Raw genomic sequence first — 1,101,491 nt, forward strand, 5'->3', positions numbered from 1 at the left:
CAAAGGTCCCAGATTCATACTGGAACTGCAGTGGTCTCTGGTTCTGGCCCACTCACTCAGCGGTTGCTCCCCTGTACCTGTTCCTGTGGAGTTCACTGTCTCAGGTCTGCTCTGGCCCAGGTTGCTGACTCAGTCTTGCTTCTATGGAGTTCACTGCCTCAGACCTGCTCTGGCCCAGGTCGCTGGTTCAGTCCTGTTTCTGTGGAGTGTTTTTTCTTTTGGTTTTTTGAAATAGGGTTTCCCTGTGTAGCCTTGGCTTTCCTGGAACTCATTTTATAGACCAGCCTGATCTCAAGCTCTCAGAGATCTACCTGCCGCTGCTTCCCAAGTCGTGGGATTAAAGGCGTGCACCATCACTGCCTGGTGATGTTTTCCTATTTTATCTTTGACCTTGCTGGGTTGTCAAGTTCTTTCCTATTGTCTTCAAACTCACATACCTTGGCCTCCCCTAACCCATACGACTGCTGAGATCCCCATAAAGGGTTTTGTCTGGCTTACTCCTGCTGTGCGAACTCCTTCAGCCAATAGCCTTGAAGATACCAGTACATATGGGCGTGGCTGTGCAAACTCCCTCAGCCAATAGCCTTGAAGATACCAGTCCATATGGGCGTGGCCTCTTGTACTATAAATGCTCATGTAAAGCTTGCATATGCAAGTGCTCTCTCTCTCTCTCTCCTTCTCTCTCTCTCTCTCTTTCTCTCTCTCTCTCTCTCTCTCTCACACACACACACACACACACACAGCTGCTGGATTCAGTTCCTGTTCGCGCTCATACAGATGACTGTGATCTGGGTGTACCACTAAATAAAAAAACCTTTATTATACTGAATTCTGAGCTAGTGTGGGACTACTTTATAGCATCCATATACATCTGGCACCCCACATGAATCCCAAATCCATGCCTACCAGAATTAGCCCCCAAAGGTTTGTGACCCAAAGGTCCACGGCCGAGAAAGCAACTTGGCAATTTTTTCAACTCATACTTCATCCCCCTTCTCCTGCTTTCCCTGCCAGGTAGCAACTTGTGAATCTTCTGGTTTGTATTTCTGGCTCCTGAGCTCTGGGTTCCTTGATACTCTGGCCACCAAAAGATTCTCTCAGTGTATAGAATCCATTTAATTGCTCTTAATTTGTCAAGCAAAGCATACCTGTCAGTATTTAAGCAGGTACCAGCACAGAACTGAGTATGACTGTTCACACCACTGCTGGTCATGTCTCTCCATCACGTGGCCACAACCATAATACCTACTGTCCAATAAAGACATTTATATCTACAAAAATTTGCTGAAATTTCATAGTGAAGGTAAATTGATTTGATCAATAAATAAATCAAAAATTAGAAAGTTATATAATTGCAGACAATATCACCACCCAGGAATTTAATAACCTTTAGGCTTATACTATGGATGGTATATTACAAGGCTTACATGATTTTTCTTATACATCCATTTATTTGGTATTGGGACTTAGCTTTGTTTTTCATATTATATCCGTAAGAAAATGGTTTGAAGGGGTGGAGGAGAACTTGAGGGATTGGGATAGTCGAGATGGAGGAGGACAGATATGAGAGCAAGGAAAGAGATATTCTGATTGAGGGTGACGTTATGGGGTTAGTAAGAAACCTGGCTCTAGAAAAATGCCCAGGAATCCACAGGGATGACCCCAGCTAAGAACCTAAGCAATAGAGGAGAGGTTGTCTGAACTAGCCTTACGCTGTAGTCAGACTGATGATTATCTCTTTTTATTATTTATTTATTTATTAAAAATTTCCACCTCCTCCAATCTCCCTTCCACTGCCCCCACTCTCCCCCCTCCCTCTCCAGTCCTAAGAGTAGTCAGGGTTCCCTGCCCTGTGGGAAGTCTAAGGCCCTACCCCCTCCATCCAGGTCTAGGAAGGTAAGCATCCAAACAAACCAGACTCCCACAAAGCCAGTACATGCAGTAGATTCAAAACCCAATGCCATTGTCCTTGGCTTTTCAGTCAGCCCTCATTGTCAGCCACATTCAGAGAGTTCGGTTTGATCACATGCTTCATCAATCCCAGTCCAGCTGGCCTTGGTAGGCTCCCATTAGATCAGTCCCACCGTCTCAGTGGGTGGACGCATCCCTCACAGTCCTGACTTCCTTGCTCATGTTCTACCTCCTTCTGCTAAAGATATTTATCAGTGTGGCTATGGGATAAGGCCAGTTCAGGCACCCTCTCCTCTGCTGCCCAAGGAACCACCTGGGGACATCTTTTTGGACACCTGGAAACCCCTCTAGAGTCAAGTCTCTTGCCAACCCTAAAATGGCTCCCTTAATTAAGATATCTACTTCCCTGCTCCCATATCCACCCTTCCTCCCTCTCAACCATCCCATACTTCCAAGCTCTCCCCAATCTTCCCCTCCTCCCTTCTCTCTCCCCATCTCCCCTTACTCCCACCCCACCCCTACCCCTGTGCTCCCAACTTTTGCCTGACTGATGATTATCTTAAATATCACCATAGAACCTTCATCCAACAACAGATGGAAGCAGAGGTAATGACCCACATCGGAGCACTGGATTGAGCTCCCAAGATCCAGATGAAGAGTGGAAGGAGTGAGAGTATGAGCAAGGAATTCAAGACCACGAGGGGTTCATCCACTGAGACAGTTTGCCTGAGCTAATGGTAGCTCACCAACTCCAACTGGACTGGGAGTGAACAAGCATGGGACCAAACAAGTCCCTCTGAAGAGGGTTGACAGTTGGGGCAGACTGAGGGGCCACTGATAGTGACATTGGGATGTGTCTCCACTGCATATACTGGCTTCTTGGGATCCTACTCTCTTTGAATGTATACTTTGCTCAACCGAGATGTAGTAGGGAGGTCCTTGGACTTTCCACAGGCTGGAGTGCATTGCCCTCTTTTAGGATTGAAGAGGGTGAGGTAGATAGGTCTGTGGAGGGAGTGGGAATTTGGATTGGTATTTTTTTTGAGTAATGAAATAAAAATAAAAAAGAAAATGGTTTGATAACAGAGCCAAGAATGAGGCACTTTTAGAAATGACATAGTCTTTACAGACTAATAATGAACAGGTAGCTGACAGGATTAATACAATCAAAAATCAAAAGTTAACTGAAAAATTAATACCATTGAAAAGGATAACATTAATTTGACAGACAAAAATCAATCCATGTCAAAGGGTGCTAAGAAATTATCTGAAAGAATTCATACTGTTGAATTTGACAATCAAAATCTGTTAAAAAATTATGATAAATTGGCAGATAGACTATCTTTCCAGGAAGGCAAGCTGCATGCCATCCAAATAATATCCAAGGATAAGGAGTTATCCTTAATGGAAAAATGTCATACCTTGGGATCATATGTGCAGAATGAGGGCTAGAGGTTATTTGCATCAATGAAATCATTAGAAACATTCACAAGTCAAGACATTCAGGCTTTATAAAAGACAGTGGTAAAAAAAATTGAAATGATTGGGGAAATTATTGGAACTGATGAGCAGGGAGAGAAGGTACAAAAACAGGACATAACATCACCAGTAAGTGTCAGTGTCAGAATTGACTTACCAAGGGTTTTAACAACTTGCCAAGGGTTTTAGTGACTTACCCCATAATCACCTCTGACAAACCATCAAGTACTAAATGCCTAAAAGGATCCAAAGAATATAGATGGAAACCTATAGGTATGAGTGGTCTAAAAGAAATTAAGCAAGAAATAGTATCTGATTGGCTTGCATTCACCATTTGTTGGGAAGATGGTAAAGACATGGACTTCTAGCAATAAGGTTACCCCACACAATTGGCTGCAATTAATTTTAGGGGTCCTGGAAGACAGGCCACAACTACTATGGAAATGCTACTAGTGAGAAGAGTCAAAACTATTAGAATAACAGGGAAGAACAAAAGGATTTGAGATTAAATTCTTGGCAAGGGCACTTATGCTGACCCATAGGAACAAGCTCTTTATGATGAACATATCTTGCCCCTATGTCACACAGTAGCCTTAAATGCTTTAGACAGGATTCAAGAACAGGAAAAAAAAGAATTGAATCATTTACTAGAGTTAAACACGGTCAAATAAAACCATTAGTGACTTTTTGCAAAGACTAACTAAGGCTATACAAATAGAAGTAACAGACCCAGAAGTTACAAGTACTTATTGAATCTCTGGCTTTAGAAAATGCCAACTTAGAGGCAATTAAAGGTTAGATCAGCACCAATGGATGAATGGATCCTGCATACAATGAATGTTGAGACATTTGACTATAATACTGATGCTTGGGTAGGAGAAGCAATTTCCAAAGGTATAAGGAGGCATCAAAATGCCAAATGTCTTAATTGTGGTAAAATAGGACACCTGAGAAGGGATTGTAGACAAGGAATTCCTAGAAATAATGTCTCCTCTGGGAATGACAAAAATAGAAGTTCTCAATTTTCTGGGTTATGTAGAAGATTGACACAGGTTGACACTGGACCAATGACTATAGATCAACAAAAGACAAACAAGGCAACCTGATGCTACTGGGAAAACCCTTGGAGGGGCCTCTTGCAGGCTGCCAGGTAAAACATGGTCCAGTCATTCCCAGTCATTGTGGAGGACATGTGGAGTTAGAGAAAATTATGGGCTGCCTGCCTTTGGCTGCTGGGAACCAAACTTGAGTCCTCTGCAAGATCAGTGCTGGGTCTTAACTACTGGGCAATCCCTCCAATCCTGAAACCTGATCTTTTTTATTACTTTCACAAATGGATCTAAAGTCATTTTGCCTATAAAAAGGAATTCTTTTGTTCCTTTTATATAAGCCACTGACACTTGGAAACCTTCAGTATATGTTCCAAATAATTCTATCTCAAAGATCTCATTTGTCAAATGGTCATAAATCTAAAACAAACACAGAAGACCACCACTGGATACAATGCAGAAATCATTAGATCCTGGTGAGACCAGCCCTGAAGAATACATCCACGGTACCTACATCTATGGCTCAGGAAACATCACAGAAGATGGATGGAATGATGTTGGGGCTGGTTCAACAAAAAACACTTCTCTCCAGGGTAGATGTGTGAAAAAAAATAAAACATGAACCACCAGACAGTATTGGGAGGGAATTTCAGGGATTATTCAGATATTGAAAATCACCTGTGTTTATTTTTCAAACAGCTTTTATAGCAACATAAACTGGAGGAGAAGGTAACAAAAAGCGTCATTAACATTCTGCTGCCTAGGTAGTGGAAATGACTCAAGTCACATTTTATTTACGTCCACTTGGTCAGGTAGACTGAAAACACCTCTTCCTCAGGTGACCTCATAGTTACAATGGAAGGAGCAGAATTACATTAGCATATGCTGGCACCTCAGGATGCTGCAGAGTTTGCTTTTCTTCAAAAGATCCAGGTGACCACCTTCTGGGTGGAAGTTGTAAATTGCACCTGTAAGCCTCTCTGACCCTCTGACTGTCAGACAATGTAGAATATGGGTCTGCATTTCTTGCCTCCGACATAACGATTGTACCAGAGTCCAGAAATCCTGCTGTGAAACACTCCCCTCCAGAAATGGCTTCCTAAACAAGGCAAGAGCAAAGGTGATATCAATTGGTGATGTGTTAATATGGAATGGGGAGAAAACTTGAGGTCTCACCTCTACACAAACAGGCAACCAATTATTGCTAGGAGAGGGGGAATTAGCCTCTTCCAGGGATGAACCTCCTTATTGGTTGTAAAATGCAAAATGATCAGCCCTGAGACCATGTAGACACATAAACAACAAAAATGAAGTTAGAAAGTTGTATTTACATGTATACTTGTATACAAACTCATCCTTTCACATATATGTACATATGTATCTAAGTAAGTATGTATATATGTAGTAAGTATGTTCAAAGAAAAGAAAATGAAGGGAAGGTAACTGGGTGGGGCTGGAGGGAGGAAAGAGAGGAGCAAAAGTGATAAAATTCTATTTTAATTAAAAACATGCTAAACTATTTCTTGAGGGGAGAAACTTGCTTGTGGTGATTAAGACTTAGCCATTGGATGTCTTTTCCTAGCCTAATGTCTTGGACACTCTGACTTTTTAATACCTTCTAGAAAGGAGCTATCAGAACCTACTTTCCAAAAAGAACTCAAACTCATGAATGAGAGTTATTTTCATGTTAGCAAGGATTAGTACTTTCATCTAAAGGAATAAAATTAAATAATGGTTTTCAGCAAGCAGAGAGACTATTAATATTATAATAATTGATTAAGGACCTCTTGAAATTCTGACTATATAGAGCCTGGCATTTGTTAATTGAATAATTTTTTTAATGTATGATTTTGACAGTCAAGGTGCAAATAGATGGCTCATCAACCTGTCTTCATCTTGAATTCAGGACCAGAAAGTAATGTCTAGGGAACTCTCATTACTTACTCCTGATTTTCCATTAAACTTTTCTCTGAAATCGTTGTATGTAATTTTGGCATATATCATGCCTAAGTTTTCCATTTTTAACCCTTTGCTTCCACAGAAGCTTCCTTGCTTACAGTATGCCAATTTGATGAAAGCAAACTTGTCTAATAAAAACTACTCTTCAGGTTTTAAATTAGAACTTTTTCCGGCCTAACACTGTGTAGGAAGATAGTCTCTAGGGACACTGAGAATTGATCAGGTATACCTACCAATTTCCCATGTGGTCATGGCTTTAACAACAGAAGTTCTACATCTAACTGTGTTGGCAAGCCATGACACTTGATAGGTTAGATGTATGAAATACACTGGACATGATGTCTGAATTTATGATGGGTGTATCAGACATAATTCCATGATGCATTGCGGAACACTGGGAATCCGTCTTAGGAAGCTGGTACGTTTCAGTGGGCAGACTTAGTAGCCCAGAGAGCCATGTTATAGCATTTTATTTCCATGTAACTGGTCACAGAGACACGGGTATTGTCTAGTTTCCATATCCCCTTCAAGTCTTTCAATTATTTGTTCAACTTCTTAGCATGGCCTCAATATTTCAGTATGCATATGTTTTTCTAAGCATCAGAGAAAAGCAAGTATCTGTGGAATGAAAATGTCACTTTTATCCATTTTCTTCTCTAGAATTTGAAGCCACTTCAGCAAGGACTTACTGTTGGATTGCAGCACAATTAATAAAAACTCAGAGACAGAAATTGGGATTCAGCCTGAAAGTTAGCAAAGCAAAACAGCCAGCCGCTGCCTCAGTCCAAAATGGTGATCCTGCCTCCAGGAATTTCAGAATGAGACTGTGTCTGAGATCTGTCTCCTCCTGTTTTATAATCCTCTCTAGTGCTGGGTTAAAGGCATGCACCACTACCGCCTGATTTCTCTGGCAAACTATCATGGCTACTGGGATTAAAGGTATGTGTCACCACTGCCTGGTCTGAAAGTCTGATCAGTGTGGCTGTTTTACTCTCTGAACTTCGGGCAAACTTTATTTATTAAAATACAAACGAAATATTGCTACATTGAATGGTAGAGAAAAAGTACAGGGATGATAAAATGACTCCTTCTCCTGTTTGGGGGAATTTCACACGAGAAGCAGTTTTGTGACAGAGTCTCCACTAGAATTTCTCAGCCCCAAGGATATGTGTAAATTTTGGACCTTTAAGCGAACTCATTCATAACTCATGTGTATATAATTTGATAGATCTGTCAAACAATGCTTGCCCGGTCATGGATTTATGTGCACAGATGACAGATACATAATGACTTAAAAGAGGGAAATGTGCTGGGAATTTTATAATCTCACACTCTTGGCAAATGAAATTAAAGTCTGAATGGGGAGTGTCAAGAAAAGTTGTTGTGCAGATTACAAAAGACTGAAATATTGCTAATCAATTGTACTATAAATCCATTTACCTATACGACGGAGAAAACTCTTTTTCAACGGTTCCCTAGAACTAATTTCATCCTCATCTTCATTTGTTTCTAATTATCTCCCACGGCATTCAAATTCAAGTGGCCCCCAGTTACTCTTTTCTTCTCACCGACTTTGTTTCCATCTAAGGTCAGTCTTGTTGGCAACATTGAAATTTTATGGGATTGGGGAATCAAAAAGGAATCTTATCTTAGAACTAGAGCCTCACAGAGTCTGTCTGTCGGTGGAAGGGTCTTGGTAGGTAGATCCCTGGTGATGGAGCCATAGGGCGAGCCGCTCCTGCGAGCCAATCATCACCCAGCTAACTATTCCCAATTTGCTCAAGGTCCTGTAGTTCAGACGGTCTAAGAAACAGAAAGTAAAGCTGCCGGGATTGGCACGATCCATGATCCCAGCTCGACAGAGGCAGAAGCCGGAGAACGCCAGTTCCACAGGTAGCCTGGATCACACAGCATGAGTTCATATCAAAAGCTAGGCGCGATGCAGTTGGTTTACAGAGGTGTACTTTGAGAGCGCCTAGAGAAACTGCCTGTCTCAGCGATTCTCCACCCTTCCTGCTGCTTCAGCCCTACAGTCCCTCGGGATACCCTGCCCTGTGCCAGCCCAAGAAGCACATGGCCTCACTCCTCAGCATGGCAACTTAAAAAAATGCCTTCACCAACTTAACTCGATCCGTGTAATCGGGATGTGGAGTAAGTTTAAATTTATCTTTCTGATTATATGCGCAGAATAGAAACTTTAAAAATTATAAAACAAAAGAAAATCCATAAGCGTATCTGACGCCCTGTCAGAGTTGTCATATTTACATATATTGGCATGTTTCTTTCAGTCTGTTTTGCTCTACATTTTCCCATTTCCTTAAAATAGATAATATTTTATGCATTTACTGTTATGATTTTGTTCTAAAATATTCTATATTATAGAAAATATTTATGTAAATTATTTTAACGGCTATAAAATATTCTCTAATGTGAATAAGCCACTAACAATAGAAATAGCAGAAGTTCAGGTCTGCCGTTCCTTTAGTTTGTATTAATTTCTTCTACCACTCGTGGTCTATAAAATTTGTTTGTTTGTTTGTTTGTTTATTTATTTACCAGAGACACACTCTCATTACATATCCCTGGCTCATCTTGAACTCACAGAAATCCTCCTGCTTCTGCCTTCCAAGACAAGCAATTTCTTCCTGACCTCAAAACACTTGTCACGTGTAGCAGGCCCTGAGACCTGAGCATAACAGATGCCATGGTGGGAGCGTCATTCAGGCCTTGGAACCCAGCATACAGGCAGTGCCACCTGCCAAAAGGAGACAGCCATCTAGCCTATCAAAGCCCATGGCTGTGGGGGAAGCCCGAACAGCACTTACTAACCTTGCTTTTTGGCTTCTGTGTTCCTCTTCTGGCTAGTTGTTTTTGTAGATTGAGGCGTGGCACGCCAATATGTGTTTTTTGTGCTTAAACGCTCACTCTGAGAAAGACTTGGGGCTGTGTTCTGAACGCCCAGTGTAGTTGCTGGCAGGCAAAGACTTTCTTCTTTTTTTAAAAAAATATTTATTTGTTTATTACGTATATAATATTCTGTCTGTGTGTATGCCCGCAGGCCAGAAGAGGGCACCAGACCCCATTACAGATGGTTGTGAGCCACCATGTGGTTGCTGGGAATTGAACTCAGGACCTTCGGAAGAGCAGGCAATGCTCTTAACCTCTGAGCCATCTCTCCATCCCCTAGGCTAAGACTTTCTATTGGCTAAAGCCCACATCCAACACACACAACTCTGAAAATTGACACACATATAGGAGCGATATAATCTTTTTATTATTTCTTTTATTTTTAAGATTACAATATAATTACAGCATTCCTCCTTCCCTTCCGTTACTCCAACCCTCTCATATATTCCTTACTCTCATCCAGATTCCTTTTCTTTGATTGTTCTTATATGTATATATGTATTTGCATGTATATTCTAAAGTATAGCCTGCCCGGTCCATAGAATGTTACTTGAATACATGTTCTCAGGGCTGACCATTTGTTACTGAATGAAGAATTGCTGTGATCTTTCCTGGCGAAGACTATTTCTCCTTCTCCCAGCATTCCTTACTTGTCTGTAATTCTTTGAGTAGGGTTTCCCTATATTTTTGAGAGAAGATCTTGCTATTAAAGATTAAAGGACAAGGTGATGCATTCCTTTAATCCAAACACTTGGGAAGCAGAGGTAGGAGGATCTTTGTGAGTTTGAGGCCAATCTGATCTCTATATTGAATTCCAAGACAGCCAGGACTAAACTTATTTCATTAAAAGAAAAAAATTAAAGGCTGTCCCATAATGCTCAGCAAAATTTTCACTTTAGTGCAACATTGATGTAGTGATTATACTAGTTACAGTGTTTGTTCTAATTTAATGGACAAAATGCTTTGCTTTGGTTCGTGTTTGATTTTGCTAAGGAAATCAACCTTTTTAAAATACATTTGTTTGCTCTGCATGCTAATACTGTTTGCTCACTTATGCAGGGCATCTTTGGGTTTCATCTATTTCCAAGAATAGTTTACAGTTTAAATTCTCTGTGTTACTAATAACCACATAAATCGGATATTGTACACTCTTTTTCAAGTTAATTATATTGCATACACTTGATTTATGGCATTTCTGAAATACAGATTTTAGTTTTAAGATGAAAATTCTGCCACCTTCTTGTTTATGACTTCTTCCATCAATTTCAAGCTTAAAAGTCCCCTGCGTTTAGAAGAAAAGATTAGAGAAATATTGATTAACACTTTCTATTCTTTGAAAAAGTTGTGTTAAGACAGCCCGTCAATAAGGGTAGCTGAAAGGGACTAGAGGGAGGAAAGTGGAGGGGGAGGGGCAGTGATGTAATGGTATTTCATTTAAAAACACATACAACAAATCAAAACTGATACCATATTCAGAAACTCAGGTTATGCTATGGCTCAAGGGATAGGAACCCTTGCTGTACCACCTGATGGCCTGAGATCAGTTCCCGGAAGTCGCTGACTTCTAAAAGCTGTCCTTTGTCCCTCAGAGTGAGCCATGATAACATGCAGTCTCACATATAAGCATCTCACACACACACACACACACACACACACACACACACACACACACACACACAAATGCACACACACACCATTAAAATTTTAAAAATAACTAAATATGCACATAGTATGTACATTTCATTTTGCTTTTCTGAAAATTTATTTTGGTATGCAGCATTGTCTAGGCTGAACTTTGACATTCTTTTAAATTGTCAAGCAATTATATATTTGTTTAATCATCTTTTTATTTCCTGATAATTGATATTGCCTATTTTTATAATAAGTTTGTATATGTGATTGTAACCTGATATTAAAAAAACAACCACTACAAACCAGGAGGTGGTGGCACATGCCTTTAATCCCAGTACTCAAAGAGACAGGTGGATCTTTGTAAAAATTTGAAGCCACCCTGGTCTACAGAGCAAGTTCCAGGCCAACCAGGTGAGTTCCAGGACAGTCAGGGCCACACAAAGAAACCCTGTTTCAACAAACAAACAAACAAACAACAAGCAAACAAAAATCAACAAATGTATAAATCTAGCTAACAGAAACACAGCCGTCCAAATAGCTCCAACCAAGACAAATATCTCTCACTCTAAAATTCCTTCTTCAGTCCCATCTCAGGCAATCTCATGCATATATCCTAGACAGCTATTGATGTTTTTAGCTTACAAATTAATTGTGAAAAATCTATTTACAATAAAAAATTGGTTATTACCATTTTTTAGAGTTTCATATAGATAGAATAAATGTATTGCATATAGTCTCTCTCCTCTCTCTCTCTAAATTGCATATTGCCTAAATTCATCCAAGTAATTCTTCTAGATTATTGCCAATAACAGTAATTGATTATTTTCATTCTTTTAAAAGATTTGTTTATTTATTTATTTAAGATGTATACAATGTTCTGCCTGCATGTATGCCTATGGACCAGAAGAGGGCACCAGATCTCATTACAAGTGGTTTGGTTGCTGGGAATTGAGCTCAGGACCTCCGGACAAGCAGCCAGAGCTCTTAACCACTGAGCCATCTCACCGGTCTCATTATTTTAATTCTTAAGGTGTACTATACTGTAGGAAACGCAGGGTATTATATGGGACCAAGGATGAATGTTCATCTGGTCACCAAGTATTTTATGTTCTTTGTTTTCAGTATGGTCAATACTTGTCATGAATAGTCAAGAATATATTTTGCGAGTAAAATATGTACTTATCTTAGAAAAACATAGAAGGATGGTCTTTCTGAATTTTGTGTCTAAATATCTGCTTAATTAAATAGCCCTCTGCAAAGCGTCTCCCCAGCTGCCCTGCTTTCTGCCACAGCCTTGCTGGCCGGTACCTGTCACACCCAGCTTTTTCTTCACAGTCACCCCGCCACCGTTTTCCTCTGGAGCTTGTCTCGGTGCCACTTGGTTGTAGTTTTTGATGACTAACGATGTGGAACATCTCATGAATTCAATAGCCATTTGTATCATTTCTTTGTGCTATTCATTTTGGTCCTATTTTTCACTGAGTTCTTTCTCTTAATAATATCAGAATTTTTTTTATTTTACGAGGTCCAGTTTATCAGCTTTTAAAAGGTCTCTGTGTGCGTTGCCCTCGGCTGCCAGAAGAGGGCTTCAGGTTCCCTAGAGATGAGGGTGTTGTGTGGAGCCCGATGTGGGAGGGGGAATGAAACTTCTCTAAGAGCAGCCGGTGCTCTTAACCCCTTCTGTTCTTCCCCCTCAGTTTACCACTTTTTAAAAAGTGTTTGATTTTATTCCTATTTAATAAATTGCCTGCCCCACTAGCATGAACCTTCTCCTACTTTCTTCTGCTCTTAATTTCAAGTCGATTGTTTGCCGTGCCATGATGAGCAGCCAGTTTACTTTCCCAAATGCAGCGGATCCTCACTGACCTCAATTCACGCAGTAACTCGCTGTTTCCAGTAGCTTTCCCCCTCTTCTGTGGAGTTCCCAACATTCACGAAGGGAGTCTGAGAACAAGTTCACTTCTTCTTTTCTATTTTGCCTCCTCTCCTTTTTCTGTTTGCCCTAATTGATGACAGTGGCCTCTTTGCCTTGTTTCCTGGTCCTACTGTGGCAAGGATTTATAACCATAGTGACGCAGCACTTTGTTTACATTTTATCAAACCTTTGCAACACGCAGAGAAGTATTAGTCCGCCAGTCCTGACTTTTCTCTGTGTGTGGTCATTCCTGTTCTACAAAGAGCTAAGGCTGCAGAGAAACTGCAGTGCCTCAGGTTATGTAGTCAGACACAGAGGGGTCATGGTTTGCAAGGGAAGGATGCCGAGCTGCCTTTAGAACTGGGTCTTCTGTAGCATCGCATAGATGCAGAGCAGTGGTCACAAGATTCAGGACCAGAGGGGAACTGGGGTCAACTCTGCCTTTGCTCTGGCTGTGTAAGGCCCCTTGTACTGCTCTGGGTGTGTAAGGCCCCTCATACTGCTCTGCCTCTGCTCTGGGTGTGCAAGACCCCCTCATACCATTCTGCCTTTGCTCTGGGTGTGCAAGACCCCCTCATACCGTTCTGCCTCTGCTCTGGGTGTGCAAGACCCCCTCATACTGTTCTGCCTTTGCTCTGGGTGTGCAAGACCCCCTCATACTGTTCTGCCTTTGCTCTGGGTGTGTAAGGCCCCTCGTACATCTCTGGGTGTGTAAGGCCCCGCGTACAAAGATGCCCCTCCTCCTTCCTTCACGGCACTGTCAGGCAGGGGAATGTACTTTACCCCAAAAGCGTGCAGCAGGCAGAAGTCTTAAGCACCCCCACCCTCCTCCTCTCCTCTCTCATACTCTATTTTGTCTATTTTAAGATGAATGAAGTTTTCCTCCAGTAGATTAACAATGCACCATATTTTTATTCGTATCTTTGCAGTTCTCTTATCTTTCCTGCCTTTTTCCCCGCTGTCTTCAACTTCTTGTTATCGTCCCACCTGAAGTAATATTACTTAACACCAATTCGAGCAGAAAGCAAATGCAGCAGAAAGGAGCTGTGGGCGAGCTCCGTCAGCATGTTTGTTACGTCCGTCAGAGTTGCAAGCCATGAGAGAGTTCTGCTGGAATTCTGTACAAGACACTTTCGAAGCAATGTTATCATTGGGACAAAAGGTCACAGAAGCACTTAACAAGACTATTTTTACTAAGTGGAGTGAGTAAGAAAGACACCAAAGGTCGTGTGCTTCCGATGGTGTGTTCTGGAAGCAGGACATCTTTGTACAGATGATTCCTGTCCTCCTTGTTCACTGTGGGACACTGGAGATGTTCGCTTTGTCAGTTTAGTTTCTTCATTAATAAGACATTACTGACTCTTAACCCTTTGGGTTATAAGAAGAATTAGTTGGAGTATGTGGGTACAAAGTTGAGGGTCGGTGTTGAGACATGTTCTGAGGTGCTGGCATAGAAACAGAGCTGGTAGACTTGACTAGCATGCAGAAAGGCCAGGACCTGTGTGTGTGGCATTAAACCAGACACCTGTGCAATCCCAGCCATCTAGAGGTGGAGGCAGAAGAATCAGAAAGTCAAGGTAATCCCTGCCTATATAGAGAGTCTGAGACCAGCCTGTTACATTCTTACACCAAACAACAACTAAAAACCTTCCAAATCTTGACTTTAGTTAGCAATAATATACTGTTGCTAACTAAAAATAATATTTCAAATAATAAATATTAGACTTTCAAAAGAACTGTAAAATAGGATTAGGAACATTTTTGTCATGAAGAATTGATGAATGCATGATTCATTAGACATAGTAACTGCTTTGATTTGTTTATTAGAGAAGGTATTTAAGAGCTGAAACGTCAAATTGTACTCCTTCATCTGTCTAATTATAAAGTATCAACAAACCTGTTGCTTAGCAGGATCATACTGTTGATGGGGACACATGCTTTTCCTCTCACAGCTACCGGGATGCTTTCTGTTGACTTTTCAAACCTGCCTCAGCTTTGCTTAATTCTACAGTTTTGTTCAACACTCTACACCCTTCAAGCTATAAATCAGTGGCTCTCAACCTTCCTAAAGCTGTGACCCTTTGATATAGTTTCAGATAGTGTGGTGACCCCTACTTTGGGGGTTTCATATCAGATAGCTTGCATACAGATACTTACATTACAATTTGTAATACTATCAAAATTACAGTTATAAAGTAGCAAAAGAAAAAAGCGATGGCTGGAGGTCGGCACAACATGAGGAACTGTATTAGAGGTCTACAACATTAGGAAGGCTGAGAACCGCTCTACACTAAAACCAAATGGAAGTCAGACTTCACACAGTATAGAGGTGTCTGTGAACCGCAGGGCAAAAGGCAACAGTTTGGTTGGCTTAGATTTAAATAAGCAATGGGAAGGTGGGGGCTCACATCAATTTCACCAAGTTGCCAGTCAGGGTATTTTAAATAGCAAGTTATTTTTCTCAGAATAAATCTATTGTTCGGTGTAATAGAACTAGATCTTTGTGTACTGTACAGTCCTGACATAAGAGAGTTGCTATAATCTTAGTTTTCTTTATTTTTCTTTTCTTCCTCAAAGTTTCCTTTCCTGACACCCTTTTGAATTCCTTATAAAACCTAAATGTTTGTTGGTTCAGGTACTATTTGATTCTTCTTAATTATGTTATGACTGGGTAAAAAGCAAACATATTTCAGCTCTCTGATAGCATGGCAAATTATTTTTAGAAAACAAATTGAAAATTGACAAAAGAAATAGAAGTAATGACAGTATTTTCAAGAGACAAAAACACACACAAAAAAGCAGAAAGCTGATTCAACTATTAGCATCCACCTGGATGTTCTTGATAAATAATTCACAACTAATTTGCCTGTTTGAAAGATTAAAAATGGATTTGAAGGGCTATTTTCTCTCAGCCTACTGGTGTTGATCTAAGCAGTAAAGACAATAATGAAAATTCTCTCAAGAGATTACTACCCTGTAGGAGGAATTTGTGGAGCCGGCATGAGGCCAGATTTTTGTCCAATATTGTAAAAGCATTTCAAAACTGAGCAATAGAGTGTAGCAACTCTTCCAAATTTCCTCTTGATGTGCTTGCTACAGAATTGCTGTCTGTGCTTCCAGCCAAAAGATATTTGCATCTGCCTCTCAAAGATTAAACTGTGTTTGTCAACAAGAAATGGACATCGGGGAAGCACATCTGATGTTAAAAGGCCTTGAGCTTTCTCTTCCTGAGGTGTTACGGGAACGGCATTAAATTAACATTCTCTTGCTTTGTGGTAAGCTGTAGAGGAAATTTTTGCTCAACATTATTCTCAAGAGATAGGATGCCATGATTAATAGAGAAGGACACGCAATCAAGGGGGAAAGCTAGCCTTCTGGTCCAGTTAGTCACTACACATAAGACATACATTTGATCTGAAACCTTAGACTTTAAATAACACACTAGTGTCTTTCTACAGATAACCCTAAAAGGAAACACAGTTTTTACTCCCATTTCCAACTAAGGACCACATACAGTGTCAATCACAGGACACATATAAAATAGAAATAAATTAATAAGATCTCTCACCCAACAGTCCGTCTTGTATGTCACATTACTTTTAGTTTCTGTTCTTAATTTTTTTTTCAAGGCAGGGTTTCTCTGTAGTTTTGGAGCCTGTCCTGGAACTAGCTCTTATAGACTAGGCTGGCTTCAAATTCACAGAGACCCACCTGCCTCTGCCTCCCAAGTGCTGAGAATAAAGGTGTGTGCCACCACTGCCCAATGCTTATTTTTAACTTTTATTAAAGTTAAGTTATTTTTCTGTGGGCGCCTGTATGTCTATGCTTGCTTGAATGTGGAAGGCAGAGGACAACCTACCAGTGTTGATCTTCCTCTGCTGCCATGTAGGTCTTGGGAATCAAGCCTAGGTCATCAAGCTTGGCAGTAACTGCTTATCACCACTAGATCATCTTGTTAGTCCCACGTGTACTTTAACATTATTCCAATGTCATAAACACTTGGGTGTGTCCTAATTTCTGATATATATATATATATATCATATGATATCATATATATGTGATATATATATATATATATATATATGTATATCATAAGGAAAAGGGTAAACACCCGAAAGTCACCACAAATGCTTTGCTTTTAGATTGAAGAACTGAGAACTCAGGCAAATAATATATAAACATTATAAAATTTGATATGTCGGTGAAATTTCATCTTAATGTTGAATTCAGTATCTTCCCCTGGAGAAAGTCAGAAAAGACTCCAAACCAGATAGGCACATAATACAAATTCACGAAAATAGTTTAAATGTTTGTGTTTCAGAATTGACGGGATGGGAACTCTCCTGTAGTTTCCTTATATATACATAGCTAAATGGGTGACAATTTAACCTGCAGTGTGTTCCAAGGAGAATATGTCGAAACAGGAAGGTTCAGGTAGGACTCTCTGTAATTTCCCCCGAAGCATAAGCATTTTGTGAAGAAGTAAGTTCTTATTATTGCCTTTAAAAACATTCTTATTATCACCCATAAAAATTAAGTACTAGTCTTAAAATATTGCTTAACATTGAATAGCAAGGATCGAATACATTAAACTAGATAACTGAGTTTGAAATCACAGTATGAATAGATGGAAAACACATTCAAGAACTTGCCTCTTTGGTCTTATTTTGTAAATTGTTATGCTCACTAGAACTAAGCATTTTTTGAAACTTTCCTGTATTTTTTAAAGTCTTCAGAAAGTGATTATAGTTTGTGGTTTGCCTACGGTCCTATTCATTTTTTAATGTTGGTATTCACCAAAAGGTGTGTTCTTGTCCATTTTACTGCACGACAGGTAATTTAGGGAATAACATATCGATGGGCGTTTTTAAAATCAGCTAAGGATTCCTGGCCTTTAAAAAGGAAATAACATCAATGGCTTATACGTTTTGATTACTGACACAGTTTTCCTTGTCTTTTTTTTATATTATCTTACTTGTAATTAAACATATTTTACTTGTAATTGTTTTGTGTGTGTGTGTGTGTGTGTGTGTGTGTGTATGTGTGTGTGTTTTGCTGTCTCATCTTTGGTTTAGTTGATCAAGATATTTGTAACTTCTTTGTTCCATTTTCATTTAGTAGAAGTTCTATATTTTCTTTCTGGGGCCAGGAAGATGGTTCGAATGGTGAAAGCACTTGGGACTGACCCTAACCTGAGCTTGGTCTCCAGGAACCACAGGGAGGAAGAAGAAAATCAGGCCCTGCAGCTTGTCCTCTGTCATACATAGTCCATGATGGGTTTGTACCCACAAACCTACACACACATCACACATATTAAGTAAGCAAAATGCAATTTAAAAATAAGGACATTATATATGTTTTCTAGTTTGGTTGATCATTAGGTTTTTAGACATCTAGACTTTTAGACTTTTAACATTTGTATATATATTTATTTATATTTTCTTTTTATTATGTTTATTCATTTATTATATTTTTATTACATTTATTCATTTAGTTTATGTACATATGTGTATGTGTGTGGGCTCAGTCAGAAGACAACTTGCAAGGTTCAGGCTTCTGCTTCCACTGTGTGGGTTGTGGGAACTGAACTCAGTCATCAGGCATGGCGGTCAGTGTCTTTACCCACTGAGCCATCTCACCAACTCTATACTTTCTTTTAAAAATCTAATATTGAATTAATTCTTTGAGAATTTTACACATGCATATGATGCGTTTTGATCAGATTCATCACCCACTCCTCCCCTAGGCCCTCCTGGAAGGTACCAAACCTTCCCGCCCCCTATTTTACTGCCTCTTTTTCTTTAAAATAACCCATCAAGTCTAATTTATTTGTATTTCCTTAACAGTCTAAAATGAATCACTATCTCTCTCTTTTATTTCTGATAAAGACAGTAATATTTCAGACTTTTTCTTCAAAAATTTCCCCAATATTCATGTGGCTTTTTTGCCTAGAATTTTAGATATACCATGTAATCAAGCATAACCATAATTTTGTTTTTGTTTACAAACAGCAATCATTTTTATTTTCCGTACAGTTTTCTGGTTCCTTGCTCATTGTCAAGCGTGCCTCCTTACTTCTATGCTATAAATCTACTTATTTCCAAAGTTCATCTAATGTTCTCTAGCTCTGTTTATTTTTGATGTTTATTTTTATTTTGGCTGAAGCCAGGGTTTGGCACACGCTAGCTAAGAGCCCTACCACTGATCTGTACTCCTGGCCTCTGACCTTCCTTTACATGTGTCTGTGTGACTCACAATGATCGCAGCATCGCTGACTCTGGATGAGAGCGCACTTGTCTTCTCTTCGGAACCTTGCAGCTGTGAATCCATTTCTCTAAGGAAATTTGTTTATTGCTGATAGAAATCTATAATTTTATTTTTGTTTGGAGGTATTTCTCTTTATCACAATACTTTGCCATTTTACTGTAATGCAACTGACGTGGATTTTTAATTCACATTTATTAGTACAATTAATTTAGTCTGTGAAATTCTTTCTTTGGTATACTTTCATGATTTCATCTGTTTATTGAGTTTGTATAAACTCTATATTAAATAAGATTGCAAATATTTATAACATCACACACCAAAGTTAAACAGTCCCAAAGTCAGTACAAATCAAACAACTTCTACATCGTTAGAATGAGCTTGGAGAACCAAAGCTGCATGACCTGAAACACTGCCTCTACTGGAGTTGCTTTGCTTGTTCCCAGTAGAAGCCCCTGTTGGATTTCTCTCTACCCAAGACTTCATGGTATTGTGTACAAATGCGCCTATCTGATTTCGCTTTGTTCTACCAGTTTGGGGGTGAAACCTTGTTTCTTGGAATATGTTTCCCTTCATATATTTTAGTGTGCCCATTGATTTTCAGTTTTTAAAATAAATCTTGTCTATATTTTATGCACACATTGAATCAGAAAGCAGGAGCTTAGGTCTGGCTCAGCTCATTGTCTTGACTTGGAAATTACCAGTACTTAATAAAAAGACAAAATAAAAAGACAGAAACTGTAGTTAGAAATATAAATGCATCGTATGCTAAATTGGCATAATAAGTGATCTGTGTTCTCAGTTTTTCTTTTTTTTACCTGAAAATGAGAAAATCAGATTTTTTGTATGACTTGATCAGTTACCTCAGAATTGCTGGAGGCTTCCTTTGTTTTTAACTGAAAGAGAAGAGAACCCTTCTAATTCTATCGAAAAAAAATGCTTCCCATGATTCGACCCCATTTTTCTCGAATTTCATAATCTAATTTAGATGTAATAAGGTAGAAAGAGTGCAGAGTCCTGCATTGTCAAGCAATGGAATCGTGTGTCTCTGAGGATGGGAAATGTAGAGTGGGCGGCCTTCAGGGAAGGAGACACGAGGAGGGAGGGGAAGGCAGCCTGAAGAAGAAACATTTGCCATTCCAGAAGTCATGGCCAGGTGAAGGACTTTTAAATTATTCCCTTACTTTTGGATCTTTTCAGGTAGACTGGTAATAGTAATAGCTGTTGCCATGGAAACCTATAAGCTGATGTCAGAGTTTTCCAAATCATGAGGTATTTACATTGTCAATAACAAAGCTCAGGGGTACGAGCTTTCAGTATTAGTTATTTTGAAAAATGTAACATTTTCTGATATCCTCCCTTGGGCATTGTTCCCCCAAATGATTTTTATTTGCATTTGCTTCGATTTACTGAGAGAATCTTAAATAGCTGATTAATTCCAAGATACACATTTGTTTAAAAAAATCACATAGGAAAATGTTTAAAAGAAATCAATCTTTGAGATTGATCAGACCCGTAAGCTACAAGTACTACTCTGTCCCCAAACCCACTCATTCCCCCACAACATCAGAGGAACTCTGAAGCACAGACTGTGACTGCACAGAGCAGATCAAGAGAGACCTCAGTGAATCCCTGAGACACAGACAGTGACTACACAGAGCAGATCATGAGCAGCTCCCTGAGACACAGACAGCAATTGCGACAATCAGTCCAGGAGACGATCCCTGAGACACAGACACCAACTACAAGGACCAAGAGGCAAAGACACTACCGGAACCAATTGGATGAAGAGATGGGTAGGTGCTAATACAAGAATTCATTCAACAACCTAAAAAACAATATGGCAACACCAGAACCCAGTGGTCACACCACAGGAAGACCTGATCATCCTAACCCAGAAGAAGCAGAAGAAAACAATCATAAATATAAATTTCTGAAGATGATAGAGACCCTTAAAGAGGGAATAAAAAATTCCCTTAAAAATGGAGGAAAAGACAACCTCCAAATTGGAAGAAATCAATACATCTCTTCAAGAAACCCAAGAAAACCATGAAAAAAGAAACAGGTGAAGAAAACAGTTCAAACAGCTCCAGACTTGAAAACTGAAATAGAGGCAATAAAGAAAATGCAAACCGAGGGAATTATGGAAATGGAAAATCTGGGTAAGCTAACAGGAACTATAGATGTAAGCATAACCAACAGAATGGAAGAGAAAATCTCAGGCATTGAAAATACAATAGAGAAAAACAGATTCGTTGGTCAAAGAAAATGTTAAATCCAACAAATTCTTAACACAAAACATTCAGAAAATCTGGGACACCATGAAAAGATCAAACATAAGAATGATAGGGATAGAAGAAGGAGAACGCCAGCTCAAAGGCACAGAAAGTTTATTTAACAAAATCATAGAAAAAAAAAACTTTCCCAACCTAAAGAAGGATGTGCCTATGGAGATACAAGAAGCTTACAGAATAGCAAATAGACTGGACCAAAAATAAAAAAGTCTCCTCGCCATATAATAATCAAAACACAAACATACAGACTAAAGAAAGAATATGAAGAGCTGCAAAGGAAAAAGTCCAAGTAACATATAAAGACAGACGTATCAAAATTATACTTGACATCTCAATGGAAATCCTGAAGCCAGAAGGTTCTGTTCAGATATGCTTCAGACAGTAAGAGACCATGGATACAAGCCCAGACTACTATACCCAACAAAGCTTTCAATCACCATTGATGGAAAAAAACAAGATATTCCTTGACAAAACCATATTTAAACAGTACTTATTCACAAACCCAGCCTTACAGAAAGTATAGAAGGAAAACTCCAATCCACCGAAGCTAGCTGAATCCACAAAAAACAAGAGCGACAGATAACATCACAACAGCAAACCCCAAAGAAGGGAAACACATAAGCACTACCTCCAAAAACAAAAATAACAGGAATTGACAATCACTGGTCATTAAATTCTCTTAATATCAATGGATTCAATTCACCTATAAAAAGGCACAGGCTAAGGAAATGAATACGAAATCCATCCTTTACTGTATACAAGAAACACACTTCAACCTCAAAAACAGACATTACCTCAGAGTAAAGAGGTGGGAAAAGATTTTTCAAGGAAATGGACCTAATAAACAAGCAGGTGTAGTTATCCTAATAGCTATCAAAATAGACTTCAAAGTAAAATCCATCAGAAGAGATGGAGAAGGACACTTCATATTCATCATAGGAACAATCCAACAAGATGAAGTCTCCATCCTGAACATCTATGCCTTAAGTACAAGAGCACCCACATATGTAAAAGAAACACTACGAAAGCTTAGATTGCATATCAAACTCCACACGCCAATAGTAGTAGACTTTAACACCCCACTCTCCCCAATGGACAGATCAACCAGATAGAAACCAGATAAAGAAATAAGAGAACTAACAGATGTCATGGAACAACTGGACTTGACAGACACCTATATATCATTTCACCCAAACACAAAAGAATATACTTTCTTCTCAGCACCCCAAAGAACCTTCTATAAAATTGACCACATACTCAGTAACAAAGCAACATCAACAGGTACAAAAAATTGAAATAACCCCCTGTATCTTTTTGGGTTGCCATGGTTTAAAGTTAGAATTCAACAACAACACTAATTGCAGAAAGGCTACAAACTCATGGAAATTGAACAGTGCTCAATTGCTTCACCCTGGGTCAAGGAAGAAATAAAGAAAAAAATTAAAAACCTCCTTGAATTCAATGAAAATGAAGGCACAACATACCCAAACCTATGGGACACTATAAAAGCAGTGCTAAGAGAAAAGTTCATAGCACCAAGTACCCACATAAGGAAAATAGAGAAATCTCACATCAATGACCTAACAGCATGCCTGAAAGCTCTAGAAAAAAAAGAAGCAGACTCACCCAGGAGAAGTAGATGACAGGAAATAATCAAATTGATGGTTGAAATCAATAAAATAGAAACAAAGAAAACAATACAAAGAAACAAAGAGCTGGTTCTTTGAGAAAATCAACAAGATAAACAAACCCTTACCCAAACTAATCAAAAGGCAGGGAGAGAACATGCAAATTAACAAAATCAGAAATGAAAAGGGGGGGGACATAACAACAATCAATGAGGATACCTGAGAATCATTAGGTCATACTATGAAAACCTGTACTTTACAAAATTGGAAAATGTGAAAGAAGTGGAGAATTATCTGGATAGGTACCACATGCCAAAACTAAATCAAGACCATATAAACAATCTAAGTAGACCTGCACGGAAATAGAAGCTGTCATTAAAAGCCTCCCAAACAAAAAAGTCCAGGTTTCAGTGCAGAATTCTCCCAGAACTTCACAGAAGAGTTGATACCTATACTTCTCAAATTGCTCCACATAATAGAAACAGAAGTAACATTGCCAAACTCTTTATGAGGCTATAGTTACCCTGATACCAAAACCACACAAAGACTCAACAATAAAAAGAATTACAGACCACTCTCACTCATGAACATAGATGCAAAAATACTCAATAAAATACTGGCAAACCAAATCTAAGAACACATCAAAAAATTCATCCACATGATCAAGTTGACTTCATCCCAGAGATGCAGGGATAGTTCAACATATGAACATCTATCAATGTAATCCACTATATAAATAAAATGAAAGAAAAAAATCTTATGATCATCTCTTTAGATGCTGAAAAAGCATTTGACAAAATCCATCACCCCTTCATGATATAGGTCTTTGATCACGGGTATAAGGAACATATCTAAACATAATAAAAGCAATATGCAGCAAGCTGACGGACAGCATCAATTAAATGGAGAGAAACTCAAAGCAATTCCACTAAAATCAGAAACAAGACAAGGCTGTTCACACTCTCCATATCTATTCAACATAGTTCTTGAAGTTCTGGCCAGAGCAATAAGACAACCAAGGGGATGCAAATTGGAAAGGAAGAAGTCAAACTTTCGCTATTTGCAGATGATATGAGATAGTTTACATAAGAGACCCCAAAAATTCTACCAGGGAACTCCTACAGAAAATAACTACTTTCAATAATGTGGCATGATACAAGATCAACTAAAAAAAATTAGTAACCCTCCTATGTACAAATGATAAAGAAGCTGAGAAAAAATCAGGGAAATAGCACCCCTCACAATAGCCACAAATAACAAATCTTGGACTAACACTAACCAAAGAAGTGAAAGACCTGTTCAGCAAGAACTTTAAGTCTTTGAAAAAAGAAATTGAAGAAGATATCAGAAAGTGAAAAGATCTCCCATGCTCTTGAATAGGTTGGATCAACATAATAAAAATGGCAATCCTACCAAAAGCAATCTACAGATTCAGTGCAATCCCCATCAAAATCAAAACACAATTCTTCACAGACATGGAAAGGAGAATACTCAACTTCATAGGGAAAAAGAAAAAAAACCGAGGATAGCCAAAACAATCCTTTACAATAAAGGAACTTCTGGAGACATCACCATCCCTGACATCAAACTCTACTACAGAGTTACAGTAACAAAAACAACTTGATATTGGCCATAAAACAGACAGGTGGACAAATAGAATCAAATCGAAGACCTGGATTATTTATTCATAAACCTATTAACACCTGATTTTTGATAAGCTAAAGTTATACAACGGGAAAAAAAGAATCTTCAACAAATAGTGCTGGCATAACTGGGTGTCAGCATGTAGAAGAATGTAAATAGATCCATATCTATCCCTATGCGCAAAACTCAAGCCCAAATGGATTAAAGACATTAGTATAAATCCAGCTACAATGAACCTGATAGAAGAGAAAGTGTCAATGCATGGGCACAGCAGACCACTTCCTAAATATAACCCAGTAGCACAGACACTGAGAACAACAATAAATAAATGGGACCAATGAAACTGAGAAGCTTCTGTAAAGCAAAGGACACAGTTAATAAGACAAAAGGCAGCCTATTGAATGGGAAAAGATCTTCACCAACCCCACATCAGATAGAGTATTGATACCCAAAATATATAAAGAACTCAAGAATCCAGACATCAAAATACCACAAGATCCAACTTAAAAATGGGGTACAGATCTAAACGCAGAATTCTCAACAGAAGAGTTTCAAATTACTGAAAGACACTTAAGGACATGTTCAACATCCTTAGCAATCAGGGAAATACAAAGCAAAACAAATCTGAGATACTATTTTACACCAGTCTGAATGGCTAAGACCAAAACCACTTTTGATAGCTTATGCTGGAGAGTATGTGGAGTAAGCAGAACACTTCTTCATTGTTGGTGGGAGTGCAAACTTGTACAACCACTTTGGAAATCAATATGGCAGTTCCTCAGAAAATTGGGAATCAACCTACCCCAAGACCCAGCAATACCACTTTTGGGCATATGCCCAAAGGATCCTCAATCACACTATTTTGCGCAACTATGTTCTTAGTAGCATTATTCATAAAAGCCAGAACCCGGAAACAACCTAAATGTCCCTCATCTGAAAAATAGATAAAAAAATGTGGTACATTTATACAATGAAATAGTACCCAGTGGTTAAAAGCAATGACATCTTGAATTTTGTTTGCAAATGGATGGAACTAGAAAAAAACTTCCTGAGTGAGGTAACCCATACTCAGAAAGATGAGCAAAGTAGCTACTCATTCATAAGTAGATACTAACTGTCAAGCAAATGATAATGATCCTATATAGTCCATGGTCCCAGAGAAGCCTAAGATAACTCTGAGAAGGGGAAATAGACAAGATCTCCTGAGAAAATTCGGAGCATGAGGGTCGGGGGGAAGAAGGAAGGACAGAATGGAGGGAAGAGAGGAGAGAGGAGGAGCGAAGAGAACTTGAGGGAATAGAATGGTTGAGATGGTGAAGGACAGAGGGAGAGCAAGGAAAGAGATACCTTGATTAAGGGAGCCATTATGGGGCTAGCAAGAAACCTGACACTAGAGAAATTCCCAGGAACCCACAGGATGGCCCCAGCTAAGACCAATAAGCAATAGTGGAGAGGGTGTCTGAATTGGCCTTGTGTTGGGGGAGGGTCGCTTGTTGGTTCTTGGCCTGTCGGGGTCCCTCCCTCCAATACAGAGGTCCTGAGTTCAATTCCCAACAATCACAAGGTGGCTCACAACCATCTGTAGTGAGATCTGGTGCCCTCTTCTGGCCCGCAGGCATGCATGCAGACAGAAACCTGTATACATAATAAATCAATCTTTAAAATAAAAGGAAAGAAAAAAAGAAGAAAGAAATCATATATATGATCATGAAATCACTGTCCAAAAAACACGTAGGCATATACAACTGTAGTGTTAACTGAAGTTCACTTTTGTATGAGTGTACATACGTGTTTATGTGTGTGAACATGCGTGTAGTGCCTGTCAATATCTGCAAGTATGCTTGTGGGTGTCAGAGGTTGAGTCAGGGCATCTTCCTCCATCATTCTCCACTTCGGTTTTTTGCTTGGTTTGTTGGTTTTTGTTTGTTTGTTTGTGTTTTGAGACTAAGTCTCACTGAATCTGGAACTCTCTGATTCTGCTAGACTAACTGGTTAGCAAGCCCCAGAGATCCCCCTTCTCTGCCTCTCATGCAATGGAATGGTACGTGGGTCTGGTTATTTACATGAGTGTTAGAGATTAGCCCCAAGTCCTTGTGCTTCTGCAGCGAAAACCCTGCCTGTGTCATCTCCTCCTCCCCTAAAGTTATTTGTTACTGTGCTGCTTTCAACATGATGACACTTTGACTTTCTGTTCGACGTGGGAGCTCCACAGGAGAAAACTACAACCAGAGCGATTGCTTGCCCCTCCCACCTGACAGCCCACCAAGCGTGTCCATTGTATTAGGACAGGAAATGATCACATTCTCTAGGATACTTCAGAAGTTGCCTTGCTCTGGGAGCTAAGAAAGGCTCGCCATCAATGGTGTGACCTTGGGAAGGTCATAGAAGAGGATTTTGGGTTTATACTTTACTGCATGGATTTCCTCATTCTATCAGGATTATCTTTCTGGGACGCATTGCTAGGACTTTGAATGGGTGACTCAATGCAGTCTAATATAGTGATTTAATTCAGATAGCACTTGAAAACCAACTGGAATAAAAACCAACCCATAAGTCATCCGTTTATCTGCTAAGAATGTTTCTATTTTTAGGGGGTTTGATTTGTTGCCTACAGGGATAAATACATTTACTTAGGGCTGAAGGTGTTACTCAGTGGTAGAGAACTTGGCTAACGTGTGTGGAAGCATGGCTCAAATTCAGCACTGTTTTAAAAATTAACTAAAATAACACATCAGTCTAAATCAGCAGTTCTCAGCTTGTGGGCTGCAGCCCCCAAAGGGGCTGGCTGCATATCAGATATTTACATTATGAGTAATAACAGTAGCAAAATTCTCTTTGCAGGGCTACGTTGCTCAGCCTAGATAAAGTGGGAAGTGCCTTGGTCCTGCCTCAGTGCAATGTGCTAGACTTTGCTGACTTCCTGTGGGAAGTCTTACCCTCTCTGAGGAGTGCATGGGGCCAGGATGGGAGGGAAGCTGCAGGAAGCAGGAGGAGGAGAGGGAGTAGGAACTGAGATTGGTACGTAAAATGAGAAAAGATAGTTTTTAAAAAATAAACAAACAAATAAATACAAAAGTGAAATTCAGTTAACTCTACAGTTGTATATGCCTACGTGTTTTTTGGACAGTGATTTCATGATCAAATATATTATTTCTTTCTTCTTTTTTTCTTTCATTTTATTTTTAAAGATTGATTTATTATGTATACAGGGTTCTGTCTGCATGCATGCCTGCGGGCCAGAAGAGGGTACGAGATCTCACTACAGATGGTTGTGAGCCACCTTGTGATTGTTGGGAATTGAACACAGGACTGGAAGTGTGGTCAGTGCTCTTAACCGCTGAGCCATCTCTCCAGCCCCTAATCATATGTGATTTCTATTGTTAGTGAAATGGAACAAAGATTGGGAATGATTTTGAATATTATTTCTGACAAGGTTAGGTGAAAAAAAATCTATGATCACAGTGAAAATTACTATTTCCACATGATCTTTTGTGGTAGTAACGCAACCCATCCAATATGGGTGATGCAGAAGGCCAGGCTTGCAGTAGATCACGGCTGTGGTCCGATGGACCCCTGCCGATGTTCTCTGATGGCTAAGATTTCATTGCTTAAAGGGTATCAACATGTTTTTAAAAACACCTCACCAGAAAGATTTTATTCTGGCTTCCATCGTGGTCGCCTGATGTGTCAGGGGCACGGTAAGAAAGCAAAGACGTCAAGAATGTTTCATCAGTGATGATTTAGAGAAGGGTTACATTTGAAGGAATTAACAAAATCAGCGTGCTGGTTGCTCCAGGCTGAATTTTCTCGCTGGTGGGACTAAATGAAAATCAGAAGCCAAAGCTTTCAGGTCCAATTCACGCTGACAACGTAAAAAGCCTGCCAGGATGAAGGGCTGAGTCACTCCCGATGCCAGCTACAGCTGTGTTTTTCATATTTATGATACATTTCTTGATTCCAGTGCTAAGAAATCACTCCTCTGCTGGAGCTGTATTCTTAGCTCTTCTCCTCCGTCTCTCTTCCTTTCTCTGCTTCATTCCAAGGAGCTGATTGCTGGGAGGTTACAGCATCTCCGTGTCACAGGAGGTTCAGAAATGTCCTAATTTAGCCTGATGTCAATGTTCTGAAGCAAAATATTCTGAAGAGGACTCAATCGATGAGTGGCAATTCGTCTACCTCATGAAGCCATCAAGCACAAGCAATCTGAGAAAAGAACTTAGAACTATTATGACAAAATGAATGTGGGAAAATCTATAACATTAAAAGATAGGTTTAGTGGCTGTCGGTGGGAGAGTTGATTCAACCACTATGTATGGTGTGGGAGGTACAGGAGTTTAGAGATTAAAAGTTCAGTGTGTCCCATGGCATAGTGCTGCAAGCGCCAGCTGAATCACGAGAATCATGGTGGCCACGACTGGGGGAAAAGATTCAATTCTCCCGCACAGCACCCTTATGCTGTCTGCATCAACACCTGTAGTTCCAAGAAGCAGATATTCACATAGTAACTGTTCCTAGCTAGGGTCTTGGTCACCTGTATGCCACATATAATTTTTATGAAGTGTTCTGTCTCTCAGCATCTCTCCCAAGATTTTTTAGTATTAAGTATTCACGGAAAGAATGAACAATAATTTATGAAAAAGGCTAGTAATGAGTAATGAAAAGCTAAGCCCATGAAAATGCAACCACAGATTGCAACTGGTTCATGACCTGATGCCTTCAGGTTTACAGTGACGTAGTTCTGGTGAAAGTCAAGGGAATATCTTACTTAGACTTCCCAGCATGACTCCAGGTTTCATGGAGGCAATGTGTGTTATTCATTTGTTAACAGTCTGAAAATCAAATGGGAAGTCCAAAAAGAGATATTACAAGCACAGAGTTTGAGTAGCAAAACTTCCACTTTTCTCATGCATGGGAAACCCTGACTTGATCTGTATCTTGCTAGGCAATTGGTTGCATGAAATGTTTGCCAACAACACCCCTGGGCTTCTGCTAGAAGATACTCTCCATGGACTGTGGTACCACAGAGGAGAGATAATAGGAACCGTGCATGTTGAAACCAGAGGGCCATGGTGAACCCACTCTATCCCTCACTGGCTCTGGGATACCTGTCCCTGTCCCTTGCTAGACACTATAGCAGGAGAGCTAACCCTGCCTCTCATGAGAGAGAAGCCATCCACCCTCTGCACTCCAGAGAAATGGCTCCACCCCCACCACTGGTATGGAAAAGTTGGCCTCATAGCATGGGCCTAGGAGAGTTGGTTCTGTCCCTCACCTGAGGGGGCAGTTCCAGCAGTCCAGACCAACCAGCTCAGCTACCACCTAGACCCACATCCTGGACCTTGGTTTGGCCCACCCTAGTATCTACCCCATCTGTGACCTGCTGAAGTGTGTGGAGGGACTGGTCCCGCGGAACAATAACCGTGGATCCCCATGACTCAAGGCAATAGCAGGATATCAGAGAGGAGTTTCCGTGAGGACCCAGTGATGATGGTGTATCAGAAACCAGAGACTTTGGACCAGACCAATGACTCACTGCAATGAACATTTTGCTGATGAGGATGATTGGACAAATGGGGGTGTTGCATGGCACATCACAGCTCCCAGTGCCGCTAGGATGAACAAAGAGGTGTTGGAAAGATGGAGGAACAAGGTGGAATGGTTCTTTGTTTGTTTTGTTTTTAATTAATGTTTTGGGGAGGCATGCTGTAGGGGTGAGGGGCAGATATGGAGGGACTGGGAGAGAAGCAGGATCGGGGCACATAATGTGAAATTACCAAAGAATCAATAAAGAATTTTGTTTTAAAATATTCTCTAGATTACATCAAAAAAGGAAAAAAAGAAAAGAAAGGAAAAGATGCCGAGTTTCGTAGTAGTGTAGTTTGTAGACATATTTCTACACATGGAGAGTTTTTCTTGAGAGGAATTCACTTTAGTTTTTAAAAAATCTCTTACTAGTTCATAAAAAATTGTTCTATTGTAGCATTTCAAACACGTTTGTTGTGTTTCTTTCTGCCTCTTCTTCCATGACCCCACCTTGTGTTCAGTCACCCCAATATTCTCCTGTCAACTCTCATTCATGTGTGTCCTATTGCCCCCCTGCTTCCCCAGACTTCTTTCTTCCTCATGGAAGCCTACCAATATCCATTCTCACGACCCACTATTTAAGTACATCAACCATTAAAAGTTAGGGTTTTCATAGGAGAGAGAAATGTGATTTTTGTCTGAGCCTAGGTCACCTCACTGTGAGGCCTACAGAGAGGAGAATACAGGAAGAGGGTCAAGTTTGATGATAAGAAGGTAATGGTATATCTGCTTTTGGTAGTCTGGATCTGAGGTGCCCAAAGGGTGTGTAAGTGGATATGCCAAGCAGGTCCTTTAGACTGCAGTCCTGCACTTGGTGGTATGACCAAGGTGTGTGGGGGCTGCAGGTGTTGGGCAGGTGCTCGAGAAACATCACTTCTAAGTGGTTGTCAGGATGAAGAGTCATTCAGTGACTTGAGAAGATGTAGCTCCAGACTACAGAAGCACAGAAACCAAATGCCGTATTGCAAGAGAGAAGTGGCAACCAGTGACAGACAGATACTTCTAGAGGTCAAACAAAGCAAAGGCTAAAAGCGATGCCTTATATTTCCACCACTAAGATAGATGTCTAGGGGCCGGGCCTATGAGATTTCCCCCTCTATATTAGCGTGTTTACAGATGTTGCCATTGCTTGGGTCTTGTTTATGCAGTCATTTCCATGAGACGTGGCCCCACCACTGATTTTGGGTACTCTACCTCTTTAAGTATTTCTGCCAACTCTCCCTTGATGTTTCCTGAGCCTTGGGTGTAGGAGCTGTGTTGAGCATATATATCTTTGAGCTGGGTACCCAAGATCTGTTCATTTGTGCACTGTGCCCAACTGTGGTTTTCTGTAACAGTTTCCCTTTTCTGTAAAGAGAGGGCCTTTTGGCGAGAGTGAGAGCTACACTTACCGGCTGGTTTAAAGGTCGGTTTCAGAATGCCGAAGGATATGTTAGGATATGCTGGTCTAGGAAAGCCGCATTGTTAGAGTAGTTTCAGAATGCCGACAGATACGTTAGGATATTACGCTGGTCTAGGAAAGCAGCATTATTAAGGTCTCTTCAAACAGTCATGGCCTCTCTGGCCCTGGAAAGTTGGCTAGGTTTCTGGTACCAGGTATGGCTTCCCTCCTGTTGAGTGAGGCTTGAGTCGAATCAGAGAGCTGTTGGTTATCGACATGATATAAGTGCCATTCTTTCACCTTTAAGGCTATCTTGCAGTTTTCCAATATGGTGGTGACCCCTGAAATCATATATACACCAACAGCAAAAATGGACCCAGCAGGTTGCATCTGTCTATCCATGTAATAACAGCAAAGGGAAGAGGCATCCTAGTAACTTGGTTTTAAGAGCTGTGTTTCATTAAGCCTCTACTTATACATTGTTATGGTTGGGGATCAGCACAACATGAGGAACTGTATTAAAGAGTCTCAGCATTAGAAGACTGAGAACCACTGGTCCATTGCTCAGAATTCAGCTTCTTAGTCTCATCAAATCCGTGTGTACTGGGTTTTACTGTTCCCATTCTGCAGACAGAGAAAAAGAGTCTTAATGAAACTCAACTTTTAAAAATCAAGTTACCAGGATGCCTCTTCCTTTTGCTATTATTCATACTTAAAAACAAAAAATGTTGCTGAAGTATTGCCAAGGTTCTCACCGAGCCTTCCTGACAGTTTTCTGATATTTCTTCATCTGAGCACTGTTCTATGTGCTTAGGTGAAGTCTTTGCATGTCATGCTTTTCTGAAAAAAAAAAAAGTGAACTTCAGAATTCTTTACCCGCAGTTGCTCTAAGCAATTAGAATAATTATTATCATTGCCACTACCAGTATCACTGGTAATATCACACTGTCAAGTTTACTCAGACACCTATAAAGCATCAAGAAAAGCACTCACCAGATAACTTTAAGAAAAAAAATGATCTTACAAGCAAAACTACATCTATGTGCCACAATCTCCATGGTTCAGAAAGGCATATGTTTATTCCTCGAGCATTCCCCTGTCTCTTGTTTATTTACTGGCATTCCAATTTCAGTGAGCAGTAGTGAGGTCTTCCATGCACCAAAAGAGCTGAAAGTTAAACGATACACTCCCTTTTAAAGAGAAAATTTTGAGGAATAAAATGAACCCTAAGATATAAATTACTGTGCTGATTCAGTTAGGATAGAAAAGGCCAGAGAAAGATATCAATTTATGTCTGAAGAATTAGCTGACGTAGGGCCCCAGGAAGGGCGGATGAGAAGCAAGGTGACCATCATGTGCCTCTTCATGCCTTAGAATGCTCCCTGCACTCACAATCCATCTTCCCACCCCTCTGAAAAGAGAGGGTAAAGTGTTCTTTAATTCTGAAATGATAGATACAGTTTTCTTTAGATGCTTGTCTCTTGCTTCCAGCTCTAGATCTATTATGCAGTTCCTCACTTGTTGACACATAGTTCATCATGTTTATCTTTATTAATGGTTTTAAATTATAAATGTCTGAGCCCGAGATCTAGCTGCCTTGCTTACTACAGCAGAACACAATTGGTACATAATCTTCTAAACAAATAACAAATATCATCTGATGTGGCTTGTGAAAATTAGGAATGTTTGCCCCTTGGTTGCCTCTCTAGGGTCTAGATCTAATGCTGTCATTAAAATCTCCTTGGAATAAGGGTGCTGGCTACAAAAAAAAAACAAGGAAGGAGGAAGAAGAAAGAGGCTATGAAAGATCCCAGATGGTTTAGACAAGTGCTGCTGTGACCCAGATTCATTCTGAGTAGGAGACACAGAATTTTCAAAATTATTTTAATCTTTGAGCTGACAAGAGATGGATGGACTTTGTCTACAGAAAGCATCTTCTGTTCCTAGAATCTTGGATGCTGATATTTTGTGTATTACTTATGAATAGTGAACAGTTTTGTTTATTCTTTTGACTTTCTTTTTCCTGGTGATCAATGCAATTTTTTTTTCATCTGAATGTCCCTGAATGAAAGTCACTTGAATATGGCAAGAAATGAGTTTTTGAGTAGAATGTATTAAAATAGTATTTCTACATTCTTAAAAGCCTAGTGACACCTTGGTGGAAGAACAACCTTAGATTTTTGACAAACTCCTGAAGTTGTATCTGTCTGACACGGTCAGAGGAACTAAGGTACCAACATGGTCACATCAAGGGGAACAGTTTGATGAGAGTGAGAAAGAAGATGCCACGAGTTTGTGAAAACACAAAGTAGTGGTCCTAATATAATCTGCAAGGAAAGTCACATAGTGGCCTTGATTTGAAGCATCCTAGCAACCCGTTCTTCGTTTCCTTTCTCCTTTCTCCTTCCTTCATTTTGTTTTTTAGGCTGGTAACTTTTAGGTTAGTCTTGTATTAATTAGTATCATAATTAACCTTTGTTGAAAGATATAAATGGTTTAAGGTCATTTAATGAAATGTCAGAGTGCAAAAATTCATAAATTTAAAATTAATCCATTGCCATTTGGTACATTTTACAGGACAGGTGTATAAGTGTTTTTGAGTTAATAACCTTAGTGTAAATAAAGCCTGTTTTAATGAATGAAGAGCAGGAGGTATGCATTTAGGGATTCATGTAAAATATAATACCTGACCATTTCTCAAATTTCAGCCTTATTTTAAATTAGAAATTAAGTTATTGACTATTTCATGGACCAAGATTTTACCTTAATTAATACACTCAGGAAAAGAACAGGAGCTTATATAATTGACTAAAACATCAATTAGTACCACTGAATTTAGCACAGAATCTGGAGATCAAATTATATGGTGAATCTGAAATGCAGGCATGAGGAGAAGTGACATGTGACAAGGAGCATAACTGGCTAAGGCGCACAGTATTTTTTGATCACAAAACAGAAAGAAATAAGAGATGAGAAAAGATAAAAATCCAGAAGGTGATTTGAACCCTCTACAGAATGCAATTACTTTGGAAAGGAATATTGTATTTAAAACACTGGAAGAGAAATTCATGGCTTGAACATCTGTGGGTTATTCCTAGAAGATCCCACGAATTTATTAGTATTCATGATATCTGAAAACCCAGAGATTAATTACATGAAATTATTACAAAGAGAAAACTTGTGGTTTTACTCTCTGTCAGTGAATGAAAAATAAGTGTTTGGCTGGATCGCTTCCATAAACTGAACGAGACATAGCCTTCTCTCTGCATATCCTTAGACTGTTCCAGCCCCAGTCTCTACCTCTGGAGAGAGAAAATACAAGTGTGGGGATGGTCTACAGTGGTGGTTCCCTTTCACAAGGGTTGCCTGAGACCACCATGAATATCAGATATATAAACTATAATTCAAAGCAGTGACAACATTACATGAAGTAACAATGAAACTATTTTATGGTTGGAGGTGGCTGCAGCATGAGGAACTGTATCAAACGGTCACAACATTAGGATGGTTGAGAACACTGGTCTACAGTCTCCACCCATTAGAGCTGACACAATATTTTCTTCATAGGATTGAAGCTGCAGTCAGACCAAATCCTTGACTTTTATCACGAGTCTTAAAGATGGAATTATTTCCATGCTACCTACTCTCCAATAAAGGAAAGAGCTTAAATTATCGAACCTATTCTACTTAAACTTCACAGCTCAATAAGAAGGGGAGTTCCTGAATGAGATGGTGGTGAGTAAACCAGGGAGGGGCAGGGCACGCGCGTGTCCGTGGTCCTGACTCCCTATGCTCCACATTCTCATCCTCTTGCTGTCTTCTCCATGTGTCCCCTCTAGATATCAACCATCTTCTTTTTAGAGGCCGTCAGAATGCTGAGAACCCCTACCGGCTGTTTCAGAATACCCGAAGACCTTGGCATAGACAACCACACTATAGGAAATCAGATAGGATGGAACCCAGACCCCAACACTTGATTTAAGAGAATGTGATGTATTGAGAACCTTGGGGAAATTTAAGATAATTCTTTTTTCTCATAAGGATATAGTAATGTACTTCCACTCTAAATTAATTTGTCAAAACCATCTTTTTGGTTATGAAAAACATTCATGACTTATTATTGTTGAACCGCAGACTTTAAGCATGACTAGTTATAAGATGAGGCAGGACAACACATGTGTGGAAGCAACATCTATGTAAAACCTTTACAGCCATAGCATGACCAGTACTTATCACACTATGCTGTGAATCTATTATAAATCCTGACAAAAGGCAAACCTATTGAATCTTAGCATAATTTAATGACTACCTAAATGGCTTGGTTTATTTTTAAAATAAACCACAGAGAAAATGTAAGAACAATGTCCTTGTTATATAAAAACATGCAATTATCCAAAGGAAATTAATATCTATATTTTATAAATTTTATATATTTATTTCATCTATGAATTTTAAATGTTTATTTGAGACAGGGTATCCTATAGCCCATGATGATCTTGAACTCAACTATATAGCTGAGGCTAACTTAAAAATGATTAATTAATTAATTGATTTTTTTAATTTAAGAAGTCAGGTTTCGTGATGACATTTATTCTTCAAACAAAATCTGCTTTTTCTTATTTATCTCTCCTCTTTCTTCAGTCCTTCCCTTTGTGCTCTCCTGAGCCCCACAGCTTGGTCATCCTGCTTCCACCTCCACAGTGCTGGGGTTACAAACCCTAAGTGCCATACTTGCCTTTGTAAGTCTTCTTTTGAAGTAATAAATCCTCAATAACCTCTGATATTCATGTAATAAATATAATGATCCATGATCATACATTATTCTTTTAATTCTGAAGATTTACATTATTATTAAAATATTATAAATCATGGAGCTGATTTTCCAAAACCATTTTTAAGAATCCAGTAAATTGAATCTTAAATAATGCACCTTCTGACCTGCTTAGTATTCAAAACCCAGAACTGAAATTCTGCCACCCACTCTGCAGCCTATTGATTTGAGAACTACAGCTGCAGAAATTAAACTGTATTGTTAGCACAGAGCTTTCAGCTGAGGAAGCAATTTGAGATTGGTTTCTTCCCCAGCCCAGTGTAGTATTAAGTAAATATGTGCCTGGAAGTGTCTTGGGTAGATTATTACCCAAAGTGGTGTGTGCAACTTTGCAGATGCAGCTCCGAGGAACTAACAGTTCCTTGGGTGAGGCTCCTTTCTACCCAATGGGTAAAGGTTATTATGAAACTGAGTGCACAGTTATCCCCAGAGCCCCAGGAATGCATCCAAGCTAGACTTCGTTTTGATGTCTAAGATACTTTCATATTTGGTGCTCTAGACAATGGCTGTATAGCAATGAAATGGCCATAGTCCCTGTCCCCGGTAAGCACCTGATCCAAAAGGAAGACAGAGACAGACATCAAAGTAACATGGGATGCATGTGAGATTTTCATGGTGTGTGATGAAAAGCCCCCTCCCGTGTCTGTGTGCAGTAGGGGTTGTTTTAGGAAGGGGAAGGCATCCTGGAGGAAATCAAGTAGCAATTGATGAGAACAAGGTTTTTGCTTTATTTTTTTAATAGTAGCTTCAATTTCCTGGTTCAAGAAATAGCTCCTATTCTCTAAAAATAATAAAATAATTTTCCTCCTGCTGGCATAAACACTATCTGAAGTGGCGGAAATAATAACCCATCATTTTATAGACATTCTGAAAGGTGAGAGGAAAGATGATGAAGAGAAGAATAATATATAGAGCTGTGAATTTTTAGTAAAAACATCAGTCACCTATTTTGATTTCATATCTATAGACAAATATTTTGGAATGTCTTGGAAATAAAAACAATGTCTTTTCATGAATTCTTTATCTTCTCTAGAATATTATGCGTTCAAAGTTATACTTTGAAATAGGAAGATAAACTATAGAAATTTGTCTCAGAAATCAATAAAACCTGGCTTAGTTTGATAGTGTGCCTATTTAAGCTTACATCTGAATTCAATCAGACTTGGTTTCTTCATAGAGGAAACCATAGCAGTTATTCTAAACAAAGATAAATTTCTACCCCAAACTCCTCAAGCTGTGAAGCTACCCACTGTGATGCATTCTTGTTATGAAGAGGTGATGCTGAGGGTTTTGAGTGGATCTATTTGTAAAATCCATTTCTATCAATTGAGTGTGACGAATGAGAAAAGCCAGAGTGTGCTGTGCACTGCATCTGTGTAACACCAAGTGACCATCTACAACTTTACCATGTACTCAAAAGAAAGGAAAAGTCAATGTGGATGATTCAAGTAAGTTTGAGAAGATGTGGTGCTCCGGAAGCAAACCTGAAAATTGGGAATAGGAGAAAGGAAAGACACTGTGCTGTCCCAAGCTGGAAACAACTCTGAAGTACAGAGACACTCAGGTGCATCTCCATCGCCTAAACAACAAACCAAACCTCCAAAGATGCAGTGTTCAGAAACACTTGCCTGTAATTCAGTGTACCCACCCTCCAGTAACCACGGCTAGAGAATGGCTGCTCTGCAATTATCATTTGCTTTCAGTCATGTGGCTTTAGTCATGATGATTGTCTGGCATCATTTCATGATATCTCCATGCCAACCTGACGCTAGGCTCTATCAGCTTCTCTCATGGAATAGAAATCATGGGGTGTGGCATTGTTTTACCTATGTGTAAACAAGCAAACCCACGAACTGTGATTTGCTTTCCATTTTCACATGCTTCACTGTGAAATATTATACTTTTCCAATAGGCCTTATCTTACCAAGGAGCATGCTGAAGATCAGGACTGAGAGTTTAAGTCATCATCCTGTGTATGACATTTAACTTACTTGAAGTCTCGTTATCCATAGTAAGAATATGTCTATTTCAAATGGCTATTATGAAAATGAATTATTAGAAGTGATATTACTCAAAATGATGTTTTCTAGCTCCATCCATTTGCCTGCAAAATTCAAGATGTCTTTTTTCTGCTGTATAGTACTCCATTGTGTAAATGTACCACATTTTCCTCATCCATTTTTCAGTCGAGGGACATTTAGATTGTTTCCAGGTTCTGGCTATGACAAACAATACTGCTATGAACATAGTTGAGCACATGTCCTTGTTACCACAATAATTGAGCTTTAGGTAAATTCTTTAGGTAAATACCTAAAAGTGGTATTATTGGGTCTTGAGAAAGGTTGTTTCTTAATTTTTTGAGAAATCATCATACTGACATCCAAAGGGGTTATACCAGCTTGCATTCCCACCAGAAATCCAGGAATGTTCCCTTTTTCCCACAACCTCTCCAGCATAAGTTGTCCTCAGTGTTTTTGAACCCAGACCCAGAAAGACAATTATCACATGTACTCACTCATAAGTGGTTTTTAAACATAAAGCAAAGAAAATCAGCCTACAAATCACAATTTCAGAGGACCTAAACAACAATGAGGACCCTAAGAGAGAAATACATAGATCTAACCTACACTGAAGTAGAAAAAGACAAGATCTCCTGAGTAAATTGGGAGCATGGGTACCTTGGGGGAGGGTTGAAGGGAAGGGGAGAGGCAGGGAGAGGAACAGAGAAAAATGTAGAGCTCAATAATAATCAATACAATTTTTAAAAAGGAGTAATATTAAATTCCTTGGCATGGAACAGATACTCTATGAAGGATAACTATCCATAATCCTCCCTAAATCAGCCTACAGTGAAAGTGTGGACCAAGATCTGCTGGAGGATATTAGGTGCAAATATCGTGATAGTGACGCTGGTTTCCTGAAGAAGATGGGGACAATGGTGCAATGCATCCCTATGATGATCATCTTGGAGGGTAAGATTGTAATTGTATGCCACTGCCCTACCCACCAAGGATCCATTCATCTGGTGAGATGTCATGGCTTTGAGTGGCACCAGCTTAACAATAGCTCCATGGAGAAGTATTGTACTCAGAATTGGAGTCAAGCATACTTTCAGACCTGTTATCCAGTAGAGGAAGTTTGACTGTGACTCTGAGATGAGCCATGTGCTCACTCTGGGCTTCCACATCAAAACTTGAAGCTGCCAAAAGCCATATGAGCAGCTATGAGAGTGTAAGAGATAACAAAACATGGTAGGAAAAGACTTCAGAGATGGAGAGAGCAGTATCCTGGAAGACATCCCTCTGGTCCACGTTGAAACCAATATGATCCTGCACCCCCAATCAACAGGAGTAACCTAGAAAATTACCCCCACATTCCCGAAAATGAATTATGAATTTTGTCTTTGTTTAGAGTGTTGGTTATGGATAATGGTCAGTGAAAAAAGCTAAATAAAGGAGATTAGATTCAGGATTCTTGTTTTGAAAAAAAGGGGGGGATGCTGCTGGATAATGCACTTTAAAGATATGTCATTTGTATTGGTTTAATAAAACACTGATTGGCCAGTAGTCAATATGTATATAGTATAGGCAAGGAGATCAGACTAGGAGAATTCTGGGAAGAGTAAAGGCAGAAGCAGAAAAAGCAAGATGAGAATGCCTTACTGAGAAAAAGTACCAAGTCACAGGGTTAAACATAGATTAAAAAGTATGAGCTAATTTAAGTTGTAAGAGGTAGTTAGTAATAAGCCTGAACAATAGGTCAAACAGTTTATAATTAATATAAGTCTCTGCGTGTTTATTTGGGACTGAATGGCTGTGGGATCAGGCAGGACAGAAACTGAGACCTACATAATTCTATGAGTTTATTTTCTTGCTTTTGTGTGTGAGAGCTTATAAGTTGTTTCTGGGTATGATCTATTCAGCTCCTTTCTTGTTTTGAGCCTATTTGTGTTTAGGCTACAAGGCACTTGAAATCCCCAAATAACCGAGTGACTCTGAACAAGACATCAGGACTTTGCTTTAAAGACTTGACTATTGAGAAAAGAATCTATTGCTCATTTCCTTACTTAATTCTCTTCATGGAGCTTCACAGAATCAGGAGCACCACAGAAATCTGAGGCTCGAGCGCTACCGGAATGGTACAATGAACAGTGCTTAGGACTTAGTCATGTAACTGAAGTACTGTACTCAGGGCTCCAGAGGGTCAGTTCTCTCAGATATAAGATGGCACAAGATTAGACACTGATCGCTCACTAACTCTTATATAGTCTCATCCATTTTTGTAATAACACAAACCTTGTATTATCAACGACAGAAAATGCTCAGCTAAAAATACATTTTCCACCCTTCCTTTGAGATAGGAGAGTGGAGTTCAGAAATCACAGATGGGAGCTATGCCCTCTACATTTCTGCTTCTTCTTTCTCCTCTCACCTGAATTTTAAGTGTGATGGCTGGAGCTATACTGCTCATTCTGCAGCCTTAAGATTATCAAGAATCTAATGAACAGAGAAGTTTGGACATCTGATGCCATGGATTTGTTTGTTTGGTTTTGGTTTATTTGATACAGGGTTTCTCTGTGTAGCCCTGGCTGTCCGGAAACTTGTTCTCTAGACCAGGCTGGCTTCAAACTCAGAGATCCACCTGCCTCTGCCTCACCGTCAAGTGCTGGGATTAAAGGTGTCTACCACCACTGCCTGGCTGGGACTGACTGACTGCCTTTCAACTACTTTTAATGGAAGAAGAAAACTTGTCCTGCTTAGTTCACATTGTCCATTTCCTTATCAGCAATCAATACAATTGCTACTTATAAAAGTTGGCATGTACATCAAATATTCATATGTATGTCTTGTGATGCTTTTTTATACTATTCATAAGATTTAACCATAAATAAACACAAGTTCAGATGAAAATACTCACGTTCACCTGTCTGCTCCCATTTAGGTGACAAATGTTTTTATATCACCATACTCCATATATGATTATTTAAATTGTTTCATTCTAGCTTTCTGCTTTGCTTCTCCGTTGGTGTCAGACTTGGTCATCCTGTGTGTAGATTGCCTGCTCTGTGCTAACTCCTAGTGACTTCATGCTTCTCACTTGTCCTCAGCTCGTCTACCCATCTCCATTCAACTTCCAATGTTCATCATATTTTTTCAGATTGTGGTAACTTCTCCCATCTTGGTGCTTTGTAATTCTTACTAACCTAAGCTGACAACTATCTACTTCCCTATCTGGCACTAACTCCTTCATAACCTGCATTCTACTGTTTGATATGTGGAAATTTTATCATTTGCAAACTTAGTCATTGCTTTCTTGAGATACTTGGAACATAGTTAAGAAAGGTCCAAATGGGATCATAGTTTGCAAGACTGCCTTAGTTAGGGTTTCTATTGCTGTGAAGAGACACCATGACCACAGAAACTCTTATGAAGGAAAATATTTAATTGGGGTAGCTTATCGCTCAGAGGGTTAGTCCATCATCTTCATGGCAGTACATGGCGGTGTGCTGGACTGAAACACTTGGCAAGGCTTAAGTATATATGAGATCTCAAAGCTCACCCCCAACAGAGACATACTTCCTCCAACAAGGTCCCATGTACCCCAACAAAGCCACACCTCCTAATAGTGCCACTCCCTGTGAGCTTATGGGAGCCAGTTGCATCCACACTACCACAAAGACAAATGAGAGCATGTGTAGGCTCAGCATAGCTCAGACTTTCATTTCCCATCTCCATGGTGTGTGACACTGAGCAGGACGTAGAGATCAAGCTTAACAGATGGATTTCCTTTTCTTGTGAAATTGAAAACTGTTTTTGCTTTGATTCAGTCGGGACACTGGAATAGAAAATCCAACAGATATTTAATCTAGAGTTTCATCTCACTAAAAGTCCCTGTCTGGTGAACCTGTTGTACTGAGACAAAAAAAAAATCCAACTGGAAAGAACACATAGCTAGCCAGGAATGTAATGGAAAAACACAAGGCTGGACAAGAACCATTTCCAAGTTCTCTGTATCCTCCACTGACCATAGAGTCTGTTCAATTTCATCTCAGAAACTCTTTGTTTTGATGTCAGTGAGTTTCTTTCTACCTCTGAAAAGCAGAGGTTGAGCTGGCATCTCAGAAACTTACATGTGCATGTTTCAATTTTTTTCTTAGACTGTCTGGCACAATGATCCTTTCCACCTATCATTTGTCTAGAAAGAGGTATTTCATGTTAAGTTGGAGATTAAGTGTAACATTCTATTTACTCTCAGGTATTCTATTTCTTTTTATTTCTTAAAGTAGAACTTTTCATTAAAGTGTGAGTTGAGGTTATATATGTAGCTCAGGAATAAAATTCTTGCCTAAGCATGTGCAATGTACCAGGTCCAATCACCAGACTTATAGTAGCAAAACATGTGGGCTGAAAATCATAATAAAATGCAGTGATGGGGCTTGAAATTTGAATGTACAAAGATAAAATAAAATAAAAAGAGAAAGTATTTATACCTTTGAATAGTGAAGGAAGTTGCTAATAAATTAAAATGTAATTCTTAAAATTCAATGAATGTTTTAGGTTATATGAAATTGGTTATTAATAAAAGTGTAATGCCCAAAGTAATTTTTATTATTATACAGTGAATGTATATTTGTTATAGAAAAAAATCTAAAAACTACATGAAGAAAGGAAAAGAAAAAAGAGTTTAAAAATCTTGCAAATCTATCATCTTAAAGAGAAGAACAATTATTGACATCTGGAATTATAACTACTAAAGTGTGCACATTGCTCACAGGGTGAGTTAGATCCTTCCTGTTTACTTAGGGTTCAACTGAAGGAAAGGGCGCAAAATCCTTCACATTTTATACTCCAATACTAGAGCAGGCTTTGTCCTTCAAGCTTGCTTGGAATTACTGTGTGCCAGCACTGCCTTGCCCTCAACTGCTGCCCAGGAGATGAAAGGGAAAGACTAAAAAAACCCTGCACGTTAGGAAGATTCTATTTGGCTCCCTTCTCTACCATGTGGGTAAATAAAGGAGGTGTCTTTCTCTATTATGAAGCCCAGGAACTGGACTCCAAAATAAGCACTCCAACTGCTAGAGATATCTATAAAGGTGGACGCCTGAATCCTATTCTCCAGTTGGTTCTAGCTCAGGGTCAAACTCCATACATACAACCTGTATAGAAATATGCCTCCTACTGGGTAAGAGGACTCCTCAGAAGGCACATGTGGGTAGAAAGTATTTATGTGTTTTGTAGAAGTGGAAAACAGCAGCCAACCTATCCTTGGAGCCTGTGATTCCCATCTGAGTACAGCAGAGTAAAAGCAGAAGAAATCCATTACAATAAGCAAATAAAAAGTGAGATTACCATCAGTTATATTTACAAACAACTCAAGAATACATCAGACCAGATGACAAGAGAATGAGTTGGAGGCACTGAAAAAGATAACACTGTGCACATAATAAAATGGTTTTGGGGAACAAAGGCAGAATAGAGATGTGTTTTGTCATAAACAAAACAATAGTCAGTGTGAGTGTGCAAACTGGAGATCCTCGAAGAAAATGCTGTAAGGTATTAGAGTAAAGGGAAGATTCTCAGAGGGAAGGTCCGACGTAAGAGATAAGTGAAGAGCAAGGAAGAGGTAAATGTGGTGCTCATTTACTTATTGAATGCTATTAACAACAGTATAATGTTTAAGGGGATTGAACAAAAATATAGCATTACAATGTATGAAAAAAAGAGACAATGAGAATCACATGGGGGCCAAGAGAATTGATGTCTTGGTATTAACAGCAAAGGAAAAATTTTAAACTGGAAATTATTTATGCTGGTCTAACTTGATGTTAATAACTAAATTAATAGAAATACTAAATAAGTTGATGATATTATAGGAGAGAGATGAAGTAAAATGAAATAATGTAGAAAGAAAAGGCAGGCAGGCTACCTCAAGAAATATTAAGGTCAGTCGAATATGGTAGTGCATGCCTTTATTCCTAGAACTTGGGAGACTGACACAGGAGGATTGCTATGAGTTCAAGGCCAGCCTGAGCTAAAAGAGTGCAACCACGTCTCAATAAGACAAAGAATAATGTTTAAATATAAATATAAAGATACCAATAAATATAAAAATGGACAAAGATGGCCTAGAATATTCTGAAACTACTTGCAGTTTACTAGGGATGTAGCCCAAACATAAGATTGCTGAATGGTTAAAAATGAATTGGGAATGATATCCTGTCAAAGCTGGTATCATGAGGTAATGTGAGACAGACTGGAATGCAAACAAAGAAGCAATACTTAGAATTAAGATGATATTATAGCAGAGTTACAGCTATTTCAAAGGTGTGTAAAATGATAATGGTGTATTAAAATTCACGAGTCAAACCTGATACATCTAAACAGAAAATACAGCTAAGACTCGTAGTAGAAATGTATCATTCCTCTTTGGTTCTTTTATTTGATGAGGAAACAGTGTTGAGCATAGAGATAACTCTGAACAATGCGATGATTGTACTTGACCTTAGGCATGGCCATATTTAGAACACAGCATCAACAGCTGCTGAGTATATGCTAGGAAAGTTTATAAAATGGATTATTGAATTTCCAAGTTTAAAAGAATTCAGATAGCATAGTATGTACTTTCTGACCACATTGCCAGCCAGATTGAAATGAGCACTAAGAATCAGAAACTACCCATATGTGTTTAAAAGTTTATGAATGGCTGTTGTGATTAGTGGGGAAATCAAAATGCAAATTAGAAAATATCCTGACCTGGGTGATAGTAAAAATATTTTATATCAACAACTGTGAAAAGTAGCAAAGGCAGTACTGAAATAGAAATTTGTAACTTACATTGACATATTAATTGAGCATCTGAAGAATTTTCATTTTTTATTTTTATTGTTTTTTATTGTTTTTATTGAGCTATATTGACATTTTTCTCCACTCCCTTTTCTTACTTTCCCTCCCCTTCCACCTTCTTCCATGACCCAATGCTCCCAATTTACTCAGGAGATCTTGTCTTTCTCTCCTTCCTATGTAGATATATGTATGACTCTCTTAGGGTTCACTTTGTTGTCTAGGTTCTCTGGGGTTGTGGACTGTAGGTTGGCTTTTCTTTATGTCTAGAAATCACTTATGAGTGAGTAAATATTATATTTGTCTTTCTGTGTCTGGGTTACCTCATTCAATATCAATATGTTTTTTCTAGATACATGCATTTGCATGCAAATTTCAAGATGTCATTATGTTTTTTTACCGCTGTGTAGTACTCCATCTGTGTCCAAATGGATCAAAGACCTCAACATAAAGCCAACCAACCTGAACCTTATAAAAGAGAAAGTGGGAAATACACTTGAAAGCATTGGTGTAGGATATTGCTTCCTAAATACAACCCCAGCAGCACAGACACTGAGAGCAACAATTAATAAATGGGACCTCCTGAAACTGAGAACTTCTGTGAAGCAAAGGACACGGTCAACAAGACAAAACAGCAAACCACAGAATGAGAAAAGATCTTCACCAACCTCACATCAGACAGAGGACTCATCTCCAAAATATACAAAGTATGCAAGAAACTTGACATCAAAAGAACAAATAATCCACTTTAAAAACAGACCTAAAAAGAGAACTCTTAACAGATGAATTTCAAATGGCTGAAAGACACTTAAGGAAATGCTCAACATCCTTAACCATCAGAGAAATGCAAATCAAAACAACTCTGAGAGTCCATCTCACACCTGTCAAAATGGCCAAGATAAAAAACACTGATGACAGCTTATGCTGGAGAGGTTGTGGGGTAAGGGGAACGCTCCTCCATTGCTGGTGGGAATGCAAACTTGTACAAGTACTTTGGAAATCAGTATGGCACTTTCTCAGAAAATTAGGAAACAACCTACTTTAAGACCCACCAATACCACTGTTGGGTATATACCCAAAGGAAGCTCATTCATACAACAAAGACATGTGCTCAACTATGTTCATAGCAGCATTATTCATAATAGTCAGAACCTGGAAACAACTTTGATGCCAATAAACTGAAGAATGGATAAAGAAAACGTGGTACAAGAAATTTCATTTTAAAAAGATTAAAATACGCTCCAAAGGAAAAACTTAACAATAGGTTAAGCAGCAGAATGGGGCTAGAGAGGTGGCTCAGTGGTTAGGAACTTGCACTGCTCCTGCAAAGGACTTGAGTTCGGCTTCCATCACCCATGTGGGATAGTTTATAACCATGTGTAATTCCAGTTCCAAAGGTTCCAATGCCCCCTTCTGGCCTCTATGAGCACCTGCACTCATGTGCACATAACCACAGACAGACATACATGCATGCATATTATTTTCAAAATAGTAGAGATGTATGAGATTATGAATAAACACACAGCAGAGAGGCACAGCAAAGTCAACATTATTTTCTAGAAAGAATTGTTTAATTATAAAACTATCAAAAATAGTGAAGAATGTGCTATTAATTGGAATTATGAATAAAAAGCTGAGAGGCATAGAGAAGTCTGAGATGGCTAAACAATACATTGGCTTTAATATAGAACTCTATACCAAAGTTAATAAATTTCCGGTAAAAATAGAATTCACCAAAAACAGACTTCACAAGAGATGATAGTAACATGTAGGGCCGGCTTGTTGGGGTTTCTGTCCCATCCAGTACACCACAACCGGCATATCCCAAAGAAAATCACACACTCCATAAGGTTATAAACTGATTGGCCCATTAGGTCAGGCTTCTTATTAGTCCTTGTAACTTATATTAATCCATTATCATTATCTATGTTAGCCACACGGCTCAGTACCTTTCTCAGCAAGGCAGCTCAAATGTTGCTTCTTTGGTGATCTGGGCAGGAATGGAGGAAGGGAGCTTCCTGCTTCCCAGAATACTCCCGTTCTCTTTGCTCCATCTCTACTTTCTGTCTGGTTTTCCCGCCTATACTTCCTGCGTGGCCAATCAGCATTTTATTAAAATACATGATTGACAGAATACAGATAATTCTCCCACACCAGATGATAAATGCTCTCTGTTCTGTTACTATCAAATAAATTCAACCTATAATCAAAATTTCCCGGAAAAGTAAAACCTGTCAGAACCAGATTATTTCATTAATAAAGTCTATCAAACACATAAGGGAAAAAGTTCAGTCTGATAAAAACCATAAGAGAGAATATTTCCCAATTTGCTTATGAAGCCACTAAAACCCTGATACTGGAATATAAAAAGCTAAGAAAAATTACAAACCAATTTAATTCATGAATATGTATGCATAACTCCTAAATATGATCAAATGAAATTGAGAAATATCTAAAAATTTATTTTCACCTTTTCAAAGAACAGAAAATGTTTTTAATAAGTTTTACATCTTCCCATAATAGAGATTCTTAATAGCCTAAAAACAAAGGTAGTCTGTTAATCAAATGAGAGATTTATAAGTATCCACTTCATGGATTATACTGGATCTTCACAAGCCCAGCTTTGATGTTGGCCACAAGGCAAAGAGACTTGCCACCACTCCACTTCATCGTGGTTTCTGTGAAGGTTTTCATCATAACTACTTAAAAATAATTAAAACATGGTAACTTTTAAATATATTATTTCTAGACACATAAACAATAATAAACAATCTATCCATAAATTATTAAGATCAGTGATACTGGCCATTAGGTTTTCTATGTATAACACGAAAAATGAATTATAGTTTACAAATAAGCCATAAAAGGGCCAGCATTAAGAATGTTGTGCCAGGTGCCAGGTGGTGGTGGTGGGTGCATGCCTTTAATCCCAGCCCTCAGCATGCAGAGGCATACGGATCTCCCTGAGGTTGAGGCCAGAGCTACACAGAGAAATGCTGTCTCAAAAAAAAAAAAAAAGAATGAGGAATTAAGTCTTTAGTTTTCAAGCATCTAGAATAAACACAACTAAAGAGAGTTATAAATACACCAAAGGGAAAAAATTGTAACATTTAAGAAGGGTCATTGGGGAAGCCCTGAATATCATAACTACCCATGATGACACCCTGAATAGCATACCCACGATCACACTCTGAATATCATAACTACCCACAATCACACCCTGAATAGCATAACTACCCACGATCACACCCTGAATAGCATAACTACCCACGATCACACTCTGAATATCATAACTACCCATGATGACACCCTGAATAGCATACCCACGATCATACTCTGAATATCATAACTACCCATGATCACACCCTGAATAGCATAACTACCCATGATGACACCCTGAATAGCATACCCACGATCACACTCTGAATATCATAACTACCCATGATGACACCCTGAATAGCATACCCACGATCATACTCTGAATATCATAACTACCCACAATCACACCCTGAATAGCATAACTACCCACGATCACACCCTGAATAGCATAACTACCCACGATCACACTCTGAATATCATAACTACCCATGATGACACCCTGAATAGCATACCCACGATCATACTCTGAATATCATAACTACCCACGATCACACCCTGAATAGCATAACTACCCACGATCACACCCTGAATAGCATAACTACCCATGATCACACCATGAATAGTATAACTACCCATGATGACACCTGAATGGCATAACTACCCACGATCACACCCTGAATAGCATACCCACGATCACACCCTGAATAGCATAACTACCCATGATCACACTCTGAATGCCATAACTATCCATGCTCACACCCTGAATAGCATAACTACCCATGATCACATCCTGAATGGCATAACTACCCACGATCACACCCTGAATGGCATAACTACCCATGATCACACCCTGAATGGCATACCCACAATCACACCCTGAATGGCATAACTATCCATGTTCACACCCTGAATAGCATACCCACGATCACACCCTGAATAGCATTACTACCCACGATCACACCCTGAATAGCCTAACTACCCACGATCACACCCTGAATGGCATAACTACCCATGATCACATCCTGAATAGCATAACTACCCATGATCACACTCTGAATGGCATAACTATCCATGCTCACACCCTGAATAGCATAACTACCCATGATCACATCCTGAATAGTGTAACTACCCACAATCACACCCTGAAGAAACTTGGTGTATATAGAAAATTTTATGAGCTGCTGTAAGATGTAGATGACATACAAGGGTTAAAGTCCTCACACATAACAGAAGATAACAAGGAAGAGGTGCTATCGGAGAGCAGAACACACAGAAGGCCCTGGGAAAGTAGGAAGATCCGCAGACCAGTGGATCAGAACAGACTCTAGGCAGATGCAAGTGAACATCCGTGCTTAACTTACAATAAATGGAACTGTGAGTTGGTGGGCAGAGGTGACATATTCAATACATGATGAGATAAGACAATGAGCTACAAAGAATCGAGTTTCCACAGCACACATGAAGTAGAAGTTCTATAGATGAGAGTACATTTTAAAGAACAAAAGAGAGTATCTTCTTTTTGGGTTTTGGAAAGACAAAGATTTATTTAACTCTATGTAAATATCAAAGCCATAAAGGAAAATAATTTTAATATATGTTATAATTATAAAATTATTTTTAGAGATTTAAAAAAATTAAGTTTATTAGTGTATTTGTTTAGTTATGTGTGTGTGCACATACATGATGTGTGTGTGTGTGTGTGTGTGTGGTGTGTATGTGCTTATGTTCATTTGTGTGAGTACAAATGTATGTGTGGGAGTCAATGGACAACCTCGGGTATCAGTCCTCAAATTCCACTTTTTGAGACGTTTCTCTGGTTGTCTCCCACTATGTATGATAAGTTAGTCAACCCATAACCTTCAGGGAAGTCGTCTCTCTGTATCTATCATCTATATATAGGGGTGCTGGAATTGCACGTGCACGCTACTGAATTAATAAATGAAATCTGCTTTTTTTGGGGGGAGGTGGAATCTGAAAATCCATAATCACATCCTCACACTTGCACAGAACACATCACCCCCTATGTCGTCTCCCTGGCCTCCACAGGTCTGATTTTTAAGGGCAGGAATCTCCCCCATGAGGAGGCCAATCTAACTTCATGACCTAACCAATTCCTCAAAGCAACCTCTTCATCCCATCTGCATGAGAATCAGAATTTCAGTATTTAAGTAATGGGCAGACACAACCAGTCTGTCCGTGACAGAAGACTACTCTGAATTCCTGCTGTGAATTCAGAGAACCCATAACTACTTGGGACTGTCACTGCCTCAGTAATGTGGTATCTACAATTCAGAGTGAACTCAGATGGGCAGAGAAACCACGAATTTCCGGTTCTTTCAGAATAAAACAGATTTCTATGCATACAGGTCCCTCCCATTCCCTAGCAAACCCGAGCATGTAACTTGCTAACAAAGAGAAGAATCTTCACAGAACAAAGACTGATAAAGCTGAGACAGGAGCAGGGATTAGAGACCAGAATATATGCCAAAGAAAATTTTCTGACACTAAACTTTGCTTATTCTGTTGTGTTTCTTTGGTCCTGGTAAAGTCCTCCCTTTTTCTAGCTCAATCATTCTCTCGCCTCCACAGCATTCTCCAAACAGCTCCAACTCATGACTTTGAAACGAAGGTGAGTATGAGAAGGAAAGCTAAATTAGAAACAATGAGGGGAGTGTGCTTCTTCCCAGGGCTCCCCCCAAAGTCTCGGCCATTCTACCTCAATCACAGGCAAGATCATTATCACTAAAATGGATGCTGCATCAACTGGCTGAACACCATAGATTTAGATAATTACAATTTTTTGTAGTGACCCCTTGACATACACCAGTCACAATTTGATTATTGCTTTGTTCTAAAAAATTCAAAAGCATTAAAACGTGTCCCATCCTGTTCCACTAATGTAAATACACTAAAGTTATCAAAAGCCTGGCACGGTGGGTCCAAGACTATTCCTAGCTACTGCCTAGCCAAGTCTGATTTGCTTTTGTATATTTCTGTGATCATTACTGTATAATTGAACTGGCTCATATTAACACCAAGCCTTCTCAAAATGAATTCTCCATCAGGGAGTAGACACTCAGTAATAACAATTAGCTGTGTTCACATCTCTCTGGTGACTTTTCCTAGAGGATATTTAACTTATTTCTAACTAGGATGCCATATCTATAGCTGTTATTAAATTATCATTTTCAGTCCCTTCCCATCCTTTCATCTTAGGTACCAAGAATAAAAGTTCAGTTTTTGGAATAGACGAGCAGCATACGGTGGTGTTTCTCTTTATGATTGTGTCAAGTCTTTGATCTCTGTCGTTCTTTCATTTGGGGCTTTTTTATATAAAACTGTCATTGACCTTGGAAGCGCCAGCTGTCCTCTTGAAATATGAGCCTGGTAATGATGACACACAGCATTGATAATAACAAATGGTGCTTCATATTTCAGCTGAGCTGGATTTTTATGTTCTGCTTTTAGACTCAATGTATTCAATATGGATAGGAAATATTAAAATGTAATTCAACTGGCTGATCTCGCAATACTCCCCTTATTTATTTTTTTCCTTGCTACTAAGCAAGATATCTGAAATTGAAACCTATATCAAGTCTGCTCATGACTCAAGTTAGTGCTGGCATTAGGGTTAGGTGACTCTTTCAGAATCTGATGATCTTATTTCAAGAGATTAGATTTCTATCTAGGATGGAGAGATTTTTACCTTGAAATTCAGCCCTGCCACAGACTGTAAACACACTAACTTAAATTCTTTCTTAGTTTTGGATGAAAATCAAGCGAACTCAGAGATTCACAAATAAGAAATCAAAGAGTAAACAACACAAAAGGAAAAAGGCTTAGGCAAAGTTACCTTCATACTTTAAAAGAAAATAATTTTCTATGGAGCTTTTAATGACTGATCTTTGCTCAGCTTTCACGTTGTAAGTGCACCTTTCCCTTCTCCTGGGGTCATGAGTAGATGCTGGTCAAAGACACCCGAACCTCAGCTTGACAGCAAGAATAGGGCTTTCTTTTGATTGCCAAGTGTGGCAGCTGCAGTTAATAACAGGGCGTTGTGCATTTCAGAATTCGTAATAGGTTAATTTTCAAATGTTCCCACCACAGAAATTAGATGAGTATTTGGGTCAGTAGCTACTGAAAGTTGATCTAATTAACTCACTTCATATTAAAGAATTTACAGCATCCCTTTGTGCTTCACAAATATATATATATAAATATATATATATATATAGTCAATATATAATAAAAAGAAAATAGTTTTAAACAGGAATGTTTATCATACCTTGGCGAGAATCTGACTATAGTAAGACTTTAAAGAGAAATTGCAAATGTTTCGTTTTTTCTTTCTATCTTTTATACAGAGGCCTTCAAATGCCGTTGGCACTCCACTAATGCGTGCAAACCTTTTGTTTTAAGGTGTAATTTTAAAATTCGTTTAAAGTCATTGACTTGCAGCTTTGTAGAAGAGCCCCAGCTAGGTCCATTTCATATCTCTGTTTTACAACCAACCACTGTGTCGATGATGTCATTTTTGGGGGCCCTCTGGGTGGGATTCATGGAGCTAAATGTACCCTTCAGCAAGGTTCAGTTAGAAGCCAACAGAACCCGCGCAGCTTTGGTCATAACGCCGGGAGGGAGGGGTCAGAACTTTCTGCTCGCAGGATCACGTTCTGCCTTTACAGCTCTGTGCGCATCTCACCTGCGGGGGATGACTGCTGATGCTGGATTGTTACACAATTCTGTGTTCCAGGAGTGTGCGGATCGCACACTTTTCTCTAACAGACCACTTCCTGTGTCTCCTCTTGTGTCTCTAATTAGAAACAAGACCCAGATCCCAGCACAGCAGTGTGGCCAGAGACCATATGGTGCCAGGCTGTATATTGCTGGCTATAATCATATGGACCCCCCACTTCCCAAACATATCCACCTGCCAGTTATTCTGACTGCAGAGCTTGTAAGCATGAAAAGAGAATCCACGAGAGCCCAAAATAAAGAGGGTATCAAATATTTATTGGGGAATACTCACGGACAATAAAATAGAGAGCCGCTGTGGTCCTCTACTCTAGGGATGCTGGAAGCTGCAATCAGGTCTCCGACTACCACCCGAAAGCGCAGGAGAACCCTCCTCTCTCTTAAAAGCATTTCTGTCCGCAGACAGAAAACCATGCCCCTAAGTCCAGTACCCCCAAAAGCTTTTGGCTGAATGAATTTTCACAACAAGAGCTCTGTCTGGAAATCTGGTTCCCAGTTAGATTGTACTTACTTTGAGGGGTGTATGCCTGAGTTTACAAAATACAGCTTGAATAAACTGGTTCCGTGTGGTCTGCAGAGCAAGACAGAAGTCCAAAGATTGGTTCCACAGGGATTGTTTACAACGATTTGGGGTTTAGGGTGGATGGTGGTGGTGGTGGTGGTGGTGATGGTGGTGGTGATGGTGGTGGTGGTGATGGTGGTGATGGTGATGGTGGTGATGGTGATAGTGATGATGATGGTGGTGGTGGTGATGCTGGTGGTGGTGGTGGTGATGCTGCTGGTGGTGGTGGTGGTGGTGGTGGTGGTGATGGTGGTGGTGGTGGTGGTGATAGTGATGATGATGGTGGTGGTGATGGTGGTAGTGGTGGTGGTGGTGGTGGTGATGATGGTGGTGGTGGTGGTGGTGGTGATGGTGGTGGTGGTGGTGGTGATGGTGGTGATGGTGGTGGTGGTGGTGATGGTGGTGGTGGTGGTGGTGGTGGTGGTGATGATGGTGGTGGTGATAGTGGTGGTGGTGGTGATGGTGGTGGTGGTTGTGGTGATGATGGTGGTGGTGATAGTGGTGGTGGTGGTGATGGTGGTGGTGATGATGGTGGTGGTGGTGATGGTGGTGGTGTGGTGGTGATAGTGATGATGATGGTGGTAATAGTGATGATGATGGTGGTGGTGGTGATGGTGGTGGTGGTGGTGGTGATGGTGATGGTGATTATGGTGGTGATGGTTGTGATTGTGATGATGGTGATGATGATGATAATGAAGGTGGTGGTAATGTGTTTCCACTTTGGAAATTCTTGAAGTCAGTTTGCAAATAAAAGAACAGCCTTCATAACATGCCCATGAACCCAAAGTAAAAGTTGATGAAACAATGGAACATGAAGTGATAAACAGATGCATAGCATCAAATATTGAAAATAAAGGAGTTTGTTCTGATGACAGTAATCTTTAGCTTAGTCTGAAGGTACAATGTGGCAGAAATGGGTATTTTAGGAATTGTTCAGAAACACTTTTACCAAGCAACCTCACTGAAACCATAAAAGATGTTGTGGTTTCTTCGAAAGGGTTTGTACAATCTTTTATTGGAATGGAATGTGTCTGTGCAAATATTTCTTATGAAGAGAGCAGTATCTTTGTGGCACTAAGAACAATGGCTCCAAATCGAAAAATCAATAAGAAACTTTTATGAGAATTTCAAGTAATGAAAATGACTTTATTTCTAGAAATAAGAACAAAATTGGGGATCAAGGAAGTCACTGTAAAGAACAAGGCATGGGATTCAAGCCAGCATTATGATACGGATGCAGGAGAACTCTATAGAGCCCTCCAAGGACTCTATAGAGCACCGTCCACAGAGTCATCAGTGTTTGTTTCCTCAGGAACAGCTAAGCTACACATGACCACCTTATCCAAGGTCACCACCTATGTGGAACTCACATCTAGTGACTGACAAAAGCAGCTGTGGAAATTGGTCACGTTTTTCTTAGTCGGGCAAGCAAAGGCTGTGGTGAAGCTGTATCCCAGCCCAGAGTTCATCTGTTCTTGTTCAGATCTACTCTCTTTCTTTGGTTCTATATATGCATATATGGATCCAAGAGGGTGTCCTAATAGATATTCAGCACAGTAACTCAGTTTCAGAGTCTGAGCTACAACAATGGGGTGCTTGAGGTCAGGCCCTGGAAACTTCAGCTTCTAATGATGATATCTTGGTTAAAGAAAATATGTTTTCCACACCATTCTGTGTATGTGTGTGTGTGTCCAAGGTAATGTGCCAATTAAGACTATGCATCACCGTGACTGAACCATCTCTGGCTGTGTCTCTTGGGGGTAGAGGTTGTTTCTAGATGAGATTGATATATGATTTCTAGGTCTCCTTAGCATGTGGAGGGGATAAGGAAGGGGGATGTCATGCAACCAGACAAAAGTCTATGTAGAAACAAAATGATGTTGATCCTCCTGAAAGGAGGGTGCAATTGTCTGCCAGCCTGAGTGTGAATTGGGGGATTGGCTTTCTTCCTGACTTTGGACTTGAAACATTTCTTCCAAGGTCTCAAACCTAATCAGGACCTTGAACAGCCTTGAACTGTGAGTTCCTCTGGCTCTCAAATCTTTAGATTGGGCTTAAGCAGTTGGCTTTCCAGTGTCTCCAGACTCCTAAGTAACCCTGCAGAACCTGGAGCCAGAGACATATAAATCTCCACTGTCATAGGATGCTGGGGGAGCTCCTTCCACTCCTTCAGCCAATCGCCACTGAGTTGCCAGCCCATTGGGGCGTGGTCTCTCTCTCTTTAAAAAAAGCAGCGGTTGTCCTCCTCTCCCTCTCTGGCTTCCGGCTCCACTTCCGGCTTCTAGACTCCTTTCCTGTTTGCGGGGAGGGGCTGTTGTCTGGAACGGTAATCTGTAAGTTTTTTCCCCTTTGAATAAATAACCATTCTATTAATCATAATTCCAAATTGGTGTGGTATTGTCTATGACTTACACCTTCAATTGGAAATTATTCTTCGTATTTTAAAAAGCCTATCAAATACACACAGAGAGATACCCCACACTACTGACTCTACTTTTGTTTCGGAAATCCTGCTCTACAGAATATAATAACCTTAGAGAACCTTGGAAGAGGGGCCTTATAAAGCAGGTGGAAAAGAGAAGTCACAACCCAGAGATTCCTGAACAGCTCTGTAATCAGCAACAGAAAGCTCATAGTGCAGGACCAAGCTTGTGAATCACTCGCCAAGGCTCTGAACAGGCTTCTCCTTTTCATGTGTATGTGAGCCTTGATAGATAAGCCTCCTGTCAAGGTTAAAGAGGCAGCTTCTTCAACACGGCTTGTCTGTGCACTGTGTTCGCTCACCTGCATGCCACGCCTGTTAGCTTGCTAAGTTGCTGATAAGTCTTCCCAATCAGGAAAGACCCCTCCCATCAGTACTTGATTGTGAGGGCAGTACCCTCTTATTCTACTTCATCGGTTTCTCCCTTAAAAAATGTCACCTCATTCCCACAGGATTCGTGCCTCAGTTGCTCCAAAGGCTAATTAGAAAGCTTTCTCCAGAGATACCCCGGTTGAGACACTAGAGTTACAAGCTTTGTCCTGTCGTAGGAAATAAAATTCATATACTGTTCTATGAAACCCCAAATAAGGAAAATCGGAATAAATAAAGTGTGTGTTTGTTCCTCTCGTAGTGGCTCACCTGGATCCTTTTGAGTTAGAGCACGCAAGCAATGACAAGCTGACCGTTCACAGAAATGGTTCTACGATTAGAGATGATGTCACAGAGCAACAGCGAGAAGAGGAAAAAAGGACCTTTTCTCTCTGAAGGTCCCATTACATCCTGTGTGCGCCTCACACACACCACCCTATGTTACAGCGTTCTCAGAAGAAAACTGCGGCTGACAGGGAAAACAGGAAGTGATGGAAGAACCGAGAGGGAAATCCTTCTCCTTTTACCGAGTAAGTGAAACAGATGGAGAAAGGATTTCTAAAGAGAATTTCTCAATTTGAAATTTTTATTTAGATCCTTTGTTCCTGTGAATCCTAGATCCTCTTGTGACTGCTCTCGCCATTGATGGAGAAATGAATAACCATCTCAGCCCTTGTTTATATTTGTGGTGGTGACAATGACAGCAAATAGCAAATCATTTTTATGGGAGGATTTGTGTGTGTGTGTCAGGCATTTTTCTAACTGAATAAGAAAACGTGGCCTTCCTTACATTTGCTTACACAGTAGAGCTCCTGCCAATGCTTTTCCGGTGCTTAACTTGGGATGGTGGATAGAGTAAGCAGCTGGGCTGATTTGTTTGCTTGTCTGTGTTTATCTGTCTTCAGTTTGACCGACTCCCCTGGGATTCTGTCAGGGATTGAATGTGAACTATCTCTGCAGGCTCATGTGTAAACACTTGACCTTCAGCTGGTGGTGTTGTGTGGGGAGGTAGCAGAGCCATGAGGAGGGGAAGCTCAGCCAGAGGAAAGGAGTTGTGGGAATGTATGTCTTATTAAGGTTGAGGGTTCTGCTTGTTTTTGATTTTTTTTGTTTTTAATTTTTTGAATTAAAGTATGAGTACTGTTTTATGTGACATTTCCCTGTGTAGTTTGTTCTTGTTCATCCTCTCTTCCCATTCCCTCCCTCATCTCTTTGTCCCCTGCCTATTAGTCTCTTTCATCCTCTTTATATCTTTCTTCTCCTTTCACGCCACATGTATCCCATCTCCATAAAATTTCCTGCCCCCAATAGTGCTTTTTCTAGCATCATGATCTATCCCCATTTACTCAGTATATGTATATACGTATAATTATACACATAAATACACAATTATAATATACATATATACATATATTCCTGCCACATTGCTGAAGTTCATCAGTCATGACTCCTCACTGCCAAACTGTCCATTACAACTTTAGTACATCCTTCTCCTCATTGGATGCTTTGGTTAGCTGATTTGACCCAATGATGAGAGAAGTAACTAATTAAGGAGCCTTCAGATAGAACTGGTGGGTTGGGGTAATAGGGTAAAGGGCCATACTATTATGCCTATCTTTTAGGGCATCTACTGGAGCATAACACTATTATTACTCAGGAAAGTCTAGGCAGTGGGTTAGATATGCCTGTACCTCTGGGGGGAGCTTCTGATCTGCTGGTTGCCTCAGTTCAATTCAAGGAACAATTATCTGTACTTGTGGATGGAGACATCATGAACAGAAAGAAGACACAGACAACATACTTTGCTCTGAAGAGACTTGTAGTATGTTTTGAGACACCTCACAGACAGGACAGTGTGTGGTCCCAGTTAGGATGTCCTTAAACATCCTCATCTTCTGGGCATTCTGGGAAAGGGGATGGCACTTTACACTGATGGGAGAAGGAGAGATCACAGTGACGAAAAGGCTGGTTGCAAACCAAGGATGGTGAGTGGAAGGATGATATTTTTGTATGCCTGAGCAGGGGAAGCTGTTTGCAGGAGTCCTGTGTATTCCAACCTAGAATTTACCCTCTCTGTGAGACCTCAAAACTATCCTAGAAAACTTCAAAGGCATCATATCTTGTAATCCCAATACTTGGAAAGGCAAGGCAAGGGGATTGTGAATCTGAGACTAGCCTCAGAATTTCATAAAAACATCATGTTAATAGCAAAGGTTTAAAAAAAAGTTTTCTATTACATGGCAACAATCTAAGGAGATTTTTTTTTATAAAGCTGTCCTACTTGCTCTTTCTATAACCAAACACCGCTACGTGCAAGGAATAACCCAAAGGGTACTCAAAGGAATGAAACTTGGCAGATGGATGTTTTCTACTTTACAGAATTCAAAACATTAACATATGTACACCATACCATTGACACTTATTCAGGTTTTCAACGGGCAACTACCTTGAGCTCAGAATAGGTGGTTTTGTAATCACACATTTATTAGTTATGGCCATCATGGGTATAACTGCACAAATAAAGACAGTTGATGTTCCAGTATGTGTCTCTAAGAAAATAAAACAGGTTTTTTGTTCATTTTAATATAACACATATTACAGGTATACCACACAATTCTACAGGTCAGGCAGTTATAGAAAGATCAAATTTACCTATAAAGGATATATTAAACAAACAGAGAAGGATGAAAAATACCCCCAAAATAGATTATATGATACTTTATTAACCTTGAATTTTCATAATGCTAATGATAAAGGAACAATAGCAGCAGAGAGACATTGGATAATAGAAAAGACTTCTAAATTAAATCAGCCAGTGTGTTTCAAGGATTGTTGACCTCAGAATGGAAACTAGGAGATGTGCTATGTTGGGAAAGGGGTTTTTCTCTTGTTTCCACAGGAGACGAAAAGCTATGGATGCCATCAAAATGAGTAAAGATTTGATTTGAAAAGGAGAAACCTCTCGAAGAAGAGAAACGACAGCTCATCTACAGAGGTGACAATTATACAGGTGGTAAGAAACCTCATAAGGGTTGGGACATGATTCTGTTCTTGTCTTTGCAGGAAAATACTTCAAAAAGTCAAGATACCCTGCACATTTGGATGCCTAAAGAAAAAAAGATAACTATCCAGAAACTACCAAATAAAGAGGAATATGACTTATGAGGACAAGTCATCTGCAAGGTAAAATTACACTCCCTTTATATATATATATATATATATATATATATATATATATATATATATATATATATATATGTATATATATATATATGTGTGTGTGTGTGTGTGTGTGTGTGTGTGTGTGTATATATACTTTCCAGTAGAATTATAAACTCAGACCTGGCATTGAAGTTAGACAATGGCTATCCATGTCTAAATCCAAACATATTATTAAAAGAAAAATTCAGAGTTTCTGTCTAACATCAAAAGCCATCTGGTATGGAACAGAAAAAAGAAAGATTTTAGGAAAAATTTTGCCTTTTTCCAAACTTATTTTGTCTATATCATATCTTTTGTTGAATATATGTCTATGTAAATGTTTTAGTTTTCCACAGTGAACAATAGATTTTCCTGCACTGATCTTTGAAGTTTCCAGGAAGAAGATTGGGCCCCACAACAATGACTCCACCTGGTTGATATGACATCATGATGCTGATGACACTACTATCAGACCAGTTTTGGTACCAGCTGCTTAAGATGGTTCCAACTTGTTTAGCTGAAATGGTCCACCTTCTTACAATGCTCTGGCCAGAACTCTGTTGACAGAGGTTTTCTATCCTGCTCAGTCCCTCAGCCATTCAGACCCGAAGAAACACACAGAAGTCTACATTAATCATAAACTGATTGGCTTATTAGCTAGGCTTCTTATTAACTCTTACATTCTACATTAACCCATAATTCTTGTCTGTGTCAGCCACATGGCTTGGTACCTTTTGTCAGTGAGACATTCTCATCCTGCTTCCTCTGCATCTGGGTGATGACTACAGACTGAGCCTTCCCTCTTTCTAGAATTCTCCTGTCCTGGCCACCCTACCTACACTTCCTGCCTGGCTACTGGCCAATCAGCATTTTATTAAACCAGTACAACTGACAAACCTTACAGAGTATAAGATCATTGTCCCACAGCAGAACTCCAAATAAGAACTTCAGAAAAACCATATCAACTACTCAGAGACTGTTTGCTATTATACCAGACAGTAATCTTAAAACTTAACCATCATTTTAGTTTTACAGGATCCCATAAAAAAAATGTAACCCCTATGACAGCTGGAGGAATTTTAGAAGATGACAGCCATTCTCCCAACAAAGTCTGTCCTTGGGGTTAGGGACACCATTTAAGGGTTGATTTTTACTGGGATATGGTTGGGGGTTGGGGTAGAAATCATATAGCCTCAGAGATCTCTTTAAAAAAGGGAAATTGAATAGGATAATAAGCAGATTAGTGTAATCTTACTCACACTAATAATAATAGTGAATAATAGAGTGAATAATTGTGAGATATTATTTATAGATAATTTACATTGATATAGATTCTTATATATTGATACAAATTCCACTTGTATTTGTGATATTAAATATGCTCCTATTTCTGCTTATAATATTTCTACACCTATGCAAACTTATTTTGTCAGATTGTATGCATGCTTGTTTCTACCTCTGTTTAAGACATTTCATATATTGATACAATTTTAGTATATATTGACCATATTGCATTAAACATTTCTACCTTTGATCAAGATACTTCTACTTTGTTTACATTTTGAGATCATTATCCTTATTTGCTGCAAGGTTGTTTAAAGATTGTTTGATATTCTAATATAAAGTCTTAGTCTTTAAATTATACAGATATTAAGTATTATAGGTCAATAGTCATCCATGTTTGTCATACTTATAGTTAAACTCATCAGATTCTTTAGATACATAGAGATTGCATTTTGCATAGATATGTAATCTTCAACTACTTCAAAGATCTGTAGAACATGACACTTAAATAATTTAGGGTTCTGTTGACATGAGACACAATTGCTTCTGGCAGAATCAATCTATTCCTGAGAGAATGATGAGCAATGAAGACACTCTACTTGGAGCTTATTATCTTCTTGGCAAAACTGGCCTTTGGGCAAAGAACTGCCCATGCCTCAACCACTGAAAAAATTCACAGTGTCTGGACTGGACATGTCCAGTAGGACATGTAGGATACAAGAAAAAAAAAAAGACTGCCAAACTTTCCAAGACAGGGTAAGATGGTTTTGAAATTTTTTTCCTGCCTCTGAAACAGTTACTCTAGGCCTTAGCTAAAGTTGGTTGCTTCAACATTGCAAATGAGACTTTGGGTGATTACCCAGGTATCCAGTTGTCTCCATCATCTACTACATATTTTGGAAGCTACTTGATTGCACTTCCTGCCTAGTCAAGTAATATTATCTCCCTTCTCAGGCCTTCAATGGGGTTGAAGATTAGATAGTCGTAGTTACCTTCCTCTTATGACTTAGCCAAGCCATTTCTAATACAAGACTTAGACTCTTTAGGCTAGAATAACTTTTGAAACATTTAGCATATGTTCCTTGCTTAATATTGTTTATACTGGTTGTAATTCTAATTTTTATACTTGATATCTGTTTTTATTGGGTTGGAACTCTCTTATTTAGACAAAATAAGATGGGGAACCTCCTTCAGTCATTGGCCTTTGAGAGGCTGGATCAGGTGGTGCATGGCTTTGAGTACCAAAAGGCCAGCAGGATCTCCCTCTCAGCCTCTTCCTGTTCGCCACACCTGGATGTTGCATCTCGTTCCTCCTGTTTCCTTATTGTGATCCACAAGTTTCCCTTTTAATAAAGAAAATTTTAGTATACCTTATTCGGAGCTAGTGTGGGATTATTTAATTTGTATTCCCCCATCTGACGCATTTTGCCTCAATATTGGGAGTTCAAGGACCTGCACATACCTGTTTAGAAAAACAAACAAATAAATAAAGATAACAGTAAAAGTACCTTCTGCTGAGAACGCTAACCCTTTAAAATATGGGTCTCAAGTAATGAAAGACAAGAACTGACGCAACAGGTACTGTCGTTAGAAACGTCATTACAATATTACAAGAGCATTATTAGTTATTCCTCAAATCTAAATTATAAATCCATACCAGCTTTTTGTGTTGAAATAGCCTGCTAATATTTTATTAGTAAATATTTTATCTATAATTGTGTAATATATATTTGAGAAGATCTAGAATATACACAATCACTGGTCTTTTTTCAAACATGTGGTTTTAATTATGTGCACACACGTGTGGCTGTATGTGGGCATACACACAATGAGTGCATCAGATTCCCTGAAGCTGTTAGAGAAGGTTGGCCACCCAACGTGGGTGCTGCAAACCAAACTCTTGTAAGACCAATATGCCTTCTTGACTACTGAGCCATCTTTCCAGCCGCCACTGCCACTTCTTTTTTATGGCTTTATGACATTTTTCATTGGTTTTGCACTCATTACTTTGTGCAGTAGAAATTCATTTATCTATCTTCTTTTGTTTGTTTGTTTTTCAAGACAGGGTTTCTCTGTACAGCCCTGCCTGTCCTAGATCTCCTTTTGTAGACCAGGCTGGGCTTGAACTCACAGAGATCCACCTGCTTCTCTGCCTCCCGAGTGCTGGGGTTAAAGGTGAGTGTCACTACCACCCCAGCATCTATTTATCTTTTAGCCAACATTCATTTAACCATGTTGCCGAAGAACAAACACGCTGTTCCTTCTGTAAAACATGCTGATAGTTGTTGGTGACGCTTACTGCCTAAAGAGCCTTAGCGCTTCATGATGCCCTCAGATGCATCAGATCAGTGGAATTATTTGCTTAACAAGAACCAGGTAGGGTGTCTCCCAGACTCTGATACAAGAGTCCTTGTTAACACAATTACATACTCCAAATATTACAGAAACCAATAAAATATAGAAGAAAAATGAGCCGCTTTATGAAAAAGATGAAATGGTTTAGAAATTACTAATAAAACCAAGCTACTAAAAACTGCTGAGCTAGGTGGAGGTGACACTATTGCAAAGGAGGAGAAAGATTGAGCACAGACACTGCAGAAAGTGGACAGGACTCTGCATGTAGCTCAATGGGAAACACCACGAGAACCTCCACTTGAAACAACTTGAAACTGAGTGTAATTTATACTCAAGCAGAGGGCTCATCCTTTAACAACTCTACATGAAATTATGGGTAAATTAAAGTACATTTGTTTGTGTTAAATAGGGAAATTTGATTATAGAATTTGTGTATCCTGCTTTATCTCCTAGTTCTACTTTGTTTTATTTCTATTACTGAACACCCAGTCCCAATTATAAAAAGAAAGTCTAGTGTGTGATTACTAATTTACAAGTCTCTGTATGCTCTGAAATGAGCTAATGAACCCAGAGCCCAGAGGTTGGAGTCTGAAGATCAGGACATCAGTGTGCTATAGTGTGGTAGTTTGAATGACAGTGGCCCCCATTGGCTCCACTGTTTGAACGTTTGATTCCCAGCTGGCAAATTGTTTAGGAAGCCTTAGGAGACACGACTTTGTGGGAGGAGGCATGTCCCTGGGAGTGGCTTCATTTTAGGCCCAATCTTACTCTCTGCCTCCATCTTGGGAATCAGATGTGAGCTCCCAGCTACTGCTTGTGCATCTGCCTGTGTCTGTGCTTCTTGTCACGATGGTCACGAGCTCACCCTCTGAAAATATAAGCAAGTTCCCAATTAAATGATTTCTTTTATAAGTTGCCGTGGGCATGGTGTCCCTTCACAGCCACAGAACAGTGACTAAGATAAGAACCCTAGAGCTTGGGGCATATAGCTTTTTAACATCTTGAACTAGAAAAGGTTACTTTTTTCTCCTTTTGTGTGTTTGGGTGGGTGATGTGCATGTAAGTGTGAGTGTGCATGTGCGTGTGTGTGTGTGGTGTTGGTGTGCATGTGTGCAGTGTGCTTGTGGGAGCATGAAAGTTGATGTCCGGAGTCTTTCTCGATAGCTCCTCCATTTTTTTCTTCTGAGGCAGAGTCGCTTAATCAAACACAGAGCCTGCAGATACCACTGGCTGCAGTAGTCTGCTTGTTCCAGGGATGCCCGTGTCTGCCATCCAAGGATGAAGTTACAGATGAACCATCGCACACCACCAGGCATTTCTATGGGTTCTGGAGATTTCTACTCCTGTCTTTTTATATGGCAAGCACTTGACCACTGAGGCATTTCCTTAACCCTAGAAAAAGTTCTCAATATATTTTTTTAATCAAGTAAAGCCTTCTATGGTCACACATTGGATAACCTTAAATCATTGAGCAAACGGAGGAGACCAGTTAATGGTGATTTCTTTCAATGCAGCATTATGTGTCCACAGTGTATCACTAGGTATCCAGGACAATGCTCTCCTTATCCACTCCTTGTTTTGCACATCAAGGTTTCACTCAGAGGCCTTTTTCTTTCAAAGACTGGAACTGTTAAACTCTTCAGAGTGATGCTTGCTGGAGGAGCTATTTTTAACTTGAATAATGTGGATTCTTCCTCTAAAGGGAAGGACCATCTCACAGTGGGCCCCGTTTCTGTGTGTTCTATTGCCCCACTCCATCATAATACAAGACGAACAAGCACATTTTTTTCCTGTGAATTAAAAAGAAATATGTGTTCACAGTTCTTATCAGACTACAAGGCCAAAGCAATTTACAAATTAAACACCAGCAGAAAGGCAAAACCATTAAAATTCAAATTAACAGCATTAATTAAATGTAATGCATGATATTGTTTTACAGGGACTCTCTTGCTGACGTAGGGTTTAATACGTAAGGATACAGCCTTTTGTCAGGGTCTACATATCATCCATTAGTGTAGCTTGACTTTTACAACAACAAAAGTAGTGTGTTCGTTTCAGCAGTTTGTTTCCTAGTTCAAGAATCAGTTTTCCAATAAAATCAAGACTAAGTGAATAATGACCCTAAAATAATTCCATGATGCTCTACCTATGAATTGTTTTAAGTTGAACATTACACAATTTAAAAGGTCTGAATGGAGTTATTTAATCTGACTGTTAAAGCAACGAATACTTTATATTGACTGCTAATCAGTTACTACTACTTGGAGCCTAAGCAACATGGCAACTCGGAGAAGAAACACGAGATGTGATAGTAGTAGGCCACTTTCTACGTCTTCACTTCTGCTTGCCAGTGTCGTTGCACGCCTTGTCGTGACCAGTTCCTCCACCATGTTTCCCTCAAAATGATGAAACTGCCGCAGTGACATTTGGTACAAACGAGGTCATAGGTATAAACACATTCTTAGGTGTTAGAATTGCAAGGCATTAATTAATCTATGAGCAGGTCATAATCTTGATAAGCTAGAATGTTACATCTTTTTAAAGTTTATTAGTAATTTTTTAAAAATATACCATAAAGTATATTACCTTAGCCTAAATCAGAGACTCTGTAGAACATTCCTAGGTCTGTCTAAAGCTCTGCTCATTCATTTTTAAAATTTTGATTTAGAGCCTAGTAAAGGGAAGAAGATGAATGAAATTTTAAAAAGATTTGGGGTATTTAAAAATTTTCTAGACTAAAATATCAATTTACAATAATTTTTAATTAAGCAAACAAAACCCCCAAGCAGCACCAAAAATCAGGGGTCTGGAGAGATGGCTCAGTAGTTAAGAGCTGCTCTTTCAGAGGACCTGGTTTAATTTCCAGCAACCACGTAGTGGGTCTTGTCTATAACTCCAGTTCCAGGGCATACAACACACTCTTCTGGCCTCCGAGGACACACAACTGGTGTTAGGCAGAGCCCTGGAACCACATCTGCTTTCCCTTCAGACCGAAAACACCTCATCAGCGGGGCTTGCCCCACGCTCCGCCTCTACTGCCTTATACAGTCGAAGGCACACAGTAACGATGAGAAGAGAAAAGAATGCTGAGAAAGTCTTGCTGAGTTGGAAGGAACTGTAGCCTGCAGGTGGGAATTTTGTGACTTCTAGACTACAGATTAGGAGGCAAATATTTGCATCTCTAGCAAGAATTTCTACTTCCCGGAAGAAAGAACACAGTGATACCCTTTAGTGAGCTTCACTGTCAAACTTGGGCCTTTCTGATTCTAGAGGCAAAATTGTCAAGTGGCTTGTTAGGTTCTATAATTCAGGCAAGTTCTAAACCTGAATAGCCTTTTTAGGAAATAAATCCACGCAAGGGGCATTGCACTGGAGATGACCAACTGTCCCATAAAAATCTTAATCCCTTTGCAGAAGAAGGTGTCTTGGGAAACAGCATCATGGTTGCTTACTCCACATTGCTGCTGAGTCATGAGGATAATGGGATTAGCCTGTGGGGCTCTTTGAGTTCAGCGCTCTGGTCCTCCTCCACTGTCTGTCTCTCTGTTCTCCCATGCAGACTTATAGTTAATAGTTAGTGACTGTAAGGTTTTTCTGTAAAAGCCAGACAAATAATTTAGGCTTTATAGATTATGATAGGTTTGTTGTTTGTTACACTATTCCTGTTGTATTAGTTATTGCCATAAAACAAATGTACCCATACACATGCATAACACACACACACACACACACACACACACACACATGCATGCACTCACGCACACCACCACACATTGCTGTGGAATAATCCTCTTGCACATTATAAAGATTTATCCCTCTGAATTGGTTTAATAAAACGCTGATTGGCTAGTAGCCAGGCAGAAAATGTAGGTGGGACGACCAAACTGAGAATTCTGGGAAGAGGAGGGGTAGAGTCATAGAGCCTCCTGCAAACGCAGAGAAGCAAGATGTGAATCCTGTATTGGGAAAGGACCCCAAGCCACACAGTTAAACATGGGTAGGAATTATGAGTTGATTCAAGAGTCAGAGTCAGCTAGTAACAAACTTGAGCCAATCATTTATCAGTAACATCAAGTTTTAATGTGTTTATTTGGGGGTAGTTGGTGGGACAGAAACTTGGTTTACACACATGATGTCCAGAAGTGTGTTGCATGAATAAGTCTAAAGCCAGTTGAGTCGGCAATTAAGCGTAACCATTTTTTTAAATTCCTGCTATTGGACAGAATTTTCAGAGGAGCTGTGGAGCCAGGGAAAGGAGTTCCCACGAGATGGTTCTCCCTCTTTAGTTTGTGCAGCTCACAGTTGACGTGTCTGCACCGCTTAACGAGAGGTTCTGGTGTTGGCTCTCATAATAGCTCCCTCCTTACCTTGCGGCAGTAAGGTGATTTAGTGAGCAGGCACTAATGGGACCGATGATGCCACCTTGTCAGATCTCAGAAGGAACAAGTGACTTCTAGTTCAAACCAATTCTGAGTCAAGATATAGGATAAGGAAAATGTATTTGTATCTGCTCATGAGAGGAGAGGAGAAGCAATGTCATGTAGAATGAACTAGGAAGACAAAGCATGAGGGCCCATCTCCTCAGGGATGCTCTACCTAGGCCTATGCGAGTGATTAGCTTTGGGCTGAAACCTTCCCACTGCTCTCTGAGTGTGTGCATCTGGAGTCTGCTCACTGAAGTAGCAAAAACTGAAGAAAATTTCCACAACACTACCATTTTATTGCAAGCCCAGACCACACAGAAATAAATGGACAAGACTTCGTTTCAGTGAGATTTTATTTTCAGGAATAGTCATCAGGTCAAACTTGGCCTACAGACTGTGTTAGCAAAACTTTATCCTGGATTATGATGGGGTCACTGATTGAAAGGCTTCTGCATTTCTCCAAGAAACAATAAGCCTACTTTAGTCAGGTACTCACATGAGAAATGAATTCCAATATCACCAAGTTAATACTTAATTTTTTAAAAAGGATCATTTGTTGTAGTATGTAGTATCATTCTACCCAAACACACACACACACACACACACACACACACACACACACACAGTAAATGAGAATGTGATACAAATCAGCAACAGAACAGAACTAACAGGCATGATATTAGAGGAACATGGATGGATGGTAAACATTGAGAAGAAATTTAAAGATGGGATAATGGATACAAAATATAACAAAATCACAGTTTGCAACAGTGCAGACAGGTGAATCTGTAGCTCTTTCTGTGGAAGGACAGGGGAAGGGAGACTGGAAAAAAACAGAATCCCAATTGCTTTCAATTGCTTGTTGACTTCATTTAGCAAGGCATTGCAAGAAAGTGATGAGTTCAGGCAAAGGCAGTCTGCTTAGGCAAAAAAAAAAAAAAAAAAAAAAGGAGGGGGGAAGACACTGGAAATAGTCCAGAGAGGCGGGGCTTGCCAGTACTGAGGAATGCATCTGGATCCTAAATAAAAGAAAAGAAAACCAAAGATTGAAGCAGTCCTTGAGTGTCCAGGATCAGCTTCCAGGCAAATAAAGTGACTCAGGCCTACAGCAAAGACACACACATGGACACGACCCTCTCACCTCAGCTGGTGGCCTTAGTGGATCTCAAACTGAGCAGGACATTGGAAAGAAAGTGACAAAACCTCTGGTCTGGAGAGCTGTGTCTAGGAAAGAACTTGGGTTTGTTTCCATGTGGACCAGTCTGCAAGCAAATAGATCAAATCTCACTGAGTTTCTGAGGGCTCCGTGTTGCCAAGAAGAGATGTTATCTCACCCCCTGCTAAAAGCTTATCCACATCTGCCCATGGCTTTATCACTATGATGTACAACAGAGATTTTGCACAGTGAGGTTTGAGAAGGAATGCCATCCCGTCTTCCGTACACTTCAGCAGCCACTCCATGGCTCTGCTAAGTCAGCTCAGGAGTGGGAGTTAACCTTTCGGCCAGACCCCAGAGCAGAGAAACCACAAAAGAAACTGCTGTCAACCCTCAAGCGATATTAAGTGTGAACAGAAAATGAACCTTTCTTGTTGTAAACCATTGAGACTGGGGGCTGCTTATTAGGTAGCAAAGGGAAGCTGACTAATGTGAAGAAATTGTATCTCTGATCCCAAACCCACGATTAGATATCTTTTTTTTTTAATGCCAGGCTTTATATGAGTGATGTAGGAGGGTCATCTGTCTATGTGTTACTTTCTTTTGTTAATAAGAAACTGTCTTGGTTTTTGATAGGACAGCAGCTTAGATAGGCAGAGTAGACAGAACAGAATTGTGGGAGAAAGAAAGCAGAGGCAGGCAGACGTATGAAGCTCCAGCCCAAGATGGACATAGGTTAAAATCTTCCCGGTAAGCCATCACCTCATAGTGCTGCACACATTAATAGAAATAGGTTAATTAATATGTGAGAGTTAGCCAATAAGGGGTTGGAGACAATGGGCCAGGCAGTGTTTAAATGAACACAGTTTCTGTGTAATTGTTTCGGGTAAAGCTAGCTGGGGAGCCGGGATCCCAGCGGGAACACAGCCCGCGGCTCCTTTATGCAACAATACGAGTAAGAAGACAGTTGTAGGGACTGGACAGAGCCCAAAGATTTCAGTGCCCAAAGAAGATCCCAAAACACTTTCTAGAATTAAGAACCCAATGTGAACATAGGAGTTCCTCCTGAAAGCAAACGCAGGGTCTAAGTAAGGAACTCCGGCGATCCCCCAAGCGCCAGTTTTGTCGGTGCTGCCCTAGTAGAATTTCACACTATTGTGGCCCTCTGTCTGCTGCACACTTCTGGTTGTCTCATCATCTCAATAAGGCTCTCGTTGTGTGTATCCTGTCTTTGTTCAGTTAGTTACACTGTGTATCCTGTCTTTGTTCAGTTAGTTACACTTTTTCCTTCTCAGGGTGCTGTGGCTCGACCAAAAGAAGAGCCTGTGGGTGTGGCACACAGGGCAGTATCTCCACAGATATGGTGATGTTTGAGCCTCTCGAGCAGCTGTCCTCAGTCTGTGATTCTCGCCCATTTGGGGGAGGGTCGAATGACACTTTTACAGGGGTCACCTAAGACCATTAGAAACACCAGATATTTACATTGTGATTCACAACAAGAGCAAAATTGCAGTTATGAAGTAGCAATGAAAATATGATGGGGGTGACCACAGTGTGAGGAACTGTATTAAAGGGTCTCAGCATTAGGGAGGCTGAGAACCGCTGCTTGAGAGGAAGGTTTTTGCTACTCTATAATGGCTTCCTCAATCAAGATATCTCTTTCCTTGCTATCATCTCTGTCCTTCCTCCTTCTTGATTATCTCATTTCCTCAAGTTCTCCTCACCCCTCCCCTTCTCCCCTCCTCTTCTCTTTCTATCCTTCTTTCCTCCCAACCCCCATACTCCCAATTTTGTCAGGCGACCTTGTCTGTTTCCAATTACCAGGTAGGGTTTTTTTTCCTTGGGGTTCACTTCTTATTTAGCTTCTCTAGGATCATGAACTATAGGTTCAATGTCTTTTGTTTATAGCTAGTATCCACTTATGAGTGAGTACATACCATATTCATCTTTTTGTGTCTGGGTTACCTCACTCCGGATAGTGTTTTCTAGTTCCATCCATTTGCATGCAAACAAGATGTCATTGGTTTTTTTTTTGTTTTTGTTTGTTTGTTTGTTTTTACCACTGAGTAGTACTCTAATGTGTAAATGTGCCCCATTTTCTTTATCCATTCGTCGGTTGAGGGGCATGTAGGTTGTTTTCATGTTCTGGCTATTACAAATAATGCTGCTATGAACATAGTTGAAAAAATGCCTTTGTAGTATGATTGAACACCTTTTGGGTATATGCCCAAGAGTGGATCCTAAGATAGGTTGACTCACAGTTTTCTCAAAAACTTCCATACTGATTTCCAAAGTGGTTGTGCAAGTTTACATTCCCAGCAATGGATGAGTGTTTTCCTTACTTCACATCCTCTCCATCATTAGCTATCATTGGTGTTTTTTTTTTATCTTAGCCATTTTAATAGGTGTAAGATGGTAGCACAGACACTGAGAACAACAATAAATAAATGGGACCTCCTGAAACTGAGAAGCTTCTGTAAAGCCAAGGACACAGTCAGTAAGACAAAAAGGCAGCCTACTAAATGGGAAAAGATCTTCACCAACCTCACATCAGACAAAGGATTGATATCCAAAATATATACAAAACTCAAGAAACTAGACATCAGAATACAAAATAATCCAATTGAAAAATGGGGTACAGAACTAGAGAATTCTTGACAGAAGAATCTCAAGTGACCAAAAGATACTTAAGGAAATGTTCAACATCCTTAGCCATCAGGGAAATGCAAATCAAAACGTTTCTGCATGAAGGTTCTTAATACCATCAGAAATATATGTCTTCTAATGGTTACAACTCACAGGTTGAGAAACACTGGTGTAGATGGTTACTATAAAGGCTTATAGAATGTTGGGATCAAATGGTAAGAAGTATGGGCTGCTGGTCAAGAACCTTGCTTTGAATTTATACATGAGTGAGGAAAAAAAACCCAAACTTCTAATGTATTTAAATCACTTTTCATTTTAGCATGTGGGGAGGCATGAGATGAGAAAAGGGTTTTCACTGTAGCTCAGGCTGACCTAACACTATCTAGCCCAGGCTGACATTGAACTGACAGTCCTCCAAGCTGAGGCTCCTGAGTACAGCAGTACTCATTTTCCGTTTCTTAAAGTTTATTTTTATCTTTTCTAAGGCTAACCTAACTAATGCAGAAATATATAGTCATTACACACACACACACACACACGGAGAGAGAGAGAGAGAGAGAGAGAGAGAGAGAGAGAGAGAGAGAGAGAGAGAAAGAGAGAGAGAGAGAGAGAGAGAGAGAGAGAGAAAGAGAGATGCTAAGCTTCTTTTTCAGTTTTCCAGGAAGATAACTTTTTTCCTCCTTTTTTTATTGATTTTTATTGAGCTCTATGTTTTTCTCTGCTCCCCTCCATGCCTCTCCCCTCCCCTTCAACCCTCCCCCAAGGACACTATGCTCCCAATTTACTCAAGAGATCTTGTCTTTTTCTACTTTCTACTTCCCATGTCTCTCTTAGTGTCTTCATTGTTTCTAAGTTCTCTGAGATTGTGGTTTGTAAGCTGGTTTTCTTTGCTTTATGTTTAAAAACCAGCTATGAGTGAGTACATGTGATAATTGTCTCTCTGCATCTGGGTTACCTCACTCAAAATAATGTTTTCTAGCTCCATTCATTTCCCTGCAAAATTCAAGATGTTGTTATTTTTTCGGCTATGTATACTCCATAGTGTAAATGTACCACATTTTCCTTATTCATTCTTTGGTAGAGAGGCATTTAGGTTGTTTCCAGGTTCTGGCTATGACAATCAAAGCTGCTATGAACATAGTTGAGCACATGTCCTTGTGGCATGATTGAGCATCCTTTGGATGTATACCCAAAAGTATATTTTCTGGGTCTTGAGGAAAGTTGTTTCCTATTTTTCTGAGAAATCGCCACACTGACATCCAAAGGGGCTGTACCAGCTTGCATTCCCACCAGCAATGTAGAAGTGTTCCCTTTTCCTCACAACCTCTCTAGCATAAATTGTCATCAGTGTTTTTGATCTTGGCCATTTTTACAGATATAAGATAGAATCTCAGAGTTGTTTTGATTTGCATTCTCTGATGAATAAGGATGTTGAACATTTCCTGAAGTGTCTTTCAGTCATTTTATATTCTCCTGTTGAGAGTTCTCTGTTTAGGTCTGTACTCCATTATTTTTATTGGATTATTTGTTCTTTTGATGACCAATTTCTTGAGTCCTTTGAATATTTTGGAGATCAGACCTTTGTCTGATATGGGGTTGGTAAAGATCTTTTCCCATTCTGTAGGCTGTTGTTTTGCCTTATTGACTGTATCTTTTGCTTTACAGAAGCTTTTCAGTTTCAGGAGGTCCCATTTATTAATTGTTTCTCTCAGTGACTGTGTTGTTGGGGTTATATTTAGAAAGAGGTCTCCTGTGCCAATGCGTTCAAATGTATTTCTCACGTTCCCTTCTATAAGGTTCAGTGTGGCTGACTTTATTTTGAGGTCTTTGATCCATTTGTACTTGAGTTTTGTGCATAGTGATAGATATGGGTCCATTTTCATTCTTCTACATGTTGATATCCAGTTATGCCAGCACCACTTGTTAAATATGCTTTCTTGTTTCCATTTGATATTTTTTTGCTTCTTTGTCAAAAATAACACCCTAAGCTTCTATGTGGCTGAGAGGACTGAATGAGCTAAGGCATCATGAAATCTAGGCACATAATTGCCAATGAGTGTACCGCCATTCTGTTTCTCAGTGTAACAGCTAAACATCTCTTTCTTTTCTGTGACTTTACTTCTGCTTGCTTTTATGCCAAGCATATGTTTAGGGAATTTTTCTTCATTCTGTCCTCTTTTCGGGGATCCTAGCTCCTCAAACAAGAATGCACTAGAAGCTTATGAAATTGGCTCTGGCTACTTCCTTTGGAATCTCTCCAGAACACAGCCCAGCATCCTCCTTCTCATACACAAATCTTTACCGCCATCTCCCTTTGCAGCTTCCTTCAGGCACTCCCCAGATCCGTTCTTGAGGTTTTTCTTTCTCCTCTGACTTTTCATGCTGGATATGCATTGCATGTCTTGAATGCAGTGGTCTTTGCCTTTCGTCATTGTGTACCTCCTCTCTAGCCCCGAACAATGCTGTGGTCTCCCTCCCTAAGTCCACTTTGAGTCCCTTGGGGAAAGGGGACTTTCGTGTTTCAGTTGATCCAATTCCTGCTCTTGCTACCACCAGCAAAAGAATGTTATTTTATTCAGGGACATTATGCAGCGTCATGAATCATGTCACTTTTCATGGAATTGGGAATGCACACTAAACCCAGTGCCACTTCTGCAAGCATGAGTAACCATTGTCCATTAAGACGCACACTGGGCGTCCTGTCAAGACATCCAGAGACTAATAGAGGCCTCTAGTCATTATCTTCAGCCTTTTCTCTCTTGAATCTCTACCTGCCAGGCAGGGGTTTTGGTTGGTTTGTTCTTAGCTTCTGGAGCAAGAAGGTCTTGCACTGCTGGGTAAGTCACTGATGACTCAAGTCCTCTACATCACCCTTCTTACCACAAAATTCCCCCACAAGCCCCATGTGGACCCTCTTTAAGACTCTGTTTCACTCATCCAAACCCCTCTAAGTTTGCAGCCTAGAGGCTGAGCACCTACTCTCTGGTGGTGAGATCCGGTGATGAGCCAAACTGACTTGCTGCTGACTGCCGAGAAGGTGGACATGCTCTCTCTTCGGGCAAAGTCAAGGTCGTCTGCAAATTCAAAGGCATTCGTTGTGGCGTCCACTCAAGCCCTCCACCGACTCTCAGAAGGACCTTGCACTCCCTCACAGCTACGACGTTCTAACCACACAGCCATTTAAACTGATGGGAGGCCTTTATTAACCCCTCCTGCGCGCCAGTTCTGCAACACGCGGTACTTAACAAAGTCAGACTCCACAAAGATTCTGTAACTTGAATGAAGCACAAAGCATGAAAAATGATGGCAGCTCTACAGAAACACTTCACTCAATTTGGAGACTTACTGATGTCTATCTGATCCAAGATCTCTGTTATATTTTAATGAGTCATAAATGGGACAGCCCATGACTTTCTAAATGATAAGATCATCTTATACATAAGACCTCCAATGAATTTAGCTGATAAGGCTATTTGCCATAGTGCCACCTCCTGGCCAAATATGAGAAGTGTGAGTTGAGAAGGTCTGTGTTAGGGAAATAAGGATTCTCATGTTTTTTCTAAACTAGAGGATCCAATGGCAGCAAAGCAAGGGCTTACAGTTTCGCTAGGGGAGTATGTCACAAAATCAAGAGCTCTGAATTATCCTAGACATGTTCTGAGTGCATGTTGTTTCTCAGATTTTATAGCCAGTTGCCTTCCCTTTGTCTAATCTAATGCTTCTTAAAAGTGTATTCCTCAGACCAACTGGATTATCCAGAAATTCATTAAAAATTAATAAAAATCTGTTGTTTCATATGCCTGAAATTATAAACTTTTAATAGTACTCTTATCCCTTCTAGTCAACAATTCATTATATTTCCTAGATGTTATTTGACTTTATATAACCTGATAGCCTCTTAGAGTAATCATGGAACAAAGATTTTGATATTTCTCCCCAATTCTTAATTATGTCAATGACACCAGAATCACGTTTCCAGCTGAAGAGATGGCACAGCCGTCAAGAGCACTGGCTGTTCCCCCAGAGGACCTGGGTTTAATTCCCAGGACCCATGCACTGGTTCACAACCATCTACATGTAATTTCAGTTTCAGGGGATCCAATGCCCTCTTCTGACCTCTTTGGGCACAAAACATGTACACGGTGCAAGCACAGACATATATGTAGGCAAAACACATAAAATAAAATAAATAAATTTAATACAGAATCACATTTCCAGCCCTAATCACTGTGTTAATGATCATGTTAACCAACCATAAACTACCTCCTCAAAAAGGAAGGTGCTGATCTGATTGGACAATGTATAAAGCTTGCCACTGACAAAGAATTGGTTTTAATAGAAAACTCTCTCATGTCTTCTCTAAACCTCTCTGACCTTTCAACTTTCCCTACCTTGGACTCAGAGGCTAAGGAGCAGGTCAGTCACTCTTGCTTAAGTGCTCCTCAGTTCCATCTAAATCTCTCTTTACGGAAGTCTCATGTTCAGAACAGAGCGCAAATCTTCACGGACTTCAAAATGCAACTTCCTTTTAAAGATGAATATAAAGCATCCCAGGCAAATGAAATGCAGGGAGAACATCACTAGGCTGAAACAACACATGTGCACTTCTATCACCATCTGCATCGTCTGCCTGACCTCCCCCGAGTCACCCCCTTGGCTCCCCGAGAAGCGGTCTCTGAGGGATGAATGAAATGATAATCACTGTTTGACATTCTAGTTATTTTATGTCATCAAAGATGAGTCTTAACCTTTATGCTGCCCCTGCTTTCTCAGGGTGGGAACTGTCTGTCTTGTTCTGAGAAACCTTTATGAGGAGATTTGGTCTAAGAAATAGTTCTGAGTTGTTGTTCCACTCTTCACTGGATTGCACTTACTATGTTCAACTTCAATCTTACTATTACCTGTGAAGACACTTGAGAGCTGACCCCTGCCAAGTGGAGATTATTGGCCTCCATATTCTTATGTGATCCCTTCATATAAATTTGAAGGTGTACTTAAAATCTCCACAAGTACCTATTAGGCAGGTAATGAAATATACTCATGTTGTGTCTTCCTTTCAGAATGTTTGAGCCCTGAGATCAATAATCGCTTCCCAATACCTCAGGTGATGCTTACTCCTTTGGTATTCTCTGCTTCCCTCGAGAGGATTAAATTTTCCCCAATCTCTGTGATCCCGGGAGTCTATTAATAGGTTAATATCTGCGCTGTATCTGGCAGTTATAAATGTGAGCATCCCCAAAATGACTTCACACAATGTCTGTGTCAAAGCTAAACAGAAAGAACCGAGTTTTCTCAGTATCGTGGAGTGTTGATTCTATTAAAATATCAGATGCTTTAAAGGATTTGATCAATAAAATAAATATATAGGAAGGTCATACGGGTCTCAATATTGTTTAGATTCAACACTGTGGCTTCAAGGGTGTTCTGGGAGTTCTGGGAGTATATTTTAGAAGCAAATGTTCTCAATTTTCTGATGCTTAAAATGGACCCATTGATGAAATGATGTTTGCTTTCTGTATTGTAGGACCAGAAATGAAACTGATTCCAAAAGATTTCTCCCCGTAGATCAAAGAAAAATAATTTTAGTATTCTCCCCCAATGAAGTCTATCTTCATTAGAGGGAAACCAATGATAAATCACTTTTGGCAAGTCACACAAAAATGAAAGGAGATAGATATAAATTATACCCTTCAGAAAGATTATATCTGAACTTTCAGTATCAAATATCCTGGAAAACGTACAAATCTCTATAGACCTCCAAATGGAATACTAATCAAGTGAATTATATAGCTTCAGTTCTAGTAATGAAATTGTGCCCTTTATTTGTCAAAAGGAGAAGCCCGTGAAACATAATAAAACATTCCTGAAAAAACCGATTAAATTACCGAGAACTCAAAACTCAAAGAAAGTTGTAGTTCAATCATCATTACTTTTCTAGATCTTATGAAAATTTTAAAATATAGAAAATAATTAATCAACTATTGTGAAAATCAACAAATGCTGCTCACACTTTGATATTTTTGTTGTAATTTCAAATTTTCCCTTCCTTCCCAGAGACATCATATACATTGGTGATTTGTAAATATGATATAAAACCATGCACTTGTGTTTTTATATTCAATACATTTATGTGATTTTTTGTTTGCCTGTGATGGTTAACTTTTTTCAATTTTTTTATTAATCTGTATATTTTAATAGATTTTTATTGATCTCTATGTTTTTTTCTGCTCCTCTTGCTGCCTCTCCCCTCCCCTTCAACCCTCCCCCAAGGTTGCCATGCTTCCAGTTTACTCAGGAGATCTTGTCTTTATCTGCTTCCCAATGTAGATTACATTTATGTAAGTCTCTCTTAGTGTCCTCATTGTTGTCTAAGATTTCTGGGATTGTGGTTTGTAGGCTGGTTTTCTTTGCTTTATGTTTAAAATCCACTTATGAGTGAGTACATGTGATAATTGTCTTTCCGTGTCTGGGTTACCTCACTCAAAATAATGTTTTCTAGCTCCATCTATTTTCCTGCAAAATTCAAGATGTCATTTTTTTCTGCTGTGTAGTACTCCATAGTGTAAATGTACCACATTTTTCTTATCCATTCTTTGGTACAGCAGCATTTAAGTTGTTTCCAGGTTCTGGCTATGACAATCAAAGCTGCTATGAACATAGTTGAGCACATGTCCTTGTGGCACAATTGAGCATCCTTTGGATATATACCCAAAAGTGGTATTACTGGGTCTTGAGGAATGTTGTCTCCTAATTTTCTGGGAAATCACCATACTGACATCCAAAGAGGTTGTATCAGCTTGTATTCCCACCAGCAATGCAGAAGTGTTCCCTTTTCCTCACAACCTCTCCAGCATAAGTTGTCATCAGTGTTTTTGATTTTGGCCATTTTTACAGATATAAGATAGAATCTCAGAGTTGTTTTGATTTGCATTCTCTGATGAATAAGGATGTTGAACATTTCCTGAAGTGTCTTTCAGTCATTTTAGATTCCTCTGTTGAGAGTTCTCTGTTTAGGTCTGTACTCCATTTTTTTTATTGGATTATTTGTTCTTTTGATGACCAATTTCTCTAGTTCTTTGTATATTTTGGAGATGAGACCTCTGTCTGAAGTGGGGTTACTGAAGATCTTTTCCCATTCTGTAGGCTGTCGTTTTGTCTTGTTGACTGTATCCTTTGCTTTACAGAAGATTTTCAGTTTCAGGAGGTCTCATTTATTTGTTGTTTCAGTGTCTGTGCTACTGGGGTTATATTTAGGAAGTGGTTCCCTGTGCCAATGCGTTCAAGTGTATTTCCCACTTTCTTTTCTATAAGGTTCAGTGTGGCTGGCTTTATGTTGAGGTCTTTGATCCATTTGGACTTGAGTTTTGTGCATGGTGATAGAAATGGGTCTATTTCCATTCTTCTATATGTTGATATCCAATTATGCCAGCACTACTTGTTAAATATGCTTTCTTTTTTCCATTTGATATTTTTTTCTTCTTTGTCAAAAATCAGGTCTTCATAAGTGTGTGGATTAATATCCAGGTCTTCTATTTGGTTCCATTGGTCCTCCTGTCTGTTTTTATGCCAATACCAAACTGTTTTCAGTACTGTAGATCTGTAGTAGAGTTTGAAGTCAGGAATTGTGATGCCTCCAAAGTTCTTTTACTGTACAGGACTGTTTTGGCTATCCTGGGTTTTTTTTTAGTTGTTTTTTGTTTGTTTGGTTGGTTTTTTTTTTTTTTTGCTTTTACATATAAGGTTGAGTTCTTTCAAGGTCTAGGAATAATTATGCTGGGAGTTTGATGGGCATTGCGTTGAATCTGTAGACAGCTTTTGGTAAGATTTTCCATTTTTACTATGTTAATTCTACCTACCCAAGAGCATGGGAGACCTTTCCACTTTATGGTGTCTTCTTCAATTTCTTTCATCAGTGATTTAAAGTTCTTGTCATACAAGTCTTATACGTGTTTGGTTAGAGTTACTCCAAGATATTTTATGCTATTTGTGGCTATTGTGAAGGTTGTTGTTTCTCTGATTTCTTTCTCAGTCCTTTCAACATCTGTGTACAGGAGGGCTACTGATTTCTTTTGAGATAATCTTGTATCCTGCCACATTACTGAAAGTGTTTATGAATTGTAGAAGTTCCTTGGTAGAATTTTTGGGATCACTTATGGAAACTATCACATCATCAGCAAATAGTGAGAGTTTGACTTCTTCTTTTCCGATTTGTGTCCCCTTGATCTCCTTTTGGTGTCTTATTGATCTAGCTAGGACCTCAAGAACTATATTGAATAGATATGGAGAAAGTGGAAAACCTTGTCTTGTTCCTGATTTCAGTGGAATCACTGGGAGTTTCTCTCCATTTAGTTTGATGTTGGCTGTTGTCTTGCTGTATATTGCCTTTATTATGTTTAGATATGTTCTTTGTATCCCTGCTCTGTCCAAGACCTTTATCATGAAGGGATGTTGTATTTTGTCAAAAGCTTTTTCGGCATCGAATGAGATGATCATGTAGTGTTTATTTTTCAGTTTGTTTATACGGTGGAAGTCATTGATAGATTTTCGTATGTTGAATCATCCCTGCAACTGTGGGATGAAGGCGACTTGATCATGGTGGATGATGGTTCTGATGTGTTCTTGGATTCAGTTTGCCAGTATTTTATTCAATATTTTTGCATCAGTGTTCCTGAGTAAGATTTGTCTGTAATTCTCTTTCTTAGTAATGTATTTCTGTGATTTGGGTATCAGAGTAATTGTAGCCTCATAAAAAGAGTTTGGCAATGTTCCTTCTGTTTCTATTGTGGGGAATAATTTGACGAGTATTGGTATTAGTTCTTCTTTGGAAATCTTGTAGAATTCTGAGCTGAATTCATCTGGTTCTGGGTTTTTTGGTTTTTTTTTTTTTGGTTGGGAAACTTTTGATGACTGTTTCTATTTCTTCAGCAATTATAGGTCTGTTTAATTTGCTTATCTTGTCTTGATTTAATTTTAGTAAGTGATATATATCCAGAAAGTTATCCATTTCCTTTAAGTTTTCCAGTTTTGTGGAATACAGGTTTTCAAAATATGACCTGATGATTCTCTGCATTTCCTCCATGTCTGTTGCTTTGTTCCTGTTTTCATTTCTCATTTTGTTAATTTGGATATTCTCTCTTTGCCTTTTGGTTCATTTGGATAAAGGTTTGTCCATTTTGTTGATTTTCTCAAAGAACCAACTCTTTGTCTCATTGATTCTTTGTATTGTTTTCTTTGTTTCTATTTTGTTGATTTAAGCTCTCAATTTGATTATTTCCTGCCATCTAGTTTTGTTAGGCAAGTTTGCTTCTTTTTGTTATAAAGTTTTTAAATGTTCTGTTAATTCACTAGTGTGGCATTTTTCCAGCTTCTTTATGTAGGCATTAAGCACTATGAACTTTCCTCTTAACACTGTTTTCATTGTGTTTCATAAATTTGAGTATGTTGTGTGGTCATTTTCATTTAATTTTAGGAAGTTTTTAATTTCTCCCTTTATTTCTTCCTTGACCCATTGATGAGTCAGGGGAAATTAAATTCATTGTTTAATTTCCATGTGTTTGTGGGCTTTCTGAAATTAGTATTGCTGTTGACTTCTAGTCTTAAACCATAGTGATCTTCTAAGGTCATTGGGTTATTCCAATTTTTTTGTATTTGTTGAGATTTGTTTTGTTACCAAGTATGTGGTCAATTTTTAAGAAGGTTCCATGAGGTGCTGAGAAGAAGGTATATTCTCTGTTTGGATGGAATATTCTATAGCTGTCTGTTAAGTCCATTTGAGTCATAACATCTGTTAGTTTCCTTATTTCTCTGTTAATTTTTTGTCTGATTGACCCGTCCAGTGGTGAGAGTGGAGTGTTGAAGTCTCCCACTATTAGTGTGTGGAGTTTAATGTATGATCTAAGCTTTAGAAGTGTTTCTTTTACATATGAAAGTGCCCTTGTATTTGGGGCATAGATGTTAAGTATTGAGATTTTCTTTTGATGGATTTTTCCTCTGACTCATATGAAATGACCTCTTTTGTCTCCTTTGATTTATTTTAGCTTGAAGTCTATTTTGTTAGATATTAGTATAGCTACACCCACTTGTTTCTTAGGACCATTTGACTGGAATAATTTTTTCCCCAACCCTTTACTCTGAGATGATGTCTGTCTTTGAGGTTGAAATGTGTTTCTTATATTCAGAAGAATGATGGATTCTGTTTTTGTATCCAATCTGTTAGCCTGTGCCTTTTTATAGGTAAGTTTAGTACATTTAGTATTAATGACCAGTGATTGCTATCTCCTGTTAATTTAGCTATCATTGTTGGTGATGTTTAATTTATGTGTTATCCCCTTCTTTGGGATTTGGTGCTGTGAGACCATTAATTGTCTGTGTTTTTTGCTGTACCCAACTTCCTTAGGTTGAAGTTTTTCTTTTAGTATTTTGTGTAGGGCTGGGTTTGTGGCTAGGTATTGGTGAAATCTAGCTTTGTCATGGAATATCTTGTTTTATCCTTCTATGGTGATTGAAAGTTTTGCTAGGTATAGTAGTCTGGGCTAGCATCCGTTGACTCTTAATGTCTGCATAACATTTAACCATGACCTTCCGGCTTTCGTTGTCTCCAAGGAGAAGTTAGGTGTAATTCTGATAGGTCTACCTTTATATGTTACTTGGCCTTTTTCCTTTGCAGCTCTTAATATTATTTCTTTACTCTGAATGTTGTGTTTTGATTATTATGTGGTGAGGGGACTAGTTTTTGGATCCAGTCTATTTGGTATTCTGTACACTTCTTGTATCTTCATAGGTATATCTTTCTTTAGGTTGGGAAAGTTTTCTTCTATGATTTTGTTAAATATATTTTCTGTTCTTTTGAGTTGAACTTCTTTTTCTATACCCATTATTCTTAGATTTAGCCTTTTTATGGTGTGCCATATTTCTTGGATATTTTATGTTAAATATCCAAATATTCAAAAACATTTTGTTAGATATAATGTTTTCTTTAACTGAAGAGTCTATTTCCTCTATTGTATCTTCAGCACTTGAGATTCTCTCCTCCATCTTTTGTTTTCTGCTGTTCACGCTTGCATTTGTGGTTCCTGATTATTTTCTCATGATTTCTGTTTCTATAATTCCCTCAGCTTGTGCTCTCTTTATTGTCTCTATTTCAGATTTCAAGTCTTGAGTAGTTACTTTCACATGTTTGGTTTCTTTTTCTTGGTTTTCTTTAAGGGATTTGCTGATGTCTTCCAATTTTTTGTTTGTCTTTTCCTCCACTTCTTTGAGAAAATTTCTCATTTCCTCTTTAAGAGCTTCAAACATTCTCCTGAAGTTATTTTTTAGGTCAATTTCTCCTGCTTCATCTATATTTGGTTGTTCAGGTCTTGCTGTTGTAGGGTCTTTAGGTTTTACTGGTGTGTTGCTTTTTGTGGTATAGCATGTGATTTTACCTTTTCTACTCATCTTTTCCTCTAATAGGTGTGGTTGGGGCTGTCTGAGATTCTGTTGAATAATCTTCTAGGTGCCAGTGAATCCAAAGCTCAGATAGTTGTTCCTCATGGTACAGTCAGTGTCAAGTTCTAGTTACCCCGTTGGTTATTCCTGTCCCCGGAGGTAGCTCAGCACTCCTGTGCTTTGCGCCACTCCCTTGAAGTTTGGCCTAGGTTACTGGCTTTACCTGTTTCTGTAAATCCTGGTCTGGATCCATTTCTGCAGAGGTCCTTGGCTTGGAGTTGGTTCTGCAAAGGTCTCTGACTCTGGTCTATGGCTTCAGAGTTCCCAGGCTCGGGTGTGCCTAGAATTGCAGAGGACCTGGCTCAGGCTTATTCCCTCAGAGGTCCCAGATTCATGCTCAGACCCACAGAGGCTTCAGGTTCCTACCAATTCCCTTTGATGTCCCAGACAAACACCTGGACCCACAGAGGTCCTGGCTCAGGCCTACTCCCTCTGAGGTCCCAGACCCATGCCTGGCCCCGATGAGATCTCTGGCTTCTGCCTATTCCCTTGGAGGTCCCAGATTTACACCCAGACTGGCAGAGGTCCTGGCTCAAGCCTAGTTCCTCATAGGTCCTAGACTCAGGCCCCTGATGGTTAATTTTTGATGTCACCTCACCTGAAAAAGCATCATTTGGGGTATGTCTATAAGGGCTTTTTCACAGATGATTAGCAGGTAAGCCTGAATAGACTAGCTGAGGAAGACTCACCCTTAGTGTGGGCAAGCACCATTCAACACTTTGGATACCTGTGGAGAACAAAGACAGAACCCCATTGTTTTTTTCACTTCCCAGCCTCCATCCCTGGAAGCTGGGATGTTATTCTCTTTCCTTGCATGTCTGTCATTCACATGTTCCCATTTTTTATAATTCCTTTTCATTACGTTTTATATAATTATGGGGGTTGCATGCCAAAGTGAGGGTGTGGAGGTCAGAGGACAATTTGCAGAAGAGTTCTCACCTTCCACTGTGTGGACATCAAGGATGAAGCTCGGGTTGTCAAGCTTGGTAGCAGCACCCACCGAGCAGTCTCACTAGCCTTCATTTATGGGTTCTTCATACACCCAGGCGAAGCCTTCTCTAGGTCCTCAAGCTTTTGTCTTTGGATCAAAACCTATGCCACCAGCTTCTCTAGTTCTGAAGACTTTGAACTTGGATACGACTCACGCACCAGGGATCTCATCCTGCAGGTGTCCTGTTATTGGCTTTCAAAGTCACTTTCCCTGGTAAATTTCCTCTTCTATAGTTGTATAGGCTTGTGATTCTCTGAAGAATTCTCACATTTCTGAAGTCAACTTTTTTTTGATCATAGTATTATTGAGGATAAACATGTTGACAAATATGTATCTATATCATTCTCTTTCATTGGCATGTATTGTTTTGTTTAATGACATAATTTACTGGGTTAGTGATGGAAAAGTAGGTCATTTTCTATGGCATGATGATGATATGGAATTTTTAATGCTTCCACAGTTACTGTCATTTCTGTTCATCTTGTGAATGTGTGCTGGATTTTCTTCAGAAACAAACATGATGAACTGACTTCATATTCTGTATTGGCTATTGTACCAGCTGCAAAAGATACTGTCTCTCTAAGTCCCTTTTAATATGTGGTATGGTATTGCCACTTTGGCCACTATTCACCGTTCTTTTTTGCTTTTTATCACTTTACTACATATTGGAAAACTTTCCAATTGAGTCCTTATCTCTCCTTTCAACACCATATTCTCTCTGTACCTTAGGCTCTGCCAAGGCAATCAAGAATAAAAGGCACTGTCCCTAACAGAAGCAGGTGATTCTTGGAACCATTCTTGTTGGAAGCAGAGATTTCCATTTCACAAAACCTCAGAGACAAGAAGGTCTCAAACCAGGCCAGATTTCTGGTATTTGTGGTGTTTTGCTGGTGTTAAATGGTGTGACTTTGGGTATGGCATCTGGTCCGTCTATATACTGTGAGGTTTCTGATGGCTGAGTGTGGCTCCAAAAAGGTGCACTTTACAAGTATGGCTGCTTGGTGATAGTCTAAATCATTGTCATTTCACAAACTAGCCATGCGACCTTGGGCAAATTTACCATTCAGAGCCTCTTCTTCTTCTACTACTTGTAAAAAATTAGCTGCATCTACCCTGTAGCTTTGTGATGATAAGTGGAGCAAACACCTACGGTACATTTGGAACTGTGCCTAACACAAGCAGAAAGCATTGGCTGTGATGATTCCATGCATACTTTTTCCTGCTTTCCCTGTGGTTGGCATCTACAGACCCCACTACAGAACCTTGTCTAATCATCTGGGTGTTCTCACTCTCCTAATCTGAGGAATGTGGAATGAATCTTACAGTTTTTAGAGCAAATTTCCTGCTACAATTGCATCTGAGCACTCACTCATGGGTGGTTCACGGTTTGTGTTCTCTGAATTTTTGGTAGTAGCCTTTCGGCATTTTTCATTGGGTTTCATTTCTTTCGGTTGCCAAATGGTATGTTGTCTTTATGTTCTCTCGATGTTCAACCTGTCATTACTTTACAGGTTTAAAATACCTTCTCTCAGCCTGTCATTTGTCTTCATTTATAGTAAGTTTTTATCACATTGAAGGCTCAGATTTGGATGTGATGCATTTTATTCAGCTATTCCTTTATCAGTTAGGCATTCTGTGTCCTGCTGAAATTTTCAACTCTTCCCACAATCATAAATATATTGTCCTATTTTTCCCCGTAAGAGGCTTAATGTATTCCTTTTCAGATTGCATTGTCTATATTATACTGTCTGAGCCCTGAATTTTATGAGTAAATTAGGAAAACATTTACAGCAGTAGTGGTTTTCCATTATTTCCCAACTACTATCTTATTAACAATGTGTGCAAAGGGTTTATCTCTTCAGAAACTGAAGAGCCAATTTGCCGAGACACAGGAATCAAGAGGCAGGGCATCAGCAAAGACTGGTAACACAGTTGCTAATTCTGATCCAGAGGTCTGACTATCGTAGCTAGAAGATATGCTATCTTGCCTTTGTAAAGCCTTTCCAACCACATACAAACATGCCCCACATACATCCGGACCATAGCAATCTAAGCAAGGGTTTGTGACTAAGGAGGTCATTCTTACTAAGATTAAGGAGCGGCATAAGAAAATCTTCGGGAGCTCAGAGATGCCAGCCGTCTTGGTCCAGCCTGACTCACAGTCAGAGCAATGATGGGCTTTCCAGTCACTGCATCAATGCACCCGGCTGAAACTCAAAACGGATTGTATCAGTTTAAATTAGCCACTTCCAAAGTGCCCTCCATATCTGTTGTGGCTCAGAGCGGAAGTCTGGTCTTGCAGATTTTTTTTCTATCTCTCAAATGAAAATGTCCGTCTTCATTTGCTTTTCTATCTCTCCCTGAGGAGCCTATAAAAAGTCGGGCTTCCTGCATATACTGTATAAATATTCATTTACTTAAAGCTAGGTTGCTTTTCCTTGAAATTGAAATTGTTGGGGTACCGAGGTGCAGTTAGAAAGGCCTGATTGAGTCCCTTGGAGACTTCTGTAATTACTTGGTGTCAGTCTGACTTGCACTTGAAGTCTTACAAAGAGATATTTGAGATTTTTGAGCTAAGGCGTTGATTCTGTAACTCTAGGGCTGTGAGAAGCTTCTGGGATGCTCAAGATTCTGAGCCTCATTTTCTTAGATTTTTATTCAGTAGCCCTGGAGGGATGCCCGGGACTGAGCATTTGCGTACAAGAGAAAGGCCCGTGAATCTTCCTTTGAGAAACTGTGAGCTATGGTACTGCATCTCCAGGAACATTCTAGCTAAATGATCTACACACCCTGGAGCAGACTAGCGATTGATACACTAGTGGGAATCAATTATCAGGTTCACTAGTAAACTGACATCTTTGGAAGAGAGAAATTTGGGGGAAGTCTTTTGTTGAAAGGAAAGACAGAGGTGGAGATGTGTTTGGATATGTTTACGTGTGCTTTGCCTGGAAAGGAGAAGCTTCGGTGGGTCAATAAGTTTGTCTCACAAGAACAGTGGGGTCCATGACAGAATTCCTTGCTGATCCACCATGCCAGTCAGTGTCCATCCTACCCACCTATGCTGCGGAGCACAGCTTGCAAGGTCCTTAGACTCTGTTTGGCTGCTTTCTCTTCCCAGATGTACCACAGACTTTAAATGGGTACATTAATGGTATGTAAGATGTACGGTAAAGGTGAATTGATTTTTTTAAGTATAGCATAGACAGCAAAAGACAGTAAACTTTCAAAAAATCTTTGATATCTAAAATAGAACAAAAGAGACTTATAATATAATAAATATATAATATAGCAGAGTCTAAGAGACACGGGAAGCTGGACAAGGTGGTGCATGCCTATAACCCCAGTAGGTAGGAGGCTGAGGCAAAAGAATTATAAGTCTGAGGCCAGCTAGTGCTTCCCAGAGAATTCCAAGCTGTCCTGGACAGTGTAACAAGACTGTATTTTAAATTGCAAGGATAAGGCAGAACACTTATGATTTACGCAATTCCAGTCTTGTGCAGAGGAAAGAGGAGAACTGTGGCAAAGCGGTGCTTAGAGAAATACTGTTGTGGAATCTCTGGAGTGGATAAGAAACAAAAATCCATTAACAGAAGAAGCCTAGAGACCAACACATAACATACACACATAGCATATCCTTAAAGTAAGGCTACTTAGTGGCCCATTCATGATCAAACTACAATAACAAAGGTTAAAATTAGTTAAGAGGGAATGTTGTACTGTGTCTTCACGTCTTCTTTTGTCCTGTAGATGGATTTGGGGCATTGTTTTAGAAGTAAAGGAAGGGAGAACAAAAAGCGCTGAGAGAGGCAGGACGTCGCATTGGTATTCCACTGGTGGTTGATGGCAGACTGTTGAAACAGGGGCGAAACCCTGGAGCTGAATGCCAACGCAGGTCCAAGTGCCAGTTCGGGGTTGTTGGGATGTCTCCTGTCAGCATAGCTTTCAGTCTCATGAGTGTCTTAGGCACATGCTTATCCTACTCCACTTTATTAACACTATTGGGGTTTGGATTTGTGCATTTGAACCAATCATAGGGGCTTCTGGTAAAGGAGTAAGGGAACACAAGTCAGAGGGATGTTACCTGATACATACCAATAGAATGAGGAACTTTCTTGGTCACAGAACCGGGTTCACCATAGATTGACTTCCAAGTCTCTCATTGCCTGGTTGTGTTGCCTCTGGAACTTTCCAAGCCTTGTTCCTCTAGCAAGTGGAGACAATAATAGCTATTACATTCACAATGCCACTGTCTTGTAGTATCCTTGAAGTATATATTATTTGTGTCTACCTATAACACATGAACATGTATATCACCCTTGCACATTGGATGCTTTTGTGTTGTATGCCAGAGTTAGTAAAAGTCACCATTGTTTTACAAGGAGGGACTTACAGCTGGTTAGTGATGGTTCACACCACTCTTCAGAGGTATGACCTTTATTTAAGTAATTCAAAACTGACAGCCTTCACTGCAAAACATTGTTTCAAGGTCTGTGAAGAAGTTTGAAGGGATTTTGATGGGGATTGCATTGAATCTATAGATTGCTTTTGGTAGAATTGTCATTTTTACTATGTTGATTCTCCCAATCCAAGAGCAGGGGAGGTCTTTCCATTTTCTGGTATCCTCCTCAATTTCTTTCTTCAAAAGCTTAAAGTTCTTGTCAAATAGGTCTTTCACTTCCTTGGTTAGAGTAACCCCAAGATATTTTATGCTATTTGTGGCTATTGTGAAAGGTGATATTTTTCTGATTTCCCTCTCCGCTTCTTTATCCTTTGTGTATAGGAGTGCCATTGATTTTTTGGAGTTGATCTTATATCCTGCCACGTTACTAAAGGTGTTTATCAGCTGTAGGAGTTCTTTGGTAGAGTTTTTGGGGTCTCTTATGTACACTATCATATCGTCAGCAAATAACGAAAGTTTAACTTCATCCTTTCCAATTCGAATCCCCTTGATTTCCTTATGTTGTCTTATTGCTATTGCTAGAACTTCAAACACTATATGGAAGAGGTATGGAGAGAGTGGACAGCCTTGTTGTGTTCCTGATTTTAGTGGAAAGGCTTTGAGTTTCTTTCCATTCAGTTTGATGTTAGCTGTCGGCTTGCTGTATATTGCTTTTATTATATTTAGGTATGATCCTTGTATCCCCTGTCTCTCCAACACCTTTATCATAAATGGGTGTTGAGTTTTGTCAAATGCTTTTTCAGCATCCAATGAAATGATCATATGGTTTTTTTTCTTTCAATTTATTTATATGATGGATTACATTGATAGATTTGCGTATGTTGAACCATCCCTGCATCTTTGGGATGAAGCCTACTTGATCATAATGGATAATTTTTCTAATGTGTTCTTGGATTCAGTTTGCCAGTATTTTATTGAGAATTTTCGCATCGATGTTCATGAGTGAGATTGGCCTGTAATTCTCTTTCTTGGTTGTGTCTTTGTGTGGTTTTGGTATTAGGGTGACTGTAGCTTCATAAAAGGAGTTTGGCAGTGACTCTTCTGTTTCTATATTGTGGAATACATTAAGGAGTAAAAAAAATTAAAAAATAATTTTAAAAAATGTTTAAAAGTTTTCTTTATTGTATCAATACATCTTAAATACTAATTAACTATTCTTAAAACCATACCTTAAAATAGTATAATTGGCAAAACTTTTCTTATAGACAGTAAATTAATTTTTTGGGAAGAAAAAACTGTGTATATACTTTTTAATAAATTTTCCAAAAGATCATTTCTACCATTTATTATGCTTTTGTTTTAATAAATTACTCAAATTTTTTTGGTAAAAAAACAAAACAAAACAAAACAAAACAAAAACATTGTTTCAAAGGAAAATTTTGGAATTGGGCATATATAATAGAAGAGATGCTTCTTAAAATTCTTTCCAAGGATTCCTTTTCTTGCAAAATTAAAAAAGTAAAATACCAAAACATGCAATTAAATTAGATAAAATCACTGGCCAGGGTGGCACATGCCTTTAATTCCAGCACAGAAACAGGTGAGTCTCTATGAGTTCAAGGCCGGCCTGGTCTACATAGTGAGTGCCAGGATAGTCAGGGCTATGTAGGAGAACCACAACAAACAAAGAAGACAAAACAACAAAAAACCCAAAACCAAAACAGCAAAGCCTGTAGAAATAAAGAAAAAGAAAATAGATTAGCTTCTTGAGTTTTAATAAACATAAGATGCCTTGGTCATCGCTCAGGACCCTTTCCGTGTGTTGCATAAATATTTAATTCCCTGTGACTTTTACTTTCAAAACCACATTTAAGGAATAATCATTTTTCCTGTTCAGCAGAAATTAAAATTCACTGCTCATGATACTTGGATTTTATTCACTATAAATAATTTTCAGGTGTTTCTTTCAGAGTTCTGAATATTTTGGCATACATTTCCCACTTCCTTGCAAGGGAAGTCAAACCTGAAGGAGTTTCTCTTTAGTCTTATTATAAACACAGTTCAAAGACGCACCAGGTGGAATTATCCCTGTGACATTTTCCGTGTTAGATGCAATCACTCTCCTATGAATATGTTGCTATATTTGGAAATTTATTTCCCATCATGCAAATTTCTTTTCCTATATTCCTGTTAATAGGGTTGTCAGAAGATTCAAATATCATTCAAGGTAAAAAAAAATTATAAGAGAATCATTTGTACTTCCCAGGTTTAGGGAACCAGCGAATCCAGAAGCTCACCCAAACAATTATTGTTTTCAAATTTCCTTGGTCTACATTAGTTCTTCAGCTATACTGTGTGTGGCTGCCCGCAGTTGTGTTGTGCCATTTGTGACAGTGTTTGCTGCGGTGAATGACACACTGGGAAATGCAGTGTTTGTTTAGCTGGGTGACGTTTCCGGTTCCAGGCTGAAGGAATGACACCCATCATGCTTTCTTGTGATCAATATGGAAGATTCCACTGTAATTCGCGATCCCACGGACACATTGGCCAGGTGACGTTTAATAATGACTCTCTTCCTTGGGAAGGTTCCAAACACTCTATGCAGCTCGGAGAAGTGAGCAACAAACCTGCAATCACAGCATTGGCTCCTGAAATGCTGTGAGTCCTGGGGTGAAATTGCCAAGGCTTAATAACACAAAGCCATGCTTCCTGCTGTTCAGAGGATGGAAGTAAGAAAGAAAAGGCTGAGTCACACCTCCAGGCAGATGAACAAGAAATCCGTGTATTGCAGCAGTGTATCCAAAATTTCTGGACGACCTTAGACTACAATTCAAGTTTGTGCCTTTATTGTTCAATTAAAATAACACACACTTGAGATGGCAGGATAAATCCTCTATAAACAGTAGGATTTACCTGGGACATGAAAGCTGTAATGTGTATTTAGAGTCCAGAGTTAGATGGGCAAAGCAAAATAGAGAAAATTTTATTCACAAAATGGATAAAAAACAATAATCTGGATATTTCACAACAACTTACTAGCTAAATGGGTTTTTTCCCTCTGTTAGTTCCAAAGAGAAAATAGTCATTCACTGTACACTAAAATTCCAGTCTGATCCAATTACTGCGAGGGACAAATTCTAAAAGCCACCCACAGTGACCTCAGCTTCCTGGTGTCTCCACCTCTATAGAGACTCCTCTTTTTCATTTGTTCCTCACCGATAGAACATGGCAGGGACAATGGATGCCATTCCCATTAGGAGTGACATTTCCTAGACTCTGTGTTTACTGGGAGATACGGATTCCGGTGGTCCTCATGGTCGGCAGCGCTTGTAGTACGAGCCTGCAGCGAGGAGAGAGAGGCGGAATCCCAACTTCAAGGACTTGACTGCGGCATCTGTCATCCATCAGGAAACACCTCGGGGCCGTCTGTCATCCAGCAATGCTAAAAATGAATTCAGTCAACAACCCGGATGACCCGAGGGACAGATTCGGGTCTAGGAAAGATGCCAGGTGAGGACGTTGCTGATACCATCTCTATCATGCCTGCTAAGACTCCGAGAAGAAAACCTAGAAAAATGTACTCTAAGACACATCTACTGTGAAATAAATGTGCGTGGGTTTAAGCCTGTAAGTTTGTGGCAAGTTATTATATAGCTATAGAAAGTTAAGACACCCGTAGAAAGGGCAAAAATAAAACACAAAACAAAAAAGTATTGTCAAGGATGTGGAGCAATTGTGGTGTCCATGCACTTCTAGATTGGAAACTGAAAATTCAGTTATTTGAAGACCATTTGGTAACATCACCAAAATTTGAATCCTATATCTATCTTCTGTGATTCAAAAATTTAGTTCCAAAATTATGAAGAAAATAAATGAATGAGAGCTGAAGAGATGGCTCGGTCGCTGAGAGTACTTGCTTCTGCACAGCATCCAAGTCCAGTTCTCAGCACTGATATTAGGAGACTCAGAACCATCTGATCTTCAGCTGCAGGGACACCAGCACCCTCTGGACTCCACCATCACTTCCACGTCATACCAGACACTCATGCATGCAAACATGGCAGACACTCATATAGACACACACACAGATACTCAGACACACGTGGTAAACACATAGACACACACACAGACATACACAGCAGACCCTCATACAAACACAGATGCTCACATAAGCACACACAGAGATACAAACACAGATACACACACACACACATGCATGGAGGTCATTCATACAAACATGCATACATACACATGAATAAAAATTAGGGTTTGGAAACGTGCCTTCGCCTCTTGCAGAGGACCTGATTTTGATTCCTAGAACCTATGTAGATGGTCCAAAAGCACCTGTAACCCCACTTCTAGGGCATCTGATAGTCTCTTCTGGCCTCTGCAGACATCTGCTCTCACATGCACAGACCTCTGCACAGACCTCCACACAGATGTAGGTGATGATGACCCATAATTAAAAATGAAACAAATCTTAACATTATAAAGATCAAATAAATACAAATAAATAAGATAGTTGAATAAATATACCAAAAAATCAAGTATGTTGCTAGTCAAACTATTTGGAATAAACACAGACTTCAATAACTATCAGTTGGTGACATGATCTTAGACTTTCAAACCCTCAGAATTGTGGGGAATTAATTTCCATTATTCATATTGCCACTATATCGTACTTTTGTTAGAGCAGTGCAAAGAGATTTGTGATACACAAACATGTACACACACACACACACACACACACACACACACACGTACATATGCATATCTGGCAGGGAGAAGGCATCATCAACCAAATAGCTTCCTGGCACTGATGTTGCTTCACTGCCTCTCTCAAGTTGTGTGGATCCTTAACCCTGCCCTTTGCAGATGCAGCCAGGTCTGCTTGCTCCGCACACATCTACTTATAAAGTAGTTAATGGAGCACTTTCACCATCATTATCTCTTTTGATACTCGGAACAACCTTCTGGTAGAGCCAGGGGCTATAATTATCCATTTATGGAGGAGGAAGCTAAAACCTTGAAGTTAAGTGAGCATTTCATAGTCTCTAAGAATGCCGAGAATCCCAAAGCTCATGTGGTTTTCCTTCATTGTTCATTCAGGACACTGGCCTTTGGGCATAGCTGGGCTCTGCTCTCGGAATGGGTAGAACAGGGTGGTGGGACTATTCAGCTCTCAGCTTGCCCCACAACAGTGCATGTCATGTGTGAGTACTGAGCTGAGCCATCATTGGAAAATAGAACCTCACGATTGCATCTAAAATAACATGGTAAGCAAATAACATTGGGAAATTCATCATTTTGAATACAGCCAAGACTCGGAAACTTAGGAAAGTGTGGCATAAATGCAAATGCATGAAGACTGCACTTTTATAAAACCTCATCATAAATGCTTCATGTTTAATTCTTTGTAAACTTAAGAGAGTGCTGTGGGAGGTTGGAGAGATGGCTCAGAGGTTAAGAGCACTTGAATGCTCTTCCAGAGGTCCTGAGTTCAATTCCCATCAACCACATGGTGGCTCACAATCATTTGAAGGGGGATCTGAATCCTTCTTCTGATGCACATGAAGACAGAGAACTTGTATACATGAATGAATAAATGTATGTGTGTGTGTGAGAGAGAGAGAGACAGAGACAGAGAGACAGAGAGACAGATACACAGAGAGAAAATACTAAGAAATGCTCGCAATGAGACTGTTGCCTTCATGAGATAGGTAGGCAGTAATAGTAACAGTGTCCTTACAGAGAGTGTGCCCATCTATCACATCTCTACATAGTCATGCTTTATATTCATGTATAGCTGTAGTTTTATAAGCCTGGCCTGTATATTTAATTGTACGAAATTGTATACAATAATAGGAACTCTCCCTGGAGAAATGTTGGCTACATTGGGATATCTGGACAGAGGGCCAAACACCTGATGGCAGAAAGCAAGCAGCATGCCTGAAGAAAGGGGTTTCCGAGCTGTCTCCATTTGAGGAAGATAGTGAGTGCCTGGGTCAGCACAAGTCAGTGCATGGAACTGCTACACATGAGGTCAAATTGCCGAGCCAGGCTATGAGGATTGCATTAGGATGCGAGATAGATATGGGCTGCCAAGACAGTAACTTTCCTCTGTTGCAGGGGACCAAGTGCGCCAGTGTGCAGCCAAGTGGTGTCAACTATTGATACAGGTCTCTCCCTCCAGTAATCGCAAATCCTTTTGGAAATCCATGTTTCAGTCCAAGACTCCCAGTTTCTTTGCCCCTTGGAAAAGGCAATTACATTCTGCAGAGGGAACCTCACTTTTCCTGGAAGAATGAAGCGTGAGAGACAGTAATCAAGAGGGAGAGAGGGAACGCCGGCGTGACAGATGATGGAAAATTAAACCATGCAGCCAACTTGCTGGGGAGGCTGGGGAGAGCACTTTACCTGTTTTGATATCTGTTTTGACAACTGTAAAATGAAGGTCTAGACAAGATAATCTTGCCAGTCCCTTCCTGCTCTAAAGAGAAATTGTTTATCTGTAGCTCTAAAATTGATTTTTAAAATATTTCTTTAACTATTTTAAACAATCTCTGCCATATTGTTACAAAACATACTGGTCGTATATTAACTCTAGGCCTGGATGTGAATAACTCTTTTTTTTTTAATGATTTCTTTCCATTTGTTCGTGTTCCCATTAACTTTGACTGCTAATTTGCAGTCCTTCATTTGCACATGATAAAAGGAAGACCAAGTCCAACTGACACCAGCATTTGGAGTGGCCCATTTAATTAAGGGGGAGTGTGTGTGTGTGTGTGTGTGTGTGTGTGTGTGTGTGTGTTTTGTTCGCTGATGTAGGAGAGGCTTCTGTATTTCTGTTGCTTTCATTGACTAATTAATAAAGAAACTGCTTGGCCTGATATGTCAGAACATAGGTGGGTGGAGTAGACAGAACAGAATGCTGGGAGGAAGAAGGCAGTGAGGCAGTCGCCATGACTCTCCTCTCCGAGACAGATGCAGGTTAGGCTCTTTCCTGGTAAGCCACCACCTCGTGGTGCTACACAGATTACTAAATATGGGTTAAAGCAAGATGTGAGAATTAGCCAATAAGAGGCTACAGATAACGAGCCAGGCAGTGTTTAAAAGAATACAGTTCCCGTGTAGTTATTTCAGGTAAAGCTAGCCGGACTGGCAGCAGGAAGCGGCCCGCTATTCCTTTTACAGTTGGCTGACACAACATGACTCATGAAGGTTCCACACTTCCTTCTTGCCTTCCTTCCTTTTTTTTTTTTTTTTTTTGGAAATTACAATGCATTTCTCCCTCCGCTTTCTTCCCTTCACTCTTTCCCACACGCCCTCTCTTCACTCTCCTTCAAATCCATGACCTCATTTCCCACTAATTGTTTTGTTATGCTTACATGCATATGCATATATATTCTTACATATGACCTGTTCCACCTGGATGGTGCTACCTGCATGTTTCCAGGGCGGCTTGGCAGAGAGCAAGCGTTGTGATGTTCCCTGCTGAAGACTGGCTCTCCGCTTGCACTCTTCTCCAGTACCTGTTGTTCTCTGTGCAGCACAGAGGCCTCACGGGCTCTTCCCCGTCCACTTCGGTTTGTCTGCTGGTGTCTTCCTCGTTCAGCTTCTGATTGTTTAGTAATGTTGATAGGAGTTTATGGGTATGGCTTCTGACTTGATGAGGAGACGCAATCCCACAGCGAACTCCTTGATTCGCCAACTCTTAGAATCTTTCCACCCCCTCTTCTGCAATGTTCCCTGAGCCTTACCTATGGGGTCGTTCGTTTGTGGATGTATCCATTTGGACTGAGATCCATGATGCTGATCTGTGGATTTCTGCAGTGGTCCTCCTATGCTGCAAAGAGAAGTTTCCTTGGAAACCATGCCTGGGACTGGAAACCTAGCTAATTACTTAGAGCTAGTGAAGTCACGGTTATTAGAAGAGAATCTATAACTAGTAATTGACTAAACCACCATAATCCCTAACAACAATCTATAAGCATTTGTCCTTATGCCCACAGAAAATGGGTACAGCCTGCCGCCTTTCTTTAAATATCTGAGCAACATTACAAGGTATGTGTATTCATAATCTTCTCTTCTATAAAATTCTCTAAAGTCAGCACTACATTGACAATTTAGTGAGTCCCAGAGTGGGAAATTAACACGAGAGGAAGTTCTCTGGTAAGTCTTGATCTATGTAGAACTTCAATTTTTCCTTATCAATATCTAATTTGCATTTATATACTGGCCATCAATCTCTATCACAAAAAATATACAGTAAAATATTTTAACTTAGACCTAATAACATCCTTTATTCATTTTATAAAATCCAATTATTCCTGGCCATTTACCTTTTAATCACATGCATTGGTCCAAGTAACTTTTTAATGTGTTCCACCTTTTATATTTGCTTCTTTACATTAGCTCTTTATTATTTTACTTAGGCAGAAGGCATCAGGTAGGTAATTTATGAATAAAAAAATTTGTACCAAATATGAGAATCCCTGGTTCATTTCAACGACTCTCAAGCCATCAGCTCCATTAGAGGAATGGATGCACATTTGCCTTTAAGAGTGGAGTTAAGTAGCAGCTCTAGGCGAGCCCGAAGACAGAAAGATCTTGTAGTAGGAAACAGTTTTTTCCAGAAGGAAACATTTAATCTATACCTATGTCTCTGCCCTGTCACACAATTGATCTTAAGAAATTAGTCAGTGGCATATGTAATGCTCTATGTAAAATATACATACCATGGGATGGTTAATAATTAATATTAAAGCAATTATATATTATAAGGAATTATAAATTAGATTAAATTCCTATGGCATATTTATTTAATAGACTGTTATAAATCTATCAATTTTAAAACAATATAGAAATGATGGAAAAACATTCAGAACTTAATAAAACATGTATTTTTAACCATGTTCTTCTACGCTGATCCAGTTTTACAAATATATACATTACTAGTTGATCTATTCATGCATCCCTTGAACTAGATACTTGAGGCATGTGTTAGTCATAGCTTCAACAGCATGCAATGCTGTTTGCCTCTTTCTCCTATCTCTTTCTTTCTCTCCTTCCTTTTAAAGGCAAATCTTAGTTAACACAGAGATGCACTGTTTTTCCAAGCCAATGCTGAAGTCAGTCATGGCTGTTTTGGTAGAGGTCTCTTCCTTCACTCACTCCCTTCCTCCTGTCATTTCATTTTCTTGTCTGATAATTGCTTCCTCTCCCCCACCCCTGCCACATGCTAGATATTGTGAATTTCACCTTGTTGAAACCTTGATATTTTTGTATACTTCTAACAATTTTCTGAACCTTATAGAATACAACTAAAATGATTGGGAAAATTTGACAATTTGGGTCTTGTCTTTTGAAATGTCTTAGGTAGCAGCAGAGCCACAGTTAGTCTGGGGCCAGCTGTTCCCTGTGCAAACAAACCCTTATGAATGCTCTATCCTTGACTTACATAAGGATTCCCATTCTGGCTGGTGAGATGCCACCATCCCAGTCAAGTGCACGCCAGTCTCTAGTCCTTCTGAATATTTCTTCAGCTTCAGGGAAGTTCTGCATGAACATGTGCTGGTCTATACTCTGCAGAATATTTGGAGGAGAAATCACTGCAGACATGCCCAGTTCAATCTCTCTCTCTGGAACTTGGTTTTTAGAAACATTGTAGGTGTTAATGAGGACTCTCCCAAATCCTCACCTATGTTTGCCCATTCCATCTTTGATATGGTTTCCCTTGAACTCCAGTGGGTAACTGTAACAGTCTCCATCCGTTTTTCATGGATCACCATCCTTAGCTCACTGTGGTCCAATATTTAAAATGCTTTTTTTCCCATGTATTTTGTCTACTTGTTGGGTTCTTTTACAGAAAAGAACAGTTCTGCATCTTTCACTCCATTCTTTCAGCTTTGTAGTTTATTTTTTTATTTTCAATTATCTGTGGTGAGAGGGCTGTTTGTTCATTTCCTGGCTGCTCAGCTCCAAAATAATCACACAGAAACTATATTATTTTAATCACTGCTTGGCCTATTAGCTCTAGCTTCTTATTTGCTAACTCTTACATCTTAATTTAGCCCATCTCCATTAATCTGTGTATCACCATGAGGTCGTGGCCTACCAGCAAAGTTTGAGCATGTCTGTCTCTGGCAGCTGCCCCATAGTTTCTCACTTGACTCTGCCTCCTTTGTCCCAGCATTCAGTTTACTTTTTCCCTACCTACCTAAGTTCTGCCCTATCAACAGGCCATGGCAGTTTCTTTATTTATCAATGGTATTCACAGCATACAAAGGGGAATCCCAAATCACCTCCCCTTTTCTGTTTAAATAAAAAGAAAGGTTTTAACTTTAACACGGAAAAATTATGTATAACAAAACAGGTATCAAGCAAGAATTATAGTTATAATATTTATATCTATTTTATCTTTTATCATAACTAAGGAAAACTATATTATTACTATCTATTCTTCAACACCATCAAAGACTCCAGAAGGATATGACATTACCTAAGAAAAGAGGAAGTGAATTGTAAACAACTTACAAAACTCCAGAATTGACAGAGTCATCTTGCTGACTGGACAGTCACCCAAAGTTCTTCTGTACTACTGGGGCATACATCTTCAGCCTACAGGCCCATAGTATTCAGCAGACTTTTCCACGAAGCAGGAAACTTCAAAGACAGTTCTGTCTATATTGGCAGTTTGTCAATCACCTTCTTCTGTGTCCTGCAGAATGTCTGGGAGACTCTTTCATGAAGCAAAAACACTGAAGGATGGTTTCACCTTTAGGCAAGTTCAGCAGTCATTTTTCTGTGGGTTCTGCATGTTCAGTTCACATAGCATACCATCAAGCAGTCCAGGCAAGAGCAGTTTCTTGCCCAAATGGCTAACAAACTCCATGAGGGGCCTCTTCGATGCCCAACTCCCTCTGAAGTAGCTTGGTGCTGCCAGGAGCAGATGTGTTTCACTGTCATGAAAAGTTCTAACTTCTTAAAACTTTTAAATGCCATATTCCATAAGTCTTTGAAAGGTTTTAAGAACACCTGTCTAATTGAAATATATCTCTATACATAGAGATAGAAAATCTAACTAACATGAATACAAGCTTGACTGTTATCGATGATTATCTATTAACCTATATTTCTTAATTATACATTACATTTTTAAATGAGCTGGACAAATACAATACCTTAATCATAATCAGAAATACGTATACACAGTATAACAAAATTGACCTTAACTTTGTATCAATAAATCAAGATCCATATCAATGCAAATCTCTATAGCATATCCCCCTTTAAATGTAAACAAACATTTATAAACAATTATTTAGGGATATGGGCGTAGGTCTCTCCAAACTGCTTCCTGCTGTTTATTGAGTGAAGTAATTTTTGAGGGGTGTTCAAGGTGACCTTTCAGGGGGACTTGGTCTTTCAAACCTCATTAGTCTGGGAGGATTCCACAGATTCTCATCCTTTGTGGAAACAAAAGAAGAACCTCTTTTCTAAAACAACATATCCTTAGACCCAAATTTTGAAGAAAAAATACATTTAAAGTATATATGTTGGTTTCTTAGCTCCTTTACAGTCAAAAAAATTCAAAGAAAACACAATATTATATATAATCCAGACTCTCTGTGAATTTCCATCTCTGCATGGCTTTTTTTATTCTATTACTTTTTAATATATTATTTTTACTCCTTTAATCTATATTATTTTTACTCCTTTAATCTATAACTATCTGTACTCTGTCTCTTTGAAGACTTCACTTTATATATATATTTTAAACCATTTGCTTCTATTTATAACTCTCTATATTTTTTTCTTCTCTCTCCTAATCTTATATACATTTATCCAACAATGTGACTCATTTAGAGGTCTTTTCTGTCTGAATCTGTCCTATTGTGTATCTGTAATTCTTCACTGTCCAGGAGTGTTTCTTAAAATGCTAAGTGATTCTTAAAAACTTAAGCAATTCGTCCGTAGCTAGGACAAATATGGCCTTGCCTGCTTGCTCCATCCAGTCCAACATGGTGGACTGAGCCATGCACAATGTCCCAGTTTTAGGCACACAGTCAGTCTATGTTGTCATTAAGCAAGCTGTAGCACTCTGTTTACAAACACCATTTAAATGCTCCATAGCTGGACCTCCCAAAAGAACCAGGAAGCCGGCCATTCAAAACAGTGCAGTTTCAAAACAGTGGGTTTTTTTTCTGCTACCATTGAACCAGAAAAACATTTCTTAAAGGAGCCATGCCTCTGCTTGCTTCTAGCAAATAGAGCCCACTCAAAAAAAAATGCCGTGCTACCAGACCATGCTTAACTCTATTCTTTTGTGTCTAGGATTCCTTTTTAAGCCTTCTCAGGTTTTACATGGATTTAGTGCACCAATTTGTGGTAGAGAACTGTTTCAGTTCAACAAATAAACTTTTCCATGTTCACATTGATCTTTTTAGAGATCTCCTCGCCTTTCACAAAGCTTTTCTGCAAATGTTGAAGCTAGCATCTAACATAAGCTCATTATAGTATTAGGGTTATACTCTAAACTAGTTCTAATCAATTTATAGTATTTTTTTTTCAGATCTTTACTATCCTGTGACTTTCCTTTAGTGGGTCATACAGTCTTGTAGTTAGGCAGGGCTGTGCTACTGTCTCCAATGGATGGGCTATGAATGGAACCAACATGCTTTACTTTGGGTTCAGAGCTTCAAAGAAAGAGTGAATTCCTTATTCATTTTCTTGGTGTTACAGAGAAGTCCCAACGCAAGTTGAGACAGCATTATCAAGCAAGTATAGACATTCCATTAACCTGAGTCCTGGGGAGACTTTTCTCAAACTGCATTCAATACTTACTGAGAGCAAGAATTAGCGTGTTATGTAAAATCATCAAGATCTTAGCGCTAGCTAGCTTGTTAACGCAGTTAACCCTGTCTACCATGACTAACACTCTGAAATAAGCACAGCTTTTCTTTCTTTCCTTTTCAAAAAGTGTATTCTCTTGACACCTAAATTGTAGTAGTAGAATTTAAAAGCATCATCACTGCTTGATAATAACTAATAACTTTAGAACCTCTCCAAAATAATTTTGGTAAAAGAAATAATGTTATTATAGAAAATAATGAGAACACTCTATGTTAAAATACATGGGATGCTGCAAGATCTGTATGCAGAGGGTTATTACTATCTGATTGAATTCAGTACAAGAAAAGGCACTGAGACCAAATCAAGCTTATTGCAAATGTAATTTTATGTTAAGAAATCTACTAACACAAAATATCCACATTGAAAGGTTAAAGAATGATAACAATCTTCACAAATGCTAAAAAGCATTTTGGTTTGATTTAAGATAAAAATAACATCTTAACAAATGTGACCAGGCAGACACTTGCTCAAAGTTACAACGTGAACTAAGTACCAATTTCAGTAACGGCTGAAGGCAGCCTTCTCTTTTCAAGCAGTGGAAAGACAAAGGCATTTGTGCTGGCTCTTTGTAATGTCAGCCCGACATCAGCTGCAGTCATCTGAAAAGAGGGAAACTTGTTTGAGAAAATGCCCCCACCAGACTGACCTGTGGGCAAGAGTGTGGGCCATCTCTTTAGATATGGGCTTAGCTACTGACCAATGAGGATGGGCACAGCTCACACTTGAGCAGGACAACTCCTGAACAGGAGGTCCTGAGCTGTATATGAATGCAGGTGGAGGAGGCCATGGGGAATAACCAATACGCAATGTTCCTCCATGGCTTCTGTTTCAGTTCCTGCCTCCAGGTTCCTGCCTTGAATTCTTGCCCGACTTCTCTTCATGACTGACTATGATCAAACATGTAAACTGAAAGAAACACTTTCCTCCCCATGTTGCTTTGGGTCATGGTGTTTTATCACAGCAATAGAAACCCTAAGACATTCTTCATTATCCCCCCATTGATCATTATTCTCCAGCTTTTTTGTGCTATATATGTTTGACATACATATGTGTATGTACTCATATGTGTAAAGATATGTCTGTGTGAAGCCAACAGATTGACATCTTCAGTTATTCACCATATTAATCCTTATTAATTTTGTTATTTGATAATTTCATAAGGTATATAATGTATCCTGAGTATTCTCTAACCTATACTCTTTCTTAGATCCTGCCATACCCATTACCGATTCTCTTTAATCCCTACTAAGTTCTTTCTCAGATGCTTAGCTTTTGGGTTTGTTTTGTTAGACATGAAGCTGAAGCAGGGCCACCTGAGTATTAGAACTATCCATTAGAGCCTAAAGATGTCATCAGTGGATACACAGTTGAAGGCAATAATTTTCCCATCCCTGAATTTATCCATAACAATAGTTCATCAATGGAGGGGCACTGAGTTACTCCTCTACCCATGCCTGGCTACTGATAGGCCTATTCTAGCGCAAGACCCAATATTGCCACCCTCAGCCTTTATGCTGATGTGAAATCATGACTTCAGTGGCTGTGTCTTGCCCAGAATGATATCATGCAGCCTTTCTCCCTGTCACTGAGTTCTTACATTCTTCATCCCTTCTTCAACAGTGTTCAGCGAGCAATAATGATGGTATAAATGTCTTATTCAAGGTTGAATATTCACATGTCAGTTATTCTCAGCACTGTGTATGCCCACGTGTCTCTGTATTGTTCACCACTCACTGGAAAGAGATTCCTCTGATTGAGGATGAGAGTAGCATGGACTATGGGTATAAACATAAATATTTATAAGGCAGATTGGTGCTATATCTATTTAGCTAAAGAGTATTCATTTGTTCTCTCCTCTGCTCCTCCCTAATTCCACCCTTTGATCCCCAGGATCCCGACTCCCTACTTTCATATTACCTGTGCTCTGCTATTCCCTTCCCTTGAAGCCCTTTCCTCTTGTCTCTGTCAGGGTTTCTATTGCTGTGAAGACACCATGAACTCTTGTGAAGAAAGCATTTAGCCTTGGTTTTCAGTTTCAGAGGTTTATTTATTATCTTCATGGTGGAACATGGTGGCATGCAGGCAGACATGGTGCTGGAGAAGGAGCTGAGAGTTCACATCTTGGTCTGCAGACAACAGGAAGTGAACTGTATCACCAGACATAGCTTGAGTGTAAGAAACCTCAAAGCTCACTCCCACAGTGGCACACTTCCTTCAGCAAAGCCAATAGTGCCTCTCCTATTTGAGAGGTGGCATTTCCTCTCAAACTACCACACTCCCCCCAGTAGGCTCTTTATACTTCTCCACAGGTACTCCAAGTTGAACACAAAATTAGAGCTATGAAGCTAGTATTCATATGTAAAGGAGAACATGTGGTGTTTGTTTTGTGACCCCCACTTAATATAGTTCTATTTAGTTACAAATTTCATAATTTCATTTTTTGTTCCACATAGATAAAACTTTATTGTATAAATGCACTATATTCCATTTCCAATAATCAGTTCTTGGCTATCTTCACTTATTTCAGTTCCTAGATGTTGTGGCTGGAGCAGCAATGAGTATAGATGAACAAACATCTTTAGGATAGAGCAGGATATAGGACTCGTTGGTTCTATGTCCAGGAGGAGAATAGTTGACTACCCACAATAATGCCCTGGACCATTTTGCACTCCCACCCACAGGGGACACAGTTCGTCTCTCCTCACATTCTCACTTGCATTTGCTGTCATTTAATTTCTCTGTTCTGCTTAAAAAGTTATTTTTGGACAAGGTCTCACTGTAGCTCTGGCTGTCCTGGGACTTGCTGTATAAACCTTGCTGGCCTCAGATGCACAGAGATCCACTCGCTGCTGCTTCAGGAGTACTGGGGTTAAAGACATGCTCCATCATGTCCCATGCACATAATTATTGATGATAGCCATTCTTTCTGGAGTGAGATAGAACCTCAAAGCAGTTTCCATTTACGTCTATTTGGTGGCTAATGGGGTTAAACAATGCTTAAACTGTCTATTGGATGCTTTTATTTCTCCTTTCGGGGGTCCTCTGTTCAGGTACATGGCAGCTATTGAGGAATCTGTGGAAACTGAAATGGTATCACAGTGTGTGATTTACTATTGCCCATCACATTCTAGAATCGCACTGAAATCTAGCATGGTCATTTTCAGCACATGAATAGTTACTCTGGCTCCAAGAATTTGAGTCTTAACAGTCATTTAATCACTTAATTTGCATCAGTATTTTCTACCTCACTAAGTTTATAACTGTAGTTATATTATATTATAATTATTATAATATTATAATATTATATTATAATATTATATGTATTATAATAAAAATAATACATAACCTTCCTCATTCTACCACCACCTCAGTCTTTTGTTTTATTTTATTTTTATTGATTTATACCTCAGTCTTTATTATACCTCAACATATCTGCTTTCCCTATGATATTATTTGGTGTTCAAGAAAATTCTGTTCCAAAAATAGTCACAGCATTTTTTAAAATCTTGTATGTTCATCAAGAACCTTGACACACCCTAATATATATACAGCCTATTTAGTCTGTTCCCTTACTCTTTAAGAAGGGTACACTCTTGGACTCTTCAGTCACTAAAATGCAGATTAGGTGATCTTAAAGGCTATTTAGCACCCTTTGGGCAAGCCTAAACAAACCAACACAGAGCCTAGATGTAGAGGCAAACTATAAGCAGAGGCTAGAGAAGAAAGGACTACCCAGTAATAAGAGAGGAGAATATGAAGAACTCACACACACACTAGGCCACAGATCTGGGTCTCCTAGCAGAATGAACTCTCTCTTCCTTTCTCCCAGGTCAGATCCCAGGCCCCACTGAAATGTGACTACGTCCACTCTGGAGTAACCACTGCGATGGAGCCTCGGAATTCCACACTGCTGGGGAAAATCCTGCACTCCTGAGAGCTGCTGCCCACCAGCATAACACAAGCAAAGCATTGGAGACTCTTTTACAAGGTCTCTGCAGCATTCGCTACCCAGCAATGGTAAAGGAGCTGGGCCACAGTAGCACACGTCTTTAATCTCAGTACGTGGGAGGCAGAGACAGGCAGACCTCTGAGTCTGAGGCCAGTTTGGTCTACAGAGTGAGTTCCAGGACAGACAGGGCTACACAGAGAAATTCTGTCGGGGGGAAGAAACCAATCAACAAAACAAAATTAAAAGACACAACTCTCTTTCCCCTATGTGCTTGATGAAGAGTGAATTTGGAGATGAGAAGCGATAAATTGATTGCTTTCCCAGATGGTGATAGAACAATATGACCTGATATTATAATATTTTAAAACTCTAATATTGAAAAAACAACTAGAAAGCAGCATAAGACTGACAGTGGAAAAGACTAGTGGGAGAATGCTCAGAAATAGGTTCTATACACGTGTGTGCACGCATATGTGTGTGTGTGGGTAAGTGTGCATGATGGACTCAAACATGGATGCATGTATAAGCACAAAATTTAGCAGATGAAAATATAGCATTTAAAATAATTGGGCCAATAGGTTGTTGCTTTGAAAGGACATTCACACAAAGTCAGAGATTCATTTCATACTATATATTAAAGTCAAGCTCAGATGTACTGAAAATTGGGAAATTTCCCAAAGCTACAGAAAAGCAAGAACAAAACAAAAAACAAAATAAAATATATAAAAATTTTAAAAGCTTGGGCTTCTTGGGAGTGTCACAGCCCCCACGTCCTCACAGCGGCAGTGCCAGTCCACTTGCTGGCGTCCATGGTAACAAGCAGGGCTCTGATGAGAAGAGTCCTTACCTGATCTCCTCCAAGGACCCGAATCTGGAAATCAAGGCCTCTACCACTTGTGAGCTTCAACAAAACATTGTCAGGTGGATGGAAAAGAAGAATGGCATTGACCTTATTGTTTTAGAAAGTTGTTCTGGGGAGGATGCAGGATAATGGGAATGCAGGCTACAGAGCTGCATAGCACTGCAAGGAGGGGGAGGGGACTGGAGGTTTGCCGTAATGCTAAACACACGATAAGATGCGTAGTGAGAACTCAAAGAGTGCACCAAGAAAATGCACCAGGAGTGACTACGTCTTCTGTAAGCAATCCTCATCAACTGAGCTATCTGGAAACGGCTTAGGGAGAGTGACAGAATGCATTTTGATAAATTCCTGCAATAAGAGAAACCCTATGACTGATATAGTAGCTAAGAATACAGACTCTGGTTACACATTCAAAGTTTTTCATTTCTTCCTTTTCCAGGCTTGAGCAAATCCCAAGTAGTGGTTATCAACCTATGGGTTGTGACCCTCTTGGGGGTCAATTGACTTTATCACAGGAATCTAAGACCATCATAAAGCATAGACATTTACATTATGATTCACAGCAGTAGCAAAATTACAGTTATGAAGCAGCAATGAAATTATTTTATTGTTGGGAGGGTCTCAGAATTTGGAAGGGTGAAAGCCACCGTACTAAGAGAACACAGTAAGAGAACACCTGGAGCGTTAGCGTGATGTGGCGATGGCGCACTGATGTGCAGTGTCTGACACACAGCGCTGATGAAAATTAACTATCAGCATTTCCTCTTAATAGAGTATCATGTAAACGTTAAATCAGGCCTTGACAGTTCATATAATAAAATGAGAACGTGCTTATGATGTATGGTCAATGGAAGAGGGGTATAAAATTTTATGAGATAAATAAAGAAGAGAATCATAATACACACATAAAAGCCAGGACGAGGTACACCAACATGTTATTAGTGTTATCTCTAGATTATTTTCTGTACTCTTCAGCAATGAACACCTATTTTGAGAATTTTTTAAATATCATATATGAAAACATATCATGGCTGAAAATGTGCTCTACTTCCTCCTTGAACATCTACTATGCTCACCCTTGACATAAATAAAACACTATGCGTCATTTTATTCTACTAAAGTTACATTTCCCATAGCTTCTCGAAGGGTCTTTTTCTGTTCACCCATTTCCTTGTCTCTTGTGAAGAATGTCCTTCTAGGTATAGCTGATTCAGAGCTAGTCTCACACGGTGTTTGATTAGTTTTGCAACCCTGATAGAATTGAAGGTTAAAGATCTAACAATTTAAATTGATTTATTAATATTCAGAAGACATTTATCTTTTATTAGAAATTATAATTTGACATTCATTGCATGTCTAAGAATTCGCAGCTCTCATCACCTAAAGAACAATATGAAATGATAATGATGGTCAGATGGTAGAATATGATGCCAAGAGCCAAGACGATCAACAAACACCAATAAGATAGAGCTGAGAGAGATGCAAGCTTTGTTCTTCACTCATTTTTCCCCACCAAGTTGGGCTTGGGTGGTAAACTTGTGTTGGTCTGTCCTCGGCTCCCCATTTAGGATGAGTACACAATTGTTCATGTTTCTGGAGAAATGGCATTGCACGCACAACACTGGGAAATTTATTTTTAGTTACATAATAATGTGCTTGGCTAAAACTCAGAATTTTGCTACTAAATGAGAACAGAGAGATGCTATCTGGACATGACTAACAAAAACATCTCTGCCCCCTCACTGGCACTTTGACTCACTCTGCTAGCTCCGGTTCCTCCTTCTCCTCTTCCTATTCCAGTGGAGTTGTCATTTCACGGCCTTGTTTCGACAGAAATCTCCACGGTTATCATTGTTGGGTAAGGGTATTGGACTGAAGCAGCACCCATCTTGACTCAAACTTATAAGGATATCCAGGAATGGAAAGCTTCACCCATTTTATTCCTCAAGCCTGTCTTCTGAATGTGGTGTCAAAACAAAACACTGCTCCTTACAGAACCTCTCAAAGCCACCGTCTCATTCCTTCTGTTTACATGGTAACTGCCTTTACAGGGACCTCAACACAGTCACTTGGAGATAATACTGTCCAGGCTCAACCTGTCTCCTTCCTGAACACATCCTTAAAAATAATCCAGGGAAAAGAGTCTTTCTAAAGAATCACACAAAGGTGTAATACGTACAGCCCTCAGATAGATATCTGGGGAGCTGGGCTGTATTCTCACTTTGCTTTATTCAGATCATGTGACCTTCTGAAAACCAAACACTCCTCTGGTACTCGGTGCCCTGACTGTTGATTTTAACATAATTAAGTTCCTCATGCAGGAGGAGATGGGAGGAGTATACCTGGTAGCTTTCTCTTATTCCTTTAAATTTCACAGTCAGTCACATAAAAGCTAAGCTCTGGTACCAGTGGCTTGGGTCCAGGTAAGTCACCACACTGCCCAGCACCTGGTACAGTTAAGGAAAAGACATGCTTGGATTCTGTTGTTAAGGTGTTCTATTCTTCTTGGTACTCAATGCTTCTAAATCACGATCCTAACTGAGAGACCACCAGTAGCCACCCAATGTCCATTAAGTGAATCATTTATTTAATAAATATATTGAACACTCATGGTAACCACAGCCTACCTTATGGTTTATTTTGTACGTGTGTGTATGTGTATGTGTGTGTGTATGTATTTGCATGAGTGCATGCCACATGTATGTAGGTGTCTAGGAGACTAGAGGAGAGTGTTGGAGTCCCTGGAGCCAAAGTTGTGAGCAATGATGAGAACTCATGTCTTTTTATTTTTATTTTATTACTACTCTTGTAACCATGAGCCACCTCCCCAGCTCTAACACCAGAGCTTCTGAGGGGTGATTGGTAAGGAAAGTGTGCATGACTGACCAAGTTTCTGTTCCTAGAAAACTTGAAAATAATGGAGAAATCATTCGATGTAAGAAGGACTATATAGACCATATAGACTACAAGAACTGGTGTAGAGTGTTTACTAAAGAGTATTTAACCCAATCTAAGAAGATCAAAGAAGCCCAATAGAAGAAATGAAGGGCAAACCTTTTCTTTCATGTCTTCCAAATTCATCCTCCACCTATGGTGTTTTCTGGGTTTGTGCTTTCTAGTCTTCCTGTTCAAATTCCTCTCCAAACAGCGCGCCCTCGCTTCTTGTTGAATCTACTCTTTGATGTGACAAATTACCTATCTTCTCCAAATGACAAACAACATCTGGAACCCCCGTCTCCTTCCTATTGCTGGGTCATGTATGCCTCAATTAATTTCAGAGCCGGGGAAGCTTTGTTTTCTGTTCTACCCACAAAATTTAGGGGCCGTATTTATCCTGACTCCTTCATATTGCTGTGGTACAACACTACGACTAAGGTGGCCTGTAAAAGAAAGCATTTAATTTGGTTTTAATTTTTATTTCAGAGGTTTGGAGTCTATGGCAGTGGAGCAAATGTACAGCTGGGAGTTCACATCTTGATCCACAACCTTGAAGCAGAGAGAGACACTAGTAATGACACCTCAAAGCCAACCCCTAGTGACACATCTTCTCCAACAGGGCACACGGGGAGGGGGGAGCAAGTACGCAAACATGTGAGCCTGCAGGGACATTCTCATTCAATCCACAGCCTTCTTCAAAGTGACTCATCTGCTGCCTCTAGAATTCAAGCATTTACTCCATGGGAATCCATCAGTGCTCCCTTCAAGGATTCTGGTGATGTTTGAAACCTATGGCCATAGAAATGGATGCTACAGGTTTTGAAACATATCCCAGGAATGCCACACAGGTCCTTTGCTGTAAAGTTAAGCATGGGTGTATAAGTAGGTGGAGGCCACTGTGCCCATCACATGCTTGTGCTACACACCATTAGTGATGAGTGACAAGTTCAACCAAGTGTTTCCAGCCCTACTTCAACAAGTCCCTCCACCAGGAAACAGTCAGTCAGTGAGCCAGTCAGTCAGCCACTGTGAAGTCCTTCCCAGCATTTCCATCACTCCTATTTTAGCGATTGCTTGATATTCTTCCAACGGTATGGTCTAATCCTTTCTGAAAATAGCTTGAGACACAAACTGACACTTGAAGGATTACATAGCACAGTCGTTGAGCTTTTTTTGAGCTCAAATTCTGTCAGCCATTGGCTGTGTGACCTGTCACAAGTCACTTGTCCACCCACACTTGCTTTCCTGTTGTGAACTGGAAATTGATAGCTACAGGGAAGGATGTGGCTAAAAGTGTGACTGTGAAATCTGACATGTGTCTTGGAAAGCTTGTTCTGTGATTGAAATTCATTACTACTGATATCAATCAGCCTCTTTTCCTGATACATTATTCATTTCATCTAATTAATATAATTAGTAGATCTCAACAATTTTTTCTCCCACAATGAATAGAGCACCTCTTTTGTCTGTTCTTTTTTTTATTATTGGCATTTACTCTGCTATTTACAACAATCAACATACATACTTCACTCATGGGAGAAAAAGTAGTGCATTAATTACTATTAGTCACCAAATAGATTCCTTTACTTTTAAGGTTCACCGCCTCCAACCCAGTAATTTCTAATCTCTGCCACACTTGAGTACAGTGGTTGTTAAGAATTGTTCTTACCCATGTCTGCTGATGGAGAGTCAAAAGTCTAAAGTCAGCATTTGATCATCATTTTCATGAGACATACAATAATTTATTCGCACAGGATCAACCTCTGTGATGAATTGAAAATCCCATTCGGCACAAACCTTCCTTACAGACAGCCTGAGGTGGTTCCATATTTCAGCTTGGAATGTGGACCAGACTTTAGCTCAGAGGTAGAAAAGTGCGAGCAATCATACAACAAAACTCACAGCCTTCTTTGAATGCTCTCTTACTTTCTCTTTTTGTGTTTCCCTAGGAGTCTCATGTTGTCATGAATCCCCATTTTTTCTCAGCTCTGCCTTCCACTTGTTTGTTTCTGTCTCCCCAAGAAGGGTCATCTATCCCTGTTAGACGCAGAGCCCTAGAATTGCAGAACTGGAAAGCATGGTGAACTCATGGGTTATAAACCATGCTTTGGTCTGACTGCAACATTTGCCAGGGCTGTTTTCCCATCTCTGCTTGAAATCAATGTCAGAAATTCACAACCATCAGAAATAATCAGTTTCCTTAATCTTTTGATTGCATTGATTCAAGTTGTTCCATATTTAATAAAACCTGTTAACTGTTCTTTTTCACCTTTGTTCACTCATTTATTGAGGATGAGAAATTAGAAAGACTAAGAGTCATGGTAAGAGTTTCCAAAGAAAGGAGGAAAAGTGTATGGAGAAGCGTGAAAGCCAAGCTACAGGTTTTCAAGGGCAGATAGTTTTACCCCTCTGCTATGGTCGGAATGTTAACCCATAACAAATCTTTACTGTAGAGTGAGGGTCCCGGGAGGTGGGCCAGTGGGGAAAGTGAGCAGATCTTGAGACCTTGACTTCAGAGTTAGGATTAATGACCTTCTTAAGGAGGTCCTGCAAAGTCTTTCTAAATCCCTTCTACCATGGGAGGACTCAGCAAAAGGGAAGCATCAGGAAATATGCCTTCAACAGACATCACATTTGCTGGCACCTTAATCTTGCGTCAGCTTCTAGAAATCAAAAAACAAATTGCTGCAGTTTATACTCCACATAGTCTGTGGGGTGTTGTTATAGTAACTCAAGTGAGCAAGGTCACTTGATTTTCTGTCTATCTCTTTTCTTTCTTGGAGAATTATTCAGTGTTTGCTGCCAATGCACTCATCCACGCTGTGTACCACAAACCTCACCACTTATCACTTATTGTCTGTAGCTGCCCATTCCTTTCAGTCATGCTAGGTGACTGCCACCCCAATGTTGTCCTCATCTCTGCCTGGCTCCTGGTTACCATCCCCCTTTCCCTTCCTTTCATAAACAATGGAAAGGACTCCTAGTTCCTTCAGGTGCACAGTGCACACCAGTTACCTGTGACTTTGTTTAGAAAAGAGACCTCTGAAGTACTATTTCCCGGTTTTTGTTTTTTCTTTCCCTGGAAATTTTATTTATTTTTATTTTATCTGTGTTGATAGTTTGTCTGCTAGCATCTGCACACAACCTGAAGAGGCCAGACAGGGCATCAGAGCCCCTAGAACCAGAGTCACAAGTGGTCGTGAGCTGCCATGTGGGTGCTGGGACCTGAACCTGGGTCCTCTGGAGGATCAGCTAGTGCTCTTAACCACATACTCACTTCTCTAACCTCTTGCTTTGGTTTTTTAACAAAACTAGTGGCTTTAAGGATTGGGAATCACAGAGCTAGACAAAGCACCCACTCTTCCCAGTCCCCTGTAGACAAGTTCCCACTTTTGCCCTTTTGTTAAGACTCTGGCACCAAAAAGCACGAGCAGCGTCTGCACCTGTCAAACAGCCCCTCTTCAGTGGCAATTCCTCCTTCAAATTTCCCCTCTTGTTTTCTGAAACCAGCACCCTTTGTTGACTTCGCCTTGCCTTTGCCTGCTCTCTCGCTGCCCTTCCTCTGTTCCTTCATTTGTTCTTACCGTGTGTAAAACAGTTTTTCAGGCATTCATCCTCACCCTTTTCCATGTGTTCCCCAGCTGCTCTAAACCGTGGTCCAGCTCTATCTCTCTGGCTGCAGTGTTTGGCCTCAGCTCCATTTCAAGTTTCCCGCTGTTCATAGCAATAATCTATGTCAACATCTTTAAAATAAAACTCTCCTCACAGTGTCATCCACCCCTAAACTCTTTCTTTATTTTGGAAGCCAACAAACTATCAGTGAGATGTTTTAATTCTAACATGAAACTCAATCGGTTTGAACAGTAAGCATAATGCATTATTTTATAGAATGGGCGTTTGGGAAATAGTCCAGCCCCCTGATTAGTCAGTTCAGAAGGCAAAGGGTGTCAAGCAGGATTGCAGCTTCTTTCTATGTTTGCTTCTTGTTGTTTCCAGTCCATGGCTTGAGCCACATGCTAGTAGCTAGGCAGCTAAGCAAGTGCCAGGGACCACAGTGTCCTTCTAGAAGAAGGCAGGGGCTGTTTCTTTCCCTGGGTCTCTTCTCATCCACAAAGTAAAACTTCCCCCTGAGCTTCCTCCAGTCAGACATTGACTGAAATTGTATCACATGTACTTTCCAAAATCACATCTTAGAAAATGGAAGGCCCACTGTGCCAAGTCTGACTGCCTCACAACACGGAGTTGCCTCAACAAAGGCGTGTGTCTGAGTGGAGTCGGGGTTCTGCTAAAGAAGAGAACAGTTGATTTGACGATGATTAGATTTAATTAGTACGTATAAAGCTCTGAATCAATATTCAGATGTGTAGAGAAATCCAGAGGCAGACAAGCCAGTGTAGCAGGTACGAGCTCCAGGAAGAAAAGAGGAAGCCATGTTCATGCCAAGCTCTCTGTTCCTCGCACCCGCCTTCCCTACCACAGTCTCTCGTGCCCATTGCCGCCGAATTCTAGGCAGCAGCGTTAGAAAGCAGAGCCAAGGATGTAAACCCTGCCTCTCTTTACATCTTTAAAAGTCTTTATTGTTTTTCATTTTGTTAGTTTATTAATTGGCATGCAAAGAAACACGGTTTATTATGGTGTTTCTGTATACGCTTTTTGTTGTAGATGTCTTCCCCCTAGGCCCCTTGCCCTGTCCCCCAGGCCCTTTGCCCTGTCCTCATGTCTGCCATTTGCTGGTCTCCTTAACTCTCTCAAGTACCCCTACTTCCTGCTTTCCTGTCACATATATTCCACAGTTATTTCCCCCCCGCACTAATACACTATCCCCCCCATGCCCCTTTCTGGTTTTATTATCTGTCCTCACACTGACACACAGCCCCATGCTGTAGGGTCTGCACATAAGAGAAAATATTTGTCTCATCTCCCACATAATGACCTGTAGTTCTTTCCATTTTCCTGCAAATGTCATGATTTCATTCCTCTTTATGGCTAAATAAAATTCCATTGTGCATATGAACCACATGTTTTTCTAGCTATCTGTGGGTGGCTGTCTAGGATATTTCTATTTCTTTTCTATTGTGGATAGTGAGGCAATGATTTCACTGTGGAATGTTGGCTTAGTGTTGTTTGAGTCTGTAAGCAGAAGTGACCTACCTGGGCCATACAGTAGTCCCACTTTTAGATCTGTGTGCTGGCTAGTTTTATGTCAACTTGACACAAGCTAAAGTCGTCTGAAAGGACGGAATCTCAGTTGAGAAAATGCCTTCATAAGACCAGGCTGTGGGCAAGCCTTAATTAGCAATTGATGGGAGTGGACCCAGCCCATTGTGGGTGGTGCCATTCCTGGGCTGGTGGTCCTGGATTTGACAAGAAGGTAGACTGAGCAAGCCACAAGGAGTAAGTCAATAAGGACCACTCCTCCATGGCATCTGCATCAGCTCCTGCCTCCAGGTCCTGCCCTGTTTGAGTTCCTGTCCTGATTTCCTTCAACAATTAACTATAATGCAGAAGTGTAAGCCAATGAAGCCCTTTCCCCCTCAGTTTACTTTGGTCACAGTTTCACCACAGCAATAGTAACCAGACTAAGACATGCTGTGAGAAATCTTCACACTTCACACTGATTTCCACCGGTTTACACTGCACCAGCACTGAATACGGGTTCCTCCCTTCCCACATCCTTCTCAAAGTTTTAATACTTTCTTAATATCTCAGGCAAGATTTCTGCTCATGTTACAAAAAAAGGCTGGTCAGTGTCATTTCCAGTTTACTTGGAGCTTTGCTACCTGGGGAAAAACACTATTGGGAGGCAGCAAGACAATGTCCTATGTGGCTTATGATTGTGTCATTTGGGTCAGCTAATAGGGTCTTCACTATCACTGTGACAATGCCCCCAAGCCTTCAAGTCAGCAACCAGTGATCTAATGTTGTTTTCTCGCATCAGTTTTGGCATATTCAATAGGACATGGGACCCTTATCCCAGTACACTGGACCTGTTTCTGTCTTTCCAGTCAGTCAGAGAAACACTTAGCCAACCTGCCAGCTACTTCTGCCATTGGCCAGCTCGACCGCTGCCTGGATGCTGTAGGAGCTCTGCTTCTGCTCCCTTATCTCCGCACACATCACAGTCAGCCCTGTCTCAACATAACCCTTACACTCTTTCTTAAGCATGACTTTGATCTACAGAGACAACAGCAGCAGAATACAATTAACCTGCTAGGCATGCCAATCAAAAGGCTTGGTACGCTGACCTCCAGCAATCTCTCACTACCCCATACATACTAGCCACTCAGACCAAATCCTTTCAGACGCACCCATGCAACTCTGAATTTTGTGATTTCTGCTTTGATAACATATTGCCAGATGCTGTTAACATCCGTTTCTCCTTGTTACAAAAGCTGCCCGATGCCTTCAGACAACAATATTTCATTGTACTTTCCTAAATTGGGTCTATTCTGAGATACACATGGCTTATCCCACTATGATTCTCTTTCTGTCATTTAGTTGTATGGTCCAACAAACAGGTTGCACTGTGATAGCTAACTAAAGAGAGGTGGGTTACATTACTGGTCAGATCTTAAGGAAGGAAGGAGAAATAACTCATGGACTCAAAAACGCAGGTACTCAGCAAGCTCAAGGTTATCTCCAAGGTGATCATGGAAAAACCAAATAGTAGAAACAACTTAGTAACTAGGGATTGGTACGTGAGATGCACCACAAACACTCCTGCAGAGATGCTGGCCTGGTCACCACCATTTAAGTTGGAAGGTGTGTGAATTGTGCCCACAGCATGGCTCTTGGAGTTGAAAAAGAAGTAGTCAGAGCATATTGCTGTAAATATGCTGTTTTTATAGCAAAAACACACAGGCTTAATTAGTGTTTTCACTACTAAGACTGTATACTATGCCTGTGTACTTCAGGCAGAAACAGGTTCATTTATTTATTTACTTCTTTTTGTTGAGTCAGAACCACTTGTGGCCTGTTTTGACTGGAACCCACTATGCATCGGAGGCTGCCATTAAACTGATTCCAGTGCCTGCCCCGCCCATGTGCTGGGGTCACAGGTGTGTGCCACACCTGGCTTGATTTATCACAGAGCTCTTCCAGCTTACGGGCCCCACCCATGCAGGGCCCGCTTTGGGTTCATGCACCGTGACTGTGGATGTAGCTGAAAACCAATTTAAACATGAACTGTGCTGCTGGCAGGCAATCCCGAGAGCCGAGCTGAACACCGAGGAGCTTCCTGGGCATGAACCTCCTGGAAGAGGTGCTTCCAGTTTGTGTTGTTTATTTGTTTGTTTGTTTTGTCCATTCACACTGGAACTGTCTCTGTCTTTCCTGGATGTTCATTCATACTTCAGTCTTTTGAAAGCCACAAAGTATTTTATAAAATGTCCTTCAGTTTGAGTCCATCTGGTGTTTCCTCATGGCTAAACTCAGCTACTCAGTCTTGAGTAGGGTTCTATCTATGTGTGGCTCTCCTTAGTCTTACTGACTATGCTAACTTCGATCAAACCTGAGATGGAGCCAACAAACCAAGATCTTGGCAATACATGCACTCACTCCTATTGGAGTATTGCTGGTCCCAGGACAGAGAAAACAATATGTGTGCGTATACCCACTCTGCATTTTATCTCCTACGTGTGAGTTCACAGGGCTTCTAATTCCAGTTCAGCACTATCGAGCACTATACTGTTCCTTTCAGTTGTCTCCTTGCCCTACCATAAGTCTGTGCTGAGACAACTGGGACCCTGACCACCAAAACTTCAGATTAGCTCCTCACTGGATCAGTTTTACCGTTATGTGCCCAGCCTTCATTCTCTGCCACCACCTCTAACCCCAGTGCGTAGGCACTTGCCCCACACCTGGCCCCTTGTCTATGTGTACTTGGTGTGGGAGGTCCATCTGTCTGTGTGTTGCTTGTATTGGTTAATGAATAAAGAACTGCTTTGAGCCTATGGCAAGGGCAGAACAGAACTAGGCTGGGAAAAACTAACTGGAATGCTGGGAGATAGGAGGCGGAATCAGAGAGAAGCCATAGAGCCGCCAGAGTCAGACATGCCGAAACTTCGGCTGGTAAGCTAGAGCCACGTGGCCATACACAGATTAATAAAAATGGGCTTAATTAAGATGTAAGAGTTAGCCAATAAGAAGTTAGAGCTAATGGGCCAAGCAGTGATTTAATTTGGGTCTAAGCTAGCTGGGCAGCTGGGAACCAACAAGCTCCCTTCTTCCAACATGTACTGAGCCATGTACTGACTTTCTTCTTGCCTTCCTTGCTCTTTGATACAATATTCTGGGCAACCATAAACATATTCCATCTTACCTCATACTCAGATTGCTTTTTCCTAGTCTATTCTCTCACTTCATGGCCAGTCTTGACGTATTTCTTAGTCTTGACAATCCACACATAATCATGTCTCCATGGTCCCTTCTACCTCATGTCTACCCCATGACAGAACGTTGCTATTAACCTCCTAGATACTGTCCTTGCTTGTCCTAACAACTTGACTAGGGACTAATTTATATAGGAAATATGGAGAGAGGAAGGAAGGCATGAAAGGAGGGACTTTTCAGTTTTTTTATAATAAGATCACCTACATTCCCATAAGCCTATAAAAATAAGATGACTGTAACCATGAGAACATTTAAGGATGCTGTGTCTTTACTGTAGCTCTCTGTCACAGTCATCTTGTGCTGAATGGCAATGTAGTGGCCATAACCACTTTAGAGATATAGCTAAGAAGTTGAGTTAGAGTTATATTTGCTTTAGATAGAGGGGGACATATTATATTATATCATATCATATATTGTTATATTATATTATAAGACACCTAGCTATATTTTGCAAAAAGGGAGACACTCGAGTGACTGTCCTTGCCTATATGAAACAAATCTTCTTTGCTGCACCTGTTCCTAAGCATTTGCCACCAAAGGTTGTGACAACCAGCTGTTTGAAAGGACACTGGCAAAGATCTTATTATCACAATTATTAATTAGCTTGCAGAATGCACTGTGTGCTTATTCTATGATGCTGATGGAGGGAACATTAGCCCCGCTGTTCTTCAGGCTGCTTTGAGATTTTGAAAGTTATGCTTTTCTCTCCTATTTCAGATATTTAAATACACATAGCAACTTGGATTTTATTTTGTCTTGATGTTGTGATCTTGCCTGTCTACTTAAACAACACAGGCGCAAGGAAGGTGTAGAGGGGTCATCCACACACTGAGCTAAAAAGTCACACCTGTGTGTATCCAATCACGTATGACCATTGTAGTAGAACAAATGAGAAATATAGATTTCTAATTTGAATACATAAAAGTTTTCTCCTTTTGTTATATTTAAGTCTGCTTATTAAAGAAGGATAAGATATTCATATCAAGTGAAACATACTAACAAGATGGCTAAATGAATAAACATGCTTGCTACCAAGTCTGGCAGCCTGGGTTTGTCGTAGAAGAATAAACCTGTGTAGAAGGATAGAACCAACTCACCTTCGTTGTCCTGTGACCTCTATACATACACCATGGCACACACATAGACACACACACAGACACACACTATGTCTATATATGTAAGATATATAGATATAAATGAAATATATAAAATAAGATAGGGAACATGAGACAAAGTTAGTTGATAAAATATGTAGAAGTTATTCTAGTAATAAAAAGTAAAACTTCATTCATAAGAGAACATAAGTGTTGAATACAATTAATAGAAAACATTTGAGTATTGTTTGATGATACAATTGATAGAGAAGAGTGAAGAACGCAGGTTAAAGAAAATTAGATTACTTGCTGATTTGACAAAATAACTGACATTAAGGAGGATTAAATAAAACCTATGATATGCCACTATAATGAAAACATTAATGACAGCAGGCTAATGATATAATTAATTCAGAGAAAATTGAAGGTTTTCCTCCGCTTTAAAAAAATACTTGAACCACAATAAAATCTTACCGCTCATCCATAAAAGGCGGCTGATTTGACAGTTCCCTGATTTGTTGTATTCTCCTAAAATTTTGCACACCACTGCTAACAAAGAACTGTGGCATTAGAATATATTTTTTTAAATTGGCAGTAATAAAAGTAAAAAATTAACCAACCTAGCTATTGACACATGAAGAGGCTATGAATGAATATCTCCCTCATAAATATTTGGGGACTGGGATTAGAGAATTCTGTTAAGTAGTTAGTAAATGCTGTATCTAGTTATCTACTGGCATACAAATAATTGTGCTGGTTAATGCAGTACCATTTTATTTCCTTTGAAGCGCACGCGCACACACACACGTGTGTGTGTGTGTGTGTGTGTGTGTGTTATTTGTAATAAGGTACAGAGACAGTCACATTCCACTTTGCCCCCCATTGGACACAGGTCCATGAAGTCAGGCAGTGTTGTGAGGTTGGATTTGGAAAGCCCAGGTGTCCTGGTGGATCTACGGAAGAGCTGTAATGTTACCCAGTGACGTGGAGCCGCAGGACACACAGCTGTCAGCAACCAGAGACAGCATGGTGCTTTCTTTGTTCCTGCCTTGCTTAGATTTCCAGGTCTTTTCCTGACCCCCTTTGTCCCTGTAATTCAACCCTTACAGCAGATGCCTGCTAGTGGGAAACACTCGGCATTTTCTAAAGCTGTTGTTAAGGTGTGGAGAGAAAGGAGGCTCTGCCATGTGCTCAGGGGGAGTCTAACTTGTCTTTGTATTGTACATGAAGGAATGGAATCCTTTTGATGAGAATTTTCTTTCATTTCCTGTTCTTACAACCATCCATTAGCTTGCTTTCCCTCACACAGGCAATATGACGCGTTCTGATTCCTCTCTGATGTTTAGCATCCTTGCTCCATTTCCGTCAGAACTCTCTTGAACTACTTGCCCACACGCACATGTGAGCGCCTGCCTGCTGTAATCTCCTCGTTTCTTGTCATTGGTTCATGCCCAGGCCTAATGCACAAACCCATCCCTGTCTTAACGCTGGCCTTTGATTCGCATTGTCTCCTAGGCTGGGATTGTCATCATGCCCAAGACTCCATCTGCAGAATTATCTGGGACCTCCCTCACGCCTGAGCAGCAGGCTTCTGACACTACGAATGTGATCTGCGTTTGTTCGCATGGAGTGGCTTCGTTCCTGCTTGCTGCTTACCCTACGTATTCATTCAGACACTGACATGTTCAGTAAGTCATAACCAAGTACTTCTTCATATTAACTACTCTTAAGACATTGTGGAGACAAAACACATTGTAACACTCTTGGTCCATCGAAAGTTCTTTCTATCATCTTAGAGTCATGAAAATAAAGGAGCATTGAATAGTATCCACTGCCTAGTGTCTGTCAAGAGTTGTATCTGTAATTATAGAATAATGGAAACTTAGGGGCACTGGACAATTTCTCCCTTCTAATGCAACTCATGGATTAGATGGTGTGGTCGAATGACCTCAAAGCATCTTTAAAGGTTTGTGGGACAGAGGGTTGGATGATGCAAATTTCCTAGAATTTTCTCTACTTTAATTAGAAATACACATTTTTCCTTGGAAGAAATAAAAAGGCTGGAGTAACCAAGGAACCCCACCAGCAAGAGAAGTGGCCCCAATGCCGCAACCCTGAGTTCTGTGTTCCGAGAGAGGTCAGGCCAACACAGGCAGCAGTACATCCTTGTTCCTTTCCAACCCTGACCAGCTCTAGGCCCAGGTCCGGAGCTGGAAGAAACAGCTGCAAGAACTTGAAAGTGACCTTAACAGAGAAATGAGACAGAAAAGCAGGGACCCCAGCTTTAGAGAATCGCCCTTGCTGACAAAACCCACAAAGTAGGTGTCCAAAGGTTGGGCAGTGGTCACTGCTCCCTGCCTCCTGAGGATTTCCTTCAGCAAACAAACCTTTGAAATCAGCTCTGGGCTGTTTCAGGAAGAACCAAAGACTTGTCCCTGAATTCAGAAGGAAACCAAAAGGTTTTGAGATGGAGCACAGGAGAACGACAGACAGGGTGCAGATGACTGTTCTGGGCACCGTCAGGAACTGCCGACCCCTCTGACGTCTTGTGTTCCTAGAACCACAGACTGCTGTCTTTTCTGTTACCCTGTAGTAAGGGAGACAGCTGTCAGTATGTGCAAATGTGGGCACAACGCTTTGAGCGCTTCCATATGCCTGGTCCCTTGCTAGGCTTAACTTGGCCCATCCTTCTTATGGTTCTTTACAATGCGTGTTGTGATTCTTATTATATAGTCAAGAATTCAAATTGAGAGAAAAGATCCGTGCTTTCTGTAGGACCCCATGAGGAAAACTCATGTTTCAAACTGACTCAGTGAGGCTGCTTCAAGTTTTACCTCACTGGAGCTCTGCTTGTAGGAAACAGATTTTGAAGCAACCAAGCGGCCTGTTTCCCTCCACATGGTACCCAGGAGACACCAACGTGGGCACTTAAAGTTTTTATAGCTATTACTTACTTTGTCATCTCCAGGGGAAGCTATGGGATGTGAATTGGACTCCAGAGAATTGCTGGAAGTACCACTCAATGACCTTGCCACTTCAGATCCTTCTCTTTTTTTATGTTGTGTGTGTTGGGGGCGGAATCTCTCTGTGTACACATAGAGATATATCTGGCCTGCAGCTTGAAGGGCTGCGGCAGAGGGGTTGGGGTTTTATTTTGGCACAGGTAGAAACAGAAATATATTTATATCCGATGCTTTTATTGGATCATGTCTTACAAGACGCCTGCCCAGGATGACGTGAGTACGTTGCTCATTATAACAGCGAAGCTGGAAGGCGCTCTTATCTGAAGTTGTGGTCCTTTACGGACGCTGTCCATCCCGAGCTGGCTTAAGCAGCAGAAGAAAAAGCATCTTTCAGTGTTGCTGGTATTTGCCCTGACTCCTGTGGGGACCCGCACTTGTGTGAGAGGGATGGGAGGACAGTGGAGGAGAGCTGGGCTTTCTGAATTAAAGGCACTTTCACCAGAACCTGTGGTTCCCAGGCCACACCAACCTTGGGAGACTTAGGGAGTTGGGAAGGAACAGAATCAAGAGATTCAGCAAAGGATGCCTGTCAGTCTGACCCCACGAACTCTGGGAAGTTCCAGTCTTCCCAACTACTCCCCACCCCAGGTTCCTGGAGTAGCAAAGGGAATCCCCAGAAGGGGTCTCTACTGGACCTGCCTTTCCACCTGCAGGGGGCATCTGCCCTCCTCCTTTCTGAGATACTTACTATGGTGTCACACTGCCATGACGCCAGAGAACCAGGTGACCATGGCCATAGCACGTATGGGGATCCCAGGTGCCTGGTCTTGGTTGCTATTGTTTTGTGCAATGCCAACTGCCTTTAGGCTGCACTGAGGGATGTCTCCAATGTGGCACCTCTGTTTCAGTGCTGTCTTCTCTGTGTCTCACCACCTGGGTTCAGCTTTTTATCAGATGCTCCCTCTGGGGATCTGGCCCTGGGCTCTGGGTGCAACTGAGGCCAGAGATGAGTAATACGAACTTGGAACTTCACTAACCTCAGAGTTGCCTTTGCTCTGGCCGTGACTCATTACTCTTGAACTGAGTTTGCACATCTCCACCTACTTTGTCTAAATCCCTTCCCGTGAAGCTGTTGGTCCCTCTTGTGTGGGGAGCAGATGAATTGCTGAGTGAATGTGTATTGGCGACACGGCACAGCCATGTCAAGGACCCCATTGCTTTGCACCCACAGGAGTCGGCGACACCTTCCTCTGGTTGAAGTACAAACGTTAACAAATGATTGACCGGTGTGTGCAAAAGTTAGCGCCCACAGCTTCCTCCTGCTGGGTGTCTACAGCTTGAGACTGATCGCCTACAGAGATACCCCACTAAGACCATAAACATTGGTCTGTGGTTCCTTCCAGGTTGTTCCTCAGTGGATGGGCCCCCATCAGGCTGCACACGGTTTACCTGATCCCAGCTTTTATGTACCTATGTCTGTCTGTCTGTCCTTTCTTCATTTTGTCTTCACCCCAACCAGGTTTCCAGGACAAAGTTGTGCCCGATGAGGTCCTCTGACAGGGTGCGAACATGCATCAGGATTTGCAGAGGCCTCCCAGTCACTAGAAGTCAACATAGAACCCTACTACATGTCAGCTCCTGTTGGTCGTTTGAAACAGTGAGGTTTAATACGTGTCTGAGCATACCTGCTGCTTGCTCATCTGTGTTAGAAGTGGAAGGCTTTTCAGTCTTCAGGTTTTATCATAGAATTGCTTTTGGAAAGCTATTTCATGCCCCAATATTTATTTTTAAAGTATTTATTTATTTGTTATTTTTAATGAATTTTACTATATAAAAACCCTTCAAATTAATTTTAAAAAATCATCCACCACAATTAACAACACCCAAAGTATATGCAATTTAATGAACTTCTATACAGTTAGAATGGCCAATTTAATTTTAATTGCCAACTGAAATACTTTAAATTATTCAAGTAACTAACCCTTGGTATTAAGCTATTGGACAGGATTACCTAGTTTAAACTAAGTGCCATTTCATTCTATTTATTAAAAAGTAGCTAGAGAATTGTAGACAGACCTGGCTATCAGCCAGGATGGAGCAATACATTTCAAGACTCACTTCAACTTTGAAACAGACTCGATTGCAGTTTCTAAGCTGAGGATTTCCCAGAGGTCTACCCGAAGGCACTGGTGTTGTTCTCATGGTGGACAATGGAAATTTGAGGTGGCATAAATACTTTTAAATGTGTTTGCAAGTCACATTAGGAACACTATAAGAGGGTCAAAGTGGATTTCAATCGCTACTTGCTCTATCCTTTACGGTCCTCCTAAGAAGGGAAGAGAGAGGAAGACATGTTCAGAATTGTATTTCATTAGTGCTTACTTGATATTTAGTTTGGGGCACTTTAAGCAGTCTACTTCAATTTGTGAGATATTTAAATCAAATAGCTAGAATCTTGAATGCATAATCTTCATTGTTATAATGTGGCTAATCTTGGGTAAGCTTGTAATATGTTGCTTAGACAAAGAAAGCATAATCTTCTTATTTCTTATCCCAAGGAAAAGACTCTGCATGCGTAATCAGAAAAATCCTGGCTAATAACTAACCCAGGGGTCATTATGCTTCGTGATGGCATGAACTTACCTCACACTCATTCGCTGTCTCCTGCAGTTCTTTTTCCTCTTAATTTGGGATCTTGAAGTAAGAGTATAGAAATGAGCTATCTTGCACAAGCTTTTTCTGTAGTTTAACTTAATTTGTATTGAAATGGACCTAGACAGCTTCCGGTTGTTTAGTGGACAGAGCCATTTCAGTAGCGAGAAAACACATCTACTCAGCACCTTAACCTTCAGAGGCTTTCCCTGGCGTCAGAACACAGGTCTCTACGAGGGAAGCAGACACAAGCTGAAGGCACACTGACGGTGCACCCAACAGGCACATCAGTGATTCAGTGCTTCTTGTTGGAGAGTAGCCTTTCACCAAATAATCACTAAAATTATTTTAAAACTCAACAGTATTTACTTGGGGAATAAATAGACGTTAAAATAATGCTTACTGCTACTGCTGTTGGTGACCACTTCCCAAGGTGTGGGACAAGAGACAGGAATCTGTCATGAGCTAAGTCTACCTCTGCTCCTCTGTGAGCCTCTTGTTGTCTCCCCTACAATGAAGTCAACTATTTTCTCTGCTGCCCATCGAAAGCATGCCAGACCTGAGTCAAATGGAAACCTGTCTGAATGAATACTCACCAGCACCTTCCAGGGGAGTTTTCAAGGCTCCCTTTGAACCTCCGTCTTTTGTTCTCAAGCTGATTTTAGGGCACTAATCCCATTGAGACTTAAATATGAAATGCTCCCGGACGGGTTTATGTTTTAAAACCTTGGTTGCTAGCTGGCAATGCTATACTTGGAGATTCTAGAAACTTTAGGAGATTGGGCTTACCTGGGAATTGGGCCTAGCTGGACAACCCCCTACAGGGAGCTTATCCTTTCCCCTTCCTGCTAGTGTTTCTGCTTCCTGTCTGCCATGATATAAACAGCTTCTGCCACACGCCTTCTTCACCATGGCAATGAAGCAACATGGAGTCAAACAATGGACAGAGTCCTCCGAGACCACATGCCAAAGCGAACCCTTCCCCACTTAGGTTCTTCCTGAAAAGCTCTTTGCAAGAGCAAAGCACATCCAACTCCATCTCTGAGAATTTATTACCCCAGTGTATAAGCTGCCATTGCCATTGACCACCATGTTAAGTGTCTTCATTCCTAGCAACAACAAAACAATACAAAAACAAACATGACTTTTCATCTCCTTTCCCTGTATGCTTCGTGATTTAAGATTATCTTGGAGGACAGGAGAAAGAATGGGATATGTTTGTTGTCCAGAGCCCCTCTTAACTGGGCCTTGGCTGGATACCCCCAAGAACCTGGATCTGTGTGTGCGGGGTACACACAGTGTTTCCTGCATGTTTCTGCTCAGTTTCATCGAACCAGAATCTGGCTTCAAAGCCCTGGTGCGAGGTTTCGCTGCCACTTTCACTTGGAAGTTTGCTGTAACCTTGGGATTCAAAAAGGAAGTGTCACCTGTTAACCCCACCCCTGGCTTTTACCTGGCTCCTTTTCCCTTTTCTCATGGCAAAGTCACTTTGTTACTCTCTCCTTTATTCAAACAGATCTGATTATTTAGCATGTGCTTTATTTGTTGCCTATTTCTGTCTACCATATCCAGAGATGTGTCTGAAATATGAGAACTCTGCCTTGGCTACCTAAGTGTTTAGCACACATGTGTTGAATGAGTTCTCAAGCTTTCTGCATTGAATCCCCTGAGCAGAAATTATTTGAGGGGTTGGTACTTAAGCAAGTCTCACATCTATGCTAAAGTCTGTCTTCATTGTCCTTAATGAAGCTTCTAAAGTTGTTCTTCAGCTATTAGACCTACACAAAGAGAGGTACAATGTCTAAAACAATTGACCACTTGACAGTCGTCCAAATCCCATTACTGCAAATAGATTCAGAATAGAAATTTGTATGACGGAAATGTCTAAATCTAGTCAGTGTCCCAATTATTTTAAATTAGGCTCTTATCTACAAAATCCTATTACAGCAAAGTGATTTAAACAGATTTTCATGTCTTCTCTTTAATGTGACTTAACCTGTATGTCAAGAAGATTTCTATTAAATATTTTGATGAGAAATCTTCATTTTTTTCTTTTTTTAGATCACAAGAGTCATTTGAGTTGAACGGTGGTGGCACACACCTTTAATTTTAGCAGAGGCAGACAGATCTCTGTGATTTTGAGGCCAGCCTGGTCTACAGAGTGAGTTCCATGATACCCAGAACTACATAGAGAAACCCTGTCTCAAAACAAAACAAGAATAAGAAAAAGAGTTGTCTTTAAAAAAAATAGCAAATTGCATAATCTCTGTATTATCCGTCTCTCGACTGGGTCTTTATCTTCTTAAGTGACTTTGGCAGTGATGGAGAGAAGGGCTTAAGTTTTCCTACCTTTACCCTCAGGTGCCCTCCAAGGACGCAACTCCCACACCTGAATACACTCTGAATGTTGTTTAAACATCAGCCTATGGTTTTCCTCACAACAGCTGAAGTTTCAGACACTTGCTTCCCTCAGAGATAAATACAGTGAATTTGATGAGAGTGAACATTAGAGAGTCAATTAAGTTTCTTTTCAGTGCCGTGGGTGGTGGGTTTTTTTGTTTGTTTGTTTGTTTTTTAATTAAAATTCTAATGTCTTGTTTAAGGTTTTGAATGCTGTGATGAAACACCATGACCAGAAGGAAGTTGGGAAGGAAAGGGGCTATTTAGTTTACTTTTCCATAGCACACAGTTCATCACTGAGCAAAGTCAGACAAGAACAGGGCAGGCGCTGATGCAGAGGCAATGGGTGGGAGCTGCTTACTGACTTGCTCTGTCTGCTTTCTTATTGGACCCCAACCACCAACCCAGGGATGGCACCTCCCATAATGGGCTGGACACTTCCCTATCAATTGCTAATTAGGAAAACACTGTATGGGTTTGCTTTCCTAATCTTGCAGAGGGTTTTTGTTTGTTTGTTTTGTTTTGTTTTATTGAGGGTTTTATTTTTTGTTTTTTTTCCCCTCTCAAATGACTTTAGCTTGTGTCAAGTTGACCTAAAACTGGCCAAGACATTTAGTTTGTCCTATTTTGTTTACAGTGAGTCATTGCGATTTGTAAAAACTGAGTTGAAACATAAAAACGTGGAAATTGTATTTTCCAGTATATAGTCTAATCAGGTTCTTGATAGTTCTGGAATCAATTGGAATCCTGGACCTACCTCTTCTTACCTGAACTTACTCCGGCGTGTTTTATAACGATTCCAAGACTTTTCACTTGCAAAACAAGGCTGTTGGTATTCAATGTGCAGTATCAATAAAGGCGCAACCTGAGACGGTGGCTCACTGTGCAGACAACAATCCCCCTCCCCGCGACCTATACGTGCTGATGTACACTCCACTGGAAGCCTTAACTATATAAGGGGGCTACTTTTCCTGATGTGTCAGGTATATTTCTTTTGGAATTTTCAAAAAAAATACAAATCTCAAATCTCTTTTAATCATGTTTGGTTCATTATTCTTATTGGAAAACATCACATAGAAACAGTATCATGCAGGACATATCCATAAATAAAAATATCCAAGTTACTAAATCTTTGTTCTAAGGTTTGAGCTTTGTCTGGGAACCTAGAAATCATCCTGACATTCAGGAGACTTAAAGATTGCTCTTGATCTGTGTTAAGTGATGTGTGTAATAGTTCCGAGCTGCTATTGGTTAAATTGCAGCCCTCAGAAAACGTTAAGTCCCAATCTCCAGGACTTGTGAATGTGACTTTATTGCGAATTAGGATCTTTGTAGAGAGAGAATAAAATTAGGATGCTGCCATCAGGGTAGGCTGCACTTCAATATCAATGGATCCTGACAAAAAGGGAGCAATTTAGACACAGACACACATATGTGTATGCCATGTGCAGGTGAAGGCAGGTAGGACAGGACAGTTATATCTACTGTTGGGTCCCTAGAGGACAGGTCTTCGCACCCCGACTTGATCTGTTTTGCACTCTTGCAGTTGGTTGAAAACAGGAACAAAAACAGGAACACTCTGTTGTTTTCAGCAATGTTTCTAAGGATGTTTACCCATAAGCCATTGAGTTACATTGATGGGCTTCCTGCTTTTGCTGTCTTGGCCTCCCCTGATGAGGGCAATATATACCGTGTGAGAAAGTGGAATAAAGGCTTGTCTGCAGAACCTGAAGTGGTGTTGCGTGTTAATCCCGATGTCCCTCGCTCAGAAGAACGGCAGCTGCTGTGCTGGCGCGGCAATCTACCTGACAAGGAATGGTCAAGGTGGTCAAAATGATCAGAAGCTTGAAGACCAACATGGAATGGAGCTCGCTCCCGACTTGAGAAGGGAACAAATCTCTGGCATCTTGATCTGGGCCTTTGAGCCTTCTGTGGCTTAAGCCCCTGGTTGAGCTTTGTTGTGCAGCTCTACCTTACAAGGGCAGCTCACCCACCACGAGGGAGGAGCGGGCAGCCTGTAAGCAGTTCCTGGTGATCTCCTTCACCATGTTCTCAGGTGCCCAGCCTTGCCAGGGTCCCAGAGTTCAAAAATGTTCATCTCACAGAGTGAAGAAACAAAATGCCCAGGAGGAGGGAGACAGAGATGATATAGGAGAGTCTTCTATCTATCTGTTGCTTTCATTGGTTAATTAATAAAGAAAACTGCCTGGCCTGATAGGTCAGAACATAGATAGGCGGGGAAGACAGAACTGAATTCTGGGAGGAAGAAAGCAGGATAGAGCCGCCACCATGAAGCTGCCAGGTCAGACATACTGAATCTTTCCTGGTAAGCCATGATCTCGTGGTGACATACAGATTATTAGAAAAGGGTTGAATCAATATGTAAGAGTTAGCCAATAAGAGGCTACAGATAATGGGCCAGGCAATGTTTAAATGAATACAGTTTGTGTGTTGTTATTTCTGGGTGTAAAGCTAGCCATACGGGAGCCAGGTGGGAACGCAGCCTGCCGCTCCTTCTACACAGAGAAGGAGGGGGATGCATAGGGGCCTGAGGAGAGGGAGGGAAAGTGGCTGAAAAGCTGAGGAGAAGGGGGTGGCAGCAGCCGTGGGGTGACTGTCAAGAGGTTTCAAGTTCTTGCCCCTCCTCCACACAGCACCAGGAGTCTTCCCATTACAGGAAAATGATCGTTTTCTCTTTACCACGAGGAAGGAAGTTTTAAGCATCTATCCTCCCTGCTGAGCAGCATGGATCTGGTGGCAGTTAAGTGATTGCTACAGTTGGCCCCTCTGGCCACCCTTAGCCTGCAAAGCACCAGCTGGGGTTGAAGGAGAATTTATCATTTCCCAGTTCCCCACCCTATAGCAAACCCTATTCAGGCCCTTTCCTGGCTAATGAGGCCCGCAGAACCACCAGCTGTCAGTGCTTAGCCTTGAATCAACCGAAGCAGCAGCAGGTAGCACCCATCTGCCGCATGCACGCACAGTGTAGGATTACTAGGAAGTGTAGTTACCAGTGGTGACCATTAGTTGACTAAGCACAATGCTAAGAATTTTGTGTACACACATCTAAACATTATGAGTGTTTGTGGGGTGTGTGTATGTGTGTGTGTGTGTGTGTGTGTGTGTGTGTGTGAGAGAGAGAGAGAGAGAGAGAGAGAGAGAGAGAGAGAGAGAGCGAGCGAGCTGAGCACTGTCATGAAGGTCAGAGGATAACTTTTCAGAGTTGGTTCTCTCCTTCCAACCTTGGTTCTGAGGATCAGGTCTTCAGGCTTGTGTGGCAGACACTTCAGCCACTGACTCATCTTGACAGCCTTATGTACTTTATTTAACAGGCATTCATTCAATATTAGGTAAGAGCCTACTGTGTACAAGCCACCGAGTTGGGTACTAAAGACAGAATGGACACGGCAGACACAAGTCCTCCTTATTGTAGACGCTGTGGCTTACCAGCCACCCCACAAGTCTCCAACTTGGAGTCTAGAAAATTTCACCTTCTCAGTAACTCATACAGATTAGAGTTGCAAGCAACACATTTATGGCCAAGAATATAGGTTTTCTTACCAGAATTCGACAGTAGTGGCAATTTCAGTCCCTCTTCTTTCTTCCAGCCATGACTTAGATGGAGTAGCTAGAGTTGTCACAACAGTTTTAGAGTTGTCTTAAAACCCGCAGTTAAAGACCGAGTGACATGAATGAGCCCCTAAGGCACTTTGAGCAATCAGCTCTTTAGAGATGGCATAATCACTGCAACTCAGGTCCTTCAGTACTTGTAGGAAAATTACAAGATGGATACAGCTCTCTCCATATGATGATGGTGGTGGAGGTGGTGATGATGGTGATGATGATGGTGGTGATGATGGTGATGGTGATGATGGTGGTGATGATGGTGGTGATGGTGATGATGGTGGTGATGATGGTGGTGGTGATGATGATGGTGATGATGATGCTGATGTTGATGGTGATGGTGATGATGATGATAGTGATGGTGATGATGGTGGTGATGATGATGATGGTGATGATGATGATGGTGGTGATGATGATGATGGTGGTGATGATAGTGATGGTGGTGATGGTGATGATGGTGATGATGATGGTGGTGATGATGATGATGATGGTGGTGATGATGGTGGTGGTGATGATGGTGATGATGATGGTGGTGATGATGATGGTGATGATGATGGTGATGATGATGATGGTGGTGATGGTGATGATGGTGATGATGATGGTGATGATGGTGGTGATGATGATGATGGTGATGGTGGTGATGGTGATGATGGTGATGATGATGGTGGTGATGATGATGATGGTGGTGATGATGGTGATGATGATGATGGTGGTGATGATGGTGGTGATGATGATGGTGGTGATGATGATGGTGGTGATGGTGATGATGGTGATGGTGGTGATGGTGATGATGGTGATGATGATGGTGGTGAAGATGATGATAGTGGTGATGGTGATGATGGTGATGGTGATGATGGTGATGGTGGTGATGATGGTGATGATGATGGTGATGATGATGGTGGTGATGATGTTGATGATGGTGATGGTGGTGATGATGATGGTGGTGATGATGGTTGTGATGATGATGATGGTGGTGGTGGTGATGATGATGGTGATGATGATGATGATAGTGGTGATGATGATGGTGGTGATGATGATGATGGTGATGATGATGATGGTGGTGATGATGGTGATGATGATGATGGTGGTGATGATGGTGGTGATGATGATGGTGGTGATGATGGTGGTGATGATGATGATGGTGATGATGATGGTGGTGATGATGGTGGTGATGATGATGATGGTGATGATGATGATGGTGGTGATGATGATGATGATGGTGGTGATGATGGTGGTGATGATGATGGTGGTGATGATGATGATGATGGTGGTGATGATGGTGGTGATGATGATGGTGGTGATGATGATGATGGTGGTGATGATGATGATGGTGGTGATGATGATGATGGTGGTGATGATGATGATGGTGATGATGATGATGGTGGTGATGATGATGATGATGGTGGTGATGATGGTGGTGATGATGGTGGTGATGATGATGATGGTGGTGATGATGGTGGTGATGATGATGATGGTGGTGATGATGATGATGGTGGTGATGATGGTGGTGATGATGATGGTGATGGTGGAGATGATAACGACATCTAAAGACACAGCCAGTTTATCTCACAGCACTCATTTAGTTGGGACTGGGACAAGTGATATTGAAGTATAGGTGCTAACAGTCATTGTAATCTGCATATCTCATGCTAAAGTTCATGCCATCTGCAGAAAGATGTGGGCATAATCCACACTCGATCGCTTCCAAGTTGTATGCCTTTCTAAACCTTACCTCCAAAATCTGTTAAATAGGGAATATAATTTTATTTTTCACAGGTTTTCCACCAAGTTTTCATTGATGAAATGCATGTTAATATGTTTCCAAATTCCTGCTTATAACAAATGTTTAGTGGTAACCATTGTTAATTTGTAACTATGTTATATATCACATATGGATATTTTAAAAAGGAAATTGATTTATGTATCTTGAAAATTCCATACACAAGTACTTTATTTACATCATTTCTATCCCTTCTTCACCCCCTCCAATTCCTTGCATGCTCCCCCTCTCAAATTCACAGCCTCTTCTTTAATCCTTTTTATATATGAACACATAATGGGTTCACTGAATGTTGCTTCTATGTGTCTGTGCTTATGGATGACCTTGGGATTGAATAACCTGCCAGCAGACTCACACCTGGAGAAGCCTGATTCTTTCTCTATTAATTGTCTATAATTCTTCATCTAGGGGTAGGGCCTGTGAGATGTCCTCCATGCACCCTGGCATGTCAACTACTGTTGTCACTGTGCAGGTCTTGTTTTAGGGTCTTGTTATCTTTGAGATTTTGTGCATGCAGCATGGTTGTCAAAGCTGTGTGTCATATGCAGAAGACACCATCACACCGCAGACATCCTGGTCCTCTGGTTCCTGCAGTCGTTCTGCCCCTTCATCCATGATGTTCTCTGAGTCCTAGGTATACATGGGGCTGTGTTATAGATGGATCAGCTGAGGTTAGGCAACCCATGGTTGTCTGCCCTGACCTGTTGGGGATTTCTGTAACAGTTTCCCTCTGTTGTTAAAAGAAGCTTCTTTAATGACTGTTGAGAGCTACATTTCCCAGAGAATATAACGTTAAGTGGTCAGAATTCAGTTAGAGATTATAAAGGTTTTAAAAAGTGGAAGTAATGTGTTCTCCTCTAGGGTTCATGACCTCACAAGTCAAAAATAGTTAGCTACATTCATAGTACTGTGCATGATTTCTTGCCTATTAAGTAGGCCTTAAATCAAAATAGACAACTATTGGCCACTCCCAAGACATAAGTGCCACTATCTCACCAATTCTTTGTTTGCGACTGGTTGTCTATTGGAGACAGCATCTGGATTAGAGATGTGGACTTGTGTCCACTTCCACTCAGTTCTGGGACACCATCTGTTGTAGACCCGTGTGAGCCCTGGGCATGCTGCGATAGTCTCTGTGAGTTTATGTGTGCATCGATCTTGCTGTATTTAAAAGGTATTGTTTCCTTGGTGTCCTTCACCCCCCATGGCTCTTACAGTCTTTTTGCCTTCTCTTCACGAAGTTCTCTGTGTCCTGAGGGGATGAATTTGGTGGAGACATCCCATTAGACTCCAGTGTTCTAAGGTCTCTTACTCTCAGCCCACTGTCTGGCTGTGGGTGTCTATATTTGTTCCCCTCTGCACAGGAGGAAGCTACGCTGACTATGCTGGGCAAGGCGCTGATCTGCGATTATTACAGAATGTCATTAGGAGTCATTTTATGGCTGTTTTCCTTTAGCAGAACAGTAGTATTTGGTTTTCACCTAGGTCCCCGTCTATCTAGTCTTAGGTTCTTGGCCACTCAAGAAGCATCAGTGAGAGGTTCCATCTCTTGGAATGGGCCTTAAATCCCATCAGATATTGGTTGGTTACTTCCACAAGTCTGTGCCGCTATTATCCTAGTGCATCTTGCAGGCAGATCGTCAGTGTACATTGAAGAACTTGTAGCTGATTTGGTGTTTAGCTTTCTCCTTGCGTAGCATGCAGAGTAGCTTCCAGCACCATTAACTCTAGTTGGTAGGGGTGAGGGCTTTAGATGGGCACCAGCTCAACTTCTCTACGCTCAATGAATTGTGCAGGTATTATCTTCAGCTGACGAGCCCTACTTAGGCATATTTCTTAAATGACTCTCAAAAAGTCACACTACCTTGTTACAAGTCTTGGTGAATCCCCTCCCCAGAGTGTGTAAACTTGTAAGTATGATAGCATATCTTTCCTACAGTTATACTACCAAAGAAAGATTTTCCATGGTAGGCCTTCTGTAACTAAATGAGCCCTTTCAAAGCAGAGCATTGTCTGCAGGGAAGAAAGCCAGAGATGTATCAAGAAGTAGCAGGCATGGTATCAACTACCTCCAGATCCACATGAACTAGAACTAAAAACAGCTACTGAAAACTGAATAGTCACTGGCCCACAGTTAACAAGGAAGCGGGGACCTCACCCTTCTCTTCAGAAACACAGAAAACACTGTGTCTCAGGCATGTGGGTTTGGGAGACCCTAACCTCACATGAGCTAGCACTCCCGGCTAACCCCCCTCAGTGCCTGTGTGGAGAGTTCTGAGGGAGATCCTATCTGAACTGGTTCTGCAGAATGCGTGATAATAAGCTTATGTTTTACCCCTCAGCATGTTGTAATTTGATGTATAGGTATAGAAAATAAAAATAATTTAAAAGGCCATATTATATGAAATGATGTTTCTCATAATAGACTACATATATGTTTTCTTTGGTTAATCCAAAAATGCAAAATTAAAGAATTATCCAAGGCACAGGGAATGCGTGTCTCTCTTTCATTACAGTCCTGAGGGAAGCAGGGCAGGCTCAAAAGTTCCAGGTGAATTTAGTTTCCAAATGTACTTGGACAATCAGGTGATCACTTTTAACCCTTTTTGTTGTCAAGGTCATCCCTAAAGGAACTCTTTTCATCTTATCTGAACTCACTCATGAGTGTGTGTGTGTGTGAGAGAGAGAGAGAGAGAGAGAGAGGCAGAGACAGACAGACAGACAGACAGATAAACAGACAGATGGAGACAGAGAAAGACAGAGAGAGACAAAGACAGAGCAGGTCTGGCGCATCTATTTCATGTTCAGAACCAACTGAGAAGTTGCACAACCTGATTGTGAAATTTGGCCTCATGCTCATGCCTAATCTCCAGTCAGGGAGGGATTCTCCACCTCACTGATGCTGTGTAACCCTGAGGAAGAGGAGAATTAATTTGGTCAACAATTAGTCGTTTCTACCTCAAATATGATAAACTAGTAATCACTGTGATGCACTGCCAAATTGCTCTCCAGCCTTGTTTTCCTGCTGCGTACTTCGTTTTGATGATTCCAGAGGAGGCTAAATGTAATTGCACAGGAGAGACCTCACAGTGTGGCAATGCCGACTCACTCGTTCACAAGGCGGTGCTCACCTCTTCCTGGAGTGGAGGCACTAAAGACTATCATGCTTGCTTTAATTACTGCAATTCATAATCAAATACATTTTCCCCACTGCTTTGTAAACAGGTACAAACGTATTCCTATCCACGGGTTCTCTCTACCCACTGTCTTCACCTGTGCTGTGGTCCAGGGGGATGGGAGAGGATGGAAAGGTACAATAAAGAGCCCTCCCCCCAAAACAGCCAGGAATTTCCTCATCCCTCATCTCTTCTCCTTCGGAGGATTACAGGAGAAGGTGTGGTTCAGGAATCTTTGTAAGCTTTGCTTGAGGATGTGGTGAGGCCCAAGCTTCAATGCCAGGAAAGGAGAGTTCCAGGTGGTTGCAGAGGATTCTGGGAATAGCAGGCAGGTCCAACATATTTTGTTTACCAGAACTCAGGCCACTGGGTAGGCAGATGTCTTCAGGCACCCAGGTACATGCCAGTCCATAAGGGCTGACCCCAGGTAGGCACAGAAACATGCTCCGTAGCACACAGGAAAGACACACAGGCTGACTGGCGAAAGTGAAGGCCTGTGATTTCAAGGTCATGTTTATACAGAAGCACACAACACCAAAGTGACTCTTCTAGAAATAGCTGTATAACAGATGACATCACTGTTAACATTTGCCTTCTCTGGACTTCCAGTGTTAGCCATTTGTGCTGAGTCAGAGCCCTCTCCCCCAACCCCAGAGTGACAGGGAGTGACTGAAACATATTTGATATGGGGGCTTGGAAGAGGCACCCCCAAAGCATTTCCTGGTTGTAAAGGGTTACTTTGTTGGCCCCTTGTTGATCTGCATTCACTGGTCCCAGCATTAAATCCAGCATTAGCTGTTTTTGCCCATGCCAAGTATTCAATCCAGCTCCATGCTATCTAAACATAAACTGACCCTCCTTTCCCAACAAATTCGCACGGTAGCAAGAAAGGCCAGGGAGATCTCTTCAGCTCTCTTTAAAGAGTGCATTACCCAAATGCCCCTTTGTAACCATGGTGGTGTATGCCCAGGCAGGTGAATCTCTGTGAGTTCAAGGTCAGCCGGGTATACCGAGTTCCAGAATAGCCAGAACAACATAGAAACAAAACAAGACCAAAGAGCCCCTTTAGTGAGGTTTCCCTAGAGAATTCAAGAAGGGTTTTTTGTAGAGATGCAGACAGTGTAAATTGATGGTTGGTTGAATAGCCACTTCCTAAAAGCTTACTTGCATCGGTGGCAATATTTTTGCAAGATTATTCCTTGTTAGAGAAAGGGAAGTTTGCTCTCAAGTTTACAGAATCCCCACCACTGAACAGTATTGATTGCTGTGTTCCTTTTCTCTAAAACCGGAGCTTGGCTCCAAAGGCATTTTCCAAAACATGTATTTTGCTAACTGTAAATGACTCTGTGTGTCATTTCCTCCAGAAAACTTATTTCTAAAGTGGTGTTTTGGTCTGAGCTCTGTGATGGTGAGACCATCAGGGCATGGGAGGAAAGTTTGCCTTCTAATAGGATTTCTATTGAGTACCAGAAGTCCTTGGCCTCTGATAGCATAGGACTCGGAACATTTCAAATGATACGCTCCTTCTTTCACTCTGTTCTGTACCCCCACAGCAAGAAGCAATGTTTAGGACACCGTTTATTCCCCCCTCTTTTTTCTTCCAAGAATCTCCCACAAGCAGCAGAATCCGTGTCGTTTTCACCTAAACCACCCCAGTTAAGTGTCCACTTCCCCTTTTGCCAAGGTCAATCTATGCCAATGGAAAGGTTGGTTTTTGTAACTTCTGACTGGGGTGCTATGGTGCAAGCAGGGGATCAATGACTCGGGGAGTGGTGTACCTGTTGTCAGGAACTCAGGAAGTTTGAAGGATAAGAAAGAAAACAGGGCCACAGACCCCTCCTTCCTGCCCTCTTTGCACCTCCCACTTCCAAGGGCAAGAGATGGACCCATGCTTCATTAGGAGAAGAAATTACTACTAGACCAGAATACCAACAAACCAGACATGATACATACATGGAGAGAGCAAATAAAATTCTGAAAACAAGTTACTAGTTCTAGAGGACTAGAGCCAAGAAAAGAGAGAGAGAGAGAGAGAGAGAGAGAGAGAGAGAGAGAGAGAGAACAGAGAGTGAGAAAGAGAGAGAATACAGGCATGTATGTATGTATATCAGACTTACCAAGTTGACGTTCACAATCAGAGACTGACTTAGTAGACTGGCTTACATGAGCTGAAGCAGAGTGGTCCCCCATAATAGCTGTCTGTAGGCCATATATCCAGGAAAACCAGTAGTTTTCAAGAATTTAGGAGTTTCAGAACAAAGGAGAATAGTGGTATAGCCCCAGTCCTAGACTGAAGACTATCTCTCTTGGTCTGCTGGGAATCAACTGTGGAAGAGTGGAGAGGTCAGAGCCCATGAGTGATGGCAGCAATGATAGTCACTCACCTGTTCAGGGAGCAATCAAGGGTTCATGCTTTGACTGACTTCTCCCGTCTTTCACCCAGGTCCTCAGTCTAGTGGATCTGGGACAGGTCTTTTCCCTTTGTTACCATCCCTCAACTGCAGGCTGCTCATCTCTGAAAAAGTCTTACAGACACACCCAGAAGTGTGTTTCACTTACCTGCTGGGAATGCTTAATGCCATCATGATGACCATGAAAATCAACCATCACTAGTGGGTACTTACCGGGACTTAAAAAGAGTCCTCCTCTTTCCCAGTGGGTCTTGTGATTTCATCTAGACATCTGATATATTGAGAAGACAGAACTTACTAAAAACCAAACAACCCAGTTCTCTCTGGAGTTTGTGGGGCTCTTTTTCCCATCACAGCTTTCTTGCATCATTATCTATGGTCTTCTCCAATAGCTCATGGAAGCTCTACAGTTGGGCCTTCACTCATTCCCCGGTTCCTCACAGCAGCTCTAAGAGCCAAGCTCTACTTCACGCTCATTTTACAAATGGGGCTTAGAAGGGTTGCAGCAAGTTTATCCAGTGGCAAGTAATGGAAACCACTACTCTGGTCCTAGACAATCTGCCTCCTCAGCCTGGGTGCTAAACTAACCATTATATTGGTTCAATGGCTTTTAGGGAGTTTAAATGACCAAAAAGCAGCAGTGGAAGAGCTAAGACTAGTTTTCCAGTCTTTCTCAGTCCGGAGTCCTGCTGTTTGGGGGAGCTCTTGGTCTGTAGGCTCCAGGCAGACTTTTCTGCCTGCTCCTCTGTGCCTGTGGTTCCCCTATCAGCAGTTGCTGAGAAATCAACCTTGTTCCAAGGTCACACTCAGGACTTAAAGCCTTTAATTTCCTGCAAGTTGACATTTTACTGTTTCATAGTTCCTAAGCCTCCTACGGCTTTTAAAAGAGCGATTTCAGATACCCACTCCCCACAGCTCCAAGAACAATTCATTTCAATCTTGGGACATTGCCCAGAACTCAGGAAAACTAGCACGAGGCTTTCAGCGTTGCTTTTCATTTTGTTGACAGGCATCAACTACTAGGTAAGAGGTGGAAAACTTAATATACAAGGTGATATTTTTATCAGGTGTTTTGTCCAGATAATATAATACTCTTTATTCATATGAATGTTTTAGGGTCATGTAAACAGTGGGAAAATATGATGCATGGATTTTATATTTAAATATTTAAATAATGATGGAGAAAACCCTGTCTAGTCAGGATAAAAGCTGTTTATTAAATCTAAAATAATTTTGATGAGCCCAGGAAATGTTTTTTTTTAACCAGAGAATGGCTTCAAAAGGTTAGTGTTAGAAAAGAATCTATAATAGTCTTTTGGTAACCCAAAGTATTTGTAAATTGATTTCCAAAGATAGAAGGAATACCTTTAGCAATCTAGCTGGAAATGAGCAAAATTACAGCACTGACTGTTGACCAGACATGGTCATGGGGAAGGTATACAAGTGGTTTCTGAGCTGGATGTATATTTTCCATAATTGCTTAAATTCCAATATCATTATTCATTTTTTTCAATTTATTTATTTATTTGTTTATAAAAATTTCCATGTCCTCCCCTCCTCCCCATATCCTCCCATTCCCCCCACTCCCTCTCCTCCTCCCCCTCCACTCCCTCTCCTCCTTTCTCTCCAGTCCTAAGAGCAGTCAGGGTTTCCTGCCCTGTGGGAAGTTCAAGTTCTTCCCCTCTCCCTCCAGGTCTAGGAAGGTGAGCATCCAACCAGACTAGGATCCCAAAAAGCCAGTACATGCAGACAAAACAAGACCCAGTGTCATTGTCAATGGCTTCTCAGTCAGCCCCCAAGGCAGTCACATTCAGAGACTCCGGTTTGATCACATGCTCGTTCAGTCCCAGTCCAGCTGGCCTTGGTGAGCTCTCATTCAATCAGTCCCCTTGAGTTAGAGGGTGAACGCACCCCTCGCGGTCCTGATTTCCTTTTTCATGGTCTCCCTCCTTCTGCTCCTCATTTGGACCTTGGGGGCTCAGTCCAGTGCTCCAATGTGGGTCTCCGTCTCTATCTCCATCTATCATCAGATGAAGGTTCCCTCTGGTCCTGCCTTTCTTGCTCACGTTTTCCCTCCTTCTGCTTCTCATTTGGACCTAGGGAGTTAAGTCCAGTGTTCCAATGTGGGTCTCTGTCTCTATCTCCATCCATCGCCAGATGAAGGTTCTATGGTGATATGCAAAATATTCATCAGTATGGTTATGGGCCAAGGCCAGTTCAGGCACCCTCTTCTCTGCTGCCCAGGGAACAATCTGGGGACCTCTCCTTGGGCCTGGGAACCCCTCCAGAATCAAGTCTCTAAAATGCAAACTCTAAAATGGCTCCCTTAGTTGAAATAGATACTTCCCTGCTCCCATATCCATCCTTCCTCCCTCCCCCCCACGCAAATCCCCCAAGCCATCCCCAATCCTCCCCCTCTCCCTTCTCTCTAACCATCTCCCCTTACTTCCACCGCCCACCCCTGTGCACCCAAGTTTGCCTGGCAATCTTGTCTACTTCCAATATCCAGGAGGATAACCATATGGTTTTCTTCAGGTTCACCTTCTTATTTAGCTTTTCTAGGATCACGAATTATAGGCCCAAGACCTTTAACTATGGTTAGAATCCACTTATGAGTGAGTACATACCATATTCCTCTTTTTGGGTCTGGGTTACCTCACTCAGTAAAGCATTTTCCATTTCCATCCATTTGCATGCAAAATTCAAGATGTCATTGTTTTTTACCGCTGAGTAGAACTCTAATGTGTATATGTTCCACACCTTTTTTAACCATTCTTCTATTGAGGGGCACCTAGGTTGTTTCCAGGTTCAGGCTATTACAAACTGTGCTGCTATGAACATAGTTGAACAAATGCTTTTGTAGAATTATAGGGCATTTCTTGGGTATATTCCCAAGAGTGGAATTGCTGGGTCCTGAGGGAGGTTGACTCCCAGTTTCCTGAGAAACCGCCACACTGATTTCCACAGTGGCTGCACAAGTTTGCATTCCCACCAACATGGATGAGTGTTCCCCTCATTCCACATCCTCTCCAGCATAGGCTATCATTGGTGTTTTTGAGTTTGGCTATTCTGACAGGTGTAAGATGATATCTCAAAGTTGTTTTGATTTGCATTTCCCTGATCGCTAAGGAGGTAGAGCATGACCTTAAGTGTCTTCTGGCCATTTGAAGTTCATCTGTTGTGAATTCTCTGTTCAGTTCAGTACCCCATTTTTTTATTGGGTTAATTAGAGTTTTAGTGTCTAGTTTCTTGAGTTCTTTGTATATTTTGGAGATCAGACCTTTGATGAGGGATTGGTGAAGATCTTCTCCCAGTCAGAAGGTAGCCTTTTTGTCTTACTGACAGTGTCCTTTGCTTTACAGAAGCTTCTCAGTTTCAGTAGATCCCATTTATTCATTGATTCTCTTATTGTCTGTGCTACTGGGGTTCTACTTAGGAAGTGGTCTCCTGTGCCTATATCTTGTAAACTACTTCCCACTTTCTCTTCTATCAGGTTCAAAGTGGTCGGATTAATGTTGAGGTCTTTAATCCATTTGGACCTGAGTTTTGTGCATGATGATAGATATGGATCTACTTTCATCCTTCTACAGGTTGACATCCAGTTATGCCAGCACCATTTGTTAAAGATGCTTTCCTTCTTCCATTGTATACCTTTAGCTCCCTTGTCGAAAATTAGGTGTTCATAGGTTTGTGGGTTAATATCCGGGTCTTCTATTCGATTCCATAGGTTGACTTCTCTGTTCTTATGCCAATACCAAGCTGCTTTCAATACTGTCACTCTGTAATAGAGTTTGAAGTCAGGGATGGTAATGCCTCCAGAAGTTCCTTTATTGTATAAGATTGTTTTGGCTATCCTGGGATTTTTTTTTGCCATATAAACTTGATTATTGTTCTCTCAAGGTCTGTGAAGAAGTTTGATGGGATTTTGATGGGGATTGCATTGAATCTATAGATTGCTTCTGGTAGAATTGCCATTTTACTATGTTGATTCTCACAATCCAAGAGCAGGGGAAATCTTTCCATTTTCTGGTAACCTCCTCAATTTCTTTCTTCAAAGACTTAAAGTTCTTGTCAAATAGGTCTTTCACTTCCTTGGTTAGAGTTACCCCAAGATATTTTATGCTATTTGCGGCTATCGTGAAAGGTGATGTTTCTCTGATTTCCCTCTCTGCTTCTTTATCCTTTGTGTATAGGTGGGTAACCGATTTTTTTGGAGTTGATCTTGTATCCTGCCACATTACTAAAGGTGTTTATCAGCTGTAGGAGTTCTTTGGTAGAGTTTTTGGGGTCGCTTATGTACATTATCATATCGTCTGCAAATAACAAGAGTTTAACTTCATCCTTTCCAATTCGAATCCCCTTGATCCCCTTATCTTGTCTTATTGCTATTGCTAGAACTTCAAGCACTATATTGAAGAGGTATGGAGAGATTGGACAGCCTTATCGTATTCCTGATTTTAGTGGAATGGCTTTGAGTTTCTCTCCATTCAATTTGATGTTAGCTGTCGGCTTGCTATATATTGCTTTTATTATATTCAGGTATGATCCTCGTATCCCCAACCTCTCCAACACCTTTATCGTAAAGGGGTGTTGAATTTTGTCAAATGCTTTTTCAGTATCCAATGAAATGATCATTTTATTTCTTTCAGTTTATTTGTATGATGGATTACATTGATAGATTTGCATATGTTGAACCAGCCCTGCATCTCTGGGATGAAGCCCACATGACCATAATGGATAATTTTTCTGATGTGTTCTTGGATTCGGTTTGCAAGTATTTTATTGAGAATTTTTGCGTCAATATTCATGAGTGATATTGGCCTGTAATTCTCTTTCTTGGTTGTGTCTTTGTGTGGTTTTGGTATCAGGGTAACTGTAGCTTCATAAAAGGAGTTTGGCAATGACTCTTCTGTTCCTATATTGTGAAATACATTAAGGAGTGTAGGTATTAGCTCTTCCTGGAAGTTCTGGTAGAATTCTGCATTGAAACCATCTGGTCCCGGGCTTTTTTTGGTAGGGAGATTTTTGAAAACAGCTTTTTATTCTTCATGACTGACAGGTCTATTTAGATTGTTCACCTGGTCTTGGTTCAATTTTGGTATATGGTACTTATCTAAAAAAGTGTCCATTTCTTTTACATTTTCCAATTTTGTGGCATACAGGCTTTTGTAGTAAGATCTAATGATTTTCTGAATTTCCTCTGTGTCTGTGGTTATGTCCCCCTTTTCATTTCTGATCTTATTAATTTGCATGTTCTCTCTCTGCCGTTTGATTAGTTTGGAGAGGGGTTTGTCAATCTTGTTGATTTTTTCCAAGAACCAGCTTTTTGCTTCATTGATTCTTTGGATTGTTTTCTGTGTTTCTATTTTGTTGATTTCAGCCCTCAGTTTGATTATTTCCAGTCTTCTACTCCTCCTGGGTGAATCAGCTTCTTTTTTTTCTAGAGCTTTCAAGTGTGCTGTTAAGTCTCCAATGTATGCTCTCTCCGTTTTCTTTAATTGGGCACTTAGTGCTATGAACTTTCCTCTTAGCACTGCTTTCATAGTATCCCATAGGTTTGAGTATGTTATGTCTTTATTTTCATTAAATTCAAGGAAGACTTTAATTTCTTTCTTTATTTCTTCCTTGACCCAGGGGTGATTTAATAGTCGACTGTTCAACTTCCATGAGTTTGTTGGCTTCCTGGGGGTAGTATTGTTGTTGAATTCTAACTTTAATCCATGGTGGTCTGACAAGACGCAGGTGGTTACTAATATTTTTTTGTATCTGTGGAAGTTTGCTTTGTTACCGAGTATGTGCTCAATTTTCAAGACGGTTCCATGAGCTGCAGAGAAGAAGGTATATTCTTTCCTATTTGGGTGGAATGTTCTATAGATGTCTGTTAAGTCCATTTTATTCAATACCTCCAATAATTCTCTTATTTCTCTGTTAGGTTTCTGTCTGACTGACCTGTCCATTGGTGAGAGAGGTGTGTTGAAGTCTCCTACTATTAGTGTGTGTGGTTTGATGACTGCCTTGAGTTCTAGAAGTGTTTCTTTTACATAAGTGGTTGCCTTTATATTAGGGGCATAGATATTCAGGATTGAGACTTCTTCCTGATGGACTGCTCCTGTTATGAGTATGAAATGTCCATCTCTGTCTCTTCTGATTGTTTTTAGTTTGAAGTCGATTTTGTTAGATATTAGAATGGCCACACCCTCTTGTTTCTTAGGTCCATTTGCTTGGAAAACCTTTTCCCAACCCTTTACCCTGAGTAGGTGTCTGTCTTTGTGGTTGAGGTGTGTTTCTTGTAAACAGCAGAATGTTGGATCCTGTTTTTGTATCCAGTCTCTAAGTCTGTGCCTTTTTATAGGTGAATTGAGTCCATTGATATTAAGTGATATTAATGACCAGTGGTTGTTGACTCCGGTTATTATTTTTTTTGGGGGGGTAGTAGAGTGTGTGTGTTTCCCTTCTTTGAGTTTTGCTTGTGAAGGGTCGCTAGCTGTCTGAGTTAGTGTCTGAGGCAGTGCTGGGAATGTTGGATTCCTTGGGTTGTGATTTTCCTTCTAATACTCTCTGTAAGGCTGGATTTGTAGCTACGTATTGTTTAAATTTGTTTTTATCCTGGAATATTTTGTTTTCTCTGTTGATAGTGAACGATAGCTTGGCTGGGTATAGTAGTCTGGGCTTGCATCCATGGTCTCTTAGTTTCTGCAGTACCTCTATCCAGGACCTTCTGGCTTTCATGGTTTCCATAGAGAAGTCTGGTGTAAGTCTGATAGGTTTACCTTTATAAGTTACTTGATGTTTTTCCTTTGCAGCTCTTAATACTCTTTCTTTAATCTGAATGCTTTGTGTTTTGATTATTATATGGCGAGGGGATGATTTTTTTTTTGATCCAGTCTATTCAGTGTTCTGTATGCTTCTTGAACCTTCATAAGAATATCGTTCTTTAGGTTGGGAAAGTTTTCTTCTATAATTTTGTTGAATATATTTTCTGAACCTTTGATCTGCAATTCTTCTCCTTCTTCTACCCCTATTATTCTTTTTTTCCCCTATTATTCTTAGATTTGTTTTTTTTTATTATGTCTCAGATTTCCTGAATGTTTTGTGATGAGAATTTGTTGGATTTGCTGTTTTCTTTGGTCAGAGCATTTATTTTCTCTATGGTGTCTTCATAATCTGAGATTCGTTCTTCTCTCTATTGTATTCTATTGGTTATGCTTGTTTCTGAAGTCTCTGTTTGTTTACCTCAATTTTTCATACCTAGCTGGCCCTCGGTTTGTGTTTTCTTCATTGCCTCCATTTCAGCTTTCAATTCTTGAACTGTTTCCACTACCTGTTTGATTGTTTTTTCTTTGTTTCCCAGGGTGTCTTTTACAGATTTACTCATTTCTTCAAACCTTTTGTTATATTTCTCTTCCATTTCTTTACTCATTTCTTCCATCTTTTTGTTATATTTCTCTTCTATTTCTTTAAGTGAGTTATTCATACCCTGTTTAAGGGACTCAATTGCTTTCATAATGACACTGTTTTCCACTTCTTCCGGAACAGGGTGTTCAAGTCCTTCTGTAGTAAGATCGCTGGGATCTGGTGTTTTCATGTTGTTTTTCAGATTGTTGGAGGAATTCTTGCCTTGGCGTCTGCCCATCTCTTCCTTCAACTGTTTTCTAGTGGATCTTCTGGTACTGGGTCAGGTTCCCCCCTCTGATGAATCTTCTGCTAGAGAATCAGCGCCCCTTGCTGGCCAGGATTCTTGCTGAGCTGATGCAGGGCCTACCTTTCCACCACCAGCAGGCAGGCTATTGAAACACAGGCACTCCCTCCTGCTGGGTTACACTTCTAACCCAGTCCCAGCCTGCAAGCCGGCTGAACTGGGTGTTTTTGTGCCCAATATCATTATTCATTACTGACTTTTTTTTTAATTTGTTGAAATTCGTCAAAAGATAGTTTAAAACTAAATTTAATCCTGAATATGTAGCCTGATAAACGTTATTGAAGTGATGCTTTTTAAAGCTAAGCACAGATGTGAGATGGCTCAGTGGTTAAGAACCCTTGACATTCTTCAGAAAGTAAGAGTTCAGTTCCCAGTCCCCACACCAGGTGGGTCACAAGCACCTGTGGCTCAGGATCCAGGGGATCTGATAACTTCTGAGGGACAGACCCACACACAAATACTGCTGTATACACATAATATTAAAAATAAATAAATAGCACCTCATGGTTCAAAGTCAGCAACACGCCTTGAGAGTCTTCTAGAAAAAAAGTAAAGCTGCTTGTATAGCAGCAACTTGAATACTTTATTTTCAAATTTAATTTCCTTTAAAATGATTGTACAAAAGTTCTGGCCATCTCAAATACACTGTTATGGGATGTGATGTCAGAATGAGAAGAAGTCACATTTTGTGAGCAATGTTCTTATTTTCAGAAATAATATTAAGAGGCAGAAAAACCTTTATAATATATAAGCAAGCTTCCTTTTCGTGGTGGTTTGAATATTTAAATGTTTAATCACCAGGGAGTGGAACTGTTTGGGAAGGATTAGGAGGTGTGTTCTTATTGGAGGAGGTGTGTCAACGGGGGTGGGCTTTGAGGTTAAAAAGTTTATACCAGGCCCAGTCTCTCTCTCTCTCTTTTCCTTTCTCTGTCCCTCTCTCTGTCTCCCTTTCTCTCTCCCTTTTCTCTCTTCTCTCTATCTCCCTTTCTCTCTGTCTCTGTCCTTCTCTGTCTCCCTTCCCTCTCTCTCTTAGGATGGAAAGCTCCCAGTTACTGCTCCAGCACCATGCCTGTCCACCTTCCAGTGATGATCATGGACTAACCCTCTAAGACTGTAAACAAGCTCCCAGTTAAATTCTTCCTTTACAAGAGTTGCCTTTGTCGCAATGCCTCTGCACAGTACTGGAACACTGAGGTACTTTGAGCTCTGTCCCATTCTCCCATCATGCACAGCTATCTGCACAAACTAAATCTCACCTAGTCTGATCCAGCCCTCAAACTGAGCTGCTTGCTCATGAACTTCATTGCTGAGCAAAACAAACCCTGGACACATTACACTAGTCCCGAATCCTCTGTAATTTTCGATTTCATTGGAAAAGCTCCATGAGGTATTCCTGACACAATTCTCCAGATAATTGTTTTAGAATGATGTCCTTGCTCCAGCCCAAAGGAAAGAACTTCTTTTGATATGTGTGGTCTAAGTTACTAGCATCTTGGGAGTGTGACACCTAATCTACTGGTAGATAATAGAGAAGCAAGTGTCTTTTGAACTGTATGTATTTATCAGGAAACTCAGAACAGCCTCCACATTTCAGCCACGAACAGGAAGGATTTGCTACATGGAAGAGCCTGGACTGGTTCTGTAAAAATTTGACTCATATAATTTTATAAAAACTGCTCTTCCTCAATCAAGTTCAGACAGGTGCATGACACAACTTTCACTTGTGACATACCATTAGACACAAATCTAAAATCTTCTATCCTGCAACTACCTGGCTGCAATGTACTCAGAAGCCCAATGGCCAAAATTAATTTTTGCTTTTGTTTTAAAGGAGCAGGTGCTTCTAGTTCCTCTAATATTATGTTGTCACATTCCTTTTTCAGTTCCATTTTTGTAACAATAAGTGCAGACAGATAATTCTTGTTTTTGCAAATGACAAGACAAACACTCCAAAAGAATGGGACCTCTGCAAGAGCCAGCAAACCGTGAAGAAACAGACCTAGGTGAATTGCCCCATGGTCCAGGCTTTCAATTGACTCTGCTTTCTTCCTCCTTTTATATTTTGTTGACTCTTCTCTCTCTTCTCTACAGCTTCCTGAGCATTTGAGGTAGGCTTCGGAGGAGAGCCATGGCGAGAACATCTCTAAGCAGATAGATAGAAGTGTTTGGTAAAGTGTCTTTTAACATCCATCAACAAGAGATAGAGTGCACAGTGAAAAAGCCGAGTGAGAATTCAAACCAGAATCCAAATTCCATCTCCATGTGAGAACTTGAAGTCCTCTGCCTGTGCCCATGTGATTATATATGGGATGTGACTACAACCAAGCCACACAGTCAGCAAGTCCCAGACTTTCCTCTGAATCCACTGTCGCTTTCTCCTCCCTAGTGTGGACCCTGTACTGCAAAGTATGCTGGGTATCAGTGTGCTGTTGCTGGATATTTGCTTACACTGTAAAGATGTTTTTTCTGCCTAATGCATTGTCTGATTGGTTTAATAAACAGCTAAATGACCAATAGCTAAGCAGTAGAGATAAGTGGGACTTCTAGATATAGAGAGGAAACTCTAGACGCTAGAGATATCATCAAGATGGTGAAACTAGTCGGACACACAGAATGGGATAGAGGTAAAAGTCACAGGGTAGAACATAGATTAATAAAAACACGGGTTAATTTAAGTTATAAGAACTAGCTAAAAACAAGCATAAGCTAAAGGCCAACCTTTAATAATTAATAATAAGTCTCCATGTCATAATTTGGGAGCCAGCTGGCAGGACAGAAAAAGACTCTCAATACCTCTCTCCTAGTCCTGTCAAACTCAGGGAGTTTTTGTAGTAGTTTCTCTCTTTGCAAGCTACTGGGCCCATCCTGTGACTTTGGTCAGGACTGGAGCTGCACTTGCCTTGTCCTGATCTCCCAACATGCACTGCACATTGCTAGCTTCTTCTCAGGCCTATAGCCCCACCCTGCAGCAGCAGATTGTGCCCCACCTGCCTACAGTCCCAGGAGGGAGCCACCAGCATGTGGCTTGACTATGAATCCCCAACTCATGTCAGTGGTCTTGCTGGACTCCTGATGGGTGTCATTCAAATCCCCTAGTACAGCTAGACTTACACAGTGGGGCCTTCAGCCTGGATCACTGTATTCCTCACAAGACACCTTAGTACCACCTAAAACTAACAATAGACACATCCCTTCCCTTCTTTATTGACGAACTGTCTGCATTCTGACAGGCAGTATCCTGTTTTCAGAAGGCTTGTTTGTGGGAGTATGAGGGGCTTGTTTGTGGGAGCATGAGGGGACTTTTGGGGAGTATGAGGGGGCTTGTTTTGGGGAGTATGAGTGGCTTGTTTTGGAGAGTATGAGGGGCTTGTTTTGGGAAATATGAGGGACTTGTTTGGGGGAGCATGAGGGGGCTTGTTTTAGAGAATATGAAGGGATGTGCTTTGAAGAGTATGAGGGGGCTTGTTTGGGGGAGTATGAGGGACTTGTTTTGGGGAATATGAGGGGACCTGTTTGGGGGAGTATGAGGGAGTTGTTTTGGGGAGCATGAAAGGGCTTGTTTTGGAAGTATGAAGGGCTTGTTTTGGGGAGTATGAGGGGAATTGTTTGGGGGAGTATGAGGGACTTGTTTTGGAGAGTAGGGGAGGACCTGTTTTGGGGAGTATGAGGGGACTTCTCTGGGGAGTATGAGGGGACCTGTTTTGGGGAGTATGAAGGGGATATGCTGACTGTATCACTTAGCCTTATAGAATAAATTCTAATTCTGTTGAATTGAATACAGTTTTAAAACCAACTTTTCTTTTGACATTAGTGTTTCTATCACATCTGGTAAAAAATGTATCAGTTACTGCATCCTCAGATCATTTTATGTTGAAAGTTTTTTAGCATATAAAAATGTATAAAGAGTCACATAGTGAATGACCATACGTGGCCAGTATTATGGCTCAGAGGGTAAAGAAAAAGATTAAATCCCCAGAACCCATGTAAAAACTGGACATGGCCCAGTGCTTGTAATCCCAGTGCCACGAGTAGACAGGCAGATCCTGGAAGTTCACTGGCCAAACAGCCTAACAAAAATGGCACACTTTAAGTTCAGCATCCCCATCTAAATGAGGAAAAAAAGGAGACCAAGAAAATGGGACACCTGATATTCTCCTCTGAACTGCCATGGGAGCAGACACACATGGGCACACACCCCACACATGTGTAAGTATACCATAAAAATAAAAGCAATACATAAACAAAAAAGAACTGCCAAGGCGAAACCACCTACATCATTGCTTCGTTCGCAGCCTCCTTGATGCCACCCAATCAGTATTTCCCGTGGTCTGCATGCCACCCAATCCATGTGTTTCGTGGTATGCACGCCACCCAATCTGTATCTCCTGTGGTCTGAACGCTCCTCACATCAGTCCTAGCTTCCCCATCACTTTTCATGGATGTGTTCAACATGTGTTTAAGAGAAGGATAACTTTAAAATAACTGTAATAAAATTGTTGTACCTAGAAAAGAACAGTTCAACATTATCAAGTACTCAACCTTCAGCGTCCTCTGATTGCTTCCTTTGTTCCAATAAGAAGCCAGAACATGCATTACTATCCTCCTGAAATCAATCCTCATAAATGTGGCCCATTTTCTTTTTTTCTCCTTAAAAAATTTTATTTTACTTTTGTTTAGGTGTTATGTGTGTTTTTACATGGATTTCTGTTGCCTGCAGGGTTTGCAAAAAGAAGGTGTAAGATGCCCTGGAACTAGTGATTGTGAGCCGCTTGACATGGGGGCTAGGAGCCAAACTTGGGTCCTCTGGAAGAGTACCAGACCCTCTTTACTACTGAGAACTCCCTCCATTTCTTTTTTTTTTTCCTTTGTTTCTCTTCCAATGAGGCCAACGGTTCACCCTCTAGAATCCCCCCACATGCTGAGTTTTTCTGATTGTCTTTTTGTGATGTTCTTTGTCTCTTCTACTTTCTTTAAAATTCATAGTTAAATCAAGAAGCTTTGACAAGGATCATTCAATTTTTATAAGAATATTTCACAGTATTTCATGTTTTCCTTTGCATTTATGAGACAGCATAGAACTTATGGTCATTCGCTCCTTTCTAGTGTTTAATTTCATATGTGAGTTCTGGGCTATCTTCTACATCAATGCCTTAGAATTTTTACCCCTAGAGGTTTATTAACAGTTATTACTCAGAATTTTTTTTCCAATTTCATTAGTGATAGTTGAATTTTATTAACCCTTCTGCGTTTTTGACTACAACTCATTTCAAAACACACACACACACACACACTCACACACACACTCACACATACACACACTCCAGTAAGTAAAGTAAGTAGGTAAATAAACATTTGTTTTTTAACTTCTCAGTAATTCTGTGATATATGCCTATCGTAAATGCTTGGTCTGTGACTTTTGGCTACCAGCTTCCTAAAATGACTAATGAGAATGTGGGAGTCTGTATGGAAATGTGTGTTGTTATTGTTGTTGGTAGTGGTGGTATGGGTTTTCTGATATTTTATTATTATTTTTGTTGTTGTTGTTGTTGTTTGGTGTTTTGAGGTAGAATGTTGTTTCAAACTCATGGAAATCTTCCTGAACTATTCCTCTTAGTACTTGGATTCCAGGCATGTGCCAGCATGTCTGGCTCAAGTATTTTAAATATCATTAAAAAATCTCATGTATCTTAACATATTTAATTCATTTCTTCATGGTGAATGCTGATGCTTCTCTATAGATATCATCCTTCAGACTTTAAATTTCGATATGCAAACACAGACAGCAGAAAGACAAACTCCACATGCTAACTTAAATCAGGAAAAAAATCTTAAAGGCAGTTGGTTGTTGTGGAATATTATTTTAAGATGTGTTACATTCATTTATGCTGTGGAACATTTGTGTTAATGATGCAAAGATGTGCTGTATCCTTCTCTGTTGCATTTGTTTAACTCTTGAAGTTACTGTGCCTGTCTAAAACCTGATTGGTCTAATAAAGAGCTGAATGGCCAATAATGAGGCAGGAGAAGGGTAGACAGGGCTGGCAGGCAGAGAGAATAAATAAGAGAGAAATCTGGGAAAATAAAATGAAGGAGTGAGATATCAAGGGGAGGATGATGCTAGGGCCACCCAGCCACCCAGTCACCCTGACACCCAGTCACCCTGACACCCAGACACCTAGTCACCCAGACACCCAAACACCCAGACACCCAGTCACCCTGACACCCAGACACCCAGTCACCCAGACACCCAGTCACCCTGACACCCAGTCACCCAGACACCCAGACACCCAGACACCCAGTCACCCAGACACCCAGACACCCAGACACCTGGCCACACGGCCACCCGGTCACCCACCCAGATACACAGTCACCCAGTCACCCACCCACCCAGTCACACAGTCACACAACTACCCACCCACCCAACCACACAGTCACCCACCCAGTCCCCCACCCACCCAGACACCCAGCCTCCCCCCCACCCAGTCACCCAGACACCCAGCCACCCAGTCACACAGTCAGCCATGGAGCAAAAGTGAAAGTAAGGTACACAGAAGTAAGAGAAAGGTAAAAGCCCAGAGGCAAAAGATAGGAGAGATAATTAACTAGAAACAAGTCAAGATAAGGCTGGGCATTTATAAGAAAGAACTCTGTGTGTGATTCATAAAAAGCCAGGGGAACAAAGAGTAAAATCAACAACAACAGCTGGTAGAAATGTTAAGAAACAAAAATGATCAAGAGGTGTTTGGATGTGACGGTTCAGCGTGTGCTGAGCTGAGGGAGGGCTTGAGGTCCATCTTTATCCTCAAACACAGTGATCGGCAGCAAGAATCACCGACAAACTAGAGAGAAAGCACAGATGAGAGCTGGCCACACAGAGTTGCCTCTCAGGAGCCAAGGAGGGTTACTGAGTGAAGGACAGATCGCAGGGGCAGACGTGAAGCAGCCGCAGCCAGGGCCCTTTAACTGGAAATAGGGGCCCAAATGGGAGTCAGAGACAAGGACTGAATGATCCCAGGGTGGAAAGGAACACTCTGAGGCAGGAAGCCCAGCAACGAGTCTGGAGGGGCAGCTTTTGAGTCAGGAGTTCCACCACTAACCTAAGTGAAAACACTGGGCAAGGCTACGTGGACCAGGTCTTTACAGTGTGTGTGGTAAGAGGCACCCACTCTTGCTGCTTTGGGCTTCGGAGGTATTCCCAGAACAAGAGGGGAATAGGAATGGGGGTAAAGACAGTGGAAGGTCTTGAGTTAAAGAATATAAATTTTAGAGAAAAAAAAATTTCTTTTCTCAGGCAATTCAATTTAAGGACACAAGGAAAAAAGTCCTTGGAGGTTTTGCAGGGCCTGTATTATCCCTGCAGATGGCCGTTACTCATGTAAATATTTCTATAGTCTTAAGCAGCTATCACAGTAAGTATTGCTTAACTATTATTATAAGGGCATTTCCAACCATTCATTTTAAGGGAAGGCTTAATAAAAGTAGAGGTTATAGAGTAGAAAAGAGCTTAAAGGTCATAGAGTTATCGTTTTAAATGAAAATATTAAGTCAAAATTCTCATTCTACTAAAAAAAGTTGAGGTTAAGATGAACAAATTCAACATTGGCCAGGAAGCTCTTTGCCTCCTGGGCACATAAAAAGTATGAGTGAGTTTTAGTAATAAAATAAAACAAGAGAAACAAACCTAAGACTTGACCACTATAAACTTTCCTTGTAAGAGGCCTTCCTTATGTTTGGGGAAACTGGAGATTGTCTACTATCCTTCCTTGATGAGTACAGAGTTCAATAATCACTTCCTGCCCCCCTTTGTTCCGCGTGTGTGTGTGTGTGTGTGTGTGTGTACAACTGCACACACTAATACAGAGGCAAGGTGGAAAGCCTTGGCTTTTGCTTGTTGCTCAGGAACGATCCACATTTTTTGGGCTTCCCGGCCAGCATTAGCCCAAGATTCAGCACTGTGTTTACAAGGCCATGTCATCCTGCTTGGCTTTTTAATGTGAGTTTGGCGGGCACTAAATTTGGTCCTCAAGATTGGAAGGCAAATTCTTTAAAGACTGGGCCATTTCTCTACCCTATTTATTCTTAAGGGGGCCTTTGCCCTTGCGGTAGGTTGATGATATAACTAAAATCTTATATAGACAGTGGTGGGCTTATATGGATCAGATGATACAGCTTGCCTTATGTGTTGAAAGTTTAAGTCAAAAACCTTAAACAGTACCAAGATTCAAAATCTGAATGTCTAGGTCCCTCCCCCAACCCCTGCGCCAGACAAGGTTTCCTTGTAGCTTTGGAGCCTGTCCTAGCTGTTGTAGAGCAGGCTGGCCTCAAACTCACAGAGATCTCCCTGCCTCTGTCTCCTGAGTGCTAGGATTAAAGGCATGCACCTGGCTTGTTGTACTTATTTTAATGTAAACAATATTTTAAAATGTTTCGTGGGAATGACACGCCTCAATAGCTGATAATTCTGAAGTCATTTTCATACCAGCATAGTGATATTGAGACAGAATCTCATGTAGCCCAGACTGGACATTATGTAGCCCTAGGATGCTGAACTTCTATTTCTGAATCTCCTGCCTCTACCTTCCACAAGCACACACCACCACACTCAGGTTTATCCAGTCCTTTGACTTAAACTCAGGGCGTTGGGCATGCTAAGTATCACTCTATCTAACTGAGCACATCCCTAGCTGTGTAGTCACAGAAGATATGAGGGCAAACACAGTAACGGCGGGACAGTCAAGTTTGCAAACATGTCACAACTGCTAGCATGCCTCTGAAATCTTGAGTTACTCTGTAACCACAGGGCCCCTTTTCTTTTGGAACCCTTTGCTCTTGGGAGAAATTGTTACTTGTTGGGAGCCACCTGGAGGCACAGGTGGTCCTGCAGTTTGGAGGTAGCCATGTGGGGCTGAGCACCCTTGCCTGCACCCTTGCTTGCACATGCTCAGAACAGCAGAATGGCATTAACCAATCAGGACAGCGTTCAAGCCTCTCCACCGTTTAAAAGCAGCTGCCTCGGGGCCCAACCTTCTCTCTCTAAGCTTTCTCTCGTCCCTGCTCTATCTTCCCTTCCCCCAATTTTCCTCAAGGGAATGCTCCAAATAAAGATGTGACCAGGGAAGGAATTCTCGTTTTTGGTGGCGTTCATTCCTGCTGGTCAGGATGCGCCCCGCAACTGGTGCTGAAACCCGGGACGCTGAGGGACCCTGACAACTACGCCGGGGGACCCTGAGAAGGAAGTGCCCAGCAACGTGCTGAAAGTCCGGGAGAAAAAGCTGAAATCAGACACCAGGACACAGAGAGCCATGAATTTCAGAACTCTGAACACGTGGAGCGGTGAGTGACGTCAGTTAAATTCTCAGAAAGGGGAGGAAAAAGAATTTAAAAGTATAGGCCTAAAAAGGAAAAAAAATACAAAAAAAAATCAAAGTTAAGGTATCTGAAAGAAGGTACAAAAAGCAACGGGGAAGAAAAATCCCTTAAGTTCAGTGCAGGTGGAGCTGAGAAAAAGCGAGGTTTACGGTTGGGAGATCCGCGGCTTCCTCCGTCCGTACTCGCTGTTAGAGACCGGGGCAACAGTCTCATAGGGAGGCGAGTTTGAGTGTTCGAAGACTGCCTTCCCTGTTCTTAAAGAGCCACAGAGTTTCTGAGGTGATTTTCGCCTAATTTTGATAAGAGAGCTCAGTCTCTGGCTCTCACGTACAGAAAACTTGAACTTTGTTTGAGGAAGTAGCCGGCGGTGGTGGCGCACGCCTTTAATCCCAGCACTCGGGAGGCAGAGGCGGAAGCTGCGTGGTAGCGCCGCTAAAGACCTAAAGACGGAGAGGGGCCAAACTCTGAACTGTGTTTCCATAGCAACATGGGCGGGCGGAGATGAGTTCCCAGAGAACGGGGCTCCGCGCGCGGGCAGACCGGGCAGGAGAAGCCCCCCCACGGGTGGGCGAATGCCCCCCTCGCCGGAGCTTGGCGGTGCGAATTCAATGCCTGAGGTGAGGCTGAGGTACAGTTCGCAGTTACGGGATAAACGGTGAGCCCGCGCACGGCCCGGGGCGGGGCCATGCCTTTGGGCCATGCGGAGCGCGCCACAATGGGCCTCAGAGGCGGGGCAACCGCCACTGTCTGCTGCTGCCGCCGCCGCTCACAGCCACAGCCGCCAAGAATTCAGTCAGATAAAAACATTTGTCGCCAAGAATTCAGTCAGATAAAAACATTTATCCCCCAAAAATTCACAACGTCCCTTTGTCAGCAGGAAGTAGTCAGATCGAATGCCAATGTCCATTTTCCCTCATAAACTTCAGGCAGAACTGGTCGTGATTATCATAATAAATGCGCGTCAACCTGGTTACCATTACCTTTTGCCTGAGGCAAAGGGTGGAATAAAACAATGCTACCTAGAGGTTTTTCCATCTGAATAGGGGAGCTGGAGAGATGGCTCAGAGGTTAAGAGCACTGCCTGCTCTTCCAAAGGTCCTGAGTTCAATTCCCAGCAACCATATGGTGGCTCACAACCATCTGTAATGAGATCTGGTGCTCTGAGTTCAATTCCCAGTGACAACTGTTTTGGTTATTAGACAATAGAGGGGGATTACCAGTGACGGCTTCCCCCAGAGAAAGGATTTCTCTTGCATTCTTTACATTTAATTTTTAATTCAAAATTTTGCTGGAAAAACAGCAACAGACAGAGACGCTCTGTTTGAAAACAATTCCGTCTAATTCTAAGGCCTGCTTTGATGGCACAGGCAAACAAGATTTGCTCTTTGAAACGGAGACATACAAATCTCTAAGTTCAAAACCAGCCTACTTCCAGTACTGATTGTGCTGAATTTTTACACTGAGAGTTTTTAGTACTCTTAAATGTTAATTTGGGAGGAGAGTTTTGTTTATGTTTTTCTAGGAATGCTGACATACATCTGGGTGCCAGCGAGACTGACAAGAGAAGTAAAGAAGAAGATGACCCAGTGGATGCTGAGTGTCCTGCTGTGGAAGATTCGTGCGGAGGCAGCAGTGATGACCCTCTGGGCGGTGCCAAGAGCAGCTGTTTCACACCATCGACTTGAGCAACACCCTGTGCAACCTCTTATCTCTTAACAATTTTCTGACTGACTCTATTTTGCCTTTTCCTTCCTTGGGAATGGGTGGGAGCAGAGATATTCCTGGCATGCTGTGTATAGGTGGAAGTGCTGTATGTCTTTGATTGGTGTGCTACCTGCTAGCCCAAGTGAGGTGGGGACCAGATTGGAAAATAGTTTTGCCTTATTGCTCTTAAAGACATTAATAGGGGGAGCTGTTGGGAGCCACCTGGAGGCACAGGTGGTCCTGCAGGTTGGAGGTAGCCATGTGGGGCTGAGCACCCTTGCTTGCACATGCTCAGAACAGCAGAATGGCATTAACCAATCAGGACAGCGTTCAAGCCTCTCCACCGTTTAAAAGCAGCTGCCTCGGGGCCCAACCTTCTCTCTCTAAGCTTTCTCTCGTCCCTGCTCTATCTTCCCTTCCCCCAATTTTCCTCAAGGGAATGCTCCAAATAAAGATGTGACCAGGGAAGGAATTCTCGTTTTTGGTGGCGTTCATTCCTGCTGGTCAGGATGCGCCCCGCAGTTACTTTTTTTGTCCTTGAAAAGGGGGCATGGAAACACTACTGATATGATTTAGACAAAGAGTTCCTAATTTTTTGAATGGCTATCTCTCCTGCTTTTGTGCCAGGAGGACAAATACACAAAAGAATAGAATAAGGTGCTAATGGTGGTGGATAGGATAAGGTGCTCATGGTGTGGTGGTTGTGTGTGTGTGTGTGTGTGTCCCCTGAAAGGCTGCTTTAACCAGAGATTAGGTTAGCCATTCCAAAGTGAGAAACTGCTTCCTCACGGATCAGTGCTATGGCCATTTTTGTCCTCTTGCAGCGCAGTTCCTGAAAGAATTAAAGTAGATTTGCTGTTCACAGCAGTAGGAAAACTGGCATTTAGATCATGATCAGGGAGAAAGCTCAATGTACAAACTTTTGAACCATGAAACAACTCCCAGGTGGTCCATCCTAGAGGCGGCCAGTTCTAGCATTCTGGTTGAAAGCAAAGGAATCGTTCCCCCCACGAAAGCAGACTATGTGAGCATATGCGTGTTGTTTCCTTCTACCCTCTCATCTTAGGGTAGGCTAGTCAAGACGATTCCCAGGTACCAATCACTCCTAGCGGACTCCATCCCCTAAGTTTGGCTTTGTTGTTGGATATTTTGGTGTAGCACTGTGTGGTTTAAGGGTTGCATAAGGAAGAGAGGTGGAGAAAATGTTTCCAATGTCCTCCTTACTGGGGTGGAGCATGACACTGGCGTCATCACTTTCTCCAGTAAGGCTGAGCTTGGGGTCCTGGCCAGCGATCAGTGTTTACTAATGCACACAACATGCACGCATGTTCAGTTCTCACGGGCTGGACTGCTGCGCCGTCAGCACAGGTCTTCAGGTGACCCACCAGAAAGAAGAAAACAGCTCCGAAAAGCCTGGTGAGGGCTCAGTCGGTGAAGTGCTTGTCTCACGAGACTGAAGAACTGACTTCTGTCTTCCATATCTCCGCATGAATAAAGTCAAGCATGGGGTGTGTGCTTCTAGTCCCTGTGCTGTGGAAGGGAGACAGATGGATCTCTGGGGCTCACTAGCCAGCTGGGCTAGCCTAGCCTAACCAGCAAGTCCAAGGCCAGTGAGAGGCAGTTTCCTAAAACATGGTGGATAGAGTCTGAGAATTACACACAAGGTTGACCTCTGCCCTCTACACCCGTGTGTGTGTGTGTGTGTGTGTGAGAGAGAGAGAGAGAGAGAGAGAGAGAGAGAGAGAGAGAGAGAGAGAGAGAGAGGAGAGAGAGAGAGAGAGAGAGAGAGAAGAGAAAAGGGACCAAGAGAACGAAAGGGCTTGGTAGCAGGCAGTGTAAAGAGTATGGAAAATAAAATCAGAAACTGCACAAAGCCTTCTACTTCAGCTGTTTCTGACTTTGTATTGCTGTCTCCGCATTTGTCACCCTGTACTTATTTTGATGTTTTAGAAGCCTGAGGGCCATGCTGCATGACTGTGCTACATGCGACTTCGTAATAATCTGCTTCCAGACTTGTGCTCTTCAGTAAACACTGCATTGTTGCCTGTACTACCGAAGATTACATATGCTTGGTAGCCTGGCCTCTCTTACCGTGGGAAATGTTACTTGAGGGAAAGGACTAGGACGTACACATGCCAGTACTAGGTACATATATATATATATATATGTATATGTATATGTATACACATACATATATATGTATACACATACATACATATATACATATATATGTTTCTACATACATGTGTACCTATATATGTGTCATACATATATATTAATCAGAGTTTGTTGAGAATTTCGAATGGCAGCTGTCTGTATAATTATGATATAATAAACAGAACAATATTGTACTGTGACAAACTGATATCAGCTGACTTATGGAGTACGTATTAAGTACTATTGCTATGAACAGTTAGCGCTCCTCCCCCGTCTTCCGGACAGGAAAACAGAGTCAACAAGGAGGCCTGAGTTTGCAGAAAGACAGCGTGGCCTCAAGTACAGTTCCATTTGGTTTCATGCTTCATTTGCTTCTCCATATTTAATGTGAACCCTCGGTACCTACGTTTCTATTCTTGTGTGTGCTGGGGATGGTGGTGCTGTGACAGGGATCCAGTACAGAGGGGCAGTGAAGTGACTGTCCTCTGCTCCTGGTCCCGTGGGCTCATGGGCTCTCCAAGAGGACTGTCCTCTGCTCCTGGTCCCGTGGGCTCATGGGCTCTCCACGAGGGCTGTCCTCTCCTTCTTGTCCCGTGGGCTCATGGACTCTCCAAGAGGACTGTCCTCTGCTCCTGGTCCCTTGGGCTCATGGGCTCTCCACGAGGGCTGAAGTAGCCTCTGCCTTTGTCACAGGCATCACTGTCTTCGGGTGATGCCAGAGCACATCCAGAAAGAGTGGTTGCTGATTTTCAGAGGGATCTGGCTATTAATAAATACCACTAATTCCTATGAAATTACATAGTTAGGCAGCCTACTGTTACCTCTGTCAAAATCAAATCAAGCTTCAAAGTTGCACATTGAAGCCACAAAGCATATTGAGGCTAACATTTTCTCCCTTCCATGGCAGACTCCGAAAAGCATCTAAAATCCAGCTGAAGGCTGGAGAGAGGGCTCTGCAGACAGAGGGGCTTGCTACGAAGCCTGATGGCCAGAGTTCAAGTTCCAGAACTCACACAGTAAATCCTCCACACACACCATGCCGCATACATGCTTACACAATGCAATAATAAAAATACATATAATTTAATTTTATAAAACTGTTTGGTTAAATGTTAGTCGCATGAAGGACCTGCAGACAACAGGTGAGTTCAGTTCTTATCTGAAAACTGGTTGCTGGTTGGTTAAGTGAAATTCACCAACCTCTGATTACATCCAGGGTGATGCTAAGAAGTGAAAGAATTACATACCTCAGGGCATTAAAACATAATGCAGGCTTCCTGAAGACCACGCCTTGACCCAAACTACGTCTTGTATGTGGGTGTGTGTCTGTCCGTCCTGTCTCTGTCTCCCCACCCCTCCCTGGGATGGAGAAATGTGATCTCTGAAACAGAACACAGAGCAGTACCACATTGGTCTTACACCCTGGAGGATTAACTATTAAAATAAATAAATAATAAAAGTATAAAAATAAAAATATTGCTCAGTAAGATGGCTGTTAGGTACTGATGTCAGGTATAAGCAGATAAGAGAAAACAAAGCGTGATGATAAATCTCCTGGCATCCTTTACTTTAATTAAGTTTTACCCCTTTAAAGAATATATGCTTTAGGCTGGGTATGGTGGTGCATGCCTTTAATCCCAGCAGAAGCAGGTGGATTTCTGTGAGTTCGAGGTCAACCTGGTCTACAGAATGAGTTCCAGGACAGCCAGAGCTGCTACACAGAGAAATAAAATTAAAAAAACAAAAAAGCTATAGCACATCTTTTGAAAGGGGTTCTTAAATTCCCTTCTTTTGATGTCTTCATAAATCTGTAGCTGTAATGCTCGTGCTTTAGTAGATATAGATTAATACATTATATTCTTATGAGCAACCACAAGAGCAGTAAAAATTGCTAGTCTTCCATTTCAACTGAAACCTTTCCTCTGAACAAGTTGTTAGGACATGTTCTGAGATGTCTATCAGAAACACATAATAGGATAAACCAACTGGGGGAGAAGAAGGCGGGAATTAGTCATCCGGAGGTTGGTGGTGTGAAGCCAAGGGAAGGCCTCCATACCAGGCTGACAACCGTAAGATATACTGGCATCCTGCCTCCTTCCGGGTGTGCACTTATTTCATAATGGGTTCATGAATTTTCTCTTGACTTAGATAATAAAGCTACCAAAAATCAAAAATTAATTTTGAAATAAGATGCAATTTATGAGGGAGATTTAAAACTTCCCTATTCAAAAGTATAGTCTTTCGACATTCTTAATTTCACAACAGAGAAAACAACGGTCAGCTTGATTAGATAAAAGATGAAAAAGTGTGTTAGGGATATTCTGGAGACGAGCCTCTCCGCTGAAGCAATAATTCCAATCAGACCAAATGAGACTGAATTAAAGATTCTCACGTTTACTGCAGCACTCCTGGGGGGCTGGGAGAGCATGGGGGGGCGACCACACACAAAAAAAACGGAGACCACATGTTCCTTTTTTGGGCAGCTGCCTAAACAGCCTGTGGGAGTGGTCCTGGCCCTCCCTGGGGAGAGGTCAGCACCTGGCAGGCTTTCCCAGAGATGGAATCCAGATCAAGGCAACTCCCAGGGGGAGGGGCTTCCAAAGATGGATGCTGGGTATTACAAAGTAAGCTCACTTGAGGAGTCTGCATGGCGGATGTCCCATGTTAACTTGATGAGCCTTTCTTGCTCCCCAACGATTGGAAAAATACCCCCTCCACAGTCAACTTCTTACTTTTTTTAGGCAAACATCTCATTTGTAGATGGTAATGATATCTGAGATAACCAATCTGCTACACACAGGGCTAAAGTGCCATGTGCTCCTGAATAAGGCTTGTCCTAGCCAACTTCCCATGGCTAGTTCACTTCAGTCCTGGGGCTGCATGGACCGCAAGGGCTAGGGCTGTGTAAGAGGATGGTGTCCAGGAAGTGATTTTACCTACCCAACGCAGGAAAGGGTCTGTCTATAGCTGGGGCGGGGGCTGGAAAAACTAAAATACAACTTTCCCTTTGGAAAAGACAAGACAGAAATGATCAGCAGAAGGAGTGGCTACCCTTAAAATTCCCAGCCCATCTGTCATTTAGAGACTACTAGATACGATCGAGTTCTTGCAGGGTTACTAGTGGTTATTGTTAAGTATTTTTCCTTAGCTGACAAACTTCTCTGCTGATGCAAATAATCCCAGTTGGACCAGATCAGACTGAATTAGAAGACACCCAGGTTTAATGGATAGCAACACTCCTGGGTGGCCTCCCAGGAAATCATGGAAAGGGAAAGACCACGGAAAACTGGGAGACCACGTGTTCATTCCCTGGGGGACAGTTTCAATAGCCTGGGGGAGTGGCCTTGACCCTGCCTGGGGTGGAGGTGGAGTTTGGACTAAGGCCACTCCCAGGGGAGGGAGCTTTGAAATGGAACTTTCTGCCCAGCATTCCAAAAATGGATGCCAGGGGCTGGGGTGAAGCCTTTAACCAAACAGTTATAATGAGGAAAAGACTCAATCAGAGGGAATATATGGAGACGAAAGAAATGAAAACAAAATTACAAGATGATCTTCTCTGTGACCACAGTGTTACCTAGTCTAAGATTCAGATAAAGCTTGGAAGTCCTGATAGCATCAGCTAGCCCCAGCTCCTTGCTTATTATTTGTATAAGGCTCCATGATTTTCTCCATAATATAAATAGATAAGCCCAATATAGAATATTTAAGTTTTTATTGGGGGGGGGACTGCCATGTTAGGGCAATTTCAACCTTTTTATTTCAAAATATTCGGCCGTACTGGATTATTTCTGGTCTCATTTTTTTTTTTTTTTAAATTCCCAGTAAGGAATAGATTCTAATGTGCAGCGGCTCATTTCTCAGACCTCATTATTTTGTTCTCACAACGAGCATCACAATGAAACAACTGACTAAGGACTTCTGAATCCAAGTAAATATAGCAGCTGTATGTAAAGATGCCCGACAAGGCCGGAGAACAGAGGACATGTCTGCTGTTGTGGAGACTCTTTCATCTGAAAGGCCATTTTCTTTGCGCATCAGACAACACATTGATTCCAGCACACTTCAATTCTCAATTTTCCATAAACCATAAAAACCTTAATGACTTTCCCAAGTGAGAGACAATCAATTAATTTCCACAGTAGTTCAACTCTGTCAAAATCAGACTACTATTTTAATAAAATCTCAGATGCTTAGTTTCCACACACAAGCAGTTTAATGCCCAAAAAAAGGTCTTTCTTTTACCACTACATGCAAAGTTAAAATATAGACCAATTAAAAAGAGAGTTCAAGTGTTTTAACCTTTACTATAGACACTAAATTGCAAGCCACTTGAAAGGACATTTTTCCCCCTTAGGGTTCAACCTAATGCTGAGCCCACAGCAGCTCTCAACATAGCTTCTCAAATCTCAAAATTCAGAAACATCAGCTATTACCTCCCCAACACTAAGAGCTGAGGTTTGAGCACAAGAATAAAGCCTTTCTATCCCCACACCTCAACATACACACACAAACACCCTACAGCCACACATAAACACCAAACACACACACACACACACACACACACACACACACACACACACACACACACGGAAAGAGGGAGAGAGGGAGAGGGAGGGAGGGAGGGAGGGAGGGAGGGAGGGAGAGAGAGAGAGAGAGAGAGAGAGAGAGAGAGAGAGAGATTTAACATCTTTACCTAAAATTCTCTCTGCCAATTCCATGTCTTTGAGATGTTTGTTCAAAGTAAATATTCCCAGAAGGAAACAGAAGATAGAAAAACCAGCATCTGCTTCACTAGGGACCACAGACCTTAGCGTGCATTTTGTCATGCTAATTGATTTTCTTTAGGAAGCAGAGACTTTTCCAGCAGAGAAAGTACAGTTCAGGGAAGGTGGGGAGGAGGTGGAAAGGCCTGTGTCTTGTAAAGATCCCAGGGGTAGCCTGGGCGGGGCAGTGGGGGGGGGGGTGCGTGGATGGAACAGAGGCTGGGGAGACTTTGAATTTGAAAAGGCTACCGGCAGCTTCAAAGAGAATTTTATTTCAGGCTGTTCTGAATATGACTAAGACCAAAACATTGGAAAATTGGGATGTTGAGCTGAGGTAAAAATAGAAGTAAATTACAGGTAGATGCATAGGGTACTGTAAGTCCCTTAAGTTGATGCGTAGGCTACTGTAAGTTCCCTTAAGTGAATGTGGACTGCACTAGCTGAAGCCCAAGTGTAGGTTGGACTCTCCCTTGATCTCAGTGAAAACTTGGTGGGAAAAAAAAAAGCTTGGTGAAAACCCCACATTCGTACCTGTTTAAGGCTTTTGCTCTGTTTCTGGTGTGGTTTTGGATTTTTTGCTTTGGCTTTCCATGTGGTGATAACAGAAGAACTAACTAATAATTGTGAATGGGAGGAAGGGATGGTGGACGCTCTTCCGTCTCTCAGGACTAGATGGGTCCCAGTCCCTCAGGCACACTTGCCACTTGCCCTGCTTTTCTGTTCTGTTTCCAGGCAGCTGTTGATAATTACGTTGTTTTGGTGCCTATCTACTCTTTCTTACAATTTTGAATCACTGCATTGTCTGCCTGTTAATCATTTATGGGCCTTTGTTTCTGTGGCATAGGTCTTTCCTTGGCCCCCACAGAGCTGTCTGCACGGGACAGCACTCCATTAGTTTCTGCAGCAGGCTGAGGACAGCTTCCCTCCCCAGAGCAGGTTTCCAGTTCCTCCAGGAAGCTGAGCTACCTCCACCTCCGGTGTCTAGACTCGCTATTGCCATTCTGAAGTGCATGCAGTCATGTTATACTGCCTTTATTCCCAGTTCTATCTAAAGATCAGGTGACTATGTGGGTGGGCAAACGGAAAGACTGCTCATCATTCGGGACATGAATAAAAATCAAGAGGCAACCGAGTCACCAAGTGCCAGAAAGCTAATCATGTCATAAATCTTCTAAGTTATTTTCCATTTACATAACTAGGAGCAAGCATCACTTGCAGTGCTTAAATAATGTAAATACAAATTCGGAGTGACTCTCGCCATGGATCTTAATGAAACATCGTATATAATAAGTACGGAATAAAAAGGCTCATTGAACAGATTTGAAGACGTCAAAGAGAATATAAACAAATGCTCACACATGCATAATACATATCATAATACATGTGTGTCAAGCACTTTGTGTTCATTGCTGAGCCTGACGTTTGTGAACTGTAATAATAAATAAGCTTACAAACTCCTAAGAGAGTGAAGAAAAATTTTTTGCTACATTAGACAGAAACTGGATCTGAGGTTTGTGTTCCTGGCGATTTCAATAGATTGGCTGGTCAGGACCCCACAACTAGCGTGAAAATGAATGGAGCTTAGCAACACGTCAAAGGGGAAGCGTGTTTGTCTTCACAAAACGCGTTGTTCATACTCTGCTGAGACGCCCTGCTCTCACAATATAATCTGTTTCGTTCCAGATGCTCACTCACTCTTACTTTGAAGCTGGAAATTGGACATTATTGGGTATTTTGACACAACCAGAGAGGAAAATTCTGGAAGAGCCCAGCTTTGCCAATGGCCATGTTGACAAAAACGAGAGTTCAGCTGACTACTCCACTTAAACTCCTTAGCCTTCTCACTGCAAAGTCGCAGATAGACACATCCATTCCAGAGTGGCTTCCAAATAATCTCAAGTCATTTGTTCTTGCTACTTTAAAAAAATTTACCAAAATATTCCTTTAAAACAAGATAGAGTTATGAGTTCCACTGTCTGCCCAGAGGACAGCGGCAGCCCTGCAGGGTTAGGGTGTCACCACCTAGTCACACTGCAGCCATCGGAAGAGGGGAGTGCAAGTTCTGTTTGTGGCACTGCTGGTGTCAACACACTTACTGTGCGGCCAGCCACAAAAACTCGTTTTGCACGTTGTTAGGTATACAGTATCACTCTCGGCAATGACAGAGCAGTTAGTGTTTTGTGTTCTTATTTCTCTGTGTTTTATATTGTTTTCGTTAAGAGCTAGAGACTGAACCTAGCATCTCTGGGATGCCAGGTAAGTGCTCCACCACTGAGCTCCACCCCATTCCTCACAATTTTCTCTATTTGCTTGTCTAATGAAGGCAGTTCGGTGAGTTATGCAGGTCCTAGCCTCAAACAGCTCTGATTTTCTGTGTCTCTTGAGTGCATCGTTCTCTCTGATGCTAGATTTAAACTTATTATTCTTCCTAGCTCAAGGAGCAATAGGACATGGTACACACATGTCCACACAGATGCTCAACTACACACATACTTGGTAGTTATCAGAGTACCCTGTAACATGAAGAGGCCGGGCCTGCTTGTTTGGGTTTCTCTGTCCTGCCCAGTTCCCCCAGTTTAGTCACAGAGAAAAATCACACAAAGGACTCCGTAAGTTATAATGCTGATTGGCCCATTAGGCCAGGCTTCTTACTGGCTAACTCTCACATCTTGATTAACCCATTTTTCTGATCTATGTTAGCCATGTGGCTCAGTACCTTTTTCAGTGGGGCAGCTCACATCCTGTTGCTTCAGTGATCTGGGCAGGAATGGGAGGAATCAACTTCCTCCTCCCCAGAATTCTCCTGCTCTCCTTGCATCATTTCCATTTCCTGTCTGGTTTTCCCACCTATACCTCCTGCCTGGCCAATCAGCGTTTTATTAAAATATGATTGACAGAATACAGACAATGCTCCCACACCTAGGTTTGTGCAAACACCCTCTGATACTTGCACAAAAAAAATCAGCTCATGATTCTTTTCTCAAAAAAATTTCCATCATTAAGCAAGTGCTTTTTAAGAAAAATTTAAAAATTTAAAAAATGTTTGAAAAGAGAATAATTAAGACAGACGGATAATGTCAATAGCAAGAAAAAAACATATTGAGGTGTTTCACAACCCCTTTAGAAGCATTTTCTTTTGCATTTTGCTTCCTATTAACCTAAGAAATTGTCTATATTGACAAGCACCGTTGTTTTATGCTTATTAGGAAGGATATGTTTGGTGATGCACAGCTGTGATCCTACAGCTGGGAGGCTGAAACAGGAGGGCTGTGTTTGGGAAGCCAGCCCAGACTACATAGAGAGTTTCAGGCTAGTCTCAATGTCCTTGCTACCTAGTGAAGCCGTGTCTCAAAAACCAGTGCTTGACAGGACACCTCAGCCAGTAAAAGGCATTGTATACACGAGGATGGCAGCCAGATTTTGTTCCCCTGCATCCATGGAAAGGGAGGAGAACTGATTCTTGCAAGTTGCCCCCTGTCATGCAGACAACTGTGCACAAACAAACAGTACCACACACACACACACAGCACACACATTTAAGAATTCAAAAGAAAGATCACAAACCCATCTTTTAAACACAGATTCTGTCCAATAACTTTCACTTACATAAGTACAATATAAATGAGACAAGCCAGCTAAGCATTACTAAAACTTTTCCACATCCACGTTCATGACTCACAGAACAATTCAGACTTCTTGAAGGTTGTGGTTTTGCATTAGCTATCTTCTCCTAGTTCTTGAAGCCATGTCTTGCTCTTCCCTGTAGAACTTGTCCTCAGGCTGATGCCTCCCACCCACAAGTCTTCCTACGGAAACACCTACAATGATAATGCAAGACTCATGACTCTCCCTGACTCCAGACAAGTAAACGCGGTTAAAAGTAAGCATCCTGAGATCTAGGAAATCTATATGTAACCTCTTTGCTCAATTATGTATCACGAGAATTTATAGTTATCTTTTAAATTGATGATATTTAAGGTTTTCACAAGACTCAGTGTAATGGATGCAAACAATTCCATGTTAATGAACATTCTGAACCATCTGCAGCTTCTGGCCAGAAAATAAAGATGCAATAAACATCGTGGTCCATAAACTCTTGGCCCTATCTTTGACTGTTTTCTTGGGAAATACTTCCAGCTATAGCCAAAGTGGGCAAAGCAGGTTGTCATCAGACTGCATTTGTTGTCAGGTTGTTTCCCCAAATGTTCATGTCAGTGTGGGCACGCGTGCGCCCACGTCAGTGTGGGCATGAGTGTGCCCCAAGGGCTTCTGTGCAGTTGTCCTTCCTACTTAAGAAAAGCGTTTACAGATTAGACCTTACCGCTCACTCAGTATTTCCCTCTTATTTCTCCCGCTCTTCTCATTTGTCCCCTGCAATCATACTAGTCATTGCTTCCCCTGGTTGTGCTCCTGGCCTCTGCTCTGAGTTTCCACCAAGCCTCTGTCAGTCTACACTGGCTGCAGCAGCTGCCGTGGGTCTCTCTGGAGTTAGTGCCCACAGTCACTCCTTCGTTCTACTTTTTCAGACACTCAAGGGACTAAACCTATATCCATTATTAGTAACCCTCTGCCCCACGTCGGGAAGGTAAGGATCACCTATTTAACGTTCTGATGAAATGCTTATGTATGGCTAGTCTTCTAGTCCATTAACAGCTTGTGCTCCTGCCAGTCACTGCTGTAATCACCACCCTTTTAACACAATTACCACTCTTCATTTGGGCTAAAAGCATTCTCTTAGAGATATTGTTAGGCACAAGGTGGTGGTGGTGCACACCTTTAATCCCAGTACTCAGAAAGCAGAGGCAAGAAGATCTCTGAGTTCAAGGACAATCTGGTCTGTAGAGTGAGTTTCAGGACAGCCAGGGCTACACAGAGAAACCTATTTTGAGGAGAGAAAAAAAAAAGAGGCTTTTAATTTTAGGAACAAATGAGATTTCTGTCACAAGTACATTTATGGGCTATGTCGTCCTGATCACACAGAAGGTTTATGTAGGAAAGAGACTATTCTTAATATTCACCTTCTTAGCAAGCCCCCATTGGGCACACAAAACTCATAAGGTGCGATGACTGATATCAGGGACAATCCCATCAGCTCGAAGCACACTTCTGACACAGTATTAATAATAATAATAGTGACAATGTATCTATGTATCTATGTATCAGAGCCATCTCTGTTTGCATGTAATCATTTACTTAATTGGCTGAAGGATGACAAGACATTGGGCTATCATTACTCCCAGTTTACAGACAAGGAAACTAAGATCGATGGAAACACAGGATCTCTCAGTGGAGCACTGGGTTTGAATCTAGGCCACTTCAGAACTCAGCTTTACAGACACACACCTCTGTATAGTGGCCAGATCATAGCGACATAAACCAGAAGATACAGTAGTGTAGGTCTTGGGGAAATGAGAAAAATCAGGAGCTAAAGAAAAGGTAAAATAAGTTGGATAGAAATGAAAGTGGGTGCTTCAAGGTGGGCTGAAAGATAAGAGCCCGGTGTTCCCGTGTTTAAATTCTGGATCTCGAACATATTTGTGGTAAAACAATTTCTCTTTGCCTCGGGCACTCAAGCTATTTTAGTTCTAATGAGCGTGTGTATAGAAACACTTATGTTTAAGGAATGGAAGCCATGCGGGATGGCTTAGAGGGGCTTCAGGGGAGCTGAGGAAGGAAGAAAAAGAGGGAGGGGAAGAAGTTCAGACACACACACACACACACACACACACACACACAAAGAGCAACTGCGGCTATGGGCACATGGAGCCGTCAGGACTCGGCGCTGATGAAGAGTAAAGGTGAGCAGGGAGACCGCCAGGTGTTTGACTTCAGGGAAAGCAAGGTTGGCAGTGGTGCCCGCAAGGAGGAAGCGAGTCGAGAGCAGGCTGGCAGGGTTATCCAAGCAACAGGCAATAAAAGGCATGGATCAGGGCAATGTCAAGAGAAGGGAGAGGGATTCGAGAGTCACTCCAAAAGTAAGTTTGAAAGCATTTGGTAACCAATGGGGGATTTGGGATTGAGTCAAAATGTTCTATCCTTTCTGCCCCATGGCCAGCAGCCATGTAACTGCAAGTTGGAGGTGGCTTAGATGTGAATCAGAATTAAAACCTTGGCTGCCAGTAGGAGAGGTGACTTTGCGAAAAGTTTGGGGGGGGGGGCAGATGTTTGGGTGTCAGTATTCCAAAGGCTCCATGGGGCAGGTAAAGTTCTTTGCCATGTACTTCCTCTTTCAAGTCAACCCCAGAGTTATGAACAATGGAGTCGTCTTCCCACGTTTATCAGGGATGTTTATACTCTCTCTGAACTACATATTCTTCAGAGAGCGTGATGAAAACTGTGGATTTTTTTATCGTTATTATTACTTAGTATGGCTATGATCATTAACACACACTTTTGCATTCATTTGTAGGGACTTTTTGTATTTTTGGCAGTCCTCTAATGTACTCTGTATGGCTTCTTTTATTAGTTAAATTATTAATATGTCCCAGCCACAATTAAATACCTCTCAGGGACTGAACTAAGCATCTGATCTGTATTAGTACATTTCATTCTTCCACGACATGGCCATGCTGATTTTCCATTACAGACACAGAAGAATACAGTGTTTGACTTGGGAAGGTTCACAGAGCTAGAATGTGGTAGAACCAGAACCTGAACATAGGTCTCTATGTTAGTATTCTCCTGGGACTCAGACAAAGAGATTGATTTAGAGGAATTGGCTCTTCCACTATACATGCTGATGAGCTTCAGGCAGGTCAGGATGCGCCAATGAGCTGGAGACCCAGGAGACGTGATGACACATTTCAGTCTGAGAACCAGACAGTCAAGCGTAGCTCCACTCTGGGCAACAGGTTTGGTACTCAGGCAAGGGTGACTTCAGCTCCTGTTTACACACAGGTAGAAGCGCTGGGGTTCTATTCAAGGGTGGTGAGGGGGAAGCAAGCTGTTTTCACAGAGAGGTTAGCTTTTTGTACCAGCCACACCTTCAACTGACTGGGTAGGGTCTACTCATGCTGGGGAAAACAGTCTGCCTTTCCTCTTCAGTAACTGAAAAGTTTGCTTCTTCCAAAAACCATTCTACCAGAGACATTCAAAGTAATGTTTTTATTTTTATTGATGTGTATTAATTGTACGAAATAATGGATTGCATTGTCACAGCTTTAAACATGCATATAGCAGGATCATACTCACTCCCATTTCTCTCTCCTATGCTCTGTTTCTTATTTCTTAGTCATTCTTCCACTGTCTGGCAGTTATCTCTTTCTCTTGACTCCACATGTGAGAGAACACACAGGACACTTACCTGAGTCTGGATTAATTCACTCAACATGATATTCAGTTCTATCTCCAAAATAATGTGATGGGATTTCCATTTCCTTCCTTCCTTCTTATCTATCTATCTATCTATCTATCTATCTATCTATCTATCTATCTATCATCTATCTATCTGTTGTGTGGTTATTAATGGTCATTGTCATGAAGATGTATAAATCTATCTATCTATCTATCTATCTATCTATCTATCTATCTATCTATCTGTCTGTCTATCTATCATCTATCATTTATCTGTCTATTTGTGGTCATTTGAATAGGAATGGCCCCATAAACTCATGTGTTTTACTGCTTGGCCCATAGGGAGTGGCACTACTAGGAGCCGTGGATTTATTAGAGTAGATGTGATCTTCTTGAGGAAGAGCGTATCACTGATATGCTCAAGCTATGCCCAGTGTTGCACAGAGTGTTATTCTTCTGCCTGTGCATCAAGATGTAGAATTCTCAGCTCCTTCTCCAGCACCATGTCTGCCTGCATGCCACCGTGTAGCACCATGACCATAATGAACTAAACCTCTGAAAGCACAAGCCAGTCCCAATCAGACGTTTCCTTATAAGAGTTGTACAGTGTTTCCTCACAGCAGTAAAACCGTAAGACAGAAGTTGGTACCAGGGACTGGGGTATTGCTGTGATAGGAGAGATCATGCTTTTGTTTAGAGGGATGTGGACTTTGGATTAGAAAAGCAGTTGGATGCTTTAAGTGGGGTTTAATGAGTCATCCTAGCAGGAGCATGGAAGGCAGCTGCTGAAGGTGGTTTGCACTGTGAGGCCTGACTCGAGGTTTCAGAGGAGAGAAGTATATGTATGTGGCCTAGAGAGTGTTCTTGCTGTATTTTGGCAAAGAATGTGGCTACTCTTTGCCCTTGTCTGAAAACTCTGTCTGAGGCTAAAGTGAAGAATTTCGGATTAATTCTGCTGGTAGATGAAATCTCCAAACAGCCTAGTGTTGAGTCTGCTGTGTGGTTATTAGTGATCACTCTTGTGAGGATGTATAAATGAAAAGAAGAAAGATGAACAAGAAAAAATACAAAATGTACAGACTGAGGAGAAAAGGGGTGCCACTGGGAAGTGGAATGGGGCTAAATCCTGTGCTCAAGGAAAGAAAGAGATTAGTGTGAAGCCTGATATTAAAAGGACAATGAAAGTGGTGACCTCAGTGCAAGATCCCATCCAACTAAGCTTCCAACTTGTGGAAAGGAATTAAAGAACAGCTTAGGTCCAGACATGGCACTGCACACCTTTAATCCCAACACTCAAAAGCAGAGGCAGGAGGATCTCTGGGTTTGACACAAGCCTGGTCTACAGAGTGCATCCAGGACAGCTAGTCTTAGGCAGCAAAGGAAACTATCAAAAGCATTAAGCTGGTGAAGATGTAACTGAACAAGAGGCCATATTCCAGCCCTAGCAAGTGACAGAACTTGATAGCTTCGGTGACATGGTTCTGACTTGAGTCAGGGATTGAATAAAGGGGTTATGGAATCTCTTTCCATGACTAAGCAAAGATTCTGAGGCCTGGCATATGTCAGGTGTGTCCTGATCTTTGTCTCTAGGTACCTTTCCTTGGATATTTGTCTATCAAAATCAAAATTTTCCATTTTGATATTAATAATGTTTAAGTCCTCTAAAGTGAACAATCAATTTCCTATAGTAATCTCTAAAGCCTCAAGAAAGAAGATGGGGCCCCACAACAATGATTAAACCTGGTTCATACAATGCCATTGAACCAATAAACACCACTCAAAGATCAGTTTTTACCTACAAGCTGCTCAAGATTCCAGCTTAGCTTAGCTAGCTTCTTAAACACTTTGGCCAGAACTTCTAATAAGAACATCAAAAAAACCAAAATGAAACAACAACAACAACAACAAAAAACCCCAAAACAAAATCCCCTAACTACTATTCAGAGGCTGTTTACCATTGTGCCAGACAACATTCTTGAGACTTAAACAATGTTTTGGTTTGTACAGGATCCCATATAAATACCATTGTTCCCATGACAGCTGGAAGTAATTCTAGAATACAACACCCCCTCTCCTATAAGAATTCTCCTCAGGGTTAGGGATAATAGTCATCTGTTAAGGGTTGGTTATAAGTTGTATAGGATTGGAGGTGAAAAAATGAAATAGATTCAAAAATCTCTTTTAGGAAAGAAAAAAAGAGGGAATGGATGGAATGGGATAAAGAATAGATTAGTGTATCTACTTACAAACTATTTGTTATAGACAATTTACATTGGTATAGATTCTTGTAGATGCATACATAAAATTGTTCTACCTAAGACAATTTGCATATTGATATAAATTCAAATTATATTTGTTATATTGTGTATGTTCCTATTTCTGGTTACAATACTTGTGTACACATGCAAAGTTTTTTGTCACATTGCATGTATGCATGTTTCTGCCTTTCTTTAAGATATTTTGTATATTGATGCAATTATAGGATATATTTATTATATTTATTATATTGTACTATACATATCTATCTCTGATTACACACACATATATTGTTTATGTTTCAAGGTCATTGTTCTCATTTGCTGCACATCTGTTTAAAAATTGTTTATTTTTATAATGTGAAACCTAAGTCTTTAAGCTATATAGGTATTAAGAATTAAAGATCAATAGTCAGCCATGTTTGTCATACTTATAGTTAGGCTAATCAGGTTCAGTAGATGCACATAGATGTATTTCACATAGATTGGTAATCTTCAAACACTTCAAAGAACTGTAGAATATGGCATTTAAATAACTCAGGATTCTGTTGATGTGAGACACGATTTTTCCTGGAAGCAATGATTTACATCTGAGAGAATGTTAGGCACTAAAGACATTCCACTTGGAGATTGTTTTCTCCAAGTGCAAAACTGTTTGCAAAACTGACCTTTGGACAAAAAACTGCTCTTACCTCGATTACTGACAACATACATGCTGTCCAAAATGAACAAGCAAAATACAAGGAAAAGTAACTGCTGAACTTTGCCAGGACAGGGTAGGATAGTCTTTCAAATTTTCCTGTTTCTGAAAATGGTTTGTCAGACATGCTGGGTCTAGCCAAAGTTGGTTGCCCCAATGTTGAAAAAGAGACTTTGGGTGATTGTTTAGGTAGTCAGGTGTCTCTGTCATTTCTTACACCTTTTGGAAGTTGCTTCCTTGCATTTACTGCTTACTCAGGTAATAGTTTCCTTCTCAGGTCTTTGCTGGAGTTGAAGACTAGATAGTCATAACTACTTTCCCTTATAACTTAGCTAAGACATTTTAGTATAAGACTTAGACTCCTTGGGATAGGACAGCTATTGACATAATCTCTGTTATTTGTTTATTACCTCAGGCTGGGCATTTAGCATGTGTTCCTTGCTTGATGTTGTTTATGTTGGTAGTAATTCCATTTTTTGTATATATTTTTGCCTTTTCTTTCTTCTGGACAATATATGATCTTTGTTCTTATTGTATATGGTTTCATATCAGGTTTAGAACCCTTTTATTTAGACTACAGGGGGAAGTATTGTGGGAATTCATTCAGCTAATAGCCTTTTGGGTACCAGCCCATTAGGGCGTGGTCTGAGGTACCCCATGTGGACTGCAGAGGGAAGCCTGCTCGCTCTCTTGGGTGGTGGTCGGAGCTCTGTTTGCAGCATCCAGTGCCCACAGAGCAGAGGACCATGGCTCTCTATTCTCATTGTGAGTTTTCCCTCCAAATAAATATTTGTTATCCATTATTCTGGGCTCTTGTGGGCTTCCTTATTATGCCTACAGCCATGAATACTAATGAGGTTCTGAGGAGGAAAGGAGACTTAGATGCTGATCGTGGGCATGTGACTTGATCTGGGTTAGTTTTTCTAAAGGTGTGGGTGTCTGTGGTCCAGTCATGTTGACACAGAATTAACCTAATTTGATTGGAACTTCTGTGCTCTCTTCTGTCATTATACAACACACTCTGACTTTTAAAAAGCGAACATTATTTTGACTTTTGGAAGTTTTTCTTTCCCCTGTTACAGTCTCCGAACTCAAGACTTTTAAATAGAAATCAACATGGGCTTACTCTGTTTGTTTTCTGTTGTCTTGTCTACTTCTTTTTCCCACAAGAAGACACACTACCGAAGAAGCATCTTTCATTTCAAATGTTCAAAGAGGACTTTCAGGTAGAAGTGAGTTAGCAACATCTAAAAGAATGCATGGTGCCTGTGAGGAGGAGAGATGGGCATTGAGGAATTTTCAGACGCACGGCCAACAAGAACAAGCAAGGGCTGCCTTTCCGTAGGACATAGGAGACTTCCAGGTTCACTTAATGTGCTGTAGGTATCTGTGAGAAGGGTCAGTGCACAGTTTAAAAATACATAGTGGATGATTCTAGGCCTTGGAACAAAATTGACAGCCGGGATTTTACCTCTCTTGGGGGAACACCTTGAACCCCTGAAACCGAGTACCCGAAACTCATACTGTCCTTAGAGGGAAGGCCGTATGAGCAAGAGACTGAGTGGAAGGCTCTGGTGTCAGAATATGGGAAGATGAGGGAGACACAAATGTTCTTGGTTCCCTCAACGACCAAGAACGGTTATTTATTCCTGCATGTTTGAAGACTATGATCGAACAATACAATTAAAGCTTTCAGTTTACAGAATTTTTTCTTTCTTTCTTTTCTTTCTTTTGAGACAGGGTTTCTCTGTGTAACCCTGCTGTCCCAGAACTTACTCTGTAGACCAGGCTGGTCTTGTACTCAGAGATCTGCCTGCCTCTGCCTCCCATGTACTGGGATGGGCCACCATTGCTCAGTCCAGAATATTTCTCTTGCAAGGTAAAGGAATCACTAGAAATGAGGGAACAAGCCTTTTGCCTTTTTTCTTTTTAATTTAGAAAACTATAAAACGGAGACCAAGGAAAGTCACCTTTAGGAATATGTACTATAGTCTGTGTAATGTGGTTAAGGCAAATCAAATTCACTTTGAATTCTGCAAACTCAGGCTATATCACCAAACTACAGGTACTCAGAAGAATTTATATTCAAAGAAATTCCACAACTTTGAGGTCCTGTCTAGAAACAATGGCTACAGCTATAGGTACATGCTTTCATTTTTTTATTTTTAAAATTACAGTCTAATTAAAACATTTCTCTCTTCCATTTCCTCCCCCCCCAACTCTCCTATATACCCCTCCATCGCCACTTTTTCAAATTCATAGCCTTTTTTGACTAATTGTAACTGCTCATCTTTACTAGTTAATTAATTCTCACCCTGGTCACAGTTTCCCCTCTCTCCCTCCCCCCCCCCCCCAAGTCCCTTCCTCAACCTCTCCTCTTACCCTCAACTCTCCAATCTTCCTTTCTCTTCAGAAAAGGGCAGGCCTCCCAGAAACATCAGCTAAACGTGGTTCAGCAAGCTGCAGTGAGGCTAGGTACCTCCTCTCCTCTTAAGCCTGGACTAGGCAACCCAGTCTGAGGAAAGGGTCCCCAAAGCAGGTAACACAGCCATTGACTAATAGGAGTTCCTGCTATTAGGAGTTCCACAAAGACGACCAAGCTACACAACTGTCACATATGTGAACAGGGCCTAAGTCAGACCCATGCAGGCTCCCTGGTTGTCAGTTCAGTCTCCGTGAGCCCCCATGAGCCCAGGTTATTGGCTGGTTATTGTTGAATATTTAACTATGTAAAGATGTGTTACATTGTTTCACCTAGCCTGCCTAAGGTCTGATAAAAAACTGAATGGCCAATAGGTAGGCGGTAGAGGGATAGGTGGGGCTGGTGCAAAGAGAACAGGCGGGAGGAGGAATCTAGGCACCAGGGAAAGAGGAGGACATGCCCAGAGAGAAGCCAGGCATTTGCCAGCCAGCTGGGCAGGAGAAGTAGGACAGCGGGACACACAGAAAGAAAGACGTGTAAAAAACCCTGAGGCAAAATGTAAGGAGAAACATTAAAATAAGAGCTAAGACAAGACTGAACATTCCTACTTAATAAGCCTCATGTCATGATTTTTGGTAGTTTGTTGGTGATCCAAAAGAAAAGGCATGCTACAAAGTTAGATTCTGGGTTTTCTTGTGGTGTCCTTTACCTCCCTGGCTCCTACAATCCTTCTTCCCCTTCTTCCACAGAATTCCCATAGCTCCGCCTAGCATTTGGCTGTAGGTCTCTGCATCTGTTTCCATTATTGTGGGGTAAAGCTTCTCTGATGACAATTGGCATTGTCCATTCTTTAAAGGGCATTAACCTGTTAAAGTTAGTAAAGAAGAGAGAAACATCTTATACCCACCTATCTGTTTGTTTTCTAGTGGTTTTTCTTCTCCTTTTACTAAAGATCAAGGCAAGGCTACAGTTTGCTTGAATACACTTTTCATTACATTCTTTTGACTGTAAGACCACTTGGAGCAATGGAAACGAAGCTGAGTCCATCAGACTCAATTTAAATGATCTAGTTCTGTTTTCTAACACTTTTTGCCAAGTGAATAATATAATGAGAAGGATTCATGAAGATGTTGTCTCCCTACAAGAAACGCCAGAGGTAGACCAGAAAGGGCAAATACCACCACCATCAACCATCATTGAACTTATTTCCTTTGCCACTAGAGGTACAAAGAGGAAAGTTGTAATCCTGACACAGCTGAGGGCTTAGCTGTTGATGGCCTTATCTCTAAAGACAATGCAAGATGTTTGATATTAGTGAACAGATATTTGATCAATAAAAAGCCTGAGGTAGGGGAGCTGTGGCTTGATGGATTTATCTCTTGCAGCTGTATAATTCATAAGATAATAGCTGACCCTAATCCTGAAGATGTGCTAATTTGAATCACTACTAAAATAAAAATTTTTTCTTGTATGCCTAGTGGGACTTTTGTCAGCATTAAAATACAGCCAGTAGGTATGTGTTAGAACTCTGTCAACCCCAAGCTGTAACTTACATGATGGGCCAGTCATACTAGTAAGGTTGCAATAAAACCTAAGCACGAGGGTCAATTCATTTAGATGTTTATTGGGTAGTCCCCCAGAATCACACCCACAAGTAAATATTGCATAAAAAATGTTGCAGTGGTTTTTATTGTGTGTGTGTGTGTGTGTGTGTGTGTGTGTGTGTGTGGTTGGAAGCTGAGTGCGTGCCTGCCTGTACTCATAGCCAGCCTGGCCATCACTGGATGGCTTTTGTTCTTTCTCGGAAACTAATGACACATTCTTTTCTATACATTCAGTTGGAGAACTAAACTCCGAAACAAACTTAGGTCAAGACCAAAGTTGTCCTAAGACTCCTGATGATGGGCCAATTAAAAGTGACAAATGTGCCATTCTGTTTTCTAGACTTTGCCAAGAGTCTGAAAAAGAAGGTCTGAGCAAGCTCAGAAGGATTTCCAAGGAGGAGCTCCTGAGATGTGGAGACTCTATTTCTACTTACCCCTTGGATCCTTGGTGCTTCCTTTCCTTAGGAGAGATAACCACTGGTTTTGGCCGCTGGGCAGTTCTGCAATGACAGCCAACCACTCATGCAAGGGGCAACTGCAGGTGCAAGCATTGCCTGCCTGATAAGCCTGCTTAGGAGGCGGCAGGAGAGACCTTATCACTTTGTGTTGTGTGATTGTTATATCTCTGGCAGTACTATTATGCTTCCAAAAGAGGAGAGAGGGGAAGTTGGCATGAGCCTATGCCCTCATTTAAGGAGAGGAACCACAGTTCCTTCAGAGGCCAAAATAAAACGCAGAGGAGATCCCCCAACCCCACCCCAAACCAAACGCCATAGGTGCAGTCGCTGGAGCTTCCAGATTCTTCAGGACATATCAGATAGGAGGTGGATGCCATCCCTGTGCAAGACTGCTGCCAAATGTCCCTCTCCTGGCACTGCTGAAACCCCGAGGAAGAGCCCACATGCCTGGGCAGAGTCCTCCAAGCTCCAATACAAAGCCATCTCGCTCTCCCCTTTATTCATTTCCACTGGTTTTTTTCTGTGAGCCTATGACAAGAGGAAGAAACTAATCATAAAACCTGATCATAAAATCCGTCCTATACTTGAAGACAGCTATTAAATATTCACTCAGCAAAGGTCTGTTTGCATCCTTTAAAACAAAAGGGACTCCCCACTCCCACCGTCCCCACCCCTGGGACCAGCGCTGACCATCCTGAAAGTTGTCACTGCCCTATGTTGAGGGCGAAGTTAGCGAATCCGGAGCTGCGAGTCTCAACTTGGGGGAGGGGGCGACAGGCAGGGCGGGGTGCGGTGGGGAGCGGCGAGAAGGAGGGACTTGAGGGAAGGACACTGCCCCCTGCTTCATCGAGGTCATCGCCGAAACCGCCTGAGCGGCCGGTCCGGCTTGAGGCGGGAGGCCCGGGAGGGGCGGGCGAGGGCTCCGCAGCCGCGGCGAGGTGCCAGCCTCCGTACCTGGCGGGCCGGGCGAGCCTCGCAGGCCGGCGGCCGGGGCGTGGAGGGTGTGAGCGCGCGCGCCCCTCCGTGCTCGCCCAGCCTCGCGCGCGTCTCGGGGGAGAGGCTCCGGCGACAGGCGCCCCGGGAGCCCGCAGCTCGGTCCCGCCCGCCCAGAGGAGCTTTGTGCGGCCGCGGCGGCTCCGAGTCCCACCTGCTGGCGGCGGAGGGACGAGGAAGGGGAAGAAGGAGGCGAGGAGGAGGAGGAGCGGAGCGAGGCGGCGCCAGCCCTGAGCTCCCGCCGGCGCCCACCTCCGGGGGCTCGGCGGTCCTGCACCGGCCTGCTCGGGTCCCCCGGCCTCGCGGCCACACCGCGCCACCGCGGCTGCAGACACCCTCCTCCCGCCCCTCCCGCTCTGCCCGCGTAGCGCGCGGCCGGGCCCGGCCGCCAGCCACCGCCACTGCCACCCCGGGGAGCTCCGGCGACTTGGAGGCGAGCAGCGGGGCGCTTGGCGTCGCCTCCATGTGTCGGGGAGTCGCCTCGGCGCCCCAGCCCCGCTGAGCAGCCCCGGGCGTGTTGCGACCGGCCGGAGGGCGTGAGCCAGGAGGCGCGGCGAGCCCCGCAGCCGGCGACCAGAGAGCGAGCGAACCCCGGAGCAAGCCCAGGGAGCAGACACCATGCCGGGCTGGAAGAAGAACATCCCCATCTGCTTGCAGGCGGAGGAGCAGGAGAGAGGTGAGCCTGGCGGCCGAGCCTGACGGCCGAGTTGGGCGCCCCCGGTGCCTCCCGGTCCCCCAGCTTCTCAAGACCTGTCCTCGGGCCGGCAAGGGAGGGGCGACGAGCACTCGGCGGGGGTCCGCTCCCGACCAGGTGGCACCTTGCGAATTCCGAGACGGGATTTTGGGGTCTTGGGGGGAAGCCGAGGGGGCAGGGAAACGGTGCTGCAGCAGGCAACTTTTCGCTTGGGGAAAGATTTTTTTTTTGTTTTTTTTTCTTTTCCTGGCGAGAACCTAGAGGAACTCCAGCAGCTCCCGGGCCCGCTGGCACGTGGAGCCGAGGCTCCTGTCTGTGCGGTGGGCGCTTCGGGTGCGGGGGGTGGGGGAGAATCTTGCAGTGTTTTAAGTGACTTTTCAAACTTTCGTACTCCTGCCGCGGCCGCCTTTGCGATGTCCCCGCCTCTGGCTGGGCTACGGTGGTGCTGCCAAGCCCGAAGTTGCTGGAGATTCTTAAAGGAGGAGGAAAAAGAGGAAAAGGGGGAAGAGTGTGGGGATGGAAAGGGGGCGCTGCCGTGGGTCACTGGAGGGAGGGAAGGGAGACGGAGAGGGCTGTCCGCAGGCTGAGGGGTCTGGGGCTGGTAGTGACTGCCTAGGAAATGAGTTATGCCCCAGCGCAGTCCGACTTTCTAGTTAATACCGCAGGACTGCGGGTTTTTCATAATTACCGTCTTTTTTTTTTTTTTTTTTTTTTTTTTCTAAGAGATGGCACTCGGTGCCAGGTGCCTTGCAGACCTTTTATGCTTCGGCCTGACAAGTGTACTGGGCATGTGGCTTTGAAGTGACTCGCGGAGAGGAAAGTTGAAGGCCTTTTGCACCTAAATGCTTGGCTCTGTTGTCATTTTATGGTGTTTGTTTTGTGCAGTGTTTGGCCTGGAGTTCAGCTCTGTAACCTGGATATGGTGTTCTCTGAGTGCACCAAAATTTCCTACAAGGCCCCATGGGGCTGTGGGGTGTGCAGTATCCAGAGGGCTTCCTGGCTGTCTAGGTCCACCAGGGGTTATAGTCTCCTGTTTCTTCTGCTCCAGCCTGCCCTGGCTTGTTCAAGAAAATGCTTTAGAAGTGAGTGGCTTTTAGGATGCAGGGTCTTCCTGAGTGTGCCCAACAGCTGGTGCTGGAGGTTAAATGGTGCTGCATAGGAGGGTGGCAAGGGAAGCAGGAAGCCAATCTGCTGTGCAGAAAAGGGGTTTGTTTGTTTGTTTGTTTTTTTTCAAAAGATCTTGATTCTGCAGCATGGGGAGCTGGTGTGGACTGTGGCTGGGTTACTGGTCATGCCAAAAGTTTCAGACTCTTGAAATAATGCTTACAGTGGAAGAACCAATGTACATTTTCCAGTTTCTCTCTAGGTGGCACAGCGTGTCTTTGGTTGATAGCCTGTTTAATGACTCAGGGAATTTGTCCCTTTGAAAAGCACTTCCTTATTAGATTTGTGCATTCATTTCCAGTACACTTTTTGGCATGTGACCATGTATTTATCCCTCCCCAATGTTACCCCTGCTTCAGAAATACATCTGTCTTTGCTTAACCAAATTTATCACCAGGTAAAAGCCCTGAAAGAAAGCATTGTGTCAAGCACACGCTGTCTGTTCTATCAGCTGCACGCCGCAACGCACCTGATGTTAAGAGCATCCGTTTGATTAAAAAAAAAAAAATCACAGCTCTGCCCTCAGGTTTTATCAGAATGCTGAAGTGGGTAGTTTTTTTTTTTTTTCCGGATTGTAACAAAATGTGTTTGTATGTCTTTTAGAAATATATGGTAACTTTGAAAGCTGATCACCTAATCTGCTTGGCTGAGATAAGACCGAAATTCCTCCAGTATAAAAAAATCTGAATCAGAAAAATTGGACTGTCTTAGCTCCTCCAACAGGAGAAAACAGGGAATGTGTGTGACTTTGGTGCCGCCCCCTTTAATGATTCTTATTTCTTGCTTATATTTTTTAAACAACAAGTGTTTAGAGATGTGCACGCGCAGGCGTGTGTGTATGTGTGTGTGTGTGTGTAGGTGTATCTTTTGAGGTCGTTCCTGCCTTATTGAGAATGTACAAATGTTTTTGTACCTAGAATTTGTGTATAGGGATGTATTGTGTATATGCAAATGAGTAAGATGCTTACATGACTTTCTGTCAGACGACATTGTTGAGCTTGGCTTACACTTTTTGCAAAATTTTATTATAAAATATTGAGTAGTTGATGTTTTCTGTTTGTATTTGAATAACACTGTATAGAGTTTTCCCTATCCCTGAGATTTTAAGTAATTCAAATAGTTCTGAATTAGGTACCTTTGAAATATAAACAGAAGGATTAAACTGTCAGGTCGGACAGAAAAATAATGAACATGGTATGCGTACATTTTTACTGTTGTCTGACGGTACAATCAACCAAAAGGCCGGGTTCTAGTATCTTGTATTAAATCCTAAGGTGGGCCGTGCTTGCTGCCTTTTCGAGACTACTCTAGTACAACTTTGTTCAGTGTATGTTTTATTTAGTTAAATCTTTTTTTGCTGTTGACTGTAGTCCAACTTCATAAGAGATGCTACCTTCCTCAAGGTCTGTATCTCAGCATTACTTGTTTAAGATGCTAATCTCAGTTCAGGGGTGGCTGGGAGGAACTGGAGAGATGACTTAGTCAACGTCCTTGCAAGCGTGAGGATCCAAGTTCCAATCCCTAAACCCATGTTAAAAAAGCCAGGTGTACCAGTGCCTTCCATGCTTGTGGGGGGGAGGTGGATTACTAGGGCTTGCAAGGTAGCCAGGCCAGCTAAGATGGTGAACTCTGGGTTCAGTCAGAAACACCATCTTAAGACAGAGGAGCAACTGAGGAATGACGATGCATCAACACACACAGAAATTTAGGGGTCTACGTTTATGGTATTATCACATGCGAGAACGATTTGGTTAATCTATGTAATTTTTGTGTCATACTGACATTCACAACGGGGGTTTGCCTTGAAGGCCCCTGTCAAGACAATATTGAGTGAGCTATTGCAATCACAGGCAGGGCTGAGCAGAGAAACTGCACCATATCGGTTGTTGCGGTACGTGCAGTCACTTCCAAGATGACATGTGAAGACTCACCCATGTGGAGTGACACACTATTAAAATTCAGAACACATTTCTGTGTCCTTCCTCCCCTCCCCCATTTTCTGCTTGAGCTGCTAAACCCAATCCATTTAGAAGCCATCAGATACACTTTCGGGTAAATGTTTTAGGCGAGGAAGAAAGAGTATGATGTTCTCTTTAATATCCCTTCCAATCAAATTAAATTAAGCAGTTTATTGGTTGTTTCACATCTGCTTCTGAGCTGTTCCTTTGCTGTAGGAATGTAGTTGCTGAGAAGAACCCAGCACACTGGGACAGGTGCCTCTGTAATTAACAGTGCCGTTTTTGTGCCTTGTGGCTTTCCTCTGACTTGGGAGGCTTTGGCTAGTGACTGCTTTTCATAGTCGGGCAATGTGTAGTGAGCACTCAGGACCAAATGTGCTGCTCAGGAAGACGGACTTCTTTCTATTGTAAATGTGCCACTTCCTAGTTTACTTTGCAGCAAGGAAACAATACTAACTGGCATTTTCTTTAAATTTGAAATTTAGGCTTAATAGAATGTTCAAGTATCATTCTCTTCTAAAGATACTCTAACTGCATTTTATACAGCCGGCTATGCTTGCCAGGGAGGAAGGCATCCATTTTTTGTATTCCTTCATTCCTTTGCCATTTTAATTTTTTTTTATTGTAGGTTTTGGAGGTCTATACATGAACTTGAGAATGTCCTTAGCATTTCAGTTACAGAAGTTACTGCTTAGGGTTTTTGTGTGAATTTGAGCAAATGAGAGATGTAGATGCTTTTTTGTGTTATAAGCTTTTATAAAACATTGATGAGAAGGGTGGGGGAGGGTTGAAGAGTGTGCCCTTACCACACCCTTGGTCTATTTTATTTTTATGTCACACGGAGACCTGGTGACATCACACTATGTCCTGTGTAATAAAATGCCAGTTTGACATTTGAGTTCTGACTGGTGAGCTTTGTGTGGGAGAAGGGAAGAAAGTAAAGAGATCTAGAGTCCACCATGTGTTAGACACCGCCGGATGCTGCATATGTGGCTTTGTGGAATTTTGTGGTTCCAGGTTCTTCATACTATTGTCCTATGAAGAAGTTGTGGCCCAGAATCAACACAGTTGCTTCTAGTTACAAAGTCAATCCCCTGAATACTAATTTCTAAAAGAGATAATTAAAAAATAAGTTAAGTTACAATTCTTTAGAGAAACTTTGTAGCATTTTATTAGCACAATATAACATCTTGCACCGTTCCTCTCAAAAAACACTGCTGGCAAATCTCTCATTGTGAACTCATGAGATAGTTTGGTGGAGGTCTTGCCACAGCGTGGGTATGGCAATCAGAGGACAACCAGTAAGAGCCAGTTCTTTCTTAGCATAGGAGTACAAAGCATCAAACTCAGATGGCCAGGATTGGTGTACTGAGACACCTCCCAGGCCCTATTTATATACGTTTTGATACAGTTTCTCCATGTGACCCAAGTCACCCTGGAGCTCTCTACCTTGCTTCAGCCCCCAGGCGCTAGGATTTACATGTGTGCACTACCACACTTGGCTCAACATGTTTCTCAGAATTATTTGACAAGCTTAAAGTAGCTCATTTAGGTGAACAGTTTTTTCCACCAAGTTTTCGACATTATTACAGTTTTCCTTGTCTTCGGAGTGTATTAGCCGTGAAGGCAAGAATTAAGGAAAACAAGGTGTTGTTTTTCTGTTGTGAGCTGGTAAATGACTGCATTGTAGTGGCCATTGTACCCTTGCTTTGTTGCCAGACGTATTATGTAATTAAAGTCATATATCTGAACTCTTAGCCTGGCTACCAGTGACCAATCAAAGGGATCTCCTTGGGTAATGCTTTCTTCTGCAGCAACCTGATTGGTTTCTTATACAGAGAAAAGGTAGTATCAATTCATACCAGTGAAGGAAATTGAGAACTGAATCCCATGGAATTTAATATTTTTGTGCTAAGTGCTCTACAGTGGCAGACAGTTTAAGGCATTTGAGGATTATTTGTTTTCCATTAACTTGCAAGAGTAGTTAGTAATACCAAATATAAGAGCAGCAGCAATAGAAATCCGCCTGTCTAGCTGCCGTTGACTTTGAAAGGCAGAGCCGATTCTGGGTTCCTGTCTCACCAAGGTTACACTTTCGGAAATGCTGGCATTCTTAAGTGTGACCATGAGAAACCTGTTGATGCAGGGTCCTCTGTGAAGATGCCCTGAGTGGTGGAAGTGCTGTCAGCTTTACAGGGAGGTGAATGCTGTCTAAATACATCTAGCAGTTAAAATCTATCAGAGTTAATGTCCCACAATCCTTCATTTCAGCAGTGTTTAACCTGAAGGCACCCAGTGAGGTCTGCGGAGAAGGTGTGACTCATGTCCTTGGTCGCGTCCCTGACTTCAGCACCGTGGCAGACAGGAAGTAATTGGAAAAGACGTGGCATCAAAGTGCAAACCCACTGTGACAAGTGACGTCTCTCTTATGTAATAATGAAATGATACTGACAAACTCAAAAGAGTTCCATGTAGTATGCCACCTCCATCCAGATTCACTAATGGGGACTTTAACTATTTGTATGTGTCTTGAAGTAGAAGATCCTTAAACCTAGCCCCTTAGGTTGCCTAAATGGTGAGATAAGATTTATTTTTTTAAAAAAAATTCTTTTCAAACATCATAAGCTGGCAGAATGGAGTAAATCCAGTGTTTTGGAGGAAACTCCAATGAAGCAGCACTTTCCCAGGCCAGGTTCTTTGATGTTACCTAATCTGATTCTTTCATGAAAAACTCAGTGGAGAAATAAACTCAGGACCATGCTCCATTTCCTGCAGAAGTAAACCATGCTCCATCCCCTGCAGAAGTAGACCATGCTCCATCCCCTGCAGAAGTAGACCATGCTCCATCCCGTGCAGAAGTAGACCATGCTCCATCCCCTGCAGAAGTAGACCATGCTCCATCCCCTGCAGAAGTAGACCATGCTCCATCCCCCTGCAGAAGTAGACCATGCTCCATCCCCTGCAGAAGTAGACCATGCTCCATCCCCTGCAGAAGTAGACCATGCTCCATCCCCCTGCAGAAGTAGACCATGTTCCATCCCCCTGCAGAAGTAGACCATGTTCCATCCCCCTGCAGAAGTAGACCATGCTCTTTTCCCCTGCAGAAGCTTCTGGTGCACTAGCTGCCATGATGGATGTGTGGATGAGAAAATCATGTGTTTTTTGTTTGTTTGTTTGTTTTGTTTTGTTTGAGATTATTAAGTACAGTTGTGGATCCCGGGGTGTAGCGTCCGGGGTATGACCTATGGTTACAGTCGTCCCTTTTTGCCCCTCTGCATGCTGGTGCCAAGGAAGACTAAGGGAGAGCGATTGTGCTGGACCAGGGAAGGAAGATGTTATGAGGACAGAAGCCAGTGGAGGTGGCAGGAAGGAAGGGTAGGACAACTTGAAAGGAGGAAGCGGCTTCAGAAGATTGGGAGGGGATGGGAGGATCGGTGTGTTTCCGAGCATCCTTGAACAGGAGATCCCAGGGACTGCTAGGGACTTCTCAAGGGACTGAAGTGTAAATAGAGGAGAAGAGACTAGGAGTCCCCTCCCACAGTGGAGGAGGGGAGCATGAGACTGAAGAAGGCAAGATGTAGTATTTCCTATGCCAGGAGGAAGTTTAAACTTTTCATCTAATATGTGGAGTTGTCCAAGGATGAGTGATTGGATTCTATTTGTCTCTTAGAAAGGTTACCTGGAGAACACAGAGGGAAACTGTGAAGGGGTAGGGTCTTGGAAGAGTCGGGAATGAGTAGGCTGCTGCCTTGATTTGGTGATCTTTCTCTCTGTCCCTCCTCTCCCTCTCTCCCTCCTCTCTTTCTCTCCATCCCCCCTTTCTCTGTATCTCTCCATATCACTTCTCTTTCTCTCCAACCTCCTTTCCTCCCTCTCTCTACCCCCCTCCGTCTGACTCTCTGTCCCTCTCCCTATCCCCCTCTGTCTGAGACAAGGTCTCTCTATGTAGCTCTAGCTGCCTTCAACCCTGTCTCTATAGGGGACCCAGTATTCTTTCCGGGTAGACTTAATGAAGTCTGGTCCAAGACTGTCACAATGAAGGACCACCAATGTGGCTATTCACCAGTCTGCGTATAGTGTACCAGGGATTGCCATTTTTGCTCCTTTTATTATGTAAAATTCACATACTGTCTGATCATCAGTGAAAAATAGCTACTGTTCTATATGTGTGTCTTAAAACTAACTTGAGATTTAGGTGACTGTGTGCCACTGAAATAAAAGGCCGACAGCAGCGTATTTTACAACGTCCCTTCCTTCCCGGTAGCACTGGTTGCTATGATTGTGACACTCTGAAAATATCTGACTGATCTAGGAATAGTTCTAGCTTGCTTCTTACTCTGGACTCAGGGTCAATAGCCAGAAGTGGTTATTATTCAGCATTGTCCTGGGCAGACAGCCCCTGGTACCTCTGATTTTTCTTGTCTGTAAAGTAAGGGCACTTCTTGGCATGTTTATGGCTGGGGTGGTGTCCAAAAGTGAACGACTGGACATCAACCTGGTGGGAAGTTGGCAAAGACTCAGGCTCTTGACGGACATTTGCATATTAGTGGGCCATCTTGAAATGGGGGTATTACTTGAGTTACCTTTGTCTCATAAAACATAATAAAAAGAAAAACTTCATTAAAAAGCTTAACTATTAGTCTTCCAAAATGAGGTCAAGTGGCACTTGTCTTTAATCTTAGTACTCAGGACTCAGAGGGAGGTGGAACTCTCTGAGTTCAAGGTCAGTCCCTATGTAGCCAGGGCTACACAGAGAAACCCTAGCTTGAAAAACAAATAAAAAAAACAAACAAAAATTTCCCTCTTGAGTCTTATAACCGCGGTAGCAGTGTCAGAGAACGGTGCGTGTCTGACAACATATGCAGCCTGTGCACCTAAGATGCAGTACATGTGGTGGTGTTTAACTCTCCGACCGCAGCATCCTTGGCTGTAGGGGAAAGTTCAGCTCAAATGCTGAGAGCACGCTGCTTCCTACCGCTGATTCCAGTTCTCTCTAGTAAGGTCCCTGACCTCAGTCCACTATCCCATCACCATCAAATTGAAACCATGCTCTTAATTTTTTTAAGTAAGGAAAAAGGTTTTGCCTATCTCTGCTGCTACTGCCTTTTTTTTTTTTATGATGCTGTTTAAACGTATACAATATGAAACAAGGCCCTCACTCCTGGTGCCTACAGAGTCAAGTAGATAACACAAATCGGTCACATCGAAAGGAGCAACATCCGCTATGCGCACTTTGATATTTGACTGAGACTAAATTCCCTCTGCAATGCAAATGCCGTCCTTGTTATTGCAGAAAGTAATGTCACCGCTTTTGTTTTTTCTATCTGAGTCTGTGATACCACTGCCTTTTTTTTTTTTTTTTTTTTTGGTCATAAACACATCATTTACGTGGAATGTCCTCGACGGCAATCCTAAATATAACACCCAAAATTAACTTCGAGATTGGTGTCACACTGGGACTGCACACTCCTGTTGTCCTATTTGATCTACCTTTCTCCTTCTTAAACGGTCTGTGGTGAGGGACTATTTTAGTCAGCCAAGGTTGGCCGAACTGTTGTTGAACAAACAGAACAATGAATTGTGGGGCAAGTCACCTGCTGGGCTGGTCCCATTTGGTGAGATGCGTCACCAATCACAGATCTGCATGAGATCATTTCACATGGCAGCAGGAATCTCTTCAGCAGTCCTCACTACCACCTACTTATCTAAGCAGGAGTAGGTAACATGTACCCTGGCCACGGACCACACTTAAAATAAGACTCTGTTACAGTACCTGTGCACAGTGGCGATCCTGAGATCAGTGGCATTGGGAGCAGCTTGCATAAAATGTACACACTTCTCTGAAGGTAAAAAAATGAAACAGTTTTGGCAAACTGCTTTTGCCTCATCTATAAGCCATCTATCTATTGCTGTTGAAGACAGAATCCGAACCCGTCAATCAGGAGCACACCAGTCCCGTTTACAAACTCCTCTCTAGTTTCCCTCACTCCTCAATGCTGTCCCTCTCTCCTGTCCCAAGATGGTGCCCGTGTGAAGGGGACAGCTCAGTGTCCTGTGATGCTGGGAGAAGGGCACTTCATCCCTTCACTGTGTGACCCTCACTGTGTCCGATGCTCTGATGTTGGCATGCTTGGAACCTGGGCACTGTGCCCTGTTATCTACTGAGTTGAGTCTCTTCCCTCTTATTCTTTTGGATGTCACCCTGCAGCTGATTTGCTCTTCCTGGACCTCATCATTGTGTCTGCTTGGGAGATCTGTGAGTCTGTGACCTTCCACGGGCCTTCCTGCATACCTTTCCTGTCAGCATTTCTGTCTCCCTCTGGGGAGCCAGGGCATCACTGTTTAGAGGTGTCCCCAGCACGTAGGCCTGAGCTGCTTTCTATAAATGTCAACGCTCTCTCACCCATTGCCACATTGGATAGTGCACGTGTCAAATGGGGACCTGCATGCTGGATGGCGGTGTCCTTGGCCACTGTGCTCCCTAATGTGCTCAAATTTGTGCAGGAATTGGTTTGTCTTTCATTTCCCACCTGTGAAGGAAATTTGACGCTTTAGGATGTATAACGTCTGATCTACCAGCTCCCACCTTTTCCTTCTTTCCTGCCCTAGGTCTGGAGTGATCTCAGTGACTCGAAAACTTCAGCTGGAGGAGACAGGGAGCCAAAGGGTGAAGGGAGGGTGAAAGGGAAGACATCCCTGCTTCTGTGTAAAGTGACCTCTTCTCTGAAGAGCCAAAAGAAATAGAGACAATGGACCAGCAGCCCAGAGATGACGTAGCTTGGAGCTGGCAAACGGTTCCCCTCAGTACATTTTGCTGGCCAGCCTTGCACACTAGCCTATCTTTGATTGTTCACCTAGAAATCTGCCCTCTGTACTTCTCCAGCAGACATAGGCATAGAAGTACGGACATTTTTCTCCTCAGAGTTAGCACTGTGGGACTCCTAATAAACACTGATATTTTGTTCTGAGATAAGAGTCTCACTCTGTAGTCTAGACTCTCCAGGAACTTTCAGTAATCCTCCTGCCTTAGCCTCCCAAGCACTGGCCTTCCAGATAAAAACCACCATACTTGGTTTGATACCAGTGCTGTTTTTAAAAGGCTCCCCTTAAATTTCAAATGAAGAGTCACAGAATAAGTCACCAGATATCCAGATTTCTTCTTGTATGGGTTTAAAGAATCAATCAATCAATCAATCAATCAGTCAGTCAGTCATCATCATCTTCTTTCTTTTCTTCCTCCTCTTCCTCTTCCTCCTCCTCTTTCTCTCCCTTCCTCCTCCTTTCCTTCCTTCCCTCTTTTCACTCCCCTTTTCCTTTTCCTCCTACTTCTTAGACTATTCAAGAGTTATTGTCTATGATTTCCCTAGTTTTTGAATACAGAATATAGCAGGCCATATGAGAATCTTGTACACAGTTTGACAGGATAAATTATTAGAATTTACGTGTTTTATTTGGTTCAATTCATCATTTAAACAAAATATAAAGAATGTGGTCTTTACCTATTGGTTCACTTTAAAATGGCAACAAGCCATAAGAAAATAATGTAGGGAAACATTTTACACAGTGACATGGCAGATGCCCTTTGTTTATTCTGTGTTGAAGCTGTGAATACTTTCCCTTTTTGCTATCTCATGATGTCTAGTGTTTATATCTTACTGATGTTCACAAATTCCACCTGGCAAGATTGAGAGGAATGCATGGCTCGCCTCAAGAAGACAAAATTAGTTACAGGAATTTCTACCTTATCCTTTTCAGAAGCTTCAGGATTATTAACTAAAACAGTGGCATTCAAAATTGGGCTTTTCAGCAGAATTTAAGTGTTTCCTTTTCAATGTATAATTTTCCAGCATGGGAGCCCATTTTCATCAAATGAAACTCTCGAACAAGGCAATATAAATTTAGCTTCTTTGTCAGTGTTTCACTTTCCCCCTGTCATTTGAGTTATGAGAGGGAATGTACGAGGCTAGAATCAGACACCCGTAGGGCTGCCGCTGCCGGGAACGAATCGCTGGCTCTGCCAGCGAGCTTGTGTGTGGCTGTACAGAGGAGAGCCCTGCCATAAAAGTGTAACCTGTTTCCTCCCACCCACAGCCATGTGAAGTCAGCGACCGCACTGACTCAAACCCTACCCTAGTAATAATCCTACTGAAAAAAGAAGAGGGGGCAGTGTATTAGTTTGATCAGGGTGCTCTAACCAAATGCCATGGCTGATAGACTGGGTGAGTTAAGCAGTAGAAATGAATTTCTTTACAGATCGTGAGACTGAGTTTATTATAAATGGGAGCAATGGAGAGAGTAGGGATGGAGGGGGGAGGGAGGGGATGACTCTGATTTAAGACTCAGTCTCTTGTGTGTCTTCTTAGGAGGACATTGATCCTATTAGATCAGCGTCCCACTCTTAAAACTCTGATTAGCCTTAATTCCTTCCTTAGAGACTGCATCCCCGAATAAAGCCACACTAGAGGGTTAAGCATGTGTGTGGATTTTCAGTGAATACAGATACTCAGACAGCAATGAACAGGAACAGAAGATTAGTCAGTGGTTTTTATTATGTTTCTGTAAATTTTATCTCTCAATGTCTGCAAGTTACTACTAATTTTGAAGAAAAGTGTCTGGTTTTAAAAAGTGGCCTCTGTTTATTCTCTTTTTTCATGCTTGTGTGATGTGTGTGGGGAGATTGGGTGAGGGGAGGGTATGTGTGAATTTGTGCATGCGTGTGTTCTTATGTGTGTGGATATACTTGTGTGTGTGAAGGCCAAGGCTGATGTGTGTCTTCCTCAGTCTCCCTCTGCTGTATTTGCTGAAGTCTCTCAGTTGAACTTGGAGCTCATTAATATGGTTAGTCTAGCTAGCTAGGTTGCTTCAGGGATCCCTTCTCTGCCTGCCTTCCCAGGATTAGAACTCTGGCTTTCACACTTGCTTTTTGGCTACAAGTACTTTAACCCCTCAGTCGTCTCCCTAACTCTGACTTCTCACATTTTCTTATTGATGTTTTTTTCTCATTGTGCACCTGTCCCCCTCCATTTAGATGTGTTAGACTTATGTCTGCTGTAATCAATAGTGTTCAAGAACTGGTCATCTGTGACCCCCGTGATCAGGATGCAGAAGTTGGTGGGGCTTCCCCTTGCTATCTGGATCTCATAGAGCCACCATGCTGGGAGGAATCCCTTTTGCATGGGCAGGTTGCCTTCTCTCTAGGTGGTAGTTCTGGATTCTGGTCTTCTGAGGCTAGCTACTAGGCCAAGTGTCACTGAGTCTATAGAGGGGTTGGGATCTCTGGTTGTTGAGTCATCTCAGGTGTTAGTCTTCATATGGAGGTTCTGTGATGTGGGATTCACCTTTGTATGCTATAAATATGTTTTACTACCATTGGTTAATAAAGAAGCTACCTTGGCTTATGGCAGGAAAATTATACTGAATTCAGGGGGAAAGAGTGCAGAGTCAGGGAGATGCTATGTAGCTGCTGATGGAGAAAGATGCCAGAACCTTACCGGTAAGGCATAGCCTCATGGCAATACAAAAATTAATAGAAATGGGTTAATTTAAGATATATAAGAACTACCTAGAAATACACCTGAGCCATCGGCCAAACAGTGTTGTGATTAATATAGTTTCTGTGTGATTATTCAGGTCTGAGAGGCCGGGAAACAAAAATACAGTCTCTGACTACAAATCTGGACAATTTCTCTTTATTCCTGACCTATACAATCTCTGAGCTCTGGAAGATGACAGTTCCATTTTGGTGAGATTTGTTGTGTAGAGCTGATACTGGGGAGCCCTATCTGGGGTCTCTATTTCTAGCTGTCAGTTCATGGAAATACCATTTAGGTGTCGCTTAGGTTGAGTAATTTGTAGGTGGTGGAAATGCAGCCTCCACTCTTACACTTCCTTGCAGGCTGGGAAGTTTAAGATCAAAGTCAGATTTGGTGAGGATTGTTTCCTGCTTCCCAGGCGGCAACTTGTTGCTGTGTCCACATACAACCGAGCATGGGGAGGCAGAAAGCACTGGGGTGATCTCTCTAAACTCCTTCATAATAGGACTAATCCACTCACGACAGCAGAGGCCGCGTGACTTATTTGCCAGGGGTCCCTATCTTAATAATGTCACACTGGGTTTGGGTTCCGACCTGTGAGTGTTGGAGAGATGTTTGCATCCCTGTCCACATGCAGTTCCGACATGTGAGTGTTGGAGAGATGTTTGCATCCCTGTCCATATGCAGTTCCGACATGTGAGTGTTGGAGGGATGTTCGCATCCCTGTCCATATGCAGTTCCAACATGTGAGTGTTGGAGGGATGTTCGCATCCCTGTCCATATGCAGTTCCAACATGTGAGTGTTGGAGGGATGTTCGCATCCCTGTCCACAGGCAGCTGCTGCTGAGCTCTCATCCACGCTCCTGAACAGAATCCTCTGAACCCCAGCCTCCTCCGTTAGCTCCCCTTCCCAGTCTTGCTCTAATGGAAATAGTGCTTTCACTCAGGTTCAGTCTTTCTCCTCCATGGTTTCTCAGTCATGTCTCATCGCCCTTTTTTTTACAGCTACCCTGTAGCGTATACAGGGAACATCATGTGTCTGTGGCCACATCCTGGGCCGCCAGTTCTCAGAGGCAGCCCTGTAGTCTCTGAATGTCTTTCTAGATGCGTTTTAGAAGGTGTGAGGTCAAAGCATTTCCGTACGAGCATCGACACTGTTGCCTTTGCATGTGTGTTCTGTCATGAGTGCATACTATGAATTATGGGCACATATGGCATATAGGGACACTTTTATTCTTGCTGTACATGTAGATGCTTGCATGTCAGATGTTTCTATTTTAATAATTTCCATCATGCGAAACATTTACAATTGAGATAATCAAAAATTTGTCTGTGTGGGTTCTTAGTGGTTTAAAGTCGTCTGCATAGAGCATGAAAACTGATGTCCTAGAACTTGTCACTGTCCAGAGCTCTCCTCTTTCATCTTGTGTTCAGCTGTCCTGTCTTTCTGTTCCTGACTCCTATCCTCTTCCAGTCCTGTAGAACCTCAAACCCACGGCCCCTCCCACCACATACTGCACTGCAATCCCTGCTTCTATGTGCAGCTCTGATGTGTTTCCACGGGAGCAGGACTGTGAGCTAGCCTGCTAATGTTTCCCATGTGTCTGTGTGCTGCACACACTCATGTCTGTCACTAATGGAAGCTGAGGGCAGGGTTGGCTTTTTTTCTTTTTGTATCAGTTTTGTTACTGTTGAATTCTCATCATTCAGAAGAGTTCTTAGTAAGTCCATAGAATATGCTCAGCAAACATCTGTCCAATGAGTGAAATATTAAAGTCCCAGAGGTAAGAGGCAGTGTTCCAGCTCCTCATTCAAACAAGGAAAGGTCTAAGGTAGTGACATGTATGAGGATATTTGGGGAGAAAAGGAGAAGCAACTTGGGTGTTCCTAAGGCCATTGACTGTGTCCAGTGGTATCACGAAGGGAAGAGAAGGATGTTCAGATGCCAGGGTGAGCATGCTCACAGGTGCGCTTCCATTATTCTACAGTTTGTATTTGAACTCTTAAGCATCTTGATTCCAGTGGAAGATAACCAGGGCCGATTTTGGTACTGTATCATTCCGACTTCCTGTGCTAGTTAGTTTGGAATGTCAATTTGACCTGACATAGAATCATCAGGGAATAGAACCCTGATGAGGAATTATCTAGATCAAGTGGGCCCGTGGCTATGCCTGTGGGGAGATTGTCTTGATTGTTAATTATTGTAAAGACCTAGGCTAAATGCATGCGACATCACTTCATGTCTGGGAACTGTGTAAGAGCAAGGAAAGCTAGTGACTTAAGAAGGCAGGCAGCACGGAGCCATTCCTTGCTCTCTGCCCTTGACTGGGGATGGGGTGGGACTCGCTGCTTGAGTTCAGGCTTTGCCTCCTTCCCAATAACGGTCTGTAACCTGGAGCAGAAAGCCAAAGGAACCCGGTCGTCCAGAAGTTATCTTTTCCAGCATATTTTACCACAGCAATGGAATGAAACCGCAACCCACCCTCCACATTTGAGGAAGAATTGGGAAGCTAAATAAACCCTACATCAACATCTCTGCTTAGCTGGGAGGGGCAGGTGAGCAGGGGGTTTCTTATTCACCGTAGTTGAACCACACCCTGTTCTTTAGAAAATGCCCCTTGATGATGAAAGCAGCAAAGATTTCCGGCTAAAATGTACCTCTGTTAACTGTGCGGCTGATGGGAGAAGTGGTCAGCAGGCAAAGTCTTCCTCTTGACTCTGAGACAGGATTGCTGTGTCAGTGATGGTGTCACAGTCTCCGGATTTACGTCTCTGCTGCCCACCTCTCACAGTGCAGGGCACTGTATGGATGCTTAGCTTTGCTCGGTGAATAGACAATGAGATAAAATGAGCAGGCATTATGCAAAGAGGTGGCGGGAAAGGAACAGGCTTCATCTTCTTCCCATGCATGGAGAGAAAATGACATAAAGTCAAGGGTACAGCATATATGGGGAACATTACTAATAAACTATATTATCTAATTGATTTAGGAGAAAATATTTTTGTTGATATTACTCATAGGACTTCAAAACTAGGCCAAAAGCAAGATGGTTTTAAAAGCAGAGCTAAAGTAGTTTACATATTTCTTCAACTGTTTGTGTCTCATTCTTGGATCTGAGAGGATAGCTGCAGGCTGTATCTATCTAACAGCCTCCTCTGGCACTGAGGTCGGCTTTACCAGTGTATAATAACATGCCAGTAAAATGAAGATTAGTGTAGTTTGTACTGTTTCTTTTCTAAGCCAATTCAACATGCTCTATTCACTCTGGAATGAAATAGAAACGGCCTTTAATTGAATAATTTATTGTGCTGTTTGTTTGTTTATTGAACATCAAACACAAGAAATAAGTATTTAATCAACTTCTTTGCTTAATGCATAATTATAGAGAAACCTATTAGACTATCTGTAAAATTATCTATATGTAATATATATATATATATATATATATATACGTTAGCTGTGTAATTTAGAATGTTGCATTGCATTGTCCTTCATTTGAAGGCTGTAGTTCATATGTTTATACATTCTTAGTCACCCCATTTTTCTATTTAGATACAGTTGATTACATGGTGGATAATCTCAAATTTCAGTGTAATCATAAATCTTACTTAGATTAAGGTGTCAGCTTAATTGGATAGCTTTTTTCTCCATCAGAGCATATCTCTAACAAGGTTTTCCAGGCTCCCAGCACATGCATGCTGTCATTAGTTTTGGATACATATTAGTGTTCCTTTGCTGTCTGAAGACCTTCTTCATATTTTCCCACTTTCCTATCCTGTTTCTTTCCAAGTTCCATGGTATCTGCTTGTCTTTTCCTTCAGCTCCCAGCAATTGGTTCGATGCCTATTCCAAGCCCAGCAGGCCTCAGGCTTCCTTACTACACTTGTTTGACTTATTAATGTAATAACCTTCTACATCCCTTCCCTGCAGATACTCACCGAGGCTGTCTCCTGGGGAATCACATGCCTTTCACGGATTCTTCCTCATGCAACCAGTCAGTTAGGTTTAGAATGCATGCAGTGGATGAGGACTTATTCCCTGAGCAAATTTTTACTTTCCGTTATGGGGAAGAAACTTGTCTCTACTGCAGGACAAAGACTCTGGCTTTTATCGTGGACTTGGGTTTGAATACTAACTCTGTGGCCTTGGGCAACCCTTTGATCTTTCAAATTCTTCTTGCACAGATGATCTGTAGGAGTGCACGTCTCCATCTTTAGAGTAAAAACACCTGCCTGTGGTTGGTCCTCAGCAAAGGTAGGGAACTGTGGAAGAGTGGAAGTAGACGTATGTGCACTGTTGCAATGCTATATACGGTTGTGGACTAGGTATCCCAGTATTGTGGGTGGTGCAGTGACCTGAAGACTGCTTACAGTAGGTTCCAGAGTGTTCGCTCACGCTAGTATTTCATCAGGAATGAGGGAGGTGTTCCCCAAACTCTCTTGCTAAAGTAGATGTTTGACAATGAAGGAACCATTTGTTAAGAGCAACAAAGAATGATTATGAATGTAACTCAGAAACTTATCTAAGTTACTTCACGTGAAATTTGAGGGCCCTCAACACCGTAGAAAATGTACACAGAATAAAAGGGCTGTTTTTACATGCTCTGCATATGCTGCTGCTGCTAAGTGGCTCAGCCTGACACCAAGCTTTCCATGTATGGTAGAGCAGGGGAATCAAGGTGCCAAGTGAGCTGTTACCTTCCAGCACTAGAGGACCCGCAAAGATGCGAAGATTGGGATCTCATTTCAACATTTCAATTAATGTTTCCAGATAAAAACAACACGAGGCAAAAACCAATCTAGGAAACAGGAAGTCTGGCACAGCTGCTGTCTGAGCTGAGGTCTGGGAGAGCCCTTTTGCCTGTTCAGATTCCCTGGGCTGCTGATATCATTTATTATTTATAATCATTAGCAACTTCATTGCTCCCTGAACCACTGATAGTAAAGTCTGTCTCTCCGACCTCACTGTGATCCATGGCTAGCTCGTCTGAGCTGAGTCTCTGAGCACGAAGAAATAGGGATGCTTGCCTGGGAGCCCTGGATTTGCTCCTGAGATCAGGGCTGACCACCTTGCCCAGATGGCACTCAGTGTCAATCACCGCCAAGTTAAGGAGCCCGCTGCCAGTCTATGGGAGTTCTACACGTCATTGAAGTCATTGGAATTATGGTGTGAGTTAGTTCTTTTAACCACAGCATGCCGACGTTTACTGGAATGTTAAAACATCCTGCTGCAGAGGGCTTTGCCAAGCACCTAGTCATAAACTAGTGTCCAATGAGCAAGGCTTCGAGGCAGCAGTGAGCAGCATCCTCAGGGTCCCAGGTAGTGTGAGCTACCTCAGCGTTTGGTCCTTGGCACTGATGCCAAGTCATGCTGTTCTACAGTCAGGCTCTGTGTGCCCTCCCACTTACTGTTCCTGGCCCATCACTTTCCAGCATCCTTAACTTTTTGCCCCTACCACCCTCAGCCCAAGCCCTCTCAATATGCATGAATGTTTCCTTCCTGCATCGTGACCCCCTCCAGACATCGGAATTTCTTCTGTACCTTAAATGAAAACCTTGTCCAGTCAGTATTGGCCCTGGGAGCCAGAATGCTGACTTATTTTCATTTTATTTATTTATTCATTTGTTTTCCTATGATTGACATCTTTTCTAGTTCCCCACTCTCTGTCTGAGCACCCCAGTCAAGTTCTGTCCCTGGCTTCCATTCTATTGTCTGTGAAAACTGGTGCCACCGAACCTTGGCAAGCAGGTTTTTTGGGGGAAAGATAAAGTCACGCCCGGCAGCTAATTTCATCACAAATCTCCTTCGCAGCTGAGGTATCCTGCTCCAGGATGCAGCTCCGAAGATGCTTGGAGAAACACGGCCAAGTACCGCGGTAGATGGTGGGATTTGGGTCTCCAGAAGCAGCAGTGAGAGCACGGGTTGATCCTCTTCACCCAGAGCGCCAGTTCTGCGGAAGGGTTGGTTCTGAGCCTTCTCAGCGAGTCCTCTGTGTTCCCATGGTGCCAATCCAATCACAGTCTTGATTCTCTACTCTGAAGCCCTGTGTCTGTCCTGAAAGCGCCTAATTGAGCAAATTCAGCTCTTATTGAGGGCCAACTATACATCCTCTGCTGTGGTACTTGCCAGAAACAAATCAGTCAGCGCTGCCCTTGAGAAGCCTATTACACTGTACAGCGAACATTTTATAAAGTTGGGACTACATGAAGCCAATTATCATTTTTTTCCATCTTGGGCCTAAAACATATTTGACAGGGATTTATTCTCTTTCTACTCCAAATAGCAAAAGGACTCCTACAGGTAAAGAAGGAAGTTGTGAGTACATTTTTAAAAGGCATGTGTGTGAGAGAAAATAGCATAAGCTACATGAAAATTTAATAGTCTTATATGTTGACACCTGCCATAAACAGAATTAAAAGGCAAATGGTAAGCTAGAAGGAATATAAAAGTCAAAAATTCAATATCTCATATAAAACAAGCACATAGTGGCACATCACACCCAGGTATACACACACACACACACACACACACTCTCACACACACACACACACTCACACACACACACCATAAAAATAATAAAACAGTAACTTTTTACCTTATTGGAAAATACTTTTAAAGACTCTGTTATCATCATTTTATTACTAATTGATATTAATTCATTTAATTTAAACAACCCTTCATCTGCAGTTGATACTGTTACCTTCAGTTCATCCATAAGCACAGGACTTCAAGAAGCAGAATCATAAAGGACGCTGGAGAATAGATCTGGTCCTTGTCTGGCTACACCGTCCATTCCCTTACCCACCATAGTATCCTTCTGTGTTAAAAGTGTCCTGGAGGAGATTTGGTGATATGGAATGAAGTTGAAGAACACAGTAGTATGTTCATACATAACATTCCACATGTGGTCTTCAAAACATAGTGTGTACATAGATGTGTGTTGGGGGAGGGCAGTACTTAGCCATAAAGTTTGAGAATTTGGCTGGCCCTTTTCTCTTTTCTCCATCTTTTGATACTGTATGCAAAGCAGGTTCCCTACCACTGAACTGAACTATTCTCTTCTTCTCTCCTTAGCCTGCACTTTCTCACTTTTCTTCAGTGTGTATGTATGTGTACACATATATGCATGGACATGAATGTACATGTGTACACATATAAATGCGTGTATCATATAGTGTTGTAAGTAACATTTAAAATATTATCAATCTTGGACCAGGAAGTGACTGAGTGAGTAAGGTGCTTGCAGAGGACATGAGTTTGGATCCCTAGAAACTGGTAAAATCTGGGCCTGGTGACACGTATCTGTAACTCTAGTGTTGGGGTGGGAGCAGAGATAGGGGATCTCCAGATCTTGGTGGCTGTCCATTCTAAAATTGGTGAAACCCTGTCTCAAATCATGAAGTAGAGAACCGTTGAGGAAGACAAGTGATATTGGTCTCTGGGCTCCACAGATAGCTGCAAACATGCAGCTGCATTCACCCATGAATACACATGCACACACACACACACACACACACACACACACAGACATACACACCACACACACATACACACAGAGACACACAGACATACACACCACACACATATACACACAGAGACACACAGACATACACACCACACACATATACACACAGAGACACACAGACACACACATACACACATATACATAGAGAAACATACACAGACACATACACACAGACACCCCCCCACAGAGATATAGACATACACACACACATATTCACACCGAGAGATACATGCACAGATACAGACACACTCACACACATAGACACACACACTCAGAGACATGCGTATATACCTTAAACATATTATTAGTGTTATCAGTCTTGTATATGTGAGCATAGCAAATGTTTTATAGAGAAGTGCGACCAGATAACAGAGTAACATGTGTTGAGCAAATAAGTGACAGGGCCAGGAAACAAGACATCTGAATACTTAGTGCATATTTGGAATTGTGCTCAATATTAGTATTTAAAGATTCAGAAAACTATTTCTTGTTTATGTGTGATTAGAGAGATATTTATTTATGCATCTGATTTTCCTTTCCCTTTTTTAAGAGCATTGGTGTTTCACCTATATGTATGTCTGTATGAGGGTATGGGATCGTTTGTAATAGGAGCTACAGACAGTTGTGAACTGCCATGTGAGTGCTGGGAATTGAACCCGGGTTCTAAAGAAAAGTAGCCAGTGATCTTAACTGTTGAACCATCTCTGTAGTTCTTCATGTAGTTTTTTTTTTAATATTTTTTTTTAAAAAAGGCTTCCCAGTGTTGTGGAAGGTCTGCTGAAGCAGGCACTCCATAGGTCCTGCTTTGGTAGAAGTAGTTGGATGGTAGTGTTGAGAGTCTTAGAGTCATGTATACTAACGTTGGTCCAATAATTCACCTTTTAGGATTTGATCCTCTATAAATAATTCTATGTCCCGGTAAAGGTTTATCCTCCAAGATATATAGGATTGCCTATGATTGTGAAGAGTTGAACATAACCTAAGCATCCAGTGTTCCTGTCATAATCAATGATGCAATAAATTGCCTGCTGATGAATTAGCCAACAATAGACAGAGCGCCTGGGCCAGCAGGCGGTGGTTCAGGTGCTATGGAGATGGCGGTGAACAGAGTAAGCCAGTCTCTCCCACAAGGGTAATCTTTTAAAAGATGACTGCAAAATAAAATATTTTCAATAACAGAGGATTAAATCACACACACACACACACACACACACACACACACACACACACACACACACACATATATATATTGATTTCAACAGCTTGAAAATTAGAGGGGCTGGGGAGTGACTTAGGTACCAACAGTCCGGAAGACCTGATTTTGGATTCCTAGTGGCCATGATGTCACTCGGTTGTAGCCCTAGTGCTTGGGGAGTGGAGCTGGGCAGATCCTCAGCACACACCAGCCAGCGAGTCCAGCCTAATCGGTGAGTTCACACTTAGGAGGAGAGAGATGCTCTTTAAAGACAGAGAGCAACTAAAGAAGACGTGATGCCACACGCATGTGTGCACACACACCTGCATGTACAGATGCAGTCACACTCATGTCACACGGACATAGGGACATTGAGTAAAGCGAATAAGACAGAGGAGCTGGCAGGAAGCGCCTGGAAGATCCTGGTGCAGTTAGATCATGGGGTATCTTTTAAAAAATATCTTTGCTATGCTTCTCAGTTTTCGTTATCAAAAAATGTGTGGCTCTTTTGGTTATAAAAGTAAACATAAAATGTAATTTCCATTACTTATCGAATGTTTACAGCATTCTCTTTCTATAGGAAAATCTTCTGTCTGAGCTCACACAGGAAGTTTAGCAGCTCAATTTAAAATACCAGGGTTTGGGATTTTACCATGCTCCTAAAATGTCCTTGGTTTTACTGATATGTTTAAGGCTTTTAAGACGTTGCTTTCATTAAAACTCCAGTAGTAAATGGTAATTGTATACTGAACAGATAAAAACTTACATTCAACAGATCAAAAAGTCCAACAATGCCAGTTCGATTAGGCAAATGCACAATTAATAGCCTAGTAATTCTTTAGGCCTTTTTTTTTTTACATTCCATGAAGAGTGCAGTAATATAATTAACATTCTGAAAATGGCTGTTGAAGATAATGGGGTTCCCCCTTCTTCTTTTAAAGTAAGATGAGGGAATTTAAATTTCCACCGAAGCATGATTTCCCACAGTGAAAGATCCCACTACTGTGATTCTATGTAAGCTTTAATTATATTACACTCTTACGTGTAAATTTATTTTGTGTAATTGAGTCAGGTTTTGATGTGTGGATAGTTTAGAAGTTTAGAAATTGTTTCTACATGCTGTGTTTGAAAATTGAATCAAAATGGAGTTTTTTTTTTTAAGATAGTATAATATCATAAAAGATCTTGGTAATACTTTGAAACGCTCACCATAGGTCAGAAACACTGTTTTGGTTGTGTCAGGAGTGGTCATGGACTATGTGAATGGTCTTAAAATCCAAGCTAAAAATGATTACAGTTAACATGAAATTGTCACGTGAGAGTCAAGTCAGCCCGAGAAATTTGGGAAGCCAGGGGATCACAAGTGCCAGGCTCTCCATTGGGTGTGAGGAGAGTCGCTCTTCATGTGACATTCCTACCTGGGATCCTTAAGCTTTCCAGAGTCTGGTTACAGACAGGGAAACGCTGAGCAGGAGAATCCATTGACTTTCCTCTTCCTCTGCCCCTGCCCCAGAGACTGGAGGAGCTCTTTGTGAGCAGTGCGCATGCCCCATGAAGGGGGCTCAGATTGCTCCATGTGTTGTTGTCTCCAGAGACAAAGGAAGTTGTTTGCACGCTCACCCAAGTGCTATAAAGATGTTTCAGAAAAGACACTTTTATCTCTGCCCTGTACTTTTGATATCAGGAGTGTGTACGCATCTCAGGTTCTTGTCTTCCTCTTCCACACCAGCCAGCGAAATGCACACCTCCCTCTCCATTGCTGTCAGCCTGACCGTTTTCAAGCCGTTGCTGACAGGCGGCACTGTCTGTGGTCACCAGCACAGCATCTGCCCTACCCTGCGGCCGCCGTGCCGTAGAGAGCGAACACCTCTGGGCTTCATCTTCTTCATGGAGCAGCCAGTTGTGAGTTGGTCTTCGGGATTCTTTTCTGGCTTCAAAATTCCAGCAGGTCTCCCACCGGCTCATCCCGCTCTTTACTGCCCGTGTTGTGACAGTGTGCAAAAACTTCCTCTTCCCTCATGGCCTCATGGGAATTGCATCCTGTGACAGGCTGTGGAGATGGAAGACCACCACAGCAGAAACATCTTTCTCAGATAACACTGTGTTTCCCGCTATCATCTTTGGGTCCTGGGGAGCAGGTTAGGATTTTCTTCCTTCTTTAGAGTTCTGCTTGCTTCCCTACAGGATTTTGTTCTCCACATGTTTCCTATCTCTACCCCAGTCCTGCCTCAATCTGGCCCTGCCTCTATCCCTGTCTCTGTTTCAAGGGGGAATCCACAGCATTCTGTTTGCTGTTAAATTAATTACTTAAACAACAGCAAAAGCACAAAATATCATGCCGACCCTTCCAGATGTGTTTACAAGATAATGGTAATTTTCCCTCAGCCACACGACTATGTCTCCTGTGCTGAGCTGTCTGTTTTATTTTCCTGGGTGTCATGAAGGGTTGGGGGAGGACAGACTGAAGATGGCTCATGCTATTGAAATCACGGCTTTGCCTTTTCTTAGCTGTGTGACCAAAGGGAAGCCTTGGAGGCTCCTGCTCCTCTGCTCACTGGTGTTAGTCTGAGCCGGGCCAGCGTGTGCATTGTTACAGCTGTGCTGTGTCCAGCTCAGTCTCCCCCTCTGGACCAAGGAACTCACTGGAAGAGCTAGGGAAACGCACTCAGGGCTTGCATTTTGATCTGTGACTCTTTGGGCTGCTTTTTTTAGACCACCTTGAATCAGAGTTGTTACATCACCTGACTTGGATTAAAATCTGTTTAGTTTCTAAAGCAGAAACATTGTGACAGTCACTACCGGAGAATTATAAGAAGCTGGTGTCAGTCTGAGCACAGCAGAATGAGATAAAGAGCAATTGTGATAGGGAAAACACCCTGGGACGCAACAGGAACTTTACAGTAATTATGGCTGTGGCAACAGTTGTGAGCTTTTCCCAGCAGCCTTTCTCAGTCTGAAGATTTATTGGATGAACTGATAGCCACTTAGAAAATCTGTAAGAAGTTTGTTTTTAAAATCAATCCTATATTCTATAAAATGTAAAATTGGGCAAGAAAATGGTTGAATAATGCTTCCCCGGGGAATAATACAAGATCAATAAGTGGCAAATCCAAGCAGCTTAATTCCTGATTTGCTACTTTGTACATACAAATCCCAGTTCTCTCAGGATGGAGCAATTTGCATGTGAAATTTAGGGGAAAGCTCTTTGGATTAGTCCCTTAGGTGAATGTAGCATGCCTTCCTTCTGCAAAGACATTTAGCTGGGAGAAGAGATGCCCTGAACACACACACCACTGTTTCCCAGGAAGGAAGTGATGGGGAGCTCCTGGGAGGAACTGGAAGCATCATTAGCTTTTTCCCCAGCACTGGTGCGTTTTCCTAGTTCTTTCTGAGTTGAACACTCAGAATTAATAGGCAGATCTCTCAGGATTAAAACGCACTGTGCTGTTATGAGGGGTTCCGTCAGGGTCAGCCTTGCCCGTGGGTGGAGTGGGCCCTAAGTGATTTATTTTCATTCAGAGGCTGAGAAATGCCTTCTAATTCCTTCCCAGTGGCGTCTTTAACTACTCATTGACATCTCACATTAGAGAGTCTCTTTTATTCTACTTTTTAAAATCAATTTTATCTTTCACATATTCTCTACAAAGCTATGTATCTCAGGCAGTATTGTGTTCAGTGGCCATGTGAAGGGACTTAACAGGAATGGGCCAGGGAGTGTAGAAGCCATGCCAAGCGAGCATTATGAGCTTTTGGTTTGGTTTGGTTTTTTGAGACAGGATTTCTTTGTGTAGCAGTCCTGGCTGTCCTGGAACTCTCTGTGGAGACCCGGCTGGCCTTGAACTCACAGAGATGAGCCTGCCTCTGCCTCCCTAGTGCCTGAATGAAGGGCATGAGCCACCACAGCTGGCACATTATGAATTTTTTTGGATGGCTTTAAAACCATTGATAAGGAAGAAGGGCTGATGGTGCAGAAGGCAATGGCTCATTGGTGAGGATGGGGCCTGTAAAGGGTGAGCTGGGTGGCTGGAAACACAGTGTCACTGTGAGCTTGTGTTCCGGGCCCAAGTTTGCTTTCAGGGTCTTGGAGCAGGTGGGAGAAACGCTCTTGCTTTATACCCAGAGTCTGTTAGCTGTGAGAGCATGGGCTCTCATTCTTGTTTTCTGAGAATTTATTGTGGAGCTGGACAGTTACAGCGTTAGTGAAACTGGGAGGATTTTCTGTTTTCCCCCAGGTCCCCATAGGAGAGTATAGGGCTTTTCCTGTTTAGCCATTTCTCTTCACCGTAGACTCCTGAGCAGAATCCTATACAATAGAGATGAGCACTTGATCTGCGGCACTTACGAGGATGCCAAGCGGAGGGAAGACACGTGCTCTACCGTTTCAGGAATGGTCGTGGACCTGTTCCGGTGACTGGAGCCACTCACACCTGCAGAGCCAGCCTTGGCAGCTGCCAGGAAATGGCACGCTCCTGCCAGCAGGCATTTACCCACATGGCCCAGACCATTTAAAGGTAGGGCAGCAGGCAGATGGCATTGTCCCGGGATCCTCTGTCATTCCAAATTGTGCTGTCATGTGAACAAGTCTTTCTGTCCCCTGTGAGGACCTTCTCTGCCTCCTTCCATGTAGCTTTTATGAGAGGTGCCCTCAGCTCCAGTCCACGTTTTTCTGCTGGACTCAGGCTGTTGGACTCTTACTCCTTCTGGCTCCTGCTAGAGTCTAAATTCTCACTCTGCATTCTCTCGATACTCCTGTGACTCAGCTGCCCTTCTCTCTCCCTGAGTCATGGTCACAACACACCCTTCCCCATGAGGCCTGTCCCTTTGGTCTCTGCTGTCCTGAAGTTCTTAACAGTTGTCCCTGGTCCTGGCCTTTAACCACGTGGAGCCATTTTTCTGATGCCTAAAAGACAGGTATTTAAAGCCAAGTGGCAGGTAAGAGACAGGACATTCAGGACACATACCCTTGAAGAGGTGGCCAAGCAAAGAACACGCCTGGCCGAGAAATACAGATATTTATATCCTCGACGTTGAAACAGAATAAAATGACCAGGTTTGCGGATCTCCTTGACCTTCTGCTAAGGAGAAATATGAAAAGAGACTGTGGCCAGCTTCACACTTCAGGGACGTGCCGTTTCTTTATTACTGTTCACCGAAAGACGGGTTTTCGTTTTAGGATTAAGCACTTACTTGAAAAATCCGGGAGGTGCCGGGTGTGATGTGGCATACTTATAATCCCAGTGTTTAAGAGCTAGAGGCAGGTTTGGAAGTTCAAGGCAAGGAACTTCAAGGCAAGCGTTGCCTATGCGAGACGGTCTCAAAAAAATAAATAAATAAACAACAGCAAAATGTTCCTACAAGTACCTTGAACCTTCTCCTTCAAAATAAAAATAGCCAGAAGTAGGCAGCAATCCTGTGGCCATGACTACTGTGGGTTTGCTATAAATCTACAAGCATTGCACACATCTCCCCAAAGTTTACATTCTAATATATACACAAGATGATAATTAATTTGAAAGTTGTAAGTCTTCATTTTTTGGGGGGGATTGGCTTGAGGTGTTATTTTGTTGTTTTCATGTGTGTCCATGTTTGTCTGACATGCAGACCACATTGGGGGTCTGCAGAGGATCACATTTCTTTTGTTCTAAGAAGGGTAAGAAGAATGATGGTATTCTTCCTATGTAAGAATATAATGTATATTCCTTAATAATGATGATTATCAATAATAAAATAATAACATACTGTATATAGTTCTCCTGAGTAACAAACTCAATAGGGTGTGTGTGAATGAAAGAGAGAATTGTGAAATACTTAGCTAGGCAAAGATGTGCTCCATTTGTTTATACTGTGGAATATTGCTTTAGCCGTGTAAAGATGTATTACTTTTGTTTATGCTGCATTTGTTTAATAATATAAGGATGCGTGTTTAATTCTGTTAAGATGGTTCCATCTTGCCTGTCCAAGGTACTTGATTGGTCTAATAAAGAGCTGGACAGTCAGTAACTAAGCAGGAGAAAGGATAGACAGGGCTGGCGGGTGGAGAGAATAAACAGGGGGAGAAATCTGGGCTCCAGAGAAGAAGAGAAAACGAGCAGGAAGCCAGCAGCCTCCAGCCTCCAGCCCCCAGCCTCCAGCCTCCAGCCTCCAGCCTCCAGCCTCCAGCCCCCAGCCTCCAGCCTCCAGCCTCCAGCCCCCAGCCTCCAGCCCCCAGCCTCCAGCCTCCAGCCTCCATCCCCCAGCCTCCAGCCTCCAGCCAGCAGCCAGCAGCCTCCAATCTCCAGCCAGCAGCCAGCAGTCTCCAGCCTCCAGCCTCCATCCCCCAGCCTCCAGCCTCCAGCCAGCAGCCAGCAGCCTCCAGTCTCCAGCCAGCAGCCTCCAGCCTCCAGCCTCCAGCCTCCAGCCTCCAGCCTCCAGTTAGTAGACACAAACGCTGTACTTAAGACACACAGAAGGAAGAAAAGTAAAAAGCCCTGTAGCAAAATGTAGATAAAGAGAAACAGGTCAATTTCAGTTAAAAGAGCTAGCCAGGAGCCTAAGCTAGACTGTACATTCATAACTAATATTAACTCTCCATGTCATGATTTGGGAGTTTGTTGGTGGCACAAAAGCCTGGTACGAGGGGTGGGTGAGGATTGTGGATGCTTGGTGGCTTGTGGACCTGAAAATCTTGTGATGTAGGACAGCAAGCTGGATATTTGGAAAGAGCTTCAGCGTGGGGGTAGACATCTCTCTTATTTGGTGTGTGTGTGTCTGTCTATGTTTGGTCGAAACCTTCAACTCTGTGAGAACTTTACCCAAATCTGTCAGTCTCAGCCAAAATCCTACACTCACTGAAATACCCAGAGAAATATTTGACCAAGCTTTTTGTGTACCGTCTTTTAGTTCTGTTGCTACCCCTGAGAGTCTCGCCTGAGAATATTCTGAGGGCCAGGCCCCTACTAAGCTCCCCTGAAGGAGTTTGTATGTGTTAAGTTGGTGTGTCTATTCCACAGTCAAGGAAGCTCTAGGGAGGAAGTGGGTGAGTTCAACAGGCCACTCAGGTAGCAAATGCTAGAGCTGGGCTCAGATGTCTTTTTTTTCCCCTCCCTCCTTCCCTCCCTCCCTCCTTATCTTTTCTCTCCTTCCCTCTCTCTCCCTCTCTCCCCTTTTCCACTCTCCACTTCAAATGGTTTTGCTAGTAACTGAAATTGAGACTGTTTCCATGAGAGTGATTGCAGGGGGGGATCGTGTGGGAGAACTATCCAGCAAGGCTCAGCAGCTTATTGGAAAGGTCATGGATGGACTAAGCCCTCAGTGGACTTTAGTCACCTCCCACCCACCTGTGATTCAGCGGGTCACGCAAGAACATGGGCAAAGGCTGTGGATGCCATTAAAATGGGTGGACTGTAAGTCAGCCTGCATGCCAGTACCTGAGCCCCTGGCTTCGCTGCGAGGACAGTGTGGAAGGAGACTTTGGAGCTCGGCTAGAGAACGCCACTGTGCAGAGTTCACCAAGTCCTCTCAGTGCTTCAGATAAACTGACTGCCTTTCATCCTGCTGGACACAGATTTTTTTTTATTTTTTTATTTTATATGCTGGTAATGGAAGAGTCACTTTTTAGAATCTGTTTTTGTAGTTATTCCTGGTATTATTTGACATGTTAAGAAAATCAAAAGGAATGGTTTCCTTTTGTCTAAATTTGTTTCTCAGATGTCTGAAGGTAAGCATGATATTTAAAGTATAGCAAGTCCCAATGGCATGTTCACCACTTGTGCCCTGAATTGCTTCAAACAGTAAAAAAAGTATATATAAATACTCTGACCTCAATAAAATACAATATTCATGTGATTCTTGGTTTTCAGTAAGATTATTTATAACTTTAAATGTTCAGGATCTCTGTTTTTTTCCATCTTAATACTGTTTTGTGAATCAGTGTTGTGTATGTATGTGTAGGTGTGTGTGTGTGTGTGTGTGTGTGTGTGTGTGTAGTTTTTGGCTGTTTCTTGTGGCATACTTGTAGGGGTTTGAGGATGAGGCCAGTGATGTTGCACATAGTAAAGTTTTGCTGGGCATGTTAGAGCATATGTATTGATTAGCAGGGAGTTCAGAGTCATACTACATTAGAGTATCGATTGATCATATTTTTAAAGGTCAATATTGGATCATCTAAGATAAAATGTGCATTTGTGGCAATTGAGCTAATTCCAAGGAGGAAGATGCCCTTGCGATCGTGTAGACTCTGCCTTTACAAGGTGGAAAGAACAGAAGCCTGAGGCAAATTCCTGGGATTTTATCTTCTAGCCTTCCCTTCCCATCATATACTGAGGTCAAATGCTCTGGTTGAGAAAACATGTTGAATAAGCTTATAATTATGTGTACATCATTTTTTTTCCTTTGAGACAGGCTCTCTGGATCACGAATCCAAAGGCCCTTAGATTTTATACCCAAAGAAGTCCTTCTGCTGTGTCATGTTTTTAACTGCTCTGGGATCTGATGACTTATATTAATAATCACAAAATTCTAAATAGCAGGCAAACAAATATTTCCTACTTAAAGAGTTTTATTCAAAAATACAACTGACATTGATTTTGAGGGAGAGAGAATGAGAATTCATCATAAGGATTCTGGGTCATCTCCTGATCTCTAAAGGAGGGAAGGCAAAGACGGCATGGAAACTGGTCCTTTCTACACATCCTTGTTTCTGCCGCTCTTGTGTCTTGGATCAGTTTCTTCCCTGTTGTCTGTCATTGCCTGTCTTTTAATGGCTTATTGAAAACCCTTAAGTGCAAGGGTGAAAGCTGCAGCCTTCACTAGCTAGTTCTCCGTGGGCAGAGCTCAGGCCTGGATAGGCAGACAATCGGAAAGAAGGAGGCCAGCATGCGCTGTATTCAAGAGTTTGTGTTTGCTGTCAACCTAAGTGTTTGCAGTTGAAGAGTAGCTTTTGACAGTTTCCTTGGACTCAGGTTAGTAAATAGTTTATCATGGTTCTAATGGTGATACATCCCTCCTGAGTACAAAGATTAAGTAGAAACCTGTTTTAAGTTGTGGATGTCATAACGGTTAGCCATGTAGACCAGTTGGGTGCAGTCAGAGCTAGAGCTTCATGGGTTTTCTGAAACACAGCGCAAAGTAAAGTTGAACCTGAGCGTTTGGTTGATCCAGCTTACAAAATCCGGTCATACTTTTAGAGTTTTACAACCTAGAATTACTTAATCTTAAATTTAAATAGATGACAAATTCTTATTTAACTCTTCATGCTGGAAATACAACTCATCTTCTTTGTTTTTGCTTTGGCATGATGACCCTCGTAACTTCCTTCTGTCAAAATGATATTCATCCAAGAACCTATACAATCAGTTTCATTCTGTAGCAATGCACATAGAGAATAGAATGCGTGTTTCAAATACTGTCACTCAGGCACTGAAAGGACTTGCTCTGACCCAAAGGGAAGACATAGTAGGTTGGCATAAGGTCAGAATTTGTCAATTTCACTCCTAGACCATCACAGATTTCTCAGACCGCACAGGCTTGCACACTTGTCAGAGATTCCACAGGGGTTTCCCTGCCTCCAGAAATAGATGCAGTGTCGACTCATGGTGTTAATGTCTTTGGATTTATACTTTTATAAGTTGGAAGAAGTATACTGGAGCCAGAGGTCCTCAGGGACAGCTTGAGATCTTTGGGAAGAAGTCAAGTCTTGGAAACAGGAAGAGGAGTGGATCTCAGATGAGCTGATTTAGTGACTGTAGGATCTAGGGAGCTACAGGAAGAGGAGTGGATCCCAGATGAGCTGATTTAGTGACTGTAGGATCTAGGGAGCTACAGGAAGAGGGGGGCTTTAGAGGGCAGAATAGATGCAAGCGATTTAGTGGTGATGTCCCATGGGAGTGCTGTGAAATTACAAAAGGGTTGGATCTGTATTTTCCATTATTGTGATGGTCTCAGTATAGTAGGCAGAGTAGGAAAACGTACTAACCGCCTCAGGCTGGCTGCTCTCACGAAGTAAGTGGTATGGTAAAATGCAAAGCTGGCTGCTAAGTTTTTATTTTATATTTCTTTTGAGTCCAGGCTAGTAAATCTTAAGCAGGTGACAAGCTTACTCCAGCTTCTGGTCCCAATGGTGCAGTGGGAGTGTTGACCTTTGTGTCACACGGCTCTAAATGACTCATAAAAATTTCAGGTGGTCTGAAGTCGTCTTTGCATAAAATGTCTCCAGTGTGTATCACAATTCCTCTCTTTCTATTTATTATCAGTTTGAGAACTGGACGATGTTTTGAGGCTGCAGACACAGCTCTTTTTCTGTGCTCTCAGAACATGTAGTCTGTTGGGAAGGAAGGGCACCATACATGCATTTCCAATGCATATGTGTAGGTAATTCACCCAAAAGAAGATGAGGCGCGGCGAGAAGGGAAGAGGACGCGCTGGCTGAAGTTAATATCCAGTTTCCAAGTCTGTCCTTTGTTTTTCCGATGTTTTTGATGCCCCGTTGGCACAGCCTCACGCCACTGCTAACCTCTCCTCTCTGTGGGATCTCATATTCCAGAAAACACAGCACGAGCACTTATTTAAATGCCTAATCATTGGCAGAAATGCAGCTGTGTTCATTATTGTCAATGCTGATTTGTATGATGTTCCCATCCAAACATACCTCAGGGTACATTTGCGCATCTAATTACAGCATTAAAACTAATAATAGCCTGATAAAGCTTTGCTCAGACAAATGTCTAAGCAAACAGCTGGCTGTTTCATTGTGTCCTGAAGGACAGGCAGTTTGAGACTTTGTTCTCTAACTGGAGGGCCTGAATTCCAAACTGCAAACCCACCCCCACAAGCTTCCCACTGAGGGGAGGCACAGGCAGGAAGTGTCTAATTCAAAGGTTTTTGAATATATGAAACTCCGCAAAACTCAAGCTTTAGAGGACTGCATGGAGGGAAAAACGTGTGTGTGTCTGTGTGTGTGTGTGTGTGTGTGTGTGTGTGTGTGCACGCTGTGTGCACACACATCCCCGTAACTGTGCCTGTGCTTCTTTCTCACCCAGAGGTAAACTAACTCAATTCACATTGCAACAAAATACAGCAGGATATTGCTACAAGGTATTATTAAAATGCTAGTCTTTCTACCAGGTTCAGAAAATTGATATACAAAATTTCCAAAGATAAAGAATACTGTTACCTTTTTATTTTTATCACATGGAAAATGGTGGCTCATTCTAGTTGTTGGAAGGTTTCTAAGGTGCTTTTTATTAAAAAAAAGAACACTTTTTTTTTCTTAAAGTTGGTGTCTGTTATCCATGGCAGTAAGGATGTGTTATTTAGGAGGTAGATACCCTCTTCTTTACCATGTTCAGCTTCGGTTCAGGAAACAGGCTGCAATGCTAACCAAGCAGTTAAGGAATAAAAATATTTAACATGTAGAACTTCTTGTGTCATGAACCCTATGGAAGACTTTATCTGGCATTAGGTGGAATGAAGCTAATGAGCTCTTTGATTCACATCATAATGAAAAATGTAGACTTGTAGAAAAACTTGTTAATTCTGAGAACTTGTCTCTTATTGAAATGTGTTGAGAGAATACACATAGACTCACACATGGGCACATGCACACATACATGCCCTAACAATATTTTCTTTAAAGACCTTCAGTAGCTACATAAATTTTCACCAATATTGAGAATTAGGTATCATACCCCTAAGGTGTAAGAATGGACTAAATAAATCTTCATTTCTTTCCGAGACGCCACCCCTTTCAGATTGAATACTTGCAGCACATAATATTTTTACATAGATGAGTTCATTTAAAGTAATTCTCGCAAAGTGTGGCTATCATGTTAGATGTGAAAACCATGGTTGAAAAGTGAGTATTGTGCAGCCGAGGGAGGAGGACAAAGGATCAGGACTCACAGAACTTGGGTTCTGGCTTAGCTTCCAATGAGCGCAGAATCGCAGGGTAACTTCTAAGTCTGCCTAGATTTCAGTTTCTTCATTTGTAAAGTCAAAGTAGAGAATGTTACTCTCCTCCTCCATAATGCATGGCCCCAGGGAAATGTGAATGAAATCAATATTTAATGAAGAAGGCTTTGCTTCCCTGTACACTAGGGAAGCTCTTACTGTAGGATGGATAGATGTGTCTGGTCCTGGGGTGGAGATGTGGGATGAATGCTGAGCGTCCCTCTGCAGGACATGGTGACTCAAGCCCCTGGGCTAGAATTCTCTGCTAACCTTTACTTGAAATTTCTTTTTTCCTAAGGTCTTCTCTCTTATCCCAGTTCTCTTATCACCATCTGCTTTGAAGTTTTCTGAGTTCATCTGATGTTGAACTTTGCTATATTTGATTATAGACATGAATAATTATGGAACAAGAAGAAAGGATTTTTTTTTGCCTCTAAAAATGAGCTTTCAGTCTAGTGAAAAGTGTCTAGATCCTAAAGATTTGAACAAGGGGCTACTAACACCTGTGGGAAAAATATTGAAATATGATTTGTGCTCTCTGCCTAAAATACACTCTGGCTTTCAAAGACTAATAAGAAAAAAAGAGCCGAAAGTATTTCACTAATGAATTGTCCTATTGGTTACTTGTTGAGATGGTATTTTGAATATGTGGAGTTAAATAAAAATATGTTAGAATGGCTTAATATTTAAATTTTATGTTAGTTTTTTCTTTTGAAATGATCTTGTGATCTTGCCTAGGCTGGCCTCAGGTTCTTGAGCTCAGCCTGAAAAATTGGGATGTGAGGTCTATACCTCCTTATGTGACTTGTTTCTTAAATAATCCAAAAGTATATGTGATGCTTTGTATCAGCAGCATGTATAGCGGTTGAGAGCAGTCAGTATGCCTGGTGGGTGGTGACTGGAGACAAGGTTATAAACTCTGCAATGCATAAGGCATTATTTCCCCAGTTTCCCAGTATAGATGATATAGAAAGAAGGCACAGAAAAATTAGAAAGTAAAGCTTCATTTAGGTTGTATTTAAATGAATATATAACTAGCAACATTACTGAAGGGATACTACAGTCAGTACTTGCTGTGGGAGCTCCTTCCCCTCCTTCAGCCAATAGCCTTTAAGATACCAGCCCACTTGGGCATGGTCTCTCATACTATAAATGCAGCTGTAAACCCTGCACTTACTCTCTTGCATCCGGCTCACTTCTGGCTGCTAGAATCTGTTCCTGTTCCTTATCTGTGCAGAGGGCTGTGATCTGTAAGTCTCCCCTAAATAAATAACCCTTTATTATATATAATTCTGAACTAGTGTGGGATTATTTTGTATCTTCCGCCATCATCTGGCACTTGAACATGGGGACCAGTCCACATTTTTTGGGATTGGTCAGCCAGCCACATGGCATGTTGTGCACTGACTCTCCTGCCCGTGGCTTTAGCTGGCCCTCAGATGCAAGCAGGATTCAGCACTATCAAGCTCGCAACCCACATGCCATACACTGCTGACTGTAATGCCCATGGTGTACACAGCCCGCAACTCACACTGATAGAAAACTTTGGGTTTTCTCTTTATCCTGGACCCCAACTCTTGGAATTGTTCGATCACCTTAATAACTGTTCTTAATTTGTTAAACAAAGCATATTTTTCAGTACCTAAGTAAGCAACATGTGCTGTTTGCTGTTGCTAGTGTCTCTTGGCCATGTGGCTGCAACTGTGACACCTGCTGGCCGATAATGATTATTACGCCTACTTCAATTCATTGTAATTACTTTACCACAGGTAAGATCTAAAAATCTACAGAAAATGACTGATAACATCTAGGAGTTCAATAATTATTTTGCTTGTATTGTGGAAGATATTTTGCAAGACTTACTCTATTTTCCTTCCCTTTGTTTGATTCTAGGAATTAGCTTTGTTTTCAATATTATCTCATTAAAAAGAATGGTTCGATACTACAGAGAGGTATAGCATCAATTTGACAAAATTTTCTGAAAGAATTTGTGCTGTTGAATCTGTCAGAATCTGGTGAAAAGTTATTTTATGTCCAAGGATGAGACATTATCTTTACTGAACCAGTTGGAATCCTCAGTGAGGACATTAGAACAGAACACTGGACAGGAGATTCAGACTTTTGAAAAGGCAGTAGTAAAAAGATTTGAAAAGATTGAGGAATTTATTGAAATTGATGAGTAGGGACAGAAGGAACAAGGACAGGATTTAGCCTCATCAGTACATGCCAGACCCCTGGATGACTTACTCTGAGTTTCAACTGCATATCTAGTAATTTTCTCAGAAGGACCATCTGGCACAAAGCACCCTAAGGTAGTCAAAGACTATGCACAGGAACCAATATGTATGAGTTATCTAAAAGAAATGAGACAAGCAATAGTTTCTTATGGGCTACATTCACCATTTGTCAGGGAAATGGTGAAAACATGGGCTTCAAGCCCTAAGGCAACCCCACACCATTGGCTTCAGTTAATCTCAGCAGTCCTAGAAAGTGGACCTCAGCTGCTTTGCAAGTGTTACGGGAGAAAAGAGGCAAAAATTTTAGAGCAAAAGGATTTGAGACTTTTCAAAATCAAATTCTTGACGAGGGTCTTTACTCTTATTCTCAGGAACAGGCTTGCTACAATGAATGCACTTTGTCCCTATGTAACACAGCAGCTTTAAGTGCTTGGGACAGGATTCAGGAACTAGGAAAGAGGACTGAGTCATATTTTAGGGTTAAATAGGGCCAGAGAGACCCTTTTACTGACTTCCTACAAAGATTAACTAAGGTTGTAGAATTAGGAGTGACAGATTCTGAAGCTAGACCTGTACTAATTGAATCCTTGGCTTTTGAAAATGCCAATTTAGAATGTAAGACTATCCATGGGCCCTTAAAGGTTAGATCAGTACCCACAGGTGAATGGATCTTGCATACAATGAATATTGAAACATTTGATTATAGTACTGAAGCTTGGGTAGGAGAAGCAATTTCCAATGGTATGAGGAGACACCAAAATGCCAAATGTTTTAATTGTGGAAGAATAGGACATCTAAGAAGGGACTCTAGACAATGAATTCCTAGGAATAATGTCTCCTTTAGGAATGGCAAGAATAGGCAGACTCAGGCTTCTGGTATTGGTAGGAGGTGTGGCAAAGGCTGACATTGGACATTGGACTAATGAATGTAGGTCGACAAGCGATAAGGCAACCCAATACCACTGGGAAACTCCTTGGGGGGGGAGCTCTTGCAGGCCTCGATGACAAACAAGGCCCAGTCATTCCCAGTCATTGGAGAACATGTCTCACCAGGAAAATCAAAAAATTCAATGCCTATTGTAAAAATACTGTACTGTTCTGAATGATGGAATAGACCTAGAGAATGAGTCAAAAACTCCATTAGGAAATAGGAAATGTATATTTTTGCAGACTTCTGTAATGATCAAAGACCAAAGCTAAGAATGACATTGTAATTGAGGAATTATTAACACAGATGCAGATGTTACTATCATTACTCCAGAATCTTGGCATCCAGATTGGCCACTTTAAGAGGCAGATATTAAATTCCTAGGAATTGGAACCCTATATCAAGTAAAACAAAACACAAGGTGGGTTGAATGCAAAGGGGCCAGAAGGACAGAAAGGAATACTGAGACCATATGTAGCTAATATTGCAGTGAATTTATGGGGCCATGATCTATTGCAGCAATGGAATACCCAGATTAACATTCCTGCAGTCCCCAAAACTCATGTTTCTGGGAAGGATATTATAAAATATTATTTAAAAAAAGGTCACCAGACATTCAGGTTGTACAAGAGCACAAAGTAACTAGCAAACCTTCAGAGGTACTAACAGCTTTGCATTTAAAATGGTTAACTGAGAAACCCATAACTGAGAAGCCTTTAATGGAAAACAAACTGAAGGCTTTAGAACAGCTGGTACAGGAGCAATTTGATGCGCACTATATTGAAGAATCAACCAGCCCTTGGAATTTTCCTGTATATGTTGTTAAAAAGAAATCTGGAAAATCTGGTAACAGGTCTAAGAGCTGTCAGCAAGATTATCCAACCTATGGGCCCTCTACAATCTGGATTTTCTCTGCCTTCTCTATTACCTAAAGGATGGCCTCTTACAGTCATTGATTTAAAGGACTGTTTCTTCACTAAACCTTTACAAGAAAAGGATCAAGAAAAATTTGCTATCACAGTGCCTGTTTATAATAATTCTCAGTCTACTAGGAGATACCAGTGGACCATCCTCCCACAGGGAATGTGCAATAATCCCACCCTGTGCTAATACTTCGTAAGTCAACCATTGGAAATAATACGTAAACAATTTCCTAAGTCTATATTTTACCATTACATGGATGGCATTTTGTTACCTAAGTCAAATGCAGATTTAGAAAGAATGTTTCAAGAAGTAAAAAAGTTTTGCTTAAATGAGGATTACAAATTGCTCCTGAAAAAATACAAAGAGGAGATTCTGTCAAGGCTACAAAAATAGGTTTGCAGAAAACTAGAACACAAAAGGCACAAATTGTGGACTTTTAATGACTTTCAAAAGATTGTTAGGAGGAATTTCTAGTCTATGACTGGCTGTTGGTATAACACCTGACCTAATAGTTTATTTGAACAAAACCTTAGATGGTAACAAAGACTTAAATAGTCCCAGAGAATTAACAGCTGAAGCAGATAAAGAATTGATGGTCATTGAAGAAGAATTACAGAAGGCACATGTAGATAGAATGAATCCAAATCTTAATTATATCCTAGTCATACTGCCTTCCAGAATTTCCCCTACAGAAATTTTAATACTGAGAGTAGATATTATCTTAGAATGGACCTTTTTACCACATAAACCAAGTAAACAATTAAAAGCTTATGTGGAAAAAGTCTGTGAATTAATAATACAAAGAAAATTGAGACTTCATCAACTAGAAGGTATTATATATAACCCAGGAGAGATTATAGTTCCTTTTACTGCTGATGAAATTTAAACATTATGGGAAGACAATAAACCTTAGCAAGCATCTTGTGCAATTTTTTTGGAAGGAATTAATAGCAATTATCCCAAAAGTGATAGAATTAACTTTATAAAGAGAACTACTTGGATTCTTCCCCAAATTGAATGTGATGTACCAATTACTGGAGCCCAAACATTTTATGCAGATGCAAATAAATCAGGAAAGGTGTGTTACATGTCAGAAGATTAAATGGAACAAAGCCCTTATAATTCTGTCCAGAAGGCAGAATTATATGCTATTTTCATGGTACTAAGAAATTTTAAAGAATCTCTCAATATAGTTACTGATTCACAATATGCAGAAAGAGTTGTCTTGTATATTGAAACTGCTTAGTTTATGCCAGACGATACAGAATTGACTTCATTATTCATACATGTTCAAGATATAATCTGGAATAGCCTTTGTCCCAAATACATAACACACATCTTACTCAATACAGGCCTGCCAAGTCCTCTAGCACAAGGTAATGTGAAAATTGATCAATTATTGATTGGAAGTGTACTGAAGACCTAAGAATTTAACAAGAAACTTCATGTCAAAAACAAAGGTTTAAAGAAAAAGTTTTCAATTACATGGCAACAAGCTAAGGAGATTATAAAGAAATGTCCTACTTGCTCTTTATATAACCAAGCACCACCACCTGCAGGGAATAACCCAAAGGGTACTCAAAGGAATGAAATCTGGCAGATGCATGTGTTCCACTTTACAGGATTTGGAAAATTAATATGTTTACACTGCACCATTGACACGTGTTCAGGTTTTCAGTGGGCAACTGCCTTGAGCTCTGAAAAGGCTGATTCCATAATCACACATTTATTAAACGTTATGGCCATCATGGGTATACCTGCACAAAAAAGACAGACAATGGTTTAGCATATGTGTCTAAGAAGATGAAACAGTGTTTTGCTTATTACAATTTAAAGTGTATTACAGGTATACCAAACAATCCTATAGGTCAGGCAGTTATAGAAAGATCAAATAAAATGCTAAAGGATATGTTAAACAAACAGAAAGAGGTGAAAATGCCCCCAGAAATAGATTGCATAATGCTTTAATAATTTTTTATTATCTTAATTTTCTTAATGCTGATTGGAAAAGAAAAACAACAGCAGAGAGACATTGGATAATAGAAAAATCTTCTGAATTAAATCAGCCAGTATATTTCAAGGATGTGCTGACCTCACAATGGAAACCAGGAGGTGTGCTACATTGGGAAAGGGGTTTTGCTCTTTTTTCCACAGAAGAAGGAAAGTTATGGATACCATCAAAATTGATAAAAAAAAATTTAGTTTGAAAAAGTAAATCCTCTTGAGAAAGAGAAATGACAGCTTATCCACAGAGGTGGTAAGAAAACCTCATAGGGGTTGAGGCAAGTTCTGTTTTTGCCTTTTCAGGAAAATATTTATCTTCAAAGAGTGGAGAGACCTTGGATATCTAGATGGTTAAAGATAAAAAAAATAGATATCCAGAAAGAATCAACAAGCAATAAAAAAAGTCTGCCTTATGGTGCTGTATTATCTGTGTGGTAAAGTTTGATTATTTGGACATGTATACATCTCTACTTAAAAATAAGAGCTGGCTTTGAAGTTGGATAATGACTATTATTCTCTAAATCCAAGCATGTTGTTAAAAGAAAAATTCAGAATTTCTGTCTCATGTCTGGTATGGGACAGAAAGAAGATAGATTTAAAAAAATATTTTAAGTTTCTCCATACCCATTTTGTTTATATCATATCTTTTATTGAATATATGTGTATATGAATAATGCTTAAGTTTTCCACAGTGAACAGTAGATTTTCCTGCAGTAATCTTTGAAGCCTCCAGGAAGAAGATGGGGCCTCACAATGACTCCCCCTGATTGTTATGACACCAGGATGCTGATAGCAGTACTATGAGACTGGATTTGGGGTACCAGATGTGGAAATGTTGCACTTTCTTATAATGTTCTGGCTTGAACTCCAAATAAGAACTTCAAAACAAACAAACAAGCAAAAAGATCCTATTGACTACTCAGAAACCATTTGTAATTATACAAAAGAGCAATCTTGAAACTTAACCATCATTTTACTTTTATAGGATCCCATAGAAAAAATATTGCCCCCACGACAGCAGGAAGCAATTTCAGAAAGTGAAGTCCCCTCTCCCAACAGAGTTTGTCCTCATGGTTAGAGACACCATTTAGGGCTTGATTATTGCTTGCACAGGGTTGCAGGTTGGGGTGGAAATTATGTAGGCCAGGAGATCTCAAAAGAAAAAGAAAGATTGAATGGGATAATAGGTAATTTAGTGTGAACTTATTCACAATAATAATAATAGTGAGTAATAGAGTGAATACTTGTGAGCTATTATTTATGGACAATTTATACTGGTATAGTTTCTTGTATACTGATACAAGTTCAAATTATATTTGTTATTTCTGTTTACTATATTTGTACACCTAAGCAAAGTTATTTGTCATGTTGTATGCATGCATGTTTCTACCTCTGTTTAAGACATTTTGTATATTGATACAATTTTAGGATATATTTATCATATTGCATTATATATTTCTACCTCTGATTAAAATATTTATATATTGTTTACATTTTGATGTCAGTTGTCTTCCTTCACAGCACAATTATTTAAAGATTGTTTAATATTCTGATATGAAATCAGTCTTTAAGTTATATAGGTATTAAGCATTATAGGTCAATAGTCATTCATGTTTATTATACTTTTAGTCAGACTAATTAGATTCTTTAGATACATAGAGATTGTATTCTGCATAGATAGGTAACCTTCAACAACTTCAAAGATCTGTAAAACATGGCATTAAATAACTTAGGATTCTGTTGAAATGAGACATGAATGCTCCTGGCAGCACTGATCTATTCCCAAGAGAGTATTGAGCACCAAAGACACTCCACTTGGAATTGTCTTCTTCTTGGCACAACTGCCTTTTGGGTAAGAAACTACTCATGCCTTGACACTGACAAAGTGGACAATGTTCAGACTGGACAAGCAGGATACAAGAAAAAATGAATGTCAAATCTTGCCAAGACAGGATAAGACAGTTTTGAAAAAATTCCTGCCTCTGAAAATGGTCTGTTAGTTATTCTAGGCCTTAGCCCAAGTTGGTTGCTTCAACATTGCAAATGAGACTTTGGGTGATTCCTCAGGCAGCCAGTTGTCTCTGTCATCTACTGAACATTTTGGAAGCTTCTTGATTGCACTTCCTCTTATGATCTAGCCAAGCATTTTCCAATACAGGACTTAAATTCCTTAGGATAGAATGTTTATTAAAGCATTTAGTATATGCTCCTTGCTTAATAGTGTTTATGCTGGTTGTAATTCTAATCTTTTACTTGATATCTGTTCCTAGTGTATATAGTTTTTATTGGGTTTGGAACTCTCTTATTTAAACAAAGTGGGAGGTGCTGTGGGAGCTCCTTCTGCTCCTTCATCCAATAACCTTTAAGATACCAGCCTACTTGGGTGTGGTCTCTTACTATAAATGAAAGCTTACACCCACTCTCTTACTTTTGGCTCTCACTTCTGGCTGCTAGACTCTGTTCCTATTTCCCATTTGTGCAGAGAACTGTGATCTAGGACAGTGATCTGTAGGTCTCCCCTAAATAAATAACTTTATATTATATGTAATTCTGAACTAGTGTGGGATTATTTTGTATCTTCCACCATCAAGTAGTGGGAGGCTGTAGATGGTTACTATGGAAACATAAACTTCAACAGGTCTCCTCAATCTTTTTAACAAATATTCACTGAAACACTGCAAACCATCATAGAAATAAATGTGGGAGGATAAATCTATATGTAAACATATACAAATACTGTATTTTAACTGTATGCAAAGCTTCTACAAAAAAACAAAGAGGAAGTATGATTCTTACTTTCACAAAGCCTTGAGGCCAGCATGAGGTGGCATGGCAAGTGTATCATGCATCTTCATATAATGTTGGGAAGGTAGTTGTGGGAGAAACAACAGCTTAAATCCAATGGGTTTCAAAGAACCTATATACCGGGCTGGAGAAATGGCTCAGTGGTTAAGGGCATTGCCTGCACTTCCAAAGATCCTGAGTTCAATTCCCAGCAACCACATGATGGCTCACAACCATCTGTAATGAGGTCTGGTGCCCTCTTCTGACCTGAAGGCATATACGCAGACAGAATATTGTATACATAATAAATAAATAAATATTTTAAAAAAAGAAACCCATATGCCATGTTTGTTTGGGGAAACCAGGAAATGTTTCCTGTCAAAAATCCTATTTGAGATATATTCCTAAAGATGGGTAAGAGAATAATCCTTGAAGATTGTGGAAAGGCATACAAGGCAGAAGGAAAAAAAAAGACATTGATCAAAGACAGGAAGCAGGATGTAAGATGTACATGCAAATACTTCATATTAAGCTAGCTAATAATGAAAATTTCAGTGACACAAAGTTAGAATGAGACTAAAAAAATTAAAAAAAACACTAAGCAAAAGAAAACAAAGAAAACCTAATAATGGAGACCATTTATAACAGATTGATTAGGTAGAACCAAAGCAAGCAACAATGTATGCTCTGGGCAATTGATTCCATATACATAGATGAGAACTAAAGAGGGTCCTGGATATTTGGCTTGTATGCCTGGGAACAGAGAGGCAAGGAGGATGCATTGGTTTGACAGTTATGGAAAAGATGATGGGTATTGACAATGGGTTGCTGCATTTGTTTTATCCATCCAGGTGGTGGAGTATGAGGCTGTTTCTAGAACCGGATCTGTAGGCCAAGAGAGGGAATATTTTGTAGCCATCTCATGTAAAGTGATTACTAATGCTATTCCAGCAAGACACTGTCAGTGAAAGGGTCAGGAAACAGTCATAAGTATGACTCTGTTTAGGTGATAGGAGAAAAAACGTCAGCCAAGAGATTTAAGAATATGGAACTATGGACAAGGACACAGGAACAAAATTTTGGGGTTCAGAGACATGTATACTGCGAATGGCCCGTGGAATGGTAGAGCCAAGATGTGTTTAGGTTTTTGATTTCACTGTTAGAGTGATGTTAATATTGTCCGGTAACTAGGGTGGACTGCAGTTGAGGGTATGGCCAAGTTACTGTTCCTGTGTACATGGGCTGACCCACAAGCCTCTGTTGGGCAGAACAGAAATTAATGTGTGTCATTCATTCTCTTGAATCTTTCATTCCTTCACCAGATAGTCATTAAGCACAAATCCATTATTTTATCTGCCATATTGTGGCTGGTTACTCCTTACGAAGAAATCTGAGATTAGAGCATCCATTCTCAACCTGTGCATTGCAACCCCTTTGAGTGTTGAATGACCTTCTTCACAGGGGGCCACCTAAGACCAGGGGGAAATATATATGCTTACATTACGATTCATAACAATAGCAAAATTACAGTTGTGAAGTAGCAATGAAAATACTTTTATGGTTGGGAGGGGTCAACACAACATGAGGGACTATGTTAAAGGGTTGCAGACTTGGAAGGTTGAGAACCACTGGTTTAGAATCTTCATCATACATAGTTCCCAAAACTATGACCTGGAAGAATGGCAGGAAAACTTTTACTTTTTTTTTTTTTTTGGTCATTATTCTCCTAACTTAGATCTTATTATTCACTTGTTTTCTTTCAAGCTCTGACCACCTTGTAGACTGCTGTCTTTGCTGTCAGGTAGCTTAGGATGAAGAGAACGATTCTGGTAAGATAACATGGAGTAGAAATGATGGGCGACTAAAACTAAATAAATAGAACCATTCCATCCTTGATGAATTTTTATAGCCATGAAAAAGTAATTTAATTTTTATATTTTGTTTGCTATTTTCAGAAAGTTTGGTGAATCCTGATGCAACTGCCTCATTTTAATGTTTATGATGGAAGAAAACTGGGAAATAGATAAATATACTTTTATAAACCAGAAGGAGAAAATAATAGTTTTAAAATATATTTCTCAGTTTGTAGATGGAAGTTTCTGTCCCACCTGGTTCCTTGGCCATTCAGTCCCAAAGAAACACACAGAGGCTTACATTAAATTATAAACTGGCCTTTTAGCTCAGACTTATTATTAACTAGCTCTTACAACTTAAATTAACCCATATTCTTGATACCTTTTCTCAGTAAGGCATTCTCATCTTGCTTCCCCTGCATCTGACTAATGACTGCATCTTTGTCTTTTCTTTTCCCAGAATTTTTTTTTGTCTAGTCACCTTACCTATACTTCCTGCCTGGCTACTGGCCAATCAGCATTTTATTAAACCAATTCAGAGTGACAAATCTTTACAGTGTACAAGAGCATTATCCCACAGCATTAGAATGTTTTCCTGAGACAAGGTATCTAGCCATGTAGCTAAACTTAGATAAGAATTATGGGCTAATTCAAGACGTAAGAGCTAGTTAATAATAAGCCTGTAGGTGAAACAATTTATAATTAATATAAGCCTCTGTGTGTTTCTTTGGTATTAAATGACTGAGGGACCATTTGGGACAGAAACTTCCATCTACACAGTTGGAAACTTTTTGCTTTCTGGCCTTTCCTGTTGTTAAGGACCACAAGGCTCTGTGTGCTTCCCAGTCAGGACTGGATCAACACACATTTCCATCTCACCCTGAGGTCTACTTTTCTGTATAGTGTTACTGACAACAACTTACTTTCTTATGTTGATAATGTTGTAATTGGTGACAATCTTGTTTCCCTACAAAAATCCTGTTTCTGATGTTTTAGGGGAACTTACCCTAACATGCAAGGGAAGGGTTTTATTTTTTCTATTACTTTTTTTTATTGAGAATAAATTAAAGGTGGGAAATTATTCACACTTATAGAACTTGGGAAACTTTAAAATACAAATTACAGGAGACACAATCAAAAGACCACTGGTGCTGTTGCCAGCAGCAGCAATCGTTCGAGCTTCATCCGGTGCATCTGGTGCATATCAGCAACTGCTCCTGAGGACCTTGTATTCTAGAGTAGGTGGAAAAAGTCAAAGCAATGTCATGTGTGTGTCAAGGTATTAGTTTGGTGATAAGAAATGCACTGAAGTAACTTTAGATTCATTGCTTGGTCTTGATTAAATTTTATGGAAATCTATTTAATATTTAAGCCCAAGATTCTATGTTTGTAAAGCAAAATTACTGCTGAATTTCATTGCCAACTTCACGGTGATTAAGTCTCCGGTGTTAACTTAGTGGTGGCAATAAGTAACAATTATTAAAATCCTATAACAAATGTTCTCCACAAATGCTGCTAACTAATTAATTTAAAAGCCAATTTTAAAGCACTGGCCTGGGAGAAGGTATAAAATACAGTTTTTAGGGACTAGGGAAACACAGTTCTGGGATTTCTCTGAGTGCTCCTTCCTGTTTGCTCCTGGGATATGTGACCCTCTTAAACCATTGACATTGAAAACACTGTTTGGGCAAAATGGGGAAGGGCTCAGGCATTGAAGCTAATTAATAAAATATATTAATGAAGAGGGAGAAATGAAGTTACAAGAGTTCTAAAAAGTTCATCATAGCTGGATGTGGTGGTACATGCCTTGGGAGGCAGAGGCAGGTGGATCTCTGTGAGTTCATGGGCAGCCTGGTCTACAAGAGTTAGTTCCAGGACTGGCTCCAAAGCTACACAAAAACCCTGTCTTGAAAACCCAAATCAACCAACCAAACAAAAAATTTAAAAAGTTCCTCATGTATATCTACAGGCTGTACTAGCTGTATCTTCCTGCACAGTAACAGGGTTGTAGATGGTATATCTATTGCCAGAAATTATCTTGAAAGTTCTATTTATGTAAACACTGAAAATTTATATAATTGCAAATAAAACATTCTGGGCTGGAGCCATGGCTCAAGTGGTTAAGGGTGCTTCTGTTCTTCCAGAGGAACCCAGTTTGGATGGCAGTGAGTAGCTCATAACTGCCTGCAACTCCAGGTACTGGATAATCTGGTGCCCTCTTTTGATCTTCTCAGGTGCTTTCAGGCATGGGGCATATATCCACATAGAGAGACACACAGACATTAAAAAAATAGTCTCCAAAATACCAAGTAAACATGTAACCCAAAATACACCTATTAAGTGACAACACTAAACATTACTTATTTTTTCTCTTTACATGTGATTCTATTCATGTACAGTACTTTCATTTTAAATGTGAATGTTCAGTTGGGTTTTGTTGTTGCTTTGTTCTTGTTGGTATGTGTGTGTGTGTGTGTGTGTGTGTGTATGCCTACACCATACATCGTAGAACTCTGCCCTAGTGTTGTTGCTTTGGGGTGTGTGTGTGTTATAAGAGGAGTGGTGGGCTGCTTCCTGCTGCCTGGCTCCCAGTCGCCTGCCTAGCTTATACCCCAAAATAACAACACATAAATTGTATGCATTTAAACACTGCCTGGCCTATTAGTTCTAGCCTCTTATTGGCTAACTCTCACATCTTGATTTAACCCATTTTTAATAATCTGTATGTCACCATGAGGTGATGGCTTATGGAGGAAGATTCGGCATGTCTGACCTGGCAGCTTCATGGCAGGCAGCTCTGTCTCTGCCTCCTTTCTCCCAGCATTCTGTTCTGTCTATTCTGCCTATCTAAGTTTTGCCCTATCAAAAGGCCAAGGCAGCTTCTTTATTTAACCAATGAAAGCAACAGAAATACAGAAGGACCTCCTACACCGTGTGTGTGTGCCCACACCATACATGGTAGAACTCTGCCCAATTGTTGCTGTTTTGGTGTGTGTGTGTGTGTGTGTGTGCCCACACCATACATGGTAAAACTGTGCCCGATTGTTGTTGTGTGTGTGTGTGTCCCTGTTTGCTTGCCCACCCTGGACATGATAGATCTCTGCCACTGAGGCCCTAGTGTTCAGTTTTAAGAAGTTAATATTTGAACCGTTTGGTCATGGTTCTCTGTCAGTTCTAGCAGAGCGGCTGACAGAAAACAGAAACATTATCACAGCACAGCTGGAGTAAGCACACAGTCCCTGTGGTTGGAAGTGAAAATTGTTCTCTGAATCACAACCCAAGGACTTCCTGAGGCGTCTTCCTTTCATATTGTAGTGAGTTCAGGAAATAAGAGGTGGCCTGAGAGATGGAGCATTTGGAGGTTAGGGCAGAGGAGGAGGAAGCTACTGGTTGTCTGACCCATACACCTTGAGACTGTCGCTTCCTCTTGGTGAGTCTCCAGTAATCATTTTGAATTGTGCTCACATTTTCATGATTATTTGCTTACCCCTTGTCCACCCCCGGCCCCATGAGATGATGAACTGTCCAAAGACCATTGTGGCATCTACTGGTATACGGCATTGTAATCCTACCTTGCAGCATAGTGCACAGCTGAAGAAGAACGCTTAAAAGAAATCACACACTGGCTCAGAATTGAGAATAATATAGCATTATTTATTTAGGGGTAGACTCACAAATCACAATTCTCTGCTGGAACAGAGAACAGCAATTGAATCCCACAGTCAGAAAAGAGGCCAGACACATACTTTATATCATTATAAATAGTATAAGAGGCCATGCCAAAATGGGCAGGTAACTTAAAGGCTATTGGCAGTAGGAATTCCTACAGTACCTCCCCCTTTCATTTAAATAAGAGAGTTCTAAGCCTAATACAAAATTACATACAATAAGAACAAATATATCAAGCAAGAAATGTGATAAATGTTTCAATAATTATTCTATCCTAATGAGTTTAAGTCTTGTATAATAAATAACTTAGCCACGTTATGAGAGGAAAATAACTACAACTATCTAGTCTTCAACCCCATTGAAGATCCAATAAGGAAAATAATATTACTTGGGTGGTGTAGGAGGTTCTTCTGTTCATCTTTGCTTTCACTGGATAATGAATAAAGAAACTGCTTTGGTCATGATAGGGCAGAACTTAGGTAGGTGGAGAAGACAGAACTGAATGCTGGGAAGATGGGCAGAGTGAGAACTGCCATGGATCTTCGGCCTGAGATGGACACTGGTTAGACTCTTGCCATGTGGCAATACACAGATTAATAGAAATGGGTTAAATTAATTTGTAAAAATTAGCCAATAAGAAACTAGAGCTCATGGGCCGAGCAGTGCTTTAATGAATATAGTTTCTGTGTGGTTGTTTCGGGTGTAAGCTAGCAGGGCAGCCGGGACAAACAAGCGACCAGCTCCACTAACACTTGAGGAAGCAAGAAGTGCAATCAAGCAGCTTCCAAAAAGAGCAATACATAATGGAGACAATTGGCTACCTGAGTACCCAAAGTTTCATTTGCAACATTGAAGCAACCAACTTGACTAAGCCCTAGAGTAACAGACAGACCACTTTCAGAGGCAAGAAAATTTTAAAACTGTCTTACCCTGTCTTGGCAAGATTTGACATTCTTTTTTCTTGTATCCTTCTTGTCCTGTTCGGACATCGTGCTTTTTGTCAATGATCAATGCATGGGCAGTTCTTTGCCCAAAGGCCAGTTTTGCCAAGAAGAAAACAAGCTTCAAGTGGAGTGTCTTCGATGCTCAACATTCTCTCAGGAATAGATCAGTGCTGCCAGGAGTAATCATGTCTCATGTCAACAGAATGCTAAGTTATTTAAATGACATATTCTACAGCTCTTTGAAGTGGTTGAAAATTACCAATCTATGCAGAATACAATCTCTATGTATCTAAAGAACCTGATTACTCTAAGTATGACAAACATAGATGACTACTGATCAATAATTACAATATTATCCAATAAACAGCTGTGCAACAAATGAGGACAATGACCTCAAAATCTAAACAATGTATAAATATCTTGATCAGAGATTGAAATGTAGATTACAATATGATAAATATATTCTAAAATTGTATCACTATATAAAAATGTTTTAAGCAGAGGTAGATCATGCATACAATATGACAAAGTAACTTTGCCTAGATATACAAATATTGTAGTGGGAAATAGGAACATATTCAATATAATTAAATTTGTATCCATATACAAGAATCTATACCAATGTAAATTGCCTATAAATAATAGCTCACAAGTATTCACTCTATTATCACTATTATTATTAGTGTGAGTAAACTCACACGAATCTATTATCACATCCAATTTCCCTCCCCCTTTTTTCCAAGAGATCAATGAGCCTACAAATTTTCTCCCAACCCCAAACCCTATACCAATTGTAATCAATCCCTAAATGATGTTCCTAACCCTGAGGACAAACTTTGTTGGGAGAGGTAACATCATCTTCTAGAATTACTTCCAGTTGTCATGGGGGTGATATTATTTCTATGGGATCCCGTGAAAGTAAATAATGGTTAAGTTCCGAGATTACTGTCTGGTTAATTGCAAATAGTCTCTGAGTATATGGTAGAGTTTTTCTGAGGTTCCTATTTGAAGTTCTGGCCAGAATGTTGTAAAAAAAAGTATGCCATTTCAGCTAACCAAGTTAGAACCATCTTGAATAGCTGGTACCCAAAGCAGGTCTTATATTAGTGCTATCAGTATCATGATGTCATATCAACCAGGGGGAATTGTTGTGGGGCTCCATCTTCTTCCTGGAAACTTAAAAGATTACTACAAAAAATTCATTGTTCATTGTGGAAAACTTAAACATTATATAGACATATACAGACATATATATTCAATGAAAGGTATTGTAGAGACAAAAATAGGTATGAAGAAAAGTAAATTTTTTTTTCTAAATTCTTTTTTTCTTTCTGTCCCATATCATGGCTCCTGATATGAGGCAGAAACTCTGAATTTTTATTTTAACAAGATGCTTGGATTTAGAGAGGGACAGAGTCAGTGTCCAATTTCAAACCAGCTTTTATTTTCAAGTGAATCATGATTAATATTTAGTTTATGTCTTTGAGATTCTTACCCTCAAATGACATGTCCTCATAAGTCATAATTCTCTTTACTTGGAGATCCTATCTGGATTATTATCTTTTCCTTTTTAGGCATCTAGATGTCTAGAGTCTCTGGACCTTTTGAAGATGAGCATTTTTCTGCCAAGACAAGAACAGAACTTGCCCCAACCCTTATTGAGGTTTCCTTACCACCTATATGATTGTTACTATTGTGGATGAGCTGTCAATTCTCTTTTTCAAGAGGTTTCTCCTTTTCAAACCGAATCTTTATTAATTTTGATGGTATCCATAGTTTTTCTTCTCCTGTGGGAACAAGAACAACCCCCTTCTCCAATGTAGCACATATCCTGACTTCCATTGTGAGGTCAACATGTCCTTGAAATACACCAGTAATTTAATTTTATCCAATGTCTTTCTGTTGCTGTTGTCCCTTTCTCATTAGCATTAAGAAAATTCAAGATTAATAAAGCATTATGTAATCTATTTCTGGGGGTATTTTGCACCCTTTTATGTTTGCTTAAAATATCCTTTATAGTTTGATTTGATATTTCTATAACTGCCTGACCTGTAAGATTGTGTGATATACCTGTAATATGTTTAATATAATAAGCAAAAAGCTGTTTCATTTTCTTAGAGACGTATGCTGGATATTTATCTCTCTCTATTTCTTCAGGTATACCCATGATGGCCATAATTTCTAATAAATGTGTGATTGCTGAATCAGCCTTTTCTGAGCTTAAAGCAGTTGCCCACTGAAAACCTGAATAAGTTTCAGTGGTGTGGTATACATTTTTTAATTTCCCAAATTCTGCAAAGTGGAACACATTCATCTGCCAGATTTTCTTCCTTTGAGTTCCCTTTGGGTTATTCCCTGCAGGTAGTGGTGTTTGGTTATAGAAAGAGCAAGTAGGACATCTAGTTATCCTTAGCTTGTTGCCATGTAATAGAAAGCTCTTTAAAACTCTTTCTATTGACATGATGTTTTTCTTTTATGAAATTCTGAGGCCTGCAATACTCTTACAATCAATAATTGATGAATTTCTGTATTACCTTGTGCTAGAGGGCCTGGCAGACCTGTATGGAATTGTATGTGTGTTATGTATATAGGAAAAAGCCTATTCCTGATTGTGTCTTGCACCCGGATGAATGGTGAAGTCAATTCTGTATCATCTGGTATAAATTCAGCAGTATCAATATACAAGACAACTCTTTCTGCATATTGCAAATCAGTAACTATATTGAGAGGTTCTTTACAATCTCTTAGCACCATGAAAATAGCATATAATTCTGCCTTCTGTACAGAATTTTAAGGGCTTTGTTCCACCTTACGTTTTCTGATTTGTAACCTGCCTTCCCTGATTTATTTGCATTAGAATAAAATGTATGGGCTCCAAATATTGGAGCACCATGTACAATTCAGGGAAGAATCTAAGAAGTTCTCTTTATAAGATTAAGGCTTTTGCTTTTAGGACAATTGCTATTAGTTTTTTTTTTTTTTCAAAAGATTAGCTCTTTGCCATAACTATTTTATTTTATCAGTAGTAAAAGGCACTGTAATCTCTGCTGGTTCTATACTTGCTAATTGACAAAGTCTCAATTTACCTTTTATAATTAATTCAGAGGCTTTTTCCACATGAGTTTTTATTTTTTACTTGGTTTATGTGGTAAAAAGATACATTCTAAGATAGTATCATCCCTCTGCAGTAAAATTCCTGTAAAAGAAATTCTAGAAGACAATATAACTAGAATACAATTAAGATTTGGATTCACCCTATGCACATGTGCCCCACGGTAATTTCTACTCAACAATTGTCAATGTCTTTTCTGCTTCAGCTGTTAATTCTCTGGGACTATTCAAGTCTTTATCACCATCTAAGGTTTTGATCTAATAAATGAATTATTAGATCAGGTGTTATTCCAACAGCTGGTTGTAGACTGGAAATGTCTTCTAACAATCTTTGAAAGTCATTAAGTGACCACAACCAATCTCTCCTAATTTGTGCCTTTTGAGTTCTATTTTTTTGTAAACCAGTTTATAACCTAGGTAATTGACTGAATCTCGTCTCTGTATTTTTTCAGGAACAATTTGTAATACCCATTTTGACAAAACATCTATGTTTGAATCAGATAGCAAAATGTCATCCATGTTATGGTAAATTATAGACCCAGAAAATTGCTTTCATATTATTTCCAATGGTTGACAAAGTACTGGCACACAGTGGGGCTATTGATCATTCCTTATGGGAAGACGGTCCATTGATATCTTCTAGTAGGCTGAGAATTATTATAAGCAGGCACTTTGATGACAAATTTTTCTGTATCCTTTTATTGTAAAGTTATAGTGAAGAAACAATCTTTCAAATCAATAACTATTAGAGGTCATGCTTTTCATAATAGAGAAGGCAGAGGAATTCCAGATTGTAGAGGGCCCATAGGTTGAATTACCTTCCTGACAGCTCTTAGATCTATCACCATTCTCCATTTACCAGATTTCTTTTTAACAGCAAATACAGGAATATTCCAAGGGCTGGTTGATTCTTCAATATGGCCAGCATCTAGTTGCTCTTGCACCATCTATTCTAAAGCCTGCAGCTTTTCTTCAGCTAGAGATCACTGTTTAACCCATATTGTTTTCTCAGTTAACCATTTTAAAGTTAGCGCTGTTGATATCTCTAAAGTTTGGTAGTTGCTGTATGTTCTTCTATAGCCTGAATGGTTGGTGACCTTTGTGGATAGTACCTTATAAAAGCCTTCACAGAATTATGAGTTTCTGAGACTGCAAAAATGTTAATCTGGGTATTTCATTGCTGCAGCAGGTCATGACCCTATAAATTTACTGCAATATTAGCCATATGTGGTATCACCTTCCCTTCCTGACCTTCTGACCCTATGTGTCAACCCATCTCGTGCTTTGTTTAAATTGAGATATGGTTCCAATTCCTAGTAATTGAACATCCGCCTCTCAAAGAGGCCAATTTGGATGCCACGATTCTGGAGTAATGCTACTCACTTCCACACCTGTGTCTATTACACACCTGTGTAATTGTTGGTTAACAATTACAATGCCATTTATACGCACTCTTAGCTTTGGTGTTTGATCTTTTATAGAAGTCTGCCAGAATATATGTTTCTTGTTTCCTATTGAAATTTTTGATTTATTCTTCATGTTTGTTCCATCATGCAGAACAATATGGTCTTTTCCAGAAGACTCTGGATTTTTTAGTTTTCATGGTGAGATATGTCCTCCATCATGACTGGGAATGATTGGACCTCTTTTGGTTTGGGGGTCTGCGAGAGGTCCCCTGAGGAGTTTCCCAATGGTATCAGTTTGCCTTTTCTGTCTTTTGTTGATCTTCATTCATTGGTCCAATGCTTTTCTACCCCTTCTACATATACCTGAAGGCTGGGTCCTCTTATTCTTGCCATTTCCAGAGGAAATATTCTTCCTAGGAATTCCTTGTCTACAATCCTTCTCAGGTTTCCTATTCTACCACAATTAAAACATTTGGCATTTGATATCTCCTCATTCCTTTCGAAATTACTTCTCCTACCCATGATTCAGTATTATAGTCAAATGCTTCAATGTTCATTGTATGCAGGATCCATTCATCCATAGGTGCTGATCTAACCTTTAAAGGCCTGAGTATCTTTTTACATTCTATGTTGGCATTTTCAAAAGCCAGAGATTCAATAAGTACTTGTCTAGCATCTGGGACTGTTTGTTATACCTATTTGTACAGCCTTAGTTAATGTTTGTAGTAAGTCACTAAAATGTTCTCTCTGGCCCTGTTTAACCCTGGTATGTGATGCAATTAATTTTTCTGGTTTTTGAATCCTGTCCCAAGCATTTAATGCTGCTTTGTGGCATAGGAACAAGGTTTGTTCATCATAAAGAGCTTGAACCTGTGAGTCAGCATATGTGCCCTCACCAAGAATTTGAGGGAAGTCTCAAGTCCTTTTGCTTTTCCCTGCTGTTCTAAAATTTTAGCTTCTTGTCTGAAATAACATTTAAACATCATTTAATCATCCAGGACTGCTGAAACTCAATGAATTCAGTCATGTTGTGTTACCTTAATGCTAGAAGCCCATGTTCATCATTCATCATTTTCCTAACAAATGAGGAATGCAAGCCATATGTTATGACAACTTGCTTAATTTCTTTTAGATCATTTATTCCTATCAGTATCCATCTACCTTCTTTGGATCTTTTTTGCCTTTTTAGAACGTGATGCTTTATGAGAGTAGATTACAGGGTAGGAAGCTAAGACCCTGGGCATGTCATCTCTGACAGCGACTGCTGATGCTGAATCCTGTCCTTGTGCCTTGTCTCTGGGCTGTGGACTGGTTAGGCCCTCAGGCTGTCCACCCAGTAGATGTGGTATCCCAATCCATGAGGGGCACCAGATGAAGAAGGATGCTTAATAGAAATCCCACACTAGCTCAGAATTGAGAATAATAGAGGGTTATTTATTTAGGCGTAGACTCACAAGTCACAACCTCCGCTGGAACGGAGATCAGCAACTAAATCCCACAGCCAGAGAAGAGGCTGGAAGCAAGTTTTATATTGGTATAAAAAGTAGAAGAGGCGACACCCAAGTGGGTGGGTAACTTAAAGAATACTGGCGGTAGGAATTCCTACAGCACACAGCAGATAGAAATCTTTGGTAAATATTGAAGAGATTGATGAATGACAGGAAGGATGCATTGATGAATGGCAACACTTGGATTTCCAAGCTGTATAGGGAGCCCTTGATGTCGTGGAGGGCATTTACAGTGGTGGCCCAGCTTTATAGGCTGTTCTTGGTGTGTCAGCCATACCAAAGCTTTCTGGTTCTTTTTTTGTCTCACAGGCCCCTGGGTGTTTTATGAGCAGTCCTTGTCTTTTCCTTTGCCTGTCCCTCACCTGGCTATTTTCTCCACCGTGCAGAGTTGGCTATGTTTCTGAGAATGCTTTGAATGGGAATCCACCAGAAACTCTGCCAGAGACCATCTCGGGACCTGCTTGTATCATTTTATCAGAAAACAAAATATCAGCAGAACTCGGTAGTTGGAGGGAACGAGCCCACCATTCTCCAAGGCTTCTCAGCAGTTGTTTCCCCTGTGTAATAGTTTTCTGCATGGTGCTCATATAAAATCCATCATTTTGCATTCAGCAACACCAGAGGGGCTCTTGCATGTGTGCTGCTGTGGCCAGGTAAGCCGCTGAAAGACAGCACTGTGACGAAAACTTGTGGGCTGCTTTGGTGGAGATAAGAACTGGCATCAATCAGGTCAGATGTCTAGCGTTGGTCTGAGGCTCCAGAACAAGTTTCAAATCATTTAGCCCTAATGATAAGATAGTCCTCTGAAGGAAATATTTGAACCTTATTTAGAAAACCTTTGTAGAGAAGTGAACGGAAAATGAAATACATTGACAGATGAAAATGATAAAGGAAAAAAAACAAATGAGACAAAAAAAATATTCTCCAAACAAAGGAAAATGGGTGAAAACGTAGAACATGAGAATGGTAGGAAATTATAGGGTTGTTATCTGTGGGTGGTGGAATAGACATGGATCTTGTTTCTTTTTTATACTTTCCAGCATTTTAGAATAGGACATTTGAAAACCATTGTTCTTTTTAATAAAGAGTATATAGTTGACAGAGAACACATGACATCCTCAACGGGTAATCATTATTCGGGGAAAATTAAGTTGCATTAGAAACAGTGTCTAGGGAATCATCAGGATTTGAGGCAGGAAGTAAACCTGGTCATTAGGAAAATGGAAGAGAGGGTGTGCACTGCTCTATTGTGAAGCCCTGTGGCTACACTTTGGGTTCTTCAGGTGGGACACAAGACAAAACTAAGTAAATTCAGGCCAAACCAAACCAAATTCAAACATCCAAGCCACAGAATCTCTAAAGACAAAACAAAGTCAAACAACCCCCCCCCCCCCCAAAGAAGCAACATAAGACTACACTAAAACAAGGGGGAAAGCATACACTGGTTAAGAATATTTTGGAAATTGGTTCTGGAGAGGTGGTTCAGGGGTAAGAGCGTTTGCTGCTCCTGCAGAGGCTTGGCTTTCACGTCCTAGCATCCGCATGGTGACCCTCGGCCTCTGAGGAAACATACATCCCCATAAAAATACCTATAAAAGGATCTTTTGGAAATTCAGATGCAAGCGCACTATTACGTACGGTCATTAAGAGCTGGCTTATAAGCCAGGTGGTGGTGCACAGCTTTAATCCCAGAACTCAGGAGGCAAAGGCAGATGAATCTCTGAGTTCGAGGCCAGCCTGGTCTACAGAGTGAGTTCCAGCACCCCCAGGGCTACACAGAGAAACCCTGTCTTGAAAAACCAACCAACCAATCATAAATAATGGTTGGTTATTTATGCGTGTAATTGTAACAAATGATATACTTCCCATTGAATATGTGTAATAGCTTGGATCTAGTCTGCTGATTTTTCCCCATCTGGGAGAAACCCACACCATGACCCAGGGTACCACCTGGTGGCAGGTGTGGAACCTGCAGGAGAAACTAAAGGAGGCTTGAGAGCTCCCAGCACTCACTGGCTTTCAACACACTACTAGTCCTTCTTTCTTGTTTTTATGGAAAATTGTAAATTTTTTTATTTTCTTAGTTTTTTTTAAATAATAGTTTCTGTTTTGTGAATTGTTGTTTTAGTTTCCTCAGGGTGTGAGATGTTAGAAGAGGGTATTTCATGTTTTATTAGAGCCAGTAGACATGGGCTTAAAGACGTTGGCACGGGTTCTCTATCACACAGGTTGATGTTCTGTGTCTTTTTCAATCACTTGCCACCTTAGTTTTGAGGCAGGGTCTCATGGAGACTTCGCTGAGTTTAATAGGTTCATTGTCCAGCAAGCCCCAGGGATCTTCCTGTGTCTGTTCTCCAGTGCTGGAATCACAGAGGTGCAGTAGTAATGCAGAATGTGTCAAATGGGGGGAATGTAAGTCAAATAATTCCAAGCTAACTCTGAATAGGGTATTTTAAGGGTTTTCTTTATTAAAAGGGAACTCACAGATCACAGTGAGGAAATAGGAATGGGGTCTGACATCCAGGTATGGCTCTTCGGAAAAAGAGACCAAGTGGGATGGGACCATGGCTTTTTGGTACCCAAAGTCACGCCCCAACCTGGTCCAGCCTCTTAAAGGCCATTGGCTAAAGGAGGTTCCCCATCACAGTAGATCTATACTTCAATGTTAGCACTGGGGATGAGACTCATCTTCGTGCTTATTTGGTAAATGCTTTACCAAGTGAGCTATTTTCCCAGCTCCATGAGTTCCTTTAAATTGTAATAAATTTTTGAACGCTTTCTGTGGTGGAGCTACTGACATCAGGAGAAATTGTGAAAAATCTATTATTGCAAAAAGAATTTGTTTTGCTTGAATTTCACACGTATTAATCATTTTCTGTCCGTAGATTCCTTCAGCACCGCTTCCTCCCCATCAGTATAGATGAGCCCCCAGTCCTTCATGCCATCATGGTGATGCTCATTCTGAGTCGCTGCTCCCAGGAGTAGTGGGAGATAAATAAGGAGAAGAGGGAAGTATTATTAGCTTTGATCAGTTCTGACTATTTGTCCAAAAAACGCCCCCGAGTGAGGACCGAAGCAGAGAGATAGCTATGGAACATTGAACTCTGGCTGGAAGGTGGTGGCTTTGATAGTGGAAAAAGAAAGGAAACAGGAGGGGGGTTTATGGTCCCTGTGGAGAAAAGAACAATGAGCAGAGGAAAGCTAGGAAGGGTGACCAGGAACTGGCCTTGAACAAGGGTCACTGGTGCTTAGAATGACAAGTGTCTCCCATGGCTCAGGTGTTTAATACTTGGTCCCCAGTTAGTATCTTTGTTTGGGAAGGCTTCGGAACCTGATGGAAGAAATATGTCACGGAAGTGGGTTTGTTTTGAGGGTTTATGGCTTTCTGCCATTTCCTGTTCTTTCTCTTATCTTCCTGTGTGTGGATGCAAATGTGATCATCAAGCTCCCACGTCCTTGCCTTCCCCACCGTTTTCATCATTTTCCCTGTCTTGATGGACTCCGTTCCTCTTGAACCATAAGCTAGAATAAAACAACAGGAAATTAGCATGTGGGTGACGTGTGGGTACTGGGAACTGAACCTCCTGAGTCGTCTCCAGCCCCATCATTTCCGTGTTTTAAATTTTAGTTGTTCTTTTACGTCAATAATGCTTCACAATATTAAAACAAGTTTAGTTCACAAGTACAGACTGACTGTCACTGGCTTAAAATGCTGTTTTCTAGTGAATGTTTGTTGCTCCGTTAACCTTTTCTGTCAGTTTAAGTTGATAATTTCCAGAAGTAAGTTTTTTGTTTTGTTTCTTTTGCTTTTTACTTTAAATGTTACATGTGGCTCAAAACTATGAGGCAAATATTGAAGGCCCCCATTTTGTGGGCAGTGCTAGGAAACACAGTGAGACTGATTGTTGAGTTGGGACTTGCTCTGCACAAACACCACGGTGTGTCTAGTCCTCCCATGACATAGACATGTGGACATAGAAAACTGTTTCCTACCTTCATCTTCAAGTATGTATTAAATACTGACTTTGGGTTTAATAATTGAAGTCTTCACCAAAGAGAGAATGGCATTCTGTAAGAATTCATATTTGGATGCTCAGATATATGAGTCGTGAAAAAGTGAGAAACCATGAGAGACAGGCTTTAGCCAACATCAGAACACAGTGGCTGACGTTTCCTTCCTGTAATGCACAGTTTTTCAGATTGTCTCTGAGAGGCACAAGTCCCTTCTGCAGAAATAATAGTACTTTCTCACTTCAGCTCCCTGCAATACTTTTCATATACCTGCGACATCATCATGAACAACCTGCCCTCACTGTAATGATTACATGCAAAGGATTCCAGGAGAATTTACTTCTGCATTCATTCTTCTTTTGAGCTTGTTGGCCTGAGACCAGATTTGAAAGTTGGTAAATGTCACGTCTGGCCTACTCACCCTCGCTTGAAATTACAGCACAACCTCTGGGTATAGAAACATTAGCATTTTTTATTTATTTTTTTTTACAAGTTATTTCTCTCTGCATGAAGAGTTTCCTTCCATGATTCAGGAGGAGCGGAGGAACTGAGGGTTCTTTCTGGAAAGTCTTTGCGTTCCCACTGCTCTTGTTCCTGGCATCTCTCAGTGCCTGTTTTACAGGGTGTCTGTCTTTAGCCTGCTTCCTTTCTTCTCACTGTTTACCCTCCTGCCAGCTCTGTGTAACCAGAGCCAGCTAAGGGCAGGGGCAGCTCTGCATGGGCCCCGGTCTGCCTGGTGGAGTGGGAAGGATGTGGGATGTGTCTGTGTTTATATCTGGTCCTCACTCAGCCATCCTTGGTTGTGTTGTGTGGTTTCTCAGCAGATATTCTCTCTCTCTCTCTCTCTCTCTCTCTCTCTCTCTCTCTCTCTCTCTCTCTCTCTCTCTCTCTCTCTCTCTCTCTCTCTCTCTCTGTGTACACATGCTGTGCCAGCTCGGGGCAAGATTATGAATCACCTTTTATACCTAACCGACCGTTTGTGAAGCCATTCCTCTGTCCCTACGCGTGCTTCCTCCGCCAGCTTCTCTGATGAAGCCCAGGTTCTTGCTCATGTTAGGCCCTTAACCCCTGGACAGCACTAAAGCCCCACCCTCAGCCGGCTCCATTGTCACTCTTTCTTGTCTTCTGTCCTCTTTATCACACCTGCTCTGAGAGGGGGAATGTTGCAAGCTCCAATAAATGTGAATAAGTTAACTTCCCCATGAATTGTACATTTTATCCTCAGTCTCGTGAGCACAGGGGGGAAATTTTTTCTCTCTTTGGATGGGTTTCAGGTTCTGGAGAGTTTTTGGAGAACGGATACACACTTGGTACTCTGAGACCATTCTGTGCAGCAATGAGTTAGTCTGCCCCTGTGATTCCCACGGACCTTTGCAGGGGGGGGGATCGTCTCTGGGCCACAGTTTAAACCAGCTACCTGCTTCTGGTTGCCTCTGAAGTATAGATATCCGACCTGGATGTAGCAGCATTCACTTATAGCAGCCGTTCTCAACCTGTGGGTCGCGAACCCTTGGGGGAGGTCACGTGTTAGATATTTACATGATGCTTCACAGCAGTAGCAAAATTACAGCCATGAAGTAGCAGTGAAAGTAATTTTATGGCTGGAGGTCACCACAGCATGAGGAACTGTGTTAGCGGTCACAGTTAGCAAGGCTGAGAACCACTGACTTAGAGGAAGGAGAGTTAGTGGCAACCAGCTTTGCCCATCATCTGCCTTGTTTAAGTTGCTGGGCTGGTGCCTCTCTGGCTGTTATAGCTCTCTCCATTCATAGTCTCTGCTTAGATCTCCACACATCAAAATGTGTCTCACCCGCCCCGTCCTGTGTACCGCCGTCATGACAAGGCTGATCATGTAATTCTTCAGACACAAGGGGACCCTTGGGCAGTTAAAGAGGCTGCCAAAGGAAAACGGGTGCAAACGGTTGTCCCTGGCAAGCGAGGGTGCCCAGTAGCTGTTTCTAACTGTCCTCTGCCCTCTCTGCTCACCAGTCAGCTTTCCCTTCTGATGAATTTGTTCAAATCTCTGCACATTTAACTGTTCCTGGTATTTTGACTGAAAAAATAAGTTGTCAATGTCAATGTTGTCTTACATTCTGAAGTCCTAGAAAGCAAACACACTCGCTGTCCTGTTCGTCTTTTCCAGAACATCTGGCATAACACTTTGCATGCAGTAAACCCTGACGGGAGTGGAAGACAGAAGACAGGGATTCCAACTCTGATATACCATTCTAAATACCTCTGAGGATTGATGGCTGCCACCCCACCTAACACCTACTTGGTGTCTCTTTCTGTAACAAACCTCTATGGAGTCTTGAGCATGCGTCTTTGCGTCTAGGGATCTCAATTTCTTTCTTTCAAACGTGAAAAAAATTGAGCTGGGCAGCTGTCTACCCGCACATGCAAGTCCGAGTGTGCCTTCCAGCACCCACATCAAAAAGTCAAGTGTGACTGTGTGTGCCTTTCACCGCACCACCGGGGAGAGGCAGACAGAAGGATCCCAGGGACGTGCAGTCCTGATAATCGAGCTAATTTGTAAATTGTAGTTTCGGTGAGAGATTCTTCAGAAAATAAGGTGGAAAACAGTTGAGGGAAACGCCTGATGTTGGCTTCTGGCCCCCACAGACACTCACACGCATGTACCGCATGCATTTACTGCTTCTCTGTTTCTTGAGTAAAACACCCTGACCATGACAACTTAGGAAAGAAATTATTTATTTGGTCTGACAGTTCCAGAGGTTTAGAGTTTGTAATGGCAGGGCTGAGACAGCAGACATGAACCTTTAAACTTTCAAAGTTCACCTCCACTGACATACTTCCTCCAGGAAGGGCATGCTTCCTAAAACAGCTTCATCAACTAGAGACTGAGCGTTCAAATGCCTGAGACCACGAGAGACGCTCTCATTCAAACACTTACCCCACGACCTGACACACACTGTTGGGGAACCTTTCACTTAGCGATATTATGAGGTCAGAAGAAACGATGTGTACAAACTGCTTTGGAATATTAATGCAGCAGTTCCTCTGTAGACACAGGCAATAGCACCATTTCAGTGTATTTGTTTTCTAAAAAAGACAGCAATTGTGTGTTTAGGGGACTTTCTTCAGCTGTTTGGAGTTTAGATTTTAATTCTCTTTTCCTACCATTCTTAATTTGACTTAAGTTAAAGTGATCAAGAGAGGGTTCAAGGACATATGTTATGTGACCAAGTCACTTAGTGTCTCTCTGAATTTGTTTTCTCATCTGCTAAGTGAGGCCACACCTGTGATCTGTCCCAGGGCATAGAGTGGGATTCAGGTTAAATGCATATGAAAAATCCTTCTGAAGTAAGTAAAGAGGGTCATGAAGCCAAGGGATGGCCTCAGAATACTTTCTTGTTCTTTGACCTCATGGTTGGTATTTTATTATTTATTCCTTCATCCTTTTGAATACACACACACACATATGGTTGCATATTCTTGTGATAGTATATAAGTACTGTTATTTGTTTTGAGTTGTTGTAACAGATAATCCAACTTGTTTTGTCGATATCAATGCTTGCAATTAGGAAATGTTTCATTTCTTTCTCTCCTTACAAAAAACTATTCCAACTTAATTTCTTATGTTTACACAAGTTACGAAGCCAGACAATGTTCTCCTTCGAGTCCTTGAGAATAGCATCATCCCAACAACTGCATCTGCCAGAGTATAAATGCTATGAAGGCCCTTCGACATGCTCAGTAAAATGCTTGTGTGTCCTGAAATCCTTGCTCCAGGCATCTGATCGCTCAATGGAAGCTGATGTACTTGGTGGTGCTTGGGGTGGGTAATCATAGGGGGCATTTCTACCTCATGCTCTATTCTAATGCCTCTTGGCTGTACCTGGTGGCGGGAGTCATGCTGTCTCCGAGGTCCAGCAGAAGCTCCTCTTTGCCTGGCTGTGGTGCTGTCAGCAGCTGTGGGAAGTGTCCTGTGCTTCCATCCTAGAAAAACTGAAGGAGAATTGCTTTCTCCAGGAGCCCAGGAGCCGTGATACAGGATCATAGGCACTTGGGATTCTTCCCGAGACTGTTTCCTTCTAGTGTAACTTTGGCCATCTGATGTCGTTGACAATCCACACATTCTCCTCTGTCTTTTGATTTCACATGCCCAACATGGAATTCCTGTGAAAATTGCTTTTAGAGTACTTCTGGAGAGCTCTGAGAACTCCCTGAACCAGAACTCAACAACTCAAGCAGGACTGAAGATGCCAGTCTTGTTTCTGTAAACAGGATTTATTTTAGGGCAGCTCTACAGCTTTGTGTTTTATTCTACTCAGAGTCAAGAACACACCCCTTGGGGACAGTGAAATATGCCCCGGCCCATTTCTCCTGAGCGCATGTTTGTATTTCAGCAAGAAAGAGCCCCTTAGCTCGCTAAGAATTTATATAGCAAAGGCTGCAATTTCTCAAGTCCCTTGTAAAGTCATTATGGTTGATACGACCTCTGGGTAATGTACATCCTGAAGCACTCTGCGTAGGTCTAATTGCTGCTATACATGTATGCTCTTTATCTAGCTTTTTATTGCTGTCCTGTAGAATCAGATTTGCAGCCTTCAAAAATGCCGTTTTCCCTACACAAAAGAGATGCTTTTAATTATCTGTGACTTTAATCATTAAGAATGTGGAGCTTTTTCAATTTCAATTTAAAATTAATATTTTTGCATAGTGTATGTGCATGCCCATGTGTGCATGCCCATGTGTGCAGGCCTGCCTTTGAATAGGTCCGCGTTTGGTGTCTGACGTCTTCCTCGGTTACTCTCCACCTCATTTTTGTTGGTACAAAAGATCTTCCACTGATCTTGGAGCTTTCCAATCAGCTAGACTGACTGCTCAGAAGCTTTGTGGATCTGCTATCTCCATTCCTTCATCCTATGCTCCATGTTAGGGTCACAGACCTGTGCAACCATCCCAGCCTTTCGGTGTTGGTCCTTGGGATGCAGACTCTGCTCCTCATGCTGTTCCTGGCACTTTGTGATCATGTTGTCTTCTGAGGTCCTGGTGTTTTGTTTGTCTTTAATTTTTTTTAACTTACGTACTTGATTACTTAACACCAAAAGATTTAAATATTCTAGAATATTTGTCTAGAATAGATTCATTACTTTAACACATTTTATGTGAAAGACACTAATTTGTCTACTGTTCTGTTGACTGAGTCCTTACCATCCTCACACAGCTTTTACCAAGCTGGTATCCGCTGGATGGCTGTTGGCTTCTGTTCCCAAGTTACGTGGTTGTCTAAATTATTCATGTGACAGTCGATACTGACTGTCAACTTGACAGGATCTAGACTCACACAGGAGACAAACTAATCACGTCGAAGAGAGAGTCTTTAGAATAGGTTACCTTTGGCGTGCCTAGGAGGCCTTGTTTGATGATGACGCAGGTGGTGCCATTTCCTAGGCTTGGGCCCTGGGTTGTATACAAAGGCGGAAGTTAGTTGGCCACCAGGAGAGCGTTTGTCTGTCTCTTCTGAGTGAGGACACAGCGTGACCAGCTGCCTCAAGTTCCTGTTCCCCTTATAGGCCTACCATGGCGGAGCGAACCTTTATACTGTAAGCCAGACTACCCTGTCCCAATGCTGTGACCCTTCATACAGTTCCTCATCTTGTGGTGACCCACAATCACAAAACTATTTTCATTGCTACTTCATAATTGTAATTTTGCTACGGTTGTGAATCATCTTATAAATGGTTGCTTCCCCGTGGTGCCCTCTAGTCCCATCACTGTGTGTGGGTGCGTTTGATGGGCTTTGGCTGCTGTAGAAATTGAGGGACTGTCTTGGTGGGAAAAGGCTTCTGCTGGCATTGTTGATGTGTTGAGTTGGTACCCGGAACCCACAGCTGGAAGAGGAAAGCCAATTCTCCCAACTTATACTTTAACATCAACACATGCAGTGGCATGCCTTGTCCACATAAAGAAATAAACACGACCCCCATTTCTGTTCCCACCTTATATATGTCAAATATTAGTGTATGTTAACATGTTTCACTTAGCATTTTGAATGTTTTCACTTCTAAGTGATGAGAACCCCAAGCTTATCTTACATCAGTTATCAGGGAGCAACTCAGACCATTTTAGTTCTCAAACCAGAACACGCTTAGAAGGAAAATGTAGTTTGATTAGTAGGTGCACCTGTATATATGTATATATGTGTGTGTGTGTGTATGTAAACTGTGCTCCTATATGCATATATATGTATACTATATATATGTGTGTATACATGCATATATGCACCTGTATATGTATGTGTGTATATATACACGTATATATGTAAACTGACTCTCCAAGGCAAACATGGGTTGCATGGTTAGCATAAATCTACAAACACGCTGTCTTAATCTATGTGAGCATTCTATATGGTAACTGGAAAGCACCAAGAAATCCGTGGTTTCTGATGAGGTCTAGTCAAGGCTCTGGCTTCATTGTTGTGGATCCATGGGTTGGTCTACCCTTCTGTAGTTCTGTGTGACAATGCTAATCTCAGTAGCATTTTCGTATTGTATCCTATTACCTGTGTTGCATAGTTTGTCATCTCCAGAAATCCAAAGAAGAGATGATTGGGCAGTTTCTGAACCAATCTCCAAGGCATAACTGACTTGACTTCCAAGTGCTTACTGGCCTGGACATGTTGCATAATTAATGTGCAAGAAAGGTTGGGTTATCTTGTTGTTACCATGGCTGCCCAAGACTATCCTTGTAAGTCGCAGTTCCATCGCGACCGAATGGTTGTTCCATTTAGAGGATTAATGTGTCTGTCAATCGTATTGTGTAACGGATCGCCCGTCTTCTTTGTTTCTAAGCTCTGACTTGGCAAGCATCAATCCAGGGTTATTAGAATTCCCTGTAAAATAATAAGTGCTCAGAAGAACTTCTCTTAACAAGTGTTCTTGAATGCTTGGTTTGTCATTTCTGCTAGAGTTGCTTAAGAGTAGTTTTGCTTTTTTTTCAATTCTCAGTTGTGTTCTTGACCATGGAAGACAAATAACCGAGCAGTCCATGAGTGGAGTAATGAAGAAGGATTTGGCCAATAAATTTGTTCTGGTTAGTTTTAGCTGTCAACCCGACAGAGCTGAGAGCCTCAGAGAAGAGAATCTAATAAGGGTTTGTCTTCAGGTTGCTCCCTGGGGTTGTCTGTCCGGGATTGTGTTGATTGTTTACTGATGTAGGAAAATGGAGCCCACTGTGGGTAGTGCCATTTCATGGGGTGGACCCTGAACTGTAAAGGAGTGAAAAACGCTAGCTGAGAGCAAGGAAGCAAGGACACATTTATTCTCTTTTTGCTCTTGACTTTAGATGTGGTGTTATCAAGCAAAATTGTGCTCCCCAAAGTTGCCTTTGGTCAAGATATTATTTTATTTTTATTTAGGTATAAATGTGTGTGACTTCGTGCTTGTGAACATAAATGCAGGTACCCACAAAGGTCAGAAGAGGGTACATTTGGGTCCCACTGGAGCTGGACTTCAGGTGGTTGTGAACTACATACCATAGGTGCTGGGAACTGTACTCTCCTCGGGTCCTTTGCACGAGCAGAACGTGCTTTTAACCACAGTGCACCTTCCTCCTGCCCCCTAGTCACAGTGTTTTATCACAGCCACAGAAATAAAGCTAGAACAAAGTTGCCAAGAAAATATTAAGTCACTCCTAATCCCATTGGTCTTGATTATTCTGTTAAACAAGTAAAGTATGTTCATTATTAAAATTTAGAAAAGATTGATAAGCAGTTTGAAGGTAGTAATGAGTATTTGTAATCCCCGGCTCTGACTGTATAACCAGATTAATTTTGACCTTCTGAAAAAACAAACTGGCCTGTTTATTATATAAGCATTCATGTGTGGTAAAGGAACTGTCTTTTAAAACCAGACAGAGTAGGATTTTTAAAAAAGACTTATAGAGACAGAGACCCACATTGGAGCACTGGACTTAGCTCCCAAGGTCTAAATGAGGAGCAGAAGGGAGGCAGAACATGAGCAAGGAAGTCAGGACCATGAGGGGTGCGTCCACCCACTGAGACAGTGGGACTGATCTAATGGGAGCTCACCAAGGCCAGCTGGACTGGGAGTGATGGAGCATGTGATCAAACTGGACTCTCTGAATGTGACTGACAATGAAGGCTGACTGAGAAGCCAAGGACAAAGGCACTGGGTTTTGATTCTACTGAAGGGACTGACTTTGTGGGAACCTGGTTTGTTTGGATGCTCACCTTTATGTACCTGGATGGAGTGGGGAGGACCTTGGACTTCCCACGGGGCAGGGAACCCTGACTGCTCTTAGGACTAGAGAGGGAGGGGGAGGTGGGAAGGGGAAGGAGAAAGGGAGACGGGGAAGAGGTGGAAATTTTTAATAAATAAATAAATAAAATTTAAAAAATAAAATAAAAGACTTATCTATCTATCTATCTATTTATTTATGTTTATAAGTGTTGTATTTTCATACATACCTGCAGGTCAGAAGAGGACAGCAGATCCCATTGTAGATGGTTGTGAGCCACCATGTGGCTGCTGGAAATTGAACTCGGGACCTTTGGAAGAGTAGCAGGGTCACCGAGCCATCTCACCGGCCCAAACAGAGCAGTGTTTATTTTGTCTCGTACCTACTTCCCTTCCCCCAACAAATGATGCCCAAATTACATGATTTAATACTTTATAATATTATCAGACCAATACTTCATCTGCCTGTTTTTCTTCTCTGAAATACAGATCAAAAATAATAGTTTTTTTACAAACGTATAATTATTTTTCTTAGGCATAAATTATTTCTATTTACATAATTGTTATATTTAACATGGGTGAAATGCAAGTTGTTTTTAAAAAATAATTATTTTGCAGGGTACACAGCTCAGTGCTTACTCAGCAAGGGTGAAGCCACAAGTTCAATTCCTCCTAGTATCAGGCATAGTGGTGCACAGGTGTAATCCCAGTATTCCAGAAGGATCAGAAGTTGAAAGTCATTCTTTGTGACACGGGAAACTTCAAGACAGCCTGCAGGAGGGGTATGGGAAGAGAGGATGAAGTGGAAATTTTTGAATGGAAAAATTAAAATATAAAAAATTGATGCAAATTAGTTTCTGAGGGGTTTATCTTTTAATCCTAACCACATGGGTAAAGGGGAGGAAAACCTTTTCCTCCTCTTCCTGAGGTTCAGTAGTTGAGTGTCTGACATAAACTGACAGTAGGCAGATTCATAGGAGAAAGATTTATAAATTTATTATGAACATGGAGACATTACATGAAAGAAAAGCGAATCCCCCAAATCCCAGTAAAGACCCAAAGTACTTTGTTGGCAAGCGGGGGATGGGGAGTGTAGCCAGTTTGTAGAAGAACAAATGATTTGGGCAATAGATGAATGACACCAGAATCGCTTCATGTCAGTCTGTCTGTGGTGCTGTTCTCCAGACTGCAGGGCACTCGACAACATAGGGAATGCAGACAGAGAGAGAGAGAGAGAGAGAGAGAGAGAGAGAGAGAGAGAGAGAGAGAGAGAGAGCGACCTCTTTGCATTCTGCTGGTGGCCACGCGCCTGCCCTCTGACTTGAAAGTGCCATATTTTGTGGTGTCATTTCTGGAAGTCTTTTGCAGGAACCTGCTAGGAATTTGATTTGGTGCTTGGATGCTGCACTTCACAGGGACGGTATGTTTAGGGGGAGCTGTGGCTTTGTGATAAGAGGACAATCACAGTCCTATGTGGGTCCTAATCTCTGAACTCAGCCTCTTTATCTGCAAAATGAACATAATGACATCTAAGTGGGAGGGGCTTTCCAAAATTAAATGAATCATGTCATATAAAACTCTTATTTTAGGGAAGGTGAATACGCCACTGCCCTGAATGGGTAGGCAAAATTTACATTTTGAAATGTGGAGGCTCCCAGTGCAGCCCTAGCTCAGTCAGAAGCTATTCTGGAGTTCTCCTGGAAGACAGCCCTTCCACATGTCAGTAAGTAGTCCACGGGGGACTCTGGCATCAGCAGGTAGCCTGTGCATCATTTGGTCAGTTGTTAAGTCTTAACAGCATATGGTTTTATTTAGAATTTACAAAATGAATTCACATCTGTTAATTTATCTCATATGTGTCGTGCATGTAAAACCTTTAGGAAGGTTGTTCTTATCATGAACACAAAATTTGTACTTACTACATGGAAAATGCAGGCAAGGAATTTTATTCTGATAGGCTCCCTTCAGACCATATCAACTCAATGGCTGTTTATGTAGAACTACTAATACGAGCATGTCTAAGCAACAGATATAGAGCTAAGGATAAATAAACCTTGTCTGTGCCTGTCTAGAAATTCCTGTCTAGTGTGGAAATGTACAAAGTTCATGCCTTAACTCAAACCCTGTCCACCGCCTGCTTTTGTAAATAAAGTTTTATTTGGGCCTAGCCAGACTCACTTGCTATTAGCTGTGTCAGCTAAACTGAGTAGTTGCAACAGAAATTGGGTATTCTACAAAGGCTGACATATTTACTTTCCTGCTCCTGGACTGGCTAGTTTCATGTGTCAACTTGACACAAGCTAGAGTCATCAAGAGGAAATGCCTCTATGACATCCAGTTGTAAGGCATTTTCTCAATTAGTGATCAGTGAGGAAGGGCCAAGCCCATGGTGGGTGGTGCCATCCTTGGGCTGGTGGTCCTGGCTTCTATAAGAAAGCAGGCTGAGTAACCAGGGGAAGCAAGTCAGTAAGCAGAATCCCTCCATGGCCTCTGCATCACTTTCTGCCTCCAAGTTTCAACCCTGTTTGAGTTCCTGTTCTGACTCCCCCAATGATGGGCTATGATCTGGAAATGTAAGCTAAATAAACCCTCTCCTCCTCAACTTGCTGTTTGGTCATGGTGTTTCATCCCAGCAGTAGTGACCCTAACTAAGACAGTCCCTTCACAGAAACCCTTTTCTGATCCCTGGGTTTGTGGATGAGGTCAGTATTAAATTCTTGAGTACATTAATAAAAACTTTAGTTGAATTTTTTTAAATTGCTCCATGAAAGAATAACACAGACAATGTAAGTTAGATTGGGCAGCAACTAAGTAACATACAATGTGACCCTTCAAGTACAAAGAAGGTGCTAGAAGACTCCTCCGAGGATGAGAGAAGCAAGCAGACAAAGGGACAGGGTGCATCAAGTTGTCCAGAAGTCAATCCAGCGTAGGTGGAGCCAAGTCAGGAGGAAAGTGTGTAGTTTCAGACTCAGAGTAGGGGCCAGGTCAGTGAGCCTACTCATGTCAATCAAGGTGACTTGATTGACATGGCCAGATAGAAGTGGAAGAAAGACATTGCTTTAGCTGTTTGTTGAGCCACGTGCTTCCAAGTGTGTGGGTGCAGAGAGGAAACCATTCAGAGCAACTTGCAGGCAGCTACTGGAAGCCATGAGTTAAAAGCAGTTGCCTTTTGTGAAGTGGAGCATCCTAGGGGAGGAGCAGTGTAATGGGTATCAATGATGCAAGATTTGGGATGTTGGTCTTGGGACACAAATAAGATGTCAAAGTAAAAATAATAAGAGAAGAGTTGATTGGGCTAGTTGATAAGGGCTCATTTGAAATCGTCAGCATTTATAGCTCTTTGAAGCTGTGTTGGTCAGTGAGATTGCTTATGGTCCTCAGATGAAAGTATTAGGTTGGAGTCCGTGGGCTCAGAAGTTGGTACTCTGTATGGAAGAGGAGGTGAGAATTCTAAGGAGTGTGAGAAGGAGCAGCCAGAAGAACAGTGTTTCTGGTTTTAGGGGAGAATGTTCCCTTGAGGCCAGATTCACATGGTCCATGCTGCTGCTCTCTGAAGCATAGAAGTGTCCACTAGGAGAGAAATCCGTGTACAGGGGTAACCTGAGCAAAACCAGATTCACCAAGAAGTCAGGACAGATACTAGATTAATATAGCATGGCAGGACCATGAGTGTGTATGTGTACACTTATTTTTAATAATATATATATTATATACATATAATATATATTTAAAAATATTTTTTCCCTAAGACACTTACCTGTAAAGGATGGGAGAGAAAAAGTACCACAGAGAGAAGGGAACATGAAGGAAACGTCTTTTAGATGTTTGAATGACATTTGGGAGAGCGCTGAAGGATAATGGAGCCTCTCAGAACCCTAGAGTGGAGGGGAACGATCGGGAGCCACGTGGAAGTGCTGGTTTCTATAGGGCACAAATGCCATGTTTGTTTGCTTTTGTAATAAGGAAGTGAATCATCAAGAGGGTCATTGCTGCGGGTAGGCTTGCCCCTAAACTCTCAGGAGGAAAGAGAAGGAATGTCCAACAGGGGAATGGGAGGTTCTGTGTTCTCTGTGGAGGAAAAAACAAGGTAAATCTGTGATTGGATTTGCCCTTTGTAAAGACAAAGGCTTTAAACAAGAGAGCATCTAAAAATTAGTCAAGGCAAACCCTCCACTCTCTCACCAATCTGTAGCTGCCACTGCTGTCCTGCCCGAGAAGCTGCATGAAGTCACACCACAAGAAACCCTCTGGAGAGGGGCAGACTTCAATAGATTATATGGAAACTGGGAGGTGGGAAAGAAGAGTGACTGGGCCATTGCGACTGTGGTCAGAAGGTGGCCGGAGGGCTGTGAGCAGCAACAGATAAAGATGAGCCACACTGGTGCATTTGATCTTAGTGTTCTCCTTGAGGAGAGTGGCCCCTAGGATGACACGGCTCAGCTGTTGTTGGGGTAACAGGCTCCAGAACTGGAGTCTGAGGCGCTGTTGTTCCTCATGTGTTGTGGAAAATTATCTTACAGTGTGTTACGTTTGTTTATACTGTGGAACATTTGTTTAATGATGTAAAGATGTGCTGTTTTGGTTTATGCTTCATTTGTTTAACTCTGTGAAGCTATAATTTTTTGCCTGTCTAAAACACCTGATGTTCTAATAAAGAGCTGAATGGCCAATAGCGAGAGAGAAAGGATAGGTGGATATGGCAGGCAGAGAGGATAAATGGAAGGAGAAATCTGGAAGACAAGAAAGGAGTAAGAGGGAACAAGGAGAGGAGGACACCAGGGACCCATCACCCATCTGCACAGCAGCCACAGAGAAAGAGGTAAAGAAAGGTATGTAAAATAGAGAAAGATAAAAGCCCAGAGGCAAAAGAGAGAAGCTGGCTGGCAACGAGATAAGCTGGCTGAGACTGGGCATTCATGGGAAAACATAAGCTTCCTTGTGTATTTACCTGGAATCTGGGTGGTGCCCCCCCAAAAGACTAACGACAAAAAGCCAAAGGAGTAAAAGGAGAAAAACAACTACACTCATGCCTGCACCTGGCTCTTAGCTTAGCCACCATGAGGTAAGCCCAAGACCCTGGCCCATTCTTACAACGGTTTTTCTCCTGGCTGATCACTTTGCTCTCCTTTCTCATATCTGATTTTGAAACTACTTGACATTCTTGTCACTGTCCCCATGTGTATTCCAGCTTGTCGATGACCTTCTGAACACATCAATTCTTGGAATGATTCTAACTGTAGAGAATAGAAAAGCACTATTATGTTTTCTTGTGTTTTATGTTTTTGCTTTAGGTATCATTCTTTGTAAATGCAACTATAGATTGCTTTAGTTCTAGGGGAAAACTGTAATACTGTTGACTCATATTTAGCTTGAAGGCAGCTCAAACACCAAGGTCTTCCCCCCCCCCCTTTTTTTAACACAATAGCTGTTAGGTCAAATATTACACTTGTGTGTTCAAGTTTTTTGAACATAGTTTGAAGAATTAAATTGAATCTGATACACTTTGGCTCGTTCACCTAAACTCTTGTGATCTTTAATTTTGTGATCGATGAGCATTTTAGCTTCTTATATTGACAGGCATCATACTGTATCTTTACCTTCGCCATCTATATCACTATTAAAGAAACGGACTGAGGAGAAGAGACTGAGGACAGTCGGTGACATGGCCATCGGAACCCTGTTTAGATTGAAACACAATTTAAACCTCATCTTCAGTAGTAACTCTCGAGATGTGGTATTTGCAGTTATGCCTCTCTGTTTTAGAAAAAGTTCAATGTAGAGATGTTATTAGGCGTCCTGAGGGATTATGTAGCTGAGCGTAGTTTAAGTTGGAAGACCCACCTTAACTGTGGATGGCATGTTCCATGGGCTAGGGTCCTAGTGAATACACGTGAGAAAGTCAGCCGAGTATAGGCATTGAAGATCCTTTGCTCCCTGGCTTTTTGCAATGATGTCCCACCATAAAGTACCATACCCTTTTCAGCCAAAGTGAATGCTTTCTTCCTTAAATTGCTTTTGTTAGGGCATTTTTATCACAGCAGCAGGAAAAGTAACATCACCCTTGATCTCTTCCTGAGCTAGGAAAGTGTGGCCTGTTTTCCAAGAGGATATTTCTGGGATTTCCCTGTTACACAGACAGCTTTGTGCTAGGTGCTCTTTTGAAATGTCTGGTCTTCATTGAGGAGCATTCCCTGGAACCCCTGCCTCTCTCCCCCGAGGATCAACAGATGGTGTGTGTTGTGACATCGGCATTCAGGATCCACGGAGGATGTCGGCAGCACTGATTAATCTCCCATGTCGGTCTTTGAATCTATAAACAGGACAGATTTTAGGACCAAGTAGAACCCAGCCTGGGTCACTTCTTCACACAAGACCACTTTCTGAGTGGCCGTGGGGAGAAGTCTGCTCTTGGTGGCCTAGATTCCAGTCCGCAGTAGCAGGAATAGGCGCTGGCTTCCTGCGTCGTCGCCTCTCGCGGCACTGAAGAAGGAAGTGCAGCTTTGGTGAGCTGCATGTGTGCCCTCTGTCAAAGTTAATTGAAAGATAAACATCTTCCTCCAGGTAGTTAGCAAATCAAGTGAAGCCAGCAGCTAATTACTCTCAAAGAGAAAGGGAAATAATCCCCTATGTTAAAATCTTCAGCAATTAGATAAACAATACCAAATAAATTACATTTTCCACGATTCTTAAAGGAAACAATGCATAGCTAATTTAATCTGGGAACACAAGAGTATGGAGTCTTTTAAAACAAAAATAATGAAGAAGGTAACAGTTTTACTTGTTGGGTTGTTTCAAATGGAAGTCTGGGTTTGTAACTGCTCTGCCCAGTTGCTGTCTTATCGTCTCTAATTTGATGTGTTTTTATTGCACATTAAGCCAAAGTCAATTTCCTTAGCAGAAAGTAAATAATGATGTATTGAGTAGCCTTAAGTGAAAATGAACTTGTAGACTTGGTAGTCCTCAATATTGTTGACTCTCTGAACAGTATGGCCAATGCACTTGAGAGTAGTGTACGCACACACACGTATGGCCAACAGATTTCAGATTAGTGTACGAACACACGTATAGCCAACGAACTTCAGACTAGTGTTTGCACGCACGTATGGCCAGCGGACTTCAGGCTAGCACATGCGCACATGTAAGGCCAACAGACTTCAGACTAGTGTTTTCACACACGTATGGCCAACGGACTTCAGACTAGTATTTGCACACACGTTTTTGTTTATTGCAAAAAGTGATGGCTGCTTCTGCAGATCTCAGGTTTTTTTTTTTTCTTTTTGGTGTGTAAGATTGTATGTCGAGTGTTCGGAGGACAATGCCCTTTATTCTTTTTCCTTTACCGCACATAGGCAGAGGCATGGGGGGCTGTCGGCTTTGAGACTGGCAGTAACTCTTCACTGAACATGGAAGGATTTGATGGTGTTGAGTCATTTCTCAGAAAGAAAAGTTTAAACACATGCATATTATCCAGTGTCATGGAAACCTTTATGATGATTGATTCTTTAGAACAGCATACTATGCAGATGTTTTATTCATGAGTTATTTCTGCAAAAACTCTGTGGGTTTCTATTTCATTTTTCTCAGCTGAATATGCTATGATTTCAATTTTTTTTGTTAAATTTATCCTTATATAGACAACATTATTTCTGAGATGTTGATGCGTGCTGTAGGCCCAGAACACAGCTGTTTGTAAAATTTAATGGTTGTTGGCAGCAGTTAAATTCCCATGAGTTGGTAGCAAAGATATCAAAAGCACCCACTGACTATGCGAGAAAATGCTATCTTTGACACACATGGCCAAACTGTGATCCTGTTATGTCCCTAATTTTCTTGTTGTGGCAGGGCTGGTGGTGGAAAAGACACTGGAAATAAATGACACATGACTGACAATAGTGATGAGGAACAAGGGACTGGTAGTAAATGCATGTCTGTAATGAACTTCTAAGCAGTCTGTAGTCAATAAAGTAATTACAGATTGCATTCTGAATACCATCATCACTTCGGCCCATGCTTCTTATTTTCTTTCCCTGCTTTTGGCAGGAGGTGGAGCCTGTTTGCACTGCTTTCTGTCAGATAGTAAATGCAATGGAAAACTAAAATTTAAGGAAGAGATTTCAAGCTCAAAACTGTTAAGGTCTGCAGTTGTGGATTATTGAGAGTTATGCTGGGATGCTGGTAGCACATTTGGGGCTCTCACTTTGGTGAATAAATTGGGATGGATTCTTTCAGTTCCCCTGTTCTAATCTTGTTGTCCTGAACTTTGACAGAAATTATGTTGAACATTGATATAGAATGAATGTGTGTGTGTATGTTTGTATGTGTATTATGTATGTGTATATGTAATGTGTGTGTGCATATATGTGTGTAAGGAAGATCATTCTAATCTAAGACATCTTTCTCCTTCCTTCCTTCCTTCCTTCCTTCCTTCCTTCCTTCCTTCCTTCCTTCCTTCCTTCCTTTCTTCCTCTCTTCCCTTCCCTCCCTTTCCCCTCCTCTCTCTCTCTCTCTCTCTCTCTCTCTCTCTCTCTCTCTCTCTTTCTTTTTTTTTTTGAAACATGTGTTTTGTGTATCCCTGGCTGTCCTGGAACTCATTCTGTAGACCAGGATGGCCTGGAACTCAGAGATCCGTCTGCTTCTGTCTCCCAAGTGCCTGGGATTGTGTGTGTGCACAGCACAGGCTGACTAACGTATTTTACATCCTCTTGCTCTTTGTGTGTGTCCAGTTAGCAGCCTTTAGAGACAAATCGGAAGTCCTAATGGCTGAAGCAGGGTAGTGCTCTATGTCTGTGCCAATTTGACTGGACTGGGGCAGCTGTAGGGAACTGAGTTGGGCTTAGCTTTTGGTGCTCATATATTTTTACTTTTTAAAATAATTTCTATTTTAATTATTTTATTATTACTCTTTTCTATTTATTATTTCCAATTTTTCTTTTATTTTTGAGATATCATTTCTCCCCTTTCCCCCTCCAAACTGTCCTGTATGCTCCTCCTTGCTCTCTTTCATATTCATGGTCTCTTTTTTCATTGATTGTTGTTACATGTTCATATGTATATGCATATATACAGGCATACACATATGCATTCTTAAAGATAGCCTGCTCCATCTATATGATGTTACATGTACCTATGCTTTCAGGGGTGGCCATTTGGTATTGAATACTTAGTTGGTGTGATCTTCCCTTGGGAAACCACCTCTCCCGATCCCAGCTTTCCTTAGTTGCCTGTTGTTCTTTGTGCAGGACTGAGTCCTCGTGAGAGTTCCCCTGTCCACTTTAACATGCCATTGTCATAGTCTTGTTCGCTCATGGTAGGCATGTGGTGAGACCTTATGCATGTGGCTTCTGGTATTATTGGGAGACAAAATCTTCATAGGAAATTCTCCAATCCTCTGTCTCTCATAATCTTCGCACCACCTCTTCTGCAGTGTTCCCCAGGCATATTTTAAAAATGCCCCATTCTAATAATTTCTCCATTCATCTTTACCTTTAGTGTTCCAGACCCTTAGAGAATTGGCTGTTTTCTCTGTTAAATACACTTAAAGTGCTGGTAATGCATTCCTGAAATAAATGAGAAGGAAAAGATTTATTTTGTCTAGTGGTTCGGAGGTTTCAGTCCATGGTGGCTTAGCATATGTGCTTTTGCATAAGGTCATACTGGTAGCATGAGTTCTAGAAGCTTCTTTTTTGGATAGAAGAAAGGAACGAGGAAGGTACTAGGGATCAGGCCTGACCTTTAGAAGAATGTGCCCCATAGCCTACCTAGCCTTGTTAGCGAGTACATCCCAAAATTTAAAAAATGGCCTCAAAGTTGGTCCCCAGAACTTTTGGAGGAACACTCAATAGTCTAATTATAGCACTACCTAATTCTTACCATTTGTAGGCTTTGGAATAGGCATGAAGCATGCATGAAAGTCACGGGAGGTGAAAGTTTCCAGTAGCCATCTTCCAATAGGCAGATTAGATGTCTCCCTTTTTGTATCTGCTCAGAGATATTGTATTCGGGATCTTCTACATCTGTTGTCTTTATGTTTGGTTTGGGTGTTTGAGTATTCCTTGAACTACACTAGACTAATATGTGCGACTACAGGCAACATAATCTTTTTCTGCGATGCTCTCCCTAGCTAGGTTTAGTCACAGTATCTCCCTCTCAGAAAGGCTGTGGGGGTCTTCCCCTGGGTGAGATGATTTTACAGTCCCCAGCAGGAGGTGTGCGTCCTCTGCATGGTGGGTGCTGTCCCCAGCAGGAGCAATGCATGGGAGTCCACGGAACGCAATCACCTTCTTCCTTTTGTTGCTTCTCATCTGGGAATCTTGACTCCATTATCTAATATTGAAAATTTTTTATGAAAATAGTATGAAAATAGTATTTTTCTTATTAGACTTTTGTGAAGATTAAAGAACTTAATGCAAGTGCTTAGCATGATGCATGGAGAAGAATGAACACTCAGATGGTCTTTGTAGACTCCTGGTCTTTGTATTTCTGAACTTTAGTGGTGCCTAACTTGAATCAACATCCTGTCTGTGTTTAAATGTGTTACCACCTGATTATTCTTTTTGAATGATCCAAATTTAGATAAGATATAGATGTAGCTCACAGTGTAGAAAATCAGTTTCTGTAACGTTTTTCTTTGTTTTCCATAAACACACTTTGAAAGGGAGAGGCCAGCAAGTGGCCTTGGAAACTTCCTTTGCGGTGTGAAGAATACTCCCATCTCTTATTTAGCGTAACTCATGCTTCCATGTCCCCTGTCCACAGCAAGGACACAACCTCATATTTTGTTTATTTATGTTAGTGGAGCAGGGTCAGTGTGCAGCCTTTAATGCAGAACTTCAGGTCTGGTAGGCAGGCAGTTTCTTTCCACTGCCTTTGTTCCTTTGATAATGTATTCAATGCCATATTTTAGACCTTTATCTTGGCCCCTATTATTTGAGCTTGATTTTTAGATAATTAAAAAAGCTTTATTTAATGTGCATGAGTGTTTTTGCCTGCATGCATGCATGTATGTGCACCGTACATATACTTGGTGCCTGCAGAGGCCAGAAGAGGGTGTTGGATCCTCTGGAAATGGAGTTACAGATGGCCGTAAACCACCATGAGGTACTGGGACCCTAACCTGGATCCTCTGCAAGATCAGCAAATGCTCTTAATTGCTGAACCAACTCACCAGTCCTGGGCTTCAGTAAAGCTTTACCAGATTAGCCATATACTCCATATCATTTAATCTTGTCAAAACCAAATCTCATTACCCAAACCTGCTCCTCCTCTGTTTTTCCCCTTTAAGCTCATAGGTTATGGCCATTACAGGCAAATGGCTATGACTGGAAATAACCATATCATGTGATTAAGCCACTGTCAGAAGAACACACATGCATAGTTCTTCTCATTGTGGGTCTCAGATTATGTCTAGCTGCATAAGATCATATCTGTCCAGACGATGTCAAGCCAGAAGGGAACCTGTGTAGGATAGAAAGGGACCAATGGAGGGCTTGAAGAGTTGGAGAGGAGAGAGCAGAGGCTTATGGGAGGGGAATATTCTCAAGCATGCTTATATAAAATTGCCTGAGTAACCAAGTATAATGAAATACATTAATTAATTTTAAAAAACCAGTTATTTATCGTTTCTTTTGTTCTCTGTGATGTTCAGTGTTCAACTCATGTTTTTCCCTTGCTGCCCCACGGAATATTTGCCCCTCTCATCTTTAACCAAGGCAAAGAGTGGTTTTATTGCAGCGTATTGTGCTCTTCTTCCCACCCTGGCCATGCGTTTGGTCTTGTGATGATAAACCTAAACCTTCATCCCATTCATTACCTTCTACGACGACCTCTAAGTTCTGAGAACAATGGTTTACTCTCTGAATAATTTCTTAATTTAATTGCATTAGCTGTGCTGTCCAGGTGATTTTCCAGATTAAGGCTTTTGAATCTTTGAGCTACAAAGTGCTAAGAAAAATCTGTCGTGACTGGGGTCTATTCAGCACGACTTTAGCTTCTTTATTATGCAATTAAAATAGAGCAAGCCACTGGCAGGTGCTTTTTGGTGGACTAAAGTGTCTTCACTTAGTATGATATTATTGTGATAGGTTGAAGGAGGGCCACCCAAAGTGACCAAGTGTTAAGTACTGTAATTTCAGAGTGTTATAGTATTTGGGCAAACGGACTTCACACACGTGTGTCAGTCAGTGAGACCGTCATTACTACTACTTCTCAGTGCTGGGATGGATTCCAGGACTTTGCCTTTGCTGAGTAGGTAAAGTACCACTGAGCTACAATGTCAGATCAAGTTAGGGATAAGTAGAGGTGGCAAATCCCCAGGATTATTCAGTGAGCCCCATGTGCCATTCCAAGTGTCCTTCTAAGAGAGCTTGAGCAGAGGGAAGGTGATGTGAGGACCAGAAGCATGCAACCTTAAGCCTGGCATGCCAAGACAGCGACTAAGAATCAGAAGCAGCAAGGAAGAGTCCTAACTAGGGTCCTCCTGGGCACCGTGGCCTGTGTGACTTCTGAATTCTAAACACTAAACCTCCAAAAGAGTGTACTTCTGTTATTCAGCTCCCCACATTTATGGTGATTTTATTAGAGCACTATCAGGAAAACCCTTTCCTCTCTTTGTATCAGCATATAAGGATAAACGAGGAGGGCTGCCGGTGGCCTGATAGGAATGTGGCGACTTGAGGACTTGAGGACTTGAGTTGGGTCACCAGAACCCACGTTAAAAACTGGACGAGGTGTAGCTCTAGGCTGAGCAGCGGGAGGGGCTGGGGGGGGAAATAGAGTCTTTGAGGCTATTGGATAATGAATTGATGAGCTTAAGAGAAAATAAAAGGTGGGGCTGCAGAGGTGGACCAGCCATTTAGAGCCGTAGCTGCTCTTCCAGAGGCCTTTAGCCCAATTCCTATCACCCACGAGGTAGCTCATAGCTATCTGTAACTTCAGATTCAGGAAATGTGACACCCTTTTCTGGCATTTCTGGGTCTCCAGACATGCATGGACAAAACACGCAGATAAAACACCCATATACATAAAACTTTAAGATATAATGTGGAGAGTTTCTGAGGAAAGAAAGCTAGCATTACCCCCTACCTTCACGTGTGTGCACACGTGTGTGCATGTGCACCTAATAAGTACACATTGAACTCCAGCCTCCACATGTGTGTATACAAGCATAAGTGTGTGCATCTAGTAAGTACACACACATATGCAAACACAGAGACAGGGAGACACAGAGCGATAGAGACAAAGAGAGAGACAGAGACAGACAGGCAGAGATATGGAGACAGATCAGACAGACAGAGAGATGGAGACAGAGAAACTGAGATGGATTATAGGGAGAGACAAGGGAGACAGAAAGACAGAGACAGAGAAATGAGGAAAAGCTAAAATGATGATAGTTGTCATTGGTTTATAGAATTAACATCACTAAACTGCATACTTGAAAAGTTAGTTGCACAAGAATCAGTATAAGCAATGAAATGCAGCAGTTGAACCTTAGCGTGCCTTTCTTTGGTTCTACATTGGTACTTGAAATGTGAAGCTGATTAAGCTAATGGGTGCGGGATGGGGCAAGAAGCAGAAGTTGCAGGTAGAACAAGGATGAGATGATCCAGAAGTGCTGGGAGAGCGGGGTTGACATGAGATTCTTGCGCTCTAAGTTGCCTGTGGACCTTTGCAGATCCTTCCTTCATCTGTGTGCTATGCACAGGCACCTGACACCCGCCATTCTCAGTTCAGAGAGACCCCAGCACTGATGGGGACAGAAAGGCGAAGTGACGACTCACTCATCTCTTCCTCGCTCGCATTTTCTTCCTTGATGGAGAAAGCCAGCTGTGCCCTCGTTAATTCTCCTGGTGGCTCAGGGGATTTTCACTTACAGAAAAATCTCTAGCATAGAGGAGAGGATCCCAGCTCCGGGAAGCTCCCTGAGCTATGGTTGGTTGCCTTAAGTTCTAAGTCATGACCATCTAGAAACGGGAACAGAACACAGAATCCATCCACATCCACATATCCCGAATTGCGAGCCCATTAATCATGTGTCGCTTTTGTAATAAAAGATCATAATTAGTTTTGTTCCTCTGAACAAGCTAGAACTTTGTTTTACTGTGTGGAATGAATGCTTCGTGGAAAAGGCCAGCTTCCCCTCCATCTAGCACCTAGAATAGCAGCCTTTGTGAGGCACCGAGGCGAGTGGCTATGAGGCACGCGGTGCTCTCTGTTCCCGTGAGTTCTGAGGCCGAGGTGCGGCGCTTCGCGTTTCCGCCCATCAGTCATTTGCAGCCATGCCTCATCTGTATTCCCTAATATTTAGGTCAGTGAATTTCAACTTGAAGAATTGTTGATTTAAGTGGCTTTGCTTCGGGTACACTCCATTTTTGACAGATTGTACAATTCACAAATGCTATGTTTTGAGCAGGAAAAAAGTAGTTGTGTTTCAATTCTTTTGAATGAGGAGAAATGACTGCATCTATCATGGTTCTAATAATAGCGGAAGTGCTGCATGTGTTCCGTTGAGTCTGAATCTAATGCTGTTCATTTGCTATGCAGGACTTCTAGTGTTCTACGCCTCACACGATTCTCTTGATTTATCACATAGGATGTCCTTTCCTCAGGGTATTTTTTCTTTATCTGTATACATAAATACTGTGCTGTATTGGAGTCAGCTTTATTTTACAACCAGGCAAACATATTCATCTGTCCAGCGCTGACAGTGTACAGTGGCTAGCACTGATAATGGAAGCTTGGGTCTGGTAGGTGCGACATGCTTGATAGTGTCCTGATGCATCTACAGATGAGAGCAGGGGACCAGAGTGGCTGATGGTGTGCGTGTGTGTGAAGTTGGCATGACAGAATCACAAGCTCCAAGGTTTCTGTGTGTACAGTAGTGACAGATGAGACAGTAGCCAATGTGTGGTGGTTGGGGACCTGGCGGGAACACACACATGTTGGGTGTTGGTAGCAGCAGCGACTGCTCAACCCCAGGTTCTGGTTCCCACACAGGAATGCATGTATGTGGCAGTCAGGTGGTCATGTGCTCCAGAGACTGACCAGAGAATGATTTCAGGTAATAATCTGATTATTTAGTGTGCGTAATTAATTGAAACACAAAGTAAAAGGCTACAAAAGATTACAGTGTTTAAGTCAAATATTGTAGGCTTGTGGGTCTCACAGGAGACATCGCCTTGCTTTGGTTGCCTTCTTTGTGGTGACTGTTCACGTATATTGATGTCCCTTTTCAGTTTACTCCTGGAGCCGGTGGAAGACAGTTTGGAATGTTCACAAACTCCCAGAATAATTTATGTGAGGATCCCTAGATGAAGGTTCTTTGAAGGCAAAGAGCTAAGCAAAGTATAGAGATAATCAGAAGTCATTTCAAAGAGCCCAGGAGGAAGAGAGCTGGGGTAAGGACATGGAGAGAAGGGGAAGTGAGATTAGCCAGGACGTGTTTCACAAATGCCCAGGCTGAGGCAGCCTGGAATCAGTGACTATGTAGTGTAGTGACTGTGGTCCAGGAATATGAGAAGCCTGATTTCTGTCCTGGATGCCAGATGAAATGCAGGTCACGGCTATGGATGTAGTTCAGTTGGTAGAGTGACCACCAGCATGGAGGAAGCCCTGCATTGGATCCTCCACACCATATCAACTACATCTCTTCTGTCTTCAATCCTAGGATCTGAGAGTTGGAAACAAGAGGATTAGAAGTTCAATATCACCCTCCTGGGCTATAGAGATGGTTCAGCAGTTAAGAGTGTTTCCAGAGAACCCAAGTTCAGATCCTGGCACAGGTGTTAGGTGGCTCACAGCTGCGTGTAAGAATACTTCCAAGGGATCCATAACCTTCTTCTGGGCCCTGTAGGTAGGCATGTACATATGTACATGCGTGTGTGTACACCCACCAATAAAAATAAATCTTAGTAAATATGTATAGGGAGTTTTAGGCTAGCCTGGGCTATGTAATACCTTATCAAAATAAAATAAATGTGAATTTCAGGTAAATAATTCTTGGATATAATCAAGGATAAAAACCTGAATGGGGCAACCTTATACTAAAACATTACTCACTGTTTATATAAAATTCAAAGAAAAGCAAACATCCTATGTTTACGTTTTCTGAATCTGACAACCACAGACCATGAGACTGGGCAAAATTCATTCCAACCCAGAATATCCATAACCTGCAAGTCAGAAGAGAAAAGAGATGTAGTGAATTCTTTCACTGCAGTTGGATTGTCAAATGTTGACAACATCTCATGACCTATCTGAGTTACCCATGTTCTTCATGAACATGGGTACAGGTGGGAAAGTGGTCCAGGCTAGATGGTGTGCAGAGCTAATATGAAATGTCACCAGAAAAATGTAGTTTAGATGTCTGTAATTGGCTGAAGGCTCACTGAAGGACTAGATGGCATATGTAAGGATTCTTTTGTGGTGGGCAGAAATGTCTTCATGAGACATTTTAAGCAGACATTTAGCAGACATGCAATAGTGGAAAATAGTTATGTGAATGATGGCTACAGTATGTCTACTATTTGTCTCAGAATGAAATAAAGATGGGGAAGACATGACTAACTCCTAGTAGTGTATGTCCATAGAATTGTGATATTTTAATTTTGTATGGCACTGCCCTGGCGTTTGGCACTTTATTATTTGTGGTGTTGTTTGTGTTCTCTATAGTTACCTAATTTATCTATAACACACAGAACTGTGATTGGAAGACACAAAGCAAACCTTCCTCAGAAGGTTCCAGACGAGTTCAGTGTGGCAGTAAACCTGGGAGAGATAAAGAAATAGAGCTGTGCACAAGCGCTGCCCTGGGGCTGTGCACAAGCGCTGCCCTGGGGCTGTGCACAAGTGCTGTCCTGCGGCTGTGCACAAGCGCTGCCCTGTGGCTCTGCACAAGCGCTGCCCTGCGGCTCTGCACAAGCGCTGTCCTGCGGCTGGCATCTTTGCTCGTGGGAACATAGATTTTGAACTGAACAAAAGAAAGACATCTTTGAGCTTCCGAATCCATAAGGACTTTATGAGAAAGAGGAAAGAAGAAACCTTGGAGGCTTTACAATGAGAAAAGGCTGAGGGTGGAAGAAGCCAGACTCACATGTGCAGAGGAGTGTGTTCTCAGTGCAGCGCTGTGAGCATCTTGTTCAGATGTGTCAGTCGGCAGACACTGAGTGCACACTCCCATCACTTTTTCCTATTCTTCTGTTTACTGTCTATCATATAAGGGATCGTTTACCTTTTACCTCTTTGCTTTCCCTTTTTCCTTCATATCTGTGTTCATTAAACAGTTCTAGGCTGTATAATTTCAGTTTTCTTTGTCATCACCTTTATGATATTTACTTGGTATTCACTTGCCAAGTGTACAGCATGTTTTGATCAAATCCCACCTCCAGTCCCTACCCTCCAACTCTTTTAGCCCCTTCCCTAACTATATCCCTCTCACAATTTTATGTCCTTTATCTTTTCAAACCACAGAGTTCAGTTTTTGCATGGGTAGAGAGCCATCCACTTGACCACAGGCAACCTATCTAGGGCTGTAGCCATGAAGAAAATGCTTCCTCCCTCACTGACCATCAACTGCCAATAGCTCCTCAGAGTAGGGTAGGATTTCTTGAGTCCTTCTCCAGCATAAGTTGAAATTTGAGCTGGCTTGATCTTGTGCAGGTCTGTGCATTTGTCCTTAGCAAGGTGAGCTCTTGTGTGTGCAATGGGGCTCTCGTTTTCAGAAAACACTGCTTCGCAGCAGGTCTCTGGCTCTGGTCCTCTTCCTTCCGCCCCCTCTGTGGTGATCCCTCAGTTCTGGGGAGAGGGAGTGCAGTGTAGACGCCCCATTAAGGGCTGAACATTTCAAGCTATGTCTGTCTTTCTTTTGCTTCTTAGTAGCCTGGTGGAACCTTGCTTGAATAAAGAAACAGTTATATGGAGAAACTGTATCAAGTAGTGGCTGAGAGCTTGCCTGGCTCCTTTCTGGCTATGCCACTCCTTGGTTGGGTGGCCTTGCAGAAGACATGTGACTTTCTTTTGTCTTGTTTTTGAAACTTTAAAATAACATCTTAAAAGTGAATACCTATGAAAATTGACCAAGACAATCCAAAATTTGAATTACTGTGGATAAACCATTATCATTACTGCTGTTACTTGGTATATATCGTTGTTGCTGTTACACACACCATCTGTACCTTCTTGGGGCTGTTTTCTTCTACAGTTCTGCTATGAAGAAAAGCCCTCATGGCAGACACTGATGACAGGAAATGTGGGCGCCTCTGTGTGAGTGTCCTCACACAGTGCCAAAGATCAGCAGCCTGAAGCAGAGCCGTGGAATTGGGGTCAGAGCTTAAGAATATGAAATAGCCCCACCTTTCTGTAAAAATGTATTGCAACATGTTTTGTTATTTTTGTGGACTTGACAAAAGAGGGGAGGTGCTGATATTACTCACACAGAAGAGCTAATGGCAGCAGCAGGCACTTGGACATGAACAGAGGGTCCCCTTCCACATGAGGGAGCTGGTCTTTGCCACAATGTGGCACCTTTCATTTGTAAAGGGAGAAGATAGCCTGAGGTGGTGGGAGTGGTTCCTAGCGTGTTGTTTTATTTTCTCTTTGAAGAATAAGAAAGCGTCTTTTTATAATAATAATGTCTGTACGATTAGGAGAGAGGCAGGAGGCAGGATAGCTGGGGGCCGGGGGGTGCTAGCTTCACAGTTTGAGTAGAGAGATGGTTGTGTGAAATGAACTTGTCAGGGATCAGCAGTGGGATTCCAGGCAATTCGTAGTGCCTATTTGGGATTTGTGGTCATGAATTTAAAATGAGACTAGTCATCTGAGTTGCATGCCTAAAATACCACCTCCCCAAAAGATACATTGGTGAATATTTCTTGTGATGTGTGCGTAACTGAAATATAGTCTCACTTTCAAATCAAAAATTCCAAGTTGCCTATGTAATTACCTAGTAGTTCTTATTAAGCTGTATGTGCTGGTGTATACCTGTAAATACTTGTGATATTGAGGCAGGAAAAATGAAACCATCCTTCCTATGGAATGACAATGACCCCAACCTCAAACTAAATTGAAGACTTCATGCTTTAACCTTCTCTGCAGAACTCTGGAAGAATTAAAAGGTTCTATACTTTTGTTCTGTACAGTGGCCTGTGGCTACTTGTGGGTTTTGAACTCTGAAAACATAGCTAGCACCTCCGAGAAGCCAAAAGTTTCATTTGATTTGCTTTCTTTGTTTAAAGTGCCATCTATGGCTAGTAGCTATTGTTTTGTATAACACATTGTATTCACTGCACTGTTGCTTCATGACATTTGTTACTGGAGAGAAGAATCCAAACCTTGTTATTTTGTTGTAAGAAATTTGAAATTTTGCAAATTGTGGGAATGACTATGAGATTTGTTTTTAGAGGGAACTTGTTGATCACTTGGCAGTCTCTAGGGTTTGGGGAGGCTTCTACCAGTATGGCTGTATTTTGGAAGTTTCGTGATTAATAAAATTATTTAGAAGCCATGCCATGGGTTTGGAGCTCCATCCCAGAGACTGTCAATTATGTGGTCTTTGAAAAATACTCTTCTGTCTTGAAGAATTATTTACTCCAAGGTTGCAATACACTGTCAATAGAGGACCCACTCTTTCCCTTAAGTGCTTGGTTCATTTGTCATTTCTTCTTTGCAGATGTCTGTTACTCGAGGGAAAGACCTCTCTGGTCAGAGCTTCACCGTGGCTGCCTTCAGCCCTAGCTCCTTCCAGTCTGTATTTCTGTTTCTGAGCATCTTTTCATGTTTGTTCTTCATCCTTGTTCTGTTTTCTGCAGTGTGAAAGTATTTTGTGTTGCTCCGGCGCAAAGTTCATTTTTCACCTTGGTTTTATGTTTCTGCCTGTTTCTTTTCTTCTGCCTCTTCTCATTTGGTAGAGACAATATGTTCTGGAATCTTGGCAGCTTCAGCAAAGATCCACATGCTGCATCACTCATGCCCTGTTGTCAGACAAGTCTAGGAAAGGATTGGCTTAGAACTCCAGAGAATGGCCCTTTGGGCTTCAGCTTTGCGTGGGAATTTGTCTTTGAAATTCTTCTCTATAGACAGATCACTAGGTCCAGTGTTGAATAGTAAGGAGTCACTGTTTTTTTGCAACCATTTTTCTATCCAGGATTTGCTGAGTGTCTTGTCTTAGGTCTTCAGTGGGAGGCTGTTTGATGAACCATTGCCACAATTCCTAGACTTCACAGGTTAGTGACTGTCTCTACCTTCTTACTTTTATATGATGTTGCAGTGGATCCTGCTGGTGAGGTAGAAAACCTTTGCTTAGGTTGAAATGAGGTGTGGGGTTGTTGGTAAAGTTTCACCTCTGTTCTTAAATACTGTCATGAAAATGGAAACTGTGTGAGTAGTATAGTGTGATTGTGTGTGTGTGTGTGTGTGTGTGTGTGTGTAGTTTGGTGTTCTACCATCCTTTTGTTGTCTTTTAGAATGAGTAAGTCCCTTTCTGCTGGGCAGTAAGTCTCTATACACTGCTGGCCCTGTTATCAAGAGTAAGGAGTGTTTGTACTGGATGGTTCTGATTTTCTCCTGGGACAGTGGAAGTGGGGTGAAGACTGGTGATGTGGGGTGTCTTAGGAGAGCTGACCTTCAGATTTCAAGGCCTCCTTCCCATACCCTGTGTTGGTTTTATTTCTTTCTTCTTAAAATGTGTGCTTCAGAACTTTGATCTACATTTCTAACAATTTTACTGAAGTATAATTCTCCTATGCCACACTTCGCTTATTTTGAAATGTATCACTTAAATGTACTTCTTTAAAAAGATCCCATGCAGTGACTTTTAGTATATTCAGAATTCTGTACTGATTAATCCTAGCTCATTTTTGAGGGACATTTTTATTGATATACCAACAGAAATCATATGGATAAAGCCCCAAGCATATGATATCCTTGGAAACTGCTAATCAGCTATATTTATGGCTTTGCCTGCTAGAGCCAATTTACATACATGTATTTGATCAATATCTGGTCATTCGTGACTTGGCTTCTTTTGATTAGCATGTTTTTGAGGTTCATCTACACAGTTAATCGTATCAGCCTTTCATTTTTATTGGCAAAAGGGATTCCATGATGTGGATATGGTTTGTTGTGCTTACTTATTATTCAGTTGGTGGACATTTGGGTTTGCTTCTACTCTTTGGTAATGAATAATGCTGGAATGGTTCTTTATGGTTTTTCTTAGACAGGCTTTCATTTCTCTTGAGTGTAATTTAGGAATGAAATTGCTGGATCACATAGTTACTCTGTGGTTAAAGATTTGAACAAGTGCCAGAATGTTTCACAAAGCCAGCACTACTGCTTTCTATACTTCCTTGCAATGTGTGCATCACTGGTATATCTAACACATAAGCACCTGTCTTTGCGATCTATTATTCTTGTAGAGATCAGTTGGTATCTCATTGCAGCTTTGATATTAATTTTCTTGACGGTGGATGATGGTGAGCATCCCTTTGTGGACTTCCTGTGAAGAACTCCTACTCAAATCATTTGCCTATTTTCACTTTTATTGGTCATTCTATCATTGAGTTAAAGTAGTTCTTTATTTGAACACTAGTATGTAATACATATAATTTTAGTTTTTTATTGTATAGGTGGTTGATTTTCATTTACTGATAGGTTAGGGTTGTATTTCTAGAATATTTACTCCATCCCATTAAGCTATGTACCTACCTTTAAGTTAGAGTTGTATTGTAATTTTGGAATAAAAGTTTTATTTCTCTAAGTTTGTTCAGTTAAAATTACCATTTTGAGTCCCTTGAATTTCAGTGAAAAATTTAAGATCAGCTTAAAACATAGAGCTGAGGTTTTGATGGAGAGTGTACAAGCACAGTTGGCTGAAAAATTGTTGTAGTTATAATGGTTTTAAGTCTTTTTTTTTTTTTTTTTTTTTTTTTTTTATCTGCATCCTGGCTTTATTTATATAGTGCTGCTTTCTTTTTTTTTTATAGTAAATTTTATTAAATTATAAAAGTTTCCAATTCCGCCCCCCCTCCCAACACCCTCCCACTCCCCCCACTCCCCCCCTCCTTCCCCTCCGTCCCCCAGGGCAGTCAGGGTTTCCTGCCCTGTGGGAAGCTCCAGCTCCCTCCCCCTCCCTCCAGGTCCAGGAAGGCTAGCATCCAAACAGACTGGATCCCCAAAATCCAGCATATGCAGAGGAAACAGGTCCCAGTGTCATAGTCAATGGCTTTTCAGAAAGACCCCGGGCCAGCCACAGTCAGAGAATCCGGCCAAATTCCGAGAATCTGTCTAGATCACGTCCTCGTTCAGTCCCAGTCCGGCTGGCCCTGGTAAACTCTCATCAGATCCGTTCCCTTGTATCAGTGGGTGATAGCATCCCTCGCAGTACTGATTTCGTTTTTCATGTTCCTCCTCCTTCCGCTCCCCCTCCGGACCTCGGGGGGCTCAATCCGGTCCTCCAATGTGGGCCTCCGACTGCATAGCCGTCCTTCGCCAGAGGAAGGATCTATGGTGATAAGCAAAATATACATCAGTATGGTCATGGGCCACGGCCGATTCAGGCACCCTCTCCTCTGTCCAGAGAGCAATCTGGGGGATTTCTCCTTGGACCTGGGATCCCATATATAATCAAGTCTCCTGTAAACCCTAAAATGGCTCCCTTAGATGGTTTTAAGTCTTATGAATATGGTTTATCTTTCCATTTATGTAAGTCATCTTTCATTTCAACAATGTTTTGTAGTATTCAATTGTCAGTTTTGTGTATCTTTTCTTAAAATTATTTCTATGTAATTTTTATTCCATTCTTCTCATAAAACAGACTCTGTATACCATCGGTTCCCTTGTGTGTGTGTGTGTGTGTGTGTGTGTGTGTGTGTGTGCATGTGCGCGCACATGTGTGCATGTGTAGCTTATTTGATGACTTACCATTGGGTCTATTCAAGGGATGAGCAGTGAGTGTTTGAGAAGGATGTATTGTGATTGTTGTGTGTTGGAGTGCTCTGTGTGTTAGGCTTTGGTTTGTAACAAATATCTAAACTTAAATTTTTGTTGACTAAGAACAGATTTACCAAGATATTTAATCTGTACTTGTTGGTATTTTCAGTTCTCTAAAAGAGCCATCTAAAAAAAAAAAAAAAGAGCCAACTGTCTGTTTCATTGTACTTAGAACTGATATTCGTCCAAAGGCAAAGGAATTAAATCATATTAAAAATAAAGCAAGGGGTTAAGGAAATGGCTTAATAGATAAAGTGTATCCTGTGTAAGTGTAAGGAGTTTGCATTCCTAGCAGGGACGGTGGCTGCCTATATTTCCAGAATTTAGAGACTAGAGACAGGGGGTCTCTGGGGCAAGCTGACTAGCCAGACTAGCCAAATTGGAGAGCTTCTGGCTCAGCAAGAGACTCCATCTTAATAAATCAAGTGGAGAATGTTTAAGAAAGACATAGGATGTCAAATTGATGTATGCATATATACACACACACATACCTATGTAATGAAATATACATGCATACCACATACACACATGCGTGCGCGTGCAAAAGAGCAAAACAGCATAAAAATTCTTAATAAGCTTTAATGTCATTTTCCTAGGATGTGGATCTCACATGTCTATGTAAGGTGTGGGTGTCAAACCCAACCTGATTACTCGTGTTCTTATACTGAGTTGTATTCAACTCAGTAGAACTACTGACCCCGAGAGACCCATAGAGAACACAGAGAACAAGTTCACAGACTTAAAGAGATTCACGGATCCCTGTGAATCTGAATCATCTTTATATTCCTACATCCCTGGTTGTCCCTGTTAGCTGTGGAATGCCCTCCAAGAGGACAGAATTCAAGACCCAATGACTGCAGACTATGGCTGTATCTTCACACTTGTAAATTTGATGACAGAAGTATGTCAACCGTTCTTTGAAATGTGTATCCTTTAAATTCAGTTTTGGGTGGTGTTTGGAGACATCCCATTTTGTCAAAGCATGTTCTTATTCAGGAAACTGCTGGAATTGAGGCCAACATCTCCCACTAGTGTTGTTAACTGGGATCCAGATTGAGATGGTCTCTGGCTGAATACACCCTGGAGAACTCAAGAATTGTTCTGTTTGAGAAATAGCAGGGTTCTCATCGACACAGTTGCTATGGGTTAAATTATGCTTATACCACTAAGTGTATTTTGGGGTGGGTGAAATTTTTTCAGAGCTGCATTAGATCACCATTAAATATCTTGCTGGCTTTGTTCCAACACCATATTATGAATCATTTGGCTTTTACAAAACTTGTGATTGCCTTTTTCATTGTTGAAAAAGTTGTTTTGTCCAATATATTTTCCTGGTGCGCTTTCACTTAGAAATGGTGATTATTTGCTAACATGAATAAACTTCTTATGAATAATTTTTTATTTTACTTTTACTCTTCAAATTATTATTATTATTTTTTTTTTGGTTTTTCGAGACAGGATTTCTCTGTGGCTTTGGAGCCTGTCCTGGACCTAGCTCTTGTAGACCAGGCTGGCCTCGAACTCACAGAGATCCGCCTGCCTCTGCCTCCCGAGTGCTGGGATTAAAGGCGTGCGCCACCACCGCCCGGCTACTCTTCAAATTAATATATATAACCACTTGACTTTTTTTTAAATTCATCTGTTTATTTTACATCCTGGCCACACCCTCCACCCCTGCATCCTCTCCTCCCAGTCCTTTTCCCCCATCCCCCCGTCTAATCCCAACAATCCCCTCCTTGTCCATCTCTGTCCAGGAACGGGCAGGTCTCCTATGAGTGTCAATAAAACATGACTTACCAAGTTTTAGTAAGACTGAGCACCTCCCAATGTCTTAAGGCTGAGCAAGGAGACCCAGTATGAGCAGTAAAATCTTGACAGCCAGTAAAGGAGTCTGAGACAGCCCCTGTTCCCACTGTTGGGAGTCTGAGCAAGCTAAGCAACTGTCACATATATGCAGAGTGCCTCGGTCAGTCCCATGCAGGCTCCCTGGTTGTCAGTTCAGTCTCTGTGAGCCCCTGGGAGCCCAGATTAGCTGGTTGTGTGAGCCTTCCCAACAACCACTTGATTTGATAAGCACTCAGCTATATGAGAGAAATATTTCTTTCCTCCCCACTCTGTGTGACAGAATGTATTATTTTTCCTAATTTGCAAAAGAAGTCACGTCTCTAATCATCACTAATTGATCATTTCCATTATAGACTTTCTGTAGAGTCTACATAACTTGAGTTGAAATCTGATTACTCATTAGGATAGTTTGTCTTTAAGAAACCCCATCTCGAGGACTGTTTTATGTTATATTTAGACATACTTGTGTAGTAGAAAGGGTAGATATAATGATTTTCACTCTCGGTTTAATTACATTAGTGAGTGGTCTTGATTGAGCAAGCGTGCAGTTTCCCAGAGCTCTGGTAGGCATTATGTGAGGTAGGAACAGGGCAGCCATCTGTACGCGGTCATGAGTGTTAAGGATCCTTATGACTGTGACGCACCTTAGTAGGTGCCTGATTCACAGACCAGGTCCCAGTAGCACCCGCTTCCCCTTTCCCCCTTTCTTTCCCAGGGACAGATCAGCTCAGTGTTTTCCTTTTCCTTTATCAGGGCAGTAATCAAACATTCTGCCCAGCTCCATGCTCGTCCTTGAGATGATCTCTTTAAATATTAGTTTTATATGAATTACATCTGTGTTCTTCAAACCTGACTTAAGCCTAGAATGTAGTCGGAACTTTTGATCCCCAACAACTTTGATTTTCTTTTCCAAGTACAACAACAACAAAACTTTCCTACTTCCCTAAACTTACACCTTTTAAACATTGTTGACAGTCATTAGTTTTACCCTTGTTATGACATTGCCTGTTAAGGAGTTATATTTGATATGGTGCTCGTCAAGAATAGGGGTGCTATGGGGATCCTAAAACTGCATTATTATTTATCTGAATTCTCTGAAATCATAAAACTAAATACAACCATGCAGTTGTAGCCCGTTCTCCCCTGGGACTTTGTGCTTGCTCTTAAATCACACATGCTTTCCTTCCCTGCTTTGTCTCTGCAGCAGTCAATAGAGCCGATCACATTCATCCCTTCAGCTGTGACTCAAACTCCATTACAGGTCTGAGTGCTGCCAGCCTTATCATGGCCGAGCCAGAGATTCCCTTTCCCACCAACAACTAATATCGTTCACTAGTTTCTTCCTTACGCAGCGGCAGCGTTTCTTGGGCTTCCAAAGCCAGTCTGGAGCTTAGCTTTGGAATGTTGTAAATTAATCTGACCATATTTGGCTTTAAACATGGCATCTAAGAACGAGATAAAGGTTTGTTTAATGATGATTAATAGCCTCTTTGGATGTATTCATCTGAGGAACTGAAGATAATTTTGTCGTCAGGTCACTTCTGTAAGTGCACAAACCCTGGAGGCAAGCAGACCAGATGCCCCTTTAATTGCTTGGGGAAGAAGATGTGCGCAGGCATGTTTCCCTCCCAAGGACACTCTGACAGCTCTCAGGCTTGCTGCTTCCTGGGAAACAGAAGCCCCTTGCATTCGTTCAGTCGCATCTTTCTGGACTGGACTGCGGCTCTTTACCTCGAGGAAGAACCGAAAAGGGATTCAAGTGAATGCATGCTAGTACGCTGAAACCGTGCGCAGATTCACTCAGAGGCAGAAATGTTAGAATATGTTTAGAAATTGCTAGGCCCTCTGGTAATGACAGCTTTGAAGTTGGTGATTCACACAATCTCCTACAGCCTTTTCTCCCTCTTGTAATCTGTTTATGGGACAAATAATGGCTTTCTTAGTGATTGGTTGTCAAGCTGGGACTTTGAATTGGTCCATAGCAAACACATACATGTAGTAGTTAAGGTGCCGTTTAGTTTCTAGAGAGCTGTATATACATACTAGTTATGATTACTCCTCCTCTCTCCATCCTTCAAGTTCTTCAAGTTATCTATGCTAGCCAGTCTCATGAAGGCAACACCTTCTGCTGCAAGGCAAGCGAGTCAGGTTCTTCTGACCCAGAGTATATTAAGAGGACTTGCGTTCTTATCTCTCTTGAATAATTGGATAAGTAAACAAACCGAAAATTCTTTCAGGGTCTGGAACAATAATCTAAAGATTCCCGAAACACTGATCTAAACTCAAACAGATATTTTTCAAAAATACAGATTGAAAACATCAGCCAAGTGATGTAGCACTTTGCGTATCGTGAGAGATTTTAAATATTTACTTATTTATTAGTCTAAGAAGTAAGCAGCACCATTCAATTGCAAGAAAGAACTAACTTTCTACATCATTTTGCACCATTGAGAAAGATTACTGTTTGGAGTTTTTTCTTAATTACTTATTGATTTGGAGAATTTGTAATTGGAAGAGGCTAGTTCATTTTTCTACTCCTGACCTCTATTTCTATGAATGAGGAGACGGAAGCTCTGGGACTTAAGTGATTGGACCATAGAAAGCAGGTTAATGAGTGATGTGAGGCTAGCAGTCCAGGCCGATGCAGGGCATAAAGGAGTTCATCCCTGGCTTTCCCGGGCTGTACCCATCGGCGTTATTGAGGGTATTTAAAACAAGGTGGTGGGCAGGACCGGTAGAGAGAAGGGGTCTTTGCAAGAAATGTTTTCTCATGGAAAAAAAGAATTCCCATGAAGGACAGACATGGTCTATGTTAGATTTAGTGGGCCCTTGAGGCTGAGAGTGAAACGGTTGTCTTCGCTGATGACTTTGAGACTTACGATCCTCTTGGTGAGGCATCAGTTCATCAAGCTGTGTAATGGTCATGTCTGTTTTCAGAAGGGAAGGAACTGGACAGTGAGCGATCAAGTTGGTGTGGGTAGATATTTTTCAGGCAGCTCTGCTCCTTCACTTATGTGTGGAGATCCAGGTCTGCACCTGAGTTCTCCTCTCGCTAGGAGCTGACTTCAGGAGAGTGGGTGCCTTGACAAGAAGACTGAGTTCTAGTCTTTTAGAAGAGCGAGGCTGGACCCTTAATGCTTCACTATTTTGTCTTGAAGATTTTTCACACTTTCCAGTACCGCTCATTCTGCATCCGGCAATTACTCCTTGCAGACACAAACTCTTCCAAGTGGTAGAGCTGTGGGAGAGAATAAGAACTCTTCTGCACGCTGCCTTCGTTCTCATAGGGAAGGAATTAAATTATCTCTCTTTTTTCTCACCTGCTGCTTTGATATACTGATTTGTTCATTCTTACATCCCACTCATCTAGAAACAGCTAGGAATTCAGCTCCATTATTACATGCTTCACCTTCTCCAACCGAGGGTAGGCTTTTCTCTAAGCCAGGATGGTCCCTGTAATCCCACTGAGTTCTTTATTTGCCCAGTAGATCCTAAGTGGCTGAGACTCCTATGCAGTCTTTTTGCATTTATGTGACTTTGAGTTTCATGGACTTCCCAGTTGTTATTCTGAATGCCTTTAGACAGTTTTCATCCATGATTTTTCTTTCCAACACCACTATATCAATTTCTAGGGGCTTTGGGGGTAAATCCAGAGGGAGTATAGAAGCCAAGATTTGCATTTGGGTGAAGTAACGTCTGAGATGTAGGTCAGCTAGGGAAAGGGCATTTCAGCTGAGAGCAGTGTCCCCAGGTGAGAAGGGCAATGATGAGAAGAGCACACAGCCCATTTACAAAGATGACCTGAATTTTCGACATGGGCGCTACTGAGTGCTTGTCATCAGAGGGAAATCAGTGCTGTTGCTGGCTATAGAGCAGAGGCACAGGGGCCACTGTGATGAAGTTGTTTTCTAGGGCCCTCAGAGAACGATCTACAGATGACATGCCATCCTGGTGAAGTGAAACAAGATTTTGATTTACGGTGCTTTTTTAGGGACAGATGAAATGTCTCAAAGGTAGTAGGTGTTACTGAAAATGACATTTTATCTTTGAAATCCTGAATGGCAGTGCTCATTTTTCTCCTTTAACATGCTGATGGAAAAATCCAATCTTTAACAATACCAGCCCTTATTTCCCTAACTATTCCCATTAGAAAGGTGATTTGGCCTCACATTTGATTCCTAGGAGGTTGAAATTGAATCAGATACAATGACATTATAAATCAAAATGTCTTTGAATCCTATAATAGAAGAAATTTATATAGTGCATATTTTATTCTTAAAATAACTCACAAGATAGTTAATTATAGTAGGATATGGTTGACATTTAATTTTACTATTTGTTGTGTTAGGTCTGTTATTCTTAGATGTTGTGATGCCCTCATTGTCTTGTTGTGATGCCGTAGAGTAGGCTGCTGCAGTGGATTTCTTATCACAGCACATTCCTTTTAGAATACCTACATCCTTTTCCTCTTCCAACCTGGGTTGCCTGATAGAGACCTGAAAGTGATGCATTTGAGTTCAGAAGCGAAGTCACAAAATTGTCATGTGCTTCCACCTTACTCATTTGGGATGTTTTCTCTTGGAAACCATCCAGCTACCTGTGAGGAAACATGGAGGTACATCGGCTTGCTGCCCAAACAAGGTCCTATTTAACAGCTAACATCAACTCATGAGGTGCAGGTAGCCTGCGGGCACAGAGTGAGTCCATCCCCTGCTTCTCAGTCACCCCAGCTGATAACATGGGTTCCAGAGAGCAGCCCTCTTCTGACTGAGGATTTATTACTAAACGAAAGAGTTATCCTTTCAAATCTTTGAGTTTGGGATCATTCCTTGCACAGCAGAAGACAATGCGAGTAAGTTGCTGGCATATGTTAACATACATCTGCCTTGTGAACCACGTTTTAAAGAGGAGCTACATAGTTTATCCACACTAAAGGATGAGATCTTGACTCTCACAACTAAGTCAAAACCATGAATGAGTCCCACTTGTTGGATATTAGCGTCTATGTACATTTGGTGGTGTGATTTAGGGTGAGACTGTATACAACTCTGTCATACGTTAGCTGGTGGACAAGTTACTTATTCCCATTATCCGTAGGATGGGAGAAGTACAGATACCCTTAATCTAGAATTTCTAAAGGTCAAATGATTTAGTACATGTAAAAATTGTAGGACAATACTTGGTACAAAGCAAGCAGGGAATGGAGGATGGATATTGTTAGTAGTAGCAATATAACCCTAATGCCTTAGAAACGCAATTCCATGAATTGTCACAAGTAAAAGAACCAAGCCCAATAATGATTATTCCGTAGTTTTCTGTACATTCTTGCAAATGATGAACCGTGGTGTGGTCAAGCCATTCAGTGTATTTTCATCCTGATCTCAGGTGTCAACAAAGTGACATGTTCTGATGACAGTCATTAACCTGCAGGAACACTGAGATAATTTTGCTGCAGACTTGATCCTCTTGGCATTTTTGCAGCTGTGAGGATGTCTGCGTTTTGTTGAAGGCTCTTTATAAATACGGCTTCCTCTTTGCTTCTGAATTTCAATTTTTAAGTAGAGAGCAGAGGCTTAATTTATCTGTGCATTTCTAAGTATGGCTTCCTTTCTTGAGTTTTTTGCAAATGGCTTTCTGTGGTCACATAATGTATCTCTAACCGGAACATCTTCATCTGTGTTGTAGTTGCTGTAATTGCTATCTTCTGTGTCTTGTGAAGATAGAAGAAGGCTTTAAATCTCCATGGTTGGGAGAGGTGCTTCCTGCCTGGAGTCTGATTTGAAAGTAGATACACGGTTGTGCAAAATAGATACCCTAATACTTCCTGGGTGAAGCATTAAGTGCATGCTCAGTAACAGCACCCATGGCCTGTAGAGTCCCTCATGGTTTACAGATGCCACCAGCTGATGTAATGTGGCCATTGCATTCATCTTGCTATTTAATGGGCTTATATTTAGATTTTCAGAATTGTCTTGAAAACACACAGTTCCTTCAAATTCACATAGCACAGGGGAATATTTAAAACATTTATTATATTGCTGAGTCATAAGTTAATTCTTTCAAAAAATGTACCTTTCTTTTGTCTGTGTGCATGTGTATGCCTGTTCATTTGTCTACAAGTGCACCTGCACATACACATGGATGCGTGTGGAAGCCAGAGGACAACCTCATTTCTCAAGTGTTGTCTCTCTTGTTTTTTTGAGACAGGGTCTTGTACTGGCCTTAAACTTGCCAATCACTCTGGGTTAGCTGGCCAGTAACTACAAGGGACCTGCATCTCTCTGCCTCTCAAGTGTGGACCACCATGCCCAGCATTTTTTTTTTTTTTTGTGGGTACTGGGTTTAAACTCAAGTCATCATGATTGTGTGACAAGCACCTTACCAACTAAGGTACCTCTCTAATCCCCACAAATCTTATTCTTTTTTAGTTTAGTATACAAAATGATGGGTTTCTTTATGACATTTCCTTACACATGTGCCATTACTCTTTGTCCTTATGTGTCCTTCTCCAAAGCCCTCTTCTGTTCCCTGACTGGTTCCTTTTCCAGAGAATCCTCTTCTGCTTCTGTAAGCGGAGACTGTTCGTTCATTTCACAGCCACCCAGACCCGAATAATAACACAGAAACTATTAATTACAACACTGTTGTCTGTGTTAGCCATGTGGCTTGGTACCTTTTATCAGCAAGGCATTCTCATCTTGCTTCCTCCTCATCTGGGTGACGACTGCAGACTCAGCCTTTCCTCCTCCCAGGATGAATGTGGTAAAGTCGTCCCACACTTGCTGCCACGCCATGTGTATTCTCTTTGCCCTCTTTACTGCTTCTCTTGGTCTGACTCTTCTCAAAATATTCTTTCTGCCTTCTAGTTTCACAACTCTCTAATATATATGTATATTCATATGAGAGAACACATAGAGTTTGTCTCTCTTATTAGAGATTTGTTTGTTAAAAATATTGCTAAAGTTCCATTCACAGTCAGTGATATGACTTGATCTTTTCATTTCAGGTCAGAGCTTTGAGTTCTTGAGGAAAAGGGAACAATGAAGCTTTATGTTTATGCTGCAGATTTTGGGTATTGATTTTGGAAGAACATAAGCTTCCCATCTTTCTTTGAGGAGGAAGCCTTTCACTTTGTAGAGAAACCTGAAGCTCCTGACAAGGCTGAAAAGGGACTAACTTAAGTTAATCAATGTTGTTTTTGTCAGAAAAAAAAATAGGATTGAGGTATCATGAAAGTGATTGGTGTTCCACTGGCAGCTCCATGGCCACATGGGGGCTCAGGTTTGGGCCAGCTGTACCTTTAGGCATGACTTCTACATTCCAGGAGAGAAGAAGGGGAAGGAGGAGAAGCACCAGCTCATAACAGGTGTATTTTATCCTTTAAAATCAAGAAAACTGTGTCTTTCAGCTGCCCTGTTTATTGAACTTCTCACTGTTAACAAATCACATGACATCTGACAAGAAGGCTTATCCTAGCTATGTGCTTCTCTGTAGCAAATTACCACTATACCTACCTCCCAACATCCTGTGCGTCAGTAACCCAGCGACAGCTTTGCTGGTACCTCTGTTCACATAATTCTCATAAAGGGTGACCAAAGTGTAGGCAGGAATGGGATTGCAGTTCCACCATCTCACTCACAGGATGGCTGCATTCAGTGCCAGTTGGATTGGTAATGTTGGCTTTAGTTAACTCACAGGCTCCTGATTAGAGTTCTTCTGTTCTTTCTCATGAAGCCTCCCGTGGGGCATGTCACAACATCATACTTAGCTTGTCTTAGAATAAATAAGAGTAAAAGAAGCACGGAGAGCACAGTGGCAACAATCTTCTATTTTTGCTGTTGTTACTGTGATAAAGGAGCTGTATGGGACAGGGTCTTACTCTCTGGCCTAGGCTGGCCTCAGACTTAAAATGATTCTCCTACCTCATCCTCCCAAGTACTGGTAATTTAGGTGTGAGCCACTATGCAATGGTTCACAGTTTGGTTTTGTTTTATTTTGAAAGTGACACCATTACACTGTTCCACAATTCTGCTTTTATGTATGACAGGAGGTCTAGCCTGAGCTCAGTGGGAGTGGTGGTATAAGCCATAGGTCTAGCCTATGCTCAGTGGAATGGGTCTAGCCTACGCTCAGTGGGCCTGGCTGTATAAGCCATAGGTCTAGCCTATGCTCAGTGGGAGTGGCTTTATAGGCCATGGGCACGCAGAAGGTAGAATCTTTGAGAGCCATCTTACAAGTTTTCTACCACATGAAGGAAGACAAATCCTCCAAGCGCATGTGACTGACACACAAAGCCCTGAAAGAGAGGATGGTGGATGATGTGACATGTGTGCAGTTAGCCATTGCTCGTGCGCAGAATGAAGAAAAGCACAAGGTGTGAAGATGACAGGATCCAGAGCTGAATGCTAGATGCGCCGCCTCATCTTTGACTCTCTGTCCTCTCAACAAAGTCACAAAGTTATTGTCTGAATCGCATGAGAAAAGGAAGCATAAAGGCCCGTGTTGTGAGCTCTCTGTCACCTGTAGTCTGTCTATTACTACATAGTGGAGCTGAAACTGGAGTCCAGCTTCCGAACAAAATGGCAGCATTTCCTTAACACAGCATAATATAACCGTGATATAGAAATTCTGAGACCCATTGTAGAAGCCTAACATCTAGATAACTGGCTTTCTTTATAAGTTACCACCATTGTGAAAGGCCATCTCCACAACCACGTAGGCAAAGGTCAAGCAGCCGTGCACAGGAGAGAGATATGCAGCTAGGCTGTTAGATTACCTATGCCGACACAACCATCCGACTCCTTTGGCTTTGGAAACCTGTTGCCTTTTAACTTTTAAATGGAAGGCTTATATTTTAGGTCTGTCTTTGGGTTACATAAAGATATGTTAAGGTCTTGCTACAAAGGAACAATTAAATTTTTTTCTTCATTTTTACATTTTTAATAGACAAGAGTCGAAGTTTCTTAGATGAAATTCCTTTACATACCTTTGAGTAGATTGGATATTATTTCTAGAGTCCCACCTATATTATGATCATCATGTATCTGTCCTATCTTCATTCAACACATTTAGTTTGAACACCTGCTTGGTCAAGGCGCTGAGGAAGTTGATATCCAGAGATGCAGAGTGAACCTGAAAGAGGTAATTCCGTAAACAGCAGTAAATCAAACTGGTGCGACGGGTGAAGGGGATAATTTCCTGTAAGTATTACTGGAAACACTGGATGCTAAGGGGGATTAGAGAGGAGGGGTCCACTTCAAGCTTGTAAATCAGGAAAAAAAGTCACTCTAGAGCATGGCCAGCCCGATTAGGCAATTAAGCATTTGAAAGGAAAGTTTGCTGACTTTTGTCACCCTCTCTGCTCAAGTGTGTGGTTCACAGTGTTGTATGCGATCATTCAATAGAAGGCCTTTTAAATCAGAATGCTTAATCCACCTGCCTTAGGAAAATAGGAAACACCACCCTAGCAGATAGGACTCAGCCCTGCTGCATGTGGGTCTTTTATATCCACACACGATAATCGGACCAGTGTCTGAAATGGAAGATCGATCAAGTGAAGGCAGAAGGCACTGAGTAGGAACAGGACAAGCAGCAGAGTCAAACTTGCGAGGGCGTCTCTGTCACAGCTGTCGCGTGGTCGTGAAGAAGCTGCACTGAGACTGTCTGCTGTTATCTTTGGGTGAGCAGGCATCCTCTTGTTTTGTTTCTGTGTTTACAAGAATGCTGATTTCACAGCTGTAAGAAAGAAATGAGGTAACATGTAGGGTTCCTCGGAGAGGAGTCTGGTGCATAGTAAACACTCAGTGTGTTTTAGCTCTTACAGTTGTTTGAAGTGTGATGAATTCCCAAGATGCCAGTCTCTTACATTTAGATAGGAGTGGAGTACAAAAAGCTTTTTCAAAGGCAGATTGATGAATTCCTTATTGTCTTTTCCTGGATAATAGAGAACTTAAGAAATTCAGCAAACTGTACTAGATTAGCCTCTTTTGATCCTGCAATGTGAAGTCTTATGAAAGAAAGTGTATCAAGGAAGCCATTCTAGTACTCTATTCTCTATACAGTTATCACAGTGGGCCCCTATTCCCCTGGGCTGCCACAGCGAACCAGGAAAGACCTGGGTGTTTCAAGACAATGGTAAGTTCTTGTTTCACAGTGCCAGAGGCAGAGGTCCCAAGTCAAGGAGGTAGCAACCTGTCCTCCGGTTTCTCCCTAGCTTCTGGTGATGTTCACACCCTGCATCCTTGGCTGGCAGCATCCCCACGTCTTCTTCAGTTATCTGAGGCCATTCTTTTATGTCTGAAATTTCCCATAGCATATTCATCTCACAAAGGACAGCAGCCATATTGGATTAGGGCATGCACTGATGCCACCATCTTAATTTGATTACTATAATGATGTCTTCATCTTAATTTGACTACTGTAAAGACCTTTTTTTCCTGATAAGGTCATATTCCCATTATAGGTGTGTGTGTGTATGTGTGTGTGTATATATGCACATGTGCACGCGCCCGCACGTGCATGTGTGTATGTATATAAATGAGAAATAATTCACCATTAAATGCTGTCTGTAACACTGAGGAGGCTTAAGGCTTCAGGAGAGGCTAGCAGATGCTTTGATGGCTGTGTGGGAACAGAGGCAGAAGTGCTCTGAGTAACTTTTGAGTAGTTTCTAGTGTGGCTGACCTGGCTGCTGAGTCATTTTTATTCCTGACTCCATTAATGAATTCCAGGTCAAAGGCAGTTTAGAATTTATTATTGTACTGGGGGAGAGTCATGTATTTTCTGTTTGGTTCCTTGGAAGAACTCAGTGGGTTCAGTAAATCACATAAGCTGGGGAGAAGTCCAGACGATGAAAGGCTGCTGATCTAGTTTAGCCAAGATGCTGCTGAGGGCAGGCAGCCTGGTCTTCACTAGCTTCGAGAGCTGAGGCTGTGTCATGGTCCACAAGTTGCCATTTGTCTCTGTGAATCCTGAAAGCAGCAGATAGCGGTTTCAAAGGCTTAGCTGCCTGTAACTTCAGAATGAACTTGGTTAGAAGTCAGATCAAGCAAAGAAAATGAAAATGTCATTGCACAAAAGAAAAATGAACAAACTGGTGGAAATGTAATATTTTTTAAAATAATGCTTTGTATCTCCCACCCTCTGGTTATTTTAGTTTGGTTTTTGTCTTAGCTTTTGAAGCCAATGCTTCTTTTTGGCTGTAATCTAGTAATGACTAGTGTTTGAGAGGGAGTAAAGAAGAAACCAACTTTCCTAAGTCTGGAAGAAATGACAAAGCTCTTGCATGAAACACTGTCTGTCACCTATATGGAGGCACTCCTTCTCGGGAGACAGGGCCATTTGAGGCATTGCTAAGAGTTTCAGGATAGAAAGTTGGGGGCCTAGAGAGTGGCCCTATCAAATAATACAGTGAAAATGAGATGGTGTGGGCTCGGGAGATGGCTCAGTGGGTGAACTACTCTTAGCACATGTGTGAGTGCCTGAGTTTGGATCCCCCACAGTCATGTTAATCTTAGACATACATGGTGGCCTACCTGCAGTCTCACTGTCTGGGAGCAGACAGGGGTGTTGCAGGATAAGCTGGCTAGTTATAAGAAGAGCTGGATGCTCTGATATCACGCAAGAGAGCCTGTCTCAATATATAAGGTGGAGGGTGGTCATGAACCTCAGATGACTTCATCTGTGTCAACCTGTGGTCTTCATGTGCATGTGTGCCACATACATACGTGCATATAAAAAACCTAGATAAAGCTACTGTATACTTGTATTTTGATAGATATGCATTATAATTTATATACTTTAAATATTACAGTTTATAATTCTTGTTGTTCCCAGCTTAAATTTAAATGTTGAAGTGTTACAACATGGAGTTCATCATCATTATTATTTTATTAGTGTAAGGGGTGGTGGTTACATCTTAATTAAAAAGTCATTCTTCCAGTCATCATGTCTGAATCAGTGTGTTAACTTACATTGATCCAGTTTCTTGATTTGGACTGGAATTTTAAATGTTAGGGCTTTACGGAAAGAAGGGCCCAGTTCTGAAACTAATCAGAGCAATGGAGGGAAGGTCTACTTTACTAATCTATTGTAGGTGCTAACTATTATTCTCACAGACAACAACCAAAATATAAGACAAGGAAGCGAGATACAATGAGAACATATACTGTGATTCCTATTCATGTACAGTTAAAAATTGGCAAAGTTCGGGGGTGGGAGAGATGGTTCAGCAGTTAGGAGCACTGGTTACTCTTCCAGAGGACTAGGGTTCAATTTCCAGAACCCACATGGTAACTCATTCACGACCACCTATAATTCCAGTTTCAGGGGATCTGATGCTCTCTTCTGGCCTCCTCCACAGTCATCAACGACATATGTGATGTGCAGACATACATCCAGCCAGGACGCCCATACATATTACCCATACACACACACACGCACGCACACACGCACGCACGCGCACACACACAGCAAAGCCTACAGAGTTAAAAGTTGGATGGGATATTCTGTGTGTAGAGATCATGATTTGGGAGAAGGCATGCTGGGACTCTGATAATATTCAGTTCACAATCTGGGAACTAATGATTTCTATGTGTTTGTTCATCTTAATGAAATTTATCAAGATCTATACTTATAATCTGTATACTTTTTGCAACTTTTGTATTAAAAAGTTAAAAACCACTGTTAATAGAGTGTAATAGGGACTTACACATTTTCTTGATAAACTTATCCTGAAATATTTGGTTTTTGTCTAGTTATTGATGTATGTTATTAAAATTTATCTTGATGTTATTTAAGGCAGATTTGGGAATATATTCACACACATAAAATTAAGAAAAGTATTTATGCCAAAATTTCCAAATGTTTCTCTGGGACCTTGCATTGATGTTCCCCATAATTAATGACTCCTTTTGTTTCTAAAATTATATTTTCAGCTATAGAAATGTATTCCGAAGCCCTCTTGGGGGCAGGATTAGCTGTAATTTATATTCATTTAGAATAATGAACTTGTTTATCAGATTTCCTCATTCCTTGGCAGTTAATCTTATGTTTATAAGTTTTAGGAATCTGAGATCTGGACAAAAGAAAAATAAGAAAGTGGGGGTGTTGTGTAGAGTCTTACAAGGGGTGTGTGGCAATGGGTACCAAGACAACATCAGAAGACAGGAGTCTAAATATGAAATCAAAAGCAGATGAAGGAATACTGTTTGGGCCATACATCTCACTCTTACATTGGCCACCTGTGTTGAATTCCAGTTGATGGAATGGATTTAGACTGTTGAATAATTGTTAGAGGATATAAGGAATTTAGATTTTTGTTCCAGGTTTTACTTATTTAAATTGCCTTTGCCTGAGTGCTTCATGAGGAATGTAATGAGATAGATTTAATATGTTATGTTTTCTCCCAGCAAGAACTTACTTTCTGGTTGAATAACCAAGCCATTTATAGGTAAAATATTTAAATGAAAATATATGTGTAAGATCATTAGGGATGTGTGCAAAAGTCATACTCATTGAATGAGAATGTCCTAGCCTAAACCTTGCTCTGGTGTCTCTCAAGGGTCACTGGAGTAGCCTCTAACTGGTCTCTGTTTTGCTTTTAAACAGAATGTGTGTGTTTGGTTTATTAGCACTTTTGGTATTGACTGCTGTTCGCCCACCTACTTGACCTATGTGCATTTGTTTGCTTGCCAATCATGAAGCACCACCTTTCTGGTGGGAAACAGTGAATGAACTGGGATAAACTATCTGCAAAGAAAGTTATTAGCAGGGTGGTGGTGGCACACACCTTTAACTCCAGCATTTGGGGGGTGGGGGCAGAGGCAAGTGCATCTCTGTGAGTTCCAGGACAGCCAGAGCCATTACAAAGACAAACTATCTCTTGAAAAAATTTAAAAAAAAGAAAATAAATTTAACTTGCTCAATACATATAAAAATATGTGTGGCACTAGTAGTAATCACAGATTACTGTCAGACTGACCCAGTCAAGAATAAATGCTGATAACCACTGTTGCTAAAGCTTTATGGGAACCATCTGATTGATATAATCTTGCCAGTGGCAACCTAAGCAGCTGGATGTGTTTTAAAGCATCCTACTCTATGGCCAGAGACCACTATAGAATCAGTGAGTCCTAAGTTCTTTAAAAGAAGGAGTGGAATGCCAAAGTTAAGAATTAAGTTTGAACGTAATGAGTTAGAATGAGAAAAACATCACATTTCTTTGCAAGTTGATAACTAGAACGAACATCAGAAACTCATCAAGTACAAGCACAAACCAGCTCGACTGCAGGGCCAGGCTGCGCACAGCTGTGCTCTGATGGCCTGACAGACTATTCATGTCTGTCTTTTCATCACAAAAGACCAAAGCCTGTTTGCAGTTTGACTTTGCTAGAAATGCCCTGATCTAAATCTCGATGGTGCTGCTCATGGGTGACTGGGGTAGTCTCTGCCTTGCTTTTGTTTATGAACAGGTAATGGGAGTCCTGTGAAGTAATTTATTTCTTCGGTTAATCTGGTTACCACTGAATTGCCTTTCCATTTCACCGTGATTTTATATTGTTTACTACAAAGAGAGAGGAAAGACAACTAAGTCCCCTGGCAGGGTCGATGGATGGATCTTTATTTCTCCCTCTTTCATATGTTTAGTTTGTTTTATGTATATGAGTCCTTTGCCTTCATTTTTGTCTGTGTACCATGTGCACGACTGGTGCCCACAAAAGTCAGAAGAGAGCATCAATGCCCCCAGAAACTGGAGTTACAGATGGTAGCAAGACCTCATGTGAGTGCTGGGAACCAAACCGTGGTCCTCCGCATGGACAAGTGCTCTTAAACTCTGAGCCATCTCTTCTCCCTCATTTCTCACTGCATTTCGAGTCTTCTGTGCCCAAGCTGGCCTCCAACTCTGTGGAGAAGAGTAACCTTGACTTCTGGTCCTCTTACCTCCATGCCTTAAGTGCTAGGATTACGGGTATGTGTCCCTGCATGCAGTTTACGCAGTGTTGGATTGAGTCCAAGGCTTCTTGGACACTAGGCAAGCACTCTAGTTGAATTACATTCCTTCCTCTTTCTAATGTTAATGGTTAGGTGTGTAAGACTTGAAAATTCATGAATAGTCATCTGTGGTGCTCGCTGCTCTGCTGCAGATTGGTTGCATTCCTCCTTGTGAGTGTTGATAATATCAGACGTGTGCTCAACAGGGGAGAGCCTTCTTTCAGTTTAACCCTTGATGGGATCCAGATCTCCATATATAACTTTAGGCATCTGTTGATTGGAAGACTTTTTCTTTCTTTTGCAGACTTGTTACTCTGTACATTTCAAGTATCCTTTCTCCTCCATTACCCACACACTTCTGGCCAGTTTGGCAAGAGGCATTTTCACTGTGAAATAATCCTTGACCCAGCAGGGTGAGCTGGAATTATGGACAGCAGAAACATTCCTGAATATTTCTGCTCTGGAATGAGTATCAATAATTATTGTTGAAAATGATCTCAAAGTCAACAGATAAAAGGCACTAACCAAAATAAAATGTCAGCCTCAAGTCAGTTTGTGCTATCAGAGTTCACAGGCTTCTGTGCCAGGTTTATTGATGCTCATTGGTAGGGCAGCTGGGCTAATAGAGAGTTGAGGAGGATAGTAACAGCAGTCACAAAGGATCTTACTTTCATAAACTTAGCACAAACATATGGTCGCTGAATACATGTTGAAGATCTGTGTCACTTCTTTGAAGAGACTTTGGGCAAACTATGGTCTCTGAAGCTGAATTGTTATTAGGCCCTTAATCCATGTCTGTGGCCAGCAACTGAGTCTGAAGAGTTGATCCTAGGAAAAGTGTGTCGTAATGGCAGTGATAGGAACACCCGAGTGCTCCTGTCTGCGACCCCTGCCATGTTGATATTTTTAATAAGTGTACTGGTTGCTTTGATAAGTGGTTATCTTTCTGCTTTTAAAATGCTGTAGAAAGTGGCCTTGGGTACATGCCTGTAACCCCAGCTCTTGGTGATAACTGGAAGGAGTCACCATTAGCTCAAGGCCACCCTCAGCTGCATTGCAACAAAAAAATCCAAAATGCTAATGAATAATGTCAGTCTTAAAATAAGAATTATAATTTAGACAAGTAAAAACCATGGCCATTTTTGCCTTTTCAGTTCTCTTTTATGAATATCTTTATTAAATTTCTGCACCAATTTACTGAATGCTATGTAGTATTCTAGATCTTCAAATCCTCTCTTCATGAATTTTGCATTCTTGGTGCAGGACATATGAAACAAGTCAACAAATAAAATATCGACATAAGGTCTATAACATTTTAGATATAGGGAAACGAGGTGAAAAGGTGAGAAAGTCTGAGCTTAGAACTGGGATTGAACCACTAGATGGGTCTCCCTGGGAGAAGGTGGCATTGACCTGAAGGAATTCGACATCACTGTGGCAGTGTAGAGATGTGAGCTTTCCTTTTTGTGAGCTTGGAAGCACTCGGGCTATGTCACAGATGTTGAGAGTCATGCTAACATGACATGACTTATAGTTTAAATGTCTCCCTCTGGCTATTGGGTTGAAAAAGGAAGAGCATGAATTAGAATAGGGAGATGGGACAATGGTGGTTTCGTCCTTTAGAACTTGGAAAATCAAAATAAATGTTTTAAAATTTATCCAGAAAGAATGAGTTGCAAGAAACTAGGTTGAAAAGTTGAATCCTTCGATCCTTTATCTTTTTGTTAATTGTTACATAAAGTAACTTTGTAGGTTTGAGTAACTGTTATGTCAAGATGATATATTCTTTCTTGAGTGTGTGTGTGTGTGTGTGTGTGTGTGTGTGTGATTTGATGTGAATGTTTAATGTTGAAAAGGAGAAAGAAATGGATGGAATAGGAATAGATTAGAGTGTTATAAAACTCTGGAATTTGGAAGACTCAAGCATTGAATATTCAATATGCCTAAGGGTCTTCTCTTGCAATTTTAATGCTTGAATCACATTAAGATGTATTAGGAGAAGCCACAACTATCAAACAGCTTTTTACCTGATGTGTGTACTCTTGGAAAAGGCAATATCATACCTGCAAATTCGTTTTCATGTAGGGTTATACCTGATCTTTGTTGAATGACATTGGGATGAATTGCCATTTCAGGTAACAGAATTATCCTTCCTGGAGTTCTTTAAAGATTGGATAAAATGGTGCTGGCCATGCTGAGATGTTTTGATTTAGGCTAATGGAGGTCAGATTACTTGACCCCACATGCATCTTCTGATTTAGTAAGGCGAATTCATTCAGTGTTCTTTAAAATCTACCCTTCTCTATGGAGGCAGCAGGGTCTGGACCAGGGGAATTAGAAATGGTGAACAAAAGGAAGTGTTCTGAAGTGTGCTTTCTTCCTCCTCCTCCTTTTTCTTTTCTTTTGAGTTGTAATGTCAAACGAGAAAATAATTTAAGGGGAGCAAAAAAAATAATCTACGTTGAGCCTTTAAATAATCTACACAGCATGTTTTTATTTACTTTCGCTGTAAAACTTTTGTGCAGGCATACAGACATATTCATAGATAGAAAAAAATTTTCAGGCATGGTTACACTGGAAAGAATTTAACTACATGCTATACAGGATGCGAAAAATTAAGTTATTTTGTCTGTAGAAAAAGAATGGCTATGTTTTAGAAGAAATCTGAGGTAACTTGTGTGTGTGTGAAAAAGCATAGGCAGTATTGAGGAAGCCTGCGTCAGCTGTGTGTGTGTGTGTGTGTGTGTGTGTGTGTGTGTGTGAAAAAGCATAGGCAGTATTGAGGAAGCCTGAGTCGGCTGTGTGTGTGTGTGTGTGTGTGTGTGTGTGTGTGTGTGTGTGTGTGTGTGTGAAAAAGCATAGGCAGTATTGAGGAAGCCTGAGTTGGCTCTGTGTGTGTTTGTGTGTGTGTGTGTGTGTGTGTGTGTGTGTGTGTGTGTGTGTGTGAAAAAGCATAGGCAGTATTGAGGAAGCCTGAGTTGGCTGTGTGTGTGTGTGTGTGTGAAAATGTATAGGCAGTATTGAAGCCTGAGCCGACTATGGGGTTGTCAGGTCTGCTTTCATCTCAGCCTTTCGTCTGCCCTGGGACATTTCCGAGCTCACTTTAATGCTGGCATTGTGCCTCGTTTCCTTTTATCTTCCTTTCTCACCCCAGCCTCCATTTAGGGGGTCAGGAATTCTTTTGAGGATCTGAATGAAGCCCTGAAAGCTTTTCCCTCAAACCTATGTGTTCACGTACAGAAGATTTGCATAAAAGTTCCGGGGGGGGGGGTCTCATGTTTTCATGTTTTCAGTAATCTGTCTGGGGACCTCATCTGAGAGTGAGTGAATGAGGGTGTGTCAGTAACAATACGTGACTCCAAAAGATGCCATGGGAACCATAATTAGAGAGTATGTGTGTGTGTGGGGGGGGGGCTGTGATCAGCAGGTAAAAAGTGCAGCTTGATGGACAGGCAGGAGGAGGTTCTGTATGGAAAGGGTTAGTTGCTTTGGATTGTTTCAGAGGCGATAGTCCTACACCATAGCCACTGGCCACATGCTGTTCCTGTTCCGTAGTTAAAGAATTCAGTTCTCTATTCACGGAAAGGGGTTTTCAAGTACTGAGTGACAGAGTGTGCTAATGACTTGTAAAAATATATGTCATCCTTGTTAGACAGTTTTTTTTTTTTTGAGCAGAGTTACTCTAAAATTTGGAACTTTAAAATGGAGTGAATTATGGAAAGTCAGACTTTGTCTCAGTATGGCCAGAAGCACTGTATCACGTTTAGCCACCCCACGCCTGTTCTGTTGAACTGGCTGCCTCACAGCATAGAGAGCTTTCTGTCACTGGGGGGACTCATGCAGGGATGATTCCTACCTATTCCAAATGATGTAGAAGATCCTGCAGAGAGCAGTAGGGCATTTATGTGGGAGGATGACTTCCGCAGTCAATGTTTCTTTTGCTAACAATGAGGACACAGACTCGCGGCTACACGCTTTTATCCTAGCACTCACAAGTGGGTAGTGGAAAAGGCTAGATGTCCTTACAAAGCCCACTTCAGTGGTTTTGCCTTTAATGTTTTCACAATAATGAGTTCTTTGAGGTTCTTGTTGAACAGCATTTCTGATTATGCTTTACCCACCCCACCCCACGCCCATTGTCTGTGAAGAGACACCATGACCAACGTAACTCTTATGAAAGAAAGCATTTAACTGGGGGCTGGTGCACAGTTTTAGAGGTTTAGCCCATTATCATCATGGCAGGAAGCATGATGGCATGTAGGCAGGCACTGGACATGGAGCTCAGAGATGCATCCTGATCCACAGACAAAGAAGGTGTGTGTGTGTGTGTGTGTGTGTGTGTGTGTGTGTGTGTGTGTGTGTGTTTGTGTGTGTGTGTCTAGGCCTGGTACAGGTGTTTGAAACCTCAAAGCCCACTCCCAGTGACATACTTCCTTCAACAAAACCACACCTCCTCCAACAAGGCCACACCTCTTAGTCCTTCTAATTTTTTCAAATAGTGCTGCTCCCTGGTGACTAAGCATTCAAATGTATGAGCCTATGCATGGGGGGGGCACTGTAGTTCAGACCACCACACCCACACTCTCACTGTCCCCTTCCATGGTTCTGCAGTAGAAGTTAAGCTGCAGCTCAGATGGCATTCTTGTCTCCAAGTCTTTACTGTTTATGAACTCTATCAAAGTGACATTTCTTTACTACCTTCTTTCTGACTTCTACCCAAGTCCTAGAATATTCAGACCTATACTGTTCCTTTCAGTTGCTGAAGTCCTTTACCCATGAAGTGCTCAAATATATACACCCTTTAACATCAGTACATTTTTGCCTTGTCTCTTATGAGTGTCTTGAATGCCAAGATTCCTGTTTTTGTGCATATATCCCTTTTCTGGCTTCCTCATTAGAACATAAAAGTTGTGTGAGTCAGAGCCCACCGCTGCCTCCTCTGTCACCATATTCCTACTGTGCGGAATATGTTCTCCCACCGTAAGAGGTACCTAGTAAAGTAATTATTGCCTGAGTGCATGAAACTGTTTTCTTCAATATGCCCAGTATTATGCTGAGGTAGTAAAGAGTTCTTAGCTTTGCTGTGGGCAAACATGTGCATTTCTATAACAGTAAGCATTACAACATGAATAGGAAGAAATGATGGTTTAGTGGGAAAGAATGCTTGCTCACTACCAAGCCCGAACCAGAGTTGGCTCCCTTGGTCTCACATACCTGAGGAAGAGAACTGATAGCTGTCGGCTGTCCTCTGACCCCCACATGCATGGCATGAACCCATCCATGCAAAATAAATGAATATGCAAATAGATACAATTAATTAATAACAGATAATAAGTGTGTAAGTTTCCCCACCACATAAAGAATTTAGAAGTCACTACTCCTATCCTAGTAATAGGAGAAGTTGAACAAACAGAAATAGGTGACTTTCTTAGACTCTTCAGCAATCTCAGAGCAAGTACCTCCCCGCATAAATCTCGGGAGAAAGGTAAATTCAGACAGCATTAAGATTTCCTCTGTGCAGCAGGAGGAGTGACGGCCTGGGGGAACTCTGCGCTGAGTAGCATTAGAGTGAGAAGTTGTTGGGCACGGAAGACTGGGGCGGCGTGGGGTGGTGGGTGACTCACACTGACCTGAACCAACCTCCAGACCATGAGGTTTTCACAGAGAAAACCCAGGAAAGATCCTGCTGGCTTAGAAAGGGGAAAGGGAGAATGGCCACTGTAGCATCCTCTCCAATAAGCATTTCAACAAGGACCTCCAAGGGAAATAGCTTGCCCAGAATCCCATCCCTCTTGAAGATACATTTCTCTATTCAAGCCCTCTAGATTTTCCTTACTACCAGCAGGGTGATACTCCATTCTTTCTAGCCCTGTGATGTGGCTCCTGTGCCAGCCGCTGGAGCTGGAGGGTGCAGAAACTGCACCAGGAGGGGGAGAAGGGGATACTAGAGGAGCTTGAAAGCTCTGACATCTCCATCTATAGCAGACATTAAACAGCTTGACGCTAGCCAGATTACCATACCCCTCACACTGAAGAGCGTTTACCGTGGTTCCCATTATCCAAGACATCGTCCTTAACTCTCATTTTTAAAAATGTTACAAGTTATGCTACAAGGCAAGGAAAACTAATCTAGAAAAGGCAAAACGATGAAGTGTTGAAGCTGACTGAAGTCTGATAGAGAACGTGGAATCCTCCAAATGATGTCTTCGAGCCATTGTAGTTCATTGTAAAGGGTTCTAACAGTGAAATTAGACAATATACATGAACAGATAAGCAAAGTAAGAAAAGAGGAAAGCATCCAGGAAGAAATTTAAAAGAAGAAATGGGTAGAAATCCTGTGTATACAGCCAGGACGGAAAAGCACGGTGGAGCTGTCTCCCTAGGGGGCTATACCAGCTGAACAAGGGCTCACTGAGCTTTTTGACGGAAACTGGACACCCTGACCTGAAGTTCAAGGATTCAGGGCTATAGGGGGAAAACACAAACCCTCAAGGATGGTGATGCAATATCAATAGGCAAAGCGTACATAGAATTAAAGGTCAGAAGGAAAAATACAACGCAAGAAGGAGTGGTGTAGAAGAAACATTTGTAGTAATGATGATTATTTTCCCCAAACATCAGGTAATCCAGAGAACACCAAGAGAGATAAAAATGCCAAGCTGTTACCCATAGATAAGCAATGTCCATGTCGTAGGAAGCAGAGAGGAAGTTCAGAAAGAAGTTATGAGTTAGACTAACCTATACAAGAAAAAGGATGGGAGTCACAATGGGCATCCTGTGCGACACCGTGCATGTGGTGTGTGTGATTTAAAGTGTGTGTGCGACACCGTGCACGTGGTGTGCGTGATTTAAAGTGTGTATGCGACACCGTGCACATGGTGTGCGTGATTTAAAGTGTGTGTGCGACACCGTGCACGTGGTGTGCGTGATTTAAAGTGTGAGAAGAGAAACGCAGAGCAACCTTCCTGTTCATATCCAGGGAGATTCTCATTCAGTAGTGAAGGGGAAACAAAACTGAAGGTTTCCTGGCCAGCACATTTGCCCTGCACAAAATGCTGAACTAAGTTTTTTGTCGCAAAGGAAAATGATTTAGTAAACTTGAAATCTTGGGTCTGTGTGAACAAATAAAGTGTGGGGAGAAAAGGAGAAAGAAATGCAAGTAAAGTGAAGTCCATTGTTTTTCTCATTACTTGTTTAAATAAACCGACTTAAAGAAATAATTGTAAGACCGTATCAGATTATCACAACATATGAGTAATAAAATAAATGACAACAATGTCATAGGAAGAGCAGAGAAATGAACAGTACTCAGCTGTACAATGCTTGAACTGCACATGAACTGGAATTCTGTTCTTTGAAGCTGAACTTGAATTAGTTTAAATTGCATATTGCAAATCCTTATAGAACTACTAAAATTATGACTATAATTGATATGTGTACAGTCTGTGAAATGGCTGTGTAATGCAAAATGCACAACATAAAATGAGATAAAATGGCAGGGGACACACAAATAATGCAATAAATAGAAAATTTGCCAGCATGGTAGGTATTAATCCAACTATGTAAATGATTACTTTAAACATAATTGATTTAAATATACAAGTCAACTAATTAAAACATAGCACTGTGCTCCGCCCAAATCTGCCGAAACCCCACATTCCGATACGGGTGTGCCCTTCCCGAACCGAACCACGAGACTGGATCAATATCCTAGGAGTTGAAAACAGACACACACAGGGAGACCAGGTTCATTCGCCCAAAGGGTAAATGTCAACTTTATTCAGCACATGTCGGTTTAAATACTTGGAGGCAAAAGGATGAGAGCCCCCTCCAACCTGGGAGTGAGAAGAGGGGTGTTGGCCACCTGGTGCCAATGGCCGGAGCTTCCATGTAGGGGGTACCGAGCTGGGAACCCTGACAGACAGATGGGAGGAGATTTAGGGGGCCTGTGAGGACCCTCCTTAGCAGGTGAAATTATCATAGCAATGACAGAAACAAGGCTTTGAACTAATTCCCTCCCCCTCCGGCTGGCAGAATCGAGCAGGGGAAGCTAAGCTGGTTAGTGTAAACATTTCTTGCATCCTGTGCTTTGGCCTCCAGGAACAGGGAAGACAGGGCCCTACAGCACTGGACTGATTAAAAAAATATTTTTTTAATATAAATAATATAATATAAATAATATAATAATAAAAATATATTTTTTATTATATAAAAATATATTTGATAAAAAAATATATTTGAGGACTGGAGAGATGGCTCAGAGGTTAAGAGCACTGCCTGCTCTTCCAAAGGTCCTGAGTTCAATTCCCAGCAACCACATGGTGGCTCACAACCATCTGTAATGAGGTCTGGTGCCCTTTTCTGCAGACATACACACAGACAGAATATTGTATACATAATACATAAATAAATATTAAAAACTTATTTGATTCTAAATCTTCATGTCTTAAAGAATAGGGAAGGACGCATACTGCATTAACAACAGTGCTTTTAAAAAGCGAAATTCACCATCTTGATTTCCTCAGCCAAAATAGATTTCACTCCCAGAATATCAGGGACAAAGAGGGACATTTGATAATGATAAAGAAGTTAGCTGTCCAAGAAAGAATAGCAATGTGAGTACCCCAGAACAGCACCAGAACGTGTGAGGCAAAAACTGAAGGCCAGGAGAAATAGATCTACTAGAGGAGCTTCAGACTTCAACGTCTGTCCTCTAGTAAGGAGTAGATCAATTGAGCGGAAAATCAGAAGCACACAGTTGAGAAGATAGCGCTATCAGTTATCTTGATCTAATCAACAGTTGTAGAACACTCCAGCAACAGCAGAATCATTCTTCTCAAGCTTTGTGTGAACATTAGCCAGGAGTAAACAAACTGACCCATAAAATTTCCTTTATCAAATTTAAAAGACTAATATCACATAAATACATACTCACGTGATAATGGGCTTAAACTAGAAGTTGCACTATAAAGAGATTTGGAAAACTCTCAAATATGTGGGTATTAAATGGTCCTCTTTTTAAGTTAAAAAAAAAAGAATCAGAAGTTATAAGATCAATCAAAATATTTGAATAAAAGAAAATGTGAAATGCCATAAAATGTTGGGATATAGGTATAGCAGTGATGATAACAACGTACAGTATTCAGTGTATCCATTCAAAGAAGAAAAGAATGAAGCAAACAGATGCCTTTCAATATGCAGCTGGATTGGTGCACTGTGTGGAACATGCATACAGTCCCTCAACCTTGGAGAAGAGGCACCAGCCCTTGCATCTAAATCACTGATGTATCTTCTTTGCCCTCAGGCCCGAGAATTGCAACTTTTCCATTCCCTAGTGTAGATTGCATATAATGTCTTTGTTCCAAATAGTATAGGGTAAGAAAGGAGAAGGGAATAACTTTACCATAGTTACTCAGAGGAGTCAGAGTAGCTACAGACATACCCCAGAGGATAAAGGCTGACATCCGCGACAGTGTGATAGCATGCGTAATGTGATAGACATGAGTCACTACATCCATGATCTGGCTGCCTCAAACATATAGTCCCTGTTTCATCATGCAAAGCAATGCCAATCTTTCTTCCCCCTCTTGCATGATGATCCTGGGCCTTGCCAAGAGGCGGTGCAATTTAACTGTCCCTTTGGAGCTGAACTCCAACGTCTTTTTCCCTTTGAACCCTGACTCTGTGAGGCTCTGTGTTATCTGCTCTCTACTACAAAACAAAGCTTCTCTGATGAATTTGGAGATGCAATAATCTGTGACAAGGAGAAGTCACTGAGAGTCAGTTCACTACTAAGTCTATTTAGCAGCTGAACATTAGTAGGTTCTCCCCTAGGGCTTGTCACTTGTCCGGCAACAGGTTCTTGCCAGATGCCGCTTTCAGGTATGAGTGCCTTCTTGTGGGTCTGACCGTAGTCAAGCTGCGAGTGGAGTGGTTGTTACTCCCATGGCATTGGTGCCACTACTGCATCATGTCCAAGCTCAAGCCTGACACAATTCCTGCATGAGAACCCCCACTCCTCTATGGTAACTGCTAGCTGCTGTGGGAGGGAGACTTCGTTTGCTCTAAGGGGGTAACCACATTCCCACATTCCGGCTAATGGGTCCTTACCTCTGAGTATATAGACATCGTGGTTAAACTCCATGGGTTTAGAAAAATAATGAAAATAAAACTTTGTGTGAACACAGCAGGCACGTGGATCTAAGAGAGGCCTGTGTGAGTATGATCAAAATACAGTGTAGGAAATGCTCAAAGATAAAAGTAATTTTTAAAATTAAAAACAAAACCAACCAGTTAACCAAACATACATAAAATCCAAACAGAGCTCAGGTGAGGGGCATTCTGCAAATCTGAGTTTTCTCTAGAATTCTTAGTATCATCGAATCGGGGAATTTTAAGAAGTAGGTACAGAGAAGCATGGGGAGCCGAACAATGATCACGTGGCTGGGAACTAGAGCAGGAAACAGTGAGGGAAAATTCAGACAATCTGAATAAAGGTCGGGCTGTGGATATAGGTCAGCAGAAAACTGCAGTTTGTATTTTTGTACTCCCAACACTTGGCGACAAAGGCAGGAGGATCAGGGGTTCAAAGCCAGCATCAGCTACTAATGAGTTTGGGTCTGATGTGGGTATATGAGACCCTACCCCAAACAGAACAGAACACCCAAAACACAGCAGAAGCATCTGACTAAGATACAGATGTTGCTCAATAAAAATATATCTGCATTATTCCACTGTTTTGGGATGATAACAAGAGACAAACTGGAATTATTGATTCTTAAAACTCACTGTATTTGTAATTTTTCTTCACATCTGTAACTCTTTAAAAATATATTTTAGTTTAAAAATTAATGCAGGTATACTTCTACGATTTTCACTTGTAGAAATATTTCCAGGCCAACTGTCCCAGTTTCAAATTTTCTGCTAAATAAAGCTTTTGGTTTGTGTGGCATCTAGTTTGTTTCTGGAATATAGCAATTCTTTTTTTTTTCCTATAGAAACATTTGTCACAATAAAATGTCAAAATTCTATGTCTCCCATATATTTTCAATGCCTATATTATCCATTATCATTTCACAATGCCCTTTAAAGATTAAATATGTAGAGCCCTAAGTGGGCGATACAGCAGGGCCACCCCTCCCGCTCTCGCTTCATTCTATCATCAGGTGTGAGCAGCCAGCAGACTGGCAGAAGCTGCAGAGCTGTATTCTGCACTGGTGCCATCCATCTCTGGGGAGATCAGAAGTCTTCCTGGTTCGTTCATGCATTAAGAGAACGAGCTTTGCCCATTTCTCCTCCTGACAGAAGAGCATGTTGCCATGGAGCTGTTAGGGGACGTGACGACACTATTTAAGGGCAACCCGAATGAGAAAGAAGGGAAAGAGTGCTTAGGTCTCACTGGAAGCACATGGAAGTAGGGCATGGATTCTCGAATGAACCTTGAAAATCAGCGAGCCTCATTGCACACCTAACATTTACACATTACTATGAGTTGAATATGGTTTGTGTCACGTACAGGTCCATTGTGACTGACATCTTGGTCTGTACTGTGGCATTACTGGGGGCAGGGTGTATGAATGCAGGACATCTGAGAGGGGGAGAGACTCGGTCTTTGGGGTGTGAAGACTTTGCTCTGTGACCCTTTGGTGGTTTTTCCAGATTGCTGTTGTGACCAAGAATGGCCTGGCCATTTCCTTTCTCTGCTCTGTTGAGATACAGTCTCTTCCTTGTTCCACCCACTTGTTCTGCATGTGTGTGTTAGTGAACTTTGTAGCACTACAGTGAGATTCTTCATACAGTCTAATGAAAACAAACAGCAACAAAAACTTTATTTAGCTAATGTTATTGAAGGTTCAATCCCATTGGTTTGGCCTCAAACAACAGTGCCTTTTGGCAGTTCACCTGGTGAGAACAAGTCTCTACACCTTTCAAATGTCTTGCATTCCTACCCTGCCAAAAAAGTAAGTGCTCTGATTCTGAGAAAGTCCAGCATTAGTACGGTATAGTTGCTATAACAAAATACCACGTGCTTCTCAGTTTTTAACAGAAATGTCTTACCACTCTTCCAGAGGCTGCGAAATCTAAGACCAATGTATTAGCAGATACGGTTGAAAGACGCCCTGCTCTTTGTTTCTCTGGTGTGCATGGCTGGGGGGGTCTCTGTGCACACATACACAGCTCCTCCTCAGGGAAGGGTATCAGACAGTTTGATAAGGAATGATCGACATACTGCCACTTAGCATTAGCACCTTTTCAAAGGCTTCCCTTTTACAAATATAGACACATTGTTGCATTCTATATGATCTATGCTAGCATCTATATTAATGAATGATATGTTTATAATAAATAATATATGCTTAAATATATAAATAGTTGGTTTTTTTGTTTGGGACTGTAGAGGCATTTTTAGTTTTTCAACATCATAAATCCACTCAGGAAAAGTACATGTGAGAAATTCCCAGGAATCCACAAGGATGACCCCAGCTAAGGCTGTAAGCAACAGTGGAGAGGACGCCTAAACTGGCCTTGCCCTGTAATCAGATTGACGACTACGTTAATTGTCATCACAGAACCTTCATCCAGCAAATGATGGAAGCAGATACAGAGATCTACAGTGAAGCACTGGGCTGAACCACCAGAGACCAGTCATAGAGAGGGAGGAGCGATAATATAAGCAAAGGGGTTAGGACCATGATGGGGACACCCACAGACACAGCTGACCTGAGCTAGTGAGAGCTCACTGACTCTGGACTGACAGTGGGGGAACCAGCATAGGGCCAACCTAGGCCCACTGAATGTGGGACACACTTGTGAGGCTTGGGCAGTCTATGGGACCTCTGGCAGTGGGACCAGGATTTATCCCTAGAGCTTGAACTGGTCCTGCCACGAAGTGAAGTGTCAGACTTTGTTGACTCCCCATGGGAAGCCATACCCTTTCTGAGGAATGGATGGAGGGGGGCAGGAGGAGGGGAAAGCATGGGAATGGGATAGTTATAAAATGAGAAAAGATTCTATTAAAAATTTCTTAATAACATAGAAAAGTGGCCTCAGTTATAGCATACTTCTTTATTATCAGTTTGTGCTGGAGGCTAGATAAAATGGACATGAAGCCTCAGTAGATAATGAACAGTAAATAACTTTTGTCTATTACTGTAATTTTGAAAAATTTATTTATCATAGATCCTGGCTGCAGTTTCCCCTCCCTCTTTTCCTCCCAGCCCCTCCCCCACCCCCAGTCTATCTTTGTTGTTTTTAACTGTGTGCAGGTGTGTGTCTATCTCTGTGTGGGTATGTACCTGTGGGTGCAGGCACTCATGGGGGCCAGAGGCGTTAGACCCCCTGGAGCTGGGGTAGCTCGTGGCCGTGAGCCATCCAGTGCCTTCTGCAAAAGCTGAATGCTCTCTTAATCGCTGAGCCATCTCTCCAGCCCCTATTATATTGCTCAGTTATAACCTTTAACCTTTAGGACTTAAGCCTAATTATAAATTTTGCTTTTGAAGTTCCCAGCTGAGCATGTTAGTATATGTGGTTCCCAAGATCCACCGCAGGTTTCTGTGGGTGGGGCCTGTTCAGTGAGACAGAGCACTCCTTTAGGGTATGTTTGTGATAATTGTGGATGATGATTAAAATACACAGTAAAATTTAATTAATGTTAAACCATCAGTCTACCTACTGATTATAAGTTGTAAACCGCATGATGGGAACTTTAAAACAGCCATCTAATAAAATAGAAACTGTCGGGTAAGCCAGGTGTGATTGGCTGGCTCTTCATTGTGTTAATGTTTTCCTGCTTTCTCCTTCCTAAAGTGGAGGTCTGTATCAGTGCCTGAGTGCCTAGAAGTCCTGGGCCCATAGACACTTAAGTGTGTTTGCAGTTTTATCTATTGCTTTCTTTAATCTAGTGGTTCTCAGCCCTCCTAATGCCAGGGCCTTTAATACAGTTCCCCATGTTGTGTTGACCCCTCAGCTGTAAAATTATTTCATTGGTACTTTATAACTGTAATTTTGCTACTGTTATGAGTTGTAAATATCTGATATGCAGGGATATCTGATATGCGACTCCCAAAAGGGTTACAACCCATAGGTTGAGAACCACTGCGTTAGTCTGTATCTTACTGGCAGATTTTTATGGGAGCTCCCTGTCGATTCTCTGCAGAGAGGCTGCTTTCTGTCTTTAATATACTCTCCAGCATAAATGGCCATGTTTAACTGTAAGCAAGGCCTGCTCCAAAGGCCTCATGCTTGGATGCTCTGTAAAATGCTCCCCAGAGACTGCCTTTCCCATCAGAGGAGTCCTCTCCATTTGACCCGCCTTTCCTCTTAATTCTTTCCCTCTTTGAAGTCCAGGGTGGAAGTTCCTTTGCATAAAACTGTTGACGATAATACATTAATCCTGTTACTAGGTTTCTGTACGTTTCAAAAACTTGCCTTTCCTGAACTCTTCCTTTTATAATAGAAGGAAATAGAATGTTGCCTTTCTAATTTTAAAACTGCCAGCCTGGGCACTGCTGTAGCTGTGGCAGAAATATAGATGTTTTAATATTCTAATGGGAAAATACCATGTAATTATAAATATGTTATTGGAACATATGTGTTTATATGTGTGTGTATGTATATGTGTATGTGTATATATTATCACGTGGGTAAGCCTAGCTTCAGGGTAGGCTCTTAGGCAGGACTGTCCTATTTATGGTTGACCTTTATGATTCAAAATTTTATTCTCCACACTACCAGGCTATGTTACTATAAAGAAAGAAATAAATTTATAGGGTAATCCCACATATAAATGCATCTTCTGAAATACATTAGGGTGAACAAGAGTAATTAGAAAAATGGAGCTATAGCCATTCATTTCTTCTTTCCTCATGAATTGTTAATCAGTTACTGGTTTTCAGAAGCCAGGCAGTAGTGGTAGTTTCTTAGCTTTTTGCCATGAACAGAGTAGAATGTGATGTTTGTTTCTTTGTAGCTTGGTATTCATTGAGGGAGCAGACGTTAGGCAAATGCCCGTGCAAATACCGGTATCATCAATACCGGGTGAGCAAAAGAGGTTTGCATAACTGGGACATGAAGCTGCTCTTAAGAAAGAAGAAGCTATATCAGTCAGTGAGTAAGTCACCTGGGAGGCTGAGGTAACAGGACTGCAAGTTCAAGGCCAGCCTGGGCTACATAGTGAGACCTTGTCCACAACAAAACAAAACAAAGTGTAAATGATGGAAAAGCTAAACCAAACAGGAAAGGAAGATGGAAGAAGAACGTGTAGTCCGCACTTCTCAAATTCCCGAGTCTTCTGAACCAAAAGACTTCTCCAGTTTGGGCTGAGCTTTCTTTGTTGTCCTCACTGGTAAAGGATTTCCAAGTCACCCCAGCTTTTATAGTTTTCTCTTAACCGCTTCCTGGGGCATTGTCTCTGGAATTTCACACACAGTGTTCCAAATGGACTCTAAATGATCATTTGGCGTGCTTCACATTCACAAGCAGGGCTTGCTCTTCTCACAGAAACTCATTTATTCTTTTCCCTACACACAGTCCCTGATTTAGGAACCCCTCCTGCCTCAATCAGGCCCCAGCTCCCTCTCAGATGTCGACCTCTGAGAAACTACGAAGGTGACTGAGGCAGGAGTTAGTAAGGGTTGGTGCAGTTTCCTCCTGGACTCTGTAAGTGGTTTCTTATTCTGTGTCCTGCTCTAAAACAGCAGAGGTTACCAAACACATCAGGGGGCGTTTTGAAAAGCCGATTTTTGTTGGTTGGGATTAGCTCTTGGGCACATTGAATGCCAGGCGTTTTCATGGGCAGTGTCAGCACCGGAGGACTGCTGTGCAAACTGCCTTTGGTGCTGAGATGGTCTGTAATTCTGTGACTGGTACTTCTCACCGTCCATTCATGGTCCAACCGTGATTTTCAGGTGGTTTACCAGTTGTCCCATTTCATCACTTCCTGTACCCGGCTTCTCTACATTGCAGAATTGGTGATTGGGACATAATTACCTTTTAGTATGGGGCTCTGCGTTGTGTGTTGTGAGCTGTTTGGGGACATCTCTTGCCGCCCTTTGCTACATGACCTTATTCGTGGCAACCAAAAAATGTCTTCAGACGTTGTCAGATGTCCCCCACGGGGCCACATAACTCCCTTAACTCTCAACAGAGAAGCACTGTTTTATACTCTGTCCCTAAGCAATGCTGTCCTCTCTCAAGAATCCAGCTGTGACCTACTTGCTAATCATGCTCATCGCAGAGCCTCTGGTCAGCCCTGGTGGTTGAGCTCTGCTGGGGATGGTGTTGGATGTTTCAAAGAGTCTTAAAACCAAAAATGCAGATGTTAGGATTCTTACCAGGCAACTGCTTCAGTGTCTCCGGCCACACGGCGAGCCGCAGTCAGTCCCCCTTCTCCTTCACTCTCAGGTTCTGGTGCATTTTGGAGTGCTAATGATCTTGTATTCCAACCCTACCCCAGGGCCATTCTCTTCGTGTTTGAAGATGCTGCGCTCCTCAGCCCCTATCACCAGTGCGCCTGCGCACTGGACAACAGGAAGTTTGACTTCCCTTCGATTCATTCTCAGCCCAACTCAGAGGGTCTTGTAAAACAATACCGTTTCAAAAGTTACTAACTTGCACACGTAGCTGCTTTCAGGCTAGGGACTCAGTCAGCGAGAAGACTACGTGACCTGTGTGACTGAGCTTAGATTGCTGCCCCGCTACTTTCCTGAACATGCCGTGTATCCTCTGACCCCCAGGATTCTCTACGAGAACAGAAATTAGCTACCGCTCCACCTACCCACCTCGCTGTTCCCTGCTGCTTGGGATGGATGGATGTGTTTACTTCTTGGATTCAGGAAATTAAACATGACAGCACAAATATTCACACACATCTTTTTTCTTGAACTGAGAAACATGTTTCTAGAAATACGAAAGTGGAACAAGAAATAAGTTAGAGACTGAATTATCTATACATTTATATATATGTATATATGAAATTGCTTTGAAAATTATTTTTTATTTATTAATCTTTAAATTTTTTTACAATATAGCAATATGCCTGAAAAACTGCTCTGGTAAGAAAATTACTGCATGATAAAGATTCAGAGGCAGATAATTTGTGGCTACTAAACTAGAGACGTGCGTGAGTCATAAATTAAATCTGACAAACCTGTCATAAACCATAACTTTTAATAGAAGCATAATATATGCTTTCATGACTATGTCAGAATCAATAATACATCATCAGTTCTTTTTTAGATTGGCTCATACAATGTGAGGAATGTGAAAATAAATGTATTTTAGCACAAGAACAGAGTAGTAAAATATAAATATGGCTTAGGTTAAAATAAATAATTTAAGTTTTAGAGTAAGGAATTTGGAAATTTATTATTTAAAAAGAAACAGACCTCAAATAAGTCAAATTAGAGAAAATAATAGAATATAATCTCTACTAAGAATTCATTTCATATATTTCATATGTATATTTTATATACATTTTCCTAATCTTTAAAAAAGTGTACCATGGAGTTTACTGGCGAGGCAAAATATTTTAAAATGAGAATTCATAGGGTGAAGACATTTCAAACACAGTTCAAAGCACCATGTGAACCAATACCAACTGCAAAGACCAATTTATCCAGTGCATAGGAAGTCATGCTTCTAAATAGATATAATAGGACAGACCGGATGATAGAGAGCTTGTGAGGCGGTGGGCATGCATCCTCTGTGAGCAGGTTCTGGAAACTTCTTTCATAACGTGTATAAAAAGCCTTGAACTCATGATTCCCATTCTAAGGATTGACCTAGGGTGGTCACCTTGAGGGTGTTGATTCTGTATCAGAAGGTTTATTCCAGTGTTCTGTATCCCGTCAAAGCTTGGAGACAAGGTTGGTGTCTGCCAGTGAGTGCAATTTCCGCGGTCTATACAAAGGACATGCATGGTGAAGTAGACAGTTAGAAAGGTGATCATTTAGACTAGTTATTCACACAGAGAAAATGTTTATGATGGATTATCAAGTCAAATGCGTAGGACATACCGAAGTTCTAGATCCTGGTTCTCACACTATCCTTTAGTCAAATGTGTAGGACAGACCAAGGTTCCAGATCCTGATCCTCATACTATCCTATAGTCAAATGTGTAGCACATACCGAGGTTCCAGATCCTGGTCCTCACACTATCCTTTAGTCAAATGTGTAGCACATACCGAGGTTCCAGATCCTGGTCCTCATACTATCCTATAGTCAAATGTGTAGGACATACGGAGGTTCTGGATCCTGGGCCCCTCTCACTATCCTATAGTCAAATGCCTAGGACAGACCGAGGTTCCAGATCCTGGGTCCTCATACTATGCGTCAACAAAAAGAATAAGCTTGGAGGAACAACTGATTCTCAGGCTAATTCATGAAGATACAAGATGCCTCAACGTAAGAAGTATTAAAAACACTCACATTCTAAACTCACAATAATGTCTCTTTTTATGCAAAGCGACCTAGGTCCCAATAGCCAAAACTGTGACACCCTAAATATCAAAATAACATTAGATTATAATACAATCTACAAAAGAAACACTGCTAACTATATGTTAGTATTAAAATGATTGAACAAAAGACAAGAGTTAAATTTTCTATGAAGAAAAATTCCAAATAAATTTCCTTGTCTTTAGATTGTCAAAGACTGTCTTTGATTTATTTCCTGAGTGAACACATGTGTATGTGCATGCTGCAGTGTGCATGCGGAGGCCAGAGACTGTCTTGTTGGAGGCGGTTCTCTCCTATGTCTGTTCCAAGGATTGAATTCAGGTCTATAGGCTCAGCAGCAAGTGCACTTACCTGTTGAGCCATCCCACCAGCCTCCAAATGTAACCGCTCTACCTCAGGGGATAGAATTTTGCTCTCCACGCTTACAATCCACTTGTAATGGTATCTTTTGAAAGTGTAGGGTATGGAAAGACATAACTCTATAAACCGTAGTGGCAGTAGGAAGAGAACACTGGGTTAAAACTAAGAAATGTGAATAAAATATAGATTTTAATTAACAATAATGCATCAATAAGTCATTTAATTGTAGTTGTTACAAGTCTTAGATTGAGGTATTGCAGTTTTTGCTCTCTCTGGGGTCCACGAAGAGAGCATCCATCCATCCTAGGCCTTCTCCTTCTCCTTTATCTTGATGCCATTTCCCTTTCAGTGTATTCTGACTAAATTTACTGTTTTTTTTTTTAAATAGTAGTGGTCGTGTTGGATCAAGTAACACTCCAATAACCTCATTTGAATTTCCTTACTAATCCTATAATAAATATGGCAACAATCTGATGTACTAGGGATTCTTCTTCAGCATGGGAATTTTCCAAGACACAGTTTATCGCAGACCATCGGGTTTTATTATCAGAGAAAGAAACTGTACATGAGTAACAGAGGAAAACCAGAAAGACATCCTGTGAACTCGGACTTATTTTATTAAGTGCAAAGAGACATAAATATCAGCATCTATATGCATATCAACATGTATGAAAAAAAAAGTTACATAGGTCTGCTCACTGAGAGAGCCCAAGACAGTGACGTCTGTAGTTATAAAAGGGTTTTTTTTTTTTTTTAGATTGAGGTGGGAGTACAAAGAATTTAAGAAATTGGCCATCAAAAGAACAAATAGTCCAATAAAAAATGGCAGACTTAAAAAAATGAATCTAAAATGGCTGAAAGACACTTAAGGAAATGCTTAACATCCTTAGACATCAGAGAAATGCAAATCAAAACAACTCTGAGATTCCATCTTACACCTGAAAGAATGACCAAGAGCAAAAACACTGATGACAACTTATGCTGGAGAGGTTGTGGGGAAAAGAGAACACTTCTGCATTGCTGGTGGGAATGCAAGCTGGTACAGCCCCTTTGGATGTCAATGTAATTTCTCAGAAAATTAGGAAACAACCTACCTCAAGACGCAGTAATACCACTTCTGGGTATATATCCAAAGGATGCTCAATTGTGCCACAAGGACATGTGCTCATAGCCAGAACCTGGAAACAACTTAAATGCCCCTCGACCAAAGAATGGATAAGGAAAGTGTGATACATTTACACAATGGAGTACTATACAGCAGAAAAAAGACATCTTGAAATTTGCAGGCAAATGGATGGATCTAGAAAACACTGAGTGAGGTAACCCAGACCCAGAAAGATATATACCATATGTGCTCAGTCATTAGTGGGGTTTTAGACATAAAGTAAAGAAAAACAGCCTACAATTTACAATCCCAAAGAACCTAGACAACATTGAGGATGCTAAGAGAGACATGCATGAATCTAATCTTCATGGGAAGTAGAAAAAGACAAGATCTCTTGAGTAAATTGGTAACATGGGTAACATCGGAGAGGGTAGGCATAGAGGGCAGAAAAAGGAAGGGGAGCGGAGAAAAATATATAGTTCAATAAAAACAATTTAAAAATAAACAAAAAGAGGGTCAAAAGGATATTATAAGGAAGTAAATATATTCTGTATGATTTCAAAATGGCTAATATGTGCAGTATACAATGAGCCAAACATAGATTTTAAAATCCGGGTAGTGAGCCCTAATTAAAAAAAAAATAAGAGTGGGGTGGGAGAAAGGTGGGATCAGCAAGAGCAAGCTTGTGAGGCAGGCTATGTTCAGAGCTAGAAAGCATCTCCCCACTTCTGATCCATTCAGTAATGAATCAGTGGGGTGACTATAACACACCCAGGAATGCTGCGTGTGTGCCAGCAGGTGGAACCCATTTCTCTTTGTCTTCAGTGTGTGCTCCGAGGGAAAGAATGACTGGGAACTTTACAGTCGAGAAATCTACTGGGTACCACTTCACCTTCCACTCAGGCTTGAGGTCACAGCCACTAACAGCAAGTCCCTCATACAATAATGTGAAAGATTGTTTCTCCTCATTATTTATTCTTCCCCTAAGTCCATAACCCTATCCACTGATGAAAATGAACTTCAAACTGAAGAATACCCTCTGAAAATGTCCAGCTAGTTCCTTCAAAAGTATCTTAAATTCAGTACATCACCTGCATTTAGGATCATGTTTCTACTGTTTAATTAAAGGATACGTGAAAATATATGGACGATGTTAATACTCAAAAGGCGAAGTACTTGGTTCAGACTGGCACACGGGTTTGAGACAGCTCCCTAAACCATTAGCTCTCTGGATATCAGCGTGGGCAGGACAGCCACTGCATGTTCCCCTAAACCATTAGCTCTCTGGATATCAGCATGGGCAGGACAGCCACTGCATGTTCCCCTAAACCATTAGCTCTCTGGATATCAGTGTGGGCGGTACAGCCACTGCATGGCCTGTGATCTTGGTAGAGATACAAATTCCTGAAGTTGCACCTCAGTTTTATCAATGAGAGACTTTGGTGATAGAGTGTAGCCATGTCTCCCAACGCTCTTCATCTGCCTTCTTTCCTCCAAATCATGGTGTTCCTCTGTGTGTGTGTGTGTGTGTGTGTGTGTGCGTGCATGTGTGTCAACAGGTGTGTGTGTGTGTGTGTGTCGATGTGCAAACGTGAAGCTCATCAGCTGCACTAATGGGCGAGCCAGTGAGCTCCAGATCTTCACTGTCTCTATGCTTCTCTCCCTGGCTAGCTCAGGAGTACAGATGACTACCGCTCCCACAGATTTGTGCGTGGATGCTGGAGGTCCCAACTCAGGTCTTTATGCTTGCATGCAAGGTACTTTAGCAACTGAGTCGTCTCCCCAGCCCTCAAACCCTAGTATTCGTATTTCTAAAATGCAAAGAATATCAATATGACCCTTAGATGGTGTTATATGTCAGCAACCCAAACCAACATGTCAGTAAATGGTACCAGTCAAAACCAGATATTTCCACCGCCTGAGATACCTTCTCCACCAACCACCCTCGCTTTAAGTGATAATGTATCAGCCACACCTTCTTGTACATCCTCTTACACTTTAAAAGGCTTGCCACCTGGAACTCCATTTCTCTCCCCACCAGCTGCATTCATCTCCTTCTAATAAGCTTGGTTTTATATATTTATCGTGTGCATTTTAAATGCCAGTTTCCCCTGATCAGTTGCAGTTTCTCAAGGAAAGGGGATTTTATTATTTACTGCTGAGTACAAAATTCAAAAATCCATGCTCGGCACAGACAGTTGTGGGAAACATGTTGTTGTTGTTTTTTTTTAAACAAAGAACTGTTGATAGTACTGCCTAATAAGAGGAGGCTACAAGGTCTATGCTATAGGGAGTTTAGGAGTTGGGCATATCTAATAAGAGAGGGCTACAAGGTCTACGCTATAGACAGTTTAGGAGTTGGGCATATCTAATTTGACGTAGGAGCTTCCATAATTAGGCTGCACAGTCTAATTATGTCCACAGCCACCCAGCCCTGCCTTGGCTGAGACAAGAAAGGGCCACATCCTAGCTGCCTCCAGTGCTCAGAATTTCCTCTGAGCTTCGTTCTAAAAGGGAGATTCCGGGAGACATTTCATCCCCAGAAGTCTTTGTAGCATCAAAGAACTTGAAATGTGTTTCTTCTGTGCCTTTGTGCCACACTGATTTTGTTTCCTCAAATATTGCTGAACTCTGCAGCCACCTTTTGGTGCTGAGCGTAGCAATTACAGGCTGCAAAGTTGTTCTTAGCAGAAGGACACCCAAGGAGGTGTCATAAAGAAAAAAAAAATCTGAGGGCAAGGATGAGGCAGAAGGAACTCAGCTGAGCAAGTGGGTTCACAGGCAGCGGCTAACCAAGTGGAGAGGTGTGACAGGCCAAGCCTGCTGAGTCTCAGGGTCCTGAGTGCCATCGGCATAAATGGGAACTTTGTACGGGGGACTTCGGAGGATGCCACAGTGGCAAGGGAGGTAGGCTGGGACCATGTTTCTAAACAGTTGGGGGTTGTGAAGAGCTCCTGTGGTCTGCTGAGCTGGGGCTCTGAGTGTGGACATTTACTGCAGAAGTGCAGTGTAGTCAGGCCAAACCCTCATCTAGGCTGCATGTGGTGTGACATGATGTGTGTGTGTGTGTGCGCGCACATGCGCAAGTATATGTCTGTGTATGTGTGTGAGTGTGTGTCCGTGTATGTGTGAGTGTGCGTGCAAGCATGTGTATGTGCACATGGTCTGTGTGTGTGTGCATGTGTGAATGTGCATGCGTGTGTAAGTGTGCGTACATATGTGTGTATGTGTGCGTGGTGTGTGTGTGTGTGTGTGTGTGTGTTTGTGTATTTGGCGCAACTTTTATCATTTGATCAGGGTTATCCAGTGCTGCTTGGCTTTGTCTAATCTTATTCTTGCCTATTTCTTTTTTCCCATAATTATATGACTGCCTCCTTGGTCTGTTTTCTTTGTTGAGGCTGGAATATCTTCTTTTGTTTTGTTTTGTTTTGTTTTGAGACAGGGTTTCTCTGTAGCTTTGGTGCCTGTCCTGGAACTAGCTCTTGTAGACCAGGCTGGCCACGAACTTACAGAGATCCACCTTCCTCTGCCTCCTGAGTGCTGAAATTAAAGGTATGCACCACCACCGCCTGGTTGGAATATCTTCTTAAGCAACCACTGGCAGTTGAGAGTATTGCTACGGTTCATATATGGTGCCAACAGTTTGGTCACATTTTTTTTAAAATTATGTATATGTATGCTCTATTAACATTATGCCAGATGAGGGTATCAGATCTCACTATTGATGGTTGTGAGTCACCTTGTAGTTGCTGAGAATTGAACTCAGAACCTCTGAAGGAGCAGCCAGTGTTCTTAACCACTGAGCCATCTCTCCAATGTTTCTTAAGGCCTCGCCTCTTTATTATTTTACTGAACAGCATTAAAATTTCAAAAATTCCTTGATGTCTCAGGATAAACAGTGTGAACAATGTGATCTATGCTAAAACCCAGCAACGCCAAAACGCCCCTATATTATCCTAATATAGGGGCATTGCTAGATAGGACATTCAGAAGGTTACTGACAGGGGCAGGCAGGCATCATAATCCTTATGGGGGTGTCTTCTGAGCATGGCACAGGGCATAGAGCTGCATTAATGACAGTGGCTGGTGTCGTCTTCACCAGCTTCATCCTCCTGCCTCCCCAGACTATCCATACCCCTCTTACTCCAAGGTCCTCTCCACCATAGCCCTCCTTGAGTACAGTTTTCCTCTGAAGAGGATTATATATCCTGGTCACATCTGTGACTTCTACCCAACAGAAAGCATACAATAATAACAGTGACAAAACAAGTCATTGACTGCTTGACTATTTCACATTTTTTATTTTTAGATGAAAAGGCATTATTAAAAGCATAAAAAGCCATTCTTCATTTGTTGCCGGCAGACTCGTTTCTTTGGAGAGGTGGCGTAATTTCTGTGCTTTGAAAATCAGCTCCTGTGTAGTGTCTTCTGATTTGTGTTGTGGCTCTGTTCAACCAGCTTTGAAATCTGAGTCTCTGTGGTGTAGTCAAGCTATATGGAGTATTTATAAAAGTCCTCCTGCCCCTGCAATCAGAAGCGTGAAGAACTTGGCCAGTGAGTACAACTCAGATGAGCTGAAAGTGGCATCTGCTTCCTCGTCAGAACCTGCCCCTTTCAGAACGCTGAGGCCCGGATCACGTACGCCATTTAGTAACTCCTTCATCCAGCCACAGATGGAGAAGATTTTTTAATAAGATGTCAAATCAGATGGAATTGTGCCATGAAAAATATTGAGTGTCTTGTCACAGAAATTTCAACACTATTGAGATAAAGCATTTGCTTTTTATTAAAAAGAAAGATAAATGTTCAACTGCTGTTCATATTTTTAATTTCAGTCCCATTTTACTATAGCCAAGAGCAGATCATATCAACCAATCACGGAATGATATGAACCAGTTGTGGGGTTTGCTCCTTCCTTGTGAAAGTGGATTGCAGTTCACCCTCTTACTGGATTTCCTTAATAAGTCATCTGTAGATAATATTATATTGTAATTTCTATTCATATTCTTGAGTTTTGAAACTTAGCACACTAGACAAACTTTGCGCTTTGATGATGTAACCGTTCTCTTTCGATTTTGCTCTTATTAGCGTACACAGTATATAGTGGTTGGTTTCTTAAAGACATTTCCATTCAAGTGTGTCGAGCACTGGACAGATTCACCTCCCTTCGTCTTCTTTCCCCTTTCTCCCCCCATTGCTCCCCCTCTCCTCTCTACAAAGAGTCCTCATATTTGCTGGAATCACTTTCTTGAGCCTCAGGGTCAGGGTTGCTCCCTGCCTCCTCCCAGCATGATGATGCACCCTGCTGACTGCTGTCTCAGGACGTTTGTACCACAACCCGCCACCTTGCCTGGGATTTTTCATCTCATCACACCATTTAGCTGCTAGGTCTCATCCTTAGGATCTCAGTTTAAAATGTCAGTTTCTCAGCGAGCTTAACAGTACTGATATATTGTTAAGATGAACAAAATACTGTCCATATTATATTATATATTATTGTATATGGGGTTTTATATATATATAGTCCATACCAATTAAATCCACAAATGCAGAATCCACAAATATGCAAATCTGACTATATAAAATACCTTATAATTCAGAACCCTTTGTTTTATGCAAAATATTTAAAATGTGGCTTTAATATTGTTACATATATATGTATATATATATGTATATATATCCTGAGACAGAAATGACTTTTCAAAGATATATGTCCTGCTCTCAAAGTATTTTATGCAAATACCCCCACTTACCCTCCAAATCAAATTCATTCTAACACAGCTGTTGCCATGCCTCACACAAGTACTTATTTTTGTTAGTGTTTCCTAGACTGTGAGCTCCATGACAGCAAGGATCGTGATGTCACTGTCTGACACAGTCACTGTCTAAAGACACGAAAGTCACCACAGTAGCTACGCTGAGTTTTTTCATGTTGACTCTTATGGCCCTTTCTTTGTTTCTTTATTTCTTTTTTTTTTCCTATCCAAAACAAGGTACAATAAGGACTTGAAGTTATGGATTGAGGAAGACAAACAGGAATCAGAAAAACTCAGAGGAAGGAGCAGGTGTGTAACTGTGATCAGTGTACAGGATTAACTTTGTAGAAATACCTTAACCAGCAAATATTATCAGTATGTCCTAGTGCAGGCATGTGTGTGCCCATGGGGAAGCCAGGGTGTCAGGGGTCCGGTGACTAGAGGGTTCTAGTGCTCTCTGCCCACTTTATGGAAACAACATTTCTCACTGAAACTGAACTTCACTTTTTGGTTAGGCTGGCTGGCAAGCAAGTCCCTATGTCTCTGCTAACCAAAAAGTGGGGTTACAGGCTATGGATGTATGGGTCCCATGGCTATAAATACTGGAGAATCAACGTGCTGTTACCACTGAGCCGCTCACTGCCCCAGAGCTGACTTTCTGAGGGTGTTTGAAACACTAGTCAGGGGCATATCATGGCCACAGAAATGGGTGACGAGCATGGATGCATTTTTATGCCTATCCTTTGGAATGAGAGAGAGAAGTGGTCACCAAGATAAATAAGTAAGAAAAATCGTTATTTTTGAAAATGTCTTAAAACACCCATCTTGCTATTGTCTTTAGCCTTGTCCTTTTCAACTTCTGTGTCTATTAGTTTGGGGGCTGAGATGCTCTATCATAGCTGTAGACTTCATTCATATTAGGTTGGACAGCTAGCAGCGGTAATTTGTACACACTCCTCATTTGGCTCCTCAGCCTAACCCCTCTGGGAAAAGTTGTAGACTAATGACTTTGTACATCTCCCCATCAGAAGATTTGCCTTGCTCTTTCACTTTCGCCCTTTATAGAAAACTCTTAAAACTCTTCCCTAGGAACCTGATACACATAAATTAATGCATATTTTGTTTTTCTTATAGTTTTTTGCAATTATTTAGAGAATAGGCATCCATAATTTTATCTTTACATTATTTTCATAACTAGCCAAAGATCCTTTTAACAAATATTTTCAACTAAACTTAAATAATTGCTTTCTAATTAAGATAGTTAAATTAGATTTAATTTTGTGGGTAAAGTTGGAAGTAACAGTGTTGCTATCATGGGTCCTCTCCTCTTCTCCCTGTGGCTCAACTATGTGCTTTTAGCTGCAAGTATCTTCAGTAATCTATAACTGAAATTCTTTGCTATTAGTTTAGATGGAAGTGAAAGTGGATAGCAAACACAATTCTCCAGTTCCAGCTGTCTGTGGCTGGAAGTTTGCTGTTTGTTCTAGACGCAAAGGGAAGCAGAGAGATCTGTAGAAGTCCTGCCTCAGCCCTGTCCTTTGATTTTATCCACCCATGAACCCTGGGAAACCAAACTTAAAGCCTCCTTTGGAGTTATCCATTTTCCAGGCCAAGGTTGTGCACCTCATGTTCCTAGATCACTGGACTTGCCCATTGCTCTCTGCACTCCGCCTCACAGCCTTCCGTCTGGTCTCATGTTTGTCCCTGTCCTGTATGAGTATGAGCTTCTTTGGGACACATTTGCATCATCATTAATTCATTTCAGAGCCCGTCTTGTATGTCACTATCCTTTGGACTCAGATCGAATAGTAAATGTCCATGCCAACAGTTCTAAAGTGTGGTCATGTTGCAACTCATTTAGTTAAATACAGAGAACAAATAGTTATCTGACAGCTTCATGCTTGAGAAGCAGAATAAAAAAAATTGAGGATGCACCTTAAAATCCCTGCTCAAGAAGGATATTGAATAGCAAAGTATTGGAACAGTTCTAATACATAAAAACATAGATATTTTAACAATTCTTTTGATATCTTTAATCCCAGCAATCAGCAGGCAGAGGCAGGTGGAACTCAGAGTTTGAGGCCAGCCTGGTCTGCAGAGCAAGTTCCAATACAACCAGGACTACACAGGGAAACCCTGTCTCAAATGCCCCCCAATTAGTAATAATGAAAACAACAACAGTAACAATTCTTTTGATATAAACATTAATTATACCCCAGGTTTGGGACTAAACATCTAACTTTTGGTTTAAACATTTCTGATACAGTGCCCTGTATTTCCCATGCAAATGTATCTTGCCACCCTGAGCAGGTGAGCCAAACTTGTCTGACCAGGAGAGAGTTCTGCATGTTCAGAGATGTCCTCAAGGACTCAACGCTTGAGAGGAGGTGAGGTGCAGAACATCTCCCCTTTCTACACTGAAAAGTGGAAACAGACTCTGGATTTCAGTTTACAGAGCCCGCCCCTGTGCCTTTGCTTTATGCCTTAGACCCGATTATTGATGAGGTTGTTACGTTTACAGAAACTTGTAGGCACCGCAGAGAAGCCTTGCCCATGGGAAGAAGCAAACAGGGATGACTATGGCGTCGGTTGCAGTCCCCACCCCTAGAGCCTTGACAACAGTGGGGTGGAAGCAGCCACGTAATCAGAACATCAGTCATTTTTGTGCCCTGAGCCACCCATCTGTCATCTGCTCAGGGGAGCACAAAAATTGTCACATCGCAAAGCTAAACACGTGAAGCTGTGCGAACACCGTCTCGTCCGTTTTCCTCTCCTGCAGACGTCTCCCTCTCTGCATATTCTTTCCCCCTCGCGTTCAGGAGCAATCAGCAACAATCGCAGTGATTAAAGGGAGACCGCGGGCTGGGAAATGAGCACCATCTTTTAAATGCTCCCCATCTCTGTCCTCATGGCTACTGTAATGACAGGGTCTGGGAGGAATGATTAATATGCAGACCGCAGCAGCTCTCACTCCCATCTTACAGGAAAGAGAAGTAGAATCTGTGGGAACAGGATGATTCATCACCGTGTGTGGGCTGACGGGGACAGGTGAGAATATTTGCTACCTACACCATCAGCGGTGATCTCCAGTCATTGTGTGAGCAACGGCACTGGGATGCACTGCCTGCCCTCTTTGGACTTCCGTTAAAGCATTGAATCTTAAAGGGACACAGGACTTGAGGATACTGGGCATACTGGGCACACGCTTGTAGTACAGATGTTCAAATCCTTTGTTAACGGAAGTCTTGGATGTACGGTCCAAGGGCCTGTGTCTATCTCAGCTTTCCAACTCTTTATGATGCTGGCCAACGCGTGAGAACAACTGCATCAGAGCATATAAGGGGTAACACGTGCATCGTGTCCAGTCTGCGAAGTCATTGTGATCCATTTAGGTTAGTTGTTCTTTAGAATTGATGTTCATCAATTCAGAGAAAGAAGCTTTAGCAGGATAATTGTATCAATTGTCACAATTACTTCCGAGTATTTCCCGACGTGTGTGTGTGTGTGTGTGTGTGTGTGTGTGTGTGTGTGTGTGTACACAGAGGTCAGATGGCAACCTCAGGTAACTTTCCTTACGGTTCCTTGGGACAACCTTGAGTATAAGAAAAGCTGAGGCACTATCTCTGAATGGTCTGGAGGTCACCAATTACCCTAGACTGGCCAGCCATTGGGCCCCGGGAATGTCCTATTTCTGCCTCCGTAGTGCTGGGATGCACCATCACACCTTGTATTCTTGCTTTCTGGGAATGGAACAAACACGTTACTGCCTGAGCTGTCATCCCAGCCTTTGTCCATGTTTTTCAGGAAAGTCTATCACCTCATACTTCCTATTGGAATTGAGTTACGCAAACCTTGGCCAGAAACTATTTTATAAGGTAGGCATGTAGAATACCCAGTCTTGTAAGTAAGAGTAATTACTCTAAATGTACTTGATTATTGTGGGAGCTGGAGAGCCAGTGGAGAGGAGCAAGCAAATAATGAGAAACCTAGGAAGAGAGACCTGATACTTGAGACAGAAAGAAACACTTTTAAGGAAAGATTAAGCTGTTGACGGTATGCAGCCTTTTCTTAAAGTCTGCTGAGGGCAAAGCTTTGAATGATTTAGCAGGAAGAATGGGGCGCATGGTGAGGGGTGGAGGATGCTTCACTCTGAGGTTTAGCAGACTGGAGGCTTGGGGTGTCACGTGGTTGATGCTGGCATTTGTCTTTCGTGTTAATGATCACAGCTAGATGAATGTGTTTTTAGTGAAAGTTGTTGTCTTGTGAAAACCAACTGTGTTTAGTCTTAGAAGCCCATATACATTGTTTTTCAACGTTCCTTTGACAGAGGGTAGAAAGGTCCCGGAAGAAGCTCCTGTGAGATGCTGGAGCCCAGTAGTGCTATGGAAATGTGGTACCCTTTCTCTTCCAGGCCTTTGAGTTACTTTCTCCCTGTCTCGTGAGCTCATCTGACCGAGGATTTGGTCTCCAGAGCAGAGTTCTCTATTCCTGCTCTGGGAGTCCCACTTCCCTTGTGCCTGGGAGTGACTGTATGGGCACTCTGTTCATCCGGAAGTGCTCCGACCAGAACCCATCAGGACCCCTTTCATCCACTTGAAGTTCAAGCTGCACATCACATTTACATATCAGGAAATTACACTGAGGATAGCTTTTCATAGTTGCCTCAGGGTTAGGCCATGCTGTACGAATGGAGATGAACCAAGTCATCATGATTTAGGGACTTAAAGAATGGAAGAGCAGAGAAGACCTGGGGTTTTAGAGTCTCATTTCTAACAGGCCACGAGCTGGGCAGGTAAATGTGTTGACCCTGCTGGACTGAGTGCCCTTCTGCGGTGCCCTGGGCCTCTCGCTTTTCTTGCTGTCAAAAATGCCAAGAAAGGTAAGGGAGGAATCAGAGCTGTTCCTCTCTACAGCTTTCCCCGGGAGCCTCCATGCAGCACAGTCCGTTCTGTCTACCCTGCAACACTTGCAAGCTGAAGTGAGTGATTATTTGAGTATTAAAGAGATCAGAGGTTATAATCTTTAACTTGGGTCAAAAGTGACTTCTGAATGTACTTAAGAGAACACTAAGTTGAACTCTGCTGTTTTCTTCCATTGGATACAGAGGAAACCATAAAGATAATAGTGAGTCAAAGATATTGAATCAGACTCCCAGTGTTGCAGTTGATGTTTAGTGATATCACATTTGTATAATCACAAACCTTGTCTTATTATTTAATAAAAACCAACAAAGCAGTCAAAGTACTTTTAAATGTTCTGTAAGGTTAAAAATAAAGGGCAGTCTGGTGCCATATGCTCCCAAGTAGGATGATCTGCCGTGGACTTGCTGTGATCTTCCACTGAAGTAGGATGATCTGCCGTGGACTTGCTGTGATCTTCCACTGAAGTAGGATGATCTGCCGTGGACTTGCTGTGATCTTCCACTGAAGTAGGATGATCTGCCGTGGACTTGCTGTGATCTTACTTCCACTGAAGCAGGATGATCTGCCGTGGACTTGCTGTGATCTTCCTTCCACTGAAGTAGGATGATCTGCCGTGGACTTGCTGTGATCTTCCACTGAAGTAGGATGATCTGCCGTGGACTTGCTGTGATCTTCCACTGAAGCAGGATGATCTGCCGTGGACTTGCTGTGATCTTCCTTCCACTGAAGTAGGATGATCTGCCGTGGACTTGCTGTGATCTTCCACTGAAGTAGGATGATCTGCCGTGGACTTGCTGTGATCTTCCACTGAAGCAGGATGATCTGCCGTGGACTTGCTGTGATCTTCCTTCCACTGAAGTAGGATGATCTGCCGTGGACTTGCTGTGATCTTCCACTGAAGTAGGATGATCTGCCGTGGACTTGCTGTGATCTTCCACTGAAGCAGGATGATCTGCCGTGGACTTGCTGTGATCTTACTTTCAACGAAGAGTTTTTAACACATGCTCCCTGCCTTTCTTTCCTTTGTTTTTATTCTAAATTGAAGCAACTTCACAGAAAAGAGCAAGCTCTCCACCCAGTCTTCTAAGAGGAGGTAGGGCCTGCCTCGGGTCCTAAGTGACAGAATACATTGGTGGTCAGTAAAGATGTGATGTATGATTGGATGAATACTGGTTTTGAATATAAAAGGCAAAGAGATCTGCTAACTGTTTTGGCCCTTACGTCTATGGATTGTGTTGGATACCTCAGAATGGTAGTAATTCAGAAAGCTCATGGGTTTGTGACTGGTTGCCAGTTCACTTTATATCTTTCAAGTTACCTATATATTTATGATTTTGTTTTGGCTACCACTGTGATGGTGTGAAGTGAAAATCAAAAAGTAAGACTAGGTAACGTGAAGGAAGAAATAGGGAAGGATTTTCAGACTTACTCCCTTGCTGCTATCCCAAACAGTACTTACTTCCTGGAAAAACCGCACTGGAGCTGATGTGGGCAGAGAGCAGCTCTTTTGTAGGAGGGGTTGGTTTTATGCTTTTGTGGTTCTAGACTGAACTACATAAAAACAACGGGAAGGAAGATTTAGATTCTCTGTAAAGAAGACATTTTAGAAATGGCAGCAGTGACCTTATAAAAGGGGTGAATCATTGGGTCATTAAGTGGAGACTCAATAACCCCATCATGAGTGCTGCTGAGAGGACACTGGAGCGCCCTCCAGGCGAGCCCCGAACACCTGCCTGAGGTGCTCCAGCAGCAGGAGGTGCTCCAGCAGCAGGAGGTGCTCCAGCAGCAGGAGGTGCTCCAGCAGCAGCAGGAGCTCCTGCTTTCTTTTAAATACGCCCGTTTAGCTGTTAACCAACACACAAAACCTAAGAACTATACAAACTGACGGAGTAACACGTGATGTTCACAGGTGTTCTGTAATGTATGACTTAAGCACACCAAGCTCTTCAAACGACTTCTTTCCGGTAAGAACCTTCAAAGTCTAACCTTCTAGTTGTTAGAAACACACAGTAATTGTTCTGTTATTTCTGTTCACGGTAGAAGTGCATCAGAACTTTCCAGTCTGGTGTGACCGCCACCTCTGTGTCCTTGGTCAGCGTTTCCTCCTGTCATCCTCCTGCTCGCTCCAGCCGCTCTTCCTATGCTTGGCTTATTTCACTTAACATAGTGGTTTCCAGTTTTATCCTTGTCGCAAATGACAGAATTTTAGAGTGTGTGTGTGTGTGTATGTACACCACATTCTCTTTGTTCCTTCTTTACACAAACCATCCCAGAGTTGTTCTACTTGTTTTTATTTCCTGGTCACTGTGAGCAGTGTCCAATGACAGTGGGGATGAATATGTCTCTCTAACTGTGTTTGTTTCCTTTGGCTCTGTGTGTAAGAGTAGGATTGTTGGATCATATGGTAGTTTCATTATAACTTTGTAGAAGTCTTCATCCTGCCTTTTGTTGTAGGTTTATTTAAAGTCTTTTCACCAATATGAAGGGTTCTCCCTTCTTCACACCCTCCCTGGCACTTGTCGTCTTCCGTCTTCCGATGGAGACATTATTGCATGTGAGTAAGCCAATTGGTTGGGGTTCCAGGGCAAGCTTGGTCAAGCAGAGGGAAAGAGCCTATGCAATCATTCTCCTAAGAACATCTTGAACCATAAATTTATATAAAATACTAAGTTGTCCTGAATGGATTCTTTGAAATCCAATGAACTATATTGTGTGGTCTTGTTAATGTATGCTTCTTGGTCTTTTTTTTTCATTTGCATCCTTTATTTTAATAAAATACACTCAATTTAGGAACTTTTTGGTAAAAAAAAATATATTTTCTCAAATGAAAAAGACCAATAGCAATGTTGGAAAAATTTGACAAAATAAAAATTTTAATTAATATCTCACTTCTTTCCATAGAAGATAATTTTTTTCTGATAAAGACAAAATATAATGTAAGGATCTTAAAACACACAAGTCTACTAGAATTTAGCTTGTTGAGATTTAGTGGGTGACATTTATGCACCTTTTCTTGTGCCAGTAATCACAGCGGCATCATTAAAACTTTCTATCCCTTGTTTCTTAGCGCTATAGAACTGATTAAGTAGGGGATGATATCGTGAAGGGTCTCTAGGCTGGTGTAATTTAGCCACTGTTGGAGGAGGGAGGAGGCAGGCAGCCAAAGCCATGTGGTGTAGCAGAGGGGTTTAGGGTAAAGAGGAGGGTCCGAGGGCGTTTGTTACGAAGCAATATTTACCTAGTCCTGGAATTCTCACTCGGCTTTGATAATACTGGACACATGCAGCCTCTTGCCTACATTTTCTTGGTGATTAAATCGAAGATCTAAGAATCTGATTCACAATGCCATAATTAGCGATGAAAGTTAGATTTGGATTTAGGTGCCTCCAATTCTAATGCCTTATGTTTCTTTCTACCCCGGGCCTTTCTGACTAGGAGGAGCCCAGGACAATTCATTCTTAGCTCAAACCTTTGGGTGTGTGCGCCCACTTTACACAGTGCAAGTCAGCACTGTTATCTTCACCTTTGCTTGGTGCATTCAAGAGAAAGAAGAACCTAGAAGTCACATGCTAAGAATTTTCTTTTAAATATAAATTAAACATCTGTGTATAATTAAAAATAAAACAAAAATTTTAAATGAATAAAAGTCAAACTAATACTCAGAAAATATGTGAAATCTTAGTCTCTTCTTTAGACCCCCCCAAAAAAAATAATTTTAAAAGAATCAAGAGAATGGATGATATATTAGTCTTCTTTGTAATCATGTGGAATCTTAAACATGGTGAAAACAGGCACTGTGTACCACTTGCTTTATATAAATACATCTAAAATAATAAGAGATTATGCATTGTTATTCTTTTTCTTATGGTGATAGGCATGAACCCCTAGACCTTTGTACACACTTATGTGACACTACCCACTGACCTGCATCCCCATAACCTGATATTTGTTAAGTTTTGAATGGTCCATAGTTGTAGTTGAAATGGGTGGGAGATAGCTAGCTAGCTACCCAGATTTGCAAACTTTTATTTTACTTGATTCTTACAAATGTTTTCCCTCAAAAACATTTCTTAGTTAGGGTTTCTATTGATGTAATAAAATACAATGTCAAATCAATTAGGGAGGAAGGAGTTTATTTGGTTTATAGTTCCAATCATAGTCCACTATCAAAGCATGTCAGGGCAGGAACTGAAGCAGAAGTCACGGAGGAATGCTGCTTCCTGGTTTTCTCCCTGTGGCTGACTCAGCTGGCGTTCTTATACCATCCAAGACCACCTACCCATTGGTGGTAATACCTACAGTGTTCTGGGCCTGCCCGTGTAATCCATTAATCAAGAAAATCCACTTCAAAGCCTGGCATGGTGGCGCACACCTCTAATTCCAACACTCGGAGGCAGAGGCAGGCAGATCTTTGCGTTCAAAGCTAGCATTGTCTACTTACTAAGTTTCATGACAGCCAAAGATATGTAGAAAGATCTTGTCTTAATAAAAAAAAATCCAGAGAGAAGGAGAGAGAGGGGCTACACCACACATTTGCCTATGGACAAGTCAGGTCTTATGGAGACAGTGAGAGGTCCTCTTCCCGAATGACTATAGCTTCTGTCAAAGTTGACAGGAAACTGAAAATTACACAACATAATGTGTTTTCTTAGAATAAAAGCTCTTCAGTGAGAGAATGACCCTTTTTGTAACAAGAGCCGAAATTGTGCTGTGTAGACTATTTTCTTAGCGCAAGCCCCAGCTGGAATGTAGCACACACGATGTCAAGTGTGTCAAGTGTGTATGCTTCACCCAAAGTTGTGACCTCAAAACTTACAGTATTTTTGAAGGTATGTATTGGACTGTATCTACTTTTACAGAATTACCTCTCTTACTGAGGTTAATGAGGGCAGCCAATTATCCATTTGTAGATCTCTAGTGCCCAGGAAACATGATGTTTCCGATAGATGCTTGGGATTGCTGTATTGTAATTGGACGGTTCTTTCATTCATTCACCTCCTATGAAGATGTAGTTAGTTTTAACTGACTTAATGGCTCTTAGCTTTTAAGCTGGCATGGCGTAGAGAAACTGCAGAGTGGTTTCTTTTCCTGCTGATGGATCCTATCAAACCGCCTCTCACAACTTTTTTTCAAAATGTTTTTACCTATTTCCTGATGTCAAAACCATTTTTTTTCTTAGCTATTTCTTTCTCTGAGGGGAACACCTTTCTTCATTGTCCTTCTCCTGAGGGTTGGAATCAAATGGGCAGAACTCTTTATACATTCACAGTTTTCCTGTATGAATCCAACTCACAGAGATGCTATGATAGCATTCATGCGTCATTTAAATAGTCTGCTGACCACATGGACAAGTAAATAGAAACACATGAGATAAAATTTAATTATGCGATCTGTTTAGCCTAACACATCCAAAATTAAATGGTCATTTCAAAGTGAAATTAATATAAAACTATTAACTAGCTGTGAAAATTCTGTTTGTCCTCCATCTTTGGTATCAAGGATGTTTCTTAGCCATTCATAACACAACTGATCTCAAACTGGCCAGTTTTCAGGGACTTAATTTTCTTTATGGTCTGGTGGTTTCTGTATAGGTCAGGGTCAGTTGCTTCAAACCAATGTTTCTTTGCAATTTTCCAACATTTCTGAGATAGGTTTTTTAGGACTTATTTACTGTTATCTTTGCTGTGACTGGTGGGGTAACTTTTCCCTTTTCTGAATGAGTGTAACACTTGCTACTAGACGCTGCTGTGGTCTGACTTTCTCTTGTGTCTCTTCACTTCTTACCAACACCTTCATCCTTCCCAACACTCTACAGGTCCTTCATCTGGCTACAACTCCTGGCATTATGTTACCTATCTCTTTAATCTTTCTTCTGCTTCTCTTTTGGATTTTGGGGTATTCATTTTTTACAGTTGTTACAGGAAATGGCGTGTAGATTTCTTAACAAAGCTTTCGAGCCTACCAGGTTTCAGGAAAACGAATCATCGATCCTTATTCCTAGTTTAGTAAAAACCTTTTTTTATTTATCATGTGCTTCTCTAAATGCTGAAGGTAAGTCATTGGCTAAAAGTCATCACTTTATGCCTTCAGGAAGTTAGAATTCTGCTGGGGAATTCAAAGAAGATGGCTATATGCAAGGGGTGGGGGTTGATATTAAAGCAAGTCTAGGCCAATGAAGATCAACAAAAAAATGAGTTTTTTCCTTTTACAAAGCTTAGAGGCAATTAGTAGGCCCACTGTGGGAAGGGTGTCTTAGAACAACCACAGTGGTTGGGCTTTTATAGTTGTCTTCTTGCCGTTGCTAATAAAGGAAGCCAGAAAAGCCTACATCTAGAGCAGTGGCTCTCAGCCTTCCTAATGCTGGGACTCTTTAATACAGTCCCTCACGTCATGGTAAACCCCAACCATAAAATTATTTTGTTGCTACTTCATAAGTGTAATTTTTTCACTTTATGAATCATAATGTAAATATCTGATGTGCAGGATATCTGATGTGTGATCCCTATGAAAGGGTCATTTGACCCCCAGAGGGGTCAGGACTCAGAGGTTGGGAAACACGTTGAGAACTATGGTAGCCATATGAAGAAAGGACATAGCAGGAGCTACAGAGCAAGGGTGGGAGAATGGACACACTGTTGTGTTGCTTGTTTTAGATCCTATGACAGGTCTAAAATGGCAGGTCTGGCTCCAGTTACAATTTGAATGTGAAGTGTCCTTCACAGGCTCACATTTGAATACTTGGTCCTCAACTGATTCAAGAACATCATGGAACCTTGAGGAGTCTTGATAAAGGAAGTGGGTGGCTAGGAACAGGCCTTGAGGCATTATACAATTCAGCCACCATTCCTGTTCTCTCTTGGCTTTCTGAAGACAGATGTAATGTGGCCCGGAAGCCTTCTGTTTCAGCCGCCACGTCCTCTCTGACTGATGCCCTGTCTTCCCCATTGCGATGGCTTGTATCCCTCTAGAAACGAAAGCTGCAGTAAACACTTTCTGCCTCCAGCTGCTTTTGTCAGACAGAGCAATGGGAAAGTAACTGAAGGTTGAGCTAGACACACGTTCCGTGATTCCAGACCTGCCGTGTTTTATTCATGCCGAACGAACATGTGCTCTGCCGTCAGGGCAGTGTAATGCTCCACTACAGCCCTGCTGATGAACGCCCTCCTCTCAGGGTTAGCTCAGATTCCAGAAGATAGCTGAAGAGTTCCCAACAACCCCCATCTCATGTCCTCAGGCCAGCGGTGTTCTCAACTGATTATGAGTTTGAAATTTCTCCCACCTTACAGGTCTGATTTCATGAGAATGTCCTACAAATCTCAGGAAAGCACTATGCCTGTTGCATTTTTAGAACATGGTTGTAAACAAGAGCCAACCAAATGAAGAGCTACATAGAACCAAGTCTTGAAGTGCTTGAGTATATAGAACTTCCAAGTGCTCCACTGGAATGGTGACATGTTACCTTCTGGACACATCAATGTGTTCACTTCCCTGGCAAAGACCTCCCAGGACCTCAGTGTTCAACGTTTTGAAGGACTATGGGGTCTCTATTACTCAAACGTGTTTGAATTAGCTGTATCCTTGACCTCAGTCCGTATCCCCTCTTCTGTCCCCAGAAGTCAGTGGATATCTCTTGTCTCAAAGTCCCCTCTAATTGCATAGTTTGTCTTCTTAGCTCAGTTAGATATGAAAACAAAGTAGTACCCACTGGGAATTCTTCCATAAGCAGAAATTTATGTGTGATCTGAGATCTTAACACAAATAAAAAAGATACTTTTATCTCTCGGGAAACACCAAAGATATAGTAGTTCTTTCTTTGGAACCTGGGACAAAGACAAGACCCATTATTATTGCAACAGGAAAATTTCAAAATTGTCTGCCTTATGATTTTTATTATGAGACAGCTGGTTCAGAACAGGAAAGTAACAACTAATTGAGGCAAAACCTCTTGACTATTTAGAGAGTTCCCATGTTCAGAGTTCAAGTTCATGCCTTTGTTAAAGGGGCAGCTGTTTGGGATATAAATGAGTGATAAATTAAATGAATAATTAACTCATCTTTTTACCGAATCCTCTTCTGGAGGGCATGGCATTGTCAGTAGATTTAAATTGCTCAGGATAAAGTTGATGTCACCCACTCCCTTGCTTGAGGGCTTTGCCAATTCCCCTTTCATTACCTCATAGATGAAGGAAGATCTTAGCTAATGAAGTTCTTTCTGGTGTCTCCTGGGCAGAGGGTAAATCTCACAACACATATTTGCTCAGTTGCTTACTGTGTTTCCTCCATCTTCTTCCATGATCCCTGTAGGATTTTTCAAGTTTAAACAAGCACTTACTTGTGTTTGATAACTTGTTTAAAAAGGAGATAAATAAATAGCATTAAAATTGTTGAAAAATGAAGTATTGTGCTAAGCAATATTTTTATGGTTGGAAGATCTTGGTAATTTCTTAAGTTTCTGTCACTTGCCATTTTTTTGTTATTGTGTATTGAGGTGTGTTGTTAAATTCTTTCAAGTGTTTGTTCTTCAGATATTTTTGAGTGTTTTTCACATTAAGAGAACTGTGTAAGATCATCTTAACAAAAGTGGCCAGGATTTCATCTCTCCTTTCAGATGGAGAAATAGATCTGGAAAGTTTATCAATGTGGTCCTTTGTTAGGCGTTGTGGGAACACCGAAAAAGGGAAAGGTTAATGACTGCTTAGGCATACAGATCCAAGGGTCAGGGCACATTCTGGGGGGAAACATCATCCGAAGTCAGTGTCAGAGGTGCTGTGTCTGAACAGAATCTGGACAAAGACAGTTCTAGGCGGTGTGTGAAACAGGAGGAGGGACTGTGAGGAAGAGTGGGAACTCTGCAGCATGCTGTGGCCCCATGGTGGAAGCAATTCTGTGCAACTGTGATCTGTGAAATATGACCCTCCCCTCCAAAAGTAAGGAGTGAGCCTCATATTGAATGCTACATTAGTAAGCCTTAGAAGTCTCTTACAAGAAGTCAAGGGCAAGAAAAAGATAACATTTGAAACAAGATGCATAAAAACATGAATTCTGAGAGGGTATTTTTCTCTCTACCTGCAAGATAACAGTGTATCATTCAAAGAAAAACCTGTTATAGATAAAACCATCAATGGCTCACAGATTACTAAGTGATTCAGTTTTGTGTTGCATTTTTACATCATAGAAATTAGTGACTGTGAATGGCAGACACTGTTTGGATAGTTAAGGAGGAAAGCGGGTATCACTGTGAAGTGAATAAATGCCTTGTGTGTGCACGTGGTAGATATATGTGCCTTGTGTGTGCATGTGGTAGATATATGTGCCTTGTGTGTGCATGTGGTAGATATATGTGCCTTGTGTATTCATGTGGCAGATATATGTGCCTTGTGTGTGCATGTGGTAGATACATGGGTGTGAGTGGGCAGGTTTATGTGCATCCTAAGAGGGGTGGAGAGCCCATTTTCTTCTTGTAGTTCACTGTTGTGCCCCCAGATCCAAGATCAGCGGGTGGTATAGGGTTCTTCCCCAATTATTTTTTGCTGAGTGATATAGCTAAGGTGTGCATTCTTGTTAAAATGTTTTGAGGATGAAGTTCAATGTCAGATAAGATGAATTCAGTAGGGAAGACACGTTTCAAAATCAACAAAATCCTCAGTTCATTTTACTTCCCTGAGACCAGAGTTATGTTTGCAAAAAAGTGTCCACAGTGGTTTCCATACAAGATGGAATTTATTTTTAGTTTAATTATGCAGAGGTGACCTCATCGTTTATTTTGATTTCTCTGGAGAATCAATGTGTTGATGATCCTGAACTCCCGTGTAGGTCCTCTGGGAAGAGGGGCAATACTTAGCCATGTGTATGGATTGCCAGAAAACATGGAAAAGTGGTATCAGCCTCATTTTCCACTGCCAACAGTATTCCAGAGAAGAATTAGATCCCTTTATCAACAGTTAGTTTGCTCTAGAATCATATACTCAGCCTCTCAGTTCAGGAGAAAAACTCATCCTAGAGTAAAAGATATCACCTTAGGAAGGATGGCAAGTAAGAGGAGAAGTGCCCGGCTGTTGGGATTCTTTCATCCCAGGTTCATTATCAGGAAGCCTCACTGGTAACCAGTGGCAAATACACTCATGTTGTTTCCTATGCAAAACCTTTATCCTGCTGTTCCAACTATTGTCTGAGAGCATAAGCCAAGTGTCAGTGCCCAGTGCCTGAGAGCATCCGCCGAGTGCTGCCAGTCTCGGAGCTCTGCTTGGCTTCATCCCTCTTAAGAATTAGTTAAAGGTATTGGTGAATGCTCTTGCCGATTTCTTTTCAGTACAGGAATGTGTTCTTTGAGTGGTCGAGTTTCCAGTTTGCCTCCTTTCCCAGACAATTAGGAAATAAAAAAATAAACCACTTAGGGAATAATGGATGATGGGATAGTGGGTAATGTCTGTTGTGTTAGTCATATATCTGTCTTTGGCAAAATATCAATAATTAACAATTATTATTATTACAATTATAATATAATTATAATAAATATAATTTATCAATATATTATATATTTGTATTATTTATTATATTTATAATATATTTATGATAAATATAATATAATTATAATAATATAATTATAATTATCAATAATTAACAATTCAGAGGGAAAATTAACTGTTTCAGCTCATGGTTTCAGAGATTTGGGACACTGGCAAGTCCCCAATGACCTAACTGCTCCTACTGAGGCTCCAGGCCCTCCCACAATGGCTACTGACTAACACTTTATATATAATCCTCTAGGGGATATTTATACTTTTAAATGACAAGAATGGCATTTTTTTTTAACTACAAAGCCATACAAACAGACTCTTTTGTTTGGAGAGAAGTCTTTAGAATATGACATAGACAATATATGGTATTATATCACAATTTAATAAATGTTTGAGAGATCCAAAGCTTCTTGGTAGTCATTTAACCTTGTTCAGGAAGAAATATTTGGATACACCGTTGGAAAATGCCAATGCAGTATATTTCTTCTTTGTTACTTTTTATTTCCAGAATTCATATATTGGGGTTTGAATTCATGGAGTCGCGTCCCTCTATTTAAAAGAGGATTCACACAGTGGCCGTCCTTTCTAAGCATGCAATCACGTCCCCAGACTTAACAGGTATAATTATACTTGCAATTTTGCTTAGGAATTTAAATAGTGCTTGTAGATTTTTATAGGTCTTCTGTTTAATGGGCGCCTACTGACAGTTTCTCGCCGTATTTTTCTGTCAATCTAGGGCCATTTTGTCTTTGTTCTACTCATACACAATCACATGTCAGACGGATTCTTTATACCCTGCTTTGACAATTCTAAGGGCCTCAGCGGCCTCCTGATCTCGCAGATTTCATTTATTTATTTATTTATTTATTTATTTATTTATTTATTTATTTATTTATTTATATTTCTGGTGAAATCATCAACATTGAATGACACCGCCTTCTGCCTCAGTCACCTTCTGAGGCGGTGTCTTTCTAGCTCCCATGCTCCCTCTGTCCTCTCTCTTCCTCTAGTTCTCATGGTTGCCAATGTTTAACGTTTGATTCTTGGCCTCTTGCTTTCCCCCTTTCCCTTTGCTTCCTGTGAAGATGTGAAGATCTTTACCTCTGTTCCTTTGACTTTCCACGCCCATATGAATCAACCAATACAGACAAGAACTCGCAGAGCACAGTGGGGGAGCTGAGGAGGGGTATACTGTTGTGCCCTGACAACAGTCAGGGTCTAGATGCATTACATGTTAGGGAACATTTCATTTGTGAAATGAAAGGTCTAAAAGTTGGAGAATGACTCCAAGGATGGGCTAAAGCTGAGGACAAGATCGCACCATCCTATATTAGACCAGACTCTAGGGGTTAAGGCAAAGTTGCTATACCAACTTTTCCTTGCTTAAAGTTTAGAATTCAACCTGTTTTCTGGCAAAGTTGTTCTAGTAGCTCTCTGAATCCTCTTTTTGATCAACACATGAGATCAGGAAGGGCTTCTTTGCCTTTGATTAGGATGGAGTTGAGAAAAAAAAAAACCCTCTAAATCCAGGGTTCATAAAAAGTTCAGGGAAGGAAGCATGAAGCTTAAAGACCAGTGGGGGAGGGGAGGGTATTTCACAAGTCTTTCCTTGTAGAGTGTGGTTTCAAATGCCTTATGCATTCTAAATGATCACCAAAGGAAACAAAGCCCCAAGGACTGAGCAAAAGACTAAAGGAAAAGATTCATGAGAGTAGAGAGGGGAAAGCTCAGGGAACAACGAAATGACCAGCATTGCTTTGGAATGGGACGGACATAATAGAAACATCACGAGTGGAATTTAAAAGAAAATGCTTTCTCGGTCACCAGAGGAAGGGCACTGGGATGAGAGGCAGGATGGGATCGCTGCTCACCTCTGTCAGGACCTGGAATACGAGCACAGAAGAGTCACGTGTGTGCTTCTGACATCCTCAGAAGCCACTCAGCTGCCAGCTCAGAAGCCGGGTTAGCTTTCAAGCACAGCGGTGGATATTTTACACAGTGCACTTAAGGGGAAAGGTTCAGTTTGTCTCACACAAAGATTTCAGTCACTACGTGCGTGGCTCTGTTGCTTTGGGCTCTGGTGACATAAAACAGGTTGGAGTAGAGGTCACTCCTCTCAGAGTGTCCAGGAAGCGAAAGAGAGAAAGTGCTGAAGCAGTGCTCCATCATCAAGGCTTCCAAAGACGTTTCTTCCTGTCAAGCTCTGCTTTTTTCATGCTCTTGAACACATATATGCATCTGTCTGTCTTTCTGTCTGTCTGTCATCTTTGTGTGTGTGTGTGTCTGTGTGTCAGTGTGTCTATGTATAGAGGTAAAAGGACAAACTCTGGTGTTACTCCTTGTCTACCTTCTGCTTGTTTCTTTGAGACATGGTCTCTCAGTAGCCCATGACTTGCCAAGTAATCTAGGATGATTAGCCAGAAAATCCCTGCTTTCATGAGTGTGGCAATACTGCCTGAAGTAGCTTATCAGAAACATGAAATATCTAGGCATTTGACTTTTTAATCTTAAAAAATGCAAAAGAATTCTACATTCTAAGGCAAAATATTTATACATAAATACAAAAACTATTCTCCTAAGTTCACTTGTCTATTTATCCTGTGTCTGGGTTGACCTCCCTGGCATATTACTGTGTATCCCCAGGGAGAGATGGTATGTTTACCCAAGTGTAAGCATACAGCATAAACCATTAGCCTCATGTCACAGATCAGAGAACTGAAGCCCGGTGGGGTAAATAAGTCACCCAATATTCTGAAGATAGTACTGGGAATGCTGAGAACAGGCAAAGTATATTCTAACCTCAACGATTAGTACTCCCTCCAAATGCTTCTTGTCATCTTTGTATAGGAATCACAAGAGCCGAGAGTGGAAATTCAGCTATAACTGCAATCAAATATCTGAGAGTATGATCTCTGATTGAACAGTACCAGCTGTAGGGCCATGGTGCCTCACATTCCTCTCCCTTCTAGAAAGTTCCTTTCTTCCTAGCCATAAGATCCACAAAGGAACAGGTTTTCTGTTTTGTTCATTGTTCGCACCAAAGTTGGGAATTCAAACATGGAAGGTACTTAAATATATTTCTCAGGTAATAAATGAATATCTTCCATTACTCCGTCTGTCTTTCCCCAAGCTCCTCCTGTCGTTTGTCCTCCACATTTGACTAATCGAATCTTACCATTTGCCATATGTGGTTCTCATATCATGTAGGAACCAGCTTTGAAGCTGTTCCTCAGCATGCAGCCCTACTGGGATGGAATGAAGAGCTCTATAGAACTGGGGGCCCCCCAAACCCCTTTGTTCACTGTATACCTCAACTAACTAATCACAGACTAACCCATTGCCTGGCACATACTCAATATACCAAAATATTTATTAAAATACCATTTCTGTGAGGTAAAGTCATTAGTGACTTTTAATGAAATGAGCCATGCATGAGAGTAGTTTTGAATACTTGGACAGTTTTATAAGGCAAGAAGGCTGAGCAAGTAAATTAATATCTTCGCACCTAAAAACAGCAAGCGGCTAATAAAAAGCTGGTGTCAGAGAACTGTATGAGATGTTGATAGACTATGACAGGTTGGAGTGGCGCCTATGTCTTCGAAGCCTGTTTTTATCCTATGAGAATATTTAGCACAGCACCTAACATGTAGTACACATTCAGTAAATAATTGATGAATGAATGAATGGCGAGCTCCCTAATTAGATTTGGAGACTATTATGATTAGATTAAATAGTTTATGTCCCACTGTGCCTATGTTCATTGCTTTTTTTTTCTTTGCTTTTAGTGGTGTGATTTGTGATAATATTAGTGCTATGTTATTTTAATGGAAAGCGATATTTCTTATGGGGAAATGTACCCTGGTGAAATGTTCCTTGATTCAGGATTGCATGCCAAACAAAAGCCAGCATCTTTGGAGGACACAGGCATTGAGATTGTACTCAACACAGTGGATCCTGGTCTCTGAAAGGAAATAGCTTCAAGGCTAACTCACCAAATACACAAATTGGCAATTAAAGTCAAATGGAATCGCCTGGTGACCTGCTCAAGGACTTGAAAGCCATCTAGCCTGACAGTCTTCTTTTGTAGATGGGAGAACACAAACCTAGAGAAGCAGGGCCATGCTCAGTGGGTTCAGTGCTGGGAACTGGTAGAGGTAGAACTGGAAACCTGGTTCTTCTCCTTAATTTCATTGTTCAGTCCTTCAACCATGTGCAGGAATCAAGAGTAGTTAAGAGCAACAGACTTACTTTGAAAGTTGAATTTTACATTAACAGCTGGATTCCTGCTATGGGGGTTACATAAATCTTGAATAGACCTTTATGTCGCTAATGGACAATTTAGAAAAAGAAAAACAATAAACTAACAATCTTCTTAGGAGGTAGGATCATTATTACATGTAAAAAAACTAAAACCACGGGGCTGTAGTAATGGCTCAGTAGTTAAGAGCATTTGCAGATCTTGCAGAGGACCTGAGTTCAGTTTCTAGCACCCAACATGGCAACTCACAGTCTCATGTAACTCCAGTTCCAGGAGATCTGACACCTTCTTCTAGCCTCCACAAGTACCACAAATGCATTTGATATGCATGGAAACATTCAGCTAACACTCCTAGACATAAAAGTCAACAATGTAAAAAAAATAACAGAAGCCATTTTCCCAGGAACTGACAGCATTATCTGCAGAACACTGAGCGTATATTTTAAACAGCAACCAGGGATAACTTCTGAAGTCCTTAACCAACCACCAACTCTAACAATGCTGCCTAGCTCTACCGTCCTACGCTGAGAAATATCTATCAACTCACTTCTTTAAACTGCTATGTCTGTTAATCCTGTGTCAGTGTGACTAGTGGACTTGGCCTATATATTAATTTTCAATTTCACACTGTTGATATTGTTTATAAGTTTTTGGTAATGTTTTAATTATCATATATGTCATTTGAATTGTTGCCATGTGATTTCAAAAAAGAAGAAACTGAATATAGTTTTGTGTGTGTGTGTGTGTGTGTGTGTGTTACAAATATAATCTGAGTTCTTGCTGCAGCGTACCTCTGATAGGCTACACATTCCAGAGCATTGTTTTCTTTTTTCATTATACTTACTGCTTTCAAAGTGTGCACAGCTTACACACTTCTTGGCAACTTGCCCAGCCACATTGCATTGGTAGTTCCACATTCAATTGCACTTGTAGGCATGAGTGTGAATGTGTGGATCTTTGGTTAATCATTTAAAATAAAACATCTGCCTTTGTTATGGATGGCAATTAGCAAATTTGTTTGGCGTTGCTTTTTAAGTACTTTTCCAGCTCTCATGTATTGGTTTATTTATTACCATTTAAAACTCTTTCCCGGGAATGTTATTTTCCCAAGTGCTCAAAATTGTTAAAAGAGCTACATTATTGCTTTTAAAATGAAGTGTCACATGTAACATTTATATTTTGAGAGAGGACTTCTTTTCCAATGTTTATTTTTATCTGGCTTTGCTTATGATCTAAAAGCTATTTATTCTGTGAGCCCCTTACTGAGCCAGTCCAATACACGATACTGTTCAAATCCACCACATCTTGTGCGCCACACTTTCAGGAATTCTGATGTTCTGTGTTGTTGCTCATGGATAAGACAAAGTGAGTTCGGGGCATGTGATTGCTCTTTGAGCTGAGAGTGTGACTCTTGAGAAGTTCCACAAGAGCATCTTGTCCTCCTTACCTACACACACACACACACACACACACACACACACACACACACACACACACACATTTCCCGAGTGATGTTTCAGACTTTTAGGTAGAATTGGTTAAACCCAGTTCATTCAGCAAATGTTTGCTGTGTATCTGCTCTGTGGCCGGTGCTCTACACTGGGACCGTTGTGACAGACACATTGCTGGCTTCATCAAAATACGATTAGCATTGTTTCAGTCCTTTCTATGTCTCAAGCATCCCGCTAAAATATGTCAAAAAATTATCTTAATTATTCATTTTAAAATCCCATGAAGCCTGTAGTTAAGAAGACACCTAAGGCAGAATGGGGTAGAAAGAATAGCCAGTCTTGAAGATAGACAGACTCAATCAACACTAGACTGACTGAGTAGTGTGTGTGTGTGTGTGTGTGTGTGTGTGTGTGTGTGCAACAAAGGAAGAGAGGCATTGAATATGAGAGGAAACCAGGTGGGGAACACATGAGGGGATTGGAAGGAGAAAGGGAAGGCGGGAATGATGTAATTATATTTTAGAGGAATCTTCTGCTCAGAGTTGGGTCAATAGAAGTTGGTGCAGAGTCCAGATGGAACTCTTGATGAAGGCACTTAACTTGGGGGCTGAGAGAACCTGTCAAGCATTTGTAGTGAATCAGCTGGTGTGTAGACTGTAAAGTAGTAGATATCAAATGGTTGAATATACAACATTGCAGGAAGAGAAAAGTTTTCAAAGACGTCAAAAAAAATCTAAAAACTATTTGTGTAACATGTAATTGGGACCACCTGCTAGGGACCTGATACGAGTAGCTCAAAATAGGGGTTCCTGTTTGTCCTGTGCAAAAGAAATCATGAAGAAAGTGGGAAGGGTTTGCATGCAATCTATCCAGTCATCCTTGGCCCAATCTGTTTCTGCTTTTTTGGTCAACTCCTTTTAGGCCACCCTTTCCATCCTTAGTGCTACTTCAAAATCAAAAGATAGCCATTGCAGTCCTGGCCAGCATGCCTGCCGTGCACACAGCTGAAGAAGGAAAGGAAGAAAAGCCTAAGAGCTGTCCATAGCTGAGTCAGCCTACGTTGAGTCGGCTCAGGTTGAAGCTCTTCCCATGTGTGCCCAGGTCTTTTTGGATACTGCTCAACACAGGGGAATTTGGAAATCCTGGGGCAATGATTAGTTGATTTGTCTATTTATAGCTCAGTCATATTGTCACCTTGCACACTAGAGGTCAACTTCAAAAGAAAACTGGACAGGGAGTAAGCAATCGTAATGGCAGTTACTTTTTTTGTGAAATGCTTTTCTTCACACACCTTTTGTTGAGCATCCACCATTTGGAAACCAGTGAAAATCCGACAACAAAGAATTTGTTCCCTGTCTTTATCCCCCCAGTTTACAATGGGAACAGCTGCTGGCGTTGCCCCCTCAGAGATGACCTGAGAGTTTGGGATGTGATTTTAAGGGAAGTCACATGACTCAGCTTTTTTGTGTTTCTGGGGAAAGTTTTACCCCAGAAAAGATGGCTCGGCATTACGGATGTGTTCTACAAGCAGGAAAACTAGAACCATCAATGAGAGTGTCCTTGGCTGATTGCTTGGTATATTTATTAATTGATTTTCTTCATTCTTTCCCAATGAGAACTTTACAGCTGCTGGTTCTTCTTATAGGAACTTACTTTCTAAGTGAAATATAAACCATAAATGATGAAGTATGATAAATAGTGGAGACAGTGGTCTTGTCTTCTAACTATTTTTCCTTGGGAACAGAAGTGCAGTGAAGAGATTAGCGAGGCCCCTGAGGTGCTTTGTCATGACAAAAGCAAGAGGTGTCTCAGTCCTCAAGGTCATGCAAAAGAGGTACATTTGGGATAAAGGTCAGCGCCCTTCAATCTATAGACAAGACTCTCCAGTCACTTCCGTGCTTCCTGATGGACATTCTGACTTCTCTCTTGGCTTTGAGTAGCACCAGATAGAAACAACCTCCCTGTTGTGACGGGTCCTACCTGTTTGCTTGTTGATATTGATGTCCTATCCAAGGTACCAGTGGGCGAACTGGCGCATGCTGGGTCTTTGTCCTAGCCTGGCTTCCCAAGTAAACCGAGTGGACACTGGGGAAAAGGTTGGCTCCCCTGAGAATTAGAAGTGAAGACCAATTCCATGTTAACTGTGTCTCAATAACCAGGCAGCCTCAGATGAGCCAGTGGGGTTTTATTCCTCTGTTTTGGTTTGATAGTACAGAGGAGTCAGGAAACAGGAAGCTAAAGAGATTCCCCAGATGTAACATTTTATGTGGACACAGGTAGGATTTATGGGAAATGAATTTCTTTGCTGTCTTTTATTTTCATTTTCTGTCTCCCAGAATGACACAGCGGGTTGGAGGTTACCCTAGTGCTTTCTTTACTCTTATTAACAGTTCTCTGAGCTGAAAGGGTTTGAGGTTGTCTGTTATTCCCTCTGGGTAGGAAATAATGTGTCATGACAGCTAACTAAGACTCACAGATCACATGCCTTTAATGGTAACATCAGGGCTCCTCATTTTCTATTAGTGTGACGTTAGCTTCTTGTCATTGGGATGGCCATATTCCCAGTGCCATCCCAACTGAGGAGTGACAGGGTGTCCTGGCACTTGTGAAAGAGTAGTCAGATGAATCCTTTCTTTTCCGTGATCTTACGACTGAATCACATTTTTGGCATTCCTTTCATGTGTATAGGATAGACATGGTGAGGAGGTGGCGTGTCTTCTCCCTAACATCCCGGTGAGTCCTTGCAGCAGAGTAGTGGTCCTCACTGATCCTGACAGAGGCATTTATGTTGTCAGAAGCCCTAAGGTTAAAGCCCAGGTAACTAAAGGATGGAGAAGATGCTGCTGGTTAGAGAGATCGCCTTCCTCGAGAGTCTACCGTTTTTCTAGGAAAGCTTTCAGAAGTGAAGGCTTGATCAAGGCCATTATGTCTACTAATACTTACATATACTTCCATAAACTTTGAGCCTAGGTTCCTAAAAATATTGGTCAGTGGTATCCCAAATATTTGCAAGCAATTTCTTTTTAAAAGTTTTCTGCAGAGGGGCACAAAGTAAGGCGGGTGAGGAACGGGAGAGCTGGAGGAGTGAATGTGGGAGGTGTTTCATTCAGATCACAAAGCTCTCTTTAATCCTTAGGTTGCTTCTGGTGCTCCCTGGTTATGTTTGCCGCATGGGCAGCTCATCTGAAAACCCCACTGTGCAATGGGACTGTGCTTTGGAAGTTGCCATGTGTCCTGTCCTCGTGTGTGTGTGTGTGTGTGTGTGTGTGTGTGTGTGTGTGTGTGACAGAGACAGACAGACAGACAGACAGATGACAGACAGAGGACAGATATTGTATTCCCAAGAAAACAAGTATGGGTGTACTCAAATGGTTGTCGTTTTAGTCAAGGTGATGGACAGGATCAGCAGGGAATGATCTAATAACTTAGTGCTTGTTTCAGGGTAGCCAGATTGGAAACTTCAAATGATCTTACCACAAAAAGGACAGTTTTTGAGGTAAGGGATATGACAGTCACCCCGATTTCATCACTGTACATGGTATAATTCCTCTCCAGGGAAGAAGCTGAGGGCACACACAGGGGAAGTTAGTGAGCCCCCAACACTCTACGTCAATTTAAATGGAAGAGAACATGGCTCAGCAATGTTGGACAGCTGAGGATTTTATAGTTAATACAGATTAATCGACGTCCGGAAGTTTTTACATTTTTACTTTTTTTGCCTCATTCTAAAACTGAAACTTTTATCAATTACATAATAATTATACATATGTATGGGATATGTGTGATTTCCATGTATACACACAATATATAATGAACAAGTTAGAATAAATGTTATGTTCTTCACCTCAAAATCTGTTTCTGAGCTAGGGTTACTCAGGTTTTTCTCCTGTCAATTTTGAAATATTCAATAAATTGTCGCCTGTAATCACTCTTCTGTGCTATAGAAGGCCAGGCCTTACTTGTCCTATCTATTCATGCATTAGCCAACCTGTTCTTATTTTCCCTTCCTCCTCCCTAGCTATGAGAACATCTTTTGTAGCTGCTTCATATTGCGAAGTTCTAATCTTCATAATCTTGATATTTTATGATTCACTTTCTTGACTTATAGTTGTTAAAAATGAATGTATTGACAATCTAACTTTACATCAATGTTCTTGGTGTAACTGAAAAATTTCATCTCCATTACATTTATATTTTGGGTAATTGTTTTTTAAAATATTTCTTGCTAATTTGTATTATAAAACATACATTATATTCAATATATATATTGGGGCTCCTCTCTAGAAGTGCTAGAAACTTAAGGTTAAAAAATTATTAAATGATTTATATATGGATGCAAGAAGTTTAATAGTTTTTGTATCTACAATTCATTTTTTCAGATGTTTACTTTTATCCCATGTAAGTGTCTAGGGTCAGTAGTACAATGCATTTTTTGACATACCTGGCAAGAGAGAAATCTCATCTTAAGAATTTTTTTCATCATTTTTGACCTTTGGGCATGTTTTTAGGACATTTTGTTAATTGCCAATAATGTAGGGGGACCCTATCCCACAGTGGACCCCATCACCCCTTGGCAGATAGGCCTGAGCTGTATAAGGAGCTGGTTGACCATGAACCTGGCATCCGGCTAATAATCATCAATCCTCCATGGTCCCTGCTTCAGTTCCTCCTGCTAGGTTCCTGCTTTGCGTTTCTGTCCGACATCCCACCAAGAGTAAGAGAAGGTGAACCTTTTCCTCCCCAGGCTGTGCTGGCTCACGGTATGTATCACTGCTGCCCAGTAACAATGGCTGATGTTCTCGTTTCTCTTGTTGAGTGGATAACAAAGTGACGATCTGGGGTAACAGTCGGTACCCAGCCACATTCTCATTTCATCATTTCATGGTGTCCTTGAGATGCCTCCCCTTACATCATTCGGAAGGAGACAGCAGTCTTACGTAAGCTAAAGGAAGGGAGAATGATGTCATAACAGGTGTAAGCAAGCCTCTGGGTAGTCTAGGGAGGAAAGTGGGGGAGCGCAGTTACATGAAAGAATTTGGTGTTTCTCCAGCACTGCCCAGAGGGCAGATGTTCTCATTATCAGTAAGTCATCATTCTCTGTCCACAAAAATCTCCCCAAGGAAGAGAAGGCTTAGAGCATTCGGATTCCCCAAAGGAAGGCTGTGAGATCTTTGCTCTGTTCTGAACTCACATGCCAACTGCCAGCTGCTCCCATACTTCCAGGTGCGCCCTTTCCCACCTCCCCCTCCGGGAAGGAATGTCTGTGCAGGTGTAGTCTGAAAGTCCAGCTCTTCCTTCCCTGACTGCCTGCTGGTTTGCGGCTGCGGTGGCACAAGCTGGTCTCCTGGTTCTCATAGCCATGGACTTACGTAAGTGGTGCTACTCCAGGGTCTGTTTCCTGGCTCTCCAGATGCCCAGTCTCCTTGAAGGTCTTTGAAACTGTTAGCTCCCACATATGTAAACAAATTTCCTGTAAGTCACTTCACCCCATGGGGTGTGTGTTTGTGTGTGTGTGTGTGTGTGTGTGTGTGTGTGTGTGCATGCGCGCATGTGCACGCGTGTGCGGTACTAAAATCCTGTTATTTCTCTGGAGAACCCCAATTAATATTGTTGGATTAAATAGTTTTGGTTTAGAGAAATAAAGAGAAGAGAAACATGATGGAGTGGAACTGTTTTGGAAATTGTGAGCACAAGAGGGAACGTATGAATGACTTCACTTGTCAGCTTTAGTGCTTTTCAGAAGATCTGATTTAGGAAGAATGATTCTTTCAACAGAGGAGGCAGATAATATTTTTCAAGTGTTTCAGAGCATTCTTTAAAATGTCTCGTGATTAAAATTAATGTGGTGATTTCCTCCTCTGGCAGATTTTAGGTGCTAGAGGAACAGTGATTAAAGTGAAGAGGTTCACATAGTATATGACAAGATCGTTCTGACCGTCTTATCAGTTAGTGCCATATTAATTTAAATATGGAAATACCCAAAGCGAACTCACTGTGACTGTGCACTGTGACGTCCTTACCTTAGACAGTTCAGGCTGGACCCCAGTAGTTCTTGGCCCGCGTGTCTTCTTGGGTGCAGGAACGTGCCTTGGCAGTGTTTGAAACCTACTCCTTTCCCCTGCCGTGTTGGATGGGCTGCATTTGGAGTAAATGAATTAAGAAGGCCTAGGGAATCCTGATGATTGGTTTTGTTGTTTTGGTTACTGACAGGATGTGAACATATCCTACATTATGGCTGTTTTGGTACAAGCAGAGAAGGGAAAGCCAAGCACAGGCAAAATATGAGATAAAGGACTTTTAACACACTTTCGATATGTGGCGTGAAGTTTCAGACCACAGTAGGGCATTAGTCGTAAGTTAGTCTTTGTGACAAAGCACTTCAGCCAAACAACTGGCTAGAAGAGAGAGAGAGAGAGAGAGGTTTCTGTCCCCCAGTGTGGGGACAAACCATCTGGAAGACAGCAGTTCACATCTCCAGCCAGGAAGGAGTCGGGGACCAGGTATTACCCTCAGAGTTCACCCCTGTGTGGTCTGCTTTCTGCACTTAGTCTGCACCTCCTAGAAACTTGAGTGAGACCAGCTCTCCAAACGTGCAACACCACAAGGAATTAGATTCTTCACATGTGTTGTACTAAAAAATTTAGATTAAAAGAAAAAAGAATACCAAGCAGGCCTCCTAGGAGAGAGCCTTTCATTCCTAGTCACTGGGATACTAAGGGCTTTTTCTTTTCTTTTTTTTTTTTCTTTTCTACTAGGGGCTTTAGCTCCTGTATCCTTCTGTTTTTCCTATGTTTCTCTTAACATGAAGCAAAAGCCAATACTCTTTTTGAATTCCTTGAGAATCCTGTTGGGATGCGAGAATTTATGAGCTAATAGTAAATACATTTTACTTTTTCAAAATCATACTACTTTAACACTTATGTTTTAAGTTTTAAATTTTTTTTATAACTTACCATTCTTTCTTTTTTTTCTTGAGAAGATAATATATCAGTCTCCCCTTCCCTTTCCTCTCTCCACCCCCCCCCCCCACATACCCCTTCGGGCTCTCTTTCCAATCCATGACCTCCTTTTCATCAGTCATGTTACCTGCATGTATGTGCCCATACGTCTATGTCCTCACTTGCGCCTGCCCGTCACGCTGTCCAGCAGCACCACCGTGAGTCAGAAAGGGATGGGAGAAGGCAGATCAAGAAACTGCTGTCTGCATGGGATCCCCACCTCCCGGGGGCCTCAGTCCAACATGCTGAAACCCGCTTCAGTGTAAACAGTGTGTGGGTGGAGAGAGAACACAGGGTCTCTCAGGGTTGCCAGCAGCAGTCTAGCCTGGGAGGGAGAATATACAGGTACCTCCTGCTCTCTGTAGGGGCTACAGCCTGTACTATCAGGGGGACATGACATTAAAAGCATTCATGATTTTTGCTTTCACCGTGCTTTCGTATAAACTCCCCTCATGTTCACGCAGATGTGGGCACTCCCAGGACTCACGAACTGTACATGTCCTTTGGTGTGTGTAAGATACTGCAGTGGCCAGCCAACTCCAAAGAAGTCTATAACTCATCTGTGCTGGTTTCCACGGGAAGTGTGTGTGTGTGTGTGTGTGTGTGTGTGTGTGTGTGTGTTCCATTCTGGGTCTCACTTTCAGTGGCTAACTGAATGTCTGGCCCATACTCAGAGCTCATCAGGTTCGTTCAGAGAGAAGCAGCAAGCATTCCTTGCCGACTTACTTTTCAGCATGGGTGGGCCCCAAGGCCCCACCCTAGTTCCTCCTACTCAGTGCCTTCCCCTCTGAACCCACTGTGTGTCCCATCTTCTGCGTGGCAGAAGTTCTCCGTGACTAATGATGGATGGCTGTATCCATTCTGTCGTGCTGGTGCTGTCTGGTTCCCACCCACATCAAGTGACTGCTGCAAATGCCGAATGCGAAAGTGTCCTTTGTCAAATCCACTGTTCTCTAGCACTAGCTGCCTGATTGTGAAGACAACTCCAGCTTCATCTCCAGATGGGTTTGTCTGCGAAGCCCTTCGATTTTCCAACCACCACCCCAGGGTGTATGGACATCATGCCTCTCTGACTCATGGAATTTCTTGCTAATAGGCATTTGCCAGATAAGCAGACATTTGCCAAAAAGAACATGATGGCATTTCCCTCACTTAGTGACTTTTCTGATTTCGTTAATAAAAACTTTTCACAGATCAGATTCTGGTGCTGGTGTTCCTGTTAGACTCTATATCCAATATGGATTTTATTTACTTTCAAGAGTCCTTTAAGGTTCATTCAGAATAAGATAAGTTGGAAGCAAAATGGGGCTGCCCAGTGGATGATTTATGATTAAGTAGCTGCTCTTGTGTCCATCGGCGTTAGCCTAATCTTCTTTCGCTTTCCCATTAGGTTCCCACTGTGTCTCCAATTTTGTTCCTCTGCTGCAAAGGTGTGCACAGACTCTTCAGTCATGTCTCAGGTTCATGAATTAAAAACCTCCCATGCTCTTTGAAATGCCAGCTTCTCACCAAAGGAAGATTAACTTGGAAGTCCTGGACCAAGAACTAGTCTAGTTAAGGACAGTTTTCTTGTCTCCTGCAACCTGTTTTCATACAGTTCTGTTGTATGCTTAATATCCTAACAGAGTCTAAGAATTCCTAGTAATTTTATTTTTCTTCTAATCCAGAGTAAACTGAACCCTATACCCATTTGCTTGTGGTAGGTATCCCCTTATTGAAGAAAGGAGGGAGTATTGACTCTAATACACCAAGAATGGCCAGAGCACTCTGGTTATCACTGATTATTTATTGCACAAATAGAAGCTTTAGTGATTAACAAGCCTGTTAATATTTATATTGAAATCATGATTAGCACAACAAAGCAGAAAAGATAAAGCATGTCAAATTTGCAATGTGATTTGCAAGCCTCTAAATCCTATGAACTGCATTTTGAAATAATAGAATATCATATTCTTATATTCTTCAATAGTGTATGGCTTTAGTTATTTAACTTCATGCATGTAATAGCATCTAGAAAAGAGACTAACATAAAAGCTGTTTGGAATTATAGTAACCAAGTACACAGACACACACGTCTCAAGTAAATTACAAAGCTGAAGGTCTTTGTATCTATAAGCTCATAGCCCATACATGGACAAAGCACTGTCATACATGCTCATAGGAATACTTCTGTGGCACACTAATTTTTTCACAATTGGACTTTATAAAAGTAGCCTAGAGTTTTGGAGCTATGTGAGTCTCGTCAATGGAGGATGTCACACGGAAAGTGCATCATGGGTATGGACACCTTGAGTCAAGGGAGCAAATGCCTGACCAAGAGGCTTGGAAGGCCTCACCCTAGCTGTTAACAGAAAGATCTTCAAGGGCTTGTCTTATTCCTGAGGCCACTGTTACAACGTTAGTGATTGTTTTTTCTGACAGGGCCTTGACGTAAATCTCTAAGACTGAATTAAAAGCAATGGGCCTCTCAGAATTTACTATTTCTGCAGTTAGAAAAGTGACTGAATCTAGAGAAAAAACATCCTTCCAAGTCAACCATTGCTCCTTGGGTAAACAGGAACAACAATTAGACTATTTCATCAGATGATGATCAGAATTCAATGATATAATGTGGGTGTACCATCACGTATCGTGTGATAAGCTTGCCTCATAGCATTGTTGAGTTTCTCTGATCCAGCAATGAAAAGAAATTGTCTACTAGCAGACTTCGATATCAAATGTTACAAATAAAAATAAACATTTGCATGCCCTTTCATTTGACTTTATCTTTATTATAACTCTTGTACTTATATCTTGAATGACCTCCTGATATAACTGGATAGGAAACATTCCTCTCTAGGATGAAGACAGTGAATTTTCCCAACGTTGTTGCTCTTATTTTATCTGAATGAGCAGCTTACTGTGACACGGAGACATTGTTATTTTGTTACTAACACACACACTGCTCAACATTGATGGGCAACAGCCTCCTGCTTCATCCAGGTTCTGGAAACATATTGTAGATTAATTTTCTCTGGAAGATCTTTGAATAGTGAATGTTGCTGAAACAAAACTTTTTAGTGATGTCGGACTTGTCTATTGTTCGAGGAGGTGATGCCTGTTCCTAAAGAAATTGAAGTTTGTGTCCATTTTAGCAATCTCTCCAAATCTGTTGCATACGATGCTCCATGAATTGGGGGCATTATGGTTAGGCAAGCTTATTGCACATTCCCTACCCAATAACTAACATACAAAGTCATGTTGTGTTAACTATCCCAAAGCTCCGAGAAGTTTTAGGGTAAAGAAATATGTGGAGAATCAGTTTCCTTAGAAAAGTGTTCTGGGGCTTTGGACGAGAAGCTCCTTCAACTGTGGAGTGGATCAGAAGCTGATTGTTGAAGCCAGTGTGAGCCCTGCTGCTGCTGTCATTGACGTACACAGTCATCTCCTACCTAAGTTTTCAGCACATACATTGGAGTGCTAATCCTGTATTACTGTGTTGGGTGCGGGGATTTCTTTGTTCAGACATGGACAGAAGGCCCCTATCTTAGCCAGCTTGCTGATAAGTGTGAGAGGAACTTCCTACAGAGACAACAGAGATGAGGATAAAAAAAATAGTAGACATGCGTTTCCTGCTTTTTTAAACTGTGCTCAGAAAGTAGTGGCCCGGGAACTTCTGTGTGCTCTGTCATCTTTAGGGCATCCCCGCTGAGGCACTCACACTGTTTGTGACATTTTCTAGTATCTTATTGAATGTCTCAGCAATACCCAACCTTGTTTGGATTGTTGTTCAGTTTTCTGCTGCATGCTTTGTTGAAGACATGATGTTGTTAAGTGCCCACTGTTTACATTTCTTTGATTAATACCATGTGATAAACTTTGTTCAGAACTTAGTAGCAAAATGCTTGCTTGTTTTTTTTTTCTAAAAGAACACAGGTATTTTATTTTATCAGATGAATAAATTAATATTAAGTGTTTTTCCATTTGTTTTTCATTCCTATCTTGGCTGACAGTAAAACCAAAGTTAAATTTAATATATATTATAGTATATTAAATATATCTTTGCAAATGTTTAAAGAAACAGACTTATATACTACTTCAAATCTCTTTAAAGCAGGTGGTACTTAAATTTTATGTTAAAACTGAAGCACACTCCTTATGAAAAGCCTGTGTTCAGAATATTCACCTTCAAACACTTTAACTGATACTATTTTTCTTGAAATAAAATTATATACATGTTAAATTTCATACTGGGCTTTACAGCTTTTCAATCCATTCTTAGCTGAATTCTCTCATATAGAAATCACAATGAAAAATACTCAAATATTTTATAAAATTTTGTTGTGCAAAGAATTCTGGAACATTACTGAGGGAAGACAGTTTTCTAAAAATTGTAGTAATTTAAAAACAAAGCAGGCAGTAGATATGAAATGTAGAAATGCAGGTGACATTAGTTTTTAACAAATACATTCATTTCTTTCTAAAATACAGAAAGAAGAGTATAGTTACCTGCTGCCTGCCTCCGACCTTGTGCGTGGGCAGGGACTGGTAGTGTATAGTGTATAGTGTTCCCTTCCATATTGCTCAGTGTACTGAATCTATATGTTGTATGAGGAAGAACACAGAGAGCCTGCCATGTATTGTGTGTGATTCAAGATCAGTAAACCATTTTATGGATGGCTGTTTATGTTTTCACATGTCACACAGACTTCTGCCAATTTTCAAATACCACTAATGAAAAAAAAGCTTCAGTGGTCTGTGGTCACCCTTTCTTGTGTCTCTCTTCAGATATATACTTTTGATTCCTTGGGAGCTGTAGGACTGCTGTTATAATTATAGACAGTAACGTTTTCATGTAGAAAACGGGCCTCCTTTCTTCATAAATTCTCGTTCATGATGTACCTTATATATCGGTGTTTCTGGGGAAGATAACATTTAAAGAAGCAAATGATGACTGAATTAAATTAAAGTTTTAACTAATTTTGTAGAAAAGGTTAATGGATTCACTCTCCACACTCTCAGAAGCAAAGCTTGAGCTGATGGACAGGAAGCCCAATGACATGGATTTTAACCCTAAAACATTTGATAATTGGATATGTTAAAAACAGAAGCTACCTTTAATCCCAGCGCTTGGGAGACAGAGGCAGGTGGGTCTCTGAGTTTGAAGCCAGCTACCTACATAGCCAGTTCCAGGCCAGAGAGTGCTTCATAGGGGGCCAACAACCTTGTAGACTGTCCAGACCTGTGAGTCTTGGGTCTGGAATCCAGACTGGGGCTGGGAGGGAATGAAGAAAGAACAGGGACTCTAGGAAAATGACAGAAATACATGCAGGAAAGCTGGAATCGGTGAGCTGTACACACTCTGTCTCTTAGGCAAGGAGTTTCAGGCTGTGACTATCTGGGAGGAGGAAGCGCATTGCTAGTTTTTCTGCACACTGCTCAACCAGACGGAAAGGTTTTCCCAGTTTCCCAGGGGCCTCTCTGGCAGTGCCCATGCCAAGCAATGCACATTCACTCAGCACTTATTCAGGATTTCAATCATTCCCTACAATTCATGTCCCACACGTAGCCTGTGGGGTACATTGCCCTAGGATGTCTATGAATGCAGTCCAACGTATTTGCAGACAAGGTCATGTCACAGTGGGAAAAGGTTGGACACTTTGCTGGACGCTAGATGAAGAGTTCTTTACTGAACAACTGTGGTTTCTAGATGTGGAAACCTGTAAGCCTTTCCTCCTGGATGCAGCCACTGGCACTACAGCTTCTACTTTTTGCCTGTTTCCCCATCTCAGGACGAACTCCACAATCCTGTCTCTTCCATCGCGCTGTGTGATGCTTCTTAAATGTTCATGAGACAGCGACTCCACCAGTGACTGCAGTGTAAATAGGGCTTTAGGCCTATTTAAGGGGAGGGGCTAGCTACTTCTGAGTTTTCCACGAATGTCCAGGTGAAGAAAAACTAACAAAGGAAACTCTGGTTTCCTGGTATCTTTAAGTCCTGAGACCTGCACCCGTCCTTCACACATCTCTAGGGACTTGGAGAGACATTTGCAGAATCACTGGGCTCCAAAGCTGAGTTTGAGAGACTTCTTTAGTTGGTCATTTTTCTTTTAACTATTGTGCTGTTTTGTGAGAGCGAGTCTTGCTATGCCATTGGGATGAGTGGGTTGAAATCAAAATGTGCTTGCCTGAACTTCCTTAGTGTTGCGACTACAACTGTGACTCTCACTTTGTGATTTCTAATGTTTTGCCACCTACTTAAATCTAGTTTGTTCTTCTTTCTCTCCCTTCTTTTTCCCCCACTTTCCCTTAAGATCTTTTCTGAGGCTCAAAGTCAGAGGGTACATAGCAGACACTTGAACGTGTTTGACCCTCAGATCCTCAGTTTCACAGGACCCGACAGCTGGAAATCGAGATGTCAGATACCTTCCTTGGTCTCGACTCAACAGTTTTAGTATTATGGGAATATTATAATTTCAGAGCTCTGGCGGCTTCCCCTCACTGTGGACAACAGGAGAACTTTGTAGGCCTGTGACTCATTTCCTGATTCCTAAATACGAAAATGCATTTCCTAGACCCGAAAACACAATCATGAAGATGTAAATAAATGTATATGTGTCCCTCAATTCTCAATATTCATCTTCTGTCATTTGGTGGGAGAGCATGAGGCCTGGAGGCTGATGCTATTGAGGGTTTTCTGTCAGCAAACAGGCCAGGAAGACTGAGAGCGTGAATGGGGGAAAGGAAAGGAGAGATTTGGGAGCGTCACACTTCATGCTATGCCTGGAATTGCCTCTGCCACTCCTGTGTGTTCCTAGCTGATAGCCATCACAAATTCATTTGCTAAAAGACTTTCATCAAACACATTGACCAGATATCAGAGAATATTGTGACTATGTTTTTCTCTGATGGGGTAAGGCATTGAGATTGTTGGTTGGGATATTTTTGAATACTATTAGTTTATGAAAGATTTTTAAATTGTATTTCCTGAGAACTTTATAGTTTGTTGAAACAGTAGGCAATGTTTTGTTATCCTCAGTAGCTAGTGATAACATTTTAGATGTGTTATAAGAGAAACAGTTTGGTTAATGGAAATGGTATTTTAGGTACATGAGAAGAGAGTAGTCTGGGGAGAGGAAGGGAAGGAACAAAGTGAAAGAGAAAGGGAAGGGTCTATCATTTTACCCCTGTCCCTGCACACCATCTACGCCTCTGAGCAGCATCTGTGTGCACGCATGAGTGACTGGATGAAGGTGTTTATTACCCATGCTAAGTCCTAACTCGATAAAGACAGCCAAGAGCTAGAAAAGTAAGTGTGAACCTGAATTTGACCCTAGCAATAAAGTTGGGAAAAAAAAAGCAGCTACATAGTGATCCTGTGAGCTGATAAAACATCCTGGTAGAAACAGGATTTATGTTGGAATAATTTTTTTCAGAATCAAAATCCTTATAGGTACAGGTTAGTAAACTGTTTGAAGCATCCTCAGTTTAGAATGCAATCCAAGGTCTCTCAGCACATGAACTTTGCTCCTTCTTTACCGAGATGACTGAAGGGTGTGGTGAGGGATGACAGATGACCATGTACTTTCTTCTCTGTCTCATGTTCTTGAAGACAGGAGTGGGGAATGGGGTAAGCCAAAATACCACCAGCACCTATATTTTCAGTTAAAACAAGAACGTATTGAAGTTTTAAATCCTGAAGATGTATTTTTTTTGGTGACATTAAAGACAAAAGTCATTCTGAAACTACATATGGTGGTCCATGTCTATCCACATTCTTCTCCTCGGGCGGCTGAGACAGGAAGATCATGAGTTCCGGGTCTGCCTGGGCTGTCTGTATACAAGGCAGGAGCCAGTCTCAGAACACTCAGTGGCAGGATGCTTGCCCAGCATGTACCAAACCCTAAGTTCAAGCCTTGCACTGAAAGCGATAACACTGACTCACGAAAGCAGGTTGAAGTTGTACAATTTGTTTAAACTCCATGGCGCCGAAGCTGTTGAGGGAAAGAATAAATCTATCTTTCAGATTGCTGTTTTTCTTACTTTTGGTTCCCCATTTTTCCTGATGGCCTAGCCTCCTCATCTTGAAGGTCACCCAACACTGTTGCTTTCCCTACACATCTCCAGTCCTTGATGGACCCTAGTCAAGGTCAACAGGACTTCTTCCCAATTCCGCCATATTACCTGTAAGTAACTGGGAACATGAACGGAACCACATGTTATGCAGCTGATGCAGGATTTTTAATGTTTTTCTCATTGTATTTCTCTTCTTTCTTTACTCGTATGTGAAGTCTTACTCTCATCCTCAATGCAGCTGTGGTTTCTTTCCTCCAGTGACATCTGGTCTCCCGCTTCCATGCTATGGTTTTGGTCGGATGTTCTTGATGTTGTCTCTGTAATTAGTGAAATACAGCCCGTGCTCCTGGCTCACAACCTTTGTGGATGCTGCTCCCCTTCCTGGAGCACCCCTGTTTCTTCTTCCCTAATAAAGCCAGATTACCACTGAGCTCTTAGCTTGCTGCAGGTGAGCTGTGCCTATTCCTCGCTACCCATCCCCATTGTCTCCTCTTTGTAGTTGTCTGTGATCGACACCATGGTTTATCTACTGTCTCAGAAAACCCGTAGGAGCACAGGCCATTTCTGCATTTATTTAAGACTACATTCCTAATACCTAACATTCTTCAAACGACTATGAAAGGATGTTGGATTAGTGAGCTATAAATAGGGGAAATATGCTACTCCCACCCCAGTCAAATTCAGTTGTCATCTTTCTGTTAAGCGCTCCTATCCATCAAAATATGCTGTATTCTTAGGACATGCTTCTGTGCTGATTGCTTAGGATCTGACTAACAGGAATGACAAGGTCATGATAGACAAGGATGGATGAGAATAAAGAGAGGGATAACTAAGCGTGGTGCAGATTCTGAGTCAGTCCAGACCAGAGGAGTAAACACGTGAGCATCACTAATAGCCTTGTGTCCAGGTCAGCTTCTTAGCTTTCATACTGTTGTATGTGATATTGAAATTAGGGCAAGCTGATTGAAATACTTAGTGGAACCATTTTGTGCAATTTCCTGAAACTTTACTCAGCATTGGACAGTTTTTCAAAATAAAAGAACAAAAGGAAAAGTTGATTTTGAGCTTCTACATAAAGAGAATATGTGTGAAGGTTTAGATTCCGAGCCCCTAATAATGTCAGTACCAGGTTCTTTTGCCCTTGCTTGCTCCCGATTTGACTCTTTGTAGACTGTGTTGTCCCCTTTCCCTTCCTGCTGCACCTAGCAACAGCCTTGCTCCTCATGGGGACGCCTTCTCCCAGAGCGGGTGTGCTGTGGAGGCCAGCGCTTTCCTGCAGGCAGCAGAGACAGGGTGCTGTGCTCCTGTTGTGTGCTGGGAATTTGCTTCCTTCTGGATTGAGAGTAGAGTTTAAAAAAATAAATAAAACTAGAGAAAAGTCATCTAAAATGGAGATGTCATCTGCCTGCCTTGGTTACATATGCTATAAATGTTAAGTTTGAATTTAATTTTTTATTGATGTGTAACTCCCAGGATATTCTAGTTATATTTCCAATTGAACATCTTTGTCAATTTTTTTATATACATGAGTACAGCCTGCTTTTTGTATCCTAAGCACTGGCCACATTCTCGTTAATAGCATCTTATCTCATTTGTGTGTACAGAGAATGTCTCACTAAAATATTTTAAACATAAATGGATGTCATTGTCCTAGTGCACAGAGATAGAAATCTAAAATACCCTAACTTTCATTAAGGAAACATGTAAAAACTAAAATTTAAGAAACCTTTGTAAATGTCCATGAGCATTTCCAAGATGATTTTCAACTTAATCTATCTTTTTAAATAACTGTATAATGATTTATATAATTAATAATTCATGAGAAGTAAGACCTTCTTAACAGTCAAACATTCGAGGAAGACTTTCTGAAATCAAACCTTTCAGAGATATTGAGGGTCTGTCTAGTTATTCTTCTGTCGCTCGTGAACGAAATCATCGCTGGGACTTCCTATCAAAACAGGAAGTTGCCATTCCATCTCAGCTACAGCTGAACTGCCATTGGTCTAGAGTGGTGGTTCCCAACCCTCCTAAAGATGCAATCTTTGGTCCAATTCCTCATGTTGTGGAACCACAAAATTATGTTCTTTCTACTTTATAACTGTAATTTTGCTACTGTTATGAATAATAATGTAAATATCTGATATGCAGGATATCTGATATTCGACCCCCCCAAGGGGTCACGACCCACAGGTTAAGAACCACTGGCCTAGTGGAACAGCAGAGGAAAGGGAGTCTTAGAAAATAAAAGTCCCTCTTGCCTGCTTAACCTGGGTCTCTGGATGCTTCCCAGAGTGTTTCTGTTCCGCACGGCTTCCTCGCTGTGCACTGCTGTGGCATCTACTCACACCTCCAGAGCACAAACGTGCACACATGGAAATGCAGACCTTATAGAGATCTCGGAGCCTGGGTTTTACAGTGGAAAAGGAGGAAGGAAGCGTTTGCTATGCTTTGTCCTTTTAGTATAAAATTCAGATGACTGCGTGGAGGAATTTCAACTGCACTCAAGGAGGAAAAGGAAACCAGGATGCCCAAGTTCTTATATTCGGAATGTCCTCTACCCGAAAAGAGCACATATACAAGGCCAGCGAGGGTATCAGCTCAGAAACACTGGTGTAGCTAAGGTCTCTCGTCTTCTTCTTTTTCTTTTTTTTTTAAAGGTAGGGTCTTACTATGTAGCTCTGCTTAGCCTAGAACTTAATATGTACATCAGGCTAGTCTTGAAATCTTTGAGTTCTTTGTCTCCTGAGTCCTGGGATTTAAGGCGTGTGCCATGCCGGCCGTGGACTCCTTTCTTGAGCACAGCTCAGAACGGGTCTATAGTCTCAGCTGTCTTTTGCTTTATTTTTCAAATAGTGAACAAAAGCAAGTGAACATTTTTCAAGCTCTCTACATTTGAAGGGAGACGGAAACACGCACAGAGAACTGTCTGCGTCAGAATTCCTGAGAAACTAATCTTTAAGCATAATCTCAGACTATAGACTCTGAACATTTCATACATGCTCCTTCCTTTTATTATTTTAATTCATAGTTGAACAAGTCACCATCCAACTATCAGACTAAGGAATTTCTGTCAGTGCTGCTTGCTCCTTAGCATAACGCATCAGTGTTTTCATGGCTTCCATCTTGACATGAAATTTTAAGAAACAGCAACAAAAATGAGGTGAAAGGAAATAAGTAAGCATTCCTTTTTTAGCACAGCCCCTCTCTCTCCTCCTCCTCCTCCTCCTCCTCCTCCTCCTCCTCCTCTTCTTCTTCTTCTTCTTCTTCTTCTCCTCTCTCTCTAAATTTAAATGTTGGTCAGAGAACGAGACCTCTGTACCAGGTAGTGTCGTGAAATATGCATTCAGTAATTAATGTGCAAAAGTCTGGGTTATTATAGGTTGCAGATGTTTCTACTAAGATTATGTTACAGTGCCCTCTAGCCTATACAGCAGAAAGAAGCATTTCCCTCCCTTCTGCTCGTTATTCATTATATATTATTTGTTATGATCCCGTATAAAGGGTGATAATATCCCCTGAGGATTTCCTCAGCGCTCCTTTTTTGTGGGAGATAACGCTGCTTCCTTATTCGGTAGAAAAAACAATGCCCACTCTTCCTGTGTTCAACAGATGTAGAACCGCTGCCCTGCTAAGTCTGAGGCCTTGGGGTTGAAGCCCTGGGATTGATTGAGCAATGGCAGACAGGAACTCAGTTTTCCATTTTTCTCCCCATATCCCATTTAAAAGCTGAAGTTTATAAACCAGTCCTGGACTGCAGCAAGAAGGTACCCTCACCGTTAGGTAGTTATCAGTCCCTGGCTCTTATTATCTACCGCACCGTCAAGAAGGTACCCTCACTGTTAGGTGGTTATCAGTCCCTGGGCTTTATTATCTACCGCACCGTCATCACCGTCGTACCCTTCCTGTTAGGTGGTTATCAGTCCCTGAGCTTTACTATCTACCTCCCCATCACCATCACCTTCACCATCCCCATCACCGTCATCACCGTCACCGTCTCTCTCCCCTCTTCTGTGCGTGTCTGTACATGTATGTATGTGTGACAGGGATGAGCGCAGGAGAGCATTGCCACAGTGTGAGTATGAAGGCCAAGGGCAACTTTTGGGGGTCAATTTTTTCCTTCTGCCTTTAAGTGGGTTCTCGGGTCAGGGTTGCACTGCAGGTACCCCTATCCACTGCTTTACCTTGCCCACATTAATTTCAGAAAATTTTGAGAAAGAAAGAAAAAAAACCTGTAGATATAAGCCTTTTGCCCATGTTAATTAATTAATTAATTAATTAATTTTCAAGACAGGGTTTCTCTGTAGTTTTTGGTTCCTGTCCTGGAACTAGCTCTTGTACACTAGGTTGGCCTTGAACTCACAGAGATCCACCTGCCTCTGCCTCCCGAGTGCTGGGATTAAAGGTGTGTGCCACCACCGCCTGGCGCCCATGTTAATTTAAATTGAACAAAGATGTTTAAAAATTAAATCAAAACACTCTGTAGGCAGAGGAAGGTGGATCTCTCTGAGTTCAAGGCCAGCTTGGTCTACAAGAGCTAGTTTCAGGACTGCCAGGGCTATTAAACAGAGAAACCCTGTATCAAAAAACAAACAAAACCCAAACAACAACAACAAAACCCAAAAAGCCCCAGAAAATCAATAATTTCTGGATTCTTTCTTTTGTTAATTGATATCAGTGATTTCCTTGTCTCTTTTATAGAGAAATCTCTAAAACCCAAAAATCTAGCACCACAGATTTCATTAAACAAGACCTATATTATATTTCATCAGAGTTAAAATGAATTTATTTGTTTGGTTATTTATTTGTTTGGTTATTTGGTGGGGGTGGATGGGCATACATGCCAAGCATGCATGTGTAGAGGTTAAAGACAACTTGCAGGAGTTGATTCTCTCCTTCATCATGTGAGTCCTGGAGATGGAATTTGGGTCACCAGGCTTGGCAGCAAGCTCCTTTCCCCTCTGGTCTTTCTAGTCATCCCCAGAATGTGATATGTTTATTGTGTGTTTTTAAAACAATACTAAAGCATATTTTATCCTGTTGTGTTACTAAATTGCCTTAGATTTTGTCACAAAGATAGTTCCCCTTGAATACTGAGAGCGTTTAATGTGGGGGCAAAGAGTCCGAGAATACTGAAGCACATAGCTTAACGTAGAAGAATGCAGTGTAACACACTTATGCTCAGCCATAAAGTGCCACAATGAATAATTAAAGCAGGACTAGGGCGTCACAATAAATGATAACTGTGGATTGTGGTGTTGCACTCTGAATTTTTTCATGGTTTCTTGCTTGATTTGTATAGCATAATAATCAGCAAAGAATCCCCCAGCTATTAAATGCAAATTAAAAATTAGTATTTAAAAGAATATTTTGTGCTTATTTTAGAATTTGCCCAATTATTTAATTCCATATCTTTCTCTTCTTTCCACTCTAAGAAAGAACTGTTTTGTGTTCAAAGATGCCCAGCCTCCATGGTCTGAAAAGTAAAATTTAGTTTTTGTGCCTGGCTCCAGACGCTTCAGGAGCTACGGGTTGGCATGCCAGACCTGGCCAAGTCCAAAAACCATGCCACACATCACAAGTCCTGCAAACAGCACTGGAAAGGCATCAGGAAGCCTTGCTATAATGAATATCTTAAGAGGATTGACCCCAAGTTCCTGAGGAACATGTGCTTTACCAAGAATTACAAGAAAAGTCTAAAGAAGACGCAAGCAAATACGAAGGTGATTTGTGAGCATGCGGAGGCCAGCAAGGCCTCGGGGAGCCTAAGGCAGTTAAGTCCAAGGTGCCACAGGGCCCCAGCCCTAGCTGTCATTGCTCACCCCGAGCTTGGGAAGGAGTTTCAAAGATCCATGACCAACTGTCGCAAGCCCTGCCAACCAAAGCCGATTCAGATGCTGTCTGTGGCCACAGCTCCAGCTCAAGACTCCCAGTGGTGTCCAGGCCCCGCAAAGGCCCCATTAAAAGGCGTCTGTCTGCCAGTGTGAGGACAGACTGTCTGCCAGTGTGAGGACAGACGGACTGGTATTACATCCTACATATCATTTGCAGGTGGTCAGAATCCCATGCTCTTTTCACAAATAAGTGAGCTAAAATCTATCAAAAAGAAAAATTAAAATTTCCTACTACTTTTTCACGTAGGCGTGAACCTTCCCCTATCCTGAGCCATTGAAGGAAGGGGTATTTCAAACAGAACCTGTGTGCTTATAGCTAAATAATTTTACAGTATTAGCAAGAATGTACATTTAAGGGGATATGATTTCTAAATTAGTTTGCTGAAAGACTGTCCACATCAATGAAGAAGATTCAAGGTCACATGATTTCTCCCTGGATCTCTCTTGCAGTGTTTCAAAATGGCCTTATACATTATACATGTATATGCATGTTTGTGTGTATACACTATATGTGTGTGTGTGTGTGTGTGTATGTGTGTGTGTGTGTGTGTGTGTGTGAGAGAGAGAGAGAGAGAGAGAGAGAGAGAGAGAGAGAGAGAGAGAGAGAAAGGGGGGGGGTTATAGTCCAGACAACTTGACACTGGGTGTCTGACTTGCTTTCTCTTTCTCTTTTTTCAGGACGGGGTCTCTTACAGACCTCGAGCTTATCAGTCTGGCTAGGCTAGCTTCCTGACCAAGTGCCAGGGGTCCATAGGTTTCTACTACCTACTCCCTCCCCAGTGGCCTGGTGTTTTACAGGGCTCAGGGGATTGTGAGCAATCTATGGAAAACATTGGAACTTATAAAAGCATGAATTTCTGAGATAGAAGTAGCAGGAGAGAGGGGCAGAGTCTGACATTTGTACCTAGGAAGTGCCAGGAGCTCCATGTGTTGACTCCGTCACTGAGTCATGGCAGCTTTTTTCCTAGGAAGCACTTCCCAGTTTTGTAGTTCTTTCCCTGTGGTACCCTTGCTCAGTGACTCTTAGATCCTAGATTCCCTACTACAAATTTTTGCTTCAAAGTTCATCCTTTTGTGTACACACACACACACACACACACACACACACACACACACACACACAGAGGATCATCTTTTTGTTGCTGTTGATTACATCTCTGGAAAGGTAGTGGTCCCAAAAAAATTGCGGTATGTTTGAACTTTGACAGACCATCAGTTCATGTTGGACGATGAATTAGGGAGGAAACAGGACCAGGTCTGTCTTCATCCTCCTGCCCCAGCTACGCCCAGTATAATCTCACCAACACTAGCGGCATAAACATGAGCTGAAGTCGACACACTGAAGTGTACAGGGGAAAACCCGTAAGGCCTCAACCCTATACAAAGGCAACTGAAGAGTCTTAAAAGCAGGAGAAATCATCTCCCATGGGGAGGAGCACAGAAATTGAGTGTCTAATACCAAATGACAGTGTTGAAACATACATACAAGTAACACTATGCAGACTGAGTAAGTTGTTATTCATGTATTTAGGAATATATATAATATATATATATATTTAGACATATATGTGTGACACAGTGAATGAAAAATAAGTCTGTGTATTTCAAAAAGAACAAGAAAAGGAGAAGATAGATATGATGTAATTTGATTAATATCTCAAAAAATGAAATATATATGTGTATATATATATCTGTATATGTATATGTCGTATCTTAAATGCCTACTAGTGTGGCTTTGCAGAAAGAAGACCCATTTAGCTTCTGTCTCCTGTCATGTCAGGGTCTCAGGCAGCATGCATGACGCAGCTGACAATACTGAGTGTCTCCTTGCTGACCAGTGTGTCACACATGTAGTTTTGTGATGCTGTCCTTTCGACAAGTCTGGTGCCAAATTCTACTTTCACTTTTCCTCTGCCTGTTTCTTAATAGAATTGTTTTGAGCCTCATCCCAACCATCAGAAATTCCAGACATTTGCTAGTGGCATTCTTCCTTCTGTGGAACTGACTAGCTCTCTAATGGATGGTTTTTGTTTTGAAGACGAAGTAGTGTATCTCAGCTCAGAGCACTCGAATAGCTTCCTCTGATGTGAGAAAGTCATTTCGCTCCTATAATTGAGATTCCTTTCATCTTAAACTTAGAAATAATCTAGAAGATTTGTGCAGCTGATTTAAATATCCTGGCCCATTTCCGTCCTCGCCCCTACTGGGAGAAGTGGAGGATTAGGGATTAGTGAGGTGTTCCATTCTTGCTTTCAAGCACACAGCATTTCCCAGCCAAGCTCAAGAATATTTTATCTTAGATTTAGCATGGAGACTGCTACTTACCTACCCAATATTCATTCTCCTCTACACAGAGTAACTTGAGTTTTGGCCAACTGGCTGCATGCCTACACAAACACTTGTATTTCCTGGCTCCCTTGGGTAGTCAATGAGATTAAGCCGAAGTCCTTGGGTGCTGAGTCAGCAGTGAGGCAGACTTTCTGACCGTTCCCCCTCTCCTCTTAATTTTGCTGGAAATAAAGTTTTCAGTGTTGCACCTTTGGCCTTAAGGATGGAAGCCATGTAGAGAGAGTGTCTGAGATGCCTGATGGCTTTGTGTCTGCTGTTGCAGCCTCTAGTTTTGTCTTCATTCCGGTGAGGACTAAGTGTTCATCCCAAATATGGGAGGAGGAAGACCACCGACCCAAATCATCTTGGCCAAATTGATTCAAGTAAATGATTAATTAGAGCAAGCTTTTTTTTTTTTTTAATTCATGTTCACGGGCTGCCTCTCCCTAAGGCTGAGTTTGAGAGGTCAGCATTGAATATGAGGAAGACAAGACTTTATAGCTTAGGGGTTTTCCAATGAGGGATGTGGCGGGCAGAGTAGACGGGGTTACAGGAGCAGAGCATAGGAATAACAAGTTAGTCCTCCTGAAAGAGATATGACAGCAAGGTGGGCGTAACAAGGCGGTCACACAGCAGGTACTCTTAACAAGACAATCATAGGTGGTCATAGGACTGTTTGAAAACAAAGGTAGGGTTGCAAGATGATTTTAAACAACCTTTTGAAATAAAAACATTCTTGCCATTCCTGGAATAGACAGTACAAAACCGTTTGTGGTTAAAGTGCCGCATAGCCCAAGCCTTGGAAAACAGAGGTTTAATCATAAACAGAAGAGAGCCTAGTTTGTCTTTACTGTAAGATGGCTGAAATGGAGGCAGGCTGCTTCTTTGCCGAAGTATACAAATAACATCAAGTTTTCCCACAGTTCTCATGGTGAGGAAGTCAAAGATCAAGAGGGCAGCATGTTTGCAGTCTGTTTCATGATGGTGGTTTTCTTCCTGCTTCTTCATATAACAGAGAAAGCCAGCCAGCTTTTGCGGGCTTTCTTAGAAGGGCACTAATCCCATACATAAGGGCCACACCCCATGACCCCATCCTTTTCCAAAGACCCCATGTCTCAGGAATTTGGAAGGTTATGAACATTTGGTTCAAACAATGCCTACATGCACACCTCCTTTGTCTTCATGCCACATTACCATGTGAGAATGTCACATGCATGCTAAATCGCAATGTTCTGTCTTTCCCAAGTATGACGAGGATTCTTGGTATTGAAACTTTGCATAAACTTTCCTGCCCAGCCACCAAGTCCCTCTGAGCACATCCCGTCTCCCCTCCAGGCGATCGTGCAGCGGATATGCTCACGGAGAGTAATTTCAGGGGGAGGGTAGAATTGTTGCCATTAAACACAGTACATTGGGCACAAGCTGGGCTAGGAAAGAGTGTCATAAAGGAGAAATTTGTAACGATAATGTGTTGTCAGTCGATAATGAATATTCTAACAAGATAAAGCTAATTATCAGATTTTTAAAACCGCTGCCTTTCTCAGTTGTGTGTGTGTGGCGTGATGTGTGTGTGGTGTGATGTGTGTGCATGTGTGAGTGTGGTGTGTGTGTATAGTGTTTGTGTGTGTGTACATTTGAACCTGTAGGAGATTATCTCAGCTTTACTTGACAGCTTTTCTATAGTAAAAGGGGTTGTCTGTGACATTCTGAGAGTAACATCTAGAATTTGGAAGCAGGCCAGGGAAGAGCAAATGCAGTTTTCAATAGTTCAGAAAAGCAGGCCTTCAACAAAAGGTTACGGCTGTTAGAAGGCTTTCGCCTGGAGTGGGAGTGATTTAACAGCTCTAAAGAGCTGTGCGAAGGAGGACACTGATAAGCGTTCTTTTCCCACACAGTGGACAGAAAGGAATTGTTTAAGTTGGAATCAGGAGGGATTTAGATGCCAAGTTGCAAGGCCTTTCTTGAAAATAAATCGTGTTAAAGAAGAAATGTCACCAGCCTTGCCCAGTTCCTGGGGCGTGTTAGAAAGCGCAAGTTTCTGCTCCTACTGCACTGCACACAACAGGCTCCGAACTAACAGGGAAGCAGCACCGACTCTCAGGTCTCACCTCAACGTGAACAGAGGGCTCCAAACATTCAGCTGCGCCTGAAGACTCTTGGAGGCTGAGAGTGTTTGGATAAGGACTGAGGTTATCCCGCTGGTAGGCGATACTTTTCACCTTAACTTCTGGACAGTTGTTTGGTCGAGATCTTATACAGTCCACAGGCTCCATAGCGTATTCTGCCCAGGATTGATCCTTGCTTGTTTAACAGGGATTTGTCTTTTTTTCTTTTTCTTTTTGTTCATCCAGACAATGTTGAACTATTGGCTAAATGCATTTGCATTCCTAACATTTTCAAATTAAGTTTTCGTCGTTTTTTTCTTACACATAGTTATTAATATATTAAAACCATAACTTTACATACATGCATAGGTGTTGTTATTGAGGGATATATCTGTTCTAACGTACTGTGCCCACAGAGCAAGGTGTCATGGAATTGAAGCAATCAACAGAGGAGCAACTCAGTAACCTGGAAGCATTTTCCAGTGGAGCTGATGCCATAAGAGGCTCTGATTACCTCATCAGTGCTTAGCTTTCTTTTTTATTGTTTTTATTGAGCTTACATTTTTCTCTGCTCCTTGCCTGCCTCTCCCCCTACTTCTACCCTTTCTCGTGGTCCCCATGCTCCCAAATTACTCAGGAGACCTTGTCTTTTTCTACTTCCCATGTAGATTAGATCCATGTATGACTCTCTTAGGGTCCTCATTGTTGTCTAGGTTCTCTGGGATTGTGATTTGCAGACTGTTTTTTCTTTGCTTTATGTCTAAAAGTTACTTATGAGTGAGTACATATTATATTTATCTTTCTGAATCTGGGTTACCTCACTCAATATGATGTTTTCTAGATCCATCCATTTGCCTGCAAATTTCAAGATGTCATTATTTTTTCCACTGTGTAATACTCCATTGTGTAAATGTACCACATTTTCTTTATTCATTCTTTTGTTGAGGGGCATCTAGGTTGTTTACAGGTTCTTGTTATTACGAATAATGCTTCTATAAATACAGTTGATCACATGTCCTTGTTACCACAAGCATCCTTTGAATATATACCCAGAGATTTGACTTTTACAGTAAAATGGAACCTACTATTTTGTGGCAGATAATTATTATTCCCTTGTTTTACAGAGCTAAACAGTGTGTGTATGTCCATTCTTGCAAAGTGCTATATGAAAGGTCTTTTGACATCAAGGTCAAGACAAATTAAATATTTTTATTTATAAAAACAAATAAAATTAAAAGGACCCTTCAGTTTAAGCTCTGTATGCGTGGAACATGGAATTTTTTTTTTTTTGCCTGCTTAGCTATGTTTTTGTTCATATTACCAGGTTTGTTGGTGAAAACTCTTAGGGTGTGCAAACCTTCATCTGATCACTTTCATCTGCCTATCACCGGCCTCGGCCATGCATCCCTGTGTTTAAATACAGGTTATGAATTATCTGCATGCCAGCCCTGTCTGTAAGCTCTGCGTCTTCATTTCCGGGCCGTTTTACTTAGCTGTGTGGTGGTCAAGCTTGAGCAGCTGTGAAATTGGTGTCTGTTTCCTGGATGGCCAGGGGCCAATAAGGAGGGGCCTAAGAACTGTTGCCTTCACCCTCATCTCTTTGGCCGACTCCAAGAGTTGCCAGCTAGGGTCGTTCCCTTACTGGACTGTGGCTATCACAGCAAGACGTCTGAGTTGTTTGAGCTCTCATGCAGCTGTGCACCTGACAGAGCCTGGCCACGTGCCAGCATGCCTTGAGTACCAGGACCAGTCCCAGTGCCCCGTGTGTAGTGATCCCTGTCACTTTGCCACTAGGCCCGCGTGGGAGATACAGGTGCCCTGACATGGCCGCACAGTAGGCCCGCGTGGGAGATATAGGTGCCCTGACATGGCCGCACAGTAGGCCCGCGTGGGAGATACAGGTGCCCTGACATGGCTGCACAGTAGGCCCGCGTGGGAGATATAGGTGCCCTGACATGGCCGCACACTAGGCCCGCGTGGGAGATATAGGTGCCCTGACATGGCCGCACAGTAGGCCCGCGTGGGAGATACAGGTGCCCTGACATGGCCACACAGTAGGCCCGCGTGGGAGATATAGGTGCCCTGACATGGCCGCACAGTAGGCCCGCGTGGGAGATACAGGTGCCCTGACATGGCCACACAGTAGGCCCGCGTGGGAGATATAGGTGCCCTGACATGGCCGCACAGTAGGCCCGCGTGGGAGATACAGGTGCCCTGACATGGCCACACAGTAGGCCCGCGTGGGAGATACAGGTGCCCTGACATGGCCACACAGTAGGCAGGTGGCTGAGCTGGCTCTGGAGCAGGTCCGTCAGCGGCAGAGTCTACTTGTGCTACGATGTGCAGCGCTGCCTCTCGCTGCATTGCTGCAGGACTGGAGGAAGAGCATCTAGAATATACCATGACAGATTCTAATTGCTTGTTCTTTTGTTGTGGGAATGGTTTTGAAATCCTGGAACCAGAAAACTGTCACACTATTTTCTTAATCCTTATTTGGTGACATTTAACTTCAAATAGAGAATTTATTACGGTGGTTACCTTGGAACTCCCTTGAGTTGCAAAACAGCTTCTTGACTTATTCTTCTGTCAGCTGGAGTTGTTTTTTTTTTTTTTCAGCCACATTGTAACCTTCCCTTTGTGTACTGCTAGTGTTAACTCCCAACTCTTTCTCCCTCTGAGAGTGGGTTTCTGCTCACATGGAATGCACCCCAACAGTGGTAGCTCGGAAAGCCACCAAGCACTGACATATGCCCTCTGCTCTACACTGTGCTAGGGAAGACAGGGCCCCCCAAAATGTTGTTTATTTCTTCCTAGTTATCTCAGAGGTGTTCCCATATGGGCAGTTCTGTCTCGAGTTCTTTGGCCCCATATTTTCCTTTCCCTGTCCACATCCCAGCTCCCCAGCAGGTTACCTGTCAAGGAGTTTTTAATTATAATTCCTTAATGATAGAAGGTAATTTAAATTATTAAATAGATTTATTGCATAAGTAACACAACGGGACAGTTAGCAAGCACAGCCTTAAACCATGCGACAATTTATGTTTCTCTGTATCCCCCAATCATTCATCCACAAGGGTGTGTTCTCAGGCCATCTCTTGTGGGATGCTCCAGTTCTTGCTATATTTTAAATTCGGGCATTCTTATCTTTTATTCAGATTTGTCTAGATGACAGTTCACCGCATTTACCCTCATGTCTGACTTTGTCAATGGATTCAGGAAAATCTTCTTGAATGAAATGATCCTTTATGCTTTCATATAATAGCAGAATTGTCAGTGACCTGGGGTCTCAACCTCCTCTCAACCCATGTCTCCTCTCTTCACCTTTGTTTAAATTCTGAAATTAAGAAAGAGAGAGAGAGAGAGAGAGAGAGAGAGAGAAATATTCATCCTCAATGATGAAGTATTTGACTCATTCTTTAGAAGTAGCCATACTGGGTTTGAGTTTTAAGTACATTTATTTGTTAGACTAGGCTAGCAACAATGCCTGTTAATATTATAATTAAGACACATGATAAAGAGCCTCAGTGGACTATAAAGTGGGCACGACTTCCTGCTTCCTGGTTGATCCACACTGATGGAAAGGAAGGCAGTCGCACGCTCGTTAACTGCAGATTTGAGACTTCCCTTACCTTTGGGGACGAATCCTGAATGAGGCAATGATTGGTAATCAGATCTCATTTTTACTTTCTACTGCAGCTCACAATGAGCCTGAGACATGCAGGGTTCAGACAGAGACAAGGAGAGGGAAGGCTGAGGCCACGGGAGGCCATGATGGCTGAGTACAGGGAGAGGATGGACAAGTGCAGCCCTGCCACCCTGCACTTGAACAGGGCTCAGCAAAGCTCTCCACACACTCACCATTAGATCCGGCAACCACACTCCTGGGCGTGTTACCTACAGGCGTGAACCTTGTATTTTCACAAAATCCTATACGTTATTGCTTATAGCCGCCGCTTCTGTAATAACTAAACATTGGATACAATGCAAATTGTCCCTCAATGCTCTGTGAGTGCATGGGAAGATAGTTTGCTTGTTGAAACAGTTGGATTCTAGCAAATGAACTGGTACTGGGGTCTTCTGGGAAAACACAGAAGGGAAAGGCAGGGCCATCAGAACCTCATCAGAGGAACCTTCCCTTTGTAGCAGAATACAGAGGATGGCAGGGAAAGCTAAGCCCATGACCAACATTCCAGTCTTAGAAGGGTCCTAGCTACTTAATCAGGATATCTGGGAAGGGAATAAAAATTTATTTCAGCTTAGTAACTAGGCAAAAGTAAAGCTATTCTAACACCTAGAGCATGCCTACTGCTTGGCTCTTACAGGCTCTAATTGAGTATTTTTTAAGTTCCCAGGTCTGTGCCTGAGAGGCAGCCTGAGTCTTCTGATATAACTCTTGATGTCTTGATTATCTCAGAACTGTATCAGGCTTCAACCCATGAGGCACAGAAAAGGCAAAGATGGGAGGATTGTGCGGGACCAGTGAGCACAAGACAGTCTCCTGTACACACTGTGAGTTAGGGAAGAGTAAGATTTCCTCCCGTGCATAGACAGACGGAATGAGTGCTGCGTCCACCCTTCCAATGTGAAAGGAAAAGGTGGCTCATATTTCAAACCCATGGATTTTCGCTCATATTTCAAACCCATGGATTTTCTTGAATTCACTGATACATTGGTTTATACATTATTACTTATAGCAGCTGTATTTGTGACAACCAAACCCTGGAAACGATTGAGCTCTCCCTCCATGCTCTATGGCCGAATGGAGGACATTATTTGATGTGTTAACACAGATGGATGTTGCTCAAGAATAAAAGGGAATTTTATTATTTGTAAAACAGAGTTGTATCCTGACTGTCATGATAGCTGCCCATACCTGCTTGTGTGATGTATATCTGGCTATACACTAAAATTATACCTTAAATGGCTATCTGGATAAACAATAAAGTCCCAATTCTAATAATAATCTCACATTACCACTGATAGGCCTCCACCATTGTCATTTCTCTTGTTTGTCCATGAAATAGAGTTACAAAGAGTGCTTCATTGTTGGGAATTGTGAGGGCATGTAGAATTCCTCTGCATTGTTTTTTATAACTTTCTTATGAGTCTAAAATTAATCTTAAATGACGCATTTCTTTAAGAAGGAAACCCTCTTTAGTAGGTATATAGACTTCACAGTAAAGAGTCCAGAGGGGAACCAGAGCCTTCCTAATGCTGTGACCTTTAACACAGTGGGGACCCCAACCATAAAATTACGTTCGTTGCTACTTCATAGCTGTAATTTTGCACTGTTGTGAATCATAATGTAAGTATCTATGTTTTGCAATGTCCTTTGGTGACCCTGTGAAGGGATTGCCACCCACAGGCTGAGACCCACTGAGTTAGGCGCTACTGCTGCTGGCCCTTCTAGACTCTCAGTGAGCCTGTTGCAGAGTAGCCAAACTCCCCTGACCACTACCGCCCTGTCACTATCCCTGCTCCAGCCTTGTACCTGGTGTCCACCTTGGTATCACTTTCACCCACCATGACTCAAGCAAGTGGGCACCATACACTGGTAAGGCCAAGGCTTTCCCTGTGGCTTCGGGGTCTGTGACTCCACTCTCTGGGCTCCATTTCCTCTGCTCCCCACGAGGAAGGAGGCGGTCACTCACTCAGTGTAGTTTGAGCTGACATTTCTCATGGTTTCGTAGTGAAGCATGTCGTGCCTTCTCTTTCTACTCCTGGTTTCTTCTCAGGAAACACTACTGACTGCTCTCAGGAAGCTGCTTCTTCCTTGACCGTCATCATCACGTGAAATATCTGCAGGAGTGCTCCTCATCAGTCAGCTTGATCTGGCCCGTTTTCATGTGGAGAAGGGGGAAACCTGAGTGTCAAAGCATTTCCCCTTCAGTGGGTTCCATCTATGGCACTCATCCTCCCCTTCTTCCAGGAATATGCCTAATCAGTGATGTGCAACACAGCGTCAGGCAGAGGCTCACTCTCCCAGCTTCTGTCCTCAGTGATGAGGAATCATCTCTCTGCTCAACTCTGTGCCTTGGCAGCCATTCCTTCAGTCTCCTTCCTAGCATAAGCACCTCAGTCCATCCTCCGCATCCTCCTGGTCCAAAGCAGGTCCCTTCTGGGGACTTTTGGCTGCAGGCAGGCTGTCTGCTGTCCCTTCCTGCTGGAAGCATTTGTTGATGATTCTGTGACTATTCAGACGTAAAGGCTTTTCCCTCTCTGCTGGGTCCCTGATACAAAAATTTACATTAAGCTCTTGAGTGGTTCTGGACCACTGAGTCACAGCTGCAGCCTGCTTCTTAGCAAGGTTATGCAAAGTCTTATATGAATTCTGAATCATCATTGGCATTATCTCAGGAAAATGGTAGGGACTTTGTGAGTCACTTTCCAGAGATAGACTAAGACCTTCATGAAACAAGAAGAAAAGCTTTCACTCACTCTGAGAGTTTTTATTTTCATTTTTCATTTCAACAAATTCTTTATCAGCATGCATATGCATTCTAAGTACTTTAGAGCAATCAGAAGATTGCTATTAGCAAACCAATTACAGAATTTAAGAGCAACATTACAAAATAGCAGCACTTTGTCTCTTTCTTTTTTCCTTGAAGATTCATGCTTTCCTGTGGTCTTCTTCAAGTCTGTGAAGCACATCACAAAACGTCCACCAGTGATCCTGACCACGAAGGGCATCCAGTGGCACCCATTTAGAAAAGATTCAGTTGTTTCTGTTTCCCTGTCACTTCCTCCCCCTCCTAGTAGCATTTATCTTTAGTCATATAATTCCCCTTTCAGATAGAAAGGTGGTCAATCCATTAATATGTGTAATAAACTCATTTGTATTCTACCTACTGTCATCTGAAAAATTTGCATTTATTAAATGCTACTCTGTCTTTTTTCTCCTTCTAATTTTACATCCCAAGTGCTCACGCGCACAGACAGAGGAGAGCACAGTGCTGAGTTGTAGGTGCATTGCTTCTGAAGGCTGTCTTCTTTGTTTCTCACTCTGGCTAACGAGAAGGTTCTACTGCAGAGTGACAGTCACTTAAAAATATTTATTTTATACTCTTTTTATGGTGTGTAAGGGCACTAGTGTGTGCCTCGTGCCCATGGAGATCCCAGGCACTGGGGTTAATGATGGTCATAAGCCTTTATATGGGTGCTGGGACAGAACCCAGGACTCTGCAAGGGCTTTAAGTACTCTCAACTGCTGAGCCGTTTCTCCAGCCTCTGTATTCACGTTTACTATAGTTTATCTTCACCTGTATTCATAGCCTCATTGTTGACATAGACAGCTGCCTAAGGTCTATAAATATTCGAGGTGTCAAAGTTTAATTTTATGTTCAACACAATCAAGACGTAGGTTTCAAATTTATCACTGTAAGATCAAATACATTTTTGCTTTGGAAGTCGGGTGCAATGGCACATGCCTATATCCCCAGCACTTGGGAGGTGGAGACAGGTAGATCATGAGTTTCAGGACAACCTGGGTTACACAGTGCAACACTGTCTTACAAACAAAAACTAGAAAAAAAACGGTTACCTGAAATTGAATTTTTATTTTATTATATTATTCATGAGCACTATAAGATCTCTGAGCTCGAACTTACTTGTCTGTGAAATTTACTTTAATAAATCTACAGTTTATATACGTCAAATTGTAATATGTGGTGTATAATTGGTGTTCAGCCAGTAATAATTATTTTATTGATATTAATGAAATCCCAAATTCAATGACATAAAATATGAGGAATTATAACATAGGATGAGGTTTGAATTATACATTTAAGCCTTAACAATTAAGAAAGAAAAAATTCTAAAATTAAGAAAATAATTATTTAGCTTTCTTTAAAATTAGATTGGCAATTAGCTCTATTTGCTTTGTTCAGAAGCAAAGGATGTATTTTAGGTTATTTTGGTTGTTCTTGTTGATTTTGGTTGTTTAGACTTTATAGACATCCTATAGTATTATTATATATAACACAGGCACACACATATACACACACATTTATACAACATGTAGTAGTATATAATGTTGGATCAAATTCTGTAAGTCAGTGAATCTATGAGAAAAGAACATTTGTGTGCAACTCAACTATACACAAGCAACTAGACAGAGAAAAGTGTGGCAAGATGGGGCAGAGTCTAAAACTGGACTGATTCTCAGCCTTCCTAATGTTGCGGCCTTTTATACAATTCCTCGTGTTGTGGTGTCCCTGTCCCCATAAGATTATTTTCCTTCATAACTGTAATACTTTTGTTGTTATGAATTGTAATGTAAATATCTGTGTTTTCTGATGGTCTTAGGTGGCCCCTGTGAAAGGGTTGTTCTGCCCCGTCAAAGGGCTCACGACCCAGTAGTAGAAAATCAATACTTTAGACAAATCACATAGCTTCTTACAGCTTTGATTCCTTTTCTGATTGTCAGGATTTTCTAGAGTTACTTCTTTGAGGTTCTATTATGATTACAGAAGACTCTGGTCTTCCTTTATTCAAATGTGAAGTTCAAGTATTGCTAGGGTACTCATCCTCAAATCACAACGTATTTGCTTTGTTTTATTTGATTGAGATTGTTGGTTTGTTTAAGTATGGTTTGTGAAATTTGATGAAAGCTACTAGGTTTTTATGGAAAACACATCACGAGCTCTTAGCAAAATAACCTGACAATTTTCACATCGCTAGTTCTTTAGCCCGAGTCCACAATTCTTATCAGAAATAGGATTTTAAAATCATCAGTTCTCAGCTCCCACCTTGTCCAGTTGAATTAATCACCAAGGTGAGAACTTGGCCTCTGTGTTTGTTGAAAAGCTCTTGGACCCTCGATAATTTTTATGTACACAGCAGACTATAGACTGTTAATTTGGGTCTTTGCTTATCTAAATTAAATTAACTTTTAATTACAGTAGCATTTTTTTCTTCTCTAGTGGAGTGGGACATCTGGGAATAAATACCTTTCTTTGGTGAAGCAAAATAATTCGACACGCAACTAACTACCTTTGTTTTGTTGACTCACATGAGTTGAAAGTTTACAAAGAAAAATGTAAACATGACAACATCTTTTGTTTCTGAAGAATTTTTAACTTTCAGTTGTAATTCATGAAATAAAACAATGCAACCACAGTAACAAAGCATATACATAGTTTTCAGATTACTTAGAAAACAAATAAATTGGGGTCTGGAAAGATGGCTTAGCAGGGTTGAACGCATATTTTCATTGCAGAAAACCTGAGCTTGGTTCCTACTGTCCACAGTGGGCAGCTCACAACCAACTGGAACTCCAGCTTTAGGGGAATTTATTACCCTCTTCTGGCCTCCTTGGGCACATGCACACATAAGTTCACTCCTCCCACTCTATATAATACCTAATTAAAAATAAACACTTAAAATATTTGATGAAGGTATTATGTAGAAAAAACAGAGCTGATAAATACTTAGGGATTTCCACTCTGTTATTAAAAATGATGCTGCCACCTGGCGTGAATAGACTCCACTGTGCTTATTCATGTTTAAGGGGACAGGAGAGGTATCAAAGCTCCTGGTGCTGGAGTCACAGGTGATTGTGAGCCATCCAAAGTGGAATCTTGGAAGCAAACCCTTGAGCCAGTGCTGTGGTCCCATTTGAGGGTTCTAAATGCCATGGGGGCAGGAGCTCATTCAATCTTGAAAGTGGCCTGTATCTTCATTTTACCCATTAACACATTAAAGAATGGTAAGAAATTTTACTTTACAAATGCTTTATAGGTATTAGAATTAGTCGTAATGATTTTAACCATGAGCTTTTTTTTTTTTTACTCAAAAATTGTATGCTTCAGCAGACTTAGCTATTTCTAAACAGTGCTAGAGTTTGAAACACAGACTTTCATTAAAACTATGTCTCACTCCTAAGGCAGAGCCAGAAGGCAGCTCTTCAAACAATTGAATCTACTATGCTGACTTAGTTAATAAAGTCAGAAAAGCAAAGGATAAGATCAAGTAGTTCATGCACCACAATTTTAATTGCTTTGCTTTCTCAATTCCCCAAGTTTCAAGATTTGAAATTCATTTAATATCTGGAGAGTGATCCTGGCAGATAGTGATGCCCTGTGCATAGAGCACAGAGATACTGCAAGTTTAGTTCTTGCTTGGGTGGGGTATCTTGTATAAAGCCCCGGACTTTTTGAGACTGAGCATGCTTATAAACAGGCATGGGTGGTGGTAGTGATGATAACAGTAATTACATTATATAATTATAACAAAAGCAGCGTCTTGCCACAGCTTCTTCATAGTATCTTTACCACGAACAGAGAGAGTCTCTGTCAATGTGCTTTCTGCTCAAAGATGATGTGTCATTGGCTGCTTCGGTTCTTATTCTTACTTGATTATCATTGTCACTACTATTATTTTCCTTCTTATTGTTGCCCATAAGTGAAAGTGGTTTTATGTGTGAAGAGCAGATGGGAAATAGATGAAGGACGGATGCAGATAGCAGCCAAACTCAGGGACTTTCAGCAAGGAGGTTTACTACTGAGAACCTGAATGTGTTTTCTCCAGGGAAACCTCTTAGTTAGATTTGTTCTCAAAAAAGGAAGTGTGACTGCTAAAGGAGAAAAAATGAAGAAAGTGCAGGATTATTTTATTAGTTTCATTATTGACTTTAGGAATTAGCACACATTGAAAACCCAAAACCATCTCAGGACTTAGATCCTTTTTAAACTACCAGTTCAAGCACACGCAATTTCATTTATAAAATTAGCTCTTTGGGGCCTAGGGAGATGGCTCAGTGAGTGAAATGTTTTCCACAGAAGGTCAATGTCATGAAATAACATATGGAGACATAGAATGGCAAATTCTTGGGGCCGCTGCTTAGCCAGTATAGATCATGAGTGAGCTCCAGGTTCAGTGAGAGACCTTACCTTAAAAAATAATGTGGAAAACAACTGAAGAAGTCACCCAGTACTAACCTCTGGTGCGCGCGTGCGCGCGCGCACACACACACACACACACACGTGCAATGTACAACAGAAAAGATTCCATTCATTTTGTACAATTTACAGTGAACATTTTTACCTCAAAGGCCTCTATTATATAAGATTTGATGATAATCTTTCCAACATAATTCCATATCAAAGTTTGTGTTCAATCATGAGAACCCAGCTTGCTTCACCTTTGTGTGCCTTCACTTCGGTTTGAAAGTGAAGTTTTTCATGCTAAAATCATAACAACATTGCCTTATGCTTGTACAAGCTAAATATTTGCCTACAGGAGGTAGAAAATTCTAAACCTCATAAGCAAAAAATTATTATTTCCAATATGTGCCTCACTATGTTTCAGAAACCTCAGTCTTCAGAAACCGTGCACTGAACCAATGGCCATGTGCTCCCATTCCCATGGGAGGACCTGTGCTTTGCTTCTGCCCCAAGTATTCAGCGTCTAGTTTTCAGATGTTGATGAGTCCTGCAGAGTCATGTCAGGAGGGTTTGAATTTGGGTTATATTCCATGTCAGCTGTATGACTCTCTATGCGTGCCTCTATTCTGAAGAGCCTCTGTGTTCTTCACAGGTCAGGACTGCAGTGTTCGTGTTTTGTCAGGAGTTTGTTGTATGGACTGAATAGTGTAGTGTGATATCAGGGGTATAAATAATTCTCTGTGCATTTTATGCTCCTTCCTTCAGCATTCCTGAGTGTCCTGTCTGCATCGCCCACAAATTCTTGGAGGTGAAAATGGACCGGTCCTAAGGACAGAAGGATAACGGTTTGGTCTGCATCAAATCTCAAACTTATTAGCCTTGATGATGATAAAAAAAAAAAAAGATGGGGCCAGTTTTATCTGTAGATTGGACATAAACTACTGTCTTAGGGTTTCTGTTGCTGTGAGGAGACACCGTGACCATGGCAACTCTTATAACAGAAAACATTTAGTTGGGGTGGTAGCTCACAGTTTCAGAGGTTAGTCAGCTATCGTCATGGCAAGAAGCAGAGCAGCATGCAGGCAAACATGATGCTGAAGAAGGAGCTGAGAGTTCTGTGTTGATTGGCAGGCAGCAGCAGAAGTCTGTGTACCACATACTGAGCTTACCTTGAGCATTGAGCCCTCAAAGCCTGCCCCCATAGTGACACACTTCCTCCAACAAAGCCACACCTCGTAATGGTGGCCCTCCCTATGGGAATCATTTCCTTTCACACCACCATAACTACACTGTAGAATTGTTTTTCTGAGTCACATATAATAACTTTACTTTTATTATCTGAACATTATATAGTTTTTGAATATAGGTTTCTCTTCCCCTCATAATTTTGCCCATTCAAGGTAAAAAAAAAAAAAAAGTTCTTGCTTGCTCAATCACCCGTTTTGTTTGTGGACAGTCTCTAAGCACCCCTCCTTTCTCAGTGGCAGGGCTGTATGGGAAGGCCCAGGAGAGTAGTATGTCAGGTATACTGGCTGTCTTCCGCCTTTTCCTGCTCTCTCTGAGGCCTCTCCTCTGCCAGGCCTGTGAGGGCCAGTCTCTGCCATTGCAGAGTCTCTGCCATCTACAACTTAAATGACCGTGTTTTGATTCTGGTCAAGTTCTTTCTCTGGGGACCTTGTCCTACTGTTCTGATGATGTCTCTGAAACTCTCTGAAGAGTCTGACACGCCTCCAAGATTCCTGACATGGTTCAATCCAGAGCACTGGTTATAGATGCTCTATCCCAGAGAGCACACTGGATGGTATCTAGTCCCACAGAGAGGCCACAGATGGCGCTGCCCTCCTTTTTGCTCTGATTATGTGCAAGGGGACACTGGGTGTGTAGGGAAGAATGTGGAGCATGCCCTTTGGGGTTGAAATCTGTATCTGTCGTTTTCACTGTTCCTCTACTTTCCTGAAGGAGTAGCCTATAGCACAGCTGAGTTCTCTTGGAAAACTGAACATTAGTCCATCTTTGGGAGACTTAGTTCCTTAAAGGGCCCATGACCCTCCATGGAGTTTTGATCCCAGTGGCCAGGGCAATGGTGGAATTTTATATTCATTGTCAAGGCTAATGTTGATACTTGAGACCTATTTTTGGAGTGCTCACCTCTTCTAAAGTGCCCAGTGGTTCTCAAACTGTGGGTTGTGACGTCTTTGACAAACATGTATCTCCAAAAATATTTACAATTTGAATCATAACAGTAGTAAAATTATAGTTATGAAGTTACAACAAAAATAATTTTATTGTTGGGGGTCACCACAACTTGAGGAAATATTAAAGGGTTGTAGCATTAGAAAGATTGATGGTCATTGGGCCCAAGATACACACACATTGTCTTTCTTTTCCTTGCTTGGAATCCTTCAGGTAATGATACCACAGTTTTAAGCAGCAGAGGCCATTGAGAGACAACAGGAGTAAACCACACCACATTCTGTACCCAGCTGTCTGGACCCCAAATCCCCTCTTCTTAAGTGGTAGTGTCAGCTGATCTGGTCCTGCATTTACTGAATTTGTCTTAAGTTGGATGTTTTGGTGGCTACTGCAACATGAAGACTAGAAAAGAAAAGAAAAAGGGAAAGAGAACACAGCCTCAAAAGAATTCCTTTGCAGTGTGAGGACCAAAGGCAGCCATTAAAGAAGCGGATGGAAGGAGCTATAAGGAGACTGGAGTTCGTAGATGAGACAGATTGTGACTGGAAGAGTCTCTTGGGGCCTGCAACAGGATGGGTGTTTGTGAGGAGAACCGCCGTGAAGGGCAGACAGCAGGAGGGCCGGGTAAACATTAGTCAGCAATCCCAAGTGTCCAGGTGAGAACTGACCATGGTGGTGGTGCTGAGCGCTAGGAGGAATAAATAGCGAGGGAGAATGGGCTTGACCACTTGGGTAACGGAATGTAACGGATAAGAGAGAACAGCGTGTCTCCCAGGTTCTGTTCCTCTCTCTGATTCTCTTCCTCATTTCTATACTGTAGGAAAAGTGTTTCTTTAGGGACCAACCTCACAGAGAATTCTAGACCACGAGTTTAATGCTGTTCTGATGCTTTGTCCATGAACATGAAGCAACCCTCCTGACCCACTGGGCTTGAGAAAGGGGCTCTTGGAATTGAAAAGCAAACTTTGAAACAAGTTGGAATTATCAGATTCAATTTAGACTATCTTCCAAGGAAAGGGTGATGGTGGTGATGTTACAGCAGCTAGGACTTTATTTGTAACATCATGGGATACTGGCAGCTTTCAACACGACAGATTTATTGGCCAATTTAATTCTCATAGTAATCTCATTTTGTCCCTAAGAAAATGGAGACATACAGAAGTAGTTAGGCAGTGATCCAAGGTCACAGCTATGCAATCAAGTAGAATGGGCTTTTGTCCAGGTCTCTTGGTTCCCCCTTACCTCTTTTGTTTCCATCCTATGACACTCTTGTCAGATTCCTTGGATGATATAGCCAGTAGCCGGTGGGCAGGTTTTCCTGAGGTTATCTTGCAAGCTTGTTGCTTGCGTCTGCATTCCTGTCTGCCAGGCAAATTTTCCTTTTAATTTATGACTCCCACTGTATTGGTTCAGATGTTCTAATGCCTGTGCCAATAGAAGAATGATCTTCTAAATGAGGGCAGACTCTGTTTACACGGGGGGGGGAGGGGAAGGCAGATACAAGGACAAGAATGGTTTGGTACTCTATTGGAGGTCTAGTGCTAAGTATACCCTGTTCTTTCTGCCACGGATGTTCATTGATCACCTATGGCTGTGACAGAAGGACAAATAAGAGAGAAGAAGGTGTGTCCAGCCGGTCCTCCCTACAGTAAAAACCAAAGAACACTGGAAAGTCCTAGTCTGTTTTTAGTTGGGCCCATTGTTTGGAGGCAGAGCACCCGGGTAAGCATGCGGCACAGCAAGGCCCCTCATCTCATGTCAGGGAAGTAAAACAGAGAAAGGAATCCGGGTTCGACTCCCCACTTCAGAGAGTACAGCCTCAATGGCATGAAGAACCATTACAAGCCTCCACCTCTTAAAGGGTCTGTGGACTCTTCCCAAAACACCCATCTTGGGAAAGAAACTGGCACCTGTCTGACTTACAGAGTGAGGGAAAACGTATGCTTTCCTCACTGGCTGGGAGCCAGGCATCTTCTTGAATCTCTTATGATCAGATATCTCAGTTAATATTCACTACTGCACTCATTAAGAAAATACGGTGTGACCGTGTTATTAGAGCTATGTTCTTATGTGCCTGTGTACCTGTCAGCCCTCCCACTGAGGGTTCAGGTGTTTCTACTTGCTGAATCCAAGGGCTCATAGGTAGATAATGTTGTTGGGAGTTTTCAAGCTGCTTGGCCACCCACAGCCCTGTGATTTAGCCCCCTCTCCCATGTGGTGATGCTTGCACGTTTCATTCCCGCCACCCTCAGATGCCTCTGCAGGCTGTAAAGCTCAACGATGTATGTGATGGGCGAGACACTAGGAAGGGAGTTAAGAAAAGCAGAAAGGGTTCTGTTCCCACCAGCTCTCGGGAAGGCCACAGCAGAACGGGTTAAGTAGAGCTCTTAACGTTATGAAAGTCACAATTATATATGCATGTAATTTTTAGCACAGAGATTTATTAATTTGCATTCAGATCATTAGAGCCAATTAGCAGCTGCAGCTCCTGCAGTTGGGCTCCCAGCCCTTTTCCCTTCCTTGTCAAATCTTCAGGGCTCTGCTGAAAGATGACCTCTGCTTTGTGACAAGAGGAAGTGCTGCTCTCATGGTCCCCCTCCCCACTGCCTTACTCAGCCTTGTGTGTTTTCTTCTTTCTCTCCCCAGCTGTAGTGCCTCTCCCTGTAAATGAACTTTCTCATTCATTAAATAGTCTGCCCACAGCCATTTCTGCAGGAATGGACACACAAAAAGATATTAAAAAGTAACCCCCTTTAGTTCTCTTTTCCTCCCTTACCTGAGTGAGATACCCACTCTTCAAAGTAAAACAACAGAAATTCTGCCCCCGGTGAACACCCATGGGGAAAACTAGCGTGCTCTTGTGTACTTCAGTTCTTCCTTGGAAGGGTCATTCATAGAGATTGCATGCTGAATTCATATGAGAAACATTTGCAAGGGTCTAGTTAATAAAAGTTTACCTGTGCCACAGTACAGGGCTCTCATTAGTGTCCAGTCTTTGTGAATTCATTTGGCGAGCTTGTGGCTCCTCCTAATTGTCTCTACATACTGTCAAGTGCTCACTGATTGTTCTCTGTAGCTGGTGTTTCCCTCTTTTGCTTTTACTTTGTTCCAGTTTCAGGATAAATTCTCTAAGTTGGAAGCAACATAATCTGTGTTATGTAGCACCAGGTATTGAATCCTTATATTTCATTTTAAAAATAGACAAAAGAGTCCATCCATATCCACTGTGGTTCCCTTCATCCCCTGGCTGAGCTTTCAATGTGTCTGATTCCATACTCAAGCAGAGACAGGATGGGGGTACCCAGCTGCGGTGCTGCCCCATGAGAGTGTTGACCAATGCAAGGCACCTAACCTCCCTTATCAGAATTGTCAAAATATATTTCTTCCTTGTTCCTTAATAACCTCATAGTTACTGGATTAACCAGGGCTATTTCTTACTGTCTGTATCCTATAGCTTTGCCCATCTTTATCTCCTTTTCTTCAGCAGGCTTTATCATACACAATCCTCAGCAACAGGAGTTCTCAGACTCATTTTCTGTCTTCCACGAGCCGTCAAGTCTGTCCTGGTTATAGTTGTCTCCAAATCCCTACTTCCTTTGCAAACCAGAGCACCTCTACTGCTGTTCTTTCTGAGTTTTATCATAAACTGCTTTGTTTTAAACTGTGTGCTCTTTCTACTCCAATGTCTAGCTGGTCTCATTTCTTCTTTTCTTCTCCATATCTTAAAAACTTGCATTTATTCCAGTGGCTCTGGGTATAAAGGTGATGAACAATGTCTTTCCTGAATGCTCCAATCATTGCTTAGTTGGCTTTCTTTTCCCTACCCTACAGTTGGCTCTGAAGTGTGGGGCTTACATATGGCTCATATAGCCTCTAGATATCCCTAAAGAGTAGCATTAATCAGTCTTTCTTTTCCAGGCCTGTAAACCCACTTCTATTCTCTTATTCTGATGGTAGAGTAATGCCTGGTAATAAGCTTCAAGAAATGTACGCTTAGAGTTGAACCATTAAAAAAAAAAAAAAGTGTGTGAATGAGCAGATCTTAGAACTGGTTCATTCACTCCATTCCCCTGACCTTGAGTTTGTTACTTCTGTTTTCTATTTTCTTTTACAGTTCTAGTTTTTCAGCTCAGATGTTTACTTCTTACTTCTTGAGATGCACCCGTGGTTTGAAATAATGGTAGTAGTTTTGAGCACAGTATTTTGGGTCTTGCTGCCTTGGTGGGGAGCCTCTTTGGCATGGATTAATAGCTGTGTAGTGTTCACAAATTAGTAACAAAAGTGCTACACCTTCTTCATAAAAATATTTAGCAATGCTGCCTTTAATGGTTTATAGTAAATTTGACTAACAATATAATAAGCATATATGGATTTTAAAAATCCATTTAACACCTTTACTAAAATACAAAGTAGTAATAAGGCAACCCATAATTAAGCCTTTATATATAATTATATGTGATATACAAAATTATATATATATATTATATAAGTAATATATAAAGATGTGTGTATGTACTCATGTGTATATCTATATATCTACATGTATATACACATGTATTTATCTATGCATGTGTATATCTATATCTCTGTCTCTCTGTAAATCCATCCATCCATCTTCATATGCATTATCAGTATATGGAAGTCTCGGCATGATTCTCCCTGAGGACACGAGGGAAGAATTAAGGTACTTGCCTGTGTACAATGAAATCACCATGGATGGGACAACCATGAATGAATGATATTGGAAGCAAATGTATTATTTTTCCAACTCGTACATGTACACATGATGTCCCATAAATACATATGGACTGAACTTTCATTCCTAGGCAAGACTGAAATTTAAAATAGCAGGAAGCATTTTTTTTTGTTTTGATACTACATGTTAAAAAGTAGTTACCATCTAGGCTGAATGCTGGTGGAGAGCTTGGGAACTCACGCTGAGCACGGACCACAGAAGAGTCACCATACTAGGCTGCTGTCATTGTGATCCCACCCCTCATGAATGTCCACACTCCTCCCTGTGCTTGGAGGCCCAGTGTGGACCCCAGTTCCAGTCATACCACCTCTTTGAGGGATTTGAAGATAAAAAAAGTTGCAGTTCCTTGAGATTAGTTCATGTTCATGAGGCTTGTGAGTGCTTGACAACTTTTCTGTCTGGCGCCACACTGGCAAAAACCGCTACGTATGAGGACCCCGAGGCAGTGTATAATTGGACTACTTGGGATTGACCTGCCGCTTCCTAGGTGTGGGCAAATAATTTGTGCTAGTTGATTTTTTTTAGCCTCAGTTTCTTCACCAGTAAACCACAGGTCATAATAAAATCTAATTTATACTTTTGGATTAAAGATTAAATTAAAGCAGTAAAATATAAAGCAAGCTTTGATTACAAGCCAGCAGTGACGGAATAAAGGAAGCTTTGAACACGTGTTAGCAATGATGATGATGTTAGCAATGATAGCCCTGGCAGCAACAGAGAATTACATGGATTTTAAAAACTTTTTTCCTAATATAATGAAACTAGAAATGATTCCTTAAGCTGCTAGTTTGCCTAGTCCCTCCTCTGCTCCTTCCCTTTTGCACCCGGGTTGATCCTTATTCTCGTTCTTACAGATTTAAGTGTTCATTCTCTATGTGTTAGCTAATAGTAAAATTCACGTCTTCTCACAGTTGAAATCTTTCCCCCTTTGATTCACTGAAGATTTGTATATGTGACTTTAAATGAAGTTATACTAATAAAGTCATTTTACATTTGTAGAGAATAAATATATAAGTTTTATTGCACTACTATTTTTGAATGAAATACTTCCTCTCCCTTTTGCAGAGGCTGTATTCCAAGAACTTAGCTACTGCAATGGTTTCTTTGCTAGCACACAGATTCTATATTAATCTCTCAGCAGTTTTGTGAGTTAAGTGCATTTTTATGCTTGGCAGGATTAGGATAGTCTAGGAAAATTAGTTTTCTTTTCTTATTGCTTTTCCTGTTTAATTTGTAACCAGCTGAAGCTCCAGCACCACAATATGACGGATGATTGATCCTAGTAAAATGGCAAAGGGAAGAGATAATTGGCAGGCTTTGGTTAAGCAGTGAAGGCTTCCAGTGCCTTTCAAAAGCTTCAGAGAAAGCCTCGTAATTAAACATACACACAAGCAAACTTCTGTATGTGTGTGGAATTTAATTACTGACTAAGCAACGGCGATGTCAAGGTTTCACGTTGATGGTGGGTGTGCAGTGTTAGTGAGGGAGCTTGTGGAACGGTTGAGCCCTTGCCACCACACCAGCACTTGAACAAAGATGAAATTCTTATAGTTCTGAAACCACACCTGGGTTGCTCGAAACAGACATTAGTGCCTGACATCCTGCCGCTTGGTACTACAGGCATTCCTGAAAACTTAGCCCACATGGATGTATTTTGGTAGTGAGAAGTATATTTTTTATGATGACAACGTAACATGAGGATTATTTCCTAAAGATGCTAAAATCAGTTTTTATGACCATTTGGATACTACTCGTTTTATTTATAGGAAAAGACTGGCCAAGTCCCTGGAATAATGAATTTGGCAGATAGAAAGAATTCTACTTTATCATTCAATCACTCACTGGAGTCCTCTGCAAGAGCATATTGAGTATCATCAAATGCACCATCTGACTGACCTCGCTGGGGTGAAATTTTGTGCCATTCAGACAAGGCATGATTGCCAGAGATAGGACATGAAGGTCATGCCATTCTAATGGAACATACACCACTAGTAACTCAAAACTCTAAAGCCTTAGCCAGTGTAAAAGGATCAGCATTGTACATGAGCTAGCCACTCATGAAGACAATGCATAGGCATAGATTATTGAAATTAGACATTTGTTGAATAGCCTTTATATAAACAATCTGAGCTGGGAATTAATGGGTAAGAACCACCTCTGGCCTGAAGGAAAAATGCACATTTCATTAAGAAAGGTATCTCTGTTATCTTCTGCAAGGACTGGTACTTTCAGAGGAAAAGATTTCAGGTGTTAAATCAAATAGCAAAATCTTTAAACTCACCAAAGAATGACTAATTCCTGTCTCGAAATGGATTAACTGCTACCAGATCACATATTGAGGAGGAGAAATGTCCTTCAAGAATCTTTTAGCTTGTTTTTGCTTCCAAAGGAATCAGGGATGATTTCAGAGCGTCTTTGGGGAGAGGTATTATAATGCGAAGTAATGTCATCGGGTTTTTCACAAGAAGTCAGCTGCAGTGTGCAGTGATGTGCTCAGTACGGATGGTATAAATTACCGTGCCATTATCAACATCATCTTCCATCCATAAAACTAGAGGAAATACATGAGCATCATAAAAATCCTGCTCTCAAGGGGGTTTTATAATCATGACAGTGTTCCGAAGGCAAACACAGCTTTGTAAAGAGACTGAGAACTATTTTGCAGAGAAATCACAGAACTCAGAGACTTAAGCTGGCAAAATCATTGATAGGGCAAATGATATTGTAATGATGAGGCATTATTATCGACTACACAATAATGCCGGAGTAAAGCCATTCTCTGTGGGAGCAATATTTATTGAAGAAAAACATTGCAAATTTAGAATAGACAACTGCCTGCCGTAACTAGGCATCCCTGCTCTCCTCTCCCCCCACTTCTCTCTCTCTCTCTCTCTCTCTCTCTCTCTCTCTCTCTCTCTCTCTCTCTCTCTCTCTCACACACACACACACACCTGTCACATATATGTGCCTGGCTCCCTTATGTTATTAGACACAGTGCTGTGACTTCCTGGAATGTTATCAGTTTAAACCGAGGTAGAAGAAAGACGAATCAGCGTTGGCTAGTTAAGCAGAAAATGATTTCATTAAGAAAGGATTCTGGGCTGAGCACAGAATTCTGAGTAGCCCTGGAGCCTGTGCCTCTCAGGACTGTTGAGTCTAGGCTTGCAGTCACCATCATGCACTGGAACTGGCCTGATAAGGAAGCTGCACCAGACCGGAAACCCTTATGCTACCTGCTCCTGGTTCTTGGATGCCTCTGCTGTCACCAGTGCCAGCAAGATGGGCTCCTCCCAAAGCTTGCCTTGGCACGATGCTGGTTTCCAAACTAGAGAATCAGTAACCTGTGACTCATTGGGAAAACCTAGCCCAGGTACCCTTATTCCAATTGCAAAGGACTCTGGAAGGTAGAGTTTTCTGGATTCTGCCCTTATTGAGCTTGCTTTATAAGGCTGAAGTTTTTCCAAATATGAAAGGTGCTGGGTAGCTTAAACACATAACACAACATGAGGTGGGATTCATTAAGAGAAAACCAATGTCTTGGCATAGTATGATCTTGCCCAAAAATGATAATAGTGGTAGTAGATATGGTAGCCATGGTTCCAGCATTAACTAAATGCTTACTGTGTGCTAACATATGTCATACTTTTTTATTTTTAAAGTATTTTTAATAGTCAAGTGTTATGGGATCTTGATCCAACAGTCAATTTTATTGGGGCAGCTTGAGTCAAAGGATGTGGTCTTCTCTGGGAGTATGTGACCAGAAAGCCCCGAATAAAAGGCCAGTGTGGGGCAAAGGACCCCCTCTTAGACTCCAGAGGGCTCACTGTCAGGGGCAGTGGTGATCTTTCCCAGAACTCCCTGATCACCCTTGGGAACAAGGGGATCAGCAGCCGAAGTAGCAGCAGGGGTGCAGCCCTGTTCTGTAGTGTGAGTGTGCTTTATTTGCTGCACCCGCTTAATTAACCCGACTTAATCACAGAGATCCACCCCTCTTTAGTCCTGTGAACAATGCTGTTATCTTACTCATGAACAAACTGAAGCCCCAACTGTCCACACAGGTACGAGTATGAGTGGCGGTGCTGGAATTGACGTGAAGTTCCCCTGACACTGGGTCTCCTTTGTCTCTGTTGGAGAATCTTCTACATTTCTTGGTGGTGCTTCCCCCAGTCTCTCAGGGTGTCAGACGTGCATGGCTCTCATGTGTTAATGAAGAAAGAGAAAGATAAACGGGGAGAAAATGATCACAGCGCAGGAAAACTGCAATGGTGCCACGTCCTTCAGAAGGTTGTGCTATAGGCCCACTGTTGATGTGCCAGGAGCAGCTTCCCAACCTGTTGTCTTGTTTAATGTTATCTCAGGGCTGAGACAATGGCCATTAATACCTCCATTTTGCACATAAAAATGGCCGCAAAAGGGTTATGTTTTATAGTGAAGGTCACACAGACCATAAACAGTACAAGCTTAACTTTGAGAGTAAATCCCATATTCTCAAGCACTCCTCTAAGTTTCCAGCAAAACACAATAGTTCGGCCTAGTTGGACAGAACTCCAAAGCCACATCTGCCAGAATGAAAGCTATACAGTCTTTGGGAAAGGGCTGCTTCCTTCTGAAGTGTGGCCTGGATCCCACCCAGCATGCTGCTTGTTATACAACCAAGAGCCTATTTTACCTAAGAGTACATCAACATTTTCAAAATCAGTCTCCATGTCTTTAATTTTCATGTCCACAGTTACATTTAGCCAACTGCACGGGAGCTGCACTTTCTACACAGAGATGAGGTGCATTTGGTAAAACTCAGACTTTATGGGGGGACAATTAAAAATTGGAACTAAATGCAGCAATTTATACTCATTCCAACATTTTAGAACTCTTACACTGTATCAAACTAAATAAGTGAGGGCACCTAGCTTTCAAAGAGATTAAAATATCTTTTTAAAGGGACTTGTGTCTGTACATGACTTTGTCAGATATTTCTTAGGCCTTTTTTCCTGCTCTTGATTCACAGCCTGAGACGGAATCAAATGAATGTATTTGCCTCTGTCCAGCAATCCCCATAATTTCTTTAAAAAATGCTCGTCTCTACCCTCAGTTTTAGAATTTGGCATTTACGTGCATATTCGTACTAATTCTCTAGGAACGTTGACTTTGGTTTTAGGTTTATCAGCTTTGATCTCCAACTGCAGAGATGTAAGATTTTTTTAAAGCAGTGGGTCTCAAATCTTGCCCCAAGCCGGGGACATTGGCAATGTCTGGAGAGACAAACAGAAGGGTTCTGCTGGCATCTAGTGGGAAGAAGCCACGAATGAGGCTGTGCACTCTGCAATGCACCAGGCAGTCTTCACCTACAAAGGGATTATTGCTGGCACACAGCGGCAGGTCAAGAGCTACACTTCAGGTGTGTCTCTGGATGCTTTCTTGTGCCATGTGGCTGTCATCAGACACATTTGCAGTATCTAAATTTGGTGCAACTGGAGAATAGTGTCTTTTGCTTTTCCAAGCTCTGCTTGCCAAAGCTCAAAATCTTAAGCCTGAATCTCCAGAAAATACTGCAAATTAGCCTCCTTCTTTACAAACACTAAGAGCTGCTGTGTCAAACGCCTTTGATCCCAGCATCCGGGAGGCGGGGCAGACAGATCTCTGAGTTTGAGGCCAGCCTGGTCTGTAGAGTGAATATGGCTACACAGAGAAACCCTGTCCCATAAAACAAACAAAATGAAACAAATGCTCAGAGCTCCTGGTTCTGGATGGTTCTTTTGCACTTTATCAGTGTGTAAGTATCTTCAATAACATACACCCATCTCTTGATTCCACTTTCCCTCATTTTCCTTATCATTTATATTCATCGATTGATATTTTCTTGGCCATAATCTGGAATAGTTAATGACCAGCCACAGGGTTTATATTTTCAAAAATCGTAAATTAAGGGCAACTGCAATGAAGACCTTGTTGTTTCCACCTTCATTTGGAGAAACGATAGACTTGTTTTCCCTTTTTGTTGATAACTTTGAACCTGCTTTCTTCCCTTGTGAAAATATTTTCCCAAACACTAGGTAACTAATCCTACAAGGTGTTTTCACAAGTTCCCTTGATCACAAGCTGATTCCAGTCTCTTGGAGAACTGCAGTCTGTCACCGAAGCGGTATTGTCTCCAACAGAAAGTACAGCTGTCTTTCTGCCCAGCTGTGGTGCTTGCTTGTATGGTCAGGGGTTGGTAAAATTCAAGCGCTGTTGGATAGCTACTAAGTACGGCTTATTACACCGGGCTGCGAGTGAATACATGTGGAAAACAAAATACCCTTGCTAAGCAGCCAAGATCTGCTCAGAGGCAGTGTGAGATGCACGTAAAGAACTGCAGTGTGCAGTTAGGAGGGCGTCCACCAGAGCCAGGGTTTTGATGCGGCTGGAGCATTGCATTCACAGAACCCACCCTCCAACTGTTCATGGACGCTCACATTACTAAACCATAGGTGCTGTGCCTATCGAGAACTTAGTAGACCAGTTGTCCCTGCTGGCCCATGTTTCACCGTCTTCATCTGAAGTTCTTGTGAGTATGATTTCAGTGAGACACAAACACTAGTTATTCTTGACCTTGACTTCATCTCTCTACTTTAAATGTGATCTTAGATTTCAAATTTCCCTCCTAATTGCTACCATAAGGATGAAAATAAAACCTTGTGCTTAGTTTCTCTTGATTTTATCACTTCTTAGGGTTAGATGACCATTTTCTCTTCCTTCCACCCTGAGTGATTCTGCTACCTTTGCTATTAGTGGGGTTGTAGAATAGAAATAGTCTAGACTTTAAGGTCAAACATACATGAATTTGAATGAAATTTATGACTTTTTTCTGCTTTTATAACCTTTTTAACTTTATGGAATTTTTATTTTCTTATTAGTATAAACAGAATTTCCCACATTTGGGGGAAATTAGTTAGGGTCCTTGATGCTGTGATAAACACTATGACCTAAAGACTGGGAAGGTGTGGAGGTTAGAATGCAATCAGCCCTCATAATCTCAGAGGGAGTCTCGCTATTAGGAGGTGTGGCCTTGTTGGAGTAGGTATGGCCTTGTTGGAGGAAGTGTGTCACTGTTGAGGTGGGCTTTGAGGTCTCATATACTCAAGCCACACCCAGTGTCTCAGACCACTTCCTGTTACCTGTGGGTCAAGATGTAGAACTCTCAGATCCTTCGCCAGCAACATGTCTGCCTTCACACCGCCATGTCCCACCAAAATGACTAAACCTCTGAAGAGGTAACCCCAATTAAATGGTTTTCCTTTAAAAGAGTTTCCACGGACACAGTGTCTCTTCACAATAGAAACACTAAGATGGGGAAAAGAGTTTATTTTGTTCCCATTTCCATGTAGTAAACAGTCTATCACTGAGGAGCAGGGCAGGAGCCTGGGGTAGGAGTTGATGGAAGGGTGCTGCCTACTGGCTTGACTTTTTATAAATATATAGCACCCAGGACCATCAGCCCAAGAGTATCACCTCCAACAATGGACTGAGCCCTCTTGCATCATGGCCAAAGGCTTGCATACAGCCTGGTCTTATGGAGGCTCTTTCTCACTCCATGTTTCTTCCCCTCAGATGAGAATAGTTTGTGTCAAGCTGACATAAATTCTAGCCAGCATGGATAGTCCCAGTGTTTCTTCTCCCTTCTCATTTATCTCCGTTGCTCAGTGGCAATTCTGTAAGGAACCTGCCTGGCTTTTCCATTTCATCAGACGGCTTCACATTTACCATTAATCCCCCTCTCCCTTCCTTCATTTTCTGGTTTTCTGACCTGTAACAGCATCCATTTCTGCTCATCTCTGTTAAGGTATGTTTCATGTAAACATTTAACTAGCCCCATAGTTTATCACTTATCTTTGTTTAAATTCAAATAAATCACAGGTTGGATTTTTAATCAGTCTTTTTGCATTCTGTTCAATGGAGATGATGCAGATTTCATTGTCATCCCATCTCCTTCTCAACTCCTGTGCCTGTGTTTACATATAGGGATATAGGAAAAAGGACCAGCTTCTTCCTTATGTATGAAGGTGGAAATTCAGTATGGCTTGATGCCAAGCTATTTTCTGCATGTGTACTTACAGAAGGTTGTCTGATTAGTTCTGACTTATCTTCATGAACATTCAGTGAGAACCTGTTACACATGAAGCTGTATATTAAGTGCCTTAGCAGTCACTAACTTATGGTGCTACAAGAAGTTATGTAATTATCAAGCGCTTCTTTGAAACAATATGTGGAATTATGGTGGGTTTCATTTTAATCAAAATAATCTGTCTAAAAGGACTATGTCTTTTCTAAATAGATAGCATTATCAACCATAATTTTCTTAAGTATGTGGTTTAGTGATTTAATTGGTATATATAAAATGTAGACATATATGCATAAGATATAAATGATAAAGTAACACTATGTGTACAACAGCCAGTTTAAGAAGCAGACCTCAGACATTTAAAAGCCCCATGTATCCCTTCCCTTTACAGTGTCCTTCCTTGAATAGAGATGACAGCTAATGGGTCAAATTTCATATATTTAGAACATTTACAATGAGTGCAATGATGCTAAATCAAAATTCCCTGCTTTCCTGGCATGGTGTCACTTCAGTCAAGAGTTGACAATTTGGGCCAAGGAAGGGCAGATTTTAGCCATCTATTTTTTCTCACAGTATGAAATGATTGCCATTTTATTTAAAAATCATTTTGGGGTGATGGTTTCTCTTATTTCTTATAGATTTCAGATCAATTGTTTACAGTCCATTCTGTGCATTTCATTCTGATCCAAGTGCTGGTACAAAAGCAGCCAGGTTGAAAAGACTCATGGAAGCCCCAGGTCCAGAAGTGGCTCAGAAAGACCTGGCAAATGGATCTTTACTTCCGGTTCTCTTGTTGCTTTACACAAACCTCTCAGAATAAGTCATGCAATTTATTTAAGTTTCCTTTCTTGAAAAAAGGAGACCAGTATTTTTTTAAAAAGATTAAAATTGGAGAGATTGGAAGGTTAGGTTTGAGGAAAAAAACAAACAGGCAAATTGCGGAAGAAAGATGAACATCTTGGAACTCAGAAAGGTGAGCATCTGGGGACTCAGGAAGATGAATAATCAGGAACCCAAGAAGGTGAACAGCAGAGAAACAGGAAGATGAGCACCCAGGAACTCAGGAAGATGAGCATCTGGTGACTTAGGACAATGAACTCCCAGGAACCAAGGAAGACAAACACCTAGGAACTAAGGAAGATGAACATCTAGGACCTCAGGAAGATGAGCACCCAGGGACTCAGGACAATAAATACCTAGGAACCAAGGGAGACAAACACCTAGGAATTCAGGAAGATGAACATACGGGACCTCAGGAAGATGAGCATGGAGATGTGTAGAACTTTACTTTAAGACTTAAGGGCCTGGACAGTTGGCTCGGCAGTTAAGAGAGATCCTTATGGCAGGCAAGAGTGAATTGCTCTTACAAAGGACTTGAACTTGACTCCTATGCTTGGGCAGCTTACAAACACTGTAACTCCAACTCCAGGGCATTTAACACCTCTGGCTTCTGTGGGCTTCTGCATTCATGTGTACATAGTGCACACACAGACTCACACAATACACATCATTAAAAATAAGTCACCTTTAAAAACTTTCCCTGTTAGAGAAAAAGATGATTGTCTCACATTCAGAGTACACATTATGATGGATGGATGGATGGATGGATGGATGGATGGATGGATGGATGGATGGATGGATGGATGGGCTGATGAATGGATGGAAGGATGAATGCATGGATGCATGCATGGATGGATGGGTAGGTTGATGGATGGACGGATGCATGGATACATGCATGGATGGATGCATGGGTGGAAGAATGTATAAGTGGATGTATGTATGCATTTATGGATGGGTAGGTTGATGGATGGATGGATGGATGAATGGATATAATCAAACAGTGTGCTACTAACTTGCAAAAACTGTATGTGTGAGAGTAAGGCTGTCATTTTGCAGAAAAAAAATGCCTTTATATCTATAAAAAAATTAGAGCAAGACTTAGCTGACCTACAGAGTCCATGTTATTATCTTCCTACTTTAATGATATTTTGTTTTTCCTTATAAAGGAGGAAGTTAAAATTTGAGAAAAAGAATAGCTTTTTATCTTTGTAAACCGTTCTTCTTTTATCAGAAATTTTTTTAAGTAAATCTCAATTCCGTATGAAGCTATAAACATTCCAGAATATATCCTCAACACTGTCGGTGAGGTGAAAACAAGAGTTAGGAGCAATGTAAGCTTTTCATACTGGGCTAGGAGCTCCTGACTTCCAACATGCATCTTGGAGGTAAGACACTGAAGGCAAAATTTGCAACTGGGTGTTGGTTCTGTAACATTTAGTTTCCTAATCCAGATGTTTAATTATTTTCTTACTCATTGAACACAGCAGATCATTACTTTTAACTGGAAAATTAACTGCAGGTCTGGGATAGCTACACACAATACGGTTTCTTGGCCACTAACTTTTTACAGGAGTGTTTAAATTTTTTGCACTCTAGGTCAAATTGCATTGCAGTCAATTTTGTTAGGAAAGAGATCTCCATTGCTATGCGACGGTAACATTCCAACAAACAAACTGAATATATGAGGGGATATGCGACTGGTCAAAGATTAAAACTACCAAAGTTTTTGAAGCAGAAATAATTTTATGAATTTTATATAGAGTAACAAGGAACTTGATAAAGACTGGAATTTTCCAAAACATTGAAAATGGGCCTTGAGAAATCACTGCATGAAGTCAGTTCATGTGACTGAAAACTGATCATTGTTGGTGGCGCTCAAAAGCATTTATGATCAGGTGAACATAGTAAGTGTAAAGATTTGGAAAGCAGTATCTGGTGTGTAGGAGTTTATAGACTGCAGAGATGGTTTGTGCATGCATGTGGGCATGAACACACACACACACACACACATACACATACACACAATAGCATATGCCCGTTCTGTGATTGGGTTGGCGATATAAGGGAACTGGGCTGGTATTGCAGGAGGTGTCTGCTGTCTCTAACAACTGTAGGGTGATTCTGGTAAATGGATGAGAATTTATCCAGTGCCAGAGGCTGTGTCTCTACAGAGGGGAGCAGAGAACACAGACTTTTGCCACCCTCCCTGTCCATCTTCAGGCTTCTGTACTTAGCATCCTCTTCCTGCTGCTGCTGCGATGGCCCCTTAGCTGCCCCTCATGCTCCCATGCCCTTATTCTCTCCTCCTGTGCAGCTGCCTTTTCATCTGCTTCCCTGCCAGAAATGCGGTCCTCGGGGTCACTGCTTTCTCCCCCGCTGCTGTCGGGAGTCATCTCGTCAACAATGGTTACCCTGACGACTTAAATACACACCAACTTCACCCCCTTATCTTTACTTTTTTTTCCCTTCTTATAAATTATTAATTTGTGATATTTACTGATTGGTTGTCTCACCTTTCTAGAAAACAACTTGCCAGAACTGGGACTGATTATTTTCAACTCTGATATTAGCACCCAGAATGGTACATGATTTATAATCAATTTTCATAAATATTTGCTTAGTGAGTGCACATGGGAATGGGTGTTAGGCATGGAGGCTCAAAAACGAGAAGGAAATTAAAAAACACCAACTTAATTTTGTTAGAAAATTAATGAGAAGAATAAAGTCAGCTGCAGTTTGTTTGGCTCAAGTGGGTAGGACCATAGTTTAGTTTGGGAATTGAGCAAATAGAATAAAATCGTCCTCCTTTCCCCAGACCTGCTCAGATAGCCTCTCCCACCCAGCACCTTTGTCCAGCCACACTCACCCGCTTGTTCCCGTGAGGCATTTCTGTCTTACCACTCCATTCTGCATTTTAACTTTCAGCATTAATGTGTTGTAAAAATTAGCTCAGAAACGTCCGCTTGAGCTCTTGTGAAACTGCAGCTCCCTGGGTCTTCTTAGGTCAGTGCTTCCCCGTTGTGGGTCGTGACCCCTGGGACCAAAAGACCCTTTCACAGGGGTCACCCAGGACCTTCAGAGAACATGAATACTTACAGTATGATCCATAACAGTAGCAAAATTACTGTCATGAAGTAGCAACAAAAATAATTTTATGGTTGGGGTCACTACCACATGGGGGACTATATTAAAGGCATTAGGAAGGTTGAGAACCACTGTCTGCAGGGTGCAGAATGGCAAAGCCACACTGCCCTATCCAGTCCTAGAAATGCAGTCTGGATCGTAGTATCTCCTTCACCACAGTTGGAGAGAAAGGTCACTTTTCCCAGACACTGAGAGATCCCACAAGCCCAGGTGGCTTTCTCTGCCCTCTTCCCCTCCCCCTTGCTCAGCTGCCATTTCCTTCCACGTGGCTTTCCTGCTACTTTGTTGTCCCATACTTACTCCCACTCATGAAAGTGTGGGAGCCGTTTGCTCCTTTTGGAGTAAGCCACTATAGCTTACATAATTAACACACCCCAGAAAGCTGTTTAAATTAATTATGAAATTGGCCCCCAAGATGGAATCCCTACAAGCAAGCGCTTAAGGTGTTTTCAGCCAGACTCTGAAAGTCCCAGGATCTTTTTCCCCCTCGCCATTAGGATGCTGCCGCCCATGGCAATGCACTTAATGCCCCTATAAAGTACCTATAAGAGACATTATTGATCCATGTGTTCTTCCTGCTGTCCACTCCTGGATCTCGGGATGTCTCGGTACAGCCGCTCTGCGGCCATTGAGGGGAATGCTGGCGAGGCCCTGAGGTCTTCCATGGCAAGCTGCTGGAGGGCCTTGGTGACTTATCTTCCCCTCACTTCCTAGTCCCAATTGTTGCAAAGGCACATGTCTGCTTAACTTCTCTAGAAATTGAAGGCTGTTCAAGACCTAAAGGAATTACACTTGGAACTGGATGGAGTGCTGACTCGGGAAACCAATGAATCATTTCAGAATCTTGCCAGGGTATCCCGGGTGGCTTTCTCTGGAGACACCAACAAAAAGGACTTACATACAACTGTTTCTCTCCCATTTACTGTTCTTGCTAGCTGGGATGAAGAATTTTGACCAGTTTTGTGATTCAAAAGGAATTTATGTTTACAAATGAACAGGATGAGGTATTTACACATTCTGTTTGTTTATTGGTTTGTTCAACAGTTTGTGTAGGTTTCCTATGAAATAGAGTGTACTGATATTTTATTAATGAAGGCACGTGAAAGTTCGCGTCATCCACAGAACATTTTCTATTTTGAAGCAGAAGCAGCTCTTTGTTCTTTCTTGTCTTGTGGGACCTTGAGTCCTGTGCCAAAGTGCTTATCTGTGGAAAACGATCCTACTTTCTTAGGCAAAAGGGAATGCAGGCCATAAAAATTTCCCTTTTTCCAAACAACCCATTATACTACTCTCAAGCGTTAGTTTGTGAAAAATCTGAAAATCTGCAGAAATTTTCATATTATATTTCCCAGAGGGCATCTAGTAGTTTCCACTGCACACCAGCAGCTGGCCAGCAGATGGCGGTGCAGGGTCACCAGATGGCAGATTTCTTTTGGAACCGTGGCTGGGTGCATTTCTTGCATGCACATTTTTTAAAATTAATTTTTAAAGTTAGCCTACAAATGAATGGGTTTCATTATGGCATTTTCGTATCTCTGTGTCATTATTTTGTTCTGACTTGCTAATTCTGTCATGCGTGTTAATGAACTGCTAATATTACAATGGAGAAACTGATGCTTCTTTTCGAGACATGAAGCATTTCTCTTGGTGGTTTATACATCTGTATAATATGCCAGAATGTCATTATGTATCATTACCATCCTTGAAGTATAGCAGGGTGATCATGGCTCCTTAAGGATCTTTTTATTTTTGTGCCTATTAGAGGTAGAGCTCACTTAATAACCCGTCCTAATAACACAAAACATATTAGCAAAACATCTCCACATGAGTTTTCTCATGAGCACCCTTGTCCTGCATGTTTATGCTGAGGAAAGAGCATGGGTGGGCACTGTATAAAGTAACCCCCAAACCAGCCAAACCACTCACCAATGCCACTTTATATAATATTGCAATGACACTTGGTTACTCAGTGTCTGGGTCTAGCAGCATGGGTTCCCCCAATACTTTGCCAAAGTTCAGTGTCTTGAGACCCACCCCAGACTCTACTTATCAGGATATGCTCTGTAATAAGTGTCAGGAGCCACCATTTTGGGATGACTTCTGTCGTGGTCCTTCCATGGTAGGTTTGTACATTCCAGCGTAGGGGCGTGAGGATTAGAAGTGTTAGGTAGGAAACACAGAGATTTAAAAAAACAAAAACAAATATAAGACAGTACTGGGAGGGCAACTCAGCGAATATTAAATGCTAAATTTCTGAGTTCCGAGTTCTGAGTTCGCTTCTGTTTAATTTCCCAATACAAAAGGGAATAAGAAGGCACAAGACGACTTCAACATGACACAGAGGACAGCCAGAACAGTTACTTGCTCCCATATCATGAGACATCAAGCCATTAATTCCTGAGAAAAGCATTTGGTGTCTGAGGCAGTGAAAACATCCTAGATCAAGTATCCTGCTGACAGCCACTCCCTAAGTCAAACCTCCCATTTCAAAAGAAGGAGCAGAAGTATGCATAAATTCCCTGACCTTTAGTCAGGGTGGAAGGGAACTACCTCTTTGGGCTGTCTTAATGTCCAAAACACCAGGCTTTATAGCCACACTTGTTGTCAACAACTTCGAAAAAACAAAACAAAAAAAACCTCAAACTCTCTGACCTTCAGACAAGGTGGAATAGGTTCACATTGTTGTTCCCACAAATAAGATTCTCATGTGATTAATGCACATATGGACTTAAGGATCGGTGATCAAAAATCAGCTTTCCTTCTTCAATTTCAAGCAGATTTTGAGAGCCTAGGATAGGTCAAGCAGTGTGCCCACCTATGTCTTGGGTCACAAAGATATAAAAACGAGAATACCACCTGTCAGAGCGCTTAGAGGCGGGGGAGGGGAGGGCAGCATAGATTCGGCAAGGCAGGGGTCATACTCAAGGGCATGTGTGCTCAGGTGACCCCATGATCTGTCCTCAGAAATGCTGATGCAGCCCTTTATTCCTCTAAGGAAAGTTTTCTGAGGTTTTGTTCCTATTGTTTTGTTGTTTATAGTTCACAGAGTGTGTGTGTCCGGAAGCAGGACAGACCAAGCATTAAAGTTTGAATAAGTGACTCAGAATCGGAGATGTGCTTAGTGGTCAGAAACGAGCATGCTTCTGGTGGGAATGAAGGGTTCTGTACCAGTGGTATAATAATTAAATTACCTGTGTGTCAGTCACGGCATAGGTTGGTATTTTTTGAGAATAGTGCTGAGAATATTTAGTCTTTGAAACTTTGTTTTGTTATTTCCAGGCAGTTTGATGTGTTTAGTATTCTCGAATATTTTAAACATGGCTTTACTTCCAGTGAAAGTTCCAACATAGATGGGAGAGGAGCTCATAAAACCCCACTTCTGCCAAGCAGCGTTGGCTCCTGAAGGCTGCTGGCTGGAGAGTTAGTTTCCTTCAGGGAAGTGGGCTCTTTGAGGATACCAGTGCTCTAGTGGATGAGCCTGTATCCATGGAAACAGACATGGGCATAATTCATTAACATAGAATCATCTCAGTTTTAAATAGTTGAAGCCTAACAACAAAACTTCCCTATTGTCAACAGCAAAAGAGACATGCAAATTTCAAAACCAGTGGATCTCTTTTTTCTACAGTTTTCTCCATTCCAGTACAAACATCCCTCATACTCAACCCCTAAGACCATAGACTCATCTTTTATTTTTAATCCTCTGGATTAATAATACTCCTTTGTGGAGTACAGAATTTTCTTTATATAAAAAGAAACAGAGGTGGAAATAGAGGTTCCATGGCTTGTGTTCAGTCTTGAAGCACTTTCAGGAATGAACCTGTGACCATTTCATTTTATACTCATATTTCCCCATTGGAGAACGAAATGCTTACCAGAATGACAGTAAACACAGATAGCCAGTATTTCCATTAGTGGGCAACTTTAGTAGCTACAGTCTTCATGAGATCCCTCCCCAACCCCTCACCACCAACAAATAAAGCCAGGAAAACCCAAATCAGTCTGAGTAGCTGGTATTTTAAAGAACAGTTCTGGAGTACTTCATATAGTAGATTCATTTTCATCTTAACATCTTAGACAGGCGAGCTGGAGTTAGAAAACACAACGGGGCTGAAAAGGAGCAATGAGAGTGCAGGGCATCATGAAGTACAGGGCTTGTTCAGATAAGAACACAGGGACCATTCTGAAAACTGGAGCGACAGTGCTCTCGGATGTACAGCAGTCCACTACTAACCGCACCATTTAGCTTCACAGAACATCCATCTCTTTAACATACTGAATCTCTTCATAATGCTAGAAGCAAAGAAAAAATGCATGGCCCACCCCTCTCCTGAGAGTGTTGCCAAACAGATCTGATGCTCCAGCAAGACTGAGGTCCTTAGAGCCTCACACTGATCTCCCTTCTCCTCAAGGGAACCACTGATCTTAGCACAGTCTGTGTACTCCAGGGACTTAAATTTGTCCTTTAGGACCAGCTCAAGTCTCCGGTCTTCACTAGCTGATGTCTGCTCTTCTACTCCCTGTGGTGGGCGCCTGTTCTCATATTGCTCTGTGTTGAATTTACATGACCATATGTTCCAGGGCCACCTCAGGGCCAAATGAACTCCTTTAAGTCAGGAGCCATGTTGTGTTTACTGGTAAACCTTCATTGTCTAGTTCTTGGATGGAAAGCCAAGGCATACAGCACTTCACTGTTCATTTCTGTATCTATGTCAGATATTCACATTAGTCCTCACTATTTCTGTCCAAAACTAGCCATGACCCCCACGGTGCTTCTGAACATGATATTTCAGACAACTCGGGACAAAGACATCATGATTTAAACATTCCTTTCAAATCCTGGCTGCTGCTGACCAGGAAAACACCTGTGGTCTTTATGGTTTTTAACCAGAAAATGATTTTCATTTATACCATTGAGTGAAAATCACATTAAAATCCATATTTTAGCCTAACTTTTGATTTATTCTATTGAAATTGATTTTTAAAACTGTAAAGTTTCCTAACACTTTTTTGCTGAATTTCTATCTTGTTTGCTTTTGTGTCTTCATTATTTTGGAAAAAAAGAACTGATTTTAAATAACTCACTTACAAGATGTCAAATCTTTTGTCTGCTTGACGGTATTAGGAGCCTACATGAAGAGAATAAAATATTTAGCGATTCACACACTTACTGGGTAGCTCGTGAAACTAGTTTGCCCCAAACCCACTCTGAGAAATGAGGCTAGAGCAAGTTTGGGGTCATTTCGTCATGACTCCAGCATACTGTTCTTCATATATTTATGGTTGGTTATTAACATTGGAGAACAGTGAGGAAAACGGTCTTTTCTTTTTGCTCTTATAGTGATGAAATAATCTACATGACATCTTCCAATTAGAGACATGTGGAAATGACAGCTTTCTCTAATTTCTTGTAAATGCTTTGACCTATGAATACAAATACAGTATTAATTATGTTTTACACTTCTGAAGCAAAGGAGACAGGAGTCAACTGGCTTGGATTCATGAGCCTCAAGTCCGACATTCACAAACTCCATGAAATACCTGTGCATTCTCTTCATGAGTTGCAGTTTTCTCACCTGTGGGCTGGGAAAATGGTGTGCATCCCTGCAACAGGGTTACAGACATAGAGCAAATGCTGAATAAATTATCCATCCATGGATTCTCTCTTGCTTAGTTTTCCACCTTTTGCCTGTCACCACAGAGAGTAAAATGGTTTACCATTGTTTGTGCATCCTAACAGAGATAGGCTTTTAAGTAATTTTGTGACTGCGAAAATAACTTACATCTTAGTGCCTATTTTTTTAAGGTCATTGTGTGTAAGTTTAAACATATCCATTGACAAGAAGCAATTCTATTCATGGTTGTTAAATTCTATCCTGTACAATTAAACATCAGATAATTAAATTGGCCGCAGCCCCCTCCTGGTGACAAGATCTTTACACATTAATTTGTTGATTTTTTGTTATGACCAAACATGTTAGTGGTTGTTGGTTAAAGAGTTAATGGGAGGTGTATAGTTCACTTGAGGGTTTACCTTGGGTTGGTGATTTGCAGAAGTGAGAAAAAGATCGTTAAATATTTCATCTTTCCGTGGATGCGTTGTTGGAGCTGTTGAGGGGAAGCACGGATTCTTTGAAATGGAGTTGACATTTGCAAAGACATAAAACTTGTGGGTAGCAGCTTTAATTATTACTTAAAAGCAGAGTTATTAAATTCATCCTGTCAGCCACTTGAGCTTTAGATTATGTGAGGAGGAGAAAACCTGATAAATTTCAAAAATGAAGTTCAGTCAAACAGTTTGTACTGTCAGGCGCTCTGTAACTCATTTGGGGGATGATGCTTACGTTTGTTCCAGGAGCAAAGCCAAATATTCGATGTGTCACTTGCAGCTGACAGGTAGGAACAAAGGGGGAAACCGTGCACAACGTGAGAGACTCAAAGATGTTTACAGAATTTGGAGCATCATCAAAATTCCCAAGCTTCTCAGCAACCAAGAGATCCTGAACCTCCTTTTCCTGTCCTTCATATGAAGACTCCTCTTGTGCTGGCTTGGGAACTCTCCTAGTCACAACACCCCCACCCCGCCACCATACACACACACACACACACACACACACACACACACATTTAGTACATGCGACGTGAACTCTAAGCTGAGGGCATCCTGGTGTCCTTCACGTTCCCTGCTACTTATGGAAGCTGTGACTAGAGATGGTGCCTGAGAGGGCTAAGGTGTATTCCTCTGGCGTGGCCTGTTTTCTCACGTTTACACTGGCAGTAGATGGCGATCAGCCTGTGTTAGGTTGTGAGTCTATTCTCCCAAGGCAAATATACTGATAGTACTAATGATTTGCAATATTTAACAGTAAAACTGTTTGACTTGCAGTGACTCCAGGCTTTGAATTATAAATGGAATCATTTTATAACTTTGGGCATTAGGAGAAATTCATGGGAATTGGCCCAGATTTCTCATTAATAATGCAACAAGTAAACGTCTCTAAATAATTAGAGTTGATATCTCTATTTAATTGGCATTTGAAAAATAAGTTCTATTTATCAAAATATACACTTATCAAACATATTAATTTATACTGCCTCAAAAAAATTCAGTATCTTCTGAGGATGTAATATCATATATGTCACACATATATTGTGTGTATCCTCATTTTTGTTCTTGTTTGGAGTAATTTATAAGGTCACCTAAACATTAGCATATTAAGAGATTATTCTCTAATATAGTTTGTTGTAAATGGCATTTTATTTCATTGACATCAGATTTAAAATTTTTAAAGTGTGTGTGTGTGTATATGTGTGTGTGTAATGTGTATGACTAGTTGTCCATGCCACAGTGTACATGTGGAGGCAGGAGGACAACTTCATAGAGTTGACTCTCCCCTTCCATTTTGGGATTGGAATTGAACTGAGGTCACTGGGCTTACACAAGTGCCCTTACCATAGAACCAGCTCACTAATCCAGGTTTAACATTTTGAGAGGGATAACTAGGTTCCCCAGGCAAACCTTGGCCTCTTTCCTGATTTAAGCCAATCATACATACTTTTGTAAAGGTGATGAATTTCCCTTGGGGGTAATATCTTGGGCACAGCTAATGCGAAATATGATTCACATGACCCAGTATTTCTGAGTAGTTTCTAGCTGGTTTTATTGAAACGTCAAATAAACAAAATACAATTGAAATTTTTGTTTGGAAAAGTTGTTCCATCTATTTATAGATTGTCAATGCAATGAACAACAGAGAAAGTTTACAGTAAGGAAGAAAATTCATAGAAAGGAGCAGCATTTCAGAGATGGAGAAGGCAGAACCCAAGGCCCCGTGAGCCATAAGCTGTCAGAGATAAGGGTGTGTTATGAAGCTTTTGTGTTGAGATATAAGGACTCTACAATAGAATGGGAGACTTCTTACATCAGTCTGTTTCATACATGAAGAAGTCTAAGTGAAGCTGGCTAATCCCAGGTCAATAATTGGCTCCTGCCCTGGTTCAGGCATCATCTTGTAATTTTTATGACATTATCTTCACTTTCCTGAAAGTCCTCAATGTTAAGATCAGGCATGAGGCTTGCACAATGATGACTTGGTTAGTTGTCTACAGTATACAAACTCCCCAAAATACCAAGGGTAATTATAGTAACCGTCCATTGGTTTGGGGCTGTTGAGATCTGGATGTCAGCTGCTTTCGTGGAAACACCCGCTTCCCTGCACTGCCCTTTCGTTAAGCACTTAATGACGTTCCTGCTTTTAGAGGACAGCATCCTGTCTCTCCTTCCAGATGTCTGTGTGGGCACTGAGGAACTTAGGAGGGAGTTGTTCTTTCAGTACTGAAGCCCTTTAAAGGGAAAAGCTAATGCTTGTGACTAATTTATCTCATGGACTCTCTTCCCAAATCTTCCTGGGTTTCAGCTTGCCCTTCATTCTTAAGAGAAAGAGAAGCCATTGAAATGGAGAAGAGAGGGGAGGGCAGGGGAGGGGAGGGGACACAGATACAGAGCTTATTGTCTGAGGGACTCACCTCACAATGCAGGGAGGCCAGAACAAATGAGCAAATCCACGGCGCTTCTCAGGTATCAGGCTGTCGATCTCTCCTATGTTAGTGATTGCTAAGTAAATCAAGACTCAAAACTGTTAAATATGTAAGGGAGAAGAATTGAAAATTAAATAATCACAAAGGGGTAGATATCATTATCAGAAGAGAAGTTACATTTATTTTTTGTTAATAAGAAGAGCATATCATCTATGTATAATAGGAATATTATGTTAGGCAAGTATATTATATAGGTATATTTAGATATTCTATATATTAACATGTTGTCAGATACTTATTTGGCAATGAATGTATTTTAAAGGTGTATTTTGAATTTCTCGGTATGTGGTCTGGGTCTTAAGAGTTTGGCTCTGGATGTAGCATTGCTCAGTGTTAGATCTTTGTTGGCTCCTATAAACTAGTATGTTGCTGGAACCCCAGTTGGTGGAACTGTTTGGGAAGGATTAGGGGCTGCGGCATTGTTGAAGGAGATGTGTCACTGATTCTTGGTTTCAAAAGCCTGTCCTATTTTTTATTAGCTCTCTCTGCCTTGTGCTTGTGGATCAGATGTGAGCTCTCAGCTTGTGCTCCAGTGATATGCTTGCCTGCCTGATGCCGAGCTCCCCACCCTGATGGTCATGAACTCTAACCCTCTACAACCTTCTACAACTGTGAGCCCCCTATGAAATCCTTTCTTGTGAAAGGTGACGTGCTTATGTGTTTCATCAAAGCAATAGAATAGAAACTAAGCAAAGACAAATGTGTGCCTTCTTCACAGAACGGATTGAATTTGAGAGAAATGAGGTATGTGAAAGCCATGGACAGGATGGATTAGGAAGAACCAGAAGCTGGGAATGTGATGCTGTTTGTGGAGATGGCTTGTCCAGCGGAATCCCCTGGTGTAGACTTGGAACTGAGAAAGCCGACGCAGCTTTCTCAGCAAGAACTATGGAAATTAATGGAGTCGGCAATGGGACTGGAATCCTGGGAGCTGGACTCTGTCCTCTAGGTTTACTTTAAAACTTCAGAGGTGGTTGATCGTGAAGATGGAGTACCAGCTGAATGTGTCCAACATGCCAATGCAAAATTGTTGGTAAGAAAGGGCAATGGTTCGATTGTTTATTTAAACTTCAAAGGTTTGGTTAGATACACTGAAATGGAATGAAGTTGTTTGGCTAATTCTTTGCTCTGATCAGATGATATTTCATCCAGAAAGACTACTGTGACCCTTCGCTTCTATTTAATTTTTCCTCGTGTGCCATCACGGTGCCTCCTTACACTTCTGTGGACACTGCCACGCTGCGGGGAAATCACTGGTGGCTTGTTTACCCCCTGTACTGCAAATGCCTACAGACCACACCACTTTCTGCCCTTGCTGCTCACTATTTATGCCCTGCAGCCAGGGGACAGTCTGCCAGTGCCCAGTGCCTACCCAGCCACTGAATCTCTGGCTGACTGCATTGGTGGATTCCTGGTTTATAAAAGAACTTTGTTTTCAACATGACTTCAGGTGTCTTTGCACAAGGCCTCATTAATATTGATTTAATATGATGCTGGCATACTAGCTTTTGAAAGTCATATATGGTGCAATTCATATCACTTATGACTGTTTTTCCTTCTAGTGACATAAATCAAAATTTCCAGGTTAATGAGTAAAAATTGTGGTAAATCTGAGTTCAAGTAAACTCCCTTTGGTGCCTGTTAAATAGATGTCTCTAAAACAATGATAATTAATCAAAAAAGGAACTAAAATGTATTAATATTCTATTTTTGGAATTTAAATGTCATAGGATAAATTTCATCTTGATACTGGTCTTTAGCATGCCATCAGTGAGAGTTCAGAGGGGTGAATGGATCTGTTGCGCATGCCAGCAAACGGCAAACTCTAAAGCAAAACAGGGCTGTGTGACTTTAGCTCTGGGAACACAGTTTATTAATAAAACATTTTCATTACAAGGCTCAATAATCAAATTAAGTTGTCAATAAATTGAAATAAATTCAACTACTTTATGTCAGCCTTCACAATGATGCAGATAAGTATTATAATGGATGGCAACATTAAGTAAAGCAAGTAGTATTCTATACTTCTCCAAATAAATTAAATCATGAGACTGAAACTGCTACCAGCTGCTCATGAGGGGTCTTACAACTGCTGCTTTCCCCATAGGAGGCACCTCTTCCTGAAAGTAAAAAATAAAAAGGAATCCCAACTGTGGTGGTGTGTGCCTTCAATCCCAGCACTCAGGAAGCAGAGACAGAGGTGGATCTGTGAGATTTTATGTCAAAAAGAAAAAAAAATCTATCTGTCTACTATCTCTCTATCATCTATGTTATTCATATATATGCATGTGTGTGCGTACGTGTATGTGTGCGTGTGTGTGTGTGTGTGAAGATCTAAGTCATGTGGAATGAGGAAGTAAGGAACTGTGCTGGCTGAGTAATAATGAGCTAGGTTATTCAGGGTTTTCTAGAGCAGGTTTGGAGACTTTATTATCTCTCTGTTAAAAAAACAGGAACTCCCAATGGGTTTCAGATGTGGGTCAAGGCATGAGATTAGATCAGCAGTTCTCAACCCGTGGGTCTCAGCCCCTTTGAGGATGAAATACCAGATATCCTGCATATCAGATATTTACATTATGACTTATAACAGTAGCAAAATTACAGTTATAAAGCGGCAATGAAGCAATTGTATGGTTGGGGTCTCTGAAGAACAAGGAACTATAGTAAAGGGTCCCAGCGTTAGGAAGGTTGGGAACCACTGTATTAGAGACAGAAGGGAGTGGCTGCTGGTGGACCTTTGGAGGCAGCTGACATCACCAGCCAAATTGGAGTAGGGACCATAGTTTTTAAAACATTATCTTGGCCTAAGTTTGTGTCCTTGGATACAGTTGCCCAGTCCCTTTTGGGCGTAGCTGATGACAGTCACACTGCCATCTTTCTCCCTCTTGGTCTTACAATGTGGACCACTATCCACCTACCCAGTAACTACCCAGTAATGACAGGAAAATAGCACAAAAGGCCCAAATTCATGGGGTCATTCAAAGTAGCCAATCCTAAGCCTCTTTCATTCCTTCCTGTGGAAAGCATGACTCTTGGCCCGTGGTTCTTGGATCTTTCCTACTGGGCTCTTTCCTCTACTACCTTGTGAAGGAGTCTAATGATTCTTCACGTAGTCCTATCTCGTGAAACAGAGCCCCTCTCTTGGTTACCATGGGAATAAACCCTGATCTATGAAAAGTGCCCGTTTATTTATACAAGGGAGTGAATTTGGATGACATATGCTTTTGATACCAGCACCATGGCCAAGGTAATAAACATACTCATCACCAGTAAGACAAATTATTTTTCCAATGATGGTCACCCGCTGATCTGTTGGCAATATCATATCTAAATAATTTAATCACCAGAGAGAAGATGCTTCTGAAGGCCCTTCATAGGAAATACTTCTCACAGGGGGGCAGGCAAAGCTTTTCCTTCAGGTGAGATACGTAGTGAACAGACTTGACATGTGTGGTGGTTTGAAAGAAAATGACACACATAGGGAGTGGCACTGTTAGGAGGTGTGGCTTTGTTGGGATGGGCATGGCCTTGATGCAGGAAATGTGTAACTGTGGGGCCGGCACTGAGGTCTTACAAGCTCATGCTAGGCCTCCTGTGGCAGTCTCCCTTGCTGCCTGTGGATCCAGACATAGAACTCTCAGCTGCCTCCTCAGCACCATGTCTGCCTGCATGCCGCCATGCTTCCCACCATGACAATAATGGACTAACCCTCTGAACTGTAAGCTAGCCACAAATAAATGTTTTCCTTTGCAGGACTTACTGTGGTCATGGTGTCTCTTCAAAGCAATAGAAACCCTAACTAAGGCAGCATCTGTTGGCAGTGGGTGCTGCATATTTTCTTGATGAAGAGTCAAGTTTTAAGAAAAGCTCGGCAGCTAACAAGGTAGAGGGTGAGAGTAAGCAGGAACAGGTTCCATTCAGCTGGCTTACCAAACCACTGGCTCTAGCAGGACTGCTAGCGCCCAATCAAGTGTCAGTAGTCCTCTGGGCACCTCATTAACAAAGCTTAAGAGAGTCCCTCTAGTTCAGACTTTCCTGTCATCTAAAGTAGATTCTCCTGCAGAACAAAGAGTCTTTCCAGCCTGCTGATTATACTTAGTGAGAACAGAGGATTTTAATGTTTGAGGCCTCCAAGAAGATTAACCAAATAGTATTATGTTAATTTTAATTCAGCCAGCTACTGAAGATTTTTCGTAAGTATATCATGAGCTCAAATCACACAACCTAGTCCCCTGTCCTATGGAATCAGAATTTTGTTGAAATTGCTAAACTTATAGAATGATTTAAAAACGAGAAAAGCAGAGTCCAGACATTAAAGTCAGGAAGTATATATAGTGGGGTGACCCTGGATTTATCCTTTGACACTTTTGCTTGTGTTATGTCTTTCTTCCTTTTTAATTGTTAAAAAAATGCCATCTTAACCACCTTAAAATGTTCTGCTATTCAGAACCTAATCTGTTCAGCTCTTTTCATATAATGGGAGCTCATCCCCTGTTAAACAACCCCCACATCCCTGTCTCCCTTCCCAGTTCCTCTGATTTCTGTCTATGAGTTTCCTTGATCTGAACCCCTTGTGTAAATGGCCTCATGCTGAATTCATCTTTTGAACTATGATGACATATCTTGTTACAGAACTGTTTCTTTATATATATCAGCAGTGTGCTCACTGACACTAGAACACACACTCCCAGCATGGGCAAGCAGAGAGACAAGAAAAGAAGGGAGGGAGAGGAGAAGCAGCCTCAGTCACTAGAGCTCTATACTGCACAGGGAGCCTCCCTTGTGAGCCAGCTCTTCAACTGACAGTTTTCATTCCTTCTGGCTTCCCACCCCTCCTGGAGGATTTCTTTTATATTCCTGAGGACTCTTCTCTTCCACCGTTTACAGTTATAAATACAGATGCACAGTAAAATTTTGAGTTTCAAGAAAGCTAACCATTTTTCAAGGAAGTAAATCTCAAGCAGTGTTTGGGAGTCACTTATATTAAACCAATAACTCATGTATGAAATTCTAATTGTAATTAGTGTCCTGGACTTCACATGGAAGCTTTTTTTTTAATTTTGAAAAGTATATCTTCTATATTTTATCCAGCCTTTTCTTTTGTTTAAAGAAAACTGTGATTAGATTGGCTGTGTTCAGTGGTTTCTTGCTGTGCTTCCTTACAAGGTGGAGGACAGCCGGAGCTACATAGAGACCCTATCTCAAAACAAAACAACAACAAAAAAAGACATTGTAAAATTTACAGGGAAATGGCGAGCAGTCGAAGGGATTATACTGAGGTGGCCCAGGCTCAGGAAGACAAACACTGAATGACCTTTCTCAGAGATGGAACATAGCTTCTAAATGTTACTTATAGTTATTAATTCCGGGACGATTGCATATGGGGCCAGGGAACCAGAAGGGAGCCCAAGAGAGGGAAACAAAGGCTTTGGGGGTGTGATAGAGATTTGGGATTTGAAAGTGGAAAAGGTAATACCAGGGATAAAAGGGTTTAATGGGGGGAGTTCATCAGGGAGGGGACTGGGCGTGAGGGGAGAGGCAACTAAAGCTAAATATATTTTTTAATATCATAAAAAAAGAAAACCATGACTGAATGGGTTTTTGTTTTGTTTGTTTTTTCAGAAATGCATGGGTAGGTGTTGTATTTGAGGTCTCATGTTCTCAGGCGTTGTTGGGGTTTCTGTCCTGCCTGGTTCCCACAATCATTAAGTTCCAAAGAAATCACACAGAGGTCTATATTAGTTATAAACTGATTGGCCCATTAGCTCAGGCTTCTTAGCAACTCTTATAATTTATATTAGCCTATTATTCTTATCTATGTTAGACACGTGGCTCTGTACCTTATTCGGCAAGGCAGTCACATCTTGCTTCTTCTGTGGCTGGATCAGAACTGCAGACTAAGATTTCCTTCTTCCCAGAATTACCTGTTCTCATTGACCCTCCTCTACCTCCTGTCTGGTTGCCCCGCCTATACTTCCTGCCTGGCTACTGGCCAATCAGCGTTTATTTAAAATAAAATTGACAGAATACAGACAATTGTCCCACACTCATGAGTGAAGGACAAGAGGGTACAGAGATCCTGAACCCCTTCTGCCGCTCACCCCCACCCTTGAGTCTAATTTGGTGCTCAAGGCTCTCTCTTGTTAGAGCCAGGCTGCTCTTTGGTACCAGGTCAGTAGCTTTTATTCTAAACCATGTTTAGCGGTCCAAGAAATCTTAGGCATCTCCAAATTAATGCTGTGCCCTGGTGTGAGATGAATTCGTTTTACAAGATGAATAACATTACTGGCAAGAAAAACGTCAACCAGATAGGAAAAATTTTACATATGGCTCATTAACAGTGCAGCCCTTCTTGCCATTGCTGAGGACGGTGTGCCTTCCCTGATCCTGTCTAGGACAAATGCTCTTTCATTAACCCCACCTCTCACATCAGTCCTTGGTTACACCTCCAGATTAACCTCAGATGCTGCACTTACACACTCTCACTAGTAATAAATGCCACCACCCCAAGTTTGAAGCTAATTGTTGCTCCTAAGTAAGAATAACCTTCATTCCTTTCTATTTTAAATAATAACTTTGGATATTGAGAGTCCTTCATGTTTGCATCAGTGGGCAATCAATAGCAACAGCCTTTTATTATTATTATCATTGCTGCTGTTATTATTTTAAGTGTACAGATAGTAGACATTTCCATTTCATTAGAGATTTAGCCTCTGTGCTTGGGTAACAACCTGAGCTATTTATGGGCTTGAATGGGAAAGAGTATGCAAGATCAAAACCTGCAGATAAAAAAAATGTCTAAATTAAAGTAATTTGCCATTTCGGTCATAGATTAAGTTGTGTGAGTTTTTCAGCCCTCTGGATTAGATTTGTTATCTGCTGATGGACATTCTTGGCCACACAGAAATGGTTTGTAACATAGAAAGGAGAGAGCGGATTGGGATAGAGAGGCACAATGGGTGGGACTCCGCATGGCTCTCTGTTAATCTGAAGCACTTGGTGTAGAGAGTTTCTTACATTGACTAAATGCAGGTCAGACACTGAACTGTCTCCTCCTGCCGACTAGCCAGATGAGATGCGCTCTCTCAAGCGTAAGCCCCTCTGCATGCCTTTGTCGCTGTCCTCTCAAGATCCCATCGTGCTATGAATTCGTTTTTCCTCTGAAGCCTGTGTGTTCCTTCTGGGGCTACCTCCCTTCATTCCTCCTCCCACTGCTGAATCGAGCTGTTAATTGAGTTGAGCACTTCAGGTGTTTCTTGCTTGTTCATCTCCATTTCATACATATATTCATAGACTGAAGCATTACTGTGTAGATGCCGTTGTATATTTAAAATAAACCCACAGATGAGTATTATGTGCAATTAAGTTGAAAAATTAATCCTTCAAAAACCTTCATCTCGCAGAACTGAATCTAAGACAGATTTTGACCTCATACCCAGGCAAAACCCAGGGTTTATGTGCAACTCTCAGCCTTGCCCCTGACAGCCCCATTAGGGCCACTGATTTGACAGCTTTGCCTGGCCAACAATCCCAAATGTCCATTACTCATGAACAGCAAATGGGCTGATTCCTGTATTTCAGCAAATGGAAGTTCTACTTTTTTTCTCAGTTTCTTTCTGTAATGTTACCCTAGATACGAGTCAGTTGAGGATTAAATCCAAATGAGTGTCATTTCCTTTCTCGGCAATAGTCATATTACAGTAATTCTCATTGTGGCAACAGGCACTGAGTGCCTCTTTGCTGTGCGCCGTAAACCATCCCGATCTGCAGTGGAGCTCTCTCCGTGCTTTCGACTGAGGCATTGATTGCTTCTGCCTCCACTGGCACGCCCTTTAAAATGCTCGTTCTCTGCTGAGTTTAAAATTGGCTTTCTGAATTTGGGGTGGTCCTTCCCTCTGGCCCCAGTATTGTACCCTGGCAGTTCTGTAATCCTTAAGCTTCATCTGGGCATCCTGTTTTCTTTAGCAGCTTCTCTGCGGCTAACTTCTTGCGTTTTCTCACTTGCCTAGTCCTCATTGTTAGCAGACCAGAATCACCTGTCTTGCTCACCTGTTTTTATCAATCCAAATCAAAGACACTCCACCCCCTCATCTGGGGAGGCTCTACCCTTGTCCTGTCCTCAGCTGTCACTTCACCCCATTCCTTGACCCCAAATACTCCCAATCAAATTCCTTGGCTCTATTGTGTCTGAGTTGATTTGTTCCTATGCTTGAGTGGATGCCGGTCTCTGCCCCAGGCAGGATGCTTGTCTAATCAGACTTGTGTGTCTTCTGTGTCCTCTCAAGGCAGGCAGAGTCCTGTCTCATTAGTGCAATGCTGATGTCTCAACCTCATCCATCTGCTAACTCTTTTACCCATTACCCATAAGTCTTTGTACTCAGAACCATTTGAAACATTTCAAAAGTTTTTAGAATGGGTGCTGTGTGCTTGCTTAGCAAGAATGAAGCCCTGACTTTGAGCTCCAGTACTGCATAAAACCAGGCATGGTAGCAAATACTCTATCCCAGCATGCACCACTGAGAGGGACACAGGGAGATCAGAAGCTCACAGCCATCCTAAGTGAATTAAGGAGTTTGAGGGTGGGCTACATAAAAACCTGTCTGAAAGAAAAGGGAGTGGCATGCTCTAACCACGATAAGAGTGTAACACATACTCCATCCAGATGCTTCCAGGTTCTAGGCCTTTTAGTCAAAGAAACAAAAATAAGGGCTCTCCCAGATATTCAAAAGAAGTAAGATAGTTTTATGTCGATTGGCATTGTACACAGTCAAGAGGGATGCACTGTCAGTACTGACTGTGGGTACACATTCAAGAGGGATACATTGACAATACTGACTGTGGGTAGTGGGAGTGAGGATTCTCAAGGACCCTGGTCATTGTTGGGGTATCTTCTTGTGGAGTCTGAGAAAAGGGGGCTCTGGTTTCCAAGAGGCATAGTTTGGGTGTTTCTGTACTTTGATTGCTAGATTGGGTCATTCATTCATTCCTACCATGCATGCCCAAATGTGCATAGAGGTAAAATAGAAAATTGAGGATTCACCCTAAAAGGCAACTAGAGGAAATAGTTTTGCCTTACTACACATGCGCCCAAAAGTAGTTCAGGCCAAGTATACCCTTCTCTTCTTTATGTATCTTAATATGCTGAGAATACACATGAACAGGAAAACTCAGAATTTTATCATTACTGGGATAGAAACTAGTACTGTTGTTAAGAGTTGGATGTGCCCATAGCTGCTGCACTGTGAAGTAGAGCAGGTTCTCAGATTCATGCATATATGCATGGTTTGGAGAGGGGTATTGTGCATAGTACATACAAGTGAGGGAGTTAGGCTACCAGGTGTGTGTGTGTGTGTGTGTGTGTGTGTGTGTGTGTGTGTGTCACCAAAGCAAATGAGAGTCACAGGGCACTAAACTCTAACCTTGGCTTGCCTATCTCTGAAACATAAATATATTAATATTAATAAATATAGAAGTATAGCCACATACTTACATATATTTGCTATATTTGAGGGGGAGAAGAGACCACCGAACACAACTTTCTTTCTGGTGTCCACTCTGTCCTTCTGTCATGTACGAAATCAAACTCAGGTGTTGGTCTTAATGGTGAACGCCTTTAGCAGCCAAGCCATCTGGTCGTCCAGGTCTCTCACTCCTACTGCTCTGGAAAGGCTGAACTTGCTGCCTTTCTTGCCCCATGTGGGTCTCCTGCTGCATTCTCTATGCACATTATCAAATAGCCCAAGCTGAAAACTGGAGACGCCACCCGGTGCCTCCTCCACTGTGAGAAGGTTTGAAACCTTTGGTCTTTACAGCTGTCCTGCTGATGTTATTCGCCTCGGGGAGAGCTGGACATCACAGCCGACGTCTTTCTCCCTACAGCCAGCCCTTCGTTCATCTGCTCACTCCATCACTGCAGCAAGCTATTTTTCCTCTAATCCCATGCACCAATATTTTCTTTCCTGTGGCCTTTTGTTGGCTTTAAAATAGATGTGAACTCCTTCATAGGCACTTCCATTCCCTGGTCTGGGCTGACGCTCCCGCTTCTTTTATACTTTTGCGTACAGCCCACGTGCTTAGTGACAGATTCTGGTGATTTGGTGAAGAGTGGAGATGATTCCAAACTCAGCAGTCATGATTTAGACAGAAGCATTTGTTTTCTCCTCTCTTTCCATTTGATAGAAAGACTTTGAGGAGAAATAAGCAAAGTGGATGCAGCCTGTTTTCTTTGGAAGATCAGCCTGATTCTTTGATGGCCCAGCTCGCTGGCTGCGAGCACCACATTCTCCCCCGCTCTAATAAAGGAACCATCAGTCATGCTCTGGGTGGGACAACTGTGGCCAGCTTGCGAATGAGGCCTAATAACAGCATTCCTCATCTCAAGCCTGTGAATGTGAGCACCAGGAAGGAGGACCGGAGCACCCTGCTGCTGGTCATCAATCTGCCTTGTTAATGGAGGCGGTCATGTCATTGCCAGTCTCTCCTCTTCCTAATGCATGGCCCCTCCCTATTCCATTGTTTACAGTTTAAAAGGTGTGTGCGCTTAAAACAGAGATTCATGAGCAGGAAAAAAAAAAACGCCCTTGTATTTTCCTTCTAAATTTAGTGAAATCGATTTGAGGGGAAGTGGTGCTAGTGTCACGCATGGGGGCAGCAAGGGGTTCTTCTAATGACATTTCTGTTCCCAGAGCCGCGGCCTGTTTAAAAGATGTATAGAAGTGCATGCTAATGTAATTGGCACTATGTCACTGCTTGAAAGGTCCCATTAACTTAGCAGACTCTATAAAGGGGCTGTATATAAAGGCACAGGAAGTGTGGGAGCAGGAGGCCTGTGGGGACAGGTATCTTCTGTGGTAGGAGAGGTTGTGGATTTCCTCCACCTTGATTCCTGCTAAGCACAGAAATGGTGAGCTATGGGTGACATTGCTAACTGTAGGGATGCATCATTGTTGCTTTTGAGACATCGCATCGGTCTTGAGACGTACCAGGACAGTGAACGATCTTGTCATATTTGGTCTTCTATTAGGTCCTTAGCTCCTGTTTGTCAAATAGAAAACAGAAGGCCCTGTGCTCATGACTGTGGGTCTATCCAAGACTGCCGTTCAGTCCATTATGACAGGAAATCATGTGATCTCTTTTTCTGGAGGTGCCTGAATTTGAGGATGATAATTTCAGGGTGGACCCGGACGCAGAGTAATGATTAAAATCACCTGATATGTTCTATGTCTCAAATAATTCGGTGTCAGTAAGCAACTGAGCGGCCCCACTGTGAGCTCAGAAGTCCCTGGTCTCTGTTCACAACTTACTTCTATATCTTTCTGAACTTTCTCTGAATATGAGTCTGCCTAGACCAAGGGTTCATGAAAGCTGAGGAAAGTCTCCAGTTCTAGTGTCTCCGAGCTATCCTGGCTGGAAGCACAGATGGGTTTTCTTTGTTCCAGCAGCCTGGCACGAGCAACCTGCTCATGATCACCACAGCCCGCCAATAGGAACTGTTATCTTGTTATTAGTACATGAGGAACCACAGCTTCAAGTGCTTCGCTAACTTGGCAAGTGAGGAAAGTTTAGATTTTAAAATGTGCTCCTCCTAATGGCCTTGTGTACCTCCTTGTGTCCAACCTTAAAAGCGCATGTGCACCTTAGAGGCACATTGGTCTGATCTCAGCTATGTGACCACATCAAAGTCCTTTCCTCTCTGTCTCTCTCTGCGTCTCTGTCTGTCTCTGTCTCTCTCTGTTTTTAAATCTGCAAATGGAAGGCAGAAATGTAGCTGGCGGGGGTCACACAAAAACAGATACTCATTAGCTCTCCTAATTTTGAAACGTACCCGGGAAACCTGATAGGGTCAACTTGTGGCATTTTGAGACTCGGAGTGATGGTGTCAGCTCATCCTCCGTCTTGACATTCTGGAGAGAAATTGCTAATGGAAGGTGTCTCAAGGTCCTTGAAAACATCGATATCATTAGCATAATGCTAGCATGAAGGAATCAGTAGGATCTGATCAACCCTGTTGGAAAAGCAAGGAAATTTGACCTTGTGGAGGTAACACAGTGGCTTACTGTGCATGTTTGGACCTACCTGTGTGGCTGACTCCTGACTAGTTTGGTAGCAAAGAGACTCGGAGGTACTTCTTATGAAGGGAAAGTTTTGCATGTTTCTGAGGCCTCTGGCTAGGGTCTTTGGGTTGGGAATGGAGGACAGGTAGGGGAGCAGGCTAGACTGCTCTCTTCAACACCCTGGACGAGAATATGACCACTGTTGCAATTTCCAGTCAGACTTGAAGCAAGGTTTAATTAAATATTGGCCAGGATGATGAACTCTGGCCAGGGCCATGCCTTGAGCACAGCTGGTGCAGCTGGGCCGACCAACCACTGCAGGGAAGTGCAGACATGGCTCATTATCTTACCTGAGCAACAGCCCCCAGCACCTCAGGAAGTGCTCGTCCTTAGACAGGGGCCTTATGGGTTGGAGGCATTTTGTTTTATGGATCTCTTAGGCACAGCAATGAAAACTTAGAACTTTGGCTCTCATAATTCACTTCCATACCACCCTCTTTATACAAACAAAACCGCTTTGATTTCTTGTATGAGAGACTGAAAAATAGAATTCGGTTTTGAAGAGAAATTTAGAAATCACATTGCAGAAAATATGCTTTGGTTTATTTATATAGATCACGAACAATGTCATTTAAATAGTCCCGTGAAAGGAGTACTGGTAACCTGGGACTGGAACACAAGATGAGGAGGAAGAAGGACCCCCAAAGGGAGCAGGTAGAGAAGGGGCTAGCTCTGAACTCTGGAGAGAGGCACCTGGCCTTGAATCCTAGAGCTGCCAGTGAGTGACTGTGTTGTGGTTTTAGAACACTATTTTAGCTCTCCGTGTGTGCTTCATTCATAAAATAGTGTGATGGTTTCAGTTTCACACTCCCACCGCAACATTGCTACAAGCACAGTGGAGAAACAGCATGACTTGCCCGCCCTTCAGGTCTAGTGGTCCGAAGTCTGAAATAGATTTTATCATAAACAGATAAACAGCCAAAGGCAAGACCCCACTCCCTCTATAGCTCCTGGAGAGACCTTGCCCTGCTCAGCGCTGCCCCCTGCCCTCCCCTCCCGCCGTCTACATTCCTCGTTGTGAGGCACCTCCTCTATCACTGGTCCAGGAAAAGTGTTCTCAAGTTTTCTTGACTCTGATAGTTGGCTTTCTTAATGACATCTTCTCACTTTGACCTTCCTTCCCTCTTCATATAATAGACTTTTAAAGGTTGGTCCATCTGGATCATCCACGGTAATCTTCCTGATTTCTAGGTCCTGGCTCAAGCATGGTTCTTTCTGTCATGTGAAGCAGCATATCTTCACAGACATCCTATATGTTCACAGGTTTCACCTCAAGGTATCTATGTAGGTTGCTACAGAGGCTAAAATGTTAATGAATATAATACAATTAAAATGAAATCTGGCATAACATGCACTAAATATGACTGTGTGTAATTATAATTGTAGCCGAGTTTGACATCAGCAATAAGACACCCCTATTCCAGCCTGTGGCACGTGTGCAGGATGGGTCAGACACATGGGAAATGGACCCATGTTTCTCTGAACAAAAAGCTACCTCTCGGAGGACCATTTTCTGCATCTTTTAGGTAAATACGCTATGTCCCTTGTTGTAGCAATGATGATTGGGGAGGTTCGGCAAATGTCTTCCTCTGGAAATCTGACATGTTAAGGATGACAGAATCCTATAGAATCCTATAGGACTTCAGGAACGTTTTGCTTTCAAATGCCTTAAGCTGACATCAATTGTGGTGTTATCTGTTTGCTTCTCGTTAAGGTTGTAGGGTCACACGGCTTGGTAATAAGGATGCTGGATGACCTCTTTAAGTACGAATAAGTTAGGAATGTCACTAGAAAGGTAAGGGCCAGAGTTGTATGTATCAGTTTCCTGTGACAGTGACAAATCACTACAAACTGGGTGACTTAGACAATATATATATTCTCTTTTGTCCCCAAGTAATACAAATATAAAAATACAAATCCGTTTGAGTTGAAATCAAAGTGTCAGCTGGGCCGTGTCTTCTTGGGGCCCATTAGGGAGACTCTGGTCCTGGATCCCTCTGGTAGCAGTTGGCATCCCTTGACTTGTGGCCAGTCTGCCTCCAGATACATTTCCTCCTTGTCTTCTGTCTCAGAACCCTGTCTCTCTCAAGAGTAGCCCTTAGGACCCAACTCCCAACTGCATAACCCAGGGTGTGTGCCTCCTCCCCAGACCCTTAGCTTCATCAGACTGAACCACAGGAGATTTTCTTCATCCTCCTGCCATGTCAAGTAACCACCCCCCAGTTCTGAAGATTAAAAAAAAAAGTGAATGTACCTTGATGTGGGGTGGGGTGGGGATGTTTTCAGCTCGTCAGGAAGATGGGGAAATGGGTGATGCCTTTCAGAGGGAACCAAGGCTCTTCTGTTAGCAGTTGATTTATCAGATCATCTCTGGTTTTCTTTGGATGCTTCTCTGAATACAAGTATTGATGAGGCGTTGTTGGAGCAACCCCAAACAAAAATAACAGTGATTGACATCTCTTCCCTTCATGAGGGAATTTCAGCATCCCACAAAGACCTGTGTACTGGAGGCTTGGATGCCACCCTGGTGTGCCAAACTGGTATGGGGGGGTGACAGCTAGAGGAGGTGTGGCTCACTGGAAGGAAGTTTGGGAGTGTGCCTTCATAGAAGGTATAAAGACCCAGTACCCTCCCCTCTGTCTTTGCTTCCCAGCTGCCTGAGAGAGGCAGCTTCATTTTATCCCTCATTTGCCTCCGTGCTGTTTACCCCCTCACAGCCCCGGAGCCGTGCGGCCAAGTGGTGTCAGATTGAAACCTGAAGCTAAAATAAATCCCGTCCAGTTAAGTTGATTATCTCAAGTCTTTTGTCACTGTAATGAAAGCTGACTAATACAGGTTTCCATCCCTAGCAAGTTAAACAGAAAACACAGTTGAAAACAACTGAAACCTCTAAGTAAAAGACAAGATAGCAGGGAGATGTTCAGAGGGGTGCTAGGCAGAGCCGTGGTGGTGGCAGTGTGACTCTCAGGCCTCCGCGACTGAACACAGGGCTGGGCAATGATTGATGGCGTGGTATTAATTTCTATTTTAAAAAAGACATAAAGCTTATTTCCTGTAATAAAAGGAAGGCTAAAAGTTATTGAAGAAAGTGTGTGTGTGTGTATGTGTGTGTGTGTGTGTGTGTGTGTGTGTACACTCATGTAGGCACTCAAGGTCCACACCATACCTGGTACATGCTAGGCAAACCCTCTACCACTGAAAAACACTCGAACCATTTTGTATTTTTTTTTGAGACAGAGTCTCAGTAGGTTCCCAATTTTGCCTAGAACTGACTCTGTAGCCCAGGCTGCCCCATGTCCCTTCCTCTCTATCTCCCAAGAAGCTGAGACTCCAGACTTGAAGCTTAGGCTGCCCCGTGTTTCTTCTCCTTTATCTCCCGAGAAGCTGAGACTCCAGACTTGAGCCACTAGGTTTAGGTAGGTGTTAGGGAATATTATTTTAACTAGGTGTTAAATGATGTGTTCCATTTGTTCATGCTGCAGAATATTACTTTAGCTGTGTAAAGGTGTGTTACTTTTGTTTGCACCAAGTTTGTTGTTTAATGTTTTAAGGTTGTGTGTTTAATTATGTAACAATATGTTACATCTATTTCATCTTGCCTGCCTAAAGTACCTGATTGGTCTAATAAAGAGCTAAATGGCCAATAGCGAGGCAGGAGAAAGGATAGGTGGGGCTGGCAGGGAGAGAGTATAACTAGGAGGAGAATGTGGGCTTGAGAAGGAGAAAAAGAAGAGAAGAGAGGAACGAGAGAAGGAAGAAGAGGGGTTACGGGAGAAGCCCAGGGCCAGAAGCCAGCCAGGCATAGAGACAATAAGAAAGTAAGAAAAGGTAAAAAGTCCCAAGGCAATAGGTAGATAAAGAGAAACAGGTTAATTTACGTTAAAAGTACTAGCCAGAAACGCTATTAGCCAGGTCAAGCATTCATAACTAATAATAATTCTCTATATCATGATTTGGGAGCTGATTGGTGGCCTAAAAGAAAAAGCCTGGTATAGGTTGACTCTTTTATTTCTACTAATGTAAAATGAGATAATAGCTATGGATGTGCTTTGAAAATGTAAAAGCCACCGAGACCTGCGTGCTATGTATTAACCAAGCAATTTATCTCCTGCTTATCAGTTGGGCAGGAAATGAGTAAGTGGTTTGCTCTGAAATTTTGCAGGGGAAGTCCATGTCAAGAATGCAGGCCTCACGCCTACCTGTTGGGTTTTCTAAACACAGCCATGCACTGCCATTGGGCATCCCTGTGTGCCATGCACTGTCATTGGGCAGCCCTGTGAGCCATGCACTGTCAGTCATGTCAGCATTGCTCCTGCCATTCTTTCCTGTCTCCTTCCACCCACACAACTAATATACTGAAGAATATGCTGAAGCACACAGAAAAAAGTAATGTTTATGAATTTTAAACTAAAATGGGCTAATTGCCTCAACACAAAGCCAGAAAAGTATGTTACCTTGGGGACCATCAGGAATACGGGTCCCAGATTTGAGTCAAGTACAAGATGTGGCAGCAATGCCTTGTGATGGAGCCTGGAGTATTTCTCAGTGAAATCCCTGGGGTAAGACAATGTCATGCTTTCTTCTCAGCAGCTTCCAGCTGTTCACCAAGACTTGCAGACACCCAGATTCTGTGCTGGCTGAATAATGAGGACATGTTATATGAAAAGGAAAATATCTGTACTTGGCATTTCCACAATAATTTTAAAAGAATACATCAAAAGAACCCATGCTCGTTATTGAGGATGAAACAAGGAAAATTTAGAGTGCCGATTTTTTTCAGGCCTTTCAACTAAATAAGATCATTCTTTTCACTAATAATAGATCTGCTGGAAGTTAAGTGTTGCAGGCAGTTAGTAAGGTGGTCTGTATTCATCCTGTCTTCTTGTAATGTTGCCTTGATGTGGCCCTCTTCCCTCTGTGTGGACAGGACTTGTGCCTGCCTTCCAGCCAACAGGACAGGATCCATGCAACTACATAAACGCAACTGTGTATCAACTGTGTTCCTGAGGCCTCATCTCCATTTCTTTCTCCTCTGCTGGCATTGAGGCATGCATGCAAACCAAGGCAGCCTCCAGTTGATAGCCAACACAAAACTGAAGCTTTCAGTCCTTCTTCCACAAACTCGATTCTGCTTGCGTACTTAGCCTAGAAGCAGACCCTTCAGCTGGGTTGCTGATAAGAATTCAGCTTCTTAGTTGCATCCTTGTGAGCGTCTGAGCAGAAAACCCCACAAGCATCACGAGAATTGCTGACCCACAGGGACTGGAAGATAAGAACTGTGAGTTCTTATGATTCTAAGTTTGGATAATGTTAAGTAACAGCAGGTGCTAATACAAGGACTTTTAATTTTCCTCTACCCGTAAGGGCTTGTCTTCAGGGAGAAAGGTAAATCAGCTATGCCAGAGGTATTTAAAAAACTGCGAATCATTTTGTGCTGCCGTATATATAGTTAGAGTAGATATTATTTATATATTAATTTCCTTTACACTCTCTTTGATGCATTTTCCAGAAACACAGAGATATTGAAATGACAAAACTGGTAAAAGAATTTTCCTGACCTCAATCTCAGGAACCCATGTGAAGGGAGAAGGAGAAGAGCCCTCCACAAAGTATCTTCTGACCTCCACACACTTGTAAAAGCATGTGTGTTCTGCATGCATACATAATATACACACACATGTATATATGCACACACACACTTGTACACATAAGAATAAAATAAAATTTAAAAGCAAGCACAAAATATATCCCATGAATATTTTGAAAGAGTAGAGTAGTGGTCATGTCACAAAAGTTCTCTGATAAATTAGTGACAAACAAAAAGTTGTTGTACTAAGAGAACAGTTCCCCAATGAACTGGGTGTCCTTTTTAAGTGTAAACCTTATTTTACCAGTTGTTTGTGTTTTGATATGTGTGTGTCTGTAAACATGTGATAGTCAGAGAATGACTTTGTGGAATCAATTCTCTCCTTCCACCTTTGTGTCTTTCATGAGGCCTACAAGGTTAGCACGCTTTCACACTGAGCCATCTTGCCAGCATGAACTGTGTGTTTTAAAAATGAATCCCATAAACATGATAACTGAGTTTTAGCTCTCCTCATCCTGTCAGCCTTGTCCGATTGGTCTCCTGTATGGGGAAAAGAAGTGAAAATATTCTTATTTCACTCCTTGGCAAGGCAGGATAGTTTGAAATGGAAATGTTGCGAGATCTGCTGAGTTTTATGAGACGGATGAAGAGATGCGGACAAACCGCTCAACTCTTAAGGTAGATTTAGGCTAGGTAGACATTGCAGATAAAAATCAAGCAAGGATAGTGATGGTATAGACACATCAGAAGAATCAGACTCCAGTGTCGAGTGATCAAAGCAGGCCTTGGGGATATCAAAAAGCTCTTGGAAACGGCCACACAAATGTTTTAGACTGGGCCACTCAAGCCAAGTATGAACAAAAGAGGTTAAAATGTGTACTTTTTGTATGCAGCTCCAAAAATTAAAAATAATGCCCATTCTTATAAAGAATACAAAGCAGTGCTTCTGTCTTCTTGTTCATCTTTCTTCAGACTTCTTGTCTGTTTCTATACTACTGTATGGCTTGCAACTTCTGTTATAAGGGGATTTTTTTTCTGTGCTTCCCAAAGAGACTAAACATAGTGATTTAAACCTAAACATTCTGTTGCTCATCACTGGCTATACTGAAGGAGAAAGGTGGCAACCACTCCTGCCTCTTAGGCAGAGGGCCATCAACTTGGTAGAGAGGGAGCTGTGTGGGCCCCGTGACCTGTGTGGCCACTTGCGATGCTGAAGCCCCATGAAATCCTCTGACCTGTGTCTATTCACAAACAGCTCTGAAAAGCCCCGTGGCTTTTCAGTATCTCTGAAACATCTTTCAAAGAATGTTTGACCGAATGCTGCAGCCCTTACCTAGATCTAAACTGTAGCAACATCCATTTGCCCCTCAAGCACTGTGCCATATTCATGTTGGGGTATATGGTGGTGGTTAATTATTGCTATTATGTCTGAATTTCTTGGTTGGATTAAAATGCATTATTATAAATCTCTTGGGTTTAGGGACCTTTCTTTACCCACTTTTTTTTTTTCAAATCCCAGCCTACTCAAGGCACCTTTGTCATGGTTACATTTTATCATTCCTAATTCTACTAACATTTGAAACCGAACGAGCTTGTTCAAAGAATGGAACGTTATGTCCTATGACAGTTGATGCATGTTTCTGTGCACAGTCCTGGGAAGGACAGAGCCATTAGCAGAGTGAGCACTGGTGTGGTGACACCGGGCATCATCAAACTCTATTTGTGACGGCATGAAGGTGGCATTAGATACTCTTCTTGCATACGGTCTAGTAGATAGGAATTTTAGTTCAAGTATGGCAGAAAGAGCATGCATTGTATGTGTGGGTGTCTGAGATGAGGAAGGGAAGGAGGGTGATAAGTATCGCAGGTAATGTTTGTATAAATACTACATTTCCAAAATTGCTTTTATTAAATTTCTCTAATTTAAAAAATTAATAAAGGTAGCAAATCATTTTCATTGTACGTATATGGGACATCTTAGGCAATGGAGTATAAATACACTAAAAACTGATGAGGAGAAAAAAACATTAATGGAGGTGTCACTTTCTTAAAACTAATACTTTGGCAAGAGAAGAATGAACATTGATTGATCCGTTTTGTAGTGAAAATGTTAATGTACAAAGCACTTGGCTTGATGTTTTGGGGGTAATTAGCCACATAGCAATCAAGAGATTTCCAAATTCAAGAAATTTTAATTTCCCAAAACAAATACAAAGCGGCAAACTTGAGAACCATTATCAGCTTGTACCAATGAACACATAATTATTAAAAAAAAAAAAAACAAAAGAAAAGAAAACCCTTTCCAATACTTTTAATACCCTAGGAAATTTTGATATGGTTAAGTAGATACGAGGACATATAGTGAAATGCATATAGCACTGTAGCTCTTCCAGCCCCTTCGTGTATGAGCAGAGACGTCTTCAGGTTGGATGAGGTGAGCAAGGCTCTGCAGCTCGCAGGCTCTGCTGGAGGAATCTCAGGCCTTCTTCAGCGAGAGACCAAGTTCTGCATGACTGGTTTTGGCTTTCTAGACGGAATGATAAGTCGGTCTTTGCATCCTTTGACAGATGTACTGAGAAAGTGTACAGTTTTATTGGCCTTGAAACACGAGGTGAAAATCAGAACTCACAAGAACATGGCTACCTTCCATTAGCTAGTCCACTTATGTGCAAGTCATGGTATGGCCTCTGGGCTCTGTAGACCACATTTGGCTCTTTTGTGTCTCCCTAATCTATCTACAAAATCCAATTGTGTGGCACTTTTGAATTTCTCGTAAAATAAACCAAAATGAGACACATAAATTGGGTTACTATATTCAGACACACACTTGTGATCACATGTCACTTGCCTCTCTCCCTCTCATCTATTTTGCTCCAAAGTAAGAGATGATTATCATCAGGTGTGTGGAATGGAGTGATTGGCCAAGGGTCTGGTGTTCAGAGCTCCTAAATCACGACCTGATTACATCAGCTTCACTGTTCTATTGGTGGATTAAGCAACCCAGGGTGCTCTCGTCCTGGTGATGGGGTTCTAAATCTCACAGTCAGCCCTGCACCTTCCCAGTAAGCCATTTCCTTTTACCGGACAAGGGAGAAAGAGAGTTACTGATGGTCACAGTGATTCGTTCATTTTCCGAAGCCAGAATAATGAGAATGTGTGCACCAGAGAGTGCTTTCTAATTACCGTTGCCTCAGTATCTCTAGGGAAACTAGTTTAGTGCCACAGAAAACTAAAGTATCATTTTGACAAAATTGTGTTGTCGGATTTGTTTGGTCTTTGCAGACTGGAAGTTGTTTGACTTCTACTCAACCTACCCAAAAAAATTCCAAATAGAATGTAAAGGAATTACCTTCAGATTTTAAGCCAGAATATCATATGCTAGGGAGAACTGTCACACATGTGTATGCCCTCCTTGGTGATTCTGCATTGAGTGCTCGTAGCATCTATAAAATTATAGCAGATATTGTGGATGTGATCATCTAACGCATTCTGTGTATCTGCTGAGATGTAATCTTCCCTCTCATTTCACTGTCCTAATGATATTACACAGACAAGGTTTCCCTAGCTGTCCTGGAACTGGCTTTTGTAAACCAGGCTGGCCTCAAACTCACAGAGGTCGCCTGCCTCTTCCTCCTGTATGCTGGGATTAAATGTATTTGCCACTAGACCTGGCTCCCAAAACAAAATTTCTCAGTCAGTTTTATTTCCTTTTATGGGGTCTGTAGTTCTTCTGTCCCTGCTAGAAAAAGATTAGGCCAAATCTGTTTTTTTTTTTAATGTGGTTTCTTTATTCAGATGTAGAATAGCAGCAGACTTTTCCACAAAGTTTGCATATTCTTTTGCATATGTCCGTAAACGCACATCCTCCTTCACTGTCAGCATCCTTCAGAAAATTGAGGCATCTGCTAGGACTGATGGGGCTACAGTGACATACCATGTCACCTGATGTTCAGTTTGTTTACGTGAGAGTTCATTCTTACTGTTGCTGTCTTCTCTAAGGTTTGGTAAATATGTTATGTCAAGTGCCCGTTATTATGGTATAATTCACAATCCTACCACCTCCCTAAAAAATTACAAAAATTCCTGTACCACCACCCTTTTATCTCCCTTCTTGCCAACCTCTGGCAATGCCTCATCCTCTTACTGTGTGTGGAATAAATGGTATGCACTGGGAATCAGGCAGCGTGTAGCCTTTCCAGAGTGGTTTCCATGACTTAGTACAGGCATTTCGGTTTTACGTCTCACAATGATTGATTTCTTTTAAGTGTGGACTGCAGTTCTATCCATCTAGCTGCACCACAAGTTATCCTCCTCTCTACTTATGGGCATCTTGGTTGCTTACAAGTTTTTTTGATTATGCTGGAAGCTGATATAAGCAGCCCGATGTGCAGGTTCTTTTGGCGGATGTAAGTTTTCAACTTCTTTAAGCATGTCCAAGGAGTATGATTGTGAGATCAAATAGTAAAGATATGTTTAGTTCTATAGGAAATTTGAAGCATCATCCTAAGTAGCTGTACCCTTTTCTATTTAACTAGCGACAAGCGAGAACCCGCTCACTGCACCTTCTCATTGGTGCTGACATTGTCGGTTGTTTGGAAGGCACTAGTGTTATCTTGTTACTTTGTCCTGAATTCCTGTCATGCTGAGCATCTTGGCATGTGTGTGTTTGTTGTCTCTAGATTCTTCCTTGCTGATTTATATATTCAGGGGTTTTACATCCATCTTAAATATCAAGTTGCACGTTTTCTGACTCTTGACTTTTTCAAGCTCTTTTGAATATTTTATATAATAGCCTGTGATTGTGTTTTGCTTGTCTTCATCCTGTGCGTGAATTATCTTTTCACAGTCTAGAGCATATTTTCAGTGAAGTTCAGATTATCAGTTTTGTTTTTGTGAGCTGCTCCTCACATGTTGCATATGAATTTCATCATCGTGAAGGCATCTAGATTTCTTATGCCATCTTTGCTTCATAGCTTTGCACTTTTCCTTTGCATTTTGCATTTATGTGTATGATCTATTTCAAGTTAATGTTTATCAAAAGTATAAAGTCTATATCTGGCTTTAGGTTCCTTTTTGGGGGTGTTGTCTGTGTGTATCATGTATATCATGGGCTTCTATTTTATGCCCATATGTATGTTTGAACATCAATAATTGCACATGTACACATGAGCCAGGGAAATAGATGGGTGTCCTGGTTTATCACTCACCACCTTATTTCCTTGAGAACAGGGTGTCTTGTGGACCACAAGCCAATTAGCCACAGAGATCCTTCTGTCTCCCTCCTCCACAAGGCTGGGGTTACAGACTTATAGGCGAACACATTCAACTTTTTACTTGGATTCTGGGACTTCCAACTCAGGGTTTGGTCTAACTTGTTTCTCAAACTCTCGGGTAAAATTCCTTCTGTTTTTCTGAGAAAAAAACTTTTTATGAAATATTCTTTTCCACTTTTGCTTTAACTGCACATGATTTTGATGATTTCCCAGATTTCACTGGTTAATATATCATAAAGCTTTCAGTTTTCTTCTATGAGACAGAAAGACTGGCAGCCCTGATTGTGAAATTAAACAGTAACAATAATGTTTAATAAGAAAAACTGGTTGACTAGGTATTTTTGCTTGTTTTTGCTTTGTTTTGAGACAGGGTTTCTCTGTGAATAACACTGACTGTCCCTTAACTCACTCTGTAGACCAGACCAGACTTGAACTCACAGAGATCCTACAGTCTCTGCCTCTCAAGTGCTGGAATTAATGGCATGTGCCACCACTGCTTGACTGAGGTTGCTTTTTTTCCTAAATATTTCTAGGATCTTATAAGATATTCAAGTCTTTATTGACAAAGTTCATGTGTGTTATCTTTCAGAAATTTTTATGGGTATAAGTTTAAAACAAGTCTATTATCTACAATATGTAACAAGCTTGTCTATTATAAATGAGTCCTTATTAACCTATATTTCTTAATTATACATTACATTTTTAAATGAGCTGCACAGACACAGTATCTTAATCAAGAACAGATATAAACATATAATAAAATTGATCTTTAGTTAACACCAATAAACCAAGATCTATACGAATGCAAATCTCTAGCTTATCCCTCTTTAAATGTAAACAATCATTTAGGGAATTTGGGCATGGTTCTCTCCAAACAGCTTCTTGCTTTTTGTTGGATGAAATAATTTTTTTGAGGGGTGTTCAAGGCAACCTTTCAGGGGGTCTTAGTCCATCAAACCACATTAGTCTGGAGGCAATCCACAGGTCCTCATCTTCTGTGGAAACAAAAGAAGAACCCCTTTTCCAAAGCAACATATCCTTAGACTCAAATTTTGAAGTCCAGATACCTTTAAAACATATATGTTGGTTTAGCTTAGCAGCCTATACAATGAAATGTCATTCTGTACTTAGCTCTTTTGCAGTCAAAAAAATCGAAGAAAACACGATAATATACATAATCCAGACTCTTTGTTCATATTCCATCTTTATGTGGTTTGTTTATTTTTACTCTATTGCTTTTTAATATTTATTTTATTATCTTTACTCGTAATCTATGACTGTCTGTACTCTGTCTCTTTAAAGACTTTGTTTTTTTTAACAATATATTTTTTATATCTCTATATTCTTCTTCTTTTTTTTCCCAAGCCTACATACATTTATTCAACACTGTGACCCATTTAGAGGTCTTCTATGTCTGAATTTGTCTTTATTGCATATCTGTAATTATCTTTTGACCAAGAGCACATTTCCTAATGCTAAGTGGGCATGGCTAAGACCAGCTCCACAGTCCTGCCTGTTGCTCCACACAGTCCAACCAACACAGCAGCGACATGTTTGCTGCTTCTGAGAGCCATGCACATTGCCCCATTTTCAGGCACACGGAGGGTCTGTGTGTAGCTCTCTGCTCACAGAACCCCATTTAAATGCTCCATAGCCAGACCTTGTCATAGTTCATACTGGAAACATGGCCCAGGAAGCCGCCATTTCAAAATGGTGTGGCTTTTTTTACTGCTACCACTGAATCAGAAAAACCACTCTTAAAGGAATGCAGCTTGCCGCCAGCAAACAAAGCCAGTTAGGAAAAAAATGCAGCTAAGCTTTGTTTTTTAATATCTAGAATTTCTTTCTAAGCCCTCTCAGGTTTTATATGGATGTAGTCAACCATGTTGGAGCACCAGTTTGTTGTATGGGGGCTACTTGTTCATTTCTCTGTCGCCCAGACTCCCAAAATAACCACACAGAAACTGTACTAATTAAATTACTGCTTGGCCCATTAGCTCTAGCTTCTTATTGACTTACTATTACATCTTAATTTAACCCATTTCTAGTAATCTGTGTATCACCACGAGGCTGTGGGTTACCAGGTAAAGTTCTGGCGTCTGTCTCTGGAGGGGCACCATGGCTTCTCTCTGACTCTACCTACTTTCTCCCAGCATTCAGTTTAGCTTTCCCTGCCTAGCTCTGCTCTACCCTATCCCAGGCCCAAAACAGCTTCTTTACTAACCAATGATATTCACAGCATACAGAGGGGAAATTCCATATTAATTATCCTTCCAGTTACTCAATCCCAAAACCAGTAGGCAACCTTTTTTTCCTTTCTGACTCAGAGCCCATTTTCTAATCTTGCCCATTTTCTACCATTATCAAGAATGACTTATTTATTAAATGCAAAGCAGTGTTTGACACTTTTCTCCTTAAAATGCCAAAGAGCATTATGCGGACCTCTCGCTAATGTAGAACATGGGTCTACAATTTTTTTACCTACTCTGTAGAGTTCAGGTTGAGGCACTCCTGACTGTCATTGTAACTTCTTACTTTACACTGCAATGACTTTCTTCCTGTCCCTGGCCCAGTGCCAGGCTCTTGGTCTTTCTCGTGTGTTCCTGTTTGGTGTGCTGCTTAGTCTTTTGTGTGGCTGAATGTTTTTGTTTTGTTTACGTTCTGCTGAAATTTTCTCTCCTCTTAGAAAGCCTTCCCAGATGTCCCACTGTCAGGTTCTGTCATCGTCTCCTTGTGGACCACTTCCAGAAATATAGGCTGTGCTTCCCAATATGTTATGTGCCCCCTAATCAGGTGTGTGACCCCCAAGGGCAGGAAGCTCTGCCCTCTGCACATGGCACTGTCTTCATTGCTGGGACAGTGCCTGGCATCCCTGACAAATGGACACTTGTTCAATGAATGAATCTGGTTGAGCATGAGCCAAACACACATTGTTCGTGGCTCACAGAAACATACTATTTAATTTCTACCTGGGTCTTCCTGAAACGTGTGTCAAACACCAAAATGAGCTAGCAGGGTTGTAAAATAGGACACATTATAACCGTTGGTGAGAGCATACGTAGATTAAGGATCTAACATGTCAGAGGCACTAAATATACTTTATAGAGTGAATAAGTGAGCCCTTAAAGCCATAGACATTCCAAAAACCCCATTTCAGTTAATGGATTTAAACTCTTAACTTGTAAATACAGCTACCATCAAGAAGGATGGTTTAGTGTTTCTCACCGTCTCCAGTTGCACACCCACTGTGTAATAAATATTGATTTGTAATACATGTGAGGAATACAAGTGGATGAAGAAGGAAGCAGCCAAATAGATGAGGCAGCTAAACTTCAAGAGCAAAATGAGAGGAAAAGCAGAAAGCCCAGTCATTTTAGATAGAGAACTTCTGACAAGGTTGGAAATGCAGATGTCACGGTGCAGATCTGATAGCAAATAAAGCAAGTGCTGCTGTGAACAGGACTATGTTAGGGGTTTGAGAACTGGTTATAAGAGAAAAAGACCAAAACACCTAGAAGAAACTAAAAAATATAATTCGGCTAGTCTTTACAACCCCTAAAACCCATCAGACTACAGGAAAATATTTTAAGTTATGAAATGTTTCTGTAGCCAAATAAATCAATTGCAAAATATTTTTTGAAATTTAATACTTTGATAAAACAGCCACCCCCAAAACAAATAAATAAATAAATTGTACTATTTCAAGGTAGATTTTTTTTCCTGCTCTCTAAGTGATTTAGGAAGACAAGTTGTGGAAAGGAAGGGGGCGCGGAGAAGTGAGGACAGAGAACATATGTGGATTTCTAGGAATCAGAAGACATTAAACAATACAATTTTTAGAACTACTGTATGGGGCTTAAATGCCCCTTGTGAAGTTTCAGAAGTACCTTTAAAGACTCCATATCCAACAGTGTGTTTTCATCACTTGAAAGCATCTTGTATGAATGTGATACCATCTTGTAGCTGCGAGAGACGTTCTGCTCTAAATATTTGTCCTAATACATTTTATACCTTCAATGGGGAAAAATCTGTGAATTTCCACACATAGAATCTTTTTAAAGCTCTTACCATGTTAAGAGAGTACGTTAAGCAAGGCAAATTTGAAAATTATTTTTAAACATTCATTTTCACTCTCTTGTGCTTATCGCACATCTAGGCAGTAAACGAAAATATTAGTTAATTCTACAAAGTGGGGGATGCAAAGAAAAAATGATGGCTAAAAACTGAAAGAATATCCTCCAAAGTTATGTGAGACCTATGAAGCCTAAAATATTCAGAACCTCAGAATGACTGCCTGACATTTCATTTTGCAAGAAGTCTAAACAGCCATAATAAATCCACAAATGCAGACATACCACAGTTAAATTTCATTTCACGCTCAGTAAGCAAACAGTCTCAGACGCTAAGCACTGTCCTGCACTGTCTGTTTAACTAAAATCTTGTTGGCAGTGGAGGGTTGACCTTGAAATACCTCACAGATGGATGAATTAGCTTAGTTCATACACTTCAATTTGCAGACCAGAAAATTTGCTTCACATTACTGTTTAGGTACCGACTCTGCATTATTTAATAAACAACTCCAACAATCAGTGATTAGATGGGATCAGATTAGCTATTTATTTAGGAATGACTCAGAGAAGCCTTTTGAAAATAAGTGTTCTTTTCTTTTTGTTTGCTTGTTCATCTTTCCCCCTATGGCTTGTCATAGTGCTGAATGGGGTATAGTAGGAATAGGGTTTGCCAGCGTGTTAGAGACAGTAGCCCACCATGCAAGCAGTACTGAAGTTGGGTTTAAAAAAAAGCTTACAAACCAGAAATTTGTTCTGTGTTCAGCTCGGCTCTCACATCTTCATATGATAAATGTGTTTGTAAAACAAACTTTGTTCATAATTATTTCCGTTCATGAGTCTAACATAGTTACAGAGGCACAATATCATACTTTTTGCAGCTTTGATACACAAAGACCATACAAACTTTTTTTTCTGGTGTTCATTTTGTTACCATTTTATTTACTGTTTGATGCATGGAGTGGTTTTTGATCACAACTTAAGTTAAAAATCATACTGTAAGTGACTGCAAAGATATAACTTCGTCTTCTATTGTAGTCAGACCCTTAATTGCACTTTCTCAATATTGCTAAAGATATTTAAATAGAACATTATTAAGGTGTTTTATGTTAAAATTATGTATGCATGAGACACATAATCTATGGGTTTCATTTAGCAAAGAGCATGAGATAAATCACTTCCACTATAAAGCTTGTTACAGTGGTGAGAATGCCACATCATCACTCCTGAAGCTGGAGTATTTCCTCCCTCCCGCGCTGCCCTCTCCTGTGTGGCACGGTGTCTGTCCTGGGGTCCTGGGACTGGGGTATCTCCTCACTCCTGTGCTCCCATCTCCAGGGTAGCACAGTGTCTTCCCTGGGCTTTTGGGAAGGCTGCTGTGGTTCTTGACCTTATATGCAGACACCTCAGCATCTAAAAGGACTAGATTTTTTAGCATGTTAAATATTTGTCAGATAGACTGTGTGTTCCATAATACCTCTTAGAAGATACCATAACCATCATTTAATGTAAATGTGCAAGAAAGGGTATCCTTTAATAAGCAATCTAGGAGCTTTTGTAGGTTAAACACTTAATCTTAATAGTTGGCCTACTCGTTTAATAAAAGCAGATGGGGAACCTAATTCAAAAGAATATAGAAACCATACAAGTGCTTTATAGCCAATTGCCTACTTCCCAGGAGGAAAATAACGAGTGCTTCTCTGTGTGTGTGTGTGTGTGTGTGTGTGTGTGTGTGTGTGTGTGCACGCCTGTGTATGTTAATATGTATTAACTATCCTTGGTTGAAGTACATTTTATTGAATAATTCAAGCTATCTTGTTTTCTCATGAGAGCACTTCTTTTTTTTTGTCTTAGGAATTTAATACTATACTTTAGTGACCCTTTAGCTCCACTAAAACCCACTTGTTACAATAGTTAGCTTTCTCTACAGGAAAGAAGGAAGAAGGGTGTTGCCATAGTTTTACACATAGTTAGTGTTTGGGATCTGGCTACTCAAATAGATCTCTACCCTGGCCCACAGGCTCAAATGCCTGCAGGGTCCAGAGGTGACTGAGTGAGAGGTTTGAGTCCGGGAGAGGGGGCTATAGCTAAGTGAGAAGCAGAGACTTATTGGTGGATGACAGTCTTTCTCAGCTCTTCTCTATGTTACTATATGGACCTGGGTCCAGGGCCACTAGGTCTTTCCATACTTTAAGGAAAATAATTGAATATCTGGTTAATTTGTGTAATCATCTGACTTTCATATGTTGACCCAGTTTTATGTAAAACAAATGCCAAACACTCAGCTAAGCCAAATCAAACATGGCTGTGGGAGATGATTGTCCCCACAGCTCTCTTAGCAGCCCCTGCTCTCTCTACTTGTGGAGGCAGTCATTGGGGAGGACCACTGGTTAGAGTGTCCGCCTTCTTGGTGCTGTAGGGTGGGGCTGTTTCTGCGGAGATGTAACACCTTGCTGAGAAGAACACAGCCACGTTTCACTAATTTGACAGTTGTCCAGGACTACTATAAAGGTCAGCCTTGGTCTTCGCGTGCTAGACAGGAAAACTGAGGTGGAGCCTAAAATGCATCCAGAACTCTAAAGCCATTAAAACACTGACAGGACTCTGCTCTCCTCCCACGCCTGGGATGGGACACCATTATCCTGTCTTTTGGATCTAGACACTTACTTGTGAGTTTCCATTTCTTCATGTCATGCCCACTGGTGTATAGCAACATTCACACATCTGTGACTTTAGATTTTTTCTAAATATCAGATTCTTGTTTCCCTGCTTTAATAAGACTGATACACTGTCTGTCATAACCCTCCAAATAGAAACTCCAAACTCCTCCCTAGTATCACCATCTCATGTTGCTATTAAAAATTGTATTATTATAGTCAAGTCCTGAGATCTTTACCTCCCAACTAAAATTCCTCAGAAGAGAGAATAGTGGAGGAATCTGAACCATCAAGTCTCACCAGCATTACTGCCTGAACATGAGCTGAATGGGGCGATAATCAGCATGGCAAAGTGGATGAGGAAAACCCTACATAAAAACTGGAGGTAACCAAGGAATGCTGAGAGTATGAGAAATAACCTTATTCGAGGAAGAGCACACCAGTTGATTATCTAATACCAAAGGTTGAGTAGAAAGGTTGTTGGAGAAATGGGTGACCAGTTAATAGCACAAACTCTTTTGGAAAGGATCTGAGTTCTGTTCCCTGAACCCATATCGGACAATTCAGAACTGCCTGTAACTGCAACTTCAGAGGATAAAACATCCTCTTCAAGGATACGTGCATACGTGCATGCATACATACATACACACACACACACACACACACACACACACACACACACACACGGAGAGCGTGAGACAGACAGACAGATATAATTACATGAAGTGAATATTTTGGAAAAATAGCAAATAAAAAAATCATGAGTATGTGCAATCTCTACTTCTGAAAACAACAGGTGTATAGCTACAGGTTGTGGGCAGTTTCACTTGTCTGTGTAGCTTCTTCTGTAAAGATGGCTGTTGACTACTCTGAGAAAATTAGCCTTAACAAATGCTGGAGGGGAAAATCTGTGAAAAATTGGAGCAGATAGTTTTAAGTTGTTTTTTGTAAAGGTATCTTCAGTGATGAAGATCTCTGTCTCTTCTGGTGAGAGTGTTGGTCCTTCTGGACTGGAAGGGAATGTTTTGTAAAGGTATCTTCAGTGATGAAGGTCGCTGTCTCTTCTGGCGAGAGTGTTAGTCCTTCTGGACTGTAATGGAACTTTTAACTACAAATCAAACAGTATGCACTCCAGCTGCTGGGTAATCGCAGTTCCCATAGATAAAATGTGTATGGACATTGCTTCTGGAGAACATATGCACTTACCGAATTAGTCAATGAGAAAATTTGCTTAGTTCAATTAAGCAAAATCAAATCAGTATCCAAATCTTCAAACTCTGTGTCTTAGGGTTCTATTGCTTTGATAAAACACCATGACCAAAAAGCAAGTTGGGGAGGAAAGGGTTTATTTGACTTACAAATCCACAGTACTGTTCATTGTTGAAGGAAGTCAGGACAGGAACTCAAACAGGGCAGGAACCTGGGGGCAGGAACTGTTGCAGAAGCCATGTGGGTTGCTGCTTACTGGCTTATTCCTCGTGGCTTACTTAGCCTGCTTTCTTCTAGTACCCAGGATCAGCAGCTCAGGGACAGCCCACTGATGTGGGCCCTCCACCTCAGTCACTAGTTAAGAAAGTGCCTGCACACTCCTACAGCCTGATCTGATGGAGGCTTTTTCTCAATTGAGCTTCCCTAAAATGACTTTAGTTTGTGTCAAGTTGACATAAAACTATCCAGCACACTTTATTTCAAGAACAATCACATAGAAAAGGCGTAGTGTTTTATGCAAGTAGCTTTTGGGTAGGGAAGATAATCTCTAAATTAGTAGCAAACTGTGTTCTATTTGCTGTCCCTACAGTGTTGAGTTGGTAACCTGGGGCCATGGAAATGGTTTGAACCTTTTCTTTTCCATGCAGGGCTGCACGCCCTTGTGTGCATGCTCTTTGGCTGACTGAAGAGGCCATGTGCTGTTATTACCAGTCATTTACTGTTTGTTATACAAAGTCTAGACTCCAGATCTTCAAGATTCTGCTTAATTATTTTTGCTCTGGTTTGTTTTGGTTGAGGAAGGCAGAATAATAGCAAAAGGACTCAGGACCTAAGGACAGTGAATTTTGCTGGTGTTTAAAGATGCTCATGACATATCTTATAGCATCTTTTTGTCAGCATCATTAAGTTTGTATTTCTTGACAGAAGCCCTCTCCTCCAGCACACAAAGTGAGAAACCTCTGAGCATGGGAAATTTCATGGAACTGTTGAATGTAACTCCACACATTTCAGAGCTGAAATGCTCTTGGTTAGTAAATATTTGACTTCCTCAATAAAATTGTCCCTACTTCATCATGAGCAGTCTATAGCTGAAAATAGAGATCAGCCTCAATGTAGAAAAGAGGCAGGTTGCCTGTGCACCAAACAACAGGTATCGTGAGTGCAGCCAGTCCCCCTGGGACGCCTGTGCAAACTTGTTATGATATTGTTATTGAACAACCATCATTCAGTCAGACACATTTCTCTAAATTACATTTCTGGAAACAAGGGGCTGTGGAATATCATTACTTTGCCAGGTAATATGCTGACATGCATGATGAATTAGGCTGTGAGCTGAGGGCTTTTTCCTGGTGTTAAAAATCCCCATCCATGTAGAGATCCATGAAGAAAGAGCCTGGGGTGGCGATGGCTACATAGGATTCCTGCTTACTCAGTTAACCTCTAGCGGACTTCTGCCCTTTGACCTCAAGTATTTTTGATAGCCAGAGGTTTTGGTTTTTGTCGTTGTTGTTTTCTAAGCTGTTTGTGATTCTTAAAGATTAGCATAAACAAGGTATGGACACATTTCAAAACGTCCTTCTTTTAAGAATTCGGCTTTGCTTGTCCTTTAGGTTGCTTCTTTTATTGTTAAACAGCGTGTCGGCTTAGCCTGAGTCCTACTTGAATTTCATGCACTCAAAGTTGGATTATTTGTGTTCCCTGTCTCTGAAAACCATGCAGTTTCCTTTCTTTGCTGATTGTGGAGCGCGGTTACTAAGCCTGTGAGAAGCTTCTCTGAGAAGCGCATTTTAATATTTAGATCAAACAGCGATTGGAATACATTAATGCCCAGTGGGGTAAATGTGTCCTTTGAAAGCAGCTGCTGAGCCTTCCCCCTGCTGCTCCAATTAACACATACAGCACACTCAGTCAGCAAGAGGGCTGTGCATATGGATGAAACCACTTCCCAGATCCCTAGAGTGGCTTGCCAAGAGCGCAAAGAGTTAACCAGCCTCTCTTTTCCCAAACTGCAGCTTTCTAGGAAGTTTTCACGTGCCTGCTGAGCTTTGAGCAAAGGAATGTTAATACGAGTGGGAAGAATTGGCTGCTGGGGAAAGCCAAGCCATCCCTAGCTTTGGTTCAGTCCAGTGACTAGCGAGCTTCCCCACCCGCCCTGGTGATGGAGGTGTTGGGTAGTGACATTTTAGTGCTGGGATGCCTCTTGCTTCAGCTGAAAATCCTGAACTTTTGTTTGGTGTGAAAACAAGTTGAAGTTCGCAGCTTTGCTGTTTGTTTTCTCTTTGATTATTATTTTACTTTTATTATCATCTTACTTTCTTTCTCTGCCCCACCCATCCTTTAAAAAAAAAAAAAAGCCGATCTGACAGTTTCTTGGGCTAAATGAGGAGGTCTCATCAAGGTACTCCCATATCGCGGTTATGTTTTCCCCTTCTGCAGCTGAACTCTCGGCCCTAATGGGCACGAGGAGCAAGGCTGGAGGGTAATGTGTCCAGGTCCCCGGGCTTCCTGAGGGTCATTCATGCTCCACCGATTTGCAGAGCAGCTGAGCTGTCCGCTCTGCTGCTGGCTGCGCAGCGCCTCCCCGGGAGCCAGGCATGGACCGCTTCCTGGGATTCGTCAAACAGATTCGGAGATCTAGGAGAAGAAAGGGGAAAAAGTACCGTCCGGAAGAGGATTACCAAGAGGGCTATGAGGATGTCTATTACTACGCTTCTGAGCATTTTCGAAGTAAGCGCTTCCCTCCACCCTCGTCTCTTGGTCTTCACATGCCAGGGCTAACAATAAATCTTGCATGTTTCTTTACTCTTGGATGTAAAAGATTTACCAGGTGGTGTTGTGTGATGTGCGAGCTCCACTGTGCTTGATTTGTTGTGAGTATCGCCACCACATCAGGTCTGGACCTATTGCCAGTCCGGGTCCACACACAGGTTAATATTGTAGATGTAACTGATTCTCTCATTTTAAGAAACTGTTAAAAAAATAATCTGTCTTGTAGGTGGCTAGAATATGTTCTGTTGTAGTTGTTATTTTTTTTCAAAAATTTTATGTGTGTGTATTTTTCTCCTTCCAAGACAGAGAAGATTGGCTTGTTTGAGAGTAGCTGTCTGTATTGGAGTTGATGTTCATGATTAACGCTCACAGTCCCGACTTCTGGACAGTTATCTGTGGTGAAACGTGCTGTTTGTACAGGAAGTTGAAATGCTTTTCTCCGATGCATGTTCGTAATTTTGTTATTAGGTTAGGGGAACTTGTTGGCTGTCAGCTAGCAGCAGCGATACCTGCAGAATAAAAAAATACCCACATGGAGACATTTGTAAATTGACTTTAAAATAGAGAACTAGAAATTTTCTTGTACCTGTCAGTGCTTTGAGCTCCTGGTGAGGCTTAGACGGGTCCCACTAGATTTAAAATCCAGAAATGCCTCAGGGTGAGGAGAGAAAGCATCTCCTTGCCAAATTCACTGAGTTTATGTGCCCGATTGAAGGGGAGGGAGATGACAGCTATGTGTGATCTACATTTTATAAATTTAAAATTATTTCTTATCTTCTTGAGCAAGAATCTTTATGAACTTGTACCTGAAGCCTATTTTGTTTTCTTCTGGCCCTGTGAAGTATAACCATGAATGTATTCCATTTCTACCCTTTGAGCATTAACTAATAAATAATTTAGATCCCAATTTCTGTGGCAGTGAAAGCCATGGGAATTATTTCCACATGACCAAACCCACTGTGATTGATGAAGGCTGAGGGCTGAAAACTTATGTAGTGGCAATAACACAATAATGCCAATTGTAGTTCTTTGATATTTGCCTGAACAGTATTGCTATTAATGTTTTTACAGAGTGTTCTCTGAGTTTCAGAGCTATTTCCATGTTATTATGCTTTTTTTCATGAATAATCTATTCTAATGTAGTGACAGTCTATGTTTCCTAAATTTAGCTTCCTTGATATATTCTCAAATTTAACTAAGATTTGTGGCACACATAAAAAAATATACTGCCAGCTTGCATGAGAAATAATTCTGAAATGTAGGAAGTGGGATGGGGGAGCTGAAGAACACTGGTTGGCCTGCTATTCCTTGAAGACATTTCTTGCAGTCAATACACACCAAGTCTAAAGCCTAATTCACACCCTCTAGGATTTCTGCTATGATGAATGTGTCTACAAATTGACTCAAACAAAATCTCTCAAATGCCTGCATTCTACGTATTTTGCTGAGATTTTTTTTATTTTTAAGATAAATTTGTTGAAAAAAAACCACATCAGCAGGGCAAAGTGCTTTCCAAGAATAGACTAAAAAGAGGGTATGATGAGGGTAATAATCGTTATCATCAAGTTCAGAGAAAAATTCGGAGAAAATCATGCTTTATCAGATTCTTCATGGTTGCTCTAAGGATAAGATGCCAACCGGCCTGAGTATTTGCCTTTCCACGGGAAAATAAGATTCAGTGGTGTTTTTATTTGCTTGCTCGCTTGTTTTTCTGGAAGGACCCTTTCTTTATGTGATGCAGTTGAAAACTTGTAGACTTATATCTGACTGTTGGGTCCCCAACTTCAGAATGCTACATCTTAAATGGAATGTGTCACAGGGAACTCATGTCCGGCATTTGGCAGTCCATGAAATATTAAATAGCCTGAGATTTTGCAGAACACCCATCACATAGTACAGTGGCCTCATGGGACATCTTTGGATTGGGCAGAGGAGATTCCACTTGCCTTTCACTGCTATAGCAAAGTATACATAGTAAGCCTGACTCTTAAAGCTAAGCTTCTCAAATGGGTAATACAGCAGAAATTAATTACATCCACTGTCTATCTATTTTAATTAGTCTTTGGTATAATTTGGAAGTTTATACCCTGTGTATCTCATCACATGTGGAGAAATTCCATTTATATTAAGGCTGGGAGTGTGGTAGAATTTATTGATGATAGTTATGTCTTATTTAATGAAGCCATTGGTTTAAAAATCATTATTTTTTGTCTCAAGTGTTTTTCTTTCCTTTTGTGAAACTTAACTCTGTCATGTAAGTTTTCTATCAGTTCATTATAAGAAATTGATCATCTGAAAATAGAAAATTGGGTTCATAAGGGTTTCCCAGAAAACACACCCCAAATTCTTCTCTCTCTTTCAAGGGCTTTCTTATACTTTGTTTTATTCTAAGTAATGCTTATTCTTTTGTGAGATCTGAATGAGAGGTTTATCATCTTTTCCTTTATTTTAGATACCCCTCAGCTAGCATATTAAATGCCAAAGACAAGATGTTACCAGGACCAGATGCTGTGGTATAAAGATTGCCCTAGAAATGGAAGGATTCTCTACAACTCTGTCAGAACTGGGTTTAAACAATAATATACTGATTGCTTTATTTTGTCTTATTTTTAAGAAAATCTTTGCACATTATTTAGAATCAACATATGCAACTGTGTACAACAGGCAGAATGAAATAATTTATATAAAAAACTGCCTTTGTCACTTATCCATTCTCTCCTCATTCTAGAGTTGGATTTAAGCAAACAAGACAGAAGCCTTTGGCAAATCACCACACACTTCTGGGGTTTAGTTCACAAAATGTGACACAGGGTATCTAAAAAAATCTAAGGACTTTTCTAATTACAAAATTATAATTTTATATTTTAATTTTTATATCAATTCAGGTAAAACAAAAACCAAAACAGTGGAAGTCGGGGAGGGAGGCTCCAGTACTGGGCTCTCTGCTCCAGCCTCTTGAGGAGCTGGGACTAAAGGTAATGCTATCACCAGAGTGACTTAGGTAAAGAATTAGAGAAGGGTTCTATCTGCTATTTAAACCAAATAATCTCCTTGACTATCTTGAAGGAACTATCTAATAGCTAGTGAATTCATTTTGATTAGGAACTGTCAGAAAGGGTGTTTCTTTTATTTAAAATCATGATTTATCATTGACTATTGAGGAACTTGGGAGAGTTTTGATATTCCAGCAGAGGTCTAAATATATTGCTAAATCTTAGAGATCTTTGTTGAATTGCACCTACCAAGGAGCACCACCTTCTCTTGAAATTCTTGCATAGATGATTCATCGAGTGTTTCCCCCGGCAAAAGCCTTAGTTGATTACAAAACTATCATAAATCTAGACTAGAGCTGGACCCTAAAATGCAGTTTTATTATGCTCACTACCTTTCCCCCCACTAAATATTGGATTATTGTGAGTTTTTTTTAAGGCTTTTACTAGCCAGGCTTATTTTATCTGTCATACAGATTTAAATGTCTGATTCTATTGTTACATGTTTTCTTAATTCTCACTGGATGATATTCAAGGTATAAAGCAGATAGGGTGTGTCATCTCCTCATTCTTTTTGGATTGTTCTTAGCTGTGATAAAAGTCCTGACTGGGGACAGTCTATTTTGCTGAATTATTGAAAGGGAGGGACCTGTTTGTCTCTTACCAACTACAGCCCTGGCACCTTTTATCGGTGCATTATGGTTTTGAACTAGGCATGGGCTCCTCCATGGTAACGACTCTCCTGGGTTCTTTTCTTACCTCTGCGGAAGCAGAGCTGAGTGTGAAACAGTACCTGGCAGCATGCAGTGACCATTAGCCTTTCCTTCTGAGGTCACTTCAAGTGAACCTGGAGGAGAACACAGCTGTCTTTCTAAGAAAGATCATTTGTAGCAACAAATTATTTTCATTTGTTGCTGTTTGCTTATGCTGAGCTATAATTCTCAGGTGGAGTGTATATGTGTGTATATTAAAACATTATAGCTGAGTTATTTTATTAAGTGGTATATGCATTTGAAAGTCCCACTCAGGCAACTTAGGCTTCAATTTCATTCAGATCTCATCCTAAGAATATTTAATGTATTACTTTTATTTAATTGAAAAATATTGTGTATTATTCTTCTTATGACATAAAGCAAGCTTGATTGGGGGGGTGCTCACAGTGAGAGCATTTTTACGTAGTGGTGTGAGTGATTTTCATTTATCTATTATTTGTTTATTTTGTAAATCCATGTAACAATTCCCTGTCTCCACTGAACGACTGTCATCTATTTACCATTCTCTCTCTTGATAAATGTGCCAGAAGGATAGATTGAGAATTGTGACATATACTTTGAAAAGATGGTTATCCCCTACTATAATATGTGCAGAAGCTGAGTAAGTAGTGTGCTTGGTTTCCTTGGGAGGGGAGGAATGAGGAGAAAAGGGGGGAAGCTTAGCCCCCTTTCCATCCCCAGTGCTGACATTCAGCAGCCATTTGTTCCTGTAGAAGAGACAGTGATCATCAAACTGACAGGCCTTGGTGGAAGATCCTGGATGATGCAAGCCTTAACTGTGCTTGGTTTGACTCAGAAAGTCCCTGAGGATTTAAAGAAACAGGCTTGGTTATGTGGAGGCATTTTTGCCTGTTTTATTACCGTCCCCTTCATTTTTCTTTTGAAAGAATTGTTTTCCATCTGCAGTGCATTTGTTTGGCTGAAAATTGATTGGCTGGCATATTCCATTTGTTGGGTATTTTATATCACCAGCTTTATTATCCCAAACTGTATTTCTTTCTGTGTGAAATAATTTAAAGGAGTATTAGACTTGAAGGTACTTTAGAATCTATGTTGTTTGACCTGTATATTTCTTTGATGATAAATAACTAAAACACACAGCAAGTTAAGTGATTTATGAAGACCCAGCTATGTGATCATCAGGAAACTGGGATGAGAAAGTATTCTGTTCCTGGGTCTCATTCTCCTGTGTCTGATGCCCCGTTTGGCTTTTGCTAATACTTATCATCTAAGCTTTATATACATATGAGTGGGATACTTTCCATGATAATTTATTTTTAATTCTGAGTCATCTAACTACTAATTTAAAATTATAAGTTTATTCAATATGTTTTATTATAGGTGATATTGATGATTGATTATCAGTGACTCAAAGACATACATTCTGCCTCACTTCCCATCAGTCCTGTGCTTTGCAAATCCAGCTGCTTTGTCGCTGACTACATCTGTGGGGCATGCACAGTTACTCTGAGAATAATAGAATTAGCCTGAGTTTGATTAGTAAGGTCTGTTGTCTGGTGGAGAAAACTCTTCCCCGGCATCCTACCATAGGGAGGACAGGCAACTTTTGATAAAACTTTCTGATGTGAACATCCTCGATTCCAGGCAAGGAAGAAACATTACTGAAACAAATACTTCTTCTACACAGGTGCTAAGTTACATGGTAGGTTGCTGGCATAGTCTGTTAGAGCATTACAAGTTCAAAGTCTTTATTCCCACCCAAATCACTCTAGATTGTAGTGACCGTAGTGCGCTCAGATCCCAGGGCTCCTCTCTGCTTGCGTGCTCCTGTCACTGATGCAGCATATGGCGTAAGGAGGTGAGTCGCTCCTTCAGTGCTATTTCGATCTTAACTATACAAACTCAAAAGATTGCCCATATTGGGCCCACATCCCATGTGGCATTTTTTTTTTTAAAAATCATTCCCTTTTTTATTCCTTTTTTATGTTTATTACTGAAAGACGACCAAGCTTTTCATTTGCTTAATGAAAAATGAAATGCTTGCTTTAATGATCTCTGTTTGTATGGTGTGGTGGGCATCTAATTGTTTTCCTTGAAACTGCTTTTCTTCTTTGGAAAAGAGCAGTCTTCATATTTAAAATACTGTTGTTTCTACTCTAATTCTGTCATTATTGATTGATCAAATCTGTCCTGATTGTAGTATGCACTGTTCATCCTTTGGGGATTGGTTTAGGATTAGACACATCGTGCAGGCTGGGTCCAGCATAATGGTTCACCACTTGGGTCTGTAATTCATTCAGAGGTCATGATGTAGGGAGAAGCCACTGGTCAGAGTCAGGAGGGGTGAAGCAGCAAACACAGAAGGTGGATGGGAAATTTCAGGAGATGTCTACACGATCAGGTCTCCAGGACCCCCCGAACTGCCCAGAGTTCCTGGCGTGAGCAAGGATTAGACCCAGAAACAAGGCTTATACTGGTTAATTCTGATCTGGTAGTGTAGGAATTTTTTTTTAGTTTGAAAATATGATTGTTTATATTTATTTAATTGCAAGAAGTGCCAGAGATGAAAACTACTACATGGTTTCTATGAAAACTCCTTCCTTCTAAAGATGGAAATCTTAATGAGGCTAAGCAACAGTGACTTTAGATGAATCATCAGGGTCTTTAAGCTGCTCAGTGTCTCCTTTGTCCAATGGGGTACAGAACCCTGAAGACCCAGGACAGTGGGTTTACTAATGAGTTCAGCCAACAGCCCACATTTCACAAAGCTGCACACAGCCCACACAGCTACACAGAGAGGATACTGAGGGGACATGTTTGGGCAGACGGTACTTTCATTTAGCCTGTTGTCTATTTACCATTCTCTGTCCCCACTTTCCTTTAAGAGTTGAATCCTGCTTGGAAGGAATCACACAAATACTCCACACAGCCTTCCCCACCTAACTCACTCTGAAGTTGGGGTGTGGGCAGGGACTCAATTGCATTGACAATTTTGAATCTGTAATAGAAGTGATAGAATTCTATTCTGCTCTCCCAACTATTATATAATCTCAAAGTCAAAAAGACTCCTTGAAGAACTCATCCATAGAATCCAGCAATTTGAATCTGTTGATTAAAATGAATATCAGCTATTGGGTCTACAGGTGCATAAAAATAAAATTTAGGTTCATTTTAAATACTAAACCTATGAAGATGTATGTTATAGAAATTCTTTGATTCTATAATGTTATGAAGTTAAGGATGAACGTATTCTTTAATCATATTTTAAATAGCATAAATAAGAAATGCTTATTTCTTTTTCTCGTCCTCTTCCTCATCTTCTGAATGGGTTGTTTTCTTAATGATTATTTGGAAAGCCAGTGGTTTGAAATTAAGAATGCATCTCTTCCTAGGCTTAGTAGATTAGGAATGGAAGAAATATAAACTCAAAGTCAGGCCTGATCATACAAGCCTCTAAACTAGTTCACCAGCAGGAATAATGAAGTGGCCAGAGGGACACAGGTCACAGGCAAAGCTGTTGTTTTGCAGAAAGAGGAGCTCTGTCTGTAGCTGTCGCTCACGTTCTGTTTATCCAGCCCTGAAAAGCACAGCAGAGATGTGCATTTCAGAAATGAGAGAATGGTTGGCTCCGCCTTGATAATGACATCATAAAATTAAACTTGAATTCTCAATATCATTAAGCACAAGGCTTAGCCAAAAAAACTGCCCATGCCACAGAATTAGAGAATACTGTGTTTGATTGCTTTATTCTTTTTTATATTAAACACATATATCAGCTCCTCCCTAGTCTTTGAAAATCATCACACTGTAGAAAATTTTAAGGTTCATGTATGTAATGGGCATTCTTGTTTCCAGACACAAAGCCAGGTTTTAGAGCCCACCCCGTCTCCATTCTCTGTGCCTAATGGGAAATTGGACCCGCTGCATGAGTCTTGTTGATTTTATCTCGAGAAATAGGTATCAGTAGAGAAATCTGTTGCTTCCTGGGATATTAATTATTTTCCCAATCAGTGGCTACTCATTTGTTAAATATGATTCATCTTTCCTATTTTAAAATGTATCCAACATAAGACGAAAACATATTTTTGTTTCCTGTTGATCATCTAAACTGTTTTCCTGAAATGTGTGTCTAAGCAACAAACTTAAAGTTTATGCCCAACTTCAGTGCCATCCATGGCCAATGTTTGTATAAAAGGTGCTGCTGGTTGTCACTAGGCCAGCCCTGTGCTTTTGTGTTGTGTTCCTCTCGGCTGTGCTATGTGGCTCATAAATTTTCAGCTGTAAAAAGTGGCAGTTGATTTTTGAAGCCCTGCTTTGGAGATAAAACCAGACCTCAGTCTCAGATGAGGCCTGTGTGTAGCATCAAGATTGGCTGATGCCACACATCACCAGAATATAATGTGAGGCCAACAGTGGCATGATGTTGGTGATCCTTAAAATTGGATGCAGCTGGACAAATAATTTTGGTGAAAGTTTTTATAAGTGATTCCACTTTTGGATAAACTGATCTGCATGCAAATAGTTAACTCAGCAAGTGTCCTTTAAAAATGACTGTGAGCGTGAAGCTCTGAAAGGAGTTGCCCCTAACTTCCCCTTCCTATAACTGTGCTCATTTTAAGGGGAGAGCTGCCAAAAGTTGGGATGACATGTCTGGGTGCTTAGCAGTTGGTAGTAATTTCCTGTTAGGATTTGTATGCCTTCAACAATGATGTAGAATGGGGGAATTAGTAACACCAGGGAACTATTGTTTATGGCTGTTTTTATCTACCCATGCCCAACTTTTATAACTTACAAAACTAAATACCACCCTTAAACTGAAATGTCCCAGAGCCTTGGAGGTAATGGAGTTCCTAGGACCATTTTTCAGATAACAGGCATGAAAGAAATCTTTGAAGGAAGAAGTATTGGGCCTAGAAGCCCAGCCCTCTGATTTTGCAGTTAATCCCAATGACACAGTGTTTGCTCAGCGATTTGTTTTTAAGACTCCAAGGAAAAACAGAACTCAGAATTACATAGTGAGCTAGGAAAAGACTTGAAGTAAGCACTTAAGTCTATAAACACGGAGGATTTGTAACCTCATCATCCACCATGCCCACCTCAGGACTTCAGAGACTGCCTGTAGGTGAAGCTCTCTACATTCGGCTCCCTCTTCCAAAGGGGTGGATTTGGGACTTCTGTGTGTGTTTGTATAAGTGCAGTGCACATACAGCATTGCCCCCCCCACACACAAACACACACACACACTCACACTTGTACAACTACCTTTCTTGTGAAACTGTCCTTTTCATACTTAAGCACCAAGGACAGTGACTCTGCCATCAGTAGATGTTTCTTGCCAGTGGAGTTGTGGTGTTGAACGTGTGTGCCCTGACCTTACAGAAACCGTGTTACTACTGCATACAGCCACTGTTCCAATACTCACAGTGACTAGAAAGGCTTAGACAACGGTGCTCTGACTGGAAGACAGAGATCTGCCACCTGCATTATTCTGATAAAAGTGTCCCCCTATGTCACCATAGCTCCTAATGGCAGTGCCCATGCCTTTCTGCCTCCTGGCACTGTTCAAGGGTTCTTTCATGCTTGAAACCTCAAACCACCAGGTATGGGGCACTAAATCAGCTCAGAAATAATTCCGTGTGTCTGAAAGCGGAAGAGGCAGCACATGCAGCTGCTGTCCGTCCTCACCATCTGGTGACAAGATCATCCTTTCTACGCAGTCTCGCTCCCGCGGTTATTTCAATGAAGCTATGCCGTGTATAGGACCATATTCATCCCATTTTTACATGACATCAATTGTTTAATTCTGAGTTAGAAATTAGAAACTAATGTCTCTAATTCACAACATATTTGGTGGAACTTTTCATCAGTATGATCAATTGATCAGTCCTAAAGAGGAAACCTTGAGTAAGCTTTTTGTACAATACTCCGGCAACAAAGAGCCAAGAACCGGGTCATCACCTGAGCATCTAACTTTGTCTAACTTTGGATGTCTAATTTTTGATGTCTAGCTTCATATCAGTGGCACCCAACACTCAATTATTAATGGTTAAATATGGTAAGACTCATGTATCTGTATGAACAAAAAATGAGACTGTGACATAAATCTGTCTCAGGGAGAGTTCTCTTAGGAGTCACAAATCCTAGAGTTCATGAGAATAGGAAAGCCACATAGAAGCTAATTTTCTTCATTCATCTTCCCTGTTACTAAGTTATATGAATCATGTTCTTCCCACCCTCGAGCAGAATAAACACCCACATATCAAATTTACTGATAGGACATATTTCTCAAATGGAATAAAATTATTCACAGGAGGTATAAGCATTTTGAGTGAATACAATTCTGAATCGTAACAGATTTGATCAAGGGACTGTTTGTGTCAGTGCACGTCAGTTGCACTGTGCCTGCTGATCTTGTCTTTGCCCAAATACCCTACCTAGAGTGTCGCATTTGTCTCAGCCAGTTAGCTACACACTTTTCTACATTTGGAGGGCTTCTGGGTTTTATTCTTTTCATTTTCCTTCTTAAGGTTGAATATTCCCAAGTTATCTAAACTAGGCATACCTTATTAATGTGGTAGTGATCTCTAACTTTCAGATATGACAGCTAACTTTAAAAGTTATTTGGTGTGACTTGGAATATTTAACATTGTGTCTCTCTCCTTGTCTCTTTGGAGAATCAGTCTGTTAAGACATTAAATGCCTTTGAATTTTGTTTGGTTCTTTCCTTCACATATCCTATTTTCCCACATTTCCCTAACCATTGACCTTGAATTAGTATTAACAAATTCTTCCAACCTCATCCACCCTCTCTGTATATCAGAATGTCTTTGATTTTTTTTCTTTGGACATGTTTCCCTGATATCACCAGGTTCCCCAACTATCTGTCTCCCCTGGAACTTAGCCTCACAGATTGCCACCCTTCCCTCTTAGATGACATTTTGTGGTCTTCACACTTCCATTCATGTGGCTGACATTGTGGGAAGGAAAAGGCTGTGTAACTGTGGTTAACTATGTGACAAACTTATGTGTTCCAGCCTTATCTGGACTCTCAACCCTGGCCATCAATCTTCTGTCTTTATCTCTACTTGTAGTCTTTTCTTTTCCCAAAATGAAGCTTTCTTCTCCTCCTCTTGTTCCACAAATTCTCAGCTGAAGATATACTCCTGGGTTCTCATTATTCAAATTTCCTACTTTCTTCTCATTTTCTTAATGTTTCAAATGCACGGCCCTTACTTTCTAATCTCCAGCACCCAGTTGGTGCTCCCAGGTAATATTCAAATGATTGAATGTTGACTATGACTCTTAGTCTCCCCTAGCTGCCATTCCATCAAAAGTCTTCCAGTAAAGACCACCAGTGTGCCCTAATTCTGAGTTTAGTGATATTGAAGACTTCCTTGATGTCTTCATGTTGCTCTACCAGCTGAAGGGGACACATCATTTTGATCTTTAGTCTTTCATGTCTTATATTTGTGCCTCTCCTGTTCCATGGTTCTCTTCTCTGATCACTGCCCGAATCTCCTCGCATGTTGACTCTCACACTGCTCTGAAATTCAGGCCAATCTCCTTTTCTTCATTTCAGCCTGGACACCACAACTGAGCTCACATTCTGTGTTTCTGACCACCTCTGTGTTTTCATCCTCTCAGATTTCAATGTGTCCCAAGCTAAACTAAACACTTTGTCTATAGTCTACACGTGTTCTCTCCACGTCTTTTGAAGTGGAAGGCATCACCTGACTGAATTAGGACAAACTGTGACTTACAAATTCATTCCTTACCCTATATCCTCTAAATTCTTCTATTTCAGTTTGTTCTGCTTTCTCTGCTTTATGCTTTGTACTCCCTCTGTACCCAGGCTAGCCCAGAGTTAGAGCTTAACAAATGTTTTAATTATATTTTATGTCACACCAAAATGTAGACAACTCGAATAGGGCTTGATTCCAAGGGATAGATCTATCTCCATCTTTGATGTGTCTATTAATATTTAGACCACTAGAAAGATACTTAGCAGTTTGCAGTGCCTCAAGGCATTTTTTTTCCTGAGGTGTAAAGTGTGCTGTCAGAGTCATGGTATTTCAATTCATGATCTTGACCTTGTTCGTTAAAAACAAAATGGGCAGCTTGAGTCTCAAGGACCTGCGTAGCTGGAAATATTAGCCTAGTGCCTGGAATTCAATAATAATTGATTATTTAGTCCACAGCAGTGTATTGTTGATATCTTTGCCCTAAAGGGAAGTTAATTACTCTTACTTGTGTGTTTTATTAAGAGATCTGCTATTTGGACTGGAATATTAAGTTGAAGTACAGTGACATATTGAAAATATGAAAAATAAATTATTTTCAGTGATCACAAATTGTTAATTTAATGATTCACCAAGAATATCAGAGAAAGCAGTGAAGGAGGCAGTAGATGTAGTAAGAACATTTAATTGATTCAAAATAGTGGCTTTAAATGCTGTTTAAACTTAATTGCCAGAGAAAATCCTCTTTTCACAGAGCATGGTCTTTGCTGTTTCAAAAGTTATTAATTGACCGAAACACTTATGGTTGTCATGTCCTTGCAATCCTAACGCAATTGTTTTTACAAATGCCTCAACTCTCTGGCAAGGAGTAAATTCAGATGGGTGAGTCAAAGGTTCATTTCCGTTCAGAGAACCCATTCTGCCTGCAGGTCTTAAAAGGTGTAACAGAAACAGTTACCTTGGGTTACAGAGTTCAAATTTCAGGGCATGTTTAAGTCGATAGAAGAAATCCCCTTCAGCCGGTAAACAGCAAATGAACCATCACATACTTCTGTCTTTCGGTGCCAAAGCCTGCTTAGTGTAGGTTTGGAGATGAGCATGCCGGTAATCACAGTTTTGATTTTAGAATGTCACACCACTTTTGTACACATTTTCTTTTAGTAGCCCTCCTAGAAGTCGCCAGCTGCTGTCATGGCATCCCTGCCCCCTCTTGTTCTCTCTTCGTTCCCTGTTCAGCCATTTCATAAAGGGGGAAGACACTGAAAAGTCCTCCCTCTTCAGATGAGGGCACCTTTCATCTAGTCCATAAGCATAATGCCATTGGATGGGAATGCCAAAGCATGGAGAAATTAAATGGTGCAACTAGTGCCACCTACCTAATGAGAAAGAGGCTCTTATTTTGATTCACCAGCTTTGAGATTGCTTATGGGTTTTCTTGTCTCTCAAATGGATTTCAAGCCAATTGCAACAACATGCTGATTCTGCTCTTTACTCACTCGTGCCTGAAGCTCTGTGAGGACTCAGTACATGCATGTTCATGAAATAGCATGGTCGAAATGGAGTGGAATTCAAACCCTCAGTTTCTCTTAAAGAGTCTTTATTCATTCATTCATTCATTCTGCATCCTGACCCCAGTCCCTCCTTCCCTCCCCACTTCTCTATTCCTCCCCATTTACTTCTCCATTTCTATTCAGAAAAGGGCAGGCCTCCCATGGTGTTGTAACATGGAATGCCTGCTTGTTTGTGTTTTCTGTCCTGCTCGGTTCCCACAGCTGTTTAGCCCCAAAGATAATCACACAGAGATCTCTATAAGTTATAAAGCTGATTGGCCCTTTAGCTCAGGCTTCTTATTAGCTCTTATGACTTATATTAACCCAGTATTCTGATCTATGTTAGCCATGTGGCTCAGTACCTTTCACAGCCGGGCAGATCACATCCTGCCTCTTCAGTGATCTGGGTAGGAGTGGGAGGAATCAACTTCCTCCTTTCCAGAATTCTCCTTTTCTTATTCCATCACCTCTATTTCCTGTCTGGTTTACCCACCTATACTTCCTGCCTGGACAATCAGTGTTTATTTAAAACATGATTGACAGAATACAAACAATTCTCCTGCACCATGGTGTCTTAGGGTTTACTGTTGATGTGAGGAGACACCATGACCAGCAACTTTTATGAAGGAAACATTTAACTGAGGGTGGCTTGCTTAGTTTCAGAGGTCCAGTCCATTATAATCATGAAGGGGAGCATGGCAGCATGCAGGCACACGTGGTGCTGGAGCTGAGAGTGCTACATCTTAAAGGATGTCAACTGTCACACCGAGGGACTCTTGAGAAAAGGAGACCTCAAAACCCATCCCCCAGTGACACACTTCCCCCCAAAATGCCACACCTCCTAATGATGCCCCCTCCCTTTGGAGGCCATTTTCTTTCAAATCATTATACATGGCTATCAAGAAAGCATGTCATATCAAGTTGCAGTAGGACTAAGCACCCCCACTTGTTTTAAGGCTGGACAGGGAAATACAGTATGAGAAGTAGGGATTCCAAAGAATCTTACTTCCGCAGCTTCAATAATGTATGATCTGAACTGAACCAATTATGTTGCAAATTTCAATATTAGAACTGCATATGAAAGTCTTAAAAATAAACAGGATGCCATCCTATAAATGTACCAAAGTGTCCAAGGATGAATATTTTATCGTCAGATCTACTTGAGGTTAGTTGCATCCTATTAGTTATCTTTTGGGATGTCTTTATCAAACTCTTCCCTCTCAAGGCTCAGAATGTGGAAGAGGAGGAGAAAAGACTGTAAGAGTCCTAGGTGGTGATGACTCCAAGGAAGCTGCATCTTCAAAACACAACAGGATTGATACCCACGTGAGCTCACTGAGACCAGGATCGCATGCCCAGGGTCCACACAACAGTACTGATACCCACGTGAGCTCACTGAGACCGGGACCGCATTGCCAGGGTCTACACAAGAGGATTGATACACACGTGAGCTCACTGAGACCAGGACAGCATGCCCAAGGTCCACGCATCAGGACTGATACAAACGTGAACTCCATGCCCAGGGTCTGCACAGGTTCAAACTAGACAAAACTCCAGCACCGAGAAGGGGAGGTAGACACAAAGTCCCAACACTTGCCAAGAAGTTATTTGCAGTTGATAGCTCCTGAGAAGGGAGAGTGAGTCTTCTCTAGTATAGTGGCACCCTGAGCATGGCAACTATACTTGCAGGCTGGCTCCATGCCTGCCAACATAAAGTGGGCTCCATTAATTTTTGTTTGTTTATTGTGTTTTGTTTTTATGTGGGCTTTTAATTGTGCTTTGTCTTGGGTATTTTTTTGTCTTACTGTTGTTTTGCTTTGCTTTGATTTTTCAACTTTCTTTTTTGAGAGAGAGCAAGAGCTTGGGTAGATAGAGGTGTATGGAGGATCTGGGAAGACCTGGGGGAGTAGAACGAATATGACAAAAATGTATTTATATAAAAAGAAATTTTGAAACAAAAATGTTTTTAAAAATTACCCATATTTATCAGCTTGAAATAACAATCATTTCTTTTCTCATACTTTCTGTGCACCAAGAATTTCGGGGCAGTTTAGTTTGTTTCTGCAGCTAAGGTACAAATAGTGCCTGTTGCTTTCTAGAGGTGGAGGCGCATGAGCAAGCATGCTGATATGTCTACAAATATGCCTTGAGGTTTCGCTGGCTACTGGCTGGAAACACCAACCTTTGTTTTAATTTTTATTTTCTATTATCCTCTCTTTTAAGCAAGTCAAAAAAAAGCTGCTGGCTTCCCTGAGAGTCAGAATGTTATATGACACAAAAACAAGATTCTCTTGGAGTTATTGTCATGGAAGTTATTGTCATGGAAGCTCTCCATTCCTCTTGCCTTCTCTTCTTTGGAGGAGCCATGGTGTTTAGTCTTCATCAGGAGAATGGGTAGTACCATGGTGGGAACATTAGGAAGTGAGAGTCATTAAGTCACATAAGACTGCTTACCATATCCATAGTAAATATCATCATTGAACAACAGTAACTTAATGGACATAAAATTTCAACAGATTGGATTCTTCTCTTCCTATCCAGACTTTACATGAAAAGTTACATAAATTTATAACTCAAACTGACTTCAGTAGAAATGTGTGTGTGTGTGTGTGTGTGTGTGTGTGTGTGTGTGTGTGTGTGTGTGTGTGTGTACTTCTTTAAGAAAGAAGTCACAGGATAATGTTGTCATTAGGTTCCACATAATTCTGTTCTGGTACCAACTCTTGTTTCTACCTACTGTTAGAATGGATTTTTTTCCCAGTGAGCTTCATGGTGATCCCTGTGGCTAGAAGAGTGGAACGTAACAATGACCCAACTTCATGACTTCCAGATCACTTATCCCTGAGTCTGGGAGAAATTGACTAGAGCAGAAACCAAAATCAAATGAACTACTTGCACGTATCTGTCTGCTTTATGGCCCTACTGAGTCTAATTCATATAGGCCACCATGTCTTTTTGGCCTTTTGAATCCACGCAAGCTGTAATAATAAAATCCCATTGATTGCATCTTGTAAAGAGCAGAAAGTCTCACTGTTGTGGCAGCTAAAAGTCTAAAATCAGGGTCCCAACCAACTTGGAATCTGCCAAGGATCTCTTTCTCCTAGGTGACATCTACAACTTCATGTGAACAGCTTGCTGGAAAAAAGTTGCAGGTAGCTCTCAGGGAGCTCCTTTTAGGAAGAAACTAATCCAGTTCATGAGGTTTGCTTGTACGCTCATCAACACCAAAGCCTCACTTGTTAATACTGTTGACTTAAAACAGGTTTTGCCATGAGTTTGGGCAGTGACATGCATTTCTAGACCTAGTGATGGACCTAAAGATAAACATATATTATTTTGTTGGAAAGGCAACCATACTCCTTAACAAAAGATGTCACATAAAATGATTTTTTTGAATCAATAGCAAAGAGTAAACTATAGTTTTATAATTCATGTGCATCCTATGAACAAAAAGAATGTTTTACAAGCGTTTTAGTGTGACCAGTATTAGCAGAACACATCCTTAGGACTACCATCAGTCATCTGTGTGAACTGACTTTCAGCATGAAAACAAAGCCTTATTAATCTGTTGACTTGTAGAAAATACAGGTGTGTGTGTGTGTGTGTGTGTGTGTGTGTGTGTGCGCGCGCGCGCGCGCACGCGCGCACACATAAGCAGTAATTGGGATCAGCTGGGGCCATTTAGGGGTCAAATACTAGGTGTCCAAGGTCACTCATGCGTAAAATTAAACCTAATAAGCTGTAGCCACCGCTTTATGGCAGCTTGCTTGTTGATGGCTTATTATGCCCCCACCCCATTTTAAGTATCTAAGAGATTAGATCTGGGGGTTAGTTCTAGCTTTCTCAGAGAGAAAATAGAATTGTTGGATTGCTTTGCGATGAAATTAAATTGTGTGTGGTCAATTCCAAAACCACAAATCATTTGTCAGATCTTGGTGCAGTTTTCTTCTCTATGGTTCAGTGTGAGCTGGTCCTAGTGCCACTCACCAAACCAAATGGGTTTCTTCTTTCGAGGCACTTAAGATGCCTTAAGCAGGATAAGTGACTCAGAGGGGTCACATGCTTTTGCCCACAGCACACCCGGTTTCCAGAACTCACACCAGAAGACTCACATCTGCCTATATTTTCAGCTCTAGGAGATCTAACATGCCACTCTGGTCCCCTTTTGGCCTTGAGAGACACCCAAATGCATTGGTGCATCCTGACTCGCACAGTAACACACAGATACATAAAATACTGAATGGATGGATGGATGCATGGATGAATGATGGATGCATGCATACATGAATCTTTTAAAAATGTTTTTAAACACTCATGCATGATATATGATTATCTAGTATCCCAAGTCACTGAGACTCAACGGTATGTCTGGTGTTGATTACTAACTCTAATGGATCTCTGAACAAAGGGTTTTGGGGATGAACATGAAAGAGTTTTGTAACATGAGGGTCCGGCTTGTTGGGGTTTCTGTCCCGCCCGGTACCCCACAGCCGGCATATCCCAAAGAAAATCACACACAGGACTCCATTAGGTTATAAACTGATTGGCACATTAGGTCAGGCTTCTTATTAGTCCTTGTAACTTATATTAATCCATTATCATTATCTATGTTAGCCACACGGCTCAGTACCTTTCTCAGCGTGGCAGCTCACATGTTGCTTCTTTGGTGATCTGGGCAGGAATGGCAGAGGAAGCTTCCTGCTTCCCAGAAGATTCCTGTTCTTATCGCCCCGCCTCTACTTCCTGTCTGGTTGACCCACCTATACTTCCTGCCTGGCCAATCAGCGTTTTATTAAAATACATGATTGACAGAATACAGATAATTCTCCCACAGCAGAGTTTTGGGCTGGTTCAGCCTTTCTCAATTTTGTTAATTTTATAGATACAAAACAACTTTATCCTGGGTTACATGCAGCCTTGTTTGGTAGAAGTATTCCTGTCACTTTGTCCTTCTTTCTTCTTTCTTTTTCTACCTTCCTTTTTATTTTTTTTTGTGTCTTTCACATCATACCTCTCTATCGCACACATCCTTCCTTAGCATCTGCCCCCTGCTCGTGCTACCTTATCCACAAATCAATAAAATTTTGAGGAAAAAAGGAAAGAAAAAAATCAGTCTCATCATAGAAGCTATAGCATAACACAACGGGTCACGTGGTAAACCTTTTTATTCATGCATCTCTACTTGCAAGTGTTCATTGCAAAGAGCCTGGTTTGAGACCTCTGGTTTCTGCTACACTGTTGATGCTGGGCCCTCACTAGGACTCCTCTTGGTTACCCTATTGTTTCCCGGTGTGTGTAGAACATGCAGCTTTGGGTCTGCGGAATAGATCCCTTCATGTGCTCCAGCGGATCACAGATGGACTGGCTGTTGGGTGGTTCAACACATAGCCCTGGTTCTGGGCCCAGGCAGCTACAAGGTTGGTCAACCTGCCAGCGCTCGCTTGCCTTTACCACCAGGGTGCGCTCTCCTGCATTGCCCTGACTAGTTCACCCCTTGTAATGATGAGCAAGGGGTGAGGCCAGTTCTGCTTTCTTGTCCTCTGGGCTTGTTCTCCCACATCTACACCTTCAGGACCAGCTCTACTGTGTTGCCCAGGTGAGGCGTAGGGGTCACTTTCCTGCGTACTGCAGCTGATGAGGGACAGTCACCTCTCCCAGTCTGATGATGTCAGAGCCAGCTCTTCCACCTGCCTCAGGTGTCGGTGAGCGTGGGGAGGATCATCTCACCCCAGTCCATGCTACCACTTGACAGATGCATGGTGGGGACAGCTCTCCCCTGCTCACAGCTTCAGATCTGACTCAGCCACACCTCCACCAACAAGATATGACGGCTTGAGTTGGGAGAGATGCCTCCCTGTTAACCTTCTTCCTTTCAGTACATCTCTAGCTGCTTCTGCTCTCGTCCTCATGCCGTGTCTAGCTCATTATTTGGAGACTGACACCTCTGCTTGCTTAGGGGATTGAATGGCCAGTGTACATTACTAGAGTTAGATAATTAGTATGAAAGTCAGTCTTCAGGACTGGCAATGTAGATCAGTTTCAGAATATTTGTGTGTTTTATGCAGAAACTCGGGTTTTAATTCCTAGTACATGATCAATTAATAATAAATAAATAAATAAATAAATAAGCAAGCGAAGAAAAGCCAAGCCTCAGGTGTGATGTGGGCAAGCTAGCACTGCCATGCATGGGAAAGGTACCTATAATGTGAATGAAAGAACAGAAGGTCCTAACAGAGAGTTTGGGGGTGCTACTAGATGCAGCCTAAATTAGTTTTATGTGGGTTTTAAAAGCAAAGTTAAGACCCAAGTAGGAAGTTTCTTTTTTCCTGAAAGCAGTAATGCATCTTTCTTGTGACCACTGTTGCTGATGCTGGAGAAGGAATATAGCCAAATGGACCACAGTGTTAAGTACCTCTGGTATTGATTATGTGCTGATGGTAATAATGGGCTAAGATCTGATCTCGGTGCAGTGTGCTGTCATTATGAGCATGGACACTGGAGGGGAATGAATTTGACTGTGTTGTTATCTCAGCCACTTCTAGTTGCCTGAATTAATCTCTGACTCATGGTGGCATCATCTCTGAAAGGAGAAGCATAATCGTGTCCATCCCAGGACACGGTGACAGTGAAGCATGGGACGGTGCACACCTAGTACTTTGTACACTTTACATGATCAGTGTTATCAGACAAAAGTATAAACTCATGGGCATGTGTCTTTTGTAGGTCAGTGGGTTTTTATAAATTTGTGATGATTGCAATAAAAATGGAAATAAGTCATATAGTTATCTTCTTTGGAGTACAGTTACACAAAATGATTATTTATGCTCAATTCAATTTTAATATTAACTATTGTCTATTTACTTAAAAGCTAAACAAGACAAGACTGGTGAAGTAGTTTTGTCAGTAAAGCACTTGCCACTTGAGAAATTTTAATCTTAGTTTTATCTCTAGCAATAACATGAAAAGCTAAGTGGCCCATATTTGAAATCACAGCACTGGGGATTAGGGAAGCAGAGACATGAGGATTGCCTGACCAGTCTAGCCTAATCTTTGAGACCCAACTCCCAGTGAGGAATCTTGTCTCAAAAGACAAGGTGGATAGGACCTGGAAACGTATGCCTAAAGTTGACCACTGGCTTACAAACACACACACACACACACACACACACACATACACTCACACTAACTCTAAAGAAGAATAAACTAAAGGAAATATTGATTTAAATTGGGGCTTCACCTTACAATTTCCCTTTTATTACACTATTCCTGTTCATATACCAGAAGTTCAGACTTGTAAGAACTATATGGAATATAAATATCATTGTTGTCCCACTGTTCTGTTGACTTTGGTATTCATATATTATGAATTAAATTGAAAAAATCCTCCTCTGTGATACCTTACCAATGAGCAAAAACATCCTGAATGTCTCAGTTCTTAGGATTAGATATTCAGAAAGAATATGAGCAAAATCAAACACTAAAATGGGCTGCACTTTGCCAAATAGAATATTGCTTATTTGAGTGTATTTTTATTATGTTTGTATTGAAGAGAAAAAAACAGTTTTTTCAGTACTTCAGGGCACAAATGGTTATTTAGACTCCATTTGCAAAGCCTGCTCTTAAATATTCATGGATACTTAGGAAGAAAAATGTGAAATTGATGTGTTGGCCATGAATCCTTAACCCTGTTATTATAGGTTGCCAAGGAGACATAAGTCCATCACTAAAAGAGGAGGCATCTGCAAGGATGTCTCTCTGAGCACTGTGTCACTTCTGGACTTCTATACACAGGCACTCACTGACTCGTTGCTACCAAAAGGAGGAGGAAGCGGTCACCCACGCAAGAGAGCCTTGGCCTAATGTATGACTTTTCCTCTGATATAAATGAGACCAACCAGATTATAACCTAGAAATAGATGACTCAATTTTTTTCTTTCCATGATATTTTAATAACTGAGAAATAACTTTTCTGTGTTTGCTAACTCTATAGCCTTGAAACAGCAACACAGTATTGAGTAAAAGGAGGAGAGGGGTATTGCCCCTTGGTTACAAATATTAGACTCTAGAGTAAGCACTTAATTGGAATGTTGGCACCTCTACTTCATTGATTTTTAACCTTGTCAAAGTATGTTAACTTTTCTGAGCATATCTAGTTTCCAGCTCTGTACAGTGTGCATGACCTGTGGTCCCATGTGGACATCAGATGAGATCAATAAGGATGCCTTGATTGAGGAGAGTGCTTCTTGGTGAGCAGGAGGAGAAACCGCCATTGCGAACAAGAGAGATAGCCTGTGAGTTGAGATGCCTGCTTTCTGATTCCAGCTTAAATACTAATTAGCTATGCACTTTATGGCTAATAATATCAGCTTTCCATACCTTAATTCCTTGACTGGAATGAAAGGAATTCATCAGATGACCTAGAATGATTCCTAAAATGACTCTGGGTCAGCAGAATCATTTACCCATATACACTACAACAAAAGCCTTTACTGACTGTAACTGGCAGGTAATTAATTATTTTAGTCTTTACTTAGACCTTCCTCTATGTGGAAGAGTGATCTTTTCCTCTTCCCCACCTCTGTCTCTCTAGGAATTCTCCTCAGCTGGCTCCAGGGATAGGCGCTAAGGAGGAATTAACACTTACCTGTTACCTTGTGAACACTAACTGTTCTTAATTGTGTCCCCTGTTCGTGGGTTTGCAAACCCTGCTTGATTCAGATGCTTCATCTCCTTCTATCAAGTGTAAATTTTACCCAGTGCTCAGATAGAAAAGCGCATGACTTCATATGTACCACTTGATCAAACTATTAGACATGAATCTGCCTATACTATCGGCATCCACAGGAAGGGTCAGGACCTGAGCAACACTTCAAAATTCCCAAAATGTTCATTTGAGCCCCAGACTCCTAGTAGAGGTAAACTACCATTTGATGTGACATGAGATTATTTTGCATGCTTTTAAAAATCTATATGAATAAGATTAGCTAGCAGGTGGTTGTCTGTTGGCTGTGAGTGTGGGAATGGCTTTGTTGTCCACAGTGGATGTCTGTAGCTGACTCGAATGGAGAAGACCAGTTTACACGTCCCTTCTTTAACCCTGGAATGCTTCAATGAGTGTCCTGCTTCTGATTACCTGTTTTAAAACCAGTTCTTCAAGTAGAAACCTATGCTGGTTTATGGTATACAGGTATTCTACTGGTAACTTGTAGCTCAAGTGAAGGGTCACTGTGATTTTCTCAGGGTCAGGCAGACTTACGCCTATTGTCCTGTGTGGCTCTTACTAGTGCCCTTTAACTTTCAAATTGTTCTGGGCTAGGTGGAACTGAAAAGCTCTGATGTTAGATTACATTGCTGTTTCTGAGTCCTTTTGAGTGTGCTAGGAGAATATACTCCCCATAGGCAAATCTCACGGTCTGTAAACTCGCTCCACGAAGCTGTTTTGTGAAACTTATCCTAGTTTGTATGATACATTATGTGTTCTTCCTTCTTTTCCAGTTCCTACCATTTGCAAATAAAGTTTTAGATTGAAAAAGAGAAGAGAGATAAACAAGTCAGACAGCTTCCTCTGTGTGATGGGGAAGATGAGCCCGGATGCCCCCGATAGAGCATTTAAAGGGTTGATAGCAGGAGATGCCATCGAAAGCAAGGGCTCCTTGATTATGCCACACAAGTAGTTAACCTACTCTTTTGAAGGGGGAACCTGCCGACTGGCATTGATTTTGCTTTATAATTTGCCAAAATAATAGATGATTTTAAAAATGCATATACTTTATAAATCTTGCTAGAGATCAAATATTTAATGCCATATTATCTCTGCTTTTATTGCTGGGTAATAAACCCCCATAGATACCACTGGTGAATAATTGCTGCTTTATCATGGCCCTGAGTTTTGTGAACCAGAGATTCAGCTAGAGCTCCCCAGAGGTAGCAGGTCAGCTCTCACTGAGGTCTCGGACGTAGGGTTACTGTCTTAGACATCCCTCAACTACCACAGCATCTCTTCGTGTGCCTTCCTTCCATTTGGGATCTCTCAAAAAGTTGTAGCTGTTCTTCAAGAGTGAGAAGTCTAAGGAAGTCAGGTAGAAATGGGGGACACTTTGATCTGACCTGGAAACTCACTTTTATCATGTTCCGATTATCAAATCACAAAAGTTTAGAAGATTCTGGGCTGAGGATACTAACCCTCATCGCTCGGTGCCAGGAGTGAGAAGGACGTAGGATGGGAAGGATGCAGGACATGGCCTTAGGATGGAGAAGGATGCAGGACATGGCCTTAGGATGGGGAATGATGCAGGACATGGCCTTAGGATGGAGAAGGATGCAGGGCATGGCCTTATGATGAGGAAGGATGCAGGACATGGCCTTAACGATGGGAAGGATGCAGGACATGGCCTTAGGATGGGGAATGATGCAGGACATGACCTTAGGATGGGGAAGGATGCAGGGCATGGCCTTATGATGAGGAAGGATGAAGGACATGGCCTTACGTGAGAACTCTCTATTACCTGGGTCTTTTATGTCCCTCTTCACTCTTCTTCCCTTCCTGCTCAGTTTGATTCCACACCCAGAAGTTTCTCCTTGCTGTAAGATCTTGTCTTGAGAGGGACCCCTTGCTGGTAAAGATTCGAGAGTTCCTGGGAGCTCTTGCTGTCCTCAGACCCATCAGCCTCATCTCTGCCTCTCTTTGCTTTCTACTAAATTATTTTTCTTATTTGTTTGTTTGTTGTTAGTGCTTTGAGCTCATGTGCTTGTAGTGTGAAGTTTCTGAGACACATTGTCTCCTAGACTGGTCAAATCTAGGTTTTGGCCATCTTCCCTCTCTGTGTCTAGGTAGGGAGCCAGGAGGCTGCAAAGCCATGATGCTGCCATCATATTACCTAGGAGCTCCTCTTCACAGTGGAGAGCCCTGCTGTTGTGCCTAAAGTACAGCCCATTGCCTTCTGGGCCTTGAGCGCTCTGCACATCCGGACTCCATGGCTCCTTCTGTCTGCCTCCCTACCAGCTCTCTGCCCCAGTGAGCCCTCCCATACTAACCTTCCTTGACTGCCCTCAACTGTCTACCATTTTTTCTTAAGTGTGTATTTTAAATGTTATGTTCTCAAATAGAGGACTTCTCTGTGTAGAATGTATTCTCAGTCACTCACTGTTACACAATTCTGCTTTATTTTCACCTGTACTTATTATTACAGGATATTATTTGTTTGTTTATTAACACCCCCCAAGACAAACAGTGTCACCTAAGGAACCTTAATGTCTGGCACTCTGGAGATGCTGAATGAAAGGATAAGTGACAGAGAGCCCAGGGCCAGCACAGGTTCCCTGACTGAGTAATGGTCGTGATGATCCCTAAGCTACTTTTTCTTGTGGTCCTCAGTTTACTAAAGGCCGTTCTTCCGCTAACATTCTTTGCAGTAGTAAATCTGTGCCGTGCGTGAAGAATATGCCTGGGGGCCTTCTTATAGCCACAGCGTCACAAAGGCTGCCACATAGGTTCTTTCGTAAAGTGCAGCAAAGTGTAGCTGAAAAATGTAAGTGACCTCTTAATGTTTCCTTGAATGTTGAACTAAAATCATTTCTAAAGCCATTGAAATAAATCCAGCCACTAAAATAAATGCTACACTACATTACACAAGGCTTTTATTTTCACCATATTCTCAGTGTCCCCCAATGCCTGGTGGGTTTGGCGCATAGCAGAGTCCAGTTTAATTTGAAAACTTGCACGATGACCTGGAATAGGAAAGACAGACTGCCCTTGGTGACCTAAATCTGGTTTTCACTGTTACCTTGAGATTATATGTGAACTAAGGCATTGTCTTCGGGGGAGCAACAACGTCTTGAAGGATGAAACGACTTTCCCTTTGCCTCTCCTGCTTCTCTGAGGAGTCATCTGTCTGGCAAGAATGCTTCCTTAGCTGTGTAGGCAGGTGACCTTCTCTGCTCTTGATCTCCCCTAGGTTGGCTCTCATCCTCACTTCCTCACCGTCTCTCTGGTTGGAAGTTTTTAGATCCTGCTCCGTCCTCCTGGCTTCTGGTACCTGTCCAGTCTATACAGTACTGGGACAAGTTCCTCAGTTCCCGGTTAAATGGTTTCCTCCCTGTTCCTATGAGAGTCTTCACTGCTGAGCAGCTTCAGCCAGGCTTTATAAACTGCTATCTATGGTTCCAGAGAGAGGGCACCTGCTGCCCTTCCAGAGGACCCAGGTTTGGTTCCCAGCCCACACCCACGTGGCAGTGCACAATCCTCTGTACTCCAGTTCCAGCAGACCTAATGTCCTCCTCAGGCCTCCTAAGGTACTCGGCATTCATTTGGTACACAGACAACCCAAATATATGAAATAAAATCTTTTGAAAGTCTATTTACATATAGAATATATTGCCACAGATTAGGCTGCCCCAAATTCTGACTTGAAAATCAACTCCTTTTTTTTTTTTCCTAGGGTTTGCACAATTACCTTCTAGAGAGATGGTGCAAATTCATGTTTCACCCTGAGTGTATGAGCAGTGCTCCCCCTGTGCTCGGCAGCAGTCTGTGAGCGCTATTTTGTTCTTCTAAGAGAAAGGGTTCTCAATTTGTGCCAGGTTTGAGCAAACCCTCTCTGCTCTCAGTCATTTAGCAATGTGGACTCTGCCTACTCTCCCTGCGAATGGCTTTACATCTGTTGCATGCGCTCTGGTGTCTCCCAGTATTGCAAGGTTCTCAGAGCCTGACTAAGTTCCTATTGAAGCCTCCTCCCCTGGTAACTAGAGCTCCCTTCAGCACACAACAAGAAATTATTATACCGTCTGCCAGCTAACAAGTAAATGACTCAACTGTTTGAATTATCTATGTAATCTTATACTTGTGTTATTAGTTTAATAATTAAAGCAGCAGCCATAACCATCATGGAAACTCTGATTTATGGGATTAAACAATTTGACTGCCAGCTGGGAGCAATTAGGCATTCCATCTGAAACATATAGGATGGAAAGAAACCATTGTTAACTTACTTCTCATCTTCAAAGGAATTGTTTCTTCAAATATACACACCCCTCGTAGTTCTGAACTGGAATCCTGCATAGGCAGCAGTACATACTTCAGCTAGGCTCCTGTGTGTGACTCTGTCTGCTGTTTCTGTCTGGTGTGTTATCTTGCGACAGAGCAGCAGTCTGTAGTCTGCAGCCTTGGGCATCTGGCTCCTGGGGTCGTTAGGCCAACATTACACCATCACTTAGATTTGAGAACATTGAAAATGTGATTTGAGAATGGATTTGGACAGATGAGTGTGGGCTGGGTCGGGAGGATGTAGCATTTCCCAGCACCGTGGGGTCCCTGGAGAGGATGACAAACAGCCCATTTTGGAAACACTATCCTGATCTCTCCTGCATGCACAAGCGTATGGAGGCTTTCAGAAAAGCCCCAAAGCCAAGGAAACACCTGACGCTAGTGTTTCTCAAATTGATTCAGCCACAGAGAGTTTTTTTCCTAGTAACACCTATCAATACTTATTATCAGTTTTTACAGAACAGAACTGGAGAAAAACAACTTGTGGTTGTTCTGTGTACCAGAAGTGGTAAATTACATGTGTTTATAAACAGGTATCATACACCTGTACATCTTAAATTTGTATCAAGGGAGAGGGTGATGTGCTGCTACAGACTTGACTGTGGGTGGCCGGACGAAGACATATGGCGCAAACGAATGAAATCTTTTTGTTTAGTGATCGATCATTTTAAAAACAAACAGCGCCCTAGGACCCATCAGAAAGCGTATCATGAGAATTTAGAAATACGTTTAAGCCCAGGAACTGGTATCGGACAAAGTGGTGCTTTAAAAAGAAATAAATCCAGCTGGTGTCCCAAGTTAAACTACTTTAGATGTGTAGCTAGGTGAGATGTGTCCGGAGCGACGTCTGTAAAACTTCTGCTGCCCGCGGTGCCGACTGCTGGCTTTACTTGGGTGTATCGCGAAGCACCGCGATTTGCTTATGGACACGAGTTCCTTCGGCGACTCTCGTTTGTTTGTCTGCCTAGCTCATGCACCCACCTTGCTCCCCCTTTCCTCATTCTCTCTCCCTCTGCTCCTCAAAGCCACTCACTAGGCTGGCAATTAGGGGCTGAGCGCAGATGCATCCCTTAATTTAATTTCACATTCCGTCATCTGAAACATGACCGTGTGTATGTGTGCTGCTTTTGGCCTCGAGAGTGCTGGGAAATCAATATGCTAATTTTCTCCCATCTTTCCAGATCATCTTTTGAGAGAGCAAGCAATTCTTGGGAAATAAGAAACACAGGCTGGAGGTGGGGTGACTTCAAGATACGTGGGCCCAAATACCAAGATTATCATGTCCTGCCCCCACTGTGTTAAAGTGTACCTGTAAATTAACTGTTTGGAACTTTGATCACTTGTCTTTTCTGTCTTTGCTCCTGCTGAACGTGTTGCTTCTGGTATGAAAATTGCAAGCAACCCTTCAAGCCCCATCATTGCTGAGTATAGCTAAGCGTGCCACCGTTAGGGCACGGAGGCTTCACGGATGCAAACAGACTTCCGGTTCTCCTGGCGGGTGATTCTTTTGCTGCATCTGCCGGCTGGACTTTTCGTTGTCGTCTTCATCATATTGTTGGTTTAGTTTATAGAAAAGTGAAAGCCCAGGGGATTTTCCTGTCTCAAATATTCCAAGGTTTGGGCCGCACTGATGTTGTTCTCCTCAATGGAAGAGCATCCCCATTCCTCGCCACTCTTTTGGGTTTTGTGCCTTTTTCATGCTCCTGTGTTCACTGATGTTCCAAATGTCCTTCTTTTTTTCTGGTTTTTTGAAACAGGGTCTCTCTGCGTAGATCTGGCTGTCCTGGAACTCACTCTGTAGACCAAGTTGGCCTTAAACTCACAGAGGTTCACCTGCCTCTGCCTGGCTAGTGCTGGGATTAAAGGCATGTGCCACCGCTGCCCAGGCTTCAAAATGCCCCTCTCAAGACCAATGTGTCACCTTCATGATGAGCTGACTTTACTGCTCTATCTTTGCACAGTTGATGAGGTGGCATCCTAAAGAGATGCGGTGTTCTCAGCATGCTCATGAGTAAAAGGATTGCTTTAACTGGGGAGGCTTCCCTCCACCCTTGGAGATGGGCTTGGCTATGACATCTCACTTGTGGGTAGGCCTAACTGGAGTCCCCAGAGGTTTCAAGAGGCAGGGATGGAAACAGCTCCTTCTCTCCCACTTGTCCTGTACTTTGTCACAAGGGCCTCACAAGTGAGCTGCTCTGTGCTTTCCCAGGGGGCGGAAGGAGAGAGTGTTTTTCTCTCTTCAGTTCCCAGTGCTCTGGAAAACCAGAAGGTGATAAACACTAGTGAGCACAACATCAGGCGTCCCTCTGACAGGATGCCTTGATCCTTTCAGACCAAGTCTTCATGGGGATAGAAGGCTTCCCGCTTGGCACATATTAGTCCTTGGTGGTTTCTCATCGCTCTGTTACATACTTACTTCCATTATCCCGGCTGAGGCTGGAGCTTGAAGCCCCCATGATGGGTGTGTCTTTGACTCCATCAACCTAATACCCTTCATGGTGGTTTCAGCAGTAGTCAAAGAATCTGACGTATTGGAGGTTTTAGCCCTTCTTGCTATTCTCCATCAGAGCTGTAGTTCAGTGTTCTTTCTTCATTGTGTGTGGACTTTTTGTTTGTTTCTGTTTTCATAAATTTTGATTTAAAAATTTTTTAAATTTTAAAAATTAGATTTTAAATTCTAAAAATTTTAAAGTTTAGATTTTTTAAATCTAAACCCAGCAAGGAGTTCTTTGCCTGGTCGTGCTTTTTGGGAAGTCTGACTAGGTTAGGCTGCCAGGCTCCAGTTCTGGTCATCACTGAGTTAGGTTGACATTTGGATCTGTCACCCATGACCCTCTGCAAGCTTCAGCTCTCTTAGCTGTAAAGTGGGTGGGACACGTCTCTAATGGGGCTGTCAGAGAAGTGTGACAGCCAAGCACAACATCCACACTGTTTCTGAAAGACGAGTTTTCAACAAGTCTCAACTTGTTCGTTATCACCACTGTTATTACCATATTGTTAGAGCACAAACGAAATATTATTACAGTTTTCAACCAGTTTTATCAGTGCTTTATATATGCAGGTCCTAGTGAATTGAAGGCTCTTCCGTAAATTATGGCATGTATTACAAGTCTCTGTGAATCTAGCCTCTGAATTGAATCTTTAAATCATTTAACCATTTAACTAAATCATTAACTATTTAAAATCTAGGTCAGTTCTATAGCTCAGCATATTTGAATGAGCCTAGGACATTATTGGTTCTTTGACACTCCTTTTCACTGGGATTTGCCCCAAATATTATTTGTGTTTAAATCTCCTTGGACCAAAATGAACCCCGAATTTAGCTTACCTTTTACATATATCCATAGATCATATATACATGGATCCATAGATCCATTGTAATAAGCAATGAATGAGTCTTATGATATATGCAAGGCCTTGATATTAGTTAGTATGTGGGGTTTTTTGTCTAGCAGGTGCTATCTCTATATGTATGTGCAAGATCTTCGATACTTATACTCAAGATATACATTTAAGTATAGCTAAAACTTAATGATGCATTTCATTGTTATATTAACTTTGAGTAGTAGGTAAGAAAAATCCAATAATGGGAAGAAAAGGAGCATCATTAAAAGTGGTTTATCTTTATAGAAGCATTCTTTATATTTTACCCAGACATTGGGACTCCAAATGATAACATGGGCTACAGATGTGCGTCATTGGGTGTCTCTGAAAAATAAGCACTGATGATTAGGCCAACTGCTAAAACTTTTACTTTGGATTTGACTAAAAATAAATGAATGTAATATCAATGTGTTTTACTGTATGTTGCACCCCATACTAGTGCTGTGATGAGGTGAGCATGTCTTCCTTTGTTTGTAAATGTGAGAGGTGGAATGTCTGAAGAGATGGCTCAGTGATAAGAGTACTGAATGTTCTCGCAGAGGATCTGAGTTTGATTCCCAGCAACCGTATCATGGCTCTAGCTCCATTTCCAGAGGGCCTGGTGTCCTCTGCCTGTCTTCAGCAGCACTGGGTGCATATGTGTCGTAAGCTATACTTTGGGGCAACATCTGTTGAGGTCCAACCTCGATGAATTCATACGTTCAGGGTAGAAGCCTGGGGCTTAGAAATGTTAGGCAGAATAGACAGAGATGGAAAAGAAATACAGAGTCATAGGAGAGTGCCAGGAGGGCAACTCAGTGAATACAGAGTCCACTCGTGTGTTTTCCACATGCTTATATGCTTCACTCCAAAAGGGAAGCAGGAAGACAACAGACTTCATTAACATGATACAAAGAATAGACCAAGTATCCTGCAGACAGCTAGGCCCTGGGACCTCCTGCCAATCTCCTTTGAAGAAGCAGGATAGCAAGGTGGAGTGGATCCACTCTATACTTAAAATACTAATTAGCTACACTCTAGGTCAGGATCTCTTGCTTGTAGACACACCTGTTGTCAACAACTTTAAAGGAGCAAAAATAAGCTAAAACTCTCTGAACTTTAGTCAAGGTGAAACAGAACTCACATCTGTGCTCCCCCACATATGGTACAAGGATGTACATCAAGAACACACACACACACACATACACACATGCACATGCGCGCACGCGCGCACACACACAATATTCAACAACTTTAAATTGAGAATGGTGATATATACCTTTAAAAAAGAAAAGGAAAAAAGGAAAGAAGGAAGGAAGGAAGGAAGGAAGGAAAGAAGGAAGGAAGGACAGACAAACACAAACCCAGGACAATTGAACAGAGCTAAAGCAGTAACAGCCCAATAATTCTAGCTCACACTTACAACGAACCCCACTCTGTAACCACAAAATTTAACTTTTAGACACTGGATAACAACTCCAGACTTGGAAGAATAGTAGAATGGGTTCCCTTTCTTAATGACTCCCTGGTTCACTGTTTATTCGTTTATTATATTCTTTAGCATTGACTAAATGTCCACTAACAGTGAGACAAACGCTCCCCTTTATAGAAGACTTGTTATGTTGTAGACCCTGAGCTGAGTGTTTGCCTGTGTGAGTTTATTCCCATGAGCTGGGGATCATCATTATCCATACTTTACATGAGAGAAAATAGAGGCACCAGTGACTATATAATTTCTCCTAAAGCCAATAGCTAGTGCCAGGCATAATTGGGGTGCAATTTCATATTTGAATAGCTGTAAGCCATCCTTCAAGGCAATTACCAAAATAATTTAAAAATTATGAGCAAATTAAATATTTTAGCATTAGTTTTCCATTTGTTAAACCCAGGTACAAGCAAAAATATGAAAGAAGCGTTCTCTTTTATTTCTTTTGGTGGACCCAGTAATGGGAGTTAGAACAGCCCTAAATACATAAAAGCATATTTTATTTAAAAAAAACACCTACTGTGTTATAAAGTGAACTTTCTAGAAAGGGAGATATATTTGCACAGTACTGCAGATACTAAGGGGTGTGTGATCAGTACCCTGGAGCCTTTTCACAACTGAATTGACTAATAACTCTGTTATCTGAAAATGCCACCTGTGTCCCTGGCCCGTGACCACAGAATAATGCACTAAAGAGCCATCTCTGCAGGGAATTTAGTCCCCACTTCTCAGGGAGAGGCACAGTGCTCTTTCTTTCTGTTTTCCTTTTGCCTGAATCATTTTGGTTGGCAGAGCTGAGAACTGTGGAAAACACAGAGAGAAGGCAAAGCTGTGGTTCTTGTACTTTGGAGAGCAGAATCCCGGGGTGGAGGGACTAGCAACAGGATACCCTCATCTGTTGTGACCCTGCCCTGGCACATCTGAAGGTGAGACCAGGGGCCTTGGTGACAGTGATTCAAGGAAGATGTCTTCAGAATAGCAAAAAATAAAAAAGGCTTCCCTGTTTTATTCCTTCCGCTGGATACATCTGATACAAGCCATGGTCCTGTGTGCTTCCTATTGGCTCCTCTGCTTTCTCAGCGTCACCCAGGAGCTTGTTAGGAATGACAGTCCAAACAGACCTGGTCAGAAACTGGGGCTGTGGTCCAGCAAACCGCCCTTCAAGGATGGCTCTGGGCGAGCCTCATGCCTTCAGGCAGTTGTAGAATTTTATGCCATTGGCTTTTCAAAAGTGACAACATACTGCGGTTACCCAGGGGTTTGAAATCTAGGTCACCTGCTCAGAGAGTCTGAATTGGTAGACTTGGAGTCATTTTTAAAAAGATTTCCAAGTTTCTCAAATGTGCATCAAAATCTGGGAACCACTCCTTTCCCTGTTAGTGAGGTTAGTGATTTTCAAAATAAAAAATTTAGTGTGGTGTGTGTGTATGTGCATGCATGCATGTGTGTGCACATGTGCTTGTGTGTGGAGATGAGCATGCATGCAAGTGTGCATGGACATGGAAACCAGAGCACAGAGTTGGATGCAAACATTATTCCCCATGCTCTAACAGTAAAATGGCCTTGTATCATTAAGCAAGGACAGAATGTTAAATATAATATAAACATTGTAGCCTACGGGCTGGTTTTCCACAGTGTGTTCTTCTATTCTAAGAGCATAGAAGGGATCTCCCTTCAAGTCCCTGGGATGGCAGAGGGATGGCAGAGGAGGCTGAGGAGAAAGCACACTCTTACGACTTTCCCTCTGTAGGCCTGTTGGCCAGTCCACTGGGTCACAAAAATCCTTCCCTCATTGACTTCCTCAGTTCCCTTAGATGCACCATCCATGTGGCCATTTCTAGTCCTTATAGCCATGGCAGCCGCTGGCGAGGGAATGAGTTCCAGCCTCTCCGGCTGTATGTGGCTGTACACGTGAGCATGCGTTAGTAGGTGGAAAGCCCACTAGTCGACCGCATTGCTTGTCAAGAAGGTGATCTGGGGCAGAGGGTGCCTGCTAAACTAGGATTACATAAATACCAACTGCAGTGAAGCTCACAGGAAGTGTGAAGTTTGGGTAGTGTCTCCTAAGGGAAGATGCCGTGCCTGGCCTCTCCATGCTGCCCGCCCCCCAACTCACAGCAATATTAACCGCTGCCTCACCTCCACCTCCAATAAAATAGATGGCAAATAGAGCATTTAATCAGTGTCGTTGGTTGTATAGTTCCGTGACTCTGGCATTTCTCAAAGTGCTTCTTCAAGGACAAAGAGGTTATTACTCATTGCTGAGGCGAATTGATCCTACCGTCTATAGACATGCGGGATATCGGGATGACAGGATGCCTTTGAGTCTTAACCCTCCCCTTTTCCTCTGATGTAGGCTGTGGTTGTTTAACAAGGCACCTCAGTATTGTTCAAAAAGGAGAAAAACGGGGCTCTATGATCTCAGGGTTAAGCATTACCTCATTCTGGGACCCAAACATGTATGTTACATGTCCAGGGGACAAAGCCAAACGGAGACAGGCTGACAGGCAGGGCCACTCCGTCTCAATCGGCTCGTGTCTAACTGATTTGCCTGTCTTTCGCTCCAATGATTATGTAATTTTCTCTGGAGTTAGTTGCAGTTTTTTCAGCCTACAGTGAGAAATCACGCCTGGTAGCCTATTAATTCTGTCAAAGGTCAGTTACAATGATTAAAGCTGTTTTTCCACATGGAGCCGGCTGCTTGCTGGGAACGCGGAAACGGTGATGGAAGGCAGGCTGCTACTTTCGCTGTCTAATTAGATGTATCAGAACACTCCAGTGTCTTTAATCCTGCCCGACCTTCCTGTTGAAATAACAACTCCAAACGTCTCCGCATAGAGGGTGTAAATAACGAAAACATTGTGGCTCTTCTCTCCCTTTAGTCCTTGGCTCTTAGGTACTTATAAAAACACCCCTTCCCCTTTCTCCTCAGCTCTCTGAGATAGTTGGCATCTTGAAATTTGAAGTGTTTCTCTATATACTTCATTTATGTAAAATACTTTTATAGAAAAAATGTGAAATTTAAAGTTAATTATGGTGAACAAAAAGTATTTAAAGGACTGTGGAGAAAACTAAGTCAGTACCCAGGTTGAAAAAAAAAAAAAAGGCCAGGTATGGTAATAGGTATCTGTAATCCAAGCACTGGGGACATGGAGATGAGAGGGTCCGTGGGGCTCACTGGACAACAACTAATCTAGCCTAATTATTGAGCTCCAGACCAAGGGGAGATCATGTATTCCTAGGATTAAGACCCAAGACAGTGCTCTGGCATCCACATGCATGCATGCATGTATATACGTCCTCCACACATGTGCACACACAGGAATACCTGCACATAATTGGATCTTCAGAGTAACCCCGCCATTGGTATTCAAGAGTGTACTCACACTTCTAAGCTGTACCACGGGTTAGGTGGAGACAGCTGGGGTAAAGGCACAGACAGCAGTCTGGTCAACCTGCAAACCTCCATGATGCTTTTGTTGCCTAGAAACACAGGAAAGTTTTAGTGAAGGATGTGTACGTAGTCATTTTCTAGATTATGCATTGCCCCATAATTGATTTTGTTCAAGAGTTGCCCGGTTCACAGAAAAGCTGACTCACATATGTGCAGGGACCTGTTTCTGGGGTCGGTGTTGCTAGGTGATTTTGTTTGGGCCCATTTCGTTCCTTAAGAAATAGAAGTGTTTTTTGTTTGTTCATTTTATTGAAAATAAATTCTTCTCTTATGCAATATATCCCAAGCAATTTTCCCTCTCTCCACTCCTCCAAGTTCCCCCCAACTTCCCCTCCCCCAGGGTCACTCCCTCCCGCTCCATCTCATCTTCAGAAAAGAGAGGCCTCCAAGAGACAATAGCCAATCAGGATAAAACATCAGTAGGCCAAGGCAAAAGCCTCATATCAAGGCTGGACAAGCAAGGCAATAGGAAGAAAAGAGTTCCAAGAGTAGGCAAAGGACTCAGAAATATACCTGGTCCCACTTTAGGAGTGCCACAAAACACCAAGCTAACAATCATAACATATGCAGAGGACCTGGGGCAACTAACTGCAGGTCCTGTGCTTGCCACTTCAGTCTGTGAGCCTATATGAGCCCTGCTTAGTTATGTCGGTGGGTCATGTTCTTCTGGTGTCCTTCACCCCTCTGACTTCTACAATCTTTCCACCCAGAAGCTTTAAGACTCATGACATAGTCTTGATTTACACAACTTTTCTTAATGCTATTTGATTTAAAATCCAACCTTCTTTATGTAATGTTTGCTATCATGGTTGTGTCTTCTCTATAACTAAGCATAAAACTGTATTTTTACCCTCTACTCATTATTAAATTGATTTAGGGTATTGTTATCTTAAAATAGTAATTTTATTTTTGCCTATATTAAAAAGACCTTGTTTTGTTGACCCACTGTTATTCAAAGATAGATCTGTCAGATCGACTTCACTGCTACAGTTTGTATCTGAGCTACAATTTTCTTTTAGTTTTTGGCTAATCACCACAGAAGTTAGGTCGCTGGGTCTGCTGCCTGGTCATGGAACTTAGCTTTCATTTAGTTAATACTTTCTGGTTGGTACACTTGGAAGACATTTTAGTTTTTGTATAAATGGCTTGAGAAATAGATTGAGTCTCTGGTAATTTAAAAACAACCAAGTGGTATGGGAAGTCCTTCTGTATATGTGTTGCTTTTGTTGGTTCATGGATAAAGTTGTTTCAGCCAGTGGCTTGGCAGAATAGAGCTAGGTGCAAAAACCAAACTGAATACTGGGAGAAAGAAGGTGGAGTCAATGAGAAGCCATGTAGCCGTCAGCAGGAGACAGGCATGAAGGAATCTTGCCGGTAAGCCACAACTGCATGGCGATACACAGATTAATAGAAATAGGTTAGTTTAAGATGTACGAATTAGCCAATAAGAAGCTAGAGCTAATAGGCCAAGCAGTGATTTAATTAATACAGTTTCTGGTCTTACTTTTAGGGTGATGCATTTAGAGTACCCCAGAGGAGTTCTCTGTGTATTAGCAACTCCAGACTTACAGATCATCAATGTGGGGCTAAGAATAGCTAAAGTTTTCATTACGTTATGAATGGACATATATGTGTGTATGTGTGTGTACATATATGTGCATTCACCTAATACACAGACATCAGGATGTCAGGAATGGAATTTTCAGCAGCTGAGGCAGGAGGGTGCAGGCTTTGAGTGATCTTGATGATATCATTTGTGCCTTTATTCTACTTTATTGCAACAGAAGAAAAGATCAAGAAAGGAAAGAAAATTTAACTTCTTTCTTCAACCTTCACTCTTTTAAATGCTCTAAAATTTAATAATCATCTCCTAGAATTTATCCATAGCTAGAGCATTACAGGTGGGGCATTCATAATTGTCACCTGTCATTGTACTCTCTACTGTAGGGAAACTATGCTCTAGACCATCACTGAAAAGTGGCGGTTAAACTTTGGTCGATGAATTCACACAAAGAAAGTGGTACCTATTGGGAACATGTGCCTGTCATTTGTTAAGTTTTCCTTGAGTTACCATGAAAGCACAGTTGGCCGATTTGAGTGTGCCAATGTTAGAGCTAAGCGGCATTGAGAGTGCAATTAATCATGTAATGGTTTCAGCCTAGAGTCAAATGATGGAATTCCAACTTCTTCTATCTTCTGTATTCTAACTGGAGTGTAGCTTCCTTACCGGCCAGTGATTGGGCTCTGGTGTCTACTAGTTTATATTTCTTACTCTTCCCACCTTCCAGTCGCCAAAACCATAAATGGAACCTGTTTTCCCGAATGTTGTTTCTAGCCAGCGTGGGTTTAGACAGCCGTGTGACCTCTCTGCATGGTCCACACCGTCTTGTCTTTCTTTTCCAGCTGCAGTCCTCTGGCACACTGGGTAATAGTGGGGGGAGCCTGGTATCCCGTGCCTGTCCCAGCTGCAGTCCTCTGGGCACACTGGGTAGGGTGGGGGGAGCCTGGTACCCCGTGCCTGTCCTTGGCAGGCCTGACTTGCCTCGCTAGGCAATGCAGGAGGCTCACCACAAGACTTTGTCGTTTGTGTCACTTGAATCCAAGTGGGAAGACACTGAGAAAAATTTCAGAGAAAAATATAAAACAAACCCTTTGAAAATGTGAGGACATAATACATGCCTAGCAGACAGCACTGTCATCGGTGATTTGTATATAATTATTACTCAGTTTTAGGTGGTACTTAAGTTCTTTGTCCAGGATGGGAAAATTCATTTGTATACATCATTATTATCCCTCCTGACATGTGCTTTGGTGACATTAATCAGCACTTTATTTCCTGCAACAGTAATGATAGGGTTGTCTCCTGTGGTTTGATTATGCTGTCATGTGTGTGTGCGCGTGTGTGTGTGTGCTCGCGCACGCATGTGGATTTTGCCTCCCAGTGGTCGTCCTCCAGTACAAAAGAAATATCTCATGTGGGGATAAACTCCCAAATAGCTGACATTTAACAGTCATGCTGGCAAGCATCTAGTTTTCTTCCACTTCATTCTCTCTGCTTGTCAAGCTGAGTCTGGGGGATTCTCAACTGTGGTCAGAGTGATGGCTGTTTGTCATTTGACAACAGACAACATTTCTGAGACGGAGCTTGTTTCTAAAGACCAGATAGCTTGCACAGAGCTAGGCGAGATGGAGCATCAATTCCAGCCTGCAAATGACTAGCTGATTTGAAGGAAGCCTGGAAGAAAAGAGTGGATTGCCAGGTTCCTCTGGAGCAGCGCCAGGATTTGAGGCTGTAGTCAGAGGCAGTCACAGTGAAAAGGTCACGTTTTGTACCTGATGGGAGGAAGACAAATGGAAACGAGAGTCCTGGGTTCTGCTCTGCCCAGGGATTGACTCGGGATCCAACTGTGCCGTTTAAAACTACAACAGAAGAGAAAAAAGAATCCCACACCACATTTGTTTGCATTTTGTTGTAGCATAGCAAACTGTATGGGTGTGGCTTTAACAAACAGATCGAGTGTGTGATGCTCAGGGTCTCTTTAGCATCAATTCCACAGGCTCTGGCAACAGCCTCGTATACAAATCACATTAAAGACAGGAAGTGGCAGACTGAAATTGACCAGTATTGTTTACTAATTTGTGAGATGTTTTCATAAATCCAGGTCCCAGGGCAGAGTCAATCTATGTAACCACTGCACACTGTTTATGTTCCTGCTACGGCATCTGACCCATTGCTTTGCAGCTGTGTGTTTTCATGCCTGAGTCCGCCAAATAAATTAGTTTCTGGAGGGAGAAGAGAGGTCGCCTCCTTTCTCTTCCACATCCCAGGATGATGAGCATGGTGCTACTGGTGTTTGGAGAATCAGATTCAACCAAAGGTCTCATCTGGTTTTTTAAAGGATTTAAATCAACTTTCGTACCAATTGCAAGTTGTGCTACATGCCTTGAGAAACTAATGGTATGGGGAAAGTAGGAGGAGATACAGAGTAGGGATTAGGGAAATGAAGACAGCAGTAGACTTCAACCCCAGCCCCTGCAGGCCTTTCTCATTCACAGTAGGCTCCTCTGATTGAGAGCTGAGGCTCTGAGCCTCCTCTGCTCAGAGGGAAATAAAACACTAACAACAGTCAAAACAGGAAGCTGTTTCAAGTCCTTGCCACTGCCTGGATCCTAGAGTCTCCTTGTTAGTCATTAGGCTGTAACATTTAAATAGTGTACATACTTAACTATTACATAACAGCAGGAAAAAAAAAACCAACTGCATCTGCAGTGTCCTTAACATGGAGCCAGAACTTGGAGACATAGTTTTACTATTTTTGTTCTTCATGTGCCAGTAATGAGTTAGGCACGAGACACATGCATACCCTTCACGTTTCATAACAACCCTGCAGGGGAGGCAGTGTTGTCCCCATTTTATAGGTGAAGAACTGCAGCCGAGAGATGTAAAGTAAGTTGCAGATAAGGCTGTTTTATAACTGGACTGCTTGAGAGCCAGGATTTGATCCAGACAGCCCGTCCGTCTAGATGAGACTACATTTGTAGCCAGAAGATTCCTTCAAAATGCAGCTTGTACATACCACAAGACCTGGAGATAGCTCTCTTGAAGCCTCTATGTACATTCAGTGCACAATTAATGAAACCAGCTATTTGTAATAGCCCAGAGAAAAGGAAGAGATAACTATGTCACAGCTTCTGGGAGAAGCTTTTCCTAAGGTATGAGATAGTGTGGGTGGCAGGTCTAATCTAATCTGTAAAAGAAACCCAATCCAATGAGAGAAGGAATCAAAGAATATCAAAGACCACTGTGGAACCTAGAGCTTTGGAATGGGGTTCTGAAGAATTGGTACGCCTCTGAGGGGTGAGCCAGCGGGAGCATCATTTTAGCCACAAGAAAAGATCAACACAGATGGAAAAAGAAGATAGCAAAGAACTTATGGAAGAGCCTCTGGCAGCCATGGGTTTAGCCCAAGATGAGGGCACATATGTATATTGAGAAGACAGGGAATCCATGGAAATCTCTGAGTAGGCAAGTGGGTTCTACTTAGGAAAGCATTCTGTCTTCTTGCTTAGGCTGAGGAAAGACAGTGTAAGGGTGGCTCTGTCACAGAACTGTCAAGTAGAAGGGCATGAGGTGGAGACAACGGGGAAGGAGGCAGCTGCTGAGCACAAGGCACCAATTGTGCTTATGAAGCAAAACACAAGCAAGCTAAGACATGTTAAGACATCTTAACATGTCAGCTGAGGGGGCATCGCTGAACAAGTATGAAGAAACTGGAGAGCATGCCATGGCGTTCTATACTGAATGCTAATTCAGTTCTTGGGAGCTCAGGACATCCAAAAGATACACAGGCTACTTGGAGTGGAAACAAAGACGTTCCCTGAGAGAGCTTAATACAAACACTGAAACAGTTGCGGGTCAAACTCAGATGTGTGGGTAATTCAGACTGAGCAAGGCAGTGTGACCCACCTGCCCCAAGTAGCATTAGATGCAAGAGAGAGACCTTATCTGGTACCAAAGAAGAGGCCCTATTCCAACAGAGAGAGGATCAAAGAAAAGCAGATGGCATATTTAGTGCAGGAGGGTGATATTTCTGGCACCTAGCACCTTGGAGAAGTGTTAAGAATTGATGTTGTATATTAGTTTAACCCCAAATAAAGTCACAATGCCCCTCAGATATTAAGAGTGTTTCTTACTTTATATTCCCAAAGCAAATTCATTCTGCAAATATGGACTATGCTTTCATAAATTTTTGGCTTTATTCATTTAATGAAATATATGGGTGATTTTTGTCTTCTTGCTATACTTACAGAAAATCATAGGGACTTTTATGCATGGGTCCTTTTCATTTTATAGAACTGTTTTATGGGTTTAGCAGTAACTTGAAGATGCACATAAAACAATTGCAGAAGGTTCCTGGCCCACAAGAAGGCTCATATTTATCTGTCTATCTGTGGTAGGAGCAGATTCTAACACAACTGGCTAACTAGCAGGCTGAGGGCAAAGGCACAGGTTTAAGCCTAGGAAAGCCTTGAAAATTGCTAGTTACTTGGTGATGTGGATGTCTATTTGTATGCAGGTGTATATGATGTGTATGTGGGCAGATAGATGGATAGCATAGAGACTTAACTAGCTGCGGTCCGGATTAAGAGAAAGAATGTCTAGAGTCTGGCTAAGAAAGTACAATGAGAGTTAGTTAACCACCTGTGCTGTTATCACATGACTGCTGCTGACGTCAGTGTCACCACCAGCACCAGTACTGACTGCCGTTGTGAGGCTCTTATTGCTGGTTTACGGTGCTGTCCCCAAGATCTGTGATAGAGAAAAGATACATGGCTGAAAAGGGAGCCTTATAATAGGAAGCAGATAACTAGCTATAATATGCAAGTTCTACAGGATACTGGGTTCCAGCCAGAGTTCTCTAGAGGTTAGTTAAAGGAAGAACTAAAGTGTCAATCATTTATTTGGTATTTACAAACCCAGGTTAATGAAGTCAGGAAAATAGGCAACCACAAAGGATAGGAAATGCATTACTCCACTTCTAGATACCTGTGACTTACATATGAGAGTCAAGATGTCACACACAGCCAGAGGCCCAGGGTTTGCTGAGGATTTGGGTGGAGGAAGTTGTGTTTGATGGGCGTGCAGTTTCAATTTTGCAAGAGGAAAATGCTCGAAAGATCTGATGCACGGCAGCAGAAACCCATGTAACACCTGGGCTGGGAATTTCACTTATGGTTGAGATGGTAAGGCTTGCTCTGTGTGTATTTTACCACAGCTTGAAAACATGGGGCGGAGGAGGAGGTATAACGTGGCGGTCCTGGATGGCGTAGCTCCTGCAGCACCACCAGGGGCACAGCCAGCTGTTGTCAGGTTGGTGGAAAGTGCCGCACTTCACAGCAGTTTGTGGAGCATGAGCTGGCACTCAGCCCCGCCCTTGTTTTGCAGATCAGCATTTGCCCATCTGGATTGAATTCCTCTCCATTTCTAAGCTGTACTGGGCTCTCCAACTGCCACATAAGTTGACAGTTCATGCATCTATGGGTAGAAGGAGAACCCAGGAACTCCGGGGTAACTGATAGGTCCAGCTAACCAGCAGCAGCTGCATGGGAAGAGACAGCACTCCAGTGGAGGTGATGTTCCTGCGGGGAACTTAGTGCCCCTGGAATCAATGTGGCCTCGGGAATAGAATGGCATATAAGGTTAATATTCATTAAGTTCCACTATCGCTCCCAGTGCTGGTGAAGCTGTCGCTGCTGTTTGACCTTTGACTTTTAACAACACAAGGAACACTTAGGAAGTCTCCCACAACTACTGCATAATTGATAGGGTAGGAACAGATCGTGATTTTAAAGTGTGTGTGTGTGTGTGTGTGTGTGTGTGTGTGTGTGTGCGTGTCTGTCTCTGTGTGTGTGTGTGTGTGTGTGTGTGCGTGTCTGTCTGTGTGTGTGTGTATAGGTCAGAGGGCAACTTGCAGAAGTTGCTTTCTCCTTCCATCCCGGGGGTCCCTGAGATGGGGCTTAGGTTATCAGGCTAGGCAGCAGGTGTCTTTTATTTGCTGAGCCGTCTCACTCTCCTGAGATTTCATATTTTCAACAAAATATTAAAGGCTCATTTTTTTCATAGACTTTCAAATTTCCAAATATTAGCATGGATCACTGTAACAATGTGCTGTCAATCTCTCTCTCTCTCTCTCTCTCTCCCTCCCTCCCTTCCCCCAAAGTCCTAGTAAAGATGGTAATTTCATTTAGTCTTTTGTCCGATCGTTTTGTTTCTTTGAGTAGAATTGTTAATCTATTTGGAAAATCAGATCACTGTTTCCTAGGGAGAAAAATACAATGGTATTTTAGAAAATATTAAATTTAGACTTGTTTGCCTCTTCAAAATAGTTGCCTTGTTTTACATGTAGAGAAATGAAGTTTTGGTCATGCCTTTCCACCAAACGCATATGATGGCCCTAGTACATGAAAGGTGATGAGGATGAGGCTGGCTGCTCCGGGAAAAGACGGCACCGCAAGTACAGGACTGTAGAGTTATTCCGGGATGTCTGAGCTTCCTGCCCTCTGCTACCTCCTGTGCTGTACTTCCCGTTTCTCCACAGGAAGAGCAAGTATTCTTGAGCCTGATTTCTGTTTAAGAATTCCATGTTAGTTCTACTTCCTCTGAAATAGTAATTTAGGGGAAAATTATGCTCAGATATTTCCAGCCCCAACCTCAAATAGAGAGTGTAGGGGCGCCTGTCTCACCTTGCTAACAGGTCTTATATAGACACTTTACAGTGATCAATATCCTGTCTGCTTTTTTAACAAAAGCTTATTAGTTCATTCTTACTCTGTGTGTAGATGTCCGAGCGTGTGCACAGGAGGTGACTCCCTCCCAGTTAAAAAGCCCAGGAAACTCAGCAGTGGAGAACATGGTTGTTGTTGCTGTGATTGTTGTTGTTGTTTTGCCACTTTGGACATTTTGGACGCTGGTTCATTTTCAGTTTTGTGTTCACATTGTTCTTGCAGATTCTCATGCTGGAGTTGGCCTTCTGTGGCTGATATAAAACATTCTGACCCAGAGCAACTTAGGGAGGAGAGGGTTTAGTTCATCTTGCAGGTTATAGTTCACCATTGTGTAAAGTCTGGGCAGGTACTCAAGGCGGATCTTGTGAACAGACGGTGGAGCACTGTGGCTGAGTTGCTCAGGCCTTGCTCTGGTAGCCAGCTTCTTCATAAAGCCCAGGGTGACCTGCTGAGGGAATGGTACTACCCACTGGGGTGGGGAGGGGATCCTCTTGTGCAGCAGTCAGCCGGCAAGAGAATCCCCTGGAGGCGTGCCCACATTCCAATCTGAGCGATCCCTCCTTTAGAGCCCCCTTTCCAGGGGATGGCTCCAGGCTGTGCCAGGCTGGCAGTTAGACCTAACTGGGACACCCTCATTTTTAAGACATTATTTGTGGCTACATTATGAGTGAAAAGAGAGCAGATGCATGCTTCTATTGGTTCATTTTCTTTTGTTCAAAGAAAAAATAAAAACTATTTTGAAAAATCACAGTGGATCATAATTATTTGCCAGCAGGTTTGTTACTTAAGTACTGAGGGGCTCTTAAGAGTCGGAGAGGCGATACATTCATGGTTGTTATGTTGATGATGCACATTGCTAAACACTAGAGAAAAAATTAAAATAAACTGTGTTTATCCAAGGAAATACTGCTTAATTGCTGCATTCAAGCGAAGATTGAATGTGTTATTTTATCAAGTACTAACCATTAAAATGAAAAATTCATGCATAAGCTTTGTGTGCAATCAATACAACTTTTCAAATTCTGTCAATCATTCAAAAATTTTCAGTGTACATTTGTTGGGTCCTGCGGGCTGGGTGCTTAAGATAACAGATGAAAACCATGTAATCTCAGAGAGCTCACAAATCATCAAAATACCAATAAATTATAAATATACATAATAATTGCTCTGAAAACACAATGAAGAGGGTGATTAATTCTGCCTGAAGGAGTGGAAAAGACTTGATAGAAGAGGAAACTTTGATCTACAAATAAGGGATAAGTGGACTTGTTAGTTATGGTAAATAATGCTAGCTGTTATAGCCACCTGTCTTATTTTTGGGTTTGGGTTTTTATTACTGTCAAGAGACACCATGACCATGGAAACTCTTGCAAAGAAAACATTTAATTGAAGGTGGCGGCTTACAGTTTCAGAGGTGCCATCTCTTATCACCATGATACCTAACATGGCAGTGTGTGGGCAGATGTGGTGTTGGCTACACCTGGACCAGAAGGCAGCAGGAAGTCAACTGGCTGTCACACTCAGCGAAACTTGAGAAAAAGACCTCAAAACAAGCCCCCACAGTGATATTCTTCCTCCAACAAGACCACACCTCTCAATAGTGTGAGCCCCTCATTTTTTTCCAAAACATCACATCAGCAAACTCCAAAATCTGTCACGTCACTAACCCAATTAAGTTAGCAATGGTGGAAAGTAACTGCCCCAGAGTGAGTTGGGGACCCTGGCTTGTCCACTAGGGTGGGTTGAATGGGAAATGTTCCTCCAGAGACTTACATGTTTGAATACTTGATTCCTGGGTATTGGCATGTATATTTGGATATACATATACACACATATATGTGTATATATGTATATATGCGTGTGTAGACATACAGTACATGTATACATATGCATGACATTATAAGGTTTTGAGCTGGACATTATAGTGAAGATGAGACTTTTTAAAATTTATTCTTATTTATGGGATGGGGAAGGCATATGTGGGCATACCATGTGTATGTGGGTGGCCATAAGGACCAAAAGTGGGTATGGGTTCCCCTGAGCTAGATTTATAGTTTATTGTGAGTTGCTAAGCATAGATCCTGGGAACAGAACATGGGTCCTCTGGAAGAGAAGTGAGTGTTCTTCATTGCTGAGCCATCTCTCCACTCCCTATAGCATGTTTTTTTGTGTTTCAATTCTCAAACAAAATATATGCCTGTCCTTGAAAAATGTGACATTTCAGGGCACATTCTGTTCATGTCTATATCAGAATATATTTGCTTTAATTTGTTAGAAAACTAAATGCCATTTTATGAGTCAAGCTAAGAAACATTTTAAACATGCATGGGCATTAAGTCCCTTTGAAAACTAAACTAGTTGAATTCTCCGATTGGGCACTTTGTAGGTCTTTAATCGGAATGCTTGATACCCAGTCAATACATCTCATTTATTCTGCTCTCTGGTGCTTAGCCTCAATTGTAGCTTAAATGGTCACTTGTAACCATAACAAACTGTTATGTTGGGCTTTGTTATGGTTAGATAGGGGCAAACGATCCTTTCTGTTTTCATTTGCATTAGTGATTTGTTAAGGGCTAAACTGAGGGTCTGCAGGAAAGAGGGCAGCCCGGTCTCCCTCCCTTGTCTGTCACAGGCTCTGTGATTGGTTCCCCTGAGCGAATTACTTAGTGTGGCTCTGCCTTTGCCCTAGTTTGGAATTGTAAACAGGGTTATAGGAGCCATTTTAGATCTCAGTGTCTATCACCCAATCATAATGTCACATTAAGACACACATTAACACGTGTGTCTCTCCTTTCGCATTACATGTGGAACTTAAAAGGAAAACTTGTCAAGTTTATACATGAGGTGAATTGATACAAAATGTGAATCTATTTATATTTTGGTTAAACTATGGAGTGTTTCTCATTGGGGACAATGAAGACACTAGTGTAAATCTATAAAAATATTTAATTCAGTGCTCGCCCATGGAGTACCTGCCCCGTACCTGGTCCTGAATACTAAGGAGATGACCTGATTCCACCCCTGCGGTGGGGAAAGAAGGCCTCAGGGAGGAGTCCCTGGTTTGGAGTCGGGATCGCACTGAAACACAAGGAACCAGGAATTCTGGGTAACTCCCTGGGCTCCACTTTGTTTCATGAAAGAGTAATTCTGAACACCTTATTATCTTTCCTGCCTGGAGGGTGGGCCCTGGGTTAGAAGCTTGAAGGTCGGAAGAGTTTTCTGGTTCCGCTGGCAGTTTCCCTCACACCAGTCCTCCATGAATGATGACATGCATATCCTCTTAGCATGCCTCACTCCTTGGTTTGCCTCAGTTTTCCTAATATTTTTTTTATTCTGCTCTCTCTTCCCTATTACATTCAGAACTGTTACGGCAGACTTGTACACTGATTGGATCTCAAGAATGGGAGTCAGTTCTCCAATGTCCTTACTTAGGAGTCTTATTAGTTAGAATTCTATGGGGTTCCATAAACTATATAATTTTCTCTTCGTTTCTCTACTGAACTATATTTTTTACTTTAACTTAAAACATTTTTTAAAATCAACGCTGTCTTCCCAGAAGCAGATGGCCGTAATAAATCTATGAAGATGAAAGAGAATACCAATCTTAGAAGATTTCCGTCTGTATTGGTTTAAATCCTTCTTCCTGTTACTTTAGGAGATGATTACAGCTCATTGCCTATTCTGTCTTAATCACATGTCAAGGATTGATTTTAAATTCTCTTTGATAACCTTAGTTTGGGTACTTAACCCCTAGCTCACCAGGAAGCTCATGTGAGAAGCTCATTAGTGTTAGAAGTCATCACTTAGACTGGATTTCCCTCTGTATTTTCTTTGTGGTCTTTTATTTGGGCATCTTGCTCTGATTTAATGGGTGCATTTAAAGTTGCTAATTAAGAGCATTGTATGTCCTATCAACAGCACAGAGTATTAGGCTGGCTCTGTTGTCTTGAGGTTAAGTGGACTAAACCATGCAGCAGTGGAACGGACTGGGTTGCCTCCCATTATAGAGGTTACACTATAGTTCAGTTTTCTTCAGGACCCGTAGCTTCCTTCATGTAGACAAAGCTCTACAGTTCTTGACTGTCTCTCATAGTTGCCATAAACAGCAGCCACTCCTTGAAGTAGCCTGGAAGTGGACACTCAAAGTCGCTTCCCATATTGCCAGTAGTAGGAAGCCTCATGGGAGTCTGGGATCATCAGTCTCACAGCAGCTGCCCTGGCCCCAGAACTCTTCAGAGCTTCTCTGGAAAGTGATGGGAAGATTGAGGAGAGTGTTGACTTATATAACATTTCCTAATAAGGCCAATTCTCGAGCTGTCAAAGGATGCTGTAGAATTCCTCCCAAGCCAAGGTGTTTGGTCAGAGGGATACACTAAGTATGCAGCTCTGGCCACGGAAGGAATTCAGTGTAATCACTTCCTGTTGGAAGATTATGAAAGGTGAGGAAGCAGGCTATGGCAAATGCCAGATTTGTTTCTGTTAGCATGCATTTTCTCTAGTTGAGAATGTTAACATCATGGCAGTATTGGGTTGCTTCTGTGTTGTCTCTAGTTGAGAGGTTGATGTTACAGCAGTATTGGGATGCTTTTGTGTTGTGTCTAGGTGGTTGACTTTATGGCAGTATTGGGATGCTTCTGCATTGTCTCCAGTGAGGAGGTTGATGTTACAGCAGCACTGGGATGCTTCTGAGGGTAGCAGAAGCTTGGCTTTGCTTTCAGGCCCCAAACTAAGGGAAGCATGAGAAGGATGACAGGGTAAAACAACCTGCCTCCAAATTTGTTTAGGCATGGAATGAGGTGCAGATGTATTTCTTGTATAGCAATACGGACATGAGCAGTTTGTCATGACAGGGTCCTGGGCTCATTTTGTCCTGTTGCTTTGCCATCTCCAAGGTATTTTCTTTATCCAAAATGCCCCATCATCATCACTTCAGCCAGCAGGAAGGCAGAGAGAGAGCAGGTGCTTCCAAATTTGTGTACATCGATTCTGTTCACATTCAGTTATTGCAGGGGTGGCTGAGAAATGAAGTCATCCCCACTTTATCCCCAGGCAGTAAAACTGCCAAATTACCTCCCCAGGAAGTCTGGCAACTAGATACTGGTTACTAAAAAGGATTACAGTTTTACTAAATCGGCATTTAGCAAGAATCAGTAATACACAGCAGAAAAAGATATAAATTACCTGCAAAAGCCTTATTTACAGAACAGAAATAACTTCATCAGTTTGCTCTTGATGAGTCTTTGCCTTAGACACAGCTGAAGAGATTAAGTGGTCTGGGCTAATAGAATGGCAGGAGCTACTAAGAACTGAAATTTGTTTTCTCTTTCATAAATTATACTATGTAAACAAGGTGAAAAATAGGTAGATCAATAAATGATTACATCTTTTTAACATTTACTCTCTTTTGCCTTCTCAGTGACAGATACTATGTCCAAAATATTAAAAATGGTATTGAATAAGACTTTTTGGTTTTTTAGAAACTCACATTTTTTTGTTTTTGTTTTTTTCACAGTTCTTTTTTATGTATATTTTATTGAGCTCTACCTTTTTCTCTGCTCTACTCCCTTCCTTTCCCCTTCCCTTCAACACTCCCCCAAGGTCCCCATGCTCCCCATTTGCTCAGAAGATCTTTGCTTTTTCTTCTTCCGGTGTAGATTAGATCTATGTATGTCTCTCTTAGTGTCCTCATTGTTGTCTCTGGGATTGTGGTTCATAGGCTGGTTTTCTTTGCTTTATGTCTAAAAGCCACTTTTGAGTGAGTACATATGATATTTCTCCTTTTGGGTCTCAATTATCTCACTCAATACGATGTTTTCTAGCCCCATCCATTTGCCTGCAAATTTCAAGATGTCATTATTTTTTTCTTCTGTGTAGTACTCCATTGTGTAAATGTACCACATTTTCCTATCCATTCTTCAGTCGAGGGGCATTTAGGTTGTTTCCAGGTTCTGGCTATGACAAACAATGCTGCTATGAACATAGTTGAGCACATGTCCTTATGGCAAGATTGAGCATCCTTTGAATATATACCTAAAAGTGGTATTGCTGGGTCTTGAGGAAGGTTGCTTCCTAATTTTCTGAGGAATCGCCATACTAATATCCAAGGGGCTGTACTCGCTTGCACTCCCACCAGCAATGCAGAAGTGTTTCCTTTACTCCACATCCTCTCCAGCATAAGTTGTCATGAGTGTTTTTGATCTTGGTCATTTTTACAGGTGTAAGATGGAATCTCAGAGTTGTTTTGATTTGCATTTTCTGATGGCTAAGGATGTTGAGAATTTCCTTAAGTGTCTTTCAGCCACTTTAGATTCCTCTGTTTAGGTCTGTAGCCCATTTTTTTTTATTGGATTATTTGTTCTTTGGATGACCAATTTCTTGAGTTCTTTGTGTATTTTAGAGATCGGTCCTCTGTCTGATGTGGGGTTGGTGAAATCTTTTCTCATCCTGTAAGCTGCCCTTTTGTCTTGTTGTTGACCGTGTCCTTTGTTTTACAGAAGCAATTCAGTTTCAGGAGGACCCATTTATTAATTGTTTCTCCCAGTGTCTGTGCTACTGGGGTTATATTTATGAAGAAGAACGCTTAAAAGAAATCCCACACTAGCTAAAAATTGAGACTAATAGAGGGTTTTTTTATTTAGGGGTAGACTCACAAATCACAGTCCTCTGCTGAAACAGAGAACAGCAACCGAATCCTGCAGCTGGAAAAGAGGCCTGATTTGCACTTTACATCCCATAAACAGTAAAAGAGGCCACACCCAAGTGGGCAGGTAACTTAAAGGCTACTGGCAGCAGGATTTTCTCTAGCAATATTTAGGAAGTGGTCTCCAGTGTCAATGCATTCAAGTGTACCTCCCACTTTCTCTTCTAAGAGGTTCAATGTGGCTGGTTTTATGTTGAGGTCTTTGATCCATTTGGACCTGAGTTTTGTGCATGATGATAGATATGTATCTATTTTCATTCTTCTACATGTTGATATCCAGTTATGCAAGCACAATTTGTTAAACATGCTTTCTTTTTTCCATTTGATATTTTTTGCTTCTTTGTAAAAAATCAGGTGTTCATTGGATTGTGTATATTAATATCTGGGCCTTCGATTCAGTTACATTGGTCCTCCTGTCTGTTTTTATGGCAATAGCAAGATGTTTTCAGTACCATAGCTTTGTAGAAGAGTTTGAAGTCATGGATTGTGATGCCTCCAGAAGTTTCTTTTTTGTAAAGGATTGTTTTGGCTATCCTGGGTTTTTTGCTTTTCCATATGAATTTGAGTACCATTCTTTTGAGGTCTGTGAAGAATTTTGCTGGGATTCTGATGGGCATTGCATTGAATCTGTAGATTGCTTTTGGTAAGATTGCCATTTTTACTATGTTAATTCTGCCTACCCAAGAGCATAGGAGACCTTTCCACTTTATGGTGTCTTCTTCAATTTCTTTCTTCAAAGATTTAAAGTTCTTGTCATATAGGTTTTCAACTTATTTAGTTACAGTTACTCAGAGATATGTTATGCTATTTGTGGCTTTTGTGAATGGTGATGTTTCTTTGATTTCTTTCTCAGTCAATTTATCATCTGTGTAAAGGAGGGCTACTGATGTTGAGAGTTAATCTTGTATCTTGCTACATTACTGAAAGTGTTTATGAGCTGTTGAAGTTCCTTGGTAGAATTTTTGGGGTTACTGATATAAACTATCATATCATCAGCAAATAGTGAGAGTTTCATTTCTTCTTTTCCGATTTGTATCCCCTTGATTTGCTTTTGTTGTCTTATTCTAGCTAAGATCTCAAGAACTATATTGAATAGATATGGAGAGAGTGGACAACCTTGTCTTGTTCCTGATTTCATGGATTGCTGTGAGTTTCTCTCCGTTTAGTTTGATGTTGGCTGTTGGCTTGCTCTGTATTGCCTTTATTATGTTTAGATATGTTCCTTCAATCCCTGCTCTCTCCAACACCTTTATCATGAAGGGATGTTGTATTTTGTCAAAAGCCTTTTCAGCATCTAATGAGATGATCATGTGGTTTTTATTTTTCAGTTTGTTTAGATGGTGGATTACGTTGACAGATTTTCATATGTTGAACCATCCCTTCATCTCTGGGATAAAGCCTACTTGATCATGGTGGCTGCTGAGAAGCTCACCTTTTAATAAAGGAGAAAAATACTCAATTTAAAAACATAAGACACTCGGATAATATGAAGAGTTCTATAAAAGGAGTAAAATTGGAAGGGCAGATGTACTGATGGTGTATTTACAATCTCTAATAAAATAAATATATTAAATAATTCACTTAAAATGTTTATAAAGTGACTCGCAGGTGTATCTCTGCCTAGGGTGTAGAATCTATCATCTGTCTGTCTGTCTGTCTCTATCTATCTATCTATCTATCTATCTGTCACCTATCTCTTTCATTTATACCTCTGTATATGAAAAACTAGGGGTTCATACATGAGGTTTTTAGGATGGAAATTTTCCTTTCGGAACAAATATTTTATAGAATTATACAGTCTTAGTATTTAAAAATATTTTATAGAATTATACAGTCAATATTTAAAAATGGCAAACAAATTAATACATAATGTATGGAAAAAACAGGAACATTTATATGGGGGTGGGGGAATCATATACAAAGTTCAAGCCAAACTAAGGATTTCGGGATGAAATTCTTTCTTTGAAGCTGTTTCATGTTTTTTCCTCTTAAAACTCACCTGTGTATCTGCCCAACAAGAGTGCTTAGAAAGAAATGCTTCTTTCACTTCCTGTTCTTGGGGGGATAATTTACACATCGGAATGATGAAAAGATGTAGCTTCTTTGGTCTTAGTAATGTCTACAAAAATCTATTCTTCCTTATACACAACTGCCCCTCAGACTGCATAGGCAAGATGCTATAGATTCTACAGTTAGTCTTCAAGTTAGAAACCTGTAAGATTTAAAATGTCTATTTTTAATTATGTGTGCATGTATGAGAGAGGTATGCTGGTGCCCACTGAGGCCAGAAAAGAGTGATCAATTCCTGGGTCTGGGCTTCTGGACAGATGGGAGTTCTGTCATTCAATGCTCAGACATTGGTGCTGGAATCTGAGTTCAGGCCCTGCGCTAGAGCAGCAAGTCCTCTTGAATGCTGAACCTGCTTCAGTGCTGGCTTCTAATTTCCAAACTCAGAAACAGTCAAACTACCTGGACACGACTTTCTTTGCTAATTTCACCACTGATATTCTAGGTAGATACCATTTTGAAGTTGATTTTTAGTATAAAGTATATGATTTATTTATTTCTCAGCTTGCTCCTTTTGCTTTTCTGATCTTAAAACATATTCTACTTCATCCATCTCCATGTTAAACATAATATGTAATATAATGACAGTCAACATTTTATCGTCACTGTTATCTAAACTAAGATAAATATTATTTAATGTGACACCTTATTACAACATTGTTGGTTCATGAATGCATTGGAATCTTCTATTGTTCTGCTAGTGGTGGCTGGCAGTGATCAGGAACTAAATATACTTGGAAACCTTCCCAGCTGAAACTGACTCTTTACTATAGAATATCAATCAGAAGTTCATTTGGATCAATAATTTCCTTTAAAGTATCAATTCATGTGGGGGCAGTGGAATTCAATCAGCCTTTCATACTTTAATGCATGAAATATTACATTAATGGAATAATAGCAGTCTTTTTCCTCCTAGTATCACATTGAGCTTGGTCACAGTGAGGCAGATACATACCTAATGTAGGGAAGCTGAGGAATACAGGGGACATCTGGTATACCAGCAGGATTTCAGTGGAGGAAACAAAAGGGAACCAGAGGCAGAGAGGACCATACCTATCTGACTACCTCAGAGAGGACTTCCTTTCTTTCCTTGTAGCATCTTTTGCTTGGTTCTGGAAGCAGTGCTTCTCAAATCACCATGTTCATGATTTCCACAGGGATATTAAGGAACTGAAGAATTGGTCTCACAGATCTGAGGTCCAGCCCATAGTGTCTAGTGTTTCTAGGGGATGTCATTTCTGCTGTTCTGAGAATCACACATGGAATATCAAGCTATACAATGTCAGTGTGGCAATGAATAAAGTCTGAGAGCTAGTGATCTGTGGAATGCTGGTCCAGGCCCAACTTTTATTCTAGCAGCCCCACCTCTTTCTCTCTGTGTGTCCTTTCTTCCTTCTCAACAAATGGAAGGACTCAGCAATGGTTGAGCTTGTCACAGAGGGGGAAGCCAGGACAGAGTAAGTCATGCTCAGAAGTGTGGGTTACACCCTCTGCCCGGTCCCTCTTTTGTGGTGTTTTTGGCACCTTTTGTAGATTGAATTCCTTGTGAGAAAGGCACAACATAAAAGGTCCATAAGATGCCAGCAACATGTTTAATACCAGCATCCTCTCCTGTCTTCTCCTGTCTCCTATGTATGGGCTGGCAGCTCCACTCATTTACAGCCGTGTAATTATCTTTCTTCCCCTGGTACAACAGAGGTCATCTGCTGACACCCATTCCTTTTGCATCATCTTGCAGAAGTCTGCATCTCCACTGAGTTTATTCTTTTCAACCAACAAGAATTCTCAACTGTTTCCCCTTCATCTATCCTGTTTCTGTTTGATGTCATTGCTGGCAAATAATACTAAGGCAGATTTTTTTTTCTCTTGTGGCTGGGCAGGTCCTGGGATATCTATTTTGAGAAATATTATAAACTTATTTATTTGAGAACTAAGTCCAAGATGATGTTCTCCACCCCTCATACTGCCAGAGTGTGGAGCATGCTGCTCATCGAATATCGCTGCTTTGCTGGTATGCCCGGGTCTTGCTCTTCGGTGACCCTTTTCAGGGTATGGTACTTGATTGTTTGTCTCTACTCTCTGCTTCTCTCCCTCACCCCTCCATCCCTTTCCCCCTCATCCCTCTCTTGCCTCTCCTCCACATTGCACTCTGATTCCCGTTCACATTACTTAAAGGTTACTTCCACTTGTTCCTGATGGCCCTGTCCCTCTTCTGTCAAGTGCTTCAGATCATTTAACTTGGCACCCAACCGTGTAATGAAATCTTTTATTTATGTATTTTTCTTATCCACTGAATTATAAGCTGCTAAAGGACAAAAATATTTGTGTACATTTTTATGTCTAGAACTACTAGTTTAATATTTGGAGTGTATTTCATAAAAATACATGTTGAATGAATGACTGCATTATTGATCAGCTTGGGTTTCCTTATTTTTTGTTCTCTATGATTCATTTTTTTGTTTTGGCAGTTTTATATACATATATAAATATATGACGTGATGTGATTATATTTGTGCCCTGTTACCATCTGCATTTCTTTCTCTTTGACCCCTTTCTTCTTCCTCACTAGTCCCCATGAGTCTGTGACTCAAGGTCTGCCTCCCACTCTTAGAGCTCCCATTAAACCAACAGCTCTTCAGGAAGGTGTGGAGCCCCGTAGACACCTTCTCCATCACTCATGGAGCATTGAGGGTTCCCAGTCTTGTACAGGTGTCCATTTATGCTGTGTGCTCATGATGGCCATGGCCCTGTCATAGCTGGGTCACAGCGTTCTGTGCCACTCCTGGCTCTAACTTTTTCATTCTTTCTTCCCCCTCTTCCATGATATTCATTAAGCCTGGGAGGGTGACAGAAATAGCCTGTTTAGAATGAAGAACTCCAGAGTCACCAATCATCAGCACTTAGACCAGATGTAAGTGTCTGCATTATTGTCACCCTTTAAAAGGGAACTTCTCTGTCCCAGGATGAGATGCAGCACTAATCTATAAGTATAAACATAGATATTTGGAAGGAATTTTGACAACATGTCTATTTAGGGTTCAGCAGTGTATCTCCCTGTTCAGCCCATGGCCTGCTCCACCATAAAGCACTCCTGTGGAGTGGCCCTCCAATCCAATCAAAGATCAGCTAACTACCGCAAAGGCATTTGTTCCCTGGTACAGTACTCTGTGATTTCTAATTTAGTTTTAGCCATGTCAATTGTCTTTCTTCTGCTTTAATTTACCAACAGTCTTGGCAAAACCAATGAGCTCTTTGGTTGTGTCTATATGAATTATTGTGATCCCCGTCTGCATGTTACACAGGTTTGCTTGTTGTTCCTGAATGCCGATTGTGTAGCACAGAAGTCTTTTTACTGACCACTGTGTAAATGTTACAGTCATGGTGAAGAAGTATTTGACACATTTGCCACCTGGGAACTCTAGAAGCTTTGTCCATGGCTTGCTGTATTTAGACCTCATGTAGTGGAGGGATCTTTTCTGTCGCACCTGTTAGGTGATGCTTGAAATGCTTTGAAATGCATTCAAGTAACCCCTGCAATAGAGTGCTCTCCTTGGTCCCGTTGGCCTTTCATCAGATGCTTAACCTGGCACATTAATCCCCTGCTGTCTATGTATGAACAATCACATAATAATCTGTATTTAGTAACTGTTGGCAGTACTAACAAAACCATTTATAATATAATGGGGTAAGTTTTTATGTTTGAAACTAAATTATGTCAGATGATTTGTTCCAGAAGCAAAGGAGGTTGACTGAATATAGATAGCATCAGAGACCATGACGTGCTGGATTTCATTGTAGGTATTGAGACTGAAATAACTATGGGTTGACTGAAGTGTAAAACTGGGAGCATGGATGGTGGTGGTCCACACCTGCAGTGGCCCTGCTTAGCAAAGGAGTTCAAGTGCTTTACAACTTGGGGATCTCTTTCAGAGTCTTGGAGTTCAGAATGTACAGTGGCATCGAGATTCAGACACATTGAACAGTAGTAATCTAGCTCAGGGCCTTCAGAGCATTAGGAACTTGGATGAGATTCCTGACTTTTTTGTTTTTGTTTTTTAATTTTATGGGTATCTGTTCCAAAATGTTATAGACAAAAAAATGTGCAAATATTTGATGATTTCTAGAGAAACTCCCCCCAATACATTTAGTTTCTAGGAATATAGAGTTATCATGTTAAGGGTACTAGTGAGGAATAAGGGAATTGATGGGCATAAATGATGGTAGATTTGGACAGTACTGCTTTATTTTACAAAATTTTTTCTTAATTTATTATGTTTTCCCCTGAGAAGTTTCTGTTGCCAACACCTGGGAGATAGGTGGTAGGTACATCCGAGATGGCCTGCATGTGAAGTGAAGGTTGTGTTTTAATTGTGTTGCAGAAAGTATAATGGAAAGACAATGAAGGAACCTAGTGAAGAAATTTCTGCATGGGCACAACATGTGTCACTGTGAGTGGCACATAGACACTATATACATACTAAGAGAGAGTCATGTGTGTAGATGTTCCGGTTTCTGTTTGCATGGCCCTGTGGCAGCCCACTGAGGCCAGAGATTTTAAGAGAAGAATGATTCGCTTATTGGTACCCTACTTTTGCTGCCATTAGCTTTTTCTGCTTGTACTGCATACAGCTAAATTTCTTTCTGCTTCTTATTTCCTACTTTGGACTCACACATCATCATAGATACTCCAGGGGAGAGGAGTCTAGAAAAGGTCCCGTTACAGACCCAAAAAGCCTATGTAACTTGTATGTATGTTACTCTGATATGGGATGTCCTTTTGTATATATGTTGCTTTTGTTGATCGATGAATGAAGCTGTTTCAGCCAATGACTTAGCAGAGTAAAGCCAGGTGGTAAATCCAAGCAGAGATATATAGAGAGAGAGTAGGTGGACTCAAGCAGATACCAGCCAGCCAGCCGCAGAGGCACAAAGACATGCAGAAAATGAGGTAATGTCACATGGCAATACATAGACTAATAGAAATGAGTTAATTTAAATGTAAGAGCTAGCTAGAAATATTCCTGAGCCATCGGCCTAGCAGTGTTGTAATTAATACAGTTTCTGTGTGATTATTCTGGGTCTGCGCAACTGGAAAACAAAAGCACAGTTTCCGTCAACATTACTTAACTTCCCCCGTGGAACATATGGTCACCTAAAACAAACAAACAAAAAATCTTCTTTCAAATGCCTGGCTTCTGATCTGTGGTTTGATCTTGTCGACCCTGCCATTTCATGGCTTCTGGCAGTTTCTTTTCATGATTCTGACTAGGATTCATAATGAAAGAACCCTTGGTCACTCCAACAATCCAGACAAGAGCAGGTGTCCCTGCTGCCACCCACTGGGACCCATCTCTTATGGAAGAGGTTGTCATGAACCAAGTGGGTCTCAGTATTCTTTTTCTGTCCCAGCATTTCAGGACAGAATTATCTGCCCAACAACCTAAAGCTGCAGCTGGTCCCTAGAAGGCTTTCTAGCATATTTCAGTACGTTCTCCTTGCCAGAAACTCTACCAAGATTTAGGATGGCTGGAAGGAGAGCAGAGCCAGGGCACGAGCTTTGGCTTCAGAACAGCTCTTGCCCATCTAGTGTGCTATCCTGTCAGCTGGCTTCGGAGGGGCATCCTTAGTCGGCTTCCAGAAATATGTGTTATTGGATTGTGCATTAACAACGCCCAATTAGAAAAGGCAATGTGATGAATTGGAAAGTTCTTTATCCTAAAGATATTATGAAATTATCAGCTATTCTGTCAAGAGAGTTATGCTCTGCTCTTTTGTGCAGTATGAATTTCACTGTCACGTGTTTTCACCTCTTTTGCTGGTCATTGACTGCCTTGAGTTAACTACTACTTTCACTGTTAAAATATAGACAGTAAACTTGAATGACATTTTCCTTTTATTTTTTTATTGCCTCATTGTGTTTCTTTTGCCCTTTTCTTCTCTCGGTTGACTATTTCATATTACCATCTGGGGAAATAACAGCCCTTTCTTCAGATGTAATTGTTCCCTGCCTCCCATTCAGTCTCAATTGGAGCAACATTCCAATGCAACCTTTGAGGTTTTCTGAGTAAAACGTGTGCAGTGTATCTTGCCAGATGTGGCTATGGACCTGGCTCATCCAAATGAGAATCCATACATCAGCTAATTTCCAATCAATCTTTCTTCAAGATGAACCTGGAAATGCTACCACTGTTCTTTTGTGGCATCCTAACCACCTTCCTGATTACATATTGTGCCTTCAGAGGTGTCGATGATGTTCAGGTACATCCACTGGACAGCAGAACTGCTTCTGACAACTTCATACCAATTCCTAGATGATTTCAAGGCCCAAGGTTAGTTTCTTACTAGCTCTTCGTTCTTGGTTTTTCTTCTCTCCCTCCCACCATCTTCTATCTTGTGTTTGTCTCTGTCTTTGTCTCACCTCCCTCCTTTTTCTCTTCCCTCCTCCTCCTCTTTCTTTCTCCTATAAGGAAACTTATTCACCTGTGTGACATAGCATTGTGGGGAGACAGAACCACCCTAGCAGTAGAATAGTAATCAGTTTTTTACAAGGCATGGACACAGATGCAGAGATCTAGGGGTAGAACCAGAGCAAGTATAGCCTTGTAGCCTACTGCAGTCACCCACCCCAGCGAGCCATGCCCACCTGAGGACCAAGTATTCAAACATGAGCCTATGCGAGACATTTTGGATCCAAACTATGACACCAAATAGCCCAAATTAATATGGGAATATGACTCAGAGGTAGAGCACATGTGTATTATATTTGATGCCAGAAATTCTTTCCCTACCACTGTTAAAAGTGGTATCTATCCCTACCACCTGTTTCTTTGCAGGGAAAGCTGAAATAAAGAAGCTTCCAGGAAAAATGCAAACAGAGACAGACAGTTAAGTTCACAGGGATCAGGGTTCCGTGGAAGGAGCTTTGTGAGGCTTCGGTAGTAAAGCTTGGGAACTTGCAGTCCCTGTGAATCAGCGCTGCAGCAGGACATGCGATGAGGAGGCGAACACAACCCACACACAGCACCGAGCAGTGCAGGGAAGGTATCATGATGCAAACTCTTACACTTCAGTTTTCTGATTTATCAATAAAAATTGTTTTCTCTAGTATGAATCAAGTAGAGATGGGTAGAGAAGATGGTTTCCCAGAGCAGAGATGACCCAGTCTAAGACTAGGATGAGGTGTGAGCTAACTGTTTTCTGGATCTATGAAGCCAAGATGCTCTAAAACCGTGAAGAATATTCACATACCTCTAAGGGGTAACGCAGCTGCAGCAACTGAACGTGTGTCTGTGGAGTACTCAGAGGTGGGTGGTTCCAACTGAGATGTGTTAAGGGCAAATACGTACCAGAGTCCAAGTCTTAGCATGTCCCCAAACAGAATATTTTACTAGCTTCTAGGTTTCATAGTATAATGGAAGCTTTTGTGTATTAGATTTTATTAATTATGTTATGGAATTTGATTCACTTGATTTTTTTAAGTTTTTAAATTTAATTTTAGAAAATTTGTTTTAAAAAGAAAATTTGGGGTTTTTTATTATTATTATTTTTGTCTGTGTGTGTGTGCACGTGCGTGTGTTCCAGTGACCGCCGGTGTCCAGGGAACTCAGGAGACTGTATCAGATTCCTTGGATCTAGAGTTAAAGGTGGTTGTGAACTGCCCAAAGGAGATCTCAGGATTCTGAATGAACAGGAAACGTTTACATAACCCGTGAGCTGCTCTCCAGACCCCAGAGATGTTAGCAAGTACGGTCCCCTCTGTTTTTGTTAGGCAGTGCTGGCCTGTCCTTGCACCTTCTCACAAGTTAGTGTAGCCTGTATGCGACTTTATTTTATCCTCAAATTTTTCATGAGTAATTTTAGTTAAATACTCCCTTTATCTGTTTTGAAAGTTAGATTTTTAAAATGAGAAGTGAATATAAATAAAGAAAATGCACAGCATAATTAAGGAATTATTATTTGTTTATGGACAGGTCTAAGAGACATTATTAAGTGGAAATAAAGGATTTTCCACATTATTTATCATCAGTTTATCATTTCTCCCTCTTCCCCTCCCCTCTGTGTGTGTGTGTGTGTATAAGAGAGAGTCTGTGTTCGTGTGTTTGTTGCCCACAGAGGCCAGAAGAGAGTCCTGTTTGTTCCTGAAGTTGCTCTTACAGGCAGTTTTGAGTTCTCCAACTTGGTTGGGTGCTGAAAACCAACCTCATGTCTTCTGGGAGGGCAGCAAGTGCTCGTAACCCCTTATGTAATTTTAAAGAGAGAATCATCAGTGTTTCCTTATTGATAAACACATTACCTAAAGAAGCACCTGGAAGAATTTATTGACTGAATACTGCTTTTGCTCCTATTAGTAGAACTGATGTGTTATCTTTTTGAAAAAGAGAACTTTGAATAATTCTTAAAACTTTGAACACTCTTATCACCTAAGAAGAGCTGATTGCAGTTTTGTTTTCTTTACCTTTCTAACTTCACTTACATTCAACACATATGTGCACATACCATGTATGTATCTGATTATTCTGAGAGAAGGTGAGAACCCATCTATCCAAGACCAAGAAAGTTTTGGGTGGCTCCTCCTTACAGTGGGCCCTAGCTCTGTGACTTTGCTTAATCATTCAATCTCCTTCAGTCTGATTTTTTCAAATCTAACATTTCGGTTATGAGACAAGTGCTCCTTGCATTGTTGAGGAGATAAAGTGAGGCTCTTGTCTGAGGGGCTCGGCACAGCTCCTGCCCCCTTGGTTTCGGTACATGTGGGCTGGTTTATAGACACACCTTTGCTTCGGTACATGTGAACTGGTTTATAGACACACCTTTGATTCTGAAAACAGCTTTCATTTACCTTCCCGTAGTTCAAGCCCTTATTGTTCTAATGGGGTGAACTGACAGAAGCCAAAGTGATTTTTCTAACATTTTTAATGGATTAAAAGTGCTCTTAGCATAGGAGCTCAAATATCAACTAATCTAGGCCGTGGGCCGGGAGCCAGGCAGGACTGCTGGCCTCTGGGAAAGAAGCTCGAGGGAGCCGAGTCATAGCATCTGATCACTGAAGTGCCCAGCCTCACGTCAGTGCTAAACCTGACAGTTGTGTCAGCCGTGCCTCATAGTCACAGGCAGACTGAGTACCCCCATCAATCTCACATCAGTCTCACAGCACGGAATCAGCAGACGAGACGTGGTCTCACATTCATGCTGAGCCATGAAGGAATCCAGGTGGGGCTGGGAGCTCTGGATGAACAGAGAATTGGATTTTGACAACATGATTACCTATATTCATCATTAGAGATCTAACATAAATGTTACAGTGACGGAGATATCTGAATGTCAGAATGCTCTGGCGTCTGGGCCTTTCAGCCTGGAGTGTCTGTGGGTCCACATCAGCGGCGTCTGTCAAAGAGCTTGGATAGAAATGACAGGATGTGGGACTTGAGCTGGCACTGGCAGAAGTCACATCACATGTGTGGGTGTATTGGGGAGTATCTCAGCTTCCTGACTCATTTATGGAATTATGGGTGAGAGAGACAGGGCCAGCAGTGGTTCCGTGGTTCCAGGCTTGTTTTGATAACTGATATGCATTCAGCAAAATTAGTTTTTTTTTGTTTTGTTTTTTATTTTTTGAGACAGGGTTTCTCTGTATAGTTTTGGAGCCTGTCCTGAAATTCGCACTGTAAACGAGGTTGGCCTCGAACTCTCTGAGATTTGCTTGCTTCTGCCTCCCAAGTGCTGGAATTAAAGGCCACCACCCCTGGCCCAGCAAAATTAGTTCTATGCGTTCCCTTACAGGACTGTATTGACACATCGTTGTTCCTTCACCTTCTCTTGCCTGCGTTGAATACAAAGGGAGGCTAGATTTACAGATTGAAAAGTGGGGTTTGGACAGAGACTAATCCATGTTTCTCTCCCTTGCTAGAGGAAGAGAATAAAGACAGAAGTCGATACTTTATGGCAGCACCAATGGTCAGTTTAGCAGGTGTATCTGCCACTGAGACTATAGAAAAGCTGCAAACAGTACCAGCCCACTTACTTGGGGCTCGGAGCCAGCGGTTCCTCTGTGAGAGACAAAGGATCTTCCTGTGGGACGTATCTTACCGTAGCCTATAAACAAGTCAACTGCCAAGTCATACTGCAGCCTGAAGCATGGCACTGTGTACTCCTGGTTAACCCTGCAGTCCTAAGCTTTAGTTCCTACAAATGCAAGACAGGCATAAATAATAGGACCCACTTCTTGGGAGTGCTGTGCAATTGAAATTAGATCATCAGTCTAGACAAGCTGGCACACCTGTGCACACTCAGTAACTATTATGAAGACTGCTTCCACTCTCCAGCCTCAGTGGATAGTGTACTTATTTGCTGATTTTAGTAACATAATCCTTTTCACTCAGAACTTTATTATGACCAAAAAAAACTGTAGAACAAGCATCTTTAGACATTACTGAAAAAAAATGGGCAAATTTTTGAATCATGAAATATTTTTAGCAAATATTTAAGGCATGCCTGGTCAAGAAGTAGAATTCCTAAGGAAGCTTTTAGTGAAGGGCAGGGTACATCTCACAGTACAGTAAAGGGGAGTGGGGTCAGGCAGGAAAGCTCCTGACAAACTAGCAGAGGCAGAGTGGCCAAGCAACCGCCCGTGTGGGTGGGTGGGTGGCATAGTCATAACTTTTGGGTATGCACAAGGAGAAAACAAGGCCATGCTTGTCAGTCCCCTTTCCTCTCCACACCTGCTGCCCCGTAGTTCCACCTGTGTCTGTCCGTCCTTACTGCTGGCACATGCAGGGAACCTCCCACCTCTGTCATTCCCTATTTCACTCTGGCTTCCTAGCCAGTCTCTTGCTTGCTCCTTAAGATCCAACCTCATCAGGCCACAGAAATGATCTTCGTTGAAACGCACGGTGGCCTTCAGCTCCCTTTCCTGCCAGTCAGTCATTCAGTGGTTTCACACTGCTCCTATGGGAAGGGCTGAAGTGCTTTCCAGACTTCCCAGGTTTCCTCACTGTGACCCCACGGAACCTGGCCAGCTCTCTGCACTGCTCCCTTTCAGCCACTCTCTCTCCTTCCCAGTCCTCGGTCGCTTATGTGTGCTCCGCCTTGACGTCTTCCAGCAATGAATTAGACATCAGCAATGAATCTCTGCCACCCTCTCCCTTACTTTCATTCTACTTCAAGTCCGCCTTGACTCCTTTTATCTGGTTAGTGCCCATTGGTATGGGTCATCTCTGCACTTCGTCAGTCTTCTCTAGTGCCCTTTCTCTGAGTTAGTCACCAGTGTAGTAGTTGACTTCTCTCCACCAAGACCATAAAATCAGTGCACACTGTTTCTTGTGGGCTCTGGAAGAGCCATCATGGCATGTTACATGGTGAGTGGTGTAACATTTATAGAAAGAGAGGTCGGGGAGATGGCTCAGTTGAAGTGGTTGCTCCATACACATTAGGACCCGAGTCAAGATCTCCACCACTCAGGTTTCAAAAAAAAAATAGCTTAGTGTGGTGATGTGAGCCTGGAGCTTGGGGGCTGGGGTGGTGCAAGGTGGGTGGCGAGGGGCAGAGACACGCTGACCCCTGAAACCCAGAGCTCACAAGCCACCCAGTCTAGCCAAAGCAGCAAGCTCTAGTTTAGGGAGAGACCCTGTCTCCAAAAGGTGAGGTTGATGGGGAGCAATAGAAGATAACCAATATTGATCTCTGCCTGCCACACCTACATGTGTCTGCAGGAACACTGACACATGTTCCTTCTCTCTCTCTCTCTTCCTCTCTTCCTCCATAAACCCTCCCTCCCTCTTAAATACATCTGTGGAAAGAATGGGCATAAAAAAGAAAAGAGTAAATCTAAGACGACCTAAGATATGCCATAAAATTGCTAACTTTATTTTTAAAAAATGCTCAAATGTTGGGTTGATGGGAGAGGAAGAAGAAGATAGCGGTTACGGAGAGCAGCTAGAGGAAAGGCGTAAAGAGATGGTTGTATGAGACGAGGGGATACAGGGAGCAGAAAGTACCTTGGGACTCACTGGAGCTGAAACAGAGGTCATTGGTAGAAGCTAGAAGGAAAAGAAAAGCCATCATGAAATGCGAACAGCACCTTGTACACTATAGGGTTCCGACACAGGAACAGTCTTGTGCCAGAGGGAACGCCTTGTCTAGACCGTTGCTGCATTTAAGACACCCAGACACACACATGTCTCTGCCAGGTCTTCCTCTTTGCAGGAAGTCCACTATGAGTAGTTGTTAGCCTGGATAGCCTAGCGAATTTTAGCAATTTGTGTTTACACACACGTATGCACTTGCACACTATGCATGTACGTGCCATGAAGTAGCTGCATGCCAAATCAAGAGCTGATGTGTTTCCATTTGTAGACCATCTCTTCCAGGAAGTGCCATAACGGATCTTGTCGAATGCGGATGTATCTTTATGACACGAATTCGTCTACTTAGCAAATCCCTTTTCCAGCGTCTGTAAAATTTTCATGCCAATGTTTTCAAGGGCTTTCAGCATCACAGCAGCACTGACAGGGAGGTCAGAGGACATGTTTCTCTTCTGAGTGCTCTTTCTGGGAGCCCTAGCCTCCCACACCTTCACCTCTGCGTCCTTCCCTTCTACATCTCTCCCCTCCTACACCTCTCCCCTTCTAAAGGATGAGAGACTTCCAGGGCCATCTCTGCTCACCTGTGAGGAGAGATCCTGCTGTCTGATGGCAGTGCCACCTTCCCTGTAGGACAGAGTCTTGCTAGAAAGGAAGGGAGGCCAGATAATGGGGAGCTTTGCCGTAGGAGTGGCAGCTTTTGTATCTAGAAGTCCAGTCACCTGTGGTCCATTGCCCTCCTTAATTGGCCTATTTTCTCAAGACAGCTCTTGATGGCGTCTTTCCCGACACCTTCCGGCACACACCCTCCTGCTGCCTTTCCCGTCAGCTTCTCTGCATTCTTCCCTTTCCTTCCTCTTTTCCTCTCCTTCTGCCACTTAAACTTTTCATCTTCCTGCCAAGTTTGATCAGATTTTCTCTTTTGTCTTGAAAGCGTCTCAAGATGACTTTAGGCAGTAAGGAGCAAGGTGGGGTTTTATGTCTGGAGAGTGGGCTTGTTATCCTTGCAGAGTCTCCTGCCACCACTGCCACGGGGCTTCTGAGAGTGTTCATTATTGACTTACACTCCTTTTTAGTGACTTTGTACCTATAACTGCTTTTCCCCAGAATGCCTTTCTCCTTCTTAGTGTTTTCCCCATGCTGCAGAAAATCCTTTCTAGCCTTTGTTTCTTTGTAGTAGATGTTATTTTTACTTTCCGTTTGTGTATTTTAAAATTTGTGCATCTTTTATCTGTAAGCTCATGTCTGTCACAGTGAGCATCACTGTTCACTGAGTTCACACACAGATTGCTCATCCGTGCTCCTTTAAATAGTACAGGCATGAAGAAAGGAGGCTTCATTCTTACTAGCCAGCACTGTCCTGCGACATTTGAACACTTCTTTACCCTAGTATTCACTCTTAGAAATGAAATAGCCCAATCCGCCATCCATGTAAAAATAGAACTGCTATCCACAGCTGAAGCTCAGTGATCATCATTATTATTATTATTACTGAAATGATGTAATCAATAAACTTCAGCATGTGATCAGTCTCTGATATACAGTAGCTCATTTTTAAGCCTCCATTTTTCTGGTACATTTTCCGAGTTATGTCTGCTTCTTACCACTATTTACTGTGTGTGTGTGTGTGTGTGTGTGTGTGTGTGTGCGCATGTGTGGGCTGGAGGTCAGTTGAGTTGTCTATTCATGTGTGAGTGTGCGTGTGTTGTAGGCGCTGGAGGTCAGTAGAGTTGTCTATTGATGTGTGTGTGTGTGCGCGCGCGCATAGGGGGCTGGAGGTCAGTAGAGTTGTCTATTGATGTGTGTGTGTGTGTGTGTGTGTGTGTGTGTGTGCGCGCACGCGCATAGGGGGCTGGAGGTCAGTTGAGTTGTCTGTTGATGTGTGTGTGTGTATGTGCGCGCATAGGGGGCTGGAGGTCAGTAGAGTTGTTTATTGATGTGTGTGTGTGTGTGTGTGTGTGCGCGCGCGCATAGGGGGCTGGAGGTCAGTTGAGCTGTCTGTTGATGTGTGTGTGTGCGTGTGTTGTAGGCGCTGGAGGTCAGTAGAGTTGTCTATTGATGTGTGTGTGTGTGTGTGTGTGCGCGCACATAGGGGGCTGGAGATCAGTTGAGCTGTCTGTTGATGTGTGTGTGTGTGTGTGTGTGTGTGTGTGTGCGCGCGCGCATAGGGGGCTGGAGGTCAGTTGAGTTGTCTGTTGATGTGTGTGTGTGCATGTGTTGTAGGCGCTGGCGGTTAGTAGAGTTGTCTGTTGATGTGTGTGCTTAGAGGCTGGAGGTCAGTATGAAGCGTCTTCCTCTATAACATGCTATTGCATTTTTGAGACAGGGTCTCTCACTCAATCTGGAGCTCATGGATTCAGCAAGACTACCTGGCCCACAGGTTCCAGGGATCTTCTGTCTCCACCCCCACAGCACTGGAGTCACGAGCGCATTCCACCATGCTGGATTTTTACATGGGTGAAGAGGCTAGAACCCAGGTCCACATGATTGTGCAGTGAATACTTAACCAGCTAAGTCGGTTTCTTAGCCGCAGGTGTCTACCGTTTGTAAAACTTAGGTGTTTATTCCCATCCATCCAGAGAGAATCCCTCCTCTAGAATCACCCTCCTGGAACTCTGAATGAAGTCCATGCTGTCTTTAAACCTCTTCTTTGCTTTGCTCCTCACACACGAATGCTTTACCATCTGGCTTCTGAGTCCTCCCTTTTCTAGTACAGTTCAGGGAGGTGATTGTAATTTTTAAGCACTAATCATGGTCACTGTTGTTACCATGGAAACCTAGTTTCTCATCTGAAACGTGACAGCCGTAATCACTCCCGACAGTTCACAGACCTGAATCTCAGACAATTGGAGGCAACGCGATTTGGAGGCCTCTTCCTTTAGAATTTTCTCTCTCCGTGATTTTCAAGGAAGGACAGTTCAGACTCTCCCAATTTGCCGGAAGCAAAGAGAAGCCTGTGGATTGAGAGCCATGTGCCAACTTTTTAGCCCAAGGTATCAGTCCCAAACACGTTTTTATTATTCTCTGGAAAATAAGGTTGTAAAAAAGTAATTGCTGACACAACGTTAATGACAGCGTTTTAAGTGTGCTGCTGTAATTAAAGCAGGGATTTTATTATGCTAGGCCTCTGAGAGCCCAGCCTGTGCACCATTCACATCGCAAGATTTACAAAGCAAGCAACTTTGACGCCTGCTGCTTTTGCTGTGTGGGCTGCACACTTCCTTTGTGCCTCTCCTAGTTGTAGCTTGTGTACAAAACCGCCTCTCTCCTGGCAAAATGCAATAAGCATCTGTGTTTCGAATGATGCCCCGCAGCGATGACGCTTCGGCTTTCCGCAGGCTTCCTTCAGAAATGTCGGGAAGGAGCTCCTCTCTCTCCTCTGATTTCCCTCAGAGTAAAACTTTCATGTGCTGCACAATGAGGTTAAAATCTACAAGACTTGCTGATTAAAGTTTGAGAATGAATCTCACATTTCATGGGATGGCATATCCATCCCGCTGCCCCTTCTTTACCTGATGGATAGGTTAGACACCAAATGCAGCCGGGATAAAAAGGCCCGCGATGGTAGCTTTGACATGATCCTTTCTCTTTCTCTGCTTTGATAAGACTTAAGTTTGTTGCCCACATATGGAGTTGCTGATCTCCAGTGGGGCCCAGAAGCCTCATGCTTTTGCTCTCTGACATCTTTAACATGTAGTTGTTGTCTAGGGCCCCGGCAGAGGTGACAGAGGAGCAGGCAGCCTGGTCCTTGGGAGGAAGAAGGGCAAGAAGACTCACATCCCAGATATATCACCCCTGTGTTTGAAGAACCTATCCCTACATATCTAACCACAAAGTATGCATATATAAGTCCTTGGCCTGAACTTTGAAATGTAGAAAACGGTGTAAAGCAAGCACACTGTCATGTCTCTGAAACATCTATCTCAAGGAAGGAGAAAAGGGATGTTGGTGTAGCAATTAGCTGTCTCTGCTGTACCTGATGACATATGCTATTGTGAGAATAAGAAGCAAATTCAGGCTTTCTTAGAATTATACTATTTTTCCACCATAAATGAATTTGTTCCTTCTTATTGGTTGAGTTCTTTGCCATTGAAGTCAACCAAACATGAACTAAAATTATTCAGGAACACAACCCCCTGCACTGTACTGACGTATACAGACTTAGTTGTCTTATGGTTATTCTTTAGAATATATATATATATATATATATATATATATATATATATATATATATACAAGTGTTTCCACTATGTTTATAATTCATGACTTATTGCAGGCAAGGCCATGCAGGGCCAATGGCACTGTTTCATTTGTGACTCTCTCTTGTCTGAGACATGCATGCAATCATGGGTTTGAAGGTATCTAAATAGGAATACAAATCAAACACTGGCAATAAATTCTAAAGATTTTTCAATAATCCCTGGTTTTATGGTTTCACTACTCATGAAAGAAAAAGAATATGTACACATTAATGAGGAAGATGTCCTTTATTTTTATACAAAGTATTTTAAAATGGCTGAATATTATATGGAATGATCTAGAACATTATAAATATTTTAGGGTTTGACTAATATTTTGATTTTTGTAAATATCGATGTTAAGGTTGTCACTTTATGTCGGGCGGTGGTGGTGCACGCCTTTAATCCTAGCACTTGGGAGGTAGAGGCAGACAGATCTCTGTGAGTTTGAGGCCAGGCTGGTCTACAAGAGCAAGTTCCAGGACAGGCTCCAAAGCCACAGAGAAACCCTGTCTTGAAAAAAAAAAAATTAAAAGGTTGCCATTTTACATATTTATGTGGAGCCAAATGTCAGAAGCATATTTAGGGTCATTTTAGAGATTGCTGGAGATCCTGTTTTAATCCCAATTCAATTCACATAATGATTTTTTGAGACTTAAGAAAGCAACTCAAACTTCAGTTTCCATAATCAAGAATTCTAGTTCAATACCACCCAAATATATAGCATATTTGATTCATTCATGTGAAGGAGTGATAGTAGGAAGATATTGAAAGTCTTTGTGTTCTATAATTAAACTGTTAGCTTTCTAGATGCAGTGGAAACACTACAATTCTTAATCTATAGTCACACATCTGCGCTTGCTGACTAGTGTTCTTCAGTGTGACGCGGGGCACAGGGTGAGCCTGTCTGCAGAGCCTAAGACCTCCGTGAAGTCACACAGTGCAACATGGGTGAGCTCGGCCAGAAAACTGCTGGATTCATTCTGCATTTGGAATTTTATTCATTTTTGCTAGGGCAACACCAGAAAACCTTTAGTTGCTAAATTTTGTGCTATCCTGTCCTGGGATATTCTGTTATGTGATCCCATATGGTTTGTGACCCAAGGTGTAAAAAGTTGTGAGCTAGTGGTGTCTTAAAATATATGAAGTATATGCATAGGTTATATGAAACTATTGCCATTTTATATAGGAGGTATGAAGCACCCAAAGATTTTAGTATTTTTCAGAACATTCAGAGAGATGACTCCTCCACATATAATCATCAGAAAGTTCCAAGTTTTTTCTTACTTATAACAAAATTGCTCCAAATCAATATCCCATTTTTAAGTATTATTTTCATGTGATTTTAATGCTTTAAATTATTTGATATAGGCACATTTGGATAGAATACTTGGATATCACCAGGCAGTGGTGGCCCACACCTTTAATACCAGCACTTGGGAGGCTGAGGCAAGCGGATTTCTGTGAGTTCGAGGCCAGCCTGGTCTACAAGACTAATTCCAGGACAGGCTCCCAAGCTACAGAGAAACACTGTCTTGAAAAAAACAAAACAAAACAAATCAAAAAAGAATACTTGGGTATCAGTCACAAAAGGAATATTTCTCATCAGATACTATATTTTTCAATTTCTTAATGTAAGCAAATATAAATCTTATATATGATGGAGACATGATTTTAAAGTAGTTAGAGCCTCAATATATTACACTTTCGAATACAAATTCATTCACTTAGTGAGTCTATTTTGCATGAAAAATTCTTTCAATATTTTTAGAAATTGTGTTACAACATATGTAGTGTGAAATTTACTATGTTAACAACTTTAGTATGCCATTATAAGTTACCTAAGTAGCCTCAGAATTGTGTACCTCTCCCACCACCTTTAAATTTCACTATTATGACCTAATTTTCTCTTGTCTACCATAGAGTTTGACCCTAAATATTTGCCTTAGTTACTGTTCTATTGCTGCAAGGAGACATCATGACCAAGGATACTTATAAAATAAAGCATTTAATTGGGAGCTTGCTTTCAGTTGCAGAAAGTTAGTCCATAGACATCGTGACTGGGAGTGTGGCAGCAGGAAGGCATTGTCCTCTATGATTACACAACCCCATATAATATCTTCTTATATGTGTATGTGCGTTTGTGGAGGCTTCCACCGCAGCAGGTTTCCATAGAGCATCTTCAGGGGTCTCTCCATTGCCTACCCAACTTCATCTTCACAGCTCTGTGATGTCCCTTCTCCCCTTCACAGGTGATAACCTGTGTTCTTTCTCCCCATCGTGAAACCCTCTTCCCTGTGGTGTCCAACTAGTCTCCTGACCTTCTGTCTTCATCACTGTCTGCTGACGTGAAGAGACTCTACAACCAAGGCACTCTTATAAATGTAAACATTTAACTGGGGGCCTGCCTAGAGAGAGTCCATGCTAATCATGGCAGGAAGCAGGTGTGTGCCAGAGCAGTAGCTGAGAGATTTCCATAATGTTCCACAGGCAGAGACACTGGGCCTGGTGTGGGCTTTTGAAATCTCAGAGCACACCACTAGTGACACATCTCTTCCAACAACACCATAAATCCCAATCCTTCCTAAACAGTTCCACCAACTTGCTGACTAAGCATTCAGATATTTGAGCTGATGGAGCTGCTCTCATTCAAACTACCACAGTATTTGTCAATCATGTATGTGCACTTGTCAAAGGATTTTCATGTATCAGGAAGTCATATTCTCAACATTTTAAATGTGATTCAGATGATTAAATTTGTGGTTTCCTCTTACGAGGTAGGTCAGGTTGACTACCAAGATTAGCAATCATACGCATATACAAACAAACTGGAAATTAGTCCATTTCCTGCACTCCAGCTCAGTGCTATAGTCTGGTGCCTTGCTCCATACACTTGACATAGAAAGTACCACATCAGAGATAAGTGTCTTTGTAGATGACTATTGGCAGCCTGTTTCTGGACTAGTGTTCAGTCAAACCCCAGATTAAGAGTAAGCTTTTCCTAGGTTAGCCACTTGTATCTTGTTTGACTGGCCTAGTTTTAAACGGATGTGTGATCCCTATATAATTTTGAAATTTAAGCCTTTGGATGCAGATACTTCTAACCTTTATAAACCCAGGAGATTGTTATTGATCTTTAGGTTAGTATCAAATTGCAAATATCATTTTAAATAATAAGTAATGTGTTTCCCAACCATAGACTATGCTCTTGGAATGTTCCAGTAAGTTGCACTACACAGTTCTCTTATTTGCAATCAAAGCTGTTTACGAAATAATTTTCAGTATTTTACAAACCACTACAAGCCATTAGTAGTAGATGAGATCATGTAACAAAGATTTAGACTGGTGAAATTGTGTAGGGTGCGAGCAAAACTATGTGTGACAATAAAAGAAAAATCATTTCTGTGGTACAAGTGTGTTTAAAAGTAGATTAAAATACAATTACTATTAATTGTACTAATTTTATACTTTATTTTACAGTCATTACATATATATGATTATATGCTACATATAATAATTATATATTAGTTGTATATAATATATGAGTCTGTCTGCCTATGTTATGATTAATTAGAGGCAGAGTTTTCTAAATATTCATTTAGATAGAAATGGCAAAGTGGAAATGTATGCACATATAGAAAGTGTCTATCTCCAAACTGTATGTGATTTTCCTTAATATAACTGCTGCAGCCCAGCCAACCATGGTCAGTCTTGAGGCATAGCATCAGAAACTTGAGTTTCTGGTCTCTGTACCCATCCTGTACTCAAATTAATTATCTACTTCAAGCCTCCATTATGTAAATTGGAAAATACCCTTGTCCTTTGTAGACCAGTGGTTCTCAACCTTCCTAATGCCGTGACCCTTTAGCATGGTTTCTCTTGTAGTGCTGACCCAACCATAAAATTATTTCTATTGCTACTTCATAACTGTAATTTTGCTACTGTTATGAATCATAGCATAAATATTTGTGTTTTCCAGTGGTCATACATGGTGACCCCTGTGAAACAGTCATTCAATTGTTGAGAACCACTGTTCTAGACTTTTCTATGAAAGCGTTAAGGCTTCTGATGTCAAGTCCATAACATGGTTCCAGACACGTTGCAAGTATCAATTTTTTTTTTACTTCCCTGTTTTTTCCTGTCTTGAGTAACCCAGCCCTGCTCTCCATCTTTAACATGGCTGCATAACCTCAAAATTACATATGAATCTATATATGATCTCTGTTCTGACTGTAATGATGCGGACTAACATGTCATGTGGACTGTCTAGAAAGTGCCCTCGCTAATTGTGTCATTCCCTATATCTTTTTCTCTCTACTGCTTTCATAATATGAAATTCATAGCTTGGTATCAGACAAACAGTCTAGAACTTAAGGAAGACCAAGAACTATCGGCTCAGAATTGTGTACCAACTAGATAGGAAGGTCCTTATCTGTTGCTGTGAGACGTCATCCTAGCCATGCATTGATGGCCTCTAAACTCTCCATAAGAGAGAACTCACATGACGTAGTAGGCACATAATCTAAAAATTAAAAGTAGGTTAAGAACTTTTTAAAATCTTTCTTTTTCTTTGTTCATGTCTGTATTGTGTGCATGTGTATGTGTCCACTAATGTGTGTGTGTATGTGTGTGTGTGTGTGTGTGTATGTGTGTGTGCTTCCATTTGTGTGCACATGCATGTGGAGGCCCAAGGTTAATGCTGGGTGTCTCATAGATTGCTTGCTATCTGACTTATGTATTACAGCTATTCACCTTATATATTGAGACAAGGTCACTCACTTGAACACAGGATTCACAAATTTGGCTAGTCTGACTGGCCAGCTCACACTGAGAATCCTTTGTCTCAACTCCCAACCACTGAGAAACAAATAGGGCGCCATGCATGGCACTTCCCTGGCATTTATGTAATCCTGGGGCACTGAACTTTGTTTTCCAACAAGTGCTGTACCCTCTGAGCCATCTTTCCATCCCTGTTTCTTGGAGAGAGTAGAACATAGACTACATCAGAAGTCTAATCTATTTTTCTTTAGAATCACAAAAGCCTTCAGCGTGGATCTTTTATCTTTGCAGTGCATTGTAGCATTTGTTTTTCTGAGAACCTGAGATCTCATCTATAAAATCGTATTAACACCTACAAATATTAATTAACCTTCCTGAATTCAGGGCTTTTCTGAGGTGCAAATTTAGCATCATCAAGAACAGCATAGGAAAAACAAACAAAAACCAAATACCTTTCTTCCTATCCATGTTGTTAGGGAAGCTCCCCTCTTCTCTTTATAGACTTTCCAACCTTCTCTGAGAATATCACAAGCTCCCAGAATTTATGTATAGACGGATGAATTCCTTTCATCCATTTCATCTCATCTGCAGATGCTTGTCTCCCACCAACTCATTTGGGCAGTGTTTCTGTTCCCTTTCTGTGGTTTTGCCTGGAGGCCATCAGTGTATTTAAAACAAGGAGAGTGGGCAGTGGTCAGGGAAATAAAATGCAATCATCCTGTTTCTTCATTGTTCATTTTGCTCTATTAGCACAACATAACTGATAACTCCAACATCTCAGTTCAGTTCCATTTATTCTGCATACCAGGGGCCTGCAGCTGTTCTGGGCCAGCTTAGTTTCAGGTGCTAGCTGGCTGCAGGTCTACTCCCACGCTGTAGCGACAGCTGATCGGCCCATGTTCCCTCATTAGCACATGGCAGAAGAGGGCTGAGCAGAAGAATGTGCCGCTTCTCATGTTCCCGTGTCTCTGTCACGGGCCAGAGTTCCCCAGGGAATGTCAGAGAGATGGGTGTGTGATGGCTATTCTTGGTTGTCAACTTGGCTATATCTGGAATGAAGTATAATTCAGAAATGAAGGGTACGCTTGTGATCTGGATCTTGAGGCAGAAATACAACATGCCTTTGATCCAGATCTTGGAGTTGGATGACGCATGCCTTTAATCCATACCTTGAGGCTGTCAGGCATACCTTTAATCTGGGTCACACGTTCTGCTGGGTGTCTACATAAAGGCAATGGAAGAAGGAAGGGCTCGACTCGTTCTTCACTTGTATGTCCTTGCCTTGTCAACACATCCAGTCCCTCTTTGGGATCCCAGCAGACAAGTGAGACACCCAGCCTCATGGGACTGAGCAGCTACTGGATTCTTGGACTTTCCATTTACAACCTGTCATTGTTGGACTGCAGCCTGTCAGTCATTCCAATAAGTTCATTCATTAGACATGCATATATGTGTGTATGTATACATATACATATATTAATTCATGTGTATGGGAAATCATATACATGTATATATGTACATGTATATGTGTGTGTGTGTGTGTGTGTGTGTATGTTTGTGTAGAGAGAGAGATTCATTCCATAAATTCTGTGACTCTGGAGAACCCTGACTAATATAGGATGTCTCCTCTACCAATTCCACCCAGAGACAGTGCAAAAATTGCAAGGCAAAGAATGCATGCACATTCTATCCCAGATCCCAGAAGTCTTCATGGCATTGCTTCCTTCTGCCTTTGGTTAGGAGTGGACATGTGTCCTCTTGATATCCATCACACCCATGTGTTTGCAGTCTGGCACATGCAGAATTGTTTCATCTTGGCTTTCAAATCCAGGAGTATACTACATTAAAAGGTTTAAGCAATGTGTTAGAAGAATTTCTTGATAGTTGCAGTGTAGAAAGAGATTTTTCTGTTTTATATTGCCATTGTACAAAGGGTTTGGTGACTTCACTGAACTGTGTGTTGTATGTGTGTAACTAGTTTCAAATGCCCAGGCATTATTGATGAGTACCCTGAAGGGAAATATAGGTCACTGCAGGATATCACAGTTGTTTCTCATAACTGTGCCACTCTTAGGCCAATCCAACTTGATGGACAAAATGAAGATAGTGCTTTGCTTTCCCACCTCAGATTCTTCCAGCCCAGTGATGCTTTGAGACCTGAGCTAAAAGTAGCCTGAGCAATTGAGTGTCATTTCTCTATATGATTGCAATAGTTTAGGGCCTCTGGAAACATAAAATATTATAGCCTTATGACCGCTTGCTTTGGTGGCCCTTAGAGGTCAGATCGATTATAAATGGGTAATAAGCTTTTCATAATATTCTTGGTTTTACCCTCAGACCAATTTTGTAAAAACAAACACTACTTATGATGCAGTTTTATACTAAAGCAGAGGAATCTGAATTAATGTGAGTCATTCAAGTTAGCCAGTTTCTAATAATCCTGGCATCCTCCGTGGGAGAGAGGTGTGGTGATCATAGTCTGCCTGTCAGTTCTATGCCCTTTCCAGCTCCCTTGCAGCTAACGACCACAAGTTACTGGATCTAGAGAAAATGCCAAGCATTTCCTATGGGGAAAAATACAATAGCTTGCTTATGATCCATCTCAATTCCCTCAGTTTTATGGTTTTTGTAAGCAGAGTTTCTATCAGTTTCCTCAAGTACATAAAGCTCAAATTACTGCAGGCACTTGTTAAGATGGCTTAAAGGCTCAACACTGTCATTATATGAAGTTATCACTCCATGGGGTGGATAGATATCATGACTTTATGACGTTCCATATTTCCCTTATCTGCTGAACACATTGGAAAGAATGTGGGCATAGTGCCAGATCAGCTTCATTTTTCCTTTTGCCAGGGCAGGGTTTTTATGAATCCAAGGTGGCTACTTGAGGCTCACCCTGACCCAGACAGCTTCACCTTTGTCATATAACCCTCTACTATGTGTGGCTTCTAGATCATCACAGCAGGAGAAAAAGGCAGCTACAGGGTAGCACTCCCCAAATTCACTAGCCAGGTAGCTTCACCTCTGAAACCTGTCTTGACTTTGACCCTAACAGGTCTTATGCTGGGTTTCTGGAAAAGATCTGTGCCATGTCCGTTTGTTCCCCTTCCATGAAAATGTTACTTTACTAAAACCTCTGTCGCTATGTCTCATGAAATGGCTGTCACCATATTTTGGAGACGTCAGAATTTTCTCTGTGGGTGGGGATGAACCAACTTTCCAGAAATGACTTCAAACTTAGCAGAACCACATGGACACCTATGCACACTATTTCACTTGTGAATCTCCAGTTTCTTGAGTAGAATGGTGGATCAGTTTAGCTCCCAGACCATTGCCATGGCTGGAGAAATGTTGAGGCGGGGGCGAGGGTCATGGCACCTCCACCTATTATTTATGAAAAACACTATTTGTGGGGTTTGCTGGTTTGTTATGTGTTTGCTTCATAATCTGTTGTTTCTCCTGCTGTTTTGCAGCTTGATCTGTTATTCGCCAGCCCGATGAAAGAAATATCCACTTCATCCAGTCATTGTGTTTTGTTCATCCCCTGTGTGCCTGTAAAATGGTTCTCAAACTGACGGCTGCTAATTATATGAAATTGTCCCCCTGAGTTTTTGGTACTAAATCTATCTTAGTTTTGATCTTGTATTTAATCTCTTACTTGTCCTTGTATCTGAGGTTGTTTTGACATAGAAAACTTGTTATTGTGTTGTTTTATAGTATTTATAGTGTCTGCCATGTATGTGTACATGTGTATGTGTGTATATGCGTATGTGTGTGCACAAAACTCCTTGTTTACACACTCACATGTGTTGACCCAGTAGTTTAGTAAAGAGTGAGTAAAATACCTGTAGGGTTTTCCGGTGGATTTTTTTCCACTTTGTTATCATTCTTGTTTTTTCTCAGAAAGCGTTTCAATGTCCTGAAATACCTTTGGCGAAAGAGAACTTTTTATAGGAGCCGGGCAAGCACAAGGAAAATGCATCGCCCTGTTTTCAAGCATCATGGTGGGGATTAGAATTGCTTGTCTCCCTCCTGTCGCTGTTTGGGCTTGATTGGTTCATCTCCCATCTCACCTCACCCGTGCAGTGACATGTTTTGCTGCTGGATTACTATGTAACATCCTTGTATTAAAAAAAAAAACAAAAAACAAAAAAACACTCACTTTAGTGATTATCATCAAGATTATCACATTGTGGTAGGAAATTTCATTGTCAAAGTAAAAGAAGAGTTAGAATTTATTCCAGGGCTTACATGCACATGCACACACATGCACACACACACACACACACACACACACACACACACACACACACACAGCTGTATGTCTGTATATACATATATAATTAAAATTAAATAACCCAGCATTTCCAATCAATTCAAATTGTTTTTCCTATGTGAGAATTAATGAAATAGTTTCCCTTTCTCTGCTTTTCCCACTCAGACTCATACCAAAGCTGTGATTTCAACTTTGTGCCTAACTTATAGAGGGCTGTTAAGGAAGAGACTTTGAGTCCAGAGGTCTGTGGCCTTTTGGGAAGTGAGCTGACTGAACAGGAATGACCTCCAACACCCCTCTCTGCTTATCCTTCCGTTGCTCTTTGAATCTACCTAGGTCTTCTATCCTATTTCCACATCATTGCTTCTGAACACTATTTTTTTTGCTCTTTTTTCTTTTTATTATTATTATTAAAAATTTTCACCTCCTCCCATTTCCATCCCCCTCCCCCCATTCCCCGTTCCCCTCTCTCTCCAGTCCAAAGAGCAGTCAGGATAAGAGGAGATGGGGAGAGATTGGGGGAATGGGATGGCTGGGTTGGAGAAAGTGTGGATATGGGAGCAGGGAAGTAGATATCTTAATTAAGGGAGCCATTTTAGGGTTGGCAAGAGACTGGACTCTTGAGGGGTTCCCAGGTGTCCAAAGACACCCAGTTTGTTCCTTGAGCAGCTGAGGAGAGGGCACCTGAACTGGCCCTATTCTATGAGCCAGTCCCACATTGGAGCACTGGACTGAGCTCCCAAGGTCCATATGAGGAGCAGAAGAGGGAGAACATGAGCAAGGAAGTCAAGACCGTGAGGGGTGTGTCCACCCACTGTAATGACTGATCTAATGGGAACTCACCAAGGCCAGCTGGACTGGGACTGATGGAGCATGTGATCAAACGGGACTCTCTGAACATGACTGACAAGGAGGGTTGACTGAGAAGCCAAGGACAATGACACTGGGTTTTGATTCTACTGCATGTACTGGCTTTGTGGGAGGGAGAACCTTAGAATTTCCATAGGGCACTGAACACTAATTTAAAAAAAAAATAGATGTCAAAGCATCTTCAGAGGCTAAGGCTATGGCAATGTATTTTCCAATGGGATTTAATGCATGTGAAACTCAGTCACTCAAGTTTGGTCTTGTGTTGTTTGGTGGTAGTTCCTATGATAAATTGAAAGCATTTGATGTCTGCCTGGGAAGAGTTATGTCCCCTTGGCCTCCACCGCATCAGTGTCTTTGTGCTTCTAAGTTCCGATTAGTTACGTGGAAACAGATAGTTCTCGCTGGTTCCAAAAAGTCACTGGCTTCTACTTCATGTTGCGTTTCCCACTGGTTAGCATCGGTCTATGAGGATACAGGAGAAAGCCCAAATCTTACGAATGAAACAATAGTGATTTTGAATTTATCCAATTGCCATAAGGTTCATTTTCATAGTGGAAAAACATATCTTTAATGCAATTCCCTCTTGTTATCATTATAACCTTCTAGAGAAACAAGATAATATCCATCGTCCTTATGTGTTATAATCTTCAAGTGTGGAAATCAGTGTTATGTCGATCTTTCTATTATCTTTAACTCTCGAAGTGTTTTATTTTGTTTTATGTGTCTATACTGAGACAATAACAGCACCAGAGAGTCCCAGCATGCCTCTTTTCCAGCCATCGCTGTTAGCGGCAACTCCTTTCATGGTGAATTTTTTCCTAATTGGACAATAAATTACGTCGCCATCCTTTGTCTCTATTATAGGATGTGGAAAGTTTTTCCCGAAGATTTATAGATCTTCAGGGTGCTCTATTAGATAGATCAAAAATTTATACACACATCTTCCTTCCTGTGTAGCTACAAAGAACGCAGTGAGAATTTACACGGGGGGATCCTGCCTCGCTGTGTTTATCTACCTCCCTTCTGAGCTTATCGAGACACCAGTTGTTGAGGGACACAGTAAGGAATTTAATTTCAGAAAAATAGCTTGGGAGACTTAAGTTTTAATTATCAGCATCCATCGTTAGAAAGAAAAGCTTGAGCATTGGCTGCTCTGGTGCTCTGTCTGTAAATGGGGGAGTTTGGGTGGATTCTTAGGCTAAGCAAACTGAAACAATATAAAAACGAAACCTTTCTCATTTCCTCACTGTAAGCCTTCTCATCGTGGGTCTTACTTCTCCCGTGATGGCTCAGATCAGTGGCCGTCTAAGGTGGCAAGAATCCTTCAGTGTTAGTGGATTGTGTGGCTGTAGTCCAGGAAGACAGCTAGCCCCTTCCTGAACACTGGAAAGAATCCACATCTGGAAACCAGTGACAGGTTTAAAGAAAATTGCGGGGCAGTTGGTGAAGTCTGGTGTCGGAGAGATGTCTCCATGGAAACTACTGTGATGACCCTGGGAAACGCTGATTTGATCAGAGCTCCTGTGCCCGTAAACACAGCGCTGCAGGAAACAGGGTGCACCGTTCTGCAATTACCTCCTACACAGAAACTCCTAATTGATAGTCTTCTAAAGCAAGATGCTCAAATGGGTAGCATGCTTCTTCCCAAACACCCAAAGATATTTAAAGTCAGTATCTAAGCTCCATTAAATTAATTTTATTTATCCATGTTTGTATGTTGTATTTCTGTGCGATACCACGAACATGTAAAGAACAGACTAACGTGCAGGTCACCATTTTAACGCATGGGTCATTTTTAGAATGATCTGCTGAAGATTTTATTTTCAGTCTCTCGCAATGCACTAATATAAATCACTTTGGCAATAGATTTCTTGCATTTGCATCACGACCGAGCCCGACAAGCTTGGTTACATTTTGGACGACTGAGCTTTCTGGCGTTCTTCTCCTCCTCACATCTGTGTGCTCACTGCTTCCAAGTCCACAATGACATCAGATGCATGCCTCCTCTGAAATCAGGCAATAAACACTTCCCTGAGACACATAGTGATTTTTTTCCTTACAATGACCAAAAATACCAGGCCTCTATAATTGTCCACATGAAGTTTTGATGCTTCAGAGTCACGTTGCACACAGATGTCTCACCTAAAGTCTTCCCTGTAAAATTGGCGCACGCACTGTTGCTTGTACAGTTGGCTTGTACGCACTGCCCCCTGTCTACAGAATTCAACATATCATTTGCTGCCCTGAATTTTCGAGGAATGAGAACAGGTTGTTGTGGATATTTATAATCTGTAACTTGCTGGATCTTTCTTTCTTGGGGTAATAAAGACTATTTTAAACACAAAATAAGTTAACACATCGAAAGATCACTCAGGACTAGAGTTTTGAGAATTTAGACCTTATTCCATCACAAAACAGAATTATATAATCGTTAATTACAGTTTTATAATCTGTTCTTATCACATTTTCATAATCTACTCCAATTCCGGCCAGGGTGTGTGTGTTAGCTTGTGGGAAGGCTGAGGTAGGGAGACCAGCAGGGCGCCCAACCTGGGATTTCCTTCCTGTCGAGAGAGTCTGTGGCAGGAGATGCACGATGCTATCAAAAGTGTGTCAAGAGGTAAAATCTATGCCTTTCCTGTAAATCTCCTCCTGCTGTGTGGTGCTCCTGAACATGGTCCCGTTTGCAGAATTTTGGGCAGACAGGGGCCTTTGGAATTTAATTCAGTTCTTCTAAGACCTAAATGCATGTGCTTCTAACCCACACACTCATTTGGAAGACTTGTTTTTTACAGGCTGGTAAGTCTGAAATGGTAATGTTCAGCTTGCTTGTTATCCAGCTTCTCTAATGAATGTTCCCCATACAGATTCCTAGAGCTGCCTTTGGGACCTCCATATACCAGTACACCTAAAGTGGGCCAGGGTGCTGTCCATTCCCAGGAGACTATAAAAAGTAATCAGATGGGAAATCATTCACCAAAATATTAGAGCATCTTCTTTCCTGATTACAAGCTGCATCTTCAAACTGTTTATACTTAACAAAGGAAAATGCAAATTAAGTATATTCATGTGGGCTTGAGATAAATATAAAAAAGCACTTGGCTTTTATGCTTTTGATTTTACCTGTCAAAGTAGTTTTTCATTGATCTATTTAACACAGAAAGTTGAGGGAGCTTTTAATTGTGTTAGATAAATGAACTGACACCAGAAAAATTAGGGTATTTCATTTCTCACAGAAAATTACTGTGAGCTTACATATATCAACCAGAGCAAATCCTACTTCACTGGAGTGGGTATAAATAACTCTAGGAAACACCATCTGTGAAATGACATATAGATGGCCAGGTATAATATTTACACTGGGTAAATGTTGTTCCTTTCGGCCCAAGGGCTACCCAGAGACGGGCTAACCTGAGTGAATGACCCTCTTAGGGAACACGTTTTAAATTGCTCTAAGTAGTGCAACCTCCTAGACTTCTAGATTCAAAGTAACTTCACCTAAGTTCCCCGTGCAGAGTTGGTGAAGACAGATTAAAGGAGAGAAGAGGATGAGGGAGGCAGCAGCAGCCCTGTGTCTTAATCTAGATGTGGTTCTCAACCTCCCCATGCTGTGACCTTTTAATACAGTTCCTCAGGTTGCTGTGAGCCCAACCATAAAATTACTTTTGTTGCTACTTCATAACTGTAAGTTTGCTGCTGTTATGAATCATAATGTAAATATCTCTGTGTTCTGATGGTCTTAGGGGACGCCTGTGGAAGGGCTGTTCAACCTCTAAAGAGGTCACAGCTCACAAGTTGAGAACCATTGATTGAGATCTTTGTCACTGTGCCTGTCTGCCCACCTGTTACACATCTGCACAGTTTTCTGTCAATTATTCTTCTAAAAATCAGTCTTAGGGAAAGGTAACCAAGCGTTCACTTATTAAACTTCCAAGGAGTGGTTGTCTGCCTTAGTTCAGGCAGACCTTTGACACCGTAACAACGCTGAAAAGAACTCTTCCTACCAACAGTGTTTTATGTAGAAGGGAGACAGATGGGCTGACAGCCATTCTAAAGTTGTTGAACGCTGGGGGTGATATCTGATGGAGGAAATAGGGATGTAGCAGCCCATTGTGTAAGGAGAGGGTCCTGGGGGCCATGGTGGGATGAAGCCTGTTTGAGGAAGAGCAATCCACACAATGAATTCTAGAAAGTACAAGGAATATAGCAAGTACTATCTGATGGGTCAGAGTCAAATAGAAAGTCAGCCTTTGCAGTTGATCGTGAAAAACCCCTGTACCTTGCTGAAGACTGTTTTTATAACCGTAGCAATAGAAACTGGTAGAGAACTGTGGCAGTTTGAGTGCAATTGGCCCCATCATCTCATGGGAAGCGGCACTATTAGGAGGTGTGACTTTGTTGGAGTGGGTATGGCCTTGTTGGAGGAAGTGTGTCACTATTGGGGTGGGCTTTGAGGTTTCCTATGCCCAGGATACTACCCAGTATCTCAGTCGACTTCCTGTTGCCTGCAAGTCCTCTTGCCTGGACTCTCAGCTCCAGCACCATGCCTGTCTGCACGCCACCACCCTCTCTGCCATGATGATAATGGACTGAACCTCTGAAACTGTAAGCTAGCCACCCCAATTACATGTTTTTCTTATAAGAGTTGCCATGGTTATGGTGTCTCTTCACAGCAATAGAAACCCTAACCAAGGCAAGAACATGTCACATAGGACTTTATAAGACTCACTGGCTTCACCGGAGGGAGGGATCAGAGAGGTAAACTGAAGGCTTGCATCATAGCAGTGGAGTCAGACAGAAAGAGGAGGGAGTGTCCAGAGACTCAGTGGCTATGATCTAGTGGACCTAGATTTGACCAATGGGTGAGTGGGTGGATGATGAGGGAAAAATCCAAAGTAATTACTGCCCACCTGAAAGATGGGGACGCTGTTCACTGTACGTAATGTCTAACGGTTTTTAAGTTGTCCTAGCTGTGTTTAGCAAATAGGACTCAGTGGCATAGATTTTCTGGCAGTGTTTATTTAACGATTTTTTTTAATATTTCTAAAGCTGCAAAGATGTCAACCATTTTGGGGGGGTCTTATTTAAAAGGTAATTTGATAATTATGGAGAAGTTGAGATTTTTGTGATCTGTTTATGATCTTGCCTTGTATAGGCCCCAATTCTGATCTCTTGGTTACCTGCTGAGAATTTCAGAGTTAAATAATCAATTTTAATAAAATACAGTATGAATAGAAGATTTTTCCTTCAAATATTTTACACTCTGAGTACATCAAACCCTTGAATTGCGAACTGTATCCTAATTTTATTTGATGTGTTTGGAAAGTGCTCGTCAGGCTCACAGCAGCCAAACTGAATGATCGGATTTAGAAAGTGCAGCAAATGTGATTTTTCAAATGAGATTAGAATACCAGCTATTAGACTTAAAAATTATAGCTGGAAATAGGTAGGAAATTTTAATAAAATAAAATTTTACATCTTGTGAAAATAACCCATTACTGTATAGGATTGAACTGTGCTGGGCCACTGATTGAATTGATAGAGTGAATTTAAGTGATAGTTTTTGTTTGTTTGTTTGCTTTACCTTTAAGCTTTTATTGATTCTTTGCAGATTTCTCACCGTGCATCCTGATTCCACTCATCCCCCCACCTCCTCTCTTCCACCCTCTACCCTTGCAACCTCCTGTACAAAACCAAAGACTTCATTGTCTCATTGTGGAAGCTGTAGTGTGCCCCTGTGAATCAGTTTTCTCTTTAGTCCATTCATCTTTACTTCTTAAGTGTTCATTGCTATGAGTCATCGGTCTGGTTCTAGGCCTCTGGCTTCTGCTACACTACTGATACTGGGCCCTCACTGGGGCTCCTCTAGGATGTCCTGTTGTTGTCCTGTGTCCTGGAGATGCGGCAGCTTTGGGTCTGTAGCTTCATCTCCTTCACATGCTCCAACAGCTCATAGATGAGGTGGATGTTGGGGTGGACCAACTCTTAGTCCTAGTTCTGAGCCTGGGTGATAGCTGTGTTGGTCAGCTTTCCCTCATAATCTCTACCAGGGAGTGCTCTCCAGCACAGCCTAGTGTAGCTCAGCCAGTGCAGCCTTTAGCAAGGAGTGGGGCCAGTTCTCCTCTCTGGTCCTCAGGTCTGGCTTACAGTCACTAATACCACCAGGGGCATCTCTACTGTTTTGCTAAGGCGAGATGAGGGCCTTCTCTCCCGATTGCTGTAGGAGGTGTACAACAGAGGGGTAGGGTCAGCTCTCCTGCCTTCACACCCTCAGGGCTGGCTGAGCTGCATCCCCCAACAACAGTGTCAGGTCTAGTGTGTTGCTCAGGCACGGTTCAGGGCCTGCTCTTATGTGTGCTGCAGCTGGTGAGGGACAGAGCTAGTTCTCCGTCTTTTGTGATTCTGGATCCAGCTCTCTTGCCTATCGCAGGTACCAAGAGGCGGCGGGGGGTGGGGGGATATCTTCCCTTCACACATGCTACCACATGGCAAGCAAGGGTAGGCAGGGTCTGTCTGCTGCTCTCAGACCCTCAGGCATCAGGTGGTCGGGCACCATTATTGTGAGTCAGTACAGGGTGGGGAAATGGAAGAGAGAGGTAGATAGGTTTATGTGCTGGGGAGAGAGGCCGATCTGAAGAGGTGAGAGTGGTTAGGAGCAGGCTGACGTGCGTGGATGGCCTACTTGTCCAGTCCAAGGAGATGTTCAGGCCTAGCCTACTGCTAAGAAGCAAGTCTGTGGAGGCCTGTGTTGATGTCTTTGACTTCTCTAATCATGCAGAGGCCTGTAGTCTGGCCACCTCCTGGGACCATGTGTCCAGGGCTACACTGCCATGGGGACTATGCTGAACTGAGTGCCCTGTGCTGCCACCTGGGGCCATGGCACATCTGGACCCAGGCGGCTACCAAGAACCATGTCTGGATCCATGCCTATCACGGCTGGGGTCTGTGTTGATGTCCAGTGGCCCATGTTGTAACCAAAAGCCACATGGATGCGGAGGCTGAAACCTGAGACCATGCTGGTGTTTGAGGACTGTACCTTTGCTGAGTCTCTGCCAATTTAAGTGGCCAGTAGTATCACCTGGGGCCATGGCATCATATCCGTGCCAGGACTGATGCCAAGGGCTATGTCTGGTCATAGCACTATGAAGGGGCGAGGTCAATCGGCAATTAAAGATCCGCCAGACTAGCTTAATAGAAAAGATACAGCTTTAATAAACAGAAGGAAAACTTACACCAGAGTCCCTGGAACGTAGGAGCCAAGCGAGAGAGGGTGGGGAAGCGCACCTGCCAGGTTTATAAGTAAATTTTTGCCTTAGGGCAACACGCCCCACGGACAGAATGTGATTGGCTGAACTCCCCTATCATCACTACTGCAGTCAAGGGCTGTGTTGCTGTTTGTAGCTCCTTATACCATCAAAGACCATGCCGATGTCAGGAGTCTGGCCATACCCTGGGGTCACGTTAGTGTCTGATGGCCATGCTGCCTTGGGGGCCATGCTGATCCGAGTGGCCTATGCTGCCACCTGGGGCCAGGTTGACATCAGAACCTGGGCTGCTGCCTGGAACCATGTCTGGGTCTGTGATCCTACTACAGCTGGGGTCTGAATTGATGTCTGTGGACAATGTTCCCGACGAAGGCCACAAAGATGCCCAGGGCCTAGGCTGCAACCTGTGGCTATGTGGGTGTCCGACAGCTGTGCCGCCACTGTTGCTGCGCTGATCGAAATAACCAAGCTGTCACCAGGGGTCGTGGTGTCCTCCAGGCAAGGGCTTCAGCCGAAGGCCATGCCTGAGTCCATTGTCCTACAGTAGCCAAGGTCTGAGCTGATGTCCATAGCTCTTGTTACCAACAAGGCCGTGCAGATGCCTCGGGTCTGGTCAGACACTTGAGATCATGCTGGTGTCCAAAGTCATGCTGCCGCCAGGACCGTACTGATCTGGGTGACCTGTGCGACCACTGGGACCATGGTGACATCAGGACTGGAACACTGCCATAGGCCATGTCTCTGTCCGTGATCCTGCTGCAGCTGGGGTGTGTGTTGATGTTCATGACCCATGTTACCTCAGGGGTCATAGAAACCATTCCTATTGACTGAGCTGAGCTGAGACGGCCCCACCCTTCACAGGCCTGGGAGAACTTGCTCCACCCCTCAGGGTACAGCTGCCTGCCCACCCTCCAGCTCCTTCCCCTCCTTCCCCTCCTCCCTAATCCTCCACCCTTCAGTACAGTCATGTACCTCACCTGGACAGCACACTGGAGCTGACCCTGTTGGAGGGAGGAACCAGTGAGGGCGTGAGAGCTATAGAGTTAAATGATAGTTTTAAGTAGACCATCTTTTTCTAAGGAAATTCCCAGCCATTTCTGTCAATTTTAACTTTGATAATTTAATGAATGGTTCCTGACCATACAGGCATGCAGGCTGCAGATGCAGAGCTGTGCAGAGGTTTGTGAGCCCTTTGACTGGTGTTATGCTTTGAAGATGACTTGTACCACGGGGTGCATGTCCTGGGGCCGTAGTTGTCAAATAGTGACTTTGGGGAAAGTGATTGGATTCTGAGGACTTTGGTCTACTTAATGGATTAATCCCTTAATGGATGTATAATAAGTGAGTGGTTTCTGGGTGGTAGGAAAATTAGGAGATGGTACCTGGTTGGAGGAAATGAATCAGTAGGAACATGCCATGGGAACAGTTCCTCTCCCTAGACCCTTCTTCGTCTGTTCTCTTGGTCTATAGCACATGCTTATGCCACGGTGAACCTCTGCCTCACACAAGCCCAAAATCCATAGACCGAGGACTATAGACTGAAACTTCTGAATTAAAGCAAATATTTAACCTCCCCTCCACTGTTATCGTCAAGGACGAATCACACCATACAGCAAACTCTCATGTTGGAGGTTTATTGGGAAAAAAGGAGAAAGTGCAAGAGAAAGTATTGGAAGGGAGAGGTATAAAGGCCTACTTGCATCTTCGGAGAAGCAGTGGAAAAGAGAAGGGGGAACGGGTGGAGCGTGTTTTTAAAGGGGCCTTAGCGCATGCGCACAGATACCTAGAGCGTGTGCACAGTCTACACAGTGACTTCTGACCTGCTAACACCCATACATCATTTATGTCAATGAGATGAAGTCTAATACAACTGGTAAGAGAAGCAGACATGTAAATCAACAGATTACATGATAATATGGTGCGTTTGTCCGTGATAGAGATGTGCCCATGGTAAATTAGCTTTGGGAGAGGGAAGAAGCATCCAGGGAAGTTACCAGAAGGGAAGCACCGAAAGCCTGGGAAGGATGAGCAAGGAAGGTGGTAGCGTATGCCCGGTAGCCTGTGCAGGGTGGGAGGGGGACAACTCTTCCCCCGAGGGGCGGAGCTAGCTCTCCTGCTGCAGTGTCCAGGTTGGTGAAGGGCAGTGAAGGGCAAAGCCAGCGCAGCGGAGCCCACAGACTTCAACATTCGTGGTCCCTATGACCCCTCATGATAACATGGGCCATAGACAAAGTAGGTAGTGCTACTGAAAGTGTGACTTTCAGGGGACAAACTTGTAGGCTTCTGCTCCCTTTTTGGGTATTCTCTATGATGGGAAAGCCAATATTCCCAGGGCACCCAAACTTCTGTGTACCACAGTGGCTCCCACATTTTAAACACTGTAACTGGAGACTGATTTCATTGTCTCTGTTTTCCATAACATGCATACTGCTCAACTCAAATGAGGCCACTGACTGATAACCCTGTGTAGTAGGCAGTCGCTATCCTATTTCTTAGGGAGGTTCTGATTTGGATTTGCACAGATATATTTATTGCTACCCTGTCCTAATTTGAAAAAATGGCTGCTGTAAGGCAAGTTAGTGAAGGAAAATTTGAGGGATGTATTTTTATTTTAGAAGATGAGAAAGAAGTCTGTTGGACTATTTCACTTCTTTTCTAGTTCAAAGGCTTATATAGATGAGAAGTGGTCTATGAAAATATTTTTGATGTTCTGCATATCTGCTTTTCATTCGTGACTCTTTAGATATCATTGGTTCTGAACTCAGTCTGGTGATATTGTCCTATGATCCATAGATTTCAAAGGCTGCCCGCTATCCTCGGGGAGGTCACACTAACATTAAAGGTGAGCAAGCAAAGTTTGTTATTACGTATGGCGATCACACTAAGCCAGGCTCTACATGGAGAACACATCAAGCCAGGCTCTACATGGTGATCACACCAAGCCAAGCTCTACATGACGATCACACCAAACCAGGCTCTACATGGAGAACACATCAAGCCAGGCTCTACATGGTGATCACACCAAGCCAAGCTCTACATGACGATCACACCAAACCAGGCTCTACATGGAGAACACACCAAGCCAGGCTCTACATGACGATCACACCAAGCCAGGCTCTACATGGCGATCACACCAAGCCAGGCTCTACATGGCGATCACACCAAGCCAGGCTCTACATGGAGATCACACCAAGCCAGGCTCTACATGGCGATCACACCAAGCCAGGCTCTACATGGCGATCACACCAAGCCAGGCTCTACATGGCGATCACACCAAGCCAGGCTCTACATGGCGATCACACCAAGCCAGGCTCTACATGGTGATCGCACCAAGCTAGGCTCTACATGACGATCACACCAAGCCAGGCTCTACATGACTAGCGATCACACCAAGCTTAAGAGGTGAAGATTTCCTGTGTGAAAGGATGGATTAAGATGAACCTGATTTGCCACAGGTTACGTAATAGAAAGGGGGAGACTGGAGTTTGACTGCAAGTATGTAAAATTACAGTTCCAACAGCTTTGTCTCTTACCACACTGCATTTCTATGTTTAATTATTCCTAAGATAAATTACCTTTCTTCTTCTATGGTACCAAGTATCAATGTGTGCAATCGCCAAAGTGAATTTTGTTTTATTGATATATGACAAGGCTTAAGAAAATTTAATTTTCTTGATATAAAACCTTTTGTTGATCTAAGGTCAGATAAGATTTCTATGCTCAGAAAACTTTCTTGATGACTTAATTATGTTCATAAATCCTTAGGTATTTCTAATTTGGGCATGGGCATGTGAAGGTTTATTTACAAGATGCATTTGCTAATGGCAGCTGAGATGCATCAATTCTGAATCCATTTTAGCCAGTTTGACGTCTCCCACTCAAATTCTTAAAAATACCTTTCATTAAAATCCCTTGGTCTCATTGCTTTGTTGTTCATTTCAATTTTAATCAAATGGTTTTCATAATTCTTTTTCTTAAAGTGGGGATTTGCGCGAACAGGTTCTAAATCAAGTTACCCGAGTTCTAGATCAATAGAACCTGGAAGCCACTTTACTGCACTCGTAAATTATCTCACTATAGGTGAAGAATGAAGGAGAAGTTATCGTCCATAAAATCACGACAGACTGCACAAACACACATCTGCCCCGTGTGAGTCAAGCACAGAAGTTTAGCTCGTATTTGCAGAAGCATCATGTTTTGTTCTACTACAACAGACGGTGCTGTGGTATTCCAGAAAGGTCAGAGAAGCCTGTGCAAGTGTCCTGTATAAATTCACTTCTGAGAGGGGAGTGAAGTAGTCAGACTCATTCATATATTGTACCCCTTACCTTCAGAAGCCACAGTCTGGATGGCAATTTGTAGTTTTCTTTATAAAGAAGAACCAACATTAATATTTTAAATGCAATTTGGTTTGCTACATTATTGATCGTGCATTATTTATGTTAAGATTGTCCTTAATCATAAAGGTCTTACAGAGTACATGACGGCGGTGGGGGGGGATTGAATTTCTCCTTTGTATTTTTGTCATTAACTCAGGGGCCAAGGCAACATTAATTCTCTGGAAAGGCATGCAGGGTTTTCTCCATATTCCCTATAGGTATGAGGTTAATATTTAGAAAGGAAATAAATTCTTTGGGCTTATAAATGTCACACTCAAAGATATAAGCAAATAAATATGAACTTACCTCAAGAGCAAGACATATTTTTAAGAGATGACTGTTGCACTTGTCTGCACTGAAAAGCAAAACTACAGGATATGTAGCTGATGAAAATGTGCTGGACAGTGATGCTTCACCTCTCTTCCTCCTTCTCCTCCTCCTCCTCCTCCTCCTCCTCCTCCTCCTCCTCTTCCTCCTCCTCCTTGTTCTTGCTGTCCATCCTCCTCCCTCTTTCTTCAGAGCTCCCAGAACCAGTTTTCAGGGAAGAGTACGTTTTCTCATCACACTTTTTTCTCACTTATGGCATAACTGGGTCCTCTGCTGTTCTGAAAAAACATTATAGAGAGATATAGCATAAGCCTCTACTCCGCCAGGGAGTTACAGATACTGACCTCCTTCCAGTGTCACAGAGCAGAAAGCAAAAGCTGGGAGGAGACTGCAGCAGAGAAACCTGCCAAACGTCTCCATATCCGGCTGTTCAGAAACTGAGGCTGCCTCTGCGTGCTGGATGTAGTGTGATGGAAATGACATTTCTCTCTGTTCCTCCTTTCCAACAACTTATAATCTTCTTTCATTCATGGCTGAACATCAGGTAAATTCTACTTGAGGAGGATAGTCCAAGACTCTCAAGATCAAGGCATGTTGGAGCAGTTGCGATGGGGAGGACCTGGAGATGTGGTAATGATGTGCAGTGAGTCTCCTGGAAGAAACCCTGGGGCAAAAGAGATTAAATGTGAATGCTAAGGAACTGTAAGGAGCATGGAGCTTAGTTAATAATGCACCAGCCTCGATTCATTATTCTGACAAAGCTGTCATTTGCTCAGAAGGTAGAAAGTAGTAGAAGGGCAGACTGTCTGCAGAGTGTTTCAGAACTCCTAGTCTTGTACTCATCATGTTTTATAAAAACTATTCTAGAATAAAGATGTATTCAGTTTTTAAACTATGCACGTGAAACACATTTATAAGCACTGTGTCCTTAGAAGTATCCTATTTGTGTAAGATTTATTGGGATTTATCTCAATGTTAGACACGTATCTAGCTGTTCAGAATTAGTACACTACATAACGCAATCACCATCATTCTTGCATGATGATGTTCTGTTGGAGCCCTAGATGTCTCGATTTCTGTCTCTAGACCAAGAAGTAAATCTTCAGTGAATTTGAAGAACCCTTAAGATTTATTTCCATAGTCATTCCCTGCCATTTACAAACATCTGCTCTGCGCTATTGATGAAAGTAGTGCTGGGGATAAAACGATGGTGCGGTCCTGGTTTAGAGAGCTTCACTAGCCATAGAGGAAAAAATACAGGGCTGCACACAGCGTACAAGAAGTATCCAAGGTCATAGGGCTCACTGCCTTTCTTTCCCCATGAGCTCATTCGTTAATTCAATATTCATTTTGATAATGACTTGACAGTATAATTTTGGTGTAGACTCCCACGTGGGCTGTACTGGTGAAGAGCACAAACCAGTATCCCCACCCTTGTGAAACTTGCAGTCTCTGAAAATTGAACAAGGCCTCCTTACCTTGAACTAAATCCGAATTCATACAGATGTCACTATTATAAGTTAGCTGTTAGACATAAAGTCACCTGTGAGTGCATCTGGTGATTACCCTCATCTCAACAAAACCTGTTGCCTAGCAACACCTTCCTGTTGTTCTGATATCATTAAGGTGACTCAGCTTCTGTCCCTCTGGGTTTGGGACTTTTGCAAGATTAGGGCTCAAGTCGAAGTCCTGGTTGTGCTCACAATAGTTGTAAGTCACACCGCGTCCCAGTTTTCTCACATATAAAATGACAGCTGTGTTTCATTTTATACATTGCTGTAAAGATCTAATACAGCTTGTATCAAATGACCAGGTAAGGACTGGGAAGACAGCTCATTCTAATCTACTATAAATATTGCACTGAGCTGTCCAGTCATTGCACATAGCCACACACTGACATTTGCTTTCCTTTAAAATGGTGATGTTGCTTATTCATCATAACTTATGAGAAGTACTTAATGCAGAATGGAATCCTGAATTCTAAGCCTTTACAAATTAGCACACCCCCTATTCATATTTCCCGTGTATTCATAAAATGCAACTCCCAGCCCCCAGAAGCATTCAGGAACAGCTCCGCAGAATCTCACGACTAATTACTGTGCCTACAATCACACAATTAATAAATCACTGCTGTGGAGTTTATGAGTATTCATACACTGTAAGATAGGTAGAGGTCGACAGGTCCCATCTTCAGCTCTGGTCAGGTTTGACCGTTAAAATGGTTTCAAGGAACTACGGGTAAGATGTACCTTAGCCGGTTTTTGCCACTGTGCAATCATAGGAAGGCCATTTGGAGTCCTAAGCCATTTATTACCAGCATAGGAACATTTTATCTTTATAAATATACTTCAGAAGTCTTTCAAGTCACTAGCCTCCTAGACCTTGAATCACATTCTGCATTGTTTTGTTTTTCGTTCATTTAAAAATCTTGTTTATTCTGGAAGTTAACAACTGCCAAACACTTGTATAAGTATTAAAGTTAGTTTCAAAATGTCTTGTTTTGAATATTATCTTTTTTTTAGTGTTACATCATACTCAGGAATTGCACTCCCTATCTTCACCCATTATGATTGTTAGTGGTATGTCTTCTTTTAACTTGTTTTCCCTCTGGTTTTGATAAAATTAAGGTGTCAGAAATTTTAAAAATTATCTTTATTTCATGTATCAAAATCTTGAAGAAAGAAATGTAGACTTTTCATTTTTAAAAATATCATTTTTATCCAGTAGAGGGAGTCAAGTACAGCCGAATGTAGTCAGTACAGACAGTTAAAGCAAAGGTAAATACAGATTTTATTTTGTGCATTCAAGATGCATAAGTGTACAATTTGTAAACGTGCACATAATGTAAGCCTCAGTACAGCCTAACTCTCTGTTTGTGGAGCGACTACAAAGATTTTTAGTTGCATAAACATATAATAATAATTTGTATTCTTGTGTTTACCTACCTAACTAGCTGTTTTAATTTTCTTTTAATGTGAAGTGTAACAGGATGTGGGCATAAATGAACTTGAAACATGTTTATTGTTTTATTTTATTTTTATTCTTTGCATATGTTACTTCCTGAGCACAGTTTCCCCTGCCTCCACTTCTCCCGGTTTCCACTCCCACACCTCCCCTCTCCCCGAGATCCACTCCTCCTCTGTTTCCCTTCAAAAACTATAAATAAATAAAAGAGCAGGCTCCCAGGGATATCAACCGAACAGAAACATGCTTATTTTTAAGAGGTATTAAGTAAAACAAACATCCTTTAATTTTCTAAAGAAGTAAAAATATTGAAACCCTAAACTGTAGTCATATCAAATTTTAATTTTAAACTTATGACACCGTTGTCCAAGAAATTATTATGAAAGCTTAAGATGAAAAAATCTTCACGGACCTTAAGCAGCCTGGTGCCGGCTGGAGGAAGGCCCTGGCACTTAGCGCTCAGCAGCAGCCCTTCTCGCTTTGCCTCGCTGCCCCTGGTCCTCCTTAACGTTAGTCTGTTTGATTTTGCTGCACTGATACATACGAGCCGTTTCGTTAGCAAACCTGCTAATCAGGGCAGTCCAAAGCACATGCTTGGTTCCAGGTCAGAAGTTCATCCACCCCAATAGGCAGATGGACTGGAAAACTCTACTCTGTGCCACCTACTTGATGCACTGTTTTAATTTCTGATGCCGCATACCCAGCCTCTTTACCTTTGTCCTTTTATGCAACAGTGCCCACCCCGGCCGTAGGCTGCTCCTCTGCCCAGCGAACTGTAGCAATGGATGCTTTCATCTGGTAAGGTCTGAGAGGATTAAACGAGACAGAAGTTTGCATATTTGAGGAGTTGGCTTTATTTTCTAAATAATGTATTTTACCAGCCATGGGATATACTGGATCAGCCTTGATGTAGCAAGGTCTGACCCAGAAGGAAGACGTGGCAGATTAGACATTCCCTTACCAATAAGCCGATGGCACTCAACCACCGTAAACCCTTACCACTACCTCGAATTAATAGCTGGGAAATTGCACCCCTTTCCTCCGGCACCAAAGATGTAAGCAGTAACATTTTAGGTAGGAACTGAAGTTATTACCTTTAAGTTGCAACCTAGGTAGTCTTTGGGGTGTAGCATGCTATTCTGTTTATCCAGTATCGATGTGAAAAGGCTTGGAGTTGCCTTGTGCCTGTGTCCTACTGTGTGAGCACTGTGTGTGTTCTGTGTCCCAGACATGCCGTTCTGCTGGGAGCCGCGGAGCTCGTATGCAGCTCACCTTTAAAGGACGTTAGAGGGTCCTCGGAGGTGCCCTGTAGACAGACAGGGAGCTCCGCTGTTAGCGTGCTGTGTGTAGACAGGGAGCTCCACTGTTAGTGAGCTGTGAGCTCCTTTCTTCTCTTTCAGTTTAAACATCGCCAGGAGCCTCTCCCAGGCAATCTGGGCCCTCACTCAATGTTCAGGATTGCAAGTAATTCCATCAGGCCAGCCTTCTTCATTTGTTTGAATCTGATGCAGTTCGCTATCTCTGATGGACGTGTGATATCAGCAGTAATTCATTTTTTTACCCTGAAGTCCAATGGTAAAGTGTAACATCATAATATTAATAGATGATTGATCTTGGGGGGAAAACATTTAGATTGTCAATGCACCGCATTAGAGGGCGTGAAAAAGAATTTCAGGAATGATTGAATAATGACTTTTTACTAGGTTTGAATTTTGTGAGATCAAGGCAGGAAGGAGGCAGAGGGAGTAGGCTGTCCGCATTCCTTCTCTCAATTGCCCAACTGAGAGATTTCCTGGTGTCAGAATGGTACATAGCATGGTTGGTCTCTAAAAAGACAGAGTTAAGTTTTCAGATCCTTTCACTTTTCAGGCAGTGTTTGACTCAGGCAGAGAACTGGCAAGTCCATGCTTCTGGTTTCAAAACCAAATACTGCTTATTATTTTTTATTAAGACTGAGAGCAAGCAAGGCTTTCTTCTCAAGACAGACTGAGGTACAACTGAAGAGTTCATGTGGATGATATGAGTCGGGAGACAGATTTCACCCAGGCTGAAATGGGGGCTTTGAGGAGCCGGAATTTAAAGACAAACCACAAGGTGGGATTACATCCACTGTGACTCAGGACTTTAGACAGGGACACGCAGGTAGCAAAGCTGGCTTATAAAGACGGCACCGCTTCATTCATTGATAGAATACACAGAAGGCATCTTTGGAAAGGAAGATGGGGAAGGAGATGGAGGGAAAATGTTCTTAGCAGAGGAAAAATTGATGGCAAAAGACCCTGTGACTTTTGTCGCTTAGACTACTACAATGAAAAGGGTCACTCAGCAAGAAAGGCACTGGCTGTACCAAGTAGGGAGACAGAAGTTTGCCTGGTGGTGGCAGATGTGCAGAGGACTGGAATCTTAATGTCCTCTGGCCTAGTGCTGGGGGACCTTGCAGCCTACCTTTACCTGTTAGATTTTAGTTTTTCCATGTTTTTTCTTCTTTTCATTTTGAGACAGGATCTCACATTGTAGGCAAGACCAGCTTAGAACTCATTATGTAACCTACACTAGCCTTAAACTGGCAACGATCCTCCTCCCTCAGTCTCCCAGGTTCTGGGCTCACAGGCATGAGCACCCTTTCTAGCTCCCATGCTTTACCTGGTATTTTTAACTTATCAAAATCAATGTGCAAATCGGCAGTATTATAATAGTAGTAATTATTATTAATTATATGCTGGTTGTTTTTACTATATATAATGATTACTTATTACTATTTATTCGCCATTTACGGGAGAACTAGGAAACTCTAATAGCAGCAGCTGTAATTTAGAAGTCATTACTTTGGGTCTCAGAAGCCCTGCTTTTGGAAATCTCCTGGAACATGTGGACTTTGGGGCAGAGTGGAGCACACTTGGGCCACTTATACACAGGGAGCCAGCTCACTGCTGCCGCTTGCTTCAGTTTAGTTTCCTGTAATAAATAATTTAAAACAAGTCTTAAAAGACTGTGGTTTATTAGTTTTAAATCCTACAGCGTAAGCATTTCACAGTTTGAAGCATTGATTTTTAACTCAGTAGATGAACTGCAGAAAATGATACTACTTTTTAATTGCATTTATTAAGGTTCTCCTGTAGGAAAATGTCCAGGAAAAATCATTTTGGAATTTTAGGATATAAAGGAAAAAAGGAACAAAAAGTAGGTATTTTTCTCAGCAATCGTTCATTTGTTGACTCATCTGTAATTTTATTCAATAAGAACTTTGGGTTAAGGTGTTTTTTTAGTGATGGGTGTGCCAGAGACCTTCAGGGTGAGGTCTAGCTAGAGAGGATACCTGGGCAATGCAGAGGGTATCAGCATCATGAGCCTTATCTGGGAGGAGGTAAGGTGATGTGACAGTGTACATCAGGGATGGCAGTGTGGCTAGAGTTCAGAGACAGGCTGAGTGCTGAAGGAGAAGGAGGAGTACGTGGAGCTGTCGTGGGAGACAGCTAACTAGTAGTGCAATTGACACATCTTTAAGTAGGCTATGATGATACACCTGTCTGAAAATTTCTTTAGGATAGATCCCTCCCTTGCAATCACTGTATCGCAGGACAGAATTGTGTGCAAGGCTCTTGATGCAAATCCTCATGGAGTTCTGTGGGGAAGTGGTGCTCAGCTGTATTTCTGCAGAGGCAGTGTGCAGAGTGCTGGGGTGGGGACACTGAACACTAAGTAGATGAAACCATTTCTCATTGTTATGGCTTGCAGCTCTGTGATGGGTTTGATGCTGAATATTTCATGCATTTATTTATTTGCCCTGGTTCTTGATATGTATGTATACACACCCATGTGCTTGCATAGGTGTGTGTGTGTATGTATGCCAGATATATTGATTTTTGTGTCTTCCTAAAACATACTCATCACTTTATTTCTTGAGACAGAGTCTTTCATTGATTCTGCTAGACTGAGTGGCTGAAAAGTTCCTGCAATTTTGCTATCCTTGCCCTGCCCCCAGCTCTGGAATACAGGCATAGGCCACCACACCTGCCATTTTGCTTAGGTGCTGGGAATTGAACTCAGGTCCTTGTGAGGCAAGCTCCTTACCAAGTACGTCAACTCCCTAGCCTCATTCTGGTTCTTGGTGCTCATGTCTTTCCCACCATGTATGCATTCCTAGACATCTTATTGACCTTGCTATTGATCCCCAAACTCTCTAGAGAATAATATTGGTCTTTCCATATTTGTTTAATATTTTTTTACGTTTCTGATTATATCTTATCTTTTTTAGTATTAAGATTTTGTTAAGCATAAAAGGTCTTGTATTTCCATCATTGTTTTCGCTTTGAAGATTTTTCATCAGAAAATGATATATTCGCCTAAATGGTTTTCTAGATCTTTTACATTTTGTATTCTATTTCTTTACATATGATACGATCCAAATGGAGTTTATTGGGATGTCCGTGTGGCATATCTAGATTGTCTGGATTATTTGAGGAGAATTTAGCTGATTTCCCTCTCTTCACATTCATTAATTGTATATATTTTCTCTGTCACTTACTGCATTCTTCTGCGTCCTGGTACCTTCTTTCACCCTGTCTCCCTTTTGCTCATACATGTTTACTTGCTTATGTCTTTGGCACATGGCTTGTCTCTTTTTCTTCCTTTCCTTTTGTAACTTTGCCTTTACAGCTATTTAATTATGTCTAAATGTACAGTTCAGTAACACTATGTATGTTTACCATGATGTTATAGAACCATCAACACTATGTATGACCAAATGTTTCATCATTCTCAGTTGAAGCCCCTTGCCTATCAAGAAATAACCCCGAGCCTCACAGTGATTGAAATCACAATGAATTTGTGAACACCTGATGTAATTACTACCACCCAATCTACAGCTCTTCCACAGTCTATTCCTGTAAGTGTTTGTATATAAGTACAGTATTCTTTTATTTTAGTTTGAATATGGTTTTTACTTTTTAATTGGGACATACTAAGATTGCCCATCTTTGGGGCACAGCATGACACTTTTAATACATGTCGGAAATGAGTAATGATTGGACCAGAGTAATTGACATATCCATCACCTCAGATGTTTCTTTGTATAGAGAACTGTGGCATTGTTTTAAAATGCTTCTAGGTCATCTGAGATGCTGGGCGTCATGGCTCTATCCCTGCCCATTCACCCAAGCCTGGCATTAGTATTGTTTCTTTTTTCATTAAAAAATATCTCACAAAAGCAACTTAAGGAAGGTAGAGTTTGTTTTGTTTGGGTTCATAGTTTGAGTCTATAGTTTGTTGTGGAGGAAAAGTGTGGCGGAGAGATCTTGGCTATGATTTTAGGCACATACGGCAACTCTAGTCGAGAAACAGATGAATCTGGTGTTTCAGTGGTCTTTTTTCCTCCGTGAGCAGTCAAGGAAACAGTCCAGAGTTACAGTGCCTGCTTTCTGTGTGGGTCTTCCGTTATTTCTACACTGAGACCAGTCTGTTACTGCGTTCACAGACATGTTCAGAGGTGTCTCTCCTAGGTGGATCTCCATCCAATCAAGTTAGCCATCCAGATAGTAACCATCACACTATCATCCCAGATTCTCTTACATTTTTTCTCTCATGACTGCCATTACCTTGTCCTGCTGGCCCTCTGCCACCCTGAGTCCGCTAGTCTCTACTTTCTTTCTAAGTACCACTGGCCCCACCCTGTTCAGGTCCTCACCGCTGGCCACAGGAATTATTGCCTGGTTGATCTCCTCCCTCTTCTTTTCCCATTCTTCCTTGATTCTGGCCTCACAAGTATTCCCATACCACTTCTCTACCTTGAAGTCTTCCTGAAGCTTGTGACCTTTGGGATAAAGTCCAGATTCTGTAGAAGGCCTTCTGAGCCCACAGCCCTTCCTTTACATCAGTTGTCCTCTCCCCTCTGCACGCGTGCATGCGCGCGCGCACACACACACACACACACAGAGTTACACATGTCTACGCATATACACACATGGGCATACACTGACGGCAAGTTTATGGTCCATTTACACTGGCTTACATTCACACTGACCGTTTCTCAATCCTGGTCACGGTGCTCTGTCTTTGCTTATGCCTAGAAACGTCTCCTGGCCCACTTCCCCGCTACCTTGAGCTAGTAGTGCTCTGATTTCTCCCTGCACTGTTACCTCCTGCATCTTAGAAGTCATACTGCTGCAATGCAACTAAATAATCTACTCTCTAAGATGTCAGTGATGAGACGGTACAGCAGATATTCTCAAGCACACTTCATTCATATCATGGTATTTCTTTAAGAATGATGTAAGTGGACAGAATTTTCTAAAATGATTTTCACAATGTTCCTTTTTATTGACCTCAGCTGAGACCCTCTGTCTCTCATGGTCCTCTTGTTAAACAGAATGATTCAGTGGCTAGTATAGGGAAGAGGACACTCTTTCCCAGCCCCCAGTCTGTCCTTCACGTTGGAATGGACCATAAGTATGCATCGCACTGCCTCCTTTTTGCTTTGTTTGGTGACTGTTAATTGAGCTTGTCTGTATCGCACTGTCTCTACACAGGCCACGCCGTGGTAACCCATCCTAGTAATTGGCTATGGACCTTCTCTCAAGTGCGAGTTTTCCCTGAGCTTGGAAAACGCAGGAGGCACACATGAACTCTTTCACAGAACTTCTGCTGCCATTACAAATAAAGATCAAAAACTACTGCCCTGAAAGCGGAACTCCAGGCACTTAAATCATGACTGGAGACCCTCAGAAGAACAAAAACAATTAATTCAGCATAAGAGATGCCAAATCAGAAGAAGGAAATGTAACTCCATGTCATTATTAAACGAAGACATCTTTGTGTTGTGGTGTGAAAAAGCATTTGTTTCTTCCCTAGGAGATGACTTGAGATTCATTCCCCTGAAGAGCAAGTTAGAAGTGTCTAGGTGGTTACATTTTAATGAAATAGTACAAATGGAATAAAGCCAATATTTAAGATTTGGCTCAAATGTGTATATAACCTTACATAAATAGGTGGAAATGGCAGAAATAATAGAGCCATGCAGGAAAAATTTGCGCTGTCTGTTCCCATCATTTACGCCCAGACTCCTCAAAATTGCATTGCATGACCAGCGCAACGATACTTGGATATCGTGCACATTTGATTTTTAGTGACTCTGTTACTAGAATGGCAGCATCTATTGCAGTATCTTTTTCAGCTGCTTTCTACTGAGTTTTAGAAAGAGACTGATGAACAACTAAGTAGATGCTTTTGCAAAACTAACCATGTAAAAGTGGTACTCAAGAGCTCTATTCAAGGTTTGCATGAACCGTGCCAGTTAACCTAGTATGGATTAATTCAAGCCTTAATTAATTAGCAGGTACTTATAGAATACTATGTGTCTAGGACATTGATGGATATGGGAAATACATTCCACCCAATAATACAAGCCATCACTTATGAAATTATTTAAATGAATTTTGTGATCAATTCTGAACCACTGCTTTATGGTGAAAGGAGAATCCTAGAGGGGTGAAGGTGAGAATTCTTCATGTTGGTCACCGGAGTATATGCACCTCCTTGGACTTGTATCTCTCTTGCCCAGCATCTCATAACAGTCATTGCCTTTGGAGAAATGGTTCCCCAAAGATCTATACTGTACTGTCTTTATGTTTAGATTATTTGGATTTTTGTCTTCTCCATGTGTTTCTTGTTGACAAAATTAAAACAAAATAAAAATGTGTTATTAAGGTGTGTAACTCGGACTCTATGTGATATAAAAACCACTGAGTCAGCAATTGTGGAGAAGTAGTGATGGAGGAAGAAAGAAGGGAGACTACAGAAAAACAGAAGTGCTCAGAGCATCAGTGTTAAGGATGGGATGAAGCAGGGAGCAATAGCACAGGACCACATGGAGACCTGCAGAAGGGAGGGGCCATCTTAGTTGCTAGAGTTTTGGAAAAAGTCAGGCTGTCTAGACATGAATTCTAACTCTTGTCACATGCTCACTGGACCTTCTTAGACACACAGTCTCTGAACCACAGTTTAGCTACCTGCCTTGTGGTGAGACTCTTCAAACAGGCATGTAGATCAAGCACACTGTGTGGTGCCTAACACATGGTGAGACTTTAGGTAGGACAAGAGCTCATAAAGGGCAAGGAAGCCCCAGGCAACAACACTCTGACTTTGGCTGTCAGACTTCTAAAATACTTCTCAACTCCATCCACTTCTGTTAGCCTTTGACATGAGACCTCCTGCTGGCTTTATCTGAAGCACCGGAATACCCTCCTCAGTTATCTCCTTCTCAGCCACATGAACAATTGAAAACACGGATTAAAAGCTCCTAATGTTTCCCATTGCCAAAGATAAAGGCCCAGGAACCCTGGGCACCTGCTCCTTTCCTGCCTAGCTCCCAGAACTGGGGCCTTGGAACTTGCACGTTGAATTCATCGAACTGAAAACCGTGATAGCATCAAAGCACCGTTGGTCCCAGATTACACTGTTGACCTTGGCCAGTGCTCTTCTTTCTGCCAACAACATCCTTTATTTTTCTCTCTTCTATCGCTCTCTTGTCTGTCCTGGAAAGCCTCTTGGGGAGTCCCTCTCTGGCTTCTGTATTCTGCCCCAGCCTGGACTGCGTATTTGCTTGCCCTGCTCACCAGTTCTCTGTGCTGATGTCCTTGAGCAAGAAGAGAGATATGCTCCCACCCTCCCTGCTGACTTGCCTTTCTTAGGAGGTGGGTGGTTAGGTCTGCTTTATCTCACAAGGCTCAGCTGTCTCCCCTCCTCTTTTGACTCCTTCACACCCTATGTCCTACAGGAGACCCAGGCTTCCCACAAAGGGCTACGGTTGTTGATGACAGTGTGTAACCTGGCAGTGCAAGTCTGATTCAGGGCTGTCACCAGTGTGTAATAATAGACAGTAAGCACTATGCTTACTCTCCGCCTTTCTGCCACCCCTCCCTGTTGTCCCTAGTCTTGCACAAGGAGAAAGAAATGTCATAAGACGACCCAGGGCTCATCAGTACGACCTTCCCCCACTTCTGTGTTGTAATTATCTATATGTTCATCATAGACATTGGACTTACGTTTTTAAGAGCAAAAATTGTTTTTTTTCAAAAATAATATTTTTATTAATTCTTTGGGAATCTCATACAACATATTTTGATCGTATTTATCTCCCCTCTCCAACTCCTTCCAAGATCGTAAGGATGGTTTCTTATCCTTGTGTGTGCAGTGCCCAGTACTTCAAGGGAAAGGCTGTTGAATCAAGGAGGAGGGTTGGCTTGTTTAGGCTTATGATGGTCTAGAGTGATGTGGTCCTGAGATAGCCCTATGGTGAGAACAGGGACAGAAGGGACAATCCGTATGTAACAGCCACCATTTGCAGAGCCACCTCAGAGCAGCCTCATCAGCTCCAAGTTAGATGTTACAATTTTACACGCTTATGAAAACCTGCCTTTACCCATGGTCACACAGCGGAAATGCTTGTTCTAGGGGTCACCCCCAGGAAGTCCTACTCCAAAAGCTGTGCCTTAAATTTTTTTAAATTACATAAAGAATTAACTTTATTATGGTATGTTGGAGGAGGGCCCACTTGTTCATCCGGGCCGCCCTACTAGCTTAGCCCCGAAGTAACCACACAATATTTTAAAAAGCATGTGATATCCTCATATAATAAAATGCTATTGTTCGTAGGTACAGCCTGGCATCTGATTTATGTGACGTGATGGCTTTAGTTTCTTTGTTCATGCCAGTCCTCCCTCTCATGTGTCTTCCCAGTGTTTGCTCGGGTCCGTGTGTACATTAGCAGTGTGATAATTAAAAAAATAATGACAGATATTATGAGGCCGCATCATCCCATTTAGGAATGTGTGTCTGTTTTCAGTGCCTACTCACTAGTTACTTTGCATATTGCAGTAAACGTTTTAGATATTACTTTCTATATTTAACGGTGTGTGCAGAAGGTGTTTCTATGTCTAGACTCCAGGCAAATCTAGATAGATTGTCTGGATCAATAATAAGAGAAGCAATCAATAGCTTTTATTCTTATTCCACTTCCCTTTATTGAGATGGGGGTCTTAATTTGCGTTTTCTAATTAGAGCAATATGTTTGCAATGGTGACTTGAAAAGTTTGGTGTTAAAAAATTTGAGAACTTCTTGCAAAAAGCATAACGAACTTGAAAAGGCTTCATATCCACTGTCTTCCGTCTTTCTTCCTCCTTCTATCCTGAAGTCTAATACAAGTCATAGGGCTTTGAATGGGCAGAGAAAGATAATGTCAGTACCATCTTGCCCCTGTTCAGTTCCCTGCAGGAAGACATCCCTCTAGCTCACACCACACAACCTAAATAAACTCGATTCTGTATTTGCCCACACTAAGCCCCAGAGGGCACCAGGCTAAGGGCCAGATGAATTGGCAGAAGTTTGCTGATGGTCCCATGACCTGCCCCTTCCTCTGTCTGGAGATACTGAGGGTGTCATCACAAGTGTTTGTTAGGAGGTGTGACTGCTTTATAGGTAGCTTACGATCATGAAATTAAAACCTGCACTTCCTCCCCAAGGAGCTCCAGAAGCTTGACACACCCAAACATAGTTATCCTTTTCCACATCCCTTGGAAGTAGCCAAAGGTCACTGGCATTTTTATGCTTCTCTTGGTGCAAGGAAAATAAGATATAGGGAGGTCAGGAGAAAAGTTAGCTTTTTTGCTGTTTTTCCCTTTAAAGTTCATTTCTGGGGCTTAAGAGTTAAGAATACTTGCTACTCTTACAGTGGACCAAGTTTGGTTTCTAGAACCCATGTGACAGATCAACTCTGTAACCCTAGTTCCTAGGACTCTGCCTTCCTTTTCTGGTCTCTGCAGGCGCTAGACGAGCATGCTGCACATATACGCCTGCAGGCGAAATGTTTGGGCACATAAGATGAAGACAAATGTGTCTTTAAACTTCATTAAAGTTCAGGCCATTCATTATTCTCTTCATTGATACCTTGCTGATTTCTGCATCCCTCCACAAATGACTGTTCTCAGGGCATCACGCATCTGAGTGAACTAGAACCACATTTGCGCTCACGCTCACAACAGGTTGACTCTTCACTTCAGAGCCGAAATCACGGTACAAAATCCAGAGCAACCTCCAGGAAGTATAGCTACCATTGAAATTAGAACATTGATTAATACTTTCATTCAGGGAGCAGTTTTTGCGCACACACCGAATTCTATTGGCTGTAAGCTTCCTAGCACCCCCCCTAGGCTCTAACAATCTTGAATTCCTTTCTAAACGTCTTTTCCATGTGTGACTGTATTCTCTCTCCTTTTAACTTACATTCATGCTGGCCTCTAACTTTTATAAGGAACAAAATACGCGTAGAATTTCCTTTGTATGACTGCTGTGAATTGTGCTTAGGTTGGTTTAGGCTGACAGCTTCCTGGTCAGGAAGCATATTAACACGACAGCATTCTGGGTGAGAGTTTTCCTATTGTTAGAAAGCTAAACGGGCTGGCCTGTATGTGTGCATCTGTCAGGTTGAGGGACCGTGGTTGAGACACCCCAAAGAGCTTTTAAACCATGAGAGCTTTGATGTGTTGTCCCACTGGGGTTTTGCAGTGTTAGACTGGTCCCCCCCACATGGTGCCTTGATTCTTCCTTCCCTTTTTCACTGAGTTCTGTCATTTTCCTTCAGACTTCATCTGTTTCCCATGGTGCATGCTGTTTATCCTCAATGGGGCTTCTGCCTGCCCTCTGCTGCACAGACTCCTGCTCAGCCTCCAAGATCCTCCTGCAGATTTCCCTCCTCCAGGATGCTCACCCACAGATCCCTCATGGCCCACATTTATCTATTTGCTCCCCTAAATTTCTCCTGGATTTTTTGTTTTTACTCTTCCAAGGACCACATGTCAACTTGCTTGTTGTTGCCTTCTTTAAGCAACCCCACCTATATCAATTGCATTGTGAAACATGCATTTGCTGACTGGTCCTTGCAGTGGCCCACTTAGTGAGTCATTAGTGGCCCACTTTCCCGGACGCTGCTTGAGGGAGAAGAGCATCACACCCATGCCTATGTATCCAGTACCCTGTTCCATGTGGAAGCATTTGCTCTTAGATCGTAGCAGTACCCTGCAGTGGCCTTGAGTAAGATAGCCTCTCACTTGCCAGCCAGAGCTTTGAGATTTATGCCCATGGATCAATCCCATTACCCATGGATGTGGACTGGAGCCAAGATCGGGAGCAGAGCCGATGGCTGACAAGGCGGCAGGATCATCTCCTCAAGTGTGGCCCTGAGCCCATGCTATCTATACCTGCCAACTTGCAGCTAATCAGTGCATTTTTGGAGCAGGTGTTCCCTGTCCTATGTCCTGTTGCTCCAGAGCAGAGGGGAAGGGTTCGCCACCTGGTCACAATTTGTACAAACAGATGCTGGATAGAAAAGACTTAGGTTGCTGACTGCGTCGGCCCTGTATGCAGTGCGTGGAGAAGTCTTCTCCAGGGTGCGCAGCTCTTCCGCACATATGCCCCGTGCCCTTCTCCATTCAGACATCCCAGCCCATTCCACGAGCTGGTTCTCTTAGCTGCTCATTTCTCCTGTTGAAACCACCGAGATGTCAATAGGACAGTGATCTGAACGGAGGAGTAAGAAACCATTCTATTTATTATTCTGAGATTTTTCCATTCCTTTATGGCATTAACACAGTAGCATCAATGGCCACCTTTTAGACTTCCAGAGTGACATCAGGCTGAGTTTGGGTGTAAAAGTAGAATGTTGTGACCAGTTTAAACCGTACCTCAGCCTAGAACTGGCTCTGCCCTCCCCTACAGCATACCTGTTCACTGGGGTACCTATGTGATCCAGAATCTGGTTTACCTCTGTGACGTAGAAGTATCTCAAAACTAGTGATTGTAAGACTTACACAGAGAAAATTAGAATAGCAGTCTTTCTGAGGATTGGGAAGAACACGAGAACACAGAAACAACATCAATAATTAATATCACCTCCGGAGTCAACAGCAGTTAATTTTGCTGTTGATTGTGCGGCACCAAACACTCACCCTGTAATTAATACAAGACGTGCCGCTAGGGATCGCCTGTTATCGTCATTTTCAGCGGAAGAAACTGGTTCTAGCAGATACTCGTAACAATAAAATCATAGCCGTATGGAACACTTGCTAGCAGCCCTGCAGCCCATCAGACACAGCCAGGTCAGAACAGAATTCAAACCTTGCCTTTCCCACTCACAGAATGAAGCCTCCTTGGGGAAGAGATAATTAATTTGCAGAAACTTCATTCTGTTTTGAGTCTAAAAGTAATTCTTAAATGATTTTTTTTCCTTTCTTTCTTCAGAACAAGGGCGTTCATTGAAATTACTTTCTGTGACTTCCGTGGGCAGCGCTCAGAGCTCGCGGGGTATTGGGTGTAGTCTACTCAGAGCAGAGAACCTCAGGATGCCATTCGAGTCAGTCGTAGCGAGTGCTGCACTTCTCTTCCAGCAGATGGCAGTGAAATGACAAGGATGTCCTCTAACGCTCACAGTGCTGCCACTGGAGCCAGAATTGTGGAGGAAAGAGGACAGAGTTGAGGACCTGGCAGTAGATAGCAGGGGCTTGTGTTCTCTGAAGAGTGGGCCACCAATCCTCACATCTGTCACCACTTCTAATCATTTTATTTTCTGCAGCACGGTAAGTAATTATGAGCCATGGAACCTCCCTAACAATGAGAGATGCATTCGGAGGAAGAAGAAGACTTTCCCTGTCCATGATTAAACCCATAAAGCAAGAAGTGTGTTGTGTAAAATTTTTAGTGAATCTGTGGTTCCTCTGGTATTTCCTGTATACAGCAAGGCCATGAACTTGTGTGCATTTTACCAGAAAGAACTCTTTTATCATTTGTCAGGTCCTCAGGTTAGTTTGAAGTTTTTAAAAACTGCGTTTGACTCTTTCCATTCTTCCTGGCTCTTCACTCATGATGATCCCCGAGCCGTGGGAGGAGGGCTTCTCACACAGGTACCTCCTTCAGGGCCAGCACTCCCCAGGAGCCTGGCCTCTGTACCTTGGCCAGCTGTGGGTTTCTATGGTGATTATGTCTAGTACAAAAGGGAGCATCTCTGGTGAGGTTGGCAGATGCACTAGAGGGGGAAGGGAAGATTGTAAGCGGGTCAGAGGCAGTGGATGCTACAGGGAAACCATTTTCAGGACACAGTGGGGGCAGTTTTCATGTGTGGATTCGCCGCAGTTAAAACATGTACAATGTCTACCCAAGCTCAAGCCAGACGAAATTCCAAAACAGGGAGAAGAGGGCATGACTTCCCACCCCTGTCTAAGGAGCTATTGGCAACTGGTAACTGCTGGAAGAGGGCAAACCAGTTTTCTTTAAGTGTGTAGCCCCCCCCCAAAAAAAAAACTTGAAAGAAAAAAGTCAGGTAGTGGTGGTACACACCTTTAATCCCAGCTCTCCAGAGGCAGAGTCAGGCAGATCTCTGTGAGTTCAAGGCCAGCCTGATCTACAAGAGCTAGTTCCAGGCTAAGTTCCAAAGTTACGAAGAAACCCTGTCTCAAAAAACCAAAACCAACCAACCAACCAACCAAACAAACAAACAAAAAAAAACAACCAAGGGTGTAGCCCCAGGTGGGTTGGCCAGTGAAGGTCACGCGTCCTTGAGTGTGTGGGCAGCACAAGTTACACTTGATAGATTTTGTAAAAAACATCACTAGATGGCTTGTGGTGGTTCTGAAAGGGGATGGGAATGGTGTTGTGTGTTGAGGGAGTGGGTATCAGTCGGAGAAAGGGCATCACTAGATGACTTGGGGTTGTTCTGGGAGAGGATGGTGGGGGTGTTGTGTGTTGGGGAGTGGGTATCAGAAGGGTGCATCACCTGAAGAAGCCTAGAAGAAATTTTTAGAAAGAGGACAAGAAGTTTGGACCCCTTGAGTCCAGGCAGGTTACAACAAGCGTAAGAAACCTGCTAAGGACTGGGGCATCTGGGACATATGTATTTTCAGATTTGGAAAAGGGGGTCCTGCCCAGTCCTCCTGAAAATTACAAAACTGTAGGCCCTAGGTGAGTTGAGCCTGTGATTCTCTAAGATAAAGTCACAAGAGGGTCTTTTAAAAGAGGTACAGGGTGTTTTTGAACTAGCTAAGTTGTCGTTTCTAAAATCCTCTCAGGTGAAACCAGGGCATTTATTGATCACAAGTGTCCCTTAAGCCACCAGTTTGATGACCAGTGAAGACATCAAGCTTCACATGTCATGTTCAAGACCTGGCTCTCTGTAACAGCTACTGCTACTAGCTAAAGAGATGTTATTGTTGCCATGGCAACACGTGGTGAGTCACACTCTAGCATCTCCCCTGTATTGGGGACTATTGTAAATATTCTTAGTAACTTCTTTAGCCTTCTTACCAGTCGAATGAGGGTAGATCATTTGTGGATTTTGAGGCACTAACTTTGCATTTACTGAACATTAGTTACCTTCTAAGCAGGGGTTTCTAGGTTTATATCTTGACTTAAGATCCTAAAAACTCTTATGAAATACTTAGGAAACTGAGGCATAAGGCTGCCAGCCATACTGCCTAGCTTATATCCTAGACTATTGCTTATAAGAATCTGGTTCTGCAGTCCTACATTCTTGTCCCCCTCTCCTGTCTAAATCGGGTGCTCAGGAGATGGGGTGCTCTTCAAGTGACCCCCAGTGTGGCCCTTAGCAGAATCCAATGCTTCCCATCCACACTGGTGTGGTCATGGCCCTTCTGACCAATGCCATCTGCCTGGGGTCTTCTGTGAAATCCGACTCATCTTTATGCACCAGCAGGCATGCTTTATTCAATCTCTATTTTATTTTTTTAATCTCCTCTGAACCCAACAGATCATAAATCCTTTGCTAAATGAGATTTCCAAATAATAGTGATAGATTGCCTTGTCTTTTGTCCCCTGACAAGCTTGACCCTGGCTGTCTTCACAGCAGTCAAAAGGGGCTGTATGCTAGGAAGCGCCTAAAAGTATTGCTGGAAAAGAAAAAAAGAAGCCACAGTTTAATTCTCCACCAGAGTCTGAACTTCCCCTAGGCGTTCTAAAGGTTTAGACAAGAGAAACACACAGAGAAGGTGATAGATTACGCCAGTAACGACAGAGAATTAACTTTAATCTGCAGCAGTACTGAGAAATCCGTGTCTGGTGTGGGAGAAGGGGGTGGTGACAGAGAAACATGCAGGGATTTGCAAAGTGCCATCATGAGAAAGCCAATGCTGAGAGACAAACCCTGCTGAGAGATTGATAATGGAACACCCAAGGAGAGGAGGTGGGGTAGGACAGGGTGTAAATTTACTCTGAAGCTATCCTGTGCTATGAATTATTTCAAGAAGTTCTCTAATATTCCACTTAAAAGATATTTTATTGTATTTCAAAGGGAAATTGGGCCATTACTTTGCAGCTTTTCACTGTTCATAAGTGTGTGTGTGTGTGTGTGTGTGTGTGTGTGTGTTTCCTCCTGTAAGCAGTGTCTTTCAGGTTGGTTTTATTCATTAGCCTGTGTTTGGGCACAATGCTTCATCACTCTGGGATGCCCTTTGGTTAAAGCAAGCTCCTGAATGTCTTTCAATAAAACTAGTTCAGATAAAGAGAGGAATGTGGAGGAAAAGAGAGATCCTTGACGCTGTGGGTGGGAATGGAAAATGGTATGATTATTCAAAATAGCGTAGAAGTTCCCAAACTACCGTACAGTCCGGTACTTCCACATCTAATTACACGGATAAAGTAAAGCAGTGTGAGAGACAAGTCATGTTCATTGCAGTGTGATTGACAAAGACGGGATATAGAATCAGCTTAAGTGTCCATTGATAAGTGAGCTGATGTGGACGATGCATGCTATACACCGGAATTGAAGGAAAAGAGAGCCCTGCCGCTTGCTATAGTGTGGATGAAGCTGAAGGCCATTGTGCCAAACTTTCTGTGTCCATAATGACATACATGATATAGTCAACTTACAGCACAAGCAGTCTGCTGTGGTAGCGGTGGTATTCTTACACGTGATCATGTGTCCCCTGCTCTGAGCTGCAAACCGTGGGGGTGGGGGAGCTAAAGGGAAGCAGCTTAAACCGAGCACTCATGTAGCATGGGAAGACCTAGCTTTGTTCTCAAATAATCCGATAAATAAGAAGGGAAAAGAGGGATGGAGGGAGGACAGCAAGTGTGTGGAAAAGAGAGAAGAGACCGGTGTCATCTGGTTCTACTGAAGACACATGCCCTGAGCATCCACCACAAGGCCCTACCTTTCAGAAGTTTCACCACTTCTAATATTGCCATCTTGGGGATCAAGCCTTTGATATTTGGACCTTTGTGGTACATCTAATGTTCAAATTTTTATGGAAAGCTTAATGAGGAAAATTTATAAAGATGAGCAATCCCTGCCCCTGCTCGTCTGTGGATGGTAAAAAGTCTAAGTCGAGGAAGCAGAAAGCAGACAGTGGGCCCCAGGGCCTGGGAGACACAGGGTTGGGGGACAACAGCCACCGTGACCTAGCGGGTTCTCCGAATTCTTACCATAATCCAAGTTCCCCCATCTCACCAGTGTTTTTACTTTTATTATTTTTTTCCACTTTGGCCTCTCTTCACCTCCTCATTCACCTGTGAATTTGGCTGTTACCTGCCTCTGGTCCCATCACTTGGATTCTCTGTTGAATTCTTGGGTGGACACAGGGTTTGTCATAGCTAATTACCACTTTATCAGGAGGGATCCTGCAGGTTAATCCTCCCTGCTTTATGATGAGAAGTTTGCTTAGTCCATCTCTAGGTGTCTGGCTGCGTTTGGTCATCAGGTGAAAACCCAGCCAGGGCGCCTGGGTCCTGGACTCCTTCGGATCCTCAGCTGCCCTCTAGTATCTGCCCACCCTGTTGAGGTCCCAGTACAGAAGATGGCCTGCTCTTGCCGGATTCAGGGGCTCACACAGTTGCTAAGTCATCTAAGGACAGGGTAATCTCATTTTAGGATATGTGTATTATTTGACTGCTTTTCTCTGTTCCCTGATTTCTCCAGCTCTTCCATTTGGATGAACGTCTCAGCCTTCCCCCTTTCCTAAAGGCACTGGTAAAGAGGGATGCCGTCCGTCTATGCCTCCCTTTCTCAGGCAGGAGTCAGTGACTGGACGCATTTGCAGAACATCTCCAAGGAGTAGTTCGTGTTATTTTTATAGAAAGTGAAGTGAAATATGTGGGCACCAGTGTTTAAGTGAGGAAGAGGTGACCTTCAAGTTGTGATGATGAACTCAGAAACAGAAGAAATGGTTCGCAGAATCCTTTACAACGTGATGAAATGTAGATCTCTTCTGAGAGAGGCACAGGCGTGAGCCATTTCCTTTCCTTGTTTATGTTTCTATGCATCTTACATTTACCAACACCGAAGCCTCTTCACACACACGCACGTGCACACAAATACACACCTGCACGCTAACACAACATTCTGCTGCTCATTGGCTCATTGCTGTGACAGAACAAACCAAAGCACTGTTTTCTTCAAAGAAGAGAAGAGAACTCGACGATACTCAGCTGACCCAATTCATGTGCCGGACATGACAGTTTGGCCAGAGCAGGGCTTTAGTTTATTAAGCAGATTTCAGGTCTGCACTTTGTGTTCTGAGTTAGAATGTCGCCCCTGTGGATGAACTCTGCTCGTTTCTGGAGGCACATTGTCATGGCCACACAAAGATGGTGTTATGAGCCTGGCACTGAGACTTCTGTGTCCTTTGACCCCTTTTCACATTGTCCTCTTAGTCCCACATTCGACCTCCCCGACTCCTGACCTCTCCCCTCGTGGCCATCCGGTGTGACTAAGCGCTTGCCTCCGAATTGCGTGTGTCATAGTGACCCCTGGTTTGCACTGCTCCGAGGAACAGTGGGGCGTGCACACTTCCCTGAATCAGAAGCGGTAGCTCTAAGACCTACCCTTCCCTCCTTTACTTAAAGTTTTAGATTCTGAGCTATCTATAGGCTATATTAATGTATTCTGAAATGAGCTGGCTCTCTGTACTTTGTTCTCAGGGTGCATGTGTTCTGACTGGGGGGACAGCTGAGCTCCTGGCCTATAGGATGCAGACCATCACAGTGGCTAGGAAAGCAGCAAGGAGGTCAGTTCGGAGCGGATGCAGATGGGGTGACTAAGTTCACGAGCCTCCACAAATAGACGGTCTTAAAGCAGACAGGCCATTACTGTGCCGTTGCATTAGTTCTGTGACAGCCCGTAGGTGCACACGCTAGGCCAGAGCCTGTATTGAGCGTGAATGTGGGTTTGTGTCTTCCCTCACTCAGAGCCAAGCCAAAGAGAATCTTTTGATTTTAACATCTGTTCCAGATGTAACCCTTCTCTTAGTTGCTCTGGCTGCCTTGGAGCCGGGAAAAAGAAGCTGGCTTGTGTGTTTCCTCATAGTGGGCAGCAGCAGAGCCCTTATGAATCATCTTGTCAGGAGCACCAGAGATAAATCTGAGGGGCACGCAGGGTGCATCATCCCCCTTCCCTCCACAAGCAGGCAACACACAGACTCCTGTTGATATGTGCAGTGCCTTCTGCTGACAGTGGAAAGGTTCTGATTTCACATTTAAAATCATTTTTTCACTTTATCTCTGATAGGCAAGCTTTAGAACGAGTGTCTATAAAATCAGGCCATTCTAAGGGAAGCCTCCACTAACTTATTTAATGTAAATTTCTTGAGTATGAGCTGTAGGTTAGGTGTGAGTCTATGCAATGAATAAAACAGACCCTTTTCCCCAAAAGTCTTTCCCTCATTAAAACATAAAGCCTTGTTGGGAGTGGGGAGAAGCTGTAAGCAATCAATTATTGAAGTGGTGTGGTGGATGACGTTTACTGATGTGGAGAGAATACGCAGGGAAAGGCGGTCTGACGGCTGAGGGCAAAGGCAGAACTTGAAGGATGTGCCACGCTGGATTCTTTTCAGAGATCCCCCCTGGCCTGGCCTGGTTTCCCTGCACAGTGGCTCTCCTTATGCTAGGTGCTGTAAACAGGCATGTTTCCTGCCTTCTTCCTGGGACACAAGGCCACCATCACACTCTGGCTACAGAAAATGCACAGGCCAGCCTTTGTCTCTGCTTCTACCATTGTTTAATTTTCTCTGTAGTAATTTTATTTTAAGAGCTGTGGATCTTTTCCCTATCAGACCTTCTACTTTTCTTTTTTAAAAGATGTTTCCAGTTTTATTTTATTTTTCAAAACAGTATTTTTATTCTACATACCAATCCCATTTGCCTCTTATTCCCCTCATCCCACTTTTTCCCCCACTCGACCCGCATTTACTCCTCAGAGAGTGTGAGGTCTCCTATGGGGAATCAACGAAGTCTGTCATATCTTTTGAGGGGGGACCAAGGCCCTCCTCCTGTATCTAGACTGAGTAAGGTATCCCTCCACAGGAAGCGGGCTCCAAAAAGTCAGATCATGCACTAGGGCTAAATACTGATTCCACAGCCAGTGGCCCCCAAAACTGCCCAAGACACACTATTGTCACCCATATTTGAAGGACCAAGTTTGGTCCTATGCAGGTTCCCCAGCTGTCAGACTGGAGTCAGTGAGCTCCCACTAGCGTGGGTCAACTGTTTCTGTGGGTATCCCCATCATGGTCTTGACCCCTTTGCTCATATTATTGCTCCTCCCTCTCTATGACTGGACCCAGGATCTCGGCCCAATGCTTCCCTGTGGATCTCTACATCTGCTTCCATCAGTTACTAGATGAAGGTTCTATGATGACAATTAAGGTGGTCATCAATCTGATTGCAAGGGAAAGGCAGTGAAGGCATCCTCTCCACTATTGCTTAGATTCTTAACTGGGGTCGTCCTTGTGGTTTCCTGGGAGTTTCCCTGTTGTCGGGTTTCTTGCTAGCCCTCCTTTTCTTTATTCCTCCATCATATGCTTACTTGCCAAGCAAGCAGCACATCGTTGGTCACAGTACAGAGCACAACTCAGACTGTGATCTTGACCCAAAATAAGTGAGGTTACTTCTAGGGAAGCATCTTCTAACTTAGCCCACATGCAGCAAAAAGAATGAATTTTGAGTATTATTACAAGACTCAAAGAGTTATGCTATGCTCAAGTAGTACCTTGGACACTCATATAAATTGCTATGAGTGTTGGTCCCCGATTGTACCCTGAGAGAGGAGTGTTCTCCCCCCACTCAATGCACGTATATTGGGGGCTAGAATAAGACAACTGCTGAACAAAGCACACAAATTCTTTCTTTCTAAGGAAAACAAACCTCAGCTATACAGTGAATGTGCAGGTCCGGCCTAGGACTTTGGCAGTCATAAATGGAATGTGTTCAGAGGGCTTACTGGCTAGATTTTTGTCAACTTGACACTGGAGAGGAGGGAGCCTCAGCTGAGAAAATGCCTCCACAATAGAGCTGTATGCAAGCCTGTAGGGCATTTATTACTTAGTGATTGATGGGGGAGGGCCCAGACCATGGTGGGTAGTGTCTTCCCTGGGCTGGTAGTCCTGGGTTCTCTAACAAAGCAGACTGAGCAAGCCTTGGGGAACAAGCCATTAAGCAGCACCCCTGGGTGACCTCTGCATCAGCTTCTGCCTCCAGGTTCCTGCCCTGAATTCCCTCAGGCATGGACTGTTACCTGGAAGTGTAAACTGGAATAAACCCTTTCCTCCCCAGGTTGCTTTGGTCCTGGTGTTTCATCACAGCATAGAAACCCTAACTAGACTGGGGTAGGGCGGGGAGTTCATACACTAGTGTCAACCTGCGGAGGAAGTTGGTGACGGTGTCGTATAGGAAAGCAGGTGTCCTGCTCAGGAACAAATAGGAAGCTTGAGGTGACTCGAGTCTAATCTGAGATGTCTGTGATGGGTGCCCGCAGACGCCAGAGTCAAGAATCAAAGAAGATGGTTTCAGAATAGGAAATCAAATTTGGGTTGATAAGCAAAATGGAAAAGTCCTTTCCAGGGCCTGGGGATGGATTAATTGCTGAAGAATTAAAACAATGTTAATTCCCTACAAGGTTAGGACACAGCTTGAGAGAATTCTACTGTGGAAGGGTAGGAGAAAGAAGAGGAGGGCTCAGTCTTGGGAGCTCCCACTTCCCTGTGGTTTGGCCGAAAAGATCATCCATCTCTTCACACAGATCCATAGGGAAGAAGACGCGTTCTGTGACCAAATGCTAGACTGTGTCATTTCCTTTCTACAGAATGTGTGGTGGTTCTAGAGCCTGGTGCTGCTCTCTGGACCTGAGGACACAGGTGAAGTCGGTCATTGTTAGCCATTCACATGATCACACAGCAGAGAAGGGACTTCCGGGGGCACACAGCCAGCCAGCACCTTTCGGCTACTCCCCATCCCTTCTTGACATGGTGCCTCTAGGAATAGTGACACTGATCCTGGGCCATCGGAAGAGTGGCTTGCTCCCAGAGTAACTCCTCTTCTATTGCCCTCCCTAATTCTCGCCTGTCCGTTGCTGAACATGTCCCACCGCGCACTTTTAGCAGAAGACGCTGTAGTTCTAACTCTGGGGTTCCCATCCTCCTCGTGTTAAGTGTAGTAATATTCTTCCTTTGGCACAGTGAAGGGCACGAGGGTCTGAACTAGGTAAGCAAATGGCGCAAGGGCTGGCTCTTGGGGCTACCATCTTAAAATATAACTTGACTGAATAACACTTCCTAAAGGGCATCATTGGGGCCCACCATTATTAGCTGTGAGGGGAAGAAATCAGGGTACTTATTATGAGCCCGCTGAGAATGCCCTACGCTGTTTAGAAGCTAACCTAAATGTTTTGAGCATGTTGAGGCAATTGCCTTTGAGGAATACAAAAGTCAGTTGTTAAAATAAGTAAACAAGTGAGATCTTTCAATTGTGTTTCCTATCAGATTTATGAAATCACTTGAAAGGAAGGATAGAATATTGTAATCAAATTATAACTTGATTCTAATGATATTAAAGAACGGGGTATTTATCTCATTTTTTTATTTAATTTTTAAACAATTTTCCAGGTGTATGTATACGGAAAGGAACTTGAGACCCTTCCTTGTCAGTTATCAAAAGAATCCATAAACACAAAAATTATTTTGACCTAGAAAAATAAACAGATGTGAAAATTAATCAACAACACATATACAGTCTTTGTGCCCACATCCTGATGTGTTATGGTCACTTACTTTAATTTTAATAACACTGGTGTCCGTGCGCAAGCTTGAAGATCTTGTTTTATTTTGATTTTTGTCTATCACTTGCCACCTCATCTTATGAAGTCAGTGCTAGTAAAGTCTTTTAAAATATCATGACAAAAGATACGAGCCAGACTGAAGGGACAGCTGCAGTGACCCTTGACCTACAATGATCTCCCACTGAAATGTGTGGCTGCGGCTGCTGTCGCTCTGTGTCCATACACACATTAGCTTTGCTGCAGCTGACTTGGGCATGGGCAGGGGTGGGCACCCAAAGGCCTAAGAGAAACAATCTCTTGGCGCCCCCTGCCGGATGTAATGTATAGCAGTCCTTAAAGGGTCTTCTCATTTTCTGTCAGAGGAGAGATAATAAGAAAACTATAAACCCGGGGCCGGATGTAGCTTGAGAAAAGATGACTTGCCTATCATATGCAAACTCTAGGCTCCATCTGTAGGGAGCTACAATGGCAGGGGTGGGGAATTTTGGTTCTTCTTGCTCTTCAATGTACACCAGCTGAGTCATCTGCCTGAGAACCCAGTCCGTACCTGAAATAAAAACCTGAACACAGCCACCCCAGTGGTGCCTTAAATTCTCTGTAAATGTAATACCCTTGCATTATGCCTGAAGAAAGCTGACGTTTATAGAAACCCTGAAAGAAGTTATCATTCTAAGGGATTAATCTGCTTCAAATCCGGCAAGCCCGTTCTTTATATATTGCGGCTTCGGGGTTCATTTGTTCATTTGCTTGGTTTGCTATTGTTTTAAAGGAAGTCAGTACTCCTGGGCTGACAAAGTCGTCTCCAGATTATCCTGCAGCGTCACCAGATACACATTTGATAACGTTTAGATGCTTTGTAGAATTTTAGCCACTACTTGTTGCCCTTTGGGGAGCATGTTGTGAAATCCAAGCGACCTATGAGGGTGAACCACTCCAGGTGACCAAAGGCTTACTGGGTCCAAGGATGCATAGCTATATTTAAACTTGCATGCAAGAAATGTGGGCCATTCTGTCTTGCAGGATCCTGGGAGGAGGCTGTGAACGAGTCTACCAGAATGCCTAGGTCCCTGAAACAGACAGCTGTGAGACAGAACAAGTTTGTCTCAGGGAGGCTCTGCTGATGCTGGGGTTCACTACCCTAAGCTCAGTTGTACCAGTCAGAAAAGACAGAGTGCCTAACTGGTGTAGATGTACTGATCTGGGAATTGTTCTCGGGAAATCTCCGGCTACTGGAAGGCCTGGAGTAAGAAGAAGGTAGGCTCCCACAGGAGATTCCCTTATGTCCAGGAGAGGATTTCTCAAGGGGCTCATATCCGATGTAGAACCTGAGCTGGCTGCTAGGATTAACTTAACAAGAAGATAGCCCTAAAGGTGGAGAGTCTTAGCCTCCCAGAGTGCTCCAGGATGAGCTATTTCTCTGGCCAAGAAAATTAGATAGTTTATATTTTATACTTAACTTTATTTTATGTGCATATGGTATAAAAGTGCCAGATTCCCTGGAACTGGAGTTACAGACAGTTGTGAGCTGCCATGTGTGTGCTGGGAATTGAACCTGGGTCCTCTGGAAGAGCAGGAAGAGCTCTTAACAACTGAGCCCTTCCTCTAACCCCCAATAGTTTGATAGTTTCGAAAGATTTTCTTGGGACCAAAGGACAGGGAAAACAAACAAACAAACAAACAAAAAGCCTGGCTGTGCCAGTAAACATGGGAAGGACTTGATCATGTTAGCCTTAAAGAAGAAGCAAACTTGATTCGAAGCTGTGTGGTAGCAGGAGGGGCAAGAAAGTCTGTAAGATCTTGAGATTTATCTGAATAGACATTAATAAAAGGGGTCAAAGTAGTAACGTTCCCCAAGTAAGACTGTGTTAATACCATTTGACAGCTGTATATTCTGAGGACTTGGATTTGGGGGAGGTATTAGATTCGGGAGAGGACTGGAAGAAGAGTTAGCTAGAAATATTCACCTCACATTAACTAATAATCTAAGCCTCAGGCAACTAGGTTTATTTCTGAAGAAAAAATAGAAGGGAAGTTAAAATATTTCTAGAGAAGGCCTTAAAGGAAGAAAATTGCAAAAGGATCATTCTTTTGAAAATTATGGTATTGCGCTATTTAAAATGTAGGACTTCCACAGTCCCTTTAACTTGGCCATTCCCCTTGGTTATTGGTGGCTGGTAGCTTTAGGTGGACCACCTTTGGTAAGGAATTCTGCTCCTTTCAGCTGTTTTTCTTACACAGGCTGTTTTTCTGTTGCTCTCCAAAGGGCAGGTGTTTGCATTCCCTACTGATGAATGGGAAGTGCTTTAGATGATAGGGGTTTTATGAATGGAGAGAAGATATGATTGCTGGGTTTGAAAGAGTAGAAGTTATGTTGGAATACAGCTCTACAGACTTCAACGTTCTTGACGTGCGTGTGTGTGTGTGTGTGTGTGTGTGTGTATGTGTGTGTGTGTGTGTCAGAAAACAGCCCTCAGAAGTAGGTTTTCTTCTTTCCGCCATGTTGGCCCAGGTTGCCAGCCCGCACAGCGAGCACCTTCTCGCACCCAGCCATCTCGCTGGCTTTTAAATGATCTATTTGAGTGGGGGAGGGGGGCTGAAGAGTAGAGAATAAGATTAGATGAACAATTCACATCCTGGGAATAGTAATGAAGCAGCTTAAACAAACATCAATGTCTTTTCTTCAGAGTGGTTGACTAACTTCTGCTGTTGAAGTTTCCGACTGGCAGTCTGGGTCTCCCTCAGGTCTGTGCTAACTCCTGGGAGAGATGTCTAAATTCTGATGGAAATTCCACAGCAGATTTGGATTTGTGGTGACTGTCGGGAGTGGGCGGGTGCTGGAGATGAGGCAATGGGCTCCACCTCTTGTCACTTTGTGGATGGGCCGTGAAGGTGGGTTTCCTCTTCGATGGAGCAGATCCTCTCCCGTATCTGCAAGGCAGTTTGATTGGCATATTGAGAAGGATGACTGAGGGGAGGGCAGTTGGAGAAACAGGATAATAAGGTGCATTGAAAATAGCAGTGCTTGGCCGTGTTTGCTTCTGATCCTGGTATCTTTAGAAACAGCCTTGACTCTGATGCCCTCCACCAGGACATTGTTTTGGGAAGAGGGATGAAAGGGCTTGGGACTCCATCTGCTTGAACCCCAGTTGCTCGAATCCTTCCCTCAGCCTCTCTTGCCTTCCATAGCCACAAACCAGCACTGCCTCGTCCCTCTGAGATCTGAGAAGTGCCCAATAGACCTTCCCAGGCACATCCAAGGTCTGCCTCTCAGCTGTAGGCAAAACTAGGAAGCTCTCCTGAATCCTCGCTGAGGCGTCCCTGCTCCTTTGCCTCCCTTGTGTGCCACTGCTGGGAGAATATTGTGTATGATGCACACATTTCTTTGTAAAGTCAGAACGCAAGCATCTCTCGCCTTTCCTTTCACATTGCATGAGGCTCCTAAAGGATATTGACTTGCTGCCGAGAAGCAAGGGGGTGGAGGGACCTGCCCTGGCTGGAATGCACAGCCTTAGCCCCGAAACAAAATGCATAGCACAGTGCTTAGTATTAGATTTATGGAACGGCTCCTCTCCCAGCCTTGTCCCCCACTCTGCTCCTATCTGGTGCTGGGTTGCTATCGAAACAGCCTTACTTTCTAAGCCATTGTGATGGAGCAGGGGGAGGAGGCTGTGCCGGGCAGTGGTGGCGGTAGTAGTAGTGAATGACACAGCTTTGCCAGATGACATGGAGCGGACCTCTGCATCAGCCTAGAGGAATTAAGCTGTGTCACTCCCCACTGGGACTACCTTTCTCCTGGTATGTGCGCAAGGAATTCACATGCTGCTGCTTGCCGCCGCCGCAGCCACCAGAGCAGAGCCCCGAGTACACTTTGCCAGAGATCAGGGAGAGAGAATGATAGCTGTCTCTTTTAAATGCCGCTGTCAGATCCTAAGGCGACTTACCAAAGGTACTGTGCTTTCCTTCTTATTCGCTCGGGGTGTCTGCGTCTGCATCCCAGAACCACAGCCGAATGGTTTTACTTTCAAATATGACTGCCTTTTACAGTTTATTGTCGGGCAACAAAGAACTCGGGGAAATCTGTGCAGATCTCTCTGTGAGGTAGACTCCCAGGTCTGTGCTTCCTGCAGGTCTTTCCTGCCTGGGTTCCTGCTGAAATTGGGGAAGAAGACAAAAAAACTACTGTGATTTTTTTTCTTTTTTTACAATGACTTCATTCCTTGCTTAAAAGCAAATGTGTCTGGGTCTGGGTCTGAAGTTATTATGGGAAACCGTCATTTTGCATGCTGATTAACTGGTCAAGAGGAGTCGAGCGTGCATGGCTGTCCTTTCTACGGTACACATACTAAATGCACCTGGCAGCTTTGCGACCTGCACAGCTGCTCAGTCCACAGAATAATTGTTTATTAATTTCTCAAATCTCATGAGCTTTTTCCCAAGATAGTTTTAACTGCCTCTCTCTCTCTCTCTCTCTCTCTCTCTCTCTCTCTCTCTCTCTCTCTCTGTCTCCATCCTCTGCATGTGTGTGTGTGTTAGAAGTACATGTTCAAGTATGTAGATGATTCAAAATTATTTGATCCTATGTATTATTTGAAGAAGTTTACTTGAAAGTAAAAATGCAATCATGGCTTCATGCCATAACATTGAAATTTATCAGCTTGAGATTGTCTCTCTTAGAACTCTAATGTATGGATAAAATCTGTGCAACACTTCAAATGCATGTTTCTTTGACATCAGCCTTACTGTACCCTCTGGTTTGCCTTGCACACATTCTATTTCAAAGTTAGTGAATGCTTCCTTTTAATGATTTGGCCTTCTAAATGTGGAGAAGGACAAGTTTCTCTTGTCTTGTTTCCCTTGGATACATCTTAGAGAACACATTACTGAAGAAGAAACTTTGGTCTGTGCAGAAAGACGTGGCTGGAAATGCCTTTCGTTTTCAGCCTGTAATCGAGTACTGCCAAGTAATTAATGGATGTAATTATGTTGTAGAAGCCCTGAACCTATGAATATGTTAATGGTGCTATTTCTATCAGTTTACTTGACATATCAGAGTTCTTTGATCACCAGCAGTGCAGCTAAAAATGCAATTAATATTTTATTTGGCAGAAGAATGAGCATAAAGCAAATAGTGACAAATAGACCAGGCATCAATAACAGGAAAGAGAATAAATACTGCATACTAACTTACTGGGTGCATTTGAAAATTGTGTGGCTAGCAGAATGGTCCTTAGGAAGGGGAAAGCCATCCCTTTCAAATGAGGCTGTTAGCATAAGATTGTAAATTATCTTTGACTTTATCCTTTCTAGTTGGTTCAAACTTACAATTCTTGTTTGTAAGTCATAATTAAAAGGCTATCCTTTGTGTTAGAAGCTTGGCTAAGATTCTTAAAGACAGGCATCTTATTCTTAAAAGTTCTTTCCCTAATTGGGCACTTATTTATCTTGGTGTTGAGAGGTTATGATGAAGCAATATTTCTATTCCTATGTATTAAAAATTTTCATAACTGTTCTGCTTTCAAGGAAGGAAGTGAATCCAAATCATTTTTAACTCTTAAATTTTTTCTACACATTTTTTCCAAGTCTTACAGAAGCATTAGTCTGCTGCATGCATTGAAAAGAGATTTAACTTGTTTTCCAAGATAGTTGATAAATACCTAAACAATTGGGGAACAACATATAGATCCCCCCTTTTTTCTAGGTATTACTTCATATTTTCTCAAAATATCTTCATATATACTCTATTTGACATTTAGTGGGCAACATCTAATACATCGTGAAAATCTCTACTGGGTATCAACTTACCATAATGAGGCCGATCTCTGCGTTTAGCTGGATATCCATTCAAATTCTTGCAAAAATAAAAGACTCCTGAGTAATATAACTCTTTTTCTTGCCAGTCATGTGTGGCCTTGTCAAAGTTCAAGTCTCAACAATGCTACCTGTTGTTTCAAAATGACTCAGTGAGTTCCTGAACCACCTATCTCTTGGGCTATCATAATAAAATGAAGAAACACATGGAGCTATGACCTTAAATTCCCCTTTTTGTATATTTGGGGGTACAGGTGGGGTTGCTTTCCTGCCTGCTCTCTCTATCCACATAACTCTCACTCAGTACCCAAGCAGATGCATGCCTTGCTTCCATTGAGGACTGTACAAAATCCTTTCTTTTCCAGATGCTTAGCCCTATATATAGGAGATACTTCTAAACTGTCTGTTCAAAAGAGTTAGATGTGTCTATTTGAAAGAGGTAGAACATTGAATTTTCTCGGTATTCTTAGGAAATTCGTAAAGAACTTTATTGGACCTCGTATAACTGCAGCCTACCTAGATCCCTGAGGCAGCAGGTTTACCTATGTCTCTAAAGTTACCTTAGTATGTATGGGTGACCCACTCAGACAAAAAGAAATTATGGCGCCTGTATGTTTTCTTCATTCTCTTAAGGAGAAAGGGATGTAATTCAATGAAAAGTTTCAATATGGATATACCACATTCTTAGTGCTTGGTTTCACCTTTACATTATTTTTTCTGCCTGTTGACCAGTCAGCAAGTATCTATTCAGAAACTTAGATTTTGTCTAGAACCGATGTTTTTATAGTAGAGCCTGGACTGTAATGTGTTATAGGTGTGTCAAGCACTTCTAGCCAACAGATTACTGAGTAACAACTAGTTTTCCTTTCTTTGTGTTATAATTTGCACTTATTATTATTTATCTTCCAGATAGATCTTTGAGTCACCCACATAGACACAAGCTATGAGGATCCCACAATCTTGAGTGGAATACATATTTCAAGTGATCTTCTTGGATCTGGACATTGGATCATTTTTTTAAATTAAGGATTCAAACAACCAATACAAATGGATGTAGTTGCCTTTTCATGCCCCATCAGCAAATAAAATAACCTTTGACCCCAAAGCCTGTCACTGCATTGACAGAAACATTGACTCACTACAGGAGCAGCCACTGTCTGTGTAGTTTGGCACCTAATACTGAAATCTAGAGGAGGCATGCCATCTTTTTCATCTCCCTCCCTCTGCAATGGGCCTACTCAATCCCTAGCCTTGGAGCCAAATCCCAAAATAACATTTTCTCAGCTTTCCAGAGACCTGTGGCAAAGGAATTTTCTTAATTGAGAGAACAGGGTTTGCAGGCTCAGCTGCTTCCCTGGGAGTGCAGCTCTTAGGTGAGAGGAACAGGGTGCCTCCAAAGCGGGTGTGTTCTGAGAAGAGGATGCTCTTAGGTGAGGGGCACAGGGTGCCTCCCAAGGGGGTGTGTTCTGAGCAGAGGATGCTCTTAAGTGAGGGGCACAGGGTGCCTCCCAAGGGGGTGTGTTCTTTTTTTAATTAATTAATTTATTTATTAAAAAATTTCCACCTCCTCCCCGCCTCCCTTTTCCTTCCCCCTTCCCATCTCCCCCTTCTTCTCTAATCCTAAGAGCAGTCAGAGTTCCCTGCCCTGTGGGAAGTCCAAGGTCCTCCAAAGGGGGTGTGTTCTGAGCAGAGGATGCTCTTAGGTGAGGGGCACAGGGTGCCTCCCAAGGGGGTGTGTTCTGAGCAGAGGATGCTCTTAGGTGAGGGGCACAGGGTGCCTCCCAAGGTGGTGTGTTCTGAGCAGAGGATGCTCGTGTCTTCTTGTTGTGAATATGTGTCTGCTCTCCCTTGAAATCCTCTGGCCTGGTATGTATGCAATGCTGTGTGTGGCTAGTCCGATGTTACTTCCTTCTCGGGTGCCACTGTTTTGAATTCAGAGTCCTGAACTTCCGCGCCCTGCTGACCATGGCATGTCCTAGTCTCATGTTTTACTCAATCAAGGTAAACGTCAGCTGAACAATATCTATTGACACTGCCTAGGACGCATGGCTCTGGACGCCTGTCAGTTATTCCTCTGCTTTTGTGGCCATCCATTGTCTATCTCTATATTCTTCTTGGCCCAAAACCAATGTCCAGAACCTCAGCCTCCATGCACAGATTCCAATGTTGTATGTTTCATCTCATCTGACCTAAGTGCTATTTTATTTTCAGTTTGATTTCACTTCCTCTCACTTCACAAATACACTTGTGATTTGGAGAGAATGAATGGTGTCAGTCTCTGTCCCGTTAACAGATCCCAGGCAGCTCTGTGGACCAGCAGGACATCTGAGTCCAGCTCTCCCCTTTTATGCATTCTGATTTCTCTCTTCCTCATTGTCTATCTTCTCAAAACCCTTCCTTCCTGCTGCCTGGACAACTGGCTCTGAAGAAAATGTAGAGTGTTGTGACCACACTCGGGTTCTCTTCGTCCCCACCTCTGCTCTGTACGCCTGCCCCGGGCATGAAATGGTTGTGCTTGAAAGGTAAGGTCAGACATTAATCTAGGCCCTGTCTCCAGGGAGACCTGAAACTCCACTACCTCAGATAGCCAGCAATCTTCTTAATTCTCTCCTGCAAGGACAGGCTCACAGAGACGTCCCTGCTTATCTTTTGAAGTATTATTCAGGCGACCTATTCAGGCGACCTCTGAGTCTCTTTAGACTCTGAGATGCTTTGACCTCAGTGTTTAAAAACCCTTACTGAGAAATTAATTTTCTGCATCTCACCTCAATCAAAGGTAATAATTCATTTAAATTTTTTTTCTTGATGAAAGAAAACATTTTTAGTGGCTTTTTGACTGTGGAGCCTCTTGTTCCAAACAGGGCTGAATCCGTCACTGAGCGCAGTGCATTGTTCTCCGTGGGATGGCTTTTCTTATGATGGGCTCAAATTTTCCATGCAGGTCCCTTTGCCCTTCTCCATCTGTCTGCACCTAGTCTCACGACTCCTTCTGCATTCTCCTTTAATGGTCTCTCTCCTACTCTGTGATAAGATTCAGAATTGATTATTATCAGGGCAGAGAATGCTGCTCCCTGCTGGATCTCATTTCTCCTGTCTGCCCATGCCCGTCCCTTCTGCTAAACCTTCCTGGCCTGTCTGTCAGACCCTGCCATTTGAAACAGCTTGACTGGATCTCTCCACCTCATTAATTTCCCAGCCCTTTTCAAATCTCACCTGATAACACATCCTTCCTCTTTTACCTCTCCCCTTGGCTATCAAAAGCGGTTTACAGGACGGGAGATGGTTCCATTGGTAAAGTGCTTGCCAAGTAGGCTTGAGGACCTGAGTTCAGATCCCCAGTATCCATAAGGAAACTGGGTCTGTCCTTTTTAGCCCCAGCACTAAGGAGAGATGGGAGAATACCTAGAGTTTACTGGCCAGCTAGTCTAACCTATTCTAATCAAGTGAGCTCCAGATTCAAGGAGCTATCCAAAAAATAAGGTGGAGAGTAATGAAGTCAGACACCTGTCATCTACCTCAGACCTAATGCCATGCACACACATGTGCATTCTCGACCTCAAGTAGGAACACTGTGCACACGTACCTAAACTCACAATTTTCAAGGGAATTTATTACCTTGTTTTTCATTCTGTCTTACAAACTTTAAAAGAAATACACTCACTTTAAAATGTTTCAGAAAATAAGATGCATTATTCAGTTGGTGTTTGAGCTCTCACTAGGGCACAAGGCACAAGCAGAGACCTCGTCTGTACAGGAGAAATCTGAAACAGAGTCCTGGTCAGGGGTTTCTGTTCTCACACATTTGTCCCTCTGAGATAGATTTCCTGCTAAGCTTCTGACTAGTCGCTGAAATGTTTAGATTGAACAGGGCTTGGCTGACTGTATTCCCTAGTGCTCGGAAATTTTTCTTTTATAAAGCGGGTTAAGGCTTCGCATAGTAGTGTGCCTGTTTTGCCTCCATCCTCTGAATAGGCACTGCACACTGGAAATGCTTTCCTCCCTCCACCCAGCACCCATCTGTCATGTGCAATGTTCAGTTATGCATTATAGGAAATTTTCTGCGAGTGAGCAAAAGGATTCCAGTTCCTTCTAAGAGGATTGTAGCTGATAGGGATGACGAACTTGGCTCATTACTGCAACAAGGCAGACCTTAACATGGGTGGATTGCTACAATACAATATTCCAGCTACTTATATCCTTTAGAGAAATGATTAAGAGGAAGAATAAAAGTCATATAGCTCATACTTGCTGAGTACCTACTGCCTGCCAGTTACTCCTCTAGTCACCTCCTGCAAGGGAGCACAGCTGTCACTCACAGCAATGCTATTGTTTCTCCATCGGACACTAAAGAAACCAGCAATCAGAGGACAAGAAGGGTGTCTCCAAGACTGCAAGGCATGCAAAAGATGTGGAGTTAAGAACCTACACCCCAGTATCTATTATCTTTTCTACTGAAGGGAAGGGAAGGGGAACAATGGACTTACTAAGGAGAACCACAAAGGAAACCAACCAAAATATTGCTTCAGGACCCCCTCCCCAATTCTACATGGAATAGGGAGGTGAAATATATATGAAAATTAGATATATGAGCCTATCTGACTCTCCAGTGCCAAGACATGGTAGAACCTGCCAATCATCCATTCAAATCTGTTTCTTATCTGAACATAAAAAATGATGCGTAGGTATTGTTGGTTGTTGTATTTGATGAAGCAGGTCTGTAAGTTCAGCATGTGGGAGGCCAAGTCAGAAGAATTCAAGGGTACAGGTCAGTGCACATGCGCGCGCGCGCACACACACACACACACACACACACACACACACACACACACACAACGAGTGCACATGTGTGAAAACCATTCTATTTGACCACAGGCTCATTAAATGTATCAATATTGTAGTTAATTCACTTTTAACATTTATCTTAGTAAAAGTCATTTCCTTCTGGGAGAAATATATGTTTTGGTAATTTCATACCATATGAAATTTTGAGGAAAAATGTGTGCTTTCTTCTAGAAGAAAAAACTTGCATTCTGATTTTTTTTAGAATTAAAAGAAGAGTGGTCATATTTGGATTCCATCATCTCCTTTAATCTGAAACAATATTTTCCCCATATACATGAGATTTAGATGTTAATTGTGAAATTAATATTCTATGCTTTATTCTATAGACAGAAGAAACCAGTTTGCCAAGTTTCTTTTGTAGCTAAGCTAAAGGTTCAGTATTCTATTTAACCCGGAGAAAAGACACCCTCAGATGTTCGTTCCTCATAGCATCTCAGAGAATGCTAGCTCGCCTCGCTAATGCTTTACAATAGGCAGCAATAATCCAGTCTGAGCTCTCTGGATCAATAGGACCTTCAGCAAAGTTTCCTGGGCTATTAGAAACTGGGAGAATTCTGATTAATTGATTAATTCTGACTCAAGTCAGATTAATAACTGAATGTGTTAAGAGTACAATAAATACTCTTAGTAAACTTTGATCTCATTTTCAAAATAAGTATGACTTAAGAAGGAAAGATGGGGTACTGGAGAGATGGCTCAGAGGTTGAGAGCACTGACTGCTCTTCCAGAGGTCCTGAGTTCAGTTCCCAGCAACCACATGGTGGCTCACAGCCATCTATAATGAGATCTGGTGCCCTCTTCTGGCCTACAAGCATAGATGGAAGGAATGTTGTATACATAATAAATACATCTTTAAAAAAAAAAAGAAGGAAAGATAGATATCTAATTTCACTGAAGTTGGGGTTAAATGGTTAAATGGTCAAAAGTGAAGTGAAGCAGACAGACTTACAGTTTATTCTGTGCTCCTCGTGTGTGGGAATGTGAAAAATCCATGTGATTTTTAGTAAGAGTTAAAATTATGCTAACTATTTAAGTATGATTTTTGCTCAGTATTTCCTCTGCATGTCAGCTTGCGCTCTGATTATCTCTGTGGTGCACCATTTCATTAGGCTACATCACACTATAGTGCACGTCCCCAGGGCATTTCCACTCTTCCACACTAATAAAGGGTGTGGTGTGGATGTCCCCAAAACATCCCCTCGTGCTGCAGAGAGGAACATCTGTGGCTCTCGCTTTCATCTTCCTGATACCTAACTCCTAAGGGACACTAGGAGGCGCAACCTACACCTTTGTTCACTGTTTTTCTAAACATAGTGAGAGGAATCGTGTTTGGGAGCTAGACTATCCAAAGACAAAGGAGGGAGGCACAAAAGGAGGGGTAAGCAGGCCACTACTGACCTGAGAGAACAGCTTCGGCAGGCAAACCCTGCCCAGGACAAGTGGTGAGGATTTTAGGTACAGCCTAAGAGGCTCGGTCATGGTATCCTCCTAGCAAGGCTGAGAGTGAATGTCTGAACAGGTGGCAGCGACGCAGTGGATGATGGGGTCACCAAGACTAGAGAACGTTGTATGGGATAGGAAGGATTTGATCGTGTTCTGCTTGTTTGTTGCTTCATTTGGGGGAAGAGGTAGAATAAGCACAAATTAGAAGGTACAAACTGAGGAGTGATGGTTCTTAAAATCATCATCAATGCAAGCCAGGTGAGGGTGCCAGGCAGGACCAGGATTCAGACAGAGGTAAGATAGGCCAGGGCAGCTTGGGACTACTTCAGGTACACATGAAGGATATTAACTAACTTTACTGGTAAATTCTGAGTCCCAAAACTTGTATTTCTGTAAAACCTTAATACAAGAGTTTCTAAATATTCCTCTGTATTGAAATCACCCAAGACCTTAAAATGTAATGCTGTCTGGAGATTATGATTTGATTGACTGGGTAGTAGACTGTACTTTAGATTGTTAGCAGAATTCCTCAGCTGAAGTTCATTGTATGGCATTTGGAAGCCTTGACCTAACTTTTGAGGCATCTTAGTGTAGACTTAGTCTTTGGAACTGGTTTACTTCGGCCAGAAGCCCAGGACCCCAACTGTTAGGAGGAGGAAGTAGGACGCATAGACCACTGGAGCTGCCTGGAGCCCCTATTTAAACAGAGCCAAAATTGAGCAGCAGAGGACATGAGTGAAGTCGCTGAAGTCTCAGAGCCAAGCGTAATGGCGGTGGATGGGAGAGCGAGGAAGAGGGTGGAGCATGGGGAGGGACAAGGAACACTAGAGGCCTTTGAAGAAGCCACATGGAAATTACTATTGTAGAAGCTTCCTAAATACATGTTATATGTGCGTGTATACAAAATGGGGTGTGTGTGTGTGTGTGTGTGTGTGTGTGTGTGTGTGTGTGGTTTTGCTTTCTTGAGACAGGGTTTCACTATGAGCATCTGGTGTCCTGGAACTCACTCTGTAGACCAGCCTGACCTCAAACTCAGAGATCCACCTGCTTCTGTCTCCCGTGTGTTGGGATTAAAAGCACGTGCCCGGTTGCCCAGTTAAAATGGGTGTAAATGGAGTTATCCTAGAATGGTGGTGGGAGAAGAGAGGGCAGTGATTCTGCCAGATACCATAGGCTACCAATCAAAACCCCAGTGCCAGGTCTGGGTTACCTCTCTGTGACCTGCTTATCGGACTGTCCCCTTCAACCCCTCCACCAGGCATCTCAAGCTATCGCTATTGCTCTTGGTTGTGCTTCAGAACTTGATGGTAAGAACCTGCTGCTGAGCAAACTGCATTCCTGAGTCTCTGCAGATGGAGAAATCAAGCTGCTGCCAACCTAGATGCTCTGTTCCTACTGACCAGCGTCCACAGAGCTGGAAGGCACTAAACACACTAACAGCAGAAAAGTAATTACCAACCTTACCCAGGTACTAATGCTGAGATCTATAAACCTGACTGGCATGGCGATATATGCCCACTGATGTAATAGTGACACAGATGTTATGCAAAGAACCAACCGGTTTGATTTAAGGCCGACTGTAAAGATGGAGTTCTGGACTGGCACCATTAACTGAACCGAGAGTACTCCATAGGCCACAGGCACTAGGGAAGACCCGTCTACTATTCTAAACCCCTCCCTATGTACTTTTCATCTTAAGCATGGATTGATACACCTCTCAACCCTCATCAGGGAAACTTATGTTTGTACTAGATTGCAGATAGAGAATAAGAGACTGTGGAATATTGGCTTTAAATGGGGCGTCTATATCATAGCCCCATTTAAACATATATCATCTGTATTGAGACAAGGCTCAAGGATCATCTCTGTAGAGGGCTGAGCCAAAGTGTTTTTCAGACACGCCAGGGCCTTTGTCCACATGCCTACAGGGCCTGTGACTGCGTGCGCCAGACCTGCTGCCCACAATTGAGTCAGGCAAAATCCCAGCATGGGTGTCTGAAGGATTTATGAACCCACCTCTTGCAGAGGGGCTGTTGTAACTCATGGCTTCTGAGGGAGAGGAAGTCCGTTTGCTTCAAGGGTCAGTCCCCGAGAGATTACAATGTACCTGTAGATGGTCCTGCACGCATACACATAATGGCAACATAGTGGCCTTTTGTTTTTTTTATTTTGTTTTGTTTTGTTTTGTTTGTTTGTCGGAATGAACCCATGGAATTAGGTGGGAAAAACTGTTAAAGGGAAGAATTGGATGGGAGGGAGGGAGAGGAATCTTTAACCAACGCACACATATATCTAACACATGTATACAAAAATGTATGCAATGTATTATCACGCTTGTGTGTAGACATGGCAGAGAAGTGTGCTGTGTGTTATCACATTTACCTATAGACACTGTAGTATGTGTTTGCAAGATCTAGTTTTAAAATGGTAATTGACACACTCTCGTGTCCACTCCTGAGTCGTGTTTCTGGGAACACAGCTGGAACCATAGCCGAGCATCAGCAAGGTGATTCACGGGTTCTGTGTGATACGGGCAGGGCTGCTTTAGTGATTCCCATGCTCCCCTTGTTACATGGTCCACTGGCTAAGTCGTCAACACCTGGCAGTCATAAACCAGAACAAATCTCCAAAAAGCTCTGGGAAGGAATATTTTATTGTCGTTTGATATTTCTGTTTTTACTATTAAGGGCACACTGATGCTTCCTATTTCCTTACCCAGGAAGTTCTTGAAAGAGATAGTAGCTAAAGACAGGTGTGGTAATGCAGGACTCTTCCAGTAGAGACAGGAAGTTTGAGGGGTTCAAAGCTCACCTTGACAACATAGTGAGTTCAAGGCAAGACTGGGCCACAGGAGGCCTTTCTCAAAAAGTAGGGGAGAGGGAGGATGAAAAGGAGAGGAGGAGGAGAGAGAGAGAGACATGGGGTGGAGGGGCTGGAGAGCATGAGAGTGACCAGCTGAAAGGCAAAGCTGCAAAGCCTCTGGTGGGCTGTGTGGAGAACACTGGTTTTCTCTTCCTCCCGTCTCCCTCCTATTACATTTCTCTTTCCATTCTGATGTTTTAATTAAGGGAAAAAAATTTAACACCCTCAAAATTTGCCTCTCAACCGGCTAGCATTATAGGTCTTTACCACCCACTGAACTTCACGTGATTTTTTTTGACAGTAATTTTATTAAATTATAAAAGTTTCCATTTACGCCCCTCTTCCCAACACCCTCCCACTCCCCCACTCCCTCTCCTCCTCCATCTTTGCCCCTAAGGGCAGTCAGGGTTTCCAGCCCTGTGGGAAGTTCAAGTTCGTCCCCCCTCCCTCCAGGTCCAGGCAGGTGAGTATCCAAACAGACTGGATCCCAAAAATCCAGTATATGCAGAGGAAACTAGTCCCAGTGTCATTGTCCATGGCTTCTCAGAAAGACTCCGGGCCAGCCACATTCAGAGAATCTGGTTGGATCACGTGCTCGTTCAGTCGCAGTCCAACTGCCCTTGGTAAACTCTCATTAGATCCGACCCCTTGTATCAGTGGGTGATAGCATCCCTCGCAGTCCTTCGTCATTTTCTTCCTCCTTCTGCTCCTCATTTGGATCCTGGGTGGCTCAGGCCGGTGCTCCAATGTGGATCTCCGTCTGTATCGCCATCCATCACCAGATGAAGGATCTATGGTGATAAGCAAAATATTCATCAGTATGGTTATGGGCCAAGGCCGGTTCAGGCACCCTCTCCTCTGTCCAGAGAACAATCTGGGGATGTCTCCTTGGACCTGGGATCCCATATATAATCAAGTTTCCTATAAACCCTAAAATGACTCCCTTAGTTGAAATATATTCTTCCCTGATCCCTTATTCATCCTTCCTCCCTTCCCCCCATCCCGGTCAACCGAGCTTTCTCCATTCCTCCCCTACTCCCTTCTCTCTAACCCTCTCCCCTTCCAACAATCCTCCCACCCCCCCCCCATGCACCCAAGGTTACCTGGGACTCTTGACTATTTCCTACCTCCTGGCGGATAGCAAAATAATCTTCATCAGGATCGTCTTCTTATTTAGCTTCTCTAGGATCACGAAAAATAGGCTCAAAGACCTTTAAATTATGGTTAGAATCCACTTATGAGTGAATACATACCGTGTTCCTCTTTTTGGGTCTGGCTTACCTCACTCAGTAAAGCGTTTTCTATGTCCATCCATTTGCATGCAAAATTCAAGATGTCATTATTTTTTACCGCTGAGTAAAACTCTAATGTGTATATGTTCCACACCTTTTTTAACCATTCTTCTATTGAAGGGCACCTCGGCTGTTTCCAGGTTCTGGCTATTACAAATAGTGCTGCTATGAACATAGTTGAACAAATGCTTTTGTTGTATGCTAGGGAATCTCTAGGGTAAATTCCCAAGAGTGGAATTGCTGGGTCCTGAGGGAGGTTGACTCCCAGTTTCCTGAGAAACCGCCACACTGATTTCCACAGTGGCTGCACAAGTTTGCATTCCCACCAACAATGCATGAGTGTTCCCCTCACCCCACATCCTCTCCAGCATAGGCTATCATTGGTGTTTTTGACTTTAGCTATTCTGACAGGTGAAAGATGGTATCTCAAAGTGGTTTTGATTTGCATTTCCCTGATCGCTAAGGAGGTTGAGCATAACCTTAAGTGTCTTCTGGCCATTCGAAGTTCATCTGTTGTGAATTCTCTGTTCAGTTCAGTACCCCATTTTTTAATTGGGTTATTTAGAGATTTAGTGCCTAGTTTCTTGAGTTCTTTGTATATTTTGGAGATCAGACCTTTGTCTGATGAGGGGTTGGTGAAGATCTTCTCCCAGTCAGAAGGCAGCCTTTTTGTCTTACTGACAGTGTCCTTTGCTTTACAGAAGCTTCTCAGTTTCAGTAGATCCCATTTAATCATTGTTTCTCTCATTGTCTGTGCTGCTGGGGTCCTACTTAGGAAGAGGCCTCCTGTGCCTATATCTTGTAGACTACTTCCCACTTTCTCTTCTATCAGGTTCAAAGTGGACGGATTAATGTTGATGTCTTTAATCCATTTGGACCTGAGTTTTGTGCATGGTGATAGGTATGGATCTACTTTCATCCTTCTGCAGGTTGACATCCAGTTATGCCAGCACCATTTGTTAAAGATGCTTTCCTTCTTCCATTGTATACCTTTAGCTCCCTTGTCAAAAATTAGGTGCTCATAGGTTTGTGGGTTAATATCCGGGTCTTCTATTCGATTCCATAGGTCGACTTCTCTGTTCTTTTGCCAATACCAAGCTGTTTTCAATACTGTAGCTCTGTAATAGAGTTTGAAGTCAGGGATGGTAATGCCTCCTGAAGTTCCTTTATTGTATAAGATTGTTTTGGCTATCCTGGGTTTTTTGTTTTTCCAAATAAACTTGATTATTGTTTTCTCAAGGTCTGTGAAGAAGTTTGATGGGAATTTGATGGGGATTGCATTGAATCTATAGATTGCTTTTGGTAGAATTGCCATTTTTACTATGTTGATCCTCCCAATCCAAGAACAAGGGAGATCTTTCCATTTTCTGGTATCCTCCTCAATTTCTTTCTTCAAAGACTTAAAGTTCTTGTCAAATAGGTCTTTCACTTCCTTGGTTAGAGTAACCCCAAGATATTTTATGCTATTTGTGGCTATCGTGAAAGGTGATGTTTCTCTGATTTCCCTCTCTGCTTCTTTATCCTTTGTGTATAGGAGGACCACTGATTTTTTGGAGTTGATCTTGTATCCTGCCACGTTACTAAAGGTGTTTATCAGCTGTAGGAGTTCTTTGGTAGAGTTTTTGGGGTCACTTATGTACACTATCATATCGTCAGCAAATAACGAAAGTTTAACTTCATCCTTTCCAATTCGAATCCCCTTGATCTCCTTATGTTGTCTTATTGCTATTGCTAGAACTTCAAGCACTATATTGAAGAGGTATGGAGGGAGTGGACAGCCTTGTCGTGTTCCTGATTTTAGTGGAAAGGCTTTGAGTTTCTCTCCATTCAATTTGATGTTAGCTGTCGGCTTGCTGTATATTGCTTTTATTATATTTAGGTATGATCCTTGTATGCCCAGTCTCTCCAACACCTTTATCATAAATGGGTGTTGAATTTTGTCAAATGCTTTTTCAGCATCCAATGAAATGATCATATGATTTTTTTCTTTCAGTTTATTTATATGATGGATTACATTGATAGATTTGCGTATGTCGAACCAGCCCTGCATCTCTGGGATGAAGCCTACTTGATCATAATGGATAATTTTTCCAATGTGTTCCTGGATTTGGTTTGCCAGGATTTTATTGAGAATTTTCACGTCGATGTTCATGAGTGAGATTGGCCTGTAATTCTCTTTCTTGGTTGTGTCTTTGTGTGGTTTTGGTATTAAGGTAACTGTAGCTTCATAAAAGGAGTTTGGCAATGACTCTTCTGTTTCTATATTATGGAATACATTAAGGAGTATAGGAATTAGCTCTTCCTGGAAGTTCTGGTAGAATTCTGCATTGAAACCATCTGGTCCTGGACTTTTTTTGGTAGGGAGATTTCTGATAACAGCTTCTAATTCTTCACGACTAACAGGTCTATTTAGATTGTTCACCTGTTCTTGGTTCAACTTTGGTATATGGTACTTATCTAAAAAAATGTCCATTTCTTTTACATTTTCCAACTTTGTGGCATATAAACTTTCGTACTAAGATCTAATGATTCTCTGAATTTCCTCTGAGTCTGTGGTTATATCCCCCTTTTCATTTCTGATCCTATTAATTTGCATGTGCTCTCTCTGCCGTTTGATTAGTTTGGCTAGGGGTTTGTCAATCTTGTTGATTTTCTCCAAGAACCAGCTTTTTGATTCATTGATTCTTTGGATTGTTTTCTCTGTTTCTATTTTGTTGATTTCAGCCCTCAGTTTGATTATTTCCAGTCTTCTACTCCTCCTGGGTGAATCAGCTTCTTTTTTTTCTAGAGCTTTCAAGTGTGCGGTTAGGTCTCCAATGTGTGCTTTCTCCGTTTTCTTTATTTGGGCACCTATTGCTATGAACTTTCCTCTTAGCACTGCTTTCATAGTGTCCCATAGGTTTGAGTATGTTGTGTCTTTGTTTTCATTAAATTCAAGGAAGACTTTAATTTCTTTCTTAATTTCGTCCTTGACCCAGGGGTGATTTAGTAGTTGACTGTTCAACTTCCATGAGTTTGTTGACTTCCTGGGGGTAGCATTGTTGTTGAATTCTAATTTTAATCCATGGTGATCTGACAAGACACAGGTGGTTACTAATATTTTTTTGTATCTGTGGGAGTTTGCTTTGTTGCCGAGTATGTGGTCAATCTTCGAGAAGGTTCCATGAACTGCAGAGAAGAAGGTATATTCTTTCCTATTTGGGTGGAGTGTTCTATAGATGTCTGTTAAGTCCATTTGATTCAATACCTCCAATAAATCTCTTAATTCTCTGTTTGGTTTCTGTCTGATTGACCTGTCCATTGGTGAGAGAGGAGTGTTGAAGTCTCCTACTAATAGCGTGTGTGGTTTGATGACTGCCTTGAGTTCTAGAAGAGTTTCTTTTACATATGTGGGTGCCTTTACATTAGGGGCATAGATATTCAGGATTGAGACTTCTTCCTGATGAGTTGTTCCTGTTATGAGTATGAAATGTCCATCTCCATCTCTTCTGATTGATTTTCGTTTGATGTCGATTTTGTTAGATATTAGAATGGCCACACCCGCTTGTTTCTTAGGTCCATTTGCTTGGAAGACCTTTTCCCAACCCTTTACTCTGAGTAGGTGTCTGTCTTTGTGGTTGAGGTGTGTTTCTTGTAAACAGCAGAATGTTGGATCCTGTTTTCGTATCCAATCTCTAAGTCTGTGCCTCTTTATAGGTGAATTGAGTCCATTGATATTAAGAGATATTAATGACCATTGGTTGTTGACTCCATTCATTTTTTTTGGTGGTAATAGAGTGTATGTGTTTTCCTTCTTTGAATTGTGCTAGTGAAGGGTCGCTAGATGTCTGAATTATTGTAGTCAGTGTTGGCAGTGTTGGATTCCTTGGGATGTAATTTTCCTTCTAGTATTCTCTGTAAGGCTGGATTAGTAGTTACATATTGTTTAAATTTGTTTTTATCCTGGAATATTTTGTTTTCTCCGTTGATAGTGAACGATAGCTTGACTGGGTAAAGTAGTCTGGGCTTGCATCCATGGTCCCTTAATTTCTGCAGTACCTCTATCCAGGACCTTCTGGCTTTCATGGTTTCTATAGAGAAGTCTGGTGTAAGTCTGATAGGTTTACCTTTATAGGTTACTTGACCTTTTTCCTTTGCAGCTCTTAATATCCTTTCTTTAATCTGACTGCTTTGTGTTTTGATTATTATATGGCGAGGGTGATGTTACACGAGGGGACGTTTTTTTCTGATCCAGTCTATTCGGTGTTCTGTATGCTTCTTGCACCTTCATAGGAATATCCCTCTTTAGGATGGGAAAGTTTTCTTCTATAATTTTGTTGAATATATCTTCTGGACCTTTGATCTGCACTTCTTCTCCTTCTTCTACTCCTATTATTCTTAGATTTGGTTTTTTTATTATGTCCCATATTTCCTGAATGTTTTGTGTTAAGAATTTGTTGGATTTGCTGTTTTCTTTAGTCAGGGCGTTTATTTTCTCTATGGTGTCTTCATAATCTGAGATTCGTTCTTCTATCTCTTGTATTCTATTGGTTAAGCTTGATTCTGTAGTCTCCGTTCGTTTATCTAGATTTTCCATATCCAGTCGGCCCTCGGTTTGTGTTTTCTTCACTGCCTCCATTTCAGTTTTCAATTCTTGCACTGATGCCATTACCTGTTTGATTGCTTTTTCTTGGTTTCCCAGGGTATCATTTACGAATTTACTCATTTCTTCAAACTTTTTGTTATATTTGTCTTCCATTTCTTTACTCATTTCTTCCATTTTTTTGTTATATTTCTCTTCTATTTCTTTAAGTGAGTTATTCATACCCTGATTAAGAGACTCTATTGCTTTCATAATGACACTGTTTTCCACTTCTTCCGGAATAGGGCGTTCGAGTCCTTCTGTCGTAAGATCGCTGGGATCTGGTGTTTTCATGTTGTTTTTCAGATTGTTGGAGGAATTCTTGCCTTGGCGCCTGCCCATCTCTTCCTTCAGATGCTCTCCAATGGCTCTTCCCTCCGCTGGGTCTTCTTCTACTGGATTAGTGTCCTTTGCTATCCAGGAATCACTTTGCCTGCAGTCTTAGCTAGCTGCAGGCAGGCTTCAGAACAAAGGGACTTCCTTCCCTTTGCACTCACCACCTATCCAGACCCGTGGTGCCCACCCTGGCTGAGATGGAGGAATTTAAGCCCGGAAAAAGGAAGAGAGGAGGGGAGGGGTTCGAGGCCAAAAGCTGGGATGGCGTAGCAGGAGAGAGGGATTAGCTGGGGGAAGCTGCCCCTTTGGAGTAGCCAGGGAGATAAGGATGGCGGGAATATTGTGTGTCCCCTCACCGGTCCACACACTTACCCCTGCACAGGATCAGAGCCCCTCGCTGGTCAGAAGAGTCCCTGCCTGCGGTCTTCTGATTTTTTTTTTTTAAATGGCGTTTCAGGTTTTGTTATCACTGGAGGAATAAACTCCCAAGGATCACATGATGGTGCACATCTCCCTACACCTGCCAATTTCCCTTTAACTAGCAGGGTGTTTCTTCTCTTCCTCCTTCCCCTCCTCCTCTTGATATCTGCTCAAGCTGTCTGGAGGAAGGGTCTGGCAGAAGGCCAGGAACACCAGGGAGCTGGAGGCTGAAGGACAAACTATTGTTAGATTCTGCATGACAAAATTCCCGATTGAATTCAATCTGAGGAATATTTAGGACCCCACAGAGTTTCTGATTGAATTGAGTCCTCTCTCTGCTACCAAGCAAGGTGACTTGTACAGATCAGGAGTCAGCTTCACTTAGTGCCTTTGTTTTCTAAATGACTGGTGAGTAAATTTGGTTCATAAACTGTGAAGATTCCATTATAAATTCACAGAATCAAGGCAGTTTCTGAGAGTGATTAATTCCTGATACCCTAGTATGTATTTGATAGGGTGCTGCTTATTTGTTTGATATAATTGCCTGCCTCTCCAGTGTTAAAATCTGTACATGAGTTAACCACCAGAGGTACTCTGACCACAATTGCTTGGTTTACCTCCTCAACAATGTGGAAGGGAAAATGTTGGTTCTAAAACTACAAGACACAGAGTATCCAGAGACTTTCAGAATGTTCTAAAAGATATAAAGCAGGTGCCCAGAATGAACATAAGAAAAATTACCTAGGGAGAAAGAATTAGCAGCAGAGCAATGGACAAGCCGCAAAGCTTGTCTGAATAGAGGAGCACAGACAGGGAAGAAGACAGAGGTTCGGGTTGTTCTAAGGAAGAAGCAGGTTGGGAAGTTAAATGTCACCCTTCCACACCCTCCATGATATTTCATAATCAGATTTAGAAGGACAGTCTCAGAAATTCAATGACCCCCACCGCAAAACCCTTTGGAAAACATCTGTTCTGGCAGTCTGCGATGGACAGGCAAATGTGTAACCTGCTTACATTGTGACCTGTGGGCTGCCCGAGACCCTCCAATAAGACCTTGACCCTGGGTACCATTTCTAGGAAAGGCTGATCAAGAAACCTGGGCAGTATAACCTGTGCTCACTAGTCTACAATCTAACTCTTTTGTCTTGCTGTTGTTTTTATGTGTGAACTTATCCATTTTTCTCCTCTTGTTTGTAAAAATGAACAAGAGCATCTTGATATTTAATGGCATGCTGTGTAGAATTAAAAAACCCCAACTGCTACATACAGCAAAAGGGATGACTCTGGAATATAATATTGAGTCAAGGGAGCTACACACAAAAATGTTTATGATTTAGTTTCTTTAAAGGTTCAAAGACATCAAACCTAATTTGTAAGAATGCAAATCAGGATAGCTACTGACCTTAGAGAGGCAAGAAGAGGGAGGGTTGAGGCACGCAGATCTGAGTCTATATCTTAATCTGTGATTCTCACACTGGGTGTATTTCCTTTCTGAAAGCCCCTCAGGTGTTCGCTCTTGGTCTGCGTGCCTTTGCATATGTGTACTATGTTTAAATCAAAGGATATTTTTAAGTCAGAAGTTTAGATAAAAATGACTTCCTTAGGAAGCCACACATGACTTGAAGTGCTCACCTGTTATTTGGGGAAAAAAGGTAGAAAGAACAGAAGTTCAAAACCAGCCTGAGCTACAGAGGGATTTTACAATCAGCCTGAGCAACAAAAATAAAACAAAAATACTAAATAAAGAAGATTTTGGGTTATTATTTCCATTTCATCAGCACAGCCATTAGAAGATTTTATACCTTTTCTTCCATCAAAGACATTGGGCAAGCACAATTTCAAGTGGATAAATTATAGCATTCATTTTAAAATCTTCCTGAAGTTTGGAACTGGAACAGTAAAGAATTTTCATAATGAGGGATAGAAATGGGGGAGAAAGAAACAAGAGGGAATGTTATTTCTGCCACTAACAATAGCCACCTCTTCCATGCCTGCCACACTGAGGTGCCAAATTGAATATTCTATCTTACTTATCTCAATTAAATCTTCACACCTCATATTATTCTCCACGTTTATTAAGAAGGAGCTTATTAACCCAGCTCTAATGATAAGGGAGTTAAACATCAAGACTCCCAATTATAATAAGGAGGATAAAACATTATTCAGGAAAAAGTTTTCAGTGAGTCAGAATGTGTTTCTCATGGTTTTAAGCAAGTTTGCATTTGAGTTCACCAGTAGCCAGAGTGCATGGGGAAGGGCTGGTTTCGTGGTGTTTGTTTAAAAACCTTATTACACTTTAGTAATTGTGTGCGTGTGTGTGTGTGCACGCGCACCAAACGCGTGGAGGTCAGAGAACAACTTGCCAGGGTTGGTTTTTCTCATTCTGTCGTGTAGCGGGGACAGCACCCAGGCTGTCGAGCTTGGAGGTAAGCACCTTTATCTGTTGAGCTGGCACTCTGACCTTCTCATCCTGTTGTCGGTCTTATTCCCCATTTAGAAGCCGGAAGAGCTTTTTCATCATCCTTGCCCAGCAGTAAAGTCTAAAAGGCATGCTGACTATTAATACTGCTGCAGTGTGTGCAAGGCACTATCATTGCAAGATCACAGAGCCATGTGCAAGGCACTATCATTACGACATCACAGAGCCATGTGCAAGGCACTATCATTATGACATCACAGAACCATAAGAACATTTCCAAGTGTTTCTGCTTGTCGACTCACTGTGAAAGCTCAGGTCATGAGGATATAACAAGATGCAAGGAAGTGATCTCTGCAGGAAATGCAGATGTCAGGGTCTGGGGGTATTGATTTCCGGAACTCTGCCTCAGCCTCTCCTAGCCTCTGCCCTTTCTAAAACTACTTCTGCTAGGTGTTATTAGTTCCTCCGTTAAAAATGAGCTTGACAGCTCATTTTTGGAATGTATAGCAAACTGTATACTTTGATGTACAGATCCAAATTTTATGAGCATATTAGAGATATGTAAGAATTAAATGGAAAATGAAGCTAATTAATTTCGTTTGGTGCAGCGTGTTCCTGTTGTATTTGGTGGCTGGTCTGTTTTCCAGGTAACTCTGACTAGCACGACAGAAGTCAGATTTTAAGCATCATTAGTTTATTTCCATATGTGTCCAAACTTCTGGAAAATCAATGTACCAGCTCTTGCCCCAGTAGATCATCTACACCAGACTTTTCAGATATACAAGACCTGAACGATGGAAAAATCACAATTAAATTTTGTCAGTAACCTCTAGTGCCAACATTCTCAGGTATTGTTTTTAAATTTGGGCTCATGTGATTTAGAGTCAAGATGTATGAAAGGCAAAGTGTGCATGGTTACAAGAGGTGTGAAAGTCTGGTAAAGTCGTCCCTAGGCAGAGCGTCCCCCCATGCATCTGCAAGGGGATAAACTGCAGCAGTGCGGACACCTGGCCACATTCCCTCCACACAGCATGCGCCTCCGAAGTGCGGGGATCTTTGCGTTGTGATTCTGCCCAGTCATTTCAAGTTCCTTCCCCTTCGGTTCTTTCCCATAAATCACAATAGAGATGATTTGACTTCGTAGCATTTAAAGGGCGGCTATCATAGCTAACCCCTGAAATTATGAAAGATGTAGATGACCCTCAGCTGGCGTCACCACCAAGATCAACGGCTCCCTGAAGAACCTGGCTAATAGAATTCCTTGCATGGTACCCACACCCAGGTGAGAAAGAAGACTTCAGGGAAAGTCAGCGTTTCATTTCTGTATCATAGAATGCTTGCCAAATACAAATATTTGTATAGTTAACCTTCTGCTGAATTCTTTAGGACAATAATTAATCAATGCATCCTGATAGTGAAACCATGGCATTGGTGATAGTCATCTTTCAGTTTGATGGAGCCTGGGGACCTTATTCTAAATGATTTCAAATGACTGGCCTGTTGCCTTGACGAAGATGGACAAGAGGGGTTACCATCCATTAGAATTAGAACTTGGTCTGCCAGACAGGCACTCTTCTCCTCTGGTTCTGACGGGAGTATGATGACACACCTTTTTAAAAAGCATAAATAGGGCTGGAGAGATGGCTCAGTGGTTAAGAGCACTGACTACTCTTCCAGAGGACCCAGGTTCAATTCGCTTGACCCACATGGCAGTTCACAGATGTCTGTAATTGTAGTTCCAGGAGACCTGACAACCATGGCAAAACACCAATGCACATAAAATGTGTGTGTGTGTGTGTGTGTGTGTGTGTGTGTGTGTGAGAGAGAGAGAGAGAGAGAGAGAGAGAGAGAGAGAGAGAGAGAGAGAGAGAGCATTAATAGATTAATAGCTTGGGCTTCAGTCCCAGATCATACAGTTTGACTCACAGATAATTCCTGTTTGTAGCATCAAAGGCAAAATGATCAATGAAGATGACAGTATGTCTAACATTCACTTGCTGTGATGGGGGAGCAGTTAATGCATGCTATTAGATTGAGCCACTCTGGCTGACCATTCTGTGTTGATGAAGAAAGGGGGCTTAGAATCACAATTACTCTAACAGGACAAGGAGTTTTATGAGCTCTTTCTTCAGTACCTTAGAGAGTTTTAAAAATATTTACATGTTTGTGTGTGTGTCAATGTATGTGAGAACATGTGTATCAGTGTGTGTGAGAATGTATGTGTGTTTGATATATGTGCAGGGGTATACCTTCCACAGCATGTATGTGGTGCTCAGAGGACAGCATTGTGGAGTTGGTTCGCTCCTACTTTTGAAGGTTGATGTGTATGGCTAATATCTTTCCTTTCAAACAAAGCCTCTGGCCCCAGTAAGAGAATCCTTGTTCTTGTTTTTATTGCAAATATTTTTTCCATGCAATATATTTTGATAATGGCATCCCCTCCCGCAGCTTCTCCCAGACTCTCAACCCCTTCACCCAACCAACTCCATGCCTTCTTTCTCTTTCTTCTCCATAAAAAACAACAGATATATAAAAAGCGAATAAATTAGATTAAAATTAACAATAACAAAGGATCAGTTTTTTTTTTTAGGAAGAATGCTTCCTGCTGTGACAATGCTGCTTCCGCATTACCACTGAAGAGTAATTTACTCAAGTATCATTCAGTTTCTCCATCTGTTAGCTGTAGAGCTGGATGTATGTTTAACTTCTCTAGGAAAACCACTGCTCATAACTATAGTAAATATTCATTTTCCTAAAAATTGACGATATAATTGCCTATGCCAACGTTAATATTTACCAATGCTTAGCATATAACATGTGACTTATATGATAGAAAATTCATGTGTTTATAATAATGTACCGAGTTCATTTGTAGTTATATAAGGTATTGTATGTGTGTGTCTGTGTATGATAATTTACATGCTGAATGTTCACTATATGTACATATATGAACATTTACACATATACACACATTTATTAAATTCCCTGCAGAAATATTTATTTTTTCCACACTTACATCACCACGACTCTGATGCTCATGACTCATATTTTCAACACCTATTTTATTGTAGATCACCACTAAATTATAGCAATCTAAACAGAACTGAATGAATAGTCAAGCCAGTGACTTAGCTTTGCATATCATTTGAGAAACCAGAAACATGTTGGCTGGTGTCACATGTGAGGCAGTGAGCGATGAAGGCTGATGAAATTGCTTTGTAAACAAACATTGCAGTTGAAATAGTAAAATCATGCAATCTATTGTTTTAATAATAGACTCAAGACTAATAATAACTAATGATAGGAACTCATTAGCTGAGGGCTACGTTCTTAGTTTATCTTAAATTATAGGAAGAAATTATTTTTCCTTTTATTAGACTGCAGTGAATGAGTGGATGTAACACAATGTGAACAAGTTGATAAATTTCTTTTTTAGTATTGGAATATTGTCATTCATTTGAGTATTAAGATGCATCCTTATAATGGGAAGTATGTTATATTGTATTATTGATTATAATATTTAATACTTAGCTATTGTTGTGGGATAGATTTGTTATCTGAATAGCCAAATAAAGACTTAAATATAGATTTTGAAAATTCCAACACTAATACTGGATTGATTCTCTAGCTTCAAACATGGCTAAAAGCTTCCTAGAGAATATTTATGCTATGATGCATCTCTTGTAGCTTAGACATCGCCAGGAGAATCCCAGGGAAGGGGAAATAGTTCCATTTTTCTCTCTAGAGAAGTATCAGCATTGATTTGTTTTGATTGCTGCCTTGGTAGAGCAAACAGAATCATTTTAATAGAAAAACAATCTTTTGCTTATTTTGTATGTACAAACCTGTATGTTAGCCTGAGATATATCTGTGGAATTTACAATGTATAAAATCATTTTTTTTCTGGTCTAAAAGCAAGGTAGGACTTCTTTTTCTTTTCTACTAGAAAAGGTTTACATTAGAATTGCAAGACACAATTCACCAGACGTTAACAGTTATTGAGCCTCTGGTGGGTATGTGGTGCAAAACTGAGTGTTTCAAAGAATATATCATTTAAATATCCATGTTGTAAAAGCATACCAGATGCATTGTCAGGATAAAACACTCTGAAAGGGAAAATGCTGTTCTGTAACACTGTGGTGTATTTGTACTTGATGTTAAATTAAAATTTGTATGAAGACTGGTACATGTGTTCTCCTTACATAGCTTCCAAGAGCAAGTATGATACATCCGTAAGATATGTCACAGTGTGCCACATTCAGGCAGAGATGTAGCTGTTAAATGCTCTGTCTTGTAGGAAGTAGTACCAAGTCACACAATGACAGCTTCAGTTATTCATTTCCACATATTTGCTGGGCTCCTGATACTGTGAGTGACATAAAGCTCTGGACTGAGGAGGGTTATACAGAAGCAGACAAACCAGACACTGTCAGCATCTGTTCAAGTTCGTTTCTAAGGGACAAGCGAGGCCAGCAATATTAAAGGCAACACACTCTCTCCATGTTATGCAGACAAAAGGAGTCGTGGGGCTGCAGATTGGAGTGTAAGCATGAATTGAGATGGAGTAGTCAGGGACAGCCTGGGATGTGACCATAGGTGAAAGTCACCCAAGTATCCACAGGAAGACGGTGCTGTGCAGAGCATGCGCAAAAGCATGGAAACAAGCATGGCGTGGAAAGAACGTCCCGGGGCACTGTTGATGGAGCAGTGTGAGCAGTGTGAGCAATGCTAGCTCCCGGAGCTGTCTCTCCCTGGGAGATTTTAAGTGGACTGTTCCTATGCACAGGTGCAGTCATTCCTGCAAGCCCCAAAAGGTGGATCCTAAGGCTGCACATTTACTTAATATCTTTGTTTCTTTATGAGACACTCACCCACACATCTTCCCTAGCCATAGAGAGCCCTCATCCCAGGCCACAGTGGGGGCAATTGTATGGAGTATCTCGTGCATGTTTGCCTTGATCTTGTTGGTTTCTTTGTACTTGTCTTTACGTGAACATGTGGCTGGATAAACATTCTTCATTACATATATTGTTTACTAATTACAAATAATTGTTAACTGAAGCAACTGTGTTCATTTATGTTAAGCTTGAGTCTATCAGGAAGGAGATGCCCCCTCAGAGTTAGAGAATGTAAGCTGTTTATTGTCTCTCGTGTTTCTGGAATAGATAATATTTACATTAAGTCTTTAGATGCTTCAGAGTAGAGTTTGTACTTTCTCTCTCGTTACAGTTAGGACACAGGCATTTTGCCTTGAATACATCATCATATTCTCACGAGAGTCTGGATGTAGAGGAAAATCTGTAAATTATAGTGAGACAGAGCCTTTTGTAGGTCAGAATCCACTGCCCAAATGCATAGGATCCTATTTCCAGTAACACTTCTTTCCCTGCTTCTATGTCTAATAAACCTGCCCTATTCACCGTTTTTCTCAGCAAAGATAACCTGCTAAGATAAAAGATCCGAGGGTCTGTGTTGTTTGTGCAGGATATTGGAGCAAAGCTTGACTAGACGTCATGTTTTGGATGTAAGGACACCCCGACTACATTTCTTAATTGTCACTGCGTGCGGTTGACAGGGCCAAGAACACTGCATCTGTGTAAATGGATGTTTCTGTCCCACCTGATCCCCCAGCTATTCAGTTCCAAAGGAACAAAGGATTGTATTAATTATAAACTGTCCTATTAGCTCAGACTTATTATTAACTAGTTCTTACAACTTAAATTAGCCCATAGTTCTTGTCTATGTTTAGCCATGTGACTTGGTACCTTTTCTCAGTGAGGCATTCTCATCTTGCTTCCTCTGCATCTGGCTGGCGACTGAAGACCGAGCCTTTCCTCTTCCCAGAATTCTCCTAGTTGGGTCTCCCCACCTATACTTCCTGACTGGCTACTGGCCAATCGTCATTTTATTAAACCAACACAAGTGACAAATCTTTACAGGATGCAAGTGCATTATCCCACAGTGCATCTACCTCTGATGATCAACAACATTGCAGATGAGTGTGAGGATTGAGAACATAGCATCTGGTTGTGAGGGTTGAGAACATTGCATCTGCCCATGAGGGCCAAGAACATTTTATCTGGCTGTGAATCAAGGCTTCAATCTTCCCTCCCAAAGATGGAAGCTAGTCAGCATTTGGATGTCTTCCTAAAGCCTAAGGGTGACTTTGCCTAAGGGTCACAGCCTAGAATAACAGGTACATCTTTGTGTCTTCCTCCTTGTAGAACTCTTGCTGATAAAGAATCTTTGATTGGGAAATAATCATTCAGAGAGCTGGCTTGGATCATTAACAGGGACAGTTAAGGGAAGCAAATCTGCCCTTAATTCTCAATAGACGATGAATGAACCCTACCTGTTCTGTCTTATTTAAATCAAAAGCAGACCAATGTCAACTTCTAGGATCATTATGTGTGTGAGAAATGAGTTCTGCCAGAGTTGGCACTGGTCCTGTTGAACCGCCTAACAAGATGGCGATTAGGAAGCCCTCAGGTGTCTAGAGAGGTTTTTCCACAGGGATTAAAAACTAGGCAACTGGGTGGTAAAACGAAGAAGGGAGAAAGAGTTCCCATCTTGAAAGTCAGGTAAATATTGCATTTCTAAAAGTATTTTAGCAGAAGAGATTTTCTTGCAAACAAAAATATGGACGCTGTCTCTGCATCCTAGAGAGTCTTAACCATGAAAACTGCATATTAAACCCTTACGTAGGCAGCCATCGAGTTTTCAAATCAATATTCCCCACAGTTTTCATGGAGTACTCAGTGATCCCTCCAGTCAGTCTTCATGTTGTTCCCGCCATCTTAGAGACTGGACACAAGGCAGCATGCCCTACGCTGTGTAAGACAGCTGTGTGACAAGAGCTCACGGAGGCATTTGGTCCTGACTGTTGCAGTGGGAAGAGAGGTGACAAGCTGCTCATGCACGGTCTCTCAGGAGCAGGTTACATTTGCTTAGCTCTTCCCGGGCTGAAATACAAACCAGGTGTCATCGGGTGCCTGGATTCTGCATTAAGACCCAGGAATCCTTTGTTGAATAAGAATTATCTGAATTTTGAAATATAAATAAAAGCATAAAGCTCTATCATTTAACAAAATGTGCCTGCAGTTCAAATGCCTCCTGTTGCTTCCAGTTTTCCATCTGTGGAGAATGCCTACAGAGGCCTTTGTTTAAAGGTTTCCAATCAATACCCACAGTTCCAGACTCTCATCTGTCTCTGTGGTGTGGACATGTGTCTCTGCAGGTTATCAGTTATGAGAGATGTGCCTCTCTAGAGAAGGATGCTGGTCATGGAGGCGGCTGTGCTTGTGTAGGGGCAAGAAGCAGAAAGGACATCATTCTACGTTGTTCTTCATTTATTGTGAACTTAAACTGTTGTTCATGAACATTTATAATGAGGGAGAGATGGCTGAGTGGTTAAGGCGCTGACCACTTTTCCAGATGACCTGGACTGGATTCCCAGCATCCACTTGGCATCTCACAGCCAACTCCATTCTCAGGGGATCCAACACCTTCTGTTGGCATCCTTGGGTATCAGCCAAAATTGAGGAAAACACAAAACACAAAAACTACTACTAACTAATGTTAGCACAATTAGGTGATAATACTGCTTAACCCCAGGTAGAGGACGGATGGGTATGAGATGAAAGTTAATCTAGATGCATATCTGAAATACTTTTTCTTTGGAAAAACTCTGATATAATCTTGACAACATATGTCCTTTGACATCTCAGTGATGAATACTTAGACTTCTCATGGTTTCTTCATGTTCCTGCTCACAAGAGTTAAAATAGTGATCAGCAAACACTAGGCAGAGCCAAGGAAGGGCACCCAGCAGAAGAGGGGAGGGAGGACTGGAGGAGCCAGAAGAGTCAAGAACACCAGGAGAACAAGGCCATATAATCGACTAAGCAGGGCTCAGAGGGGCTCACAAGGAATGAAGTAACAATTGTGGATCCTCTGAGTTTGAGCTAGGTCCTCTGGTATACGCTATGGTTGTGTAGTTTGATGTCCTTGAGGGACTCCTAACAGTGGGAGTTGGGGTGTCTCTTACTCTTTTACCTGCTCTTGAGACCCTTTTATTTCTTCTGGGTTGCCTTGCTCAGCCTTGACATGTGGGTTTATGTCTAGTCTTTTTGTAAATTGTTTTGCCGTGTTCAGCTGGTAGTCCTGGAAGACCTGCTCTTTTTTTTTTAAGGGAAACAGAGGAGGAATGGATCTGGGGGAGAAGGAAAGTGGAGGGAGAACTGGGAGGAGTGGAGGGAAGGGGAGTCTTTGCCCGGGATGTAGTGTATGAGAGAAAAAAATAAAAGAAATAGTTCTCACAAATTAGAATAAACACCAAACTGTGACTGCAGTAGATTATTTTTGGCATTCCTCCAGACTAATCTTCACACTTCCTTTATCCGGCAGTATCCGCACAAGAAGGGCTTTTACAGTTGGCTTCTTCTGGGCTTGCGTGCCGAGCACAATGGTTGCATCAGCCCTGTCTCTGTCCAGTGCTGTACACTTCATCTCAGAACTTTGTTGCCAAACATGTCCGTCCTGTAGCTAGGTGTCTCTTTGTCTCCATGATGTCCCTACCAGTTTTTGTTATTCTGTACTTAGCATGACCAGATAGAGTGCAGTGTATACAGGGTAGACTCAAGCCACCACCTTCAAAAGCAGGATTGCTGGATTCCATTGTATCCACCATCAGCTGGGGCAAATCATTCCCTTGGGTGGGGCTCATGGCAGATCCCACAGCTTCCTATCATGAGTACTTTCTTCCTGAGCTAGCAGACATCTCTGGTCTCTTGGCTTCTATATCTCCTCACAGTGACAGAAATCCTGTCTTGCCACATGCATGTATTGTGAGAACCTGAAGGAAGGAAGGGCAATTTTAGGGCAAAACATTTATTCTACTAAATCAGTTGAGTGGAGAATTTTCTAATCAAATGATTTTAGATATATTGTTTATATTTCCCAAATTATTACCAGTCCATGTGAAGTTTCCGTGGGGGGAGTGTTGTAGTATGGCACCACCCAATATTCCGCTAATATGTGAACAGCTGAGCTTTGAAGGGCACCCGGAGTTTACAAAGAGCCAAGTCGTAGTTTTGCTACTTTCCCCAAATGGGAATATATATAATGTTCTAATGAAGTAGAATATGCCAGTTGCATATTCACAACTGTGGAAGTAGTTTGGTGAAAAGTATATGTAGAAGAGAGAGTCTGAGGTCCCGAAGACCTCCGAAGCAAGGAATCTAGGGCCTTAACGTTTATGAAGAACGGCAGAGCCCTTTGATGAACCTTGATGATTTAGTTCAATCTGGTCATCATAAAAGAGTTCATCCTAGAATATCCAGTGTCTTCTGTACTTCTGTCAGCTTTCAAGTAGGTTGACATTCGTCCTCACTGGTTCAGACGGTCTAGAGGTAGATACCTACAACCTGTCCCTAATTCTGCTCCGGGTCTTTCCATCACGTTCCTGGTATTTCATTGGTAGCCCCAATGAAAGCCTCAGACAGAAGCCTTTGGGGCTGGGGAACTATTCTGTCAGATTTTAAGAAGAAAATGCTAGATGTCTTGGTTTTCGAATCAGCCTTGTTCATCTAGGAGGGAGGGTACATGGAGTAGTGGGAGAGATGCATGGTCCATGCAAAGCCACGCAAAAGCCACGCAAAGCCTCCACACACTAACACCCCTCGTCGACTCCTGCTGCCTCTATCTAATAGCCCAGGCTACAGACCCAGTGCCGACTGTTACCTTTCTCTTGTGCTTTCCCGTTTCTCCGTGCATTGGAATCTCCCTAGAAGCAGAGTGCTCACGCTACATCTCTGTGTTTGTCCCTAAAGTTTTCATTGTGGGACTTCACATAAAGAAGGGACTAATTTCATATCATCTGATATTTTTAAGAAAACTTTTTTGCCTTTCTTCGGAGATGGGTACTTTCCATTGACGAATTAAACTTATTCAGCGGAGGCTGGTGGTGCATGCCTGTAATCCCAGCACCCCCAAATGAGAAGCAGGAGGGAGCACAAGTTTGAGGTAAACCTTCGTGTTCTGTCATGAGCGCCAATGAATGGGGAACCCATGAACGTAAGATTGTTTGCCCAGTCTGCACAAAATCCTAGGTTCAATTTTTAGCACTATAAAGAATGTAGACACATGGTGCAGGATATTTGTCGTTTCCTTATATTTAAACTTTCCTCACATTAATTTCTAGATGTTACCACCTTTGCTAAGAAAGCTCTTAAAATATCACATATCTTATGGTAGGAAATGGGTTTGGGAAACCTATGTGTTCCTTCCTGACACTATTCGTTTTTCTTAATGAGAAAGTAGATTCAGAAATGGCTGATATCATGACAGTTAGAAATAGTGGATAATGTCTCCCCTATTCCTTCCTTAAACTATGTCCATAGAGATTTCATCAAGTAAAGGAACTTTCTCTCCTCAGTACTCAATGTTTTAAAATTCTGTCTAACGTGTGCTGCCACGATGCCAGCGAGCGTTTACAGTCTCACACACAATCCTAACACAGCAAATCCAAAAATTTGCTGTTTGCCTCAATTAGTCACAGCGTGTTAAAGTGAATGAAATTGGTTAGCATCTTCTGGCAGCTATTTTTGCTGAAATGCTTGTTTCCGCATTAGAGGGGCAGTGATTGTGAGCATTCTGACTTGGAAATAAAGAGAAATTGAGAATGATGAGGAAAATGCTAAATGACACAGGGAGAAATGCATCCCTACTGGAGAACACAATGACTCCCGAAGCTTAAGACTTACAAATAATTTACATTTTGCTGATACTTCTTCTGCAGTCTCAGACTCTCCTGGGCTCTAATGGAACTTTTGGGATGTGAACTGTACCAAGTATTGATCCTGCTTTAGAATAATTCTTTCATCTCTGGAATGTGAATTTAAGGCGATTAGCAAGACAATGAATAAAATTCTAGATTTTTTGGGGGGTACTAATATTCCCAAGGTGAAATGTTGCCTTTTGACTTGGCAGCACAGAATTCCCTAGAACTGAGGAAGGACAAGTGTCCTAGCACGTGCTGGGAAGGGAAGGCGTTCACACATAACTACTAACTGCTGGGCGCTTTCCTTACGTGTTCGGCATTGTTCTCAGCATGTTACACATATTAACCCATTTAATCCTGCGATTACACCCATATGTTGGGTGTTATTAGCCAGACTGCTTTGGAGAAGGGGAAGTTTAGAGACGGAGATGTCAGCAGCTTTCCCACGTTGTCCTGCTAGATCTAAACTTGGTTGGTAGGGCGAGAGAGCTAGGCTCCCTCCTAACTGCGATGAGTATTGCAGAAAAGATTCATTGAATAAATGAGTATTCTGAAGGGAGAGTTCAGTTCTCAAGTGTACAGGTATTGGTCTAAAATAGAGTATTGTACAAACTGCAACAGTTAATAATCTGAAACATAACCTACCCAAACTACAACCTACGTTGTAACCTACGGCTAACTTCCATGTTTATCCCATGCCATACCATTCATAGAAATTTCAAGAGTAGCTTGGATCTGTAATGTCCTATTGGCTTCAAACACTACTTTCTATCCCGGTATTCTTTTAAAAATTATTTATTATTAATTATTTATTCATTAATGTTGTGTTGCGTGTATGAATGTGGGCATGTGTGATAGAGGACACCTTTCCATGCAGTGTGAGTTTCTAGGGGTCAAACTCAAATTGCCAACTTGTACAGCAAGCACCCATACCCAATGAGCCTTTGAGCCTTCTTGCTGCTCCTCTTGCTACTTGTAAGGATTTGTTAACCTATTTTAGAGGTCCTTTTGTATCTGAAGCCACAAACTCTCAAACTTCCTGTCCAGATTACCTCTGCCTCCACAGTGCTCTATTACAAGCGTGCACCACCATGCCAAGGACGGTTCTGTATTCCTGATGATTGTGATTAGCCTAGAAGCTTAACTTGGATGCTAATAATAATTGTGACCAGTCTCTGTAAGCAATCTTTCATAGAAGACATTTCTTGTCACAGTTTCTAGTAATAGAGATAATGTGTGACGTATGTCCATTAGGCCCTTGCTACTGGGATCATTTTAACTGCCACTCACTGATAATATTCTAAAATTCGTGCTCCTTAGCCCAGCATGTTTATAGCTTAATTTCTGAGCACTCATAACTGTCCCATAGTCTGACAGAGTCGAGATAACATCTCCTCCGTAATAAGCTTTATTTGATTAGTAAGTTCCTTGGACTGCCCTTCAGGATGAACAGGTCTACTCCGGCATTCCTTTTTTCTCTGAAGCATGCTGCAACATAGCTGGTTGCTACAGTATGGGTAGTGAATATCTTCCCAAGACTCATATTGAAGACTTGGACTGCAGCTCCTGGTGCTATTGAGATCTGATGGGACCTTTAGAGATACAGCCTAATGGAAGGAAGTTGTCATTGGAGCATCTCCTTAAAGGAAATATTAAGACATTAGACCTCCTTCCTCTGTCTCATTTCCTGGCGTCAGTGAGCTGAATTACTTGGCTCAGTCAGCTGTTCCCCATCATGACTTCCTGCTTACCCGAGAGTCTGGAAACAGTGTGTTGAAACATCCAAAACCGTGAGATAACTCTTTCCTTCTCTAATTGATTTTCTCAGATATGAGTGAATAGTACCTGAGATCTGACTAACTGGTAAAGATGGATCTGGGCCAGTAAGAAATGCCATTGGCCAGATGTCTCCAGGGGTCTTCAAGATGATCATTCTATCAGTGGTTTAAAATGAGTTGCGGAGTTTTGAGGGTTGCACAGGTGGGCTAAATAACCCTGACGTTGGCCGGAGTTTCACACCATGGAGTTAAGGAAGGAGGAAGCTAGGATGCTTGCTTCATCAGAGAATGACAAACAGAGATGAGAAGCGGAGGGGTGGCGGGTTTGCTCTATTATGCATTGCACACATCCTCGTAGGTCTCATTGTTACCTCTCTACAGCCTTCGCCTCGTCTTCTGTAGGACAAACACAGAGCTTTAACAGTGCCACTGGTTCACAGCGAAGCCCCTCTGGCAGCATCTCTCAGCACACGCTGACTCAAGGAAATCTGATGTCTCCACAGAGTTAAGGTGTGTGCTTTTGTTCGTTAATGCCTTGTGTTCTTTCTTCCTGACACAACCATTTCCTCCATGTGTGTGCCTGGAACCCTTCTGTCAAGATCTAGTTTAAATGCCTAAGATGAAACCTCCCCCTGTCCGACCACCATGGTCATTTCTCTTTGTGCCCCAGACAGTCTGGGAAGCTCTCAGGACCGCGTCCTCCCTGGGTTGCGTCATTTGTGCGTCACTTTAATCTTTCCTACTGTGATCATGCTCCTGCCGAGCAGAATGATAACTGTCTGTCTGGTTTCCCAGTGTGGCACTTACTGTGGTTTTGTGCACACTGGGAGCCAACAGTTCTGTGCTTAGTTGAACTGAATCAAAAAGAGAGAGACTGAACTTTGTGCAAATTTCTGGAATTTTCTCTCTAGCCAGGCCTGAGGGATTCTCCTGGCTGAGTCTGGCATAGACTAATATGATAAGAGTAGAAGAGAGCTGATGGCTTTTCCTGGTCCTCCTATTGCTGAATTATGTGTCCTTCATGAATCAGGTTGCCTCCTAATAGATGGTACACCCTGAGGACTCTATAGATTGAATACATTTTTAAAAACACTATCGAAGAGAATCAAGCCAGACCAACTTCAAAGATGAAATTGCAAGGGGAAATATCCAAACAGTCCATGGTTTGATTTATACTTAGGACATGTATTGACTTTTTTCCTAGTTGTTAAATATGATCCTCTTGCTTTGTAAACCAGAGGAGAGTTTGTTCTCTTTGCTTAGCCCTCTGTGAGCTTACATAGTGAAAAACCATTTGCATTTTGCTGTGAGTATAATAAAGTAAGATTTGCATTTTCTGTGAGTGTAATACAATAAAAATCATAAAATTCACATATATTTGTGTGTGTGTTCAATTTTTAGAACCACTGGTGTACTTCCCATGCTGATTTCCTAGATTGTTTTATAAATCTTTAATTACTAACTTTCCTTTTTGCTATTTTTTAAAGGCAACTAGGTAGTTGCAGAAACATATTCAAATATACATGCAGCTACACATTGCATGGTCTGGTGCCAAAGGTTTGCTGTAAATGGACCATCAAAATATTACAAGTGTGGGTGAGAGTCTCTCTGGCTTTCATCAACTTTTTGTTAGGCGTGCTGTCATTCTCTAGTTGAACCCTTGACTTGAATGGGTAACTGTATTCAGTTCTTTTGTTCCTTCTCAAGAGCTACTAAGAAACTCAAAAGATTCAAACTTTCAGAATGCGTCAGTGCCTGCCTTAATCACATTGGGATACTTGTAATGAAAGTGGAGTGTTTTAGCAGAATTCAACTTAGCAAACAGTCATAGAGCAACTGACACAGGCTGGGCAATGAAGAAACTCATTCATCTATTCTTTGTTTTACTTTTTATTTTTGTTTGTTTTTTTTTTTTTGCATTTAAAGAGGGAAGGGGACATGTAGCCAGTGATCACGTTAGGTTGTTAACTCGTGACAGTTACTCAGAGTGGCTCAGAGCGTGGAAAGCCAAGGAAAGAGGAGGACTCAACACTGACTGCAGACTGTGTGTTATCAGGAACAATATTCAAGATATTTACCAGGCTGAAGGACCTGGCGCTGGATAAAACTGTCCTTGCCTGTGGTCTGGGAGAGCTCCTGCAGACAGCAACTGGATCAAGAGCAGATCTGAGGGCTTTTGGGGGAGAGACAAGCCTTGACTTGGGCAACAAAGTGGGTTGGGGAAAGAGTGGGGAGCAGGTGAAGGACAACAGCTTTTTGCAAGCTGTTTGGAAAGTACTTTTAGTATCACTTCCCCTGGTAGAACCTTCCTTCTGCAAGGAAGCCAGGGATCAAGCCTGGCATCTCCTGCACTGTGCATCATTAAACAGCTTTTAAAATGAAGATGTCACATAGTAGAGGGGACTGAGGCCCTGAGAGCTACAAAACACGGAACCCTATTAACTCATGTCTCCCTCCATCCAAACCCATTGTCTCTCCTGGGTAACAATGACTAATTCTTATTAACCATTCAAGGGAAGATGGATGAGAAGTTGGATCTTTAACATGAATTAAGTTGGTCTCTGACTTGCCTAGTATTTGTAGGGTGAAGATGTATGTCACAAACAATCCCATACCAGTTTGGAATTATGATTAATAGAATGGTTATTTATTCAAAGGGGGAAAAACTTACAGATTACCGTCCCAGACAAAGCCCCTCTGTGTGATCAGGAAAGGAGTCTAGGAGCCGGAAGCGGAGCTGGAAGCCAGAGAGAGAGTGGAGGACAGCCGCTGCTTTCTAAAGGGAGACCACGCCCCAGTGGGCTGGTATCTCAGCAGTTATTGACTGTAGGAGTGGAAGGAGCTCCTGCAGCAGTAGGGACCTGGGTTTGACCCCCACACTATACATACACACACACACACACACACACACATCAAAAGCTCTTTAATATTTTCATAAATATGTAAATTTTGTTTAATTCCTGATAAAGACCTTACTGTTCTTTTCCAGCTTAGCTTATTGCCCCTACATCTCTTTACACACCTTCAAAAATATATTTGTTCGAGAAGAAGTTCCTGATCTAAGAATTAGATGCCCAGGGACCATAACTATATTTCAGGAATCGGAATCCACTGCATGTCTACCCAGGTCCATGTGTGTAGGAAAGTAAATCAAGGGTTTTTTTTCCTAATTTTCAAGACTTCTGTATAGTTCTATTATATTAAAGGGAACCACAGGTATTCTAGCGAGGTATATTCGGGTATATTATGATGTCATAAAATGCAACATTCTGAAAACATCACACCCACTTGAGTCTCAAAAGACTTAAACAGTGAGTATTTGCTTTTTAGCACCTAGATGTGTATCATTATCCAATGGGTGGCGTTCTCCCTTCCCTGTATCAGTAAACACTCTAAGCAGTTTATGCAAACTAGAAACCCGTGGAAGCTAGGCAGCCAGCTTTAGCTAGTGTGTGGCTGACATGTCAGCTGTGGCAAACGTTAGAAGTCACAGGTCATGGATCAGCACCCAGGTATCCATGCCAGGTGTAGTGGCTAAGGTCAAGTTCACGACTTAGGTCCAGAGTTCAGGCTCGGCCATTGCTCACTTATCCTGTTGCTTTGGCTAGTCCCGTCTCCATGTCCCACAGTTTTCTCAGCTGGGGACACGGATGTGTGAGGAGCAACTTATGAAGGTGAAGAGGCCCATAGCTGCTTAGTTCTCACACCCGTCGGAGGGCCCATGCGCTTCCACTGAACTTTCCCAGCGTTCCCTTCCTGGTTTCTGGCCTCTGCCATCGCTGCTACCGCAGGGACCTTGCTCTTCTTCTGAATCCCTTGTCGTTTGTATTATTTTCCCTGTCCACCAGTAGGTGAGAGCAGGTAGAGGAAGGGGGTGAAGAGAAGATTCAGGAGCCTTTCCTTTTTTAACATAGCAAGCAAAATCATCTCAGGACTCCAGAACTACCCAGGCAATCCTGTAAAACCAAAAGCAAAAGCAAGAAGCATCTCCATGACTTACCTAATATTTGGAATCCCATAATGGTCTTCTAAATATGGCTTAATCCATAGCTATGCCCATGAAACTATTCAGTCGACAAACACCACTAGAAAGCTCAGTATACACGGCACCTAAAAAGGGAGAAAAAGTAGTTTCACTTATAAAACTAATTATGCATGATGAGAAGTGAGCAAGAGTCCCTGAGGATCGCCACCTCCTCCAATTTAACTGAAGTCTTGTGTGCCTGTCTTTGTCTTTAGAGCTTTTGGAAAGATGAATGGACATTGCTGCTCATTTTAAGAAAGCCGTGGCAAAGTCTGTTGGGAAGCATCAGTTTACCGCTCCTGCGCCTTCTTCACCAGCAGCTTTGATCATGAGTGGCATCATCTTTAATGCCGACGGGTCCATCCAGTATAAAGAAAAGTCATATTTCTCTGCATCTGAAGCCCTAGATGCTTACATTGATGATTCTCACTTAAGCTGTGAGCCTCCTGACCTTAATGACACAAAGGTTAATGTGGATCAGAGCCCTCTTGAATTACGGGCTAAGCCCAACAGTGGTAAGCTTTCATGATTCTCAGAGTTCAGTTTTAAGTTCCTATAGCAAGCGATGCTTCACGCGGGTATAGTCTCTGAAGGGTCCTCCCCGTTCACAATTTGTCATTCCTTTTGTAAAGCTGTCGGGAAAATCCTAACGGTTTCCAAGCTTCTCCAGCGCTGGGTTCTTTTGGTTTGAGAGTTACTACAGTAAACAAATCAATGCTTTTATTATATGAACTTTTCCTGGGTAAGTAAACACACATCTCAGTGCAGGTTGTGAACCGAGGACAGGTCAAAGATGCAATGCCATGCAAGTCTGGCTTGGTGAACGTTTAGTTCAATGAGGGCATCTAACGGGAGCCTGGGTCCAGGATTAGTTGGAACATGGGCAACTTAGAGCAGCTATACCACTGAAAAGAAAAATCTCTCTCCTCCTCCAGCAACTGTGACTTCCCAGTAGGGGAGTGGCCTAGCGACTTCCTTCCCCCAGCAGGGTTAACTTCCTGTGACTCTTGAGGAGAGGCGACAAGGCCTTATAAGTCCTCCACCCCTGGATAACAGAAAAATAATGGACCCAATCTTGTGCAGGGCTCCTTTGGGTAATCATAGCAGCTGGTGGGCCATGCCGTGCACAGAGGACAGTGCTCCACAGCGGTGTTAGCCGCAGACGGTGGAGCTCTTCCTCTGGAGCCTGAATCCTTAGGCCCTGTGACTGAAATGTTCGCTGTGTAAATTGTCTCCTTTGTCGCATGAGAATGATCCTGAGTATAACTTGTACTTCCCTGATTGTGGAGGCAACTAAGGGAAGGGTGTAACACTCGATGTTGATGTATTTTCTGGCAGATGCTGAAAAGAGGAAGCTGTCACAGAGGTCAGGTGACCTCAAGGGTTGGTTTCCACCCTGCTGATGACAGCTAGGTCAAGAAGAGTGGCTTTCACACCCTGCTTCTAGTTTTCTTGTCAATAAGATGACTATGTTGGACTTTATGAGCGCCAGAATTTTGAAGCTATATTATGTAGATGACAGGAAAATACCATTGGTCCACTCCAGTATATCAACCTTTCTCATTTAAATGTGTCATTTGAAGAAGATGACAAAACTCTGTCATGACATTAAACCCGAGTGGGACTCTAAATGCAGTTGTCTTTGAAGGAACTAGGGAAATAAAGTTCTCAGGTTTTGGCTTCTCTTATCTTTATGAATAGAAATAGCAATAATGCCACTGAGGGAAAACAGTCTGTTCTTCCTCCAATCCAGTATTTTAAAGACCATGCATCAGTGCACACAAAAGAATGACAGAACATTATGCAAATCATTTTGGTTACCAAAATAAGGTGGTATTTATTGTCACTTCTTAATGGTCTTAGACCCTTAAGAAAAGATTTGTCATTTATTGCACCCTGAGCTTTACAAAATTAGAATAGATGAACCAATTTCCCGATGTTTTTCAGTGAGGATGCACACGGGGAGACATGGTCCCACACAACAAGAAACTACATTTCTTTATGCTAACTCTCTGATTTAGATTTATGCTAACTCTCTGATTTATTTGACATGGTCTGATAAGTGGGAAGAAATGACACAGAGATTGAGTGTGAAAGCATAGTTAAATGTCTATATTATCTATGCCATTGAATTGCAAAATACATTGTAATTTATTCAGCAATCCTGCTGCTTTTCTTGCCAAGGATTTTCATGTTCTTTTCTTGACGTTTCTGGTAGAGAGAGCTTTTGGTGTCAGTTCTCCTCCTTGTATGGTGAGAGGAGCTTGGGTAGCGGCACTGGCTGGGGCTTCCCCTGGCAGCACGTCTTCTCTGGGTGCTCCTGAGCTATTAGCTCCATCCACGACTTCGTTGTGAAGGAAACTGCAACTCCTGCTTCCCGCTTTTCTGAAAAACTGGAAAGTAGATTCATTATAAGAAAATCTCTCAAAACAGAAATGAGTATAATTCCCATGCTAGCGAGAACTACCGTCAATAGCGCTCTGCAATTTGCTCCCTTTGGCATTCAAATGTGTAATAGAATCTCATTATTACTTTCCCTACCAATCTGTTTTTATGCTTATGATTCATATCATTAAGGTAGTATTACATTATACCTGACAGGATGGTTTGTGAGATTTGATTTATTTCCATTTTTACATGTACAGTGTTTTGCCTGCATGTGTATCTGTGCACCATGTGTATGCATTACCTGTGGAGGGCAGAGACGGTGTTGGGTCCCCTGGGCCTCAAGTTATTAAACATTAGTAGCCATGTAGGTACTGGGAGTGAGCCCTGGCCTTCTGGAATAGCAGCCAGTGTTCCTAACCACTGAACTATCTCTTCTTGTCCCTGGGAACTTGTTTTAACACATTGCTATTGTTTTACATGTTCATGAAGCTGTCAAAGTATTTTCTTAAGGTAAACTTCTAAGAATTAAGTTCCTGAGTCCAAAAGACCATACATTTCAATGATTAGATTTATCTTGTCAAATTGTTTCCCAGAAAGGACAAACAAACCTATTGTTATTTGTTCTGATCAAGAATGAAAGGAACTTTAACTCCCCTTACCCACCTCCATAGACGCCACGAGCCCCTTTACTTCCCGACAGCTCACTGAGTAAATTTTGTCACTATGTTTGCTTAGCATCTTGTTTTTAATCTTTTGTTCACGCCTAGTATTAGTCTCACTTGATGCTTATGCCCTTAAACCCTTAATTCATCCAGAATTATGTTGTCAATAGATGTGGTAGCTCCTTAACTGCTCTGCAGAATAATTGCAGTGACCATTGCTATCAAATTCCAAAGCCCCATTACCCTCAGTCTAGAGTCTGAATTTCTATCCCATGATCTATATGTATCATTTCTGCGCTACCTTCATTATTTTAATTACAGTAAATTACTGTTGAATATCTTAGTTGGTTACTGGACTGCCAGGTTTAGGGGTCTTACATATTCACTATGTCTTTCTAATATACATTATAGCCCTTCTTCAACTTTCAAATACTGATTTCTGAGTTCCTTCTGTTATATCCCACGGGCCCTGTCTTGATCCCCTGCAACCCTGTTCTTTTCCCTTCAGCTGGGGAGAACTCGCTAAAGCCTAAATCTGCAGCATTTCTGTGAGTAATAATCCTGCTGTCCTCCATGTAAGACTTGGCTTTAGCTCCTGCTTAACAATCCACTTCATTTTCTCCCAGTTACAGAAATACACACACACACACACACACACACACACACACACACACACACAGAGACACTCTGTTCCATCCTAAGCTGCATCTAGCCAATGGGATGCACCAGACACAAGGTGCCCATCTGTCTGTCTGTCTGTCTGTCTGTCTGTCTCACGCTGTTCCTATTGTCTGGAGTGCTCTTCTCCCATCCCCTCTCTTCTCTGGCAGTTTTCTTTCCCACCTCAATTTAGATGTCACTGTTCCCGACACCTCTCTGCTCCCTGCAATGTCTAGTTTATTGCTCCTGCTATGCCCATGCCTCCCCTTAGTGCCTGTAACACCTCATAGAATGGCATTTAACACTGAATTATAAGAGCCTAGTCACTGGCTTGTCTCCCTCAGTGGAGTGATGGGGCCATCTAAGCTCCCAGTTTTGTTGGAACTGCTTGTTTGTTTTGCTGCTTCGTAGGACTGGCCCTGGGGTAGCACAGTCAGTTCTGGGTGAAGAATGGAGCGCTGTTCCCATGGCCGTGTTGCTGTGTCTACAGCCTCACAAATTTGTTGGTTTCTCCTTCCCTTCAATTGGCACTCGCATTTCTACCAAAGTATTTCTACAAGAACTATTGCTCTCCATTTGGAAGCCATAAACAATAATAATAGTAATAAAAGGGGACATGAAGTTATGACAGAGATGGGTTAATGAGACCCAGTGGGGAATTATAAGAAGGTAGTAGGGGTGCACATATGACAATTTCAAAGACTAAATAAAAATACTATTTTTAAAAAAGAACTTTGCTTTCCTCTGCATTGTTTAAATTGCTGGTATATTTTGATTTACTTATTCTGTACTTGTACTTCTCCTCTGAGCCAACATGGTCTGCTCAGTGCCAGGACAGTGCTGAGGACATTCTCAGGCATGTCCAAAGTGAGACTGATGAGGGAGAATGGGAACACCCTCAGTTCTTCCTGAAATGCTTCTCTCATAAGTCTTTGCCCAACTCTTCTTCCCTTGATCTGATGTCTATGGCAGTTTAATGAGACTGGCTCCCACAGTCTTCTATGTTCAAACACTTGGTCTCCATTTGGTGGAAATGTTTGGGAAGGATTAGGAGGTGTGTCCATTCACTGAGGTGAGGGTGGACTTTAAGATTTCAAAAGGCCAGACTATTCCCAGTTATCTTTCTGACTTGTGCCTATGGATCAGGATATAAACTCTCAGTTGCTTCTCCAATGCCATGTCTGTCTGCCTACTGCCATGCTCCCATCCATGCCTGCTGCCTACTGCCATGCTCGCATCCATGATGCTTCCATATTGACTATAGACTGAAATCCTCTGGAACTATGAGTACCAATAAATGTTGTCTTTTTCTTTTCTATTTTTTCAAGACTGGGTTTTACTGTGTTTTATAGTCCTGGCTGTCCCAGAACTCATCCTATAGACTGACCTTGAGCTCACAGATCCACCTGCCTCTGCTTCCCAAGTGCTGGGATTGAAGGCATGCACTGCCACCACCTGGCTACATGTTTTTTTTCTAAGTTGCCATGGTCATGGTGTCTTGCTGAGATGTCTTATTAATGTACAAGAAAAGTAACTGGGACAACGCTTTCAGCCATTTCTAAAGACCAGCCCCACTAATTCTGCCCTCCCTACTGGTACTCCGTGAACATCTTCACAGATCTTTGTGTGCCCCATGTTTGATTTCTGTGTCTTCTTTACTTTGTCTTTCCCTGAGTCACCCCCAGTGTCTCAGTTATTAACACTCTCATGGGCTGGTGGAGCTAAGTAGTGGAGCTAAACTGGCAGATTACCCTGAAGGATTAATCTCTTGATGTGCCAGATAAAGCTGTGTTTGTCTAAAACATGGACTTAATTACTGTGTCTACTGTGAGCACCTAGTGATTTGCTTTCCATGCATACTGCAGGCATTGCACAGAAATTTGGGGCTTCTGCTGGCAAAAAGTCAGAAACACTAACCTTGAAGTAATATCTCTTCATTCAATGTCATGTTCTTGTCTTGTCTGGGGAACTTTCTTCCGACATCATCAAGGATTTTGCATACTTTTTCTGGGAACGTTTTGTCTGCTTTTCTTAGAAGTAAAATGATTTTCCTTTGCTGGAAAATTGTGCTTTGCGAGTTCTAGAGGGAGGAGTCTCTCAGAAGATCATGGTAAAATGCGAGCGCCTTTTGCTTGAAACATTAATCCCTTGAATCCTTCTCCCTCACCATTTTTGCTCTTGCCCAGAGAAAATGATCCAACGGTGCTTTAGCAGCCTATTGTGTGGATGATAAGGTTGTTCTTTTTCCACAATAATAAAAAATAACTATTGATTTGAAGGTATACTTATGTGCAAGCCAGAAAAGGGTGTCAGTGGATGAATAGAAGAAAACATTTCTGCGTTTCTTAAAAGCCAGCTGTGAGTCTGTTTGAGCCTTTCCTGCTGCTTTCCATACCTCGGGGCAACCTGTCCGTAACCTATTTGCAGTTTTGAGGTTTAGAAATAGAGTCTGTTCAAAAATCATCTTATTATTCTGAAGATGATACATTAACTTCCAACCTACTCTCCCTTGAGGCTGAACTGACAAGCCTCCTGGATGTAACAGCTAAGGAATACTAAGTAACAGGAGGTGGACTTATGGGGCAATCATGGTCTTTGTTCTGAACAGCCATGATCCCTGTCTTTGAAGACCTCGTGGTTTGAGGAAAATTTAAGTAAACATGACAACCACAGTCATATCACAGTGTAGTAAATACCAGCAGGGAAACATGTGAGGGGTTCCTGGAGCCAGAGAGATCAGCACAGGATGCAGGGTGGGAAACTCCAGGTATACATGAGTCCTGCTAGAATGTGAATCAAAGTAGAAGATGGCAAGCTAAAAGATAATGGATGCAAGTGTTCCAGAGAGAGATGCATGGCAGGGGGAGGTCAGCAACGCGTGCGCGTGCACGCGCGCGCATGCACACACACACACACACACACACGAGTGTGGCAGGGAGAAGCCAACACACACACACACGAGTGTGGCAGGGAGAAGCCAGCACACAAACACACACACACACACACAGGAGTGTGGCAGGGAGAAACCAGCACACACACACACACACACACACACACGAGTGTGGCAGGGAGAAGCCAGCACACACACACAAACATGGGTGTGATAGGGAGAAGCCAACACACACACACACACACACACGAGTGTGGCAGGGAGAAACCAGCACACACAAACACACACACACAGGAGTGTGGCAGGGAGAAACCAGCACACACACACGAGTGTGTCAGGGAGAAGCCAACACATACACACACACGAGTGTGGCAGGGAGAAGCCAGCACATATACACAAACATGGGTGTGATAGGGAGAAGCCAACACACACACACACGAGTGTGACAGGGAGAAGTCAGCACACACACACAGGAGAATGGTAATGACAGAAGATGGGCAGAAAGTAGGAGGTGCTTATTCCTGTCTCCTGAAAGGCTGTTTCAACTTTTATTTTAATTCTGCTAATATTAGTCTGCTTCTATAGTCACCCAGTTTCTTGCACAGTTTTGCTTGTTTTCATGTGTTGTTAGTAGAAAAAGTCATCATGGGGACATTGGCTGCAGATGTTTCCTATACACTTAATCTGGGAGACCTTAGGCTCTCGTATTAGAAGATGCAAGTGTTAAAGAAAATTAGGTAAGAATTTGAGGATTCTTCATGTGGGCAGTTTGGGCTGGGTTCTTTATCACTCTTTTCCTATGACTTCGTCTAACTAACTTCCTCGCTGAAGCTTTCCATGGCCTCACTAATGGCAAAAGTTGCTTTCACCTCGCCACCCAGGCCTTCTTGGTCCTTTCAGCTGGGTCTCCACCCCTGTGCAGTGTAACATGGAAGGGGCCTGTCTTGTTGGGGTTTCTGTCCTGTCCAGTTCCCACAGCTGTTTAGCCCCAAAGAAAATCACACAGAGATCTCTATAAGTTATTAAGCTGATTGGCCCATTAGGTCAGGCTTCTTATTAGTTCTTGTAACTTATATTAACCCATTATTCTGATCTATTTTAGCCACCTGGCTTAGTACCTTTTCCAACTGGCAGATCACATCCTACTTCTTCGGTGATCTGGGCAGGAGTGGGAGGAATCAACTTTCTCCTTCCCAGAATTCTCCGGTTTTCATTGCATCACCTCTACTTCCTGTCTGGTTTTCCTGCCTATACTTCCTGCCTGGCCAATCAGCGTTTATTTAAAACATAGTTGACAGAATATAGACAATTCTCCCGCACCACTTGCAGGAGCTCCTGTGGGCCTGTGCCACTATTCTCCCACCACTCCATCTGTGCTGCGGGTCCTGCTCTCACATGCTGTACCCTCACTAACTCCATGCCCATTTCCTGGAATTCCTCCCTGTACTATGTATTCCTGCTTGCCGAGATTGCCTATCACCCTTCAAAATGTAAAACTCAGCCTCTTGAGAGACCTTCCGGCTTCTCTTCTGCCTCCATGCTTAGCACCCCACCATGCCACCCAAGTGTCCTTATGGCAGTGTCCTCTCCAACAGTGATGGCCTTAGCACCACCTTAGTTAAGGTTCCCTAAGGTTGCTTAGGGAAGAGAGGACATTTTGGCTTATCACTAAAGGTCAGGACAGGAACTGAGGTAAGGCAGGAACCTGCAGGCAGGAGCTGATGCAGAGGCCATGAAGGGGTGCTGCTTACTGGTTTGCTCAGCCTGCTTTCTTATAGAACCCAGAACCACCATCTGAGGGATGGCACCACCTACCATGGACTGGGCTCTCCCCTATCAATCACTAATTAAGAAAATGTAATTTGGGTTAATTGATAAAGCATAAGCCTACAGTCTTGCCTGCTTATGGCCCTGTCTACTGGAGGCATTTTTTTAGTTGATGTTTCTTCCTCTATAGGTGATGTCAAATTGGCCCAAATCTAGCCAGTACAATTGCCTACTGCCAATTCTCTGCATATCATAAAATAGCATGTATATTACATGCCTAGTCATATAACGCTAATAGCTCTGCCTCACTTCTATTGGGTGTCAGGAACTACTGTGCCATTTTGTTCTCACAACCAGACTGTGAGTTGTTACCTCTAAGTTTACAGAGAAACTCCAAGGAGAGGCAATATATAAAATGCCAAGAAGCACTCAGCTACAGATCATCCCTTGGTTTTCTTCCAACTTCTCTGTGCCTACTCTGGCCAACACTAGACAGAGAGAAAATACCCCGAGATTCATCGTAGACGTGATTATCTGCATTTCAAAGATGGTCACAAATGGACAGACTCAAAGCCATGTCTTAATCCTTGGTTTATCTTAATAAAACCTAATTAAGGAGCAGGAGCTGAGCCAAATAAATAAATAAGAAAAGCCTTTAAACTGTAGGAAACAGCAAGGGCCTGGCTGAGTAGCTCTGGCATTGGCAACTATTGAGAACATTATTATTATTATTGAAATCGCCGTTAAGGCAGGAAAGGAAGAACACAGACACAGGGAAGCTCCCAGGGCACTGGACTCTGAGAACTAACCTGGGTTTGTTCCCACACTCTAGCTGCCTGATAACTCCAGTCAGCTGGCTTAGTGTCTCCCTCTTTCTTCTCATATGAAACAGAGAAAGTACTAACAGTCAAGGATGATATGTTGCAAATTAATGATCGATGTTAACGCACTCATTAATGATGATGTGACATCATCACCTTCCCCAGAATTATCTGTTTACCTGATGGAATAAAATGTAAAATACGCATTTCTTGGTGACTTTGGCTTTTTTTAAAAAAACAAAAATATTTTCTCTCCCTCAATTCTATAACAATTGCAACTATGTTTTCATAAGGACAATTCCTTGTCCCAAGTATTGGGAAAACTGTCTATATTGGGTGCAGCATGGACCTACGTGGCCCTAAGACCTAACCTATGCACTGAAGAGCATTGGTTGCAGTATTCCAGCAGGCTCTTACTGTTCACAGTGTGTTTATACTGGCATGGGATGTGTCGTACTTCTAGTGGAGTTATGATTTACGTATCCACTCTCTTAGGCAGTACAAGTTATGTATTGTGTCCAAATTTGGCTTAATTATCTATCCCAGTTACATCTGAAACTTGAAATTTTACACTCTATTTTCTTCCCATTCCTCTCTGTTCCGCATTGGCATATATATGATAGACATTTGTTTACATTGGGAGACTGTATGAAGAAGCTAATAGGACCAGGAGAGCTCAGGAGCTCCACAGACAGTTCCAAGGCCCTGCTAGAAAGCTGGTTCCCAGGGGCCTTGAAAAAATAAAAGTAGGGTATCATTAAACTAAAAGAAATTACTTAACTCTCCCACTTTTTATAAATTTTTTTTCAAAAACTCCTAAGAACACAAGAAGAAAGATTTGAGATTGTTAGCAGAAAGTGCCGAACTGTGATGAACAAAACAAGGGGAATATAAACTTCAGATATTGCCGTCAATTTAACTTTTGATTGTTAGCGTATTATTATGTACAGGTGCTTATGCATACTTTAAAGACTAATAGGATATTAGTGAACCTGCACTCAACTCTAAATCTATGCTGTTGATGAGCAGGTGAAGCCCTCCTACAATTCTCAAGGATTTCATTCACTTTTAGCTCCCCAGCTGTTTTCATTCTGCTCTTAAATTCATTGTTTACCTGTTGTGCCTTAGAGTTTTTCTCTTCTGTTTCTCTAGGGCACATACCACACGGTGGCCTTGCTGTGTGGGTGTGATCTCTGTGGCTTTGCTTGTACACACCACGGCAGACAGCGTCTGTGCACGCCCATCAACAGTATGTGGTTGCTGTCTCTTCGCTTTTTATGTATGCGTGCACATGTCTGATGGGTTCAGTGACGTGTGCATGTGAGTGTGCATGCACATGTATGAGCAGAAGTGGAGGTCAGAGGTCAATGTCTGGTTTATTTCTGTCTCTCTCCACCTTATTTCTTGAGAGCGAGTCTCTCACTCAAGATGGAGCTCAATTTGGCTAGACTGGCTAATCTGGACAGTTCCAGAGAACTGTCCGTGTCTTCCACCCCAGATGAGAGCACAGGCGTGAGCCTCCCATAGGTGCTGGGACAGCTGATGCAGCTCCTCTGATGCAGCTCCTCCTGCTTGCACAGCGATTTCTCAGCACCAGCATTCTGCCCCTCCTAGCTTTACTCTGCTCAGACTGCTGTGAGAGAAGTCCATCAAATGGGTGGCTAAACAACAGATTTATTTCTCACAGTTCTGGTTGCTGGAAAGTCCAAGATCAAGTTCTAGCAAGACCACTTCTATTCCTGACTCATGAGAGTATCACCTTCTCTTCGTGTACTCAAGAGGCAGAAGTCCCTGGTGCCTGTCTTACTTTTATGAGCACAAAGATTCTCTTTGGTCAGACACCGTGTTGGTGGGTTCATTTAATCTTAGTCAGTTTCTCAAAGGTTCTAACTCCAGTGCAACCACATGGTAGGGTGGGGCTGGTAGACTGCCACTATATGAATTTAGGGTTTCGGGGGCACAGTTCAGTCCACATGAATTGCAAGTACTTGCAACTGCTAGAGGTTTGCTTTGATTTGCTTTGTCTTTCATTATAATACTATAAATAGTTTCTAATTGAACTAATTGTTTTTCCTGAAATAAAACAAAAAATATTATTTCTAAGTTTCCAATCCTATTGCATTTAAACACACACACATTGTTGTGTGACTCTTGTGTGACTCTCACCATAGTTTATGTTCAAGCTGTTTAATCTTCTCAAACTGAAGCACGGAGATTATAGACTATTCCTTCCCTGCTTTTAGACTCCATGGATTTAGCTATTTTTTTTATGACAAAATAAATAATCATGTGATATTTGTTGTTTAGTGTCTGAGAAATTTCACTTAGCCTATGGTCTACAAGGGTCATCTATTTTTAATCTGAATAATATTCCACTATCATTCCATTTCAAACTCTACATCTATTAAGCCAGTCCTGAAACATTTCTTCCATGATTGGCTGCTGTAAGTAATTCATCTATGAACACCATTGTACAGATATTTCCTTAAAACCCTCCTTTAAATCATACGGGGCTTCTGTTTTTATGATTGGCTTCTGTTGCCTCCCTAGATGGCTCAACTGTTGTCCTCTGAAAGAGCAGCCAGTGTTCTTCACCTCTGACCCTCTCCTGCCCCTGAGATTTATTTTTAATCCCCAGTTAAAGCAGACATGGCCATTAGTAAATAAGATTCAAAGAACATGAGAGTGTTTAATGTTCGATTTGAAACTTCATTTAACACTGATTTCTTGGGTTACACTGTGTGATGTGCCCAATACTGTTAGATTCCCCACTGCTTGTCTTCATGGAACATACGGTCTATGGAAGAGAAAGACGAATGACCAAGTGAATGAATGTTATCGTGTCTGCTTGACTAAAGGCAGTGACTGGGGAGGAAAAAGAAAGTCCAGTTTTGGAGAATTGAGAAGTCTCGCCCCTACATGGATTATGTCAGAAGTAAATGGTGATACACACTTGTCAGCAAAGTGTGACTCAGAGACAAGAGGCCCCACAGATAGGAGTTCCCAGCCTAAATCTGTCAGAAGTTCTGAAAACTGGGTGAGGATCATTGCAGCTGTCAGCTGGGAATGTGGAGTAAATCCGATAACTTACATGCACCCTTCATCTTAAAAATGTCCCATGATTCTGAGCATTTGAAAGATTTTGCTATATTAAATCTCTCAAGAAAGACTGCTCAAAAATCAAAGAATATGATACATTTAAATTTTCCTAAAGACAAAGGAGCATAATTCATTTCTAAACCTGACTCTTAAGCCTATGTCCCAGAAAGAGTCATTTTTCATCATTTCAAATAAAACTAACTTCAGATCCCAACCGAAGCACTTGTAAATGGAAAGCCATTTGTAAAGGCTTTTGCTCTAACTCAGATGACTCTGCGGAGAAGGCTGTGAAGCCAGCCTTCCATGGTTGGCTACAGAAAGCAAAGCACTAAAATTGCTAAGTAATACTATAGATTTCAGAATTTATATGTATCTTTAACGCTGGCCTCATAAAAAGAATGATTATTTAACAGTCTAAATTCCTGGAGACGGTTTTCCTAGTGGGTAAAATGTAATACAAACTGCCATAGCCCTTTATCTATGGATATTAAAATGTAAATTTCTACCTTGGAGCATGTGGAAAAAAATCTTTTCATGGGATGAATCCTAAATTAAGTGTGGCAGGTGATTGTGATTAATCACTCCCTGTTACCAGGAAAGGAAACGGAGAAGCCTTTCCTACTTAATGGGATGGAGCAGAACGTGGAGAGGAAATACAAAGATGGCCCATTTTTAAAGTCAAACTTAAACCACTTCACATCTTCCTGAAATTCTGAATGAAAGCATATGAATCTTGTGCCTTTCATTCCTCTGAGGGTGGCCCTGGACTTTGACATTCTTGAACGTAAGTTCAAGCACTTCAAATAAAGTGCTTAGAACATCGTTTGGGGATCGTCTTGCTAACTGAGATGGAGGAAGCCTGAGATTGTGTAAATTGTGGTCAAAGGCCACACTGAAGAGAAGGTAAGGACATAGCCCATGGAACCCAGTGTCTCAGATTCCTAGGTCAAATCGCATTCTGTCAAGGCAGCTTTATAAACGGCAGTGACGTCCTTAGCATCAAGAACTTTTTATTCTTCTAGGTCCTGAACTTGAGTGAGGGACTTAGGGGTTTGAGTTGAAGGGTAGAGAATTGGGGGAGCATAATCAAAATACATGTAATATGTATATGAAATTACCAAATAACAAATAAATACATGTAATATGTATATGAAATTACCAAATAACAAATAAATACATGTAATATGTATATGAAATTACCAAATAACAAATAAATACATGTAATATGTATATGAAATTACCAAATAACAAATAAAAATGTGTATTTTTAAAAAAAATTGTTCTTTATTATGTACTATGCTAGAATTTTCAGTCTTTTCTTTTTTTATTGATTTTATTGTGCTCTACATTTTTCTCTGCTCCCATCCCTGCCTCTTCCCTCCCCTTCAACCCTCTTCCAAGGTCCCCATTGCTCCCAATTTACTCAGGAGAGCTTGTCTTTTTCTACTTCCCATGTAGATTAGATCCATGTATGGCTCTCTTAGGGTCCTCATTATTGTCTAGGTTCTCTGGGATTGTGATTTGTAGGCTGGTTTTCTTTGCTTTATGTTTAAAAGTCACTTATGAATGAGCACATATGATAATTGTCTTTCTGGGTCTGAGTTACCTCACTCAATATGATGTTTTCTAGATCCATCCATTTACCTGCAAATCTCAAGATGTCATTATTTTTTCTGCTATGTAGTACTCCATTGTGTAAATGTACCACATTTTCCCTATCCATTCTTTGGTTGAGGAGCATTTACGTTGTTTCCAGGTTCTGGCTATGACAAACAATGTTACTATGAACATAGTTGAGCACGTGTCTTTGTGGGATGATTGAGCATTCTTTGAATATATACCCAAAGCAAGTACTGCTGGGTCTTGATAAAGGTTATTTCCTAATTTTCTGAGAAATCGCCATATTGATATCCAAAGGGGTTGTACCAACTTGAACTGGGGTTATGTTTAGGAAGTGGTCTCCTGTGCCAATGTGTTCAAGTGTACTTCCCACTTTCTCTTCTATGAGGTTCAGTGTGGCTGGTTTTATGTTGAGGTCTTTAATCTATTTGGATTTGAGTTTTGAGCATTGTGAATGATATGGATCTATTCTGATTCTTCTACATGTTGATATCCATTTGCCAATGGCTATCAATGCCAGCACCATTTGTTGAATATGCTTTCTTTTTTCCATTTGATATTTTTTGCTTCTTTGTCAAATATCAGGTGTTTGAAAATGTGTAGATTGATATCCAAGTCATCTATTCGGTTCCATTGGTCCTCCTGTCTGTTCTTATGCCAATACCGGGCTGTTTTCAGTACTGTAGCTCTGTAGTAGAGTTTGAAGTCAGGGATTGTGATACCTCCACAAGTTCTTTTATTGTACAAGATTGTTTTGGCTATCCTGGGTTTTTTGCTTTTCCATGTGAAGTTGAGTACCGTTCTTTCAAGGTCTGTGAAGAATTTTGCTGGGACACAGAATTTTTCAGTCTTAAAGGTGATCTTAAATATTAAGATAGCTTTGTTTCCATTATAGAGACTCATAGATTTTACTTTGTCTTGAAGGGGATTTTTGAACTTGTTTCTTAAACTTCCTGAACTTCAGTTTCCTTATGTATAAAATGAATCGGTGTCAGTTCATAAGGAATATAGTTCCCCTCATAGACCGTGTGTGTTAAACTTTGTGACATTGAAAATCAAATGCCCATTATAGGTGAGCCTTATATTAACAATAGAGAGAAGTGTCTTCTCCTCTAGGACTTAACTCAATGGGGGAAGCAATTGTAACAACAAAAGCAATTATACTCTATCGATGCCTTTGATCTGACTATTAGAGTCACTACAAAGGCTGGAGAGAGATGTGAAATTTCTCCCTTGTCCATGAGCTTCTGGGTCCTGTCTGAAAACCACCCCTAATATCTCTTTTATCGGGACAGTAGGCAGAATCAATGAGAAAATACTTGTTAAGCACCTCTGACATGTAAGACGCTTGATGAGAGAAAGATGAACGAGAAGTAACCCAGATCTAGTGATTTCTCAGTCAATTCAGGGCCCAAGGAAATTTCAACTACTCCATTAGAGCAATAGAAGGTTTTCCGTTTCCCCTTCCTATTGTTCCTAGAATTATCCCAGCAAACATCTCCCGCATGTATGGGGCTTTTATTTTGGAGAAGCATTTTAGGCACTTTCTTCTCTAGGGTATTTCCTGCAAAATCTTTAGCGTAGACATTTATTTCTCCTACCTGAGAGCATCCGGTAGCCACACTAAAGGAGTGATGAGATTCTAAGCAGTGTTGGTGTATGCTTTGAAAGTGACCAGACCATTCCCGGGCTCTCTTCCACATAGTCTCGTGGCTTGCGTGGTGCCACAGCTGTGCCCAGCTATATTTAGGGTGCTTACTCCCAGGGAGCTCAGGAAGGCGTCTGTCGTTCGCTTCCAACTGACTTCTTGGAGCCTCATCTTTCATCCACCACATGAAATTCATTCACTTGCTCACACATATTTTATTTGGCCTAAGATCCAAAGTCTATGTTTTCCTATACCACAATGTTTCCGTCCTTTGAATTAAGAGACTAGAAGGAAAATCCCAGAGAAGCTGGGTTGGAGATGATGAATTCTGAAGTGTTTGTATTCCCCTCAGTACCTAGCCAATAGGAATAGTCGCCAAATTAAAGGGGAGAGAGAGAGAGAGAGAGAGAGAGAGAGAGAGAGAGAGAGAGAGAGAGAGAATGTGTCCAAATGTTTTGACAGAGTGAGAGACGGAAACTGAAGGACTTTGGAGGGACAAGCACTCTAAATTAAACTAAGCTGTGCTGTATGCGGTGATAATCTTAGAGCATTGTCCACGCGGAATTTCAATGGAGGAATATAAAAGATGAATGAATTTGCAAGCTTTCAAGTGGAGGCTCCATGTATATTTAAAGCATTCGCTGCCTCGTGCAAGAAGGTCAGCATTTCTAGATGAAAATCGGCCCGGAGTGGCTTAGTAACTAGCTCTTAAGGGTTTGCTTTCAGCCTATAAGTCAAGTGACTTTTTATTGTTTATAAGAAATACATTTTAGTGCATTGTTTTAGATTTGGATTAATAATTAACTGTGGCAGTTCCCCAATGTGCATTTTTTTTCTCTTAACATTGCAGCTCTTTTCCAGAAAGTGTCTGCCATATAAAAAGATTCAAGCTGGATGTTCACTTGAATTAAAGCTTCACAGCAAATATTATGACTGAAGATTATAATTAAGAAGTACTAGTCACTAAAGACACGGCCTAGAGGAATTCAAACTCCTGTGAGTAGGGAAGGCAGCCGGCTGTGGTGGAACCTCTGTCCTCTGTGGCCCTGGGCGGAACTCAGCAGGGCCACTCTTAGTAACGTGAGAGAAGGCAGCTCCTCAGCGGCTTCCCCAGTAGTGCCATCCAGGCCTGTCAGCACTGCCTGCTCAGAGTGGGAGGGCCTTCAGTGGGCCGACTAAGAATTTGTGTGGGCATTCTGATGATATCCTAAAGCCAGTATTTCTATATGGAGCAAGCTGCCTCATGTAGGCCAAAACACTACCATGCAACCCAGAATGTTTGCTTGTAGAATATGGAAAATGGACACAGAGTTAAATTTTGTTTGCTGGTGCGTACGCGTGGGATAAAGGAGGAGCAGAGACTCGAATGCTATCTTCTGTCACAGGTGCTGTAGCATTTTTTAAAAAATTATTATTCATTTATTTATTTATTTATTAAAAATTTCCACCTCCTTCCCTCCTCCCATTTCCCTCCCACTCCCCCCATCCCCCCTTACCCTCCCTCTCCAGTCCTAAGAGCAGTCAGAGTTCCCTGCCCCGTGGGAAGTCCAAGGTCCTCCCCGCTCCATCCAGGTCTAGGAAGGTGAGCATCCAAACCGACTAGGCTCCCACAAAGTCCATTCAGTAGAATCAAAACCCAGTGCTGTTGTCCTTGGCTTCTCAGTCAGTCCTCATTGACAGACACATTCAGAGAGTCTTGTTTGATCACATGCTCCATCAGTCCCAGTCCAGCTGGCCTTGGTGAGCTCTTATTAGATCAGCCCCACCGTCTCAGTGGGTGGATGCACCACTCGCAGTCCTGTCTTTCTTGTTCATGTTCTCCCTCCTTTTGTTCTTCATTTGAACCTTGGGAGCTCAGTTCAGTGCTCCAGTGTGGGTCTCTGTCTCTATCTCCATCTATCACCAGATGAAGGTTCGTAAAAACAAGTCCCAGTACCTTTATCAATGGCTTCTCAGTCAGCCCCTGTTGTCAGCCACAATCAAAGGGTCCGGTTTGATCACAAGCTCATTCAGACCCAGTCCTGCTGGATTTGGTGAGCTCCCATTAGAACAGGCACACTGCCTCAGTTGGTGGACCAATCCCTCGCAGTCCTGACTTCCTTGCTCATCTTCTCCCTCCTTCTGCCTTTCAACTGGGCCTTGGGAGCTCAGTCCGTTGCTCTGATGAGGGTCTCTGTCTCTATCTCCATCCGTAGCTGGACGATGATTCTACGGTGATATTCAAGATAATCATCAGTGTGATAGTGGGGCAAGGCCAGTTCAGACACCCTCTCCTCTGCTGTCCAAGGACCTAGCTGGGGACATCCCGTGGACACCAGGGATCCGAGCTGATACCTATACTTCTTAATGTAGCATTTTCTAAATGATGACATTCGGCAAGTGGCTACTGGGTCCCTATTAGGTGTTTCTGGGACTCTAACAGTGGAAAGCTGCCTCGGTTTAGTGGTAGGAAAGATGTTTTTTTTTAAAAAAAATGGGGGTTGATGAGATGGTTTAGCAGGTAAAGGTCAATGCTGCCAAGCTGTGGATCTGAGTTGGATGTTTGGAACTCACATGGGAGAAGGAGAAAACCAACACATCTATGTAGCATGATTTCTAATTGGTCTTAATAATAAAAACCCGGAGTCAGATATTAGGGGACAAAAGCTGAACGGTCAGAGAAACAGAGCAGCCAGCCACTAGCGTTCTTACCTCTGTGAAATCTTCAGACCAAAGGGGGTATTCTGTCTTCAGACTGAATGCCATCTCTATGAAACCTCAGACTGAATCCCGAGCTCCTGTCTCCTCCCACTTTATATTCCTCTCTCTGCCCAGCCATATCACTTCCTGTCTCCACCTCCCTAGTGCTGGGATTCAAAGTGTGAACTACCACCACCTGACTCTGTTTCTCTTTTCGATGGATTCAATCTCATGTAGGCCAGGTGCGCCTTGAACTCACAGAGATCTATCTGCCTCTGCCTCCAGAGTGCTGGGACTAAAGGTGTGTGGCCCCACTGTCTGGCCTCAATGGCTAGTGGCTCTGCACTCCGAACTTCAGGCAAGCTTTATTTGTTAGTTCACAAACAACATATCACCACGCATCTGTGCACATGCACACAGTTAATAAATAGAGGTATTGAAAATATTTTAAATGACCAAGATAGATGACTAGTTCTAAATTATTAAAGCCCATATACCTTCTGACTTGGCCCCATTGACATTTAAACTGGATGAGTCTTCAATGGATGGAGCTTTCTGTACATTATAGAATATTAAACAACAATTCTGACTTCTACCCACAAGATGCAGACAGCAACCTCCCACCCAGTTCTGACAATCAAAAATATCCGGGGTGCTATCAGATGCCCCCCCCCAAAACAAAACTGCAGGCACTTTTAGAGCACAGAACAAGGAAATCAAGCCTAAGCTGAGAAAGCGAGCTGTTCCGTAGGAAGCGTGGCGGCACTGGGTTACGGTCTGACTGTAGACTGGGAACAGGGTGCCGGGGACTGAGAAAAGGAAAGAGCTGTCTCAGGTTTCTTTCTGTGAGCTCTCTGTATGTATTATGTGTGGGATGCCCTTTCGGGCAGAGAAGCCCTGCCACCCTGTGCACAATTTCATGCCTCCTTTGCAGATGGGTACGTGGACGCACTCTGGCTGTTTTGTTGAAGTCCTACTACACACTCAGGCACAGAGCATGGTTGTTTGTTGTCATGGCCATAGTCTCTGAATCTTGGGGTTCAGTGTTTTTAAGGAGCGTAAATCTAATGGGGTGTCCTCCCAAGGGGAGGCAGCCGCAGAAGTCTAGTGCCAGTCGGTAACTCGCTTTTCCCAGTGTCTCCCGGCCGAGTCCATTATCTCTCCACGCCGCTCGTTTTGTGACTTCTCTGGACTTCTTCGGCCACCTCCGGCTCTGGCCTACAGTCAATGCTAACCATCTCAATACGGAAATTGGCGCCTGTGTTTTCCTTTTCCTCTCCCTGCCCCTCCCTTCCTGTAGTCCGTCTTCTGCCTCTCTCTGCATTGTCTCCCTCCCAGCTTTGTCCTTAAGCCGGCATCCTTATATCCCTTCAACACCACATCTAACAGGAAGGGTGTGTGTGTTTGTGTGTGCGTGTGTGTGTGTGTGTGTGTGTGTGTACATGTGTCAAGGGGCACATATAGGGATCAGAAGAGTCAGTTCACTTCTTCCCTACATCCTGAGGATTGAACTCAGGTCAGCAGACTTAAGCAACAGGCACCTTCATGAATCAAGTCATCTTGTGGATACAGGAGAAGAACTTCATCCATCCTTCCATTCCCAACAAAAGACCCTTTGTGGACTGGTCTAAGATCTCAGAACCAACACTGTGACTACAAGACGCACTGGAATCTGATTGTCTAGAATTAGGCCTCAGCAAGGCCCTCTCCAAATACACAGAATTAACCCCACTCAGATGGCATAGATTCAGGATGAAGCAGAAATATTTCCCAGGTAATCCAGAAACTGAGAATAGAAAGAGGAAAAAAAAAACAAGAACAAGACGAAAACAAGAATAACTTCTAGTTAGACAGGGACAAGGCTGTCTGCCACATCACATCACTGACTGTATTGAACCTGCCCCTGCTACAGCGTGACCCACTGCAGCCGACTTCCCAGTTGCTGGGTATGTGCTTGACTCATGGACAACGTTCAGTAAATACTATGGGCAGCTGCTAAACTCATGCATGAAGGAAGAAATGTACAATTAGCTCCCTTTTGTTTTATAGATTGAGCTCTGATGAAATGAAGGAAAGTTAAGTTATAAGCCAGAGGTCTGGTTAACTTGGTTGTTGTGGCAAAATTCAGGATTACAGCCTCCTTTGAGATTCAGAAGCATGACGTCATGGAACAAAACAGCCCTGTCTGCTGCAAGGAAATCCCCTCCCAAAGAAGCAGTAGTCTTCCTAAGATGAGCCACACCGTGAGTGATGAGAACGGATGCTGGGATTTTCCATCAAAGGGAACTACATCCCTTCTGATGCTCTGTGGGGCTGTGGTGGAGCAGCTGCCAGCACCGGGGTCAGCCTGCTCGTAAGCACCTGTGCTTAGGAACGGGAAAGCACCGAGTGTGGCGCCATTTGTAGCTTAATGGTCATGCAAATGAGCTAATCCAACCAGGCAGAGAGTCCAGGAGCACAAAGGCATGAATCCTGACCAAATCACCTCAACGCCGTGTTCCTGCCTGTACCAGCTCAATACCCTCCCCCCCACACACCTGTGGAGTCACCTGTGTCGCAGAGAAGGTCTTTCTCCTCAGCATCTTGCGCTCACTTCCAGATGTAGAGTGTGGGGTTGTAACATGGTCTGCGCCTCTCAGTAAGCTCCTCTTGCCTCCCCCAGCTCTCCTGGGACAGACATAAAATGTAAGACCTGGGCAGGAAGAAAGGAGGGACAGGCAGATTTATCAAGAGGAGCTGGAAAGTGTCTTCGGGTTCTCAGCTGTATGCACAGGCATTCCTGACTTGCTAGTTTATATTCAAAACCTAAGAAAGCACAGGTTTCTCTAAAGAAATTCTGTTTATCCATGTACCCATATTTAGTTTTCATATTCAGAACACACATATAGAGTAATAATAATGCATTAATACATAGTTGAACTTTTGTTTGAGTCTTAGAGCTTCTGATTTTACAATAGATCTACTTTTATTGCGCGTCTCTTGCCTGTGCCTAGAGTACACCTCCCAAGGATGGAGCTGAGTCCTTCTTGATTGGGTCCCAGTCCTTGTCACATCTGCAGAGACACCTTTCCTACTTCGTGGAACATCTGCCCTCCTAATTAGAAATTTCAGTATCTGGAAATAACAAGCGGCAGGGCTGACCCTGTATGAGAGATATTTGCAAATATCTCTGTGTATTTTATGCTACTATTGCTGGAGATTTTCATATCTGATTTCCTATCCATTTGTTAGATGAGCTTGTACTTCATCCTTCCTAGAGGCCCAATTTAAAACTATTTATATTGGCTCACACCTCAGTGTTACTTTCATAATTTTGAGTTATTTTAATTTGTTGCAGATTTTTAAGGGTACTAATACTAAAAGCAATACCAAGTATGATTTTCTGTGTAATAGCATACATGGCTATGTTTTAGTCTAACTGTGGCGATATTTTATTGGGACTTGGTATAATCATGTAGCATTGTATGTTTCCATAGAAGCATGCTTGGAGAGCCACTGGTTACCCAGTCATATCAGAGAACACGTGTGTATGTGTGTCCATGTGTCTGTGCATCTGTGTATCTGTGTGTGTGGCTGGAACTCCTCACCTCTCAGTGGATCAGAAAGCACAGAGACTGGGTTGGAACCAGAGCCCAGCAATACACTTTGAGGCCAATCCCCAAGTGACACTCTTCCTCCAACTATGATCCACAACTCCAAGAACAGTGCCAATATTTGGGTACCTAGTGTTTACACCCAGAAACCTGTAGGGGCATTTTTCATACAAATTATACCTAACTAGGAAACAAAAAATGAAGCTGCTATGGTACAGAGGGTGTAGCAGAGACCACAGCAAGCCACCCAGGCATCTGAAGACCTGGCTCCAGACTGCACACTAGTGCATGAAGGGTCATGACAGAGATCAAGAAATGCACTCTTCTTCTTCTTCTTCTTCTTCTTCTTCTTCTTCTTCTTCTTCTTCTTCTTCTTCTTCTTCTTCTTCTCCTTCTCCTTCTCCTTCTCCTTCTCCTTCTCCTTCTCCTTCTCCTTCTCCTTCTCCTTCTCCTTCTCCTTCTCCTTCTCCTTCTTCTTCTTCTGAATTTTGTGCTTTTTGTTTGTTTGTTTTTGTAGTTTTTTTTCGAGACAAGGTTTCTCTGTGAGACAGTCCTGGCTGTCCTGGAACTCATTTTGTAGACCAGGCTACCCTTAAACTCACTGATATCTGCTTGCTTCTGCCTCCCAAGTGCCGGGATTAAAGGTGTGTGCCACCATTGCCTGGCCATGCGCTTTTGTTTTAAACGGACAATGGCACTACCGGCCCCCACCTACACTGAGCTCACATTTCCGGAAAGGATAAAGTGTATGATCTACAAGTAAAATGCAGTTTTGCCTCGGCTTCCCTTTGCATTTGGCTCATAAAGACAGCGAAAACCGATAATAGGTTTTCACTTTGAGCTATTTCTAAATGTTATGTCAGAAATTAGCTGTAAATGTTAGGTTCTCTGGAACGAGTCGACTTGTGGATGTTGTCTGTACTAAATGAAATATACCCACGAGCATGCTTCACTACAAATGAGAATCTCAAAAGAAAAATGTACTTTCCACGTAACTTTTAAACGTTTGCTCTATTGTATGAGAAATTTCGTGTGCGAAAAACCAAATGATGTCTTTCCTCAGGGATGTATGAAAAAGAGCAAGAGCATGGAAATGAATGTGTGTGCTATTAGCTGTCAGCTCAGCGCTTTCTACAGAGAGCGATTTTGATTCTGTGCTGTATATCCTTAGCATAAATGATTATTTTAAATGCATTATTTCTCTAATATATTCAGAGAGAATCAATAAATTATGTTTATTATGCAGAAGCAAGAGACATTTTATAATCTATGTGATGGTGAATTTCTCATATATCCATTTTGCTTTAGAATATTACTTGGCTGCAATTTTGCCCTGTCTTTAGGGATTAGCACGTAACTATAGCAACCTATTACAGAGTTTTGACTTAAAATTGTAAGTCACGTACCACACATCTGAAATAAGGTGTTTTGCTTAATTATTCAAGTCAAAGTAATGCCACTGACCCATATGCGATGTAATCTGGATTTCTGAGAGGGTAAATATAAGTATGGGGAAAGAGGAACTAGTGAAATATTTTTCCTCTCATAAAATTTCTTGCCTATCCAAAATCCAAATAGTGTTGTGTTTCCATGACAATAGAGGAGAGTTTAGATGGAAGGACATTGAGTGCTGGGGTGTCAAACCAAGGGGTGTCAAACCAAACCGTATTGTTACTGACTATCCCATGGCTGTGCACCTTGACATTATTGAATATGTATTTGAATTAATTGATTAATTAGGAAGAAGCAAGGAAGGCAGGCCTACGAGCAGGGAGCAGTGGGGATGAAGCTGGGATGAAACAAATGCTTGTTTCTGCAATTGTACGGATGTGGCAAAGATTCACTTTGACTGACGATGACCAAAAAAAGTAACACATGTTTAAAGAAAAATTTCAAATATGCTTCAGATTGATGTGCTGGGCTGCTCACAACTGAGACTGAGCCAAGACCTAAGGGTCATTTTAGGTGATCTTTTGACTATAAATTTGAAGGCAAACAGCCATCAGAGAGTCAGATGAAAGCAGTCTATGTTCACGGGAATACACGGGTCACCTTATAGTGGGGCTTTCAGAAGTAATGAGGGGCTGAGATAAGGTTCTGAGCTAGGAAACTACTCAGGAGATGACGGGTATGTCAGCAGCTGTTGGTAAACCTGGGCCGCAGTGAGAAAGGAGACTAAATCTGCGGTGATATGTGCCAACTTTAGACACTAAATTTGGCACGGGGCACAAAGCTCTGTGGTAGAGAACTTGCCAAACAATCCCAAGGACTTGGGTTCAATCCCTGCTGTCACACAGAAAAGTCACAAATACCATGGACTTTGCCGTTCTTGTGATTCAGAAACGCTCAGGTGCGTGTTTCACATTTAGTGTGAACACTGCAAGCAATGACAGGTAGGTCCGGGCCCAGCTCCTGTGCCAGCTGTGTGGGCATCCGCAGTCTCTGCACTCGACTGCTTCCGTCTCCTTGATGCTGAAGATTAACGTTCCACCAGCCCATTGCTTGTGAAGTGCTTAGGATACTACTTTAATTAGAGACTTGTTAAGGAAGCTTCACAGGCCACGTACAAGGAAGCAGGGAAATCTGGGTCAGTTTTCTAAATGTAATGCCTCCCCCAGAAAACATTGTCTTTAACTGCTTCACCGTATAAAACTCAGACCTCTGTACCAGAATGTTTCCAGTCCCAGTCAACCATTCCCCAGTCCTGTTTCCTGAGCAGCTATTGTTTCCTCAGGAATCATTCCAGACGCCCGGGATACAGTGATTAGAGTCATAGCTGATGTCCTCAGAGAATTCAAAATCCAGAGCGGGAGCTGACTAGATTAGAATATGGAACAGTTCTGTGTAGCAGATCATGGTGGGTTACCACACATGGATACCTTTAGGCCCAGAACTAGCCATCAACCTCCTAGGGCTGGATGAAGGGTGTGAAGGGAACAGAACATGCAGATTTCCTGGGAGAGGGGAATACGGATCCGAGAGTCAAAGGATACACCTAAGGAAGGCAGAGAGCTGGGCCTGTGTAGGGTGCCGCAGAGAACAAGATTCAGGGAGCTGATGGCAAGTGAGAAGGAGGCCAACAAAGTCGGGAGGTCCCAGTGGGAAAGGACAATCCATGCTGCGGGTTTTCTCTGAAGGGGATTGAAGCACAATTAATAAAAACTCAGAGACTGAAATTGAGGTTCAACCTGAAGGTCAGAGAAGCAAAACAGCCAGTTACCGACTCTTACCTCCACCTCAGTCTGAAATAGCGAGACCCTGCCTCCAGGAATCTCAGAATGAGACTGTGTCTGAGAACTGTCTCCTCCCGGTTTATAATCCTCTGTAGTTCTGGAATTAAGGGCGTGCATCCCTGCCACCTGGTTTCTATGGCAGCTAGTGTGGCGACTGAGCTTAAAGGTGTGTGTCATTGCTGCCTGGTCTGTAAGGCTGGCCAGTGAGGCTGTTTTACTCTCTGATCTTTGGGCAAGGTTTATTTATTAAAACACAAGTGAAATAGCACCAGAAGGACTCAGCATTAAGATTCCATTTTAGGCTGTCACTTCAGAGGAGCGAGTTTGGTTTGTTTGGAGTTTATTTGAAGTCAGGGTGGTTTGTCATGGATTCTGTGTAGAAGGGGTACCCAAGTTATTCAGAAGGGATTGCTGTAATGATTTCCTAACCGTGACACTCAAACCAGAGGCACTGAAAGTAAGAAACGGAACTGGATAACATCAGTTTAAAAGTTTCTAGAAATTTCATTATTTTCCATGCGAACTCTAGACCTCATGCATGCTGGATCCCAGGCAAGCACTCTTCCCCTGAGCTATACCCCTAGCCTTGATGAAAAACTCACAAGGAATCTGTCAGGGTGCTTGGATACTGGCTCCCCCTCTGGATTTTGAATTCTCTGAGGACATCAGAGACAGAGAGACGGATGGATGGATGGATGGATGGATGGATGGATGGATGGATGGATGGATGGTTAGACAGGTAGATGCATAATACAGTGGAGAAGCAATTGAGAAAGGCACACAACATGAACATATACAGTGTAAGATTTGCTATAGATATTTTGTTATTATTATTGCAGACCCCATTATTAGGCTCTTCCTTAGGTAAATAACAATTCAAAGAAAAAATCCCAAGGGGCTAAGATCAAAATACAAAACATCTCATCTTCCATCTATCAGTCTGTCTATCTGTCTAACTATGCATCTGTCTGTATTTCTATCTATCTGTCTGTCTGTCTGTCTCTCATCTGCCATCTATCATCTATAAGTATGTCTGTCTGTCTGTCTGTCTGTCTATCTATCTATCTATCTATCTATCCATCATCTATCTCTATCTATCTGTTTTTGAGGCATGAGGGTATATATCACTGGACCTAAAATCACCCATTTGGCCAGACTTCCTAGACAGTGAACACAAAGGATCCTCTTGTCTCTGCCTCCCCAAAACTAGGATTGCAGGCTTGCACCCACTTTCTTTTAACTGGTTCTACAGATGCTAGCTCAGGTGCTCCATGCTTGTGTGTGGAACTTTACTGACTGAATGTTCCCCTGGCCTATATCATCTATTCATATCATGGATATCCTGGCTTTCTTTTGTCTGATTATCATTTTAGATGCCAATGGGTGCATGGTGATTTGAATTTCTGGGTAATACAGATATATCAATTTTTTTCTTATTTTTTCTCCTGGGATAATCTACGCTGGGTCTGAACACCCCAGATTTTTTCTGTCACTCTAGATGGTAATAGAGACTGTCTCTTCTCAGTGAGTTGATTGACTCCATCCAATAAGTTTTAGTTCCTAGTTTTGCAGTATGTCAGTTAATCCATGTTAATTTGGGGGAAACCTAATTCTCTGTGTGTGCTAGTGGATCTCTGTCAGTGTCTCATTGTGCATGTGCTTTTGTGAAATGCCTTTCAGTGTTTGTCTTTCACAGCTGTGAGCCTTCTTTGGCCAGAAAAGTTACTGAAGGAAAAGAATGTGTATTCAGTAATAAGTATACAGCATGTTCAGGACAATTCAGAAATGGGGGCACCCTAATCAATCATGCTGTCTGTTTTACTTTTTTTTTTTAATAGGCAGCTTCAGGAGAGGCAGATTCTAAGATTCCCTTCCTTCCCCAGCCTCCACCCATCCTCCCTCCACTCCATACGTGAGGTGAATACCAAGTCCACTAGTTCCTGAGAATTCCTCCAGATGTTCCTAAGTAGATGTAAACAAGTAAAAATTCATGCTCATAAGCTTTTCTTACAAAGTACGTGTCGTGCAACTGTTCCACTCGTGACTTTTTTTTTTGCTGGAAAGGCCTTAGAGAGATTTCGAGATTGACCAAACAAACGGTTCAACGTAATTTGTGTCTGCATGATGTGCTTTGTATATTCATGCTTATTAAACAGTCTCTCATTTTGTGAATATGTGAATCATCAATCATTATTCATAAACTTGGGTTATTTTCAATATTTTGCTATTAGGAAATTATATGTATTATCATAGAGATGCTGATTAGTTTTTTTATTTCTATGAAAGAAATATTTATCAAAAGTTACTTTAAAAAGGAAGGATTTATTTTAGGTCACTGTTCAGAGTATAATCATTTATGGCAGAAACATCATAATAACAGGAGACAGTTGGTCATGTGACTGAAGGAACCTGGGAATGAATGATCTTGCCCACCCTGCCTTCTCCTTTTTATTCAGTCTTTACCCAGCCCACAGAGTGCTGCTGCCCACAGCTAGGGTGGGGCTCTTTACCTCAGTTAACCTAATCTAAAAATCCCTCAGGGATGTGCCCTGAGGTTTATCTCCTAGTCCGTTCCACATCATGTTGATAATCAGCATTAACCATCACAACATTCAAAAGCATATCTCTAAGAGATAAAGTCATGCAACCCTGGGCCAAAGGGCATATACACTGATGGCATTGATAACTGGTGACAAATTGCCCCCTTTAAAGGTTATTCTGGTTCAAATTCTGCTAGCTTTGTGTGAGAGCCTGTCTCACCACACCTTTGAAAACCTGTGTCAGCCAATTTGCAGACTTTTGTTATTCTGGGTGGGGAGGGGGAGGACTTCATCATACCTTAGTTTGCATTCTTCATAAACAGAGATAAACGGTTTAGTTTTAAGGGTAATTCATAACTGGTCCTGAGGCTGAATGCCTGTAAATCTAGCCTTTGAAGGGCTGGCAGGGAAGAATTTGAACTTCAAGGTCAACTTGGACTAGTAATAAGACTTTGTCTTAGAAAAAGCATTTTATTTCCAATTCTGTGATTTTTATAATCATACCACAAGCCTATTTATTGGACTTTGGCTTACAGTAAGATATAATTAAGTTATAAGATGCAAATATCCCTGATTAAATGAATCCCTAATAACTAATCTTTAACCAAAGTCAGTGTCTCTGTGGTTGACTGGGCTGTGGGTAGAGGAGTGGATGTCCTGACAATCCCTGGAAATTCTAATTTCTTGGGGAAATGATTCTGTTTAATATTGGGAAAAGTGAAGAAAGAATGTAATGGAGCATTTCTATTGCTGAATTAATTCATGTAGAGACTCAAGTGCCTTGATATCATTAGCTTTGATTAAACATCATTCTTGTAAAAATAATTAAGAACTAAAACTTGTTAGATAGGCAGTGTCTAAAAAAGATGAATATGGCCAGAATTGCAGCAATTAACTTGCTGCTCTTTGTCTCTGGCTGTGTGGCAGAAGTGGCCAGACCTGCAATGGCGTCTCTGGATAATTAAAGCTGCAATTTCACAGTCCAACTGCAGGGCTGATTTACTGAAGTCGAAAGGAGCCATGAGCTACCCATACCTTCACCGCTGCCTCTGTGCGTGCTTCACACACTGCTGATCAAGCTGTTACCTAATGTGAGGGAAAGAGATGCTTTTGTGTGTGTGTGTGTGTGTGTGTGTGTGTGTGTGTGTATTTTCTCCTTTTATGACTCCTGGAGACAGATCTTTCAAAATAAACACCTGCAAACTTTGGAAAACCGTCAGATTTGCTCTAACACAGCTTCTGGTCATACCTGAGACATGCACATGTCGGGACTTGACCAAAACAGGGCGCCCTGTTCTCCTTTTGGTTTCTGTGACTCCCAAACACTACCCCAAAGAAGTGGAGAGGAGATGGATGAAGGGCAGGATGATCTCATTGTTGGGTTTGCTATTGTTTTATGATTGGTTGGATGGATGATTGGTTTTCAATCCCTAACCTTTCTCAACCTCAGTGTTGACTTTCAGTACCCAAGATCTCCCCCTCCTCATCACTCTGCCCCCACCCTGCTCACTTGAAGAAGGACTGAGGCAGAAAGCAAAGGAAGCCGAGTATGCAGGACTGTGGGTGACAAAGTAAGGGCCACTGGGTCAGGAAAAGACATCTTAATAAATAGTCCCACATTCCTTGGTGACTTCAGATGAGCTCAGAAGGGTTTGAGCAAGTCTACCCATTTTCTCTTGTCAATCCTAAACAGTCTCTCTCCCGAACTGGCTGTAGCTCTTTCCGTGTTACTGATTTCAACTTTCCGTGGTCTCCATGGTAGCTTAGGCTTCAACCCAATCTTTTAAAAATAGCTTTCTCCTTTGAAGGGACTCTTCCCCGTCATAAATGCCTGGGTCTGTGTGGTGATTATTTGGGCATTTTTGCATGCCTTTGAAGCTAGCGCAAGGTAGTTGCCACTGCGATCGCTTGTCAACTCAAGAGTGTGCGTATGTGCGTGCATCTTCATTCAGTATATGTGTAAGTTTGTGGGGTGGGTGTGCACATACAGCTGTATGAGCGTATGTATAGAGAGGCCAGAGGGAAACGTGGGTTGTTGTTTCTCTGACCTCAGGTTCCATCACCTTCATTATCCTCCTCCTCTTCCTTTTCTGAGACACTGTCTCTCACTGTCTAGAACTCATCAAATGGGATAGGCTGGATGTCCAGGCAAATCCAAGGGATCCATCCCTCTCTGCCTCCCCAGTCTTGGAATTGCAAGCCTTTGCCGCTTTAATATTGCAAAGCAGCACTTTACCACTGAGCTATTCCCCAGTAATTTGAAATTTGAAATAAATTTATAATAGACAATTTAGACAATAGGACAAATTAGAATATAATTGTCCAATAGTATAAGTGGACAAAAGCCTATGAAATATCAAGAAAAAGTCAAAGGATTTCTTGTGTATTGTAAGAAAGTACCAGCAGAAATTACACATGGGCTATCAAATATGTAGCTTAATGGTTCAAAGACAACTCGGGAATTTTAACCTAAGTTTAATGAAGATGCTTTGGGTATGAGTGGTGGTGTTGAAGAAATCCATAGCTGTTTGGACATACTGAGACAGTAGATATGCCTTGTAGATGTCCATACCATTGTGTGAATATTGAAGCAGGTAGAACACATGGACAGGGTATGTATTCCGTGTCTAGAGCTTATGGGGAAAGTCCTAATTGCAGACATTTAGCACGGAAATGAATGAGGAGTATAGGCGAGAGAAGAGGGCCAAATCCTGATGTATGGCACTGTTTGCAAGTCTGCAAACAAGGAGATGGCCAAAGAGGCACAGACAATTTGGCTGAAGTATTGTCAGTGAGCTAGAGCCATGTGGAGAACCCCAAATCAAGCAGAAGAGAGTCAACTCTGCCATTCTGCTGAAATATTGAGCGTGAAGATCACTGTAGGTTTTCAAACAACATTAAAGATGATGGGCATGTTTCCTGGAGAGGCTTGTGGCTGGAAGTGAGTGCCGCCTCTGCTGTGTTTCAGGGGCCTACTACTTTTATGGTTTTAAACTCCAGGGTGCAGTGGCATTTTATTTTATACTTGTCCAGAATAAACATAATTCAATAAAAAAGAAATTGCACCTTAACATTGATTTGAAGGAAAAGAGAACAAATCGGCGTGCCCTGGGCAGCCTTCCCAGAGCTTCTCAGGCTCGCTGGGAGATGATTGGTGGTGCCCAGGAGGACTTACGTGCCTTTTGCCATATTTCACCTTTTAAAATAAAAATTTATAGAAGCGAATTAGGAACTTTCTTTAAAAAACAATAAAAAGCAGTTGTTTCCAAACTGGGTAATGAGAGCAGCCTGTCTGTCGTTTGTCCTTGCCCGTCTTGGAAAGCAGGGAGAATGGTGTACCACCAATATGTAAAGGTTGCAGGTTCTCGTGATTCAGTTGCCTCTTGTTCTGCCTAGTTAGAATGCTGAACTACATTGGGGCACGCAGGGAATCTGAGCAGCCATTGTGCATTTTAGAGTCCAGCTTTACACAGAAAACATCTTTGGAAGTATTTAATGAAACAGACAAATCAGATTTGTGTAATTAGTGATAATTATGCATAAAAGACCAGGTGAACAAATTTTTCCCTCATTCTAACTTAAATTTTTGCAAGGGACATTAGCTCTAGGATCACCAGAGCCCAATTAAAGCGGTAATTTAATAAATGGTCTCCTTGTACCATGAAAGAATTGGCATTGCCCGTCTGATGTGCCTGGTTTCGGGGAATAAGTTATACCCATTGGAGGATCTACCATATCATATGCTAGAGATATGTTTTATGCTTAATAGTTTTCTTATGTATTGGGTGGGGTTATTTAAATGTCTTTGGAAGGAGAAATTTTTAGTCTCTTCAAATCTCTATTTCATTCTGGTTATTATGTGTAAGAAATTGTTTTCTTCTGCCATCAAGGTTCTGTATTTCCCATATAAGAAGATAAAAACTTAAGCAAAAGAAATTCTAGGCTTAAAAAAAAAGACCTCTATTTGAATGGTTTCGGTTTCTACCAAATATGATTAATTCACCTGTCAAATAGTAAAGGCATCATGGAGTCATTAGCATTTAGTAACCAATAGTGTATGCCAAGGACTTGGCAATACTGCCCTGATTAGCTCCCACTAGTATAAAACTACACACTATTATCCCATTTGAAAGTTGAGAAAATTGAGGCTTAGAAAATAGTTAGCATTGTACAAGGAGAGAGCAGGTTAGAAACAGTTATGAACTTGGGGCGCATGTGCCTTCCCCTGTTGGGGTTTTGGCTCTCTCTGAAAGAGATTATATTCTTACTTCAATCTGTCTGCAGGCAGTCTAGACTGAGGTAGCTGAGGAACGTTAAACAGTGCTTACACATGGTATATAACACAGACTTGCACCTTGTCGGTGCAATGCCATAAAATCAGACACGTGTGAAATAAAGAACTACTTCTCTCGCGTATCTCCGATTAGCTTACCGTCACCGGTGGCAGAAAAAAGTACATGTGGTGAGCATGCGGCCTTGTTGTGTGGCATCTGTGATAGCTGGCAATCTAAATGAGAAGAGATCGCATTTGAGTGCCCTTCTGGTTCCGGGCCCTTCCCAGAACAGCGAGCGTTGCTCTGGACACCTCTAGGATGCGCAGACGGCTGTTGCCTTAGCCGGTCTCTGCTGCGCATGCCTGTGGCGCAAGAAGGAAGCTCTAGGGTCAAAACTAGAAACTAAAGGAAATGGGAAAGGATGGTTTAATTCTGCAAGTTGCTTCAGGCTTTCTCATATTTCTCTGTAATGTTTAACATCCTTTATTTTTACTCTGTTTGTAAATATTTAACAAAGATGTCAGAGCTTTCTACCCTTTTCTGCAAGTTTTTTTTTTTTTAGCCTAACTGATGTTAGCTAAAATTTCTGCTAGTTACAGTAAAAAGAGAAAAAGAAACAGAGGGATATGCCTGGGAATCACCTCCTCCAGGACGGCACTGGCAGAACAGCACCAATGCTCCTCACATATGTCAGCTTTATGATGTCTGTTTACATAAATGTGACAGTTTTCAGATAATGGGCAAACACTTGGCTTATTTCGAGCAGCGCATCTCTAATTGTCAAAGAAGCCAATATCTGAGCGTCTGTGCCCACATTAGCCATTGTATGGTGTTTACTCTTTCTACCGCAGTAAATACTGAACGTTTTCTTAAACTTGTCTTAAGCAAAATAGCAGTCAATAAAGGCTGCAGTTTTCCATCGGAGAGAAATGGAGGCAGGGCAACATTTAAAGCAGTACCCAAAGTGTTCAGTAGGGCTACACACAAATGCATATCCTTTCTAGCTACTCCTATGTAATGTGGGGGGGGACAATACATGGGAGATTCATGCCCCCTCTCTACAGCACCTGCTGTTTTGTACTTCAGTTGGTCACTCCGGGCACCGGGATGCTGATTCCTCGCATAACTGTGCTCTGCTGCAGAACTGCAGCGATGTCTTTCGTCTCTGAGGACTCGCACCCTAAGCTAAGCTGATGTTTTCATGGAGCATCTCGGGATATCATGATGTGGAAATATTACATTCTGTTATGTAGAATGCCAATGCCTTGCTTTATGTAAGTTAAAGTGTCAATTTCCCATATGCTTTCTGCAACCTGGGAGTTCCTAGAATACCATGGGAGGTACAGTCTCCTGCTGCTTGCTTTAAATTCCCTACTGCTGGACTCCAAGAAGCCATCAGGATGAAGATGGTGGTTTTCAGTTTCTTCCCATTGTGCCTTGTCCTGTAAAAAGGGACAATAGGAATATATCGGGGTTCAGAGCCCTTCCTGAATCCTCTACTTCACTCTACTTAGTACTGTCTGAAAATAGAGCGCTACGTAGATGAGTATACTATATGCACATATATGGAGCTGTATAGGCGTGATTTGTATGTTTTACGTGCACATGTGCACACATCTATAATGTATTCTTCCCTTCCTGCAGCTCTCACATGACACTGATGCACGACTTATTGCAAGTGTAAACCATGTTTGTGCCAAAGGCACCGGGTGGTTTGCCTGTCAACATTGTCTGCTATTTAAAAAGAAAAACTTCTTGATTTCGTACTATAATGTGACTGAAAATTACATGCACAGGCGCACTCTTGTAAAGTTTGACTTTGTAATTTTGAAATGCCTCAAGGCAGGTGACAGGGCATATGAGATTGAGTCAGGGAAGTTTCAGTTCTCACAAATGGACCTCCTCTGAGGTATTCCTGCTAATAGAATTCGATAGAGTTGTACATGATTGCTTTCCTAATTGAAGTGTCCCAAAGCAGACTCAGAGCCCGGTAGGGAAACTGACAAGGAATGATGGGCACAAAGGGTCTTTGTCCTGCATGTCTGCTATTGTTGGTGGTCTGTTAACTGGAAACCTGGAAGGGTACTGCCGGGTATAATGCTGCAGAATAAGTTCCAAATTAAACACTCACATTCAGTGGCATTGGAATGCATTTTTCCCGGTCATTCTAATTAAGTATAAAAGCTAAATCTTTGTTCGAGCAAGATTTATGGAAAGAAACGGTGAAGCTGATAAGGTAGATATAACCCAAGGAAAGTCAGACAAGCAAGTAATTCGTGAGGGAAATTGTCTATCTGAATAATTTGTCTCAGAAGCAAATGAAGATAATTTGAAATTTTTTGGGCTATTAAATCCAGGTACCTGGATTTTAATTTTTTACTTTGCTACTGACAAATTGGGTTACAATAGACCATTTAATATCGGATGAATTTTCCAGCTAAAAATTCAGCAAGCAATTTGCCCATAGCATTAAAAATATATATCATATATCTTCATTTTCATGACGGAATGTAGAGGTACTGAATTGGGCAGCATGAAAATTAGTCTACAGTTGTAAGATTCCACCTTTTTTTCTTTTCTGCAAGCATGTTTGTCACGTGAATTCTTCATAATGATTCACCGTGGCAGCTTTGAGAAAAGAATAGTCTTTGTAGTTAGGTAGAGCTGAGTTCAAATCTAGCCTTTAATTCATAGCTGTTTGGCCTCTGGTAGGTTTTTAATTTCCCAGAGGTCAAATTTTTCTCATGTTTAATAACTTGAACTTGTTATAATACTTATGACTACACAATAATAGTTATGACTATAAAGTTAAATCCACACTCTCAAAAGTTCTATTACAAGGTAGTGTTCAGAAAAGATATTTGTTGCTCTAACAGAATGCCACTGGGCCCTTCTGGTCACTCTGGTTCCTTTTCCACTAGAAAGGGTCTTTTACCCTTTGAGCAGCGGTGGTTGATATCTGGGTAGATTATTGATGCTATTCTAATCAATTCTCTGTGATGTCAGCGTTGACTAAGTGGTAGTTAACATCTGGGTAGATTATTGAGATTATTCAAATCAATTCCCTGTGACATCAGCATTTACTAAGTGAGGCAGCTGAAGCTCCAGAAGGACTAGAAACTCATGCAAGACCACACATGGAGCGACCCACACTCTCGCACTACAGGGAAATTCTATTAAATTATAAATGGCTTTTGAGTCACCCATAAAAAAACTTATTTTGGTCTTCACACTCTTGTGAAGTTTTATCTGTATAATCACTGTCTCTTACTGTAAAACCAGAGGGTATCCAAAGTCTAGCTTTAGATAACAGAAACCAGACTGCCTTGATTCTGACAGACGAGTAAATCCTGCTTTAACCGTGCATTAAAGACACATGTCATCTGTTGGATAAGCAGTCATCTGCTCTGGCTTGACCTAGAGATGAATTAGCCAAGAAAACGACAGGACAACTCCCGGTTGTGTGGAACGTGCTCTTCTCCGGGCATTTGCTGTGATTTCCGCCCGTTTGCTGGTCCTGGGCAAGCAGATATTTGTTCTGAAGCATGATGCAGAGGCACAGATACACACTTAGAAACTAGCCTTCAGTTTTGGAATTTCCTTCTTATTTTAAAGCTTGACTTATTTTATGTGTATGAGCATTTTGCCTACATGTACATAAGTGCATGACATGTGTGCCTGGTGCCTGAGGAAGGCAGAAGAGGGCATCAAATCCCCAGGAACTGAAGTTACAGACAGTTGTGATCCACCATGTGGATGCTGAGAACTGAACTCTGGTCCTCCATAAGAGTAGCAGAGCCATCTCTAGCTCCAAATCATATTTTTTTTAAAAAAAAATATTTAGAACCAAAAATAAATTTAGAAATGAGTCCTGCAATTGTCCAAAACCAAGAGACATGACAATTTGGGGGTAAAATGACCAACTTAGGTGTTAACGATCTGTGCACTTGTCGCCTGCTGGAGGCCAGGGTGATCTGCTCAGTGATTCGGCTGCATGCACAGCTCCTGAGTCTCAGGCTAGGCGACAGTCCTCCTGCTCCCATCCCAGCCCTGGAGACTGGCCTGGAGAGCCAAAGGACAGGACGGGCAGACCACACCACCCTGTCACCTCGCTTTCCATGCTGTTGGTAGATAGCACCTGGCCCAAGATTTATTTGCACTCCTGACTTCAGGAGCTCTTGTGAAAGGTTTGAAATACTGTAGTTAATAGGCTATGGGCAGCGTCTAGAATAAGAAAGGAGAAAAGAGAGTGCCCTCGTATTTATTCCCTTGAAGATTACAAACCACTCGTGGGAAACAGTTCATCAATGCTCCATCAGTAGAGAATAGCAGACACAGGGCAGGGGGAGTAAATCTAGACAGATTCATCTCCTAGATTCCTTAAGCCTCTCGTCTATCAGGTATTCTTTCAAGAGGTTCGCTTATGTCTTGAAAGATCCTTGACTCTTGTATTATAAATTAAATCAAGACTTTGTGACAAGATGTAAGATCCCAAAGCTTAGTGAGATGGCTTTTTTTCTTCCTAAATTAAAATTTCAAGAGATCATCAAATATTGTTCCAGGTGCCTGCATCTGCTACACCTAGTGACACACAGTACTCACAGTGGTTGCTACCATGTGACGGCGTGCATTTCTTTATTCACACAGATAGAATTCCCCCCACAAAAATGCATGTGCAAAATCCATAAGCCATGATTGTAAAAAGCCTTGTTTCTGTTCTTCACTTCATAGTAAATTTGGGCACAACATTTAATCCGTGTAACCTCCATGTCCTCAGATGTCAAGCACTGCAGTTGTACCCAAGCCAAACACTGTTTTGAGTGTTGATAAAATATGAAGTGCTGAGAGGGTAGGGCATTTCATATGCCCACACTGCCCTAGCATTTGGTGTAAGAGTAGCTTCCTGTCACGGTCACCAAGTCATACACAATTTAGGATAAATGATGGCAAGTTATTCCTTTGGTGAAATTAATTTATATATTTTACAATTTGAAATTGAATTGAGATCTCATGACCAAAAATAAAAACTCAATTCCATACAAAGTTTTTTAGATTTGTGCTGGTATATAGTGAGGGCCTGGTGTTTTTATATGTTTTTATTAAATTTATTTACTTATTTGTTGGGGAAGGAGACCTGCTGTATGTGCATATTGGTTTCCAGACATCAGACCTAGGGTGTCAGACTTGGTAGCCAGGCCTTCACCCACTGAGTCATTTCACCAGCTGGCTCAAACCTGTTTGTATCAATATAAATGAATATTTCCTAAAGTGTGATGTACTTCTTAAACAAAATTTAAAATGCAGTTTTAACTAGCTCACACTAGCTACCCTGAGGCAATTCATATTTTCCATCCACTTGTCATTCTAATGTGACTGTGGACTCTGTGTATTCATCTGACTGTGGGAAATCAGAGCATGTCACCTGGAATCCTGTAACGATAAGTCAAAGGTTTAGAGTGCATATATATTCCTTCCTGCATGCAAAGGACAGGGACTAAGTACTGACTTCAAGATATTAAACAAGGAACTGATATAGTAAAGAAAATGGGTCTTATGGGAAAGAATGCAGCTCTCTGTAGATGTTGATTCTGTGCTGAGACAGGCCTGCAAAGGCACAACTATGGTTCTCTCCTTACTGGGGAGTTAACCAGCAGGGAGTTCTCATTTGTGGCTCAGACACATTAGCAATGGGAATGCCAGTGGCAGAAAATATGCAATTTCATGCTCATTAGTTTTAGAGAGGATTTACAAATTAACCTGGCCCCTCTTCCAGAAGGCCTGCAAACACTAAGGAGCAGACTTACCACAGACCACTTCCATGAAGTCTACCAGATGTCCAGGGCCACAACGGTCTTCTCTGCCCATGTATGCCATTCTGAGACTAGGATGTATGGTGGATAATAGTGATCTGACTATGCATGGGAGGGCACGAGGTGAAGGAGACAGTGTGACTGAAGCTTTACCCCATGTCCCTAGTAGTGTTAGTAGTGTTAGCTTTGGTATAACAAATACTTGGGAGAAACCATTTTAGTGGAGAAAATGATTGTCTGGGTTCATGGTTTTAGTACATTGTATGTGGTCCTGTGTGCTTGAGCAGAACACCACGGTGGCTGGAACCCATGGTGGAGCAAAGCAGCTCAGTTTATGGCTGGCAGGAAGCAAGACATGGAGCAGGAAGCTATTCCATCTCCCAGTGACCTCCTTGCTCTAGTAAGGCCACACTTCCTATTTTTTATCTCCTTCCAGTCATGTCACCATCGCATGAACTTAGCAAAGGATTACGCAGTGATAGACCAGAGTTGTCAGGATCCAGTCACTTCCCTATAGCCAGTGTGGTCATTTCCCAAGTGTGTGAGCCCGTGGAGCACTGGGCACATTAAATCATACAAGTGACTATGTGGTTAAGAGTAACACAGCTTAGAAGACACTCTAGCATTATAAAGAATTTTTCACACCATTTTTGTTTTGTTTTTTCCATTTTTTAATTTTTGAAATTATTTAATTGCAACATCTCTCCCTTCCATGTCTTTCCTCCAAACCCTTTCGCACACTTCTCTCTGTTCTCTTCAAATTTATGGCCTCTTTTTTCTTTGTTACAGCATGCACGTGTGTGTCTGTCTCTCTCTCTGTGTGTGTGTGTGTGTGTGTGTGTGTGTGTGTATGTGTGTGTGTGTGTGTGTGTGTGTGTGTGTGTGATGTATATGTATATACATATGTTCCTAATATAGCCTATTAAGTCTATATAATGCTGCCTGTATGTTTTGGGGCAACATTTGTCATAGGACTCCCAATCGCTGTGCTCTTCCATCTCCTGCTCCTAGCTTTACTTGTTTACCTGTGCAGCGTTGAGACCTCATTTGGGCTTTGCCTGTCTAGTGGTCCCTTTGTTTTTAAGGTGAAGCTGTGCTGTTTGAAGACTTTTTTAATGTCTAAAACTATAAACCCTGGTCCCATAAGACCATAAAGCACATCTGTCTCTGAATTACAAAACTATAATGAAACCTGCCAACTCAGGATGGACATTAATGTCATGCAGATGTGAAATAAATAGCGAGAGAGAAGAGGTGGATGGAGCGAGAAAATCTTTTCTTAATAGGAAAGAGACCGTGATGGAGCAGATTCCTACCTCACCCCCTACCATCAAATTCATCTCATCCCCATTCCCTTCTGCTTTCAAACTAGCTGTGTGGACTGCTTAATCAGGTTAGTGAAGGAGATGTGATTCACTCATTTCTTAATGGTACATTGCCAGTAGGTATCCTTGGCTGTAGGCTCCACATGTGTAAGCGATATTGCTCAAACCTGTGCAAACTCAGAAAACTGCAGACCATCTGTCCAGGGGAAGATGCACCATGTCGCTTTGATGTGTCCCAAGCAAAACAGGATAGGTTTAGCTGGGACTGATGGATGGGTGAGAACAGGAGAGAGGGATGAGAGTGTCTCTTTGAGCTTGAACTTCACCATATGGCGGCTTCACCATACACATCACCTTAATGAGAAGAGAAAGATGCAAGTCCCTTCTGTTACCGACACCTTTTCAAAGTTATCTTCAAGGGATCTTAGAATTCCGAGTATCTCACTAAGCCACCTTCGCGCTGCCCTGGATTGGAAGATGGAGGCTCGGGAGAAGGAAGCGACCACAGTAGGTTCAAGTGGAACAGGAGTTGACATCGACAGAACCAATGCCTAGAAAACATTGCACGTAGGCAAACGATTAATTTGTTTTTCCAGATCACGATATTCTCTTTCCAGCCATGATGGTGGTTCTCCCTCTCCTACCGGGCCCCATCTCTAAACTGCCCCCTGGAGCACAGGCTTATTTTCCCCCTAAGGAGAATCAAGCACCGTATACCACTCTGCGAGTGGAGCCTATGAGGTAAAAGGAACTCTGCCAATGCCAATCTTCTTCTACTTCCATTATCTTTTATTCTTTTCCATTCTCAGTGTGCACGTAGTAGGCACTAACATTCATGAGCGCTAATTGGATTCAAGGGACAGGTTACTCTCTTTGCCGTGGGTTTCATTGTGTTCCTTGTGGAAAGCAGTCTTTTCTTCTGCGTCTGTAATGGCACATGGGAGCCTTGTCGCATGAGACGCCTGTCTCCTACTGCTGGGAAATGGTCATAATGTTTAAGTGCGCCAAGTATCTTTTTCTTTTCCCTAATCAAGGAGTTTAGAGATCTGCTGGCTTAGCAGGTACTTCCATTGTGCATAATTAGTTGCTAGGAATTGTTTAGCCTGGGCTGATTAGTCTCAGCCAAAGGAAATTAAATTTTATTTTCTTCAACAAAACCCTGAAGACAGTCAGAGTGGTCCTGAACCATGGTCACATCCAGTACTGAGAAGCTCAGATCCTGGGAATGGCTTTGTTTGAAAGGCAATCAGGCAATCCCTGAAGGGTATGATAACACAAGGGACCTGAGCCCACTCCTCACTTTGTGATCCTCCCAGATCCGGTGTAGCTATGGTGCTGTAGCCAGATCACTCCTATTTTTAAGTTGATAGATAACAGCTTCACTTGGAATAAGTGATCAACCCAGGAAAACAGATTCTTGCTTCCTGTGCTTTGCACGTGAATGCTCTGGACAGATAGGGGCAGGTGAGGTGTGCAGGGTAGTGTGCTGTCCCCATGACACCGGTGGAGTCATTGGCGAGAGGGGGAGCGTCAATTAAGGAAAGACTCCATAAGATCATGCTGTATGCTGGCAAACCTATAGGGCATTGTCTTAATTAGTAATGAATGGAGGAGGACCCAGTCCATTGTGGGTGGTGCCGTCCCTGGGCTGGTGGTCCTGGGTTCTGTAAGAAAGCAGGCTGAACAAGTCATGGGGTGTAAGCCGGTAAGCAGCACCCCTCCATGGCCTCTGCACCAATCAGCTCCTGCCTCCAGGTTCCTGCCCTGTGTGAGTTCCAGTCCTGACTTCCTTCAGTGACGAACAGATACGCCCTTTCCTCCCCAAACTGTTTCGTTCATGGTGTTTCATCACAGCAATAGTAACCGTAACTAATACATGAGGGGCAGATGGTTTCCCTACCCTGGTTTGTTGTTGTTCTAAATGTATACTTACCTAAGCCCTGTCTGAACTTCTGTCACCATTTTTATTTTCTGTGTCAATAGAGGACATTCCACCAGCCTCCCAGAATGACTCTGAAAGGACCCTTGCTGTCCTTGGTCATTACCAATATTCAAATCCCTGTGACAGGGGAGGCTGACGTGTGTGACGACAGTGATTGTCCAGCTGCAGAGATGCCTGGCTGTTCTGACACCCTAGACAACATTTTCTGCCACTTTAGCATGTGAGGCAGAGAGCAGTGACTCACCAGCTGAATGTCTGTTTGACCTCCATGGTGGCTTTTGAGAGGACCCCTTTGTGAATGGTATTGACTATCGGTGACCAAGTTACGTGTGAAATAGTCAGACTCTATTTCAAGGAATGCTCAGAAAGATTTGTTTTCTGGCTGGTGGTGCACATCTGTAATCCCAGTTCTTAGGTGGCAAGACAGAAACATCAAGAGTTTAACGCCATCTTAATTACCTAGCAGATTCAAAAGCAATGTGAGCTATGTGAGACCTTGTTTCAATAAGTAAATAACTTGACAATTGTTTGACAAATTGTTCAAAAAAGCTGAATAAATGAAAAAGAAAATGTATATTTAATACCAATTTTATAAATAGTTACATATTTCTAGCTTGCCATGCTACTAACCACAAAATCATATAAAGTGGTTTAGGCTGTCAGTTCTTAACAATTGGATTATGATATGACATTAACAGGGATAGTCTGTAAACCTGGATCCTCTGACACTTAAAACCAAAAGAAAAAAAACAGAGGTGGGTGGAAATATGCTAATGTACTTTTTTATAATACCATAGTCTATCAACAAAATATTACTGAATGCCTATTGCATATGCTATACTGAATTGCTATGACTCAGATATTTCATTATTTGATCTATGTTTCTTTTCTATGTATGAAAGCGGTTACCTCCCTAATGAAACGAAGTAAAAGTATTAATATGTATCTTAAAAGAAATCCAAAGGCTCTTTTAGGACCATTCTGGGAAACAATGGGTTAATTGGCATTGCTTTTAGGTGTTTGTGATTCAAAGATAAGGCTGAGGTACTGCAAAATTCTGTCAGCAACGATGAGCACATGTTCCTCTTGCAAAGGAACAGAGTTTGGTTCCCAGCACCCATGACAGGTAGCTCACCATCCCTTGTAATTCTACCTCTGAAAAATCCATTGTCCTCGTGTGGCCTCTATGGGCACCCACAATACATGGTGCACGCATATGCGCACCCACCCACACATACACACACAAATTTCAAATGTAAAGCTGAGCCCATGATTTGGTTCTATTATGTCATTTATAAATATTCTTCACTTTATGCAAACAGATGAGGAAGGAAAATAGTGTGTGTTCACATTTTCACAGTAGGAAAGGATGCCGAGCTACAAAGGCATATCCGTGGGAGGTACACACACCATGCCATGTTTGTTGGTCTTGTGTGCCAAGACACATCACATCCTTGCCTGATACAGCATGCGGACTTATTATTGGCCTCTAAAATTTTGTCTGTCCAAAAGGAAACGAGACTTTTAAAAGTGTGAGGATAAGAAAATAAGAAATTCAGTTTGGGCTAGCTTTGAGGGTGCTTCCTTTTACAGATCTCTCTGGGCTTCAGTGTTAACCCTTTCAAAGCTGTTTATGGTGACATGTAAGTATGAAATTCTGTGGATAAATATACCAATCAGCTTAACAGACACATGGCAGAGAAACCTCCATGGGTTCCCATGCTTTCATGTAAAGGATTTAGAATTCAATTACAGGCTGGAGAGACAGTTCAGAAGTTAGGAGAGCACACAGCTTTTATAGAGGGCCTGGGGCTCAGTTTCCAGCACCCATGTCAGGTGACTCACATCTGTCTGTAATGCTAGCTTCAGGGGGTTCAAAACCTCTTCTGGTTTCTGTGGGAGCCTGCACTTGTGCACACATACCCACACAGACACACACACACTTAATTAAAAGTAAAATAAGGAGCTGGAGAGTTCAATCCCCAGCTAAGAATGCTTGTTGCTCGTCCAGAAAACCCAAGTTCAGTTCCCAGCACTCATTTGACATTCACAACCATCTGTAGCTCCGGTCCCAGGGCATCCGATACCGTCCTCAGGCCTCCACAGGCCTCAGGCAGGCACACACAAGGTGCACAAATACATAGCAAGCAAAACAACTGTACATATAAAATAATATAATAACTATTTTACATTTTTTAAATAAAATAGATGAAAACAAAGTATACGCAGTCTTTCCTGCCCCTTGGCGTCTTACAGTGGAGTGACTGCTAATGCTCCTGCCTGTTTTGCAGACCAAGTTTGAGTCTGTGTTTCTCTAGATCGCCTCAAGGGAGTCTAAGTCCGTTCGGGATTAGGTAGCTCCATTAGGTTGTACCAGGCATCTCCTCTACTCATGCCCGCCTCACTCCCATCAGGCATTGCAGCCATCACCCTGGCATCTTTAGCAAGCTATTCTTAGCTGATATTGAGGTTTTCCTGTTTGACTATTTGGCCGACACAGCTTCCGACTTCTGGCTAAGCTTTTCCTTTCTCATGCGCCTGGGAAGGACGTACTTGCTTCTGGGAGGGGGTGTGTGTGGCACGGGAATGGTGATACTGGTGTTGGTCAGATGGCCATCTATCATTCAATTTCAACCTTTTTACTAGAGGATCTTAGGCCTAAACTGAGGAAATCACTTTCAAATATAAATGAGAAAACAGTTTAACAGGGCTGACTACTTCTATAATGCAAACTAGGTGGATTTTGTATTTTAAAAAATGGTCTCCTTGAAATAGAACATGAAGAGAAGGTAACCCAAGAGTTCCCTGGGAAAATCTCTGGTGCTCATTAAGAAACTCCAACATTACACTCATCAGGGCCTAACTGACGAATTGAAAACTGAAGAAGCCTTAAGTTGCAGTTCCTGAGCCTGGGTATGTAATTGACATCCCTTGGCTCAGTGTCTTTATAGGTGAACTGTTGCCAAGTCATGGCTAAGGAAAAGAAACACAGTATTGAAGCAGCCTTGTGAGTCTCAGATTTTTGCACAGAACCAGCCTGTTTGCATGACAGTTGTATGAAGTGAATGTCTGGTTATTAAACTAACAATGTGGAAAACTCACTCTTCAGGGGGCAATGGGTGGTGGGACAAATGGCCACTTTCATGATGGAATGCTTAGATTTGTTTTGTGATTTTTTTTTTTTGTCAACACGGTGTTTGCAATGAGAAGAATCCAAGACCTAAGAAGCAGCATGAATGCTGTTGATTGTTTGGTACCCTAAAGCCACTAGCTTTGTTATGCTTGGAAAAAGTGAACAGAATTGTGTGATAAATGGCATATGAACATGAAGCGACATGCCTGCCGTTTTTCAAATTAATTGCCATTACAGCCGTGTTAATCTTTCCTTTTGTTGTTGCTTATAGAGACATTGCTCGTTTCATAAAGAAACCCTGAACTGTTTACAGGAAAAAAAAAACACATCCACATCGTAGAGAAGAAATGAGCACTTTGCTGCGGAAACACACACAACAGAGCTGCGAGAATTAATGGGCACAGCCCTCGGATGATAAACCTTGCTACTGAATTAAATGCTTGTTGTATTTAATAGTCTGCCATGTGCAGTATGGTTCCTTTTAGTCCTTTAATGATTTGCAGTTAAAATAATGACAGCCGAGCAAACGGGCTTCAGCATGGGATGCTGGGTCATTGTTTCACCCAGATGACTGAACGTGCTGGGGAATTGTCTGACGTGGTTTCTTTTCCTCCAGCCCTATCAATCCCGTTCCTGAGATGCTTACGGCTTTTGCTCCTGCCACCATCTCCTTTCCCATTCATGCAGATGCTTCCATCCTAACCTGGAAGCATTGCTCCTTACTCTTCTAACCCTTCTCATGAGCCTCACATTCCCTACTCACAGAAAACCCTCGTCCAGTCACTTACAGTCTGGTGGGCCCACCTCCTCCATGATCTTGACACCTAGTGTGGCCATCACTCAGATTCTTTGCTGCCGCTTACACGTCTGATGCTTTGGACCCTCTGTCTTCTCAGTTGCTCTCTGTATTGCTCTGCTCGTGGGTTTTTAACTCATTCTTAAAGAGAACTTACGGCTCTTTGCAATGCACATCTCCTTTTGCCAATCCATCGTTCTTCCCCATTTCTCAGCCTCTGCACTCTTACCTCTGGAATGACCCCGCCCTTCTGCTTTACCCTGAATGCTGGTTTGTGCTCCCAAGAAGAACCTACTAACTGTTGTCTTGATTCTCTTGCGGTACTAACGCTCTTTCATCCGCTTCTCTGAAATACTGCATCTCCTCTCCTTTCCTTTGTTCTCCGCTGAGCCATTTTGTTCAGTCTTTATCTTCCTGTCACACCTATTCACTGTTTATTGGTAGGTGTAGACAACAGGCAGAGGATTGTTGTGCCTACTAGCACACTTCTTAATATTTTTAAAATGTCTCCGTGTACATTTTAGCTTCCAGTCCTTACCCTATGAGTAGTACAGGAGAACTGTGTCCCTCTTTCTCAAGAAGAAAGTGATGTTCAGGACATCTGCTCATCCTAAAAACTTACCCAAATGTAGGGCTCAGGTTACCAACTCTTCCTCCTGCCCCTTACTACCTCTCTCTCTCTCTCTCTCTCTCTCTCTCTCTCTCTCTCTCTCTCTCTCTCTCTCTCAAAGAAGGATTGTGATCCATTACAGATCTTCACTACACTGGAAAATGGATGGAAATTAACCAAACCCTTCATTGTACCGTTGCAGATGAGAGTCCCTACACTAAATCTGCCAGCCAGACAAAGCCGCCCGATGGAGCATTGGCTGTGAGGAGACTGAGCATCCCAGGTTAGACCAGACTGTTGGATATTTCAGCTGTTTTACTTATTTGCGAAACCCTGTTATTTGGTGGTCCTAAATAGTTCCAACTTGGTACCCATGTTACTCCTAGAGCATGGACTGCATTCTACACGACTTGTGCAAACAATAAACAGAAACGAGGTCAGGAAACCTCACTGGCCTATGAGGATTCATCTTGCAGCCTGCCACGGCAAAACTCTTTGTAAAATGTCTGGAATTGATATCAACTCTGTCTTTTGCTGGTCTTGACCTCTGGTTTCAGCAGGATAGCTTCCATGACAACATCCATTTCTTTACTGAAGTGCCGGCACAGCAGAACCATATGCCGATGGTGTGGGTAGACCAGAGACTCCTTTCTTCTCATCTCTTCCAACTTAGTTTGACTTCTGTTGGATGACTCTTGTAAAACTCTGGGACTTTGTGTCCCTGGGAAGATGGCTTGGTTTCTTGTGTTACAATGAATGACTTTTTTCACACAAAACATTTGTAAGAGATATATTAAAATATCTCTACCTCAAAACCAGTATTTTGAAGTTTTGAATTTGAGAATGATATAAAAGCATGTACACTGTCAAATTAAAAAGAGAAAGAAATGCAAAATACTATCTCAACTTGATAATTAGAAAAGCATTTACGAGAGCACCTGTGTGTAAAAGCTGGGTTAAAAGCATTAATAGGATTTAAAGAGCCATTTAAAATATGTATATATTTCATTAAGCACGGCTAAAGATAAACTATAGGACGTTAGATGAGAGTAATTTTGGCAGTTAGGGTGTTACAGAGCAGCATTTCCTACATTAAGTTGAATAGGTTGGCCAATCAGTTGATGAAAAGGAGGTATTGCATTTGAATAAGAACAAGATGAGTCTAGTTTGTGGGGAATTTGGCCATGGTTCCTGTCTGGTATTTTAAGAGTTGCCTGTGATTGTGTTTACATCCTGTTTGAAGCTTTAGGGTTATTAGGAAATTCATGGCTTGTAAAGAGACATGCATCTGTCTCTTTATTTTGCTGCTTTGAAGATTCTGAAGTAATTTAAGTTCCGGAATTGGTTGGCATCACCCAGTGCCAAGACTTCTATTCCATTCTGTGAAACATCATTCTTAGTGCTGGTCCCATTTAGAAGAACTGTCGACTCCATCTCTAAGCTGTGTTCTGGGCTATAAGTAGGTGCCCGGTATCTCAAGGTCAATAATGTCAGCTCCGTATCATCAGCCTCCTTGACTTCTGTACCTTTGCTGGTACCTGGCACTTTTCTGTTAGGAAGCCATGAGAGACTTCCCATTGCCCTTGCCCACTGAAGGACACTGTGGTTTCCATATTTGATAAGAATGTCATATATTTGATTTTCTGAACTTGGATTCCTTACTATGAGCTTTAAACAAATGAACCCAACTGACCACAGACTAAGACCTCCGAAGCTAGAAGTCAGAATATAGTCCTCTTCCTCCATAGTGTTATCTCAGGTATGTGGACACAGTGACCAATATCATAAGCTGTTATCCATGATTTCCTTCCAAGGATTTGCTGATGTCACATACGATTATAACTCACTTGGAGGGACAGACGTTTTCTTAAAGTCCCTGAGTCGTGTTTTCACAAGACACATTGGGTTAGATTGGTAAATCATAGCTGTATTCACATCACACTAGTGGTTCTCCGTTACAGAATTGTTGTTCTCTCAGGTGTGTGTAATTTAAAAATTATTTTCTTGTAGGCTTCATGGGTTATTCTCATAGAAGTAGGCCACAAAGAAACTTCTTTTTGCTCATCCCTCATTGAGCAGGACCAGGTCTTCAAAATCTTCTCTATTTTTAAAACAATTCAAGAGAATAAAGATACACTAGTGAGAGGGCTGAGAACCTAGATGGTTGGTGTGGTTCCTACTGCCTCTTACACAGAAAATGAGCTCTGCCCAAACTCCATCCCAACTGAACACTCTTGGGATTCTGCAGCTGCTCTGGTCTCTCACTTCACAGCCGCTGTAAACTGCTGTTTGGGGGAAAGAAAGACACAGCCCTAGAGCCTTAGCAAGAAGTCACTTAGCGGATTAGCGGATAAACCAGCAGAGCCCCAGAGTTTTAGCAAGTAGTCACTTAGCGATATAAACCAGCATCAAGGAATCTTGACAATTCTCCTGACTTTTCTCCCCACCAGCTCTCCTGCCAAATTTGCTCTTGCATGGTCCAGGACAGAAAATAGACAGGACAAGAAAACTGTAAACACATGTTTATGGTTTTCTGTGGACTAAACTGGGTTCATTCTTGCAGCTTTTCCCTCTCTCTCTCCTGTGCTCATCTTCCAATCTCACTTCCCTTGAGGCATTGTTACCACCCTCTGAGCAGAGCAAGTTTTCAGCCTACAGTGAGGCAGTGAGAAGGCCGTCTTGGCTCCTCAGACAGCTTCTGATCTTTGCAGAGAGACCTCCCAAGGCAGGCGCTGTCCTGGAGCCTTTTAACCTGGCTAGCTCCTGCAGAGTGAAACAGCACAAGGAGGCAGAAACCTTCAAAGAGCAGGCATGTTCCGTGTGTGCATGCAAAGTTGTGCACCTGATCATCCAAAAATGATGATTGAATTTAACTGTTGCTATTAACCTTTCCTTGATGGGTGGAAGGAGAGGATGAGGTAGGTAAGAGTATTTTAGGATTGTGAAAGTTTTATGACAATTGAAACGTTGAACGTTATTTTAGAAATACAGACCTAGTTAGTATATAGGGAGGTTTCCATAATGAGGCTGCACAATTTCCATGGCCTAGAAGACAGCTCTGGACCAAAAAGGTACTTGAATGTTTGAACAGAAATATAATTTGCTTTCCATTTACTTCAAAACCCAGTACCTCCATGTAAACTCAAAATTAGTATAGCAATTACTTTATAATCACAAGTCAAATATGTATCTTCCATTAAATAGGTTTCATCCCCTTCTTTCACTTCCAAAAGAAGCAATGTATTAAAAATCTCTTAGGAACAAAATGCATTTGCTTTGGATAAGAGAAAATGCATTATTAATATTATTTGGGTACTGCTAATTTTAATCATGTCTATTATGGCATAAAATATAAAATAAAAAGATTCTTTAAGACTTTCACAAGCTTTTGTGAGTTTCAGTGAAGGCAGTAGAAGATGCTGTGACTGGCCCTGTGACAATGAAGGATAAAATTTAAGGATAACCTTTAATAAGAAAATAATCATAAATAAGGAAGCAAAGTTTTAATCTTATTTCAAAGATAAGATGAGCTCCAAGTTCAAAAGACCTAAAAGATACCACACATCTAATTTTATTTAAAAAAAAAAAAAAAGCTTTTGATCCGAGGTCCCTTAGGTTGGCAGATTACTGGGGAAGTGGAATTAGGTTGATTAAAGGGCCATGCAAATCAGTTAAAATCTGCTCACATTTTGGATTCAGCAGATTTTGAAATAGCTTGTGGTTTTCCAACTTAGAGAAAGTATTTTAATCATATCTGTCTATTGTGTGCAAAGGGAAGAGATGGGACCTGCATCAGCCTCCACGTCCTGGAGTGAGCACTATATTGATTGGGCTTGTCTCCCTGTTCAAAGAGGGTCTTTTCTTGGCTCTAGTGATTGTCATAAGGAACCCACACTACTTACTGACAAATGTGGTGAGTTTAGAGATACCATCTCTGTTATCTTTCCAAAAACTTCAGTGCACCCAGAAAAATTGTCTTAATCTACTTCCAAACTTAGGTCACAAAAAATTGTGGAGTGTGGCTTTTTCCTTTGTGGAATATTAGAAAAGATACTGATTTGTTCATAAATGACCAAGTTTCAGTCCCTCTTTGTTGTCACATTTAGATGTTGGAGCTAGACATTTAAATATGAAGTTGAGAGTCTAAAATTTGTCCCATGGTCCAAGATATACCCAATTAAATATATCCAGAAAATTTCCATATATACTCAAAAGTCACAGATCTGGGGGAGGGGGGATATTACCATGTCCTTGACATCGTGGAGAACTGGCAGCCTTGAATTATGGAGAAAGGACAGTTCTAAATTTTGAAGGTCTCTATGTCTCTGTTTATCATTTTCCTGTTGCGATTCACACAATTTGATGCTTCGTGGATCCACATTTTCACTATCGCAGCAACTATCTAGTGTGGCTCTGACGCCAGGGTTGTGGAGCTGCACCAGTGTTCAGACATGCAAAGGCCGTTTGCTCAGAGTCTGGCGTCGGGTCACTTCAGCTCCTTAGTTCTATCAGTGGAACTTTCCAAACAATGAGTGAATCTTACCAGCACGGAGGTGGAAGTCTGCTCAGTCTCTGAGCATGCAATGCCGTGCAGGGACTGCCTGGTGCCACAGGTGCTGCCCTTCGTCACTGATTATTTACAAAGTCAGCTAAAATGTCTCTTTTACTTTTAAATAAGCTTCAATCTGATAGCCAAGAGTGTTGACAGCAATGCCATTCCCAAGTCTACCCTTACAGATTTTCATTTTCCTGCCAATGTACTCAGCACTGTCTGAAAGCAATTGTTAAGTGTATTACTGTTTTCTTTCTCAGGCCCTCGATGAGGTGCAAGTGACATAAGATAGGTATTCCATCTGTTTTGTTTGTGATCTCTAGTGAGCAGAACAGGACTTTACAGGCAGTAGGTATTCAGTCGGTGTTTAGAGAATGTCGAAATGAGCAAAGACTCTGAGGCCGCTGTCTCTGCAAAGACTGAGTCCGTGGCATTTGCCCTACAGAAGTGTGCAGCAGCCTCTGCTGCCACAACTTCCTGATGCCTTTAGTCTGCAGCAAATATTCACACTGGTCTTGAGTGTGCAACAAATATGACATCTCTAAGGAAATCACCTCCTAAAACTAATGAATGAAATATAGATAACTAGAAACCAAAGAATTCTAAAGGTCTCTCCCTTGGCCCATTTGTTTCTGTGGGGCAGAATAGATCTGTGCAGCCCTCCCCCACCTGAGGAAACCATTTAAATCCTGTCTCACAATAAAATTGACTAGATGGTGATGATTCTTTTCACTGTTACAGTATAGAAAAGGGCTAACATGCGTGTAAAAAAATTTCTAGAGTTTATAAAGAGAATCGTGCAGAAGAGAATCATTACTTATTATGGCCGGTAAATATTAGAGATTTCACCCAGAGAGCTGATCCAGTTTGCTGTGTGTGACTGGGATGCAAACTGAGTTCTCAAGTAGCACCAAGTGAAATGAGCAGTTTGATTTGTGTGCTCAGCGTTGGAGCCTTCCTTAGCAATTCACAAATGTCAGCCTCTTGTGTTTGAACGTCTCCCAGGCCTACCAGTAAATAAACATGGCTGATCTGCAGCGAAATGGTGCATATGCAGCCAGCGATTCCCCAGTAATGCTTCCCCCGCATGCAGTTTAAGGGGAGGTTATTTATAGTGACTTCCTGTTTCACAGTGGTGTTTCCTGACTCTCCTGTGCTATCAGGGTGATGGTGTTTGGGCGATGCCGTGTTCTAGGTATGCTCAGGGGTCAGAAGGACTGGCTTTGACCACAACCAGTGCAGCCTTGCAGTGTCTGAGAAACACTGTCTAGGGGATGTGTATCTGAGAACTAGAGGGAATTCTTTTCTCTCCAAAGCTCTTGCATCGAAGGAAAAAGATCAATACTCCCATTCATCAAGTTAGAGGGACCTCCAATTCAGGGCTTAAAATGAAGTGATTTTAGAAAATCGGGGAGGCAAAAGCTGTGTTTCTTGACCAGCATGTGAGAAGAGTGGAGAAGCACTCTGAGCCCTGGGGCCATGGATGCTCCCTGTTTATCCTTGAGCCTTAAAAGGCGGACCGCTTCCTGCTCAGGCTCTCACGTGGCATGGTTTTTTATATATCAGTCAGTTGTGCTTGTAGTATAATTACTGTAATTTTCAAGTACTTTTGAACTGATTCTTCTCTTGGTTTTCTCTTACACTTCCATATCTGGGTTTGATACACTAATTTTATTTTTATACTATAAATAAATTTCCAGCCACAAATTTAAACAAAGGTTTATGTATCTCCCCCCCCTTAAAGCACCTGGGCTCCACCAGTGTTTTTATACCACACACTGTGGGAGACACTGACTTGGAATAAGGGTCTTCCAAGAAGTGACCTTGAGACTCCTAATACTCGGCACTTCGTTGGTGCAGAAGTGGGCAGCCGATTTATGGCACCGGAAAGGTCACTGCATGGACTTGGAGTGCCCGTGGGGCTTCTACTTAAAGAGGAAAAGAAACACAGAATGAGAAAGAGGACCCTGTGCAAAGTGAACTCCAAGTATAGGGACTTAAAGAATGACGTGACCTCAGTCCGACCTGATCCGAGACAGAGCAGGTGGACGGAAGCAGGGGCAGCACAGGAGGACTCGCCACTCAGCACGTGTTCTGTTCGAAATGCTGGCACAGTCCCAGCGCACCTCATTTCTTCTGGGCATCTCAGAGTAAGTTTAGGTGTCCTCCGGAGAGATAACTGAACTGATGTTCTGGAAGCTGAACATCCCTTGTCAAAGGTCACAAGGCTACAAGTAGGAAGCTTGAATAAATTCTAGATTAATGTGAGTTTTGAGCAGAGTCTCGACGAGCAGTTGATGATGGTGGTGGAGAGAATCCTTACTGATAACGAGATGTAAAGCTTCGTCTTCTGGAGACCAACTGAACCCCTAAATATAAATAAATACATACATACATACATACATACATACATACATACATACATAACGAGATGTAAAGCTTCGTCTTCTGGAGACCAACTGAACCCCTAAATATAAATAAATACATACATACATACATACATACAAATAAATAAATAAATAAATTTAAGTAAGGATGTATAGTGTATATAATATATAAGTTATATATTATATAGTATATAAACTATATGCTATATAAAGGTATATACTACATATATGCTATATAAATGATAGGTTTATAGCATATATAAATTATAGACTATATGTAGTATATGTAGTATACCATGTATCATACAATACTATCATACATTTAATAGTATACTATATAGTATCATATACTGTATATAGAATATAGTATGCTATTAAAAAGTATTGTTTCATGTATTTGTGATTTTCAGAGCTTCCAGCTCAAGAAAAATAATCAAAATTGGCTACATAGACATTTTTTCCTTAAAATTTTTCTCATGCAGTATATTTTGATCTTGTGTCCCCTCCACCAACTCCTCCCAGGTCCTCCCCACATACCTGCACACCCATATTCCTGATTTCATGATATGGGCTGTCCTTCTGTATATGTGTTTCTTTTATTGATTAATGAATAAAGCTGCTTTGACCTGTGGCAGAGCAGAATATAGCCAGGCTGGATAGGAGAGGGAGAGAGAGAGAGAGAGAGAGAGAGAGAGAGAGAGAGAGAGAGAGTAGGCAGAGTCAGAGAGATGTCATGTAGCTGTCAAAGGAAGCAAATGCCATGTAGCTGTCCAAGAAGTAAGAGGTGACAAACCCCAACCCTTGTGTTAAAATATAAAACAATAGAAATGGATTAATTCAATATATAAGAGCTAGCTAGAAATATGCCTAAGCTATTGGATAAACAGTGTTGTAATTAATATAGTTTCTGTGTGATTATTCAGGTCTGGGTGACTGGAAATGAAAGAGCAGTCTCTTACAATTTCACCCTCCCCCTTTCACTCAATAAAACAAAAGAAAAACCAATAGGACAAAACAAAAAAGAAATAAGACAGAAGAAAGCAAAAGTGTCCCCCATGCCCAAAAACGTAGTTCATTTCCTGTTAGCCAACTACTCCTGGACATAGGGGCCTGCTCACACAGAAGCCATTGCAGGCCTGGAGCAATTAAAGCAACTGGTGAAATCTGCTCTTTCTTTTAACCTCTCTAACAGCTCATGGTAGATGAGAGCAGAAGCAGGGGAGGTATATGAGAGGTTGTGGTATTTCATGCATACAATGGTGGCATCATAGACCAATTGAGAAGTTGTGAAAATGATTGGATTTTTAATGTGGAAGTAGAAAGAAATTGATATGGGACTGAGGTAGTATAGTATGAGGCCTCTTGTTCATTTCCCCGCCACTCAGACTTCCAAAATAACCACACAGAAACTATATTATTTGCAATACTGTTTGGCCAATAGCTTAAGCATATTTCTGGATAACTCATATCTTAAATTAACCCATCTCCATTAATCTGTGTATCACTATGAGACTGTGGCTTACCAGGTAAAATTTCATCTGCCATCTGTCTCCAGCGGGGCTACAAAGCTTCTCTTTGACTCCACCTACTTTTTCCCAGCATTCAGTTAAGTTTTCCCCACCTAGCTCTGCTCTGTGCTATTACAAGTCCAAAAGAGCTTCTTTATTAACCAGTAGCATTCGCAACATACAGTGGGAAATCCCACATCACCTCCATTTTTCTGTTTAAATAAAAAGGAACATTTTAACTTTAATATAGTAAAATTACATATAATAAAACAGGTATCAAGTAAGATTTATAGTTACAATATTTATATTTACTTTATTTCTTATCATAACTAAAGAAAACTGTAACTATATATTCTTCAACTCCATCAAAGACTTCATAAGGATATAATATTACCTAAGTAAACAGGAAGTACATTGTAAGCAACTTCCAAAACTCTAGAATTGACAGAGATATCTCACTGCCTGAAGAGTCACCCAAAGTTCTTTTGTAACATGGGGGCATCCATCTTCAGCCTACACACCCATAGAGTCTGGCAGACTTTTCCATGAAGCAAGAAATTTCAAAGACAGTTCAACCTATATTGGCAGTTTGTCAGTCACTTTTTTCTGTGTCCTGCAGAATGTCTGGCAGACGCTTTCATGAAGCAGGAACCCCAAAGGACCATCTCACCCTTAGGCAAGTTCAGCAGTCATTTCTCTGTGGGTCCTACATGTCCAGTTCATACAACATACCATCAAGCAGTCCAGGCAAGAGCAATTTCTTGCCCAAATGGCTAACAAACTCCATGAGAAGCTTCTTCAATGCTCATCATTCTCTAGAAGTAGTTGGAGCTCCCAGGAGCAGATGTGTCTCACTATCACGAAAAGTCCTAAATTCTTAAACATTTTAAATGCAAAATTGGGAAAGTCTCTGAAAGATTTGAAGAATACCTATCTAATTGAAAAATGACTTTGTGGGAACCTGGTTTGTCTTGGTGCTTACCTTTATATACCTGGATGGAGGGGGGAGGACCTTGGACTTCCCATGGGGCAGGAAACCCTGACTGCTCTTAGGACTAGAGAGGGAGGGGGAGATAGGGAGGAGGAGGGAAAAGGGAGGCAGGGAGGAGGTGGATATTTTTAATTAATTAATTAATTAATTTTAAAAAAAGAAATATATCTAGAAAACCTAACTAACATGACTACAAACTTGACTATTATAGATGACTATCTATTAACCTATATTTCCTAATTATACATTATATTTCTAAATAAGCTGCACAATACCTCAATTATGACGATATAGATAGATAGATAGATAGATAGATAGATAGATACAGATATAGATATATCACAAAATTGACCTTAAATTTATATCAATAAAGCAAGATCTATATCAATACAAGTCTCTACAGCATACCCCCCTTAAATATAAAGAAACATTTATAAATAATCATTTAGGGGAATTTTGGCATAGTTCTCTCCAAACAGTTTCCTGTTTGGAAGTAATTTTAGGGATTGTTCATGGAGAACTTTCAGGTGGTCCTGGCCCATCAAACCACATTAGTCTGGAATTCATCCACAGGTTCTCATCTTCCATGTAAACAAAAGCAGAACCTCTTTTCCAAAGCAAGAAATCCTTAGCCCCAAAGTTTAGAATCAAAATACCTTTAAAATATAAGGTTGATTCTCCTTAGCAGCCTATATAATGAAATATCTCTCTATACTTACCTCCTTCACCATCAAAAATTCAAAAAACCACCAATAATATATATAATTCAAACTCTCTGTGCATATTCCATCTTTATGGCTTATTTTTCTTTATTCCTATTACTTTTCTACAAGTTTACTGTTTCTTCAAAGACTTTATTTTATTTTTTAAAAACCATTTACTTCTTTTTATAACTATACACGTTTTCTTCTCTCTCCCAAGCCTATGTACATTTATCCCCAACACCCATTTAGAGGTCCTTTTTATCTGAATCTGTCTTTATTGTGTATCTGTAATTATTTTTTTGAAAGTAATTTTATTAAATTATAAAAGTTTCCATTTACGCCCCTCTTCCCAACACCCTCCCACTCCCCCCCTCTCCTCCTCCCTCTTTGTCCCTAAGGGCAGTCAGGGTTTCCAGCCCTGTGGGAAGTTCAAGTTCCTCCCCACTCCCTCCAGGTCCAGGAAGGTGAGTATCCAAACAGACTGGATCCCAAAAATCCAGTATATGCAGAGGAAACTAGTCCCAGTGTCATTGTCAATGGCTTCTCAGAAAGACTCCGGGCCAGCCACATTCAGAGAATCCGGCCACATTCAGAGAATCTGGTTGGATCACGTGCTCCTTCAGTCGCAGTCCAACTGCCCTTGGTAAACTCTCATTAGATCCGACCCCTTGTATCAGTGGGTGATAGCATCCCTCGCAGTCCTTCGTCATTTTCTTTGTCCTTCTGCTCCTCATCTGGACCTTGGGGGGCTCAGTCCGGTGCTCCAATGTGGGTCTCCGTCTGTATCGCCATCCATCGCCAGATGAAGGATCTATGGTGATAAGCAAAATATTCATCAGTATGGTTATGGGCCAAGGCCGGTTCAGGCACCCTCTCCTCTGTCCAGAGAACAATCTGGGGATCTCTCCTTGGACCTGGGATCCCATATATAATCAAGTTTCCTATAAACCCTAAAATGACTCCCTTAGTTGAAATATATTCTTCCCTGATCCCATATTCATCCTTCCTCCCTTCCCCCCATCCCGGTCAACCGAGCTTTCTCCATTCCTCCCCTACTCCCTTCTCTCTAACCCTCTCCCCTTCCAACAACCCTCCCACCCCCCCCCCATGCACCCAAGGTTACCTGGGACTCTTGACTATTTCCTACCTCCTGGCGGATAGCTAAATAGTCTTTATCAGGTTCGTCTTCTTATTTAGCTTCTCTAGGATCACGAATAATAGGCTCAAAGACCTTTAATTATGGTTAGAATCCACTTATGAGTGAATACATACCGTGTTCCTCTTTTTGGGTCTGGCTTACCTCACTCAGTAAAGCGTTTTCTATGTCCATCCATTTGCATGCAAAATTCAAGATGTCATTGTTTTTTACCGCTGAGTAAAACTCTAATGTGTATATGTTCCACACCTTTTTTAACCATTCTTCTATTGAGGGGCACCTAGGCTGTTTCCAGGTTCTGGCTATTACAAATAGTGCTGCTATGAACATAGTTGAACAAATGCTTTTGTAGTATGCTAGGGAATCTCTAGGGTATATTCCCAAGAGTGGAATTGCTGGGTCCTGAGGGAGGTTGACTCCCAGTTTCCTGAGAAACCGCCACACTGATTTCCACAGTGGCTGCACGAGTTTGCATTCCCACCAACAATGGATGAGTGTTCCCCTCACCCCACATCCTCTCCAGCATAGGCTATCATTGGTGTTTTTGACTTTAGCTATTCTGACAGGTGTAAGATGGTATCTCAAAGTGGTTTTGATTTGCATTTCCCTGATCGCTAAGGAGGTTGAACATGACCTTAAGTGTCTTCTGGCCATTCGAAGTTCATCTGTTGTGAATTCTCTGTTCAGTTCAGTACCCCATTTTTTAATTGGGTTAATTAGAGTTTTAGTGCCTAGTTTCTTGAGTTCTTTGTATATTTTGGAGATCAGACCTTTGTCTGATGAGGGGTTGGTGAAGATCTTCTCCCAGTCAGAAGGCAGCCTTTTTGTCTTACTGACAGTGTCCTTTGCTTTACAGAAGCTTCTCAGTTTCAGTAGAACCCATTTATTCATTGTTTCTCTTATTGTCTGTGCTGCTGGGGTCCTGCTTAGGAAGAGGCCTCCTGTGCCTATATCTTGTAGACTACTTCCCACTTTCTCTTCTATCAGGTTCAAAGTGGACGGATTAATGTTGATGTCTTTAATCCATTTGGACCTGAGTTTTGTGCATGGTGATAGGTATGGATCTACTTTCATCCTTCTACAGGTTGACATCCAGTTATGCCAGCACCATTTGTTAAAGATGCTTTCCTTCTTCCATTGTATACCTTTAGCTCCCTTGTCAAAAATTAGGTGCTCATAGGTTTGTGGGTTAATATCCGGGTCTTCTATTCGATTCCAAAGGTTGATTTCTCTGTTCTTATGCCAATACCAAGCTGTTTTCAATACTGTAGCTCTGTAATAGAGTTTGAAGTCAGGGATGGTAATGCCTCCTGAAGTTCCTTTATTGTATAAGATTGTTTTGGCTATCCTGGGTTTTTTGTTTTGCCATATACACTTGATTATTGTTTTCTCAAGGTCTGTGAAGAAGTTTGATGGGATTTTGATGGGGATTGCATTGAATCTATAGATTGCTTTTGGTAGAATTGCCATTTTTACTATGTTGATCCTCCCAATCCAAGAACAAGGGAGATCTTTCCATTTTCTGGTATCCTCCTCAATTTCTTTCTTCAAAGACTTAAAGTTCTTGTCAAATAGGTCTTTCACTTCCTTGTTTAGAGTAACCCCAAGATATTTTATGCTATTTGTGGCTATCGTGAAAGGTGATGTTTCTCTGATTTCCCTCTCTGCTTCTTTATCCTTTGTGTATAGGAGGGCCACTGATTTTTTGGAGTTGATCTTGTATCCTGCCACGTTACTAAAGGTGTTTATCAGCTGTAGGAGTTCTTTGGTAGAGTTTTTGGGGTCGCTTATGTACACTATCATAGCGTCAGCAAATAACGAAAGTTTAACTTCATCCTTTCCAATTCGAATCCCCTTGATCTCCTTGTGTTGTCTTATTGCTATTGCTAGAACTTCAAGCACTATATTGAAGAGGTATGGAGAGAGTGGACAGCCTTGTCGTGTTCCTAATTTTAATGGAAAGGCTTTGAGTTTCTCTCCATTCAATTTGATGTTAGCTGTCGGCTTGCTGTATATTGCTTTTATTATATTTAGGTATGATCCTTGTATCCCCAGTCTCTCCAACACCTTTATCATAAATGGGTGTTGAATTTTGTCAAATGCTTTTTCAGTATCCAATGAAATGATCATATAGTTTTTTTCTTTCAGTTTATTTATATGATGGATTACATTGATAGATTTGCGTATGTTGAACCAGCCCTGCATCTCTGGGATGAAGCCTACTTGATCATAATGGATAATTTTTCTAATGTGTTCCTGGATTCGGTTTGCCAGGATTTTATTGAGAATTTTCGCGTCGATGTTCATGAGTGAGATTGGCCTGTAATTCTCTTTCTTGGTTGTGTCTTTATGTGGTTTTGGTATTAAGGTAACTGTAGCTTCATAAAAGGAGTTTGGCAATGACTCTTCTGTTTCTATATTATGGAATACATTAAGGAGTATAGGTATTAGCTCTTCCTGGAAGTTCTGGTAGAATTCTGCATTGAAACCATCTGGTCCTGGGCTTTTTTTGGCAGGGAGATTTCTGATAACAGCTTCTAATTCTTCACGACTAACAGGTCTATTTAGATTGTTCATCTGTTCTTGGTTCAACTTTGGTATATGGTACTTATCTAAAAAAATTTCCATTTCTTTTACATTTTCCAACTTTGTGGCATATAAACTTTCATAGTAAGATCTAATGATTCTCTGAATTTCCTCTGTGTCTGTGGTTATATCGCCCTTTTCATTTCTGATCCTATTAATTTGCATGTGCTCTCTCTGCCGTTTGATTAGTTGGGATAGGGGTTTGTCAATCTTGTTGATTTTCTCCAAGAACCAGCTTTTTGATTCATTGATTCTTTGGATTGTTTTCTCTGTTTCTATTTTGTTGATTTCAGCCCTAAGTTTGATTATTTCCAGTCTTCTACTCCTCCTGGGTGAATCAGCTTCTTTTTTTTCTAGAGCTTTCAAGTGTGCTGTTAGGTCTCCAATGTGTGCTTTCTCCGTTTTCTTTATTTGGGCACTTATTGCTATGAACTTTCCTCTTAGCACTGCTTTCATAGTGTCCCATAGGTTTCAGTATGTTGTGTCTTTGTTTTCATTAAATTCAAGGAAGACTTTAATTTCTTTCTTAATTTCGTCCTTGACCCAGGGGTGATTTAGTAGTTGACTGTTCAATTTCCATGAGTTTGTTGACTTCCTGGGGGTAGCATTGTTGTTGAATTCTAATTTTAATCCATGGTGATCTGACAAGACACAGGTGGTTACTAATATTTTTTTGTATCTGTGGGAGTTTGCTTTGTTACCGAGTATGTGGTCAATCTTTGAGAAGGTTCCATGAGCTGCAGAGAAGAAGGTATATTCTTTCCTATTTGGGTGGAGTGTTCTATAGATGTCTGTTAAGTCCATTTGATTCAATACCTCCAATAAATCTCTTAATTCTCTGTTTGGTTTCTGTCTGATTGACCTGTCCATTGGTGAGAGAGGAGTGTTGAAGTCTCCTACTATTAGCGTGTGTGGTTTGATGACTGCCTTGAGTTCTAGAAGAGTTTCTTTTACATATGTGGGTGCCTTTACATTAGGGGCATAGATATTCAGGATTGAGACTTCCTCCTGATGAGTTGTTCCTGTTATGAGTATGAAATGTCCATCTCCATCTCTTCTGATTGATTTTAGTTTGAAGTCGATCTTGTTAGATATTAGAATGGCCACACCCGCTTGTTTCTTAGGTCCATTTGCTTGGAAAACCTTTTCCCAACCCTTTACTCTGAGTAGGTGTCTGTCTTTGTGGTTGAGGTGTGTTTCTTGTAAACAGTATCTGTAATTATTTTATGACCAGAATCATCTTTTTCTTTCTTTTAATTTTTATTTATTTATTTATTTATTTATTTTTTGCTAAGTGGTCATGGCTAGGGCCAACAAGGCCCTGCCTGTTGGCTCAGCCCAGTCTAACATAGAGGAAGCATATTTACTGCCTCTGAGACTGCCCGGTGAGAGCCATTCTCAACACCTGAACTCTGGGAAGGATCGTGCAGCATGTAAACCCTTGTTTTCTGAGTAAAAGCTAAATCTGCAATACAGCTCACTGCATGGCCTGAAAATATCTCTGTGTATTGTGGCAGAATTCTGCCATACTCTCCTGCTTGCGCAAGCCTAGTAGACCTGATCCCTGAGCCATAGGCATGGTCTCAGCTACTTTCTTCCCAACTCCAAGTGGGCACACAAGCACCCAGGCCCACAAGTGCCATTCAAGTGCTTGGGCTCCTGAAAGACTTCTCTTCAAGGTGCATGCCGCTAGCAAACAGAGCCCATCCAGGAAAAAAAATGCAGCTAAACTTTGTTTTTTGGTGTCTAGAATTCCTCTCAGGCTTTATGTGGATTTAGCTAGCACATGTTGGAGCGTCAGTTTGTAGTAGGAGGCCTCTTGTTCATTTCCAGGCTACCCAGACTCCCAAAATAACCACACAGAAACTGTATTATTTGTCATACTGTTTGGTCAGCATCTTAAGCGTATTTCTGGCTAACGTATATCTTAAATTAACCCATCTCCATTAATCTGTATATTGCCATGCTGCTATGCCTTACTGAGTAAAGTTCCTGCATCTGTCTTAGGCAGGGCTACATGGATTCTCTCTGACACTGCCCTCTTTCTTCCAGCATTCAGTTTAGTTTTCCCCACCTAGCTCTGCTCTACCCTATCACAGGCCCAAAAGAGCTTCTTTATTAACCAATTATAGTCATACAGATGGGAATCCCACATCAAGGTTGCAGTAGTACAAAAAAACTCTCCCATTGATGAAGCTCCCCAAACTTGGCTCAAAATTAGACATGGACTGACAGAGGAAAGGAGAACTCTGAGGTATTCTTTAGGTTTTTCACTTATCCTCTGGGTAAATACTGATGCCATTTGCAGAGATGGAGGCCCATGCAGGAAGCACAGAATACATGGAAGATGAACCCTTAAAACTCAGAGGAGGAGATCAAGGTTAGAAATTCACACTCTGGTTTTGTCAGCGTGGAGGAGGAATCTGAGCCTTGGGGAGTAACTGAAATCATCTGTGTAGTTCAGGCAGATGAAGACAACATCCAGAGTCTGAACCTGGGATGTAGCAGTTCTCAGGGAATGAGAAGTAACTCAACAGAAGACATGTTAAAAACAGAAGCAATGAGACATTAGAAAGTCAAGAAAGTATGGTATGCTGCATTGCAGGAAGGGACATATGCCTCTGGGGCAGGTGTAAAATACTGCATCAAAGAGCAATGCAGATATATAGTGATGTAAATAGGAAAGAAGACAGAAATCTGTGTGCTAGTCAGGTTTGCCTGTTCAGTGGGAGGTTGCTGCAGGAGCAAGTGGAGATTAAAGCAACTCACAGCCTGTGATGAGACCAGAGTTCCCTGAGAAGAAAGACAATGTGGAGACTGCAAGATAGCAGAGCTCCTTACTAGAAAACGTGTGTGGAAGAAGAGGTGAAACCCTTTGTGCAGTGTGAAGGGAAGGGATGCTAAGCTTCCAAGAAGAAGAGAAGTCATGTCAAAGACTGAATAAGTGGATCTCCTGGGCCATGTTAGGGAATCACCACAGAGTATAGAACCTACCTCCCCCAATTCAAAGGGGACGTAAGCTTACTTTTCTGACCCTGGCACCCGTGTCCTCCCCCCATATCGTACACTGCTTCAGCTAGCCACTCCCATTGTTCCTCTTTGCCACAATTATTTCTCCATATGAGCTCCCAGGATGTTTTGTAAGAAATCTTTGGGATTTTCTGGTGGTTGTATTAGTCACTTTTCTTTTGTTGTGCTAAGGCACCATGACCAAGGCGACTTATAGAAGAGCTTATCAGAGCTTAGGGGTTCAGAGAGTGAGACCATGACCATTATGGCAGAGAACATGGCCCCAAACAGGCCAGACTATTGCTGAAGTAGTTATTGGGACCTTATATCTGATCCATAAGCGGAAGACACAGTTAACTGGGAATGGTGTGGACTTTCAAAGCCCCAAAGCCCACCCCCAGTGACACACCTCCACCAACATAGCCACACCTCCTGATCCTTTTCAAACAGAGCCACCAACTGAGGACCAAGCATTCATATATGAGTCTATGGAAGCTATTCTCATTTAAACATTCTGTTTGAAGATCTTCTGCAACTGTTTCTGTTGTTAGACTCATCTATAGTGTAAGGTTATTCTTCTTTTTATTCAAATAAATGGTCTTCTATTAAAAGTTCCCCCCAAACCAGTCATTTAAATAGTTTGAGTTTCCCCCACCCCCACAGGATTCTCAACTGGGTGTGATTCAGGTTTGTTTTGTCTTCATTAGAATCCTATTACTTTTATGAATCATCTTGTATAAGTGGTGAGATAGAAATAGAACTCAGACTACTATAAGTAGATTTATAGCAAGTCTTTATCTGTTCCTCCAACCAGCTCTCAAATAACCACATGGAGATCTCTTATTATGAAAGCTCAGCTGGTAGCTTAAACTTGTTTCTGACTAGCTCTTATAACTTAAATTAACCAATATTTTTATTAATCTACATTCTATCATGTGACTTTTCACTCTGTCTCATTCTGTGTGTGTCCAATTCATTACCTGTCTGGATTCTCCACCCTACTTCCCAACTTTCTCTCTGCAGCCAAAATCCTGCTTATCTATTGGCCATTTAGCTTTTCATTAGACCATTCATAGTGACATATTATCATGCAATGTAAAGGAATATTCTACAACAGACTACTTTAATACCTATATCTTAAACAAATACACACACACACACACACACACTTTGTCTTCTTCTACATTCTGCTTTCAATATTAAAAATCCTATATTCAATGTGTCTGACTTAAATGTGTTTAAATACACAGATCTGACTGTATTGCACAGTAACCCCCACTTTTTTCATCTCTGCCTGTTGAGCATTTATATTGTGCCAATACACTGAATTTTCCACCTCAAGCCGTTACTTGTTGACTGTTCTAATTATTCTGCTTTCTCTTCCAACCAGCCATGTGCTTGTTTGGATTCATTTATCATCTCTTCCCGCTGTTTTTGCTTTCAAACCAAGCAAGACACATTCCTCCCTAAGTCCTTTGTTATGTGATTTCCACTCTCTGCTAGTCTTTCTCAGTTTGTCAATGGTCTTTAGCAGTCAAGGGGACCAAACTGAATACCTTCCCTTGTCAGCTTTGTGAAGAGAACAAGGTACAAGCCACTCAGCGCTTTCCCTGGCCTGGGGATGTAGGTTAAGGCTGCACTCTTAGGTGAAGTGATATTTGCCTTGATTGTGCTGTCAGCTAAACCTACAGGTCTTGATCTCATGACTTCTGGAGGCGAGGTTTTCTCCTGTCAGCCATCCTCCTTATAATATGAGGCCATCAGCTTTTGTCCAGTTGTCCTGAATATTTATTTCCATGCTATTTATCTAGGTTTCAGAAGAGAAAGAAGGGTTCCAAAGCTCTAGAAATCCATCTGATATCAAAAAAATTATCTAGCCTCTCTTTTTTTAATCAAAAAGAAAAGAATTAACTCAGTTATGGATAATGAAATTAAGGCTCACAGAGGCTGAAGTAACTTTCTCAAATTATATTCAATAACAACGTGTGTGTGCACGTGTACATGTATGTGTGTGTGTGTGCATGCGCGCGCACTCATGTGTGTGTGTGTGTGTGTGTGTGTGTGTGTGTATGTGGTCGTGTGGTCTCAAGTGCCTTCTTTCATCTTTTAGCAGAAGACTGACTCAGAAATTATTTTTACTCAAGCTCTGGCTTGGAAGTAGACTGTCTTCCTGATTATTGCGTGCATACACTGCTCTCCTTAGCAGAGAATTAGCCACAAATTTGACAAGCACTTAACAGATGTTAAGAATGACAAGCTTCTCTCTGCTGACAGCAGAGCACCATGTCCCATCCCAAGTCCTCGATTTTCTCCTGGGAAGGCTTTGGGTGTCAGTCTCAGTGAGTCTCAGAGCTCGAACCTTTCAACTCCCGGGTTGTTAAGAGAGATCTTTGCGAAGGGTAAATCTCTGCAGACATCATAACAGGAGTAATATCTGTAGTGAGGGTTGCAGGCAGGCCTGCTTTTCATCCTGCCCAGCTCCCACATGGCTAGCTTAGCCCCAGAAATAATAACACATAAGTTGTATTCATTTAAACACTGCCTGGCCCATTATCTCTAGAGAGTTAGTTACTGACTAACTCTCACATCTTGATTAACCCATTTCTAATAATCTGTATCACACCACGAGGTGTGGCTTACCGGGAAAGATTCAGCATGTCTGACCTGGTGGCTGGCTCCGTGGCATCTGGCTCATAGCCCTCTTCCCAGCATTTTGTTCTGTTTACTCCGCCTACCTAATTTTCTGTCCTATCAAGGGGCCAAGGCAGTCTCTTTATTGACCAATGAAAATAACACAATAGACAGATAACCCTCCTCCATCAAATATCAATGAATTGGCACTGCCTGAAAGTACCATCCACCGATGCACAGATCACACTCAGCCTTTCAGAGAGGTGTGGAGGCATTTCTACAGTTGATGCCACACTAAGCCAATTAACAACACACCATTTGAACCAAAAGTCATCAATATTTTAAAATACTTCCTGTCATAAGAACATAGGGGTAGTGTGTTTTTTAAAGGCAGAAATTGGGCTCATACACAAGCAGTTAGCGGCCATTGTAACTCCCCTGGTACAGAGCAGCCATGGATGTGTTTAGTTTTCCCAGAAATACTTAGAGGCAACACTTGTTGCTCTTCCTGCATTTCATGTTCTCTGCTGACTGATCAGGTTACACACAGTTCCTTCATCCGTTTATATGGCTAGCGTGTTATTTGGATGTTTGACTCATGCTAGTGGGGTACAGTATGGGAAATGCAATTTGTAGGCGACTTAAGGCCATGCTCCTTAGGTTAGAAGCAGGCTCTGGAGCCACCCTGCTTTGCTCCAATGTCAGCAGCCCACCTACCTGCTGCTCTGTGGAAATAAACTGGTTGCTTAAATTTCATGCTTCAGCATTCCCATTGTGCAAAATGAGACTACAATGAGGATTATACAAGTTAATACACACGAAGCATCTATGTTAATTGTCTACTTCTGCTTAACAATATTACCACAAATCCAGCAGCTTAAAACCATACACATGTATTATCTCTCTGTTTCTGTATATTAGGATATTGAATGTGGCTTATCTACCCTCCCTAGGGTCTTACAAAGCCAGAGTGTTATCTGAGGTTTGATGAAAGAGGAAATCTATTCCCAAGCTCATTCACTCCGTCTGTTGGCAGACTTAAGTACAGAACTTTAATTGTGTTTTCTGGAGGTCACCTTCAGCCCCCATTACTGTCTACTACTGCATAGGCCACAAAGGAGGGAAGTCGCCAGGAGGCTGGACACTGAATTCAGCACAAAGATTCGATAACATACATCTGGAGCTTCCTGGTTAGGTGCAAGTCACAGGCTACACCCATCTCCTCAAGATGGAGTTTTAGCATCACTGTAACAAAAATACCCATCAGGCACCTCTTAAGGGAGGAAAAGAGTTGTATGGGCTTATAGTTTAAAAGTGATTTCATTGTTAATGCAGTCCTTTCTCAAGCCCACTCCTGGTAAGCTAGCAATGCTAGTGGAGCCCCACTTCATTTCAAGCGGCACCACTGCCTGGGAATTGAGCATCCTAAATCAGACCCATTGAGAGACATTTCAGATTTAAACCATGAGTGTAGGAACAGCATCAGGGAGTTGGGCATAAGGGGTCCTGGACCCTGGAGGATCAGAAGATCCTACTGCTTATGAAATCAGTCTTATAAAGGGCTTCCTAACTGGTATTTCTTCATTGGAGCTGATGTCTGAATTAGTTTCTCACGTGGGAGTGTGTGAGCTGTTCAAACAGGATATGGGTGGTGACGGTAGGCACACAGGAAGACACACACATGTAGGTGGTCATGAGTCAGCAGACACTGGAGGTCACCCGAGACTTTTGTTCTCCTGCGGAGGAAAGCGAATGAACAGTCTTCTCCCTCCAGTCTCTTGGAGCATCTTCTCAGAAGCACCGGCGTTTTTCTCTGTATACTCCCTAGAAATAGAAGTACTTTGTTCCCTCTCCTGTGACATGCAGGCTTATCTCCTAAGGAGAAGATCTACCAAGACTCTGTGTATTTCTGTCTCTCAAAATTTCTAACCAGATTTCTGTATCTGTGTTGCATACAAAAGACACATGCCGTCTTTTGGGAAAGAAACGGTGAAAGATTGCGCCTCTGTGCTACCGAGATCAGCAGCTGTTGTGCGGCATTCACACCCATCTACTCTCTGGCTCATTCGTGCACCCCACTCTGTGCACATAAGACCTGATACGTGTAAGTTTTCTGTATGGCACCGCAGCCCAGGAGGAAGCCCGAAAGGCTTGTCTGTGGAGAGCAGCACAGAATACAGATGTGTGCTTCTTGTTCACAGGACGTTATTTGTTGGAAATTTACATGGACTTGCATGTTAAGTTTATCAGTGCATAGTCTAATCCCAGGTCTGCATTAAGTTTTTGAAAAAATGTGACCCAAGAATCACATGTGACATATATGTAAATAAATATGCTCTGTGTCCTGTTCATATTTAGCCAGGCTCTGGTGGCCTAGGGAGGGCACATGGGGGTGTCGGAGGACCTCTACATCTATGCTAATTATTAAATATTAAGCATGTAATAACTGTGATACCACCCTGTTATTTCTTTAATTTAGTCCATTTCCCAACAGAATATAGAGGTGCTAATTGCTTTTGCACTTCTTTGGTTGACAGATATGTCTTTTTCCACCTGGGTAAGAGAAGCAATTATTGTAATGCTCTTGCAGGCTTGCCGAGATAGCCTTTAAGGCATCGTGGTTCTAAAGGGAAGCTGCCCTCCATCCACTTCCTGTTTGGGAATAAGAGCAGGCAGCATATTCAGACCTCACAGTGAAACTGTCAGAGGGAAATGTACAGATGAAAACACATGAAGACAGAAATAATACACTTGCAGGAAATATATATCCAGACTTCAGATAAGAGAAAATACACTTCAGTGTATACATTAATCACTGAACTGAACAGAGATTAAAACAGTAAAGAGGTAACCACCTTTCTTTAAATGCATTTTTCCAGAATCTTAAAACAAAATGTTATCCTCCGGAACTGGTGTGAACCTCCAAACAAGAGTTTGACAAGTCGCTAACTCATTTCCAATCCCCAAATATTCTTTTATCCACTGTGTGAAAGTCACTTTCACCAACCACACTGGGAAGGCAATTTGTTTTAATGTTTCATGTCTACGTTCGAAAAGCAGAAGAAAAATTGTCTTAGAACTGTTTTGCTGGAGTCTAGAGCTTTCTTTTGATAAGACATCACATCAACAGTGGGATCAGTCCTTGTTAGACAATGTCACCATGGAAAGAAGGTGGAATTTTAAATCACAGCCAGTGTTTGTAAGTTCTAACATATTTTCCTGATGTGGGCCCTTAGGCATATTATCTGGCCTTGGAAATCTTCATGCATTTCATCTGCTCCTGGATGTTGATCTGAATCAAATGCATGTCTGACCAGGTCATGCTAAGTGCTATACAGATGTGGAATGACTGAAACAGTGGTTCTCAACCTGTGGGTCATGACCCCTTGAGACTGAACGACCCTTTCACTGGGGTCACACACCAGACATCCTGAATAGCAAGTATTTACGTTACAATTCATAACAGTAGCAAAATTACAGTTATGAATTAGCAATGAAAATAACTTTATGGTTGAGCTCACCACAACATGAGGAACTATATTAAAGGGTCCCATTAGGAAGGTTGAGAACGAGAGTAATGGAAGATGTAGGCTTTGTGGCATCTGAACTAAAAATATACACTTTTCAAAATTCAACAAAACCTTACAAAGATATGAATGTGTCGCTGGGATCCTTCCCGGGAATTTGGAAGGTGCCTGTGCCAGGGAAATTCTCAGAAGTGTGTCAGTGGTTTCCCTTGTATGTTGTTACCGCAGACTATAGAATTCCAGAGCTGGGGATGATTGCACCTGCCAATGGACAAGGATACACACATGGGTTATAGCACTGGAAACAGTCGCAGCATCTTCCAGCAGAGCACCTAGGCAAGAACAGATGAAGCTGGAACCAGAGACTTGGAGCTGTATCTATTTGGTCTCCTTCTCCCTGGGTGCTTTGAAAATTCCACTTGAAAATACAACTTGGGAACACATTGTATTCGAGCTGTCCCATGACCCACCAGTTGCCGTCCTATGCTCTTCAACATTGTGAAAGCCTGAAGCATTGCTATGGTTGCTCTCAAGCCTCTAGCATTTGTGATTTCATCAGTATTGTCTGTGGATGGCTTGGTTCGGACACTTGGTGATGAAATTCTTGATGATATAATTACTCCTGGGTCATGATGCTTCTGGGAACTACCTTTTACCCATTCAGTGGATAATGTCAGCAGCTCCTAGAGCAGCGGTTCTCAACCTCCCTAATGCGGTGACCTTTAGTACAGTTCCTCATGTTGTGGTGACCCCTCCCCCCAGCCATAAAAATTATTTTCATTGTTACTTCTTTTCTGTAATTTTGCTACTGTTATGAATTGTAGTGTAAATATCTGATTACAGAATGTCTGATATGCAACCCCCACAAAAGGGTTATTTGACCACCTCCCCAAAGGGATCATGGCCCATACATTGAGAACCACTGACCTAGAGAATAATTGATCATAGCGAGCCCAATTACAGCTCTACAACACAACCTCCACACCTACAGCTCCAGGAATATTGAGGAAGGGGAAGCAGAAAGTTAGAGAAGATCAAGAGATACCTGCTACTAGATAGTGTTTTCTTGAAATGACAGAGATGTTGTGTCCCTGAAATCTCAATAATGTTGTTGCCTAAACAAGATCTTCATGCTAATTGGACAAGTTGACATGCCAGGGGCGATGGTATAAATTTCACCAGATTCCATCCCTGGTTGAAGAAGTACAGACAGGCAGTGGCTGCTGAAAGAAATGAAACCCATGACATGATACCAGTCCCATGCTCAGGCCAAAGCACATGTGCGTATGAGCAGCACTGCCTGTGCATGTAGCTGTGCTTGTGAGCCTGCATGTGTGCATTAGTGTGCTGTGTGCATGCGTGTGTGCATTAGTGTGCTGTGTGCATGCGTGTGTGAAAGAGAGGGGGGTATATAAAAACAATAATTATAAAAGAAGATGAATCCAAGAAAGAGTCGAGGGAAGGGGAGAATTGGAAGGAAAAAGGAGAGGGGTGGAAATGATGTAAATACAGTGTATTTGTGTCTCTCATTATCAAAATCAGCTAATCCCAGCACTTGGTAGGCAGAGGCAGGCAGATCTCGGCGAGTTCAAGGCCAGCCTGCTCTACAAAGCTTCAAGGCCAGCCCTACCTATACAGTAAAATTCTGTCTCAAAAAAAAAAAATGTCCATTTTTATTTTAAAATTAAGCACCCCAAAACTGGAGACAAAACACTCCAAGTATAAGCTTCTGGGATCATTTTACCATAATAATAAGAATCAAAACTTACAGGTGAATATCAGCAGGTTGAAAAAAACCTAAAAAACAAAAACTGGGCTTGGCCTGGGCAATGCTACATCACCAGGTTCTTGATGCCCAGAGAACAATATTGTAAAGAAAATACTGGTTCAGACGGTGAATGCTGAAGTTTTCAGGAAATGCCATAGCTAATTTATTTCTCTTGCTTCTCCTGCTCACGTAGGTATTTTGAGTTCTTTCATAAGTACAATTTTTTTAACTCTTAGCAATAAGAAGGCATTAAATTATAATTTAGCTGACAGCGTAGTCTTTCTTGGTGCTAAATAAGGTATGTGCTTTAGACATTGTGATATTCTGAAGTGAATGAGCTATGCTGAGAGTTTAAACCGTGTATTTAAGTTTCTGATTTTATAGTTCAGAAGTTAAGTCACAGTAAGAACTTAGTAACTCTCTCAAGGCAATGTGGATGGTTTACCTGGGACACAATAAACCATTGGTGGATATGTTTCAAGTTACTATCTCTGGTTTGCCCCAGACTAAGCCTCTGATTTGCTAATGACCATTGATTGGATTAGTATGGTTTTTAATGTTCTAAGATATTTCTTACTCAAGCAAAAATTTCTTGGAAGTTAGGACTTCGCCATTTTGGATTGATAGTAAAGTCTTTGGCCTGCAGAAAATGACCAAAAGCTACTCAAGGAGAGGGTGGAAGGGGAGTGGATGGATGAATGGATGGATTGATGGAAAGGAAAGGTGTAAGATGGGTTGAGATAGCTGAAGCTTGCAGAGTGAGGCTGGGAGGTCATTATAGTTGGCTGAGGTACACAGTGGTCGAGATTAAAAATGGAGCCAAAGTGGTAGCTGTATAGCGATGCTGATCTGTTAATTACTATGCTGCTAAATCATAATGATGAGCAAAAATATAGACTTTTGCCTTGTTTTTTAAATTTGTGGATCAGGAGAAAAGAGCTGGTTCATGCTGGGGGTCAGAAGATAGTGGTGTCCTCCTTGTTAGGGTGGGAGAAGTCCAAAGTAGGACGTGAGAGTTGTCCTCGCTGTGGCCAGTCCAGACTCCTCCAGCCCAGAGACCCAGTGGGCCTTAGGCAGGGTTATAATAAAATGCAGACTGTCTGCAGCGGCCTCGGGGTTTCTCCGTGGAGAGCTCACCCAGCTCCCTGGGTGCCCCGCCTCTTGTTTATCTGCTCTGACCGCACTATTAGTTTCCATCTGTCCCTTTATTTGAAATGGATCAAGTCTCATAAACAAAGGAAAGTCAAATTCACAACCCTGACATATAGCATCTGTAGCAAGATTAGAGTGACTGATGTACTGTCCGCCTGGTGGGTCGAAGCCCGCCAGAGCCTGCCTTGGTTTTCAGTTCTTTTCCCAAGTTCAGTTGCACTTTGGTTACACATTCTGGTGTCTGCTTTTTGATGACTCTGAAAATGTCTGGCATTTCATTTTGTCGAGATTCAACTCTATATATGTAGAATGGATACAAATTCTGCTAAACAAAAGAACCTGATTTTTACGATTTTTTGGGGGGGACTTTTGGAATTCAGAAATGGACTGTGATCCTCTTTCTGGGATTGTTCTGAGAATTAAATTAGGTAGTAGGTGTGGGAACATCTTAAAGAGCATAAAGTACTTGAAAATAGTGGACAGTCTTTCAATGTATCGGGGGTGTTTTTAAATGTACCATTTCAATCAAGGGATCTGAATGTATGAGTTCTTAGGTGCCTGTGGGGGGAGAAGGCCAACCCTGTGTGTTATTAAGTTCTTGCAAAAGATTGTGGAAGGAGTCTCCTGCTTTGAAGTCAGGGATCTCAAAGCCCTTTCTTTTCCATTGTTCTGGAAGAAGTGAGAACCCCAGTGTGCAGGCAGCCTCCTTCTCAGGTTGTAGTTCATGGGCCTCAGCCCCCAAGGATGGCTTTCAGGAGTGTGTTGCAGATCTGATCATGTCTGTACCTTGGGTTCGTCCTCCTGGGGGTTCCTTTCTTCTCACCTATCCTGCTAAATGAGGAAAATCTTCCATCTCTTTCAGGCCAGAGAATTTGCTCATTTGATACAAGATATCAAATGGGTGTTGAAACAGATGGGTGGAATAAATTATTTCCTTTAATGATAGGTCATGAATTAGCTGAACATGTTCTGGTCACTTTCTTTCTCTCTTACGTGAAAATGAGAGTAAGAATGCAAGTAGATTCCTGTTTCCGTGTAAGGAGCCCCGAGCTCCGATGACAGCTCCTCCCCAGCCCCGCGTGTGGGACCCTTGCTCCCTGGTAGGCTCCCAGGCCATGCTGTTCACTGTTCACTGAGGTCCTCGGTAAGGACGTTTGTCTCAGACACTTAGAATGTGCACTACAGAAAGGTAAAGGTGGTGGCGATAAGTCTTCGCTCTGTTAGCTGCTGGCACAGAGGCTGGCAATTACAGATGTTAAAAAATATTTTCTGGGCTGAAACAGTCCACAAGTAGCTGTAAGAATGTAGTTACCTTCCTTAGGGGAACATTGAGGAGCCAGAGTAATTTTGAAGCTAGCCTGGCCGATTACTGGAGTTTAACTCCGAATACACACTCCTCGATCATGTCAACAACTCTCGCCGAGAGTATTAACCACTTTGACCTGAAAGTAATGGATGCTGAGTTTTCTCAAAGGGAAATTGCTGGGAGCTCTTTCAACCAGTACAACTACTGGGTTTCTTGCTTGACTTTTTTCCCATTGTTCCGTATGAACTCTTAGGCTAAATGTCTAGCCATAGAGTTGGGTAAGGGGAGACATTTGAGGTCAATGGGCCTCATCCTGTCTCTGACATATTTCCATTTAGATTGTTAGGTAGTTGATGGATTTGGGTACTCCATACTGGTCTATAACTTGTACTTCACATGCATACATGTTATCAGTTGACATGCTCTTTGATTGACACATTGCTCAGTGGTTCTCAACCTTCCTAATGCTGCGACCCTTTAATTTAGTCCCTCACGCTGAGGTGACCCCCAACCATAAAATTATTTCACTGCTGCTTCCTAACTCTACCTTTGCTACTGTTATGAATGGTAATGTAAATATCTGATATCCAGGATCTCTGATATGCAACCACCAAAGGGGTGGCGACCCACAGGTTGCTGCTCTAGAGATCCTAATTTCTGAAGTAAGTTTTGAAAAGGGACAGGGGAGTTCCTGTTTAAGAGTGGATTCCACTGAAACGACTCCAAAGCTGTTTGGACTGAAGAGCCACGGTTTTCACTGTGTTCTCCAAATGAGCTTAAACTCTATAAGACAGGTGCTGTAAACTGCTCATGAGATTTCTCCCACTGAATCTTCCTAACACCCTATAGGACACATAGTATTGTTATCCCTATTTTTGAAATGAGAGAAGTGCTTACACACCCATGCTCACACTCATCAACACACACACACACACACACAATGTTTTTAAGTACTCCAGGAATAAAAACATGCAGGTATGAATCTGGCTGTCCCCACCACTGCTGAAATCAATCCTGAGCATATGTAGTTCACCCGGATGCTCACGCTGGCTATTTGTATGCTGCACATCCACACATCTACTTTGTACTCTGACTCCCAGAGGGTGTGAGAGTCTCTGGCATGATTCTTCATGTCACTACCCAGCAGTGGGAAGTGCCAACAGACTTTCTTCTGCGAGACTGTGGCAAGAACTAAAACCGAAGATGCAGCTGTTTATCACAGCAGCTCAGCTTTGATCCCTGCAGTTTTGCTGAACCCAGTGATGCCAGGGAGAGCCTGTAATGAATACTGGAAGAAGCACCTGCGTAGTTCCTGAGAGGGATAAGCGTCCTAGTGACTTCGCTACGAGTAATATACAGATAAAGTCATAGCATGAATAATAACATCCTTTCCAAAAGCCGCACAGATATGCCTGTGGTGCTGGAATGTGAACCCCAGTTCCCATTACCAAGACATTTGTAATAATAATAATAATAATAATAATAATAATAATAATAATAATAATAATATCCAGCCATATAAGCCTAGGGAAATAACTGCCTGTTCTTCATCATGTAAGTCACAAGCCAGCAGGTACCAGGACACATCTGTTACTGTATAAGCCAGTGTTACCCACACTAAGGACACAGAAGGAACCAAGGACAATCTCTGACCCCAGCAATTCCAAATGTGTGACTTACTATAGGGAGTTCTCATCAATAGTATTCCTCTTTCTCTATTCAAGGTCTTGTTTTGTTGCTTTGTGTTTAATCTAAGCCGTTGATGAAACCTGAAGAAGCGAAGCACTTCACCAGCGTCTGTGTTGCCGAACACACTTCTGTGACCTTTATTAATATGCCTTCTCTTTTATTGCTAGAGTGAGGGTCTTATAGACCACGTTGGAATGTAACAGAACAACCCGAGTCGGGGTTAGAGAGATGGTGAGTTGGTTCGGTGATTGAGAACACTGGCTGACTTTCTAGAGGATCCAGGTTTAATTCCCAGAACCCAAATGGCAGCTCACACTGTCTCTGGCTCCAGTCCCAGGGGAATGGATGCCGTCTTCAGACTTTCTCCTCAGATATCAGACATACATGTGCTGCACAGACATGCATGCAGACAAATCACCCATATACATAAGATAACATTTTAAAGAGCTAAAACTTTCTCCATAACTTCAGGCTCATAAGTTTCTCTTATATGTGATTCTTTGCACTTGTGTCTTCTTCAGCCACCCAGCACTAAGATTTCCTGCTTTCTAGATTTCCTTTCTTAGGTACAAATACCAATATCTACCAGATTTAAAAAAAAAATTGAAAATGCTGGTCTTCTTTGGCCTCCTCTTCCTCACAATCTGAATCCATCTCTAACTCAGGAATTCCTCTCCATCGGTGTATTGAAAGCCTGTGCCTTCTGCATAAACGTTGAAATACCTCAGGTTCTCACATTGCCTCTGTGGAGCATAGCAGCCTGGAGCCAGAATCATCTGACTGAGCTGTCTGGGCATTTGTCTACACTCTACACTCTAATGCTCAGCCTCCTTTGAAGTTAGGTATGAATTGAAAATGAGCTGCTGTCCTTGAAATATGATGGCTTTCAGGAAATCTCTTTCTCTTATTCTATTGGCTGGATGCAGTTGGGATAAGTAATGCCATGGCAGAAGTTTGCAAACTTTTTCTGTTTATGAACTCTGTAGAGTCTTGATAATGTCACATGGTCCAAATGAAGCTCCAAACTGATTCTATAATTAAGTTCAAATAATATAATGTATATTTTCTCCCAACAACTTAGTAACTATCTGAAAAACATACAATAATAAAGTTTATTTCAGTGTGTTTGCTACACATTGTATGTCTTCCCAGACCCTCAAACCAAATCAATATCTGCAAACGTATTTCCTGTTCCACACTGATTTTCACATGATCTTGCTTTGATCATAGCATCCACCAAATAAACAAATAAATGAAAATCTCAGCTTCAGAGTAATAAACTGTCAACAAAAGCAAAACTCTGTCTCAAAAAAAAAGGAAAGAAAACCAAGGCCATTCTGATGTTAACAAAAGACAACAAAAAAAGAAATTAAGAGGACACTTATATCACTACTTAATATGAATAATTAATATTATTCGTATTAATTATTAATACAAATTATTAATAGGAATTATTAATACAAATATTAGCAGTAGAAATCAACAACTTGCTTTTAATATGATAACATATAACTGAGTGTGTTCATTTTAGAAATATAAGGTTTACTTAATACTAGAAAAATCTCTTACTGTAGTTCAATATATTATCAAGCTCAAAATTACAAGATCATATTGATCAGTGCAAAACAATTGAAGAAAGTAACATACTTATGACTTTCAAATTCTCTTTTAAAGTTAGAAACAATTATTAACTTCATCAGTTTAATAGAGAGTCTATACAAAATGCTATAGCTACTGTAATGATAAACCCCAAAGCCTTTCTCCCAAGACTGTTCTCACCATAACTTAAGGCAAGTAAGGAAAATAAGGACATGTATGTGGAAAACATAGAAATTTTTTTCTATATAAGAAATAATTTTCTTATTTAAGACACACATCATAATGCCCTAAGGAAACTCACCCAAAAAAACAACTCCCACAAATCATAGTGTCAGTTATATGCTTATTGCCTAGCAAGGAACAATGTATATTGAACTCAGTAATAGAATATTATTTATGATAACTGGAGAAAGTGCTTAGATGTAAAACTAGCAAAACAATATAGAACTTATATATTCAAAACTGGGACAATGTTTGTGAATGAACGCAAAGAAACAAATCTAAGTGATAACTCGATAAATTTGTTATCTTTTACCAAACAGAAATGTCTGGGAAACAAAGAGTTTAATTATTTCCAAAACGTTGAACAAGGTTGTCACAAATCCCATTGAAGTCTCAGGAACATTTTTATAACTATATAAAGAATTATTTTCAAAATTATATAGAAAAACAAAAGAGCCATTTGAGAAACTATGAAAAATTGAGAGGAATCAGTCTGTCTACCCAACTTCAATACAGTATAAAGTTGCAGTAAGACCAGAGGACGGTAAGGGGGACTTGGCCACCTTGGTAAGGGGGAGCAAGCAGGAGTACAAGAAATGGCCATGTCACTAAGGCTGACATGTTTTTGACAGGATGCAAAGGCAGCTGAATAAATATGCACTTCTAGAAAATGTCACTGAGTAATTGGACATCTTTAGGCAAAAAAAAAAAAGATGAAAAATCCTTGTATGAAAATTAACTCCAATTAGGTCAAAGACTTCAATGTAAATCATAGTTTAGGCCATAAAACAAGCTTAGAGACTGTGGGTCAGGTGAGAGCAAAACTGTTAAATGTGAACCAGTCAGACTCTGTTTACATTAGGAGTGTTACCTCCACAGAAAACTGTATCAAGAAGCTGGACAGTTTCCATCCTGTGCGGGAGTGTCTGTAAGCAGCTGTTCAGCAGAGCGACCTGTTCCTGTCTGTAACAGCTGAGTGATCCCCAACTCGACAGTGAGAAGTTAGAAATACACACACGCTTATCCAAGGGCTAAAATAAGTATCAGTGACAATCTCAATTACGTGGTGGGACACAGAGAAATTGAATGATTGATATACTACAAGTAGAGACTAATAGTGAGAACTCTGGAAAGCAGTTGAACAGTTTGTAAGAAAACTAAATATTATCTACTCTATGACTTATAGATTATACTCCTGGGAATTTATCCCAGAAACATGAAAATTTATGTTCATGTAAAGCCTTCACATGGATATTTAGAGTGACCTCCTTAATAATAACCGAAATCTGAAACAACCAAGATGATTTTCAACAGGTAATAGTCACACAAACTGTAGTATAGCTTGAATTGTGAATAGTTCTGTGAATAGTTACAGACTACTGGGGCAAAAAAAGAAAGAAAGAAAAGAAAAGAAAGAGAAAAGACCCAGCTTGGATGGAACAGTAGAGAACGATGCTAAATGTCAGACAGGAGAAGAAGGAGGAAGAGGATGAGGAGGTCAACCCCGAAGGGTTTCTTTCAGTTCACGGTGCATGACTTCACTTATTTAACATTCTTGAAACACCACAGTTATAAAAACAGAAATTATAGGTGGCCAGAGGTTAAGGAAGGGGGCGTGTCTATAGAAAAGTGATGTGCTTATTCCTTATGCTAATGGAAGATTTGTGTGACTTGACTGCACTGAGGCTGCTGTTTGGGGTTTGATGTCTTACAGCATCACAAGATGCTGGCTGTAGATAGAGGGTTCAGGACACATGTGACTCGGCAGTGATCTCAAAGCATCATTAAAAGCTTGACACAGACACACCATAGACCCCTGAGTAATTGTCCAGTCACAGTGTGGGTGTCAGGATTTTCTACAGAGAATTTTTTGAATTATTGTTTTTATTAACTATGAAAAGAAATATAACATGGAGCAATCCTCTCAGCAGAAGTTCTGGTTCAGTTGTTTGTGACAAGACCCAGGAATTGGTACCTTCAAAGTTTCCCTGATGCTGTAGCACAGGTGGAACTGGGAAACTGCAAGGACTGGCACATGCCAGCAGCCTCGGGCTGGAGCCCCTCCCCCGCCTCCAGCCCACAACCTGGGTCGGCTGCCTCCAAGACTGAGGTTCTCAGAACCATCCAGAATACTGCTTTCCCACACTGAAAGGACCCTCGTAGGCTTCAGCACTATCATCGCTATTACTAGTCATAGCAGTTACCACCCTAGCCCTAAACCAGGCCAAGCATCACTTACTTCTTTCCCAGTTTCTGCCATGCTCATAACATTGGTAATTCCCTTTATTTAGTCAAAATTCAGTAACCTTCCAGAAAGCCAAGACCAACTTCCTTCTCCTGGCCTAGTCTTAATAATTAATTTTGAATAAACAATGAGGTAGGAGTGTCTAGAAAGTGAGGCTTTTACAGAACAAAACATTATTGTGTATGTCTTTCTGCAAAGCAGTTTGAGAACACAATAAGGTAGTAGATGGTCCACTGTGGGTTCAGAATGCACTATGCATAGTTTTGTTTAATTTTTGTTTTATTTTATTTGTTTTTGTATCCAAACACATATAGAGTCTTGGCGATTTGGGGAGGCAGGCACTGAGGGCTTCGCCAACATCTCTACCCCAGGTCCCTCTTTCTGAGAGCTGTCTTTGGACATGTGACATCCAAGCAGACTTCTGTGACCTCTGTCAAGGAGACATGATGGGCGGGTTTCTCCTACTCTCCCCCAGAAATACTGAAGAACAGCTAGATCCTTCAGGAAATTTTCACAGAACTGCCACAAGGACACATACTCTGTTTCTGTAGCTATATAAACTCTGCTACATTCTCCAAACATCACATTGGTGCTTTCTGATTTTTTGAAACAGGGTTTCTCTGTAGCTTTGAAGCATGTCCTGGAACTCACTCTGTAGCCCAGGCTGGCCTCAAACTCACAGAGATCCACCTGCCTCTGCCTCCCGAGTGCTAGGGATAAACGTATATGCTCCCATTGTCTGGCTCACATTGGTGCTTTTATTGATATGGTCAACTTCATAGACTAATTTAGGGAAAATGAACACGTTTATGGTAGCAAGTGCTCTCTATTGGAATGCTAGCTGATGCGTGGGAGGTCTTTTACCTGTTTTATTTTATTCAGTGCTAAATAAAACATAAGGTAGAGAGCAATTGAAGAAAATAACCGGTGTCAACCTCTGGCTGTCATTTGCACAAACACACATGTGCACATTCACTCAGAGACACAGACACAAACACACACACACATACATACACACATACATACATACACACACACACACACAAAAGCTATGTGTATATTATCATTTATGTTACTTTCATAAAAATCTATGGTACTAAATTGTCATATCTTTCATAAGAATTTTTTCATGATAATTTTGCTTTCCTCCACCATGGCTTGTCAGGGTCCGGCCCAGATGTAAACCATTTCTCGTTCCAGAGTGGAGGTGTGGGAATGAAAACAACTCACGTGACTGTATCAGGAGGGAGTTTTCAGTGAGCCTTCGTGAAATCTTTAATTCACATCCTAAAAATCACCCACCTTTATTCTCGAAAAAGCTTATATATCAAAACATAAACTAAGGGGGAGTTCATTAGTGCTCTGTTTCCTAGGTAGCAGGGAGAAAGACTGTGGTCACATCCACTCCTATCTACGCCCATTTTGTCACGTCTTCCTATCTATGCCTGCCCTCTTCCCCGGGCGACCTCCTAAATCACAGTAGAAGGAGCAGAACTACGTTAGCTCATCCTGACCACTTGCTTTGGATGGCATCAGCTTATCTCAGAAGGCCAGGTGACCACCTTCTGTGTGGCAGGTGCAATTGTGCCTTGCCAGGTTGCTCAGAATTCTGACAGCCATACAATGTAGGACTATGGACTGTATAATCCAGCCCCTACAACAACTATTTCTTTTCTACAAATCTTTTATATCTTAAAAGATTTAGTTATAAACCTAAAGAAAATTAGCAAGCAGCTACTTATCAGGCTGTTAGCAGACTTATTTGGGGGATGCTGAGCAGTGGCACAGATGTAAACCCACATTTCATTTCTTTTCTTTTCCTGAGTGATAATTAATTATGGTGATGAGGAAAACCTCAGGTCTTGAGCCATCTCTCCTTTGCCAGCTCAGCATAATCTCTTCCCTGGGCTGCTGGTAATCTGAGTGTTCTGTATTTGCTGTGAGCTCGTCTTCTTTTGTGGGCAGATATTTGCAGTTGAAATCACAAAGGGAAGAAACTGGTACAGAGTGACTTGCCCAAGTCCCCCTGTTTTACTGCCGTGTTTGTTCAGTAAGCCTTGATATATAAGCGAACACATGCAAATGAAGGCATCTGTCTTCATTCCTCTTTGGCATAGCATCATTATGCAAACATTAAACACCAAAAAGACATGAAATGATTGATGGTTTGAGTCGAGCCTGTAGGTTAGCGGGAAACAAATTCCAGAAGCAGGTCCCCCCCTCTCCCAGACCTCCTTTCCTGCTCCTTTTGGCAACACCCCGAACAGACTTGAATCAGTTTCTTTGAGACTAAAGGTCTTATTGGCAGTCAGCATCCTTGTGATTCAGCACATTTTCTTCCAAGAGTATTCTACCTTTACTTCTGGGCCTTGCTTAATTTATATTCCTACTTTGGTCTGGGCTGCTGCTCAGCTAATCCTAATCAATAAATCAGGCAGATTGGTCGGGAGACAGCACTGTGAAATAGTTCTTGCATTTGGAAACACACACCTCTCGTTTACCTTGTTCCCAAAATGATTTCCTCTGTCTGCCTTTGCTCACCCACCCTGTGGCTGTGCCTCTGTGCCTAGTCTGAGCGTCTTGAGATGATGGCCTTAACATTTTCCATCTTTCAGTTTTGCTGTTCGGCTCATTGTCACATTCAATGACACTTAGAATTAATGACTGTACAAATGACTTAATTAAATGGGACATAAATGTTTTCTTTCTTGGTATTAAAACTAGTTCTTAGGGAAAGACTTAAAATATTTTTAAATGAGAGGGTAATTGACTATTACCAGCTCTTAAAGTACCCAGATAAATGGATTTATATTCCAAAGAAAAAATTAAATTGAAGGAATTGGATTTTTCATGATTTTTGATATTCATCCAGAAACCTGGGAAGGACCTGGCACCTAGTATCTTTGCAGAGTCAAACTTGTGTGGCCTCCTCCCATAGGACTGAACACTGTGTGATCAGAACCCTTCTCATGCGGTGCGCACATCCTTGGAGACGCGAGGAGGAATAAGCTTCAGTGAACTGGAACTTCTCACATGGCAGGCATGACATGACCATTTAAAAATTCCCTGCGTCCTTTTGTCACAGAACATGCAGAAATTGAGTTCTTATTGACCAGGAAGGCTCCTCTCTTTGACTAGCTTTCACAGTCCTGGTAGGACTGTGCAGGGCTGCGGGAGAGAGAATTTGCCAAACGTTGTACGCAGATGTGAACCCGGTGAACTACAATGATTGGCATGGCAATATGTGCCCTGGGTGTAGTGACGTCAGGAGTTTTGTGGAGTAACCCACCACTTTCTGTTAGAGTTAAGGCCTGCTCCGCTGGAGGAAATACAAGCTTAACACAGGCTTAATAATCTGGCCAAGAACACACAGCTGGGGAGTTCACAGGTCCCAGGGATAAACCTGCTACTCTTATTCTGTCTAGTGCGCACAGTGTCTAACCACCCTCTGTACCCCTAGATTGGTGCAGCTCCCAGGCCTCAGCAGAGGAGTCTCTGTACAGGGGACCAGGTGTTCCCAGTGGACAGCAGAAACTGGCAGCAGGTCAAAAAGACCGTGAAGTAATCGGACCTCTCTCTCTCTCTCTCTCTCTCTCTCTCTCTCTCTCTCTCTCTCTCTCTCTCACACACACACACACACACACACACACACACACACAGAGAGAGAGGGAGAGAGAGAGAGAGAGAGAGAGAGAGAGAGAGAGAGAGAGAGAGAGAGAACAGAGGGGAAGCAGTGTCTTCTAGCCAAGACAGGACTGCTACTCATGAACTCCAAAGAGCTTCAGGTGCCCGAGCGAGACCTACGCAAAATCAAGTGAGCCAACAATATTGTAACACGAGAAAGGGAAAAACCCATGATCCCCCTACCCCAAACTGAGATGCTGTTGACAGTGGACTGCTGCTTGGGAAGGACAAGTTAGTTTTCTTTTCTTTCTCCTTCTTTTTCTTTCTTTTCTTTTTTTGTTTTGTTTTGTTTTGTTTTTGAGACAGGGTTTCAGAGTTTTTCTGTGTAACAGTCCTAGCTTTCCTGGAACTCGCTCTTGTAGACCAAACTGGCCTTGAACTCACAGAGATCCACCTGCCTCCTGACTCCTGGGATTAGAGGTGTGCGCTACCATCGCCCGACTTGAATCAGTTTTCTTTAGGGGTGTGTCCCATGGCAAGTTAAACATACTCTAGTGGATGACCCTGCTACCTTTGCATATCTGGGCAGCACAAAGAGAACTGGGTAGGTTATTTGAAAAGAAAAGAAAAAAAAAACAACCAAGGACATAAAGTTGTGAAGCAAAAAGTGGTAATCTAGGAATACTTAAGAGGAAGGATGAAGAAAGATTAGTATGACCAATTTACATTGTCTGAAATTTCCAAAGAAACGTTTGAAGGTCTAAATCAGATGTTTAAGTTTATACAACCACTCTGCATATTTAAAAAAACAAAGAGTTTTTTGGTTTACCAATATTTTTAGGAATCCTTCCATGACTGTAATGTGGATAGGCATCAACTACTATTTCATCTTAATTAGTAACTTAACTTTTTAACATTGAAACATTGCTTCTATAAACAAAGACTTTGGGGTTGTTTCTTAAGTTGATGCCTTCCATACTGTAGAACCCATATTTGTATCAATGGCTTGTATACGTGGTTGATTTTGTTTTAGGTGGACATAAGTGGCTTTGCAACTATAATACTGTTGCAAATACTAACAGACTTGGGTACAGAAGTTTCCGAGAAATAGCATAAAGGGCCTGGGACTTGTGTGCAGCTGGCCAGAACTTTGGTTCTTGAGTTTCAGCCGTTAGCTCCTCTTTCACATGAAATGCTGTAGATAAAGCTGACATCAGTGTGCACTCTTAGCCTCTCCCCCGAAATCTGCTATAAAGAACAACATACAATGATACCGTGCGGCCTCGTGCGGCTGCCATAGAAAAGCTCACTTCCGGAATGACATGCTGTGCGTTACAGTCGTAGGACCAAGCAATCCTGACAGCCCCAATTGGGGTGCATTTCTCTATGTCAGAGGAAATTAGCGCCCTTGTACCTCTGGTGTTCTCTCACTGGGGAGTCTGTTCTGCACACTAGACCCCGTGATACTATTTCTTCCCTTAACATGTTTTTTTTTTCATATCTTGATAGGATAATTTACCAGCAACAGTTTAAATATCCGTATGAAAAGCATTCATTGTTATTTTTGAATTTATAATTGTAATGCATAATTAAAGGAAAAACAATACAAAAAACCTCTTTTTGAAAATAAAACAAGGCTGTCCTTGTATTTTTATGTATGTTTGGAGTTCTAGAAGTCATGGCCCCTAAAATTCATAACCTGATTCAACACAAATTGGAAAATCGTGTGGTTTCCCCAGCCACATACAGAATGTATTTGTGTAACAGGAGAAGATAACATGACAGGAACCTCTAACACAGAGTTTATCACAGTTAGCTGCCACATAGTAAGTGTTGACCCCCCCCTCATTGAAAATAGATTCTTCACTCATACAATATATCCCAACCAAAAAGAAATATATTTCTAAAGTTATCCTACCTTCTACCTTGGCTAAAATCAAAAGTATATAGATGTTATTTCCATAAAATTCGTGAGCTTTAAAAATTGTGTTCCCTCAATAGTGAAGTTTTATGGCAGTTATCCCAAAATCCTGTAGACCAACCAATGCTGCCTTTCTGTGTGATGACATATTTTTCATGAAATGATAGAAACTGTCACCTGAGCCATGGTCCTTGGGTTTTTAAACATGGAATAGTGTTGTTAGTATTTCTCAAGCCTGTATTGAACACTCTTCGGGCAGTTGGCTTCCTCAGCTGAGAAGTCTGGGGAACGGTGAGCTGGCCACCGTATTCTATGCATTTGTGTCATTATTCAAAATTCTCTTTCTTCTAGCACACAACATTGTGCTGTACTTTGAATTATAAGAAGATAAAACAATTCTCTAGTGAATGGTAAAAACCACAGAAGAATACAGTCTTTGGTACTTAAGAGGACTGAGACTATATGTGAAACCAGGTGGACTAGCCCACTGGTGCTGGGTTAATCACCTCTCCTAGAATGTGTTTCATGGTGCCATCTGCACACCCAACATCATGAGCCACTGCAATGACCAGGTCTTTTCTCATAAATGAAAATGTATGGAAAATGCAAGGAGTGAAGTCATGTAATCACACAGCTGGCATCCCTGGTTCTTCTTTCATTTAACGGGCTGAATGCATGTCTTTTACAGAGGAATTCAAGGGCTCCACCGTGGTGGAGCTGATGAAGAAAGAAGGCACCACCCTCGGCTTGACGGTATCAGGAGGAATCGACAAAGATGGCAAACCCAGAGTGTCCAACCTGCGGCAGGGAGGAATTGCTGCCAGGTAATTGCTTCGTGGGGAAACAGAGAAAAGGGCACAAGGGTATAATTAACTCAAAAACATTAGAGTTCATCAGAAAAGGTCATTGATAGAGAAAGGACGCTGCTGTCTGCCAGGCAGCACCTCCCCACAGAAACACTGCGGGCATGCTTCAGAAAAGGCTCCCCGGCTCTGCCAGTGGCTGTGCTGAAGCCACTGGGGACTTGCGTGTCACCTCAGGAGCAGCCCTGCTCTCACAGGTTTAATTTCGAAAGGATTGCTTAAGGTCTGACTGTGCCTCTGGAGAGCAAATGGGCCGCAGAGGAAAAGTGACATTCAGATCTCGTAAACGTGTATCAGATGACCTGTGAGATGTAAACTGGTGAGTGAGCGAGGGAGGGAGGGAGGCACAACTCCAGTTTCCAGGCAGGAGACTTTCCTTTCTCACCAGGATATAAGGCGTTTCCTAGAGGAAACACTGAGCAGGAAACTTGCCTTGCCTGTGTGTCCAGTGATAGATACTTTGACTTCCAGCCAGTGGTCTCATTGCCTGCTCTTGGTTTGGAAATCTGTCAGTGGATAAATCCCAGAGCAATGAGGTTCTGAGGCCACAAGGGATGATGGGAATAATTCAGAGAGTCACATCTTGCTCTGGAATTTTTCTTCCTCTATTATAGGAGCTGCTTGTTTGTTCCCGGCTGCCCAGAACCAAAATAAGCACACAGAAACCGTATTACTTGCAATACTGTTTGGCTTAAGCGTATTTCTGGCTTACTCTTATATCCTAAACTAACCCATCTCCATTAATCTGTGTATCACCATTGGTAATACTTGGTAATTACCAATACATTGGTAATACCAATATCACATTGGTAAGGCTGTGGCTTACCAAGTTTCAGCTTCTGTCTCCTGTGTGGCTACATGTCTTCTTCTTGACTCCACCTTCTTTCTCCCAGCATTCAGTTTAGTTTTCCCCACCTAGCTCTACTCTACCCTATCAGGCCAAGCCAGTTTCTTTATTAAACAATGGTATTCACAGCAGATAGAGGGGAATCCCACATCACTCCTCGATATTCTTTTTATCAGTCCTAATCAGTAACAGACAACTTTATTTTTTTGAAGAGCAAGCAATTAGAAACAAAATATGCTATGTCCTTGGTTCTGACTCTGATCCCTCTCCCAACAAAGACATTAAAAGCTTTGAAATGTCCAAAGGGCATGTGACAAAAATAAGAGGGAAGAAAGGTTTGAAGTTTCTAGGATCAGGGTGATCCCTAAAGAAGCAATGTTGAGGGGCAAACAACTAATGTTTTTAAGTTTTGTTTTGTTTTATGATGTTTTCAAAATAAAGAAGGTAAAAGGTTTGAGGAACAATCAGAGACAGGTCAAAGAGGCGCCACTGTGTAGCCGTGTGTGACAGGCAGGGTGAGCAGGCTAGCCCGACCACATGCCACCCATGCCCAGTCACACTCCTTTGAGGTTCCAGTCGGAGGAAGCTGGGTATTTGTTATGTTGCCTGCTAACGTAGATGAGGGAAAGTAAGGAGATAGAAGACTGTCCTGTGGGGAAAATGTCCACCGTAGTGACTGTGTTGCTTTGCAGAAGTGACCAGCTGGATGTGGGCGACTACATCAAAGCAGTGAACGGGATCAACCTGGCCAAATTCCGCCACGACGAGATCATCAGCCTGCTGAAAAATGTTGGGGAGAGAGTGGTCCTGGAGGTGGAGTACGAGCTGCCACCAGTCTGTAAGTGAAGACGGCCCGGGAGGGAGGGCTGCCGGCCACAGCTTCCCACCGCTGCTGGCTTCTCCTGGTCTCTTTCCCGTCGTTGTCACTACGGCAGACAGAGGGAAGCTGCGGCATATTTCAGAGGGACTTGAAATGTAGTCTAAGGAGAGTACACACGCGTCTCCTTAGAGAGCACTAAGGACGCACAGTTGGCAATGAAATCATCTAGGAACCACGTTCGAGTAAAGTGGATATTGCTGCCATTTAAGTTAGTTTATTTAATAAACAGTTAACATAATTTCTTTAAATCCTTGCCTTAGGTATTATCCAAATACTGTGCTTAGATTTAGGAAAAGCATGTTTACGTTCTTTATACTGACTCTTCAGCGCATAAGCTCATGGAAAACATGAAAGATAATATCATATCTAATTATTATTAAATGATGAAAATAATAAGTGCAACAAACAGATTTTGAAAACTTATTAAATCTGGCTTCACTTTTGTCCTTGAGAAGGTTGCCTAAGCATTATGTCTCAGTTTCCCCCTCTGCAAAATGGAGATCATTGCTTGCCACAAGAAGTGGCTGTTAGCATCAGTAAAGCACTTAGAACACGGCCTGACACTCTACGAGTTTTTAATAAGTAGACTGACTAATCTACTAATCTAAAACTACAAGACATTCGTATGTTCCTTTCAGTCTTTGAAGGTGCAAGCAAGGCTTTCTCAGGTTAGTAGGCTGAAAAGTATTTGAACGCAGCCTGTCTGTCTCCAAAGGCCATTTTCTCACTCTCTTGAAGTATGGCTTCTGCTGGTTATGGCTGCCTTGCGTGGAAGCTATACTGTTCTGGTTGGGAAACCAGAACATCTCCTTTGATGAACTGTCACCAGGGATATGGCCCTAGCCAGCTCTTTGCTCTTTCGTACCAGTGAGAACTTAGATTATTGTGAGTAGTTGGTGATAATCCATGTTCAGTACCAAGTTGACAAGTATTTGCTGTACTTCGGCCATGACATGACAAGAACATGACATCAGTGGAGAGATTACTCTCTGCAAGGGTGAGACAGTATCTAGAAAAAGCCCTGATAACCATGCTGTATCCTAAAGGACAGGGAAAATATAAGGAAAATAAATCAGAAGTAATTGGGGGTGGGGAGGGATTGGGATCAGGCTACCGTGTTAAATAGGGAGACTGGAGACCATAATTGGAAAGGCGACAAGGTCCAGAACTTGAAGGCGGTGAGGGGAGCAGCCATATGAACTTCTGAAGGGAAGACTCCAGGGAGAAGAAACGTCAGCGAGAAGAGCAAAGGGCACGACAGTGCCGGCGATTGTTCTAGAAGCATGGAGGCCAGTGGGGCAAGAGCGGAATGAACAGGAAAAGAGTTAAGAGACAAGGTCAGAAATGCAAGGTGGAGTGATCTCGTGGGTCATGGGGAGGATTCTTGCTTTGCTCTGAATGACCCAGGAAGCCTGGCTTAGGAGGCAAAGCATAGTCTCACGGTTCCAGCGACTTCCTGGTGGCTGGGCTTAGACAGAAGCCATGGCCACTGGAGACAAAGGGAGGGAGACGTGTTGGGAGAACACTGCCAGGATCCGTGTGAGAAGTGGTGGTGAGAAAGGTGGGAAATGGATTCTGTGTGCTTTGAATAAGGGGTCTACAGGGTTTCCTAATGAACGTGAGGCAGGCTGTGCAAAAATAGATGTGGGGTCATCCCGAGGTTCTGAGCCTGAGCAGCTAAAATGATAGAGTTGCCGCTAATGGAGCTGGGCAAGACTGCAGGGAGAACTGATGTGTCGGAAAGACGGAATACTACATTTGAGATGCATTTGTCAAGTACACAGAAATAGCAAGGAAAAGGCCAGCAATGTGGACAAGTGATTTCAGGACAAACTGAGGTTGAAGGTAATACAAACGGCACTTGAGACTCAGGGACCAGATGAAACCAGCCAGGCTACGTTAAGTTCTCTGAGCCATGGGATGCCCACCTGTAACTGGCTACAGTCACTGCTGGGTGTACGCTGTAGGAATTCAGCAGCGAGATCACATGTTTAGACGGTTGCTACACACTTGGCAAATATTAGCCATTATTATCATATGGGCACAGTGGTTTCTTTAACTTGATGAAAGTCAGTTTGCCTTTAAATTGTTATCTCAAAGCATTGCCTGAGGTTAAGAAAACCAACTCTATAGAGACGTGGCTCTCATTTATACATTTGCCTTCCACTGGGTGTGTATCAGTAACACCTTCCCTCCCTAAAGGAATTCCATACAGCTTATAGGGTCATGCCCAGAGTGGGGATTTGTCCAGTATCATGAATGATTGAGAGCTAAAGCTCGGGGAGAATGGGAGGGGATGGTACAGACGTATTAGAAGGAGGCCCACCCTGAGCAGAGGTCCAGCAAGAGAGTAAGAGCTTACAGTGGCCTCAGGCTGGACAGGATGGGATTGTCAGAGCAGAAGCGAAAGGCAAAGATGTCCAGGATAGGGAAGCAGCCAGTGAGGCAACAAGAATCAAATGATGAGGCCCCATGGAAGAAGTGGGTGTTGAACAATCCTTAAGGGCTTTTTAAAAAACCATATTGTCAGACCAGCATGTTTCAAGTTATTATTTTAGAAACTAAATTGAAAATAGGTCCAAACAGATCCTCTAACCTATGGGCCAGACGCTGTTACTGTTTTCCAAGGCAGGAGATATCCTTGGCCTATACAGCATCTACAGAGTTACAGAGAAGGTTGGTACCTAACATGTTTAGGAGTTAAACCTGCTGAGGCTTGCTACTGAAATAGATTTGTCTTCCCTATGCAATAAAACTGACAGGAAAAAAGAAAATATGCTTTTAAACACCAAAGTATTTTTCAAGATAGAATTCAGTTGGAAGAGGCCTATCCTCCAAGGATAATCTCTATCTATTTTTCTTACGTTTGGAAAATTAATAAGACCTAGGAGTTCAGAAAGGTTGAAGGCATAAATAAGCCTCTCCTGTACTTAGCTCGGAGCACTGAAACTAACCAGGCCATCACAGCTAGCTGAGACCCACACAAGCTAGTTTCTCTCTGTCCCTCCAATACCAAGAACCACACACCCAGAGCAAACTGTCTGAGTCTCAGCCTACTCAAGGGCTCAGAGAAAGCTGGGTATGTATGTCTGTGATGTGAGAGATTAAAAAAAAATTAAAGTCTGACCATGGGCAATCCACTTATCTTTCCTAAGATTCGGTTTCTGTATGGAAATGAATCACTGGTTGACCTGTGCCCCATACTTCATTTTAACCTGAAAATTTTCTACGGCTTGCAGACCTACTTGGGGAGATTATGAGCAAAGTGTATCCTCTGTGTTTATGCATTAAACATTGACCCAGAAAGTGCCTCCACACTCTGTTCACATAGCCCCAGTGGAATTTTGAAATGCTAAGTAATTCTCGGCCATTTTCAGTTGACAGTTAGCATTTTATCATCAGCTTAAATAATGAGAAAGAATGTGATTTGGGGACAATCTATTTACTTAAATGGTGTTCCCGTTTAAACCTTGAAGCTACAGATTCTCCCTGTTTAATAATTAAAAAGAGAAATCTGTCAGGCCCTTTTGGTTCCCGTTAAATCACAGCTGAGTGAGACCAGCTGTCCAACAGAAGGAACCCTTTCTTCACTCAAATAGATGGGTGAGCGCATGTCACTGTGTGGCCATCTGTCCTGGCCCTGTGCTCATCCTGGTGGGCGTGGTGAAGTAGGAGGGGCATTTGAAGATTTCCTCCATGCAGTGCATTCTGGGGTCGAGTCTATGTATAGGAGCCATGCCCTAGAGAGTTCTCCCAATGGCAGAGGGTGAGAAGGCGGGCCCACCCACTTGAACGCATTTCCAGCCTCTGCTTGCATCCCCTCGTCTCAGAGGCAAGCGAGGCACATGGGCAAGTGGAAGTGAGCTCAACTCCTGGTCGTCTGCAGAGGCAGTGAGGCCGGGAGAGATAGGGTGTAAAACAGCTTCCCAGAGAGCCCGGCGGTGGTGGCGCACGCCTTTAATCCCAGCACTCGGGAGGCAGAGGCAGGCGAATCCCTGTGAGTTCGAGGCCAGCCTGGTCTACAAGAGCTAGTTCCAGGACAGGCACCAAAAACTACAGAGAAACCCTGTCTCAAAAGAAAAAAAAAAACAAAAAAAAACAAAAAAAACAAAAAAAACCCAGCTTCCCAGAAACACACGCACATTCACAAATAGAAACACGGAGCCACAGTCTAACTAGAATACTGAGGAGACCTTACCTCGCCCTTTCACCCTTTGGCCACACCTCTTCAGTACTGCTCTGCGGAATAATGAGTAGCATTTACATGATCAACACTAGGGTTCTGATACTGGGTGGGAAAACAAAATCAGCGAGGGCTAATAGTGTGAATAAAAACTATAAAGATCCAATGTGTTTGTTAATTGTATGGAAATGTTGCCAACAATAGCAGCTGTCATTGTAAGTGATGTGAAGTAGCATGTGGATGTTCTGAAACTGCGGGTAATCTCAAAGTCTTCATGCAGATGAGATTTGACTATAAGAATTTTGTGGTCAGCTATAGAAAGCTAAAAACAAAATTAAAATTCCAGTACTTAACATTCCCAGAACAGACATCCAGCCGACAAGCACAGGTGGCCCAGAGCTGGAATCTGTTTGTGTTTAATTGAAAGATGATGTAATGATTAAATAAGATAGCATTTGCAACCACTTTGCTGAGGTCTGGGCACACAGTAGATGCTCGTCAGGTATTTCTCCGCGTGTATTTGCCTTCCTCACACCAATAAAATGAAAATATTGTATTCAAAACTAGTTTCTTCAAGTGACTTGTTGGGTCATGGAGATAAGAAATCATTTAGTTCTTCATTTAATTAAAACTATCCCTCAATTCTTATTTTGTTTATATGTACTGTCCCTAGTTGATTAAACTGAAATTCCCTGAAAAGTCAGGCAATGGCATTCAATTCAGTCAGCCATGTAGCAGAATATTTGTTCAACTGTGAGTGTACACTGCTGTCAGCATATCCAGGGTTTTCTGTACTCTCTGCCCCAGCCTGGTAGTCAGCAGATCAACTTTGGATACCAGTGTAATTCTGTGAGTTTAAATGTCTGACTTTTGCCATTGTCCCTATAGCACCCCTTTGAGGGTTTAGCATTTCTGACCATTAAAAATAAACACAATTAATGTTTAATTTAAACCACTAGCTTGTTGTTCAGATGGCAAGAAGAGGGTAATTTCTAGTGGTTCTTTAAAATTGTCTATATGAAGATGCCCCTTGAGTTTGGATGGGGCGAAGTCTGGCGAAACCCATCCGTCTGAGGCGAAACTGCTGTGAGGCTGCAACCCTTTGACTAACCCTAACCAACCAAATGTGTCAGCCTGACCCACTGGAAATGGACTCTTGTCATTTAAACTAGCCTGGTTTTTGCTAAAAGCATTAGCACAGGCTTATTCTATAAATTAAATGCCAAGTAGCTCGTGTCCTCTGCTGAGTATCTCACAGAGAGGGAAAATGAAGCACATCTGAGTATATTCCACAGCGCAGTAGAGTCAGCCCGCTATAACTCGAGCATCCTAAGCCATGCTTTTTGTATCGATAGCTTTATGTAAGAAACATGTTTAGATCTCGTAACAGTATAAAATGTGTTGTTGATAATAACTATGGCTGTAGCCATTATATGTTTTTTAAAATCGGATCTCACAACCAGACTATCCTTTAAATCACTCGAGCCCAGGCTAGGCTTGAACTTGTAATTCTCCTGTTTCAGCCTCCACCATTCCCAGATTCCCCTGTACCAGTTTTTTTAAGGATCGGAAACCATCTACTTCTGTACAGCACATAAGTTTTTCTTTGTCCACCAACAAAATCATTCCAGCACTCATCACGTTAAAATACTAATTTGTGGATCTTTTTTCATGTGGTAATGGTTTATTATACAATCAGAATCACCCACCATTTCCCAAAAGCAGTTTCTCAGAATATTTTGTTGACCATACCTTACATGACGGATCCTCGCATGTGCGGTATAATGTAATTAGAGACTGCAGCTTGGCAGTACAGTTTCATTTTGTGAAATGAGAGCAATAAAAGGGAAACACAGAACACAGTGATAATGGCAAATTGAAGCATATCTTTGTTTTCTTGCCCGTCACGTTTTGAATGTACTTAGGGTTTCTTTGGCTCTCCATGTTTCTTTTGGGCCGCTGGCATGTTTACCGAGCAGCTGTCTATGTGTCGGAACATCTATTTGCATTAGCAATCTGATTGTAAGCTGAGAAGAATGAGTTTTCTTTATCTTCCAGCTTCAAAACTGAAATGAATGCAGAAATTATTTCATAAGCTTTACAATAATCATATTACTTTTGTATTTCACAAAGGGAAACGTTTCTATTTCTTGGAGATTGCCTTGCTTGCTCTGTAGAGTTTAAGCAACATAATTATCACCCCATATCTAGGATATGTCTCTTCACAAGGAAAGAATGTAGCTATGACTTTGTTTTTACTTGGAAACAATATGGGTGATTTATATGGGTAACTACTCATAGTCTCTGTATGTCATTACAATGATTTTTTTCTTAAACTTTATTGATACTATTTATTACTTTTTTCAAAATAAATTATTTGCAGCAGAACTTGTAAACCTATTATGTCACACTGAAAATTTACAATAGAAATGTTATCACAACCTTAAACTAATGCTTTTCCCATCTCATTCCCGTATACAGCTGTGCAAGGGTCGAGTGTTATGTTCCGAACGGTGGAGGTCACTTTGCACAAAGAAGGCAACACTTTTGGTTTTGTAATACGAGGTAGGTGATGGTTAGCAACTGTGGGTCTTCAGATGTTCCTGGAGAATTTCTTAGTGAGAGACCAGAAGGCATCCTTAAAATTTGATCTTTCCATAGGGTAAAATTATTATTAAGTAAAGAAGACTATGAAAAAGAATCAAGCAGATTCCAAACTCAATTTTGTTCTTAGCTCAGTAATACAGTGAAAGCAGTTACTCTTGGTGGACCTGGTCAGTTCTCCAGGACCATACTGACTTAGTGCTTTCTAATGTTACTTTGTCCTTGTATCTGGTCTGTGTTACTGAATAAAAAATATTGATAGGAATAGATTGATTCAATACCCAGGAATTAAGCAACTTTGTTTATATTACTTTCCTTTGAAATGCATTTTATTTTTGAAGCTTTCTAAAAATGGACCAATGATAATCTAACCCTTGGGGCACCCTTGTGTGTTGGCTCACTTGATCTCATTACAGGATGGCATTGGTATTAAAGAGTTCAAGTGACTCCACTAATTCTGAACTATGACTCTAGGTTTTTATGGCTCTGCTTTTCTTATTAGTGATTTTATCCCTGAAAGACTATTGCAATATTAGTAGCTCTTAATCTATAGTGTAATAATGAGAGTCAATAATTATGTGTGCATCAGGAAATTTTAACACTACAAATTTGGAGGGAATTTTTTTCTGTTGCTGTTATTACCTATAAAAATGCACTTTACAAGAGTAAGACTTCTGCCCAAATGATTGATAAAAGACTAACCAATATTAGCATGAATCTCAGTAATTATATATGCATCGAACACGAAAACAGTTCTGTTCTGTTGAGCAAGCTTTTCTTTATAGCTGAGCACTGAATGTTTAATTCTAATCTAGTCTAGTCATTCAGCAAACCAATTACTCAATGAAATATTTACCAAGCATACATCCACATATCAGTGAAACAATAAGTTCTGTGACATCTTAAGACAAAGACCCTATCTCACGGAATTAAGATCAATGAACTTGAAACACAAGTTGATAGTTTCTACTAAGTGAGCAAAACTAGGAGTTCATTATATTAAGGTTTGACTTGGTGGTTTCCCCAGTGTTCTGGTTAAAAAACTTTTCTGGCCAAACCATATCTTTAAGAGTCACAATAGGTTCCAAGGCCAGGTTATTAACCACAACTATTTTTTAATTTCATTTAAAAATAATTAGACAAATATTGTAAAAACTCTCCCTGCAAGGTATTTAGCTAAAGGATGGTGTATGCAAATCTTCTTTTCCTTAAAATTGTAAGGGAAATGCATTTGAAACACATGCCAAAATTTCTAATTATCAAACAACTGCAGCCAAGATTACGGCTGCTGTACATATCCATCACAGTTACTAGAAGATTAATCGATAACGAATCTAATTGCTAATGAAAGACCTGAGCCAATAACAATTTATCATCACAAAAGAAAGTGAACAGATGCAACTGAATTCCAAATGTAATATTACCAAATATCCTTCAAACAGATTTCGGGAATTTCAAAAGTGTGTGTGCGCACACAAGGAGATCACTAGAGGCTGAAACACTTGCTGATGCTCGGGTAGCACTTCATTCGGGCAAGAATGAGTGAACCATGAACTGAGTGTTCTTTCATTGGATTCGTATGACTATAGGAACTATTCTGAAAAAAATAAAGTCTTTATAATGAACCAGGCTTAGCTGATGACTGCTACATTTGTACAGACTTGAGGAATTTCCTTGATACACTGGTTAAACATAAAAGTTTGCAGTTTTACATAATTTTGCATTTTAAAATCTTTTTGAGGTCCATCTCTAGAAAGTTCCTGTGCTCAATGAGCAGCCACACCCACCCACTAAGGTTCACTGGCTGATCAGACTGAGGTACTATGGTGGGCAAATGTTAGTACATCTGATGGTTTTGACATAGCTGCAATTTCAGCTAAATTTGGGTCATGCTAACACATGCATGATATTCACATGTGGTCTCTACTGTGATACTGGCAGTGACTTTGTTTTCTGGGGCTAAATATTGAACCTGGAGTCTCGCACATGCTAAACTCCTGTACCATGAGCTCCAACTCCAGCCCAGATTCTAACATTTTTTACAAGTGTCCCAATGACGCTAATCATTATAGCCAGTGAACATCGCTGGTCTGAGCGGCCGCATTTGCTTTGCAAGCTCAAACTCCTAGAACCTAAGTGCCTTATTTAGTGAATTATTTCAAAGATAATGTCACCTACCAAGAAGTTCATAACTTAATTAACATGCATTCAGTGTTTTTATATTTAAATTTGGATCTGAGAAAATCACTGGAAGATTTCTTGCTGGCTTCAGCCTACCATCTTTTCTGAATCAGTTCTGTCATAGAAGAGCAAATGAACCTTTTAGAAATACTCTGCAAAAGCTGATAGTACTTTTATCTTGGGCTGGATTCCTTTCATTTACCTCCCCTATGCCAAGATTGGGAAATGATAGTCTGTTATACCACATACTCATTAAAGAGGAGCTGTATGACTTGAAAAGTGTCAGCTGACTACTAGGAAAAAGATTGTGAACTCTGTCCTGTCCAAATGTGGAGTGGCTGCCTCAGACCTAGTGGTGGTCCATCACCAGGGGTCACAAGCACATGCTGGGAGCACAGATAAAGGAAGTTTTACATGGTCTTGGATCAAAAGGAAACTTTCCCATGGGTTATGGGAATTTCCACCTAAAGCTCTATGTGATAGTTCTAAGAACTTCTCTAGAGAAATTTATCTTATGCAAAATATTCGAACTCCCATTTGCATTCGGTGCAACAAGCCCTGCCAAGTCTTCCCCTGATATTTTGAACACCATACTTTTCATAGTGGCCATTTGAGCCACTTTGTTTAGTTCTAGACAGGATCATGTTCTATTACCCAGGCAAGCTTGGAATGTACTACATGGCCCATTGACCAGGCTGACTTCATACTCATGGGGATTCCTCCTGCCTCAGCTTCCCAAGTGCTGGAATCATAAATGTGTACCACCACACTCTCCTTTCTTTCTTTTTTTCTTTTTTTTAACCACTTGGCACTTTTCTTGAGTTTCTTTTATATGTGGTTAGAGACTTGCTCCTTCATCTGTACTATATCCCATGATGCAAAGCATTGTTTATGACTGGGAGATGTCCTCATTGGACCAGTACTTTCAATTCGTAAGCCCCATACCATACCAGCTGTCAAATGTCTTTTATCATTCTGATTACTGTTTATGCGTATTGAGAGGTGGAGAGGTAGTGTCTTCAAAACCATTCTGCCTAAACTGGATAAGCCCTTTAAGGATTGCCCATGCCAGAGGGCACGTTGCACATTCTCCTCTCTTCCATATTTCCAAAAGTACACTGCCACATCTCTGCTGGCACTTTGTAAGTAATTCTTTGTAAAGGCAACAATGAGAGCATTTAAAGATGCCCTCCTTTCTTTTCTTTCTCTTTGCCCTAGGAGGAGCTCACGATGACAGAAATAAGTCTCGTCCGGTTGTGATAACCTGTGTCCGTCCTGGCGGGCCTGCTGACAGGTGAGTTTCATCTTTCTTCATCCTTGTCCAGAACAGACTGGATACAGTTTGGGGACTGGGAAAGAGAAAATGACCAATGGTAACAGCTGGGTGTCGAGTATATGTGTGCAAATGTGGGAGCTGCGAGGCTTGAGCAGAGGGAGCAGAGAGAGGAAGGTGTTGCCGCCTCCTCCTCCTCCTCCTCCTCCTCCTCCTCCTCCTCCTCCTCCTCCTCTTCCTCCTCCTCCCTTTACTGTGCTTTCTCTCTGGCAAGTCCGCAGTTCTGAGCTCAATTCCTTCATCATAGACACAGACAACACCAGCAATCCTTCAGGGTTGCTTGCTTTTAGCAAAGGATGTTTTGGGTGGCCAGACTCAGCAGAAGCACTTACGGAAAGAAACAGGCTCTTCCAAGGCAGAGAGTTGACCTGTGTCCTTCTGCACTGCCATGTTCCATGGGAAGATGGGCGGGTGCTGTGGCGTCACCTCGTGGTGGTGACCGGTCCATCACTGAGGAGTGCCATTTACTCAGATGAAAGGAGTTGTCAATCTCTATAGAGATTTCCCTTCCTTGAGAATTTGAGTATATTTAGGAAGAGTGCTCACGGATGTTTTCTCATGAGCCTTGTTGGGTCCCAAGTAAACTCACAATCTAGGTGTCCAGAGATGCTTGTGTCTGTGTTGTTTTCTGATGGCAAAATGAACTCAAGAGTAATGGAGGGACACAGCTTCTTCCATAGATACTGCTAAGGGTAGGAAGCAGATACACTAATTGCTTCTGTCTATCCATTTAGAATCAAGACAGTTTTTTAAACGTTTGGGAAATAAGTTACCACAATAAATACTATTTATGTATGAAGCACTTTTGACATTCCAGAAAGTGCACTACATGTGTGGCGAATATCACATTATTTTAGCCTTACAATCACCCTATAAATGAAGCGTTCCTATTTTCTCCCAGCAGATCAAACCACGACCCAGGATGGTTAAGACAGACTGTAGAAAGAACTAGGGCACATGTCCAGGGGTGATGGTCCTCCAGAGCTCATGCCGTGAGCTCGCGTCTGAGGCAGATAATATTTCCTGTAAAATAAGAAAATGAGGAGCTATTGGATTCTTGGCTGTGCCAGCAGCTAGCATCTTTGCCTTTGCAGAGGACAGCACAAAATACAAACTTCAGAGAGTTTCACCTTTTTCCTTTCCCATGCTTCTCTTGGGGACTGCTCTTTCTACAGAAAATAATCGTATACACATTTCTCATTAATCTTCACTGTTAGGGTTGGCAGGGATGTCAAGAGCAAACTACAGATTATTGTCAAATGAAATTAGGATCCAAAGAAACCTGAGCACGGAACGTGAACCTTTAGAATTATCTAGATGAACGATGTTTGTTTTAGAGACAGTCCTCCTTGGGTCCCACATTTGTCAGGCTGCTTTCTGCCCTTCCCCCAAGCAGAGGCGTCTTTGATCTCGTACCAGTGGTGTCACTAATGTCTTATCATCATCTCCTGGTGCCTTGAGTCTCTGTGTTCACAGCAGGGAGACTATTATTGGCCAGCCTCATCCAAGGCAGGTGAGGCCGGATTGGCATAATGATTGCTAAACGGCTTCATAACTCAGTAGGGAAATGTACAGACTAGAAATTCTCACCCACACTCCCTATTCCACTTGGGTTCACAGCTAATAAACGGGCTGAAATTAGAAAGCTTCTCTGTTCAACCTGACTTTGGGGAAAATAGGTGAATGCTATTTCCTGGTCTCCAATAAATCACTTTTAGACTTCACGTGAAAGCCTACAAGCGGGAAAATGTGCCTCTCATCCTTCTGTCCTCCAAGAGTTAACTGTGGGTGACCAGGTTAGTTGCTACTATGTGGTTATTCTCTCATTACTGGTTTTTGTATTACAGCAATTTTCTGTTCAGGGTTGCCTCTTTACACTCTCGCTTTCATTCTTGATGCTGAAAAGAATGGAAACGGGATGGATGGCGGCAAGCATGCGCGTGGAAGCATGGTGCTGGCTAAGAGGCTATTAAAGCTGGGCCCCATTATGCGAAATTACTCAAGACCGCTCCTTTATTCTCTCTCTAGAGAGGGCACCATCAAACCTGGAGACAGGTTGCTCAGTGTGGATGGAATTCGGCTTCTTGGAAGCACCCATGCTGAGGCCATGAGTATTCTTAAACAGTGTGGACAAGAAGCAACGCTGCTGATAGAATATGATGTCTCCATCATGGGTATGTAGGAATACGATGTCTCTGTCATGGGTATGTTGGAATACGACGTCTCCATCATGGGTATGTTGGAATACGATGTCTCCGGCATGGGTATGTTAGAATACGATGTCTCTGTCATGGGTATGTAAGGAATACGATGTCTCCATTATGGGTATGTTGGAATACGATGTCTCCATGATGGGTATGTTGGAAGCCCCACGGATGTGACCTCTTAAACTCCATTTCGTGTCAGCTGTCTACTCCTGCAGAGTCTCCAGGGGTAACTGTGACTAGCTGCCCTCTCATAGCAGCTGGGGTGTCACGGTGCACATTTTACTCTGCATTCAGGAAGAGGGAACTGCTACTTTTCAGTGGTGCAGAGTTCTCGTGTCCACAGCTTCAGTTATGAAGCCGCGTTCCCTCAGGGCTTGACCTAGCAATCGTGTCTCCCATACAAATCTTCTGTATTTTTTAAATTTAAAAATAGCAGTAAACTACATTTTACCTCCAATATCATAAAACTTGACTTCTGGCTTTCTGATTTTCATGTCATTGCAAGATAGCCCTAGCAGCCAGAAGTCTTGAGAGTGAAATGGCGGAGAAAGAAGCCAGATTGAGTTTCTCCTCAAAGATTCTTAATGACCTAAATAACTCAGAGTAAATGCTGGTGACTGCATGAGTCACTGTGTGTAGGAATATGACCCACTCTCTATGCTTGTAGAGGAGACAGGAATGCCTGAATGAGACAGAGAAATAATATTTCTCTAGTATGGCTCTTATTCTCACGATGCATACATCCATCCATTTTCTTACAAACAACATAATTTCATTCTTCTTTAAGACTGAATAAAACTCAGTGCACATGTGTGTATATACATCTATTTTCTTTATCCACTTGACTGCTGACACTCAATGAATCTTTAATTTGCGATTGTAAATAATGTTTAAAAAATGTAGATGTGCGACTATCTCTGTGATAAGCAAAATAGACACAGAAAAGTATCATATACTTCCTCTCATGTATATAGTGAGTCTCTGTCAGAGCCCGTAGGCCCCAACGTAGAAACTGTCTTTCCCTATCTTGACTGGTACAGAGGCATAAGAAAATAGTGAGACACAGTTCACACAGTCATAACGGAAGGACATCTCAGGCTTCATCCATTCCTGAAGATCTACCCGTGTTTATTATACAAAACACCTTTTAACCCCCAGGTAAACCAAGGTGGATCCTCATTAATATTCTCTTTCCGGGGATGCGGGCTAGGGAAGCACCTGCAGCTTAGTCACCAGCTTTGGAAACACCTCTCCCCAGGCGATCTACCTTTTAACAAAGGAGAAGGAGCCATACATCCTGGCCTTTGTTAGGTGGCTAGCTTGTTTGGCAGGACTGCAGCTGTCTAGTGGCCAGGGAGCCTGCCTGTAAATTATTTTATATGAAATATGGGCCCACAAATCTCTCTCTCCCTCTCTCCGTCTCTCTCTCTCTCTCTCTCTCTCTCTCTCTCTCTCTCTCTCTCTCTGTGTGTGTGTGTGTGTGTGTGTGTGTGTGTGTGTGTGTGTGTGTATTAAAGTGGAAGAAGTTCTACCTAGGGAAAGGGAGAGGAAAAGGACTAGCAAGCTAGCCAAGGGGAGGACTGGGAGAGAAGATGGGTTGATTATAATCCAAGTGCATGATACTCGAATGGCAGTGTCTACATAGACTATATGCATAGTGGACATAAACCAGCAAGGTTTTTATTTCTCCAAGTAGATTATATTTAATAGACAAAGAAAATAATAGGTGTTCATTTGTAATGTAATTAGGTGTAAAACTTTTTATTTCCAATGAAAGCATGTGAGAATTTCCTTTGCTTTCCTTCTTCACCCAGCACTTGGTATTCTTGTCTTTTTCACCCCATTCACTCCAGAGTGTGTGCTTTGGGATCTCACTGTACGTCATTTAATACGTGTTTCCTGGGTGGATAACATGAAGCACCTTTTCATTTGCCAGTGGAAGATGGCTGTTAACTTTTTCTTTCCCACACCCAAATCATGTCTTAGGAAATGTGTATGTTTGTGTACAATTTTGGTATCAGTATCTCATCTTAGAATCAGATATATTGTTAATAAATTTTAGATTAAAAGGTTTGGGCAGTTTCAGTGACCTACTTGAAAAATTCTTTGAAGATAAAAAAGTTAATTAACTGGGGTGGTATTTAGACTGTGTTAACATTTTAATGAAACAAATAAGATAGAAAGAATGACTCTCAGGAAAAGTAAGGATTCAGTGTTGAATGTTAAATTGGGGACATTTATTATTATCTAAGAAGAGCTATGAGTGAATTACTGGGTGTTTTAGCCCAAAGTTCAGCACATAGGTCAGAGCAAGAGAGAAAACTGTCGCAATTTCCTCACAGAGAGGACCCGTAAGCCCACGAGTCTGAGTGAAAGGGAGGGAAATGATCTTAGACAAACTGCAGGCCTTCCAAGGGCGGTTCTCAGGGTAACCTGCAATGAACATCAGCACAGGGAGTTAGAGGAGCCACCGTGACGGGCACCGCGAACCTAGGCAGTTTAGAACCATGGAGCCACACTTCTCCTGTGTCTCAGTTAGGGTTTCTGTTGCTGTGAAGAGACACCATGGCTACAGCACTCCTATAAAGGAAAACACTTAATTGGTGTGGCTTACAGTTCCAGAGGTTTAGTCCGCTATCTCCATGGCGGGAAGGATGGTGTTGTGCAGGCAGGCAGTGTGCTGAGACCTCTACATCCAGATTGGCGGGCAGCAGGAGAAATAAGTGAGGCCACACTAGGGCTGGCTTGAGCATCTGAGACCTCAAAGCCCATCCTTCCTCCAACAAAGCTACACCTGTCCCAATAAGGTCATGCCTCCTAATCATGGCATTTTCAGTGGGCCTTTGGGGGTCATTTTCTTTCAAACCAGCACATCCTGTATAAAATGATGAGACTCAGACTATTGTATTTGCATGCTGCTATGACGGTCCATGCATATGTACCGCTTATCAATGTACTTAATAAATGCAAATGCATTTTGTTTTAAATATTTACAAGGAAAAATCCCTCCATTTTGATGTTGTTGAAATATATTATCCAATGATTCGGAGAAACCTAAGATCCTTCACTTAGAAAAGTAATATAATAACAAGGGAAACCTGAGACAGAAGGAGAAATTTTTCTTTAAAAAAAGGCCCTAACACTAATAGAATACAGAGTCTTTGGATGAACTTGTTTTGAGTTCTGGCCTCTGTTGGCCTAGGACAAATTGCTTCACCTTTCCAGGCCAGCTGGTCTAGAAAGTCACGTCTGAAATAGGGATGGCAAGGAAACAGTATTCTTCTAAATGTTGGCGAATGTACTAAGTCAACAAATACATGCAAAGTGCTCACCATAACCAAACTGTTATTAGCGATGAGGAAATGAAAGTTGATTTTTCCGTGTTCCATGTCTCTAAAATGAATCCCAAGTCTCCCATTGCCCTGGATTAAAATACAGCTTTTGCTTTAGTTTATGAAAATATGTCATCCTTTCTCAAAGGACTATCTGGGAAATTATACAGCCTGGATTGTTCAATTTTCTAAAAGTTCATATAAGTGCTTATTTTCATATGCTTTTGCTCACAATGTTTTCAAAATATATTTCTGAGAATGCAAATTAACTTTGATATTAGACTCTTTAGTAAAGTAACACACAGTCATCACATAGATATTGTGCTGGGGCTGGAGAGGTAACTCAAACATTCAGAGAAACATTAAGGTTCTCAAACATGAGAGCCTCAGTTCTGTTCCTAGGCCACATGTTTTAGCCCCCAAATGTCTGTAATTCCAGTTCCATGAATACAGTTACCTATTCTGACCTCTGAGGGCACTGTAGACATGTGGTGCACTTACATGCATGGCAACAAAACAATCATACACATAAGATAAAAATGAATATTTTTAAAATAAGAGTATTGTTTTGAACATCAGTCTTTAGGTCAGTTTTACAGAGGTAAAGGGCATAAAGATTTCACCAAATCTGTTCTGATTTAGAACTCGCCTTAGCTATTTTTAAACACTTCATGATTCTCTAATAGTTGCTTTCTTTACAATTTAGGGATAGTCATCAGTGAACATGGAACTCTGGTTAGCTGGCAAAAACAAAAAAACAAAAAGCTGGTGGATTTCAAATACAACCAGCAAATTATTGTAGTTGATAATAAAGATGGAAAAGGTCAAGCTCAGTCTTCCTCCCAGTTGCCCTGACCCTTCCCACTGCTGTGCCCAGTGTTTATCACCAAGGTCAAGCCCACCTTCTCATTGGTGCAATGCATTTGGATGACTCAATCTTCTTCCCATTTTATTCCCCCTTCGAATGAGAAGGGAAGACACTCTTTTCCCTTCCGGACAGGTTGCAGGGGTATTTACATTTACGTGTGTGTGTGTGTGTGTGTGTGTGTGTGTGTGTGTGTGTGTTGTGACACAGGATTCCATAGTCTGGTGGAAACACTAAAGCATGTCTTTTTTTATTCTCATTACACCTCACAGGGAGCCATCAGGTATGCATAGAAGGAGGGAAGACTCTTGATGACAACTGTAGATTGCACAATATTTTGCTTATAGATTAGCTGTCCTTATGACCAATCATTATTAAGTGGGTGTTTGTAGAATGTACCAAAACATCAATATTTATGCTTGAAGTTCAAAATGAAGTTATTTTGTGATCTATGATTTTGTCTTACAATGCAGTGTAACATTCACAAACCTTCAATCTCACGTTTCTCTGAATCCTGTAAGTCTTTAACTCTCTCATTAGATATCATTTTTGTTTATTTTGTTTTGTTTTGAGAGACAGGGTTTCTCTGTGTAATGGCCTTGGCTGTCCTAGAACTCACTTGGTAGACCCAGCTGGCCTTGAACTCACTGACATCTGCCCACCTCTGCCTCCCAAGTGCTGGGATTAAAGACAAACTAGATATCATTATATATGCTCATATTCAAACCTAGCTTATGTTCTGTTAGATGATAAGTATCATGAAGAACTAATGATTAATAAGAAAAGAAATTAATGTGATTTCCAAGTACCCCAGGACATTACATCTCTGTGCAATCTTGTGGAGAGTCCTTACCTACATGCATTCAATCCTGAGCAAATGAAAATAGCAATTTGTGAGCAACTGTTTAAATAGAAATAGATTTGGGTGTTGCAAACCTTTAAAAATGGTGGATTTGCATTCACAAAGCATAGGTTTATTGACATTGCATTTGCTTTTCTGAAATATCAGAATCAGGATATAAAACTTGCGCCTATGAATTCTCAGCTATAAGTCCTAAGTGGGAATTATGATAGCAGTATTCATATTCAAAGACAATATTCATGTCTCCACTGCTGCCTCGTGTGTCTCAGTTGACTGAAAACGGAGAATTGCAAGGATTCCTTCAGTAGTCACAGTGTGCCACTTGGTGAGCCTGTCACTGGCATACTTTTCTTTTTTCTTAGAAAATACCATAAATAGGAGCAAAGAGTATCCTTCATGAAGCACACACATAATTTTTAAATGTCAACAGCCTTTTCTTTAGGATGTTATTTCTATGAAATGATAGTTATATTGTCTTTTGCAATTCTTATCTAGAAGTGAATTCTTTTGTGGGGGTGTTGAGACAGGGTTTCTCTGTTGTAACAACCCTCATGTCCTGGAACCTGCTTTGTAAATGAGGCTAGTCTAAAACTTACAGAGATATACCTGTCTCTGTCTCACCAGTGCTGGGACTGAAGGCGTACCACTACGTCCGTCTTAAAATGAGCTCGTATAAAACACTATCATTCTCACTACCGCATTCCCTATTTATTACGTGTTCAAACAAGAGAGGAATGCTATGTGCGGTCCTTCCCATGATTTCTTCCACTGCTTTCCTCTTCTAATGTAGAGAAGCTTTTCTACATCTAAGGACTCACTTGATTGCATTAGACCTCCAAGACCATCCCGCCCTCTTTTTAAGGTCATCTGTGACATGCGGCATAATGAAATCATGGAAGAAACACGACGTTCACTAGATCTGAACCCTTGGCATGTGAGTTCATAAACTCTGTCTGCAAAGACTGTCCACCACAGCTAACATGATTACAAACAAACTAGAAAAGAAATGCCAGCAGGAAACCAGCCAATTAGAGATGTGCAGTAGAAACCAGACTAACTTCAGTGCCCGGCAAAGCACCTGGCACAAAGTAAGCGCTCTGCCACATTCGATGAGCAAACAAGCGAGTATGTGACTCTCAAAGTTTCTATTCTTCTCCATAGCTTGCTATATTGCATATTATATCACATTTCTGTACATATTTTAAGCAAACTGGTATAGTATCTTGAAACTACATACATAATATATGAGATTTGCCTAGAATAGGGAACATCAATTTTTTTTTCTGTGTTCTATCTGATTGATGGAAGGTGACCCTCTGAAGCAGTGTACAGAGATTTTACCCAAGGTCATTGTACAAGAGCATGTTGAACTCTTGCATGGTCTACATGAGTGCTCCAGGTACACAGATAACAATGATGTTGGTCACCTTGCTATACCCACTGTATTGGTTACTTTTCTTGTTTCTGTGACCAGATACCCAGCAAAAAGCAACTTAAGACAGAAAGTTTTATTCTGGTTCACAGTTAGGGGGCTGAAAGCCATAAGTCCATTATGGCTAGGAAAGCAAGGTGACAGGACTACCTCCTACATGCAGCAGTGGGAGACAACAGCTCGGTGGATTATGACACAGAGAAGAGAATGTTTGTTTTCTTGTTTGTCCTAGATCCCAGCCCATTAATTGGTGCCACCGACATTTAGGGCTAGCCCTATCCCCCACCAACAGTCAGTCCTCCCTAGAAACAACCTCGCAAACATCCCTGTGGAGATGATTATTAATGCTCCAGACATTTTTTAACCTTTTTATTGTTCTAATTGAGCTATACATTTTTCTCTGCTCCCCTCCATTCCTCTCCCCCACTCTTCTACCCTCTCCCATGTCCCCATGCTCCCAATTTACTCAGGAGATCTTGTCTTTTTCTACTTCCCATGTAGATTAGGCCCATGTATGTCTCCCCCAGGATCCTCATTATGGTCTAGGTTCTCTGGGATTGTGAATTATAGGCTAGTTTTCTTTGCTTCATGTCTAAAAGCCTCTTATGAATGAGTACATATGATAATTGTCTTTCTGGGCGTGAATTACCTCACTCAGTATGATTTTATCTAGATTCATCTTTTTGCCTGCAAATCTCAAGATGTCATTTTTTAATGCTGTGTAGTACTCCACTTTGTAAATGTACCATATTTTCCTTATCCATCCTTCAGTTGAAGGGCATTTAGGTTCTTTCCAGGCTCTGGCTATGACAAACAATGCTGCTATGAACATAGTTGAGCACATACATGCCTTTGTCGCATGATTGAGCAACCATTGGATATATACCCAAAAGTAATATTGCCTGGTCTTGAGGAAGGTTGTTTCCTAATCGTCTGAGAAATTGCCATACTGATATCCAGAGGGGCTGTACCAGTTTGCACTCCCACCAGCAATGCAGAAGTGTTCCCCTTACCCTACAACCTCTCCAGCATAAGTTGTCATCAGTGTTTTTGATCTTGGCCATTTTTATTGGAGTAAGATGGAATCTCAGACTTGTTTTGATTGGTTTTTCTCTGATGCCTAAGGATGTTGAGCATTTCCTTAAGTGTCTTTCAGCCATGTTACATTCTTCTGTTGAGAGTTCTCTGTTTAGGTCTGTACCCCATTGTTTTTACTGGATTATTTGTTCTTTCGATGACCAAATTCTTGAGTTCTTTGTATATTTTGGATATCAGACCTGTGTCTGATGTGGGGTTGGTGAAGATCTTTTCCAATTTTGTAGGCTACCATTTTGTCTTATTGACCATGTCTTTTGTTCTACATAAGCTTTTCAGTTTCAGGAGGTCCCATTTATTAATTGTTTCTCTCAGTGTCTATGCTACTGGGGTTACATTTAGGAAGTGGTCTCCTGTGCCAATGCCTTCAAGTGTACTTTCCACTTTCTCTTCTATGAGGTTAGCTTTATGTTGAGGTCTTTGATCCATTTGGACTTGAATTTTGTGCATGATTATAGATATGGGTCTATTTTCATTCTTCTACATGTTGATATCCAGTTATGCCAGCACCATTTGTTGAATATGCTTTCTTTTTTCCATTTTGTATTTTTTGTTTCTTTGTCAATAATCAGGTGTTCAAAGATGTGTGGATTGATATCCAGGTCTTCTATTCAGTTCCATTGGTCCTCCTGTCTGTTTTTATGCCAATACCAGGCTATTTTCAGTACTGTAGCTCTGTAGTAGAGTTTGAAGTCAGGGATTGTGATGCCTCCAGAAGTTCCTTTACTGAACAGGATTGTTTTGGCTATCCTAGGATTTTTTGCCCTTCCATATGAAATTGAGTATTGTTCTTCCAAGATCTGTGAAGAATTTTGCTATAATTTTGATGGGTATTGCATTGAATCTGTAGATTGCTTTTGGTAAGATTGTCATTTTTACTATGTTAATTCTACCTACCCAGGAGCATGAAAGATCTCTCCATTTTCTGGTTCCTCTTTAATTTCTTTCTTAAAAGATTTAAAGTTCTTGTCATACAGATCTTCCACTTGTTTGGTTAGAGTTATTCCAAGATATTTTATGATATTTGTAGCTATTGTGAAGGGTGATGTTTCTCTTATTTCTTTCTCAGCCCATTTATCATCTGTGTACAGGAGGGCTACTGATTTTTTTCAGTTAATCTTGTATCCTGCTACATTACTGAAAGTGCTTATGAGTTGTAGAAGTTCCTCGGTAGACTTTTTGGGATCACTTATGTAAACTATCATATTATCAGCAAATAGTGAGAGTTGTATCCCCTTGATCTCCTTTTGGTGTCTTATTGCTCTAGCTAAGACCTCAAGAACTATATTGAATAGATATGGAGAGAGTGGACAACCTTGTGTTGTTCCTGATTTCAGTGGAATAGCTGTGAGTTTCTCTCCATTTAGTTTGATGTTGGTTGTTGGCTTGCTGTATATTGCCTTTATTATGTTTAGGTATGTTCTTTGAACCCCTGCTCTGTCAAGACCTTTACCATGAAGGGATGTTGTATTTTGTCGAAGGCTTTTTCAGCGTCTAATAAGATGATCATGTGGTTTTTATTTTTCAGTTTGTTTATATGGTGGATTACATTGACAGATTTTCATATGTTGAACCATTTCTGCATCTCTGAGATGAAGCTGACTTGATCATGGTGGATGATTTTTCTGATGTGTGCTTGAATTTGATTTTCCATTATTTTATTGAGTATTTTCACATCAATGTTCATGAGTGAGATTGGTCTGTAATTCTTTCTTAGTAATATCTTTATGTGGTTTGGGTATCAGGGTAATTGTAGCCTCATAAAAAGACTTTGGCAATGTTCCTTCTGTTTCTATTGTGTGGAACAATTTGAGAAATATTGGTATTAGTTCTTTGAAAATCTTGTGGAATTCTATGCTGAAGCCATGTTGTCCCAGGCTTTTTCTGGTTGGGAGACTTTTGATGACTGTTTCTATTTCATTAACAGTTATAGGTCTATTTAATTTGCTTATCTGGTCTTGATTTAATTTTGGTAAGTGATATTGATCCAGAAAGTTGTTCATTTCCATTAAGTTTTCCAATTTTGTGGAGCACAGGTTTTCGAAATACGACCTGATGATTCTCTGTATTTCCTCCATGTATGTTGTTATGTTCCCCCCTTTCATTTCTAATTTTGTTAATTTGGATATTCTTTTGCCTTTTGGTTAGTTTGGATAAAGTTTTGTCTATTTCATTGATTTTCTCGAAGAACCAACTCTTTGTCCAGACTTTTCTTACTCTAATCAAGATAACAACCAAAATTCCCCATCATAGTCACTTAGAAATCAAGCCATGCTCCAGGCAGTGGTCCAAAGGCTTGTCCATGGTCCGCAGGTGATTCCCTTTAGAGTCATTCTACTGGTAAATGCTACAAATTGAAACACTTTATCGTCCTGCTGCTGTAACTCAGTGGATCTCACCCTTTCTAATGCTATGACCCTTTAACACAGTTCCTCATGTAGTGGTGACCCCCCAACTTTAAATTTATTTTTGCAGCTACTTCATAACTGTAATTTTGCTACTGTTATGAATTGTATTGTAAGTTTTGGAGATAGAAGTTTGCCAAAGGGGTCATGACTCACAGGTTGAGAACCCTGTAGTACCTGCACATTTCACTATTCTCTATTCACTGCATACAACAGGATGATCCATACTTTTTTTTACCCCTCTTAAAGAGATAGTACACTATTATAAAACACAGGTATTCAACATGAATTCATACTGTGGCCTTCACGGTGCTCTTCAAGAGTTGGGATCATCTTATGACACAAAGAAGCAAAGACTTTTGCTTTAAAATAAACCTAAATATCTGGCTGCTCTTAGCATTTAATTATTGGGCTCTGCGTAAACACTAGCTTGGTCTGAATCTCACACTGCCTTTTGCATAGCACATGTTCTCTTTGGTGTTCTCAAATAAACTCCCTTCACCAGAGACTTGCAGCGAGTTCCAGCGGCTCCCCGTCTGCAGGCTCTTTCAGAAACAAGACCACCACTGCAAGTAGCTTCAAGGGAATGTGAAGATTTGGGGTGGAGTGGCAGAAATAAGAACTAACATGCTCAGTGTGGCTCCTGAGTGCTAGTGTGGCCCATTCTCCCAGTTCTGTGGGTGAGCCGCCCCAGCTCTCCATCCTGTTCCCAGCCAGGTGACATTGCTGTCTCATGCTGGTTTTTCAAAGCCTCTTCCATAATGCATTAGTCGTTGGCTCCTAGAACATAAAGTAATTTGGCTAGTCTAACTCTGTTGTAAAAGGTATACATAAACAGTCTTAAATATGTAAGTAATACTAACATAGAGTTACGAAACACTATAGAGTGATCACTAGTTCCTTCTAGAAGCTGAGTATAGTAAGTGTTAGGGTGATAAACGAGTATCAGATTAAGTGTATCATGTTAATAATTCAGCATCTAAATTTCTATATATAAAAGGGTTTATATATAAGTGGATTTTTTTTTGTGATAGAATCGCAAAGGTCTCTGCATATTTTAAACACTGCTCCATAGTTACACTTAGGAGACTACCCCATGTCATCTCAGAGATTCTTCCAGCTCCTCCACTGAGCCACCTCTTTGAATTTAAATATTCTAAAGCCTGTCACCGCTCCTTCCTTTATTGTTGAAACCACAAACCCCAACTAAAACTGCTACACTTGAAAATAACTTTTCATATTAGTTTAAACTGATTGAAAGTGGTCACAGCTAACCTCAGTGTCTGTGAGAAAGCTGGCCATTGATTGGTCATTATCTCAGACCCAGCAGTGCTGCCAACAGTTACAAATTCCCCAGACTGCCGCTCAGCTTCCCTTGCTCCTGTGGTCGGCATACTGTCCCTGCCTATAAGAATTTGATCTTGGTGTTCTGAGACATCTATTAAATTAATCAAAACCTGGTCAAAATTCTTTCATTTTCAGACCGTACATGATGTTTTAACATTAAGTATATCCTTTTAGGGCCAAGTAGCCCTTCAATTTTAGCATAGTTTAGGAAAATGAGAAGTAGCTCAGTCAGGGGTGTTCTCCCTTTAAGTGGTAAGTTTCTCAGAGGTTATGTGTATGTATTATCTAGTCTAAACTGGCTTTTCCTTTGAAAAAACAAGATGCAGACAAGCTTGGTTATTAATCACAATGTCAGTCTGGGCTTATATTTTGTAGTCTGCCTTCAAAGTACCAATCAAGATTATCACCTTCATGGAGATAAATTAATTGTATCTCCTTTTCTCATGAGACCAGTTCCAAACTGTCTTTCACTGGGGGAAAATATTAGTCTCTATACTTCCATGGAACACTATTGCACATATGGTAAGCTGTAACCTTCAAGGAAGCCAAAGACGGAGAGAGTCCCGTCAGGCATGCTCCTCTTCTGTGCCTTTTCCAAGTGCTTTGGCTCTTTGTCAAACAAATATTTACCTCAGTGTCTGCCATAAGTAAAAAGGATCCTATTTTTATTAATTCATCCATGCTAGTGACTGTTCAAATGTCACATTAACATATCCCATTAACACTGTCAACCTCACCACCAAGGCACTGAGCCCCTGGACTGCCCACTGAAGTACCCAGGGGCATCCCAGTCTTACACATGACCAGTCTTTGTCACCACAGGGATAGTGACAGAATCAGAAACACATGATTCTACTTCTTGCATGACTTGGGTCCTGGCATCTTAACTAGTGGCAACGAGGGAGTGAAGAAATGCTAGACACATGGTCACAGAAAAAACAGGGTCAGGTTGTCTGGGCTGCGAGGGGAGAAGCTGCAGCATCCCAGATTGTCAGCATGCTAATATATACAGGGAAGGTAGGTTACCTCATCGAGCTGAACAAGGAGTCAGGTTATTATATACAGATAAAGAAGGAGGTGGGGTTTATGGTGTACAGTTGGATCAGAGACAGGCCTAGCTAATCTTACCAGAATAAGTCCCGCTGTGGGAGCAGTCATCAGACCACAGACGTCCAAGGGAAGAAAGCTGGAGTGGACATCTTCTGAACACACTGTCAACATTCACACTTGAACTAGGAGGGAAAGCTTTGCCAGCCCTCTGACCCTCGCCCGGGGATGACTTGACCACAACTCTGGGTCTGAGGCATGAGTCCTTGGCATGACCCTGCTGATGTCCGCAGCACACATCTCTCAGAACTTCTTCCACTCCCTACAACATGCTCGGAAACTTCCTTGAGGTTGGGAGGTTGGAACATTGTGGTGAGGACTTTCTCAGTTACTAGTCAGCTACACAAGGGCTTTTCTCAGCTGCAAGTGGAGGTCACCATGAAAGAAACACCCATATGAATTCTCCTCTCTTTGTGGAAGCACCTGTTCTTTCTACCTAAAGATGTGGGTGACCATAAAGTAGGAGAAGGGACAAGGTAGAAGGCTTTTGTCTAATCTTTATGGAGATCTATGGCTCAGAGAGGTCCCCACTTTAAACCGCTGTGACTTCAGAGAAGTCATCTACAAGGAGCATTGAAAGACCGGGTGCCCATAGGCCACCTCCCCTACAGAACTGTTTTATTTTAAACAGTTGAAAACCTGCCACCCACCTTATCGCCTTGACAGCAATTCCCACAATTCCCACAATTCCCGCAATCATCTCATTCTAAACATCTGTCCATTTGCTGGAAAATGAAGTAAAATGCAGACACTAACCCAACCCAGCTCCTCTCCAGGTTTCTCTCTGTCTGGCTTCTGCTACCTGGGACACTGATTCCTGGTCCAGGTTTCAGCTTGTGTGCTTTCTCTGGCCTGGGGACACTAGGATATAATGATCCCATGGATTCACACTTGATTCTTAACTCTGCAACATACTAGACGTGTGACCTCCCTAAGTCTCATATTCTCTCAACTCTATAAGGAACTCTGCCATGGTTGCTGTGATAACTAAATTTGCTTAATACATTAAAAATACCCAGCACACACAGAAGTAAAAAAAAATTCCCATTTTTATTGGTTTTGTTATTGTTGATGTTAGGTGAATTTCCTCACTTTGCTAGTATTGTATTTCCAGTGTGTTCTAATTTTGGAGGTAGACTTTATAAACTAACTAGAAATGGCCCTTCTATCCCTTTAATTCTATAATGTGTTATAAATATATGCTTCCTATACTTTGCATTCCTTTGTGCGCGGTAGTCTTGCAACTGTGCATAGAGTGCTCCTCCTGTAGGATGGGGTGGCCCCATACCCATATTGTCCTCTGTGGGGCTGTCCAAACACAGATGGTAGAGTTTGATGTTGGTTAAATAAACAAATGAGAATAATTCATATTGAGCCTATGTTTTTCCCACACTCAATAATATTCAAAATAGTTTCTCATATGTTTCTAGTTTTCCCTGCAGTTTTACAAGCTTCATTCTGCTTTCCCCTTGTGATAGCCTGGTAAGGTATCAGCTACTCCTTGGCTATGGTGAATGGCTAAGAGTCTGGCACATTCTGATTATTGGGAGGATCCATGTGTTTTCTACAACAACAGGGAGGTTCACACATACCTGGTGAGTTTATTTGCAAAAGTGAACAAACACTAATTTCTTTTTTTTTGATTGGTTGGTCATTTTTGGCAGCTTTATTTCAAGTGCATTTAGTAATCAACACTGTATCTATTTCTTGGGGCAGTGTACAAATATTATATACATGCTACTTTAATTTTTTATTGCACTACAAACACTACTTTCTACACAAACATACAAGAGTTTGTAGGCTTTACGGTCACCAGATATTCAGTGTTCAGTGCTGAAAGGAACACATCTAGAAGGCACTGTAAGAACCTTGAAGTACACAATCTTTGGGAAATTTTTGCTCTTTCTCAGTGAATATCTCATGAATATTCCCTCTAAGCATTACCTAATGCTGTATTTCCTTTCTAGTACCGTTATTTTTAAGATTTTGTTTTTAGTTGTGTTTATGCCTGTGCATTCACATGTGGGTATGTGCCCTTGAGTGCAGGAGATGCTCTCGGAGGTCAGACGTGGGCTTCAGATCTCCTGGCGCTGGAGTCACAAGCAGTAGTAAGCTACCTGACATGGGAGCTGGGAACTAAACTCAGGCCATCTACACAAGCCATGTGTGCTCTCCAGTCAAGGAACCAATATTTTAAAATAATTCCACATGTAAAATTACATATGTTTACACACCTGTTTTTCACAGAGCTCTGTGGGCATAAACTAGCAACACTCCAAATTGTCTGTTCTTGTCAGGCAGAGCCTTTCCTTGCAGCTTCTCTCATCCTTAACATTCGGAGCCCCGCTAGATCATCCTGATGGTCTGTGTAGAAGTTCCTGTAGGAACTTCCTGTTCCTTCCCTGGAGCCGATTCTTTCATTTCCCTCCTCTTCAGAAGGGCCTCCATGAAGCAGTTTCCAGCCGAAAAGCCTGGGCGCACTGACCTTTTCCTTTCTGGCTCACACAGGGCTTTACACGGGGTCTTCACTCCTGTCTGATCACTGTTGTTGCCTTACACAATCCACTTGCACGCACACTCCTAGACTCCGTCTTTCCGTGAAGTGCCATCCTTTCACCTTGTGTCTACCGCCATCCCTCAAGCCATTCCCACTCAAATTCTCGTTCCTGAGTGACTTTGCGGAGCATGAGTCCTGCCTCTTCACTAGCGCCAAGCCTTGCCTACAACTCCCAGAAGGCACTGTCCCTGGAGCGGCCTTCCCATCTTGCCCCTCCAGTCTCCAAGTGGTTTGGAGAATCCACTGCTCTCCTTCACTAAACTGAGAAGTCCGGGAACTCAGAGACAATGAAAATACATATATTATATCTACGTGTGTGTATAGCCACACACACACACTACTGTAGCCTGCTACACACAAAGACTGCACACATTAAATATTTGCCACATGAATTATATGGAGACAACTTAAAAGCGGTGTGTCCCCCATGTTTCTTCTAAATTGAGAGTAAACATTTACTCTTTCTTGGAGCACTCCAGAGGCAAGAAACCCCGGAAAGACTTACACAGCAGTTTGCATACTACTGAATGTCACTCTTTATTCTGTCTTCTCAGCTCTCGCCTGCCCTCTCTCAGCCCCGTCCTGTCTCACCCCCACCGCCTCCCCACCCACATTTGTCTCCTTTCCCTCTCCATCTCCCTTCTTCTCTCGGCTATAGATGAAAGCATTAGGCCAAGACCAGCATTGTTTTTAGATCTTTGTTCAGCAAGGCAGCAAGTATGAGCCTCTCAGATAAAAGCCCCTAGCGATGTAGCTTCAGGAAGTCACCTGAAGAGCTGTGTTGACTGGTGGAATCTAAGTGTGCCAGGTCTTTTTGTATCCTGGTTTCTTTGTTACAGCTTTGGTTGTGTTAGGGAATGTGAGTCTCATTCCGACTCAATTTTCACCCTCTGCCATAAGACACAGCTTCCTTTCCCCAGAGCCTCTACCCTGTGTGTGCCCAGAAACGCTCCCTTAGACATTTGAAGCCATGACTTCGGGGCTGTGCCAGACCTTCGAACAAGTGGAATATGTGACGATGTTTTCGGCTCCCTGAAAACATTTGTTGTGGCACAGTGAAGTCTGTGGCTCTCAAGAGAATAGGAAAGGAAAATGACTTAGCCGCTCCCGGAGTCATCCACGGGAAGGGGAAGCACTCTTTCCTTCTTTTTTTCTCTCTCTCTCTCTTTCATTCTTAAAAGTGAGTGTCAGTGCTAAGGCTGTGCTGTGGCTTGGCCTCACATGGTTCCTCACTGCTCCGTGTCTGCATCAGACTCTGGAACGTCCCTACCAAGCCCTTGAGACATGTCACCCACTGTGGAGACCTGTTTGGCTCTCTGATCTCTTGTTTCCCAGAGGTGATGATTCCCTAACATTACCCTTCTACTAAGATCCTTAAAAGTTGGTTCAGTTTGGTTTGGGTTTTCTTTGAATGGTGTTTGCTTTGGTTTCTTTCTGAGGGCGGGGGTTGTTTTGAAAGACAGAGTCTCTTGATGTAGCCCTGGCACTCACAGAGCCTTGAACTCACAGAGATCCTCCTGCCTCTGCATCTCAGTCCTGGAATTAAAGGCATGCGCTACCACACCCAGAAAAAGGCTCTTTTGTCCATCCTGGAATTGCCCCAAAGGTCATACTGTCCAAATAAAATCCCAGAAAATACAGGGAGCCTTTCCTACGGAATTCTTAGACTGAGGAAGGAACATAAGGGCCTAAGAAATGCTTCAGTCTGTTCAGTCAAGATGAGGATACTATTTGGAAAATACTAAAATTCTACCTGTGGAAAACACTAAAGATTAGTTTAATTTTCATAATTTGCATGGTTTCTATATTCTACGTGTGAATGCATTTAGAGTCCTTACAAGAAGCCTAGATCCAGAGCACTGTGGATAATCTAAAAGCACAGGAAGGGTAATACTGATATCAGTCACAAACTCAGTAAGTGGAACTATGCATGGAAGTGTGACCATCTGGGGGAACCATATCAGGGGAGCTGGGCAGCCTGTTTGCCTCCTCCCTTCTCTACTCTTTGCTGTAATTTTCCTGGGGGACAGCTGCACCCCATGCTACATAGATACAGACATTAACTAGTTCCAAAGCATGTAAATTAAGACTTTTATGTTTTGGGCTTCATAGCCTCTGCTCCCTCTTTCTGTTGGCCAAGCAAAGACAGTGCATTTGCTTCACATTAACCAGTAAGTGGCATAGCTGTCAGTGGGTGCTCCCGTGTAATAACCCCAGGAGAAGGAGAGAATGGGTGTGATTTGTGCAAGGGACTTTGTTGTGCGGCAGTTGTGATTACTTTGTTGTGCGGCAGTTGTGATTACTTTGTTGTGCGGCAGTTGTGATTACTTTGTTGTGCGGCAGTTGTGATTAATTTGTTGTGTGGCAGTTGTGATTACTGCCCACAACACACACGTCCTTCTTTCCACAGATGAAGTTGCTCTGCCGTTCATCATTTAGTGTTGAATTTAGGATTAGACCCAGGTAGACTTCACAATTGAGATAATGTAGCCACAGCACATTAATAGAAATTATAGTAGATGCATAAATTTTTATGATTTCAGGTGAAAGTCGTAAAGTCAATAGAGCAAGCATTATGATGTCTTTACATTTTCTAAACTTACATTTTCAAGTTATGATGAAGTTCACCTATTGTTTTTCAAAACTAAGAAAATCTTACAGAGATATTTACAAATAAAAGTGGATTTTTTAACTGTTTCAAATATAGTTTTAGGACTAAATACATTTTTTGAATGCTCATACTCTTTCACTATTTTTTTAAAAAAAACATCAAATATTTAATGTTGAGTGCCTCAGAACGTTCTGAGTTACAGGGAAGAAACCGAGACAATAAATTCATTACCATCTACTGGTACTTAATCATGGTGGCATTTTTATTGATTTAAATTATGGTAAATCCACTCAGTTCAAGGGACTGAAGAATGACTTTCCTGGAATCCTCCTACCTCTTTTTTCTTTACTCTCTCAGTGTCTTAAATAGACCTAGAGACATCTTTGCAGATTTCCAGGCAGTGCTGTGCAGCTCAGATCACTATTAGAACCCAGAAATATAGACTGCAGCAGGCCTAGGAAGGGAGGAAGTAGCCAGGAAAGGAGCCTGTGCTTATGTAAGAGTTGGTACGATGTAATTCACTCGCAGTTGCAATGAAGAGCTTGAAATGAAACAGCAGGTTAACTCTTGCATTTTGGTAAAAACAAACAAACAAAAAACAAAAAATTGAAAAATTGTTGCCCTCCCTATTTCTGTGGGCATGAACAAAATATACATTGCAGTTATATTAGTTCATTTGTGACTATTAAGAAATACCTGGGATGGGATGCTTTAAAAAGAAATCAAAGTGTTTATGTAAGTCCTGCCAGCCGTATTAGCATGACGTGTGGTGGGGGTCTGCTGAATAGCATCTTGGCAGACTTAGAGCGGAGAGCAGCTAATCACATAGCTAGACAGGACAGGCTCGCTCACTGTCTCTGTCTGTCTTTCAGTCTTAGTTTCTCCCAATTATTATGGCATTTGCACTCACAGTTCAAGGGTGTGGTTCATCAGAAGGTGAGAGCTGCAGGGGCTGGAAGTGTCTGGTCGCATCACATCCACAGCCAGGACAGAGAGCAGTGAATACGGGCTGACGCTCAGCTCCCTCTCCTCTGCTGCAGATCAGGATCCCAGGCAGGGAATGGCGTCGCCCACAGTAGGCAAGTCTTCCAGTGCGGTGTAATCAAGGTAGCCCTCCACAGACCGCAGACATGCCCAGAGGCCATCACCCAGTGATTCTCGATTCTTTCAAGTTGATAATTAACAGTAATTATCACACTTCCTGTTGTTACTTTACTGTGTTGCCATGGAGCAAACCCAGACCTTCATATACATATGTGTGTGTGTGTGTGTGTGTGTGTGTATGTGTATGTGTGTACGTATACGTATACGTATATGTATGTATTAGACAAACTCTAACACTGGGCCACTTCCCTCCCTAACCCATAATACTCACTCTTATGAGAATCCTCTCATAACTAGCATCCCTTCTGAGTGTGGCAGTTGCAATGACTTAGTGACCTGACCTCCCACGAGACTCCACTTTGTCAAGATCCCATCCCCTTCCATGTCACCTCATTGGCTCCAAAGCTTTCACTATGTCAGCCATTGGAAAGATCCACACCCAGACCACAGCATGTGGAGCTGGAGTCCATGACCTTCATTTCCCAGACCAGTGGGATTTTCTTTCTGCTATGTAGACCAATTTTGGGCAATTTCCCTCTCTAGTCTTTAGAATTATTTCATAATTACCTCAATTATAGATGTGGTAGTATACCTCATAATGTCCTATATTTTATATACAATAAAATATTTCATACTTTTGAAATACCCTTCATACCTAAGCCTGCTTGGGAACCAGATACCCAGAGAAGATCTGTCTTACCAAGTGAGTGGAGACACATTCAGAACCAGCTTCTAAGTCCTTAAAGGCTCTATAGAGAAATACATATCGTGTTTCATTCCTCTCCAGGGTCAGGAGTCCTCATATCCGTGGCTTCCCAGACATGTCTTCCTTCAAACCAAGCCCATAATGTAAGGTGACATGTCCTTCCTACCCCTCGCCACACATCAGATCTTTCTACAGACGAGTTCTTTAGTGTGCCCATGAAGGGTCAGGAGGTGGCTCTGTGGTAGAACACTTGCCTTACATGTATGAAGCCCAAGGTTTGTCCCCTAGCATTTCCCAAAAAGTAGTATAAGCATGTAGATGGGTAGGAAGTTTGGTGGTTGGTGCTAATTGCCAACTTGATGTAATCTAGAATCATCCAGGAGATGGGCCCCTGGGCACACCTGTGTGGCTGACCTTGACCCAGATCCCAGGTCTCTCTCAGAGGGGATTGTTGAGCAAGAGACTGAAATTAGACACATGAAAGCATTTTGTAAGCTATAACTGACCATTAAAATGTAAGGCATAGTAAACAATAATTTTTAATATTAATCAATCATCCCAACCTATCTTAATTTACTTGATTCTGGTATCTCACTTATTTCCTATTCCTGCCCAGTATAGGGTCATTTTCATATAATTAGAAGTTCCACTTACTTTACAGTTAGTAAACAAGTGTGTACTGTGGCTCCAGTATGTGAGGATTCGGGGCACTGGACTGTGGCCTCCTGCTTCTATCCAGGTGTCCCACTGCCCCACGCTAGGGACTCCTCTTGTGCCTTTGCTTGAATCAGGTCATCTTTATCTTCTCATTGACAGATCAATAGTTACTTTACTACGCAATAGCCATGTTGTTCTTTCATTAGATATAGTCATGCATTTAAACCTCCATATTTGTCCAAAGTTTGCTTGCTGTTTGATTTTATGTTTCCCTCTTGGACATACACAAACAGGTGATATTTTTTAAGTAAATAAGTTGTAAATATTTTAAAGTGTATTTTGGAGAGTTGGAGAATAGCTCAGTCAGCAACATTTTGCCAGGCAAACATTAGGACGTGAGATAAAGGCCTAAAGCTCACACCCTATTGTGCACATGCTTTTAATTCGCGTCTGAAGGAACAGAGACCAGTCAATCTCCTGAATTCACTGGCAAGCCAGTCTAGCTTAATTAGCCCCGGGTCCCAGTGAGAGACCCTATCTTAGGAGGTAAAGTGGAGCAATAACTGGCTCAGCAGATAGAAGCTGGAGAACCGAGTTCAAACACTGGAACCCACATGATAGAAGGAAAGAACCAACTCCCTCTAGTTGTCCTGACATGTATACATATAATATCATACACACATACATACACACACACACATACACACACACACACACACACACACACTCAAGCAAATACATTTTTAAAGAAGACAAAGTGGACAGTGCCCCAAAAACACAAGACCTGAAGCTGAATCTGTGGTGTGCATATTCATGCATGCCATCTGCATGTACACCTATGGGTGCGCGCGCACACACACACACACACAATATGTTTTTTTAAAAGACAAAGTGGACAGTGCATTAATAAACAAGACCCGAGGTTGACCTCTATGACATGTATATCCATGCAAGACATCTGTATATACACCTATGGACACGGACACACACACACACACATACACACACAACAGTTCCCAAGGAAACTCTCTTTGGGGATAGTTAAGTGGTTGCTCCTCATTTGTCTTATTTCAGACCTGACCCTCAGAACTGCTGCATGCCGATTTCTGATCATAAACATATAGCCGAGTGTGGCTTAGAATGCCAGGGAGCGTTCCCCACATCCCCCTGAGCCATGAACTCTTCCTGACCTTCCTTTGCAGGAAAGGGGTTGAGAACTGTTCCTAGGCCAGCAGACACTTGCTTTCCGTAACCGGCTTCTCTGGGTCTGCAGAGCCTGGTCGAGCTGACTGATGGGTTTTCTGTGTGGATCACTTCCCCAATGCTGGAAACCCTGGCAGTGCCTGGATAAGCCTGAGAAAGAGCCAGACTTTCTAGAGAATGGTGACAGAATGCGATGATTGGCCGTACCTATGAGTAATGTGCCAAATCTTTTTAGCCGTTGGGGCAAGGGTTTCTCACCATGGAGGTAAATATTTCTGTTTCCCCAGTGCTTATCCCTTTAAATAGCAGTTTGGCTGTTCAGTCACTGTAACAAGGGAAGGCATGACCTTGACTTCTCTGGAAAGTTCCTCCTGGAGTCTTGACACTAGCAGTGACGATGGAAATGAACCTTCTAGAACTCCTGCAAGAGGGGCACAGTGAGACCTAACAGTGGGGCAAGGCCTGAACTCAGAGGGCTCTTTAGGGCTCTAAAGAGGGCTGCTTTCTCTTATCTTTCCTTTTAAAGCTAAAATTGTCCTTGTCTTCAAGCTGTGTAAATGCCCTCCAAGCTTATGTTAGGAACCCTACTGTTACTTTCCCAAAAGGCAAGTGTAAATGTCTATAAAAACTATGTCAGCCTGTCAAATTAATTCTGAAACCTGCCATAGAAGCCCCAATATAGTTGTTTCCTGCATCCCATTCCTTGGCAGGGGCTTCGGCTCCCTCTCTCGGTTTCTGAGCCCTAATTTCCCCTGAACTAAGGTCATGATAAAGCATGAGTCTACAGAAGGTCAAGAAAAGTGGGAGCCTTCACAGCCGCAAAACTACAGAATTCATAATGTTGGCTCTCAAAATCTATTAAAAAGCTGAATTAATTAAGGCAATGTGGTGCCATGTTCATGCGCAGCTCCAGGGATTTACGTGAGAAGGACGGGGTGGAATGAAGACATGGCGGACACACGGACACAGAGAAGTGGGATCCAGAGGTCTGGGCTCTCTGGTAGAGAAGCCACAGCACCAGGAAGCTCAGCATCCTCTTCACATGCAGTTAAGCAGGGAGGTGGGGTTATTCAACCAACTGAACAAGGAGGTTGATATTATGGTCTGCAGGTGTAGATCATCATCTTAGGAATGTCTGCAGGGGCACAGTCTTCAGGCCATGACACGTGGAGGGTGGGCAGAGGCTTTGGTGGACGGTTTATGAACATATTAACAACATTCACACTTGGTTCGGAAAGGGGTGTCACCATCTCTCTGAGACCAAAGCTTTACCACCCCCATGTTATGTAACTCCAGGCAGTGGTGGTGCACACCTTTAATCCCAGCACTCAGGAAGCAGAGGCAGGCGAATCTCTGTGAGTTCGAGACCAGCCTGGTATACAGAGTGAGTTCCAGGACAGGCTTCAAAGAAACCTTATCTCAAAAAAAAAGTCATGTAGCATAAAAATTAAAAATTGAGTAATTAAAAACTCCTAAGCCCATACTTGGAATTTAGAACACTAGCATTTAACATTTAGGAGGTGGGGGAAGGTAGATGAGAGTTTCACGGTTGTCCTCAGTTACATACGTTCAAAGCTAGCTTGGGCTATATGAGAACTTGTCTCCTAACAACACCAGCAGTCCAAGGAGCTGGATCAATAGGTAGAAGCATTTGCTATATTACCCAATCACCTGAATTTAGTTCCCAAATAGTTAAAAACCCACATGCAGTATATTGTAATCCCAGGAATCCTATGGCAAGATGGAAGGCGGAGACTGGAGAATGCTCACAGGCCAACTTTCCTAAACTACTTAGCATAGCAGAAACAAGTAAGACCCCACCTCCGCAAGGTGGGAGGATAGCCAACCCTTGCAAGCTTTCCTCTGACCTCTATATGCATAAACACACACTCACACATGCATGTTGGCTTGCACACACAGGTAGATAGCTAGATAGGCAGATATATAGATAGATGACTGATGATAGATAGATAGGTAGATAGATAGATAGATAGATAGATAGATAGATAGATAGATAGATAGATAGATAGATAGATAGATGATAGATAAATAGATAGATGACATATGAGAGAGAGAGAAAGAGAGAGAGAGGGATGAAAGCTCTCTTCATCTAAACACACCAGCAACAGTAAGAAATAATGAACCACAGGAGGACTAAGTTCATTTGCAAACCATGTATCTGGCAGTGATTCAATCTTTAATAGGTTTAAAATTTTTGGATTTATTTATTTTATATGTACAAGTGTTTTTCTTGCTTGTGTGCATATGTCTGTCTATGCACCATGTGTGTTCCTGGTGTCCATGGAATCCAGAAATGAATGTTGGAGCTCCTGGAACTGGAGATAAAGATGGTTTAAAGTTGCCATATGGGTACTGGGGGCTGAACTCAGGCCCCCTGAAAAAGAATTAAGTGCTCATAACATCTGAGCCAACTCTCCCGACCTGTGGTAGGTGTTTTTATAAGACTTCCACACCAGTAAGAGGAAATCAAAAGACAGCAGAGGGCACTTGAGCAGTTGGCATAAAAGTCAAATGGCCAACAAGTAAATGGAAAGTTAGTCAATGACTTTAGTCATCAAAGAAATTCAAATCAGTACATAATATAATATCATCACATACTAACCGAGTTGCTTTTTGTTAGTGTTGAGGATCCAAATCCAGGTCCTCATGCTTGCACGGAGAACACTTTAGTCACTGGGCCACCCCCCAGCTCCCATTTTTAGGGCTTTTTAATTGCTAATTTTTATACTTGTCTATTAGAAATAGAGCACTTGAAAACTAGATCAGAGTGTACTTTCCATGTTCACATAAACATCTTAAATCCTATTTTTTCTGAAAAGTTTAACCATACAATCGCAACATTTCTTGTTCTGGAAGAGAATCCAAATATAGTGAAATTCACAGCATGCCTAAGGCTAACTTGTGTTTGGATAAGGCATTCTTGATGGCTGACCTTAGCCCCTGTGACAGGTTTGTCATGATAGTCTCATTGACTGTGCCATAACTGTACTTCCTATTTTAATATGGCAGAAGTTTTAATATCCTGCTTATGGTATTTTTTAACCTTTTAACTGAAGCCAGCAACATAGAGAATGTACAAACCCTGAGTTTTCATTTGATAAATTGTCATAAAAATGAACACATTGAAGTAATCACACCCAGATTTGGAACTTTATCAGCATCAAGAAATGTACTAATATACACTAGTATACACCCTCCCATCACAAGGGTGGCCATCCGTCTGCCTTCTAACAGAGTAGGCTAACTTGCTTAGTTTTGCACTTCAAAATAAACCTAAGGTTAGCTTCTTATGCTCGATATTATATATGTGAAATTCATATGGCTGTGGTTCGGTTTGATAATTTATTCTCTTTGTTATGTAGTGTTTCACAAGGCAAATATGCATGCAGTTTGTTTATTTTACTGCTTAGGTATTTTCCATTTTTTCTTGCTTGTATGTAAGTTTCTATGGGAACCATAAATGGTGTTTCCATAGGGTAGGCCTGTGCTTACCTTTCACAGATAATGTCAAAGGGCATCTGTGATGATTTAAGAGAGAATGACCCCTTCTTAGGCTCATGTATTTAAATGCTTGATCCCCAGTAGGTGAAACTGTTTGAAGAGAATTAGGAAGTGTGTCCTTGTTGGAGGACGGGTGTTACTGGGGGTGGGCTTTGAGAATTGAAAAGACATGTCCATTCCTCCTCTTCTTTCCTCTCCTTTCCCCCATCCTCTGTCTTCCCCTTCCCCTTTCCCTCTCTGCCTCCTACCTATGGTACAAAATGGGAGTTTGCAGCTGTTCCTGCTGCCATGCCTTTTTTCTGTCATCATGAGCCCTAACCCTCTGAAACCGTACACCTAAATTAAACACTCTCTGGTATGTGTCTTGGCCATGGTGTCTTATTGGTGCAATAGAAAAGTAATTAAGACAGCCTTCAAAGAGAGCTGTATGAATTCTCTTTCCACCCAGGCAAGGAGAATTCTAGTTGCTTCCCCCGGTTGTAGTGGTCAGTCTTTCACAGAAACCAGTCAGTTCAGTGTGTGACGATAACACAAATCTGTAACCTGGACACAGGCTAGAGAGAAGGGACAAATGAGTCAGGCATATCCTGGGGGCTTGCTGACTGGCCAGTGTAGTCAAATCATACAAGCTCCAGGGTCAATATGAAACACTCTCCACAAATATGGTGGAGAAAAATAGAGGACATCTGACTCTGACCACCACGCCATGCCAGCTGCCATGCCAGCAAGACACATGAACGAGAACACACTCAACCTTACACGCACACAGTGACCACGACATCACACCAGCTACCACATGAGCGAGCGCACACTCAACCTTACACGCACACAGACTAACAGCTTAAGAATATTTCATTACAGTTCCACCGTGCTGAAAACAGTTGGAATTATTAGAGGTATTACTTTCATAACATAGCATCAATAAAAAAAATACTTTTAACCAATAAGTAAACTGAAGGGATTTCTACCTGGAAGCTAACTTGGCTTGCACAGACTTTCTGCTATGCTTGGGAGGTTGTAATCAGGACTTGCACTCATTGAAATACAGGACTAGGAAGAGGGAAAACTGACTAACAAAATACAGACAAACCCAGAGTGTCTACCATATAGCCCTCATATAACTATGCAGCCAGTAAATCAACACTGCACCAATGGCTCCAGTCCTGATGCAGACGCCTTTAACCATGAATAATCTATGTCCACACGATCCATTTTCCCCTAACTGTGCTTCACTACAATAGGATAAACTAATCGTTTGTCTATGGCTGGGTTTTTTATTTTTTTTCTTCCTGAGTTTCCCTCTGTTTCTTTTTCTCTTATTACACACTCATTTCTCCTCTTGTATTTTCTTGCACAGTAGAACCTCCCTCTTCCACCTTGTTTGCTTGTTCCTGCTTCTCCCATGCATCTTGTTAGATATCTTGGAATGCAGCCAGTACTCTGGACCCCTACTTTTCAGAAGGACCTGTGAGAATGGAATTGGGTGGCACGGAGAGAAATAGGTTACTGCCACAAAGTAGTATGACCATCCTGATGATATGGGGGGGATGTTTACTGTGATTGATCAAAACATTAATACTTGGAGGTCTCCTTCTATAATGTAGAAAACAGCCTCCACTTGTGTGGTTCTGGGAAGGTGTACTTGCTAAAATAGTTCCCTTGTTTTCCTATTGCTTATTCCAAGAAAATCAACTGGGAAACTCTGAGATTAGCGTCTAGTTCATTCGTTTGGCTCAACCCAACCATACCCATTCTTGTTCAGGTGTCACTGCCATTCCCTTGACACGATGGTTAATTGGTTTAAAAAGTAGTTGGAGATGGGCTGGTTTGGGTAATTCTCCAAGGTTCAATGCCCTCTCACAGTGCATTCCTATCTCTTCATTCTTTTTGGGACCTCTATGTGAGTCTTTGTGTGATGCTAGTATCTGTTAAAAGTTCATGTTCCTGCAGCTGGCATGTTTACAGAACTTTTTCCACATGTATACAAATACATTCAAGTTCCATCTAGAAGAAAATAAAACTGCCTTCCTCCAAGGTATAATGCATTAATTCTTCAGCTATTTGGATAAATTTAAGTATTTCACAGTTTTATATTATGAGGTGTTGCTTGTAATTTTTTTTTCAGTTTTTCAAGATAGGGTTTCTCTGTATAATAGCCCTAGCTGTCCCTAGCTGTCCTGGAACTAGCTGTTGTAGACCAGGCTGGCCTCGAACTCACAGAGATCTGCCTACCCCTGACTCCCAAGTGCTGGGATTAAAGGCATGCACCACCACCACCCGGTCACAGTTTTATATTATGGGGTGTTGCTTGTAATTTTTTGTGCAGGCTTTGAAGTTAAACTGAAAAATAAAACCCTTTTTATCATTAGTGTCATCCATGAATGGATACTCATTCTGGTACAAGAACAGCCATCATGATCTCAAAATACAACTTCTGTATAATCAGGATCATTGGCCTCCTGCCTAGAGTATGTAATGGACAGTCATTCTTTAGCTCATTTCATTGATAAGTTAGTGAACACCTATCATGTATGAGCTTGCTTTGTAGGCACTGGCTAATCACTATCAAGAACTCCCGGATGCATAGACATTATGGAGTGATTAATTGGCAGCTACGTGTAGAACAATTGTTGAATATTGTATCTTAAAAACAATGCCAAAGAAAAGCATATGGCTCTATTTAAGTGTGCAGCAGGCAGATTGGAATGGTTTGTAGGTTCAGGCAGGAATCCCTGTAGATGTGACATTGGAGCAGAGCAAGGGAAATAACTGGGAGAAAGATGGGCCAGGTGAGAGTGGGAAATCCTAGGTACAGAGAAGAATGGATATAACAGATTACAAAGAGGAAGGTGCATAATATTTTTGAAGAACTGAAAGAGCAGACAGGACCTGGGGGCTAGAAAACAAGAACAGACCTGTGGAAATAAAGCTGAGACCAACAAGCAGCATGCAGATCACACAGGTCCTCCTGTGCATTAAGATCTTTTCCATCCAGATCACACAGTGATGTAGGAGGATCATCTGTCTATGTGTTACTTTCATTGGTTAATAAAGAAACTGCCTTGGCTTTTTGATAGGGCAGAATTTAGATAGGTGAAGTAGACCGAACAGAATGCTGGGAAGAAGGAAATGAGGGAGACGTCATGATTCCCCTTCTTGAGACAGACGCTGGCTAGACTCATGCCGGTAAGCCACGACCTCATGGTGACATACAAATTATTAGAAATGGGTTAGTCAAGATGTGAGAGTTAGCCAATAAGAGGCTGGAGATAATGGGCTAGGAAGTGTTTAAAAGAATGCAGTTTCCATGTCATTATTTCGGGTAAAGCTAGTCGGGAGCCGGGTGGTGGAACGCAGCCCGCTGCTCCTTTTACAACACAGGCCCTCCTGTACAGTAAGATCTTTCCCATCCAGATCACACAGGTCCTCCTGTGCAGTAAGATCTTTCCATCCGGATCACACAGGTCCTCCTGTACAGTAAGATCTTTTCCATGTGGAAAGGTTTTAACCACTGGTACTAAAATAAGTGCTCATCTTTGAAAGATCACTTTGAATTGGGAAGGTACAACACATGCGAGGATCCTGGAACATTGGGACATGTGTCTGGCCTGCTGAGGGCATGGGGAAGAACCACTCTACATGGCAGGAGCTTGTTGGAGATATATGTTGGAAAATTCAATTTAGTAGTGTCAGCAGCACATGGAAGTATAGGCCACCATGGAGAGCGGGAGAGTGAACTCTTGCCCAGCTCGCTGCTGTCACTAACTCCCAGCAATCTTTATGTGCAACCTCTAGCCCCTTTTCCTTGCAGTTCTTTGTCTACATGGGTAAAAATTTCATCCTGATATGATCTCTTAGAAAGTTACAGTTCTGATCTGAAAACCGCTTAATGTGAAAACGCTGTGTTATGGTGTGTATGTCTGAAGACATGTTTCTAAGTCCATAAGAGAACGTTAATCCTGAGCTATTTCTTTCCGTCTTCGGAATCGGATCGGTTGTCCAGATCCCCCTCACGGTCTGCAGTTCATCCCTTCCATTAGTAGACGCTGCAGAGTTTTATTCTCGCTGTTGTGTGTTTTATGAAATTCGTTCCCAGCCTTCCTTGATTTTTTCTCTCGGGATGACCAGTGCTCTCTGACGTATATGGCGTCACTGCTGCTCTGTAAACTGGCTGCTTTTATAGATAGTTCCTAAAGCTAGGAATAAAGAACATGGGGTCTTCTCCCGTCAATGGCCGCAGCCACGTGAGGAATTCAGCATGGGCCACTCTCTTGGCCACTAGCTCTGAACTGCAATGCCTCTTCCCCCTACCATAACTTTCCTTTCCTTGGCTCAGGATTTGGAAGCATTCTACTTTAAAAGAGACCCATTACTTCTACATTTATGTCCCTCAAGTGCAAATACTGTGCGTGCTGTTCTCCTAAATCCTCAACAGCAATACTCCTTGAACGGAGGCCTTTGTTCCAGGTTCCAATCACCTAGGTATGTGGGCATAGCTGTGATGTGGTTTTCTTCCCCTTTACCTTCATGGGGGCAAAGGATCTGGTGTCGTCTGCCTCAATCATGTGAGGAACCATGCTCCTATTGTTTCTTTCTATGAGAAAAAAATAATATTTAGCCTTTATTATAATTAAAACATTAGAACCATGCAAGGATATGAATGACAATACTTTGACACATCTGTAGGCTATGAAAAAATGATCAGTAAAGTGATCTTAAAAAACTTTTTATCTGTTCATAGGCACTTTTAAAGCTGACGCTTAATCTTGATAGCAGCTGTGAGTGTCCGTTACCCAAAATAGTTGAAGTAAGATAAAGAATATCTTCAGTATGAATATTTTTCTGAATTTTAAAGCATTTGTATATGCATAGTAAAGTTGATGAGAGATCAGACCCAAGAGTAAGCATAAAATTCCTTTATGATTCATCTATGTGTTATGCACACAGCTTAAAGTAATTTTCTGCAATATTTTAAATGAACTTGTTCATAAAACATTTCATGTTGTGGAATTTTCCACTACAGTACCAAGTAGAAAAATTAACATATTAAGTAATAAATAACATGAAAGCCTCATTGCTTTCATTTTTAAAGCAAAATAGATTTATGATCAGGTCTAGCAGGGCTATGAGGAAGAGTATGAGTGATCACTGTCCCACAGACCCATTTTTTTCAAACCCACTCAGAGTTAAGGAAGTGGTTTGATAAATAATAATTGATGACTCAAAAATTCTACAAAGGTAATGATTAAAAAAAGCTAACTCACCCAACATGATGTGAGGAGATCAGGAAAATTAGCCCGAGGTAGCAGTCACCACGGAGTGGGGCTCACGAGCAAAGAAACAATAGGCTCTGGGTAGTCATTATGCCTCAGGATCGCAAAGCTACTTTGGTAGAGTAAGGAAGGCCACTGACTCTTTCCAGCTGGTATTAGTGAGAAAGAATTCTGAAATGGAAGGAAGAGAAAGACACCCTAAAGAAGAGAAATCTTTGCTGAGTTCTTTTCAATATTGCTGATTTTCAGTACTGATTTGTTTCAACATTGCTAGGCGTTTAGGAAAGTAGTACATACAAGAATCCTTATGCATTATTCAGAATTCTCTAGTGGAATGGAGCCAATAGCGTGGGTATATATTTAAGAGGAATTTATTAGATTCACTCACATGATACTGTCTGGGTAGTCCAACCATGACTGTTCCCACACTAGAGAGGCTGAGAACCCAATAACTGCTTAGTTCACGTGGCTGGATACTGCAGCAGTCCCAGGCAGGCACTGTAAGAATTCCTGGAGAGCCATAGGTTTTCCTTTAGTCCGTCTCGAAAGTCTGACAAAATTGGATTCTGATAACAATGAAAAAAATGTAAGACAATGGCAATATCCATAGGGTAGCTGAACTCAAAAATAGGATAGATGGAGTCACCATGAGATAGGAAGCAATGGGGCAGAAAGCACAGCTTTCCTCTTGGAATTCTTTCATCTGGGCTCCTCCCCATCCCCACTCTTGGGAAGCAGAGGCAGGGGAGTGTCTATGAGTTCCAGGCCAACTCTGGTCTACAGAACAAGTTCCAGGACAGCCACAGCAACCCTGTCTTGAAAAGCAAAACACAACACACACACACACACACACACACACACACACACACACACACACACACACGGTAGCAAGTACTGTTCACATTTAGCATGGGCTTCCCACTTTCAAAAAATTTGATCAAGGAACTCTCTCACAGGTGTTCCCAGCAGTTTAGTCCTTAGTTTAGTTGATTTCAGATCAATCATGTTGACAAGGAAGATTAACAATCATGAACCCACCCCTTATCAACTTGCTGCTCATTCCTACTTCCGTATGTCTGCTTAATTTTCAGATGAAAAGAATAACAACATAACTTTACCTAACATGATACTTAACTTAGCTTTATGTTGCTGTGATAAAAACACTGTGACCCAAAGCAGCTTGGGCAGGGAAAGGGCTTATTTCAGCTTAGAGTCCATCATGAAGGGAAATAAGGACAGGAGCTCCAAACCACCACCTGGAGCAGGAACTAAAGCAGAGGCCTTGGAAGGATGCTTTTTTCTGGTTTGCTCCCCATGGGCTGGCTCAGCCTGCTTTCTTACGCCACCTAGGACTTGCTGCCTATGAGTAGCACTGCCACCAGTGAGCTAGACCCTCCCGCACCAGCCGTCAGTCAGGAAAATGCTCTGTCGAGCTGCCTACATGCAATCTGATTGAGGCATCCTCTTTCCAGATAGCACTAGCTTATACCAAGTTAAAAAAAAAAATAACCAGGACATAGGGTATAACTAGTGATGTATAAACATAAACACACTACTTTCCATCCCCAGAGTAGGTGGTGCAAACCCCTGAGGAATGTTTACTCTTTTAGTGTCCCAGAACTTAAATATGATAATGTGGATTTGCAACAGCTGGCCCCTGATATTATCTCAATAAGTGTTACATTAAATAGTAGAAAAATGTGGGGGAACCAAATATTTTCTTAAACATGTGTATCTGTGCACAAACATATTCCCAACAAACAAGACAGAAATGCTTGTGGTAATTGCAATCTTCATTTCTGTAACTTGGCATGCATCCTTAGATAATATTTATAACAACGTTCTTCTACTACCTCTTCTGTGTTTCCTCCACCTTTGGCAAGCACCTCAGCCACCTAGAGGGGTTCTCATTTTCTCATTTGGAGAAATTTATCCATATAATTCTTTCTCATCCATTTCCCAATCATTTTCCTCTCAGGTCCCAAACCATCCTGCCAAACCATTGGTTACAACTCTTGAGTCAGTATATAATCACATATCTGACCACTTCTTCTTCCAAGCACAATGTGCAGCCATGTGTGCTACATGAAGTCCTGCCTACTGTGAAGCTTTCCATTTACTGGTGTCCTTCAGGGGAACCCACCAAAGTGGGGAGGGGCTGTATGCTGCAGCTGTGCATGTCTGGGTGTGCTGTGTGACAATGCTCTTGTACGCTGTAAAGATTTGTCATTCATATTGATTTTAATAAAATACTGATTGACCAGTAACCAGGCAGGAAGTATAGGCAGGGAAGCCAGACTAAGAGAATTCTGGGAAGAAGAAAGGCAGATACACAGTCTCAAACCAGACACAGTGGAAGCAAGATGAGAATGTCTTACTGAGAAAACGTACCAACCCACATGGTTAATCATTGTAACAGGAAGAGCATACTGCTTGTCCCGGCCGCCCAGCTATCTTACACCAGAAATAATCACACAGAAACTGTATTCATTTAAACACTGCCTGGCCCATTAGCTCTAACTTCTTATTGGCTAACTCTCACATCTTAATTTAACCCATTTCTAATAATCTATATATCCTATCACCATGAAGTCGTGGCTTACCAGTAAAGATTTAGCATGTCTGTCCTGGTGTCTCCATGGTGGCTCTCTCTGACTCTGCTTCCTTCCTCCCAGAATTCAGTTGTTTTCTCTGCATTGAGAACCCAAGTCGGGTTACATTTAAAGATAAAGAACTAATCTGTTTGATGGAGGAAGTTTCAAGACAGAAAAGCATTCAGGTTGTTGCTGAGAAAGCAGCTATAACTGTTGAAAGTGTTCAGTGCCACTGACGGCCACCCTCCTGTGCTCTCCTGGGATGCTATGAATGTTGATCCTGAAGGCAAATCCCCACCCATTGATATCTCCATGATGTGAGAAATTCAAATTCATTTCAAAGGAGAAAGTCTAAGCTAAAGGGGCTCCCACCTCCACAAAACTAGCTGCCTAAGGAGCAGCTTCCTCTGTGTCATGCAGAAGCAAATACAGCTCTGGTACCATAGGATTGAGCTACATGTTGAGCTGGAAGCACAGCTTGCAGGGTTGTCCCTGTGGCACTGGTTTTGCAGGTAGGGAAGATGCCAGATTGAGTGGGTCAAGGAGTCTGGCTCCATGGTTTAAGGGAATAACCAAGGCCATACTGTGTGTAGCGGTGTTTATGTTCCCGTATGGAGTCTGAAAGGTCATTGTGTGAAGCTGCGAAGGTTAAGCCAACGCTGCATGAAAGAAAACGAAAACACCTTAAACCTGGAGTCTGCATGTCACTGGCATGTATGTTTACGTCATTTAAGAGAGACCGCATTTACCTCACACTGGAGACAGCTGTCACACGCCAACTTTCCAGCTTCATGAATCAGTGCCTTGTACCCATGTGTTTCCACCACAAAAACACAGACTTCCCAGTTCACAGTCGCTGAGTTGTGCCTCGGTGATAAAGACCACAGCAGCAACCTGATGAAATCTCAAACACTGGAGCAGCAGGAACACAGACAAACGTTCACCAGCATGCAATCCTGCAAATATGATGAGATGCTCTCGAATGTTTGAGGTCATGAATTATCAGCAGTAATAATAGTCTATATGCACTGATTTGATTTTAATAAACACTGTAGTCAAGTTTCAATTTATAGGAAAGCTGTCAGACTTAGGAAGTTTTAGTAACTTGTGTAAGGCACTATGATTCAATCTTTATAAAAATTATGGTTAAATGCAAACCTTTTAAATTCTATTTCCAGGCTCTTTCCAATATAACACCTGTCTCTCCTTTGCTTTGAAGAGCATCAAAGAGTTTGGTGGGGGAAAGGGATTCACTATTTAGCCCTGGTTGGCCTGGAACTCACTCTGTAAAACAGGTTGTCCTTGAACTCGAAGATCCACCTGTCTCTACCTCTGGAGCACTAGAATTAAATGATAATATCAAGTACATTTTACCTGCTCATTAATGTAACGGCTTCTAAGCACATCCATCCTGGTCCGAATCACTATGCTGGGCACTGAGATGATGGGGATTGACCAGACAGTGTCTGCCTCCAGTGCATCATCAGGCAGGGAACAAAGGCATGCAATCACATGTAGACATGCATATAGACAGGGAAGTGTGCTACAACAGCTGGAATAATGCTGGTTGTCGGAACACGTGTGAAAAGTACCATACCGGGCCATGAATGGGAAAGAGACACCAGAGGTTTAGATATTTATACCAATTTCGAAAGATGGTTAGGAGTTGAAGTAGCGCTTGAAGCCAAAATTTAAAAAAAAAAAATGCAAAGTCACTCCTGAGAGGGAGACAACCCTAACGCAGGTCCCATGTGTTTTTAAATTATGCCCTGTTTGCCTGCTATTTGGCAATTTTGAGATATCATCTATATATAAATCTCTCTCTCTCTCTCTTTCTCTCTCTCTCTCTCCTTGTTCTCCTATCTTTCTCTCTCTCATTCTTTCCTTCTTTACCCTTTCCCACCCATTATTTTCCATCTACCCTTTCTTTCTATCTATTCATCCATTTACCTACCTACCCTCCATGAATCAATACACATAAATGTGTGCATACATAGTCAGTTCTGGTTATGCATTGAATTAATTTAGTGTAAAGAAAATCTAGGGTATTCCAGGCTCCGTTCCAAGCAGTGTAGAGAGCAAACTGATCCATGAGATGTTATCCTAGCTGTTATAAAGACTGAAATCTAGTTCCAGGGACTGGCGTGTACACACATATTGACAGCTGTATGGAGAAGCCTCAAGCTATGTGGATATAATAGAAAAATACCTGAATTTAGTGATTAAAATTATCAAACCAACATCAAATTAAACATTCTTTATCCTTTTGTTTGTTTACTTGTTTTATCTTCTTTTGTTTCCTGAAATGTATTCTTTGACAGATTCTGTGGCAACAGCATCCGGGCCACTACTAGTTGAAGTTGCCAAAACTCCTGGTGCCAGCCTTGGGGTTGCCCTAACTACCTCAGTGTGCTGTAACAAACAGGTCATCGTCATAGACAAAATCAAATCTGCAAGTATTGCAGACAGGTGAGTGCCACAGCAAGTGTCTGCTGGGCAGCACTGTGCGTGCGCTTAGACATGTCGTGCACACTCATACAATATGCACACTCACATACTTTTACACACAGAGAGAAAGAAGAACCCTCTTGCAAATTTCTACAAATTTCACATAAAAAAAAAACAGCTTTCTGTTGTGAGCCTTAAAATCATAACTCCCTGATCAGCCACTTCGTTACAAGATGTCACGTCATGCAGACTTCCGGTGTGCTCTTTATCAATAGGAAAACAAACAAACAAACAAAAAAACACGCATTTATTTACTGTGCCCCTCAGAAAATAAGTTCTGGTTTTGATACAAAGTAAAAGCACTGATCTTTATTTAGTCCTGTTCAGAGAGGTCATGGGTTTTTCTGCATCATTAACAATTAAATCCTGCACTCAAATGATATAAGTCCTTTTTGGAAAAGTAGGTAATACAATATTCTTAAAATGGTGTGCTTTTTAAAGACAAGCCTGATACTGTCATAGTTTGTTAATCTTCGTGGCTTCACAACCTCCAGTCAAGGGTCCCTCAGTGTTATGATAAAATGAAATTCATTTTCATGATTCACATTTTATCTTTGTAAGATAAAGATAGAAGAGGCAAAAGGACTGCTTTTTCATGTAATGAAATTAGTTTACAGCTCCAGCTAAGAAAACCTCACTTCCCATGCTCAAGCACCCGAAGTGAGTCACCGTAGACCACTATTTCCAGATGGAAGGGGGTCTAGAAATGTTCTTGCCCTGACCTAGAGTTTCTCACCATGGAAATCCTTGGCTGGACTCAGCTGTCCACTCCAGCCTCCTTGCTCTTAAGTCCTGCATAATTTCTATTTTGTGCTAATTAATGTTTGACTCCAGATTAAAAAAGAAAAAACAAACCAGAGGGCCATAATAAAGAACTGGTAAATTGGAAGCCTGTTTTAAAAGATTTGAAGAAAGCAAGTAGTAACTGAACCTCTTCTTCATCATCTTATGTAAGACCTTAGGCCAGCTCACTGCACCACATCTTAAGATGCTAAGTGAGTGACTACTTGTAACTGTAAGTAGAAGAGATTAAGAGAAAAAAGAGAACAAACTCGAGAGAAAAAAAATTCTCTTCTCCTTGCCCTCTTTGCTCTCTTCCCCATCCCCACCCCAAAATGTTTAAGGACAAAATATTTTTAAAGACAAGAGAACTAGAAGAATCATTGCTTCAGATTTTTCTGCATTTTCCCCAAGATTTTTCCATTTCGATTCAGACCAGACATGCCTAAAATATAACAGGTAATATTTTCTACTAGCATTCAGTTTTTTAAAGTAATGGTAGTTGCATAGGCTCTAACTCTGGAGACGGATTTCCCACGCTGCCGTGTCTCCTCTCCACAGATGTGGGGCGCTGCATGTGGGGGACCACATCCTCTCCATCGACGGCACAAGCATGGAGTACTGTACACTCGCTGAAGCCACCCAGTTCCTGGCCAACACCACCGACCAGGTGAAGCTGGAGATTCTCCCGCACCATCAGACCCGCCTGGCGCTGAAGGGACCTGACCATGGTGAGTCGAGCTTCTCCATCCTTCTCTCTTTTTTGCTCTTGCAGCTTTCTTCTTACAGAGAGTCGGGAAGACACGTGCTCCCCCTTTATCATACCACCAGGTTAACCTCATTCACCCTGCTGTATCTGCAGGGTCCCCTTTACAAGCATTTATCGTCACTGGAAAGCCCAAAACAGAAAGAAATATTGAGATTGAAATCTGAGGATCAAATTATTTGACCTTTCTGTATTTGCTTAAACTTTGCTGTAAACTGAGTATTAGGAGAATAAAATTGATTTGACTTCCTACTGGTCACAGGAAATTTTGATTGTCTGTAAAGTACAATGAAAGCAAGCATTAAAACTCACAAAACAAACAAACAAAAATGTAAAGCCAAAAGCATGCTTTGTAGCCAGGAGGCCAGGAAGAGCTGCCTTGCCCAGGACTTCAGATAGCGTTGGCATTTATAGCCCTTACCCAGCATCATTAAGTCTCTGAATGAAATGTTTTTCCTATCCTAAAGTAAAATAAAACAAATTCATATCAATAACCAATATATTAAATATTCATCAGAAAAAGACAGTTACATGAAGGGTTGATTTCTGTTTTTTGTTTATTTGCTGGAATATTTATACCCCAGGATAAAGAACACATTCGCCAAACTTCATGCCAGGGGAGTGAGAATGGTAGGCCCCTTTCAGTAAATACAGTCAGCTGAGGGAATCTGCATCCTCACTGTCTTGTAGGGTCCAGATAAGCTTTCTCGACGCATGAAACCATCCACTCGGGCATTTTAAACAAACACTAGACTTGGAATCACGAATCCAGGAAGTCATTGTGTCTGGTGGAGTCTTCATTCCAACTCCCGTTCCCACTTATTTACTAAGCTCAGGCCACCACCCCTTTTTCAGTCCTGGGAACAGGAAGGCTTCCCCACTTTGGGCCGGTTATACTGAAAAAGAAGTATGCGACAAAGTACAGTTAGCGACAGCTGAGTTTTCTAACATTGGAATGTTGCTTGTGGGAAGGTCATCTGCATTGTGTTTCTCACCTTCTAAAAGGCGCTGCACTTCTCTACAGGGGGATGAAAAAAAGAGGATGAAATAATTTTCCTACTGGATGAGTCAGCTGGATGCAACCTTTTTTAATTAAATGGAGCTTAGACAGCCCTGGAGCTAATGATAATCTCTAGTAGAGCACGCTGCCCTTATCAGATTTTAATTTGACACATTGGAGTGGGAAATGATGCGACATACGCAGGTTAGGATTGCAAATCAGCAGAGTTGAATGGAGGCTTCAAGGAGCTGTAGGATGCTGAGGCTAGGGATGTGGGAATGCACGCAGGCCTCACCCCAAGCCCTCAAGGCAGGGATGTCTTAAACTGTGGAAATGTCTTCTTGGTGTGTCTGAAGTCACCGCTGGGTTTGGGGCACAGAAACCTTACAATTGCCTGCTGTGCTTTTTTGGGAAGATGTACCTCATGTCTGGAATCAGTAAATCAGAAATGTGATCAAACCCTTTCAAAACTTTACTGTTTTTTTCATTTCTAGCAATCTCAGTATTTTACTTTTTCTACCCTGTTACAAATCCTAAATAGTTCAAATAGTTTTCAACTCATGAAATATTAAATATTTTTACTTGTTAAAATAGTTTGAAAAGATGAAGAATTTGCATGCTGAGCTACACGGAGCAAGAATGCATTATTTTTCTTTTCCTGGGAGTGCTGTTGCCGTATTTGTACGGTAGGAGGCTGACGGTCGAGAGCTGACTGTCCCCTTATGTAGCTTATGAGTGTCCCCCTAAGTTGTCTGTTAAAAGCAGACACTAAAAGAAATAAATAGCAGCACTTAGACATAATCATACCCTAGTCCTGACTGAGAGGTTGTGGAATTGCTTTGTAATTCACAAGTTTCTATTTTTGCATTAGTTCGGTCTGACATATTTTCACCATTCTTTCAAAAATATAAAAGTTCTGATTGCTTTTTCCAGTCTGTGGTGCCTGGGCCCTGTATCTCTCATCTCATGAAAATAAGAAGATCTAACATTTTCTAAATTTGATTAGCAAGGAAGCATTCATCACAGTAATCCCAGAACAGTGTGGGAGAGGACAAGCCACTTCAGGATAAGAGATCCACTGTCCCCTTCCCTGGTAGACAGCAGTGCTCAGAACACTGGCCATGCTGGCCTTTTCAGAGAAGGCTGTGCGGCTCAGGAGGAACATGCTTGCCTAAGCATGTACATGGCCTTGAGTGTCATCCCCAACATACAATTTAAAAAAAAAAATTAGTTTTCATTGAGGTTGGAATTTTTCCCACTCTAGGTCTTTAGGAGACATCAACTTGACTGAAGAAAAAGGGGCTGTATGGAAGCAAGTGTGGCCAGGGTCACTAGACTTAATTTGTTTAAAGCAGAATATTCCATTCTGTCATCTCCAGGGACAACCACCAGACTAGTTGTGACCCATTCTCTCAGACATCCTGGCAGGGCAAGAGAACATAATTAGAAAAACAAAAGAGAGTGCCCTGTATGGTGTATGCATCCAAGACTATAGCAGCCCTGTATGGTGTATGCATCTGCGACTATAGCAGCCCTGTATGGCATATGCATCTGAGACTATAGCAGCCCTGTATGGCGTATGCATCTGAGACTATAGCAGCCCTGTATGGTGTATGCATCCAAGACTATAGCAGCCCTGTATGGTGTATGCATCTGAGACTGTAGCAGCCCTGTATGGCGTATGCATCCGAGACTATAGCAGCCCTGTATGGTGTATGCATCTGAGACTATAGCAGTCCTGTATGGCGTATGCATCTGAGACTATAGCAGCCCTGTGTGGCGTATGCATCCAAGACTATAGCAGCCCTGTATGGTGTATGCATCTGAGACTGTAGCAACCCTGTATGGCGTATGCATCCGAGACTATAGCAGCCCTGTATGGTGTATGCATCTGAGACTATAGCAGTCCTGTATGGCGTATGCATCTGAGACTATAGCAGCCCTGTATGGTGTATGCATCATAGGCTGTAGCAGCCCTGTATGGCATATGCATCATTGTCTGTAGCAGCCCTGTATGGTGTATGCATCTGAGAATGTAGCAGCCCTGTATGGCGTATGCATCTGAGACTGTAGCAGCCCTGTATGGTGTATGCATCTGAGACTATAGCAGCCCTGGATGCTGTATGCATCTGAGACTGTAGCAGCCCTGGATGGTGTATGCATCATTGGCTGTAACAGCCCTGTATGGTGTATGCATCTGAGACTGTAGCAGCCCTGTATGACGTATGCATCTGAGACTGTAGCAGCCCTGTATGGTGTATGCATCTGAGACTATAGCAGCCCTGGATGCTGTATGCATCTGAGACTGTAGCAGCCCTGGATGGTGCATGCATCTGAGACTGTAGCAGCCCTGGATGGTGCATGCATTTGAGACTATAGCAGCCCTGGATGGTGCATGCATCTGAGACTGTAGCAGCCCTGGATGGTGTATGAATCTGAGACTGTAGCAGCCCTGGATGGTGTATGCATCTGAGACTGTAGCAGCCCTGGATGGTGCATGCATCTGAGACTCTAGCAGCCCTGGATGGTGCATGCATCTGAGACTCTAGCAGCCCTGGATGGTGCATGCATCTGAGACTGTAGCAGCAATGCCACAGCACATTGGCACAGGAAGCATTGTGCTTTCAGCCTGCTGTCTCGGCTGGAGAAAGGCTTTAGGAGCCTCTACAGGAAGAGGCAGTTCAGTTCAGTGGGCCAGGCTCTAGAGCAGACTTCCAGAGATCTCATTCTGATGCCACCTCGTGGAACCTTAAGAAAGCTACCCAACTTCTTCTGTATCTCAAGTTCTTCATCTATAACGTGTGGGTTATGGTAATGTTCACCTCATTCGAATACTAGAAGCAGTGTTGCCTGAGACTCTCCATGAAAAGGCAGCTAACACAGCATCTGAGACGCAGAGAGGACTCAATGAACATATTACAGCTATTATTGCATAGCTAAGTAAATGAGTGCCTGCCTGCCACAACTGGCATGGGGATAAACACACAATAGGTGATCGGCAATACCTGCCTTATGGGCTCACTAATTTGGCTTGATGGTTTGGATAGATGTTCAATAGTTTTCGAAGTCCTCAGTAAAGAGCTGAGGTGGGTGTGGAATTCTGAAGTCCATTCACTCCTGTCTGGCTTTGTTAAAAACACAGACAACCCTTTGTAAAGAGGACAGTAGACTGTGGTTGTAAATTAGCAGCACTGCATGTTACTACAAGGTGTCCTGTGCCACAAATTAAAACAAAGATGATGGGGGGCAAAACCACTAAAGTCTTGCCTAAGATTTATCTTAAGGAAAATGCTGCTGCCACACAAATGTCAATCATTATGTTCCTGGGTACCATTCTAGTCTCTAGGAAGTGAGATGAATAGAGTTGTATACTTACAGGGTGCGCATATAAAGAGACCGTTAGCATGCATTGTATGTTAGAGACCATAATAAGGGATGTGCAGGATACAGTTAGTGGAAGCTAACATGACAATGGCAACTGCTTCAGTCAACAAGGTCAGCATCAATTCCTCGGTAGAGAGAGCACCAGAGCTAAGGCCTCAATAATGAGGAGCTAGCAGTACAAGCAACTGGAGGGAGCCAAGTAGGCACAGAAGCCACAATGAAACAAGGAAGGTGGCCGGCTTGTTCAAAGAGGCATACGACCAGTGTGGCTGGAAGATATGAATGGTGAATAATCCAAGAAAAAAATTAGAAAGGTCTGGAGAGATGGCTCAGAGGTTAAGAACACTGACTGCTCTTCCAGAGGTTCTGAGTTCAATTCTCAGCAACCACATGGCAGCTCACAACCATCTGTAATGAGATCTGGTGCCCTTTTCTGACCTGCAGCATGTATACATATTAAATAAATAAGTGTATACATATTAAATAAATGTATACATATTAAATAAATAAATCTTTTTTAAAAAATTAGAAGGTATAGACTGATTCTCCTTGCACCATAAGCCGTGGACACAGGAGTGACATGACCGAACGCATACATTTAAAAGTTTCCCCCACATGTGTCACAGATCCTGGGAAGCAGGTGCAGGATGTGGGTCAGAGGACTAAGTGTGGCGGTAGTGAACTGGTCCTTGAAGGAGATGGCGGGTGAGACCAGACAATTCATAGACACAGGGATCCCAAACCAGCTATTCGTGCAGAAGGATAGGTCCAGTTCCAGACCATGAGGTTATAGCAGCTATGAAAATGGCTGCTTTTACAGACTTTTGACAAGTCGTCTAAAATCTAAGTGTCAAGAGAGTAAAATTTGTTGACAAGGATCACAGATTTCCTTTAATGGCAAGTAGATGGAACCACAGGGAGAAACGGTGCTGTCCCGCCTAGCTCCTTTGCTGTGTTCTGTGGATCAGCACCACGCTGAACACCGCACTGCGTCATTCCCACCGCAGGAATACATGTTTTCATGATTGGTCACTCTGAGGACATTGAAGCTGAGAGGCTGAGTAGCTGGTAAGATCAAAGGCGAGTCAGTGAAGCCCCGCGCAGGCTCGCTCCAGAAGATCTGTCCACACTAGGGCGTTTGCTGTGACTCTGCCTTCCAGAGAAGATGAGAAGGGCCGGTGATGTCCTCCCGCGCCCTTACCTTAGAACATTCATTTGCAGACCTGCAAAGCCTTCACACACTTTCTTTAACTACTGCAACCCATGCAAATTCTTAGCTGTAGAATCATAAAAGCCAATCAGAGTTCACAGTTGTTTTCGACCCTTCGAGATCGTTCCGCGGAAATGTCCCTATCAGACATAGTGACAAAGAGATAATACTACTCATTTTCCAGAATGCCAGAGAGAAATTTAATTTTTCCTGGTTTTGAAGGCAAAGTCTTTGGTCTGGTTAACTTTAGGGTATGAACATTTTTGCCACATTTTAATAATAAAGTTTAAAATCAAAAAATAGAGCCCAGGTTGACCTCATATTCGCTATGTAGCTTGTGAAGGCCTTACACTTTTGATTCGCCTGCCTCCATCTCTTGAGTGCTGAGATTATAGGCACATGCCACCATGCCTGGGTTATGCACACTGAGTACCAAACCCAGGGTTCTTGTAAGCTAAAGGAGCAATCTGCCAATTGCACCACATCCCCATCCACAAAACTCAACTCTTAACAACAGCAAATTCAGAATGGAAACTTGCTAAACCTTTTTCTTTTTTTTTTTAAGAGACATCCAAACTTTGAAGTTAAACTCATTACAATCTTGATGTTATATAAATGAAATATAATAACATGAAACCAAATGTTTCTCATGCAAATAAGCTTTTAAAAAATTCGTAAAATACATTGAGGCTTTTCTCCTTATTAATCAGGAGAGAGAACAGACTCTGATAGGCACAGATGATGTCTGCGGTTTGTTGTTGAGGAAAATCAAGTGCCCGTGATAGATAGTAGTGTAATTAAAACATCGGGGTAGTAAATTGTGCCTGTGACTCTTACAGCCCTCACATCACAAGTCAGCATGATAAACTGTTCCTTCTCCTCTTTCTATTCAAAGAAGCGCTCCGAACTGACCAAGATTTGCAAAGCTTTAATTACTAATTGTGTGCCATAGATCTTTATGGGGATGACTTTTAAGTTAAAAAAAATGTTTTTTAATCTCTGCAGTGAAGCACAGGGGGAGATTAGAAATTGATTCAGTAGTCATCTTAAAGAGAGAAAAGATGGGCTGGGAGAAAGACGCGCATTATTCTCAGGAAGATGAAAAGTCTCCGTGGCTGGTGTTAATCATCTCTTTTGCTGACCACTGAGAAAACGGCAAAGCCAAATAGGTTTTCCCCCCTTTGCGAGCAGCTTTCATTTTTGTTAACAATTTTTCTTTGTGTTTTTTTTAATTTGTGCAATTCAGTTACTTTTTCCTCTTTTTTTTCTTTTGTTTTTTATTTTGTTCTGTTTCTCGGTTCTTTGTTTTTTTTTATTCCTCATCATCACTCCATGTGGGCAGTGAAAATTCAAAGGAGCAGCAGACAGCTTCCCTGGGACTCCTGGGCCAGCAACCCGTGCAGCCTTCACACCAACCATCACCATAACTCGTACCTCCCAGACCATTGCAGAGCGCCAGCCCTGACTTTCCCGAAAGCGCCTCCTCCACACAGTCCTCGTAATGTTCCATGCTTTCTCGCCCTGGTCTTTATTAGATTCTCCTCTCCTCATGCCTCCTTCCCTAACTCACTACATCTCTGGTTCATGCGTGTTGCCTGCTTTCCCTTGTCGCTGTCGGTTCTTTGTACTAACAACGTGTCGTTTCTGGCTTCTGGCCTCTCTTTTTCCGTTGTCATTTAAAAAGGATGCAAGGGACAGTAATGTCCCTTGATGATAGGTGACCTGCCTTGCATGTGTGAGGCCCCGGGTTCAATCCCCTGCACCACAAACACAGTACAGGGAGAAAATGTATAAATGTTCCGAAGGCTTTATATGCAGTTCAGAAGACAATGCAGAACATGGAAGTATGGTGGTCTCAGATCTCCATGTATGTGGATCACTTAAGACATCCGTGTCAGAAAATACCCGCAAAATGACACTGTGTACGCTGATGTCTTAAGTTATCAGTGGAGGACTTTGTTTCAATCTCTGTCTTTGTCTAAAGCAAAATTCACAGTCTGTGTGCACCCACATGGTATGGAGAAGGACCCTGTCCCTCAAAAGTGATAAACTCACATGACTGAGATTCTAAAGCGCTGGCTCCGAGGCCTGGTCTCTGTCCAGATGTGGGTACTGACTAACCGTGGCTCTGTGTCCTATGTCTCTGTGGGCTGTTGCTGGTTGGCAAGGGTGGCAGGCGCAGGCCCCACCTAGGAATGCTCCGTGCCAAGTCTTCACTCTCTTCCAGCGGCAATGGTGTCCTCGTCCTCCCCTACCTCCATGAGCGCATACAGCCTGAGTTCCCTGAACATGGGGACTTTACCTCGAAGCCTCTACTCCACCAGCCCACGAGGAACCATGATGAGGAGGAGACTGAAAAAGAAAGACTTCAAAAGCTCATGTAAGTGAAATGTTAACCAGACGATCCACTGGGCTCCAGGAAACGTGTGCCTACTCCAAGGGGTGGGGTAATTAGGGAGACTCTGTGTAGCCGATAGCTCTGGCTCAACACCATGACCGAAACCCATGATCTGTGTGGTAATGTGTACCCTGAATACAGCTTCAGGCTGATTTAGCTTGCGCTACCTTTTTCTACAACAGCTTTGCCTATAACAATTTTCTTTCTTTTCTCTTTTAATGAACTTTGAGATGCCTTTCTACTCTGGGTAGCTCCAGGCATAAACATCTATTGCTCATATCTTATTCCCTCTAAAGCTGTTTTGTACAAACTCTGCCCCTCATGTGATAAGTATGAGTCTTGAACATTTGGTTAACACAATAAATTTCATATTCAATTTTTGACCTTCTTTCAAAACAGTAAGTTTGAGCATTCCTTTTCAAATTCTCATTCCAAAAGCTTCCTTTAATTTTGTCATTATTCTATCCCACTGAGAATCACCTCTATTGCATATATTTCTTGGCTTTAATACAATATTTTTATTATTCTTTTAAAAGTTCATGCATGCATACAATATATTTCAGCCATATACATGCCCCCACCCCCTCTCCAACTGCTTTGGAATTCTTCCATGTTCTTCTCTTAACTTCCTATAATGCAGCCCATAAATGCATGGGGTATCTACTAGAACCTTGAACCTACCCAGGGCCTGAAACCTTGAAGAACAGTGACTGTCAATAGCAAGTGGAGGCTCTTGTGCCCCTCCCACTTCTCCCTGGAATGGCTTGATCTTGTATAGGCCTAGTACCAGAAGTCACAGCTGCTATGAGTTTGTGTTCAGTGGCCTGTCATATTGGAAAACACTGTTTCACTGCAGGTACCCACTCCCTCTAGCTCCTGGAATCAATCTCCACCATCTTCCTTGATGCTCCCTGGACCTCGGGGTGTGTGTGTGTGGGGGGTGATATAAATGTATAGACACTTATTCTCTGCACTTTAAGCAGTTACGCATTTCTGTATTAACTTCCATCTTGCACACAAAGATGCTCCTCTCGGGAGGACTGAGAGCTGCACTAGGCTATGGTGTAGTGATGCTACTGCAGTGGTGCATATGTGGAAGGCACCTTGGTACTGTGTCTGTTTAAGAACTATGGAATTAAGAAAACCAGAAGGAGGCAAAAATTCACAGAGGCATTCTAAAGTCTAAGAACTTCAATTCTCATTCTTGAAATATTTCCTAGGATAGATAGCCAAGCATGTATAGACAAATAAAGGCTAGGGAAGTGTGACCATTTGCTTTGAGACAGCATGATTTGTACAGAAAGGAGTGGCTGGATGCTTCTATATGGAGGAAACACAGACTACCCCTATTTTTTATGTTAAAAAATCTGGGTATCTTTCATCTTAATCATGTTTAAAGGGAGAAAATGCCCCTATTTCCAGCCAGATCCAAAATCACAGTTTAGTGTATATCATGCCCTGTATCTCGTTGGCATCTGTGAAACCTGAAGATGATGGGATCTACTTCTGTGTCTACCATGGGAATGAAGTAGAGGGGCATCTGTAAGTTACTTCGGTGATGTCAAGCCCAGCAATCCTAAGATTGTTGACAAGAGAAAGAGTGGTTGTTGGGCCTTTTGACTCTTTAGTTTGTACGCTTAAGAGTTCACATCCCGAGAACGCTCATGAGTCCGTCAGTACCACTAGTACTGGGGAGAGCAGCTATCACCCACCCTATGATGCAGTTTCTTCTAGGGCTGGAAAGCTGAAGCCTTCAGTATAAAGAAAACACAGTAAGAGACACAGTCAGCATCTTTAATGTCCTGGTGATGTACACATAAATTTTGACTTGTTCCTTTCAAATGTAAAACTTGGGGAATGTAGAGATAGGTCAGTGGCTAAGGTTGTGTTCTGCTCTTCCAAGAGGACCTAGGTTCCATGCCCAGTATCCACATCAGGTGTCTCAAAGCCATTGGTAACTCCAGCTCCAGGGGATCTTAGGCCATCTTCAGGCCTCTGTGGGCACCTGCATTCACACAGATAGAAAACAGACACAGACAGAAAAATGGACACACATACACATTAAAAATAAAATATGTGTTCAAATATAAGGTTTTTCACCTTTAGTAAATGAAATTAACATTGATTCGAAGTTAAGAAGGTGAAAGAATGAACTTAGTCAAAGAGAACAGAAAACACCTAGACTTCCACTTGCTTCCTAACAGGGAATTATTTAGTTTTGGCAGAGGTGAGCTGCAGCTGCACAGCAAACTGATTATGAGCCTGACCCCACATACTGGAAGCCTGTCACCCCAACAGTATATTCTTGCTGCAGGACCCTGAGCAAGTGTCTTAGACTTTCCATGTCCCTGCTGAAAATGGGAACAACTGTAGTACTAAACTCTTGGCAGTGGACAACCAATTGGAGAGCTACAGGGAGGCTTTATTTGTTAGGGCTGTGCATTTGGCCTCCTGTAGCAACCACCGTCTTTAAAGGGACAGGCTCAAAATTTAATACTTATACTTTGCCCTAATACACAAGTCTTGAGCTTTACATACAATGCCTCCAAGACTTGAAGTAGGTATGTATATGTACATATCTATGTATTATAATGTCTTCATGTGCAGCGCTCATCACTGACAGAAACAGGCTACATCCCTCAGCTGGACAGAGTCATCAACATCAATTCACTAATGCTTGAACTTCTGCTTTGAAGACTAGCCATTTCTTTGTTAGGTAAGGGCTGCTGTGTTGAACAAGGTCGTTAGCGAATACAAATGAATGCTAATCCATCAGTCTGGCTCACATTACTTGCACATCTTGATATTTGTAACAAGAAACAAAGCCGAGGGAAGGCCTGCCCTTCCCTTCATCTACTCATAGATTCTCTCTTGAATCAACATGCAAGCATTCAACTGTAGCCGAAAAGATAAACAGAAACCTGGGTTGAGAAATTCCCAGGTCATGTTTCCTGCAGATGGGAGCCACTAAGGCCCCAGTGGTAATGTATATAACAGGATGTTTATATAAGTGTCTCAGGAAAACAGATACTTTATATCTTAAGGAAGGAGTAGAGCCCAAATGGTGTGAACTTTTGTTCCCACTTAAAATGCATGAAAAATGAGAGTATTCCAATTTGGGGGAAATTAAGAACTTCTCTTCTTCATTTTATTGCTTAATATGGTTATTTTAGACGTAAAGACCCCAAGTAAATGAAAATAAAAATTTTATTAACATTCTCACTATCTAGTTTGGTTTCTCCCCCTGTTTTATTTATGTCTTCATTCCAGGCTGCCATTTGCTGTCTAGTTTCTAATAGTTATGTTTCTATAGCAACCAGGCCATTCATGGATGGTGACTCACAGTGAAAGCCACAAAGATAATAAAGTCTCTTTCCTCTATTGTTGATGAGGCCATGGTTTACAAAATAGAACAAATATTCTTACATGTATTTGCAGGATAAAGTAAGGACATTGCCAGGAAACAGTGACATATTTTCACATAAATATTGAAACCCTCATCATCCATAGAGGAAGGTACAGAAAAATCTGTAGCAATATGTTAGTGACAGCGAGAAGGTGTAGTGCTTGTTTCTGAGGGGGAGGGATGAGTTCTGTGAGCCTGGGCTTCCGGTGGAGTCACAGAGCCCAGGAACAGCCCCAGGCTATGTCACAGAGGAAACCCAGTCCCACTTCTGGGACCTCCCAGGCCCCTCCCCACTGCCAGGGCTGCTCCCTGTCCAGCCGCCAAGGTCAGGGCTTCTTCCAGACCGCGTCACCTACTGTGCCAGCGGCTTGGCTACACAGTGCACCTAGCGTGGCCCTTCCTGCCCCTGCAGAGAGACAGTGGTGGCGTGTTCCCGCCTGTTCCCAGTTGGCCTGGATTATAGCAAACAGCGAAATGTCCTTTGTTTCTTTGGTCACTATCACTTGCTACTAGAGAGGGTGGCACTGAAAAGAGCTGAAAGGAAGGAGATGAAGAAACCTTACAATTTTCACCCTCCTTCCCATCGACCCCTAAGAAAAGGACACAAAAATGCGGCTCATGGTAAGCTTGCACAGGGGCCATGCAAGGAGTCGGAAACGGAATGCCTTAGATGCTGCCCAACACCCTTTCTGCTCTCTGTGGAGAAGGAGCTGTCCATCCTCCACCGCACTCCTAAGCTGGGTCATAAGATTCACAGCGTGTTGGATCCACAGCAGGCCACCCTCAACCCTGGGGCTTTAGTGGGCAGAAACCTCAAATCGCCAGATCAAACAACAAAAACACATTATCCTTACAAACCCCTGGGCTTTTTTTCCTCTCTAAACTTTTCAAATGGTTTTTTTTTTCTAGCTGATAATAAAGTTCACAGTCTCTATAATTAACACATTAAAAATAAACATTCAAGGGCCAAAAGTTTAAAAACCATGGATTACCTTTGGCTTCCCTTACCCTCCTCCCTTATATTGAGAGAAACTGACATAGCTGAAGAATCTGTTCCCTGCCAGCCTCCAGAACTGCGAGCAGATCTAGCTGTGAGCCTGGAGATGGAGAGGAGCAGAGGGAATCTGGAAAGTGCACTAGAGAATCTGCAAATCTCAAACTATAGAGAGTGCTTTTCTGTCTTTTGCTGGCCAACCACTTGACGAAGCAGGCTAACCTCTGCCAACTTATCCAGGTTGCTGTGTGTGTTCCTTTGACTTTTGATCTTGAAGGCTATAATTTTTCTTTTTTCAAATGTAGTGTTTCCTAAGGATTTAATACATGTGAGTATCCTAACTGCCGATGAAATTTTCCTATTGAGGGGACAGATCCCAGTGTGTCAGAGAACTTTGAGAATTCATTAAAAAATCCAAAATTATTTAATCTGATTACATATTTGGGTTATGAATTATAAATTTCTATAGTTATAAAATCAATGCACAGTACATAATTTATTTTCAACCCTAGGTCTAGTTCACCTGGATCACCTCAACTGTCTCTAAATAGAGCTTACAGGTGAAAGAAACCCTCATTGAAGGATATTTTATGTGTATTACTGAACATTAGATAAATATTGCCCAACCATCTTCCCCAAGCCAAAACACATATAGCTCATCCTTCCTTTGTGGAAGGCATCACTTAGTCTAATGTAGTCACCTATCACTGCTCAGCTTGGCTCAGCTTGTTTCTTCTTTGTTTTTTTTTTTAATGGAGAGGAGAAATAGTCAGCATAAACACAGGGGTTTAAAAGATGTGATTGTTTATTACTTTATGTGTATGTGCTGTGACTGAGTGAATATTTGTGAGAAGTCAGAAGGTTGCCAGGTTCCCTAGAACTAGACTTTCAGGTGGTTGTGAACTGTCCTATGTAGGTACTGGGAAGTGAACCAAGGTCCTTCAACTGCTGAGCCATCGTTCCAGCCTTGAAACATACTTCCTAACTCTGGGTAAATAGTCCCTGATATCTGCATCAAATTGAGATCTCAAAGGAGGGAGAGAATTATGCGAATCTGTCCAAAGGTTCAGAGTCTTTACAAAACCTAATCCGAGTCCTGAATGTAACTTCAGGATCCATACCAGACCACTGTTCTGACCACAGTACCTGCCACGGCCCTACCATTCCTACAGACACTGGTCTGGGCCCCTTATAGAGCACAGTCCTTAAGCCTCTAGCCAGCATACCATCAGGTACCTGCATTTCTACCATGTGGAGGTGAATTTGTGCGCAGGGATACAAGTGACCACACATCTTGATCCCTGCCTGCTGCTGGGAAATCAGAGAACCTGGCTGTAGGATCCCACAGTCTTCCCTCTTTCTTAAGGAGCTGTAAAAAGGGAATGGAGTTTTCAAAACCCTAGCCATGCTGTCTGTCTGTGATGCTGGCATCTGAACTCTCGGAGCCCTTGTCTGTCTGTTCGAGGTGTTAACAAAATAACTCTTATTGTGAACTTCTTTCCCCCAACAATGTCTCAGTGTCACTCTGAACCCAATTAGGGACCTTTCACTTACCAATAGGACATGGTGTCTTCCAGTATTGTGTCACTGATAGCAAAATATATCCTTTAGAAAACAAAATGCACACAATCAGACTAGATAACACATCAGAATTACATATGTTGGTGCCAAGTCACATGTTAGACTGTTAGGTCATCCACCACCTGTGCAAAGTGTAGAGTTGCGGTCTGCTGCCTTCCCACACACAGTGAAGGCTGTGTTTCCTGTGGTCCAGATGGCAAAGAATGATGAGAGGCCGGTTAGGGAAAAGGGTTTCTTTAGTCTCCCTCCCTTATACATGAGTTCCAACGATCTCCATGAGAGAAAAATTTGGGTGAAGAATGACTGTTGATTCTTGATGATGACTCAGCAGCAAGTAACTGACATACGATTTCCAAAAGGGAAATATAGGTGATACCATTTGGCAATAGAATTGAGAAATCATTGAGCATTAAAGAACCAAGATATATGCTTATTGGAATGGCTGAAATAAAAGCCCAGATTGGGGTGTCAAAGGAAAAGTGGAGAAAGCTGGACAACTCTTACGACTGAGCAACTGATTGATTTGAGGGCACGGGGAGTCATGAGTCAGAGGCTGCTTTAGAATTTTAAGACTAGGAGACTAGAACATGAGAGAATAAGTGAGAAAGTCAAGATTACTTCCCCAATTTAGAAAATAATTTGAAGTCCTTTGAAGTGTGTCTGTAGATGAAAAAGTCTCTGTGGTAAAAAGAGTGCCTCACTGAAACCAGAGGGGGAGAGATAAGATGCCACCAAGGACAAGAGAACTGAGCACTGGGGATCTGTTTCATGGACCAGAGGGTGGAAGAGGTACAGCAGGGGCGGATACAGAAGAGGCCAATACCAAATCTTCATCGACACCTTAAGAGCAATTAACAAGGACGGGACTGTCCCTGGAGCCAGCTGCTGCACAGCAGTTACAGTGAATGGGGCCACTGAATTTTTAGCAATCAGAGTCATCAGTGAGAGCAGTGTGTTAGCAAAGACTAAGGAGACAGGTGTGCAGCTGTGTCAGAACCGGAGCAATTTTGCAGGGCACAGTCAGAAAAACCAGGAGAGTGAGTGGGCAAGCTTGGAAAAAGTGGCAAGAGACATTTTGTCCATGGCGTAGGATCCCAGAAGGACTAGGCAGTGGAGAAAATCAAAAAGTCGCTAAGAAGGGCTGTGATAGTACATGTCTGCAATCCTATCGCATGGGTGGTCGGAGCTCTTAGGAAGGTCAGAAATTCAAGACTATCCTCAGCTTCATAGACAGCAAGCCTGTGGCCAGTCTGGACTGTGTGAGACCGTGACTCCAGAGTGAAAAAGAGGCAGAATAAGAAAGAATTAACCTCGATTTGGGGAGAGGAGGAACGAGGAAAAGAGAGAGCGGTGGGAGCGCAGAGCCACAAGAAGTCGGGCTGAAATGTTACCTAAGAAATGCTCATTAAAGGGACAAATCTTCTCATTCTCTTAGGAAATGACATTTGACCATTTGTAAGGATGGAGGCATTCAAAATAGATACTTAAGGAATTAACTTGGAGCACACGTATTTCCAACAAAAGACTCTAGAGCCCGGTAGACCATAGTAAGAATTTAGAGCTGATGTTCCTTTCTGGCAGGTTTCAATAATTCAGTAATAGATGGGGCGTTGACTGGGTATTACCAAAGAATGCAGAGTATATTAGCAAATCATGCAGTCTTTAAGAATCTCTGCTAGTTACAGACACTTCTATGAAGTGGTCCTCAGGCTTCCAACTACTGTGTGGAGAGAAACGAGAGAAAGGAAAAACAACAGGTAGATGAATGGGGGCTTTCCAACTACCGGCCCTGGGGTCTCATGTGAGGCTGTGGGAAAGGATTTGGAGTCCTCCCTCCCTACTTCAGCAAGTGTTGTTCTGTTTTTATTTAAAATATAAAGCTATGTCTGTGGATGCTTTCACGTAAAGAGGAAAATTCTGTCCCATGTAACACGGTTTGAGCAGCAACAGGCATGAAGGCTTAGCAACGGGAAATATTACTACAAACGAGAGAGAGAAGAAGCTGAGACCGTGAGAGCTGGGAAAGTCACTAACACAGGATCTGGTGTAAAAGAAGGATTCAAATATTAAGGTCTTGGGGATCTTTTAAAGGAAGGTGGAGCACAGCCCTGGGCTGTATTGACAGAAAGCTGAAGAAGAATGGGTTTGCTAGTGAAGGATATTGAGAGAACGGAAGAGCCACGGAGTCAGTGTGTTAGACGGTTGTCAGCATGGTCAGGACAGAGAATCATTAAAGTTACCATATAGGAGAGGGAAGACATGAAGTCAGCAAGGAAATAGGGAAATTAGGAAAAGTAGAAAAGTAGCCTAAAAGATTAGGCAGCAGAAATATGTATAAAATACAGAATTTTAAATAGCCGTTTGAGAAGAGCAAGCACTGTGAATGAGCAAAGAGTGTCAAAACAAAAACAAGCAAACAAAAACCACCTCTATTTGTCCCATGTAAAAGAGTAGGAAGAAATGGGTTTTGGTTGGAGCGGGGTTGGAAGTGACTTTAAGTTAGAACAGTGAGCTAAAGACCCACATGGAGAAGGTGGCATTGGGCCAAGGACCCTTGCAGACTGATGGCGTGTTCAAGCACAAGGGCCAGAGCTTAGAGAGGCGTCTAGATGTGGAATGGCCCTTTCATTGCCAAAGCTGGGGATGGAAATAAGACAGATGTCCGGCTAGAGACTTGCGTGAGTACAGGAGAAGTGAATGAGATGGGAGACAACGGTGACTGGAGCCTGAGCAGAAAAGGAACAAAACTCAGAGGGGCCAAATGTGGGGACAAGTGGAATGTATGAAGTTTGGATGACTCACCATGCCCACCCAGTACTGGAGAAAGACTGGGAACCAGGAGAGCCTCACTATTCTTGGGGCTACATAGAAATCGTTTCCTCAAAATGAAAGGTTGTCTTGTTCATGTCACATGGGGTTGAAGTGGGAAGTCTTAGAGACACCATCCCAGATCTCCTTTCCACAGAAAAGGATCCAGACATCCCGCGATGGAAGGACCTGCCCCAAGGTCCTCCTCAGTTGAGGCTTGCGCAGCCCAGGACTAGACAGCATGCTTTTATCCGAGGGTTTTCCTGTTCTCACAGTCTCTTCCCAGTTCCTGGGATGAGGACATAGAGTGGCTACACTGGTCATGACTCCAATCTGACAAATTGGGAGATGCATTTACCCTGTTCAGATGGAAGCCAACTTTCTGCTGTAAGACCAGTATTTAAACTCCCTCCATTGCTGGGGAGCCTCTCTTCAGACATACCACTCTATTTTGGAAATGCCGATACCTGCTTGAACCTCCAGTCACCCTCTTCATGTTTGTTCCTCTAGTGTCTTTAGCCTCTAGCACTGTGGGATTGGCTGGACAGGTTGTTCACACGGAAACCACAGAGGTGGTCCTGACAGCTGATCCTGTCACGGGCTTTGGACTCCAACTGCAGGGCAGCGTGTTTGCCACGGAGACGCTCTCCTCCCCGCCTCTGATTTCCTATATTGAAGCTGACAGCCCAGCAGAGAGGTGAGGTACTCTCCCTTCCCAGCAGCCTTTCTGCCCTGCTTTTCTAACCCCAGAATTGTTGAATAACTACTAAATAATGGAACAGCGCTTCAGTGCAGCAAAAGCAAAATGTAGTTAACTCTTCATTCTGATGATAAAATTTTATGTTCTTCATCAGATTTGAGAAGCATTATGAGGAACAATGATTTTATTTAGCAGATTTTGTCCACTGGAAAACTAGAGGCTGTATTCATTATAAAGGAGAAAAATCTATACAAAAAGTGGCTAGCATCCAACTGAAGTTATTTCTCTGCATTGCAGGAATGAACATTCATCTTTACTATCTGTTCGTTCCGGTCAGATTATAGTGCTATCATAGTTATAAATTATTAATTCCTTGGGATCTTTAAGAACCCACTTAACCACAGTTGTAACCGTGGGATTCAAAAGTGAAGGGCATTACAGTTGGCCTAACAAGTTTGCTGGTAGAATTGACTCTAGAAAATCAAATGGTGATGCTATTTTGCAAAGATTAAATGAGGTAGAGTGGCAAGTTGAGCTCCATGATCGTTGACTCTAACTCCAGCCTCTCTCGTGTGGTTCTGAACTAGATGTGGGGTGCTACAGATTGGAGACAGAGTAATGGCCATTAATGGAATCCCAACCGAAGACAGCACCTTTGAGGAAGCCAATCAGCTCCTGCGAGACTCTTCCATCACAAGCAAAGTCACACTGGAGATTGAATTTGATGTTGCAGGTAAAATCTGACCCTCAAATCAGTGATAGTGTCAGGAGAGGGCTGCACATGATGTCAGATATATGGCAGAAGGGGGATGTAGATATAGATATATATTTATATATATGTACCCAAGACATTTTTGTTTAAGAGGTTTATTGGGTAATTTTGCATTGCTTATTTCATTCATTAAAATTTCCACCTAAGACCTGACAAATCAGACAATTGATGTCCGCCTTGAATGTGATTTTGAGAATTTGTGTCACCTTTATCCTAACTTTGCACATTTGAGCTAGAGAAATCAGATTCCTTAGACTCAGCAATATCAACACCTTGTGTCACGTGTCCTGCTGCAGAGAACACGTGACAGTTAGGTAGGAAGCAGTGAAAATTCATGGGGTGAATAGATTCAAGGCCAGGAGGCAAGTACTTGGTCTTTAGTTTAAGGAGAAATTGCACTGGACACTTATGGGAAATGGCAAGGAGGATTCCATTCAAGATTGTTTCACCAGGGTCAAGAGGATTGATTCTAATAGATGATAGAAACTATCTCTAAATACAGACAGGGAGGGTAGAGATGGACATATAACCAATGGGCATGGGCAAAATAAATCTGAGAAAAACCAGCAAGTCAAAAAAAAAAAAACTAAGAGAAACCTTAAGTATCAGAGGCAGAGGAGGGGGTGCAGATGTTTACCAACCTGACTCTGAGGTATTCTTTTTTATTTTTGCTATTTTTAGTTAATATACAAAATAATTTTTATATGTTTTCATTTTTATACATGTTCTGTGGTTGTATTCACACCCTACTATCCTTCCTATTTCATGTTATCTCATCTCACTCCCCTCCCAAGTAATTCCCCACCATTCATAGATGGTAGGTAGGTAGGTAGATGATAGATAGATAGATACATAGATAGATAGATACAGAGAGAGAGAGAGAGAGAGAGAGAGAGAGAGATTGACTTAATCTAAGTTCTACATATGACAAAGAACATGGAATTTTTTTTTCTTTCTCCTTACCTTTACCATTAACTCTCTCTTCCAGGAAAATTCTTAGTAACACTGGCACCCTAAGCTAATGGCATGTCTTAGTCTCAGAGGAGGAGTCTAGTGAAATGTGGGTCTCAGATTCCTGGACAGTAGCTAACAGATTTTAGAATTCGATGAAAATTAATCATTTAAAATGTTTGTCTGCTGGGACAAAGCTTGCCTAGCATGATCTATAGCCCTGGGTTTGATACCCAGCATCACTGAAGAAGGATAAAAGGAAGAAAGGAAGGGATGGAGGGAGAGAAGGAAGGGTAGGGAAGATAAGATTGATTGTCTTCACACAGCAAAATATGGGTCCTACATATCCAGTGACTTTTACCAAAAGGTAAAGGCATACCTTTAGACACAAGGATCATATGCCAACAAATATTTGTCATGGGCCAGTGATTCTCCTGCACAATGTATATGTAATCGCAGTCAGGAGAGTAAAAGGTCCCCATTGTCATATAACTTTTAAAAGAAACAGAAACTTAGTTTAAAAAGCTATCAATGTAAAATTTTAACTGTAAATTCTCTGAGAAATAAAGCAAAGTCAGGAATCGTAGAAGGGCTGGAGAGAGCTGTGTTGGTTGGGTACGTCTCTCAGGAAGTGACGTTCAAGCTGAGATGAATGTGGGGAGAAGGCAGAAGGCAGTCGGGCCTGGGAGAATGGCCTTCTGAGCAGAGAGAGCAGTAAGCTTGAAGAACCTGAGCCAGAGGAAGAAACCCTGTGGTACACACAGTTGTTGAAGGATATAGGGAAGGAAAAAGACCAAGGATTGAGTTTGGTTTCAGAGAAGGTCTTGGAGAAATCAGAGGCCAGCAGATATGCAGTGTCCTGTAGAGAATGTCGGCTGAGTCCCATGTGTACTGAAGCCAGGGAGCATTTTGGCAGGAGAAGGAAATAACCTGAGCTATGTTTGGGGAGCTTTCTGAAAGGTACAGCTTTCTGAAAAAGCAACTGAAGATGATGGCAGCTGGAGAGACGGGGAATGGCAATGGCTTTCTGCAGATGGTGGCGCAGCGAAATTCAAAACTTGACTCCTGAGGGATGCGGATGAATAATGGGAGACCAGGAAAGATGTAGAAGAACACGGGAACAGGGTCGTCTGGGAACAGTAGTGTGAGTTCTGTTTTAGATGGCGGTGATGTGTCCACTGATAGCATCAGAGGGTAAATACAAGTCTACTTATTTCCTCAACCAGAAGACAACCACTGAACAGTTACTGAACCAGATGGGGCTATGCTCGTATTACTGGAAGAGAAAATAGGAAGGACCCGTGTGTTTCCTGGAGGAGCTCACAGCCAATTAGAGAAGAGAAAGAACGGCTAGAAGAGGAAGGACTTGCAAGACTGCATGGTTATTATGATGCAGAAGTACCTGGGGAAATGTTGACAGTGCCTCTTGGAGCCAGGATTGGGGAGGGTATCTGAGTATAGAGCAAGACCAAGGAATGGCCAGTGTGTCGATGATTGCTAAAGTCATTGAGACAGAGTGACCCCTAGGGGGAAAACAGTCACAAGGAAAGCACTTTGGAAGTGGGAGGGGCATAAGCACAGCCTGAGAAATCCTGAGACTGAAAGGGAATTGATGCCAATAAAGGGGATGGAGAAAGTTCAGGGCCAGAGAATTGGCTCAGCAGGCAAAGGTCCTCGCCTGTGACAAGCCTGATGGGCCGGTCCGGTCTCCAAGACCCACACGGTGAAATGCACCACCTATAAACTGCCTTCTGCTCTACACACACACACACACACACACACACACACACACACACACACACACATTCGCGGTTATACACACATACCCCACACACAATTATACACTCGTAAGCATCACATACACTAAATAAATATATAAGAAAATTCAGTAACAAAAATAGAATCCAAGAAGGTGTTATTTAGAAAGACAAACGGTCTCAAGACAAGTGTCTCTTAAAGATGCTGCAGGAAATTCAAGTCATCCAGCAGGACGTGTTTTTGAGCTTGGTAGCTGGGTAAGGTGGGCTCTGCTGGAGACACTTCAGGATCTTAGGAACCAAAGTCCGGGTCTCTGTGAGAAAACAGTGCATGAAGTGAGAAGGGTGCATGCTCACTGTCTGCTTAGGCTGTGGGTTTGGAAGAGTCTGACAGGAAATACCCCATGAAGATGGGACAGGAAAGTACTATTAGGCTCCTCACCCAGTCCAGACTTCTGCTGCATTTAGTTAGGTAAATATTGCTCTGCCTTTTACCATGCACTCTATTCAGTAGTTTCTTCACAGGGTTCTTCAACTTAGAGCATTGTGGAAAAGTCAGATTTAGCTGCGGACAGACATGGGAAGCTAGGTGGAGGAGATTCACAGTTCAGATGGAATGTTACTTTTGCCTTGTTGGTACTGGAGAGATTTATGCAGGTTGAGGCTTGAAAAGTAGGAGAGAAAGAAATATGAGCCTTCAGATCGGGTCCTGGAAGAAAGAAAAGGGGAAGTATCCAGAATATTCTCGATAACCTGTCTGGAACAGAAGGTTAAAGGTCTCTCTCCCTGTGAAGCTGGCTGATAGGATGTGAGAGCAGGGACTCTTGCTTAGCTGTGCTCAAGCGGCTCATAGGAGAACTGCAGGCAACCATGGAAGACTTGATAGCTTAGGGCTCTGAAAACCAGCCTGACGCATGGAGCAGAATTCCCAAGGTCAACAGAGTCAACAAGCAGTCTGTGTTCACAAAACTGTAAGTTGATGTATGGTGGGAACCAGTACAGGACTGGCCAGATGAAATGGGAGGAACAAGACTTACAAGAAGTAGGAGTCTTGACGAAGAAAAGTGGGTAGAGTCAGAAGAAGCACAGACAAGAAGTGACAGTTAGGAGTCTGACGCCAAGTCAAAATGATGTGTTGATTTAGACTGTCAGAGATGGGCAAGCAAAACTCCAGATGATGATGTTGCTCATTGGAGTAGGGGACGAATTCAGATGGAGAGATCTGGGAGAGGGGAAAGCGTACAGAAACCCACCACCACCTCAATGAAGGCTTTTAGGACGGGAGTGCTGTGGAGCCCTGAATGCCGATCACAATCTCACAGCCCATCTTTACAGCAGCCGTCCCTGCTGCCTTTACATGCCCAGTTTTTGTTTTTGTTTTCGTTTTTGTCTTGCTTAATTTACATAGGTCTTTGCTCATAAAAGACTTCACTCTCCTCACGCCTGCATTTATGGTTTTTCCTAGTTCAGAGTTCTGGTGTTCTATTGTATTCTTGCTTGTTTATTCTCTCTTCTCTAGTAAAAATAATCTATGACATTAGGGATTTTGTGGTTTTAGTTTGCAAATCCACTTCTAGTACCCAAATGGTGCTTAGAATATAGACAGGCCTCAGTCGGTCCACGGTGAATGAGGGAAGAAAGGAAGTAATGAAACACATTTGGCTCCATGAGGAGACTTTGGTTATGAACTTCTGTTTGTGTCAGAACTGGGTTTAAATCTACTTTCTCTGGGGTTCCTGGTCTCTTGGGACTGCTCTCTTCTACAGCCTGCCTTTTTCTTGTAATATGATATGTTTCTTGTAAAGTGTGTGCCTTCTAATTCCTGTGATCCAACAGTACTTGGATAGAAAGACCTTGTAGGAATCAGTCAAGTGGCAGAGAGGTTTGTTTATCAAACAAGAAGGCCATCCAGTGGCCCCAGAGTATATTTAACAGCTGTGACAGAAAATTAGTGTTAAAAGAATTACTGCAATCCTATACCTTTGCTTTATGCATGAAGAGGGAATTGGGGTTCTGGTGGGGAAACTCTAGGTCTTATAGAGAAGGGCAGACACTAAATCTATTGACTTGAAGCCCATATTTCCCTCTATTGCTTTACAGCCTTTTTGATTAAAAAATTGCCAAATAAAATTATTACAGGAGATATTAGAGAGTCACCACCATGAAATCATTAGAACAGGCTTCTTGAACCTGGAATTCGGGGAGAAGACTGTAATGACCACCACGGGGCAGTTGGCAGCCACTGTACGCTACAATACTTCAGGAGTGCAGTGGCCATCTTTGTAAAGATTATCACAGTATCTAAGTATTTGCTTGTGTTATAAATGGATTTATTTTGTACATCCTAGACTTTTGTTTAGTGTCTCATGCATCCTTAATGTGCCTACATATATATTTTTAATATTTGTTGATTTAATACTTTAATAACTCTAAGTTCCTGAAAAATAGGAACTGTATCTACTAAGCCTACTTTATTCAGTACCCAGCTTGTTTAACAAAGGTCACAAAATCGATATTTCAGGTCATCTACAATAGGCCGGGGTGGGGAATGTGTTTCCATCTGTTATCCCCCTGCCGTTGCTCATGGTAGACAGCATTAATTGATAACACTAATTCTCCTGATGGATGCAGATGCAACCTTAAAACCCTCAGGAAGACATGCCAGGTCCTTCCTTGTCTACCGGAATCATCCCTAGAAACTTTTAGAAACAAGCAAATCCTTTTCATTCATTTCATAACTTGAGACCTGGGTGGGGAATATGTGGATGCAGGCTCTGTCAAGTCTGGCCTCTCCTTCTGGATTCAGGCCTAATTGCCTGGATGTAAGCCATGTAGTTCCAGAGTTCTGCCTCAGGATATTTTACACATCAAGATGAATGTTCCAGCCCTTGGCTTTCAGTGCTCAGTGATCTCTATTTAATAAATATTTTAAATGCCGTAGGGGTGGTTAAAAGCGAACACACTCTTGCCTGTGTCTGTCTCTTTAAACCAGCAATGCAATGCTATGCAAGCACCTTAGTGAGTTTAAGAGAGAGAAGCATTCAAAGTTGAAGACACTCAACACCATCACTATTTAATATTTAACAGGGAGAGGAATTCAAAGTTGAAGACACTCAACACCATCACTATTTGCGTTCTTTTACTGGAATCCTTTACCTAGGTAGGATTTTATGAAGTCAGAACCTCATCTTCTCCCATTTTACCCATTCAATTCTTTTAAATGATAATCTGTATGGTGGAGACGACAAGAACTCCAAGTTCTCACTTCCACTCTGAAGGTATCTGTTGTGAGAAGTCTCAGCGCTAGCATATGAAGTGCTGTTGGCCATGAACCAGAGCCCTGGTGCTTTCATCTGAGTGGGGAAGAGTCAAACATTTACATTCCTCATGGGGTGCCTCTACTGATAAATGATGCTGTAGCGGTTATCTTACTGTGCCTGCAATGAATGCTGCAGGCAGGAAATCAGACCAATGGGAAAGGAGGAAACCTTTTTACCCAAATGTGTTTTTAATTATAGTTTTAACAAAGATGAAGCAAAACCAGGGAAGTGCAAAATAATCACAGGGGTCTTACAAAATAAACATCATTTGTTTTCAGAATTACATCCACTGACGCTAAACCTGTTGTTTGTCCAAATAATGGAACCTTCTTCTCATTAACCGTATTTGTTTATGAACCCCAAATTAAATATTCCTTTGATTTAGCAACTAAATAATTATATAGGGAAAATACCAACTATAAAGTGACTCATACTGGCATATAAAGATTAGAATGAAGCCACAGTTTGATCAAAGAGATTCATTAGTTGATCCTTATTCACCTTTGTAAATTTTTCAAATCACACACAGTCAACAGTGATATATTACTCTGTTCTAGAAAGTCATAATATGTCCTCTGATGTCATTAATGGTGTTAATCATTGTCAGATTTTCCTGCATTAAAATTGTACAAAAGCAAGGAGACCAGATGATTCAGTGGATGAAGCTGCTTGCTACCAAGCTTGAGTTCAGTATCTAGAGCCTACAAGGTAGAAGGAGAGAACCAACTCCCAAAAGTTGTCCTCTGACTTCCACATGTGTACCATGTCCCCCCCACCAACACACACAGTGAAAAAGAGAGAGAGAGAGACAGAGAGAGAGAGAGACAGAGAGAGAAGCAAAGAAGAAGAGGGAAAGAGATAGGGAGGGGGGAGAAGAGAGGAACACCACACAAAGAAATAGATGTAAAAAGTTAAGAATGTTATGAAAGCAAGAGTTGCAGTACCAAGTATTCTCGGTCAGTGTTTCCTGGGCTCTGTGACTCTAAGTCCCAATTTGTGGGAGTTATATTCATCCACAGACACAGAAATATAAACATGCATTATGCGCCTCTTCATTTTCTGAGAACTTTTTTTTAAATAGAGAAATGAAAATAACCTAATAAATATGAGATGGATACTAAATAATGGAGCTCCATGCACTCTTATTTTTATTGGTATTGCTGGATCCTGAGGTAGGTTGATTCCCAATTTTCTGAGAAACCACAGTACTGACTTCCAAAGTGATTGTACAAGTTTGCATTCCCACCAGCAATGGATGAGTGTTTCCCTTAGTCCACATCCTCTCCAGCTTAAGCTGTCATCGGTGCTTTTGATCTTAGCCATTCTGACAGGTGTAAGATGGTATCTCAGAGTTGTTTAGATTTGCATTTTCCTGATGGCTAAGGATGTTGAACATTTCCTTAAGTGTCTTTTGGCCATTTGAGATTCTTCTGTTGAGAGTTCTCTGTTTAGTTCTGTACCCCACTTTTTAAATTGGGTTATTTAGAATTTTAATGTCTAATTTCTTGAGTTCTTTATATATTTTGGAGATCAGACCTCTGTCTGATGTGGGGTTAGTTAAGATCTTTTTCCATTCAGTAGACTGCCTTTTTGTCTTATTGACAGTGTCTTTGCTTTCCAGAAGCTTCTCAGTATCATGAGGTCCCATTTATTTATTGTTGCTCTTAGTGTCTGGGCTACTGGTCTCCTGTGCCCATGCTTTGAAGGTTACTTCCCACTTTCTCTTCTGTCAGGTACAGTGTGGTCAGATTTATATTGAGGTCTTTAATCCATTTGGACTTGAGTTTTGTGCATGGAGACATATATGGATCTATTTTCATTCTACATGTTGACAATCATTTGTTGAAGATACTTTCTTTTTTCCATTGTATAATTTTAACTTATTTGTCAAAAATCAGGTGGTCATGGGTTGTGGATTAATATCCTGATCTTCAATTCAATTCCATTGGTCAACCTCTCTGTTTTTATGCCAATACCACACTGTTTTCATTACTGTAACTCTGTAATAGAGCTTGATGTCAGGGATGGCAACGCCTCCGGAAGTTCCTTTATTGTACAGGATTGTTTTGGCTATCCTGAATTTTTTGTTTTTTCATATGAAGTTGATTATTGTTCTTTCAAAATCTGTGAAGAATTTTGATGGGGATTGCATTTAATCTATAGATTGCTTGTGGTAGGATTGCCATTTTACTATGTTGATCCTACCTATCCAAGAGCATGGAAGTCTTTCCATTTTCTGGTATCTTCTTCAATTTCTTTTCTTCAAAGACTTAAAGTTCTTGCCAAATAGATCTTTCACATCTTTGGTTAGTGTTACCCCAAGATATTTTATATTATTTGTGGCTATTGTGAAAGGTGTTGTTTCTCTGATTTCCCTCTCACCTTCTCTATCCTTTGTGTATAGGAGGGCTACTGATTATTTTTGAGTTGATCTTGTATCTTGCCACATCACTGAAGGTATTTATCAGCTGTAGAAGTTCTCTGGTAGAGTTTTTGGGGTCACTTATATATACTATCATATCATCATAATCAAGTTGACTTCATTCCGGAGATACAGGACTGGTTCAACATACAAAAATCTATCAATGTAATCTCTCATATAAATAAACTTTTTCGGTGAGGTAGTCACATCTTGCTTTTTCTGTGTCTGGGTCACTCCATGCAGTCGTAAGGACTACCAACCATGCTAGCTTTATCTAAGCAATTAGATGGAGAATGCTGGCTGTGGCTGTGAGCAGCTGGGTGGCAGATCTCCGTGTGCTCCCATCCCATCGTCTCTATTGCATCAGTCTTTGCATCTTTCAGTTGTTGCATCAGAAATGCATCCCAGCCGATTTAGGCAGAAAGGGGGTGTCTGGGAGTATGAGCTTTCCCAGTCCTGAGGGGCTCCAATCAGATGTGCCTAACGTTGGCACTCTCAAAAATCCTGTTTGTACCTTGTGCACGTGTTTATTTCTTGATTCTTTCTGCAGAGCAGCTTTTGGTGCTAGTGAACAAAACGCAGACCCTTCAAAACCCAGCTCTCCTACTTTCCTTGTTACCTCCAAGGTCTTAAATGCTCTCTTAGGGGATGGAAAGGGAGTCTCCTCTGTTTGTAGAATGTTAAAGACTTAGGAAAGGAATAGAGGGAAGGCAGGGAAAGAAGAAATATTTGGAAAATAGTTACAATGTGCACAGACATATGTGATATCAGGAAGTAAAATGTCATCATTATCTGTTATTTCTATTTCTGCCCCAGTGCATTAAAATTAGTTTGTCTTTTTGAAGTTCATCGCTTGACTGATAATTATGTCAGCCTCAAGTCATCTTCACGGTGCTGTCTAGGAGAGCGGCAATGGTTCATATTCTTGAGTGATTGAAGGATACAAAGGTAGGAAAGAAGCGTTGCCAGAAATCTCAGGGAGTCTTGTGAGAGTTAGCTTTTGATACTGGGAAATTAAGGGTCCTCTCTTAGTGTTCATAATCTCATTAATGAAAAACGATGGGATTAAATAGAAAGTGGATACAATTTTCTAGAGTTTAAAATAAAAACTCCAGAGCAAGCAAACTTTGAATCTTGCAGCTCCTGTAATGGAAGGAGGGAGAAGTTAAGTTGACATGGACAGTCGCTGCTGGTGGCAGTGGTCCCATGGACAGTAGCTGCTTGGTGGCAGGTGGTCCCTCGGTAAGAGAAACTTTTAGAAAAGAGGCAATGAAGCCTGAGCATTAGGGAGTTTTAAGGCAACCCTAAGCTCTGGCTCACATCTAAGAAAAAAAAGAGAAGAAAAGAAAAAGCAATTGTCAGGCCTTTCTGTTAACACAGAAATACAGGCAGACCCATCTGAACTCGAGGAGAGCTCACAAAGACTGCAATAGGGGGGCAGGAATTCTGGGCATGGAAGGTACATTTTCTTTATCCTAAAGTGAACTCACCTTTCTAGGGGTGGCCCCCTATGCAGGCCCTTGACCTCCCAACCTACCAGACTGAATTAGCTCATAAGGAGAGGGGTCCAAGGCTTGTCTCTACCTAGAGGCAGATTCCATGCTTACTATATTATTCGAAAATGGGAAACATGCAAATTCTTAATGGATAGATCAGTAAATATGCAGGTTCACTTCCTGGAACATCAGAGTGTTCATTGAGAACAGAAGGCAAAGATATTGAGTCAGGTCCCGGGAAGATTTTAGAAGCCTGAGAGGAACTATGAAAGTCGGCAGGTTTGCTCATCCCTCTGAAGGAAGAGCAGAGTGGAGGGGGGATGCTGGGACACAAGACCACGCTGCAGCCTGAACCGGATGGGCAGTTTGGGGTCTTTGTCACAGGTGACTTTCTAGCATCCTGGAGGGGCTGAGGGAAATCAAATTTTTATTGTGTTCTCTCCTTTAACACTCTGTGGTGAACCTTCTAAATTGGAAGATCAGATTTGGGCTTGTAAAAAGTTTACTGCTTAAACTTCTCAAGGGAAAGGACCAAAGGCCAAGAGCAATTTAAGACAGAATAAGAAAAGGACTCTTAACTTTCTCCATGAGGCCAGTCCTAACTTCTGCCTAGGCTGTGCAAAATGTGTTACATGTGCAATGAACAAACCGGACTAGGTACCCGGGGGCTCAATAGTTCTACCTGCATCCCAGCCTTTGTAGTTGGATCTTTGTCTATTGCGGGGGGAGGGGTAGCAAGGCTTTAGTGGGGGCGATGAACCAGTAAGACTAGGCTAGTTTGGTCTTCCCATGATTCTCCTCTTCTGCTGTTTCCTTTGCTATCGGTACTGTTACAAAGGTCTTGGATGAAGGGTGCTTGCCTAGGGCATCACTGAATTTATTCTGTGGAATGCCGCAAAGAAGATCTACTCAGACAGGAGAGTGGGATGACTCTTGGAGAGGGAGCCACTGACCGACTGCCAGCAGAGGTCGGAGGTGGGGATTAGAAAGTTACAGCTGCCTGAGAGTAAAGTCGGAGAGATGCCGAGGGTCTTGGGAAGAAAGGTCCTGCTGCAGATGTGAGGCGGGATGCCTACATCGGTGTCATCAGGGACTTAGAGATGCTGATGAGCTCAGAAAGTAACCATTACAGATCCCAGGTAGAGTACCAATGACAACTCAAACACTGCTCTACCCAAGTCCAAGTTGGAAAACTAACGAACTTATTGGGTGACCTGCAGGAGTAGAGGTGAGTGGTTACTTATCGGAGCATGGTCAACTCTGAAACAGCTAATCACTGAAGAAGCCTGCCCCAGCATGATCACCGCTCATGAAAGTAGTAACACGGGACCTCACTATAAACAGTCACACAGCTCAGTGGCTCTGATCTGTCCCCTCTCTCCCCAGAAGTTCTTACTGTCTATATAACTTTGGTAGTCAAGAGACCTGGATCTTCTTAGAAGTTTCAGGGACTTTCTGAGGCTTGTGAGTTGTTTACCTCTGAATCTAAAGAGCCTACCCCCTGTGATGGAATGTTTCATGTTAGAACTTCCTGTGTCTTAATGAGCAGCTCTCCAGGATGGAAATGTTTCAATTCAGAAGACTATTCCTACCCAATATCCAGTGTCCTCTGAGATCTATAAACACTCTCTTCTATTTTGAAATTACAGAGTCTGTCATCCCAAGTAGTGGAACATTTCACGTAAAACTGCCTAAGAAGCACAGCGTGGAACTGGGAATAACCATCAGCTGTAAGTAGAATGGGCCTTTCTTAAAATACTATATAATTAAAGATTCTATATAAATCTGTTGCCAAGGGGTTTGCCGGTGTAGCGTTTTCTCCCCGCATTTCAGTGTCAGCATAGGGCACTTTGGAGCCAGCTGCACGGCCAGCACCTGGTAGCCTTGGGAGGGAGATGAGCAGCTTCGCGTTCTCTCTGCTGTTTCAGTCTTTCTCTACAAGATGGACATAAAGGCTCAGAAGAGAGCTCACTTGGTGAAGTGCTTGCCCTGGCAGAAAATCTGAAATAGCCCAAGCATCCATGCAAAAGGCTGGGCATAGCAGCACACATCTGTAGTCCCAGTACTGAAAAGCAGCAGACAGCAGGCTGCTGAGACCGTGAGCTCCGTGAGCTCCGTGAGCTCCGTGAGACCGTGAGCTCCGGCTTCAGTGAGAGACCCTGTCTCAAAAAAACAAAGCAGAAAGTGACTGAGGAGGACCACCTTAGATGCCAACCTCTGGCTTTCACATGTGTGTACAAGCTTACACACACACACGCAGGCATGCACACTCAGACAAAAGAAAACAGGATATAAATGGAAGCAAGATTTCCATGAAGTATGGGGCTAAGTCTTTAAAGACAACAGCTATGTACTTTGTATGCTGTCCAGCAAGTCATAGTACTCAATATTTCTCACATGCCAATATACAAATAGATGACTAAATACCTGGATGAGCAGAAATACACATATAAATTCGCTACATTTTTATGCCCTGTGCTTTTCTCTAATTTAATGAATACAAGAAATAATAATGTAACTCAAAAATACTTTTATATATTTGCAAAGCTTTCTAGATTATACTATGTGTCTGTAATTTATGAGACTCAAATCAATGTCTTTTAGTAAATTCCTGAATTACTCATGATACGTGGTCTGAATAACCAAACCAAAGTGAAAAGCATAATATATAAATGATCTTAGTTCTCTTCTTCCCTAGGGATCTAGTTTTGTAACTACTTTGATAAATCAACTTTGGAACTTCCAGCCCCAGTGGACCTCTATATCCTATCTATAGAGCAGGACAGAAGTCGAGAGACTTCTGTACCCCTAATATCTACAGATTGAATTTATCAGTAAATGCCCCCAAGCAAATGAAACATGTGGTCAGTGCATAAGGACCAAGGAGACACAGAGGCAGGGACTCTGACACAAGGTTGTTCCTTCAAGAAAGAATGATGAGAAAACATAAAATGCTTCAGCACATACTGGGCAGAGTTTATGGCAGTGGTGGTGGCAAAAATAAATAAAAAGCGTCCTCAATTGGGTAGTATGAAATAGGGCTGTTCAGTTCAACTTTAATGATATAAATTTAACACTAGAACTGCACTTTTATTTCTAATGGTAAACCACACGCGCCTGCCATCATACTAAAACGAGTACCACCGCCTGGCAGAGCCTCTGCAAGAATAAGATGCCAGCCGTCTGACCCTGTCCACCCGCCCTGAGTAGCCATCTGAGAGGGGAGTCAGCGGCAAATGACGTGACACCCAGAGCACTAAGACCCCACCCTGCAGTACAACTTAAAATGATTCAACATCTGAATAAAGCAAAGATGTTATAGTGTGTGGATGACAACTCAAGTCCTATGCATGTGTGTGTGTGTGTGTGTTGTGTGTGGAAAGCAGAAGCCAATTTTGGGTATCATTCCTCAGGAGCTATTCAGTATTGTTTTTGTTGTCTGGAATTTTCCAATGAGGCTGTGCAGGCTGACAGGTGAACCCACAAACTGCTACAGGAATGTCTTGAGTCTCAGCCCGCATGTGCAACTGTTACTTGTGAAGCTTTGAGTGTTGCGCTGTTCCAGATGGAGAAGGGATTCACAGTCTCTCTCTCTCTCTCTCTCTCTCTCTCTCTCTCTCTCTCACATACACATGCACACACACACAGACACACACACACAGACACACACACACACACAGACACACACACACACAGACACACACACACACAGACACACACACGCACACACACACACAGACACACACACACACACACACACACGTCAGCTCCTCAGAGCTCCAAGTACACTTACACAAGTAGTCATCACTATACTGCGTGTGTTTCTTCCTGGAAAATACTTGTGATTGACAAGTTGAAGAAACATAAGGTACTGCAAAACAAAAATAAAAAGGCCATCCAGGAGTTGTGTGCATTGCAGTGAGAGAAAACTCCCAAAGGCCTCTCTCAGTTCCCTGTACACACAAGGTCTTCATTCATTGCCTGTATCTGTTGCGTGCACGGGTAAGACGTCTTTATCAGCAATGTTCTACTAAGCACTGTGCCCTCCAGGAAAGAAGCCTTTGAGTAAGATGGTGAATACAAAGTGCTGAGCAGATTATTGCATGGATTAAAGATGTGGAAAACGATCAAGAGCAAGGACTGAAAGGCTGAATGAACTGCCACTCTCTGTAGAAGGATACACTATTAAATGTTGTTGAACATGTATGTAAAATACATACACAAATGCCTATAAATATATGTATACATCTGTGTGTATATACACAAATATATATGTATATACCCATATGTATACACACATACACACATATATAAAACACATTGTGAACCTCAGCACACATTAGCAAAGTGGTGATCATTCATGACTTTACACAAAGCCTTCTAAAATATTTTAAGCAAATCTCTAGAGAACAAAAATGTAATGATCACATCAAAATACATAGTATGGAATTCTCAAACAATAAATTTTAAAAATATATTTTTTAAGTCTAGTGTACACTACAGTTGTGTTATATAGACTGGAGACCCAGGCCCTTTCCCATCAAGCATACATGGGCTCTGAGTGAAGCTGAGGGCCTGCTATAGTTTATTGATGTTTTTTCACCATCTTTGTACAAATTCCCCTTTCTGTCTTTTTCTCCTCGTGAAACCTCTGTGTTCAGAAGGGGACCTTCACCATGAGAGGCACTAATGTCCTCAGTGTGTCCAGTTACCCTCCATAGCAGGGGTTCCCCACCTGTGGCTCATGACCCCTTCAAGACTATCAGAAGTATCAGCTACTAACATCACATTCATAACAGCAGCAAAGTTACAGTTATAAAGTAGCAACAAAAATAATTTTGTGGTTGGGGGTCACCACAGCATGAAGTATTAAAGGATCCCAGCTTTAGGAAGGTTGAAAACCACCGCTCTGTGGTGAGAGGCACACATCCCCTCGTGTGTCCAGCTACACTGCAGACCTCACTGAGAGAAAATGGCATCCTCTGAATTTGGATGTAGTGAACAGTTTTAGCCCATTTTTTTAGGCTCTTGATGAGACTGTGGCAATAGAAACGACACTGTGCGACTGTGTGCGTTTTCCTCCCTAGTCCTCACTCCAGCTCTGCGATGGCCATATTCTATAGAGAGGAATGGTACAGTTCAACAGCAAAATTTCCCAAAGACCCAAAGTCAATAAAAGGCAAAGCAAGAACTGCAGCGTATTCTTTCAGCCTGCAAGCTGGCTTTCCTGTGCCCATGCCATTCAGCCCTGTCATCATCTGGTTGATGAACTTCCCAGAGCCTAGACCGGAAAAGCAAAAGGCGGCATCCTACACATGCAGTTAATTTCTTGGCCTTCTTTCTGACACGTGACTAGATACTCTGCAGAAACAAAGGCTTAGTTTGTTTTTCTTTATAAAAATCACAAAGTGGGCTGTATGAAAGGCACAACAAATTTCCGTGTTTTCTGTAAAAATAAGATTCTCCCAGTGAGGGTGATCAATGACGTAACACTTTAAAATTAAATGATGGTGGATGAGCACATGCTATCTTGGCATGAGAAACGTGAGGTTTTTCGATGGCAAAATCCTATATGAAGATCAAGAAAAGGAAAACAGATGACAGCAGCAGACTCTGAAGGGAACTTCAGTGCGTTTTATATTCCCCAGAAGCCCAGGAACTGGTGGCCCCAGAACTTGGGGTATGTAAGAATAATGGAATAGCTCAGACAGTAGCAGCAGTTGAGAGCTAAGAATCAATACATTAGTCCCTGGGATAGCTCCTCCCACTCAGTGTGACCTCATGTCTGTCCTTGGGATAGCTCCTCCCACTTGGTGTAACCAAGTGTCTGTCCCTGGGATAGCTCCTCCCACTTGGTGTAACCAAGTGTCTGCCCTGGGCTAGCTCCTCCCACTCAGTGTGACCTCATGTCTGTCCCTGGGCTAGCTCCTCCCACTTGGTGTAACCAAGTGTCTGTCCCTGGGCTAGCTCCTCCCACTTGGTGTAACCAAGTGTCTATCCCTGGGATAGCTCCTCCCACTCAGTGTAACCAAGTGTCTGTTCCTGGGATAGCTCCTCCCACTCAGTGTAACCAAGTGTGTATCCCTGGGATAGCTCCTCCCACTCACTGTAACCAAGTGTCTATCCCTGGGATAGCTCCTCCCACTCACTGTAACCAAGTGTGTATCCCTAGGATAGCTCCTCCCACTCAGTGTAACCAAGTATCTTTCCCTGGGATAGCTCCTCCCACTCACTGTAACCAAGTATCTATCCCTGGGATAGCTCCTCCCACTCACTATAACCAAGCGTATCTCCCAGAAATGCTCAGAAGCTTTGGGATTTCTATATTCAAAAGCATGAGCAAGAGAACTCCCTAGAATGCAACTAAATTCTACAGAAGAGGGAAGAAACAGGATTCTGTATGACTTGTTTCTGAACACTGATAACATGGCCATGCTAAAATGAGTAGCAAATCCTGATCATGCCAAGATTATTTGTAATATGCCATATTGAAAGAATGCAGAGGCAAGAAAGACACATGAATGTGGTGATGATCTAGGAAGGAAGGGAACAAACCTGTATGGTTCATAATACAAACAGAGAGTGACTAAGACTGAAAAACAAAATAGTGACATTATACGCTTTTTCATAAGTGGAATCAACCAAAGAAGTTGAAAGTGTGTGTTCCTCAAGAGATATGTCCCCAATAAACTGATTGTAAAGTATTATGTACAACATAGCAATACAGTACACCATAGTATGGGCTGATTATCTGTGAACTCGTGGGCAATGGGAAGCAATGGCTTGCTGCCCTTGAACAACATCACAGAGACTGTTATGCCACATGGTGCTAGTGCTACCAAATCCAAGTGCGGAGCTACTGAAAGAAATTGCTCTCACCCTAGCAGATCTCAAACCATAAATGGATCAACTTAAAGGCAGGAATTGTCTGTGTTTACATCTGGAGAAGCGGGAAGTTGAAGACTTGCTTGTGCACAATCTCCAACTAAATTATATGGAGTTGGGTTTTTAATACAAATAGTTGGAGCTGTCAAGACGACTCAGTTGATAAATGCTTTAATAATTCAATTAATTCCAAGCATGAGGACCCGAGTTCCGTACTCAGAATCTGTGTAAAAACCCTAGATGTGGTAGCATTGCACTTATAATCCCAGCATGGGAAGACAGAGACAGGGAGATCTCTGGGGTTTGCTGGCTAGCCAGCCCGTGTTAATTGGTTAGCACCATGTCAGAAAGAAAGCCTGTCTCAAAGTAGGTGCATGGTGTGACTAAGGGTGTTCTCTGACCTTCACATAGACACAAGCACATACAAGTATACACACACACACACACAGAGAGAGAGAGAGAGAGAGAGAGAGAGAGAGAGAGAGGAGAGAACTTTATATATATATATATATATATATATATATATATATATATATATATATATATCTGAAAAGCATTATAATATTTTTGAGGTTCAAGAACATGCACCTGTATGCCACATGAAGAAGACCAACTTTGTTCTGCTACATAAATAGATGGCTGTGATGAGTCCTGAGCAATCATCTAGATGACTCATGTACTCAGGTACATTAGCAGTGACGTTAGAGACACAGTGGCATTGGAGTCCAAACAGACACTAGTAAGTCTAACCTTCATCGTGTAACACACAATTTCACAGTGCTGATCTCTTGTCCCCTTCTCAGTTCTGCTTATCTGGCCAAGTGCACTGAGTTTTCAAGGAATTGCTATTGTTTGTCTTTGGCTTTCACACCATAATCTTTGCTTGTTCTTCTTTTGTAAGTCACTCTCTTAGCCCATTCATTGTAGATCACGACCTCCACCCATCACTGGTTTGGCTACTCCAGTAGAAGTGATATAGAGAGATATTATTTTATTTTATAATAAATATAAAAACTTATATTTATATATAAATAAATAAAATAATATGAAAATTATTATTTCAGAATAGAGAAAACTTTTTATTTCTCATGACCTTACGATATCTAACAAGCCCTGCCTCTCTTTTTTAAACTGATTTCAAACCAATTTCTCTGAGATTTCACAGCCAGAGCCCAGTGCAGAGATGCCTAGCTCATAGTTGGTGTTTTGGAAATATATGCTCAGTAAGTGCCTGGATCTGCGGAAATGTCCAATCAAATCCAAAGTGTTAAGTGACTATGAGACATTTTCTGAAGGATCACAAGTTTGGGCAAGATCAGGTGGATAAAGACTGGAGGATCCATTTCTATATTGGAGTAGGGAATGAGTCCGATGTGGCTGGACAGCAATAACAACAACACTTCATGCAGACAGAGCAGTCTTGTGGGAATTGCTCTAATCACTCTGCGTTTGAGAGCTCATAATCCTCTCAGCAGAAACGCTCAGGTACAGATTGTGAATATTCATCATATCCTGCACCTGAGTCATCTAAAGACTTTGTCCTCAAGCAATCAACCTAGAAGTGCCAGGGCTATGACTTCAGCCCCAACCATTATGACCATCAAGTGACATTTCTCAATCCCTACACTACATTGTCCTACTGGCTTTCTATTATCAAAGCTACACATCTATGTAAAATCTATTAACATTTAGTGATAGTGACCTTCTTGGTAGGTTTAGAGCATTATGAGCCTAGCAATATAGGCTTGGCTTGCTATTTTCTAGGCAGAGAAGAACTTAGCATTGTAGTAGGGTGGTATCGACAACTACTGATCGCTCAAGGATTCACCACCACATCTGTGTGCCTGGAAGTGGTAGAGCGACATATAGGTCTGTACACGCTTCTCTGTTCAATATCTTCACCCCCAGAGACTTCACCACCAAGAACTGTTGAGTTTCAGTTATGGGTGTGGTTGAAGGAGAAAGGGGAATGTAGAAAGATGAGGATAGCCACCCTATGTGTGTAGATGTGTAGGGCATTTCTAGAAAAAAAAATTATGTAGCATTGTCCTCTACATCATGATACCATTCTGCTGTCTTGCAAAGAAGGGTGAGTTTGATGTATCTTCCTGTTTTTACAATTGCTGGTTTTCCTTTTCAGTGAATTGTGGGCCTTTTTAATTCAAAGGAAATTCTTGCATGTTATTTCATTGTTACTATAGGTTGGCAAGATACTACTCAAATTCATTGACATATACTAAAAGAATAATAATAATGTTTGCATGTAATAAAAGTTTGGTGTGTGGGTGTGTGCACGCGCGTGCCTGCATGCGTGCGTGCATGTCCAATGCCCAGAACTATTTCTATTTTAGAATGAATAAAATTGGTAGATGTTTGTGTCTGTGGGTAAGTCATATCCAGTCATTGAGTGAAGGTTTAAACAATGAGTTAATTATAGTGAATATGTTCTGCACACTTTGCTAGCAGTTAAGGTTGGCGATTAAGTGAAATCTCATCATTTACTCAGGACTAATTGCAGTAGTGGATAAGGTATTGGGGTGTTGGTTTTCCTTTAAATATGATGCTGAGTTGTTAAACCATCTGTTCTTATGCATAAACATTTTTCTGGGATTCAGGTGGGATTATGGGATATGATGTGGTTCTGTGATTATTATGGGTTGATCAGCCTATTTATAATAAAATCTTACTTCAGGGCCTCTTCATGTTCTCTAAAAGGAAACCGTCACAGGCTTCAGGTTGGCAAAGCATCTTCTCTCAGAGGCCAATGTTGATATCCTAAATGAAATTTAAACTTTACACACAAAGATGGTTTCTTTGAGCTTCTCTGGGGTATATTGCATATTCATAGTTAATTCCAAGAAAGTTCCTTTCCAAATGGTTTGTTTTTTATTCTTATCAAATGGAAGTCTTACCTCCCAAAAGATTAAAGGTTCCAAATATTTGACCACTCTGATTGATTATAATTTTATGTGTGGTTTAATAAGGTCTATATTATATGCTTATAATATATACACATATATGTATTTAGTTAAGTAATAAAATATTTACTATCATGACAAAATAAGCAGTCACATCCCATAACACTGTAGAGTTTTCTAGGTAAGAATTTGTGGGCAGAGCATAAGGATTTGTATAGTCCACCCCATAAGATTTCCATCTAGACGACATGAATCATAAAGCAGTGATTACTGCCTTCTATTTCTCCCAGGGCACTTGAGCGTGGTGAGCGCACATCTCTTTGCTAGAAAGGCGTGGAGGACAGGGTTGGAGACAGGCTCACACCCAGTATCACCAAAGTGATTGATTTCATTATTCTCCTGTTGGGGAGCCAACCTTTCAGGTCACTGACCTAAGCCTAATGATCAGCTCTTCAACTGCTTCCTCCAATTGCAAATTTAAATGACTGTCTTGCTTTTTAGCATGCAAATACTTTTACATGAATGTGGTTTTGGATTTAGTATGCATATTTATCAATCATCTGTTGGTTGCCTTTGATTTACATATAAACTCTCCCTGGTATGGAAAGTGACTATCAGTCAGGAAGGAATATACAGTCTTGCATGAGTCCTGAATATAAAGATGTGATGTCTCGCTCTGTCTTCATTATTATAGCACCGTCCAGTCGAAAACCTGGGGACCCTCTTGTCATTTCAGACATCAAGAAAGGCAGCGTGGCACACAGGTAAGCATGTGCCTTTTCTCATTTGCCTGTTTCCTCCTGTCAGTGTATTTCTATAGTCCAGAGTGGAAAGTGATCTTTATGGGATTTATGGGGTCAGCATGAGCGTTTTCTTCATGCTCATCTTCCACCTTTCATTTTCTAGTTATTTCAGTTCTGAGAAGTACCTCACCTAGACAGTAGCTTGTGCGACAGCTGGGCTAGGTGCTCTTGTGTCCCCTTTGAACAGTAAGACTTTTGAAGCCCCATCCATGTGTGCATTTCTGTTCTAGTTCCCTTTCTGCTGATGTCATTTAGAAAATCTGACCAGGAGCAACTCAGGAGAGAAATAACTTGATTGACTTGTACTTCCAGATCATAGTCGCTTATGGACAGACATCGGGGCAGAGTCTCAAGTGGGCACGTGAACGTGAACCTGCTAGCTTACATGCGTCATTCCTTCTGCCCAGAGAACTCAGTCAAGGAAGTCACTGGCAGGAAGTGCTGCTTGCTGGGTCACTCATGGGCTCATGAGTAACTAGTTTTTTGTTCAGTCCAAAGCTACCTGCCTAGGGAATGGTGTTACTCATAGTGGGCTGGACCCCCCAAAACCACTGACCAATCAGTAGACTCCAGCACAGACATAGCCACAGGCCTGTGCGATCTGGACAGTCTCTTGACCATCACGTCTTTCTTAAATGACTCTAGGCTGTATCAATTTGGCAATGGAAGCTAAATTAGAACTGTCTCCTCCCTGGTCTGTGTACATCTAAATAAGATTGTCTATTTTTTTTAAAAAAAGTATATTTTAAGTAATAGAGCATGCCAACATAATATTAACTTTCCTCTTATTGTTTTTAAATTATTGTTTTTCTTGTTGTTTTTAAATTAAGACTTTAAAAACCCAGCCTGTCATTATAATTGTGTCATTAAAGAAATAGTAACCACAAAAAAGTGTGGAGGACATAGTAAGAGTTCAGATATATAGTATAGGCACAGCTGTGTTGAAAAGTAAATTATTAATATCATGTATCAAACAAGGACAAAACAATGTTTCTTGTGCAACAGGTGGAAAGTGGGCAGGGAATCCAGAGCTGGGAAACCATCACACCTGCTCACCATTTTTGTTTCCTATCCATAAGAGGGAAGGGATTGGGGTTGTTGAGATAGCCTGTGTATCTATCATGGATGACCAGCAGAAGAAAAGAGAGGATAAATATTGGGAAATAATTATCTCCAGGTTGAGAGGAACCCAATGATATGTGGGGTCTCTTGTGCTTAGTACCCCCTAAGGAGCTCTAGACTTCCTGGGTAAATGCCTGGGTTGAAGAAAGCATGAGGAAAATGTTTGAACATTATGCAATGTGACACCGTAGCCCCCATCCCAAACAAGACTGGGAAGAAATAGAGCTTGTCAATATAGCACAGTTTGCAAACAATTGAGACCTTTGACTGTGAAGGCCACTAGAACACTGCGTTGTGCTCAGCGCCTCTCGAAATAGCCCACGTGAGTATCTGCCGTGACTCATGCAGTGCTGTGCACTCATCCACAGAACCGGAACTCTGGAACTCGGGGATAAACTGCTCGCAATAGACAACATCCGGCTGGACAACTGTTCCATGGAGGACGCGGTCCAGATCCTCCAGCAGTGCGAAGATCTGGTGAAGCTCAAAATCCGCAAAGACGAAGATAACTCAGGTAATGACAGCATCCTTACTTAAGACTGACTTTTCTAACTGCCCATCTGTCAAAAAGATAATAAATCTGGATGTTTTCCATGTAGCAGCTGGCTAGTGACGTGATAGCAGTGTTTTATTGGTTTTTAGAATCTGAGTTTGACATTGAGTGTTGAGTGAATTTTTAATGATGCTTTCAATTTTTGCAACTAAGATATTTTTATAAAAATTACAATTCTAAGAAGATAATTTTAAGTATGAAGACACTCTAAGGTGATGGACCTGGTCATTCCCGAGAGTTTTTGATATTTGAAACATATAACCATGACTAATGCTGCTTTTTTAACTGTATAAATGTTTAACTAGTTTACAAACTCAGAGTTTTTCTTTGTTATTTCAGTGATTTCAGTATCATAGAGAGTAGTGTCATGTTTCATGCAGAGAGGGTTTTCTTCAGATTTCTGTCTTCCTTTGAATTACTTCCTTAGCAAACTTCTCTAAAACCAGGATTGCAGAATGAGAATACAAGGGAAACGCTGGGATTCCTCACACAGTCTGTCCCACTTTCTAAGGGTCCTGTCCGGTCTAGGGGCCTCAGTGATGTGTGAGCAGTGACCTGTAAGCAGTGCTTCTCAGACCCAGTCATTGTGCATCGTCTCCTGAGAGCTTTGGAAACGCACATCCTGGGCATCATCTCCAGGAGGAGTCCAGGATTCCTCTTACTTAACAAGCTTCAAGGCGATGCTCTTAGCAGTAATGCAAGGGACATGCCTTTCACAGCTCTGCAGTAAAAGCCCTTTTATCTGCTCCCAGTAGGAAGCTGGAACTGTTGAGAAGTCCATTTATTAAAATAACTCACTAATATGAAACTTCTAGAAATTGATTTAAATCGGTATCACAAAAATTTAATTTAAAATGCTGCCAATCTTACCGATAAGCTTAAGGCCCGTCCTAAGAATGTGGTTGTATGGAATATAGTTTCAAGTCTTTGTTTCTCTAAACTATGCCTATAATATATAGTTTGTTACTTCTGTGCTTTTCATTTCTGAGACAAAATACCTAATTAAAAAGAATTAAGGAGATATATTTGAATTCATGGTTTCAGGGGTCTTGATGCATGTTTGGCTGGTGGAGCATCATGGCAAAGAGGTGTGGGGGAATTAAGTTGACAGGAATGAAAATAAAAAGGGGCTGGGAACAAGTTATGCCCTCCAAAGTGATGCCCAGTTCCATTTTCTATGCTCAATTCCACTTCCTACTAGTTCATGCATTATAAACTACCAACGGATTTGCCCATTGACTCAGTTAGCCTATAACTCGTACTAGCTAAGATCCATGCCCTCAACACGTGAACCTGGAGAGAGCAGAGCAGGGTTGCATTTCATATTCCAACCAAACATTCCACTTCGGATTCCCAGAAGACTCATGTCCAACTCAAGATACAACACTCTTCAGTCTATCTCCAAGAATTCCCAAGACCTCTAGCTAGCATTACATAAAAGTCCAAGTTCATTCACTTCTGAGATTCAAGGCAGCATAATTGGCAGCACAGAATGGCATTGACGTCTGCAGCCAACTTGAGCAGTAACTCGACCCACCTGGAGCACAGCTGCAGCAGCTTCTGAGTTTTTGTTAGCTGAGCTCAGAGAAGCGCTTCTCTTGGCAGCCTGTGCGTGAAAGGCTCCCTGGAGTGATCTCCAATCGAAGGCTTTCGCAGGCTTTCCATCTTTACACCCTTGAGCCACTGATAGATGGGAACTGGCTAATGCCTGAGGTGCTAAGACAGCATCTTTCTGTCCCAATGCAAAGTGCTTGGCTAGTTTTGATGGTACTAGTCTACTTAGCGAGCTCACTTTATTTTCAGCCTTTAAAGAGCCCCTTGTTTTAAAAACCTAAACTCCAAGCTGGTCAGTCCCTTCTGCACTGCCTTTCCCTCCTGATTCTCAATATAAATCCAGATGTAAACAGCAAGCGCTATCCATGCCAGTCAACACACTGCTGTCTCAAAGTGTCTTCCTACGAGCTTTAAATTTGGCATCTCACAAAATATCAGGTCATAGGGGGACCCATAGGCATGTCCCTTGGAGGATGTGATATATGGTCTCCCATCCAAGAGTGTCCTCACATCCATCTGAACCTCATGAGCACTCGCTGAGGATCCTATCAGCGTTCTGGTTTTGAGGGTTCTCCATAGAACCACCTCGCATGCTCTTCTTGCAGAACTAGAAGCATTTTTTGAACGTTTCTTTCAAATTTTTCCCCAAGTTCCTCCCGCAAGTCATTTCCAAAGACTTAGACATTGCCAAGTGAGGAAGTCACAGCCACTGCTTTCCGTCTAAGCCTCCATTTCTTGTGTTGGTCCATCCTTCCGCCACTGTGACAGAATATCTGGTCAGACCAACATGAAGGAGGATGGATTGGTTGTTTTTGCTTTTTATTTGCTTGTTTTTCACTCCTGGTTTCAACCCATGGTCAGCTGGCCCACAAACAACACAGCCAGCTGACCAACATTCTCTTCAAGGACGTGCCTCTAATGACTAGCTTTTTTCCTTTGGGCCCCACCTCCTAAAGGTCCCACTATGTCCTAGTGGTGGCACAGATCAATAATCAGTTATGATTAGTAGCCTTTAACATGGATGCCTTCAGGGACACTTAAGATTGGAATCATGACTCCAACCAGTAAAAAATTGTCAATGTTCTATAATCTTCTCATAACTAAATCATAATAGGTCTAGACGTCACAAGCATGTCAAGCCGTATGTTCAAGGTTTCTATTCACAGTGAAAGAAAAATACAGTAGTTGTGTCCATTGGTAGATTGAGAATAATGATTATAGCCAAATATATTTTGTAATCAGCAGTTTAAAGTGTGCACACGCTTGTACTCATTTTTCCTCACTGATTTTCCATGCCTGCTTTGCATCCTGTCCCTTTTGAGTCTGCTCCCACTGCACTCTCTTTGGGGAATTTCTTCCATGAAAAGGCTGAAGCTTCCAGCATCAACTGGGTTCTGTCCTAAGGAAGAGGCAAAGCCCTGTGGAAAAACATGCTTAGCCTGATTTGCCCAGACTCAGCAGATCTCAGCTACACCCCTTGCAGAGGAGAAAGCCAACCCAGGGATGAATGTGTGTGGTACTGGCAGCTGGCAGTGTGTCCGGTCTCAGAGTCCGCCAGGCAGATATGCTGGCAGGTCTTACTGAAGCAGCCGCCCAGAGCTGGAGCGCTCCACTGTGTTCTCGGCTGATCTCCTTTGGCCTACCCCCAACTCCTTTACATCTTTCACCTATATTCTCTATGCCTAATATTATAGTAATCATTGTGTTTATTATTTTTAATTCTTTTCTATCCTAAATTTCACTGGAAAACATAACATATATACCCAAAATATGGTTATAAATGTTACTGTGGGGGGATACACTCACTCAAACTATATTTCTCAAATTGGCATATCAAAATATATGTTCATTAAAGATGTGATCAAACAGCAGGTAAGCATTTCAGAATTGTTGTCTGATTGTCACCTTGGAAGAACTGGCTTTGTCCTTCTCTTCTCTTCTGTCCCACAATTGCAGGTGAGACTTAAAGACTAGAGAGATGGCTCGTGATCTCTAGAAACACACATAAATGTCAGATGGGGATACATGGCCCACTTGGAAGCCCAAACTCAGAAGTTAGAGACAGGGCATTCCCAGACCAAGCTGGTGATCAGGACTAATCACATCGGGGAGCTCTCTGGGTTCACCTGAAAGAGTCTGCCTCATTGAAGAACATGGAAGACCAATTGAAAGTGTTTCCTGGTGTCCTCCTTGGGCCTCCACATGCATGTGAACAGGCATCCACATGTATGCCCACACACGTATAGAAAACATGCATGTATTCACATATGCACACTATGCACACACTCATGATAAATGAGAAAGAAAATACAACTCGAGTAAGTGAATTCTTCTGTATGAGGAGCAAAACAAGATAGGGAAGCCCTTCTCATTTCAAATGTATACTTGGTCAAAATTTAGTTCTTAAGATCCTCTGTGATCAAAAAAGCAAATATTTTAGCTTATTGATTCCCCTTTTATTAAAAATAGATTGTTTTCTCATAAAATACATCTTGATTACAGTTTCTCCTCCCAGTTCCTCCCCTTGAATCCAGATATACCCCCTTTCTGTCTCTCATTAGAAAAGAAACAGACTTCTACCAACAAAACAACAAAATACATAGCAAGATAAAACAAAACCCATCACACTGAAGTTGGAACAGGTGATTCAACAGAAGGAAAAGAGCCCCAAAGGAGGCATACGACCCAAACACACTGTTCACACACTCAGGAGTCCCAGGAAAACACTTAACTGAGAGCTACAGTGTGTATGCAGGGGCCTGGTGCACACCCGTGGGGCTCTGTGCTCGTTGCTTCAGTCTGTGTGAGTTCATATTTGCTCAATTCATTCAGGAGACCCTGTTCTCCTAGTGTCCCCCCTCCCCTTGAGCTCTTACACTATTTCTGCCTCCTTTTCCTCAGCCCTCCCTGAGCTGTGAGGAAAGAGATTTGATGGAGACATTCCATTTAGAGCCATGACACACACATATTTTAAAATCAGGCCCGAGTTTGAAGTCCAAGTCTACTATTTTTTAGCTGTGTGAGTCTGGACAGGTTATTGAGCGCTGTGTGCAATTTGACTTCTGCATGCAGTGTGAGCTCCATACCTACCTGACTTCATTTGCATGCACACGCAGGCTCCATACATACCTTAGAAAGATAGTGTGGCTTGGTGGTTTCCTCACTGGCAGAGTCAATGTTCCATAAACTAGGGTCCATTTTTATTATCATAATTATCTCCTAAAATCCCTTTCCCTCCATTCTGCTCCTCAATCAGGATATAACTTAGCAGAAAGGGGGCACTGATCATTACACCAGCCACTGATTTTTAACGTTTGAGGTTCTGTTTAATCTGAAGTCGTACCGATGAATTGAGCTATTACTGACTAGTGACCATTTACCCCCGAAGTTTGTGAATCCTAATATTCAGGGTGAAATCTTACTCATACGAGTCCTGGGCTTCCCATACTCCATTTCTTCCTTTAGCGTCCTGTTCATGGATCCCCATGATATAATTTGGTGCCCTAAGATACGTAGTGCTGCGTTGGTATAAACAGGTGCGAGCTTCTGAGTATCCACCTTTCTTCCTGTTGCCGGCTCATTGATCTGCTATGTACATGGGGAAATGCTGGAGCCATTCTCAAATGTTGCAGTCTTTGATTTTCAATCCTGCTATCAGCAATTTAGGGTCCATGAGGTCCCAGATATCTGTTTAGAGGACTGCCAGTTCTTAAATAATGAGGGTACAATCTCTGTGCTCAAGTCAGTCAACACCAAATAGGAGAAACAATAAAAAAAATTAGTAATTTAAAAATAGGATGAGGGAGCTAAGGAGATGGCTGAGTGGGTGAAGTGTTGGGCATGCGAGCATGAGGACCTGAATTCAATTCTCAGCACCCATGTAAAAAGCTGGGTACAGCATGTGTGCCAGTAATACCAACTGGGAAAGCAGAGGCAAGAGGAATCCTAGGTCTTATTGGCTAGCCCAATTGCCAAGCCCTGGGTTCCTTGAGAAACCATATCTCAAAAGAGAAGGTGGGGAATAATTGTGGAAGACAGAGCGCATCCATGTTTGGCTTCTACGTTCATTCACACACATGAGCACAGACACATATACACACACACCAATGGGATATATGGCTGTGTACACGTCCGCGGCAGCACTCTTTGTAAAGGTCCTTCAAAGTATAGGATGTAGGGCTCTTCCTCTTAGTTGGAGGAAGTAGGTTACTCGGGGAATTCCTTTAAAGATTCTATTATGAGGTGAGCACGCTCCCCAACCATGTACCATGATTGCAATGATATTCCCTGCCTGAGTGCTTGGAGCTGAACCCTCTGAAACGGCGAGCCAAAATAAATTCTCCCTTGATGTTGTTCTCATGATTATTTTCTCACAGTGACCAATACAGCACAAGAGGGCAAGAGAACGTGGAAGCATCGATTTTTGCCAGGAGACTCAACTACCTTGAACTGGCAAGGGTTTATGAGGTGGCAAGGGTTTATGAGAGAGAGGGGGAGGGGGAGAGAGAAAACGTGGTGCATCCCAGTGGTCTAATATACTGAAGCATTAAGTATGTGAAGGATATTGTAGGAGATGAAGTGGAAAGGTTTTCTAGAACATCACCGTGGGCCTTTAGACTATGGTGAGGAGTTTAAAGTTGCCCGCCAAAGCCCATGGGAGGAGCTACCACAGGACCTCACACAGGGAACGAGTCCAGAGGAATTGGTTAGAGACCACTGGTTTTACTCATGTTGAGTGAGTCTGAAATAAACGCTGTGGCTATTTCCATAGAATGAAAAGACTGTGAACACCAAACAGACTGGCAAGCTGGGAATTACACAAATAGCTTCCCTGATTATCGGGTTCCTCATCTACAAAGATCTGTATCTTTAAATATCTCCAGTACTGACTCCTTTGAGGATCAAAGGAAGTAATTACTGTATCTTCGCAAAGCATGTATACCTAGTAGAACCCAGTGAGCACTATTAGCAGCCACAATTAGAGAAAATTAATTTTAGCTTTATTTTGTAATGGCCAAATGCTTAAGAACACTTAGAGTTTTGAATATTTTTCTCCCTCTAGATTCAGTTACTGTTTTGCCCTCAGAAGCTCTTGTGCATTATCAGAGGAGTGTAACTGGGCAGGGCAAAGGATAAGCTCTTGTCCCAGGCTCCAGGACGGTGACCGCTCTATTCCCGGGTCCACGAGATGCGCAGAACTCTCTTGAAATAACTCTGTCATTTTGCCTTGGCTTTGCCTGGTAGAAAGCCATGCAATAAAGAGACTATAGATACGGCTAGGTCCCAAGGAGAAGGCTGGCAGAGATTTGGGGGGAGTTGTGCCAAATAATGCACGAATACCCAGGAACCCGGATTTTCAAGGCTTTGCATCACGTTTCTGCCTCTGTCTATGAAGCGGGCAGCTGCTGTGTTTTCTCTTGGTTTAAATTACCTTCCTTCGGCTGAGAGCTTGTTTGTTGAATCTGTGAATTCAGCACTTTGCCCTCTTCATGGGTTCTCAAATGTGTGGAAAAAACTAGGTCCAGGCCTTTGCTTGTCCTACCCATAATGCGTGGTCTTCCTTTAGTGTGCAATACAAGCTTATGCAAATTTAGCCTTTACTTCTAGTTGAATCTATTCTATCTGGGCTTTATTGGGGGTTTTCTTTCCGTGTTAGGCCAAGCTAGTTATTTGAAGTAGACTTCCCCTAAAGCCTAGATTGCAGAGGAGAAACCTTTCTGACTCCTGGCTGTGCTTTGAGCACCGGAAGGATCTCGCTGTCTCGTGTTTGCTCTCTTGTGGTAATGGCACCCAAACCTGAGAATACCTGATAATCGCCAGGGCTGTTCACAGGGCCATCGGAGCCTCCTCTGGAGTCTATGGTTGTTTCAGGTCTGGGAAGGCACAGAGAATTTACATTTCTAACCTGTTCCCAGATGATGCCAAAGTTGCTGGTCCTTGAATCACATTTTGAGACTTAGAAACAATCACTTTCGTAGAGACATTTAATTCCACTCATAAACCTTCCATATCTCCTGCAAATACCCTGAGTACCCTGCTTGACTGTAAGCTGGCCTTAGCACAGTGAGGGGCTCTCTGAATGGCTTGTTTTCTCCGGCTAGTCCAACTCCAAGACTACTTCCATCAGTTTTTTAGTTGAAGTGAACTTTGATTGACCTGCACGTGCATTCCTTCCAAAACCCCTCTTTGAATCTGAACCTCCTCTTTGGCCATGGCAGCAGCTGCCGTTATGGATTCAAGCCAAACAGTGTTCATTTTGTTAAACAGGCGGCACTCAAGAAGGCAGAAAATAACATTACAGACAAGTAATGCAGCAATTCGCATCTGCTCCGTGGTCCCATTAATTTCCTTAACTAGAGCTAAGCTGAACGTACAAGCAGGCTGGCCCCTTTCCTGCCTCTCGCTATTAGTTGTAAACCTGCTGTTGGAATAGAAAGTCTGCTTATAATATCATTAGCATCTGTTTAGGCTCGCTTTGAGACTTTGTGACACCCTGTCTTCACAGACGCTCCTTCCTCTCGGGGTTGAAGATTCTAGCTGCTGCTTCCTGAGCTTTGGAAGTGAGAGCAGCCTCAAGGATCAGGGATTGGGGAGCTTCTACCTCCAAAATGCTCTGAACATAGCTTTCCAAATAGCGGTCAGTGCCTTCCTCCTAGGCAGCGTGGCCTTTCAGATGCCTGCTGGGCTAAAACCCAAAAAGGCAGATGGATTCCGAAGTTCACTCCAGAACCTTGAAGGGAGGTAGTTCAGGGTTGGCAGGGGCCCCCTAGTGATCATCAAGGTCTTGGCTTCACACTCTAGATGGAGCTGCACTGGCTTTGTGTCATCTGCCTAGAGGAAGGGACATAGACTTGGCCCAGCGTGTGCTGTCACATGAACTGTTTTAGAGAGCTCTTCCTGGGAATCCGCCCATGCTAACAATCCTCCATCCTGTTGCTCTTCTGGAGCATTTTCTGAATTCCCCTTGATGCCAGACAGAGTTCTAGGGTTTGAAGATATGAAGATAAAACCATGTTTTCTCATTTCCCCCTGATGCCAGGCAGAGTTCTATGGTATGAAGATATGAGGACAAAATCATGTTTGGGGGGATTTTATTCTAATGAGAGAAATCAGTAAAAACATGGGATAGGGCTGGAGAGATGATTCTTTGGTTAAAGCACTTACTGCTCTTCCAGAAGACCAATGTTTAATTCCCAGTACCTATATGGAGGCTCACAGCCATCTGTAACTCCAGTTCCAGGGAATCCTACAACCCTCTTCTGGCCTCCTTGGGCACCAGGCATGCATGTGGTGCATAGACATATGTGCAAGCAAAACACCCATGTACATTAAATTGTATATACACACATATGTATGTGTATGTGTGTATATATGTATATAAAATCAGAATTAAAAGTATATGCCATAAGATGAATATTGTTAAAACTGGTCCTTGAGATGAAAGACTCTTAGGTACTGTGTTGCAATAGCATATGGGCTTCAAAACTTCTCTCTTCCAGGCTGAATCCTATTCCTTAGCCTTTAATCCTTTCATTCAAGAAAACAAACTTTTTCCTTCTTTTAGTTAATGGAGAAGCTTAAACGAGGAGTTGGAAAGGTGAAAAACACTAACATGATGGACAGAAGCTATGAGATGTCCTATGAAAGCACACCAAACCCAACAAAGAGACTAGGGCATCCTTAGAAAATAAGGCACATGGGTCAAGTCTTGAGGTAGAAAGAGAAATTCCTCCGGGAGCACAAGAGTAAAGAGCTGGGTGCACAGGGAGTAAAGATGGGGACTGGACATCATTCAATGACTGTGCAAGGACTTGGGACTCTACCGGGAGAGGCTCTGGGGCTTGGATTGAGAAAGGAGAGGACAGTGTGGCCGTCTGGAGCTCAGCTCCCACAAAGGCTCGGTTGTAATCTGTTAAGGAGCTGGAGAACAGATAAGAAGGCTTCACCTAAGAGTGCAATGTATTCAGGTTTGTGTTTTAAAAATGTTCCAGGAGGGAAAGACCAAGCCTCGTAAGTTGGCAGCGCTAGTGAAAATGGATGTGGAAGGACGGCAAAGGCTAGGTCCCAAGCAGGAAAGCCATGTAGAACAAAACCTTACTGTAAAAAACTAGGCAGAGCCAAGCCGAGCCTCCTCAAGGGCAAGTGTCTTATAGCCTCACAGGCCACGTGGTTTAGGTAGGACCACGTAGGGCAGCTGCTGCCACCAATAGAAAGAAGGAAGCTATTCAAATGCCTATTTACCTGCAGCATATATGGGGATTTATAGGAGGGTTATTTTCTTTTTAACCTTGTTAGTAAAATCAGGTGCAAAGACAGAGTTTAAACTATGAAATCTCAAGTCCATATAGAAAACAGAGAAAAAGTGTGTAGTGACCATCATTGCGTCTCCCAGAATAGCCATGGCTAGCTAGTTCCCTGTCTAGTTTCTCTGCCCACTGAATTGTTGGGAAGCAGACCCAGGCATCCATCCTGTAAATAACAACAGTATCTCTAAAGGAAGGTCTCTGGAAATATAACCCAGTTAAAATAATTAGCAGTGATCTTAATATCAGTGTGTATCTCAGCAGTGTTCATGATTCCCAGAAATATGGTTTATGAGTTCGTACATTATATAAAAACATACATATGTATATAATATATATGTATATATACATATTATGGAGAGAGAGAGGGACAGCAAAAAAATGAGAAAAGAGCAAGAGAGAAACAGGGGTGGAATTGAGTTGTAATTTTTAAACAACTAGTTTGTTTAAATTAGAATCCCCAAAGGTTTACTTTTTTGCCTCACCACTACCCTTTGAAGGATGTGTTTCTAGTATAATGATGCCATTTTCTTGTTTTGTAAGAAACAAAGAAACTATGCCCCATACTGAATGCCCAGCAGTTGTCTTTGGTGCCTACCTGGATGCTAATATAAAATGTCTTGTGTAAGCTGGCCCGCACCACGACTACCCTTTGCCAATCTACTCCATCCTCAGAGCTATTTGTCATTTTGTGAAGCAAGGCTGAACTAACTGAAGAAATTCTCCCCATGCCTCTCAGCAAGTGGGTCTGCCCCTAAGTTCACCTTCTTCTCAACCAATGTTTGTTTTCATCTAGAATTAAGCTTCACCTATAACTTTCCACAAATCCCTGGTTCTCCAGTGGCTTTAAACTGCATTTTCCCAAATTTTATAGAAAGACAATGCCTAAATCTGGATACCTGGTGCTTGTTCTCACATGCAGATCACATGGAACACACAGAAGGGTCAAGGTTTGCACAACAGCACACCTCCTAACATAGGGACCAAGAGAAACCCAGAGATAAATAATATTAGCTATCATTTCATTATGTTGGGGTCACTAATCAGATGAGTCATTCCAGATTCTCTCCAGAATATAATTATTGACACAGCTTGCAACATAAATGTAATCTACTCACTATATCCCTAATTCATTTAGATCAAAGACAGAACTGGCAGGTAACAAAATATTATACTATTAGAAAATGTAGGCTTCTGTGCTTGAATTCACTAAACCGGCTCCCCATGGTTCTCCCTGGAGCCCTCAGTAGTTTATCATAACCAGCCTGCTCACCACAGCATAAGCAGCAGCCTAGAAGGAACTTGGGGACCATCATCTCCCAGAGTTCTTAGACCTGATGTGGAGGATCTGACTTGAAGCATGCACTGAGTGCTTTTTTGACCAAAGATGTTGATTCTAGCACTGCATCTTATGACTGGTGTGGTCTTTGATTCCCAGCACAAGGAGCAGAGTCCATGAGAAGTGGTGTGGCTGCATTCCAGAACTCGCAAGCTGTGACCACGAATAAAGGAAATGCTGACAAGAGAGGGCGCGTCCCTGCACACATTACTCCGCTGACCTTGCCTTTTATGTTCCCCCTAATTCTTCACCACGCACACAGATAATTGAATTGTTAACTCAAGCTTTTCCTTCCCTCCATGTTTTAGCATTTCATATCGTAAATGAACAGCTGCTTACTGCAGAGTGTGGCTCTGTGGATACCTTACTCTTCTCCCTCTGACTGTAAAGAAATGACAATTTTGTCCAAGCAGTTACTGGGCCATTTCATTGTATCCTGAGGTGCAGAAATGAAACAGCTCCTTAGTCATACACGGCTCTCGGGCCAACGGATAAAACAAATGTCAGGAACTTCAAACATGAGCAAATAAAAATCTTTCGAATCCCGAGACTTCATAATGCAACCCAAATGGAGTCATAAGAGCCACCATGTTGGAAGTGGCCTGTGCCAGTTTTCTGACCAATGTCCAGGAAAGAACAGAAATGTCTTCTTTCCTACCACTCTGAAATGGCCTTAGGAACACATGACCATGTGGCAGCCTGGCAGATTCCTGCAGTGTGTGAATAGTTTGCATCGTTCTTACTCTCCATAGCAGAGAGAGCATTGGTCGAACCCTGGATAATGCCCCTGGTGGGTCAACAGGACTAAGACACTGTCGATGGAATTATAGGAAAGATTTTCTAAAATTCTTGGTATTGTCTTCAGGATAACCTCTCTGGGTCTCACCTCAATAAGAATTATCATATGATCCAACCCTGAGCAAAACCAACTTTCTTATTTTGAGCAGTGGTGTGTGTGTAAAGCCTGGAAGTGGCCATTTTTCTGAGTTATGGAGGGGCATTCTCGCTCTGTGTTATCTACTCCGCTGTGTGTTTTTCCATGGCCATTGATTACAAACATAGCAAAAGGTTGGCCTAGCACTGTGCACAGCACAAACATAACACGGAGGTTCTGTGGGCCTCGTTCAGTGGGCCACCCACTGGCTAAATGCAAGTGTTCCCCATCCCTGACACTCAGGACAACTTCATCCCTGAATTAGAATGTGAAATCCTATTAAGGAAATGCTACCTCCCAAAATAGTCATTTTCTGAGTCATACTGTTGCAGCATGGAACTTTTGCATTTCCTGCTTTATGGAGGAATATATATGTGTTATTTTTCTTTTTCCAATGAAACCAATTATAATTCCTTGGCATTTATTGCAGATGAGCAAGAAAGTTCCGGAGCGATTATTTATACGGTGGAACTGAAGCGCTATGGGGGGCCCCTGGGCATCACTATTTCAGGAACTGAAGAACCGTTTGATCCTATAATCATCTCAAGCCTCACTAAAGGAGGATTAGCTGAAAGGTAAAATTTGAAGGAACTTCCATAATTACCTGTGGCTGAGAGGGGCTTGCACCCTTACAAAACACTCTCCCTTCTCCTAGTTATTTATCTGGTTGACTTTTAAATCTGCACAAAGGATTGATTTTTCAAGCTTGGGAACTCTCAGGCAGAGCTCTGACTTAACATTGAAGGGCGTCTTACAGACGGTGAAGGATGCCATAGGCTTTGCATGGGTATTACTCTCTGAAAAAGTGTGTTGGGAGACCACAGTCAGCTGCAGGTAGATTTATACTGTGCCCATTTGGGGAAGAGGAGAGTGAAGTTGAGGGAGGTTAAAAGGCTTGTCCAAATCAATTCTGCAAGCATTTGCTGAGCTTTCTGTTGCCTGACAGGTATTGTGCTAAGCTTCTATCTGGGGGGAGGATAATAGAGACTTGGTCCTCAAAGACTACAGCTAACAGAGTGTAGTCACCCTTGCAATGCTGTCTCGTTGAACAGTGTCCATTTGTCCCTTGACAGTGATGCACAGGCCCCACCTGCTCTCCGCCCTCCACTGCCCGTTCTTGTTTGAGACATGCTACTGGGCACACAATAGGCTCGGTAACAAAATCTGTTTTTTTCAGTCACTTAGTTCAAAATGCTCAGGCACATCATTTCAGCCTGGTTTTTGACGGTAGGAGTTTGCAAGATGGAGATGTAGCACTGTGGAGTTTCAGAACTTCAACGTCCCTTACTTAGAAATCAGCCCATGTGACAGCTCTGTCTGTCAGATGAGGGCTTGGGAGAGCCAGCCTGGGACAGGGTGCTCTTCAGGCGTCCCCTTTGCTCTGTCTGTCAGATGAGGGTTGGGAGAGCCAGCCTGGGACAGGGTGCTCTTCAGGCGTCCCCTTTGCTCTGTCTGTCAGATGAGGGTTGGGAGAGCCAGCCTGGGACAGGGTGCTCCTCAGGCATCCCCTTTGCTCTGTCTGCCAGATGAGGGATTGGGAGAGCCAGCCTGGGAGAGGGCGCTCTTCAGGTGTTCCGCCATCCTACTTATTACTGTCAGACAACAAAGGAGTCAGGAAAATGTTTCTTTACACCAAGCTCCCACAACTTACATCTTTCCTGAACTAATACTCTCTATTAGAGAAGAGGTTTTTTTTCCCCAGAGGAATATTCCATAATTCGAACGACACTAGTAGACAGGTTAAGCAACCCCTACTGACCAGCAGACACTACGTCACTTGCATCACCCAGACTATGGTCCTGAAACAAAACTCCCAGGCCCCTGCAACCCTCTGAACAGGGTTAACTTCTTCATTATCTGAAGTTTAAGTGACCCAGTGCAGCCAAGGCCTGACATTGGCTCCTTATCTAAGGGTAAAGCTCTTACTGCTACACTGTCGGTCTTCTCCTGGTCTTTCCAATGCTTCCCAGCCCCCAGCAGTGACAGATAAAGTAAACATCAGAACTGTACATTCCAGTGTACTCTTTTGGATTGGGTGAGGGTGTAAAGAGAAAGGTTAAATATGGCTATTTGGTGTGCTCATCAGTAAATTAGTGTCTTTTCTGGGGCTAGGGAGACGGATGTCTTGGCGGAGCACCTGACTGAGCGAGCATGCAGACTGAGTTTGCTTCCAGGGCATCAGGGGTAGAAGTGGGCACCTAGATAGATAGATAGATAGATAGATAGATAGATAGATAGATAGATAGGCAGAGAAAGATAAGATAGATAGATAGATAGATAGATAGATAGATAGATAGATAGATAGATAGATGATAGATAGAGAGAGCGAGAGATAGACAGACAGAGAAGATAGATAGATAGATAGATAGATAGATAGATAGATAGATAGATAGATAGATAGATGATAGATAGAGAGAGAGATAGATAGATAGACAGACAGAGAAGATAGATAGATAGATAGATAGATAGATAGATAGATAGATAGATAGATAGATAGATAGATAGATAGAGGTTTCCAAGATTTGACTACACAGCAGTCTTGTCTTACAGTGAGGTGAGCACCTCTTTGTAGTAAACACATTAAAATTGTAGAAATCAGGGTGTCGCCTGCTGCACACTGCTACATCAGTTGTTCCGTAGAGCTCATTTCCTGGGAACCTGTAAGGAGTTTACCAGATGACTCAGCTTTTTTGGACTCTAAGAAATACATAAGTCCATTCTTGAAACTTATTAAGACACGTTTTCTAATTTTATTCAAAACGAAAAAGTCATTCCCAACAGATTCCATTACAACATTTCCCAAGAGGAAGCAAGTTTGAAGTTTAGAGACCTCCCCAAGTCTTTGTTATAAGTAATGTGCAGGCATAAAGGGAAATTTACCCCAAGAAGCATGCAGGGATTGTATCGACCTTGCCCGCCCCTGTCTGGTGTGTCTACCTTCCCTGCCCCTGTCTGGTGTGTCTACCTCCCCTGCCCCTGTCTGGTGTGTCTACCTTCCCACCCCTGTCTGGTGTTGCAGGACTGGAGCAATCCATATCGGAGATCGAATCCTAGCCATCAATAGCAGCAGCTTGAAGGGGAAGCCTCTGAGTGAAGCCATCCACTTGCTACAGATGGCAGGAGAGACTGTCACCCTGAAAATCAAGAAGCAGACAGATGGTGAGTGAGACAAGAAGTCCCAATTAAGGATTTCCAGTGTTTCCTTTCCTAAAAGAATGTGCTTAGTGTCTGTATGTGTTTCTAGGGAAATAACTCACTAGCTAGCGTATTCGAGGATCTTTTCATTTGAATTTACACTGATACATTACCCCCTTTCCCTGTCTGTAAAGCCCAACCAGCATCAAGTCCCAAGAAGTTCCCCATCCCCAGCCACTCGAGTGACCTGGGAGACGGTGAAGAGGACTCTTCCACAATACAGAAGCCTGGCAAGCTCTCCGATGTATACCCTTCCACGGTGCCCAGCGTGGACAGTGCTGTGGATTCCTGGGATGGGTCTGGAATCGATGCCAGCTATGGAAGTCAAGGTATGGAAGATTCATCTCTGTTGCATGTGCAGAATGCCTTTTGGTAACCCGTATCTGCTTCAGTTGTGCCCACCCTGAACAACCTGAGCACTTCCATCCACTAGCCTGGAATTCTCTCCCTGGAAGACATGGGCATTTATCACCCGTGGATAGGCTCCTGATGGCCAAGTGGTTCATGCAGAAAGCTTAGGTGGATATGAAACAGACCAGACGGTAGGGTTAATGTAGACAGGTCCAGACCTCATTGTGTTGTGGTTTTAGCAATCATTTCACAAAGATGGGTAGGAGGATCTGAGCCTGTTGACAAGAGGGTTAACAAGAGACCCCATTGATTCTTAGGCGTGCTTGGCTTGAACAAAAGCCCAGTTTTCCTTAGTCCTCATTGTTAGGGTGATGTGGTTGTGAGATGGGAAGGTGTGTCATAGATGTGTCTCCACAGACATCCTGTTGACACCCTAACACAAACAGCTTGGCGAGCAGGTGTGAGTGTGTATCCAGCTACCCCTCTTCTCGGTTCTCCTTTTGCTTGGCCTACCTTGGTTGTGTCATTCTCTGTCATGTCCTAGATAGGTGGGAAAAATTGAAACGACATATTTTTTCAGTTATTACATAGTCACGATATTGGAATTTGGTGGAGAAAGTATGTCAACCATCTCAAGTAAAGTTAAAGATCGATTATGGTGTGTGTGTGTGTGTGTGTGTGTGTGTGTGTGTGTGTGAGAGAGAGAGAGAGAGAGAGAGAGAGAGAGAGAGAGAGACGGTCTATTGAGTATGAGCACAAAAGTGCAGGAGACCAGAGGTGTCCGATCTCCCTGGAGCTAGAGTCACAAGTCATGAACCTCCTGATGTAAGTGCTGGAAACCAAACTCTGGCCATCTCTCCAGCCCCATCACAAATAGATTCAACCCTTCTTAATTCTTCCGAGTCATAATACCTTGTGACTAGTTAGCGGAAGGAGCTCCTGCAGCACACACACCCCTTTGTTTAAGTAAGAGAGTTCTAAACCTACTGAAATTATATAAAATAAGAACAAATATCTTATTCTAACTAACTTAAGTCTTGTATAAGAAATAACTTGGCCAAGTCATGAGAGGAAAGTAACTACATTTATCTGGTCTTCAACCCCATCAAAGATCTGAGAAGGGAAATAATGTTACCTGAGTAATTAGGAAGTGCAATCAAACGACTTCCAAAACAAGCAACAAATCACAGAGACAACTGGCTACCTGGGCAAACACCCAAAGTTTGCAGTGTTGAAGCAACTAACTTTGACTAAGGCCTAGAATAACTGACAGATTATTTTTAAAGGCAAGTAATTTTTCAAAACCATCTTACCCTGTCTTGGCAAGATTTGACAGTTCTGCTTATCCATTTCCAGACACTATGTATTTTGTCAGTAGTCAATACCTGAAAATTACTGGGACATAAAAAGATGCCAGATAAAAGACCCTAGTCAAGTTTTATCACAGTAAATGGAGTTCTGCCCTGTAAGGCGATACATATAAACTCAGCTATTCCAACCTTTTGCACCCGAGCGCCAGGACCAGGACTGGCATATGAAATACATGGTCTCTCCTTCCTTAGTAAAAAGGTGAAAAACTACTACTTTATGAAACGTTTCAAAAATTTGAATGGTAGTCATAATATTAAATTTAACACTGATAACATTAGAATCTTTATAAGGCTGGAGAAGTTAGGAGGGAAGTGGAGATCGTGATGATGGGCAGAGTTAAGATAATGTGAAAATGTAGCAATGCCTTGTATCAGTCGAATGCCTGAGTTCGCTAACCATGTTCACATGACGGCTCGCATGCAGTCCCCATAAGGAAATGGTAAGTTGAAGGTCACTGTCAGTCATGGGTTCCAGTGTGAGGGGAAGACCCGGAAGCCAGCTCGTCCAGCTAGCCCGACATCCGGTGTGGCCAGCACTGCTGACCGGGCATGCCGTGTGTTCTGGAGCGCGGAGCTGACAAACTCTCTCTGCTCTCCCTCTCTGCAGCAGCTCTGACAGCTCAGAAGTCCTGACTGTGCAGAGCTGAAATCTGCTCTGCCCTTGGTTTCAGAAAATTCTTCCTAGGCACACTCTCAAGGTGATTCAGAACCGACTCCAGCCCTTCCCCTTGGCAGCTCTTTCGGTTGCTGGACGATGTTACCGCTTCTTCCAAGTCTTTCCTTCTTCAAGGAAAATAACCCAGTGCCTTTAACTGCTCCCCTATCCCCTACATAACCTATTTTTGAGCCTCTTTTTTTTTTTTTTTTTTTTGGCCCGTGACCTCTCTTCTCACTATCCTCAAGTTTAACTTTGTGCTTGCTCAGGCATAGCACTCGGAAACCAGTCCTTGTGAGAGAGACATCTCAGAGCAAAGCAAGCCTACCCTGTCCTCACAAGACAGCAGAGTCTGCTGTACCCACCGCAGCATGGGGGTTAGGACTGCTCATGACAGCCATTCAGTTTGAACTTGCTGTTCATCAAGACCTCAGAGTCAGGGTTTCTTAAGACATCATGTGAAAACCAGGTGGATTTAGCTTTTGACTGATTTTTTGTTTGGTTTGTTTGGTTTTTTGTTTGTTTGCTTGGTTGGTTGGTTTTGGTTTTTCGAGACAGGGTTTCTCTGTAACAGCCCTGGCTGTCTAAGAACTTGTTTTTGTGGAACAGGCTGGTTGTGAGCTCACAGAGATTCACCTGCCTCTGCCTCCCAAGTGCAGTGATTAAAGGCCTGCGCCACCATCACCCAGCTAGCTTGTGATTGTTTATAATTGACTTTTTATAAGCAAAGCGTAAAATGCACTTATTTTCCTCTTGCTAATTAGCCTGCTTTTTCTTACTTGTCTCTCTAGCCCTGTGGTTCTCAACCTGTGGGTCCTGACCCCTTTGCGGGGAGGTCTCATATCAGATATCCTGCATAACATTTATGTTACAATTCATAACAGTAGCAAAATTACAGTTATGAAGTAGCAACAAGATAATTTTATGGTCACCGCAGCGGAGGAACTATGTTAAAGGGTCACAGCATTGGGGAGGTTGAGAGGCACTGCACAAACCTCTCAGCAGATTCCGTTCTGACCCAGAAAGACCTCACACATTCTCAGCCTCCTTTAGCCTGTAGCTGTCCCGGATTTGCTGAATCCCCATGATGCAAAACAATGGGTGGCTTGAGTCAACATGTTCTTCATTGTTCCCCACTCTTCCACAAAAATGTCCCACTTACTCATTCAACAGATAGTTAAAGTTCAGCCTAAACGATTCAACCCTAGAAGGCCCAAGAGTTTACAAGTAAATGAGGACTACCAACAATGACAGGCAGAATGACGAAAACGATGGGGGAGACACAAGGGCCGTATAGTAAAGGGACTGCAGGGGGCCATCTTGATGTTACTGAGTGCTTCCAGGATATGAGCTTCTCCCAGCCATTTGTGGGATGATTTCTCCTCTCCCATTCTCTAATGCCCCAAGCCAGTCTCCTTCATTGGGATCTAGATCTTTGCCCTTTAGGGTCTCAATTATTCCTTCTCCTAACTGAGGAAACCCTGATGGTTGTCCTGGGATATAGCCAGAGTCACTAAAAGACAGTAAATGGTCACCTCCTGAACTCTTGTCCTCAGGGCAACTGATGCACCTGTGGTCTGTTTATCTCGGCTCTCAACTCATATCTCTGTCTGATTGTTTGAAGTCACTTTTACCATTTGTATTTTCCCTAGGAAAAGAGTCTTTTTAAATACAAGTTTAAATACATTTGTATATAATTAAGTAATCTCTTGATTAATTCTTTTGTTTTCTCAGTTTCTAAACACATCCCTAAAATACATTCCTTAATATATTTGTGTTCCTAATGTTTCCATGATTAGATTATTAGTGTCTTGATTTATTTTTTCCCCAGAAATTGTCAGTTGTGTTTATTATTCCCACTCTGGATCTTTTCTGAAGATGTAGTTCAGGGACGCAAACTCGTGTGCTCAGAGCGCAGGCTCGCCCAGCCCCCTGAGCTGCCATCTCCGATGCTCTTCACTTTTCCTCAGGTCTCTGCATGCTCACATGTGGCTTCCATCAAACTCGTAGTTTCCACTGAGTTCTGGTGTTTCTACTTTGCTCTCTAGTTTTATAGAAGATGGCTTTGATGTATATTTAAAAAAAATTTTTTTGATATTCTATTTGGTCACCTTTGCATTTGCTCCATGACGGGCTTTTTCTGTTATAATTTGTTTTTCTTCCTCTTTCCCTTCCTCCCTCTTTCCCTCCTTCCCTTCCTTCTTCCACTTCTCTGTGTAACAGTCCTAGCTGTCCTGGACCTAGCTTTATAGACCAGGCTAACCACAAACTCATTGTAATCCACCTGCCTCTGCCTCCCAGTTGCTGGGAATTAAAGGTGTGCTCTGCACCCCCCAGCATCCCCCATCTTTTTACTATAAACTTTGCATACAGCTTGTTCCCGCCCTTTTATCACCCACCACCACCCTGAGTGAATCTACCCTGAGCTGGAAGTTTGCTAGAGATGCTGAGCAAGCTGCAAGCTCCCACTGTGTTCTAGGCTAGCCACCTCCAAGAGCTTCACAGTGGTAACAGGGTGAGAGCTTCCGGCAGCAAGCAGAAGTTGTGGCGCTCACACGAGAACTGCTGCTCACCTGTCTCAGCCCTCTCCCAGTCCACCTGACTCCCCTGGTGCTAGACAGGGCCCAGAGTGTGTGCTGCTATGGTTCAGTGAGTCCTAACAGTCTAAGCAAGCCGTTGCTGCCTCTTCTCTGTCACAGCTTCTGTTTTGGCTGAGTGGGCCTCTGCAGGTCTCTGGTCAGAGACTTTTCCCAGCCCCATACCACTGCACACACACACACACACACCACACACCACACACCAACACACACACACCACACACACATATACACACACCACACACACACATATACACACATATACACACATACACACACACAACACACGCTATCACCACATATACCACACACACATCACACGCACCAACACACACACCAACACACACACCAACACACACCAACACAGACACACCACCACACATACACACCACACACACACCACACACACGCACACCACATACACACACCACACATACACACATACCACACAAACCACACATACACACCACACACATAAACCACACACACATGCACACACCACACACACGAGCACATATACCACACACACACACACACATACCCCACATACATACCACATACACACATACACCACACACATACACACACCACACACACCACATACACACATACACCACACACATATACCACGCATACATACACACACCACACACACCACACACACACCACATACACACATACACATACCACACACATATACACACACCAGCATACACTTCTCATGAGATGCTCACTGAGTTTGCCAATTTCCCTCATGTGCTTTGGCTTGGGGTTATGGACCTGTTAGAACTGTCGTGAAGGCAGGGTGGGATTCTGCTGTCCTCACTTTCAGGGGTGACATCTGAGAGTCGGAAGAACCTTCCTTCCTCTGCCATTTTTCAGGCAGTGCTCATGCAGACACGTGAAATATTCATTGGCAAGAACAATTACAAATAGCCGCTCAAGCATATGATTTGATTTTCTTGTTCTTAACAAAACTGGGTCTTTGAAAATGAAATCTGGCCAAGATTGTCTAGCTTGCCTTCTGCTAAAATTGGTTTCCAAAACTACAAGGAACAACAAGACTTACAGCCCTCAAATTATAGACTCAGGGAGTAAATTCCCCAAGAACATTTTCAAACTTTCTGTGTAGGAGCCAGCATCGTTTAGTTTCCTTTCCCCCATGAAGAACTGGTGGGAACTGAAGGGCGTGGATGGAAAACACACACGGAAAAGCCAATGTGACTGAGTTGGCCTGTCGGGACTTGACAAATATCTCAGATTTATTATCCCTAAAAATGAAAACCACCCCGCCAATGCGATTTAGAAGCACCTACATTTGTGAAGCTTTATCTTCCATTCTGCAAGTAAATAAAATGAAACTTCGTGCTCAGCAGAAAGAACCAAGACTGCATTTTAAACCCTCATTACAACGCAAAGTATAAACCTCGCTATTAAAACCAAGATGCAGACAAAATAAAGAAAAGAGAGGGATAAAGGTTTCCGGTTCTGAAGGCAGTGATTACTTACAGCATAGATTTTTACAATTTATTTGTTCAAAGTTTCACTTAAAATGCCATTTACGGAAGCTGGGCGATGCTTCGGTAGCTAAAGTGTCTTCCGCATATGGAACTGAGCTGGGCTCTCCAACCTGCATTAAAACAAACAAAGCCATCAGGGGCATCCTCGCACTGGAGAGGAAGGGAAGACAGGGGCTCTAAGGCTTCTGATCCAGTCAGATGTCAGCCAGCAAGCTCCAGGTTTGGTGAAAAATCCTGCCTTAAAAAAAAAAAAAAAAAAAAAAAAAACAGGTGGGGAGACTTTGAGGAAGATATCAAACATAACTTTCTAGCATGCACAAAAGTGCACATGCATGTGCACTCTCACACACTCACCCAATACACAAACACACACTCATACTAATGCAGTTTCCCACATCCTAAATGCATTTTAATTGCATTTACTGGCACGGCCATTCACTAAAAACAAGATTTAATTATCTTTTTACAGCTTACTTTTTGTTTGCAACAGCTTCAGTTTGTTCCCAGGGTAGAGGATTGTTTCTCCGGATTTGTGATCTTCCCACATCTGAGAAACAGCTGGCTGTCACTCACCTAATTTCCCCCTCTTTAAGTTATAGTATTGACATCCTCCTGAGGCAGTTAGGGGTTACATTCAGCTACTTATAAGTGAGAACCAACATGACTGCATCTCACCAAGGTGCAGATTTATTGTCTCCCACTGTAACCCAGAGCCTGCGAAGGCGCGCAGGGCCTTAGTGGCGTCAGGGCCCACGCGTCTCACTGCTTCTACCGATTAGCATCTCTGGTGTCACCCATCACTGCTGCCGTTGTTACAGAGCCTCCATCAAGTCTGGAGCACCACGCCTACGTTCTCACTTACTCTTTCTTTGAGTGTCTAATCTCATAGTCCTGTCAGTGTTGTTTAGAAAAGCCAAATATAGTCACAGTCATAGACTATCTCAAAAAAAAAAAAAGGCTCAAATACTCCAAATACCTTCTAGCTGGTTCTCTGATGTCACAAACTAAAGCCAAAGGCCTTGAATTTCCAATATAGAATACTTTGCGACTGGGCCTCTCTGGGATGCGCTTTACTCCATTACATCCCAAACTCTTCATTAGTCTCTAAATAAAATTTGGCCCTTAATATAATAAATACCCTGAAAACTATTAGTGTTTGCATATGTTAATCCATCCTGTTTTTTATCAACCCAAAAAGTGTTGTGAAGTAAACGTTGGAGCCAGCTCTAGTGTGTGTGTGTGTGTGTGTGTGTGTGTGTGTGTGTGTGTGTGTGTGGTGTGTGTGCATGTGTGTGTGTATGGGCATGTTCCTGAAAAGGTAAGTGCACATGCTAAAGAAGCTAGGTCTATCTTGCAGCCAGAATCAGGGTACTTTTTCTCCAACTCCTAACAGTGACATGATTTCAATTTTAAAGATGTAGACATATTAAAACTGGTATATATAAAACTCTGTACTGTTTTGGGATCTGTGCTCCTAAATACTTAGCACTTTTATCCTCAGGGTCATTTCCTGGTTCAACTAGTTACCAGTGCTCCAGCTGTTTGGCTTGCATTTCCAACATCTGGAACAAGAGTTGTAAGGATTCTTCTGAGAAATCTCCTGGCCATGGGAATGGTCAGGGCGTCTCACAGATTGTATGTAGCTTACCACACAGCCCAGTGGCAGTGGGAGAGGAAGAACAGAGACAGCTATGCCAAGAGATTGCCCCACCTGGCTAATCGGGTGACTTACCTTCCTCCTGAAGGGAGGAACACGTGTATGTAGTAAGAGAGACCAGAGTATCTTCTTAGGTGGAGAGAATGCACTGATGGCTTTCAGGGTAAGAGCAGCCCTTACTATGACTGTGTCTTTACCGTTACTCTTTCCAGCTCGGTCAACGCCAGCTTCCCAGCCCCTAGACCTAATCAGTACTGGCTTGCTAACTTACGCTCTCATTTGGCCCTCTTTTGACCCCTTTTGTGACCCAAGTTCTAACCCCTAAATAGTGAAAATAGGGGTCGAGGACTGTTTGTTATGTTGAATTCCTTAAATACAGTAAGACACATCTGCTAAGCCATATGTGTGTTTACACAACCTGAGGAAACGGACTAAGAAATGTGTGATCATTAGGATATAAGCTGTGGAGTCAGCCCTATGCGTGTGCCCTTGATTTCTCAGGTGAACCCCAACAAGAATACTGAAAAGCTATATACTCCACCACATATGTGAAGATGCCCTCCAAATGCTTTCCTCAACATGACTGCAAAGGATGTAATTTCTCTTGTTATAAATACTCTTGAAATCTATTACTGTCAAAATCTCGGTGTATGGACTTAGCTGAAATTCAACAGGGATGTATATTGCATAACCTAATTGTTCCCTAATCCCCCATCATGCGCATCAGACTTAACCCCTCCCCCAACCAGGAAGCACAATCTTTGTTTTGCTATTCAGATAAACGTACTAACGTCCAAGCTTCCTCTGCTTGATACCGTCCTTGCTTCTGACTCTCAGAGAGAGGCAGATGGCAGGGCAATGTGGAGTGGTAAATGCCTTCCCCTGAGTTTGCCTGGTTCAACTCTGACCCAGCCTCTGGGTGCCCTTGTCTCAGGAGCACGGCTTTTCCACCCTAGCCCTGGATTTGGCCGGTTACGCTGTGCTCCTGAGACTCCAGGCCAAGCACCCTCAAGGGTTTAACTTGAGTGAGAAATGAGTCTTGTCACTGAAACATGGTGGGACGGCTGTGAACGGAGAAGTGAGAAACAAGAATGTGTTGATCCAGAGCTCTGAGCTGGGTCAGCCAAGGCAGTGTGGGAAGATGGAGGTGTGTGTATGGCCCTGAAGGACCTGAAAACTGGTTCCCCTGAAGCTGTGGCTTGAAGTTCCTGAAGGCTTAGATACTACAAACCACTATTCAGCGCCTTTAACTTCGTCTTTTAATGGCAAATATTCATAGTACCGTATCTGGCTGTGAAGAGAGCCCTCAGAGCACCGAGGCACAGAATGAGCACCACCACAGGCTTGACGCTATTCCTGCTGGAACTTACTATCCCACCCTCTTCTGGCCGATGATGTCATAGCTCAACAGATGCGACAATCCACACGCCAGCTCTTATGCCTTGCTTCTGTTTTAGGTACCACTTTTCAGACTTCAGGATACAATTTCAACACCTATGATTGGAGGAGTCCAAAACAAAGAGGCAGCCTGTCCCCGGTCCCCAAGCCTCGAAGCCAGACTTATCCAGATGTGGGGCTGAGTAATGAAGACTGGGATCGGTCCACAGCCAGCGGGTAAGGTTGCCCCCTCCACTTACACTGCGGCGCTGTCCGAGGTGACTTCCAGGTCTCAGTGGGAGGAGCTGCGCCTCTCTCTGCACCCAGGGGCAGCTTTTGTTGGATAGCCAAGTAGCGCTAGGCAACAGCGCAGTTTCCCAGAGTAGCGGTGGGGGAACGTCAACTTCTAGGAGCCCCGTCCTTTCCGTGGCAAGCAGCCCCTTTCCCTTCTCCCACAGGTGGTTTCAGTCACGTGTAAGAAACATCAAGTTCCTTTGCTTTGAGACAGAGTCTCACATGGAGCCCCAGGCTCACCTGAAACTCCCCTTTGCCAGACTCCCATCGGCGTCCGCCACCACTCTCAGACAAAAGAACCATGGAGTGTGTGTGTGTGTGTGTGTGTGTGTGTGTGTGTGCGCGCGCGCGCGCACCCGCACATGCACACAAGCACACGCATTTTCCTTAACCCAGAATGTGTTTCTTACTGGCAGCTTCGCAGGGGCCTCGGACAGTGCGGAGGCTGAACAAGAGGAAAACTTCTGGTCTCAAGCACTGGAGGACCTGGAGACGTGTGGCCAGTCGGGGATCCTGAGAGAGCTTGAGGTAGCCTTGGTCCCGCTGCTTAATCTTATTTCTACATTCATTTTTGGTTTTTGGTTTTGTTTTGTTTTCGGTCCTTTTATGTTTGCATTGATCACAGCAGTTCATTTAAAAGCTTTAACCCTTTCCACAGGAGAAAGCTGACAGGCGTGTGTCATTGAGAAACATGACTCTCTTGGTAGCTACCCTTTCTGTTTATACTTTTGCTTGTGAAGCTGCCTCCCCTGCCCCTGCCTTCCAGACAGCAGTTTGATTTTATACAATGCGGTTCTTACTGACTTGTGGCTTCCGCCATTGCTCCCCTGCTAATCCTGACTGTACCTGTTTCCCACCAAATCGCTAAGGAGCCAGCCCAGACTCCCAACAGTGGTGCATTTCATTCTCTAGCTGCTTCAGAAAGGTTTCTTTGGCATGTTTTCATCTGTACCTGATATAGAAATTAATTTGACCGTCAAGAGGAACATAAGAGGAAACGCAATTATATTTGGTTTCTCCCTTAAGTTGATAGTCATGTGGCTGTTTAAAAAGACCAGTCTATGTGATAAGCAGGCAAAAGATTACCACCTGCTTTGCTGTTCATTGGCAATTTTAATTCTGTATTAACTCCACCCAAATTTGAGGAGGAACAGGTTGAATTGTAACAGCTGAACTCTGGGCAATTTCTTAAAGCCATGAATGTGCTGACAATATTCAGACTTAGTCTGGGAAGGACTGGAACATTTCCTTTTATGCTCCTTTAAAGTTCTAAGCCGTAAAATGTAAAGTGGTGGAAGTCTCATTTTTGTTTGATGTCATATGAGGTCCCCAAGTCACTCTACGGAATGCGAATGGCACAACCGGGCGGAACTCTTGCAATTCTAAACTGGTTATTCATCTTTATATTATTTTGCTTCTCAACTGCATGTGTGGATACTTTATGTGATTCTAATGTTTGTGAATCTGCAAAGCGAACTCTAAAGGAGAGCGGTAGTTTGGATTTATAGACACCATAGATGACGTGGCATGAATTTTGACTTCAGAGCACAGTTAAAGGACCTGGACATGGATAGACTTATAAAATTTAAAGTAATTTGTGAGACATTCATTCCAGTTTTCTAAAAGAGCACAATTCTTAAATGCCATCTGGTTTATTTAAGCTTTTACCACCCCGTGTATGTAGAATGGGCATGTGGCACAGGCTGAATGAGGAACACAATGATAGTTCTTGAACCAATGCCCCCACCTGACTTACTCTGGCTCCCATTCCTTTCCCATTTTGTTACATTTCTCCTGTGGTACTCACTCTTCTTGCAGCTTCTTTTACATTGTGCACATTGAAGGTCCTATAAAAAGTAACTCGATGAGCCTGGGCCATTACCTGGACACTGCGTTAGCTCATGAAAACCATGGGCCATGGAAGTATGTTACAACAGCCTGCAGGTTCCTCCTTCACAGCTTTGCATGGCGTGGGCCTGGAAATTACAGGTGCAGAGAGGAAAGGGGCTGGGCTTTAAGCCACAGAGAAGTTACATTTTCAGCTAGGAAGAATGCCACCAGGTTCATATATTAGAGTTATATTTATACTATTATCACAAAAATTTTAAATATTTTTAAATAAATTATGTTCTCTTGCTTGAGACAGCTCTTACATTTTTATTGAAGCTAGAGTCCTGTCTGTGAAATTTACCTTCAACAGCAAAAGCAAACTACGGAGTTTATAAATATAGATTAGCTAAACTGATTGTGATTAAAATGAGAATTTATTAATTATTTTTATTATTACTAGCAATAATTCAGGTTTAACTTTAGCACTGAAAAATATACAGCTTTCCCTGAAGCTTAAAAACTCAAACTAAGACTTTTAGCAATTTTAAACCTCCCTTACAGGCTTTTGCTTGTATAAAGCAAAGGAATTGCCAAGCGGTGGTGTTGCACACCTCTAATTACAACTTGGGAGGCAGAGGCAAGTGGATCTCTGTGATTTTGAAACCAGCCTGGTCTACATAGTGAGTTCCAGAACAGCCAGGGCTACACAGAGAAACCCTGTCTTGAAAAATCAAAATAAAATAGAAATTATAGTGATCTAATATTTGACATAATGTTAATAAAGAACCTAATGTTTAATGAGTGCAATGAAACTCAAGTACTGAGTTTTCTATTTCTTAATGAATGCTATTTTAACTATTTTAACAGACAAAAGTCTAATCAGATGTCGGAAGCTAAATTGTATTTGTACTTTAACTTTTATAATCATTTTAGATGCTATTAATTCCCTTGGAGTTTAGTGTAAGAGGGTTCATGATTTGAAAACTTGAACAAGGAGCATTTCTTACCTCTCCTCTTGGCCACGGGACCCTCGTAAAACCCTGGCAGTGTCTCCTCTGGCAGCTTAGACTCATCAAAGCCAGAATGTCAGCCCTCAGACTCAGTCACGGATTTATTTCCCATGTGCTTCCTGTGGATCTCACAAGAAATGAGAAGGAAAAAATAAATATAAATAAAGCAGATAGAGATTCTAAGTAGGAAAGAACAATGAAAGATGGCCACCACTGCAGGAAAAAAAAAATCATCGGGTTCTGTCAGTTGCCACAAACTAAACACAGAAGTGAGGTGCATAAGCGCCATCCAATGAAAGGCCTCCCGTGACAGCAGCCTAGCGAGTGTCACTAAACTTCAAAAAGCTATTTATCAGAAATATGCAATACTATAGATGCCTACATTTGCTTAAATATTAGAGACTTTTTACCTACAGAGGGGCAGTTTATGTAGCCGGGAAAGGCAGAGAGGCAGTTAGGCAAGGAGCAAGATTGCACCCAACAGCTGGGGTTCCCATTACCAGACTCACAACAAGTTCCAGAACCCTTATGTCCATCTTGTTCCTCCCACTGTGAAGGAACCTGTAAACCCTCCCTGTGCTGGTACTGAATACCAAGTGATACTGTAGGGGGCACTCAGTAGTCAGCAAGGATTTCCCTGCAGCTAGAATTGTCCATTCTCCAAAGCATCTAGGCTATGCGTGGTCTAGCCAGCACGTGTTTGTCGGGTTTGCTTCTTTTCCATGCAGTTGTTTAGATCTATGTATATTTGTGCCAGTACTTGGCGGTTGTGCTTCCTTAGTGGCACACATACAAACTGAACAGTGACGGAGAGATATAAACTCTTGCTCTCGACGACAAATAAAGATGCTACTCCCTCTGCGGTGTTCCCTCTAGGGCACAGCTGCAGGTTCACCCTTGGTTCAGTCCCTGCTCGGATGACCTTAGGCAAGTAAAATTTTTTGTGCTTCAGTCTTCTATAAACTGGGATGAATCAAGTGCCTACTGGACAGACATCCGGGGCTTAAATTAATGAATGCATCCAACACAGAGTTCAGCAAATCAAGCTTCATTGCTTATGATTTTTCCATTAATGTAAACAAGCCACATATTATTTATTCACATGCGCATGGACATAACTCCTGTTTCTATAATTTCAGACACATTTGCCATTACATACTTTTGTATACAAGCCTCGTATAAAGTATAGAGAGATGGCCACAGTACTGGTTTTAGAGGCTTGGCACCGTATGGCATGAGAAATGCCCATTCCCATCATGATACTGCTTACAAACCCTTTTTTGTTCCAGTTCTGAGATTCAGGGATGTAATCTTGCCTTTGCTTATGTATTATTCAGGGAATATATTTGAAGCGGAGCAAACTTCCCTTTCATTGGTAAAATCCAATCCAAGCCTCAGAGTTGAGCAATGATTGAATTGAGAAAATGGTTGAATCCTATATAAAAGGGTAATTTTTTAAAGCCTCTCTGAGAATATTACATAAAGATCAATTCTAAGAAACACTATCTGTGCCATGAGATGTAGAAGCCAAATGCTGATGAATATTAACAGATGCATTTGTAAGTTTCTGCGGCAGGTCACTGGGCCAGAGGAAAGATGGTCTCAACAGTATCCGACTGGAAGTGTAGGAGACCCTTTGCCTCTGCGTCAGTCAGTCATCCCGTTCCAGCCTACAGTTGGCTTCTGTGGGAGCCAGAGCAGCATTACAGACAGCAACAGCCTGGCCTGCACTGTCAAGCTCTCCAGCCACTTCTCTAACACACACTGACAATGGCTTCATGAATCCCAGATCTTACAGTCAACTTGGTGGAAAGTTGGTGCTTAAAATGCAGTGTGCAGTAAGCTAGAGTTGGAGCTTTTCAGTTTGCCTCAGCATCGCTAGGGGTGGTATTTGATTAAATAAACTCAAGGGCTTAAGCACTTCCATTGGACTCAAGATGTGCTTTCTAAATGTAATTGCAAAGCATGTTCCAGATTTTCATAGTTCAGTTAGCGCGTCCATTCTCCAGCCTTTGGTTATGCCCTGAAGACACCATATTTTGACTGGGCAGAGGGAGAATTGTGCTTAATGTTGAGCGAGCAAACCCTCTCCTTCTCTGTGGTTTAATTGTCTCTGAAAACTGTCAATACCACAGGCGACAATCATGTCGGGGAGCACCATGAGTTTGAATCATGAGGCTCCGGCGGCTCGCAGTCAGCTGGGGCGGCAGGCCAGCTTCCAGGAACGGAGCAGCTCACGGCCACACTACAGCCAGACGACGCGCAGCAACACTCTGCCTTCAGATGTGGGCAGGAAGTCAGTCACCCTGAGGAAAATGAAGCAAGAAATTAAGGAGATCATGTCCCCAACTCCCGTGGAGCTTCACAAGGTCAGTAGATGCTCTCCTCCTTCTTCCCTGATGTCACCAGCCATTCTGCATGGCACTGTTGCTTCGATGCAAGCTCAGCCATGACTTCTTCTGTGGGCTCAGCCAAAGAGAGACCACAGAGTTGAAAGGCAAAGCCCCAGAGACTGACTTCTTCAAACATGTCCCCTGGGAGGATTAACCTGGAAAGTGGGGAAGATTGGTTTTTCAGGTGACGTGCTTATCAGAAAATGATCAAAATCTTACAAAATCTGAGACTCTAATGTTACGTAGAGCCTTGGTGAATTAGTCTGTGTTCATTGAAAGGTGGGTGGGTTTTTACGTAGCCTTTGTCCATTTCTTAACTGAAAAGAGGCCTAAAGTTCTCTGTAAACTGATGTGGGAGTCCCCTCTGTATGCTGTGGATATGTTTTATTACCATGGGTCAATGAAGAAGCTGCTTTGACCAATGACTAGCTCTTACATCTTAAATTAATACATTTCTGTTAATCTATGTATCACCATGAGGCTGTGGCTTACCTGTAATATTCTGGTATCTTTCTCCTTCAGCAGCTACAAGGCGTCTCCTTGACTCCGCCTACTCTGTCTGTCTCTGTTTTGATTTTCCGCCTGACTTTATTCTACTAAGCCACTGGCTAAACAGCTTTATTCTTCAATGAATAAAAGCAACATATATACAGAAGGACATCCCACATCAGTAAGCAGGCTTCCTCCTCAATTACATACTTACATTAGATGGAAAATTTTCAACAAAACGTTAGAAATCTGGGTCAGGACAGCGTGAACCCTGGTTATGTTCCATGGTGAATTACAGTATTGTCCACTTCATGGAGAAGATTATCACATTTAGCCACACTGCAGAGCTGCCTGCAGAGTTCAAGTGGTGCAATTACGCAGGCAGTTCCCTGGCCTGCATGAGCAGTGGTGGTAGGGAGGTGTCTCTGGCTCACTCAGCTAGCAGTGGTACCTTGTACTTAAGTAGATGAGGATGTAACAACTGAAACCCCACTTTTCATGAGAACTGAGATACTCCCTATCATTAATAATCTCCTAACATAATTCATTTTACTCAAAAGAACATATAAGTATCGGGTCAAAAGGAATTAACGGGACACTACTCCCTTTTCCTATGAAGATTTCAGTTTCCCTAACTACCCTACAAAGCAGAGCTACCTGTTTTGTAGTTGACAGTTGATGATGGGAGAAGATGATGTAATGAGTTAATAAGCTCTGATTCTGGTTCCTTACCACACATGTCCATCCACTTGACTGTGTAGACTGTATATACATCCCCTCAAAGGATGCACTGCCTATCCGTGGGAAGCACAGAATCTAGTGGGAAAACATCTTGGAAACAATGGGAAGGAAGATAGTGGGGTCAGCACAAGGACAGTAGCAAGCCGGGGTAGCCTCGGAGTGCAGAAGGTGAAGGAAATGGGAAACGCCTCCTAGACATAGGTATTGATGGTGCAGAGGGGATGGAAGTGGAGAGACATTCCAAGCCCAGAAGGAAACATACGCAAAGGGCTGTCAAACAGTATAGTGTATTTTGGGCATGAAAATATTCTCACATGACCAGGGTTCTTTGCATTAGGAGAATTTCAGAAAAGTAAAGCTGTTTCTGGCATTTTATTATTAGGATCCAGACTGAGCCCGTTGTGCAGTTTAACTTGTGTATCTGGTTGTCCTAAATACATCTGCTCGGTAACTCACATATCCTACCTCACAGATGGGCATATACCATCATGCCATAGGAAATCACAAAGGCTACACACTCAATGTTAACTCTGCTATGCCAAGAAGAAACCCAACACTGCCTTTCCCTCTTCTCTCAGCTTCCAATCAAGCTGAGAAAACCATGTTTGTTTACCTCCTCTTCTTTAGCCTCAAAGAAACACCAACATCCAAGTACCTATTGAATTCTGTCCATCTGTTGCATATTTCTAACCCTCACAATAGGTACATACTATTTTGAGTTGACATATTAGTCTCATTTATACAATAAGTTGCAGCCATGAAATTGACTTTTTTTTTCCCCAGAGTGAAGCTATCTCTTCAAAGACAGCAGCTTATGGCCCAGGAACATAAATGTCTTGTCTCCCTATCATCCCCATGCTGAAAGCATTCAGCAAAAATCATGACAGTAAACTGGGTGTGGATGCTGTTATAACTGAGAGTTTTTAGTGGGGCTCTACTGAAACACAAATCTTATTAAAAAAAAAAGAAAACTGTATCACACACTTATTAATGTAACAGAAGACAGTGGATCCATTGGCACATTTGTGTGCCGGTGTGTGAAATGGGGGGACGGTCATGAAATGATGGGCACAAATGGGTCCATGTAGCCTCTTAAATGTAACGTCGCTTTTTCCCCTTTGTGTCAATCTTTACTCCTCAATAGTTGTTGTAAGTCTATTTCTCCGGTAGATTTTCTCTCTTCTAAACTTGTCCCCAACAAAACAGGGCTCTCTAAAGCTAAGTGATGCACTAAGATTAGAGCCTCCCAGAGTATCTAGTTAAGATGAGGTCTCCCAGAGTATCTAGTTAAGATGCAGCCTCCCAGAATATCTAGTTAAGATGAGGTCTCCAAGAGTATCTAGTTAAGATGCGGCCTCCCAGAGTATCTAGTTAATATGAGGTCTCCCAGAGTATCTAGTTAATATGCGGCCTCTCAGAGTATCTAGTTAAGATGCAGCCTCCCAGAATATCTAGTTAAGATGAGGTCTCCAAGAGTATCTAGTTAATATGCGGCCTCCCAGAGTATCTAGTTAATATGCGGTCTCCCAGAGTATCTAGTTAAGATGAGGCCTCCCAGAGTATCTAGTTAAGATGAGGCCTTCCAGGGTATCTAGTAGAGATGCGGCCCGTGGACTGATGCTGTGGAGTTCTTGGGGCAGCTTATGATAACATCTCAGGTACCTTTAGGTGAATGTGGTTACCCCAATAGGCCATCCAATGTGTTTGCTGCTCAGCACACTCCAGTAATTGAGAAGGAAATGGATCTTAACAAACAGACTGGCCTCAGAGTCAAGGCGCTTGACTGTGCCTCTGTCTTAGACGTGTGTGTCTTTGAGTCATGGGAAAGCATGCTAACCTAGGGGTGGGACTGAGAGCTTCATGCACGCTAGGCAAGCACACGGCCAGAGCTGAGCTCCATCCCTGGCCTTTGGTCCCCTGTGTATGTCCTGCCTCACTGCAGCTCCAGAATCAGCGCGGTCCCAAAGACTGACACAGGAAGCTGAAGTGCATCCTCTCCTAAGGTGGCCACAGTGGCTTGAAACCCAGGCAGAAATGTCTCAGTTTCCTCTCAGTCCATTGTTTCCTCCTTGTTTTCTACCCACGCCTTCGCTACATCCTCCCCCACCCCGTCCTTCCGTCACTGAATTGATTCCGAGAGTTACTAATCCAGGACAACAGTCTGAGGAGAGAAGGGCAGCTGAGCTACAGAGAAGGGATGACTGTCACTGTGGGGTGCTTGTCAAAGTACACTCTGTCGTGTTCCCAGGGATTAGGGCCAGGAGCACTTACATTTTTGCCACACTGTCAGTGAATTCTCTTGAGAACTAAAGATTGGGAATCACTCACAAAAATTTCACTACCTCTAAATAGGTGATGACTCTGTTTTAGTAAAATCCCAGACCACGGACGGAGGAAAGGGGGCTCTGTTTCAGGCCTGGAGCGTCCGTGTTTTTATCTTTCTGATGAGTTCTGTTTCGTGCAGCAGCTTATCACATACTTTCTCTTTGCAGATAAGGAACGTGTGGTCCTAGCCACAGCTCACTGATAACCCTCCTCCTTTCTCTTGGGAATCTTTAACACCCTTTGGTGGTCACCTGATCTATTTCTGAGATGAATCACAGGCTCTGCACACCTTCAGGCAAAATCTGCTCTTTTGCAAGATGACAAGGTCCCCACATTCAGCCCAGCTGAACTTTACAAATAATTCATATCGACCCTCATTTTCTCCCCACCATGCATGATTTTCAGCAGAAGTATACCGCTGAATTGTATGTAGCTATTCATATTTATCTTTTTATAGCAGGATTCTAAAATACTTGTCCTGGGTCTTTTATTCAAGACTGCTGATGGTGCAGCACCAGGACATTGAAGTCAGTTCTAGGAAGCTCTGGCTTTCCCTCAGCCATGATCATCATGCATTTGCAGGCTGAGTTTTCTTAGAGCAGAACTGGTGTGGTGGCACTGTCTTATTCCATGAGCAGAGTGCTGTGGTCAACAGCAGCTTCTTCTGTAACCTTCTCCCCAAGACAGGAACAGGCTCCAGGCTTGGCACTAGGAGAAAAATAAAAGGGAAATACAAATCTCATTTTTGCACAAGAGTAGCTCATTCTTGCACGTGAAATAAATAACTCTTTCTTGCACGTGAAATATGTACCTCTTTCTTGCACATGGATCTTTCTTTGCTAAGTGTTTGAAGGCCCCACAAAAGATTACAGGAGTCTTTATGCCAGGCACAGAGCTCCCACTGCTGGTGCAGGACTGCCTGCTGCAGAAATCAATGGGAGCCAAAAGCAACTCAGTGGCTGTATGAACTTCTTATCTGTAGCTCTGCCTTGCTGGGCTCCTCTTCTGCAGAAGTGGAGAGAGTGTGGGTTTGAGTTTCCGCACTTCATGAACAGGTAGCAGAGCCACCTGTGAGCAGGGCCACCTGGTACAGGGGACAGAGACCTTCCAGAGCACATGTTCCCAGGTTCAGTCAGCTGCCCGAAGACCTGGAGCCACCGAGGATGGACAGCAGACCCAGAGAATTGGGGCAGTGGTTCCTTGACCGCCACTGTATCAGCCTGGCACACAGCCACTCCCCTGTTGTGACAAGGGCAGACAACATTGACCAGGACTGGACCACCAGAACTGGAGTTTGGGTCGCATGTTTCGGTTACACAGCGTGCCTGGCAAACTGCTTCCCCACAGTTGTGGGTATGTTCTTTTAAACCTTAAAACAAAATGCTTGTGTATCTATGTCAGTAATAATGACAGCAGATGGCAAAGCGTGTTTAAAGAGCAAACAGGAGGTGTCTGTGTCAGTTCCTGAAGCAGTGCTCAGGCAGCGTCGCTCTGCTTGGGGACTGTCTGTCTTTCACAAAGAGTGATGCCCAAGGCATCCGCACTCGGCCAGGCAGAGCTCACGTGGTGTCTTATGTTTTGTGAGCTGACGTGCCCACGTCTCAGATGACCTTGAGCAGTCCTGCGAGGCGGGTTTGCTAGACAGTGCGCCCTGTTGCTGTTTTTGATTCCTTGTGACTTCTGTCGTGGAGCCGTCTCTCTGATGTCCCTGCTTGTCTCTGTGATGATTGATTTATAGGTCGTAGAATTTTATGTCAACTATGCCATGCTCATTTAAAACAGTCGGTGGCCTGAAGGTCTTTCTGCTATGCTAGTGCCCACATTCTGGAGGCATGGCTCTCGTCCTAGAGTGCTACGGTCCTTGAAGGCGTAATAGTGTAGCCAAGGCTTGGATTTTTCTCTCTTCAGGGTGGGATTTAGTAATCTTCCCTTGTCTGCGGTCCTTTGCAATGTCAGTCTGTAGGAATCCATCTCCAATGAGGAAATAAAAGCAAGACAGTTGGTACATTGCTCAGTAGGAGCCTAGACAGTTCCAACTTCTCTCTCTCTCTCTCTCTCTCTCTCTCTCTCTCTCTCTCTCTCTCGCATGCACAGACACACACTAACAGGCACGCATGCACACACACATGCACGCATGCATGCATGCACATGCGCGCACACACACACGACAGTAACCTTGGGCTCTAATCCCTACAGCGCAGTATCAGTGGATGGTGTGTCTCTGACAAGAGCTGACAGTTGGTCCCTGAATCAAGGGGACCCTGTGAGTCTACAGGGAATTAGAGATCTGTAACTTGGAGAGGAATAAGAAAGGACTTACAGCCCAAGAAGCCAAGCCAGAGTGATTAGGAACCTAGGAAGCAGAGGCTGAGTGTAAATTGCTGACGCCATGAGCAAACATCAGACAGTTCTGAGAAGAGACGCGAGGAACAATGCCCGCACCCGCAGCTGGCCAGCGCAGGGACAGCTGAGGCAAGTCAAAATGGCAAGTCATTACTTGGGGACCGTCAGCTCCCGTGGCTGGGTTGAACTCTCAGCTTTTCTGTGAAGCAAATGCATTGTGAAGGTGCCCTATGGCAACCGAGAAAAGCAGTTGTTAATACACCACAGTTCTTCCGAAAGGTCGCCCTCACTCAGAGGGAACTAAGTTCTCCAGGACCAACTCAGCCCATTGCCAACGCACGGAGCCAGCATCCTGTATCCTGATCTCACAGCCCAGCGCCCAGCGCTCGATGCTACAGAATGCCAAAAAGTAGCAGGAAGCCATATCAGAAGCAGCTGGCCTTTCTCTCCTCTGCCAAGGGTACTCCCCTGATGAAAGTAGCAGATGCCTTTCTGGCCCAATTTGTCTGGAAATCCGGGAGTTTTTAGTGACATAAGGAGAGACACTTCCTCTTGGACTAGAGAGTTGGTTGAGAAGATGAAGTCTTATATTATATTTTATTTTACTTTTCTCTAAGATCTGCAGGTAAGGTAGGACCATTCTCGGATCTGGCATTGCTTGAAACGTCTTGCTTAAAGGAAGCGTGGCTGCCCCAGTAGTGTCTGCCAGGGCCAATTCCAAGTGCCTCCTGACTTCCACAGAGATCAGCATTGTCTTTGAGAACTAGATGAACTTTCATTGTCACAAAAGACTGAGCTTTAAGAAGGCTGTCGGGGTCTCAGGCACTGACTCCAGGGTGGCTGTCACTTACTGTGACTTTGCTCAAGATGCTGCATTCAGTTGCCCTTGAAAGGGGGTGAATTGGCCCTGATTAAAGCATCAAGCATTGATTTCTGATCTCTACCTGAGGACATGGCTCAGACAAGCAGGCAAACTTGATGAAAAATGTAAAACAAGGCTGAACTTGAATCTCAGTAGCCTCCCCCCCCCCGCCATTCACCCACCCCACCCCCCACCCCGCTGCCTACCACAGGCATAGCTCCTGCTCAGGCCTTAGACTTTGAAGCAGCTACATCAAGAGTGGGGCGCAGAACTGGGCCGAAGTCCACTGACCTGTACCCATGCTCACAGTGTTATTCTTAAGATGCTGATTGGCTCTTTTAGAACAGAAAAAAAAGCCTGTCAACTGTGTTAATGCCTCAGTTTACCCAGAGGCCTCTCCTGATAGAGATCCTACAAGATGCCTGATCGCATGGGCTAGAGCGGACCGCAAACCCAGCTCGCTTCTAGATGGCCGTCTTCAGAGAGCAGGGTTTTGTATGATGTTCCTGGGAAGCCACAAGAGGGCACAGATGGAAAAATGGCAGAGAATGGGATACAAAATTCATCTTCTGTTTGTTGAGCAGTTGAAAATGAATAAAGGCTGCCTAGCCAGCAAGAAGATTCTTTATGCGAACAGAAATCATGATTTGGTCAAAGACACCCAGCAAATGAGGTCAGATACTCCAGTATTGGATCCTAGCGTGTTTGAGAAAGATCAAAGAAATTCCTCCTTCCAGGCTCAGTGACCTTATTAGAAGAAAGGATGGGTTTCCTGTACAGAGTTATAGAAAGCACCCGGATAAGACTTTGTCTGTGGGTAAAACCTCAGAATCCTTAAAAATTTTGGGAGCCCAGAAATAGATAAAAATTTCCCATCAGTGATCCTCAGGCAAGCAGAACTACACGGTGTGAATTATTGTGGCTATTTTGAGAGCAGCCAGCCTGTGTTTCCTGCCAGTAGATTATTAATTTCTGGGGTCTTTTGTGTGATTCTAAAATAATTAACTTCATTTATATTGATTTACTCTTTCTTAGCAATCTCTAAGGAAGGATAGAGCTGGCCATCAATATTCGTATCTTCTATCCTTGGGGCATCTTTCCACAGAAACCTTGATTTCTATTTTAGAACAGTTAGGAGCCCCTCATTGTGAGCAGCTGGCCATCGAGATGCATCCTCTGTGAGGCTCAGGAAAGTAACAAGTCTTGGCCAGTAACCAGGACTCAGAACCACACAGGCTAATCTGCTAGCCCACTGTGTTGGTGTTCATCGTCCGTGTTCCAGTTGATGTGCTGATGTTTGCAATGCAGGTACCACTCGTTGTTTGGCAGTGTTCTGTTGCTGTGAAGAGACACCATGACCACACAACTCTTATACATATTTGATTGGGGCTCACTTACAGTTTCAGAGGTTTGGTCCGCGGTCATCAAGATGGCGAGCATGGTGACACACAGGCAGATGTGCTGGAGAAGTAGCTGAGAGTTCTGCATCTGGATCCACAAGCAGTAGGAAGACAGAGACTCTTGGCTTGGAATAGGCTTTTTTGTTTTTGTTTTTGTTGGTTTTTTTGGAGGGGGAGAGGGAGGATTGGTTTTGTTGTTATTATTTATTGTTGTTTTGCTTTGCTTTGCTTTTTGAGACAGGATTTCTCTGTGTACCCCTAGCTGTCCTAGAACTTTCTCTGTAAACCAACTCAGCCTTTAACTCAGAGATCACCTCCCTCTGCCTCCTGAGTGCTGGGATGGGTTTTTTGAAACCTCAAAACCTACCCCAATGACACACTTCCTCCAACAAGGCTTCAGTTCCTAATTCTTTCAAATAGTGCCTGCCACTTCCAGGTGGCTGAGTACTCAAATCTATGAACCTATGGGGGCCATTCTCATTCAAACCACCACAAGCTGCTCCCAGGTTCTGCCCCGTGGAGCAGATACCTAGGAGTCACAAGCCAGCTGAGAAATGAAGAATCTCATAGCTCCAGGTCTATTCTCCAATGCAAGGGCTCTGGGTTATGGTGTTGGAAAACAGGCCTCAGCTGTAAGACTAAAGTGGACTTCTAATTTCCACCGTGAACTTCAGCTTGTCCCATTCAGTGTACTTCAGGGCAGATGCCTATTTCCTAACTCAGCCAATCATAGGGAGCCCAACGGGATGCACAGTGCAGCAAATTCAAGTTACATAGAACTAAGAAGAACACACTGCCGCTTAGGAGTAGAGGCAATGGTCCCACCACAAGAATGCTGCTTATCACATAGATAACATGGCTATATTAAAGAAGAAAATGAGTAAAGAAATAAAATACCCACAGAGCCAAGAAACAGTGCACAGGCAGGGACCTCAAGAATAGAGATTGCACCTACCCGTAAACAGGTCAGTCTAACGACATTCTATTGACTCTTTGCCGTCTCCCCTTTCCCACCTCCTTCTTTTTCTTCCTTTGAGGAAAAAACCTAGAATCTTCCCATCTAATCAAGGATTGGCTGTGATAGCTGATTCCAGAAGAGAGACAAGAAATAGTCAAGATGTGTTTGTGATAATGTGTGCTAGAAAACACAGATCCTATCAGAACAAATGGGGGGCAGCATGAAGGACACTCCATCTCTTCCAAACCCAAATGCATTTGAGCATCCAAACAAATACTAATACAGCTGAACACAACACATATGGAAAGCTCCATAGGTTCAACCCATCCTTTACAACAAAATAAAGTCTCATTAAGACGTTACTAGAAGTACCTAGCACACGACTTTTCTCTTCTGAAATTAAATCCTTTTAAATTAAATTAATTAATTTCATTAAATTAAAGTCTTTCAACCTTTCCTGTACTAACTCCATATCAAAGTATTCAGACAATACTAGTTAAATACTAGTTACAGGAAGAATTTGATTTTTACAAATTCAAGCTAGTAAGTAGATGTGGTGGTGTGACAGAAAATGGCCCCAAAGGGAGTGACACTATTAAGAGGGATGGCCTTGTTGGATGTTGGAGTAGGTGTGGTGTCGGAGAAGTGTGCCACTGTGGAGGTGGGCTTTGAGGTCTCAGATGCTCAAACCACGCCCAGTGAGACAGACCACTTCCAGTTGCCTGCAAGGTGTCCAGCTCTCAGCTCTTTCTCCAGCACCATGTCTGCCTGCTGCCATGTCCCACTGCGATGGTAATGGACTGGACCTCTGAACTGAAAGCTACCCAGTTAAATGTTTTCTTTATAAGAGCTGCCGTGGTTATGGTGTCTCTTCACAGCAACAGAAACCCTGACTAAGACAGTATAGAAGACTGGCTGCACTCAGAGACGGTATTCCTTCAACCGTGATGGAATTATTCAGACACAGTTATCTATGGGTGAACTATGAGCCTGGACGTGGATCAATGGGCGGTGTGATAACACAGGAAGCCATTGTACATATATGATCTATTAGTGTTCCTCACATACCCTGACTACATCAAACATCAGAACTAACATCTATTTAATGTATGTGTGAGGTAGAGCACTCTACGGACTAGAGGACATGGCTGCGGCTGTGCAGTCAGCTGTCTCCCCCAACACGGCTGCAGCTACGCAGTCAGCTGTCTCCCCCAACACGGCTGCAGCTACGCAGTCAGCTGTCTCCCCCAACACGGCTGCAGCTACGCAGTCAGCTGTCTCCCCCAACACGGCTGCAGCTGTGCAGTCAGCTGTCTCCCCCAACACGGCTGCGGCTGTGCCGTCAGCTGTCTCCCCCCCATTCCCTGCGCTTTTACTTTTTGCAGTTTTAATTTTCTGTGGCCAACTGTGATCTGAAGATACCAATGGAAAACTCCAAACATAAAACGTTCCTCAGACTGTGAAGTTTGCATCATACTCAGTAACATAAGGAAATCTTACACCCGCCCAGTGGAGATGTGACTCCTCCCTTTTCCCAGCATTGGTACCAAATGCATCTTGCCCTTTAGGGATTAGGTAGTTGTCTCCGGTGGCTAATCTTGGCCATTAACTTGAAACACCCAGGACGAGGGAACCTTAGTTGAGGAATTGCCTCCATCAGATTGGCCTGGGGACATGTCTATGGTGCATTTTCTCATGATGATTGATGTGGGAGGGTCCCATGTCACTGTGGATGATGCCATGCCTGGAATATGGGCCTGAGCTTGTAAGTAAGATAGCTCAGCAGGAGCCCAGGGGCCCAGCAGTGTTCTGTCATGGTCTCTGCTTTGGTGCCGGCCTCCAGGCTCCTGCTTTGAGTTCCCTTCCTGGCTTCCCTCCATGATGTCTATAACGTTTAATCCACATTGACTCCTCCAAGTTACTTTTAGTTAGAACGTTTTAATCATAGCCACAGAAAAGAAATCCCAAATACTACCTTATCTGGTTAACTGTGAGGATAATAACGTGCTTGTAGACAGTATTTGGTGCTCTCTCTATGGTTTCAGGTGCTCATGGAGTCATGGAATGAAGTCCTTCTTGGATTATGACTGTAAGTCAGTAGCCCTAGGGAGAGTGGATGGGAACATGCCCCAAGACAAGAGGAAATGCAGAGTCTAACACAGGCAATGAGTGGCCCTTGTTGGGATCCTGGTGATCTCATAAACTTGTAAGGATGGGAAGATGCCTCAGAAGGCAACATATTTGCCATGCAAATGTGAGGACCTGAGTTCAAATCCACAGAACCCACATAAAGTCAGGTGTGGCGATGCCACTATTCCTATAGGGAGGTGGGTAGCAGGAGAATGCCCGGAAGCTTGTGGGTTAGACATCCTGGTAAACACAGCAGAGAACCACAGAGAAACTCCATTTCAGAAACAAGGTAGAAGAGAATCAACAACCGATATAGTCCTCTGACCTGCACATGTGTGCTGGGTCACATTCACATCCATATTCACACGTGGAAACACGAACAGGTACACGTACATGTACAAACACACACACACACACTAAAACTTTTTGAGACAATTTGGGAAATGATGGACTAGGTGCTGGATAATAGCAAATAATTAAGGTCAGTTTGTGTCAGTGAATTAATAACCAGGGTCTGTATAAAATGCATAATATGTTTCTGTCCCATAGCTACATGCTAAGTATGCTTTGTCTAACTTTCTATAGCAGGCATAGTTTTTATTATATACTTAGTAATTGACACATGCTATTTATATGTTTTGGAGGGTACTGTTATGAGACATGTATTCAGTGTGTGAATTAGCATTGCCTTCTCTTCATACATTATTTGGTTTGTTTTCTTTTTGATTTTTCGAGACAGGGTTTCTCTGTAACTTTGGAACCTTTGCTGGAACTAGCCCTTGTAGACCAATCTGGCCTCTAACTCACAGCCTCCCGAGTGCTGGGATTAAAGGCATGTGCCACTACCGCCTGGCTTCAAACATTATTTCTATGTGATAAGAATCTATGGACTCTTCCAGATATTTTGAAATACACCATACATTGTTGTAGACTCTTTCTGCGCTCCGTGGAACACGCCTGTCTCATTGTGGTTGGATAACCTATTCGCTGACTCTTCCTAGTCCCCTCCCTGTTCTGTGGCCACTTTTCTGCTGTCTTCGCTCAGAACATTTCAGCCCCCACCAGTGAGCACTCACATGAGATTTCTGTCTGTTTATGTCTGATCTACGTTATTTACGATATGTCCTCCGGTTCCACCAATGGAACCTGAAGGGATAGACTGCATTTCTTACAGCTGAATAGCCTTCCATGGTGTCTATTCACACTTTCTTTATTCTTTCATGAGGTGGTGACTCATTCGTTGATTTCACACCTCACTTGTTGTGTCCAGTAGTAGAATAAACATGGGGCTATGAATATTTTTTATATAATAACTTCATTTTCTTTGGAAAATCCAGCCTTGGGATTGTAGAGTCATACAGAATTCTACTTTTAGTTTTTGGGGAGCTTCCCTAGGTTATATCCAGTGGCTGAACTGATTTACGTCACCCCCAACAGGGTACATGATAGGCTCTTCTGCCCTCGCATCCTTGACGGCATCTCTTTTCCATTTTTTTAAATAAATAACCTCTAACTGGAGGTAATTCTCCTGGTTCTAATTTGCATCTCCAATGATTGGTGAGGCTGTGGGCTCCTTCTGAGGCTTGTTAGCTGTCTCTTTATTTGAGAACTGTCCATACAGAAGAAAATGACCAGCTCCTTAGAGACACATGCTACCATCTGACACTCGTCTGCAAACATTCTCCCGATGAAGTCAAGAGCAACCGAAGTCAGTGCAGTTTGTGACAGTTGCTGCCAGTGAGTGATGGACACAGGAGTCCTGGCGCGTGGCATCTTCATTTTAAAAGATACTTGAAGTTTGTTTATTTATTTATTACAATTAGAACAACATTTCTCCCCTATTTTTCCTCCCTCCAAACTCTCCCATATACCCCTTCAAATTCATGGCCTCTTCTTTCATTAATTGTTACTTCACGCATATATGTATACATATGTATTCTCAAATATAACACTCAGTCCACATAATGTTTACTTGTGTGTATGTTTTCATGGCTGGCCATTGGCACAGAACACCAGTTGCTGCACTCTTCCCTGGGGAAGAGCACTCCTCACAGTCTCAGCTAGTCTCAGTTGCCTGTGGTTCTTCCTGTAGAATTGAGGCCTCGTGGGCTTTTCCAGATCCACTCTGTCATGTACATAGATTCTCACCAATATGAGTGCCTAAACACGAGCTGGTGTGTGTGTGTGTGTGTGTGTGTGTGTGTGTGTGTGTGTGTGTGTGATCTTCTTCCAGGGCTTCAGAGGTGGCTAAGTGACTGAGAGCACTCATGGCTCTTGCACAGGACCCAAGTTCAATCCCCAGCACCCACAAAGCAGCTCATAACCATCTGTAACTCTGTCTCCTAGCAATCGTAACATCTTTTTATGCTTCGGAGGGCAACAGGCAGCTACATAATGTACATACATATATACATGCAAAATATTCCTATACATAAAGTAAAATGAAACTTAGTAACTCCCTTCAGTGAATAAATGCAGATATCACCCATCTTATGGCCTGAGACAAAAACATAATTTCAGAAGGTTTTAAATATTTTTTTCTGTACTGTTTTTTAGATTTGGGGAAGGAGGTTTAGTTTGGTTTGACAGTGTTGGAATGGACCCTAGGGCCTTGGACATCCTAAGTAACTAGTCTACCACTGAGCTATAGTGTCCAGTTGAAAAAGAGGCATTTGGAGGAAAGAGGCATTTTGAAGAAACCGTACATTAAATAATACAGTATGTAGCAAAAAATCAGAGCTTTACAATCAGATCTTATTTTAAAGCAATTCTCTATTGTTTAGTTTTTGTTTGACCTTGGATAAGTTTCCATCCCTTTCTGAGTTCCTCTCTAACTGTCCTGCTGTGCGCGCGCGCGCGCGCGCGCGCACACACACACACACACACACACACACACACACATTCAGTTCCAAGCCTTTGGGGGTTGTGCCTGGGGGAAAGAGGAAGATAAGAAGGATGGGATATTTAGATACCATAATTCCAGGACTCCAGATGCCATGAATCATAAAACACCGTCCAGTGTGAGGCATTTGAAAATGTGAACTACAAACGCCTTCACTGTAGCATCGGAATAAGCATTCTGGTCACTGGTGGAGCATGCTGGTTAAGCACTGGGTGTCTGGATTCTGACAGACCCGGCCTCACTATCCCTTACCTTTGTGGTCTTGGGCAGATTGCTTACCCTCCATAAAATTGAATTCTATCACCTCTAAAATGACTATAACCACAGACCACAGAGCTGGCTGGTAAGTAGTATTGACCCAGGAAGCTTGATTGCTTTTTGTTCTGTTTTGTTTTGCTTTTAGCTTTCTATTCAGTGAAATAAAATCCCCACACTGACCCCTTTTGTGTTTTCTTCAGTGGTCCATACCTCTCCTCAGTCAAATAACTGGATATAAAAATCTAAAAGGTCTATCTGTCATGTTTGCCTTGTATAGCTCTGAGGGATTTGCTTTTTTTCTACTATTTGACAGGAGTGTGTGTGTGTGTGTGTGTGTGTGTGTGTGTGTGTGTGTAATGATTAGTTTGTGAAGTAAGCCCAGATCCTTGCTGAAATATAATGAGACTTTGGAGGGCACCTAATAAACCTTAATAACAGCACCCACCTCCTAGCACACGTGCATGGAAAGTGCCGAGTGAGGAAACTCGGCGTGGGTTTGACTCTCGTTTCTATTGTTTACCTCTGTTCCAGCATTCAGCCCAATCTTGGGAACACGGTCAGGGGTTCAGGAAGCATTTTGTGGGTGTGCACATGGTTTTCTCTTTCACCTCAGGCTGCCTCTTGGAGAAGTGAAGCTGGGGGAGGGGTGGAGCTGCAGGGAGCTGCCCTCAGGTGTAGTGTGGGGTATCAGCTATATTATGGGAGGGTAGACACCTTGAGCTGCGAAAAAACACTGGGAAAGTAAACAGAACTATCCCATCCCCAGGTAACGTTTTATTAGGCTGCCTGGGGGTGTTTTAGAAAGAGTTCTGTTGATGAGCTGCATGGGCCTCTCAGCAAATACCACAGTGTTACCTCGTGGCACGGGTTCAAATGGAGAGGTGGTGTAGAATACAGTATGTAGCAGAGCACCAGGCTGATCCCTGGCTTCTCTCCCAGCCTGAGGGCTACTCCAAGGAAACATTAGACATCAAACTGCCCTCTGTGTCCTATGCCTAATGACTGAAGTTTGACAGGAGGAGGTGGAGTCTGGGGAGATGGATTAGTAGGTAAAAGTAGTTCTTGCTATACAAGTCTGAGGACCTGAGTTCAGAGCCCTAGCCCCCAAGAAAAAGCCAGGTGTGGTAGTCCATGCTTGTAACCCCAGTACTGTGTGGGGGACAGGAAGGGAAAGGGACTGACTTGGAGACAGAATTGATGGGACTTAATGACCAGTCAGCCTTGCTGGAAAACGGCAACCTCCGGGTTCAGTGAGAGAAGCTGACTCAGGAGAATACAGTGGAGGATGATAGATCAGGGTACCAAGGTACCTGACTTTGTCCCCTGACCTACACACATGCATGCGAACCACACACACACACACACACACACACACGATACACACCCTTTTTTAGTGAGGAGGAACAATAACAATAAGAAGAAAGATGTGACTTATTTGTCCTTCTTTGGCAGCTCAGGTAGAGACTCTGGATTCCAAGGATGTTCTTGGGGTGGGAGCAAAGTAGCAGGGGTGGATGTCTGATCCTGAATGGTGACTTCATTGTGTGACCGAAATCAGTTTGTGAAGCTCCTTCACCCAAGAGACTTCAGCAGCAAATGGCTCCCGCTAACTTCCACATTTTCACACTTTCCAGGTGACCTTATACAAGGACTCCGGCATGGAGGACTTTGGTTTCAGCGTGGCAGACGGCCTGCTGGAGAAAGGAGTGTATGTCAAGAATATCCGCCCAGCTGGGCCAGGTGATCTTGGTGGCCTGAAGCCCTATGACAGGCTCTTACAGGTAAGACCTCAGAGGGAGTCCTGAATCCTTGCCTCTGACCTACAAGCAGCAATGCCTTCCAAATTCTCCTCCACACTTGGACCCTTCCACTCCCCTCCTGTCACTGAGCTATGGCGCCAGCAGCAGCGAACAGCTGGATAAAGGATTCTATCTCAACTTCCTGAGCTTTCTGACACTGAGCTGTCCTTTCCATTTGAATGTTTATGCCTCAAACCTCAGCCTAGATACGGCCCTGGAGCCCGCTGACCAGCCAGTCTAGCCAAACCACTAAGCTGCAGTGTCAGTAAGAGGCCCTGTCTTAAACAAAGAAAGGCGGAGAGCAATCCAGGACGATCCCTGATATCTGTCGCTGACCACCACACCCACGGTACATGTACCTGCCTGCATACAAACACACATTCACATGTACCTACAACACACACACACAGAGAGAGAGAGAGAGAGAGAGAGAGAGAGAGAGAAGCAATACAGTATTGCCATGAATGAACAGGGACATGGCAGACAAGCAGGTGTTCATGAGGAGACCAGAGAAGGGAAGTGTGGCTAAAGCTACCTACCTGTTTTGGACAAAGTCTTTCGTAACTTCAGCACATCCCGATGCAACGCAGTTCTTAAGTTTGATCTGTTGCTTAAAAACGATGTTCCAGCCAGGGCTAAAGATTTCTGGAAGGAGGGGTTAGACAAAGGTACCCATGGTGAGCGCCTAGCTAGAAGGGGAGGAGAAGCGCGGAGGGAAGCATGGAAGAATTAAGAAAACAGTAGAGGATCAAAGCCGAGGGAAGCCGAGTGGACCATGAGAAACAAGGCTTCAGGTTTAACGGGGCATCGGGTACAAGAGTAGCCAGCAAGCCTGGTTTAATGAGCAGCAACAGGGATTTGGATCTTTGACTTGGGTAATGGTTTAAAGACAAATTCTCCGAGTTGTCTCAGTAACTGCAAGCCCTTATGTGAGACATACATTTATAGAGGAGGCCCTGGTGGCTCTTGTCCAACCCATGTCCAGTGTATGCTGCGTATAGTCCTGGCTCTCAGAGTCCATTCCCCGGGTCCCCCACTACTTAGGGAGAAAGCCAGGCCTGGGGGGTGGACAGCCCTTGGATATGCAGAGTGTAAACGTAGTGTCCTTCTGCAGCAGTTCAGTGTTGCTCACTAATGGATCCCGGATGGGAGAGCACCTTGAGCCAGTAGGGGAATCCTCTGTCCCCAAGTCACACAGACAAGAATGGAGAGTGAAGACAAGAGAGGAGGTGGCACCTAGCAGTCTGTCCTGGGAGACTTCAATTGGGGGCAAATGCCTGAGGGGTCCATTGAGGAAGTAGTGGGAGCAGGAAGCAGCCAGAGAAGAGGCAAGTGTTCATCTCTAGCCAGCAGCTCGAGACGTGGGCATGGTGTTCTTCTCAGGCCCAGGCAGCAACCTTTGCCATCATTTGTTACATCAGGGGAGAGCTAGGGGACAGGTGGATGTCTGGCGTAGTAAGCTGCCAACAGCCAAGGAACTGAGGATGCTACGGTTCCCAGAGTTTAAACTGAGTCCTTCAAAGGGCCCTATGCTTGTGCTCAAAACGCAGGGGAGGGAATAGGAAACCAGGAGTGGGAATTGAATGCAGGTGATTTTTAACAAGTGCTGCTGTTGGGTGGGGACTATAACGCCATCATAGAGGGTTTGCCTAGCATGTGTGACACCGAGGTTCAATTCCCAGGCCCACGGTGTTGAAAGAGAATTGGAATGCATACAGCGTGTGTCAGTTGAGGAGAGGGTGGGTTTGTTCTTAACCAAGGTAGCTAAGCATCATGGCAGCCCGACTGCCTTTGGCTACCTCGCTGGGGCCCTTGCCCACCGCTAGTCTACACTCTAAGCTTTGCTTTCTTCTGCTGTAAACTGGGGAAGCACTGAGCAACAGGAGACTGACCGGGGTGATCTTAGTGCGGGGACAGGAGGATGTTGCCTTGCTTTTCAGCTCCCAACAGGCAGTCGCAGAGGGTAAATAGTGAACCAAGTAGCCAAACGGCATGGCCCCCCTCGGGGTTCAGCCGTTGGCCTCTGGGTTTGGGAGCGGTGGCTACACCAGTCATTGAAAGTGGCTCTTCTTGGCCTGGCAGGTTAACCACGTCCGGACGAGAGACTTTGACTGCTGCCTGGTAGTGCCGCTCATAGCCGAATCTGGCAACAAGCTGGACCTGGTCATTAGCAGAAACCCACTGGCCTCCCAGAAGTCAATAGAACAGCAGGCTCTGCCGGGAGACTGGAGCGCACAGAACAGTGCTTTCTTCCCACAGCCCAGCCACGGTGGTAATCTAGAGACACGAGAACCCACTAACACATTATAGCAACACCTTTACAAAGCAGGACAGAAGACAATATCTACATGGTGCTAAAAATCCCTTTAAGATTTCTGTGACAGCTGAAGCACAGAGAGTCACGTGGCATTAACTGCAAGCACAGGGGTCTTTTAAATGTCCCCCATGGCTCATGTTCACACCCCTTCCCAACCTGAAGAGGTTTCTTTTTCAGTGGCCGCTCCAGCCACTGGCAGGCCATTCTCTGACAGGCCCAATGGTAGAGAATCAAAAGGAAACAGCCCACCCCTTCCCACGACTTAAGATCAGAGGAAACATTTTTACAATTCATCTTCCTGTCACTTTTTACAGAAACATCCACTTGACAATATTCTCTATGATAATTTCCCTAAGGATACGTTTCTTACTCTACAGTCATTCACGTAAGAACAGAAGCAGCGTGGATTCACGTAAAGCTGGCTCTGCTAGGGGAGCAGATGGGTCAACTGCTAGGCCTGCACAGTGGGAGGGGCACAGGTAGAGCATTAGGTTTTCTTAAAACGTTTCCGCAACGATGCACGCAGGAGATCATAATAGGTGGTGGTAAATGTAGGAATGATTTTAACTAAGATGTATGCTACTCCCTATGCAACGGATGATCAAACAGGATATGTCTTGTGACCTGTTTTTCCCCCCTTAAGACACATTTTTTAAATAGTTGAAAATCTCTGATAATGAATTAGAATGTGTAGTAACACGGAGAATTAGTGATATGATCCTATTTTTAAAATCCAAGACTAAAGAATTTAAGAATGAATGAAGAGTTTAATGAAATGAGGTTCACTTTATGGGTAGGCACCTAGAACATCTAGCTCACGTTTGTAGATTGGCACACCGAGGGTGCACAGCACACATACTTAATGACACGGGGCTACCTTTTGTTCTGAGCCATGCCACTTGCTGAACTTGTAAATACATTTTCACAAAATCTCATTGCCAATCACCATCCCCAAAGCAATAAAATAACTGTGACAGTTGCTTTAATGTTTGTTGGCAACTGTTTTCATTTGTTCAGATATTTTGAATAGCTATACTAATAACTGTTATTTGGTAAATATTAAAAAAATATATAGATCTGTATATTGATGGTAGAATATCAAAGCAATTATTTTCCAAACATGTTCATTTTGGTCACTAATACACCCACACAGATAAAGCATCAAAACACTGTGTCCTTTGTTTAAGGAAAATGATTCATCTTTTTCTGTGCAAAGAAACATATGATTTCAAACACATTTCAGAACTGCCAGGGCAAGAAAGTATAGAACAGAATCCTGTTAAGGAAAAAAAATTAAAAAAAGATCATGAGTCACTTAAATATGTATTTTTGTTTGTAACAAACAAGTATTAAACTGTAAAGTATTTTTGTACAAATTTAATACTTTAATAGCATGGTATTTATCGTCTATGTATGGTTTTGGGGAATTCAAAATTGTTGCAAATATTTGTATGAAAAAAAATCCTCTACCAAATGGAATAAACAGTGATTTTAAAAAGCCAAAATAAAAAAAAAACGACCTGCATTTTTGGTGCATTGACTGTAATTCGGTGTCCCAGCCTGAACGCTGCAATGTTCATTTCCAGTTTCCCAAAGAAGGGAAGAGTCTGCGTCAACTCCGAAATCACTACGGATGAACGAGAGAGTGAGCTGTGAAGTCAGATCTGGGTTTGGATGCCAGCATTAGTGCTCAAAATGTGGTGTGCAATTTACCTCCTGGCAGCGGCTTCCCTACGTGGGACACTGAAGGTCACTACACCAAAGAGCCTACAGCATATACAAGAAAGGGCAGAGAACACCTGCCCACAGCAACACCTTTGAAACCAATGTGTCATTCACTTTAGGGGACCATGACCATTCCTAACTCACAGGTGCAACATCTGCCCTTAGAAAACACAGCATGCATTCTTGGAGGCACGTTTACATTAGTTATTAGAATGTATCCTTTAACTATGATACCTTTTAAAACCTCAACAAGGCTCTATAAATTCACTTTCATTTTTATAAAGTTACATCCAGTGTGCACAGGGTCACATTATAAACACATGGCAGTCACATGACCCCAAGTGAAGCTCCACTTCTTTATTTGTATTTTTATTATTATTATTCCTATTGTACAGCCCAAACAGCTGTAGCAAGGTCTGCACAACAACTCGAGGTGAAAATCCAGGCAAGGAAGTGTGGCCAGAGCCAATCCTGTCAACTAAAATGAGGGATGACCTCGTATGAAAGACTGAGATGAAGTAGAACACAAACGAATCAATGGACAAAGACTGTTAGAAACAATGAAAATAAAGTCCAGAGATCTCGGGTGGTCGTTTCCGAACACAGTGACCAGCTGCAGCGTCATACAATAATTATGGCCATCCAGGGAGGCCAGCTTGTGAAACTTGTGCAACCCTGGCCACTGGTGGCATCGAGTCAGGTGCTCAGCCATGTCAGAGAACCCTTGAGTCTTCATGGGCTGCGAAGAACAAGCATTTGCTTCACAGCCCAATTTTAGGGTCCTAGACAATGTTCTCTTCCAATGACAGCTGCCAGAATACCGAGTTAGGTTAACTAGTTGTATTTTGACCCAACAGTACAGACATCGTATAAAAGCTAGTTCCTGCCAGGTGTAGAGGAACGTGCACTTAGGCCCAGATTCTGGGACAGAGACAGGCAGATTTCTGAGATCTACAGAGTGACTTCCAGGCCAGCCAGGGTCTATGTTGAGACCCAGTTACATATAATTTATTTCACTGTGTCCTAAGGAAAGCAGGCTAATTTAAATATCATCTTGATGGCATTGAAGCTGTGAGTCCTATATCTAGAATACAGCTATAGTTGAAGCTTTCTATCTACTAGTTTGATACTTCTTGTTCCCTCCTCTATGCCCACCAACCTCTGTGCTCCAGAAAATGGGCATCAGCAGGAACCATCCTTTCCACATAACTATAGTAAGCCACAGACTGCCACCCATCCCCACGCCGATTAATTATTCCTTGGCTGTTCCTAAATGATGAGCTGAACCGTCACCCACAAGGCAATCTGATAGAATAACAAACTTTTTCCCAGGACCCTGAACCCTGACTAACTCTCACGTCAGCTAGAATACAGCCCTCCTTAATGGCCCTTCCTAGGATGAGGGTAAGAGTGAAAATTAACACATTCTCCATGATAAAACAACAGAACAGTCCATGGAACTTTCAGAATATAATTACGGTGGCTGGAGAGATGGTTCAGCAGTTAAGAGCACATACTGCACTTGTAAAGGTTCCCAGGACCCAGGTCAGGCAGCTCATGACTTCCGTGGGGATCCAATACCTCTGGCCTCTTCAGGCATCTGCACTCACATGCATGTTCCTACATGTGCATACACGCACACGTGTGCACACACGCGCACACACACACAGAAATATAGTAAAAGTAGATCTTTAAATTCTCTACATATTTTGTAAACTATTAGCTGGACTCACCAGAGGGAGAAGGGGCTCTCCAGTTATTGAAATCAGGAGTGCAGCGAGCCCTGATACCTGCCTTACAGGAACAGCAGATGACGGAGGACTATTCTGATCTCCAGTCAAGTGACGAATGACTTAGACAAACGCCTCAAGATTCGAACTCTCTAAACAGTCTCTGAAACACAAACGGACCTGGATTTGAAGCAGAAAGTCTAGACTTACAGTTCCAAGGAGATGTAACCACTGGAACTTGCTACAGAGAAAAGCCCAAATCCAGCCAGTTTCACTGAGGAATCCCCAAGCATTTCAAGCAGATCAAGCACCACTTCTTCACAAACTAGTGTGGAAAAAAGAGTGTGGAATGTTTCTCCATTTGTTCTTGCGATCAGCATACCCTGATGTCAACACCAGACCAAGAAAATTACCCACTCACATCACCTAAGATTGTCGGGGACAAAATCCCCAGCGGGGCCCTGCAAGCTGAACCAGCAGTGGTTTTTGTCTTTTGTTGTATCCTGGAGACAATCTATTTGGGTTAACATCCAAAAAACAAAATCAGCACATTATACCATAGCCATACAATGAAGGTTAAAACCATATTGTCACAGTAGAAACAGAAAAAACAATTGACAAAAATTCCCTCCTTAGTAAAAACATACAACAAATTAGCAACAAAGAGAAATCCTGGTCTTAAAGAGCATGAAAAAAAAGTTCACTGCTAACAAGGGAGTGGTAAAGATTGAATTCCTTCCTCCAGTGCTATTTGGAGGCCATGCTGAATACTCTCTCCCTCACCCAAGGCCTGTGTGTTGGTTTGGTCTCCAGGGTAGTCCTACTGGGAAGTGCTGTGGACCCTTAGGATATGAGGCCTTGGGGGGTATCCTTCAGTGCCTAACTTTGATCTCAAAAAGGATTGTGGGGCTCAGTCCCGCCTGGTTTCTTGTCTTGATTCCTGGTTCACAAGGTGAGGAGTTTGCACTATGGCACAGCTTCCACCATGATGAACGATGGCCGCCGTCACTGAAGTTATGTAGAGACTTCAGAACTGGAAACCAAATGAGCTTTGTCTTCATGGTTCTGTACAGTGACAGCTGACGAATACGCCTTAATGTCAGGAACACAGCAAGGCTCCACATTCGTGCCCTCTCTACAACGGTGCATGCAGAGCATCTGGCCAGGGTGCTAGGCAACACAACAACGTAAAATGCATCCGGATTGGAAAGAGAGAATTCAAGTGACACCTGCTTGTAGGTGAGATGTCTTATCAGAAAACTCAGAGGTATCCACCAAAACCTACCAAAATCAAGCAGTTCAGCAAGACCAGTATACAAAAACCATTTGCTTCTGTGGAGTAACAAGGAACCAACCAAAAATTATGACAAACGGCTGAGGAGACAATGCTTGTCACGTAAGCATCGTGTGCTCTGAGGTTTTCTTTCAAAGCCCAGCTAGAAAACTGTGCTTGTAATCCCACTGCTGGGGAGGAGGAGACATGCCAATCCTGGAGCTCACTGGACAGCCAGACAAGCCAGTGAACTGCAGGTAACAAACAAACAGATCCTTTCTCAAAAACAAAAACAAGGTGGATGGCACCTGAGGAACCACCTGAGGTTGCTCTCCGGCCTCCTCCATGTGTGCATGTGCATGCCCACCTGCACAAAGACAGAAACATGCACGGAAACTATTTCAATTCAATAATATCCAAGAGAATAGAAATTTAAAAGTAAACCTCACCCAAAGTCACTACATAAATTTAGAATTATTAGGTGTGATGCTCTAAACTTTAAAGAGGGCCCTGACAGAGATGGAAGAACGTCCTTGTAGCTCTGAAGAGTCGAAGTTAACGTGAGGTCCATCCAGTCCTAAAACTCTCCTCACTAGATTTCCAGCTGCCTTCTTCACAAAACCTGGAAGCAAAAATCCATACAGAAATGCAGAGAATCCAGGTCACAATGGCTAACGCCTTTATTCTCAGCACTCTTGAGGCAGAGGCAAGAGGATCTCTCTGACTTGAAGGCCAGCCTGGTCTACATAGCAAGTTCCAGGCCAACCAGGGCTCATGTGAGACCATGTCTTACAAAGAAAACAACAACAACAAAACTCCAAGGGACCCAGAACAACTAAAACAATCTTGTAAAAGAACAGTCACGTTAGAGTACTCAAATCTTACAGTACTACAGTCTACAGTAATAAAGTCAGCATGCTGTGGTATTTACACACAAGCCAACATACAGATCTGTGGGATACAACTAGGAAGCCATAAACACAGTCTCACATGGGCAACTGACTTTTGACAAGGATATGAAGACAACCATGGGGGAAAAGACAATCTCTTCAAGAAATGGAGCTCAAACAATTGGATAGCCATTTGCAAAAGAATGAACCAGGACCCCTTTGTCACACCTTATGCAAAGGCTAACTAAAAGTGAATCTAACATCTAAATAAGTCCAAAAACTCATTTAAAAGAAAAACACAGAAATAAATCTTCATGGCTCTGGACAGGCCATGGTTTGCAGGCTATAACACCAAAAATATTGCAAGCAATAACATCCTACAAAAGACATCACTAGAATCAAAAACATGTCCTTCAACATAACACCTCATAGAATGAGAGGGAGAAAATGCAGGTCATTTGTTTTGTTTTGTTTTTTATAAAGGACTCATATGTAGTCTGTATCAGGAACTGTCAGATTTTGATATTAACGTAATAGTCAAAACATAGGAATAGATTTTTTTCTCCAAAGGCCGTCGGTGGCAGCACACGCCTTTAATTGCAGGAGGCAGAGGCAGGCGGATCTCTGTGAATTTGAGGCAGGTCTAGTCTTCAAGAGGAAGTTCCAGGCCAGCTAGGGCTGTGACATGGAGAAACCCTATCTCGAAAAACAAAACAAACAAACAAACAACAAAAAGGTACATGGCTTAGAGCAAGATCACCTGGTACCCAAGCTGAGGGACCTGAGTTCAAATCTCAGAACCCATGCAAAATGCAGGCTGTGGTCAAAAGGAGGAGAGTTCCTGACCACTGACCCCACCATAAGGGACTAAGGCAGTAATGGAGCAGGACACTCTACATCCTCCTTCATATTCAATTAGGTGCATGCACCCTCCTTCAAACACACACAGGTCCACACATACCATACACATACACATACATACACACACACACACACACGCGCGCACACACTGGAGAAATTGGAATTTTCATAACTACCAGTGACAATATAAAATGCTAACTGCTGAAGAGTCTAAAGACAGATTTATATAACCCAGCAATTCTACCTAGTGACATAATCCATAAACACGAAAATATATATCTATACACAAAATTGTTTACACAAAGTGATCAGAGTAGTATTAATTATAACAGCCAGAGTAGAAATCACCCTGTCAACCCACTAATAGGTGGATTAATTCAACATGCAATATATCCATACAAAGGAATATTATTCAGTAATGAGTGAGTTGAATTACCAATACATTACTGATACATGTTGGTGAAATCTGAATAGCATTGTCAGGAAATATGTCATATTGTCTTCACTTACAGGAATCATGCATTATAGGCAAATCTACAAAGACAAATCAGTTAGCCAGAGTAAATGAGTAGATTGTGCTTAGGTGGGGTGTGAGCCTGGGCAGTCATGAAAGTGCCCGAGGATGGACTGTAGTGAGTTTCACAATTCATTCACTACACTAAAAGCTACTAAACTGTATTCATTAAGTGGGTAAATTTTATAGAATTTGTTCACAACACTATTGAAAACATTAAGTTAATGAGTACTTAACTTTTTATTTTACCATTGGTCTTAGTTCCTTGTGTTGTTATAAACAAAAACCAGACTGGGCAACTTAGTAAAGCAAAGAGTAAATTTATTGCTCACAAAGGCGTATCTCGGAGACACCACCAACTAGAACCATGGCACAGCAACAAGAGAAGGTTACAATCAGAAGTGGGGCCCAATTGTTATTGTTTGTTTGTTTCCAAGTACATAGAAAAGTTAGTTTAGGGCCAGAGCTGCAATTTAGTAGTAAAGTACTTGCTTAAAGCCCAAAATGAAAGGAAAAGAGAGAAAAATGTCCCCACGCTATACCAGCAATCCAACAGGAAAACAGCCGAGCATGTGAGAATAAAGCGATGTGCACACATTAAAATATTTCATTGCGAGAAGTGTCTGTATGATCTGAGCTCTTGGACAGTAGCAATGTATAACACGCTGAGAACTGCAGTGAAGCAAACTGCCAGACAAGGTGTGTCTGTAGCCAGTGTGCACCTCTAATGGGACCTGTCATCCCCGACAAAATAAAGTAAAACAAAAACAAGAGCCCTCAGGACAGCAAAAGAGTGACTCCACCAGGCATCCACTACCGCAGTAAAACCCATGTTTGGGGACACATCCAAACCACAGTACCACTTGGCAATAAATATTTTTAAAAAACCTACCACTTGACAATAAATATTTTAAAAACCAATCTACTTTAAGAGAAAGGTTCCCTACAACGGGATATAATCAAAACGTACTCCCAACTAGAAAAGGCAAATCCAAAAAAAGTCCCAAGAATGCCGAGTCCCAGGAGCAGGGATGGAGTGCATGATGGCTTTGTATCAACACCTCTGTGGCAAACACAGCACCCTTGGATGTGTGAGTATCAACAGGTACAATTAGCCCACCTTTGCTACTTCTTTGGGGTAACGGCGATGATGATCCACAGTGGTCACGCAGCTTATCACAGAACATACGGCATCCCTAAAACGGGAGACTTCTAAGCACACAGCATCTTTTTCCATAATCTCCATCCAGTGTTCACTGTTCTCATGAGGGCAGAGGAGGAGATTGTCGTGGCTATCAGGTGAATTTAAAATATCTGCTTTTAAATTCAGATTTAAAAATGCAAATAAAAATTTCGTTTGGAGCAAATACCCAAAATACAAATGCCAAAAAATAAAATCCCAGTTACAGCAATCTTCTCATAGCTTGAAACACTGAGGCTAAAATAAAATAGCCACTTTGCCTTGAAAGGAAAAATAATTATTTTGAGCAAAATTATTTTGAGTAAAATTCTTCCTGTTTGGAGGTTTTCATTGGTGGTGTTGCCTGAACATCGTCGGTCTTGTGATGTTGCCCAGGCTGACCTGGAACTCAAGATTGTCCTGTGTCAGCTTCCTGACTGCTGGGATTATCGATGTGAGCCACCACATCTGACTTAACCATTTCTTGGTCATCAGTAGGTTTGAAAAGTCGTCTGCGAATTGGGTTATTCAACCTCAAATTCTGAAATACAGAAGACACCTGTGGAGACGGTTTTTCAACCTGTTTGGAAATAAAAATAAAGTTAATTTTATAAAAACACACCTTGCCTACCATAGGCACTTCCATTGCCCCCCACTGCTTCTAAAGAAGAAAGAATGCACTCCTCACAATCGTTGAAGTCTTGAGCAACCTACCAATGGTCTATGTGCTCCTTGGAGGATCACATCTGCTTCTGCCCTGTGGCATCCCCTGTACCCAGCTAAGGGTCTGACATGAAGAAGGAACTGTGCATTGCCTAAATACAGGCATCTAACTTCTAAAAACAAAGGGATGGGGCTTACTACCTAATGTGGGAGCAAGGCACAGAATTACGATGAAGGTTCCCTGTGCAAACATGAAGAATCTGAAGATGCAAACAAGTCCTGATGACTGCCAGGCTGCACACCCATGAAGACAGCTCTTACATGGCATATGGTCACACTCTTCATGCCCCTAGTGATGCCCAAGTAGCATCCACGAGGCCACCGTGGTCCTCAGTTTTTACCATCATAGAAAAAAGGAAAAGAAACACAACACGTTTCCACAATGCTATCCCTGTACACTTTAGAGTTTGGGCATGGTTATTCAACCATTTGTACCAACTTGCCTGAACTTCTGGAACCTGGATTTTGTCAAACATTATTCTAAGCATTCCCACAGAGGCACGAGTAAAAGAAATATTTAAGTCAGTGAATCTCTGATATGTGGATTACCTCTGCAAGGTGGGGGGACCTCATCCAGTCGCTTGAAAACCATAACAGGAAAAAGACCTTGTTCCTCGAGGAAAGCCTGTGGCTGCCTGCCTGCCTTAAGACTCAAGCTGCAGCACTGTCTACATCTGGTCCTATAAACTCCCCTGCACGTCTCCACATTCACTTGAACAGGTTTCCTCCAATGCCGTCTACTGGGACAGACACACAGATCAACAGATGGACCGTGCAAATGGCTCTGTTTCCTGAAAGACTGACTAATACAGGGGCTGACCTTCCCTCGGCCATTATGATTGTCTTATCTAGCTTGCTTTTTATATCACAATGCGAATTTTATAGAAACATATTTTCTGGAAATAACTGTTTTATCTGATAAATTTGGCAGTGTTGGCTCAGATAGTTGTATCAAAAAGCACAATTGTATTTTTCTTTTTCTACTTCTGAAGCAGGCAAGATAACAGGTCAACATTTCCCTTCAGGAATTTGTGTTTTTTTCAAAACCCAAAGCTGTTAATGTACTAGAAGCATGGAAGCAAAGAGGGGTCCAGTCATTAGTAGTGTCACGCAGACCATCATGACATTTGGGCCGATGATGAACTATATATAATATAATAGCAGTCCCCTGAGGTCAAAATGGATCTAAAAGTTTCCATTTGCCTCGTGCAGGGCAATAACCATGGACTTGTGGAGCCGGTTACATAAACCTGCCGATGTGGAAATACAGCACACTGTGCTTCTAGCTGATGCATTTATGGTCAACTTTGACTTTTTTCATTAATTTAGAGTTCTCAACTTGTGGGTGGTGATCCCTTTGAGGGTCGATTGACCTTTTCACGGGGTTACCTAAGACCATCAGAAAGTACAGATTGCAGTTCCTAACAGTGGCAAAGTTACAATTAATAAACTGGCAACAAAAATAATTTTATGGTTAGGGGGTCACGACAACAGCGTTAGGAAGGTGGCGAGTCACTGATTTAGACTGTGATCCACGCACTTTCTTACCCTAGGAAAAAGCACATGATGCAGTCTTACTGTGTCTTCTATTGCACCAAGAGGCCACCATACCCATAACCACCTATGTGGGTGTGAGCACACAAACAATATTTGTACCACAATGGCACGGCTGCCTAAGGAGGTATTTCTCAAAATATATCCTTGTAGTACAGCCGTATATGTCATCATGTGTTGAATTTAAATGCGGGTGTGGCTCGTGGGTAAAAACGTGAATTTGAAGGAAGGACATATGGACAGCCCTTGACACTTTTTCTTTCAAAAATGATATATTCTTCAAGAGTTATGGAAAGACAGAAGTGTCGAATTTGCCAGTCCTAACGTTCTGAATTCTGTTTCCCCATTTACAGGGATTCCTGTAGATACCGTATACTTTTGGCAAAGCCTGTGAGAAAGAAGAACATTATCTCCTCCCACGAACAAGCTTTGGGCTGATGTCATCGTGCAAGGACGTGAGCCAGCACACAACAGTTCCCAATCACTCTTCCGTTCGCAGATCTGCAATACTGGCCTTGGTCAAAGTCAGAGGCTCCAGCAGACTCACGACTGGGGCTGAACAACACTGCCAATTTCTTTTTGTTCCACCACACACAATCATAACCCCCGCCCACTGTTGGTGAGAAGAAATATAACTCAAGAAACTTTTTTTGAAGGCTCTTTCTTTACAATTGTCTCTTTACTGGTCTGGTCAAAAGCCTAGCTTCAGGGCCTTTGCAAGCTTACTTTCAGGGGGGAAAGGTATCACACTAAGACGGAAATGGTGCATCAAATGTCACCTCTGCACCGGAGTGTAGATGAGGCTTAGAGTCACCATGGGATCTTCTATTGCCATGGAAGAAAAATGACTGTCCCTTTCCCCACAAATTGTTGCTTAGCCTTTTTTACTAATTCCGACAAATGATACCTGGAGCCTATGCCCAGGCCAAACACATGTGTGCCACTCTTGACCCAATGCCAGCTACACCTGACTCATTTTTAGGACTCAGCTCGGCCCCTTAGCATCTCTCCTGCCCTGTGGTAAGTACCTGACAGCTAGACAAATCACTGTACTCAGGGTTTCTGTATGCCAAGAACTTAAAAAGTTTTTCCCTAATCACCTTAAGAGTTTTTCCATTACACCAAGACCAAGGTCACCTCCTTGAATTTCAATTCACAAGCACTTACAATGATCCTAGGAATCTCCACTCCAATAGGAAGAATGGACAGTCTCTTTAAAAGAGTCTGTCCATCCGACCCAACTGCCCTGGGTCTGCAGGCTGTCCATCAGGTCCAACTGCCCTGGGCCTGCAGTCCGTCTGTCCATCCCGACTGCCCTGGGCCTGCAGTCCTTCCGTCCGTCCCGGCTGCCCTGGGTCTGCAGTCCATCCATCTGTCCCGACTGCCCCGGGTCTGCAGGCCGTCCGTCCGTCCCGGCTGCCCTGGGTCTGCAGTCCATCCATCTGTCCCGACTGCCCCGGGTCTGCAGGCCGTCCGTCCGTCCCGACTGCCCCGGGTCTGCAGGCCGTCCGTCCGTCCCGGCTGCCCCGGGTCTGCAGGCCGTCCGTCCGTCCCGGCTGCCCCGGGTCTGCAGCACTACCTCTCAACTGCATACCTTGTTCTCCCAATCCTCTGCTATCTCCTCTCAGTTGAACTCTGTCAGGTGTCAGGCAGCCTCTTAGAGAATCTGTCCTCTGCCCTGTGCCGCCTTCAGGCAGGGGACATGGGTGTCACCTGTAGAACTGAGCAAGTTCATCAGCACTCACTCTGAACTCAGCTCCGCTGAACCCCACCCAGCAAATCTGTGGCAAGTTCATAAATCAATTGGTAAACTCTTGAACCCATATTTAGAAGTCATTTAAAATCCCCCATTTCTAAGCGGAGTAACTATTTCTGCCTGCCGGAGGAGACACACTATTTCCTCAGGCGAGGTCTTCTTGTGTCTTTTTCAGCTCAGTAAATGGCTTTGTGGCTATTTCCCAAACTGATTCAACCAGAAAGCAGGGACTTTGGGGAATACTGCTTGCCTTCTCCCATCTAGTCAGCCAGCTGCCAGCTACATCTCCAAAATATAAAAGCCAAAAGGAAGAGATAAGAGAAAACTTTGATTCCTTTAGTGTGAACTGATGAACAAGAACAGTAGACTGACTGAAGCCGAGAAGTGACAGCAAGAAATCCCACGGTGGCGGGAGAGCTAATCTAGACTGAGAAGCCGCAAGAGACCACTTGGGGCACAGTGAGCCTTCACCCCAAGGAACGGAGGAACGGAGCTGAGCACCCAAGGGAGTGGAGTATGGGGGATATGGTGAGAAGGCAATGGGGGTAGGCAGCCAATCACCTCCACGCCTAGGCAGAGCGGGGACGTTTCTCAAAAAAGCTACCTCACGGGGTGAGTGTTAGTCACACTAGGAGAAGGGATTGAAATGAGAGCCGAGAGAAAGGCGTTAGGTCTTACGGTTCTACAGCGCCTATTTCTAGGAACAAAGATACAAAGGAACTGGTTCCTGGACTCTCTTCAGTGAGTCATGAACTTTCTTCCTAACCTGCCTGCAGCCCACATACGTGTGAAAAAGAATCCCTACTTGCTTACCCAGAGTTCCCAGCGCCTACATCATGGCAGCCACCTAAACACCCAGGCAAAGCGGATGACTGAAACTATGACAATACAGTGTGTCCTCAAGGCCTTCAGAGACGGCCCAGCTAAGGGGTGTGGGAGGAAAGCAAGGGAAATGGAGTAGAGGAGTGAGGGCACTAGAGGTAACCGACAGGGAGGACAGGAAGGCAGGTACAGAGTGGGAAGTTTTCTCACGGAATATGACAGTCATCCATCAATCCATCAGTCAGTGGGACAGCCCCAGAGTAGCTGCTTCAGGAAGGGTGAGAAAAGAGTCAGCACCAAGAGGACCCAGAAGGGAGACTTTGGAAGAGGTGAGGCACAGCAGTCTCAGGGTTCTGCAGCACAGTGATACCCTAACGGAAGTACGCAGCCCTGTCCAGGCACAGTGATACCCTAACGGAAGTACGCAGCCCTGTCCAGGCACAGTGATACCCTAACGGAAGTACGCAGCCCTGTCCAGGCACAGTGATACCCTAACGGAAGTACACAGCCCTGTCCAGGCACAGTGATACCCTAACGGAAGTACGCAGCCCTGTCCAGGCACAGTGATACCCTAACGGAAGTACGCAGCCCTGTCCAGGCACAGTGATACCCTAACGGAAGTACGCAGCCCTGTCCAGGCACAGTGATACCCTAACGGAAGTACGCAGCCCTGTCCAGGCACAGTGATACCCTAACGGAAGTACGCAGCCCTGTCCAGGCACACTGCAGATGGCAGTGGAAACATGAACACAAAGACACATTGCTCCTACCATACAGAATTTACTGGGGCTTTCTCCATCAAATGGAAAGCCATCGCCAGTTCTTTTGGATCCCCTAGGCTGTTCGGACTCCTCATCTGTATCCATGTCGTTAAAAGAAGTTGACAGCCATCTTTTATCAAAGGTGAACTTCTCCTTGGCCGAAGATGCTTCATCCCTGGCGTGGTTTGGAGTAGCTCTCCTGTCTGGGGTTCTACAGAGGGGTGATGCTGAAGGCTGTGAGCTGGGTGTTCCTCCAATTTCAGGGCTTGAGGGCTGGGATGGGAAATCTGCTGGAGATGCACAGGCGCTAGAGAGCTGCTTCTGCAAGAAGTGCTTCAGACGCGTCTTCCTGGGGAAACTGCGCTTCCTGATGGCGTTCCTGAGCTCGGACTCTTGGGCAATGACATACACTCTGGAGCGGCCCCTCGTCACTGCGGTGTAGACATGTTGCCAGTGCTGGCGGCCTGCCTTCCCCAGTACATAGGCGACTGTGTTCTCCTCGGACCCCTGAGAGGTAAAAACAGTGGGAAGACTTAGCACAGCAACTCAATGGGGTGGGCTCAGGGATGAGGCTAGGAGGATGGCTCACAAGTGAAAATGTTTGAATAACCAGACGCCCCGTAAAAAGCCTCACCTAGCTAGCCTGGCGAACACAGCAGGAAAGCAAGGAAATGACCAAGGAGTGGTGACCAAGGGCACGAGACTGCTCTGACCTCCACACATGCACAGCAGCACCAGAATACCTGCATTCATACATACAAATATGCACGTGCATACAGACACACATACACAACATGTGCACACAAACACACATACACAACACGTGCACACAAACACAACACGTGCACACAAACACACATACACAATACTAAAAGAGGAGAGAGTCTTCACGGTACTTTCTCGTCCTTCTCCTCGGCCAGTGGGTCTACACTCCATCCATTCTTCCTGCAGAATCTATTTTATTCATTATCTCAAAACTCATGATTGTTAAATACACTACCAACATTAGGTTCCATGGGGCCACAGCTGGCTTCTGGTGACAAAAACAAACTGTAAAGACTACATGGAGTGCTCCAATTTCCCTGAACAAAGACTTTGAAATGGCTGCACAAACCTACACATAAACGTGTTACACGGGGGCCACTCCAGAGTGGACGTCATCACCGAAGAGTCTGAGCTCAGGAGGACATCAGAAATGTGTTTACCAATAATGGCAAAGAAAAGGATATATAAAATAGCCAATAACAGGAGAATATATAAATATGTACAGACACCATGTATGCCCGCATCAAAGGTAAACACACACACACACATAGATTGTCTAGAGAATGGCTCTATCAGTAGAGTGCCAGTCACACAAACATAAAACCCTGGTCCAGATCCCCAGTACCCATGCAGAAAAATAAATAAATAAATTAGTTCACGCCTGTAACCTCAGTACTAGTGAAGCAGACAAGAAACTCTGCAGGGCTTGTGGGCTAGCCAGTCTGTTCACATTAGCAAATTTCAGGTTTAATTAGGGTCTTAAAGAACAGATGAGGAGCTAATAAGGCCACCTGACATTAACCTCTGGCCGCCACACACATGTGCTCATACATGCATGAGCGCATCTGACACACACACGAGCACACAAGACATATTCACACATACAAATGTGCACACACAAATATAACTCTATATGATCTGAATTATACTCAAACAAGAACTCTGATTACCAAACATAAAGACAATGTAGGTATTAACAGACTATAAAGGCTTGGGAGATGGCTCCAGCTAACATGCCTTCCTCACACACATGGAGACTTGAGCTCAGTTTCAAAATGCAGGGCGCGCAGAAGAGAACAAAGTGCGTCGAGCATTTCCTGTGCTTCTGTGCTCAGAAACAAAGGCGACCTGTCGTGTACACGTCCTACGTGGGAAGCAGCTCTCAGAAACCTGTCGTGTACACGTCCTACGTGGGAAGCAGCTCTCAGAAACTGAAGCAAAACGAGAAACCAGGACAGCACGGAAAAAGTTCAAATTAATAACAGCAAAAGAAATGCAAAAGAAAACAATGCGAGGGGGGGCTTCATGTTGTGGTGAAGTTATAGTTAGCCCTGACTGTCAACCTGATGAGACCAAGAGACACAGAGAAGACGCCATCTCCAGACATCTATGAGGGAGCTTCTGACTGTGTTCACTGAAGTGGAAAGACGCACTCTAACCAGGCAGAAATCATTCCATGGGCTGGGATCCCAGATTGGATGAAAAGGAGACAGAGCTGAGCAGCCGTGTTCATCTTCTGCCTCCTCACTATGGATGCAATGTGACCAACCACCTCACGCTCCTGCTCTGTCTTCCCCGCCACGAGGGCCCAACCCTCAAACTGTAAGCCGCAAAAAACTCCTCCGTCAACCTTTCTCGCCAGGCACTTTGTCACGCTGATGATAAAACCTTACTAACACAAGCAGGTACTCAAGTGGCTATGTGAGCATCTGCTCTCACCTGGAAAGTGTGGACAGTCCGCGCCCAGGCGTGTCTTATCTGACAGTGTCTCACCAGTTTGTTAAAGTCCACAGTCACTTCCAGACCAGCCTCATTGCTGATGGTCAAAAGTCTTTTTGCTTGGAAGGTTACATCAGTTTTATCCTGGGACCAAGACAAAGAAAACTTTGCGTTCATTCAAGCCCATATGTGATAAAGATAGTCTTAGGATGCAACACAAATACCAGCATTATACATCAAATTAAGAATTTCCAGGTGCTTGGGGCTGACAGTACTTGTGAGGCTCTGGGTTCGATATCCAGAATGGAGCAACCACAACAGACTTGAAAAGACTTCAAATCCATCCTTAATGGAATGCCTTCACATTTGAGTGTTTCAATGAGCAGAAACAGAAACTTCCGGTCCTCACACATCCTTCCCCTCCCAGCCCTTACAGAGTATTTTCAGCACGGGAGGGGTCTACACAAGAATAAGCAGAAACTGTTACTAAAGTTTCTACACTGAAGCTACACCTAGGGATAGCTGTGTCCTTGTCCTTTGTTAGTCAAACTTCCAGCTTACCACAAAGAAGGTTTCCTTCCATACCTTTCATTAAAAAAAGTTAAAGTAATGCTTTCCAGCTCAACTATTCCCAATTATTCCGTCACATTCTGATCAAGACATTGCTTAAAAACAACACAACAGCAAAAACAAAAACAAAAAAAAAAAACACCCAAAACCCTACAGACCAATATACACCTTGAAGGATGATGTATAAAAACTTCTAAGAAAACACTGAACAAGAATATCATCTCTGATGTGATTAAATCCTGAATGAAATTGAAGACTTTAGAAAAAAAACAAAAAACTCTAATTGGCAAACATTGTTACCTAAGACTTACCCTCTTTATGAAAAATATTTCCCCATTGCACAGTCGAATGTCATTTTCAAAATCCTGCGGGATTTCAAAATCGGAAGGGGGATCACCAGAGGGGGCAGCATCGGAGGGGGCAGCATCAGAACCTTTCCCATTGGTTTTCAAGTCCTTGTCAGGGATTAAATCTGCGAGATAGGCGTTCCGGGTACAGCAGATTTTATCATTGACTGCAAAGATGAGCTTTTTCTTGTGGTCTCTGTATTAGGAAGCAATCACACACCATCAGAACCTGGAGACGTCCCTCTTCACCTCAGATCCGCACTCCACCCAGAGCTGATACAAAGTCACGTGCACACATCTTTGAGTCATTCTCCAAAGGGCAAGAGGTCAAGCTGCCGTCGCTGTCTCCGGCTTATTTTATGCTCACCCCTGGTCACCTTAAACCCTTTGGCCCAGTTGAGCTCTCTCCAGTTAGAGACACTGGTGTGGCTGCTCTGGTCCGTCCGTTTTCTAAACCGAAAGCCTTATTTTTTCATGCAAATTACTCTCTCTCTCTCTCTACATTCTGCAAGAGAGCTTCCTCATATTTCCATTTTTAATAATTATGGCACCGCTCTGTGGAAAGAGCAGCAATGGGCCTATCACTGCAAAAGCACTGGGTTGATTCTTCATTCTGCTCTTCTTCCACCCTTTAGGGACCTCTGTGCAGTCAGTTTCGCTTACAGAAATGGAAAGATAAAATTACTCGACAAGGGCAGGGTGCTAGGACCACGATTGCGTGGGCCCCACCAAGCACATTCTGAATCCTCTGTTGGGCCACCCAACAGTGTTTTGTGACAGGGGTTTCTATATTTTACACAACCCCAGTGTTGAACACGTGCTGGCAAATACAAGAAATATGAATTAACTAGTTAATGTGCAAGCATGGTGACTCAGCTACACTCCTGCTCCTCCGGTCACTCAAACAGGGTTCTCTACACACAGCCTGTGGCGCAGGCCCCGGAAAATACCACACGGCCACGGCGTCCCTTTATTCTCCACACTGATCTTGAAGTTGGAGGCTGCCAGCCTGGACACCACAGGGAAATGACCGTTCCTTATTTCTCATCTTATTCTACTCAGTGTTCAGGCTGATTTCTAATGACATACAATTAATCTAATTAAAGAGACCATTATGCTTCTGCGTATGTGACAAACAGCAAACCAAGGCAGGCCTGCTTCCTGGGTGTCAGTGAGAAGGGTGCTCACTTGATGAGATGGTTTGTGTAGTGCTTAGCGCAGCAGTCATTGATGAGGTCACAGTCTTGCCTGAAACACATGAAAACCAGAGTCACGTCAGTGATACGTGTCACACACTGGCTGATGTCTACCGACAATTATATACCGGGCCCCTGTGTTTTTAAATGCTGTTGTTGTGAACTGGGAATGGAGCTGGGGGCTCTGCGCAAGCTAGTCCCTGCTGCTAGAGTACATCCCATAAGATGGTTCCAGAACTTTCTCAAGGAAAAAGTAGTTTTTTTTGTTTGTTTGTTTGTTTGTTTGTTTCTCTTTTGTTTTATTGAGAGAGAGTTTCTCTGGGTAGTCCTGGCCATCCTGAAAAACTCACTCTGTATATAAGGCTGACCTCGAACTCAGAGATCCACCTGTCTCAGCCTCCCGAGTGCTGAGATTTAAAGGCGTGTACCACCATGCCCAGCCGGGGGAAAAAAAAGTGTTTTATAATTTTTACCTCCACATAGTTTTGTTCCACTCATATTTACTGTGAGTGTATAAATACACTCGACAGAAAACAGCCCTGGTACGAATACCTTCTGACACGGCTAACAAAAAGATACTTCAGAGTAAGAATGAGAATTAATAATGAAAAATTACAAGTTTCTCCCCCTAAGCACAACGTACACTAAAACACGATGCTGTTTAAAAGTTGGATGGAGTATATTAACACAGTATAAAAGCTTTACCTTCTAAATGCAATAAACTGTGATGCCTTTGCATTTTCAAAGTCTTTTCCTTGGAGCAAAGCTGTAATCGCAGAATATAAATCTGGCAAAGAGAAAAAGGTTAACACAGAGAAATCGCCAAATTGTAATGCTATTTCTGTGGGAAAATTAGCTAGCAGTCCCACACAAAACATTTCATTCATGAAATGCAAGGCCACCGTGGGAACATCTACATCATTGTCGGCATGCGCCATGGCAGTGGGAAGAACGCGAGGAAGGCTTGAGCCCCAGAGGTACTACACGGTAAGTCAGCTGGAGTCTGAAATCTGTAAGTTAAGTAGTACATTATATAAAGTATTACCATACTCAAGGCTGAGTCTTAGCAGGTGTATGCCAACTTACAATATTCAGGTATTTCTACATCGGCTACCAAGGGGCCACGAGCCTAACACGACATTTGCCCCACCTTCCCCTCAACTTTCTCTTTCCTGTCCTGCCCAGCCCTCCCATCATCCAGCCACTAAATCCTCAGTCGGAGCAGGAAGGACTCTAGTGTGCTCACACCCTGCCAGCTGCTATGGGGTGCGGTCACGAGCTGCACTCATCTGAAAGAGCGAAAATAAGGCTGGGGAAAGTCATTTTCCAAAGGGGCAGGTGGCCGGCCATCTCCTTCAGAGCTCAGAGGGTTAACTGGGGGGTCCTTCATACTCTTCCACACCGTCCACTGGCAGGCAGCTCTCCTCTCGTCTCTCAGCAACGGTACAAAACAAGTCACCATGCTCACAGGAAAGTAAAACTCAGAGTAGTGGGCGAGGGATATAGTTTAGAGGGTTTGTCTAGCAGCTCTAAGGCACTGTGTTCGAGCCTTACTACCACATGAACTGGGCATGGTGGCTGGCCCACACCTGATCCCCAACAGAAGATCAGAGGTCCAAAGGTATATACTGATTCGGGGACTAGCCTGGTCTACAGGAGACCCTAGTCTATAAAACAACAACTACGAAAAGAAACTCACACCTGGATCCGTGAGCTGGGCATAGGGCATGGGCCTATTATGCTAGTGCAGGGCAGGCAGGGGGATAGGGAGTTCAAAGCCAGCCTCAGCTAGATAGTAAATTCAATAGCATCCTAGGCTACTTGAGACCCTGCCTCAAGAAAAAAAAAAAAGGGGGGGGGGGTAGGAGGACAGGCACATTGCAGGATTTGTGTCTCATCTAGAAGCAGATGAATCATGGGGTACTGTGGTGTTCGGCTCTAGAAAGGCAAAGCAAACTGCTCACAGAGACTTTCATTTCTTCCGTGAAGAAATGATACTCTCCAGAAAATAGCTGACCTCACATCACCCCGAGTCACGCCTGGCTTGCTAGAGCAGAAACGTTCAGGCCTCCTAATCTGCACCTCGGTCTCCTCCCTGTCTCAAAGATCCGCAGACACTGTGCATCTTACTATTTTTAAGACACAGAGTTTAGACTCTCTGAAATTCTGGCCCAGTTATGGAGCCCGTCTTGGGTCTCTGTATTTTGTAACAGTGGGGATGACTTACTCAATAACTTATTAATGAGAAAGTGCTGTTTGCCTCTCCAAGGAATATTTACCCAGTTTTCGGAAAGAAGAAGCTAATTCTCCACCAACAGTTTTTAATTAAAATGGGCAATCAGCTAAGCTCTGCCAGCACTGGGAAATGGACAACTTGTTTTCCTTTTAAGAGCACAGAGCACAGTCTCCTGAGTGGGGCATGGCAGCAGAGGCCTGCAATCCCTGGTTAGGAAGGTGAACACAGGCAGAGGCCTGGACTACAGAAGACCCTGGCTCACTCAAACTAGAGTACATTCTCTTTAATATACAGAACAGGTACCAAGATAAGCAACGCTTGAGCTATGCTATACGGAGCTGCGAAGAAAGCAAGTTAGGGAAGCCAGCACCTGCTTTTCTCATGTGTACTAGTACCTATGTTAACTAAGTTTTTTGAGAATACACATCAGCTATCATATTTAATTAAAACCAGCTCACAAAATACACATCTTATTATCCAATTTATATAAAACTAACATGAATGATGGGATTGGATATGCACACAATGGTAGACAGACTTGGGTGTTTTGAAGCTGTCTGTCAACTCGGTTGACGGGGCGGTGACTGAGTGTAAAGGGTGTGTCTGTGAGGACTGTGCCCGCTACAGTCGGTTCTCAGAAGAATCAAATCATTCCTCATCCAGCTCTGAGGATACACTAGTCCTCAAGTTTGCTAAATTGGTTTTGAATCTAAATCAAGACCAGGAGAACCTCGCTACTGTTCTGCTTTTGTTTCTGTTGCTGTGATACAATACCAGGAGCAACTTAGGGGAAGAAGGAATGTGCCTCGCTCACAGGGCATATTCCATCACTGAATGAATTCAGAGCCAGAAGCCAAACAGGATCTTGTAGACACCATGGAGTATCCTGCTTGCTGCCTCACTTGGCTCTTGCTTAGCTGGTTTTCATACAGCCCAGAACTACCTACGTAGGGATTGTGCCACCCACAGTGGGCTAAGCCCTCCCACATGGATGAACATCTAAACAAACTCCCACAGACACGCCCACAGGCCAACTGATCTGGGCAATTCCTCACCTGAAATTCCCTTCTCAGAGCTTCTAGTCTGTGTCAAGTTAACAAAATCAACCAAGACAACTATATCCAAAGAAAATTATTTGCCATAAGCAATTTAATGATATTTTATAGTATTTATGTAAATATTCTTAATATGGATGTCCCTGCAGAGTCACAGGCACCAAATCTTGATTGTTATTTCACGCTTGTTGAAATGACTTGGGTCATGTGCTCAAGGGAGAAGACACCACATCCCATGCTCTTTCTCAGCCCTGACAAGTTGACATTAAATACCCAAAATTACACGTGGTATTTATCTGTTTAATGGTAATCACAGTTCACAAATATACTCACAGAAAGTAATGGTAAAATTTCATTAAATAAGACTTGCTGTCTCCTGAAGAGATTTGGATTGCCAAGACTCAATAAAGATCATCTCCAGCCACTTGACTGACTTGTCAAGTATTTTATGAGAGTCCTTACAGGTGTCGAGAGCTCACTCCCAAAGGTCTAGAGCAGTGGTCTTCAACCTGTGAGTCACAACCCCTCTGGGGTTCGAATGACCCTTTCACAAGACTCACTTAAAACCATCGGAGAACACGGATACGTACACCACAATTCATAGCAGCAGCAAAATTACAGTTACGAAGTAGCAGCAAAAATGATTTATGGCTGGGGGTCCCCACAGCATGAGGAACTGTATGAAAAGATCACAGCATTAGGCAGGCTGAGATCGCTGCTTTAGAGTCGCCTCCTTCTGACAATCCTTAGGCTGCTTTATTTCCAGGGCTCCATCTTTCACTAGCAATACCTACCTTTAGCATCCGATAATACACAACTAGTCCTTTAATGACAGTATCACAAAACTAAAGTACATGTAAGTCTACATCAACACTTACTGGATCGGTGTTCACCTTTAGCTGACTGAGAACTGCCGTCCTCTTCAGGAAGTCTCACAAAAATGAATGTCTTATCTTGAATGGAGATGGGTAACGTGGGATTATCAGAGATATTTAGTTCTGCATCAAATTCCGGAAACTGGCGCCTGGAGATTCTTAAATTAAAGATAGGTAAATAGTATATATATATGTCATATAATATGTGTAATATATATGTATGTGTGTATAAATGTATATATATATAAAAGCATTACCACCCACAAATGTGTCTTTGTGTATGAAGCAACCAAATTCCCTTACATTAACTCATACCAGTTAGTGGATGAGGGGAAGAGAGAGCCTGGCAGGTGCAGACAGCAGCCAATCATTTTATAACATACTACAAATACCGTAAGATTTTAGTACTATATTTAGCAATCACTTCCCCCACTACAAGCCAACTAAAAGTATCTGAAAAGAAATGATCATACCATGAGCCATGCCCCATGCTGAGAACCAGACCACTAAATAGCACAAGAAGGAGGTCTTTGCCTCGCGACCCAGGGGAGTGATATGAGACCGAGTCAAGTTTATGAAATGCAGTCAAGCAATATGAGATGGAGTCAAGATTCCTGAGTTCCCAAGGCCACATATGCAGAACTCAGGGTCCTGGGATGCCAGTCTGCACCCAGTGGTGCATATCTCTTTCTAGGTAAGCCGTTCTGCACTAAACGGAGCCCTTTTCATGCTATGGTGATGCCCATCCTTTGTTTGCTGTTCTGTGGACTGTATGTAGGCTCCCATCTTCCCAGCTGAGTCAGGTACCCCATCTGCCTACTGGTTCTGCCTCTCCATCTTCCTTTCTGTCATGTAGTTTCCAGTTAATCATAGGACATGGCAAGGTCCGGGTGCCTCACGGTAACAGAGCCTCTGAATGAGTCTAGGAACACACTTAACAGAGGTGTGGAGGTGAGAAGTCCTTCTGGGCCTTCAGCCATGCCCAGGAAGACAGAGGTGTGGAGGGGAGAAGCCCTTCTGTGCCTTCAGCCACGCCCAGGAAGACAGAGGTGTGGAGGAGAGAAGCCCTTCTGTGCCTTCAGCCACGCCCAGGAAAACAGAGGTGTGGAGGAGAGAAGCCCTTCTGTGCCTTCAGCCACGCCCAAGAAGACAGAGGTGTGGAGGGGAGATGCCCTTCTGTGCCACCTTCTGTGCCCCAGGTTGAAAGAAAGAGTTGAAAGAAAATGGCCTGGAAGGAGTTGGCTGCTCTTGCTGACCATGTCTCAGAGTTAGCGTGGAAGTTCCCAGCAAACAACATGGACTTCCTGCTTGGCTAGTGGCCCAGGACCTGTAACATGTGCCCCCTGGTATGTCATACAGACCATAGGTCAGTAACGCTGGAGGACGTGATGGAATTAAAAGCGGTGGCACAGGCACGGCTTGAACAAAAGAACACTGACCCGCTTGCTAAGAAGAGCGCCCAAGTCCAGAGAAAGTCAAACTCTACTTGATTAGTTTCCTGAACGTTTGACAGACTTTAAAAGGATTTAATAAGACTGAGGTAGCCTTTGGGTAGAAGCAAAAAAGCTATAGAAAAAGAATACTAAGAATCCAATTAATCTTGGTGTTTTGACAGAAGTCTACAATAATTACCCTACCCCTACCAATTCCTACCGTTCCCACCATCCCACTCAGGGTGGACGGGGCATACGAAAGAATGTTTTAATATAGTCAAGGTTCTGGTGACCTACAACCAAGCAAATGTACACAGAGCAAAAACAGAATTTATAAAATAGTAAAAAGTTAAAGACAAAATTTGACCCAGTGAACAAAACCATCTCTTAGTATTCCATGGTCCCATTGCACCCAGAGACAGTAACATCTTAAAAGTCACAGAACAGTAATAATCCCGATTCTCCAATATACTGAATATGGAGAAACCAAACACCCGAGCCCTGAGAGGAACCCCAAAAGCTTATATAGAAACACTGGGGAAAAGAACTTCCTTCCACTGAGGAGTAGATGCCTTGCAGGCCACCAGGGCTCATCTCAGAGTCAAATCCTACATTTGCTTTTTTAGCTTTGGGCTTTTTCTCCCACAGAAATTATCAGAAATTTCTTTTCCAATTTTCCTTTGAATTTAAGACTCATTTCCAAGTCTCTGTTGCCTTGGGCATAGTCCAGATTCTAGGCTTAACACAACTTTAATTCCCATACAGCCGTCCCTGTGTATTGCCTTTCAGAATCTTCTGATGATAAGAAGATTCTGTGAATGCCAAGCCCATATATAAAATGGCATGGTAGGGGGCTGGAGAGATGGCTCAGCGGTTAAGAGCGCTGACTGTTCTTCCAGATGACCTGAGTTCAATTCCCAGCACCCACATGGCAGCTAACAACTGTCTGTAACTCCAAGATCTGACACCCTCACACATAGAGACATACATGCAGGCAAAACACCAATGCATATAAAATAAAAATAAATAAATTATTGAAGGAAAAAATGGCATGGTAGCTTCATATAATGTACATACTACCAGATTATTTTAGATCATCTCGAGATGATGTGTGATACCTAAGGCCATGGATGATCACTACAGGGCGATCACACAGTGAAGAATCTGTACATGTTCAATGCAGGTGCAATATTTTCAAATATTTTAATCTGGTAAGTTGCACACATAGATATAGAACCCACAGATACAAAGAACCAGACCTATGTACTTCTAAAATCAAGAAATATATCCATTCCTAAATGTTAACCATAGTTTATGCTGGGCCAGTAACGAAAGATACTGACTTTGGTTTTCTAACTGTGCCAACAGGCTATGGTAAAGGGACAGAACAGGTTTACTAAAAGGACACAATAAAGCATTGTACTAAATCATCTGGTTCAAAGGCTTTAAACAAACAAATACTTCATTGCTAATACAGCAGAGACAAAATTCCGGAACTTCATTAGCTCATACCTGGTGGCATTGTCCACAATCAGCTGGGACTCTGTCCTGTGGTTTGTCTTTAACTCAATGGCACACCCTCTTGACCTAAGCGTCTCAAAAACGTCCTGCAGCATGTTGCCAGGCTCAATGCTGGGTAACTGTCTAACGTCACCTGCAGAGAGGAAGGGGCATCAAGATGATGATATTTAACTAGGATTCTACAATTCGGAAATTATTTTTATCCTGCCAATTGAGAGTATAATTGTAGACTTCTTGTAACGTAGAAAAAAAGTTTCTGAAGTTGTTATCTAAAATTATTTAAGAATATTAAATATCCTGGGAAGGTTAGGAGAAAGGAGGATTGATTTAATAAAAATGCAACACATGAAATTAAAAATGAATTCTCAGTACAAGTATTACATTCAAATAAATACTAAATATTTTTTAACCAAACTGAATTGTATACGACATAAAATTCTGTGTGAATATACAATAAGGTGACAAACTTTTAACCGATCTTCTTCCTAACTGTGACCCAGGAAAACCACTAAGAACATATACATTAGAATATGTTTAAAAATCAGACCCCAGACATCTCATAGGTGCTCCCTGATTCAGTCTGGCTCATCGTGACACAGAACCTGCGGAAGCCACGGCTCAGTGCCTAAAACAAGCCCACTAAACAGAAAATGCGTATGCTGAACTGGTGTGAAAATAGACAAACCCTAGCCGCCAAATGACAATGCTTCAGAAACTGAAAATCACAGTGTGATACGAAAAGGCAAACTCTAGAGAAAAGAAAAAAAAGACCGATAACTGGGAGAATGCTAAAGATTTAACAGAATCATCTGCTTATCAAACATCCCCAAATACCAAAAATAAATAGTATTTCTATACAAGCTCATTACAATTAAACCACAGAATCAACTGATCAGTAAACCTCTACAGAATCTAACTAAATCTCATCCGATTAGGAGGCTGGCGAAGCCTAATTTGAATTATTAGCTTAGAAACATAAAATTACTGTAAAGTGGTCTATAACTCAGACTTTTTATTATTTCCAAATGATCTATATCCTGATTTAGTCTGACTCTGACATTTTTACTATTTTAATAGCAATTACTCAAGCAATGAGCAATAACTTATCACGGCCGTTCTCATCCGTCCTAGCTGGCTGGCACACTGGCCAGGAGACCCGCCCAGGCTGGGAAGGACAGCAGGCAGCCTTATTAACCGGTAGCCGTGGAATGGGCTGAGAAAAACGCTTGCCACCGCCAACAAGCTGAAGCCTGGAATGACATCCACAACGCGGCCCACTCTGACTGAATGTGGAGACTCTTGCGGTGTTTTAACTTACCAAGGATTATCAGTTTAGAAAGTTTGGCGTGCTCACACAATAACTTCAATACTGATTTGAAGATTCCGACAGACACCAAACTTCCTTCGTCCACAACCAGAACACGAACTGTAGAGAATTTCCATGCCTTGTCCCCCTTAAGTTTCTTCCAAAAATAGAAGCTATAACTGACCTGTAAGTAAAGTATACATATAAAAAAAAATCAGGTTAGAAATTAACAAGCATGTGGTTTCAAAAAACAAAACTTCTGTGACAGACAGGTGAGGGGGTATAAAACATAAGGAGAAGGCAAATGGGCAGAACATACCACATAAAGGGAAGAATGAACAGAAAAGGGGAATTTAAAAAAAATCAAACTGTAAAAGGCTCGAACAGTTTTTTTTTAAAAAAAGTTTCCCAGTGAACCTTGGAAAATAAATAAGTTTCAATCACAGTTTCTCTTGCAAAAAAAGAAAGAAAGGAAGTAAGGAAGGAAGAAAGAAAGGAAGGAAAAACAACAACAGGAAAAAAAACCATTTCGCCCATTGTTCTACATGGAGAAATTTCTCCTTCTTTTCACTTTCTGAAATATTCCAACCCTTTTTCTCCTTACTAAATCCCTTTCAAGTATTCCGAACTTCTGAACACCACACCGTAAAAGCACTAAGAAGAACAATTCGGCTAACAGTATTTATCGTATGATTATTTTAAAATGTAAATGATTTAATGAGATAATGGAAAATACCTGTTAAAGCTCAAATTCCTGTCCCTAGGTTTATTTCCATTATTCTACAATACATAGATTACATCCCGATCAATAAGTCACGCCAAACCCCCTACACACTATGAGCACCCTCCCCAGTGCATCCGGAGAGCTTTGCCCTAAAGAAAACGCCCTTCTCACCCGAGCCTCCAAAGCGCTTTAGAGTTCTTCATAACACACATAACATGACAGTCAGGAACTCTGCCCTTCAACACTTTACAGTCTTATCAAGTAAAGTACTCATTCATGCAACCATATGAAATTTCAAATCTCTGAAAGGTGACTATCGGCCAGACGGAAGAGATAAGGAAGTGTAGCGGAGAACAGAGTGAGCTCCATGGAACTCATTCTATACGGGGACTTTTCCTTCCACCTCCAGCACTCCAGGAAGTAGGGACACGCGCGTAACCAGTCCTCATGAGAAATACCGGTGCGGGGAGTTAAACTACATCACTAGGTATACACTATGATGCCACTGGCATTTGTTCGTGACAAGGATATCCCAATGAAGGACGCAGTCTCCGCGTTCCTTTGCGAGCTTCTGTCCATTCTCAAGGACTGTAAACTGGGAAGTTTACAGTCAGGCCACCCTGGGTGGGCCTGCTCTAAATAAGCAGCTACTCTACAATAAGGACCCGGGAGACATTTAACAGAAACAGTCAACCCGATTAGCCATGGGAGAGAAGTTCTGAGGCGAGTATCGAACCCTGTAGATGAGTAATGGGGGACTTTAAAAGATGGTCTGATGACAGAAATGGCCATGACGTGACAATGGTAGCCTATTCAGCATGGATACCTTGTAGGAAGGTGACCATCCCCAGCAAGACTGGCTGAAATAAAGTCAGATTGCATGATGTCGTTCACAATAGTGTACAGTTTAACTTGATAACCTTATGTCTATCTAGGTGGTAAGAGAGAGGGTAGACAGCCAGCAAAGGAGCCTGAAACCACCAAGGACCTCCTTCTCGGTAGAATTTCACCCCGATCATGGCTGAGCTGATCCAAACGAAGTCACAGAGAGAAGTGGAGTGTGTCAGCAACAGCCACAGAAGGGCCGAGTCCGTTCACGTCCAGGAAACAGCGGCCTGAGACACAGTTTAGAGAAAATATAGCGAAGGAGGAACGGGCCCCGCTGAATGTACCCAACATGGTGTTTAAATATCTGAGGCACGTGCTCACCAAACAGGAGCTGGGGGAGGCTCTGGGGACAGCAGGGAGGAGGCTGGCTGTAGCCCAGCTGAAATCAGTGGTGTAAATCTCAGCTTTGGGACCCTGAGGACAGTCCAAGCAGCAGAGGGAAACTCTTTGCTTAGCTAAGTTTAAAGGACCCAGGCAGCAAAGGCAGGGCTCCTAGGACTTGACATGGTGGAAGGAGAGGATGCAAGATGGTGGATGAGGCAGGTGGATGCTGTACTAACAAATAAAATGTAAAATCCCCCGCTGGGAGAGGGGCTTACAAACTCTTGAGTCTGAGAATGGGAGTCAGTAGTAAAGAGTGTGCCTGGCGTGTACAAGACCCTGAGTTTCATCTCCAGTACAAGTATGACGGAAATGGCCACTGAGCGACACTCGGGCAACAGTATGTTATAACACAGTGGAAGCAAAGATGCTTTTAGGAAAACGTTTTATCTACACACAAAGACATCAAATGTTTTACCTGACACAGTGTGTAAGCTGGAAGATCAGTTTTCTGCCTCAATAAACCAGCCGCTTTCCCAGTAGGCGCCGTGAGCAAAACTTCTACAGCCTTGTCCTCCGCTGCTGGACTCTGCTTAGGAAAAGCAAGCCATTCTTCTGAGGCATCCCTGTCTTCCTCAAAATCTTTGCAAGCTTGCCACACTTCTCTTTCTTCCAACTGCTCCACGTGTTTGAAGAGATGGCTAACAATGGTGGTCTTCCCGCAGCCACCCTTCCCGCTGAGGACGGTCACGGCATTGGCACAAATCATTTCCAATGCGGCCACCTGATCTGGATCCAGGGGCACATCATTTATTGCTGCGTTCATTTCAGGCCCGCCATCATTCCTAACGCAGTCACCACTGTCCTGCGGGTCTGAAATACTTTCGCTCTGCTCTAACCCCGCTTCTCCCGGTTCATCTCCTTCCACTGCCGCAACGCTTTCTGAATCTTTGGGCTTCCCACTGCAAACTGACGCCAGGACGTGCCTCACGTCCACTTGTAGACGCCACGGGGGTCTGTTCATCAGCTCACAGATGGAGGACGCAATGCCTTGCTCGGCCTCATACAGTTCGGAAAGAAAGACTCGGTCTTTCTCATAGGTCACCACGTCGAGGTTCTTCATAAACTCCAGAGAATCGCAGGCTTCCTGGAAAGGCATGTACTCCGACACAGCCAAAGTCAAGTCTTTTACTTCAACACACGTGTGCCCGTCTTCTCTACAAGTCTGCTTCAGCTTCGAATATATGACCAGTGCGTTCTTGTGCAGCGCAGACATCAGCTGGAGCAGCGAGGGACACTGACTGAACGCGGTCCAGCTGGCCTCGCAGCTCAAGAGCTTCATCTCCCGGTAGGTTACCTTTAGGGAAACAGCTCGGGATGTTCACACAAGGTATACACAGCGATAGCTATTATAACTACAGCTGAAGCTGTGCTGGCTTAAGCCTTTACAAGCTCTAGGAAATAAGTATTTCCACAAAGTTTGGAGAAAAGGTTATATGCATACATCCGTGTCTTTTTAACTGCCTTATAGTCAAGCAGTTATATAATTTTCAAATCACCATTTTCAGTGTCAAGCAATGCTACACACACATATACACACACAGGAATCCCGATTTATTCTTTCCCAAGTCTCCTAAAGACAACATCACTAACACTTTCTTCTTCCAGAACTGACTTCCACGTTGTACGTATCACTGACCTTGACTTTTCCCTTGACTTTTATAAAACCCTTTAAGAAGCCAGGCAGTGGTGGCACTCACCTTTAATCCCAGCACTCGGGAGGCAGAGGCAGGCGGATCTCTGTGAGTTGGAGGCCAGCCTGGTCTACAAGAGCTAGTTCCAGGACAGGCTCCAAAGCTACAAAGAAACTGTCTCAAAAAAAAAACACACACAAAAAAAAAATATTAAATTTCTACAATGGAAAGGCTTTATAAGAGCTTGTGCCATCACCTTGATACAGGCTTCTTATCTGTGAAAAAAGTTGTAGCACACATCTAGTTAATCAGTCCAATTAAGTCAGTGTTTTTTGATGTAATAAGTAAGTATGATTCCCAGGGGAGAGGCTTTCTGTATTGTCAGCACTTTTGTAGGGGCTTTTGCACATATTGGGACATGAACAGCTGCCTCATTTTCTTGGCTTCCTCGGTTTTCCATGTGTCTACCAATAATTCTCATTTACCAGTAATGCTTCCCAAATACTGCAAAGGGGGCACGTCACCATGGGCTCTCTCAGCTCCGCCCTTCCTGAGGCCTCCATTGCTAGCGATCCCTCACAAGGCAAACACTGTCCCCACTGTCCCAGAAAGTGACACAGCCGGAGATGGTGCCTTTCAAAGAGGTGGCAAATGTTAAATAATGCCATAACACTAACGATACTCTTAGAATGGGCCTTCAGCTCCTAAGATTGGTGTCCTTCGAGGAAGGAAAGATTAGCACACTGGAGTAAATTCCCCAGGAAGGACTCTTCCCGCCGAAGAGAGACTGGATACAAATAAGACTTCTAGACACTAACATGAAGGGGAGGAGAGCCCTGAGCCCTGATGAATGATGATGGATCATGGGTAATTCCTGCCTTACCCTCCTCTGTTGCCGCTAAGTCTAAGGCCTTTCTGGAGAAGGCCGTCAAGGAATAGCTCTACTTTCGTGCTGGCTTGGGAGGCAGTGATCTCTTAATTCTCACACTGGAGATCGTTAAACTTAGTCAGCTGTGTTTTCGTTTGGAAAACCATGTCATAGCTACCAAGATTTAAGAATCACATTTAATTCTAACGCCATCCAGGCCTTCGAGCGCCATTTTCAACTCTTCTTCTCTGACAAAAAGAATAAATATGGACTTCCTGGTGAAGGGTGTCACTGGGCCAGTTAACAAGCAGGTAACAGTGGGATGTGCCCTGGGGATAAATAAGTCTTCAATAGTCATACTGGGAAATGGGAGATTGAACTGTAGAGCAAAAGGAGTCAATAAAGTCCAAAGAACATTTGTCTTCAATGAGACTAACACAAATGACAACTGAGTGACAGAAAAGCACATTGTATCATAATACACTGCATGATTAAATCAATGGTGATGATCTAAATGCCATACATTTTGCTATGTTAGTTTCTGTTTATTAATCAATTGACTTCATTATTTATTAACTTCATAGTTGTGTCAGAATTATAGAACTAAGATATTTATGTTGACTTATGACACCCAAGGAAAAAAACCAACACTAAATCCACATATGTTCTCAGCAGAAAGAAATTCAAACATGGCCACATTGGAAGAACTCTGCCTTACACAAGATTACTAACTGCTGAACAAATGCCTTACTTACTCTACGGAACCCAAGTTTCCATGGCTCAGTACCCAAGACATCGTCAATCTTCTGTAACACTTCTGCAGAACTTGAGCTGATAAGCCTTCTGAAGTGTCGAGGAAAAAGAGTTGGAAGAAACTCCATGACTTTTGGGAACTGCAAAGCTGTCATTACACTTACAAACGGGACTGCAGGGGATCAAGAAAGAACAAGGCAAAACATAGCAGTGAGACCAGAAAGACGAACCGGGAGAGTTTTCTCTTACCACAAAAAGCTGAAGACACCTAAATCAGAAAGATTGCTCAATTTAGCTGAAGCACTAAGAAGGTTAATAGAACTCTTCCTACCAAGATGGTTTCTTTGTTATGAACACCAAACTTTCTGTCCTTTATTATATACTTAATGTTTCCTAATCTTTTGTTTGCAATATAATCATTTTTAAAAATCCTCTGATGCATCCTATTAGGGTAAATTTAAAACTAAGCACAAAAATAAACCATTTCTTCATTAACCTTTACTGCTACTTTCCCAATTGTAACCAGGGTTCTTTTGTCCTCAGAGCCATTTTGGTGTGATGCATAATTCATCTGCTTTCACCAAGAAAGGAAAAGCCTTCTGTCCATGGATGTCCAGAGAAAACCACGTTGTAACGCTACTTTAAGTCACTTAGAATTGAAATATTTCTAAAACAGATTATTCCAAAACTTTCCTTTCTCTTTAGTCTTCTTAAAAAGAGTAGCAGTTGGGTTTTGTCTTATTGACTCCGTACTCTCCACGAACTCAAAAGTCAAGAAACAGAACCACAGTCTCAAGGTGGGATCTCCAGAAACCTGAAGATGACCGAACAGAATCCTGGTAGTCCACCAAAGGTAACGTTTTCATCAAACTGACTCCAAAGAGGATACAGGCATGGCCAAACTTTTGACACTGTAACACACTGTCACCAAAGAAGTTCACAACTGAAAACCAGTAACTGAGCTACAGATATAAACAAATAAATAAACCTTAAGAAAGGTTACTAAGTCACCTTGGGCCACGTTCACAGCTTCCACATACAGCCTGTGGGCTGGAGGTAGACTTCCTGAATTTTGTATCTGAAAAGCTTGGGAAAAATATTTGGAGATTTTTTTTCCATAATCTAGAATATCTACCTATACGAAAGCTTAGGGATTGAATCCAAGCCTAAATATATAACCCATTTATTTTTCATATGCATCTGAAACACCATAGGCTAAAAATAACACTGTAAAAATACTTTAATAATGTTGTGGATGATCACAGTTCATGTATATGGATGAGAAAAGTCATCTAGCGTATTGTGCCCATGTGCAGAAAGCTTAGTATTATGGAGATTTTCTGATCCAAGAGCCTCAATTTGTGCCATGCGAGGTACGTCAGGCACCAGCAGCTGCAGCACTTCAGTCAGTCACTGTCTGGAAGGCGAAAATTCACTAATAAAAGTCATACTTACATGATTCCTCCACAGGCAATCTGACCGCATCCTGCTCATTCTGTGTAGATTGTTTTTTGTTTTTCTGCCCAGTTTGTCTGTCGAAATTTCTTAATGCTTCCCGCAGATTTTCAAAGTTTAGATTTTTAAAGCTTGACACTTTCTCTACCCATTTTAAAAAGTCATCTCTGCGTTCATAGCCACATTCTTTAAGAAAAAGAGAACAGATGTTTTTTTGGCCTGGAGGCGACATATCAGACTGCAGATAGTAGGATGGAAACCCTTGAGCTTGGTAGACCTTGGATCGCGGAGAAGGTTTTACGACTCGAACCTTCACTCGCCACCACGGACCTGTGAGTGGGAAGCGTCCGGACACGGTACATTCCTCTGCAGTATTTTCATCAGGAATAGAAACTAGGGGAAGGGAGAAGATGAAGATAACACGGAATTGGCAATGGTTCCCCCAATATTTTCCTCTCTCTAATCCCCTCACACATCTACACAGGCAGCACCCCATACAGACATCGTCCTGCTGCCTCCAACACTTCATTCTACCGGTTCGTTTCTCTGACTCCCTGTCTACGACAGGACAGCGCTCCAACTATGCATTCTGGAAGCAAGCGCGGGCAAGCCATAAATCCAGTCTACCTACCACCACGGCCTCAGCCGCTACCGCCTCTATGTGGGTCCCTAAGAACTAGCCACGGCGCCTCCCTCGGAGGAGCGGCTCAGACCCCTCAGCTGCGCTTGCCTCTCCTGGGCAGTCCCTACCTTCACTAGAGAGCTCAGTTCAGCTCACTGCTTTGGCAAACCTGCTCTGATTTCTCCAAGTGCTGTCTGGTGTTCCTTCTACATACTAATTCTGTGATTAGAGAATGCTGCCTCATTCACGAGTGGTGTTTCCACAGAGACGCCAACGTCATCATTTGCTCTCCCTGGAGTGTCCCAGGACCAAATGCTTGGCCAGGATAGCCAGTGGCACTTCTATCAACACACAATCCTTTGCATTTAAATTCAGATTCAGTAATACTTAAAATTCGACTTCTTGATCGCACTAGCTGTGTTTCAGCAGCCACACATGGTCAGCAGCTATTATTGTACTAGTTCATGCAAATATAGTGTGCGTATGTATATGTGTGTATGTATAGTGTATGTATGTGTGTGAATGTATGTGTGTGAATGTATGGACATGCGTGTGTGTATGAATGTATGTGTGTGAATGTATGGACATGTGTGTATGTGTGTATGAATATGGGTGAGTGTGCATGAATGTGATGTGTATGTGTACATACATGTATGAATGCGTATGCATGTGCTTATGTGTGTGTATGTATATATGGGTGCATATGTGTGCATATATATGCAAGTGTAAATAATGGACATGTGTGTCTGTATGTGTATGTGTGTATTATGTATGTGTGTAAATGTGTGTATATACATGTGTATATATGTGTATGAGTGTGTATGTGTGAATGTATGTATATGTGTGTGTATGCATGTATATGTGCACTGTGTTGTATGTATGTGTATTTGTAAATGTGAGTGGATGTATATGTATGAGTGTATGTATACATATGAATCTATATGTATGTGTGAACATATATGTGTATGTACATGTGTATGAAAGTGCACGTATATAAGTGTAAGTGTATGCTTGTGTGTGTGTCTGTGTGTTTGTGTGAGTTTTCTCTAAGTTACTAAAGAACAACTCCGTCTTTGATTCAAGCAGAGCAGTATAATTAAAAGATTCTGAGTCGGGTGGTGGTAGCTCACACCTTTAATCCCAGCACTTGGGAGGCAGAGGCAGGTGAATCTCAGTGAGTTCGAGGCCAGCGTGTTCTACAGAGTGAGTTCTGGGACAGGCAGGACTGTAACACAGAGAAACCAAGTCTCGAAAAACAAACAAAACAAAACAACAACAAAAAAAACCCGGCGGTGGTGGCACACGCCTTTAATCCCAGCACTAGGGGGCAGAAGTAGGCAGAACTCTGTGATTTCAAGGCCAGTCTGGTCTACAAAGCGAGTTCCAGGACAGGCTCCAAAGCTACAGATAAACCCTGTCTGGGAAAAAATAAAAATTCTGTTTCTGGGCGGACATACGGGCACCATAACTAATTTCCTCGACTGTAGAACTACTTCCAACAACTGTTAACATTAACTGATTGCATATATGTAAAAGGCAGGCTTAACACATAGCATGTGCTCGAAGTCACTGCCATTATCACTGTTACTATTTCATGTTAAGTACGGCGAAGCAGCCATGCCACACAGGTCTACCTGACAACCGCGATTGGCGCCGGGCGTAGAGCAGTGAAAATCGAAAGAACCCAGTAAACCCGGCCCAGCCGGCGCTCGCTCACCGCGGAGGCGCCCAGGGAGGCTGCCCGCCTTGATGCCGCCACTGCAGAGCTCCTCGGCGTCCACAAACTCCGAATCCTGATCCTCCTCATCCTCCTGCGCACAGTCCTCCTCCTCCTCGTCTTTACAGGGGTTCAGGGAGCCCCGCAGTTCGCGCAGGAGAAGACACTGCCCAGCCATGCTCTTTTATGCAAACTCAGCCCCAAACAATTCCAGAAATCCCCGCGCAATGCCCAAGACTGCAACCAGCCAATCAGCTCCACCAGGGCCAGACCATCAACTTCCGGGAACGCTCGAGGCAGACGTCATGGAGGCGTAACCTGAGGGCTGCTCCACCCCTGGTTTCCTGGGGAGGGCTAGTGGGAGAGGAGGGACCAGCTGACTCGGTGGGTGTGCACTCCTAGAGGTGCCACTGGGGACGGGCCGCTGACACTTTAGACCGCACTTTGAAGCAGGGCCGGGCGTTTCCTGCGGGGAGGGAAACGCGAAGAAAGGTCACGTCTCCTGGACACAGAGAACCCCGGGAAAGCAGAGCATCCTAAAAATAGTGTAGCAGAGGCCTCTAAAGACTTTGGGGCGCCACCGAAAACACCAGAATGAATCCCCAATCCAGAGAGCCCGGTGGTGACAACTTGGGGCCTTGTCTCCTTACCCATAAAAGGGCTGCAGAAGAGTTGAATTTACATCACCTAGGGCATTTATCCAAGTAGGTATCTAGGTCCCGTTCCACAGCTTCTGCTTTGGGAGTTAAGGGGATGATACAGGGTTTTGTTTTGATTTGTTCTCTCTCTCTCTCTCTCTCTCTCTCTCTCTCTCTCTCTCTCTCTCTCTCTCTCTCTCTTTCTTGGTTTTCCAAGACAGGTGTAACAGTGCTAGCTAACCTGGAACTAGCTCTTCTAGGTTAGGCTGGCCTCAAACTCACAGAAATCAGCAGGTTCTTATTTTAATGCATGGTCTGGGTCGTCCATTTTTATGCTCTGCGGGATTTGGAAACCATTGGCTTTGATGGCTTTCGAAGCACTTCCAAGCTGTCCAGTTTATATGTTGCCTTCCCCGACTTTTTAAAGCTGAGCTAGTTCCTGTTTTCTTTTTCCTTGGTTACAGGATTTCTCTGTAGCTTTGGAGCCTGTCCTGGAACTAGCTCGTGTAGATCAGGCTGGCCTCGAACTCACAGAGATCTGCCTGTCAGGGGTGGAACAAGGATGATTTAAAATCATACACTGAAGTCATGGCTCTCCTACGATGCAGGAATAGTATTTAAAAGTCATGGTGCTCTTTAAGGAGCGCTATCAAATACTGTTTTGTTGTACGGGTATTGTTTACGATGTAATTACACTTTGTTAATCCTAAAACCTACAATAATTACTAAATCCAAAAACTGTTATGTTGGTTTCTAATAAAGATGATTGTCATACTCAAACGCCATGTGCATAGGGTCAACCATATGCAGGTCAAACACACTTTTAATCAAAATTCCATTTATCCGTATGTACAGGCATCCTAATTTCTTTTAGATTTCATTTATTATTTTCTTTGACTGTGTGTGACCGTTTGCTTACGTGGATGTCTGTGCCCTATGCGCATGCCCAATGCAAAAGTTTCCTGGAATTGGAGTTACAGACCATAGTTAGCTACCATGTGGGTACTCAGAATGGACCCTGGATCTCCTCGGAGAGCATCCAGTGTTCTTAAATGCTGAGCCATCTCTCTATGCCCCAGACGTTTTTCTTGCCATTCTCTCAGCAATGCAGCTCGAGATATTTTAATTGGAGGACACAGTAAACTGTCGGTGAAGAGTGCTCTTTTATAGAGAGGCTGCGCATGTCCTCATATCTGAGGGGGGTCAAAAGCCAATCCCCCATAAATGCCAAGCCACTCTGGTATAGGGAAGCCAGAGTCACGGGAGAAAAACTACACTTGATCTTCCTCTTTGGTAGAAATTGGTAAATGTTCCCAGAACGGAAACTTCACTGCCAGGGACAGAAGCCCAGTGTTTCTAAGGTTCTGCTACACAGTTTGAATTCTTTCCTGTTAGGTCTCAAACCTGGTACAAATGGCATAGGATCCTAGTTAGCATATCAAAGCGGATCTCACTGCCTGGGTTCTCCCAGCATCCCTCAGACCCTACCTGTTACAGGGTATGGCTGATAAGCCCTGCTCCCTATACTAAGCTTCTCCAACCCAGAGGCTAGGTTCCCCTTCCCTATATAATCCAGTCATTTTGGTTACCTGGTCTTTTCATCCACCCTTTACTCTCTTTGCCATTTGGCCTTATTTGGCAGCTCCTCTCTTGCTCCCCCTTTCTCTCCTCTCATGTCTGGTTTAGTCTGATATCCTCTTATGTCTGGTTTAGTCTGATATCCTCTCATGCCTGGTTTATTCTGATATCCGTGGTCAGTCTGGACTCTTCCCTCTGCCTGCTTTTGCCTTTATATCTACAATAAATATCTTCTCCATTCTTCAGGAGTAGTCATATTCTCCTTTTATTTCATTTGTTTTCTCATTCGCTTCCTTCACACATGGTGACTGTTTCCCCCCTTATGTAGAATCAGTCTTCCATAGGATGCGTTTTAGCCTGTGTTTGACCTGAACCCTCGGCAGTATTTGACATCGATGACTGCCCTATCTCGTACTGCTTGGTTGCCTGAGTTCTGCCCTTGCCTTCTTGAGTTTCCCTCCTGCCTGTTTATGTTTTCATCCATCTCAGCCTTCTCTGCCTGTCTCCACCATTGGCACTCCCCCATATTTCACTCTAAGACTCACCCTCAGGTATCCATCTCCTATGCTTAGGACTTCTAACCTGTTAGCACCTCAGCAAGAGATGGGGGCTTGGGGAGCACCTCCCCATCTGTGCCTAGATTTGGCTGGATTCATCTTGTGTGGGTAAACACAGATGCCGTGAGTTTATGAGTTCCGTGACCTTGTCAATATTTGGTAGCTGTTTCCTCCAAGACTATAATATTTCACCTTGCAGGGAAGCCCCTTAAGGCATAAGGTAGACAATTCAAAATAGCTTCAGGAAGTTTCTGAAGCTGAGCACATGCATTAGACCTTTTCTTCATAAGAGTAAACACCCCAGGTAGCCTAGAGACATTCTCTGGCAAACCACACTGCAAAGACTCTGAGACCAGACCAGCTGCCAGGAAGAGCCAAGCTTCCCAGAAGAGGTTGAGACCAACTGAGTGACTTCACTCAGTTGAAGGGGCACTCTCCAACCTGTGCAGCTGCCTCTGGGCTATGCAAGGTGCTCCAGGTCCCCAGATTTTGTGAGCTGTCACCCATGTTGGGGATGCAGCTGACTTGGAGTCATATCTGCCCCTGTAGGTAACCCCTCACTCATAATTCTGTAAATAACCCCCCAAAAAAAGTCTCATTGGTTCGCCAAGTTGTACTTGGGTGTATCCGTACTCTGGTTGGTCAGGAGCTCCCTGTCTGGAGTGAGGAGACTTGTGTGCTGTGTCTCCCTGGGAAAGGTTTTGTCACACCGCAGTCAGCCCCAGAAGTCAGCATCTCACAGCACTCCTCTGGTCTTACACTCTTCCCCTGCTCTTCAGAAATGTTTCCTGAGGTAGGAGGAAATGCCCTAATGTAGGAAAAAGCCTTGGCATACTGCCCTTCTAGAGAGGAAGCATGGCATGCCTTGCTCCAGAACTCAGAACACTGAATTCTGAAGTAGCTTGAGGAGCCAGTGACTGGTCCCTGTCTCCTTTACTGTGCTCTTCCACATAGAGACAATGGTGGTGTGGTGCCCACTATCCAATCCAGGGGAATGTGCTGGCCAATCACAGTTCACTGGCTTCCACTATGTAAGTGGTTGTTTATGAGCAATAAAGCAGGTTCTATTCCCGGGAATGGTTTATCTCCATGAGCCTTACTGACCTTCACACAGGCATCACTGTCTTGGCCACCGGTGCCCCAGGAACCCTGACACCCTAAGCCTTATGGTAGCAGAAGGGGAGGTTGAGACAGAAAAAGTTCTAAAGGTAGAAACATAATTGTAATTCCTAGAATAACAATTGTTTCAAGCAAGGCTTACCAAGGGATGCAAGACCGTAACTTGAAAAGTCTTTAAAGAATCAATAATCTCACACAGTAAAATATTACCACACACAAAATGTGTACCTGTATCTGGTATAAACTAGTAAGCTGTTACAAGTGCCTTCAGTCATCAGATACAAATGATGGTGTATCTCATGCCGCAATGAGTTATAATGAGCCTGAAATCAGCTGTGAATCATTGCTACCCCAAATATTTTGCCTAGTTTTAGTCGAGACTGAATATTAATAATGTATATGTAAACCACACGGGTAGTTTAAAACTTTCTATTGATCACATCAAAAAAAACCAAATAGATACTGTTTATTTAACCTCACATATCTGAAATATTATTTCAAAATAGTGATCAACTCTGGTGGTTTGAATGAGAATGGCCCCCACGGGCGCATGTGTTTGAATGCTTGGTCCCAGGTTGGTGGAACTGTTTGGAAAGATTAGGAGGCGTGGCTTTGGTGGAGCGGGTTTCAAAGCCACCTCCATTCCCATTAGTTCTCTCTGCCTTGCACTTGGGAATCAAGATGTGGGCGCTCATCAGCTCCTCCAGTGCTGCGCCTGTGCCGCCATGTTCCCCACAGTGATGGTCATGGACTCTAACCCTCTGGAATCATGAGCCCCCAGTTAAGTGTTTTCTTTTATACATTGCCCTGGTTACAGTGTTCTCTCATGACAGCAGAAAAGTAACTACAGTTTCTTCATAAAAAGTGGCAATGGCCTTTCCTTCTTCCTCGGACATTGAAATCATTGTGCGTAACACCCTCGTGACACACCTCAGTTTGAGTCACTCGCATTTCAGGTGCTAGTAAGCTCTGTGTGCAGCAGTACACCGTAAACATAATGTCCAGTTGGCCCCAATGAGCATAGATACTAACCAAAAGATCCCTAAAGAGTCCGCGAGGTCAGGAACAGAGCTCTGAAAATGTGCTTTGCGGAGGTCCAGAGAACTGTGTGCGTTAGGTAACACAGGCCACTTATGGACAGACCACATATGGGCTGCGTTTGCTAATTCCCCTCTCTTCTGCCCCTCCTTCATTCCCTCGTTCACTTCAGTTTTGAACACCCCCCCTCAAAACATAAAAATGATTCTTCACTTAGAGGCTGTATGAAATCAGGCTATGTTTTGCCAATACCTAAGGTAGAAGATGGAACACTCTCTTAAAAAATTGACTCAGGCCAGGCAGTGATGGCGCACGCCTTTAATCCCAGCACTCAGGAGGCAGAGGCAGGCAGATCTCTGTGAGTTCGAGGCCAGGACAAGCTCCAAAGCTACAGAGAAACTCTGTCCTGAAAAAAAAAAAAAGCCTCAGATTTTCCAAGAAGTCAACATCATGCATAGGCAGGTAATGAGAAAGCAAGAGTGATTCCCAGACACCCGTGGGCAGTCCATGAAGATGAGACTCAAGAGAAGTGAGCTGGGTCCAGGATTTGATGGTCTAAGGCCATGAGGCCAGTGAGGAGCTACTAAATGATTCATTTGTTTAAAGCTTAGCCATTCTCTTCTGAAAACATGGCAACTAACCTCCAATAAACTATTCCCTGATGTCACTGACTCCTTAAAATCTACCCCAGAGAGGCAGCCGGATCGCTGTGAGTTGAAAGACAGCTGATCTACAGAGCTCATTCCAGGACGGTCAGAGCTGTTACACAGAGAAACCCTGTCTCAACAAAACCAAATCCTCCCCTCCCATCACACATCAAATATCTATCCCAGGAAATGTTCACTAAACAAACCAGTTCTGAATCAGGAACCACAATCTCTAATTCTTTTAATACACACCAATTTTTATTTAGATTTTTGAGTTAGATAATGTCTTTTGTGACGTTTTAAATATGTACCCTGCAGTATATCTAAACAGCATCAACTTAGATAACACTGTTGAAGTATCATTAGTAAAACTTAAACATTTTATCGGTGGGTGAGGAGGGAATAAGCTTAGTGACCCGTTTAATGAACGTGATAAGATAAGGGTGCAATTAAGATGAAGCCGTGGTAACGGCAGATTCATGGCTGTCCTGAAAGCAATTCAAATTAATTTGTTTTGACAAATGTTTAAAATAGTGTTCCATCTGTTTTGTTTGTGAAACTGGGGTCCAAAGGGGAGTGGTAGAGTTGTGGCAGGAAATGAGTCAATGATACCGTACAGAGTTGACAGTTGTGCCCAGGGTAGAAGCCAAAATAGAAACATGTCAGATTTCAGTCAGTCAACAAATACATACTCATATCTTGTTGCTTTACTGCCCACTGATATTGGGCTCCCCACTATTTCTAAGCACATGGGAACCTGTACCTGGACTTCCTTTGGCCGATGAAAGGAGTCCTTTCAGAATAGAAGCCTCACTATGGAAGAAGTCCTATCAGAATAGAAGCCTCACTGCAGAAGCTCCACTCTCCACTCCTGACTGTCCTCTGCCTGGTGATTTCAGCACTGTGAGGTGAGATGTGGTGGCATCGTATGCTAGACGGTGCAAGAGTCACCGTGAAACATTAACCCACTCAGACAGAAGAGCTGTTCCTCATTTCATCTGAACCTAGCCTGTCTTTCCTGGTATAATAGCGGGTCTTAGAGTAAAGATTATTTTGGGTGAATACAGTGAGAGATGAAAACAGAAAGGTGGGGGGAGCTCTTGCTAAAAATTTTCTGTAACTTAATTAAGATGTGTATAATGGCAGTTAATAGGACAAAATGTGGAAAATTGTGCCAGTGACCCGCGGAGCTGAGAGTGACAGCCAGACTCCCGAGACATTACCAGAGGAACACAGGAGCTACGCCCCACCCCTCAAAGAGCTGGCACCAATTCATTCCTTAGGATCAAGACTTGCCTGTAACTAGAGAAAAGGGGAAAGACACAAAATAAAAGGCAGCTAATTCACTGATACTAATGTTAAGCCTTTTCCCTAAATGTCACAACCACAGCAATAGCCTCGTTCCCCTCGGTCACAATCCCATTGGCTTACTTTAATTATATAAGTATTTCTTCGTCCTAAAGTTTCTGATGGGCTTGGTCCGTATCATTACAGTCCTGTTTTGTTGAAAGTTTCCAGGAAAGCATGGTGACTGCAAACCACTTTCCCTTGAACACCCCGTCTAGAATCTCCTTTATTACCAAATGTGCTGTTATTGAAATCACAGTAAAGCGTAAACCACTGGCCCCGCTTTCAGAAAGAGACAGTGGTACTGGGCACCAATCTTTAGGCCATGTAGGATTTTGGAGGAGTCGGGTGAAAATTATTTCTCTCATCTTGCGTGACTCATTACAAGCAACAGACTATGGAAAGAATTAGCAAAGGTGGAGCCTATGGCCTCCACATGAGCCCATGCTGACAAGTGCAGTCCCGCTCAACCCATGCCTGCGCATGTATGCATCGGCCACAGACACACTCTTCCCAAGTCTTCGCCGGATTGCTGAGGAATCTGCTAACGAGTAAATAATGAGTGTAGAGTTGGAGCAACAGGCCAGCAGTCAGACCCAGGAGGCTGGCTGTGAGCACTGGCTCTCTGCTCCGTGTTTACCTGCTGGTCCATGCCCCACAGGCACACTAGGGGCTACAAGGAGGGGCATACTGCAGTACGATATAAATTATTCCTCATACATTGCTTCATTGTTGCTCATTTGAGATTTATCAAACAAATGCGTCTCTCAGGGACCTTCAGGTAGATTTAAATCAATTATGAAGACGCTACAATATCATGTTATCAATAAGTGATAACTCCCGTTGTGATGTGGGTACTTACTTTCTACAATTATTGGATCAAGTTGTAAGTAGTCTACGCTCGGTTTGTAGATCAATATCTGTAGAAGAAATGATTATTTTTCAACCCTTTTCCAGCCTGGCTCTGTTTTAGACAGATTATTGTTGACTAGCCCCTCTCCTGAAATACCTGACCATGACTTCCTACTTCAGGCAGGACTAATTCCTTATGCTTCTCGGCTGCTCTTCCGAAACCTAGCCCCGCCATCTCTTTAGTACGTGGCAACCTTGTCAAGCGGGCTGCTGTGCTAGGGATGCTTCTGTGGACAGGGAATTCGCCTAGGAAGATGGTGTGCAGGGCCTAATGCATCTAATCCCTAAGTGACAGCTACTCTGCTTCCGCTGAAATTTCCCTGTCAGCTGACTTTATCCTTGTTCTTAGTCAGGGTTCTCTAGAGCAGTGGTTTTCAACCTGTGGGTCATGTCCTCCCAACAAACTTCTATCTCCAAAAATATTTACATTATGATTCATGGCAGTATCAAAATTACAGTTATGCAGTAGTAATAAAAATAATTTCATGATTGGGTGGGGCACCACAACATGAGGAACTGCATTTAAGGATCATAGCAATAGGAAGTTTCTGTTCCTCTGCTGTAAAGGAACAGAAATGACGGAATAGATATATATGAAATTTATTGGAGTGTTATACAGGCTGTGGTCCAGCTAGCCCAACAATGGCTTTCCATCAATGCAAAGTCTAAGAATCCAGTAGTTGTTCAGTCCACGAGGCTGGGTGTCTTAGCTGGTCTTCAGTACACACTGGAATCACAGAGAAGTAGACTCCAATGCCAGTGAAGGACTGGACTTGCCAGAGAGAGGGAGGGTGAGCCAGCAAAGAATAAAAATCCTTTATATGGGCTGCTGTAGTGATAGAAGCGGAGGGCTGCGGCCAGGCTCCTGGCTAGCTTTACCCAAAATAATTACATGGAAACTGTATTCATTTAAACACTGCCTGGCCCATTATATCTAGCCTCTTCTTGGCTAACTCTCACATCTTGCTTTAACCCATATCTAATAATCTGTGTATCACCACGGGGTCGTGGCTTACCAGGAAGATTCTAACCCTCATCCATCTTGGGCCAGAGCTTCATGGTGTCTGCCTGACTCTACTTTCTCTCTCCCAGCATTCTGTTCTGTCTACCCCACCCACCTAAGGGCTGGCCTATCAAAAGGCCAAGGCAGCTTCTTTATTTAACCAATGAAAGTAACGTATAGACAGAAGGCCCACCTACTCCCGGCTGCCACCGGAAGATGTGACCCAGACTTAAGATGGCTCTTTCCAATCTCAAAAGATCTGGACTTAAAGTAGATCTTCCCACTTCAAATAATAATTTTTTTTGATGGGTTTTCTTCTTTATTCTTCTTCAGCATTCTCTCATTAGTTTTTCCTGGTGATTTTCTTCTCTTATTCTTGATGTTTTCCTTCTCATTACATCTTTATTTTTTTCTTTACAGATTAAATATCCCAGCAAAATCTTTTAAGCAACATAAAAAATTATGATGTAATTACATTTTGCTTTTTTCAAGTAATGCAATGAACACAAGTAAAAAACAGCATGTTTTTCATATCCCTTACATGATTAAACGTTTTACATATTACATGCAAAAAATTTATCCCCAAGAACCCAAATACATTTATTCCTAAGCAACTTTTCAAATAATAATTAAGAAAAATCTCTCACAGGTGTACCCTGTCACTTGGGTTTTAGTTCATTGAAGATGTTGTCAAGTTGACAACCAAGGACCGCCGTCACAGTTATGACGTCACTCTCCTGGTCGTTCTCAGATGTGTACGGCCCAAGTGTATATCCAGTTATTATAGGACCTCTGTGTTTAACGATGTAAGCTTTCCAAGGCAATATGTTGAGTGCCACCCAACTCATAAGACCGTAAATTTAAAACATAATACATTTTCCAGTGGGAGGTGAGTTTGAAAGATTCCTCCTCTCAGATCTAGAACCTGTCTAGAGTAGGTGTGACTCCTAGAACTTCTCCAAGCAGCTGGTCAACCCAGGCATGAAACAGAGGGTCAGAGAGCACACCACATTTGAGCCACCCCATCCAGGTGGCACTGCCAGTCTCAGATGGTCCCATATCTAGAGGGGGACTTGGGAGACTTGAGGAAAGCACTTCAAACAGTCATGTGATAAGAATTGGGCACAGAGCTTTCTGGATTTCTCTGTGGGAAGAAGTGTAAAGCTTCACAAAGACTTTCAAAGCACTGGACAGGACATGGGAGGACGAAGGGAAAGAATACGGTGAGAAAGAGTCCCAAAGCATGAGCGTGAGAGCGGGACTCTCAAGTGTTTCACCCACTGTCCTGACATTCTACAGTGGATGATGACAGTGCCTCACGGGGCTCTGGGACAGTTCAATGGGGATGTTCATCTAGCTGGCATTTAGTGAGTGCCCCAAGTCAGAATAACGGTAGACATGGTGGTGACGTCACAGAGGAATGAGGTGAAGAAGAATTCGGGAAACATCCGTAGTATTACCTGCAGGAGATTAGCAGCGCCCGTACAGAAACTGTAAACTGGAAGCACACGAACAGGGAGCCTTGGCATCAGCATGTGCGCTCTGCGGTGGGCATGGGGCTGCAAGCAAGGTCTGCCTGTTCCCATTCCACACTGCTTGTTGCTTTTTAAGTGTACTGACATGTCAGGCTTAAAAATCAGAAGACTACACATTTAAAGTAGAGGCCTCTCTTACATACAGAACACCTGGCAACATGGAGCTAATACTGCCTCATGGCAAAAGGTTGCTTGGTCTAAGTATTCTGTGCCTCCACTACATGAAGCCTGCTGGCTCTAGTTGGCCACCACCCTACCATTCTGTCCTTACTCCTTGTTTACCTCCTGTTGGCACTTCGATCTCAGAGTCCTAACCTTAACCAAGATAGAGTAGGTAGAGAGGAGGTGATGGCTTCAGAAAAGGTTAGGGAGAAAGACTTGAGGAGGATCGTGGACCATCCAAATAAGGAAGGAAAACAATGTGTGGCGTACAGGGAGAGAAAACAGTTTGTGAGAAATACGCCAACTTAGTTTGGACAGCTGGGTGGGTCTATGGAGCATCTGGAAAGAGAGACGTGTGTCACAGGTGAGTCGATGGATCTTACGGAATGCAAGTGAAGAACGAAAGGCAGTGATTCTGAGACAGGTGGCATTATGGTGGTAGGTGAGGCTGCAGAGGCTTTGCTCATTTTACTGACCAATCCCAGTTCCCACGCCCCCCTCCTTCCACTCCCTCTATCTTTCTCCCACCCCACACCCATCCACTCCTCAGAGAGGGTAAGGGGAGTCAACCAATTCTAACACATTGCAAGGTCCTCCCCACTATATCTACACTAAGCAAGGTATTCCTCCTAAGAGAATGGAGAACATTCCTTTTTTAAGGACAGAGAAAGAAATGAGCAAGGTAACAGGGAAGGACAGGAGGAAGATAACTCAGAGAGGAAACAGACATCAAGTCAAGCGGCAAAATGGTTCCACGGGAGAAAATGGTGACTAGCAGGTCCAGGCTCACGTTTAGCCCGTCGGGAATTCATCTTAATCACGTGTAGCCCTGCGCTCACATCCCGGTCCAACCACAGGCTCCGTGAGGATCTTTGTGCCATTCCAGTCTTCAGGTGCCAAACTCACAATTGAAGATCACCAAACCCTGTGATAGTATTTTTGTCACCCCCTGCCTTATTACTGCTACACAAAGGTGTGTGTGTGTGTGTGTGTGTGTGTGTGTGTGTGTGTGTGTTGTCTCTGTAGCATCTTTGTACAGAACGGTGACAAAGCCAGGCGTTGCCAGGTCGGTCTTCCTTTCCATAGGAATCACACAACTTCCTCTGAGAAAGAAAAGATTTATCAAAAAGGTTCTGGTAATGGCCTTCCTTACTTGTTTTCTCTCTTCTCTTTGATCTCACTGTGTAGCCCTAGCTAGCCCGAAACTCCCTATGTAGGTCAAGCTCTCCTCAAACTCACAGAGACTGACCTGCCTCTGCCTGCTGGGCACTAGAATTGAAGGCAAACACCACTACCCTTGGCTAAATTTTCCTGTTTCATAGATGAGTGTTACACACTCGTGACATTGTTCGATCTGAAGTGGCTTCCCACGAGACATTTTAGGAACAGGAGAACAATGGTTCCTGGAAGGATGGTAACTGGGATTAATGTGTCTCTTAGACCAGAGAACCCTACTCCGCTTCCGTTGTTCCTCTCTCTCTCTCTCTCTCTCTCTCTCTCTCTCTCTCTCTCTCTTTCTCTCTCTCTCTCTCTCAGGCAGGGTCCCATTGTGCACCTTTGGCTATCCTAGAACTCACTCTGCAGATCTGGCTGACTTCGAACTCACAGAGATCCACCGCATCTGCCTCCCAAGTGCTGGGATTAAAGGTGTGCGCCACCGCTCCCAGCCCTACCCAGCCCTTGATCTGGTTTCTAATGTCTCATTTTATTAACAACAGCATCTGTTTCTCGTGGTAAAGCCTTTTTTTCTATACAATAACTATTCAGTGCACCTAAATGGATGTCTGTCTCAAGTCATTTCCTATTTGTGCTTGTCAGCGGGAATAATAGTGAGCGTGTCCACATAGAGATGAAGGTGTGTCGTAAAAAGCGGGATTGCAGGATGTCTCTGAGAAAGAGAGGGAAGCAGCAACAGTGTAGGAGGAAAATTATGTGGGAAAATGGGAAATTCTGCAATAAAGGAAACGAAATATTCTGTAGGACCCGAAGATCAAGGGAGAGGAGCCAGTACCATTATGGCCTCCAGCGTGTAGATGAACAATGTCCCGGTCATCCTCACAAACATGTCTCATCCTCAGGTTACTGTTCATTGTGTTACATGGATGGGAACTCTGCCACCACATATAGGAGGTCACGAGAAAGGTGTCACCCTGGTAACTCAGAGTTCAGTGTGGTCTTTCCTTGGGTCCCCGTCACTGCATGGTGTTTCCATGGACACGGACACTTGTGTGAAGCTTTGGATTGAACACAGTGATGTTTATTTGTTTGTCTTCAGCTGAATCCTGGTTTCCCTGACTTTTTATTCCATGCTGGTTTGGGTTTTGATTTGACCTATTTAAACTAGACCCAGTAAGGAGTGCTTTTGGGCCTTTGCTGCCCTCTCCTGGTCATAGTTGGTCACTGGCGCTCCAGGGAAAAGACCTTATTTCTTATTCCTAAAATCTTTTTTTTTCAAAGTTTATTAAATTATAAAAGTTTCCATTTCCGCCCCTCCTCCCAACACCCTCCCACTCCCCCCACTCCCTCTCCTTCTCCCTCTCCATCCCTAAGAGCAGTCAGGGTTTCCTGCCCTGTGGGAAGTTCAAGTTCCTCCCCCCTCCCTCCAGATCCAGGAAGGTGAGTATCCAAACAGACTGGATCCCAAAAATCCAGTATATGCAGAGGAAACAAGTCCCAGTGTCATTGTCAATGACTTTTCAGAAAGACTCCGGGCCAGCCACATTCAGAGAATCCGGCCAAATTCAGAGAATCTGGTTGGATCATGTGCTTGTTCAGTCCCAGTCCAACTGGCTTTGGTGAACTCTCATTAAATCAGTCCCCTTGTATCAGTATTCACTCATAAGTGGATTCTAGCCATAATTAAAGGTCTTTGAGCCTATTGTTCGTGATCCTAGAGAAGCTAAATAAGAAGGTGAACCTGAAGAATACCATGTAGTTATCCTCCTGGAGATTGGAAATAGACAAGAGTGCCAGAATCTTCATCTGGCGATGGATGGAGATAGAGACTGAGACCCACATTGGAACACTGGACTTAACTCCCTAGGTCCAAACGAGAAGCAGAAGGAAAGAGAACGTGAGCAAAGAAGGCAAGACCAAAGGGAACCTTCATCTGACGATGGATGGCGATACAGACGGAGACCCACATTGGAGCACCGGACTGAGCCCCCCAAGGTCCAAATGAGGAGCAGAAGGAGGAAGAACATGAAAAAGGAAATCAGGACCGTAAGGGGTGCGATCACCCACTGATACAAGGGGACTGATCTAATGAGAGTTATTCCTAAAATCTTAAAGATTTGTGTGAAGCACGCACGTTCTGCAAACATCTGTGGGGCATCATCTCAACAGTGCTGAAGGGACGGACCTCAAGTATATTGGACTGGACGTCTCATGAGGGAACTGTTCTATAATCTGTCACCAACAAACTATCCAAATTTGTGGTCCCTGGGCACAGAGTGCTTCGTGTTTTCTCGTCAGACAAGAGCGTTGATAGCAGGAAGAAAAATGCCGTTTGAACTCTAAATGAGCCATCACTGTGGGTAGTTCCCTTGACTGTGCAAAGGCCAGACCCAGAAAGTGAGAGGCTTTAAAACTCACAGAAGAAAGACAGAAGTAAACCATGGTCGTGCACACATGCGTGTGCACACACACAGTAGCAAAGGAAGAGAAAAATAGAACTTCATTCTCATTTAAGTATGAACGTCAATAGGTGTCATCAAGAAAACAGAAAACAGGGAAAAAAAAGGTGAGAAAATGACTTTCACAGTCATCAATAAGGAATTAGTATTCCAAATAATCTAAAGATTTTTATAACAGAGAGATGACTCCAATAGGCTTTCTCTAGAGACGTGCAATTAGTCAGCAAGCACTTCAAATGTTCACATCATTGGCCAGGAATGTATTAATCAAAACTACAGTCAAATGCCATTTCATACCTAATAAAATCTCCAGTTTGAAAAGACACAGCATAACTACCCCAAAATGCTAGAGCCCTCATACACAGGTTTGCAAATGATACAATCAGCATAAAAACAGCTTGACAGATCCTCAAAATGCTAAACACAAAGATACAATAACTCAGCAACTGTATCCCTAAGCATATGCCCGAGAGAATGGAAAAATATCCTCACAAACACCTGTACATAGATTGTTCAACTCAACCTTGCCTATAATACTCAAAGGCTAAAGCAACGCAAGCGTCCATCAGCTGATGACTAGAGAGTGGTCCAGCTATGCGAGGAGAGACTACTCGGCAATAAGAAGAAATAAAGTGCCCATTCATGCTACAACATAGACCAAGAACTATGCACAGTGGAAGAAGGCATCCCAGAAGATCATCCACTGCAGGATTCCACCAAGTAAAATACTCAGAATAAACAAACTTGCTAGGCATAGAGCAGGGAATTTGCTCCCCATCCCTGTGTGTGGTTTAGAGGCAATGGAGAGTGGTTGTTAGTATGTGCAGACTTCTTTGAGGAGTGTGGTCATTTGAATAGGAATGGCCCACGTGGGCTTACATTTTTGAATGCTTAGTCATTAGGGAGTGGCGCCAATAGAAGGTGTGGCCTTGTTGCTGAAGTGTGTCAAATGCTCAAGCCAGGCCCAATGTCTCTCTGTTCCCGCTGCCTGCCAGTCTGGGTGTAGAACTCTCAGCTACTTTGCCAGCATGCCTGCCTGCATGCCCCCATGCTTTCCACCATGACGATAACGGACTAAGCCTCTGAACTGTAAACCAATCCCAATAAAATCTTTTTCTTTATAAGAGTTGCCATGGTCATGTTGTCTCTTCACAGCAATAGAACACGGACTAAGAAAGGGACAAGGAAATATTTCACAGTGCCCACAGTGATGGGTGCACAGGTCTACACTAGAAACGCTCAACTATGAACTGTCAGCGGATGAACTGTCTGATGTCCGGACTGTATCTCAATAAAGCTGCTAAAATTAGCCATCAGTTACTACAGAGTTGTCCTTTCCTTTGGGGTCAGCATGGAAAGGGACTCTTGGGGACTCTCGGGTTGTTAACTGTGTAGTATTTTTAGGTGTAATAGTTAGTCTTCTGGATGGCATTTTATTGCGGTGATTTATGGAGCTTTCTATACATTTTGTTTCACAACAAAAGCACTTTTAAAGTGTCCTTGGGGCTGGGGAGCAGCTCAGTGGGTAAAGCCTGTGTTGGATAAGAATGAGGACCTGAGTTTGGGTCCCCAGCACCCTTGGAAATGACAGACATGACAACTCAATTCTGTAACCTTAGCGCTGCAGTGGAGGTGGGCTGATCCTGAAAGCTCACTGCTCAGTGGAAGTGGTGAGCTCCAGGCTCAGTGAGTGACCCTACCTCAGAAAAGAAGAGGTCCCCAGGGGAGGGCATCCTGACCTCGGTCATCAGGCTATACACACACACCACACACACACACACACACACACACATACACAACACACACACAACACACACATGCATGTGCACACACGCACACACACACCACATGCACGCATGCACTCACACACATCACACACAGCACATGCGCACGCACACACACAACACATGCATGCGTGTGCACACACACACATGCACACACCACACGCACGCACGCACACACACAAATATAAAGAACCTGAACTCAGTCTGGGGCTATGACTCAATAGCTAGAGTCTCTACCTAGCATGCACACATCCTTGCTTTGATCCTGGTGATGTGTACCTACAATCCTAGCACTTGGGATGTAAAGATAGGAAGATGAGAGGGTCACAATCAATTTCAGACCCATAGTAGGTTTGAACCCACCTAGCCTATGTGAGATCTCAAAAAGAAATCTAGAAGAGAAAGGAGGACAAAAGAACAATTATCGTCTCGAGTAGGGAGCACTGTTCCGAAAGAATGGGCAGAAGTTTTGAGGAGTGAGTTTCTCTAGGCAGAGTCCACAGTCAGAGCCCTAGGCCCACACCTCTCGCCACACCCTGCGGTGAAAAGTAAACATTTATTATCTCCTTCTGCGCAGCAGCTCATGACGGTTGAAACACAAACTATCTTATTTATTCTTTGGGACAATGCATTTACAATGTTCAACAATATTCATTAAATGCCTGCCTCATGTCAGATGCTCCACTGGCAAAGGTGAGCTAAGATCCCCAGAGTTCTCTTGGAGATTACAGTTGGAACTCCCTGGGGGGTTTCACTGGGGTCTGGAGTGAAACCATCATCAGCCCACGAGTTTCCAGGACAGATGGAAGAAGCAATTAATGATGAAGGTGTTCAGATCTGCCCCACGGAAGAGAAGGAGGAAGGATTGTAGGAGCCATAGGGGTCTAGGACACCGCAAGAACAAGGCCTACAGAATGAACTAACCAGGACCCTGTATGGGTCTGAGCTAGGTCCTCTGCATATACCTTATGGTTGTGTAGCTTGGTGTTCTTGTGGGACTCCCAACCATGGGAGTGGGGGTGTCTCTGTCTCTTTTACCTGTTCTTAGGACCCTTTTCCTCCTACTAGATTGCCATGTCCAGCCTTGATATGAGGGTTTGTACCCAACTTATTGCATTTGTGCCCATGTTATCTTGTTAGACCATGTTCAATGGATAGCCCTAGGACCTGCTTTTTTTTTTTAAAAAAAAAAAAAAAAAGGTAACCAAAGAACGAGTGTGTTGATCTGAGAAAGAAGGGAGGTGGTGGAAGGGACTGGCAAGAGTGGAGGGAGGAAACTGCAGTCAAGATATAATGTATGCGAGAAGAATAAAAGTTAAAAGAAAAAGTGTCCAGATCTGAAGGAGTACTTGCCATAAATTCACCCTAATCCAAGAGGCACAGGAAGGCTCACCTCAAAGAAAGACGGAACCAAAACACACGCTTCCCCTTGTGTTTATCTCCAAAGGAAGAAGTTGGTCCTATCACACACCGCTGGAGTAGTCCAGGCACAGGACACACAAATGGTTTCCCTGTTGGGTGAGAAAATCATGCCTTAGAAACTCACAGTGGCGTTCACGCAGCCCAGAAGGCTCCAACAATTCTCCCCAGAGTTGGTGACTCTAAGGCAGGCAGGAAAATCTAAGAGGCAGAGGTCTCTGAAAGTGACGAGAGCATGCATACTATAAAAGTCTCTGCGCAAATCAGTTTCACACACAGACAACCTTTATCTAATGATAGTGTTTCCATGGCACGCTCTGGAGAGTCACATAGACGTCAGGCAGTTCGCTGTGAGGGAGCCTCTGAGGAGGGCAGACAGCTGTCCTGATAGTCCCCCCGCCCTGGGAAACACTCTTCCTCACTCATTCTGTCAAGCGTCCCTTAAGTCGTTGCCCCTCTTGTTCTTATGTTATATTTAACCACGGGCTGCTGTTTCTGGTACTAAGAAGCTGGTCACGCGAAGCTCAGTGTTCTGCCTTTCCAAGAATGATGTCAAAAAGAACAGTCGTTTCCCTTAAAAGCAGAATCTCAGTGCCGTGACTACGTTGGAAACCAGGCAAGAATATTGCATCTACAGTGAAAACTAAAATAGTTAAGGATTATGCCTCTGCTAAGTATATTTGTGCTGTATTAAAAAGGCTATTAATTGCTATTAAAATCAACTCCTCACTGTTCTGCTCCCCTTGTTAAGACCTCCGTGGTATTAAACACAACTACATGAGTGGTCCCAATATATCATTAATTCTGCCGCTGGGCTTCAAAGAGAGGCAGTGCTAAAAATAAAGATTTGAAATAACAGGTCTTTGAGATTAGCTACAAACATGTTTGCGATCATTTAATTTACTTAAATATTAACTTATCTAGGGCAGTCACCTAAAAATAAGAAGGAATATTTCCAATGTGGGCAGTGATCTGAATTCTTAACGTTCAAAACTAAATGCCACATTCAATTTCATCTTGTCTTTTCCTCAAGCATGAGTATTGACATTATCCATAAAATCAGACAGCACTGACAATCATACAGCGCTTGCAGGCTTGTACGACATGGCAGAACTTCAGTTTCCATTAAATAAACAACAAATGACTTTAAAATTTAAACACGAGGCTGAATTTTTCATGCAGTTGATCCACCAAGTGCCTGCGCCCAAGTGTCTTCTTAAACCATTGACAAGGCGCCCCCTAGTGGAATTTTGGCGAAGCGTTTCTCCTGTCAGCCTGTTGGCAGCATGCTAGGTGCTGCCCGGGCTCTGAGGACAATCCAGGTCTTTGCTAGGTGAGCTTGGGTAGAAAGTTTCCTCAGAGATGCGGCGGAGACTGACTAAATGGAAGGAACTGATTTGACGATGGGCTAAGGAGGAGGGAGTGCCAGTGGCTGGAGAGAGGTGCAGAAAGCAGGTGCTTTCCGGCGTTGCCAGCAGTTTCATTCGGTGAGGCGGAGCACTTAGCGGTAGTGGAGAAAGCTCAAGAAATAGGCAAGAACGGGCTGGCACCCATCTGTGGGCCCTTCGATTTGGTTTAGCACGTCGAACAATGTCCTTCAAAATGTGACCTTTGGATATTTGTGAGTCTACAGGCACTGCACAGAATCCCATCCAGATTGCCCTTACATGACTCCCTACATACGGGGAACTTTCAAAGCAGACTGTTTGAACTCAACAGATTGTAAGCATAAATTTACATGCACATACGTGTAACAATAATAATTAAATAATAAGAGGCCATACATTTGAGAAGTTGGGGTGGGGGCGCACAGGAGAAGTTGGAGGTAGGAGGGATCAGGGAGAAATGATACACGTACAATACTTAGATGAATTTCTCAAAAAACGAATAAAACATGTTTTTGAAAAAAACAGACTTTTTTTTTTTTAGCTAATTGGAAGGCTATGATGACAGAGAAGTTGGATAAACCAAAGTCAACCACTTTAGTCTCACAGTACAAGCGAAGGGACATAGATTAAATTTCCCAAGTCATCCAATGGGAGCTTTGTGAGCGGCTGAAGTCACATTGCTTCCTGACTCCATGGGCCAGACGCCAACACTGCAGGAGTCGCCAGAAAACAGATAGCTAGAATCACAAAACAGAATGAACTCATAAAAGAAAGACAAGGAGGAGAGCTTAGGGAGAGGACAGAGCCTCACGTGACCACCTGGAGCGTGTGAACCTCTGCGCAGAGGAACGTGGGAACCTCCGCGCAAAAACAGTAGAGGAAGAAGTAAAGAAGCGGAGGGAGACAGCCGTGTCAGGAGGAGCTTTCTTTGCACGCATGAATCCACTGAAGAAAAGGTTGCGGTTGGGGAGACGACTCAATGGGAACAGTATTTGTTTTGAAAGCATGGGGTCCCAAGTTCAGTTCTCCGGCACCCATGTAAGAGCTGGATGTGCTAATGTGGAGTTGTACCCTACCTAGCTCCTGTGTGTGAGATCGGTGGTACAGGAGCAGAGGGGTTCGTAGGCTCTTCCCAGACCTCTAATGGTCAGTAGACAGAACAGTGCAACTTTAGCCCGGATAGACTTTGAAGAGTCTCTGTTCTAATCAATGCGGCGTATATGGCTGGCGTCCGGGGTGTGTGGCGGGTTGGCTGCGCAAGGTGCACCCAGTAGCACAAAAGCGCAGCCTACTCTCCCACACCGAACCAGGCGTAATGGTTTTCCTGTCACAGAAAGTGCGGTGACAAATTAAGCCTAATTTCTCGAATACTTGCTTGGGGGTCATTATCTTCAATGTCTTATAATAATCTCTCCCAGAGAACAACAACAAAAAAGCGTGTCTGCAGTTCTATGGCTAGAGGTACCAGCAATTAATAAACGGAAGGAGTTACAGCCCGGACCATCACTATGGGAATTAATAATAAGTTAAATAGGGAGACCAAACCAGCTTTCTTACACGGAAAACTACAAAGTGAAAATTGCTTCATGCTTTTGAATATGGTTCTTACTGCCTCCTCAAATGTCTTCAAATAATATCACCAGAATTAATTTTACATTATTCTAACAGCAGTCATTTTAAGTGGAAGCGATGCATATCAATCACTTAGAATATAGAAAGGCTAGATAAGCAAAAAAGCGGATCTCACTAAACCCACTTTCTTCTAATTTTTTCGGTTTGTTTTGTTTTTCAAGACAAGGGTTCTCTGTGTTGCAGTCCTAGCTGTCCTGGAACTAGCTCTTGTAGACCAGGCTGGCCTCGAACTCACAGAGATCCCCCTGCCTCTGCCTCCTGAGTGCTGGGATTAAAGGCGTGCACCACCACCACCTGACTTAAACCCACTTTCTTTTAGATACTTATATTTTCTTCTAGTCTTTTTTCTGCTGTTATGTATCCATATTTTTTTTGCCAAAGTAGATGCTGAGTTTACACAAAGTAGTCAACCTTTTAATATTTAACAATGATGGATCAGCAATCTTATATAGTATACTAATGGCTATATTTAATTATAACATATTTAATAAATGTCTGGTTGCTAAAAAATATAAGTTCTTTCTAACTACTTTTCTAAACAATGCAGCCATGGTTATCTTTCATACTGTTATTATACTCTTTGGGGAAAACAGGTAAGATTTAAAAACTAGTCCACTTGAATAATTATTGGGTAATGAAAAATGTAATGGAAGTAAGACTAAGTTAGGAAATGTTGACCGGGGAAATGGTTCGGGATAAGGTGCTTGTCACTGGCATGAGGACTTGAGTCTGATCTCTGCCACCCACAAAACCTGAACACAACAGCACACATCTGTAGCTCTGGTGCTGGGGAGCAGAGACAGGTGGTTCTGGAGAGCCCACTGCCCAACAAGCCTAGCCAAAATGGCAAACTTTGGGTTCATGGGAGACCTTATTTCAAGAGCGAGGAAGGCATTCTGGTGTCAATCTCTGGCCTCTTACACACTTTGGCATGGGAAAGTGTACTTAGTGCGCACACACATGCACACGCATACACAAAAAGAGGAAGAGGAGCAGGAGGAAGAGGTTGACTAGTTACCCAGCCTTTTCAAACTGTTGTCTTTAAACAGGTTTGAGCAATAAAGTGGAAATATGCTAGACTTTGGAGTAGCTAAAGCTATGTATAATACTTGTGAACAAGAAATAGCAACAGGGCATCCTTGAACAGATAAAAGAGAGCAATAGGGTTTAAATATAAATATAATATAGTCACAAAGTGTTTAATGATGTACGCTTGGATTGGTTTGCATAAGGGGACATTGGTTGACCACAAGTATGTAGCTGAAGGTGATCCCACATCCTCCCTGGGGAAAGGCAGTCTTGACTGGGCAGCCTCAAATATCATCTTCTTTTTGGGCAAGTTATTTCTCCCACACACAAAAAAATCTCAAGCATCCTTCACTGAGAAATACCAACTGTGGTGACATTTTGTTTGTGATCTAACAAATAAAGCTTGCCTGAAGATCTGAGCGTGTAGTTAGCCACTGGTTAGCCATAGAGGCCAGGCAGTGATTGGTAGCTCATGCCTTTAATCCCAGCACATGGGAGACAGAGGCAGACTCTGTGAGTTCAAGGCCACTCTGGGCTACCCAAAATTGATCCAATATAAAAGACAAACAGAGACAGGAGGTGGTGACTCACCTCCTAATCCCAGAATGTGGGATCCCACGCCTTTAATCCCAGCACTAAAGAAATGGAGACAGGAAGGAATATGACTGGGCGGAGAGAGGCATATAAGGCAGGAGGAGACGGAGATCAGAGCATTCAGTCTGCGGACTTGTAGAGACAGGATTGCCTATTCAATCTGAGGACTCAGTAGAGGTAGAACTGTGGCTGGCTGCTCTGCTTATCTGATCTTTTAGCGTTTGCCCTGTATCTGACTCCAGGTTTTCATTACCAGGACCAATTAGAATTCCAGCTACAACCAACCATCAAGTCAAGACCTCCTTGGCTTCTGTTCTGTATTGTCCAACTCTGCGAAGCCCGATTGGGACTGGCCCTGCCTTTGCTTAAACTGCTAGGTCAGCATGGAATGTTTAGTGAAGGCCCCATGTTCATAGCACCAGGGAATACAATGGCATACAAAGCAAAGTCTCTTGAACCAATCCATGATCCAGCACCAGGCTGAGCCTTTCTGGCATCTGTGGTACATGGTAGTCATGGCAATAGGCTTGAAGTGATGTGTGGGCTTCTCCACATCGAAGCTGATGTGATTCCCCTACGGCTTAGCTGCCCAGAGTACAAGTCAGTTCTGAGCTCATTACTTGGCACCATTGTGCGGAGAGCCCTCCAAATGGCAACTGGTGAGAGATAGATTGCTTTGGACCATCTGGGTTCAAAGTGGGGCAGGAACAATGATTTGCCCTCACCAAAATCAGCATCCAAGGCCCTGTATGGTGGGTTTAGCGCATCTCTGACAGAGAACTCATTTTACCATAAGGCAAGTGAGGTGGCTGGGGGAATAATGACCCAGAGAATTCAATACTCTTACTGATGCAGGTGTTCCATTAACCCAATGAGCTGTCTCTGTACATCTTCAAAATGTCCTGCAGAGAGTTCACTTACACTATAGCTAAGAGTCAACACAGACATTAGAGGGAACAGGCTTTAAATCAAAGATCAGTTCACAAAGTTATTTCTCTCATGGTCAAAACACAGGTGTGATAGTCAAAGGGCCACTTGGGAGTGGTGCCCCCTTACTCTTAAGTACACTTCCTTGATAGGATATTTTTTCTCATTTCTTTCTTAACTCTTCAACTATAATGACTGCTAATTTAAAGGTCCTGGGTCTCAAGGGAGAGGTGATCCATACATATATAAATGAGTTCTTTCACAAACCTGGAGCTGAGAGACTGCCGTTGTGGGCTGCGCTGAGAAGAGAAGTTACTATGTGGGTCTGTGGACTGAACCCAGTTACCAAGCAGATGTCAGATTCATGAACACAGTGAAGCCACGGATGCTGGAGTTTATAATCTATGAGGGATGTGGATGCTAAGGGTAGTTCCCTATACAGTCTTGCATATTGTGGAGGTGGTTCATATAGTTATAGCCTCATATAATATTTGGATACTTAGTCCCCAGTTAGTTGAAACTCTTGGGGGAGGGTTAGGAGCTATGGCTTCTTGGAGAAAATATGCCAAGGGGTTCAGGCTTAGAGGTTTCAAAGACGTGAGCCATTTCCAGTATTCTCTCCACCTCCTGGTTCCCATTTGAGATGTGAGCTCTCAGCTGCTCCTGCTGCCAAGCCTCACTCTACCATCATGGACTCTAAGCCTCGGGAACTGTAAACCAATCAAATTCTCATAAATTGCCTTGATCATTTATATTTGATCTTTTGTGTTTGATCATAGCAATAGAGCAGTAACTAGGATATAAGCAGTACTGGCTAGTTTTGTTTTGGTGTGTATGTGTGTGCGCGCGTGCGCGTGCGTGCGTGCATGTGTGTCAACTTGACATAAACTAGAGTTATCAGAGGAAGGATCCTCAGTGGAGGAAAGGCCTTCCAGAGATTCAACTGTAAGGCATTTTCTTAATTAGTGATCCAGGGCTGGAGGTGGGTGCATCCCTGGGCTCCTGGCTCTGGGTTCTACAAAAAGTAGGCTGAGCAAATCAAGGGAAGCAAGGCAGTAGGCGGCACCCCTCCATGGCCTCAGCATCAGTTCCTATCTCTAGGGTCCTGGTCTGCTTGAGTTCCTGTCCTGACTTTCTTCAATGATGAACAGCAATGCTGAAGTGTAAGCCACATAAACCCTTTCCTCCCCAATATGCTTTTTGATCATGTTGTTTTGTCACAGCCATAGAAGCCCTGACTAAGACAGAAATTAATTTTTAAAAACAAATTGTCGCACCCCACAAAACACTCAGACCTTCCAGAAAGAAAAGTCGGTGCCCTTCAACAAGGGAAGAAAAGAAAACAACTACGAAGGCTGATCTTGTGTGGGCTGGGCTCCTGCAGGCTGGCAGGCTCCTCCAGCTGTGCCTGTGAGGGAATTTCTAGAAGATTCTAGAACGGAATGAGGACACCAATCCAGATGACCATCAAGTTGAGCGCCGGATGGAACAGAAGGAAAGGAAGAGGAGGGGCAAGGCACTGTCTCTCCTCAGCTGGACAGCCAGCCGTCTCTCCTGCCTTCGGGCTGGGCATTTCTACCTGGTGCGCCTTCAGACTCAGTCAACCGTCATCTCTCCTGCCTTCGGGCTGAACATTTCTTCTTGGTGTGCCTTCAGACTTCAGTGAAGTCCACCCCTTCTCGGACCCCAGACTGAATCAACCCCCTGGCTTTCCTGCTTCTCATTTTGCCAGTGGCAAACGATGTGGCTTCTTTGCTTTCCTAACCGTGGAGGCCTATTCCTAAGAATTTCCTCTTATTTACCTACCAGTATCCCTTCGGTTCTGCTCCTCAGGAGAACGCTGGCTAATACAATATCGATTCACCAACTGAGGACAAGAAGGAGCATGGGAGAAGATGAAGGGAGCAAGCTGGAAAGATAAATCTCTGCCGATGACAGCATACTGATGCTCTACAGCAGTCGGCCATACATCTTCCCTTCTGATTGTCCCTGTACTCATCTGCATAAATTCATCTGGAACTTCTTTTTCTTTTTCCTTTCCCTTTACATATATAAGAAATGTAGCAGATGATGATCTTGATTGTTAGGAAATTTAGGGAGGGTGTAATTAAAAATGAAAGAAAAATTAATGCCATCTAGAGATGGAAATCATGACTGATGAGAATTTATGTCACTTCTTTTTTTATTTTATCTGTTATGCATGTCTGTGTGGTGTGTATACACGTATGTATGTTCCCATACATGGGTGTATGTACATGATTGCACATGCGTGCATACGGAGGTCATGTTGACATGGAATGTCTTCCTCGATGCTCTCCGATTTGTTTACTAAGGCAGGTCCCTTGCTGAGTACAGATGTCCTTAATTTGATTTTCTAATATAGCTTGCCAGCTTGCCCAGGATTCTCCTGGCTTTGCCTCCCAGTAGGATTATAGGAAAGCTAGCATGCCAGCCTGGGTTTCAAGTATTTCTAAGGATTTTGGAATCAAGTCTTTAAGTTTGCAAAGTTTTTATCTACTGAGCATCTCTCCAACCGCTTATCACCGATTGTAAGGTAATGGTAGCCTCTTCCTCACGCGAGGTGTGTTTGCTTCATACTGCTACCATTCCCGGCAGTTTAAATAGGTGGTAGACAGGCAAGAGTGGGTGCTGAGTAGTTAAAGGGTGGGAGTTGTCCATTGGCCTGTCTGGCGGCTGTTCTTGGTTGTCAGCTTTGCTACATCTATGATTAACTAAAACCCAAGCTACTGGGCACGCCTGTGAGGGAGTTTCTCAACTGGTCCATTCCAGACAGGAAGACCCACCCTAAATGTGGATAACTTGAGATGGGATGACCCCCCCCTTAAATCTGGGCCCCACCTTCTGGTGGCAGACAATACAAAGGACGAGGAAGAATGAAGCGCTTGTTCCTTGCCCACCTGCCCCGCCTCACGGTTCATTCCATCACTAGCAACAGAATCTACTTCTGGATTCCAGCCTGTGTGTGTGTGTGTGTGTGTGTGTGTGTGTGTGTGTGTGTGTGTGAATCAAGGATTTGATTCATAGGATCTAAAGCTGGAGGGAGAATGTGGCGGCTAAAGGAACTCCATTTTGTGCTAGCCATCCGTCTTGGCACCCGCTAGCCATCTGTCTCTGCCTCCAGGCCTGGAAGATATGTTCCCAGTATCTTCACTCCGCTACCCACACCCAGCGCTGTTTACAGCTACGACCATCTACTTGTTACAATATGACAACCGCCTCTTTGGCTTCTGTAACTTGCTTATGCAGACCCCCAAGTATCATTTTGGGTCACCTTGACCACTTCACTTGACAGAACAGACCAGTTTTTGCTTGCTTGTTTAGTCATTGAAGGTCTTTTTGTGGTTTTTGCCTTTTAAAAGCCCTTCCTCGTTTCCCTCCTACACAACATGCTGAGATCTGGCTTCAAGGCCGTCATCCTGCTAGCAGCTAATCAATAAATCCTTTGATTATAATTGAATTAGTTTGTGATCATTTCCCAGGGTCAGGACAGGACACCACAACTCCAATCATTCCTGGTACTGTTTCCTTTTGTAGTTTAAGAAAGAATTCCACTTCCTCCATGAAACTGTCAGCCAGTTTTACCAACACGGAGGAGAAGGAGATGCCTCCTCTTTCTCTGCTTCGAGATGAGCTCTCACAGTGACTGGAGCAACATAAAGAATGGCTCAATCCTTGCTTCCTCCTCAGAAGAAATATCTAGAAGCATCAGCATCACATTCTCAGCAACAAAACAGTCCCCAGATCTTAGTTCTGCAATTTGCCTTTCATCCCTAAAGGTGAAAATAACTCCCGGAGCCATTCATCCCCAGGCAAGTTCATATTTCCTGGTGGAAATACTGCAAAGGCGTTCTGCTTCCTTAAAAGGCCAACCACTAATACAGACAAATGCAAACCTCAACCCCGGCAAAGGAAGATTTAGAATAGGAGGGAGAAGAAAGGCATCAGGGGTCCTCGGGGAAACAAGGAACGGTGCGATTTAGTTCGTTCCACTGATTATGGACCGGGGAATGAAAGTGTGAGGCAGGGAGAAAGACGGGGTAGTACCAGCAAGACTTTCTCAAAGACAGTGTTTGCCTTTTATTAGGGAAATGCATTTTAATAGCCAGTGTTGGCTATGAGTAAACACAGAAATTATTTTCCTGCCTTCAAAGTGCGAGACAAACGCATAATGAAAATGTCAGCAATTGCTCTGCTGTCTCGGTCCGCAGCCTCAGCACCGCCAGCAGGGAATGACAGAAACAGGCACACCGCCTTCACCGTTCCCTGGTGCAATCTTACATTTTTTCTGAAGGGAATAAAATAGAAACCGTAAAAGGTCAGAGATTAATATTTACTCTAGGCTGAAGTTAATGCAGCTCTTTTTAAAAGTCTTAAGTCAAAATCATAAAAGAGAAATATGGCCAGACCTGGTATCTGATAGCCTGGTAGTCCCACTGTGATTAGCTGTGTCCACTCCCAGAATGGCATGAAATTGTCATCACGGCAGGATAATCAGCCTGTTTATTGATTCCCCGCTTCAACATGCTAGTGGAAACTGGTTCCACTTGCATGGCATTTGTGAATTGTGCTCCCCTAATTCCTCTCTTGAGGACATCTTTAACTTCATGGTGCATAGGTGTCACGGAAAGTTCCCTTTCAACTTACGCTGTTACAAAGTGACAGTGTTATAAACTAGCGCTGGTCCGATAATTTGCTATCGAAACGGCATAATTTTAAAATAAATGAAAAAAAATTTAAAAAAAAGAAAAAAGATCATAATTTTCAGCTGTGTTATACTCTTTAAAACTAGAAGACACTATCCTTTCAGCTAGGAAGTGTTCGGGTCACAGTCTCACGTTGCGTAGCTTAGTCCACAAAATGGCCCCTCCAGACAGGACTCCGTAGAACTGATGTCCCCCCTCTGGAGTTTAGCTCTCATTTTCCCCTTATCGTTCATGTCCCACTGTGGCTCCTTCAGTGCTGTTCCAGGCCCCATCACTACCTGCAGCACAGAAGGAGCACGCTCGCAGCTCGGCTGGACTGTTGTTAGCTTGATTCTAATTGGTAACTTCAGCCCAGCGTCTACTGAATCCAGCAAGCAAAACATTTTATGTCAACTGAGAAAGGATAGTGGAGAACAAGTCTGAGGAATGGGCGCTCTATGTGGAACATGTATCTCCCCAAAGCTCTCTTCACTTAGCCATGGGTAGCCCTTTGGAGCGTGGGCCTGCAAGCACACTCTCGACGGCCTCTACAAGAGACTTTGTCAGAACCAGTTACCACTCAGTCACAGCAGCCTCAGCCGTGCGGTTAGCTGCTGCCCTCTCTCTTATATTTCAAGCTGCTGGGTTTTGCTTCTTGAACAACTTCATGCGTCCTTTCTGAACTTATTCAGGAGCTAGCTGATGAATCTCTTCAGTAGCTCCATCGCTAGGTGAGGAGTCAAAAGCAGCTTAATGTAGTTAATTCTTTCTTAAAATTACATTTTATTCATTTTTTGAAAATTTCAGACGATGTATGAAATGTTTGTATTTTGATCATATATACCCCTTCCCCCCAACTCCTCTCAGATCCACCCTCATTTTCCTACCCAGCCAGTTTGTACTGCCCAAATCATCATAGGTGTGAGGATCGCCCTGGAGCTTGGTTGACCTGTTAGATTTGGGTTAAATCCTTAAAGAAAACTGACCCTTCCTCTCCCAGAAACCATCTATTACCAGTATTTCTTCAGTTGGGGGTGGGATTATGTCTGGCTTAGAGCTCTGCGGGTCTGTGGATGCTGTCACAACTGCTGTGAGTTCATATGTGCCACTGCCCTGCCATGTAGTCAGCCGTTCACTGCCTCTGGCAGTCTCTCTTCCACAATGATCCCCGAGCCTGGGGAGGGAGCTTCTGATATGAATGTCCCATTGCTGAGCACTCTGCAACCTTCTGCTCTCTGTAGGTCGACCAGTTGTCAATCTCTATGTCACCCGCTACCTACTGCAAGATGAAGCTTTCTTGAGAACTGAGAGAGCACTCATCTATGGGCATAGTCATACATCAGTCGGCGTCATTTTAGTAGCAGAGTCGATTCTTAATGCTCTATCGTGACTTGTGTCGATTTCACACAACTGCAGGCTAATTGTCTCTGTTCAGCTTATCTGCCTTCACATACTTCCCTGAGGGAAGCTAAATCAGTCTCCAAATGGTTTGTAATATGCAAGTCAAATGCTGAAGGCTTCTGATGCTTGTTGTGGGGAAGTGGGTGGTAATGGGGATTGAGCAGAGTCTTAACATGCTGGGCAAGTGCTGTACCACTGAGCCGCATCCCCACCTATCCTTGAGCTTGGTAGTCCTTTGGCCTCGTCTCCTGGATGGCTCTGATTGCAGACTTGTGATACCAGGCTCAGTGGTGTGGTGTGTGTGTGTGTGTGTGTGTGTGTGTGTGTGTGTGTGTGTGTGTAATAAAAGCTTACACTGAGGATGTGCAAGAGAGCTTGCCTAGCGTGTACAGGCTCAGGATTTCATTCTCAATACTTTAGGGTTGGAGTGCTAAACTAGCACAAGACACAAGGGTTAAAGTTCCTAGTCTGAACACTCATGCAGTTTAGAAGCCAGTGGGGAAGATAGTTCTGGGTACTCTGGGCAGCCAGGTCTGTTGGCACCAGTCCGTGAGCAAGGGCTCCTCCAGCTTCCTTCCTGATGTCTGCTTCAGGCTTGTCAATTAGACTGAAGTTTCTCGTGTGCTTTAACCAAAACTCCTACCTTTTCAGCGAATTGTAGCTTCACACTTTTTACCTTCTCTGTTTACCTGCCCTGTTTCTGATTTCTGATGACTTTTTTCTTCAAGTTGTTGTTCTTTTCTTCAAGTTGAACCTTGATTCCAAAATGACTCTGATGAACCCAACAGTACTGATTCTCACAACGCAGAAAAAAAAAAAAAAAAAAAAAAAACCAGCACCACCCAATTCTCTGAAGAACTGATCCTGTAAAATCTTCTGGAAATGCTTTCTTCTGTATTTCTATTCATTGCCATAAAAACAGCCATTATGCATACTTTGCTAACTTACTGTGGTTGGATTTTTGATTATGTGGATCTGTAGATATAGCTTCATTAAACTTATAAGAAAACAGCAGCTGTGTGGAGGCTAGTGTGAGAAATCCTGACCAGAGAGCCCCTAACACTCAGGAAGTGTGCAGGAGAAAGAGATCCTGAAGAGAGAACCCCTAACACTTAGGAAGTGTGCAGGAGAACAGCCCCCAAAGAAGTTAGAAACCCAAAGGCCAGAAACCTGCAACTATCTGGCATCCCATGAGATCAGGGGACTGGAGGAGGTGATAACTTAAGAATCCTGAGAATAAGAAATTTTCGTCACCATTTAAATGGACCCAGTGCAATTCCTGGGCTCTTTATAAGAAAGAAGCAGGGAGTCCTGAGTAAGAGAAAGAGAAAGAGAAAGACCTTGGGAAAGAGGTAGGGAGGTGACGGAGAGGGAAGTGGGGAGAAGCGGGGCAGGAGTACAGGTGACTTCTGGAGTGAGAAGAGACAAGGCAAAGATTCTCTCCTGGAAGCACACAAGCCTTCTAACCCAGAGAGGCATGGAATAATGTTGCGCTAAGCCATCAGCTTTGGGCTCATTTGTGACAGCAGCAACTGGGGCTGTGGGGATCTCATAATCCAGAAAGACAGGGGACACAGGCCACTCTGCTGATGTCATTCAGAGTGAGGAGCCGCTGCTGAGCAGCAGTTATTTAGGCAGTGAGTCCTTCCTGCTGGGGGGATTAGAGAGGCTGGGGGAAGGGGGCAGGGAGATGAGGGTTGGGGGACACGGGGAGGGGGCAAGGGGAGGTAGAGGGGGGGCTGCTTTGTAGAGCCCACACTTGAGCCTGGTAATCCAAAGGGGCTTCTGGAAACAACAGGGAGAAAGGTTACCCTGGAAGGCACAGAACAGGAAGAAACCTTCCCTGGAAGACACAGAGCAGGGCCAAAGGATTGGTGGTCCAGACCCTTGTTATCGGTTCTTTTCCCAGGACTCAAAATGACTGATTAAAATTTCCCACATCCTATTAAGGATGTGGTAGTAGATCTCGGAGTTAGTGAAACAACAACAAAATACTGTAATTTTTTGATGTCATTTTTATAACAATTGAATTAACATGAGAAAGTCTTCTAAGAGTTTAAATACAGAGATGTAGACTTGATCAGAATTTGCTATCTACACAGAACATGGCCCAGCCAGAGTAAATGTGACTCCCTTCCAGACAGACAGGTTAACCAGCCATGAACAAAAGAGCAGTAAATGTCAACCACAGTGAAAAGACATTCATTAATATTTGCAAATTAGACATTTACTACAATGTTTCCAGAATTTTCTATGACCAGGGGAAGCTGGTGGAATCCAATAGACTAACTCTAGTAGAAACAGTGGCACTACATTGTAAGTTTATTTTGTGAGCTTTTTGCTTGTTTGTTTTTTGTTTTGTTTTGTTTTTGCAGTGATTGGAGGACCAATGAATGCCACAAGGACACATCATGAGACAGACCTCATGTAAGAGATTTATGGGGTGTGGGGGGAGTAACACAAAAGGCTGCCTCTGAGTGAGGATGGAAAGTAAAGGGGAGGCCACCAAGCCTAGCGCTTTATAAAGAGTATGGTGTCTGTGCATAGGGAGAACATACTATTCCAGGTGACTGTGGAAACGTGTCCACTGTCTGGTTATGACATGGCCACTGTCATTGAGTCACTGAAGGCAGGTTGCGGGGGGCACACACCTGATTCTGGAATGTGGCTGGTTCTCAGTTGACCAACACCAAGGGCTCAATGGGATGATGACAGAGAGACTTCAGGATTCTGCCACTCTTTGCTTGAATCTGATTGTCAGTACCCAGGATCTTGAATAACTCTGAATGGCCCTAATTTAGCTTGGAGTTGACTGAGAGGCGGTCACCCTGTTGTGGAAGAATCATTTTGGGCACTGTGAAGATGTGTCTTTGCCAAGGCGACTTCTGATTGGTTTAATGAAAGAGCTAACTGACTGGTAGCTAGGTAGGTGGTATAGGTGGGACAGCCAGACACAGAGGATGCTGGGAAGGAGAAGGGTGGAGTCTCCAGAGTTCCAAACAGACAGAGAGAAGCAAGATGAACATGCCATGTTGAAAGAAGTTACCCCCACATGGCAGAGGGTAGATAAAAATTGTGAGTTAATTTAAAATGTGAGAGTTAGCTAGTAACAAGCCTGAGCTATTGGCCAAGCATTTATAATTAATATTAAGTCTCTGTGTGGTTATTTAGGAATGACTGGTAGGATGGAAAAGTCCACCTATATCATCCTGATAACACATTTCTTTAAGTCTTCTGTTTGGGGAAATGGAAGGGAACAGAATGGCCTGTCTGTTTATTCTCACTACTAAAATCCACCGCCAGTAGTTCCCTGGGCCTCATTCATGGAGTTCGTATCTTTTCATGGTGACATTCTTCATTCAGGTGCCTTGGGTGACATTTGTTTTTCTTTTATCTTCCAGTGAATTCACTGCTTTTCGGACTGTTCATACTCACTGCAGAAGAGTCCAGAGGAGGACCTCTTCTCCATTGGCTTGCTCCCAAAAGAATGCCCTGGCACTTCCCAAGAGGAACTCAACGTGATCTCAGTAGGCCTTAAGTCCTGAGATGCTGCTGCAAGCTCTGGGGTCCAACATCCCTCACAAGAAGAGCTGGGCATATCGCAAGCCGCTTCGCTTCTCTTGTTCCTCGCGTTTCTGTCTAAGTCCAGAAAGGTCACCTCAGACTGACTGCACTCAAAAGGGGTTTTCTGAGTCACTTTATCTGTCCTCAGAGCTCTCTCATGAGGCCCTGGGTGAATATTCTGGTTTTCATCATCTTCTACTGGAATGCTTGGGACGTTGTCCAGGAACAAAGGAGAGGGACAGCGGAAGGACTTCAGAGATGTGGGAGGGTCTTCCGCGAAATACAAGCTGGGCTCTGCACTCTCCAGAGAGTTCAGGACCTGATTAGCAAGGAAGCAAACATGGAGGGAAGCTTGAGCAACACTCCCTTTGACATTTTCCTCTCTACCTAGTGAAGAGTATTCTCTAATTTTCATTTAGGAAACTAAATAAGTAAAATAAAAACTAAAACTAAGCTAAGTGTATACACAAAATTTTGAATTAGAAAGGACATTAGATATTGGAGAAACCCCTTTATTTCAAAGGCCACATCAAGGGACTTGAAGGACAATGTAAAAGAAACTATAGTCTATTAAGACAGCTGCCCCAGGCATGAACTGGCCACCCCCTCCTTCTGTGCTGCAGACGAGTCTTTGTGCATTTTCAACCACAGAAAGTGGACGATTCTCATGGAGTCCATCAAGTTCTCAAATGCCAGGATCAAAAGGAGGAGCTTTCTAAAACTACAGATCTCTTGTCTGTAACCAAGAGACAGTCATAAAAATAATAAAGTATCGGGGACCCCAGGTATTTTAGCAGCTTCACACAGGATTTGGACATGCAGTCAGATTTGAGCTGATGACCTAATAACCTGAGCATTTGCGAAGTGGTTTGTTTATATGTATTTCATCTCCGCAAACGGCATCCCTCTGATTTTATAGGTAGAGCTGAGGATCAAGAGAAAACCCAAACAACTATCCAGACAGGTGAAGCTTTGCTGCTGTGCCCTCAGCCTCCTGGATCTCAACTTGGTCCTACAACGCCACTGATGGATCCTCGCTCAGACAGGATTCTATGCTGAGAGTCATGTCAGGCCACATCTATGTCTCCCTGAATCCCAGGCCAGTGTGATTAGACTGTGATTAGAACAACTCCTTGTTCAGATCTCCCCCAGCTCTACAGTAGACTAAAGCCAACTCCCAGAATAGAGTGAGTGCCCCTCCATCTCCTGGAAGTGTCTATAGTTTTAACCACACCAGCTCTCTTTTCCTCGGCTCACTCCGTGATGCTGGACTGCCTGAAGTCCTACGGCTAAGGATGACAGCGACTTTCAAAAATGTCTTCACATCCACACTACTGCCTACACCTAATCTACAGCTTAGCTGTCCCCTTCAGCAAGGACCTCCTGGTTGCTGCAGACTGGCGACCTCACTCTGTTCTGACTCCACCCTTGCCTGTCATCCTAGGACTGTGACTGTCATCATGCCTGTCTATAGGGTCAAAGAATCATATCTATTGATCTGACGTCTTTGCTTGGCAAGTTTGGAACAGGAACCATGTCCTGATCACTATGTATCCCCCAAATACACATCCAATATGGGCACTGAATTAGCATTGACTTATAAATGAATGGATTATATCTATGACAAAAGAATACATTTTTAAAACAATAAAAACAAATGTGTGTTTTCTAATGGATCAGATAGCTTAATAGGTGTTGAATAAAATATCCCCTTCAAACTACTTTCCATTAGATATAATTTTTTTGATTTATTGTTAGGGACAGTGGTTGGAAGGTGCTGACCAGAGCATATGAAGGTCAGGGGACAATGTTTTCTGTCCATTTGTTCCAGGAATCAAACTCAGGGCACCAGGCTTGCATGGCAAGCATGTTTTTGCCTACTAAGCTACTTTGCTGTCCCCATATTTAATATTTGTATAATAATCTGGATCTACCTAGCAATGACCTCTACATGGGTAGCAATAGTGTGCGGTGTTCATTTTAAGCTAGAAAGTTTATCAATTAGGCTAGCATTCTGTGTGTATGTGGGGGGGGGGGCTGAATTTGTCTCACTAATTAATAATTCACTTAGATATACAATTTACCTAACTTAGATTTTCTATATCTTACCTCATCCATTGTAGGTCTTAACTTGGCCCAAGTTGCTGCACACTGGCCTGCCAGAGAGAAGAGCTTGGCTGAGAAGTTCCGAGGACAGGGCTGTATTTTCCTGTCTAGAAAGGAGAGGCACGAATCGAGGCCCCTCTTCTCCATCAGCTCCACGAGGAGATCCCGCTAGGAAGAGGAAAAGATAAACTTACTTCTTGGAATACCATCAGACAGCTCATTGGCAAGCGGGTGCTGGCGGGAGAGTGGTTCTTACCAGCTGGACATGTTTGGGGTCGTCCAGTACCACTTTACAGCCTGTCAAAACTTCCATGATCACCTTGGAGGAGCACACATAGTCAGCCACGGAGGTGAGAACAGATACAACATGAGTTTAAACTGTTTGACATGGCAATGGATTTCACTCGACTTAATGCTTTTGTATCTTATTGCTTTATAGATTATGGAAAGTTAACGCATCGATAATGAGTAACAGAAAACTCAATAGGTATAAAAGTTAAAACTCTTAAAATGTTTGCTCTAAGCCAGAGATTCTCAACCTTCCTAAGGTTGCGACCCTTTAATACAGTTCCTCATGTTGTGTTGACTTCCCCAACTATAAAATTAATTTTTTGCTACTTCATAACTGTAATTTTGCTACTGTTGTGAATCATAATGTAAATATCTGATATGCAGGATGTTTGATATGAAATGCCTGTAAAAGGGTCGTTCGTTTCCAGGGTGTTGCAGGGAGCAGGGCCCCTTGTTCCGGCTGCCCGGCTAGCTTACACCCAAAATAAACACACAGAAACTGTATTAATTAAAACACTGGTTGGGCATTAGCTCTAGCCTCCTATTGGCTAACTCTCACATCTTGATTAACCCATTTCTATTATTTTGTGTTCACCACGAGGTTGAGGTCGTGGCTTACCGGGAAAGAGTTAGCCTGTCTGACCTGGCATCTCCAAGGTGGCTCTCTGACTCTGCTTTCTTCCTCCCAGAATTCAGTTCTGTCTTCTCTGCCTACTTAAGTTCTGCCCTATCAGGCCAAGCAGTTTATTGATTAACTAATGAAAGCAACACATAAACAGAAGGATCTCCTACACCAGGGGTGTTGCAACCCACAGGTTGAGAACCACTCTCTAGGGGATTTAGTATTACCTTGGCAGTGAATTCTTTTCCATAGCAAACCAGTAGGTGACACTCACAATTCCAAAGCTGTAGACGTCGGTTTTCACGGAAAGTCTTCCCTGCCTGATGTATTCTTCTGGCATGTACCACAGATGTTTCCTGCCGCTGCCGGTCGTATTTATGGTAGAACTGTGATGCTCAAGGTGGGGTCGGAAGTGTGCCATGGCAAAATCTGTTAGTTTGGGTTGGAACTGATCATCCAAAAGTATGTTTGTACTAAAAGTGTGATCAAAGACAACAGGACAAGATGTCACAGAGGCATTTAATGAAATACAATGTGGCTGATTAATTCAGAACACTGATAACATGAAGCCAAGCATAAATATTCATGAGTGAGTGGGCATTCTAAAGTTTTTTTTTTTTTAAACAAGTGTAAACATGGGCTGGAGACATGGCTCAGCAGTTAGGAGCCCTGATTGCTTTTCCAGAAGACCTGGGTTCAATTCCCAGCACCCACATGGTGCCTCACAATTGTCTACTGTCTATAACTCCAGTTCTAGGGGACCCAACACCTTCACACTGACATATATGCAGGCAAAACACCAATGAACATAAAATAAAAAAATTAAAGTATAAACAAAAATTTATATGAAGCCTAAAATAAAAGCCTGACCCATAAACAGTGGCTATTTCGGATTTTGAAACTTGCATGGATGCTATATCAACAGGACAAACCAACGTCAAACACGGCAGCTCGCTTGTGCTCTTCTCCATGAGACCATGAGTGTGGCTTTCAGTAGGTAGTAATGGAATTGTTATGTGCGGGGGGATGTGTTGTGGAGTGCTGGATTTACTAGAGACCCTACTCTAGAACGTCTTGGGGCGTCTTTGGTAGCCCCTACTTTAATGGTAGTCCCACCTCACAGTTCCATCTCTTCGGGTCTCCTTCTGGTTTGGGAACTCATTTGGGACGTGACCAATTGTAGGAGCAAAGACAGCATGCATAGAGTCAGCTCAGGGAGCCATCACATGAAAAACAATCATGTCAATCTTGCATGGGAGTAAGTGTTGGTGCGTTTTATGCTTCAAAACCCTGCCATAGGAACAACAGGAAAAGAGAAGCCCAAAGGGACGAGCATTTCACACAGCAGGGTCCCTTTCCCTGATTCTGACACCTTCAGTTCTGTGTTCTTGCATTTGAGGCAAGGAGAACTGGTAACACTGTAACTCTGCTCCGGGAAGATGGACTCCATTGGCTGCCTGGAGTGGCCAGATACAGAGTAGCAAGGATGGGGATTGGTGATCGGTTCTCTGAGAGCCGGACCATGAGCAAGTGACCTTTTGCTTCAGTTTTGCTTAGTCCTGAAGCTGCAACATTTTCTACTTAGCTTACTCATCCAAATGTCAAGAGATAGAGATTGTGGTACTGTGCACTGTTATTAGATGTGGTGGCAGTCACTGGGTGAGAAGCTCTTAAGCCTGTACAAACACCAACTCTAACAAATGTCCCAAAGGTCTCTGCTGCCCCAGAACGAGTACACCAACAGGTGGGGCTAGTTCTGAATGGAGAGCCTCTAGAGAAAGAGACAAGGCCATGTTGGGATTCATTCCTATGTCAAGTATTTGAGCACATTAGTTCATCATAACTGAGGTCTGAATCCAGATAAAATAAAGGGCCATCCAAGGTTCCTTTAATCTAACAGCACATAGGAACCCAGGTTCCTTTAAGGATAAAAACAGTCTTAAACTTTGACTTTTACTGCCACAGAGTGGAAAACAAACTGTAAAGTACAAATAGCCAACCTTAGGCCATCTCTATTTGGTGTGATCTTTTCATCTATGAAGGAATAGGCCAAGGTCTGTGTCCCTAAGACGTCAATGAGGATAGTCCTTTCTTCACGCTTGTCTTGTCTCAAGTATCCAGCAGCTGCCAGAGCCAGCCTATGTGTCATATGACCCAACCCTGTGCCATCCCTTACCCATTCTTTCATTTTCTCACTCAGAGGACAGCGTTGAGCATCCTGCCATTTCTCTGAAACTGCATAGCAGACAAGCGTCAGGTCCTACCTTCTCTTCAGCACTACATAGGAAAACACAATTAAATCCCCTGTAGGTGCACACTTCACTTGCTCAAATCTGAGGTTCCTGGACCAGCCCTGATGCTTTTAGAATTTGGGGGATATGAAAGTAGAAGTTTCCCAGCTGGGCAGGAAATGAAGGGGGCAAAAACAGCCTCCGTCTCTCACAGCAGGGCTCATGTGAAGCAGGGGAGGGCAGAGAGTGAAGTGTGGTACCCCTTAGGCAAAAACTGCCAAATTTGAATATGATAGAAACCAACCAGGAAGAGGGAAGGGTAGAAATCCCCTGCCCTATGCCAAGTAAATCCCTGGCACAGGCCCTCATACAGGGACCCTCTGGTGTGTCTGAAGGTGACCTGTAGCTTATTGTAATACTAAAATGCACACTCCTAGATAGAGATTTAAGATGCCGAAGCAACATGTGATGCATGAATCTATATTACATGTAGCATACCATGCCCATGAAAGCTCACTGTATGCAAATAAGGTAACTAGCCCATTCCACATGACATAAAAGCCCCTAATCTGCATGGCAGTCATTGAGCTACTGACCTTTCCCTGCCCCAGCCTGCTTCCTCTCTTGGAAATAGGTCTTTTTCTCATACACTGTCTTTACTGTTATCCACGTGTCTCAGTCCGGTTCCTTGTTCCCAGACATAAGGCAGTGGAACCCCTCCAGAAAAGCCCAGCAAACCCTAATATCCATGGTCCTCAAGAGTTACTGCCCTTCCAGTTTCTTCTACTCTGGGAGCCCCTTCTGCATGCCCTCGTACAGAGGAAGTCCGAGAAACTCTGAGTGCCACATTTCCAATGTCTTCCTCCACCCCAGTTCTCAAGAAGGCATCATATCCTGATTAATATGTTAGGGCCTTGAGAATGCTGAAACTTAATCTAAACAGCACATAGGAACTCCTACGTATAAACGCACATGTGTGTGTGTGTGTGTGTGTGTGAGTGTGTGTGTGTGTGTGGTGGTAGGGGACTTGGGGGTACAGCAAGAACAATAAAGAAACCCATAATCTAAGCCATTTACTTGCCTTGCTGCAAAGCAAGTAGACGCTGACAGCAACTGGTGAGTCACAAGACTGCCAGAGGTAGGCAGAGGTGAGCTGGGCAGCCGCAAACCCTGTGACCCAATAAAGCCCTTGAGGACACGGGGTCAGCGGGAGGCCACCAGGCAGGCGGGCAGGATTATTGGAGGACACTGCACTTACATATTGAATAATGACATCTGGTGGAAAGGCACGTTCTTACCGGCAGACCTTAGCGTAGCGCATAAATTTTGAACAGAGTGATTTATTTGGTTCTAAATAAAGGTTAACGTGAGCTGAGAGAGAGAAATGTTCGGTTTTAGCAAAGCAGGGATTGCAAGAAGCCCTTCGACAATCAATTTCTCCCCTGATTCTTTCCCCTGCTTCAGCTTTCAATGGAATCTTCAAACATAAAATGCCTTCAGCCGTCACGCAGGTCAACAGAGGAAGTTTATTCTGCAGGGTGAGAATCCATGAGAGAGTTGAAATCACAGCAGCACAATGCGAAAGGGCAGCGTGCAGGTAACATGGCCACTAAAGAGGCAGACAGTGGAGCAGGTGTGGCCCACACGCCCTGTCTCATGTCTACGCCACCTTTTCCTACTCTTCTCCGGTGTTTGCAATAGCAGAGAGGCCACGGTGACTTCAGAGAATTCTAATAGAAGGATCCCTGACTGAGGACATGGGACAATTCTTTACAGGGGGTGAATTTGTACCAATTAGAGGTAACGACTTAATATCTGTACTAAGAAAAGTTTCCATGATGCTTTTTTTTTTGAGGGACTGGCTCCCCCAAATAGTACTACTTTAGAGCGAGAACCAGCTTTCTCGGTTCATCAGAGAGTATCCTCATTTAGTTGAAACCGTTAGGCCTTAAAAACAAAGATGATATATAGATTAAAATGCAGTATTTGAATTTTCTTTAAAGACATTACATATATTTAAAGGGGCTGACTTTAGCCCCAGTCAAGTGCCTGGCCACCCTCAGGAAAGGCAGGGATTCTACCCATTTGACCCAAAAGACCATCAGACCCAAAAGCTTCTCGAAGCATTCAACCAAGAACTGCCCACATTCCGGAAATAGGCTTTCCCTGCATCCACAGCCAATGACTCGGTGCCCACAGCCCCACAATGCCGTCACCATTTTCCTTATGTGCATGCTCCATATTCTTTACAAAGCTCTCCGCCATGATCTAGTCTCTCTTTTGTCCATGCCCACTCAAAGGCAGCCATTTTGCGCCCCCCCCATCTCTCCAATAAATCTCTTGTGTGAGGTCTGTGGCGTGGTGTGATTCTTGTGGGATTCCTTGGCCTTTGTGTAGAGACTCTTTCACCACACAACCTTTCACAAAAGATGTGTCCTGCCCATGTCGTGGCAGTTACAACTTCTCAGATGTGACAAAACCCGTTTCCCAGACTCACTGTTCTCTGGGAGAGCTGTGGGCGCTCACAAGACTTTGCACACAAGAGCAAGTATGGCTTCCGACTTAAGAATGGTACAAGGCCAAGCTGTGTTTCCCTACCAGAGGCACCCATTAGTCAGCAGGTTTCAGAACAGAGTCAAGGGGAAGATAGGAGTGAGCCTGGCCGTAGTGGTAGCTCAGTCTCATAACCTAACTGACTAGCAGCCGGAATGCTTCTTCATTTACGCAGAATTCAGTAAGCATGTTGTTCCAAAATACACATCGCATCATCTTTGTTTCTGGATGTGTGTTTAACTTTTTCTCTTGCACATCTGGGGTCTTAAGTTTAATCCTCACTGATAAACTGTGTTAAAGAGTTATCTTTTACAATCATTTTCCTTCAAGTTTAGTCTTCATTAATAAACAGTTATCTTTTATAGCCATTTTGACTCCTCAACCCCCATAACCCAATTTTTAAGATCCTAGAAGCAGACGATAGCTGGTTCTCAGACTGCCAACTTTTGTGGCTTCGAGGGCGCTAGACAGAAGGAAAATCTCTGAGCCAGCCTGGGCAGACTGCCATGTCCCGAGAAGTGTATTAGTAACTCTTAGAGCTCAGAGTGCCCGCTGCCAAATAGGCCCGAGAAAATCTTTAGGCCAAAGTTGCTGCAATTATCATTCTATTTCTGGCATAATTGAATGTTTATATTTTATCTTTATAGAATTTGTTTATATGTCTATTTCTGGCAATCTTTTGCTCCTTGGTTACATGGCTGCAGTGGCTCTTCATGAGCTAACTTTTCTAAAAAAGGGAGGTCCTGACACCTCATTTTAAAAATCATCTTTATACATCATTCTTTGCTCATCAGTATAAGTTCCTGTGTAGGACAGAGGTAACCAGCTAACCGCACTGTGTTGCTGTACATGTCACGTGACTGCCTGAGTGCACAGCAGAAAGAAGCTTGTAATCTCATCTGCGGCCAACTCCTCTAGCCCACTGACTCGCGGTGACCTTTTAAAGTTTACATTGTTTCGATTATCTTGTTCCTGAAGGTCAGATGTTTTAAGAATATCTTGGAGCCTCATAAAGAGATCTCTGGCTTCTTTATGTGTGCCGCAACCTCCAAGGCATAAGGAAGACTTTCAGGCATAAGGCTATCTCCCTAAAAGTAGCAGGGGTAGGATGCTCAGGACTGTCCTGGGAAGCTTCGAAGACATGTTCCTGGGAGGGGCATAAATGATCCATAAGATATTTCCCATCAATCCAATATCCCCAAATTGTACAAATATTAAAAGTCCCCCAAGTATGCAATATTTGGAGATCAAAACCAAAAGTGGCCCAGCAGCTACCATGTAATGAGATCTCTGCCAAACAGCTGTGCCAGCTGTATGATGTTTGCCATTCTGTCAGATATGACTGCTCTATTTCCCCATGGCATTGTGGAGTTCTCTGTGTCTGCACTGCATTTGTGCAGGTCTTAGAAAGAGAATGGAAGTTTGTTTGTGTGTGAGTCCGGCATCCTGCACCAAGGCCCAGGGCCGGATCTCTAATTGTGCAACTTTAGGACTGGAGCTGAACTACCCCGGCGCCTCAGTGTCCATGTAGATAGAGATCTGATGATGCTTCTGGGTATGATAATGCCAGCTGACTTACAGACAAAGAAGACCTCCAACTGCACCGTGAATGATGTGGGCTGACCATTGGCCATTCTATTCATTAACATTATCTCAAAATCCCAAGAAGTGCAGTTGAAATTCCAGAGTGGTAAGAGGCTACCATCGGAGAGAGGCTTGGCAGCAAGTAGCAGGCATAGGGGCCAGAGCAGGAAGTTGAGAGATGGCATCTCCGAGAACAAACGGGAAGGAGGGGAAAGTGATACAGTCTCCAAACCCATCCCCCGTGACACACTTCCTCCAGCAGAAACATTCGCACACACAAGATGGGAACCTCAAAATGCATAACAGTGATTGAACACCCAAGACTATGGGGAGCACTGCGCACTGGAACTCCGGAGACTATGGGGAGCACTGCGCGTTCAAAGCTCCATGGTACCTAAAGACAATGTTGGCAACAAGAATTGTTAAGAGAAATTTTGATTTTCCTAAAGTGAAGTCTTCTAATGGATGGATGGAAATATCAAGGTTGTCACTTTCAGACACTTTTCCAAGATCCTATAATTTAAAAACAGCTTCATTTCCCAAAGGAAAATGTGAGCCTTTTGCCAAGACTGCAGACCACACTCCAGATACTTTCTTTAGATCCTTTCTGTCTCAACTCCCACCATCTGGCAGTGAGTTTTGTTTTTATAACATTCTCTTAAAGAGTTCAAATTACTAAGATATTTTTGGGCTAAATGAACCACCAGACTTGCTAAAAATACCTTAGAAATGTGGGCTTTGCTCCCTCCTGTGGCTGTTCCTCAGCTGCACGCTAGACACGGTCCTTCTTAGAAAGACACCCTCTGCTGGCACAAGCCAGGTTGGCAGTGTAGATGTCCAGACCTAATCTCTCTCCCAAACAGGCCGCCTGCTGCTGCCCTTCAAGAATCTGACATCATCATTTCTCAATTCCTGTGTCTGCTGATGAAGTCAACTGGTCCCTGGCCATCCCAGGTCTTTAAATTCCCTAATAAGAGCATGGTTATTGGGAATACACAGACATGGAAGGACACCTCCCCTCTTGCATCTGTAGCCATGTGATGGGCAAGTTACAGACCTTTCTTAGCCCCAGCTTTTCTTTTGTTGGCCAGAGGTGACAGTGATCACACCTACCCTTAGGTGTGTGGAGGATTAGCAAGTGTTTCCATGGGAGCTCATACAAGATCCTTGACTTTGACTGAAGGCCATAATCCTCCTGCAGTCTACCCACCATCCTTCATGGATAAGCAATTACCAATGCCACAGGACAAACTTGGTGTGCAATATTAGTTAAAGACATGTTACATTCTTTTATGCTGTGGAATATTTGTTTAATGGTGCAAAAATGTGTTGCGTTCTTTCATGTTGCATTTGTTTGACTCTGTGAAGCTGTGTTACTTTGCCTGCCTCAAACACCTGATTCGTCTAATAAAGAGCTGAACTTTATTATAACTTTATTTCAGTATTTATTATAACTATTAGTCCATAGTTAACTAGGCAGGAAAGGAATAGAAGGGGCGGGCAGGCAGAGACAGTACATAGAAAAGAGAACAAGAAGAGGTAGGAGTGAGAAAAGGAGGGGAGGAGGACGCCAGGGGCCAGCCACACAGCCAGCCATGGAGTAAGAAGGAAAGAAAGGGATAGAGATAGAGAAGGATAAACCAAGAGGCAAAGGGTAGATGGGATAATTTAAGTAAAGAAAACGTCACTAGAAACAAGTCAAGCTAAGGCCAAGCATTCGTAAGTAGGAATAAGTCTCTGTGTATTTAGGAGCTGGGTGGTGGGCCCCCAAAGAGAAAATAGCAAAGAATAAGAAACCAACTACACAAACTACATATGACTGTCTCGGGATGAACTTTGTGCTGCTCCCTCCACAGGCTCCTCCTCTTATTTTTATCCGAATCCTCTATGTGCCACCAGAATCACTGCTGCTATGAAGCTTCCACTGGATCTCTCTGAAGCCCAATGCTTCTAAGTTCCTACTGGAGCCTACAATATATCACACGGTACTTAATAGAGTCCACCTCGTGCTGTTTACATAATCATAATGCTGAGCCTACAGAAGACACCAAACATTTATTTATCTAATCATTTTCTGAAGAGGATTTGAAATTCTCGAGTAGTTTTAGGTTACTGAGCATGGGAATGACAAATATATGGCCCAAATGCTGTCCTCCATATTACTGACAGACATCATTAATTGAGTTGCAAAAGCACTCAGCCACGATGCTTTTTCCACCCTGTACTTGGAAAGTCATTGCTAATCAATCAAAGATAAAATGTGAGATAATACTGACTTGCCATGGTTGCTATAGCACACTGCTTCTTTGACTATTATTTGAAAAAGAGCTAGGTAGTAAATCCAGGGCTAAAACTTAGCCCCCCATTTCCCTGTTGGGTGCTGTTCTGGTTTACAACAATTAGCTGAAAAAAAAACTTTTGATTCAAATATATGAACAGAAAATTAAAATCTATTGATCACAAGGAGGAAAAAAATGAACTGTTCCCTCTGTCTTTTTGTTTTCTTTTTTTACTACATGTGTGTGTGTGTTATGTGTGTGAGAGTGTACATGCACACTCACATGTGTGTGTGTGAACCTAAAGACTCAGTCACAAGATTTAAGTCAATGTAAAAAAGTTTCTGATACTCGGAGACCCTCTCAGGGAGTTCAGGGTCCTTCTGGAAAGTCAGAGTCCAAGGTGAGTCAGATGGAAGCACATAGGGCACTGAAGCCTTGAGTCTCACATGGGTAGAGTATATGTTTTATATATATAGTGAGATAGAGATATATGTATACACACACACACACACACACACACACACACACACACACACGATAGCTTCTCCCAGGCTGTGGGCCCCTTTCCATTTAGTAACTCACTTTGTCCTCAGAACCCTCGGAGGCAGCATACTGGTATCCTGGCCAGTTCCAGAGAGCAAGAAGACAGGCATTAGGGAACTAAGGAACTGTCCCAAAGTCACAATACTAGAAAGAGGTGGAAGAGGTATCCAAAAGGACACGCTCTTAACCAGGGACGAGAGGCAGAAGCAATGAGGTCATTGAGTGGCTGCAAAAAGGGGAAGAGCATGGGAAGGTACAGGAGAGCTTGTAGAAACGGGCACTGAGAACTGTCCCCGAGGGCGGCTCTGTGGTGGGCAGCGGGACAGAGGTGCCACTCTCAATCCATCTGAACTTCTCATACTGCAGAGCCAGAGGATTTCAAAGACTATGAGATCATACTGCTCTCCTTTCACAATCTCTAGGTTTGTGGGCAGAGCACAGAAAAAAAAATGTGGATAGTTTAAAAAGGGAAAAAAATAGAAAGCAAGATGTCAACTTGGTTGGGACTAGATGCGGAAGTGGGGGAAATGGTCAGATAGTGTGAACACGGACGTCCCAGGTACGGTCTACGCCGTTGTCTTGGCTTTCTTCTGAAGGACTAGGTGGACACTGATCCATTTCATTTAAACAAAAGGAGCTGGACACCAGGCTGCTGAACAATGACTTCATGATCTGCAATTTTGAGAGTTGCTGGGGAGGCTTTATGAAAGTTCTAACTCTAGACCGTGACCCCGGCCCTCACAATCTTCATTCCCAAAAACATTTTAAAAGCCATAGCATGATGTCCCTTGCAGATGGTCTCTAGAGAAGAAGGGAGAGAAGAAATTTAACTACCATTTGAGTTTTAGGTTACAACAGTGGGTGTGTCTATCTGTCCTTCAGGTAGATGCTGAGTGCAGAGTTGAGCCACGGTTGTGATGTCTTAGATCTGGGCAGCCTTTTTCTTATCTAGAAAGATACCATTAGTGAGGAATAACTGTCTAAGTCACATGCCCTACAGTCTTAAGCCTAATGTCTGGGAGTGTGATTTCTTGGACAGTTAAGGAAAAAAAAATCAATCATTTTATCTTTGATTATACTCTGCTACGTGGGTGGCCAGAATTACCCCATTTTCCATCACGGTGAGTCAAGAACTGGTCCACAGGCGCCAGTTAGGCTTGTGAGCAACCTCTGGCTCTTCTAGCGGTCTTTATACCATTTGTTGCCTCTGGGTGGGAGCAAGTCAAAGGCTGTGCTTACAGTGGCTTGTTTGGAAGCATAAGGAATTTTCCTCTGTGTTGACCCTCCTCTCTATAACATAGACACTGGTTAGAGTCCACCCTGTGCAGTCTGTGTGGCCTGAATAAGAGGACACGTGACTCATCAGGAATCATGTGATCCACAGACCCTGGGGACTTAAGTGACCTTAAAGGGCAAAATATTCTCTCTCTCTCTCTCTCTCTCTCTCTCTTTCTCTCTCTCTCTCTCTCTCTCTGTTTCTTGAAGACAGGGTTTCTCTGTGTAACAGTCCTGGCTGTCCTGGAACTTGCTTTGTAGACCAGGGTGGCCTCAAACTCACTGAGATCTGCCTGCCTCTGCCTCCCAAATGTTGGGGATAAAATGTGCGTGCCACCACTAACCGGCATACTCTTTTAATCCCTCAGTCCACATTATAGTCTTTCAATAATGGTTACTGAACACCCAGATAGTCAGTTATACCAGTTTGGTGATTTTAATGTCTGTGTGATATGCATATAAAGCTTGGACAAAAGCCAAATACTTATAAATGAATCTTTTAAGCCAATACTTTTAACTTTTACCAAGGACAGATAGTAACTCAAGAGAACTCTGTGCATGTAGAGGTTTGGTAGCACTGTATTGAACTTGGATTTTAGATATTTAAAATCATAGACAAATAATCTTTAAATACATCATCATATAGTGGTGGTTTGAAAGAAAATGGCCTCCGCAGGGAGTGGTACTATTAGGAGATGTGGCTTTGTGGGAGGAAGTGTGTCACTGTGGAGGGCTTTGAAGTCTGGTATGCTCCAGTTACACCCAGTGTGGAAGACAGTTCACTTCTTGTTGCAGAACAGGATGTAGAACTCTCAGCTCCTTCTCCATCACTGTGTCTGCCTGCACACTGCCTTGTCCTGCCGTGATGATGATGGACTGAACCTCTGAAACTGTGACCTACCCCCAATTAAATGTTTTCCTTCATAAGAGTTGCTGTGATCATGGTGTCTCTTCACAGCAATAGAAACCCTAACAAACACACATATAATAAATAGTGTGATTAATGTAGTGATATCTGATGATATATATTATATGTGAAGGTCATCTTTTACACACCTGTGTAACTTACTCAGGCCTTACTGACTTGTTCCAGTTCTGTTTTTATCTTTAAACATTCTAAAGGTGTAAGATATGGATGCTTTTAATAGTAGAATTGATACTTGGCCATGTTAGTCGATTTGAGAGAGAAAGGCTGATGAGAAATTGTTAGGAATTTTGTCCTAAAATTTTATTTTTGTTTGTTTGTTTATTTATATTTGAGGCAATATCTCACTACGTAGCCCTGGTTGTCCTTGCATGAAGTAAGGCCTTAAACTCACAGAGATCTTCCTGCCTCTATTTCCTGGGATTAAAGGCATGTGCCATCATACCCAGTATACATTTTATTTTTACTTTTAGAGTGTAGCATAATTCTGAGACATTTTTAAAGTTGGGTTATTTGTCCTTATTAGAATGTATTAAGTGTACAAAAGATTGAATTTATTACAAAATTTTCGTGTGTGCACATGATCTACTCCAGTCACATACACCTCAGTTACTAGCCCTTCTTCCTCCCAAGTGTACTTTCTCTACCTAAGCAGTCTTGCTTGTATTTTCATGTCTTTTTTAAAATATAGATTTAACATATGAGAGAAAACATAGCATAGCTATCTTTCTCAGCTTAGATATGTTAGAGATAAAATGGAAGAAAACCATAGCCATTACAAAAATAAGCCATAGTGAGAAAGCCTTGTTGATAGATTGGTGGGCTTTGCTTCTAACATTTTTAAAAAAATAAATTCTACAATGTTCCAATTATGTGTTACATAATACTTAGACTTTGTTTTTTCTGACTAATCTCACTTTATATCCATCATGTCAGGCTGCTTCATCTTACTAATATTAATTGAGGTCAGTGGTCTCTGATAAATTATGTGGTCCATTAGTCTGAAGTTCAAAACAGAAGAGAAAATGAAGATTGTTCATTTTTCACTCCTCTGGCAAAAATGCAGCCTTGATTTCTTCTTGGAAATAATACTGTCCAACACGGATCTTTGAGCCTGTTGTCAAGAATGCATACGGCTCCCCTGCTAGATGCTGCTAGCATCAGGGAGGTAGACGTGAGTGAAGGGAATGGGGGACCCCTTCAGAGAAGCAGGAGGGTGACCTAGGTCAGCCAACTCACACTTGACTGAGACTCCTGCAGACAGATGCTGTTACCATCAGACAGATGTTTGGTGGCCCAAATGAATGAAACTGGCCTCATTCCAAATCCTAGATCACACGTGGGCATATTGCTAAGAAGAGGGAGATGCCTATGGCTGAAGTTGGCGCTATCTAATATCTTTGCTGACAGTTCAGCAGAAGGGTTATGAGTCAGAGGCTGAGAGGGCTTAATTTGTGGTAACAGGCAAGGACAATGATGAAGCCATGTGTTTCCCAAATACACTCCGCAGTCCCGGCATTTCACTCCTGGACACATGCTTGTGTGTGTGCATGTAGGGGGCATGGAGGTCCTTGTGCACACAGACCAGCACCAGGGGAACCCAGAATGTTAGACATGTGGTTGTTCCTTCAAAGGAAGGGATATGGAGCCTGTTATTCTCCCAGAAGGCTGGGAACGGACGTGGTTAATAACCCGATGACTTTTGCACTCTCTGTGTGGCAGAAGACCATACCAGTTCCTCGCCCAGACCTTTATCATAAGCTACTTTCTTAGTCAATCTTCAGAACCCATCTTAATGGAAGATGTGACGTACTTTACAAAGTGTTTCGGTGTAGTCACGTCTGATCTTCATTTAGCTTACTTTGTTTCTCGTGGTCCTCGGGGAGATTTATGTGTGCTTTATGGTGCGCCGCAGATCAAATTAATTAGCACCAGGAAAGCTTTTACCAAACTCTGCTGGGCTTAAATATGTCTAAAACAAACACTGCGGGTCAGACTCCTGAAGCTCCTTAGTCATGTCAAACTGAACTGCCTCCCATGAGTCGCGGCCCTGGAGGTGACAGAGACCCCATTGCTGTGTTGACCCGGAGGTGGACAGAGACCCCTGCAGGTGCAGTCTATAGAAGGGCTCCATTAAATCCTCAGACTCCAGAAAACCATCCTGGTGGCCAGTTTTCTCTCACTCACAAAGTGCCCGAGAGAAACAATTTTTAAAAACGAGAGGTTTACTCTGACTCATGAGAAAAACTGAGGCTTAGAGAATTTATGCAGCCTTGTTGGGTCACAGTTTAAGAGGGAGTTCTGGTTCCTAAGGTCTTCTGATTTAAACAGGGGAAGTTTGAGCTGGGAGGTGGCAAGACAGAGGAGGGTGTGAAAAGCTTTGCTGGCTCTCCGTTTTCAGAACTCCCTCAGGCTGACACCACAAGGGTAGCTGTGCCTTGTACTCCCATCGCTACCACCCAGCTCCCAGGCATGCTCTTGCTCCCTAGTGTGGAGGGTTAGCTGATGCTGGCTCGCAGCAGCACAACCACGTCCCCATCTGGAACTGTGCACGGTAGAAGGGAGATGCTGCACTCAAATTACAGCCCTGCCCCAGGCCAGGCCACAGTGCAAGCACCAACATGCCCTGCCTGATTTTCGGATGTCTTGAAAAGCCGTCACTGTGGGAGCCAGCCATGATAAGCTAAGTATGGGCAGGTCACCCAAAGGAAGCTCCTTACTTCCAACCATTACCACCTGCCAGAGTAGGACTCTGGCCATCGATAAATTTAAATGGAGCCCTGAGTCTCAGTAGTTTACCCTGTAGCAATATCTGGTTGCAGGAAGAACCACAAGCTAAGATTACCTGACCTCCACCCATGAACAGACCATTCAGAGGAAATGCCTAATATTCCAACCACTGTAGATAGGATCACCTGCCAAAACACTCTCCAGGACACCCCTAGACAAATGTCAGCCAATCAGGGATCCTAAAACCTCAGAAACTCCTCAGCCCCATCTTTACTACTATAAAACCCTATTCTAATTGAGCTCAGAACTATCCATTTATTCCAATACGTTGGACATGTGGAAAGACTGAGTTTATTGTTTAAAATAAAGGCTCTTTGCTTTTACATATGGGACTCGGTCTCCTCGTTGATTTTGGGGGGACTTCACGGATTTAGGCATAGCAGTCACAGCTTCAGCGGTTTTCCCATGACATCAGAGCTGCAATGGCAACAGTAGCCCCAGGACCTCTCCACCTGTTCACTTTGGCCTTCCTCCTTTTCTCCACCCGCATAATTGATTCCTACTCTTCGATTTTTGGAGCCCACACATGCCAGGCAAGTACTCTATGTCTTAGCTCTATCTCTAGCCTTCTTTTTAGTTTATTCAGACACAGGATCTCATTAAATTGCCCAGACTGTCCCACAGTGTTGGGGGAGGCGCTGGATAGGCACTTCCTAGCCACCTCGGCTAGTGTGACCTAAAGGAAATCTCTACCAAGAACTTCTTCTTTCCTATCTGTTCTTCAAACCTGCTTTCAGGAAAGGGACAGAGAAGCTGAACCACACACAGGGAACCAACTGTTAATGTCTTACTGTGTGAGGTTTAAAATAAGCTAGTGCTTACTTAAAACCAGATGAAGAAAGTAGATGAATGTTCTCGCTCAGTAAAACACTATTTGAGTATTTCCTGTGTTCATTTGTGGTTATAATCTGGATAAAGAGATGATTTCTCAGCTTTGTGGAATGGACCCTGCTGGTGATTCTGCTGACCCCTGCAGCCATCACTGGCCCTATGCCTGGGTCCTGTGAGGGGCTTTGATTTTCCTCAGGCTCTGAGAAGCTGCTGACCACTGAAGCAGTTCCACACTATGGCAGGAGCAGGTATCTCTTGACCATTCTCCAGCTCCCCCAGGACTGAGGAGGAACTTAGAGTTGTTCCATGTTCATTTCTCCAGAAAAGGAAGCTGTCTACTCCACTTCTGTTCATGTTAAAAGTACACTAACACCCTTCAAGATACCAAGGAAAGGGTCCAGAAGAGGCAGCAGCCTTCAAACCCAGCTGACCCAGGCATTCAGCAAAAGTGTGGCCAGGGCTTTCAGGATGAGTTCAACATAGGGCACAAGAAGAAAGGCATCAAAGGATTTTGCTGCAGGTGACCACTCCGAATGTTTGTGTGCGTGCATCCGTGTGTGTGTGTGTGTGTGTGTGTGTGTGTGTGTGTGTGTGTAACTAGAGACGAAAGATAGAACATAAATACTGCCTCTAATTTTCTCATGTCTCAAATGTAGCACTCCACATTGGCTCTTCCCTTGGCTCGTCACAGAGTGACAGGGAGGCAGGCCATTGCAATGAGCAGGACACTAGTGACCCAAAGACCAAAAGCCTTGGCTTGCTCCACTACTGTTGTCTTCCTGGGAATCCCTGTATAAGTCGTGGGTCCTTTTGCTAGACTTCAGTTTAAGGGGTGGAGGTGGGAAGACTAAATATATGTTCAGTTTCACATCTGGCTATCCAGTACAATCAATAGCACACACAGTTATTCAACAGTAATTCACAAAGGTAACATACAGTCTCCCCTTGGCGAACACATGTTCATTGAGAAAAACGTTAAGAATTTCAATACTTAGGAGAGACTTCTCATTACACTCACGTACATTCCAGGAAGAGTATTGCCCAAAGAGGACAGGATTTCTGAGTCACTCACCTGTGGCGCTGAAAGGGGCTTACAGGGAACCTAAGACTCCCGGATCATTTACCTGGAGAGATTGCCACAAATGACTGAGCATGGCTGCGTGTTGTGTAAGTATCGGATGGCTTTGGATGTTCCTATTAACACACTGATCCGAATGTGCCAGGAAAGTGGGGCCGTGTTGTCCTAGAGAGAGAGAGAGAGAGAGAGAGAGAGAGAGAGAGAGAGAGAGAAAGACAGAGAGAGAGAGAGACAGAGAGAGAGACAGAGAGACAGAGAGAGACACACAGAGAGAGAGAGACAGAGACAGAGAGAAAGAGAGAGAGAGACAGAGAGAAAGAGAGAGAGACAGAGAGAAAGACAGAGAGAGAGGGAAAGACAGACAGAGAGAGAGGGGGGGAAGACAGACAGAGAGAGAGAGAGAGAGGGAAAGACAGACAGAGAGAGAGAGGGAAAGACAGACAGAGAGAGAGACAGAGACAGAGAGAGAGAGGGAAAGACAGAGAGGGGGGGAAGACAGAGAGAGAGAGAGAGGAGGGAGAGAGAGAGAGCGAGAAAGACACACAGAGAGAGAGAGAGAGGAGGGAAAGAGAGAGAGAGAGAAAGACAGAGAGAGAGAGAGAGAGAGGGCGGGAGAGAGAGAGAGAAAGACAGAGAGAGAGAGAGAGAGGAAGGAGAGAGAGAGAGAGAGAGATGTTGGTTTGGTTGTATATTCTTAGTGCAAATTATCTATATACCCACTATGTGGGTGAACGCTACATAACGGGAGATGGCAAGGTGGAGTCGGAGGTGAATCGATATTTCAGTTTGCTACAACCAAGTTTTAATCCCAAATGGGTTTTCCTCTATCCTTCTAGAGCAGTGTCGCTCAACCTCTGGGTCGCGACCCCCTCGGGGCTCACACATCAGATACGCCGCATATCAGATAGCAACATGATTCATAACAGTAATGAAGTTACAGTTGTAAAGTAGCAATGAAATAATTTTATGATTGGGGGTCACCACAGCATGAGGAACTCTATTAAAGGGTTGCAGCATTAGGGAGTTGAGAACCACTGGTCTAGGGAAATACCTAACAATTTTTAACTTTAGTTTAGTTAAACTCTAGCCAGTGGGCTGAGAGTACAGCTCAGCGATAGAATCCTTGCTTAACATGCATAAGACTTTGGTTTTGGTTGGCCCAGCCCTGTGCCCACCTACATACCACATGCTAAGAGAAGTTGGACACATTTATAAACTTGCTTGTTTATGTGACAATATTATACAGAACCCATTGACTAATGTGCTCAGGCAACCTTTGAGAGGGTCTCTGCTTCCTCAGGAAGCATTCCTGAATATCCCCCATGTGTGTGCTTGCCTCACCTCTCAGCTCCCTCCATGCCAACAGCTCCGCTTTACCCCAGGTTTTACCAGGCCATAGGATCTGAGAGAACGGTAGCCCTGACTTACTGCACACTGCAGTCGGTCGAAAAGTGTCCCGTTGCTCATGTATGGATGAACCAGGCAAAGCTTCTCCATCTCAGTGAAATATGCAGCCAGCTCTAGTATGTGAGGATGACGGAACCTTGAACCAGAAAATTTGAAACTGTTAAATCCATCCCTCAAAGAGAAGGTGGAGGAGACTAATTAGGAATGATGGGAAACAGTTCTAAAGTGAGACTAAGTTAGGCCAAGAGACAAGAATTTCGTTGGCAGTTCCAACAAGCGCTGGTTCTACCCCTTTTGATTGACTGTCGGCATGTAAATAAAAATAATATACTAAAATAGAAGTATTAAAATTTAAGGAAGCATGGATTTCTTAAGGTTTGAGAAATGGAGAACTTCATACAAAAAGGAAAACATGATGACATATTCAGTTTGAAGAGACCTAATTTAACATTCGTGCAGCCATGACAGGCTGCAGACTAACAGTACTGAGACTAGGCCTCACTATTACAATAACCAGGAAAAATCACAGACTGTACCCTGCGGGGGGCCGATCAGAACTGAGACAAACAAGTACTAGGTGTTTCAGAACTGTAAGAAGAGCTCACCTAACTTATATATGGTTGCCAATTTCTTTGCAGCAAGCCACTACCAATCCCTGTTTGACAAGACTCTGGCTGCTCCACTCCTGCCCAGCAGGAGTTCAACCCCCTTCTGATTCTGGAATTCCCCACCCACCCAGCCCCATTCTTTAGTCCTTAAAACCCTGCCAGAGCTGAGCTCAATGCTCTCCCTAATCCAGCCACGGTGTTGGAAGGACCGAGAGCCCAAACTTGAGACTACCATAAAGGCTCTTTGCTTTTGCATACGAACTTGGACTCTGGTGGTCACTGTGGGCTCGTGACACGGGCATAACAACTTATTTTAACTGATATAAAACAGTGTCACATCTTTATTTTATTAAGTAAATAATTATGATGCAATTGAGACCTATCTGTTTCAGTAATCACAAAAACACAGGATTAGCAAAGCTTGTCTTCATCCACCCACTAATGGAGCTCGGTTAAACCCCAGTTACAAGCAGGAAAAGGATAGTCATGTCTTTCCAAAGCTTGTATTGTTGTCTAAAATCCACACAATAGTAGCTTGAAGTATAAAAATACGACACTGACTTTAAATCACAGACTTCTACATTGGTATAATGTATATTTCTTAGGCTTCTGTCCTAACCAATTAACCAATTAACCAAAATAAGCTCTAATCCTTTGTCCTCATTGGTTTATGAAGATCATAAATACACTCCAGGTGTGATGGCGAATCCTCATTGTTAATTAGAATCACATGGGAAAGCACTGCGTGTGGGCAGCACCGAGGGTCCAGAAATGAATAAAAAGGGCAAGGCAAGCCAACCACCAGAACCTCGTTTTCCTGCTTCCAGACTCTGAACTCAGTAAGGCCAGGTGCCTCACAATCCCACCACGTGACTTCCTGCCTTGATGGATTGTGCTCTCAAACCATGAGCCAGAACAAACCTTGGTTTTCTTAAGTCTTTTTGGTCAGGTGTCTTGTCATAGCAGCAACTAAAGTACTAACACACCAGATAACTGCAAAATGTGAAATACGCAGACTGTGAGCTCCATTTAATACGCAGAGTGCCTGCTATGTTTTGGACATGTTTGGGAACATTAAAATAAATGAAGCTGTAAGAAATGTTCTACTTATAAAGAGCTATAATGTTCTTCATTTGTAGCAAATTTCCTACAAGCACAAATATACTATCTTAAATACACATGCATAGATATATATATAAGATATATATTTATCTGGTATATCTGTCTTGCCTCAAACACACCAGAATGTCTGTGTGTGTATACATCTGTGGTGTAGGAGGTCCTTCTGTCTCTGTGTTGCTTTCACTGGTTAATGAATAAAGAAACTGTCGTGGCCTGTTGATAGGGCAGAACTTAGGTAAGTGGAGAAAACTAAATGGCATGCTGGGAGAAAGGAGGCAGAGTCAGGGGAGATACCATGGATCCGCTGGAGACAGACACTGGGAATTTTACCCAGTAAGCTACTGCCATGTGGCGATACACAGATTAATAGAAATAGGTTGAATTAAGTTGTAAGAGTTAGACAATAGGAAGTTAGAGTTAATGGGCCAAGCAGTGATTTAATTAATACAATATCTGTGTGGTTATTTGGGGGCTAAGCTAGCCGGGCAGCCGGGACAAACAAGTGGCCCCTCCTTGCAACATATTTGTGTTAGGTTGGGAATGTAGGTCCCAGTCCCTCACATCTATCCCAGCCCCCAGGCCTGGTCTGGACTTCAAATCCCAGCAGGCCAGGTCCTGACCCCACTCCCCAGGGTACTTAAGTGATGCCCCAAAAGAAGAACACATGGTCTCCCTTTCTTCCTCCTGGGTGTCGCGTTTCTGCGGCTTCCTGGTTTCCCCCTTGGGGCCACCCGAGAGTGCAGATCTCTCATTAAACCTAGATATTTCTTAATTTGGCTTGTTTTGATTTGGCTTGATTGGGAACTTTTGCGTCGTCAGGGAGCTAACATTAAGAAATATTCCTAACAATTGGTATCTATAAACATATACACAAATACATGGAAAGACTTTATTTTAAAACATGTCAAAAATAAGATCCCTACACTTATTATGACTCAGACTGTACAGCGGAGAGCAGCGGTATAGTAATAAACTGAGGAGGTATGCCGAGCTGCTTAAAAAGGTAGTCTGAGCCACTGCCTGGCCGCTTCTCCTGCAACCTAAAATAATGCAGAGATAAATGTCATTTGGAAAGCAGTGGATAGGAGACATCATAGAGGCAAGGCAGGCCCTGATTCTCCGTTCTCTTGTGAGCACAACAGAAATGACAATTTGCTTATTTTTAATTTTAATTTTATTTTATGCATATTGTTTTGCCTGCAAGTGTGTCTATCCACCACTTATGTGTCTGCTGCCTGTCGAGGCCAGAAGAGGGAATCGGATCCCCTTGAACTGAAATCAGTCACCATAGATGGTTGTGAGCTGCCATGTGGGTTCAGAGAATCAAACGTGGGTCCCCTGCAATAGCACCCAGTGCTCTTAACTGCTGAGCCATTTCTCTAGCCCCACAATTTGCCTATTTTTAAATGTTACTGGTCAAGCAGAAAAAAAAAAAACTGGCTAGATCAGATGTTAATGAGGAATGAACACGGAAAGGCACTAGGGGCAGAACTGCTTCTTCTGAGCCTACAAACTCATGCCACTGATAACTTCCCTAGCAACTCTTAAGTCCATAGAATTTTAAGTTAGATAGATCAAGATCAGCAAGTCTGATACTAACTGAAATCAATTCAGAAAATATTTCTAAATGGTCACTGTTGGCAAAACAAGTCTCCATGATGAGACTCAGCAGACATGAAGGACACACAGACTTGGGCTGGCATCTCTGTCTTTATGACAACTGTGCAAATGTAGTCATGTTGTTTCAACTCTCTGAGAAGGTGTCTATAACTATATTCAGGAATTAAGACATCTGCCTCTTGCCAGGTGTGGGTGCCTGCACCTTTAATCCCAGGAAGAATTTAAACTCAGGAATCTCTGAGTTCCATCCCAGTCTGGTCTACAGAGTCAGGTCCAAGACAGCCAAGGGTAGGAAGAGAAACTCTGTTTCAAAAACCAAAACCAAACCAAGCAAACATAGAAACAAAAAGAATATTAACCCGGGGAGTGAGGGTGGGGTGGGGTGGGGTGGAATAAGAGATGTTTGGTAGAATAAACGCAGGTAGATCTCCAGGATGGAGAGAAGCCTGAGATGCCCTTCCGTGATGATGGTGTATGCTGTGTCTGGTTATTCCTTCTACCTCCGTACCAGTCCAGTTAGGGAAAATAGTTTTCTATGTTGGGACCCACGGGCCCTGACAGCAGTGGCACCACATTTTATCTTTACTGCTGGTACTGGCTGCTTGGGAACCTAATCTCTTTGAATGGATACCTTGCTCAGCCTAAATATAGTAGGGAGGGCCTTGGACCTCTCTGTGGAGTGGATGGGGGTTGGTGGGGAGGTAAGTGGAGGGAATGGGATGAGGAGAGGGAGTTGGAACTTGGATTGGCATGTATAAAGAAAAAAGATAGTTTGTTTTCTTTTTTTAAAAAAAAATAAAAATAAAATAAAATATAAACAAGAGTTCTAGTGGATTAAAAAAGAAGACAAAAAGAACCCTCAAAGTTAGAAGGATAGGGAGGTGAAGGTAGAGAGGTATACCTGGGAGGAATGTGGAAATGGCAGGAAAGTACGATCAAAGACATTGCATGAACTTCAAAGACTTCAAATATTATTATAAAACCATACTCCCTGATAAAATAGAATTATGTCTTTGGGATTCAAGAATGTTATAACATGCACAAAATGACCAATAATATACCACACTAGTCTAGTGAAGGTAAAAAGGTCATGTGATCATCTCAAGAGGTGCAAGGAAAGCTTTTATCAAAATTCAAAGCCCTTCAAGATAGAACTCTCAATAAATTATGAAAATATTGCGCCTCAGTACAATAAATGCTACATACAATAAACTCCTACCTAATGACATAACTCGTCATGACAATGTATTTTCCCTAGGGAGTGGGAGGGAGACCGGGGGCCCATACTCACTTCTATGCAGCACAGCACTGCTAACTAGAGCAAGGAGGCCAGAGAAGAAAGAAAGGCATCTGAGCTAGAAAGGAGAGAGTTAAATTGTCCCAGTTTGGTTGTTACATGACCTCATATGTAGAAAGCCTGAAAGACTTCATGCACACACAAAGGCTAGAACTGATGAGTTCACTAAATTCTTCCAATACAAAATCAACATATAAAATGGATGTTATTTCTCTACATTCACCATTAGCTACCAGAATAAAGAATGAGGAAAATTATCTGTTCCTAAGACAACAGCGAGAATAAAATCCTAAGGCGTAAATTTAACCACGGAGATAAGTGATCTGTACACTTAAAACTACATTGACAAAAGAATTAGAGACAAAAGCAAATGGGAAGAAACATCAGGCATCGTGCACTGCAAGAACTAATCCTGCCAAATTGCCCAAGCTGCCCAAAGAAAGCTGCAGATTCGATGTGATTCCTATCAAAATCGTGACATTTTTTTCAATACAGGAGCAATCCTAAAGCCCATATGAAACCATGAAAGACTTGGAACAATCAAAGTCACATGAGAAAGCAGAACCCTGATTTAAAGTAGCATCGGGATGCTTTAGTGATCAAATCAGCCGGCATTGGCAGAAAGTAGTCCCAGTGATCGGTGGCACAGAATAGAGGCTCCAAAGATAACCCAGTCTGTATGTACATTATCCACTAAAACCCTGACTAGGAGGTGGAAAATACACAACGGGGAAAGAAATACTTCCTACTTATTAAGGAAAGAAGTATGGAAAGAATGAGTCTTGAAGCACAAATAAAAACATAACACTGACTTGATCCATGCGTCAGAAACTTAAATAAAGGATCTGATAGCATACAGACCCTAAAACAAAATTTCTTTAACATTAGAAATGTTCTCTCTTCCTTCCTTCCTTCCTTCCTTCCTTCCTTCCTTCCTTCCTTCCTTCCTTCCTTCCTTTCTTTCTTTTATTCCTGACATCGTGCGGCATTCTTGAGTTAAAAAAGATTAAACATTTAAATCTCTCAACAAAAGGAAGGTACAGTGGAGCACAGAATAGAACAGGACAAGGATCAGCAAAGTGAACCACGTGCTATGTTACCTTTTGTGTGAACAGGTGAAACTAAGACACCAAATGTGTTCGTGGGGCTGTAACAGACCTCCAAGAATATACATACCCAGCTGCTAATCAACTCGGCAGTGGGGGAAGACACTGCTTCTCTAAATTTACCCTTTTGTGCTTCTCAGACTTTGAAATGTCTGGATCTGACCTTAATAAACAAACAAGGGAAACTGTAAAAATCTATTACAACATCTGGATTGAATGATATTAGCTTCTGATTCTAGACCCTGGCTCTGGCTCTAAAGGGACGGGATGCAGCAGAACGTTTCTCTCCCCACTTCCCTCTCCACCCCATCTCACATATCTGTTCCCAGAACTCCAGGGAAAGCATCTTCTCTTTGTGATGAGTTCCCCAGTGTCAGGGACTTCCAGTGAGCAAGGCTGCACAGCTGTTCTTATGAAGTCATATAAAAATGAAGCCATTTAAGTTTACCATCCAGGGACTCCCAGATTCATGAATGAATTCCCTGGAAGATCAAACGAACATCAAAAGCCCTTGATTTCTTTGTCTAAAACTCTCTCTCTAAAGAGAGCCACTCTGATGAAAGATTCTCTCAACTGAAACATCTCCAAGGAAGGGGAGGGAACACGCATGCGATGCTAAGAATCACTGTTCAGCCGTGTTAGTCACACACAATTTAATCCACTTCCTTGTGACACTTTCCTGTTCTAAGATGTCCAAATGAAGTATGGAAGGGCTCTATTTTAAAATCTCTTTTAGGGGATACACCAAAGCAGATGACAAAAGTGTACGCAACATTCTAATATCCAACCCGCACTAATTAAGTGCCAGCCATGCCAAACACAGCTGTAAGATCCGAGGTAAACAAATGTACTCACAGGAGGAAAACTTCCAGTTCTGATAGAAATCTCTTCCAGTGCTTCTTAAACTGCAGTTTTTTCTCCTGAATGTCATACAAGAAAGAAAAAGAGAATGATTTAAGAGCTAGCTCTCTACTTCTGAGAATCTTCGTCTTGGAACTTTCCCTTTTTGATACAGATTGAGTCCCCCCACCGCAAACCCCCAGGGAGAGAATTCTTAGCATTCATCCGATTTTCAAACGCATTTTAACTCCCAAGCAAGACTTAAAATCATTACTCTTGAATTGAAAATTTTTCTGCAATCTGCCATGTTGCAAATCTCATGTTCAGACTAACCAGTTTCAGACACATAAATTATAAAATATAACGTATTCACGGAAAATTCCACAATGATAGAAACGCCTCACTAATCTCACACACAAAAATTATGTTACCTGTGTTCTTTGCAAACTTCCACCATTTATGAGTTGACTCATTTGCATATGTCAATTCAGATTTATTTTTGCATTAATTTTGAAAAGATGTGCCTACTCTCCAAAGGAAGTTGTGGCTTCTTACTGAAATGTCTTGTATCTAGAGAAGTGATGTGGGGCTTTAATCTCAGGATCAATCAAGAGGCAGATAGATGCATCTCTGTGAGTGTGAGACCACCCTGGGTCTGCACAGGAAGACCCTGCACAACCATCATCACCATCATCTAGCCAAGATCCAGGGATGCATATACTGAATAAATTAATAACTTCAATAACATTATACTTCGTGCTTGGATGTAGATGGCACATCCTTGGTGTCTTCAATTTTGTAACATTGTACATCCCCGTATCTCAAGTTCCTTGCTTCTAACATTAAAAACCTACATTAAGCTGTTCCTAGGTCCCAGCTATAATATCCTCATTTGCAACTTCCTATAAAATGAAGTGTTTAGACCTCTATCATCATCGAAATCCAAGGGGAATTCTGAGTACCACTGTCCAAGTTGAATTAAAAACATTAAACCTGGCCCGCTAGTCATTGGCAAGAACTACTTCATTACAGACTACATTTTGGAAGTCTATTCAGAGAGATGAGGTCTCTGCCTTGCACTTGCTGTTTCTCAGTCACAGGCTGTTTGTTTGTTTGCTGTTGCTTAATCTGGTAAACAAAGAGACACATGGTTGTGTCTCTGTAAACCTGGGACTTGAATGTGGTTTGTGAACAAAAGACTTCATGTGGCTGGACACTGCTGAGAAACACTCGCCCTCCTGAGGAGCTGCTGCCCAGATCTGCCAAAACCAAATCAGCCATTGTAAGATGATGTCCCAGTGGCTGGAAGTACAGGGAGCTGAGAAGCACAGATCCAACCATCTGATAAAATACTCCACTTACGGTCCTTTGAGAAATGTTATTAAAGGCATCATCCCAGTGTTTGAATGCATTCCTTTAGAAAAGTGTGTAGTTAACTCATTAAGGGGTGTTGGCATGATTATGTCCTCCATTTGCTTGTGTGTGTTGTTGGGTAAGGAAGGGGTGGGGGGAAAAAAAGAGGTGGGGGGGGCAAAAGTCCTGCACTTCCACTTCCCGCCTTAAAAGGGAGCTATAATGTAGCGCCGCCACCAGGTACAACAGGACTTTATACTGCTAATTTCTTGAAAATGACCTGCATGGCCTTCCTTTAAACTACTCAACAGACACCCGCTGAGCAAGTACGAGAGAGAGCCCTGCAACAGGCTCCGGATGCACCAAGAAAGAGTTCTCAAGCGGAAGTCTGTTACTCCGGTTGGAAATGCAGCTGAAGCCTTCAGGACAAGAAAATGATGCTGTAGACAAATCAGGTCAGGGAAGCCATGCTAGACAGTAGGATGCAAACAAGAAAAAAGAAAAAGGGAACCTAGAGGCAAGGGCATGTCACCCCTTCAGGGAGATGGCCTTAGAATTCAACCATTAGAGAGGATGCCAATGAGACCAGTAGCTTGATAGTTTAAAAAAAAAAAAACAACTGGCTTCAACTGGGTCGCAAGGGTCAACATTTTGACACTGGAATGGTTTTACAATCCAATTTTCTTTAGTAGATAGTCGATCTCAACGTGTCTGTGTAAGATTACTGAAACAAAAATGCAATTTAAGGGCATTGAAGAACTCAGTTAATAATCACATAAAAGTGTCTGAAACAAGCCACAGGCAGGAATCACTTCAGACCCTTTCCATTCTGTACCTCCCAGTCCTCTCCACCAGTTACTGGGTTGGGTCCACTGCGTTTTGCCCCTTCTTACCTCCCCCAGGGACTTTGCCTTAGCTTAAGTAACAGTTCGCAACGCCAGTTACATGTTGGAAACTTTTACAACGATGTTTTGTGTCTCAGCAATGACCAGCACGACACAGTAGTGGCACACATACCTTGGTGGTGACCAACCACTCTCTAACTGGACTTAAGACCTTCTCAACAAGAGGAAACTCACGCTTGGCACTGAAAAGCTAGCCCAGGCCTAGTGCAGTTGTGGATTTTAGAGGAGAACCTACAACCACCACTTTACCAAATCAGTATAATCCTTGGCTACATGCTAAATACGTGTCCTTACAGACACAGTTAAGTATAGTTCTCACCCCTCATCAAGAAAACTTCTCTTTCCAACAGATGGGGATCATTACAGAAAAACACAGTCAGTCAAAATGCAAAGCCCAGTTCCAATGGATACATCGACAAAACAGTTGCAGCCTCAAGACTCAGGAAGCATTTAGCAGTTAGGGACACATACTGCTTTTCAGAGGACCGGAATTCGGTTCCCTGTGTCCGTATCCCTTGGGCAGCTCACAGCTGCAGAAAGCTCTAGCGCAGGATACAAAGCCTCTGACCTCCTCAGGCAGACACACACACACACACACACACACACACACACACACACACAGCTATGGGGCCGTGTCAACCCCGCAGGCTGAGTTCTAGAAGACTATGCCCTCCCTGATCTTCTCATCCCCCTTTCTTGGCCATCACGAGCTGAGTAGCTGTATTTACCCGATTCTACTATAATCCCCAGCCAATCTGATCTTCCTTCAAGTTCCTGGGGCCACGAGTGACTTCTAGAAAAGTCCTTCTCATGCAGCACATCTGGGGATGCGGGAGATTTTTGCATCCTCACCACATCCCTTAAACACAGGCATTCAAATCTTAGTCATTTCTTAGGACCACCCTGACCCTACAGTCACGTATCTCATTTCCATTTGTAAAACTTTATTTTCAAATATGCACCCTTTCAATGTTAATGAAAAATGACACATTTTAATATGAAATAGGAGCAAATAAGTGGAATTGATATCCGTGATAGGAACTCGGTCCTTACCTGTTTAAATAATTTAACAGCATATGTTTGGTTTTGAATCTCCACTCTGTATACTTCAAATATTTCCCCTTCTCCAATTAGGAAGTCTTTGTGGAAATGTTTGGTTCCTTCTATGATACTTTGGAAACTGATGGAGGGTTTATGCAGTACTCCTTGGGAGGAAGAAAAAAACAGAGACAATGAACCATCTCTCTGAAGAATCAGCGTCACTGTTACAAGCAGGGCATACACACTGAAAGCAAATCATCAGAGCAGGAGGCCTGAGAGAGAGCAAATCCCAGGAGGCAACGGTAAAGCCCACGCGTGTTCTCTGGCCATTTGCTTGGGCCTGGCTCTCATCCTTCAATACAGTGTGGGGCTTTTCACATATCTGAAAGGCAACATGATTGCTGTCTTCACAGAGGTTAACCGAAGAACTTAGCCTAGGCCTTGACTCTAGAAATCTGTTTGTCCTCAGGCCGATGCCTTGCTTTTGACCTCGTGGACTCTTGGGATGACTCAGCAGTGTCCCCCAAGCATTGCTAATAGAGAAGCTTTTCATTAGCCACAGCCTCTAACCACCTAGTTGGTTTCCTCAGAGTAAATGAAGATATTTCACCCATTAAAAGATCAGCCAGAATTGGTGCTAGGTAAAAATATTTAAAGTAAACAAATGCAGATTTGGAAAGACAGAGAGCCTAGAGGTATGGCTTACTCCAGAAGTTCAATCCCCAGAACTACAAAGGAAACAAATAAAAAATAAAAAGCAATAAACCCTATCTCCCTTAATAAATAAATAAATAACATTGCTGAAATAGAGTTTAATTTAACTGTGTTTCTACAAACACTCTCTAAAGACATAACAGTTTAATTTCGATAACAATGCTAAAGACTCAAAACCTGGTTTGCCTTTCCCAACATAACCAGAGAATCTTCAAATGTGGTGGAGATGATCAGCCAATTGGCCTTCAGTAACCTTTAAATTTTACCGGAATTACTCTCAGGTGGAACTCAATCTTTTTCTCTACAAATAAAGTGCAGAAACTAATATGAGATACAAATGGATTTCCATAGGGACCTCAGCATTACCTAAAAACCATCTCAAAAGGTCTGGGCATCTATGAAAACTTCTAAAGCTATGGAAAACTCAACACAAGTTTGTAAATGTTTTCTGATGGAAAACAGAAACAGCAAATTCTGCTAACCACGTCCTTCTGTGGTCTTCCCTAGTCAACAGAGGACATGATGACGCTGATGACGAAGATGATAATTGTGGTAGGGATAGTACTGGCCCCCTCTTCTTTCTCTTCTGTTTCAGAGGATCCCTGTGGCAAACTCAATTCTTATTTTTCTTTAACTGATGCACTAGTTTTGTGTTTTATAAAGACAACTTCAGCCAATGATCCTTATATAATAACAACAGGTCCTCTACGATGACTATAAGTGTCTATCAAATTTTAAAATATTTAATGTTCATGAAAATATTATATTAAATTGGAATAAAAACAGTGTGGTTATTTATTATTTCTCCCACAAACTCACTCATATTAGAGCATGATTTAATTAAATTGGGGTGTAATTGTTTGTGTTTTCTGTTTTTATTTACCCTTTTCATTATGTTCAGGAGCAAGAACATTATCCTCTGTGACTTTGGCTGGTTCCTGAAAGAAGAAATATATATTAAGCAATTCTACTTTATAAACCTAGAAAAAACAGAGCGCTGACAGACACCGACCGCTCCCCGTAAGACTATACAATGCCACAGAGCAGTCTAATCTAGAAGAAAGCGAGAGTGAATCTAAGTCAGCTCACTCTACTCAATAGCATTCATTGCCTTACAGACACAGCATCCATGCCCACTGGGGACAGCAAAGAAACAGTGCCACAGGCAGCTAGAGCCATTTTCAGATGGAGTGTAATGCTTTAAAAAAGTCACTAATGATTTGTTGTGATATAAAAAACATAGCAACTCCATAAAAAACATCAACTAGAGAAAGGAAATTAAAAACTGAGTTAGAATGAGTGAGTAACTGCCAGCACCTTAGGAGTTCTCAGTCTCTGCTCTGGTAGAGCCTAGGAGACAACTCCTCAACTATTTCCAGACCTCAACTAAATACAGACAAAGGGAGAGGCAAAGCATCTCTAGTTTCAAACACTGCCTGTGCACCCAGCATCTTCCCACCAGAGAATTCCAATCTCTAGGAAAGTATTTGCACCAGAGGTCCAGGGTTATTTTCTTTGCACACGTGCTGTACACTGGGCAATGCATTGGGGAATGGAAGCTCTTGATGACGAGGCGCTGAAGGATGAGAGCTCGCTCCTGAAAGAGAGGTAAGGGAGCTGAATGTAGAAACGTTTGTGTCTCGAATGCTCATTTGCCCCAAGACCATGAGAGTAGATATTTCGCCAGTGATATTCATTTCTAAAGTTTACCTTTGTTCAACCGGAATGGTTAGGAATTCAGGCCTGTGAAATGTCTTCTAAGGGTGAAGTATCCAAACATACCTTTTTCCACTTAAAATGCAGTTAGCTACTTTCAGGTATTCTTAGTTGTCATTAAAAGTAACATAGTATCGAACAGAAAGCTTAAAGGCAAATGTAATGCTATTACTAGGTTCTGCAGGTAAAATGTCGAGGTTGTGAGAGTAGACTTCCTTGGGCTGGTTTATTATTTTCCCTCTTTCTACGGTAAAGTCTCAGATCATTGTGTGTGTGCACACACACATATACACATATTATCAATCACCAACACTCACACCTCTTCCCAAGTATAAGCTATGATTTTACCTTGTAGAATGCTGTCACAGCTAAGGTGTTCTATGTAACTTCCATAAAAGACGAAAACACTTTCCTTTCTCTTGTCCTTTCTAACATTATCATTCAGCTTTTGGAAATTTTTTTGTAGTCTAGTTACTCTTTTTTTCTAGTGTTTATCCAATTCTTTGTTTACAAAACTAGCAACAAAACACCCTCAATTAATTTTTCAGAACCCTCGTTGACCAATATTGTTAACCGACTAAACCTACTCAGTATCTATAGAACTTTTTTTCCCAAACACAATCTCACACATCCTCCTCCAGAAGACACCAGTTTCCAAAACAGACCATATATTGGGCAACAAAATGAGCCTCAATAGATTTAGAAGGTTTGAATCATACAAAGTATATTTTCCGACCTCTGGGAAATGAAAGTCGAAATCAACTATAAAGGGAAATTCAGAAAACTCACAGAAACGGAAATGTTAAAATCATGACTAATGAGTCAAAGACAACGGTAGAAAGTAAGTTAGAAAACACTGTGAATAGGCCTCCTAGTGCAGTAGGCAGCGCGTCGGTCTCACAGAAGACACTTTGAGATGAATCAAAAATTTTAAAAATAACCAAACTTAGGGTAGGGGCTAGAGGAAAACCTGTAACTGTAAATTTCTACCTTAAGAAGGAAAAATAGTGACAAATTGTCATTGTAAGTAACTATTAAAAGTGGTAACAGAGACAAAAGCAAATGGAAAGAAATCAGGTCAGAGTGGAAGGAGAAGACTTTCCAAAAGAGAGATTCATAGAAAGCAAGGACAGCTCTTTGAAAAAAAATCATCAAAATTGACAGTAGTTTAGAAAGAATTAAAAAGAAAGTGAAGGAGGGAGGGAGGAACAGAGAGAGGGAAGAGATAGGGAGAGGGAGGGATGGAAAAGGGGACAGAGGAGAAGAATAAAAGGAATGGGGAAAGGAAGAAGGGAAAGAGGGAGGGAGGGAAGAAAAGAAGGAGAAGGGAGGAGAGAGGGGAAGGAATAAAGGAAGAAAGGAAGGAAGGAGGGAAGAGAGACTCAAATTACTAAAATTAAGAACAAGAGAAGAGCAATCACTACTGATTTTATGATTTCAGTGAATCATCATTGTTATAAGAGAATATTATGATATCAAGAAAACAGAATACACAAGAAATTATACGATATGAATAGATTTCTAGGATTCTATCTACTAAAATTAATTCAAAAAATAACCTAAGTGGACCTATAATAGCTTAAAAAGTGATTGAGTTAGTGTTTTCTAACTTCCAACAGAGAAAGGGTTGGGCATTGATTAAGTCTTTCAGCCACACAGTTTAGCACAAGCCCTGTACATACTCCTCAAATGCAGAAGACGACAGAAGAACTCCAACGTCCTTCACTGGGACCAACATTGATGCCAAAGCCAGGCAAACACAGCAGAGTGCAGACCACTAACTCTTATGAATACAGATGCAAAAATCCTCAACAAGACACCAACAAACCAAGTCTACAAATATGCAATGTATCACATGTCACAACTGAGCTGGAATCAACCTAGAAATCCAAGATTTGCTTAAAATTAAAAACCAACTAATATAGTACAACACAACAGATTCAAGGATGCATAAGTATATGTTCACCCCAAGATTGTGAAAAATAGACAAATTCCAATACCCTGTCATGATAAGACAAAATTAAAAACCCTAGAAACAGAGGTAACTTCCTCAATCTGATATAAGATATCTACGGGGAAAAAAACATAGTTAATGTCATAATTAATGGTAAAAGACAGAATGTTTTCCCCTTAAGGTCAAGAAGAGGGTGGCTGATTGATCTGGCCACATCTGTTCATTACTACATCAAGAATTCTAGCCAGAGGAACCAGACAAGATAAAGAGCTAACATACACCCTGAATCAGGTATTGCCACATGCAACATTTCAAGTCTGGGAAATATAAACGTATTAAAATTTGTCATTCTTTTGTTATTAAAGAAAGCAAAGACAATATTTCCTGGTCAGGAAATGACAGCTTTAAAATAGTTCCTCTAAGAAGCCAGCCGAAAGCTGTGTATTGTGTATCAAAGCCCCTTAAAAATTAAAACAAAAAAGCACTGATTTGGGGAGCTAGCTCAGCTGGAGAAGGGATTTCTACACAAGTGTGAGTATGAGTTCAATCCTCAGAAGCCATACAAAGACCTCAACATAAAACCAACCACACTGAACCTCATAGGAGAGAAAGTGGGAAGTACACTTGAACGCATTGGCACAGGGAACCACTTCCTAAACATAACCCCAGTAGCACACTGAGAGAAACAATAAATACATGGGACTTCCTGAAACTGAGAAGCTTCTGTAAAGCAAAAGACACAGTCAACAAGACAAAAAGGAAGCCTACAGAATGGGAAAAGATCTTCGCCAATCCCATATAAGACAGAGGGCTGATCGCCAAAATATACAAAGAATTCAAGAAGTTGGTCGTCAAAAGAACAAATAATCCAATTAAAAAAACGGAGTACAGAACTAAACAGAGAACTCTCAACAGAGGAATCTAAAATGGCTGAAAGACACTTAAGAAAATGTTCAACATCCTTAGTCATCAGAGTCAATCAAAACAGCTCTGAGATTCCATCTTACACCTATAAGAATGGTCAAAATTAAAAACACTGATGACAGCTTATACTGGAGAGGTTGAGGGGTAAAGGGAACACTTCTGCATTGCTGGTGGGAGTGCGAGCTGGTACAGCCCTTTTGGATGTCAGTGTGGTGATTTTTCAGAAAATTAGGAAACAACCTTCCTCAAGACCCAGCAATGCCACTTTTGGGTATATATCCAAAGGATGCTCAATCATGCCTCAAGGACATGTGTTCAACTATGTTTATAGCAGCATTGTTTGTAAGAGCCGGAACCTAGAAACAACCTAAATGGTCCTCGACTGAAGAATGGATAAAGAAAATGTGGTGCATTTACACAATGGAGTACTACACAGAGGAAAAAATAATGACATCTTGAAATTTACAGGCAAATGGATGAATCTAGAAAACACTGTATTGAGACAAATATAACAAGTACTCACTCATAAGTGGCTTTTAGACATAAAGCAAAGAAAAACTAGCCTACAGTCCACAACCCCAGAGAACCTAGACAACAAAGAGGACCCTCAGAGAGACATATGTGGATCTAATCTACATGGGAGGTAGAAAAAGACAAGATCTCCTGAGTAAATTGGGAGCATGAGGACCATGGAAAGGATAGAAGGGGAGGGAGAAAAGGGAGGAGAGCAGAAAAAAATATAGATCAATAAAAACACTTAAAAAGAAAGAAAGAAAGAAAGAAAGAAAACCCCAAACAAAAAAGAAACCAAACAGCCAAGCACAGGCATGCACATAAACCTCAGACAGACAGATCCCCGGAGCTTGCTAACCATCCAGTCTTGCCTGATCAATGAGCTCCAGACCAATGAGAGATCTTATCTTGAAAAACAAAGTGAATGACTCCTGATAAATGACACCCACTGATCTACACACACACACACACACACACACACACACACACACACACACACACAGCAAAACTAGAAAAAAAAACCGAACTGGTCCTTAAACTATAAATGCAAATTTCTGTGTGTTCGTTCAAATCTGCATGCTGGAAATATGACATTAAACACTAGGTTCTCTGGACAGGTTGGTTATGTGGTAAGCTCTAACGGATTTTTTATGGTGGTAATATTGCCACCTAGTGACAGAATTCTGACTTGCAGAAGAGTCCCTGGGAAGGAGTACCAGGCCTTTCTCACTGAGACTCAAATCTAAGTAGTGCCTGGAGGTCCAAATAGGAAAGCTGGAACACAAGGCTAAAGATAAAAGTGTCCTGCCCAGAAGAGGAGAAGGTTAAAAGTACGCAAGAAGCGATCATCCGCTTAGCTGCACAGCCTGGTCTTGACGGCAGCAGGCAGAGACTTCGGTAAGAACTCTGCCTCCTAAGTCAGTGAGCAACCCGTCCATAAGCTTGCATCCTAGCTAGCCTGAAGTATGCAGTGCAGAAGAAACAACAGAGCCAACTCCTAAACGTTAGCCTCTGACCGCCATGCTGCTGCTGCCGTGTGCATGTGGCATGAATGAAAAGAAACAGACAGGACAAACTACAGTGAATGACAGATAAGTATGGCATAATTAAAGCCCTGAAATATGGACTATAGTAGAGAATCACAACTTTATTCTGAAGTCATCACTTACATTCAGAGAGGACATAATTATATAACTGTCTATAACTGGGAAAGCCAATGTTGTTGCTAATTTTTAATAATATAAAGAAATGAGAATTTACATTATATATTTTGATTTAAATAGTTTGATTCTTATTCTGAGCTGTAGATGTGCAGCTGATGCAGTTAGTTGCTAAATAAAAAGTTAAAATCCTACAGTTGCTAAGAGAGAGGCTCAACCTTTAATGCCAGCCTTCAGGAGGGAGAAGCAGGTGGGTTCAATGACAGCCTGGTTTACATATCAAGTTCCAGGTCAGTCAAAGTTATATAAGGAGTTCCTGTCTCAAAAATAAAGGCAAAAACTGTAGAAAGGAATGTCTTGTATTGACATTGAGGAAACAAAGTGTCAAGTTCACAAGCAACGGGTCACTGACAGCAAGACAGGCCTATGTCTGAGTCAGAAATGACAAATCCCATAGGACGAACAGAGAGCCACAGTCTGAGAACACACTCACCGTAGTTAGTGATTAAATGAATGGCTCGTTGGTGCCCCATCTCCTGGAGAACCTGTAAAAGGTCACCGATGGTCTTGTTTTTCTGTGCCCAGGACCACAGCAACTCTCTTGTTCCGCTTTTGCCTTGGTCTACGTATTTTTCAATGTGACGAACATCCAACCAGCTGTTTGAAAGTCGCTCCGCTGTGGAAAATGCAAGAGGAAGAAGAGAAGGATAGCTTGCTTTCATTCAGATACTTGGGACTGGTCTTGTCACCTTGTGTATTTTACATCATTTGAATTGTAACCTCATTGTAAGCTCTTTTATTTTGAACTAATTTCTTAGAAGCCCTGCCCTTCCATCCATAGTCACATTACTAACCAGGACAAACGTGTCAGAATGAGATGCAATAGAACCTTAGCCTCCCCTAGTTCCCTCAGCTGTCTCACTGGTGGATCCGTCTTCTCTCCTATCTAAGGGTTTCTGCATTGCATTTGCTCATCTCTGAGTCTGCTCTACCCTCTAGCCCCTCATCTTTCCAGTGGGTAGACAGCAGTGTGTCCTCAGTGTCCAGTGCCAGAGATTCTGCAGTGCAAATGTCTCATGGCCATGCATGCTCATCTGCAGGGCTTTGCTGCAGTGCTGTCTGCAAGCTCTCTCTACCACAAGTTACCCTTCTAACTACAATGGGGAAGACACATGGAGATTCCGGAACCATCCTGCTTCTACTTGGATTTATTTTGCATCATTCAATGGATCTTGTTTATCGCAATTACTACTATGATATATTTGCTTAATATTTATGTATTTATTAACAGTATTTTCCTTATGTATTTATTAACAGTATTTTTCTGTAGTGAAAAATATGCAGTCTTATTTATTAATTCATTCAACTTTTAGAGTCTATCATTATGGACTTAAGGTTATTTTATTCCAAAGGTTAAAATCTAATATTGTTATTTTGCTGCTGAAGTTGTTTGGCTATGTCCCTCTAGATGGGCTCTTGTCTTCTGAAAAGATCTATTTGTTTTTAGCATTTCTTAATTTCCTGGCTCTACACTGTGCTCCCAGTTCATTTGCATGTTCTCCCTCTTCTACAAGGCTGTAATTAATCACTTGCTCGAAGAGCTGTAGTTTCTGTACAGAAATGGTTTTCCAAACCTAAGATCTAGTTGCCAGATAGAACACAGGCTTCGTCACCGACAGACTCCCTAAGCAAGCACAGCTGGCAATGCCTTCATGTGCACTGATCCAGTGTCTGTATTTCTCAACCTGTATGGTGCACATCACAAACCAAGAGTCTATTCTAGTGCCCTGGATTGAATCTAGCATTGCAGGTTGTTTCTCTTTTGTAATTTTATTGTTCTTGAACAATAAGAAACATTTGCTCTTGTCACTGATAATATTTCTACTTGCTTCATCCTACTGTAAGCATGAAGTATGTTCAGAATTGCTGAGCCACCCTTGTGAGAAACACATGAGCTAAATAGAAGTACGATGGTTCTTGCTGCCCCAGGCCTGAGAGCCTCCAGTTAAGGCATTGTTTACCAACCACTTAGGTTCATTCTTTTCTTCCTAGTCTCTTTTTTGTGGCATTTGCTCATTTGTAATACTTATTCTTATCCAATGGGTTTTTAAATATTTGCTCTGTAATGTCTTGGTGTTGAACATTTTTGAGTAGCTAAAAGTTGATAGCTGGGTAGTGGTGTGGGAAGTCCTTCTGTCTATGTGATGCCATCATAGATTAATAGAAATGGGCTAGATCAAGGTGTAAGAGTTAGCCAATAAGATGTTAGAACTAATAGGCCAAGTGGTGTTTTAAATAATACAATTTCTGTGTGGTTATTTTGAGTGTAAGCTAGCCAGATGGCCAGGACAAAAAAGTGGCCCTCCCCCATGCAACACCTGGGTTAACAGGATTTATCAAATGAAAATTTGTATCGTCTCACTACACAACTCCAAAATGTTAACGTGCACTGTGAAGCAAAAGAAAGAGAAGAGAAGGCAATGACAGAGTGCAAATGTACTTGGTCCTGTGGTAACACCCCAAGGTAGCAGTCCTACTGAGCTCTAATGTAAGCGGTGTATTTGGGGGTCATGGATGGTCATGGTACCATCCCACCACGCCTTTTCCTCCAAGAAAGACTGTAAACGGTAGGATCCTATATATAAGTCAATTAGCGCCTGAGAGTACTAGTGGGAATCCTGATACACTCCCGTGACTGGTTGTTAGAGCTCCACACATTTTCCTTCTGCCACGCTCAAATAAATAAATGGAATAAACCCTCCAGCAGGAACCGCGGTAACACCACTGAAAGATTCTGCTGCCTGCTGATGATATTCTTCAAATGCTAACAGGGGCTCAGATTTGATAAGAACAGTAAACTGTATGAGTCTCTCTTCTGTTTAAAATTGGCTTCAGAATCTCAGGTCTGTTAAATTCTTAGGGGGTTGTTCTTTTCATTTATAGTGTTTGAAATCATATTAAGAAGACAAGTTTTCTACTTTAATCTGTCATCCTCTGCCCCCACATCTCCACATCTCCCCACATGTATAAGACTTGGCCAGAACAGAAAACTGACTTCAGCTTTATAATCTTGTCAATATTCTCAGTAAAACCTTAAAGTTGAAAGAGATAACACAAAACCACAATGCCTCCCTGTTCTTTGAGTCAAAATTGACTTTGAAAGTATCAACACTACTCAACAAACATTCCCAATTCTCTACTCCATTGTTGAAGGGTAAATTTCACTGTCTTGGACATCCAGATGTCAGTTCTACCAAGATGCTAGAGATCCAGAGTACAAGTCACAAGGACTGGATCCTGTTGTAGGAGGGTCTTCTTTCTATGTGTTACTTCCATTGGTCAAATAAAGAAACTGCCTTGGCCTTTTGATAGGACAGCAGCTTAAATAGATGGAGTAGACCAAACAGAATGCTGAGAGAAAGAAATCAGAGTCAGGCAGATGCCATGGCTCTTCTCTCCAAGATGGACGCTGGTTAGACTCATGCCGGTAAGCCACAGTCAAGTGGCGATACAGATTATTAGAAATGGGTTGAATCAATATGTGAGAGTTAGCCAATAAGAGGCTAGAACTACTGGGCCAGGCAGTATTTAAATGAATACAGTTTCCGTGTTATTATTTTGGGTGTAAAACAGGCCAGGAGCCGGGCGGCAGGAAGTGACCCGCAGCTCCATTTACAACACTGTACTCCAGTGATGGTACGATATAAGCACAAGTCAACATGAGGTGACTCAGCGTCTACATGGCTTGGCATACTGGGTCATGCCATGGCCCCTCTGTGCTCTTTTCAAGAGGACAAAACACAGTTATGCTGTGTCAAGCCATTGATGTTCAGTAGTGCTTGCTACTGCAAAATAGCTTCGTCTATCCTGATGAACCCACACAGAATTGCACCTGGAACTTTCTGTCGTTTAAGTGACATTTTGTTTCTAAATAGAGTGAAAGGTGGTGGCAGCTTTGTTGTCACATAGTAAGTGAGCAGGTGATGGAGACATTCAGTTTGGAGGCATATATAGTCTGCAAGGAGAAAACATACATAACCCGATAGCTGATATCACTGAGCTGAAGTGTCTTCCCCTTTCTTCTCTCAGGTTTCACAGAAAATGTTTGCATTCCTCATGTCTTTTAAGGGATAGTGTCTTACAAAAAGAATGAAACTACACAGATACCAAATACGTGTTTTGGGTGTATGACCACTACAAAAAACAAAGAGGCCTTTAAGGCAAAACTCTTGGCAAGTTCAGCCCTGCAATACTATTTTAATATGCAGTTGACTCTTCCTATCTGTGAGTCCCATCCCCAGGAATGCAACTAAGTAAACACAAAAATATTCTTAAAAAACTATGTCAATAGCTTCACTGGCAAGACTCTGTTGCTGATATATCCCATACTTGAGTCTAGAACATTAAAAAGACCTAAGCTGGTGCTTATCTGGAAGCTTTATTCCTACAAGCTAGCTTTCACAGTGCTGGAAGGTACTAGGCATGCTACCAGACTAGCAACCAGCAGTGTTACCCAGCTGGGAGCTTTGTAACCTACAGTAGCAAGTGTGACAAGACAAGTCTACTGGATCGAGAGTGGACAAGAATGGTAGGGGGTAAATAAACAGTTTCTGATTGGGTTTAACATTCACTCCACAAGACAGAACTCATGCCTTGTACCATTAACAGGCCAAGAACCCCATAGACCATAGGGAAGAACCTAATGCTATTATTATTCTGTTACATGAATAATGCTTACTTCTTTGTAAATTCTTATCTGTTTAAGATTATTATGTCTCTCAGCTCCCACCAGAGAGGCTTATTTGTGCATTAGATGCTGATTAACACAGAAACCACAAGTGATTAACATGTAGAGAATAAGAGACTATGAAACTGTTCAGTCCTAAATGTCTATTAGTGTCTATTAATATCATGTGAACCCCCTTCTTTCAAGGCTTAGGACTCTTCACAGAAGAAGGGGTGGGAAGGTGGTAAGAACCACACATAGTGAGTAACTATGGTGAAACAGTATTTTCCAGACACAGCGAGGCAGTTGAACTTAAGAATTCAAAGCAGCTGTGACCGCATGCATAAGACCTGTATAAGATCAAACCAGACAAAATCCCAACATAAACAAGCGAGGAGCTCACAAAGTCCCACACATGGCTGAAGAGTTATGGGAAACTGATGGATCCTGGGAGGTATGCGGCCCTAAGAAGCCACCAGCAGGTGGCTCTTCACTCACTTACACAATGGCAGCAGCAAGTAAACTCATTGGGTTTAAAAATAAGCTCACACAAAGTTGAGAGGGAATTGGGGTAGGGGGTAGGGGTGAAATTAGAAAGGAGGAAATTAGGAGGGATTTGGTAAAAAGAAAAAGCATAACATGCATTATTAAATTCTCAAATAAAAGCCAGGCGGTGGCGGCACACACCTGTGATAGCAGCACTCAGGAGGCAGAGGCTGGTGGATCTCTGTGAGTTCAAGGCCAGGCTGGTCTACAGAGTACCAGAACAGGCTCCAAAGCTACAGACAAACCCTGTCTCGAAAAAAACAAAACAAATTCTCAAATAAAAAGTAATTTTATCAGGAGTTGGGGATATACACCAGAGGTAGTGTTAGCTTACTTTGCAAAAGCCCTGGGTTTGATCCCTAATCCTACAATAAAAAATTTACTATTAAAACATGCACAGTGTGTTTTAATTACTTTCCCTAAATGATATAATGTGATTATCTACTTATTTGTATTGACTTACATATTATTAATACTCTAAAGATGATGTAAAGTATATGAAAAGACTGTATACTTTACACACAAATCCGAACTTATCTTGCATAAAGAAGTTGATGGATGATTTATCTCTTTCTCAAACTAATTTGTCTTTTTGGTTAACATGTATTTTTTCCTAAATACTTTATTTGACTACTTTTGCAAGCTCTTAAGAGCAAACTACTGTCATTTAAACGTTCCTTCAAGTTATAGTACCTTCAGGCGCCAAGGAGGAACAGGGCAAGGAGACAGGTTCCTAAATAAAAATGGGGACACCAAGAATGAATCTCTACACAGAGAGTTTCTGGACCCCCGATACAAGGTTAAAGCAGTTAGTATTTCTAAATGGTGGCTAGGGCTTAAACAGGTCTTGGCTAGGGTTTTCTGTCCTGGGAAGTTTCCATTTGAAACCACGACAAATCACTGTGAACTCTACAGACTGTCCTGCCTTGCAGGGAAAAGTCTCCAATCAAAATAGAGCATGGCTGTGTGCACTTGGGTTCACAAAGGACCATGAGTGTTTAGAGGTGGCTGTGCTATTAGCCTCTGGGGCAACTTCAAGTGCGTGGTAGACTGCGAATAATTTCCCTTTCCCCCGATGTTGTAATTTATTTAAAAAGTGGAGCACGCGAGAAAATGACGCCTTGCGACAATGCTCACGTGGAGCGGGTATTTTCTTGTAGGAAAGAGAATGGGAAAGGGGGGGGCGAAGAGGGAGACAGGCCTCTGGGGACAGGAATGGCAAAAGAGAAGAGGTGGAGAGAGAGAAAGAGAGAGAGAGAAAGGGAGAAAGGGAGGAAGGGAAGGAGGGAGGGAAGCAGAAAGAGAGAGAATGAGACCGGAAGCGGGCAAGAACCACCTTTTAAAAAAGAAGATAGCGAATGTGCACAGTGGGTGCTCTTAGTGGCTGTAGCTGAGGAAGCATCCTGTCAGGACCCCAAGGGCAGGTCAGTGCAGATGCCTGAATATTAACAATAATGAACACTGACTCTCAAATCCCCCTAGTCTTTTGAAGTTGGAACTGTAGGTCAGTAGTAGAGCATTTATATGACATACCCAAGACCCTGGGATAAGTCCCTAGCACTGAAAAAGAAAAAACAAAAACCCCAAAGCCCACAATTTCTAATCTTTAGGAAACTTTCTAAACATTTAGTGTGACCCTCAAAAGTCACACTCCAAAGAAAGAACACTGGTGTCACAGGGCTTTTTCTCCAGTAAGGGAAGTTTAGCTTTCTTCTATTAGAAAGTACATTTTCTAATTATTACTATTTTCAGGGTATTGGGCGAAATGCACCACCAAATTAATAATATTATCTCTATAACGCATGACAGTTTGGGCATTTGTTAAATAAATAAGGCTGGTTCCTTTAAACTTTGGATCTTTGGGATAAACCTTACACTCATGATTTCCTGGGGGCTGAGAGGGAAGATGGGGAAGGTCAGACTCCAGTCAGCCTGCAGACAGGGCAGCTAGGGCAAGGTTTGCTGGGACTAATGGGAGAAGGAAAGGTGTACGGTATGGGATGGAAACGCGTTTTACAAAGGAGGAGGGTATCGTAGAGTAAAGAAAAGGCAACCCTTAAAACGGAGGTTCCGCCAGGCGGTGTGGCACACGCCTTTAGTTCCAGCACTCAAAAGGCAGGCGGGTTTCCGTGGGTTCGAGGCCAGCCTGGTCTACAGAGATAGTTCCAAGACAGCCAGGGCTACACAGAGAAATCCTGTCTCAGAAAACAAAAACAAAAAAACAAACAAACAAATGAAGGTTCAGTTCAAGAGAAGCCGCCCAGGGAAATCCCTCTTGTCTTTGTATGTCAAACACCCAGCACCAATGTTCGATTCACATTTGCCAAATGACACACAAAGGCCCTGAGGACCAGCACAAGTTGTTACCATTCATGACACGGGCAACCCGAGGCTGGTCCCACGAGGGGCCACAACAGGTGACCCTATTACAAAAACTTGAGCGTTCACCCCACCAGCAATGAGCCGGACCTCACACTTCTAAAAGGAGCACAAAGTTGGTAGCTTCAACTTTACAGATGGTCTCTCTCTGGTGGCGATAGTTTACATACAGAGACTAAGCATTGTTTTAATGCTCGTAGTTCTCACAAGTAGCAAAGGAACCACTCGCAATGGTTAAGGAAATCAATTAACTTTCCAAAGCCCAGAGATGTCTGCTGTCCCACATTCCATTCCTCATTCTCCTTCCTCTTTTCTTTTTTATTTTTTCAACTGCTGTATTTCCCTTTTCAATGAGCAGCAGGACATAACTGTGCTCTCCCCCCCTGCCATGCCATGTGCCCCAGAGACTACACAACCACATTAACCACACTTCTGAGATCCAGCTGTGGTGGGAGTGGACAGGCATCGAATGCACTGGCTGTTAGCTACCTAACACAGATCTGCACAAAAGAGTATAAGGAAAACTAGACTAGGTGAGAGGGTTTTTCTGCAGAACTTGGGAAGAGACTCGCCAATAGTCACTTAGAATTGGCACTGCCTGCGTGCATGGGTGGCTTCCAGGACTAGAAATTGAATATGTTTTCTCTTTCTTCTACTGGTGATTCATTGTACATCCTTAATGGCTTTTCCCTAAGGATAAGGCATTTTAAATAGAAATACCACTAAAAAAGAATAATTATCTGCAACCATAAAATGTATAGTTCATTTAAATCAAATTCTATAAAACAATAACTTCAGTTTGGTGCAACAGGAATGTAAATTCTTGGTACGTTAGCTACAGTCCATATTCTTAGTTTCCACTAATACTTTCCTTACTTTTCTCTCTTCCAGAATACAGGGCTTTGTTTCTTCACAAATCAAAGAGCAAAGTTCCCAATAATTAACTGTATTGTTAAAGAGTATTTTAAAATAAAAAGATAAAGTAAGAAAAATGGGCTGTAGTCGTAGAAAAACATTGTTTTGGAAGGCAAATCTTACTAAAAGATACCTCGTCACGAAAGAAACCTAAAAATAAGGAGACCTGAGAAGCTGAGAAATCCATTGACCTGAAGGTAACAATCAGACAATATCTCTAGATGCTCAAAAGTCTTGGCAGGCTGTTTTGAACAGGTCAAATATCTAGATAGTGCTAACCACTGGGGAATTCAGTGACAGAAATCTTGTCTCCATATGCAAATATGTCTCTGGAGGGGGATTTTCAGAATAACGCAACACTCCCCAGTTTGCAGTCTCTGTATTTGCATGCGACCACATGCCAAAGCCCTAGGAAGTTAAGGCAGCATTTGTGCAGTTTGTTTTGGGGACACAATGGGAAAGCTAAGCTGATTCTTTTCTGTTTTTCTACAAAACACACAAAGAAATAGGTTTGGTTTCAGCAAGCAACAATAGCAAATCCCTTATGATGAAGGATATTTTAAAATTCCAAAGCAATAAAACAAAATTAAAGTGTGTAAGTTGCCTATGTATTCCACATCCCAGACAGCAGTAACACCATGAGTGAGCCAATTTTGTAAGAAATAATACTTATCTAAGCTTATGCACATGTAAACTCTTTAATCCACATTTGAGGAGGATTTCTATTACATAATGAGAGTAAGGGCAGGGAAAACTGTGACAGTCTCTCAAATGTCCCCCAATGTTCATGTTTTCCTAGACATAGACAATGACCTGGAAGTTAACAGCGCTTAGGTATCGGTATGAGAACAGGTTGTTCTCAACACCAGCACTCTCTAAACCTCGAGGCCATGCAGCTTTCAGCCAGGCAAGGTGGCACACGCCTTTAATCTTAGCACTTGGAAGGCAGAAGAAGCAGATGGATTCTTTTGAGTTTAAGGCTAGCCTGGTCTTTGTAGCAAATTCCAGTGTAACTAGAACTACACAATGAGATCTTGTCTTAAAAACAACAAAGTCTGTTTAATGTCATTCTGTGATAATGACCAATACTGTTTCCCCACATCGCTCCCACTGGAGTCGTCCTTGGGGCATTTATATAAATTCACTCTTTATAAAATCAGAGAATCTTTACAAGCAGTTACTACAGCACCTTACTAGTGTAGTCTTTGTTAAACATTCTACCTAATAAGATTTTGGATGTCTAAAAAAAGTCTCAGTTGACTACTTATTAACTGATTCACAGTGTAAACGGCGGCTCTGTTCCATCCCTAGTTTTAGACGCTAAGGGAGTCAGTGTGAAACAGGCAGATCAGAAACAAGAGCAACAAACATAAAACTTGAATAGCTGCCTTCATGAGGTGCGTCAGTTAGACTTGGAAATGTTTCAACAAAGGGCTGAGTAAACCAGCCTAAGGAGAGAAAACATTTTTGACTTACAGGCTCAGAGATTTCAGTCCACTATGGCAGGACAGTGGTTCTCAACCCGTGGATCATGACCCCTTTAGGGTCTAAGGCCACTGGAAAACACAGATATTTACAGTACAATTCATAACTAGCAAAATCACAGTTATGAAGTAGCAACAAAAACAGCCTTATGGTTGTGGTCAGCACAACATGAGGAACTGTATTAACAGGCTGCAGCACTAGCAGGGTTGAGAAGCACTGTGGTAGAGTATGGAGGAGCCTAACAGCTCAGTTTAGGGGTGCCAAGAAGCAGAACGAGAGGGGATATCTGTACTAGGGACACCCCACCTTTTTTACTCCACCCAGGCCCAGGCTATGGGCTGTACTGCGGATTCTCAGTGCAACCTCCCTCTCATGGTCAGCCCTCTCTAGAAACACTCTCGGCACTCCCAGAAGACGCTCTACCAATCTCCTAGGCACCTTCCCAGTCAATCAAGTCGACAGTCAAGAATAACCGTCAGTAGGAAGCGTATTTCTAGAGGGACGATAAACAATATCAAATATGGAGGGTAAAAATGGGGAAGTGGTGTAGCTGAGAGTGAGAGATAAGGAGCAGAGGGAGGGACCCAATCTGCAGGGTCTCTCTGTGTACCTCTGTAGTCCAGGCTAGCCTCAGACTCAGAGATCTGCCCATCTCTGCCTCAGGGCCAGGATTGCCCTGCCGGGTTGTCAGTTTTATAGGCGCATTCAAGGCATGCCGAAGCGTAGAATAGGTGAAGAGGGAGGCCTCAAGGTTGTCTGCAGGACAACTGTCCTGTAAGTCCAAGAAACAGAAAGTCAGCATAGAGAGAGAGCAGGGAGAAAAGTTATGTGGGTGCCCCATGCCTACTAGAGGCGAGATGGGACGCTATCTCAGGGTTATGAATGAAGCAGCGATATTTCATGTGCAAAAGGCCCACTGACTGCTTTTTTTAAAGGCATTTTAAAAAGAAGGGTGAGAAAATCTCACCTAGAAGACAGCTACATAATCCACATAAAACTCTCATGTTGGTTTGGTTGAAGATAGCTGTGACCACCGTGGTACGAGGTTATATTATTACATAGATCTAAAAGGCAAAAACCATAATAACAATTGCTTAGAGACAGAATGTGGTTTGTGGGGAGAAAAAGCTGAAAAGTCACGAAATATTAATCTTTTGGCCTAAATAAATAAAAAATAAGATTGCTATTAATTAAAATGGGAAAACTTCGGGGAGTAGAGGAGAGACATTTGAGGAATGTGAATTTGAAGACATTGCTCAAGTAGGTAAACAGAAAGGTGATGCTCATGTGTAAGAGAGACCCACGCTAGAAACTTGGCAATTAGTGACATCTGAATAGAATCCTAGGTAGTGGGTATGGGTCATGGGGTCCGAAGGCATCATAAGAGATAAAGAGCCATCTGTCACAAAAGGAAGAAATAAGACCCGAGTACAGTTCTATAAATACACAGTACTTCGTGGAGAGAGGACAATCCAATGTGTCAAGTAAGATGAAGTCTTGGGGGCAACCAGTGCATTTAGCCATGCTGGGAAGGTTCAGCATCTGGACCAGTGAAGGATGAAAGCCTAAATAGAGAAGGTTCAAGAAAGGATACAGCAATGGACTAATAGAATAAATAGCCCCTTTGAGGGAGAAGAGATAAATGGGCTGGTAGCTTAGAGTAGAAGTGAGATCTAATGGCAGCCTTGCATGATGGGAGGAATGATGCAGTGGTCCACGGCAAGCCACAGTCTGTCTTCAGGATGGGAAGCCCATTGGCTGTTCCTGAAGTAAGGGAAGGACACAGTGCCTCCTTCTGAAGAGTACAATGTGGAAAGAGGAGGACCAAGAGAAACGTTATCATGTGGGTACCCAACAGATACGACCTTAGCCCATGGTAAATGGGACAGAGGTGGTTTACATCAGAAGTATGGACCCCGGCTAAACCATGGTGAAAATGGCCCTTTGCCTCTGTGATCTCCTCCAGAATCAACCTCAGTCTAACAATGAGAAAGAAAAATCACAGTTGAGGAGCAAAAAGTGCTCCTCAAAACTGTCAAGGTCATCAAAACCAAGCCTGAGATGTCGCACGCAGTTCGGAGGAGACAGAGAGCACACGGAAGGAAAAGCGACATGGTAGCTCAGTGTGGGAACTTGGCTGGAATCCTGGAAGAGAGAAGGGAGACTAGGTGAAAAGTGGAGGAAGCGTGAATAAAATACAAACCTCCCTCGAGCAAGGAATCACACGTCAGTCTGGTGACTGAAAATAAAAGGAAAAGATGCGCTCTGGTATCTGATCATTTCATTAGAGTCTTAGTCTGCATTCATTAACTGAACTTGAGGCAAGTCACTTACATTCTCTAGCAATCCATTTTCCTGTCAATAAAACGGGAATGGGGACAGGGTCTACATTTTTATAGTAGGTTCAGGAGACAGTCTATATAAAGTACTTAAAGCAGGATCAGACACCAGCAGATACTCCAAAATGGAAGCTGTTAGTATCCCTAGTCTCATTGCATACAAATGCATGATTAATGTGCTATCGGTTTATTTATTTTAAAAATGACTATTCACTTGCATAATTTATTTACTTTTAAGAGATTTACTTTTTATGATGTTTTAATTATGTGTGCACGTTGAGGGGGTATGTACTTGTGAATGTGGGTAGTCCGTGAAAACGAAGACAATGGGCTCAGTTCCTTACAAGTCATTGTGAGCACACAGGCATGGGTGCCAGGAACAGAACCCACGTCCTCTGGAAGGGCAGCACACACTCTCAGCCACTGAGCCATCTCTCCAGTCCCTTATGAGAGAAAGAACACTGAATAGCACCTATTGCATAGAATCTATAAAAGAATAACATGAGTTTTCTCAGTCTATCTTATAATGTTGAGAGGTTTGACAGTGTGAATGGTCCCAAACTATTTACTTTAAATAGCAGTTTATGGTAATGGAATGAATGACTGCTCATCAGAGGTCTGTATGTTCGTTATGATGTCATTGTGTCTGCAAAGCAAGCAGTTGTCACCAACAATCCGAGATTACCTTGGAATTATACTAATTTTACTAACAATACTTAACAAAGTGGCTTGAGGAATTTGGTATATGTGATAGTGCTGGAAGCAGACGGTGCCTCCAGATGTGCCTTACACTTTCCACCCACGCTCTCCATCAGCTGCTCCAGAAGAGAGACCTAAGCATTTGTATGTTCAAAGCCTTGCGCGGGTGATTCTAGCGTGCAAGCAACCAGGCTCCTTGATCCCCCACACATTTACCTAACACAGGGACAGCTACGCGATCTGCCCTTGTCTGAACTGTCTTTGGTAATTGTAATCCCACAGTCACTGTCATCGGGGATCATGATCAGGCTAGGACAGTTTTCTTGTCACTGTTGTGATTCCTTCGCATCTGCAGTTGGGGTCCTTCATAGCTTCAGATTCTTGCTTACTTTCTGCACAGGTCACCTGTGCGTGCGTGCGTGCGTGTGTGTGTGTGTGTGTGTGCTGCATGCACGCACACATGTACATGCCCATACACTAGGGAATCAAGCTCAAGGCTTCACATACTCAAGCATTTACTCAGCTACTCTTTCAGAACTCAGTGCAGCTCCACGGTCAGCTCAACAACCCGCTCCTTGTTGCAAAGATCTAGTTTTCCTTCCAGGACTTCCCCACCTCCTTTTTCCCCCTCTCCTCGCTGCACTAGTAGGGGACAAGGCACGCGAGCCTGAACAGGCACTTACATCTACATTGAGGAGTGCACATTTTTAGAATCAGCATGCAAAGGCATACTATCCACGCTCCATACAGAGACAGGGTTTTAGTCTATAGTATGCACCAGGTCAAACCCAATAAACCAACTTGCCATCTCCAGGAAGCATTCCAAATCGACCTGTGGCAGTGAGTCCAGGGAGCCTGTGGTCATCGGCCCTACACTGTCAAAACTTGATTAGTAACCCATACCTCCATCAACTGGAGAAAGACAAATATGTACCTCTGAACATTCACATGAGATGCCTCAAATCTAGTTACCCTGCATGCCACCTTCCCCATTCCATCAGATTTAAAGAAAAAAAAAACTCCCTTTTAAATCTCCAATTTAAAATCTTCCCACCTTCAACCAAATGTACCTAGCTTCAGAGTCCTCCTTCATTTGTCCAGATGTCCCTGGTTTGTCCTTGTGTCCGCCATCTTTGTTAATTTCCACAAGGGCAAACAGAGCCGTGTGTGTGAGCGGCACACTGAACTGTAACACAGAGCCATGTGTGTGAGCGACACACTGAACTGTAACACAGAGCCATGTGTGTGTGAGCGGCACAGTGAACTGTAACACAGCCGTGTGTGTGAGCGGCACACTAAGGTTTTTTTTCCAAGTCAGAAATGCTACCTTTAGGGGTCTGTGGGATGCAGAAGAGAAGGGTATTACAGTAAGTGGAAGTGGGCAGTGTGGCTTGTGGCTCACAGCATGAACATGAACCTTGGATACAGATGCCCCTAGCTCGAGTCCTGGCTCTGCTACTTTCGAACGTATGGGCATGGGCAAGTGACCCCACAATCTGTAACCCAGTGCCCTTATGTATAGAAATGCTTGCAATGACTACAGTACCTGAGCCACAGGTGGATGGAGGGGGTATGACGCTTGACTATTTGGAGTTTAATGCTATGGAGAAAGGTGAGGAGAAGGAGAGAGGAAAGAAGCCAGTTAATCGGGCTGGACTTCCTGAAAAGCAGGGCCTGAGTGCTGACTGTTCCCTTAAATAGGACACACCTTCTTCCATTTTCATGGCCTCCACTGACTGCCTTCATTAGCTATGACATGATCTGGCCCCATGCGTATCTGCTCACTGGGCCAAAAATATTTTGTTTTCAAAATGCAATAATCCTCAGAAATATATAGACACAAATACTGCCTATGCCGTGATCTAGCTCAAAAAGGGAAACACACTGATAGGGGAGGGATCTTATCTCTCAATGGCGGGCTGGAAATTGCTCTGTTTTTTCAAAGTCTGAGTCAAGTATCCTCTTCTGAGACGTCTGCTGAAAAATCTTGTTTTAAAATTCTAGTTTAGGACTGGAGAGATGGCTCTCCAATTAAGAGCACTGGCACCTCTTCCAGAAGTCCTGAGTTCAATTCCCAGCACCCACATGATGGCTCACAGCCATCTATAGTGGGATCTGATGCTCAGTTCTGGCATGCAGGTGTACATGCAGATAGAGCATCATATATATGAAAGTATAGTTTTAAATCACTGAATAAATTGTTTAGATACTGGGGACAGAACCGAACCCTTCCTTGTGCTAAGAAGGTATATTCTACTTCTGAATTGCTATCCCTAGCCCACTCCCAAAGCAAGTTTACACAGACGCTAATTTCAGAGGCTGCGAGCATGTTGTTTACCAACCACAAAGAAGTGTTCTGCTCACAGGGTTGTTGTTCTTGGGAAGAAAAATCACTGATTCAGTTAAAGCGGTTTAAAAATACTCACTTTTATTTCCAACTAACATTAACTGCGACAGCCTGAGGTATTAAATCTAACCCCAAAGAGATCGCTTGCCGCAGCAAAGCAGAGATTTCTGTCATTACCTGACCGCTTCCAGCACACAGTGGCTCAGTTTACCAAATCTGCATAAAAGGGATTTTTGAAGTTAACTTTCTAGACAAAAATAAAGTCTTTCTTTACAATTTTGTTGCACCAGATTAGGCAAATAAGCAAGATGTATTTAATTAAAAGAACCGGGCGCCACATTCACTGTGAACTGTAGTATTTCCTTGTAAATTATTGAGGACTCACTGAAAACACCAAAGTAGGCGGTGGAAGCCTGAGATCCATCCCAGGATCCTGCAGTGGAAGAGAAAACTGACTCCCAGAAGTTGTCCTCTGCTTGCCACAAGAGTATATGCACCATGCTCTCTCTCTCTCTCTCTCTCTCTCTCTCTCTCTCTCTCTCTCTCACACACACACACACACACACACACACACACACAAAGAGAGCAAAGAAAACCCCAAAGGGGGCTGGAGAGATGGCAAGGTGGTTAAGAGCACTGGGCTGCTCTTCCAGAGGACCTGGGTTCAATTCCCAGCACCCACATGGCAGTTCACAACCACCTGTAACTTCAGTTCCAGGAGACCTGACACCCTCACTCAGACACACATGCAGACAAAACACCAATGAACATAAAATGAAAATAAATTTTAAAAAAGAAAACACCAAAGAATAGATATCTTAAAGTTCCAAAAAAGTATCGTTTGCTTTTTGTTTTTGAGACAGAGTCTCACACTGTCCAAGCCAGTCAGGAACTCTCTACATAGGAGAGAATGGCCTTGAAGATCTGACCCTCCTGCTTCACCTGTGCACGGTTGGCATCACCACGGTCTGTTTTATTTCATGCCTGGGAATTGAGCCTACAGCTTCATTCATGCGTAGATAATCACTCTAGCAATTGAGTTACATCTCTAATTCTCTAAAAATGTTTGAATAGTAAAATAATTTGGGCCATTTTGTAAAGCCAGGTGACATCACTCACCTATGATAACATTTGCATATTTATGTGCACATTGCAAAGCGAGCGCAACAGGAATAACTTACAAGCGCGAGACGCCTTCTCCATATCTGACTTTCCCAACCCCCAACTTAATACAGCGGAGCCCAAAGTGTCGGAGAGGGAAGGGGAGTGAGGGTCAGGTCTCTGGGTTAGCTGAGTCCCTTGCAGGGAGGACTGGCAGGTCTGGGTCGCACTCACCCAGGCCGCGCCAGCCCAGCGGACCGTCACAGCTGTCCAGGATGGTGCACAGCTCGCCCAGCAGCGCGGGCGGCAGGTCGAACAGCAGCGTGTGCGCCGACAGCGCGCCACGGGTCCCGCACAAGCCGGCCATCGCCGAGCCCCGGACCCCACGCGGCGAAGCAGGGCTGTCGCCGCCGCTGCCACCTCCTTACACAACCGCGGAAATCCAGCTCCTCGACCGCTGCCCCGAGCTTGCAACATGCCTCGCCCCGGCCCTCGCAGGGCGGGTCCCACATGACGCGGGGAGCCGCTCCCCAGGGATGCCCCTGCAAGACCTGGGCCGTCCCCCTCACCCCCACCCCCGGCCCTGCGCCCCGCCTCCTGTCCTCGTGTTTTGAATGGTTTCAGCAGTCCTCGGCTGGGGATGTGACCCGACCGAGGAGACCAGTCAAGAAAGTGAAGGCGGCAGACAGCGGCAGGAATCCGGGAAAGCCACCACCCCTCTGCTGCCCTGGGATGGGCGGCCTCCTGGACGTGGGGGTCTTCGTTACTTCTCTTAAAGTTTCTCTTTGTCCGTCCGGAAAGAAATACAGACTCACCGAGAAACTCATTTTCCTCTCCTGTTTTAACCAAATAAATTTAGACGGAAGAAAACGTATACACACTGTGTGTGTGTGGGGGGGGGTGGATGTAGACGGTAACTCCCAACAAACAGGCCAAACCAGTGCAGAAACGGCTTATCCTTGCGGCAGAAGGCAGCCCTGCCACAGTGCCGCTTGTTTTTGTTTGTTTGTTTTTTTTTTTCCTATCACATTCTTCTTTTCCTTCCTCAAAGTGCTTAAACGAGCTTGCAACATGGAATTTAAGTAATCATGGCTGCTATTTTGAAATATTCAACCGTTTATACTGTAATGGTCCCCCGCAGGAACGATACGGATGCTGCTGACAAAAGAGGTCTTCAAGGCGGGTGGGCAAACGTCATCTCCGAAGCGGGAGACCGGACAGTGGCATCCACTGAAAAACAAGCTGTTGTTCCAAACTTCTCAGATCTTACCCTTTGGGAACAGCTCCCCCTGGAGCTCAGCAGAGGTGGTGCAGGGGCATGAGATACCCCTGCGTGAATTCCCCAAAATAGCAGTAGTCTGTAAAAACACACATGAAAACTGGTAGCTAGAACGGTTGGAGCGAAATTTCTGAGGTCTCTTCTTTCCAATGACTACGGTTTTATCAAACTACAAACTGAAAAGGGTCTCTGTGTTACTATGTTGAGCAACAGAGGGAAGAGGGAGTTACTGTACTGGGCACTTTTTGGCTTCCTAGGGCAAGGCATGTGCCTCGACAGGGAATCGCCATGTGAACTTGTGTTAGACTTCTGACAAAATGCCCAACAGAGCGACTCAAAAAGAAAGTAGGCTTGTTTGACTCAGACTTTCGGTCCATGGTTGCTTGACCTCAGTGTCTTTTGGGAGCCTGTGATAAGTCACGGTGGGAGTAATGGTACAGAAGGATGCTTACTTCAGGACAGCTGGAAAGTAGGGAGGGGGAGGGGGACTGGAGAGATAGAGACTGCATGTGTAAACACTAGAGTGCCAGAATTCCCTTCCAGGGACCTGGTTTATCAGGCCAGCAACCGAGTTTTTAGTATATGAGCCTTCAGAGGACATTTAAACTCTACACCATTACAATGATAGCAGCACTCAGAAATACCGGTATCATCAGATCTTCTCATTTACCACGAGGCAAGGAGAAAGAGATTGGGGACAAGATATACCTTTCAAAGTCAGGCCTCCAACGACACAATCCATCCGTGAAGTTACTCCCCTTGTAAGCTAGTTTGCCTCTCAACACTGCCACCAGCTGGGACCCACGAGTTCAACACATGAACTTTTAGAGCTTCCTGTCCAAGACATAACAGACATTTCTTCCCTCTCTAGAAGTGAACCGTCTACACCCCACCTAAATCTCATCTTTGACGGCCGCCATGAATACCATCCATGTTATCCCTCTCACGGTAACCGAAGGGAATGAGGGTGGCTGTTGTCATTTATCTTTGTGACTTTAACTGTTTGTCACTCTCCTGGCTCATCTCCATCAAATTATAAACACAACACACTCTCCAAATCTTCTGGAGAGGTTCATGTAGCCATTCCCCAGGATTTTTGCCAGGGATTAGTTCCAAGGTTCGGATCTTGAGCATAAGACGGGACTAAAGAGCAGGAGGGTGCGGGTGATAGTTCCAGTGTGTTAGTAAGGTTCCTAGTCATTCAGGCGCGGCTGCCATGTTTTCCAAACTGCCTCCTACACTACAGGCCACCTCTGGAGTTGGATTCAAGTGTAATGGAAGAGCTCATTATAGACAACAAAAAATCCAGTCATTCCAAAAATCCCAGGGATGGGGGGGTGCAGTGTTTATTACAGCCTACGTTCACAACTGCAGGGAGACTCCAGGACTTAAGCATCAATGCTGACTGCTTTTTATAAACTGACCCACAAAACTATGGGGCTTTTCCTGCTTAGTTTTCTTCCAGTTTTTATCTCCAGACATATTCATGTTAAAATCACTGAAAGCTCTCCATTACAGAATGGAGTCTGGCTGGTCAAAGTTCTTAGGAGTCGGTTTTATGATGGTTATGTTCATTACCTACTTTCCTTCTCCCTCTCTGACGATCTCCCCAGTTCCTCAAGAGCTACCAAATCTGACCTCTCCTGTGACATTCAGTGAAGAGGGACCTTTACTGAGCAAATGTGAGCTTTATATAATGTCACTACGACTTCCCTAGCAATTCCAGTGTGGGGACATTCTAATGGTTAGTAAACACTGGAGAAAACTCACGCCTAGAGAATTTACCTTGGACTAAAAGTTTGGGTGCTTTTACAGTAGTCCACCAGTCTTACAAAGTTTCAGTTGTACCCATTAAAGCCAAGCTGCCAACAAAATTCCATAAGTTTAAAAAGGATATAAGCTGGGCATGATCACATATGCCTTTAAACCAGCACTTGGAAGGCATAGGCAGGCAGGGATCTGTGAGTTTGAAATCAGCATGGTTTTAAATAGTGAGTTCTAGGCTAGACAGAGACACAAACACAGCGAGATTCTGTGAAAGAAGAATAAGACTAGAAACAGCAGTAAGAATAGGAGGGGGAAGGAAGAGATAGAAAACAAAAAGTAAAAAAAAATGCAAAAGTAGTTTCATCTTAAATCTTTACTGTTTTTAGTATTGAATGCAGATGTCAAACTTGTGTTTTCTAGGTGTGTTGTTCTAGAATGAATATGCCTTTCCAATGAGAAATTACTCTGTGAAATTAGAAATTAATAAAAGAAAAAGCTCTTTAATAGAGCACATGTCCAACCCTGGTTAAAGCCCAAAGAGAAACTAGCTTGAATAGAAACTCTTGCTAATTTATATATACCTTAGGTTTATGCATTGCATATATGCTGCCATCTAGAAACTTCTTTCAGGTTCTGGCCTATGGCTATGCCTTGAATGATTTAAACAGAAAGTGGAGACTGGAAGCCTGGCCACCAAGGCACATAGGAGATGCACACAGCAAAGATTCTGCATATTGTACAATTGCTTTAAGTGCACCTGTGTTGTTCTTTCTCAAATACTGTTACCCAGAGTCGTTGGTCTCACCTGGCAGAATTGTGCTTTTCTCAAGAAGAGAACTGAGCTGGATGTGGTGATACACACCTTTTTTCTTTTCTTTTTTTTTTCTTTTTTTTCTTTTTTGATTTTACGAGACAGAGTTTCTCTGTAGCTTTGGGCCTGTCCTGAAACTAGTTCTTGTAGACCAGGTTGGCCTCGAACTCACAGAGATCCACCTGCCTCTGCCTCCGGAGTGCTAGGGTTAAAGGCCTGCGGGTGGTACACACCTTTAATCCCAGCAGCACTCAGGAGGCAGTGGCAGGCGGATCTCAGTGAATTTGAGGCCAGCCTGGTCTACAAAGCAAGTTCCAGGAGCTGCTACACAGAAAAACACCAAAACCAAAACCAAACAAAAACAGAAAAACAAAACAAGCAAAAGAGGGGGAAGAAGGGAGAGGGAGAGAATCCAGGTCTTAACTTTGGCTGTGACCCTGCCCTGCCCTGCCCCCCTAGAGCTGCCTGTTAAAGGCATGCTCTTTGATACAGGGTTGTAAGTCAGGGTTATTGCCTAAGCAGCTCTATTAGTAGACACTCTCCACTCTAGCTTGACTGAGTTGGTGGACTATAAGGAAGAGGTGCCACAGTTAGACGTCTATCCTTCCCTTTCCTTCCGTGTCTCCCTTCTATGTGAGTACTTTCCTAATACCAGAAAGGAACACCAGTGGAAAAAAGGATGCAACAAGATTTGCTGGTCATTCACATTTTTTTAAAATGATGTATCTCTCTCCTTTCAGAGTGAGGTCTGTCTAGCAAGGAGAACTAGGCTTCTAGCCTGCCACTGTCCTCCCTTCTTCTTGTACTCAGTAGCAGATGTCGTTTGAGTATAGCTTAACTCCCATGTGTTACAGACACAAACGAATTCTTTGCTTGTTGGGCATCCTGAGCGCTGAAGTGTGAGTGTTGACACAGCGGACACCACTGCTGTGAGCACGCAAGCTTCTCATCTCCAGTGTCCTTTCAGGATTCACTTTTAAACACAAGCTTGGGGCAGCACGAGTAAGATTTCTAGAATGGCAACAACTGAGAGTTAAATGAAGTGCAGGGTCCTTCTGAATGCATGGTCTCTGCAGTATCCGAAACAGTGTCTTGAAGTATCCCAGGCAACACCTTGAAACACATGCTGGTTGCAGCTCACATTACTCCTCAGTCTTGACACTGCTGGTTCCTTAGTTTTAACCACTTGACAAGTGCTTAGCGATATTTCCTTTTGATATTTAGCTGCACTTTCTCTGACCAGTAATGAGAGTAAGCATTTCCCATGTGTTTGCAACCTATTTGGCTCCATTCTATGAATATGTGCCACCTAATCCAGTCTCTTGTCCATTTTCTGTTGGCTGCTTGCTGTAGGAGCTGAGTCTGGATTTCTGATCATTGTTATTGTGGTATGAAATGGACGCTTTAGATAGATATGTATATTAAAATATTTCCTAGTCTGTTGTTTGGTCTTTACTCATTCATGATAAATTTTAATCACTAGTTGTTCTCAATGTTTATATAGTTTTCCAGTCTTCTGAGATTAAATAATATTTTAACAGTTTTCAGACATCTTTGCTTTTCTTCAAATTATAAAGAGATTATTTTACACAACTTTCAGTTTTATTGTTTTGTCTTTCACATTTAGGGGACAATCCAACCGGAATTAATTCTTTCTGAATGATAGGCTAGTGATGCTTTAGATGACACAAAGGTAGGTTCCCCACTCATCTCCAGTTGTCCTGTGCGATAAATACCATTCTTACAGCATTATCGAAGCGAATAACATGTTTCTAAAATGTTTAAAAATAATAAAAGATAAGCATTTTTTATTCTTGTGGCTATGGAATATTTTTGAGAAAAGATTCCTGAAAACAATAAGTATTCTTTTTAGAAGAGGCTATTCTTCAATTTTTTAAACCCTACTTACCTACTTTTGGGATGAGGGAGTTTATTAAAACAAAAATTGAAGGATATGGATGAATCAAAGTAAATCCATTTTTAAAAATTACAAGTTTGTCAGTGGTCGCTGTATATGCCTTTAATCCCAGCACTCAGGAGGCAGAGGCAGGTGGAACTCTGTGAGTTCAAGACCCGCCTAGCCTACACAACGAGTTTCAGGCCAGCTAGCTACATATTGAGACTCTTTCTTTTAAAAAATAAAATTACAGGTGTCCTGGAATGTTTCCTTGGCAAGCATACACCTCAGGTCTGTAGTATAATGACGATAGCATCATGCCAGACACACTGTGCTGTTGCTGCCTTCTTTGCCAGAGGTTAATTCATCATTCTTCCCCTGGCTTTATCCTGAATTCTACCTTTGGCCTAAGGTGATCTGGCTTTTTTTTTATTTTCTCTGTCCAGCCTCATTCTTTGGCACCAGTCGCCTTAGAGTACTATGTGAACTTTGACCTCTATGCTCTTTGAGAACTTGCATCACATCCCGCTGATGGGTTCCTGCTTATCTTTTAAGATAAACATAATTCACTCAAAAAGTCTATTTTATTTTTATTTATTTATTTATTATTATTATTATTATTTTGGTTTTTCGAGACAGGATTTCTCTGTGTTGTTTTGAAGCCTGTCCTGTAGACCAGGCTAGCCTCGAACTCAGAGATCATCCTGCCTCTGCCTCCCAACTGCTGGGATTAAAGGCGTGCGCCACTATCGCCCGGCCTATTTTATTTTTTTAAATAATTTATTTATTTTTATTTTTTATGTGCATTGGTGTTTTACCTGCATGCGTGTCTGTGTGAGGTGTCAGATTCTCTGGAACTGTAGTTATAGACAGCTGTGAGCTGCCACATGGGTGCTGGGAATTGAACTCAGGACCTTTCCAAGAGCCCTGCCTGCTCTTCCCGAGGACCTGGGTTCAATTCCCAGCAACCACATGGTGGCTCACAACCATCTGTAATGAGGTCTGGCGCCCACTTCTGGCCTTCAGGTACACACGCAGACAGAATATTGTATACATAATAAATAAATAAATAAATAAATAAATAAATAAATATTTTTAAAAAAGTCTATTGAAAGAATGCTCAGTAAGTGTAAGTCTAATTATTGCTTTAAAATAATTGCATCAAAGTGATAACTGAAGTGGGTAAATGAGAGAGGTTGCTGAATAAGAATCCTTCCATCACGTTTTGCAATTGTTCTGGGAAAGGCCTAGAGAAACATTTTGCGGAAAATCCTAGAAAAGTTTCCCTTCCGTTGTCGCGGGAGGGAGCAGCCGGTCTCCTCCAACCGGGAAGCAACCTCTTGTTACCTAATGGGGATTTTTCCGGGCGGGGTGGAGGAGGGGATCGACTGCTTCGGCGCTCTCCCCGGAGAGGCAGTTCGGCTAGTTTTGTCTGGCGGTCATCCCGGAAGTGGGTGAAGGCGGTTGTGGTCAGTGCGGGCTCCCTCGGCCGGGCTGTGTGGGTGCTGCTGGCGACATGGCCGACACGGACCCACGTTATCCCTGCTCCTCCATCGAGGATGACTTCAACTACGGCAGCTGCGTGGCCTCGGCCAGCGTGCACATCCGCATGGGTACGAGGCGGGTGGCCGGGGGACCTGGGTCAGAATGAGTTTGCCAAGTGACCGGAGCGCAGCGCAGTTCCCACGGGCCGGGTCGCCTGTGCCAGCGCTTGCTTCTCAGCTTTCTCCCGTGGAAGGGTCGGCGACAACGGGTCGAGACCCACAGGTTGAGAACCGCTGGCTGATCGCACCCAAGACTTTATCACCTCAGTCATTAATTTCTCTCCGCGAGGTCTAGAACCCAGAATCCCTTTGAATGATGGCTTAGACGTTTCCCAGGTCAGTACGTATGTCCTGGCAGCACAAAGTAGTTATGCGCCTTCCTCTGCAAAGCTATTATTTTTCATTTAAACTGTTCGGTGTCGTGTAAGGAAGCGGAATTCCTTGTCCACTACAGGTCAGCTGTTTACAGAAGGTGTCCCGGATTTAACCTGCCTGGGCAGCTGAAACCGGTTCTGGAAAAAGAAAAAGGTGCTTCTGGCGCATCAAGAATCTTGGCACCTAGCACGATAGTACTAAAATGAATTTTGAAACTATTTTGACAAGTGAGCTCAGCTTTTAAAATATATTAATTATGACAAAGTGCTTGTAGGAGAAAATATGCCACCCTAGCCACTTTTGAGGTGCAGCGAAGTAGTGTTAAGTTGTGTGTTGTCTTAAGTGTTAAGAACTTTCTTATCTTTCAAAGCAAAAGTGAAACTGTATCCATTCAGTAACTGGGCGTTGCTTACCTCCTCTGCCCTTGACAACCACCATTCTACTTCTAGTCTTTATTATGAAACTCTTAGACGTGCTTCAGGAGAAAGAAATCACACAGTTGAAGCTTCGTAACTGGCATCTTTCTGTTAGAAAAATGTCTTCCGGGCGCATCCGTGTCATAGCGTGTGTCTGTCCACTTTCATTCTTCCTTTCTCTTGTACCCGCTTCAGAATGCCGTGTAGTTGAGATCATAAGATACACTGGGGTTTTTTTCACCCTTCTGCTTGGTATTACCCGCTTGGTCCCCGCAGTGTGTATTTGATTCCCCACCTCCTCCCTTCCATGGCCTGATAGCTCATTTGCTCTCGCTACTGAAGAATCTTCAACTTTCTATAGTGCCAGTGTACTTTCTTTATCAACTGAAGGTCGTCCTCTTGGCTGCCTGTAAGTTTGGGCCATTACAGATAAAACTGTTTGGTCGACACCCATGTGCAGGTTTTTGTGTATACATAGTTTCAACTTATTTGGATAAGTACCAGGGTGCTTGATAGCTGGGTCATACACAAGAATGTGTTTTTTACTGTAGGAAACCCTGAGACTGTGACCCTGCCTTGCTATCAGCAAACAATGAAAGTTCTTCTCCTTCCCTGCCAGAGTTTGGTTTTGTCAGTATTTTGGATTTGGGCCATTTTAATAGATTTTTCATCTATTGGAAAAATACTCTATTGTATGTGCATCTCATACCTGCATATAATGTGTTTTGATCAACTCTACCCCCAATTTCCAACCCCATTGTTTCCTCCTTAACCCTGCACTGCTTTTACCCCTCAACTTCATATGTGCCTTTTTTAAAGAACCCGCTGGATCCAGAAGTGCTGCCTGTATGTATGTGGGAATAGGGCCTGTACTGACACATGGGTAGCCACCTCCCTGAAGAAAACTGACTCTCGCTCCCTGTCTTAGTCCATGTTCTAGTGCTGCGCAGAGACACCATGACTAAGACAACTCTTAAAAGAAAAGGCATTTGATTGGGGCTTGCTTACAGTTCCAGAGACTTAGTCCATTATCATCATGGCAGGGGGTGGTGCAGGAGAATTGTCTGTATTCTGTCAATCATGTTTTAAATAAACGCTGATTGGCCAGGCAGGAGGTGTAGGCAGGAAAACCAGACAGGAAGTAGAAATGATGCAAGGAGAGCAGGAGAATTCTGGGAAGGAGGAAGCTGATTACTCCCACTCCTGCCCAGATCACCAAAGCAGCAGGATGTGAACTGCCCCACTGAAAACGGTACAGAGCCATGTGGCTAAAATAGATCAGAATAATGGGTTAAGATAAGTCATAAGAACTAATAAGTAGCCTGACCTAATTGGCCAATCAGCTTTATAACTTATAGAGATCTCTGTGTGGTTGATTTTCTCTGGGGCTTGCTGGTTGTAGGGTACCGGGCAGGGACAGAAACCCCAAAGAGCAGGCCCCCTCATGTTACAAGGGGGCATCATGTGCAGGCAGGAGCTGGAGCAGTAGTAATCCACAGAGAGACATTGGTCCCCGGCATGGACTTTTGAAGCCTTAAAGTTCACCCCCAGTGATCCACCTCCTCCAGCAAGGACACCCCTCCTAATCCTCTGGTCCTTTTAAGTAGTACCATTCCCTGTTGACTAAGCATTCAAATATATGAGCCTGTGGGCCACTCTTATTCACACCACCAAACTCCCCTAGTTGCCATCAAATGCCAGTAGCTTCTATGATACACCATTTGAATCCTTGCTTTTCAATTGCAATATTTCATTTTTAGCCAATTTTTAAATTTATTCGTTGACAGTTTCATACATGAATATACAATATCATATCCAATCCCACTACCCTCAGCACCCCTTCCTCATCTTCTTGTCCTTTTGTGTTTTAATCTACTGAATTTAGTTAGTGTTGCCCACATTTGCATGAGAATAGAGCCATTTGCCAGAGCAGTGCTACTTACTAGCAGCCTCCAGGAAGAAAAATGACTCCAAACACTTCCCCCAGCAGCCTTCAGCTGCTTTTACTCCTTAACTAGGAGTGGGGCAAAATGAGCCCCTCACTCCCACATTCCATTTTGCCTGGCTTGATCTTGTGCAAGTCTTGTACAGGGAGCCATGGACACTGTGAGTTCCTGAGTGCAGCAGCTGGGCTGTGGTGTGGGATGTGCTTCTCTGTATGTGTTGCCTTTATTAGTTGATAAAGCTGTTTCAGCCAATGACTTAGCAGAGCAAAACCAGGCTGGAAATCTTAACAGAGATAGAGAGAGTAGGCAGAGTCAAGGAGATGCTGCCATGTAGCTGCCGAAGGAGAAAGACTCCACCAGAACCTTGCTGCAATAGGCCATAGCCTTGTGGTGGTGATACAGAGATGAACAGAAATGGGTTAAGATTAAAGAGCTAGTTAGAAATACTCCTGAGGGATTGGCCAAACAGTGTCTTAATCAATATAGTTTCTGTGTGATTATCTGGGCTAGGGCAACAGGGAAACAAACAAGCAGCCTCTGTTTACAGGGCTGTGTTTTGGAGAAAATGTTCCATAGCATTCATTCCTCCCATCTTGCTTGCTCTTACATTCTTTGCATCACTCCTTTAATGTTCCTGAGCCTTGGCAGGAGGTAGGGGAATGGAAATAGATGTCGCTTTCAGGGGAGAAAGGGACAGGGATGGGAGAGGGAGAGAGAATGCTTGCACTTAACGTTTACATGTTCTCAGTTCCTGAACTGTGACGTAAGCTGTGGCCTTTTCATATATGGCCTTTATCTCTTTGGGTTCCGAGCTAAATTTTAAAGTCACAAATCATTGTAGAATTTTGGAAAATGCATTTTCTGTATCCGTCAATAACAACTGCATTTCCTCCATGTCTATCATTCCATAAGTGTGGTATATAAATTTGATTGATGTTCCTGTATTGAACCATCCTGCCATTCCAGGAGTAAATCCCACTTAGTCGTGTGAGGTGCGTTTAATATGCCTCAGAATCTTCTTTGCTAGTTGTTGTTCAGGGATTTGTTTCTGTATTCACCAGGCAGGTTGTGCTGTATTTTGTTGCCTCTTTATAACTTTGCTGTCAGGACAATGCTGCCTTTTCAGAAGTGTTTGGAGTAAGAAGAGAGCTGGTCTGTGTAGCAGATACTGGGAGTGGATAGGACTGAAAGCTTCCTGCTGGTCCCAGAAATGATGAAATGAGACAATAGATCACTTCAGGGAAGGCCAGGGACAGAAGATGGCAGATATTGCAGCAAGCGAAGTTCCTGTAGAGATGGTACTGGGATGTCAGTGCGGCGTCTGTAGAGATGGTACTGAGATGTCAGTGCAGCGTCTGTAGAGATGGTACTGAGATGTCAGTGCGGCGTCTGTAGAGATGGTACTGAGAGTGTTAGTCCCAGCATCTGTAGAGAGGCCTTGACGAGGCAAGGTATGGCATTAAGGAAAGATTTAAAGCATGGAGGTATGTTTAATAAATGCATCTGATTTTTCTCCAGCAACTCTGTGCTAGACGCAAAGTTAGATAAACAGAAGTCTCACAGACCATGTTGCTGTCCTAAACCATTGACTTGGCCAGGGCCTGAAAGAGCTTTTGTGGCAGGATAACTTGATTCTAATGTGCCAAATGCCAAACTTGGAGGGACTTTTGAGAGGCCTCAACAGTCTGAAAATGGGAATAACCTGGGGAGGCTTCAAGAGGAAGTGGGAATCCCGTGGTGCCCACATTTCAGATGTAAGGTGAGCTCACAGGGAAATTGGAGATTTTTCATGAGCTGTTTCGGAACGCACAGCAAATGTCAGAGCAGGAAGTGTGCCCATTTAAAGCGGTGGTAGGAAAGGGTAGTGCATGGGAAGAGCCTGGGTTGAAGGGTCTGAAAATTAAACACTGTCTGGTTGGTAGTATGTAAAGTCGTGCTTCTTGTCACTGTGATCCCTTTATCTCTAAGTGAGAATAATTACTGCACTGTCACAGCTCTAAGGGTCAGAGAGTTATTTAAACATAGAAACTTCTCTAATTTGGGCTAGAAGCACCAAGTCTAGATTTTGAGTGGAACTAGAAACTAGGCTTCACAATCCCTAGAAGAACCAGACCATCTCTTTAAGTTAACTGTTTTGTTTTTTTAAAATAGTTTTATATCTAATTTATTTCTGTGTGGCTCACATGACTATAACATTACTGAATTTTTGTATGACTAGCTGAGTGTGCAAGGACATCTTAGTTAGGAGCCCAGGAGACTGGGCCGATAACAGAAGCTGATCACGTCTGTGTTTATCAGATTCTCAGCTTTTTCTTTTGTAATTAAAAGGCTAAACAAAATGCTTCCTTTAAAGCAAAGTAGCTATTTATAATGTCCGTGTTTTCTGGAAGATACTTTTGGAATACTGTACTTCTAATCCAGGGTCACTGGTGGAAAGCAATGAACCCTAAAGTTATAATGGAAAAACTATATGAGAATCAATTTCTGAGTGTAGTATCCACCTTAAGTACGGAGTCGGTCCGTATAACTAGTCACTGTGGTGTGCACCCCCTATATATTAGTGTGTTAAACTAGTCTGTCTTATCAGTGTGCCATGTACAGCCTGTACTACTATCTTGTACACTCATGAATACAACCTCATCGTTCACAGGTCACGTTGCAGTTTCATATGCTCACTTACTGTATCTTACATCTAAGAATAGCTGTTGTACAACTTTATTACAATCTTGTAAAATGTGGTTGTCTTCAGTAGTGTATATACCATAATTGATTTAGCCATCATCTCTTGAGAGTTACCATCCTTCCTTCAAATAATAATAATAAGCTAAATGCACTTTCAGTTTGATTGGTGATATCCTTGTTGACTGCCCCACAGGCAATCTAGGAGGTCTCTTTGCACCCTTACAGATCCTTTCATGAAGCCTTTTGAACTGGCAGTCTGATAGATCAGGGAGTGGCCAAGTAATATTTCCAGCTTTATGAGGCATAAAGATTAAGATTAAAGAAAAATGCCCGTGAAAACATAGTTTTTGAGGCAGTACGATAGGTCATTGGGTTAAAGGGCTTGCCACTGTTTGAGTGAGGCAGGTCCTTAGGACAGGCATGGTGGAGGAGGGCTCTAACCCTGGCAGGTCTCCTCTCCTCTGTATGTGAGCCATGGCACATGCCCTTCTCAGTCACCAAACAAACAACTCAACAAGCACAAAAAGAAACAATTTTTTTCTAAGAAATTTGGTCCTGACAGGGGGACAAATATTTTGGTAAATCAACACATGTCCTACTTCCCTCTCTTCCAGCCTTTCTCAGAAAAGTCTACAGCATCCTTTCTCTGCAAGTTCTCCTAACTACAGTGACCTCTGCCGTGTTCCTGTACTTCGAGGCTGTGCGGACATTTGTCCATGAAAGGTAGGAGAAGGCGACAATTCGGAGCCATTTTCAGATAGTTCTTCTGATGAGTATATTGTTGTCTGTTAACTTTTTAAAAGACCATCATCTAACTCCTAGGAGCTGGATTCATTTTTTGACAAAGGAGAAAATTTCATAACACACTATTTTACTTCATTTTAGCTTATAGTTTTCTAGGGTTAAACCATCACCTTGTAGTGAGGAGCTGTGGGCAGGCCTGCTTTTTGCCTTATCCGGCTCCTGCATGGCTAGCTTAGCCCCGGAAATAACAACACACAAATTGTATTCATTTAAGCATTGTCTGGCCCATTATCTCTAGAGAGTTAGTTACTGGCTAACTCTCACATCTTGATTAACCCATTTTTAACCATCTGTGTAGCATCACGAGGTTGTGGCTTACCGGGAGAGATTTAGCATGTCTGACCTGGTGGCTGGCTCCATGGCGTTTGTCTCATTGCCCTCTTCCCAGCATTCTATTTTGTTTATTTTGCCTACTTAATTTTCTGTCCTATCAAAGGGCCAAGGCAGTCTCTTTATTGACCAATGAAAATAACACAATAGACAGATAACCCTCCTCCATCATCACCTCCCGGGGTAGGAGTTTGTACTGTTGACTGCTGACATGGCTCAGCTCGGAAAAGCATGCCAACCCTCATGGGACCCACAGGTAGAAAGAGAAAACTGACTCCTGTAAGTTGTCCTCTGACCTCCACACATGTGCACGGGCACTCAGACACTCCTGCCCCTCCCTCATGAAACGCAAACACAATTTAAAAAAAGAAAAGGAAAAAAGAACTTTTGCTGCATATATCATAATCATTTTGTTTTATTGTATTTAGTTTTTCTCTCCATCTTGTTACTGTATTGTCCCCTAAGCCTAAGACTATACTTGCAAAATAAAGTTATGTGAAGAATGTGTGGTTTTGTTAATCTTGCTTCATTGCTAGAATAATTTTACTGAGAGGTCTCTAGACTTAGCTACCTAGCTAGAGGATTTGTGAAAGATATTCCTCTCAGCATAAGTATTTAAGTGGCTAAAAATAATATGGTTGTTTTATTTGAAAAAAAAATGTGTTTTCTAAGAAGCAGATTGTCTCTCCTCTTCCTACCAAAGGAGAGTCTTAAACTATTAATTGGCTACTCTGGGATGTAATAATTTAAATTTAAGGGATTTACCAAAGGGCTATAATATCTTTTGTTTATTGTATTTCAGTTAATAAAATACTTTGCTAATTGTATTGTAACGTTACTCCACTGTGAAGGACATTAGTAAAGGAAAGATGGATAGCTCCTCCCACTCTCTTACAGCTCCTCCCACTCTCTTACAGCTCCTCCCACTCTCTTACAGCTCCTCCCACTCTCTCACAGCTCCTCCCACTCTCTTATAGCCCCTCCCATTCTCTCACAGCCCCTCCCACTCTTACAGCTCCTCCCACTCTCTTACAGCTCCTCCAACTCTTTTACAGCCCCTCCCATTCTCTCACAGCCCCTCCCACTCTTACAGCTCCTCCCACTCTCTTACAGCTCCTCCAACTCTTTTACAGCCCCTCACATTCTCTTACAGCCCCTCCCACTCTCTTACAGCCCCTCCCATTCTTTCACAGCCCCTTCCACTCTCTCACAGCCCCTCCCACTCTCTTACAGCCCCTCCCACTCTCTTACAGCCCCTCCGATTCTCTTACAGCTCCTCCCACTCTCTTACAGCTCCTCCCACTCTCTTACAGCTCCTCCCACTCTCTTACAGCTCCTCCCACTCTCTTACAGCTCCTCCCACTCTCTTACAGCCCCTCCCATTCTCTCAAGCCTCTCCCACTCTCTCACACCACCTACCACTCTCTTAAGCCACTCCCCAACTCACACTCTTCAACTTTTCCACATAGAAAATAAGTCTTTTTATTTCATATGAATCCAGACTTTTTTCTTGTACTTTTATGAACATAGAAAATCATAGATTTTACTAAATTGTATGCTATTATTATCCCTGCTATTTTTAGGCTTGAAATACTTTTAATGTTATGTCTTTCAGCCCCGCTTTAATTTTGGTGTTTGCCCTCGGCTCTCTGGGCTTGATTTTTGCATTAACTTTGCACAGACACAAGCATCCTCTGAACCTCTACCTGCTTTTTGCATTTGTGAGTACTTTGATATTATCTCTGCCATTAGCAGTTAGCCTGAGCTTCCAAAATACTTGTTAAAATATATGTGCATGCGTGCGTACATGTGTGTGTGCGCACGTGTGTGTGTAACAGTGGGAGAATAAAATCGAGCTGTGTCCACAGGTGTTTGCCTATGCATGAGTGTGTGGGGTCAGAGCTTGGCATTGGGTGTCTTTTCCAATCCCCACCTTAGGGTTTGTTGTTGTTGTTGTTTGTTGTTTGTTTTTTGGGACAGAGTCCCTCTATACCTTTGGAGCCTATCCTGGAACTAGCTCTTGTAGACCACGCTGGCCTCAAACTCACAGAGATCCACCTGCCTCTGCCTCCCGAGTGCTGTGGTTAAAGGCGTGCGCCCCCACCACCCACACCCACCATAGTTTCTGAGACAGGGTCTCTGAGAATTTGAATGTGCCATTTGAGCTCAACTTGCTAAGTGGTAAGCTGCAGAAATCCACCATTCTCTGCCGTCTAGCCCTCGGGTCACAAACATGTGCCACCACACTAGACATCGTGTCTGGGTGCTGGGGACCAGAACTCGGGTCCTCGTGCTGGCAGAGCAAGCACTTGACCCACTGAGCCAGCTTCCCAGCCCTGAAGTTTTAATTAAAATATATTAGGAAATTGCTTACAAATATATGCTCTTTTAGAGCCTTTAATGGTTGTCTGCTTTGGTGGTTCTTCTGTCATTAGGATTTTAGTGGCAAAAACTGAGGTCACATGACCTGACTTCACAACCCTCTGCTTATGTGGCATTTGGCAAAGCAGTTGGGCTTTTTGTACCTGATTTTTCTCACAGATAAGGAAGTAGGACACTGGAAGCAGTATATAGGCGAGAAGAGCACAACTCTGAAGTAGTGCTTTCTGAGAAAAATAAGTGTATGCTTGTACACACACACACACACACACACACACACACACACACACACACACACCGTGACAGAGCTGGCAAAATTCCCTTCTTTTCTTACTTTGCTGTAGAAGGACAAAATAAAAAACAAAATCATCTACAACAATAAAACCATTATCAAAAGTGTGTTTTACGGACTTCCTTGTTTGTTAAACCACGTTAGCTAAGCATGTGATGACCAGGTTACTTAACGACAGTGACGTCATGAAACCTTCGGCTGATGTTTCCTAGTGAGAGCTCCCGCTGCTGAGCAGGAGGGGCTGTCCTCTACAGAGACACCCGTCTTCCTGAAAGGGGGTACAACAGATGTGAAGATTGACATGATTTTCTTTCAAGATTTATTTTTAATCTTACTGTGTAACTGTTTTCCTATATGTATTTATGTTTGTATGTGCACCTGCGCATGTGGAGACCAGAAGAGGATGTTGGGTGCCCTAGAAATGAACTAGAGTTTAAACAGCTGTGATTACCCTGTGGGTGCTGGGAGCTGATCGCCGATCCTCTGCAAGAGTAGCCAGTGCTCTCAACCACGGAACCATCACCCCAGAGCTGTTTGTCTGTACAAATAATAATGTATTATTATGTGTGTACATGACATGTGTACGCGGAGGTGTCCATGGCCCAGGATACCAGGGGAGGCCAGAGGACGACTGTGCAGTTGGGTCACTCCTACATTACATAGGTTGTAGGGATTGAGCTAAGGTTGTCGGACCTGTGCAGTGGACATCTTCAGGGAGTGAGTCATCTTGCTGGCTTTGTTCTATTTGTGTTTGCCTCCTCGCTGTCTCGCAGATGAGGCGGAAATTGGAATCCAACCTAAGGGCTGGACGCTGCACACTAGTGTGTCAGCACCTATACTATGATATGAGGACTGCACACTAGTGTGTCAGCATCTACACTGTGATATGAGGATTACACACTAGCGTGTCAGCATCTACAGTGTGATATGAGGATTACACACTAGCGTGTCAGCATCTAAGTGTGATATGAGGATTACACACTAGCGTGTCAGCATCTACACTGTGATATGAGGACTGCACACTAGTATGTCAGCATCTATACTATGAGGACTGCACACTAGTGTGTCAGCATCTACACTATGATATGAGAACAGCACACTAGTGTGTCAGCATCTACACTGTGATATGAGGACTGCACACTAGTGTGTCAGCATCTACACTATGATATGAGGACTGCACACTAGCGTGTCAGCATCTACACTGTGATATGAGGACTGGACGCTGCACTCTAACCCTAACTCACCACACATATCAACAGTGTAGTTCATTTCTGTTATCCGTTATTGAGTTCCTGGAATTACCAACCCCTGAAGGCAGGGTACGGTTTCACTGCCTCCACATCTTTGTATCAGCCCAATACTGTGCTTCCTCTGGTTCCGAGGACTGGTGTACAATGGAGTACAAGGACTGCTTCCTTACCGTTATAATTACACAGCCATTGTTGTTATGGCTTTGCCTTTGTGGTACAGTGTATCAGACAGTTGGTCAAATCTGACTAGAGATGATATAATCAAGGAGAAAGAGAGCCTAGAATATAAGGCTTAATATCTCCAAAACTTTTGTTTTGGCAAGAGTTCAGCTACTTATGACATGACTTAAACAATACAGAATAACTCATAAGAGAGTTATCTTGAGATCAGCCAGCTGTGTGGTTCAGGCTCTCCTGAAGTATTGTACAGTATAAGATAGCACATTGCCCTATCCGAATAGCATTAAGTTTAAATTAAGTGAATAAAGCGGGGGGGGGGGGGGCAAGCCATGTACTCTTAGAGCACAGCCCAGTGGCTATGCACCCACTCAGTCAGTTTGGCTTAGAATACAGTCACATGGTGAGACCTAGCTGCAAGGGAGGCTACAAATGCGGTGTTTCATCTGAACAGCCAGGTGTCCAGGCACAAAATCTCTTGCTGGAGAAGAAAGAGATTTTTATTGCAAGGCTGTTTTAAGGTACTTCATCAAAGTACATAACAAAATATTTTATGTTTCTTATGTTTATTTGTGTGAGGTGTTGAGGGTTTGCAGTATCATTTTCCTGATTTTTATCTAGCTTGAAAAAATTTAATTTTCTGTTAATTCTACTTTATAGCTTTCCTATTACAGATGAAAAATCTGGTTAAAGCTTAAAGAGCCACGATGAGAATGTAAATCTTCACAATGCATTGAGGCCTCGTTTTTGTTACAGTAGGATTGTATGCCCTATGTATGTCACAAGGCTTCTCTGAAGCTAAGAAGTGAGTATGTGTGTGTGAGATAGTGTCCGTTTTTCACGCATTCATTAATTACAGTTTCTTCCAACAGACACTGTTGGAAGCTCTGACTGTGGCAACTGTTGGTAAGTCATGTGTTACCATTTTACTGTCGATAAAATATTTGGGGTTAAAGTTTAACATCATAGGATGTTATATTAAAAACATGGCACAGAGTAAAGATTGCTGATAAGCAAAAGTCAAATATTTATACTTTACATAGTTCGACCGAGCCGAGAGGACATGGAAAAGTTGAAGGGAAACAGAAGGAATTGAGAATAGCTTTTCATTTGTGATCTCCTGGTGACAGAGACGAGATGCTGGAGTTTATCTCCCCACTCCCAAGGGCTCTTCTGTCGCACTCCCTAAACTGCCCACTGAGCTGTGACAGCCTTACCCCCATGTTCCCCCGAATGTACCCCAGGATACGCAGTCTTTTCCATTTCTGATGCCGTGTGTGTGTTTCCAGGCCAAGAGATGCTGTAATCACCTGATGTACCCTAATAATGTCTCAAATTAAAAATTAAGCAAATCACAATAAAACTCCTGAGTGGTTTACTGTGTGTGTCGTAAAGGTCAGCACTAACTGACTGCCAGCAAGTCATTCATCCTTACGGGAAGTACACTTTTCCCTTCCTATTTTGTCCTTGCTGCTTTTGACCATTCGGTTCCAGTTTCGTTGAATCTGTATCTTTTGTAATCTACCACTCTTTTTAGAAGAATCAGAATACAGATAAATACTAAGAAACAGCAAACTAAGTGGACTGGAAGCTTTTCAGCATAGAAAGGAAGCGCCATTGGCTTATCTGGAGTTTTAGCTACTAATGCTCCTTCTTGTTGTTATGACTGTCTGTCCCTCCCCGGTGCCACCACACCGTTAATGTAGGGAGTGTGCAAATACACAGATGAAGTAATCTGAGAAGATTATTTTTCTTTCAGATTGCAGTATTCTATGGGATCAGAATGCCAGATTATTGATAATAAGTAAAATGACTATATATTTTTCTGTGTTCACCTTCCAAATTCTGTAATGCCATAAGCAAATATTTTAATAATTTATTAATAGAAATAACAAGTACAATTCATCTTGGAAAAAACTTTAAATTAGTTAAGTGGTTGGGGTTCAAAACACTTAATCCCCTTAAAAGAAGCTGAATTGAACTTTCTGTTAAAAGAGTAGCAGATATCTATCACAGTGGCCCTCGCTGCTCAGGACCTTTACTCTGTTGCAGAAGAGAGTTTGGTGACCCCCAGCAGTGTGCTCTAACACAGTCCAGATGCAGCTGTAAAGCAGGCCGTGATTGGTTCCTGTGCCCTGTACAGTGGGGAAATGCAGCTGTAAAGCAGGCCGTGATTGGTTCCTGTGCCCTGTAGAGTGGGGAAATGGCAGACATCTTAGACAGCCTTAGTGCCCTGCTTGCTCATCTGCCCTGCTGTGGGCTGCTCAGCTGACTGCTAGCATTGCTACTACTAGTTCAGGACCCAGGCCTCTGTCATTGTAACCAAGGGACTGCTACGGAGATCCTGATAACGTGCAAATAGCGGGGTTAGCTGTAAGATAATGTGGCCTACTTTACTTGTATGAATAACTGTTTTGGAGCTTTCAATTTTGTTATGAGTACGGTTTCACTGAATCAGTATATTTAAGACTGGGTGAAGAAGTTTGCTTTTATTGGTGACTGGAATGGAAGGGAGAGTGGGTGGGGACAGGAGAGCAGTGGGGTGACATGATTAGATCCCCTGTGAACACGTATGACTATGTATATATAATCAGTAAATGCAACGAAAACATTTTTAAAAGCTAAAATGTAAGCAAACTTTTTGTTACTGAGGCAAGGCTGTGTGGTATTGGCTGTGCGCCTTTTAATCAACTTTACTTTTACAGTTACTTTCTATGATGTGTACCTGGTTCTGCAAGCTTTTATATTGACTACTGCGGTCTTTCTTGGCTTGACTGCCTATACTCTACAGTCAAAGAGAGATTTCAGCAAATTTGGAGCAGGGTAAGTAGTAAATCTTGTCTTATATGCTTCCCTTAAGTTAGATTTTTACCAACTCTCTGACACACCATACCACAAAGTCTATCACAGTCTCAACAATGTTTAAAAGTCCAAAGCTCAAAGTCTCTTCTGAGATTCATACAATTTCTTAACCATAATCCCCTCTAAAATCAAAATAAAAAAATAGATCACATACTTCCAACATGTAATAACACAGGATATGCATTACCATTCCAAAATGTATTGAAGGGAGCACGGTGAATAAATCCTGGGCCAAAGCAAGACTGAAAACCAGCTGGACAAACTCCAGACTCAACATCTCCATGTCTGATGTCAAAACACTCTTCATATCTTCAACTCTGTTCAGCTTTGTTGACTGCAACATACTTTTTTCACTTGGGCTGGTTCCACTCCCTGTTGGCAGCTCTCCTCAGCAGTTACCCCACAACTCCGGCATCTCATTTTGGGGGTCTCCAAGGCAGTCCAGGTTTCAACTTCACAGCTTCATACAATGGCCTCTCTAGGCCTCCATTCACAGGCATCCCTGACACATGCCTGGACTCAGTGACTTTCTTAGATGTGGACACAAATTCCATAACCCCTTTCATCTATCCTTAACTCTAAAGCCAGAACCACAAAACTGCTCTGCTGCTTGCTGGGACTGGAACGTAGCTTTCATGTTCAGTCACATCTTCAACAGCTTTCTGTTTTTGGTTGTTACCTTTACTGCCAAAGCTTAGTTGTCCCTGAACTTGCTCTGTAGACCAGGCTGCCCTCACACTCAGACCCACCAGCCTCTGCTGGAATTAAAGGTGTGCACCCCACACCAGGCCAGACCCACCATCCTCTGCTGGAATTAAAGGTGTGCACCCCACACCAGGCCAGATCCACCATCCTCTGCTGGAATTAAAGGTGTGCACCCCACACCAGGCTCCAAACTTTTCTTTAGTTCTTTTCAAAAGTTGGGAACTTAGCTTGGTGAGATCTTGCCCTGCAGTCACCACTCCCTTTATTTTAATTCTTAATCCTTTATCTCCTTGAATGCAGGATTTAGCTCTATTCCACTTCCTGGTGCTACTTCTCACAATCTACACATTTTGTATTTTTATTTGCTCAGTTTGCTCCTTTTCATTATAAATCTTCATGAGAGTTAGCAGCCAGTAACAACACAACAGAGTCTATACTAGGCTATTTTGAGTTTCCTCTGCCAACAGAATTAATCCAAAACTCTTCACTTTAGCCACAGGCAGACTCTTCAGACAAGGTCAAAAAGCAGCCACATTCTTCACCAAAATATCACAAGAATGATCTCTAGGCTTCATATTAATCTTCTCTACTGTAACCTCTTGAGCAAGTCATGCCCCTACCCACTGCATCAAATCGCACTCAACCACTGTTTTCCATGCTCCTACTAGTACGGCCCATTAGGCAGCAATTAAAGCCTTCAACAGCTTTTCTAACCCGTAGTCCCAACCAAAATCCAGGTTCCTTCAAACAAAAACAAGGTCAGACCTGTCACAGTAATGCCCCAGTCCCTGGTACCAACTTCTGTTTTACTTAGGGTGTCTATTGCTGTGAAGAGACACCATGACCATGTAACTATAATAAAGGAAAACATTTAATTAGGGTGGCCCATTTACAATCCATTATCATCATAATGGGACATGGCCGCATGCAGATGCGGTGCTGGAGAATATTGAGAATCATACATCTTGTAGGCAACAGGAAGTGGTCTGATACCCTAGGTGTGGCTTGGGCATATCTGAGACCTCAAAGTCTGCTCATATAGGGACATACTTCCTCCAACAAGGTCATACCTACTCTAACAAAGCCACACCTTTTATGGTCCCCTGTGAGCTTCTGGAACCAATTCCATTCAGACTACCACAGTCCCTGCTTCCAGTTCCAGAGGACATGATGCCCTCTTCCGACATCTTCAAGTGTCAGGCAGGTGCATGGTACACATACATACATACATACATACATACATACATACATACATACATACAGGCAAAACACTCATACACATAAAATAAAAAAATAAACTGTACAAAAAAAGTGTTTTCATAATGAACAGGATTGTGAAGTGTTTTACATTTTGTTTTCTCCAGGCTGTTTGCTGTTCTGTGGATTTTGTGCTTGGCAGGATTCTTGAGGGTAAGTGTTTTAGGACAGTCAACTCGAATGCAGTTCTGCCTATGTCAGTGTAAGCCAATTGAACTTCCTGCAGAGTTGTCTATAGAGGACAGTTAGAATTAGCTAAAGGATTTATATGTAGGATTTATAGGATAATTTCAGTAAAAATCGTGGTCTTATATTCATCATTATTGCTGATTGAGAAAAAGATGGCTGAACGAATAAATGAAGTTGCACAAAAAAGGCTCCTTGTGGCTGCCAGCCTCCAGGTGGCACATTTAATTCTGAAAGGGGGTGGGGCTGATGAGCATAAAGCCTGTAAGCCCGCTGGCCTGCATTCCATCCCTGACACCCAGAGGGGAAGGTGGGCCAACTCTGGCAAGTTGTCTTCTGGCCTCCACATTCTTGCTTGCTTGCTGAGCTATGCACAGTCTCCAATAAATAAGTAAATGTCATAAAAATTCATTCTTAAAAAGTAACATTTTAGCAGTGCCATAGTGGTGCATGCCTTTAATCCCAGCACTCAGGAGGCAGAGGTAGGTGGATCTCTGTGAGTTCGAGACCAGGCTGGGCTACAGAGCAAGTTCTAAGACATCCAGGACTACATAGAGAAGCCATGTCTCAACAAACAAACAAGCAACAACAACAAAGTAACATTTTAAAACAGTTCACGTTTAGAATGCTATTGAAAGAAAGCTATCTGCTTATCCATACATACTTCTGTCAAACAAATGCGACTTTAGATCTGCCTGCCTTTGTGCCTGTAACATTCATACATCAGTGCTGTATGCCATGGTTACATATACAACTAGCCATAGGTTCATATGTCAGTGTTCTATGTCAGTTTTGTATGCCATTGTTACATATACAGCTAGCCGTAGATTGCTATGAAAAGTAATTAAAGTAGATCTAATTTGACCCCTAAATATGAACATATTTCTTTCATCCCTTGCTTGTAGGTTTTTTTCCATAGTGAATCAGTGGAATTAGTCTTGGCTTCTCTAGGCGCCCTTCTTTTCTGTGGATTTATCATCTATGATACACACTCGCTGATGTACAAGCTGTCTCCCGAAGAGTATGTGTTAGCTGCCATCAGTCTCTACTTGGACGTTATCAATCTGTTCTTGCACCTGTTGCGGTTTCTGGAAGCAGTTAATAAAAAGTAATTGAACAGTATACAAAGACTGTTTTATGATGTAAAAAGTTTGAATTACACTTAAATATTAAAATCACTTGTGATCTTTCTTGGCATTCTGTGTTCTTCTCCACTTTAGAACCTTACTATCTCTGTGTTATTTCCAGATTCTTGACGAGATATTAAATTTGCTTTATACTTTTTTTGTAAATTGAGGCAGGGTCTCACTGTGAAGTCCAATGTGGCTTCTAACTCATGATCTTGCTATGTTAGCTTCCTACATTCTGGGAATGCAGGCATATTTCACCATATATATACCACCATGCCTGGCTTCTTTATTAAATTTTTAGACCTAAATTAGCCATGACTAGTTGTTCGTCTATAATTTAAAATAATATAACGAATAGATTTAGCTTTTCTTTTACTAAGTGTTTTGCATGGACATATATATGTGCACTTTGTGCATGTCTGGTGTTAGCAGAGGCTAGAAGGTGGTGCTGTGTCACCTGAACTGGTGTTAGCAGAGGCTAGAAGGAGGTGCTGTGTCACCTGGACTGGAGTTACAGGTGGTTGTGATGTGAAAACTGCCCCGCTGTTCATCTCTTAAAATTCCTCGTTTATAAATGGAAAATCACTGGTGGAAAATCCACTTGAGAAGTGAATGGTATTTGTCTTAATGGCAACACATTTTATGTGGTTAGGCCTTTTTATTTTTATTTTTTACTGTTGCAGTGGTATTCACATCACTGTATGTGTCCTATGCCAAGCAATGAGAGCTTCCAGACAGGAAATATACCCACAAAGAATGGAACATGTCCAACTTAGTAGTTTTTATATCACATACAGGTAAGCTGTGTGCACAAGGACTAAGAACGTAGAACTAGTAGGTGTAGAGAAACAGGAAACTCATGGGACAGAGGAAGGAAGAGGGGAAGACAGAGGGATCAGAGCACATTTGATGGCTGAAATCTTGTGGACAGAGAGGTGCAGTGGGGCCAGGCGGTTCATGGCTTTAATCCCAGTACTGGGGGGTGGGGCAGAGGGAAGTAGATCTCCGAGTTTGAGGCTAGGTTGGTCTACAGAGTGGGTTCCAGAACAGCCAGAACTGTTACACAGAGAAACCCCATCTCAGAAAAGCAAGCAAACAAAAGAGATACAGTGGGCCATGTATTTCCCTCAGATTTCCGCAGAACTGAGACCTGGTTTCTGTGGGTTGGTGTCAGCAGGAAGCTTCAGTCAGGCCGTAGCTCTCCTCTCTGTGGTGTGCAGTCCTGACATCTCAGCCGTCCTGGGAACTGGACGTCACCGTCTGGATTGCACAGCTCTTCCTGTTCTTGAGGTTCAGGAATCCCAGGGAAAGACCTGGCTATTGGAGCCCCGCCTTCTGCCAAGTTCAGTTGTGTCACACCTTTTGGATGACAAATCAGTTGTTTTCCTGTCACGTAGTCAGCATTACTGGCTGTGCATGTAGTTCTAAAAGCTTGTTCCAGCTCTTTTGATTTTCTGTGTGTGTTGCGTGCCTGTGTACAAGTGAATGTGTATGTAGGTGCCATTCTATGTCATTCCTCAGGTGCCACCCACCTTTTTTTTCTTTCTAGACAGTATCTTTTGCTGGCTGGAATTTGTCTAATAGGCTGGCTGTGAGGCCCAAGGAGTCCCAGTGCTGCCTAGTGCTGGTCATTTCTAAGGATTAAAATCAGATCCTCTTGAGTCTGACCTCTCTTGAGCCCCAATCATCCGTTCTAGAGTTCATGCATGCATGCATGCATGTCGGAATCAAGGAAGGAATTAGTGATCCTAAAACAGAACAAAAGTCAACAACAAAAACCTCCATGCCGTTTCACCTCTAGAACTTTCAATTATTTAGTTCCCAATTCATTTTTCTTTAAATTATTTATTATGTATATAGTATTCTGGGATGTATGCCTACGTGTCAGAACAGGGCACCAAATCTCATTATAAACGGTTGTGAGCTACCATGTGGTTGCTGGGAATTGAATTCTGGGTCTCTGGAAGAGCAGCCAGTGCTCTTAACCCCTGAGCCATCTCCCCAGCTCCCTCAATTCAATTTTTAAAGGGACATAATACTAAATTGTGGAATGTATTTTAGTACCACAATAGGTTGTTTTTGAGAGTTCTAAACTTCCATTTTACAAGCTGGGTCTTAGTTTCAGTGTCTTAAACAAAGGCCTATTAATCAATAACACCCCTGATAACAAGGACTAGGGAGGGAGCACTATAAAGCCTGAGTCAGCCCCACAACATATCCAAGCAATGACCAAAAAAAGGATTGTTTCTGTAACCACCTCCCCAAATAGGCCCAGATTTGCCCAAGTATGCACAAATATGGAAAAACAAAAATTAGAAATGTATTAATGTAACTGCTGCTTGTTTGAGAAATCATGTTAGAAATTATTCTAATTGAATCTAGTTGATCATAGTTGGGCTGGAGAGATGGCTCAGTGGTTAAGAGCACTGACTGCTCTTCCAGAGGTCCTGAGCATTCAATTCCCAGCAACCACGTGGTGGCTCACAACCATCTGTAATGAGATCTGGTGCCCTCTTCTGAACTACAGGCAGGATACTGTATAGATAAATTAATAAATCTTAAAAAAAAAAAGAAAGAAATGACATAGTTGTTCCTGGAATTTACTGACCTGTGCTGAAAAGGACCTACAGGCCTTTGTCTTAGGTCACCATTTTGTACAGATGGTAGACCCCACATGCTGGTAAATACTCTTTGCTTTTATATCCTATTTGAGTCTGGGTCTTCTTCAGCATTTTCTCAGACCCCTACATTTTCTTTTGCCAAGTTTCTGTTCAAAAGTCACAGCCTTTTGGTACATGAAACAAGAGGCTGTCAACTTAGACCATCTTTAAGGGGGCCTTTAAAGTCCAGTGTGCACTTGCTTCCTTTGGTTTTTAAGGTCACGTGTGTTTTGCCTGTGGTAAAAAAATTCAAAAATTGCTGCACTATGCATGGTTTCTACAAAAAGACACAATTCTAGTAGCAACCAAACAGGAATTTCATAGGCCATCATTACATAAACTTTTGGGGGCAGAGACATGGCTCTATGGTTAAGAGCACCTGCTGCTCTTGCAGAAGACCTAGGTTCGATTCCCAGCACCCAGGTGGTGACTCACATGGTAACTGCAGTTCTAGGGGAAGAGATACCCTCTTCTGGCCTCACCTGACACCAGACACACATGTGGCGCACATACATGTTGTGGTGGTTTGAAAGAAAATGGCCCTCAAAAGAAGTGACACTATTAGGAGGCATGGTCTTGTTGGAGGAAGTGTGTCACTGTGGGGGCGGGCTTTGAGGTCTATTTTCTCTAACTTCAGTCATTGTTACAGTCAATTGACTTCCTATTGCCTGCAAGATGTAGGACTCTCAGCTCCAGCACCACATCTGCCTGCACACGACCATATTCCCTGTCATGATGGTAATGGATTGAACTTCTGAAGCTGTAAGCAAGCCACCTCAATTACAAGTTTTCTTTGTGAGAGTTGCCGTGGTCATGGTGTCTCTTGACAGCAATAGTAAATCCTAAGACCCATATTCTGTCAGACAAAACGCTCATACACCATCAAAATAAATCCTGAAAGATATATGCTATAATCTGTATAAAACCCTGCTTACAGATAGTACTGAGTAGTTAACATGTGTTGTCTAATCACCTAGTGAAGATCAATGAATGAGGTACTACCTAGGCCACTCCTCACTCACATCTGTCACAAATGGGAAGAGACCTGTGTATCTCCAATAGTCTGGGCAAAATTATCCTAACCTTAGCTTTGTCTCGGGTATGGACCGGTTTGGACAAATCAACATTGGCTGAAACAGATCATCTTACCCTTTACATTCTTCGGGTTAGGAAAGGATTATTTTTCTGCTTTGGGTGACAGCTTTGAAATATAATTGGCATGCAGCAATCTTGATATCTAAATCGTATACTTTAATATATTCCCACATACGCGTACATACTGGGATCCTCAACGGAATGAGAAATTTTCTAGGCTGCAAATAAAAACCTCATTAAGGGTTCTAGGATGGTAAGCGCTGAGCAATCCCACGGGTGTCCTGTATCCGTGAGGTTATTACAGGCAGGGCCCCCGGCGGGGCTTGGCCTAACCGAGGCCTTGAGAATGGCTCGATTTATAATTTGTCACTCCCGACAGGAAATTCCTCCTGCTTTCTCCAAACACAGCGTCTTCAGCCTGAGACTCACAAACCTTCAAGGTCCACGCAGGGCTTCCAAACGTCACGCCTCTCAGGATTCCCGGCATGTCGCGCGCCGGCCTTGGCCGGAAAGCGGAAGTACGGGGACTTCCGGCTGGCGTCCTAGGCGTGCAGTGCGGTCGTGTTTCTCAGGTGAGTCGCGTGGGCCCCGGGCTTAGTTCTGCGGCGTGGGGAGCAGGCCTTAGATCGTCCCTCCGTCGCGGCCCTGGCGTGCGGGGCTCGGGAGGGCGATGCCCGGGATCGTGATGGCGGCGGCGCCGCTCTCCCCCGGGCTGTGACTAGAGAGCCCAGGCCGAGCGCGGCCGGCTGCGTGGGTCACCGCGACCCTCCACGTGGAGTGTGGGTCCTTAGACAACTGGAGATTGCTGGCGACCAGAGGATGCTCACCTCGCGTCCCCCAGTCCGCACAATCTGCGCTCTCGAGGGCTCAGGCGGCGAATGCGAGCTGCTGAAGCAGCTTCGGGGCGAGACAGTGCTGAGCAGGGCTGGGGACAGAAGAGTGTGAGGTACCGAACAGTGCAAGCCTCGGGGAGAGCAGTTTCCAGACAGCGAACAGTGAATGGTGGACCTGAAGTGCGCCACTGAAGCTTGCGGGTGGGGGTGGGAGGAGAGTTGAAGGAGGCTCGGGATGCAACTTTGATACCTGAAGACACGAGGGAAAGTCATTCAAGAAGTCTTTAAAAAGCTGGGCGGTGGTGGCGCACGCTTTTAATCCCAGCACTCGGGAAGCAGAGGCAGGCGGATCTCTGTGAGTTCAAGGCCGGCCTGTTCTACAGAGGGAGTTCAGGACAGCCAGTACTACACAGAGAAACTCTGTCTCAAACAACAACAACAAAGAATTCTTTAAAAGACAGAGAGTTATGCTCTGAGCTTTTAAAAAGTTCACATTAAACACTTTGTGAAGGATGTAGGACTGAGAGATGGAACAAGGCAGGAGAGTAATTTGAAGGCGGTTTATTAACTTGGTATCTACGAAGGAGTTGTGAGAATGGATTGGTTTATAATTTGTCACTGACCCATGGGGGCTTGACCTTCTTATATTTAACCAGTATATGCTCTTCGTTGATCCTCACATAAGCTAAGCATGAAGACGGCATAGATTGCCTTAATTGCTTTCTGTTCTTCCCAGTACTAAAGATGTCTGCCCAGCCATTTCCTTGGTAAACTTTCTTCTTGTGTTTTTGTTGCTCACCAGGTCAAGCATGGCTAAAAGCTTACGGAGTAAGTGGAAAAGAAAGATGCGTGCTGAGAAGAGAAAGAAAAATGCCCCAAGGGAGCTCAACAGACTGAAAAGTATTCTCAAAGTTGACGGGGATGCTTTAATGAAAGATGTTGAAGAAATAGCAACTGTGGTGGTACCCAAACAGTGCCAGGAGAAAATGCAGTGCGTGGTGGAGGGTGAAAAGGGTGAGCTTGTGTGCTTTGTTTACATCATTAGAAAGTGGATCGGCTTTTCCTTACACTCCTTTATTATTATTATATTAGCTGTCTTCTTTCCATCTCTACTTCTTTCTGGTGTCAGATCCAAAAAAAACTGGCTAACTGTGGTGCCTATTAGATAATAAAGTGCTTGCTGGCATCCTGGCTTCTCAGTTCTTCTCCCTCTCCCTCTCCCCTAAAGCTCTCCACCTCATGGGCTTCCCTTCCCCCAGCTTCTTTTCAGCCATGCTTGCGTGCTCTCTCTCTCTCTCTCTCTCTCTCTCTCTCTCTCTCTCTCTCTCTCTCTGTTCTCTTGCTCCTTTCTCCGTCTCCTTTGTTTCCCCTCTCTCTCCTCTCATGGCCTGGTTCAGTCTACTGGCCATGTTTAGTCTACTACTTTCTCTCCCCGCTCTGGATTCTTCCAGATGCGTCTGGCTTTTCTCCCCCTCATACCTACAATAAAAAATTTCTCTTCCGCCACACTTTGAAGTGGTCATGTCCTCACTTTATAGATCTAACATACCTGTTACGTTCACATCTTTATTCTTTGAGAGCTTTTATGTCTATTAGAGATTCTGTGTGAAACTTTTTAAGTCAGTGTTTGGGAATAAGCATGTCTGGGTTATTTAATGGATCTCCAACAATTATGTAGCAGCCCAGATGCCCCGGGAACTGACAGAAATATAGGAACAAGCTTTGGAGAGCTTGGAAGGTTCGGTCAGGGTCTACGCAGGTGAAAAGAGGTTTTCACTATTCCTCACAAGAGCCTGGTCACATTCTGTGGCTTCATACTTGTATTGTTACCCTGGAAATCCCAGAAGCCCACTTTTTGTTATATTTTAGAGGCCTCTGTGTGTGTTTTAATCATGGTTTAAATCAGTGCTGGTTTCTGCAGAGAAAAGGCTGGCAGCTTTTCAGGTCAATGTCCCAGTGTGGCAGCAAGCTAAATGAGGCACTCGCCATAGCTACTCTTAAAGACAGAACAGTGTCTTAATACTCCTGCATCCCTTCTTCCAGAGAAAACCCTTCTCTTTGCTCTCTTGCTTTGTCTCAGCTGCCCTTGAGAGCTGTGAGGCACCTGGTTTAGCTTGCTTTGTCCCTTCCATCATGTGTGTACACCTCTGCTTGTCAACTCTTTTCACGGTTTTAATTACATGACCGTGACCATTTTAATATGTGTGGTAGTACATTTAAGTACAATCATGATGTTTTACAACAGCACCTCTGGCCCCAAATCATTTTCATCCCTCTAAAAAGGAGTGCTGTTCCCATGTAGTAGCCTCTCTCTTTCCCTCCAGCCCCAAGACTAACAGCCACTAATGATTTCCTGTCTGCACAGATTTCTTCTTGTTGAGCTATGGCGTGTAAGTGGGATCATGCAGTATGTGATCTTCTGCCTCACTTTTCTAACTTAGCATCACATTTTGAATTTCACGTTTTAGTATATACTAGTACTTCCTTTTAAAGATGAATACTAGTTTGTTGTATAGATCACATTTTATTTACCTGTTGTTAGTTGGCATCTGGGTCACTTTTATGCTTGTAAACCTTCATGCCCAAATTTTTTTTAAATATCTGTTTTCACTGCTTTGGAATATGAACTTACAAATGGAATGCTGGGTCATGTTGATTCTTTGCTATTTTCTGCATTAGCCAAACGATTGTTCATCGACTGGGCATCGGGTGCCATGAGCTCCTGAGTCCTGGGGTGATCCTTGTCTCTTGTCTCCTTTGTGTGTGTTCTCTATTCTCTTCATTTGATCTTGTGGTCTTGTGGAATCTTAGTATACTGTATACTTTTGTTCTTCCAAAAGTGTTTTATTTCTAATTTTGACTATTTTCTATAGCTTTCTGCTCTTACTGGGGATATATTTTTATCTCATTGTGGGTATTGTTTGCTCCTGAAATTTGAATGGCAATTCGAGCCTTGTTCATTTTTTTTTTAAGAGTTCCTTTGCTTTCCTCCTTGTTTCCCTTCATGCTTATCTAGCACTTCTCACATGCTTGGGGGGTTGTTGGTATTTAAATGAGGCTCTGACATTAGAAGAATTCTCTCATTTTCTGCCTGAAGAATGTGTTGATGCTCTCATTTTGTAATATTTCAGAAGCTAAGTAGGGATAGAAGTAAGTGAAGATGAGGGGAGTCTTTCTGTCAATAAAGCTGGGTGCATCTACCCTCACGTACAGGATTCCCTTCATGCCCTCCTGCAGCTGCATCTACCCTCACGTACAGGATTCCCTTCATGCCCTCCTGCAGCTGCCTACCCAGTTTTTTAGACTCCTTTATCCTCTGTGTCTAAGCCAATGCATTTCTTGGTATACCAGAACTGCATGGCCACAGTGCTTGCCCATCCTTGATACGAGTCTTTTTACTTTCCTCTCTCCTCTTCCTCCTTTCTTATTTCTACATGTCAACATGTTGATCTTTTGAAAATACAAGTCAGATTTGGTCACTTGCTTCCAGAACTGCAGAGATGGTTCAGTGTTGAGAGTTCTTGCCGAGTTCATTCCCTAGCTCCTACCTCAGGGTTCACAGCTGACTGTGACCTCTGCTCCGGGGGGGCCCGGCAGCACCGCCTTCTTTCCTCCCGGGGGACCCACGCATACGTGCACGCTCAGGTGGGCTCAGGAGCGTGCACAGCAGTGGTGATCCTGTCTGACTTGGTGGAGGAGCCGAGGAAGGCTGTACCAGAATGTCTCCTTCTGATTTCAGGCTTCTGTTGTTCTGATGTTCCTGCTGCATTCGTGGGCTTTCACGGGGTTGTTTTTCATGTATGAATGCTAATAGCTTTTCACTTTATTGTTGTTTTTAATTTAGATGACATGAAAATGGAGACTGAAATTAAGAGAAACAGAAAGACTCTTCTAGACGAACATGGACAGTACCCAGTGTGGATGAACCAGAGGCAGAGGAAAAGACTGAAGGCAAAGAGAGAGAAAAAACGGGGGAAAAGTAGAGCCAAGGCAGCCAAGGGCCTGGCCTGGTAGACCTTACAAACTGGAAAGAAGCTGGCTGGGCAGTGGTGGCACACGCCTTTAATCCCAGCACTTGGAAGGCAGAGGCTGGCGGATCTCTGTGAGTTTGAGGCCAGCCTGGTCTAAAAAGCAGATGCCAGGACCGTTACACAGAGAGAATCCCTGTCTTGAAAAACCGCAAAAAACAAACGAACTGGAAAGTATTCATGGGACAGAAGTTCAGTTGTTAGGATTGTCTTCAGCTCTCTCTGAATGGAAGTTCTTTGTTTAAATACTTTAGTTTCATCTTACACCTGTACTTCCAAACCAGAATAATTCATTCGTTTTGGAATTTGAATAAACTATTTTCTGTGATAAAAGAAAATTGGAAGTTGCCTGATGTTTGAGTATTATCAGACACCACAGTCTTGTGAGCATCGCTGTGGTTAAAATTATTTGATCTTCCAAAATGGCAGTTATAATCAATGCCTCAGATTAAACGTGCTCATATGAACAAAATTTGGACAAAAATATTTTAACATAGCGTCTCAAGGGGCTCAGCAGTTAGGACCACACACTGCTCTTGCCGAGGACTCCTGCTTCATGTTGAGTGGCTCCAAATCAGCTCCAGGGGGTTCCCCTCTTCTGGCCTCCGCGGGCACCTGCGCTCATGCACAAGCTCCCCACGCAATCCTAACTTAAAAGATCTTGAGAAAAAGGATGGAGTAGATTATTTACTTTGTGTTTTTTCTATAATTCGCAATAAAAGATATTTTATGTGTAGATCTTAGATTTTGACATTTTCTTTAAGGTTTCCAGCTACTGAGAAGACCATGTCTCTCATTTAGGTGAACTCTACCATGTACAGATGAGTGTGCTTTCTAAGTGAAAGCAGCATGGGTTTTTTTCTGAAAACAAATGTTCTGCAGGTTTTGCTTTTTTCTTCTTTTGGTATTTTGAGATGGGGTCTTTCTGTGTAGCCTTGGCTATCCTAGAACCAGCCCTGTAAACCAGGCTGACCTTGAACTCAACAGAGTTCCACCTGTCTCTGCTTCCCCAGTGCTAAGATAAAAGGTGTGTGCCACTGCTACCAGGCGGTGTAGTTTAGTGTTATAAGTGTGTTATTCAGAATCAGTTACTCTGGATGTTTTGAGTGTGTGTGTGTGCACATGTGCACGTACACAAACATCCATCCGTCTGGGAAATGGATTATACATAAACACAGGTGTTAACTAGCTTAGTGTTAGTGTTGTTTAATGGAAGAGACCTGACATTAGCAGACTATTCTACTCTGAGTCTCTCTGTACCAGCGAGTTGAGTTTTGGTTGAGTCTGTCTCAGCATACTTCGTGAATTCCAGTCATTTAAGTTTGATCTAAATTTAGCCTTCCATCTGAAATTTCACTCTTCAGATTCACCACATTATGTGCTGAATAAAATCCGGGACTTTGTAAATATTAGGAATGCTGAGAGCCGTTTACCTGTTCAGGAAAAAATTAACTTCACATGGAAAGAAAGGAATAGAATATGATTGCTTGGCTCTGAAACCATAAACTGCTGGATACACTGCTGAGCATGACTATGACCAAGTACTACCAAGTAAGCCACAAAATATGCTGGATGCTTAAAATTAGTATAGTAGGCCCTCAGTTTACTCAGTAGTTCATCAGAAAGTTAGTGAATAATTTCAAAAGAAAATGCATTTTTCTGAAGGTGGCAAGAAAGGGCTAGCGCTGTAGTTCAATAATAGAACATTCATCTCCAACATCCACAGAGCTCTGGGTTTGATCCCAGTACTGATGGTGTGTTCAAGGTCTTCGTTCCCACTCGTAGCTGTGAGGGGAGAGCAGATGCAGAAGTGAGGAATAAAATGCTGCAGACATTAAAGCCACCTACACTAGGGTTGCCCTCTCTCATCATGGGCGCTGTCCATGTTCCTGCCGCACCCTTAGTTGTCATTTAGTTTAGCAGCATCGTCGGGTTGCTGGAGTTGAAGACATCACTCCCAGGTATCTATACACATTTTTCCTGCAGCTCACAACTCAAATTTCATTCCGCTGAAAAAAGCTTGGCGCTCCCGTCCAGAACGTTTCCATGATGTGAGGCTGCTCACTACAGTTGGTCACCCCAGTTCTAACTTAAAAGATAGAGACTGGGAGACTGTTGATAAATGCTTACCACAAAGGTATAGGCACCCAAGTTTGGGTTCCCAGCACCCACATAAAGAGCCAGGCTCCAGAGCATGTGCCCTTTTCCTGGGGAGACAGAAGAGAATTCCAAGGTGTAAGTAGTTCAAGGTCAGTTACCAGGCAGCTATTCAGAAGAAACGTGACCTGGAGCCACCCAGTCTGAGGAAATGAATGGTTCAGTGAGAGACTTTTATCTTTAAAGGAAGTTCTGTGAAAGAGCAGTTGCTGGAAAAAAAAAAATGCCAGTTGAGGCTGCACACACAAACACACACACACACACACACACACACGCCCCCCGCCTCAGTTTACCAAAAATGCTTGGAAGTCATTTCTAGTAGGTCATGACCTCATGGCTTTTGGTTAGGTGACCGCTGTAGAGAAATCATTACCTTCCACCATTGTGAGTGGGCCTGAGCCCCCGAGTTCCAGACTGTGATGTGTCCATTTCAGATTTTGGCGGGAAACCTAGAATGGAATTCCAAAATCTATTCAGGGATGTGATCAGTTCTTTGTCACTTTATTTCTAAAGGCAAATACACGGAGAAGCACAGTGTAGTACTTTAATTTTTTTATGTAAATAGCTACAAATTTGTCTTTGATGCTTTCAGGAGAATTGCTGGAATACCACCAGGGGGTGCTCAAGACAAGCAGCAAATCACTTGAATTAGCCTGAGGCTTGAGAAACAGAATGGGACTATGTTTGTGCTCTTAAGGAGATTAAATATACACCGGGATAATGAAATATACATTTTATTATTAATAATTAATATTAAATAGTACTATTTAATATTATTAGCTCATCTAATTCAGAACCTATGATTCTGCTGCTAATATCTGTACTCAAGGAAACTGAGACACAGAGGTCATGTAGCTAAAATCAGGACAGATGTTCCAAAGAAGCATTCTCACAGTGATTCTTGCCCAAAAAACTTTCTCCGAGAGAAATGGCGTTCTTAGCACAGAGTGCTTGTAATTTGGTTTAATCCGTGATGGGATTGGGATGAACAGGCTCGGGTTAGATAAAGAACATGCTTGAGTAACCAAATGATTTATAGAGCCCTTCTCACACCTCTGGGTGGAAGCTGGACCGGATTTCTTTAAGGAACCCTTCATTAGAAATGTGCCTGCTGGTCCAACGCAGGTGTCACCAAAGCTTGTTAGTGACCAGACAGCTAAGCAGACGCCGTGTGACTGGCAGCTGAAGCTCTCAGGGAGAATCCAGTAGGGCTTTTGTTAATTTGTTTGTTTTTGAGACAAGGTCTTGTAGCCCTGGTTAGTCTGGTAATCATAGATCAAGCTGGCCTCGAACTTGCAGTAGTGCCTCAGCCTCCTGAGATCATAGGCATAGACCACCATGGCGGAAGACGGGCCACATTTTGTTAGATTGCTGTCACATCACGTGAATGCAGATATACGTTAGTCCCCATTAGTGCACAGAGTACTTACAACACACAGAGGCAACTGAGTGTCAGCCAGGAGTGGTGGCACAGGCCTTTCATTGCAGCACTCAGGAGGCCGAGGCAGGCGGATCTCTGTGAGTTCAAAGGCTACAGAGCGAGTTCCTGGACAGCCAGGACTACACAGAGAAACCCTGTCTTGAAAAACAAACAAACAAAAGTAAAAACTGAGTGTCTTCAGAATTTATATCCATGTGAGATATAAATTTCAGGAGTTGGAGAGGAGAAATTTATTATCTATAAGAGATTAGATTCAACTACTTGAAAGTCCTGGAGGAGCGAGTAGAGGGTGCCAGGCGGCTTAGCGCTGAGAAACATCGAACAGAAAGAACATCCAGGGATCTGAAGACCCCAAGAACTGCCACATGGAGGCTGTGCCCAGCTATAATACAGATGTTACGCTATTGACTAATCTTACTAGGGAAGGACAATTAGCAGATTCAAACTTGTGCTAGCCACATGTATTTTTTTCTGTATTTTCCAGCATATAAAAATCTTCATTGCAGCAGATACATACCACTCTTATAAGAATATGTTTGCAGATGACAGGGGACTTTCAGGTACTTACATGACATCAAAAACCACCCTGCATCCCCAGGACCCTGTTGGGCTCACAGAGGTCAGGTCAGGTTTGGTTCCATTTATAAAAGGAACCATAAGGGGCTGGAGAGATGGCTCAGCGGTTAAGAGCATTGCCTGCTCTTCCAAAGGTCCTGAGTTCAATTCCCAGCAACCACATGGTGGCTCACATCTGTAATGAGGTCTGATGCCCTCTTCAGGCATGTAAGTAGACAGAATATTGTATACATAATAAATAAATATTAACAAAAAAGAAAAAAAGGAACCATAAGATTTACATCGTTCGGGACGGGAGATGGCTCCACGGGTAAGAACATTTGCTGTGAAACATGAAGCTCTGAGTTCAAATCCTCGGCACCCGGGTAAAAAGCCAGGCATGGTCTCGTGCTGTTCATCCCAGTAGTGTGGGAGACAGGTCCAGCAATGGGTTGTGGGCTTGCTGACTGCCAGCCTAGCGCTATGTTCAGTGGCAGGCCCATCCCAAGGAAGTGAGACAGAGGATGATAAAACAAGATACCCAGTGTCCTCCGCTGGCCTCTGCTCATGCACGTCACACAGACACACACACACACATACATATGCATGCACGTGTGCACACTTTGTATATGGCTGATTGCCAAAAGATTTAGTTTTGCTCTTCCTTTAAGGCAGAGGAAACTGCAGCGTGATAGCAAATATGGCTCAGCTGATAGGATCATAGTGAGAACAAAACATTTAAAGAGTGTGTATCCTGCTAAATGCACTGATTATTGGATCTGTGAAGCAATGCAGAGAAGTTAATACTTTTGTCCCTCTTCAAATGAGCCGTTTTGGAGAGGAAATGTCCAAAGTCTAGCACAATGCTGTCCTCAGTAGTAGAGAGTCTAGAATGGAGAATCATACAGACAGACTGGTCCCATCTCCAGAGAAGTCTGTATCTAGCATGCCTGGGCAAGAAATGGCCAGCTAAGGCTGGGTGGCTGTTTGGCCGGAATGTAGTTGAAGGATTCAAACACTGAACTTTCAGGTTGAAAGCCATTGTTTTCCAGCCTAGGAATACCATGGAGAAAGCTGTGCTTAGCATATTTTATACTGATTTTGCTCTCTCCAGTCTTTTGACCTTCCATGATTATAAATTTCAATATCTCTATAGTAAAAAAAATAATAACAAATCTGAAATCTCCTTAATTTCGTTAATGTTAAATCTGGTTCTCATTCAACTAAGCTCCCAATTAAAGTGTGGAAAACACTCTAAACATCTGCTTTAAACAATGGATGGGGTGCAGGCTCTCCAAGATTAACCTAAAGAAGGGTGCAGTTTTCTGATATATTAGACTCATACGTATTAGCTTTTCCTAAAGCAATGGATTGACTTGGCATCCTGCTATCTTATGAAACACTTTCTCAGCCTCATGGTGTGTCTTCAGAGTTTTCAATATCAGCAGAACCTCTAAGTGGTCTTAGTTGGGTGTTGTGTATCACTGTACAGTAACTGCAAGTACATATGGAATCTCTGATCCGTGTAATAAAGTACATTTGTCATGGGTCCTGTGATCTGCATACCTTTGAGCCGTTACTTCATAAATCTGTTCCATCGGAGGATTGCTTTGTACAGCAGTGCTTGAAGCTGCTTTTAATAAACTAATATTTTGTGTCTTTTATATGTAATCAACAGGGAGTATTATAGCCTGTGTCCCTATGGAGAAACTTTCCACTTAACTTCTTTTCTCTTGACAATAATGAGAAAAAAGAATAGCTCAGGAAGGCCCAGATGTTCAGGAACATACGCTGTTTTCTCTTAAAAGTCAGTTGAAGATTTTTTGTATTGTTCCAGATTTAAAAAAAAAAAATTGCTTTCAAGAAGAAAGCGTTTGAGATGTGTGATGAGGAGAAGACAGGTAGAGATTTCATCGAGAGTCCAACATGGTGTGCTATTTGTCATGAATAAGATGGCTCCCTTTGCTCCGGCAAAGAGGAGCTGACCGCGAACAGAGCTGGAGGCAGTTGGCCGAAGATAGGCCATCCTCATAGCTTCTTATTCAGCCCCACGCTGTTTCATGCTTTGTTCTACCCCAAACTTCAAATTAGCAATGTCTTCAGACAAGGCAGATAGTTAGTAATTCAAGTACAAAGCACTCACCCTTGTGCCTTGTCCCTCGGGACATTAAATAGGAACAGTTGTCTTTGCATGGTGCAGATGTCTGCGCCCTGTGTCCGATATCTGCGCACTGGGCAGTTGGTCATTGCCATAAGTAAAAGAGAACGTGATTGGGGGAAACCTAAAAAGGGAATGTGTGCCTTAGGTGAGGTTGGTGTGAATGTTCTTTATAAGGCTATGAATCTTTAAGGAGAGTTGTCATGAAGGGAATGGGAACCAGCTGTTCCGGATCTCCACTGAGGAAACAGGTTTCGACTAGAGCAGAGAGGATTTGGGTAAAATATAAAGAAGTTTCTGAACGTGAGTGCCACTAAAAGCCAGGTATGTATTGAAAAGAGGCAGCTGGATTATCTCCGAAGGAATGCTAGAAGATGAGAGAAAGTAATGGGGGAGGGGGTAAGGTGAGCGCGGTCCTCATTTAATTAGGACGGCTCACCTGTAATTCTACCCGAGGCTTCTGAGGCTTCTGGTCTCCTCTCTCACACACCCACATCTCAGATTATGAAGTTTAAAAAAATCAGAACGAAGGACTTTACATGTCCTGAGAAATTACGTGCTGGAACTGCGGGTCCGGATGTCCTGTCTGATGCTTCATTGAAAGGAAGCACTAAGGTTTGACCAATAGATGAAGACACGACCTTGTGCTTCAGTTTCTGCGGTTGCGTTAAACAGCAAAGCACCAACTGTGCCAGGCGGGCTTCGACCACTTGCTTGACTAGAGTGGGGGGGCTAACTGTGGCCTGGGAACACTGTGTCCCTGCAGGTTGTGGCTTAGATTGTTTCAAAGTCCCCAGCAAGACGAAAGGGTTCAAGGCTGGGTTCCAACAGCTTTTCATTTATCACTTTGATTTATTTTATGTATTTGGCTTTTGGTTTGTGAGCCCATTGCTACCTTCATTGGATCCTGTATTTTCACCTTGCTTTAAATAACCCTTTAATCTCCCTTTTCCTCCTTCAGTCTGTTGCCCTTACATTGCTATTTTTAATCCTTAAAAATATAGATGTAAAGCTGCAAGTCAAACATTTTTTTAAGCCACCAAATGGTGCAGGAGAATTATCTGTATTCTGTCAATCATGTTTTAAATAAACGCTGATTGGCCAGGCAGGAAGTATAGGTGGGTCAACCAGACAGGAAGTAGAGGCGGGAAGATGAGAACATCTTTCTGGGAAGCAGGAAGCTCCCTCTGCAGTTCTGCCCAGACCACCGATGTGGGCTGCCCCTCTGAGAAAGGTACTGTACTGAGCCATGTGACTAACATAGATAAGAATAATGGCTTAATATAAGCTACAAGAGCTAATAAGTAGTCTGAGCTAATGGGCCAATCAGTTTTATAACTTATGGAGATCTCTGTGTGATTTTCTTTGGGACTTGCCAGCTGTGGGGTACTGGGTGGGACAGAAACCCCAATAAGCAGGCCCCTTCGTGTTACAACCAAATTTATATATAAGTATCTTTATTTGTAAATTTCCCATAGCCTGTTTCCCGTGGCCCACTGACCATGACGGATTTCTGTGTGGCCCCTTCTCCTTGCTGTGTTGCCTTGGACTCTAATGACTGCCCTTGTTGCATGCCCCACCCTAGGTTCCCCACTCCCACTTCCCTTTCCACCGCCATCTCTCCATTAGTCACTGTCTATGTCTTACCTTTCCTTCACGCTCAGCTCCTAACACTAACTAGATGCAGTACGAATAGAAAGTGCACATTCCAACAAGGGTAGGCAAACAGACTGACTGTCTGCACTTGTAAATAAAGTTTTATTAGTATGTGGTTGCTCCCCATTTCCTCGTGTAAAAATCTATGGCTATTGTGGTGCCATGAAGATAGTGCAAGAGCTGGAATAGAGACATTCCTGTGGGCTGTAAATCTTATCTTACAATCTGGCCCTTAGAAAAAGGGTTTGCTGGGCTGGAGAGGTGGCTCAGAGGTTAAGAGCACTGACTGCTCTTTTAGAGGTCCTGAGTTCAATTCCCAGCAACCACATGATGGCTCACAATCATCTTTAATGAGATCTGATGCCCTCTACTGGCCTATAGGATATATGTAGGCAGAAAACTCTCTATATAATAAGTAAATAAATCTTTAATAAAAAGGGGGGGTTGCTGATTCCTGCTTTACAATAGTTACTGTGTTTCTTAAATGAAAAGTTTTATTCCTTATTGGGAAATTGGGGTGAGTGGGGCATGTGATCTGTGTTCGTTCTTGCATTTTCCTCATCTGGATTCCTGCCCTTCCCCAGATGCCCAGCGTTCCTACTTCAAGACAGAGGCATCCCGAAGAGGAAAAGATAAAGAGGCTCACCCAATGGGAGGTGGCCCTGAAGCTGCCCTTCGAGGCGCATTGTGTTTAGATGTGTTCCCACCTACCATCTCCGACTGGACTTCATTTAGCCTTTGAATTGAGCAAGCAAACGACAAAGAGGGTTTGCAGTTAAGCTTTTCACAAATCCCACAGCTAATTTTCCCGCAGGTTTACAAACCATTCTTGAAAATGTGAAATGCCAGATGAAGGGCTCTGTTTTAATTCAATACGGCACCTAGAACGCTGTTGCGGGTAACAGCATTCCGACACAGCGGATTCAGTGGGTGGTCTTGTGAAAATAGTTTACACAAATTCACTTGCAGGCTGCTTTCATTAGCATGAAATTAATATGGACTAAAGTAGTCATAGCACTAAGGGCTTGAAATGCTTCTGAGATCACCTATTTTAACCCTGTGCTTTTTAACAGATGGGGGAAATGGAAGCTGATTTTCCCAAGATATTAGTAGTTCATGGGAAAGTCCAGGGACCCCGGTCTCTGTAGTTTCGGGCCAATCATTTTCTAGACCATAGATCCGTGACAACTGGTCATACCAACAAGAACACTGTGACTAGCGTCAAAGTTAACTGTGTTCATTTCCACAGAACGAGCAGCCCTGGGTGAAGCTGCAGGGCACACCTAGTGATCTTTTTTGCAGTTCACAGGGAGACATTTTCCCGGAAGTGCCTGGCCTCTGCCTCACAGCCAGCACAACAGATTTTGTTCTGAACGAAATTAAAATAAGCTAAGCAACAATAAGAAATTACCTACCCCCCCTTCTCTTCTTATGCCTCCAGATAAAAAGCTAAAAGATTTTTTTCATTGCCTATAATTTATCTTCTTTGCCTGGCAGTTTATTTTATAACTTCTGGTATTTTTCTCACAAATTTTTCTCACAAATGTAGCACGTCTATATTGTCGAACAACACAAAAATGCAGAGAAGTCTAAAATGAAATATAATCATTTGCAATCCAGCCATTTACAGGTGTGTAGCTGTGTCAAAGCTTCTGTAACTGTTTTAAGACTGCATGCATATATATCCTACTTTCTTAGTATAGTCTGAGGATCTCCCCCCGCCCCCACCCCATGCCACAGGGAATTCTCCAGAAGTCTTGTCTGAGGGCTCAGGAAATAACTCCATCTGTAAAGCGTTACCTTGAGAACACGAGGACATATGTTCGATCCCCGGAACCCAGGTTTAAGAATTGGTCGGCATAATGGCAGAAGTTCGCAAGCCCAGTGCCGGGGGAATGTGGAGAAGGCGTGAGACTCAAGTAGCCAGCAAGCTAGCCTGTCTGACAGCTCCCGGCCAGGGAGAAACCCTGTCTCAGGGAGAGAGAAAAGAAAAGAAGGAAGAGGACAGTGCCTATGGAACAACACTTGAGGTTTTCCTCTGGCCTCCACATATGTGTGCACACACGTACACACACGTTGTTTGAAAACTTACATCATGTTTTGTCTTGAGTGGAGACTGCACGTTTTATTTGTCCACTTTTGAAGGCATACGTTTTCTCCTAAAGTTGTCTTTGATTTTTGCTATTAAAATCCTTCTCTGTAATATGGATAGCCCGCTGTAGAAGTCTAATCCTTATTTATGTTCTTGTGGAAGAGCTCTAGGGGAACACTTACCTCTCATCTGTTTTGCCAAACTGGTTTCCTGAAAGGCTGAAGCCAGATCCCTGCAGGAATGTATTTGCCTATCAGGGCGCCCTTGAAGGGCTGTCAGTCAGGACTTTGAAAACATTCCTTTCCTCGCGGTACTGTCTTGTTAGTTAACTCCCAGGGCTGCAAAATCAGACCTAAGCTTCAGAATATATTTGCTTCCTATTCTTTTTTCTTTTCTTTCCTTTTTCCAATTGATATCCTAGCCACTGTAATCTGGCATCTGCCCCCATCTGCATGCATGGAGGCTTCAAAGAAACAGCCCTGGATGGGATCAAGTGTCAGGAAACAAGGTTCAAATCCCAGCCCTAGAACTACTAGTATGTGACCTGGGGTGAGTAAGTCAATTTCTTGGAGCCTGTTTCCCCAGCTTTAAAGTGGAGCTAGTAAAACAGACCTTGATGTATGGGGCTCTCAGGAGAGACGTAAGAATTGCTTTTCATCTGTTGGGTACCACGCTGGGGGTGGTACTGTGATTGAGACTCCTCTGGAGGGTAGTGTGTGTGGGAATTATTAGTGCTGTCCGCCAAATATTTCTGATTCCTTTTACGCCCATGCTTGAATTTTACATCCCAACCCTGTTTCTTTGGCTGTGGCCCTGTCACTGGCTTTGACAAGTGTAATATGAACAGATAGGGCACGTGTTCTACAGGGCGGATTCTTTTCAGAACTGGGCCTTCCTCTTCAGCCTCGTGCATAGCTTCCACCCATGAAGAAGAAAAAAAATTGAGATGCCTGCTGCTCATGAACCAAGACCTGGAGTCATGATATCCTCAGGAAGAGAGGTTCCCCACCAACTGCACTAGAGGATGAATTAGACTTTCTTTACCCCTGAGATACGGGCCTTGGGTTGCCTGATTGTTTTGTAGCAGTTGACGTTAAACATCCGTACACTCCGGGGTGTGTACAGATGGGGCAATAAGAATGTTCCTCCCCACAAACAAGTCACTTCAAGGACAGGTTAGGCCTCACTATGCGTGTGCCCAGACTGACCTTGCTTATTGCCAGAATGTTTCTAACCACGTTAGCCACAGGAGGGATGGGTTCCTTCCCTACTGAGAAGGAACGGACTTTTCCTTCAAAAGGAGGTCACTGGGTTGCCGGACTGTCCCTTTTACAAGGCATGACTGTGACTTCAGTCCTTGTTTCTATCCAACCTCATGCACTCCCTTTATTGTTTTTCTCATGAATTGTCTTCTGCTACAAGTAAATCTGCTCTATCTATGCTAGGTCAATTCCAGAGTTAGCACTATAGGGCAGTGGCTACTTAATCCTTTCTCTCTGAGAAGGTATACACACAGAGAGACACACATACACTCACGTACACTTACATACATATACATACAAACATATATACATAAGCACACATACACACACATATGTTGGGGACTGCAGAATTTCTTATAAACAACTTGTTTTTCTCTGCTCTGAGCAGCCTGCAGTTGCTCTGAGCACAAGCCCCTGATGGCAGGCTGGTGGGTCTGCAGCTGGAGATCCTGAGACTGGAGCAAGGCCAGAGCCCTATATAAGCTGCCCCTGAGCACAATAAAGTGGGATTTCTTGGCATTCTTGTCTCGAGGATGTCCCCGTGGCCCCATCTGTCTGTCTATCTCTGTGTGTCTTTATGTTTTTAAATTTTCAGCCTAGTTCCCATAGCGTGTAGCAAGTAAAGCATGGAATGGAACCCGTGTAGTTTTACACGTATACACAAACATACATAAAATATACACTAGCACACATATACACATATACACATATAGACATGAGCATATATTATACACATACATATATACATATAAACATACATGCAAACACATCTATACACACATGTTCTATAATATTACTTTAACTAGGCAAAGATGTGTTCCATTTGTTTGTGCTACAATTGTTTAATAATGTGAGGATGTTTTGTATCTGTTTTGCCTTGCCTGCCTAAGGCACCTGATTGGCTTAATAAAGAGCTGAACAGCCAATAGCTAGGCAGGAGAAAAGATAGGCCTGGCAGGGAGCGATAATAAATAGGAGGAGAAATTTAGGCTCGAGAATAGAGAACAAGAGGAGGAGGAGGAGGAGGGAATGAGGGACACACCTGTGATCAGGAGCCAGGCAACTGTCAACCAGTCAGAATAGAGGCAGCAAGAAAATAAGAAAAGGAAAAATGTCCTGAGGCGAAAGGTAGATAAAGAGGAACAGGTTAATTAAAGTTAAAAGAGCTAGCCGAAATGTGCCTAAGTGAGGCTGAGCATCCAAAACTAATGGTAAGTCTCTGTGCCGTGATTTGGGAGCTGGTTGATGGCCTAAAAAAAAAAAAGCCTGGTATACATAACATAAATACACCGACACAGATATATGTGAGCATTGTACACACACATATACATGTATGTAAAATATGTATATATGAACACACATATATTTATACATATGTGTACATACAAGTATCTACTGTGCTAAAATGTTTCTAATGAACTTTCCTGCCCACCTAAGGCTACAGCTGGTGGCATTAGGCGTGTTCATTGTTGTGTAGCCATCATTACTATATAGTTCCAGATTTTTTTCTTCACTTGAAAGAGAAACCACACCCAGTAACACTAATTCCCCCTTTCCCCCGGTCCTTCACTCGCCAGTCCCCACTAATCTTAGTGTGTCCAGATGCTTGTCCAGGTGCAAGTGTAGCGTGCATCCTCTGTGCCTGTCTCCTCTCCCTTAGCCTATCTCCTCGCTGAGAGCTAATAGCATGCCAACGCTTCATTGCTTTCTAACATCAAACCACACCCCGCTGCCCGAATAGACCACATTTTGACTGTCCCTTCACAGCTGACGGATGCTTGGGCTGTCCTCCTGAGCATATCTTGAGAAGCCCAGTGTCAGCTCATCTAAGGTCCTCATTCTGAGAAAATTTCCAAAACTCTCTCGAGGTCTGCCGCAAAGTCATTTGCCCAGTGATGAGAAATAGCTGGGGGTGGGGTGTGTGACAAAGGGGGTTTCACAGACACTCTGGCTGTGGTTCAGATCTCCTTTGGTGCCATCGACTTAGGCATGCGCTTCCTCTGAAGGTCGGGGCCGTCTTTATGCCGATCTCCTTTTGCGATCTGATGATTTGACTTCTGACACTGGAAAGAGTGGCCTATTTCCGCTCTCTGGCACTGTATTTCAGTTTCCTCTGGAAGGAAACCATTCTATGCTTTGGTATATCTTACGTTAAAATCAGATAAAGAATACGCATGTCTCAAAGAACGCGAGGCGTATTTGGCAATCCTTGAGACGTTTCCCTTTCCCTTCTGTTTCTTCCAGCATCATCTAACAGAATATGGTCATAGCCATGCTTTCGTTTAGTGCCTAACAAATTGGTCAGTCTATCAATTCCAGCTTTGCAACCTGCCTGCTATTTTTAAAATACATTTGATACGAGAATATTTGAAATAGTATCTCCCTTGTGACCACTGATACTGTAATTATGTATACTCACTGCTGATATAAGTTATAAGACACATATATCAATTCATTTTAACTGTTGATCTCCAGGGGTAGAGTGTGACGTTTTATTCTCTCTAAATATTATCTCTTAGTGTGCCTGTGCAGTTGGCACCTTTAGTTTAAGGTGCAATATATTTTCATGTGTGCTTTATTGTAGGACCTTAATTCTGTGAGATTTACAATGCAGAAATATAATCTTAACGTTGTCCTTCATCTTACAGCTTTGTTTAATAGCCTCGATAGTTATTTCTAGTTGTGATTCCGTTTCCTTTCTAAATGTGTTAATAAAATGCTCACATTAGAATTGGCTAGGCTCCAGAATCTGATGCGATCCCTCTTCAAGTAAGTGATATAACTGTGACAGCAGCGCTGGGAGACCTTGGGATGTGGTCTACCCGTTCCAGTGAGGACACCCGTGGTTCCCTATAGAGTTAAATTAAGGTCAGGCCTGGTTTCCGACACGAGGTTCAGATGTATTGGCAGATCCCCATGCTTGCTTTATTATACTGTAATTTGGGGCTTAAAGAGTTATATCCAGTCCGTCCCCAACATCTGGATAGTGTTTATAACGATCACATTTGATCCTAATGTAATTTTGTTGGGGAATTCACTAGAATTCCTCTGTTGGCTACATTACAACTAAACATGAGATCTGCTAAAATATCACCAAGAGTGAGCGAATACCCACAGAGAACACAAAGCATAGATAGATTTCAGCCTTCCTCGCTCTTTCCATCATCTCCTCTCTCTGGACTTTCTTATCTTCATTGATAAAATGAGAGCAACCCTCCAACAGCAGACAATGTTTGTCCAGGGTTTTGAACCTTGAGGAGGAGAGGAGCACAAAACCCTTTCCGACGTGGGTACGGCGCGTGTGCGGCCACAATGGCAGGGTCACAGACTCCACTGAGGGGGGTGACGTGCGCATGATGGAGATTTTACCCCCCACTTCCATTTTTTTCATTTTGATTTAGATGCTATTCCTTGGGGGATCAGGAGGACACTATTTGCAAAACAGAGCCAAAGGTTTGGTTTTAAACCGCCTGCCTCCATCAGTGAAAGCCTCAAATGAAGCAAGCTGAACCTTTTAAGGGCTGTAAAGGGAGCCTTTAATTATGTGAGATTGACAAGGGGGACATTTGGGAAGTTTGGTGATGGAGTTTCAGGACCTCCCAGCCCTGCCAGCAGGAAGATTATTAGCATATTCGATGCACCCTTCCCATGAAATAATTTTAACATTCAAAAAGAGACAGATGGGAAGGGAGAGAGGCAGATAGCAAAGGGCAGGGACTGGAGCGGTCTTTAGAGAGGGGAATTATTTCATTAAATCTAAAGAGCATATGCTTTTCTGATGCATAGCATATGCAAGTCTATGCAAATTAGTTAATAGCAGTGCACTCTGAGTAATTTCCATTTCCTCCCGAGCCTGTGACGGGGAATATTCCTTTTAATCAGATTAGATGACATCCTCCTCAAACTTTTGGGGGTTTCAACTTAATTTACCATGCTAAGTAGTTAGGATAATTCGAAATAAAGCAATCAGCGGGCTGCAAAGAAAGAAACCAAACCTCATTTCTGTTTTTGTGATGAGGGGCTGCCCGGCTGCCTGAGCCCCCACAGGATTTCCCTCTTGTCCTCTCCTCTCCCTGAGCCCCAGCACCTCAGACCTCGGATGAGTCTCCAGTGACCATTTGTGGGGCTTTGATGGCACCTCCTCGGATCTGTTTCCCATTGCTGGAGCTTGTCTGAGATGCTGCATTCCACCGGGCCTCCCCCATGACTGTCGGAATTTACGGCCCTGCCACCAGAAGTGATGGAAGGATGAATTCACACCCTTTAAAAACCGTTTCCCCTAGGGAGGGCGTGCACTTCCGAAGGGATCCTGGTCACGGTCTGCAGGGACTTCGGAATATTGTGGATCTATGGGTTCTGGGCCCAGGCAGCAACACGCCTCCTCGGGCCACCGACGCAGCAAAAGTTACAAAGAAGGTTATGGAGGGAAAGACGCACACCTGAAAGGCACAGCCATTTATCAGTGATGTGCGGACAGCAGGAGCAGTGTCAGCCCTTGTTTGGAGCCATTGTCCGAAGCTTGTTCGGAGACTTGGCTCACAATCCTGAAGGCCATGGGTTCCCCGCCATTCTCTATTGTCTTGCTGTCTGCAGAGTCTGTGTGGTAATGCCTGTAAATGTCCCACAGGTGGCAGTAAAGGGTCTTGAGGAAGCAATTACTTCTAAAAACTGCATCAAGTTACAGCTCCGACTAGAAGAGAGTTGGCCTACTCCTTCACGGCCCTCTGTTTTATGGGCGGTGGTGTTTGGGAGGGGGGGAGGGGAAGATTTTAATTGCTTAAACTAATTCCTACAAAGTGTTAGCAGATGAGATTTAAATATCATCCATATTAAGACTGCCAGGGATTTTCTAGCCACCAAGACATAAAAGAGTGAAATTTAATGGCAAACTTTCAAGTAGTAAGACAGAGTTAGCTTTCTTCTGTTTCTCCTTTTCCTTCCCTGTCCCGAGGCAATCCCCAGTTAGGACCTTGATTTGTGATCTTCTCCAAGACCTGCTTGGCTGTGACATGGCTATCGTGTACAGTGTATCCCAGGCTTGTCTGCAACCTGTGGATGTGACAGAGAGGGAGAAGAAGAGGCTGCTGGCCATTCACTTTTTAGTGGTTCTTAAAACCACTTATCAACACCCAGGGTGACTACTGCCGGCATTAGTGACCCCCACCTTGCCAACTGGTGACTGGTCAGGAAGGTTCATGGACCTGAAGGACATTGCCGCTAGCACAAGGATTAGACTCTTCAGCCACTTGGTTCAATCTCATGTCAGTGAAGGGCACTCACTTGTACAAATGGGGTTAGAAGAGAGATCTCTCCACCCTTTCTCTTCATCTTTAATTTTTTTCAGTGTATGCATGTCATTTGTGTGGTATATGTTCTTGTTGGTGAAGATGTATGGGTATGGACTTGTGTGCAGTGTGTGTGTTTGTATATGGAGACCACAGGTAAACATCTTTCCTGTATTGCTCTCCACACGCACCCAAAAATCTATCTCTGTTTATTTTATGTCTGCATGTGCCACAACGCATGTGTGGAGATAGAAGAGTTCAAAGGTACTTTTCACCACATGGACTCCTGGGATTAAATCTAGATTGTCATGCTTGGTACCAAGCACCTTTATCCATTAAGCCAACTCCCCTTTATTTTCTGAGATGGGGTCTGCCAAATGAACCTGACACCTCAGTTTGGCTGGATGATCAGTGAGCCTCAAGGAGTTCCTCCACATAGTGCTGGGGTTGCAGACACTACCCTATAGGGTTACTCTGTGGGTTCTGGTTATCAGATCTAGGTCCTCATGCTTCTGATCCTGCCACTTCACCCACTGAGGCATTTTCTTTCTACTTAATATGCAAAAGGTATATGTAATAACCTCAGATACACAAGTAGGTTTTTTTCCCTCCCATTCTGAAACCCTGGTCACTTTCTCACATGCAATCAATTATGGTCTCCTGTGTATTCTTTTGGAAATATTTTGAGCTTTTAGAAACATGTACATACATGTTCTTTTCTTTCACACGGAAGTGGGTGATAATGTTTCTTTCTTTTTTTAAAGAGTTGTTTATTGCCAGGTGGTGGTGGCGCACACCTTTCATCCCAGCACTTGGGAGGCAGAGGCAGGCAGATCTCTGTGAGTTCGAGGCCAGCCTGGTCTACAAGAGCTAGTTCCAGGACAGGTACCAAAGCTGCAGAGGACCCCCTCCCCCCCAAAAAAAGAATATTGTTTTGTTCGTTAAAAATAGTCACTGCCACTTCCAATATTCATCTTCCCGCCCCCTTACACACACACACACACACACACACACACACACAGCAATGAATTGTCATATTATATATTGGGGCAAGAAATGTGTTATCATTTTTCTAAATCACAGGGAAGCTGTTCTTCTCTCAGAGGTTATGAAGAGTCCTGGGGACTTTGGTGTTACTATTGTTGCCATGGTGTTGTGTGGTAAGTTCATTCAATTGCAGCAATGGAGCAGCAAGCCCAGACTCTGTCTATGCCAACAATGCACAGCAGGTGATGAACAGCAGGCAGCCTTTCCTTGCTCACTGGGGACTTAAACACTCGCTGTGTAGGTGAGGCAGATACGGTGAGCTACATGCTGCTTTCGGTTGTGGCCACGAGCCTTTAATTCTTCCGAAAACAGCAGCTATGAGAACAAGTAATTCCCAGAGAAAATGCCAGGAATAAAAAAAAAAAATAAAGCTAGCTGTGCAAGGTCTCTTCAGGCTTCTGCATTTCAACTCTGCTAAGACGGGCGATATGTCCGTGCTCGGTGGATGGCATCTCTGCCCACAGAGGGAGGGCACTGTGTAGTTATTCAAGGCACATGGTATGGATGCCTACAGGCTATAATTTAAGTGAGAATACACAAAATCATATAGAATTCCACGAACACATCTTTAGATCCTGGTGGTCGAAAGCCCTGCCTTGAAGAATGACTGTTCCCAACCATCTTACAAAGCTACCCTAGTAAACCACCACAATGGAAGCTTCTGGAATGTTCCTAACACTCTTACTTCTTCATCTTGAGAAACAAAACCCAAGTCGTAGATAAGCAGGTTGAAAAGCAAAAGGAAATTCCTGTATGTTGATCACCGAATCAATGCCAGGTGTTTTAGCATCTCATTTAGCATCCGAACAGAACTGTTAGAGTAGGGCCCTTTCAAAGAACTAAGCACAAACTCAGGGAAGTTCAGTCTCTTCTACCAAGGCCACATGGGAAGTGATTGGATTTTTCAGCCTGTAAGAGCGGGACAAAGGTGCCACCCACTCTACCCAGACCTCCCGTTCACACCTTTCCAGTTCCCCACAACACATCCAGTTCCGGGCACATACTGTGCTCCACTCTCTCTCGGTTCTTTCGGAATAGGTGCCCAGACTTTTCATCGGGTTGACCTTTTGAACATTTTCCACACACTGTTTTGTAGAGTGTTCCTCAGTTTTTCCTTTCCACTGTATTCTCTAGTGTGTGTTTGGAGGGCAGTGTGCTAGTTTGGACGAAGTACCACAGGCATTGCTGTCTTTCCATCACGTCATATTGCGGGCCTGTGGTGTCTGTCTGTCCTGTTAGTGGAGGGTTAGCTTTAGCCTCTTGAAATAAGGCTGGAGTGCCTGCCTGGTCTCTCCCCTATAAAATCCTTTCCCCTCTTGTTATTAATAAATGTTTTGTAGGATGTTGAGTCTATAAAAATCTTATTCCAATTCCTCCCATTGGTTTTGGCTTCCCTTGAGGTTACTTCTTAGAGCTAATTATTTCTCTAGAGATTGCCAAATGGTGGCTTTCTAATAGTGTTATTCTTTCCCTATTTATTGACCGGCTTTTCACTTTAAGGAGCAACTTTTTTCTTCTTATTCATCCACATCTGTGTGGACTCATGAATTGTTATTTATCCAATGGGTTATAACCTGGCACTCTTATTATTTCTTTGGGTAGCCTCAATGGCTGTATTTGAACAGCTGGAAGCCCCTTTCAAATGGTTTTTAATCAATGTCTTGTAGATTTGTGGTTTTTTGGCCATTATGCCATTTATACTACCATTTAAAAAAGGCAGAAATTAAAAAAAAGAATGAAAGTAGGTATAGTCTGATGTAGACAAGGTACTTAGGGCACAGTGATCACTGAATTCTTGGGTAAAATCTTGGCTATCTTTTCTTATTTGAATGATATTGGTCAGATTGTCTGCCTTGCTGTACCCTCACTTTTTTTTTTTTTACCTGTAAAGTGTACAGGATAAGATTTAATCCATGAGGTTGTAATAATTACAAAAGACAATGTGTCAAAGTGGGAGCTATTGCAAACTGGCTATGGCTATGAACTGTAGTCTTCTCACCTCCGAGATGAGGACAAATATCCCCAACTAAACTGTTGCAAAGACCAAACGAAGTAGCGTGTGTAAAACCACTAGCACGTGGGAGTACCCCAATGTAATGATTACTACTGGTATTATTCCCTGACCTCCACTTATCCTCTGAACAAAAGACAGCAGTATCCACATCACACACTTATTGTGAAAAGTAAATAAAATTACATATGTAAAACTGCTAGCCAAGTGCCTGGCATTCAGAAAGATCAGCACAGCATACTGCTGTTGCAAGTCAGACCCAAGGACATCTGGAGAAGTTTGTGAATGCAAAATGCCACGTTTCCGGCGGGGGTGGGGGATCATGCATACAATTTGTGCCTCTGCGTGTGTGTGTGTGTGTGTGTGTGTGTGTGTGGTGGGGAGCAAGAGAGGGAGAACCTGTTTGTGTGTGCCTATGAGTGTGTGTGTGAGAGAGAGAGCCTGTGTGTGCTTGTTTTTGTGTCTGTGTGTATGTGAGTGAACCTGTGTGTGTGTGTGTGTGTGTGTGTGTATGTGTGTGTGTGCTGACCGGGGATGAACACTTGTGTGGAATTGGTTCAGTCAAGGGCAGTGATTTAAATTTGCGCTCACATTCCCTAATCTGATTCCTAGCCACTTGGCTCTGACAGGGATTCTAATCAGCCTCCCCACTGATTTGCTTCACTTCCTGTCATAAAAGAGCACTCTGAAGTGACATGAAAGCCACCAGAGTGGCCACAGAGGGAGCAGCACCTCACTCAGAAGGACAGAGAGCGCCGAGTCAGTCTTTCAGGAGCAAGTTAAGAAGCTGGGCTTTCATTTAAATGTTCTATCTTCATTTAGAAAGAAACGGCACTTAGTGAAGCTGCAGCCAAGCCCGGTTGCTCATAAGTTTATCTTTCCTGAGACTGGCAACCAAACATTTAGGTCACTGAAAAAAAAAAAAGTCAACATTGTTGGGAAAGCTCCGTTGAGTGGCTCTCAAGAGAGACGCTTGAAGCTGCCAATGCCAGCCAGCCTCCTACTGTCCCTTCTTCATTCATGCCAAGAGCATCTCACCATTGAACGGCTTACAAAGAGGACATAGACAAGCCATTGTTTAAGCAGGCTAGGGTAGCAGTAATGTTCTTATAATCCAGCAAGGATCATACAGACTGATGTTTGGGTGCCAGCCCCTGGACTCAACACACTACCCAGGTTACTCCACACTATTGGGTGTGAAACACTCAGCATTTTCACTCACAGACCAGGAAACCGGAGTGAAGAAACGCTCCTGCCAGGTCAGACAACCAGGGCTCAGAGGTTCCCCCCACCGCAGGCGGCTTGACCCTAGAGTTCAGGCTCATTTTCCCCTCTAAATACCAGAGGGCTTAGGTTTTGTTATTACTGCTCCTTTGTTTTTGATACTCGTATTTGATTATGAAGCTGTCAGTTGCACTGGGAATTCACTTCAAGCCAAGCAATGACATCAGAGGATGCTGAACAGCAACGCTTCCGAATTCTTCCTAGACCCAGACCACTACTTCCTGACACCGGGCGTCCACTCCAAGTACAAAGACCGATGCAGGACAGCAGTCTGCGGCATAGTCTTGCTGGCCAAACATTTCATTTCAAAAGACACCCTTAGGTGTTCGTTTGTCTTATTTCTGTGTACCTTCTCCCTGGGCAGCATGGAGTTCTGTTTAGCTCTGTTTATTCGCTACTTTTCCTGTGTTGGAATCTGTGCTCCAAATGCTTACACGAGATGTCCGAGGTTTTTCCCTCCAGCCCTGATCCACTGAGTTTCTGAATAGCTAAATGATGACTTTATTATTTCCCATCCTCAACCTCTCCAAGCTTCTTCTCTCCCATAATCCCGCTGCCGTTTCCCTCCTCCTGTACGCCACCCCAGCTCCTTTCCCTATATTTTCTCCCTTGCTTTTCCCCCTTTTCTCCCTCATGCTCTATTCTCTCCTCTCCTCCCTTTAATTTCCTTTCTCTGTCCCTTTTGCACTTTTCGCTTTTGATCCCCTGCTCTGTCCCCTTCTCTCTCCAAAATCTCTCACCTCTGGGTATTCTTTGCTCTCTTGTGTTTCTGGCCCCTTTCTTTATTTCTTCAATGAGTTCAAAATGCCTCCTTGTTTAGATTCAGAACCCTGGGTTATAACAGGCGGGGGTAGTCAGAGGAAAGTCAGAGCACTGGGGTGTTTCCTTCTTAGCTCACTTCTCTGCCACTGGAACTATTTTATTTTTAAAATAAAGCAATGCTTATAAAAATACTATTCTATGATTTGAATTAATTACTACTCTCTAATAGCTTCCATCTTTTAAAAATAGAACATTTTATGAATTCTTTGAGAGTTTCATACAGTGTCGTGTCCTGGATAGTTTTATATCACCTTGCCACAAGCTAGAGTCATTTGAGACGTATCTATAGCCATTTTCTAAGTTATTGACTAGAGACGGCCCAGCTCCTTGTTTGTGAGACCAGCCCTGAGCTGCTGGTCCTGGGTTCTATAAGAAAGCAGGCTGAGCAAACCAGTAAGTAGCTCTCCGTATCAGCTCTGCCCTGTTTTGAGTTCCTGTCCTGACTTCCCTTAATGATGAACAGTGATGTAGAAGCGTAAGCTAAATGAATCCCTTTCTCCCCGAGTTGCTTTCATTCGTGGTGTTTTATTATTTATTCATGTACAAGAGTGGGGATAAGGGGGTGTGTGTCATGCATGTAGAAATCAGAGAAAAGCTTTCGAGGAATCAGTTCTCTCCTTCCATTTTTATGTGGGATGTAGGTTCTGGGAATCAAAACTGGGCCATCAGGTTTACGCTCCAAGTGCCTTTACCTCTCGAGCCATCTTGCAGGCCCTGGGACCCACTGCTGAGGGTTTCTGTCATGGTCCGGGACTCTATGTCATGTGCTCTTGGAGACCACTGAGTCCTTCCCATGTGTGCCTTGGGAAGGAGAAACATCCTGTTGAAGTCATCAGTGCCTTGTTGCCTTCACAAGTCACAGGAGTATTTAAGGATATGCAAATCATCCTGGATTTGATGTCAAAAGTGTAGGAATCACCTTTGATACCCAATGCCTCCTGAGTGCTGGGATTAAAGACAGGAGCCACCTTCACCCAGCCACTCTGATCATTAGATGAGCTGTTCACAGAGATGCAGCTCTAGGTCCATCACAGCTTCCTCACTCCGCTATCCTGACAGCAGAAGGCGTCCAACTGCAGGTAAATGAGCTTCCACTGTTGCTAAGGCCCTTGTGCCATGGGGACCATCTCTGCTCGAAGATGGCTAGTCAACTGAAACAGCAGTTTGGATGTATCTTTGTAGAAAAGAAATCGGCTCATTACAAGGATATTCTTTTCCTACTGGGCCGCCTCTGAAGCTGCCCAAAACAAAATTTCTTATGCAAGGTCTCTCCATCAAGAGTCATTTGACAAATGGCCAATAGATGGCACCCTGAGCATCTGTATAAAGTCCAAGGCTGTGAGACTTGCTCTTCACAAAGCTCTTCTCAAAATATTAAGCAAAACATTGACCGAAACGCAACCGTATTTGGACAAGCATGTTTATTTTACTTCAGCACTTTGTGATTAGAAACACACAGATGTGTGTAGATGTATTTTTACTATCGAACCCTAAAGTTATGGAAAATATCCTTGATGGTTAGGACCGACTGTAAACTTTTACAGGATTATTTGCAGGCAGAATTTTCAATTTCTCCTTGAAGCTAGCGTTCTCTTCTTGTATGATTTAGTCATATTGTTGTTAAGTAAAACCCGGGAGAGCAGTTTCCTTAATCTATGCATTCCTCTGAGAGAAGCGCATGCCTGCAGACTGGAATGTAAGTGCTGTGGGATGTATTTTGTGTGTGCATTTTAAAAAGACGGTGCAAAGTTTGTTTCGCTTTGTTTTCTTGAGGATACATAGCCTTGGCTAGTCAGCCGCTTCCTGTGCAGAACGGGCTCATCTCAGATCTGTAGCGATCTTCCTTCCTCTGTCTTACAAGTGCGGGAACTGTAGGCATGCGCCGCCAAACCAGGCATGTTTTGAATTCGAAATCTCACATCTCTATGCAGAAGTACATACAAAAAGTACAGCATTTATTCAAGCTTAGAAAAGGTATAGCATTCAGCGTGAGAATACAGTCCGGCTCAGATTCCACTCCAATCTCAATGCTAAACGTTTTAGACGAGAAAATGACTGCTAGTTTACTTTGTAGGTAGAGCATTTGGAGGAAGCTTCCCTTTAATTACGAAGTCTCTGCCTGGGTGGGAAGTCTGCACGCAGCCTTTCTCTGTCCTTGTGGATATTCTCTTACCAGGTAAACATGTAGGGCATAGCAGAGAGCAGTCAAAAGCTGACAGACAGACAAGAGAACCAGAGATCCGGGTCAAATGGCCACACTATATTTGAGGCAGAAAGATTAGAAGGACGGTAATGAGTCACACCAGTGTTCCAGGAGATGAGGGTTGATTTTTCAGGGAGAATCCTGCTTGTTGATATTCTGTGGAAGATAGAAGACCTGTTGTCAAGTCTTCAAAGATGCCTCTTTGCTGACCTAGAGGCTCCTGTTTGTTCTCTTGGTACGAAACATCGACAGGACTTGTGGTTTCTTTTTAATCACAGTATTGGCTTTAAATCATTCATTCTCGGTACATTTAATGGTTGGCACTGACCTAGCAGAAAAGCGAATAAAATTGTTTGAGACAAATTGATACTCAAGGGGCAGAAGAAAAATCCTGGGAATATCCAGAGTAGGTGAGCTGGTGTTGAGAGTATGGAGAGATTTTAACCGTTTGGATTACAAGTCGGTTTGGTAAGATGTCTCCAGGAGTGGGCTGGGAGACGGTGATACACAGGAGCTGCAGAGAGAGTGGCTCATAACCCACGTGGTCAAGGCTCTATGTGGGCAGCCATAGGAGTCTCTAGCTGGGAAGACTGGCCTATTCCAGGGAGATGTCTCTGAAATTGACAGATGTTGCCTGCTTGATTAGGAGGTAAAACAGTGAGATTGGAAAGACTGTGGGAGACGTAGTAGCAGGAAGATGGATAATGGGTCCCCAGGTAGAAATAGAAAGACTGAATACTACCATTTCACACCACATAGGAGTAGTTAGATAGAGGTCATAACAAACCAAATAAGGAAGAACTCTGAGCTTCAAACACAGACAAACGATAAGATGGGAGTGTTAATTATGTTCATTTTAATCAGAAAATTAAATATATGTATTTATTTTAGGAATATATACATATATTCCTAAATATATGTTCATAAAAGTATCACATCATGACCCACAAGACACATAATTCTTGTATACTAGTCAAGAGCAAAAGATAGGGAATGGGGAGAGATGGTTCAGTCACCCAAGTGCTTGCCGTGCAAGCGGGAGGACCCGAGTTCAGATCCCCAGGACCACATAAAAGCTAGATGCAGAGTTGCGTGCCTGTAATTCTAGCGCTGAGATGGAGGGGAGGCGGAGTTAGCAGAGTCTAGAGCTCAGAGGCAGACTAGGCAGGTCTCAGAAACATAAACAGCGTGGGGAGTGACTGAAAGAGCCGTCTCATGCCATTGCCATGTATGTATATACATATATGTATGTACCTGCACCCCTGCGCACACACACACACATGTATGCACACCCCTGCACACATACACACACCACACACATACACCACACACAAACACATATATGGTCACCCCTACACACACACACACACACAAACACCACACACACAAACACATGTATGGGCACCCCTGCACACACATCACACACATACACCACACACAATCACATGTATGGTCACCCCTACACACACACACACACATACACACAAACAAACACCACACACGCAAACACGTGTATGGTCACCCCTACACACACACACACACACACAAACACATGTATGGGCACCCCTGCACACACACACACACACACACACACACACACACACACACACACACACCACACAAACGCACATACACAGAATAAAATGCAGTCAGCTTTAGAAGCTCCAAGTATTTCTTGTCCCTCTCTTCTAAGACTGGATTTATGGGGGACAGCCATGACCACCCAGCGTTTACACGGGTTCTGGGGATCTCTTGCTTTCACAGCTGAAACTTCCCCTCATCCCCACCATGTTAGATCTATGAGGGAATGGAATACTATTTCTTTTGTCTAGTGATTACTAGCTGTATAAAGCAAGGCACCCAAGACACTTACTCACCAACGCTTTTCTCAGTTCTAGCATTGATTTCCAAGGGATATGGTGCTTCCCAGGCTGAACAACTCTGCCACAGGCTTCACAGTCATCAGTAAGGCACTTTATCCTTCTCAAGAATCTTAGGTCAGGAAAATCTTGAATTCCAGCTGCCAAACTTCCCGAGTTTGGGGGAGATGGTGTTCTCTCGGTGAAGATTAATATGATTTTAAACCCCGTGGACAAAGTTCTGCTTCTTTGATAAAAAGTTGTTTTGAAGGTCAGTGTGTAGTGGAGGCAGTCAGAGATCAAAGAGCCGAAGGGTCAGGGAGGTTCAGACTTCCACTCAGGACAGTGTCAACCAATCAGTGGGAAATCAGTGACCCAGGCCTGCTGGCGGCAGAGCTGTTTTATGCAGAGGGCTTCTGGAGTTCTTTCACGGAAGTCCCTTGAAATCTACTTTTATGAGACGGTTGGTAGTTGTGATTCATTTTAAACCTGCATTGAATGAGAATGAAATGGTTGTACAAAGAGGCACTAATGTGATTCATTGAAAGCCATCCTCGCGAAATGCCTGGAGGCAGTGGGACTTTGGGCAGAGCGCACAAGAGTAGAGGCAGACTTGTTGAACTCACTCCCATCCAAGCATGGCAGGAGCACACATATTGCAAGGTCCAGGCATAAAGCCACCCACGCAGGAGACACAAGTCCCTCTCTACACTGAAGAATCCTTTTCTCATCCAAGGCAGTGCATTCTGTTATAGCATTCACTAGAGATATAAAACCTCAGTTATTTTATCCGTCTGTCCTATGAACTCAGGGCAGAGGAGGGTGACAGGAGGCTGGGCTGGATGACATGGTGGTCCTTCTGCTAACAGTGGAAACAGTTAAATAACAACAGTTCAAATATTTTAAAAGAAATTTAAAGCCCTCAGCAATTTTGTTTGGGGTACTGATTATTCAATGGGTTCCAGGTGTTTCATAATAGTTCCCTCCAAAATTAAAACATGCCATCCTGCTGGAAGCTGGGGAAGCAGGAAGGTGAACAGCTCAAAATACCTGCAGGAAGTTCCTAAAACTGACCAGGTTCACTAGGTCTCTCCTCACCAGAAACCAGCAGGGCAGCCTGGGAGAGGCTCAGATTGGAGTCACTTTTAAGGGACACTCTCCAACCTGTTGAGCTGCCTGCAGGCTGTGCAGGGTGCTCCAAGTCCCCTGCTTTTGTGAGCTGTCACTCATACTGTGGTGGACTTTGGTGATGCAGCTGTCTTTGAGGCATTTCTGCCCCTGTAAGTAACCCCAACAAAATTCATTGGTTCATCAACTTGGACTTTGATGGTGTCTGTGATCTGTAATGGGCTCTATTGATGGGGTGAGTAGATGTGTGTGTAACGTCTCCCCCGAAAAAGTTGTGTCACACAGTAACAGGACCTTGCACAGGCATACTTCCAACCCAGTATACAACATTCTATTTAAGCATAATATTTATTGATATTTATCTCAACTGATAATAGTATAGAACATTTACTCCTTCTTTTTGTTCCAACCGCCTAAACTATTTAATAGACACAATTTTTAAACTTTTAATTATGTATATGTGTGCTTTCCTCTGTTTTTGTCTCTGTCTCTGTCTCCATCTCTGTGTGTCAATGTGTGTATGTATGTGTATATATGTATGTGTGAAGACAGGGAATTGTTGTTATCATTTGAACTTGAGATGTTCCCTGAAGGCTCATGTGTAGTCAAAAACTTTCCGAATGGCTGGGGAGGAGCCTGTGGCAAATGTGTGAACTGTGCCTGAGGAGGCACGGGTGAATGTGTACTCATCCCGAATAGGACACTAACGACAGCTTGAAGTCCCATTTCCCACCCTAATCTAGTTTTGTGAACCAGTGAGTTTATTGGACTTCTTTGTATAGCAAGGGTGACGCACTGCTTTGGGGTGATCCCAAAATCAAAAGCCTCATCCCTCCATGAATGACAATGTCTCCATAGCTAAAGATAGAGTCCCTGCTTCAATTAACCGTCCACACTCTATAAGCCCATGCACATAGGACAGAACCGCACACAGCTGGCTGCCTGGAGGCAAACGAAGGAGTGGCTGTGATGTCAAGTTTTGAGCATATTCCATACCCGTGTCTTCCGCAAGGGAATATCAACCATCTTGAGTGTGCAGGTGGTCACAGCTGCCCTGATTTAAATGGTGATGGTTTCTGTGCTCAAAGGGCCATGTTCCACAACAGCAAGCAATTAAATCCGGAGGGCTTCAGTGTATTCATAATCTGATAGTATCATTGAAAGGTGATGGAAACGGGAAGAAAGCTTGAAGAAAGTAGGTAACTGGGGGACGTGCGTGCGTGTGTGTGTGTGTGTGTGTGCGCATGTGCCTGTGCCTGTGCAAGTGTTATGAGCAAATGTGTTGTCTATGTACATTTAAGTGTGTGCTGATATGCACACCCATGCACACACGTGGAGGCCAGAGGAGGGCATCAAGTGTTTTGTTCTGCTACTATTCAGCTTATTCCCTTGAGACAGGGTCTCTCACTGAAACAAAAAATGGCCAAGAATACCATTTAGGGATAAATTATTGAATTTTCAATTTAACACACCAGAAACTGTATATTACTGTATATAGTATTAGTATCAGGGCACAGAGAAGTCTTGAAGTAATTTTTTTCTCTTATGCCAATAATACCAGGTCTATGAAGGCAGACATCATGTTTGTGTTCTCATATTTGTTTGTGGGGAAGCAAGGAAAAATTTGAGTGTTGTTCCAACTTCACATGAACTTTTTTTGTTTATTTGCTTGTTTGTCAAGACAGGGTTTCTTTGTGCAACAGTCCTGGCTGTGCTGGTACTCGGTCTGTAGACCAGGCTGGCCTCGAACTCACAGAGATCCATCCGCCTGCCTCTGCTTCCCAAGGGCTGGGATTAAAGGTGTGCGCCACCTCTGCTGGGCTCACATGAACTTTTGTATTGTTCTCACCTGCCACTGACATCAATACACAGAGTTTCACAATAATCTTTACCACGCCCACCCTGCACCTTTTATAGAAATTACCTGAATGATGGGATCGTATTTCTGGTTAGGTGTCAATTATACGGCTAAGTTGGAAGTCTGCTGGTGTCCGCTCCGTCATGGTCATGTCTTCGGGGAGGAAGGGTTCTGTTGATCGACAACAAACTGCTGTGTGTTCTCACCAGCTGCATTTCCCACTGCCTTGAAGATTCCAGAAACGGGTCCTGCGTTTCTTGCTATTGCTTCCATGTGCTTAATTCAAAAAGAACTCCTAAGTCTCGACAAAGCTTTTCTGCACTAAATTTCATTTTAAAGACTACCATAAGGTAGCTGATTTTAAAATAGGATATTGTGGTTCCTCCATGCTAAGCTGGAGAACGTACCGCAGGTGTGGCCACAGAAGCTTTGCCCTCGCAGGAGAACACGGGCTTGAGTCACTTCCTCTGTCCACCCTTCCCTTATCCCCGACACGATCTGAGGGGCATGGCCTAGTGATGCTGAGAGTGGAAGAGGGCTGCTGACAGCAACAACCAGCTGAAGGTAATCCGCGCAAAGATCGAACACAGTTCGAGGTGTGAGCTCTTTTCCGTGAAAACCGTTCACCAAATGTAAATTAAGATTTATATATTAGAACTAACATTCGACATGAACCCTGGGGCTGAATAAAGTGAGTTGGAAACCACTTTCAGGGTTTCCAAAGCTGACTGTGGGGTGCTCAGAGATTGGACTAAGTTACACGACTGGTAATAGGGTTCAGCATCTGCCTCCTTTTGTAGTCAATGGACACTTCTGCTTGTTCTGCACCCACAGAAGGAAGGAAGTTTTGTACAGTCAACCCTCTTGCATTAGAATGTCTTGCTAGCAAATGAACAAAACACATGCTCAGAGAACCAGGCTTCAAGATCCCGGACTTGTAGCTCGCATGTCCCTATGTGCATTCATGGCCTAAGTACATGAAAGAAGCAGGCGAGGGGTAACGTTTATTTTGGCTCATGGTTTTTAAAGGTTTAACATATGGGAAAACACCGAGATGAATGGAGAATGCGGCAGCACCTGTCATGACAGGAGACCAAGAGGAGGCGACAGACAGTGCCGGAACAGGGGGCAAGTTTGGTCTTAAACACTGGCTCCTCGTGACTCACATCAGTGATTTGGGCACTACCTCCTAAAAGCTCCAAATCCTTCAAAACAGCATGCTGAGCTCAAACCAAGTGTGCAGCGACAAGTCTGAAGGTAGCATCTCTGGGTCAAACCACAAAACTCTGCTCCAGATCACTAAAAGCTCACTAATCATCTCCTAATGCAAAACGCAGTGAATCCAACTTCAGGAGTTCCCCGTGTTCTAGACAGGAGCAACACTGCCCTAAGGACCAAAGTCTCTGCTGGGACTCAAGGCGATGTCTTAACTGTGAGCCCTATAAAACACGAAGCCAAGTTACTTGCTGCCAACACGCAAGGCACAGAGTAAACATTGTGTTCCCAAAGGAGTTGTAAGAGATAGCAAAAGATTAAACCAAAGCAAGCCTGTAATCTCAGAGCAATGTTGGATCCAGTGATTTGATGCTCAGCATGTGGCCATGTGGTGTCCCGGGAGCTCCAGTAGATCTGACAGCCATGCTCTGCAGCACACACCTCTCTTCTGAGCTAGCTCTACTCTGCCTGGGACTTCCTTTCACAGACAGTCCCATCCACCATGGTCTCCACCGCAGCATGGACTTTACCCTCAAAACTTCATGGATAGCCCACTTGGAAGTTTCATCTTAGAGCATTTTGTTTGTTTGTTTTGTTTGTTTGTTTGTTTGTTTGGGTTTTTTTTTGAGGTGACAAAACACCACAACCAAAAGCAACATGGGGAGGAAAAGTTTATTTCACTTACACTTCCAGATACCAGTCCATCACTGAGGGAAACCAGGATAGAAACTCGAGCAGGGCAGGGACCTGGAGTCAGGAGCTTCTGCAGAGACCTTGGAAGGGAGCTGTTTACTGGCTTGCTTCCCTAGTCTGCTTCCTTAGAGCACCCGGGCTCACCAGCTCAGAGATGGCGCTGCCCCCTGACATCACCCATCAATCAAGAAAATGCACTGCAGCCTTGCCCACAATTCAGCCTGGTGCGAGCATTCTCTCAAGGCAGGTTCCTGCTTCCAAAATGGCATCAGTGCATGTCAATTTGACATAAAACTAGCAGCACCAGCTCACTGCAAGGGACTTGGCCTGGCTACACACTGTCTGACCTAGCTTTTCGGAAAAGAAGAAAAATCTCAGTGTAAGCCCGCATAATCCCTTATCTCTTGTACTCTGACACTTGGAAAATGAACTCTGTGTGGACAGCAAGGCATTGGTCAGCTTGAAGAGGAGCCGTCCTTCTTGGCCATGGTACAGCATCCCCTGAGCCCAGTCAAATGTGAGAAAGCGCTTCTCAAAGTCGCCCTGTCAAACACAACCCACCAATTAGGTTTTTCTTTTTAATCAGAGTCTTTCAAGTGACTGGGTGTTTAGACACTGGTGCCATTAGTGGGAGGAGTTTCACTCTCGAAGGGACTTTCCTGTTGATCCAACTTCACTTTAATGGGCTCAGGGTCTTCAGTAATGAGAACCACTTTATCAGAGGTTTCGGGTTTTTTTTTTCTTTTTCTTTTCTTTTTTTTTTTGTTTTGGTCTGCAAGCTGAGGCTTGTTTCTTGTTGGAAGTAATTTTCTCATTAACCTGCATGTTTCTCATATCTTTCTACTCTACCAGTTACGCTCAGTCCTCACTGAAAATCTGGTTAAAAGCAGCTATCAGTAACCACGCCACAGCCTGAAGGCACGTGTCCTCTACCAAAGAAATTGGTTCTTTACCTTTGAACTCAGCATCATCAGATTTTTTAAGGCAAGGACAGAATGGATATATAGATACAGAATGTAGCACAAAGGCCCTCCCAGTTCCCTAGAGAAGTCCCATTCACAGTCTCATGAGCACAATCATTACGGTGGCCTGTTTATCGGTATTCTGGTCTTCCTGGCTGTTAGCAAAGCTGACCATGAAGTAAACTTACAGCATTTTAGGGCTCTCCTAGCCCATATCTTTTAATCTCCTCCATATTCCTCCCACAAATCACTGTTAAAGGCTTTGGAGGCACATGACCTGGTTTCTTGAGGCAACAATCCATTATCTCTGCTACCAGTTTTCTGGATCAGTTCCTTTTGTCTCATAGTGACCAAAATACCCAACAGAAGCAATTTAAGAGATGAGAGGTTTGTTTTGGTCCGTGGTTTCAGGAAGATCTTCTAGTCCATTACGGCCACGAAGACATTGTGGCAGAGAGAAGTCCTTTCGTGGAGGATGACTACGTCACTGTGGCATGATGGGTCAGCACAGGGTCAGACCCAGATAGAGCCTTTAAAAGACTGGTCCCCCACTTCCACCAGCTAGGCCCTGCTTCTTAAAGGCTTCAAAAGCTGGGGACATAGGCCCAAGGGAAACACTCGATATTCAAATCAGCATACCCTACATATTTGTTTCTCATAACCAAGCTCAGGAAGAAATACCTTTCCTCTTTCTCTTTTGTAAAGTAAAGGTGTTAGGATAAACAACCTCTAGTGCCTGCCAAGTCTCAATCAGAGGGCTTATTTGGGGCATACTTGAATGTTGGGATAAGACATACGCTAACTCTGGGTTATTTTCTTTCCTGAAAACATCCTGTCTCTATGCCACCACACTTTCTTATCTTGATAAAGTATCCAGAGCAGGGGTTCTCAACACTTTTGTGAGTCAAGCAGCCCTTTGGTAGGGGTCACATATCAGACTTCCTGCGTATCAGCTATTAACGTTGTGATTTGTAACAGTAGCAGTATTACAGTTATAAAGTAGCAGCGGAAATAATTTTATGGTTGGGGTCAGCACAACAAGAGGATCTGTATTAAAGGGTTGCAGCATTAGGGAGTTGATAACCACTAGTCCAGAATGTTCTCTGGACTGTCTACAGCCTCACCAAGAGAGGTTGCTGTAGATTATATCCTGAGAACTTAGAGATGGCAATCTGCCAAACCGCAGGAACACCCTGGAGTTTATGATCTCTACCCCTAAAAGGTAGAGAAATATTGCTTGTTTCATTCATTTAGCTTTGAAAATGATTCTGTCCATTTTTTCTCTCTTCTTAGGGATTGGGAGTGAAGTGCAAAAGCCACAAGACTTGTAAATGTTCGTAGCTACAACAGTGTTTCTCTAATTTCACTAAGGAGGAATTTGTATTCTTTTGGAGACATAGGTACTGTTGCAATGAGAACATTTCAAGGCCCCAGAGAAGCATTAAATAGATACTGGCATTTCTCACCATGCCGTAATCATTCTATTCTTGGCCTATGGTAGTCTCTAAGAGCCTGTGAATTATATTCCTTTCTTATCACTTCCCTCAGGAAATGGTTCTGGGGTCTCCCACAGGGAACAAAGAACAGGCAAACATTCCCAGCACTTTGTAACTACCCTAATAAATGAACTAAAACCCAGCCCCTCCCCTCAGGATACACCCCACTTCAATTTGGCCGTAGTCCCTCGGTTATTAGTCTGAGTTTTCTGCTAAGGGTTACAGAGGCAGAGAGATAAAGGGCTACAGTTTTCAGGACTTGGTGGGGTTCATCATGGAATAAATTTTATTGGTAATAAATTTGAGCTGAGTCTTGGTAAATGGGTAGGGGTTGCACTGATACAGCACAGTGTTCTAAGAAAGAATACTGTAGGCCAAAGCTGAGAGGGAGGGGTACCTCTGTAACTACTGAGTCCCCTCCCCCCAAGCTGTGCCACACTGTTAGCTTGTGGTGGCAGTGGGGGTGGATGCAGGGAAAAGCAGTGAGAGTGAGCCTTGCCACTCACAGAAGGTCAATATGGCGGCATCATATTATGTCAGCTACAATGTCAGGATAGAGTCCCCCATCTCTGCCTCACAACATACACCTGTGCCAAACCACGGTTACCCTGACCTGGAGGACCCCAGCCTTCAGGGTCACACTCCATACAGTACAGCCTGCTGGACCAGCAACCTGAAGCCTCTGACACAGCTATATGCGGAAACCAACCATAAAACCGAATGGTCAACGGCAATGAGCCCTCCAGTGGTATTTCCAGTGTGGCCTTCCTTTGGCATCCTGGTTGCCTCTAAACTATATCCTGTATCTGAAGACCCATCAGTTCTTACGACTAGGAAACCCCTCCATTCTTGGGATATGTTTCTTTCTTTGAAATCACCCCCTCAGACACTGTGACCTACTAAAATTGAACTTACTGGTGGTGGTGGTGGTGGTGGTGGTGGTGGTGTGTGTGTGTGTGTGTGTGTGTGTGTGTTTAGTCTGGTGGTAGGGCTGGATGTGGGGTCAGAGGACAACTTGTGCTATCCTTATGTGGGTCCTGACTATGGAACTGAATCCTTTAGGCTTAGTGGCAAACACTTTTATCTACAGAATCCCTGAACTGCGTCCAGCTTCGCTAAAATCTCTCTCAAATCTTCTGATTTAGTGGATTACTTTCTTTTGTTCAAGCACAGGTTGAGTATCTGTAATCAGAACATCTGAAATCCGAAATGCTCCAAAAGATGAAACTTTGAAAAAAAAAAAAACCTCAACAATCATTCTAATTAGCAGTAGACAAATTCAAGCTGATGTACATCTTAATGAAAAGCAGCCCGAAAGAAAGCTGCTTTAAATCCGTTGTGTGTGTGTGTGTGTGTGTGTGTGTGTAAAGTGTGATTTCTCTTGTGCAAAGCGCTCACGTTTATGAACTCCTTTAAAAACAGAAAGAGAAACCTTTGGCTGTTGTGATGTGTCAGATACTAAGTCCTTTCTATTATTCTGTGTTTTGACCTGGGGTTGGGATCGCGAGAACAGGCCACATAGCTAGATGCTCAGATGTGCACGTGATTAGGAAGAAGAATTTTGAAACCTTCCAGAGCTGTACCGCCAAGAAGCTAGGAAGAGCCGTTTTATGCTCTGCCTTGTTAATAAAGCCATTTCCTTCACACCCATCTCTAGGATGCCAAGACTGTTGCAGGTAATATCATATAGTCTTAAGAAAACCAGTCATGAACTAAAGTATCTTGATTCTTTGCACCTCTTTGCGGAGTTCTTACCTTCAGTTACTAATTGGGAAGCCAGCCACACACGAAGGCTTTCTCTTTGGCTCTCATGATTGGCTGGGTCCGCTGCCGCTCCTTTTAAAGAGCTTTAAATTCCACTGGATCAATAAAGCTTGATTTGGCAACCAGGAAATTTAATCACGGATGTGTAGTTCCTCTGTTACCCTTTCGAAACCCCATGCCGTTGTTAATGGGATGCGCCTCATAGGGAAAGACGTTCGTCTCTTTAAATTGCTCGATACTGCTACCCTCCCCCCAACACGACACACACATGGAACTGTTTTCTTCTCATTAGAAAGACCGAAAGATTGAAGTCTCGTGTTGTTTCTTAATCTGTGTTTTAAATGAGTTTCTTTCAAGCTGAAAGAAAGCTTTTGGTTGCTGAATTACCCTCCGTCTGATGGGTCAATGTACATAAACTTTGTTGTGCACAAAGATACTAGAATATTTCATATAATTACTCTCAGGTTGTGCATAGAGGGGACACTTGAAACACAGGAATGTTGTATTTGGACTTGGGACCCATCCCCAACATATCTGAGATGCATACGCAAACGTTTCAAAGTCTGAAAAAAAAATTACGGAAACCAAAGTACTTCTGGTCCCAAATATTTAAAATAATATATATATATATATATATATATATATATATATATATATATATATATATATTTTGGGCTGAAGGGAGGGTTTAACAAGAGCACTTGCTGCTCTTCCAGAGGGTAGGTCTTCATGTCCCATCCCCCACACAGCAGTTCACAGGTTATCTGTAATTGCAGCTCCAGGGGAGCCAGCGCCCTCTACTGGTCTCCAGGGCCATTACATGCACATGGTGTACATCGATGCAGTCAGGCAAAACATTACGTATAAAATAAAAATAAATAAATCAACAAAAGAAACTGATTTACACTGTGTGGTGGTTTGAATAGGAATGGCCCCCATAGACTCCTGTGTTTGAATGCTTGGCCTGTAGGGAGGGGCATTAATAGGAAGTGTGGCCTTGTTGAAGTAGGTGTGGCCTTGTTGGAGGAAGTGTGCTATTTGCCTGCGGATCAAGATGTAGCACCCTCAACTCCTTCTCCAGCTCCGTGTCTGCCTGGATGTTACCACGCTTTCCACCATGATGATTATGGACTAAGCCTCTGAACTGTAAGCCATCCCCAATTCAATGTTTTCCTTGATAAGCGCTGTGGTTTGTGGTCCTGATGTCTCATCACAACAATAGCAACCCTAACTGAGACACACTTTATGGAATGTATTTGGAGGTCATCTTTGATGGGTGGTTTGTCTCATTCTTTTGAGGGGCCTGTTTTGAGACATAGTCTTACTATGTAGATTTTTGGCTGGCCTGGGACTCAATATACAGACCAGACTAGCTTCTAACTCATAGAGATCCACCTGCCTCTGCCTCCTTAGTGCTGGGGTTAAAGGTGTGCACCACCACTGCCCAATATCTAAGATTCTTAATAAGTAGTTGTTGGAAAGGTCCTGGTTGAAAAACTGACTCCGCTTTGCTTAGCACTGTCAAATACATTGAGACATATCATGATTTCTGCTCTGGTTAATATTAGAGACACGCTCATGAGATATGACACTCAGAATCAGCAAGGTATCCACTGGTCGCCAGTGGCATGGGTATAATTAGTGCCATAGATAGTAGGTCCTGAGTGAGTTCATGGTGGGGTGAATTCATCTAGTGATAGACTTGAGTGGAGTCTTGGCGGGCTCAGAGCTGCACTGAGGTGGTGAGGAAGGAGACAGCCGGCGAAGTCGGGAGGGAAGGCGTCCTCTGCCTTCTCGCGATTTCTCACCCGATGACCCTGGGCATCAGCTTGCCTGCTTCCCTCTTCCGCTTTTCTTCTCCTCTCTTTTCTTCTCTTTTTCGATCTCTAGCCACGGTTTCTCTCTCCTTCTGCCTCAATTTCTTCTCTTTCTTTCCTTCCCCTTTGCTCCCCGCTCTTCTTCCCCCTTCTTTACTCCATCCCACTTCCCCCCTTTTGTTTCTTTCTACTTTTTTTAACCTCTAGCCTCCCTTCCTTCTCGTCTTTTTTTCTTTCTTTGCTCCCTCCTCCCTCCTGTCCCTTTCTCTTTCTTCCTTTGTAGATAAACATCCCAAGCTGCTTTACCCACCCCTCAGATGACATCACTTCCGGAACATTCTCCTCCTCTGGTCTCTGAGCTTTGCTCTACTTAGACTGGGTGCCTTTCAATTCTCCTCCACAATGGGCCCTTCCCCAGCCAGGGTATTTCAGGTCAGAGGGCAGGAGAAGCCTACCTTGCTGTCCCAGGATTTATACTTGTTTTAGGTAGAGCATCCAGCATATACAGAGGTGGTTCCTAGGGCAAAGGAAGCTGTGGCGGCCCTCCCTGTGGTTTTGATTGTGAGCACATCCAAAAGCGGGATGTCCGTCCCTCTCCTCCCCCAGGCTTTCACAAACACTAGCTAATTCCGACCTGCCATTGCGCAGTGAGGACGGAGCACTCATTTCTTCCAGTGTGGACTTCTAGGCTGCCTCTCTACGGAATGCTAACCACCAGCGTGCCAGCCAGGCTGCTAGACGGAGGGTCCAGACTATCAGATTCATGGAAACTGCAGAAGGGGCTTGAAGGGAGCAGAATGTAATTACTTTAGTTGGACTCGGGCCAGGATTCTGGAGTTAACACAACTGCCCTTAGAAAGTCTGCCATAAGATCCCTGGTGACCACAAATGGTTAGGTCTGTGGTTTTGGGTTTCTTTGGAAAGGTAAACAGCACAGGGCAGCGCAGTGCCCCTAACACCGTGCGGGCATCTATTCACAGGGACCCAGAGAGGAGAGGCCACCTACGGAATCAGAAATACCATTTCCTGAAGTACCTTCTTGTTCCTGGGAGGTCTCTCATCCCTCGTCAGAACTGGCAGGCTCGCAGGCTGACTGCTATGGCTGACAGACTAAATTATGTGCTTGTCATTTCTGCTTGTGTTGTCCAGGATTCCAGCAACAAAACAGTAGGGAACTCCCGATTCACATCTCTGTTCAAAACACATTCGTTTCTCCTCTCCGTAAAGCTCCTGGACCCCACAGTCCAAGTTAAACACAACTGGAATTTCCCTATAAGTCAAAAACAATATTAATTCTGAGACCACATATTTTTCTTCTCGTCCACGTTTAAACACGGCGCATGCAGCGGACAGTCTGCAAACGGTAAAAAGCTCAGAGGAGCAAACAGAAAAGGAGAAATGGGAAGAAATATATATAAATATATATTTAGCAAGAGAGCAGAGTTGGGTAGTGTGTGTCTGACCCAGCAATGGGAGTTTTCCTCTGCGGTCTGTTGAACGAGGAGTAAAAGCTGGCACCCTGCCAGGGAGTGCGGGTTGGAAGTCTCCGTCCCACACAAATCTTCAATGAGGGTTACTCCTTGGTGGGAAGCAAGAAGAGTTTTTTGCTGACTGTTAGGGTAGCCTGTCTCTGGCTGTCCAGTCGCCCGTCCCAGCGCAGCTGGGTTGTCACAGCCATCTTTTCTGAATTAAAATAGCAATCTAAGGTTTTGTAAATGTTAGCTCTCCCGATTGACGGCGTCTGTCTAATTAAAAGAAAGTCACTAATATTTTCCCTCGTTTTCCTTTTTGTGTGTGTGTGTGTCTGCAGGTTCACTCTTCACTAACTCAGACAAGGCCTTCATTTTTATGAAGACCCACACTGACCCCTAAATATATGATTTTTTTTTCAGTTAATGTTTGTGCCATCTGGTTTGAATTTAGCATTCTTATGAGTCATTTCACTGGGATAGGGACACTCTGCTATAGAAAACTGCTGTTAATATTTGAACATTTTAAATCAAACATCGCACACAGCATTACCTAAGTCTCCTTGCAATTACGGAAAACCATGTCCTCGCTTCCTCGTGGTTGCTGCCTTCACATGTAGCCTGAACATAGCACATGGCAAATTGAACGCAGTACATGGTAAATAAGTGTGCCCCGCACATGCATGCTCAGATGTGGAGCCATCATGGCCCAGTGGAGCCGCTTACTGCTTAAGAGCCCTTTGCAGGCAGCGGTTGCCAGGGGAGGAAGGGGCTGGCTGGCTCTATAGGAAGTCGTTGCTTCTCCTGGCTGACACTTACCGCATTTAAGAAAGCCCCATTTATTTTGCCCTCAATGTCGACTTTATAACTTATGTTTTACTACCCAAATTTCCTGATTTTGAAGCTCGAACCCATTTTCCTTTTACTGCTGGGCAACGTTTCTCAGAGTAGTCTTTAAGGTGAAAGGGAGGAGGAGAAAAATGCTTGGAATCTCTTTAAGAAAATACATCAGTGTCTCCCTCACCTTCTCAGGCAAATGGATGGTTCCCCGAGAGGGGAGGCTGAGCTATGTACTTAGTGGGTAAATTGAATCTGCACATGGGACGGACATAATTTAACTTAAAAAAATAAAAAGAGAATTTTGAAGGATTATTTGTCTATATTAAAAGTGAAGTAAGTTTGCCTCGGCAAGCTGAGCCATTTTCTTCTTTAGTCCACTGTATGTAAAATATTTCATCTTAATTTTGAAAGGGGAAAGGAAAAAAAAGAAACCGGTGTTTGAAATCAAGCACTCAGGCCGTTTGTAAGATAGGCATGAACCCTGCGCTTCCTCGAAGACACAAATGTGCTCCTGTTCTGTGTGAATAATAGGGGTCCGGCTCCCTTACTCCCCATTAAAGTTCCTGCAGTTGATTTCCTAATCTGCAAAATCAAAGCTTAACAAAACAAAAAGCCTTACCTGGGCCCTGAGCACCAATTCCTAAAGACAAGTTTATTCTAACCCTCATTACTTTGTACCTAACTCACAGTGTTTGGAGAGGTTTAAATCAAAATAAGAAAAATAATAACAGTTGACTCACAGAGGTAGGGCCCCGTTTCTTAGCCTTTGCTCAGACAAAACACGTGTTGGAGCTATGCAAACTTTGCAGAATCCGAATCTGGGGATTCTAGCAATCACATAGCACAGTGCAGATCCCAGGTTCTGGGCATGGCGAATATGGCTGCTCATTCCCTTGGCCATATTGTTGTTACTGAATAAAAGATGTAGCTCCTTTTCACAGAATTTGATTAGATGTACCAGCTGTGGCGCTACAGAACTGACGTCATAATATGGCACTTTGTGTAAATGCTTTCACTTAGTCGATCAAGTGCATAGCCTTCCCTCTCTGAAAGCATTTCAAGCCTGTTTGCTGTAAGTGCATTAATTTTGTGTTATGCTAACTAGATCATGGCCGGCTGTGGTGTCAGTAAGAGATCGGGGGACTAAAGCTAATTTTTACTATGTTAGTTTTCAAGGGGCCTTTACCATTTCCTCCTTTGGGAAAGATGAAAAAAAAAAAGACAAGATTTCAAAATCATTTAGTTCTGTGGTGCCAAAGAAAGTTATCTTTGAATAATGATGATGATGATGATGATGATGATGATGAAGTTCTTTCTGTATCCCCATGAAATGCCATTTTGAAATATGCATCTGAGCTGACATCCAGGCAAACTAGGTTTTCTCTTTACTCCTTTTCTAGTGAACAGTCCCCGTGGGATAGTGACCCTGTTCCTGTGTCTTAAGTGTCCTCGATGCTTGACACTCCCCGATGTAAACCCTGGGAACAGAGCTTTCAAAATGGAGCCATGTGTTTTCAGGCACCTCCTAATGCCGCCTAGTTTGAAATCCTCATCAATTCAAATGACCTTGTGTCATTAGACTTTATCCAGAAAAGTCACGTCCACATGTTCCTCCCAGGAGAGGCAGAGCTTGGTGCAGGCGAGGTGACCATCGCAAACTGAACTCTAGTCGTTCCTTGAGAAGGCTGTGTGGAGCTCTGTCTACAGGGAGGCTGCTGAAAACGGCACAGTAGAAAGATCTCCATTGAAGATGGAAGAAAGGAGTGGATTTCAGCTTGCCTCGGAGCAATGGCGGTTCACAGGGCGACTGGATGTTTTTCTCATCAGTGTCTTCCCATCTGGCCCTTTCTTTGTCCTCCTTTGGACACACAGTAGAGGGGACTGAGTGTCCTCTGGGGGTATGGCTATAGACGGCACAGGGACAGGGGTCATGACTTTGAAGAGAGGGTAATTGGGAGAAGTACTGTGTAACTGTCATAAAGCCGATATTCTAGACTATTCCACAACTCCTAATCTTGATACACCTTTGTAAAAATTCTGCATTGTAGCATTTGTGATAAAAAGTAGGCTGCTGTTGAGACTGGAGATATGGCTCAGAGGTGAAGAGCCCTGGCTGCTCTTCCAGAGGTCCTGAGTTCAAGTCCCGGCAACCACATGGTGGCTCACAACCATCTATGAGATTGGGTGTCCTCTTCTGGAGGGCAGGCATATATGCAGACAGAATATTGTATACATAATAAATAAATAATTTTTTTTAAAAAAGTAGGCTGCTGTTGGGCAGCACAGTGGTTTGCTAGAGAAGAATAAGACCATATGAAAATAAGAACACCCCCCTTCAGATTGGACTCTTCCTTCTCTGTGTGTGTGTGTGTGTGTGTGTGTGTGTGTGTGTGTGTGTGTGCATGTGTGTGTGACGCACATTCATGTGTTTTCTTTCAGCTAATATTTAGTTTGCTGAAGTGCAGACTTTTGGGGTATGGTTAGAACAAGGAGGTTGCTTCAAGAGTTGCAAGGAAGGAATTAGCCCAAACAGTTCAGTTTCTTCTGAGTTTACCCCGAAAGCGAAGCCTGAAAGGATAGCCACTCTATGTGGAGTGGCATGTGCGATTCCGTCTCCACCTGGTCCTGTGAGAACGTCTGGGGTGTGGAAAGCCCACGTGTGTGGGCGGCGCTTTGCCCCATTCCCATGTCCAGCTCCGACGACTCTTGCCTCAGTCTTGTCCCCAGGGATCTGGAATTAAGAAGACACCGTATGACATGTGATTCCATCTTATAATAAATTCTAAGCACAAAGTTAGTTCATGCGTGGCTCTGCCACGTGATCCACACCCTGTAAGCCCGAGCCCTCAGAGAGAGGCTTCCTCTTCACAGCCTCTGCTGCCCCTCCTCTGCCTGCCCTCCTTCTGCTCTTTGTCAAGTCTGCTTCCTTTCCAGACCCTACTTAGGTTGCAGCTTTTACCTGGAGAAAACCGTGAGAGAGGGCACGGAGTGAACTAGGAAGATGTACGGCTTTGTCCTCTAAGTGAATTGGTTTTGTGGACCACACGCCTCGAGGCAATCAGTACCAGGGTGGGGGTGGGGAGTAGCTCTGTTGGGCTCCTTAAGCTGGGTGAGGATGTTGTCTGAGCCTTGAAAAGCTATAGGACTGGGCTGGCCTTAACCCCTGAGAATCTCCCTCCCTCCCTCTCTTCCTCCCTTCCTTCCTCCCTATTTTTCTTTTTGTCTTTCCTTTGTTCTCCCGCTTCCTGGGTGGGTGGGGGGGGGTAACTGTTTACTTTGGGGGCTATATAAGTCAAAGTAAAAGTTGCGTGTAGGCATTGAGGGAGGTGTCTGGGAAAAATTAGTCCAGGCTGTTGTTATAACATCATCATTCTGGAAGAGGTTTACGGTAATGCCAGGGTCTGCAGGATTCCTTCTCTTCTCAACCCTTTCGCCCCAGGCGGGCTGCAGGCTCCGCATGGAGTGCTAACAGACATTCAGAGAGTCCTCCGTCTTCTGGAGCACAACCAACAGGGTGATCACTTGGGATCCCAGTCCCTCTGTCGGCCTCTCTCCTCACGTGCCATCGTGTGCACGTGTATATGTGTTTGTGTGGCACACATGATGTACACATGGACATCAGAGGACAATGGGCAAAAGTTAGTTCTCTCTACCATGTGGGTCTCAGGGATGGAACTCAGATAGTCAGGCTTAGCAGCAAGCGCTTTGACTCTGAGCCACCACAGTCTGGTCTCTGATTTTCTAGTGCTCAGTTTACTTAGCAGAGTCTTCGAAGGTAGGTGCCACAATAGTCAAATAAGGAGGAGTGGTGTATTTAATAATTAAAACTAATATCCTGAGCTGGAGAGGTGGCTCAGTGGTTAAGAGCACTGCCTGCTCTTCCAAAGGTTCTGAGTTCAATTCCCAGCAACCACATGGTGGCTTCCAACCATCTGTAAAGAGATCTGGTGCCCACTTCTGGCCTGCAGGCACATATACAGACAGAATACTGAGAATACTGTATACATAATAAATAAATAAATCTTTAAAAAACAACAAACTAATATCCTTCGTGTACTAAGCTCCCTTCAACCCCAGGGTCTTTGCATATGCTGTTCTGAAACATTTCACTTGGCTAAAGTCCATCGTCTTGGCTGAAACATCACGTTAGTAAAAGCTTTTCTTGGCTTGTCCAGGCTGGGCTGATGCCGTTCTCACCTTCAACATCGGGATGCCTTGGTTCTTGGCAGTGTGTATCTCAGCTATAATGTATTAACGTGAGGAGTAATGTGAGTTCACCGCTGAACTTTCTTGCTGCACTGTGAGAGCCTGAAGGCAGGGCTGACTCTTCCAGTACCGCGTCTCCATGGATACTTGTTGAGTAGAAGAATGGACAAAAGAGTGGATTCCTGCTGGGGGCTGTCATTTAGGTTGCTTTTGCTAAAAGCGTTGACCCAGGCGGTGAGCATGCAAGATAAGCAGGTGCAGGACAGAAGTCTCACTGACCAGGAGGCAGGAACGAGTCAGGGGGTGTAGAACCCGGACCACCCAGAAAGTAGCACTTTCCTTCTTGTCTGTGCCCAGAAGCTGAAGATGGCCTTGGTTCTGTCCTGGCCAGAAGCCAGGGATACCAGATGGGCACTCTGGCTTCTTATCTCACGTTTCTGAAATGAGCACCCTACCTGGAAGCGATCCATGACAATGGAGCTGAAACTCCAGTCCAGACACGCATCTGGTTGGCAGCTCTGGAGCCGGCTCTGCCTTTTCATGGTGGAATGGGTAACAGCTCTTCTCCAATTTCAGCCCACTTTCTCGGTGATCTTGGATCTCAGCTCTTAAGAAGGGAGTGTTATAATAGTCTCAGAGGCTGTTGAGATGAGCCCCTACCTCCTGCCAGTTTGAAGCCCCACCTCCTGCTTCCATGGTAACACTAGACCTTGAATGCTTTGCCAGTTCTTAGGCATCCTGGTCAAAAGACTGAAATACTTTTGGCCCTGGATGGAGACTTGACATTCTGTTCTGTACCAAAGATTAGAATACCGAATACTGTTGTCTCATCCCTTAAGAGTTAATTCAGTCTGGGACTGGAGAGATGGCTCTGGTGGTAAAGAAGGCGGGCTGCTCTCTAGAGCACCTGGGTTCAATTCCCAGCACCCAATGGCAGCTCACAACTGTCTGTAACTATAGTCTTGGGGGACCCAGTGCCCTTTTCTGGCCTCCAATGCCCTCCTTGGGACATTCTAGGCACTGGGCATCCTGTGGTGTATATAAACTGAGTAAATTTCTTTCTCTAAAGATTAAAAAATAAGAGTTGATCCAGTTGGATCTGTCAGTCAAAGTCCAGGAGTCCATTCTTCATGGAAGGCCTAATCAACTAAAGCCACTCTAAGGAGATAGAAGGAATAATTGTCCCCTTAATGAGATAAAATGCTTATCCTCCTCAGCAACCCTGCCACAAATAGCCTTTGAAGAGTTTCCCCCATGTGCCAGTGTGATGTGTGACATGTGATCACTCTTCTGGGACCTAACTCAGTCTTCTTCCTACCTCTATTTTTCTTTCCGTTACTGACCAAAGCCTGGGCATGTTCGTGTTGACCCCCAGCTTTCTTAGCTGCTCTTGGGGGCTCATGTTGACCCCGACTTTCTCAGTTGCTCTTGGGGGCTCATGTTGACCCCGGCTTTCTCATTTGTTCTTGGGGGCTCATGTTGACCCCGGCTTTCTCAGTTGCTCTTGGGGGCTCATGTTGACCCCGGCTTTCTCAGTTGTTCTTGGGACCCCGGCTTTCTCATTTGTTCTTGGGGGCTCATGTTGACCCCGGCTTTCTCATTTGTTCTTGGGGGCTCATGTTGACCCCGGCTTTCTCAGTTGCTCTTGGGGGCTCATGTTGACCCCGGCTTTCTCATTTGTTCTTGGGGGCTCATGTTGACCCCGGCTTTCTCATTTGTTCTTGGGGGCTGTAACTCTCACTTTCTATGATTCAGCTGCTTACCATCCTCCCCTGCTGGGATGTGTCAGTTTCCTGGAACCCGGAAAAAGCATGGTTTTCTCTCTTCCTCTTCTCCCTCTCCCCCTCCCTCCTTCCCTCTTCTCCTCACCTCTCCCTAGAAGTTGCCAAGGTTTAGAACTAGTCCACCCTCTTGTTTTTCTTTTAAACTATAGTAAAAATTATCCTTAACTTCCCTCTGAAATGTGCCTTTGAAGCTCCCTATCCCTTTAATCGCTCTATTTTTTTTGAATAAATGATGCTTCTAACTTAAAAGGGAACTTTCCTGAGTTCCTTAGTGTCTGGAAGCAGAAAGCAGCAGACAATGGCCAAAGTGAAAAGGTTGAAAAGGTATGAGGATAAAGTAATTCTAGCGGCGGTGTGGAACCGTTTTCTCCTCTCTGGCTAGGAGCCAGTGGATGAGTGCGTGACACCTACCCAATATCTTCTCATCCTGGCTTGGCTGGTTAAAGCTGTAACGTGAGCTGTTTGGTTTTTGTTTCTTTGTTTGTTGTTGTTTGTTGTTTTTGATTTTGTTTTGTTTGTTTTTGACAAAGTCTGGGCTCTAGCAGTTGCAAAGTGACACTAAAACACCTGTCACTAATACACCTAATACTAAAACACCTGCCACTAATACACCTGCCACTAAAACACCTGCCACTAAAACACCTGTCACTAATACACCTGATACTAAAACACCTGCCACTAATACACCTGCCACTAAAACACCTGCCACTAAAACACCTGCCACTAAAACACCTGCCGCTAAAACACCTGCCACTAAAACACCTGTCACTAATACACCTGATACTAAAACACCTGCCACTAATACACCTGACACTAAAACACCTGCCACTAAAACACCTGACACTAAAACACCTGACACTAAAACATCTGACACTAATACATCTGCCACTAAAACACCTGACACTAATACACCTGATACTAAAACACCTGACACTAAAACATCTGCCACTAAAACACCTGACACTAATACATCTGACACTAATACACCTGACACTAATACACCTGACACTAATACATCTGACACTAATACACCTGACATCAATACACCTGACACTAAAACACCTGACACTAATACACCTGACACTAAAACATCTGCCACTAAAACACCTGACACTAATACATCTGACACTAATACACCTGACACTAAAATACCTGCCACTAAAACACCTAACACTAATACACCTGACACTAAAACACCTGACACTAAAACATCTGACACTAATACACCTGACACTAAAACACCTGACACTAATACACCTGACACCAATACACCTGACACTAATACACGTGACACCAATACACCTGACACTAATACACGTGATACCAATACACCTGTCACTAATACACGTGACACCAATACACCTGACACTAATACACGTGACACCAATACACCTGACACTAAAACATTTGCCACTAAAACACCTGACACTAATACACCTGACACTAATACATCTGACACTAATACACCTGACACTAAAATACCTGTCACTAAAACACCTGACACTAGTACACCTGACACTAATACATCTGACACTAATACACCTGACACTAAAATACCTGCCACTAAAACACCTGACACTAATACACCTGACACTAAAACACCTGACACTAAAACATCTGACACTAATACACGTGACACTAAAACACCTGACACTAATACACCTGACACCAATACACCTGACACTAATACACGTTACACCAATACACCTGTCACTAATACACGTGACACCAATATACCTGACACTAATACACGTGACACCAATACACCTGTCACTAATACACGTGACACCAATACACCTGACACTAATACACGTGACACCAATACACGCGACACTAATACACGTGACACTAATACACCTGACACAATACACGTGACACCAATACACCTGACACTAATACATGTGACACCAATACACCTGACACTAATACACCTAATACAGCATTAAAGAGATGAGTGATAGTGAAAGGCAGAGAGAAGAGACATTTGTCATGGCCACACTAAAAAGAGGAAGAAATAAAGGTATCTAGCAACCTTTGCCCTGGATTGAGGCCACTGACATGAGCTTTAGGTTTAGGGTGAGGAAACTTCAGTGTAGGTGGGAGGAGGTATGCATAGTGAAGTATTCCTGGTCAAGGTGAGCTCTGCTCCATCATTGCCTTGTCTGCTCTGCAAGGTGAGAGTCCTCGCTGTTGCCATAGTTTGGAGGCTCTCAAGGGGCAATCATTCTTGTCCCAGGTGCAGTCTTACTGTTAGGAATAGTTGCCCTCCAGTGGGGTTATGGGTAGGGAAGGTGGTCTTTCAAGGTTCTGCTTTTGCTGAAAACCACGGTGACCAGAGGTTTCAGACAATGTCTCATGTCAACAACTTCAGCCTCGATGGTGGAGTAAGTTAGACTCATACTCTCTATGAGTGATTACCTAACACTTGCTTTTCTGTTACAGAAGAAAGGCTACTTGGTACTTACATCTTCCGAGGGATAAGAGTTCATCATGGCAAAGAAGCATGGCAGCAAGCAGCAGGCATAAAAAGCTAGGAATTCACATTTTTAAATGGGGACATGAAGGAGGGAGAGAGGGAGAGAGGAGAGAGAGAGAGAGAGAGAGAGAGAGAGAGAGAGAGAGAGAGAGAGAGAGAGGGGCGTGGCAAGAGTGTTCCACTCACAGACCACACTGAGTGATGCAGCTTCCTCTGGCTTGGACTACATCTGCTGAAGGTTCTACAACCTCTCCAAATAGTGCTGCAGTATAGGGACCAAGTGCTCCAATACCCAAACCTCTATGGGGCATTTCTCATCCAAACCACTACATAATTATTAACATGTCTCTGTGCAGAAGGAAGCAGGTGACTCAAGAAAGACATCAGATGATTTCTTTACCATTTACTAACAAACAAAAATCCATGCATAAATATTAAAGAACAGAAGGAGAACCTGAGTTGAACAACAAGTTCCTGCTAATACCTGCCGTAGTAGCTTGCTCTTGGCTGGGAAGGTCGCAGCTCCTCGTGGGAAGGTCGCAGCTCCTCGTGGGAAGGTGGCACAGTCCTCCACTCTGCCTCTTGTCTCAGTCATGTCCAGCCCCAATGAAAACCACACCTCTTGGACCAAAGCGCTCCTCTCAATTGGCTAGCGGACCGGTGGCAGAATTCCCTATCAGATGAGAGGTGGCTCAGTGGTTAAGAGCACATCTCTCTCGAAGAGAACACCAGCTTGGCTCTCAGCATCCATGTCGGTGGCCTACAACTGCAGATCCAGGATATAGGATGCTCTCTTTTGACTTCTGGGTACTTACACACATAAGCAAAACATACACACACACACACACATGCATACTTTTTAATAACAATAAGAATAGTAGACATAAAATGCAGATGGACATCAGATTGTCATCCTGGGTCTAGTTATCTCACGAACCTACCTGTGAAGTCTCAGGTTCTCCATGCAGGCCATTTCTAAAGGTCTGTTACTCTAGGGAAAAAATTGCTACTCTATTTTGGGAGCCAACAAATTACAACCTCTAAACAAAACAGCTATCATGAGGATAGATATTCAGGGCATTTAAAAGCCACCTGAAACTCATTCACGGGATGTTCAACAACAGGAAGAAAATGCGAGAAAACAGAGGTGTGGTGACTACACTTGACTAATGTCAGGCCATCCTAGTCGTTTTTAAAATACTTAACCTTTTTATCCAAACCTTCCTGGTGAGTTCATTATCAGAAACGAATGCCTGGTGAGTTTGTGTATTGGAAACCAGACTACTAATCTGAATAGCGTTTGCTTACTTATAGAAAAGCAACCAATACTGTGATGTAATGCCACAGTTGCCAGGGGTGACACGGGTAAAGTCATTTGACCATCCCTAGATGCCCTGATTTCTTTAAGTGTAACATAGAGTCCTTAGGATTAAATAAACTAACAGTTCTTTGACACAGGGTTTCTCTGTAGCTTTGGAACTCGCTCTGTAGACCACGCTGGCCCTTGAACTCACAGAGATCTGCCTGCCTTTGCCCCCGAGTACTAGGATTAAAGGCGTGCACCACACTGCCCAGCTAGTAAGCTAATATTTGTAGTAAAGCTTTGAACAGAGTGTCTGACACGCAGAAAGGTGAGTTGGTAAGGTGAGCGATCATCACATGTTTCGTCTGTATTGAACCCTGGCTCAGCAGTTAAGAATTCACACTGTTCCTGCAGAGGACCTGAGTTTGGTTTCCAGCACCCAAGTCGGATGGCTCACAATCGCCTGTAACTCCAGCCTCAAGGAATCCAGTATCTTCTTCTGGCCTTCTCTGGCATCTGCACTCTTGTACATGTATCCACAAACATGCACACACAGACACATAATTAAAACAAAGTAAATACCATTTCTCAAAAGATGGGGACCAGGTTAGAGCTTGTGATTGGTATGCTCAACAGTGCCTGGGAGTGTGTTTTCCTGGTCACAGTTGGCCAACCTGATAAACTGCTCGTCACCAGGTGTTTGTCAGAGCACTTGCTAGAGCTCCAACGCTTTGATAGAGCTGCCATGTGTCCACAGTGGCCCACTCTGAGCACCGTTTGCGTTTCTGCATCTTCTAGCCAGAACCAAAGAGTTCTCTTCTCCTCTGAGGTACTGGAGTGACAGGCACTTCCCAGGCCATTTACTCTTGTGTCCAGGTTACACTGAACTTTAATGCTGGACTACGGCTGAAAGTTTATAGAAAAATTGTTCACAATCTGCAGAGTATGTAAATTATATGCCTTGACGTTTGAAAAATTCTTGGCAGAAGGAGAAGTGTCAAGTGAAAGACAATAATCCGCTGTTACCTTCCCCGTCTTTTAACGGTCCTAATGGCAATGCAAAGCCCCCGAGAGATCTGTGCAGTTGTTACTGTACTTCATGCTGTCATGAGACAGCGTCTTCACTCATCTTTGTCATTCCCACTGGTGGTCTGTGTAACACGAGGGCCGGCTTGTTGGGGTATCTGTCCCGCCCAGTACCCCACAGCTGGCAAGCCCCAAAGAAAATCACACACAGGACTCCATAAGATTATAAACTGATTAGCACATTAGCTCAGGCTTCTTGTTAACTCTTGTAGTTTATATTAACCCCTTATTCTGATCTATGATAGCTATATGGCTTGGTACCTTTTTCAGCTGTCAGCTCACATGTTGCTTCTTCGGTGATCTTGGCAGGAATGGCGGAGGGAGCTTCCTCCTCCCTAGCCTTCTCCTATTCTCATTGCCCCGCCTCTACTTCCTGTCTGGTTGACCCACCTATACTTCCTGTCTGGCCAATCAGCATTTTATTAAAATACATGATTGACAGAATACAGACAATTCTCCCGCACCAGGTCTGCAATCGAAAGGAATTTGGATACAGGCATGCAACCAATGTTTCATTTCCAAGAGGTTCCCATTTGAGCTCTAAGCTGCTGTTAGGGTCACCTGCTGTTACTTTAGTGGGTGACTATATTCTGGTTGTCTGCTGTATCTTTAAAAATCACGCTTCTGCCAGGTGGGAAGCTGCCTTTATTGTCGTTGTTCTTGGAGGATTGGAAGATACTCTGCGAGCCTCCATCCAGTTTGTTCTGAGATTTTTCTCACCTCGACGGAGGAGTAAAACATTTCAAATCACAGAGCACAGAGCCATCCCCACCCTGTTCTTTGTAACTGAGTTTCCTCTGTCCCACTTGACAATCATTCCTTCTTCTGACTCCAGTCTTCTTGTTTGTGGCTTTACACTGATCGTAGTTATGAATATAGTCCCCAGAGAACTGGCTAGCTGTTGGCCTTTGCTTAAAGGTGGAGTAACTTACAATCTGTCTTCATCATGAGCATCTTCATCAACAAACAACATTATAGAGGCAGAAAGAACCAAAGTAAGTCACCCAAGCCCACAAGCTGGGAAGTAGTGGGTTTGGTCCTAGAGTAGAGTCAGCGACTACCCATGCTGTCTTCTTCCCATTCCATCCCAGTTTATGTGACGTAAGCACTGGGAGGGTGGAAACTCCCTTGGAAAGCCAACGTGAGCCTGGCGGAGCACTCAATTTGCTGGGTCTCTTCTGGGTGCTTGTTTATTGCCTACTGAGGACCAGGATAACAGGTCTGAGCCAACACATACGGCATTGAAGTAACAGCTCTTTAAGGATTGCTTCAACCTTTTTGGAAAAAAAGTTGTGATGGGGTAAAATATTAAGAAAGCTTTCTTTGGGTCCTGTGGCTCAGGGGTTAGGACCCAGGTTTGGTTCCCAGTACTTACATGGAGATTCACAACTGCCTGTAACTCCAGTTCTAACGGATCTAGCATAATCTTCTAGCCTCTGAGGGCTCCTGCACCTGTGTAGCGTACACACAAGCACACAGCCACATATACACTTAATAAAAAAAGGCTTTAAAAAGAGAAAGCTTTCTTCTTGAAGAAGACAATTGTTCTTATTGTATATAACATATCCCAGCACTATGAATGGATCCTGTAGTTTAAAGAGTCTAATGTCTCCCTCACTATGTACTGAAATAGTATTTCACGTTGTACATTGTGTTTTCAATGGAAACAAGAATTCTACTAGAGGTGAGTTGAGAATTACCCAATGTTGTCATTGCTTACTTTTTTTTTCTTTTCAGGTTTGTTTTAATGAGCTCAATGTCTTGAAGTCCTATTGTGTCCAGCAGGGTGACGTATGAGACACAGGCTGAGTTTACTGACTTCCACATCTGTTTTTAGAAATCTCAGCACTTCTCACCCCAACGTGGAAGCCGCTAAGTTCTGCCCCTAGAATGTGGGGTACCCTTTGGGCAATAAAGGTGAAGATTTTACCAGGCCCTCTTAAACATCCGTGCCTTTTATGCCTTCCTGAACAGAGCTCGGGGGATAAAGCAGTGTGGTCTCAGCTATTAAAGACAGGGCCAGGAACACCTGGCCACAATAAATACATGCTCCTTCTCTCAGCCTGCTCCGTGGTCTTAAAATGCATCTACAAATTTTAAAATTTGTCATTTCCAGGATTATGATAATCCTAGGTAATGAGACATTTGTGCTAGCCCTGCATTGTAAATCTCATGCTTGTTCACTCAAAGCCAGATGCACCTGAGACTGAATTCTGTTAATTGTTTCTTGGATTCCATTTACCCCAGCACAAAATAGATTTAGAAATCAGGGATATTTGCCAGATTCTTAATTACAAAATCCTGCAAACAGTGGAATTCCATGAGTGCTACTTTAAGAAATTCTCCAACACTGGGAAAACTCTTGACAAATTCCCAAAGACTAGACATAAATCAGGGCAAATATCTGCGTATTTTAGTGAGTCCCTCCTAAATAATAACATGCATGTTTCTAATTATAAAATGTATTCATGTTTATTTTAGAAATGTGGGGGGGGGAGGTGGTCATGCCTGAAATTTTAACAGCCAGTTAAAAGGAAATGTAAACCCTCTATGGAGGAATTTTTTTTCAAAGTATCTACATAATTACAATTAACACGCATTTGGGTTTACACATAAGCAAGAATATTTGGAAGTAGCATCAATTACAGTGAATCTATACTGCATTTTTATTGATAAGGCAACCTATTTTAGATATGCTATTGTCCACTTTTTAATTACCAAAGTCACGTTTTTAATTACTGCACCTTTAGAGAGAATTAAAATTATGTTTAATCACCATATTTGTCAAGCAAACTCTGTTATTGGTCTGTTTCCAACCAGCACCAAAGTCTTTATTTTGGGTGGTGTCCTCTTAGAATGCATGGAATTAGGCATTTTTAACGATGTCAGGCCATGGGTCAGACTTTGGCATGCTACGACTGAGTAAGAGGGAAGTCTCCCCAAATCTCCAGTGTGCTCTGGGCAAGAATTTATGGGAATGTCTTCTAGGAAGGACAAGTTTGTTCCATAGGGCAGCCTCAAGGGTTTCAGGGCCAGTGGCCTGTGTCTGCGTCTCCCATGCCCTGTGCATGGTTTCTCACAGACAGAAGCATTATCTTGTCTTCACACCTGCTTTCACTTTACCCACAATGCCACTGTACGTCCCTTATTAAATGTAAAAATAATTAGCTTAGCCTAATAGAATCATGGACTCAGAAGATCTTACATACATAATTATTCTGCTCAGTTGATTTATTTTGGAGACAGAGTTTGCTTTGTATCCCAGGTTAGCTTCAGTCTCACTATGTAGCCCAGGCTAGCTTCATTCTCACTATGTAGCCCAGGCTAGCTTTAGTCTCACTATGTAGCAGAGTTTGGAACGAAACTGACAATCTTCCCCCTTACCTGCACCACCCCCAACCCTGCACCCTGAGTGTTGGGGACACAGTTGTAGTCCACCATGCTCAGCAAAAAGTCGAACCACAACCAAACAAACACAATCCTCTAAATGCAAACTCTTGACTGCAGATTTATTTAAAAATATTGAATTGTTTCCTGAAAAATAATTAAACTTAGCTAACATATTTTTAAGTAAATGTGAGTGTGATTAAGTGTGCACTGAAGGAGGGCAGGGTGATGATAACAATGGAAAAGGAGAAGGCAGGGAAATATGAAGACTAGGAAGTTACTCAGCAAAGGGTTATGCTTCTGTCGTCTATCTATCTATCTATCTATCTATCTATCTATCTATCTATCTATCTATCTATCTATCTATCTTCTATATCTATCTATCTATCTATCTATCTATCTATCTATCTATCTATCTATCTATCTATCTATCCATCCATCCATCATCTATCTATCCATCCATCATCTATCTATCTATTTATCATTTATCTATCTATCTATCTATCTATCCATCCATCCATTCATCATCTATCTATCTATTGATATATCTATCTATCATCTATCTATCTACCTATCTACCTATCTACTATCTAACATCTATCTACTTATCTATCTACCTATGATCTCCATATCATTATCTACCTATCTATCATCATCTATCTACCTATCATCTATCTATTATCTATCTACTTATCTATCTATCTATATAATCTATCATCTATCTATCTATCTATCTATCTATCTATCCATTATTGATCTACTTACCTATCACCCATTTTTCTGTCTATCTATCTACTTATCATTATCTATCTATCTATCTATCTACCTACCAATCTATCATTTATCTGTTCATGTGTGCAGATGTGTGAGTGTGCATGTGTATGTATACATATAGTATATATACATACCTATATATGCAAAACCCAATTTTTTTTTAATAAAAATATCCCTGGCTATTGGGCTGATGAATTAATTTTTAAAGAAAAATAAGAGGAAATAAAAATACTTAAAATAGTATCAGTTGCTAAGAAATCTGAACTAGATAAGAAACATAATGATAAAAATTGTATGTTCTTACGTTAGCAGCCATTGTATTTTGCTTTCATGAGTTTTGTCATAGCATTGATTGGACTTGTGTATCAGTTACGCTCAGGCAGGTTGGCACCATGCTAATGATCTGAAATGAAGGCCAGCAATCCACATATTTGGAGTCTCTTTTCTTCCTCGTTGGGGAAGTATCACCTGTGAGAACCACCTGTTTAGCGAAGCAGATTGAGTCAGGAGTTGTCTCCTGCTTTGGCCTCCTGGGTCCTGAGACACAGGGGGTCTATGTTTTGAAATGAATAGCTTGCCTATTACTTCTGCAGAAATCACTTAGTTGCTAATGACACTCAGGAATCCTGGGCCCCCCTCCAGCTATGTGCACAGAATGATCAGGGACGGGACACCGGCCTGATGTTTGCACACATCCAAGCTTGAGAACCTGCAGCACAGGAGTGGAAGGGTGTATTTTGAAGTTCTTAGATTGTGGGCCACCAAGAGAAGAGATACAATAGGAGTCACACACCCTCTCGTCTGGAATTTGATTGTTTCTGGCTAACAGGTAACCAAGGGCACAGGAGGAAGGGAAACTGCGGTGCAGGAAGTGGGGGGTTGTGAGGGGTGGGGTGGGAACCAGGAATCTCTTCCTGTTGGATGAGTTGGCGTTTTGGGCCACTGTGAAAGCAATGATAAACACCAAATTTTATGGTGACTTTGTGTTCAGCAGTGCTTCCCCATTTCCCTGCTTTCTTGGGTTAAAACCAGAGCAGTTGGCCTTATATATGCTGTGCCAACACCCTGCGTCTCTGTTAAAAACCATGAGCAGAGAGAACTTACTGGCTGTTGTCATCCTATTTTGAGTTCCAGACAGGGAGCCTCCCTTTTCTCCCCCACCTAATGCTACAGCACAAGACATTATGTCTACCGGGAAACACATTACTAAGCTAAAAGATATTACATGTTCAGTTTTTTGGTCTAGGTATTTATGGATAAATTCAGACTATTCATGAAATACACACACTCTATTTTTTTGTATGCTGGTGTTTTTCCTGTATGCACGTCTGTAGGAGGGCATCAGATCCCCTGGAATAGGAGTTACAGCGGTGAGCTGCCTTGCAGGTGCTGGGAATTGAGCCCAGGTCCTCTGAAAGAGCAGCCAGTGCTCTTAACTACTGAGCCATCTCTTCAGCGCCCCTGTCTTTTGTTTTTATACCAATGCAGTTCCGGGCAGGAAATAGTCAGGTCAGAATCTCAGAGTGGAAGTCACCGTGCAGAGGGGAAGGGGATATTTACCTCCTCAGCCCTTTTCCTCTCTCGATGTCTGGTAGTCTTAAAAGGTTAGCCTGTTTTTCTACTATGCTAATACTGCACGCTAAGGAAGCCTATGTGAAGCATCTCAAATATGCTTTAGAATGTTTCTGCTTAAGTACCGTAAAGTTCTCGTGTTCTCAGTCTTGCCCGTATTGAGAATCGGCAGTTACTTTTAAAATCTTAACAACGTTCACGTGTTTTGTAGCAAAACTGCATTTGGTTAATTCCAAGCTTTAATTAGTGGCCTCTGGATTGGTGTGCAAACCAGACACAGGGATGTTAGTAGTGTGAACAGAATAGCTAAGTGTGTAACTCCAGAACAGATCACAACAGACGTTGTGCGCTCTGACGGCGCCAAACCCCACGAAGATCCGGCTATGGTATGGTTTTCAGCTGTAAAAGAGAATTGTAATTCATGAATACCTGCCTGATGCTGTACCCCAATACCTCAGCTTCATCACATCTGCCCAGAGCAGTGAGTCACCGAGGGTGGGGCTAAAGGACTTGGTTTAGATTTTTAATCGTTTAAAAATTAGATTCATTGGGGGTTGGAGAGATGGCTCAATGGTTAAGAGCATTGCCTGCTCTTCCAAAGGGCCTGAGTTCAATTCCCGGCAACCACATGGTGGCTCACAACCACCTGTAATGAGGTCTAATGCCCTCTTCTGGCCTGCAGGCATACATGCAGAAAGAATATTGTATACATAATAAATAAATAAATAAATAATAAATAAATAAATAAATATTTTAAAAAAATTAGATTCATTCAAAATATTTAAACTGGTCAATTGGTGCATCTTGGGGCTTTTTGAGATTTTAATTGTTGGTTAATTAAATATTCTCTGGGGGATGTGTGAGTGCCACATGGTCACGTGGCAGCTGGAGGAAGACCAGTTCTGGGGACCGGACTCAGTCCTCAGGTGTGACAGCGAGTACCCTTCCCATCAGCCATTTTGGTGGCCCAGGGTTTTTAATTAAAAAACAAGCAAACAAACAAACAAAAAAATACAATACAAAACAAAACCCCCCAAACCTTTGGTATGGAAAGTTTTGGAGGGCAGTGGAGTGTTACCTATGAGGAGAAACCACTGCTGGATGCTATTACATCAAGAAGAAAAATTTCACCCACAAAAATGCGTAAAGACATGATGACCAATACCCGGCATGGGCAGACCTGAACACACAGACTTGGGAGTGGGTTTGTGTTTCAAGGGGCAAGAAAAAGAATTCTGATGTGTTTCTCTTCAGAAACATATTCTACCTGGGGGTGCTACCACGTGCAAAATTAAAAAAAAAAAAAAGAATTTTACAAGACTGACTAACTAGTTTTGCTGGCAGTACCCTGGGGAGCGTTGAAAGGTTTCAGAACTTCCAAATGCCCATGTTTACAAGTGGTTATGCCAAGGCAGTCAGGAGATCGTGCCCAGGTAGGTGTTTAACACAAGGCAGGGAGCTCCTGGATTTCAAGGCAGTTCACCTGGACAACCCTCATCATGCCGCTACACGACTTAGGTCTAATCAACGTGTGTGCCTTGACATTTCTCACCTCCCTTCTTAAGTATTCGATCTGTGAATGTTTACTCTGCTTAGACAATTTGCTTTATTCTAATGCTTCACACAGCTTCGGTATAATCTCACAGTCCAAAAACTGCAGCTGGTAGGGTGTAGTGGTAGATTTCACTTTAAAGGAAAATCATATTGTATCAGGCTATAACTATAAAAATTTATTCCTCAGGGAGTGTTATAGCAAGGCCCTGCCTCCACCCAGCTGAATTTTATTAAGGTGTATGTTAAATACCAGCGTTTTAAAATGTAAATTATTATATTAATTTTCCTATAAAGGAGTACAGAAAGTAATTCCGTAGTATTTTGGTTATATACATAGTTTGACACCAAGTTCCCTGTTGACTAACTTGAAAGATATCTTTTTTTTTTATTTTTTTAAAGCCACAGGCTGCCTGTCATTGAAAGACGTGCAACATTTGAACACGTGACTGTGGGCAGTTCCCCTACTGAAACTCAGCTCTCTTTTCTTACACCTTGAACTTGTGGGAAGACAAAGGCTCACATATCCGAGAAGGGGTGTTTTCGTTAGACTACACCAGCAGCGAAAGATCAGTGTTTTTAAAAACGGCATTTAGGCTCCTCAGTGCCAGTGTGTGTGTGTGAACCAAGCGATAAAACCACACGGGCAAACTTGAACAGGGCTCTATGGCTGAGGAATAAATTCGAACCTTCTTGGGAATTTTCCCTTTTGACTTGTTTTTTCCCTCCAGTTATAAACCACAGAAGAGGAATGTGTGACTCGCCCTGCTGTGGACGGACTGCTGGTATGGACTTTTTAAATAATGATAGTACCCTTTGAACATCCTTCAAAGCAGAGAGTTCCACTCTTCCTATTTTATATATCAAAACGTCAGCTTCAGGAATTAACAAGACCCAAATGTCTCTTGGTTTATTTTCTTTTTCAAGTTGCTAGTAACAATTCATTTAAGAAAATCTCCCCCTTTTCAAGTGAAATTGAGAAGATGCTGCTGCCCCTCCACCCACAGTAAAAATGATTTAAAATCATTATATTTCTAAAAAGTTTTGAGTTTTTGAAAACTATTAAATAGCCAAGCTAAGAACAAAATATAATGTATAAAACCACAATATCCTTTGAAAATGTATAAAGAGGAGGATTCTTTGGGCTGTCGGAAGTTACTAGGTTTGCGAGAGTTTTCATTGCTAATGCATTTTTGCTTAAGAAGTTAAAGTTGCCACGCTATTAACTGGAGTCATCATTTTGTGGGTGCAAAGAGAGGCAACAATGCTTCTCTATCTGTGGAGGAGCTGTGCATGATGCATGGGTAGGGCAAACCAGTACCATTTCCTCCCTACCTCTCTGGGATAAGAAGAGTTAGGATCGTCATAGCCAAATTTTTGGAGTTGGGAAACCTGATGTCCACTCTTCGCTCAGCCAATACTAATTGTATTGACAGAGGAAAATTCTTTTATTTCATGAAGTTTCTATTTACTCAGCTCCAAAACGGAGAAAATCGATAACACTGTCAGAAAGCCTGAATTCCAAAGCATGAAAACATATGTAGACTGCGAAGTATGCTCAGTCTGTGGCTTGACCTAAGACAATGGATGTCACAAACCTTAGCAATTCCTTAGTTCAAAACCTTTCTCTGTGTATTTAGCCTCGATGAACACTCATGAACTTCTTTTTCTCTTTCTTCATGAATTCCTCACCTATAGCAAGAGTGATGACGAATCTTCCTCACGAGATCTCCGAAGCATGAAGTGAAATAATATATACATAAAAGACTTTACATGTGTCGGGCATTTCACAATGTCTCATTATTTGGTAGCATGATACTTTTCCACTTATGTTTGTCCAGATGACACCAGTCTCTCTTTCTTCTAGGAAATTATGACCATTCCTTCGCTTTTGAAATACATCAATTGGTACACATCCATTTCCCTTACTCAGGACATTGAGAACACGATTATTCCAGTAAAGTTGTAGGATACAAAATCGACATATGAAAACCAGCAGGTTTTTTATATACCAATCACAAACTTGCTGAGAAAGGCTTTAGGAAAAACACCTCCCACTTACCATAGCCTCAAAAAATGAGTACAATGAAGGAAGTGAAAGGCTTCCCTAAGGAAAATCTGAAGACACTGAAAAAAGAAATTAAAGACACTAGACAATGGGACGAACATCCATGCTTCTGGGTTGATAGAATTCACATTGTGAAAATGGCCACACTCTAAAAAGCAATATACAGATTCAATGCAATACTCACAAAATTCCAATGATAGTCTTCAAAGAAGTAAAAAAAAGAATTCAATTTGTATGGAAACCCAAAGTCTGTGATAAACTTGAAACAGAAAGAACATAAAAAGCTATCATATTGTCTGACCCCAAACTATACTACAAAGCCCTAGTAACAAAGACAGCATGGCATTGCCACACAAAAAAAGTATATTTTAATGGTACATAATAGGGAACCCGGAAATAAAGTTAAATAGGTATGGATACCTGTTTTTCCTTCCTAACTTCCTTATTTCATTCTTTTTCTTTTTCTTTTTTTTTGTTTGTTTTTGAGGCAGGGTTTCTCTGTAGTTTTGGAGCCTGTCCTGGAACTCGCTCTGTCAGTCAGGCTGGGCTCCAACTCACAGATATCAGCCTGCCTCTGCCTCCTGAGTGCTGGGATTAAAGGTTTGTACCACCACTGCCAGGCAAAAGACAACCTCTTCAATAAATGATGCTGACAAACTGTCTATCTACCCTCAGAAGAAAAAGGCAGCCTCTTTGCCTTTTGCCAATATACATTGTTTTTGTTTTTTGGAAATGTACCTCTTCTTACCTAACATGTTTGACTTTTAAAATTTTTTTCATATACTGGGCGGTGGTAGCGCCTTTAATTCCATCACTCAGGAGGCAGAGGCAGGTGGGTCTCTGAGTTTAGGCCAGCCTGGTTTAAAGAGCAAGTTCCATGACAGCCAAAGCTACACAGAGAAAATTCTGTCTTAAAAAAAATCAAATTGTTTTATAGGTAGCTACCAATCAAGGCTTACTTTCCAAACTTTTAGTGATTTTTTTTAAACTATGAAACTTCAGACATATTTTTAAGTGTTCTTTTTTATTGATTTTAACCTAAGACAGGCCCTGAGCCATAGCATAACTATCTATATACACCACAGTCCTTTGTAAATAATACCAAAGTACCAGTAATCAAGTAATCCACTGGGAAACAGTCTTCTAGCGTAGAGTAAGAATAGGTAGAAAAGCTTTTCACCAATAAACATTATAAGGGGTCTTCTGAGGATGTTGTTAATGTGTACAAAATAAAACTAGCCTCAATTTTCTGTGCAATGGATGGGTTGGCCTGTGAAAAGGAGGCTGACAGATTGTTCCAAAGCCTTTTTGTGCTCTCTCTCTCTCTCTCTCTCTCTCTCTCTCTCTCTCTCTCTCTCTCTCTCCTTTTCCAAGAAGTCCCGGTGGTTGAAAGAGGGGACTAAAGGAATCCACTGTTTGTGTCAATGCTGACAGTCAATAGCGTCATGATAAGCCGAGAGGAGGCATGGGCGGTCTAGCTAGGCCCTGGAATTGTAACTGAAATCAACTGTTTGAGGATGCTCTTTACAAGTCTGTCAGAGACAGCACCATGGTGGCGGAGGTACTTCAGTCTGTCTGCTCTTGGAGATGGACCGTGAGGTCTTTGTTGTGGGTTTGAGACAGGCACTGCCATTTTAGGACAAGGAAGATGGCGGAACGTAAGTCAGGTGTGTCAGTGACTATAGTCACTGGAGGGGACTCTGGGGCAGACGGTACGAGCTACGGTTGTCTGGCGTCTGTCTCGGTCAGCAGTAAGATGCCTAAGGACACTGCTCCACGTTTTGTCCTTAGGAGTTTTCCTCAGGATGGGGAGACTCCCGGGAGACTCCCAAATCATACGCTCAGCCTTTGCACATGCTGCGTCGTGTGCCTGGAAAAGTCCTCATCCTCCTGTCACCTTGGGGACCCACCGTTTCAGAAGCATTCAAATCTCACTTCCTCCATAAAGTTCTCCTGCACCCCCCCCACGCCCCGGTGCACCCCATCTGGCTGTCTCTGGAGAAGGCCATATATCGTGGGTTTGTCAGCCCACGTTTACCTCCCTGTACTGCAAGTTTGGGCTTACATATCTCTCTTTTGTGACATGGGAAGGGTTTGTGTTTGTGTTTGATTTCTTTTTACATGCTTAAAATCTCAAAGATGGAAATGAAATTTTGATACAAAAATAATGGAATATAAATGTAACCTATCCAGTCTTTATTTGCATCTTAATGATGTAGGTCTTTAAAAATATTACTTGCTTTGTTTTGCTGGTTTTTTGCTTTTATAATAATAATTTTTAATATTTGTGGTTATAATATAGTTGCAACATTACTACCATTCCTCTTCCCATCTCCAACCCCTCCCATCTACTCACTTTGCTCTCTCTCAAATTCATGGCCTCTTTGGCTTTAATTGTTGTTATATATATTATTTAATATGTATTATATATGTACATATACATATATATTCTTCAATATAAACAAATACAGTAAACAAATACAGCCTACTCAGTCCATACAATATTACCCGTACGTATATGATCTCAGGGCTGACTAACTGGTATTGGATAGCTAACATGGGGGTGCTTCCCTGGAGACGCTACCTGCTGTCCGTAGTTCTTTGTCTAGGGTTGAAGTTGGAACGTCCCCCCTTCCACATTAGTATGTGCATTGCTGTCATCCTTGTTCGGGTCTTGTTCAGGCAGCCATGTTGATGAAGCTTCATGGGGGGAGCCTCTCTGCCATTTCTAGGACACAATTTCCCAGCAAACTCCATGTACAGTCTTTCTGCCCGCTCTCCCGCATCGATCCCTGAGCCTAGACTGGAGGGATTTTGTTGGTTTGCTTCCTCTGACAGGGTCTCATGACGTCGTGGTGGCTGCCTGGCTTGAGCTCACTATATGCAGCAGGCTGACCTCAGACTCACACAGATCTGCCAGCGTTTGCCTTCCAACTGCTGGGATGGAAGATGTGGGCCACCACACCCTGCAGATAACAATGATTTTGCAAGGAAACAAGGACAATGTTCATTTAGGAAGTTCTAAATCTCAGTATTGGCTGAAAGACTAAATAATTTTCATATGGAAAGAACTTTTCAATAATAATACTATTATCATTTAGGAGTGTGTTCGGATGTATGACACATGTGTGCCTAAAGAGGCCAGATGTGGGTGTGGACATTGACCCTCCTGGACCTGGACTCACAGGCAGTTGTAAACCCTAGCGTGGGTCCTGAGAACCAAAGAACACAAGCGTTTTTAACTGCTGAGCCACCTTTTCTGAACCCGAAAGGACATCTTTTAGAAGCATTAAAAAGTGATTCTAAAAAAAAAAAAAGACTCAGCAAGTTAAAGGAACATGTGGTTAAGAAAATTAAAATAACATCTATTTAAACTTTAGGTTTCATTAGCACCAGTAAGTCTATGTGTGTTGTTCATCTAAACGCTAAAGTCTTTTAGGGGAAAAGACCTCTGTTTCTTCCTTCTGCTTCCAGCAAGTGACAGAATGGTTGGTAAGTAGTTAGTGCCCAATAGTCGCCTAAGTGATGCCAATGTCACACACCACACACCTCGTGATACATGGACTTCAGAATCAACTGGAAGCCAGGACCTATTTTTGGCTGTCAGGTTTTAGTTGGATGCCACTGGTATATAGTTAATTCATAAATGGGGAAATCAGTGTCAATTAAAGTGATTCGAAGTCTTCTGAATTTTCTGGCAGCCCACTGGCTACGATTCTAGAGCAACCTCGAGAGCATTTCCCATTCTGCATCTCTGCACCTTACGCTCACCATGGTTACATGTCCGGAACGGCTGTAGCTGTGATCGTATCCCAGAGCTAACATCACAGCAGCCTGCTCTTTGTTGCAGAAATTACTTCAGCTGTGAAAATTTGCCAGAAAAAAAAAAACTGCTTTCTCTATTTGTGTGAGGAAGAAAGGGCCCAAACACAAGAATTTCTCCCACATGGTACTGACTTCCTCTGAGGCCCCAGAGAAGCCATTTGAATGATCTGCCTTGGTTCCCCCAGCTGTAAAATGGAGCTAATCACGACTGATAATGTATTTCACAACACAAATGCGAAGATTGAAGCAGTCATTGCTCCAAGGTGGTAGGCCACAAACATGGGATCGTTACACAAAGTGAAGTCGGTTGGATCAGTGTCCTTCCCATCGGAGCATGAACGTTTTCTATTACATTGGGCTTTCAAATCCCCTCAGTTCATTTTTAATGCCCAGATCAAGCGACTTGCAAAAAAGACTCTGTTTCTACACTAATAGCTCCATTTCTGACATAGATGTTTCCAGAAAGCAATAGTACTTTCACGCCTACATGGTAAATGTGAGATCATAACATCTTTTTCTCCTGTTTGCTCTCTGGTCCGAAGTATGTGTTCCCAACTCTTAGAGGATTTGGGAGTGAAGAGGTAACATATGGGGAAATGCTTTAAACTCTGTGGTGAAGATGCCAAAAAATATTAATCTATGGATGGACACCTGAGTCCTGGGGAAGCTAACAGGCTTAAATAAATCACATGACAAGTGAACCCGAGGAAAGCCCTCAGCCTCAGCGCAGGCACTGGTTTCCTTGGTTTCCTTGATCCTAAGGAAGTAAGTACCGCTGCAGGTAGAATTCACCCTTTCCCCTCGGGTGCTTTAATTGTCTTTCATCTGTGGTTGTGGTGTCAGTGTGAAATGACCCCACGGGGTCCTGTGTAAGAGCACTATGTCCCCAGCTGGTGACTGCCTTTGGGAGGTGGAGCTTAACTGGAGGAAATGGGTCTTTAGGGCACGGGTGGGTGGTGAGGTTTGTAACCCAGCCCAAGGCTAGCCCTGTGTGTGTCCTGGTCCACAGGGATGACAGCAAGCAGTTGCTCCCACAGAGCCAAGCCTTCCTCACCAAAGTCTTCAGACCATGTTCCGAAGTGAACCCTTCCTCCTTGCCAGGCATTTCATGACAGCAAAGAGAAGAGTGACCAGTACACCCCCTGAGTCAGCTTTTGCCTCATCCTAAATGTGGATCCCATTTTCTGCTAAATGGGCTGCAGGATAGAAGAAAGTGTTGCCAAGGAAAAGAGCCCCATGAGGCCGCTCAGTTAACTGGCTAGTGAGAGTGTTGTGGTAAGTCTGGAGTGGAGGCAGCAAGGCAGAGAAATGCCGCTAAGACTCCCCCTTATTCTATGCATGGTAAGTAAAGCATAGGATTAAATTAAGCTGTGTGCGGACACTCGAGAGGGTCGGATGTCAGGTATGTAAAGATGGAAAGAGTCTGATGCTGCAGGTTCAGCCTGACACTCAAACCACCCTGTAGTTAGACCAGGAGAGCCCAGTGTTCTTCAGGAGATGACATCTCAGAGGCGATGCTCTGACTCTTGGCTAAAGCAGCTTGCACCAGACCTGAGCAGGCTTGGGAAATGCACAGGCTTTATAGGATGACAGGTTTTGTATGATATCCAACATATTCTTGTCACCCAATGATGCCATCATTATTATCATGATAATATTATCATATTATTATGAGCAGCAGTACTGATAATTATAAATCACAATAGTATATGACCATAAGCCTTGGGTGGGGAAGAAAAAACACATATATAATTTCTTCAAACCTTCCCTGCTAGTTCCACCTTTTGGAGTATAAGCTGAAAAAGAAAGCAATAGAAAGCAAAGCAAAAAACAAACAAACAAAAACCACAAAAGTCCTAACAACAACAGCAACAAAGCAAAAACAAAACCAAAAAACATTGGCTGGCTTTTTTATTGCCAGTATACCTGACCCTTCTTCGTCTGTTAAGTACACATGCATTAACTCATTTCACCAGCACAATAGTCCTATGACGCTTATAAGTTACACTTTTAGAGATGACAAAACAGGGCCTTGGAGAGGCAGAAGAGAAAGTAGTTGTTAAGAGCTTGTGCTCTGGAGTCAGACTGACGGGGATCCAATCACAGTCCTGTGCTTCTAAGCTGTGTGACACCAGCGGAGTGACTTAATTGCCCGCTGGTGTGTAAGATAATAATTTGTAATGTATATAAAACAGTACCTCTCGTCATCATGACTAGTAACTAAATTCATAGATGTGACGCATTGGAAAGAGTGTTCCACCCACAGTAAGTACCTGATAAACTCTGTCCCCACCCAAGTCTCGCAGCATCACTATAAACAGGGAGGTGGTAGAGCAGACCCAGAGCCCAGGTCTTCCCTAAGCCGCTGGTTTGTCTCTTATCCATCTCATTGTACCATCTGTATGAGAGCAGACTAGGGGATGCGGATACAAACAAGGCAGAGATGATGCGATGGATTCATTTCTAGCACCCAGCAATCAGGCGGCACCAGAAAGAGCATGGCTCCCGCCACTCTCATCACAGTCGACAGTAATTGACGTGGCGGCAGCCTCTGCCTGGCTCGCAGACCGCCCGGGGCATCCCATCATCATAATATTTTTAAAGAACAATAATTACTATTTATTGTTTTGAGGGGTATTTTGATAGGGTCTCATGAAGCCCAGGCTGGCCTCAATCTTGCCCCAGGAAGCCTTGGTCTTCTTGCCTCCACCTCCCAGATGCAGGAATTAGAGACCCGTGTCTGTATTGCTATTTCTGACTGAACCCAAAATCAGAGCGCACACTTCTTCGTGCGCTCACGTTTGTGCTGTCTCATTAACGCCGGCCTGTCTGTCCTTTTCCTCTGCCGCTTTGAAACAAAAGGAAGATGGGCTTCCTGGTGTGCTCCATGTGAGTAAATAGTTCGGGGACGCGTGGCGATCATCGGCTCTGTTTGTCAGTCTATAGATGTTGGGAAAGCACCGTCTGATATGATTTCCTGAACACAACTCGTCGGCTTGGAGTCAGTTGTGAAGAAACACACAGGCAAGCTCGTTGGCACGAACACCTAATCCTTGGCAACCTCGTTGTGTTGTGTTTGCCTGGGAAAGTGCCAGAAGCAAAGACCTGTATTTGGAGATCTGCATTTTGTTTACAGCCATCTTAAGCTCACAAGTTAAGAAAAATATTTACTTCTCCCCTCTGCAGGGTCTAGGAAATGAACCTGGCGTTTTATCTCCTAGCAGAGACCTGCAGGAACCAGGCTCTGGGAACTCATTAGCATTTTCCTTTGTTATTTACCTATCAGCTGGGGACTCTCCGGACCTGAGTTCCAGCAGACCTGAGCTTCCTGACACCTTTCCCTTCCCCGCTTTGCCCATTTGCTATATAACAGCTTCTGAGGAAATAAACGAGCCGGCTTGATCAGAAATCCTGTCTTGCCGTCATTTCTCGTGCCTCTTGTCTCCTTTCATTCCTCTCCACTAGGTTTATCAGGGACCCCCGTTCGTATCCCGGTGGCCGGGATAGGAAAGGAGGATGAACTAGGCTAGCCATAACCAGTCCAGTGACAGTGACATTTAGGCCTCTATTCGGTGGAGTTCACGAGGACTTGGTGGTCCTTTGTTCAGAGTGAATTGTGACACAGACTATAGAGGACTAAGCAGGACTAAGGTGTGTGTGTGTGTGTGTGTGTGTGTGTGTGTGTGTGCGCGCGCGCGCGCTCTTATAAATGGGAGAGCCTCTGCATATATATGCAGGACAAACTTGGGTGTCATTTCTCAGGCATAATCCTCCCTTTAGAACACTTTTTGAGGGAAGATGTCCTGTTTGTCAACTTGACACAAACTAAACTCATCTGAGAAGAGGGAACCTCAACTGAGAAAATGCCCCCATCAGATTAGTTGGCACGCAAGTCTGAGGAGCATTTTCTTAACTGAAGATGGATGTGGAAGGGCCCACTGTGGGTGGTACCATCCCTGGGCAGGTGGTCCTAGGGTATAGAAGAGAGCAAACTGAGCAAGCCAGGAAGTATCATTGTTATCACTTCCATCACCCAAAGTTGCCAGCGCTCTGGCAAAATGCCTAGCCACCCCGCTTCTAGGTCCCGCAGCTGCGCATGCGCCATCAAGCATTCTGGCAACTTACATAGCCACCCAGGACCCTCAAGCCCTACGTGGTCTGCACATAGCGGGGTCACGTGATCTACGCTTACCGCAGCTACAAAAGCCCCTCTGTGCACACACTAAGCAGCCTTTAAAAGCTGAACTCTCCTGCTGCACGTTCTCATCTCTGTACCAAGTTTCCCCAGAGCTGTGCACATGTCTTTCTCTCTAACGAATTCTTAAAGTGGGTTCCGTTGAGTGATCTCCCACTCGGTAATTTCAAGCATTCTCCGTAGTCTATGCTCCTGTTCCTGCCTCTATGTTCCCTTCATAATAGAATGTGACCCAGTGTTTTAAGATGAAATAAGCCCTCCCTTCTCCAAGTTGCTAGTATTTTTATCATAGTATTTTTATCATAGCAAAAGAAACCCTAACAAGACAGACGGTGTCTACAGGAGGAATTTTCTGTCTAGATTGACAATCATTTCTGTCCCACCAGCTGCTCCCAAACAACCACACAGACACAGAGACTTAGTATTAATTAGAAATGCTCTGCGGAGAGCCCAGGCTTGCTTTTAGCTAGCTCCTATAAGTTAAATTAACCCATTTCTCTTAATCTATGTTCTGTCCCGAGGCTCGTTTACCTCATCTATGAACTTCTCATGTTATTTTTTCCCTGTCTGGCTGGTGACTCCTGTGACTTCACTCTTCTTCCCAGCATCCCCCTGCCCCCCAAATCCTGCCTAGCTATTGGCCAATCAGCTTTTTATTGACAATGAGAGTGATACATATCCACAGTTTACTGAAGGATTATTCCACAGCAGGTGTCTTACTTGCTCATTAGTCTAGGTTGACCGTCCAGGAATTTTCCAAAATGTCTCCTCAGTGCTTGGATTGAAAGTGAATTCCAAGCTTTTTTTTTTCTTTTTAAAATATGGGTTCTTGAACTCAGGTCCTCATACTTACAAAGGAATTGCTTTACCTATCAAGTGACTATTTCCCAGCCTAGTTTGATAAGATTCTTCTTCTTCTTCTTCTTCTTCTTCTTCTTCTTCTTCTTCTTCTTCTTCTTCTTCTTCTTCTTCTTCTTCTTCTTCTTCTTCTTCTTCTTCCTCTTCCTCTTCCTCTTCTTCCTCCTCCTCTCTTTAGGGCACACACAAAAAGAATGTTTACATTATTGTATTTGGAGAGTTTTGAGTTTTTAAGTGGGAAACTGAGTCAATCCAGTTCTGTTGGCATGCTTCATTGAGATCAGTTTCTCTCCAATGTTATGTGTAGGAAGCGGGGGGGGGGGGGACCAGCTCTATGGGGATCTGGCTGTTAAAATTATGCATGCATGCAGGGAGGCAGACACTGTGACATCTTCTCTGGGGCCAAGGCATCATGTTGCTTTGGCCAGCTGGTGGACATCCTTTCCTTTCATCTCCATAAACTAGACAGTTTATGTATTTTCCACCTGTAGATTGCCAGCAAGATACTCTGAGATTCTCCCTGTATCGCATACCAACCCCTACAGACCGTGGAGGCTGATTTAATTGGAGAGGGATGTGTTTAGGAGGTGACCCCCTCGTGGGCAGCATCAGTTGTGCTGTCTTATTTGTGCCTTTTGCAATAGTGTAGATTAGCTGAACACACACAGCATCTATTAACCCCACAGCCAATTGAGCCCACAAAATATAGATGAGTACAAGAATTTGGCCTTGCTCGTGGGCCACAGAGAACATCAAGAAATGGCAGTGCTGCATCCAGGAGGGTTTGGACCCCAGTCCCTACCTAATGCAGGGCAGCATCCAGGAGGGTTTGGACCCCAGTCCCCACCTACTGCAGCGCAGCATCCAAGAGGGTTTGGACCCATTCCCCAACAGAGCAAATGTTTGCTGCAGCAGTCTGGTGAACGAGATTATGTTTCAACTTGAGAACATTCAGCAGCCATGGTTGAATGCAGGCTTTCTTTTGTCTTTGGATTAATTGTCCATCTGCACATCTAACATGGCTCCACATCTAGAATCCTTTTGTTCAAATCTTCCCCAGGCAGGAGATTGCTTCCACAGTAATTCGGATTGACCAGCACTGATCAGTTACTGGGGAGTAGAACAAACAACGTTTTATAGGGTTAAAAGTGTCTCAAAAGGAAAATTATAAAAAAAAGAAGTCTGAGCCACTGTAAATTCTGGGATAATATCTTATTTATTATTGTGTTGGAGCTGCCTCCTTTTTCCTCCTGTGTTCAACAGCTCCTCCGCCGCAGTCCTGTGGCCTTGTGTGCAATGATATTTACGTTCCTTTTCAGGGTTTGGAGTAAACTTAGTTAAACTTTCGTTTGAACAGAGTTCAAATTATTAACCAAAATAAGACAATGACTAGCTCATTACTGTGCTGTTGGCATTGCCAACCTATCTAAAGGGAGAAAACTGGCACTGACAACTCTGGAGAAAGTTACTGACCAGTGAATTATGTTGTCCCTTACTTTTTTTCCCCTTGGAAATGTCGTAGTTCAGTGTGCATGCTTCTGGAAAAGCATCTATTTGTCTCCTGGAGATGCTCACCACAATCTGCCAGCTAAATTTTTGTCTAAATCTTGTCCAAAAGTAAAATTGTCTCCCAAAAAATACTTTGTATTATGGGGCTGGAGAGTTGGCTCAGTGGTTAAGAGCACTGACTGCTCTTCTAGAGGACTTAGGTTCAACTCCCCGCATCCACATGGCAGCTCACAGCTGTCTGTAACTCCAGTTTCAGGGAACCCAAAACCTCCCATAGAAAAAACACTAACGCACTTTAATTTTTTTTTGTCTTCTTTCAAAGACTTGTGTGCAAGTATATATTCATTTGTTTAGAACTGGATGGAAGAAACCCAAGGAATTCTGACGGGAAATGCTCAGGATACCATCGGGGGCTTCTCACCTCCCTGAACCTTTGAAGTACTCCTCTTTGATTTGGATGTTAGGAAGTCCAACGCAGAAGAAAATGGTTTAAAATGGCTTTTCTTACCAATGAATGACACATAGTGCCACTCATTCAGCTGCTGGCCAACATTTCCCTTTATCCCAGGCTTTTTATGATAATGTGGTCTGGCCTGTGTAGTAACATGGTTACTAGTGGGGGAAGACTCAGAACTGTGGCACAGTCCTCACACGTGAGCATCACTGATACCACACACAGATAGATAATAGATAGATACAAATAAATAGATAGAAAATAGATAAAGGTGTACATTGTTCTTGAGCAATGACCTGTGTGCCCAAAATGATGTTTTACTTACAAATATACAAAAGAATGTAAGAGTTTGTTGTGTCTTGGGAAATTAAGAGAATTTCTAGATTACCTTTTAAAAAGAATGATGCATTAACATTTTAACTGTCACTGTTTCAATGTTTACACCTACTAAAGAAAATAACATTTTTCTTCCCACTGGCCTCAAAGGTTCAGTAAAGGGTGAAGGGCTTGTAGCTGGGGAGGCAGAGCTGCTGAACTCCCTTCTGAATTCTTGCAGTGTAGTGTCAGGTCATGGCTATCTGAAAAAATTAAGGTGCCTGCTTTCTGAGGTTGCCATAGGGGCTAACTGAGATAATACAAGTGTAGACACAGTATCTGGGCCTTACTACGGTCTCTGCTGTTGGCTGTGACTCCAAGAAAATCTTCTTGAACTCAAATCGATTCACCCTTCAAGTTGAACTGTACAAAAATGCATGCAGAAGTGGATGGGGAAGTCAATTTGCTCTGATATTAACAATTATTAATATAGTTTCAGGAGACCTGTACTGCTGTGAAACCACAAGAGACTAGACAGTGCAAGAAACCACCAGGCCACGGAGCTAGTCTGGGACTCAAAGAGGACATCTATTTCCTATTGTCTCTTCCAGAGAAGTCAACATGGAAGCATTATTAGGGCTGTTATTTGTCATTATTAGGGAAGTTACCATAGACAAGCCTTCTTAATTAGTGACTTGACCTTAGGTATTCTTTAAAATCACACAGGTATCTTTTATTAGCTAGTTGATTAATTTCAACAGTGTCAAATCTATGCCATCCAAGAGGCTCTATGGACACAACAATGCCCGGAGTCAGGATTTTTAAAAAGTGGCAAAATGTAGTTACCATACCCAAGCTGTTTAGAGCCTGTCCCACTGGTTTTGCTCTTTGACTTTTGAGAAGCTGGTCACTTGTCTGTTCTCTGTTCTTTGAGACAGGTCATCGTAAGGATGAAACATTGTATTTGTATGACACAGATTCTGTGCACAAAACACACAGATTCTGTGCACAAACCTTTATATAGAGAGCAGGTAACTGCTAAATATTTGGCATTAATAACTTATTTTCTCTGAAGAGTCTGACTGGAAACATCCTCTATGTCCACTGAACTCAAATATGATTTTTTTTATGATAAGAGCTGGTGGAGGCTCTGGTTGTCCAAATGAGAACGGTGTGCCCCAGGGTCCCGAACTGGTGACCTCTGGCCCAGTGTATCAGCTCTGGCCACATACCTTATTTCAATAGCCTAACTCTTTTCATGCTTTATTTTTATGAAACACTCACTCTAACTTGTTCTTTCTCAATCCCCTGGTCTCCCTCACTTACCTGCTTTGGCTTTTACAGTCAGATAGTCACTCTCTAAGATGTGCTTTCTACAGTCAGATAGTCACTCTCTAAGATATGCTTTCACCCTTCCTGTCCAGCATCTGCACTGTCCCTGCTTCTGCCTGTGAACGATCAACTGTGACAACGTTTGCCCTCAAACTGTGGACAGTGAGCATCCGCACAACGAACCGGACACTGGGGAGTAACATTCCCATCCTTGTGAATAGTAAACAAAATGAAGTGTACACTTACACTCAAAGCAAGGTTTCTAGGATCCTACCCAGGATGGACTAAGTAAAGGAGACCCCGACAGTCTGAACTGAGTTCTAAGCAGATGGGAGAGGCTAGAATTTATAGGGCACGTACGCAGAATGGGGAATTCCATGGAAGTGGAGCTCTGGGATCTGGAAAGGGCATGTCTCACGTTTGTGGTGGAGTGTTATTGATTTGTACATGATGAAAAGAAACAACCAAGACTTGGAAGAAGGCCACCAGAAATCACTAGTCTGAACAAGGCTCTTGGAGCTCGTAGCCACTCTGCTAACTTGAGTGGAGAACTTTAAACTGTGAAAGACAGTGAATGGAATTCTCCCAGGGACCACGACTCTATAATGTGGTTAAATTGGTGCTGGAATAAACGCTGCCAACATTATATGACCCTCAAAAGCAAGCCTGTCACAGGTCCGACTCACCTGGCCATCATGGATCAGACAGATCTGTCATGAGGCCCAATATTTTTAGAAAAAAAAAATAAACAACAAAAGCTAGCACCTAAAAAAAAATAAACCCACAGATACAATTTAAAAAGTAAATATTAGCTCTCTGAAAATCAATAGAAACAGGCTGAACAGTGAGATAATGGAATTGATAGAAGACAACCTTTCCAAACTTTATCATTATGCTTTGGGGTGTAGGCGAGAACATGAACATGATGAATAAAACTTTTAAAGAGGTACAACTAGGGTTTGCAGTGATGGTAATGTGAAGTGAAGAACAGGCTGCATAGGCTTGCCCATACATTACATGATGTACGTCATCACCACATCAGAAGACACAGCATCTAAAGTATCCAAGACAATGCACATGCTTTTTAAAAAGTTTAAAAGTCAAAACTCTTCATTCTGGCATATTCAACCCATCTCACGAACATGGAGGTGATTTTAGGCTGTGCAATGTGCATGCAATTAGAGACCTAAGCCTGTAGTATGGAAGATACTCTTTTTTGAAAAGTGATATCTGAAAAATGTACACCCACAGGACCAAGAAGCACAGCAAACTCCAGACAGAAATAGTATGAAGAAAACCTCTCCAAAGTACATTGGCATGGGACTTTGGTATCTAATGCCATAAAGAAAAGTGTAAATAGCAGCAAGTAGAGAAAAGTTACATTCTGTATTGAAGAAGGAAAATGAAAATGACAACAGACCTCTCGCTACAAACGATGCAGACTCATGGACAGTGGAAAGGCATCTTCAAAGTGCCATAGCCAACCCAGCTGCCAAACTAGATTGGAAGACCGAGGGAAAAGATGCTTCAAGGATGAAGACAAAGTCAGCCTTTCAGTTCAACAAGAATTAAGATTTCATTGTGAGAAATGTTGCAAAAAGTTCCTTCAAGGAGAGGTAGGAGTTCGGATCTACAGAAAGACGTGACGAGCACCCCGAATGCTGTGTATGTGGATGAAGCTGAGCCATTTGGTATAACCTCATTCTGTAACATTTTCCCATTTACCCATTGGTTTATTCATCACCTCTTAACCCAAGAGGAAAAACGTACAGCTCCACAAACAGAAGGTGGCCTTTGCATGTACATAGAAAAATTTGCAAATGGCAGTAAAATGGAAAAGATGAATCTTATTTTGATTATTTATCATTTTTATTTATGTGTGTGTGTAAATGTGTGCCACAGGTGTGCAGGTGCCCTTGGGGGACAGCAGAGGGCATCGGCTCTCCCTTGTGCTGGAGTTACAGGCAGTTGTGAGCCAACCGACATGGGTGCTGGGAATCTAACTCTGGTCTCTGCAGGAGCAGTAGTGTGTTCCTAACCGCTGACCCATCTCCCTAGACCCAGGCTTGTCTTTTTTCAAAGGAACACCTCTCATTACTCAGTTTTAGTTGTTTGCTTCAGGGAGGGGTTGAACACAACTCTTGATTGATGCTGGCATCTACTTCAAAGAAACAAAATAATAGCATCAGAATTTCAACACATGCCACCTCTATGGGCTACATTGTGCCTTTGAGCCATGGGAGGCAAATGCTGTTTAAAGCATTCTCATAATACTTTATGCTCTCCCATAATACCCTGTGACCACTTCCACTGTATGTTAAAATGTATGTTAATATTTAGAATAATATATGTGTATATACAGGGATATGTGTGTGTGTGTGTGTGTGTGTGTGTGCAGGTCAGAGGACAACTTTCAGGATGCTCATTTTATTATGTAGGCCCTGGGTATCAAATTCACATGGTCAGGTGGTAAGCACCTTTAACCACTGATCCTTCCCTCTGATCCTCCAGTTTTTCCCCACACATGTACTCTTTACTAAATTCATACTGACAACAGACAAAAGTCCTATCTTACCCTTTGTGTTCCAAACGACTGATACTGAAAACTCACTACATGCTGATGAAAACCGGAGGGCATTTTTAATATATGATTTTGCAGGTGAGAGTCATTCTCTCTGCGGCTCCAAAAACTAAGGAAAGAATTAAGCCCCAGATTTGAAGTTTTGCAGAATATTCTTAATGTTAAATATTTTTACTTTACTTCCTTTCATTCAGTGGCAGGGTTCTGGGAGAATCAACAATGCTTTGGGCTTAAAGCTGTGTGGCATTCTGGTAGCTGCAGACGGACTCCATTGCCTTTACTTTTAGAATTAAAAGGGAAACCACCAAGTGTGTCCCTCATCCCTTCCAGGAAATACCTCCCCTAATGTAATTTCACGGAGATGTGTCTGTCACTGGACAAACTTCTCCCGGAGCCTGGATGAAAGGACTGATGGGAGTTCCCTTTTCCCTCTCCCCGGATCTGCATTCCTTTATGCTCCCCTCCACCTGTCTCTACCCCGGCAAGCCCCGCCCCACTCGTCACACTTTCATCTTACATTAAAAAACCAAGTTGACAAAAAGCATCAGTGTCTTGGATGTCCCAGTGCTCAAAACAGTAAACATAGACTAGTGATGGCAGCTGCTGTGTTGAGGCCTTGCGAAGTGCCAAGCAGCGTGGTGACAAGGGGTTCACACACTGACCCAGCACTGCCATGCTCAGTCTTTACTCCATGATAAGAACACGGAAGTCCGTGTTTCACAGCTCCCATGTTCTGATCTTTGACTTGGTGTTCCAATTTGGTCTTCAATGTCTCACCACCTGAAGTGTATGTTATTTGAACAGGCAGTCCCTCACATGCTCCCCTAGACTACTTAATCAGAGCACAGGCTGGCCTGATTCCTGTGCACATTTGATTTGATAAGCTCCTTCTACACTGTTCCAGGTACACTTCCTGAAAGTGTCCATATTCTATTGTTGATCCCCAACACTTTCCTGCAGGGTGTCCAGTGCTCTCCCAGGAGTGATCTAATCAATGAAGTTTTGCTTGTAGTGTTCTATCTTGTCGATGTGCATAATTATCCTGAGATCCCTCTCCTCCTTTGTACCCTTAGTTCACCGTGTCTCCTTTTCTACTTTGTGTGCATGCATGTATACATGTTCATGTATGTGCATGTATGTGTACATGTCTATGAAAGTAGGAGGTTGAGGTCAAGTGTCTTTCTCTATGGCACGCCATCTTCTTTTTTGAGACAGGGTCTCTTCCATCCTAGTACTAACCAGGCCCGATCTTGCTTAGCTTTGGAGATCAGTCAGGACTGGGCGTGCTCAGGGTGGTATGGTTGTGGATGGGGCAGGGGCTTTTACTTCACTCAAAATGCCTTCATTCGGCTAGTCTGGTTGGCTGACAGACCTTAGGAGTCCTATTGCTGTCTCTCTGGCATTGGGATTAGAGGCTCATACAGCCATACACAACTTTTTTACTGGGGTGCTGGATCAGAACTTGGGTCTTAGTGCCTACCCAGCAAGTGCTAACTCATTGGGCTGTCTCCCTAGGCCCCCCAAGTTTTCTACTTTTAATACAGCTTAAGGACCTAACTAGAAAAACCTTAATGTTCGCAGAGAAGCTAGTGAGCTGTGGGACTTGCTTTATGACTCAGATGACTCAAATGACGTATGGTCCCAACTTTAAACGACTCTGGGAATTACCTAGCCACTATAGATCTTGGCAGAGCTATAGCCATAGGTATAATTATGGATACAGAGGTACAGGGATAGAATTTCACTAAAGCTTTTACAAATATTCATTTTACTTTATGGATATGAGTCTTTGCTTGCATATATGTATGTGTACCATATGCATGCTTGTGACTGGAGAGGCCAGAGAAGGCTGTTGGATGCATTGGAAATGGAGCTATAGGTGAACTGCCCAATATGGATGCTGGAAACCAAACTTAGGTCCTATGAAAAAGCAGCAAGTGCTCTTCACTGCTGAGACATCTTCCCAGCTTCTAATTATTTTTACATTGCTATCATCCACAAGCGCAGTCTAACCACTTCAGAAATATCTTATGGAGACCAAACACTCTCAAACTGAACTATAAACAAGAACTGTCAAAAATAGCACCCAATGTCAATGTTTTTAGATAACTGGTGAAAAACAATGTTTCCTATTGAAGTGTTTGATGCACATTGGCTTTGGTACATGAGTGGTCACAGTGTCTTTATGATGGTCTCTGGGCCATTATGATGCTAAAATTAATTTCAATATTTTCTTCTTTTTTATTTGTCCCTTCTCTTTGGAAGCCTTTCGTGTTCATCGGCACCCTGCTGTGGGGGTCTGGGTTAAGCAAAATGGGCTGCTGTATAGAGATGGTAGGAATTCTCTCCTGAAACATACCAGTCAGGGCAGAATTCTGGGACAAGAGCCAAGTTCTCAGCCAATAGCATAGAACATGAAACTGTAGCATGCTCTTTAATGTTGCCATGACTTTATTTTCCAGGTTCAGTTCATGGGCACACTTCCTAGAAATAGTCCTGTTTGGTAGAGGTAGCCTGGCACAACTGACCAGAGCTGTAGCCTTGGACACTTGTCCTCTTCCTCTAGGTACCCAAGGGCCAGTTTTTGGGGCTCCGGCATTCACAACATTAGAAGCTATGGCAGCGCCTCCATCCTGACACCACAGTGCTCAAAGGGGGCGCTGTAGGATCATTTTCTAGGTTTTCTTCTTCAAACTTAGGCAGAGATCTAAATTTTTACAGAGATAAGAGGCCATGAGGTATGATAAAATGAGACTTTAGGCTAGGCAGGTCTTGGATCTGACCTCTATTATTTATTGACACGACCTTGGGGGAATCTGTTACTGGTTTAAAAATAAGTAAATAGGCACTTTTGATCCTGAAAATACTCTGGCAAGTTGATTCTTAGCAAGTGAAATGATAGGTTTAACATACAAAGTTGGGAGTAACTGGAGAGTCTGTGGCTATTTAGATTTTGTTTTGTAGGCATTTTATTTGAATGATTTAAGATTTAAATTCTCACATGTAACATTGTTTTCTTTTGCACTTGGGCAAGTATGTAGCCTATTTAGGTGGGGGCCTACAAGAAGCTGAGGAATTGATCACTTTTAACCTGACTAGTAATTTTTTGTCCTCTTCTAAATTGTATTAATTTCATGTTACATTTACTGCTGGTATCAAGACCTTTAGTTTTCTATTTCACAGAAGCTGTTTGTTGGGGGTAAGTATTTTATTGTTGATTATTAGCATCGTTGTAAGGAATATCTAAACACCAAATGGTTGGGTTTAACTGTTTTGCTTATTTAGGGACCAATGGGGATGATTTTGTTTGGAATTTCTTTTTTATTGCATTTTCATTTATTTATTCTATGTGCTCGTGTCCGTTTATGTGGGGGGTGCTTACGGCAGTGCCCATGTGGGAGTCAGAGGACGGCCTGTTGGATCTACTGTCTCTTTCTACCGTCTGGGAGATGGATAGCAAACTCACATTGTTAGCTTGGTGACAGACGCCTTTACCTTCTGAACTATCTCCAAGGACCCCTGGGCCTCTTTTTTGGGATGGCTTCAGGAGGGCCTGTCATTCTCTCTCGGGCTTGGCAATCTTCTATGGCAGTGGTTCTTAACCTTCCTAATGCCGTGACACCTTAATACAGTTCCTCATGTTGTGGTGACCCCCAACCATAAAATTATTTCATTGCTGCTTCATAACTGTAATTTTGCTACTGCTATGAATCATAATGTAAATGTCTGATATGCATGGTATCCACTATGCAAGCCTGCTGGCTGATAACCACTGCTCTGTCGCTTTCCTGCAGGCCTCTGCTGGGTCTGTTCCACTGAGAGCTGTGGAGCAAAGAGAAGAGCCCAGGAAGGACTGCACTGTTCCTCTGAGGGCAGGGGTGGATGTGTCTGCATCTGAGTGTGTCCGCTGGCCATTAGTTGTCACAAGAAGCCATCTAGAAGCAAGAGGATTGTTGCGTGTAATTCTCTCCTGTGCCCAGAGTAGAAACCGAATGGTTTCTGTGAACTCATAGCATTATCTCTCTAACAGCGATCCTACCAAAGTGTTAATGGCAAGATGTCGCCTGGTGACCCTCCAAATGTTTGTCCATCGACTGATGCGCAAAATGGTGGTTTGCTAGGTAAGTGGCATAAACGCTCGCAGCACCGTTACCCTCACGTATGTGAAAGTCGAGTGGGTACCACAACCCAGCGCTCTCTACATAGTTCCCTGAGCCTTTCGTACAAAAATGTACGAAAACACCCAGCACCGCATTTGTGCTGACCACGGGTCCTCCGAATCTGAACTCCCTCAGCATGTGTACAGCCTTTCTTTTTTCTGTCATGGAAAGGGAATGGCCCCTTCGTAGAGTAAGCTCTCCATGGCCACAGTCAGTAAGCAGAACGTGTGGTTCCAGCAAGGGCTACCATGTCTTGTACTTCGCCCCGATTAATCTTGCTGCAGTGCGGTCTGCCCAGTTTGAATGGTTCTCAGAGGAGGTGTGAGGCATCCGGTCAGCCTCCTCCTGAATTTCTCTTTCAGAGTCAGGTCTCTGGGCCGTCAGTAAGTCTTACTTCTTTGGCACACTTAAAATCGTTCTGATGTGTCTACCAGTTTTCACACATGACTGTAAGTGTATGAATGCCTGCTCTCCTGTGGACCCTTGTACGTGATAATTGGAGAGCTCTAACACTTTCCTGTCTCGGGAGCTTTCTGTTGACTTTTGTTTCTTATCCAAAAATGGACGTTCATTTCCCCGGTTTTTTTTCTTCTTCTTCTGCAGTGTTTTTTTCGTTTTATTTTAGTTTTGTTTGTGAGACAAGGTTTTACTATGCAGACCAGACTGGTCTGGTAGCTACAGACACCCTCTGCTTTACCTGTGGAAGGATAAAGGTGTAGACCACCATGTCCCATCTTTCTTTCTTTCTTTCTTTCTTTCTTTCTTTCTTTCTTTCTTTCTTTCTTTCTTTCTGTTGAGCAATGTATCTTGTGGTTGTCTGTTAGTGACTCATAGACAGGCTGCATTCTTTGCCATGGCTGCAAAACATAACTGCAGTATGAGTGAGGGTTAGTCATTTAACATTAATAATGGTTTACATTTGCACTGTTTACTCTTTAGTGAATACAAACAGCTGCTTAATGTGTGAGTGTGTGCGCGCGTGCATGAATGACTGTATTGTGCAAAAATAATTCAGGCAAGTAAAAATTTCTTATAAAGTTATAGAATGTTTATTCTCCAATGGGATTCTGTTATGTGGACTCTATGAACCCTGTTATCCCAACCAAGTATTTCTGAGGAAGTCATTTTCTAGCAACAAGAAATGATTGACAACTTGTCCTGTGCTTTAAGCCTGATCTGTAACCCGAAGGTAGAACTTTCCCAAAATAAGGCTTTCTGGGCATGAGTCAGATTCTGCCTGCCTCTTCCTGCTGAGCTCCCATGATTCAGAACCTTGTGAGTCAGCAGCCACCTCCTAATGAGGACACTCAAGGTCAGAGCAGGGACAGTGTTCTGAGTCTGGTTTGAATGTGAAGGATCTAACTTGCTCGGTTCCAGGGGTGTCCTGGCTGAGAGGAATGGGGGCCATACTTTCATGCTGCTTCCCCGTGCCACTTACCAGCTTCCGGCACAGCCCCCCTTCCTTTGAGGACTAGGTTTCTGTACATTCTCATCTATTAATGTTAAAAAAAACCCAAACAGTCTTTTCCTGACGAATTACTCGTTTATACATTCGAATTAAGATTGTTCCTTTCCTAGTTTTATCACCGCTGGCGTAATTAACAATGTCAAGCTTTAAAACGATATTGTGACAGCATTTAGCGTGTTATGCTTTGCCTGCGGACGTAATTAAGGCAGCGTGTTTGGTATTGGTTTATTCTTTAAAAGCAAAGTAAAAGCAGATGAGCTGTATTTATCGACTCATCAAGCGGTGAATGGGTGAAAGCAGCAAAGAAATGAATGAGGAAATGTCAGCCAGGGTGGAGGAGGACCCACTGCGAGGGTCATGTCCAAACCGGCTCTTCGGAATTGGTTCCAACAACGACAGCTGTCCCTTGATTTACAGTGGGGGTGCGGGGTGCGGGGTGCGGTGGGGGGCGACATTTGTGGGACTATCGTGTCTCGAGAAGCAGGCAAAGAGTAACATGCTACAAATAAACTTTCAGGCTCAGCTCCTGTGGTCGGAACCCCACCTGCAGGTAGCCTGGGAAAAGAAGGAAAAACCCTAGGAAACACGGGTGGGGGGGCTTGAAACATGGTTTTGGTCCCTTGAAACCTGTTTTGATTTGGAGCCAAAGCCCATGAGGGTGGGGTCTGGGGGGTAGCGATGGTGCAGATAGTGGAGTAGCGGACACTAGGCACGAAGACAAAGCCGTGGTATAGAACCTCAATCGGGGGAGCTCGGGCTCAGATCAGACCCAGAGGAGAGATGAGCTACAGAGCTTAGGGTTTCTATGTTTGGTCGTGAGCTGGGCCGCACGTTTCCTCCATTATGAAATGAAACACAAAAGTTGTCGAGAATTCCCGGGCATGTGACACATGTGACATTAGACACAGGTGAAGCAGAACAAATCCGCATTGTCTAGAGTCCATGTGGGGAGTGGTGTGGGGGGAGGAAATACAGTCAACTGGGGGGTCCTGTTTTTAACCTTCCATATTTCACAGTCTAGGGGAAAATGACTCGGGTCTAACAAAAGTCCTGTGAACTCCCCTTGTTCATCTAGGGTGAGAGGAGATCGTAAGGAAATGGCCTTGCCGGGCCTCTCGCCAAAAGTGACTACAGGAGCTTCCGTGAATGACTTTTAGAAGACTTGCCTTTGTATTTTCATGTCAATAACCAAGAAGAGGTCTTCAAAAGTTCTGATTAAAATATCCTTTCCTAGATTATTCAAATATATTAGTCAGAGCTTTCAGGAAGAGCAGATTTCAGGCAACTCACGAGGGAAGATTTCTTTTGCTTGTCGTGGGTTCTGGTCCCCAGCTCCAAGTGGTACGCCACCAATCTCCTTTCTCTGGGTCTCTCTGGCATCTCTTCTTCCTTACTCCACCACAGCTATGATATATTGATAAGTAGGAATGCTGACTCTTGGTTTAACTCTTTAAAGAGAGGGGGACGGGGCTGTGGAGGAAGGCAGGAAGGGCACATGGGAAGGAAGGAAAAAGGCGATCAGTCAGACCACACTTATCTCCCAACTAGCGCCACACTTGTGACACACGTGGATAGACTGAGGAAATGAGTTCACCGAGCTTTGGACTTTGTTTGTGTTGCACTGTCTATTGTGCTATTTAGATAAGCAGTGGGGTGTGTGTGTGTGTGTGTGTGTGTGTGTGTGTGTGTGTGTGTGTATGCACTAAAGTGTGTGTAAGTCTGTATTCCCTTCAGAACACAGTTGTCTGAGTCTCGTGGTCACTTCAGAACTGAAACTATTGGTTTTCATACTATGTGGGCAAAGGACATTTTAAAAATTCCCAGTCAGTCATGTTTTTGTAAAATAAAACAAAAAACATGTTTTTAGAAAAAAAAAAACAAAATCTTCTCTAAATTATACCAAGTCTCTTTCGTGTTTACTGTTTGATTTAACAGATAAAAATAAACTATTTACCGAATGGTGATAAAAGTCTCTGAGATCAGCCACATTCAGGGAATCCCGCCTCCTCCAGAGAATCTGGTTGGATCAAGCGCTCCTTCAGTCTCAGTCAACTGGCCTTGGTGAACTCTCATTAGATCAGTCGCCTTGTATCAGTGGGTGATCGCTCCCCTTGCGGTTCTGATTTCCTTTTTCATGTTCTTCCTCCTTCTGCTCCTCCTTTGGACCTTGGGGGGCTCAGTCCGTTGCTCCAATGTGAGTTCCCTCTGATCTTGCCCTCCCTGCTCACGCTTTCTAAAAAGCCATTGACAATGACTCTGGGACTTGTTTCCTCTGCATATTCTGGATTTTTGGGGATCCAGTCTGTTTGGATACTCACCTTCCTGGACCTGGAGGGAGCGGGAGGAACTTGAACGACCCACAGGGCAGGAAACCCTGACTGCTCTTAGGGATGGAGAGGGAAGAGGAGAGGGAGTGGGGGGAGTGGGAGGGTGTTGGGAGGAGGGGCGAAAATGGAAACTTTTATATTTTAATAAACTTTAAAAAAAATTAAAAAAAAGAATATACTAATGAACAACAACAAAAAAAAAGTCTCTGAGATGACTCCTGCCTTCTGTACTTGGCATTCCCTGTGGCTTTTGGACAGGCAGGAAGACACACAGTTTGGGTCACTGCAGTGCAAAGCCACTTACTGTCTTTTCTGCTTATTTGAGACAGGGTCTTGCTATCTAGCCCGGGGTGGCCTTGAACTTGTGACCCTCCTGTTTCAGCCGCCCAGCTGCTGGGATCTCAGGCCTAGGTCAGCGTATCTGTCTATCTGCTATAGAAATGAAGACAACAATAAGATCAGTTCTTAGTTTCCTTATATATAGATGTGATCTTATTGTTTCAGACAAATATTCAATTACCAGGGCAGTGTTGATTCTTTAAAAACCACTTAAGAGTTTGCTTAAGCAAAATAAGTGATGTACAAGTAGTATCTCTGTTATATGGTCCCCTGTTTGTGCTTAAAAACTGGACGACTCCATTTATTTTACCACTGAAATAGTTTTAAGAATGAAATCATCTCTAAAATGTAAATAAAGAAACACTCTTCTCAAACATACATGGACGACTGACATGATATACACATACACGGATGCTGTACTATCCCCCCATTGATTTTTATCAAATATAATGAATTCATGTTGCCCCAATCCAGTGTTGACTGAAATAGCATACACGAATACTCAACCAGGAAAAGTGCAGCAAGTTGAGAGGTTTCGAATGCGAGCTGCCTGTTTTTCCCTTAAATTGGAAGACATTTGCCAGTTTCCTACTGGTTCCCAGCCGCCCCAGCAAACTTTACACACACAGCCTAGCAGAATGCATGCCCCTAAAAGAAGTAACTTAAGTAAATGCAAGCTGGAGTCACAAAGAAATTCCCTCAATATAAATTTATTATTTGCTGGGAAAGCTTCCTCTCTTCTTCTCCCTCCCCGCTCTCTCTCTCCCTCTTCTTTACCTTCTTTCTTCTTCTTCTGTTTTTTTTTTTAAAACAAAAAGTGCTGAGCAGGCCCATTGCCTGCTGTCTCCGCATGGAGCTAGCGCGGAAAGCTCCATGGAAGCCATATTTATTGTTATCATATGTTTCCCTTCGCTCTGGCTATCAGAGGGAAGCTTTTGGGGAGGGTATCATTTACAATGGCCCATTGTTTGACATCCAGCTTTACGATTCTGTTCCAATGGTAGTTTATTACTGCCACAGCCCCCTCATGGTTTCCATAGGCTTGATTGGAGATAAATGTGGCACTCTAGGTCGGTTATCAAAGCATGTGGTTTCAAAAGTCTCTAAGCCTGGAATCTGAAGAAATTAACCGAGTAAGTAACTTCTGTTGAGCAAACACGACAGTGGTGTGCTTGAATGAATCATTAAAAAATACATCCAAGATGGTAAGATGGCAGTGGACAGACATGAATTGGCTTTGTTGTGATGAAGGAGAGGAGCTGGCTCGATTAGAGGCAGGGACAGTGTCAGGTTTGGATAGGGGCCTCTATAGGTGACATATATAGGCCAGGTACATAAACATTTGGTCTGCAACTTTGGAAACTTTAAGATAGCAAAGTCACTTAAAATTGGCTGAATTTAAATGGCTGTCTTCCCTAATGGTTCCAGGATGGAAGAGATCCTTCCTTCCTTCCTTCCTTCCTTCCTTCCTTCCTCCTCCCTTTCTTTTGTTCCTCTACCTCCTCCTCCTCCTCTCTCTCTCCTTCTTTCTTGTCAATATTCATGTATAACTCTCAAAGGTGGAGGTATGGCCGGTGAGAGGAGACCACCAGATGACATTCATTCTCTGTCCCTTAACTGAATGTGCTGCTAGCCCAAAGACACCATTTTTTGGCTTGCTGAATCTCTCTCTTCCATTTCCTCCCCCTTTTCCCATACAGCTCGCCCTTGCCCGTGGTGGCTGCTTTCTAAGTACTATTTCCGCAGTGGTGGCCCTGGCTGCTTTAGTGTTAGAAACTGAAGTGCTCACTCATCAGAGAAAGAGAGTAAGGGCTCATCCTGAGTAATTCCGTCAATGACATCGGTTTTTAATTGAATTGTCGTCATCTTCTTCAAGATGTATGTTTTCTTTGTTGAAGAAATCGATGTGTACAGGTGGAGGTCAAAGGGCAGTTTTTGGTGGCTGAGGCAGGGTCTCTCTTATCTTTCCTTTCTTGTCTCTGCCTCCCATCTCTCGCTGGGCATCCTGGGGTCGGATGCTCTCCTACTTAATGTGCATCTCGGGGGTCAACCTCAGGCTCTCAAGCTTGCAAACACTGTGCTTTTCACCCACTGAATCATTTCATCAGCACCATTGCTGGGCTGGGGACTCTGCTACTTAGCTCCTGGACAGTGCAGACAGAGTAGAGAATCCTATGTACAGATTGAGCTGGTCTGGAAGGCTGTGTGGACTTGCACTCTGCATGCATCAAGAGTCAACACAGGCTATGGTCTCTGATTCTAGTTCATTCTTTGCTTTACACAGTAACTTTTCCTTTAGTGGAGGCATTGAAAATCTCTCTTTAGTGATGTATCATATATTGGCTGCAGTTACCGTTGTACAACAGATCCAGGAAGCATATTCCTCCTGTGTAATGGAACTTTGCACACCCCTTCTGACTACCAACTTCCCATTGCACTCTCTACTTCCAGCCTCTGTAATCAGGATTCTACTCTTCTATTGCTTTTTAAAATTCCACATGGAAGTGGGAGTATGTGCTACTTGGTCGTCTCGGGCTGGATGATTTCTGTTGCCCGTACTGGTTTGTCCAGGTTACGGCAAGTCGTAGAATTTTTTTTTTTAAGACTGAGTAGTGTTTCGTTGTTTGTTTGCATATGTATATCATATTTGGCTTATCCATTCACCTGCTGACGGACGCCTAGGTCACTCCTGCCTTAACTGTGACCAGTATGATGACACACATAGAAGGCAGAAGTCACTTTGCCATACTGACTTCAACTCCTTGGGACAGATACTCAGAACTCTAATTGCTCAACCATATGGTAATTTGATTTTTTTAAGTGAATTTGTTTGTAATCCATGCTGTTTTCCACGATGTCTGTATTAACCTTCATTCCTGACAACAGTTATAAAAAGTATCTGTTCTTCACAGTCTTCACCAACATTTGCTATGTATTGCCTTTTGACAGTGCCCATTCTGGAGGGATAAGGTGACTTATCCCTTCATTGTAACTTTGTTTTGAATTTCCATGATAATTTATACCACTGAACATTATTTTGGCTGTTTCCATATTTTCCTATAAATAGGAATTCCGATATGGCTTTCTGTCTAAGTCACACACACAAGCACAGTATTTTAAATATTTATCGGGATTGTAGTGAGAAAGGAAATAATAGAATTACACCATTACTTGAGTAAACTTAAAATTATTATTTGTAAAACTTCTTCACTCCGTGTCCACATAAGCAGGAATCTTTTGATCTGGACTTTATTGACACCATGTTCCAATGTGGAAAACGCTGGCTATTCATTTGAGAAGTGGGAATAAGGAACATATTGTGTTTTATTGAGAAGTGTGTCAGATGTGGGGCTCCAGCAATCCTAGGAGGAAGTATCTCTGTGTGAGAACTCTCAGGTTATGAATCCGAAGAGTGTTAAGTGGGATCTGGGTAGATCCACACCCGGGGACGGCTCACACACTGCACAGAGGGGACAGAGGGGACAGAGGGGACAGAGGGGACTGCACAGAGGACACAGAGGGGACTGCAGAGGGGACTGCACAGAGGGCACAGAGGGGACTGCACAGAGGGGACAGAGGGGACTGCACAGAGGGCACAGAGGGGACTGCACAGAGGGGACTGCACAGAGGGGACTGCACAGAGGGAACTGCACAGAGGGCACAGAGGGGACTGCACAGAGGGGACTGCACAGAGGGGACTGCACAGAGGGGACTGCACAGAGGGCACAGAGGGGACTGCACAGAGGGGACTGCAGTGAAGAGCTTCGAACTTTTCTGGACAAGGACAGAAATGTTTTCTCTTAGTGTGACATTCGAAGCATTCTGCAGACGGTTTCTCTCATGTCCCCACATCTGAAACAATTCAATACTGTCTTATTTGAAGTCTTGCCTTGTTAGGGAGCTGGCTGTTAGAGACATATCACATACGCTGGCTTTCTATGATGTGGGTTGCTGACCACGGCAAGATGAATGGGCCTCGCAATCGCATTAAGTCTCAAGACCATGGTCAGCCTTAACCATCAGCCTTGCGGTGCTTGGCTGCCGATTTATCAATGTCTTCGTTTTTAAGAATGAAAAGTTGTTGTACTCCTTGTGTGTGTGTGTGTGTGTTTGTGTGTGTGTGTGTGTGTGTGTGTTTGTGCCAAAGAAGGTGTGATCTCATTTTCTCCCCTAACTTTGTGAATAAGAGTGCATTGTTCTGAGGAAGGGAGTAAAGCGACAAGCTTTACTGAGTATCTGTGTATTTAAAGACCACGGAGAGGATAATGGCTGTTGGCAGCAGGTCAGATTTCTTTGATACACACTGCTCCCCAGCCCCCACTGGAATTTGCCTTTGCTGTAGCTCCCTGGCAGAGCAGTCTGTTTAGAAGTGGATGGTTTATTACATCACTTCCAACCCATCTGAATATAAGCATGCTAGGATATTTTCCCTCCTGTGTGCAATTTCCAGTTTGGTGGCATTTCTGCTTTCTAATAAATTCCAGAGGGTCAAAGTAGATACTCAAAGCCTGTTTTATGTATTTCAGGTTGCTGTGTTCACCTACACTTTGTTTGGAAGTGTCTGACTGGGGAGTTACTCAGATTTATGAATATTTAGAGAGCTATTGGAAGAAATGGGGGGGGGAGTCACATAATCTCAGGACATATAGAGTACCTTTTCTTTCTTTGGATTTCAATTTTGGGTAATTTCTTTATATTGTGTGATGTTTTATAACCTATGGACTTAATCACATTATTTATTTGGTTTCAAATCAGATCTCTTTCTAACTTCCCATAAGAAGGATGTAAATCAAAGCAAAACATACCAAAAGCCTTGCATTAACTCTAGGGCAGACACAAAAGATGTCTCGTCTGTTCACATTGCTGCTTTGACTTCGAAAACATCAACTTCTTACTTCCTGCACCTTCCATGGGCTGGAATGTAAGGCTCTGGCTGCCCTAATGCATCAGCCACGCAGATGGCCGCTTCCATCTGCGCATTCTCATTGTCTTGCATTCTGCATGCAGAAGGGCAGCCTTTTCTACGGATTAAAATCAGTGTCAAAGTCGCATCCATGCTGACCTGCTATTTCTTCTGACATCCAATACTTACGCTCATACTAACAACATTAAATAAGTGTATTTTAGACAAAACCTACTCAAATAATCATCAAGTTGATGAGAGTACTTTTTTTTATTTTACTAAAATAATAAATAAAACAGGAGCTGGGTGGTGTTGGTGCACACCTTTGATCCCAACATGAGGGAGGTGGAGGCAGGTGGATCTCTGTGAGTTCAAGGTCACCTGGGTCTACAGAACAAGTTCCAGGACAGCTAGGGTTACACAGAGAAACTCTGTCTTGAAACAACAACAAAACAAAAATTATCAGGGAAAACATTAAGATCAAACCATTCAGTCTCTCAAAGTGAAAAGAGTTTGTACTAACATAGTGATGTAAATGCTCTGTGTTTAAAAACCCTCTGCTATCTCCAGAGAGCCATGTGACGGTGTGGCTCAGCTGTCCAGCTCAATGGGCTAAGATCCTAAGGTTACAGGAATCCAAAGGGGAATTTCAGAGCGTGGCATTTCCAGTTAATGCATTTAATCACCAATCTCCCTAATTTTTACTTCCCTTGGCTTATGTTACTGATGTGTGCTGCTCCCTGGTGGAGACACGTGATGAACATACCAAAGGCTGGCTGTGGGAGGCCTGAGAGGTAAGGGTGACAGAAAGTATAAGTCCCTTCAAGGGACAGCCAGCAGACAGGCAATTACCGGAAAAACTGACCGCCATGTACACCTCACAGCTGATTCCAACTAATCTTTCTACTTTTAAGAAGTCACATGTGCGTGCGCACGCCAATAAACACAGCTCCAAGGATTAATTGGGGTGATCACTGCAGATAGCATTTCTGCTTCACACAAGGCTCCTTCTCAACCCTTTGTAACTCAGCCTTCACCGGTGTGTTAAAAAATAGCTCACTGAAAATAAAAACTTAAAGTTCCAGAACAAAGTCTTAGTAGATGTGTTCTGCCCGCTTTATACAGCTTGTGCAATGCCAGCGTTCCTACCCACACAGGGCTAGTCCTGGACTTTGTGAAAACGGGCTCCCGTTCTACCATAGGAGAAGTTCTGGGTTTCCTTACCCCCAAACAAGATGACGGTGCCTTTGGTGAGTGAACCAATTATGAACACTGGAGGCAGAGCCAGGCAAACGAGGAACAGGCACTGATAACCAGATGAGAGTCATTAGGGGGCACTAGGTCACATAAGTAACAGTTATGGAATGGGGCTTGTTGTTCGCTCCATGCAGTAATTTCCGAACGTGGGCCGGCCCTCAGTGCACGTGGAATTCTTTGAGACATTTTTTATGGGGATTTAATAGCTTGGCATATCTAAGTAACTTGGTTAGACAACAGGACAGAACTGGCCAATGTTGGCCTTGCTTTTTCCTACCTGTCTTTCCCTCTCACCCATTCCTACCCCTCATGTTCCCCCGGCGGATGCCTGATAGGACAGGGATACAAAGGCACCGGTGGTCCCTGCCTTCAAGGAGTTTGCAGTAGTAGTAGAAGGACTTTAGACATCACCCACAATGATGCTAACTGCCCACCACGCCGGTTAGTAAGCTTGTGAGCAGTCGGAACAGAAGAAAGGAAGGGAAACGGGAGGAGATGCAGACATTGTCGTCATTTTAAGGTCTCAGCACTCAGAAGAGCGGGAGGAGACCTTGTGTGTATGCTGTCTATTCAGGGACGTGACTTTTAGGCACAGGGAACAGAGGGGAGATGGAAGCATGACTGGAGAGGAGTTAGCAGAAAGGTGAGGTGGGCCACTATGGACTCAGCTGCTTAGACAGCTAGGGGAATACTGTGGGTCGGAGAGCTTCAAAACGCATGTCTTTCTCAGAATTCTGGAGACTGGCGGACAGAATTGTCTCTGTGGTGGGCTTTTGGTGAGGCCGCCTTCCCACCTGACCCCACTAGGGACAAAGCACACCTTGTGCTTTGGTGTCTCCTCTTTATATTTTGACATCAGTCTTGCTGAATTAGGCCCCATCCTTAGTTTTTTATTTCTTTTTATCTCTCTCTTTAAAGGACTTAATCTCCAATATGGTTATGTTGGGAGTTAGGGCTTTAATGTAGGCTTGGGGAACACAGTTCAGCCTGGAGCAGTTTCCTACCAGCAGCGACTTTAGTTCAGAGAGAAACAGCAGTGAAGTGATACCCGAGTGTCTTTTTCCAACTTGTTTGTTTGTTTGTTTAGAGACAGGGTTTCTCTGTGTAGCCCTGGCTGTCCCAGAACTTGCTCTATAGACCAAGCTGGCCTCAAACACAAAGATCTGCCTGCCTCTGTCTCCCGAGTGCTGGGATTAAAGGCTGGGTCTGAGTGTCTTTTTCAAAGGACTGCCGTGGTTCCTAGCCAGCTAGGAGAGAAGGGGATGGTGGCAAGCCAGAGCAGACAGGTTCTAGTCTGTGGATGAATTCAAACATCCTCTAGTCGTGCCTCAGCGTTTTGCTGTGGTTCTCTCTATTCTTCCGATGCGAATCTCTCTGACCTGGTGTGGCTGCTAGGTCTTCATTAACAAAACAAGTAGGGAATTGTGTGTTATCATCAAGACTAGCAAACTCTCAAAGCTCACTAACAGACTGCTCAGCCCAGAAGGTACTAGCAGGGTCCACTCTGTGGCCTGGCGCTCTCACTCAGGAATTCTCCGGGGTGGATAAAGCCAGGGCAAAGATAAAGACAGCGTGATGGGAAGCCCAGGAGCTACCATCTGGCTGCAGCACCTCTTTCCTTCTGGCTCCCAAACCTCTGGGTCCATCCTTATGACTCGGCTTAATGCTGCTGTTTTCCATCCTGTCACTGTTTAATGTGTTTTATCACGTTTTAATTGGTATATATACATGTTTGTGTATATGGGCATGCATGCATGTGTATATATGTATAAATACATATAAATTACAATTAATCATAATTCTAAGCACATGATAATTATATTGATTATAGTAATTAATTACTAACATATATCAGTAATACATTGATTGTAATAATTATTACTATATGTTAATTACTTTGCTGGAAACGGAGCCCAGGACTTTGCACATGCTAGTCATGTGATCAACCCCAGACCTCCAGCCCTTCCCTTCCTTGATTTTCTCCACAACAACATTTGTAGGCTTTTTGTCTGAATGCATTTCACAACCTTCACTCTTGGAGACTGTGTGCCCCCAGCGTCTACACCAGGACCTGACACATATTAGACATTCAAGAAATATTGTAGGATGAGTAGATGAAACAACAGTCATGGGAAGCTGGTCTTGTGGCTCACCAAGACCCACACCTGTGGAGCAGTGTTGGAGGCTGACAGCGGACCACACAGTAGACAAAGGTCTAAGCAGGTATCAGGCTAGAAGGGTGTGTGTGGCTTACGTGTCAATCTGAGAATCCAGAGGTCGGGGACTTCTGGCTGTTTGGTCTCTGACTCCCTCAGTGACAAAGGAGCGGATCGCTAGCTCCCACCAGCACTACGTTCCCCGCGTGTGTGGTGTTACTGGTTCTGTTAAACGTTTAGAGACCGTCATTGGCAGATCCGGCTCTCTTTATGCTCTTTCTTTCAGGAGACTGAGTGCTCTGTGGAAGCCAGTCCTCACCTTTCCTTTGGCTTCTGCATGGAACCTCTTAGGCAGGCGAAGCGATCCCTTGCCCTGGATTCCTACCTCATTCCCTTTCCCTGACATCACCCTTCCGTGGTGATACTGTGTGACTTCCATGGCCCCCAAAGTCATAACGCCCAGAACACCTACCTCAGTGATGTTCCCTGCTCTCTTTCCTCTTGACACACCGTCTTCTGTTAGGTGAAGCTGCCAGTTCACACAACCCAGATGCTTAACCTGCTCAGTACCTGGGGGGGGAGAGGACCACGCAGGTAGCTGTATTGTTGGGAAAGGAGCCTTTTCCAGACCCAAGAGGCACCCAGTGCACCTTCTACTTTTCTTCACAGCTAACCAGACCTTCTGGGCCATTGGAGAACCTCAGCTGCTGTATGACTTCCGTCATGATGACATTCTGTCTTTGACTCAGAACTCTGCCCCCTGGCCTTGCCTAATTCTGAAGCAGGACAGGTAGCCATCACGAATGGCAGGTAAGGGACTGTGCTTCAGACTCAGCCAGATGTGGCAGAAAACCCCACTGTCGTGTGGATGGAAGAGTTATGGGTTAAGATCGCTGTGACCTGGAAGAGGCTGTGCCATCCAGATGAACTACCATCTCTTCTGCTGGAAGTGAAGACGGGCAGGAAGCCATATGGGCTACAGAGAAGGCACCGTCGGTGAAGTGTCTGCTAGGTGAGCGCAGATCCCCAGCACCTATGTAAGAGACTGTGTGATGTGACTCACATCCAGGCTGTCAGATCTGAAACCCCAACGCTTGGGGGAGGCATGAGTGTGACCCCCTGGAACCAGGGAAAATACTTGGCAATCGCAGGCATTGCTGAATTGCTCTGGGTTCTGTGGGAGACCCTGTCTCCAACATAGAAGGTAGAGAGTGATCAAAGATGTAACTTGATGGCCACCTCTGACCTCTGCACACAGGCAAACACACACACACACACACACACACACACACACACACACACAAGCAGTAATATGAAACAGGCTAAGAATTGAGTACAGAGTTTGAGGAGCAAGTCTGATATTTTCTGGTGTCGTTTCTGTAGGCCTGCCTGTGATATGACTGCCCTGAGCTCGGTCTTCCTGCTTCCAAAGGCATGTGTGTGTGTGTGTGTGCCTTTGAAGATGCCACCAGCTGTCATTACATGGTTGTGAGCCATCATGTGGTCGCTGGGAATTGAATTCAGGACTGCTGGAAGAACAGCCAGTGCTCTTAACCTCTGAGCCATCTCTCCAGCCTACTTCCAAAGATTTGTTGCTGGAAGCACATTTTTTTTTCTTTTTAGTTTAGAAAAGCTAATCTTCACCTTCTTGAGATCTCTAATTTGGGCAGTGAGACAGTCAACCAAATTTTAATCCAGATGTTACCCACTCAGCAGCTTGTGTCTGATGGCTGATGTTGCCAATGGTCTTTTGCCTGGAGTCCTAAAATATCACTCTAAAAGAGGACACCGCCCAACGTAATGTCTGCACAAGCAAGATCAAAGAGGACTTCCCTTGATTTCCAAGACAATGAAGATCATAGGAACAGCAAATGCCGACAGGTTCAATCAGTTTATAAATGTGAATATTTTATGGGCCATTTACCTTTTCTTCAAATGTCGATGTCAGTTGTATTTTTTAAGAAATAATTTCATTTTGGAAACTGACGTGATCTAATCTTTTCCATGCAAAGAATGCTGTATATATAGACCTCCTGGACGGCACAGATTGATGGGATGTTTGCTTAGTGCCATGGGTGGAATTTGCTTTCCTTTCAAAAAAAAAAATCTCCCTGTAGGGTGTTTAACATATGTCTTCCAACTTATCAGGTATGTAGAAGGCGTTCTTCAATGGCGTGTCTTGCTGCTGTCTGCACCCAAGCCCTAAGGCATCCTGTATGTAGCGCAGTGGAGGAGAACCTTTGGATGCTAAGAACGGTCTGCCCGGGAGTGGGAGGCAGGGGAAGAAAGGAGAGAATGAGGAACTAGGGCTGGTGAAAAGGACAGTGAAAGCACTGTAAAAAAAATTTGTGAGTCAAAAAATAGAGGGTAAAAAACCCCCAAACCAAAACCTATTTCCAAAAATGTTGGAGGAAACGGTGGATCTTTTTATGTGCCTAAGAAAACAGTTAAGAAGAACTTCCCAACACTGGGTCCCTTCAATTACATTTATTCCGGGGATTTTCCCAGATATGTCGAAGTTCCATTTAAAACAGAAGTCTCCTATCAAGCAATCCTTTGAAATTATTTACTCTTTTATGGTTGTAAAGTATGGAAACATAATACTTTTAATGGAAACCATAATAAACGGCACATGCTACAAAGTGTCCACTGATGGACTTTATAGGTTGGGCTCGTGTGTCCTCAGAATTCTCTAGTCTATACTTCTGGTCCCATAAATGACTCAGTGATATGGAGGAGGGCACACGGGGTGGTGTGGACCATTCAGATTCACCGGGAAGGCAGCAGAAGCTCATCAGGCGGGAAGCAAACGTGCCAATAGCTGGAGGCAGCATTGTGTTTGGATTAAGGACTTGGTTCTGCTTAGTGGATGACAACTTGCTGGGTACCATAGTTTAAAAGTGGGGTGCTGTCATTTCACATTTAACCTAAAGTAATGTTCTGCAAAACCCTAGTTGTGAATTCCCAGAAGAAAATAGTATGTGACCACTTTTTAGCACATGTTTAATTAGAAAAGATAAATTAAAGCCACCTGACTTAAGATGTCGCTGTGGAGCACAGAGAAAAGTCAACTCCCAAGCAAAAAAGTTTTAAAGCGCTCCCCCTCGAAGTGCATACTCTCAGATCAGTGTTTAAGTTATATATCCTTAATTTTATTCTGAAATAATACTCTCGGTTGACAGATGGATTTTCTTTCCCTTGGCAAACTAATTTTCACTGAAATGCTTTCAAGTCATTGTGTTCTTGTCTGGGTGCGTGTTAGCAGTTCAGGCACTGTGCACTAAACTAATTGACTTATTGACATTTGATAGATTCATACTCACGTTGTACAGTTTTAAAAATCTTGTTAAAGTGTTGTTAGTAATCTGTGGGTATATATTTCAAATAACTGTCATTAAATGTAGAATAATTGTCATTAAGGAGAGAGAATTAAATTTAATAGAGTAGTTACTATATACTTAAGTACAAATGGGTGATTGGAAACAGACTCATTGGGGGCTTAATCACGGCTGGATAGATTCAAGCCTTTCTAGCAAAGATTAGCATTTTATCTTTCTTTTTTTTATTTTAAGCTAAATGATGAATAGGAACTTAAGTTAGAAATAGTTAAGGCTCCATTGAAGCAATATTTAAAATCTCAGAAGGCATTTTACTTCTTGAGGCAGTTCAAAAGTGTATCTTAGTCCCCTGGAGGTTGAAAAACCATCCCTGTGAGAACCCAACTAGGAGGAGGAGAGGGAGATGGGAAATCCGCCCATCCTGTTAATATTTCCCGCTTGGCAAAGTGGTTACCTAACCTTTTAAAACTTCTGGGATGCTCTGGGTAGAATATCAAAGACCCACACGTCCAGCCACGGCCTTCGGAGATGTCAGTTTGATACACTCAGACCGTCATGATTTGCTCTTGTTTTATTTTGAAATAACAAGACATATCTCCCAAACTGTCTGGAGAGGTTGGTTTCTTTACATGGCCCTTCAGGCCAACCCGCTCTACGTTTGGAGTATTTTGTTGAATCTCTTTGATCTTCTATTTGACTTCTGCTTCATGGAAAAATGCTCATAAACCTTCCAAGAAAGGCTTTCTGACTTTCAACTTTATTTAAGAATTATAAACAGTGGACAGGTCTACAGCAACATGAATTTTTAAGAGCACTTAGGGCCCACATGCTAATTTATTTCCTCACCACCAAAAAGGGACTTGTTTGCTAAAAAAAGAAGTTTCAGAAAGTTCAACTTTCTCAGTGAAAAAGAATACCACTTTTAAGTGGCTAAACGTATTGCATTTCGTTTCTTTTCCTTTTTTTTTTTAAATATTAAGATCTCTAAAGCAGCAATCTCCTTAAAGATGTTATGCGTGAGGATTGGTATGACATTTGAAATGGCTTCAAGAGAGTCCTGCTACTCTTGACATGCTGGCAAACAGTTCACAGATGTGTTTCTAGCTGCTGCCATGCCAGGAGGGACTAGGAATCTGTGACTGCAAGCAAGCTTCCCTTTGTGTCAGTGTGAGGGAGAGGAGGCAGAGATGCTAGCTGCTGCCACCAGCATCCCAGCCCTGTGAGCGCCCACCACCATCAGCATCTCAGCAGTGTGAGCGCCCTCCACAGGTGCTGGCACCCATGAGTTGATCTCCACACTGATAGTTGCTCGTTAGCACAGTTTCCTATAATAACAACATACAAACCAATACGAAGGATTAGAACGCTTTGGTGTTTGACCCTTTGCAAGTTCTAAGGAAAAGGATATAAGACTGTTTATGTACATATAATACAGGTTTCTAAGGTACTCCTGAGCTAGCAAACACGTGTCTCCAGGGCTCACTCAGCAATATTAAAAATCATCTCTTAATTTCGTGTAGAAACTCAGATCTCAGCATCTTAGATCAGATCACACTGTGCTTCCTCTAGAAATACCAATTAAGAGCAATAGTGTTCTTATAAAGATGGTTAAATTAAAAAGCTAAGTCTTTGGGCCCCACAATGTGGCTCAGCAAGCCACACCAGTCCCATAACCTGAGTTTGACTCCCAGAACACATGTAGCAGTTGAAGGAGAAGAGACGTGACTCCACAGGTGTCCTCTGGCTTCCATGACCTCCACGTACACACCGTGGCATACACGTGGCTCACGACATATTTCTTTTAAATCTAAAACAATGGACACCAGACAAGACTGATCCCGAGAACACCAAAGCATCTGATAAATTGCTGACATTGCTTTTTTTTTTTTTTTTTTCATTTTACAAAAATCTTTTTTTTCCCCCCTGACTTGGTTTGGGCATTGCAGGGAAGCAGGGTGAGTGAACTGGGCACAGAAAAGTGATTTGTGAGCCTGGATCAGAAAGAGTATCGGACACCCATGTTAAAGCAGATTTTCAGCTTCAGCCCCCCTCTTCTCCCAGGCACTCCCAGGAGTGCCTCCCTGGCCCCGTCCCTTCTCAGCAGAAAGCCAATAGGGCTGAATTTCCCCTGAGCTTCCCCTCTGGCTCTCTGAACTTGACAACCTGCTTCAGACTTCCCAAGCTCTTGGCCATGGCCCCTGCTTCCTGTCCCTGTGTCTGCTTTATTTCAGGTCTCCGTGGTTGTATGTCTAACCTGGCCATCTTACTCCGATTCTTGATTTCTCCCTTGGCCTGGAAGAAGGGTTGTGGATCTTTGACTTTGAACAGTAGCCAGACCCAGTTGGTGCAGTCACGGTACTGGAGTGGATATGACTGGAGGTCCTTGTCTCACAGCTGGACTGACATGAGCGGGTCGTTTTAACACAAAGGAAAAGTTGCCCACTCTCTGTGCCCCGTGCCTATACTTGGTTCTCCTTGTTATGGAGTCATAGATAGCTTAGTACTGTTTTTAAAATCATTAATTGAGAATGTTCATGAATTTAGGGGACTGTAAGAGTAAAATCAATGAATTTGTATCTAAAAATAGATAGTAAATGCATATGCAAAAACTAAGCAACTATAATTCCCGAATGGAAAAACTAGAACTGGCTGGGTAGTGGTGGCAATCAGAAGGCAGAGGCAGGTGGATCTCTAAGTTCGAGGCTAGCCTGGTCTACAGAGTGAGTTTCAGGACAGTCAGGGCTACAGAGACACCTTGTCAAAAAAAAAAAAAACACGAAAAACTATAACTGAAGCAAATACAACAACTGTCATACTGGGGACTGCTTTTGTCAAATGGTCCATTTGTCTATTCTCCATAATTCATTTTTAGATGCAGCCAAATACCTTCTGAAGTATAGTTTTTATACTTCAGCTGGCCTCAGGTCTCTTCCATACTGCACATAGAATGTGTTAGAGGGGGCTGGAGAGATGGCTCAGCGGTTAAGAGCATTGGCTATTCTTCCAGAGGTCCTGAGTTCAGTTCCCAGCAACCACATGGTGGCTCACAACCATCCATAAAGAAATCTGGTGCCTTCGTCTGGCCTGCAGGCACACGTGTAGGAAGAACACTGTATACATAATAAATAAATGTTAAAAAAAAGCAACAAGAAGAAAGCGTTAGAGGAACCAACATAAGAAAAATGCTGGTGCTCTGGGAACTAGCATTTCTCTGAGAAATAAAATACTTTTCTTTAATCAAAAGACTTTATTTCCTCTGCCAACCACCGATGAAAGAAAGGCAGTCAACCTACTACTTTGCAAGTAGAGTAAAATTGCAAACCGCTCCCATGTTTCTTTACAGTTTAGTTCTTCCTTTCCAACTACTGACTTTTACTGACTTTTCATGCTCTATTGTATTGGTGAGAGCTTTTGGTAAAGTGTTTAATAGAGCACTAAATGTGCGAGAGAGGCTAGAGCGAGGCTCAGCTGCTAAAGTGCTGGCTATGGAAACACGAGGACCTGAACCTGGTCCCTAGTGGTCATGTGATAAGTCAGTGAGGGGACATGCACCTGTCAGGAGAGGGCAGATGAAGACAGATGGATCCCTGGGTCTTGTCGAATCATCAGTCTTAAGGTTTATTGAGAGATCCTGTGTCAACGAAGGCAGAGGGTGACCGAAGAAGATGCTTGTTGACCTCTGATCTCCACACACATATGCATACATATTTACACATACATGTGTACCCACATGACCTACAGACACATACACACCGTATGCATATATATTTGCCATTTTCACAGTATTTGGGAGAAAACTATCCCCATCCCCATATATCTCTCTTTTGTTTTTCCACACAGGGCTTCTCTGTGTAGGCCAGGCTGTCCTTGAACACATACGGCGGCCTGCTTCTGCCTCTAAAGTGCTGGGGTTAAAATCATGCACCACCACCACCACTCGGCTCTCTCTTTTTTAAAAAGATGTTTTATCAAGACAGGGTTTCGTTGTGTGGTCTTGGCTGTTCTGCAACTTGCTTTGTAGCCCAGGCTGGCCTTGAACTCAGAGAAATCCAGTGTCTATTTCTGTTTCCTCAGTGTTGGGATTAAAAGCAGGCATAGCTACTTCCGGGTCAAATTTCTTTTTCTTAATGAAGAAAGTAGTTTGAGGGTTAAGAGCATTGCCTGCTCTTCCAAAGGTCCTGAGTTCAATTCCCAGCAACCACATGGTGGCTCACAACCATCTGTAATGAGGTCTGGCGCCCTCTTCTGGCCTGCAGGCATACATACAGACAAAATATTGTGTATAAAATAAATAAATCAATCTTTTTTTAAAAAAAGAAAATAAAGCAGTTTGATTTGATTAAGGTTGATTGGTTGTCTCATTTTAACTCCATCCTATTCAACAGACTTACAAAACAAAGTCATACTCCAAGGTACAGATGAGGGTTTCAATGTAGACTTGTAGGGAGGCCACAGAATTTAGGCCGTCACATCACCTGTCATTAATTTCAGAGCATTATTAACTGCTGTCCTTCCGATGTCTTCAGAACGTCCCCCGCAGGCTCATGGACTGAACACTTGCTCACCAGCTGGTGGAGCTGTTCAGTGGGCTGTGGAGCCGTAGAGTGAACTTCAGGGAGCAGCCTCTGCCATTTCTAACTGTTGTCTTCTCGGAACTCCCCTTTCCTTGCTAAGCTTCCCTTTCCCATTGCTAACTTCCCCCATGTTGCTGACATTCCTCTCCACATCCAGGCTTGGAGTCACCTGGTTACATGTAACACCCTTCTGGTAACTGACCATTTACACCAGGAAACTTTTATGTCTCCTCTTGTATTTATTTATTTCAGTACCTTTGCATTCAGTAGCCGAGGACTTATGCTCTTTTGACAGAATCATGTTGCCTTCCTTTTCCACATCACTTGCCTTTCTGTGCTACGGTTTGTACATCTGTTGGTCTGGATGTCTCTTATAATTTAATGTGAGGATCTTTAAAAACGTTTAAGATCTCTTATTAATTGCTCATGCATGAGTGTTTTGCCTGCACCACATGTATGCCTGGTGTCTGCAGAGGTCAAAACAAAGGGTTGGATCCCCTAGAACTGCTGTTCCAGATGTTCGTGAGCCACCACGTGGGTGCTAGGAACCGAATCTGAATCCACTGCAAGAGAAGCGGGTGCTCTCCAGCACTGAGCCGTCTGTCCAGCCCACAGCCCACTGTGCAGCTGTAATAGCGTGGCTTTGCTGGCTTCATGCAAATCTTCATGGAGTTTGTTATTTCTCTAACCTCCAGAACTGTGCACACTTACTATAAGACAGCCGTTGGTGGTTCTCTGTAGCTTTGGTAAGCTCCCCGGGCTCTTTAAACCATACTGACAGTGGTTTAAGATCTTTTGCTCTTCCTCTCCCTCCCTCTCCCTCCTTCTTCCTGATGTGCAAGTGTTCTACCGCCTGACTACCAGCGCACTCCTTGCCCTTCCGTGGGGACTGACGAAGTTGTCCCGGCTGCTCTAAAACATTTTAACCTCTTGCCTAGGCTTCCCAAATACCTGGGATTCTAGGTCTCACACCGCCAGGCTGAGCTAATGGTTTAAATTTGGGAGGTTTGTCCATCTTTTTGGAGCTTAGTATTTCTTCTTGAATAAACTTCAAGAACATATATTTGATTCAAAGTATTTAACCTGGAAATAATAGACAATCCCATCACACGTCGATTCCAGTGCTCAGTGTACTTAGTGTGTGCAGCATTAAAAAGTACAAAGAACTACAGGCAACTGATGGATACATTCCATTATATAAGTACACCCAAACTAGGAAAGTGATCCTTACAATAGATAAAGCAGTTGTTATATGGGCTAGGAAATCAGGTTAATGAACCAGAGACTTGGAAAATGAACACAAACTTCTACATATATCTAAATGGCATGTTCTGTAGTATCACACTAAATAATCAAAACTTTTCTTATCACTAACCAAATCCTAAGAAGAATATATTGCTGATAGATTAAATATGTGAGGAGCACACTAATTTGTTGTCTAGTACCAAATCGTGAGCCTTGAAAACGTTCACACCAATAACATTATATATACTTAATAGGTTATATTTTGGAATATGCATGCAATAACAATTGATGATAAAAGGGCTATGAATTTGAAGGCAAGCAAGGGACTGTGTATGGGAGGATTTAGAAGGAGGGATTAATATAAAATGCACTCTCAAAGAAAAACTAAGATTGTTGCTTCAATGGGGAAAAAATGGTAGCATTTTGTGGACTGAGTTTTCTGTCCTGCCCAGTTCCTGCAGTTGTTAAGTCCCAAAGAAAGACACAGAGGTCAACATTAGTTATAAACCGATTGGCCCATTAGCTCAGGCTTCTTATTAACTAATTCGTACATCTTAAATTAGCCCATAATTCTTGTCTATGTTAGCTACATGGCTTGGTACCTTTTTTGGCGAGGCAGTCACATCTTGCTTCCTCTGTGTCTGGGTCACGACTGCAGACTCTGCTTCCCTCTTCCTAGCATTCTCGTTGCCCCGCTTCTACTGCCTAACTGGCTACTGGCCAATCAGCATTTTATTAAAAATAATACAACTGACAGGATAAAAGACCATTTTATCCCACAGCAGTATTTGATGCTAAAAACAAAAATGTTGCTTTTCAAGAAAACACAAAGTTTGATTGAGAAAATTTCTGAGCTTAGTATTCTACCAGTACTGAATATTCATCTAAAGATTTTTATAACAATATGAAGGCTTTTGATTATTGAATATTGTATTATGCTAATTGCATTTATTATATTATATTATAGTTCACACTATTTAAGTATATGTAGAAGTCAGTGTACATTTTCCAAATGTCAAATTCATTAACAGGATTTCATATTCCGTTTGACAACTGCTTTATCTTTTGTAAGGGTCACTTCCCAAGTTTAGGCATACTCTTAAAATGGAATGTCTTTAAGATCTATTTGTCTTAAAAATGCTTAAAATCGTCTGTGATGGTTTGAATGAGAATGCCCCTCAGAGGCTCATATATTTGAATGCCCAGTCTTTAGTTGGCAGAACTGTTTGGGAAAGATAAGGAGATGTGCCTTGTTGACAGAGGTGGGTCGCTGCTGGTGGGCTCTGAAGTTTCAAAGGCCATGCCAGACCTTGGCTCTCTGCCTGCCTGCCAGCTGTTGATCAGGATGCAAAGGTCTCAGCTGCTGCTCCAGAGCCATGCCTGTCGGCTTCCTGCCCTGATGGTCATGGACTAACCTTCTGAAACCGTAAGCAAGTCCCCCAATATCAAATGTTTCCTTTTATAACAGTTGCCTTGGTCATTGTGTCTTCACAGAAAGAAAACAGTATTGAAGATCACGGTCCCTTTTCCAACTTAATGAAAAAGTCCAGAGTGAGGCATTCTGTAGAGTTGGTTTGTAGCTTCAAAAATATAATCAATGATTCAAGTTCTTTCTGTAATGGTTGGTCCAGGTTGTCAACTGGATTGAATTAAGGGTTATCCAGGACTGGTGTGTGTGTGGGGGGGGGTATGGGATGTTCATAGATGATTGACAAGTAGAACAGTGCTATGGTATGGGAGACCTAGATGCTCCGATGAGAAAAAAAATGGGGAAGACAGGGTACACACGTATGAACCTTTTTGTCTTCTGAATGAATGGCTGCCCCTGCTTCAGCCACAGTCATCTGATGTCAGACTCCAGGCTCTTTTACCTTTCAATGTGGACAGAATAGCTACAACTTTCCTGGAGCTCTCAGAACTTCAGCCCCCTACTGCAGTGGCTGAGACAACCTACTTTGTGGTTTGCATAGCCACATGGTTCTCTGTCTTTCCAGAACACAGGCAGGGCATAGTAGAATTATCTAACTCCACCATATAAAACAATCTAGTAAATCCATTTTCATAACATATGCATACATTCCATGGGTTCTGTTCCTCTCCAGAGTTTGCCTGGTATGCATCCTCTCTACCATCCCCGGTGGATTGTCTTTCATTCATAGCAACCATCCAAGAATGAACAGATTGCCTGACCCTGGTCTGTCTTTCCAGGGCAATGTAACAGCTTCATCATAACCAATTGACTAATAAAAGCTTGTGTTCCCATTCTGAAATCAATCACTGGCCAAGAGGCTCAGACCATGATTCATAAAACCCTTCTGTATAAACTCCAATAGTAAATATCTTGCTTTGGGAGCCATATGGTGAGTGAGGAAGCTTTCAGTGCAGCTGTTGAAAGCCCAAGGACTGGCATAGACAAAACAGGAGAGAGAGGGCGAGAAAATTGTGTTTCCAAGCCAAGTGGTAGGCAGGATTTGGTGCAGGGACCAGACAGAGTTCACCAGCTCCAACTTAGAACATTTCTGAATGTAGAGGCAGAGTCAGCTATTACTCAAATACATGAACATATAGATGAGTTTAGTTAGGAACAAACCTAAGCCTATTAAACATAAGAAGTAGCATTAGAATCCAGCTGCTGCTCAGACCACACAGTCCCGCAGCAGCAAATCCCCGGTCACAGAGACCCACAGGTGCCCTACCAAGACAGTGTCTGTCAGTCCCTAGCTCACTGACTTCCAGGGACAATATGTCTCACTGGGTAAAGCACATTTCTCTGAAGCTGGTGACCACAAGTCCAGCTCTCCACCCCAACCCCTGCCTCCTGCATAGCAACCAGGGAGCCAACTATGGGCTTGCGCCGTGAAACACCCCCCTCATCAGAATGGACTCACACTCCTGCCATGGGGGCCCTCAAGTCCCCTCTTTAGAGCTCCCATCATACTGTCTGCCTCTGGCGGCTGGGGCTTGACTTCTCCTGCCATGCTCTTGCTTGTCTGTTCATGGTGTTAAGTAAATCTTGTGGCCTCAAGGATGGTCACTGCCTCAGTGTCCTCTCTTGCACCTGAGACCTTTCACTCAAGCGCTGAGAATGTGCTGCAGGCATGCAAGAGGGGCTGCAATGAAAGGTGATGTTCCAAGAAATGCTTGACCCGGGGCTTTATCTTTGGGGGATATATGAGCCACACAAGAGAAAGGAAGCTTTTGTAGGCAATGTGGGGCAGCAGGGACCTGAACTTTTTCTTCTTTTTTTACAAATATGAGAACTCTGCGCACCCCTATCTTTGGGCAGGCACTTTAACATATCCTGATTATCCCCTCATACATCACAGCTGCGGCAATGGCTTCCTTACTTCTGCTTGGGTAATTGTGTCAGTTTCCCATTTGGGGACCCCTTGAAGTTATCTTTACTTTTTTAAGGGATCCCAGATAACCCTAGTACACAACCAGAGATGAGACACACACAGGAGACCTACTCCTTGGCTTCTGTCTCCTTAGTACTGACTAGTTGACCTGAAGTTTACTTTGAACTAGCATTTGAAAAGGCAGTTTTCTACCTTTCTAGGGGACTTGTAGGCTGTCTCAGTGGTCTCTGGATGAACCTCATGCATAGCTAAAGCATAAGAGAAGTTAATTGGTTTTAATCATCACCTGCTGTTTATCCATGCCAAGTGTCACGGTTTGGGTATGAAGTGGCCCATCAAAGGCTCATTGTGGTGAAACCTTGGTTCCCAGCAGGTGGCGCTATTGGGCGTGATGGGCTTATGAGCCGAGTAACCTCTTCAATTTGCCCTTGCTTTCACGACAGGATTAAGGTAGGGTCCATGTCCAGGGAAGACCCTTTGACAGGTACATCTTGTCCCTAGACATTCCTCTGCTTGCCCCCTGTGCTTCCTGACTGGTCCAACTAAACCTCTTGATCTCTCCCATTGTGCCTTTCTGCTATGGTGCCCTTCCTCATCACAGGCTTGGGAGCAATGGAGTCGGAGGACCAAGGGCTGGAAACTCTGAAACTGTGAGCCAGAACTAATCGTTCCTCCTTCAAGATGGTTTTCTGAGTTATTTCGCAACGGTGATGAAAACTGACTAACACACAAAAGGAGAGATGGGGAGGTGGGGGAGGTGAGGGAGAGAAGGAGATATCGTCAGGCAAGCTTCATTTGTTAAGGCACAAACATAATATCACCACAGGGAAGGGCGTTGGAAAGAGGGAGGGGAGAGGAATGGGAGAGAGAAGGGAAAGGGATGTGGAGGGGGAAGGGGGAGAACTCTGTCTTCTACAGTTTGAAGATGTTGTGTTGGCCTCTTAGTGCCCCATGAAGACTGCTAATGTAAGCAGCTAGCCAGAGGTAACCAAAGCATTGGTGAGTGTGCCGTCAAGACAGGGCCAACAGAGCATAGATACATTGAAGGGGGAGGAGGGCAGGGGCTTCTCAGAGTAGTTCTCGTGCTCAGAGGCTGAAAAGTTCTGCAAATGGCTATCTGCTACCTGGGATGCCAGGAAGCCAGTTGTAGAGTTCTAAGAAAAGAAATACATCAAAACAGAAAAGGCTGACGGCCCAGTTCTAGTCAGAGAGAGTATTCCTCTGACTCTAGGACCACCAGAGTGGGGCAGACTTAGGATCTGATGGCCAAGAGCAACCGGCAGCTGCAGAAAGTTGGGCTTCCTGGAAAGAAGAGAAGGAACAGAGAGAAAGACAGGAGAGAAAAAGAGGGGGGGGGGGGAGAGAGAGGAAGAGAGAGGGGGAGAGAGGGAGAGAAGGAGGGGAAGAGGGGAAGAGGGAGAGAGAGAGAGAGAGAGAGAGAGAGAGAGAGAGAGAGAGAAAGACAGACAGACAGACAGAGAGACAGAGAGAAACAGAATCAGAGAAGCGGGGGAGGAATAAAGAACACATTGCTTTCACTCTTTCCGTCTGTTTGGGTCCCAGCCTATGAATTCAGGATGGGTCTTCCTCATTCATTCTGCCAATTCCTTGCTTCCCATTCCAAGTCTGGGACTAACCACGGCATCTCTGAGGTACTTGGGGGCAAATTCTTCTGGTTCGTGACTTGATTGTTCCTTACCTTTAAGATCTGAGGGTGTCCTGGAGAGCACAGTCTAAAAACCTCGTTTGGGGTTTTCTTTTTACAAGTCAAGGAGTGCCAGTCTTGGGTGAGAAAAAAGGAAGGAAACCTGAGTTTTCATCTGTGAGCCTCCCCGTCCCCCTTCCCCTTTATTCCCTGGTATCAGCTGCACAGACAGTCCTCCGGCCACAACATCGCTGCTGCTCCCAGGCAAGAGCGGTCCCAGCCCACACCCAGGCCCCTGCATGCCACTGCTCTTACTCACAGCTCCTGTGGGTCCTCCGCCCCTCCCCAGAAAAGATTCAAAACATACTCTCTGAGGCACATGGCCCCAGGAGAAGATCCGTGCTAACAGAATCAGACATGTAGTACAGCTCATTCAACCTTCCCCCACTTCAGAATGCAGACTTGAGAACTGCCAAGTATTTTTTTTTTTAAGAAAGAAAAGTGCACAACTTCATTCTTGTGGTTTTTGTACCCCAATTTCAGGCAGGCTTGGGCAAATTCTCCTGTCTATTGCTAAGTGATGGATCTGAACCATTTTCAGAACTTAACAGGGGAAGGAAGACTAGGCCGGAAGGCTGAGAAAGATGTCCCGGAGGGGCACACAGGAAGCCGTTGCCACTCACCTTTCAAACTTTTGAAACTTTGTATCATTTTAAAGGAGGTTGGGAGCAGACTGAAGGAAGGTCTTGCGCTCACCTTATGGAGGATGAAAGTCTTCAGGACACAGTGGGCTTTGGTGAGGGCATCCCTTGACTTGTCATGTTACGGCAAGTGGCTCTGGAGGAAGCAGGGAAGGAAGAAGGGCTTACAAATGGGCAAACCGAAGTCAGCTGAGTTGTGCCAGGTTCAGGGTGCTCCAATAACTCTCTTGAAAGAGCTACCAAAAACTCACAGGAGAACTTTAATCCTTTTTTTAAGGGGGGTACCCTCAACTGACTTGAGGACATATTATTATCCAACCTCCTAAAGAGTCTGTGTCCTCCTCTGATAGCATCACCCTGGGCCAAGCTTCTAACATGAACTGGGGACACACTAATATGTATCAGGTCTAAAACATTAAGTTAAGAGCACCAGACAGAAAGAAAAAACTGCTATGCAATAATCTTCTTGTACACTGTAAAGATATGTTACTGGAATGGTTTAATAAAAGGCTGATTGACCAGTAGCCAGGCAGAAAGTATAGGCAGGGTGACTAAGGATGATGGGAAAGAGAAGGGCAGAGTTGAGAGTTGCCAATCAGATGCAGAGGGAGCAGGAAATGAACATGCCTTAATAATAAAGGTATTGCCATGTGGCGGTGCATAAATAAGGAATTTGGGTTGACTCAAAATGTAAGAGCTAGTAAGTAATAAGCCTGAACTATTGGTCAAGCATTTATAATTAATATAAGCCTCTGTGTGGTAATTTGAGAAGAGGCTGTTGGGTATTTGGGAACCAGATGGAGGGAGACAAATGTTTGATTACAAAAAAACAAGAGTTAGAAGCAAATAGGCAGCAACTGGGCCTGGAACAGGTTTCAAAACAAGGTCTAGAAATATGCTTAGGTCACAGATCTAGTGGCACCATGGCAGGTAAAGAAGTCTACAGGGTTCGTTCAAAGAAATAAATCACAATGTTAGAGATGACAACACCTGCTCACAGATATATATTAAATTATCTGTGCAATCATAGATATAAAGTCCTGTTGTCAGACAATGTCGTGGAAGATACTGTAAAAGAGGTGTGTGGAAAGGGCCAAGAGAATGCCATGAGCAGGCACAGACGCAGGAGCACATGTGCAGGGACTTATAGGAGTGAGAGAATCCTGGAGTCCAGAACAGGAAGGAGGGCCCACCCACAGGCAGGCATGTGGTGGGCACTTTGCCTTCACCGCAAAGAACATGGATTTGTTTTGAGTTTCATCAGAGAGTAGGAAACAATTAATGTGTTATAACCAGGGCATGTGAATTGATCAGTTCTGAATTTTCAAAGGCTCAGATTCTGGAGAAAGCGAAAGTGGTGTGGAAAACACATTTTTAGTGTTGTAAGAGTGAAGGTGGGGAGGGTGGGACCCATCCAGCTAAGGGACCATCACGGGTTCACACCCAGGTGACTAAGACTGGAGACAAAGCCATGACAGTCGGGTAGAGGACAGGACATGCACAGTGATGATGTATAAGTAGCATGAAATGATGAGTTAGATCTGAACAATGAGGCAGCAACCAGAGCCAAACATGAGCAGCTCAGATGCCATGTTTCTGCTGGCATCTCGCGTGCTCTGATTTCCCTTTGCACTTCACATGTGTGTAAATGCAGTGGCACTCATGGAGATCACAGGACAACTTCAGGCATCCGTTCTTGCCTTTCACCCTGTTAAGGTCTCTATTATTGAGTCTTCTGTGCTGCATGTTATAGGCTAGCTGGTCTGGCCATTTCTGGGGCTAGTCTCTTGTCTCCCCTTCCCAGTGGAAGGTGGGCTTACAGATATATGTCATCACACACACACACACTACACACACACACAACACACACACACACACACACACACACACACACACACACGTGTATATATAGTGCAGTCTGGGGTTCAAACTCTTATCATCTAGCTTGTGCACTGTTACCCACTGAACTATCTAGCTTCCTTTTCTCGAATGTTTTTTTCTACAAGCTTCTTAGCTGCTCTCTAGTATCAATAAAGGCCCCTTGTGCCTTATCAGGCCCTCAACCATTTGTGATCAAGCAAACAAACCCTATATGCCCAGTGCAAGCTATAGGGGCCTCAGCATAAGGTGACTGTTTGTGTCACAGAAGGAGAGGCATCGTCTAAGACAGGTTTTCACAATCACGGCAGCAGCAGAGATAGTGGGACTTTGCACACTCTCCCTTAGAGCCTGTAAAGGACATATTAAATCCGACACCTAAGTCATTGGTCATAGCAAATCACACCTAATGTCACAAAGGAAAAAGTGATGTCACTATGTATCCAGTAAGCAGGCCCAGAAATTTTTAGTAACAGCAGTTAAGTTGGTAATAGTATAAAGATAGATTAGACAGTTATTTCATTATTTCCTCCCTTCTCCAGAAGGTGCAATGACTTTCTATGTTACCTACAGTTTTCCTGTACTTAGAGTGTGTTTGCTGTGCAGTTAGTGGTGTGCACTAAGCACTTAATCAATATGTGTTGAAGGACTGAACACACATCTGAGCGCTGTCTCTAGACTGTGTCTCCTTGAAAGCATACCCAGGGCACATTTGTCTGTTTCACCCTTCATCTCGGGACTTAAGCATCCAGGAAAAATCTCCATGAAAAACAAGCCGTGCCAGAGGACCACAGCCCCTCATTTTTCAGAGCTCTAGAATCTTTTCCAGTTCAGAGAATAGGGGCAACATGTTGAAACAGTGAGTGGAGAGAGGAAGGAAAAAAAGAAAGAAGGAAGGACGATTAAAAGGAAGGGAAAGAGAAGAACAGGCTAAGCCTTTGGACTGGGTGGAGTATCATGCCGGCCAGCTCGGCAGCTCTCAAAGGATGCTCATTGCCTGCCCTTTATCACTAGTACACCGTTCACATCCTCCCATGCTGTCTAGCACCTGTGCCTCTGCCTTCGGGTGGAAAGGGTTTGAGACCCAGAAAGGTGTGGCTCTCAGAGAGCAGGTCTCTTAAGTAGAAATCCACCTTCCTTTTGATTTTGTTCTTCTTCTCTTCTCCAGTTAATTTTCAGTCAATCATCAAGCACATGACCTTAGCAGGAGTGGCGAACCCTGTAACTGTGGCACCTCAGGTTCAGATGGGGGTGGGGAAGCCAGCGTTCCATGACTTTGAGAAAACAGAAAGGAGGAAGATTGAGTTTACATCGTGGTTTTACAGGTTTCTGGGCGTGAATGATCAGCACACTCTGTAAGGAGCCACCTGGAGAAATTGCCATTACGAGATGGCGCAGGTGATCCTACAGCTTGGAGGTAAACAAGTCCATATTTGGCATAGCCACGTGGAGTTGAGTGCCCTTGCCTGCACATGCGCAACTGAGCCTTGGTTCCCTAGCCTATCCCAAAGCCCCGGGCAGCAGCAGAATGGTATTCACCAATCAGGACAGTTTCCGAGTCCCTCCACCCTTTAAAAGCAGCTGCCGCTTGGGTTTCTCTCTCTCTCTCTCTCTCAGTTTTTCCCTCTCGCCTTCTCCTGATCCTTCCCTCTCTCGTCCTCATTCCCCCTTCAACTGAGTGCTCCAATAAAGGTATGATTTGGGAAGGATTCTCGATTTCATGGTCGTTCCTGTTTGCTGGCCAAGCAGCAGCGCCCCGCAACACTCCACAGCAGCGGCTCTCAGCCTTCCCAATGTGGGGACCCCAACCATAAAACTGTTGTTATTGCTACTTCATAATTTCGCAATTGTTATGAGCTGTAATGTACATATCTGATATGCAGGATAATGTGACTCCGGTGAAGGGGGTTATAACCCACAGGTTGAGAACCTCTGCTCTACAGGCTTGGGACAAGGAAAAACACCATGGTGGGGCGGATGTATAGTACAATATTGCTCACTTCATGGTCACCGTAAAGCAAAGAGGGGGTCCGAGAAAGGAGTCAGGGTCCTAGCATATCTATCAAGGACATTGCCCCCTAATGTCTTACTTTTTTCACAGAAGCCTGGTGTAGGAGAATTGTCTGTATTCTGTCAATCATATTTTAAATAAATGCTGATTGGCCAGGCAGGCAGTAGAGGTGGAGCAAAGAGAATGGGAGTGTTCTGGGAAGCAGGAAGCTCCCTCCCCGGTCCAGCCCAGACCACCGAAGAAGCAACATGTGAGCTGCCCAGCTAGAAAAGGTACTGAGCTGAAAGGCTCCCGTGGGCGTCTTCCTTCGGGAGAGACCCCATGCCCAAAGATCAGTCGAAAACACGCAGCCGGATGCAAACAGCAAGAGGTTTATTGGATACGCAGGTACCTGGGGCGACAAAGTCTTGGAGGACTTGCGCGCCCCCAGGTTGGGGGTGAGGGGTTCTTATAGGAGAGCAAAAAAGCGAGGTTTACAGAAGCAAGATGCAGGGTGGTAAATTCTTAACCTAAATAACAATGAGGGGACTACTCAGCGGTTTACTGTTCCTCTTATCCTGCCCCCCTTTCCTGGCTGGCGACCAGATGTCTGATTGCACAGCCCCTGACTCGTGAGAGCCCCGCTTTATACGTGACTCAGGCCTCGCAATCCTCTCTTTCTTTGTTTCTATGGCCAGTCCATAAATCCCTGTCTTGCAGCCAGATAAGGCTGTCCTTGCTCTAACCTCAGGTATCTTTGCTCAGCATTCCGGAGGCCCTGAATTAAGCTTGTTATTTGCTCAGCATTCCGGAGGCCCTGAATTAAGCTTGTTATCTGCTCAGCATTCCGGAGGTCCTGAACTGAGCTTGTTATCTGCTCAGCATTCCGGAGGTCCTGAACTGAGCTTGTTATCTGTGAACCTTTGCAAAACGGTATAACTGTGGTTAAAACGAGTTGGGGTCCTTCATTCCCCCATTTTTTTTAGTGCCTAGTTCTAATCATAGAACTAGATTTCAGTATCTTCTTGACCTTAAAGCACTGTATTGGAGGTGTAACATCAAAATCTGAACAGTACTTGTTCTTTTTTCTAATAAAGGTAATATTAGTAGCAGAAGCAAAATTAGGAGTGGTCTCATAAGGGAGGAGGATATCAAAGTAGTCATTCAGGGAGATCTATTCGCATAATCCTCCATCCTTTAAGAATAACAAATCTAATTCCCTTCTATTTTGTAAGACCATTTCTGAGAGGGAAGTCAATGACTCTGAGTTTGGAAACAGATTGTTTTAAAGCCCTCAAATCTTAATACATTGAAGTACTGAGGGGCCTGTATTAGGGCAGCAGTACCTGCCCCAACATCGGCAGCTTCTCTAAGGCCCAGGATTACTGCTAGTGTCAGAGAAATAGGTTCTCGTCGAAAGCGAGATGGGTGCCTGTCAAACTCATACCAGTTGTGCAAGCACACAGTAATCTTTGGTATTATCAAAAACTTGACACACAAGGCATCAAACCTGTACTACAAACCCATCATCTATCTAAACCAGGAACCAAGTACCAGGTGTCAGGAGTCTTAGGGCTCTTTAGAGTCTCATTACATAACCTCAGTAAGAGTCCGTCTATGATCAGTCCTCTAAACCCAAGCCTTTTGACTGGTAGCGTTGTCAAAAGCCTCGGATACTGTAGTTTGGGTAGTTCAGGAGCTCGCTTCATGTGGGAGGCGTGGATCCAGGCAGAGATGCATACTTCTTTTAGTTGTTTTCAGATCTGGTGTCTCGCCACTTCAAGGGCCTTTAGACAGGGAAAATAAAGGTCTAGAAAGAATAACATCAGGATTATACATTTCATCCAACTCAGTGAGCAGTGGTGGTTCTCCACATAGGATCTCATAAGGGATGAGTTTAAATCGCCCTGGGGTATTCCAAACCTGGAACAGGGCAAAAGGGAAGGAGGGCTGTCCAGTCATTTCCGCAGGTCTCTTTTAGAATTCTATTCATCTTTTCTACCTGTCCTGACTCTGGGGTCGGTAAGCACAATGTAATTTCCAATTGATCCCCAATTGGGGGGCCAGTCCCTGACTTATCTGGGCAACAAATGCAGGTCCATTATCAGACCCAATTACCTTGGGTATCCCAAACCTTGGGAAGATTTCTTCTTTGATCTTCTTTGCCACCACATTGGCTGTCTCAGTCCTGTTAGGAAAAGCTTCTACCCAGCCTGAAAAGGTATCTATAAAAACTAATAAGTACTTGTTGCCATATCTGGCTGGCTTAATTTCTGTAAAATATACTTTCCAGTAGGCTCCAGGCCAATCGCCCTTGAGCCTCTTCCCAGGAGCATATATGGAGTGTCCTGCATTAATCTTGGACAAGTATATGTCTTTTCCTGCAGATGTTAACAGTCCTCTTCGTCTGTATATTGCTCCATGAATATGAGCAGTGACAAAAGCATACCTGCTGTCAGTGTAGATGCTGAGACTTTTTCCTCTGCCACTCGTAGAGCTGGTATCAAAGCCACAAGTCCGGCTTTTTGTGCCAACGTCCTTCAGGGAGGCTATGCCCAAGCCATTTGCTTCCCATCCACCACTGCTGTCCCCGCCTTCCGCTTACCTTCGATCACGAAACAGCTGCCATCCATACACCAGCTCGGACTTTCAGGCCAAGGCTGATCCTTCAGATCATTTCTGGTGCCAGCTTCTCAGCGCATTGATGAGTAGACGAGACGTCATCAGTCTCAGGCAGTAGGGTAGCGGGATGGAGGACAGCAGGGGGAGCAAAGGTCACCGGTTCAGTCAACAAAGGCTTTAATCATCTCCAGCCTGGTTCGAGTAAACCGGATCTGGGCCTTCAGCTTCGTTAGCAAGTCTCTTTCTAATAAAGATAGGACGCTCTGGGATAACCAGGAAGGAATGAGTCATTTGTCCTCTCCCCAAATCTACAGTTCGTGAGGTGGTCCACAGATATTGTTTCTGTCCAGTTGCTCCAATTACTATAGTCTTTTATTCTCTCCCCTCTAATCATCTTCTGCTAGGGCCAGTACCTTAGAGTCCCTTCCTTTCTTCTTTGGGCATTTTCTTGCCCAATGTTCTTTTTCTTTGCAATAAGCACATCGTCCTTTGTCCAAGGGGTGCCTGTCCATGTTCATCTTTGGTCTTCTGTTGCCCAGGTTCCCTATCTGTCTATGTTCTATCTTTTCTTTCTCTCCTACCATTGCGGCCAAAATTCTATCAAATTTCCCTTTTGTCTATGATCCCTCCAGTCCTCTTTCTTTTGCCTCCATCTCTCTCTCTCTCTCTCTCTTTTTCTCTCTCATGCTTCTCTTTCTCCATCTCTCGCTTATGGAACATTTTCTCTGCCTCCTTTAAATGCTCAAGAAACACAGATGGCAGAGCCCTGCGGTGATGGACTGTCAGCTGCTCCCTACCTGCTTTAAGTTTGACCTCAAAAACATACATGGGGACCTAGATAAGGCCCATTTGTTTACATTTTTTTAAACCAAAATCTCCCTTGCTTTTTAGACAACACAGCAAAAATTTCTCTTGCTTTTTTGACAACATAAAAACTCTTACCAAATTCTTTCTTGTGGTTTTTCTCAGTGGGGATATATGGCTATATTTTAAACAAGAACAGCATATAAAATCCTATACCAGTGTGAAACATTTGAGATCAACAATAGGCTCTTTCTTTAAAAATAAAACATTAACCAATGATAATTTTTAAATAAGAACAGTACATACCAGTACGAAACATTTGAGACCAGCAATTTTTTTTAACATTAACCGACAATAATTTGTGACCAGCCTCTATAAATGATGACAGATATTTATAACATTTATAACCCATAGGATCTGAAAGAGCTCTTCATAAGTGGAGTTAAGCCTTGGCCAGCTTTGACCAAAGGTTTGAGGCGCACAGCTCCTATTACCCAGCCCAGCCATCCACATGCTTGGGGCTGAGGCTGACTCTTTTTTTTTTTTTTGAAATATACCCCTATGCTTATGGCCATATCTCTAAAGTCTTGTAAGTGATCACAATATCAAAGTCAAAGAAAGGCACAACCATACATAGACACATAAAACAAAGGCACCAAACAAACCAAAGACTTCAAGCTGCTTCACGGATATAGCCAGCCCCATGCTGGTGTTTCAATAAACAAACAGGCAAACCACAAAGATGCACAATAGGACGAACAGACCGACAATCAAACACGCTGCGCAAATGGAGGCTACGAAGAGGTTCTGGACACCTCGCCTCCCAAATGAACCTCGTATCCCTCGGACAAAAGTCCAACTCTGGTCGTGGGTTCAGACAAATGAGCCCGAAAAATCGGGCTCCCAAACTCCCTCGGAACGTCTTCCGGGGTGCGGGGGGGGGGGGGAGTCCGAGCTCGTCAGCTCCTTTCCGAGGCCCGCCAAATACAAACCGGCTCAGCTGAACCGAACAAATTCAAATTCACAGCGCAACACTCAGACGCAAAAGACGTAAGACAAGACAAGTACAGGACATATAAAGTACTGGCCAGCTTTCCTCACCTCCCGGCAGTGATTCGGCGGTCTCTGGGATAGGGGCCTCAATTCCCGGCCAATGCACCAAATGAAAGACTCCCGTGGGCGTCTTCCTTCGGGAGAGACCCCATGCCCAAAGATCAGTCGAAAACACGCAGCCAGATGCAAACAGCAAGAGGTTTATTGGATACGCAGGTACCTGGGGCGACAAAGTCTTGGAGGACTTGCGCGCCCCCAGGTTGGGGGTGAGGGGTTCTTATAGGAGAGCAAAAAAGCGAGGTTTACAGAAGCAAGATGCAGGGTGGTAAATTCTTAACCTAAATAACAATGAGGGGACTACTCAGCGGTTTACTGTTCCTCTTATCCTGCCCCCCTTTCCTGGCTGGCGACCAGATGTCTGATTGCACAGCCCCTGACTCGTGAGAGCCCCGCTTTATACGTGACTCAGGCCTCGCAATCCTCTCTTTCTTTGTTTCTATGGCCAGTCCATAAATCCCTGTCTTGCAGCCAGATAAGGCTGTCCTTGCTCTAACCTCAGGTATCTTTGCTCAGCATTCCGGAGGCCCTGAATTAAGCTTGTTATTTGCTCAGCATTCCGGAGGCCCTGAATTAAGCTTGTTATCTGCTCAGCATTCCGGAGGTCCTGAATTAAGCTTGTTATCTGCTCAGCATTCCGGAGGTCCTGAACTGAGCTTGTTATCTGTGAACCTTTGCAAAACGGTATAACTGTGGTTAAAACGAGTTGGGGTCCTTCAGAGCCATGTGGCTAACGTAGATAAGGATAATGCGGTAATATATGCTATAAGAGCTAATAAGTAGCCAGAGCTAAGGGCCAATCGTTTACAATCTTATGGAGTCCTCTGTGTGATTTTCTTTGGGGCTTGCCAGCTGTGGGGAACTGGGCGGGATAGATACTCCAACAAGCAGGCCCCTTCATGTTACAGAAGCCCACCCACTACCTTCCAATAGGACCATGAGTAAGGGATCAACATTTTCCCATCGGGGTGTTTAAGAGCCAAACCCATCACAAAAGCAACCAGAACCGCGAATCCCAGGTGTGTGAGCATGTGCTGGAACGCAAAGGCAGTTTTGACCAGAGCTGCCACTTGTTGCTGCTGGGTCTGACCCCAGCGCTCTGAAACAGAATGAGGAAGTGAATGAGCATTCGGCCTTGCTCAGAAGTCGAGGGTTCTAATGAACACGTCTATCCTCCCTTCCCAGTTTAAGACTTAAAAGCATTGCAAACGTATCTACCCACAGAGAAACGTGCCTGCACCAAGGATTTGGAAAGATCTTTGAGGCTTTCGGGTGAGTGAGCATGTGTGTGTAGAGGCTGGAGGCTGACTCCAGCTGTCTTCCTCCATCCCTTCTCTACAGTCTGTTTGGACACAGGGTCTGTCACTGGACAGAGCCGGCTAAGTTGGCTGTGTTAGATGGCCAGTGAGCTCCAGGGATCCTCTGGCTTCCTATCCAGCGCTGGAGTTACACACTCACCTGGGACTCCTTTTTCTCACATCCTGCTTCAAACCCCTCTCCTGATCCTATTGATGTTCACTTCAGCAGTCTTAAAAGTGACTGGATACAAAGCCTCCGCTGTGGTCCTATTATCCTTGCTGCCACTCTGGGTCTCTTAGCTCCTGTGTTTCCCTTCTCCCTCTGTTCCTTGCTCCTACTAAAGTTTATAAGAACTGGTAGTCAAACTCTCAAAATGTAAGTAGGAACACATCAGTCCCATGCCTAAATATCCTCAGTAGACACGCCGCTTTAAGAATACCATCAGCTACCGGGCAGTGGTGGCACACGCCTTTAATCCCAGCACTCAGGAGGCAGAAGCAGGTGGATCTCTGTGAGTTCAAGGTCAGCCTGGTCTACAAGAATGAGTTCCAGGACAGGCTCCAAAGTTCCATGGAGGTGGGGAAGGATGTCACCTGCTCCTTGCAGTGGCCGATGGCGTGTTTTTTACGTGCTTCCCTCTCCCTTTCTCCTGTCACTTCCTGTCTGTTAATTGCTCTTGGTTTACTGTGCTTCACACCCGTGCCGTTTGTTATCTCTTCAATGCTCCTGGCACAACCACTTCCACACTCAGCACCTGCCCTTCTCCGTTCTTGAAAGCACAATCCTACTCTTAGTTTGCTGCCTGCTCTCACTCCCTCCTGACCCTTCCTAAAACATAGCTCCTTCCTCTTCTGTTTCTGTACTTCGCGATATATTTATTTTAGATATTCATCAGCGGGCAGTCACGTCCCTGTCTGAAGGTCCAGGCCTGGCACCCCTGACTGCAGGGATAAGTAAGAGGACCAAAGAAGCAAACAAGTCCTCACTTCTAAACCGACCCACAGGGGCTAGAAACCGAAGCTTTGGATTTATCGGAGAGGCCACATCACAGGGATCACCGCTCAACAGCCTATGAGAGAGATTGCTTGAGAAAGTGAGACCACAGGAGAAAACAGAAACAGAAGGGAAAAAAGACCCCGAATACACAGTGGAGCACTGGGGTTTTCAGTCAGGAGATCTGATTCTCTTTTCCCTGGTCAGTGTGGTCCACAGTGGTCAGCGTCTGGGGCCCATGACTCTCCCACACTACATCACGGCATCCTTTTACAAAGATGCACACATCAAATTTCAGCAGAGGAAGCTACAGCTAAGGAGAATTGCTCCAGGAGGTTGGTAACAATATGTTAATATCATGTTAGCCATACAGTATTAACTCTACAGTAATATAATAATGGGTTGATAATAAATCTAAAACTATATACCAAATACCACAGAGAAAATAGCCCACTGAGTTGGCTAATCATGCAAGCTCCTCCAGGTCACGTGTAACCTCCTCCCAGTCCTCAGCTTTGTACCCTTCTAAAGCAAGGCCTTTCCCTTTTAGAATCCCCTGGGAGACGCTCCACCCACCTTTTAGGAAGTCCTGTGCTGATCCCGTTTGTTCTTCCTCCTGGGCTCTCCCTTCTTCCTCACTGCTGTGTTTACCTAGGTTGTTCAGTCTACAGTGATGTGCAGGAATGAGAGAAATGAGGGAGACTGAGGGGAAAGATCATCAGAGGACCGCTTGGCCCTGGACCCAAGGTACATACAGCAATTCCAGATCCAGGTGCCTTTGCAGTGTCCTCGTTGGGTGAATGGCAGAGCCCTGTCCAGGAAGTGTTGACTTCTGGCAATGGATATCTGGATCACACAGAGACACACCAACGACTCTCATAGACAGAGTCCTCTGCGTATGTAAGAAAGAAATATCTTCTACACATCCCTCTGTGTGGGACCCTGTCCTCCCTGATTCTTGACCAAAATACTGGATGCAAATAATGTTTACGCTAACCAGCTAAGCTTCCTGCTAGTTCCGTCCTTGGTTCTGCTACAGCCTGGTACATTAGCCTGAGGGATCTATTTTACTTTAAAATGGTAATTTCTCAACCTGCCTCAAAGAAGCTAAGGCGCCAAGGCCCATCTAACCTGTCTGACATTGCCTTGAACCCTCGACCACCTGCCTGGGGAAAAACTCCCACAGAGGCCAGTTTCCCCAGCCCCCTCTGGGTGGGAGGAGTTTTCCTTTACTGGGGCCTTTAATCTCCTCCTGCTCCTGGATGGGAGGAGGCCTTGCCCTTTTGTTCCCGGTTGCCCACTGGTATAAATACCCGACTTGAGTTTAATAAAGTTGCCATTTACTCTTGGTAAATGAGCAAAGGTCTCTTTTTTGTGTGTGTCTGTTTTAAACCCTCAGGACAGTCATCCATTCTCGTGGGCCCGAGTTCGGGAAGGTGCGCACCTGATTCGGGTGTGGGTATCCACTGGAAGGCGGGACCTCTGGAGCTACACAGTGTGCCGTTAGCCCCTTTCCATGACTGTACATCCAACCTCTATCAAAAATGATCCTGTCTCAAGCATGACGGAAATCTGAAAAGCTTAGAATACTCAAGCTTGCAGCCCAGGCTCCCATCCCCAGGACTCTAGGATGTGGCGAGGGGGAAGGGTAGTTGTTTAGAAATTTGGGGGCAAGCTTGTGATTTTAGTTAAAAGTGCTTTCTTTTCTCTTGCATCTGGGACTCTTTGAGTTTCCCAACCAGGCCGGCCATAGATAAATAGGTGTTCAGTAACTGGCGAAGATGGCCAACATATGTATGAATCACTCCCAAGTTTGTAATAACTCTTAGAGGTGTTGCTAAACACACAGAGTTTGAGAATCCCCTGGGTTAAATCCTTGTTGTTTTTCATACAGTGCCAATTACAATAGCAATATAGCCCATGAAGAAACATTAATTAGATCATAAATATTCAATAAAATAGAATTGGTCTTTATAGGCCAGAAGAGGACAGAGTCCCCATGGAAACGGGACGTGGGACAGCTTCATTTGGATGCCATGGGCAGGGTTTAGGGCATGTGGCACAGGCTAGGGAAGGCAGTAATAACAGTTAGGTGAGACTTGGGGTGGAAATAAACTCCAGAAGGTGACAGGACAGATGCTCTAAGGGAATTTATTGAGCTGTCTCAGAATTTGTCACTCATTTATTAGTTTGTTTTATCCGATGCCATTAGGCACCTACTATGTGTTGGGTACTGTAGCTGGGAACGGCAATAAAGAACTGAAAAAAATGCATGTTTAACCCAGGAGCTATAGGAATGAACAAATAAATACAATGGAAAATATGAGTTTGGATAAGATGGAGAACTCTCAGCTCCTTGTCCGGGACCATGTCTACCTGCACACTGCCATGCCGAGACCATGACGAGAGTGGGCTAGACCTCTGGAACTGTGAGCTAGTCCCAATTAAATGTTTTCCTTTATAAAAGTTGCCATGGTCATGGTGTCTATTCCCAGCAATAGAACACTGACTAATACAGGTGCTGAGGAGTGGAATATTCCAGGAGACAAAGATGGCTGCACTATGTTAAGGAGGAGGAAGACAGCAGGAGAAGGTTTGGTGGTGGGAGAAGAATGATGCATAGGATTTTAGGTTGAAGAATATGAATATCCCTGCAAGGGCACCAGAAAGCTGCTAAAGGGTTTCCCTTCTTCCCTTTCTCTTTCCCTCCCTCCCTCCCTCCGTTCCTCCCTTCTTACCTTTCTCTCTCTCTCTCCCTCCCTCACCTCTTACCATCCCCTCTCTCTCTTACTCCCTCCCTCTCTTCCTTCCTTCCTTTCTTCCTTCTTCCTTTCTTTTCCTTCTTTCCTTTCTTAATAAAGTCACCTTATTCTAATTAACTCACAAGCAGAACCATCACACAGCTGACTTAAGAAAGCCACTCAAACACTCGCCTAGTCCCCAAGTCTACATATATCAGCAGACTCCAACACAGAATAGCCCTTCTGAATCAATGGAGTTTTGCTTAGGAATTTAACGTTTTCACTACTAATTACATTTTTAAAATTAATTACATTTTTAAAATTAATTCATTTTTATGGCTCTTGCTACCTCAACACCCAGAAAGTTGAAGTTGCTTATTCGCCATGAAAACCTAACCAAACCAAACAAACCCCCTATGACAGAGCTGAAAGTAGAAACAGAAGCTTTGTGTCCTCTTGGAAGACTGGTACATATTCACCCTGCCACTGCACCGCCTCTCTGGTCCTCGTAAAATCTAGACTACGCCCGCATGTGTACACTATAGACGAGGATCCACAGATGAGGGAGAATGTGCCTTTCTTCCCTTCTGAGCATGGGTCACCTCACTTGTGCTTTACACTCCCATCCGTATTCCTGCAAATTCCGTTCTTTCATTTCTCTTTAAAACTGAATTATATTCCGTGTGTGTATGCAGTACGTTTTCATTATGCGCTCATCTGTGATGGACGACTAGGTCAGTTCCATTTCCTGGCTGCCATAGGTAGACAGCAATAGGCGTGTATCTAGATAATTTTTCTACAGAGAAATAAAAATAGCACAGGGAAATTAATACGCTGATCCGCAGAGATGTGCAAACCAAGGCTTAAGTGGCTTCACAGCCACCCCGTCCTGAAACATCAGGTATCTCTCTGCCTGACGAAATGGTAAGTAAATGATGGAGCCTTGTATGAAGGAATGCTGCTGAGGAATGAGGCAGGAATGTGACAAAGTGCATGGATTTGTGATGCAGCACCAGGAGAAGAAATCCAGACTTGAAAGGAATAGGAAGTAGGAAGGCCAGGAAATTCAGATTCAATAGCAGACAGTGACAGCCACTGACGAGTTACGTGATTTGACAAAATCTCCTAAGTCCTCTGGGACCTCACTGCCCTACTAGAAAATGAGAATAAATGACCCATTCTACATTGCAGTGAGTTATGATTCCAAAAACCCAATGGAAAAGATTCACTGATGTGCTTGTCAAAGCTGTTTCCTTTTGCCATAAAGTATGGCTCCTTTTTTCTTTTATTTTTTTGTATGGTTCCTTTTTTTAATCTTAAGAACTTTCTGATACCGAGTAATCTCCGACTCTGTGTAGCAAAGTAAGACGGTATGCTTGGTGACTTGGAATTGTCTCCCAGTCTCAAGGGCCTTACTGCCACAGCAGCCCTCATGGAGAGATGGAAGTGAATGCTTCAGAGGCCCTGTAGGTGTGCCATGTTACCCAGCTGACTGCGAGGCCCCTGGACTCGTTCTTTACTCTGTTTCAGAGGCCCTGTAAGTGTGCCCATGTTACCTGGCTGACTGCGAGCCCCCTGGACTCGTTCTTTACTCTGTTTCAGAGGCCCTGTAAGTGTGCCCATGTTACCTGGCTGACTGCGAGCCCCCTGGACTCGTTCTTTACTCTGTTTCAGAGGCCCTGTAGGTGTGCCATGTTACCTGGCTGACTGCGAGACCCCTGGACTCGTTCTTCACTCAACTTTTGTTTCGCTCAGAGATGTTTTCAATTTGGAGTCCTTGTGTCCAACTTGGGCTACAGGCAGAGAATTACACAGCCCACAGCTACGCTTATTCTACAGACCTAAGACTTACGAGGAAGCCAAGGACCTACAAAGTCATCAAAGGTTCTGATCAATGCAGATATAAAAGAGAAAGAAAAGAGCAGAGTAAATGGAATCAGCATTTTTATTACCTGATTGGTGGGGTTGCTTATTTACCTAACGATGTGTGTAAACTGAAGACGGCATCTCATTGTGGTATCAAGGTTCCTCCCAGGGACTGAATGCTCATACTTGAGGTAAATGCTATTTGTTTACAATATCCTTTAGAAGAAGTAGTTGAAGCATTAGACACACCTTTGAACCACTTTAGATAGGCTCCTTAGTTTCTACTGTGCGTTTGTGGCTGTTTGGATTTAAATATGTTCTGATTTTTCAATGTCATTTCCTCTTCCACCCATGAATTGTTTGTAGGTGCAGTTAACTCAGATGTGAATCAAAAATGGCTCTCCCTCTCTGGATTGTTATTGTTGGTGTCAAATTGGAGGGTGTAGTGGCTTTTAAAATGTAATCTATACGATATCAGAGTATGGAGAGATTTTGAGCTTTCCTTGGTAACCTGGTATATGGTCCATCTTAGTGACTATTTTATGTGTGCTGGAATAGAAGGTATATTTTTCAGTTTGGAGAATAAAGAGTTTTCCATGGCTGTAACTGGAGATCCATGATGCTTGGTCAGCCACCAAACCGCAACCATAACCCTCCTCAGTGGTCCATAGCTGTAACTGGAGACCTTAATCCATGACGCTTGCTCAACCACCAAACCGCCACCAAACCCTACTCAGTGGGAGAAAATATCTCAGGTCCCTGGTTCAAGTTGTGGAAACACAGTATCTTTTCTGAGAACATTAAAATCTGGGTCCTATTTTCACTGTGGTCCCAAATCACCTCTTCTCTTCCAGATCTTCTGGAGACTCTGCATCAGTGTACGACTGTTCACTCAAGTGAGGCTGCTTCTGCTTGAGCTGAGGTCTGGGGTGGCTGTGGCTCACAGTGACAGGCATCTTTGACCTCTGGCTTCTGATCCCTGCTCCCCCACCTTCAGCTTTTAGCCTGCTGCTCCTTAGTGAATGGACCGGCACCCAGAGCCAGTCTGGGCCCAGGATCTCTCTACTCCCCCTGCCTGTCAACTCTTTGCCTGTGGCTCTAAAGTTGGTTCCTTGGCCTCTTTGCATTTCCATTCCTCAAGTCACACCCTGACCGCCGCAGTCACCCAGTGACTCCATGTCTCTTCACACCCATCACCTGACCACGGCAGTCTCCTGGTGACTTCCTGTCTCTTCACATCCCTCACCTGACTGCAGCAGTCTCCCAGTGACTTCCTGTCTCTTCGATTTCTGCTAAATCCTTTCTCTCGGAGTCACTGACCTTTCTAAAATGTGCATCGGAGTGAATCATGGTCAGTTTAACCCAGAGAAGACAGTTCAAGCTTTGTAACATTGCTTATCTGGTCCTTCATGATCCAGCTTTGTTCCCCCAAATTCTCTTAAGCACCATCTGTAATCATTTTTATCTCTAGCCTTGTTGCAATTCCCAGCAAGATTCTGTGACTTGTACCTTAAAGCACAGTGTGTAAGGTTACAGTAATACTATTTATTTACTTTTTGAATGGGGGCAGTAAGATGTTTTGGCAGATAAAAGTACTTGCCATACAAACCTGGTGACCTGATTTTGATCCCTAGAGCCCATGTAAAAACAGAAGAAGGGAACTAACTCCTTAAATTTGCCCTCTGACCTCTACATGTATGTTGTGGTAGGTGTGTCCATGCATGTACATCATGCACAATGCTAACAAATAAATTTTATTTTCCCGTTGTAGTTGGTTTTTTTTTTAACATGTATTTATTTTTATGTGCATTGCTGTTTGCCTGCATGCATGTCTGTGAGAGGGTCTCAGATCCCCCTGGAACTGGAGTTACAGACAGTTGTGAGCTGCCAGGTGGGTGCCGAGAATTGAACCCAGGTCCTCTGGAAGAGCATTCAGTGTTCTTAATCTCTAAGCCATCTCTCTAGCTCTGGCTTAATGTTTTGACACAGGATCTCATTCTATAAGTCAAGCTGACCTGGAGCTTACTGAGTAATGCAGGCTAGCCTCAAACTGACAGCAATCCTCCTGCCTCAGTCTCCTTAGTGCCAGGATTACAAATGTGACCTACCATAACCAGCTTTTGAAAACAATGAAGTGATAGAAGAGAGAGAGAGAGAGAGAGAGAGAGAGAGAGAGAGAGAGAGAGCATCCATATGTGCTTAATTTCTTGCTGCTATGACCAAATGACCGAGGAAAACAACCTAAAGAGGGATGCTTTCTTTTAGCTCAGGATTTCAAATGTGCAGTTTCCACAGCTGCCACCGTGACTGGTGGATCTGTAAGGGCAGAGCATCAAGAGGGCAGGTGTGATATAGTTCACTTCATGATGGTCAGGGAGCAGAGAAACGGGGCCTGATCATAAGACATGTCTTTTGATTCCCTCAGGGACTCACTTCTTCCAACCAGGCCTTGTTGACTAGTTTCTACAATCTCCCAGTAATGCCCAGTAACGAACGATGACTTTGTTAACCAGTTAGTTATGATCCCATGACTTCCCCAATGTCCCACCTCTGAACATTGCTTTGGGCACTGAGCCTTTAATATGTGAGCTTCTACGATGGGAAAATACTTCATATAAACTCTAACACACACATACATAGTTATGGATACATATGTAAACACAGATTTTTAGTTGTACATAAAAAATTTTAGAGAGTATGATAGAAATTATTTTTTATTGTTTTTATAGAGCTGTATATTTTTCTCCATTCCCCTCCCTTTCTCCCCCACTCCTTCTACCCTCTCCCATAATCCCCAGACTACCAATTTACTTAGGAGATCTTATCTTTTTCTACTTCCCATGTAGATTAGATCCATGTATGTCTCTCTTAGGATCCTTTTTGTTGTCTAGGTTCTCTTGGATTATGAATTGTAGGCTGATTTTTCTTTGCTTTATGTCTAAAGGCCACTTATGAGTGAATACATAATATATTTGCCTTTCTGGCACTGGGTTACCTCACTTAATATGATGTTTTCTAGATCCATCCATTTGTCTGAAAATTTCAAGTTTCAACATCCTTAGCCATCAGAGAAACAATTCAAATTAAAACAACTCTGAGATTCCATCTTACACCTGTCAGAATGGCCAAGATCAAAAACACTGATGACAGCTTATGCTGGAGAGGATGTGGGGTAAAGGGAACACTACTGCATTGCTGGTGGGAGTGCAAGCTGGTCCAGCCATTTTGGAAATCAGTATGGCGATTTCTCAGAAAATTAGGAAACAATCTACTTCAAGACCCAGTAATACCACTTTGGGGTATATATCCAAAGGATGCTCAATCGTGCCACAAGGACATGTACTCAACTATGCTCACAGCAGCATTGTTTGTCATAGCCAGAACCTGGAAACAGTATAAATTCCCCTCAACAGAAGAATGGATAAGGAAAATGCGGTACATTTACACAACGGAGTACTACACAGCAGAAAAAATAGTGATGGAAATTAAAATCATCAACTAACTTCTTAAAATTATACATGAATGGCTATGAGAGCAAATTAACCAGTGCACTGATTTCTTCTTTCCTAGACTCCGTTAGAATCAAGGTTAGGCCATAAGATGTGCAGATTCGAGGAGACAAAGGACTGGAATGAAAGCCTCTTTGCCTGTGTATGCATGGAGAGGGAGGCAAAAGGAATCAAGTTGTTCAGAAGAATCCCAGGAGGCAGAATTCCAGGTCAAGCTGTAAGGAGACAGAGGCTCAGGTCTAAAGTCAGGGGGTGGGGGGAGCAGGTGGCTCAATTGACTGACAACCATTGTTCAGGTTTATGGCATCGACATCTGGGAATGTGTCCTGAAGCCTCTGAGGAGAAAGACTTCAGCAGACTCGAGAGTTATACAGCTATTGCAAACCCAGAGGTCCTCCCGGAGAATGGCACCGAAGCCAGCAGTGGTGCTGCAACCTTTAGTCCCAGCACTCGGAAGGCAGAGGCGGTGGATCTCCTGATGTCCAGGCTAGTCTGGTCTACTGAGCGAGTTTTAGGACTGTCAGGGCTACATAGAGAAATCCTGTCTTGAACAACGAATGAAAACAGAAAATCAAAGCAACAAAACAATCACAACAACAAGATCACAAACATACACACACAGAAGAAAATCCAAGCACCCAAGATAATTAAACTATCACTGTCTAACCTACAAGGATTCCAGAAAGACAAAACTGAGACAGCAAAGGTGAAGAAATTATCAAGAAATAATACAAGAAAAATTTCAAGGTTACCTATTGCTCAAGCACCCGCTTCCCTCCCAAGTCGTCTAGAAAGCTCTTTGCTATCCGCCCTGTTTTCCACAGAATGGGTGCTGTATGTTTTGGGCTTCACTCCCACCCCACACTGCCCCCCAGAAGGTGACCTTGCAGGTGTCACCACCTTCCTCTCCGTGTTGCCCTAGAACAGTGGTTCTCAGGCCATGCTTTATGTTTCTTTTGCCCCATCTCTGTCTCATTCTTCTACTTATCCTAGCATACTTCTTTAGGGTCTGCAGCGCCTGCTTTCCCACCTGAAAGACAACACTTGACTGTTGAGGACTGACATGCCATACAGAACCAGCCTCTAAACCAGTGGTTTTCAACCCGTGGGTCGACCCTTTGGGGACTGAACAACCCTTTCACAGGGGTTGCCTAGGGCCATTGGAAAATACAGATATCTACCTTATGCTCCATAACAGTAGCAAAATGATTGTTATGAAGTAGCAACAAAAATAACTTTATGGGTGGGGTCAGCACACATGAGGAGCTGTAGTAAAGCTAACCCAGATAGCTAATATCACAGCTGTAGGAAGGTTGAGATCTACCATTCTAGAGCATTGTGCATGCCTGGCACAGCACATGTTCAAAAGTCGTAGTGGGGTGAATGATGCACAAGAATTGCGTCTCTGCCAGCTGTGAAAGATGTCGTTCAATAATGCCCAGATGTCCTAAGCAATAGCAGGCTAGGTCTATGGTTTCGAACCAGGACGGCAGTCAGTGGACGGAACTGCTAAGGAATTAATATGCGTAGCTGCATCTGAAGGCTAGCGTGGGAGTTTGGGGGTGGGAGGAGGCAAGTCACTGTTGGTTTTCATTATAAGATTTTTGTAAATGATTTGCTTTTTCACCAGATGTGTGTATTGTTGATTTAAGACATGTACATGACTCTGCAAACATTTTGTATGTATTTACCGTAAATATGTCCTATCAACAACAATAAGAGCTAACATTTATTGAGCACTTATTACATGCGAGGCATTGTGCTGAGCTGTATCTGGATTATTGGAGAACATATGACATATCTGCTGTCAGTTTGTATGGATTGAAAACATCTGGATTTAACCTATGTAGGAGAAAAACCTCAAGCTCCAGATATAAATATCCAGTAACATAACCCTTCTGCTTATCAATCCTCATAACAGATATGAGTTTGTTATGCTTGCCCACATCCCTAAAATGGAAGGAGAAGGAGTAATGAGTAGGATTCTGTAGGACTGCAAGCACCCTGTCGGTGGGATTTGCTGCGGGAGGAAGTACAGAGAGTGAAGGAGAATTGTGCATGACTGCTGTGGCAAACATCTGTCATTGCCGTCCGTCTGTCTTCCTCCGTCTTCCTCCCTGTGTTTCCATCGCTGTCGCTTAGCCGGACGTACTGACCTGCCTTTCAGGACATCAGTGAGATTGTCGTGCGTGACGTGGCTTCTGAGGCCGTCATCTTGGAACCTCAGCTCTGATCCAAGCCTCCAACCTGTGCCTGGATGTGTTACCGCAACCGCGCCATCCCCATTGTTCAGGTACACGGGAGTCCACGCCACAGTGACTCATTCCTCAGCCAGTCTGATAGTGCGATTTAAGTAATGCTACTTGCTTAAAAGAATTCCTTTGGCATAATTCTTTTTGTTCGGGATAATGCAGACCTGTGGGGCCCTTGCTTCTCTCTGCTCATGTAACCTCTGTTCCATCACTTAGATGCTCGTTCCTTCACTGAGACGGGCCTTCTAGAAAACCACACTGTCTAGACGGATAACGTGCACTCTCCACAGCTCCTGGCATACAATGACGGCACGCCATCTCATGTTCTGACAGCCACTGTCATTTGTGTACTGTTTCAGTGTCTGTGGACCCAGAGGCTGGACTGCCATTTTGAAATGGTCCAGAGGTCTCTCACTTTTTTTTTTTAACATCTATTATCTATGAATTCATAGGAAGCATCTCCAGCAGTCTCCGCTTCTTCCCACACAACACACGCTCCTCTGAGAGCTGGGTTTCAGCTGAACCCAGGTATCTTTCCCTCTGTCTTCCTCTCCTGATATTTCTTTACCCATTCAGGACATTGTCTCAGCAGTTTGAGTGTTTTATACACTCAGCTCGTATGTTACTCCCCCTGGCATGACTTCTCACCTGCTTATTTACACCAATGTCAGCAGCATGCTGAGTGGCTTCGTAGACCTTTCCAGCGTTGGTAATGGGGCAGTCCTTCTTGATCAGTACCCACTTTCTTACTGTTTGAAAACACATCCTTCTTGGAGACTGTCTTAAGAGTGTCCACAGCTGAGATTAGAACACCATGACCAAAAGCAACTTTGGAAGGAAAGGGTTTGTTACATTTTCACCTCCACAAACCAGTCCCTCGTCAAAGGACGGCAGCGCAGGAACTCAACCAGGGCAGGAACCTGGAGGCCATAACAGATGCAGAGGCCATGGAGGGGAGCTGCTTACTCGTTTGCTCCTCAAGACTTGCTCTGCCTGCTTTCTTGCAGCATCCAGGACCACCAGCCCAAGGATGACATCGCCCACAGTGAGATGAGTCTTTCGCTATCAATCCTCAATCAAGAAAATGCGCCACAGGCTTGCCTACAGACCAATCTAGTGGGGGCATTTTTCTTAACTGAATTCCCTCATCCAAAGTGACTCCAGCTTGTGTTGGGCTGGCATAAAAGTGGCCCACACGGAGACTGTTCTTTGTGGTCAGAGCAACAACTCCATGTGTCCTAAGTGGCCTGGACACCGTACAGTGGCGAACCTCCTCTTCCCCGTAGTGTTTCTCATTGTGTCGAATGGCACTTAGATGGCGGTTCTTTCAGACCCGGCTCTGTTTCTGCTGGAACGTGGCTCAGTGCCTGGTATATAGCAGGTGCCCAACAGACGTTGGCTGAATGAGCAAACAGATGGGGTTTGCATAGGCTGGGGACTGGATAGGCAGCACGTTTTCACGAGGAGGTTGAATTGCAGGTTTTGTTTTTCATGACAGTATTAAACTGGCTAGGGAATCAGCTAAAGATAACGGCTTTATGACTAAATTCATCTCATTGCAATAAATAATAGCCATAAACCAGCCTGCCTAGTTCCTGATTTGGGAGACAAGGTCACGGGTAACTATCGCGCCTACAGATTTGGGGACTCAACTGGAGATGAAGGTGCAGGATCCTGAACTCTGGAGAACGCTGGGAATCCTGCAGCCAGCAGGCGTGTTGCAGTGCGGAACAACCACTGAGTGTGTCAGAGCCCTCATTCTTCTTGTGCATAGGGTGCGTTTCTCAATGGGCTAGTGGGCCAGGTTATCACACTCCTTATTGCAACTGAGGAGTCCCAGTTGAAATTGCTAGGGGATGGTGTGTGTGTGTGTGTGTGCGCTCGCACATGCACATGCGCATGTGCATGCAGGTGCATGCACACAAAGGGGGTATTCTTTCACTGGTTCCCCAAGAAGCCCACTTTGAAACCTTGAATTTTACTCCCAGGATAACGTTAGACTAGAGATGTGCAGCCAAGAAAAGGTTCGGATTGCAGAGTTTGCCCAGGATCCCATACATGTAGAGGTGTGAGGTAGTGTTTGTGAGGATAAGCAGGTAGCTCCCAATTTCATCCCAAGTTTGATCCGCTGGGAAACAGAAAAAGAGAGACTTGCCTTCTTTTTCACATTCCCCTTTTGCTTCCCTGTTTGCACTAAAAATTCGATTATTTCTTACAAAGTGGACCCAGGATCCTTAGCATCTCATTGGCTACCCAAGGCAGGTTAATTTTGGTGAGGGAGGACAGGACAGGCCATGACAATTACGTGGCCTAAAGCAACTCCATAAAGGTCAAAGCCTGGCTGCGTAAGGGCAGCCAACTAAGCGGCATTTGGTGGGTGGGCTACAGTTGGAAGCTGGAATCTTATGGGCTGATGAAGTTAAATGCTACCAGCCAGGAGGAGGGGACCACCAAGAATCCCAACACTGAACTGTGACGGTGGAACCCAAGCAAAGCCACAGTCAGGAGGCTGGAGCAGTCAGAGCCAAGGAAGAATTATACTGGAGAGTAGAGAGCAAGCCGCCTCCTGGGAACCCTGAGAGATGTCATAGCAGGGGAGGCAGTTGGTGTGCTGCTGACTTTCTCAGGAGGGGCTCCTTGTGGTATCCAGTTCCAAGGAGATCAGAAGTAGCAACCGCACGGGGGGAAAAGAGTGTCACATGTCATGGTTTCCGTCCTTGCAGTGCGCAAGCTGAATGGTGCTGGAGAGCCTTGCATGTCCTGATCATGATCTTGGATGTCTCTGCTTGCCAAGGTCAGTGATGACTGACAGCTAGGGACACAGGCACCAGGAGGGTAACCAATACTAGCTAATACTGGTTCTTAGGAGCGTTTTACTGGCATCGACTTTGTTAATGTTCAAAACAAGCATTTGCCACCATATGGTGTAAAGGGGTGATTTGACCAATGTCCTTAGACTCTGTCACCACCTTTTTGGAAAGGAATTGAACCACATGCCTTGCGCAGAGGATGAATTGACACAGCGACACTTAATGACAGCTCCCCAACTTCAGTCCTGACTGACGCAGCTCGACAGGCAGCCGCCCCCAATCAGGGCTGCAGCCTGGCTGGACAGGAGCTGAAATCTCCTAGTGTCGAAGGCTCCTGTTCCCTCCCATCTTTCTGGGTTCTCAGGGTCAGCGTCACACTGGGTCTCTAGTTGCCTTTCTCCCATGGCAGCTTTCTTCCTCCAGGATCTGGGCTTTCGCGGTTCACTATTCTTGAGGACTGCTGTTTTATGTTTCCAAGAATATGTGTTTAGTCTAAGACAAGTGAAGCCATGGGACAGACCAAATCTGAGTGAGGAAATGGGTGATCAGGTAAGAGGAGGAAGGAGGATGGATGTATAGGTAACGTGGGCTCAGCCACAGGCTTGGGAATGAACTGGGGCCCTGGAAGAGCTGATGTGAGGAAGGCAACGACTCAGCTGTACTAAGGGGTAGGTGGAAGCAGTTCATCGCAGCGTTGAGTCAGGCTCAGGGGAGTAAGACAAGATTGCAGCACCCATTGGGAGGCATTTTATCATAGGCCATAACTGACTGTGGGGTAGGAGCAGAACAAAGACGTGGCCTGCTTAGGATGGATGGAGGCAGGGGCTCACAAATATAGGCACTCCCCTCTTAGTTCAGAACAGCTAAGCTCAGACAGGACGTGTGACCTCTGCCTTTGGTCATCATCCCCTTGCATGCCACATTTCAGAATGATCTTGGCTAAAGGGCTTCTTCCTCGCTTTGAGGCCGGACTTCCGAAATCTCAAGAGTAATTGCTCAAAGATAACCTTACTTAGTCTTAGTGAGTAGCCACGTCGAGAGCCTTGAGGCGCAGTGAGTGCAGGGCTTGCCTTGGTTTTTCACATGGGCTTCCTCTTATTCTCCCAGGCCCACGAAGCTTTATCCTGGACTGGCTTGCCTGCTAGGCACATCCTGGTTGGCTCGCCACTCAGTTCCGGCTCTTGTTGTTATTCTGTTTTTATTTGTCTTGCGCTTCTAAACCACTTACCATGTCTGAATTCACCGAATAGTTGAGCGCCCTTGGTGCTATTAAAAACACACCTCCTCCATAGATCTACACTCCTAGGTGAATGGCACATGGTCTGTAAGTCACTGTCTGTGCTGCCCCAGGACCCCTCTGCAGTGGGGACCTTACACTCTTCTGACGGGGCTAAAGACAGCTTGTTCTTAGTACTGGTACAAAGTGCAGGATGCACCCAGTTTCCATCAGACTCCCTGGAATCTGCCCCTTATCAGTACTTTTGACACTGTGGGCAAGGGTAGAGTCCACTTACCTTTGTCGCCCCAAACACCAAGTGTACATAAGAACATCACTGTCACCCAACTGCACTGGCTGATTTCTTTAGGACACGATCCTTGAATTTATATACAAACTTAGGTTTCTTCAATAAAACTGTCATAAGTGTGTTTTCATTGTGTGGAGGTAATACTTTAATTAAAAGATATCTATTTCAGAGCTCATTTAGTGAGTCTCACCTCTGGAATGGAAACACTTTATCTTTCTGTTGTTGTTGTTGTTGTTGTTTGTTTGGTTTTCGAGACAAGTTTTCTCTGTGAAACAGCCCTAGCTGTCCTGGAACTTTCTCTGTAGACCAGGCTAGCCTCAAACTCAGAGATCCACCTGCCTCTGCCTTCTGATTGCTGGGATTAAAGGCGTGTACCAGCACCATCCAGTTAAAACATTTTATTTCAATAACTTATTTTACCTAATCTGGATATCATGTATTCTTTGATACTCTCTAGCTTCCAGCCAGTGACTCTATTTGTTAAAAAAAAAAACAACAAAAACTAGTTGCTTGTTATATTGTTTTTCTAATAAAAATGAGATTAATGAGATTAAGCATGGATTATGATAAATGTACATGGTTAGTCTTTCTTCTTTGGGGCTGACCATTCACCCTGAGAAGAAAGGCTTTCCTCCTCTGGACTTTTACAACTTCTTCCCTGCCCAGTTGGCCTGGTCCTCCTTTCATGTGGTCTGTATTGTAACGATTTCTATATCCACACAGTGCTCCCAATGAAGGACATCTTGAAACATCACCTCTTGGTCTGGGACCTATCACAACTGGGTAGCCCCATAAATATTACCTGTGAGGATGAGTCAGCAAATGAAGAGATAAGTCTGATTAAAAGAAAAAAATTCCCAACAGGAGCTATCTTAGAGAAGGACCCGTTCTTAGAAACAGACTTCCTTTTGAAGGCGCTAAATGAAGAAAGAATGTCGTAATTACGGTTGTAGCACAAACTGGAGGCTTTAGCTTTCAAAAAACAAAACCCAGAATGAAATGTAGAGATAGCCTTGACCATTGTGGGACCATTCTGGGTCTGTTAACCTGCACATGGTTTTACTAGAACCACGGAGCGATCACGGGAGGCTTTAGGTGCTTTTGTTTTCTAGCCGTGCCCTTGAACCTTCGTATGTTTCTCTAAACGGCACCTCAAAGACAGTTGATTTTCTACTTCCCTTTCTCTTTCATTACTGTCCAGTGTGTGTGGGGCGTGGTGTGCATATGGTATTGTATATGTGTATATGTGTGTGCACGCGTGCATGCACGTAGAGTCCCAAGGTGCACGCCAGGGGTTTCTATTACTGTTCACCATGTTATTTAGTTACTTGCTCTATTTCAACATTAAGAGTGATTTTATGTTTTGTCTGCATGTGTGTCTGTGCGTCACTTGCACGCCTGGTGCCCAAAGAGGTCAGAAAATGGTGTCAGATCTCCTGTAGCTGGAGTTACAGCCGTGCAGGGGGCTGGAGATTGAACCCCACTCCTCTGCAAGGGCAGCCAGCTGAATCTGCTAACTTCCGAAACATCTCCCAGTCCCTCAAGCATCATTTTCTTGAGATAGGGTTCTGAAGCTCACTGCTTGGATAGGTGGTCTGTCGGTGAGCTCCACGGAATGGCCTGCCTCTGTGCCCCCCCACCACCACTTTCTACCCCCAGGCTGGCTTTTCCGGGTGTGCACTACTGTGCTCAGCTTTTTCAAAGTTAATTTTTAAAATGTTATGTGTATATGTTTTCCTGCATGTATGTATGTGTACCATGTGCATGCCTGGAGCCAGAGGAGGCCAGAAAACGATATTAGATCCTCTAGAATTGAAGTTAACAGATGGTAATGAGCTACCACGTGGGTTCTGGAAGCTGAATCCAGGCCCTCTGCAAGAGCAGTAAGTGCTTTTTTTAACCACTGAGCCATCCTTCTAGCCCAATGGTCCAGCTTTTTACGTGGGTTCTGGGGATCCAAACTTGGGTCCTCATACTTGAGAGGCAGACATTTTATTGACTGAGCCATGTCCCTGGGCCCCCACTGTAGGCACTAGTCCTGAGACTGTGTGGTTTTAAAGTACAGCGGGCTTCCTGTGGAGTTCAAGGTCAGGCCAGCTCAGGTAAGTTCCTGCAGCGGCAGTGTAAGAGAGCTGTATTTTAAATCACACTCCATGGCATACATTCCAGGGTAAACCAGATGGGCTGTGGACATCTCCCATCTTGCCCAGGTTTATTAAACTTCCTTATTCCCGTAACGGAACTGCGACAAAGAACAGGAATCCAAACACATGGGGACCACAGAGGCTGTTATGTTTATTGTGCAGAAAGTCAGTGATAATCCACTAGAGAAGCATTCCCACAAGCAAGCCATCAAAGTACAATCACAGACAGCGATTCTGCATGAGGACAGAGAGAGAGGGAGAGGGCGCGCACAGGAACAGGGTGAGTCGGCTGCGGTTAACGGTCTTGATGCGTTTCTCCTGCGAACGTGCCTAAGTTGCAGAAATGGCAGAGAACTCAGATGTCCAGTCTTACTTAGCTGTGACCAACAACAGTAAAAAACAGTCTTATAAAATTTATCTCCCACAAAAATAAACTATATATATAAAAATTTTATGATGTTCTCACTGTTCCATTGGACACAAGCCTTTTTTTTCTTTTTTTTTTCAGTATGAAAAATGAGGTATACTGGGACTTTAGAG

General features: G+C 42.5%; 5 protein-coding genes, 3 long non-coding RNA genes and 1 other non-coding gene across 19 annotated transcripts; 5 read left to right on the top strand and 4 right to left on the bottom strand.

Moving 5' to 3' along the window:
* The first annotated feature begins 56,892 nt into the window (after positions 1-56,892).
* Positions 56,893-60,500, top strand: LOC146889839 (uncharacterized). Its single transcript, XR_014999667.2, has 3 exons — positions 56,893-57,114; positions 59,648-59,767; positions 60,176-60,500. It is a non-coding gene; the product is annotated as an uncharacterized LOC146889839 (long non-coding RNA).
* Positions 60,501-179,450: 118,950 nt separating this feature from the next.
* Positions 179,451-814,014, top strand: Grip1 (glutamate receptor interacting protein 1). Of its 10 annotated transcripts, none has more exons than XM_085683147.2 (25): positions 179,451-179,774; positions 632,908-632,988; positions 671,971-672,106; positions 673,685-673,830; positions 680,537-680,620; positions 684,059-684,134; positions 686,202-686,347; positions 721,374-721,521; positions 722,902-723,071; positions 730,043-730,198; positions 730,928-731,080; positions 740,398-740,584; positions 741,175-741,320; positions 752,955-753,035; positions 761,803-761,872; positions 763,402-763,547; positions 776,147-776,291; positions 778,736-778,875; positions 779,046-779,240; positions 788,519-788,675; positions 789,149-789,260; positions 789,391-789,435; positions 793,708-793,941; positions 810,008-810,154; positions 812,255-814,014. In XM_085683147.2, the coding sequence occupies exons 1-25, from the start codon at positions 179,717-179,719 to the stop codon at positions 812,480-812,482; spliced, it is 3,387 nt and encodes a 1,128-aa protein (XP_085539273.2). In that variant the 5' UTR covers positions 179,451-179,716; the 3' UTR covers positions 812,483-814,014. The 10 variants fall into 10 exon arrangements, with proteins under 10 accessions (XP_085539273.2, XP_085539274.2, XP_087758230.1 ...); XM_087902104.1 differs by lacking the exon at positions 179,451-179,774 and adding an exon at positions 430,337-430,860; XM_085683145.2 differs by lacking the exon at positions 179,451-179,774 and adding an exon at positions 550,318-550,536.
* LOC125390138 (small nucleolar RNA SNORA29) lies at positions 443,588-443,713 on the bottom strand. Its single transcript, XR_007228670.1, has one exon. It is a non-coding gene; the product is annotated as a small nucleolar RNA SNORA29 (small nucleolar RNA).
* LOC146889838 (uncharacterized) lies at positions 528,248-531,181 on the top strand. Its single transcript, XR_014999682.2, has 2 exons — positions 528,248-528,373; positions 530,013-531,181. It is a non-coding gene; the product is annotated as an uncharacterized LOC146889838 (long non-coding RNA).
* Positions 814,015-819,786: 5,772 nt separating the features above from the next.
* Positions 819,787-848,637, bottom strand: Helb (DNA helicase B). The gene is made up of 13 exons (XM_048418149.3): positions 848,344-848,637; positions 846,005-846,397; positions 844,552-844,721; positions 841,713-842,591; positions 839,314-839,485; positions 837,987-838,128; positions 835,045-835,199; positions 831,581-831,662; positions 830,868-830,927; positions 829,644-829,875; positions 828,763-828,906; positions 826,288-826,785; positions 819,787-821,242 (listed from the first exon to the last, which is right to left on the bottom strand). Exons 1-13 carry the CDS (start codon positions 848,519-848,521, stop codon positions 821,072-821,074), a joined length of 3,276 nt encoding a protein of 1,091 aa, XP_048274106.3. The 5' UTR covers positions 848,522-848,637; the 3' UTR covers positions 819,787-821,071.
* Positions 848,638-879,386: 30,749 nt separating this feature from the next.
* Positions 879,387-935,369, bottom strand: Irak3 (interleukin 1 receptor associated kinase 3). The gene is made up of 12 exons (XM_048418382.3): positions 935,115-935,369; positions 918,837-919,019; positions 913,570-913,673; positions 912,960-913,014; positions 911,375-911,526; positions 908,079-908,143; positions 901,492-901,606; positions 900,110-900,228; positions 884,249-884,447; positions 883,318-883,380; positions 883,065-883,229; positions 879,387-881,274 (listed from the first exon to the last, which is right to left on the bottom strand). Exons 1-12 carry the CDS (start codon positions 935,245-935,247, stop codon positions 880,798-880,800), a joined length of 1,830 nt encoding a protein of 609 aa, XP_048274339.2. The 5' UTR covers positions 935,248-935,369; the 3' UTR covers positions 879,387-880,797.
* A 6,692-nt stretch (positions 935,370-942,061) lies between these two features.
* Tmbim4 (transmembrane BAX inhibitor motif containing 4) lies at positions 942,062-959,036 on the top strand. The gene is made up of 7 exons (XM_048418512.3): positions 942,062-942,247; positions 948,212-948,320; positions 950,347-950,452; positions 953,702-953,735; positions 955,535-955,652; positions 957,761-957,806; positions 958,745-959,036. The coding sequence occupies exons 1-7, from the start codon at positions 942,151-942,153 to the stop codon at positions 958,949-958,951; spliced, it is 717 nt and encodes a 238-aa protein (XP_048274469.1). The 5' UTR covers positions 942,062-942,150; the 3' UTR covers positions 958,952-959,036.
* A 1,038-nt stretch (positions 959,037-960,074) lies between these two features.
* LOC148117718 (uncharacterized) lies at positions 960,075-963,292 on the bottom strand. The gene is made up of 2 exons (XR_015736782.1): positions 963,158-963,292; positions 960,075-960,328 (listed from the first exon to the last, which is right to left on the bottom strand). It is a non-coding gene; the product is annotated as an uncharacterized LOC148117718 (long non-coding RNA).
* Positions 963,173-967,923, top strand: Llph (LLP homolog, long-term synaptic facilitation factor). Of its 2 annotated transcripts, none has more exons than XM_048418599.3 (3): positions 963,173-963,296; positions 964,360-964,571; positions 967,402-967,923. In XM_048418599.3, exons 2-3 carry the CDS (start codon positions 964,367-964,369, stop codon positions 967,569-967,571), a joined length of 375 nt encoding a protein of 124 aa, XP_048274556.1. In that variant the 5' UTR covers positions 963,173-963,296; positions 964,360-964,366; the 3' UTR covers positions 967,572-967,923. The 2 variants fall into 2 exon arrangements, with proteins under 2 accessions (XP_048274556.1, XP_048274554.1); XM_048418597.3 differs by lacking the exon at positions 963,173-963,296 and adding an exon at positions 963,524-963,670.
* Positions 967,924-1,101,491: the final 133,568 nt, after the last annotated feature.

This window comes from Myodes glareolus, chromosome 26 (genome assembly GCF_982192425.1).
Source record: "Myodes glareolus chromosome 26, mMyoGla1.1, whole genome shotgun sequence".
Classification (NCBI taxonomy): Eukaryota; Metazoa; Chordata; class Mammalia; order Rodentia; family Cricetidae; genus Myodes; species Myodes glareolus.

Bases quoted from the DNA above. Each gene is read 5' to 3' on its own strand.
- Grip1 (XM_085683143.2), top strand. From the start codon at position 587,448: ATGGACATTGCTGCTCATTTTAAGAAAGCCGTGGCAAAGTCTGTTGGG. The intron at 753,036-761,802 runs GTAAGTAGAATG...TCATTATTATAG, and splicing joins ACTGGGAATAACCATCAGCT to CACCGTCCAGTCGAAAACCT. The intron at 776,292-778,735 runs GTAAAATTTGAA...CTGGTGTTGCAG, and splicing joins AAAGGAGGATTAGCTGAAAG to GACTGGAGCAATCCATATCG.
- Helb (XM_048418149.3), bottom strand. From the start codon at position 848,521: ATGGCTGGGCAGTGTCTTCTCCTGCGCGAACTGCGGGGCTCCCTGAAC. The intron at 846,398-848,343 runs GTGAGCGAGCGC...CCCTTCCCCTAG, and splicing joins CCTCCCTGGGCGCCTCCGCG to TTTCTATTCCTGATGAAAAT. The intron at 838,129-839,313 runs GTAAGTTAAAAC...TCCTCTCTGCAG, and splicing joins TTCTAAACTGATAATCCTTG to GTGACGTTAGACAGTTACCC.
- Irak3 (XM_048418382.3), bottom strand. From the start codon at position 935,247: ATGGCCGGCTTGTGCGGGACCCGTGGCGCGCTGTCGGCGCACACGCTG. The intron at 911,527-912,959 runs GTAAATAAAAAC...CTTCCTCCCAAG, and splicing joins TCCTGAACATAATGAAAAGG to GAGTACTGCATAAACCCTCC. The intron at 908,144-911,374 runs GTAAGGACCGAG...TATGACATTCAG, and splicing joins CTGTTAAATTATTTAAACAG to GAGAAAAAACTGCAGTTTAA.
- Tmbim4 (XM_048418512.3), top strand. From the start codon at position 942,151: ATGGCCGACACGGACCCACGTTATCCCTGCTCCTCCATCGAGGATGAC. The intron at 950,453-953,701 runs GTGAGTACTTTG...TTCTTCCAACAG, and splicing joins TCTACCTGCTTTTTGCATTT to ACACTGTTGGAAGCTCTGAC. The intron at 955,653-957,760 runs GTAAGTAGTAAA...TGTTTTCTCCAG, and splicing joins TTCAGCAAATTTGGAGCAGG to GCTGTTTGCTGTTCTGTGGA.
- Llph (XM_048418597.3), top strand. From the start codon at position 963,603: ATGCGAGCTGCTGAAGCAGCTTCGGGGCGAGACAGTGCTGAGCAGGGC. The intron at 963,671-964,359 runs GTACCGAACAGT...GTTGCTCACCAG, and splicing joins TGGGGACAGAAGAGTGTGAG to GTCAAGCATGGCTAAAAGCT. The intron at 964,572-967,401 runs GTGAGCTTGTGT...TTTTTAATTTAG, and splicing joins CGTGGTGGAGGGTGAAAAGG to ATGACATGAAAATGGAGACT.